General features: G+C 46.7%; 24 protein-coding genes, 2 long non-coding RNA genes and 1 other non-coding gene across 44 annotated transcripts; 7 read left to right on the top strand and 20 right to left on the bottom strand.

The window, feature by feature from the left end:
• Positions 1-489: 489 nt before the first annotated feature.
• Positions 490-25,011, bottom strand: LOC115083511 (zinc finger protein 585A-like). Its single transcript, XM_029587379.1, has 2 exons — positions 24,957-25,011; positions 490-4,350 (listed from the first exon to the last, which is right to left on the bottom strand). The coding sequence occupies exons 1-2, from the start codon at positions 24,988-24,990 to the stop codon at positions 1,577-1,579; spliced, it is 2,808 nt and encodes a 935-aa protein (XP_029443239.1). The 5' UTR covers positions 24,991-25,011; the 3' UTR covers positions 490-1,576.
• A 29,445-nt stretch (positions 25,012-54,456) lies between these two features.
• Positions 54,457-72,332, bottom strand: LOC115086082 (gastrula zinc finger protein XlCGF26.1-like). The gene is made up of 3 exons (XM_029592621.1): positions 72,279-72,332; positions 56,143-57,569; positions 54,457-54,660 (listed from the first exon to the last, which is right to left on the bottom strand). Exons 1-3 carry the CDS (start codon positions 72,310-72,312, stop codon positions 54,457-54,459), a joined length of 1,665 nt encoding a protein of 554 aa, XP_029448481.1. The 5' UTR covers positions 72,313-72,332.
• Positions 72,333-99,461: 27,129 nt separating this feature from the next.
• Positions 99,462-210,833, bottom strand: LOC115083528 (zinc finger protein 850-like). Its single transcript, XM_029587407.1, is given in 3 exon segments — positions 99,462-102,978; positions 187,493-188,809; positions 210,625-210,833. Coding segments are annotated over 3 exon segments (4,443 nt in total). The 5' UTR covers positions 210,788-210,833; the 3' UTR covers positions 99,462-100,015.
• On the top strand, positions 130,402-137,726 carry LOC115083517 (gastrula zinc finger protein XlCGF57.1-like). Of its 2 annotated transcripts, XM_029587393.1 has the most exons (3): positions 130,402-130,580; positions 133,091-133,217; positions 134,568-137,726. In XM_029587393.1, the coding sequence occupies exons 1-3, from the start codon at positions 130,554-130,556 to the stop codon at positions 136,184-136,186; spliced, it is 1,773 nt and encodes a 590-aa protein (XP_029443253.1). In that variant the 5' UTR covers positions 130,402-130,553; the 3' UTR covers positions 136,187-137,726. The 2 variants fall into 2 exon arrangements, with proteins under 2 accessions (XP_029443253.1, XP_029443254.1); XM_029587394.1 differs by lacking the exon at positions 130,402-130,580 and having other exon boundaries at positions 133,158-133,217; positions 134,572-137,726.
• A 13,827-nt stretch (positions 210,834-224,660) lies between the features above and the next one.
• LOC115083519 (gastrula zinc finger protein XlCGF26.1-like) lies at positions 224,661-240,596 on the bottom strand. Of its 2 annotated transcripts, none has more exons than XM_029587395.1 (2): positions 240,543-240,596; positions 224,661-226,340 (listed from the first exon to the last, which is right to left on the bottom strand). In XM_029587395.1, the coding sequence occupies exons 1-2, from the start codon at positions 240,574-240,576 to the stop codon at positions 224,740-224,742; spliced, it is 1,635 nt and encodes a 544-aa protein (XP_029443255.1). In that variant the 5' UTR covers positions 240,577-240,596; the 3' UTR covers positions 224,661-224,739. The 2 variants fall into 2 exon arrangements, with proteins under 2 accessions (XP_029443255.1, XP_029443256.1); XM_029587396.1 differs by having other exon boundaries at positions 224,661-226,337; positions 240,543-240,579.
• Positions 240,597-259,157: 18,561 nt separating this feature from the next.
• LOC115083510 (zinc finger protein 189-like) lies at positions 259,158-796,430 on the bottom strand. Of its 3 annotated transcripts, XM_029587376.1 has the most exons (3): positions 796,156-796,430; positions 785,845-785,971; positions 259,158-262,654 (listed from the first exon to the last, which is right to left on the bottom strand). In XM_029587376.1, the coding sequence occupies exons 1-3, from the start codon at positions 796,180-796,182 to the stop codon at positions 259,683-259,685; spliced, it is 3,126 nt and encodes a 1,041-aa protein (XP_029443236.1). In that variant the 5' UTR covers positions 796,183-796,430; the 3' UTR covers positions 259,158-259,682. The 3 variants fall into 3 exon arrangements, with proteins under 3 accessions (XP_029443236.1, XP_029443238.1, XP_029443237.1); XM_029587378.1 differs by lacking the exons at positions 785,845-785,971; positions 796,156-796,430 and adding an exon at positions 265,086-265,131; XM_029587377.1 differs by lacking the exons at positions 785,845-785,971; positions 796,156-796,430 and adding an exon at positions 265,086-265,124 and having other exon boundaries at positions 259,158-262,657.
• On the bottom strand, positions 295,498-313,572 carry LOC115083520 (gastrula zinc finger protein XlCGF57.1-like). Of its 2 annotated transcripts, none has more exons than XM_029587397.1 (3): positions 313,526-313,572; positions 296,768-298,222; positions 295,498-296,549 (listed from the first exon to the last, which is right to left on the bottom strand). In XM_029587397.1, the coding sequence occupies exons 1-2, from the start codon at positions 313,557-313,559 to the stop codon at positions 296,775-296,777; spliced, it is 1,482 nt and encodes a 493-aa protein (XP_029443257.1). In that variant the 5' UTR covers positions 313,560-313,572; the 3' UTR covers positions 295,498-296,549; positions 296,768-296,774. The 2 variants fall into 2 exon arrangements, with proteins under 2 accessions (XP_029443257.1, XP_029443259.1); XM_029587399.1 differs by having other exon boundaries at positions 296,768-298,219; positions 313,526-313,571.
• On the bottom strand, positions 355,682-373,774 carry LOC115083516 (gastrula zinc finger protein XlCGF26.1-like). Of its 2 annotated transcripts, none has more exons than XM_029587391.1 (2): positions 373,722-373,774; positions 355,682-357,926 (listed from the first exon to the last, which is right to left on the bottom strand). In XM_029587391.1, exons 1-2 carry the CDS (start codon positions 373,753-373,755, stop codon positions 356,176-356,178), a joined length of 1,785 nt encoding a protein of 594 aa, XP_029443251.1. In that variant the 5' UTR covers positions 373,756-373,774; the 3' UTR covers positions 355,682-356,175. The 2 variants fall into 2 exon arrangements, with proteins under 2 accessions (XP_029443251.1, XP_029443252.1); XM_029587392.1 differs by having other exon boundaries at positions 355,682-357,923; positions 373,722-373,768.
• Positions 403,529-405,716, bottom strand: LOC115083530. The gene is made up of 3 exons (XR_003854351.1): positions 405,629-405,716; positions 405,154-405,230; positions 403,529-404,875 (listed from the first exon to the last, which is right to left on the bottom strand). It is a non-coding gene; the product is annotated as an uncharacterized LOC115083530 (long non-coding RNA).
• LOC115083512 (oocyte zinc finger protein XlCOF6-like) lies at positions 405,846-434,742 on the top strand. Of its 2 annotated transcripts, none has more exons than XM_029587381.1 (3): positions 405,846-406,034; positions 408,378-408,462; positions 432,086-434,742. In XM_029587381.1, exons 1-3 carry the CDS (start codon positions 406,011-406,013, stop codon positions 434,707-434,709), a joined length of 2,733 nt encoding a protein of 910 aa, XP_029443241.1. In that variant the 5' UTR covers positions 405,846-406,010; the 3' UTR covers positions 434,710-434,742. The 2 variants fall into 2 exon arrangements, with proteins under 2 accessions (XP_029443241.1, XP_029443242.1); XM_029587382.1 differs by having other exon boundaries at positions 405,846-406,179.
• LOC115083513 (oocyte zinc finger protein XlCOF6-like) lies at positions 458,117-516,448 on the top strand. Its single transcript, XM_029587383.1, has 3 exons — positions 458,117-458,396; positions 460,077-460,161; positions 512,102-516,448. Exons 1-3 carry the CDS (start codon positions 458,373-458,375, stop codon positions 514,480-514,482), a joined length of 2,490 nt encoding a protein of 829 aa, XP_029443243.1. The 5' UTR covers positions 458,117-458,372; the 3' UTR covers positions 514,483-516,448.
• LOC115083524 (gastrula zinc finger protein XlCGF64.1-like) lies at positions 537,224-552,926 on the top strand. Its single transcript, XM_029587404.1, has 2 exons — positions 537,224-537,278; positions 547,339-552,926. Exons 1-2 carry the CDS (start codon positions 537,245-537,247, stop codon positions 548,349-548,351), a joined length of 1,047 nt encoding a protein of 348 aa, XP_029443264.1. The 5' UTR covers positions 537,224-537,244; the 3' UTR covers positions 548,352-552,926.
• Positions 562,312-576,864, top strand: LOC115083523 (gastrula zinc finger protein xLCGF3.1-like). 2 transcript variants are annotated; one of them, XR_003854349.1, is made up of 3 exons: positions 562,312-562,365; positions 564,852-570,361; positions 576,823-576,864. XR_003854349.1 is itself a non-coding variant. In XM_029587403.1 (2 exons), the coding sequence occupies exons 1-2, from the start codon at positions 562,332-562,334 to the stop codon at positions 565,862-565,864; spliced, it is 1,047 nt and encodes a 348-aa protein (XP_029443263.1). In that variant the 5' UTR covers positions 562,312-562,331; the 3' UTR covers positions 565,865-571,160. The 2 variants fall into 2 exon arrangements, 1 of the variants encoding a protein (XP_029443263.1); XM_029587403.1 differs by lacking the exon at positions 576,823-576,864 and having other exon boundaries at positions 564,852-571,160.
• On the top strand, positions 576,904-585,291 carry LOC115083525 (gastrula zinc finger protein xLCGF3.1-like). Its single transcript, XM_029587405.1, has 2 exons — positions 576,904-576,949; positions 581,335-585,291. The coding sequence occupies exons 1-2, from the start codon at positions 576,916-576,918 to the stop codon at positions 582,345-582,347; spliced, it is 1,047 nt and encodes a 348-aa protein (XP_029443265.1). The 5' UTR covers positions 576,904-576,915; the 3' UTR covers positions 582,348-585,291.
• On the top strand, positions 623,096-646,137 carry LOC115083522 (gastrula zinc finger protein xLCGF3.1-like). Of its 3 annotated transcripts, none has more exons than XR_003854348.1 (2): positions 623,096-623,422; positions 628,426-628,458. XR_003854348.1 is itself a non-coding variant. In XM_029587401.1 (2 exons), exons 1-2 carry the CDS (start codon positions 623,137-623,139, stop codon positions 641,784-641,786), a joined length of 1,299 nt encoding a protein of 432 aa, XP_029443261.1. In that variant the 5' UTR covers positions 623,122-623,136; the 3' UTR covers positions 641,787-646,137. The 3 variants fall into 3 exon arrangements, 2 of the variants coding, with proteins under 2 accessions (XP_029443261.1, XP_029443262.1); XM_029587401.1 differs by lacking the exon at positions 628,426-628,458 and adding an exon at positions 640,774-646,137 and having other exon boundaries at positions 623,122-623,422; XM_029587402.1 differs by lacking the exons at positions 623,096-623,422; positions 628,426-628,458 and adding exons at positions 628,498-628,552; positions 640,774-646,136.
• On the bottom strand, positions 653,372-666,469 carry LOC115083509 (zinc finger protein 850-like). The gene is made up of 3 exons (XM_029587374.1): positions 666,064-666,469; positions 660,792-660,918; positions 653,372-657,475 (listed from the first exon to the last, which is right to left on the bottom strand). The coding sequence occupies exons 1-3, from the start codon at positions 666,088-666,090 to the stop codon at positions 654,357-654,359; spliced, it is 3,273 nt and encodes a 1,090-aa protein (XP_029443234.1). The 5' UTR covers positions 666,091-666,469; the 3' UTR covers positions 653,372-654,356.
• On the bottom strand, positions 679,002-696,049 carry LOC115083515 (oocyte zinc finger protein XlCOF6-like). Of its 2 annotated transcripts, none has more exons than XM_029587389.1 (2): positions 695,996-696,049; positions 679,002-682,590 (listed from the first exon to the last, which is right to left on the bottom strand). In XM_029587389.1, exons 1-2 carry the CDS (start codon positions 696,027-696,029, stop codon positions 680,411-680,413), a joined length of 2,214 nt encoding a protein of 737 aa, XP_029443249.1. In that variant the 5' UTR covers positions 696,030-696,049; the 3' UTR covers positions 679,002-680,410. The 2 variants fall into 2 exon arrangements, with proteins under 2 accessions (XP_029443249.1, XP_029443250.1); XM_029587390.1 differs by having other exon boundaries at positions 679,002-682,587; positions 695,996-696,045.
• Positions 705,163-722,999, bottom strand: LOC115083508 (zinc finger protein 585A-like). Its single transcript, XM_029587373.1, has 2 exons — positions 722,945-722,999; positions 705,163-709,463 (listed from the first exon to the last, which is right to left on the bottom strand). The coding sequence occupies exons 1-2, from the start codon at positions 722,976-722,978 to the stop codon at positions 706,057-706,059; spliced, it is 3,441 nt and encodes a 1,146-aa protein (XP_029443233.1). The 5' UTR covers positions 722,979-722,999; the 3' UTR covers positions 705,163-706,056.
• Positions 723,012-739,327, bottom strand: LOC115083529. Its single transcript, XR_003854350.1, has 3 exons — positions 739,047-739,327; positions 732,364-732,494; positions 723,012-723,071 (listed from the first exon to the last, which is right to left on the bottom strand). It is a non-coding gene; the product is annotated as an uncharacterized LOC115083529 (long non-coding RNA).
• A 10,621-nt stretch (positions 796,431-807,051) lies between the features above and the next one.
• LOC115083521 (gastrula zinc finger protein XlCGF26.1-like) lies at positions 807,052-820,610 on the bottom strand. The gene is made up of 3 exons (XM_029587400.1): positions 820,602-820,610; positions 816,418-816,536; positions 807,052-811,577 (listed from the first exon to the last, which is right to left on the bottom strand). Exon 3 carries the CDS (start codon positions 811,279-811,281, stop codon positions 809,683-809,685), a length of 1,599 nt encoding a protein of 532 aa, XP_029443260.1. The 5' UTR covers positions 811,282-811,577; positions 816,418-816,536; positions 820,602-820,610; the 3' UTR covers positions 807,052-809,682.
• LOC115083527 (zinc finger protein 182-like) lies at positions 818,389-822,014 on the bottom strand. Its single transcript, XM_029587406.1, has 2 exons — positions 821,598-822,014; positions 818,389-820,728 (listed from the first exon to the last, which is right to left on the bottom strand). The coding sequence occupies exons 1-2, from the start codon at positions 821,790-821,792 to the stop codon at positions 820,582-820,584; spliced, it is 342 nt and encodes a 113-aa protein (XP_029443266.1). The 5' UTR covers positions 821,793-822,014; the 3' UTR covers positions 818,389-820,581.
• A 16,985-nt stretch (positions 822,015-838,999) lies between these two features.
• LOC115083507 (oocyte zinc finger protein XlCOF6-like) lies at positions 839,000-866,743 on the bottom strand. Of its 2 annotated transcripts, none has more exons than XM_029587371.1 (2): positions 866,689-866,743; positions 839,000-843,744 (listed from the first exon to the last, which is right to left on the bottom strand). In XM_029587371.1, the coding sequence occupies exons 1-2, from the start codon at positions 866,720-866,722 to the stop codon at positions 841,643-841,645; spliced, it is 2,136 nt and encodes a 711-aa protein (XP_029443231.1). In that variant the 5' UTR covers positions 866,723-866,743; the 3' UTR covers positions 839,000-841,642. The 2 variants fall into 2 exon arrangements, with proteins under 2 accessions (XP_029443231.1, XP_029443232.1); XM_029587372.1 differs by having other exon boundaries at positions 839,000-843,741; positions 866,689-866,735.
• A 9,752-nt stretch (positions 866,744-876,495) lies between these two features.
• On the bottom strand, positions 876,496-887,763 carry LOC115083506 (gastrula zinc finger protein XlCGF26.1-like). The gene is made up of 2 exons (XM_029587370.1): positions 886,680-887,763; positions 876,496-882,372 (listed from the first exon to the last, which is right to left on the bottom strand). The coding sequence occupies exons 1-2, from the start codon at positions 886,711-886,713 to the stop codon at positions 880,592-880,594; spliced, it is 1,815 nt and encodes a 604-aa protein (XP_029443230.1). The 5' UTR covers positions 886,714-887,763; the 3' UTR covers positions 876,496-880,591.
• On the bottom strand, positions 885,746-885,818 carry TRNAV-CAC. Its single transcript has one exon. It is a non-coding gene; the product is annotated as a tRNA-Val (tRNA).
• Positions 887,764-904,303: 16,540 nt separating the features above from the next.
• Positions 904,304-934,393, bottom strand: LOC115083505 (gastrula zinc finger protein XlCGF26.1-like). 5 transcript variants are annotated; one of them, XM_029587369.1, is made up of 3 exons: positions 918,957-919,010; positions 908,353-910,264; positions 904,304-908,268 (listed from the first exon to the last, which is right to left on the bottom strand). In XM_029587369.1, exons 1-3 carry the CDS (start codon positions 918,988-918,990, stop codon positions 908,223-908,225), a joined length of 1,992 nt encoding a protein of 663 aa, XP_029443229.1. In that variant the 5' UTR covers positions 918,991-919,010; the 3' UTR covers positions 904,304-908,222. The 5 variants fall into 5 exon arrangements, with proteins under 5 accessions (XP_029443229.1, XP_029443225.1, XP_029443228.1 ...); XM_029587365.1 differs by lacking the exon at positions 918,957-919,010 and adding an exon at positions 934,247-934,393 and having other exon boundaries at positions 904,304-910,264; XM_029587368.1 differs by lacking the exon at positions 918,957-919,010 and adding an exon at positions 934,247-934,393 and having other exon boundaries at positions 904,304-910,261.
• A 4,706-nt stretch (positions 934,394-939,099) lies between these two features.
• Positions 939,100-951,277, bottom strand: LOC115083502 (zinc finger protein 271-like). Its single transcript, XM_029587361.1, is given in 3 exon segments — positions 939,100-941,095; positions 941,098-942,975; positions 951,223-951,277. Coding segments are annotated over 3 exon segments (2,166 nt in total). The 5' UTR covers positions 951,257-951,277; the 3' UTR covers positions 939,100-940,841.
• Positions 951,278-1,005,031: 53,754 nt separating this feature from the next.
• LOC115083504 (zinc finger protein OZF-like) lies at positions 1,005,032-1,034,392 on the bottom strand. 2 transcript variants are annotated; one of them, XM_029587362.1, is made up of 2 exons: positions 1,034,338-1,034,392; positions 1,005,032-1,007,165 (listed from the first exon to the last, which is right to left on the bottom strand). In XM_029587362.1, the coding sequence occupies exons 1-2, from the start codon at positions 1,034,369-1,034,371 to the stop codon at positions 1,005,829-1,005,831; spliced, it is 1,371 nt and encodes a 456-aa protein (XP_029443222.1). In that variant the 5' UTR covers positions 1,034,372-1,034,392; the 3' UTR covers positions 1,005,032-1,005,828. The 2 variants fall into 2 exon arrangements, with proteins under 2 accessions (XP_029443222.1, XP_029443223.1); XM_029587363.1 differs by having other exon boundaries at positions 1,005,032-1,007,162; positions 1,034,338-1,034,391.
• Positions 1,034,393-1,034,767: the final 375 nt, after the last annotated feature.

Here is a 1,034,767-nt window from a genome sequence, read left to right as displayed (position 1 = left end):
AAGTTACAAAGAAGGACGACCAAAATGATAAAGGGGATGGAACAGCTCCCCTATGAGGAAAGGCTAAAGAGGTTAGGGCTGTTCAGCTTGGAGAAGAGACGGCTGAGGGGGGATATGATAGAGGTCTATAAAAACATGAGAAGTGTAGAATGGATAAATGTGAATCGGTTATTTATTCTTTCGGAGAACAGAAGGACTAGGGGGCATTCCATGAAGTTAGCAAGTAGCACATTTAAGACTAATTGGCAAAAGTACTTTTTCACTCAACACACAATTAAGCTCTGGAATTTGTTGTCAGAGGATGTGGTTAGTGCAGTTGGGTTTAAAAAAGGTTTGGATAAGTTATTGGAGGAGAAGTCCATTAACCGCTATTGGTCAAGTTGATTTAGGGAATAGTCATTGCTATTACTGGCATTAGTAGCCTGGGATCTACTTACTGTTTGGGTACTTGCCAGGTACGTGTAACCTGGATTGGCCACTGTTGGAAACAGGATGCTGGGCTTGAGGGACCCTTGGACTGACCCAGTACAGCAACTTCTTATGTTCCTAATGAAACATTTTCCACATTTAGTACATGAGAATGGTCTCTCTCCCATATGGATTTTCTGATGTCGTGAAAGGTGTGTCTTAATATGAAACATTTTCCACATTTACATGAGAATGGTTTCTCACTTGTTTGGATTTTCTGGTGTTATGGGAGATCTGTCTTCCTAATGAAACATTTTCTACATTTAGTACATGAGAATGGTCTCGCTCCTGTGTGGATTTTCTGGTACGAGATCAATATATACTTACTAATGAAGCTTTTCTCACACTCAGTATATGTAAATGGCCTCTCTCCTGTATGGGTTTTCTGATGTTGTGATAGTTGTGTCTTCATAGTGAAACTTCTACTGAATTCAGTGCATGAGAAACTTTTCTTTCCTGTGTAGGTTTTCGGATGTTGTTAGAGGTAAGTCTTCCCAATGAAATATTTTCCACATTTAGTACACGAGAACGGTATCTCTCCTGTGTGGATATTCTCATATTGTAAGAATTGTGTCTTCCTAATGAAACATTTTTCACATTTAGTTCATGAGAACTGTCTCTCTCATGTGTGGATATTCTCATGTTGTGAGAGTTGTGTCTTTCTAATGAAACATTTTCCACATTTAGTACATGTAAATGGTTTCTCTCCCGTGTGGATTTTCTGGTGTTCTGAGAGGTGTGCCTTCATAATGAAACATTTTTTGCATTTAGTACATGACAATGGTCTCTCTCCTGTGAGGATTTTCTGGTACGAGATCAATATATACTTACTAATGAAGCTTTTCTCACACTCAATATATGTAAATGGCCTCTCTCCTGTATGGGTTTTCTGATATTGTGATAGTTGTGTCTTCAGAGTGAAACTTCTACTGCATTTAGTGCATGAGAAATGTTTCTTTCCTGTGTAGGTTTTCTGATGTTGTTAGAGGTAAGTCTTCCCAATGAAATATTTTCCACACTTAGTACACGAGAATGGTATCTCTCCTGTGTGGATATTCTCATTTTGTAAGAGTTGTGTCTTCCTAATGAATCATTTTCCACATTTAGTTCATGAGAATTGTCTCTCTCCTGTGTGGATTTTCTCATGTTGTGAGAGTTGTGTCTTTCTAATGAAACATTTTCCACATTTAGTACATGTAAATGGCTTCTCTCCCGTGTGGATTTTCTGGTGTTCTGAAAGGTGTGTCTTCGTAATGAAACATTTTCCGCATTTAGTACATGAGAATGGTCTCTCTCCTGTGTGGATTTTCTGATGTCGTGAGAGGTGTGTCTTACTAATGAAACATTTTCCACATATAGCACATGAGAATGGTCTCTCTCCTGTGTGGATTTTCTGGTGCCGTAAGAGGTTTGTCTTAATACTGAAACATTTTCCACATATAGTACATGAGAATGGTCTTTCTCCTGTGTGGATTTTCTGGTGTTCTGAGAGGTCTGTCTTCCTAATGAAACATTTTCCACATTCAGTACATTTGAATGGTCTCTCACCTGTGTGGATTTTCTGGTGTGAGATCAGTATATACTTACTAATGAAGCTTTTCCCACACTCAGTACATGTAAATGGTTTCTCTCCTGTGTGGATTTTCTGGTGATGTGAGAGGTTTGTCTTACTAATGAAACATTTTCCACATATAGTACATGAGAATGGTCTTTCTCCTGTGTGGATTTTCTGGTGTTCTGAGAGGTCTGGCTTCCTAATGAAACATTTTCCACATTCAATACATGAGAATGGTCTCTCTCCTGTGTGGATTTTCTGGTGCGAGATCAGACTATACTTAGTAATGAAGCTTTTCCCACAATCAGTGCATGTAAATGGTTTTTCTCCTGTGTGGATTTTCTGATGTTGTGAGAGGTTTGTCTTCATAGTGAAACTTTTATTGCATTCAGTGCATGAGAAACTTTTCTTTCCTGTGTGGGTTTTCTGATGTTGTGAGAGGTGTGTCTTTCTAATGAAACATTTTCTACATTTCATACATGAGAATGGCCTTTCTCCTGTGTGGATTTTCTGATGTCGTGAGAGGTATGTCTTACTAATGAAACATTTTCCACATATAGTACATGAGAATGGTCTCTCGCCTGTGTGGATTTTCTCATGATATGAGAGGTTTGTCTTATTAATGAAACATTTTCCACATGTAGTACATGAAAATGGCCTTTCTCCTGTGTGGATTTTCTGATGTTGTGAGAGGTTTGTCTTACCAATGAAACATTTTCCACATTTAGCACATGAGAATGGCCTCTCTCCTGTATGGATTCTCTGGTGAATGATTAGAAAATACTTAGTAATGAAGCTTTTCTCACACTCAGTACATGTAAATGGTCTCTCTCCTGTGTGGATTTTCTGGTGTTGTGATAGGTCTGTCTTCATAGTAAAACTTTTACTGCATTCAGTGCATGAGAAACATTTCTCTCCTGTGTGGGTTTTCTCATGTTGTGAGAGGTTTGTCTTACTATTGAAACATTTTCCACATTCAGTACATGAGAATTGTCTCTCTCCAGTGTGGATTTTCTGATGTTGTGAGAGATATCTCTTTCTAGTGAAATGTTTACAGCATTCAGTGCATGAGATCTCTCCTGTGTGAAGCTTTTGATGCTGGGAGAGCTGCGTCTTACTACTGAAACATTTTCCACACTCACTACATGAGAATGCTCTCTCTCCTGTGTGCATTTTCTGATGTTGTGAGAGGTCTGTCTTTCTACTGAAACATTTTTCACATTCAGTACATGAGAATGGTCTCTCTCCTGTGTGGATTTTTTGATGTCGCGAGAGGTCTGTCTTTCTACTGAAACATTTTCCACATTCACTACATGCGAATGGTCTTTCTCCTGTGTGGATTTTCTCATGTTGTGAGAGGTCTGTCTTTCTACTAAAACATTTTCCACATTCAGTACATGAGAACTCTTTCTCCCCTGTGTGAATTTTCTGGTGTTGCAAGAGGTGTTGCTTTCTACTGAAACATTTTCCACATTCCGTACATGAGAATGGTCTCTCTCCTGTGTGGATTTTCTGGTGGAAGATTAGTAAATACTTACTAATAAAGCTTTTCCCACACTCAGTACAGGGAAATGGTCTCTCTCCTGTGTGAATTTTCTGATGTCGTGAGAGGTGTGCCTTACTAATGAAACATTTTCCACACTCAGTACATGAGAATGGTCTCTCTCCTGTGTGGACTTTCTGATGTGATATTAGCAAATACTTATTAATAAACCTTTTTGTACATTGAGAACATGAGAATGGTCTCTCCCTAGTGTGCACTTTTTGATGTTGTCTTAGAGCATTCTTACACATGAAACTTTTGCTGTATTCAGTGCATGGAAAGGGTTTCTCTCTTGTGTTTGTTAGGTGGACATTTAGATTGTTCCTCTGACTGATACCTTTATCACATTTGTTGCAGAGAAATGATGTTTTGAATGAGTGGGAATTTGGGTGTAATATTACATGTGATTTCTTACCAAAGCTTTCTCCACAGGAGTCACACAGAAATGATTTATTCACTTTTCCCTCCCTGTTGTTGAGGTCAGCAGTCATTTGATCATGGTTATTACTCTGGAAAGGTCTCCCTGCTCTCAGGTGTCTCTGATGCTCAGGGATTACTGTGCTCTCCCTTTCACACTCAGTGACTCCATCCGGTGAGTCTCCTGCAGAGTTTCTCGGCTCCTCCTTTGATTCCTGCTGACTATTGCTTGTGTTTCTTCTCTCTGTCCCCTGAAAAACATTCTCACAGGCATTTCCTGATTCTCTTGGGATCAGTCTTACTTTCACAGGATATTCTTTTTGAATCTTCTCCTCCTCTTTTATATTCTGTGTAATCTCTTCATTTACTGGTGATAAAAGAAAAAAAACAATCAATTATTAGTGACCATGTAAATGTTTCTCATTCCATCATCACTGCTTGGAATTGTCACAAATTCTAAAAGTGAGAAGATGGGAGAGAATGAGAGATAATGAATGTAGGTGAGCTTGTTGGAAACAGAGAAAGTGTGAGAGGGAGAGAACAGGGAGGGCAGAGGGGGATAGGATAAGGCTGGAGGGGAAGCGAATTGATGTGCCCTGGTAGGATGAGAGTTACCATAAAGGGCCAGCGATGAGACTGATATTCCAAGCTGATAGGAAGAGTAGACGAGAGGATAGAAGAGAAATGGAGGTATGATAATAGTCACATAGATGAGATACTCTCAGGGTGAGAGGAGGAAAAAGTTGAACGGTAGTGGACAGGGCAGAAGACAGTATGGCTGGGGTGATGAGAATACAGAGAAAGGGGACTGTGAATGTGATGTCCCTAATGGATGCAATGGGGAATAGGTTTGGGGAGGATTTATATCAGGAAATGTTAATGTCATGAAGCTTTAAGAATCAAACAGAAGAATGATCCTCTTGTCACTGTATGTAACCGAGCTGCAACCTCCCTAGTACGAGGCTTGATGGTCAAAGGAGTACAGAATGACAAAAACCCAAGTACCAGGTGGTCACAGTGTCCTCAGGAGTCCACAAGAGAGACAGCTAGAAGTACGCAGACAAGCTGCATCCTCCCCACTGTATTTGTGTATGGCTAAATATGTTACAGCGGTAATGACCACTGCAGAGGAATCTTAGGCCTCTTGTATCCTGCTGCTCATATTCTCTTCTGTATTTGAGGTTGCAGTATCTGTAGACCTGGCTCTATTGCTGTGGGCTCAGTCAGGAACCAGAGGGAGTGCTGAAAGCAGAACCTTCATCTGCAGGTGGTAAGTTGGACTTGCTGGGAAAAAGCACTTAAATCTTTAGAAAAAAAATTGTTGGAGAGTTAAACTATTACTGGTTGGTATATTGTCTGCAATTTTCAAGGTTAGTATTTGTTTGCCTGTGTTAGAACTGTGAGTTTGCAATGCTCACTTACTTGATATGAGGAAGTGAGAGCACTCATTCCTGGGCATTTAGTCACTGATTTGATTCCTGCCCACCCCAATCACATTTATTATGTATAGATTATTACCTCCACTAGGAAGAAAGTCTTCAAAATAACAATCAATTAGTGATTTAGAATAACATTCAATCACCCCTGAATTTAGTAACTAATTTTAGTCCTATTGGTGGTCATTCATGAACTAACATTATTCACCTAGTTGTCATATTTAAAAATTATAGATTTAAAAGGCACAAATTTAAAAACCACATTCAACTATCCTTAAATCAAGACATACCCACTTCTTAATCAGCTTTTAAGACTTTAGGAACTCAACAAATTAAGAAACAGGCTCAGCAGCAAGATGGGGGCTATCCAGTCCACAGCGTTAAGTGCCACATGTATGATTATCCACCTGTTAGTAAGGGAGTTTATAAGTGTGCACCTGGTGCATAGAGCTTCCGGCTCTCAGAGAAAGAGTCTGATCTCTGGAGGCCAGAGTGGCAGACCTGAAGAAAATGAGGCAGACCTAGAGCTGCATAGAGGAGACATTAAGAAACATAGCAGAACACGTTCAACTCCAATCTAGCAGCCCTTGTGCTGCTTTGGAAGAACAAAATCACCTGGAAGGAGACCATCACTTTGGTATGACTGGAAGTGATCCTGTAATTAGGATCTGCCCTTCAGGTGATGTTTTATCCTCATATACACACAGAGGATGTGCCCAGGAGGGAAGGGGTGGGATGGCTGCTGCAGAGGGTGATTCATCATAGTTCAGAAGGAGGTATCTTCCAAGGATAATGGCTAAGTAGGTATTTATTTGTTATTTATTTATTTGTTAAAATTTCTATATCGGTATTTGGTGGGAACGGTCATATTGGTTTACAAGATTACATAAAAACATTTATACTAAAAAATCTAAATTTACAAATAATATAACGACAATTTTAAAAGGTTAAAAACTTTGTTAGCATGTAGTAAGAGACAGGGTGGTAAAAGCTGAAAAATTCCAAACTGCCCGTATCATCCAATAAACAGGTTGTGAGTGCATATAAAAATAGAAATAGAAATAAAGCTACTTTAACATGTCTGTATGCAAATGCCAGAAGTCTGAAAAATAAGACTGGAGGATTAGAACTGAGTGGCACTGAAGGAAGATGCAGACATAATTGGCATCTCAGAGACCTGGTGGAAGGAGGAGAACCAATGGGATTCAGTGAAACCAGGGTACACATTATATCACCAGGACAGTGCAGATAACATTGGTGGCACTTTATATAAAGAATGGCAGAGGTAAGCTGGATAAAGGTTTTGCAGGAGGCAAACTTCACTTTGAAATCTTTATGGATTGAAGTGCCAAGGAAAAGGGAAGAGTGTAGTAGTGGGGATATATTACTGTCTGCCTCACCAGGATAAGGAAACAGATGGTAAAATGCTAAATGAGATTAGACTGCCTAGTAAAATGGGCAGTATAACAATGGGAGACTTCAACTGTCTGAGTATTGATTGGGTAAATGTCACAACAGGACATGCAAGGGAGGTGAATTTCCTAGATGCCATCAATGACTGCTTCATGCAGCAGTTACTCATGGAATAAACCAGAGTGGGATTATATTAGATTCTGTTCTCAGTGGAATGCTGGACCTGGAGCAAGAGATAAAGGTGGTGGATCTGCTTGACAACAGTGATCATAATGTTATAAAATTTGACATAATCACTGGAGGACAAATACCAAGGAAAAACTGAAGCATGGTCTGGTATGTTTCCAGGTCTGGAGGGATTTCTCCATCCTCTAATGAATCCATGTCGTTGTCTGTGGTGTCTGGATCCCTGTCAGGGATACCCTTAGTGAGACGAGGCATGCTGGCGGGGCAGACTGCACCCGAACAAAGGCTTGAAGGCTCTGAAACATTCCAGCCAAGAGAAGGCTGCTGTGTCCATATTTGGCCCAGGAGGAACGGGGTAGGGACCATTGAACTGCCCTCTCCTGGGGAGGATGCAACCCCGGAATTGCTCAGGTCTGGGGTGCTGCCAGATAAGGTTGTGGCTGACTCGTTCCTCTGACTGGAAGGGGCTGGACTTGGAGAAGTTCTGAGAGTCCATCCCTGCCCAGGTCTCCTCACAGTGCTGACAAAGGAAGGATTCTAGGTCAGACTGTGCAGCCCTAATATGGCAGGCAGCACAAAGGGAAGGTCTTCTAAGCTTCTTTGCTGCCGGGGCCATAACCTCTGTAGCTTGTGCATTTAGCTGGCATTGCTTCTCGAGCGCTCACAGACTCGCCTCGGCGTGCATAAAAATAAGCGGCCGGTTGAATGCTAAAGTGTGTGTGCACTTATGCGCGTTCTTACGCACACGTTAAGCTCACAGAAGGCTGGCCCGCACCGCGCGTACCGACGGATGAAGGGGGGAAAATGGTGCCGCACCAAACCGCACGCAAGATGGTGCCACCGTGGATAGTCCACCGAACCTGAAGCAGGGCCTAGCCCATCAGGGGGCCGCTCAACCTGCTCGGAAACCCCCTTCCCTTGCCCTAACAGGACTGGGAATGACTTTGGTACGGTGCGCCGAGCAAGGAGACCAAAGGAAAGACTTACGGAAGCCTTCCAACGTCTCTGGATCAGAGGAGTTCTTCTTTTACTTACCTGGACTCAGCGCTTACCGGCTGAGTACAGAGACGGTCTCTGACTGCGGAGGGAGAGGGCTTAGGCTGTCACCACCACGCTCGGCTTCCTGCACCCTCTGCCTTTCAGCTGCTAAGTCCACACCGGGAACCAACCAAGCACACCTCTGAGGGATATCGGAGATCACCTCAGGCATTCTCAACTGGGGGAGGGACCCTTAGGTATCACCGCAGGAGAGCAGGGCTTGATCTTCCTTTAAAAGTGAAGGTAACAAATTTCTCCCTTTGGATCAGTGCTGCAATCCCACTAACACCATGCTAGTGTGGGGATAGCGTCCACATCTGCTAGGAGACGGAGAAATACTGAATGGCTGAGGTCACTGCATCGGTACATCTAGGGTGATGTCAGCTTTGAAATCTGACTCCATCTCCATCTGATAGCAGGGGACCACATAACTGATTGGGGCCCTGAGTCCATCTGGCTACATGCTAGGAAAACTGAAATTATGTAGTTAAGGAGAAATTTATGATAATCAAACTGTCAAACTTAGACCTAGGAAATTTTAACATTACTCCCTCAAATCAAGTACGAGACCTGGGAATACAGACTGATGAGAATTTTTCAATGAAAAAGCATATAAGCAAACTAATTAAATCAGTTTACACCAAGCTGAGAATACTACACTGGATGAAACCATTGCTAATAATATTGTTGCAAGTGCAGCCTTCAGGGGCTGGTGGAGCGGGCTCGGCGTGTGTCACTAGCTGTGTAGGGCGCCTGACCTGTGGACCTTGGGCCACAGGTCAGCTCAGGTAGGGACATGAGTCATACCCATGGTGAGGTATGTGTGCAGGAGCTGAGCTGGACGGAACTAGGAACACAGGCTATAACGTAGGTCTCTGGCTAGGACTAGGAACTTGGAACATCGGAGAGTTCGAGGAAAGCTGGAGCACAAAGAGTCAGAAGGAACTTGGAACTCTCAAAGAGTATGTCGTGGAGCTTGGGACTTGGAACGTGCAGATGTGGAGCTTGGGATGTAGAGATGAAGATGTGGAGCTTGGGACATAGAGGTGAAGACTTGGAACGTGGAAGGTAAAGCTGAAGACTTGGAACGTGGAGATAAGAACCACAAGACGTAGAATTGGGATGTAGACTGGGGACGTAGACTTGGGACGAAGAAGGCGAGTCAAACAGGCGCCCTACACAGCATGTGGTGCTGATCGCGAACCACACTGGAGTCTCATGGAACATAGACGAAGACTTGAGACGTAGACTTGGGATGAGAAAGACGAGTCCCACAGGCGCCTTACACAGCACGTAGCACTGGTTGCGGACCACCCTGCAGACTCGTGGGAAGAACATGGAAACAGAGGGGGATCAGCAAGACCCTCAGGCACCCTACACAGCACAAGGGGCTGGTCATGGACCACACTGTCCCCTACATGCCCTACACAGCCGAATGGCTGGTCGCGGACCACGAGGAGCTCCGGGCAAGCTCAAGAGGTCTCATAGCACATGGTAGTGGAAACCCCTCAGATCTTCCGGAGTCGGAACTAGGAAACAGATAAAACCATGGAGCTAGGAACTCGAAGTAAAAGCAGGGAATCTCCTGAGGTACGAGTCCCACCAGGCCTAGAGCATTAGGACCGGGACAACATCAACAGGGAGACAGGAAACCTCACAGGCATCTTGGAACTTGAAATTAGGAACTTCTAGGGTCATCTTGGAACATCTAGGATCATGGGACATCTTGGAACAGACTGCAGGACTAGAGACATCTTGGAACGAACTTCAGGACTTGAGACGGACAGCTGGAACAGGACTCCCGGACATCCAACTTGGAACGGAACTGGGTTCTGGACTCACGGTCATCTGGACTTTAGGAATCGGACCTCAGGATCCGGACTCAGGAATCGGACCTCAGGAGCAGGACATCAGATGAAGAGACGTCTTTCAGGAGCATCTGAGCGGAGGCGAAGACAAAGCTGGAATGAAGCAAGGTCCTCTTAAAGGGCTGAGAGGGCAACTCTCTGGGAGGAGCTGCTTGGAAGACCACACCTCTCTATCCCTTTAAGAAGGGAAGAGAGCCACGGGCCTGCCCCCTAGGAGGAGCAGGAACAGGAAGTTCAGAACCCTGGACAGCGGCATCCTTGCCGCTGCAGGGAGAAGACGGAGCGGAGGAAGCTGGGCCTCCGGGCGTGCCCTGATGACGTCGGCGGTGTCCTGCCGCATCAAGGAGGAGAAGGCTGGATCGCAGGCAGGCCCCCTCAAGGGAAGAGGCCTCCAGGTGAGGCAAAGACTCGGCATGGCTCCTGGCGTGCTGGCACGATGGCGGCCGGGCCACGGGAGCAGCCAGCATCAGCCGTCTCAGGCGAGGCCCCGGCTTCAGTCGTGGCCTCCGGACCGCGAAGGGCAGCACAGGGCCATGGAGGTAAGGCCCCATCCTCATGAAGCACGGGCAGGGGCGAAACAGTACCCCCCCTTCAAAGGCCCCCTCCACAACTCCTTCTCATTGACTGGATAGCTGAAATGACAAGAAGATATAACTTGCCATTAACATATCAAATGTACAACTTAAGAGGAGAGGAAACCCAGATGGGATGGGACAGGAAAGTTCTTGGAATTCTTGAAGTGGGAGTTGGAACCCACAAGCTTGGAAACAAGTGTTCTTAAAAACACAGATGTGTGGGCAGGGACCCACGAGCTTGGATTCAATTCTTGGAAGCGCCAAGAGTAGGACTTGAACCCACGACCTTCGGATCAAGGTCTCTTCACCTTAGGCACTGCGCCACATGCCAAGGCTGACAGCAAGTAGAGTAGTCAAGGATGAGGTCGAGGTCAGTACCAGTGAAAAAGTCCAGTGGTACTACCTGGGGAGACGAACAGACGAACCGGAACAGAAGGATGTTGGCGTACTAGGATGCAGGAATGAGGCAGGAACAAAACTGGAACAGAAGGATCCTGGAACGAGATGCTGGAGACCATGGAATCCATTGATGTAAGACTCCTCCTAGGAGTATGTTCTTGCTGGAGAAGCACTGATGGAAGAAAGCCAGGCCTGGGGTGCAGGCGCCTCCTGCTTGTCGTTAGACCCAGGACCTGGAATACTGGTAGGAACTCAAGGTTCAGTTCTTAACTTTGAAGAACCAGAGCAAGTAGCGATAACATGGAAACCTGGGTGCAGGAGCCTCCTGCCGGTCGATGAAACTCAGGGGATGATAACCTCTCTACGGAAGGTAGAGGAGATCTTGAATTGAAGTAGACATCCTCTGTTGGCTGGACGAGCCTCAGGACTTGTACTGGCTGATAGAACAGCTTGCAGGTACCTCCTGAAGATCACAGGAAGCTATGGAACTGATGAAGGAAGAATCAGAAACATAGAAACATAGAAATGACGGCAGAAGAAGACCAATCGGCCCATCCAGTCTGCCCAGCAAGCTTCACACTTCTTTTTTCTCATACTTATCTGTTTCTCTTGGCTCTTAGTAACCTTTGGTTCTATTTCCCTTTCACCCCCACCATTAATGTAGAGAGCAGTGATGGAGCTGCATCCAAGTGAAATATCAAGCTTGATTAGTTAGGGGTAGTAACCGCCGCAATAAGCAAGCTACACCCATGCTTATTTGTTTACCCAGACTATGTTATTCAGCCCTTATTGGTTGTTTTTCTTCTCCCCTGCTGTTGAAGCAGAGAGCTATGCTGGATATGCGTGAAGTATTAGTTTTTCTTCTCCGCTGCCATTGAAGCAGAGAGCTATGCTGGATATGCGTGAAGTATTAGTTTTTCTTCTCCCCTGCCGTTGAAGCAGAGAGCTATGCATGGATATGCATGAAGTATTAGTTTTTCTTCTCCCCTGCCGTTGAAGCAGAGAGCTATGCTGGATATGCGTGAAGTATTAGTTTTTCTTCTCCCCTGCCGTTGAAGCAGAGAGCTATGCTGGATATGCGTGAAGTATCAGTTTTACTTCTCCCCTGCCGTTGAAGCAGAGAGCTATGCTGGATATGCATTGAAAGTGAAGCATCAGGCTTATATGGTTTGGGGTAGCAACCGCCGCAACAAGCCAGCCACTCCCTGCTTTGTGAGTGCAAATCCTTTTTTCCACATTTCCTCTTGCCCTTGAAGCTTAGAGTGATGTTGGAGTCGCAGTAACCATGTGTATGTTTATTGAATAAGGGTATTATCCCCAGGCAGTAGCCGTCATTCTGGCGAATCACCCACTCTTCATTGACGTCCTCTTGACTTTATGGATCCACAGTGTTTATCCCACGCCCCTTTGAAGTCCTTCACAGTTCTGGTCTTCACCACTTCCTCCGGAAGGGCATTCCAGGCATCCAACACCCTCTTCGTGAAGAAATACTTCCTGACATTGGTTCTGAGTCTTCCTTCCTGGAGCTTCAAATCGTGAACCCTGGTTCTGTTGATTTATTTCCTAAGGAAAGGGTTTGTCGTTGTCTTTGGATCATTAAAACCTTTCAAGTATCTGAAAGTCTGTATCATATCACCTCTGCTCCTCCTTTCCTCCAGGGTGTACATATTTAGATTCTTCAATCTCTCCTCATAAGTCATTCGATGAAAACCTTCCATCTTTTTGGTCGCCCTTCTCTGGACTGCCTTCATCTTGTCTCTGTCTCTTCGGAGATATGGTCTCCAGAACTGAACACAGTACTCCAGGTGAGGCCTCACCAAGGACCTGTACAAAGGGATAATTACTTCCCTTTTCTTACTCGATATTCCTCTCTCTATGCAGCCCAGCATTCTTCTGGCTTTAGCTATCGCCTTGTCACATTGTTTCGCCGACTTCAGATCATTAGACACCATCACCCCAAGGTCTCTCTCCTGCTCCGTGCATATCAGCCTTTCTTCCCCCATCGAATACAGTTCATTCGGATTTCCACTTCCCATATGCATGACTCTGCACTTCTTGGCATTGAATCTCAGCTGCCATATCTTCGACCACTCTTCCAGCTTCCTTAAATCCCATCTCATTCTCTCCACTCCTTCTGGTGTGTCCACTCTGTTGCAGATCTTAGTGTCATCCGCAAAAAGACAAACTTTACCTTCTATCCCTTCCGCTATGTCGCTCACAAAGATATTGAAAAGGACCGGTCCCAAAACTGATCCTTGCAGTACACCGCTTAAGACCGCTCTCTCTTCAAAGAGAGTTCCATTTACCCATCACACATTGTCTTCTGTCCGTCAACCAGTTTGCAATCCAGGCCACCACCTCGGCACTCACTCCTAAGCTTCTCATTTTATTCACCAGTCTCCTGTGCGGGACCGTGTCAAAAGCTTTGCTGAAATCCAAGTAGATGACATCGAGTGCTCTTCCTCGATCCAATTCCTTGGTTACCCAGTCAAAAAAGTCAATCAGATTTGTCTGAGAGGATCTTCCAATGGTGAATCCATGCTGCCTCTGGTCCAGCAATTCTCCCGACTGTAGATAGTTCACTATTCTCTCTTTCAACAGTGACTCCATTACTTTTCCCACCACCGAAGTGAGGCTAACCGGTCTGTAGTTACCAGCCTCTTCTATGTTCCCACTCTTGTGAAGCGGGACCACCACCGCTCTCCTCCAATCACTCGGCACCACTCCCGTTTCTAGGGATCTATTGAACAGGTCACACAGCGGACCCACCAGCACATCTCTGAGCTCCCTCAGTATTCTGGGATGAACCTCATCAGGCCCCATGGCTTTGTCCACTTTCAGTTTCCCCAGCTCTTCCCATACATTTTCTACTGTAAATGGCGTTACATCTACTCCACTCCACTCCAGTTTCTTGTTAACTAGTGACGGTCCTTCTCCAGGGTCCTCTTTAGTGAACACAGAACTGAAGCATTCATTTAATATTTCTGCCATTTCTTCGTCTCTCTCCACACATTGATCCTTTCCACCTTTCAATTTCACTATACCACTTTGAACTTTTCTCCTTTCACTGATGTATCTGAAAAATGTTTTGTCACCTCTCTTTACCTCCTTGGCAATCCTCTCTTCCACTTGACTTTTTGCTGTTTTGATTAATTTCTTCGTCTCCCTCAGTTCTACCAGATATTCTTCTTTGTGCTCCTCCCTTTGGGATCCTTTATATTTCTTGAACGCTGTTCTTTTAGCCTTTATTTTGTCAGCCACCTCCTTTGAGAACCAGATAGGTTTCATTTTTCTTTTGCTTTTCTTTTCTAACATATAGATTAGTTGCCTTGGTAATTGCTCCTTTTAGATTGGTCCACTGCTGATCCACATCTCTCTCTTTCTCCCAGCCTTTTAGTTCTTCCTCCAGGTACTTCCCCATTTCATCAAAGTCCTTGTTTTTGAACAGCAAAACTCGGGTTTTTGTGCTTCTTTTCCGTGTCCTTTTTGTGATCTTAAACCATACTGTTTGATGATCACTGGTGCTGAGGTGGGCGCCCACCTGGACGTCTGAGACATTATCTCTATTAGTGAGCACTAAGTCGAGTGTAGCTCCTTCTCTCGTGTGTTCCATTACCATTTGTTTGAACAAAGCTACTTGTAGGGCATCAACTATTTCTCTACTATTATTAGTTTCTGCAGATGGGAAAGAGATCTAGGTGTCATAGTGGATAACACATTGAAATCGTCAGTGCAGTGTGCTGCAGCAGTCAAAAAAGCAAACAGAATGTTGGGAATTATTAGAAAAGGAATGATGAATAAAACGGAAAATGTCATAATGCCTCTGTATCGCTCCATGGTGAGACCGCACCTTGAATACTGTGTACAATTCTGGTCGCCACATCTCAAAAAAGATATAATTGCGATGGAGAAGGTACAGAGAAGGGCTACCAAAATGATAAGGGGAATGGAACAACTCCCCTATGAGGAAAGACTAAAGAGGTTAGGACTTTTCAGCTTGGAGAAGAGACGACTGAGGGGGGATATGATAGAGGTGTTTAAAATCATGAGACGTCTAGAACGGGTAGATGTGAATCGGTTATTTACTCTTTCGGATAGTAGAAAGACTAGGGGGCACTCCATGAAGTTAGCATGGGGCACATTTAAAACTAATCGGAGAAAGTTCTTTTTTACTCAACGCACAATTAAAACTCTGGAATTTGTTGCCAGAGAATGTGGTTCATGCAGTTAGTATAGCTGTGTTTAAAAAAAGGATTGGATAAGTTCTTGGAGGAGAAGTCCATTACCTGCTATTAAGTTCATTTAGAGAATAGCCACTGCCATTAGCAATGGTTACATGGAATAGACTTAGTTTTTGGGTACTTGCCAGGTTCTTATGGCCTGGATTGGCCACTGTTGGAAACAGGATGCTGGGCTTGATGGACCCTTGGTCTGACCCAGTATGGCATTTTCTTATGTTCTTATGTCCAGTCTACATCTGGCATATTAAAGTCTCCAACAATCACCACTTCTCCCTTCTTTCCCATCTTTTGGATGTCTTCAACCAGATCTCTGTCCAGCTCTTCCTTTTGGTTTGGAGGCCTGTAAACCACTCCAATAAAAATGGATGCCCCATCTTTTTTTAGGTCGGCCCATAGTGCTTCTTCATTGCCCCATCTTCCTTGCAGCTCAGATGCTTGGATATTGTTTCTGACATAAAGAGCCACTCCTCCCCCTTTCCTATCCTCTCTGTCTTTCCTTAACAAGTTATAGCCTGGTATTGCCGTATCCCAGTCATGAGATTCAGTAAAATACGTTTCCGTGACAGCAACAACGTCCAAGTCTGCCTCCACCATTAGGGCTTGCAGATCTGGGATTTTATTACCCAAACTATGAGCATTTGTGCTCATAGCTTTCCAGCTTTTTTCGTACAGGTTACTGCGGTTCCTGGACACCTTTTGTGACCTCTTTAATTGAGTTTTTGTTATCACTTTTCTCTTTGCATTTGTGCAAGGGAAGAGATTAGTGCCTCTGATGACAGAGTCATTCATCACCGTGAGCTTTTTTCTTTGGTTTCTGATCTGGAATTTCTGTATGCATTAGGTTTTTTCTCTCTTTTCCGATAACACTTCAGTCTTCTTCTCAAGACTTCTTCAGAATTTAATACAGAGAAGGCATTTTGTACTTGTTGCACTTGATACAGTGTGTGTCTCCGGAACACAGGTCTAATTCTACCAGAGCCCACTGTAATACTTTTTAAGTTCCTTAATGCCCTGTGTGAGTGTGGGGGGGGGTAGAGTTGTGGGCTGCACAGCTGTCAATAATGGGTGTCTGTGGGTTACAGGTCTTATCCTACCTTAGCCCACAGTAAATCTCTTTTTCCTTGAGTTTTGGTTAGACAGCTGACACCTCTTGTAGGTCGTAGGGAGTTCTGATACATGAGCTGGCTAGCAGAGGATCAGATTGCAGGCGCCTCCTGCAGGTCATTGGAACATACAACCCTCTACTGCCGATCCGGAAGAACACAGGAACTGGAGTAACTTGAAGACTCTTGCGGGTTGGAATCAGATACTTGGAAGAAGGCAAGCGAGCAAAACATTTTTTGTAGAAAACAGAGTATTAACAACAAGACAGTTCAGAGAAAGTCCAGGAACTAGGAACAAGAAACAGGAACTTGGAATCATCCAGGGAATTAAGAAAAATTTTCTTGGCCAGACTTCAGGTACTCAAGACGAATGTCCAATACTGAGCCCAGCAAACCACACCGAGCTCTGGTCTTCGCATTCTGTTGTGAGCGCAGCCTTCAGGTGCTGGTGGAGCGGGCTCGGCGTGTGTCACTAGCTCTTAGGAGAGCGAAGCCCTTGGGCCACAGTACCACTAAGGTTGGGACATGAGTCGTACCCATGGTGAGGTGTGTGTGCAGGAGCTGAGCTGGACGGAGCTAGGAACACAGGCTATAACTCTCTCTGGCTAGGACTAGGAACTTGGAACATCAGCAAGTGGGCATTCCATTTCAAGACCGTGTTAAGGCACACTCTGTTAGGGCCATGGTGACTTCAGTAGCACACCTATGATCGGTGCCGCTTCCTGACATTTGCAGGGCTGCCACCTGGAGTTCTCTCCACACCTTTGCAGCCCCACTATTGCTTGGACAAAGCTGGAAGACAAGATTCCATCTTCAGCCAGTCTGTCCTTCGTAACCTGTTTACAACGTGACGTACCAACACCCTTCTGCCTGCCCGGTGGGGTTCAGGATGCCCTCGACCAAATTTTATCCTAATCCTAGTGCCTTGCACACCTGAATACATTTGGTGCATTTCTCGGACATCCTCAGCTCGGTACTCACCCGTATGTGAGGACTACCATCCTGCTTGTCCTGTGAGAAAGCAAATGTTGCTTACCTGTATCAGGTGTTCTCACAGGACAGCAGGATGTTAGTCCTCTGGGAACCCGCCTGCCGCCCCGCTGTGTTGGGTTTGTTATGTTTTCTTATTTTATTTTTCGGCACTGCCTGTAGCTTTTAAACAAGACCGAAGAGGGATCCCTGCTGGCTGCAGGTTTAGTGCCGTGCTGGGCATGCCCAGTAGGGGCCAGTCAAAGTTCTGGAAACTTTGACAAGTTTTCCATGATTGAGTTCCATCCTGTGATGTCACCCATATGTGAGGACTAACATCCTGCTGTCCTGTGAGAACACCTGTTACAGGTAAGCAACATTTGCTTTACATCAAAGCACCCTAGTTACCTTGTACTTGATGTTGCTATATCGACTCAGAATATGCATTTGCTATTGAGATGAAGTAGATTATGTATAAATATGAATTAGAAAATGTATTTGCTGTTATACTGACATAGAATATGAACATTGAAACAGAATGGGATTGTTGAACCAGTAACTGAAAGCTGATATTGTAAACCGTTGTGATCTTATTTTGGAACGACGGTATATAAAATGCCGAAATAAATAAATAAATAAAACAGCAATGGTACCAGAAGACTGAAGTGTGGTCAATGTGACACCAATTTTTACAAAAGGGTAACGGGATGACCAGTGATCCTGACCTCAATGCCAGGCAAAATAGTAGAAACTATTCTTAAAAACAAAAAATTACTGACCACATACATATAGAAACATAGAATGACGGCAGAAGAAGACCAAACGGCCCATCCAGTCTGCCCAGCAAGCTTTCGCACTTTTTTTTTCATATAATTTATGTTTGAACTTTTCAATGAAAACAAGCAATTAACAGATAAATGTTCAGCATATTTTTGTCCGTTATGTACATCAAGAAATGGTATTTGTACAATTTGCCCCTCTAGACATAGAAACATAGAAATGACGGCAGAAAAGTACCAACGGTCTATCCAGTCTGCCCAGCAAGTTTATGGTCGTTTCTGTTGAGCCATACAAGACCCCATTCTTATCAGTTTCCCAAGCCATCAAAGTCAGGGCCATTGTTGGTTGCTGTTAGATTCCAGTTCCCTATTAACTTCTGTCGTAGAAGCGAGAAAAATGTTGGAGTTGATTAGGAGTTTCAGACTTATTGGTTAAGGGTAGTAACAGCTGCATCAGCAAGTTACCCCTATGCTTATTTTTCCTAGACTGCAAAATTCAGTGTCCTAATTATTTGCTGTCATAAGAACATAAGAAATTGCCATGCTCGGTCAGACCAAGGGTCCATCAAGCCCAGCATCCTGTTTCCAACAGAGGCCAAAACCAGGCCACAAGAACCTGGCAATTACCCAAACACTAAGAAGAACCCATGCTACTGATGCAATTAATAGCAGTGGCTATTCCCTAACGGGCGGATTTTAAAAGCCCTGCTCGCGCCCTCCGCCGCGATTTTGCAGGGCCGGCGCACGCAGAGCCCCAGGACGCATGTAAGTCCTGGGGTTTTTTTGGGGGGGCGTGTCGGGGGCGGGCCGAACGCCGCGGCGTTTGGGGGGCGTGGTTTCGGCCCGGGGTGTTCCGGGGGCGTGGCCGCGCCCTCCGGAACCACCCCCGGGTCGGGTCTCGGCGCGCCAGCAGCCCGCTGGCGCGCGTGGATTTACATCTCCGTCCGGGAGGCGTAAATCCGTGGATAAAGGTAGGGGGGGGGGTTTAGATAGGGCCAGGGGGTGGGTTAGGTAGGGGAAGGGAGGGGAAGGTGAGGAGGGCGAAAGAAAGTTCCCTCCGAGGCCGCTCCGATTTCGGAGTGGCCTCGGAGGGAACGGAGACAGGCTGCGCGGCTCGGCGCACGCCGGCTGCCCAAAATCAGCAGCCTTGCGCGCGCCGATCCAGGATTTTAGAAGATACGCGCATATCTTATAAAATCCAGCGTACTTTTGTTTGCGCCTGGTGCGCAAACAAAAATCTACCCCTAAGTATAATTGATTAATAGCCATTAATGGACTTCTCCTCCAATAACTTATCCAAACCTTTTTTGAACCCAGCTACACTAACTGCACTAACCACATCCTCTGGCAACAAATTCCAGAGCTTTATTGTGTGTTGAGTGAAAAAGAATTTTCTCCGATTAGTCTTAAATGTGCTACTTGCTAACTTCATAGAATGCTCCCTAGTCCTTCTATTATTCGAAAGTGTAAATAACCGAATCACATCTACTCGTTCAAGACCTCTCATGATCTTAAAGACCTCTAACATATCATATCTATATTTAATTCCCTTTTTGTCCTCTCTCCCTGTGTTGAAGCAGAGAGCAATGATGAAGTTGTGTCTTATTTGTTAAGGGTAGTAACTTCCACACCAGCAAATTACCCCCATGCACTCATTTCTTCAATTTCTATCCTCTAGCCTTTAGGGATCCACAGTGTGTATCCCATGCCCCTTTGAAATCTTTCACCGTTTTTGTCTTCACCACCTCCTTCGGAAGTTTAATGGGCGAAAGTCAACTGCTGCCTGATCATCGAGAGAGTGTGAGCTCTTGGGCCACGGCACAACGCCAGGGCCAGGTTCCAAGGTACATGCCATGGGTAGGCGAGCGCTTCCAGGCATGGGCTGGGGAAGAAGCTTAGAAGCACTTGGAGACTTGGAATACTTGGGGACTCCGCTGGACCTGCATACAAAGGAGTGAGATCCAGCAACGCAATGCTGGTCTCTAGGGTAGCCCTCCGGCCACTTGAAAGCCCTTTCAGACCTGCCACTTGGGAATGACTTGTGTGTCAGGACAGATGGAGGTCGAGGACAGAAGATGATTCTGAAGACTTGGAATTCAGACGAAGACTCAGGTTCAGGTTCAAAATGAGTCCTGTGCTGCAACCTACACAGCCCATGGGTTGGTTGTGGATCACTCTGAGAGCGGAGCAGATTCTGGACTTGAGGTTTGGAGATGGATGGAAGCTGGAACATCACTTGGAGTGAGGAGCACGGCATGGAACAAGGAACATGACGATCCACTGGCTGGACAAGTTCCACGAGACTGAAACTAGGAACAAGACTAGGAACTTTAAAATAAAGATGGACTCTGAGGACTTGACCCAGCAAAGACAGATTTGGAGACAGGCCAGGTTGTGTAGGGTGCCACAAGGCACCCTACACAACCCACCATGGGCTGGTCACGGACTACGTCGCTGGCACGCCTGGAGGACTGACGAAAGAGAAGACCTGGAAGGCAGGAGATGAGGACTAGAACATCAAGATTTATTATGATTAAGATCAATTTATGTAAACCGTTCTGATGGCAAAACCAAATGATGGTATACAAAACACGACAAATAAATAAAATAAATAAAAATAAACTTGACCGAAGACTGGGAAGGCTTGATATGAGGAACAAGACACAGAACCATCAAGAGACCAGGAGCATGGAACGAAGAACATTGAGGAGCTCTCACGAAGAACATGGAACATGGAGACCTTAAAGGAGCGAAGAACAGAACTCCGAAGATTCCAGGAGTAAAGCAACTCCTTACGAAGGCAATGAGGGACTGGCAGAAAAGCTCTTATATAGAGTTGCAGGCTTGACATCATCAGGGAGGGCCACAGAATCCTTTGAATGCATACCGCAGGTATTTATATTTTCCATAAGACAGACAAAGATCGTATCCGGGTAGTGGTGAAGCACCATATTTATTACAATTTGAAACCGATGACACTTAAGAGCATGTCGATAGTTTACTTTGTTTGGTATCTGTTAATACTTGGTCTGAGTTGTTATTCAAAATACAATAATTAAAAAAAAAAAAGCGGTCCAACATGAATCACATCCATTGTATCCTGGCATGTATATTGCAGTTGGTAATTTTGAATGTTTTCCCAATAGTTAGTTAAGGAATTTCTTTCTTTAGAGGCTATTCAGTAGAGTTATTTCATGTCAAAGCCAGTGACACCATAGCATACATCGGCACTGGGCAATTCAGCTCGGGCCACATTCAAAGCATTTTTGTTTTGCTTTTTCACATCAAATTCGGGAAGAGGCTATTCACGACATACATTTCAGGTCTAAGCTGGTGACAATACAAGTTGTGGTGGTATTCAATTAGTTTCACCTTCAGGTGTAGGCAGTCTTTTTGGTTTACGGTTTCTTTACAGCGGTTCGGTGACACTTGCAGTTATTAAGTTTTAATATTTTCACAGCGGTCTGGCAGCACTTACATTCATTTAACACTTTGAATGTATACTGTAGATAACGGTTTTCCGTTTGGAGGTTATCCATTATAGTTTTCATGTCAAAGTCAGTATTACCGTAGAGTCCATGTGAGCGCACTTTGTACACATTCTTAGTTTCTTTCTAAGCAGTCAGATGGAATACGAATGCATTCAAACTCCAGAGATCTAAATTAAAGATTGTAATTAAAGATTGAGATCACAATAATCCAAGCTGGATAATGCATTGACTGGATCACACAGGCAGCTGCAGTACTAAAGGTATGCGATGTCGTTCACATGTGTCCATTCACAACAATTTGTTTTTTCTATTACAAACTATATTTTGCAAGGTGTCTGCTTGTGCCTCCCTAATACCTCCTGTGATCAGCCCACCCTCACATGTTGTGGAACCAGCACCCACTACTGATTTGAATAATAAGAGTCCATGTCATGTAATCACGAATGAGGATGCAGGAGTAAAAGGTTTTATCTGATTTCCATCCGCAGCATACAAGGGGCACTACTAACTCCACTATTATGTTACGTAACGGCCTCGAAAAGCCTTGCATTCTGTTACGTGAACAGGGTGTTTAGTGTGCCCTTGGGCCTCAGCCCGACCCCAGACGGATCCAGGACCGCACCGAGGGTTGACGGCGTGTTCCACTATGGCAGACGATCTTACCCTCCGCCAGGCCTGCAAGCTCCCAAGGCCAACAACAGATGCTGTTGGAAAGTGAATGGTCCTCCGACCATTCCGAGCCTTTTCGGACCTGCCGCTTGGAACGGCATGGAGCAGCAGGCCTGGTCTGAGGATGAGGGCAGACGGGCCTTGACATGAATACGTGACACTATGACGAAGGTGAAGACGTGACACCAGGGCTCTTGAAGACATGACACCAGGACTATAGAAAACATAACACCAGGGCTGATGCGAAGACATCACGGACCGGGTGGTCGATGCAAAGGCATCAGGGACAAGACTCTGAAGTGCAGACATGACGAGGAACTTGAAATCCAAACAAGACAAGACGCTGGGCAGGAGGACATTGGCACTGTCTCTCAGGGCACCTTACTCAGCCCACCTTCACGGGTAGACCCAATGAGCTGGTCGCGGACCACCCTGTCCCACTGCGCGCCCTACACAGCCCGAGGAGGCTGGTCGCGGACCACGCTGAGAACGGGACGAGCGCAGGGAAGAATCCAGCCAAGGCAGAACTTCGACGACGGAGCCATAAGTCGTCCGAGGCACCACGAAGGCTGGCAGGACAAGACGGCTCAGGAGCACAGGACACCAGTCCACCTGCAGACCACTCCAACCTGGGAAAGACGTCATCTGAGGGAGCCAGGCCGAACAGGACCAGAAGGCTCAGGAGCGCTGACGTGAACACCAAGGAGGGCAGGACACCAGGAGACAAAACACCAGGAGACGAAACACCAGGACACCTGGACGAGGACCTCAGGCACAAAGACATGGCATGACGAGGAACAGATGAGACGAGGAACTCCATGGAGAGGATAGAAGACCTGACGGAGCTCTGGCAGGCAGGAGCCTCCACAGTGAAGTAACTCCGATGCAAGGCCAAGACGTAATCCGAAGACAGCCCTTTTATAGGGCTGGAGCAGGAAGACCACTCCTTAGGTGGGGCCAGCACACTTCCTGTGTCTGGCCCTTTAAATCCTGTAGGGAGGCGCGCGCCGGCACCTAAGGGGAAGGAAGCAGGAACTGTGCAGGACCGCGGACAGCGGCCTGCACCGACGTCTTCCACGAAGGCAGGGCTGGCCTGAGAAGCAGGCCTTGATGACGGCAGCGGCTCCAGCTGCTGCAGGGGGTCCTGGGGGCGGCTCCAGCCGCTACTCCAGCCCGGGGCTTGCGGCCTGCAGCCCCAGAAGATGAGATGACGTTGGCGGCGCTCCGTGCCGCATGGGAGGATGCTGAAAAGCGGTGGGCTGAGTAGAGCACCAGGGGCGGCCTCCAGGCTGCGAGAATGGGAAAGTCTGCGGCTCCAGCTGCACCGGAGGGCCCGACAACGGCGGCGTCCATGCTGCGTCGGGAGAAGCAGTGTGGGGTGAGGTAAGCAGGGCCTGCTCGCGGGGGGTTAGCTCTACGGGCAGAGTTCATGACATATTACATATATATACTTTATATTTGTTTAATATATATTTATTTTTCATATATATATATTTTTTATATTTTTTTTAATTTTTTTTTTTTTTATCTAATTCAATCTAAACCATGGGAAAATGTGAGACACTGTATAACTAAGAGTTCTGTATATGCCTTCATTTTTTCCCTTTATTTACCATTTAATATTTTTCATCTTCTATTTCTTATCTCCCATTCTTTCAGGAAGGAACAATTTGAGCATACACGCTATAATTACACGGCTCCAGAGACAGAGCGGGAGTAGAACTCGGTACTATCTACCCTGTTGATATGCAGTAAGCGACTCCCATTTTTCTTTTATTTTCAGTTTTATTTTCACATTTTTTATGATTTCAACCATATTTTAATCTCTTTTATGTGTTGATATGTCTTACACTGACACTAAGTTGTCCTCTCCAGTACATCTTTGATATACCTTGGACACTACCTTGCTGTTGTTGTTACTGCCAATTTGATTAAAGACCTGTTGACGATGTAGTTTTGTGTGAGCACATTTCCCTATATAAGCACTAAATCATTGTGCTTGCTTACACATATCTCTTTTACATACCATTATGATGTCTTCACACATATATATGTGTTTTCATGCACAGTTTCATAACCTTGTGATTTAAGTTGTTTGTGATGTTATTGTATCCATGTATGTTGTTTATTCGGTCTTCATCTGATTCTTATTATGTGTGTTTTCATTTTATATTTCATTTGATTTTTAATTTTGGCAGCCCCTGAGGCAGCTCTTGACAAGGGCGAAACTTGGCTAGAGTCGGCAACTCTCCATAAGATCTTATTTGCTGTTTTAATAAAAGACTTTTCTCTTCTAGCTATTCAGTATTAAGAATTTATTTAATAGCCACATCAGAAGGAAAAATCCATAAACAGCTATCAGGTAGACTTGGGAAACCATCGCTTATCCCTGGGAGATACAAAAAAATCTCTCAACTATTGGAGATCTGCCGGCTTCTTCTGAACCGGAATAACCACTGTCAGGGACAAATGCTGCGTGGGTTACACCAAGGACTCAGTGGACCTTGGTCTGACCCAGCAGGACACTTCTTAGGTTCTTAACTTTGTGGAAGCCCAGCAGCAAGTGTCCTCAGGTGAGATATCACAATATATATATCTGCTCTGAGGATACTTACCTCAGTATAAACAGGGGATACATTTCAGATTGGCAAGGGGCTGGTCTCAAGTGAACAGACCCAAGCAACCAATCTCAGGCACCAGGCCAGAGACAGAGCAATGCAGGAGCTGAGTCGGGAGAAAAGTCACAAACGACCTTCAGTAAATCAGCCCTCGAATCTGCTAAAAATGCAGATAATGCAGACCTTACCTAGGGAGCTCAGGGTCTCATAATTCTCCTTCATCACCTCCCTGTACAGCTTCTTCTGCCCTTCATCTAAATACTCCCACTCCTCCTGGGAGAAAGAGACAGCGATGTCCTCAAACGTCACCCGGCACCTGAAACACAAACCAGAAAACACTCAGGGACACGAGGAGGGGGCTCCAGCGTTCATTAGATCTCAGCTGGATTTATTCTCCTCACGTTTTATCATGGAACAGAGGACGCCAGCTCCCCTCTCCCCCAGAAACTGCCAGAATTGTTCCCCTCCTCTCCTAGAGTCAGTTTTCTCCATGGACCCAGGATCTGTAAATCAGTCTGTGAAAAGATTCCCTAATACCAGAGACAGAGAATATCAAACGTCACTGCCTGAATAAATCCCTGTATAATAACACAGAAGCTGTAAGAGCTCGTCAGTGTTTAATTTGAGGGGGAACAGAGTTCCTCTCACGTCTTCTTTTCAGATGTAAGAGGCAGAACAGCAGGGCAATGTGCTCCAATTCCTCCCCACCAGGGAGAAGAGAGAGCAAAGAAAAGCAGAGAAAAGCCACTCCGCTCCATAATCCTGCCCCTCTCCTTCTGTACACCCCCCCACCCCCGTTTCACACCACATTTCTCCTTGTTTTGAACAAATCTTCTCTTATTGGATCAAACCAATAAATCTGTTGTTGAAAATGTAAAGGCAGTGAGCATCCCTTCCAGTCATCTGCTGCTGGAAGGAAGGGGGATGTAGAAGCCAGATTATGGAAATGGAAGTCTTGACAGCACAGGGAGGCCTCTAGAATCCCCTGCTGGGGCTGCTGGGAGAAATATGCGGATGAGCCTTCCGGTTTCTCTGCTACAGACAGACACAACGTCCTCCTAAGCGCATCCACACCACTGTCAGTCTGCAGTAGAGGACTGGAAGGCTATCCCGCATACTTGCCCCAGCAGGTAGTACAGAAGACACCGCGATCTGCCTATGCTTCAGGTTTCACAGCCCACACAGGGGCCATGCAATAAAGTGAGCCCACCCCAGTGCACAGCTTTGCCTGGGATTGGACGTGCTGTTAAGCGTGCCATCCTCGGCAGACATTTGGAAAACTTGCTTTAATACTCGGGACGGGCATTATGAATACCGGGTGATGCCTTTCGGCCTCTATAACGCGCCCGCAGTTTTCAAACGAATGATGAACAAACTTTTCAGGGATTTACTGTATACCAAGGTTGTGGCCTACTTGGACGATATCCTTGTCTTTTCTAAAGACCTGGTCCCACACCGCACTGATGTCCGTACCGTCCTCCAACGCCTTCGCAAGAAACAATTGATGTAAAATTGGACAAATGCTTGTTTGAGAAAACCAGCTTGCCTTTCCTCGTATACATTATCTCCTAGCAAGCATTTTCCATGGACCCAGCTAAGCTAAAAGGAATCCAGGATTGGCCACAGCCCGTGGATCTTAAAGCTCTCCAGCGCTTCCTGGGATTTCTGAACTACTACCGCCATTTCATCCCACGTTACTCTACTCTGGCTGCTCCTTTGCAGCTCTAACTTGTAAAAGTCAAGATACTCGCAATTGGACTCCGGAGGCAGTCACAGCCTTCCACCGCCTCAAAGAAGCCTTCCAGGCAGGGTCTTGCTTGCACCATCCCGATCCGTCCATTTCTGGTGGAAGTGGACGCCTCTGCTATTGGAGCTGGGGCGGTCCTGAGCCAACGCACTGCTTCCGGCACGACAGTCCCGTGCTCATTCTACTCCCGTAAGTTCTCACCCATGGAGCAGAACTACAGCATAGGAGATCGCGAGTTACTGGCCATAAAGTTGGCCCTCGAAGAATGGCGCCTGTGGCTAGAGGGTACGCAACATAAGTTCACTGTGTTCACTGATCATAAGAACCTAGAACATCTGAGCCAGGCTCAACGTCTCACCACCCGTCAAGCTCGATGGGCTCTATTCTTCTCCAGGTTCAATTTTGAGCTTTGTTACCATCCAGCCAATAAAAACCCCTGGCCAATGCCCTATCACGCTCTTTCGAGCCTGAAGGTACTCCAGAAGAATCTAGCCATATCATAGACCCAGCCTGTATCTGTTTGCCTGCTACTCACCCAGTTCCTGCTGTTGTGCCCCGACAGTTTTGAGAAAGAGTTCTCAGCTGGGCACATGATTCCAAGTTCGCCGGTCATCCAGGACAAGCATGAACCTTGGCACTGCTCCAACGGTTCTTCTGGTGGCCCACTATGGTCTCTGACGCTAAAGAAAACGTCAAATCCTGTAACACTTATGCATAGCAAAAGCCCCTGGTCGGTTGACCTTGGGGTCTCCTGCAACCACTTCCAGCAACCAAAGAACCCTGGATCCACTTGTCTATGGATTTCATTGTGGATTTGCCTCTTTCAAAGGGTCATACCATAATATGGGTAACCATAGACCGATTTTCAAAAATGGCCCATTTTGTCCCTCTACTGGGCCTACCATCCGCTCCAGAGTTTACACGCCTATTTTTTCATCATATCGTTAGATTGCATGTCCTACCCAAGGAATTGTCTCAGATAGAGGTCCACAGTTTGTTGCCTAGATATTGGCGCGCTCTTTGCCCAAAAATTTGGTATTAATATCAGCTCTAACAACCTGCCTATCATCCCCAAGCTAACGGACAAGCGGAGTGAATGACTCGTCTTTGAAAGCCTTCCTATGCGCATACATCAATGATCGCCAAGGTATTAGTCCGAACTTTTATTCCTGGGCGGAGTTTTTTCACAATTTCCCACATTGCCACAGCTACAGGCATGTCACCATTCTCTTATCGTCTATGGAAAACAACCACACCACTGCTGCCCATACCTTTGTGAGTACTGTCCCCTGCGGATGCCCTCAAGACCTTATGGGAGCAGACAAATCTGGGCTTACGTCAAGCCGCTTCCCGGGTCAAGAGAACTGCTGACAGTCACCGACCCTCGGCTCCTGAATTCCTCCCTCGCCAGAAAGTCTGGTTAAGTATTCAGTATATTCGACTCCGAATACAGTCCCAAAGATTCGCTCCCAGGTATATAGGACCTTTTACGGTCACCCAACGTATTGGGACCTGTTACTTACCAGCTTCGGCTGCCTCCTACGCTGGGAATACATAACACATTTCATGCATCTCTCTTAAACCTGTGGTCCTATCCTGGCCTGCCCGAAAGGCTGCTGAATCACTCCATTGTGGCCTGAAACTGACACAACGTACAAGGTACATGAAGTCCCTTGATGTCCGCCGAGGGGCCGCCAAGTGGGATACATCCTTTCCTGGGAGGGTTACGGACCGGAGGAAAATTCTTGGGAACCAGCTCAGAACATCCTGGACAAAACCCTCCTCCTGAACTACCATCATGCCCATCCGGGCAAACCCTGACCTCCAAGAGGGGGGCGTTACAGTTACGCGTGCAGTCCACGGCACGGCCCTCTCATCTTTCCACAAGGACTCCAGCTTCTGGTTCCTCCTCACTGGCGGTGGTGGTCCGCCAGCTCCGTCCTCGGGCCTCCCCCGGTGCCTCCGGCCCTGCTACAGTCCTGATGCCCACTGCTCGTCGGGCCTCTCCGGGTGGCCCACGGAGAGACACCACCACTCTCTCCGCACCCCTCCCTAGATGCGTGCATCGCTGATCCTTATGAAGGGACAGTGGCGGGAACCTAGACGCGGCCCCGGATGATGACATCAGACTATTCATAGTATTTAAGCTCAGGCTCCGCTCCATAGCTTTGCTTTTGCAACAGGTCTCCTCGCTGGTCGAGTACTCGTTGCTACTAGAGATTCGTCTCTTCCCTGCATAACTGATTCCTTGTTGTTCCTGGTTTCTGCTCAGCTTATGCTTCGGATTGACTACACGGACTTTGACTTTGCTTCGCCTGACTACGCTACTGACTATCTCCGTGATCAGACCTCGGCTTTGCTTGACTACGCTATTGACCATCTCTGTGATCAGATCTCAGCCTCAGAAAGTTAACCCAGCAAACCCTTTGATTCAAAACCTCTCTCTGTACAAAAAGGTGAGAGAAGGATAAAGAAGGAACTAAGAAATTTTGCAAAAAACAGAAACAGAGTCAAAAGGCCAGAGGAGCCGCTGCTGTGTGAGGGGAGGAGAAGCGGGAAGGAGAGCCTGAGGGACAGCAGGGAAAGGATTCAGGGTGTCAAGTGGGGGATGGGAGAGGTCCCAGGCTGCATCCCCTGCCCCCCTCCTGCCAGTCTCCTACTGCTGAGCAGAAAGCCCTGCAGCCATTCTCCTGCCCCTTCTCCAGAGCAGGATTTCCAGCCCGGGCTCCCTCCCTGCACGGTCCCTGGGGTGGGGGCAGCTCTGGGCTGTGCTGGATGCCCACGATCAGCTTCTCTCTTATCGGCCACTGAGAGAAAGATAATGGAGGGAGGAAGAATGGGGAGGTGGAGCAGAGCAGGGGAAGTGTAAGTTAGAGAGAGGGAGGGAGGGAGGGATCCTGGGGTTGAGCGGCCTCTGACTGCTGCCCTCTGCCTCCCCCGCCCAGCACTGACAGCAGGAGCTGAGGCTGCACACAAGGCTGCAGGATTCAGGATCAGCTGGGACTGCGCTCTCAGGAATATTGGGACTGGCAGACTGGGAGCTCAGATTCATACATTATCTGATTTATAGACATAAAATCCATCAATTCACAGTGCACTCTGGGAGCTGTAGTCCTTCCTAGGAGGGATTACTGTATGTGACTGTTACAGGGCACTCTGGGAGGTGTAGTCCTTCCTAGGAGGGGTTACTGTATGTGACTGTTACAGGGCACTCTGGGAGGTGTGATCCTTCCTAGGAGGGGTTACTGTATGTGACTGTTACAGGGCACTCTGGGAGGTGTAGTCCTTCCTAGGAGGGATTACTGTATGTGACTGTTACAGGACACTCTGGGAGGTGTAGTCCTTCCTATGAGGGGTTACTATCTGTGACTGTTACAGGGCACTCTGGGAGCTGTAGTCCTTCCTAGGAGGGATTACTGTATGTGACTGTTACAGGGCACTCTGGGAGCTGTAGTCCTTCCTAGGAGGGATTACTGTATGTGACTGTTACAGGGCACTCTGGGAGCTGTGATCCTTCCTAGGAGGGATTACTGTATGTGACTGTCACAGGGCACTCTGGGAGCTGTAGTCCTTCCTAGGAGGGATTACTGTATGTAACTGTTACAGGGCACTCTGGGAGCTGTGATCCTTCCTAGGAGGGGTTACTGTATGTGACTGTTACAGGACACTCTGGGAGGTGTAGTCCTTCCTATGAGGGGTTACTATCTGTGACTGTTACAGGGCACTCTGGGAGCTGTAGTCCTTCCTAGGAGGGATTACTGTATGTGACTGTTACAGGGCACTCTGGGAGCTGTAGTCCTTCCTAGGAGGGATTACTGTATGTGACTGTTACAGGGCACTCTGGGAGCTGTAGTCCTTCCTAGGAGGGATTACTGTATGTGACTGTTACAGGGCACTCTGGGAGCTGTGATCCTTCCTAGGAGGGATTACTGTATGTGACTGTCACAGGGCACTCTGGGAGCTGTAGTCCTTCCTAGGAGGGATTACTGTCTATGAGTGTTACAGGGCACTCTGGGAGCTGTAGTCCTTCCTAGGAGGGATTACTGTATGTGACTGTTACAGGGCACTCTGGGAGCTGTAGTCCTTCCTAGGAGGGATTACTGTATGTGACTGTTACACTGCACTCTGGGAGCTGTGATCCTTCCTAGGAGGGATTACTGTATGTGATTGTTACAGGGCACTCTGGGAGGTGTAGTCCTTCCTAGGAGGGATTACTGTATGTGATTGTTACAGGGCACTCTGGGAGCTGTAGTCCTTCCTAGGAGGGATTACTGTATGTGACTGTTACAGGGCACTCTGGGAGGTGTAGTCCTTCCTAGGAGGGATTACTGTATGTGACTGTTACAGGGCACTCTGGGAGCTGTAGTCCTTCCTAGGAGGGATTACTGTATGTGACTGTTACAGGGCACTCTGGGAGCTGTAGTCCTTCCTAGGAGGGATTACTGTATGTGACTGTTACAGGGCACTCTGGGAGGTGTAGTCCTTTCTAGGAGGGATTACTGTATGTGACTGTTACAGGACACTCTGGGAGCTGTGGTCCTTTCTAGGAGGGATTACTGTATGTGACTGTTACAGGACACTCTGGGAGCTGTAGTCCTTCCTAGGAGGGATTACTGTATGTGACTGATACAGGGCACTCTGGGAGGTGTAGTCCTTCCTAGGAGGGATTACTGTATGTGACTGTGACAGGACACTCTGGGAGGTGTAGTCCTTCCTAGGAGGGATTACTGTATGTGACTGGTACTGTGTGGGAGGAGGGAAGATGAAGAGTCTGGGGACAGAGCACAGAGAGGGGAAGCAGTAGGGAGGGATCCTGGGGTTGTGCGGCCTCTGACTGCTGCCCTCTGCCTCCCCCGCCCAGCACTGACAGCAGGAGCTGAGGCTGCACACAAGGCTGCAGGATTCAGGATCAGCTGGGACTGCACTCTCAGGAATATTGGGACTGGCAGACTGGGAGCTCAGATTCATACATTATCTGATTTATAGAAATAACAGAGAATCATAGAAACATGACAGCAGGAAAAGGCTCCACAGCCTATGGAGTCTGCCCATCCACACCAACTATTCAGCTTTACAGTCCCTACCACTCCCTCAGAAATCCTCTGTGTGTATCCCAGGATTTTCTGATGTTGTGATAGTTGTGTCTTCAGAGTGAAACTTCTACTGCATTTAGTGCATGAGAAACTTTTCTTTCCTGTGTAAGTTTTCTGATGTTGTTAGAGGTAAGTCTTCCCAATGAAATATTTACCATATTTAGTCTACGAGAATGGTCTCTCTCCTGTGTAGATATTCTCATGTTATAAGAGTTGTGTCTTCCTAATGGAGAAATTACCTGATAATTTCGTTTTCCTTAGTGTAGACAGATGGACTCAGGACCGATGGGTATAGTGTACTCCTGATAGCAGTTGGAGACTGATCAGATTTCAATCTGACATCAGCCCCTAGTACATATACCCCTGCAGGAAGTGCAGCTCCTCAGTATTCTCCTCAAAAAGCATTGTGGATATATGTGTGACTGAATAATTTGAATAACTTGATTAACTTTATAACTTGGTTAACTTGATTAACTTGAACTGGTTGCATTGGCTATAGCTGGAGACCGCCAGTGCCCTCAACTGGGAAACGTCGACATCCGGTAGGATGGGTATCCTAGATTTATTTATTTATTTATTTAAAATTTTTATATACCGGCATTCATGTTGCAAACACATCATGCCGGTTTACATATAACAGGAGTGTACAGTGAACAATTCAATAACCTATTTGTGTAGAAGGAAGCAGTTACAAATAACAAGGTAAAAGAACTGGGAGGAGAGAAGGAAAGGGAGAGAATAACATTAGGTATAGGTATTTACATTAGTAATAACATTTTTACATGTGGAAGTGGTAGAATCTGGCTGAATAGAATTAATCGGTGTCCGGGAAAGCTTTTTGATGAAGGAATGCATGGCTTACCCTTTTTGATGAAGGAAAGCATGGCTTACCCTTGAATCCCTCGCTCCCAGGGATGTCTCCCAAGAATTCCATGTGTAACGGCAGCTGTGGGTGGGATGCTGAGTCCATCCGTCTACACTAAGGAAAACGAAATGATCAGGTAAGTAATTTCTCCATTTCCTAGCGTGTAGCAGATGGACTCAAAACCAATGGGATGTATAAAAGCTACTCCCGAACCGGGTGGGAGGCTGCCCGTGACCCACTTCGTACTGCCCTTGCAAATGCCGTGTCCTCCTGAGCCTGAACATCCAGGCATAAAACCTGGAAAATGTGTGGATGGAGGTCCATGTCACCACCCTGCAGATCTCAGCAGGTGATAGCATCTTGGTTTCCGCCCAGGACACTGCCTGGGCCCTAGTAGAATGGGCCTTGATTTGTAGAGGCAGAGGCTTGCCTGCTTCCACGTAGGCCACCTTGATGACTTCTTTGATCCAGCAGGCTATGGTTGCTCGCGAGGCCGCTTCCCCCTGCTTCTTCCCACTGTGAAGGACGAATAGATGGTCCGTCTTTCGTACGGATTCCGACCTTTCCAGGTATCGGACTAGGAGTCTGCCAACATTAAGATGGCGTAGACTTCGAGCCTCTTCCGAATTCTTATGCTCATCTGGTGATGGTAGCGAGATGGTTTAGTTGAGATGGAAGTGAGATACCACTTTGGGGAGGAACAACAGAACTGTGCATAACTGGATGGTTCCTGGGGTGAGTCTGAGGAATGGCTCCCGGCAGGACAGTGCGTGTAGCTCGGATACGACGAGCTGAACAGATTGCCAGCAGGAAGGCTGTCTTCAATATTAATAGTCGGAGAGACAGGCCGCGGAGAGGTCTGAAGGAGGTTCCTGCTAGGAAATCTAGGACCAGGTTAAGGTTCCAAAGAGGCACCGGCCACTTTAGGGGTGGGTGGATGTGTTTGACTCCTTTCAGGAAGCGGGAGACATCCGGGTGAGAGGCTAGGCTGCTGCTCTCGCTCTTTGTTCCGTAGCATGACAAGGCAGCCACCTGTACCTTGATGGATTTGAGGGACAATCCCTTCTGTTGCCCGTTCTGTAGGAATTCCAAAATCGCAGGAATTTTGATTGAGCGTGGTATGATGTCGTAGTCCTCGCACCAAGATTCGAATACTCTCCAAATCCTTATGTATGTTAGGCATGTGGAGAACTTGCGTGCTCGGAGTAGGGTGTCAATTACTGCCCCCAAGTATCCTCTCCTCCATAGGCGAGCCCTCTCAATGGCCAGACCATAAGAGAGAATCAAGCTGGATCCTCGTGGAGGATCGGTCCCTGTTGGAGCAGGTCTCTGTGTGGAGGTAGCGGCAGGGGGTTACCTGCCAGCAGTCTTCGCATGTCTGCGTACCACGGTCTTCTTAGCTAGTCTGGGGCCACTAGAAGGACTGGTCCCCTGTGATGTTCTATCTTGTGGATGATCGCGCCCAATAGGGGCCATAGCAGGAAGGTGTATAACAGAGTTTCCTGTGGCCAGGTCTGTACCAGGGCATCGATTCCCTGGGACTGGGGTTCCTGCCTGCGGCCGAAGAAGCTGGGTACCTGGGCGTTGGACCGGTTTGCCAGGAGGTCCATGATTGGTGTTCCCCAATGGTTTACTATCAATTGGAATGCTGTGCTTGACAGTTTCCATGCTCCTGGATCTAGACTTTCTCTGCTGAGGTAGTCCACTGCAACATTGTCTTTGCCGGCAATGTGGACGGCCGAGATCTCTTGAAGATTCACTTCTGCCCATGACATTAGGGGGTCTATTTCCAGAGACACCTGTTGACTTCTGGTTCCTCCCTGACAGTTGATGTAGGCCACTGTTGTGGCATTGCCGACATTAATCTGACCACTTTGCCTAGGAGTCTGTGACCGAACCTTAGGCAGGCTAGTCTGACTGCCTGGGCTTCTAGGCGATTGATATTCCATCCCGACTCTTCTTTGTTCCATTGCCCTTGGGCAGTTAGCTCCTGACAGTGTGCTCCCAATCCTCGTAGGCTGGCATCTGTGGTGAGTAGGATCCAGGTTGGGGAGGATAGTCTCGTTCCCTTGCTCAGGTGGGCTTCTTGTAGCCTCCATTGTAGTTGGGACCAAACTCTGCCCGGGAGCCGAAGCCGTACAGTGTAGTTCTGGGACAGTGGATTCCATCGTGATAGTAGTGAGCGTTGTAGGGGTCTCATGTGAGCTTGTGCCCATGGGACTACTTCCAGTGTGAATGCCATGAGGCCAAGAACTTGTAGGTAATCCCAAGCTGAGGGGCGAAGTTCGCTCAACAAGGTTCATAACTGGGTCATCAGTTTTGATCTCCTTGTCAGTGTCAGGATGATCTTGTCTTGTTTGGTGTTGATCCGGACTCCCAAGTATTCTAGAGATTGGGAAGGCTGCAGGCAGCTCTTGTTTGTGTTGACCACCCACCCGAGGCTCTCCAGTAGGGTTTTGATTCTGTTGGTCGCCTGGTGGCTTTCCTCTGGGGATTTCGCTCTGATCAGCCAATCGTCTAGATAAGGGTGCACACGGATTCCTTTCTTCCTCAGTGTTGCTGCCACCACCACTATGATCTTGGTGAACGTCCGGGGTGCAGTGGCTAACCCGAAAGGTAGGGCCCGGAACTGGTAGTGATGGTCCAGGATCGAGAAGAGTAGAAAATGCTGATGCTCTTCATGTATCAGAATGTGTAGGTAGGCTTCCGACAGATCCAGGGAGATAAGGAACTCTCCCTGTTGTATCGCCCTTATTACCGAGCATAGGGTTTCCATGCGGAAGCGAGGAATCTTCAGGTGACGGTTGAGCGTCTTGAGGTCCAGGATTGGTCTGACCATTCCTTCCTTCTTGGGAATGATAAAATAGATGGAATAATGGCCAGTATTTATTTGTCGTGGAGGCTCCAGTGTTATAGCCTCTAAGGCTAGTAATCTGGTCAGTGTAGCTTCCCTGCCATTCTCTTGGAAGGGTCATGACAGAGAGATTCCACAAACTTGTCCAGAGGGAGGTGGTGGAAGTCCAGGTAATATCCCTCTCGAATGATGGATAGGACCCACTTGTCTGAAGTTCTCTCGACCCATCTTTGGTAGAATAGGGCAAATCTGCCCCCTATGGCTTCTTCCTTTGGATGGGTCAGCTGATTTTCATTGTGGGGTGTGGCTGGGGCCTAGGCCCGAGCTGGCTCTCCTTTTATTGTGCTTGTTCCGAAAGGACTGACTCCGGCCTGTGGGGCGGGCTGCCTGTTATGAGCTCCAAATGGGTTGAAGCGCTGTGATCCTCTGCCCCTGGAGGTCCGGGGGAAGCATCGCTGGTTTCTCTTATTCCTGTCCTCCAGTAGCCGCGGCAGTGGGATCTCGCCCCACTTGTTGGCTAGTTTCTCTGGTTCCCTTCTGAACAGGAGTTGTCCCTTGAAAGGCATCCTTGTGAGTCTCGTTTTGGAGGATGCGTCGGCTGACCAGTTTCGGAGCCAGATTTGTCTTCTGGCTGCCACGGCGGATGAGACTCCTCTAGTTGCTGTGCGCACCAGATCCAAAGTGGCGTCCGCGAGGAATGATACAGCTGGTTCCAGGGCTTCTCCAGGAATGTTGTCCCTGGTCTGTACTAAGCAGGCGCGTCACCATGGCACAGCAGGCTGCGATCTGTAAAGACATAGCGGAGATGTCAAAGGCCTGTTTGAGGATAGATTCCAGATGACTGTCTTGAGCATCCTTGAGTGCTGCTCCTCCCTCCACCGGGATAGTAGTGCACTTCGAGACCGCGCAGACCATGACATCCACTTTCGGACATACCAGGAGATCTTTGGCAGCAGGGTCCAGAGGGTACATGGCTGCCAGAGCCCGGCCCCCTTTGAACGTGGTTTCTGGGGCCTCCCATTCCAGGTCAATTAGTTGCTGGACGGCTTGTAATAGTGGGAAATGGCAGGAGGTCTGACGAAGTCCCTGCAGAAGTGGGTTCGTCTTAGGTTCCCCCGAGGCACTTGTGCCCGGGATGGCAAGCTCTTTTAAGCTGTGTGTGACCAGGTCTGGAAGCTCGTCCTTGGTGAAGAAGCGTCTCATGATTCGGTGAGGTTCTGTCCCCGTAGGGAGGTCCCCTTCCTCCAGGGGTTCTGACTCCTCATCTGAGATGTCTGTGTCCCCGAAGGTGGGGCTTCTGGGCGGTGGGATCACTTCCCTGAGCATAGAGGGTCCTGGCATGTTGCGGTCCTCTGGTGGGGCCTGTGACTGCATTGTAGGAGGCCCCGGTTGCATGTGGACAAAGGTATGCAGACCTTTGAAGAATTCCACCCAGGAGATAGAAGCTGGGTCTAGACTAGGGGGCGCCGTGTCCCGGGGGGAGCCCCGTTTGAGGGGGGGGTCCTGCTGTGTGATGCTAGGTCCGGCATACCGCTCGAGAGGCTGGGGTCCGGTACCAGCTGGGGAGGGCCACGAGTTGGGTCCCCTAGACCCTCTTCACACTGTATACACAGGGCCATGGCCTCCTCATGCTGTGCAGCTCTAATGTGGCATGCTGGGCAAAGGCCCTGAGCTTTGAGCTTATTTTCAGGTGGTGCCATGGCTTGTGCGCGTACAATACAGTTGTGCGCTCTGGTGTGCGTCGAAGTTGCACACGTAGGTTGGTGCACGCGTGCAGAGAGATGTGCGCGCTGTTGTGTGCACAGGTCAAAATTATGCGCCTGGTACAGTGAGCACGTGGCTATGCGCTGTGCTTGTGCGCCCGATACTTGTGCGCACGGCTCGCCTCTGTCCGCACGGATCAAGACAGCGGACAGGGCGGCAAACAGGCCAAAATGGTGACGGCGACCACCTTGGAGGGTCTCCACGTGGGAGGATCCTCGGATCTGACCGGGGTCTAGCCCTGCTAGGGTAGATCAACCCGGTGGCATTGGTGCCGGCTGGTGACATGTGCGAGCTTCGGAGACCGGAGACTTTTAAATAGATTTCTACCTTACCTTGTCTCGGCGCTTCCCGGTCTTGTTCCGGGCGGTCTCTGGCTGCGGGGGGAGAGGGAAAATACCTTCACCGCCGCTCTCGAAGTTGCACCCACTGCCTCTCAGCCTCACCCGATGTCAGGGGCTAGGTCCCCGCCGAGGGTCGGTCGCCGGACTGAGGCTTACCGCCGAGGGATCGCGGAAATCACCCGGGAATTCTCAACTGGGGGAGGAACCCAATGGGTGTCACCACAGGAGAGCGGGGCTCATCTCTAGAGGTAAGATTTCTTCTTAATTTGGTTTTCTTTGGTAAAAATTACTCTAACGCTGTGCTAGCGGGCATAGAGTCCCTAACTGCTATGGAGACGGAAAATACTGAAGAGCTGCACTTCCTGCAGGGGTATATGTACTAGGGGCTGACCTCAGATTGAAATCTGATCCGTCTCCAATTGCTAACAGGAGTACACTATACCCATTGGTCCTGAGTCCATCTGCTACACGCTAGGAAATGAAACATTTTCCTCATTTAGTACATGTAAATGGTTTCTCTCCTGTGTGGAGTTTTTGGTGTTATCAGAGGTGTGTTTTTGTGATTACACATTTTCCGCATTCTGTACAAGAATGGCCTCTCTCCTGTGTGGATTTTCTGATGTTATGAGAGGTATGTCTTATCAATGAAACATTTTCCACATTTAGCACAGGAGAATGGCCTCTCTCCTGTATGGATTATCTGGTGAATGATTAGTAAATACTTAGTAATGAAGCTTTTCTCACACTCAGTACATGTAAATGGTCTCTCTCCTGTGTGGATTTTTTTTTTAATTCTTTATTTATAATTTTCAAAAAAATACAAACTAAAAATTCCACAGTTTGTAACAGAAATATCATGAATTTGGTATTCCAATTCAAATAATAAACATAACAATTTTCCTACATCATCTTTTCCTAATACCAAATCCATTAATACATCAAACAAATTTAAAGGAAATTCCACATGGTAACAGAAATCACAGGGAGAACAACCAACCTTAGTCGTACATTAGAAAAACATTAAACATAGCTTCTGTACAACTCTTTATATTATTTACTAGACTACGGGGGAAGAGGTAGCTAGTCTCTTGTTCTATGAAATTTTTTAGCTGGTCGGGCATAAAGAAAAATGAACAAGTCATCCTGTTTCTTAATCAAACACTTACATGGGAAACGTGGCGTAAATGAGAAACTCACTGCTATTACTTCTTGGCGCCCAGACTCCTGGGTTTTGCCTCCCCTCCAGCAGATGGAGACAGAGAAAGCTTTGACAGACTTTGCCTTATATACCAAGGTGCCACCCAAGGTCTGCCAATATTATTCAGTGTCAAAGCAGAATAGTCCAAAATCAAACTATATACATTACAGGAACTGTAAACTCAAACTGGATCACTGACCCCAACTGTAAACCAGACCCATTAAATAGGGTAAATAGGATTGATCTGCAGACCAGAAAGAAACAAATGCTAAAGCAGTGGACTCTCCATTACCTTTATGCACTAAGCAGGCAGGACTCTGGACTGATCCGTGGTACTACAGGAATGAAAATGATCGGGTAAGAACCAAATTTTTTTTCCTTTATGTACCCGGAACAGTCCAAACTTCTGGGATATACCAGAGCTCCCCACACCTTCTCCAAAATTTCCCACACCCGGAGACAGGACATCTAGCCTGTAATGCCTCGCAAAGGTATGCAAGGATTTCCATGTAGCCACTCTGCAAATTTCTTGCGGAGAAATCTGTTGACATTCTGCCCAAGAAGCCGCCTGAGAATGTGTAGAATGCGCCCGAAGTCCCACTGGTAAGGGCCTACCATGTAGCAAATATGCGGAATTTATCGCCTCCTTCAGCCACCAGGCTATCGTGGTCTTAGACACCATATTACCTCTCCAGAGTACAAAGAGGTGATCTGGGATCCGAAAATTGTTGGTAACTTCCAGGTAACGCGGCAGAGCCCTGTGGACATCCAACTTCCTTAAGTCTCTAGAGCAGTGGTTCTCAACCTTTTTTCTGTCGGGACACACCTGACAGATGGTTCTCACATGCGTGACACACTGACCCATGATCGTCACGGGGCTAGATGTAAAAGTACAGTTTGATTCCACGGGAACCCCCCTGACCCACAATAATGGATGTAAAGCAGAATTATGACATTCCCCATACAACTCACCCTACAAAAAAGATATTCTGGTTTTGGTGTCATCTCAGTAACATCAACTCAAACTCCTTCTACTTCCAGGCTCAATAGCCCTACTTATGAAAAGACAGCAGTTTACCACCAATGCATGTCCTCTTGAGAAATCACAACAAATAAGACTGATAAAACTCTTACATGCTAGTAAAATATCTCATCTCGGTAACAGACACAGAACCGACCTAACATACTCCCAGGATCTGTAGTAATGCACATAAACTAATCCGCACATAGTTACACCTGTATTATGGAATACACTCAAACAGGAGCAACCCTATCTATGAAAAGGCAACACTATAAATATTAAATCAGGCCCTAAAAACCAATACACCTCTTATTAGGAAAATAGAACTAGCAAGCAGCTATAGATCCCCACACAGAAATAATTGTAAAACTATACTAATAAGCAGAATAAATGTTTCTAAACAGCTATGAACAGAATAACATCCAACAATTAAAAACTCATAAAAACTATTAAAAAATTCTCCAAACACCAATAAAATATTTAAAAAAAAGCAGACACATCACATAATATTAAATAATTAAAATGGCAGTCAAGCAAGAAAAATAAACTTAAAAAGCCACCTTTACTTACTCCCTCCAGCAGCTCTCCTACTCCTCTTCCATGCAGGCCGTAGCACACAGCAGAAGCAGCAGTAGAGGCTAAGCTCTATACTCATGGTCCTCTTCCTTAATGCCCATGTCTCTCACACACACACACCATACCAGTCATGCCCCCATGACCAGTTTCTGTCTCTCACACACCAATCATCTCCCAGTCTTTGACACACACACCAGTCACCTTCCTGAACAGTTTCTCTCATGCCATACACACACACAGGCTTCCCACTCCCGTGTTCTACTTACATATACGGGCTTCTCACTCTCATAATCACTTTCTCTGTCTCGCACCTCGCACACACTCATCAGTCTCTCACTCCCATGCTTATTCTCTCCACATGCACAGGCTTCTCATTCCCATAATCACTTTCTTTCTCTCACACACACACACAAACACACACCAGTCATCTGATCTCTCTCATGCATACACACACACAGGCTTCCCACTCCCATGTTCTCTTTCAGATTATACAGACTTCTCACTCCCATGCTGTGTCTCACACACACCCAGGTTTCTCACTCCCATGCTCACTCTTCACATGCACAGGTTTCTCATTCCCATAATCACTTTCTTTCTCTCACACACACACACACACACACACACCAGTCACCTGATCTCTCTCATGCATACACACACACAGGCTTCCCACTCCCATGTTCTCTTTCAGATATACAGACTTCTCACTCCCATGCTGTGTCTCACACACACCCAGGTTTCTCACTCCCATGCTCACTCTCTTCACATGCACAGGCTTCTCATTCCCATAATCACTTTCTCTCTGTTACACACTCATACATACACACACACCAGTCTCTCTCTCATTTCCATGCTCGCTCTCCACTGCACAGGCTTCTCATTCCCTGAATCACATTCTCTCTCTCATATTCACACACACCAGTCTCTTTCTCTCATACACACTGTCACCTTACCAACCAGTCTCTCGCTCTCATGCATGCACACACATAGAGGCTTCCCACTCCCATGCTCTCTCTCTCACATAATCAGGCTTCTCACTCCCATGCTTGCTTTCACACACATCCACACCCCCTCCCCCCCAACAGCATGCTTCTTACACCCATGCTTTCTGACATATCCAGATTTCTCACTTCAATGCTTTTTCTCTCTCTCACACACACACATCAGTCACCTCCCTGACTAATGTCTCACACTCTCACATACATATCTGTCATCTCCTTGAGCAGTCACTTTCATTGTCTCTCACATATACACATACATCAGCTCTCTGACCAGTTTCTCTCACTCACACACATGCTCTCAATCACACGCAGGCTGGCTGCTTCTTTCTCTCACTCACTTCCTCTTCCCCGCCCCTCCCCGAGCACAAATGGTAGCTGCAGCAGCCTCCTCCTCCAGCCTCTGCAAGCCAAGAAAGTAGAATCCCATCGGCCGCGGGAGGCTCATGCTGCTGTCTCCTTTCTCGATTACCGCCTGCTTCAATTGCTCGGGGGCCGATGCTGCAGCCGCCGCGGCTACTTTATCACGCGGCACTGCTCTTTCTCCTTCCCGTGCACAGCGTATCACTTCCTGTTCTGGGTCACGGGGGGGGGGGGGGCAGGCGCGGGAAGAAGAAAAGGCCAGCCACAAATGCCACAGCTTCTTCTAGCACCGCTGCCGTTCCCACTGGGCTTGAACGTGTTGATAGCCCGGCGGCAACGGCAGCAGGGAAGAAAGAGCAGCAGGAGGGACCGAGAGCACACGACACACCAGCCGGTGCTTGGCGACACACTAGTGTGTCGCGACACACCGGTTGAGAACCGCTGCTCTAGAGAGAGGATCTGACCTGTCCAGATCGGAAAAGGATGGGAGGTCCATCGCTTGATTCAAATGAAAGGAGGAAACTACCTTTGGAAGAAAGGAAGGAAACTTTCACAAGGATACCCCAGAGTCCAAAATCCTTAAGAAGGCCTCCCTGCACGACAATGCCTGAAGCTAGGATGCTCTTCGAGCCGAGGAAATCACCACTAGAAACACCACCTTCAACGTGAGGTCTTTTCAAAGGCTCAAAATGCTCAGCACACAAAGCCGTAAGGACTAAGTTTAGATTCCAAGACGGACATGGCGAACCCACCGGCGGGCGTAAATGCTTCACCCCTTAAGGAAGCGAGAGACATCCAGGTGCACAGCCAATGCTACGCTGTGTATGGCACCGTGCAACCAACCAAGAGCAGCCACCTGGACTCTCAAGGAACTACATGATAATCCCTTAGCTAATCCCGCCTGAAGGAAACACAAGATATCTGATACCGATGCCTGAGTGGGAACAATCCTCCGGTCTACGCACAGAGACTCAAAAACCTTCCAGACACGCACACAAGACAGGGAAGTTGAAGGTTTACGCAACCTCAAGAGAGTAGTCACCACTGCATCTGAACAGCCTTTGCCCTTTAGACTCTGCCTCTCTAAAGCCAAGCCACTAGACAGAAGCGATCGGCCTGGTCGAAACAGACGGGCCCCTGATGCATTAGGTTCGGGAGATAAGGGAACCGTAAGGGACCTTCCACCGCTAGATTGAGCAGATCCACAAACCACGGCTGACGCAGCCACTCGGGAGCCACCAAGATCACATCTGTCAGGTGTTTCTCTATTCGCCGGAGTACTTTGCCGATTAGATGCCAAGGAGGAAATATGTAAAGGAGGACCGTCGTCAGCCAGGGAAGAACTAGGGCATCTACTCCTTCTGCTCCCGTGTCTCTGCGGCGAGCAAAAAAGCACGGAGCCTTGGAATTCTGAACATCGCCATCAGATCCATGGAAGGGCTGCCCCATCTGTTGCAGATGAATTGAAAGGCTCTGTCCGCCAGTTCCCACTCTCCCAGATCGAGATGATGTCGACTTAGAAAATCCACGTGAACGTTGTCTACCCCGACTATGTGAGGCGCCGCTATGCTGAGCAGGTTCTGTTCTGCCCAGGTGATTAACAGGCGAGCTTCCTCCGCCACCGCCTGGCTCTTGGTTCCTCCTTGGTGATTGATGTAAGCCACTGTAGTCACATTGTCCGACAGCACCCTGACAGACTTCCCCTTGAGAAGCGGAAGGAAGGCTAGCTAAACCTCTCTGGTCTCCAGACGATTGATTGACCATCAAGTTTCCTCTGGAGACCACTACCTCTGCACTGATCTCCGGAGACAAACCGCTCCCCAGCTGGACAGGCTGGCATCCGTGGTCACCACCGTCCATTCTGGAACCACCAAGGGGATGCCACGGCTCAAGTTGTCTGAGAGCAGCCACCAATCCAGACTGGACCGAGCTGACTCCGTCAGCGGGAGGAGCCAATGGAACTGTTCGGAAACTGGATTCCAATGGGAAATTAATGCTGACTGCAACGGCCACATATGAGCGAAGGCCCATGGAACCAGCTCCAGAGTCGAAATCATGGAACCTAGAACCTGCAAGTAATCCCAGACCTTTGGAGGATGCTTGGACAGGAATACCCTCACCTGCCCTTGTAATTTGACAATGTGGTCGGAGGTTAGGAAAACTCTCTCCTTTCGGGTGTCGAACAATGCCCCCAAAAATTCCAATGATTGGGAGGGGATTAGATGAGTCTTGACCCTGTTGACCACCCAGCCGAGCGTATTCAATAACTGCAGTAGACGCTGGATCGCTGCCTGGCAAAGCGCTTCCGACTTCGCCCAAATCAGCCAATCGTCCAAGTATGGGTGCACCAGCAACCCTTCTCTGCGTAGTTGTGCTGCCACTACCACCATGATCTTGGTGAATGTCCTGGGGGCTGTAGCAAGGCCGAAGGGCAGAGCTTGAAACTGGTAGTGTTGTACCAGGATGGAAAATCTCAGGAACCACTGATGATCCGCCCGGATTCAGATGTGTAAATACGCCTCTGTCAGATCCAGATATGCTAGGAACTCCTCCGGTCGAACTGACGCAATGACTGACCGTAACGTCTCCATGCGGAAGCGGCGTATCCAAAAAAACATCTGTTGACCCTCTTTAAATAGAGGATGGACCAAAAAGACCCCTCCTTTTTTGGCATGACAAAGTAAATGGAGTAACGACTCTTTCTCGGTGCTGATGGAGGGACCGGAACAATTGCGCAGAGATCGAGAAGGCATTGTAAGGTCTGCATTACCGCTTGATGCTTTGTGGCATACCCACATGGTAAGATCAGAAACCGAGGGCAGGGGTCGGCATGCAAAATCTAAAGCGTAGCAGTGTTTTATCACAGATAGTACCCACTGGTCCGATGTGATTTTGGCCCATTCCTTGTAAAACAGAGACAATCTGCCCCCTACCACTGGAACCGAGGAATGGACCAGCTGCCCATCATTGCGAAGATTTACCACCTGAGGTAGACTGGGAGTTACCAGATCTACTGAACTGTCGCCCGCGAAAGGGCTGAGACCAGGACTGCTGTCTGCCAGCATTCTGCCGAAAGGAAGAAGTGGGTGTTCAGGACGCTCAAGCTCTCAGACCCCCACGAAAGCAGGACCTAGAAGCAAAAGCTCCCCTTGACTTTGGTCTGTCCTCCGGCAACCGATGAAGTTTATGCTCGCCCAAGGACTGAATCATGTCCTCCAGCTCCTTTCCAAACAACAGCTTGCCCTTAAAAGGCAGGGATCCCAACTGTGAATTGGAAGAGACACCTGCAGACCAGTTTCACAACCACAATAATAGATGTGCCGAGACAGCGGAAACCATGGATCGAACAGACATCCGTAAAAGGTCATGAAGAGCATCCGCACTATAAGCCACCACCACCTCGAGGCGCCTTGCCTGAAGAGCTTCTTCCTCAGATAGAAACTCGTTGGCCTGCAGTTGTTGCACCCAGTGGAGACCTGCTCTCAAAGCAAAATTGCTACACATTACTGCTCAAACACCCAGGCACAGAGATCTCATAAGAACATAAGAAAATGCCATACTGGGTCAGACCAAGGGTCCATCAAGCCCAGCATCCTGTTTCCAACAGTGGCCAATCCAGGCCATAAGAACCTGGCAAGTACCCAAAAACTAAGTCTATTCCATGTTACCATTGCTAATGGCAGTGGCTATTCTCTAAGTGAACTTAATAGCAGGTAATGGACTTCTCCTCCAAGAACTTATCCAATCCTTTTTTAACCACAGCTATACTAACTGCACCAACCACATCCTCTGGATGTGGTTGGTGCCTGTGGTTATAGCTTAGGAGTTTACCTAGACAACCAACTAAACTTGAAATCCCACATTAAATCACTGCTAAAAGGAGGCTTCTTTAAACTCCAAACCCTCAAAAAATTGAAGCCCCTCCTTCACGCCCATGATTTCCGCACCGTCATGCAAACCACCATGTTATCCAAACTCGATTATTGCAACGCCCTTTTCCTAGGCCTCCCAGCCTCTACTACTAAACCTCTTCAAATCCTCCAAAATGCCATGGCACGTATCCTAACAAACACAAGAAAATCCGATCATATCACTCCCATACTACAAAATCTCCACTGGCTCCCCATTGCATTCCGTTCCCAATACAAAACACTTACCATCCTACATAACACACTATACAAAAACAGCTCCCCCTGGCTTGAAGATATGCCTCAATTCCGGCAATCGAACCGCCCCACCAGAAACGCCCTCGCCGGCACCCTCCAAACCCCCTCACTCAAAGTTGGGCACCTCACCGCCACCAGGGAAAGAGCCTTCTCTATCGCGGGCCCCTCCCTCTGGAACTCCCTCCCGGCCAAACTCCGACTAGAACCATCCCTGAGCCACTTCAAAAAAGGAATAAAAACATGGCTGTTTAAACAGGCCTACCCCAACTCCTCTCAACCCTAGGCCTCCCACGCATGCAGGAACCTGCATTCTATATACAGCCCTTCCCACCTTTCCCACCCTGGTAACCCTTCCAGCACACCCCATGCTCCCCCTAACTCCCCCCTCCACTCCCCCCCCCCCGCCTTTTAGCCTCTTCAGCCTCCCCCCCCCCGCCTTCTTTACCATATCATTCCCTCCCTTACCTCTACCTCCCCTTTCGCATATTTTCTCCCCCCCTTTTCCCTCTCCCCTCACCCCTCCCCCCAACGCTGTAAATAAGTTCACATATGTAATATGTAATTTTAAACCCATATCTTTCCAATTAAGTTATCCATGCTTGCTTTCTCTTTTCTCTCGTACTTCGCTTTTTACCTTGTTCTTTTTATCCAATTATTATCCAATTTCTCCCAGTTAAACCCCCTTGTTCAATGTAATTTCCTTTCTCAGTTAATTGTGAACCGACATGATGTGTCCTACGAATGCCGGTATATAAAATGTTAAATAAAAAAAAAAAAAAAAAAAAATTCCAGAGTTTAATTGTGCGTTGAGTAAAAAAGAACTTTCTCAGATTAGTTTTAAATGTGCCCCCTAGTCTTTCTACAATCCGAAAGAGTAAATAACCGATTCACATCTACCCGTTCTAGACCTCTCATGATTTTAAACACCTCTATCATATCCCCCCTCAGTCGTCTCTTCTCCAAGCTGAAAAGTCCTAACCTCTTTAGTCTTTCCTCATAGGGGAGTTGTTCCATTCCCCTTATCATTTTGGTAGCCCTTCTCTGTACCTTCTCCATTGCAATAATATCCTTTTTGAGATGCGGCGACCAGAATTGTACACAGTATTCAAGGTGCGGTCTCACCATGGAGCGATACAGAGGCATTATGACATTTTCCGTTTCATTCACCATTCCCTTTCTAATAATTCCCAACATTCTGTTTGCTTTTTTGACTGCCGCAGCACACTGTACCGACGATTTCAATGTGTTATCCACTATGACGCCAAGATCTCTTTCTTGGGCTGTAGCACCTAATATGGAACCTAACATTGTGTAACTATAGCATGGGTTATTTTTCCCTATATGCATCACCTTGCTCTTATCCACATTAAATTTCATCTGCCATTTTGATGTCCAATTTTCCAGTTTCACAAGGTCTTCCTGCAATTTATCACAATCTGCTTGTGATTTAACTACTCTGAACAATTTTGTGTCATCTGCAAATTTGATTATCTCACTCGTCGTATTTCTTTTCAGATCATTTATAAATGTATTGAAAAGTAAGGGTCCCAATACAGATCCCTGAGGCACTCCACTGCCCACTCCCTTCCACTGAGAAAATTGCCCATTTAATCCTACTCTCTGTTTCCTGTCTTTTAGCCAGTTTGCAATCCACGAAAGGACATCGCCACCTATCCCATGACTTTTTACTTTTCCTAGAAGCCTCTCAAGAGGAACTTTGTCAAACGCCTTCTGAAAATCCAAGTATACTATATCTATCGGTTCACCTTTATCCACATGTTTATTAACTCCTTCAAAAAAGTGAAGCAGATTTGTGAGGCAAGACTTGCCCTGGGTAAAGCCATGCTGACTTTGTTCCATTAAACCATGTCTTTCTATATGTTCTGTGATTTTGATGTTTAGAACACTTTCCACTATTTTTCCTGGCACTGAAGTCAGGCTAACCAGTCTGTAGTTTCCCGGATCGCCCCTGGAGCCCTTTTTAAATATTGGGGTTACATTTGCTATCCTCCAGTCTTCAGGTACAATGGATGATTTTAATGATAAGTTACAAATTTTAACTAATAGGTCTGAAATTTCATTTTTTAGTTCCTTCTGAACTCTTGGGTGTATACCATCCGGTCCAGGTGATTTATTACTTTTCAGTTTGTCAATCTGGCCTACCACATCTTCTAGGTTCACCGTGATTTGATTCAGTCCATCTGAATCATTACCCATGAAAACCTTCTCCATTATGGGTACCTCCCCAACATCCTCTTCAGTAAACACTGAAGCAAAGAAATCATTTAATCTTTCTGCGATGGCCTTATCTTCTCTAAGTGCCCCTTTAACCCCTCGATCATCTAACGGTCCTACTGGCTCCCTCACAGGCTTTCTGCTTCGGATATATTTTAAAAGGTTTTTACTGTGAGTTTTTGCCTCTACAGCCAACTTCTTTTCAAATTCTCTCTTAGCCTGTCTTATCAATGTCTTACATTTAACTTGCCAATGTTTATGCTTTATCCTATTTTCTTCTGTTGGATCCTTCTTCCAATTTTTGAATGAAGATCTTTTGGCTAAAATAGCTTCTTTCACCTCCCCTTTTGACCATGCCGGTAATCGTTTTGCCTTTTTTCCACCTTTCTTAATGTGTGGAATACATCTGGACTGTGCTTCTAGAATGGTATTTTTTAACAATGACCACGCCTCTTGGACATTTTTTACTTTTGTAGCTGCTCCTTTCAGTTTTTTTCTAACAATTTTTCTCATTTTATCAAAGTTTTCCTTTTGAAAGTTTAGCACGAGAGCCTTGGATTTGCACACTGTTCCTTTTCCAGTCATTAAATCAAATTTGATCATATTATGATCACTATTGCCAAGCGGCCCCACCACCGTTACCTCTCTCACCAAGTCCTGTGCTCCACTGAGAATTAGATCTAAAATTGCTCCCTCTCTCGTCGGTTCCTGAACCAATTTCTCCATAAAGCTATCATTTATTCCATCCAGGAACGTTATCTCTCTAGCGTGACCTGATGATACATTTACCCAGTCTATATTGGGGTAATTGAAGTCTAAATCCAAAAGTGCAGAGTATAGACTTTTGTATGTCCTGATCAAAGGAGAATTCCAAACAATTGATGTGAATGCAATTTATAATTTTATTGCGGCAACTCCACTGCATAATACTATCACGGCAAAATAATTTTCAAGGTGCCCCAACACGGTCCCGTGTTTCGCCGGTGGCTGCATCGGGGGGACCAACAAGGAATTCATACAATCTGTAATTCAAAAAGGATTAAAAATCAGGACAATAAACAATGGACTGAGGCCGATGTACAATTTTCAAGACAGTAAACAATACACATACCTTGGTGCGGAAGATTCAAAAAATGGCAGGGAGTGCGTTTTCCCTCAGTACAACCAGGTATTTTAAAGCAGAATTTGGGCGCCAAACTACAGGTGAATTGATCACCTTTCTCGAGGGAACCAATCAGCGGTTCCCAAGATGCTCAGCGCCCCGCAAGTACACAGACAGACAACCATGACAGTCTAATCAGTGAACAAAGCTAAGAGAACAAGTGCCATTCAATCTCGCGATTTAAACCTTTAGGAGAGACTGTGTCCAAGGTGAAAATCCATTTTTGTTCTTGTCTGCCCAAATGTTCTAAATAGTTACCTCCCCGGAATGGCTTGGGAACTACCTCAATAACAGCAAACCATAAGTCAGCAATGTTATGGGACGAACTTATCCAGTGCGAGACCAGAGGTTCTTGGTCACGAGATGTGCGAATATTTGAACAATGTTCAAAAATTCTGGTTTTAATTTTCCGGGAGGTTTTACCAACGTATAGCATAGGGCAGGGACATTTGATGACGTAAATGACCCCCTGTGACGTACAATCAGAGTTAGATTTTAAATAAAACGTTTTGTGAGAGATAGGATGTTGAATGAATGAAAGAGACTCCGTATGGTGGCACGCAGTACAATGACCACAAGGCTGATGTAGGTATTCTCCAGTAGAGGTCGCATCAACCCGACCTTGAAATGCATGTACCAATCTATCTCTAAGATTGTGCCCTCTGCGGAAAGTGAACCGCAGGGAACCCTGGAACAGCTGATGTAGGGATAAGGAGTTCCAGTGTGTGCGGATAATTTTAGTGACTTCCCGACTCAAAGGCGAGAAGGGAAGAATACAATTGTTAGACGGCTCAGATGAGGATGACTGGGGTAAAAAGAGTAAATCACGGTTGATATGAAATGCTCGTTTAAAGGCATTCCGAATGACTTTGTTGGGGTACCCTCTAGCCAAAAAACGAGCTGTCATCACTTGTGCCTGTTTTAAAAATTCTTCACGAGTTGAACATAAACGGCGTAATCTTAAAAATTGACCGGTTGGAATATTTCTGCGAAGATTTCTCGGATGGCAGCTGTCAAAGGCTAATAGGGTATTACGGTCAGTATCTTTTCGAAAAATTGTAGTGTGAAATGTATTATTTTGAACTGAAACCATAATATCCAAAAAAGGAAGTGACAGCGAATCTATGGAAAAATTAAACTGAAGGTGTGAATTGAGAGAGTTTAACCAATCCAAAAACATCAAAAATTGGACATCGGTGCCCCGCCATATAATAAAGATATCATCAATAAAACATACCCATAATGCTATGTGATTTGACCAGTGTGAAGGATAAATATGAACCTCTTCGAATTGTGCCACATAAAGGCACGCAAGGCTGGGGGCCATAGTGGCCCCCATCGCCGTGCCCTTTATTTGTTGGTAAAATTGACCCTCAAAACAGAAGAATTTTTTTGTAAGTGCAATTTCGGCTAGTTTTAAGTTTTATTTTGCCGTGATAGTATTATGCAGTGGAGTTGCCGCAATAAAATTATAAATTGCATTCACATCAATTGTTTGGAATTCTCCTTTGATCAGGACATACAAAAGTCTATACTCTGCACTTTTGGATTTGGATTTCTCTGTAGTGCAGAACCCTGCTTCTGGTTTTTTGGTAATTGAAGTCTCCCATTATTACTGCACTACCAATTTGGTTAGCTTCCCTAATTTCTCTTAGCATTTCACTGTCCATCTCACCATCTTGACCAGGTGGACAGTAGTATACCCCTATCACTATAGTCTTCCCCGACACACAAGGGATTTCTACCCATAAAGATTCAATTTTGTATTTAGTCTCATGCAGGATGTTTATCCTGTTGGACTCTATGCCATCCCGGACATAAAGTGCCACACCTCCTCCCGAGTGCTCCTCTCTGTCATTGCGATATAATTTGTACCCCGGTATAGCACTGTCCCATTGCTTATCCTCTTTCCACCATGTCTCTGAGATGCCAATTAAGTCTATGTCATCATTTACTGCTAATCATCAGTATCTCTCTCCGCTTGTGATGAGAAATCCAAATAAATGTACTCCCAAAATTCTGTGCTCTCACCTCCTAAAAATGTGTTCGATAAACTATCTTATTTTTATTTGTATTAGCAATCAATTTTAATAAAATATATTGGAGAAAGAGGTAAGTTTCATATTACTGGTGCATGCCTCCACGGCCTTGCGCCCTTCTCGTAGTATAATCATTAACTTGCCTCCTTCCTCCTTTTGTAAATTTTTATGTGTTTTATAAATAATTTTAATATAATATTTATGTCAAAAAGATTTTTTTAAAACAAACAAGATTTTTAAATTAATTGTAATCTCCACTTTGCATAATCGGGATAAAGCAACTTATATTTTTCTTCTATTGCTTTCAATATCTTATCAACTTTCATTGAATGACTAAAATTCATGTATCCCTTATGCTCATGAACAATTAAATTTCAATCTCCTTTCAATTTATACGCCATCTATCTCAAATATCCCTAAAATGGTTTTGTGAACGCCGAGTTCCTATGTGTTAAACTACCACTATCTAAATGGAACTGTTAGAGACTTATCTCCCGACACAGCTGCGTTTCGGTCTTTCTTCCTCAGGGGAGAATGTCCATTCCTGTTATCCTTAGTTCATAGTTGATCCAAAGTTCATGGCGTTTTTTCAGGCTATCCGTTCTCTCTCTCCGGCTTACGAGCTCCGAGCGGCGGCGTCACTCGGAGCTCGTAAGCCGGAGAGAGAGAACGGATAGCCTGAAAAAACGCCATGAACTTTGGATCAACTATGAACTAAGGATAACAGGAATGGACATTCTCCCCTGAGGAAGAAAGACCGAAACGCAGCTGTGTCGGGAGATAAGTCTCTAACAGTTCCATTTAGATAGTGGTAGTTTAACACATAGGAACTCGGCGTTCACAAAACCATTTTAGGGATATTTGAGATAGATGGCGTATAAATTGAAAGGAGATTGAAATTTAATTGTTCATGAGCATAAGGGATACATGAATTTTAGTCATTCAATGAAAGTTGATAAGATATTGAAAGCAATAGAAGAAAAATATAAGTTGCTTTATCCCGATTATGCAAAGTGGAGATTACAATTAATTTAAAAATCTTGTTTGATTTAAAAAAATCTTTTTGACATAAATATTATATTAAAATTATTTATAAAACACATAAAAATTTACAAAAGGAGGAAGGAGGCAAGTTAATGATTATACTACGAGAAGGGCGCAAGGCCGTGGAGGCATGCACCAGTAATATGAAACTTACCTCTTTCTCCAATATATTTTATTAAAATTGATTGCTAATACAAATAAAAATAAGATAGTTTATCGAACACATTTTTAGGAGGTGAGAGCACAGAATTTTGGGAGATCATTTACTGCTATACATTCTAATTCTCCCATCTTACTTCTTAGACTTCTCGCATTAGCATAAAACATTTCAAAGTTTGTTTTTTGTTTGTATTTTCATTCTGCTTTTTAATTGATAGGGATAGGTTAGAATTTTTTAGCTCAGGTGAGTTTTTAGTTACAGGCACTTGGCCTACTTCACTGTCGGGATGCCCTAATTCTAATGCATCATTAGTATCCTTTAAAGATACCTCTCTCCGAACCATGTGCTGCTGAGCGACTGTCGGCTTTCCCCTTTGTTCTAGTTTAAAAGCTGCTCTATCTCCTTTTTAAAGGTTAGCGCCAGCAGTCTGGTTCCACCCTGGTTAAGGTGGAGCCCATCCCTTCGGAAGAGACTCCCCCTTCCCCAAAAGGTTCCCCAGTTCCTAACAAAACTGAATCCCTCTTCCTTGCACCATTGTCTCATCCATGCATTGAGACTCCGGAGCTCTGCCTGCCTCTGGTGACCTGCGCGTGGAACAGGGAGCATTTCAGAGAATGCTACCCTTGAGGTTCTGGATTTAAGCTTTCTACCTAAGAGCCTAAATTTGGCTTCCAGAACCTCCCTCCCACATTTTCCTATGTCGTTGGTGCCCACATGTACCACGACAGCCGGCTCCTCCCCAGCACTGTCTAAAATCCTATCTAGGTGACGCGTGAAGTCCGCCACCTTCACACCAGGTAGGCATGTTACCAGGCGATCCTCACGCCCACCAGCCACCCTGCTATCTACATTCCTAATAATTGAATCACCAACTATGACTGCCGACCTAACCCTTCCCTCCTGGGCAGTAGACCTTGGGGAGATATCCTCAGTGCGAGAGGACAATGCATCACCTGGAGAGCAGGTCCTTGCTACAGGATCCTTTCCTGCTACACGTGGTTGGTGCTCTCCCATCATGAGACCTTCTTCCTCCAAGGCAGCACCAGGGCTGCCAGTCTAAAGTTGGGACTTGACTACTATGTCCCTGAAGGTCTCATCTATATACCTCTCTGTCTGCCTCAGCTCCTCCAGGTCTGCCACTCTAGCCTCCAGAGATCGGACTCGTTCTCTGAGAGCCAGGAGCTCTTTGCATCGCATGCACATGTATGATTTTTTACCCATGTACATGTGACACTCTATGCAAAAGACTGGGAAGCCCCCCTCTTGCTACTGGACTGCTGCCTTCATCTCAATTTTGATCAGTTCCTAGTTAAGTTTTAGGTTGCTATGGGAGTAGGAATGTGTCTAACTTCCTTTAAATGTATTAGTGAATTCACTATGTGTCTGGTAGTGGCCTACCGGGGTCTGATCGAATTCTCAATAAAGTTTTTGTTGATTTTTTTTTTTTCTGAAAGTGGCACCTGCCTATAAATTAAGGGATGAGCTAGGGGAGGGTTGGGAAATACAAACAGTCTAACTTCAGTTAGTCAGCCTGAGTGACTCACTGCTCCCTTGATTAACAAATGTTGGTCCTATTCAAACCCAATCACACTACCTCAACACCATTCCAAGGTGAGTAACTGAGCTGAACTATTCAACTTTTTTACTTTGGTATACACTGCTCCTAGCTTATTTCTAGCTTCTGGCTACTTTTTGGGTTGGTTTTTTTGTTTGTTTTTTTTGTGGTTTTTTGGGTTTTTTTTTTCAATACAAGCACTCAGTTAGTATTAAATACAAACACTCAACTCTTTAAAAGTCTGGAGAACACTCAGTTCTGCAGACTTTTAAAAATAAACACACTACCTACTGCTACCTTATTGACTGACTAAAAACACAAACAGTCTAACTTGTTTATTCACTGCCTTTCTGACTATTAAAGGCACAAACATACTAAATAATATTCCCAAATAGTTAACTTTGCCCCAATATTTTTAAAAAAGACAATGTCCCAAGCAAAAACTTACTGATTCCTTTCAGCCACCAGCAAGGTGATCCTCTCCTCTCAGTGTTCCCACTGGAATGTGGGTTACTGAGCTCTTTCCTTCTCGAAGATTTTTTTCAGCTGCAGCTCATGCTTTCGATCCTGCAGATCCTTTAGGGCTGTGGACCCAGAGACCGGGATAGTAGTCTTTTTTGTGACCGCAGACACTGCTGCATCCACTTTCAGAACCCGAAGAATCTCTAAAGCCTCCTCTGGCAGAGGATAAAACTTGTCCTTTGCTTTCGTGACCTTTAACCCCAAATCTGGGGTGTCCCATTCTCTGAAGAGCAGGTCCGTCGCCAAGAAATGGAAAGGAAGAGACGTAAGAGGACCCCTCAGGCCCAACAACACAGGGTCCATAGACCCTAAGCGAGACTTCCTGAGGCGCCTCAATCGCTAATTCCCCAAATGGCGGGAATGAGGGGTGCAAGTTCCTCCTTTCCGAACAGGCAGACCACCTTTGGATCATCTCCCTCGACGACATGGGACTGCGGAGCAGCACTCTGCTGCTGATTCCCCTCGCCCTCTACTCCCTCCTCGGGGGGCTGGGCCGGTAGGTCCTGACCCTCCAGGTCCAGCGAATTTAAAGGACGTGTCAGAATCAGCCTGTGGCGCCATGGACCGTGAAGGGAGCTTTGTCTTTAAGGACCCCCTTGATCCTCAGACTGGGGCTGCTTTATTGCCTTAGAGAGTGGCACAGAGAAAACCCCGGGGCTAGCAGCCTGCTTTATACTTGCCTTCCGGGCCTTAAAGGCCTTATGCATCAATAAAATAAAGTCTGAGGAAAATGAAGAGGAAGAGCCCTCAGAATCCGTCCCCGTATCATCCCCCTGCGCCTTAGCATCTGCCCGCACAGGAGAACTAGGCCGCGGGAGATTCCCTTCCCCCATCATGAGCCGAGACGCCGCAGAGAAGGAGCCTAAAATAGTGCCTGTTCCCGCGCTCAGCAGGAAGGGCCTTGAGGAAGGAGCCGGCAGCTCCCTAAATGTGATCTCCACCGACCTCCCACGAAGAACCACGCCCTCCCCTCCCCCCGGCGGTCTTGGAGGTTCCCTCGCCTCCGGGGATGCAGGCTGAACACAGCCCAACACTTGAGAGGCGCGTGCGCCCGGAGCCGCATGCTGGGCAAGACGCTCTGTGCGGCATGAGAGAGCCAGGAAAGGAAACAAAACTTTTTTTTTTTTTTTTTTTTTGCGAAACGGAGAAAACCAGCAATAAACAAATCCCACGCTCCCCGACCGCCACGGCAGGGAAGGAAAGGGAGAGCCCCGGTAACATGAAAAGAAAACTGGTCAGCAAAAAATGCGGTCTTTTCTTTTTTTTTTTTTTTTTTGTGGTTAATCAAACCTGTCCCGTTACTCCCGGGTCCTGAAGTGGTCCTGCTGGGGTGAGTGATCTGGGCTCCCTGGTATCACCCCAAGCTGGGCTTCACCCTGGCAAAGGAAGGGCCCTCGACCCTGAGCCGCAGCCGCCCCCAAGACCAGGGGGGATGGGCCCCTCAGGACGTTTTCCTTTTCTTTGTTTTGGGTTTTTTTTTAAATTGAAATAAACTTAAGAAAACCTAACAACTGTCTTCTCTCTTTTTTTTTTTTTTTTTTACCAAGTAATCAGTACAGACTGTGAGTTTTGCACCTCCACCATCTGCTGGAGACAGAGTAATACTGGCAGACTGTGGCTGGTACCTTGGTATATAAGGCAGAGTCTGTCAAAACTGTCTCTGTCTCCATCTGCTGGAGGGGAGGCAAAACCCAGGAGTCTGGACTGATCTGGGTATGTACAGGGAATGAAACATTTTCCATATTCAGTACATGAGAATGGTGTCTCTCCTGTGTGACGTTTCTGATGTTGTGTGAGGTGTGTTTTACTAATGAAACATTTCCCACATTCAGTACATGAGAATGATCTCTCTCCTGTGTGGAGTTTCTGATGTTGTGAGAGGTGTGTCTCACTAATGAAACATTTCCCACATTCAGTACATGAGAATGGTCTCTCTCCTGTGTGGCATTTCTGATGTTCTGTGAGGTGTGTTTCACTAAGGAAACATTTCCCACATTCAGTACATGAGAATGGTCTCTCTTCTGTGTGGCATTTCTGATGTTCTGTGAGATGTGTTTTACTAATGAAACATTTCCCACACTCAGTACATGAGAATGGTCTCTCTCCTCTGTGGCGTTTCTGATGTTGTGTGAGGTGTGTTTTACTAATGAAACATTTTCTACACTTAGTACACGAGAATTGTCTCTCTCCTGTGTGGAGTTTCTGATGTTGTGTGAGATATGTTTCACTAAGGAAACATTTCCCACATTCAGTACATGAGATGGGTCTCTCTTCTGTGTGGCATTTCTGATGTTCTGTGAGGTGTGTTTTACTAATGAAACATTTTCCACACTCAGTACATGAGAATTGTCTCTCTCTTGTGTGGCATTTCTGATGTTCTGTGAGGTGTGTTTTACTAATGAAACATTTTCCACACTCAGTACATGAGAATTGTCTCTCTCTTGTGTGGATTTTCTGATGTGATAATGGCAAATACTTATTAATTAAGCTTTTTGTACATTGAGAACATGAGAATGGTCTCTCCCTAGTGCGTACTTTTTGATCTTGTCTTAGAGCATTCTTACACATGAAACATTTGCTGTATTCAGTGCATGGAAAGGGTTTCTCTTTTGTGTTTATTAGGTTGACATTTAGATTGTTCCTCTGACTGATACCTTTTTCACATTTGTTGCAGAGAAATGATGTTTTGATTGAGTGGGAATTTTGGTGTAATATTACATGCGATTTCTTACCAAAGCTTTCTCCACAGGAGTGACACACAAATGATTTATTCACTTTTCCCTCCCTGTAGTTGAGGTCAGCAGTCATTTGATCACTGTTATTACTCTGGAAAGGTCTCCCTGCTCTCAGGTGTCTCTGATGCTCAGGGATGACTGTGCTCTCCCTTTCACACTCAGTGACTCCATCCGGTGAGTCTCCCGCAGAGTTTCTCGGCTTCTCCTCTGATTCCTGCTGACTGTTCCTTGTGTTTCTCCTCTCTGTCCCCTGAGAAACATTATTAAAATCATTTCCTGATTCTCTTGGGATCAGTCCTACTTTCACAGGATATTCTTTTTGAATCTTCTCCTCCTCTTTTATATTCTGTGTAATCTCTTCATTTACTGGTGATAAAAAAAAAACCAATCAATTATTAGTGACCATGCAAATGTTTCTCATTCCATCATCACTGCTCGGAATTGTCACAAATTCTAAAAGTGAGAAGATGGGAGAGAATGAGAGATAAAGAGATCATGAATGTAGGTGAGCTTGTTGGAAACATAGAAAGTGTGAGAGGGAGAGAACAGGGAGGGCAGGGGGGATAGGATAAGCCTGGAGGGGAAGCAAGTTGATGTCCCCAGGTAGGATGAAAGTTACCATAAAGGGCCAGGGATGAGACTGATATTCCAAGCTAATAGGAAGAGTAGAAGAGAGGATAGAAGAGAAATGGAGGTATGATAATAGTCACATAGATGAGATACTCTCAGGGTGAGAGGTGATAGTTGAATGAGAGGAGGAAAAAGTTGAACAGTAGTGGACAGGGCAGAAGACAGTATCGCTGGAGTGGTGGAAAATACAGAGAAAGGGGACTGTGAATGTGATGTTCCTAATGGATGCAATGGGGAATACGTTTGGGGAGGATTTATATCAGGAAATGTTAAATGTCATGAAGCCTTAAGAATCAAACTGAAGTATGATCCTCTTGAGACTCTGTATGTAGCCGAACTGCAACCTCCCTAGTACCAGGCTCGATGGTTAGAACTGTGAGTTTGCAAAGCTCACTCACTTGATATGAGGAAGTGAGAGCACTCATTCCCGGGCATTTAGTCACTGATTTGATTCCTGCCCACCCCAATCACATTTATTATGTATAGATTATTACCTCCACTAGGAAGAAAGTCTTCAAAATAACAATCAATTAGTGATTTAGAATAACATTCAATCACCGCTGATTTTAGTGACTAATTTTAGTCCTATTGCTGGTCATTCATGAACTAACATTATTCACCTAGTTGTCACATTTAAAAATTATAGATTTAAAAGGCACAAATTTAAAAACCACATTTAACTACCCTTAAATGGAGACATACCTACTTTTTAATCAGCTTTAAAGACTTTAGGAACTCAACAAATTAAGATACAGACAGAAGCCCAGCAGCGAGATGGGGGCTATCCAGTCCACAGCATTAAGTGCCACGTGTATGATTATCCACCTGTTAGTAAGGGAGTTTATAAGTGTGCACCTGGTGCATAAAGCTTCCGGCTCTCAGAGAAAGAGTCTGATGTCTGGAGGCCAGCGTGGCAGACCTGAAGAAAATGAGGCAGACCTAGCGTTGCATAGAGGAGACCTTAAGAGACAGAGCAGAACACGTTCAACTCCAATCTGGCAGCCCTTGTGCTGCTTTGGATGAACAAAATCATCTGGAAGTGATCCTGTAACTAGGATCTGCCCTTCAGGTGATGCTTTATCCTCATACGCACACATAGAATGTGCCCAGGAGGGAAGGGTTGGGATGGCTGCTGCAGAGGGTGATTCATCATAGTTCAGAGGGAGGTATCTTCCAAGGATACTGGCTAAGTAAGTTAGAATGTACTAAGAGACGTGGTGGTAAAAACTGAAAAGTCCAAACTGCCTCTATCATCCAATAAGCTGGTTGTGGGTACATATAAAAATGGAAATACAAATAAAACTAGTTTACCATGTCTGCATGCAAATGCCAGAAGTCTGAAAAATAAGACTGGAGAATTAGCACTGAATGGCACTGAAGGAAGATGCAGACATAATTGGCATCTCAGAGACCTGGTGGAGGGAGGAGAACCAATGGGATTCAGTGAAACCAACGTACACATTATATCGTCAGGACAGTGCAGATAACATTGGTGGCATGGTGGCACTATATATATAGAATGGCATAGAGGCAAGCTGGATAAAGGTTTTGCAGGAAGCAAACTTCACTTTGAAATCTTTATAGATTGAAGTTCCAAGGAAAAGGGAAGAGTGTAGTAGTGGGGATATATTACTGTCTGCCTCACCAGGATGAGGAAACAGATGGTAAAATGCTAAATGGCAGGCAGAGGTCAATACCGTGAATCAGACCGAGCGTGGTCAAAAGGCTATCCAAGGTCAGTACCGTGAAATCAGTCCAAGAGGGTAAGACCAGGGAAGCGGAACTGGAACACAGGAAGGACCATGGGAACAGAGGAATGCAGGAACACCGGAAACAAAGGAGCACTGGAACAGGAACGCAGGAACACTGGACGGCAACTAGCTTCTCATAGGAGACGACCCGTTTGCCAAAGCGAGGGTCAGGGGACAAGGCCCTCGCTTTTATGCGAGTCTTAGGTCACGTCATCAGGAGGCGTCTGGTCCGAGGCTCCCACCCTGGGCCCTTTAAAGGTGGGAGCTTGGGCCGCGCGCACGCCTAGGGGCGAGGCAGAGGAGCCCTGACGGCAGCTCCATTGTGAGGAAGGAGGTGAGCGGGGAAGGCGCAGAGGATGCCGAGAGCAGGCAGCGGTAGCAAGGGAGGAGTGCCCGGAGCTTGTGAAGGGAAGAGCGAGGTGAGCAGGCCCGGTCTTGGTACCAATGCGGCCGGGACACGCAACAGAGAGCCCTAAGATCGCAAGAAAAGGACTCCTAAAGGTGCCTACAACAGGGAACACACGTCTAACACAAATAAGAGAGAAAATTTCCATAGCGGGCCCTAAACTATGGAACTCTCTTCCAGAGTCTACGCCAGTAACAGAAAGTAAGAGTTTCAATCGGGAACTGAAAACATAGTTCTTATGCATTTCTAAAGAGCTAACGTAAAACTCCAATATGTCGATGACACACTGTCAGACCCCCTAGACTATACCAACAGATTGAGCAATAGGTATTGAGCGATGTTAAATGTATACTGAGTATAATATGAAGGATAATGAAAAGGAAGTCATAGGTTATAATTCTACATCAAAGCACCCTAGTTACCTTGTACTTGATGTTGATATATCGACTCAGAATACACATTTGCTATTGAGATGAATTAGATTATGTATAAACTAGCCGTTAAGCCCGTAACAACGGGCTACGTTTAAAAAAATTTTTTCAGTCCATTTCCTTCCCACTTCCTCCCCCCCATCTCACCTCCCCCCTCTAGTCTCCCTCCCCCATCCCTCACTCTCACCTCCCCCCTACCTCACTCCTCCCCCTCCCCACTCCTCCCACCTCACTCTCACCTCCCCCCACCTCTCTCTCCTCCCTCCCCCCCTCCCCACCTCACTCTCACCTCCCCCACCTCACTCTCCTCCCTCCCCCACCTCACTCTCTCCTCCCCCCTCCCCACCCTCTCCTCCCCCCTCCCCCACCTCACTCTCTCCCTCCCCCCTCCCCCACCTCACTCTCCCCTCCCTCCCCCACCTCACTCTCCCCCTCTCTCAATCCCCTCCCCTTTCAGCTCATCCACAACCGGCAGACAGCGGGGTGTCCCTCCCTCGCGCGCGCCACCACCGCTACTGCTCCTCCCTCCCTCGCGCGCGCGCGTCACCACCGCCGCCGCTGCTCCTGCTTGTTCTTGTTGTCGTTGTCGCCGCCGCTCTTGCTCGTTGCTGCTGCCACCGCCGCTCCGCACCATTTTTTTTTTTTCGGGCACGCTCCGCTCTGGCCGAAGTGCCCGCATGCACGGTAGAGCTGCTCTCTACTGTGCATTTGCGGCACGTCGGTCAGGGCTCCCTTATCTAGTAGATATGACCTAGAAAATATATTTGCCATTATATTGACCTAGAATATGAACAGTGAAACAGAATGGGATTGTTGAACCAGTTACTGAAAGCTGATTTTGTATACCGTTGTGATCTTATTTTGGAACGACGGTATATAAAAACGCTTAAATAAATAAATAAATAAAACAGCAATGGTACCAGAAGACTGGAGTGTAGTCAATGTGACACCAATTTTTAAAAAAGGGTAAAGGGATGACCAGTGATCCTGACCTCAATGCCAGGCAAAATAGTAGAAACTATTCTTAAAAACAAAAAATTGAAGGGGGGCGTTCTCGCCACGAATCAAAATAGACGCTTGATCCAGAGCTCCTGCCTTCCCCGGACCAAATCGCTTAAAAAAAAAAAAGAAATCGTGAAATCAGGCTCCAGCACGCTTCCACACTTGCCAGATAAGTTAAGTTGATTACTCACCCGACATGGCTCAGAAAAAACAAAAAGGGCCCCGACTTTCGCCACTTTTCATACGCGAAAAACGTGACCCTCGAGGATGGGCCTGTAGGAGACACTGAAGCCACGACCTCGGGTGAATTGGAGGCCGCAGAGGGGGGCGATTCAGCGGGATCTGAGGCGCACATTACAGCCCTCCCCACCCGCGATGAATGTCGTCGCTGGTTTAGCGACTTAAGAAGAGAAATGAAGGAAAATAAACAGGAGTTACTCACTTCCATGGATGTTTTAAAGAAGGAAATGGCTGAAAATTGGGAGAAGGGTGGATGACTGCGACAGGAGGCTGGATGCTCAGGCAGTGAAGATAGAAACCTTACAAAAATCTGTTTCCCATACTACTAACGACAGCGTGGACTTATGGGCGAAACTGGAGGATCTAGAAAATCGCAGCAGACGCTGCAATTTGAGATTTAGGGGAATCCCTGGAACCGAAGAGTATATGGATCGTAAAGTGACCATCCAGAAATTATGTAGATTTCTGCTCCAGCAGTCAAACCACACCGCTGCGGAAGCACCAGAAGTGGAACTGGAGTGTGCTCACAGGACATTGGGCCCTAAGTCGACTGGGAAACCCAGAGACATTATTGTCTGCTTCTCTAAATACTCCATAAAGGAACACATTTATTTGGTGGCCAGAAAGTAACAATCCTGGGTGTGGGAATCACATCCCATAATGATATTAACAGATCTCTCTCCATTAGCGTTGAAAAGAAGAACAGACTTTAAAGATGTCCCTTCAGTTTTGAGGAAAGAGGAGACCCGCTATCGCTGGCTATTTCACTTTGGCATCGCAATGATCATACAAGGTGTAACCTGAAAGGACAAAAGGTTAGAGGCAGCAGCCGCCACTTTAAAAGGAAGCAGACTACATGGTGAAACTAGTAGCACCAGAAAAGCATGTTCACCACTCTGAACCAGTGGTTACCCCAAGATGGCAACGTGTCAGCAAAGGCGGGAAAAGATTGCGCGGACATTCTGGAGATCTTATCCCGGAACAGGTGAAAGGGAAAGGATGACGTTTTGGAAGCCGCATCCAAGATTGACTTTCAAAGTCAGGATCTGGAGAGGTTTGGTTGCGAAAATGTTTGTTGCTGCATCAGAGGCTTAATTATGGTTTGTCTGGTTGATGTTACATGAATGAATGGTCCGGGGAGGGGAGGAGTAGGTTCCGTGGATGATTCCGCCTCCACTTGCTCACGCAGCTATGTCCTGGCCTCAGGGCTGTGGGGTGACTAAGGTGGTAAGAGTGAGGGGAGGGGGACAACTGTTGACATATTCTACCATATAGTTGTGTAGGCTAACTATTTCTATATCAGACATGGTGTTACTATAAAAAAAAAACAACCTAAAAACTTGGCTGCTTAAATGAGCCTATACATAACAACGCCCCCTGCTACCCCCTCTGAATAAGCAGTCACCCCCCCCCCATCCCATCAAGGAAACTTTTACCCCAAATCTAGATATCATTCAGTTAACTTTAGAATATAATAATTTATGCAGAACCGTGTAAATAATTCTTCTAAGCAACATGTACCCTAATCTATGACTATGGACCTTTTTCTTTCCCTCTATTTCCCTTCTTGTTCCTTTCACCTCCCTATTACCATGTAACTTTTATCCTTCCACTTTCAAAATTGTTTGATTTAACCCTGTTAGCTGTAAACCGATGTGATATGCAAATGAACGTCGGCATATAAACGTTTTTAAATAAATAAATGGGCAATTAATCTGCTGCGGGGTATTCTAAGCATTTGGGATTATACTTATAAAAATTTATAAATAACACCACAAAGGATTGCTTTTACAAATTGCAAGTCCTTAAAAAGCCAAAACCACTCCTTCCATTCAATGACTTCCGCCTGGTGCTACAATCCATCATCCTAGCTAAGATCGACTATTGCAACTCCCTTCTACTCGGACTCCCTTCTAGCTCTATCAAACCCTTACAAATGGTACAGAACGCCGCCGCTAGAATCCTCACAAACTCCAACAAAAGACAACACATCACCCCCATCCTCCGTAACCTACACTGGCTGCCTGTCAAATACAGGATCCTCTTTAAAGTTCTCACAATCATTCACAAAGCAACACACAACCTCTCTCCCATAATGTTAAGCACACAACTCCGACCGCATACTTCCTCCAGACCCATCAGAAGCGCATACAAAGGCACACTGTATGCCCCACCAGCTAATACATCACTAAGGAGGCGCGCACTATCTACAGCAGGCCCCCCCATCAATGGAATGCGCTCCCCCCCAGATCTACGACTAGAACCAAGCCATCGGGAGTTCAAAAAAAAAGCTAAAAACCTGGCTTTTCATCCAAGCTTACCCTGACACTTAAAGCAGCCTTGATGCTATGACAGTCTTAATCAATTTTCAAGTTTTCCTTCCCCCTCGGAGGGGGAAGGAAAACTTTGTTCTGTTTGGTGTCGAACCGGGCCCCCCCCCCCCAGTACTCTAGTGACTGAGAAGGCTATAGACCGCTTTTGTTTATATTCACTACCCATCCGAGCTCCTGCAGTAGGCTCTTGACTCTGCTGGTCACCTGTCTGCTCTCCTCTGAAGGCTTTGCCCTTATCAACCAATCGCCCAGGTAGGAATGTAACAGGATCCCTTCCTTCCTCAGTGTTGCCACCATGCCCACCATAATTTGGTGAAGATCCTGGGGGTGCTGAGGAAGTGACGTCATCCCTTCAATATGGTCGCATAAGGCGATAGCTCCTCTCACAGTTATCCCAATCTATGCTTCATCGGCGTAATCTGGGCAATTTTTCATATCTGGAGTGAGTCAGAGGCCGGTAAATCTCCTGGCAATGACATCCAGGAAAAAAAAACAAAAAACGATCGATTTGAAAACCTATTCTTATGAACCAGGAGGCTCACGCTTTGCGGCCTTATTGAAGGACTCAGAACCCGGAGATAACATCATGGCGGACGGAACACCTCAGTTAGACCTGGAGGGCATGGACACTGCGAACTCTAGGACTGAGGTGGGCACCGTAAGAGCCACAACAGAGCTAACAAAAGACTATTTTAAAAATCGGTTCATGGAAATTCAAAAGGATATAAAAATCTATTAAGACAGACTTGCAGGAAGCCCTGTCTGAGTTCCGTTCTGAGCTGGGGGATTTCGGTCGCAGAGTTGAAGACGTGGAAAATATAGTGGAGGGGCAAATAGTGGAAGTCTCCCGCATTCGCAAAAGACCTTACTGAGCTTCAAGCGGTCAAGGAGGAAATACTTCTAAAGATGGAGGATCTCGAGAACCGGTCTCGATGATCCAATATCCGGGTAAGGGGAGTGCCTGAGACAGAAGAATTCATGGATGCTGATGAGGTCATGCAAAAAAATATGCCAGTTCGTGCTGGGCGAACGACCTGATCCATTGGCCTTCGAGGTTAATGAAATTGTATTGGATCGAGCTCATAGAGCACTTCGTGCCCCGAAAACGAACGCCCCCAGAGACATTATCGCATGTCTTCACGACTTCCGCGTGAAAGATGCCATTTTGCAGCAGGCGCACAAGATGGGAACCATAATATGGGAAGGACAGAGCATTGCTATTTATAACGATTTAGCTGCTGCTACTCTACAAAAACGGAGAGATTTTCACATGGTGACTGTGCTGCTTAGAAGGGAAGCTCTGAGATATAGGGGGCTCTATCCGACCGGCATTGCTTTTACAAAAGAGGGAAGTACTCATCATATAAGACGGTTATCGGAGGCAGCCTCGATTCTGGCGGGAGTGGGACTGGTTCTACCAGATGCGGAGGTAGAAGTACAGAAGACATCAGGAGCTGAGCTGTGAGCGGGAATGGCAGGCTCCAGACTAGGCCGAACCTCTCATGAGAGAAATGGACAGAGAGAAGGAGTAGCGTGAATGTCGGCAGCCTAGTGTTGGACAGTTTCTAGCATTGCTCTTAATATTGCAGGCGGTTCTTATTATCATATTGAGTTTTGTTTTGTTTGCAGTACCTGCCTTACATAATTAGACCCAGGGCAGTGATAATTCTTCATTCGATGCCTGAGTAATAATTGCAAACAGGGATGCTGTGGGGGGGGGGGGGGTTTGACTTCACTTTCTTCCAAGTGGGATCACAGCCGTAGCAGCGGCGATATACAGGGGGAGGAGGGGGGGGGGGGAATGGGTCGGGGGGAGGGGATGGGCAAGGGATGTCAGATGCATAGGGAGAGTTGGGTTTCGGTCCCTATGATGGGTTATAATTGGATTCATATCTATAAAATAAAGGGAGGGGGATATGTCCGATGTTTTCAGTGTTGCAGGGACGGAGGGGTGAAAATTACTGATGGCTATTAAAGTAGTATCTATGAATGTGAAGGGACTAAACCGTCCTTCCAAGCGCAAAAGCTTGTTTAGAGAAGTGCTCTCTCTGAAGTCGACAGTCTTATTCATTCAAGAAACACACCTCCGAAAGAGGTACGAACGCCTGTTGCGCTCTCCTCATGTTCCACAAAAGTGTTCTTGGCTGCCAGTACGCCTCAGTCTAAATATACTGGAGTGGGGATTTTAGTTTCACGGGATCACATGGCACTGGTCGACTCAATTCATAGAGACACCGAGGGACGATTCGTTATTGTTTCACTATATATCAATCAGATCTTATCTACTCTGGCAAGGGAGAATGGGATCTATACTTTACAGCGACCAGTCGTAGTTCTATAGCGGCGCAAATTTATTTATTTTTTATTTTATAACTTTTATATACCGGCATTCGTAAAAAAAACAAAACATCATGTCGGTTTACATGTAACTGAGAAAGGAAATTACAATGATAGGTGGAGGAAAGATAGAAAGTTAAGAGATAAGTTAACTTTACTGTGGTGCCAACATGCGTCACAGTTAAATGAGATTACATGTAATAAACCATATTAGACAAAATTAGACATATACTAAATATAATAGACCATATAATAAACCATATTGGACATGTTAGACATATTAGACATATTAGACAGTATATATACATATAATAAACCATATTAGACAAAATTAGACAGTATTAGACAAAGTTAGACAGAAATTAATTATGTACAAGGGGAGGTGGTGCGAGGGGGGGGGGGGGGGGGGGGGGGTAGAGGGAGGCGAAGGGTGGCAGGGGAATAAAGGGGCAAGATGGGGAGGGGGGATGGAGGGTAGGGTGGTGTAGGAGGGGGGGTGTCATATACGTGATATGGCGATCATTAAGAGTAATTGTACAAGAGGCGAGGGAGAGGGAAAAGTAAGAGGGGGAGGGGGAGGGGGTGGAACTGTACAAGGGAGCTGTGGGTAGAGGTGGGAAAGGTGCGATGGTAACTGTGAAGGAAGCTGCTTAGAGGAAGGAAGGTGGTGGAGGTGGGTGGGGGGAGGAGTATGGGGGGGCAGGGGGCAGGGGGAAACTGAGGGGGGGTGGGGAGGTAAGAGTGTTGCGATAGAGTCAGAGTGTTGTGATAGAGTCACAGTGCTAGGGTTGTGAAGTGTTGGGATAGGCCTGTTTAAATAACCAGGTCTTGATTCCTTTTTTGAATTGATTAAGTGATGGTTCTAGTCGGAGCTCGGTGGGGAGGGAGTTCCAGAGGGTGGGGCCGGCAATGGAGAAGGCTCTCTCTCTGGTGGATGTGAGGTGAGCAATTTTGAGTGAAGGGGTGTAGAGGGTGCCAGCAAGGGAGTTTCTGGTGGGGCGGTTGGTCTGATGGAAGTGTGGCATATCTTCGATCCATGGGGAATTATTTTTGTAAAGTGTGTTATGTATGATAGTGAGTGTTTTGTATTGAGAGCGATAGGTGATTGGGAGCCAGTGGAGGTCTTGAAGTATGGGAGTGATATGATCAGTCTTTCTTGAGTTTGTGAGGACGCGGGCCATGGTGTTTTGTAAGATTTGGAGGGGTTTGAGCAAATGGTTGAAAATAGTTAGAAAGTGCCGTTTAGATGGGATCTCACGCCCTATAAGCTGCACAGGATGGGGCTACGAGGGGAACTCCCTGTGTTGGAGACAGTGTGGTCAGGAAGGTAATTTCTATCACATGTGGCGGATTTGTCAGACTATTAGTTTACTGTGGGAGCAAGCAGAGACCTGGCTCCGAGACTTATTTCATATGCCACGCCACCTAGGCCCTAAAGAGGTTCTACTGAACATTCCACAGGATGAGCGACCGCCAGAGCACAGACATTTTATTAGAGCACTCGCCCGTGCTGTCCGCAGCGAAATAGCCAAACATTGGAAGGAGGCGCGAGCACCTACCTGGTCTGCAGTTTTGCAGAGCTTGAAATGGATTCACTATATGGAGTATCTAACTGCTCTGAGGAGAGACTCATTGGCAACTTTTCATAAAACATGGATTATATATAAGCAATGGATTGATTCCCAATCTGGCTGAAAGTTGATATATGGGAAGGGGGGGACGGGTTGGGGTAGGGAGACACCATAAATAGTGAATCCCAGATGGGATGAGGTATGTTGCATATTTATTTATTTATTTATTTATTAAGGCTTTTATATACCAACTTTCTTGATACAAATCAAATCAATTCGGTTTACAATGAACTAAGCAGAATATACAATTAACCAATCAACAAGAGATACAGAGCATACAGTTACATTATAACAAGGAAGCCTTAACTTGGAGTAGGAAAATAAAGAAGGGGGGGGGGGGCATATGATTTGGGCACTTCAATTTTCTGTTACACAGAAGTGCATGATGATGATGATGATGTGTGTTAATTGATTGCTAATTCTTTTCTGTGTTCAGACTGTTTATTGCACATTTATATGTATATGTTCTCCATGTTGATACTTTTGTCCTTTATACTGGGATCACAATAAACAGATAATTACAAAAAAAAAAAAAAAAAGATCCTGGGGGTGGCTGCTAAACCGGAGGGTAGTGCCCGGAACTGGTAATGGTGACCCAGTATCGCAACATGCAGAGTTTCCATGCGGAAGTGTGGTATCCGTAGATGACTGATGACGTTCTTGAGATCCAAGATGGGTCGGAAGGACGCTTCCCTTCTTGGGGGACGATAAAATAGACTGAATAGCGCCCAGTCGTTTGCTGGGGCATGGGCACCGGAGATATTGCTTTCAGACTGAGTAGTCTTATTAATGTGGTTTCTACTGCCAGTCTCTTGTGGGAGTGGCAGGGTGATCTCATAACTTTGTCTTGATGGAAGCAGCAGAATTCCAGAGAGTACCCCTCTCGATGATGTTTAGGACCCATTTGTCCGCCGTTTTCTCGACCCATCTTTAGTAGAAGGGGGCAAGTCGACTCCTTTTGGCTTCTTCCTGTGGATGGGTCGGTCTCTTCTCATTGTGGGGTACGGCTGCCCCCGGTCCTGCTCCCCTCTTGGGTGTGTCTGTTCCTAGAGGACCGGGTCCTTCTGGAGGGGCGATGTACCTGGAACTGAGTGTTCCTGTAGGGTCTAAGCGCTGTGATCCTATGCCCTTGGTCCTTCTGGGGGAGGAACGCTGAGGTCTTTTACCTCTATCTTCCAGTAGTCGGGGCACTGGAGATTTGCCCCATTTGTTGGCTAACTTCTCCAATTTGCTGCCGAACAAGAGAGGTCCTTTAAGAGGATTCTCGTTAGATGTCGCGTCCACAGACCAATTTCGTAGCTATAGATGTCTTCTGGCTGCTACTAGCGAGGCAACTCCTCTGGCTGAGGTGCGCACTAGGTCTGAGCTTGCGTCAGTGAGGAAGGATGCCCACAGATTTCATCGTCTTTCCGGCCATATTTGCGTCTCTCGAGAGGAGTAAGCAGGCACGTGCTACCAGTGCGCAGCAGGAAGCAATCTGCAGTGTTGTTGCTATTGTGTTGAAGGCCTGCTTAAGGATGGACTCCAATCGTCTGTCCTTCAGTGCTGCTCCTCCCTCAACAGGAATCGTTGTTCGCTTTGAGACTGCACAGACCATAGCGTCCACTCTCGGGGATGCAGGCGCTCCTTGGCCACAGGATCCAGGGGGTATAGGGCTTCCAAGGACCAACCCCCCTTTGAAGTTGGCCTCCGGGGCCTTCCATTCCAGGTCAAACAGTTCCTGGATGGTTTCCAACATTGGAAAGTAGCATGAGGCCTTACAAGGGGACACCAAGATAGGGTTCCTCTTTGGTTCCACCATAGGTCAGTGCCCAGAATGCCCCTCGTCTTCGGAGTCTGAGAAACGAGGGCTGGTAATTCGTCTTTCTGGAAGAAGCGAAGCATGGTTCGCTATGGTTCTATTCCTGGAGGGATTTCTCCTTCTTCCAGGGAGTCACTCTCATCAATGAGATGTCTGGTTCTTGGTTAGACGAGGCCTGTCTCGAGGCATCCGAGTAGTGCCGGGAGGATCTTGTGCTTCCGGCCTGGGTTGAGCTTGGAGCGCAGCGGGGGCCGTTTGCAGCCCTTTGAAGAATTCCACCCAGGAGAAGGTCCCTGGGTCCATGTTGACCCCAGGGGTGGAGTAGGGGCCCCCAGAGGTGTTCTCCTGAGGAGGCCGTGTCGAGGAACGTAGGTCTGGGGAGCAATCGTCAGTAGTTCCAGACCCCTCCGACAGTGGGGGTCCATTCCCCCTGGGCTTCTTCGTACTGCGGTCACAGGCAGGACTTCATTTCAGTATGTATGGCTCTTATGTGGCAGGCTGTGCAAGGAGAGGGCCTTCTGGCTTTCTTAGACGCGGGTGCCATTGAATTAATGTGTAGGCGCATAAGTTTCACTGCGTGTGAGAATTTGTGCGCGGCCGTAGTTATGCACAAGGTATTTGTGCGGGGCCAATGTTATGCGCCTGGAGTGCGCTCCAGTGTGCGAGCGGCCAACGTGTGTGCGCGGATCACCGCTGCTTACACAGCTATGTGTGCGACTCTATGGGATGCGCACAAGTTATGCTCATCGGCCACTGGAAGATCCTGCGCGTACCGTCAAGGGGAAGGAAAGATGGTGCAGACGACCACCGCGTGTAAGTTGGCCCCCCCCCCAAGGGTCTCCATGTGTGTGGACCCCTGCACCGGATCGGGGCCTAGCCTAACCAAGGCTGCTTAACCCAATTGGTGCTCCCTTTTATAACTCGCCGGGAGTAGAGTCTGTATAGCGATCCGAGTTCTGGAGACCTGAATTTAAAGTTTCCTTCTTACCTGGTCTCGTCACTTACCGCTTGTGCATCGGACGGTCTCCAGCTGCGGGGGGAGAGGGTTTTACCTTCACCGTCATGCTCGGATGTGCACCCGCTGCCTTTCAGCCACTCTGGGGGCTATGTCCACGCCGGGACCAAGGCCCACCTCTGAGGGATATCGGAGATCACCTCAGGCATTCTCAATTGGGGGAGGGACCCTTAGGTTTCACCGCAGGAGAGCGGGGCTCGATCTTCTTAAAGGTAAATTTCTCTCTTTTTTTGCTGTAGATTTCTTTCTTTTTGCTGTAATTGTTAACACTATTCTAGTGTGTGGGATAGTGTCCGCATCTGCTAAGGAGACGGAGAAATACTGAAGAGCTAAGCTACCTGCACGGGTATATGTAGAGTGAGATCAGCTTTGAAACCTGACTCTGTCTCCCATCTGCTATCAGGAGAGCACATAACCCATTGGTCCTGAGTCCATCTGGCTACACGCTAGGAAAAAGTGGGATAAAGGCCAGGGATATGGGAGGCCTGCAGCAGCTTTGCTCTAAGCTCACTTTCCATATTTATATATTAAAGGTAAGAACATTTGCATTAGCCACTTCTAGAAATGTTATTCATTATCAATCATTTAAGAAATGTTTTGCTTATAAGCAGCTCGTTCATTGGTGTATGGATTAGAGGTGTCAAACTATTTAACCCTTCGTATCACTGAGAGACTGCTCCTGTTCATCCCACATGGTAAACTTGTAGCAACTCTCCATAAGATCTTATTTGCTTTTTTAATAAAAGACTTTTCTCTTCTAGCTGTTCAGTATTAAGAATTTCTTTAATAGCCACATCAGAATGGGTAAACAGGGAACGGTTATTTACCCAAACAACCCTAGGACTAAGGGGCACTCCATGAACCTAACAACCCGCAGATTTAAAACAAATCATAGGAAGAATTTTTTCACTCAGTGTACAATCAAACTATGAATCTATTGCCAGAGGATGTGCATAAGGCAATTTACATAGTGGAGTTCAAAAAAGGATCGTATAAGTTCCTGAAGGAAAAATCCATAAACAGCTATTAATCAAGTAGACTTGGGAAAGCCATCGCTTATCCCTGGGAGATACAAAAAATATCTCAACTATTGGAGATCTGCCGGCTTCCTTTGAACTGGAATGGCCACTGTCAGGGACAAATGCTGCGTGGGTTACACCAAGGACTCAGTGGACCTTGGTCTGACCCAGCAGGGCACTTCTTAGGTTCTTAACTTTGTAGAAGCTCAGCAGCAAGTGTCCTCAGGTGAGATATCACTATATATATATATATATATATATATATATCTGCTCTGAGGATACTTACCTCAGTATAAACAGGGGATACATTTCAGATTGGCAAGGGGCTGGTCTCAAGTGAACAGACCCAAACAACCAATCTCAGGCACCAGCCCAGAGACAGAGCAATGCAGGAGCTGGAGTCGGGAGAAAAGTCACAAACGACCCTCAGTAAATCAGCCCCTGGGGTCTGATAAAGATTCAGATAATGTAATTCTTACCCAGGGAGCTCAGGATCTCATAATTCTCCTTCATCACCTCCCTGTAGAGTTCCTTCTGCCCTTCATCTAAATACTCCCACTCCTCCTGGGAGAAAGAGACAGCGATGTCCTCAAACGTCACCCGCACCTGAAACACAAACCAGAAACACTCAGGGACACGTGGAGGGGCTCAGCGTGCATCAGATCTCAGCTGGATTTATTCTTCTCATATTTTATCATGGAACAGAGGATGCCAGCTCCCCTCTCCGCCCAAAACTGTCACACTTGTTCCCCTCTGGCTATGCCCGTAGTATCAGTTTCCTCCATGGGCCCCCAGTGTCTGCAAATCAAACTGTGAAAAGATTCCTTAATACCAGAGACATAGAAACATAGAAATGACGGCAGAAGAAGACCAACAGGCCCATCCACTCTGCCCAGCAAGCTCTCACACTTATTTTCTCATATCTTTCTGTTACCCCGACTGCTGAGTCCAGGGCCCTTATTGGTAATTGTTTTATTCCAATTTCCTTCCACCCTACCATTGATGCAGAGAGCAGTGTTGGCGCTGCATCAAAGTGAAGTATAAGGCTTAATGTTTGAGTGTAGTAACCTTTGTAAAGAGAAGTTACCCCGATGTTTGTATACTCATACTGCTCAGATCAATGCCTTGTTAGATGTTGTCTGGATGTAAATCCTCTTTTCCTCATTCCCCTCCTACCGCTGAAGCAGAGAGTCACACTGGACATGCATTCAAGGTTAAGTATCAGGCTTGATTGGTTTAGGGTAGTAACTGCCTCAACAAGCAAGCTGCTCCTACTTTTAATTTGTTAACCAGACTATGCAATTCAGTTCGTGTTGGTTCTTATCTGAATGCAAATCCTCTTTTCTTCACCACCCCTGCCGTTGAAGCAGTGAGCTGTGCTGGATATTTATTTTATTTATTTAAAAGCTTTTCAATACTGGTATTCGTGGGTACATCATATCAGTTTACAGAGAACTTAATGAGAATCACAGAACAGGGAGGGGGAAACGGGGAGCAAAGGGTATAACAAAATAAGGGGGAAAATGTACAAGGATATGTACTTCAATTGAAGTATCAGGCTTAATTGGTTTGGAGTAGTAACCGCCGCAACTAGCAAGCTACTCCTACACTTATTTGTTTACCCAGACTGTGCAGCCTTGTTGGTTGTTGCCTGAATGCAAATCCTCTTTTCCACATTTCCTCTTACCGTTGAAGCATAGAGCAATGTTGGAGTCATATTAACCATGTGAAAGTTTATTGAATAAGGGTATTAATCACCAGGTTGTAGCCATCATTCCCGCAAGCCACCCCCATGCCTCTTCTCTACATTCCCAACCTCTAAGCTTTATGATCCTCTAGGCTTTAAGGATTCACAGTGTTTATCCCACGCCCCTTTGAAATCCTTCACAGTTTTGGTCTTCATCACTTCCTCCGGAAGGGCGTTCCAGGCATCCACCACCCTCTCCGTGAAGAAATACTTCCTGATATTGGATATGAGTCTTCCTCCTGGAGTTTTAATTCATGACCCCTGGTTCTGCTGATTTTTTTCCAACGGAAAAGGTTTGTCGTTGACTTTGGATCATTAAAACCTTTCAAGTATCTGAAAGTCTGTATCATATCACTCCTGCTCCTCCTTTCCTCCAGGGTATACATATTTAGATTCTTCAATCTCTCTTCATAAGTCATTCAATGAAGACCATCCACCTTTTTGGCTGCCCTTCTCTGGACCGCCTCCATCCTGTCTCTGTCTCTTCGGAGATATGGTCTCCAGAACTGAGCACAGTATTCCAGGTGAGGCCTCACCAAGGACCTGTACAAGGGGATAATCACTTCCCTTTTCTTACTTGATATTCCTCTCTCTATGCAGCCCAGCATCCTTCTAGCTTTAGCTCTCGCCTTGTCACATTGTTTCGCCGACTTCAGATCATTAGACACTATCACCCCAAGGTCTCTCTCCTGCTCCGTGCACATCAGCCCTTCACCCCCCATCAAATACATTTCTTTCAGATTTCCACACCCTATATGCATGACCCTGCACTTCTTGGCATTGAATCTCAGCTGCCATATCTTCGATCACTCTTCCAGCTTCCTTAAATTCTGTCTCGTTCTCTCCACTCCTTCTGGCGTGTCCACTCTGTTGCAGATCTTAGCATCATCCGCAAAAAGACAAACCTTACCTTCTATCCTGTCCGTGATGTCACTCACAAAGATATTGAACAGGACCGGTCCCAATACCGACCCTTAATATCAAACGTCACTGCCTGAATAAATCACTGTATAATAAAACAGAAGCTGTAACAGCGCGTCAGTGTTTAATTTGTGGGGGAACAGAGTTCCTCCACATCTTCTTTTCAGATGTAAGAGGCAGAACAGCAGGGGCAATCTGCTCCAATTCCTCCCCACCAGGGAGGAGAGAGAGCAAAGAAAAGCAGAGAAAAGCCCCTCCGCTCCACCATTTATTTATTTTTATTTATTTAACACTTTTTTATACCGACCTTCATAGTAAAACCATATTGGATCGGTTTACAAAGAACAAGGGGATAACTAAGACAAATAACTGAGTATAATAACAATAGAGGTGAATAAGGCAAAGTTACAATTAACAAGGAGTAAAAAACTTGGAAGCTTAAGCTTAACCATCCAGCCCCTCTCCTTCTGTACACCCCCCCCCCCCCGTCTCACACCTCATTTCTCCTTGTTTTGAACAAATCTTCTCTTATTGGATCAAACCAATAAATCTGTTGTTGAAAATGTATAGACAGTGAGCATCCCTTCCAGTCATCTGCTGCTGGAAGGAAGGGGGATGTAGAAGCCAGATTATGGAAATGGAAGTCTTGACAGCACAGGGAGGCCTCTAGAATCCCCTGCTGGGAGAAATATTCAGATAAAGCCTTCAAGTCCTCTGGGGCTTGAAATACTGCAGGGACTGTGAAATTTGAAAGCTGGATTGCTTGCAGTGCCCCCTGCAGTACTGTGCAGGATGAACTTTCTGGTCTTCTGCAAATAAAAACAGTGTAGGACTGCGAAAGCTGAAGCCTGGAGGGGCTTGTAGTGTTTCCTGGATTCCTCTGCTGGGGCTGCTGGGAGAAGTATGCGGATGAGCCTTCCGGTCCCTCTGCTACAGACAGACAGACACAGCGTCCTCCTAAGCGCATCCACACCACTGTCAGTCTCCAGCAGAGGACTGGAAGCCTATCCCGCATACGTGCCCCAACAGGCAGTAGAGAAGACACCGCGATCTGCCTATGTTTCAGGTTTCACAGCCCACACAGGGGCCATGCAATAAAGTGAGCTCACTAGTGCACAGCTTTGCACGGGGTTGGACGTGCTGTTACGCGTGCCGTCCGCGGCAGACCCACGGCAAGGCCCTCTCACCTTTCCACAAGGACTCCAGCCTCTGGTTCCTCCTTGCTGGAGGCGGTGGGCTGCCAGCTCCGTCCTCGGGCCTCCCCCGGCCCTGCTACAGTCTCCAGCGTCACCGGTCCTGATGCCCCTACTCGTCGGGCCTCTCCGCGTGGCCCGCGGAGAGACGCACCACTCGCGCCGTGCCCCTCCCTAGGCGCGCGCGCATCACTGATCCTTATGAAGGAACTATCGTGGGAACCCAGCTACAGCCCCGGATGATGACGTCAGACTATTCGTAGTATTTCAGCTCAGGCTCCGCTCCATTGCGTTGCCTTTGCAACAGGTCTCCTCGCTGGTCGAGTACTCGTTGCTACTAGAGATTCGTCTCTTCCCTGCGTTCCTGATTCCTTGTTGTTCCTGCTCAGCTTATGCTTCGGATTGACTACACGGACTTTGACTTTGCTTCGCCTGACTACTCTATTGACTATTTCCGTGATCAGACCTCAGCTTCGCTTGACTACGCTACTATCTCCGTTATCAGACCTCAGCTTTGTTTGACTACGCTACCGACTATCTCCATGATCAGACCTCAGCTTCGCTTGTCTACGCTATCGACTATCTCCGTAATCAGACCTCAGCTTTGCTTGACTACCCTACTATCTCCGTTATCAGACTACGCTACTATCTCTGTAATCAGACCTCAGCTTTGCTTGACTACGTTACTATCTCCGTGATCAGACCTCAGCCTTGCTTTACTACGCTATTGACCATCTCCGTGATCAGACCTCAGCCTTGCTTACCATTGCCTCTGGATTGCCGCCAGCCCTGACTCAAGCCTACCATTGTACACCTCTTCTGTCTAATTCCTGGACGTGCATTCATCAGGCTTCGGCCTATCTTTGCTTGAGTGCCCTCTGTCTGCCTACGTTCCATTGGCGCCCGAGTTTCCAGGACATTATCCAGTCCAAAGTAGAACTGTACCTTTCCTCGCCTGCTGTCTCTGCGCTGAATCCTCTTTTCCTCGACTATACACTGAGGCCCAACTAAATCCTGCCGGCCCCAGCACCCAAAGGCTCAACCCGCGAGGAACGAGGGCTGGTATAGGTGAAGCTCCAGCAGCCTCTGCCTTTCAGCCCACTCCACCTGCTGACGGTGGGGACCCGTAAGTTCTTACCTACGGATTGTGTCAACCCCACCTCGGCCCAAGGGTCCACCGCCAACACAACACGTGCTAGGCTACTACCCGCTGCAATAAGGGGATTAGCGCGTCCAAACAGCTGCGTGGCTGATGGCGCTCATCATACGTGACTTCCACCGCCCTGCCCCCTGCTTTCCTCTCATCATCGAGTGCTTTTTCGGGAGACTATTTTTCCCTTTCCCTCCCTCTCTCCCCTCCTTTCACCGTGCACGAGGTGGATTTCAGCCGGGCTGAAAACACAGACCCCAGAATCCTGCTTTTCCTGAGCCTGCAATGAAAGGCAGAGTTGTCGTTTGGTTGTTTGGGGGTCAGGGAGCATTGTTGGCTGTCCCTTTAGTTCCTGAAACATTTCCCCCATGTCCCCTGGCCTTCGATGCATTTGAGCGCCAGGGACCCACAATTTTACCGTTGCGCGTCCTCTCTAAACGCGGCAGCTCATTTTACTATTGCATCAGGTGCTCAGGAGAGGTGGCTGTGTGCGTGTTAGGAAAATGGGCGCTCAGTACGAGGGGGCCATTTAACCACGCGTCTTATTGCATCGGCCTCACGCTACTAACGCATCTATCTCTGCAGACTGAGGGAATCCATGACCCGATTCCTCTGAATCCCTGGATTCCTGCAGAGGTGCAGCAACAGAGATGCAAGGGGATTTCCTCGGTTCCCTAAAAATGAGCAAAAAACAAAAAAAGGGCACAAAGACCCATCTGCTGTATAATATTTCATGACTGCAGCTCAGTAAATCACCCCTGAAGTTTCCACCTCAGGTAATGCAGGGGCAGAGATCCCGTTTTTAGAACTGAGGCAAATCCACTGACATTTAATCCAGTGCCTTCATTTTGCCAAAAGTCATTTCGACTTTCCACTTAAATCAATCCATCCATTTAGCAAGTTTCGCAAAAGAAGATTGTCAAGAGAAAGGTAATTATAGGATGGGGAGTTTTCCAACCAGGCTTACCCTGCAATCTTTATGTGAATAGCACTAATATCAGTTCTCAGCAGCTAAAGTTATCAAGATAACGATAGAGGAACCAGGCTGATCCTGCAATCTTTATCTGAATAGCACTTTTCTCACAGGACAAGCAGGATGTTAGTCCTCACATATGGGTGAAATCACAGGATGGAGCCCAAAGTTTCCAGAAATTTGACTGGCCCCTATTGGGCATGCCCAGCATGGCACTAACCCTGCAGCCAGCAGGGGTCCCCCTTCAGTCTTCTTTTTTCCACGCAGCAGTAGCCTCGCGGTAAAGGAGCTCTGCAGAGATTCCGGACAGGAATTTTCCTCACAGAATTACTAAAAGTTTATTTGCCCCACAGGGGTCCCTCAATTAACGTTTTTCAAGCCGCGGTACTCCAGTAAGTTTTTACCCATTTTCCGTCGATTACCATCGAGTTTGGCCCTCACGGCCTACTGGCCGTTGACCGTACCGTGGCTTGATTTTTTTCCATGGCCATGGGGTTGGGGTTCCGTCGGTGCCCGGACTGTACTCACACCATGTCTATCACAGACCCTCATAAAGTCTGTGAAATGTGTCTTGGACGAGAGCACAATGTCCTAACCTGCACCAAATGTGTCTTAATGACACCAAAAGGTCGCAAGGCCAGAATGGAGAAGATGGAACTTCTCTTCCAGTGCTCAAACCCCGACTCCGTCCATTGCATAGATGTTGTCGGAACCGGCACCGTCAACTTCGCGCCAGAAGTTCAAGATGGTAACCTTAGGCTCGCTTCTTCCTCTTTTACAAAAGAGGAGACTGGCTCTGCTCTCTGGACCTCCAGGACGCATACAGTCATATTGCGATAACTCCATCTCATAGCAAATACCTGAGGTTTCTAGTAGGCTCCAAGCACTATCAATACCCAGTGCTTCCATTCGGCCTAGCATCTGTGCCACGAGTCTTCACAAAATGCCTTGTAGTAGTTACAGCCTTCCTCAGAACCCAAGGTGTTCACGTCTACCCCTATCTAGATGACTGGTTAATTAGGGCTCCCACTCAGCAAGCTGCTCTGTCGTCCCTCAATCTAACCTTACACACTCTAATTTCATTAGGATTTCTCGTCAACTAAGACAAATCATACTTAGTCCCATCTCAAACCTTGTCGTTCATTGGGGCAGACTTGGACACCTTGCAGGCAAGGGCTTTTCTGTCTCGACAGCGAGCGCTTACTCTCGTGTCTCTTGCACACCAGCTACAGTCTCAGCAATCCGTGACTGCTCGTCACTTTCTCATCCTTCTGGGACACATGGCGTCCTCAGTGCAAGTCACACCAATGGCACGATTGGCCATGAGAGTCATGCAGTGAACTCTATGGTCGCAATGGACTCAAGGCGTTCAGCCCCTGTCGACCAAGGTCCATGTAACCATCTCACTCCGTCAGTCTCTTGCCTGGTGGAGGCATTAGACCAATCTCCTCCAAGGCTTGCCCTTTCAGGCTCCAGACCCTCAAATAACACTCACCACTGATGCTTCCAACCTTGGCTGGGGAGCCCATGTGGCCAATCTGCAGACACAAGGCTCTTGGTCTCCAGAGGAAGCCAAACACCAAATAAATTTCCTGGAGCTTCGAGCAATAAGATGTGCTCTCAGTGCATTTCAGGATCGCCTCTCAAATCAAGTTATCCTGATCCAGATGGACAACCTGGTGGCCATGTGGTGCATCAACAAACAGGGAGGCATGGGCTCCTTCCTTCTGTGTCAGGAAGCTACACAGATATGGGCGGAAGCTCTCTCCCATTCGATGTGCCTCAGGGCCACCTGGTTGTCGGAAGTGGACAATGTGTTGGCAGACAAGCTGAGTCGCATCTTTCACCTGCACGAGTGGCCTCTCAACTCCTCGGTGGCAAACTCCATTTTCCAACAATGTGGATATCCTCAGATAGACCTCTTTGCTTCTCCTCAAAACCGCAAAAGTAGAGAACTTCTGCTCTCTCATTCGCAGCAAACACTCTCAGCTCAGAGACGCATTCTCCCTCTCTTGGACAACCGGTCTGCTCTATGCATTCCCTCCACTTCCTCTCCTCTCAAAGACTCTCGTGAAGTTACGTCAGGACAAGGGAACCATGATCCTCATAGCACCTCACTGGCCACGCCAAGTGTGGTTTCCAATAATGCAGGATCTCTCCATTCGCAGGAGTATTCCCTTAGGACGGACCCGCTTTTGATCACTCAAAATGACGGGTGCCTCCGCCATCCCAATCTTCACGCCTTGTCCCTGATGGCATGGATGTTGAAAGGTTAATCCTTCAGCCACTTAACCTTTCTGAACCTGTTTCCCGTGTCTTGATTGCTTCACGGAAGCCTTCCATGAGAAAAGTTTACTCTTACAAATGGAAAAGGTTCACGTCATGGTGCTCTTCTCAGTCTCTTGACCCCTTTTCCTGTCCAATCACAAAGTTTTTGGACTATCTCTGGCATTTATCAGAATCAGGTCTAAAGACTTCTTCCATCAGAATGCATGTCAGTGTGGTAGCCGCCTTCCATAAAGGTTTCGGGGATGTCCCTATATCGGTACAACCCCTCGTAACACGTTTTTTGAAGGGCTTGCTTCACCTCAAGCCTCCACTGCATCCTCCAGCCCCTTCTTGGGACCTTAATCTGGTTTTGGGTCGGCTCATGAAACCACCATTCGAGCCTCTTCACTCTTGTGAACTTCGATATCTATCCGCCTTACACTAAATTTCTGCAGGACCGGGCAATACTCCGCACTCACCCTAAATTCTTACCTAAGGTAGTTTCGGATTTTCACCTCAAACAATCCATCATACTACCCACCTTTTTTCCCAGGCTCCATTCCAATCCAGGAGAGCAGGCCCTGCATACCCTTGACTGTAAACGGGCTCTAGTATTTTATCTAGACCGTACAGCTGCCCACAGGAAGAGCACTCAATTGTTTGTTTCTTTCCACTCTAACAAATTAGGGCAGCCTGTGGGTAAGCAGACGCTCTCCTCCTGGTTAGTGGACTGCATATCCTTTTGCTATCAGCAAGCGGACATTCCTTTTCAAGACCGTGTTAAAGCACACTCTGTGAGGGCCATGGCGACCTCAGTAGCACACCTGTGATCGGTGCTGCTTCCTGACATTTGCAGGGCTGCCACCTGGAGTTCTCTTCATACTTTCGCAGCCCACTATTGCTTGGACAAAGACGGAAGACAAGATTCCATCTTCGGCCAGTCTGTCCTTCATAACTTGTTTACCACGTGACGTACCAACACCCTTCCACCTGCCCGGTGGGGTTCAGGATGCCCTCTACCACATTCCGCCCCTGTTGTTGTGCCTGTTGCATGCCGTTGGGTACATTTGGTGCATGTTCGGACATCCTCAGCTCGGTACTCACCCATTTGTGAGGACTACCATCCTGCTTGTCCTGTGAGAAAGCAAATGTTGCTTACCTGTAACAGGTGTTCTCACAGGACAGCAGGATGGAAGTCCTCACGAAACCTGCCTGCCGCCCAGCGGTGTTGGGTTCGTAACGTTTTATTTTATTTTCCAGCACTTACTGTAGCTTTTAAATAAGACTGATGGGGGACCCCTGCTGGCTGCAGGGTTAGTGCCATGCTGGGCATGCCCAGTAGGAGCCAAAGTTCTGGAAACTTTGACAGAAGTTTTCTGTGATTGGCCTCCATCCTGTGATGTCACCCATATGTGAGGACTAACATCCTGCTGTCCTGTGAGAACACCTGTTACAGGTAAGCAACATTTGCTATATCAGTTCTCAGCAGCTAAAGATATCAAGATAACGATAGGGGAACCAGGCTTACCCTGCAATCTTTATGTGAATAGCATTAATATCAGTTCTCAGCAGCTAAAGTTATCAAGATAACGATAGGGGAACCAGGATTACCCTGCAATCTTTATGTGAATAGCACTAATATCAGTTCTCAGCAGCTAAAGTTATCAAGATAACGATAGGGGAACCAGGCTTACCCTGCAATCTTTATGTGAATAGCACTAATATCAGTTCTCAGCAGCTAAAGATATCAAGATAACGATAGGGGAACCAGGATTACCCTGCAATCTTTATGTGAATAGCACTAATATCAGTTCTCAGCAGCTAAAGTTATCAAGATAACGATAGGGGAACCAGGCTTACCCTGCAATCTTTATGTGAATAGCACTAATATCAGTTCTCAGCAGCTAAAGATATCAAGATAACGATAGGGGAACCAGGCTCACCCTGCAATCTTTATGTGAATAGCACTAATATCAGTTCTCACCAGCTAAAGTTATCAAGATAACGATAGGGGAACCAGGCTTACCCTGCAATCTTTATGTGAATAGCACTAATATCAGTTCTCACCAGCTAAAGTTATCAAGATAAGGATAGGGGAACCAGGCTTACCCTGCAATCTTTGTGAATAGCACTTATATCAGTTCTCACCAGCTAAAGTTATCAAGATAACGATAGGGGAACCAGGCTTACCCTGCAATCTTTATGTGAATAGCACTAATATCAGTTCTCAGCAGCTACAGTTATCAAGATAACGATAGGGGAACCAGGCTTACCCTGCAATCTTTATGTGAATAGCACTAATATCAGTTCTCACCAGCTAAAGTTATCAAGATAACGATAGGGGAACCAGGCTTACCCTGCAATCTTTATGTGAATAGCACTAATATCAGTTCTCACCAGCTACAGTTATCAAGATAACGATAGGGGAACCAAGCTTACCCTGCAATCTTTATGTGAATAGCACTAATATCAGTTCTCACCAGCTAAAGTTATCAAGATAACGATAGGGGAACCAGGCTTACCCTGCAATCTTTATGTGAATAGCACTAATATCAGTTCTCACCAGCTACAGTTATCAAGATAACGATAGGGGACCAGGCTTACCCTGCAATCTTTATGTGAATAGCACTAATACCAGTTCTCACCAGCTAAAGTTATCAAGATAACGATAGGGGAACCAGGCTTTCCCTGCAATCTTTATGTGAATAGCACTAATATCAGTTCTCACCAGCTAAAGTTATCAAGATAACGATAGAGGAACCAGGCTTACCCTGCAATCTTTGTGTGAATAGCACTAATATCAGTTCTCACCAGCTAAAGTTATCAAGATAACGATAGGGAACCAGGCTTTCCCTGCAATCTTTATGTGAATAGCACTAATATCAGTTCTCAGCAGCTAAAGATATCAAGATAATGATAGGGGAACCAGGCTTACCCTGCAATCTTTATGTGAATAGCACTAATATCAGTTCTCACCAGGTAAAGATATCAAGATAATGATAGGGGAACCAGGCTTACCCTGCAATCTTTATGTGAATAGCACTAATATCAGTTCTCAGCAGCTAAAGATATCAAGATAATGATTGGGGAACCAGGCTTACCCTGCAATCTTTATGTGAATAGCACTAATATCAGTTCTCACCAGGTAAAGATATCAAGATAATGATAGGGGAACCAGGCTTACCCTGCAATCTTTATGTGAATAGCACTAATATCAGTTCTCAGCAGCTAAAGTTATCAAGATAATGATAGGGGAACCAGGCTTACCCTGCAATCTTTATGTGAATAGCACTAATATCAGTTCTCAGCAGCTAAAGATATCAAGATAAGGATAGGGGAACCAGGCTTACCCTGCAATCTTTATGTGAATAGCACTAATATCAGTTCTCACCAGCTAAAGATATCAAGATAAGGATAGGGGAACCAGGCTTACCCTGCAATCTTTATGTGAATAGCACTAATATCAGTTCTCAGCAGCTAAAGATATCAAGATAAGGATAGGGGAACCAGGCTTACCCTGCAATCTTTATGTGAATAGCACTAATATCAGTTCTCAGCAGCTAAAGATATCAAGATAACGATAGGGTAACCAGGCTCACCCTGCAATCTTTATGTGAATAGCACTAATATCAGTTCTCAGCAGCTAAAGATATCAAGATAACGATAGGGTAACCAGGCTCACCCTGCAATCTTTATGTGAATAGCACTAATATCAGTTCTCACCAGCTAAAGATATCAAGATAAGGATAGGGGAACCAGGCTTACCCTGCAATCTTTATGTGAATAGCACTAATATCAGTTCTCAGCAGCTAAAGATATCAAGATAAGGATAGGGGAACCAGGCTTACCCTGCAATCTTTATGTGAATAGCACTAATATCAGTTCTCAGCAGCTAAAGATATCAAGATAAGGATAGGGGAACCAGGCTTACCCTGCAATCTTTATGTGAATAGCACTAATATCAGTTCTCAGCAGCTAAAGATATCAAGATAACGATAGGGTAACCAGGCTCACCCTGCAATCTTTATGTGAATAGCACTAATATCAGTTCTCAGCAGCTAAAATTTATTCACACCAAACAATCCCTCATCACAGCCTCCTTTTATACAGCTAACCTTGGTCCATGTAAAGAGCAACCCTTACAAAACAGAGTCAGATAGGAGGAAATATTCAAATCTCTGTTTTTCCTCAGAAAGTTACCCCAGCAAACCCTATGAGAGAAAAATAAAGAAACTAAAGAAATTTAGCAAAAAGCAGAAATAAAGTCAAAAGGCCAGAGGAGGCGCTGCTGTGTGAGGGGAGAGGAGAGCAGGAAGAAGAGCCCAAGGAATGGATTCAGCATGAGGAGTGGGAAGCTAGAGGATGGGATCAGTCCCAGGCTGCATCCCCTGCCCCCCTCCTACCTGCTGAGCAGAAAGCCCTGCAGCCATTCTCCTGCCCCTTCTCCAGAGCAGGATTTCCAGCCCCGGCTCCCTCCCTGCACCGTCCCTGGGGTGGGGGCAGCTCTGGGCTGTGCTGGATGCCCCCGATCAGCTTCTCTCTTATCGGCCACTGAGAGAAAGATAATGGAGGGAGGAAGAATGGGGAGGTGGAGCAGAGCAGGGGAAGTGTAAGTTAGAGAGAGAGGGAGGGAGGGATCCTGGGGTTGAGCGGCCTCTGACTGCTGCCCTCTGCCTCCCCCGCCCAGCACTGACAGCAGGAGCTGAGGCTGCATACAAGGCTGCAGGATTCAGGATCACCTGGGACTGCGCTCTCAGGAATATTGGGACTGGCAGACTGAGAGCTCAGATTCACACATTATCTGATTTATAGACATAAAATCCATCAACTCACAGTGCACTCTGGGAGGTGTAGTCCTTCCTAGGAGGGATTACTGTATGTGACTGTTACAGGGCACTCTGGGAGGTGTAGTCCTTCCTAGGAGGGATTACTGTCTGTGACTGTTACAGGGCACTCTGGGAGGTGTAGTCCTTCCTAGGAGGGATTACTGTATGTGACTGTTACAGGGCACTCTGGGAGGTGTAGTCCTTCCTAGGAGGGATTACTGTCTGTGACTGTTACAGGGCACTCTGGGAGCTGTGATCCTTCCTAGGAGGGATTACTGTATGTGATTGTTACAGGGCACTCTGGGAGCTGTAGTCCTTCCTAGGAGGGATTACTGTATGTGACTGTTACAGGGCACTCTGGGAGCTGTAGTCCTTCCTAGGAGGGGTTACTGTATGTGACTGTTACAGGGCACTCTGGGAGCTGTGATCCTTCCTAGGAAGGGTTACTGTATGTGACTGTTACAGGGCACTCTGGGAGCTGAAATCATCCCGAGGAGGGACTACTGTATGTGACTGTTACAGGGCACTCTGGGAGCTGTGGTCCTTCCTAGGAGGAGTTACTGTATGTGACTGTTACAGGGCACTCTGGGAGGTATAGTCCTTCCTAGGAGGGATTACTGTATGTGGCTGTTACAGGACACTCTGGGAGCTGTACCTTCCTAGGAGGGATTACAGTTTGTGACTTACTGTGCATTCTGGGAGATGTAGTCCTTCCTAGGAGGGATTACTGTATGTGACTGTTACAGGGCACTCTGGGAGCTGTAGTGCTTCCTAGGAGAGTTTACTGTATGTGACTGTTACAGGGCACTCTGGGAGCTGTAGTCCTTCCTAGGATCAGGATTGGGAGCCTCAGCTTACTTAGCCCATAAGAAATTGCCATAATGGGTCAGACCAAGGGTCCGTCAAGCCCAGCATCCTTTTTCCAACAGTGGCCAATCCAGGCCATAAGAACCTGGCAAGTACCCAAACACTAAGTCTATCCCATGTTACTGTTGCGAGTAAAAGCAGTGGATATTTTCTAAGTCAACTTAATTAATAGCAGGTAATGGACTTCTCCTCCAAGAACTTATCCAAACCTTTTTTAAACCCAGCTGTACTAACTGCACTAACCAGCCCTGCTGATAGTTGTAGGGGTCGGTCAGAGAGAGCAGCTGCAGATTTAAGATGTAATGTTTCCACACTCTGGTAGGGCCTCCTGGCCTTGTGCTAAGGAGTTTTCTTTCAGAAGAGATACCTCACCGAGCGCTCCCTGCCAGAGGATCCTTCTCACTTTAAGTTACAGAGAGCGAGAGAGAAAGGCAGATTGTTGAGGCAGATTCCCTGCTGGGGTGAGAGGGCTCTCACCCAGGAGACCAATGACCTAGGTAGGCGAGCACCAGTGATGGATCCTGCTGCGGGACTCAGTGAGGGCTGGAAGAGTCCTATGTTTGGAAGGGATTGAGGTTCACCCTGCTTCTTTGGGGAAAGTCATCCTGGCTGGCTGTACTCAAAGGACAGGGGCTGAAGACCAGCGAGCCCATTCACCCCCTGAAGGTGGCAAGCTCCTGGGACAGCATGAACGCCAGCCTAGGAAGATGTATGCAGCTAAGCTTTAAAGTATTTCTGCACTTTGAGTTAAGTGGGGAGTTTTTCCAGATCCCCCTTCCCCACTGGGATTGCAGAGCTGAGAACGAGCCTGAGCCCCTGATTTTTCCCACAAGAGAAATCCCAGAAGTAACAGCTAAGGATAAAGGAAGAGCTGAACCAAAGGAAGGAAGAACCATCCAGATCTCTGCTCAACAAGGAACCAGGACAGGCTGGGTGTCTGAGGGGAAGAAGATATCTAAAGTTAGTATTTTTGAGTTAAAGTGGGGTCCCTATTCGTTAGGATCCACAGGGACAGACTCTGGGAGAGAGTGCGCATTTATAATCACCATGGGCTCTACCTAGAAGTCTATAAAAAGGACAGCGACCAACACAGAAAGAGCATACTGTAACTACAGTCAGATGTTGTTCAATGCTGCTCCCCCAAGGCGGAGTTATCGATCTGTAGTGGGTTGGTTCTCCACAGAGTGACAGTCTGTAATAATACAGCTCTAGTAGTGTGGGAAGAACATCCCATGAAGTTGGTGAATCCCTGGGCCGATGGCTAGGCTGGAGTATGGAGACAAACACAGATAGTTCTTTATTAGACTGGAAGCAGAAACACCAGAAGTGACAGTAGCAAGCTGATGTGCTCGGCAGGGCTGAAGTCCTTCATAGAAACATAGAAATGACGGCAGAAGAAGACCAAACGGCCCATCCAGTCTGCCCAGCAAGCTTCGCACTTTTTTTCCTTCTCATACTTATCTGTTTCTCTTGGCTCTTAGTAACCTTTTGGTTCTATTTCCCTTCCACCCCCACCATTAATGTAGAGAGCATGTTGGAACTGCATCTAAGTGAAATATCTAGCTTGATTAGTTAGGGGTAGTAACCGCCACAATAAGCAAGCTACACCCATGCTTATTTGTTTACCCAGACTATGTAATTCAGTCCTTGTTGTTGTTGTCTGTATATAGATCCACTTTTCTTCATTCCCCCTGCCGTTGAAGCAGAGTGCTATGCTGGATATGCGTGAAGTATCGGTCTTCATCCCCTGCCGTTGAAGCAGAGAGCTATGCTGGATATGCGAGAAGTATCAGTCTTCCTCTCCTGCCATTGAAGCAGAGAGCTATGCTGGATATGCATTGAAAGTGAAGTATCAGACTTATTTGGTTTGGGGTAGTAACCGCAGTAACAAGCAAGCTACACCCTGCTTTTTTGTGAATGCAAATCCTTTTTTCCACATTTCCTCTTGCCGTTGAAGCTTAGAGCAATGTTGGAGTCATATTAACCATGTGTATGTTTATTGAATAAGGGTATTATCTCCAGGTAGTAGCCGTCAATCCCGCGAGCCACCCACTCTTCATTCACGTCCTCTAGACTTTATGGATCCACAGTGTTTATCCCATGCCCCTTTGAAGTCCTTCACAGTTCTGGTCTTCAACACTTCCTCCGGAAGGGCGTTCCAGGCATCCACCACCCTCTCCATGAAGAAATACTTCCTGACATTGGTTCTGAGTCTTCCTCCCTGGAGCTTCAAATCGTGACCTCTGGTTCTGTTGATTTTTTTTCCAATGGAAAAGGTTTGTCATTGTCTTTGGATCATTAAAATCTTTCAAGTATCTGAAAGTCTGTATCATATCACCTCTGCACCTCCTTTCCTCCAGGGTGTACATATTTAGATTCTTCAATCTTTCCTCATAAGTCATTCGATGAAGACCCTCCACCTTTTTGGTCGCCCTTCTCTGGACCGCCTCCATCTTGTCTCTGTCTCTTCGGAGATACGGTCTCCAGAACTGAACACAGTACTCTAGGTGAGGCCTCACCAAGGACCTGTACAAGGGGATAATCACTTCCCTTTTCTTACTCGATATTCCTCTCTCTATGCAGCCCAGCATTCTTCTGGCTTTAGCTATTGCCTTGTCACATTGTTTCCCCGACTTCAGATCATTAGACACCATCACCCCAAGGTCTCTCTCCTGCTCTGTGCACATCAGCCTTTCTCCCCCCATCGAATACAGTTCATTCGGATTTCCACTCCCCATATGCTTGACTCTGCACTTCTTGGCATTGAATCTCAGCTGCCATATCTTCGACCACTCTTCCAGCTTCCTTAAATCTCGTCTCATTCTCTCCACTCCTTCCGGCGTGTCCACTCTGTTGCAGATCTTAGTGTCATCCGCGAAAAGACAAACCTTACCTTCTATCCCGTCCGCAATGTCGCTAACAACCTCAAGTTCCAACACCGATCCTTGAGGTACACTGCTGCCTTGGAGGAAGAAAGTCTCATGATGGGAGAGCATCAACCGGGTGCAGCAGGAAAGGATCCTGCAGCGAGGACCTGCTCTCCAGGTGATGCATTGTCCTTTCGCACTGAGGATATCTCCCCAAGGCCTACTGCCCAGGAGGGAAGGGTTAGGTCGGCAGTCATAGTTAGTGATTCGATTATTAGGAATGTAGATAGCTGGGTGGCTGGTGGGCGTGAGGATCACCTGGTAACATGCCTACCTGGTGCGAAGGTGGAGGACCTCACGCGTCACCTAGATAGGATTTTAGACAGTGCTGGGGAGGAGCCGACTGTCATGGTACATGTGGGCACCAACGACATAGGAAAATGTGGGAGGGAGGTTCTGGAAGCCAAATTTAGGCTCTTAGCTAGAAAGCTGAAATCCAGAACCTCCAGGGTAGCATTCTCTGAAATGCTCCCTGTTCCACGCGCAGGTCCCCAGAGGTAGGCAGAGCTCCGGAGTCTCAATGCGTGGATGAGACGATGGTGCAAGGAAGAGGGATTCAGTTTTGTTAGGAACTGGGGAACCTTTTGGGGAAGGGGGGAGTCTCTTCCGAAAGGATGGGCTCCACCTTAACCAGGGTGGAACCAGACTGCTGGCGCTAACCTTTAAAAAGGAGAGAGAGCAGCTTTTAAACTGGAACAAAGGGGAAAGCCGACAGTCGCTCAGCAGCGCATGGTTCAGAGAGAGGTATCTTCAAAGGATACTAATGATGCATTAGAATTAGGGCATCCCGACAGTGAGGTTCCAATAATTAGAAAAGTAGTCCAAGTGCCTGTAACTGAAAACTCACCTGAGCGAAAAAAATTCTAACTTATTCCTAACAATTAAAAAGCAGAATGAAAATACAAACAAAAAACAAACTTTGAAATGTTTGTATGCTAATGCCAGAAGTCTAAGAAATAAGATGGGAGAATTAGAATGTATAGCAGTAAATGATGACATAGACTTAACTGGCATCTCAGAGACATGGTGGAAAGAGGATAACCAATGGGACAGTGCTATACCGGGGTACAAATTATATCGCAATGACAGAGTGGAGCACCCGGGAGGTGGTGTGGCGCTTTATGTCCGGGATGGCATAGAGTCCAACAGGATAAACATCCTGCATGAGACTAAATACAAAATTTAATCTTTATGGGTAGAAATCCCTTGTATGTTGGGGAAGACTATAGTGATAGGAGTATACTACCGACCACCTGGTCAAGATGGTGAGACGGACAGTGAAATGCTAAGGGAAATTAGGGAAGCTAACCAAATTGGTAGTACGGTAATAATGGGAGACTTCAATTACCCCAATATTGACTGGGTATATGTATCATCGGGATACGCTAGAGAGATAACGTTCCTGGATGGAATAAATGATAGCTTTATGGAGCAATGGGTTCAGGAACTGACAAGAGAAGGAGCAATTTTAGATCTAATTCTCAGTGGAGCACAGGACTTGGTGAGAGAGGTAACGGTGGTGGGGCCGCTTGGCAATAGTGATCATAATATGATCAAATTTGATTTAATGACTGGAAGAGGAACAGTGTGCAAATCCACGGCTCTCGTGCTAAACTTTCAAAAGGGAAACTTTGATAAAATGAGAAAAATTGTTAGAAAAAAACTGAAAGGAGCAGCTACAAAAGTAAAAAATGTCCAAGAGGCTTGGTCATTGTTAAAAAATACCATTCTAGAAGCACAGTCCAGATGTATTCCACACATTAAGAAAGGTGGAAAGAAGGCAAAACGATTACCGGCATGGTTAAAAGGGGAGGTGAAAGAAGCTATTTTAGCCAAAAGATCTTCATTCAACAATTGGAAGAAAGATCCAACAGAAGAAAATAGGATAAAGCATAAACGTTGGCAGGTTAAATGTAAGACATTGATAAGACAGGCTAAGAGAGAATTTGAAAAGAAGTTGGCTGTAGAGGCAAAAACTCACAGTAAAAACTTTTTTAAATATATGCGAAGCAGAAAGCCTGTGAGGGAGTCAGTTGGACCGTTAGATGATCGAGGGGTTAAAGGGGCACTTAGAGAAGATAAGGCCATCGCGGAAAGATTAAATGATTTCTTTGCTTCGGTGTTTACTGAAGAGGATGTTGGGGAGGTACCCATGATGGAGAAGGTTTTCATGGGTAATGATTCAGATGGACTGAATCAAATCACGGTGAACCTAGAAGATGTGGTAGGCCTGATTGACAAACTGAAGAGTAGTAAATCACCTGGACCGGAAGGTATACACCCCAGAGTTCTGAAGGAACTAAAAAATGAAATTTCAGACCTATTAGTAAAAATTTGTAACCTATCATTAAAATCATCCATTGTACCTGAAGACTGGAGGATAGCAAATGAAACCCCAATATTTAAAAAGGGCTCCAGGGGCGATCCAGGAAACTACAGACCGGTTAGCCTGACTTCAGTGCCAGGAAAAATAATGGAAAATGTTCTAAACATCAGAATCACAGAACATATAGAAAGACATGGTTTAATGGAACAAAGTCAGCTTGGCTTTACCCAAGGCAAGTCTTGCCTCACAAATCTGCTTCACTTTTTTGAAGGAGTTAATAAACTTGTGGATAAAGGTGAACCGGTAGATGCAGTATACTTGGATTTTCAGAAGGCGTTTGACAAAGTTCCTCATGAGAGGCTTCTAGGAAAAGTAAAAAGTCATGGGATAGGTGGCGATGTCCTTTCTTGGATTGCAAACTGGCTAGAAGACAGGAAACAGAGAGTAGGATTAAATGGACAATTTTCTCAGTGGAAGGGAGTGGTCAGTGGAGTGCCTCAGGGATCTGTATTGGGACCCTTACTTTTTAATATATTTATAAATGATCTGGAAAGAAATACAACGAGTGAGATAATCAAATTTGCTGATGACACCAAATTGTTCAGAGTAGTTAAATCACAAGCAGATTGTGATAAATTGCAAGAAGACCTTGTGGGACTGGAAAATTGGGCATCAAAATGGCAGATGAAATTTAATGTGGATAAGTGCAAGGTGATGCATATAGGGAAAAATAACCCATGCTATAATTACACAATGTTGGGTTCCATACTAGGTGCTACAACCCAAGAAAGAGATCTAGGCGTCATAGTGGATAACACATTGAAATCGTCGGTTCAGTGTGCTGCGGCAGTCAAAAAAGCAAACAGAATGTTGGGAATTATTAGAAAGGGAATGTTGAACAAAACGGAAAATGTCATAATGCCTCTGTATCGCTCCATGGTGAGACTGCAACTTGAATACTGTGTACAATTCTGTTCGCCACATCTCAAAAAAGATATAATTGCGATGGAGAAGGTACAGAGAAGGGCTACCAAAATGATAAGGGGAATGGAACAGCTCCCCTATGAGGAAAGACTAAAGAGGTTAGGACTTTTCAGCTTGGAGAAGAGACAGCTGAGGGGGGATATGATAGAGGTATTTAAAATCATGAGAGGTCTAGAACGGGTAGATGTGAATAGGTTATTTACTCTTTTGGATAATAGAAAGACTAGGGGGCACTCCATGAAGTTAGCATGGGGCACATTTAAAACTAATCAGAGAAAGTTCTTTTTTACTCAACGCACAATTAAACTCTGGAATTTGTTGCCAGAGGATGTGGTTAGTGCAGTTAGTATAGTTGTGTTTAAAAAAGGATTGGATAAGTTCTTGGAGGAGAAGTCCATTACCTGCTATTAAGTTCTCCTAGAGAATAGCCACTGCCATTAGCAACGGTAACATGGAATAGACTTAGTTTTGGGGCACTTGCCAGGTTCTTATGGCCTGGATTGGCCACTGTTGGAAACAGGATGCTGGGCTTGATGGACCTTTGGTCTGACCCAATATGGCATATTCTTATGTTCTTATGTTTTCTCTCTTCAGAGAGAGTTCCATTTACCATCACACATTGTCTTCTGTCCATCAACCAGTTTGCAATCCAGGCCACCATCTCAGCACTCACTCCTAAGCTTCTCATTTTATTCACCAGTCTCCTATGCGGGACCGTATCAAAAGCTTTGCTGAAATCCAAGTAGATGACATCGAGTGCTCTTCCTCGATCCAATTCCTTGGTTACCCAGTCAAAAAAGTCAATCAGATTTGTCTGACAGGATCTTCCCCTGGTGAATCCATGCTGCCTCTGGTCCAGCAATTCTCCCGACTGTAGATAGTTCACTATTCTCTCTTTCAACAGTGACTCCATTATTTTTCCCACCACCGAAATGAGGCTAACTGGTCTGTAGTTACCAGCCTCCTCTCTGTTCCCACTCTTGTGAAGCGGGACCACCACCGCTCTTCTCCAATCACTCGGCACCACTCCCATTTCTAGGGATCTATTGAACAGGTCACACAGCGGACCCGCCAGCACATCTCTGAGCTCCCTCAGTATCCTGGGATGAACCTCATCAGGCCCCATGGCTTTGTCCATTTTCAGTTTCCCCAGCTCTTCCCATACATTCTCTACTGTAAATGGAGTTACATCTACTCCACTCCCCTCCCCTCCCCTCCAATTTCTTGTTAACTAGCAACGGTCCTTCTCCAGGGTCCTCTTTAGTGAACACAGAACTGTAGTATTTGGATACTGGAATTGCGATTTCTGAGTTGCTGAGCTGTAGAGAGAGACTATAGGTAGGGAGTAGACAGGGTATGCTGGAAACATAACCAGTAGTGGATGATACACTCACAATTGTAGATGTCTGTAATGTCCTCTTATGCCACAAAGAGTCTTCAGTATTCAGGAACAGCAGCCACAGGCGAGTACTGGTTCCTGTAAGCAGTCTGAAATAATAACTCACAAAAACTGTGTATGGGAAGACTTCTGGAATAGAAGAGAGTTTGTGAAGGGTTTTAGGAACATGGGCCCTCGAGGAGCGAGTACCGGTTCCTATCTGTAATAGTAATCCATAAGATATAGGTATGCGATATCTTCTGAGAAAGAAGAGAGTTTGTAAAGGTTTTAGGAACATGGGCCCTCGAGGAGCGAGTACTGGTTCCTATCTGCAATTTGCAATAACTCACGGTCTCCGTACCTGCGAAAACGTCTTAGACAGAAAGGAGTCTTTGGGATTAGGAGCGTAGGCCCTAGTGGAGCGAGTACCGGTTCCTATCTGACTAGAACTCACAGTGTTCACGTCTGAGATAGCTTCCAGGCAATAGGAGTCTTCAGGCACAAAGGCCCTCATGGAGCGAGTACCGGATTCCGTCCTGTATCTGAAATCAAGAAGAGAGAGAGTGGGGCCCCCGAGGAGCGGGTACCCCTAGGTGTACAAGGAGGCAGAGTAGCTTGGGCGAATCGGATCCAAGAAGAAAGATTCGAGACCTTGCTAACTCGATTCGTAGTTGCACGCAAAGACCTTTTATGTTGGAAGCAGATGATGTCACTACGGGGGGACGCCCTTGAGGTTCGCGCCCTTGCCGGTACAAGTCTGGAGCACGCGTACGTGCCCTTTCATCATCAGGAACATGGCGGATTCACAGCGTCAGGCCAGTCCGAGGATTCCGAAGAGAAGCGGCAAGGAGATGCCGCGGCCGCAAGCCGTCCATCAGGCCCGAAGGGAGTCGCCACAGCGGTAAAAAGGGTGGAGCGAGGGCGAGAAACAGGCATGAATGCAACAGATGTACACTCATCATTTTGGACAAATGGACTTTATTTTACTTAATGAATCAGTAAACTTATTATTTACACCCAGTTCTGGTCCTGTCTGGTTCATACAGCCTCTAACCTCATGGGAAGCATCACTAAAATTTACACACACACTGGTGACCTATTCTCATTGTCTGGGTCCCTTCAAAAAAATCCTCGCAGGGATTTTTAATTATTTAGTTAGTTTTTGTATACCAGTGTTGGTACATACCTTCACACCAGTTAACAAAGTTTCTTAAATTAATAATAACATAAAATACATAAAAATAAAATAAAATACATATGTCATGGGAAGGAGCGAGCTGGTTGCAGTCGCCCCAAAGGGATAAATTAGGTTAGGTGCCACTTAGGAGTACCTCTCCTGAAAAGGGGTTACATACACCATCACCATTTAGGGTGCAAAGTTTATCTTACCCATGGCTTAATACAAAAATACATATCAACCATGCCATTAAGGCAAAGTGCATCCAAAAACTAAATGCAACCCAGACACTGCCCAGCCTCAGCGTCCAGGCCAACCCACCCATGAAAACAGAATGCAGGGTCCAAAAAATGCACATCCACAATCTGTCACCATCATTTCCAAATCCTCTTGTTTCTCCTCAGACTGAAGCCCAAGCCACCATACATCCTGCCACGCACACTCACACCCATTCACACAGCCCTACACCCCCACTCCCACACACACCGCACCACAAAACCAAAATATCCCCAAAACTCCAAGGGACCACCACCACTCATCCCGGGGTGCACCCATTCAAACGCAGCACACAAATCTAAGGAAAAGCAACATGTTTTATCCCATAGTGTTTTACATTTTAATAAAAAGTAAAATATATAACAATATCAAACAGTGTTAGGCCCATGTAATTCACTGTACCAAGCAACAAGCTGAAAGACTAATTAAGAATTATTGGAATATCAGTGAAGTGTGAAAAATAAAAAATACTGTAATGGCAATATATAAAAAGAATCCATGAAAAGACAAAGTCAAACACTGAGCCAACTAGATAATGGGAAAAGTGATCACCCATCACAAGGAACTGTGACCCCCAAAACAGCTGTAAAGCATCACACAACCCCTTTAATGATTACTGAAACCTGTATGCAGTTTTCCATGAAAAAAACTTCACTCCACTGCTCCAATCAACAGTTGAGAAATACTTCGGCCTCTGCTTTTGTTGACAACAGCTGCATCGATCCATTGTGGTAGACTCGCAATTTTGCCGGGCACAATAAGGCAAAATGTATGCTTTCCTGATGCGGTGTTCTATATTCCCCTCTATGCTGGGTAACCTTTCTGCATCTCTGTTATGCTCTACAGGATCTTCATACAAATCTCCAAAACGATAAAGGGGATGGAACAGCTCCCCTATGAGGAAAGGCTAAAGAGTTTAGGGCTGTTCAGCTTGGAGAGGAGACGGTTGAGGGAGGATATGATAGAGGTCTATAAAACATAGAAATGACAGCAGAAGAAGACCAATCGGCCCATCCAGTCTGCCCAGCAAGCCTCACACTTCTTTTTTTTCTCATACTTATCTGTTTCTCTTGGCTCTTAGTAACCTTTGGTTCTATTTCCCTTTCATCCCCACCATTAATGCAGAGAGCAGTGATGGAGCTGCATCCAAGTGAAATATCAAGCTTGATTACTTAGGGGTAGTAACCGCCGCAATAAGCAAGCTACACCCATGCTTATTTGTTTTACCCAGACTATGTTATTCAGCCCTTATTGGTTGTTTTTCTTCTCCCCTGCCATTGTAGCAGAGAGCTATGCTGGATATGCGTGAACTATTAGTTTTACTTCTCCCCTGCCGTTGAAGCAGAGAGCTATGCTGGATATGTATTGAAAGTGAAGTATACATTGAAAGTCACATTATCTATCAACAAATATTGAATAAGCCTAATAATTGGTAGTACCTATAGCTTATGAACTCTTTGTTAATTATACATACTCTTGCCCACCCCTGGTTTTTTTTTGTTTTTTTTAAATATGGAGATGGCAGGCCTCCATCCTTCCGCTCCGTGAAGGTGGAACACCAACCACTGGCCACTGGCATCCCGCTCCGTGAATGCCTCTGTGGCTACTGCTGCTCCGTGCAGTGTTTTGCTGCCTCCTCTTTATACACTTCCTCTAGACCTGATGGATCCACAGTGTTTATCCCACGCCCCTTTGAAGTCCTTCACAGTTTTGGACTTCACCACTTCCTCTGGAAGGGCATTCCAGGCATCCACCACTCTCTCCGTGAAGAAATATTTCCTGACATTGGTTCTTAGTCTTCCTCCCTGGAGCCTCAGCTCGTGACCTCTGGTTCTGCTGATATTTTTCTGACGGAAAAGGTTTGTCGTTGTCTTTGGATCGTTAAAGTTTTTCAAGTATCTGAAAGTCTGAATCACATCACCCCTGCTCCTACTTTCCTCCAGGGAGTACATATTTAGATTCTTCAATCTCTCTTCGTATGACATCCGATGAAGACCCTCCACCTTTCTGGTCGCTCTTCTCTGTACCGCTTCCATCTTGTCTCTGTCTCTTTGTAGATACGGTCTCCAGAACTCAACACAGTACTCCAGGTGAGGCCTCACCAAGGACCTGTAAAAGGGGATAATCACTTCCCTTTTCTTACTCGATATTCCTCTCTCTATGCAGCCCAGCATTCTTCTGGCTTTTGCTATCGCCTTGTCGCATTGTTTCGCAGACTTCATATCATTAGACACTATAACCCCTAGGTCCCTCTCCTGCTCCGTGCACATCAGCCTTTCCCCCCCCATCGAATACAGTTCATTCGGATTTCCACTCCCCATATGCATGACTTTGCACTTCTTGGCATTGAATCTCAGCTGCCATATCTTCGACCACTCTTCCAGCTTCCTTAAATCTCGTCTCATTCTCTCCACTCCTTCCGGCATGTCCACTCTGTTGCAGATCTTAGTGTCATCAGCGAAAAGACAAACCTTACCTTCTATCCTGTCCGCAATGTCGCTCACAAAGATATTGAACAGGACCGGTCCCAACACCGATCCTTGCGGTACACCACTTAAAACCGCTCTCTCTTCAGAGAGAGTTCCATTTACCATCACACATTGTCTTCTGTCCGTCAACCAGTTTGCAATCCAGGTCACCTTCTCGGCACTCACTCCTAAGCTTCTCGTTTTATTCACCAGTCTCCTGTGCGGAACCGTATCAAAAGCTTTGCTGAAATCTAAGTAGATGACATCGAGCGCTCTTCATCGATCCAATTCCTTGGTTACCCAGTCAAAAAAGTCAATCAGATTTGTCTGACAGGATCTTCCCCTGGTGAATCCATGTTGCCTCTGGTCCAGCAATTCTCCGGACTGTAGATAGTGAACTATTCTCTCTTTCAACAGTGACTCCATTACTTTTCCCACCACTGAAGTGAGGCTAACCGGTCTGTAGTTACCAGCCTCCTCTCTGTTCCCACTCTTGTGAAACGGGACCACCACCGCACTTCTCCAATCACTCGGCACCACTCCCGTTTCTAGGGATCTATTGAACAGGTCACACAGCGGACCCGCCAGCACATCTCTGAGCTCCATCAGTATCCTTGGATGAATCCCATCAGGTCCCATGGCTTTGTCCACTTTCTACTGTAAAAGGGTTTTCTTCTATTCCACTTCCTTCCAGTTTCTTGTTGTGTAGAGATGGTCCTTCTCCAGGGTCTTCTTTAGTGAACACAGAGCTGAAGTATTCGTTTAATATTTCTGCTATTTCTTTGTCACTCTCCACGCATTGATCATTTCCACCTTTCAATTTCACTATACCACTTTGAACTTATCTCTTTTCACTGATGTATCTGAAAAATGTTTTGTTACCATTCTTTATCTCCTTGGCAATCATCTCTTCCGTTTGACTTTTTGCCGACTTTATTAATTTCTTCGTCTCCCTCAGTTGACACAAATATTGTTCTTTGTGCTCATCCCTTTGGGATTTTTTATATTTCTTGAAAGCTGTTCTTTTAGCCTTAATTTTGTCAGCCACCTCCTTTGAGAACCAGATAGGTTTCATTTTTCTTTTGCTTTTCTTTACATTTCTAATATATAGAGTAGTTGCCTTGGTAATTGCTCCTTTTAGATTGGTCCACTGCTGATCCACATCTCTCTCGTTCTCCCAGCCTTTTAGTTCTTCCTCTAGGTACTTCCCCATTTCTTCAAAGTCCGTGTTTTTGAACTGTAAAACTTGGGTCTTTGTGCTTCTTTTCCATATTTTTTTAGTGATATTAAACCATACCGTTTGATGATCACTGGTGCTGAGGTGGGCACCCACCTGGACATCAGAGACATTATCTCCATTAGTGAGCACTAAGTCGAGTATAGTTCCTTCTCTAGTGGGTTCATTTACCATTTGTTTGAACAAAGTTACTTGCATGGCATCCACTATTGCTCTACTATTTTTAGATTCTGCAGATGGGATTTTCCAGTCTACATCTGGCATATTAAAGTCACCAACGATCACCACTTCTCCCTTCTTTCCTATCTTAAGGATGTCTTCAATCAGGTCTCTGTCCAGCTCTTCTTTTTGGTTTGGAGGCCTGTAAACCACTCCAATATAAATGGACGCCCCGTCATCTTTTTTTTAGGACGACCCATAGTGCTTCTTCATTGCCCCAACTTCCTTGCAGCTCAGATGCTTGGATATTGTTTCTGACGTAAAGAGCCACACCACCCCCTTTTCTATTCACTCTGTCCTTCCTTAACAAGTTATAGCCTGGTATTGCTGTATCCCAATCATGAGATTCTGTGAACCATGTTTCTGTGATGGCAACAATGTCCAATTTTGCCTCTGTCATTAGGGCCTGCAGATCATGTCATTAGGGCCTGCAGACCATGTGAATCGGTTATTTATTATTTTGGATAATGGAAGGACTAAGGGGCATTCCATGAAGTTAGCAAGTAGTACATTTAAAACAAATCAGAGAAAATTATTTTTCACTCAACACACAATTAAGCTCTGGAATTCGTTGCCAGAGGATGTGGTTAGTGCAGTTAGTGTAGTTGGCTTTAAAAAAGGTTAAGTTCTTGGAGAAGTCTTGGAGAAGTCCATTAACTGCTATTAGTCAAGTTGACTTAAGGAATAGCTATTGCTATTACTGGCATTAGTAGCATGGGATCTAATTAATGTTTGGGTACTTGCCAGGTTCTTATGGCCTGGATTGGTCACTGTTGGAAACAGGATGCTGTGCTTGATGGACCATTGCACTGACCCAGTACAGCAACTTCTTATGTTTCTAATGAAACATTTTCCTCGTTTAGTACATGACGATGGTCTCTCTCCTGTGTGGATTTTCTGGTACGAGATCAATATATACTTACTAATGAAGCTTTTCTCACACTCAATATATGTAAATGGCCTCTCTCCTGTATGGGTTTTCTGATGTTGTGATAGTTGTGTCTTCAGAGTGAAACTTCTACTGCATTCAGTGCATGAGAAATGTTTCTTTCCCGTGTAGGTTTTTGGATGTTGTTAGAGGTAAGTCTTCCCAATGAAATATTTTCCACACTTAGTACACGAGAACGGTATCTCTCCTGTGTGGATATTCTCATATTGTAAGTGTTGTGTCTTCCGAATGAAATATTTTTCACATTTAGTTCATGAGAACTGTCTCTCTCCTGTGTGGATATTCTCATGTTGTGAGAGTTGTGTCTTTCTAATAAAACATTTTCCACATTTAGTACATTAAATGGTTTCTCTCCTGTGTGGATTTTCTGGTGTTCTGAGAGGTGTGCCTTCGTAATGAAACATTTTCCGCATTTAGTACATGAAAATGGTCTCTCTCCTGTGTGGATTTTCTGGTGTTCTGAGAGGTGTGCCTTCGTAATGAAACATTTTCCACATTTAGTACATGAGAATGGTCTCTCTCCCAGTGGATTTTCTGGTGCTGTAAGAGGTTGCTCTTACTACTGAAACATTTTCCTCATTCAATACATGAGAATGGTCTCTCTACTGTGTGGATTTTCTGGTGCTGTAAGAGGTTGCTCTTACAACTGAAACATTTTCCACATTCAAAACATGAGAATGGTCTCTCTCCTGTGTGGATTTTCTGGTGCTGTAAGAGGTTGCTCTTACAACTGAAACATTTTCCACATTCAATACATGAGAATGGTCTCTCTCCTGTGTGGATTGTCTGATGTCGTGAGAGGTTTGCCTTCGTAATAAAACATTTTCCACATTTAGCACAAGAGAATGGTCTCTCTCCTGTGTGGATTTTCTGGTGTTCTGAGAGGTGTGCCTTCGTAATGAAACATTTTCCGCATTTAGTACATGAAAATGGTCTCTCTCCTGTGTGGATTTTCTGGTGTTCTGAGAGGTGTGCCTTTGTAATGAAACATTTTCCACATTTAGTACATGAGAATGGTCTCTCTCCTGTGTGGATTTTCTGGTGCTGTAAGAGGTTGCTCTTACTACTGAAACATTTTCCACATTCAATACATGAGAATGGTCTCTCGCCTGTGTGGATTTTCTGGTGTTCTAAGAGGTCTGTCTTCCTAATGAAACATTTTACACATTCAGTACATTTGAATGGTCTCTCTCCTGTGTGGATTCTCTGGTGCGAGATCAGTATACACTTACTAATGAAGCGTTTCCCACAATCAGTACATGTAAATGGTTTTTCCCCCGTGTGGATTTTCTGGTGACGTGAGAGGTTTGCCTTCGTAATGAAACATTTTCCACATACAGGACAAGAGAATGGTCTCTCTCCTGTGTGGATTTTCTGATGTTCTGCGAGGTCTGTCTTCCTAATGAAACATTTTCCACATTCAGTACATTTTAATAGTCTCTCTACTGTGTGGATTTTCTGGTGTTCTGAGAGGGTTGTCTTCCTAATAAAACATTTTACACATTCAGTACATTTGAATGGTCTCTCTCCAGTGTGGACTTTCTGGTGCGAGATCAGTATATACCTACTAATGAAGCTTTTCCCACAATCAGTACATGTAAATGGTTTTTCTCCTCTATGGATTTTCAGGTGTTGTGACAGTTGTGTCTTCATAGTGAAACTTTTACTGCATTCAGTGCATGAGAAACTTTTTTTTCTTGTGTGGGTTTTCTGATGTTGTGCAAGGTGCTCCTTTCTAATGAAACAATTTCCACATTTCGTACATGAGAATGGCCTTTCTCCTTTGTGGATTTCCTGATGTCGTGAGAGGTTTGTCTTTCTACTGAAACATTTTCCACATATAGTACATGAAAATGGTCTCTCTCCTGTGTGGATCTTCTCATGATATGAGAGGTTTGTTTTATTAATGAAACATTTTCCACATATAGTACATGAGAATGGCTTCTCTCCAGAGTGGATTTTCTGATGTTGTGAGAGGTCTGACTTATCAATGAAACATTTTCCACATTTAGCACATGAGAACGGTCTCTCGCCTGTATGGATTTTCTCATGATGTGAGAGTTTTGTCTTATTAATGAAACATTTTCCACATATAGTACACGAGAATGGCCTCTCTCCAGAGTGGATTTTCTGATGTCGTGAGAGGTCTGATTTACCAATGAAACATTTTCCACATTTAGCACATGAAAACGGCCTCTCTCCTGTATGGATTCTTTGGTGAATGATTAGTAAATACTTAGTAAAGAAGCTTTTCCCACACTCGGAACATGTAAATCGTCTCGCTCCTGTGTGGATTTTCTCATGATATGAGAGATTTGTCTTATTAATGAAACATTTTCCACATGTAGTACATGAGAATGGCCTCTCTCCAGAGTGGATTTTCTGATGCTGTGAGAGGTCTGTCTTACCAATGAAACATTTTCCACATTTAGCACATGAGAATGGCCTCTCTCCTGTGTGGATTTTCTCATGATATGAGAGTTTTGTCTTATTAATGAAACATTTTCCACATATAGTACATGAGAATGGCCTCTCTCCAGAGTGTATTTTCTGATGTTGTGAGAGGTGTATCTTACCAATGAAACATTTTCCACATTTAGCACATGAGAACGGCCTCTCTCCTGTATGGATTCTCTGGTGAATGAGTAGTAAATACTTACTAATGAAGCTTTTCCCACACTCAGTACATGGAAATGGTCTCTCTCCTGTATGAATTTTCTGATGTTGTGAGAGATGTGACTTACTAACGAAACATTTTCCACATATAGTACATGAGAATGGTCTCTCTCCTGTGTGGATTTTCTCATGTTGTGAGAGCTCTGTCTTTCTACTGAAACATTTTCCACAAATAGTACATGAGAACGCTCTCTCCCCTGTGTGGATTTTCTGGTGGAAGATTAGTAAATACTTACTAATGAAGCTTTTCCCACACTCAGTACAGGGAAATGGTTTCTCTCCTGTATGAATTTTCTGATGTTGTGAGAGGTGTGTCTTACTAATGAAACATTTTCCACATTTAGCACATGAAAATGGCCTCTCTCCTGTATGGATTCTCTGGTGACTGATTAGGAAATATTTAGTAAAGAAGCTTTTCTCACACTCGGTACATGTAAATCGTCTCTCTCCTGTGTGGATTTTCTCATGATATGAGAGATTTCTCTTACCAATGAAACATTTTCCACATTTGGCACATGAGAACGGCCTCTCTCCTGTATGGATTCTCTGGTGAATGATTAGTAAATACTTAGTAATGAAGCTTTTCCCACACTCAGTACAGGGAAATTGTCTCTCTCTATGTATTTTCTGATGTTGTGAGAGATGTGTCTTACTAATGAAACATTTTTCACACTCAGTACATGCGAATGTTCTCGCTCCTGTGTGGATTTTCTGATGTGATATTAGCATATACTTATTAATAAAGCTTTTTGTACATTGAGAACATGAGAATGGTCTCTCCCTAGTGTGTACTTTTTTATGTTGGCTTAGAGCATTCTTACACACAAAACGTTTGCTGTATTCAGTGCATGGAAAGGATTTCTCTCTTGTGTTTGTTAGGATGACATTTAGATTGTTCCCCTGACTGATTCCTTTTTCACATTTGTTGCAGAGAAATGATTTTTTGATTGAGTGGGAATTTTGGTGTAATATTACATGCGATTTCTTACCAAAGCTTTCTCCACAGGAGTCACACAGAAATGATTTATTCACTTTTCCCTCCCTGTAGTTGAGGTCAGCAGTCATTTGATCATGGTTATTACTCTGGAAAGGTCTCCCTGCTCTCAGGTGTCTCTGATGCTCAGGGATGACTGTGCTCTCCCTTTCACACTCAGTGACTCCATTCGGTGAGTCTCCTGCAGAGTTTCTCGGCTTCTCCTCAGACTCCCGCTGACTATTCCTTGTGTTTCTCCTCTCTGTCCCCTGAGAAACATTCTCACAGGCAGTTCCTGATTCTCTTGGGATCAGTCTTACTTTCACAGGATATTCTTTTTGAATCTTCTCCTCCTCTTTTATATTCTGTATAATCTCTTCATTTGCTGATGATAGAAGAAAAAACAATCAATTATTAGTGACCATGCAAATGTTTCTCATTCCATTATCACTGCTCGGAATTGTCATAAATTTTAAAAGTGAGAAGATGGGAGAGAATGAGAGATAAAGAGATCGTGAATGTAGGTGAGCTTGTTGGAAACAGAGAAAGTGTGAGAGGGAGAGAACAGGGAGGGCAGAGGGGGATAGGATAAGCTTGGAGGGGAAGCAAGTTGATGTCCCCAGGTAGGATGAGAGTTACCATAAAGGGCCAGGGATGAGGCTGATATTCCAAGCTGATAGGAAGAGTAGGACAGAAGAGAAATGGAGGAATGATAGTCACATAGATGAGATACTCAGGGTGAGAGGTGATGGCTGAATGAGAGGAGGAAAACGCTGAACAGTAGTGGACAGGGCAGAAGCCAGTATGGCTGGGGTGATGGAGAATACAGAGAAACGTGAATGTGAATGTGATGTTCCTAATGAATGCAATGGGGAATAGGTTTGGGGAGGATTTAGATCAGGAAATGTTAATGTCATGAAGCCTTAAGAATCAAACAGAAGTATGATCCTCTTGAGACTCTGTTTGTAGCCAAGCTGCAACCTCCCTTGTACCAGGCTAGATGGTTAGAACTGTGAGTTTGCAAAGCTCACTCACTTGATATGAGAAAGTGAGAGCATTTATTCCCGGGCATTTAGTCACTGATTTGATTCCTGCCCACCCCAATCACATTTATTATGTATAGATTATTACCTCCACGAGGAAGAAAGTCTTCAAAATAATTATCAATTAGTGATTTAGAAAAACATTCAATCACCGCTGATTTTAGTGACTAATTTTAGTCCTATTGCTGGTCATTCATGAACTAACATTATTCACCTAGTTGTCATATTTAAAAATTATAGATTTAAAAGGCACAAATTTAAAAACCACATTTAACTATACAATAAAATATAATAAATATATATAATATAAATTATATAATATATAAATTATATAATATATTATATAATATATTATATAAATTATTATATATAATATATTATATAAATTATATAAATATAAAATATATAAATTATATAAATAATAATATAATATTTAACTATACAATAAATAAAATAAAATACAATAAACTATACAATAAAACTATACAATAAAATAATATTTTATTGTAAAGCCTGTTGCTGCATTATTGTTTGCTGTAAACCGAGGTGATGTGCTGCACGTGCCGCAGTATAGAAAAATCTCTAAATAATAATAATAATAACTACCCTTAAATTGAGACATACCTACTTCTTAATCAGCTTTTAAGACTTTAGGAACTCAACAAATTAAGATACAGACAGAAGCCCAGCAGCGAGATGGGGGCTATCCAGTCCACAGCATTAAGTGCCACCTGTATGATTATCCACCTGTTAGTAAGGGAGTTTATAAGTGTACACCTGGTGCATAGAGCTTCCGGCTCTCAGAGAATGAGTCTGATGTCTGGAGGCCAGAGTGGCAGAACTGAAGAAAATGAGGCAGACCTAGCGTTGCATAGATGAGACCTTAAGAGACATAGCAGAACACGTTCAACTCCAATCTAGCAGCCCTTGTGCTGCTTTGGAAGAACAAAATCATCTGTAAGGAGACCATCACCTTGGTACGGCTGGAAGTGATCCTGTAACTATGACCTGCCCTTCAGGTGATGCTTTATCCTCACACACACACAGAGGATGTGCCCAGGAGGGAAGGGTTGGGATGGCTGCTGCAGAGGGTGATTCATCATAGTTCAGAGGGAGGTATCTTCCAAGGATACTGGCAATGTAAGTTAGTTAAAATGTATTAAGAGACAGGGTGGTAAAAGCTGAAAACTCCAAACTGCCCGTATCTTCCAATAAACAGGTTGTGGGTACATATAAAAATGGAAATACAAATAAAGCTACTTTAAAATGTCTGTATGCATGGGGGGGTGCTGTTGAGCAGCGAATGGAGGCAGACGCATGAAAGCGGAGCTCTGACCCCACGAGCCTAAAAACCTAACGTTTCTGAGCTTCAATCTGCGATTTTTTTTGAAAGACAGGTATTTGCTCCCTTACCTTATTATTATGGCGGCTAAAAGAAAATCAACTGACTTAAAACAATTCTCTTATGGCAAGACGCCCTCAGAGTCGGGCCCAAATCCTGAAGAGCACGCAGAGACTACTCCAGACGCGGAGGGCCTACCTAACGCCGATGCATGTAATTTACCCGCGCGGAATCATAACGAGGGACGAACTCCGGACCTGGTTTATGGTACTCAGGTCGGATATGAAGCAGCTAGAGCTGATATAATGTCCTCTGTAGCTGAGCTTAAAGAGGACTTTGCAGCCCTGGGCACGCGTGTCGATGAAATGGATACGTGGCTCGATGGACACGGGGAAAAACATCAAGCACTTAATTGATCAGCAAATCGCCATTAAGACAGATGTGTCTTCACTGGCCGATAAATTGGAGGATTTAGAAAATAGGAGCAGGCGATGCAATCTCCGCATACGCGGGGTTCCTGATCTGCTCGAATATTCGGAAGTTGCAGCCATAGCTCAGCAGATCTGCTCCCTTATACTTTCTCTCTCCACTATGGGGTCAGATACCCCGACCACACCACCATCGGAGATTCGACTTGAGAGAGCGCACCGGGCTCTGTGGCCCAGAAATGAGCAGCGCCCTCGGGATATCATAATATGTTTTCACAGTTTCCAGCAAAAAACTCGAGTCTACGACGCAGCAAGACAGGCCAAGGAAGTGAAATGGAATAACCACGATTTGAGTATTTTTCAGGATCTTGCACCCTCCACTCTAAAAAAAAACTGCTATGACTTCCGTGAGGTCACATTAAGCTTAAGAGGTCATTCCATCCGATATCGATGGACTTACCCTTTTGGCCTCCAATTTTAGCATCAAGGGGTCACTTATCGTATGAGGTCTATGGAGGAAGTTGAGGATGCCTTTAAGCAAGCGCAGCTCTCAATTACATTTCAGGCACCTAAAGTGGCGGCGACTTTCCCAAGACCTGATAATGCGCCACGCTGGCAGAGAGCTAATAAAGGAGGCAAGCGTCTCAGGCGCCAACCAGAGGCTTTTGCCCCTGCTGCTAAGGGTCAGGGCTGATGATACTACTTTTTGACTTTTTTTCATTATTATTCTTGCGCCTAACGAATCACGCAGGTTGTATTAGTAATACAGTATTGCCGTACTGCTCAGTCCACCAGTTTTTCAATTTCATAGTTAGGTTTTAGTTATTCTTAATTATTTTTATGATTACAATGCTCAACTCGATTGTGCGAGTCCCCTAGAAGCCCAATGTGCCGCTGGGGAACAGCGAACATGGTACAGGTCGTTGGGGTGTACAGCGAGGAAAGTTATTGTTGGTCTTGGGCCGTCAATGGGATTTTTCCATTGTTTGATCACTGGGATAGGGAGTTGGGGCTCTCACTTCTTTAATCCATTCTCCCCAGCTACATAACTCTTGTCTTTATCTTTCTCTGAGGGGGGTGGCCCTCATTGTTCAACGTCCTGATGGCTATTAGAGTTATATCCTTAAATGTTAAGGGGCTTAACTCCCCCCCAAAAACGTCAAAGGCTGAAGAAGGAATTGCAGACTCAGCACGCAGACACTGTTTACATTCAGGAGATGCACGTACGCAGACACCATGAACGTCTCTTAACATTTCCATCTCACTCCTGCTCCTACTGGGCTGCAAGTTCAAAAAGCTCCAGAATCGCAGGTGTGGGCATTCTTATTTCTAATTCCTTGGTACATGATGTTATATTTCAGTGTAGGGATCCCTTGGGTAGATATGTTCTCCTTACTATCGGGCCGATTCAGGAAAGTCCTCCTGTGCGCGTGATTCTGTATTTAAATGAGGCCCGGCGGTAAAAACGGGCAAAAGGAGGCGCTAGGGACACTAGTGCGTCCCTAGCGCTTCCTTTTGGACCGGAGTGGCGGCTGTCAGCGGGTTTAACAGCTGACGCTCAATTTTGCTGGCGTCGGTTCTCGAGCCCGCTGACAGCCACGTGTTCGGAAACCGGACGCCGGCAAAATTGAGCATCTGGTTTTTACGACCCGACAGCCGCCAGCCGACTCAAAATGTTTTTTTCTTTTTTTTACTTTTGGAAAGTTTCGGGACCTCCGACTCAATATCGCCATGATATTAAGTCGGAAGGTGCACAGAAAATCAGCTTTTACTGCTTTTCTGTGCACTTTCCTGGTGCCCAAAGAAATTAGTGCCGACCTTTGGGTCGGCGCTAATTTCTGAAAGTAAAATGTGCGACTTGGCTGCACATTTTACTTTCTGTATCGCGCCCGCAACATGCATTTGCATGTTGCGGGCGCTATTTGGTTCGGCGGATTGGACGCTCGTTTTCGGCCCCTTACTGAATAAGGGGTAAGGGAAAACGTGTGTCCAGTGGCGGATTAACAGTGCGCTCCGTCGGAGTGCACTGTACTGTATCGGCCTGTATATGAGTGGGTACTCGAGTGCTTATTTTACTAAACGTATATTTCCCAAATAAGAACCAGTCATCATTTTCACGTGATATTGATCAATTATTAACTAATCATTCTGACGGGGAGTTAATTGTTGGTGGTGCTTTCAATGCCACGAGGGAACCCACGATGGGTAGCTCATCTAAAGCTCCTCCCCCTTCTGGGATACAGAAAACTTGGCAGTCTTTTCTGGAAAAATGGAGCCTGGTGGATATCTGGCGGCAGCGCTTTCCGCGTTCGTGCTCATATACTTTCTATTCTGCACCACATGGCACATATTCCAGAATTGACTACTTTTTTTTATCTCCACCCATCTACAAAATATGGTGCATAAAACAGGTACTGATGCAATGACGTGGTCCAATCATGCCCCGCTATGGATGGAGATGAGTCTAGGGTTTTTAGATAAGAGTTTCCGCCCATAGAAATTAAATGACAGTTTATTAAAAGACAAGGCTTTCTTAGCCTCCTTGGATACTTCCGTCAACTGTGTGGGACTGCTCAAAGGCGGTAGCCAGAGGTTTACTTATAGCCCAAGCAGCCCACTGCAATAAAAAGAGGAAGAAAGAATGAATGTCTCTGTTAGCAGAGATCACACATCTCACTAAGCTACATATGGTGCATGGATCACCTTCTATTTACCAGAAACTATTAAAATCTAGGGATGCCTTGTGCTCTCTTGATGATGCTGCCTTTAGTCATCACTTAACCTTATTAAAGCAACAATATTTTGAAGGCGGCAATAAGGCGGGAAGGTATCTAGCTCAGAAATTGAGGGCGGCCAGATCACAGACTCTAGTTGCTAAAATTCAAAATGCTGGGGGTAATATGGTAACGACCTCTGCAGAAATCCGTGACTCGTTTACGGATTTTTATGCGAAGCTACACAATGGAGATCAGTCTATTTCAGCAGAGGACATTACGGTCTACCTAGCATCAGTACCCTTGTCCTCTCTAACAACGGCCCAGCAACAATTCCTTGATAGACCCATCAAACTTTCTGAGGTATTAGACGCCATTAAGAACTTGAAACCAGGAAAGGCCCTGGGCCTTGATGGATTCACAGGGGCCTATTACAGTGGTCTAGCTCCACTGTTGCGACCCCTCTTACAGCTATGTTTAACTCCCTACGAGATCTGAATCATATAGCCGCCACGTCAAATACTGCAGGGATCTCAGTTCTCGCTAAGCCAGGTCGGGATCCTACCCAATGTATAGTTCTTACAGACCAATATCATTGATCAATATTGATCTTAAGATCCTGGCCAGAGTGATGGCTGCCCGTTTGAATGGGGTCCTTTCTCATCTTGTACACTCGGACCAAGTGGGCTTTGTACCTGGGTGCTTATGTCCTTCTTATCCAATCTATCAAGGATAACTTTGAAAAATGGTCCCAACATACATTTTCATGGTTAGAACGAATAGCTATTATCAAAATGAATGTTCTACCCCGCCTCTTATATTTCTTCACCACGATTCCCATTTTCAATCCCTCTACTGTTTTGAACCTGTGGCAAAAAATGATATTTGGGTTCATCTGGCGTAAACGGCCCCCACAGATAGCTCAGTCTACCCTTTACCTGTCTAAGGCCAGGGGAGGCCTTAGTGTTCCTAATCTGTGTAGGTATTTTTGTACGGCCCAATTACGAGCACTGGTAGTGCTACACAGCTCACAAGTGATGCCGCAATGGGTTTTATTGGAACAGGCCCTAATTGGTGCTATGCCACTTTCAGCACTACCATGGCAGCCTCGGTTCACCTGGGGTATATTTAATTATTTCCCAAGCGCCTTAAAATCATAGAAAAAATCGTTCACTCCAAACTATCAGTTTACTTAGAAACAAATAACATACTTCACCCCACACAATTTGGCTTCAGAAAAAACGTAAGCACGGAAACATTACTCCTTTTTCTTAATGACACAGTTCTTTGAGGATTCGACAAAGGACAAAGATATATTTTAATACTCCTGGATTTGTCAGCCGCCTTTGACACAGTCAACCATGCCATTTTACTTGACAGACTTTCTGAAATAGGAATATCAGGCACTATTCTAAAATGGTTCACCTCATATTTATCCCAAAGACGTTTTCAAGTAATATTTAACAACAACCTATCAAATAAAGTGAACCTAAATACAGGAGTCCCACAAGGATCTGCACTGTCAGCAACACTTTTTAACATCTATCTCCTACCTATTTGTCACACACTGATCAGTCTAGGTTTGACCCATTTCCTTTATGCTGATGACATCCAAATATTAATCCCAATCCAAAATACGCTAGAAGAAACCTACAAGAAAATAACCTCTTATCTCTCAAAAATCAAGCAATGCCTCTCCAACCTAAAACTCATAATCAACATTGATAAAACTGAATTAATCATTCTCGACAAAAAAATCAACAACTCACCCAGACAATCACTCAAAATAGAAAACCCAAAAACAATAATCTCTCCTGTTGACCATGCCAGAAACCTCGGAATTACAATCGACAATGAATTATCCTACAAAACCCATATAACAAATAAAATCAAAGAAGGTTACCACAAATTATTGACACTCAGATGTCTCAAACCCTTCCTCACTCAAAATGACTTTAGAACAGTTCAGCAACTACTACTCTTTGCAAACCTAGACTACTGCAACGCCCTATTCCTCGGCCTCCCTTTTACCACCATACGTTTACTACAAATTCTTCAGAACGCAGCCGCCAGGATTCTATCAGGAACCAAGAAACAAGATCACATTACACCTACTCTCATTTCCTTGCACTGGCTCCCAATTAAATACAGAATAGAATACAAAGTTTATCAATCCTCCATAAATTAATCACAGGACAACAAAACCATTGGCTAACTGAACACATTGAACTACATGCTCCAAAAAGGAACCTTCGCTCAATGAATAAAGGCCTCCTCAAATTTCCTCATGCAAAAATCACGCACCTAGTATCAACCCGAGAGAGAGCTATATCCATCGCCAGCCCATCGCTATGGAACGCCTTACCCCTAAATCTAAGAACCCAAGTTGACACCAAAACTTTCAAAAAAGAATTAAAAACCTGGCTTTTTACCAGAGCTTTTTCGGAAGATCTCAACTATCAGCACCAACAAACTCCCAACCAGACAACTCCAAAGAAAACAAAGACACCATCCTATCAACTTACGACAGACTAATCAATCCATGAACTCTATAACAAAAATCTAAAAATGTTTCCCTATATAATCTAACCCTCTTTTACCCCCATTGCTACCCAACTTTATCTTTAAATTGTATTTGTTAAAACTCTGTCACTCTCCTAATGTAAACCATTATATACGGTATACAAAACATGTTAAAATAAATAAATAAATAAATATCCTCCCTTGACATCTTTTTACTAATGCGGTCCTTCCACCAGCTTTACAGACAAAAGTTTCTCAATCATGGTATGCAGCTGGAATTTTCCGATTAGAACATGTATTACTGCAGGGGGTCTTGATGAGTAGGGAGGAGATTAGATCCCATTATCAGTTACCTGAGGTGGATTTTTTACTGTTTGCTAAGGTATATCATTTCCTGAGGAGAACTTCTCGGGATGGTTCTATACACTTTACCAGCTCACTTTTTGAAAACTACTGTATGAATGCTCAGTGTATGCGGGGGATTATCTCTAAAATATATGTCCTTTTATCTGGTAAGACCCTGGAACCTTTCCGACAACAGTTAGCATGGGTGGCGGATTTTGGGCACCCTATAGATGATACGGAATGGGAAAATATATTTGCAAATGCTTATAAATGTTCTATTTCCTCTAGCCTGCAGGAAAACTGTTATAAGATTTTCTATAGCTGGCATTATGCCCCTGACAGGCTTCACCGTTTTGCTTCTTCTGTTTCAAACCTCTGTTGGAGGAATTGTGGGAGTATTGGTACATATTTTCATATTTGGTGGCAGTGCCCACATATTACTTCCTATTGGACTAAGATCGTAGTGAAGGTTCCTTTTTGGATTGAAATCATCCATTGTACCTGAAGACTGGAGGATAGCAAATGTAACCCCAATATTTAAAAAGGGCTCCAGGGGCGATCCGGGAAACTACAGACCGGTTAGCCTGACTTCAGTGCCAGGAAAAATAGTGGAAAGTGTTCTAAACATCAAAATCACAGAACATATAGAAAGACATGGTTTAATGGAACAAAGTCAGCATGGCTTTACCCAGGGCAAGTCTTGCCTCACAAATCTGCTTCACTTTTTTGAAGGAGTTAATAAACATGTGGATAAAGGTGAACCGGTAGATATAGTATACTTGGATTTTCAGAAGGCGTTTGACAAAGTTCCTCATGAGAGGCTTCTAGGAAAAGTAAAAAGTCATGGGATAGGTGGCGATGTCCTTTCGTGGATTGCAAACTGGCTAAAAGACAGGACACAGAGAGTAGGATTAAATGGGCAATTTTCTCAGTGGAAGGGAGTGGACAGTGGAGTGCCTCAGGGATCTGTATTGGGACCCTTACTGTTCAATATATTTATAAATGATCTGGAAAGAAATACGACGAGTGAAATAATCAAATTTGCAGATGACACAAAATTGTTCAGAGTAGTTAATCACAAGCAGATTGTGATAAATTGCAGGAAGACCTTGTGAGACTGGAAAATTGGGCATCCAAATGGCAGATGAAATTTAATGTGGATAAGTGCAAGGTGATGCATATAGGGAAAAATAACCCATGCTATAATTACACGATGTTGGGTTCCATATTAGGTGCTACAACCCAAGAAAGAGATCTAGGTGTCATAGTGGATAACACATTGAAATCGTCGGCTCAGTGTGCTGCGGCAGTCAAAAAAGCAAACAGAATGTTGGGAATTATTAGAAAAGGAATGATGAATAAAGAAGAATTTATTCACTCAGTGCACAATCAAACTATGAATCTATTGCCAGAGGACGTGGTTAAGGCAATTTACATAGTGGAGTTCAAAAAAGGATCATATAAGGACTCAGTGGACCTTGGTCTGACCCAGCAGGGCACTTCTTAGGTTCTTAACTTTGTGGAAGCCCAGCAGCAAGTGTCCTCAGGTGAGATATCACAATATATATATCTGCTCTGAGGATACTTACCTCAGTATAAACAGGGGATACATTTCAGATTGGCAAGGGGCTGGTCTCAAGTGAACAGACCCAAGCAACCAATCTCAGGCACCAGGCCAGAGACAGAGCAGTGCAGGAGCTGGAGTCGGGAGAAAAGTCACCAACGACCCTCAGTAAATCAGCCCCTGGGGTCTGATAAAGATTCAGATAACGCAATCCTTACCCAGGGAGCTCAGGGTCTCATAATTCTCCTTCATCACCTCCCTGTACAGCTTCTTCTGCCCTTCATCTAAATACCCCCACTCCTCCTGGGAGAAAGAGACAGCGATGTCCTCAAACGTCACCGGCACCTGAAACACAAACCAGAAACACTCAGAAATCTCTGGGGTGGGGGATGGGAGCAGTCCCAGGCTGCATCCCCTGCCCCCCTCCTGCCAGTCTCCTACCTGCTGAGCAGAAAGCCCTGCAGCCATTCTCCTGCCCCTTCTCCAGAGCAGGATTTCCAGCCCTGGCTCCCTCCATGCACGGTCCCTGGGGTGGGGGATGGATCAGTCCCAGGCTGCATCCCCTGCCCCCCTCCTGCCAGTCTCCTACCTGCTGAGCAGAAAGCCCTGCAGCCATTCTCCTGCCCCTTCTCCAGAGCAGGATTTCCAGCCCTGGCTCCCTCCATGCACGGTCCCTGGGGTGGGGGATGGGATCAGTCCCAGGCTGCATCCCCTGCCCCCCTCCTGCCAGTCTCCTACCTGCTGAGCAGAAAGCCCTGCAGCCATTCTCCTGCCCCTTCTCCAGAGCAGGATTTCCAGCCCGGGCTCCCTCCCTCCCTGCACGGTCCCTGGGGTGGGGGCAGCTCTGGGCTGTGCTGGATGCCCACGATCAGCTTCTCTCTTATCGGCCACTGAGGGAAAGATAATGGAGGGAGGAAGAATGGGGAAGTGGAGCAGTGCAGGGGAAGTGTAAGTTAGAGAGAGGGAGGGAGGGATCCTGGGGTTGGGAGGCCTCTGACTGCTGCCCTCTGCCTCCCCCGCCCAGCACTGACAGCAGGAGCTGAGGCTGCACAAAAGGCTGCAGGATTCAGGATCAGCTGGGACTGCGCTCTCAGGAATATTGGGACTGGCAGACTGGGAGCTCAGATTCATACATTATCTGATTTATAGACATAAACTCCATCAATTCACAGTGCACTCTGGGAGCTGTAGTCCTTCCTAGGAGGGATTACTGTATGTGACTGTTACAGGGCACTCTGGGAGCTGTGGTCCTTCCTAGGAGGGATTACTGTATGTGATTGTTACAGGGCACTCTGGGAGCTGTAGTCCTTCCTAGGAGGGATTACTGTATGTGATTGTTACACTGCACTCTGGGAGCTGTGATCCTTCCTAGGAGGGATTACTGTATGTGATTGTTACAGGGCACTCTGGGAGGTGTAGTCCTTCCTAGGAGGGATTACTGTATGTGATTGTTACAGGGCACTCTGGGAGCTGTAGTCCTTCCTAGGAGGGATTACTGTATGTGACTGTTACAGGGCACTCTGGGAGGTGTAGTCCTTCCTAGGAGGGATTACTGTATGTGACTGTTACAGGGCACTCTGGGAGCTGTGGTCCTTCCTAGGAGGGATTACTGTGTGTGACTGTTACAGGGCACTCTGGGAGCCGTGATCCTTCCTAGGAGGGATTACTGTATGTGACTGTTACAGGGCACTCTGGGAGCCGTGATCCTTCCTAGGAGGGATTACTGTATGTGACTGTTACAGGGAACTCTGGGAGCTGTGATCCTTCCTAGGAGGGATTACTGTATGTGACTGTTACAGGGCACTCTGGGAGCTGTAGTCCTTCCTAGGAGGGATTACTGTATGTGACTGTTACAGGGCACTCTGGGAGCTGTAGTCCTTCCTAGGAGGGTTTACTGTATGTGACTGTTACAGGGCACTCTGGGAGGTGTAGTCCTTTCTAGGAGGGATTACTGTATGTGACTGTTACAGGACACTCTGGGAGCTGTGGTCCTTCCTAGGAGGGATTACTGTATGTGACTGTTACAGGACACTCTGGGAGCTGTAGTCCTTCCTAGGAGGGATTACTGTATGTGACTGTTACAGGGCACTCTGGGAGCTGTGGTCCTTTCTAGGAGGGATTACTGTATGTGACTGTTACAGGACACTCTGGGAGCTGTAGTCCTTCCTAGGAGGGATTACTGTATGTGACTGATACAGGGCACTCTGGGAGGTGTAGTCCTTCCTAGGAGGGATTACTGTATGTGACTGATACAGGGCACTCTGGGAGGTGTAGTCCTTCCTAGGAGGGATTACTGTATGTGACTATTACAGTGCTCTCCGGAAGCAGTAATCCTTCATAAGAACATAAGAAATTGCCATACTGGCTTTGATCAAGGGTATATCAAGCCGAGAATCCTGTTTCTAACAGTGGCCAATCCAGGCTAAAAGTACCTGGCGAGTACCCAAACATTAAATAGACCCCATGCTACCGCTGCCAGCAATAGCAGTGGCTGTTCCTCAAGTCAACCCAATCAATAGCAGTCAATGGACCTCAACTCCAAGAACCTATACAAACCTTTTTTAAACCCAGATACACTGTGTTGTGTCCGTTGGTGCTAGACGGCTTCGTCCCGTTTGCCTCACCTTGTTCACGGCTCCTCCCTCTTACCTTGGGAAAATGGCTACCGCTGCGTCTACAAGCCGCCCTCTCCGGCGTCACCGGAACGGCTATGGTACTGCCTCCCACCATGCTCCTCCCAAGGGCCTACTAGGGTGTGCGTGCGCATGCCACCCACGTCTTTATTCCAGCATTGGTGCAAACCTCGGGGCGTTCCTCGCTACTGACGTCACGCCATCCGGGTATTTAGCCTGTACTTGTTTGCTAGCTCATTGAGTTAGCAAGGATCGGTCTCGGCCGGTCTAGGCTACTCTACCGCTTCCGTGCTGCTTCTGCAAGCTCTCTCTCTGCCCTTCGGGGTAATTACTAACCTGGGTACCCACTCCTAAGGAGCCCTCTGCTTTATTTCAGGTGCCTTACAGGGATCAGGTATTCGCTCCTCGAGGGCCTGCTCTCCCAGCCTCGGTGCCAGTATCATCTACTTCAGCCTGGTGGAATCGCATACCTACAGCAACCATCTAGTGAGTAATCTAACTCTCACTCTATCTCATCCACAGTACTGCCTTAACCTGCACCGGAGTTCCCCTATACCAACGAGGTGAGAAGGGTCCCCTCTGCCGAGGGTCCTGAGACTGCTACATCCAGACTTCCTCACTACTGCCACCTCTGGTGGTATGCATCAAACTGTATAATAAAAGAGCTAATTTGGTTGTGCGTCCTGAGTCTAGCCCAGTACTGTGGCTCCCCACGGGGTCCCTCCCTGTGGGCGTGGTCATCTACCACAGTACCCGAGAATCCACCCAAACACCGCTTAACCATAACACACTAACTGCACTAACCACATCCTTTGGCAACAAATTCCAGAGCTTAATTATGCGTTGAGTGAAAAATAATTTTCTCCAATTAGTTTTAAATGTGCTACTTGCTAACTTCATGGAATGCCCCCTAGTCCTTCTATTATCCGAAAGTGTAAATAACCGATTCACATCTACTCGTTCAAGACCTCTCATGATTTTCACACCTCTATCATATCCCCCCTCAGTCGTCTCTTCTCCAAGCTGAAAAGTCCTAACCTCTTTAGTCTTTCCTCATAGGGGAGTTGTTCCATTCCCCTTATCATTTTGGTAGCCCTTCTCTGTACCTTCTCCATCGCAATTATATCTTTTTTGAGATGCGGCGACCAGAATTGTACACAGTATTCAAGGTGCGGTCTCATCATGGAGCGAAACAGAGGCATTATGACATTTCCCGTTGATAGCCGGATGAAATAGCCATGCTGTCATGGGATCTGTCAATCAGGTCTGGGAGGCGGAGCTTGTTAAGCAGAGGTTTAGCTTTTTGTCTCTGTGGCTGCGTGTGTGTTCCCACGCAGGAAAGTAACAGATTCTCCTCAGTCTGTTCTTTCCGCGCGCGGGATCACACGCGGAGCTACTTTCTCCTCAGATGTCAAATCGGGGTTTAAGAGATGTCGCTGTGGCAAGGTAATGTCGGTCACGGATGGCCATGACCGATGTTACCGTTACCACAACGCGGGGGAATGCGAGTTTTGTGCTCGTATGTCCCCTCGGGCCCAGAGACAGCTGGCCTACAGAATGAAGGAGCTCCTCAGCCTCTCCGAGCCGTCAGAGGCTCATTCTTTGCCGGGACCGGTGAAGAAATCCACTCATCCTTAAAAAAGAGCGGCTTCGTGGGATCCTCACCCCTCCAGGCCTGGAGGGAAGGAGGTACCGAGGCAAGTGGGGCCGTTGGATCAGGGAGTTGATCAAGGCGATCGGGACCGATCAACCTCGACAGAACGGCCAGCGTCGCATGTCCGTTCCACGCCATCTTGGGACGGAGCGGCACAAACCCAGAAAATGGCGCCGAAAAAGAAGTCAGCGCAGAGTGCAGCACCAAAGATGAGTGCGGCGCTGACAGTTACGGCGCCGGGAACATCGGCGCACATTACAGCGCCGAAGACATTGGCGCACATTGAGGCGCCGAGGACATCGACGCAGATTACGACGCCAGGGACATCGACGCACATTACGGCACCGGGGACATCGGCACAGATTATGGTGCTGGGGACATCGGCGCAGATTACGGCGCCGGAGATTTCAAAACCTACTGTGGTGCCAAGACAGGGACCACAGAGTCCTTCATGGAACAAACAACCTTCTCAACCTATATACAAACAAAGGAGTACACATGGGCACAGAAGTGGTGGAAGCGGAGACATCAATCTCCACAATTATCTCACTCCACCTCTCCTGAATCTACGCCACGACGTTCTGAGACTTCATCAAAAAGGTCTCAACCTAAGCGCAAAAGATCTTCACCTTCAAGGGAAGGAACTCACATGCCATCAGGGCATACACATAAGCACAAACATCATTCCCATCATAGAGCAGTGCCAAAAAAGACATCAGAATCAGAAGCCAGTCCTTCCACCTCCAAGTCATCCAGGAATCAAAAACCTAGGACACATTCACATCGGTCGCCCATTTGCCTCACTTCTTCTCATGCTTCCATTTCCTCCAGTACTTCGTCTAAAGGAGTAGGGGATGCAAATCGACCGCCGGCAGAATTATTACCACAACATACTGGTAAAGCAGTCATGCCCCCTAAAACAAGGGAAGCTTTCTGGCAGTTATCACAATCTCTAGCAGGATTCTATGAAACTTTAGAATCATCTTGCAAAATGACAAATCAACCACCAAAGGCCTCCGAGGACCCTCAGGCACAACTTTCAAGAGAACCATCGCCAGAACCTTCACTATCGCCGGTTCCAGAATGATCTCCAACTCCAAGTACAAAGCATGGCACACAAGGAGATTCTACATCCCCACCTATATCTCCATCATCCTCGACGGGGTTCCCTTCGGATCCACAAGAACAACCACAGGAACCATATTCCCCGCCCGAAGACCTCTCGTACCCACGATTCTTAGAGAAAATGGGTACCATATTGCATTTAGATGTACAAAAGGAATCAGATCCTCGATCAGAGACCTTAGGTCTTCTAAAAAATTTTGATATTCCAGGAGAACCCACTTCACTACCACCACAGGATTTGTTACACAGTGTTCTCCAAAAATCCTGGGAAACACCTCAATCTTTATCAGCGGTCTCAAGGAAGACCGACATAAAATTTCGGATGAGAAAAGATCCACCGTATGCGCTGCCATAACTACCTCATGCGTCCATAGTGGTACAATCGGCGATGCAACGCTTCAAAAAAATCAAAAACTTACTCTACATACCCACCGACCAAAGACAATAGATATTTGGATGAATTCGGACTGAAAGTGTACCAAAACGCAATGCTCAACACTAGAATTATGCATCACCAATTTTATATGATACAATCTTTATATGAATGCATACAGGCGACGAAGGGTATTCTCTCCGCTACGGCGGATCAAACACCTCAAACGCTACATGATGTGGAAGAGTGTTCCAGACACCTACTAAGGTCAGTCTATGAAAGTCTGGAAACATCGTCCAGAGCATCAGCGACAGCCATAGCAGCCCGTCGAACGGCATGGTTACGATCCATTTCTATAAGAGAGGATTTGCACGACAAACTAGCAAATCTGCCGTGTATGGGAGATAACCTATTTGGTAATAGGTTTCAAGAAACAGTAGGAAAGCTAAAAGACGAAGCCATAGCAGTACAATCTTTACAGTCGCAACTGGCTTACTTGGCTTCCAGACGTTACTACCCATATAATCGTAGATCTTCTTATGGTCGCAGACCTTATAGATCTTATCAATCGTTCCGTCTACAACCATACCTGTCTTATCAACGGCCACAACAACAACAACAAGCCCTTCTTCCACGTAGGGGTAAACCTCGCAATCAAAGACAGCAGACTCAACCACCGGCAACTGCGCTTACAACAACTCAGTCTTTTTAGACATATAGCCACCACCACAGCAATTGACACCACCAGGAATAATACAGTCATGTCTACCAGTGTGGGAGCAGATTACTTCAGACAATGGGTTCTGGAGATAATACATCAAAGTTGTCAACTTCAATTTACAACAAAACCAACATTACCCTACCTCTCCACACTAAACATTCAAAGATCTCAGCCTCAACTAGCGGAGGAGATTTCAAGCCTACACAATCAACAGGCCATCAAACTAATATCCCGGAAACATCAAAACTCGAGATTTTACTCCCCATACCTCCTGATACCCAAGAAATCAGGGGGCCTCTGCCCCATCCTGGATCTTCGGGAACTCACCAAATTCCTAACCAAAGAAAAATTCAAAATGGTATCCTTAAGTCAATTCTCCCTCTAATTCAACCCAACGACTGGATGTGCTCCATAGACCTGAAGGATGCGTACACGCACCTTCCAATCCATCCATCCTCTTGGCATTACCTATGCTTTCGGTACAAACATCAGCACTACCAGTACAAAGTTCTTCCCTTTGGTTTATCAGCTGCTCCCAGGGTGTTCACCAAATGCATGGTAGTGGTGATGGCTCATCTCAGACAACAGGGTATGACAATCTTTCCATATCTGGACGACTGGCTAATCATAGCCTCGATTCGGGATATATTGATTGATCATCTCCAAAGAATAATACAATGCTTACAAACATTAGGACTAGTGATCAATTTTCAGAAATCACATCTGCAACCAATACAGAAGCTGCAGTTTATAGGAGCATGCCTGGATACCACTCGGAGCAGAGCATACCTCCCATCGGAACAAATATTACAACTACGTCAGCTTCTTTATCTCTTGAACAACACTCAAAGACCCTCAGCGCTACAGGTTCTAGTAGTCTTAGGTCACATGGCAGCAGCCAATTTTACAGTTCCCAATATCAGACTACACATGACACATCTGCAGTGGGGACTAAAACGACAGTGGAAACAACACACACAACCGTTAACACAAAGAATAGTGCTAACAACTGAGATGAAAAAGGATTTAACATGGTGGCTGATACACTCCACCCTCTCCAAGGGGCGGATTTTAAGAGCCCTGCTCACGTAAATCCGCCCGGATTTACACGAGCAGGGCTTGCACGCCGGTGCGCCTATTTTACATAGGCCTGCCGGCGCGCGCAGAGCCCCGGGACTCGCGTAAGTCCCGGGGTTTTCCGAGGGGGCGTGTCGGGGGCAGGGCCGAGCGGCGCGCCATTTTCGGGGCGGGATGCGGCGTTTCGGGGGCAGGCCCGGGGGCGTGGCCGCGCCCTCCGGAACCGCCCCCAGGTTGCGTCTAGGTGCGCCAGCGGCCCGCTGGCGCACGGGGATTTACTTCTCCCTCCGGGAGGCGTAAATCCCCCAACAAAGGTAGGTGGGGGGTTTAGACAGGGCCGGGGGAGTGGGTTAGGTAGAGGAAGGGAGGGGAAGGTGAGGGGAGGGCGCCCTTTTTGAAAATCTACCCCCAAGGGAGCACTATTCAGTCCTCCCCCTCACAACGCAGTCTTAACCACAGATGCATCTCGCAAAGGGTGGGGAGCGCATCTCGAGCTATACGAAATGCAAGGGTTATGGACAATAGCAGAGCAAACCCTGCAGATAAATTTGTTGGAACTCAGAGCGATCCGGGAAGCCTTACAAGTTTTCCAAAACTACCTAAAGGGCCGCAGAGTCATGATCTACATGGACAATCAAGTAGCGATGTTTTACATCAACAAACAAGGAGGGTCCGGTTCATGGTCCCTATGCAAAGAGACATTGATCATCTTCGAACATGCTCATCGACATTGCATACATTTGCAAGCCACTTACCTTCCGGAAGTAGCGAACACAAGAGCGGACAGGTTAAGCCGAATCTTTCATCCTCATGAATGGGCACTCAATACAGAAATAGCCCAAAACATCTTCATGCAATGGGGAGCACCGTCAATAGATCTCTTTGCAACAGAGATCAATGCTCAGGTTCCCAAATTCTGCTCGATAAGACCAAGCCGATTCAGGATAGCTCAAGATGCTTTTCTCATCCCTTGGTCGACAGGTCTCCTGTACGTCTTTCCTCCCATACCACTGATAACAAGAACAATTCAGAAGTGCATAGCGACAAAACTCAACTAATACTCATTGCCCTGGCCTGGCCGAGACAACCATGGTACAGCTTCCTTCTCCGACTATCTCTGGAAGATCCAATAAGTCTACCGATCCGTCCAGATCTGCTGCTACAGGATCAAGGGACGCTTCTACATCCATTGCACGCATCTCTCCATTTGACAGCTTGCTACATTCTGTTTGCTTTTTTGACTGCCGCAGCACACTGAGCTAATGATTTCAATGTGTTATCCACTATGACGCCTAGATCTCTTTCTTGAGTTGTAGCACCTAATATGGAACCTAACATCGAGTAACTACAGCAAGGGTTATCTTTCCCTATATGCATCACCTTGCACTTATCCACATTAAATTTCATCTGCCATTTGGATGCCCAATCTTCCAGTCTTGCAAGGTCCTCCTGTAATGTATCACAATCCGCTTGTGATTTAACTACTCTGAATAATTTTGTATCATCCGAAATTTGATAACCTCACTCGTCGTATTCCTTTCCAGATCATTTATAAATATATTGAAAAGCACCAGACCAAGTAGAGATCCCTGAGGCACTCCACTGTTTACCCTTTTCCACTGAGAAAATTGCACATTTAATCCTACTCTCTGTTTCCTGTCTCTTAACCAGTTTGTAATCCACGAAAGGACATCGCCTCCTATCCCATGACTTTTTAGTTTCCTTACAATCAGAAATATTACAAGGTGTCAGAGTCATTTGACTTGAGATAAACTCAAGATTGTGAACTTGCCTTTGGGAGGATCATACAATGTCTGCGTAATGCTCTAGTACTTACTTTTGCTGACCCAGGCAAGGCCTATGAGCTGCATATATATGCTTGTCTTGGTCTAGAAGAGGTTTTAAACCAGCCACATACAGAAGGACTACGACCTGTGGCCTGTGCAAGCTGCAATCTGAGTAAAACTGAGAGAAACTACCCTGCTCGTAAACTGGTGGCTGTGGACAAGTTCAGGGATTGTCTATATGAGGTTGAAATTAAGGTAAAAACAGACAATAACCCCCCTGACCTATGTGTTTACAACTGCAAAGTTGGATGCAACTGGCCAGCATTATCCCTTTTATAATTTCGCTCTACAACACTGACTTGGAAGTGTTAATGGGAATGCAGATGCACAGGAGTGACACTACCCAAAAGGATTGGTGCAGTTTATCAGAGACTGGAATGGCAGCGGTGTGTAACCAGGCAGGGAATGGGATTGAATGTGGAATTAAGTGTCCGGTGCCCCACAAAAAAAAAAACAAAAACGCATTCCACCTCTACCTGCATGATATGAGTGAAAAGGCCGCCAGTCGCTATGGCACAAGGACAGTCCATCAGCATAGGTTTTTGTAATAAGTTCCATATAGAACGATTCCCACCAGTGCCCTTGGTGGATGTTACTAGGCTGAGGAGGTCCTGGAATATGGCAGCTGATATTTAATGCTAAAACATGCAAAGTCATGCATTTGGGCTGTAAAAATCCCAAGGGAGCAGTATAGTATAGGGGGTGAAATTCTTCTAAGCATGACAAAAAGAGTAGGACGTAGGAGAGAGCACATCTGATGAACTAAAGGTGACCCAAACAGATGGATAAGGAAAAGGCAAAAGCCAGAAGGTTGCATTGGAAGACGAATGGTCAGCAGAAAATAGGAGGTGATTACGGCCCCTGTAGAAGTCCCTGGTGGGATCTCATTCGGAGCACTTTGTGTAATACTGGAGACCGTACCCGTTTGAGTCGGGCCAGAGGGTGAGCACTAAAATGGCGCAACGGAATTGACTGTCCTAAGTCTGATAAGATGTGTTGAGAAGTTAGGCCATTGTGGACTTAGAGTTCTCACACCGCCCCCACATCATGCGACTGTACAACAGCTGCGGGGACTGAAGCATTAAACACCAGATGTGCAAGCCCAGTGGGGAGGGGGTTCTGACCCGGGACCCGGTTATGGGAAACCACACGTAACCCCCTTCTTCAGGAGAGGTACTCCTCAGGGCCGACTGCAACCAGCTCGCTCCTTCCCATGACGGATCCCAGTCCCTGCGAGGATTTTTTTGAAGGGGGAAAGCTGTCACTTGTGGCCCAGACAATGAGAACAGGTCGCCAGTGTGTTTAACTCTCTTTAAGTGTATCTGTGGTGCTTCTCGTGAGGTGGGAGGCTGTAAGAACCAGGACTGGGTGTAAATAATAAGTTTACTGATTCATTAAGTAAAATAAAGTCCATGGTCCACACTGATGTGAGTACATCTGACTGTAGTTACAGGATTTTCTTACTATGTTGGTCGCTGTCCTTATTACAGATCTCTGGGTAGAGCCCATGGTGATTATAAATGTGCGCACTCTCTCCCAGCGTCTGTCCCTGTGCATCCTAATGAATAGGGTCCCCCCTTTAAACATCTTCTTTCCCTCAGACACCCAGCCTGTCCTGGTTCCTTGCTGTGCAGAGATCTGGATGGTTTTTCCTTCCTTTGGTTCAGCTCTTCCTTTATCCTTAGCTCTTACTTCTGGGATTTCTCTTGTGGGAAAATCAGGGGATCAGGCTCGTTCTCAGATTTGCAATCCCAGTGGGGAAGGGGGATCAGAAAAACCTCCCCACTTATCTCAAAGTGCAAAAATACTTTAAAGCTTAGCTGCAAACATCTTCCTAGGCTGGCGTTCATGCTGTCCCGGGAGCTTGCCACCTTCAGGGGGTGAACGGGCTCGCTGGTCTTCAGCCCCTGTCCTTTGAGTACAGCCAGCGAGGATGACTTTCCCCAAAGAAGCAGGGCGAGCCTCAGTCCCTTCCAAACATAGGACTCTTCCAGCCCTCACTGACTCCCCACTGACTCCTCACTGACCCTGCAGCAGGATCCATCACTGGTGCTCGCCTACCTAGGTCGTTGGTCTCCTGGGTGAGAGCCCTCTCACCCCAGCAGGGAATCTGCCTCCACAATCTGCCTTTCTCTCTCTCTCTCGCTCTCTGTAACTTAAAGTGAGAAGGATCCTCTGGCAGGGAGCGCTCGGTGAGGTATCTCTTCTGAAAGAAAACTCCTTAGCGCAAGGCCAGGAGGCCCCACCAGAGTGTGGAAACATTACATCTTAATCTGCAGCTGCTCTCCCTGACCGACCCCCCACGGCTATCAGCAGGACTGGGCTAAGTAAGCTGAGGCTCCCAATCCTGATCCTCCTGCTGGGAGGGCTCAAAGGGATGGATGGACGGCTCCTATTTCAGTGCATTCTAATAACAGGGTAGGGTGGCTTTTAGTGGCCATCCTGAGGGGTCCTCCACCCACATCCATTTCTCAAAAAGCAATTTAAGATGCACAGATGAAAAGGGTAAAACTAACAGAGGCAGGGGAGGGAGAAGGCAGAGGGAGAAACAGCGAGGGAGTATCCACACCAATAGATTGAAATCAGCTGCCCTAACTATAAGCAAAGGGTTTGTATTATAATTGCAGCTATTGTCTTAACTATGTCTGTGTATTCTGCCTGGGTTTCTAGGATTAACCTTACATTAATAATAAAGGCACTGCTTAACCTGTAGGGGCTCAAAGTGTGAGGGTGGCTTTGTGTTTTCCTGAGTAGCAGATCCGGTCAGCAAGGAGCCCCCAGGACCCGCACCCTTTGGGTTCTTGTGATTTCTCAGACCCACACAGAGAACCTGTGACAAATGGTCAGAGATCTTCCTTCTAAAGCACATGGGGATAGACTGAAAGATGTAAACAGGTACATCCTGGAGGAAAGGTGGGACTGGGGAAGTATGACAGAGACGTTTAAATACCTCCAAGGTTTCCATGCAGAGGAGGATCTAGAACAAGGATTCATCAGATGAGGGTGAAAGAGGAGAGACCCAGGCAGTGGCGTAGCCACGGGTGGGCCTGGGTGGGCAGGTGCCCACCCAACTTAGACCCAGGCCCACCCAACTGGCACCGGAACTGCAAGGCTATCGCGGGATCCCATCCCCGCGACAGCGAACAAGAGAACCCACGCCTCGCGCGCCATCACGGCACACATGGGGAAGCGCTGCTGTGGCCGTATGGCCAACCGGTCTTCCTGTTCGGGGGGGGGAGCGGAAGCGCCGCGCGCAGCTTCCGCTTCCTCCCCCCAATGCAGGAAGATCAGCTGCCTCTCCTGCTGCCACCCGTTCTCCTGCTATCTTCGGACCAAACGGCCCGCCGAATTTCTTGTTTGGGGGAGCGGAAGCGCCGCGCACAGCTTCCGCTCCCCCAAAGCAGGAAGATCAGCTGCCTCTCCTGCTGCCACCGGCCTCCTGCTATCTTCGGGCGTCGGGCTGTACTGCCCGCCGATCTTCCTGCTTGGGGGGGGAGGGAGGAAGTGGACGTTGTGCGCTGCGCTTCCGCTCCCCCCCCCCCCCCCGACAGGAAGTTCGGACGCCCGAAGATAGCAGGAGTCCGGTGGCAGCAGGAGAGGCAGCTGATCTTCCTGCTCTGGGGGAGAAAGCGGAAGCTGTGCATGTGCTTGAATGTGTATGTGTGGATGAGAATGGGAGTGGGTGTGGGTGAAAACTGGAACCTGGGTGTGTATGTGGGTGAGAATGGAAGCTTGAATATGTGGGTGAATGGGAGCTCGAATGTGTGTATGTGTGGTTGAGAATGGGAGCCTGGGTTTGTGGGTGGGTGAGAATGGGAGCTTGAATGTGTGTATATATGGGTGAGAATGAGAGCCTGGGTTTGTGTGGGTGGGTGAGAATGGAAGCTTGAATATGTGGATAAGAATGGGTGCTTGAATGTGTGTATGTGTGGGTGAGAATAGGACCTTAAATGTGTATATGTATGGATGAGAATGGGAGCTTGAATATGTGTGGGTGAGACTGGGAGCATGGGTTTGTGGGTGAGAATGGGAGTCTGGGTTTATGTGTGTGGGTGAGAATGGGTGCCTGGATGTGCGTCTGTGTGTGCATAAGAATATAAGCCTGGGGAGGGGTGAGAAAGTGAGAACTTGAATGTGAGCTTGTGGGGGGGGGGGGGGGGGGAGAGCATATGAGAGTGAGAGCTTGAGTGTGTGAGAGGGAGTCTGTGAGAGAAAGAGTGTGTGTGTGTGTGTGTGGAAGGGAAGAAGACAGTAATAGAAGAAAGACACTGAAAAGGAATTAGGAAATGAACTATAAGGGAAAATGGGAAAAAGAGACCAGGACCAACTGATTAGAAAAATACAAAGATCAGACAACAAAGGTAAAAATATATATCTATATTTTGAGATGTTAGCAATTTAAATATAAGCAACACAACCGCTCTCTCAAAATTTATGGACAGGTAGGAGCCGTGTATAAAATCGTAATAATAAGAAGGCTAAAGTACCACAAATCACCGTGAATGATGTTTGTATCATTAAGTAAACCTCATACTTAGGCGTAGATGTGAATGCTATGCTGCACAATTTGGCATTATTTATCAGTAAAAAAACAACTAGTAGACCTGCATGCCTACAGCCCACCCATGTTAACCTTGTGCCCACCCAAAAAATCAGTTCTGGCTACGCCACTGGACCCAGGAGTAACCTAAGGAAATATTTCTTTACAGAGAGGGGAGTGGATGCATGGAGCGGTCTCCCTGTGCAGGTGGTGGAACAAGGACAGGATGTAAATTCAGAAAAGCCTGGGATACACACAGAGGATTTCTGAGGGAGTGGTAGGGACTGTAAAGCTGAATAGTTGGTGTGGATGGGCAGACTCCATAGGCTGTGGAGCCTTTTCCCTGCTGTCATGTTTCTATGATTCTCTGTTAATTCTATAAATCAGATAATGTATGAATCTGAGCTCCCAGTCTGCCAGTCCCAATATTCCTGAGAGCGCAGTCCCAGCTGATCCTGAATCCTGCAGCCTTGGGTGCAGCATCAGCTCCTGCTGTCAGTGCTGGGCGGGGGAGGCAGACGGCAGCAGTCAGAGGCCGCTCAACCCCAGGATCCCTTCCTCCTGCTTCCCCTCCCTGTGCTCTGTCCCCAGACTCTTCCTCTTCCCTCCTCCCACACAGTACCAGTCATATAGAGTAATCCCTCCTAGGAAGGACTACACCTCCCAGAGTGCCCTGTCACAGTCACAAACAGTAATCCCTCCTAGGAAGGACTACAGCTCCCAGAATGCCCTGTAACAGTCACATACAGTAATCCCTCCTAGGAAGGACTACAGCTCCCAGAGTGCCCTGTCACAGTCACATACAGTAATCCCTCCTAGGAAGGACTACATCTCCCAGACTGCCCTGTAACAGTCACATACTGTAATCCCTCCTAGGAAGGACCACAGCTCCCAGAGTGCCCTGTAACAGTCACATACAGTAACCTCTCCTAGAAAAGACTACATCTCCCAGAGTGCCCTGTAACAGTCACATACAGTAATCCCTCCTAGGAAGCACTACATCTCCCAGAGTGCCCTGTAACAGTCACATACAGTAATCCCTCCTAGGAAGGACTACACCTCCCAGAGTGCCCTGTAACAGTCACATACAGTAATCCCTCCTAGGAAGCACTACATCTCCCAGAGTGCCCTGTAACAGTCACATACAGTAATCCCTCCTAGGAAGGACTACACCTCCCAGAGTGCCCTGTAACAGTCACATACAGTAATCCCTCCTAGGAAGGACTACACCTCCCAGAGTGCCCTGTAACAATCACATACAGTAACCCCTCCTAGGAAGGACTACACCTCCCAGAGTGCCCTGTAACAGTCACATACAGTAATCCCTCCTAGGAAGGACTACATCTCCCAGAGTGCACAGTAACAGTCACATACTGTAATCCCTCCTAGGAAGGACTACACTTCCCAGAGTGCCCTGTAACAGTCACATACAGTAATCCCTCCTAGGAAGGACTACACCTCCCAGAGTGCCCTGTAACAGTCACATACAGTAATCCCTCCTAGGAAGGCTCACAGCTCCTAGAGTGCCCTGTAACAGTCACATACAGTAATCCCTCCTAGGAAGGACTACATCTCCCAGAGTGCCCTGTAACAGTCACATACAGTAATCCCTCCTAGGAAGGAACACAGCTCCCAGAGTGCCCTGTAACAGTCACGTACAGTAATCCCTCCTAGAAAGGACTACAGCTCCCAGAGTGCCCTGTAACAGTCACATACAGTAATCCCTCCTAGAAAGGACTACAGCTCCCAGAGTGCGCTGTAACAGTCACATACAGTAATCCCTCCTAGGAAGGACTACAGCTCCCAGAGTGCACTGTAACAGTCACGTACAGTAATCCCTCCTAGGAAGGACTACACTTCCCAGAGTGCCCTGTAACAGTCACATACAGTAATCCCTCCTAGGAAGGACTACACCTCCCAGAGTGCCCTGTAACAGTCACATACAGTAATCCCTCCTAGGAAGGACTACACCTCCCAGAGTGCCCTGTAACAATCACATACAGTAACCCCTCCTAGGAAGGACTACACCTCCCAGAGTGCCCTGTAACAGTCACATACAGTAATCCCTCCTAGGAAGGAATACATCTCCCAGAGTGCCCTGTAACAGTCACATACAGTAATCCCTCCTAGGAAGGATCACAGCTCCTAGAGTGCCCTGTAACAGTCACATACAGTAATCCCTCCTAGGAAGCACTACATCTCCCAGAGTGCCAGTAACAGTCACATACAGTAATCCCTCCTAGGAAGGACTACAGCTCCCAGAGTGCCCTGTAATAGTAACGTACAGTAATCCCTCCTAGAAAGGACTACAGCTCCCAGAGTGCCCTGTAACAGTCACATACAGTAATCCCTCCTAGGAAGCACTACATCTCCCAGAGTGCCAGTAACAGTCACATACAGTAATCCCTCCTAGGAAGGACTACAGCTCCCAGAGTGCCCTGTAATAGTAACGTACAGTAATCCCTCCTAGAAAGGACTACAGCTCCCAGAGTGCCCTGTAACAGTCACATACAGTAATCCCTCCTAGAAAGGACTACATCTCCCAGAGTGCCCTGTAACAGTCACATACAGTAATCCCTCCTAGGAAGGAACACAGCTCCCAGAGTGCCCTATAACAGTCAAATACAGTAATCCCTCCTAGAAAGGACTACATCTCCCAGAGTGCCAGTAACAGTCACATACAGTAATCCCTCCTAGGAAGGACTACAGCTCCCAGAGTGCCAGTAACAGTCACATACAGTAATCCCTCCTAGGAAGGACTACAGCTCCCAGAGTGCACTGTAACAGTCACATACAGTAATCCCTCCTAGGAAGGACTACAGCTCCCAGAGTGCCCTGTAACAGTCACGTACAGTAATCCCTCCTAGGAAGGACTACAGCTCCCAGAGTGCACTGTGAGTTGATGGATTTTCTATCTATAAATCAGATAATGTATGAATCTGAGCTCCCAGTCTGCCAGTCCCAATATTCCTGAGAGCGCAGTCCCAGCTGATCCTGAATCCTGCAGCCTTGTGTGCAGCCTCAGCTCCTGCTGTCAGTGCTGGGCGGGGGAGGCAGAGGGCAGCAGTCAGAGGCCGCACAACTCCAGGATCCCTCCCTCCCTCCCTCTCTCTAACTTACACTTCCCCTGCACTGCTCCATCTCCCCATTCTTCCTCCCTCCATTATCTTTCCCTCAGTGGCCGATAAGAGAGAAGCAGATCGTGGGCATCCAGCACAGCCCAGAGCTCCAGGGACCGTGCAGGGAGGGAGCCAGGGCTGGAAATCCTGCTCTGCAGAAGGGGCAGGAGAATGGCTGCAGGGCTTTCTGCTCAGCAGGTAGGAGGGGGGCAGGGGATGCAGCCTGGGACTGATCCCATCCCCCACCTCACATAGCAGCGTCTCCTCTGGCCTTTTGACTCTGTTTCTGTTTTTTGCAAAATTTCTTTAGTTTCTTCTTTATCCTTCTCTCATAGGGTTTGCTGGGGTAACTTTCTGAGGAAAAACAGAGATTTGAATATTTCCTCTTGCTGTCTGACTCTGTTTTGTAAGGGTTGCTCTTTACATGGACCAAGGTTAGCGGTATAAAAGGAGGCTGTGATGGAGGGAATCTTTGGTGTGAATACATTTTAGCTGCTAAGAACTGATTTTCGTGCTATTCACATAAAGATTGCAGGGTAAGCCTGGTTCCCCTATCCTTATCTTGATATCTTTAGCTGCTGAGAACTGATATTAGTGCTATTCACATAAAGATTGCAGGGTAAGCTTGGTTCCCCTATCGTTATCTTGATATCTTTAGCTGGTGAGAACTGATATTAGTGCTATTCACATAAAGATTGCAGGGTAAGCCTGGTTCCCCTATCGTTATCTTGATAACTCTATCAGACGCCCTATCAGACCACATCCTCATGGGTCTTGACAAAGGGCATTCATACTTAGTGGTCCTCCTAGATATCTCGGCGGCTTTCGATACGGTAAACCATGACATCCTTCTAAACCATCTCTCAGACATCGGAATCGCTGGACTCGCCCTCAGATGGTTCGACTCTTTCCTCAACAACAGAAGCTGCAAGGTCAGAGTCAATAACAAAGAATCACCAAGTTACAAGTCAACACTAGGCGTCCCACAAGGCTCTTCTTTATCCCCAACCCTCTTCAATATCTACTTACTGCCCCTCTGTCATCTGCTCACAAACCTAAAATTAACACACTACCTCTATGCAGATGATGTGCAGATCTTGATACCCATAAAAGAATCTCTTCCAAAAACGCTTAACTACTGGGAAAATTGCCTGAAGTCCATCAAAAGCCTCCTCTCCAGCCTGAACCTGGTTCTCAACGCATCCAAGACAGAAATCCTTGTTATCTCCCCTGAACACTCGACCAACACCAATCAAACAGTCCTTGACCCACAGATATCTCAAACTAGAGATTTAGGAGTAATCCTAGACAATCATCTGAATTTAAAGAAATCAATTAACAATATCACTAAGGACTGTTTCTATAAACTTCAAGTTCTAAAAAGACTCAAACCCCTTCTCCACTTCCAGGACTTCAGAACCGTCCTTCAATCAACGTTATTCTCGAAAACTGACTACTGTAATGCTTTACTCCTGGGGCTCCCCATCTCAGCCACCAAACCTCTACAGATGCTCCAGAACGCAGCAGCCAGAATCTTAACCAACACCAACCGGCATGCTCACATCACCCCCATCCTCTGAAACCTACACTGGCTGCCAATAAAATTCAGAATCCTACATAAAGCACTCACTATAATCCACAAAACCATCCACAAACAGCTCACTCTAGACCTTCAGACCCCTTTCAAACACCGCTCTTCGGAAAGACCCATCAGAGAAGCATATAAAGGAACCCTTCAAGTCCCACCTACTAAATCCACCCGTCTAAAATCCACCAAAGAACGTTCCTTCTCCACAGCAGGCCCAGTCCTTTGGAACAAACTGCCGACTGACCTAAGACTGGAACCCTGCCTTCTTACTTTCCGAAGAAAACTTAAGACTTGGCTTTTCCTCCAAGCCTTCCCCTAACTCAAAAATGTCACTTCAGACTCAGCCCAAGGGATGGGACGTTTACTATTCCCAGAACCCTTCATATGTTATTTACTTCTAGTTAATTCCTTTCTGTCTACTTCCTGGCTACTATAGCCCCCAAGTTCTATCCCCTTGTTATATGTAACTCGGCTTCGGCCTTCTTGTTTGGTTAACTAGTTAACCCCTAAGTTCCATGTAAACCGGTCTGATATGAATCCCTTCATGAAGACCGGTATAGAAATATGTTAAATAAATAACTCTAGCTGGTGAGAACTGATATTAGCGTATTCAGCTAAAGATTGCAGGGTAAGCCTGGTTCCCCTATCCTTATCTTGATAACTTTAGCTGGTGAGAACTGATATTAGTGCTATTCACATAAAGATTGCAGGGTAAGCCTGGTTCCCCTATCGTTATCTTGATAACTTTAGCGGGCAACACTGGCAGCAGACGCAGGGGAAGTCTGTCCCAGACTATGGAGGTGAGCAGGGCTGTGAGCGGGCCGCGGAACAGTACTCCCCTTTATAGGCCTTCCCCTTCGTGGTTGAGGCTTGTCAGGATGAGTTCTTTGAAAGGTCTTCAGTAGCTCTCTATCAAGATTGTTTCGAGAGGGTCTAAAGCTGAGCCTGACCTGTGGCCCCTCGCGGGACTTCCCCTCGTGGGTGTGGTCAGCAGCCACAGATTCCAGGGGTCCACCCAAATCCTTACAAACAATAACAATGTTTAAATGTGAGGAGAATAAATCCAGCTGAGATCTAATGCACGCTGAGCCCCTCCACGTCTTTCTGGTTTGTGTTTCAGGTGCCGGTGACGTTTGAGGACATCGCTGTCTATTTCTCCCAGGAGGAGTGGGAGTATTTAGATGAAGGACAGAAGGAGCTTTACAGGGAGGTGATGAAGGAGAATTATGAGACCCTCATCTCCCTCGGTAAGAATTGCATTATCTGAATTTTTAGCAAACCCCTGGAGCCTGATTTACTGAAGGTCGTTTGTGACTTTTCTCCTAACTGCAGCTCCTGCATTGCTCTGTGTCTGAACCGGTACCTGAGATTGGTGGTTTGGGTCTTTTCACTTGATAGCAGCCCCTGACATTCAGTCTGAAATGTATCCCCTGTTTCTGCTGAGATAAGGAGCCTCAGAACAGATTTACATACCGTGTAGTGCACTCACAGTGAAAGCATAATCAGATAAAATGGTCAGACCAATAAGATCTCTTGGAATAGCTAGCCACAAATCAATGAAATGATCCCCTGCCCATTTCAAGATTTAAGTGCTTTTTCCCAGCAAATCCAACTTACCATCCGCAGATGAAGGCTCTGCTTTCAGCAGTCCCTCTGAGCCCACAGCAATAGAACCAGAACTACAGACCCCACATGCCCAAGAACAGAAGAGAATATGAACCGCAGGACACAAGAAGCCTGAGATTCCTTCATAGCGATCATTACCCCCTGTGACATATTTAGCCTTGCACAAATATACTGGGAGGTTGCAGCTTGTCTGCGTATGTCTAGTTGTCTCAGTTATAGACTCCTGAGGAGCCTGGATTGGCCACTGTTGGAAACAGGATGCTGGGCTTGATTGTCCCTTGGTCTGACCCAGTATGGCATGTTCTTATGTTCTTACCTGGTATTTGGGTTTTTAGCACCCTGTGCTCCTTTGATCAGTGAGCCTGGTACAAGAACGTTTGCAGCTGAGCTACATAGTGTGGACTCCAGATAATCTTTTTTTTTTACTTCTGTTTGGTTTTTAAGGCTCAATGAAATTAACTTTTCCTGATGCAAACCCTCCCCAAATTTTTACCTCACTGCAGCCCATTAATTATATCTCATGCACTGACCCCTTTCTCTGTATTCTCCAGCTCCCCAGCCATTCTGATTTCTGCCCTGTCCACTGTCCTTAAACTTTTTCTTCCTCTCATTCAGCCTTCACCTCTCACCCTAATAGCTTCTCACCTTGTCACAGTCATCTGATCGCCACATCACTTCTATCCTCTTTTCTGCTCTTCCTCTCAGCTGGGAGTATCAATCTCATCCCTGGTCCTTTATAGTAACTCTCATCCTATAAGAGCACATCAACTCCATTCCCCTCCAAGCTTATCCTATCCCTTCTTTCCCCTTCTATCTCTAATTCCAACAAGCTTGCCTACATTAATGATCTCTTTATCTCTCATTCTCTCCATCTTCTCACTTTTACACTTTGTGACAATTCCAGAGCAATGATTATAGGATCACAAACATTTATCTGGTCACTAATACTTAATGTTTTCTTTTCTCACCAGCAAGTGATGAGATCACACAGCACATAAAGGAGGAGAATCAAGAAGAACATCCTATGGAAGAAGGACTGATCCCAAGAGAATCAGGAAATGTCTTTGAGAATGTTTCGCAGGGGACTGAGAGGAGCAACACAAAGAATAGTCAGCAGGAGTCAGAGAAGAAGCAGAGAGACCCTGCAGGAGACTCATGGGATGGAGTCGCTGCATGTGAGATGGAGCTCAAAGTAATCCCTGAGCACCAGAGACACGTGAGCACAGAGAGCCCCTGCCAGAGCAATAACAGTGATCAAAAGACTTCTGACCTTCGCCAGAGGGAGGGGAAAGGGAAGAAATCCTTTCTGTGTGACTCCTGTGGAAAAAGCTTTGGTAAGGAATCACATTTAAAATTGCACCAGAAATCCCACACCATCAAACCACCATTTCTCTGCAATAAATATGAGAAAAGTATCAGTCCAGGGAACAATCTAAACATGCATATAAGAACACACAGAAGAGAGAGAGCCTTTCCATGCAATAAATGCAGCAAAAGCTTCATGTACAAGGATGCACTAAGACAACATAAAAAAATACACACTAGTGAGAGGCCATTCTCCTGTTCTCAATGTACAAAAAGCTTTTTAAGTAAATATATGCTAATATCACATCAGAAAATCTGCACAGGGGAGAGACCATTCTCATGTACTGAATGTGGAAAATGTTTCAGTATAAAGACAAACCTCTCACAACATCAGAAAATCCATACAGGAGAGAGAAATTTCTCATGCACTAAATGCAGTAAAACTTTCATTACAAAGACACACCTCTCACAACATCAGAAAATACACACAGGCGAGAAATCATTCTCATGTACTGAATGTGGGAAATGTTTCACTGCGAAAACAAACCTCTCACAACACCAGAAAATACACACAGGAGAGAGACCATTCTCATGTACTGAATGTGGAAAATGTTTCAGTAGAAAGACAGACCTCTCAAAACACCAGAAAATCCACACAGGAGAGAGACCATTCTCATGTACTGAATGTGGAAAATGTTTCAGTAGGAAAGCAAGCCTTTCACAACATCAGAAAATCCACACAGGAGAGAAAAGTTTCTTATGCATTGAATGTAGTAGAGGTTTCACTACGAAGAGAAACCTCTCACGACACCAGAAAATCCACACAGGAGTGAGACCATTTACATGTACTGAATGTGGGAAAAGCTTCATTACTAAGCATACACTAATCTCACATCAGAAAATCCACACGGGAGAGAGACCATTCTCATGTACTAAATGTGGCAAATGTTTTATTAGGAAGGCAGTCCTCTTACAACACCAGAAAATTCACACAGGTGAGAAAAGTTTCTCATGCATTGAATGCAGTAAAAGTTTCATTACGAAGACAGAACTCTCACGGCACCAGAAAATCCATAAAGGAGAGAGACCGTTCTTATGTACTGAGTGTGGAAAATGTTTCAGTAGAAAGACACACCTCTCACAACACCTGAAAATCCACACAGGAGAGAGACCATTCTCATGTTCTAAATGTGGTAAAAGCTTTATTCGGAAGGACAGGCTAATATCTCATCAAAATAAACCCTGTAATTATTACAATATATTTTTTTACACTATTTTATTGTAAGAGGAAAGGACCTCAGCACTGAGAAGAAACATCTACCAGCTGGATCTGAATTTAGAAGATTCAATCACGGGTCCTGGAAACCTTTTTTTCTTATTTTCATTTCTTTGCACGTCAACTTCTTTAATGAATTGTGAATGTGCCCAACTTCTCTCTTCTTATGCTTGTGTGCTTAAAAATCTTCAAAAGAAATATCACTTATCTTTCAGTTGCACTGTCTCTTTGACCGACTCCAAACTGCTATAGTTTTGAATGCTATTTAATACAAATGCCGAAGTTGCCGACATTTCGCCATATCAGCTATGTCAGGGCAAAGACAACACATATTATTAGATAAAAATCTCTGGGGTTTTTTTTATTAAAAAGTGAGCTCTTAGCATCCAAATTTGGTTAAATCCTCTGCATATTCCTTGCGGTTTTACTGGCATCAAATAATCATGGCATGTCATTACGTTTCTTATTCTCGGGAGAAATTTAAATTGTCCAATCAGGCTTCTCTATGTAACAATCTGTCATTTACGTCAGGATTTGCTGTCAGAGCCAATACTTTGAAATGGCGGATTGCAGCTTGTCTGTGTTCTTTATTTTGTGTATCATTTTAAACATTTAATTATGTTCCTTTTTTTATATTTGTTGCAACTGCTGCTTCTAATAGTGGACTCCTGAACTCTCCCCCAAAAAGTTATTCATTATTACACAATGTACTCCATTCAATATTATTGTTTAGTCCCCTCAGGTCCTCAGTCTGCAGTATGAAACTCCATTTTTGTTCTAATTTGTATAAAGTTTGATTTTTCTATTTCCTCCTCTGGGATGCTGCGGGACATAATCAATCACAAACCACCTCAGATCTTTAAATGAATGTCCACGTAAGATTTATTTATTTATTTAGGTTTTTTATATACCGGCATTCATGAACAAGTCACATCATGCTGGTTTACATACAAACAAGGGGTGCAAAGAACAGTAGAACTAAACTAAACTGGTGCAAAGGGGAAGCAGTTACAAAAAAACAGGGGTGGAATAACTGGGATAGAGAAAGAAGAGGAACAGTGGGGAGTAAAAGAATTGTATGGGGATAAAATAAATAACTTAATGAATATTTACAGTCACATTCTTACAGGAGTTGGAGGTGGTTATGAGTTGTCCGGGAAGGCTTGTTGGAAAAGCCAGGTCTTCAATCTTTTGCGGAAAGTTGGTAGGCAGGGTTCTAGGCGTAGATTTGTGGGGATGGAGTTCCAAAGTGAGGGTCCAGCTGTCGAGAATGCCCGATCTCTTGCCGTTGTGTGTCTGGTGGATTTTGTATTCGGTACCTGGAGGGATCCTCTATGGCCTTCTCTAATCGGTCTTTGAGAGATATAAAGGCTGAGCGGATATTGAAGGTCCAGGGAGGTGTAGTTATGGATAGACTTGTAGATGAAGGTGATGGATTTGTTGAGGATTCTGGCTTGGATGGGGAGCCAGTGAAGATTTTTTAAGATGGGTGAGATGTGGTCTCTTCTTTTAGAATTTGTAAGGATTCTAGCTGCTGAGTTTTGTACCATCTGAAGGGGTTTGGTGTATGAAGATGGAAGTCCCAGAAGTATGGCGTTGCAATAATCTAATTTTGTGAAGATTATTGCTTGAAGTATGGTTCTGAAGTCTTGAAAGTGGAATAGTGGCTTAATTCTTTTTAATACTTGTAGTTTATAAAAGCAATCCTTGGTGGTGCGGTTTATAAAAGCTTTCAGGTTGTTGTCAATAATGGCTCCTAGGTCTCTGACTTGAGAAGATAGGGGGATGTTTGACGTGTGTGTGATGATTGCTGTTTTCAGGAGTGATGAGAATTAGTTCGGTTTTGGAGGTGTTTAGGATGAGATTTAAACTGGAGAGGAGGTCATTGATTTTTGATTGGCAAGGTTCCCAGTATTCAAGTGTTTTGACTAATGATTCTTTAAGAGGAATTACTATCTGAACATCGTCAGCATACATAAGGTGTTTGAGATTGAGATCCGTTAGAAGGTGGCACAGTGGGCGTAAGTATATGTTGAACAAGGTAGGTGATAGGGAGGATCCTTGTGGTACTCCTATGGAGGCCTTGAAGCAGGAGGATTCCTTATTGTGTATATTTACTTTGTATTCTCTGTTGTTAAGGAAAGTTTTGAACCAGGCTAGAGCGGTACCTGCAATTCCAATGGATGAGAGTTGTTTTATGAGGCTGGAATGGTTGACCGTGTCGAAGGCAGCTGAAAGGTCCAACAGGATCAGTAGGAATGATTGGCCTTTATCCATACCCAGGATAAGGTGGTCCGTTAGTGATACCAGGAGGGATTCTGTGCTGGATGCTTTGCGAAACCCGTATTGTGAGGGGTAGAGAAGTTTGTTGTCTTCAAGGTAGTCTGTTATTTGCGAGTTGACTAGTTTTTCCATTATCTTGGCTAAGAATGGTAGGTTTGCGATCGGTCTGAAGTTGTTTAAGTCATTGGGATCTGCATTTGGCTTCTTTAGAAGCGGTTTAATGGCTGCCATCTTGAGGTCGTCTGGGTAGAGGCCTTGTGAAAGTGAGCAATTAATGATGTCTGCTAGCTTTTGTGATATAGTTTCCGGGATGGACAGGAGGGATTTGGTGGGAATATGGTCCGCGGGGTGAGAGGAGGGTCTCATTTTGTTTAAAATAGATTGGATTTCTTTGGCTGATGTGGGTTCGAATTGATCAAGATGCGATTAACTTCCTCCCCAAGCGTTGTTTGCGCTTGGGGAGGAAGTTAAGTGAGGCGAGGAGGTGTTGGGTAGCTGCGTTACGAGCTTGTTGATTTTGTCGTGGAAAAACTGGGCCAATTCTTCGGCTTTTGATTGAGCTTGAATAAAAGGGATGGCTGGATGCAATGTTGACAACTGAGAAATTACTACTTAACTGATAATTTCCTTTTCTTTAGGACATTCAGATGAATCAAGAACAAGTGGGTTATGCACCTCTATCTGCAGATGGGGATGGAGAAAACTGATGTCACAGTATATACACCCCCCTGCCATTATTCTCTTCAAAAGCCAATTGTGGACAGACTAGCCAAAAACATGATTAAAAACAGATAAGCATGTCAATGCTCAGTCAACAGTGAGCTCAGACAAGAACCGTATTAACGCTAGTCTAGGGACTGGACTAACACTTACTAGTAATCCCTGTAACACATAGTCACACAAAAGGACCATAGTGCAATCATTCGGCAGCTAGGGAGGGAAGCTGGATTCATCTGACTGTCCTAAAGAAAAGGAAATTATCAGGCAAGTAGTAATTTTTCATTTCTTAGTGTCCAGTCAGATGAATCCAGAACCAGTGGGATGTACCCAAGCTACTCCCGAATAGGACGGGAGGCTGACCGCGGTCCTTTCAAAACTGCACGTGCAAAGGCTGTGTCCTCCCGGGCTTGCACATCCAGACGATAATTCCTGGAAAAGGTGTGTAAGCAGAGGACCATGTTGCAGCTCAGCAAATGTCGACAGGAGATAGCAACCTAACTTCAGTGGAACCTAACTTCAGTGGAATGAGCCCTAACCTGACTAAATAACAGCTTGGCAGCATCAACGAATGTAGCTATTACTACCTCCTTAATCCAGCAAACTATTGTAGCCTGCAAAGCCAGCTCTCTTTGTTTAGTACCGCCATAAAGAACAAACAGGCGATCCGTTTTCCATAAAGGCTCAGAAATCCTCCAGATACCAGTTGATATGTCTCTTGAAAGCCAAGGGTCGCAACAGATGATACTCCTCTACAACTCTCTCTCTGTCCAGAGTCGGCAGCAAGATGGACTGATTCAAGTAAAATTCAGTGACTACTTCGGCAAAAAGGAAGAAACAATATGCAGCCGTATTGCCTCGAGTCATCCGGAGGAATGGCTCACAGCAAGACAAGGCTTGCAGCTTGGAAACTCTCTGCGCAGAACAAATTGCCACAAGAAACACAGTTTTTAAGGTCCGTGACTGCAAGGACAGGTTACGCATCAGTCTAATTGTAGGACCCTTTAAGAAATCCAAGACCACGTTAAGACTCCATAAGGGTACTGGAAACCACAAGGGAGGACGAAGATGTTTCACTCCTATCAGGAAATGGGCCACAGCAGGATAAGCCAACAAGGAACCATCATTTACCTGGCCCCTGAAACAGGCAAGAGCCACTACTTGTACCTTTGGGGAATTAAGGGCCAAACCTTTAGTCAAACCATCCTGCAAAAAATTCCAAAATGAGCAGGATCTTGACCGAATGAGGACGAGTACTTCGATCCTCATACCAGGCCTCAAACACTCACCAAATCTACACATAGGCCAAGGAAGTTTGCAAGCAGCTCATTTAAAACAAATCAAGGAAAATTATTATTCACTCAGTGCATAGTTAAGCTCTAGAATTCATTGCCAGAGGATGTGGTTACAGCAGTTAGTGTAACTGGGTTTAAAAAAGGTTGGATAAGTTCTTAGAGGAAAAATCCATAAATTGCTATTAATTATTAAGCAATAGTAGCTTGGGTTTTATTTAATATTTGGGAACTTGCCAGGTACCTGTGACCTGGATTGGCCACTGTTGAAAACAGGATACTGGGCTTAATGGATACTTGGTCTGACCTAGTATGGCATTTTCTTATGTTCTTATGACCTCTCATGTTAAAAAAGCAAGCCGCCTGCTTCTTATCCTCTGGATAACGAGGAACTGGAGATTCTTCCCACTTACCAGCCAGTTTCTCTAACTCGCTCCCAAATAAGAGCGAGCCTTTAAAGGGCAATTTGGTAAGATTAGGCTTGGAGGCCGCATTGACCGATCATTTTCTGAGCCATAACTGGCATCTGGCCGCTACTATGGAAGCCACTCCTCTGGCTGAAGAGCGGGACAAATCACAGCCCTCATCTGCCAAAAAAAGCAGCAGCTGGCTCCATAACTGCCCTGGAGTTCACCCCAGAGTCATTGACCTCCTGGGAAAGAAGCAAACAAGAGCGAGCCACCAGGGAACAAGAAGCAATCTGCAAGGTCAGTGTCACTGCTTCAAATGCTTGTTTAAGGATGGCTTTAATCCTCCTATCGTGCGCATCCTTCAAGGCCGCTCCTCCTTGTACGGGAATAGTGGTCCGCTTGGAGACTGCACACACAAGTGCATCCACCTTTGGAAACATAAACGCTCTCTTGCCACTGGATCCAGAGGATACAGGCCTTCCAAAACCTGACCCCCTTTGAAATTAGCCTCTGGAGCACCCAACTCAAGATCAATCAATTCTTGAATGGCCTCCATCTCTTCAGCTCAGACACAGCGTCTGTCCCAGGAACTCCGAGCATTTTCAAGGTCTGGGAAATCGGGGCCTGCACTTCATCTCTATGAAAGAACCATAGCATTTCCTATACGGTTCTAATCCTGGAGGAATTTCACCATCTGGAAGAGAGTCAGGATCGGTGTCATCATCCATGCCATCTGGACCTCCATTGGGAAGTCCCGGTCCCGCTCCCGCTCTAGGAGTACTCCGGCGCTGTGTCCTCCCGACAAGTATCCTACCTGCGAATCTACTCTCAATGCCTAGGTGTCCCATTCTCAATGCCTAGGTGTCCAAAACTTAGGCGTCCCAAAAATAAGTGCTGTAACAATTTAACCGCTCAATAAAACTTGTGCGCACAGGTAAGCGTGCGGTCACTTAAGACACCGTTTAACTTTGATGCACCAAATAGAAGGCCTGACTCAGCGTTCAAAAACTGGACGCACAGCTAGACACACACGCTGAACCGACAATCCTGTAGAGGGCAGTCTTAGAAAGTGGGCAAAATGCCATTGTGGCCTACCACATGGCACGCAGCAAAAAAGCTTCAGAGCGGGACCTAGCCTACAGAGGCTGCTCAACCCGCCAGGCTGCCTAAGTATTTTGACCCCCCACGGAGCAGGATGAATGTCGAAACGACGAGCCGAGCACGGAGACTGGAAGGAGGAAGCCCTACACTACAAAAACCTCCTTTTACGTCTCTCTAAGTATATAATTGCAATGGAGAAGTAGAGAGAAGGGCGACCAAAATGATAAGGGGAATGGAACAGCTCCCCTATGGGGAAAGACTAAAGAGGATAGGACTTTTCAGCTTGGAGAAGAGACGGCTGAGGGGGGATATGATAGAGGTGTTTAAAATCATGAGAGGTCTAGAACGGGTAGATGTGAATCGGTTATTTACACTTTCGAATAATAGAAAGACTAGGGGGCACTCCATGAAGTTAGCATGGGGCATATTTAAAACTAATCTGAGAAAGTTCTTTTTCACTCAACGCACAATTAAACTCTGGAATTTGTTGCCAGAAGATGTGATTAGTGCAGTTAGTATAGCTGTGTTTAAAAAAGGATTGGATAAGTTCTTGGAGGAGAAGTCCATTACCTGTTATTAATTAAGTTGACTTAGATAATAACCACCGCTATTACTAGCAACGGTAACATGGAATAGACTTAGTTTTTGGGTACTTGCCAGGTTCTTATGGCCTGGATTGGCCACTGTTGGAAACAGGATGCTGGGCTTGATGGACCCTTGGTCTGACCCAGTATGGCAATTTTTTATGTTCTTATTTATTTAATTCTTTTTTTATACCGACATTCATGAAACATATATCATATCGGTTCACATCGAACAGGGGGTGTAATAACATTAACAATAGCAAGGAAAGATAAAGATAAGTTACAATGAACAGGGTTGTGTGTGTATATATATATATTTTTTTTTATTTTTTTTTTTTTTTAAACACTTACCTGAGCTCAGCCTTACCTGGCTGAGCACAGGGATGGTCTCCGGCTGTGGGGGGAGAGGGCAATTGGCTTCACCATCGTGCTTGGCTTCCTGCACCTGCTGCTTTTTAGCCACTTAAGCAGTTAAGTCCACGCTGGCTGAAAAAAAACAGCTACATTTGAGGGAATTCTCAACTGGGGGAGGGACCTTTAGGATTCACCGCAGGAGAGCTGGGCGAATGTAATATTCTTAATTCTCCTTTTTCAAAATGAAGCAATCCCCAGAAGGGAGATGCACATCCACCGTCTGCTGGAGACGGAGAATACTGGCAGGCTGTCACAGCAAGGGATATATATATATATATATACTGTGACTTCAGTTTGCTCTGTCTCCATCTACTGGTAGAGGTGCATAACCCACTTGTTCTGGATTCATTTGATTGGACGCCAAGAAACGGGGCATTTTCTTTTTCTTGTGTTCACTTAATCTGATTCTTAAAGACCGTGTTGTTTTCCTCACGTAAAATTTGCCACGAGCAAGTGGCGATATTCACCACATGTGTTGGCACACGTGGTGAAATGATGCAGTGCATAAATCTTGCCGGTCCTTGTGCACGTGAAGTCTTTGATTTGTAGGGTTTGATTACAAACCCCACAGTGGCACGGACAGCTGCCATCTAGAATGGAAGCTGTCCGTTTCCTTTCATGCCGGCAGCCACGCTGGGCTCAGCACGTCACGCAGATTCCTTGAACGTGAATATGCTCTTCTAAAATCCATTTATTTTCCACGCGCGGTATCGTCTGTATAATGCCCCAGTGCTCTTGCACACTTCTGGCAATTGTCATTGACATCAGAGAGTATCTTGTCGTGCAGATGGCTGTGCCTTGATTGTCCCTTTTCATTCTACTAGTAAGCAATGCTTCACAGTCACTGTATAGAGCCCGCTTGTAAGCTTGCCTGATGTATTTCATCGGATAACCTCGATCGCTCGAATTATTGAATAATTCTCTTGATTCTTGTTTATATATTGCTATGAATTGGGAGACTGGCAAACTCCTTTTCAAGAGTAGAGGATGCACATTCTTGAAAACGCAGAAGGGTGTTCCTGTCTTGTTTCTTTCCGGGGTATAGACGTAGCAAGCTTTCCTTCTCTTGTCTTATATATTTTTAGATCCAAAAATGAAATGCTATTGTAATCATTTTGCAGTGTGAACCCTCCTGCTGCTCTGCCTCTCGGGTCTGAAAAGAAATGGTGGAACTCACTTCCAGGCAGTCCCCCCCCTCCACAAATTAAGCCCTTTTAAATATGAAACAAAGTTGAACCTTTTTGCTGGTGGCTCCCTGTTTAAAGGACTGTGTGCTGGCCGTCTTAACATCTTGGTGGTTGGCTTTAGTTCTGATTTTTACTTGCTGTCTGTACATCTATGATTTGTTTCATGTATTTTACTGTTTTATTATGTACACTTATTTGTTTAACGGTTTTTAAAGAAAATATTGTACCCCTGTTTGGATGATTTTCTTAAGGCTAAGGAGGTGGTAAATATAAATAAATATTTTTAAATAAATTCATTTAAAAGCATGATGGCCAATTTTGTGTTTTTACAGGATTATTCTGGGAGGGATAGTGGTGGGGGTCACAATTATCAAAATCTCATTGGGGAAGAGCCTGTGGTGGTGGTGATAGGAAGGGACAGCTGAAGGGTCATCTTGGTCCGTGGTTCCTAAACCTATCCTGGGGGACCCCTAACCGGTTAGGTTCGCAGGATCTCTGCAATGAACGTGCATGAGATAGATCTGCAAATAATAGAGGCAGTGCATGCAAATCATTGTGTTTATCCTGAAGAACTGAATGGCCGGGGATCCTCCGGGACAGGTGTGGGAACCTCTGACCTAGGCTGCCTCGCACCCTTCCACTGGCCTTTAACGCCGCACTCATCATGCCAGCCTGCGCTTGGGTGGGTCAGCATAAAAACCATAAGAAAGGAGAGGCCCGCATGCCTCAGCCTGCCTGGGCCAGAAGAGGGGAGAGGCGCGTTTGCACCGGCCCACATGGACTGGAAGGAAGAGGCCTGCATGCGGCTACCTTCCCATCAGCTGACACAGAGGAGGACAGATGGCTGGAGCTGACACTTAACCATTAATTTCCTTTCCTTTAGTCCTGTCCAATCTGTCCAGGACCCACCCCCAGGAAAGCCACAGCAACCAAGAGCTCTCAGTCTGACGGTGAATACATCGTGGCCCACTCTGAAGCAGTTTGCCTAACCATGACCTTGGTGTAGGAATCATCTGATTCTTCCGTTAATAACCATGGAGTTAAGTGTTTTGGCTGCATCGGGTTTGGCTGTGATGCTGATTTGGAAACCCAAGCAAACAATTGCTTTAGTTGTCTTAAGTTTTGACATTGGATACTGAAGAGCTCAAGGCAGCACCAGACCCCTGTAGGGGGAGCGAAGTCACCTTTGAGCTTTTTTTCTCTGTCTTTTGCTAGGGGGGGGGGGGGTGGGGGACATTACCCACTTGTATGGAATGATCTGGCAGGACTAAAGGAAAGGAAAGTAACACGTAAGATTACATTTCACCAGACATCTTTAGAAAAGTCAGCAATAGAAGGAGGAAGTGTCATCACCGAGATGATGGCAGCGTAAAGCCCGAGCTCCGATCCTCACCGCGTGAAACCCCCCACCCCCCCAAAAAAAAATAGCAGCTAAACCGCTCGAATCGGGCTCCCAACTCCGCCATCGCGTACAGGAACCTTGCAGTCATGTCGGTACGCAAAAAACCCGTGGAACCTCAAACAATTTTCGTTTACTGCCGCGCCGGAAGAGTTTCGGGCAGGCCTCGCAGGCCACGAGGCAGCAGCGGAGCAGGGGGCCCTGATTCCCCAGGGGGGAGACAGGCGCGGGCTGAATCGCCAGGAGCCGCGATCGATTCGGCGTTATCCAAAGCCGATGTTCAAAATTGATCCGGCGAAGTCAAGGAAGGGGATGGGCGCCCTCGGAGAGGAGACACAAACTTTAGCAGCTGACTATGCATGCCTGGGATCACGGGTGGACGTCTTAGAGACCCAGATGGGAGAGCAAGCACAGGCTGTAACCGAGACGCAGCAGGAGCTTAATACTATACAGCAGAAGGTCGAGGAACACCAAGCGTGGCTGGAGGACCTGGAAAACAGATCTCGGAGAGGGAACCTGCGGTTTAGGGGGATCCCTGAAGGAGAGCCCTACGCTGACTGTGAAAAAAAATAATAGTTGCCATCTGCAGCCGCCTTCTTGGTGATTCACATGCAACTCCGGATGAACCCCCCCCTCCGCAGCCATCCCCCCCCCCCCACTGCTCCTTGCCTCCAGCAACTGCAGCTGTCACTTCCCGCTGGAAGGGGGCGGGGCTTGCTGTGCCAGGCAGAGCTGAGACCCGGAAACCCTGCAGAGGGAAGCTGAGTGCCCTCCCCCAGCAGAAACCAAAGCTGCCCCCCACCCCAGGGAGGGAGCCGGGGCTGGAAATCCTGCTCTGGAGAAGGGGCAGGAGAATGGCTGCAGGGCTTTCTGCTCAGCAGGTAGGAGACTGGCAGGAGGGGGGCAGGGGATGCAGCCTGGGACTGCTCCCATCCCCCACCCCAGGGACCGTGCAGAGAGGGAGCCGGGGCTGGAAATCCTGCCCTGGAGAAGGGGCAGGAGAATGGCTGCAGGGCTTTCTGCTCAGCAGGTAGGAGACTGGCAGGAGGGGGGCAGGGGATGCAGCCTGGGACTGCTCCCATCCCCCCACCCCAGGGACCGTGCAGGGGGGGAGCCGGGGCTGGAAATCCTGCTCTGGAGAAGGGGCAGGAGAATGGCTGCAGGGCTTTCTGCTCAGCAGGTAGGAGGGGGGCAGGAGGGGGGCAGGGGATGCAGCCTGGGACTGATCCCATCCCCCACCCCAGGGAGCGTGCAGGGAGGGAGCCAGGGCTGGAAATCCTGCTCTGGAGAAGGGGCAGGAGAATGGCTGCAGGGCTTTCTGCTCAGCAGGTAGGAGGGGGGCAGGAGGGGGGCAGGGGATGCAGCCTGGGACTGCTCCCACTATACTTAATCCATTCCTTGGACTCTTTATTCCCTGCAGCCTCTCAGGCTCTTTTTTTTCCCTTCTTCTCTTCCCCTTACAAAGCAGCTGCTCCTCTGGCATTTTGACTCTCAGTTTCTGCTTCCTGCAAATTTTTTTTTGAGGAGATTCTCCTTCATCCTTCTCCCACCTCTGGCTCTGTACACTGTGAGGTCTTGATTCAGAGGGTTTCCTCAGGTAACCTTTACAGTAAATCCAAGGATTTGAATATGTCCTGTCCCCCTGCTCCCCGGCTACGTTTTATCCTGGTCGCTCAGTGCATGGACAAACTCAGCTGGGTGACAAGAGGCAGTGATGGAGGGGGCTCTGGGAGTGAGACCGCATTTTAGCAGGTGAAAGACGGCATTTTACCAAGAGATCCTGAAGATAGCGCTCATTTCCAAACAATTAACAACAAACAGACCTGCATGGAAAATCCACAGGCCGCAAGATAATTATCACAGCTTAGGAAATCATCGCCCCCTTAAGTGTACTCCGAGGGCGAAGTGATTTGCCCAAGGTCAGATGCATTTTCGCTGGAAGGAAGCAGGATTTAAAGCCCTGGCTTTCCTGCTTCATAGCCCTACTGTTCTCCCCCCCTGCACCGCCAAAAGAGGCAGAGATTCTGCAGGACACTGAGCCGGACCCTGTTTTATAGAGGAACATTCCTGGATTAGGGTTCCCATAGTCCACACCGCTAAAGCTGTCCGTGTAGCTAGAGGACAGGAGGTTTTTCCAACCAGGCAAAGTAGTTGAGCAGGGCTAATATCTGTTTTATTGACTGAAGGTTTTTGCATGAAGCTTAAAAAAAAAAAAAGCTACGCTTCCGGAATTTAGCTATTTGGCCCTTACTTATCTCGCAGGATCAGCCAGTTTCGCGTGCTACTGCGGGGCACACATGGCAGGCCAGGGACCTCTGCATGCATGTCCTCCAGTGCCACGGGTTAAGAAGGCTTTGTTGAAGCTCAGAGAGGAGAAGGTGGCCTATGATGCTCTTAGCCTCTCTTATTGGCCAAGACAGATTTCTATTCCTGAGGGAGCTGTCCATTCGGAAACCAATTAGACTGAATAACATTTTACAACCTGGTAAACCTCCCATCCCAAATCAGCACTGACTGCCAGTTCTCAAACAGCAACATCCCTACCCTCGAGACAGCAACTCTGCAGCTATTACACCAGGCCCTAAAACACTAATACACCCACTGTTAGGAAAAACAGAACAAGACGATTTGCTACAGATACCTACACAGCAAATATGCGCTAGCAGATTACCTCCCTTCAGGAACACATGCAGAACGAGGGCAGACCCTCACCAAATACAGACTAAAGAGCCCATAAAGTAAAAATGGAAATGTGCAGGCAAAATACCGAAATGGAAACTTCACCAAGCCAGACCCTGTATGCAGCACAACAGTGGGCAGACAGGAAAAAGAGAACAAGGGATTGATTTTTAAAAAATCCTTATAGTTTTAATTATTGGATGTGATGTGTCTGCTGTTAATACTTAAAACAGAAAAATCAGGGAACTTGTTATGGTTGTGAGGTGTCGGAGTGGATTCTTGGGTACCGCGGTGATGGCCGCTCCCACGGGGAGGAGCCCCGTGAGGAGCCGCAGTACTAGGCTAAGACTCTATACACACAGACACGGAGAAGTTTGTATTTATTGTACACCTCGATGGCACTGCCCGGGGAGCGGGCAGCAGTGAAGGTAACCCAGCAGAAGTAGTCCAGGGGTCCTCGGCAGAGGAGACCAGTCCCACTCTCGAGTAGATGGTAGGCGAGGACAGTCCTGGATGCAGACTCCGAGCGCTGAAGCTGAGACAGACTGAGAGTGTTAGTACTCATTGAGCAGAAAGCTGTATCGTTGAGGGTCCTGGCAGGCAGAAGTTGTTCAGTAGTAGGGAGAGCAGGCCCTCGAGGAGCGAGCACCCGGTATCCCAAGATAGGTACCTGAAATAGAGCAGAAGGGCCCCCGAGGAGCAGGTACCCAGGTTAGTGAAGAAATACCCCGAAGGGCAGAGAGAGAGCTTCCTGCGGCAGCTGGGAAGCGGCAGAGCAGCTTAGACCGGAGGCAAATCCAATCCTTGCTAACTCAGTTTGATAGCAAACGAAGGGCAGGCTAAATACCAGGATGTGACGACGTCACTCGGAGGTGACGCCCCCGAGGTTCCCGCCATGACGTGGATAAAGATGGGGGGGGGGGCGTGCGCGTGCACCCTAGGAGGCCCTCAGGAAAAACATGGCGAACGCCGTTGCCGTTCTGGGGACGCCGGGGAGAGGGGCATGAAGGCGCGGCGGCAGCCATCTTCCCAAGGCTTGAGGAGAGAGAAGGAAGAAAGGTGGGGCACAGAGGTCGAAGCCGTCTGAGACCGACGGACGCAACAGAAACAGCCATGGGATGCTGCCCCTGACGAGGGAAACGGAAAATCCACAATATAAAATGGTGGTCAGAGTATTATAATCACACATGAGGGAGTTACCTGCCCACACTGTTACTAGGCTTCCTCCCTCCCCCCACACCCAGAATATTATGTACGGTTCCTGGTTCAGGTCTAACAGGATTTCTACATGTTAAAAATCACTGGTCCCCCGTACAGAACCCTGGGGCACTCCACTATCCACCTTTCTCCATGGAGACAATTGGCCATGTGTCTCTTCTTCAAAGCTGGGGCCTTTAGATTTCCAGTCACCCTGAGGTTATTGTAGATTGGAGGAGGGCGCACAAACTCTAACCTCTCTCTCACACACACACTCTCATTCTCACACACACACAGGCACTCACATGCACTCTCTCTCACACACACACGAGAATCTCTCTTATACAGACACACAAGCACTGTCTCACACTGACAGACATACAGGCACTGTCACTCTTACAAACGTACATGTAGTTGGGCACTCTCTTGCACACAGACTCATATAAAGAGGCATTCTCTCACTCACACACACTCTGTTTCTCACACACACCAAGAATCTCTCTTATACAGACACACAAGCACTGTCTCACACTGACAGACAGACAGGCACTGTCACTCTTACACACATACATACAGTTGGGCACTCTCTTGCACACTGACTCACTAACACAGGTGCGCGCCCTTCCTCCTCCTTACCCCACTGATCCTCCATCCCCAGACTCACTCACCAGTGTTCAACTCCTGCCTCTCCTTCCCCCACCAGGATCACTGGGAGGTACAGAATCTCCCTCCTCCTCCTTCTCCTCTAGTTCCTGGAGATCCTGGTCCTCCATCCCCAGCTCCCCCATCTCTCATGATTTCCCCCATGTTCTCTTCCTCAGGTCCCTGAAAAACTGGCTGAATGCACCAGAAATTAAGTCCTGGGTAATACACTGACTCTAGGGGATTACCCAGAGGGGAACAAACGTGACGGATCCCGGGGGAGAGGGGTCCTGGCATCCTCTGTTCCATGATAAAACGTGAGGAGAATAAATCCAGCTCAGATCTGATGCAGGCTGAGCCCCCTCCACGTGTCCCTGAGTGTTTCTGGTTTGTGTTTCAGGTGCCGGTGACGTTTGAGGACATCGCTGTCTCTTTCTCCCAGGAGGAGTGGGAGTATTTAGATGAAGAACAGAAGGAGCTTTACAGGGAGGTGATGAAGGAGAATTATGAGACCCTGAGCTCCCTGGGTAAGGATTGCGTCACCTGAATCTTTATCAGACACAGGGCCTGATTTACTGAAGCTCATTATTCCTTTTTCTCCTACTCCTTCTGCATTGCTCTGTGTCTGGGCCGGTATCCGAGATTGGTTTGGGTTTTTTCACTTGAGAGCACCCCTGCCAGTCAGTCTGAAATGTATCCCCCGTTTCTGCTGAGATAGGGAGACTCAGAACAGACTTACATGTATTTTGATATCTCACATGAGGACACTTGCTGCTGAGCTTCCACATAGATAAGAACATAGACTTACTCTACTGGGTCAGGCCAAGGTCCGACGAACCCAGCATCCTGATTTATTTCTTTATCTCCGACAGTGGCCGGTCCAGGTCACAAGTCCAGCAGATCCCCAATAGCTGAGCTTTCTCTTGCATTACACTCCCAGGGGAGGGGGTAAGCACTGCCGTTCCCAAGTCTACCTGCCTTTATAGGACACTTCCTTCGCAAGCTTTACTGGCCTCTTTTGAACTCCACCATTTTAGTTGCGTAACCACGTCCTCCAGCACTGACGGGCCGATTCCGTAAAGTCCACTCGCCGGTGCGCACGATTCAGTATTTAAATTAGGCCTGCGGTAGAAACGAGCAAAAGGAGGCGCTAGGGACACTAGCGCGTCCCTAGCGCCTCCTTTTGGCCCGGAGCGGCAGCTGTCAGCGGGTTTGACAGCCAACGTTCAATTTTGCTGGCGTCGGTTCTCGAGCCCGCTGACAGCCACGGGCTCCGAAACCGGAAACCGGACGCTGGCAAAATTGAGCGTCCGGTTTTCGGCCCGACAGCTAAGAATAGTAAACCGCCTCCTTTTTTTTTTGGTCTGGGAAGGGAGAATATGTTGTAGATTTTTTGGGGTAATTGATTGATTGATTAGGACTGTGTCGGAGCTTTTGAGCCATGATTCGGTGATACAGAGTAGATCTACTAATAAGTCGTGAATTAATGGTATCTTTTTTGTGACTGATTGTGCATTGAGCAAGGTCAATGTTAGGTACTCACAGATGGATGGGAATATAGTGTTCCCATCTTTTCTGTCATCTTATTCCTCAAATAAATCTATCATAAACACCTGGAACCATGATGTACTGACTCACGGCCCAATTTTTAATGGCGCGCACGTTAAACACGGGTTACGCGTGCAACCGGGTCTTGCATGCACCGCGCGCATTTTAAACGGGGCCCAGCTGTGCACCTAACCCCTGTTATGCGCACAAGATCCAGGTCTTGCAAAGAGGCCATCCGGGGGGTGGGAAGAGGCGGAGCTGCAGGCGTTGGTACAGTGGCCATGTGCTGCTGTGCCGTGGGATCGCGTGCTGGCAGGGTGCCGACACAAGCAACCTGCTACTTCTCCTTCGGAGGAGTAAAATGTAAGTTAAAAAAATGGAGGGGACCTAGGATAGGGATAGGGGGCGGGTAGGAGAGGGGAAGGGGAAGGGAGGTTAGGGTAGGGAACTGGGGAAGCCCGACGATGCATTGCTGCACGATTTTTGCTTTAGTCTGCCCCAGGTTGCGCATACTGCCCGTGATTTTATAACATGCGCGCACGTTCTTTTTTTTTAATCTACCCCTCAGTGTGTGTGTGTGCGTACATAAATCTGAACCCAGAACACATGGTCACCAGTAATTGGTCAGAAATGTGCAGCTCTATCACTGTGTGACACTGCCAGAGCAGTGATTATAGGATCAGAAACCCAGAAACATTTGCACGGTCACTAATGCATGACTAATGTCTTCTTTTATCACCAGCAAATGATGAGATCACACAGAATATAAAGGAGGAAAATCGAGAAGAACGTCCTATGGAAGAAGGAGTGATCCCAAGAGAATCGGGAAATGGCTTTGAGAATGTTTCCCAGGGGAAGGAGAGGAGAAATTCATGGAATAGTCAGCAGGAATCAGAGAAGAAACAGAGAGACCCTGCAGGAGACCCACGGGATGGAGTGACTGAGTGTGAGAGAAGTGACAGAGAGCTCACAGACAGCTCTGAGCAGCAGAGGCAGCTGCGAGCAAAGACACACTTCCAAAATAATAACAGTGATCAAGTAACTTCTGATCTTCATCAGAGTCAGGGGAAAGGGAAGAAATCCTTTCTGTGTAATGGCTGCGGAGAAAGCTTTAGTAAGAAATCACATTTAATATTGCACCAGAAATCCCACCCACTCAAAACACCATTTCTATGCACTGAATGTGGGAAAATTTACAGTCACAAGCAAAGTCTAAAAATACATCTAAGAACGCACACAAGAGAGAAACCCTTTGCATGTACTGAATGCAGCAAATGTTTCATTAGTACGGATTACCTAAAAAGACATAAAAAACTACACACTAGTGAGAGACCATTTTCATGTTATGAATGTGAAAAAAGCTTTATTAGTAAGTATGAGCTAAGCACACATCAGAAAATCCACTTGGGAGAGAGACCATTCTCATGTAGTAAATGTGGAAAATGTTTCAATCGGAAGACAAATCTCTCACAGCACCAGAAAATCCACACAGGAGAGAGACCATTTTCATGTACTAAATGTGAAAAATGTTTTATGAGGAAGACACACCTCTCACAACATCAGAAAACCCACACAGGAGAGAGGCCATTCTTATGTTCTAAATGTGGAAAATGTTTCATTAGGAAGACAAATCTCTCACGACATCAGAATATCCACACAGGCAACAAATCATTTACATGTACTCAGTGTGGAAAAAGCTTCTTTCTGAAGACAAACCTCACAAGACATCAAAAGATACACACGACTGAGAGACCATTCTCAGGTTCTGAATGTGCCAAATGTTTTACTATGAAGATATACCTCTCAAAACATCAGAAAATCCACAGAAGTAAAAGTTTCAATCGAAAAAGCCATCTGGTAAAGCATGAAATGACCCACAGGAAAAAGAAACAATTTAATTGTTCTGAATGTGGTAAGAACTTTAGATGGAAATGTAAGCTAAGAATACCTGAAAGAATTCACACTGTTGAGAAACTATTTAAGTGTTCTGAGTGTGATAAATGTTTCAATCAGAAAAGACATTTGCTGTTACATGAAAAGACACACAGGAAAGAGAAACTTTTCAAATGTTCTCAATGTGATAAATGTTTCAGTCACACTTCCCATCTAAGAAACCATGAAAGAATTCACACTGGTGAGAAACCATTTACATGTTCTGAATGTGATAAATGTTTCAATCAGAAAAGCAATCTGCTAACACATGAAATGACGCACAGAAAAGAGAAACGATTCAAATGTTCTTAATGTGATAAATGTTTCCGTACCAAATTTCATGTGAGACAACATGAAATAATACACTCTGGTAATAAGCCATTTAAATGCTCTGAATGCAATAAATGTTTCAATCAGAAAATCAATCTACTAATGTATGAACTGACCCACAGGAAAGAAAAACCATTTAAATGTTCTAAGTGTGATGAATGTTTCCATCAGAAATTCCATCTAAGAAAACATGAAAAAATACACACTGGTGAGATTCGTAATTGCAGCACAAGATAATGGACTAAAGACAAGATGGCTGACAGCCAGCACAGAAAAGAATGGAAAAATGCAGATTCTATGGAAAAAATTAAGAGTATTATCTACTACTACGTGAGTAGTATAATGGGTACACGATCAATCAAACTGATTGACAGGTGAGATAAGGATGACAGCAGCCAATCAGCGTTCACTTCTGGTCTAAGCCCCGCCCACTCCCCATAGAAGTGAATGGGGGCGTAGCCACGCCCCTCCCGCCTCATCCCGCCCTCGACCACGCCCCCAGACCACACCCCTTCTGCCCCAGGCCACACCCCTTCCACCCCTGGCCCCACCCCTGGCCCCACCCCAGACCCCCATCGATGCTCCTCCCCTCCCAATAGAAGTGAATGGGGAGCCCCTCCCACACCCCACCCCCAAACTGCCCCCCATGATGTCACGGATGGCCCCGCCCACACCCCAACCCCCAAGCCACACCCCCTGTGACGCAGTGGGTATGACATCACCGGAAGTCCACCCCACACTGCCCCCCAAAAACACCCCCTAAAACGTCATCAGAAAGGGTCCTGTCGCTTTTTTTTTAGTAGGATAAGGCAAGCCCATATGGGTTCTTCCCGTAGATGGGTCTGTTGATTCTCATTGAGTGGCCCAGGCTGGGGCCTGGGCCTGAGCCGGCTCCTCTTTTGTTCTGTCTGTTCCAGAAAGACTGTCCCCTGCCGGAGGGGTAAGGTGGGTGGTGTGTGTTTTTGTATGGTCCAAAACGCTGAGATCCTCTGCCCTTGGGTGTCTTGGGAGAGGTGCGTAGGTTCTTCTTGTTTCTGTCCTCCGGTAGCCAGGGTACTGGAGACACGCCCCACTTGTCGGCTAACTTATCCAGTTTGCTTCCGAACAGGAGTGTTCCTCTAAAGGGCATTCTTGTGAGTTTTGTCTTGGAGGTCACGTCAGCTGACCAATTTCGAGGCCAGGGTTTTCTTCTGGCTGCCACAACGGACGAGATGCCCCTGGCTGTGGTGCGTACCAGGTCTGAAGTCGCATCCGTGAATGATATTGCCGGATCTAGTGCTTCGATTGGCATAGTTGAGTCCCTGGACATAGCCAGGCAGGCACGTGTTACCACGGCACAGCAGGCAGCGATCTGTAAGGACATAACTGCCACATCAAAGGACTGTTTGAGGGTAGATTCCTGCCGTCTGTCATGGGCAACTTTGAGTGCAGCTGCTCCCTCGACTGGTATGGTGGTGCAGTTTGTAGTGGCGCAGAGCAGAGCATCAACTTTGGGAAACCTCAGAAGTTCCTTAGTTGAGGGGTCCAAGGGGTAGAGGGCTTCTAGGGCCCAACCTCCCTTGAAGCTGGCCTCTGGAGCGCTCCATTCCAGGTTGGTCAGTTGTTGAATGGCCTGTAGTGTTGGGAAATGGTGTGAGGCCTGACGGAGCCCGACCGGATACGGTCTTGGACTCTGCTGTGGTGTTTGTATCTGGGATGGCCAATGCCTTCAGGCTCATGGCCACGAGATCTGGTAGCTCGTCTTTGGAGAGGAAACGCATCATGGTTCGATACGGTTCCGTTCCAGGAGGGATTTCCCCATCTTGCAGAGGTTCTGAAACTTCCTCCAACTCATCTGTGTCCCCTAAGGGGAGGCCTTTGTCCAGGTGAATCACATCTAGAGGAGGCCGAGAGAGGCCTGGGAGGTTCTGGTCCACTGGTGAGAGTTGTGGCTTTGTCACCGGTGGTCCTGTGCGTGAAGGATTGCAGCTCTGCGAAGAATCCCGTCCAGGAGAAGCTACCTGGGACTGTATTGGGTCCAACAGTGCTCCCCGAGGGTCCCCATTGAGATGGGGCCGAGTCAGGAATAGAGAGGTAAAGGGTAGTTTGCTGGAGCTGGATTCCTCAACTTGCTGAGGGGGGCCTTATCTCGGTATGCTCTCAGGTGGCAAGCTGGCCAGAGGGCCTGTCCCTTGGATGTTTTGGACGGATGTGCCATGATTTGCGCATGGATCCTTCTCGGATGCGCGTGCCGGGGGCTTGTTCTGCATTCTGGGTGCGCCCACGTTGTGCGCGTAGAGCCCGAGAGTGTGCGCGCGGTTGTGTGCTCGGGCCTATTTGTACGCACAGCCCTGTTATGCGCATCGCTGTGCGCAAGGCACAGATGCGCACGTCACTATAAGCCCAAGTATTTTATGCGCACAAGAATTTTATGCGTCCGGCTCGCCACTGTGCGCACGGTTCAGGGATGTGGGCAAAGCGGCGATCAAGGGGGGGGGGGGTGGTAAATGGTGCCGGCAACCATGCGAGCAAGATGGCGGCCCCCCCGGAGGGTCTCCACGTGGGAGGACCCTCGCGCCAGATCAGGGTCTAGCCCGGACTGGGCTGCTCAACCTGATTAGACAGATGCCGGATGGACGAACTCTGCGGCTATCCGAGCCTCGGAGACCGGAGTCTTAGAGAAAGTTTTCTACCTTACCTTGTCTTGGCGCTTCCTGGTCTCTTGCCGGGTGGTCTCCAGCTGCGGGGGAGAGGGGAATACCTTCACCACCGTACTCGGTCTGCACTTGCTGCCTCTCAGCCGCTCCCTTTTCAGGGGGCTAAGTCCACGCGGGTCAGTGACTGGACCGAGGCTGCCTCTCAGCCGCTCCCTTTGCAGGAGGCTAAGCCCACGCCGAGACCGAGGCTAACATCCGAGAGATCTCAGAAATCACCTCAGGAATTCTCGACTGGGGGAGGGACCCTTAGGTTTCACCACAGGAGAGCGGGACTCGTCTGTAGATAAGATTATTTCTTTCTTCTTTAATTTTGGAGTTTGGTTTTCTAACGCTGTGCAAGCGTGTGTGAAGTCCCGAAATGCTATGGAGATGGAAAAAACTGAGGAGCAGAGCCTCAGGCTTGGGTATATGTAGTGCTGACATCAGATTGAAATCTGACTCCGTCTCCAACTGCTATCAGGAGCACACTATACCCATTGGTCCTGAGTCCATCTGCTACATGCTAGGAAATATAACATATTTACTAACATATTTTCTGACAACCCCTTAGGAAGAACTGTAATATACGCTCTCATGGTATCTTGATGTTTGGCTTCCTGATAAAATTCTCGGAGCAGCTGGGAAAGCTCTACATTAAGGATTTTATAGAAGTTGGCATTGAAACCATCGGGTCCAGGAGCTTTGTGTAGCTGGCTAGTTTTAATACCTTCTAAAATTTCTGAAACTGCTATGGGACACTTTAATCAGTTTAGCTGTTTTGATGTTACCCTAGGCAACTGCAGGTCCTTAAAAAATAAGTCTTCCGCTTCTTTTGCCCCTTCCTCCCTCTCTTCTGAATAGAGTTGCACATAATATGCTCTCAGAATATGGCATATCTCTTCTGGGGATGTCTGCCTCTTCCCATCAGCTGTTTTAAAAGCCTCTATGTAATTATGGCCACGTTTCATTCGTACCAGATTGGCCATGTTTGCCAGCTCTATTACCAAATCTGTATAACTTGTAAGACATATTTAATAGGACTGTGGTGGTCTTCTGGTGGAGAAAACAGTTAAGGGTGCTCAGCGCTTCCCGATATGCTTTCTTATGAGGGGTAGTTTGGGCTGCTACATAATGGGCTTTTGCTTTTTGGAACTCTTTCTCAAGTTCAGTTATCCTCTTATTAAGGATCCTGTTTCGCTTAATTTGAAATGCTATGACTTCCTCTCATAGGACAGCTTTTCCCGCCTCCCAAAATAACAATGGGTTTACTTTTATGGTGCTATTATTATCCTCATAGTCTTTCCATTTAGTCTTGAGGAATTGTTGGAATTCGCCATCCGCTGTGAGATGCCCTGGGAACCTCCATCTCTGGGCTGCCCTTCCCCTCATATGTCTTTTAATATCAATCCATATCATAGCATGGTCAGAACATTCCATGGGTCCTATGACTGCGCATTGGTGAGGAGATAATCGATACGAGACATGGAATCATGGGCTCTGGCTATGTGAGTATAATTCCTTTCTTCCAGGTGTAATATCCTCCACACATATATTAACTGTAGATGTTTACATAAGTACGATATGTCTTTTTTATTGCCTAGGTTGGCGATGGAGGTTTGCGACCTTCTATCTACGGTTGGGTCTACCACACAATTAAAGTCTCCTGCTAAATACAGGGTCCCTATGGTGCGTTCAACCAAATGATGCATCAGTGATTCAAAAAAGGCATGTGAATATATATTTGGGGCATATATGCTCCCAATTGTTACAGGTTCTCCATAGAACGGGCCTGTAATAATAACATAGTGACCTTCTTTGTCTTTATGCGTTGAGATATGATCAAATGCCACCCGTTTACCCAACAATATGGCTACCCCTCCTTTTCTACCCTCTGCAGAAGAATAATACACCTGGCTGACCCAATCTCTTGTCAGTTTTTCATGTTCTTTATTATTCAAATGCGTTTCTTGCAAGCAAGCAATTTTAGTTTTGTGCCTTCTGAGGGATGCTAATACTTTAGTTCTCTTTATGGGAGATCCCAATCTGGCTACATTCCATGAAAGCATGCGAGTCAGATCAGCCATATTTTACCCAGAAACATCGATACTGCAGATTGTGAATTCGTAGCCACTCCGTCTTCCCACGGGTTCCCCTTCAGCCTAGGGAATCCACAGCCTCACCTCTGCGAGCTTCGCTCTCGAGTTTCTCATATATTCTATCCACCCTTCTAGATCGTCTCCAGACTATCTCCGAGTACTGTTTGTTATTTGATCCCCTTGCCCCCCCATGCCCTCCCCCCATCCCTTCCTGACCTCTTTCATCAGGTCAAAAAAGCAAACAGAATGTTGGGAATTATTAGAAAGGGAATGCTGAATAAAACGGAAAATGTCATAATGCCTCTGTATCGCTCCATGGTGAGACCGCACCTTGAATACTGTGTACAATTCTGGTCGCCGCATCTCAAAAAAGATATAGTTGCGATGGAGAAGGTACAGAGAAGGGCGACCAAAATGATAAAGGGGATGGAACAGCTCCCCTATGAGGAAAGACTAAAGAGGTTAGGACTTTTCAGCTTGGAGAAGAGATGACTGAGGGGGGATATGATAGAGGTGTTTAAAATCATGAGAGGTCTAGAACGGGTAGCTGTGAATCGGTTATTTACTCTTTGGGATAGTAGAAAGACTAGGGGGCACTCCATGAAGTTAGCATGGGGCACATTTAAAACTAATCAGAGAAAGTTCTTTTTTACTCAGCGCACAATTAAACTCTGGAATTTGTTGCCGGAGGATGTGGTTAGTGCAGTTAGTATAGCTGTGTTTAAAAAAGGATTGGATAAGTTCTTGGAGGAGAAGTCCATTACCTGCTATTAAGTTCACTTAGAGAATAGCCACTGCCATTAGCAATGGTTACATGGAATAGACTTAGGTTTTGGGTACTTGCCAGGTTCTTATGGCCTGGATTGGCCACTGTTGGAAACAGGATGCTGGGCTTGATGGACCCTTGGTCTGACCCAGTATGGCATTTTCTTATGTTCTTATGTTTTACCCATTTCCTTCAGTACACCTTCAATAAAAATAGGAGGATTAGAAACCACATTGGAGATCCGTTCCAGTGCCCCCTCCTGCTTAACTAAACACAACATATGTTGACTTTAACTTGTCGTACAATAAACAGTATTGTTGGTCCCGTGTAGTCTGCACAAATGAACATATAAAACATCCTCAAACAGTAAAATCACTGATTTAGCCCATAGGGCTACCTCTGTTCAACCAGTCAGCTGCCCAATAGAGCTTGGGATATTCCATATCTCCTCCAGCAAGTTGCAGGTCAGTAAACCAAGCGCGACCTCTTTGTCACACCATCCCCCTACAAGCTTTTCAGGAATTCTTGTGCCGAGGATACCGTATCAAACAGCTTCCAGGAACCCTGATGCTCCACTCTTAATCTGGCAGGATATTGCAGGTTGAATCTCACGTGTCTATTATGTAGTTCCGCACAGATTTATTTATTTATTTATTTATTTATTTCAAATTTTTATATACTGGCATTCGAGACAGCAGTCACATCGTGCTGGTTCACATAAAACAGGGGTGCATAGTAAACAAAACTATAACAATGGTGTTGAAAAGGCAGTTACATATAACAGGGTGATAAGAACTTGGCTGAGAAGGAAGAGAAAGGAAAGGTTATTAAATTCACACAGGTAAACGATAGAAGGTAAGGATGACCATGGTGTAGATGGAGATTAGTTAACCGTGTTAGAGATTAGTTAACCATGTTGGAAATTAGTTAACCATGGTATAGTTGGAGATTAGGGGTGGCTTGGAGGTGTTCGATCAATTGGCGTCCGGGAAAGCTTGAGTGAATATCCAGGTCTTTAGTCTTTTTTTGAAAGTTGAGATGCATGGTTCTGTTCTTAGATTTGAGGGGATGGAGTTCCATAACGGTGGAATGGCTGTAGAGAAAGCCCGGTCTCTTAGTGTGCAGTGTCTGGTGGATTTGGACGGTGGTACTTGTAGCGATCCCCTGTATGCATCTCTTGTCGGTCTTGACGAATTGTGTAGTCGGAGAGGGATCTGTAGGTCAATGGGAGCCAGTTGGTGGATGTTTTTGTATGTGGTAAGAATGGCCTTGTATATTATTCTAAAGTGTATAGGTAGCCAATGGAGGCTCTTTAGAATGGGGGTTATGTGGTCCCTTCTCCTGGTATTTGTCAGAATTTGTGCAGCTGCATTTTGCACCATCTGAAGCGGTTTGGTGTATGAAGCGGGAAGGCCAAGTAGGATGGTGTTACAATAGTCTAATTTTGAAAAAATGATTGCTTGTAGAATGGTTCTGAAATCTTTGGCATGGAAAAGTGGTCTAATTCTTTTCAGCACTTGTAGTTGGTAGAAACAGTCTTTGGTGGTTTTGTTAATAGTGGCTTTGAAATTCAGGCGGTTATCAATTAAGACTCCTATGTCTCTCACTTGTATGATTGTTGGCGTGGCTTGTTGTGCAGAGGTGATGGTGCTGTTTTCTGAGGCGATGAGCAGGAGTTCAGTTTTGCCGGAATTTAATACCAGGTTTAGTGTGGGAAATATGCGCTTGCCAGCAAGCCATTTCATCAGGGTTTAAACATTAACTTCCCTTCTCCCTGACCTTTGCCTGAATAAAAGCATCACTTGTGCTTAAGTCTCTGCCAAGGAGAGGATACCTGACTTCATGTATTTCTCTGGCTTATAATTATTCCTGATAGCCTGAAAGTAGGGCTGGGTGTTCCTTAGTCAGAGGCAGGACAAAGTCAGGAGGTATAGATTTCAGCAGCCAATGAGATGATCCGTGCACACCCCCTGAGCCAAAGCCAATAGTGTAGGGACTCGTCTGTTGCTATGGGAAAGTAGCCAATCATGTAATGATACATCATCTGCCTTTGTATGAATGTACAATAAAAGGAAGAGCCTCGTGAGGGCTCAGCCCTTCTCTCTTCCTGCCTGCGATGAAAGCTGCCTCAAGTGTCTTCTTTGCCTCCATACTCTACATCTGGTGATCCCCGCGACGTGATGATAAACTCCATGCTTATTTCGGCTGGACATAGCTTAAGGTACGTACCGTTCAACAGATTTGCAATCGTAAGTATTTTTAAGGTATTTTTTAGTATCTTTAAAGTATTTCTCAGCAAGTTTGTTCCCCACATTCGTGAGCATGGGCAGTGATTTGACTGTACAGCAGAGGCTACATGCCAGAGAGCTGCAGCAAATCATCAATAATCATTATTTCATCACCAGAAGAAAAATAGCGCAAATCAGCCTGGGGGACTTAGAAAAATTAATAAGTGAAATAGCTTGCCGTTGCCCTTGGTATTCACAGGCGGGAACTCTGAATATCCAAGACTGGATTGTAATCGGCAATTGTCTTCATTCGGCTCCCAGAGCTCCCATAAAGCAAAGATTAATCTGGCAAAAATGTACAGAGGCCATCGAACACATAGAAAAAAAAAGTTTAAAGACAGCAGTTTCAAACCATGTGCTTTTAGAAGCAGGCAAACTCAATCAGAATACCCTTCCCCCATCTTATGCTCAGTCTCCCTCAGAGACAGCAAATTCTTTGTATCAGCTCTCCATACCCACACCACACAGCCCATTCACACCTCTTTAGAAAAGCAGTCCTTGAGAACAATTGAGCCACAACCTGGCCTGGGTGGGGCGATTAGCATTGAATTTCAGCAGAAACCGCAGAAAGAAAACTTTACAGAAGAAGAATTATTAGAAGGACTTCAAGCCTTCCCCATCACAGAAAAGAACCATGAACAAAGGGGGACAGAAAATGAAATAGAACATCTGGGGACACACACTCACATGGCTCCTGTGGCTTCCTCTGCGTCCATCTCAGAGAAAAGGCCCCAGGAAACTGAAAACACTGAGGTCAGAAAAACTAGCCTTCCTCCATCTTGCCTGCAACCCCCTTCCCCCACCAACCACTCCCTGTACCCCCATTTGCCATTGCCTGAGACAGTCATTGATTCTGCATCATCAATTTGTCCAGGTAAATTACCATCTCAAACCACTGCTCCCGGTAACAATTTATGTGCCGCGGTCAGCATGGGATTTCACCTAGAACATAGAAATCTCACAAGAGAGGAATTATTGAAAGGGATTCAAGCCTCTCCTATTACAAAAGGGATTAAAGAGCTGGGTGTGGCAGCAAATGCCATGAGCAGTGGCTATGCCCACAGGTCTTCAAAGAAATCAGCGTATAAGACCTTGGGCCAAGCAGCTGCACTCCTGCGTTACAAGCAAAGAAAATATCAATATGAAAAAAATGATTTAATTGCACTCCTGCGTTACAAGCAAAGAAAATATCAATATGAAAAAAAGGATTTAATTGCACTCCTGCGTTACAAGCAAAGAAAATATCACTATGAAAAAAAAAAAAGATTTAATTATACACTTCAATGACCTATTGCAGTCCAGATTAAATAGAGTAATTGAACAGACAGTACAGATTTGGAAAAAATGGTTTCTCTTAACAGACAGTACAGATTTGGGAAAAAAATGGTTTCTCTTAGTCTTTGAAAGGAGTAGTTTCTCTTTGAATTCAGTTACAAAAAATCTGCATACTTTGAGAGTATTTTCCCCCACAAAGTGTATGCACAGCCTTATGTTAAAACTGTACTGAAATTTGAACAATTGCTGTGTAAATTACATGTGAAATGTTCACTTCTTGCAAAATTAATTTGGCTCACATTTAAAATGACTCCATTTCTCTGAGATTTAAGTTTATAAGCAATTGTTTGAATTGCTAGCGTACAGAACTTATATTTTTACTGTGATTCTCCCTTTCAGGACAAAAGTAAATTAAAATAGAATCTGTCTGCAAGGAATCAGCAAGTCTGCAAGGAATCAGCAAGTCCTTGCCAAGCCATTGTCTCTGGTTGATTTGTTAAACAATGCTATCTTTCAGTTCCTATTGACTGAAGGATTAATTCCTTGGGTGCAGTTCTTTTCTTTTGAGAAACACTGCTCCTCCCCCCCTTTTCTGTCTTTCTGTTAACTCTTGCTTGCCACTCATGGGGGAGGGAGGGAGAACTTTTGAAAAGAAAAAAACTGGACTTAGTCCTGCAGTTTCTCTCTCTAGTTTCTATATGTTATTTAATCTTTTAATACTTTCAAACTTCGTTAATACTGAACTGAGATTACTGAACAGCGTGTTTAATTTCCTATTCTAATAATTATATGAAGAAATTCTATTCTGATATTCCACATTGAAAGTAAGCTCAGAGTATTATTGATTGCAACCTGTAACAATAGTTGCAATCTATAAAGTAATGATGGTGTCTCCACTAGGAGGCGCTATGTTATTCTACAAGTTATATTATATTATTGTTTTAATAATTCTGTTGTATAATAGTTTTTATTTTTCAGACCTACAGACCTTCTGTATTGAGGACACGTCAGTTTTATTTTCTTTTTCACAAATTTTTACAGAATTCTGAACCTTAAAATTTTTACTGATAGAGGTTGCTACATATAAAGCAATCCCTCCCAAGCCTTTTCTTGCAAATCCAAATTGATTTTATTAAATTGAATGATAGAATTGATTCTCCAAGGTTAAGAAAGTAAGAATTTCACTTTAATCCTTACCTTAATAAGTTTTTGCTGTATGCCAGTTTTTGATATTTTCCAGATTTACAGCCTTCCTGCCATGAGGAGATGTGAAGGTGAACACTTTGCAGTTTATTTTAACATTTTTCTAACACCTTTTGACTTTTGATTTTTGATCCTTGATCTAATTTTGTTTTTGATAACTTTTTGATAAGATTTTTAGCTCAAATTATGTGTTATCTGTTGTCTGTCTTGATGCCAAGAAGACTATGAATGAATATTTGCAGAATGAATATGTGTCAGTTTTGTGTAAATGAATATTTGCAGGATGAATGAATATGAATATATGTCAGTCTTGTGTAACATATGTTTAATGTAATGTCTAATATACTTGTCATTTGATTCTGCTTACTGCAAATGACTTTTCCTTTAAATGATTAATTTACATTTATTGCTATTTTACTGAATGAAAATTGATCACTGCATAAAAACTTTCTTGATAATGGGGTTACCCTCTGTTCTGAAAAATGGCTCTGCTTACTGCAGCCATTCCTTTGCATGAATTTTGTCAATAATTGAACATTAAATACGTATTTGGCATCCCCTACAACACCACAGGGCAAGCCATTGTGGAGAGAGCCAATCATACCCTTAAGAGCTCTTGAACACAAAAACAAAAAGGAGGGATTGCCCCTGGATTTTCCCCCTGAACAAAGTATTGTTTACTTTAAATCATCTACACATATCAGGTTCACATAAGAACACAGCCATGAGTAATCATTATGGGACTAGGGTTAGTCACCCACAGCCATCAGTTTTGTATAGAATATTTAATGTCTGGTATGGTCCCGTTCCCTTAAAATGGGGAACGAGGATATGTTTCTCTGCTTGCTTCTACAGGTATATCAAGCCGTGGAAAGATGGAAAGGTGTCCAGGTCTACAGGACCCGATCCCCAACTTCTCCCTGAGCCTCCACAGCCCTCAGAAGGACAGAGACCGGACTCCTTGCAAAAAGCAGCACCACATGACCTGGGGACAGATCAAGGCCCTATCCAACCAATCTGCACAACTCTTAGAACAGCAAGGCCTTGAGAAAACTCCAGAGAACTTATTAGCCGCCTTTTCTTGCCTGAATGCCAACTCATTAACAATTGTGTTCTGCACCCTCCTCCTTTGCCTTGTTTCTCCAGCTATGGCGATTTCAGAACAAGGATTCTGACAGGACAACATGTACATCCTCGATGCACAGAACTTTTCACACCTGTTGAATCGAATAGACTGTTGGATCTGCACACACATGCCAACCCATGCCTGCGGAGAACGACTGATGCATGCTGTACCATTTAACCTTACAGTATGGACTAATTATCCTTTACAGAGAGGTGTTTTCATTAACTCTCCAGTTAATAATACCATACTACACATTGGTAGCTGTATTCAAGAGACTGCCGCTCTTTGTTGGGACTATGATACAGGGGATGGGAAGGAGATTCAGGTGGGAAATGTCCATATTGTAACCGAACCTTTGTATTAATCACTGAACACTTACATAATTAGACCACATATATGTATGCAATTGGCAGATTTCAGGATGTGCAGTGGGAGACCCAAGCAAGTACAGAAAGTATAGAGGGGATGAAGGATTTACCTTTTGTAGTTATATAGCCCAAATGATAACCAATGACATGTCCACTAATCTGTTAGGAAACATATGGATGTTATGTGGGCGTAGAGCATATATGCACATTTCCCCAAGATGGAGAGACAGATGCACTTTAGGCTACATCCTCCCCTCATACTATGCAGTCAAAAATTTACCCAAAGCAAGGCTCCGTAACAAAAGGGAGGCGATAAATAATCCCATAGAAAAGTATACAGAAACTCAGATAGCTAGAAGCCTGTTTCCCCCAATGGGAACAGCTATGAATTACAGGGACTTACACATCCTAGCTAACTGGACGACTGCCCTATTTAATCAGACAGTCCATGCATTAAAACTACTTACAACAAAAGTGTCTCAGATTAGAGAAGTAGCATTCAGAACCGCTAGCCTTAGAAACCATTTTAGCTTTAAAGGGTGGTGTTTGTGCATTAATTGGATCTCATTGCTGTGTGTACATATCAGACTATAAAGCAAACCTCACACATACCATAGAGCAGATAGAAACCATGGTTGCTGATGCACCACTTTCAGGCAGAATACCAACTTCTCCATGGGACTGGCTATGGTCCTGGCTCCCTGATATTTCTGGTCTCAAAAGGGTGATTTCTATTATAATTACTGTAATTATCTTAATTATTTGCCTGTGATGCTGTATTCAGTGCATACCCAACCTCATATCCATACTGAAACCTTGCTCTCAGCCCGAATACAAAGATGTCTTGTAAGATGCCTAATAGGGAATCATGAGCCCTGCAGCGTTGGCACACCACGCTGCACCAGCTCTGGGTGATATGGAGATTCAGGAGCTCATCGGCAGCTGGCACACCACGTCGAATCAGCTTTCTTCTCTCCATAATCCCCCTTCCCCTATTTCCAGCCCATACCAAGACATAACAGATTTCAGTAAGGGTCTAAAGCTTTATTGAGCTACCTAAACAAAAACAGAAAGGGTGAGATGTGGGAAATATGCGCTTGCCAGCAAGCCATTTCATCAGGGTTTAAACACTAACTTCCCTTCTCCCTGACCTTTGCCTGAATAAAAGCATCACTTGTGCTTAAGTCTCTGCCAAGGAGAGGATACCTGACTTCATGTATTTCTCTGGCTTATAATTATTCCTGATAGCCTGAAAGTAGGGCTGGGTGTTCCTTAGTCAGAGGCAGGACAAAGTCAGGAGGTATAGATTTCAGCAGCCAATGAGATGATCCGTGCACACCCCCTGAGCCAAAGTCAATAGTGTAGGGACTCGTCTGTTGCTATGGGAAAGTAGCCAATCATGTAATGATACATCATCTGCCTTTGTATGAATGTACAATAAAAGGAAGAGCCTCGTGAGGGCTCAGCCCTTCTCTCTTCCTGCCTGCGATGAAAGCTGCCTCAAGTGTCTTCTTTGCCTCCATACTCTACAGTTTAGGCTGGTGAGGAGGAGTTTAATTTTTTGAAGGCATGTATCCCAGTAAGCCAGAGTTTTTGTGAAGGAATCCTTAATGGGTATCAGGACCTGGATATCGTCCGCGTAAAGGAAGTGTTTGAGGTTGAGGTCGGTGAGAAGTTGGCATAACGGTATAAGGTAAATGTTAAATAAAGTAGGAGACAGGGAGGACCCCTGAGGGACTCCTACTGATGATGGGTGTTGAGAGGATTCTTTGTTCTGTATCTTGACCTTGTATCCTCTATTGCTGAGAAATGATATGAACCAAGATAGAGCTGTGCCTGAGATACCTATAGAGGCTAACTGGTTAATGAGTAATGCATGATTGACGGTGTCAAAGGCTGAAGAAAGGTCCAGTAGGATCAGTAAGAAGGCTTGACCTTTATCGAGGCCCAGGATGAGGTGATCTGTTAAGGAAATGAGGAGGGACTCCGTGCTTAGTGTTTTGCGGAAACCGTATTGTGATGGGAATAGGAGGTTGTTTTCTTCAATGTAGTTTGAGAGTTGGGTGTTCACCAATTTCTCCATAATCTTGGCTATGAAGGGGAGGTTGGCGATCGGACGGTAGCTGTTTGGGTCATTAGGATCAAGATTAGGTTTCTTGAGTAGTGGTTTGAGAGAGGCCAATTTTAGGTCATCTGGGTAAGATCCTTGTGTTATTGAGCAATTTATGATGTCTGACAGGGATTTGGAGATGGAGTCAGGAATTGATAGAAGCAATTTCGAGGGGATGTGGTCCGAAGGGTGAGAAGATGGTTTCATTTTCCGTAGTATACCTTGGATCTCGATGGAAGAAGTGAGTTCCAGTTCTTCTAAGCAGGTATTTTTGAAGGCGGTCTGAGGTGGTGTTGAAGTAGATGCGGTGTTAGGGGGCAGTTGAGTTAGAAGTTTGCTGATTTTGTTGTTGAAAAATAGCGCTAGTTCTTCCGCTTTAGATTTGGCTTGGTTGAGAGCGATTTCTGATGTGTTTATTTGAGTGAGGTTAGAGACGTAGCTAAAGAGGGCTTTAGCGTCGAAGATTAGGTGGTGGATCTTGGATGCGTAGTAGTTCCTCTTGGATCTTAATGTATTGGATTTGTATTGGTGAAGAGTTAATTTATAGGTAGATAGAGTGATGATGCATGGGTTTTTGCGCCATTTAGCCTCATTTTGTCTTAGCAGTAGTTTAAGTTTTCTTAGCTCTAGGGTAAACCATGGTTGCTTTTTGGAGGAGTTGGGGTGAGGTTTTTTTGTTGTTAGAGGGCATAGCTTGTTGGCTATCGATTCCGTGATGTTGTTCCAAGATCGAAGTGCTGAGTTCGGATTGGAGAGGTCTACTTGGGTGAGATGTGATGATAGGTGATTGCTAAGATCTTCTGAGGTGCATGTTTTCCTGTAAGTGAAGCAATGTGAGGGTATGTGAGATGGACTGGTATCTTTTATTGAGAATGAAGAAGTTATGAGGGAGTGATCTGACCATGGTACCTTCGTGCAGGTGGGGTGCTGGACCAGTTTGATTGCTGTATTGACGAAGATAAGGTCTAACGTGTGTCCGGCTTTGTGTGTGGGTTCGTTAACTAGTTGAGTGAAACCTAAAGCGGAGTATGCTGTGAGTAAGGCTTCGCAGTTAGGTGATAATATGGAGTTGTCGACGTGCAGGTTGAAGTCACCTAAGATTATAGCTGGGGCATCTAGATTGATAAGGGAAGTAGTTAATTCGACCAGAGGAGAGGCGTCCGTTTCCAGTAAGCCTGGAGGAGCGTAGAGAAGTAAAATTTGTAGTTTGTCTGACGAGAAGAAGCCAAATTCGAGTTTCGAGTTGGTGTAGGAGGAGTGTTGAGTGAATCTGAGGTTCTTTTTTGTAGCTAGGAGGATTCCTCCTCCTTTTTTTTTTTCCCTGACGTGGGATGGGGAAAAAGTTGTATGTCTCTGTGGGTAATTGGTTAATTATTGCAGTGTCTGAAGGTTTGAGCCATGTCTCCGTAATTGCGCATATATCCGGTTTCACATCGATGAGATAGTCGTTTAGTATTACTGATTTCTTAGTTAGGGATTGTGCATTGAATAGTGTTAACGTAAATAGTGAGAGGCCTAGCAGTTGGGTAATGGGAGTGATCACGATTGGAGAGAGGGATTTAAGGTTGTGGTGATTGGCGTGTCGAGTTGAATGCCCTTTGGAAGGTGGACAGTGTGGGAGGATTGGGATTGGAAAGGATGGAGACATTCTTCTCAGATTGTTGGAGTGGAAGCTGGAGTGGCTGGACTGGATGCTGGAGTGGCTGGATTGGATGCTGGAAGCTGGAGTGGCTGGACTGGATGCTGGAGTGGCTGGACTGGATGCTGGAAGCTGGAGTGGCTGGACTGGATGTTGGAGTGGCTGGACTAGATGCTGGAGGGGCTGGACTGGATGCTGGAGTGGCTGGACTGGATGCTGGAAGCTGGAGTGGCTGGACTGGATGTTGGAGTGGCTGGACTGGATGCTGGACTGGATGCTGGAAGCTGGAGTGGCTGGACTGGATGCTGGAGTGGCTGGACTGGATGCTGGAAGCTGGAGTGGCTGGACTGGATGCTGGACTGGATGCTGGAAGCTGGAATGGCTGGACTGGATGCTGGAGTGGCTGGACTGGATGCTGGAGTGGCTGGACTGGATGCTGGACTGGATGCTGGAAGCTGGAGTGGCTGGACTGGATGCTGGAGTGGCTGGACTGGATGCTGGAAGCTGGAGTGGCTGGACTGGATGCTGGACTGGATGCTGGAAGCTGGAGTGGCTGGACTGGATGCTGGAGTGGCTGGACTGGATGCTGGAAGCTGGAGTGGCTGGACTGGATGCTGGACTGGATGCTGGAAGCTGGAGTGGCTGGACTGGATGTTGGAGTGGCTGGACTGGATGCTGGACTGGATGCTGGAAGCTGGAGTGGCTGGACTGGATGCTGGAGTGGCTGGACTGGATGCTGGACTGGATGCTGGAAGCTGGAGTGGCTGGACTGGATGCTGGAGTGGCTGGACTGGATGCTGGACTGGATGCTGGAAGCTGGAGTGGCTGGACTGGATGCTGGAAGCTGGAATGGCTGGACTGGATGTTGGAGTGGCTGGACTAGATGCTGGAGTGGCTGGACTGGATGCTGGAGTGGCTGGACTGGATGCTGGACTGGATGCTGGAAGCTGGAGTGGCTGGACTGGATGCTGGAGTGGCTGGACTGGATGCTGGAAGCTGGAGTGGCTGGACTGGATGCTGGACTGGATGCTGGAAGCTGGAGTGGCTGGACTGGATGCTGGAGTGGCTGGACTGGATGCTGGAAGCTGGAGTGGCTGGACTGGATGCTGGAGTGGCTGGACTGGATGCTGGAAGCTGGAGTGGCTGGACTGGATGCTGGACTGGATGCTGGAAGCTGGAGTGGCTGGACTGGATGCTGGATGCTGGAGTGGCTGGACTGGAAGCTGGAGTGGCTGGACTGGATGCTGGAGTGGCTGGACTGGATGCTGGACTGGATGCTGGAAGCTGGAGTGGCTGGACTGGATGCTGGACTGGATGCTGCGGTGGCTATAACAGGTCTTAGCTGTAATGCAGGCAGATGGCAGAGATGGTCGAGTAATCCTGGAACACCAATATCTTTTGCCCTTCAAATGTCAGGGACGATTTTTTCCTGTTTGCTTGCAGGATCACAGCTTTGTGCGCAAAGTTTAGATATTTCGCTATGACCACTCTTGGTCTGGTCAGGTTTGCGGCCCGAACGCCCCGGCGGTGCGCTCTTTCAACCCAGCATTGACCCTGCAGGTGTTCAAGGCCCAGCTCTTTTAGGAGCCAGCCTTCTAGCAGAGTTTTAATCTCCTGCTCAGTTTTGGTCTCTGGGAAGCCTACAAAACGCAGATTACTCCTTCGTGACCTGTTCTCCAGGTCATCCACCGTTGCCTCCAAGTCCTCAACCTGTTTTTCCGGCTGCCCCTGTTTTGATTGTAACACCCGTGTCTCTGCTTCCACTACCACAATTCTATTTTGAGTCCCTTCCACCTGTTGCTGAATAACATTCAATGTTTCATTTCCTGCCGCTATCTTTTGGGAGATCAGAAAATTTCCCTTCCCGCGCCAGCACTACAGCCCGGGATTCCTCCTCCACCAAAGCCCCGTGGTTTTCGGCTTCTCGCAGGCGCCCGTCGACCATTTTGTTTTCTGCCGACTTACTCACTGGGTTGTTTTTTTCATCGCGCTGCGGTTTGCCAGCCATTCTGTCCCTGCTTCGACTGAGGAAGTCCTCAATATGTGTTTTAGTAATCACGGCTGAGTTTACCTGCGCTGTCCTAGGAAATTTTGTAGAGAGTTTTTGGGAGCGGGCACCAGGAGCGAGTCAGACATGCGTGTCACTCGCTCATCGGGTCACATGGTCTCCCACTATACATATATTTTAAAGCAGAGGATATTGAGTGTTATCTCTACAATAATCGATCACCACATACTTCACTATACATCCTATTACCCTCCATTACCCTTTAAATTCAAACCCGCATCAGCATGAAAACACTGTGCAAGTAGAAAAAATATAAACAGATGTGAAAAAATACATAAGAAAAACAAAACAAGTCCACTCTGAAAATGCTGTTGCCAATGACCTTTGTGTTTTTCAAATTTACACAAGGTCATTGTTCCAAGACATTTTTCAAACTCTGTTCTGAGCTTGTGTCAGAAGGTCCATGTTCACCTATTATGTCAGGTTCAAAGTGTCAATTCAGTGCAATGAGTAACACCCCTGCAGAGTACTTATCACCACTGGACACACATCTTGTGTGTTTTTTCTTGCACCATGCTGACACTTTGTACATTATGTCCACTCATGATAATTTTGCAGCGGTTTTCTCAATATAAAATCACATAAGAAATTGCCATACTGGGTCAGACCAAGGGTCCAGCAAGCCCAGCATCCTGTTTTCAACAGAGGCCAATCAAGGCTACAAGTACTTGGCAAGTATCCAAACACTAAGTAGATCCCATGCTACTGATGCCAATAATAGCAGTGGCTTTTCTCTAAGTCAACTTGATTATTTTTATTTATTTAACATTTTTATATACCGACATTCATTTGGAACATCACATCGGTTTCCATAGAACTAGTAATGCTGCATAACAGAGCTTTACAATGAATGATTTTAAAACAGGGGGGTGAGGGGGGTATTTAAACTATGGCATGGGAATTATAACAAGTAACAACAAGTTACTGACATTATAATAGAGGGGATAATAGAAAGTAGATTGCAGATTATAGTAAAAGAACAGTGTTCAAGAAATATAAAAGATCCCAAAGGGAGGAGCACAAAGAAGAATATCTGGTAGAACTGAGGGAGATGAAGAAATGAATCAAGACAGCAAAAAGTCAAGCGGAAGAGAGGATTGCCAAGGAGATAAGGAGAGGTGACAAAACATTTTTCAGATACATCAGTGAAAAGAGAAAAGTTCAAAGTGGTATAGTGAAATTGAAAGGTGGAAAGGATCAATGTGTGGAGAGAGACGAAGAAATGGCAAAAATATTAAACGAATACTTCAGTTCTATGTTCACTAAAGAGGACCCTGGTGAAGGACCGTCGCTGCTTAAGAAGGAACTGGAGGGGAGTGGAGTAGATGTAACTCCATTTACAGTAGAAAATGTATGGGAAGAGCTGGAAAAACTGAAAGTGGACAAAGCCATGGGGCCTGATGAAATTCATCCCAGGATACTGAGGGAGCTCAGACGTGCTGGCCGGTCCGCTGTGGGACCTGTTCAATAGATCCCTAGAAATGGGAGTGGTGCCGAGTGATTGGAGAAGAGCGGTGGTGGTCCCGCTTCACAAGAGTGGGAACAGAGAAGAGGCTGGAAACTACAGACCGGGCAGCCTCACCTCGGTGGTGGGAAAAGTAATGGAGTCACTGTTGAAAGAGAGAATAGTGAAATATCTACAGTCAGGAGAATTGCTGGACCAGAGGCAGCATGGATTCACCAGGGGAAGATCCTGTCAGACAAATCTGATTGACTTTTTTGACTGGGTAACCAAGGAATTGGATCGAGGAAGACCACTCGATGTCATCTACTTGGATTTTAGCAAAGCTTTTGATGCAGTCCCGCACAGGAGACTGTGAATAAAATAAGAAGCGTAGGAATGAGTGCCAAGGTGGCGGCCTGGATTGCAAACTGGTTGATGGACAGAAGACAATGTGTGATGGTAAATGGAACTCTCTCTGAAGAAAGAGTGGTTTTAAGTGGTGTACTGCAAGGATCGGTGTTGGGACCGGTCCTGTTCAATATTTTTGTGAGCGACATTGCGGACGGGATAGAAGGTAAGATTTGTCTTTTTGGGGACGACACTAAGACCTGCAACAGAGTGGACACACCGGAAGGAGTGGAGAGAATGAGACGGGATTTAAGGAAGCTGGAAGAGTGGTCGAAGATATGGCAGCTGAGATTCAATGCCAAGAAGTGCAGAGTCATGCATTCGGGGAGTGGAAATCCAAATGAACTGTATTCGATGGGGGGAAGGCTGATGTGCACGGAGCAGGAGAGAGACCTTGGATGATAGTGTCTAATGATCTGAAGTCGGTGAAACAATGTGACAAGGCGATAGCTAAAGCCAGAAGAATGCTGGGCTGCATAGAGAGAGGAATATCGAGTAAGAAGGGGAAGTAATTATCCCCTTGTACAGGGCCTTGGTGAGGCCTCACCTGGAGTACTGTGTTCAGTTCTGGAGACCGTATCTCCAAAGAGACAGAGACAAGATGGAGGTGGTCCAGAGAAGGGTGACCAGAAAGGTGGATGGTCTTCATCAAATAACTTATGAGAAGAGATTGAAGAATCTAAATATGTACACCCTGGAGGAAAGAAGGAGTGATATGATACAGACTTTCAGATACTTGAAAGGTTTTAATGATCCAAAGACAACGACAAACCTTTTCCATCAGAAAAAATCAGCAGAACCAGGGGTCACGAGTTGAAGCTCCAGGGAGGAAGACTCAGAACCAATGTCAGGAAGTATTTCTTCACGGAGAGGGTGGTGGATGCCTGGAATGCCCTTCCGGAGGATGTGGTGAAGACCAGAACTGTGAAGGACTTCAGAGGGGCGTGGGATAAACACTGTGGATCCATAAAATCTAGAGGACATGAATGAAGAGTGGGTGGCTCGCGGGAATGACGGCTACTGCCTGGAGATAATACCCTTATTCAATAAACATACTCACGGTTAATGCGACTCCAACATTGCTCTAAGACTCCAACATTGCTCTAAGCTTCAACGGCAAGAGGAAATGTGGAAAAAAGGATTTGCATTCATAAAAAAGCGGGGAGTAGCTTGCTTGTTATGGCGGTTATTACCCCAAACCAAATAAGTCTGATACTTCATTTTCAATGCATATCCAGCATAGCTCTGTGCTTCAACGGCAGGGGAGAAAGACTGATACTTCAAGCATTTCCAGCATAGCTCTCTGCTTCAACAGCAGGGGAGAAAGACTGATACTTCATGCACATCCAGCATAGCTCTCTGCTTCACCGGTAGGGGAGAAAGTCTGATACTTCACTTTCAATGCATATCCATCATAACTCTCTGCTTCAATGGCAGGAGGAATGAAGAAAAGTGGATCTATATACAGTCAACAACCAACAAGGACTGAATTACATAGTTTGGGTAAACAAATAAGCATGAGTGTAGCTTGCTTATTACAGCGGTTACTACCCCTAACTAATTAAGCTAGATATTTCACTTAGATGCAGTTCCAACACTGCTCTCTACATTAATGGTGGGGGTGGAAGGGAAATAGAACCAAAAGCTTACTAAGAGCCAAGAGTAACAGATAAGTATGAGAAAAAAAAAAGTGCAAAGCTTGCTGGGCAGACTGGATGGGCCGTTTGGTCTTCTTCTGCCATCATTTCTATGTTTCTATTTATGTAAGCAGAAAGTAAATTGTGAAAGAAGTAAAAGGCGATTCGGGTCAGCCACATCAATCGATCACATGGGGATAATGGGATAAGCAAGTCATAACTATTACAACAACGATAATACGGTTGCATAAAGAGCATAAAATTATTATTTAACAGGGGCTGAGGGTATTTACAGAAAATTGTATCACTAATTACAAGGGCAGGGAGGGTGTTTACAATATAGTGAAAGGAGATAGGTTGAGATAGGGGCAGAGGAGAAAGGCAAATAGCTCACATAGGTCGGAAAGTCACAAACAGCAGGGAGAAACTACTTAAGATTAAGACCATAGATAGGTCATATACTGTTTGTTATTTGATCCCCTTTCCCCCCATGCCCTCCCCCCATCCCTTCCTGACCTCTTTCGTCAGGTTTTACCCCTTTCCTCCAGTACACCTTCAATAAAATAGGAGGATTAGAACCACATTGGAGATCCATTCCAGTGCCCTCTCCTTAACTAAACACAACATATGTTGACTTTAACTTGTCGTACAATAAACAGTATTGTTGGTCACATGTAGTCTGAATAAATGAACATATAAAACATCCTCAAACAGTAAAATCACTGATTTAGCCCATAGGGCTACCTCTGTTCAACCAGTCAGCTACTCAGTAGAGCATGGGATATTCCATATCTCCTCCAGCAAGTTGCAGGTCAGTAAACCAAGCGACCTCTGTGTCTCACAATCCCCCTACAAGCTTTTCAGGAATTCTTGTGCAGAAAATACCATATCAAACAGCTTCCAGGAACCCTGATGCTCCACTCTTAATCTGGCAGGATATTGTAGGTTGAACAGTAATGGGAATCTACTTAAGATTGTGCCCGGAGAGAGGGAGAGGAAGTGGGTTACGTGTTGTTTCTGTAGGCTTGTATGAACAGCCATGTTTTGATTCTTTGTTTGAATTTTTTGGGGCATGCTTCTTGTCGTAGATCAGGGGGCATGGTATTCCATAAGATGGGTCCAGCAATGGATATGGAGCATTTTTTAGTTGACGTAAGGTGGGTGAGTTTGGGTGATTGAGTTTGTAATGTTGCTAAGTATTGCAATCTAGTGGGTCTGTTGTTGGGGCGGCATAGGAGTCATTAAACCAGTGCATATTGGTGTTGTGAAGTGCTTTTTGAATGAGGGAGAGTGTCTTGTATTTAATTCTGACAGAAATTGGGAGCCAGTGAAGTTGTATGAGGATGGGGGTGATATGCTCTTTTTTGCGTGTACCGGTCAGGATGTGTGCCATGGCGTTCTGGAGCATTTGTAGAGGGGCTAGGGTGTTTTTGGGGAGTCCTACTAGGAAGCTGTTGGATTAGTCAATTTTGGATAGAATGATGAAGAACTGAGCGGAAGTCATTTGGGTGCAGTAGGGTTTTGAGCTTTTTTAGCGTGTTCAGCTTGAAATAAGTCTTTTAAAGTGGAGTTGATAAATTTTTTCAAGTTGAGGTGGGCATCAAGGGTGACGCCTAGATTACGTGAGGGGAGAAGTTGAAAGTGGGCAGGCTAGTGTTGGTGGGGATGGTAATTATAGGGTTGTGTTGGGGGGCAATGATCATAAGTTCTGTCTTGTTAGTGTTGAGGGCAAGATGGAGCTTGGTAAGAAGGTTGTTGATGGCAGTCAGGGCGGAATCCCATGTCTCGAGGGCTTTATGTATGGAATCTTTGATGGGGATAACTATTTGCACATCATCTGCGTAAATGAAATATGGAAGAGAGAGCTCTGAGAGGAGGTGGCAAAGGGGCAGTAGGTAAATGTTGAAGAGGGTAGAGGGAGGAACCTTGAGGTACACTTTGAGATATGTTAATTGCCTTGGATTCGCTGGTGCCTATTTTGACTTTGTAATTCCTGTTGCTTAGGAAGGATTTAAACCAGACCAGTGGAATTCCAGAGATGCCTAATTCAGATAGCCGTTCGATTAGCACGTTGTGGTTATGGTATCTAAGGCTGAGGAAATGTCAAGCATGGCAAGTATGTATGAATGTCCTTTGTCTAGGCCTTTCAGGAGATAGTCGGAAAGGGTAGTCAGTAGTGTCTCTGTGCTATGATGTTTGCGAAATTCATGTTGAGAAGCAAAGAGAAGGTGGTGGTGTTCTAGGTAGTCTGTTAGTTGACAGTTAACAATTTTCTCAAGGACTTTTGCTATGAATGGGAGATTGGATATGGGGCGGTTGTTGGCCAGATTTGTCGAGTCGAGTTTGGGTTTTTTAAGTATTGGTTTGACAATGGCTTGTTTAGAGGGGAAGGCACAGTTCCAAGGGTGATGGAGCTGTTGATAATGTTGGGTAAGGGCTTGGCGATTATATTAGGGATGGAAAGGAGGGATTTGGAAGGGATTGCGTCTGATGGGTGTGTGGCGGTCTCATTTTTTTTTTAGAATTGCTTCTATTTCAGTGGAGGCGGTGGTCTCAAAGATGTTTAGTTCGGCGTTATGGGTTTTAGTGGGAGCTTAAATAGAGGAAGTAGCTGTGGGGAATCGTGTTGTGAGTTTTGATATTTTATCATCAAAGTATTGTGCCAGTTCTTCGCATTTTGTTTTGGCTTCATCATTTGGGATAGAGGTTGTTGAGGTTTTGATGAGGTCGGCCACAAATGAGAAAGCGCATAGAAGTCTCTTTTGGTTTTAAGAATATTTTCACAGTAGGAGTGATTTGTATTTCGCTAATTGGGTGGGTGAGGGTTCCTTGCGCTATTTCTTTTCTTGTGTTCTCAGATTGTGTTTCAGAGTTTTTAGTTCTGCTGTGTACCAGGACATTTTGGTGTTGTGTGCAGGATTTATTTCTTTAGTTCTTGAGAGGCAGATCTTATTGGCAATGTTGCAGTTAAGGTGGTTCCAGGACGAAAGAGCAGATTCTGTGTTGGTTAAGTCAAGTTTTCAAACTGGTCAGAGAGAGCATCTATAAGCTCATCTTTGGTGCAGAGTTTTCTAAAGTGGATGGAGGTTTTTGTGATTGATCTGGGTGCATTATTTTTTATAGAGCAGGTGGTGCGGATGAGGAAGTGATCAGACCAAAGGATGGGGGGGTCAGAAAGGACTAAGGAGTTTGTAAAGATTAGGTCAAGGGAGTGATCTGCTTTGTGTGTGGGTTTGGTTATGATCTGTTGGAATCCCATGGCACGGAGAGAGGCTAAGATTGTTTCACAGGTGTGTGATAGGAGAATGGCAGCTGCATGCAGATTAAAGTCTCCAAGGATAAGAGCTGGTGTGTTGAATGAAATGTTGGATGGTATAAGTTCAATGATGGGAGATGGGTCCCTGTCTAGTATACCTGGAGGGGTATATATTAAGCATATTTGCAGATTAGGGGATTTGAACAGGCTTATTTCAATTTTGGGGGGGAGGTTAATTGGTTGCTGTATGAGTTTGAGATCTTTTTTGGCAGCAAGTAAAATACCTCCGCCTTTTTTTTGGGTCTGGGTATTGAGAAAATATCGTAAGTGTGAGTGGGGAGTTGGTTAAGTAGGACTGAGTCAGTCTCCTTAAGCCAGGTCTCTGTTATTGCGTAGTAAGTCGTTGAGAATAGGGTTATGGTTTTTTTTTTTTGGTTATGGATTGTGAGTTGAATAGAATTAGTGTGACGGTTGCAAGGCCAAGGAGTTGAGTGAAAGGATTTAGCATGATTGGTAATAGTGATGTGGCCTGGTTGGGGGGGGGGGGAGGAGGGTAAGGTGGGTTGCATTGCGACAGGGGTTGTAGTATCTGAGTGTTGCTATTGGCTGTGCCATTGTGGTTGAGGTGGAGGGTTCTATGGTTTAATATGAGTGGGATAGGGTGGCATTACTGAGGGGGGTGGCCCTACTGAGGTGGGGGGGCAAGGGGAGAGGATATCTGTTGTCAATGGCCTGAGCTATCAAGAGGGGGGGGGGTGAGGGAGAGGATATCTGTTAATGTTTCTTATTATATCTTCTTTTCACCCCTTGTTAATTGTAAACCGGCATGATGCGATTCCCATCGTGAATGCCGGTATAGAAAAACTCTAAATAAATAAATAAAAATAAATAAATATCTGAGAGTATATCAGAGAGGATATATATCTGAGAGTCTATCTGAGGGGATATCTGATGCCGATAACCTGTGCTATTAAGGGGGGGGGGGGGGGGGGGTGAGGGAGAATATAGGCAAATGGTGGAGAGAAGGAAATGCAGTTACAAGGAGAGAGATAGTCAGAGAATCTATTAAAGCTTTAGGATGAGTTGGAAAGGGTTTGTTAAAGTAAAAGATATAATATTGCCTTAGTTGTTGTAAAGGTAGCAATAGAGTCTTCGTTGTTGAGAGCGGGAAGCAGAAGTAAGGTGCCCTGCGGGGCCGGTCCATTGGTTGGATAGAGGGTCTTGTAGATTCCAGGTCCTGGGGGTTAGAGGGTAGTGGTCATCACGGCTTGGGTGGAAGAATCCTCAGGGAGACTAAAAGAAGAGGTTATGGTTTGGGTATAGAGGGATAAGAGGGGAAGGAGGTTCTTTTCGCTGGGAGCGGGCAAAAGGGCGAGTTTTAGGTTGAAGGGGTAGACGAGAGGGAGTTCTACCAGCTGGAGATAGGCACCGGGAGTACTGTCTCAGGCGGACGTGGAGAAGACAAGGGCAGGGGTCAGTTCCTTGTGGGGGGCCAGTCCGGGGCCTTGGTGGAGCTGTCACGCTAAGGGGCAGACCCCTTTGTCGCGCTCCTTCAGCAGGCAGCGCCAGAGGCTCACCGTCGCTCTTGTGTAGTGTCCTGTCCCACGTCGCCGTCTTGGGAGCATAGGTGGGCCAGCGATGGACGGGCTTGGCGGTCCTTTGCTGGGCCTGCGGGCACGCTGCAGCACCAATTGAGGGCGGTGGGAAGAGATCGCGGGCCGAGCGATCACGGTGCGTCCATCCCAGGGGATCCGGGAGACGGGCAGCGAAGCTGAGGCCTACCGTGGAGACAGGTCTGGGAGGCAAGCAGTGAAGCTATGGTCTACCGTGGAGGTAGGTCAGGGCTGGTCCTTTGCGTGGCCTCATAGGGAGGTTGGCGGCAGGGAGGCCTGCAAGGGTAGTTCAGCCGGGTGGGACCTGGAGGCGGGCAGCGCAGCTGAGGCCTACCGTGGAGGTAGGTCCGGGAGTCGGGCAGCACCAGTGAGATCTACCGTGGAGGTAGGTCCGGGCTGGTCCTTCACGTGGCCTCGTGGGGAGGTCGGCGGCAGGAAGGGGTGCAGAGGGGCCACGACCATGATTAATGGAGAAATTACTTACCTGATAATTTTGTTTTCCTTAGTGTAGACAGATGGACTCAGGACCAATGGGTATAGTGTACTCCTGCTAGCAGTTGGAGACGGATCAGATTTCAATCTGACGTCAGCCCCTAGTACATATACCCCTGCAGGAAGTACAGCTCTTCATTATTCTCCTCGAAAAGCATTGTGGATATATGTGAGACTGACTGATTAACTTAATAATTTGATTATCTTGAATAACTTCATAACTTGGTTAAACGTTAAAACTTGATTAACTTGAACTGGTTGATTGACTATAGTTGGAGACTGCCAGTGTACTCAACCGGAAAGCATCGACACCCAGCAGGGTGGATGCCCTAGGTAAGTGAAAACGTGGCTTACCCTTGAATCATTTGAAAGACCATGAGTAATGGCAGCCAAGGGTGGGATGCTGAGTCCATCTGTCTACACTAAGGAAAATGAAATTATCAGGTAAGTAATTTCTCCATTTCCTAGCGTGTAGCAGATGGACTCAGGACCAATGGGATGTATAAAAGCTACTCCCGAACCGGGTGGGAGGCTGCCCAAGACCCACTTAGTACTGTCCTTGCAAATGCCATGTCCTCCCGAGCCTGAACATCCAGACGGTAGAATCTGGAGAAGGTATGGATGGAGGACCATGTCGCCGCCCTGCAGATCTCGGCAGGTGACAGCATTCTAGTTTCTGCCCAGGATACTGCCTGGGCTCTGGTAGAATGGGCCTTGACCTGTAGAGGTGGTGGCTTGCCTGCTTCTACGTAGGCCGCCTTGATGACTTCCTTGATCCAACAGGCTATGGTTGTCTGCGAGGCCGCTTTCCCTTGTCTCTTTCCGCTGTGGAGGATGAAAAGGTGGTCCGTTTTTCGTACGGGTTCCGACATTTCCAGGTATCTGGATAGGAGTCTGCTGATGTTGAGGTGGCGCAGACTACGGGCTTCTTCTGAATTCTTCAAGCCATCCGCCGTTGGTAGCGAGATGGTCTGGTTAAGGTGGAAGTGTGAGACCACTTTGGAGAGGAAGGAGGGAACCATGCGTAGTTGGATGGATCCCGGGGTGAGCCTAAGGAACGGCTCATGGCAGGACAGTGCTTGTAGTTCCGAGATGCGGTGGGCTGAACAAACTGCCAGCAAGAACACCGTCTTTAAGGTTAACAGGCGGCGAGACAGGCCTCGGAGGGGTCTGAAGGCGGTTCCCGCTAGGAAATCCAAAATGAGATTGAGATTCCACAGAGGTACCGACCACTTTAGTGGTGGGTGAATGTGTTTGACTCCTTTCAGGAAGCGTGACACGTCCGGGTGAGAAGCTATGCTGTCGCCCTCGCTCTTGGAGCTGTAGCATGACAATGCGGCCACCTGTACCTTGATGGAGTTGAGGGACAGTCCCTTCTGTAGCCCGTTCTGTAAGAATTCCAAGATCACAGGAACTTTAAATGAGCGTGGCTTGATGTTGTGGTCTTCGCACCAGGCTTCAAATACTCTCCAAATCCTTATGCACGTTAACAATGTGGAGAACTTGTGTGCTCGGAGGAGGGTGTCGATTACAGCCCCAGAGTATCCGCTCTTTCTCAGGCGAGCCCTCTCAATGGCCAGACCGTAAGAGAGAATTGAGCTGGGTCCTCGTGGAGGATAGAACCTTGTTGTAGCAGGTCCCTGTGTGGAGGCAGGGGTAGGGGGTTCCCTGCCAGCAGTCTTCTGATGTCTGCATACCAGGGTCTTCTTGGCCAATCCGGAGCCACCAGAAGAACTAGCCCTCTGTGTAGCTGTATCTTGTGAATGATTGCGCCCAATAGGGGCCACGGCGGGAAGGCGTATAGTAGGGTCCCCGGTGGCCAGGTCTGTACCAGGGCATCAATCCCTTGGGACTGCGGTTCCCGCCTGCGGCTGAAGTATCTGGATACTTGGGCGTTGGATCTGTTTGCCAGAAGGTCCATGTCCGGTGTCCCCCACCGATTCACTATCATTTGGAAGGCTGCGGACGACAGCCTCCATTCTCCTGGGTCTAGACTTTCCCTGGTGAGGAAGTCCGCCGTGATGTTGTCTTTCCCGGTGATGTGGATGGCTGAGATCTCCTGGAGATTTGCTTCCGCCCACGCCATCAGGGGGTCTATTTCTAGGGACACCTGTTGGCTTCTGGTTCCACCCTGTCGGTTGATGTAGGCCACTGTTGTGGCGTTGTCCGACATTACTCTGACCGCTTTGTTTCGAAGTCTGTGAGCAAACCACAGGCAGGCTAGTCTGATTGCGCGTGCTTCTAGGCGATTGATGTTCCATCCCGCCTCTTCTGCGTTCCACTGCCCTTGGGCAGTTAACTCCTCACAGTGTGCTCCCATCCTCGTAGACTGGCATCTGTGGTGAGTAGGGTCCAGGTTGGGGAGGATAATCTTGATCCCCGGCTCATGTGACTGGCCTGCAGCCACCACCGTAGCTGGGTCCGGACTCTGCCCGGGAGTGATAGACGTACAGTGTAGTTCTGGGACCATGGGCTCCATCGTGATAGAAGTGAGTGCTGTAGGGGCCTCATGTGGGCTCGTGCCCATGGCACAACTTCCAGTGTGGATGCCATCAGTCCGAGGACTTGCAGGTAATCCCATGCTGTGGGACGAGGGTTGTTCAGCAAGGTTTGCAGCCGGTTCCACAGTTTTGATCTCCTTGTGGGGGTCAGGCTGACCTTGTCTTCTTTGGTGTCGAATCGGACAGCGACTGTGAGGGTTGTAGGAAACTTTTGCTTGTGTTGACCACCCATCCTAGGCTCTCCAGTAGAGTTATGACTCTGCTGGTTGCTTGGTGGCTTTCCTCCGGTGACTTTGCCCTGATCAGCCAATCGTCTAGGTACGGGTGAACGAGGATTCCTTCCTTCCTCAGTGTTGCTGCCACCACTACTATTACCTTGGTGAATGTCCGGGGTGCTGTGGCTAACCCGAAGGGTAGAACCCGGAACTGGTAGTGATGGTCCAGGACTTTGAAGCGTAGGTAGCGCTGGTGGTCCTGATGAATTGGGATGTGTAGGTAGGCTTCCGAAAGATCCAGGGATGTGAGAAACTCTCCCGGCTGTATCGCCCTTATTACGGATCATAGGGTTTCCATGCGGAAGCAGGGAATCCTCAGGTGGCTGTTGACAGACTTGAGGTCCAGGATGGGCCTGAATGTTCCTTCTTAGGGACGATAAAATAAATGGAATAATGTCCAGTATTTATTTCTTGTGGAGGCACTGGGGTTATGGCCTTGAGGGCCAGTAGTCTGGACAGTGTAGCTTCCACTGCTGCCCTCTTGAAGAGGTCATGGCAGGGGGACTCCATGAACTTGTCCGGAGGGGTTCGTAGAAAATCCAGGGAGTACCCTTCCCGAATGATGGCTAGGACCCATTTGTCCGAAGTTATCTCAACCCATCTGCGGTAGAATAGGGCTAGTCTGCCCCCTATGGCTTCTTCCCTTGGACGGGTCGGCTGAATCTCATTGTGGGGTGCGGCTGGGGCCTGTCCCCAAGCTGGTTCCCCTCTTGTTGTGCTTGTTCCGAAAGGACTGGTTCCTGCCTGTAGGGTGGGGCGCTTGATAGTTGCTCCTTTAAGGATTGAAGTGCTGCGAACTTCTGCCCCTGGAGGGCCTGGGGAAGGGTTGTTGGTTTCTCTTCATCTTATCCTCCGGCAGGTGCAGCAATGGGGGACTCGCCCCATTTGTCGGCTAGTTTCTCTAGTTCGCTGCCAAACAGAAGGGATCCTTTGAAGGGCATCCTTGTGAGGCGCGTCTTGGAAGATGCATTGGCCAACCAGCTTCGGAGCCAGAGTTGTCTCCTGGCCGCCACCGCAGATGACACGCCTCTGGCCACTGTGCGTACTAGGTCGGAGGCAGCGTCCGCGAGGAATGATACTGCTGGTTCCATGTCTTCTACCGGGGTGTTGTTCCTGGTTTGGGATAAACAGGCACGTGTCACCACGGTGCAGCAGGCCGCAATTTGTAGAGACATAGCGGCTACGTCAAATGACTGTTTGAGGATGGATTCCAGACGCCGGTCAAGTGCATCCTTGAGCGCTGCTCCTCCCTCTACTGGGATAGTGGTGCGCTTAGAGACCGCGCAGACCATGGCATCCACTCTTGGGCATGCAAGAAGATCTTTGGTTGCCGGGTCCAGGGGGTATATGGCTGCCAAAGTTCATCCCCCTTTGAATGTGGACTCCGGAGCATTCCATTCCAGGTCAATCAGCTGTTGTGCCGCTTGTAACAGAGGGAAATGGCGAGAGGTCTGGTGAAGACCTTCCAGCAGGGGGTTCAGTTTAGGTTCCCCCGAAGTACCCGGGCCCAGGATGGCGAGCTCCGTCAGGCATTGGGTGACCAGGTCCGGGAGCTCGTTCTTTGTGACGAAGCGTCTCATGGTTCGGTGAGGCTCTGTTCCCGGGGGAGCTCCCCCTCTTCTAGGGGCTCGGCTTCCTCTTCAGAGATATCCGTGTCCCCATAGGTGGGGCTTCTGGGTAGTGGAAGCCTGTGCCTAGGTCTTGAAGGGCCTGGGGCATGAGGGTCCTTCGGTGGAGCATGTGGTTGAACAGCAGAGGTTCAGTTCGCATTTGAACAAAGGAGGGAATCCCCTTGAAGAACTCCACCCATGAGATCGATGCTGGGTCCAAGCTGAGGGGCGCTGGTTCCCTGGGGGTTCCCGTCTGTGGGGGGGGGGGCCCCGCTGGGATCTGCTAGGTCCAGGGTACCACCGGAGGAGCTAGTACTCTGCCCTGGGTGGGACTGGCCCTGACCTGGATCTCCCAGGGGCTCCTCACTCTGAGTGCACAGGGCGTCGGCCTCATCGCTTTGTGTGGTTCTGATATGACATGCTGGGCAGAGGCCTTGAGCCTTTATCCCTGATTCTGGTGGTGCCATGGCTCTCGTCGAGTAAACTCTTATGCGCTCCGATGCGCTTAAGATGAGCGTGCGAGTTGTGCGCACAGCTGTGCGTCCAGTCGTAGATATGCGCACCGCTCTGTGCGGGCAACATATGTGCACAAGGATTTATGTGCGTGTAAGTCTATGCGCATGTGTGCTTTGTGCGCCTAGCTCAGTTTTGTGCGCTTGGGCTAAACGGCGCAGCAAATAGGGCCAAGATGGCAACGGCGAGCATGCGGGCAATATGCCGACCCCCTCAGAGGGTCTCCACGTGGGTAGACCCTTGGAAATAGCCGGGGCCTGGCCCTGCTAGTGCGAATCAACCCGGTTGATCTTCTGCTTCAACCCGGATTGAAGCAGAAGATTTCTACCTTACCTTGTCTTCGGCACTTCCCGGTTTCATCCCGGGCGGTCTCCGGCTGCGGGGGGAGAGGGCAAATACTTTCACCGCCGCACTCGAGGGTGCACCTGCTGCTTCTCAGCCGTGCCAGAGTATCGGGGGCTAGGTCCTCACTGCGATTCGGCCGCCAGACCGAGGCTTACCTCCGAGGGACCACAGAAATCACCTCGGGAATCTCAACTGGGGGAGGGACCCGAGGGTATCACCGCAGGAGAGCGGGGCTCATCTTCAGGTAGATTTCTCCTTTAAATTTGGTTTCTTCTTTGAATTTGGTTCTAACGCTGCGAGAGTGTGCAGATTTATTTATTTATTTTATTTAATTTCTTTTCCTATACCGATGCTCAAGACTAGGTCTTATCGTACCGGTTTACAATGTAACTGAGGGGAAACCAATTAACATCAAGGTAGAAAGTAAAGAAAGTAAGAAAGATAGTAAGATAGTAAGAAAGTAAGAAAGATAGTCCCTAACTGCTATGGAGACGGAAAATACTGAAGAGCTGCACTTCCTACAGTGGTATATGTTCTAGGGGCTGACGTCAGATTGAAATCTGATCCGTCTCCAACTGCTAACAGGAGTACACTATACCCATTGGTCCTGAGCCCATCTGCTACATGCTAGGAAATAGAAGTTAATGGACTTCTCCTCCAAGAACTTATCCAAACCTTTTTTAAACCCAGCTACACTAATTGCACTAACCACATCCTCTGACAACAAATTCCAGAGCTTAATTGTGCGTTGAATGAAAAATAATTTTCTCAGATTAGCTTTAAATGTGTGTGAGCCCCTTGGAGTGGCCTGGGACTGGGGTATGCTGGAGAACAGACCAGGCAGGACTCTGACTGCTTTTCACCGGTTTAATTTTCAGATGTATATAAACAGAACAGAAGAAAATGGCTGCTTACCTCAGCAGACTGACAAGCAAAAGAAAAACTTCCAAAACAGACACAGCATTTAATTACAGCTTCCTTTTCTTCCTGGGGCCTTCTCTTCTCTCTCAGGGCCTCACCTCTTATCCCCTACCTTAGGAAAAATGCCCCACCCAAAGATCCCCATCCTGTCTGTCTTAAGGTGGACCAGGCCAGATAGCTGGAGCTGGTCCCTTAAGGCAGTCTAAGGCTGTCATGTACGCTATCACAATGTGCTATTTATTTATTTTATTTATTTAAACATTTTTATATACCAGCATTCGTTGTGGACATCATGTCGGTTTACAGTAAACAAATTAGGTTTGAAAAATTACATTTTAACAGGAAATTCAACTGGGAGGGAGGGTAACGACAGGCAGCTAAGACAGGTTAACTGAAACAAGATTCAGCTAACTTCATGGAGTGTCCCCCTAGTCCTATTATCCAAAAGAGTAAATAATTGATTCACATTTACCCGTTCTAGACCTCTTATGATTTTAAAGACCGCTATCATATCCCACCTCAGCCGTCTCTTCTCCAAGCTGAACAGCCCTAACATTTTTAGCTTTTCCTCTTAGGGGAGCTGTTCCATCCCCTTTATCATTTTGGTTGCCCTTCTCTGTATCTTCTCCATGGCAATTATATCTTTTTTTTGAGATGCGGCGACCAGAATTGTACACAGTATTCAAGGTGCGGTCTCGCCATGTAGCGATACAGAGGTATTATGACATTTTCCATTTTATTCACCATTCCCTTCCTAATAATTCCTAACATTGTTTGCTTTTTTGACTGCCGCAGCACCACTGAGCCGACGATTTCAATGTGTTATCCACTATGATGTCTTGGAAGCTATGTGCACACAGTGCGAAAATATTAAACTGGTCTTTCCCTAGTGTGGAATTTCTGGTGATTTGTAAGGCTAGCCTTCTGTTTGAAACTTTTACTACATTGAGTACATGAAAAAGATCTCTCTTCAGTGTGGATTTTCTGATGGGCTGAGAGGTTTTTCTTCCATTTGAAGGTTTTACCGCATTCAGTGCATTGAAAAGGTCTCTCTCCTGTGTGGATTTTCTGGTGTTTTATGAGGTTTGTCTTCCATTTGAAGGTTTTACTGCATTCAATGCATTGAAAAGGTCTCTCTCCTGTGTGGATTTTCTGATGTTTTATGAGGTTTGTCTTACACTTGAAGGTTTTACCGCATTCAGTGCATTGAAAAGGTCTCTCTCCTGTGTGGATTTTCTGGTGTTTTATGAGGTTTGTCTTACAATTGAAGGTTTTACTGCATTCAGTGCATTGAAAAGGTCTCTCTCCTGTGTGGATTTTCTGGTGTATTATGAGGTTTGTCTTCCATTTAAAGATTTTACTGCATTCAGTGCATTGAAAAGGTCTCTCTCCTGTGTGGATTTTCTGGTGTTTTATGAGGTTTGTCTTCCATTTGAAGGTTTTACTGCATTTAGTGCATTGAAAAGGTCTCTCTCCTGTGTGGATTGTCTGGTGTTTTATGAGGCTTGTCTTCCATGTGAAGGTTTTACTACACTCAGTACATTTAAATGGTCTCTGCCCAGTGTGGATTGTCTGGTGGTGTATGAGGCTTGTCTTCCGATTAAAAGTTTTACTACACTCAGTGCATATAAATGGTCTCTCTCCTGTGTGGATTTTCTGGTGGTTTATGAGATCTCTCTTCCATTTGAATGTTTTACTACACTCAGTGCATATAAATGGTCTTTCTCCTGTGTGGATTTTCTGGTGTTTTATGAGGTTTGTCTTCTCAGTGAAACTTTTAGTACACTCAGTACATTTAAATACTCTCTCCCCTGTGTGGATTTTCTGGTGGTTTATGAGGCATGTCTTCCCCATGAAGGCTTTACTACACTCAGTACATTTAAATGGTCTCTCTCTAGTAAAAAGTGATTTTGTTCCTGACTTTTTCCCACAGGTTACAAACACTAAGGGTTTATTCTTTTTCACTTTTCTCTGGTAGGGGTCAGAAGCGATGTAATCACTAGTACTTTGGAAGGGTCTCTCTGCTCTCAGGTGGCTCTGGTGCTCAGGGATATCTGTGAGCTCCCTGTCCCTTCCCTCACACTCGGTGCTTGCATTCGGCGAGGCTCCTGCAGCGTCGCTTGGCCTCTCCTCTGATTCCTGATTTTGTTTCCTAATTTTTCTCTTCTTAGTCCCCTGGGAAACAGTCTCACAGCCATTTCCTGATTCTTTTGGGATCTGTTCCAGTTTTTTAGGACGTTCTTCTCGATTCTCCTTCCTCTCTCCTTCCTGTTTGACTTCTCCAGCTGCTGGATATAAAGAGAAAGCATTAATTGTGTATTAACGAGTAAGGAAAGTGCCCAGTAAGCAGGGATCAGGAGTCACACATTAAGCACATGGGGATCTCTGATGTTTAGAGAATTGCAGGTGGATTGATGAAAAGATTCTGTCAAGTTATGTGTGAAGTGTTATATTGTGGCTCGGCAGTTTCCCTCTCCTCATTTAGACTTTCTGCTTAATCAGAACCGGCCACCATTGGGATAAAAGTTCCCACGAGCCTTCATTGCCGGCTCTGCTGGTTCCCAACTCAGTCCAGGCAGTGCATTGATCGTCCTTGGCTACGGACTACACCCCATGGCCACCTCCAGCTGATGAGGACCCTTTCTCTAAGCACTACAGGTCACCATTTCAGGATGACTGGGGCTCCTTTTCCCAGTATCTCTGAATGCTACCTCTGCAGTGAAGCTGGGGAGCAGCGGTCCTGAGATGAGAATCAAACCCAGGTCCAGCAGCGCTGCAGAACTTGCCACTAACCCAGGCCCATCTGAGTAAAGTCTTAAAAGAGGAGACCAACAGCAACTTGATGGTAAAAATCAATCCTCTAATTCATCCCCAGAATCACTTAAAATGGGAGGCTCCCATGTATAGACCGAGGCAGTAAAAGGTAAGTAGTTAGTACTTGTGGGAGCTTAATGGAGAAATTGCTTACCTGATAATTTCGTTTTCCTTAGTGTAGACAGATGGACTCAGGACCAATGGGTATAGTGTACTCCTGCTAGCAGCTGGAGACGGAGACAGATTTCAATCTGACATCAGCACTACATCAACCCATGCACAAGGCTCTGCTTCTCAGTTTTCTCTTTGAAAAGCAATGGAGGATATATGTGTGATTCGATAACTTTGTTAACTTGATTAACTTGGGTTGGTTGATATGATTTCTAACTGGAGACCGCCAAAGCATTCAACCGAGGAGCGCCGACACCTGGTCGGTGTGGGTGTCTTACTAGGGGTAAGGGCTGACTTACCCTTGCTTATCCTACGCTCAGGGATTGTCCTCAGAGATTTCCATATTTTCCGGGCAGCCATGGGCGGGGCTGAGTCCATCTGTCTACACTAAGGAAAACGAAATTATCAGGTAAGTAATTTCTCCATTTCCTAGCGTGCAGCAGATGGACTCAGGACCAATGGGATGTACAAAAGCTACTCCCGAGATGGGTGGAAGGCTGCCCGTGGTCCATTTGGGACTGCCCTTGTGAATGCTGTGTCCTCTCTAGCCTGGACAACCAGGCCGTAGAACCTCGAGAAGGATGGATTGAGGACCATATTGCCGCCCGACAGATCTCAACAGGAGACGGCCTCTTGGTTTCTGCCCAGGACACTGCCTGGGCCCTTGTGGAGTGGACCTTGACTTGCAGCGGTGGAGGCTTGCCTGCCTCTACGTAGGCTGCCTTGATTACTTCTTTGATCCAGCGGGATATGGTTGCCCGCCAGGCTGCTTTCCCTTGTTTCTTCCCGCTGTGAAGGACGAATAAATGGTCCGTCTTTGACACGGATTTCGATCTTTCCAGGTATTGGACTAGGAGTCTACCACCGTTGAGATGGTTGTTACAACTATGGCTGCTGTGCAGCTGCCTCACCACCAGAGGTCCCTCAAGAGCATGCTCTCCTGGCTGGCCCAATCCATCCTAGTCTTCTGCTCTATGTCCTGGACTTCCTTTATAACTCTGCCTACCCAATCCTTCAGTGCTTCGGCATCGAGCTCATTTGGGCTTCCTGCTCTAGCCTCTTGTGTGTATTCTGTCTTGCTGCGTTGCCTTCGGGCATTCTGTCTTGCTCTGTGGCCTTGGGCCTATTGGCCTGCCCTGTGGCCTTCTATCTCTCCCTGCTGCCCTCAGGCTCTGTGTCCTACTTTCCTGCCATCGGTCTGTGGCCTGCCTTCCCTTCCTTGCTGTCTTCGGACATTGTCTCGCGTCCTTGCTTGCTGCCTTCGGGCTTTTGTGTTTTATGTTCAGTGTTAGTACTGTCTGGTTATTGTCAGTCTTGCTTCCCCAGGTTCCCTTAGTCCAGTCACTCATACCTACAGTCAGTATCACCCTTACCTGTACGCTATCCTGAGTCCATCCATATCAGCACCCGGCTCCAGTATTCTGATCACCTTTACCTGCACTCATTTTCACACATACCTCCATGCTGCTTCCATGTATAAAGCTCACCCTTACCTCCACGCACCTAGTATCAGACTCCCTCCAGCCAACTCCCACCACCACAGGCATTCTCCAGTTAGCACTCAGTTCCACAAGCTCCAGCCAGTACCCACCTCTACAAATTCGTGCCTGCACCAGATTCTTCTCTAGCCAGTATCAGAGGCTCTACTGCAACTCCTATTTCTCTCCACCCTGAGTCACTCCTGCAGGTGGTGTTCACTACCCCTGACCAGTGCCCAATCATAACAATTGTGAAGCCGTCGTGAGTCGTCCGAGTCCTTATTCTCGTCTGGGGATGGTAGCGAGATAGTTTAGATAGAAGGGAGAAACCACCTTTGGAAGGAAGAAGGAGGGTAGAGTGCGTAGCTGTACGGATCCCGGTGTGAACCTGAGGAACGGTTCCCGGCATGATAGTGCTTGAAGTTCGGAGACTCAACGGCCTGAGCAGATATCCACTAGGAATGCAGTCATCAAGGTCAGGAGCCGTAGGGGCAGACCGTGCGTGGGTCTGAAGGAGGCTCCTACTAGGAAGTCTAGTACTAGATTGAGGTTACATAGGGGTATTGGCTACTTTAAGGGTAGTCGGATCTGTTTGACCCCTCTCAGGAAGCGTGAGATGTGCAGGTAGGTGGCTAGACTGATGCCGTCCACTTTGGTTCTGAAGCAGGCCAGCGCGGCCAGTTGAACTTTGATAGAGTTGAGGGACAACCCTTTCTTCACGCCATGCTGCAGGAACGCCAGGATCATGGGAACCTTGACTGACTGCGGTCAGACGTCGCGGTCTTCACACCAGGCTTCAAATATTCTCCCATATTCGTATAAAGGGAAAACTTGCACGCCCGGAGCAGGGTGTCAATCACCGGCCCTGAGTATCTGCTCTTCTTCAGGCAAGACCTCTCAATGTCTAGACCGTAAGCGAGAATCTCGTTGGGTCTTCATGGAGGATCTGTTCTTGCTGGAGTAGATCCATGTGTGGGGGGAGACATGGAGGGTTCCCCACCTGGAGTCTTTGCATGTCCGTATACCATGGTCTTCTTGACCAGTCCGGGGCCACTAGAAGTACTATCCCTCTGTGGTGTTCTATCTTGTGGATGATTCCGCCCAGTAGTGGCCATGGAGAGCAGGCGTACAGTAGGACCTCCTGTGGCCAGGCCTGGACGAGGGCGTCGATTCCCTGGGACAGTGGTTCCCGTTTGCGGCTGAAGAACTTGGGAACTCTGGTTTTGCACCCAGTGGCCAAGAGACCCATGGCGGGGTTCCCCAGCGGTTTACTATCAGCTGGAAGGCTGCACTGGACTGTGTCTATTTCCTTGGATCCAGACTCTCTCTGCTGAGGTAGTCCACAGTGACGTTGTCTTTTCCCGCTATGTGGGCAGCTGCTATCTCTTGAAGGTTTGTTTCCGCCCACCTCATTAGGGGTTCTATTTCCAGAGCCACCTGCTGGCTTCTGGTTCCCCCTTGGCGGTTGATGTAGGCCACTGTGGGTGCGTTGTCTGACATGACTGACTGATTTGCGCCAGAGTCTGTGACTGAATTGCAGGCAGGCTAGTCTGATTGTTCGTGCTTCCAGTTGGCCGACTCTTCTTTGTCCCATTGCCCTTGGGCCATTAGTTCCTGGCAGAGGGGCTCCCCACCCTCGCAGGCTCGCATCCGTGGTGAGCAAGGTCCAGTCCAGTGGGGATAGGCTTCTTCCCTCGCTCAAGTGGTCTTAATGCAGCCACCATTGTAGCTGGTTCCGTACCTCCGCCGGTAGTCGGAGGGGGCGGAGTAGTTCTGAGTCATCGGGTTCCACCGTGAGAGCAGGGAATGCTGTGGGGGGGGGGGGGGGGGGGGGTCGCATGTGAGCCCTTGCCCACGGGATGACTTCTATGGTCGAAGCCATGAGCCCGAGGACATGGAGGTAGTCCCCCGCCGTGGGGAGAGCGGAGTTCAGCAATACTCGTACTTGTTCCATCAATTTTCTTCTCCTTGTAAGGGGAAGGGTAACCTTGTTCTGTCTGGTGTCGAATCGGACTCGCAGGTATTCTAGAGATTGGGAGGACTGCAGCAAACTCTTGGATGTGTTGATTATCCACCTGAGGCTCTGCAGTAGGTTCATGACTCTGTGGTTGCTTGATAGCTTTCCTCTGGTGATTTCGCTCTGATCAGCCAATCGTCCAGGTATGGGTGCACGAGGATTCCTTCTTTCCTCAGTGTGGCTGCTACTACCACCATGATCTTGGTAAATGTTCGGGGAGCCGTAGCTAGCCCGAACGGTAGGGCCTGGAACTGGTAGTGATGACCCAATACTGCGAAGCGAAGGAAATGCTGATGGTTGTGATGGATCGGTATGTGGAGATAGGCTACCGACAGATCGAGGGAGGTTAGAAATTCTCCCGGTTGTACCATCTTTATGACCGAATGAAATATAGAAACATAGAAATGACGGCAGAAGAAGACCAAACGGCCCATCCAGTCTGCCCAGCAAGCCACGCAGTTCATCCATTTATTTATTTATTTATTTTCCCCCCCCCCACCCTTTTTCTCCTTCCACCCTTTTTTTTCCCACTCTTTTTCTCCCACCACCCTTTTTCTCCCTCCCACCCATCACTATTGGCTTCCAGCACCCTCCGGCCCCAACTCCCTTCCACCCCTCCACCATGCAGAGAGCAGCGCTGTATCCGCATCCCAGTGAACATCCAGCTCAACCAGGGGTAGCAACCGCCGCAACAAGCAGGCCACACCCCTGCCCCATACTCCTACCCACCCCTGCGTTGTTTGTTTGTTTCTTGTTTTAGTTTTATTTGGAGATGGCAGCCCTCTGTGAAGGCGGAACACCAACCACTGGCCACTGGCAACCCGCTCCGTGAATGCCTCTGTGGCTACTGCCGCTCCGTGCAGTGTTTTGCTGCCTGAAGGTGGAACACCAACTACTGGCCACTGGCATCCCGCTCCGTGAATGCCTCTGTGGCTACTGCCGCTCCGTGCAGTGTTTTGCTGCCTGAAGGTGGAACACCAACTACTGGCCACTGGCATCCCGCTCTGTGAATGCCTCTGTGGCTACTGCCGCTCCGTGCAGTGTTTTGCTGCCTGAAGGTGGAGCACCTACTGGCCACTGGCATCCCGCTCCGTGAACGCCTCTGTGGCTACTGCCGCTCCGTGCAGTGTTTTGCTGCCTCCTCTTTATTTACGCCCACTAGACTTGATGGATCCACAGTGTTTATCCCACGCCCCTTTGAAGTCCTTCACAGTTTTAGACTTCACCACTTCCTCCGGAAGGGCATTCCAGGCATCCACCACCCTTTCCGTGAAGAAATACTTCCTGACATTGGTTCTTAGTCTTCCTCCCCGGAGCCTCAGCTCGTGACCTCTGGTTCTGCTGATTTTTTTCCTACGGAAAAGGTTTGTCGTTGTCTTTGGATCATTAAAGTTTTTTAAGTATCTGAAAGTCTGAATCATATCACCCCTGCTCCTCCTTTCCTCCAGGGTGTACACATATTCAGATTCTTCAATTGCTCCTCATACGTCATCCGATGAAGGTCCTCCACCTTCCTGGTCGCCCTTCTCTGTACCGCTTCCATCTTGTCTTTGTCTCTTTGTAGATACGGTCTCCAGAACTGAACACAGTACTCCAGGTGAGGCCTCACCAAGGACCTGTACAAGGGAATAATCACTTCCCTTTTCTTACTCAATATTCCTCTCTCTATGCAGCCCAGCATTCTTCTGGCTTTTGCTATCGCCTTGTCACATTGTTTTGCAGACTTCATATCATTAGACACTATCACCCCAAGGTCCCTCTCCTGCTCCGTGCACATCAGCCTTTCCCCCCCCATCGAATACAGTTCATTCGGATTTCCACTCCCCATATGCATGACTTTACACTTCTTGGCATTGAATCTCAGCTGCCATATCTTCGACCACTCTTCCAGTTTCCTTAGATCCCGTCTCATTCTCTCCACTCCTTCCGGCGTGTCCACTCTGTTGCAGATCTTAGTGTCATCCGCAAAAAGACAAACCTTACCTTCTATCCCGTCCGCAATGTCGCTCACAAAGATATTGAATAGGACTTCCATGCGAAAACAGGGTACCGTCCTGTAGCGATTGACTGTCTTGAGGTCCAGGATGGGCCGAAATGTTCCCTCTTTCTTGGGAACGATGAAGTAGATGGAATAGTGCCCAGAATTTTGTTGTTGTGTGGGCACCGGTGTTATTGCCTTTAGGGCGAGAAGCTTTGTCAGTACAGTTTCCACTGCCGTTCTTTTGGAGGGGGAGTGGCAAAAAGAATTCGCAAACTTGTCCGGCAGGATGCTGTGGAAGTCCAGGTAGTATCCCTCTCAGATGATGGTTAGGGCCTAGTTGTCCGATGTAGAATAGGGCAAGCCTGCACCCTATGGGCTTTTCCCATAGATGGGTCTGCTGATTCTCATTGAGTGCTGCGGTTGGGGCCTGAGCCCGAGCCTGCTCCTCTTTTGTTGTTTCTGTTCCGAAAGGACTGTCCCCTGCTGGCGGGGCGAGGTGCGTGATGTGTGGTTTTGTATGGTCTAACACACTGAGATCCTCTGCCCTTGGGTGCCCGGGGACAGGGGCGTAGATTCTTCTTGTTTCTGTCCTCCGCGTAGCCGGGGTGTTGGGGACTTGCCCCACTTGTCGGCTAATTTGTCCAGTTTGCTTCTGAACAGAAGTGTTCCTCTAAAGGGCATTCTCATGAGCCTTGTCTTGGAGGTCGCGTCAGCTGACCAACTTCGAAGCCAGAGTTGTTTTCTGGCTGCCAATACGGACGAGATGCCCCTGGCTGTGGTGTATATCAGATCTGAAGTCGCATTCGTGAGGAATGATATTGCCGGGTCTAATGCTTCGATTGGCGTTGTTGCATTCCTGGACATAGCCAGGCAGGCGCGTGTCACCAGGGCACAGCAGGCAGCGATCTGTAAGGACATAGATGCCACATCAAAGGACTGTTTGAGGATTCCTGTCGTCTGTCATGGGCATCTTTAAGTGCCGCTCCTCCCTCGACTGGTATGGTGGTGTGCTTTGTGGTGGCGCAGACCAGGGCATCAACCTTAGAAAACCTCAGAAGTTCCTTAGTTGAGGGGTCCGAGGGGTAGAGGGCTTCTAGGGCCCGACCTCCCTTGAAGCCTACCTGGAATGGAACGCTCCAGAGGCCAATCAGTTGTTGAACGGCCTGTAGTATTGGGAAATGGCGTGAGGCCTGATGAAGCCCGACCAGATAGGGATTCGCCTTGGACTCTGCTGTGTTTGTATCCGGTATGGCCAATGCCTTCAGGCTCGTGGCCACGAGGTCTGGTAGCTCGTCTTTGGAGAAGAAATGCATGATGGTTCGAATCGGGTTCCATTCCAGGAGGGATTTCCCCATCTTCCAGGGGTTCTGAATCTTCCTCCGAATGCTCTGTGTCCCCTAAGGGGAGGCATTTGTCCAGGTGGGTCCCATCTAGAGGAGGCTGAGAGGGACCAGGGAGGTTCTGGTCCACTGGTGAGGGTTGTGGCTGCATCACCAGTGGTCCTGACTGTGCGTGGATGAAGGATTGCAGATCTGCGAAGAATCCTGCTCAGGAGAAGTTACCTGGGACTGTATTGGGTCTGATGGTGCTCCCTGACGCTCCCCATTGAGATGGGGCCGAGTCGGGCATAGCGAGGTCCGGGGTAGTATTGCTGGAGCCGGATTCCTCAACTTGCTGAGGGGGGCCTTGTCTCGGTTCCCCCATTGATGCAATTTTTATATTATTGATTTTTATTTGGTTTAATTGTAGCCCCTGAGGCAGCGGCTACTAAGCTGCGAAACTCGGCCTGAGTCGGGCAATTTTACGAACATGTCCTTGGTTTAATAAACATTGGAAAAGATCAAGGCATCTATTTCTTTTGTGTTTTCCTGACGGCTATCATAGATCGCCTACCTCTGTTTTCTTGGACCATCCCTTGTGGAATGGGCCTTGACTTGTAGAGGTGGAGGCTTACCTGCCTCTATGTAGGCCGCCTTGATTACTTCTTTGATCCAGCAGGCAATGGTTGCCCGCGAGGCCGCTTCCCCTCGCTTCTTCCCACTGTGAAGAATGAACAGATGGTCCGTCTTTCGTACAGGTTCCGATCTTTCCAGGTATCCGACTAGGAGTCTGTTGACGTTCAGGTGGCGAAGAAGGCGTGAGTCTTCAAGTTCTTATGTTCATCTGGAGATGGCAGCGAGATGGTTTGGTTTAGATGGAAGTGAGAAACCACCTTTGGCAGGAAGGAGGGTACAGTGCGCAGATGTATGGATCCCGGTGTGAATCTGAGGAACGGCTCCCAGCATGATAGTGCTTGAAGTCGGAGATTGGACGGGATGAGCAGATTGCCACGAGGAACGCCATCTTCAAGGTCAGGAGCCGTAGGGACAGACCGCGAGTTGGTCTGAATGAGGTTCCTGCTAGGAAATCTAGATTGAGATTCCATAGTGGTATCGGCCACTTTAGAAGTGGTCGAATATACTTGATCCCTTTTAAGAAGCGGGAGATGTCTGGGTGGGCTATTAGGCTGCTGCCGTCCACCCTAGATCTGAAGTTGGCCAGGGCGGCCAGTTGCACTTTGATGGAGTTGAGGGACAACCCTTTGCTCATGCTGTCCTGCAGAAATTCCAAGATCATGGTGATTTTGACTGTCCGTGGAAGGATGTTGCGGTCCTCGCACCAGGCTTCGAATATTCTCCATACTCGTATATATGTTAAGGAGGTGGAGAACTTGCGCACTCGGAGCAGTGTATCAATCACTGGTCCTGAGTATCCACTCTTTTTCAGGCGAGACCTCTCAATGGCCAGACCATAAGCGAGAATCTCATTGGGTCTTAGTGGCGGATCGGTCCTTGCTGGAGTAGATCCCTGTGTGGAGGTAGGCATAGAGGGTTTCCCGCCAGAAGTCTTCACATGTCCGCGTACCACGGTCTTGGCCAGTCCAGGGTCACTAGAAGTACCAGCCCTCTATGGTGTTCTATCTTGAGGAAGATTCCGCCCCGTAGTGGCCATGGAGGGAAGGCGTACAGAAGGTCCTCTGAGGCCAGGTCTGGATGAGGGCGTCTATTCCCTGGGACTGCGGTTCCCGTCTTCGGCTGAAGAACATGGAAACCCGGGTGTTGGAACCGGTTGCCAGGAGATCCATGGCTGGGGTTCACTATCCGTTGGAAGGCTGCTATCTACAGTGTCCATTCCCCTGGATCCAGACTCTCTCTACTGAGATAGTCTGCAGTGACATTGTCTTTTCCCGCGAGGTGGGCGGCTTATATCTCTTGTAGGTTTGATTCTGCCCACGTCATTAGGGGTTCTATTTCCAGGGACACCTGCTGGATCCTGGTTCCCCCCTAGCAGTTGATGTAGGCCACTGCTGTGGCGTTGTCCGACATGACTGACTGATTTACCCCAGAGTCTGTGACTGAACCATAGGCAGGCTAGTCTGACTGCTCGGGCTTCCAGTCGGTTTATGTTCCATGCCAACTCTTCTTCATCCCATTGCCCTTGAGCCGTTAGCTCCTGGCAGTGGGCTCCCCATCCCCGCAGGCTTGCATCCATGGTGAGCAAGGTCCATTCCAGTGGGGATAGGCTTGTTCCCTCAGGTGGTCTTCTTGTAGCCACGACTGTAGTTGATTCCGAATCTTCGCCAGTAGTTAAAGAGGGGGCGGTGTAGTTTTGAGACATCGGGTTCCACCGTGACAGTAGGGAATGTTGTAGGGGCCACATGTAGGCCCTTGCCTACAGGACAACTTCTATGGTTGATGCCATGAGTCAGAGGACTTGAAGATAGTCCCATGCCATGGAGAGAGTGGAATTCAACAATGCTCGTAGTTTTTCCATCAATCTCCTTCTCCTTGTAGGGGGAAGGGTGACTTTGTTCCATTCGGTGTCGAACAGACTCCCAGGGCTGCAGGTGCCTCTTGGGTGTGTTGATGACCCACCTGAGGTTCTATAGTAGTTTCTTGACTCTGGTGGTTGCTTGCTGGCTTTCCTCTGACGATTTCGCTCTGATCAGCCAATCTTCCAGGTATGGGTGCACGAGGATTCCTTCTTTCCTCAGTGCTGCCGCTACTACCACCATGATCTTGGTGAATGTTCAGGGAACCGTAGCTAGCCAGAACAATAGGGCCTGGAACTGGTAGTGATGGCCCAATATCGCGAAGCGTAGGAAACGCTGGTGGATGCGATGGATCGGTATGTGGAGATAGGCTTCTGACAGATCCAGGGAGGTCAGGAATTCTACCGGTTGTCCCGCCCTTATGATCGAACGCAGGGTTTCCATGCAGAAGCGGGGTACCTTCAGGTAGTGATTCACGGTCTTGAGTTTCAGTATGGAAAATAGATGGAAGAATGCCCAGTATTTATTTGTTGCGAGGGCACCGGTGTTATAGCCTCCAAGGCAAGTAATTTGGTCAGTGTAGCTTCCACTGCCGTCCTCTTGGAGGGGTCGTGGCAGGGGGATTTCACAAACTTGTCCGGAGGGATGTGGTGAAAATCCAGATAATATCCATCTCGAATGATGGCTAGGACCCACTTGTCCGAAGTTATCGCGACCCCTCTTTGGTAGAATAGGGCAAGTCTGCCCCCTATGGCCTCTTCCCTTGGATGGGTCGGCTGATTTTCATTGTGGAGTGCGGCTGGGGCCTGGACCCGAGCCGGCTCCCTTTTTGTTCTGCTTGTTCTGAAAGGACTGGCCCCTGCCTGCGAGGCGAGCCGCTTGATATGTGCTTCTGTATGGATTGAAGCGCTGTGATCCTCTGCCCCTAGAAGTTCGGGGGAAGGGTCGCTGGTTTCTCTTATTCCTGTCCTCCGGTAGCTGCGGCAATGTGGATTCACCCCATATATTGGCTAGCTTCTCCAGTTCGTTTCCGAACAGAAGGGTTCCCTTGAAGGGCATCCTGGTGAGTCTCATTTTGAACGACGTGTTGGCCGACCAACTTTGGAGCCAGAGCTGTCTTCTGGCCGCCACGGCAGATGACACGCCTCTAGCGGCAGTGCGCACCAGATCAGAGGTGGCATCTGTGAGAAATGATAGTGCTGGTTCCAGGGCTTCACCGGGGGTGTTGCTCCTGGTTTGTGGTAAGCAGGCACGTGTCACCACGGCACAGTAGGCCACGATCTGTAGAGACATAGCGGAAACGTCAAAGGACTGTTTGAGGATGGATTCCAGACGTCTGTCTTGGGCATCCTTGAGTGCTGCTCCTCCCTCGACTGGGATGGTAGTGCAGTTTGAGACCGTGCAGACCATGGCATCCACTCTCGGACCTGCCAGGAGATCTTTGGCAGCAGGGTCCAGGGGGTACATGGCTGCCAAGGCACGCCCCCCTTTGAATGTGGTCTCCGGGGCTTCCCATTCCAGGTCAATAAGCTGCTGGACGACTTGCAACAGCGGAAAATGGCAGTAGGTCTGAAGGAGTCCATCTAGGAGGGGGTTCGTCTTAAGGTTCCCCCGAGGAACTTGTGTCTGGGATAGCAAGTTCTTTCAAGCTGTGACCAGGTCTGTAAGCTCGTCCTTGGTGAAGAAATGCCTCATGGTTCGGTCCCTGGGGGGAGTTCCCCTTCCTCCAGAGGATCTGAATCCTCGTCAGAGTTGTCCCTGTCCCCGAAGGTGGAGCTTCGGGGCAGGGGAGGCACTTCTCTGGGCCTAGAGGGTCCCGGGATGTTGAGGTCTTCTGGGAGAGGCTGTGGCCATGTTATCGGAGGCGCCAGCTGAATGTGGACAAATGTATGCAGGCCTTTGAAGAATTCCACCCAGGAGATAGATACTGGGTCTAAATTGAGAGACGCTGTGTCCCTGGGGAGCCCCGTTTGAGAGAGGCTCCCGCTGGGAGTCGCAAGGTCCGGCATATTGTCCGAGGAGCCAGATCCCGGTCCCAGTTGGGGAAGGCCTTGGGATGAATCCCCTAGGGCCTCCTCGCACTGTATACACAGGGCCGTGGCCTCCATGCTGCGCTGCTCTAATGTGGCATGCTGAGCTGAGGCCCTGAGCTTCTTCGCCGGTGGTGCCATGGCTTGTGCGCATAAAATCCAGGGACTGGGTGGCTTAGTTATGCACCCCGATGCGTCGAGGATGTGCACTTAGTTTGGGTGCGCTCAATAAGATGCTTGCGCCGCTGTGCGCACGGGCCAAACTTATGCGCCCGGCACAGTAAGCGTGTGGCTATGTGTGTCGCTATGCGCAGAGAACTTATGCGCGTGCCGATGTGCGCACAAGTGATTTGTGCGCACTGCTCGCCTCTATGCTCATGGGTTGAGGCGGCAGACAGAGCGGCGAACAGGTCAAGATGGCGGAGGCGACCACGCGAACATTATGCGGACCACCTCTAAGGATCTCCATGTGGGAGGACCCTTGAATGCGACCGGGGTCCTAGCCCTGCTAGGGCTGATCAACCCTGTGTGATTCTTTGAACTTCGGAGACCGGAGACTTAAGTAGTTTTCTACCTTACCTTGTCTCGGCGTTCCCGGTCTCATTCCGGGCGGTCTCCGGTGCGGGGGGGGGGGGGGGGGGGGGAGGGGAAATTCCTTCATCGCTGTGCTCGAAGTTGCACCCGCTGCCTCTCAGCCTCACCCGTTGCCGGGGGCTAAGGATCGCGGAAATCACCTCGGGACTTCTCAACTGGGGGAGGGACCCAATGGGTGTCACCGCAGGAGAGCGGGGCTCGTCTGTAGAGGTAAGATTTCTTCTTGATTTGGGTTTCTTTGGTAAATTACTCTAACGCTGTGAGAGCATGCATAGAGTCCCGAACTGCTATGGAGACAGAAAATACTGAAGAGCTGCACTTCCTGCAGGGGTATATGTACTAGGGCTGATGTCAGATTGAAATCTGATCCGTCTCCAACTGCTAGCAGGAGTACACTATACCCATTGTTCCTGAGTCCATCTGCTACACGCTAGGAAATTTTTGATTAGAAAATGTTTTTTGTTCCTCAAATAGTAGTGTATTTTTATAATAGGTGTGGACCATTAAATTCAAGCACTGATAGCCAAGGCTCCTTCACAGAGCCCGAAGTGGTCCATCCTCCTCTGCTGTGGGTTCTTTCCACACAGCTCAGTTATTCTGACATCTGTGAATCATTGCTACAGTTAAAGACTGAGAAATGGCAGCTGATTATAGGGTCTGGGGAAGCTTGGGCTCACCGAGTGTAGGTCAGGCCCTTCCAAGCTCATCGGCTTCTCTGATTGAATAATTAGGGAATGAGACTAGGGAAGAGCATGGGATGTTCTGCACTTTTATTTCTTTCAGGCCTTTGCTGCTGTTCCCCAGAGGAAATTCAATAAAAAGCAGAAACTTTTAAGGGGGAGAAGAGAAACCATACGAGCCCAAGTTTGTAGCCCTGCTTAGAGAACTGGAGGAGGCGCTGTCTCTGATATAAAGGGGAGGGAGCCTGGAATACACACATGGGAGGTCTTAGGGTCCCATCTGCTCCCATCCTAAAGCAGAGGGAGCGCTGGGCAGCTCCTGATTATGTTCTGAAATTTCTGGAGTGAAGGAAAGCCAGGAAATAAAAATCACAAATGAGCCTCAGTAAATCAGGACCTGTGTCTGATAAAGATTCAGGTAACGCAATCCTTACCCAGGGAGAGCAGGATCTCATAATTCTCCTTCATCACCTCCCTGTAAAGCTCCTTCTGCCCTTCATTTAAATACTCCCATTCCTCCTGGGAGAAATAGACAGCGATGTCCTCAAACGTCACCCGCACCTGAAACACAAACCAGAAACACTCAGGGACACGAGGAGGGGCTCAGTGTGCATCAGATCTCAGCTGGATTTATTCTCATATTTATCTGAAGAAACTATGAGGGGCCATGCTGGGTCAGACCAATCTTCCAATGAGCTCAGCCTCCTGCCTCTGGCAGTGTCGGATCCTTGCCACTTGGAAGTACCTGGTGTTGTGCTTTGTGTAGCTCTGACAATTATTATTTTACAAGTAATACAAGGGATGAGATAAAAAGGTCCAAATCTATTGGCTGGAGATGGACTTTTGTTACAACTCATGTTAACTACAGAACTGACAAACATGGAAAAGGAAGCTGGAAAACTGCTGAAGAGCAGAGAACAGTGAAAGAGGAATTGTAAGAGGAATTAGGTGTACCCCTAAATAACAGAGATAATCTGTAGCCCATTGTAATGGTAAGGCGTCTGTCCACATCCCCGGTAAGGTAGGAGGACAGGCCAGGGCAGATGATTTAGACTCATTTAATATAAACCCTGAGAATACCCCGAAGTTCCAGACTATGCACACTAAAGCGGGCAAGGATTTCTGAGGATCCGTGATAAAAACCAGCAGATCGTCCGCAAACGCTACACTTTAAAAAATACGCGTGCCAAATCATACCCCCCCCCCCCCCCCTAATCTCCCGATTCTGGTGTATTGCAAGAAGAAGGGGTTCTAACTGCAAAATAAACAATAAGGGTGACAATGGGCATCAAAGGGTTCCGGCTGCACCCCGTTCGCGAGGATAATTGCTTTGGGATCTGTGTATAGAAGCCTTAGGGCCTGCATGAAAAAAACATTAAACCCCAATCGCTGTAACATAAAAAGATAACGCCATTCTACCCAATCAAATGCCTTTTCGGCATCAAAACTGATAGTAAGATGAGGAGAATCCATTTGGAGGCACATTGTCATGGCCGTCGAGACTCGTTGGATGTTGGCAAGTGCATAGCACTGGCGAACAAATCCCACTTGATGGTCTCCAACTAATGAGGGTATAATGCCAGCTAGCCTATCCGCTAAGATTTTGGCCAGTAATTTGATGTCCAAATTTAATAACGATATGGGGCGGTATGATTCAGGAAGAAGGGGATCCTTGCCCACCTTAGGTACGAGGGTAATAAGCGCCAAATTTTCAGGCACCGGAAAGGAGCCCCGATTGACCAGTTCTGTGAACCCCGTGGCCAAGGGGCCTGCTATCTTGTCACTTAGTAATCTGAAGAACTCCGTGGTATAACCATCTGGGCCCAGAGCTTTAAAAGGTAGAGCCCGACGAATGACCCAAGCGGACCCCATCCTCCGAAATAGGTTGGTTTAGTTTCTCCCTCTGTTCCCTTGTTAAACTCGGAAGAGGTAACGAGGAGCAAAAATTCTCATATACCTCTTCACTCCCACCCTCCGAGGAATATAAAACAGAATAGAAGTCTCTAAAACTCTTTAATATAGAGGGGGTATCCCGAATTACCGTATTGGTAGTGGTCCTTCAGCGCAGGGATGTACCTATGGGTGCGAGCGGATCGGATCAAATTGGACATCATACGTCCCGCTTTGTGTATTGATAGAGACGAAATTGATAATATATGAAACTTTTTTTTGCACGCTGGTGTAGAAGGGAATTTAGAGCCACCTGTAAGGAGCAATACCTATCCCGAGTCTGGGAAGTCACATCAGAAGTCAAACTAACTCGAGCCTTCCGTAACTGTGTATTCAATGCCAGGATCCGTTTTATTAAGAACCTTCCTTCTGTGGGACACGTATGAAATTATATCACCTCGTAATACCGCCTTCGCCGTGTACCAAAATAGAGCCGACTGGGGGGCGCGAAATTGATTAAGGTCGACGTAGTCCGTCCATTTGGCCCGTATATAGTCCCAAAACTGTGTATCATTAACCAAAAAATAAGGACAGCACCAAAATTTTACCCCAGGCTGCCAACCAAAAAATTGAAAATCCACCCAGACAGGCGCATGGTCAGAGATCACGATATTATTAATTTCCGCGTCCTGAACCATAGGAAACACATGGCTACTGACAAGGAAATAGTTAGCCTCAATTGAGATGCGTGAGCTCGGGAGATATGTGTAAAGTCACGCTCCTTGGGTGTAAGATTCTCCAAGCATCCAACAAATGCAATTTATCCTCCAAGAATTGAGGGCCTTTTCCCAGACCCTGTTCTCGACATAGGGGAGACGCATCAAGCGTCACGTCTCAAACAGTGTTAAAGTCCTCTCCTACAATCAGTATGTCTGTTAAGTATGGGATCAAATGAGAGTAAAGTCTTCTAAAAAAGTTAGGACTATAGTTATCAGGGGCACAGACATTGCATAACACGACAGTTTGGCCATAGAGTTCAGTAACTAATAAGATAGCGACCTTGGGGGTCCGCAATTTCTTTGATAATTTTTAGAGGAAGCCACTTGTGAATCAAGATAGCTATACCTGCCAACTTTGAGGAGGCAGAAGCAGACCTCACCCCCCCCCCCCCCCCCCCCCCGTCTCGCCTCAGTTTACCATGCTCGGCTGCGGAAAAATGAGTCTCCTGCAAGTAAGCCACCTGGGCCTGTTTTTTCTTCAACAGGCTAAGTACTTTAGAACACTTAATAGGCGAGTGTATCCCACAGACATTCCAGGAGACCACTTGAGTATGATTACTCATAACCTAAGCTGAAAAAGAGAGAATAACACCGTGATCTCCCAAGTTGTCTGGTAAGAGCCTCCCCAGCTAAGGCTCCCACCTTCATTCCTCCTTTCCACAATACCTGGAATAGAAACCAAGCATTAAGTGGCACAACATGAACAATCATCTACAGAGATTCACTCCCATTTGTCTCTATCCACCTCCCTATGCTCCCCCTCCGTCCCCTCCCCACTCTTCTTCCCCGCCCACCAAGTCATTTTGACTTCTCCCCCTTGGAACTCTATCACATCCTAACTCTCAAGACCTTCCCAAGGGAGTTATAAGGATCACGTAAGGATGTGTCCGGAGTTCTGCCTCATCACTCCAGAGTAAAATGCCAGTAAATCCATCCCTTTATCCAAGGGAAACCCTCCCTACGCCCAGGTGTAATTTACTACAGGCCGCTAAGCCCCGAGTTCCCCACCGGACGAAGCAAGAAGATCAGATAGGCTGAGTTACGGTCCAAAAGACATGCTGTGTCTTTTGGACCGTCTACAAGACCAGGATGCCACTGTGTCTTGGGAAAACCAGAAAGTCTCCCTAGACCGAGCCCAGTCCAATCGCGAAAGATCTCGATGGTCTCCCACTGTCCCCAGTAGTAGTTTAATGACCTTGGCCAAAGCAGGAACAAAGGAGCCCATGATAGTCTGCGTGCAATTTGAGCCCAATCCGTGTATAACTGCAGATCCATCGAAACCAGGGAAAAAAAACGAAATGAGTGCATGAACTGGTAAAGTAGCCACAAAACAAAGGGCTTCCACTAACAAAGAGTTAAGATATGGGCCAGGTGTCCAGACCGGCGACCTGTCAGTCCAGCTCAGCCAGATAGACAAGCAAGTGAGATGCAGATTAGGTGTCCCAAGACCATTTAGCCGGTCAGGTGTCCAGAGAGGCCACAAAATCTTTGCCTCGTTCAGCAGAATCAAAAAGTTATGAACCCATGCCGCATGCAAAACCCTCAGATGTGCTGGAAACAACAAAGCAAACCTAAGGCCTCTATTATGCAGGGTAGAGCAGATCTGGGAAAAACTCCTCCGGGCCGCGGACACAGAAGTGGCAAAATCTTGAAAAATGCGGATGGGGTGAGACTGATATGTCAGATCAGATTTCATACGGTACGCCCTCCAAAGCTCTGCTTTATGTGCTGAATTTAATATTTTAGTGATGACTAGCCGCGGCCGGCCAGATGCCGGAGTTTACGCAGCAAGCCGGTGGGCCCGCTCCTCTACCACCTTTCCCCTGTAGGTGAGGAAGGGCCAGCGCCTCCAGGAGCCAGGTTTCTAAAATTGAGCACAGCTATCTTTCTTCAATGCTCTCAGGGAACCCCAGGAAACGGAGATTGTCATGGCGTGTCCTATTCTCCAGCTTATCAATCTTGGTTTGGAGATCACTTAAAGCAGTTTCATGCATCACCATCTCGGATGCAGTCACCACGCCGGCATCCTCAAGCTCGGATATCCATGTCTCGGCAGCAGCTAATCGTGGAGGCAGTGCAGCGAGTGTCCCGAACCTCCTCCAGCTGGTCAGTGAGCACCATCCACTTTTCGTCGAGCGCCTCTCATATCGCTTCCTTGATATCGGCCAGCGTAAACAGTAACGAAGGGGAGAGGGACTCACTGTTTGTTGCGGCCGCCACTTTTACACCGGGCGCTCTCGCTTTCTCCTTGTCTCTCTTGCCGGGCTTAGTGGTCATTGGGAGAGTTGCCTTGTTGCGAAAACTGACCGGGGACATAATCCTTGTCCCCAGTGATATCTGATGGTTAGATTTAGCTCTTAACGCGATGGGATGGTACATGATTGCTGAGGTGGGTCCGGAGCTAGAGAGAAACACGTCTTCCCAGCTACCACATCACGTGATCTCGCTCTGGAGCACTTTTTAAATATTGGAGTTACATTAGCCACCTTCCAGTCTTCAGGTACAATGGATGATTTTGATTAGGTTACAGTATCATGTTATGTTGGGCTTTCTTGTTACCTGTCTGATCCAGTCCTGTCCTTCCTCATTCAGTTCCTTGTCTAATCCCCAGGCCTTGCCCTAGATGTACAAAAGCTACTCCTGGACAGGGTGGGAGGCTGCTCGTGGTCCACTTAGTACTGCCCTTGCGAAGGCTGCGTCTTCTCAAGTCTGGACATCCAGGCGGTAGAACCAGGAGAAGGGTTTGTAGAGAGGACCACGTCGCTGCTTGACAGATCTTGGCGGGCGACAGTAGTTTGGCTTCTGCCCAAGATATGCCCGGGCCCTAGTAGAATGAGCCTTCACCTGCAGGGGTAAGGGCTTTCCTGCCTTTATGTAGGCTGCCTTGATTACTTCTTTGATCCAGTGAGCCATGGCTGCTCGCGAGGCAGCTTCACTTTGATTATTCCCGCTGTGGAGAACAAACAAGTAATCCGTTTTGCGCACCGGTTCCGATTGTTCCAGGTATCGTACCAGGAGTCTGCCGACATTTAGATGGCAAAGAAGGCGGAAGTCTTCCAAGTCCTTATGTTCATCTGGAGATGGCTTGGTTCAAATGAAACTTGGAAACCACTTTTGGTAGGAAGGAGGGGATGGTGTGAAGCTGTATTGTTCCTGGAGTGAACCTAAGGAACGGATCCCGACATGATAGTGCCTGTAGCTCGGAGATGCGCCGGGCTTAACATATTGCTACCAGGTAATACAGTCTTCAATATTAAGAGGCATAGTGACAGACTGCACATTGGTCTGAAGGAAGCCCCCGCTAGAAATTCCAGTACCAGACAAAGCTCCCAAATACTCCAAGGATTGGGAGGGGATCAGGTGACTCTTGGCCATATTGACCTCCCAGCCAAGTGCCTTCAACAGCTGCAACACTCGCTGGATCGCTTCCGGGCAAAGAACTTCCGACTTTGCCCGAATCAGCCAATCGTCCAGGTAGGGGTGCACTAACAACCTTTCTCTGCGCAGATGTGCCGCTACTACCACCATGATCTTGGTGAAGGTTCTGGGCGCCGTAGCGAGACCGAAGGGTAGAGCCTGAAACTGATAATGCCGCCCCAGTATTGCAAATCTCAGGAACTGCTGATGATCCTTCCTGATGCAGACATGCAGATATGCCTCCGTGAGGTCTAGAGATGCTAGGAACTCTCCCAGAAGGACGGCCGCGATCACAGACCGGAGCGTCTCCGTGCGGAACCTTGGGATGCGCAGACATCTGTTTACTCATTTTAAATCTAGAATGGGACGAAGGACCCCTCCTTTTTTGGTACTACAAAACGCTGATGAAGCGGCTGATGAAGCGGCGATGAAGCGGGGGAAATGGTGCCTACGACCACGCGGGCAAGATGGTGACTCCACCCCCGGAGGGTCTCCACATGTGAGGACCCTCGCACCGGCTCAAGGTCTATCCCGGACGGGGCTGCTCAACCCAAATTAACAGACGCCGGAAGGACCAACTGCGCGGCTAACCGAGCCCCGGAGGCCGGAGACTAAGAAAGTTTTCTACCTTACCTTGTCTCTGCGTTTCCCAGTCTCGTGCTGGGCGGTCTCCGGCTGCAGGGGGAGCGGGAAAATACCCTCACCGCCGCGCTCTGTATTGCACCCGCTGCCTCTCAGCCACTCTGGGGCTAAGTCCACGCCAGGAACCGGCTACCAGACTGAGGCTTACCCTCTGAAGGATCTCAGAAATCACTTTTCAACGGGGGGAGGGACCCTTAGGTATCACCGCAGGAGAGTGGGGCTTGTCTTGTAGAGGTTAAGATTTTCTAACACTGTGCTTAGGAGACTGAGAAATACTGAAGAGCTAAGCTTCCTGCACGGGTATATGCAGGCTGACGTCACATTGAAGTCTGACTCTGTCTCCCAACTATCAGGCGTACACTATATCTATTGGTCCTGAGTCCATCTGCTACACGCTAGGAAATATCAAATGTCAGCACGAGTCAGAATATTAAATATCACCACCTAGACAAATCAGTGAATAATAAAGCCCAAGCTGTATCAAAGTGTTTCCCAACACATCAGGAACATCTGGTTCTGTTACACAGGGCGAACTCACTGGGTACAATGAGCTTCTAACAGGGCAGGAAGAGTTTTGTGTCCTAGGCACAGTATCCCATGTATAGATACTGTTACCATCCATTGTCAGACATGTCAGGAAGCAGAAACTGAGAGCAGGGGAGCTGCAGCTGTGCAAGGCAGGAGAAGCAGGAAGAAGAGCCTGAGGGGCGGCAGGGAATGGATTGAGCGGGTGGGGGGATGGGAACAGTCCGGGCTGCATCCCCTGCCCCCTCCTGCCAGTCTCCTACCTGCTGAGCAGAAAGCCCTGCAGCCATTCTCCTGCCCCTTCTCCAGAGCAGGATTTCCAGCCCCGGCTCCCTCCCTGCACGGTCCCTGGGGTGGGGGATGGGATCAGTCCCAGGCTGCATCCCCTGCCCCCCTCCTGCCAGTCTCCTACCTGCTGAGCAGAAAGCCCTGCAGCCATTCTCCTGCCCCTTCTCCAGAGCAGGATTTCCAGCCCCGGCTCCCTCCCTGCACGGTCCCTGGGGTGGGGGATGGGAGCAGTCCCAGGCTGCATCCCCTGCCCCCCTCCTACCTGCTGAGCAGAAAGCCCTGCAGCCATTCTCCTGCCCCTTCTCCAGAGCAGGATCTCCAGCCCCGGCTCCCTCCCTGCACGGTCCCTGGGGTGGGGGATGGGATCAGTCCCAGGCTGCATCCCCTGCCCCCCTCCTACCTGCTGAGCAGAAAGCCCTGCAGCCATTCTCCTGCCCCTTCTCCAGAGCAGGATTTCCAGCCCCGGCTCCCTCCCTGCACGGTCCCTGGGGTGAGGGGATGGGATCAGTCCCAGGCTGCATCCCCTGCCCCCCTCCTGCCAGCCTCCTACCTGCTGAGCAGAAAGCCCTGCAGCCATTCTCCTGCCCCTTCTCCAGAGCAGGATCTCCAGCCCCGGCTCCCTCCCTGCACGGTCCCTGGGGTGGGGGATGGGATCAGTCCCAGGCTGCATCCCCTGCCCCCCTCCTACCTGCTGAGCAGAAAGCCCTGCAGCCATTCTCCTGCCCCTTCTCCAGAGCAGGATTTCCAGCCCCGGCTCCCTCCCTGCACGGTCCCTGGGGTGGGGGATGGGATCAGTCCCAGGCTGCATCCCCTGCCCCCCTCCTGCCAGTCTCCTACCTGCTGAGCAGAAAGCCCTGCAGCCATTCTCCTGCCCCTTCTCCAGAGCAGGATTTCCAGCCCTGGCTCCCTCCCTGCACCGTCCCTGGGGTGGGGGATGGGATCAGTCCCAGGCTGCATCCCCTGCCCCCCTCCTGCCAGTCTCCTACCTGCTGAGCAGAAAGCCCTGCAGCCATTCTCCTGCCCCTTCTCCAGAGCAGGATTTCCAGCCCTGGCTCCCTCCCTGCACGCTCCCTGGGATGAGGTTTGGGCTGTTTCCCCGTTGATGGCGGAGAAAGAAGAGGAAGTTGTTCTACTTCCTCCTGCTCTCATCACCAGCGGGAGGATTGTGGCCAATCAGTGCCAGAGGGGCGGGACTTTTAGGTGTCTTCACCCTCAGGGGGATTCTGACCAATCAGAGCTAGAGGGGCGATCCTTCTGCTCAGCCTGAGGAAGATTGTGACCAATCAGTGCCAGAGGGCGGAGTCTGGTTGCTAAGCGCCCGCCCCCTGCCCGGTGAGAGCGCAGATTCAGACTCCGATAACTTTATTGGCAGGAGAATCCTACATCTGTTGCCATAGAAACGCAGAGAAGGATAGAAATAAAAAGGAGAAGCCCGGGAAAGAATTAGAAAATCTGCCCGCGGGGAGCGAGGGGCCGCGCCGATGCCGGGAGCTCCCTCCCTCCGTCCCCGGGAAAGAATTAGAAAATCTGCCCGCAGGGAGCGAGGGGCCGCGCCGACGCCGGGAGCTCCCGCCCTCCGTCCCCGGGAAAGAATTAGAAAATCTGCCCCCGGGGAGCGAGGGGCCGCGCTGATGCCCGGAGCTCCCTCCCTCCGTCCCCGGGAAAGAATTAGAAAATCTGCCCCCGGGGAGCGAGGGGCCGCGCTGATGCCGGGAGCTCCCTCCCTCCGTCCCCGGGAAAGAATTAGAAAATCTGCCCGCAGGGAGCGAGGGGCTGCACTCAGAATTTTGAAAGGGCCAATTTGGTCAGCTTCCCTAATTTCTCTTAGCATTTCACTGTCCATCTCACCATCTTGACCAGGTGGACGGTAGTATACCCCTATCACTATAGTCTTCCCCGACACACAAGGGATTTCTACCCATAAAGATTCAATTTTGTATTTAGTCTCATGCAGGATGTTTATCCTGTTGGACTCTATGCCATCCTGGACATAAAGCACCACACCTCCTCCCGAGTGCACCTCTCTGTCATTGCGATATAATTTGTACCCCGGTATAGCACTGTCCCATTGGTTATCCTCTTTCCACCATGTCTCTGAGATGCCAATTAAGTCTATGTCATCATTCACTGCTATACATTCTAATTCTCCCATCTTACTTCTTAGACTTCTGGCATTAGCATACAAACATTTCAAAGTTTGTTTTTTGTTTGTATTTTCATTCTGCTTTTTAATTGATAGGGATAAGTTAGAATATTTTAGCTCAGGTGAGTTTTTAGTTACAGGCACTTGGACTACTTTTCTAATTATTGGAACCTCACTGTCGGGATGCCCTAATTCTAGTGCATCATTAGTATCCTTTGAAGATACCTCTCTCCGAACCATGCGCTGCTGAGCGACTGTCGGCTTTCCCCCTTGTTCTAGTTTAAAAGCTGCTCTATCTCCTTTTTAAAGGTTAGAGCCAGCAGTCTGGTTCCACCCTGGTTAAGGTGGAGCCCATCCCTTCGGAAGAGACTCCCCCTTCCCCAAAAGGTTCCCCAGTTCCTAACAAAACTGAATCCCTCTTCCTTGCACCATCGTCTCATCCACGCATTGAGACTTCCGGAGCTCTGCCTGCCCTCTGGTGACCTGCGCGTGGAACAGGGAGCATTTCAGAGAATGCTACCCTGGAGGTTCTGGATTTAAGCTTTCTACCTAAGAGCCTAAATTTGGCTTCCAGAACCTCCCTCCCACATTTTCCTATGTTGTTGGTGCCCACATGTACCACGACAGCTGGCTCCTCCCCAGCTCTGTCTAAAATCCTATCTAGGTGACGAGTGACGTCTACCACCTTCGCACCAGGTAGGCATGTTACTAGGCAATCCTCACGCCCATCAGCCACCCAGCTGTCTACATTCCTAATAATCGAATCACCAACTATGACGGCCGACCTAACCCTTCCCTCCTGGGCAGTAGGCCTTGGGCAGATATCCTCAGTGCGAAAGGACAATGCATCACCTGGAGAGCAGGTCCTTGCTACAGGATCCTTTCCCGCTGCACCAGGTTGATGCTCTTTAATCATGAGACCTTCTTCCTCCAAGGCAGCACCAGGGCTGCCAGTCTGAAGTTGGGACTTGGCTACTATGTCCCTGAAAGTTTCATCTATATACCTCTCTGTCTGCCTCAGCTCCTCCAGGTCTGCCACTCTAGCCTCCAGAGATCGGACTCGTTCTCTGAGAGCCAGGAGCTCTTTGCATCGCATGCACATGTACAGCTTCTCACTGGGGGTAAAAAATCATACATGTGACACTCGATACAAAAGACTGGGAAGCCCCCCTCTTGCTGCAGGACTGCTGCCTTCATCTCAATTTTGTTCAGTTCCTAGTTAAGTTTCAGGTTGCTATGGGAGTAGGAATGTGTCTAATTAACATCCTTTAAATGTATTAGTGAATTCACTATGGGGCTGATTTTAATTCCTGCGCACAAATGTACACCCGATTTTATAACATGCGTGCGCTGCCGCAGGCATGTTATAAAATCTAGGGTCGGCACGTGCATAGGGGTGCACACATGTGCACCTTGCGCATGCCGAGCCCAAAGGGAGCCCCAATGGCTTTCCCCATTCCCTCCAAGGCCAATCCGGAATCGGAGCAGCCTTGGAGGGAACTTTTTTGGATCCCCCCCCACCTTTCCCTCCCTTCTCCTATCTAACCCACCCCCCCGGCCCTACCTAAATCCCCCCCCTTACCTTGTTTGATGGAGTTACACGCGCCGGCTGGCCAGGTCCCGATACAGGCCGCTGTGTCGGGGCACTCGGCCACGCCCCCGGACCGCCCATTTTAGCAAGTCCCGGGACATACGCGTGTCCTGGGGCTTGCGCGCGCCGCCGAGCCTATGCAAAATAGGCTCGGCGCGCGCAGGGGCAGATTTCCTCAGGTTATGTGCGTATGTTACGTGCGTAACCTTTGAAAATCTGCCCCTATATGTCTGGTAGTGGTCTACAAGGCACTGATCAAAACTCTCAATAAAGTTTTTGTTCTTGGTTTTGATTTTTTTGTGAAAGTGGCACCTGTCTATAAATTAAAGGATGAGCTAGGGGTGGGTGGGTTGGGAAATACAAACACTCTAACTTCAGTTAGTCAGCCAGAGTGACTCACTGCTCTCTTGATTAACAAATGTTGGTACCTAATCAAACCAAATCACACTACCTCAACACCTTTCCAAGGTGAGTAACTGAGCGAATTTTTCAACCTTTTTACCTAGGTATACACTGCTCCTAGCTTATTTCTAGCTTCTGGCTACTTTTTTTTTTTTTAATACAAACACTCAGTTCTGCTTACTAGCTGCCTTACAGATTTTTAAAAATAAACACACTACTGCTTACTAGCTGCCTTACTGACTTTAAAAATACAGTCTAACTTGTTTATCCACTGCCTTACTGACTATTAACAGCACAAACACACTAAAATAATATTCCCAAATAGTTAACTTTGCCCCAATACTTTAAAAAAGACAATGTCCCAAGGAAAAACTTACTGATTCCTTTCAGCCACTAGCAAGGTGATCCTCTCCTCTCAATGCTCCCACTGGAATGTGTGTAGAAATTACTTACCTGATAATTTTGTTTTTCTTAGTGTAGACAGATGGACTCAGGACTAATGGATATTTTGCTCTCCTGATAGCAGATGGGAGACAGAGTCAAATTTCAAAGCTGACATCACTCTCCATATACCCGTGCATGTAGCTTAGCTCTTCAGTATTCTCCTCGAAAAGCTATTGTGGATATATGTGTGCTTAAATAACTTGATTAACCTTGGACTGATTCAACTGATTTCCAAACTGGAGACAGCCAGTGCACTCAATCAATCAACGCTGACACTAGGCAAACTATGAGTGTCTTGAACTAGAGGTAAGACATGGCTTTCCCGTACTTGTTTTAGTCTCAAGGTTTGTTACCCGAGGTTCTCGATTTCTGGAGCAGCCGTGGGTGGGATGCTGAGTCCATCTGTCTACACTAAGGAAAATGAAATTATCAGGTAAGTAATTTCTCCATTTCCTAGCGTGTAGCCAGATGGACTCAGGACCAATGGGATGTACAAAAGCTACTCCCAGACAGGGCAGGAGGCTGCCCATGACCCACTTAGTGCTGCCCTTGCAAAGGCTGTGTCCTCCCGGGCCTGAACATTCAGACAGTAGAACCTGGAGAAGGTGTGTATGGAGGACCACGTCGCCGCTTGACAGATCTCGGCAGACAACAGCAGCTTAGTTTCCGCCCAGGATACTGACTGGGCCCTCGTCGAATGAGCTTTTAACTTGAAGAGGCATGGGCCTACCTGCCTCTAGTAGGCCACCTTGATTACTTCTTTGATCCAGCAGTTTTATGGTCGCCCGTGAGGCTGCTTCCCCTTGTTTCTTCCCGCTGTGAAGGACGAATAGGTGGTCCGTCTTTCGCACAGGTTCCGATCTTTCCAGGTATCTGACTAGGAGTCTGCCGACATTTAGATGGCGAAGAAGGCGTGAGTCTTCCAAGTCCTTAAGTTCATCTGGAGATGGTAGCGAGATGGTTTGGTTCAGGTGAAACTGGGAAACCACTTTCGGTAAGAATGAGGGGACAGTGTGCAGCTGTATGGCTCCAGATGTGAACCTAATGAACGGTTCCCAATAAGATAGTGCCTGAAGTTCGGAGATGCAACGAGCTGAACATATTGCCACCAAGAATGCCAACTTCAAGGTTAGGAAACGTAGTGACAGGCCGAGAGTTGGTCTGAAGGAAGTTCTCGCTAGCAAATCTAATACTAGATTGAGATTCCATAGAGGCATCGGTCACTTTAAGGGTGGTTGGAGTTGTTTAACCCCTTAATAAATAAATGTGGAGAACTTGCGCGCTCGAAGCAGGGTGTCAGTGACTGCCTTAGAGTAACCACTCTTCTTCAGGCGAGTCCTCTCAAGGGCCAGACTATAAGAGAGAATTGAGACGGATCTTCGAAGAGGATCGGACCCTGCCGGAGAAGGTCCCTGTGTGGAGGTAGGCATAGAGGGTTCCCCACAAGTAGTCTTCACATGTCTGCATTCCATGGTTGCCTTGGCCAGTTCGGGGCCACTAGTAGAACTAGTCCCCTGTGATGTTCTATCTTGCGGATGACTCTGCCCAGTAGTGGCCATGGGGGGAAGGCATATAGTAGGTCTTCCTATGGCCAGGTCCTGCCGAGTGTGTCAGTTCCCCGGGATTGTGGTTCTCGTCTGCGTCTGAAGAACCTGGGAACTTGGGTGTTGGAATGGGTTGCCAGTAGGCCCATGGCTGGGAGGGCCCAGCAATTTACTATTAGTTGGAAGGCTGTGGGCGACAGCGTCCATTCCCCTGGGTCTAGGCTCTCTCTGCTGAGGTAGTCTGCTGAGACATTGTCTTTTTCCATGATGTGGGAGGCTGAAATCCCTTGTAGGTTTATCTCCTCCCATGCCATGAGAGGGTCTATCTCCAGAGACATCTGTTGGCTCTTGGTTCCTCCCTGGCAGTTGACGTAAGCAACCATTGTCGTGTTGTCCGACATTACTCTGATTGTCTCGCCCCAGAGTCTGTGGCGAACTGCAGGCATGCTAGTCTGACTACTTGGGCTTCCAGGCGGTTTATGTTCCATTCCGCCTCTTCCTTGTTCCATTGTCCCTGGGTCTTCAGTTCTGGACAGTGGGCTCCCCATCCTTGCAGGCTCACATCTGTGGTGAACAAGATCCAGTTCGGTGGGAATAGGCTTACTCCTTTGCTTAGGTGGTCTTCTTGTAGCCACCATTGGAGCTGAGGCCCGAACCTCTGCTGGTAGTTGGAGGTGAATTGAGTAGTCCTGGGACAGTGGGTTCCAGCGTGACAGTAGGGAGCCATTGGAGCGGTCGCATATGGCCCTCGCCCATGGGACGACTTCCAGGGTTGATGCCATGAGGCCGAGGACTTGAAGGTAGTCCCATCAATCGTAATTGTTCCATCAACTTCCTTCTCCTCGGAGGTGGAGGAATACTTTGGTTTGTTTGGTGTCGAACCGGGCTCCCAGGTACTTTAGTGACTGAAAGGGCTGTAGACTGCTTTTGCCGTGTTCACGACCCATCTGAGATCCTGCAGTAGCTCTTGACTCTGTTGGTCCCTGCTGGCTCTCCTCCGAAGACTTTGCCCTGATTAACCAATCGTCCAGGTAAGGATGTACCAGGATCCCTTCCTTCCTCAATGTTGCCGCCACGACACCATAATTTTGGTAATGGTCCTGGGGGCGGTTGCCCAGGCCGAAGGGTAGCCGGAACTGGTAATGGTGACACAGTAATCGCAAAGCGCAGGAAGCGCTGGTGGTCCCCATGGACTGGAATGTGAAGGTAGGCTTTCAGAAAGGTCAGGGAGGTTAGAAACTCCCCTGGTGTACTGCCATATAAACAAGACGCAGGGATTCCATGCGGAAGTGTGGTACTCGTAAGTGACGGTTGACATTTTTGAGGTCCAAGATTGTTCAGGATACCCCTTCCTTCTTGGGAACGATAAAATAGATGGAATAGTGCCCCGTATTTTGTTGGGGGCATGCGCACCGGAGTTATTGCCTTCAGACTGAGTAGTCTTGTTATGTGGTTCTACTGCCAGTCTCTTGGAGTGAGAGTGGCAGGGGGATCTGATAAATTTGTCTCGAGGGGATGCTGTGGAATTTCAGAGAGTATCCTTCTCGAATGATGTTTAGGACTCATTTGTCCGACATTATTTCGACCCATCTTTGGTAGAAGAGGGCAAGTCGACCCCCTATGGCTTTCTTCCTGTGGATGGGCCGGTGTTGTCTCATTGTGGGACACGCCGCCGGAGCCTGCCCCTGTCCCTGCTCCCCTCTTGGAATGTCTGCTCCAAAAGGACTGGGGCCTTCTGGATGGTCAAGATTCCTGGAACTGTGGTGTTCCTGTAGGGTCTAAAGCGTTGCGATCCTCTGCCCTTGGTCCCGTCTTGGGAAGGAATGCTGAGTCTTTTATTCCTATCTTCCGGTAGTCTGGGCACTATAGATTCGCCCAATTGTTGGCTAACTTCTCACTTCTCCAATTCACTTCCGAAAAGAGAGATCCTTTAAAATACATTCTTGTAAGATTCGCTTTAGATGTTGCGTCTGCAGACCAATTTCGTAGCCATAGTTGTCTTCTGGCTGCTACTACCGAGGCAATGCCCCTAGCTGAGGTGCGTATTAGATCTGAGCTTGCGTCAGAGAGGAAGGATGCCACCAGTTCCATCATTTCTCCGGACGTATTCGCGTCTCTTGAGAGAAGTAAACAGGAACATGCCACCGGAACGCAGCAGACGCGATCTGCAGTGACATTGCTGTTGTGTTAAAGGCCTGCTTAAGGATGGACTCCAGTCATCTGACCTGTGCGTCTTTCAGTGCAACTTCACCCTCAACGGGGATGGTTGTTCGCTTTGAGACCGCACAGACTATAGCGTCCACTTTTGGGAAACGCAGGCGTTCTTTGGCCGTAGGTTCTAGAGCAGGGAGTATGTTAGGTCGGTTCTGTGTCTGTTACCGAGATGAGATATTTTGCTAGCATGTAAGCGTTTGTATCGGTCTTATTTGTTGTGTTTTCTCAAGAGGACATGCATTGGTGGTAAACTGCTGTCTTTTCATAAGTAGGGCTATTGAGCCTGAAGTAGAAGGAGTTTGAGTTGCTGTTACTGAGATGTCACCAGAACCAAATATCTTTTTTGTAGGGTGTGTTGTATGGGGAATGTCATAATTCTGCGTTGGCATCCATTATTGGTGGGTCAGGGGGTTCCCGTGGATACAAACTGTAATTTACAAACTCTAGCCCCGTGACGATCATGGGTCAGTGTGCCATGCATGTGAGAACCTATGGTGAGTTGAGTCACATTCACATTATAAATGTCATAATTAAAAGATAAGTGTGCACTAAAACCACCCCTCCATACCACCACCCCGCCCCCATATGACCAAAGCCCCCGCCCCTGCCAGGCCATGGAAAAATGGTCTTGCTTGAAGCCGGTCCCCTGGTGCAAAAAGGTTGGGGACCACTGGCCTAAGAGACCATCGGAAATATGGGTTTTTTTGTTGCTCCTCGAGTCACTCCCTCCCATCACCGGATGCAGTAAAAAAGTTCATTCTGCGCTCCCTCCCTGCGCCTCGCTCCCGATTGCCGGTGCTGTGGCAAAGGGGCTTGCCGAAGGAAGCCCCTTTTGCCCAGCACTGACCAATCGGGCAGCGCGCCTTCGCTCCTCGAGTCACTCCCTCCCTCTCTCCTCCCGATTGGGCCGGTGCTGGGGCAAAAGGGGCTTGCCGAAGCAAGCCCCTTTTGCCCAACACCGACCAATCGGGCAGCGCATCTCCGTTCAGCTGGGTGGCCAGGAGAGGGTCATCCCCTTGTGGTGACGGCTGGCCCCCCCCAAATCCTGAAAAGGAGCCACTCCTCCCGCAAGTGGGAGTGCAGAGTGTACTCTCAAAGCTCCCTGGCGGGTCCCTGGGACCCCTCCTGAGGGCCCGGGTCCGGTGCAGGTGTCCTCCGCTAGCCTGGGAGCCTTGGGTGGGAGAGGCTCTGAACCGGGGTCCCTGGGATGTTCCAGCACTGTAAGTAAGCATTGTGCATAAGCACAATGAACTCAGTAGAGAACGCCGGGGGGGGGCCCGGGGGGGGGGACCATAGTAGAATCCCCTGAGGGATCAGGGGGGCCCCAGCACGGGGAGCGAGAAGAGGTCGGTAAGTGGTATGGTCCGTGAGATCCGCCCCGTCTTCTTCGATGCTGGCAGCATAGTGTCCTCCTGAATCCAAAATGGCCGCCGTTCCCTGCAGTGCAACGGCGTGCTGAGGGCACGCGAAAAAGATGTCATCGGTGGCCCGGAAGTGCCCTCCCCACCAGGGAGGGACCTAGAGCATAGCCCCTCACGCGATCCTCGCGACTCCGGACCGCCACAGGCCGAGCATCATGGAACCCTCGGCATGCTCGGAGGCGACCGGGGGGGGGGGGCCACGAGAAGCAATGGAGCCGAGGGGGATTTGCGCCACAGGGGGAGCAGGAAAGACACCTCCGCTCAACCTTATCCCCGTCGATAGGCAGCAGGGGAATGGATGGAACCTCCTGCTGTGGCTGCCCCGGGGAATGCGCGTCTCGGGGCCGCTGGGGAAACAACCATGGCTAGGGGGAAGAGACTGGCCCCACCAGCATCCACCGCCCTGGGCACTGACACGAACCCTATAGCCTGGAAGAAAAAAATAAAAGAAGACAGAAGCAAACCTCAGGCTAAGCTTGGGGTTTGCTTCTGCTTGCAAGGAAGCCCCAAACTCTAACCAGAGTCTGAACAAAACCACTTTTTTTTTACGTTAAATAACTTGATCCAACCTTAGAGGAAACAGGAAAATAAAAGTGTGGAGAGATGTCTACCAGTGAGGGGAAGCTCAGGTTCCCCTACTCCTATCTGCTGGAGTCAGAGAGATACTGAGGATCTAGGGAGGGGTGCACGGGTTAATATGTCAGCACCCTCCAAAGTTGCTCTGACTCCATCTGCTGGACGGGGGACATAACCCACCATCTGGACTGATCCTGGTATGTACAGGGAATATCCTCCACACATCTATACACTGTAGATGTTTACAAAAGTACGATATATCTTTTTTATGACCTAGGTTGGCGACCTTCTATCTACGGTTGGGTCTACCACACAATTAAAGTCTCCTGCTAAATACAGGGTCCCTGTGGTGCGTTCACCAAATTATGCATCAGAGATTAAAAAAGGCATGTGAATACATATTTCGGGCATATATGCTCCCAATTGTTACAGGTTCTCCAGAGAATGGGCCTGTAATAATAACATAGCGACCTTCTTTGTCTTTATGCGTTGAGATATGATCAAATGCCACCCCTTTACCCAACATATGGCTACCCCTCCCTTTTCTACCCTCTGCAGAAGAATAATACAACCTGGCTGACCCAATCTCATCAGTTTTTCATTTATTTATTTATTTTACAGATTTTTATATACCGGGGCACATAGGTAACATCCACCTTCGGTTTACTTCAAACAGTAATTCAGCATAGCGCTTTACAATGTAAACTAATAACTGAAATAATATAATACATGTAGAACTTTGTATAAGTCAAAATATGAGTGTCTGTGGAAATAAACTAGGATGAAAAGAAGAGGACTCTTTAACATGTTCTTTATCATTCAAATGCGTTCTCTTGCAAGCAAGCAATTTAGTTTTGTGGCCTTCTGAGGGATGCCAATACTTAGTTCTCTTTATAGGAGATCCCAATATGGCTACATTCCATGAAAGCATGCGAGTCAGGTCAGCCATATTTTACCCAGAAACAATCGATACTGCAGAATGGTGAATTCGTAGCCCACTCCGTCTTCCCATGGGTTCCCCTTCAGCTTAGGGAATCCGCAAGCCTCAACCTCTGCGAGCTTCGCTCTGCGAGTTTCTCATATATTCTATCCCACCCTTCTAGATCGTCTCCAAACTATCTCCGAGTAGTTTGTTACTTGATCCCCTTCCCCCCCCCATGCCTCCTCCCCCCCCCCCCCCGTTCCTTCCTGACCTCTTTCATCAGGTTTTATTCCTTTCCTCCATACACCTCCAATAAAAATAGGGAGATTAGAAACCCAAAACACTGGAGACTGTAGGGCCAGGCGACGAATGAGCCTCCGATGGCTCCAGTGAGGCAAAATGTTCTTATAGAAACATAGAAATGATGGCAGAAGAAGACCAAATGGCCCATCCAGTCTGCCCAGCAAGCTTCACACATATTTTCTCTCATACTTATCTGTTTCTCTTAGCTCTTGGTTCTATTTCCCTTCCACCCCCACCTTTAATGTAGAGAGCAGTGATGGAGCCTGCATCCAAGTGAATATCTAGCTTGATTCGTTAGGGGGTAGTAGCCGCCGGCCCCGGCAATAAGCAAGCTGCACCCATGCTTATTTGTTTTCCCCAGACTATGTTATTAGCCCTTATTGGTTGTTTTTCTTCTCCCCTGCCGTTGAAGCAGGGAGCTATGCTGGATATGCGTGACGTATAAGTCTTCTCCCATGCCGTTGAAAGCAGAGAGCCATGCTGGATGTGCATCGAAAGTGAAGTTATCAGGCACATTTGGTTTGGGTAGTAACGCCGTAACAAGGCCAGCTACTCCCCGCTTTGTGAGTGTGAACCCTCTTTTCTTCTTCTCCCTGCCGTTGAAGCAGAGAGCCTCTGCTGGATGTGTGAAGTATCAGTTTTTCTTCTCCCCTGCCGTTGAATCAGAGAACTTTGCTGTATATGCATCGAAAGTGAAGTATCAGGCTTATTTGATTTGGGGTAGTAACCGCCGTAACAAGCCAGCTACTCCCCTCTTTGTGAGTGTGAATCCTTTTTTCCACATTTCCTCTTGCTGTTGAAGCTTAGAGCGATGTTGGAGTCACCGTAAGCCTGTGTATGTTTATTTAATAAGGGTATTGACTCCAGGCAGTAGCCATCATTCTGGCGAGTCACCCACTCTTCATTGGCAGCCTCTTGACTTTATGGATCCACAGTGTTTATCCCACGCTCCAGTTCCTGCTTGCTACGGAATCCGTTCCAGGTTACAGCTTGCACCAGCTCCTGCTTGTCACAGACTTTGTTTCAGGCTACGCCTGCTCCTGTTCCCGCTTGCCACAGAGACTCTATTACTATCCTCCGCCTGCCTCAGTATCCGGCCTACCAAGTACCTTTGGACTTCCTTGCTCTCATCCCGGCTTATCGCCATCCCTGTCACTGGACTCTCTCTATTGCCCAAGTCCCAAGGTGCTAGAACCCTATGGGCTCCTCCTGGGGGGTTCCTGGTTCCCGGGTGAACACCTCGAGCCTCTGGCTCCGCCTCCCGGCCTACCCTATCACTCGAGGTAGGCCGGCCCAAGGGTCCCCCCACTACTCCTACTTCGCCTGCAGTATCAGACTGCAACAGAAAGTTGATGGTGAAAAATTTGTTTATTATGAACCTGAACAGTTAGTGAAATACCTAGAGAATTGAAGGAACCAGGTAGCAGAGCATGAATTAACACCTTCCTTATAGTTGTAGGGGAAAATGGTATATACTCCGTAATCTCTCAATTTTGGTTAAGAATGATTTCTCTCTGTTTCTATTGTGAACTTGCTTAAAGTTTGGTACTCCTTTATTGTTTGGTAATATGGAGTCAAAAGATATATGAAGCCTATAGGCCCGTTGTTTCAGGGCTCTTGGAGACATCCTTGAACAATATTCCCAATCTTCACGATTATGATCTGGCCCTAGGCAGCAGTAACATCGGTCATGGCCATCCGTGACCGACATTACCTTGCCGCAAGTACAGGGTTTAAACCCCGATTTTGACATTTTGTTTATTAACGCTGAGGAGAAGGACAGCTCCGCGTGCGATCCCGCGCGGAAAGAACAGACTGAGGAGATTCCATTACTTTCCTGCGCAGGAACACACGCGCAGCCGCAGAGAGCAAAGCTCTAATCTCTGCTTTGACAAGCTCCGCCTCCCAGGACCTGATGATAGATTCCCATGACAGCATGGCTAATTCAGCCCTGCTATCGACGGGAAATAAACTGGTCTTTCCCTAGTGTGGATTTTCTGGTGATTTGTAAGGCTTGTCTTCCGACTAAATATTTTACTACACACCATACATGCAAATGGTCCTTCCCTTGTGTGGAATTTCTAGTATCTGAAAGATGTGCCTTCTAATTGAAACTTTTACTGCATTGAGTACATGAAAAAGATCTCTCTTCAGTGTGGATTTTCTGATGGACTATGAGGCTTTCTTCCACTTGAAGGTTTTACTACACTCTACATTTAAATGCTCTCTGCCCAGTGTGGATTTTCTGGTGTTTTATGAGGTTTGTCTTCCCCATGAAGGCTTTACTACACTCAGCGCATTTAAATGGTCTCTCTCCTGTGTGGATTTTCTGGTGGTCTATGAGATCTCCCTTCCTTTTGAATATTTTACAACACTCATTGCAATAGAATGGTCTCTGCGCTGTGTGGGTTTTCTGGTGATTTATGAGATCTATCTTCCATATGAGGTTTTACTACACTCAGTACATTTAAATGGTCTCTTTCCTGTGTGGATTTCTGGTGTATCATGAGGCTTGTCTTCCATGTGAAGGTTTACTACATTCAGGGAATGTAAATGGTCTCTCCACTGTGTGGGTTTTCTGGTGTTTCATGAGGGTTGTCTTCCATATGAAGGTTTTACTACACTCGGTACATTTATTTATTTAAAATCTTTTCTATACCGTCGTTAAGCGGGGGCCATCACAACGGTTCACAATAGGGCACATGACTATATGATGTGTAAAGTTTCTAGAATTCTAACAATTAAACAGGTGCCATCAAAAATACTGTAACATAGTTTCATAATAAATATTATTTGATGGGTGTTATAAGTCATGTCCAGTTTTCTCTGTCTCAGCTATAAGATAAAGTACTACTTAACTCTAGTTCTTTGTTTAAAAAATAAAAAGGAAATAATTAGAATACAAAAATGAGAAACACACGCATTGAGAAAAAAAGGGGTGTGTGTGTGGGAGTTTGACTGAACGCTACCAACATTTCCCTGGGTTCTCCTCTCAATTCTCTTTGTGGTATGCTTGTTTAAATAGCCATGTTTTTAAATTTTTTCTGAAGGTTTGAGGTTACTTTGCAATCTGATTTCTAAAGGCATATTGTTCCATATTGGGGTCCTGCTAGGGATAGGGCCCTATCCCTTATTTGGGTTAGTCTGGCTGTCTTAACTGAGGGAATAGTTAGCAGTGCTGTTTGCTGATCTCAGGTTTCTGTGGGAGGTATGTACGTGGAGGGCTGTGTTCATCCACTCTGCTTTTTCATCGTGTATTAATTTATGTATAGTGCATAAAGTCTTGTATTGTATTCTTTGTTCAATGGGTAACCAGTGTAGTTCTATTAAAGTTTCGGTGATATGTTCTCTTTTACCAGTTAGAATTCTTGTAGCTGTGTTTTGTAGTATCTGTAGTGGTCTTATTGTGGTGTATGGTAGGCCCAATAGGAGGGCATTACAGTAGTCAGTGCTGGAAAAAATTAAGGCTTGTAATACTGAGCGGAAGTTGGTAGTAGTGGTTTTATTCTTCTAAGAGTCATAAGTTTGGCGTATCCTTCTCTTATTTTATGAGATATTTAAATGGTCTCTCTCCTATGTGACTTTTCTGGTGGTTTATGAGGGTTCTCTTTCGAGTGAAGGATTTACTACACCTAGTACATTTAAATGGTCTCTCTCCTGTGTGGATTTTCTGGTGTTTTCTGAGATCTGTCTTCCATATGAAGGCTTTACTACACTCAGTGCATTTAAATGGTCTCTCTCCTGTGTGAATTTTTTGGTGTTGTCTGAGAGCTGTCTTCCACATGAAGGCTTTACTACACTCAGTACATGTAAATGGTCTCTCTCCTGTGTGGATTTTCTGGTGGTCTATGAGATCTCCCTTCCTTTTGAATGTTTTACTACACTCAGTGCATATAAATGGTCTCTCCACCGTGTGGGTTTTCTGGTGATTTATGAGATCTGACTTCCATATGAAGGCTTTACTACACTCCCTGCATGAAAAAGGTCTCTCCCCTGTATGGAGTTTCTTGTGCTTTTGGAGGGCTGTCTTCCCAGTGAAGCTTTTAGTACACTCAGTACATTTAAATGCTCTCTCCCCTGTGTGGATTTTCTGGTGGTTTATGAGGCATGTTTTCCAGTTGAAAGTTTTACTACACTCAGTGCATATAAATGGTCTCTCCCCTGTGTGGATTTTCTGGTGTTTTTTGAGATCTGTCTCCCATACGAAGGCTTTACTGCACTCAGTGCATTTAAATGGTCTCTCTCCTGCGTGGTTTTTTTGGTGGTTTATGAGACCTGTCTGCCATATGAAGGCTTTACTACACTCAGTGCATTGAAATGCTCTCTCCCGTCTGTGGATTTTCTGGTGGCGGCAGAGACTTGTCTTCCAATTGAAAGTTTTACTACACTCAGTGCATATAAATGGTCTCTCCACTGTGTGGGTTTTCTGGTGATTTATGAGATCTGACTTCCACATGAAGGCTTTACTACACTCCCTGCATGAAAAACGTCTCTCCCCCGTGTGGAATTTCTCATGTTTCATGAAACCTGACTGCCAAATGAAGGCTTTATTACATTCAGTACATTTAAATGGTCTCTCTCCTGTGTGTATTCTCTGGTGGTTTACGAGGTGTACCTTCTGATTAAAGCTTTTACTGCATTCAGTGCATTTAAAAGGTCTCTCCCCAGTGTGGATTTTCTGGTGTCTTAAGAGATATGACCGCCACATGAAGGCTTTACTACACTCAGTACATGTAAATGGTCTCACTCCCCTCAAAAGTGGTTTTCTTCCTGACTTTTTCCCACAGGTTACAATCACTAAGTGTTTCTTCTCTTTCCCTTTTCTCTGGTGGTGGTCAGAAGTGATGTGATCACTAGTACTTTGGAAGGGTCTCTCTGCTCTTGGCTGTTTCTGGTGCTCAGGGACATCTGTGAGCTCCCTGTCCCTTCCCTCACACTCAGGGACTGCATCCGGCGAGGCTCCTGCAGCGTCGCTCGGCTTCTCCTCTGATTCCTGATTTTGTTTTCTAATTTTTCTCTTCTTAGTCCCCTGGGAAACATTCTCACAGCCAGTTCCTGATTCTTTTGGGATCTGTTCCACTTTTGTAGGACGTTCTTCTCGATTCTCCTTCTTCTCCCCTTCCTGTCTGACTTCTCCATCTGCTGGATATAAAGAGAAAGCATTAATTGTGTATTAACGACTAAGGAAAGTGCCCAGTAACCAGGGATCAGGAGTCACACATTAAGCACATGGGGATCTCTGATGTTTGCAGAATTGCAGGTGGATTGATGAAAAGATTCTGTCAAGTTATGTGTGAAGTGTGATGTTGTGGCTCGGCCGTTTCCCTCTCCTCATTTAGACTTTCAGTTTAATCAGAACTGACCACCATTGGGATAAAAGTGGCCACGAGCCTTCATTGCCAGCTATGCTGGTTCTCAACTCAGCCCAGGCAGTGCATTGATCGTCCTTGGCTACGGCCTACAACCCATGGCCACTTCCAGCTGATGAGGACCCTTTCTCTAAGCACTACAGGTCACCATTTCAGGATGACTGTACCTAGTACCCCTCTGGATTGCAAACGGTGTGCCATAGCTGCCATTAACCTTAACTCGCGCTAAAGGTTGGCTGTACAATTTCTCCAGCCAGGTCACAAAAGAAGGGCCAAATGACACGGTGTGTAACGTCTGAAAGAGAAATGGCCAGTGCACTAAATCAAATGCCTTCTCTGCGTCTAGGGAGAGAAGGACAGCTGGCACCCCGTCAGTGTGCACCAGATCAATAATATCTATTATCCTCCGGACATTGTCCGCCGCTAACCGCCCCGGGACAAAACCCACCTGATCATTATGTACCAAACAGGGTAAGACCCCATTGAGTCGAGCTGCTAAGACTCTAGCAAGGATTTTAAGGTCTATGTTAATTAGCGAGATGGACCGAAAAGAACTACATTTGGTGGGATCACGGCCTGGTTTAGGTAGCACCGTGATACCTGCAGTATTAGCATCCTGTCCAATGAGCGACCCCTGTAGGAGGGAGTTAAATGAGTCCGTCAAGGGTCCCACTAGGAGATGTGAAAATTTGCGGTAATAACTACCGGTAAAACCATCGAGACCTGGGGCCTTACCGGGCTTCAAGTGTTTAATGGCAGCAAGCACCTCGTCAGGCTCAACAGGCTTATCTAGATATGCCCTCTGAGAGTCAGACAGGGAAGGCAACTGCACAGAGGCCAGATAGTCAATAATGGCAGCATCAGAAATCGCACCATCAGAGGAGTATAACTGAGCATAGAAATTTGTGAAAGCGTGCCGTATACTCTCCGACGTGGTGTTAGTAGAACCCTCTGAGGTGACTATTTTAGCGATGTTCGCCTGGGCCCTTGTAGCCCGCAACTTTTGTGCCAAATACCGCCCGACTTTATTGCCCCCCCCTCAAAGAATTTCTGTTTTAACAGAAGCATATGATGGCTAATAACTTCATCATCCATGGACCGAAGTTTATCCTTAATCTGTAGTATGCGGTGATAAACAGAGTTTGAGGAGGTGGCGCTATGCTGTTTAGTGAGGGCCCCTAATTCTGCCAGAAGGCTGTGCCTGGTTGCCTCCCGTGTCTTATTGCAATATGCTGCTTGAGAGATAAAGAGACCCCTCATCACAGCCTTAGAGCATTCCCATATTATCATGGGATTCGTATCCCCCATCTTATTTTCCTGAAAAAAGAGTGTCAGATGTGTTTCTATCTTTGCAACAAAATCCCGATGCTTGAGCAAGCCCTCATTCAGTCTCCACGGTCTGTACCCAGGTGCAGCGTCCTGTAGGTCAACTTCTAGCCATATTGGGGCATGGTCAGACCATGTAATATGATCTATCTCCGTTTTCCGTACCCTATTTTGCATCTGGGTAGAGACGAAAAAATAGTCAATCCTAGTATATGTGCCATGAGAATGGGAGTAAAAGGAATAAGATCTAGAGTGTGGATAGCTCCGTCTCCAGATATCTAACACGCACCATTTATCAAGAAAGCCCTGCCACTTAGACCTAAAACTGAGAACGGCACTAGTGCCTGTGCTGTTGTCCAAGGAGGGAGATAAGGTAGCATTAAAATCACCCCCCAATACCAAATCACCTTCTAAGTGCTGTAATAAGAGTTCATCAATGCGGTGCAGAAAGGTCATCTGATCCGTGTTTGGAAAATAAACATTGAGCAGGGATATTATATTTTTACCCACCCTAATTTTCAGGAAAATATATCTTCCTTTAGGGTCTATCAATTTAAATAACTCCTCATAAACACATGTAGCTGAGAATAAAATGCCCACCCCAGCATAGTTCTGCTCTTTAGAGCTGGCTGCCCAATAACAGGTAGGGTATGAAGGGAAGACTAGTAACCTTTCATGGTGCTTTCTGACATGTGTCTCTTGGATAAATGCTATTCCCGCCCTTTGTCGCTGAAGCTCTCTATTGAGCAACAAGCGTTTCCGCGGGGTGTTCAACCCCTTCACATTAAGGGATAAGATTTTAGTAGCCATGTCTCATAGTGAGTACAAAGTGCAGCCAACGCTATGATAATACCCCCGCTCTCAAAATAGGACCTACTAAAAACGAAAATCCCCCCAATCATCCCCTCTAATCCCAGAATACCAATAAGGCCTGTGACTCCCAGTGTGTTTCCCATCAATCCAACTGTGTCCTGCCAAGTCTCCACGGGACACCTGAAATGGAGGCCGTGAACACCCGACTCCCAACGGTCACCAGTGTGCACCACTCCTCCTCCCCCAACCCCCCACCCCGCCAAGTAGAAAAACACAAACAAGTAAGCTTGATAACTGCTTATAACCGTAACAGCTTATATAAAACAACTGTAAATCCAACGCAAAGCGCACCTGATTGTCCACTGTGCCCTGCCACGTGTGCAATAAATGGCAAGACCCTGCATTTGCAGAAAGCAATCGAAATTGCTCCATATCAGGCAGTCCAAGAGGTAAATCCTCCCCTCAGGATAAATCAGCCTTGGTCCTGCGGTGGCGAGCGGCGAAGATCAGACCGTCTCCGAAGTCTCTTCCCTCCCTTGTCCGTTCGCTGCCATCGGGGGGCCGTGTCCAGTCTATCCGGCGGTGGCGCCATCTTGGGCGCCTGAAATGACGCAGGAATCTGCGCTTTAGTAAACGCCTCTAGCCGCCTCCACTTTATTTTTAATTTTGTAAGTCACCCCCCTGAGCTTGAAATAGCAGGCCAAAGGGGAATGTCCACCGATATTTTATGTTCTTGTCCCTGAGGGCCATGGTCACGTCTCGCAACTCGTACCGCTTTTGCAACGTGACAGGGGCCAGATCTTGAAAGATGGTAACACGATGGGTTTTCCAAGTTATCTCCTTCAGTAAGCGGGAAGCAGAGTAAACTCTCTCTTTAAGCTGAAAACTGTGGAAGCAGATTACTAAAGCCCGCGGCTGCTTGTCTCTGCGCTGCCCCAAGGCACGATCCAATAATATTTCTGAAAGTGCTGGCAGAGATTCATTAGCGCTATCCTGATGTTCTGAAAGTATGTGCAGGCAAATTTGCTGGGCCACCAACGTGGCATCAGTGAACTCCTGGGTGTCCAGCACCCCCCTGATGCGTAGATTATGGCGCCAGTTCCTGTTTTCTAAATCCTCGATTTTTTCTTGAAGCGCTGTGATATCTGCACTGTGTTGTTGTAGCCCTTGAGAATACACAGTATTTACGGCCTCCCCGTGGGAGTCGACCCGAGTATCAATGTCATCCACCCGATTCCCGAGGGCTGCTAGGCCTTCTTTCACTTCTGCCACCGAGTCCATAATTTCACGTTTGTACTGCTTCATATCACCCCGGAGTTCAATAAACCATTGTCTCGCTTCCTCACGGGTGAGGGGAGTGCCCTCCGTAGCAGCAGAGGTACTTGCATTCGAATCAAGCGGTGCCAGTAAATTCTCATCAGTGCCCGCGGCACTGTCCCCGTCGGGGCCATCATCTTGTTCAGGGTCCGGGGCTAACTTGCCATAAGAATATTGCCGCAAATCTGCTGGTCTCCGCTTCGTGGCCATCGGAGCTGAAGTATAGGCAAAAGCGGGTGCTATTTAAAGAATTTTGTATAAAAAATTGCTGCGTTTGCGTTGGTTTCGGCGGGAAGAGGGCTTTCGGGGGAGCGGAACTCAGCAGCTACGCGACTGCTCTCATCGGCTGCTCAACACCGCCCCCAACAGAGAATAATTTTTAAGGTATTATGTATCATCCATAAAATTCTATACGGAGATATGATAGATTGGTTGAATACTACAATAAGATTGTTCAATAGATCCCTAGAAACCGGAGTGGTGCAGAGTGATTGGAGAAGAGCGGTGGTGGTCCCGCTTCACAAGAGTGGGAATAGAGAAGAGGCTGGTAACTGGGTGGTGGGAAAAGTAATGGAGTCACTGTTGAAAGAGAGAATAGTGAATATCTACAGTCGGGAGAATTGCTGGACCAGAGGCAGCATGGATTCACCAGGGGAAGATACTGTCAGACAAATCTGATTGACTTTTTTGACTGGGTAACCAAGGAATTGGATCAAGGAAGAGCACTCGATGTCATCTACTTGGATTTCAGCAAAGCTTTTGATATGGTCCCACACAGGAGACTGGTGAATAAAATGAGAAGCTCAGGAGTGAGTGCCGAGTTGGTGGCCTGAATTGCAAACTGGTTGACTGACAGAAGACAATGTGTGATGGTAAATGGAACTCTCTCTGAAGAGAGAGCGGTTTTAAGTGGTGTACCGTAAGGATCAGTGTTGGGACCGGTCCTGTTCAATATCTTTGTGAGCGACAGTGCGGACGGGATAGGAGGTAAGATTTGTCTTTTTGCGGACGACACTAAGATCTGCAACAGAGTGGACACGCCGGAAGGAGTGGAGAGAATGAGACGGGGTTTAAGGAAGCTGGAAGAGTGGTCGAAGACATGGCAGCTGAGATTCAATGCCAAGAAGTGCAGAGTCATGCATATGGGGAGTGGAAATCCAAATGAACTGTATTCGATGGGGGGAGAAAGCCTGATGTGCATGGAGCAGGAGAGAGACCTTGGGATGATGGTGTCTAATGATCTGAAGTCGGCGAAACAATGTGACAAGGCGATAGCTAAAGCCAGAAGAATGCTGGGCTGCATAGAGAGAAGAACATCGAGTAAGAAAAGGGAAGTAATTATCCCCTTGTACAGGTCCTTGGTGAGGCCTCACCTGGAGTACTGTGTTCAGTTCTGGAGACCATATCTCCAAAGAGACAGAGACAAGATGGAGGCGGTCCAGAGAAGGGCGACCAGAAAGGTGGATGGTCTTCATCGAATGACTTATGAGGAGAAATTAAGAATCTAAATATGTACACCCTGGAGGAAAGGAGGAGCAGACGTGATATGATACAGACTTTTAGACACTTGAAAGGTTTTAATGATCCAAAGACAACGACAACCTTTTCCGTCAGAAAAAAATAAGCAGAACCACGGGTCCCGAGTTGAAGCTCCAGGGAGGAAGACTCAGAACAAATGTCAGGAAGTATTTCTTCACGGAGAGGGTGGTGGATGCCTGGAATGTCCTTCCGGAGGAAGTGGTGAAGACCAGAACTGTTAAGGACTTCAAAGGGGAGTGGGATAAACACTGTGGATCCATAAAGTCTAGAGGACGTGAATGAAGAGTGGGTGGCTCGCAGGAATGATGGCTACTGCCTGGAGATAATACTCTTATTCAATAAACATACACACGGTTAATGCGACTCCAACATTGCTCTAAGACTCCAACATTGCTCTAAGCTTCAACAGCAAGAGGAAATGTGGAAAAAAGGATTTGCATTCACAAAAAAGCAGGGAGTAGCTTGCTTGTTACGGCAGTTACTACCCCAAACCAAATAAGCTTGATACTTCACTTTCAACAGCATAGCTCTCTGCTTCAACAGCAGGGGAGAAAGACTGATACTTCACACATATCCAGCATAGCTCTCTGCTTCAACGGCAGGGGAGAAAGTCTGATACTTCACTTTCAATGCATATCCAGCATAACTCCCTGCTTCAATGGCAGGGGGAATGAAGAAAAGTGGATCTATATACAGACAACAACCAACAAGGACTGAATTACATAGTCTGGGTAAACAAATAAGCATGGGTGTAGCTTGCTTATTGCGGCGGTTACTACCCCTAACTAATTAAGCTAGATATTTCACTTAGATGCAGTTCCAACACTTCTCTCTACATTAATGGTGAGGGTGGAAGGGAAATAGAACCAAAAGGTTACTAAGAGCCAAGAGTAACAGATAAGTATGAGGAGAAGAAAAAATAAAAGTGCGAGGTTTGCTGGGCAGACTGGATGGACCGTTTGGTCTTCTTCTGCCATCATTTCTATGTGACCTGAGATTATTATTATTATTATTTATTTCTTTTATATACCGACATTCAATCGAGATATCACATCGGTTTCCAGATAACCAAGAGAATAGGGCGTAGTCCGCCCTATTTTACATTATAACATGGTAACCAAAAAAAAAACAACAATTATAACATATTATAACAGTGGTACATGGAACAAAAGGTTATAGGATATAACAAAAGGTTATAGAAAATAACATATGTACATGAATGTGTTGTTGATAAAATAAATTTAGGATTAGGGACTTGTTGGTAAGGTAATTTAGGAATAGAGGTGGGGGGGATGAGGGAAGGGAGGGGGGAAGGTGGGGTGGGAGGAAGTAGTGGAGTGAGGGATTCAGGGGGGTGAGAAGACTGAGTATGGGATGAGGTGTGTAGATCATCAACTAAGGGACTACTCTCAATTCCGAACATCAGCTCAACCCACTTATTTATTTATTTATTTTTAATTTTTATATACTGATGTTCCTGTAAAGAATACATATCGCACTGGTTTACAAGGAACTGAACAGTCGCCTCCAGGGTGGAAATACATTAAAACAGTCGCCTCAAGGCAGAATACATTAACACAAGTATACAGGAAAACTATTAAAGAGAACTTTCATAAACTCAATTAAATGTAACTGGGAACCATAAATCAGGAACATATGTACATAGGTAGGTATATCGTCTGTCGCTTCACCAGATTTTAACTCTCAGGGAAAGCTTGAGTGAATAGCCAAGTCCACTTATGTGAAGTAAGAGAGCATGCCATATCGATTGCAGGTCCTAAATATTGGAACAAAATGCCACCAGATCTGAGATTACAGCTAGATAAGAGACAATTTCGGAAAGAACTAAAAACATGGCTGTTCCAGCAAACATATGTAGATGAGAAAAACTAATATAGGAGATTTAGAGTTTCTTAATATGTCTTAAATTTTTATTCTGTTTTACTTTTTTATCTTTTGGTAATTTTATAGTTTTAAAGATCTAGATTTTTATGTATATTTATAACATAATAATTGTATTTTTTACTTTTCCTTCTACTTTTTACTATGATTAACTGTGAACCGTTGAGATGGATCTGTCCATGCAACGGTATATAAAACTCTTTAAATAAAATAAATAAATAAATGAATAAGAGGATTGGTAAGTATAGTTTTCAGAATTTTTTGGGCTTATAAAAGTTTGGTGAAAGATGAAATTAAGGGATATACTCTTTATGGCTTGTGTGTGTGTCTGAGGTAATAAGCAAGCCAGAGATAGTTAATTCTAGTGTCTGTCTTTCCCACCCACGCAACCCTTGATTTTTAGACACGAGACACTTTCTCATTAAAAATCAGGGTCTTACCTAAATCATACTATTGTACCAGCCCTTACTGAAAGTTTAATCATCCCCTTGTAGGACACTAGCTGATTAATTAGTAAATTCACCTGTAAATTTAAAGTACCCTCATTCCAACTCCCTTAGTATCCTAAAGTTAACTAGGAACTCAATAAAACTAAGATGAAGGCAGCAGTCCAGCAGCAAGAGGGGGCTTCCCAGTCTTTTGCATTGAGTGTCACATGTATGATTTTTTACCCGCCGGTGAAAGATTGTATGTGTGCACTCGGTGCAAAGAGCTCCTGGCTCTCGGGGAACGAGTCCGATCTCTGGAGGCTAGAGTAGCAGACTTGGAGGAGCTGAGGCAAACTGAGAGGTACATTGATGAGACCTTCAGGGACATAGTAGCCAAGTCCCAAATCCAGTCTGGCAGCCCCAGTGCTGCCTTGGATCAGAAAGGTCTCCCAGTAGGAGAACATCACCCTGGTGTAGCAGGAAGTGATCCTGTAGCAAGGACCTGCTCTCCAGGTGATGTATTGTCCTCTCGCACTGAGGACAAGTCTCCCAGGGCTACTGCCCAGGAGGAAAGAGTTAGGCCGGCCATCATAGTTGGTGATTCGATTATTAGAAATGTAGATAGCAGTGTGGCTGTTGGATGTGAGGACCGCCTGGTAACTTGCCTGCCTGGTGCGAAGGTGGCAGACCTCACGCGCTACCTAGATAGGATTATAGACAGTGCTGGGGAGGAGCCGGCTGTCGTGGTACATGTGGGCACCAGCGACTTAGGAAAATGTGGGAGAGAGGTTCTGGAAGCCAAATTTAGGATTTTAGGTAGGAAGCTGAAATCTAGAACCTCTAGGGTGGCATTCTCTGAAATGCTCCCTGTTCCACGTACAGGTCCCCAGCGGCAGGCAGAGCTCCAGAGTTTCAATGCATGATGAGACAATGGTGCAGGGAAGAGGGATTCAGCTTTCTAAGGAACTGAGGAAACTTTTGGGGAAGAGGGAAACTATTCCGAAAGGATGGGCTCCACCTTAACCAGAGTGGAACCAGACTCCTGGCGCTAACTTTCAAAAAGGAGATAGAGCAGCTTTTAAACTAGAACAAGGGGGAAAGCCGACAGTCACTCAGCAGTGCATGGTTTGGAGAAATGTATCCTTGAAGGATACTAATGAAACAGGAGAGTTAGGGCATCCGAACAGAGAGGTTCCATTAAATGCAAACATAGTCCATGTGCCTATATGTAAAAAAACACCGAAGCTAATGATTTCCGAATTATCCCTAACAACTGAAAAACAGGTTAATACAAACAAAAAATACACTTTGAAATGTCTGTATGCCAATGCCAGAAGTCTAAGAAGTAAGATGGGAGAATTAGAGTGTATAGCAGCAAATGATGAGATTGACATAATTGGCATCACAGAGAGTTGGTGGAAGGAGGATAACCAATGGGACAGTGCTATATCAGGGTACAAATTATGTCGCAATGATAGGGAGGATCAACTTGGCGGGGGTGTGTCACTTTATGTCCGGGAGGGTATAGAGTCCAACAGGATAAAGATCATACAAGAGACTAAATGCTCAGTAGAATCTATATGGGTAAAAATCCCATATGTGCTGGGTAAGAGTATAGTGATAGGAGTATACTACCGTCCACCTGGACAAAATGGTCAGACAGATGATGAAATGCTAAGAGAAATCAGGGAAGCAAACCAATTTGGCAGCGCAATAATAATGGGAGATTTCAATTACCTAATCAAATAGGAGAGTCAGTGGTATACCACATAAGTGTAATCAGGAAAAAAATTAGTGGAAACCAAAATAATTTACATATTATAGCCTAAAAGGTGTCAGCAAGCCTGTTGTTGTTTCCACTAATTTTTTTGCAGATTTCAATTACCCCAATATTCAATGGGTAAATGTAACATCAGGACTTGCTAGAGACATAAAGTTCCTGGATGTAAAAAATGATTGCTTCATGGAGCAATTGGTTCAGGAACCAACAAGAGAGGGAGCTATTTTAGATTTAATTCTTAGTGGAACGCAGGATTTGGTGAGAGAGGTAAGGGTAGTGGGGCCACTTGGCAACAGTGATCATAACATGATCAAATTTGAATTAATAACTGGAAGGGGGATAATAAGTAAATCTGCAGCTCTAACACTAAACTTTCAAAAGGGAAACTTTGATAAAATGAGGAAAATATTTAGAAAAAAACGGAAAGGTGCAGCTGCAAAGGTTAAAAGTGGTCAACAAGCATGGACATTGTTTAAAAATACAATCCTAGAGGTGCAGTCCATATGTATTCCACACATTAAGAAAGGTGGAAAGAAGGCAAAACGATTACCGTCATGGTTAAAAGGTGAGGATAAAGAGGCTATTTTAGCCAAAAAAAACATCCTTCAAAAATTGGAAGAAGGATCCATCTGAAGAAAATAGGATAAAAAATAAGCATTATCAAGTTAAGTGTTAAACATTGATAAGACAGGCGAAGAAAGAATTTGAAATGAAGTTGGCCACAGAGGCAAAAACTCATAATAAAAACCTTTTTAAATATATCCGAAGCAAGAAACCTGTGAGGGAGTCGGCTGGCCTATTAGATGACCGAGGGGTTAAAGGGGCTCTTAGGGAAGATAAGGCCATTGCAGAAAGACTAAATGAATTCTTTGCTTCCCGTGTTTACTAATGAGGATGTTGGGGAGATACCAGTTCCTGAGATGGTTTTCAGGGGTGATGAGTCAGACAAACTGAACGAAATCACTGTGAACCTGGAAGATACAGTAGGCCAGATTAACAAACTAAAGAGTATCAAATCACCTGGACTGGATGGTATGCATCCTAGGGTACTGAAGGAACTAAAAAATGAAATTTCTGATCTATTAGTTAAAATTTGTAACCTATCATTAAAATCATCCATTGTACCTGAAGACTGGAGGGTGGCCAATGTAACCCCAATATTTAAAAAGGGCTCCAGGGGCGATCCGGGTAACTATAGACCAGTGAGCCTGACTTCAGTGCCGGGAAAAATAGTGGAAACTATTCTCAAGATGAAAATCGTAGAGCATATAGAAAGACATGGTTTAATGGAACACAGTCAACATGGATTTACCCAAAGGAAGTCTTGCCTCACAAATCTGCTTCACTTTTTTTGAATGGGTTAATAAACATGTGGATAAAGGTGAACCGGTAGATGTAGTGTATTTGGATTTTCAGAAGGCGTTTGACGCATCATGGTTTGGTATGGTTCCATTCCTGGAGGGATTTCCCCCTCCTCCAGGGAGTCTTGATCTTCCTCCGAGGTGTCAGTGTCCCCTAAGGTGAGGCTTTTGTCTGGGGGAGGCACATCTCTGGGAGGCCGAGAGGGGCCTAGTGGAGGCTGTGGCTGTGTCACTGGTAGTGCCGACTGCACCTGGACGAAGGTTTGCAGACCTTTAAAGAATTCCAACCAGGAAAAAGGTTCCTGGGTCCATATTGAACCCAGCGGTGTTCCCTGAGGGCCCCGTCTGAGGAGGGGCCGAGCTGGGGATAGAGAGGTGCAGAATACCATCAGTGGAGCCGGATCCCTGTACTAGTTTTGGATTTTCTAACGCTGTGCAAGCGTGTGCACAGTCCCGAACTGCTAAGGAGACAGAGAAATACTGAAGAGCAGAGCTTCCTGCAGGGGCATATGTAGTGCTGACGTCAGATTGAAATCTGACTTAGTCTCCAACTGCTATCAGGAGCACACTATATCCATTGGTCCTGAGTCCATCTGCTACACGCTAGGAGCTTCCCAGTAGGGAAATGCACATCCACCATCTGCTGGAGACGGAGAACACTGGCAGGCTGATGTCACTGCAGGGGTGTATATATATATGGATATGGGTCAATTACTGCTTTAAGAAAACTGCCCCATGTTGACGAGTAACTGGAATAAAATGGCCCAAAGAGAAAAAATGTACTTGTCAGCCAAATGTAACTGTCAGCCCAGAGACAGAACTGAGGCTGAGAACAGCATGGGAGTGCAGAGCGAATGTGAGATAAGAAGGTGCCAGGGAAGCTACAAGAACAATAAAAGTACTGAGTAAGCATAATATATGATGTCTGAGAGGCACATGAAGGAAAAGTACCAGCAAATGTAAGGGATGAGAGAGGGGAGAGGGGAAAATTGTGTGAGCCATGTTTAACAATATATAAAAGACTAATGCAAATTGAAAACAATGAGCAAACAGCATTGCACGACAAACAGTATATTCTGTAATCGGCTCCGTTTACTTCCTGGAGGAACCACAATCTCGTTCCCTTCGGTTTCCGCAATTTTAACTTTTGTATACATGCATGAAATAAACAAATCCTGCCAGCTCCTATAGATCTCTAAGCTACTTAATAAATGTTATGTTTTGAAACTGAAAGGCTGTTTGTCCTCTCTGGGGAGGAAACCGTGCCGGCTAAGTTTCAAGTGATGTCAGTTGGCTCAGTCTCCATCTGCTGGTAGAGGTGCATAACCCACTTGTTCTGGATTCATCTGATTGGATGCTATGAAATGTAGTTCTTCACTATCCTTTCCTTCAGCAGTCTCCATTAATTTTCCACCACCGAGGTGAGGCTAACTGGCCGGTAGTTCCCGTCGCCTCTTATGAAGCAGGAATACAACCGCTCGTCTCCAATCTCGTGGCACCGCTCTCGTTTCCAGGGATCTATTGAACAGGTCTTTCAGCGGAGCCGCCAGCACATCAGTGAACTCCCTTAGTATCCTGAGATGTTCCTCATCCTGCCCCATGGCCTTGTCCACTTTCAGTTTTACTATACCACTCTGGGCCTTATTCCTTTCTCTGATCTATCTTCCTTCCCTCCTCCCAGCCTCTCTCTCATACTCTTCCACCCTTCCCTCCTCCCAGCCTCTCTCTCCTCCTGCCTCCCTCTCATACTCGTCCACCTTCCCTCCTCCTGCCTCCCTCTCATACTCTTCCACCCTTCCCTCCTCCCAGCCTCTCTCTCATACTCTTCCACCTTCCCTCCTCCTGCCTCCCTCTCATACTCTTCCACCTTCCCTCCTCCTGCCTCCCTCTCATACTCTTCCACCCTTCCCTCCCTCTCATACTCTTCTATCCTTCCCTCCTCCCAGCCTCCCTCTCATACTCTTCCATCCTTCCCTCCTCCCAGCCTCTCTCTTACTCTTCCATCCTTCCCTCCTCCCAGCCTCTCTCATACTCTTCCATCCTTCCCTCCTCCCAGCCTCTCTCATACTCTTCCATCCTTCCCTCCTCCCAGCCTCTCTCTCATACTCTTCCATCCTTCCCTCCTCCCAGCCTCTCTCATACTCTTCCATCCTCCCAGCCTCTCTCTCATACTCTTCCATCCTTCCCTCCTCCCAGCCTCTCATATACTCTTCCATCCTTCCCTCCTCCCAGCCTCTCTCATATACTCTTCCATCCTTCCCTCCTCCCAGCCTCTCATATACTCTTCCATCCTTCCCTCCTCCTGCCTCTCATATACTCTTCCATCCTTCCCTCCTTCTGCCTCTCTCATACTCTTCCATCCTTCCCTCCTCCTGCCTCCCTCTAGAGCCTATCCCTTCCCTCCCCACTCTCTCCATCTACTCCCTTCCTTCCCTCTGTGCCTCCTCCATCCTCTTCCTTCCATCCCTCCCTGTGCCTCCCTCTCCATCTTCTACCTTCTTTAGTCTCTCTCCCTCTTATTCCTTCATTCCTTCTCTCCCTTCACCCTCTTCCTTTCTGTTTTTAACTTTCTTCTCTGCCTTTCCCTTTCTCCTCCTTTTATCCTCCAGCCTCTGTCTCCTGAAACCTCTCCCCATTCCTCACCCTGGAGCTCCACTGAGAGTTCTGTTCAGTCATCAGTAGGATTTCCCATTCAGATCAACACCCCCCCTCCCCCAAACAACCCCTCGAGGTTTCATTCCACCCATCCACTCTCTGGGGTCCTCACATCCGCCTCCATTTACTCCTAGTCAGCTTCACCCCTTCATCCCCTCTCATCTTGTTACTAATCCAAAGCACGTGAGCTTCACAAAGAGGGAGATCAGGGCGTTACCACCACACACCAGCAGCGAGCACTGATAGCCAAGGCTCCTTCACAGAGCCCGACGTGGTCCATCCTCCTCTGCCTTGGGCTTTCTTTCCACACAGCTCAGTTATTCTGACATCTGTGATGGGGACATTAGTGGAATCATTGCTACAGTTAAAGACTGAGAAATGTCAGCAGATTACAGGGTCTGGGGAAGCTTGGGCTCACCGAGTGTAGGCCAGGCCCTTCCAAGCTCATCGGCTTCTCTGATTGAATAATTAGGGAATGAGATCAGGGAAGAGCATGGGATGTTCTGCACTTTTATTTCATTCAGGCCTTTGCTGCTGTTCCCCAGAGGGAATTCAATAAAAAGCAGAAACGTTTAAGGGCGGGAAGAGAAACCATACGAGCCCATGTTTGTAACCCTGCTTAGAGAACGGGAGGAGGCGCTGTCTCTGATATAAAGGGGAGGGAGCCGGGAATACACACAGGGAGGTCTTAGGGTCCCATCTGCTCCCATCCTAAAGCAGAGGGAGAGCTGGGCAGCTCCTGATTATGTTCTGAAATTTCTGGAGTGAAGGAAAGCCAGGAAATAAAAATCACAAATGACCCTCAGTAAATCAGGCCCTGTGTCTGATAAAGATTCAGATAACACAATCCTTACCCAGGGAGAGCAGGGTCTCATAATTCTCCTTCATCACCTCCCTGTAAAGCTCCTTCTGCCCTTCATCTAAATACCCCCACTCCTCCTGGGAGAAATAGACAGCGATGTCCTCAAACGTCACCTGCACCTGAAACACAAACCAGAAACACTCAGAGACACGAGGAGGGGCTCAGCGTGCATTAGATCTCAGCTGGATTTATTCTCATATTTATCTGAAGAAACATAAGAGAGGCCATGCTGGGTCAGACCAATCTTCCAATGAGCTCAGCCTCCTGCCTCTCAATGACTGATCCATGTCACTTGGAAGACCCGGTGTTGTGCTTTGTGTAGTTCTGTGACATAGAAACATAGAAATGACAGCAGAAGAAGACCAAACGGCCCATCTAGTCTGCCCAGCAAGCTCTGCACTTTTTTTTTTCTCATACTTATCTGTTTCTCTTGGTTCTTAGTAACCTTTTGGTTCTATTTCCCTTCTACCCCCACCATTAATGCAGAGAGCAGTGTTGGAACCACATCTAAGTGAAATATCTAGCTTAATTAGTTAGGGTAGTAACCGCCGCAATAAGCAAGCTACACCCATGCTTATTTGTTTACCCTGACTATGTAATTCAGTCCTTGTTGGTTGTCTGTATATAGATCCACCTTTCTTCATTCCCCCTGCCATTGAAGCAGAGAGCTATGCTGGATATGCGTGAAGAATCGGTCTTTCTCCCCTGCTGTTGAAGCAGGTTTATGCTGGATATGCATTGAAAGTGAAGTATCAGGCTTATTTGGTTTGGGGTAGTAACCGCCATAACAAGCAAGCTACTCCCCGCTTTTTGTGAATGCAATCCTTTTTTCTACATTTCCTCTTGCCGTTGAAGCTTAGAGCAATGTTGGAGTTGCATTAACCGTGTGTATGTATATTGAATAAGGGTATTATCTCCAGGCAGTAGCCGTCATACCCGAAAGCCACCCACTCTTCATTCACGTCCTCTAGACTTTATGGATCCACAGTGTTTATCCCACGCCCCTTTGAAGTCCTTCACAGTTCTGATCTTCACCACTTCCTCCGGAAGGGCATTCCAGGCATCCACCACCCTCTCCGTGAAGAAATACTTCCTGACATTGGTTCTGAGTCTTCCTCCCTGGAGCTTCAAATCGTGACCTCTAGTTCTGTTGATTTTTTTTTACGACTGAAAAGGTTTGTTGTTGTCTTTGGATCATTAAAACCTTTCAAGAATCTGAAAGTCTGTAACATATCACCTCTGCTCCTCCTTTCCTCCAGGGTATACATATTTAGATTCTTCAATCTTTCCTCATAAGTCATTCGATGAAGACCTTCCACCTTTTTGGTCGCTCTTCTCTGGACCGCCTCCATCTTGTCTCTGTCTCTTTGGAGATACGGTCTCCAGAACTGAACACAGTACTCCAGGTGAGGCCTCACCAAGGACCTGTACAAGGGGCTAATCACTTCCCTTTTCTTACTCGATATTCCTCTCTCTATGCAGCCCAGCATTCTTCTGGCTTTAGCTATCACCTTGTCACATTGTTTCGCCGACTTCAGATCATTAGACACCATCATCCCAAGGTCTCTCTCCTGCTCCATGCACATCAGGCTTTCTCCCCCCATCGAATACAGTTCATTCAGATTTCCTCTCCCCATATGCATGACTCTGCACTTCTTGGCATTGAATCTCAGCTGCCATATCTTCGACCACTCTTCCAGCTTCCTTAAACCCCGTCTCATTCTCTCCACTCCTTCCGGCATGTCCACTCTGTTGCAGATCTTAGTGTCATCCGCAAAAAGACAAACCTTACCTTCTATCCCGTCCGCAATGTCACTCACAAAGATATTGAACAGGACCGGTCCCAACACCGATCCTTGCGGTACACCGCTTGAAACCGCTCTTTCTTCAGAGAGAGTTCCATTTACCATCACACATTGTCTTCTGTCCGTCAACCAGTTTGCAATCCAGGCCACCACCTCGGCACTCACTCCTAAGCTTCTCATTTTATTCACCAATCTCCTGTGCGGGACTGTATCAAAAGCTTTGCTGAAATCCAAGTAGATGACATCGAGTGCTCTTCCTTGATCCAATTCCTTGGTTACCCAGTCAAAAAAGTCAATCAGATTTGTCTGACAGGATCTTTCCCTGGTGAATCCATGCTGCCTCTGGTCCATCAATTCTCCCGACTGTAGATAGTTCACTATTCTCTCTTTCAACAGTGACTCCATTACTTTTCCCACCACCGAAGTGAGGCCAACCGGTCTGTAGTTACCAACCTGTTCTCTGTTCCCACTCTTGTGAAGCGGGACCACCACCGCTCTTCTCCAATCACTCGGCACCACTCCCGTATCTAGGGATCTATTGAACAGGTCACACAGCGGACCCGCCAGCACATCTCTGAGCTCCCTCAGTATCCTGGGACAATTATTATTTTGCAAGTAATACAGGGATAAGATTCCAGGTCCAAATCTACTGGCTGGCGACGGACTTTATAAAACTCATGCTAATTACAGAACTGACAAACATGGAAAAGGAAGCTGGAAAACTGCTGAAGAGCTGAGAACAGTGAAAGAGGAATTGTAAGATGTGTAAGATGTGCAGACCTCCAAGGACTCAAAGACCTTTCCTTATTCACGGAACCAACAACAACCGGAGAGTCAGACCATTGTGAAGACGCAACAATGGCAGAGCATCTCCAAACAAGGCAAAGAGGAAACGTTCAGAGAAATAGCCCAGCATACGCCTCCCCTGTCTATACATCACTTGTAACCAGGGAGAAAAGATATAACAATCCCAGTCTGTGAAACTATGGAGGAGCCACCATCATGCCAAAGCAAGCATGGGTGCAGACTGACCACCTGGCCTCCCCGTCCATCTGATCCACGAGAAGCAGTCTGGCCAACTGCCAGCAAGTCCTGACACACTGTTTGCAAGAATAATACGGAACAAACTTTGCTTTCTGGTTATCTATCCCATCTCCAACGATCCCTACTAAATGTAAAATATCTATATTCCTGCATAATCACGTGCCAGCAGCTGATTAGGGCTGTAATTTGTATATCTGTAGTCGTTATAAATAAAATATTAGCTTATGTAGGTGACTTTCTGCCTCTAAAAATTATTTGGTTTCATTTGCAAGTCTGATTGCATATTCCGGCATTCTTACCACCCAGAGCTAATTCCCCTACAAAACTGGCAACACCAGAAGATCCTGATGGGGAGATCCCTTCCTTATTGCTGCTCACCCCCAGAAGCCGATCCTCAAACCCATCCAACCTTCTTCAAATCCACCTATGCCACTGGTATTAATCACATCTTCAGGCAACAAATTCCAGAGTTAAATTCTGCATTGACTGAAAAAGATTTCTTTACATTTGTTTTAACATAAAGAAATCTTTTCAAGGCAAGTCTCCTGGTGCTTGTACTATTTGAAAGGGTAAATAACGATCCCCTCGTTACCTGTCCCACTCCCCTCATGATTTTATACAATTTCTCATTTCCCCTCTCAGTCATCTCCTCTCCGTGCAGGAGACCCCTAACCCGTTTATCCTTCCTTCATGAGGAAGCTCTTCCATCACTGTAATCATTATTGTTGCCTTTCTCTGTACCTTTTCTAGTCCCACTACATCAGTGGTCAGCAACCTAAGGCACAGATGCCATCAGTGGCATGCAAAGCTATTTTGGGGAGCACGGCAGCACAGCATGGCATTGAATAGCAGATGAAGAGAGACATAGACTACTGCCAGTATCAGTGCAAGCAGGCAGCCCCCCAGCTGCATAGGCTTCCTACAGTTTGGCGATACTTACCCTCCCATCCTCATTGCTGGCAGCAGGAGTCATATTTAATAGAATGTCATATGACTTTTGATCTATCCTGCGTCTGAAGAAGCAAGGAACCTTTGCATTGCGAGCAGATCCAGAAACGTAAGGCCCCAGCAATCCACTACTAGCTGACATGCCTTGTTTGACAATTCCCATTCTCCTGGATCCAAACTGTCTGATGAGCTCGGCTCTCACATTGTCCTTTCCTGCAATGTGTGAGGCTGAGATTTCCTCAAGTTGGGCTATTTCCTGCAACACTTGCTGGCTCTTGGTTCCTCCCTGCCAATTGATGTAAGCCACTGTTGCATTGTCTGACATTATCTGGATGGCTCAACTCTGCAATCGGTCACCGAATTGTAAGCCTGACAACCAGACCACACGGGCTTCCAACCGACTGATGCTCCAGAGACTGTTCTGTACTCCAGCACTCTTGCGCTGTCATCTCCTGGCAGTGAGCTCTCCAACCCTGGAGGTTCGGATCTGTCGTGAGTACTAGCCAGTCCCAGGATCTTAGGGAAACCCCCTTTCTTAAATGATCCACTTGTAACCACCACTGCAGGTGAAATATTTGTATGCTAATGCCAGAAGTATAAGAAGTAAGATGGGAGAATTAGAGTGTCTAGCAGTGAATGATGACAGACGTAATTGGCATGTCAGAGACATGGTGGAAGGAGGATAACCAATGGGACAGTGCTATAATCGGGGTACAAATTATATCGCAATGACAGAGAGGAGCTCCCAGGAGGGGTGTAGCGCTTTATGTCCGGGATGGCATAGAGTCAAACAGGATAAACATACTGTATGAGACTAAATGTACAATCGAATCTTTATGTGTGTTGGGGAAGAGTATAGTGATAGGAGTATATACCGTCCACCTGGCCAAGATGGTGAGACGGATAGTGAAATGCTAAGAGAAATTAGGGAAGCTAACCAAACTGGTAGTGCAGTAATAATGGGAGACTTCAATTACCCCAATATTGACTGGGTAAATGTAACATGGGACTTGCTAGAGAGATAAAGTTCCTGGATGGAATAAATGATAGTTTTATGGCGCAATTAGTTCCAGAACAGATGAGAGGGGGAGCACTTTTAGATCTAATTCTTAGTGGAGCACAGGATTTGGTGAGAGAGGTAACGGTGGTGGGGCCGCTTGGCAATAGTGATCATAATATGATCAAATTTGAATAACTTAATATTTGGGTACTTGCCAGATACTTGTAGCCTGGATTGGCCACTGTTGGAAACAGGATGCTGGGCTTGATGAATCATTTGTCTGACCCAGTATGGCAATCTATTATGTTCTTGTATGCAGACCTCAATTGGTAGGTAAAGCTGAATCGAATAGTCCTGAGCAACGAGACAGCAGAGGCCACATATATGCCCTCGCCCATGGCATCACCTCTAGGGTCAATGCAATCAGAGTACCTGTAGATAAGACTATACTGTCGGACATATTGTGTTTGTTAATAGACACACCTGCGCCATCAGCTTCTGAATACGGCCCTCTGCAGGAACATCCAGCCCTGCTTCGTGTCGAACAGAACACCAAGATAACTAGTGACTCTGATGGCTGAAGACTGCTCTTGGCCAGGTTCACCACCCAACTTAGCTTCTGCAACAAGGAGATCACCTTGGGCAAGACCCGGAAGCTCTCTTCCAGATTCATGGCCCAAATCAGCCAGTCTTCTAGGTCTGAGAATCTAATCCTTTCCCAATTCCACCGCCACCACACCATGACCTTGGAAAAAGTTCTGCGCACAGTGGCCAAACCAAAAGGTAGTGCTTGAAAATGATGACGACACCCCAAAACCGTGAAAAGTAGAAATCGTTGATGCTCTAGCCGAATGGGAATATGCAGGGATGCCTCGGAACAATCCAGAGACATCAGAAACTCCCCCCGACTGTACTGCCATTATCATTGAGCGCAAGGTTTCCGTGTGAAAATGAGTCACAAGCACATGATGGTTGACCCTCTTGAGATCTAGGATGGGACAAATAGAGTCCTCCTTCTTGGGCACAATGAAATAAATTGAATCTCGGCCCATATCTTCTTGAGACGTGGGCACTGGAACCACAGCCCGCAGGCTGAGGAGTCTCGACAATGTACACTCCACTGCCTGTCTCTTCTGCGGAGAGTTGCAGAGAAACACCAAGAAAACTTTCCGAGGAACACAGCGAAGCTCCAGTGCATAGCCATCTCTTATCACCTCCAGAACCCAATGGTCTTACGTGATTTCAACCCAACTCAGATCAAAAAAAAAAAAAAAAGTGGCGACCCCCTATCTCCTGTTCCTGGGGGTGTGTCAGCACACCTTCATTGGGAAACTCGGGGGGCTCCACTACCCGAGCCTGCACCCTGTCTGGGCTGCCTGGGATGAAAGGACAGAGGCGTACCCAAAGGTTGAAACCTCTGAAAGGCCACTCCTCTGTAGAATTGAAAACGTTTATATCTCCTGGCACGACCTCTTATGCTGAAAGAGCGTGGCGTCTATTTCTTATCTGCTGCAACCAAAGAACCTTGGACTCACCCCACTTATTTTCCATTTTCTCCAGCTTGCTGCAAAACGAGAGCAATCCCTTATAAGGCAATTTCATAAGATTAGATTTCAAAATTGAATCGTTGACCAATTTCTCAGCCTTAACTGAAGCCTGGCTGCTATTACTCTGGCCGAAGTGTGGGCCAATTCGCAGCTTGCGTCTGCCAAAACGGCGACTGCTGGCTCCATAACTACCCTGGAGTTCACCCCCAGAGAGTAATCAACCGCCTGAGAGAGAAGCAAACAAGAACGAGCCACCAGCAAGAAGCGATCTGAAAAGTCCTTGCAACCGCTTCAAGTACTAGTTTAAGGATGGCCTCAATCCTTCTATCGAGTACATTCTTCAAGGCCGCTCCTCCTTCCATGGGAACAGTTGTCCACTTGGAGACTTGAGCATACAAGTGCATCCAAATTGGAAAACATAAACACTCTCTTCACCACTGGATCCAGAGGTTACAGGCCTTCCAAAATCCAACCCCCTTTGAAATTAGCCTCTGGGGCGCCCCACTCAAGATCAATCAAATTCTTGAATGGCCTCCATCACAGGGAAAAAAATCAAGAGGCTTTACACAAGGAAATCAAAATGGGATTTTTTCTTGGCTCAGACATAGAATCTGTTCTGGGTATTCCCAGCATTTGCAAGGTCTGAGAAATCAGGGCCAGCAATTCATCTCTATGAAAGAACCATAGCAGAGTCCTAATCCCGGGGTAATTTCTCCATCCTCTAGACAGTCAGGATCAGCATCATCCGCCCATTCAGATCCCCATTGGGCAGACCAGCTGCCGTTTTAGGCGTACTCCACGGCTTAACAGTGGGACCAGGCAGAGAGGTCCCCAGCTGTGACTCTGCCCTGGGAGCATTAGATGAGGCAGAGGACTGCGCCTGAAGAAAGGATTGCAATCCCTGGAAAAATTCTACCCATGAGAGAGTAGAAGTATCCAAACCAGGAGATACCTGAGGCATACTCACTGAGCTACCATCCCTTGCTGAACACCCAGTTAGGGGAGTTCCAAGATCAGGTGGCCCTCCTGATAAGTCTTTACCCAGACTTCATCTGACTAGGATGAACCAGGCTTAGTGAAATCAGAGGAAGATAATTCTCCCTGAGCCTCTAAACAGCGCTGGCAGAAGTTAGCAGGCACTCCTGGCTAAGACGCCCAGATACGACAGGCTGCATAGTATAGTAGAAAGACTAGGGGGCACTCCATGAAGTTAGCATGGGGCACATTTAAGACTAATCAGAGAAAGTTCTTTTTACTCAACGCACAATTAAACTCTGGAATTTGTTGCCAGAGGATGTGGTTAGTGCAGTTAGTATAGCTGTGTTTAAAAAAGGATTGGATAAGTTCTTGGAGGAGAAATCCATTACCTGCTATTAATTAAGTTGACTTAGAAAATAGCCACTGCTATTATTAGCATCAGTAGCATCTGATAGACAGTTTTCGGGTACTTGCCTGGATTGGCCACTGTTGGAAACAGGATGCTGGGCTTGATGGACCCTTGGTCTGACCCAACATGGCAATTTCTTATGTTACACAGGGAGAACTCACTGGGTACAATGAGCTTCTAAGAGGTCAGGAAGAGTTTTGTGTCCTAGGCACAGTATCCCATGTAGAGTTACTGTTACCATCCATTGTCAGACATGTCAGGAAGCAGAAACTGAGCAGGGGAGCTGCTGCTGTGCAAGGCAGGAGAAGTAGGAAGAAGAGCCTGAGGGGCTGCAAGGAATGGATTGAGCAGGTGGGGGGATGGGAACAGTCCCAGGCTGCATCCCCTGCCCCCCTCCTGCCAGTCTCCTACCTGCTGAGCAGAAAGCCCTGCAGCCATTCTCCTGCCCCTTCTCCAGAGCAGGATTTCCAGCCCTGGCTCCCTCCCTGCACGGTCCCTGGGGTGGGGGATGGGATCAGTCCCAGGCTGCATCCCCTGCCCCCCTCCTACCTGCTGAGCAGAAAGCCCTGCAGCCATTCTCCTGCCCCTTCTCCAGAGCAGGATTTCCAGCCCCGGCTCCCTCCCTGCACGGTCCCTGGGGTGGGGGATGGGAGCAGTCCCAGGCTGCATCCCCTGCCCCCCTCCTGCCAGTCTCCTACCTGCTGAGCAGAAAGCCCTGCAGCCATTCTCCTGCCCCTTCCCCAGAGCAGGATTTCCAGCCCCGGCTCCCTCCCTGCACGGTCCCTGGGGTGGGGGATGGGATCAGTCCCAGGCTGCATCCCCTGCCCCCCTCCTGCCAGTCTCCTACCTGCTGAGCAGAAAGCCCTGCAGCCATTCTCCTGCCCCTTCCCCAGAGCAGGATTTCCAGCCCCGGCTCCCTCCCTGCACGGTCCCTGGGGTGGGGGATGGGATCAGTCCCAGGCTGCATCCCCTGCCCCCCTCCTGCCAGTCTCCTACCTGCTGAGCAGAAAGCCCTGCAGCCATTCTCCTGCCCCTTCCCCAGAGCAGGATTTCCAGCCCCGGCTCCCTCCCTGCACGGTCCCTGGGGTGGGGGATGGGATCAGTCCCAGGCTGCATCCCCTGCCCCCCTCCTGCCTGCTGAGCAGAAAGCCCTGCAGCCATTCTCCTGCCCCTTCTCCAGAGCAGGATTTCCAACCCTGGCTCCCTCCCTGCACGGTCCCTGGGGTGGGGACACTTTGGACTGCGCTGGGTGAAGGCGCTGTTTCCCTGTTGATGACAAAAAAAGAAAAGGGAGCTGCTCGGCTTCCTCCTCCTCTCACAACTTCCAGGAGGATTGTAGCCAATCAGTGCCAGAGAGCCGGGATCTTCTCTTCCCGCCTATAGGATTGTGGCCAATCAGTGCCAGAGGGGCGGGACCTTCACGCCCGCTCTTAGGATTGACCAATCAGCGGCAGAGGGCGGAGTCTGGTTGCTGAGCGCCCGCACCCTGCCCGGTGAGAGCGCAGATTCAGACTCCGATAACTTTATTGGCAGGACAATCCGACATCTGTTGCCATAGTAACGCAGAGAAGGATTGAAATAAAAAGGAGAAGCCCAGGAAAGAATTAGAAAATCACCAAGTTTTATGTGTCCTGTGGCGAGGGGGGGGGGGGGGGGTGTTCTATAATTAGGCAGGGGGAGGCGGCAAAAAATGCCCCTCTCAGAACGCTGCTGTGGCATCTGCCTCACACTAACTGCCCCTACTGCGGCTGCCGACCCAGGTCAACGGTGGAACAAGAGAGGAGAGGCACCGGCGGCTGAAGGGAGGAGAGACACTGCCGTCAAGGGCCAGGCCGGCAGCAGCTGAAGAGAGGAGAGACACTGCCTTCAGGGGCCGGGCCGGCGGCGGCTGAAGGGAGGAGAGACACTGCCGTCGGAGACCAGGCCGGCGGCGGCTGAAGGGAGGAGAGACACTGCCGTCGGGGGCCAGGCCGGCGGCGGCTGAAGGGAGGAGAGACACTGCCATTTGGGGCCAGGCCGGCGGCGGCTGAAGGGAGGAGAGACACTGCCGTCAAGGGCCAGGCCGGCAGCAGCTGAAGAGAGGAGAGACACTGCCTTCAGGGGCCGGGCCGGCGGCGGCTGAAGGGAGGAGAGACACGGCCGTCGGAGACCAGGCCGGCGGCGGCTGAAGGGAGGAGAGACACTGCCGTCGGGGGCCAGGCCGGCGGCGGCTGAAGGGAGGAGAGACACTGCCATTTGGGGCCAGGCCGGCGGCGGCTGAAGGGAGGAGAGACACTGCCGTCGGGGGCCAGGCCGGCGGCGGCTGAAGGGAGGAGAGACACTGCCGTCGGAGACCAGGCCGGCGGCGGCTGAAGGGAGGAGAGACACTGCCGTCGGGGACCAGGCCGGCGGCGGCTGAAGGGAGGAGAGACACTGCCGTCGGGGGCCAGGCCGGCGGCGGCTAAAGGGAGGAGAGACACTGCCGTCGGGGGCCAGGCCGGCGGCGGCTGAAGGGAGGAGAGACACTGCCGTCGGGGGCCAGGCCGGCGGCGGCTGAAGGGAGGAGAGACACTGCCGTCGGAGACCAGGCCGGCGGCGGCTGAAGGGAGGAGAGAGACACTGCCGTCGGGGGCCAGGCCGGCGGCGGCTGAAGGGAGGAGAGACACTGCCGTCGGGGGCCAGGCCGGCGGCGGCTGAAGGGAGGAGAGACACTGCCATTTGGGGCCAGGCTGGTGACGGCTGAAGGGAGGAGAGACACTGCCGTCGGGGACCAGGCCGGCGGCGGCTGAAGGGAGGAGAGACACTGCCGTCGGGGACCAGGCCGGCGGTGGCTGAAGGGAGGAGAGACACTGCCGTCGGAAACCAGGCCGGCAGCGGCTGAAGGGAGGAGAGACACTGCCGTCGGGGGCCAGGCCGGCGGCGGCTGAAGGGAGGAGAGACACTGCCGGCGGTGGCTGAAGGGAGGAGAGACACTGCTGTTGGGGGCCAGGCTGGCGGTGGCGGCGGCTGAAGGGAGGAGAGACACTGCCGTCGGAGACCAGGCCGGCAGCGGCTGAAGGGAGGAGAAACACTGCCGTCGGGGGCCAGGCCGGCGGCGGCTGAAGGAAGGAGAGACACTGCCGTCGGGGGCCAGGCCGCCGGCGGCTGAAGGGAGGAGAGACACTGCTGTCAGGGGCAGGCCGTCAGCAGCTGAAGGGAGGAGAGACACTGCCGTCGGGGGCCAGGCCGGCGGCGGCTGAAGGGAGGAGAGACACTGCCGTCGGGGGCCAGGCCGGCGGCGGCTGAAGGGAGGAGAGACACTGCCGTCGGAGGCCAGGCCGGCGGCGGCTGAAGGGAGGAGAGACACTGCCGTCGGAGACCAGGCCGGCGGCGGCTGAAGGGAGGAGAGACACTGCCGTCGGGGGCCAGGCCGGCGGCGGCTGAAGGGAGGAGAGACACTGCCGTTGGGGGCCAGGCCGCCGGCGGCTGAAGGGAGGAGAGACACTGCTGTCAGGGGCAGGCCGTCAGCAGCTGAAGGGAGGAGAGACACTGCCGTCGGGGGCCAGGCCGGCGGCGGCTGAAGGGAGGAGAGACACTGCCGTCGGGGGCCAGGCCGGCGGCGGCTGAAGGGAGGAGAGACACTGCCGTCGGAGGCCAGGCCGGCGGCGGCTGAAGGGAGGAGAGACATTGCCGTCGGAGACCAGGCCGGCGGCGGCTGAAGGGAGGAGAGACACTGCCGTCGGGGGCCAGGCCGGCGGCGGCTGAAGGGAGGAGAGACACTGCCGTTGGGGGCCAGGCTGGCGGCGGCTGAAGGGAGGAGAGACACTGCCGTCGGGGACCAGGCCGGCGGCGGCTGAAGGGAGGAGAGACACTGCCGTCGGGGACCAGGCCGGCGGTGGCTGAAGGGAGGAGAGACACTGCCGTCGGAAACCAGGCCAGCAGCGGCTGAAGGGAGGAGAGACACTGCCGTCGGGGGCCAGGCCGGCGGCGGCTGAAGGGAGGAGAGACACTGCCGGCGGTGGCTGAAGGGAGGAGAGACACTGCTGTTGGGGGCCAGGCTGGCGGTGGCTGAAGGGAGGAGAGGACACTGCCGTCGGAGACCAGGCCGGCAGCGGCTGAAGGGAGGAGAAACACTGCCGTCGGGGGCCAGGCCGGCGGCGGCTGAAGGAAGGAGAGACATTGCCGTCGGAGACCAGGCCGGCGGCGGCTGAAGGGAGGAGAGACACTGCCGTCGGGGGCCAGGCCGGCGGTGGCTGAAGGGAGGAGAGACACTGCCGTCGGGGGCCAGGCCGGCGGCGGCTGAAGGGAGGAGAGACACTGCCATTTGGGGCCAGGCTGGTGACGGCTGAAGGGAGGAGAGACACTGCCGTCGGGGACCAGGCCGGCGGCGGCTGAAGGGAGGAGAGACACTGCCGTCGGGGACCAGGCCGGCAGTGGCTGAAGGGAGGAGAGACACTGCCGTCGGAAACCAGGCCGGCAGCGGCTGAAGGGAGGAGAGACACTGCCGTCGGGGGCCAGGCCGGCGGCGGCTGAAGGGAGGAGAGACACTGCCGGCGGTGGCTGAAGGGAGGAGAGACACTGCTGTTGGGGGCCAGGCTGGCGGTGGCGGCGGCTGAAGGGAGGAGAGACACTGCCGTCGGAGACCAGGCCGGCAGCGGCTGAAGGGAGGAGAAACACTGCCGTCGGGGGCCAGGCCGGCGGCGGCTGAAGGAAGGAGAGACACTGCCGTCGGGGGCCAGGCCGCCGGCGGCTGAAGGGAGGAGAGACACTGCTGTCAGGGGCAGGCCGTCAGCAGCTGAAGGGAGGAGAGACACTGCCGTCGGGGGCCAGGCCGGCGGCGGCTGAAGGGAGGAGAGACACTGCCGTCGGGGGCCAGGCCGGCGGCGGCTGAAGGGAGGAGAGACACTGCCGTCGGAGACCAGGCCGGCGGCGGCTGAAGGGAGGAGAGACACTGCCGTCGGGGGCCAGGCCGGCGGCGGCTGAAGGGAGGAGAGACACTGCCGTTGGGGGCCAGGCCGCCGGCGGCTGAAGGGAGGAGAGACACTGCTGTCAGGGGCAGGCCGTCAGCAGCTGAAGGGAGGAGAGACACTGCCGTCGGGGGCCAGGCCGGCGGCGGCTGAAGGGAGGAGAGACACTGCCGTCGGGGGCCAGGCCGGCGGCGGCTGAAGGGAGGAGAGACACTGCCGTCGGAGGCCAGGCCGGCGGCGGCTGAAGGGAGGAGAGACACTGCCGTCGGAGACCAGGCCGGCGGCGGCTGAAGGGAGGAGAGACACTGCCGTCGGGGGCCAGGCCGGCGGCGGCTGAAGGGAGGAGAGACACTGCCGTTGGGGGCCAGGCTGGCGGCGGCTGAAGGGAGGAGAGACACTGCCGTTTGGGGCCAGGCCGGCGGCGGCTGAAGGGAGGAGAGACACTGCTATTTGGGGCCAGGCTGGTGACGGCTGAAGGGAGGAGAGACACTGCCATTTGGGGCCAGGCCGGCGACGGCTGAAGGGAGGAGAGACACTGCCGTCGGGGACCAGGCCGGCGGCGGCTGAAGGGAGGAGAGACACTGCCGTCGGAAACCAGGCCAGCAGCGGCTGAAGGGAGGAGAGACACTGCCGTCGGGGGCCAGGCCGGCGGCGGCTGAAGGGAGGAGAGACACTGCCGGCGGTGGCTGAAGGGAGGAGAGACACTGCTGTTGGGGGCCAGGCTGGCGGTGGCTGAAGGGAGGAGAGACACTGCCGTCGGAGACCAGGCCGGCAGCGGCTGAAGGGAGGAGAAACACTGCCGTCGGGGGCCAGGCCGGCGGCGGCTGAAGGAAGGAGAGACATTGCCGTCGGAGCCGCCGGCGGCGGCTGAAGGGAGGAGAGACGCTGCCGTCGGGGGCCAGGCTGGCAGCGGCGGCTGAAGGGAGGAGAAACACTGCCGCCGGCGGCTGAAGGGAGGAGAGACACTGCCGGCGGGGGCTGAAGGGAGGAGAGACACTGCTGTTGGGGGCCAGGCCAGCGGCGGCTGAAGGGAGGAGAGACACTGCATGGCACCAACCCTGCAGCCAGCAGGGGTCCCCCTTCAGTCTTCTTTTTTCCGTGCAGCAGTAGCCTTGCGGTAGGAATCTCTTCAGAGCTCCTTTGACAGGAATTTTCCTCACGGAATTACTAAAAGTTATTCCCTGTACGTACCAGGATCAGTCCAGACTGCTGGGTTATGCCTCCCTTCCAGCAGATGGAGCCAGAGAGAAACTGAAAAGGCACCTCCCATATACCCTGGTGCGCCACAAGCGGTCCCTCAGTATTTCTCTGACTCCAGCAGATTGAGAGTGCATAACCTGCGGTCCTGATCATCTCCAAATTGGGAAGGGTTCCTCTATCCTTTGGTGTCAGGTTTGACTTATTTCTGGGGAATCCTCTGACTAGATCAATTCTTCTGTTAAAAAAAAAAAAGACTTGGAGCCTTGGCAGGCCAGGCAGGGCATTGCCCTTTAGCTTATCCCCGAAATACGCTTGGTCCCCTGCCCAGTGAGTAGAGGGGGAGGATTCATCGGTGGGCCGGTCACTCTCCCCCTCACCCCCAGAGACGCTGCATTCCTCGGGGGCTGTCATTTCAGACAGGTTCCTGTTTCTATACAGGCTCCACACTTGTTTCTTTGCTGCAGTAAAGTTTTGTTCTTAAAAAAAAGCAGTACAGTTTTTTTAGGCTGGACAGCGCTTCCTTTTTATTCACATAAGGGTTTGCTACAATCCAACTTACCCCGTGCCTGCCGTTCTCACTAGGGCTTCCGGACGGGGTGGCCTGCCATCCGACATGTTTTCGTGCCTGGTGATGCCGCAGGGAGTCGTTTGCACGGCCTGTGGAGAGCCGGCCTTCAGGCTCTCCCGCAAAGGCCTCTGCTCGAATTACTAAGGAGATACGTGACCCTCCAGGCCGGTGCCTCATTTTGGTTACTTAACTTTTTCATCAATCTGTGGTAATGTGTAATATCTATGCACCTAACAACTATGATTCTTGCTTTTTCAGAGGACTTTATGCTCATTTGATCCCCTATTTAACGGACACTTTGATTGTAGGGGGGGGACTTTAATACCATTTGAGATCCCCAAGTGGATGCTTCCCAGGGATGTAGCCAAGAACCGGGTCAGGGTAAGGGCCCCACATTGCTGGAAAATACTCTGCATCTGTTAGGCATTTGGCGAACTCTCCACCCGACAGAGAAGGACTTTACACATGTCTCACAGGCGCATGCGACCTTCTCGCGTTTAGATGATTTTCTTATTAGCACCAATGCTTTTTCTCGAATCTAGGATGCAGGCATTGATAATATTGTAACCTCAGACCATGCCCCGGTGTGGGTAGATTTTCGGTTTTTCGATACCGGGCCCTCGATGTGCTTATGGCGGTACTCCTATTTTCTTGCCTCAGATGAAAAATTTCGGGAATATGTACGGACCAAATGGACGGATTATGTGCTTCTTAATAAGGCCCATGAATCTTAACCTGTTTTATTTTGGTATGCCGCCAAAGAAGTATTATGGGGTGAAATAATTTCCTGTGTCGCACATCGTACGAAGGCGCTTAACCAACGTATTTTGTCCCTTAATGCTTAACTGCGCAAAACTCGACTCAAGTTAGCTACCTTGGGAACAAGGGAGTTGCGAGCCTTGTATTTATCTCAACAATACGCATTAAATTCCCTAATTCATCAACGAGCCAAAAAGAGTTTGTTATACTATAAATATCAGTTCCATCAATTTAGCAATAAAGCGGGGAAGATGATGTCGAATTTAATTAGATCCACGCAGTCTAGTCGCTTCATCCCAGCGCTGGGTAGTTCCACTGGCCGTGTGGTACAAGATACTTCTGCTATTTTAAATTGTTTTCAGAATTTTTTCTCATCCTTATATGCATCCAAAGGGTGGAATGTGGAGGCTTGTGACAGGTTTTGCGCACAACTTTCGCTTCCCTGCTTAACAAAGGAACAGCGTTCCCCTTGTCCCCTTTACTGTTTATCTTACAATTGGAACCCCTTTTGTTGGCCATAGAACATCGGCCTGACATTCAAGGTGTCCGCGTGGGGCCTCACATTTTTAAATGTGTAGCTTTTACAGATGATTTGTTAGTTTTTATTACCAACCCTCAGACCTCATTGCCCCCATTGTTACAGTTGATCTGGAGCTTTGAGGTTTTTTCGGGGCTAAGATTAAATGAGTCTAAGTCCTCTGCCTTGGCATTTCCAGAAGTTTTGAGGGATCAATGGCTGGATGACTTTCCTTTGCAATGGGTGGAAGATAACATTCGTTATCTCGGTGTGTTCCTCCCTTCTGACCCAGAGCAAATCTAACAGGCGAATATACCAAGGTTGCTTCGAGAAACTCAGGAGTTACTAAATACTTGGGGTACTCTGCCACTCTCCCTGAACGGCCGCATAAATTTATTTAAAATGGCCATCCTGCCAAAATGGCTCTCTCTTCTGCAGAATTTGCCTTTATGGCTGAAGAGGAGAGATCTGACTAAATTAGACAGCGCAATCAGACGCTTTGTCTGGCAAGGTGGGAAATCTAGGTTTCCTCTTTCCTGGTTACAAGCCCGTTGGGAGGATGGGAGTCTGGGACTCCCGGATTTAGCTCTATATAATTTAGCATGTAACTTACGGGTAATCCGAGATTGGTTATTGAACCAATCGCACTTTGTCCCTCTGGTCGTGGACACCGCGGTAACATGCCTGCGAGCTCCTACCTTTGTTTTGCAATCTCAGCCCTCGCACCTTCCTACTTTAACACAGTCTGCACTGCTCAAGCCAATTAGACAAACATGGGTGCGGCTGACCAAACTATTACAGATCTCCAGGGTATGTGCCCATTTCCTTCCAATCATGGGGAACGCTGACTTTCTTCCAGGGTCTCAATGGGGACATTTTTGGGTGTGGGAATCTAAGGGCATTACTTGTTTGGGGCAATTACTCTCCCGGGAAGGGCAGATTTTAGATTTCGCTGAGTTTGGCCAGGTTTACGGCCTGGGGGTTACTCATACTTTTCCATATCTGCAGATCCGTCACTATATTAATGCTCTGCCTGAAGTCTCGAGGCACCCTTCGGTGTTTTTAACCCTGGACAAGGTATTTCACTTTGAGCGATCCAAAGTCCCATCTCTGTCCATCTACTATAAGTATCTCCACCAAAAGGTACGATTGGATGTCTATTCCCTTCTGGAGGCTCGTTGGAATCGAGATGGGGACTTTACGGTGACCCATAGTATTTTACAGTTGTGTTTTCGGCATGTAGCCAGGATCTCTACCAATATGAATTACAGGGAGTTGCAATTTAAATTTTTATTCTGTGCCTATGTATCTCCTCAAATGGCGCATCAATTAACTATAACGCAGTCAGCCGCATGTCCCCGCTGTAGTGCCATTGTAGGTACTTTATCTCATGTTTTTTGGTTATGCCCCCCCGTAAGACACTTTTGGTGTCGGGTGGCAGACTATATGGTGGATATATTGGGAGTGGCCGAATGGGGGAGATGCATCCAAATAGCAGCCTCTGTGGCTGCTATTTGGATGCATCTCCCCCATTCGGATCCGAGATCCTGGCTCACGTATGTTATTGCAAAAAGCTGGTCTAGTAGGGAAAAAGATAATTCTATCAGTGTGACATTTTACGGATTCGCTGTCGTTTTGGGCATGGAGAAACCAATTCCACGCTCTGATGACCATGGAGAGCTTGATGTCCCAAGAATCTCCACATCGGCGATGGTTATTTCTCTTGGTATGGAATTACTATATACAGCACTTACCACCTCGTGCCCGCAGCCTGGCTCTGAATGACTGATTCCTTACCACTATGGAGACCTGGGGAACGTTTCATTGAATCATATTCAGTTTGGACACATCTCATTTTCATGGATGATAGGGGAAGGGGTTGGGGAGGGTAGTTCATGAGGGGTGGTAGGGGGGTGGGAAGACAAACGGGAAAGCCTGGTCTGTCACACTTTCAAGTTTGGTTAGGTTATATTGAGGTAAGGTAAGAACCCCACCTTCCTCACTGTTGATTTTATTTGCTGTAAGAATGAAAACCAATAAAATTTGTTTTAACATAATTTTCAGATGTATATAAACAGAACAGAAGAAAATGGCTGCTAACCTCAGCAGACTGACAAGCAAAAGAAAAACTTCCAAAACAGACACATCACTTAATTACAGCTTCCTTCTTCTTTTTGGGGCCTTCTCTTCTCTCACAGCCTCACCTCTTATCCCCTACCTCAGAGTAACACCCCACCCTCCTTCCTGTCTGTCTTAAGATAGCTCAGCCGGTCCCTTAAGGCAGTCTAAGGCTGTCATGTACGCTATCACAATGTGCTACTTGCTAACTTCATAGAGGGTCCCCCTAGTCCTTCTATTGATCCACAAGAAAAAGACAGCAACAAGCCAGATAATCAAGCAAGAAAATGAGAAAGAAGGAAAAAGAGGGGAAGCCTGATTCCACTACTCGCATCTGCTGGAGTCAGAAGATACTGAACTCCTGCAGAGGGGGTAGTAGTATATATGGATACGCCCCCTCAAAGCTTGTGCTGACTCCATCTGCTGGATTGGGGACATAACCCACTGTCTGGACTGATCCAGGTACGTATACAGGGAAAGTAAATATCCGATACACATTTACCTGTTCTAAACCCCTTATGATTTTAAAGACCGCTATCATATCCCACCTCAGCCGTCTCTTTTCCAAGCTGAACAGCCCTAACATTTTTAGCTTTTCCTCCTAGGGGAGCTGTTCCATTCCCTTTATCATTTTGTTTACCCTTTTCTGTATCTACTCCATGGCAATTATATCTTTTTTTGTTTGTTTGTTTTAACATTTTTATTGGAATTATATCTTTTTTTGAGATGCGGTGACCAGAAATGTACACAGTACTAATGGTGTGATCTCACCATGGAGCAACACAGAGGCATTATAACATTTTCCATTTTATTCACCATTCCTTTCCTAATAATTCCTAACATTCTGTTTGCTTTTTTGACTGTTGCAGCACACTGAGCTGACGATTTCAATGTATTATCCACTATGATGTCTTGGATGCTATGTGCAGGCAATGTGAAAATATTAAACGGGTCTTTCCCTAGTGTGGATTTTCTGGTGATTTGTAAGGCTTGCCTTCCGACTAAATATTTTACTACACACCATACATGCAAATGGTCCCTCCCTTGTGTGGAATTTCTAGTATCTGAGAGATGTGCCTTCTGTTTGAAACTTTTACTGCATTGAGTACATGAAAAAGATCTCTCTTCAGTGTGGATTTTCTGATGGACTATGAGGCTTTTCTTCCAATTGAAGGTTTTATTACACTCTACATTTAAATGCTCTCTGCCCAGTGTGGATTTTCTGGTGATTTACGAGGTTTGTCTTCCGATTGAAGGTTTTACTACACTCAGTGCATATAAATGGTTTCTCCGCTGTGTGGGTTTTCTGGTGATTTATGAGATCTGACTTCCACATGAAGGCTTTACTGCACTCCCTGCATGAAAAGGTCTCTCCTCTGTATGGATTTTCTTGTGCTTTTGGAGGGCTGTCTTTCCAGTGAAGCTTTTAGTACACACAGTACATTTAAATGCTCTCTCCCCTGTGTGGATTTTCTGGTGGTTTATGAGGCATGTTTTCCATTTGAAGGTTTTACTACACTCAGTGCATATAAATGGTCTCTCCTCCGTGTGGATTTTCTGGTGGTGTATGAGGGTTATCTTCCAACTGAAGGCTTTACTACACTCAGTACATTTAAATGGTCTCTCTCCTCTGTGAATTTTTTGGTGGTTTATGAGACCTGTCTGCCATATGAAGGCTTTACTACACTCAGTGCATTGAAATGCTCTTGCCCTTGTGTGGATTTTCTGGTGGCGCATGAGGCTCGTCTTCCGAGTGAAAGTTTTACTACACTCAGTACATTTAAATGGTCTCTCTCCTGTGTGGATTTTCTTGTGCTTTTGGAGGGCTGTCTTCCCAGTGAAGCTTTTAGTACACTCCGTGCATTTAAATGGTCTCTCCCCTGTGTGGATTTTCTGGTGGTCTATGAGCTCTCCCTTCCTTCTGAATGTTTTACTACACTCGGTGCATATAAATGGTTTGTCCGCTGTGTGGGTTTTCTGGTGATTTATGAGATCTGACTTCCACATGAAGGCTTTACTGCACTCCCTGCATGAAAAAGGTCTCTCCCCTGTATGGATTTTCTTGTGCTTTTGGAGGGCTGGCTTCATAGTGAAGCTTTTAGTACACTCAGTACATTTAAATGCTCTCTCCCCTGTGTGGATGTTCTGGTGGTCTATGAGGCATGTTTTCCATTTGAAGGTTTTACTACACTCAGTACATTTAAATGCTCTCTCCCCTGTGTGGATTTTCTGGTGGTTTATGAGGCATGTTTTCCATTTGAAGGTTTTACTACACTCAGTGCATATAAATGGCCTTTCCTCTGTGTGGATTTTCTGGTGGCGTATGAGGGTTATCTTCCACTTGAAGGTTTTACTACACTCAGTACATTTAAATGGTCTCTCTCCTGTGTGGATTTTCTGGTGGTTTATGAGGCATGTTTTCCATTTGAAGGTTTTACTACACTCAGTGCATTGAAATGCTCTCTCCCTTGTGTGGATTTTCTGGTGGCGTATGAGGTTCGTCTTCCGATTGAAAGTTTTACTACACTCAGTACATTTAAATGGTCTCTCTCCTGTGTGGATTTTCTTGTGCTTTTGGAGGGCTGTCTTCCCAGTGAAGCTTTTAGTACACTCCGTGCATTTAAATGGTCTCTCCCCTGTGTGGATTTTCTGGTGGTCTATGAGCTCTCCCTTCCTTCTGAATGTTTTACTACACTCGGTGCATATAAATGGTTTGTCCGCTGTGTGGGTTTTCTGGTGATTTATGAGATCTGACTTCCACATGAAGGCTTTACTGCACTCCCTGCATGAAAAAGGTCTCTCCCCTGTATGGATTTTCTTGTGCTTTTGGAGGGCTGGCTTCATAGTGAAGCTTTTAGTACACTCAGTACATTTAAATGCTCTCTCCCCTGTGTGGATGTTCTGGTGGTCTATGAGGCATGTTTTCCATTTGAAGGTTTTACTACACTCAGTACATTTAAATGCTCTCTCCCCTGTGTGGATTTTCTGGTGGTTTATGAGGCATGTTTTCCATTTGAAGGTTTTACTACACTCAGTGCATATAAATGGCCTTTCCTCTGTGTGGATTTTCTGGTGGCGTATGAGGGTTATCTTCCACTTGAAGGTTTTACTACACTCAGTACATTTAAATGGTCTCTCTCCTGTGTGGATTTTCTGGTGGTTTATGAGGCATGTTTTCCATTTGAAGGTTTTACTACACTCAGTGCATTGAAATGCTCTCTCCCTTGTGTGGATTTTCTGGTGGCGTATGAGGTTCGTCTTCCGATTGAAAGTTTTACTACACTCACTACATTTAAATGGTCTCTCTCCTGTGTGGATTTTCTTGTGCTTTTGGAGGGCTGTCTTCCCAGTAAAGCTTTTAGTACACTCAGTACATTTAAATGGTCTCTCCCCTGTGTGGAGTTTCTGGTGGTCTATGAGGCATGTTTTCCATTTGAAGGTTTTACTACACTCAGTGCATATAAATGGTTTGTCCGCTGTGTGGGTTTTCTGGTGATTTATGAGATCTGACTTCCACATGAAGGCTTTACTGCACTCCTTGCATGAAAAAGGTCTCTCCCCCGTATGGATTTTCTTGTGCTTTTGGAGGGCTGGCTTCATAGTGAAGCTTTTAGTACACTCAGTACATTTAAATGCTCTCTCCCCTGTGTGGATGCTCTGGTGGTCTATGAGGCAAGTTTTCCATTTGAAGGTTTTACTACACTCAGTACATTTAAATGCTCTCTCCCCTGTGTGGATTTTCTGGTGGTTTATGAGGCATGTTTTCCATTTGAAGGTTTTACTACACTCAGTGCATTTAAATGGTCTTTCCTCTGTGTGGATTTTCTGGTGTTGTATGAGGGTTGTCTTCCAACTGAAGGTTTTACTACACTCAGGACATTTAAATTGTCTCTGTCTAGTAAAAAGTAGTTTTCTTTCTGACTTTTTCCCATAGATTACAAACAGTAAGGGTTTCTTCTCTTTCCCTTTTCTCTGGTGGGGGTCAGAAGTGATGTGATCACTATTACTTTGGAAGGGTCTCTCTGCTCTTGGCTGTTTCTGGTGCTCAGGGATATCTGTGAGCTCCCTGTCCCTTCCCTCACACTCAGGGACTGCATCCGGCGAGGCTCCTGCAGCGTCGCTCGGCTTCTCCTCTGATTCCTGATTTTGTTTTCTAATTTTTCTCTTCTTAGTCCCCTGGGAAACATTCTCACAGCCATTTCCTGATTCTTTTGGAATCTCTTCCAGTATTTTAGAATGTTCTTCTCGATTCTCCTTCTTCTCCCCTTCCTGTCTGACTTCTCCATCTGCTGGATATAAAGTGAAAGCATTAATTGTGTATTAACGAGTAAGGAAAGTGCCCAGTAACCAGGGATCAGGAGTCACACATTAAGCACATGGGGATCTCTGATGTTTAGAGAATTGCAGGTGGATTGATGAAAAGATTCTGTCAAGTTATGTGTGAAGTGTGATGTTGTGGCTCGGAGGTTTCCCTCTCCTCATTTAGACTCTCAGTTTAATCAGAACCGGCCACCATTGGGATAAAAGTGGCCACGAGCCTTCATTGCCGGCTCTGCTGGTTCCCAACTCAGTCCAGGCAGTGCATTGATCGTCCTTGGCTCCGGCCTACAACCCATGGCCACCTCCAGCTGATGAGGACCCTTTCTCTAAGCACTACAGGTCACCATTTCAGGATGACTGGGGCTCCTTTTCCCAGTATCTCTGAACGCTACCTCTGCAGTGAAGCTGGGGAGCAGCGGTCCTGAGATGAGAATCAAACCCAGGTCCATCAGCGCTGCAGAACTTGCCACTAACCCAGGCCCATCTGAGTAAAGTCTTAAAAGAGGAGACCAACAGCAACTTGATGGTAAAAATCAATCCTCTAATTAATCCCCAGAATCACTTAAAATGGGAGGCTCCCATGTATAGACCGAGGCAGTAAAAAGTAAGTAGTCACTACCTCGGGGAGCCTAATGCAGCATTTAAATGAGAGGCTGCGTAAATAAATGCAATGGGCACGAATATGAGCGTCCGTTTCTTCAGACCTGATGCCTGGATCCAGACCAGCACCAGCTGCTGCCCAGCCCAAAGCTGCTCCCTCACCCCCAAGGTCTGCTCCAATGGGCCAAGCGGTCCAGGTCGGTGCCGGGGGTCCTCTACCTGAAATGGTGCATGCAGACGGTTCATGTCTTAAAACAGCACCGAATTTTATTTTTTAACCTAAAAGAGGAAAGAAAGCCAAACGCAAAAAGAACCTGACTAAACTAACACCCTTCCCCCTTTTTTTTAAATCAGATCCGACTGTGGGAGAAGCACCCGACCATCTGCTGGAGACAGAGTAATACTGGCAGGCTGTGGGTGGCAGCCTGGCATTTATGGCAGAGCCTGACAAGTTTTGCTCTGTCTCCATCTGCTGGTGCGGAGGCACAACCCAGGAGTCTGGACTGATCCGGTACGTGCAGGGAACTGGCCGGTAGTTCCCGCCGCCTCTTATGAAGCAGGAATACAACCGCTCTTCTCCAATCTCGTGGCACCGCTCTCGTTTCCAGGGATCTATTGAACAGGTCTTTCAGCGGAGTCGCCAGCACATCAGTGAACTCCCTTAGTATCCTGCGATGTTCCTCATCCTGCCCCATGGCCTTGTCCACTTTCAGTTTTACTATATCACTCTGGGCCTTATTCCTTTCTGTCACCCTCCTCCTTCCATCCCTCCCTCTGCCTCCCACTCCATCCCCTTCCCTCCCCACCCTCTCTCCCTCTTATTCCTTCCTTCTTTCCCTCCACCCTCTTCCTGTTTTTTAACTTTCTTCTCTGCCTTTCCCTTTCTTCTCCTTTTTCCTTCCAGCCTCTGTCTCCTGAAACCTCTCCCCATTCCTCACCTGGGAGCTCCACTGAGAGTTCTGTTCAGTCATCAGTAGGGTTTCCCATTCAGATCACCCCCCCTCTCCAGACAACCCCTCAAGGTTTCATTCCACCCCTCCACTCTCTAGGACCCCCACCTCCTCCATTTACCCCTAATCAGCTTCACCCCTTCATCCCCTCTCATCTTGTTACTAATCCAAAGCACGTGAGCTTCACAAAGAGGGCGATCCGGGCGTTACCACCACACACCAGCAGCGAGCACTGATAGCCAAGGCTCCTTCACAGAGCCCGACATGGTCCATCCTCCTCTGCTGTGGGTTTTCTTTCCACACAGCTCAGTTATTCTGACATCTGTGATGGGGACATTAGTGGAATCATTGCTACAGTTAAAGACTGAGAAATGTCAGCAGATTACAGGGTCTGGGGAAGCTTGGGCTCACCGAGTGCAGGTCTGGCCCTTCCAAGCTCATCGGCTTCTCTGATTGAATAATTAGGGAATGAGACTGGGGAAGAGCATGGGATGTTCTGCACTTTTATTTCTTTCAGGCCTTTGCTGCTGTTCCCCAGAGGGAATTCAATAAAAAGCAGAAACGTTTAAGGGCGGGAAGAGAAACCATACGAGCCCATGTTTGTAACCCTGCTTAGAGAACGGGAGGAGGCGCTGTCTCTGATATAAAGGGGAGGGAGCCGGGAATACACACAGGGAGGTCTTAGGGTCCCATCTGCTCCCATCCTAAAGCAGAGGGAGCACTGGGCAGCTCCTGATTATGTTCTGAAATTTCTGGAGTGAAGGAAAGCCAGGAAATAAAAATCACAAATGACCCTCAGTAAATCAGGCCCTGTGTCTGATAAAGATTCAGATAACACAATCCTTACCCAGGGAGAGCAGGGTCTCATAATTCTCCTTCATCACCTCCCTGTAAAGCTCCTTCTGCCCTTCATCTAAATACTCCCACTCCTCCTGGGAGAAAGAGACAGTGATGTCCTCAAACGTCACCCGCACCTGAAACACAAACCAGAAACACTCAGACACGAGGAGGGGGCTCATTGTGCATCAGATCTCAGCTGGATTTATTCTCATATTTATCTGAAGAAACCTAAGAGAGGCCATGCTGGGTCAGACCAATCTTCCAATGAGCTCAGCCTCCTGCCTCCGACAGTGTTGGATCCATGTCACTTGGAAGACCCAGTGTTGTGCTTTGTGTAGTTTTGGGACAATTATTATTTTGTAAGTAACACAAGGGATAAGATTCAGGTCCAAATCTATTGGCTGGAGATGGACTTTTGTTACAACTCATGCTAAGTACAGAACTGACAAACATGGAAAAGGAAGCTGGGAAACTGCTGAAGAGCTGAGAACAGTGAAAGAGGAATTGTAAGATGTGTAAGATGTGCAGACCTCCAAGGACTCACAAAGACCTTTCCTTATTCACTGAACCAACAGCAACCGGAGACTCAGACCATTGTGAAGACGCAACAATGGCAGAGCATCTCCAACCAACAAGGCCAAGAGGAAAAGTTAAGAGAAATAACCCAGCGTACATCTACCTGGCTATACATCACTTGTAACCAGAGAGAAAAGACTGTGAGACTATGGAGGAGCCACCATCATCCCAAAGCAAGCATGGGTGCAGACTGACCCCCTGGCCTCTCCGTCCATCTGATCCACGAGAAGCAGTCTGGCCAACGGCCAGCAAGGCCTGATGCACTGCTTGCAAGAATAATAAGGAGCAATCTTTGCTTTCTGGTTACCCATCCCATCTCTAACGATGCCTACTGAATGTAAAATATCTATATTCCTGCCTAATCACCTGCCAGCATCTGATTAGGGCTGTAATTTGTATATTTCTAATCCTTATAATAAAATATTAGCTTATGTAGGTGACTTTCTGCCTCTAAAAATTATTTGGTTTCATTTGCAAGTCTGATTGCATATTCCAGCGTTCTTACCACCCAGAGCTAATTCCCCTACAAATCTGGCAACACCAGAAGATCCTAATGGGGAGATCCCTTCCCTGTTACTCACCCCCAGAAGCCGATCCTCAAACCCATCCAACCTTCTTCAAATCCACCTATGCCACTGGTATTAATCACATCTTCAGGCAACAAATCCCACAGTTAAATTCTGCATGGACTGAAAAAGATTTCTTTACATTTGTTTTAATGTAAAGAAATCTTTTCAAGGCAAGTCTCCTGGAGCTTGTACTATTTGAAAGAGTAAATAACGATCCCCTCGTTACCTGTCCCACTCCCCTCATGGTTTTATACAATTTCTCATTTCCCCTCTCAGTCATCTCCTCTCCATGCAGGAGACCCCTAACCCGTTTATCCTTCCTTCATGAGGAAGCTCTTCCATCACTGTGATCATTATTGTTGCCTTTCTCTGTACCTTTTCTAGTCCCACTACATCAGTGGTCGGCAACCTAAGGCACAGATGTCATTAGAGGCATGCAAAGCTATTTTTGGGAGCACGGCAGCACAGCATGGCATTGAATAGCAGATGAAGAGAGACACAGACTGCTGCCAGTACCAGTGCAAGCAGGCAGCCCCCAGCTGCATATGCTTCCTACAGTTTGGCGATACTTACCCTCCCATCCTCATTGCTGGCAGCAGGAGTCATATTTAATAGAATGTCATATGCTGCATGGGACTACTTTTTCAGCTCTTATTATGAGACCAGCCTTGTGGGCAGCAAGACATCGATGCCCAAGGACGTTTCATCTCTCCTGCATCTGAAGAAGCGAGGAACATTCGCATTGCGAGCAGTCAACAGCAGATCCAGAAACGTAAGGCCCCAGCGATCCACTACTAGCTGAAATGCCTTGTTTGACAATTCCCATTCTCCTGGATCCAAACTGTCTGATGAGTTCGGCTCTCACATTGTCTTTTCGTACAATGTGTGAGATTGAGATCTCCTCAAGTTGGGCTATTTCCTGCGACGCTTGCTGGCTCTTCCTCCCTGCCGATTGATGTAAACCACTGTTGTTGCATTGTCTGACATTATCTGGACTTCTTAACTCTGCAATTGGTCAGCGAATTGCAAGCCTGCCAACCAGACCACACGGGCTTCCAACCGACTGATGCTCCAGAGAGACTCTTCTCCACTCCAGCGCTCTTGCACTGTCAGCCCCTGACAGTGAGCTCTCCAACCCTGGAGACTCGCGTCTGTCATGAGTACTAGCCAGTCCCGGGATCTTAGGGAAATCCCCTTTCTTAAATGATCCACTTGTAACCACTACTGCAGGTGAAATATTTGTATGCTACTGCCAGAAGTATAAGAAGTAAGATGGGAGAATTAGAGTGTCTAGCATTGAATGATGACAGACTTAATTAGCATCTCAGAGACATGGTGGAAGGAGAATTACCAATGGGACAGTGCTATATCGGGATACAAATTATATCGCAATGACAGAGAGGAGCACCCAGGAGGCGGTGTGGTGCTTTATGTCCAGGATGGCATAGAGTCCAACAGGATAAACATACTGCATGAGACTAAATTTACAATCAAATCTTTGTGTGTGTTGGGGAAGAGTATAGTGATAGGAGTATACTACCGTCCATATGGCTAAGATGGTGAGACGGATAGTGAAATGCTAAGAGAAATTAGGGAAGCTAACCAAACTGGTAGTATAGTAATAATCGGAGATTTCAATTACCCCAATATTGACTGGGTAAATGTAACATCTGGACATGCTAGAGAGATAACGTTCCTGGATTTATTTATTTATTTATAGGCTTTTCTTTACTGACATTCGTAAGGCACATCATGCTTGCTTACACTGAACTGAAAGGAGGAAAATACAAAAAGAGGAACTATATATATCATATGAAGCACTATATACCAGATAGTGGTGAAAGCAAACAAGCAAAGAAGAACTATGTACATCCTACATAGACGTCCTCAGGGAGAACGTCTACATTTGGTTTGTATCAGGGTAGGCCTGCTTGAAGAGCCATGTTTTGACTCCTTTTTTAAATTTGTGCAGAGACGGCTCTAGACGGAGAGAGGTGGGGAGGGAATTCCAGAGGGAGGTACCAGTGATGGAGAAGGCTTTTTCTCTGGTGAGGGACAGATGCACAGACTTGAGGGAAGGTGTATTTAGGGTACCTACAAGGGCACTTCTTGTGGGGCGGTCAGTGGCGCGGAAACGAGGCATTTCATCTAGCCAGGAATGATTGAATTTGTGTAATGAACAGTGAAGAATGGTAAGAGTTTTGTACTGTGAGCGGAAGGAGATGGGCAGCCAATGCAGGTCCTTTAAGATAGGGGTAATGTGTTCCGTCTTACGAGTATTCGTTATGACTCTGGCCATGGAGTTTTGTAGAATCTAGAGTGGCTTAATGGTGGAGGCGGGAAGGCCGAGTAAGAGGGAGTTACAGTAGTCCAGTTTCGTAAGCATGGTGGTCTGAACTACAGTACGGATGTCTTGAGTGTGGAGTAGGGGTTTGAGTTTCTTGAGGACATCTAACATGTAGAAACCTCCCTTTAGGAGAGATTTGATATAGGGTTTAAAGTTTAGGTGATGATCTATGAGGATACCCAGGTCTCTTACTGCATGCAACTGGTAATGTGCTGTGGTTGTGTTCTGGGGTGCGTGGTGGGTAGTGCGGTTAGGATGGCTGGAGATGATGAGTAGTTCAGTTTTTGAGGCATTTAGAGCTAAGTGAAGGTTGGATAGCATGGAGTTTATGGAGGTAAGGCAAGATTCCCAGAAGTGGATGGATTCATCTATTGATTTTTGGATCAGGATGAGAATCTGCACATCGTCTGCATAAGAAAAATTTCAGGCCTAGGTCGGACAGTAGGTGGCATAGAGGTAGGAGGTAAATGTTGAACAGGGTAGAGGATAAGGAGGATCCTTGGGGAACACCTTGTGATGGGGATGTGTGAGGATTGGTGCCTATCAATTTTTTTTACTAGGTATTCTCTGTGGTTGAGATAGGAAGAGAACCAGGAAAGCGCAGTGTCCGCAATACCTATTTCTGCCAGGCGGGTCATTAGGATTTGGTGGTTGACAGTGTCAAAGGCTGCCGAGATGTCTAGGAGGGCGAGCAAGTAAGAGTTTCCATGGTCATTGATAGTAATAGGGTTTCTGTATTGCGGGCTTTACGGAAACCAAATTGTGAGGGGTGGAGGATGTTGCAGTCTTCTAAGTAGTCAGTGAGTTGTTTGTTAACCACCCTTTCCAGAATTTTCGAGATGAAAGGCAGGTTGGAAATGGGTTGGTAATTAGCAGGGTCTGAGGGGTCAAGATTTGTTTTTTTGAGGAGGGGCCTTACTACAGCAAGTTTAAGTGGGTCTGGGATGCTACCAGATGTGATGGAACAGTTGATAAGTTCAGCGATGGGTTTTGCGATGGTGGATGGGATGGAGAGGAGGGTTTTTGAGGGGATGGTGTCTAGGATGTGGGAGGCTGGTTTCATCTTTTTTAGAATAGCCTCAATTTCCGTATTTGTAGTGAGGTCGAAAGTTCTAAGATTGCTCTTGTTATTGTTGCGTAGTGGGGCGGAGTGGGGGGGGGCTTGGTAGGGAAGCGAGTAAGGATGTTATCAATTTTATTCTTGGCATTATTGGCATTATTCTCGTTGAGTGTGGGGGTGGAAGGGTTTGTGAGTTCTGTAACATAAGCGAATAGAGCAGGGGTGGGCAATTCCAGTCCTCGAGGGCCACAAACCTGTCGAGGTTTTAGGATATCTTAATGAATATGCATGACATAGATTTGCATACAACTGAGGCAGAGTGCATGCAAATCTCTCTCATGCATATTCATTAGGGATATCCTGAAAACCAGACTGGTTTGTGGCCCTCGAGGACCGGAACTGCCACCCCTGGAATAGAGCATTCACGTTGAATTGATAGTTATGGATTTTTTTGGCGTAGAAGTCTTGTTTAGCTTGGGTGATAGCTTGACGGTATGTGTGTAAAGTATTGTTGTATGTGGCTTTGTGTGTGGTGGATGGTAGTTTGCGCCATGCGCGTTCTTTGGATCTTAGGTCCTGTTTAATCTTTTTTAATTCAGCAGATTACCATGGTTTTCTTGTCTCAATTTGATTAAGGGGAATTTCCTTGTGGATGATGGGGCAAATCTCATTGGCAATAGTGGTGGTGAGATTGTTCCAAGAAAGTAGTGCCGTGTCAGGGTTTGTAAGGTCAAGATTGTTAGTTATTTTGTCAAAGGCTAGGGTGAGATGCTCTGAGGTACAAGGTTTACGGAATGAAATGGTCTTACTATAATTTTGTGGGGCAGGACGTGGGGTGTTGGTCATGAGGCTGGCATTGATGAGGAAGTGGTTGGACCATGGTACTGGGGTGACTGCCAGTGGATTGGGTGTTATTTGAGAATTAACAAAGATGAGGTCAAGGGTATGACCTGCTTTGTGTGTGGGTTCGGTGATGATTTGACTAAAACCTAGGGCTTTGAGTGTGTCCAGCAAAATCTCGCAGGCTGGGGTGGCAGGGCGGGCATCTACATGGAGATTGAAATCTCCTAATATAATAGTGGGGAGGTCAGTTTTGATGTTGTCGGTGATGTATTCTATGATGGGAGAAGGGTCATGTTCAATTAGGCCTGGGGGGCGTAGACGAGGCAGATCTGTAATGAGTTGGATTTAAACAGCGCTATTTCTAATTTGGGGGGGAGAGTGTAAGGTTTATAGTTTGAGGATGGAATAAATGACAGTTTTATGGAGCAATTGGTTCCAGAACAGATGAGAGAGGGAGCAATTTTAGATCTAATTCTTAGTTGAGCACAGGATTTGGTGAGAGAGGTAAAGGTGGTGGGGCCGCTTGGCAATAGTGACCATAATATGATCAAATTTGAATTACTTAATGTTTGGGTACTTGCCAGGTACTTGTAGCCTGGATTGGCCACTGTTGGAAACAGGATGCTGGACTTGATGGATCCTTTGTCTGACCCAGTATGACAATTTTTTATGTTCTTGTAAGCAGATCTCAATTGGTAGGTAAAGCCGAATCGAATAGTTCTGAGACTGTAGACTCCAACGAGACAGCAGAGGCCACATATGTGCCCTCGCCCATGGCACCACCTCTAGGGTCACTGCAGAGTACCTGTAGATAAGACCATACTGTTGGACGTATTGTGTTCGTCAATAGACACACCTGCGCCATCAGCTTCTGAATACGGCCCTCTGGAGGGAACACCCAGCCCTCCTTTGTGTCGAACAGAACATCAAGATAACTCTAGTGATTGTGATGGCTGAAGACTGCTCTTGGCCAGGTTCACCACTCATATTAGCTCCTGCAACAAGGAGATCACCTTGAGCGAGAGCCGGAAGCTCTCGTCCAGATTCCTGGCCCAAATCAGCTAGTCGTCTAGGTACGGGTGTTTGAGAATCCCATCCTTTCCCAATTCCACAGCCACCACACCATGACCTTGGAAAAAGTTGTGCGCACAGTGGCCAAACCAAAAGGTAGCGCTTGAAACAGATAATGACACCCCAAAACCGTGAAAAGTAGAAATCGTTGATGCTCTAGCCAAATGGGAATATTCAGGGATGCCTCAGACCAGTCCAGAGATATCAGAAACTCCCCCCGACTGAACTGCCATTATCATTGAGCGCAAGGTTTCCATGTGAAAATGAGTCACACGCGAATGATGGTTGACCCTCTTGAGATCTAGGATGGGACAAATAGAGCCCTCCTTCTTGGGCACAATGAAATAATTTGAATCTCAACCCATATCTTCTTGAGACATGGGCACTGGAACCACAGCCCAGGCTGAGGAGTCTTGACAACGTACACTCCACTGCCCGTCTCTTCTGCGGAGAGTTGCAGAGAAACACCAAGAAAACTTTCCAAAGAACACAGCGAAACTCCAGTACATAGCCATTTCTTATCACCTCCAGAACCCAATGGTTTCACATTTCAACCCAACTCAGATATAAAAAAAAAAGAGAGTGGCAAAAGAAAATTATTCCTTACCTGCTAGTTTTCGTTCCTATAGTACTAAGGATCAGTCCAGACAGTGGGTTATCTCCCCCTTCCAGCAGATGGAGTCAAATAGAACTTTGAAGGATGCTACCTTATAAGGCAATGCACCCTCTACTAATCCTCAGTATGGAGTATATCAAAGCAAAGAGAAAAATCAGGATGGATCAAGAACAATAGAATTAAGTAACAAATAACAGTGTGCAACGGGCACAAAACAGTGTCAAACAACAAACTTGCAGAATGAACCATTAACCAGTCAAAGGAAAAAAGGCACTGAAGAACTATTTGAGCAGAGAGGCAATCCCAAACTCAATAAACAGTCAGGGAGGGCATCTGGATTGATCCTTGGTACTATAGGAACGAAAATTAGCAGGTAAGGAATAAATTTTCTTTTCACTGTATGTACCAGGATCAGTCCAGACAGTGGGATGTACCAAAGCTTCCCTACGTAGGGTGGGCACCGGAAAGCCCTGCTCGAATGACCCTAGAGCCAAAGGAGCCAAAAGGTAGGCGACTGTATGTGTAGACGATAATGACGAGCAAAGGTATGTTACGATTTCCAAATTGCCGGTTGACAAATCTCCTGGAACGAGACTGATTGCATCTCCACCCAGGAAGTAGCCTGAGCTCGAAGAGAATGGGCCTTGACGCCCGGAGGTTGTCGACCCGCTCCAATGTAGGCCACCGAGATCGCCTCCTTCAGCCAGCAAGTAATGATAGTGGTCGCATGTGGGCCCTTGCCCATGGGACGACTTCTAGGGTTGATGTCATGAGGCCGAGGACTTGGAGGTAGTCCCATACCATGGGGCGAGTGCCGTTCAAGAGTTTTCTCAACTGGTTCAATTTCCTTCTCCTTGTAAGGGGAAGGACGACCTTGTCTTGTTGGGTGTCAAACCGGACTCCCAGGTATTCTAGTGATTGCAGTCAGCTCTTGGTTGTGTTGACGACCCACCCGAGATTCTGTAGTAGATTCTTGACTCTGGAGGTCGCCTGATGACTTTCTTCTGGAGATTTTGCTCTGATCAGCCAATCGTCCAGGTACAGGTGTACGAGGATTCCTTCTTTCCTCAGTGTCGCTGCCACTACAAACATGATTTTGCTGAACGTCCTAGGGGCAGTGGCTAGCCCGAAGGGTAGCACCCGGAACTGGTAGTGGTGGTCCATGATCGCGAAGCGGAGAAAGCGCTGGTGGTCGTGATGGACCGGGATGTGCAGATAGGCTTCTGACAGATCCAGGGAGGTCAGAAATTCTCCCGGCCATACTGTCCTTATCACCAAGCATAGGGTTTCCATGAGGAAGTGTGGTACCCTCAGGTAGCGGTTGACAGACTTAGGTCCAGGATGGCCAGAACGGTCCCTCTTTCTTGGGGATGATAAAATAGATGGAATAGTGCCCAGTATTTTGTTGGTGTGTGGGTACCGGTGTTATAGCCTTTAGGGCGAGCAATTTTGTCAGTGTGGTTTCCACTGCCGCCCTCTTGGAGGGGGAGTGGCAAGGGGATTTCACAAATTTGTCTTGGGGGGATGCTGTGGAAGTCCGGATAGTATCCCTCTCAAATGATGGTCAGGACCCACTTGTCCGACGTTACCTCAACCCATCTTTGGTAGAATAGGGCAAGCCTGCCCCCTAAAGCTTCTTCTCATTGTGGGGTGTGGCTGGGGCCTGGGCCTGAGTCAGCTCCCCTCTTGTTGTGTCTGTTCCGAAAGGACTGGCCCCTGCCTGCGGGGCGAGGTGTTTGTATGTATTTTTGTACAGTCTAAAACATTGTGATCCTCTGCCCTTGGATGTTCGGGGGAGGGGGGCCTAGGCTTCTTTTGTTCTTGTCCTCCGGTAGCCGAGGTACTGGGGATTCGCCCCATTTGTCGGTTAACTTCTCCAGTTCGCTTCCGAACAGGAGGGCTCCTTTAAGGGGCACTCTCATGAGTTTTGTCTTGGAAGTCGCGTCAGCTGCCCAGCTTCAGAGCCAGAGTTGCCTTCTGGCTGCCACTATGGATGAGATGCCCCTGGCTGAGGTCAGAAGTCGCATCCGTGAGGAAGGATATTGCTGGTTCTAATGTTTCGATGGACATGGTAGCGTCCCTGGCAAGTGACAAGCAGGCACGTGTCACCACGGCGCAGCAGGCAGCGATCTGCAGGGATATAGCTGCTACATCAAATGACTGTTTAAGGATGGATTCCTGACGTCTGTCCTGGGCATCCTTGAGTACAGCTCCTCCTTCGACTGGAATGGTAGTGCGCTTTGTGACAGCGCAGACCATGTCGTCCACTTTGGGGAACACCAGGAGTTCTTTGGCTGAGCGTTCCAGTGGGTATAGGGCTTCAAGGGCCCGTCCTCCTTTGAAACTGGCCTCTGGAGCATTTCATTCCAGGTCGATCAGTTGTTGTACGGCCTGCAGCAATGGGAAATGGCGTGAGGCCTGGCGGAGCCCGACCAGAAGAGGGTTCGTCTTTGGCTCCGCTGTGGTGCTTGTGCCTGGGATGGTCAGCGTCTTCAGGCTCAGAGACACGAGATCTGATAACTTGTCTTTGGAGAAGAAATGCATCATGATTCAGTATGGTTCCGTTCCTGGAGGGATTTCCCCTTCCTCCAGGGAGTCTTGATCTTCCTCCGAGGTGTCCGTGTCCCCTAAGGTGAGGCTTTTGTCCGGGGGAGTCACATTTCGGGTAGGCCGAGAGGGGCCTGGGAGGTTTTGGTCCTCTGGTGGAGACTGGCTGTGCCACCAGTGGCGCCGATTGTGCCTGGACGAAGATTTGCAGTCCTTTAAAGAATTTCACCCAGGAAAAGGTTACTGGGTCTATATTGAATCCAACGGCGTTCCCAGAGAGGTCACGTCTGAGGAGGGGCCAAGCCGGGGATAGAGAGGTCCGGGGTACTATCGGTGGAGCCAGATTCCTCTACTGGCAGAAGAAGACCTTGTCCTGGTTCCCCCAGAGCCACCTCGCACTGTAGGCACAGGTGGTAGAACCCAGAGAAGGTGTGAATGGAGGACCATGTCACCATCCGACAGATCTCGGCGGGTGACAGCATCTTGGTTTCTGCCCAGGACACTGCCTGGGCCCTTGTAAAATGGGCCTTGACCTGTAGAGATGGTGGTTTCCCTGCCTCTACGTAGGCCACCTTAATTACTTCTTTGATCCAGCTGTCTATGGTTCCCCGCGAGGCCGATTCCCCCTGTTTCTTCCCGCTGTGAAGGACGAACAGATGGTCCGTCTTTCGTACAGATTCCGATCTTTCCAGGTATCGGACTAGGAGTCTGCCAATGTTAAGGTGGCGAAGAAGGCGTGAGTCTTCAGAGTCCTTATGTTCGTCTGGAGATGGCAGCGAGATGGTTTGGTTGAGATGAAAATGAGAGACTACCTTCAGAAAGAGGGAACAGTGTGAAGCTGTATGGATCCCGGTGTAAACCTGAGGAACGGTTCCAGACAGGATAGTGCTTGAAGCTCGGCGATGTGATGGGCTGAACATATTGCCACTAGGAATGCAGTCTTCAAGGTCAGGAGCCATAGTGACAAACCGCGTGTTGGTCTGAAGGAAACTCTCGCTAGGAAGTCTAGTACTATATTGAGATTCCATAGGGGCACCGGCCACTTTAGTGGTGGTCGGATTTCCTTAACCCCTCTCAGGAAACAGGAGACATATGGATGGGATGATAGACTGATGTCGTCCACTTTGGCTCTGAAGCAGGCCAGCGCGGCCACCTGAACCTTGATGGAGTTGAGAGACAACCACTTCTTCAAGCCGTCTTGCAGAAATTCCAGGATCATGGGGATTTTGACTGTCCGCGGAAAGATGTTGCGGTCCTCACACCAGGCCTCGAATATTCTCCATATTCGTATGTAGGTTAGAGATGTGGAAAACTTGCATGCTCGGAGCAGGGTGTCAATCACTGCTTTAGAGTATCGGCTCTTCTTCAGGCGAGTCCTCTCAATGGCTAGACCGTCAGAGTTGGGTCTTCGTGGAGGATCGATCCTGGCCGGAGGTAGGCACAGAGGGTTCCCTGCAAGAAGTCTTCTCATGTCTGCGTACCATGGCCTTCTTGGCCAGTCCGGGGCCACTAGAAGTACTAGCCCCCTGTGGTGCTCTATCTTGCGGATGATCCCACCCAGTAGTGGCCATGGGGGAAAAGCGGACAGCAAGTCTTCCTGTGGCCAGGTCTGGACAAGAGTGTCAATTCCCTGGGATTGTTGTTCTCGTCTGCGGCTGAAGACCGCATTATAATCTGTGGTTCCTTGATATTGGTTTGATATTGGTTTGATATTGGTTTGATATTTGATATTGGTTTGATATTTGATATTGGTTTGATATTGGTTTGATACAGTGTGTGTATCAAGTTGCACTTGATACACACACTGTATCAAGTGCAACAAGTACAAAATGCCTTCTCTGTATTAAATTCTGAAGAAGTCCTTGAGAAAAAGATTGAAATGTTATCGGAAAAGAGAGAAAAAACCCAATGCATACAGAAATTCCAAATCAGAAACCAAAGGAAAAAGCTCACAGTGATGGATGACTCTGTATCAGAGGCATTAATATCTTCCCTTGCACAAATGCAAAGAGAAAAGTGGATAACAAAACTCAACTAAATAGGTCACAAAAGGAGTCCAGGAACAGCAGTAACCTGAGCAAAGAAAGCTGGAAAGCTATGAGCACAAATGCTCGTAGTTTGGGTAATAAAATCCCAGAGCTGCAAGCCCTAATGGTGGAGGCAGACTTGGACGTTGTTGCTGTCACGGAAACATGGTTTACAGAATATCATGACTGGGATACGGCAATACCAGGCTATAACTTGTTAAGGAAGGACAGAGAGGATAGGAAAGGGGGAGGAGTGGCTCTATATGTCAGAAACAATATCCAAGCATCTGAGCTGCAAGGAAGATGGGGCAAAGAAGAAGCACTATGGGCCGACTTAAAAAAAGATGGGGCATCCATTTTTATTGGAGTGGTTTACAGGCCTCCAAACCAAAAGGAAGAGCTGGACAGAGATCTGATTGAAGACATCCACAGGATAGCAAAGAAAGGAGAAGTGGTGATCGTTGGAGACTTTAATATGCCAGATGTAGACTGGAGAATCCCATCTGCAGAATCTAATAATAGTAGAGAAATAGTAGATGCCCTGCAATTAGCTTTGTTCAAACAAATGGTAATGGAACCCACGAGAGAAGGAGCTATACTCGACTTAGTGCTCACTAATGGAGATAATGTCTCAGACGTCCAGGTGGGTGCCCACCTCAGCCCCAGTGATCATCAAACGGTATGGTTTAATATCACAAAAAGGACACGGAAAAGAAGCACAAAAACCCAAGTTTTGATGTTCAAAAACACAGACTTTGATGAAATGGGGAAGTACCTGGAGGAAGAACTAAAAGACTGGGAAAACGAGAGAGATGTGGATCAACAGTGGACCAATCTAAAAGGAGCAATCACCAAGGCAACTAATCTATATGTTAGAAAAGTAAAGAAAAGCAAAAGAAAAAAGAAACCTATCTGGTTCTCAAAGGAGGTGGCTGACAAAATAAAGGCTAAAAGAACAGCGTTCAAGAAATATAAAAGATCCCAAAAGGAGGAACACAAAGAAGAATATCTGGTAGAACTGAGGGAGACGAAGAAATTAATCAAGATGGCAAAAAGTCAAGCGGAAGAGAGGATTGCCAAAGAGGTAAAGAGTGGTAACAAAACATTTTTCAGATACATCAGTGAAAAGAGAAAAGTTCAAAGTGGTATAGTGAAATTGAAAGGTGGAAAGGATCAATGTGTGGAGAGAGACGAAGAAATGGCAGAAATATTAAATGAATACGTCAGTTCTGTGTTCACTAAAGAGGACCCTGGAGAAGGACCGACACTAGTTAACAAGAAACTGGAGGGGAATGGAGTAGATGTAACTCCATTCACAGTAGAAAATGTATGGGAAGAGCTGGTGAAACTGAAAGTGGACAAAGCCATGGGGCCTGATGAAGTTCATCCCAGAATACTGAGGGAGCTCAGAGATGTGCTGGCGGGTCCGCTGTGTGACCTATTCAATAGATCCCTAGAAACGGGAGTGGTGCCGAATGATTGGAGGAGAGCGGTGGTGGTCCCGCTTCACAAGAGTGGGAACAGAGAAGAGGCTGGTAACTACAGACCGGTTAGCCTCACTTCGGTGGTGGGAAAAGTAATGGAGTCACTGTTGAAAGAGAGAATAGTGAACTATCTACAGTCGGGAGAATTGCTGGACCAGAGGCAGCATGGATTCACCATTGGAAGATCCTGTCAGACAAATCTGATTGACTTTTTTGACTGGGTAACCAAGGAATTGGATCGAGGAAGAGCACTCGATGTCATCTACTTGGATTTCAGCAAAGCTTTTGACACTGTCCCGCACAGGAGACTGGTGAATAAAATGAAAAGCTTAGGAGTGAGTGCCGAGGTGGTGGCCTGGATTGCAAACTGGTTGACGGACAGAAGACAATGTGTGATGGTAAATGGAACTCTCTCTGAAGAGAGAGCGGTTTTAAGCGGTGTACCGCAGGGATCGGTGTTGGGACCGGTCCTTTTCAATATCTTTGTGAGCGACATTGCGGAAGGGATAGAAGGTAAGGTATGTCTTTTTGCGGATGACACTAAGATCTGCAACAGAGTGGACTCGCCGGAAGGAGTGGAGAGAATGAGACGGGATTTAAGGAAGATGGAAGAGTGGTCGAAGACATGGCAGCTGACATTCAATGCCAAGAAGTGCAAAGTCATGCATATGGGGAATGGAAATCCGAATGAACTGTATTCGATGGGGGGAGAAAGGCTGATGTGCACGGAGCAGGAGAGAGACCTTGGGGTGATGGTGTCTAATGATCTGAAGTCGGCGAAACAATGTGACAAGGCGATAGCTAAAGCCAGAAGAATGCTGGGCTGCATAGAGAGAGGAATATCGAGTAAGAAAAGGGAAGTGATTATCCCCTTGTACAGGTCCTTGGTGAGACCTCACCTGGAGTATTGTGTTCAGTTCTGGAGACCGTATCTCCGAAGAGACAGAGACAAGATGGAGGCGGTCCAGAGAAGGGTGACCAAAAAGGTGGAAGGTCTTCATCAAATGACTTATGAGGAGAGATTGAAGAATCTAAATATGTACACCCTGGAGGAAAGGAGGAGCAGAGGTGATATGATACAGACTTTCAGATACTTGAAAGGTTTTAATGATCCAAAGACAACGACAAACCTTTTCCATAGGAAAAAAATCAGCAGAACCAGGGGTCACGATTTGAAGCTCCAGGGAGGAAGATTCAGAACCAATGTCAGGAAGTATTTCTTCACGGAGAGGGTGGTGGATGCCTGGAATGCCCTTCCAGAGGAAGTGGTGAAGACCAGAACTGTGAAGGACTTCAAAGGGGCGTGGGATAAACACTGTGGATCCATAAAATCAAGAGGCCGTCAATAAAGAGTGGGTGGCTAGCCAGAATGACGGCTACTGCCTGGAGACAATACCCTTATTCAATAAACATACACATGGTTACTGTGACTCCAACATCGCTCTAAGCTACAACAGCAAGAGGAAATGTGGAAAAAAGGATTTGCACTCACAAAGTGGGGAGTAGCTGGCTTGTTACGGCGGTTACTACCCCAAACCAAATAAGCCTGATACTTCACTTTCAATGCATATCCAGCATAGCTCTCTGCTTCAACGGCAGGGGAGAAGAAAACCTGATACTTCACGCATATCCAGCATAGCTCCCTGCTTCAACAGCAGGGGAGAAGAAAAACTGATACTTCACGCATATCCAGCATAGCTCTCTGCTTCAACGGCAGGGGAGAAGAAAAACTGATACTTCACGCATATCCAGCATAGCTCTCTGCTTCAACGGCAGGGGAGAAGAAAAACTGATACTTCACACATATCCAGCATAGCTCTCTGCTTCAACAGCAGGGGAGAAGAAAAAAGGATTCGCACTCACAAAGCGGGGAGTAGCTGGCTTGTTACGGCGGTTACTACCCCAAACCAAATAAGCCTGATACTTCACTTTCAATGCATATCCTGCTTCAACAGCAGGGGAGAAGAAAAACAACCAATAAGGGCTGAATAACACAGTCTGGGTAAAACAAATAAGCATGGGTGTAGCTTGCTTATTGCGGCGGTTACTTCCCCTACTACCCATAACTAATCAAGCTTGATATTTCACTTGGTTGCAGCTCCATCACTGCTCTCTACATTAATGGTGGGGGTGGAAGGGAAATAGAACCAAAGAGCTAAGAGAAACAGATAAGTATGAGAAAAAAATGTGAAGCTTGCTGGGCAGACTGGATGGGCCGTTTGGTCTTCTTCTGCCGTCATTTCTATGTTTCTATGTTTCTATGTTAAGAACTTGGGAACTTGGGCATTGGACAGGGTTGCCAGGAGATCCATGACTGGTGTTCCACAGCGGTTTACTATCAGCTGGAAGGCTGTGGTCGACAGCGTCCATTCCCCTGGGTCTAGCCTCTCTCTGCTGAGGTAGTCCGCAGTGACGTTGTCTTTTCCCGCGATGTGGGTGGCTGATATCCCTTGCAAGTTTGCTTCCACCCACACCATTCGGGGTCTATTTCCAGGGACACCTGTTGGCTTCTGGTTCCTCCCTGGCAGTTGATATAGGCCTCTGTTGTGGCGTTGTCCGACATAATTCTGACAGACTTGCCTCGGAGTCTGTGATTGAACTGTAGGCCGGCTAGTCTGACTGCTTGGGCTTCCAGCTGGTTTATGTTCCATCCCGACTCTTCCTTGTCCCATTGCCCCTGGGCCGTCAGTTCCTGGCAGTAGGCTCCCCGCCCTCGCAGGCTCGCATCCGTTGTGAGCACAATCCAGATCGGTGGTGATAGTCTTATTCCCTTGCTCAGATGGTCTTCTTGTAGCCACCACTAGAGATGGGTCCGAACCTCTGCTGGTAGCTGGAGGCGAACAGTGTAGTCCTGGGACATCGGGTTCCATCGTGACAGTAGGGAATGTTGTAGTGGGCGCATGTAGGCCCTTGCCCATGGGACAACTTCTAGGGTTGATGTCATGGGGACGAGGACTTGGAGGTAGTCCCATACCTTGGGGTGAGCATAGTTCAACAGTTTTCGCATCTGGTCCATCAATTTCCTTCTCCTTGTAGGAGAAAGGACAACCTTCTCTTGTTTGGTGTCGAACCGGACTCCCAGGTATTCTAGCGATTCAGAGGGCTGTAGGCAGCTCTTGGCTGCGTTGATGACCCATCCGAGATTCTGCAGTAGATTCTTGACTCTGGTGGTCGCCTGGTGACTTTCCTCTGGAGATTTTGCCCTGATCAGCCAATTGTCCAGGTACGGATGTACGAGGATTCCTTCTTTCCTCAGTGTCGCTGACACAACCACCATGATTTTGGTGAACGTTCGCGGGGCCGTAGCTAGTCCGAAGGGTAGCACCTGAAACTGGTAATGACGGTCCAGTATCGCAAAGTGTAGGAGGTGATGGTCACGATGGATCGGCATGTGGAGATAGGCTTCTGACAGGTCCAGAAACGACAGGAATTCTCCCGGTTGTACTACCCTTATGACTGAACGTAAGGTTTCCATGCGACGTGCAGTACCCTCAGGTAGCGATTGACGGTCTTGAGGTCCAGGATGGGCCGGAACATTCCCTCCTTCTTGGAGATGATAAAATAGATGGAATAGCGACCAGTATTTTGTTGGTGCTTGGGCACCGAGGTTATCGCCTTTGAACTGAGTAGTTTTGTCAGGGTGGTTAAGAACATAAGAACAAGCCATACTGGATCAGACCAAGGGTCCATCAAGCCCAGCATCCTGTTTCCAACAGTGGCCAATCCAGGCCATAAGAACCTGGCAAGTACCCAAAAACTAAGTCTATTCCATGTTACCATTGCTAGTAATAGTAATGGCTATTTTCTAAGTCAACTTAATTAATAGCAGGTAATGGGCTTCTCCTCCAAGAACTTCTCCTCCACGAACTTCTCCAATCCTTTTCTAAACACAGCTATAATAAGAACTTAAGAAGGAGTGGCACGGTGATTTCACAAATTTGTCTGGAGGGATGCTGTGGAAGCCCAGATAGTATCCCTCTTGAATGATGGTTAGGACCCACTTGTCTGACGTTATTTCGACCCATCTTTGGTAGAAGAGGGAAAGCCTGCCCCCTATGGCTTCTTTCTGTGGATGGGTCTGTTGATTCTCATTGTGGGGTGTGGCTAGGGCCTGTACCTGAGCCTGCTCCCCTCTTGTTGTGTCTGTTCTGAAAGAACTGGGCCCTGCCTACGGGGCGGGTGCTTGGTATGTCTTTTTGTACGGTCTAAAGCACTGGGCCCCTCTGCCCTTGGTTCTTTGGGGAGAGGGGTGCTGGCTTCTTTTGTTCCTGTCCTCCGGTAACCGAGGGTACTGGGATTCGCCCCATTTGTTGGCTAACTTCTTCCATTTGCTTCCAAACAGGAGGGATCCTTTTAAAAGGCTCTCGTGAGTTTCGTCTTGGAGGTCGCGTCAGCTGACCAATTTCGGAGCCATAGTTGCCTTCTGGCTGCCACTATGGATGAGACGCTCCTAGCTGAGCTCACCAGGTCTGAGGTTGCATCTGTGAGGAAAGATATCACCAGTTCTAATGTTTCGGCGAAAATGTTTGCGTCCCTGGAGAGAAGCAAGCAGGCACGTGTCACAACGGTGCAGCACAAAGCGATCTGCAGGGTCATTGCTGCGACATCAAGTGACTGTTTAAGAATGGATTCCTGATGTCTGTCCTGGGCATCCTTGAGTGCAGCTCCTCCGAGTGGGATGGTAGTGTGCTTAGAGATAGCGCAGACCATGGCGTCCATGTTTGGGAACCCTAGGTGTTCTTTGGCCGTGGGCTCCAGAGGGTATAGAGCTTCTAGGGCCCGTCCTCCTTTGAAGCTGGCCTCCGGGGCATTTCATTCCAGGTCAATCAGTTGTTGCACGGCCTGCGGCATTGGGAAATAGCATGAGGCCTGACGGAGACCGACCAAAACTGGTTTTGTCTTTGGCTCCGCTGTGATACTTGCACCAGGAATGGCCAGCGTTTTCAGGCTCAGAGACAAGAGATCTGGTAACTCGTCTTTGGAGAAAAATCGCATCATGGTTTGGTATGGTTCCATCCCCGGAGGGATTTCCCCCTTCCTCCAAGGAGTCAGGCTCTTTCCCCCGAGGTGTCTGGATCCCCAAGGGGAGGCATTTGCCCGGAGGTGGCACGTCTCGAGGGGTCCAAGCGGGGCTTTGAAAGTCTTGCTCATCTGATGGAGACTGTGGCTGTGTCACAAGCGGTACCAATGGCGCCTGGACAGAGGTTTTCAGCCCTTTGAAGAATTCCATCCAGGAAAAGGTTCCTGGGTCCATATTGAATACAGCAGAGTTCCCCGAGGTGCCCGGGATACAGAGATCCGGGGTACTATCATTGGTGGAACCGGATTCCATTATTGTCTGACGGGGGCCTTGCTTCATATCCCCTTGAGCCTCTTCGCATTGTAGGCATAGGGCGGAGGCCACTTCGGTTTGTGCAGCTCTCAGGTGGCAGGTTGGGCAGAAGGCTTGTCCCTTGGCTTTCTTGGCCAGTGGTGCCATGTGTTGTGCGCGTGGAGTGGCTCAAAACCCGTCTGTTAGCATGCCAGGAGACTTAGTTGTGCATGCAGGATGCGGAAGATGTGCGTGCAGGCCGCTATTGTGCGCTTAGTGAGGTTGCGCGAGCCGCTGTGCGCACAGGCTCAGTTGTGCCTGTGCGCCCGGTGCCTTAGTGCGCACGCGCTGCTGTCCCACACCGCTGTGCGCACAAGTCGTTTGTGCACCGAGCTTGCCGCTGTGCACACGGCTCAGTTGTGCGGACAATACAGAGATCAAGAGGCGGAAATGGCGCAGACGACTACGCAGGCAAGATGGCGCCCACACCCCCCAGAGGGTCTCCACGTGTGAGGACCCTCGCACCGGCTCGGGGTCTATCCCGGTCGGGGGCTCCTCAACCCGATTTAACAGACGCTGGGAGGTCAATTTGTGCGGCTAACAGCCTCGGAGACCGGAGACTTTAAGAAAGTTTTCTTCCTTACCTTGTCTCGGCGTTTCCCCATCTCGTGCCGAGCGGTCTCTGGCTGTTGGGGGGGGGGGGGGGGAGGGAAAATACCTTCACCGCCGGGCTCAGTATTGCACCCGCTGCCTCTCAGCCACTCTAGGGCTAAGTCCACGCTGGAAACTGGCTACCAGACCGAGGCTTACCTCTCAGGGATCTCGGAAATCACCTCAAGGGTCCCTGCCCCCGTCGAGAATACCTAGGTATCACCGCAGGAGAGCGGGGCTCGTCTTGTAGAGGTACGATTTTCTAATACTGTACAAGTGTGGGTAGTGTCCCTAACTGCTTAGGAAAAGGAGAAATACTGAAGAGCTAAGCTTCCTGCACGGGTATATGTAGGCTGACGTCAGATTGAAATCTGAATCTGTCTCCCAACTATCAGGAGTACACTATACCCATTGCTCCGGAGTCCATCTGCTACACGCCAGGAAATATCAAATGTCAGCACGACTCAGAATATTAAATATCTAAATTAAATTAAATTAAATTAAATTAAATTAAATATTTAAATATTTAAAGTCAAAATCAATAACAAGGAGTCACCTCTAACAAAATCTTCCCTTGGCGTACCACAAGGATCCTCCTTATCTCCAACCCTCTTTAATATATACCTCCTCCCCCTCTGCCAACTACTGACAGACCTCAACCTAATTCACTATCTGTACGCAGATGATGTACAGATTCTAATCCCAATATCAGAATCCATCTCAAAAGCTCTCACCTACTGGAATAACTGTCTTCTATCCATTACTAATCTACTCAACAGCTTAAACTTGGTCCTCAACGCCTCAAAGACGGAACTTCTCTTCATCTCTTCAAATGAAAACAATCTTCCTCCACCTTCACCGCACAATGCTCACATCACCTGTACGCACGTTAGAGACCTTGGGGTAATAATAGACAATCGTCTAAACCTTAAAAAAATGGTCAACACAACTACCAAAGACAGTTTCTTCAGACTACAGGTTTTGAAACGACTGAGACCACTCTTATTTTTCCAAGACTTCAGGACAGTCCTCCAGGCTCTTCTGTTCGCCAAAATAGATTACTGCAGTGCCCTCTTTCTAGGCCTCCCTAAATCTACCACCAAACCACTGCAGATGTTACAAAATGCGGCAGCGAGACTGCTGACCAACACCAGCCGCGGTGAACACATCTCCCCCGTCCTCAGAAACCTACATTGGTTACCAGTAAATTTCAGAATCCTGTACAAATCTATTACCCTAATACACAAAACCATCCATCAGCAACTCCAACTCGACCTGGATATCCCTTTCAAACTCCACTCCTCTAACAGACCAACGAGAGATATTCACAAAGGCACTCTGAAATTTCCCCCTACTAAAGCCACTCGCCTCTCTACGACCAAAGACAGAGCTTTTTCAATTGCAGGCCCAGCTATCTGGAACAATATCCCAGCAAATCTCAGATTGGAACCCTGCCTCTTAACCTTCAGAAAAAGACTAAAGACGTGGCTCTTTCACCAAGCCTTCCCAGATCCACCGGATAATCACTAGTTTGAGCCTCACTTCTTACAAGGACCTTGACACACTTCCTCCTGAACAATGGACACTGGCATTTCCTGGTTAAAGCATATGCTCTAACCCGTTAAATTATTCGTATCATGTTATATTTATTCTACCTGCCTCTATCTTCCTTCCAGCTTGTCTTTAAGCCTCCAAGTTTTCCATACCTTGTTGATTGTAACTTTGACTTATTCCTTTTCCTTTGTTATCTATTATTTACCAGAATTGTTACCTCAGTTTACCCTTTGTTAAAATGTAAACCGATCCGATATGGTTATCTACTATGAAGGTCGGTATAGAAAACTGCTAAATAAATAAATAAATAAATATCACCACCTGGATAAATCAGTGAATAATAAAGCCTGAGCTGTATCAAAGTGTTTCCCAACACATCAGGAACATCTGGTTCTGTTACACAGGGCGAACTCACTGGGTACAATGAGCTTCTAACAGGGCGGGAAGAGTTTTGTGTCCTAGGCACAGTATCCCATGTATAGATACTGTTACCATCCATTGTCAGACATGTCAGGAAGCAGAAACAGAGCAGGGGAGCTGCAGCTGTGCAAGGCAGGAGAAGTAGGAAGAAGAGCCTGAGGGGCTGCACAGAATGGATTGAGCGGGTGGGGGGGATGGGAACAGTCCCAGGCTGCATCCCCTGCCCCCCTCCTGCCAGTCTCCTACCTGCTGAGCAGAAAGCCCTGCAGCCATTCTCCTGCCCCTTCTCCAGAGCAGGATTTCCAGCCCTGGCTCCCTCCCTGCACGCTCCCTGGGGTGGGGGGGGAGGTTTGGGCTGTGCTGGGTGAAGGCGCTGTTTCCCTGTTGATGGCGGAGAAAGAAAAGGAAGCTGCTGCACTTCCTCTTCCTCTCACCACCTCCAGGAGGATTGTGGCCAATTAGTGCCAGAGGGGCGGCATCTTCACGCCAGCTCTTAGGATTGACCAATCAGCGGCAGAGGGCGGGGTCTGGGAGCTGAGCGCCCCCTGCCCGGTGAGAGCGCAGATTCAGACTCCGATAACTTTATTGGGAGGACAATCCTGCATCTGTTGCCATAGTAACGCAGAGAAGGATTGAAATAAAAAGGAGAAGCCCAGGAAAGAATTAGAAAATCTGCCCCGCGGGGAGCGAGGGGCCGCGCTGATGCCGGGAGCTCCCTCCCTCCGTCCCAGGGAAAGAATTAGAAAATCTGCCCGCGGGGAGCGAGGGGCCGCGCTGATGCCGGGAGCTCCCTCCCTCCGTCCCCGGGAAAGAATTAGAAAATCTGCCCGCGGGGAGCGAGGGGCCGCGCCGATGCCGGGAGCTCCCTCCCTCCGTCCCCGGGAAAGAATTAGAAAATCTGCCCGCGGGGAGCGAGGGGCCGCGCCGATGCCGGGAGCTCCCTCCCTCCGTCCCCGGGAAAGAATTAGAAAATCTGCCCGCGGGGAGCGAGGGGCAGCGCCGATGCCGGGAGCTCCCTCCCTCCGTCCTCGGGAAAGAATTAGAAAATCTGCCCGCGGGGAGCGAGGGGCCGCGCCGATGCCGGGAGCTCCCTCCCTCCGTCCTCGGGAAAGAATTAGAAAATCTGCCCGCGGGGAGCGAGGGGCCGCGCCGATGCCGGGGGCTCCCTCCCTCCGTCCCCGGGAAAGAATTAGAAAATCTGCCCGCGGGGAGCGAGGGGCCGCGCCGATGCCGGGAGCTCCCTCCCTCCGTCCCCGGGAAAGAATTAGAAAATCTGCCCCCGGGGAGCGAGGGGCCGCGCCGATGCCGGGAGCTCCCTCCCTCCGTCCCCGGGAAAGAATTAGAAAATCTGCACGCGGGGAGCGAGGGGCCGCGCCGATGCCGGGAGCTCCCTCCCTCCGTCCCCGGGAAAGAATTAGAAAATCTGCCCGCGGGGAGCGAGGGGCCGCGCTGATGCCGGGAGCTCCCTCCCTCCGTCCCCGGGAAAGAATTAGAAAATCTGCCCGCAGGGAGCGAGGGGCCGCGCCGATGCCGGGAGCTCCCTCCCTCCGTCCCCGGGAAAGAATTAGAAAATCCGCCCGCGGGGAGCGAGGGGCTGTGCTGACGCCGGTATTTTAAGCTTTTTCCTTACCTCTCCCCTTGAAGTTGGACTTCTGGCTGTTTCCTTCAGTTTCATAGGGGTAGTTGGGATTGCTACATAACGGGCTTTTGCTTTTTGAAACTCTTTCTCAAGTTCAAGTATCCTCTTATTAAGGAGCCCATTTCGCCTAATTTGAAATTTTATGACTTCCTGCCTCCCAAAATAACAATGGGTTTAATTTTGCGGTGCTATTATTGTCCTCATAGTTATTTATTTATTTATTTATTTATTTATTTATTTAAGAAATTTTATATACTGGCGTTAGTGGGGACATCACACCGGTTCACATATTAACGAAAGATCGGAAATTACATCATAACAGGAGAAAGTAACTTGGGGGGGGGGGGGGAAACATTAGAGAAGCAAAGAAGGATAGTGAACAAGCTGATAAAAAACATTAGATAGCAAGTATTTACAAATTTACAGTATTGGTAACCTTGTATACATATGTAATCTCATAGGAAGGACACGTGGCATAGAGGACTTGGTTAGGGTTCATGGGACAGGTGCATGGCTATGAGAAATAGATAACATGGACTATTCCATGTTATCCATAGTCTTTCCATTTAGCCTTGAGGAATTGTTGGAATTCGCCATCCCCTGTGAGATGCCCTGGGAACCTCCATCTCCGGGCTGCCCTTCCCCCCCATTTGTCTTTTAATATCAATCCATATCATAGCATGGTCAGGACATTCCATGGGTCCTATGACTGTGCACTGGTGAAGAGATAATCGATACGAGACATGGAATCATGGGCTCTGCCTATGTGAGTATAATTCCTTTATTCCGGGTGTAATATCCTCCACACATCTATACACTGTAGATGTATAGATGTGTGACCTAGGTTGGCGATGGAGGTTGGTGACCTTCTATCTATGGTTGGGTCTACCACACAATTAAAGTCTCCTGCTAAATACAGGGTCCCTATGATGCGTTCAACCAAATGATGCATCAGTGATTCAAAAAAGGCATGTGAATATATATTTGGGACATATATGCTCCCAATTGTTACAGGTTCTCCAGAGAACGGGCCTGTAATAATAACATAGCGACCTTCTTTGTCTTTATGCGTTGAAATATGATCAAATGCCACCCCTTTACCCAACAATATGGCTACCCCTCCTTTTCCACCCTCTGCAGAAGAATAATACACCTGGCTGACCCAATCTCTTGTCAGTTTTTCATGTTCTTTATCATTCAAATGCGTTTCTTGCAAGCAAGCAATTTTAGTTTTCTGCCTTCTGAGGGATGCCAATACTTTAGTTCTCTTTATGGGAGATCCCAATCTGGCTACATTCCATGAAAGCATGCGAGTCAGATCAGCCATATTTTACCCAGAAACATCGATACTGCAGATTGTGAATTCGTAGCCACTCCATCTTCCCACGGGTTCCCCTTCAGCCTAGGGAATCCGCAGCCTCACCTCTGCGAGCTTCGCTCTCGAGTTTCTCATATATTCTATCCACCCTTCTAGATCGTCTCCAGACTATCTCCGAGTACTGTTTGTTACTTGATCCCCCCCCCCCCCCCCCGTCCCTTCCTGACCTCTTTCGTCAGGTTTTACTCCTTTCCTCCAGGACACCTCCAATAAAAATAGGAGGATTAGAAACCACACTGGAGATCCGTTCTGGTACCCCCTCCTTAACACAACATATGCTGACTTGAACTTATTTTATTTATAGGTCTTTATATACCGTTGTTTGTACTGGCCTTCACAACGGTTTACAGGTATAACAACAAAACATAAAAAGTTTACAATCTGTGACCAGCAATACAGCGCTTTACGGGTCTAGCAAAACAACCTCGGAGGTTTACAATCTGTGGAAATAACCATAAAAACTATATAAAAAGGATAGGTGTGAATGTATAAGAGAAAGTAAGGGGAAACTAAATCATCTGCTTTCACACGGGCCGATACAGTACAGGGCCCTCTGGTGGAGCGCACTGTTAACCCGAGTTTGGACGCGCTAGCTTTACCCCTTATCCAGTGCCGAGGATACCGTATCAAACAGCTTCCAGGAACCCTGATGCTCCACTCTCAATCTGGCAGGATATTGCAGGTTGAATCTCACGTGTCTGTTATGTCGTTCCGCACAGATGGCAGAGTCTGCTTTTCACTTTTGAGAGACCATGGTCGAGTAATCCTGGAACACCAATATCTTTTGCCCTTCAAATGTCAGGGACGATTTTTTCCTGTTTGCTTGCAGGATCACAGCTTTGTGCGCAAAGTTTAGATATTTCGCTATGACCACTCTTGGTCTGGTCAGGTTTGCGGCCCGAACGCCCAGGCGGTGCGCTCTTTCAACCCAGCATTGACCCTGCAGGTGTTCAAGGCCCAGCTCTTTTAGGAGCCAGCCTTCTAGCAGAGTTTTAATCTCCTGGTCAGTTTTGGTCTCTGAGAAGCCTACAAAACGCAGATTACTCCTTCGGGACCTGTTCTCCAGGTCATCCACCTTTGCCTCCAAGTCCTCAACCTGTTTTTCCAGCTGCCCCTAAACATAGAAACATAGAAATGTCGACAGAAGAAGACCAAACGGCCCATCCAGTCTGCCCAGCAAGCTTCCACACTTATTTTTTCTCATACTTATCTCTTACTCTTGGCCCTCATTAATAACTTTTTGGTTCTAGTTACCTTCCACCCCCACCATTGATGTAGAGAGCAGTGCTGGAGCTGCATCTAAATGAAGTATCAAGCTTAATTGGTTAGGGGTAGTAAGTGGTGCAATAAGAAAGCTACTCCCATGCTTATTTGTTTACCCAGCCTGTGCAATTCAGTCCTTGTTGGTTGTTGTCTAAATATTAATCCTCTTTTCTTCATTTCCCCCTGCCTTTGAAGCAGTGAGCTGCACTGGATATGTATTCCAAGTGAAGTAAAAGGCTTAATTGATTCGGGGTAGTAACCACCGCAACAAGCAAGCTACTCCCACGCTTATTTGTTTACCCATCCTGTGCCATTCAGACCTTCTTGGTTGTTGTCAGAATATAAATCCTCTTTTCTTCATTCCTCCCGTCAGTGAAGCAGAGAGCTACGCTGGATATACATTGAAAGTGAAGTACCCCTGTTTGATTGTAACACCCGTGTCTCTGCTTCCACTACCACATTCTATTTTGAGTCCCTTCCACCTGTTGCCGAATAACATTCAATGTTTCATTTCCTGCCGCTATCTTTTGGGAGATCAGAAAATTTCCCTTCCCGCGCCAGCACTACAGCCCGGGATTCCTCCTCCACCAAAGCCCCGTGGTTTTCGGCTTCTCGCAGGCGCGGGGGTCCGTCGGCCATTTTGTTTTCTGCCAACTTACTCACTGATTTTTTTTTTCAATCACACTGCGGTTTGCGGCCATTCTGTCCCTGCTTTGACCGAGGAAGTCCTCGATAGGTGTTTTAGTAGCCACGGGTGAGTTTACCTGTGCTGTCCCAGGAAACTGTGGGTTTTCTAGAGAGTTTTTGGGAGCGGGCACCAGGCACCAGGAGCGAGTCAGACATGCGTGTCCCTCGCTCATCGGGTCACATGGTCTCCCACTATACATATATTTTAAAGCAGAGGATAACGAGTGTTATTTCTACAATAATCAATCACCACATACTTCACTATACATCCTATTACCCTCCATTACCCTTTAAATTCAAACCCGCATCAGCATGAAAACACTGTGCAAGTAGAAAAAATATAAACAGATGTGAAAAAATACATAAGAAAAACAAAACAAGTCCACTCTGAAAATGCTGTTGCCAATGACCTTTGTGTTTTTCAAATTTACACAAGGTCATTGTTCCAAGACATTTTTCAAACTCTGTTCTGAGCTTGTGTCAGAAGGTCCATGTTCACCTATTATGTCAGGTTCAAAGTGTCAATTCAGTGCAATGAGTAACACCCCTGCAGAGTACTTATCACCACTGGACACAAATCTTATGTGTTTTTTCTTGCACCGTGCTGACACGTTGTACATTATGTCCACTCATGATAATTTTGCAGCGGTTTTCTCAATATAAAATCACATAAGAAACTGCCATACAGGGTCAGACCAAGGGTCCAGCAAGCCCAGCATCCTGTTTCCAACAGTGGCCAATCAAGGCTACAACCCCTCTGCCTCACCTCTTTTCTACCTTTCTGCTCCTCGCTAGGGAAGATGGCTGCTTCCGCTGATGTTTGCCGACCTCTCCGGCGTCCCCGAACCAGCATGGGCGATTGCGTTCGCCATGTTTCCTCCTGAGGTCTCCTAGGGTGCGCATGTGTGCATTACCCACACCTTTGAATGCATCATGGCGGGAACCTCGTGGGCGGCCCCACCGCATGACGTCACTACCTCTGGGTTCTTAGCCTCCGCTCACCAACTGCGCTACGAGTTAGCAAGGATTACGGTCCAGCTGATTCTGACCGTTTCTAAGCTGCCCGCTTGGAACTCCTTCTACTACTCTCCGGGGTATTCGCTGATTCTGAGAGCTCTGGATACTCGCTCCTCGGGGGCTCTTCCGCTCCTATCCACCCTCCGGGGTTTGCCTCGCTCTACTACTCTGGACACCCGCTTCTCGGGGGTCGTCTGTTCTCTCCCCAGGTACCCTGCCAGCAGGAAGCCTAGGTACTCGCTCCTCGAGGGCCTTCTCACTCCCACTCTCCTTGGGTATCCTGCACTATGGACCTCAGTTCCTACTACCGACTCTATTGCTACCGAGGAAGTTCTACCTTGGCTTCAACTTCCAACCACTGAGTACCTCAATTCTCCAGAGTCTCTCTCTGCTTCACCCCACCAGATTCTCGGCATACTCTGCTTGTTGACCACTACCGGACATGTCTCCACCTTCCTTGCATTGAGACCGGGTTCTCGGGTTACCCCGCTCCGTGGACCACTACCCGACCCACTTCTCCCAGCCGGGGTGAGAGCTAATTGACACCTGATATCCTGTGTCAGGTCTGGAGCCATTCCTAGAGATATTCAGAGTCTATAAGTGTTGCCCGCTCCTCAGACAGCACCATCTGCTGTACAAATAAAGCTTCTTCCCTCGCTTCTTCCCTCTGTGTCCACTTAGGAGTTTAGCCTATCGCTGTGGTTCTCCACGGGACCCCTCCCCATAGGAGGAGTCATCGCCACAACGACCAAGAGTCCACTAACATGTCTCAAACACAACAGCTACAAGTACTTGACAAGTACCCAAACACTAAGTAGATCCCACGCTACTGATGCCAGTAATAGCAGTGGCTTTTCTCTAAGTCAACTTGATTAACAGAAGTTAATGGACTTCTCCTCCTAGAACTTATCCAAACCTTTTTTAAACCCAGCTACACTAATTGCACTAACCTCATCCTCTGACAACAAATTCCAGAGCTTAATTGTGCGTTGAATGAAAAAGAATTTTCTCTGATTAGTTTTAAATCTGTGAGGCCCTTGGAGCAGCCTGGGACTGGGGTAGGCTGGAGAACAGACCAGGCTGCACGCTGACTGCTTTTCACTGGTTTAATTTTCAGATGTATATAAACAGAACAGAAGGAAATGGCTGCTTACCTCAGCAAACTGACAAGCAAAAGAAAAACTTCCAAAACAGACACATCACTTAATTACAGGTTCCTTCTTCTTCCTGGGGTCTTCTCTTCTCTCTCAGGGCCTCACCTCTTATGCCCTACCTCAGGGTAACACCCCACCCGAAGATCCCCTTCCTGTCTGTCTTAAGGTGGACCGGGCCGGATAGCTCAGCCAGTCCCTTAAGGCAGTCTAAGGCTGTCATGTCCGCTATCACAATGTGATACTTGCTAACTTCATGGAGTGTCCACCTAGTCCTTCTTTTATCCAAAAGAGTAAATAACTGATTCACATTTACCCGTTCTAGACCTCTCATATCTCACCTCAGTTGTCTCTTTTCCAAGCTGAACAGCCCAAACATTTTTAGCTTTTCCTCTTAGGGGAGCTGTTCCATCCCCTTTATCATTTTGTTTACTCTTCTCTGTACCTTCTCCATCGCAATTATATCTTTTTTTGAGATGCAGCGACCAGAATTGTACACCGTACTCATGGTGTGGGCTCACCATGGAGCAACACAGAGGCATCATAACATTTTCCATTTTATTCACCATTCCCTTCCTAATAATTCCTAACATTCTGTTTGCTTTTTTGACTGCCGCAGCACACTGAGCCGACGATTTTAAATTATTATCCCTATGAGGTGTTGGATGCTATGTGCACGCAGTGCGAAAATATTAAACTGGTCTTTCCCTAGTGTGGATTTTCTGGTGTTTTGTAAGGCTTGCCTTCCGACTAAGTATTTTACTACACACCATACATGCAAATGGTCTTTCCCTTGTGTGGAATTTCTGGTATCTGAGAGATGTGCCTTCTGTTTGAAACTTTTACTGCATTAAGTACATGAAAAAGATCTCTCTTCAGTGTGGACTTTCTGATGGATTATGAGGCTTTTCTTCCAACTGATGGTTTTACTACACTCTACATTTAAATGTCCTCTGCCCAGTGTGGATTTTCTGGTGTTTTATGAGGTTTGTGTTCCCCATGAAGGCTTTACTACACTTAGTGCATTTAAATGGTCTCTCTCCTGTGTGGATTTTCTGGTGGTCTATGAGATTTCCCTTCCTTTTGAATGTTTTACAACACTCATTGCACAGAAAAGGTCTCTGCACTGTGTGGGATTTCTGGTGATTTATGAGATCTATCTCCATATGAAGGTTTTACTACACTCAGAACATTTAAATGGTCTCTCTCCTGTGTGGATTTTCTGGTGGTCTATGAGATTTCCCTTCCTTTTGAATGTTTTACAACACTCATTGCACAGAAAAGGTCTCTGCAGTGTGTGGGATTTCTGGTGATTTATGAGATCTATCTCCATATGAAGGCTTTATTACACTCAGTGCATTTAAATGGTCTCTCCTGTGTGGATTTTCTGAGATCTGTCTTCCATATGAAGGTTTTACTACACTCAGTGCATTTAAATGGTCTCTCCTTTGTGGATTTTCTGGTGCATTATGACGCTTGTATTCCGTATGAAGGTTTTACTACACTCAGTACATTTAAATGGTCTCTCTCCTGTGTGGCTTTTAGAAATGACGGCAGAAGAAGACCAACCGGTCCATCCAGTCTGCCCAGCAAGCTTCACACATTTGTTCTCATACTTAACTGTTTCTCTTGGCTCTTAGTAACCTTATGTTCTAATTCCCTTTTCACCCCCACCATTAATGTAGAGAGCAGTGCTGGAGCTGCTTCCAAGTGAAATATTAAGTTTGATTAGTTGGGTAAGCGGCAGCATAGCTCTCTGCCATGAAGCAGAGGGCAATGCTGGAAATGTGTGAAGTATCAGTTTTTCTTTTCCCCTGTCATTGAAGCAAGGAGTCATGCCGGACATGCACCGAAAGTGAAGAATGCCTTGAAAGTCACATTAACTATCATCAAATATTGAAAAGCCTAATAATTGGTAATACCTATAAGCCCATGAACCCATCCCTGTTTTTTTTTCTTTTTTTCTTTTCTTTTTTTAATTGGGAGATGGATGCCCTTCATCCTTCTACTCTGTGAAGGTGGACACCTACCACCGGCCACTGGCATCCCGCTCCGTTAATGCCTCTGTGGCTACTGCCGCTCCATGCAGTGTTTTACTACCTGCTCTTTATATGCGTCCTCTAGAACTGATGGATCCCATCCCTGGGTTTTTTTTATTATTTATTTAATTGGGAGATGACAGCCCTCCATCCTTCCGCTCCGTGAAGGTGGACACCTACCACTGGCCACTGGCATCCCGCTCCGTGAATGCCTCTGTGGCTACTGCCGCTCTGTGCAGTATTTTACTACCTGCTCTTTATATGGACACCTACCACTGGCCACTGGTGGTTTATGAGGTCTCTCTTCCGAGTGAAGGATTTACTACACTCAGTACATTTAAATGGCCTGTCTCCTGTATGGATTTTCTGGTGTCTTATGAAACCTGACTTCCATTTGAAGGCTTTACTACACTCAGTGCATTTATATGGTCTCTCCGCTGTGTGCATTTTCTGGTGTTTCATGAGAGTTATCTTCCATATGAAGGTTTTACTACACTCAGTACATTTAAATCGGCTCTCCTGTGTGGATTTTTTGGTGTATTATGAGGCTTCTCTTCCATGTGAAGGTTTTACTACATTCACGGTATGTAAATGGTCTCTCCACTGTGTGGGTTTTCTGGTGGTTCATGAGGGTTGTCTTCCATATGAAGGTTTTACTACACTCAGTGCATTTAAATGGTCTCTCACCTGTGTGGATTTTCTGGTGGTGTATGAGGTCTCTCTGCCGAGTGAAGGTTTTACTACACTCAGTATATTTAAATGGTCTCTCTCCTGTGTGGAGTTTCTGGTGTTTTCTGAGAGCTGTCTTCCCCATTAAGGCTTTACTACACTCAGCGCATTTAAATGGTCTCTCTCCTTTGCGGATTTTCTGGTGGTCTATGAGATCTCCCTTCCTTTTGAATGTTTTACTACACTCAGTGCATATAAATGGTCTCTCCGCCCTGTGGGTTTTCTGGTGATTTATGAGATCTGACTTCCACATGAAGGCTTTACTACACTCCCTGCATGAAAAAGGTCTCTCCCCTGTATGGATTTTCTTGTGCTTTTGGAGGGCTGGCTTCCAAGTGAAGCTTTTAGTACATTCAGTACATTTAAATGGTCTCTCTCCTGTGTGGATTTTCTGGTGGTGTATGAGATGTGTCTGCCGAGTGAAGGTTTTACTACACTCAGTGCATTTAAATGGTCTCGCCTCTGTGTGGATTTTCTGGTGTTTTCTGAGATCTACGTTCTTTTGTTCAATAATTTGTTGATTGTTTAATGTTATGCTGCACGTTCTCTGTTCAATACTTTGTCTATTGTTTAATGTACTCCCTTTACCTTTACCATGTTTAATGTAACGCCTTACCGACGACAGTTTTGTTATATGGAAACCGACTTGATTTGATATGTATATCGAGAATGTCGGTATATAAAAACCCTAAATAAATAAATAAATAAATCTGGCTTCTATATGTAGGCTTTACTGCATTCAGTGCATTTAAATGGTCTCTCTCCAGCATGGTTTTTTTGGTGGTTTATGAGACCTGTCTGCCATATGAAGGCTTTACTACACTCAGTGCATTGAAATGCTCTCTCCCGTGTATGGATTTTCTGGTGGCGAATGAGGCTTGTCTTCCGCTTAAAGCTTTTACTGCATTCAGGGCATTTAAAAGGTCTCTCTCCTGTGTGGAGTTTCTGGTGTCTTCTGAGATCTTTCTTCTGTTTGAAGGTTTTACTACATTCAGTACATTTAAATGGTCTCTCTCCTGTGTGGATTTTCTGGTGCATTATGAGGCTTGTCTTCAGTATGAAGGTTTTACTACACTCAGTACATTTAAATTGTCTCTCTCCTGTGTGGCTTTTCTGGTGGTTTATGAGGTCTCTCTTCCACGTGAAGGATTTACTACACTCAGTACATTTAAATGGTCTCTCTCCTGTGTGGCTTTTCTGGTGGTTTATGAGGTGTCCCTTCTGCCTGAAGGTTTTATCACACTCAGTACATTTAAATGGCCTCTCTCCTGTGTGGATTTTCTGGTGGTTTATGAAACCTGACTTCCATATGAAGGCTTTACTACACCCAGTGCATTTAAATGGTCTCTCTGCTGCGTGCATTTTCTGGTGTTTCATGAGAGTTATCTTCCATATGAATGTTTCACTACACTCAGTACATTTAAATGGTCTCTCTCCTGTGTGGATTTTCTGGTGGCTTATGAGGTGTCTCGTCTGCGTGAAGGTTTTATCACACTCAGTACATTTAAATGGCCTCTCTCCTGTGTGGATTTTCTGGTGGATTATGAGGCTTCTCTTCCATGTGAAGGTTTTACTACATTCACGGCATGTAAATGGTCTCTCCACTGTGTGGGTTTTCTGGTGGTTTATGAGGTGTGCCTTCTGATTAAAGCTTTTACTGCATTCAGGGCATTTAAAAGGTCTCTCCCCAGTGTGGATTTTCTGGTGTCTTATGAGATATGACTGCCACCTGAAGGCTTTACTACACTCAGTACATTTAAATAGTCTCGCTCCACTAAAAAGTGGTTTTCTTCCTGTCTTTTTCCCACTGCTTACAAACACTAAGGGTTTCTTCTCTTTCCCTTTTCTCTGGTGGTGGTCAGAAGTCATGTGATCACTAGTACTTTGGAAGGGTCTCTCTGCTCTCGGGTGGCTCTGGTGCTCAGGGATATCTGTGAGCTCCACGTCCCTTCCCTCACACTCAGGGACTGCATCCGGCGAGGCTCCTGCAGCGTCGCTCGGCTTCTCCTCTGATTCCTGATTTTGTTTTCTAATTTTTCTCTTCTTACTCCCCTGGGCAACATTCTCAGAGGCATTTCCTGATTCTTTTGGGATCAGTTCCACTTTTGTAGGATGTTCTTTTCGATTCTCCTTCTTCTCCCCTTCCTGTCTGACTTCTCCATCTGCTGGATATAAAGAGAAAGCATTAATTGTGTATTAACGAGTAAGGAAAGTGTCCAGTAACCAGGGATCACACATTAAGCACATGGGGATCTCTAATATTTACAGAATTGCAGGTGGATTGATGAAAAGATTCTGTGAAGTCATGTGGAAGTGTGATGTTGTGGCTCGGCGGTTTCCCTCTCCTCGTTTAGACTTTCAGCTTAATCAGAACCGGCCACCATTGGGATAAAAGTTCCCACGAGCCTTCATTGCCGGCTCTGCTGGTTCTCAACTCAGCCCAGGCAGTGCATTGATCGTCCTTGGCTCCGGACTACACCCCATGGCCACCTCCAGCTGATGAGGACCCTTTCTCTAAGCACTACGGGTCACCATTTCAGGATGACTGGGGCTCCTTTTCCCAATATCTCTGAACGCCACCTCTGCAGTGAAGCTGGGGAGCAGCGGTCCTGAGATGAGAATCAAACCCAGGGCCATCAGCGCTGCAGAACTTGCCACTAACCCAGGCCCATCTGAGTAAAGTCTTAAGTGAACTAATGCCTACACCTAGCACCAATTAGCCTCCGCTCCTGCCCACCTCAGACATCCTTTCCCCCCTCCAGCTCTCCACCTTCACAGCTGGCCCCTTCTCATCCTTTCCTTTCCTGTTACGGTCATACCTCCTGCAAGGTTACACAATGATTAACTCAAATTATTCATTTTCCCTTTATAGACTTGGACGTTATATAACCCTTGTATATAAATTATACAGCTCAATGTATATAATAAATGTATTTAATCCTTGTATAAAGTTCTGCAGCTCTCTTTTGTAATTAGTTCCCCCAGTTGCAGTTGCATTTTTTGATGTCTAATTACCCTTTCCTGTTCCATGTAAAACGCATTGCATGCGTAAGTTAATGTTACAGTGTAAACCGATGTGATATCCCTGATGAATGTCGGTATATAAAAACCAATAAATAAATAAAAGAGGAGACCAACAGCAATGTGATGGTAAAAAATCAATCCTCTAATTCATCCCCAGAATCACTTAAAATGGGAGGCTCCCATTTATAGACCGAGGCAGTAAAAAGTAAGTAGTCACTGCCTCTGGGAGCCTAATGCAGTATTTAAATGAGAGGCTGCGTAAATAAATGCAATGGGCACAAATATAAGCATCCGTTTCTTCAGACCTGATGCCTAGATCCAGACCAGCACCAGCTGCAGGCCGGACCAAAGCTGCTCCCTCACCCCCAAGGTCTGCTCCAATGGGCCAAGCGGTCCAGGTCGGTGCCGGGGATCCTCTACCTGAAATGGTGCATGCAGACGGTTCATGTCTTAAAACAGCACTTAGCAGTAAAATAATGGGTGGCAGAACTTATACTGAGCAATCACAGTTAGCACCAAGATGTTTTATTTTACATATGCACACATCAGTTGTGCACAGTGTCAAAATCACCAGGGTATAGTATTGTATAAATGAAGAACCCAGACATGGCCGTGGGGGACCAGATTATTCACACATTATATATTGTGTGTAAGCGAGGATACTTTATAACTTCTGCGGGCTAGGGTGCAGTGCAGAACCAGTTCTTATGAGGAAAAGACAAATTGTTGGAGCCATGGAAGCAGCCGTGACGCCAGATAGGGAGGGCACCTTGGTGAGCTCGAAGTCCGAAGGGACTTTCACAATTCAAGCCATTGTCTGTGGATCAGATGCTGGAGACATCGCGAAATCACAAGTAATGACAAAAGTAAGCAGCCGAGCTTCGTTAAAATGTGAACCGGACTGGTCTCAAGATTGGATATTTCTTTATTTAAAAGCTTTTATATAGCGATAGCCGTTTGCACATCGTAGCGGTTTACAAAGAACATTGCGCTTATATATTGCAGCAAAACAATTACATAGAACAATTGGTAACATATAGGGATAACAAATATAATTAAAAACTAAGTACATGTTTATAATATGGCGAGGGTATAGGATTAACATGTATGAGTAAAACTATGTACAGGTTGAGCGGTAGTGCTAGAGTCAAGAAATTTAGCAAATGTTGCTTACCTGTAACAGGTGTTCTCCCAGGACAGCAGGATGGTAGCCCTCACATATGGGTGACATCACAGGATGGAGCCCAATCACGGAAAACTTCTGTCAAAGTTTCCAGAACTTTGATTGGCTCCTACTGGGCATGCCCAGCATGGCACTAACCCTGTAGCCAGCAGGGGTCCCCCTTCAGTCTTGTTTTGAAAGCTACAGGTAGTGCTGAAAAATAAAATAAGAAAACGAACCCAACACTGCGGGGCGGCGGCGGGCGGGTTTCGTGAGGACTAACATCCTGTGAGAACACCTGTTACAGGTAAGCAACTCTGCTTTCTCACAGGACAAGCAGGATGGTGGTCCTCACATATGGGTGAGTACCAAGCTGAGGATGTCCGCACATGCACCAAATGTACCCAACGGCGTGCAACAGGCACAACAACTGGGGTGGAATTTGGTAGAGGGCATCCTGAACCCCACCGGGCAGGCGGAAGGGTGTGGGTACGTCACGTTGGAAAAAGGTTAGGCAGGACAGATTGGCCGAAGATGGAATCCTGTCTTCCGGCTTTGTCCAAGCAATAGTGGTCTGCAAAGGTGTGGAGAGAACTCCAGGTGGCAGCCCTGCAAATGTCAGGAAGCGGCACCGATCGAAGGTGTGCTACTGAGGTCGCCATGGCCCTCACAGTGTGCTTTGACACGGTCTTGAAAAGGAATGCCTGCTTGCTGATAGCAAAAGGATATGCAGTCCACCAACCAGGAGGAGAGAGTCTGCTTACCCACAGGTTGCCCTAATTTGTTGGGATAGAAAGAGACGAATAACTGAGTGCTCTTCCTATGGGCAACTGTATGGTCTAGATAAAAAGCTAGAGCCCGTTTACAGTCTCGGGTATGCAGAGTCTGTTCTCCTGGATTGGAATGGGGCCTGGGAAAGAAGGTAGATAGTATGATGGATTGATTAATGTGAAACTCCGAAACTACCTTAGGCAAAAATTTAAGGCGAGTGCGGAGTATCGCCCGGTCCTGCAGGAGTTTAGTGTAAGGCGGATAGGTAACTAGGGCCTGTAACTAACTAACCCTGCGAGCTGAAGTGATAGCTAAAAGGAAAATCACTTTCCATGTGAGATATTTAAGGTCACAGGAGTGGAGAGGTTCGAAAGGTAGTTTCATTAGCCGACCGAGAACCAGATTAAGGTCCCAAGAAGGGGCCGGAGGATGTAAAGGTGGTTTGATATGGAGCAAGCCTTTAAGAAAACGTGTTACGAGGGGTTGTACCGATATAGGGACATCTCTGACACCTTTATGGAAGGCGGCTACCGCACTGACATGCATTCTGATTGAAGAGGTCTTTAGACCTGATTCCGATAAATGCCAGAGATAGTCCAAAAATTTGGTGGACAGGAAAAGGGATCAAGGGATTGCAAGGTGCACCATGATGTGAACCTTTTCCATTTATAGGAATAAGATTTTCTTGTGGAAGGCTTCCTTGAAGCAATCAGGACACGAGAAACTGAATCTGAAAGGTTAAGTGGTTGAAGGATTAACCTTTCAACATCCATGCCGTCAGGGACAAGGCCGGAAGACTGGGATGGCGTAGGCACCCGTCGTTTTGAGTGATCAGATGCGGGTCCGTTCCCAAGGGAATGCGCCTGCAGATGGAGAGATCCTGGAGTATGGGAAACCACACTTGGCGTGGCCATTGAGGTGCTATCAAGATCATGGTTCCCTTGTCCTGACGTAGCTTCACGAGAGTCTTCAAGAGAAGAGGAAGTGGAGGGAATGCATAAAGCAGACCGGTTGTCCACGAGAGGGAGAATGCATCTCTGGGCTGAGAGCGCTCGCTCCGAATGAGGGAGCAGTAATTTTCCACTTTGTGGTTCTGAGGGGACGCAAAGAGGTCTATTTGGGGATAACCCCATTGCTGGAAGAGTGAGGTCGCTACCGAGGGATTGAGCGACCACTCGTGCGGTTGGAAGACACGACTCAGTTTGTCTGCCAAGACATTGTTCACTCCCGGCAAGTAGGTGGCCCTGAGGTACATCGAGCTGGAGAGCGCTTCCGCCCAAATCTGCGCAGCTTCCTGACACAGAAGGAAGGAGCCTGTGCCGCCCTGTTTGTTGATGTACCACATGGCCACCTGATTGTCCGTCTGAATCAGGATGACGTGATTTGATAGGTAATCCTGAAAAGCCCTGAGAGCATTTCGGATTGCTCGAAGCTCCAGGAAATTTATCTGGTGTTTGGCTTCCTCTGGAGACCAAGATCCTTGTGGCTGTAGATCGTTCACATGAGCTCCCCAGCTGAGGTTGGAAGCATCGGTGGTGAGAATGAGTTGAGGATCTGGTAGATGAAAAGGCAATCCCTGGAGGAGATTGTTCTGATCTTTCCACCAGGCGAGAGATAGACGGAGTGCGTCGGTGATGTGGACAATGGTTGACAGAGGCTGAATTGCTTGAATCCATTGTGACCTCAGAGTCCAATGCATGACTCTCATGGGCAGGTGGGCCATTGGCATAACATGGACTGAGGACGCCATGTGTCCCAGCAGGACGAGGAATTGGCGAGCTGTTGCTGTATACTGAGACTGCAACTGGTGGGCTAGAGACACAAGGGTCTGCACTCGCTGTTGAGGTAGAAAGGCTTTTGCCTGTAAGGTGTACAAGTCTGCCCCAATGAAGGATAAAGGTTTGAGATGGGACTAAATAGGATTTCTCATAATTGATGAGAAATCCTAGAGAAATTAGAGTGTGCAGGGTCAGATTCAGGGACGACCGAGCGACTTGCTGGGTTGGGGCCCTGATTAACCAGTCGTCCAGATAGGGGTAGATGTGAACACCTTCTTTCCTGAGAAAGGCTGCGACAACTACGAGACATTTGGTAAAGACACGTGGTGCCGATGCTAGGCCGAATGGGAGCACCCGGTATTGATAGTGCCTTGGGCCTACTAAAAACCAGAGGTATTTGCGATGAGCTGGAGCTATCGCAATGTGGGTGTATGCGTCCTGGAGGTCCAGAGAACAGAGCCAGTCTCCTCTTTGTAGAAGAGGTAGAAGCGAGCCCAAGGTTACCATCTTGAACTTTTCCCATAGGAGGTACTTGTTGAGGGCACATAGGTCCAGAATTGGACGAAGTCCTCCTGATTTTTTGGGGATCAGAAAGTACCGGGAATAGAACCCTAGGCCTTGTTGTGAAAGAGGAACGGGTTCTATTGCTCTTAACTGGAGAAGAAAGGAAACCTCTTGCTCCAGAAGGACAGAGTGGTCGGTTACTCCCCATGCTTGTAGAGGTGGGGAGTCCGGTGGAAGAGTAAGGAAGTTCAGGTGGTAACCCTGAGCAATGATTGCTAGCACCCATTGGTCGGTTGTGATTGAGTGCCACATTCCTTGAAAGTGGCCTAATCGACCTCCCACTGGTATGCCTGGCAGAGGGATCAGGTTGCTGCTCTCCGAGTGAAAGTCAAAAACCTGAAGCAGGCCCTGGCTGGGGAGCTGCTTGTGGCTTTTGCTTCCGGGGCGGGCGAGGCTGAGATTTTTGATAAGGCCTCATAACTCGGGATCTTGTTGGTGGGGGATAGTACTTCCTTGGGCAGAAGAATGACTTCTTAAAGTCCTTCTTGAAGGGCTGTCTAAAAGGGAAGTCAGAAGGTATCGATGAGAGCTGTTTGAGGGTCTCATGATGGTCCTTTAATTCAGCAACTATTTGCTGAATCTTTTCACCGAATAAATTATCCCCTATACAGGGCAGGTCAGACAGCCTGTCCTGTACTTCTGGGCGAAGGTCAGAAGACTTGAGCCAGGCCCAGCGTCTTGCCGAAATGGCAGCTGCAGACACTCTAGTGGAGGTGTCAAAGATATCATAAGCTGTTCGGATCTCATGCTTTCCTGCCTCAAAACCCTTGTTGTCAAGAGTTTGAAGATGTTCTTGGAATTGGTCAGGCAAGGTTTCAGAGAAATCCTGTATTTGCTTGAAAATGACCCTATTGTATTGGGTCATTTACAGCTGATATGAAGCAATTCTGGAGATGAGCATGGCCCCTTGGAATACTCGTCGACCAATATTGTCTAGGAACTTGTGTTCCTTGACAGGAGGTGTGGAGGAGTAATGACAGGAGGTGTGGAGGAGTATGGCTTCGTCCTTTTTGCTTTCTTTTGAGCTGATTCTACCACTACTGAGTGGTGGTCAAGGTGAAGTTTTTGAAAGCCAGGTGCTGACTGCACTAGAAAAGTAGAGTCAGCCTTTCTGTGTACTGGAGCAATGGATCCAGGGTTTTCCCAGTTCTTTTTGAGGAGGTCAAGAAGAACTTGATGAATGGGAATGGAAGTGATCACTTTAGGGGCATCCAGGAATTGGAGAAGCTCCATCATCTGGTGCCTGTCATCTTGCTCCGACTGAAGCTGAAAAGGGACCAATTCCGACATTTGCTTCACAAAATTAATGAAAGAGAGGTCCTCTGGAGAACGCTGCTTTCAGTAGGAGAGGGAGGTGAAGGTAAATCGGTGTCTGTGGATGTATCATCACCCCAAGTGTCATAAGGATCAGCGGGCTGACCTGTAGGACGAGAAAGGGGTTGGATACCCGAAGGGCCCGGCTGAGGCTCCGAGAAAATCGAAGGAATCAGCGGGAGCACCGAAGATCCCCTGGGGGGCATCGGTGCCGGCATCGAAGGCATCGGTGGCGCCGATGTGCGTATCGCCCCCGATGAGTCAGTGGCGAGGGACGACATGGCATCGATGGTTGAGGCAATACCCCCGAAGGAGGAATGTGGAATGGTGTTTCTCCTCCCGATGAAGCTGTCATCGGGGAGCTCACCGGAGCCATCGGAGACCCAGGAATCACCGGTAGAAGGGCCATCATGAGCACCTCCATCCGGGATAGCAGCGGGGCCAGCTCTGCTGGAATCGGGTCAGTGACCGGTTCCACTCGCGGTGCCGGTGTCTGTGCCAGAGGGACCTGGAGTCGTTGCATCATCTTGTCGATGGCCTCCTGGACCAGCCAGTCCAGTTCTTCCCGGAGACCTGGGGTAACTAGACCTGGCTCCGTGATGGAAGAGGGAGGCTGAGGCACAGTCGGAGGGACCACCTTTACAGGCGGAATTGCGACTCCCAAACCCTGATTGGGTGAAGGTGGCCTCGATGTCCCGGTCGCAGGAGTAGACTGTGCCGTTCCTGGCCGGGGCTTCTTCGATGGAGGCTCGGACGGTGGCGAGGTCGATGATTTCGCTCCCTTGACGGTCCGAGACTTACGATGCCGGTGGCGATGTTTCTCCCTACGATCCCCTCGATCTTGAGGGGATGGCCGTGGAGACGTCGATGGCGGGCGGTCACTGGATAATTGTCGATGGTGGTGCGACTTCGACAGTGCGGTTCCGAAGACGTCGATGCGATGGACGGCATCTGGGTGTGAGCACGGAAAAGGAGTCCCATCTTCTCCATTCTGGCTTTGCGACCTTTAGGTGTCATGAGGGCACATTTGGTGCAAGTCAGGACATCGTGCTCACAACCTAAACACAATACACAGACTCTATGAGGGTCTGTGATAGACATGATGGGAGTACAGTCCAGGCACCGACGAAAACCCGTCGCCATGGCCATAGGAAAATCGAGTCGCGATACGGCCGACGGCCAGTAGGCCGCGAGGGCCAAACTAGACGGTAATCGACGAAAAACGGTGAAAAACTTACCGGAGTACCGCGGACTGAGAAAAGATAGAGGAGGGACCTCTGTGGGGCAATTTAATTTTAATTAAGTCCGTGAGGAAAATTCCTGTCAGGAATCTCTTCAGAGCTCCTAAACCATGAGGCTACTGCTGCGCAGCAAAAAGAAGACTGAAGGGGGACCCCTGCTGGCTGCAGGGTTAGTGCCATGCTGGGCATGCCCAGTAGGGGCCAGTCAAAGTTCTGGAAACTTTGACAGAAGTTTTCCGTGATTGGGCTCCATCCTGAGATGTCACCCATATGTGAAGACTACCATCCTGCTTGTCCTGTGAGAAAACATAGATACGCAGTAGAGAATAAGTGGAGGGGTGTTAGTCGAAGGCTTGTTGGAAGAGCCATGTTTTTAATTTTTTTTTAAATTTCTGTGTGCATGGGTCTATGTGGAGGTCCGGGGGGCATTGCTTCCCAAAGTGAGGGACCTGCTATCGAGAATGCTCTGTCCCTTGTGAAGGAGAGGTGTGAGAGTTTGGGGGAGGGTGTGTGGAGGGTTCCTTGGTAGGCGGATCTGGTGGAAGTATGGAAGCAAAGTGAGTCCTGTAGCCATTGTATGCTTTCATTGACTAGTGCCTTGTAAATAAGAGATAAGCTTTTGTATTGAATTCTCAAGGCAATAAGGAGCCAGTGGAGATCTCTTAGAATGGGAGTAAGGCGGTCTTTCTTGCGTGTATTGGTGAGAATTCTAGCTGTAGCATTCTGTAACAATTGTAGGGGTTTAATGGTAGAGGTTGGGAGGCCTAGGAGGAGGAAGTTACAATGGAGAAATTACTTACCTGATAATTTCTTTTTCATTAGTGTAGACAGATGGATTCAGGACCAGTGGGTATAGTGTACTCCTGATAGCAGTTGGAGACGGATCAGATTTCAATCTGACGTCAGCCCTAATACATATACCCCTGCAGGAAGTGCAGCTCTTCCGTATTTTCCTCCGAAAGCATTGTGGATATTTATTTTATTTATTTAACAGCTTTTAATATACCGGCGTTCGTGGGGCACATCACACCGGTTTACAATAAAACTTAAGAAAGGAGGAAATTACAATAAACAGGGAGCGGGTGAGGGAGCAGGCAAGAAGGGGGGGGGGGGGGAGATAGACAGAGAGGAAGAAGGGATATAGCAGCATAGAAGATAGAGAAGAGTAACCTTAATTGAGGAAAAGAAATTATTTACAGCAAAGTAAATGCAGAGATGAAATTATTTAAAGCAAGTTATAAACTACAACTTATTTACAGCAGCGTATAGGATACATCTAACTTATAGCAGATTGTTAGATACAAAAAACATATTCAGATATATGTGTAACTGACATATTCAGATATATGTGTAACTGACTAATTTGAATAACTTGATTAACTTCATAACTTGGTTAACTTGATTCGGTTGGATTGGCTATAGCTGGAGACCACCAGTGCCCTCAACCGGGAAATGGCAACAGCTGGTAGGGTGGGTGTCCGAGATGAAGGAAATCATGGCTTACCCTTGAATCATTCGCTCCCAGGGATGTCCCCCGAGGATTCCATGAGTAATGGCATCCGTGGGTAGGATGCTGAGTCCATCTGTCTACACTAAGGAAAACGAAATTAGCAGGCAAGTAATTTCTCCATTTCCTAGCGTGTAGCAGATGGACTCAGGACCAATGGGATGTATAAAAGCTATTCCCGAACCGGGTGGGAGGCTGCCCGTGACCCACTTAGTACTGCCCTTGCGAATGCTGTATCCTCCCGAGTCTGAACATCCAGGCGGTAAAACCTGGAAAAGGTGTGGATGGAGGACCATGTCGCCGCCCTGCAGATCTCGGCGGGTGACAGCATCTTGGTTTCTGCCCAGGACACTGCCTGGGCTCTAGTAGAATGGGCCTTGACTTGTAGAGGCGGCGTCTTGCCTGCTTCTACGTAGGCTGCCTTGATGACTTCTTTGATCCAGTGGGTATGGTTGCTCGCGAGGCCGTTTCCCCTTGCTTCTTCCCGCTGTGAAGGACGAACAGATGGTCCGTCGTTTGTACGGATTCCAACATTTCCAGGTATCTGGATAGGAGTCTGCCGACGTTGAGATGGCGTAGACTTCTGGCCTCTTCCGAATTCTTCTGTTCATCTGGTGATGGTGGCAAGATGGTTTGGTTAAGATGGAAGTGAGACACCACTTTGGGGAGGAACGAAGGAACCATGTGTAACTGGATGGTTCCCGGGGTGAGCCTGAGAAACGGCTCACAACAGGACAGTGCTTGTAGCTCGGATATACGACGGACTGAACACACTGCCAGCAGGAAGGCTGTTTTCAGTGTTAATAGTCAGAGAGACAGGCTGCGGAGAGGTCTGAAAGAGGCTCCTGCTAAGAAATCCAGGACCAGGTTGAGGTTCCAAAGTGGTACCGGTCACTTTAGGGGTGGTTGGATCTGCTTAACTTCTTTCAGGAAGCGTGAAACATCCAGGTGAGAGGCTATGCTGCCACTCTCACTCTTGGTTCCGTAGCATGACAAGACAACCACCTGTACCTTGATGGAGATTAGGGACAATCCCTTCTGTAGGCCGCTCTGTAGGAATTCCAAGACCGCAGGAATTTTGACTGAGCGAGGTATGATGTCGTGGTTCTCGCACCAGGCTTTGAATACTCTCCAAATCCTTATGTATGTCATAGATGTGGAGAACTTGCGTGCTCGGAGTAGGGTGTCAATTACCGCCCCCGCTAATCCGCTCTCTCTCAGGCGAGCCCTCTCAATGGCCAGACCGTAAGAGAGAATAGAGTTGGATCCTCGTGGAGGATCAGCCCTTGTTGAAGCCTGAGAGGCGCATGAAGGAAAAGTACCAGCAAATGTAAGGAATGAGAGAGGAGAAAATTGTGTGAGCCATGTTTAACAGTGTATAAAAGTCTAATGCAAATTGAAAATGATGAGCAAACGGCATTGCACGATAAACAGTATATTCTGTAATCGGCTCCTTTTACTTCCTGGAGGAAACACTATCTCGTTCCATTCGGTTTCTGCCTAAACGTTATGTTTTGAAACTGAAAGGCTGGGGAGGAAACCATGCGGGGTAAGTGTCAAGGTTTTAACAATACTGTGAGGTCAGTTGGCTCAGTCTCCATCTGCTGGTAGAGGTGCATAACCCACTTGTTCTGGATTCTTCTGATTGGATGCTATGAAATGTAGTTCTTCACTATCCTTTCCTTCAGCAGAGTCTCCATTAATTTTCCACCACCGAGGTGAAGTTAACTGGCCGGTAGTTCCCGCCTCCTCTTATGAAGCAGGAATACAACCGCTCTTCTCCAATCTCGTGGCACCGCTCTCGTTTCCAGGGATCTATTGAACAGGTCTTTCAGCGGAGCCGCAAGCACATCATTGAACTCCCTTAGTATCCTGCAATGTTCCTCATCCTGCCCCATGGCAGAATTTCAAACAAATTATTAAAATTATTATGGGTTTCAAACAAATTATTAAAAACCCAACACACAAAGCAGGACACACACTGGATTTAATTTTCATAAATGAAAGCCTCACCACTGCCTCATCCACGACCTGCTCCCCAGTCCCCTGGTCGGACCATAGATTGATCTCCACTACTCTCAAGCTCACCCAACCCATCCCCACTCCAACACAAAAAACCTCAGTCCATTTCAGAAAGTTATGCAACCCAGAATCTCTCAGCCCACAACTATCCTCTGCATTGGACAAAATAGACCTCAAGGATGCCAATTCAGCCACTTCCTCCTGGATCAAAATAACTAAGAATGTAGCAGACCTTATGTGCCCATTAACTTTGAAAGCCCTCCTCTCTAATTCGAACAACAGGAAACCCTGGTTCACCCCTCAACTCAAAACCTTGAAACAAGAACTTAGAAGATGTGAACATGCATGGCGAAAGAACCCTTCCTCATCAAATCTGGGAGCCTACAAAGCCCTCATGCACCACTATCGGATATCCATCTTACAAACTAAGAGGGATTTTTTCTCAAAGAAAATACATAGAAACATAGAAACATAGAAATGACGGCAGAAGAAGACCAACCGGTCCATCCAGTCTGCCCAGCAAGCTTCACACATTTGTTCTCATACTTAACTGTTTCTCTTGGCTCTTAGTAACCTTATGTTCTAATTCCCTTTTCACCCCCACCATTAATGTAGAGAGCAGTGCTGGAGCTGCTTCCAAGTGAAATATTAAGTTTGATTAGTTGGGTAAGCGGCAGCATAGCTCTCTGCCATGAAGCAGAGGGCAATGCTGGAAATGTGTGAAGTATCAGTTTTTCTTTTCCCCTGTCATTGAAGCAAGGAGTCATGCCGGACATGCACCGAAAGTGAAGAATGCCTTGAAAGTCACATTAACTATCATCAAATATTGAAAAGCCTAATAATTGGTAATACCTATAAGCCCATGAACCCATCCCTGTTTTTTTTTCTTTTTTTCTTTTCTTTTTTTAATTGGGAGATGGATGCCCTTCATCCTTCTACTCTTCATCTTCGATCCCAAAGCTTTATTCTCCCTCGTCTCGACTCTCACCAAATCTTCCCCCATGACAATCCCGGACGATCAAGCGGCCAGCAAAGCCTCAGAGTTAGCCACATATTTCGAGAAAAAAATCACAGACTTGATCAGACCTTTAAAGGTTAACCATGTTCCTCTTCCACCACCAGCCTACTCCTCAAACATTCAACAGAACACGGGTCTGGAAACATTCGAGCCAACTTCCTCCTTAGAGATTGAAACAATCCTAAAGAAGCTCAAACCTGCCTCGCACCCCACAGATGCGATTCCTGCCAACTTACTCATTGCCATCTCAAAAACAGTCGCTAAACCAATTGCCGACATCATTAACTGTTCACTAATGCAAGATACTGTTCCTGACCCTTTGAAACTCGCAATCCTTAAACCTCTTGAAAAAACCCAACCTGTCTCCAGACAACCCCGCCAACTATCGCCCGATTGCCAAACTCCCCTTCATCTCCAAAATATTAGAAAAAATAGTGAATAAACAACTTTCGGAGTACTTAGACGACAACAAAATACTAGCCTCCTCTCAATACGGCTTCCGAAAAGCCAGAAACACAGAAGCTCTCCTAATCTCCCTAACTGACACTATACTGTCGAATCTGGATAAAAAACAACCCGGCCTACACATTCTTCTCGACCTATCAGCCACATTTGACACGGTGAAACACTCAACACTTCTGGACCGGCTAGCTGACATCGGCATCAAAGGCACTGCTCTCAGCTGGTTCAAATCTTTTCTCCTTAACAGATTTTACAAGGTCAGAATCAACAATAACTAATCACACCCAGTCCGCTCTTCCCTAGGAGTCCGTCAAGGCTCATCCTTATCCCCCACCCTATTCAACGCTTATCTACTACCACTTTGCCAGCTCCTCTCCAAACTAAAACTAACCCACTACATATACGCAGACGATATACAAATATTCATCCCGGTTATGGAATCTCTTCAAAAAACACTAGAATTCTGGAACAACTGCCTCCAATCCATCAACAACTTGCTCTTGAGCCTTAATTTAATCCTTAATTCTAATAAAACTGAAATTCTCCTCATCTCACAAGACTGTAACAATGCAATGTCAAACATTTTCCCTACTATTCAACCTTCCTTTTCGTCTCAAGTCAGAAACCTTGGAGTCATCATGGACAATCAACTAAACCTAAAGAGATTCATCAATAACACCACAAAGGATGGCTTCTATAAACTACAAGTGCTGAAACGGCTCAGACCACTCCTCCACTTCCAAGACTACCGGTCGGTTCTCTAGGCAATCATTTTCTCAAAACTTGACTATTGTAATTCCCTTCTTCTTGGCCTCCCAGCTAACTCCATAAAACCTTTACAAATGCTTCAAAACGCTTCAGCCAAGATCCTGACTAAGTCTAACAAAAGAAATCATATTATCCCCATCTTGAGAAACCTTCACTGGCTCCCAATTAAGTTCAGAATCTCCTACAAAGTACTAACAATCATACACAAATATATACACAACCTCATTCCACTTGAACTCAGTATACCTATTCAACCACATATACCCGCAAGACCGGTGAGAGCAGCGTATAGAGATACACTCCTTGCCCCTCCTATCAAAACCTCACTAAATAAACGATCTCTATCCACAGTGGGCCCCACGCAGTGGAACTCTCTACCTCCAGAACTCCGGAAGGAACCCTGCCCAATCACATTTAAAAAGAGACTCAAAACTTGGCTATTCGAACAAGCTTTTAATCTAAGCCAATAATCGCCGCTTTATTCTATCCAAACAGGTGCTCCATGTACAGTGACTAATTAACCAATAAGCACCTAGATATTTAGCCAGGTTAGACTCAATCTCTCAGTAGAACTCGCACTACTTTATTTATTCGTTGTAATTTATTCCCCAGTTACTGTTCCAAGTTTACCACCCTGTTCGATGTAACCGCATTCTTACATGCTTGTTAATGTTATAATGTAAACCGAATTGATATGTAACATTGCTACATGAATTTCGGTATATAAAAAAAAAGTTAAATAAATAAATAAATGGCCTTGTCCACTTTCAGTTTTACTATACCACTTTGGGCATTACTCCTCTCTCTCACCCTCTTCCTTCCATCCCTCCCTCTGCCTCCAATTCTTCTTCCTTCTTTAGCCTCTCTCTCCCTCTTATTCCTTCCTTCCTTCTCTCCCTCCACCCTCTTCCTGTTTTAACTTTCTTCTCTGCCTTTCCCTTTCTCCTCCTTGTTTCCTTTTTCCCCTCCAGCCTCTGTCCCCTGAAACCTCTCCCCATTCCTCCCCTGGGAGCTCCACTGAGAGTTCTGTTCAGTCATCAGTAGGGTTTCCCATTCAGATCACGCCCCCCCCCCCCTTTCCAGACAACCCCTCGAGGTTTCATTCCACCCTCCACTCTCTGGGGCCCCCACCTCCTCCATTTACCCCTAGTCAGCCTCACCCCTTCTCCCTTCATCTTGTTACTAATCCAAAGCACGTGAGCTTCACAAAGCGGGAGATCCGGGCGTTACCAGCACACACCAGCAGCGAGCACTGATAGCCAAGGCTCCTTCACAGAGCCCGACGTGGTCCATCCTCCTCTGCTGTGGGCTCTCTTTCCACACAGCTCAGTTATTCTGACATCTGTGAATCATTGCTATAGTTAAAGACTGAGAAATGTCAGCTGAGTTCAGGGTCTGGGGAAGCTTGGGCTCACCGAGTGTAGGTCAGGCCCTTCCAAGCTCATCGGCTTCTCTGATTGAATAATTAGGGAATGAGACTGGGGAAGAGCATGGGATGTTCTGCACTTTTATTTCATTCAGGCCTCTGCTGCTCTTCCCCAGGGGAAATTCAATAAAAAGCAGGAACATTTAAGGGGGAGAAGAGAAACCATACGAGCCCATTTTTGTAGCCCTGCTTAGAGAACGGGAGGAGGCGCTGTCTCTGATATAAAGGGGAGGGAGCCGGGAATACACACAGGGAGGTCTTCGGGTCCGTTCTGCTCCCATCCTAAAGCAGAGGGAGAGCTGGACAGCTCCTGATTATGTTCTGAAATTTCTGGAGGAAATAAAAATCACAAATGACTCTCAGTAAATCAGGACCTGTGACTGATAAAGATTCAGATAATGCAATCCTTACCCAGGGAGATCAGGGTCTCATAATTCTCCTTCATCACCTCCCTGTAAAGCTCCTTCTGCCCTTCATCTAAATACTCCCACTCCTCCTGGGAGAAAGAGACAGCGATGTCCTCAAACGTCACCCGCACCTGAAACACAAACCAGAAACACTCAGAGACACGAGGAGGGGCTCAGCGTGCATCAGATCTCAGCTGGATTTATTCTCATATTTATCTGAAGAAACATAAGAGAGGCCATGCTGGGTCAGACCAATCTTTCAATGAGCTCAGCCTCCTCCCTCTGACAGTGTTGGATCCATGTCACTTGGAAGACCCGGTGTTGTGCTTTGTGTAGTTTTGAGACAATTATTATTTTGTAAGTAACACAAGGGATAAGATTCAGGTCCAAATCTATTGGCTGGAGATGGACTTTTGTTACAACTCATGCTAAGTACAGAACTGACAAACATGGAAAAGGAAGCTGGGAAACTGCTGAAGAGCTGAGAACAGTGAAAGAGGAATTGTAAGATGTGTAAGATGTGCAGACCTCCAAGGACTCACAAAGACCTTTCCTTATTCACTGAACCAACAGCAACCGGAGACTCAGACCATTGTGAAGACGCAACAATGGCAGAGCATCTCCAACCAACAAGGCCAAGAGGAAAGGTTCAGAGAAACAGCCCAGCATACGCCTCCCCTGTCTATACATCACTTGTAACCAGGGAGAAAAGACTGTGAGACTATGGAGGAGCCACCATCATCACAAAGCAAGCATGGGTGCAGACTGACCCCCTGGCCTCTCCGTCCATCTGATCCCCGAGAAGCAGTCTGGCCAACGGCCAGCAAGGCCTGACGCACTGCTTGCAAGAATAATAAGGAGCAAACTTTGCTTTCTGGTTACCTATCCCATCTCTAACGATCCCTACTAAATGTAAAATATCTATATTCCTGCCTAATCACCTGCCAGCAGCTGATTAGGGCTGTAATTTGTATATTTGTACTCCTTATAATAAAATATTAGCTTATGTAGGTGACTTTCTGGTCTCCAGGAATTATTTGGTTTCATTTGCAAGTCTGATTGCAGATTCCGGCGTTCTTACCTACAAATCTGGCAACACCGGAAGATCCTAATGGGGAGATCCCTTCCCTGTTGCTCACCCCCAGAAGCCGATCCTCAAACCCATCCAACCTTCTTCAAATCCACCTGTGCCACTGGTATTAATCACATCTTCAGGCAACAAATCCCACAGTTAAATTCTGCATGGACTGAAAAAGATTTCTTTCCATTTGTTTTAATGTAAAGAAATCTTTTCAAGGCAAGTCTCCTGGTGCTTGTACTATTTGAAAGGGTAAATAACAATCCCCTCGTTATGTCCCACTCCCCTCACGGTTTTATACAATTTCTCATTTCCCCTCTCAGTCATCTCCTCTCCGTGCAGGAGACCCCTAACCCGTTTATCCTTCCTTCATGAGGAAGCTCTTCCATCACTGTGATCATTATTGTTGCCTTTCTCTGTACCTTCTCTAGTTCCACTACATCAGTGATCGGCAACCTAAGGCACAGATGTCATTAGTGGCGTGCAAAGCTATGCCCAAGGAGTTTTGATCTCTCCTGCATCTGAAGAAGCGAGGAACCTTTGCATTACGAGCAGTCAACAGCAGATCCAGAAACGTAAGGCCCCAGCGATCCACTACTAGCTGAAATGCCTTGTTTGACAATTCCCATTCTCCAGGATCCAAACTGATGAGTTCGGCTCTCACATTGTCTTTTCCTGCAATGTGTGAGGTTGAGATCTCCTCAAGTTGGGCTATTTCCTGCGACACTTGCTGGCTCTTCCTCCCTGTCGATTGATGTAAGCCACTGTTGCATTGTCTGACATTATCTGGACCGCTCAACTCTGCAAATCCGTCACCAAATTGCAAGCCTGCCAACCAGACCACATGAGCTTCCAGCCGACTGATGCTCCAGAGAGACTCTTCTGTACTCTAGCGCTCTTGCGCTGTCAGCCCCTCACAGTGAGCCTTCACCCTGGAGGCTCGCGTCTGCCACGAGTACTAGCCAGTCCCGGGATCTTAGGGAAACCCCCTTTCTTAAATGATCCACTTGTAACCACTACTGCAGGTGAAATGTTTGTATGCTACTGCCAGAAGTAAAAGTGGTAAGATGGGAGAATTAGAGTGTCTAGCAGTGAATGATGACAGACTTAATAAGCATCTCAGAGACATGGTGGAAAGAGGATAACCAATGGGACAGTGCTAGATCGGGGTACAAATTATATCGCAATGACAGAGAGGAGCACCCAGGAGGCGGTGTGGCGCTTTATGTCCGGGATGGCATAGAGTCCAACAGGATAAACATCCTGCATGAGACTAAATACAAAATTGAATCTTTATGGGTAGAAATCCCTTGTGTGTCGGGGAAGACTATAGTGATAGGGGTATACTACCGTCCACATGGCCAAGATGGTGAGACGGACAGTGAAATGCTAAGAGAAATTAGGGAAGCTAACCAAACTGGTAACACAGTAATAATGGGAGATTTCAATTACCCCAATATTGACTGGGTAAATGTATCATCGGGACACGCTAGAGAGATAAAGTTCCTGGATGGAATAAATGATAGCTTTATGGAGCAATTGGTTCCAGAACAATGAGAGAGGGAACAATTTTAGATCTAATTCTTAGTGGAGCACATGATTTGGTGAGAGAGTTAACGGTGGTGGGGCCGCTTGGCAATAGTGATCATAATATGATCAAATTTGAACAACAATGTTTGGGTACTGGCCAGGTTCTTGTAGCCTGGAAACAGGATGCTGGGCTTAATGAATCCTTTGTCTGACCCCATATGGCAATTTCTTATGTTCTTGTATGCAGACCTCAATTGGTAGGTAAAGCCGAATCAAATAGTCCTGAGACTGTAGACTCCAACGAGACAGCAGAGGCCACATATGTGCCCTCGCCCATGGCATCACCTCTAGGGTCACTGCAATCAGAGTACCTGTAGATAAGACCATACTGTTGGACGTATTGTGTTTGCTAATACACACCTGCACCATCAGCTTCTAAATACGGCCCTCTGCAGGAACATCCAGCCCTGCTTCGTGTCGAACAGAACACCAAGACAACTAGTGACCTTGATGGCTGAAGACTGCTCTTGGCCAGGTTCACCACCCAACTTAGCTTCTGCAACAAGGAGATCACCTTGAGCAAGATCTGGAAGCTCTCTTCCAGATTCATGGCTCAAATCAGCCAGTCGTCTAGGTACGGGTGTCTGAGAATCCAATCATTTCCCAATTCCACCGCCACCACACCATGATCTTGGAAAAAGTTCTGCGCAGTGGCCAAACCAAAAGGTAGCACTTGAAACTGATAAAGACACCCCAAAACCATGAAAAGTAAAAATCGTTGATGCTCTAGCCAAATGGGAATATGCAGGGATGCCTCGGACCAGTCCAGAGACATCAGAAACTCCCCCCGACTGTACTGCCATTATCATTGAGCGCAAGGTTTCCGTGTGAAAATGAGTCACAGCAAATGATGGTTGACCCTCTTGAGATCTAGAATGGGACAAATAGAGCCCTCCTTCTTGGGCACAATGAAATAGATTGAATCTCGGCCCATATCTTCTTGAGACTTGAGCACTGGAACCACAACCCGCAGGCTGAGGAGTCTCGACAATGTACACTCCACTGCCTGTCTCTTCTGCAGAGAGTTGCAGAGAAACACCAAGAAAACTTTCAGAGGAACACAGCGAAGCTCCAGTGCATAGCCATCTCTTATCACCTCCAGAACCCAATGGTCTTACGTGATTTCAACCCAACTCAGATATTAAAAAAAAAAAAAATAGTGGCGACCCCCTATCTCCTGTTCCTGGAGGTGGGGGGGGGGGCCCTCCACTACCCGAGCCTGCACCCTGTCTGGGCTGGCTGGGACGAAAGGACAGAGGTGTACCCAAAGTTTGAAACCTCTGAAAGGCCACTCCTCTGTAGGACTGAAAACGTTTGGATCTCCTGGTACGACCTCTCATGCTGAAAATGTGTGGCGTCTATTTCTTATCTGCTGCAACCAAAGAACCTGGAACTCACCCCACTTAATTGCCATTTTCTCCAGCTCGCTGCAAAACAAGAGCGATCCTTTATAGGGCAATTTCGTAAGATTAGATTTCAAAATTGTATCAGTCGACCAATTTCTCAGCCGTAACTGAAGCCTGGCTGCTATCACCGAAGCCACCTCCCTCTGGCCGAAGTGTGGACCAATTCGCAGTTTGCATCTGCCAAAATGGCGACTGCTGGCTCCATAACTGCCCTGGAGTTCACCCCAGAGTAATCGACCTCCTGAGAGAGAAGCAAACAAGAGCGAGCCACCAGGGAACAGCAAGAAGCAAGAAACTTTAAACCCGTGCACTTATCTGGCGCCTTCTGTCCAAAAATTCTTAAATTACTGCGCTTCCGTGCCTCAGGGTAGTGTGATCCGTTTGACCGCCGCCAACGTGGCCGACGTTTCGCAATGGAAAAACGCTGCTTCAGGGCGGGCTAATCTTAACGAGTCTCTCCTTCAACGAGTGTCGGGCTCAATCAATTTCAGAGACTCGTAAAGATTAGCCCGCCCTGAAGCAGCGTTTTTCCATTGCGAAACGTCGGCCACGTTGGCGGTGGTCAAACGGACCACACTACCCTGAGGCTCGGAAGCGCAGTAATTTAAGAATTTTTGGACACGAGCGCCAGATAAGTGCACGGGTTTAAAGTTTCTTATTTAATGTCGGGATTATCAAAGAATGTTGGCAACAGATAATTGATCTGCTTAAATTTAAGCACTGGCAGTGCGGTTAAAAAAAGAGTTATACACCGCAAGCATCACACTTCGTAAAGATCGCGACAGTGTGGTTAACAAAAAGCATATACCACAAGTGCTATTCATTTGGGAGAAGTTTGAAATGCATTTTTGATACCGTGATGGGACTTCCCAAGTAGCGCTATCAAAAATTTTTTAATACTGAGGTTGTGGAGTAAACCATTAACAAAGTCATGTGATTATTATAAGGATCAATAGTTGATGGTTAATATCAATGACAATTAAGAAGAAGGACATTGTTGTTAACATTTTGAAGATACTTGGTGAGATTTACAACAAGAATCATATCCTCTTCAATAACAGACAATAATTAACCAACACTAAATCACAATGACATCATATTAATAATGATAAAAAAATCTAACAACAGTCATTTTGGATAATTTTTATTAAAATAAAAATGAGAGAATATAAGACCAGTGACTGAAACAATTGGCTCCTAAGAGGTTTCCGGTTCCGGATATCCCGCCAATACTGAGGTCTTCTCTCCATTATAAAAAATATAATAAAATATAGAACAATTTTTGTTACAATAAAAAATAAAGTTTCAAGTTTTTAAATGCGATAAATAAGTTTACCCTCGGCAACCAATACTTAGCTAGTTATTGATTTCCAATTTATTGTATACTAGTTATTCCCCAATTATATTTCTAGTTACTGTTACCATCCATTGTCAGACATGTCAGGAAGCAGAAACTGAGAGCAGGGGAGCTGCTGCTGTGCAAGGCAGGAGAAGCAGGAAGAAGAGCCTGAGGGGCTGCACAGAATGGATTGAGCAGGTGGGGGGATGGGAACAGTCCCAGGCTGCATCCCCTGCCAGTCTCCTACCTGCTGAGCAGAAAGCCCTGCAGCCATTCTCCTGCCCCTTCTCCAGAGCAGGATTTCCAGCCCTGGCTCCCTCCCTGCACGCTCCCTGGGGTGGGGGATGGGAACAGTCCGGGCTGCATCCCCTGCCCCCCTCCTGCCAGTCTCCTACCTGCTGAGCAGAAAGCCCTGCAGCCATTCTCCTGCCCCTTCTCCAGAGCAGGATTTCCAGCCCCGGCTCCCTCCCTGCACGGTCCCTGGGGTGGGGGATGGGATCAGTCCCAGGCTGCATCCCCTGCCCCCCTCCTGCCAGTCTCCTACCTGCTGAGCAGAAAGCCCTGCAGCCATTCTCCTGCCCCTTCTCCAGAGCAGGATTTCCAGCCCCGGCTCCCTCCCTGCACGGTCCCTGGGGTGGGGGATGGGATCAGTCCCAGGCTGCATCCCCTGCCCCCCTCCTGCCAGTCTCCTACCTGCTGAGCAGAAAGCCCTGCAGCCATTCTCCTGCCCCTTCTCCAGAGCAGGATTTCCAGCCCCGGCTCCCTCCCTGCACCGTCCCTGGGGTGAGATTTGGGCTGTGCTGGGTGAAGGCGCTGATTCCCTGTTGATGGCGGAGAAAGAAGAGAAAGTTGCTCATCACCAACAGAAGGATTGTGGCCAATCAGTGCCAGAGGGGTGGGATCTTCACGCCAGCTTTTAGGATTGACCAATCAGCGGCAGAGGGCGGGGTCTGGGTGCTGAGCGCCCGCCCCCTGCCCGGTGAGAGCGCAGATTCAGACTCCGATAACTTTATTGGGAGGACAATCCGACATCTGTTGCCATAGAAACGCAGAGAAGGATTGAAATAAAAAGGAGAAGCCCGGGAAAGAATTAGAAAATCTGCCCGCGGGGAGCGAGGGGCCGCGCCGATGCCGGGAGCTCCCTCCCTCCGTCCCCGGGAAAGAATTAGAAAATCTGCCCCCGGGGAGCGAGGGGCCGCGCCGATGCCGGGAGCTCCCTCCCTCCGCCCCGGGAAAGAATTAGAAAATCTGCCTGCAGGGAACAAACATAAGAACATAAGAAAATGCCATACTGGGTCAGATCAAGGGTCCATCAAGCCCAGCATCCTGTTTCCAACAGTGGCCAATCCAGGCCATAAGAACCTGGCAAGTACCCAAACACTAAGTCTATTCCATGTAACCATTGCTAATGGCAGTGGCTATTCTCTAAGTGAACTTAATAGCAGGTAATGGACTTCTCCTCCAAGAACTTATCCAATCCTTTTTTAAACACAGCTATACTAACTGCACTAACCACATCCTCTGGTAACAAATTCCAGAGCTTAATTGTGCGTTGAGTAAAAAAGAACTTTTTCCGATTAGTTTTAAATGTGCCCCATGCTAACTTCATGGAGTGCCCCCTGGTCTTTGTATTATCTGAGAGAGTAAATAACCGATTCACATCTACCCGTTCTAGACCTCTCATGATTTTAAACACCTCTATCATATCCCCCCTCAGCCGTCTCTTCTCCAAGCTGAAAAGTCCTAACCTCTTTAGTCTTTCCTCATAGGGGAGTTGTTCCATTCCCCTTATCATTTTGGTAGCCCTTCTCTGTACCTTCTCCATCGCAATTATATCTTTTTTGAGATGCGGCGACCAGAATTGTACACAGTATTCAAGATGCGGTCTCACCATGGAGCGATACAGAGGCATTATGACATTTTCCGTTTTATTCACCATTCCCTTTCTAATAATTCCCAACATTCTGTTTGCTTTTTTGACTGCCGCAGCACACTGAACCGACGATTTCAATGTGTTATCCACTATGACGCCTAGATCTCTTTCTTGGGTTGTAGCACCTAATATGGAACCCAACATCGTGTAATTATAGCACGGGTTATTTTTCCCTATATGCATCACCTTGCACTTATCCACATTAAATTTCATCTGCCATTTGGATGCCCAATTTTCCAGTCTCACAAGGTCTTCTTGCAATTTATCACAATCTGCTTGTGATTTAACTACTCTGAACAATTTTGTGTCATCAGCAAATTTGATTATCTCACTCATCATATTTCTTTCCAGATCATTTATAAATATATTAAAAAGTAAGGGTCCCAATACAGATCCCTGAGGCACTCCACTGCCCACTCCCTTCCACTGAGAAAATTGTCCATTTAATCCTACTCTCTGTTTCCTGTCTTTTAGCCAGTTTGCAATCCACGAAAGGACATCACCGCCTATTCCATGACTTTTTACTTTTCCTAGAAGCCTCTCATGAGGGACTTTGTCAAACGCCTTCTGAAAATCCAAATACACTACATCTACCGGTTCACCTTTATCCACATGTTTATTAACCCCTTCAAAAAAATGAAGCAGGTTTGTTAGGCAAGACTTCCCTTGGGTAAATCCATGTTGACTGTGTCCCATTAAATCATGTCTTTCTATATGCTCTACAATTTTGATCTTGAGAATAGTTTCCACTATTTTTCCCGGCACTGAAGTCAGGCTCACTGGTCTATAGTTACCCGAATCACCCCTGGAGCCTTTTTTAAATATTGGGGTTACATTGGCCACCCTCCAGTCTTCAGGTACAATGGATGATTTTAATTATAGTTTACAAATTTTAACTAATAGGTCAGAAATTTCATTTTTGAGTTCCTTCCTTCCGAGTATTCGTTTCCCAAAATCTGAAACGAATGCACCCGATTCAGTTCTGATTTTTCGCTCACTTTAAATGATCGCACAGCCCTGGTAAATCTACCCCCCTTATCAGGCCGATGCAAGAAAGTGCGCTCGGCCTAGCGCACAGGTTAACCCACGGTTGGACGCGTGTGCTGGACTAACATTCAGGATAAAGTAAATTATAGGATAGCACCCAGTCACTATAAATCTGCCTTTGAAACTAGCAGAGAAACCTATTTCACTATTTGTCTCCAAGCCTTCCTAAAAACACCTGGAATTGTTAGAACATAAGAACCTGCCATGCTGGGTCAGACCAAGGGTCCATCAAGCCCAGCATCCTGTTTCCAACAGTGGCCAATCCAGGTCATAAGAACCTGGCAAGTACCCAAACACTAAGAAGATCCCATGCTACTGATGCAATTAATAGCAGTGGCTATTTTCTAAGTCAACTTAATTATTAGCAGATAATGGACTTCTCTTCCAAGAATTTATCCAATCCTTTTTTAAACACAGCTACACTAACTGCACTAACCACATCCTCTGGCAACAAATTCCAGAGTTTAATTGTGCGTTGAGTAAAACAGAACTTTCTCCGATTAGTTTTAAATGTGCCCCATGCTAACTTCATGGAGTGCCCCCTAGTCTTTCTACTATCCGAAAGAGTAAATAACCGATTCACATCTACCCGTTCTAGACCTCTCATGATCTTAAAGACCTCTATCATATCCCCCCTCAGTCCTCTCTTCAAGCTGAACAGCCCTAACCTCTTCAGCCTTTCCTCATAGGGGAGCTGTTCCATTCCCTTTATCATTTTGGTTGCCCTTCTCTGTACCTTCTCCATCACAACCAGGGCCGGTGCAAGGGGATTTGGCGCCCTAGGCGAGCCTTCTTCCTTGCACCCCCCCCCCACCCCGGGTCTCGGCCCCGACTCCTACCTCATTCTCAATCACGCCCGCTGACTGGGGTTTTCTGGGTCGCGAGCAGATTGGGCACTGCTTGCGGCCGCCAAATCTCCACTCCTCTTTGCCACCACTTGCGGCCCCATATGGCTCGCACCCAGTGGCGCACCAAGGGTCTCCGGCGCCCAGGGGCCAATGCATTTGTGTGCCACAGAAAATCAGTGGCATCTCTAGACAGAAGAATTTGTTTTGGGTGGGGGGGGAGCCAAAATGACATTTCTTCATCACACCCACCTCTATAGCATGGATCCTGCTTTAAAATTGGTTATAAAAAAAAGTGTTGTTAAAAAAAGTCCAAAGGGTCCTCTGCATTATTTTAAAAAGCTGGCCAGTTTCACACTATATAATTATTTGATAGCCTCATTCAACTAATTCTATTTGGCTATGAGAATGAAGTCTGGAATATATAGGAAGGGACAGAATGTCAATACAAATCCTGCACCTCCAGTTCTGTATCTCTGTGCATCCACTGAAATTCCCCCAAACAATGGAGTTTGGATGTTTCCCTTACAGCTCATCATACTAAAAGATATTTTCAAATTCTGGTGTCACCTCACAGTAACAGCAGCACAAACACCTTCCACTGCCAGACACATTGTGAACTAACACAAAGCACCACAAAAAAGACACCCAAAATCTATACTGCAATCCCATCATAACATAACAGTAATAACACCAAGGACTCAAACAACAATAACCCTACCTGTGAATAAGCAAGGGTAAATATTACACTGGGTCCTAGAATACCAATACACCACCTACTGAGGAAACAAAACAAACCAGATTGCTATAGATCCCTATGCTAGCAGAATCTCTCATCATGGTCACACACACACAGAGCAGAGACAGACCCTCACCAAATACAGACTACAAAATAAAGGAGCACAAATTAGACAAAAACTGAAATGGAAATCCCAAGAAGCCAGACTCTCTGTATTAACAATGGAAAAACAGAACTACCATTCCTCATAAAACATAAAATCAAGAAACATAAAGCATCAGTTATAATAGTAAAACCATACTAATAAAAGAATATTTTAAAACTATTGATAAATAGAATTTCTATTAATTAAAATCATATACATTTTTTACAATTTCCCAAACACCAATAAAATATTTCAAAACAGCACATATATCAAATAACACACAATAATTAAAACTAATAAGGATTTTAAAAAGCCCCTGCTGTCCATACGTGGGTGCTCTTGATTTCCAGTCACCCTGATATTGTCGAGGATTAGGAGGTTATCCTCTCTCTCTCACACATACTCACATGTCCATTCTCTCTCACACATACACTGTCACATACATACACATTCATGCTCTTATACCCAACCATAACCTCTCGCTCTCACAAACACTGACACACTCTCAGGCTCTAAGACACTCTCTCCCCCTCCACACACACCCCCCACACAAACTCTTACTCCCCTGGATTTTCTCATACACACTCATGCTCTCACTCTCACTGGCTCCCTCACATACACACAAACACACACTCCCAGGCAAGCTCCCACTCGTTCTCACACAGACACACACACACAGGTAAGCTCCTAGTCATTCTCACACTGAACCCCAGGCAGGCTCCCATTCATTTTCACACCACTCCCTCCCCATCCCCCAGGCATACACACATTCATTCTCACTCACACAGACCCCCAGGCAGGCACCAATTTATTCTCACACACACACACATACACCACAAACAGGCAGGCACCTATTCTCACACATACAAACCCCAGGAAGACACCCATACATTCTCATTCACAGACACACCCTCAGGCAGGCACCCATGCATTCACACACATACACCCCTAGGCAGACTCCCATTCATACACATGCACACACTAAAGGCAGAGACCCCCTCTCTTTCTTTTGCCAGCAACCTCAGAGCCTCTCTCATTCCTCTGCTGCCACTGTCACTGCTGTATGGCTATTGCGGAGGTGCTGATTGCTGCTATTGGCACTGAAGCCCATTCTGCTGCCTCCTCTGTGCAGGCCCCATGGGCTTCCAGTTCCTCTATGCTGATCTCGTACATTGTGAGATCCGCATAGAGAAAGTGCTACTCTTGCACATTACCAAAGATTACATGTGCCAATCAGTAAAAAGTAATTTATTTCTTTTTACATTTGCTGTCTGATCTTAGTTTTCTAATCGGTTGGTCACAGGCTTTTTTTTTTTTCCACCTTCCCTTTCTTATTTTTTTGCCAATTCCTTTTATAACATATTTCTTTTTCCTCCATCTGTCTGCTTCCCTCAAATACACAGTCAGGTTCTCATTCTCACATGCTTTCTCTCTCTCACATACACAGGCACTCATTCTCACATGCTGTCCCTCATACAATCATTTATACACAGTCTCTCTCTTGCACATGCTGTCTAACTCTCACTCCCACATGCTGTCTTGCTCAAGCACAGGTTCTCACTGTCACATGCTCTCTCTCATACAATCATTCCTACACACAGGCTCTCACTGTCACATGCTGACTCACACACACAGGCTCTCTCTCACTCCCACATGCTGTCCTGCTCAAGCACAGGTTCTCACTGTCACATGCTCTCTCTCATACAATCATTCCTACACACAGGCTCTCACTGTCACATGCTGACTCACACACACACACACACAGGCTCTCTCTCACTCCCACATGCTGTCCTGCTCAAGCACAGGCTCTCACTGTCACATGCTCTCTCTCATACAATCATTCCTACACACAGGCTCTCACTGTCACATGCTGACTCACACACACACACACACAGGCTCTCTCTCACTCCTATATGCTGTCTTGCTCAAGCACAGGCTCTCACTATCACATGCTGTCTCTCACACACACAGAGGCTCTCCCATGCTGTCTCTGCAAACATTCAGGTCTTCACTCCCACACACACACACAGTCTCTCAACTCATCTCATACACGCACACAAACACACAGTACAAACCCTCAGTCTCTCACTCACCTCTAGGCCTCCTCTTCACGGGCCACTGCAGGATGGGCTCTGCAGCGGCCCCGGTCTTCTCGAGCCGCGCTGATCCTCTTCGGCACGTGGCTGATGCTCCTCCTCTTTCCTGCCCGCGCGGCTCCGGCAACATTTTTCTTCCGGGGCCGCGCGGGCAGGAAGGAGGAGAAGTTCCTGCATTGGCTGATGCTCCTCCTCCTTCCTGCCCGTGCGGCTCCGGCAACATTTTTCTTCCGGGGCCGCGCGGGCAGGAAGGAGGAGGAGCACCAGCATGTTTAGACGCGACTGTACCACGGCCCTGCCGATCTTCTTGCTGTGTGTATCCGGCACACAGCATAGCAGTAGTTCACCGCTCAGCCGCCATTGGGATGACGTCCACCGGCGGCCATTGGCCATCAGCGGCTCGGCGCCCCCTAATGCTCAGCGCCCTAGGCAATCGCCTAGTTCGCCTAGTGCTTCCACCGGCCCTGATCACAACTATATCTTTTTTGAGATACGGCGACTAGAATTGTACACAGTATTCAAGGTGCGGTCTCACCATGGAGTGATACAGAGGCATTATGACATTTTCCGTTTTATTCACCATTCCCTTTCTAATAATTCCCAACATTCTGTTTGCTTTTTTGACTGCCGCAGCACACTGCACCGACGATTTCAGTGTGTTGTCCACTATGACACCTAGAACTCTTTCTTGGGTTGTAGCACCTAATATGGAACCTAACATTGTGTAACTACAGCAAGGGTTATTTTTCCCTATATGCATCACCTTGCACTTATCCACATTAAATTTCATCTGCCATTTTGATGCCCAATTTTCCAGTCTCACAAGGTCTTCCTGCAATTTATCACAATCTGCTTGTGATTTAACTACTCTGAACAATTTTGTGTCATCTGCAAATTTGATTATCTCACTCGTCGTATTCCTTTCCAGATCATTTATAAATATATTGAAAAGTAAGGGTCCCAATACAGATCCCTGAGGCACTCCACTGTCCACTCCCTTCCACTGAGAAAATTGCCCATTTAATCCTACTCTCTGTGTCCTGTCTTTTAGCCAGTTTGCAATCCACGAAAGGACATCACCACCTATCCCATGACTTTTTACTTTTCCTAGAAGCCTCTCATGAGGAACTTTGTCAAACGCCTTCTGAAAATCCAAGTATACTATATCTACCGGTTCACCTTTATCCACATGTTTATTAACTCCTTCAAAAAAGTGAAGCAGATTTGTGAGGCAAGACTTGCCCTGGGTAAAGCCATGCTGACTTTGTTCCATTAAACCATGTCTTTCTATATGTTCTGTGATTCTGATGTGTAGAACACTTTCCACTATTTTTCCTGGCACTGAAGTCAGGCTAACCGGTCTGTAGTTTCCCGGATCGCCCCTTGAGCCCTTTTTAAATATTGGGGTTACATTTGCTATCCTCCAGTCTTCAGGTACAATGGATGATTTTAATGATAGGTTACAAATTTTTACTAATAGGTCTGAAATTTAATTTTTTAGTTCCTTCAGAACTCTGGGGTGTATACCATCCGGTCCAGGTGATTTACTACTCTTCAGTTTGTCAATCAGGCCTACCACATCTTCCAGGTTCACTGTGATTTGATTCAGTCCATCTGAATCATTGCCCATGAAAACCTTCTCCATTACGGGTACCTCCCCAACATCCTCTTCAGTAAACACCGAAGCAAAGAAATCATTTAATCTTTCTGCGATGGCCTTATCTTCTCTAAGTGCCCCTTTAACCCCTCGATCATCTAAATGTCCAACTGACTCCCTCACAGGCTTTCTTCTTCGGATATATTTTAAAAAGTTTTTACTGTGAGTTTTTGCCTCTATGGCCAACTTCTTTTCAAATTCTCTCTTAGCCTGTCTTACCAATGTCTTACATTTAACTTGCCAACGTTTATGCATTATCCTATTTTCTTCATCCCACAGCGGGATGTTATGGGTAGTATGGAATACAATTAGAGCACGAAGCTGGGCAGCACAGTAATACCATTGTAGATTCGGGACTCCCAAGCCACCTCTATCTATAGCAAGATACAAAGTGGCGTGTGAAACCCGGGGTGGTCTTTTGCGCCATATGAACCCAAAAATCTTCTGCTGCCACTTGCGAAGGATAGCTGGTGAAAGCAGAATTGGGATGTGGTAAAAAAAAATATAAGAATCGGGGGAGAACGTTCATTTTCACAATGGCATTTCGTCCAAGCCAGGAATATGTGTGTCAGGACCACTTGTGGAGGTCAGCAGCAATGGATTGTAAAAGAGGCGTGTAGTTCAAGGTAAACAGCTGATTAACTGTAGCTCCTATATGAACTCCCAAGTATTTCAGCGCTGTTTTGTCCCATTTAAAAGTTAGGCTGAGTTGTAAAGTCGCTACGTCTTGGGGGGGAAGATTGACATTCAATATTTCGGACTTGTCAAAATTGACTAAGTTCCGAGACAGCCCCGAAAGCTTTCAATTCGGACATCACACCGGTCATTTAGAGTAAGCATAATGTTATCTGCGAATAGCGAGATTTTAAAGTGGTGCTGTCCAATAGGAACCCCAGCCACAGAGGGGGTCACCCGTATGCGGGTAGTAAATGGTTCTAAAAACAGGGCAAATAACAAGGGAGATAAGGGGCAGCCTTGGCAGGTTCCTCGACCAATAGAAAACGGTGGGCCATAGCTACCATTAATTTTGACTCTGGCCAAAGGGTGATCTTAGAGTTTCCGTAGCCAAGTAATAAAAAAGATGCCAAACCCCATATGTTCTAGTGAGTGAAAGAGAAAGGGCCAGTGAACCAGGTCAAACGCTTTCTCAGCATCCAGTGACAATAAAACAGTTGGGATACTGTCAAGTTGAATGAGGCCTATCATGTCCACAATTTAACGGACGTTATCCGCAGCCAAGCGGCCTGGGACAGAGCCCACCTGATCAGGGTGAACTAGGTTAACAAGAACCCTGTTCAATCTCTCTGCAAGGACTCTAGCCAAAATCTTTAAATCCACATTGATCAGTGAAATGGGCCTATAGGAGCCACAGGAAGTCGGGTCCCTATCAGGCTTTGCTATGACTGAGATGCCAGTCGTGTTTGCATTAGCACTGCAGTAATGGTATCAATCGTCGTAAACTGCCGATAATATTCCCCCGTAAAACCGTCCAACTCCGGCGCCTTACCTGGCTTCAAGTTCTTAATAGCAAATGTGACTTCATCTACTGTAATAGGGGCGTCTAACAAATGCTGTTGGTCCCCTGTAAGTGCTGTTAAGGACACGGAATCTAAATAGCAGTCAATGTCAGCATCCTGTCTAGATGCCTCTGGAGTGTATAACTGGGCGTAAAAATCAGAAAAGCATGTGCGAATGCCCTCTGAAGAGGTTTCCATGGTACCCTGGGAATTGCAGATCTTGGCAACTATGGTCTGCGCCGCAGCACCCTCAAACTCTGCGCCAATAAGTGACCCGCCTTGTTACCCTCTCAAAGTATTTTTGTTTAGTCATGTTCAGCTGATGACTCACATAAGCATCATCTATGCAGCGTAACAGGTCTTTAGCACGTAAGAGGCGGTTATAAAGCGCAGGCGACCCGGTAGCAGCGTGCTGTCGCGACAGCTGAGCAATACCAGTGCTGATCTTTTGCCCTCTCGTTCCTTATTGCAAAAAGTCGCTCGAGAGAGTAAAAGCCCTTGGACCACTGCTTTAGAGCATTCCCAAAGGGTGACGTCAGACATGCCATCTGTTTTATTTATACTAAAGTACAAGCCGTAAAGCCCGTTAAAACGGGCTACATCCCTCTGTCTCTCACCTCCCCCTCATTCTCTCTCCCCTCACTCTTCACCACCCCCCTCCCCCACCCACTCCTCTCCACCCTCCCTCTCCTCTCACTCAGTCCCCCCTCTCCCTCACTCCCTCCCACTCAGTCCCCCCTCTCCCTCCCTCCCACTCACTCAGTCCCCCTCTCCCTCCCTCCCTCCCACTCACTCAGTCCCCCTCTCCCTCCCACTCACTCAGTCCCCCTCTCCCTCCCTCCCTTCACCCACCTCCATTTCCTCCCGGCGCCGTAAGCGCAACTTCCCGCAACCCTCACCCGGCTCCATTAACTCCTCCCGCTCCTGCCGGCAGATCTCGGGGGGGGGTCACTCCCGCGCGCGCGGCAGTGACCCCCCCGAGATCTGCCGGCAGATCTGGGGAGGAGAAGTAGCGGCACCGCGCGCGCGCGGTGCCGCTACTTCTCCTCCCGCTCCTGCCGGCAGATCTCGGTGGGGGGGGCGCGGGAGTGACACCCCACCCCCGAGATCTGCCGGCAGATCTCGGTGGGGGGGTGTCACTCCCGCGCCCCCCCCCCCGAGATCTGCCGGCAGATCTCGGTGGGGGGGGCGCGGGAGTGACACCCCCCCCCCCCCCGAGATCTGCCGGCAGATCTGGGGAGGAGAAGCAGCGGCACCGCGCGCGCGCGCGGCGCCGCTGCTTCTCCTCCCGCTCCTGCGGCCCCACCGCCATTTTTTTTTTCTGATCGACATCCTTGCCCGCACATGCGCAGTAGAGCTGCGCTCTACTGCGCATTTGCGGGCCGTCGGTCACAGGCCATTTATAAGGTAGATTCTCGTATGTGGGAGTCTAACTGTTTAGTAAAGTCCGTGTCTTTCAGCAAACTGCTATTAAGATGCCAAGTGCACAGGCCTCCATCTTTGTCTGTGAAAGCCAGGGTAGCCCAAACAGGCGCATGATCGGACCACGTTATGCTATCAATGCCCACTGCCCTCACCAGGTTTTGAATATGAGCACCAATAAAAAGATAATCAATACGGGAAAAGGAATTGTGTGGCGTAGAAAAGAACGTATAGGACCTCGAGGTCAGGTACCTGTCCCGTCAAATATCAACTAAGTGCCAGCGAGTCAGGAAGGAGCACCAAGCTTTGCGCAACCCAGAGAAGGCATTGTTAGTCTTAGAGGAATTGTCAACCTTAGGGTCCATGGACAAATATAATATCACCCTCTGCCTGACTAAGCAATAACTGGTCTACCTCTTTCAGGAATGACGCTTGATTCACATTAGGGAAATAGACATTAACCAGGGTCAGGACATGGCCGCCCACTCAATTTAAGCAATAAATACCTGCCCTGCGGATCCAGAACCTTATGCATCAGGTCATGGACTAAGGTGTGAGAAATAAGTATCCCCACCCCTGCGTATCGGGAAGTTTTTGTGCTGGCTGCCCAATAGGAGCCGGGGTAAGAGGGAAAGACTAGCAATTTTTCAAAACGCTTCCGGATATGCGTTTCCTGAACAGAGGCTAGAGCAGCTTGGTGCAATTGTAATTCTTTTCTGAAAAGTACTCTTTTCCGGGGAGTATTTAGCCCTTTTACATTTAGGGCTATTATTTTAGAAGCCATGGTAAATCAAAAAGTAGGACACTAGGTAAATTAAGGGCACATGTGGCCATTCCCAAAGCTCTCCAGGTTCTGGATCCTCACCCAAACAGAAATCTATACAGTCACCCCACACAAACAGTATATGCCACTCATAGGTCACATAGCAATAGTAAGATACCCTGCTGTCAACCCCTAATAGTGGAATGCATGCCACCATTCCTAGTGGAAAGCAGACCTTCAGGAGGCTTCAACTATACCCGACACACTGGGAACTCCCCGTGCTGAGGCCGTTCCCCCCCCCACCCAAAACAAAAATGTAGCAGGACAACATGAAAACACCAATAATGCAAACAAGTACAGAACCCCGTATAACTCAATAGGGCAAAAAAAAAATATCCACCCAAGCGTCTGTGAAAAATGGAGATACCCTCTTGGGAAAAGGGTGCTATGAGAGTCAAACTCCAAGACCACCTCTGTGCGAGGAATACTGGTTAGATGGACCAAGTATGAGATCAGCAGGTCAGCCCTGGTCGGACATGGACCCTCTGGCATCTCCCGATTGTCGACTAAGGCGGCGTCCACCCTTTCCAGCCCTGCGCCAGCGAGGCATGGCGTCCGGTTTGGGTGGGCCATAGCCTGCTTTGGTATCTGGAACGGGACTGGTAGCTGAGCCTGCTGCAATGCCTCCGCCGCTTACGGTAGAGTCTTGACACAGTATGTCACGCCTTGAACTTGAAATTGCAGTCCGAATGGGAAAGTCCATCTGTAGCGTATCCCTCCCAGTCGCAGAGCTGCTGTGGCTTCGCGCAGGTCGTATCTGTTGCGTTCGTGCCAGCTCTTGCTCTCACTCCACCCGCTCTACCTTTGTGGCCACTCCCTTTGGGTCTGATGGACAGTTGCTGCCGCAGCTTCTCCTCTCCGCTTCTTCCCAGAGTCCCCGGGCTGGCCTGACGCTGCGGATCCGCCATGTTCCTGATGACGTAGGGCGCGCACGCGCGCTCCGAATTATGTACCAGCAAGGGCGCGAACCTCGGGGGCGTCCCCCCATAGTGAAGTCATCCGCTTCCAACGTAAAAGGTCTTCACTTACGCTTACGAATCGAGTTAGCAAGGGAATTGATTGCGGGGATCATCTCGACCCGCTTCATTCTCTGCTGCTCTGCCTCCTCGAACCTACCAGCGGTACCCGCTCCTCGGGGGCACCACTCTCTTTTCTCGATTTCAGATTGCAGACGGGAACCGGTACTCGCTCTTTGAGGGCCTATGTCCCTGAACACTCAGAAGACTCCCTATTGCCTGGAAGCGATCGCAGATGTGAACATTGTGAGTGTCTATTTCAGATTCCAATAGGAACCGGTACTCGCTCCTCGAGGGTCCATGTTCCTAAAACCCTCCGAAGACTCTCTTCTATTTTCAGAAGTTATTGCATACACAGATATTTGTAGTTCTTATTCCAGATTGCATATAGGAACCAGTACTCGCCATGAGGCTCCTGTTCCTGAATACACTAAAGATTCCCTATTACCTAGAAGCCATTACAGAGATAGATAATTGGAGTTACCATCGCTCTCTCAGAGCTGTCCCTGGAACTAGGTACTCATTCCTCGAGGGCCTAACACTTTCCAGCTACTGAGCCTTCTTAATAATCTATGTGAATGTATCATCTACTACTCGTTATGTTTACAGCATACTCTGTCTACTCACTATCTATAAGTTTCTCTCTACAGCTCAGCAAACCCGGAGGTCACAGTTCCAGGATCTGAGGGACTTCAGCCCTGCCGGGCACATCAGCTCACTACTGCCACCTCTGGTGGTTCTACTACCTGTCTAATAAAGAACTATCTGTGTCTGTCTCCATACTCCAGCCTAGCCGGTGGTCCCTCTCACGATATCTTCCTGAGGGCGCTGTCATCTGCCATCGGCCCAAGGATTCACCAATTCACATTAGAGTGCTCATTCCTCACACTTCAAGAGCTGAGCACAACAGACTGTTACCTTGCAGTCTAAACCTCAACTGTTTGCTAACATCTCCTTCCTCAGGAACTGTATCATAACAGATTGCTACTTCCTAGCAGGAACCATACAGATGGCCAACGCCTCCCTTCAAGGGAACTACCTCATATCAGATTTCCATTCTGTGCGGAGATCCATAACAGATACTAACTCCTCCCCTCTGGAGGAACAGATCCTTATAAGATTGCTGACTCATCCCCTCTGGGGAGCAACCCCATGTCAGTTTGCTAAGCTCCTAGCAGAATGTCTACCAGAGTGCTAAATCCTAGCAGATTGCCAATAGTATCGACATTTGAGAGTCATTGGCGCCAGATCTTGAAAGATTGTGAGGGAGTGAGATTTCCACATAATGTCACGCTGCTTTCTGGCCGCTTCGTAGACCTGTGATTTCTGCAGAAAATTGTAAAAACAGATAATAAGGTCCCGTGATCTTTGCTCCCTTCACTGTCCCAGGGCCCGGTGAGCTCGTTCCAGCCAGATTGTAGGGGCTTCTACAGAGTTGTTATCCTGGTCCGTGGACTCCATTTGCAAGATGAAAATACAGATTTCCTGGGCAATGCTATGGGCATCCGCATACTCCGGACTGTCTGGCACGCCTCTGATTCGGAGATTACATTTCCTATTTCTATTTTCCAGATCCTCCAATTTTTCAGAGAGGTCAGAGAGATCTTTAGTAAACTGCTGCTGTTGAGCCGACATTTTGTTCATGGCCTCCCCATGACCATCCACCCTCACTTCCACATCATCAATGCGGTGTCCTAGGGCAGCTACGTCCTCCCTAATGTCAGCAATGGAGGACATAAGGGCTTGTTTATGCTGCCTCATGTCGGTGCAAAGCTCCAGAAACCACCCTCTCATCTCCTCCTTTGTGACTGCTTCTCCCGCGGTAAGCAGGGTCTGCTGGGGGAGGGCTCCGATCGTGTCACCTGGGGCCTCGGCAGCGTCAAAATTGAGGCGGGTCTGATCCGTGCTCGCAGGCCCCTCATCTGTGTGCAATTTCCCGTAGGAAAATTGTTTAAAGTCTGCCGTTTTTTTTTTCACCGTCATGATCGCAGGCATGACGTGAGCAGCCGCTGCAGTGCAAGCTGGGATGAAAAATCGGGGAAATCGAATGTTTATATGGTGTTTTCAGCGTGTAGGGGTCGGAGCTCTGCACTTACACGTCTTGTCCCATTGGCCGCGGAACAGCGCCCCCCCCTGTTTCCTGTCTTTTAACCAGTTTGTAATCCACGAAAGGACATCACCTCCTATCCCATGACTTTTTAGTTTTCTTAGAAGCCTCTCATGAGGGACTTTGTCAAACGCCTTCTGAAAATCCAAATACACTACATCTACCGGTTCACATTTATCCACATGTTTATTAATCCCTTCAAAAAAATAAAGCATATTTGTTAGACAAGACTTCCCTTGAGTAAATCCATGTTGACTGTGTTCCATTAAACCATGTTTTTCTATATGCTCTACGATTTTGATCTTGAGAATAGTTTCCACTATTTTTCCTGGCACTGAAGTCAGGCTCACTGGTCTATAGTTACCGGGATCGCCCCTGGATCCTTTTTTAAATATTGGGGTTACATTGGCCATTCTCCAGTCTTCAGGTACAATGGATGATTTTAATGATAGGTTACAAATTTTAACTAATAGATCAGAAATATCCAGCATAGCTCCCTGCTTCAACGGCAGGGGAGAAGAAAAACAACCAATAAGGGCTGAATAACACAGTCTGGGTAAAACAAATAAACATGGGTGTAGCTTGCTTATTGCGGCGGTTACTACCCCTACTACCCCTAACTAATCAAGCTTGATATTTCACTTGGTTGCAGCTCCATCACTGCTCTCTACATTAATGGTGGGGGTGGAAGGGAAATAGAACCAAAGAGCTAAGAGAAACAGATAAGTATGAGAAAAAAATGTGAAGCTTGCTGGGCAGACTGGATGGGCCGTTTGGTCTTCTTCTGCCGTCATTTCTATGTTTCTATGTTTCAGTATCATAGGATGCATACCATCCAGTCCAGGTGATTTGCTACTCTTTAGTTTGTCAATCTGGCCTACTACATCTTCCAGGTTCACAGTGATTTTGTTCAGTTCGTCTGACTCATCACCCCTGAAAACCATCTCCGGAACTGGTATCTCCCCAACATCCTCATTAGTAAACACGGAAGCAAAGAATTCATTTAGTCTTTCTGCAATGGCCTTGTCTTCCCTAAGAGCCCCTTTAACCCCTCTGTCATCTAACAGTCCAACTGACTCCCTCACAGGTTTCTTGCTTCGGATATATTTTAAAAAGTTTTTATTATGAGTTTTGCCTCTATGGCCAACTTCAATTCAAATTCTCTCTTCGCCTGTCTTATCAATGTTTTACATTTTTTTTAATTTAAATTTTATTCAGGACACAGTGATATACAATCGAACAAACCATGTGCATGAAAACACCTGTAACTAAATGGATACATGAGTAAGAATGTATAAAATGTCACAAAGCATGGAAACCCTAGCCCCTCCCCCCCCCCCCCCATCCTCTACATTCCCTTCTCGATAATGGCTGAGGTAGTTCATAGAAACCTAGGTATGGATATAGAAAAAGAAGATAGAAACTTCCATAAAGAGACACAAAGAGATAAGTGACTGTAAAATTAGTAAAACAGCATGGCACTCTGTACAATTTTCCACTCTAAGGCTCCGATTTCCATGAGCAGAAAGGCGACCAAACTTTCTTAAATCGTCCAATGGATTTGTTAGAATGTGCGGTAATTTCTGCTAAGACATATAGTTTCCCCATTTTACTTTGGACTTCACGTAAAGCAGGCAAGGAAGGTGATTTCCATTTCTGTGCTATTTCAATTCTAGTAGCTGTGTAGATATAATGCACCAAACCACATTCTGGCTGTTTACACAAGGGAGAGGAGACACCTAGAAGAGCCAGAGAAGGAGAGAGCACCACATAAACTCCCATCATCTGCTGTATCCACTTTCCAACCTGTGTCCAGAGTAGATGAACCTGCACGCATTCCCACCACATATGGAAGTATGTCCCACAGTCTGACATCCCTGCCCACAGAGATTAGGTAGGGCAGAGCTCATTCTATTTAATTTCGCTGGGTAGTAATGCCATCGGAATGCCACCTCATTTACTAGTTTGGACATATCACAATGTACTTAATTTAATACCTTCTTAAGGCTTCTCTTTTTCCAGCTGAACCAGCTTCCAAGTTCAAGGTCCTTGTTATTATGTAACTTTTTGCTTCTCTGCTCTTGTCTCTTACCACAAAATTTGCTCCTTATGTTATGTTACGTTATACTGATCTACCCCTGTTCGATGTAAACCGACCTGATATGGTATTCAACCTTGAAGGTCGGTATAGAAAAATGTTAAATAAATAAATAAATAATTTATGGAGTTTTCAATCAAATAAGCCGCTATAAGCCCCCTACCCGTATTTTTAAAAATTGTCTCCCAGTCTTTTTGAACGAAAGTGTGATGGAGGTTTGCTTCCCAAGCCAACATATGGGGCTTTTTCGTAAAGACCTCCCTCCCCACTAATGTATATATAATCGAAAGTAATTTAGTGGTATGGTCCACCTTACAGCATAATGACTCAAAATCCGATTTTCCCTGTTGGAAATGGCCCTTAAGCAGCGTGGCCTGGGCATAGTGTCTCAATTGAATATATGGATAAATATCCACATCTAGTAAAGCATATTTCAACTGTAAGACCGAAAATGGAATCAATCCCCCTGTGCCCCAAAGCTGTTCCCAAAGCTGAATTCCTTTTTGCTGCCAACCGATAAAAGGCTGGATTTTCGTAACCTGGAGAGAAAGTGTTATTCGCATAGAGATAGGTACTGTGATGATATTCTCTCGTGCCTACAAGTAAATGCCCTTGTGCTATCCAGAGGTCTAGGGGGATAATCATTGTGGGGGGCAATATCTCACGGAGCGGCAGTAATCACGTTTTTTTGGGTTGCCAAATAAGACTGAATAAAGGAATGTCTCCTAATAGCTGTTGACTAAAGTGGACCCAAGGTATAGGATTGCTCTTTCTATGCCAATCTACGAGCATCCGGAGCTGGGCGGCTAAATAGTAATTTGCTAAGTTGGGAACTCCCAGACCTCGTTGGGAACGATGTTTGTACAAAGTGGTGCGAGCGATTCGTGTTTTTTTCCTGCCCCAAATGTAAGACTTAATTTTCTTTTGCCAATACAATAATTTCCCTTTCGGGACAGCAATCGCTAAGTTCTGGAACAAATACAAAAATTTAGGTAATACTGACATCTTAATAGCGGCAATTCTACCTATCCACGAGATACTGTATCTGTTCCGTTCCTCCAGGTCCCGGGAGATCTTCAGCCAAAGTGCGTCATAATTTAATTTAAACAGATCTAACGAAGCGCTAATGTAGACTCCCAAATATTTTAATTGTGTGTGCGCCCATTTAAAGTGGAGACGGGATTTAGGTTGCAGAACTAAATTAGGATGTACGTTGATATTAAGAATCTCTGATTTATCCCAATTAATCCGGAATCCAGAGACCGCGCTGAAATTTTCCAGTGCTGTGGTCAGATTTGGTAGGGATAACTCAGGATCAGTGATTGTAATCAAGACATCATCTGCAAAGAGAGATAATTTGGAGGTGAAGCTCCCTATATCTACGCCCCTTATGCTGGGATGATTCCGCACCTGATTAGCCAGAGGCTCTAAAAAAAAATAGCAAACAGAAGTGGAGACAGAGGACATCACTGCCTGGTGCCTCTTTGAACAGGAAAGGTGGGAGAGTATCCGCCGTTGATCTTAATACAGGCCATGGGGTTCTGATATAATTGTTGTAACCACTGTAGAAAAGAATCTCCAAAATTTAATTTGCGTAGTAGTGCAAAAAGATACGGCCAATGCACCATATCAAAAGCCTTCTCGGCGTCAACGGAAAGAGCCAAGGTAGGGATATGATGCTTCGAGACCCACCAAATGATATCTAATATTTTGTGTACATTGTCGCTCGCTAGTTGGCCTGGAATGAAACCAGCCTGGTCAGGATGTATAATAGAAGCGATGAAGCTGTTTAATCTAGTGGCTAGGATTTTAGCTAATAATTTAAGATCAATATTAATTAGGGAGATCGGCTGATACGATCCGCAGAGGGTCGGGTCTCTGCCCGGCTTGGCTAGAACTGTAATACCAGCTGTATTGGCTAGTGTAGAGAGGAGTCCCTTGTTTTAAAGCTTGGAAAAAGTTCACTAAAAGAGGGGCCAACTGGGCTGCAAATACTTGGTAAAAATGACACGTATATCCATCAAGTCCAGGTGACTTTCCAGGTTTCAACGCTTTGATAGCAAGTAAAACTTCTGCCTCGGAGATGTCTTCGTTCAGGATGTGATGTTGGGGGCCAGATAATTCTGTCACTGCAGATGAGTCAAGATATCTGTTTATATCTGCGTATGTAATGGTGGAGTCATTAGAATACAGTTCTGCATAAAATTGGTGGAAACGCTGTCTAATAGACTTATTATCTGTTAATAGCACTCCGTCTTGGTTTTTAGTTTTGACATCTAGGGACACAATATTATTCCGCAGTTCCTCAATCTGGTTTGTAAGAGCCTTGGATAGCGGACTAAGCTTATGTATGTTTTCCAATTTCTGAAGTTTCGTGAGAAGTTGATTACGTTCACCTTCTCTCTGCTTTTTCAGAAACGTAGCCCTAGCTATAAATTTGCCCCTTAGAACCGCTTTTAAGCATTCCCAGATAGTCACTGAGTTAATATCCCCAGTGTCATTAAACGCTAAATATTCATTAATATTCGCACTAATTTGGGATACATAGCTGGGATCCGCTATGAGAGAATCATTAAGTTTCCAGAACCGAAGCCCTCTATCAAAATCTTGAAGCTGTATTTTAAACCAAATAGGCGCATCATCAGACCATACTATGGGATCTATGTCTACTGCACTAATACATGGAATTATATCTATGCTACCCATAAACATATCTATACGCGAATAACTCCCATGAGGATGAGAATAGAAAATATAATTCCGGGTGCGAGGATTCCGAGATCTCCAAATATCTGCCACTCCCTGTTGTTTTAAAAAACTTTTCAAAGCAGTTCTAGCTAGTTTGGAGTCGAGCTGTGTCTAAATGGGGATTAAGAGTTATATTGAAGTCCCTCCAATAATCAAATGGCCTTCCAGTTTAGATCCCAAAGACTGAGACAGGGAGTTGTAAAAACCATCTTTGTGAGAAGTTGGACCATAGAGAGAGACCAAGGTAAAGATTTCCCCACCCACAGATAATTTAACCATGATGAATCGGCCCTGGGCATCAGAAAATTGTTCTTTCAACTCAAAATGAAAGTCCTTATGTATCAGGATACCCACCCCTGTGTACCTGGTGGCTACAGAGGCTGCAGCCCAATATTGGTATGGGTATTGATTATTACTCATCAGTTTTTGGTAGCACTTCCTCAGATGAGTTTCCTGTAAGAGTACGACATCAGCCTGCAGTCTACCCAATTCCTTGAATAATAATAATCTTCTCTTTTGGGGGGAATGTGAGAAACTAGCTTCCTACTTCCACAATAAAACTGAAACCATTATGGCACGCTTTGCTCCTTCCCCATCTACCACTGTACCCTGTATTCCTAACAACACTCCCAACTCCAACGCCACACACACCCCACTCCTGACCACTCGCACTCTAACTGCGAATTCCACAACTACCCTCTCGAACTTTGAGAACACTTCTGCTTTAGAAATTGAAACTACACTCAAAAAAATTAAACCAGCAATGCATCCCATAGACACTATACCAATGAAAACCCTCCTTACTATCCCCTCTATAATAGCTAAACCCATAGCAAACATTATCAACAAATCCATTACTGTTGGCCAGGTTCCTACGCAACTCAAACATGCTATAATACAGCCCACACTCAAAAAACTTGATCTCGATCCCTCAGAACCGGCCAATTACCGCCCGGTGTTGAATCTCCCTTTCCTCTCAAAAATAATAGAAAAAATCATCAACAAGCAGCTCTCAGAATACATTGAGGAGCACCATATACTATTCCCCTCCCAGTATGGTTTTCGCAAGCATCACAGCACAGAAACACTACTCATTTCCCTCTCAGAATTCATACTTAAAGCCCTAGACATAGGACAATCCTACATGCTTGTTCTACTTGACATTTCATCCGCCTTTGACACTGTCAATCACAACACTCTCATCATGCGCCTCAAGGAAACTGGCATCTCTGGCACTGCTCTACTCTGGTTCCAATCATACCTTAGCGATAGGAACTACAGTGTAAAAATGGGCCTCGGTGAATCAAAACCAATAAGACTGTCCCAAGGAGTACCCCAAGGCTCCTCCTTCTCTTCAACCCTGTTTAATATCTACCTCCTCCCTCTCTGCCGACTTCTCTCTAAACTGGGTTTCCCGCACTTCATCTATGCAGATGATGTGCAGATACTCAGTCCCATTACTGACTCGCTCCCTAATGCAATGAAAGTCTGGAACTCAGCACTTACAGAAATAAACAAACTCCTTACTGACAACTTCTTAGAACTTAACACCAGCAAAACCGAGTTACTCATCATCTCTCCCCAGAACAAACCCACCCACAAACCTTCACCTCCCTCACAACCCAGCCACTCGTCCGCACAACCGGTCCGCAGCCTTGGCATAATGATAGACAACCATTTTAATTTTAAAAAATTCATTACGGCCACAATAAAAAATGGATTCTTCAAACTCCATACGCTAAAGAGAATCAAACCCCTCCTACACCCTTGCGACTTCCGCACAGTTCTACAAGCCATGATACTGTCCAAGCTTGACTACTGTAACACCTTATTACTAGGCCTACCAAAAAACTCTATACAACCTCTACAAATGTTACAAAACGCTGCAGCCCGTATTCTCACTAACACGCACCCTCACGATCACATTACTCCTGTTCTCCAGTCTTTACACTGGCTCCCAGTAGCATCCAGAATAATATATAAATCCCTTTCACTCATACACAAAGTCATTCATAACTAAAATATGCAATGGTTCTCCGATCATCTCATTTTCAATAAGCCAAACAGACCAGCAAGAACACAACATCAGGCGAAACTCCTGACACCTTCACCTAAACTTCCACTAGGGAACGCTCTTTTATCATAGCAGGAACCACTCTATGGAATAAAATGCCCTCCAACTTACGCCAGGAAAATTGCCACAAGAAATTCAAACAGAATCTTAAAACCTGGCTGTTCAAACAAGCATACCATTGACTGACTCGATACTCTATGATTAACTTTATCTCCCATTAGACCTCCCCCCCGACTCATGACTCCCTTTTAGAATCCCTCCCTCAACTTATATACGCCCAATCAATCTTTTCTTTTCTTCTCCTCTATCAATAGGAATCCTCCATCCCCCCTTCATTGTAATACTGTATATATTCCCAATGAAGAAGCCCAAAGTAACGCCAATACATCCTTTATTCAGGTTAGCTTCAATTCTGTGGTGTAAATTTTAACCAAATATATTATGTTTATCACTGTTACCATGTTTTGAACTTTTACTGTTTACTTTCAATCCTTGTTGTATATATAATTCATTGTAAAGCCTGTTGCTGCATTATGTTCCACTGTAAACCGAGGTGATGTTACTAACGTGCCGCGGTATATAAAAAACCTTAAATAAATAAATAATAAATAAGTGCACCAGGTTGTCCAGGCGAGAGTCCTGGTGCTCCCAGAGGTTGGAGGCCCACACCAAGGGTCTCCCGTTCAGCAGAGAGATAATGAAGCTTGTCTTGACCAGGTCTATCGGAAATTGAAGCAGAAGGAGGTTGAATCGGATATAGCACTGGTTCAGGAAGCCTCGGCACAACTTCACGTCTCCTGAAAACCTTGAAGGCACTGGCATCTGTATGGGTGCTGTAGATCCGGAACTTGTGCCAGCTCCGGGTACTGGAGGACTGGCAGCCGTGGTTCCGCCAGCACGGTCGGCGAGTCCCTGCACCGTTGCCATCAGGGTGTCGAGGCAGGTTTGCTGCTGTTGCAGCTTCTGGGCAATACCGGGATGGCTTTCAAGCCTGCAAGATCCGCCGGGTCCATGGCCTTGCAAACTGTTACGATTGTGGACCCTTGGGCCGGCTGAAACAGTGGATGGTAAGATGCGGAAGGCCACAGCAAGTGTCTCAGCCGGGAGGTGGCACTGAAGAGACTCGGAAGAGGCTTCACCACTGGAAGTCTGTGGTCCCCCCAGGAGCCCATAGGGACCTGGACCTCTTGGACTTAGGTGGGATCCTATGCGACCAAGGGTCCGGATGGCGGCTGAAGAGATGGATGAAGGACGGCTGGACCCAGGTAGTGAAGGGTCTTCACCCTCGGAAGCCCGCGGCTCCCCCAGGAGGAGCCCGTGAGAGCCCGAGCCGCTGGGACTTAGGTGAATCCTCTGAGCCAGCAAGTACCGGATACCTGAGATGATGGAAGAAGCCGAAGTCAGAGTCCAAGAGCGAAGCCGGGTCAGAAGCCAGAAGTCTGATATCCAAACCAAAGCCAGGGGCATAAGCCGAAGACGGAGTCGTGGGACGGAGCCGGGTCAAAGCCAGAAGTCAGAGAATGAACCAAACCAGGAGCGGAAGCCAGAGACGTGGTCAGGAGACGAAGCAGGGTCAGAAGTCAGGAGTCAAGAGTCAGCGGAGGCAAACCGAAGTCCAAAGCAGCAAATAAAGACACAGAAGATTGTGGAACCTCGTTGCAAGGCCCTGAACTGCTGCAGCTGCTGGGTTTAAATGGCCCAGCAGTGTCTGATGTCATCAAGGGCTGTTCCTGAGTTTTCCCGCGCTGGCCCCTTCAAGAGGGAACCCTAGCGCGCGCCCGCGCGCCTAGGGGGCAGGGCCATCCGGGAATCAGCGCTGGCGTCTCCCCTGCAGGGAGAACGCCGCGGAGGGCCGCGTCTTCGGCCTTGGAGGCCGGGGGGAAGGCGTCCTTGCGGCCGGGCCGGCCGCTTGGTAAGTGGAGGTCCCGGGGCATGGCACGGGACCGTAACAGTCTATGGTCGTCAACCACTACCTCCTCTGCCGCTACCCTTATCCGTGGCCTCACCAGCAGCCCAGACCTCTGCAGCGGAATTACAAAAACTTTGGAGACAAACTAAAGAGCTGGTCCTTAAAGCAGGCCAAAGGGCTAAGAAGATCTATGATGCTTATCATAGGGAGGCAACTCAATTTCGACCAGGAGACAAGGGCTGGTTGAGTACCAAGTTTCTCCGTCTCAAGTTGCCTTCCACGCATTTTGCACCTCACTATGTCAGACCCTTTCCCATTCTCCGACGGTTGGGGAAATTGACGTACAGCCTGCAACTACCTCCATCCATGAAAATACACAACACCTTTCATGTAACTGTTAAAGCCTCTTGTACTCTCTGAGTTTTCCAAGAAAACCCCAGAAAGAAGAGTTGCTTACTTGTAACAGGTGTTCTCACAGGACAGCAGGATGTTAGTCCTCACATATGGGTGAAGTCAGTGGACGGAGCCCTGTCTGGGAAAACTTTTCTGTCAAAATTTCTAGAAAGCTTTGACTGACACTGGCACACTGAGTGCACTGAGCATGCTCAGTATGCCATTATCCCTTTGACCACAGATGTCTCCCTTCAGTCTCGTTTATAGCAAAAAGCGTAAGCGAAAAATAAAATAATAAAACATATGTAGACCCAACTACGCAAGATGGCGGGTGGGTTTCGTGAGGACTAACATCCTCCTGTCCTGGGGGAACACCTGTTACAGGTAAGAAACTCTGCTTTCTCACAGGACAGGCAGGATGGTAGTCCTCACATATGGGTGAGTACCGAGCTGTAAGAACAGAAAAACATAAGAAATTGCCATGCTGGGTCAGACCAAGGGTCCATCAAGCCCAGCATCCTGTTTCCAACAGAGCCCAAACCAGGCCACAAGAACCTGGCAATTACCCAAACACTAAGAAGATCCCATGCTACTGATGCAATTAATAGCAGTGGCTATTCCTTAAGTAAACTTGATTAATAGCCGTTAATGGACTTCTCCTCCAAGAACTTATCCAAACCTTTTTGGAACCCAGCTACCCTAACTGCACTAACCACATCCTCTGGCAACAAATTCCAGAGTTTAATTGTGCGTCGAGTAAAAAAGAACTTTCTCCGATTAGTCTTTTTATTTTAAATCTTTTTATTGATTTTGCAGCAAAAAACCTTTCTCCGATTAGTCTTAAATGTGCTACTTGCTAACTTCATGGAATGCCCCCTAGTTCTTCTATTATTCGAAAGTGTAAATAACTGAGTCACATCTACTCGTTCAAGACCTCTCATGATCTTAAAAGACCTCTATCATATACCCCCTCAGCCGTGCACCAAATGCACCCAAATTACGTGCAACAAGCACAACAACAGGGGTGGAATTTGGTAAGGAGGGCATCCTGAAACCCTGAACGGGTTGGAGGAAGGATGTTGGGTAGTTAAACTGAAAACAAGTTATGTAAAACAGACTGGCCAAAAACAGAAGCTTGCCAGCCAGCCTTATCTAAGCAAAAATGGGCTGCGAAGGTATGGAGAGAGCTCCAGGTCGCAGCCTTACTGAACAAATATCAACAACCGACCGAAGATGAGTCATTGAGGTTGGCACGGCCCTAACAGTGTGCTTTCACACGGTCTTGTAGCGGAATGCCTGCTTGCTGGTAGCAAAAGGAGATACAGTCCGCCAACCAAGAGGAAAAGGTCTGTTTGCCCACTGGAACTCGCAGCTTGTCTTTTGCCAAAGAAGGAAAGAGTTAGGGGTAATTACTATGGAATGTAGTGCGGTCTAGATAGAATGCAAGTGCACTCTTACAGTCCAAGGAGTGGAAATCCCTCTCGCCCTGGTGAGAGAGAAGTGTTGGGAAAAAGTGGGCAGGGTATATTCTGAGTAAGGTGAGATGCTGTGTCTACCTTAAGAAGGATATGAGGTTGAATACACAGGACCACTTGGTCATGGAGGAATGCAGGGTCAGGTGAGTATGTAACAAGGTGTGGAACTCACTGACTCTGTTGGCAGAAGTGATGACAACGAGGGAAAGAAGTTCCCATGCCAGACTGTTAAGTGATAGAAATGTAAAGGCTCGAACGGGGAACGTATGAGTCTTGTAAGCACTAAATGTAGGCCCCATTCCGTAACCAGTGAAAATAGAGGCGGCTTAATCAGTGGATGATCCATGGTAAGCTGACTCGGAAGGGGTTGAACTGCTAACTGGGTATCCCCACTCCCAAGTGGTATGCCAAATTGGAACCGAGGTGTACCCATGTAGAGGATGTCTGGGGAGCAGAATCCGAGGAAGTAAGAAAAAAAGAGTGGTGTAGAAAAAAGGGGGTAATACCCTTTTGTATGCGCCATGTGGTAAATCATGCCATTTCGATTTATGTGTGGAAGGCTGTTGTGACACTACCAGTACCTGAGAACATCAGTGAGTCTGTGAAAGCGAATTGATTACTGGTGTGATAGATTGTGAAGTATGAGAAAGCATACATGTCGCAATCAGGACGTGAGTCTGAGAAACAGTGAACCCCATCATGGTGTAGCATAATGAGAGTCCTGGCTATGAGAGGCGTCGAAAGAGGCACATATAAGAGGCCTTTATCGCAGAACGAGCAAAGGCATCCATGGGAACGCATTCCGAGACATGTGTAGGGAGCAGAATCTGTCCGCCGTATGGTTCGATTCGGACGCAGAGGGCAAGGTCGGTTGACCTCAGCGCTAGAAGATTTTGCTCGCTACACATACAGTCAGAGACCATTCGAGAGGATGGAAACATCTATGAAGAAGGTCTGCTAGTGCGTTCAGTAAGTCTGCTAGATAAGTGGCCTGGGGATGCATGGAGTGTGCAAGTGCCAAAGGCTAGAGCCACGCAGCTTCCTAGCAGGGCAGCTAAGAGGTTGTGCATGCTTGTGTGTTGGCAGTACCACAATGTCACTATGCTGTCTGTCTGTATGCACAAAGGTTTGTTGCAGAGGCAGTACTGTAAGGCATAAAGGCATAACTCATAGCTCGAAGCTCCAGGAGGTTGACGTGAAACTCTGTATGGAGCGGAATAGACGCATATTGGGTTGGGAATATGCGGATTTGAACTCTTCAACCCTAAGTAAATGCGACCGTGAGCAGGACCAGCTGAGGATTTGGTTCTAGATCGGTAATATGGATTTATTTATTTATTTATTTATTTTTTATTTTTATATACCGATGTTCCTGTAAAGAATACATATGGATCAGGGATAAAAGCGATTGAACAGCTTAGAGCCACTGATAATTGAAAAATTCCACTGAATCTTATTCATAGCCAATCTGGGCATATGAGTAAAGTGGATAGTGAACAAACCCCGTGGCCCATCAATGAAAGAATTGAGGGGTTGAGGTTACGTTGCATGCACGCAGAGATGTGTAGGAATTTGTCAGAATGTTTGCGCGGTTGTTGGACAGGAAGTTCATTGCGACTGTAGTATCCAGAACTATTCCTTATGGGATTTATGGTTGTTAAACAGCAATCCCAGGTAGTAGATTTATAGAGAGTCATGGAGAAGATAGAGCTCCTTGCTTGGATTGACTGCGGTTAGGCAGTTGTCCATGCAAGGAAAAGCATGAATGATGTTTTACTCCGTAGAGAAACAGCATCACTGCTATTGATTTTGGTGAAATACCCAAGTTGTCGAAGCTAGTGCAACCGGCAGAAGTTGGGATTGTAATATTGTTGACTCACTATGAAGCACATAGAAAGACTAAAGGAGAGAGGCAACTCACTTACTGCAGTAAGGGAAGCATGGTGACGAGAGATACCGTTTTACCTGTCCCTTCTGAAGAAAGTAGACATTTCTGAGGTCCAGGATGGGCAGAGAGCATCTGCTTTCTGTTGAAAGAAAGAATCGTGAGATTAACCCACCCCCCCATGCTTTGTAGCATCTGGGGGACTATACCCTGAACCCTGGTACTAAGTGGGGTGGCCGCTCTGATATCTGGCAAGTTGAGAGACCAGGTGTCCAACTGGCGGAGCTGATGTAATCTGGATATCAGCTAATCTCCCGCGGGAACATAAGCGGTAAACGTCTTACCCGCATGTCTGTCTGCTGTGCAAGAAAACGTTGAGAGCTGTCGCCAGGTCTCGAGGTGGGCTTGCAGTTGTAGCAGTGTTTGCTGGATCTTGTGTCTAGCAGATCAGCTAAAACATCTGGGATTTCGAACCTTAATTAGGAATCAGAAGCCAGAGTATTATCTAGTACAGAGTCCCGTTGCCGACAACTGGAGGATGTCTCGATGCAATCCCAAATTATTGGTAGAGGGGTTCCCTTGGTGTTGTGTCAAACATGGCTGGCAATAGCAATATGTGACACTAATACGGTTCTTGGAAGATATGGAAATGATGGCAGAAGAAGACCAAACGGCCCATCCAGTCTGCCCAGCAAGCTTTCGCACTTGTTTTTTTCTCATACTTATCTGTTAGTCTTGGCCCTTAGTAACTTTTTGGTTCTATTTCCCTTCCACTCCCGCCATTAATATAGAGAGCAATGTTGGAACTACATCTAAGTGAAATATCTAGTTTAATTAGTTAGGGGTAGTAACCGCTGCAATAAGCAAGCTACTCCCATGCTTATTTGTTTACCCAGCCTGTTCAATTCAGTCCTTGTTGGTTATCTGAATATAAATCCACGTTTCTTCATTCCCCCCTGCCGTTGAAGCAGTGAACTGCGCTGCATATGTATTTCAAGTGAAGTATCAGGTTTAATTGATTCAGGGTAGTAACCGCCGTAACAAGCAAGCTAGACCCATGCTTATTTGTTTACCCAGACTATGTAATTCAGTCCTTGTTGGTTATCTGAATATAAATCCACGTTTCTTCATTCCCCCTGCCATTGAAGCAGAGAGCTAAGCTGGTATGCATTGAAACTGAAGTATCAGGCTTATTTGGTTTGGGGTAGTAACCGCCATAACAAGCAAGCTACTCCCCGCTTTTTTGTGAATGCAAATCCTTTTTTCCACATTTCCTCTTGCCATTGAAGCATAGAGCAATGTTGGAGTCACATTAACCATATGTATGTTTACTGAATAAGGGTATTATCTCCAGGTAGTAGCCGTCATTTCCGCGAGCCACCCTCTCGTCATTCACATCCTCTAGACTTTATGGATCCACAGTGTTTATCCCATGCCCCTTTGAAGTCCTTCACAGTTCTGGTCTTCACCACTTCCTCTGGAAGGGCATTCCAGGCATCCACCACCCTCTCCGTTAAGAAATACTTCCTGACATTGGTTCTGAGTCTTCCTCCCTGGAGCTTCAAATCGTGACCCCCTGGTTCTGCTGATTTTTTTCCAACGGAAAAGGTTTGTCATTATCTTTGGATCATTAAAACCTTTCAAGTATCTGAAAGTCTGTAACATATCACCTCTGCTCCTCCTTTCCTCCAGGGCGTACATATTTAGATTCTTCAATCTCTCCTTATAAGTCATTCGATGAAGACCATTCACCTTTTTGGTCACCCTTCTCTGGACCGCCTCCATCCTGTCTCTGTCCCTTTGGAGATACGGTCTCCAGAACTGAGCACAATACTCCAGGTGAGGCCTCACTAAGGACCTGAACAAGGGGATAATAAATTCCCTTTTCTTACTCGATATTCCTCTCTCTATGCAGCCCAGCATTCTTCTGGCTTTAGCTATCGCCTTGTCACATTGTTTTGCCGATTTCAGATCATTAGATACTATCACCCCAAGGTCTCTCTCCTGCTCCGTGCACATCAGCCCTTCACCCCCCATCGAATACAGTTCTTTCGGATTTCCACCCCCATATGCATGACTCTGCACTTCTTGGCATTGAATCTCAGCTGCCATATCTTCGACCGCTCTTCCAGCCTCCTTAAATTCCATCTCATTCTCTCCACTCCTTCCGGCATGTCCACTCTGTTGCAGATCTTAGTGTCATCCGCAAATAGACAAACCTTACCTTCTATCTCATCCGCTATGTCGCTCACATAGATATTGAACAGGACCGGTCCCAACACCAATCCTTGCGGCACTCCGCTTAACACCGCTCTCTCTTCAGAGTAAGTTCCATTTATCATCACACATTTATCATCACAATCCAGGCCACCACCTCGGCACTCACTCCTAAGCTTCTCATTTTATTCACCAGCCTCCTGTGCGGGACCATATCAAAAGCTTTGCTGAAATCCAAGTAGATGACATCGAGCGCTCTTCCTCGATCCAATTCCCTAGTCACCCAGTCAAAAAAGTCAATCAGATTTGTCTGACAGGATCTTCCCCTGGTGAATCCATGCTGCCTCTAGTTCAGCAATTCTCCCAAGTGTAGATAGTTCTCTATTTTTTCTTTCAGCAGCGACTCCATTACTTTTCCCACCACACAGGTGAGGCTAACCGGCCTGTAGTTACCAGCCTCCTCTCTGCTCCCACTCTTGTGAAGCGGGACCACCACTGCTCTTCTCCAATCACTCGGAATGACCTAGAACCTTTCAAAACCATGTGGCCCGATTTAGATACCAGGTCTCGATGGGATTGTTGCTGAAGCGGGATTAGAGTACGTACCATCCATCGTGGTGGATTGCAGAAGGACGAGCCGGTGAATATCGATGGCTCCATGGACTTCGGGAAGCATCGAGGACAGCCTGAGGGACGTAAATGTCTGACTCAATTCTGTAATCTGATATGGTAGCACAGCTACAGAGGAGACAGGCTAGGCGTGTCTGGCGCTTCCACATTATTTTGTGGTGGATCAGAACTCCGCACCGGTGTTGGTGAGGAACGCCTCGGCGCCTTGGGTGCAGAGGAGCACATGACTCATGAACCCAGGCCCGCTTCGCAACTGGCTCAATGTACATTGACGCCGGTGGGGAATAGGTATCCCTCGGAGCTCGGCCCGGTCATTCTCCAGCACCGAGGACTGCCACTGCTGTGTGGAACAGTGGCAGTAGTGATGTTTCCCTCGGCCCGGTCATTCTCCAGCACCGAGTAAGATAGCACATATGTCTTGGATTGTGTCGGTGGCGGACGGTCACTGTGCCGGTGACGATGATTGCCACGGTGCTCGGCCCTGTCTTTCCCCAGCACAGAGGTGGATGCCCTCGCTGTCTTGGATGGCAAGTGGTGACGGACTGTCAGCATGCCTGCACTGCTCCTGGTACTATGTAGTGCCCTAGGATGATACAGGGCTTTGGTTAAGAACCCGAAGTATGGAGCATTGTGTTTAGTCGAGGGCATTGCGTTTAAGTGCTATGGCAGTATTGACTGTACTGATGGCGGCATTGAAGGCGGCCTTGAGGTTATCGTGAAAACATCCATGGAAGCGTCGATGGCCCGGGCAGAGCACCAATAACATTGACGAAAGCAACGACGGCATTGGCGTAGGTATCGATGGAATCGATGTGGCATCGACAAAATCGACGAGAGCATTGACAGCATCGGTGGAATCAATGAAGGCACTGATGGAATAACTTGGGCGTTGATGGCATGGATGGAATGGACACAGGCTTCGACGGCATGGATAAAATCGACACGGCCATCGACGGCATCGACCCGGGCATGGATGGAATCGACCCAATCATTTATGGCACCGAAGTGGGAATTGATGTGGGCATCGATGAAATTCATGGAGAGATCAATGTCATGGATGTGAACATCGATGGCACTGACAGAATCGATGCGGGGATTGATGGCATCGATGGACCGAGGGGGGGGGGGGCATGGATGGAGGCAGGACGACATGGATGGAGGTACCGACAGTATCGATGGGAGCATTGACCGCATGAAGGTACTGAGGGAATCGATGGGGGCATGGATTCGACAGCGGCCCTGGCGGCAACGGTAACCGTGGATGTCCCTATTCCACTAGCCCTAACAAGCAGGTGGAGGATCGCAGGAGGACACTCGCAAGCTTTGTGGGGCTAAGGATGAAAACATAGGGAGAGGGAAGGCCGCAATTCGGTTGGTAGGCCGGGGAAACCGTTAGTGAGGTGGTAGGAACCGACTGAAAAACAGGGCATAGTATTCACCGAGCATCGATTAAATGTATGCGAAGGGAGACCTGGGTAGGGAAAAATTGTTTGTGAAGTAAAATTTCAAGTGTTTCCTTGAGGAAAAGTTGTGAGAATTTCTCACAGAGCTCCTGACTGCGATGCTAACTGCAGCGCGGAAAAAAGAAGACTGAAGGGAGACACCTGTGGTCACAGGGATAATGGCATGCTGAGCATGTTCAGTGCTTTCAGTGTGCTAGTGTCAGTCAAAACTTTATAGAAACTTTGACAGAAAAGTTTTCCGAGACAGGGCTCCGTCCACTGACGTCACCCATATGTGACGACTACCATCCTGCTTGTCCTGTGAGAACCAAGTAATCTGGATGCTGAAGAAGATATCAAATACAAAGTGATGACATCTTACATCAGTGATGGCCAACCTTTTGAGCTCAGTGTGTCAAAATTCATAAAAAACCCGAGCATAACTCGAGTGGTGTGTCACTTCTAGAAAAATCCATAATTTTGTGATATTTGTAGCTCTAATTAATAACAGTTATATTTTTAATATATGTACTGTATTTATTAATAAAGCAAAAACAAATAATTCTTTACCTTACCTGCTTAGTGACTTTTTTGTTGCTGAATTTCATTGGCTAAATCTTCAATTGAAGGTTGGTATTTCATACACTTCAAGCCCAAGCAAGCGTTACAAACTTAATCTGTCAGTCTGTTTCTTTTATTGGCTCCCATTCATTTTCTCACACTCCCTCCCCATCTCCCAGGCATGCACACATTCATTCTCACACACACAGACCCCCAGGCAGGCACCCATGCATTCACACACATACACCCCCAGGCAGAGTCCCATTCATACACATGCACACACTAAAGGCAGACTCCTCTCTCTTTCTTTTGCCAGCAACCTCAGAACCTCTCTCATTCCTCTGCTGCCACTGTCATTGCTGCCACATGGCTATTGGGGAGGTGCCGATTCCTGCTACTGACACTGAAGCCCATTCTGCTGCCTCCTCTGTGTAGGCTCTGTGGGCTTCCACTTTCTCCATGCTGATCTCGTAAATTGTGAGATCCGCATAGAGAAAGTGCTATTCTTGCACATTCCCAAAGATTACATGTGCCAATCACTAAAAAGTAATCTATATATTTTTTTTTGCCTTTACTGTCTGATCTTAGTTTTCTATTCGGTTGGTCACAGGCTTTTTTTTTTCCACCTTCCTTTTCTTATTTTTTTTGCCAATTCCTTTTATATCGTCTTTTTTTCTGTTTCTTTTCTCTCCATCTTCTTCCCTCAGGGGAAGAAGATGGAGAGAATGAGTCAGGTTCTCATTCTCACATGCATTTCTTTCTCTCTCACACACACACAGGCTCTAACTGTCACATGCTCTCTCATACAATCATTCATACACACAATTTCTCACTGGCACATGCTGTCTGACTTACACACCCAGGCTCTCTCTCACTCAAACATGCTCAAGCAAAGGCTCTCACTCTCACATGCTCTCTCTCATACAATCATTCATACACACAGTCTCTCACTGGCACGTGGCACATGGCACTGGCACATGCTGTCCGACTCACACACACAGGCTCTCTCTCACTGCCACATGCTGTCTTGCTCAAGCACAGGCTCTCACTGTCACATACTGTCTCTCATACAATCATTCATACACACAGTCTCTCACTGGCATATGCTGTCTGACTCACAGGCTCTCTCTCTCACATGCTGTCTTGCTCAAGCACATGCTGTCTCTGCAAACATTCAGGTCCTCACTCTCACACACAATCTCTCAACTCATCTCAAACACGCACACACACCCACCCTCTACAGACCCTCAGCCTCTCTCTCACCTCTGGGCCTCCTCTTCGCGGGTCGCCGCAGGATGGGCCCTGCAGCGGCCCTGATCTTCTCGGGCCATGGTGGCCCTGCTACCGGGCCTCTTCCTCTTCTCGGGCCGCTGCGACTTGGAATTCGCGGCGGCCCGTAAGCACAAGTGCTGCTCCTCTTCTGCACGCGCTGATGCTTCTTCTCCTTCCTGCCCACGCGACTCCGGCAACGTTTACGTCCGGGGCCGCACAGGCAGGAAGGAGGAGGAGCATCAGCGCATTTAAATGCGATCTGTTTCTTCTGGCCGTGGTGACTTGAACCTCACCACGGCCCTGCCTATCGCTTCGCCGAATAAGCCTCCCTGCGCCTGGGGGCATTGGGGAGGGGGGGTGGAGGGGTCCAGAGGGTGGGGGGATACTAAAAAACAAATTTTAAAGGGTCGGTGCAGCTGAAAAAAAAAAAAGGCTCGGCACAGCCGATAAAAAAAAAAAAATTCCCGATAGTCCATGAAACGCTGTGCGTGTCAGCAAAAACGTCTCGGCGTGTCACCTCTGACACGAGTGTCATAGGTTAGCCATCACTGTCTTAGATGTTCGCAAGAGAGGCAAGACATGGGAGTACCTCATCTCCTGGAAGGGATATGGACCAGAGGAAAATTCTTGGGAACCACTTGTCAACATCATCGACAAGGATATGATCCATCGGTTCCATCAAGCGCATCCTAAAAAACCCAGGCCACCAGGAAGGGGGCCCAGAGGGGGCCCTTTGAAGGGGGGTACTGTTACGTCCGTCGGTCGCAGACGGCTGCGACCCCTCTGCCTCACCTCTTTTCTACCTTTCTGCTCCTCGCTGGGGAAGATGGCTGCTTCCGCTGATGTTTGCCGACCTCTCCGGCATCCCCGAACCAGCATGGGCGATTGCGTTCGCCTTGTTTCCTCCTGAGGTCTCCTAGGGTGCAAGCGTGTTACCCGCACATTTGAATGCGTCATGGCGGGAACCTCGGGGGTGGCCCACCGCATGACGTCACCAACTACGGGTACTTAGCCTCCGCTCACCAACTGTGCTATGAGTTAGCAAGGATTACGGTCCAGCTGATTCTGACCGTTTCTAAGCTGCCCGCTTGGAACTCCTTCTACTACCCTCAGGATATTTGCTTATTCCGAGAGCTCTGGGTACTCGCTCCTCGAGGGCCCTTCCGCTCCTATCCACCCTCCGGGGTTTGCCTTGCTCTACTACTCTGGACACCCGCTTCTCGGGGGTCTTGTCTGTTCTCTCCCCAGGTACCCTGCCAGCAGGAAGCTTAGGTACTCGCTCGAGGACCTTCTCACTCCCACTCTCCTGGGGTATCCTGCACCACGGACCTCGGTTCCTACTACCGACTCTATTGCTACAGCGGAAGTTCTACCTTGGCTTCAACTTCCAACTAGTGAGTACCTCAATTCTCCAGAGTCTCTCTCTGCTTCACCCCACCAGATTCTCGGCATACTCTGCTTGCGGACCACTACTGGATCTGTCTCCACCTACCTTGCATTGGGTTACCCTGCTCCACAGACCACTACCCGACCCACTTCTCCCAGCCGGGGTGAGAGCTAATCGACACCTGATATCCTGTGTCAGGTCTGGAGCCATTCCTAGAGATATTCAGAGTCTATAAGTGTTGCCCGCTCCTCAGACAGCACCATCTGCTGTACAAATAAAGCTTCTTCCCTCTGTGTCCACTTAGGAGTTTAGCCTATCGCTGTGGTTCTCCATGGGATCCTCCCCATAGGAGGAGTCATCGCCACAACGACCAAGAGTCCACTAACATGTCTCTCAAACACAACAGCTACAAGTACTTGACAAGTACCCAAACACTAAGTAGATCCCACGCTACTGATGCCAGTAATAGCAGTGGCTTTTCTCTAAGTCAACTTGATTAATAGAAGTTAATGGATTTCTCCTCCAAGAACTTATCCAAACCTCTTTTAAACTCAGCTACACTAATTGCACTAACCACATCCTCTGGCAACAAATTCCAGAGCTTAACTGTGCATTGAATGAAAAAGAATTTTCTCTGATTAGTTTAAAATGTGTGTGAGACCCTTAGAGCAGCCTGGGACTGGGGTAGGCTGGAGAACAGACCAGGCTGGACTCTGACTGCTTTTCACCGGTTTAATTTTCAGATGTATATAAACAGAACAAGAAAACTGCTGCTTACCTCAGCAGACTGACAAGCAAAAGAAAAACTTCCAAAACAGACACATCACTCAATTACAGCTTCCTTCTTCTTCCTGGGGCCTTCTCTTCTCTCTCAGGGCCTCCCCTCTTATCCCCTACCTCAGGGAAACACCCCACCCGAAGATCCCTGTCCTGTCTGTCTTAAAGTGGACAGGGCCAGATAGCTGGAGCCTGTCCCTTAAGGCAGTCTAAGGCTGTCATGTACGCTATCACAATGTGATAATTGCTAACTTCATGGAGTGTCCCCCTAGTCCTATTATTCAAAAGAGTAAATAACCGATTCACATTTACCCGTTCTAGACCTCTCATGATTTTAAAGACCACTATCATATCCCACCTCAGCTGTCTCTTTTCCAAGCTGAACAGCCCTAACATTTTTTTCCTCTTAGGGGAGCTGTTCCATCCCCTTTATCATTTTGGTCACCCTTCTCTGTATCTTCTCCATGGCAATTATATCTTTTTTTGAGATGCAGTGACCAGAATTGAACACAGTACTCACGGTGTGGTCTCACCATGGAGCAATACAGAGGCATTATAACATTTTCCATTTTATTCACCATTCCTTTCCTAATAATTCCTAACATTCTGTTTGATTTTTTGACTGCCGCAGCACACTGAGCTATTTTAAATTATTATCCCTATGAGGTGTTGGATGCTATGGCACGCAGTGCGAAAATATTAAACAGGTTTTTCCCTAGTGTGGATTTTCTGGTGATTTGTAAGGCTTGCCTTCCGACTAAATATTTTACTACACACCATACATGCAAATGGTCCCTCCTTTGTGTGGAATTTCTAGTATCTGAAAGATGTGCCTTCTGTTTGAAACTTTTACTACATTGAGTACATGAAAAAGATCTCTATTTAGTGTGGAGTTTCTGATGGGCTATGAGGCTTTTCTTCCAATTGAAGGTTTTACTACACTCAGTACATATAAATGCTCTCTCCGCTGTGTGGGTTTTCTGGTGATTTATGAGGTTTGTCTTCATTTTGAAGGTTTTACTACACTCAATGCATATAAATAGTCTCTCTGCTGGGTGGGTTTTCTGAGAGTTGTCTTCCGATTGAAGGTTTACTACACTCAGTACATTTTAATGGTCTCTCTCCTGTGTGGATTTTCTGGTGTTTTCTGAGATCTGTCTTCCATATGAAGGCTTTACTACACTCAGTGCATTTAAATGGTCTCTCTCCTGTGTGGATTTTCTGGTGTTTTCTGAGAGCTGTCTTCCACATGAAGGCTTTATTACACTCAGTGCATTGAAATCGTCTCTCTCCTGTGTGGATTTTCTGGTGGTTTAGGAGGGTCGCCTTCCGATTGAATGTTTTACTACACTCAGTACATTTAAATGGTCTCTCTCCTGTGTGTATTTTCTGGTGTTTTCTGAGATCTGTCTTCCATATGAAGGTTTTACTACACTCAGTGCATTGAAATGGTCTCTCTCCTGTGTGGATTTTCTGGTGTTTTCTGAGAGAAGTCTTCCACATGAAGGCTTTACTACACTCACTACATTTAAATGGTGTCTCTCCTGTGTGGATTTTCTGGTGGTTTATGAGATCTCCCTTCCTTTTGAATGTTTTACTACACTCAGTGCATATAAATGGTCTCTCCCCTGTGTGGGTTTTCTGGTGATTTATGAGATCTGTCTTCCACATGAAGGCTTTACTACACTCCCTGCATGAAAAAGGTCTCTCCCCTGTATGGATTTTCTTGTGCTTTTGGAGAGCTGTCTTTCCAGTGAAGCTTTTATTACACTCAGTACATTTAAATGCTCTCTCCCCTGTGTGGATGTTCTGGTGGTTTATGAGGCATGTTTTCCATTTGAAGGTTTTACTACACTCAGTGCATATAAATGGTCTCTCCGCTGTGTGGGTTTTCTGGTGTTTTATGAGGTTTGGCTTCCAATGGAAGGTTTTACTACACTCAGCACATTTAAATGGTCTCTCTCCTGTGTGGAGTTTCAGGTGTTTAATGAGATCTGTCTTCCATATGAAGGCTTTACTGCACTCAGTACATTTAAATGGTCTCTCTGCTGTGTGGATTTTCTGGTGTATTATGAGGCTTGTCTTCCATGTGAAGCTTTTACTACATTCAGTGCATATAAATGGTCTCTCCGCGGTGTGGGTTTTCTGGTGGCTTATGAGATTTGTCTTCCAATGGAAGGCTTTACTACACTCAGTACATTTAAAGGGTCTCTCTCCTGTGTGGACATTCTGGTGTTTTATGAGGTTTCTCTTCCATTTGAATGTTTTACTACACTCAGTGCATATAAATGGTCTCTTCTCAGTGTGGACTTTTTGGTGTATTATGAGATCTGACGTCCATAGGAAGGCTTTACTACACTCAGGACATTCAAATAGTCTCTCTCCAGTAAACTGTGGTTTTCTTCCTGACTTTTTCTCACAGATTACAAACACTAAGGGTTTCTTCTCTTTCTCTTTTCTCTGATGGTGGTCAGAAGTGATGTGATCACTATTACTTTGGAAGGGTCTCTCTGCTTTCGGGTGTTTCTGGTGCTCAGCGATGTCTGTGAGCTCCCTGTCCCTTGCCTCACACTCAGTGATTGCATCCGGCGAGTCTCCTGCAGGGTCTTTCAGCTTCTCCTCTGATTCCTGATTTTGTTTTCTAATTTTTCTCTTCTTAGTCCCCTGGGAAACATTCTCACAGGCATTTCCTGATTCTTTTGGGATCTGTTCCACTTTTGTAGGACATTCTTCTCGATTCTCCTTCTTTTCCAGTTCTTGTCTGACTTCACCATCTGCTGGATATAAAGAGAAAGCATTAATTGTGTATTAACGAGTAAGGAAAGTGCCCAGTAACCAGGGATCAGGGGTCACACATTAAGCACATGGGGATCTCTGATATTTAGAGAACTGCTGGTGGATTACATAAGAACATAGAACATAAGAAGATAAGAAATTGCCATGCTGGGTCAGACCAAGGGTCCATCAAGCCCAGCATCCTGTTTCCACCAGAGGTCAAACCAGGCCACAAGAACCTGGCAATTACCCAAACACTAAGAAGATCCCATGCTACTGATGCAATTAATAGCAGAGGCCATTCCCTAAGTAAACTTGATTAATAGTAGTTAATGGACTTCTCCTCCAAGAACTTATCCAAACCTTTTTTGAACCCAGCTACACTAATTGCACTAACCACATCCTCTGGCAACAAATTCCAGAGCTTTATTGTGTGTTGAGTGAAAAAGAATTTTCTCTGATTAGTCTTAAATGTGTTACTTGCTAACTTCATTGAATGCCCCCTAATCCTTCTATTATTCGAAAGTGTAAAAGCAAGTTTTTCCGTGTAAAAGCAAGTTTGCTTACTGTAAACGGTGTTTCTGTAGATAGCAGGGTGAATTAACCATGCTGTCATGGGATCTGTCAATCAGGTCCGGGAGGCGGAGCTTTATTAAGCAGAGGTTTGGTTTTTTTAGTCTCTGCGGCGATGCGTGTGTTCCCGCGAAGGAAAGTAACAGATTCTCCTCAGTCTGTGATTAAGCCGTAGTATAGTCGAAGACTTGGTGACTGCCAGGGAGGATGGTGGGTCAGCATGGCTAATTCATCCTGCTATCTACGGAAACACTGTTTACGGTAAGCAAACTTGCTTTTTTCCCCCTTGATAGCAGGGCTGAATTAGCCATGCTGTCATGGGATCTGTCAATCAGGCCTGGGAGGCGGAGCTTATCAAAGCAGAGATCAGAGCTTTGCTCTCTGCGGCTGCGCGTGTGTTCCCGCGCAGGAAAGTAACAATCTCCTCAGTCTGTGATTAAGCTCTAGTTGAGTCAAAGGGACGGTGTCTGCCAGGGAGGAGGGTGGGTCAGCATGGCTAATTCATCCTGCTATCTACGGAAACACCGTTTACGGTAAGCAAACTTGCTTTTTCCCATTGATAGCAGGGCTGAATTAGCCATGCTGTCATGGGAGTCTCAAGCTCCCGCTCACGTTGTTTGAGATATGTATGGTTAACGTGATCTTGAGTATTGTGGTAGTCACAGTGGATCAGAGAATAGAGAGTGCAGGATTGCTTGCCCTTTCTTCGCATCCGTGGTTTCTTGCTGATCAAGGCAGTAATGAGATGTGAAGGTATGGAGAGATGACCATGTAGCTGCCTTACAAATGTTTATAGGTTGTACGTTTCGAAGGTGTGCCCATGACGTTGCCATTGCTCTGACTTGGTGAGCATTGGGAATAGAAGATAGATATAATTTCTGTTTGTCATAGCAAAATTGTATGCATTGTACTATCCAGATAGAGATGGTCCATTTGGTTTCTGGAAGTCCAGGTGCTTTCGGATCGAAAGATACAAATAGTTGAGAAGGTCGTGAATCCGACTTTGTTCTTTCTTTGTAGTAAGCTAGTGCTCTTTTACAGTCTAGTGTATGGAGTAACTTTTCCCTATCATTGGAGTGAGGTTTAGGGAAGAAGATTGGCAGTTCTATATTTTGATTGAGATGGAACTGTGCAACCACCTTTGGTAAGAAAGATGGGTGAGTTCGGAGAACTACTTTTTGGTGATAAAACTCCAAGTATGGAGAATAATGGACTAAGGCTTGTAATTCATTGACTCACCGAGCTGATGTTACCGCTACTAGAAATACCACTTTCCAAGTAAGGTATTTCATGTGTGCGGAGACCATAGGTTTGAACGGGGGTAGCATGAGTTGTTCAAGAACTATGTTGAGGTTCCATGGAACTGAAGGTTTTGAAATTGGAGGACGAATGTGAGTTAAACCCTTGATGAAACGAGAGAGTAAAGGGTGATTGGATATAGGGATATCATTTATCGGTCTATGATATGCTCCTATGGCACTAAGATGAACTCTAATGGAAGATGTGACAAGCCCAGCTGTGTACAGTGTATGAAGATAATCCATGAATATTTCCGGTGGACAATCCAATGGTGGTATGCCTTTGGATATGCACCAAGTAGAATATTGTTTCCATTTGTAGTTGTATTCCTTCTCGTTGAGAGAGTTTCCTGGATTCTAACAAAATGAATTGTGTCGAAGCGGAAACTCCTTGTTCTGTTAAAAGGAGCCGTTCAACCTCCATGCTGTCAAATGGAGAGATGCGTGTAACGGGTGTAGAAGCGTTCCCTGATCCTGTAGTAGCAGATCTGGACGGTTCAGCAGCCGTATTGGTTCTTCGAGAGAGAGAGTTGGAGAAGGAAACTGTACCATGGTTGTCTGGGCCAGGCTAGAGCTATTAGTATTATTTGAGCTTTGTCTGTTATGCACTTTTGAATTGTCCTTGTTATAAGTGGAATGGGAGGAAAGGCATACAGGAGGCTTGTTGTCCACAAGATGAGGAAGGCTTCCTGAGCTATCCTGAGTGTACTGGGATGTATCGAGCAACAGTGTGGAACTTGAGTGTTGATCTCTGTTGCGAAGAGATCTATCGAAGGTGTTCCCCATTGCATGAAGATGTTTTGGGCTATTTCTGTATTGAGTGCCCATTTGTGAGGATGAAAAATTCGGCTTAACCTGTCCGCTCTTGTGTTTGCCAGTCCCGGAAGGTAGGTGGCTTGTAGATGTATGCAATTTTGATGCACATGTTCGAATATGATCAAGGTCTCTTTGCAGAGGGACCATGAACCGGACCCTCCTTGTTTGTTTATGTAAAACATTGCTACTTGATTGTCTGTGTAGATCATGACTCTGCGACCTTTGAGGTAGTCCTGAAAAACTTGCAAAGCTTTTCGAATCGCTCTGAGCTCTAGCAAATTTATCTGCAGGGTCTGCTCTGCTATTGTCCATAAGCCTTGTGTTTCATAGATCTCGAGATGCGCTCCCCAGCCCTTGCGAGATGCGTCTATAATTAGGACTGCGTTGTGAGGGGGAGGACTGAACAGTACTCCCTTGGAAAGGGTGGAATGTAAGAGCCACCATGTTATGTCTTTTTTCATCTCGGCCGTTAACGATATTTTCTGTGTTAACGGTTGTGTGTGTTGTTTCTATTGTCTCATGTGTAGTCTGGTATTGGGAACTGTAAAATTGTCTGCCGCCATGTGACCTAAGGCTACTAGAACTTGTCTTGCTGAGGGTCTTTAAGTGTTGTTCAAGAGATAAAGAAACTGACGTAGCTGTAATATTCGTTCCGATGGTAGGCATGCTCTGTTCCAAGTGGTATCCAGGCATGCTCCTATAAACTGCAGTTTCTGTGTTGGTTGCAGTCCTAAGGCTTGTAGGCACTGTATTACCTTTTGGAGATGAGCGATCAAGATATCCGGGGTCGAAGCTAGTATTAGCCAGTCGTCCAGATATGGAAAGATTGTCATACCCTATTGTCTAAGATGAGCCACCACCACTACCATGCATTTGGTGAACACCCTGGGTGCAGCCGACAATCCAAAGAGGAGTACTTTGTATTGGTAGTGCTGATCCTTGTACCAAAAACATAGGTAACGCCAAGAGGATGGATGGATTGGAATGTGAGTGTATGCATCCTTCAGGTCGATGGAGCACATCCAGTCGTTGGGTTGAATTAGAGGTAGAATTGACTTTAAGGATACCATTTTGAATTTCTCTTTGGTTAGAAATTTGTTGAGATCCCAAAGTTCTAGGATGGGACGAAGGCCACCTGATTTCTTGGGTATCAGGAACTATGGGGAATAAAACCCTGAGTTCTGGTGTTTCGGTGAAATTAGTCTGATGGCCTGCTGACTGTGTAGGAGTGCAATCTCCTCCGCTAATTGTGACTGAGATCTCTGGATTTTTAGGGCGGGAAGGTAGGGTAATGTTGGTTTTGTTGTAAATTAAAGTTGATAACCTTGATGTACTATCTCCAGAACCCATTGATCTGAAGTAATCTGCTCCCACACTGCTAGGCAAGAATGGATTCTTCCCGGCGGTGTTAAATGTTGTGGTGGTGGCTGTATGTTTAAAAAGATGTAGTTGCCGGTTGTTGATTTGGTTGTCTTTGATTTCTAGGTTTACCCCTGCGTAGAAGAGGGGTATGTTGTTATTGCTGTTGTGTTCATTGGTACGATGGGTATGTTTGCTGACGGAAAGATTGATAAGATCTATAGGGTCTGTGATTGTATGTGGCTCGACGCTGATATGGGAAGAAACGCCGTGTGTTAGAATAGGCAGGTAGTGATTGCAATGATTGCACTGCTATAGCCTCATCTTTGGTACCCGGTTTCTTGAAACCGGGTACCAAATAGGTCATCTCCTGTACACGGTAGATTTGCCAATTTTTCATGCAAATCCTCTCTTATGGTGCTCGAACGCAACCATGCCATCCTACGGGCTGCTATAGCTGTTGCCGACGCTCTAAATGATGTCTCCAGTCCTTCATATACTGAACAGAGGAGGTGTCAGGAGCATTCTTCCATATCATGGAGCGTCTGTGGAGTTTGATCTATCGTGGAGGAGAGCATACCCTTCGTGGCTTGGATTCAGTCATATAAATATTGTACCATATAAACTGGTGATGCATAATTCTGGTGTTCAGCATTGCATTCTGGTACATTTTCCTGCCAAATTAGTCTAGATACCTATTGTCTTTGTTTGGTGGATATGTCGAGTGAGTTTTTGACTTTTTAAATCGCTGCATCACCGACTCTACCACTATGGATGCATAAGGTAATTGTGGTAGTGCATACGATGGGTCCTTTCGCATTCGAAATTTAATGTCGGTTTTCCTGGAGACCGCCGTACCGCCATCAGGGAATGAGGGGTTTCCCAGGATTTTTGGAGAACACTGTGTAGTAATTCTTGTGGTGGTAACGAAGTGGGTTCTCCTGGAACATCAAAAATTTTTAGAAGACCCAAGGTCTCTGATCTAGGATCTGATTCCTTTTGTACATCTAAATGTAAGATGGTACCCAGCTTTTCCAAGAATCTTGGGTATGAGAGGTCTTCTGGCGGAGAATATGGTTCTTGAGGTTGTTCCTGTGGATCTGAAGGAAACCCCGTTGAGGATGAAGGAGATGTTGGTGGAGATGTGGAATCTACCAGTGTGTCCTATTTTGTTAGTAGAGATTGTGGCCGGTCTGGGACCGGTGATAATGGAGGTTCTACAGACGGTTCCCTTGAGAGATGGACACTCTGTTCTCTAGAGCCCGTCGATGGTTGATTTGTTATTTTGAAGGAGGCTTGTAGGGTCTTATAGAAACCCGCTAGAGACTGCGATAGCTGCCAAAAAGCCTCTTTCGTTTTGGGAGGCATGATGGATTTACCAGTATGATGTGAAGGATGTGGTGTTGGTTCTGCCGGCATTGGCGGAGACAATGAAGATGGGACATGCTCAGGTTTGTGAGCCTTATCTCTTATTCTCCTAGAAGGGCTGCTTGAAGAGGTAGATGCATTAGAAGATGTAAGATATATTAACGGCCTATGTGAATGTGTTTTAGGATGTTTACTCCTGGAAGAAATGGAGGTAGAGGGGCTGAAGTCCCATCCTGAGGTTTTATACGGAAATGTTTTGTGGTGCGAATGATGTTTGTGGTGATGGGTAAGCTCTGGCGCCACATGAGGTTTATCCCTTGATGGTGACCTTTTCTTATGTTTAGGTGTAGATCCCTTTGATGAAGTCTCGGAATGCCGTGGCGTAGAGTTACGAGAGGTGGAGTGGGATAATTGTGGAGATTGATGCCTCCGCTTTAGGCTGCTTCGGCTTGGATGTGACACTGTTTGTATCTTTAAAGGCGTAGGTGTTCGCCTATCCCCTGATGGACACTTTGATCCCTTTCGGGGTTCTTGTACTTTAGTTAGTGATGGTCTCGGCGCCGTAATGTGCGTCAACGTCTTCGGCGCCACAATGTGCGCCGTCTTCAGCGCCGTAGTGTGCGCCAAAGTTTTTGGCGCCGTGCCCTGCACCGACGTCTTCTGCGCCATGCTCAGTGCAGACGTCTTCGGCGCTGGTCTCTTCGGTGCTGTGGATTGCACCGAAATCTTCGACGCCGTGTCGCTTGGTCTGATTTTATGCCCCATGGGTAGTTCCCGAGACGGTGTTTTATCTCACGCCCGTCTCTCACGGTCATGCGGCGCCGGTTTCGACAAGGCCGATCGGTCCTGATCCAACGGCTGTGCTTGTCTTGTTACCTCTTTCCCTTCAGGCCTGGAGGAACTAGGATCCCACGACGCTGCTCTCCTGTGAGGGGGAGCGGATTTCTTCGCTGGGCCCGGTGAGGAGTGAGCCTCCGACGGCTCCAACAGGCTGAGAAGTTCCTTCATCTTGTAGGCCCATTATCTCTGGGCCCGAGGGGACATCCGAGCACAATACTCGCATTCCCCGCCTTGTGGTTGGCACCTAGGCAGCGACAACATTGGTCATAGCCATCCATGACCAACATTACCTTGCCGCAGCGACAACATTGGTCATAGCCATCCATGACCAACATTACCTTGCCGCAGCGACAACACTTGAATCCTGACTTGGACATTTTCTTCTGAGGAGAAAGTTAGCTCCACGTACGATCCCACGTGCGGAAAGAAACAGACTGAGGAGAATCTGTTACTTTCCTGCGCGGAAACACACACGCAGCCACAGAGACTGAAAAGCCAAACCTCTGCTTAATAAAGCTCCGCCTCCCGGGCCTGATTGACAGATCCTATGACAGCATGGCTAATTCAGCCCTGCTAACAACAGGAAAATAACCGATTCACATCTACTCGTTCAAGACCTCTCATGATCTTAAAGACATCTATCATATCCCCCCCTCAGCCATCTTCTCCAAGCTGAACAGCCCTAACCTCTTCAGCTTTTCCTCATAGAGGAGCTGTTCCATCCCCTTTATCATTTTGGTCGCCCTTCTCCATCGCCCTTCTCCATCGCCCTTCTCCATCGCAACTATATCTTTTTTTGAGATGCAGCGACCAGAATTGTACACAGTATTTAAGGTGTGATCTCACCATGGAGCGATAAAGAGGCATTATGACATTATCCATTATATTAATCATTCCCTTCCTAATAATTCCTAACATTCTGTTTGCTTTTTTGACTGCTGCAGCACAGTGAGCCGACGATTTTAAAGTATTATCCACTATGATGTCTAGATCTTTTTCCTGGGTGGGAGCTCCTAATATGTGTTGTGTTCCGCACCTGTGGCCGTCCACGGGCACAGCCCCCTACCTCGTTCCCCGACCGGACCCTCGACCGCGGCGATGCCAACTGCCCTGCGCCGGGCCTGGCCCCCCCCCGCGTGGCGCCGCAGGTCCCCGGGCTGGCCGCCGGGACCAGAGCCGTCCCTGCTCCTCCCTCGCGGCCACCATTGCTCTCCTCCGCGGTCTGGATCCAAGATGGCCACTGCCATCCTTAGGCGCGAGGCCGCGCCTCTTCGCTAAATTTAAAGGGACCTCATCCCTTTAATTGGCCACAGCTGATTCCCATCCACAGGGTCAGAGGAAGTATAAAGGGGGACTTTCTCTGACCATTCCTTGACTTGGCAACGTCTTCGATCGCTTTCTAGTCTGCTTGCTTCGGTGAGTTCCTTGAGCTTGGCTTCTGGTTCCTGCTTCGCCTTGGTGTTCCTGGTTCCTGACTTCAAATTGGCTTACGGCGATTCCCTGGTTCCTGACTTCGGATTGGCTTACAGTGACTCTCTGGCATACAACTTGGACTGGTGAGCGACGACCCTTCTTCAAGACTACCGTCTCCAAGGGCCCACCTAAGTCCCAGCAGCCCGGGTCCCTACGGGCTCCTCCCGGGGGGACCGCGGGCTTCCAGGGTGAAGCTCCAGTCAGCCCTTGCACCGTCACCTGACCTCTCAAAGGTCCACCTAAGTCCCAGCGGCCCGGGTCCCTACGGGCTCCTCCCGGGGGGACCGCGGGCTTCCAGGGGTGAAGACATCTCCTCGACGTCACGACTCTTCATCCGCCTCCACCGTCACGCCTGTCTACAGTATCGAGGGTCCACCGGTCACATCTTCGGTTCCTGTCTCGCCACCCGACGGGAGAACCTTCGGGTTTTCCCCCAAGGTATTCCATCCTCCTGTTGGCCCAAGGGTCCACAAGCCTGAGCATAACAGATTGCCAAGTCCATGGACCCGGCGGAGGTATCTGCCTACCAGGCCATTCCTGGGATGGCCCAGCGTCTGAAGGACCAACAACAGACCCTCGATGCCCTGGTTTCTGCGGTACAGGGCTTGACCCAACGCCTAGAAGCATTAGGGCCTATGAACCCTGCGCTGCCGTCTCTGCCTGGGGCTCAAGGAGGCCGCCCTACTCAGCCACACTCCGTCCAGGCTTCCGGAGGCGACCTGGGGCAAGTAACTCCCACACAGCTCCCGGTGCCCTCTTGATACGCCGGAGATACGAAGTTGTGTCAAGGATTTCTCAGCCAGTGCCAGGTCCGCTTTTGCTTGCTGCCTGCGCAGTTTCCCAGCGACCTGGTCAAAACTAGCCAACATCATGTCCCTGCTCGATGGGAAGCCCCTGATCTGGGCCTCTCATCTATGGGAAAGAAGGGATCCGTTCTTTGAAGACTTGACTCAGTTCCTGTCTGCGTTCCGGCAGATGTTTGACGAACCCGTCCGCAAATCCACTGCGGTCTCAGAACTGCTCTGATTGCGACAGGGTACTCGCACTGTAGCTGAGTACGCTACAGAATTTTGCACCCTGGCCGCAGAGCTGAATTGGAGAGAGGATTGCCTGCACGGAATCTTCTTGGAGGGCCTAGCCTCGCGTCTTCAAAATGAGTTGGCGGCGAGAGAAATCCCAGACGATCTCTACAGCATGATTGAATTGGCCAATCGTGTGGATCGTCGGATGAGATTTAGCCTTCCGGTGACTAAGGCAGCGAGGAGGTCCTCTCCTCCGTCCAAGAGTGCCCCCTGAAGTCCCTCGGGCACCCGCCGATGAACCCATGGAGTTGGGTCGCGGGAAAGTGTCTCCGCAAGAGCATTGGCGACGCACAAAGGAGGGACTGTTTTTATTGCGGTGCGGCGGGCCATCGAGTAGCCGCCTGCCCAGCACGACCGGAAAACTCTCAGGTCTAGGACCTGAAGGAGGTCTCTTCCTGGGCCGTACTGCACCTGCCCCTCCACTAACATTGCCAGTGGCGTTAACCGCTACAGAAGGGGACTTCCACACATTAGCTCCAGTGAACTCCGGCGCCGGCGGCAATTTCATAATGAAAGGCCTGGTGGAACACAAAGATTCTGCAAGTCCGCCTCCCCATTCCTATGGTCATCTCTTCGATCCAAGGGAAGCCTCTCCCAGAACAGGTGACACACACAACGATTCCTGTCCAACTCAGGGCTGGGGCCCTGCACCAGGAACAAATGTCGTTCTATGTCCTGGAGAATTCCATCCATCCGATCATCCTAGGACTTCCGTGGCTCCAGGATCACAAGCCCCAATTTGATTGGAAGACTCTGCAGCTGGCTCATTGGGGGCCGAATTGCCACGACAATTGGCTCCACTCCGTGGTGTCAGCATCATGTTCCCTAGCTTCCACCAGTCTCCCAGGCCTGCCTGCTCCTTATGCCGCATATGCGGATGTTTTTTCAAAACAAAAGGCCGAAATACTGCCACTGCATCGATCCTTCGATTGCGCCATCAATCTTCTCCCAGGGACAGAGCCTCCTCGAGGACGCACCTATGCCCTTTCTCCGGCCGAGACGCAGGCCATGAAGGAGTATATTGAGGAAAATCTGGAGAGAGGATTCATCCAGAAATCCCAGTCCCCAGCAGGAGCAGGGTTCTTCTTCGTCGCCAAGAAGGACGGAAGTCTGTGCCCTTGCATTGACTACCAGGGCTTGAATGCCATAACAGTCAAGGATCGTTATCCGCTACCCCTCATCTCGGAACTCTTCGACCGGTTGCAAGGAGCACAGATCTTCTCCAAGCTCGATCTCCGGGGAGCTTACAACTTGATCCGCATCAAGGAGGGCGATGAGTGGAAGACGGCCTTCAATACCCGAGACGGCCACTACGAGTACTTAGTAATGCCGTTCGGGCTCTGTAATGCCCCCGCAGTGTTCCAGAACTCCGCGACCTCTTGTATCGATGCGTGGTCGTATACCTGGATGACATACTGATATTTTCAGATACCTTGACCGCTCACCGCCAGCACGTCATCCAAGTGCTACAGTGTCATAGAGAACACAAATTGTACGCGAAGCTGGAAAAGTGCCTTTTCGAACAAGAATCCCTTTCCTTCCTGGGATACATAGTTTCCAGCGAAGGTTTTCGTATGGACCCACAGAAGCTGAAAGCCATTCGGAATGGCTGCAGCCGTCAGGACTAAAGGTACTCCAGAGGTTTCTGGGTTTCACAAACTACTATCGATCTTTTATCCTGCATTATGCGACCATCGTTGCCCCGATGACAGCCCTGACCCGGAAAGGCGCGGACCCCAAAAAGTGGCCTCCTGCGGCAGAGGCTGCCTTTCGTCGTCTCAAGGAGGCATTCTTGTTACAGCCGTGCCTTTGGCATCCGGATCCGCAGCGGTCATTTGTCATCGAAGTGAACGCATCCTCAGAAGGCTTAGGCGCCGTTCTGAGCCAGACCTCCGAAAGGCATAAACTACGTCCATGTGCCTTCCTCTCCCACCAGTTCTCCCCGGCCGAACGGAACTACGCCATAGGGGATAAGGAACTCTTGGCTATAAAAGGTAGCCTTGGAAGAATGGCGGCCGTGGCTAGAGGGGGCCCAGCACCAGTTTACGGTCTACACGGATCACAAAAACTTAGAGTACTTACAGCGGGCTCAACGACTCAATCCACGGCAGGCTCGTTGGGCTCTATTCTTCACTAGGTTCAACTTCGTCCTTCGCTACAGACCCGCTGAGAAGAATGTCAAGGCCGATGCCCTATCACACGTCTTTGAATCTACAGAAGGTACGGAAGAACCACGGTTCATTATTGAACCATCCAGTGTCCTCCTGTCTGCTACCACGACCATCCCTCCAGGGAAAACCTTGGTCCCACAGCACCTGTGGAAACACGTCCTAGCTTGGGCCCACGACTCCCGTTGCTCGGGCCACCCTGGACAAACCCGGACCTTGCAAAACCTGCGCCGATACTATTGGTGGCCTAAAGTCAACAGGGATGTTTGGGCCTACGTGAAGTCCTGCCAGGTTTGTGCCCGTCACAAGAAGATCCATGGCGCAACCCCAGGTCTACTCCAGCCGCTATCAGCGCCCGCAGAATCGTGGATTCATGTGGCCACCGACTTTGTGGTCGACCTGCCACTATCTAGTGGCAATACAGTCATATGGGTGGTAGTGGACCATTTTAGTAAGATGGCACATTTCGTGCCCCTCCCAGGGCTGCCGACTGCCCCCCAGCTGGCCCAACTGTTCGTGCAGCATATCTTTCGGCTGCATGGCCTGCCTAAAAGTATCCTTTCCGATAGAGGACCTCAGTTCACTGCCAGGTTTTGGGGGCCCTTTGCCAAAAGTTTGACGTTACCTTAGATTATACGTCGGCATACCACCCTCAGTCTAATGGTCTGGCAGAGAGGACAAACCAGATGCTAAAACAATTCCTTCAACTCTACGTCAATGATAAACAAGACGATTGGTCCAGCCTGCTACCCTGGGCGGAGTTCGCGCTTAACTCTCACCTCTCTTCTGCTACCGGCTCTTCACCCTTTCAGATTGTATATGGGAAGCAGCCACGCCCACCGCTGCCAGTTCCCATTACAGTTAGGTCCCCTGTAGCTCAACTTTCAGCAGACTAGCTGCACCGCTTGTGGGTCTCCATATGGCGTGCATTGGTCCAGGCCAGTCAAGCCGCCAAGAAATGTGCGGATCGACAGAGAAGGCCTTACCCCCCCGTTCAAGCCAGGTCAGAAGGTATGGCTGAGTACTCAGTTCATCCGTTTAAAGCTGCCATCAACGCGACTGGCCCCGCGTTTTATTGGACCTTTCCCTATCATTCGCCAGGTTGGAGCCGTCTCGTATCAGCTTCATCTGCCACCTTCCCTTAAGATACACAACACGTTTCATGTGTCGCTCTTAAAGCCAGTGGTACTGTCTTGGCCCTCCAGCACGCCTCCGACTCCCCAACCTATTGCCTCCGAGGATGACCTCACCTTTCAAGTTCGCGAGGTCTTGGACATAAGAAAGCATGGGAAGAAGTGGGAGTATCTCCTTGCGTGGGAGGGGTACAGCCCCGAGGAGAACACCTGGGAACCGTTGGCCAACATCCTGGACCGCGGATTGCTCGAGCAATTTCATCAAGATCATCCAGATAAACCCAGGCCTCCGGGAAAGCGCCCTAAAGAGGGGGGGTGCTGTTGTGTTCCGCACCCGCGGCTGTCCAGGGGCGCGGCCCCCTACATCGTACCCCGACCGGACCCTCAACCGCGGCGAGACCGACTGCCCTGCGCCGGGCCCGGCATCCCCGCTCGGCGCCGCAGGTCCCCAGGCTGGCTGCCGGGACCAGAGCCGTCCCTGCTCCTCCCTCGCAGCCACCACTGCTCTCCTCCACGGCCCGGATCCAAGATGGCCACCGCCATCCTTAGGCGCGAGGCTGCGCCTCTTCGCTAGATTTAAAGGGACCTCATCCCTTTAATTGGCCACAGCTGATTCCTATCCACAGGGTCAGAGGAAGTATAAAGGGAGACTTCCTCCGACCATTCCTTGACTTGGCAACGTCTTCAATCGCTGTCTAGTCTGCTTGTTTCGGTGAGTTCCTTGAGCTTGGCTTCTGGTTCCTGCTTCGTCTTGGTGTTCCTGGTTCAGATTGGCTTACGGTGATTCCCTGGTTCCTGACTTCGGATTGGCTTATGGTGATTCTCTGATTCCTGACTTCGGATTGGCAAGTGGTGATTCTCTGGCGTACGACTTGGACTGGTGAGTGACGACCCTCTGGCACCCGACCTAGGACTTCTTCAAGACTACCATCTCCAAGGGCCCACCTAAGTCCCAGCGGCCCAGGTCCCTATGGGCTCCTCCTGGGGGGACCGCGGGCTTCCAGGGTGAAGCTCTAGTCAGCCCTTGCACCGTCACCTGACCTCTCAAAGGTCCACCTAAGTCCCAGCAGCCCGGGTCCCTACGAGCTCCCAGGGGTGAAGACATCTCCTCAACGTCACGACTCTTCGTCCGCCTCCACCGTCATGCCTGTCTACAGTATCGAGGGTCCACCGGTCACATCTTCGGTTCCTGCCTCGCCACGCAACGGGAGAACCTTCGGGTCTTCCCCCAAAGTATTCCATCCTCCCGTTGGCCCAAGGGTCCACAAGCCTGAGCATAACAATATGGAACCTAACATCATGTAACTACAGCAAGGGTTATTTTTCCTTATACGCAACACCTTGCACTTGTCCTCATTAAATTTAATCTGCCATTTGGATGCCCAATCTTCCAGTCTTGCAAGGTCCTCCTGTAATGTATCACAATCCGCTTGTGATTTAACTATTCTGAATAATTTTGTATCATCCGCAAATTTGATAACCTCACTCATCGTATTCCTTTCCAGATCATTTATATATATATTGAAAAGCACTGGTCCAAGTACAGATCCCTGAGGCACTCCACTGTTTACCCTTTTCCACTGAGAAAATTGACCATTTAATCCTACTTTCTGTTTCCTGTCTTTTTTTTTTTTTCAATTCTTTATTTATCATTTTCCATTACAAAAATTCATCATTTTTGCAAATTCGAAAAAACTGAGATAAACATTCACAATTTAAACCATAGAAACTGCTTTTTTTTTAGGCCAATTGCTTAACATATATTTCTCATAATCCAGAAATCAATAATTTCTATATTGGACCCCACGCAATTCAAGGAGAGTATATTAAAAAAGAAAAAAAAAGAAAATTCAGAGAAGAGAAACATGGTACGCTGACTATCAACATTTTTACTTCATGCATTAATGGGCGTAGATGTAGCTGGCTTCTTCAAATCTATAAAGGTCTTTAATTGTTCAGAGGAAAAAAAGATAAATATTTCTCCACCCCTTTTTAGGACGCACTTACAAGGAAATTTAAGCATAAAAGAAAAACCTAAATCAATAACCTCTTGACGAAGAGCTAAAACCCCCCTTCGTCTAGTTTGTGTACTTGCGGCCAAATCATGGTAGATTTTAATATTGGCATTCATAAATGATATAGGAAATTTTCTAAAATATTTTCGCATTACACCTTGTAAGTCAGATAAAGAAATGAAAGAAACCAGGAGCGTTGCTCTTTCTAATATTTCAATAGTGGAGTTCTCAATTATTTCGGTGAGATTCTCTTGCCAATTTTGACCAGCGCTTGTTGCAGCTGGTCTAAGGAGAAAATAGCATTTGTTAATCGATGGTAATTCTTCTTGCGTATATTCCAAAATGCCATGGACGTCATTGTTGCCCGAGTCGATCCAATCGATACCGTCGATGCCTGTGGCCATACCGCAGATATTGTCGGCGCCCGCCTCCATACATCGATTATCTCGACACCCACGTCGTTCCCATCGGCATCTTCTACGTTTTTATGGATGCGGTCATTGACTCCGTCAATGCCCATATCGTTTTTTCCGAAACCAGCGATGTTTTCGATTACCGTCAATGCAGACATAACACCGCCACATAATGCCCTCGCCTGAACACAGTGCTCCATGCTTTGGGTCCTTATTAAAGCCCCATATCAGGAGCAGAGTAGGCATGCTGACAGCCATCATCGATTGCCATCCAGGACAGCGAGGGCTTCCATCTCGGCGCTGGGGAATGACCAGGTCGAGCACAGGGGCATTCACGGTCACCGACATGATGACCGTCCGCCACCGATGCCATCCAACACATTGCTGCTATTCTTCTCGATGCTGGACAATGCTTGGGCCGAACAACATCACCACTGCCATCGGCAGTGTTCTGCACAGTTTTGGCAGTACTTCCTGCTCCAGAAACACCGGATCGAGGTCCGCAGAATTCTGCACTGGCGTCAAGAGGCATCGAGCCGCCGCGACAATGGTTGGGGTTCATGAGTTCGTTAATCGGCTCCCCTGTTTTCAGGCGTACCCCACCGACATCGGTGCGGGATTCTGGCCCTCCGCTCATTACAGTCTAAGCGCCAGCCACACCCAGCCTTCTCTTCTCTATACCTGCGCCACCATACCGGGTATCAGAGTTGAGACGGACGTTGACGTCCGCAGGCTACCCCTAGAGGACATTAGTGGAATCATTGCTACAGTTAAAGACTGAGAAATGGCAGCTGAGTACAGGGTCTGGGGAAGCTTGGGCTCAACGAGTGTAGGTCAGGCCCTTCCAAGCTCATCGGCTTCTCTGATTGAATAATTAGGGAATGAGACTGGGGAAGAGCATGGGATGTTCTGCACTTTTATTTCATTCAGGCCTTTGCTGCTGTTCCCCAGAGGAAATTCAATAAAAAGCAGGAAGGTTTAAGGGGGAGAAGAGAAACTGATTCATAGTGCAGGAAGTTTCCATACGAGCCCATGTTTGTAGCCCTGCTTAGAGAACTGGAGAAGGCGCTGTCTCTGATATAAAGGGGAGGGAGCCTGGAATACACACAGGGAGGTCTTAGGGTCCCATCTGCTCCCATCCTAAAGTAGAGGGAGCGCTGGGCAGCTCCTGATTATGTTCTGAAATTTCTGGAGTGAAGGAAAGCCAGGAAATAAAAATCACAAATGTCTGATAAAGATTCAGATAATGCAATCCTTACCCAGGGAGAGCAGGGTCTCATAATTCTCCTTCATCACCTCCCTGTAAAGCTCCTTCTGCCCTTCATCTAAATACTCCCATTCCTCCTGGGAGAAATAGACAGCGATGTCCTCAAACGTCACCCGCACCTGAAACACAAACCAGAAACACTCAGAGACACTAGGAGGGGCTCAGTGTGCATCAGATCTCAGCTGGATTTATTCTCATATTTATCTGAAGAAACTTAAGAGAGGCCATGCTGGGTCAGACCAATCTTCCAATGAGCTCAGCCTCCTGCCTCTGACAGTGTTGGATCCTTGTCACTTGGAAGACCCGGTGTTGTGCTTTGTGTAGCTCTGTGACAATTATTATTTTACAAGTAATACAAAGGATAAGATTCAGGTCCAAATCTATTGGCTGGAAATGGACTTTTGTTACAACTCGTGCTAAGTACAGAACTGACAAACATGGAAAAGGAAGCTGGAAAACAGCTGAAGAGCTGAGAACAGTGAAAGAGGAATTGTAAGATGTGTAAGATGTGCAGACCTCCAAGGACTCACAAAGACCTTTCCTTATTCACTGAACCAACAGCAACCGGAGACTCAGACCATTGTGAAGACGCAACAATGTCAGAGCATCTCCAACCAACAAGGACAAGAGGAAAAGTTAAGAGAAATAGCCCAGCGTACACCTACCTGGCTATACATCACTTGTAACCAGGGAGAAAAGACTGTGAGACTATGGAGGAGCCACCATCATCACGAAGCAAGCATGGGTGCAGACTGACCCCTGACCTCCCCGTCCATCTGATCCACGAGAAGCAGCCTGGCCAACTGCCAGCAAGTCCTGACGCACTGCTTGCAAGAATAATAAGGAGCAAACTTTGCTTTCTGGTTACCTATCCCATCCCTAACGATCCCTACTGAATGTAAAATATCTATATTCCTGCCTAATCACGTGCCAGCAGCTGATTAGGGCTGTAATTTGTATATTTCTAATCCTTATAATAAAATATTAGTTTACTTAGGTGACTTTCTGCCTCTAAAAATTATTTGGTTTCATTTGCAAGTCTGATTGCATATTCCGGCGTTCTTACCACCCAGAGCTAATTCCCCTACAAATCTGGCAACACCAGAAGATCCTAATGGGGAGATCTCTTCCCTGTTACTCACCCCCAGAAGCCAATCCTCAAACCCATCCAACCTTCTTCAAATCCACCTATGCCACTGGTATTAATCACATCTTCAGGCAACAAATCCCACAGTTAAATTCTGCATTGACTGAAAAAGATTTCTTTCCATTTGTTTTAATGTAAAGAAATCTTTTCAAGGCAAGTCTCCTGGTGCTTGTACTATTTGAAAGGGTAAATAACAATCCCCTCGTTACCTGTCCCACTCCCCTCATGGTTTTATACAATTTCTCATTTCCCCTCTCAGTCATCTCCTCTCCGTGCAGGAGACCCCTAACCCGTTTATCCTTTCTTCATGAGGAAGCTCTTCCATCACTGTAATCATTATTGTTGCCTTTCTCTGTACCTTTTCTAGTCCCACTACATCAGGGGTCGGCAACCTAAGGCACAGATGTCATTAGAGGCATGCAAAGCTATTTTTGGGAGCACAGCAGCACCGCATGGCATTGAATAGCAGATGAAGAGAGACACAGACTGCTGCCAGTACCAGTGCAAGCAGGCAGCCCCCCAGCTGCATAGGCTTCCTACAGTTTGGCGATACTTACCCTCCCATCCTCATTGCTGGCAGCAGGAGTCATATTTAATAGAATGTCATATGCTGCATGGGACTACTTTTTCAGCTCTTATTATGAGACCAGCCTTGTGGCAGCAAGGCATCGATGCCCAAGGAGTTTTGATCTCTCCTGCATCTGAAGAAGCGAGGAACCTTTGCCTTGCGAGCAGTCAACAGCAGATCCAGAAACGTAAGGCCCCAGTGATCCACTACTAGCTGAAATGCCTTGTTTGACAATTCCCATTCTCCTGGATCCAAACTGTCTGATGAGTTCGGCTCTCATATTGTCTTTTCGTACAATGTGTGAGTTTGAGATCTCCTCAAGTTGGGCTATTTCCTGTGACACTTGCTGGCTCTTCCTCCCTGCCGATTGATGTAAGCTACTGTTGTTGCATTGTCTGACATTATCTGGATCGCTCAACTCTGCAATCGGTCACCAAATTGCAAGCCTGCCAACCAGACCACACGGGCTTCCAGCTGACTGATGCTCCAGAGAGTCTCTTCTGTACTTCAGCGCTCTTGCGCTGTCAGCCTCTGACAGTGAGCTCTTCACCCTGGAGGCTCGCGTCTATCATGAGTACTAGCCAGTCTGTGGATCTTAGGGAAACCCCCTTTCTTAAATGATCCACTTGTAACCACTACTGCAGGTGAAATATTTGTATGCTACTGCCAGAAGTAAAAGTGGTAAGATGGGAGAATTAGAGTGTCTAGCAGTGAATGATGACAGACTTAATTAGCATCTCAGAGACATGGTGGAAGGAGGATAACCAATGGGACAGTGCTATATCGGGATACAAATTATATCGCAATGACAGAAAGGAGCATCAGGGAGGCGTTGTGGCGCTTTATGTCCAGGATGGCATCGAGTCCAACAAGGTAAACATACTGCATGAGACTAAATGTACAATCGAATCTCTATGTGTGTCGGGGAAGACTATAGTGATAGGAGTATACTACCGTCCACCGGGCCAAGATGGTGAGACGGATAGTGAAATGCTAAGAGAATATAAGAAAATGCCATACTGGATCAGACCAAGGGTCCATCAAGCCCAGCATCCTGTTTCCAACAGTGGCCAATCCAGGCCATAAGAACCTGGCAAGTACCCAAAAACTAAGTCTATTCCATGTTACCATTGCTAATGGCAGTGGCTATTCTCTAAGTGAACGTAATAGCAAGTAATGGACTTCTTCTCCAAGAACTTATCCAATCCTTTTTTAAACACTGCTATACTAACTGCACTAACCACATCCTCTGGCAACATAATTGTGCATTGAGTGAAAAAGAAGCTAACCAAACTGGTAGTATAGTAATAATGGGAGATTTCAATTATCTATCTCCATTTCGGTTAGAAAACAGTGCTCAGGAGACCACCTAAGCAAACATCTGACTAAGGAACTAAAGAACCTAGACCTCACAGACACCAACTCAGCCACAGCTTCTTGGTTCAACATCACCAACAAGGTCGCCGATCAAGTATGTCCCATGAAAACAAAGACCATCAACCCAGACAAAGACAACAGGAAGCCATGGTTCACTACAGAGCTGAAGTCTCGCAAACACGAGCTTAGAAGCAAAGAAAACCAATGGCGAAAAAACCCAACTAAAACATCCCTCCTCAACTACAAATCATGTCTTAACACATACAGAACCGAAATCAACAAAACCAAGAAAGAATTCTTTTCCAAAAAAATACACCATTTCTCATTTGATTCAAGAGCACTCTTCGCCTATGTTTCAGCCCTCACAAAACCTCCTGGTCCGTGCATCCCAGACGACCAAACTCTTAAAAAAGCTGACGAGCTGGCCAACTACTTTGACAACAAAATTACCACTCTCGTTGCCCCTCTCAAAGGGACTCCCCCGCACACCAACATCACTAGCTTCCATAGCTCGCAAGCATCTACAGCACCCGCTCTTCAACCCAACACTCACACACCAGAGCTCACATCCCTCGAACCCACGTCCACCTTGGAAATAGCAAACATTCTCAAGAAGATAAAACCATCTTCTCACCCCCTGGACCATATCCCATCAAACCTGCTGAGCTCCATCCCTGACATCGTAGCCAAGCCACTAGCAGATATCATTAATCGCTCTCTCGCCCAAGGCCAAGTTCCCAATCAACTCAAGTCTGCAAGGCTCAAACCTCTCCTCAAAAAACCCAACCTTCCCACAACAGATCCGGCTAACTACAGACCTATAGCAAACCTTCCTATGTTAGCCAAAATTATGGAGAAAGTGGTTAACCGACAACTTTCGGAATTCCTCGATGACAACAATATCCTCACCAATAACCAATTTGGATTCCGGAAGAATAAGAACACCGAATCACTATTAACTACTCTAGCTGACACCATCATCTTCAATCTTGAAAAAGGCCATCCTTGCCTCCTCGCACTCCTGGATCTGTCAGCGGCGTTCGACACCGTGAATCACACCAGCTTACTACGACGACTCACAGATATCGGCATCACAGGAGCAGCGTTCAACTGGTTTAAATCCTTCCTAGAGAACAGAACATACAGAGTCAAAATAAATAACAAGGAATCTCATCCCATCCAAGCCAATATGGGAGTACCACAGGGATCCTCACTCTCTTCAACATTTATCTTCTCCCACTCTGTCACCTACTCTCCAACCTCAAGCTTACCCATTTTCTATACGCGGATGACATTCAAATTATCATCCCCATAACGGACACCTTACACAAGACCATGGCCTTCTGGAATAAATGCCTCTCATCCATCAACGAGCTGTTAAGCAGCCTCAACCTGGTTCTGAACACCAACAAAACAGAAATCCTGATAATAGCACCGGAAAAACATGCCGCGCAGACCTCAAGCAATTCTCCAGACATCTCAGGATACACCACCTCACCACAAGTCAGAGATCTGGGTGTGATATTAGATGACAGATTCAACCTCAATAAATTCGTCAACAACACCACCAAAGAATGCTTCTTTAAATTACAAGTTTTAAAGAAACTAAAGCCATTTCTACGCTACAGAGACTTCCGCACAGTACTCCAAGCCATCATTCTCCCGAAACTAGACTATTGCAATTCACTTCTGCTGGGACTTCCTGAATGCTCTACCAAACCCCTCCAGATGGTGCTGAATGCCACAGCAAGAATTCTCACCAACGCCAAAAAAAGAGACCACATCACCCCGATCCTCCAGCACCTTCACTGGCTCCCCATTAAATACAGGATACAGTTCAAAAGCAGCATGATGATGCATAAGGCCCTTCATAGCATATCCCCACTCAACTTAACCTTCAAGCTGCAACTACATACTTCGGACAAGCCGACTAGAAGTGCATACCAAAACAGAATGATTACTCAGCCCGCAAAATCCTCGCTGAGAAAACGCGGTCTATCAACCGTGGGCCCGTCCCTCTGGAATTCCCTACCACCAGACCTACGCCTGGAGCCGTGCCATACCACTTTTAAGGCGAAATTAAAGACTTGGCTCTTCCTGCAAGCATTCCCAGAGAGCTAAGAACTAACTTATATAACAACCCACAACAACCCTGTCCTTTGGTTCTAATGTATTATTCTCTGCACTATTTATTTTAATTAAGATTTATATTGCCTTTTTTATTTATTTTTTATTTTTTGTTTAAAAGTTGAAACTAGTTAGTTGGTTCGCTCATTCTTATTAGATCAAGTTCTGATTTGTTCCATGTAAACTGCCACACAGCAGTAGTTATTACCGTTTAACTGTGAACCGGAGTGATATGTATTGTATACAGGAATATAAAATCCATAAATAAATAAATAAATTACCCCAATATTGACTGGGTAAATGTAACATCGGGACATGCTAGAGAGATAAAGTTCCTGGATGGAATACATGACATTTTTATGGAGCAATTGGTTCCAGAACAGATGAGAGGGAGCAATTTTAGATCTAATTCTTAGTTGAGCACAGGATTTGGTGAGAGAGGTAAAAGTGGTGGGGCCGCTTGGCAATAGTGACCATAATATGATCAAATTTGAATTACTTAATGTTTGGGTACTTGCCAGGTACTTGTAGCGTGGATTGGCCACTGTTGGAAACAGGATGCTGGGCTTGATGGATCCTTTGAATGACCTAGTATGGCAATTTTTTATGTTCTTGTAAGCAGATCTCAATTGGTAGGTAAAGCCGAATCGAATAGTCCTGAGACTGTAGACTCCAACAAGACAGTAGAGGCCACATATGTGCCCTCGCCCATGGCACCACCTCTAGGGTCACTGCAGAGTACCTGTAGATAAGACCTTACTGTTGGATGTATTGTGTTCGTCAATAGACACACCTACACCATCAGCTTCTGAATACGGCCCTCTGGCAGGAACACCCAGCCCTCCTTTGTGTCGAACAGAACACCAAGATAACTCTAGTGACTGTGATGGCAAAAGACTGCTCTTGGCCAGGTTTACCACTCATCTTAGCTCCTGCAACAAGGAGATCACCTTGAGTGAGACCCGGAAGCTCTTTTTCAGATTCGTGGCCCAAATCAGCCAGTCATCTAGGTACGGGTGTCTGAGAATCCAATCATTTCCCAATTCCACCGCCACCACACCATGACCTTGGAAAAAGTTCTGCATATAGTAGCCAAACTAAAAGGTAGCGCTTGAAACTGATAATGACACCCTAAAACCGTGAAAAGTAGAAATTGTTGATGCTCTAGCCCAGTGGTCCCCAACCCTGTCCTGGGGGCCCACCAGCCAGTCGGGTTTTCAAGATATCCACAATAAATATGCATGAGAGAAAATTTGCATGTTATAGAGGCAGTGCATGCAAATTTTCTCTCATGCATATTCATTGTGGATATCTTGAAAACCCAACTGGCTGGTGGGCCCCCAGGACAGGGTTGGGGACTACTGCTCTAGCCAAATGGGAATATGCAGGGATGCCTCGGACCAGTCCAGAGACATCAGAAACTCCCCCCGACTGTACTGCCATTATCATTGAGCGCAAGGTTTCCGTGTGAAAATGAGTCACACACAAATGATGGTTGACCCTCTTGAGATCTAGGATGGGACAAATAGAGCCCTCCTTCTTGGGCACAATGAAATAAATTGAATCTCAGCCCATATCTTCTTGAGACGTGGGCACTGGAACCACAGCCCGCAGGCTGAGGAGTCTCGACAACGTACACTCCACTGCCCGTCTCTTCTGCAGAGAAACACCAAGAAAACTTTCCGAAAAACACAGCGAAACTCCACTGCATAGCCATCTCTTATCACCTCCAGAATCCAATGGTCTCACGTGATTTCAACCCAACTCAAATAAAAAAAAAAAAAAAGAGTGGCAACCCCCTATCTCCTGTTCCAGGGGGTGGGTCAGCACACCTTCATTGGGAAGCTTGGGAGGCTCCACTACCCGAACCTGCACCCCGTCTGGGCTGCCTGGGATGAAAGGACAGAGGCGTACCCAAAGTTTGAAACCTCTGAAAGGCCACTCCTCTATAGAACTGAAAACGTTTGGATCTCCTGGTACGACCTCTTATGCTGAAAGAGCGTGGCGTCCATTTCTTATCTGCTGGCAACCAAAGAACCTGGGACTCACCCCACTTATTTGCCATTTTCTCCAGCTCGCTGTAAAATAAGATCGATCCCTTATAGGGCAAATTCGTAAGATTAGATTTCAAAATTGTATCGGTCAACCAATTTCTCAGCCGTAACTAAAGCCTGGATGCTATCACCGAAGACACCCCCCTCTGGCCGATGTGTGGACCAATTCGCAGCTTGCATCTGCCAAAACGGCGACTGCTGGCTCCATAACTGCCCTGGAGTTCACCCCAGAGTAATCGACCTCCTGAGAGAGAAGCAAACAAGAGCGAGCCACCAGGGAACAGCAAGAAGCGATCTGAAAAGTCATTGCAACCGCTTCAAATGCTTAAGGATAGTCTCAATCCTTCTATAGAGTACATCCTTCAAGGCCGCTCCTCCCTCCATGGGAACAGTTGTCTGCTTGGAGACTGAGTATACAAGTGAATCCACCTTTGGAAAACGTAAATACTCTCTCACCACTGGATCCAGAGGGTACAGGCCTTCCAAAATCCAACCTCCTTTGAAATTAGACTCTGGGGTGCCCCACTCAAGATCAATCAAATTCTTGAATGGCCTCCAGCATAGAGAAAAAAACAAGAGGCTTTACACAAGGAAACCAAAATGGGATTTTTTCTTGGCTCAGACATAGAATCTGTTCCGGGTACTCCCAGCATTTGAAAGGTCTGGGAAATCAGGGCCAGCAGTTCATCTCTATGAAAGAACCATAGCATAGTCCTATACGGTTCTAATCCCGGAGTAATTTCTCCATCCTCTAGACCAGCGCTTCTCAACCGGTGTGTCACGACACACCAGTGTGTCACCAAACACCAGCAGATGTGTCACATCTCCCGGTGTCCCACTGCCCCATTGTACGTTCCTTCTCCCTTTTCCAGCCCCCGCAGGACAATTGGAAGCCTCCTTTCTCTCTATCTCCACTGCCCAATGGGAAGCCTCCTTCATACTGCCTGCCCCCGTGCAGGCCAATCGGAAGCCTCATCCCTTCTACCTGCCAGTGGGAGTAGGAAGAAGGGAGGAAGCCTTTGATTGGCCAGTGAGGCAGGCATCGCCTAGCCCGGGGGTGAAAGGAATAGCTGTGTCGAACTCCGACGAAGCAAGGCCGCCACGAGAGCCCATTCCCATGGCGGCGAAAAGGAAAACGCGACCCCGACAAAGCAAGGCCGCCACGGGACCCCAACCGAGGCCATCACGGGAGCCCATTCCTGTGGCAGCGAAAAAAGCAGGCCCACCAGAGTAAAGCCGCGGCGGAACTGGAGCCCATCCCTGCAGTGAAGGAAGAAGTATTTCGTGACAGCTGGCGTGTCTGTGTGTGAGTAAGTGCCTGGGTGAGAGCTGGTGTGCCTGTGGGTGTGAATGGGTGCCAGGGTGAGAGCTGGTGTGAATGGGTGTTTGGGTGAGAGCTTGCGTGTGTGGGTGTGAATGGAAGCCTGGGTGAGAGCCAGTGTGAATGGGTGCGAGAGCATTTGTGTGTGATTGAGAGCTTATATATAAAAGAGACTATGAGTGTGATTGAGAGAGAGACTGGTCAGGAAGATGACTGGTGTGAGAGAGACCGAGACTGGTCGTGTGTATGTGTGTCTGGTTGTGGGCACTAAGGAAGAGGACTGTGAGGACAGAGCTTCAGCAGCCCTTGCTGCTTCTGGTGAGTGCTATTGGCCTGGAAGGGAAAGAAGTAGGAGAGGTGCTGGAGAGAGTAAGTAAAGGTGGCTTTTTACATTTATTTTTCTTGATTGACTGCCATTTTAATTATTGGGTATTATGTGATGTCTGCTGTTTTGAAATATTTTATTGATATTTGGACATGTTTTAATAATTTTTATGAGTTTTTAATTGTTGGGTATTTTTCTGTTCAGCAGCTGTTTTGTAACATTTTTAGTATAGCTTTACAATTATTTCTGTGCAGGGCTTAATTGGAGAAATTACTTACCTGATAATTTCGTTTTCCATAATGTAGACAAATGGATTCAGGACCAATGGGTATAGTGTGCTCCTGATAGCAGTTGGAGACGGAGTCAGAATTCAATCTGACATCAGCACTACATATACCTGTGCAGGGAACTCTGCTCTTCAGTATTCTTCTCAAAAAGCAATAGTGGATATATGTGTGTTTGGATAACTTGATTAACTTGAACTGGTTGACGTGAATTCGAGCTGGAGACCACCAGTGCACTCAAACGAGAAACGCCGACACCCGGTAACTATGGATGTCTTAACTAGGGGTAAGGCATGGCTTACCCATGCTTGTCTTGCTCTCGGGGATTGTCACCCGAAGTTTCTGCATTTTGAGGCAGCCGTGGGCGGGATACTGTGTCCATCTGTCTACATTAAGGAAAACTAAATTATCAGGTAAGTAATTTCTCCATTTCCTAACGTGAGGCAGATGGACTCAGGACCAATGGGATGTACAGAAGCTACTCCCAAACCAGGTGGGAGGCTGCCTGTGGCCCACTTAGTACTGCCCTTGCAAATGCGGTGTCCTCCAGAACCTGAACATCCAAGCGGTAGAAACTAGAGGAGGTGTGAATGGAGGACCATGTCACCACCCGACAGATCTCGGCGGGTAACAGCATCTTGGTTTCTGCCCAGGACACTGCCTGGGCTCTTGTGGAATAGGCCTTGACTTGTAGAGGTGGAGGCTTCCCTGCCTCTATGTAGGCCGCTTTAATTACTTCTTTGATCCAGCGGGCTACGGTTGCCCGTGAAGCTGCTTCCCCTTGTTTCTTCCCGCTCTGAAGGACGAATAGGTGGTCCGTCTTTCGTACGGATTCCAACCTTTACAGGTATCGGACTAGGAGTCTGCCGACATTAAGATGGCGAAGAAGGCAAGAATCTTCCAAGTCCTTATTCTCGTCTGGAGATGGCAGCGAGATGGTTTGGTTTAGATGGAAATGAGAAATCACCTTTGGAAGGAAGGCGGGGACAGTGTGTAGCTGTATGGATCCCGGTATGAGTCTGAGGAACAGTCCCCGGCAGGATAGTGCTTGAAGTTCAGAGATGTGATAGGCTGAACATATTGCCACTAGGAATGTGGTCTTCAAGGTTAGAAGCCGTAGCGACAGCCCGCGAGTAGGCCTGAAAGAGGCACCCGTTAGGAAGTCTAGTACTAGATTGAGGCTCCATAGGGGTACCGGCCACTTTAGTGGTGGTTGAATTTGCTTGACATCTCTCAGGAAGCGGGAGACGTCTGGATGTCAGGATAGACTGATGCCATCCACTTTGGCTCTGAAACAGGCCAACGCGGCAACCTGAACCTTAATGGTGTTGAGAAACAACCCCTTCTTCAAGCCGTCCTGCAGAAATTCCAGGATCATGGGGATTTTGACTGTCCACGGAAAGATGTTGCGGTCCTCACACCAGGCCTTGAATATTCTCCATATTTGTATGTAGGTTAGAGACGTGGAAAACTTGCGTGCTCAGAGCAGGGTGTCAATCACTGCTTTAGAGTATCCACTCTTCTTCAGGCGAGTCCTCTCAATGGCCAGACCGTCAGAGTTGGGTCTTCGTGGAGGATCGGTCCTGGCAGGAGATAGGCACAGAGGGTTCCCCGCAAGAAGTCCTCTCATGTCTGCGTATCATGGCCTTCTTGGCCAGTCCAGGGCCACTAGAAGTACTAGCCCCCTGTGGTGCTCTATCTTGCAGATAATCTCACCCAGCAGTGGCCATGGGGGAAAGGCCACAGCAGGTCTTCCTGTGGCCAGGTCTGGACAAGGGTGTCGATTCCCTGGGATTGTGGTTCTCATCTGCGGCTGAAGAACTTGGGCATTGGACAGGGTTGCCAGGAGATCCATGACTGGGGTTCCCCAGCGGTTTACTATCAACTGGAAGGCTGTGGTCGACAGCATCCATTCCCCTGGGTCTAGCCTCTCTCTGCTGAGGTAGTCCGCAGTGATGTTGTCTTTTCCCGCAATGTGGGTGGCTGAGATCCCTTTCAAGATTGCTTCCATCCACAACAATAGGGGTCTATTTCCAGGGCCACCTGTTGGCTTCTGGTTCCTCCCTGGCGATTGATGTAGGCCACTGTTGTGGCGTTGTCCGACATAATTCTGACAGACATGCTTCGGAGTCTGTGATTGAACTGTAGGCAGGCTAGTCTGACTGCTTGGGCTTCCAGCCGGTTTATGTTCCATCCCGACTCTTCCTTGTCCCATTGCCCCTGGGCCGTCCGTTCCTGGAAGTGGGCTCCCCACCCTCACAGGCTCGCATCCGTGGTGAGCACAATCCAGATCGGTGTTGATATTCTTATTCGCTTGCTCAGATGGTCTTCCTGTAGCCACCATTGGAGCTGGGTCCGAACCTCTGCCGGTAGCTGGAGACGAATGGCGTAGTTCCAGGACATTGGGTTCCACCTTGACAGTAGGGAACGTTGTAGTGGGCGCATGTGGGCCCTTGCCCAAGGGACAACTTCTAGGGTTGATGTCATGGGGCCGAGGACTTGGAGGTAGTCCCATACCTTGGGGCGAGCATAGTTCAACAGTTTTCGCAACTGGTCCATCAATTTCCTTCTCCTTGTAGGGGGAAGGACAACCTTGTCTTGTTTGGTGTTGAACCGGACTCCCAGGTATTCTAGCGATTCGGAGGGCTGTAGACAGCTCTTGGCTGTGTTGATGACCCATCCGAGATTCTGTGGTAGATTCTTGACTCTGGTGGTCGCCTGTGACTTTCCTTTGGAGATTTTGCGCTGATCAGCCAATCGTCCAGGTAAGGATGTATGAGGATTCCTTCTTTCCTCAGTGTCGCTGCCACAACCACAATGATCTTGGTGAACGTTCACGGGACCGTAGCTAGTCCGAAGGGTATCGCCCGGAACTGGTAATGACGGTCCAGTATCGCAAAGTGTAGGAAGCAGTGATGGTCGTGATGGACCGGGATGTGGAGATAGGCTTCTGACAGGTACAGAAACGTCAGGAATTCTCCCGGTTGTACTGCCCTTATGACTGAATGTAAGGTTTCCATGCGACGTGCGGTACCCTCAGGTAGCAATTGACGGTCTTGAGGTCCAGGATGGGCCAGAACATTCACTCCTTCTTGGAGATGATAAAATAGATGGAATAGTGACCAGTATTTTGTTGGTGCTTGGGAACTGAGGTTATCGCCTTTAGACTCAGTAGTTTTGTCAGTGTGGTTAAGAACATAAGAACATGCCATACTGGGTCAGACCAAGGGTCCATCAAGCCCAGCATCCTGTTTCCAACAGTGGCCTCTGTTGGAAACAGAATGCAGGGCTTGATGGACCCTTGGTCTGACCCAGCACGGCAATTTCTTATGTTCTTATGTCTGGGTCCCCCCAAGGGGAGGTATTTGCCCGGAGGTGGCACGTCTCGAGGGGTCCGAGCAGGGCTTGGAAGGTCTTGCTCATCTGTGGCTGTGTCACAGGCGGTACCAATTGTGCCTGGACAAAGGTTAACAGCCCTTTGAAGAAGACCGGAGACTTTAAGAAAGTTTTCTTCCTTACCTTGTCTCGGCGTTTCCCCGTCTCGTGCCGGGCGGTCTCTGGCTGGGGGGGAGGGGAAAGGAAAATACCTTCACCGCCGGGCTCAGTATTGCACCCGCTGCCTCTCAGCCACTCTAGGGCTAAGTCCACGACAGGAACTGGCTACCAGACCGAGGCTTACCTCTGAGGGATCTCGGAAATCACCTCAAGAGTCCCTTCCCCAGTCGAGAATACCTAGGTATCACCGCAGGAGAGCGGGGTTCATCTTGTGGAGGTACGATTTTCTTTCTTCTTTGGTTTGAATTTTCTAACACTGTGCAAGTGTGGGTAGTGTCCCAAACTGCTTAGGAGACGGAGAAATACTGAAGAGCTAAGCTTCCTGCACGGGTATATGTAGGCTGACGTCACATTGAAGTCTGACTATCTCCCAACTATCAGGAGTACACTATTCCCATTGGTCCGGAGTCCATCTGCTACACGCTAGGAAATATCAAATGTCAACACGACTCAGAATATTAAATATCACCACCTGGATAAATCAGTGAATAATAAAGCCTAAGCTGTATCAAAGTGTTTCCCACACATCAGGAACATCTGGTTCTGTTACACAGGGCGAATTCACTGGGTACAATGAGCTTCTAACAGGGCGGGAAGAGTTTTGTGTCCTAGGCACAGTATCCCATGTATAGTTACTTTTACCATCCATTGTCAGACATGTCAGGAAGCAGAAACTGAGAGTAGGGGAGCTGCTGCTGTGCAAGGCAGGAGAAGTAGGAAGAAGAGCCTGAGGGGCTGCAAGGAATGGATTGAGTGGGTGCGGGGATGGGAACAGTCCGGGCTGTATCCCCTGCCCCCTCCTGCCAGTCTCCTACCTGCTGAGCAGAAAGCCCTGCAGCCATTCTCTTGCCCCTTCTCCAGAGCAGGATTTCCAGCCCCGGCTCCCCCCCTGCACGGTCCCTGGGGTGGGGGGATGGGAGCAGTCCCAGGCTGCATCCCCTGCCCCCCTCCTGCCAGTCTCCTACCTGCTGAGCAGAAAGCCCTGCAGCCATTCTCTTGCCCCTTCTCCAGAGCAGGATTTCCAGCCCCGGCTCCCCCCCTGCACGGTCCCTGGGGTGGGGGGATGGGAGCAGTCCCAGGCTGCATCCCCTGCCCCCCTCCTGCCAGTCTCCTACCTGCTGAGCAGAAAGCCCTGCAGCCATTCTCCTGCCCCTTCTCCAGAGCAGGATTTCCAGCCCCAGCTCCCTCCCTGCACGGTCCCTGGGGTGGGGGATGGGATCAGTCCCAGGCTGCATCCCCTGCCCCCCTCCTGCCAGTCTCCTACCTGCTGAGCAGAAAGCCCTGCAGCCATTCTCCTGCCCCTTCTCCAAAGCAGGATTTCCAGGCCTGGCTCCCTCCCTGCACGGTCCCTGGGGTGGGGGGTGAGGTTTGGGCTGTGCTGGGTGAAAGCGCTGTTTCCCTGTTGATGGCGGAGAAAGAAGAGGAAGCTGTTGCACTTCCTCCTCCTCTCTCCACCTCCAGGAGGATTGTGGCCAATCAAGGCCAGAGGGGCGGGATCTTCACGCCAGCTCTTAGGATTGACCAATCAGCAGCAGAGGGCGGGGTCTGGGTGCTGAGTGCCCGCCCCCTGCCCGGTGAGAGCGCAGATTCAGACTCCGATAACTTTATTGGGAGGACAATCCGACATCTGTTGCCATAGAAACGCAGAGAAGGATTGAAATAAAAAGGAGAAGCCCAGGAAAGAATTAGAAAATCTGCCCGCGGGGAGCGAGGGGCCGCGCCGATGCCGGGAGCTCCCTCCCTCCGTCCCCGGGAAAGAATTAGAAAATCTGCCCCCGGGGAGCGAGGGGCCGCGCCGATGCCGGGAGCTCCCTCCCTCCGTCCCCGGGAAAGAATTAGAAAATCTGCCCGCGGGGAGCGAGGGGCCGCGCCGATGCCGGGAGCTCCCTCCCTCCGTCCCCGGGAAAGAATTAGAAAATCCGCCCCCGGGGAGCGAGGGGCCGCGCCGATGCCGGGAGCTCCCTCCCTCCGTCCCCGGGAAAGAATTAGAAAATCTGCCCGCAGGGAGCGAGGGGCCGCGCTGACGCCGGGAGCTCCCTCCCTCTGTCCCTCAGGATGCACTGAGCCCTGCATTAAGCCTGAAACTCGGTGCCAGTGCGGGAGGTAAAATCAAACTCCCAATGCTCTGCTAATGCAGGGGGAGCTACAAACTGAGCCCACATTATAACTCGGGACACGGGGGGCTCTCGGTACCAGGGGGAGGAGGCTCTGAGTGCTGGTGCCGGGACCTCTGTACATCATTCAGGAAGGGCCCCCCAGTTATGTTCCCTTTTCCAAACCAGGTTTGGTTAGGAGAGGTGGGGGCTTAGTGATTATCTCCAGCTCTGGGGAGTTAGCAAATGTTGCTTACCTGTAACAGGTGTTCTCACAGGACAGCAGGATGGTAGTCCTCATATATGGGTGACATCAACAGGATGGAGCCCAGTCACGGAAAACTTCTGTCAAAGTTTCCAGAACTTTGACTGGCCTCTACTGGGCATGCCCAGCATGGCACCAACCCTGCAGCCAGCAGGGGTCCCCCTTCAGTCTTATTTGAAAGCTACAGGCAGTGCCGAAAAATAAAATAACAAAACGTTACGAACCCAACACCGCGGGGCGGCGGGCAGGTTTCGTGAGGACTGCTATCCTGCTGTCCTGTGAGAACACCTCTGTTACAGGTAAGCAACATTTGCTTTCTCACAGGACAAGCAGGATGGTAGTCCTCACATATGGGTGAGTACCAAGCTAAGGATGTCCGAACATCCACCAAATGTACCCAACGGCGTGCAACAGGCACAACAACTGGGGTGGAATTTGGTAGAGGGCATCCTGAACCCCACCGGGCAGGCGGAAGAGTATTGGTACGTCACGTTGGACAGACTGGCCGAAGATGGAATCTTGTCTTCCGGCCTTGTCCAAGCAATAATGGGCTGCGAAAGTATGAAGAGAACTCCAGGTGGCAGCCCTGCAAATGTCAGGAAGCGGCACCGATCGAAGGTGTGCTACTGAAGTCGCCATGGCCCTCACAGAGTGTGCTTTAACACGGTCTTGAAAAGGAATGCCTGCATGCTGATAGCAAAAAGATATGCAGTCCGCCAACCAGGAGGAGAGAGTCTGCTTACCCACAGGTTGCCCTAATTTGTTGGGGTGGAAAGAGACGAATAACTGAGTGCTCTTTCTGTGGACAAGTGTACGGTCTATATAAAAAGCTAGAGCCCGTTTACAGTCAAGGGTATGCAGAGCCCGTTCCCCTGGATTGGAATGGGGCCTGGGAAAGAAGGTAGGTAGTATGATGGATTGATTAATGTGAAACTCCGAAACTACCTTAGGTAAAAATTTAGGGTGAGTGCGGAGTATCGCCCGGTCCTGCAGGAGTTTAGTGTAAGGCGGATAGGTAACTAGGGCCTGTAACTCACTAACCCTGCGAGCTGAGGTGATAGCCAAAAGGAAAATCACTTTCCATGTGAGATATTTTAGGTCACAGGAGTGAAGAAGCTCGAATGGTGGTTTCATGAGCCGACCAAAAACCAGGTTAAGGTCCCAAGAAGGGGCCGGAGGACGTAAAGGTAGCTTGATGTGGAGCAAGCCCTTCAGAAAGCATGTTACAAGGGATTGTACGGAGATAAGGACATCCCCGACACCTTTATGGAAGGCGGCTACCGCACTGACATGCATTCTGATGGAAGATGTCTTGAGACCTGTCTCTGACAGATGCCAGAGATAGTCCAAAAACTGTGGGATTGGACAGGAAAAGGGATCAAGGACTGAGAAGCGCACCATGATGTGAACCTTTTCCATTTATAGGAGTAAGATTTTCTCATGGAAGGCTTCCGTGAAGCAATCAAGACACGGGAAACTGGGTCCAAAAGGTTAAGTGGTTGAAGGATTAACCTTTCAACATCCATGCCGTCAGGGACAAGGCCTGAAGATTGGGATGGCGTAGGCTCCCGTTGTTTTGAGTGATCAGAAGCGGGTCCTTTCCCAAGAGAATGTGCCTGCGAATGGAGAGACCCTGTAGTATTGCAAACCACACTTGGCGTGGCCAGTGAGGTGGTATCAGGATCATGGTTCCCTTGTCCTAACGTAACTTCATGAGAGTCTTCGAGAGAAGAGGAAGTGGAGGGAATGCATAAAGGAGACCGGTTGCCCATGAGAGGGAGAATGCATCTCTGGGCTGAGAGCCTTTGCTTCAAATGAGGGAGCAGTAACGGTCCACTTTATGGTTCTGAGGGGACGCAAAGAGGTCTATCTGAGGAAGACCCCATTGTCGGAAGATGGAGTTCGCTACCGAGGGGTTGAGAGACCACTCGTGCGGTTGGAAGACACAACTCAGCTTGTCTGCTAGAACATTGTCCACTCCCGGCAAGTAGGTGGCCCTGAGGTACTTCGAGTGGGAGAGAACTTCCGCCCAAATCTGCGCAGCTTCCTGACACAGAAGGAAGGAGCCTGTGCCTCCCTGCTTGTTGATGTACCACATGGCCACCTGGTTGCCCGTCTGAATCAGGATGATTTGATTGGAAAGGCAATCCTGAAAAGCTCTGAGAGCATATCGCATTGCTCGAAGTTCCAGGAAATTTATCTGGTGTTTGGATTCCTCTGGAGACCAAAATCCTTGTGTCTGCAGACTGTTCACATGGGCTCCCCACCCGAGGTTGGAAACGTCGGTGGGGAGAGTGACTTGAGTATCTGGCACGTGAAAGGGCAGTCCCTGGAGGAGATTGTTCTGATTCTTCCACCAAGCGAGAGACAGACGGAGTGAGTCGGTGATGTGGACAATGGTCGACAGAGGCTGAACAGCTTGAACCCATTGTGACTTCAGAGTCCAATGCACGAGTCTCATGGCCAAGTGGGCCATTGGTGTGACATGGACTGAGGACACCATGTGACTTAGGAGGATGAGAAATTGGTGTGCAATTGCAGTATTCTGAGACTGTAACTGGTGAGCGAGAGACACGAGAGTTAACGCTCGTTGATGAGGTAGAAAAGCTTTTGCCTTCAAGGTGTCCAAGTCTGCCCCAATGAACGACAAGGTTTGAGATGGGACTAAATAGGATTTCCCGTAATTGACGAGAAATCCCAGTAAAATTAGAGTGTTTAGAGTCAAATCGAGGGACGACTGAGCTGCTTGCTGGATTGGAGCCCTGATTAACCAGTCGTCCAGATAGGGGTAGACATGAACACCTTCTTTTCTGAGGAAAGCTGCGACAACTACGAGACATTTGGTAAAGACTCGTGGTGCAGATGCCAGGCAGAACGGAAGCACTCGGTATTGATAGTGCTTGGGGCCTACTAAAAACCTCAGGTATTTGTGAAGAGATGGAGTTATCGCAATGTGTGTATATGCATCTTGGAGATCCAGAGAGCAGATCCAGTTTCCTCTTTGTAGAAGAGATAGAAGCGATCCCAAGGTAACCATCTTGAACTTTTCCCACTGGAGGTACTTATTGAGAGCACGTAGGTCCAGGATTGGACGAACACCTCCCGATTTTTTGTGGATCAGAAAGTATCGGGAATAGAACCCTAGGCCTTGCTGCGAGTGCAGAACAGGTTCTATTGCTCATGACTGGAGAAGGAGGGAGAACTCTTGTTCCAGAAAAATGGAGTGGTCGGACATTCTCCACGTCTGCAGAGGTGGGGGAGTCTGGTGGCAGGGCGAGAAAGTTCAGATGGTAACCCTGAGCAATGATTGCCAATACCCATTGGTCGGTTGTGATTGACTGCCACATTTTATTTATTTATTTATTTATTTATTTATTTATTTAAGGGTTTTTTATATACCGGGGCACGTTAAAAACATCACCTCGGTTCACAGTGTAACATAACATAGCAACAGGCTTTACAATAATTTATAGTAGGAGGAAACATTGAGGCAACTAATTCAACTTGAAAGGTGGTTACATGTTCACATATTTAAATATATTCACATAACTATATTCACAATAACTATATTTACATTTTAATTATTCACATGGTGCCAGGGAATATATGCGGTTAGATCAGGTGGTAGGAGGGTGGAGGGTTGGAGGGTGAGAGGGGAGGAGGATGAGGGAGGGTTGGAGGAATGGGAATGGATGAGGATAATGGATGTTGAGTTCAAGAGGGCGTGTCAGTCAGGGAGGGGCGTGAGGGTAGGGTGTGTATCTATGGGAGTAGACGGTTAGTCAGGGTATGCTAGTTTGAAGAGCCAGGTTTTAAGATTCTGTTTAAATTTTTTATGGCAGGGTTCTTGGCGTAGGTGGGGTGGCATATTGTTCCAATGGGAAGTGCCTGCTATAATGAATGATCTATCTCTGATCGTGGCATGTTTGATGACTTTGGGGGAAGGAGTCAGGAGTTTGGCTTGGTGCTGTTTTCTAGTTGGTCTGGTTGTGTTGTGGAGATGGAGATGTTCAGGGAACCAGTGCATGTCTTGGTTGTGAATGGCTTTGTGTATGAGGGTGAGGGATTTATAGATTATCCTGGAGGTTACTGGGAGCCAGTGCAGGGATTGAAGAACTGGGGTGATGTGGTCATGACGGTGAGTGTTTGTGAGAATGCGGGCGGCAGCATTCTGTAGGAGCTGCAACGGTTGAAGGGTATTTTTTGGGAGGCCTAGGAGGATAGCGTTGCAGTAGTCCAGTTTGGATAGGATCATGGCCTGCAGTACTGTTCGGAAGTCAGAAGTGTGTAGTAGTGGTTTAATTCTCTTCAGGGTGTGGAGCTTGAAGAATCCGCTCTTAATAGTGTTAGATATGAATTTTTTAAGGTTAAAATGGTTGTCTATCCATATGCCAAGGCTGCGGACAAATTGGGTGGGTGGGCAGCCTGGTGGTGAGAGGGAAGAAAGGCTTAGTGTGGGAATGTTGGGGGGGAGAGAGGATGAGTAGTTCGGTTTTGTTGGTGTTGAGTGCCAGAAAGTTGTCAGTGAGTAATTTGTTTATTTCAGATAGAGCAGATTTCCAAGTCTTCATTGCGTTAGTGATAGAGTCAGTTATGGGTATGAGTATCTGTACGTCGTCTGCATAAATGAAGTGCTGAGAAAGTGGCACAATCGACCTCCCACTGGTATGTTTGGCAGAGGAATCTGGCTGTTGCTCTCCAAGCGGAAGTCAAAAACCTGAAGCAGGTCCTGGCTGGGGAGCTGCTTGTGGTTTCTGCTTTCAGACTTGGCAGGGTTGAGGCTTCTGATAAGGTCTCGTAGTTCGGGATCTTGCAGGTGGTGGGTAGGCCTTCCTTGGACGGTAGAAAGACTTCTTAGAGTCCTTCCTGAAGGGCTGTCTTCAGGAGAAGTCTGAAGGTATCGAAGAGAGCTGTTTAAGGGTCTCATTATGGTCTTTTAATTCAGCCACCATTCGTTGGATCTGTTCACCGAACAGATTATCTCCCACACACGGCAGGTTGGACAAACTGTCTTGCACTTCTGGGCGAAGGTCAGAAGATTTGAGCCAGGCCCAACGTCTTGCTGAAATGGCAGCTGCAGACACTCTGGTAGAGGTGTTGAATATGTCATAAGATGTTCAAATCTCATGTTTTCCTGCCTCAAAACCTTTGTTAACAAGGGTTTGTAGCTGGTCCTGGAATTGTTCAGGCAGGGACTCAGAGAAATCCTGTATCTGTTTAAAGATGACCATATTATATTGGGTCATATAAAACTGGTAGGCAGCAATTCTGGAGATGAGCATGGCTCCTTGGAACACTCGTCGACCAATGTTGTCTAGGAACTTTTGTTCCTTAGCAGGTGGGGGTGGATGAGAGAGGTTTTGACCTTTTTGCCCTTTTCTGAGCCAAATCTACCACAACTGAGTGGTGGTCGAGCTGGGATTTTTTAAAACCTGGGGCTGACTGAACTAAGTAAGTAGTGTCAGCCTTCCTGTGAACTGGAGCAATTGATCCAGGATTTTCCCAGTTCTTTTTGAGAAGATCAAGAAGTACTTGATGAATGGGAATAGAGGTGATTACCTTGGGGGCATCCAGAAATTGGAGTAACTACATCATTTGGTGCCTGTCATCCTGTTCCATCTGAAGTTGAAAAGGAACCAACTCAGACATTTCCTTCACAAAATTTATGAATGAGAGGTCCTCTGGAGGAGAACGCTTTCTACTCTCAGCAGGAGAAGGTGGTGAAGGTAAGTCATCGGTGTCTGTTGAAGTATCATCACCCCAAGTGTCATAAGAATCAGCAGACTGTCCTGTAGGATGAGAAGGGGGTTGGATTCCTGAAGGCCCCGGGCGAGGCTCCGAAAAAATCAAAGGAATCGCCAAAGGCACCGATGATGGGCATGGAAGGCATCGGTGCAGGCATCGGTGCAGGCATCGATGGCATCGAGGGCACCGATAGACGTATCAGCACTGATGGATGAATCACTGGTGAGGGACGTATTGGCATCGATGGCTGAGGTAAAACTCCCGATGGAGGAATGTGGAACGGTGTTTCTCCTCCCGATGAAGCCGTCCTCGGGGAGGGCATCGGAACCATCGGAGACCCAGGATCCATCGGTGGAAGGGCGGCCATCAGCGCCTCCATCCTGGACAGCAGCAGTGCCAGTGCTGCCGGAATCGGGTCGATGACAGGTTCCACAATTGGTGCCGGTGTCGGTGCCGGAGGAACCTGGAGACGTTGCATCGCCTTGTCGATGGCCTCCTGATCCAGTCGGTCCAGTTCTTCTCGGAGACCTGGAGCAAGTAGCCCCGGCTCCGGAACAGAAGAGGGAGGCAGAGGCATAGCCAGAGGGACCACCATTACAGGCGGAATCGCGGCTCCCAAACCCCGATCGGGTGAGGGTGGCCTCGATGACCTGGTCACAGGAATGGTCGGTGCTTTTCCTGGACGGGGCTTCTTCGACGGTGGCTCGGACGGTGGCGAGGTCGATGACTTCGCTCCCTCGACGGTCCGAGTCTTGCGATGTCGATGACGATGTTTCTCCCTGTGATCTCCTTGATCCTGAGGGGGAGTAGCGGGTGTCGATGGCCGTGACGACATCAATGGTGGTTGGTCACGTGATTTGATTCAGTCCATCTGAATCATTACCCATGAAAACCTTCTCCATTATGGGTACTTCCCCAACATCCTCTTCAGTAAACACCAAAGCAAAGAAATCATTTAATCTTTCCGCGATGGCCTTATCTTCTCTAAGTGCCCCTTTAACCCCTCGATCATCTAACGGTCCAACTGACTCCCTCACAGGCTTTCTGCTTCGGATATATTTTAAAAAGTTTTTACTGTGAATTTTTGCCTCTACAGCCAACTTCTTTTCAAATTCTCTCTTAGCCTGTTTTATCAATGTCTTACATTTAACTTGCCAATATTTATGCTTTATCCTATTTTCTTCTGTTGGATCCTTCTTCCAATTTTTGAATGAAGATCTTTTGGCTAAAATAGCTTCTTTCACCTCCCCTTTTAACCATGCCGGTAATCGTTTTGCCTTCTTTCCACCTTTCTTAATGTGTGGAATACATCTGGACTGTGCTTCTAGAATGGTATTTTTTAACAATGACCACGCCTCTTGGACATTTTTTACTTTTGTAGCTGCTCCTTTCAGTTTGTTTCTAACAATTTTTCTCATTTTATCAGTTTCCCTTTTGAAAGTTTAGCACGAGAGCCTTGGATTTGCACACTGTTCCTCTTCCAGTCATTAAATCAAATTTGATCATATTATGATCACTATTGCCAAGCGGCCCCACCACCGTTACCTCTCTCACCAAGTCCTGTGCTCCACTGAGAATTAGATCTAAAATTGCTTCCTCTCTCGTCGGTTCCTAAACCAATTGCTCCGTAAAGCTATCATTTATTCCATTCAGGAACGTTATCTCTCTAGCGTGTCCCGATGATACATTTACCCAGTCAATATTGGGGTAATTGAAGTCTCCCATTATTACTGCACTACCAATTTGGTTAGCTTCCTTAATTTCTCTTAGCATTTCATTGTCCGTCTCACCATCTTGATCAGGTGGACAGTAATCTACCCCTATCACTATAGTCTTCCCCAACACACAAGGGATTTCTACCCATAAAGATTCAATTTTGTATTTAGTCTCATGCAGGATGTTTATCCTGTTGGACTCTATGCCATCCCGGACATAAAGCGCCACATCTCCTCCCGAGTGCTCCTCTCTGTTATTGCGATATAATTTGTACCCCGGTACAGCACTGTCCCATTGGTTATCCTCTTTCCACCATGTCTCTGAGATGCCAATTAAGTCTATGGAGAAGGGTTTTATCCGTTTTTATCTGGTCATCCAAGTCACCGCCTGGAGCCAGATTCTTTTTTGTGGACAAGAAGGATGGATCCCTTCGCTCATGTATAGACTACCGTGGACTTAACAAGATCACCATGAAGGACTGCTACCCTTTACCCCTGATCTCCAAACTCTTTGATAGGCTTCAAGGAGCCAAAATATTTACAAAGTTGGACCTCAGAGGGGCATATAACCTAGTCCGCATACGTCAAGAAGAAGAGTGGAAGATGGCATTTAATACTCGCGATGGCCATTTTGAATATTTGGTCATGCCCTTTGGCCTTTGTAATGCCCCTACCGTATTCCAAAATATGATGAATGACATTCTGCGAGACCTGCTGTACCGAAGTGTTGTTGTCTATTTAGACGACATACTGGTCTTCTCTCTAGACCTCCACACTCATCAACAAGACGTCGCCAGGGTTCTGCAGACTACGTGAGAACCGCCTGTACGCCAAACTTGAGAAGTGCTCTTTTCACCAAGAGTCTGTTCCCTTCTTGGGTTACATGGTATCAAGCTGAGGGTTCCAAATGGATCCTCAAAAATCTCAGAGTATTCAGGATTGGCCCCAACCTACTGGCCTCAAAGCCTTGCGACGTTTCCTCGGTTTCACTAACTATTATCGTTCATTCATACACCATTATTCCATCTTGACTGCACTTCTGACCACCATGACGCACAACGGGGTTAACCCCTCTCATTGATCTCAAGAAGCTGTTATCGCCTTTCACGAGCTCAAGAAGGCATTCCTCAAAGAGCCATGTCTTCGCCACCTGGATCCTTGACGCCCATTCATAGTCGAGGTGGATGCCTCTGATGCGGAGTTGGCGCTGTGCTGAGCCAGCACAGTGACACCCAAACTTTACATCCATGCTCCTTTTTTTCACGGCGCTTCTCCCCAGCAGAACGAAACTATGGCATAGGAGACAAGGAGCTATTGGCCATCAAGCTGGCATTTGAAGAGTTGCGCCCTTGGCTCGAGGGGGCACAACATCAAATAATGGTCTACACGGATCACAAAAATTAGAATATCTACGTCATGCGCAATGACTGAACCACAGGCAAGCCCGCTGGTCCCTATTTTTTAATCGGTTCGATTTCCTCCTGAAGTACCATCCAGCAGACCAAAACACTTGTGCAGATGCTCTCTCAGGATCCTTCACTATAGAGGACATTCTGGATGCCCCACACCATATAATTGACCCAGCTAAGGTTATGCTATCAGCCACACCTGCGGTTCCAACTGGGAAGACAGTGGTCCCTTGGACGCTCCAAAAGAAAATCCTCAAGTGGGCCCATGACTCCCTGCTCGCAGGCCTGGTCAATCTCAAACCCTGGCTACCATCAAGAGATATTATTGGTGGCCTTCAGTAAAGTATGATATACGGGCCTATGTAGCGCCTTGCCCGACATGTGCAAGTCAAAAACCTGGTCATCCTTGGGGTCTTCTCCAACCGTTACCTGCTCCAAGTGAACCCTAGATGCATATCACCATGGACCTTGTGGTTGACCTGCCTCTGTCCAAGGGTAATAAATGGGCCACTACCGCCTCTCCTCAGCTAGTCTCTCCAGACACCTCGTGCTAAGGATATCACTGCACACTTGGATTCCTCGGACTACCTTCACCTCAGCCTTCCACCTGCACAGATTCCTCGGCATACCCCACGCTGCGGGCCTCTACCGGATCTGTAATCTGAGGAATCCTTCCATCTGAGGAACTTCCTGGCTTACCCCGCTCCGCGGACTTCTACCAGCTTTACAACCTCAGAGGTATTACCTGGGAACATCCCTACTGCTAGACTGTGTCTATACCTCCTCCTGCTCTGCGGGCTTAACCTTACTTTCTCCATAATAAAGTGTTATGCTCAGGCTTGTGAACCCTTGGGCCAACAGGAGGATGGTATTCCTTAGGAGGAAGATCCTTAGGTTCTCCCGACGGGTGGCAAGGCAGAACAGAAGATGCGACCAGCTGACCCTCAGCACTGGAGACTGAGATGACTGTGGAGGCCGACGAAGAGTTGTGACGTCAAGGAGAGGAACTGTGTCTTCGCCACTGGAAGTCCGCGGTCCCCCCAGGAGGAGCCCGTAGGGACCCAGACCGCTGGGACTTAGGTGGACCTTTGAGAGATCAAGGAGTCGAGAGTCCAGTGCAAGGGCTAACTGGGGCTTCACCCCTGGAAGCCTGCAGTCCCCCTGGGAGGAGCCCATAGTGACCCGGGCCGCTGGGACTTAGGTGGGCCCTTGGAGATGATGGTCCAGAGGAAGTCCGAAGTCAAGTGCCAGAGGGTCGTCGCTTACCAGTCCGAGGTCTTACACCAAGGGATCGCCACTTGCCAGTCCGAAGTCACACACCAGGAATCACCGTTAGCCAATCCGAAGTCAGGAACCAGGAACACCAAGACGAGACAGGAACCAGGAACAAGGATCTAAAGCGTAAGAAGACTCACCGAAGCAAGCAGACTTAAACAGCGCTACAAGAGACGTTGACAAGTCAAGGAATGAGCAGAGGAAGTCTCCTTATATACTTCCTCTGCTCTGGCTCATTGGAATCAGCTGCAGGTAGTTAAAGGGACGATGTCCCTTTAAATCTCAGAAGGAGGCGCGGCTTCGCACCTAAGATGGCGGTGGCCATCTTGGATCGTGCCGCGGAGGAGAGCTGCCTGATGCTGCGCGGGAGGAGCAGGGACGGCTCCTGACCTGGCGGCCAACTTGGAGGCCCGCGCCGGTGCGCAGGGATAACGGGGACCAACAGGAGGCGATCTTCCCTGATACTACCGTGGCGGGTCACCATCGCGGGAAGGTAGAGGGATGCGGCCGTGGGCACACATGGCTGCGGAACACAACAGTACCCCTTTCTTTAGGGTGTCTCCCCGGAAGCCTGGGTTTAGACGGTTGGTCTCTGTGGAACTGCTCAAGTAAGCCCTGGTCTAAGATGCTGGCCAACGGCTCCCAGTTGTTTTCTTCGGGGCTGAACCCCTCCCAGGCTAACAGGTACTCCCATTTCTTTCCATGTTTCCTCATGTCCAACACCTCTTGGACTTGATAGGTGAGGTCGTCTTTGGAGGCAATAGGTTGGGGAGTTGGAGGCGTACTAGAAGGCCAGGATAGTACCAGAGGCTTCAAGAGAGAGGTATGGAATGTGTTGTGTATCTTGAGCGAAGGTGGCAACCGCAACTGGTACAATACTGCACTGATTCATTGAATGATGGGAAACTGCCCAATGAATTGAGGTGCCAATCGTGCTGATGGCAGCTTCAGGCGGATAAACTGGGTGCTCAGCCAGACCTTTTGACCTGGTCTCAGAGGCGGGTACGGCCTCCGTCACTGGTCGACATACCTTTTCGCCACCTGACTGGCTTTAATCAATGCGCGCCATGTGGAGACCCACAGACGGTGCAGTTCGTCCGCTGAGAGTTGGGCTACCGGGGACGTGACGGAAATGGGAATCGGCAGCGGCGGGCGTGGCTGCTTCCCATAGGCTATCTGGAATGGTGATGACCCAGTAGCCGTGGAAAGATGTGAGTTAAGGGCAAATTCCGCCCAAGGCAGTAGACTTGCCCAGTCGTCCTGCTTCTTATTTACATAAATATGGAGAAACTGCTTTAAGGTTTGGTTCTTTCTCTCAGCTAGACCACTGGTCTAAGGGTGATAGGCAGAAGTATAGTCCAGAGTGACGTCGAACTTCTGGCAAAGGGCCCTCCAGAATCTGGCAGTGAATTGAGGGCCTCGGTCCGAGAGAATACTCCTTGGTAGGCCATGCAGCCTAAAGATATGCTGGACAAAGAACTGGGCCAGCTGTGGTGCGGACGGCAACCCTGGGAGAGGCACAAAGTGTGCCATTTTGCTAAACCGGTCAATGACCACCCATATGACCGTGTTCCCGCTGGACGATGGCAGGTCGACCACGAAGTCTGTCGCAAGGTGGGTCCATGGTTCCGAGGGGGCTGGTAAAGGCTGAAGCAAGCCTGGGGTCGCACCTGGAATCCTCTTATGACAAGCACATGACTGGCAGGACTCTACATAGGACTGGACATCCTTGTAGACCTTAGGCCACCAGTAGAATTGGCGAAGGGTCTGTAATGTCCGGTATTGTCCCGGATGACTGGAGCAATGGGAGTCATGAGCCTACGCCAGGACTTGTTTCCGCAGGCGCGGCGGAACCAGAGTTTTCCCAGGAGGGATGGTCGTGGTGGCGGCAGTAGGACCCGTGATGGTTCGATGATGAACTGAGGGTCATCAGGGTTCTCAGTAGTCTCGAAGACTCGTGACAAGGCATCGGCCTTGAGATTCTTCCCGGCAGGTCGATAGCGTAGGACAAAGTTGAAATGAGTGAAAAATAACACCCAACGTGCCTGCCGGGGGTTGAGTCACTGCGCTCGATGCAGGTACTCAAGGTTTTTATGGTCCGTGTAGACCGTAAACTGGTGCTGTGCCCCCTCTAGCCAAGGGCGCCCTTCTTCTAGAGCCACTTTAATGGCTAGGAGCTCCTTGTCACCAATGGCGTAATTCCGTTCTGCCGGAGAGAACTGACGAGAGAGGAAGGCACATGGGCGTAGTTTGTGGTTCTTTGAAGTCTGGCTTCTGAGGATGCGTCCACTTCAATGATGAACAGCCGTTGCGGGTCCGGGTGGTGTAGGCACAGCTGCAGTAGAAACGCCTCTTTGAGTCGGAGGAAAGCTGCCTCCGCTCCTGGAGGCCAGTGCTTGGGGTCCGCGCCCTTCCGGGTCAAGGCTGTCATGGGGGCAACGATGGACACATAGTGAGGAATAAAGGTCCGGCAATAATTGGCGAAACCCAAAAACCATTGGAGTGTCTTTAATCCGGACGGCTGCGGCCATTCCCGAATGGCTTTTAGCTTCTGGGGTCCATACGAAATTCCTTGCTGGAGATGATATACCCCAGGAAGGGAAGGGACTCCCGCTCAAATAGGCACTTTTCGAATTTTGCGTACAGTCTATTCTCTCGGAGGAGTTGCAATACTTGGACGACGTGCTGGCGGTGAGTGGTCAAAGAGTCCAAGAATATCAGAATGTCTTCCAGGTACACGACCACACACCGATACAGGAGATCGCGGAGAATCTCATTCATGGTGTTCTGGAACACCGCTGGAGCATTACAGAGCCCGAAAGGCATCACTAAATACTCATAGTGGCCGTCTCGAGTGTTGAAGGCCATCTTCCATTCGTCACCCTCTCTGATGCAAATCAGGTTATAGGCCCCTCGGAGGTCCAGCTTGGTGAAGATCCTCGTACCTTGCAGCCGATCGAAGAGCTCAGAGATGAGGGGCAAGGGGTAACGGTCCTTGACCGTTACAGCATTCAGGCCCCGGTAGTCAATGCACGGACGAAGGCTTCCGTCCTTCTTTCCGACGAAGAAGAATCCAGCCCCTTCTGAGGACGTTGACTTCCGAATGAAGCCCCTCTCCACGTTCTCGGGTGGCGAGGCAGAACAGAAGATGCGACCAGCTGACCCTCGGCACTGAAAACTGAGATGACTGTGGAGGCCGACGAAGAGTTGTGATGTCAAGGAGAGGAACTGTGTCTTCGCCACTGGAAGGCCGCGGTCCCCCCAGAAGGACCGCTGGGATTTAGGTGGACCTTTGAGAGGTCAAAGAGTCGAGAGTCTGGTGCAAGGGCTAACTGGAGCTTCACCCCTGGAAGCTTTTCCCATATTCAATTATGTAAAGGGTCTCTCCCCAGTGTGAATGCTCAGGTGTTTTGTAAGCGCTCCCTTCCTCCTGAAGCTTTTCCCACATTCAGTGCAGGTAAAGGGTCTCTCCCCAGTGTGAATGCTCAGGTGTTGTGTAAGCGCTCTCTTCTCCCTGAAGCTTATCCCACATTCAGTGCAGCTAAAGGGTCTCTCTCCAGTGTGAATGCTCAGGTGTTGTGTAAGCGCTCTCTTCTCCCTGAAGCTTTCTCACATTCAGTGCAGGTAAAGGGTCTCTCTCCAGTGTGAATGCTCAGGTGCTGTGTTAGCGCTCCCTTCCCGCTGAAACTTTTCCCACATTCAGGGCAGGTAAAGGGTCTCTCCCCAGTGTGAATTCTCAGGTGCTGTGTTAGCGCTCCCTTCTCCCTGAAGCTTATCCCACATTCAGTGCAGGTAAAGGGTCTCGCCCCACTGTGAATTCTCAGGTGCTGTGTAAGCGCTCCCTTTCTCCTGAAGCTTATCCCATATTCAGTGCAGGTAAAGGGTCTCTCCCCAGTGTGAATGCTCAGGTGTTGTGTAAGTGCTCCCTTATCCACGAAGCTTTTCCCACATTCAGTACAGGTAAAGGGTCTCTCTCCAGTGTGAATGCTCAGGTGTTGTGCAAGCGCTCCCTTCCTCCTGAAGCTTATCCCACATTCAGTGCAGGTAAAGGGTCTCTCCCCATTGTGAATTCTCAGATGCTCTGTAAGCTCTCCCTTCTCCCTAAAGCTTTTCCACATTCAGTGCATGGAAAGAGTCTTTCACCAGTGCATATTCATAGGTGCTGAATATCGCTTCCTGTTTCCAACAGTGGCCAATCCAGGCCATAAGAACCTGGCAAGTACCCAAAAACTAAGTCTATTCCATGTTACCATTGCTAATGGCAGTGGCTATTTTCTAAGTCAATTAATAGCAGGTAATGGACTTCTCCTCCAAGAACTTATCCAATCCTTTTTTAAACACAGCTATACTAACTGCACTAACCACATCCTCTGGCAACAAATTCCAGAGTTTAATTGTGCGTTGAGTAAAAACCCTTCTGAACTATCCTGAAGGGATACTCTAGGACCAATACTGGACCCCTTGGGGTGGGGGTGGGGGTAGGGAGGGGGGTAACGAAAGTAAGAGATTTAAAAAAAATTACACAATTATCCAACCAAATCACATTGTCTCCATTTTATTCATTGGATCTTTTAGTATCGATTGCAAAGTGTTAATTGTCATTAAGCGATCGGATTTACATTTGCTGTTTGTTATACAATCAAAATTTGTTGTATAAACTGTATACATGTCGAATAAAAAACAAATTAAAAAACAAAACAAAACCGCAATTCCAAAGGGAACAAAATCATGCGTCCCAGCCCATTTTCCAGAATGGCAAGTAAAATCAAAGCATAAGCTTTCAGGGGCAGGCACCAACAGCAAGTCTAAAAAGCATCAATTCTCCCCGGGAGTGGGGGCACCTGCAACTGAACAGCATGCCCAGTTTTGGGATGCCCAGCAGCAGAGCACACTATTCAGCCTGAAGGTTCCTTCTCCAGAGAGCTTATGTCTTGTTCAGCTGTAGGTGCAAGCCCTAGAGAGCTTACACTGGAACTGCAACTCCTTACTGAGGTGGAGTAAACTCCCATTTCTGGTGGCCACACTTATTCCACTGCTCTGTCCACTGTGGAAGAAAGAACTAGACACAGCCACAAGGGCAGAGCAATGGAACACATGGCATAGAAATAGAATATCATGGCCACCAGAAGTGCGATTTAACTTTTACGCCACCTCAGGCCAAGAAGTTAACAAAATACAGGAATAAGAAGGAAAGTGCTTCAAGCTGGAAGGAGTAGGACCACAATGGCCTTGCATGTAAGACTGGCACCGGTATCCACATTTGAGCACAGCCCTGCGTGCAAGGTCATTTGTGTTTTCTCGTAATTTATTTTTCTGATTTTCGCAACAGTAAAGAACAGGAATCTGGTTCCCGAAGTATTCTGGCACCGCTGCATTTAGGAGTCCATTAGTCTATTGGAAAGTTTCCACAGCTTGAGTTTTGTGACCTCAGATTTTCTCTGACCGCCAGCTGTTTTTGGTAGCACCGATCTGCTAATTTCCTCCAGAGTCTGTGCAAAACTGAGGAAAGACTCCTGCTGACCCTGTGCGGCTACTTCCAGGGTCAGCTTCTTCAATTACGGGCAGTGTTGCCAGCTGCCAAATTTTTTTTCAGCCCAATTGGTCACCCAATCCAGCCCAAAACTCAAAAGTTGTGAAAATAATTTTTATTCTGCACTCCTGCATTGTCTGCATACAAGTTTACAAAATTAACAATGTATATAAAAAACAGTAAAATAAATGACATAGAAAAGTATATTCATAACAAGGTTTTAGTGGCTCCCTTGCAATGGGCCTGGCCGCAGTTCTTAAGCATCCATGAACACTCTCCTGAAGTCTCTCGTCTGCTGCCCATCCAGGGGAACGTAGATTTTTTACCCAGCAATCAAGGTTCAGAAGGGAGCTAGACTGGGTATGAAAGAAACAAACAAAGCCTTCTTGGAAGGTAAGAGAGTGAACACAAAAAGTCTTTATTTCAGAAACTTGCAAGTACAGTTGTCATACAGTAGTAGGCTCCCATCTCCTGTGAGCCTAAGCAGGTCCTTTATAAACTTCTTCTTACCCATGCAAGCCACCCTTGTACCCAATCATAATGTTTTTTTTCAAACGGTATCTAGGTGGTGGTTTTCTAAGCAAAAGCTCTCAAGCAGGGGTGAGGAGCAATGCATTAAGGGCCATAATCTTACCTGTACTTAACACTGGTCAACTCTCTAAGGAGCAACTCATAAGTATTTTGACCATTTACCATGGGAGGCACACTCAGCTATAACAAAACAAAAAAAATAGATGAGTTAATAACATTGTTTATATTTATTTAAAACAGAGAAACACTGCACATTTACTGGCCAAACCCCCGCCCGCCCAGCTGATTCTCCTCCTCTAAATGGTGCTTGCAAGGGATTTTCTTTCTTTCTTTTTTTGTGCAGAATAAAAGAAACCAAACAGCAGGCACAAGCTTGTTTTCACGTCTGTGTTGATGCCCTGCAGTCCCCTGTTCAGGGCTTGCAGCAGCTTGCTGTGACGGTGAGGCATCAGGGAAAGGTCGGTGCATCATGCTGTGCAGCTTTAAGTACATATTCCCCGCTCCCCTCCCGCCCAAGAATAAAAAAAAAAGCAAAAGCCCCCAAGTCCCGCAGCCAAAAAAGCGGAAACCTTTCCCACCCGGCACCCCTGGTTCACGAGCACGGGGATTGCCAGTAAACATGGCCGCTGAAAGCATCAGCGTCCAACTGAGCATGCTCCGTGCCCTTCTCTTCCAAGGGGATGACGTAAGGTCCGCCCGCCCCCTGAGTGATGTCATAAGCCTGCGCCCAGCTCCGTTGCTAGAGGAACGGAGAGACGTCACGTGACGCGTCTTTTCCCCTTTCATCTGCAGGTTAAGAGTTGGAAATCAGAGCCTTCAGCCCCGGTCTCAGGTTCCTGCCCCTGTAGCACCCCCTGAGCTGCTCTGCAAGAGGCAAACACTCAGCTCTTCCCCAGAAAGAGACCCCCCCCCCCCCCCGATTCATTTCTGTTCCTGAAAGCATCCAAAGCAGAGAGGGAAATGCAGGCAGGAGCTTCTGCTCAGGTAGGAGACCGCCCCCAACTTCTTACCCTCCCTCTACAAACTCTGCTGCAGAGTCAGCCCTGACGTTAATAGGAGCCCGTGCAGAAAAGAGACTTCGGGACCCTCTTGGACTTTTCCACAGACCAGAACTGGACACTTGACTGAGGTGGGATGGCCCCTCCCCCTCGTTTACATGAATTTGCATAAACTTGAGAAATATAAAAATAATATAATAAGAGCAAGAGGAAATGGTTGGTGCAGGTGAGAAGAGAACTGAGGGGTGAAGTCAAGATCAAGAGGCAGTGGGGATAGTTGGAGAGAGAAGAGGGGACTGGGGTGGGGAGGAGAGATGTCACCCTCCCACCCCCACCACCAGCTTCCTCCTTCAGCAAAATCCTCAGCCCCTTCCCACCCCCATTGTGCTTGCTCCATGCCCCGACCTCCCCACTCAATCCCCTATTCTCTCCCCATTCTTGATGTCATTTGTCTCTTCTCCCTCCTCCTTTTCCCTGCTCCCAACTCTCCCACACCTCTTCTTTTATTTATTTATTTTTATTTTATTTAAGGGTTTTTTATATACCGGGGCACGTTAAAAACATCACCTCGGTTCACAATGTAACATAACATAGCAACAGGCTTTACAATAATTTATAGTAGGAGGAAACATTGAGGCAACTAATTCAACTTGAAAGGTGGTTACATGTTCACATATTTTAAGTATATTCACATTAACTATATTCACAATAACTATATTTACATTTTAATTATTCACATGGTGCCAGGGAATATATGCGGTTAGATCAGGTGGTAGGATGGTGGGGAGGGTGAGGGTGGAGGGTTGGAGGGGAGGAGGATGAGGGAGGGTTGGAGGAATGGGAATGGGGGTTGGAGGAATGGGAATGGATGAGGATCATGGTTGTTAAGTTCAATAGGGCGTGTCAGTCGGGGGGGGGGGGGCGTGAGGGTAGGGTGTGTATCTATGGGAGTAGACGGTTAGTCAGGGTATGCTAGTTTGAAGAGCCAGGTTTTAAGATTCTGTTTGAATTTTTTATGGCAGGGTTCCTGGCGTAGGTGGGGTGGCATATTGTTCCAATGGGAAGTGCCTGCTATAATGAATGATCTATCTCTGATCGTGGCATGTTTGATGACTTTGGGGGAAGGAGTCAGGAGTTTGGCTTGGTGCTGTTTTCTAGTTGGTCTGGTTGATCACTACACTCCCTCTCCTCTTGCTCTCACTCCCTCTCCTCTTGCTCTCCCTGATCACTACACTCCCTCTCCTCTTGCTCTCACTCCTGTTCTTGCCTCCTGCTCATTGCTTCCCATCACTCCTTGTGCTTGCCATACCTGGTCCTGGGGGAGTGTGGATCTCTTTGGATTGTTGTGTTGCTGAGCTGGACAGCAGCAGAGAGGCAGCAGCAGGTCTCACCTCCTACACACAATATGGCACACAAAGCAGTCACCTCCCAGCCCAGTCTCTATCCCTCACACACATACCAGTCACCTCCCAGACCAGTTTCTGTCCCCCTCACACACACCAGACATCTCCCTGACCTGGCTTTCTCTGTCACATATGTGCACTCTCTCTTACTTATATACTTGCTCTCAATCACACACACACACTCTCTCACTTAGACACATACTGTTAATCACACCTGCAGAAACATGCTCTCTCTTACATACATACTCTCAGTCACGCACATGCTCTCTCTCCCTCTGGCTTGCTGACACTCACAACCCTCCTCGTCTCTAGGACAAATGACAGCTACAGTAGCCTCCTCCTCCCATCTGATCGCTGGCTGTGTTTTATTTTGGTCCAGGCCTGTGCTTCTGCTGCTACTTTATACAGCAGGCTCTTCTCATCTTCCCACGCACCCCACTGTACATCACTTCCTGTTCTGGGCTGTGGGGGCAGGATGAAGAAAGGGCCATGCCGCTGATGTTGCCAGCTGCCCGGATTGAATGGCGGCAGAGTTAGTGGAAGAGTGTGTGCATCTCGCAGCGATGAAGGAGAGGGCAGTGGGACACCAGGAAGCCGTGACCCACTGGTTGAGAATTGCTGTTCTTGCTTTCTGCTGCCTGCTTTGTCCATATTTTACAGTGTCCGGTTACACCAGGAATCTCACCAAGCAAGACTTTGTATTGCAGACTCCGTGTATAACTGGTTTCTATTTGATATTATCCTGCTCTGGGACTGCGCTATGTGATTGTGAATTATTTACACCCAGAAACCTCTCCCCCTGCCCTGCTGAGCCCCAGCACTGGGAGGTCTCCTGATGGAGGGGATGCAAAAGGAGGTGAACGAGTTTCTGGTTTGTGTTTCAGGTCCCAGTAACCTTTAATGACTTCTCTGTCTGTTTCTCCCAGGAGAAGTCGGAGGATTTAAAAGAATGGGAAAAGGAGCTTTACAAGGATGTGATGAAGGAGAATTATCAGATGCTCAGCTCACAAGGTAAGAAGGGACATTTTCTCTTTTATTTTTCAGACATACATTTTTGGGAGGGGGAAGAGCAGAATATTATGTGATTATACATTGAATGAAAGCCTCTGTTATTTCAGCTCACTGTAATCCAGGTCTTTTCTGTGGTATTTTCCAACATAAAAGCTTGAGAGAGAGAGAGGAATAAATGACATCCTGGCCCGAAAGAGAGAGACTAAGAGGATGGGGCAGACAGAAGAAGAGGCTTAAACTGGAAATGATAAAGTCACAAGAGAACGGTAGAAAGGGCTAGAAAGATGTGGAGGGAGGGAGATGTGTAGGAGGAGGGAGAGAAGGTGAGAGGGATAGGATCATGGGAGAGAGAAGGGTGGGAGAAATGCATGGAGGTAGGAGAGAATGAAGGGAATGTGACAGTAGAAAGGGTAAAGGGAAGGAGGAGAGAGGAATAATTTAGTGAGGCAGGAGAGAGAAAGCTGAGGGAAAAGGGAGATGTATAGGAGGATGTTGGGGAATGGGGGGGGACAGGGGATAGGAGCAGGAAATATAAAGAGAGAGGAAAGGTAAGGGAGAAACAACAGAGTAAAATAAAATGGATGAGGGAGAGGGGGAGAGCAGGCTCGTCACACACACAGGGTCCTCGTGCCACCATCCAGCCTGAAGATGGTTTCAGAGAGGCCCACCAGCTGCTCTCCCCATCGTCTCTCACCTTCTTTGATTGCTGCTGATCGGGACTGAGATGGTTAATTATAAAAATCTCAGCAGAAGGGAGGAGGGGCTTATGGATCCGTGCCCCGGGTCTTTTAGGTATCTTGCAATGCCTCTGCTGCCTGGGGTTGCAGGTGGCCTAGGCTGAGATCCCCACTCCTGCTACCTGCTTGAAAAAGCAAGGATGTGAGCTGAAGCTGCTGCCGAACGCAAAGGCACTGGTGGCCAAGCCTGGAGGCAGCAGCACTAGCAGGCTTGGCCACCATGACTGGTATGCGATATCTAAAGTGAACCTCACGAGAATGTCGTTTAAAGGATCTCTCTTGTTTTGGAAGCGAATTGGAGAAATTAGCCAACAAATGGGGCGAATCTCCAGTGCCCCGACTACCGGAAGATAGGAGTAAAAGACCTCAGCGATCCTCCCCCAGAAGAACCAAGGACAGAGGATCGCAGTGCTTTAGACCCTACAGTAACGCGCAGTTCCAGGCACTCGCCCCTCCGGAAGGTCCCAGTCCTTTCGGAGCAGACACACCAAGAAGGGAGCAGGACCGAGGGCAGGCTCCAGCCGTAGGCCAGAATGAGAAGAGGCCGAACCATCCATAGGAAGAAGATATAGGGGGTCAACTGGCCCTCTTCTACCAAAGATGGGTCGAGATAATGTAGGACAAATGGGTCCTAAACATCATTCGAGAAGGGTAATCTCTGGAATTAGGCAGCATCCATTCAGACAAATTTATGAGATCACCCTGCCACTCCAAGAGACTGGCAGTAGAAACCACACTAACAAGACTACTCATTCTGAAGGCAATAACCCCGGTGCTCACGCCCCAACAAAATACAGGGCACTATTCCATCTATTTTATCGTTCCCAAGAAGGAAGGGTCATTCCGGCCTATCTTGGACTTCAAGAACGTCAACCGTCATATGAGGATACCACACTTCCGCATGGAAACCCTGCGCTCCGTTATAATGGCAGTACAACTGGGAGAGTTCCTAACCTCCCTGGACCTTTCTGAAGCCTATCTTTACATCCCAGTCCATCGGGACCACAGCACTTCCTGCGCTTTGTGATACTGGGTCACCATTACCAGTTCCGGGGGTTACCCTTCTGCCTAGCACAGCCCCCAGGACTTTCACCAAAATTATGGAGGTCGTGGTGGCAACACTGAGGAAGGAAGGGATCCTGGTACATCTTACCTGGACGATTGGCTGATCAGGGCAAAGTCTTTCGAGGAGAGTCAGCGGGTGACCAGCAGAGTCAAGAACCCACTGCAGGAGCTTGGGTGGGTCGTGAACACGGGCAAGAACTGTCTACAGTCCTCTCATTCACTAGAGTACCTGGGGCCCGGTTCGACACCAAACAGAACAAGGTCTTCCTCCTCCCTCTGAGGAGAAGGAAGCTGATGGAACAATTGCGAAGACTGATTACCAGTGCACGCCCCAAGGTATGGGACTACCTTCAAGTCCTCGGCCTCATGGCATCAACCCTGGAAGTTATCCCGTGGGCAAGGCCTCATATGCGACCGCTCCAGTGCTCCCTACTGTCACGATGGAACCCACTGTCCCAGAACTACTCAATTCACCTCCAACTACCAGCAGAGGTTCGGGCTCAGCTCCAATAGTGGCTACAGGAAGACCACCTAAGCAGAGGAGTAAGCCTATCCCCACCGAACTGGATCTTGCTCACCACTGATGCGAGCCTGCGAGGGTGAGGAGAACACTGTCAGTAACTGATGGCCCAGGGACAATGGAGCAAGAAAGAGGTGAAATGGAACATAAACCTCCTGGAAGCTCGAGCAGTCAGACTAGCGTGCCTGCGATTCAGCCACAGACTCCGGGGCGAGTCAATCAGAATAATTTTGGACAACGTGACAACAGTTGCTTACGTCAACCGCCAGGGAGGAACCAAGAGCCAGCAGGTGTCTCTGGTGATAGACCCCCTCATGGCATGGGCGGAGATAAACCTGCAAGGGATCTCGGCCTCCAACATCACTGGAAAAGACAACGTCTTAGCAGACTACCTCAGCAGATAGAGCCTAGACCCGGGGAAATGGACGCTGTCGACCACAGCCTTCCAACTGATAGTAAATTGCTGGGGCCTCCCAGCCATGGATCTACGGCCGGAGGAAGATCTACTGTACGCCTTACCCCCCCCCCCTTCCCATGGCCACTACTAGGCAGGGTCATCTGCAAGATAGAACATCACAGGGGGCTAGTTCTACTAGTCGCCCTGGACTGGCCAAGATGACCATGGTACGCAGACATGCGAAGACTACTTGCGGGGAACCCTCTGTATCTATCTCCACACAGGGACCTTCTCTGGCAGGGCCCGATCCTCCACGAAGATCTGTCTCGATTCTTTCTTACGGTCTGGCCCTTGAGAAAACTAGCCTGAAGAAGTGTGGTTACTCAAAGGCTGTGATTGATACCCTGCTCCGAGCGAGCAAGTTCTCCACATCCCTGTCTTACATACAGATCTGGAGAGTATTCGAGGCCTGGTGTGAGGACCGCGGGGTTCTCCCACGGAGTGCCAAAATTCCCATGATCCTGGAGTTCCTGCAGGATGCTATGAAGAAGTGGTTATCACTCAACTCCCTCATGGTCCAAGTTGCCGCGCTGGCCTGTTTCAGAGCCGAAGTGGATGGTATCAGACTATCAACCCATCCGATGTGTCCTGCTTCCTGAAAGGGGTTAAACAACTCCGACCACCCTAAAGTGGCTGGTGCTTCTATGGAATCTCAGTCTAGTATTAGACTTCCTAGCAGCGGCCTCCTTCAGACCAACATGCGGTCTGTTACTAAGCCTCTTAACATTGAAGACTGCATTCTTGGTGGCAATATGTTCAGCTCGTCAAATCTCCGAACGTCAGGCACTATCCTGTAGGGAACCATTCCTTAGGTTCACACCTGGATCTATACAACTGCGCACTGTCCCTTCCTTCTTACCGAAAGTGGTCTCCCAGTTTCACGTGAACCAAGCCATCTCGCTACCATCTCCAGATGAGCATAAGGACTCTGAAGACTCACGCCTTGTTCGCCGTCTAAATGTCGGCAGACTCCTAGTCCGATACCTGGAAAGATCGGAACCGGTGCGCAAAACGGATCACCTGTTCATCCTTCATAGCGGGAAGAAACAAGGGGAACCGGCGTCCCGGGCAACCATAGCCCACTACATCAAAGAAGTAATCAAGGCAGCCTACATAGAGGCAGGAAAGTCCTTACCTCTACAGGTTAAGGCTCATTCTACGAGGGCCCATGCAATTTCCTGGGCAGAAACCAAACTGTGAGATCTGTTGGGCGGCAACATGGTCCTCCAGCCACACCTTCTCCAGGTTCTACCGCCTGGATGTTAAGGTCCGGGAGGACACAGCCTTCGTAAGGGCAGTACTAAGTGGGCCACGGGCAGCCTCCCATCCTGTCTGGGAGTCACTTTTGTACATCCTATTGGTCCTGAGTCCATCTGGCTACACGCTAGGAAATGGAGAAATTCCTTACCTGATAATTTCGTTTTCCTTAGTGTAGACAGATGGGCTCAGCATCTTGCCCACGGTTGCCCCAGAAAACGAGAACATCGAATAGCAGACCTCGAGACTAAGCAAATACGGGTAAGCCATGGCCTACCCCTAGTTCAAGACACCCACAGTTTGTCTGGTGTCTGCATTATTTGGTTTAGTGCACTGGCGGACTCCAATTTGAAATTCAGTTGAACCAGGTCAAGTTTAATCAAGTTATTTAAGCAAGCATATATCCACAGTGGTTTTTGAAGAGAATACTGAAGAGCTAAGCTTACTGCAGGGGTATATGTAGAGTGACGTCAGCTTTGAAATCTGACTCCGTCTCCCATCTGCTGTCAAGAGAGCACAATAGCCATTGGTCCTGAGTCCATCTGGCTACACGCTAGGCTTACCCTTGAATCACTCGCTCCCGGGGATGTCCCCCAAGAATTCCATGAGTAACGGCAGCCGTGGGTGGGATGCTGAGTCCATCTGTCTACACAAAGGAAAACGGTCCGCTTCCGGCGCACTTACCGTCCGTCCAGGGCCCGACTCAACCCGGCCCCCTCCACGCAGCAGCCAATCAGCCAGGAGACGCAGTGCCGACCTCAAATACCCGCGCCACCGCAGCACCATAAATTCAGGCCCTCCTCTCGGCCTCGTCCTTTTCGGCGATCCAATGAAGCTCCAGACACGACCGGGCAGGATAGCTGAAGCCCGTCGGGGTAAGGCCCTTTAATCGTTCTCCTACCCCACACGGGCTCTCTCACTGATCGCGGGACCGCTTCCGGCGCACTTACCGTCCGTCCAGGGCTCGACTCAACCCGGCCTCCTCCACGCAGCAGCTAATCAGCCAGGAGACGCAGCGCCGACCTCAAATACCCTCGACACCGCAGCACCATAAATCCAGGCCCTCCTCTCGGCATCGCGCGACAAAGGGGCCTGCCCCTTTGTGCGCCCTCTAAGATCCTGTCCAGAAGATTCTTGCTTCCCCCTGCACTCTTCCGTCTTCTCGCCTCTCCTAGCCTTAACTCCTTGACGGATAGGGATAGAAATCTCACCTCATTGACGCAATTTCCTAGCGTGTAGCAGATGGACTCAGAACCAATGGGTATAGTGTACTCGTGCTAGCAGTTGGAGATGGATCAGATTTCAATCTGACGTCAGCCCCTAGTACATATACCCCTGCAGGAAGTGCAGATCCCCAGTATTTTCCATCTCCAAAGCAGTTAGGAGCTATCTTCACGCTCGCTGAGCGTTCTACCAAATTTTAAAGAAAATTCCTACCTGAAGACGAGCCCGCACTCCTGCGGTGATACCCTCGGGCCCCTCCCCCAGTTGAGTTTCCCGAGGTGATTTCCGTGGTCCCTTGGAGGTAAGAGCCTCGGTCCGGTGGCCGAATCGCGGCAGGGACCTAGCCCCCGAGTGAGAAGGGCTCGGGTGCGGCATAGAGGCAGCCTCGGTCCGGAGCCGTTCACGGCGAGGACTTAACCCCCGAGTGAGACGAGTTCGGGCGCGGCTTAGAGGCAGCGGGTGCACCCTCAAAAGCGGTGGTGAAGGTAGTTGCCCTCTCCCCCCGCAGCCGGAGACCGCCCGGGATGAGACCGGGAAGCGCCGAAGATAAGGTAAGGTAGAAATCTTTACTTGTGCCGGTCTCCGAGGATTGAGGACGAGCGCAGGCTATCGGCCGAAGCCAGCGCCACCGGGTTGATCCGCCCTAGCAGGGCCAGACCCCGGCATTTCCAAGGGCTTCCCACGTGGAGACCCTCCGAGGTAGTCGCCATCTTGCCCGCATGGTCGCCGTCGCCATCTTGGCTTAATCTCACCATTCTCATCGCCGCCGGCCGAGCGCACAAAATTACCTGTGCACATAAAACCTACTTCTGCGTCTAAGTTACACGCATAAGAACACTCGGATGCATAAGCGGCACGCGCAAGTCCCAGTCGCACAGACTACGTGCACTCGACTACCGGCGCGCACATCTGGGGGTAAGCACACAGATACGCGCACAACCAGAGTTAAGCGCACTATTACGTGCTCAAGTCCACGCGCACGACCAGGCACTCCGGAGCGCATCATGTACGCTCAGGCAACCTCAACGCCACCAAGATCTGAAGTAAAATCCCTGGGCCTTTGCTCAGCATGCCACCTCAGGGCCGCCCAGAGTCAGGAAACCGACGCTCTATGCACCCAATGCGAGGAGGCCCTGGGAGATCCACCACAAGCTCAGACTCACCCAGGGCCGGGGACTAGCTCCTCAGGGGGCTCCCTGGAGCTAGCAACCCCCAGCGGGACCCCCTCCCAGCCAGAGGCTCCCAGGGAAACAGCGCCACTCACTGTGGACCCCTCGTCTATTTCTTGGGTGGAACTCTTCAAGGGGATCTATGCCTTTGTCCAGATGCAAACGGATTACCGGGCGGACCAACCATATACGTCGCAGGAGGACTCCTATGCCCCAGGCCCCTCAAGACCCAGGCATAGGCCCTTACCGCCAAGTAGTCTTACCTTCGAGGGCATGGACTTCTCAGAAGATGAAGCCGAACCTCTAGAAGGAGGAGAACACCCCCCGGGGACAGAACCCCACCGAACCATGAGGCGATTCTTCACAAGGGAGGAGCTCCCGGACCTGGTCTCCCAATGCCTGGCATAACTAGCGATCCTGGTTTCAGAAACCCAGGGGAATCCCGAGGAGAACCCATTCCTGGAAGGCCTTCGACAGACCTCCCGTCATTTCCCGCTCTTGCAAGCCGCGCAACAACTTATTGACCTGGAATGGAACACCCCAGAGTCTGCCTTTAAAGGGGGAAGGGCCTTGGCCAGTTTGTACCCCCTGGACCCAGCAACCAAAGACATGCTCGCTTGCCCAAGAGTGGACGCCATGGTCTGCACAGTCTCCAAGCGCACCACCATCCCGGTGGAGGGAGGAGCAGCCCTCAAGGACACACATGACCGGCTGGAAGCTATGCTTAAGCAGTCATTTGACGTGGCCTCTATGTCTCTTCAGATTGTGGCCTGCTGCACCATGGTGACACGTGCCTGCTTATCCCAGGCCAGGAATGGCACACCGGGGGATATCCTTGACCCAGCGCTATCCTTTCTCACAGACGCAGCTTCAGACCTCGTACGCACAGCGGCTAGAGGAGTATCATCGGCAGTGGCGGCCAGGAGACAGCTCTGGCTCAGAAGCTGGTCGGCCGATCCATCTTCCAAAACACGCCTCACAAAAATGCCATTCAAAGGATCACTTCTGTTCGGCAGCGATTTAGAAAAGATGGCGGGCAAATGGGGCGAATCCCCAGTACCGCGCCTTCCGGAATACAAGACAAGGAGAGTCCAGCGACAGCCTTCCAGGACCTCCAGGGGAAGAAGCTCACAGCGCTTCAACCCATACAGGAGCAGCTACCAGGCGCCCTGCCCTCCGGGCAGGAACCAGTCCTTTTGGAGCAAGCACAACAAGAGGGGAAACAGCTCAGGCTCAGGGCCCGGCCACGCTCCACAATGAGAATCAGCCGACCCATCCAAGGGAAGCCATAGGGGACAGACTGGCCCTATTCTACCAAAGATGGGTCGAGATAACTTCGGACAAGGGGACTGGCGATTGCAGTGAGAGAGAGGCTGCCATTAACTTGCCTGGCCGTCGAGGAGAACCTGAATTGCATCCAGCACAGCTGTGGGAATCCCTAGACGCTGACATCATCAGCCAGAGACCACGAGGATAAAACCCCGTGGTGTAGAAGTGAGTGTGGGACTGGCGATTGCAGTGAGAGAGAGGCTGCCATTAACTTGCCTGGCCGTCGAGGAGAACCTGAATTGCATCCAGCACAGCTGTGGGAATCCCTAGACGCTGACATCATCAGCCAGAGACCACGAGGATAAAACCCCGTGGTGTAGAAGTGAGTGTGGGACTGGCGATTGCAGTGAGAGAGAGGCTGCCATTAACTTGCCTGGCTGTCGAGGAGAACCTGAATTGCATCCAGCACAGCTGTGGGAATCCCTAGACGCTGACATCATCAGCCAGAGACCGCGAGGATAAAACCCCGTGGTGTAGAAGTGAGTGTGGGACTGGCGATTGCAGTGAGAGAGAGGCTGCCATTAACTTGCCTGGCCATCGAGGAGAACCTGAATTGCATCCAGCACAGCTGTGGGAATCCCTAGACGCTGACATCATCAGCCAGAGACCGCGCGGATAAAACCACGTGGTTAGCGGCGCACCGCAGCCGCCGGCACACGCCTAAGCCGCGCACGCCAAAGGGGCGTGCGCGGCTTAGATCAGCTTTGATCGCCTGGAAATTGTCTTTTATGGGGCGAAAAAGGAAAGCAAAGTTCGTGACGTCATCTCCTTCACAGCAGATAACCGGACCCATGGACGCTCTTGTAAGCAGAGGAGGTATGCCCCGAGGGGACAAAGAGGGGGACTTTCTTAATGTCTCCCTAAGTCCCGGCATTAGACCAGCTCCCCAACAACCCCCAGGGGAAACAACAGGAAGTTTTTCCGCCGAAGGAGAGGCTGCACAAGTAAGTGACTTTAGTTTACATTTAGAGTCACCGAAAAATGCACAACCCCCCGGCCCAGAGCTACAACAGCAGGGTGCAGGAATGGGGCCTCTAACGGTCAAATTAGACAGCCCACGGTTGAATACCCTGGACGAGTCTAAAATAACCCTGGGGGATGTGTGGAGGTTGTTGGTTAAATTAGATTCAAACATGATACAGATGAACTCATCCCTTTACTGCTATTGCAAATGGTAATAAATCCCTTATACAAGATCAAGAGACACGAATAAATAATGTTGAGACAACCATTAAAGATTTTACATTAGAAATGCAAAATGTAAAGACTTTAGAAAGTTACCATACGTCTGATAATGTTGTGTTACATGCTAATTTAGAAAATTTGGAAAATTTTATGAAAGTAAGAAATTTACGATTTGTCAACTTCCCCATTACTAGGTTAATGTCACCCTTAGAAATGTTCTTTAAATATGTTAGAGAGAATTTGGTATGTGATGAGATGCCTTTAATATCAAAGATTTATTATATTCCGCTGCAAAGTGGAAATATACCTAGAGTGGGAGAGGAGAATACTTTGGGAGTATCAACTTTTTTGGAAGACTCATTAGACATTATTAATAAAAGAACAACATTGTTGGTATCCTTTGCATTAGAGAGGGATAAAGAGTTCATTTTGGATAAATTCTTTAAGAATAAAGATGTGATGTTCTGTGGACAGAAGGTTTATGTATTCCCAGATGTATCTAGGCCTACCCAGGCAAGGAGGAAAAAGTTTCTATCCTTGAAAGCAAAAGTTATGGAATTAGGTGCGTCCTTTTACTTAAAGTATCCGAGTAAATGTTATATTAACTTTCAAGGGAAGAAATTTGTGTTCGCAGAGCCTTCGCATCTGGAAATATTCTTGAAGGATAAAAATGAGGTTAGTTTGAATAAAATAATACCAACAGTAACATCTGATGAAATGGTCAATAATTGAAACAAATTAGGCACCCTCTCCTTATTGATTATTATTTTTTTAAGTTTATATAATGCTTAGTCCCCGCATTATTTGATTTTGAAGACAAATTGTCTAATTTTTAAATGAAAGAATATCTTATATGTAAGAGTTATGTTGTCTATCAAAATTCCTGATTATGCACAGAATTGTGAATATTTATGTGTTGGTTTTTTTTGAAAATTTCAATAAAAGATTAAATTGAACTTCGGACAAATGGGTCCTAGCCATCATCCGGGAAGGGTACTACGTGGACTTCATACGCACCCCCCCGGACAAGTTTGTGGAGTCTCCCTGCCACGACCCCACCAAAAAGGCGGCAGTGGAAGTTACACTGACCAGGCTATTGAACCTCGAGGACATAACTCCGGTACCTCCTCAGGAGATAAACTCTGGTCATTATTCCATATATTTTCTCGTTCCCAAGAAAGAGGGAACGTTCCGACCAATCCTGGACCTCAAATCCGTAAACCGATACCTGAAGGTCCCCCGCTTCCGCATGGAAACCCTGAGATCCGTAATAAAGGCAATACAGCCGGGAGAGTTCCTCACCTCCCTGGACCTGTCAGAGGCGTACCTGCACATCCCAATTCATCAGGAACACCAGCGTTACCTATGCTTCAAAATCCTGGGCCATCAGTACCAGTTCTGGGCCCTACCCTTCGGGCTAGCCACAGCACCACGGACGTTCACCAAGGTGATAGTGGTAGTGGCGGCAATACTGCGGAAGGAAGGAGTCCTCGTACATCCTTACTTGGACGACTGGCTGATCAGGGCAAAGTCACCAGAGGAAAGCATCCAATCAACCAACAGAGTCAAGTCTCTGTTGGAGAGCCTAGGATGGGTGATCAACACGAACAAGAGTTCCCTGCAGCCCTCACAATGTTGGAGTACCTGGGTGTCCACTTCGACACCAAGGAAGACAAAGTCAGCCTGACTCCCACAAGGAGATCAAAACTGTGGAACCGGTTGCAATCCTTGATGAGCGACCCTCGCCCCTCGGCATGGGATTACCTGCAGGCCCTAGGGCTGATGGCATCCACACTGGAAGTGGTCCCCTGGGCGAGGGCCCACATGAGGCCTCTTCAACACTCACTGCTGTCCCTTTGGAACCCACGGTCGCACAATTACACCGTACGCTTACCTCTCCCGGATACAGTTCGGACCAAACTACGCTGGTGGCTGCAGCCCAGCCACATGAACAGAGGCTCAAGACTGTCATCCCCAACCTGGACTCTACTAATGACAGACGCCAGTCTACGGGGATGGGGAGCACACTGCGAGGAACTAACCGCCCAAGGGCAGTGGAACGCAGAAGAGGCAGGATGGAACATCAATCGCCTAGAAGCGAGGGCAGTCAGACTCGTCTGCCTGCGGTTCGCACAAAGACTCCGAGGCAAAGCAGTCAGTGATGTCCGACAACGCCACAATGGTTGCCTACGTCAACAGGCAAGGGGGAACCAGAAGCCAACAGATGTCACTGGAGATAAACCCACTGATGTCATGGGCGGAAGCAAATCTATAGGAGATCTCCGCCGCCCACATTGCCGGGAAGGACAACATCACGGCGGACTTCCTCAGCAGAGAAAGTCTAGACCCAGGAGAATGGAAGCTATCTCCCGCAGCCTTCCAGATGATAGTAAACCGGTGGGGAACACCGGAAATGGACCTCCTGGCGAACAGAGCCAACGCCCAAGTACCCAGATACTTCAGCCGCAAGCGGGATCTACAAGCCTAAGGGATCGATGCCCTGGTGCAATCCTGGCCACAGGGCACCCTACTATATGCCTTCCCGCTGTGGCCTCTTTTGGGCGCAATGATTCACAAGATACAGCTACACAAGGGACTAGTTCTTCTGGTGGCCCCGGATTGGCCAAGAAGACCGTGGTACGCAGACATGAGAAGACTGCTGGCAGGGAACCCTCTACCCCTGCCCCCTCTCAGAGACCTGCTACAACAGGGTCCGATCTTCCACGAGGACCCAGCTCAATTCTCTCTTATGGTCTGGCCATTGAGAGGGCTCGCCTGAAGAAGAGCGGATACTCGGGGGCCATAATAGACACGCTCCTCCAAGCACGCAAGTTCTCCACATCGTTAACATACATAAGGATCTGGAGAATATTTGAAGCCTGGTGCGAAGATCACGACATCAAGACACGTTCACTTAAAGTTCCCGTGATGCTGGAGTTCCTACAGAGCGGACTCCAGAAAGGTCTGTCCCTCAACTCCATCAAGGTACAGGTCGCAGCACTGGCATGCTTTGGCACCAGGGGCGAGAGCGATAGCCTAGCCTCTCACCCGGATGTTTCACGTTTCCTGAAAGGAGTCAAACACATTCGTCCACCCCTGAAGTGGCCGATACCTCTGTGGAATCTCAACCTCATCTTGGACGTCCTGTCTGGAACCACCTTCAGACATCTTCGAGGGCTATCACTCCATCAGTTGACCCTGAAGATGGTCTTCCTACTGGCAGTTTGTTCAGTGCGACGCATCTCTGAACTACAAGCACTGTCCTGCCGTGAACCCTTTCTTAGATTCACTCCGGGATCTATCCAGCTGCGCTCGGTACTGTCATTCCTTCCCAAAGTGGTCTCCCACTTCCATCTGAACCAGACCATCTCGCTCCCGTTGGCGGGAGCCCTGAAGAATTCGGAAGAAGCCCGTAGTCTGCATCACCTCAACGTTGGCAGAATACTTTCCAGATACCTGGAAATGTCAGAACCCGTACGGAAGACGGACCACCTTTTCGTCCTTCACAGCGGGAAAAGACTAGGGAAGCAGCCTCGCGGGCAACCATAGCCCGCTGGATCAAGGAAGTCATCAAGGCAGCCTACATAGAAGCAGGGAAACCTCCGCCCCTACAGGTCAAGGCCCATTCGACCAGAGCCCAGGCAGCATCCTGGGCAGAAACAAGAATGATGTCACCCGCCGAGATTTGCAGGGTGGCGACATGGTCCTCCATCCATACCTTCTCCAGATTCTACCGTCTGGATGTTCAGGCCCGGGAGGACACAGCATTTGCAAGGGCAATACTGAGTGGGTCACAGGCAGCCTCCCACCCGGTTCGGAAGTAGCTTTTATACATCCCATTGGTTCTGAGTCCAACTGCTACATGCTAGGAAATGGAGAAATTACTTACCTGATAATTTCGTTTTCCTTAGTGTAGACAGATGGACTCAGCAGCCCGCCCTTGGCTTCCGTCACGCATGGAATTGCAAATGATTCAAGGGTAAGCTTCTTTTCGTGTACCTAGGTCTCCACCCGGCTGGGTGTCGACGCTTTCCGGTTGAGCTCCCTGGCGGTCTCCAGCTATACTCAATCGACCAGTTCAAATTAATCCAGTTAATCAAGTTATAACGTTTATATAGTTACGAAGTTATACAAGTTAATCAAATTAACCAATCGGTCAGTCAAACATATATCCACAATGCTTTGCAAGGAAGAATACTGAGGATCTGCACTTCCTGCAGGGGTATATGTACTAGGGGCTGACGTCAGATTGAAATCTGATCCGTCTCCATTTGCTGTCAGGAGCACACTCTACCCATTGGTCCTGAGTCCATCTGTCTACACTAAGGAAAACGAAATTATCAGGTAAGTAATTTCTCCATTTATGCAGTGCAAGAGCCTCCCTGTCCTAAACTTGCAACCTCAGTAATACGCTAAGCTCCGTATGCCACCCCTCTACCCCTCTCTTTCTTCATCTCCGCTAATTCCCCCTTTTAGCCATCCTCTCTCCTTTATCCCTCCTCCCGTTTTATTATATTTTTAACTTTTAACACATTTTCCCTCACCCCCCCACCTTTTGAACACAAATAACTGTATATCATCTCCCCCTTTATTGACTCCCTGTCATCACCCTAGCTGTGATTCCCTTCCCACTGCAACATCTCTATAGCCTGCACACTTAAGAGCTACAACCTCCCCTCTCTATTTTACTTAAATTCCAGTGGACCCTATCCTCTCATATTGCTTCAAACATGTCAAACATTCCCAAACTCAGCTACAACAGATATAGACCTGCTACATACTATGCCACACGCCACCACTCATACCTCAAAACCATTCACACAACCATGATATCCCCACCACTCACCCAAATTATTGGCATCACTGCACTATCACTCATTCTTTTCAATGCCCAGTCACTAAACAAAAAAACTTCCATCCTCAATGACATCCTCTTAGATGAAACACCTGACATCTGTGCAATAACCGAAACTTGGTTAAAAGACACCGATAATGTTCTCCTTAACCAGCTTCCTAACAATATTTATGATATTGTTTCCATCCCCAGACCTAAAAAGAAAGGTGGGGGCATTTTACTAGCCACTAACAAGCAATTGAAACTTACCCTCCAATCCACATCCCCTCCAGCTAAACCTGAAATTGGTTTGTTTAAAGCTCCCACCATCCAAATATGTCTCATCTATGCCTCCCCTGGAACGCTCAACAACAATCCCTCTGCCCTAATAGAATACTTAGCCAAAAATATTTCCATTGACTCCACAGCCATCACCTAGGTGACTTTAATCTTCACGTGGATACAACTCCTCTCACACCTAGCTGCTCCTCCTTCCTAGAAGCCATGAAATCCCTAGGATTCAATCAAATCATAAACTCTCCTACTCATAAAGCTGGCCTCTCGCTCGACCTCATTTTCATCAACCAACACATTGTAACTGAATCTCTATCATGTACACCCATCCCCTGGTCTGACCACTATATTAGAAGAACCTCTAATATTCTGGAAAGACCCCCTCCTGTCAAATCCACCACCATACAAATCTGTAAATCTTGCAACAAGGATGAGCTAACTTCTGCTCTTTCCCGCTCCCTTAACAACCTCAACCTAACTAATGCGGACACTTCTCTCGCATCATGGAATGAGCACACCCTAACAGTTGCTGACAACATCTGCCCCATTATCACCAAACAACTATCCTTTCAAAAAATACAAAAAAATCTTGGTACAATTCTAAACTAAAAGAACTAAAACAAGCCCTCAGAAAAGCTGAAAGAAATTGGCGCAAAGACCCTTCTCCAACCCTCCTTGCACGCTACAGAACTTCCCTACACAGCTACAATAACGAAATAAACATTGCCAAAAAGAATTTCTATGCTAATAAAATACACCAGTACCAATTCAACCCTAAAGCCTTATTTGAATATTTCACCTCGCTCACCAATCTCACTCCAAATCTCATTCCAGAAGAAGAAGCCAAAACTAAATGCGAACAACTGGCAACGTTCTTCCATGATAAAGTTAACAAACTTATGACACGTTTTCCCATTGTCCCTCACACAAGCCAAAACAGTTACTCTATACAATCAAGCAACCCCTCTGCAAACCTCACAATGTTTGAACACACTACTGCAATGGAAATTGAATCCTTACTCAAAAAAGCTAGACCTTCATCCCACCCCTCTGATACCATCCCTACGAAACTTCTCCTCACCATACCTGATCTAATAGCCTTTCCTATATCGAATATTATCAATGCATCCATTGATTCTGGTATTGTTCCAAACCCATTAAAACAAGCCATCCTTAAACCCACCCTAAAAAAACCTAAGCTTGACCCGGCTGATCTGACCAATTACCGCCCCATCTCCAATCTCCCATTTATTGCGAAAATCTTAGAAAAAACTATTAACCGCCAGCTCAGTGACTACCTAGAAGAACACCAGATCCTCTCTTCGTCTCAATATGGTTTTCGTAAATTACACAGCACAGAAACCCTTCTTCTATCACTTTCTGATTACCTGATCAAAAGTTTAGATAAAGGGCTATCCCATCTGCTAGTAATACTAGATATTTCAGCTGCGTTTGATACCATTAGCCATCAGATCCTCCTTAAACGACATTTCGAGATTGGAATAACTGGTCTTGGCCACAATTGATTCAGCTCGTACCTTTGCAACAGAAATTATAAAGTCAAATTTGGCAACTACGAATTTAAGGAAATTCCCCTTGCGCAGGGAGTCCCCCAAGGCTCTTCACTTTCATCCACTCTATTTAATATTTACCTTCTACCCCTCTGCCAGCTCCTTTCCAGCCTTAAGCTACCACACTATTTGTACGCTGATGATGTACAAATCCTCATTCCTATTACTGATTCTATACCAAAAGCTCTTGAAATCTGGCAAGCCACTTTCACCTCAATTAACAACCTCTTAAACTGTATACAACTTGCCCTTAATACCACAAAAACGGAACTCATGGTCATATCACCTCCAACACCTCTACATACTATGCCCACAACACGTATTATTCTGCCACACACACAATTCTCCCACCAAGTCCGGGATCTAGGAATCTTACTGGACGACCAAATGACACTCAAAAAATTTATTAATGTAACTCTCAAAGAATGTTTTTTCAAGATCCACACACTCAAAAAACTTAAACCACTACTACACTTTTCTGATTTTCGTGCTGTTACAAGCCATGGTCTTTTTGAAAATTGACTATTGTAATGCACTGCTATTGGGCCTACCCAAAAACTCCATACACCCGTTACAAACCCTGCAGAATACTGCTGCTCGTATCCTCACCAACACTACCTCAAAGGAGCACATTACCCCCATCCTTAAGGGATTACACTGGCTCCCCATTCACTCTCGCATACAATACAAGGCATTATCACTCATCCACAAAGCTCTTCACAATCCAGAAATGAATTGACTCTCTAACTCTTTACAATTTCATACTTCTAACAGACCAGCTAGAAATCCATACTTAGCCACCCTGCGTCCCTTAGAGGAAAGGAAATTATCAGGTAAGTAGTAATTTCTCCTTCCTCTGTATTCAGGCAGACCAATCCACACCAATGGGATGTACCAGAGCTACTTCCAAACAGGGCAAGCACGAAAGCCGCATCCTCCTGAGCCTTAATGTCCAGGCAGTAATGCTTGGAGAAAGTGTTGAAGGAGGACCACGTCGCTGCTCGACAGATCTCAACAGGAGGCCACAACCGAAGCTGCACCCACAGAGCCGCCTGAGTTCTCGTAGAATGCGCCCTGACCTGAGTAGGTAGTGGGACCTCGGCATCCACACAGGAGGCGGTGAGCACTTCTCTCCCCTGAAAGGATATTGTTGCCTGCACTGCCAGTTCTCCTTGTTTACCTCCCCCATGGAGCACAAACAGTCGAACAAACTCTCTGAAAGCATGGGTAATCTTCAAGTGCCGCACCAGATGCTGCTTGACATCCAAGACATGCAACAGACAATAATCCGGCTCATCTCTATCTCTGTCAAGCAAGGGCAAGGAAATAAACTGATCCAAATGAAACTCCGAAACCACTTTCGGCAAAAGGGAAGGCAGAGTCCTAAGCTGAAACGCTCCTGGATTTATTCGTAGAAATGGCTCATGGCAAGAAAGAGCTTGCAGCTCGGAGACCTCTCAAGCTGAATGATTGCTATGAGAAAAACTGTTTTAAAGATGAGCAGCCCCAAAGGTAGACCACGCAGTGGCCGAAATGTAGGCCCCACCAAAAATGCCAGACCTGATTAAGATCCTAAAGAGGCACCTGTAGCCGCAAGGGAGGACATAGATGCTTAATTCCCTTCAAAAACCTGGACACATCTGGATAGGAAGACAAAAATACATCACTGATTTCCCCCTACAGCATTCGAGAGCTGCTACCTGCACTTTCAGAGTGTTGAGGGCCAAGCCTTTAACCAAGCCTTCCTGAAGAAATTCCAATATCACTTGGAGAGGCTGAAAACCTCGCTTCTCACACCAGCTCTTGAACACTCTGGCCAAAGTCTAGCATAAGTGTGATGATTTGGGTACTAGTTCCCGCGTAGGTATTCTCAGACATGGCATTTCTCTGCCTTGTCTCACAAATAGCAGGGCGCTTAGATTTCTTTGTCCTCGGTGCCGTAGTTTTCCTGCACTCAGCTCTAGATGGCCTCATGCATGCACACCAACAGTACCCGCGTGTACACGCGTAAATGTGTGCCCAAAACTAGGCCACGGTCTTGGCGCACAAGTACCCTGTGCACACATCAGGACACCGCCGCCCGGCAAGGATGTCTGCACACACCCATGCGTATGGGGGAAAAAAACCCACCGCCACAGCTTACCACGCGGCCCAGCCAAAAGCTGCTCAACCTGCCGAGCCTGAATCGCCTCCACTCTACACCACATCCCTGTTAGGCTTGGCTCCTCAAGAAGGGAGGAGTTCGCAATCTGTCATGATCTATTTATTTATTTTAAAGGATTTATATACCGGAGGTTCCTGTATAATATACATATCACCCCGGTTTACAATGAACAGTAAATATCGCTTCAAGTTAGAGGCTTACAATGAACATGGTTAATCCAAATAACAGGGAAATATATATAATAATGTTAACAATTAAGTAATAATAAATAGATAATAACAATAAATACATAAATAAAATAATAGAAATAAATAAGTAACTAACAGTAAACATCCATGAAAAATAACAGTAAATAAGATAACAAGTTATGTGAAATATGCTGGGGTAAACGGATGATATGTGACTGACTTTCTACCTGCTCTTAGCTCTGCGGGAATGCTTGTTTACTCCTCAAGAAGGGAGGAGTTAGCACTCTGTTGTGGATTAAACTGCAGAGTTAGCAGTCTGTTGTAGATCTGCTTCTCCAGAGAGGAGGAGTTAGCAATCTATTATAATTCTGCTGCTCGGAGTTAGCTATCTATTATCAAGCACCTCCTGTAGGGGGAGGAGTTAGCAGTCTGATATGGATCTCCTCTTGGAGAGAGAGGAGTTAGCAATCTGTTATCAGTCCCTGCTGCTATGGGTAGCAATCTGTTATAAGTCCGCCAGGGAGTTAGCAGTTGATTATGGATCACCCTGCCAAGGGGAAGAGCTAACAATTGTAATACTCCGTAGGCGGAGTTAATGACCTGTGGTGGGTTGGCTTCCCACAGAGTGGCAGTCATATAATACCGCTCTATTAGTGTAAGGAATGAACACTTGAGGTAAATTGGTGAATCCCTGGGCCGATGGCAGATGACTGCGCCCCCAGGAGAATATCCTGAGAGGGACCCCTGGTTAGGCTGAAGTATGGAGACAAACACAGATAGTTCTTTAATTAGACAGGAAGTAGAACCACCAGAGGTGGCAGTAGTGAGCTGATGTGCCCGGGAGGGCTGAAGTCCCTCAGATACTGGACTTGCGGTCTCTGGGTTGTGAGCTGTAGAGAGACTATAGGTAGTGAGTAGACAGGGTATGCTGGATACATAGCCAGTAGTAGATGATACACTCACAATTGTAGAGATCTGTAATGGCTTCTCTGCAACAGAGTCTTCAGTATATTCAGGAACAGGAGCCGTAGGCGAGTGCTGGTTCCTATAAACAGTCTGAAATGAGAACTCACAATATCTGTGTATAAGATGGCTTATGGAAGAGAAGAGAGTCTTTGGAGGGTTTTAGGAACATAGGCCCTCGTGGAGCGAGTACCGGTTCCTATCTGCAATCTATAATAGTAATGCACAAGATATAGGTATATAATAGCTTCTGAAATAGAGAGTTGAGAAGGGATTTAGGAACATTTTATTTATTTATTTAATATATTTCTATACCGGACTTCATGAATGGGATTCATATCAGGCCGGTTTACATGGAACTTGGGGGATTAACAAGTGTAACCAAACAAGAAGGCAGAAACAAGCAAAGTTACATATAACAAGGGGATTGAACTTGGGGGCTATAGTAGCCAGGAAGTAGACAGAGAGGAATTAACTACATATAAATAATATATGATGGGTTAAGAGATTAGTAAACATCCCATTCCTTGGGCTGAGTCTGACGTGACATTTTAAGTGACATTTTAAGTTAGGGGAAGGCTTGGAGGAACAGCCACGTCTTAAGTTTTCTTCGAAAGGTAAGAAGGCAGGGTTCCAGTCTTAGGTCAGTCGGTAGTCTGTTCCAAAGGATTGGGCCTGCTGTGGAGAAGGAACGTTCTTTGGTGGATGTTAGACAGGTGGATTTAGTAGGAACATGGGCCCTTGTAGAGTGAGTACCGGTTCCTACCTGCAATTCACAATAATGACTCACGATCTCCGTACCTGTGATAACGTCTTAGACAGAAGGGAGTCTTGGAGATTAGGAATATAGGCCCTCGTGGAGCGAGTACCAGTTCCTATCTGTAATAGAACTCACTGTGTTCACGTCTGCGATCACTTTCAGGTAGTCAGGAGTTTTCTGAGAATTCAGGGACGTAGGCCCTTGAGGAGCGAGTACCGGATCCCATCTTAACAATCTGAAATCAAGAAGAGAGAGCGGGGCCCCCGAGGAGCGGGTACCCCTGGTAAGATGGTGGAGGCCGAGCAGCGGAGAAAGAATTCCCCTTGCTAACTCGATTCGTAGTTGCAAGCAAAGACCTTTTAAAGTGGAAGCAGATGACATCACTATGGGGGGACGCCCTCGAGGTTCGCACCCTTGCCGGTACAAACTCTGGAGAGCGCGCGCCTTTATGTCATCAGGAACATGGCGGATCCGCAGCATCAGGCCAGCCCAGGGATTCCAGGAAGTACGGTGAGGAGAAGCCGTACTTCCTGGAATCGGCCAGCCCTCCTCCCCGCGTGATCGGTGCTGACCCTTCGTGGTCAGGGGAGGCAGTCGGGACCTCGGCTGCACGCGAGGCAGGCAGCCCACGCCTCTTACCGGCCCCGGAGCCCCAAACCGGCAAAGACAAAAGAACGGAAGCGCGGTAAGTCCGCCCACCTCCATTGACATCAGTCTATGCGCCTACAGAGCCCCTTTAAAGGCCCCCAAGTATTTGAGTTTTGAGGGCGCCCATTTGAAAGGATGGGAAATCTGGAGTTGAGAGACCACTTGTAGTGGGCAAGAAACATTTAAAATCTCTGACTTGCCCCAATTGATTTTAAAGCCAGAGACAGTACTATAGTGGGCGAGCTCTGTTTCAATCTCTTGTAAAGAGATAGTGGGATGGCTAACTGTAAACAAAATATCATCCGCAAACAGCAATAATTTATAATGCTGGGAACGAAGTGAATAACCTGTTGTTATTTTGAGATTATTGTGGATATGGTTTGCTAGTGGTTCGAGGAAGATAGCGAAAAGAATGGGGGAGTGCGGACACCCCTGTCTGGTTCCCCTTTGAATCTGAAGTGGGGGGTGAGTATTGACCATTGATTTTAGGCAGGCTGTATAACGCTTGTAACCAATTTTGAAATGGGATCCCAAAGTCCATAATGGTAAGGATACAAAAGAGAAAAGGCCAATGCACCATGTCAAAGGCCTTTTCAGCATCAATAGCCAGGAGGAGGTGATCTGATGGTTGCTGGGTGATGCCCTAGAGAATATTTATGATCTTCCTTACGTTGTCACTAGCAATGCGACCCGGGATAAAGCCTGCTTGGTCAGGGTGTATTATTTGGGCAATGAAGCAGTTTAACCTGTCTGCTGTCAAAATTTTAGCAAGTAGCTTAAGATCTAAATTAATCAAGGATATGGGTCTATAAGATGCGCATAGAGCAGGATCTCTACCTGGTTTAGCAATGATAGTGATGCCTGCTTTATTCGAGTCTGGTAATAGAGAACCCCCATTGTGCAGATAATTAAAGTGTTTTTGAATATGAGATACCATAAATGGTCCAAAGACTTTATAAAATTTTGCCGTGAGACCATCGGGATCAGGAGCCTTGCCCACTTTTAGAGTTTTAATGACCGAGAGGATCTCTGTAGTTGTGATTTCTGCATTTAGCAAATCACGCATGTCTCCGGAAAGATGTGGGAGATCAGCAGTTTGAAGATATCTATCAATCGATTGGAAACCAGAGCGCTTCGGTTGGCGCTACAGGCCCTCCTGCCTTTAGTGGACGGGCGATCATTGAGGATAATCTCCGACAATGCGATGACAGTGGCTTACATCAATCGTCAGGGGGGAACCAGGAGTCATCCGGTAGCGACGGAAGCTCAGCTTTTAATCAACTGGGCAGAGCAACATCTCTACAAGATTGCGGCCTCTCACATTGCAGGGGTAGACAATGTGTAAGCCGGTTTTCTCAGCAGCCACCAGTTGGACCCGTGGAGTGGGAACTCTCCAAAGAGGCCTTTTGTCTTCTGTGTGAACGCTGGACCAGGCCTTCCATGGATCTCATGGTGATGTGCCACAATGCCAAGGCTCCTTGTTTCTTCAGTCGCGAAGGGAGCCAGGCGCAGAAGGGGTAGATGCTCTGGTCCTTCCCTGATCAAAGGACGTTTTGTTGTACATCTTTCTGCCATGGCCGTTGGTCGGAAAAGTTCTGCGCCACATAGAAATGCATAGGGCGCAGTGATACTCGTGGCTCCGGAGTTTTGCCGAGGCATCCATGTTTTGCGGACGTTCTGAATCTAGCAGTGGACAGTCCACTGAGATTTCGGTCATCTCCGAATCTCCTGCAACAGGGCCCTTTTTGTTTCAGAGAGGTAGATCACTTTAGTCTAGCGGCATGGCTTTTGAAAGGCAAAGATTAAAGAGTAAGGGTTATTCGGAAGCGGTTTTTGCCACGCTCTTGCATTCCCGTAAATCTTCTACCTCCATGGCGTCCGGTAGAGTTTGGGTAGTATTCGAATCCTGGTGTCTAGACCATGAAGTGCAGCCATCCAGGGCTTCATACCAGATATTCTGGATTTGATTCCCTACGAGTTCAGGTGGCGGCCCTTTTCAGGGTAAGAGTATGGGCATGATTCCATTCATTGAGTTACAAGTTTTTCATTCCCTCTGCTCTTCGGGGGGAGGTTGTTTATGTGGAAGTTATGGATTAATCTTTCTGCTTGGGTACAGTGTAATACTGACAGACTGTAGGTGGCACCTCAGGGGTATAGGATGGAGTCCGTGAAAACTTCTCTGTCTCCGTCTGCTAGAGGGGAGGCAAAACCCAGGAGTCTGGACTGATCCGTGGTACTTCAGGATCAAAAATTAGCAGGTAAGGACCACTTTTCCTATGTTAAGATGCCCTTAAATCCACAATGGGACACTGGATCAGTACTGGCTTAGAGAGCAGTGTGTTCCCCCTAACACTATGCTGGGACATTGGGTCAATACTGGCTCAGAGAGCAGTGTGTTCCCCCTAACACTATGCTGGGATACTGGGTCAGTACTGGCTCAGAGAGCAGTGTGTCCCCCCCTAACACTGTGCTGGGACACTGGGTCAGTACTGGCTCAGAGAGCAGTGTCCCCCCCCCCTAACACTGTGCTGGGACACTGGGTCAGTACTGGCTTAGAGAGCAGTGTGTCCCCTAACACTATGCTGGGACACTGGGTCAGTACTGGCTCAGAGAGCAGTGTATCCCCTAACACTATGCTGGGACACTGGGTCAGTACTGGCTCAGAGAGCAGTGTGTCCCCCCCTAACACTGTGCTGGGACACTGGGTCAGTACTGGCTTAGAGAGCAGTGTGTCCCCCCTAACACTATGCTGGGACACTGGGTCAGTACTGGCTCAGAGAGCAGTGTATCCCCTAACACTATGCTGGGACACTGGGTCAGTACTGGCTCAGAGAGCAGTGTGTCCCCCTTACACTGTGCTGGGACACTGGGTCAGTACTGCCTCAGAGAGCAGTGTCTCCCCTAATACTGTACTGGGACACTGGATCAGTGCTGAATAAAAGGGGAAGTGTTCTAACACTGTGCTAAAAATTGAGTCATTACCAAAATGCTGCATACAAGAGGGGATGAAACTGCTGTTACCCCCAAGTTCTTTTAAGTCTGGGGATGTCACTGGCTCCAAACTTACTGTCAGCAAAATATGAAATGTAGGCTTCTTCTTAAGCCATATATATGCAGATATATCTATATATTGGGGAGGTCCCAAACACCAGACCTGCTGTGGCCCTTGAGAAATGTCCGTGCTAGGAAAACCCTGACCATTGTCTCTGTGAGTCTCCCTCCCATCAAGTAATGTCGGCCCTTTATTATCTTATGCAGAGATCGATGAGTCCAAGACAAGACACGAGGCGACACATCCTGAGGAACCCACTAAACATTTAGAAGTGACTCAAACTCTACCAGAGAGAGATGGCGGAGACACTTGCCCATGTTATTACTGGGAGAAAAACTGCTGGACTCAGTATAAACCAGAGGAGGGACTGAGAAACCCAGCACGAGACTCCACTGAGAATGTGACTCTCTGTGAGCTAAGTGCCAGTGATATCTCTCACACTGTGGAGCATCAGACACTAGAACATCAGTCTGCATGTAATGCATGTGGAAATTGCTACATGGATCAGGGACCTCTAAAGTCACAAAATGGACTTAACATTGGAGAGAAACCACATACGTGTACAGACTGTGGCAAGGTCTTCAGTCAGAAGGAACCTCTCTCAGTACACCAGAGAATCCACACTAACCATGATAAATCATTTCTCCTTAGTGGCACTGGGGAATGCTTCCTTCACAAACCATATCTGGTAATGTCGAAGAGAAGCCACACAAAAGAGAGCCCATTTCTTTGTACTGAGTGTGGGAAAAGCTTCAAGGAGAAGGGAGCGCTTACACAACACCTGAGCATTCACACTGGGGAGAGACCCTTTCCATGCACTGAATGTGGAAAAAGCTTTATTCAGAAGGGAAGACTTCTAATGCACCAGAGAATCCATACAGGAGAAAAACCCTTCTCTTGCAAGGAATGTAGGAAAAGTTTCAGTCAAAAAAGCAATCTTATTCAGCACCTACGAATATGCACTGGCGAAAGACCCTTTACCTGCACTGAATGTGGGATAATCTTCAGGAGGAAGAGAGTGCTTACACAACACCTGAGCATTCACACTCGAGAGAAACCCTTTCCATGCACTGAATGTGGAAAAAGCTTCAGGAGCACAGAAGCACTTACACAACACCTGAGCATTCACACTGGGGAGAGACCCTTTCCATGCACTGAATGTGGGAAAAGCTTCAGGGAGAAGGGAGAGCTTACAGAGCACCTGAGAATTCACAATAGACAGAGACCCTTTGCATGCACTGAATGTGGTAAAAGCTTCAGGGAGAAGGGAGCGCTTACACGACACCTGAGAATTCACACTGGGGAGAGACCATTTCCATGCACTGAATGTGAGAAAAGCTTTAGGGAGAAGGGAGCACTTACACAACACCTTAGCATTCATACTGGGGAGAGACCCTTTACCTGCCCTGAATGTGGGAAAAGCTTCAGGGAGAAGGGAGCGCTTACACAACACCTGAGAATTCACACTGGAGAGAGACCCTTTCCATGCACTGAATGTGGGAAAAGCTTCAGGAGCACAGGAGCACTTACAAAACACCTGAGAATTCACACTGGGGAGAGACCCTTTACCTGCACTGAATGTGGGATAAGCTTCGTGGATAAGGGAGTGCTTTCACGACACCTGAGAATTCACACTGGGGAGAGACCCTTTACCTGCACTGAATGTGGGAAAAGCTTCAGTAGGAAGAGAACGCTTACACAACACCTGAGCATTCACACTGGGGAGAGACCCTATCCATACACTGAATGTGGGAAAAGCTTTGTGGATAAGGGAGCGCTTACACAACACCTGAGCATTCACTGTGGGGAGAGACCCTTTACCTGCACTGAATGTGGGAAAAGCTTCGTGGATAAGGGAGCGCTTACACATCACCTGAGCATTCACACTGGGGAGAGACCCTTTACCTGCACTGAATGTGGGATAAGCTTCGTGGATGAGGGAGCGCTTACACAACACCTGAGCATTCACACTGGGGAGAGACCCTTTACCTGCACTGAATGTGGGAAAAGCTTCAGCAGGAAGAGAGCGCTTGCACAACACCTGAGCATTCACACTGGGGAGAGACCCTTTACCTGCACTGAATGTGGGAAAAGCTTCGTGGAGAAGGGAGCGCTTACACGACACCTTAGAATTCACACTGGAGAGAGACCTTTTACCTGCACCGAATGTGGGATAAGCTTCAGGGAGAAGGGAGCACTTACACAACACTTGAGAATTCACACTGGAGAAAGACCCTTTGCATGCACTGAATGTGGGATAAGCTTCAGGGAGAAGGGAAAGCTTACACAACACCTGAGCATTCACACGGGGGAGAGACCCTTTACCTGTCCTGAATGTGGGATAAGCTTCAGGGAGAAGAGAGTGCTTACACAACACCTGAGAATTCACACTGGGGAGAGACCCTTTACCTGCACTGAATGTGGGAAAAGCTTTAGGGAGAAGGTAGCGCTTACACAACACCTGAGAATTCACACTGGGGAGAGACCCTTTACCTGTCCTGAATGTGGGAAAAGCTTCAGGGAGAAGGGAACGCTTACACAACACCTGAGAATTCACACTGGGGAGAGACCTTTTACCTGTCCTGAATGTGGGAAAAGCTTTAGGGAGAAGGGAGCGCTTACACAACACCTGAGAATTCACACTGGGGAGAGACCCTTTACCTGCCCTGAATGTGGGATAAACTTCAGGAAGAAGGGAACGCTTACACAACACCTGAGAATTCACACTGGGGAGAGACCCGTTACCTTCACTGAATGTGGGATAAGCTTTAGGGAGAAGGGAGCGCTTAGACAATCCCTGATAATTCACACTAGAGAGAGACCTTATTAATGTGCTTTATGCAGAAGGAAAGTCTTCTAAAGCATCAGAGCACCCATACAGGAGAGAGGCCATTTCCATGCACAGACCGTGAGAAAAGCTTTATCAGGAGGAGAAATCTTCTGATATACGAGAAAAGTTCTTTCTGTGCAGTGAATGTGGGAAACATTTCAGGAAAAAAAAGAATCTTGTAGAGCAACTGAGAATGCACTCAGGAGAGAGACCTTTTTCCTGTAATGAATGTAGGAAAAGCTTTACCTTGAAGGGGACTCTCCTAAAACATCAGAACATCCATCAAAGTGAGAGACCCTTTGGATATACTTGATGTGAGAAGAACTTCTTTCAGAAGAAAAACGTAATAATTCATCAGAGAACTCATACAAGGGAAAGACCATTTCCTTGCACTCAGTGTTGGAAAAGCTTTATTAAAAAATGGAGCCTTCTGGAGGAAGTGACATCACCTTCCGCGATGGCTGCCTATGCTGGGAGCTCCTGACCCGATCACCAATAATCCTTCCCCATCGGCTCACCCCAGCGCAGAATCTCGCTCCAAAATGCTGCAACAGGCTGCCTATAACCACGGCATGACAGCCCAACGAAAAAAACCCGATCTACAAAAATTCTCCTTCACCGCCACCGCGGCACAGTTGGAGGCGTGCCTGTACAGCGAGACGCAGGTCGCACAAGCGGCTGCAGAGGTGAGCGGCAGCAGCAGCAACACCGGGACAGGGGATGCTTCTCCGAGCTGCGCTGACTTTGTCAGCTGGTTCAGGGAGCTAAGTGGGGACATGGAAAAGATAAAAAAAAATGAACTGCAGGGGGTCCTGGCTGGCATAAAGGGAGAGGTGGCAGCACTGGGAAGCAGGGTAGAGGTCACAGAAAATCGCCTGGAGGACCAGGCCTTAGAGCTGATAAGTTTCAAGCTGCCCAGAACAAGCTAGTGCAATCCATTGCAGATCTCCTAAACAGAATCGAAGACCTGGAAAACAGGTCCAGGAGAGCTAATCTGAGGTTACGGGGGCTACCAGCATCCCCTGAGTTCATCGACGGCAAGCACATGGTAGCCAGTATTTGTGCCCAGATTTTGAGCTCTGAGTCTACGACTATGGATGCATCAAATATAATAGAAACACAGAAATGACGGCAGAAGAAGACCAATAGGCCCATCCAGTCTGCCCAGCAAGCTTTCACACTTATTTTCTCATACTTATCTGTTACTCCGACCGCTGGGTTCAGGGCCCTTAATCGTAGCTTTTTTATTGTAATTTCCTTCCACCCCCGCCATTGATGCAGAGAGCAGTGTTGGAGCTGCATCAAAAGTGAAGTATAAGACTTAAAGTTTGAGGGTAGTAACCGTTGTATTGAGCAAGTTACCCCGATGTTTGTATACTGATACTGCTCAGATCAATGCCTTGTTAGATGTTGGTTGTATGTAAATCCTTTTTCTTCATTTCCCCCCTGCCGTTGAAGCAGTGAGCTGCGCTGGATATGCATTGAAAGTGAAGTATCAGGCTTAATTGGTTTGTGGTAGTAACCGCCGCAATACGCAAGCTACTCCCATGCTTATTTGTTTACCCAGGCTGTGCTACCTTGTTGGTTGCTGTCTGAATGCAAATCCTCTTTTCCACATTTCCTCTTGTCATTGAAGCATAGAGCAATGTTGGTTGTTGAAGCATAGAGCAATGTTGGTTGTTGCCTGAATGCAAATACTCTTTTCCACATTTGCTCTTGCCGTTGAAGCATAGAGCAATGTTGGAGTCTCATTAACCATGTGAACGTTTATTGAATAAGGGTATTAATCACCAGGTAGTAGCCGTCATTCCCGCAAGCCACCCCAATACCTCTTCTCTTCATTCCCATCCTCCAGGCTTTAGGAATCCACAGTGTTTATCCCACGCTCCTTTGAAATCCTTCACAGTTTTGGTCTTCACCACTTCCTCCAGAAGGGCATTCCAGGCATCCATCACCCTTTCCATGAAGAAATATTTGCTAACATTGGTTCTGAGTCTTCCTCCCTGGAGTTTTAAATCATGGCCCCTGGTTCTGCTGATTTTTTTCCAACGGAAAAAGTTTGTCACTGACTTTGGATCATTAAAACCTTTCAAGTATCTGAACATCTGTATCATATCACCCCTGCTCCTCCTTTCCTCCAGGGTATACATATTTAGATTCTTCAATCTCTCCTCATGAGTCATTCGATGAAAACCATCCACCTTTTTGGTCGCCCTTCTCTGGACCGCCTCCATCCTGTCTCTGTCCCTTCGGAGATACGGTCTCCAGAACTGAGCACAGTACTACAGGTGAGGCCTCACCAAGGACCTGTACAAGGGGATAATCACTTCCCTTTTCTTACTCGAAATTCCTCTTTCTATGCAGCCCAGCATTCTTCTAGCTTTAGCTATCGTCTTTCACACTGTTTCACCGACTTCAGATCATTAGACACTATCACCCCCAGGTCTCTCTCCAGCTCCATGCACATCAGCCCTTCCCCCCCATCGAATACAATTCTTTCGGATTTTCACAGCTCATATGCATAACTCTGCACTTCTTGGCGTTGAATCTCTGCTGCCATAACTTCGATCAATCTTAAAGCTTCCTTAAATCCCATCTCATTCTCTCCACTCCTTCCAGCGTGTCCACTCTGTTGCAGATCTTGGTATCATCCGCAAATAGACAAATCGTACCTTCTATCCCATCCGCGATGTCGCTCACAAAGATATTGAACAGGACCAGTCCCAATACCGATTCTTGCGGCACTCCACTCATCACCGCTCTCTCTTTAGAGTAAGTTCCATTTACCATAACACATTGTCTTCTGTCCTTCAACCAGTTTGCTATCCAGGCCACCAACTTGGCATTCACACTCAAGCTTCTCGTTTTATTCACAATCCTCCTCTGCGGGACCGTATCAAATGCTTTGCTAAAATCCAAGTAGATGACATCGAGCGCTCTTCCTCGATCCAATTCCTTAGTCACCCAATCAAAAAAATCAATCTGATTTGTCTGACAAGACCTTCCTTTAGTGAAACCATTCTGCCTCTGGTCCATCAATGCTGCTGCTTGTAGATAATTCACTATTCTTTCCTTCAGCAGCGACTCCAATACTTTTCCCACCACCTAGGTGAGGCTAACTGTCCTGTAGTTTCCAGCCTCCTCTCTGCTCCCACTGTTGTGAAGCATGACCACCGTTGCTGTTCTCCAATCCCTTGGCACCACTCCCGTTTCCAGGGAGCTATTGAACAGGTCGCACAGTGGAGCCGCCAGCACATCTCTGAGCTCCCTCAGTATCCTGGGATGAACCTCATCAGGCCCCATGGCTTTGTCCACCTTCAGTTTTCCTAGCTCTTCCCATACATTCTCTTCCGTAAATGGAGTTTCATCCATTCAGCTCTGCTCCAGTTTCTTGTTAACTAGCGTTGGTCCTTCTCCGGGGTCTTCTTTAGTGAATACCAAACTGAAGTATGCGTTTAATATTTCTGCCTTTTCTTCATCTGTCTCCACCCATTGATCCTTTTCACCTTTCAATTTCGGTATACCACTTTGGACTTTTCTCCTTTCTCTGATGTATCTGAAAAATGTTTTCTCACCTTGCTTTACCTCTTTGGCAATCCTTTCTTCCGCTTGACTTTTCGCTTTCTTGATTGCTTTCTTTGCCTCCCTCAGTTCCACCAGATATTCTTCCTTGTGCTCCTCTCTTTGGGATTCTTTATATTTCTTGAACGCTGTTCTTTTAGCTTTTATTTTTCTCTGCCACCTCTTTTGAGAACCAGATAGGTTTCATTTTTCTCTTGCTTTTCTAACATATAGATTAGTTGCCTTGGTAATTGCTCCTTTTAGTTTGCTCCACTGTTGTTCCACATCTCTCTTGTTCTCCTAGCCTTCTAGTTCTTCCTCCAGGTACTTCCCCATTTTATCAAAGTCCGTGTTTTTGAACTGAAAAACTCGGGTCTTTGTGCTTCTTCTTCGTATCCTATTTTTGATATGAAACCATACCGTTTGATGATCACTGGTGCTGAGGTGGGCGCCCAGCTGGACATTAGAGACATTATCTCCATTAGTGAAAACTAAATCGAGTATAGCTCCTTCACTCATGGGTTCCATTACCATTTGTTTGAACAGAGCCCCTTGCAGGGCATCCACTATCTCTCTACTACTGTTCTGCAGAAGGGATTCTCCAGTCTACATCCTGCAGATTAAAATCTCCAACAATCACCACTTCTTCCTTCTTTCCCATCTTTTGGATGTCTTCAACCAGATCTTTGTCAAGCTCTTCCATTTGATTTGGAGTCCTGTAAACCACTCCAATCCAAACACTCATCTTTTTTTAGGTCGGCCCATAGTGCTTCTTCTTTGCCCCATCTTCCTTGCAGCTCAGATGCTTGGATATTGTTTCTGACATAAAGAGCCACTCCTCCCCCTTTTCTGTCCTCTCTGTCTTTCCTTAACAAGTTATAGCTCGGTATTGCTGTATCCCAATCATGAGATTCCGTAAGCCACGTCTCCCCGTGACAGCAACAACGTCCAAGTCCGCCTCCACCATTAGGGCTTGCAGGTCTGGGATTTTATTGCTCAAACTACGAGCATTTGTGCTCATAGCTTTCCAGCTTTTCTCGTTCAGGTTACTGCTTTTCTTGGACTCCTTTTGTGACTTATTTAGTTGAGTTTTGTTATCCACTTCACCCTTTTCTATTGCATTTGTATTTGTGGGGGGTGACATTCTAATTTCTTACTGCCACCCCCAGCATCTAGTTTAAATGCCTTATGACATAGGATTTGAATTTATCTCTTAGGATCCTCTTTCCTGCCACAGACAGATGTAAGCCATCTTTTACTATTCCATACACGGCCCCATCCCTCAACGTATCCAAAACATTTTTCTTTACACCAGAATTTGAGCCATACATTGAAGTTAGTAATATGGCTTAGCCTCTCCTTTCCCTTTCCATGAACAGGTAACACTTCTGAAAAGGTAATGATTGTCGCCATGTGACTAATCTGCTTCGCTAGAGACTGGAAATCTCTCTGTACTGCTTGGATGCTGTTATTAGCAAGGTCATTGGTTCCCAAATGGATGATAATAGCTTTAGAATCTTTGCTTTCTTCGATTGTTTTGTCTATCTGAATAGCATTTCTGCTGGCCGATAATCCTGGAAGGCATTTAACTGTAGTGTTTCCCCCTAGAAGAGTTCCCAAAATAGTGCCTCTGATGACTGAGTCCCCCAGCATAATGAGCTTTTTCCTTTGGTTATTGTTGGTATTTTAGAATTTCTGTATGCATTGGGTTTCTTCTTTCTTTTCAGATACCACGTCAATCTTTTGTTTTGTATTTCTGTCACTTGAGTACAAAACACCTTATCGACATCACATAAAGATAAAGCTCTGGTGAAAGAGATGTCTTACAAGTAACCGGTATGCTTTCTAATTATTTATTTATAATTTTAACATGTAATACAATGCATTACTTGGCTATAATAAACTTTTGCAGGTGGAGTACTCTGTACATATTTTCAATTCCATATTACTTGATTCACAAGAAACACATTTCATACATCCATCTGAAATTTTAAAGAAAAATTTTTAGAGAAGCATTTAAACATTTATGAGCAATTTTTAAGTAATAAGTATAGGAAACGTAGGTTCCTAACCCCCTTCGTTTATACTGACATTCCTTCAATCTCCCAGAAGGGTTCCGAGATGCTCAGGGTCAGTGAATTGATAATTCTTTCCATTCAATTTTATTGCACATTTGCATGGATAGCGGAGAATAAAATGACCGCCCTTCTCAATTACTTTAGCTCTTAATTCGAGGAACTGCTTCCTTCTAACTTGAGTAGTTTTTACTAAATCAGGGTAGATCCATATTTTATTCCCGTAAAAGGTTTTCAACCTATTCCGGAAAAATTTTTTTAAGACAGTATCCCTGTCTGAAATAAATGCAAAAGTTACCAACATAGTACCTGTTTTTTCAACCACAATTTCATCTTGGGACTTTTCTAGGAAATCAGACAAATCAATATTTGATTCATTATTCTCTCTACAAACTTTTTCAGCATTATCATCTTGTGTCAAATAAACCTGGTCCTTTGTCGTAACTGTGTTAGTAATATAAAATGCCCTAACTATAGTGGGCATACACTGAGCTGATATGTTCAAATGTTTCTCAATATTCATCCTGAACAGTTCTATAGGAGAAATCTGATTTATAAAAGGAAAATTGACAATTCTGAGATTCAAAACACGTGCATAATTTTCAATTTTCCTTTGCTTTTCAAACTCAGCCTTAAGTTGTTGAGCTTGTATCTTTTCCAACTTCAAGAGGCGTTGATCAAAAATATTGTTCTGCTTTTGCAGATTAATCAAGGCTGTTGAATTACTCTTAACTGTTTCATTTGTTTCATTAACAACTTTAGATAAATCCTTAATAGAAGAGTCTAATTTCACTAAAACATTCTAGAAAGTATCCATAGTTATGGATGTAGGTCTTACTATTATTTCTTGAGATTTTACTTTTCCCTTCGTTTGTTTCGGCACCTCTTTAGCAGATTTTACATTCATTTCTAATTTGTTCTCTTTAGTTTCTATTATTGAAGGAAGAGTCCCCCCTTCCATTATTTCTTTCCCACTTCATACTTCACTAACCTCTTCCAAATCCAACCCTTCCTGGGAGCTATCTGGTAAACCGGGGGAAACTTCCCCTTTTTACCAGGAGGTGGTGGAATGTCGGGCACTCCTGGACTCAAAGAGATATTATCGGCCAATAGGGACAGATTTAGCTCCATTTCCGTCCCTATAGCGGCCCCCTCTACAGGAGCTATCTGAGGGGAATTTAACCAATCGGCTACTGTCTTTTGCCTTCCGTTTAGTATGAGGCATTTAAATAATAACAGATCCAGTAACTGAAGGACAGTTATATCTGATTGTCCCTACTTAACAAAAACTGCTTCCTTAAGGAAGGCAAAAGGGATCCAAACCACAATAAATTTTACTTTTCCTACCTGGAAGAAAAACAAGAAGTCCTTATCACTATCAATAATTTCTATAAGGACCCAGTTGGATCCCGTCGGAGCCAGTCAGAGCCGCGCGCCTCGGCGACTGCGCGCCAAGGAGAAGCTGCTTTAGCTGTTTCCTGTAGCCCCTCCCTGTAGCAAAGTCCAACCTGATAGGTTCTTGGGTACACCGTCGGGGCAGGCTCCTGCCTACCCCGGGAAGCCACAATACAGGAAAAAATGAGAGAAATTCCACTGAGGCACTGCCAAGCAGGAAAAGGGCTACACTCACCATGAAAGTTCTCTTTTGCCTCCAAGTAACCGGTATGCCTCTCCCAGCATCAGAAGACATCTCAGGCCTCGGCCCAAACAGCAGACCTCGCACTGACACCCCCAGATGGCAGCATTCATTTTATAGTATAGCGGTTATCGGAACGATTTGTGGCTCTTTTAGATGAGCCGGATGCTATAATAGCCTATAGTTAAATGGACAACTAGCAGCGCCTAGATTCTTTGTGACTCAAGGGCAGGAACTGAACACTATACTGCATTACGCAGGGTTAACATTCATTTTAGTTAAACAACAATCGTGACTCTAAGTTACTGCTTTGTGTTATCCATTGATTTTTCTACCCGCGGTTTCCCATTTTTTTGACATTAGCATTTATGCCCTGCTTTTTTAACATCACTTTTTTAAAATATACATCGGCGTCATCTAGACTGGTAGCATTTAATATTATAAACTCTATAAATTAACAAATCATATTCAATGCAGCATATAGTGTAAAGTTTTTATAGGACATTTTATATACTGTACTGGTTTTTAACTATATTGGTATTTTCAATTTTTAAATCAAGATTGAGAGGGTAGTTATATCTGTTATATGGACTACAAGACTCGTGCAGATGAGAGGTGTTCGCTTCTTTTGGTCTTCCAATGGTAGATTTTATTGAAGATTATATTTTATTTAAAAAAAATAACTTTTTTCTCATATGCATATAGAGACGATACAATCAAGTTTTCAATCTATAGGCAGATGAAACATAGGTAAATATTAAAATAAATTAAGCATTGCAAAGGGTTTTTTATTATTTATTAATTACTTGTGCATTCTTTTTAGATTCATTGTTACTTTGCATCGCTCATTAATTGAAATTTGTTCTTTGATGTTTCCACATCATTCAAAATTTTACTTGAGACCCATGATTGTCTAAGGTAAAGATGGATAATAATATTGGTCAATATATAGTGATAAGGAATATTCTTTGTTTGTATAAGTAATATATCAACATTTTTCATGACACATTTTCTATCAAATTACACACGTCACCATTTCACGATTTTTATTGAGATTCACAAGTTTTCTGTATAATGACAAAGTTTTTACTGTTTTATTTATTGATTATAATTTTTGTATGATTTGTTTATAGCCCCTGAGGCAGCGGCTGTGAAAGCTGCGAGACTCTGCCTGAGTCGGGCATTGTTTTAAAATACGTCTCTATTGTAATAAATACTTGAAAGGATCAAGGCATCTATTTCTTCTGTGGAAAAGGGAGACAGGAGACTGCGGCGACAGCCAAGTTGGCCCACTTCAGCTCAGTGATTCTCCAGAGTGAACATCCAGATCCATGCTCCTCCTCAACTTATGTGAAGGGACGGTTCAAGAGCAGTGCTCCAATTTTATAGAGTTCCGAGCATGGGTATTCCAGTTACTAAATGCTGGTTGGGGAAAGTTGCATTCGTTTTTACTGTTGCCTCAGGGTTGAGTTGGGGGGTAGTGGTGAAGGCGAAGGTCGGGTGAAATGATGACCTCATTCCTCCTAGAGGAGAAGGCCCACCCGGGTGGTAAATGGGCCTATGGTAAGGGGAACTTGGGAGGGGGAGGGTTGGGTAAATGAAGGGACGTCTTGGTTATCCTACATGTTTTTATGTGTAACATTTTTTGGATAGTTTTGTGTTGTAGTAGAATGTTCAATAACTTACCTATGGGAGGTGATGTATGGGAGGAAGCATTGTACCTGCACCCAATGCATATAAGATGGCAGGGTTGCGCATAATTTCTATTATTGTAAAGGGTTTTAATGCTCCAACTAAGCGGAAACTACTCTTTCAGGAGGCGAAAAGGGGAAGCGCAAATGTAATTTTTTGTCAAGAGACCCACTTGCTGAAGAGAGCAGAGCATTTACTCTGGGACAGGCCCTTCCCCCAACAATTTCTCTCCTCAGCTTCCGCTCGCCGGAAATATTCTGGGGTGGGGATTCTGTTTGCTAGCTCTATAGTTATAGATGTTAAAGATATCCAGTCTGACACGGAGGGTAAGGTTTTAATTGATAACACCCTGTTACATAAGAACATAAGAAAATGCCATACTGGGTCAGACCAAGGGTCCATCAAGCCCAGCATCCTGTTTCCAACAGTGGCCAATCCAGGCCATAAGAACCTGGCAAGTACCCAAAAACTAAGTCTATTCCATGTAACCATTGCTAATGGCAGTGGCTATTCTCTAAGTGAACTTAATAGCAGGTAATGGACTTCTCCTCCAAGAACTTATCCAATCCTTTTTTAAACACAGCTATACTAACTGCACGAACCACATTCTCTGGCAACAAATTCCAGAGTTTAATTGTGCGTTGAGTAAAAAAGAACTTTCTCCGATTAGTTTTAAATGTGCCCCATGCTAACTTCATGGAGTGTCCCCTAGTCCTTCTACTATCCGAAAGAGTAAATAACCGATTCACATCTACCCGTTCTAGACCTCTCATGATTTTAAACACCTCTATCATATCCCCCCTCAGTCGTCTCTTCTCCAAGCTGAAAAGTCCTAACCTCTTTAGTCTTTCCTCATAGGGGAGTTGTTCCATTCCCCTTATCATTTTGGTAGCCCTTCTCTGTACCTTCTCCATCACAATTATATCTTTTTTGAGATGCGGCGACCAGAATTGTACACAGTATTCAAGGTGCGGTCTCACCATGGAGCGATACAGAGGCATTATGACATTTTCCGTTTTATTCATCATTCCTTTTCTAATAATTCCCAGCATTCTGTTTGCTTTTTTGACTGCCGCAGCACACTGAACCGACGATTTCAATGTGTTATCCACTATGACACCTAGATCTCTTTCTTGGGTTGTAGCACCTAATATGGAACCCAACATCGTGTAATTATAGCATGGGTTATTTTTCCCTATATGCATCACCTTGCACTTATCCACATTAAATTTCATCTGCCATTTGGATGCCCAATTTTCCAGTCTCACAAGGTCTTCCTGCAATTTATCACAATCTGCTTGTGATTTAACTACTCTGCACAATTTTGTGTCATCTGCAAATTTGATTATCTCACTCGTCGTATTTCTTTCCAGATCATTTATAAATATATTGAACAGTAAGGGTCCCAACACAGAACCCTGAGGTACTCCACTGTCCACTCCCTTCCACTGAGAAAATTGCCCATTTAATCCTACTCTCTGTTTCCTGTCTTTTAGCCAGTTTGCAATCCACGAAAGGACATCGCCACCTATCCCATGACTTTTTACTTTTCCTAGAAGCCTCTCATGAGGAACTTTGTCAAATGCCTTCTGAAAATCCAAGTATACTATATCTACCGGTTCACCTTTATCCACATGTTTATTAACTCCTTCAAAAAAGTGAAGCAGATTTGTGAGGCAAGACTTGCCCTGGGTAAAGCCATGCTGACTTTGTTCCATTAAACCATGTCTTTCTATATGTTCTGTGATTTTGATGTTTATAACACTTTCCACTATTTTTCCTGGCACTGAAGTCAGGCTAACCGGTCTGTAGTTTCCCGGATCGCCCCTGGAGCCCTTTTTAAATATTGGGGTTACATTTGCTATCCTCCAGTCTTCAGGTACAATGGATGATTTTAATGATAAGTTACAAATTTTTACTAATAGGTCTGAAATTTCATTTTTTAGTTCCTTCAGAACTCTGGGGTGTATACCATCCGGTCCAGGTGATTTACTACTCTTCAGTTTGTCAATCAGGCCTACCACATCTTCTAGGTTCACCGTGATTTGATTCAGTCCATCTGAATCATTACCCATGAAAACCTTCTCCATTACGGGTACCTCCCCAACATCCTCTTCAGTAAACACCGAAGCAAAGAAATCATTTAATCTTTCCGCGATGGCCTTATCTTCTCTAAGTGCCCCTTTAACCCCTCGATCATCTAACGGTCCAACTGACTCCCTCACAGGCTTTCTGCTAATATTATACGGCCCAAACGCCGATCAACAATCCTTTTTCCAATGTATCTCCTCACTGTTGGAGACCTGGGCAGTGGCAGGTAATAGTCGGAGGCGATTTTAACATCACGAGATATCCCTTCCTAGACAACACTGGTGCAGGGGGATGTGGAGGGTCGGATTCACAGACAGGCCTTAAAAACTTTAATTATGGACAGGGAATTAGCTGATATTTGGCATTTGCAAAACCCAACCCAGCGCAATTACACCTTCTCACATGCCCACAGGTCCTACTCATGTATTGACATGTTCTTAATTGATAAAGAAGTCATAGAGTTAGTCACAGAGTCGGAAATAGGTCTAATTACTTGGTCCGACCATGCTTCCATTTGGCTAGAGGTCTGATTACCAACCAGAACAGCTGGTAAACAATTTTGGCATTTAAATGACAGCTTGTTAAATGACAAAAATTTTTGTGGGTCCTTGACTAGTGAAATCCAGGAATATTTAACCCTAACTAACACAAAGGGCATAGCTCCTGGGACGATCTGGGATTGTTTAAAAGCGGTTGTTCAGGGGAAGTTAATCTCTAGGGCCAGCTTTCTTAAAAAAGAAAGGAATGCTAAGCGCTTACATATCATGCAGCGCAGTGCCAAATTAGCTGTCTGCCATAAGTGTTCCTTAGACCCCAGGAAGCTCGACCAACTAGAATCTGCCAGAAGAGAATTGCAAGCTCTCGACCTAGAGAAAATAGCATTTCATTTCATTTAGATCTGTTACGCCAGACTCACTTTGAATTTGGCAATAAGGCTGGATGCCTGCTGGCTAGGAGACTTAATCACTAGAATCAAGGACTCCAAAGGGGCGATCTTACAGGATGTTGGCGAGATTTGCACTCGCTTTACTCGCTTTTATGAAGAACTGTATGCCTCAGAGGACTTGGGGGAAGATCACATTATTGATGAGTACCTAGAAAGGGTGGAGTTACCATATCTTACGGAAGAGGCGAGCGGGTTTTTAAATGCTGAAATCACACATGCTGAACTATATCAGGTGATTCAGGGCCTGAAGCTGGGGAAGGCCCTGGGTTTAGATGGCTTCACCACCAAGTTTTACAAAGCCTTCCAGGCTGTGTTAATTCCACCTTACTTCAGATGTTCAATGATTTAAGTATGAGAGTTCATTATCTCAAGATGCGAACGTGGCAGCTATCACCATATTGGCTAAGAGTGAGAGAGATCCCACACTCTGTGGGTCTTACCGCCCAATGGGACAGTACTATACCGGGGTACAAATTAAATCGCAATGACAGAGAGGAGCACCCGGGAGGAGGTGTGGCGCTTTATGTACGGGGTGGCATAGAGTCCAACAGGATAAACATCCTGCATGAGACTAAATATAAAATTGAATCTTTATGGGTAGAAATCCCTTGTATGTCGGGGAAGACTATAGTGATAGGAGTATACTACCATCCACCTGGTCAAGATGGTGAGACGGACAGTGACATGCTAAGAGAAATTAGGGAAGCTAACCAAATTGGTACTGCAGTAATAATGGGAGACTTCAATTACCTCAATATTGATTGGGTAAATGTATCAAGTATTTAACCGCTCTACCCACCTCGCAATGGCCCCTCCCTGATTATTTCTGTAAATAAGTTCTCCTGTATATAATGTTTCCATTGCATATATCTATCCATTTTATAATTGCTTGTTAATTTGTACAGCCTTACCCCTGTTTCCTCCCCCCCACCTTCCCGGCTACCCAGTTCGCCTATCAGTTCTTTGTAAAGCCCAATTGGCTACTTTATGTTACATGGAAACCGATGTGATGTTATCCTAACGAATGTCGGTATACAAAAATTTGCAAATAAATAAATAAATAAATAATCATCGGGACAAGCTAGAGAGATAACGTTCCTGGATGGAATAAATGATAGCTTTATGGAGCAATTGGTTCAGGAACCAACGAGAGAGGGAGCAATTTTAGATCTAATTCTCAGTGGAGCACAGGACTTGGTGAGAGAGGTAATGGTGGTGGGGCCGCTTGGCAATAGTGATCATAATATGATCAAATTTGATTTAATGACTGGAAGAGGAACAGTGTGCAAATCCACGTCTCTCGTGCTAAACTTTCAAAAGGGAAACTTTGATAATATGAGAAAAATTGTTAGAAAAAAACTGAAAGGAGCAGCTACAAAAGTAAAAAATGTCCAAGCAGTGTGCTCAATGTTAAAAAATATCATTCTAGAAGCACAGTTCAGATGTATTCCACGCATTAAGAAAGGTGGAAAGAAGGCAAAACGATTACCGGCATGGTTAAAAGGGGAGGTTAAAGAAGCTATTTTCGCCAAAAGATCTTCATTCAAAAATTGGAAAAAGGATCCAACAGAAGAAAATAGGATAAAGCACAAACGTTGGCAAGTTAAATGTAAGACATTGATAAGACAGGCTAAGAGAGAATTTGAAAAGAAGTTGGCCATAGAGGCAAAAACTCACAGTAAAAACTTTTTAAAATATATCCAAAGCAGAAAGCCTGTGAGGGAGTCAGTTGGACCGTTAGATGATCGATGAGTTAAAGGAGCACTTAGAAAAGATAAGGCGATCGCAGAAAGATTAAATGATTTCTTTGCTTCGGTGTTTATTGAAGAGGATGTTGGGGAGGTACCCGTAATGGAGAAGGTTTTCATGGGTAATGATTCAGATGGACTGAATCAAATCACGGTAAACCTAGACGATGTGGTAGACCTGATTGACAAACTGAAGAGTAGTAGATCACCTGAACCGGATGGTATACACCCCAGAGTTCGGAAGGAACTAAAAAATGAAATTTCAGACCTATTAGTAAAAATTTGTAACCTATCATTAAAATCATCCATTGTACCTGAAGACTGGAGGATAGCAAATGTAACCCCAATATTTAAAAAGGGCTCCAGGGGCGATCTGGGAAACTACAGTCCGGTTAGCCTGACTTCAGTGCCAGGACAAATAGTGGAAAGTATTCTAAACATCAAAATCACAGAACATATAGAAAGACATGGTTTAATGGAACAAAGTCAGCATGGCTTTACCCAAGGCAAATTTACCCAAGGGTAGATGTGAATCGGTTATTTACTCTTTTGGAAAATAGAAAGACTAGGGGGCACTCCATGAAGTTAGCACGGGGCACATTTAAAACTAATCGGAGAAAGTTCTTTTTTACTCTACGCACAATTAAACTCTGGAATTTGTTGCCTGAGGATGTGGTTAGTGCAGTTAGTATAGCTGTGTTTAAAAAAGGATTGGATAAGTTCTTGAAGGAGAAGTCCATTACCTGCTTTTAAGTTCACTTAGAGAATAGCCACTGCCATTAGCAATGGTAACATGGAATAGACTTAGTTTTTGGGTACTTGCCAGGTTCTTATGGCCTGGATTGGCCACTGTTGGAAACAGGATGCTAGGCTTGATGGACCCTTGGTCTGACCCAGTATGGCATTTTCTTATGTTCTTACATCCTTGATTAATGTCGATTTTAAATTATTAGCTAAAATACTGGCAACTAGATTAGGTAAGGTAGCCCCTCTTCTGATCCATGAAGATCAATCAGGATTTGTCCCTGGTTGCTTGGCTTCAGACAATGTGCGAAGAGTACTTGAACTAACTTGGAGGGCGAAACAGGAGGGCACCCCCCCCTGGTCCTTTTAACAGTAGATGCCGAAAAGGCCTTTGATAGGGTACACTGGCCCTACCTCTTCAAGGTCCTTGGTAAACTCAATATGGGAAATAGCTGTTTTAGATGGTTTCAATGTCTTTATGAGAATCCTCGGGGTGTCTAAAGATTAATGGGGAGTATACCACGCCATTCCCTGTGAAGCGAGGTACCTGTCAGGGATGTCCTCTATCACCCCTCCTCTTCGCGTTATCCCTTGAGCCCTTCGCGTCATCAATAAGATCTAATCCCTGGATCAGAAGCTTGCAGGTGGGGTCCTTCACATGTAAACTTTCCATGTTCGCAGACGACCTCCTCTTCATGGTGACTGACCTGGGTCCCTCCCTTCAGACCCTTTCACAGGAGATGTGGGCTTTTAGCAAAGTTTCTGGCTTCAGAGTAAATGAGGACAAGTCAGAACTCTTAAATATCTCTTTGTCACCTGAATCCTTTGAGATGATAAGATGTACCCTTCCATTTCGATCAACCAAAGAATGGGTAAAATATCTGGGGCTTAAGATTGGATCAGTAGGCCCTGATCTCTTTCGATTAAATTATGATCCCTTTTTTCTTGCCATCCAAAAAGACCTAGACCGCTGGGACAGAAGGGATTTTTCATGGTTTGGGAGGATAGCTATAGTTAAAATGAATATTCTACCTTGCCTCTGCTATTTCTTTCAGATTTTACCAGTACAAGTCCCTGAAGCCCTCTTATCGCTGTGGCAGCAGAAGCTATTCAGGTTTATCTGGAAGCGTAGGCCTCCCAAGGTAGCTCATTCAACCCTGTATCAGGATAATACCAAAGGGGGCATCCAGGTACCAAATTTAGCGTGGTACTATGGCGCCTCACAGCTTTGCTTGCTTATTCAGTGGCCTCCTAGGGTGTCCTAAAACCTTGGGTCAGAATGGTCTCCTCAGGTGCTGGGGAACTTCCCCCTACATATCAGAGTTTGGCAAAGAGGGAAGTTTGATGTATATCAAACATAATGTCCCCAATTTTTGCTCACCAAAACATAATCTGCTCATTTAATAATTGCAAAAATTTTTTAATTTATTTTTCTTTTTCTATCAATATTTCACAAGAAGGCATTGTACAACCGTTCAGTACAGGTGATTAAGATGAATTATGGACAGGGTCTATTTTAAACACCTCAACGGACATTCAGGCTAGAAGAGTTCTTTAAGCAATGAACTGTGCGAGCATGAAGAAGATAAGGGTTTGAACTTAATGTCATTGGGTCCTGTGATGGTGTTGCCTGCGTTAATATGTGGACAGAGTTGGCATCTGGGTTTCTGGCAGAGTCCTGGTTCTTGAGTATTGCTCTACAAATTTGTAGTTGCTGGTGAGTATCCGTCTGAGTTGGGGGATTGTTGCTAGGCCAGGATAGGCTTCCCACCCACTGCCTGTGAGAGAGTGGAGTCATTGTCCAGGAAGGGTTGTAGATCCTTGAAACCACAAATTGTACAACTCCACCAATTCAGAAACCAGACCCAACCACATTAACTACAACATTCGGAGCTCATTTCAACCTTCCAGGACATTCTCTATCTGACCTTAAAGTTGGCATACCCTCAGTGTGAAAGTGTCTTTTCACACTCATCTCAGTTATCAGTAGTCTGGACTATGATGCTGTTATCACTTTGTTTCCATACCCTGCCTGCCTTCTCCTTGTTCTATATCCTGCCACCCATCCCCCATATATTTTACCCACCCCTGTGAAGTAGACTCTGTCCTCAAAAGCTCATGCCTCAATAAATTGGTTAGTCTATATGGTGCCACCCATCTTGTAAGGGTTTGAACTTAATGTCATTGGGTCCTGTGATGGTGTTGCAGATGGTGGTCAGAGTTGGCATCTGGGTTTCTGGCAGAGTCCTGGTTCTTGAGTTGGTGCTCTACAAATTTGTGGTTGCTGGTGAGTATCCGTCTGAGTTGGGGGATTGTTGGTAGGCCAGGATAGGCTTCCCACCCACTGCCTGTGAGAGAGTGGAGTCATTGTCCAGGAAGGGTTGTAGATCCTTGAAACCACAAATTGTACAACTCCACCAATTCAGAAACCAGACCCAACCACATTAGCTACAACATTCAGAGCTCATTTCAACCTTCCAGGACATTCTCTATCTGACCTTAAAGTTGGCATACCCTCAGTGTGAAAGTGTCTTTTCACACTCATCTCAGTTATCAGTAGTCTGGACTATGATGCTATTATCACTTTGTTTCCATATCCTGCCTGCCTATTCAATGCCTTCTCCTTGTTCTATATCCTGCCACCCATCCCCCATATATTTTACCCACCCCTGTGAAGTAGACTCTGTCCTCAAAAGCTCATGCCTCAATAAATTGGTTAGTCTATTTATTTATTTATTTATTTAGAGTTTTTCTATACCGGCATTCATGATTAAAAATCACATCATGCTGGTTTACAGATAACAGGGGGTGTGAGTCAAATAACAGAACATTAACAAGTGCAAAGGTCATAAAGTTACATTAAAACAGGGTAAAATCTAACTGTGGGAAAGAATTAGAGCAAGATAACTGATCAGATAAGGAATAAATATTTACATTAAATTGTGAAGTCTCTTAGAGGATGTTGTTGTAGTCTATATGATGTAGTCTATATGGTGCCACCCACCTTGTATAATTTTTTCTGTCTTGCTAATTCTGTAGCTTGTTTCCCTTTGTATACTGGTGAATTTTCAGTCATTCCCTCCATTTGCCGGAACGATTGTCCAAGCTTACGGACTGAGACGGATGCTTGCTTGCTTCTATTCTACTCTTTATAAGGATGTTTTTATTGCAATCTCTTCACGAAAACAGTTTCTCTGTGAATTTTCTGGTGAGAAATTAACCGATCTTTTTTTGACATTCAGAAAAGGAAAATGTTCTCTCACCAGAATGTATTTTTTGGTGGTGCTTCAGCTTTTTCCAACTCAAAGCATGTAAATGATTTGTTGCCTGTGTGGATTTTCTCATGTCGTGAGAGGTTTGTCTTCCCAATGAAACATTTGGCACATGAGCATGGTCTCTCATCTATGTAGATTTTCTGGTGAGATATTAGCAAATACTTTCAGAAGATGAGAATAGTCTCTCAATAGTGTATGTCTTTTGATGTATTCTGAGGATTGCCTTCTGAAGGAAGCTTTTCCCACACTCAGTACATTGTCACTTGTGTGGATTTTCTGATGTCGTGAGAGGTGTGCTTTACTAATGAAACATTTTCCACATTTAGTACATGAAAATGGTCTCTCTCCTGTATGGATTTTCTGGTGCACAATTAGTAGAAACTTAGTAATGAAGCTTTTCCCACACTCAGTACATGCAAATGGTCTTTCTCCTGTGTGGATTTTCTGGTGAATTGAGATGTGTGCCTTTCTAATAAAACATTTTCCACATATAGTACTTGTAACTTGTCTTTCTTTTGTGTGGATTTTCTGGTGAGATATTAGCTTATCCTTTCGAATAAAGCTTTTATCACATTTAGAAGATAAGAATGGTCTCTCTCCTCTGTGGATTTTCTGGTGCAAGATTAGTATATTCTTAGCAATGAAGCTTTTCTCATAGTCAGAACATTAAATGGTCTCTCTCCTGTGTGGATTTTATGGTGTTGTGAGAAATATATCTTGATAGTGAAACATTTATTGCATTCAGTACATGAGAAACTTTTCTCTCCTGTGTGTATTTTCTGATGTTGTGAGAGGTATGTATTTCTACTGAAACATTTTCCACATTCAGTGCATGTAAATGCACTGAATGTGGAAATAATGTGAATATTCCACTGAATGTGGAATAAATAAATGATCTGGACAGCCCACTTGTTTTGAAAATACTCTTTTGTTGATGCATTAGTTCTTTGAGCTCATGCATTACTCATGTTTTTGCCCATCAACACAGTTTTCTGTTAACTGTATATCCCAAGTTACACTCCCCCTTTTTTAGCCATTCCCTATATTTATTCACGTTATTTTGACGAGTTATTGTTGTCTATGTAATATTTATTTATGTTCTTATGTTCAGAAACTCTGTTTATTGTAACGCCTTAACCGCGACAGTTCAGAAACTCTGTTTATTGTAAAGCCTTAACCGCGACAGTTTTGTTCTATGGAAACCGACCTGATTTGATACTTGTATTGAGAAGGTCGGTATATAAAAATCCTAAATAAATAAATAAATGGTCTCTCTCCTGTGTGGATTTTCTGGTGTCGTGAGAGGTTTATTTTCGTAGTGAAAATTTTACTGCATTCAGTGCATGTGAACATTTTACTGCATTCAGTGCATGAGAAACATTTCTCTCCTGTGTGCATTTTCTAATGTAGTGAGAGGTATATCTTTCTACTGAAACATTTTCCACATTCAGTACATGAGAATGGTCTCTCTCCTTTATGGATTTTCTGGTGTTGTTAGGGGTGTGTCTTCGTAATGAAACTTTTACAGCATTCAGAGCATGAGAAATTTTTCTCTCCTGTGTGGATTTTCTGATGATGTGAGAAGTATGCTTTTATACTGAAACTTTTCCACATTCGGTACATGAAAATGGTCTCTCCCCTGGGCAGATTTCCTGATGTGATATTAGCATGTACTTATTAGTAAAGATTTTTGTACATTGACAACATGAGAATGGCCTCTCACTAGTGTGTATTTTTTTATGTTGTCTTAGAGCATCCTTGCACATGAAGCTTTTCCTGCATTCAGTGCATGGAAAGGGTTTTTCTCTTCTATGTATTTGTAGGGGGATATTTAGGTTGTTCCCCTGACTGATACTTTTCTCATATTTATTGCATAGAAATGTTGGTTTGTTTGTGTGTGATTTTTGGTGCAGTAGTAAATGTGATTTCTTATCAAGGCTTTTCCCACAGGAATCATATAGAAAGGGTTTTTTCCCTTTCGCCTCCCTCTGGTGGAGGTCAGCAGTCATTTGATCACTGTTATTACTCTGGAAGGGTTTCTCTGATCTCAGGTGTCTCTGATGATCAGGTTTGATTGTGCTCTCCCTCTCACACTCTGTGTCTCCATCCAGCGAGTCTCCTGCAGAGTCTCTCTGCTTCTTCTCCAATTCCTGCTGACTGTTCCTTGTGTTTCTCTTCTCTGCCCCCTGGAAAACATTCTCAAAGTCATTTCCTGATTCTCTTGGGATCAGTCCTCCTTCCACAGGATATTCTTTTTGATTCTTCTCCTCCTCTTTATATTCTGTGTGATCTCATCACCTGCTGGTGATAAAACATTAATTAGATATTAGTGCCCAGATAAATGTTATTGATCCTATAATCATTGCTCTGCAATAGTCACAAAGTCTAAAAATGAGATGAAGAGAATGAGAGAGAAAGAGGTCATGAACGTAAGCAAGCTTGATGGAAACAGAGCTAGTGTTTGATAGAGAAAATGTAAGTGGGAGGAAAGAGGGGGATAGGATAAACTAGGAGGAAAAGAGAGTTGATGTGCCCAGGTAGGATGAGAGAAGCCATAAATGGCCAGAGATGAGATTGATACTCCCAACCCAGAAGAAGAGGAGATTAGATGACAGGGACCAGGTGAGAAGCTCTGAGGATGAGAATTGATGGCTGAATGAGAGGAGGAAAAAGTTGAAGAGCTTTGGACAGGGCAGAAGACAGAGGAGATCGAGAATATAGAGAAAGGGGACTGTGCATGTGATGTACCTAATGGATGCAGTGTGGAAGAAGTTTGGGAACAGTATGCATCAGGAAAAGTTAATGTCATAGAGCCTAAGAACCAAATCGAAGAAACAAAATAATCCTCTGGAGTCCACAGTATGTAGCTAAGCTGAAACCTCCCTAGTACTAGGCTCGATGGTCAAAGGAGCACAGGATGGCTAAAACCCAAATACTAGGTGGTCACGATGTGTTATGAAAGTTTCCTTAACGAGCGGGGGGCGGGGAAGCTCGGACACATCTCAGTTCTCCTTGCTCTCAGAAAGAGAGATGTGGATGTTGGGTTCAGGGGAGCTGTTTCGAAGGCAGGATAAAAGATAAGACAAGGGAAGGTAGAAAGGAGATTAGAGGATGGCATCAGGTTACAGATTCTGTCTTGGAGGATTTTAACAGGAGTTGGTGTCTAAGCTGGGGGACGCTTACGTGAATATTCAGTTTACACTCCGAGGGGGCAGGATGCCTTTTGTTGGTTTATGATGCTGACAAGTAGGAGAATTATTTGGAAAGTAAGTGGAATAGAGTCGAGGGTTAAGAGATACAAACTGCTGAGGGCTATGAAGATATTTAAAGCAAACATGGTAGTTTTTTTTACAAGAGGCAAAATTGTTGGATGAGGAACATGAAAAGTTGCATAAACAACAGGTGGGGAAGGTGTATGCAGCCTCTTCTGGTCAACATAGGGCAGGGGTGACTCTATTAATTAATCATGCCATCCCATTTCAGATGGACCCCATGGGATCCACACTTGAGCACAGCCATGCATGCAAGGTCATTTCCATTTTCTTGTAATTTATTTTTCTGATTTTTGCAACAGTAAAGAACAGGAATCTGGTTCCTAAAGTATCCTGCATTTAGGAGTCCATTAGTCTATTGGAAAGTTTCACAGCTTGAGTTTTGTGACCTCAGATTTTCTCTGGCCTCCAGCTGATTTTGGTAGCACCAATCTGCTAATATCCTCCAGAGTCTGTGCAAAACTGAGGAGCCTCCTGTGGTCAGTTTCTTGAATTACGGGCAGTGTTGCCAGCTGCCAAAATTTTTTTCAGCCCAATTGGTCACCCAATCTAGCCAAAAACTCAAAAGTTGTGAAAATAATTTTTATTCTGCATGATAGTACACAACATTCCTGCATTTTCTGCATATAAATTTACAAAATTAACAATGTATATAGAAAAGTAAAATAAAAGAGTGATAGAAAAGTATATTCAAAATAAGGTTTTAGTGGCTCCCTTGCAATGGTCCTGTCCGCAGTTCTTAAGCATCCATGAACGCTCTCCTGGAGTCTCTCGTCTGCTGCCCATCCAGGGGAACGTAAATTTTTTTACCTGGCAATCGTCCAGAAGGGGGCTAGACTGGGTATGTAAGAAACAAACAAAGCCTTCTTGGAAGGTAAGAGAGTGAACACAAAAAGTCTTTATTTTACGAACTTGCAAGTACAGGTGTCATACAGTAGTAGGCTCCCACTTCCCGTGAACCTAAGCAGGTCCTTTATACACTTCTTCTTACCCATGCAAGCCACCCTTGTACCCAATCATAATGTTTTTTTTCAAACTGTATCTAGGTGGTGGTTTTCTAAGCAAAAGCTCTCAAGCAGGGGTGAGGCACAATGCAAGAAGGGGCCATAATCTTACCTGTACTTAACACTGGTCAACTGCCAAAGGGGCCTTCTCCTCCCCTCCTTGACCATCCATTGTTCACAGGCCCTCCTCCCATGTGATGGCCTAAACAGATTATAATTGCTACTTGATTCTTGTGCCTTACTGTTTCTCAGGAGCAAGGGGGAGGGGTCTGCTGGGCAGTGCAGCTGGGCTAATTTCTAACAAGTTTCTCTGGCTAACTTTATTTTATAAGCAGCTAAAAATTAAAATATAAGAGAATAAGGAAATACAGTTTTATCTCTGTACTGCATTACCTACTGTAAGAGCAACACCAGTGAGCGCTTGCTCACAGGTATTAGACTCAGCATGGGCTAGGGGATGGACGAGAAATGTTATTTCAATTGTTAAAAGAACAAAAGCAGGTGAAAAGGGTTGGGTTTCTTTTTTTTTTTTTCCCCCCATATTTGCAAATAAGACATTGTGCCAGTTTTCTTGACAGGAACAGGTTTGCTCTAAATTTGATGAATTTTTAAAAGAAGGGTTCATAAATCTTTGCAAAAATTGGATGTGGAAAAATCTTGTGACAACAGATTAGCGAGGTGGAATTCCCTTTTACAGCTGATGTGCTGGGGCTTGCTTTAACAGGCTGAAATAAATTACAGGGATCATGGAGGTAAGCGAAATGCATTGTAAAGCTCTTCATAGAGATCATGCATTTTACACTCATAAGTACCTTGACCATTTACCATGGGAGGCACACTCAGCTATAACAAAACAATTAACAGAGTTAAATAATTTATTTAAACAGAGAAACACTGCACATAGCCTGGCCACCACCCCCACCCCCTCTGCCCAGCAGATTCTCCTCCTGCAGCTAAATAGTGCTTGCAAGGGATTTTCTTTCTTCTTCTTTTTTTTTTTTGTGCAGAACAAAAGAAAACAAACAGCAGGCACAAGCTTCTTTTCTCGTCAGTGTTGATGCCCTGCAGTCCCCTGTTCAGGGCTTGCTGTGACGGTGAGGCATCAGGGAAAGGTCGGTGCATCATGCTGTGCAGCTTTAAGTACATATTCCCCGCTCCCCTCCCGCCCAAGAAAAAAAAAAAAGCAAAAGCCCCCAAGTCCCGCAGCCAAAAAAGCGGAAACCTTTCCCACCCGGCACCCCTGGTTCACGAGCACGGGGATTGCCAGTAAACATGGCCGCTGAAAGCATCAGCGTCCAACTGAGCATGCTCTGTGCCCTTCTCTCCTAAGTCTTCAGGGCATGACGTAACGTTCGCCCGCCCCCTGTGTGATGTCATAAGCCAGCGCCCAGCTCCGTTGCTAGAGGAACGGAGAGACGTCACGTGACGCGACGTTTCCCCTTTCATCTGCAGGTTAAGAGTTGGAAATCAGAGCCTTCAGCCCCGGTCTCAGGTTCCTGCCCCTGTAGCACCCCCTGAGCTGCTCTGCAAGAGGCAAACACTCAGCTCTTCCCCAGAAAGAGACCCCCCCCCCCCCCGATTCATTTCTGTTCCTGAAAGCATCCAAAGCAGAGAGGAAAATGCAGGCAGGAGCTTCTGCTCAGGTAGGAGACCGCCCCCAACTTCTTACCCTCCCTCTACAAACTCTGCTGCAGAGTCAGCCCTGACGTTAATAGGAGCCCGTGCAGAAAAGAGACTTCAGGACCCTCTTGGGTTGCCAACTTTTCCACAGACCAGAACTGGACACTTGGGATGGCCCCTCCCCCTCGTTTGCATGAATTTGCATAAACTCGAGAAATATAAAAATAATATAATAAGAGCAAGAGGAAATGGTTGGTGGCAGGTGAGAAGGGAACTGAGGGGGCAAAGTCAAGATCAAGAGGCAGTGGGGATAGTTGGAGAGAGAAGAGGGGACTGGGGTGGGGAGGAGAGATGTCACCCTCCCACCCCCACCACCAGCTTCCTCCTTCAGCAAAATCCTCAGCCCCTTCCCACCCCCATTGTGCTTGCTCCATGCCCCGACCTCCCCACTCAATCCCCTATTCTCTCCCCATTCTTGATGTCTTTTGTCTCTTCTCCCTCCTCCTTTTCCCTGCTCCCAACTCTCCCACACCTCTTCTTCTCTCTTCTCCCTGATCACTACACTCCCTCTCCTCTTGCTCTCACTCCTGTTCTTGCCTCCTGCTCATTGCTTCCCATCACTCCTTGTGCTTGCCATACCTGGTCCTGGGGGAGTGTGGATCTCTTTGGATTGTTGTGTTGCTGAGCTGGGCAGCAGCAGGTCTCACCTCCTACACACAACATGGCACGCAGAGCAGTCTTCTCCCAGCCCAGTCTCTATCCCTCACACACATACCAGTCACCTCCCAGACCAGTCTCTATCCCTCACACACATACCAGTCACCTCCCAGACCAGTCTCTATCCCTCACACATACCAGACATCTCCCTGACCTGTCTTTCTCTGTCACACATGTGCACTTCTCTCTTACTTATATACATGCTCTCAATCACACACACACACTCTCTCACTTAGACACATACTGTCAATCACACCTGCAGAAACATGCTCTCTCTTACAAACATACTCTCAGTCACGCACATGCTCTCTCTCCCTCTGGCTCGCTCTCATTCACAACCCTCCTCGTCTCTAGCACAGATGACAGCTGCAGTAGCCTCCTCCTCCCATCTGATCGCTGGCTGTGTTTTATTTTGGTCCAGGCCTGTGCTTCTGCTGCTACTTTATACAGCAGGCTCTTCTCTTCTTCCCACGCACCCCACCGTACATCACTTCCTGTTCTGGGCCGTGGGGGCAGGAAGAAGAAAGGGCCATGCCACTGGTGTTGCCAGCTGCCCGGATTGAATGGCGGCAGAGTTAGTGGAAGAGTGTGTGCATCTCGCTGCAATGAAGGAGAGGGAGGAATGCACATCTGGGGCAGTGGGACACCAGGAAGCCGTGACCTACTGGTTGAGATTTGCTGTTCTTGCTTTCTGCTGCCTGCTTTGTCCATATTTTACAGTGTCCGGTTACACCAGGAATCTCACCAAGCAAGACTTTGTATCGCCGACTCTGTGTATAAGTGGTTTCTATTTGATATTATCCTGCTCTGGGACTGCGCTATGTGATTGTGAATTATTTACACCCAGAAACCTCTCCACCTGCCCTGCTGAGCCCCAGCACTGGGAGGTCTCCTGATGGAGGGGATGCAAAAGGAGGTGAACGAGTTTCTGGTTTGTGTTTCAGGTCCCAGTAACCTTTAATGACTTCTCTGTCTGTTTCTCCCAGGAGAAGTCGGAGGATTTAAAAGAATGGGAAAAGGAGCTTTACAAGGATGTGATGAAGGAGAATTATCAGCTGCTCAGCTCACAAGGTAAGAAGGGACATTTTCTCTTTTATTTTTCAGAAAAACATTTTTGGGAGGGGGAAGAGCAGAATATTATGTGATTTATACATTGAATGAAAGCCTCTGTTATTTCAGCTCACTGTAATCCAGGTCTTTTCTGTGGTATTTTCCAACATAAAAGCTTGAGAGAGAGAGGAATAAATGACATCCTGGCCCGAAAGAGAGAGACTAAGAGGATGGGGCAGACAGAAGAAGAGGCTTAAACTGGAAATGATAGTCACAAGAGAACGGTAGAAAGGGCTAGAAAGATGTGGAGAGAGGAGATGTGTAGGAGGAGGGAGAGAAGGTGAGAGGGATAGGATCATGGTAGAGAGAAGGTTGGGAGAAATGCATGGAAGTAGGAGAGAATGAAGGGAATGTGACAGTAGAAAGGGTAAAGGGAAGGAAGGAGAGGAATAATTTAGTGGGGCAGGAGAGAGAAAGCTGAGGGAAAAGGGAGATGTATAGGAGGATATTGGGGAATGGGGGGGACAGGGGATAGGAGCAGGAAATATAAAGAGAGAGGAAAGGTAAGGGAGAAACAACAGAGTAAAATAAAATGGATGAGGGAGAGGGGGAGAGCAGGCTCGTCACACACACAGGGTCCTCGTGTCACCGTCCAGCCTGAAGATGGTTTCAGAGAGGCCCACCAGCTGCTCTCCCCATCGTCTCTCACTTTCTTTGATTGCTGCTGATCGGGCCTGAGATGTTTAATTATGAAAATCTCAGCAGAAGGGAGGAGGGGCTTATGGATCCGTGCCCCGGGTCTTTTAGGTGCCTTGCAATGCCTCTACTGCCCTGGCTGTAGCTGCTCCTCCACCCTTGGGTTGCAGGTGGCCTAGGCTGAGATCCCCAATCCTGCCACCTGCTTGAAAAAGCAAGGATGTGAGCTGAAGCTGCTGCCGAACCCAAAGGCACTGGTGGCCAAGCCTGGAGGCAGCAGTGCTGGCAGGCGTGGGAGAGGGGGGTCTGCGGACGTGACATCTAAAGCGAACCTCACGAGAATGCCGTTTAAAGGATCTCTCTTGTTTTGGAAGCGAATTGGAGAAATTAGCCAACAAATGGGGCGAATCTCCAGTGCCCCCGACTACCGGAAGATAGGAGTAAAAGACCTCAGCGATCCTCTCCCAGAAGAACCAAGGACAGAGGATCGCAGCGCTTTAGACCCTACAGGAACGCGCCCCTCCGGAAGGTCCCCAGTCCTTTCGGAGCTGACACACCAAGAAGGGAGCAGGACCGAGGGCAGGCTCCAGCCGTAGGCCACAATGAGAAGAGGCCGACCCATCCACAGAAAGAAGATATAGGGGGTCAACTGGCCCTCTTCTACCAAAGATGGGTCGAGATAATGTAGGACAAATGGGTCCTAAACATCATTCGAGAAGGGTACTCTTTGGAATTAGGCAGCATCCATCCAGACAAATTTATGAGATCATCCTGCCACTCCCACTCCAAGAGACTGGCAGTAGAAACCACACTAACAAGACTACTCAGTCTGAAGGCAATAACCCCGGTGCTCACGCCCCAACAAAATACAGGGCGCTATTCCATCTATTTTATCGTTCCCAAGAAGGAAGGGTCATTCCGGACTATCTTGGACCTCAAGAACGTCAACCGTCATATGAGGATACCACACTTCTGCATGGAAACCCTGCGTTCCGTTATAATGGCAGTACAACTGGGAGAGTTCCTAACCTCCCTGGACCTTTCTGAAGCCTATCTTTACATCCCAGTCCATCGGGACCACCAGCGCTTCCTGCGCTTTGTGATACTGGGTCACCATTACCAGTTCCGGGCGCTACCCTTCGGCCTAGCACCGCCCCCAGGACCTTCACCAAAATTATGGAGGTCGTGGTGGCAACACTGAGGAAGGAAGGGATCCTGGTACATCTTACCTGGACGATTGGCTGATCAGGGCAAAGTCTTTCGAGGAGAGTCAGCGGGTGACCAGCAGAGTCAAGAACCCACTGCAGGAGCTTGGGTGGGTCGTGAACACGGGCAAGAACTGTCTACAGTCCTCTCAGTCACTAGAGTACCTGGGGGCCCGGTTCGACACCAAACAGAACAAGGTCTTCCTCCTCCCTCTGAGGAGAAGGAAGCTGATGGAACAATTGCGAAGACTGATGACCAGTGCACGCCCCAAGATGTGGGACTACCTTCAAGTCCTCGGCCTCATGGCATCAACCCTGGAAGTTATCCCTTGGGCAAGGCCCCATATGCGACCGCTCCAGTGCTCCCTACTGTCATGATGGAACCCACTGTCCCAGAACTACTCAATTCACCTCCAACTACCAGCAGAGGTTCGGGCTCAGCTCCAATAGTGGCTACAGGAAGACCACCTAAGCAGAGGAGTAAGCCTAACCCCACCGAACTGGATCTTGCTCACCACGGATACGAGCCTGCGAGGGTGAGGAGAACACTGTCAGTAACTGATGGCCCAGGGACAATGGAGCAAGAAAGAGGCGAAATGGAACATAAACCTACTGGAAGCTCGAGCAGTCAGACTAGCGTGCCTGCAATTCAGCCACAGACTCCGGGGCGAGTCAATCAGAATAATGTTGGACAACGTGACAACAGTTGCTTACGTCATCCGCCAGGGAGGAACCAAGAGCCAGCAGGTGTCTCTGGTGATAGACCCCCTCATGGCATGGGCGGAGATAAACCTGCAAGGGATCTCGGCCTCCAACATCACTGGAAAAGACAACTTCTTAGCAGACTACCTCAGCAGAGAGAGCCTACACCCGGGGAAATGGACGCTGTCGACCACAGCCTTCCAACTGATAGTAAATTGCTGGGGCCTCCCAGCCATGGATCTACAGCCGGAGGAAGACCTACTGTACGCCTTCCCCCCCCCCCCCCCCCCCATGGCCACTACTAGGCAGGGTCATCTGCAAGATAGAACATCACAGGGGGCTAGTTCTACTAGTCGCTCCGGACTGGCCAAGATGACCATGGTACGCAGACATGCGAAGACTACTTGCGGGGAACCCACTGTATCTATCTCCACACAGGGACCTTCTCTGGCAGGGCCCGATCCTCCACGAAGATCCGTCTCGATTCTCTCTTACGGTCTGGCCCTTGAGAAAACTAGCCTGAAGAAGTGTGGTTACTCAAAGGCTGTGATTGAAACCCTGCTCCGAGCGAGCAAGTTCTCCACATCCCTGTCTTACATACAGATCTGGAGAGTATTCGAGGCCTGGTGTGAGGACCGCGGGGTTCTCCCGCGGAGTGCCAAAATTCCCATGATCCTGGAGTTCCTGCAGGATGCTATGCAGAAGTGATTATCACTCAACTCCCTCAAGGTCCAAGTTGCCGCGCTGGCCTGCTTCAGAGCCGAAGTGGATGGTATCAGACTATCAACCCAACCAGATGTGTCCTGCTTCCTAAAAGGGGTTAAACAACTCCGACCACCCTAAAGTGGCTGGTGCCTCTATGGATCTCAGTCTAGTATTAGATTTCCTAGCAGGGGCCTCCTTCAGACCAACACGTGGTCTGTCACTACGCCTCTTAACATTGAAGACTGCATTCTTGGTGGCAATATGTTCAGCTCGTCAAATCTCCGAACGTCAGGCACTATCCTGTAGGGAACCATTCCTTAGGTTCACACCTGGAACTATACAACTGCGCACTGTCCCTTCCTTCTTACTGAAAGTGGTCTCCCAGTTTCACGTGAACCAAGCCATCTCGCTACCATCTCCAGATGAGCATAAGGACTCTGAAGACTCACGCCGCCTTCGCCATCTAAATGTCGGCAGACTCCTAGTTCGATACCTGGAAAGATCGGAACCGGTGCGCAAAACGGATCACCTGTTCGTCCTTCATAGCGGGAAGAAACAAGTGGAAGCGACATCACGGGCAACCATAGCCCACTAGATCAAAGAAGTAATCAAGGCAGCCTACATAGAGGCAGGAAAGCCCTTACCTCTACAGGTTAAGGCTCATTCTACGAGGGCCCAGGCAATTTCCTGGGCGGAAACCAAACTGTGAGATCTGTTGGGCGGCAACGTGGTCCTCCAGCCACACCTTCTCCAGGATCTATCGCCTGGATGTTAAGGTCCGGGAGGACACAGCCTTCGTAAGGGCAGTACTAAGTGGGCCACAGGCAGCCTCCCATCCTGTCTGGGAGTCGCTTTTGTACATCCCATTGGTCCTGAGTCCATCTGGCTACACGCTAGGAAATGGAGAAATTCCTTACCTGATAATTTCATTTTCCTTAGTGTAGACAGATGGGCTCAGCATCCTGCCCACTGTTGCCCCAGAAAACGAGAACATCGAATAGCAGACCTCGAGACTAAGCAAATACGGGTAAGCCATGGCCTATCCCTAGATCAAGACACCCACAGTTTGTCTGGTGTCGGCGTTGTTTGGTTTAGTGCACTGGCGGACTCCAGTGTGAAATTCAGTTGAACCAGGTCAAGTTTAATCAAGTTATTTAAGCAAGCATATATCAACAGTGGTTTTCGAAGAGAATACTGAAGAGCTAAGCTTACTGCAGGGGTATATGTAGAGTGATGTCAGCTTTGAAATCTGACTCTGTCTCCCATCTGCTATCAGGAGAGCACAATACCCATTGGTCCTGAGTCCATCTGGCTACACGCTAGGCTTACCCTTGAATCACTCGCTCCCGGAAATGTCCCCCAAGAATTCCATGAGTAACGGCAGCCGTGGGTGGGATGCTGAGTCCATCTGTCTACACAAAGGAAAACGGTCCGCTTCCGGCGCACTTACCGTCCATCCAGGGCCTGACTCAACCCGGCCCCCTCCACGGAGCAGCCAATCAGCCAGGAGACGCAGCGCTGACCTCAAATACCCGGGACACTGCAGCACCATAAATTCAGGCCCTCCTCTCGGCCTCGTCCTTTTCGGCGATCCAACGAAGCTTCAGACACGACCGGGCAGGGTAGCTGAAGCACGGGCCTGCGCAATCGGCGCTGAAGCCCGTTGGGGTAAGGCCCTTTAATCGCTCTCCTACCCCACATGGGCTCCCTCACCAATCACGGGACCGCTTCCCACGCACTTACCGTCCATCCCGGGCCCGACTCAGCTCGGCCCCCTCCAGGCAGCAGCCAATCAGCCAGGAGATGCAGCACCGACCTCAAATACCCGGGACACTGCAGCACCATAAATCCAGGCCTTCCTCTCGGTGTCGCGCGCCAAAGGCGTGCGACAAAGGGGCCTGCCCCTTTGTGCGCCCCTTTGTGCGCCCTCTAAGATCCTGTCCTGAAGATTCTTGCTTCCCCCTGTACTCTTCCGCCTTCTCGTCTCTCCTAGCCTTAACTCCTTGACGGATAGGGATAGAAATCTCACCTCATTGACGCAATTTATGCAGTGCAAGAGCCTCCCTGTCCTAAACTTGCAACCTCAGTAATACGCTAAGCTCCGTATGCCACCCCTCTACCCCTCTCTTTCTTCGTCTCCACTAATTCCCCCTTTTAGCCATCCTCTCTCCTTTATCCCTCCTCCCGTTTTATTATATTTTTAACTTTTAACACATTTTCCCTCACCCCCCTCCTTTCGAACACAAATAACTGTATATCATCTCCCCGTTTATTGACTCCCTGTCATCACCCTAGCTGTGATTCCCTTCCCATTGCAACATCTCTATAGCCTGCACACTTAAGAGCTACAACCTCCCCTCTCTATTTTACTTAAATTCCATTGGACCCTATCCTCTCATATTGCTTCAAACATGTCAAACATTCCCAAACTCAGCTACAACAGATATAGACCTGCTACATACTATGCCACATGCCACCACTCATACCTCAAAACCATTCACACAACCATGATATCCCCACCACTCACCCAAATTATTGGCATCACTGCACTATCACTCATTCTTTTCAATGCCCAGTCACTAAACAAAAAAACTTCCATCCTCAATGACATCCTCTTAGATGAAACATCTGACATCTGTGCAATAACCGAAACTTGGTTAAAAGACACCGATAATGTTCTCCTTAACCAGTTTCCTAACAATATTTATGATATTGTTTCCATCCCCAGACCTAAAAATAAAGGTGGGGGCATTTTACTAGCCACTAACAAGCAACTGAAACTTACCCTCCAATCCACATCCCCTCCAGCTAAACTTGAAATTGGTTTGTTTAAAGCTCCCACCATCCAAATATGTCTCATCTATGCCCCCCCTGGAACGCTCAACAACAATCCCTCTGCCCTAATAGAATACTTAGCCAAAAATATTTCCATTGACTTCCCAGCCATCATCCTAGGTGACTTTAATCTTCACGTGGATACAACTCCTCTCACACCTAGCTGCTCCTCCTTCCTAGAAGCCATGAAATCCCTAGGATTCAATCAAATCATAAACTCTCCTACTCATAAAGCTGGCCACTCGCTCAACCTCATTTTCATCAACCAACACATTGTAACTGAATCTCTGTCATGTACACCCATCCCCTGGTCTGACCACTATATTATAAGAACCTCTAATATTCTGGAAAGACTCCCTCCCCCTCCTGTCATATCCACCACCATACAAATCCGTAAATCTTGCAACAAGGATGAGTTAACTTCTGCTCTTTCCCGCTCCCTTAACAACCTCAACCTAACTAATGCGGACACTGCTCTCGCATCATGGAATGAGCACACCCTAACAGTCGCTGACAACATCTGCCCCATTATCACCAAACAACTATCCTCTCAAAAAATACAAAAAAACCTTGGTACAATTCTAAACTAAAAGAACTAAAACAAGCCCTCAGAAAAGCTGATAGAAATTGGCGCAAAGACCCTTCTCCAACCCTCCTTGCGTGCTACAAAACTTCCCTACACAGCTACAATAACGAAATAAACATTGCCAAAAAGAATTTCTATGCTACTAAAATACACCAGTACCAATTCAACCCTAAAGCCTTATTTGAATATTTCACCTCACTCACCAATCTCACTCCAAATCTCATTCCAGAAGAAGAAGCCAAAACTAAATGCGAACAAATGGCAACGTTCTTCCATGATAAAGTTAACAAACTTATGACACGTTTTCCCACTGTCCCTCACACACCCCAAAACAATTACGCTATACAATCAAGCAACCCCTCTGCAAACCTCACAATGTTTGAACACACTACTGCAATGGAAATTGAATCCTTACTCAAAAAAGCTAGACCTTCATCCCACCCCTCTGATACCATCGCTACGAAACTTCTCCTCACCATACCTGATCTAATAGCCTTTCCTATATCGAATATTATCAATGCATCCATTGATTCTGGTATTGTTCCGAACCCATTAAAACAAGCCATCCTTAAACCCAACCTAAAAAAACCTAAGCTTGACCCGGCTGATCTGACCAATTACCGCTCCATCTCCAATCTCCCATTTATTGCGAAAATCTTAGAAAAAACTATTAACCGCCAGCTCAGTGACTACCTAGATGAACACCAGATCCTCTCTTCGTCTCAATATGGTTTTCGTAAATTACACAGCACAGAAACCCTTCTTCTATCACTTTCTGATTACCTGATCAAAAGTTTAGATAAAGGGCTATCCCATCTGCTAGTAATACTAGATATTTCAGCTGCGTTTGATACCGTTAGCCATCAGATCCTCCTCAAACGACTTTTCGAGATTGGAATAACTGGTCTTGCCCACAGTTGGTTCAGCTCGTACCTTTGCAACAGAAATTATAAAGTCAAATTTGGCAACTACAAATCTAAGGAAATTCCCCTTGCGCAGGGAGTCCCCCAAGGCTCTTCACTTTCATCCACTCTATTTAATATTTACCTTCTACCCCTCTGCCAGCTCCTTTCCAGCCTTAAGCTACCACACTATTTGTAGGCTGATGATGTACAAATCCTCATTCCTGTTACTGATTCTATAACGAAAGCTCTTGAAATCTGGCATGCCACTCTCACCTCAATTAACAACCTCTTAAACTGTATCCAACTTGCCCTTAATACCACAAAAACGGAACTCATGGTCATATCACCTCCAACACCTCTTCATACTACGCCCACAAAACGTATTATTCTGCCACACACACAATTCTCCCACCAAGTCCGGGATCTAGGAGTCTTACTGGACGACCAAATGACACTCAAAAAATTTATTAATGCAACTCTCAAAGAATGTTTTTTCAAGATCCACACACTCAAAAAACTTAAACCACTACTACACTTTTCTGATTTTCGTGCTGTGTTATAAGCCATGGTCTTTTCGAAAATTGACTATTGTAATTCACTGCTATTGGGCCTACCCAAAAACTCCATACACCCGTTACAAATCCTGCAGAATACTGCTGCTCGTATCCTCACCAACACTACCTCAAAGGAGCACATTACCCCCATCCTTAAGGGATTACACTGGCTCCCCATTCACTCTCGCATACAATACAAGGCATTATCACTCATCCACAAAGCTCTCCACAATCCAGAAATGAATTGGCTCTCTAACTCTTTACAATTTCATACTTCTAACAGACCAACTAGAAATCCATACTTAGGGAGGACTTCGAGCGGAGATACCTCTCCGAGAGAGGAGAGGAGAGGCCATAAGGGGTCTAAGGCAGAAGCGCTTCCAAACATCAGAAGCTGGTAACATCGTAACCTTACCTGTAGCCACGCCCCTCTAGTGACGTCATCCAGGGGAGCCGGAACGCCGGATAAATTCGACCCAGGTGCGGTGCGCAGCCGCCGGCGCGCCCCTAGGGGAAAAAATTTCCTCCTTCTTCTTCAGTTACCTATATGGGTAGGAAGAGAAAGACTAAACTTTGGACTTCATCACCAGCGGTGCATGTGGTAAGAGGACCGATGGATGCCCATCTGATGAGACGAGTAAGTCAATCTGCTCGAGATACTATACCAGACATTTCCTTTTCCTCTGGTGCTTCTAATAGCCCTGGTCAAATGCAGCACTCTCAATCTTTGATAGAATCGCCTGGCCAAACACCCCAAAGTACTGAACAAGGAGTTGTGAATACAACACCAAGTGGTCATGTAGAAACTGGGAACATGGTGAGTTCTGGTTTGCAGGTATCTGTGACAGAACCCATAGATTTATTTATTTATTTATTTATTTAACAGTTTTATATACCGAAATTCTTGTAAGGGTTTACAAATCAGTTCGGTTTACATTGAACAGAAACAGTGCTTCGGTAAATGAAAGCAATTACATAGAACATTAACAGAGCTTCAAATGTGAACAATTACAAAGAACTAATAATAAAATATCTTATTAACCAACAAACAAGCAGAACAACATTTAACATTTGTACAGAAAACAGTGTCCCAGAGAGAGTAAATATAATACATCCGTGGTCGCAGAGGCTTAGGCTTAGGTCTTGAACTAAGAAACAGAAAACTAGGTCTTGAACTAAGAAACAGAAAACATAGACCCTCAAAATATAACGTTGGGAGACGTATGGAAGGCTATAACAGAATTACAGAAAGTTGTATCTAGTGCTATAAGTCAGAATGACAAAACAGCTATGGAATTTAAAAATGCTTTAGACGTGCATGATAATCGTTTAAAGAATCTAGAAGAGTTGGGTAAAACAACTACAGCACAAGTTTCAACCTTGCAGGCTGTTAATAACTCTCATATCAAAGATAGCTTGGCAAATCATAGGCAGTTTGAGAACTTGGAAAACGAATTGAGGGTCAGGAATTTGAGATTCCTGAATTTTCCTATTACTAGGCTCTTATCTGCCAATGAGTTGCTGAAAAAATATCTACTAGAGGTTTTGTCTATCTCGACAATTGATGATAAACGTATTTCGAAAATTTATTATTTGATGGATTCTAGATTAAGAACTCAGGTGGAGGGGGAGGGAATGGATGTGGTTCAGCAACAGTCACCTAATTTGACTTCTTTTTTGGAATCCTCGGTGGATGATATTCCACAAAGGGCTACTCTTTGTTACTTTATGTAGGGAAAATGATAAAAGTTTAATATTGCAAAAGTATTTCAAGAATAAGGATTTCCTATTTTGTGGGCAGAGAGTACAGATATTCCCTGATGTTTCAAGGAACACACAGTTAAAAAGAAAACAATTTTTGGTATTGAAGCCCAGAGTTCTCGCTTTGGGAGCTTCATTCTTTTTGAAATTCCCTTGTAAATGTGTGGTTGTTTTTCATAAGAACAAATTCATATTTCAGGACCCCACCCACCTAGAAACCTTTTTGGAAGATAAAGGAAAAGATTGAGAAGTAGTATAGTCTGCAAAAAATATATATCTCCAGTAAATGTAACTTGTGTTACGAATATTGCTTATTGTTATTTTCTTACTAATAGCCTCCCATAATGTGGACTAGGAATTTTGTTGCATAAGTAATATATTGTAAAGATTATGTAAGATACTTTTTCTCATTGTACACAAAATTCATTCTTTTTGATTTTATAACTGAATTGTTTAAAATCCTAATAAACTATAAAAAAAGAAAAAAGAAATCCATACTTAGCCACCCTGCAAACCCCCTCACCAAAAATATTTAAATATGCATCCACTGAAGCCCGTGCCCTGTCCCTAGCTGGCCCCATGTTATGGAACTCCAAGCCCACTGAATTACTTCTCGAACTGTCCCCCAAGATAATTCAACAAAAACTCAAGGCATGGTTATTCACTCAAGCCTACACATGATCCCTATATGCTCCTCCTTAGCCTCCTCCTCATTCATAATAAACATTATCTTTTATGTGCTGCCTCTCTCACCCTCATCTTTTCTTCTCCATGTAACCCTAGAGTTTCCTGTATGTAATCGCTATTCCTGTATATAATCGCTACTCGCCTCTATCGATGCTTTATTACTTCACTCTTATGCCTTTTCTAAGATGCAACGCCAGTCACAGTCTCGCATTCCCAATTCTTATACAGTCTCTCCTCCCGCCCAACCCCCCCAGATTTCCCCGTCATTTTAAGTTATTATTATTACCTTTAAGTTTTGCCTTAAGTTATACCTTATTAATATCTTAAGTTGTTTTTATGTACTAGTTATACCTTGCTACTATTATGTACATAAGTTATTCCTTGTTACTTCCTTTACTTTCTTTAGCTGTTTTATGTACTGGTTTTCAACTTTTACTATCTTGCTTTATGTATAACGCTATGACGTATGTTATTTTGTTCTCTGTGCACCGACGTGATATCTCTGATGAGCGGCGGTATATAAAAACTAATAAATAAATAAGTCAGGTAAGGAAGTTCTCCATTTTACCTGCCCGCCATCACTGCAGAAAGAGGACTGACTCTGATTCTTGATTACTTGCTGGGTCTGTCTGGCAGGCTGAAGGTTCTGTAATATCAACAAGTCCTAGCAAAAATGCAGGCACTCGCAGAGCTGGGTCTGTCTGGGAGGCTACTCAGGGGTACCTAGGAGTCAGCCACACATTTATTTATATAGGAATGTGAATATTCCGCACATATACAGCGAAGTATCCAAGCGGGTCGCAGAAAACTCTCATAAAATGATGAAACATACACACAAAAACTACTTAAAATGTTGAAACACACTAAACTGTAGAAATCCTACAAAATGTCACACTAGCATATGCAGCTGTAAATTACAGAGACTTTAATGTTTTCCTGAAGCGTTTCCGATGTTCCCCTCTTAGCTCCGCAGTACAGGACCTGCATAGGAAACTGTCCTGGAACTTGTTTGGTGCTTCTTGCATTCTTTGCATTCACAAAGCCAAGGTATAACAAGGAAATGTGCCCCTGATGACCTCAGCGAATGAGCTGGATCACAGAACTGCATCTTCCTTCCAAGAGGCTCTACTGAAGCTGAACAGAAAATATTTATGTATAATAATTACCACATTAAACTGAACACACCATGGTATGGGCGGCCAATGTAAATTAATCAGAGTAGGTGTGATACGAACACTTTCAGCAAACCAATCAATAACTCTGCTGTAGCGTGTTATGCCAGCTGCCGTGCATGAAAAGGAGAAATTACTACTCACCTGATAATTTCCTTTCCTCTAAGGAAGGCAGTGGGTTATGCACTCCTACCAGCAGATGGAGACAGAGTAAAGCTGACTCGCTGATGTCACTGACATATAGTCCTGCCCCAGGATCAGCCCACTGGCATCTCTAGAAAAGCCAAACTGTGGACAAACTGATTATTCTTGAATATGACTATTAACAGTCAAACATTCGTGCTTCCGAGCAATTGGGAAACACTGAGATCAGCCAGAAAGGCTAACATCCACTATGCTTAGGGGCTGGTTATATCATTTACCAGTCCTTCAAACGAATTAACAGAAAAAACAGTCTTTGTCATCCGCACGTAAAGGAAGATCTAAAAACAATTAGGCAGCCCCAGGCGAGTTGTGGATTGACCTGCGTCCCTTAGAGGAAAGGAAATAATCAGGTAAGTAGTAATTTCTCCTTCCTCTGTACTCAGGCAGACCAATGCACACCAATGGGATGTACCAGAGCTACTTCCAAACAGGGCACGCATGAAAGCCGCATCCTCCTGAGCCTTAATGTCCAGGCAGTAATGCTTGGAGAAAGTGTTGAAGGAGGACCACGTCACTGCTCGGCAGATCTCGACAGGAGGCCACAACCGAAGCTGCACCCACAGAGCCGCCTGAGTTCTCGTAGAATGCGCCCTGACCTGAGTAGGTAGTGGGACCTCGGCATCCACACAGGAGGCGGTGAGCACTTCTCTCCCCTGAAAGGATATTGTTGCCTGCACTGCCAGTTCTCCTTGTTTACCTCCCCCATGGAGCACAAACAGTCGAACAAACTCTCTGAAAGCATGGGTAATCTTCAAGTGCCGCACCAGATGCTGCTTGACATCCAAGACATGCAACAGACAATAATCCGGCTCATCTCTATCTCTGTCAAGCAAGGGCAAGGAAATAAACTGATCCAAATGAAACTCCGAAACCACTTTCGGCAAAAGGGAAAGCAGAGTCCTAAGCTGAAACGCCCCCTGATTTATTCATAGAAATGGCTCACGGCAAGAAAGAGCTTGCAGCTCGGAGACCTCACAAGCTGAACGATTGCTACAAGAAAAACTGTTTTAAAGATGAGCAGCCCCAAAGGTAGACCACACAGTGGCCGAAATGTAGGCCCTACCAAAAATGCCAGACCTGATTAAGATCCTAAAGAGGCACCTGTAGCCGCAAGGGAGGACATAGATGCTTAATTTCCTTCAAAAACCTGGACACATCTGGATAGGAAGACAGAAATCCACCACTGATTTCCCCCTACAGCATTCGAGAGCTGCTACCTGCACTTTCAGAGTGTTGAGGGCCAAGCCTTTAACCAAGCCTTCCTGCAGAAATTCCAATATCACTTGGAGAGGCTGAAAACCTCGCTTCTCACACCAGCTCTTGAACACTCTGGCCAAAGTCTAGCATAAGTGTGATGATTTGGGTACTAGTTCCTGCGTAGGTATTCTCAGACATGGCATTTCTCTGCCTTGTCTCACAAATAGCAGGGCGCTTAGATTTCTTTGTCCTCGGTGCCGTAGTTTTCCTGCACTCAGCTCTAGATGGCTTCATGCATGCACACCAACAGTACCTGCGTGCACACGCGTAAATGTGTGCCCAAAACTAGGCCACGGTCTTGGCGCACAAGTACCCTGTGCACACATCAGGACACCGCCACCCGGCAAGGATGTCTGCACACACCCATGCGTATGGGGGAAAAAAACCCACCGCCACGGCTTACCACACGGCCCAGCCAAAAGCTGCTCAACCTGCCGAGCCTGAATCGCCTCCACTCTACACTAAATCTCTGTTAGGCTTGGCTCCTCAAGAAGGGAGGAGTTCGCAATCTGTCATGATGTACTCAAGAAGGGAGGAGTTCGCAATCTGTTGTGGATTAAACTGCAGAGTTAGCAGTCTGTTGTAGATCTGCTCCTCCAGAGAGGAGGAGTTAGCAATCTATTATAATTCTGCTGCTCGGAGTTAGCTATCTATTATCAAGCACCTCCTGTAGGGGGAGGAGTTAGCAGTCTGATATGGATCTCCTCCTGGAGAGAGAGGAGTTAGCAATCTGTTATCAGTCCCTGCTGCTATGGGTAGCAATCTGTTATAAGTCTGCCAGGGAGTTAGCAGTTGATTATGGATCACCCTGCCAAGGGGAAGAGCTAACAGTTGTAATACTCCGTAGGCGGAGTTAATGACCTGTGGTGGGTTGGCTTCCCACAGAGTGGCAGTCATATAATACCGCTCTAGTAGTGTAAGGAATGAACACTTGAGGTAAATTGGTAAATCCCTGGGCCGATGGCAGATGACAGCGCCCCCAGGACGATATCCTGAGAGGGACCACCGGTTAGGCTGAAGTATGGAGACAAACACAGATAGTTCTTTAATTAGACAGGAAGTAGAACCACTAGAGGTGGCAGTAGTGAGCTGATGTGCCCGGGAGGGCTGAAGTCCCTCAGATACTGGAATTGCGGTCTCTGGGTTTCTGAGCTGTAGAGAGACTATAGGTAGTAAGTAGACAGGGTATGCTGGATACATAACCAGTAGTAGATGATACACTCACAATTGTAGAGATCTGTAATGGCTTCTCTGCAACAGAGTCTTCAGTATATTCAGGAACAGGAGCCATAGGCGAGTGCTGGTTCCTATAAGCAGTGTGAAATGAGAACTCACAATATCTGTGTATGAGATGGCTTATGGAAGAGAAGAGAGTCTTTGGAGGGTTTTAGGAACATAGGCCCTCGTGGAGCGAGTACCGGTTCCTATCTGCAATCTATAATAGTAATGCACAAGATATAGGTATATAATAGCTTCTGAAATAGAGAGTTGAGAAGGGATTTAGGAACATGGGCCTTCGTAGAGTGAGTACCGGTTCCTATCTGCAATCCACAATAATGACTCACGATCTCTGTACCTGCGATAACATCTTAGACAGAAGGGAGTCTTGGAGATTGGGAACATAGGCCCTCATGGAGCGAGTACCGATTCCTATCTGTAGTAGAACTCACTGTGTTCACGTCTGCGATCACTTTCAGGTAGTCAGGAGTTTTCTGAGAATTCAGGGACGTAGGCCCTCGAGAAGCGAGTACCGGATCCCATCTTAACAATCTGAAATCAAGAAGAGAGAGCGGGGCCCCCGAGGAGCGGGTACCCCTGGTAAGGTGGTGGAGGCAGAGCAGCGGAGAAAGAATTCCCCTTGCTAACTCGATTCGTAGTTGCAAGCAAAGATCTTTTAAAGTGGAAGCGGATGACATCACTATGGGGGGACGCCCTTGAGGTTCGCGCCCTTGCCGGTACAAACTCTGGAGCGCGCGTGCCTTTACGTCATTAGGAACATGGCGGATCCGCAGCATCAGGCCAGCCCGGGGATTCCAGGAAGTACAGTGAGGAGAAGCCGTACTTCCTGGAATCGGCCGGCCCTCCTCCCCGCGCGATCGGTGCTGACCCATTGTGGTCAGGGGAGGCAGTCGGGACCTCTGCCGCACGCGAGGCAAGCAGCCCATGCCTCTTACCGGCCCCGGAGCCCCGAACCGGCAAAGAGAAAAGAACAGAAGCGTGGTAAGCCCGCCCACCTCCATTGACGTCAGGCTACGTGCCTACAGAGCCCCTTTAAAGGGCCCAATGGCGTTAGGCGTCGCGCGACAAAGGGGCCTGCCCCTTTGTGCACCCCTTCATGCGTACCAGTTCCAAAACAGACTGCTTGTGGCATTCCCGCCCAAACCTGATCCCAGGTATACACTACTAAGTCTCAGCCGCCTCTCACCTCCCCCAAACTCACAGACGTTGAAAGCCTGATCTTTGATTCCCAGCGCAACTAGCATAAGCACAGGCATTAGATAAAACAACTTCTGTATGCTAGCAGACTACCAGCACCTGGAACGGAGCCCCTCCCAGACATATTTCTGACTGCGCACCTTGAGAAACACAATGCAAACCTACCCTATCCCCGTCCTATATCATCGCCACCAGATTCGCATAAATTCATTACAACAACTCCCGAACCATCCATCCAGATCTCTCATTCCAATCATTTAACACTTTTTTTTTTTTTTTTTTTATCATGACCTCCCCCATTACTCAGCTACTAGGGCTCACGATATTCTCTCTAACCCTCTTCAAAGCTCAGTCACTTACAAAGAAAACACAAATCCTCAATGACTATCTCCTGGATTCAAAGTCAAACATCTGTGTCATCACGGAAACCTGGCTCAAAAACTCAGACATAGCCCTGATAAATCAACTACCTACACACCGATATGACATCTTCTCAATTCCCAGACAAAAAAAATGAGGAGGCGGCCTTCTTTTAGCAACAAAAAAAGAGCTCAGGCTCACCTCACATCCAGTCAAGACTTCCACCAAACTTAAACTAGGTCTATTCAAATCTAACCAGCTTCAAATTCTACTAGTATATGCTCTGCCAGGACTACTAGACTCTGATGCCTCCCCCCTCATAGAAGCCATAGTGAAACACATAAACATGGACTCCTCAGCTATGATCCTGGGGGACTTCAACTTGCACGTCAACGCCACACCACCCTCCCCCAATTGCAAAACCTTCCTCACCACTCTCATGGCTATGGGCTTCGAACAAATCATCGACAAACCTACCCACAAAGCGGGACATATGCTTGACCTCATCTTCATAAATTCCAGCCTATCATACTCTTCCGCCCCTGACTGTATCCCAGTCCCTTGGTCGGACCACTCAATGGTATCCACTACCCTCACAACCAAAGAACACCCAAACTCCCCACAGCCCCATTCTACCATCCACTTCAGGAAGACATGTGCGTCCGTGCTCAGCGAACACCTATCCAAAGAACTCACTAACTTGGATGTAACCAACCCCAACTCAGCCCTACTAACTTGGTACAATATCACAGATTCAATAGCTAAAAAACTATGCCCCCCAGCGGTCAAAATAATCAACCCGGCTCTAAAAAGAAAACAACCTTGGTTCTCCCCCGAACTCAAGCAGATGAAGCAAGACCATAGACACAAGAAATGCAAATGGTGCAGGGCCCCCTGCATTACTACTCTGTCAGATTACAAATGCACCCTCCACCGCTATAGGAGCTCCATCCTACGGACAAAGAGAGACTTCTATGCCAAGAGAATTCACGACCTCCAATTTCACACCAGGGCCCTGTTCACCTATGTCTCCCAACTCACAAAAACCACTGCCTCAGTTATCCCAGACGAGCATGCACAAGGAAAAAAATCAGCAGAACCAGGGGTCACGATTTGAAGCTCCAGGGAGGAAGATTCAGAACCAATGTCAGGAAGTATTTCTTTACGGAGAGGGTGGTGGATGCCTGGAATGCCCTTCCGGAGGAAGTAGTGAAGACCAGAACTGTGAAGGACTTCAAAGGGGCGTGGGATAAACACTGTGGATCCATAAAGTCAAGAGGCCGTCAATGAAGAGTGGGTGGCTCGCCAGAATGACGGCTACTGCCTGGAGATAATACCCTTATTCAATAAACATACACATGGTTACTGTGACTCCCAACATCACTCTAAGCTTCAACAGCAAAAGGAAATGTAGAAAAAAGGATTTGCACTCACAAAGCGGGGAGTAGCTGGCTTGTTACGGCGGTTACTACCCCAAACCAAATAAGCCTGATACTTCACTTTCAATGCATATCCAGCATAGCTCTCTGCTTCAACGGCAGGGGAGAAGAAAAACTAATACTTCACGCATATCCAGCATAGCTCTCTGCTTCAACGGCAGGGGAGAAGAAAAACTGATACTTCACGCATATCCAGCATAGCTCTCTGCTTCAACGGCAGGGGAGAAGAAAAACTGATACTTCACGCATATCCAGCATAGCTCTCTGCTTCAACGGCAGGGGAGAAGAAAAACTGATACTTCACGCATATCCAGCATGGCTCCCTGCTTCAACGGCAGGGGAGAGGAAAGACAACCAATAAGGGCAGAATAACATAGTCTGGGTAAAACAAATAAGCATGGTTGTGGCTTGCTTATTGCGGCGGTTACTACCCCTACTACCCCTAACTAGTCAAGCTTGATATTTCACTCGGATGCAGCTCCATCACTGCTCTCTACATTAGTGGCGGGGGTGGAAGGGAAATAGAACCAAAGAGCTAAGAGAAACAGATAAGTATGAGAAAGAAATGTGTGAGGCTTGCTGGGCAGACTGGATGGGCCGTTTGGTCTTCTTCTGCCGTCATTTCTATGTTTCTATGTTTCTAAGGCTAACGAACTCGTACTCTTCTTCCAGAAAAAAATCTCTAACACACTAGCACTCCTCCCCACCAACACAACCTCCCCCCCGCTAACTTCCACCACCCCAACCTACACTTGAGCCAAGCTCGACACCTTCGAACCCATATCATCCCTGGAGATCGAGTCCCTACTAAAGAGACTGAAACCATCCAGCCACCCGTCAGACCACATTCCAACAAAGCTACTGTTACTCATTCCGGACACCATCTCCAGACCTTTGGCTAACATCATAAACTGCTCCTTATCACAAGGAATCTACTCTGACACGCTAAAAACTGCCTCTTTCAAACCCCTTTTGAAGAAACCCAACCTAGTCACAAAAGAACTCTCCAATTTTCACCCCATCTCTAATCTCCCTTTTGTTGCTAAACTCACAGAGAAACTGGTCAATACTCAACTCTCAGATTACCTGGAAGAACACAAAATTCTCTACCCATCTCAATACGGCTTCCGTAAATCTTTCAGCACGGAAACCCTCCTTATCTCCCTCACTGATCACATCATCATGGGCCTAGACAAAGGGCACTCATTCCTACTAGTTCTTCTAGACATCTCTGCTGTGTTTGACACTGTGAACCACTCCATCCTTCTAAACTGCCTCTCAGATATCAGCTTATCAGGATCTGTCCACAGATGGTTCGACTCCTTCCTCAGTAACAGAAGCTTCAAAGTCAAAATCAACAACAAAGAATCACCCAGCATCAAATCATCATTAGGTATACCCCAAGGCTCCTCTCTGTCCCCTACCCTCTTCAATATTTACCTCCTGCCCCTCTGCCAGTTACTAATAAACCTAAAATTAACACATTATCTCTATGCGGACAACGTACAGATTCTGATCCCCATAACAGAATCCTTTTCAAAAACACTCATATTCTGGGAAAACTGCCTCCAATCCATCAACCTCCTTCTCACCAGCCTGAACCTGGTTCTTAACGCTGCCAAGACCGAACTCCTCATCATCATCTCCGACCCACCTCCACAGACCCCCCCCCAATACCCAGATCACACATGTAAGAGACCTCGGAGTAATCCTCGACAACCATCTGAACCTAAAGAAATCCATTAATAACACAACCAAGGACTGCTTTTACAAACTACAAGTTCTAAAAAGGCTCAAACCCCTCCTTCAATTCCAGGATTTTAGGACAGTCCTCCAAACCATTCTGTTTTCCAAGACAGACTACTGCAACGCCCTTCTCCTTGGTCTCCCCATCCACCACCAAATCACTACAGATGCTCCAGAATGCAGCTGCCAGAATCCTGACCAACACCAACCGCGGTGATCACATCACACCCATCCTCCGGAACAGACATTGGCTTCCAATAAATTACAGAATCTTACACAAGTCCCTCAGCATAATCCACAAAACCATCCACAAACAGCTACAGCTCGACCTTCATATCCCATTCAGACTCCACACCTCTACGAGACCCATTAGAGAAGCGTACAAAGGAACACTGCATGTCCCCACAACTAAAGCCACATGTCGTACAGCCACTAAAGAACGAGCATTTTCAACAGTGGGTCCAGCCTTTTGGAATACCATGCCCCCGGACCTCAGACTGGAAACCTGCCTGTTAACATTTCGGAAAAAACTCAAGACCTGGCTTTCCTTCAAGCCTTCCCTTAAACGCTCCGAACCATGGAAAGTGCCTCCTACACACACCTCGCTATATATGTAGCTAGGCACCTCCCATCTCCTTCTGTTAAGTTCCTTTCGCTTTATCTATCCTCTTTCCTTGCTTTTTCAACTCCCAAGTTCACTTCACCTTGTTTATTGTAACTTTGCTCCTTGTTAAATGGTTTTGTTAAAGTTATAACCCCCTTGTCCCTTGTAAACCGATATGATATGATCCTCATCATGAATGTCGGTATAGAAAAGTGTTAAATAAATAAAAAAAGCCGCGGCAGCATCTGTCCGTCAGACCCGAAGGGAGTCGCCACTAAGGTAGAAAGGGTGGAGCGAGGGCGAAAACAGGCACGAACGCAACAATCCCCAGAGAGGTCAGAGGGAAAAAGGGGTAAAAGACAGAGAGGAACAAACGATGAGGGAAGGAGGACCCTGCGAGGAAGAAATAGGGGATTAAAACTTCCCTACTACTTTCCTTTTTTTTTTAACCCGAGCTCAGCCCCCCTCCCCCCCCCCCCCCCCCCAAGGAGAAAGCATGATTGGGTCATCGGCTACATGGGGAAAGGATAGAAGTCTTCACTGCCCAGCACTCCCTTCTCCTCTTTTCTGCTTTTAAATCTACGCCTGATCAGGCTTTCAGATTTAAAACGCTGAGCTGAGGGAGGGACAAAATGATGTCACGTCTAGAGCTCAAGCAGTGCGCCTGAAGCTTCTGTCTTTTCCTATTATTATTATTATTTTTTTTTATTGCTGCTATTCAATCATTGGTACAAGCATTAACAATAATAAACAGTATTGAACAAATCAAGTCATCATACAAGCAGCCTTTTTCAAATGGCATTGTTCCCCCCTCCCCGATCATGCTATTTAGTAATCAATGAACACTTATAGGTCAGTACAAGATATATTTATTTATTTATTTATTTATTTAAAATCTTTTCTATACCGTCGTTAAGGTGGGTACCATCACAACGGTTTACATAAAGGCACATAAAAGTAATGTAATTATAATCTTTCATTTCTACATAGGTGCCATAAGGTTCGGTAACAGTTTTTTAAACAAGATTAATTATTAAATGAGTGTAAAAACATGTCCAGGTCAATTCTATAGTAGTTTGAGTAAAGCTATAGCAAAATTCAGAATAGATCATATCAATAGAAATGTCCATATCATTAAAAATGGCTAAGATTATTAAGTAAATGTAAGAAATGTCAAGTGTCTCCAAGAAATATATGGGTTCCAAACATGAAAACATTTGGCGAGGCGATGATATTTAAGAGCAGTCAAGCGATAGAAAGTGCAAACCCTATTGAGACCGTTCAAAAATTCAGACGATGACGGAGGCAAAGGCCTCTTCCAGTTTGCAGCGATTTCCATTTTAACAGCCGTGCAGATCTGTTGAATGAGAATTTGATTGTAGGGTGTTATTGTATCATCAAAAATACAAAGAAGTGTCTGTTCCTTAGTGAGGTGAATTGGTAAGGTAAGCATCTCTGTCAAGATCCGGGAGACATACCTCCATAATAACTGGATGAGAGTACAGTCCCACCATAAGTGTAAATATGTGCCCAGCTGATGACAGTTTCACCAGCAATAAGGGTCATTAGATGCCTGAAAATGATGCAGACGAGTAGGGGTGAGATACCAACGATAAAGGAGCTTGTAGTTAGCTTCTATAATCCGGGCTGAGATGGAACCTTGTGAGAGTTTCACAAATATTGACTCCCATTCTTCCTCGGAAAACGATTTACCCAAATTATTTATTTATTTATTTAAAGCTTTTTTATACCGACTTTCGTGATACAAATCAAATCGGTTTACATATAACAAAGTTCTTAACAATAACATTAACCATCCAAATTAATGAACGTTAACTAGAAGGAGAAGAAAAGTTACAATAAAACAAGGGAGTGTAACTGGGGGTAAGAAGAAAGCAGGGGGAATTAGATAACTAAATACAATTATATACATGGTAGAATCTCAGGGGGTCTACATATAAACTGCGTCATGGTAATGTCATAGTAGGCTTAAGAGAAAGCTTGATCGAACAACCATGTCTTAAATTTTTTTTTAAAAGTCAGAAGGCAGGATTCCTGTCGTAAGTCTGGGGGGATGGAATTCCAGATGGAAGGACCAGCTGTTGAAAATGCCCGTTCTCTGATAGTTGATTGTGAACAGCTTTATTTGGTGGGGCGTGTAGAGATCCCTTATAGGCTTCCCTAATAGGAAGTGTAGTTTGAGAGGGAATTGCAGGTCAAGAGGAACCTGATGGTGAATGCTTTTGTGAATGATTGTGAGTGATTTGTGAAGGATTCTAAAGTTTACTGGGAGCCAATGCAGGTCCTTGAGTATGGGTGTGATGTGATCTCTCCTTTTAGTGTTCGTCAGGATTCTCGCCGCTGCATTTTGGAGCATCTGGAGGGGTTTTATGGTGGATGCTGGGAGACCTAGGAGAATTGAATTACAGTAATCTACCTTGGAAAATAAAATAGCCTGTAGGACAGTTCTGAAGTCGTGATGGTATAGCAGGGGCTTGATTCTTTTGAGTACCTGAAGTTTGTAGAAGCAATCCTTAGTGGTAAGGTTTATGAACTGCTTGAGACTCAGGTGTTTATCTATTATGACTCCCAGGTCTCTAGCTTGGGAGATTTGAGTGCTGGCATGCAGCTGTTGTTGATGGTTGCTGTCTTCTGGTGTAATGAGAAGGAGTTCTGTCTTGGCTGTATTTAGTACAAGGTTGAGGCTTGTAAGGTGAAGTTTGATCAATTGCAGGTAGGAGTCCCATTGCTTAAGTGATTTTGCCAGAGAGTCCACTACAGGGATCAAGATTTGTACGTCATCTGCATATATATAAAATTTCAGTTTTAGAGTCATGAGTAGTTGGCAGAGAGGGAGGAGGTAGATATTGAACAGGGTAGGGGATAGGGAGGAGCCTTGGGGAACTCCATGTGGGGAGTTGGTACGTGGTGATTCCTTATTATTGATTTTAACTTTATATCCTCTGTTGCTGAGAAATGAATCAAACCACCTGACCACTGATCCCGTGATTCCTATGTCTGCTAGTCGATTTAATAAAATGGCGTGGTTTACTGTATCGAATGCTGCGGAAATGTCAAGAAGCGCTAACAGGAAGGAATGTCCTTTGTCGAGGCCCATACTAATGTGGTCTGTAAGGGAAATGAGGAGGGTTTCCGTACTATGTAATTTACGGAATCCATATTGTGAGTGCTCCCAAGCCGCAAGATGTGTTGGTGTAGTTGTCAGGCGAGTCACCAGTAGTTGGTAAATTTTAGAAATCAAACCTTTAGACGGTCTGGATGGGTACAGTAACCCTCAAATAAGGATCTCTCCGGAGATAATAGATTTCGTGATTGGATCTTGTGGACAAAATGGCGGCGTTGCATATTTATTTATTTTTATTTATTTAGTGTTTTTCTATACCGGCATTCGCGATATGGATCACATCATGCTGGTTTACATTTAACAGGGGGTGTAAAATGAAGACATAATAAAATAAAACTATAACAGGTGCGGAAAACACTGAAGTTACAATAAAACAGGGATGTTCAAAACTGGGAGCAGAAGAAAAGGCGAGAGGAATTTAACATATATGGTAGAAACTCTGCCTTGGTGAAATTATAATACTCTTGAAGTGTATTAAAGGAGATAAAGGATCCTTGTGAAAAAAGGTGGGATATCTTTCTTATTCCCTGAGATTTCCAAGTGCGATAGGCCGATTCAGGGAGTCCAGGGGTGAATGTCTGATTGTAAAATAAGGAAGATTGGTAGAAGTAGTCCGCCTCTCCCACCAATGATCGTTTCCATGAGCGCCATAAATTAAGGGTATACCTGGTACATGGAGACATGGTAAGCGTCGTTCCCCAGGTGTTGCTCGGTTGCCATATTAGAGCCGAGAGAGGCATATCTGGCAGGTAGCTTTGTTCTATCAATGCCCAAGGTTTGACATCTTTAGTTCTGTGCCAATCTATGATGGGTCGTATCTGTGCACCTGCATAGTACCAAGTAAGATTAGGAAGTCCTAAGCCACCATGAGTTTTAGGTTGAAAAAGAGTCATTCTGGCTACCCTAGGAGGTCTGCACTTCCATAAAAAGCGAAATAGTTTCTTCTGCCACAGTTTTAGTGTTACATTGCTAACAGGAATAGCAAAGTTTGGAAAAGGTATAATAATCGTGGAAGTACATTCATTTTTAAGGTTGCCAATCGGCCCAGCCAAGGTAAAGGGAGAGAATTCCACCTGATTAGATCCTGATTAATACTCCGAATTAGGGGAATATAGTTAAACTGAAACAGATCCGAGGTCTGCTTTCCAAGATACACCCCAAGTATTTGAGTTTTGAGGGCGCCCATTTGAAAGGATGGGAAATCTGGAGTTGAGAGACCACTTGTGGTGGGCAGGAAACATTTAAAATCTCTGACTTGTCCTAATTGATTTTAAAGCCAGAGACAGCACTATAGTGGGCGAGCTCTGTTTCAATCTCTTGTAAAGAGATAGTGGGATGGCTAACTGTAAACAAAATATCATCCGCAAACAGCGATAATTTATAATGCTAGGAACGAAGTGAATAACATGTTATTTTGGGATTGTTGTGGATATGGTTTGCTAGTGGTTCCAGGAAGATGGCGAAAAGAATTGGGGAGAGCGGACACCCCTGTCTGGTTCCCCTTTGAATCTGAAGTGGGGGGTGAGTATTGACCATTGGTTTTTAGGCAGGCTGTATAACGCTTGCAACCAATTTTGAAATGGGATCCCAAAGTCCATAATGGTAAGGATACGAAAGAGAAAAGGCCAATGCACCATGTCAAAGGCCTTTTCAGCATCAATAGCCAGGAGGAGGTGATCTGATGGTTGCTGGGTGATGCCCTAGAGAATATTTATGATCTTCCTTATGTTGTCACTAGCCATGTGACCCGGGATAAAGCCTGCTTGGTCAGGGTGTATTATTTGGGCAATGAAGCAGTTTAACCTGTCTGCTGTCAAAATTCTAGTAAGTAGCTTTAAGATCTAAATTAATCAAGGATATGGGTCTATAGGATGCGCATAGAGCAGGATCTCTACCTGGTTTAGCAATGATAGTGATGCCTGCTTTATTCGAGTCTGGTAATAGAGAACCCCCATTGTGCAGATAATTAAAGTGTTTTTGAATATGAGATACCATAAATGGTCCAAAGACTTTATAAAATTTTGCCGTGAGACCAACGGGACCAGGAGCCTTGCCCACTTTTAGAGTTTTAATGGCCGAGGGGATCTCTGTGGTTGTGATTTCTGCATTTAGCAAATCACGCATGTCTCCGGAAAGATGTGGGAGATCAGCAGTTTGAAGATATCTATCAATCTCTGGGATTTGAATATGCGATTCAGCTGCATATAAGTGCTGGTAAAATTTTAAGAATGATTGTGTAATAGCCGAGTTAGTGGAGACTATTTGACCTGAGTCATTTTTTGCAGAGTAATATTGATTAGTATATTTAGAAGACTTCATAAGACTAGCGTGCCTACTTGAGAGATGAGTCTCCTGGACAAATACTATGTCTGGAGATGAAGTTCCCAATTCCCTATAGAAAAAAGATCATTTTTGTGGGAAATTCAAGCCTATAGCATTAACTGAGAGACGTTTTAAGTCCATCATCACTGAGGTTTTTTTGAGGAGGCTGAAAACAGAAAAAAACCTCCATTCTCACTGCCCAACATCCATAGGCCCAGTCTGCTCATGCCTTCAGTAAACATATACATCAATAGATATAGAGAAATAGGCATAATGGCTTAGGCCAATTTCTTGGAGACACAATATGAGGTCATACTTAGCCATAAGAAATAGATATAGTAACTTACTAGGGTTGGTCAGATATAGTTTGTACTTCTTGGTGATAGCATGAGTCCCCTGGGGAGTTAAAGTATCCCCTGCTTTGGTAAATGAACCTACAAAACCCTCCATGTAGGCTCGCACCATTTCCTATGTGGGGGTGTGTGGGTGTCACTCGTGGAGAGTTTGGCTCTCCCCCTTCTCCCATTTGTAAATAGCACAGTCTATAACTAAATATACAACAAACATGTAAACATTAAGTTTTATATAAAAGTAAAAGTAAACATTGCAAACTTGAAAATTGTGTAGGGAAGTATCTAGAATGCTACACCACGCATCAGAACTGATTCTTAGTACATAGATTATTAAGGAGGTTAATCTCCACTATTACCCTGTATGGTAGGCTGATATATTTCAGACAGGTCCTTGGCTGCCTGCTGAGCTGCCCGATTGACGACGCAGTCTGCTGTTTCTTTTGCCTACTCGCTGCCAAGCGGGGAATTGTAGTCGGGGAGCTGACCCCCTGTGTGCTGAGGCCGCTTCCTGTGATCCAGTAAAGCCGCATTTAGTAAGTGTTGGTAGCACTTCAGTAGGAGAAATAGCCTTGTAAGTTGTGCCTTCCAGCATAAAAGAGATTCCGAATGGGTGAAGCCACCGATACTTAATATTTTTTGTGCAGAGAAAGGCAGTAATTTCTCTAAAAGACTGTCTGCTCTGCAAGGTAGCTGTTGATAAATTGGGGAAAATGGCGATTGTGCTTCCCTCCCAGGACCATGCATTGTGCTCCCTGGCCGCTGTAGCTATCATTTCTTTTACTGAAAAATCGTTGAAGCAGACAATTATGTCCCTGCAGCGATTGGGTAAGGGAGCCTTGAGAGCCCGGTGTGCACAGTCTAACTTTTTATCTCCGGGGGGGAATAGTTTTCAGAATCGTGGGTGGTAGTGAGCATGTGTTGGCAAAACTGCTGAACAAGGACTGAGCAGTTTTCCGTGGTTACTAGCTGAGTCATCTCTGCCCGCAGTGCTTCATATGCACTCGTATTAGTGTTTGTTTGTTCCGCCTGGCTATCGATGCGCCCGTCTAGCTCATCGACGTGATGCCCCATACAGTTCAAGTCCTCCCGCATCTCCTCTATGTGTGTCAAGAGCTCTTGGCGATATGATTTAATATCAGCGCATATACTGTTGAACCATTCTCGGAATTCTGCCCTTGACGGGTGAGCAGATTCCAGAGCGCTCGGTTGTTCTACGCCAGATTTTAAAGCATCGGGGCTTTGAGCCCACGATTTGGCGCTATCTTGGGCCTCAGCATTGCCTTCGGCAAGATCAGCAAGCACGTGTTTCCCTTCTTTAATGAAAGAGAAGAGATGGAAATCAATATTTTTCTTTTTAGTCGCCATGGCAAGATACTTAGCTGTGTATTCAAAAGAATTAGAGTGCAATTTGATGCGCTGGATGGGGAGATGTTTGTTGATTAGGTGGGAGTCGGTGGGAGCTTAGAAATTAGGTGGCCATCGCTGCTTGTGACGTCACAGTCGTCGTCTCTCCCCCCCCCCCCCCCCCCATTATTATTATTTTTACCACGAGCAATCCCCAGTAGGGAACTACATGTCCACCATCTGCTGGAGATGGAGAATTCTGGCGGGCTGATGTCGGGGCAGGGCTGAATGTCAGTGATGTCAGTCTTACCCGTCTGCATTTGCTGGTAGGCGTGCATAACTCATAGTTCCTGAACAAACCCAGATCAGTCCTGACCAGTGGGGTTATTCATCCCTTCCAGCAGATGGAGGCAGAGGGCAAAACTTTGAGGCACTGCTACGTAACTGAGAGTGCCACCTGCAGGTCCTCAGTATTTCTCTGACTCCAGCAGATGGTAGAGATGCACCTGCAGGCTGTTAGTTAGTTAAAACAAGGAAAAAAAGATTTTTTTGTTTTGCAGTAGTTTTAAGTTCCAGATCACGGATGCTCCCTGAGGTGTTAGGCATCTTTGTGGGCCATCTCTCAGGTGGAGCCGGGCCGCTGGGGGGATGGATACCCCTGATTGGGTTCGCCCGCAGCGTACAGGATGGTCAGATAGCCAGGGGTCCTGTCTCCCTCGACCCTCCGAGGTACCCTCTTGGCCTTCTTCCTCTGGACAGGGAAGTACCTGCTTAATAAAGTTTCTTTTAAGTTCCTTGTTTAAAAAAAAAATCAGCATACAAGAAGCAGAAGAGCTTAGTGTAATGAAAAAGTTTACCAAGGACACAACAGACAGTGTATTTCTCATGATCAAAAGCCTTTATTTCTTATGCGCATAAGGAAGTCAGCTCCTAAGTTGGAGAAACTGACTTGATTAGATATTCAATTGGCTAGTCTTAAATACAGTTTTGCCCTAGTAATTAAAACAACACTCCTTTGATTTAAGGTCACAAGGTGAAAAGAAACATTTGCTTACATTTAACATTCCAAACAGTCCTGGGAACGTTAGCTAACCTTGAAGACATGCATCTTTATAATTCTTCATTGTGGGCCTAAGACTACAAAGAGATACACTATTTCTTCTGTTACCTAAATGTGAGACAGTTTCAGAGGGGGCCTCAAAATCCAAGCACTGCCTCCTGGAGTTCCACTAAACAGATGCCTACCATAAATTTTATTATCACAGTCCCTCCTTTTGGTCCAGGGGGCAATGCTTGTCTCAAATGCTTACTATATTTTCACTCATAGTGCATACCCTATTAAATTCCTCATCTGAGGATGTGCTCTGGGGCACTGCAAGTGTTGCTGAGACCATTATCTTAGGAATACTATTTGTTACATAACATGACAATGCATTGAAAGGATACACATAAAATAAGAAGAAATACTATTATTGTTATAACTATCATCAACAATCTTTGGCCCCAAAGTACTAGCATCCTTCCTAAACCAAAAACATCCCATGAAGGGTTTTCTGTGTCAGTGAAGTGAGAAAGTTGTGACAGTAAAGTATCTATAGCTTGCATGTGATATTTAATACTAGCATCATTATTAATATAGGAACAAGAATAATTAATATATTGACAAACCCCTCCTTTGTCAGTAAGCAACATGACTAGCACGATATGATTATCTAAAACTACTTCTTTAAGAGACTTGATCTATTATTGCATGAGTCCCATAATCTTCATTGTCTCATTCATTGTGACTTCCACAGCGGCAGAAAGATTTTTTAAAGCACTTTCAAGTTCAAAAAACTCCTAAACCAGGAAAAACAGTCCTCAAAATACGATGAAAGGGATCACTGTCCATCTGGAAATCAAATAGTGACCTGTGCCTTCTCCTAGGGGCAAACCAGTTCTGATGATGCTTGTTGAGAGAAAATAATGGTACAATGTATCCAAAGGAAATGATAGCCTGCTGTCATTCTCTTTTACCTCAGAGTTGGTGAAGTAGATTTTAATATGTTCCCTCCGGTTACAACAGAGAGGCCCAACGCAGAGCAGCCTTGCGCTTCAATATAAGCCTTGGCAAGCAGAAACATGGGAGAAGGGGTGTACTCATCATGAGTATAATTCCCAGTACACCTGGGGTTGCGTCCATAACCAGAAGGCAGGTTCCACGAATCCTTTTCTCAGCCTCCATAGGGCACAACTGGCGAATCGCATGGACTGACTGGCTGCTTCTGCTGTAGTCACAAAGTCCTGTTGAAGCATGAGGATAGGTGGGACACTTATGTTTATAGTCCCCTCAGTATGAAGGATGTGCCCCGGGGAGAGCCACCACCTTGTTGTTGACCTTGTACAGATGAGCAGTCATGTTTAGTTCATGGTCAAAACATTCTTGCACAAAGCTCCATCGTGTAGATAGACAATAGTTCACCACACAATAGTAACCCCTTTTGTAGGTAATGGTCATTGTGCAGTTTGCCCAGGGTGTGACACCCTCCGGTTAAAACACCACCCTGCCCGTTTGGTGCACAGGGGTAGGGCATAAAGTGTAGTGTGGGTAAGAGAGACAGCAGTAGGTGCAATATAAGTATCTCGATTGAAGATGAAGGATTCAATACAAGAAAAAACCCAGAGCCATCCGGCTGTAGATGATAACATAGCCAGCAATCTGAAAGATTCAAAGATTTCTGCAGTGTTTTAGTATAGGCCAGATAAGTCTGCACATGGGGCCCCAGATAGGGCCATACCTCTGCGGAGTGCAAATGAACCAGAAGCAAAAGCAGGATCATGTCTGTTCCAGTAGCCTCGTGAGAGAGTTCTATGTCCCGGAGCTTCCTGCTGTTGTAGTACTGTAGGCCTTTTTACAGTGAGAAAGATGTACCCAGGTAGGGTGTGTGATGGCTCACCGTCCGTGAGGCCTCGGGCGCCGCCCTTCCGTCGTCCGTCTTGTGCCGCCACCAGCGGCCAAGGTCCCTGGAGTTCGACAGGCTCCAGTAACTCCCGAGGTCCGTGCCTCCGCTGGCCCTGGTTTGGCTGGGCTCCTAAGTTCCCTTCAAGCAGGGTTGGGGTAAGCAACCCCCCCAATCCCCAAAGACAACACAGAGAGGGAGCAGTAGTTCCTTCAAAGTAGTTTATAACATACCACCTGGAAACATTACATGAGGATTGTCCCCTCCCCCTCCAGCCCTCCGGTTCTCTTACAAGCAGTGCTATTACAGAGTAACCCTTTTACTTCTTATGCTTAGCTCTATTACAAGACCTAACCCACAGGCCCCTTTAGAGTCCTCCTCCCGGGCTTCCCATTTAGGCTAAGGAGTATACCTTACCCCACACAGCTTACTCGGTATCCATATACGAACTGGAGGACTCCTCTCCCCCTGAACCTACCTCCATCTCTTCCTCCTCTGACACTGAAGAGCTGAGTTTTTGTGGCCAGTTCCACCAAGGGGGCACACCCTCTTCCACCACCTCCATGGACTCATCAGTGTCTACCTCATTATCCTCTATGCCTGCCACCTGTTCGCCTTCAGGCTTCCCTCCCCTGTCTGGTGGCGTTTCAGGGAAGCTGGGATGCGTAGTCCTTCTCCTCTTCTCCTGCGCCCCCTGCTGTCTGGCCCTGGTATTCTTGTTGTGCTTATGGTAGCTTGTCAGCTCCTGCCAGCGGCCGGGCTGCGCTACATCACAGGTGTCCTTCTAATTTTACTGCAGAATGTGAATTTAAGAGTACCTGATAGGGTCCCCTGCACCTGGGGGCCAAGGAGTTCTTTCGTAAGAAAATCTTCATAAAAACAAAATCACCTGGTTGCACACTCTCAGTAGGCACAGGGGGGGCACAGGGTCCACTGGAGGAAAAGATGCTCGTACTTTCTGCCAGTGTGAAGTCAAAACTTTCTGCAACATAAACAAATAATGGTTAAGATATACCTCCTGGGAAAATATGAGAGCAGTGGAGGGTTTTAGTATTAGACCAATAGCCATTGGTCGTCCAGTGACTATCTCAAATGGGGTAAGCCCAGTCTTGGAAGGGGTGATGTCCGCAGTTGTAATTTTGGCATAGAGGTAATTTGATAAAATCAATTTGAATTTTCAAGAGGGCCTAGGTGGCGCTTTAGGTGTGCACGAGTGATGACCAAGCCCTTGGAGGCCTTGTACAAATTACATTGCATACACTGAGAACATATTTTATTATCCACAATAGCTTAGCAGGAACTCAGTGGGAGCTGTCGGCCAGGGCCAGGAGGTGCAGGACTGAGCAGCGATCGCCTGGCTGTTAACCCGGGGGTTCACAGTCGATTGCGATGCTAGTGCGGGGAGGGAACCGCAGTGCCTCGTTCCTTGTGTAGTCCTGTGCTCTGGTGGGGCCGACTGGATGCTGCCCGTGTTCCTGGGAACTCCGTGGTGGGGACAGCATCCGTTCCCGCCGGCGGCTCAGTGGGCCCCAGTCCGGTGCACATAGCCATGTGGGAGGCCTCTTGGGGGAGCGCCGCAGGGTGCGATTGGGATATATGGTGCCAAAATCTAAAATAGCCGCCTGCCGTGCATGTGGTGCAGTGGCAGCGGGTCTGAACTCGCGTTCCCTCTGCCCAGCGTACGTTTCGGGGCAGGAAGGCCCCTCGAGAAATGCAGGAAATCGCTGCAGGAGGTAGGAAGGGTCTGTTCCCTTTGCTGCCAGGGAGGCAGTGCAGGAGACCACAGGGTGGTCAGGCGATTCTCCCTCCGATCTCTCCCTGGTCAGTCAGGATGCCTCAGAAGGGCTGACAGTGCCCCAGGATCGGGGGAAGATGAATTGAGGGAGTTTTCCCTGGATTTTATTCTCCTTCTCCATAAGGCCTACCTGGTTAGGAGAAGTGGAGGAAAAAGGCAGGCAGGGGATTGCCCAAGGGCCCCCACGGCTAAAAAGTCTAAAGTGGCTTCTCGGGGGATTGGCGATTATTGGGTTTGCGCTGTTTGGCTGCAGAGGCCTGGTCCCAGACACGGTGAGGACTCGATCAGCCCCAATTGGACCCCCTTGATGCAAGAGCTGACCCGGATGCGCCACCGAGCCCTGACGCAATCCCAATCCCGAGTTTTCTTGTCTCTTGCATCAGGTGGAAGGCAGTGTTGGGAATGCTGCAAAGACTGCTCGCCCTAAAGGCCATTGTTCCTGTCCCTCTGGAGGAGTAGAGTCAGGGAAGGTATTCTGTTTACTTTATGGTACCGAAAAAGGAGGGCTCCTTTCAGCCCATTCTCGATTTGCAGAACATGAATTTGTTCCTTCAGGATCCACGCTTTCTCATGGAGACTCTGCTCACCGTAATGGCAGAGATCCTCAGAGGAGAATTTCTCGCCTCCCTAGACAATAGTTCACCACACAGAAGCATACTTGCACATCTCCGTTCGACAGGAACATCAGAAGTTTCTTCGCTTCCAAGTGCTGATTCAACATTTTCAGTTTAGAGCCCTCCTGTTCTGCTTGGTGATGGCGCCCCGCACTTTCACCAACGTGATGATGGTGGTGGCTGCTGCTCTTCGCCGGGAGGGAATTTTGGTCTACCCGTATCTGGACAAATGGTTGGTTTGAGCAAAGTCCATGGAGGAATGCGAGAAGTCGATCCGAAGAGTGTTGTCCACTTACAATCTCTTGGTTGAGCTATCAATGTGCACAAGAGTCATTTGGAGCCGACTCAGTCGCTGGTTTACTTAGAGGCCCACTTCAACACTTAAAGAGGCAGGGAATGGCCGTGGAGACCATGGTTCACAGATCTGGTGCAAATTGCAGTGGAAGGTCCTCTCAATAGGATCCCATATTTTCGGTTCGGGAGGATTGCTTTTGTCTCGCGGCTTGGCTTTTGATCCAGAAGACCGGCAACCTCTGTGGCATATATTAGTTTTTGGAAACTGAAGTTTGATGTCTTCGGCGTTGTCTAAATCCTCTGGCTGTGGAGGTGTCGCATGTATTGGATTTTCTGCAGCAGGGGTTATCCAAGGGTTTGGCTTACAACTCGTTTCGTGTGGTCAGGTGGCTGCCTTGAGTGTGCTTAGAGGCAGGTTTCAGGGTAGAACTCTGTTCATCCAGATGTGGTAAGGTTCCTCAAAGGGGCTAAGCTGTTACGTCCTCCAGTGCGAAAGATCTGCCCGGATTGGAGTCTCAACCTAGTACTTCGTGTTCTTTGCGGACCCCCCTTTGAACCCTTGAGAAGGGCTACCCTAAATGATTTGAATCTGAAAATGGTCTTTTTGGTGTCCATTTGTTCAGCTAGAAGAACTTTGGAACTTTAGGCTCTGTCATGTATGGATCCAATTTTTTGGATTTCCGGGAATGGAATCTCATTGAGAATAGTGCCTTCCTTTGTTCTGAAGGTGGTGTCTGCCTTTCGTGTTAATCAGACGGTAGATCTTCCGGGTTTTCCAGAGCAGTTGAAAGATTCTCCTCAGGAAAGAGAATTACATCTTCGGGATGTGCGGCGAATGCTACTTTGGTATTTGTAGGTTACTAATGCTTTTCGTCGCTCAGATCATCTGTTTGTCCTTTTCAGTGGACTGAAGAAAGGGGACAAAGCCTCTATGGCTACCATATCTCGTTTGGCTTAGGGAGGCCATTTGTTCAGCTTACATATGTTTGTAGACGCATTCCAGTAGGGCGCAGGCTGCTTCCTGGGCTGAGTGTCAACTTCTGTCACCACAGGAGATTTGTAGGACAGCAGTGTGATCCTCAATTCATACCTTTTTCAGTCATTATCATCTGTCTGTCAGGGCGCAGGATAAGCCGTCCTTCGGAGAGGATCCATTCTGCCAAGATTTGCTGCTTAGTACAGAATTTTTCTGTTTAATAAATAAATTTTCTCTTAGAGAGCAGTTACGGGATTCACTTCCTTGTCTTGTTTGGTTCTTGATGGACAAGGTTTATAGTTCAGGGGTATCCACCCCTTAGTTACCTATGTCTGTGTGAAGGGATTTCTAAAGTATCTTGGCTTGGGTCCAGATGAATACTGAGGTCCTTCAGGTGGCACTCTTAGTTAAGTAGCAGGGCCTCAAAGTTTTGTTCGCTGCCTCCATCTGCTGAAAGGGAAGAATAACCCCACTGGTCTGGACTGATCTGTGGTAGTACAGGAATGAAAATTAGCAGGATTGGCCTGCCTGAGTGTAGAAGAACATTCAGGTCGATACTGTAAGACCGCGGGAGAGCGGACGAACGCCCGCTCTCCCGGCGCGCGCACCAGCCCTTCGCCGGTGCGGGCGATTCAGTATTTAAATGAGGCGACGCGGTGCAAACAAGGAAAAGGAGGCGCTAGGGACACTAGCGCGTCCCTAGCGCCTCCTTTTGGCCTGGAGCGGCGGCTGTCAGCGGGTTTGACAGCCGACGCTCAATTTTGCTGGCGTCGGTTCTCGAGCCCGCTGACAGCCACGGGCTCGGAAACCGGACGCCGGCAAAATTGAGCGTCCGGTTTTCGGCCCGACAGCCGCGGGCCGAATTCAAATTTTTTATTTTTTTTTTTACTTTTTTTACCTTTGGGGACCTCCGACTTAATATCGCTATGATATTAAGTCGGAGGGTGCACAGAAAAGCAGTTTTTACTGCTTTTCTGTGCACTTTCCTGGCGCTGGAAGAAATTAGCGCCGACCTTTGGGTCGGCGCTAATTTCTTAGAGTAAAATGTGCGGCTTGGCTGCACATTTTACTTACTGAATCGCGCGTGCATACCTAATAGGGCCATCAACATGCATTTGCATGTTGAGGGCGCTATTAGGTGCCGCGGGTGGGCCGCGTGTTTTCCTCCCCTTACTGAATAAGGGGTAAGGGAAAACACGCGTCCAGAGCAGGCTGACAGTGCACTCCGACGGAGCACACTTTACTGTATCGACCTGATTGTTTTTAAGGACCTATGAAGAAGCTGTTACAGTCATCCATGAGGCCAGGAACCAATCGCCTGTACCAATGGATGAAAATATTCCCAAGACAAACATATATTTTAACAGAGCTTATAAAATGCTCTACGACAGACTTGTGTTAAGTGGGCCTGAAAAGACAACTGAGAGTTAAAAATGAATCCCAAATTGTGTTCTTCAAAACAATAGGAAGCGTAACATGCGAAACGTTATCGCGAGGTGTGGATTTCCCAATCTATAACAACAAAATCTTCTGGAATTGATTTGAAATCTGTTTTATTAATTTTCAGCAAACACACACATATCCCTACATCAGAATCCAAAACTTAGATTGTAAGCCCTCTGGGGATAGAATATAAGAACATGCCATACTGGGTCAGACCAAGGGTCCATCAAGCCCAGCATCCTGTTTCCAACAGTGGCCAATCCAGGCCATAAGAACCTGGCAAGTACCCAAAAACTAAGTCTATTCCATGTTACCGTTGCTAGTAATAGCAGTGGCTATTTTCTAAGTCAACTTACTTAATAGCAGGTAATGGACTTCTCCTCCAAGAACTTATCCATTCCTTTTTTAAACACAGCTATACTAACTGCACTAACCACATCCTCTGGCAACAAATTCCAGAGCTTAATTGTGCGTTGAGTGAAGAAGAACTTTCTCCGATTAGTTTTAAATGTGCCACATGCTAACTTCATGGAGTACCCCCTAGTCTTTCTATTATCCGAAAGAGTAAATAACCGATTCACATCTACCCGTTCTAGACCTCTCATGATTTTAAACATCTCTATCATATCCCCCCTCAGCCATCTCTTCTCCAAGCTGAAAAGTCCTAACCTCTTTAGTCTTTCCTCATAGGGTAGCTGTTCCATTCCCCTTATCATTTTGGTAGCCCTTCTCTGTACCTTCTCCATCGCAATTATATCTTTTTTGAGATGCGGCGACTAGAATTGTACACAGTATTCAAGGTGCGGTCTCACCATGGAGCGATACAGAGGCATTATGATATTTTCCGTTTTATTTACCTTTCCCTTTCTAATAATTCCCAACATTCTGTTTGCTTTTTTGACTGCCGCAACACACTGAACAGATGATTTCAATATGTTATCCACTATGATGCCTAGATCTCTTTCTTGGGTAGTAGCACCTAATATGGAACCCAACATTGTGTAATTATAGAAACATAGAAACATAGAAATGTTTCTATGCTGAACAGATGATTTCAATATGTTATCCACTATGATGCCTAGATCTCTTTCTTGGGTAGTAGCACCTAATATGGAACCCAACATTGTGTAATTATAGCATGGGTTATTTTTCCCTATAAGCATCACCTTGCACTTATCCACATTAAACTTCATTTGCCATTTGGATGCCCAATTTTCCAGTCTCACAAGGTCTTCCTGCAATTTATCACAATCTGCTTGCGATTTAACTACTCTGAACAATTTTGTGTCATCTGCAAATTTGATTATCTCACTCGTCATATTTCTTTCCAGATCATTTATAAATATATTGAAAAGTAAGGGTCCCAATACAGATCCCTGAGGCACTCCACTGGCCACTCCCTTCCACTGAGAAAATTGTCCATTTAATCCTACTCTCTGTTTCCTGTCTTTTAGCCAGTTTGCAATCCATGAAAGGACATCGCCACCTATTCCATGACTTTTTACTTTTCCTAGAAGTCTCTCATGAGGAACTTTGTCAAACGCCTTCTTAAAATCCAAGAATACTACATTTACTGGTTCACCTTTATCCACATGTTTATTAACTCCTTCAAAAAAGTGAAGCAGATTTGTGAGGCAAGACTTGCCTTGGGTAAAGCCATGCTGACTTTGTTCCATTAAACCATGTCTTTCTATATGTTCTGTGATTTTGATGTTTAGAACACTTTCCACTATTTTTCCCGGCACTGAAGTCAGGCTAACCGGTCTGTAGTTTCCCGGATCGCCCCTGGAGCCCTTTTTAAATATTGGGGTTATATTTGCTATCCTCCAGTCTTCAGGTACAATGGATGATTTTAATGATAAGTTACAAATTTTTACTAATAGGTCTGAAATTTCATTTTTTAGTTCCTTCAGAACTCTGGGGCGTATACCATCCGGTCCAGGTGATTTACTACTCTTCAGTTTGTCAATCAGGTCTACCACATCTTCTAGGTTCACCGTGATTTGATTCAGTCCATCTAAATCATTACCCATGAAAACCTTCTCCATTACGGGTACCTCCCCAATATCCTCTTCAGTAAACACCGAAGCAAAGAAATCATTTAATCTTTCCGCGATGGCCTTATCTTCTCTAAGTGCCCCTTTAACCCCTCGATCATCTAACGGTCCAACTGACTCCCTCACAGGCTTTCTGCTTCGGATATATTTTTAAAAGTTTTTACTGTGAGTTTTTGCCTCTACGGCCAACTTCTTTTCAAATTCTCTCTTAGCCTGTCTTATCAGTGTCTTACATTTAACTTGACAACGTTTATGCTTTAACCTATTTTCTTCTGTTGAATCTTTCTTCCAATATTTGAATGAAGATCTTTTGGCTAAAATAGCTTCTTTCACCTCCCCTTTTAACCATGCCGGTAATCGTTTTGCCTTCTTTCCACCTTTCTTAATGTGTGGAATACATCTGGACTGTGCTTCTAGAATGGTATTTTTTAACAATGACCACGCCTCTTGGACATTTTTTACTTTTGTAGCTGCTCCTTTCAGTTTTGTTCTAACAATTTTTCTCATTTTATCAAAGTTTCCCTTTTGAAAATTTAGCACGAGAGCCGTGGATTTGCACACTGTTCCTCTTCCAGTCATTAAATCAAATTTGATCATATTATTATCACTATTGCCAAGCGGCCCCACCACCGTTGCCTCTCTCACCAAGTCCTGTGCTCCACTGAGAATTAGATCTAAAATTGCTCCCTCTCTCGTCGGTTCCTGAACCAATTGCTCCATAAAGCTATCATTTATTCCATCCAGGAACGTTATCTCTCTAGCGTGTCCCGATGATACATTTACCCAGTCAATATTGGGGTAATTGAAGTCTCCCATTATTACTGCAATACCAATTTGGTTAGCTTCCCTAATTTCTCTTAGCATTTCACTGTCCATCTCACCATCTTGACCAGGTGGACGGTAGTATACCCCTATAACTATAGTCTTCCCCGACACACAAGGGATTTCTACCCATAAAGATTCAATTTTGTATTTAGTCTCATGCAGGATGTTTATCCTGTTGGACTCTATGCCATCCCGGACATAAAGCGCCACACCTCCTCCCGAGTGCTCCTCTCTGTCATTGCGATATAATTTGTACCCCGGTATAGCACTGTCCCATTGGTTGTCCTCCTTCCACCATGTCTCTGAGATGCTAATTAAGTCTGTCATCATTCACTGTTATACATTCTAATTCTCCCATCTTACTTCTTAGACTTCTGGCATTAGCATACAAACATTTCAAAGTTTGTTTTTGTTTGTATTTTCATTCTGCTTTTTAATTGATAGGGATAAGTTAGAGGTGAGTTATTAATTACAGGCACTTGGACTACTTTTCTTATTATTGGAACCTCACTGTCGGGATGCCCTAATTCTAATGCATCATTAGTATACTTTAAAGATACCTCTCTCCGAACCATGCGCTGCTGAGCGACTGTCGGCTTTCCCCCTTGTTCTAGTTTAAAAGCTGCTCTATCTCCTTTTTAAAGGTTAGCGCCAGCAGTCTGGTTCCACCCTGGTTAGGTTAATACCTGAAGTACCTGAATGTAATCCACTTTGAAGCACTGAAAAAAGTGTGAAAAGTGGAATATAAATCTCATAAATAAATAAAACAATATGATGGAGTCAATCCCACAAATAAGCCCTGAGCCTTTACCCCTCAGTTTGCTGTGAGAAATCTTTCAATATTTGACCTCGAGTTTTATAAGGTGGGGAGGGCAGCGGCTGATTCGTCCCGCGGTGGCAGTTCCAGAGGTCGCAGAGAGCCTCGTCAGTCGCCGGCAGTCTTCAGACCCTTTCCTGCTTAGCATGGGAATGGAAGCCCTATTAAACATTCAGGATCTACTCTTCACAAATACCGTGGTGTTCCATTCCACAACAGTGTTTCCTGGATAAAATGGCTCTGATGGCAAAGTCGGCAATTCTTTCTTCATGGACAGTGCAATCCCCAGATCTGGTGACTTCTTGGACACAACAGTTTCATAATTTGCTTCAAATGGAGTTTCTCATTGCCTCTTCTCTAACCACCAAGAAGATGTCACACTTCAAAGAGACATGGGACCTCTATCTGTCATCATTGACGGATGAACTGAAAGCCCAATTAACTACTACATGGAATTCTCCGCATAAGCAAAGCACCTCGAAGATGTTATGAGTCCAGGGCGAGTTTCTTTGGGATTTAGTACTGTAGTGACGGGACGCAGACCTCTTAGCTCCCTCCTAACTGAGGGTTGGCCTAATCATCCACATTGTACTTTATTCCCTGATTCATATGTTCCTTACTTATGTGCCTCGTGTGCTCCTTGTTCATTCCTTGACTGAGAATAAGCGTGTTATTATAGGCTGATATGCAATTGTGTGGGCAGTCACATTGTATCCCACTTTCTTATTCAAGTACTAGGCGAGTATCAGGGGGAGGGGGGGGAGTAGGAATGGGAGTTTGGAAGGGGAGGGAAGGTTCATAACTAAAAAGACAAATACCGTTTTCTAATTATGCCTGTTGAAGGCATTATATGGTTTATACAAGGCTACTGTTCTGTTAATGTTCCGTTATTATTGGTACATGTTTCCTACGGCATTAGATATGTCATTGTAAAACTGTTCTTTCATTATCAGATTTTTCTGTCATTTATTTGGTATAGAATGTACTTACTTGTTGTACGCCTGACTAACTGGTTTCAATAAAAATTATTCCACAAAAAAAAAAACATTCAGGGACTAGGAACAGGCAGCTTTGAGGAGAGGAAATTCTCCTCCACCGCTTTCCCTGCAGCCTGCGTTCTCCGGGGGGAGGGGGGGGTAATTTGCAGGTGGATCGGGAGCACTCATCAGAGGAGGACCGGGATGGTGCCTCGGACAGCTGCTCTTTGTCGCTGTCCTCCAAATTTATTTTAAGGCTCCACAAGGCCTTTAAGGCCCTGAAAGTAGCTAAGAAGCACAGGAGCAAGGTCTCTCGATCAGCCCCAGTGTTCTTGGAGGGGACAGGGTTGCCGTCTCCTCTCGTAAGCGCTCCAAGCCCACAAGGAGGACATAATCCATAAAATCCAAGCAGCCTCTTCGATCTGTGGTGAACCCGGGAGAAACTTCATCCCCAGAGCCGTCAGATGCGGAGGAAACTCATCCACAGGATCCTACAGGTCCAGATATGGATCAAGAGGGTCAACTGCAGTCTCCCAAACAGGCGGGCACACCAATGGTTGAGGGAGATGATCCGAATGTAATGCGCTTATTCCAGAATGATGAATTGGGCCCCTCTCATCCCAGCTATTCTGGAAGAGTTGGGGATTGATATACCCCAGGAACATACGCGAATGGGAGCTGTGGACCCGGTAATGGTCGGACTCAGAGGTCCAGCTTTAGATTTTGCTTGGCCAATCCACGACCGCTACATGGTTACCCTGTGCTCTTACCACCAAAAACGTTGGGCAGTAAAAGACACTGTACAGCGCTTACAGGACCTGGGCGCCATAGTTCCAGTTCCCACAGGAGAACTCAGGTGAGGGCGTTACTCCATCTACTTCATGGTGCCCAAAAAGGAGGGCACCTTCCATCCCATCCTCGACTTAAAGAGGGTCAATCGAATTCTAAAGGTTCCTTGTTTTCGTTTGGAAACTCTTTGATCGGTGATAGCATCCGTGCACAAGGGAGAATTCTTGGCATCTCTCGACCTGACAGAAGCTTACTTGCATATATCCATCCGCCCGGATCATCAGAAGTATCTGCGGTTTGCAATCGTCTGACATCATTTTCAATTTTGCGCACTGCCGTTTGGTCTGGGGACAGCACCAGAAGTGTTCACCAAGGTGATGGTGGTTGTAGCAGCGGCCCTGCGGAAGGAGGGGATACTGGTACATCCCTTCCTGGATGATTGGCTGATTCGGGCAAAGTCAGAACACCTTTGCAGGGCGACCGTTAAAAGGGTGTTACAGATGCTGAGCTCGATAGGTTGGGTGGTCAACCCGGACAAGAGTCACCTGGTTCCCTCCCAGTCCTTGGAGTTTCTGGGTGCTCAATTCGACACTACCTTGAGAGAGGTTTTTCTTACCTAGGAGAGGCTGTCCAAGTTTCTCACTCAGGTGGAGTTCTTGCAGTCCATGCCTCGTCCCAGAGTCTGGGATTATTTACAGGGCCTGGGTTCGATGGCTTCCATGCTCGACCTGGTACCGTGGGCCTTTGCGCATATGCGTCCTCTTCAGTCAGCATTGCTCTCCCGATGGAATCCACTCTCCGAGCAATTTCACCTTCTCTTACCACTGACTGATTCAGCGCGTTCCAGTATTTTTTGGTGGCTTTGTCCGGACAATTTGCATCAGGATATGGATTTTGTAATTCCCTCCTGGATAGTGGTAACCACTGATGCCAGTCTCTCCAGATGGGGAGCAGTTTGGCCTTGCACCGCCGTCCCTCGACAATGGACAAGAACGGAATCCTCCTGGTCAATCAATCGGTTGGAAACCAGAGCGGTTCGGTTGGTGCTACAGGCCCTCCTGCCTTTAGTGGAGGGACGATCAGTGAGGATACTCTCCGACAATGCGATGACAATGGCTTACATCAGTCGTCAGGGGGGAACCAGGAGTCATCCGGTGGCGACGGAAGCTCAGCTTTTACTCAACTGTGTGGAGCAACATCTCTACAAGATTGCGGCCTCTCACATTGTGTTATGCTGAGGCTCCTGCAGAAGGAGTAGTTAGCAATCTGTTAGCGCTCACCCGCCAAGGGGGGCGGAGTTAGTAATCTGTTATTGATCAGCTCCCCCAGAGGGGAGGAGCTGGCAATCTGATGTAGATCGCCCCACCAGGGAGGCAGAGTTAGCAGTCTGATATAGATCTGCTTCCCCAGAGTGGAGTAGTCAGCAGAGTGATGTACTCCGTAGATGGAGTTAATGATCTGTTGTGGGTTGGCTCCCACAGAGTGGCAGTCTGTATGATACCGCTCTAGTAGTGTAAGGAATAAACACTGAATGGAAATTGGTGAATCCTTGGGCAGATGACAGCGCCCCCAAGAGGATATCCTGAGAGGGACCACCGGCTAGGCTGGAGTATGGAGACAAACACAGATAGTTATTTATTAGACAGGAAGTAGAACCACCAGAGGTGGCAGTAGTGAGTTGATATGCCCGGCAGGGCTGAAGTCCCTCAGATACTGGAACTGTGATCTCTGGGTTGCTGAGCTGTAGAGAGAGACTATAGATAGTGAGTAGACAGGGTATGCTGGATACATAACCAGTAGTAGATGATACATTCAAAATTGTAGATATCTTGTAATGGCTTCAATGCAACAGAGGGTCTTCAATATATTCAGGCACAGGAGCCGTAGTCGAGTACTGATTCCTATATGCAGTCTGGAATAAGAACTCACAATATCTATGTATGAGGTGGCTTCTGTAATAGGAGAGAGTCTTTGGAAGGTTTTAGGAACATAGGCTGTCGTGGAGCTAGTGCCGGTTCCTATCTGCAATCTGTAATAGTACTTCACAAGATATAGGTATGCGATAGCTTCTGAGATAGAAGAGAGTTTGTGAAGGATTTTAGGAACATGGGCCCTCATGGAGCGAGTACTGGTTCCTATCTGCAATCTGCAATGACAACTCACGATCTCCGTACCTGCGATAAGTCTTAGACAGAAGGGAGTCTTCAGAGATTAGGAACATAGGACCTCGTGGAGCGATTACCGATTCCTATCTGTAATAGAACTCACAGTGTTCACGTCTGCGATCGCTTCCAGGCAGTAAGGAGTCTTCTGAGCATTCAGGGACGTAGACCCTCGAGGAGCGAGTACCGGATCCCATCTTAGCAGTCTGAAAACAAGAAGAGAGAACGGGGCCCCCGAGGAGCGGGTACCCCTTAGTAAGTTTGTGAAGGCAGAGCAGCAGAGAGAGATTTCCCCTTGCTTGATTTGTAGTAGCAAACAAAGTCCTTTTAAGATGGAAGCGGATGATGTCACTACGGGGGGGATGCCCCCGAGGTTCGCGCCCTTGCCGGTACAAACTCTGGAGCACGCACGCACCCTTACGTCATCAGGAACATGGCGGATTCGCAATGTCAGGCCAGCCCGGGGATTCCAGGAAGAAGCTGCAAAGAGAAGCCGTGGCAGCATCTGTCCGTCAGACCCGAAGGGAGTCGCCACAAAGGTAGAGCGGGTGGAGCGAGGGCGAGAACAGGCATGAATGCAACACATTGCAGGGGTAGACAATATGTAAGTCTGTTTTCTCAGCAGCCACCAGTTGGACTCGGGGGAGTGGGAACTCTCCAAAGAGGCCTTTTGTCTTCTGTGCAAACGCTGGACCAGGCCTTCCATGGATCTCATGGTGACGTGCCACAATGCCAAGGCTCCTTGGTTCTTCAGTCGGCAAAGGAAGCCAGGAGCAGAAGGGGTAGATGCTCTGGTCCTTGCCTGGTCAATGGATGTTCTGTTGTACATCTTTTTTCCATGGCCGTTGGTCGGAAAAGTTCTGCGCCGCATAGAAATGCATAGGGCGCAGTGATACTCGTGGCTCCGGAATGGCCGAGGCATCCGTGTTTTGCGGACCTTCTGAATCTAGCAGAGGACGGTCCGCTGAGAGTTCGGCCATCTCCGAATCTCCTGCAACAGGGCCCTGTTTGTTTCGGAGAGGTAGATCACTTTTGTCTAGCGGCATGGCTTTTGAAAGGCAAAGATTACAGAATAAGAATTATTCCCGTAAATTTTCTACCTCCATGGCGCACGTTAGACTGAGTTTGGGTAGCGTTTGAATCCTGGTGTCTATACCACGAAGTGCAGCCGTCCAGGGCTTCAATGCCAGATATTCTGGATTTGATTCCCTACGAGTTCAGGTGGCGGCCCTTGGTTGTTTTCGTGGAAAGGTGCAAGGGGTTGCGGTAGCCTCTCATCTGGATGTGGCTCGTTTTCTGAGAGGAGCTAAGCATCTGTGTCCTCCGGTCCGAAACCACTGTCCCTCGTGAAAGCTGAATCTGGTTCTCTGTGCCCTTTGTAATGCTCCCTTTGAGCCCTTGAAACGAGCGACCCTGAAGGATCTGATGTTGAAGGTAGTTTTTTTCTTGTGGCTATTTCATCAGCAAGACGTGTTTCCGAGCTTCAGGACTTATCTTGCAGGGAGCCTTTCTTACAGATTTCTGAAGCAGGAGTTTCCTTGAGAACAGTTCCCTCTTTTCTCCCAAAAGTGGTGTCATCTTTTCATTTGAATCAGTCAGTGGAGCTCCCTTCCTTTGCGGGCCTGGATTCTTCTGCTCCAGAGTCGAGGGATTGAAGGACATTGGACATAAAGAGGGTGTTGTTGCGTTACTTGGAGGTTACAAACAGTTTCTGTGTCTCGGACCATCTGTTCTTCCTGTGGAGTGGACACAAGAGGGGTCATAAAGCTTCAAGGGCCACTATCGCACGCTGGCTAAAGGAAGCTATTGTGTCAGATTCTGGTTGGTCTTGAGGCTCATTCTATTCGTTCGCAAGCGGCCTCGTGGGCGGAATGTCAACAGGTGTCGTCACAAGAAATTTGTAGGGCAGCTACCTGGAAATCTACGCATATCTTTGCCAGACATTATTGTCTAGATGTCCGGGCCCCAGAGCCCTGTTCCTTTGGAGCCAGTGTACTCCGAGCGGGACTCTCTTAGTCCCACCCTGGTTAGCAAAGCTTTCGTACATCCCAGCTGTCCAGGACTGATCCGGGTACGTACAAGGAAAGGAAAATTGGTTCTTACATGCTAATTTTCATTCCTGTAGTACCACGGATCAGTCCAGAATCCCGCCCATGGGAAAAAGAAAAGTCTGCTCGGCCGGTAGTTAATTATTATTCTGCAAGTTTACTGAATGCCCCCTTTTCAGGGTAAGAGTATGGGCATGATTCCATTCATTGAGTTACAAGTTTTTCATTCTCTCTGCTCTTCGGGGGGGAGGTTGTTTATGTGGAAGTTATGGATTAATCTTTCTGCTTGGGTACAGTGTAATACTGACAGACTCTAGGTGGCACCTCAGGGGTATAGGATGGAGTCCGTTTAAAACTTCTCTGTCTCCATCTGCCAGAGGGGAGACAAAACCCAGGAGCCTGGACTGATCCGTGGTACTTCAGGAACAAACATTAGCAAGTAAGGACCAATTTTCCTATATTATGATGCCCTTAAATTCACACTGGGACACTGGGTCAGTACTGGCTCAGAGAGCAGTGTGTCCCCTAACACTGTGCTGGGACACTGGGTCAGTACTGGCTCAGAGAGCAGTGTGTCCCCTAACACTGTGCTGGGACACTGGGTCAGTACTGGCTCAGAGAGCAGTGTGTCCCCCCCCTAACACTGTGCTGGGACACTGGGTCAGTACTGGCTCAGAGAGCAGTGTGTCCCCCCTAACACTGTGCTGGGACACTGGGTCAGTACTGGCTCAGAGAGCAGTGTGTCCCCCCTAACACTGTGCTGGGACACTGGGTCAGTACTGGCTCAGAGAGCAGTGTGTCCCCCCTGACACTGTGCTGGGACACTGGGTCAGTACTGGCTCAGAGAGCAGTGTGTGTTCCCCCTAACACTATGCTGGGACACTGGGTCATTACTGGCTCAGAGAGCAGTGTGTCCCCTAATACTGTACTGGGACACTGGGTCAGTGCTTATTGAAAGGGGAAAGTCTTCTTTAACACTGTGGTAAATATTGGGTCATTACCAAAATGCTGCATAGAAGAGGGGATGTACCTGCTGTTACTCCCAAGTTCTTTTAAGTCTGGAGATGTCACTGGCTGCAAACATATCTAGTTTTTACGGTCAGCAAAATATGAAATGTAGGCTTCTTCTTAAGCCATATATATGCAGATATATCTATATATTGGGGAGGTCCCAAACACCAGACCTGTTGTGGTCCTTGAGAAATGTCCGTGCTAGGAAAACCCTGACCATTGTCTCTGTGAGTCTCCCTCAAATCAAGTAATGTCTGCCCTTTATTATCTTATGCAGAGATCGATGAGTCCAAGACAAGACACGAGGCGACACATCCTGAGAAACCCACTAAACATTTGGAAGTGACTAAACCTCTTCTAGAGAGAGATGGAGGAGTCACCTGCCCATGCTATTACTGGGAGAAAAATTGCTGGACTCAGTATAACCCAGAGGAAAGACTGAGAAACCCAGCACGAGACTCCACTGAGAATGTTACTCTCTGTGAGCTAAGTGCCAGTGATAATTCTCACACTGTGGAGCATCAGACAAATCAGACACTAGAACATCAGTCTGTATGTAATGCATGTGGAAATTGCTACATGGATCAGGGACCTCTAATGTCACAAGATGGACTTAACAGAGGAGAGAAACCGCATACATGTACAAACTGTGGCAAGGTCTTCAGTCAGAAGGAACCTCTCCCAGTACACCAGAGAATCCACACTAACCATGATAAATCATATCTCCTTAGTGACACTGGGAAATGCTTCCTTCACAAACAATATCTGGTAATGTCTAAGAGACGCCAAACAAAAGAGAGTCCATTTCCTTGCACTGAGTGTGGGAAAAGCTCTACTTTGAAGGGGAATCTCCTGATACATAACAGTACTCATAAAAGACAGAGACGTTTTGCATGTGCTCAATGTGAGAAGAACTTCATTCAGAAGAAAACCCTAATAATTCATCAGAGAACCCAAACAAGAGAGAGACCATTTCCGTGCACTGAGTGTGGGAAAAGCTTCAGGGACAAGGGAGTGCTTACACAACACCTGAGAATTCACACTGGAGAAAGACCCTTTCCATGCACTGAATGTGGGAAAAGCTTCAGGGAGAAGGGAGCGCTTACACAACACCTGACAATTCACACTGGAGAAAGACCCTTTCCATGCACTGAGTGTGGAAAAAGCTTCAGGCAGAAGAGCGTGCTTACAGAACACCTGAGAATTCACACTGGAGAGAGACCCTTTCAATGCACAGAGTGTGGGAAAAGCTTCAGGGAGAAGGGAGAGCTTACACAGCACCTGAGAATTCACACTGGAGAAAGACCCTTTCCATGCACTGAGTGTGGGAAAAGCTTCAGACAGCAGAGTGTGCTTACACAACACCTGAGAATTCACACTGGGGAGAGACCATTTGCATGCACTGAATGTGAGAAAAGCTTCAGGAGGAAGGGAGCGCTTACACAACACCTGCGAATTCATACTGGGGAGAGACCCTTTACCTGCACTGAATGTGGGATAAGCTTCAGCCGTGAGGGAGCATTTTCACAACACCTGAGAATTCACAGTGAGGAAAGACCCTTTACCTGTGCTGAATGTGGGATAAACTTCAAGAGGAAAGGAGCGCTTACACAACACCTGAGCATTCACAGTGGAGAGAGACCCTTTACCTGCACTGAATGTGAGGAAAGCTTCAGGGAGAAGAGAGCGCTGACACAGCACCTTAGAATTCACACTGGAGAAAGACCCTTTACCTGCTCTGAATGTGGGATAAGCTTCAGGGAGAAGGGAGCGCTTAGACAACATCTGAGCATTCACACTGGGGAGAGACCCTTTCCATGCACTGAGTGTGGGATAAGCTTCAGGGAGAAGGGAGCGCTTAGACAACACCTGAGAATTCACACTGGGGAGAGACCCTTTACTTGCACTGAATGTGGGATAAGCTTCAGGAGGAAGGGAGCGCTTACACGACACCTGAGAATTCACACTGGGGAGAGACCCTTTACCTGTCCTGAATGTGGGAAAAGCTTCAGGGAGAAGGGAGCGCTTACACAACACCTGAGCATTCACACTAGAGAGAGACCTTATTAATGTGCTTTATGCAGAAGGAAAGTCTTCTGAAACAGAGCACCCATAGAGGAGAGAGGCCATTTCCATGCACAGATTGAGAAAAGCTTTATCAGGAGGAGAAATTTTCTGATATACGAGAGAAGCTCTTTCTGTGCAATGAATGTGGGAAACATTTCAGGAAGAAAAGGAATCTTGTAGAGCAACTGAGAATCCACTCGGGAGAGAGACCTTTTTCCTGTAATGAATGTAGGAAAAGCTTTACCTTGAAGGGGAATCTCCTAAAACATCATAACATCCATCAAAGTGAGAGACCCTTTGGATATACTCAGTGTGAGAACGTCTTTCAGAAGAAAAACCTAATAATTCATCAGAGAACCCACACAGGAGAAAGACCATTTCCTCGCACTGAATGTGGGAAAAGCTTTATTAAAAAAATGGAGCCTTCTGATACACCTAAGAACACATGAGGGAGCTATGCCCTTTCTTGGCAAGGAATGTGGGAAAAGCTTTAATTAGAAGAAAGACATTCTAGAGCAGCGGTGATCTGAATAGTGGAGAAGGGATAAAGAGAGTAAAATTCTCTAGTGAAGACTTGCTGAGTAGCTTCACATGGTGACCTCTCTGTATAACATCTTCATCAGATGTCAGCAGGGTGACTGCTAAAATTTAACTCTGAAAAGACAAATTCATGGTGGCCGCTCATCGCCCAGAATAAAATGGTGCCCACTCTTCCCCTCGGCACTAAGGCTAATGATGCTGCTAGCAATGGTGCAGAATCCTGAGGCGGAGACGGTTATAGGCCCTGGTGAACCCGTTCATGGACCCAGCACAGCAACTGTTAACAACATTAGACGATGCATTGTTAGTTTGATTTTGTCATCGCTTGCAATTATACCTTGTATGGTTACTTTTCTCTTGCAGTTATGCTTGACTTTACTCATTGTTAATTTTGCAGTTGTTTGACCTTTTTTGCTCTGTTACCTCGCAATTTTGTTTACTTATGCAGTATTACCTATCTTCTAGTGCTTTACTAAGTTGTCCCTTCCCCCTCTCCCTGTTATGATGTACTTTCACTCTACTGTTAAAATGTGAACCGACATGATGTTTCATACTAATGCCGGTATAGAAATAGTTATAAATAAATAAATAAACATTAAGAGGACTGAGGCGCAGTCCACATGTATTCCACGCATAAAAATGTGAAAGGAAGGCAAAACAATTACAGTCATAGTTAAAAGGTGAGGCGAAAGAGGCTATTTTAGCAAAAACAAATCCATCAAAAATTGGAAGAAGGATCCATCTGTAGAAAATAGGATAAAACATAAGCATTGTCAAGTTAAGTGTAAAACATTGATAAGACAGGCGAAGAGAGAATTTGAAATTAAGTTGGCCATAGAGTCAAAAACTCATAATAAAAACTTTTTTAAATATATCCAAAGCAAGAAACCTGTGAGGGAGTCAGTAGCACCATTAGATGACCAAGGATTTAAAGGGGCTCTTAGGGAAGATAAGGCCATTCAGAAAGACTAAATGAATTCTTTGCATCCTTGTTTACTAATGAGGATGTTGGGGAGATACCAGTTCCGGAGATGGTTTTCAGGGGTGATGAGCCAGACATACTGAACCAAATCACCTTGAACCTGGAAGACATGTTAGGCCAGATTGTCAAACTAAAGAGTAGCAAATCACCTGGACCGGATGGCATGCATCTTAGGGTACTAAAGGAACTAAAAACTGAAATTTCAGATCTATTAGATACAATTTATAACCCATCATTAAAATCATCCATTGTACCTGAAGACTGGCGGGTGGCCAATGTAACCCCAATATTTAAAAAAGGCTCCAGGGGCGATCTGGGTAACTATAGACCAGTGAGCCTGTCTTCAGTGCCGGGAAAAATAGTAGAAACTATTCTAAAGATAAAATCGTAGCGCATATAGAAAGACATGGTTTAATAGGACACAGTCAAGATGGATTTACCCAAGGGAAGTAATCTGCTTAATTTTTTTGAAGGGCTAAATAAACATGTGGATAAAGGTGAACCGGTAAATGTAGTGTATTTGGATTTTCAGAAGGCGTTTGACAAAGTCCCTCATGAGAGGCTTCTAAGAAAACTAAAAAGTCATGGGATAGGAGGCGATGACCTTTCGTGGATTACAAACTGGTTAAAAGACAGGAAACAGAGAGTAGGATTAAATGGTCAATTTTCTCAGTGGAAAAGGGTAAACAGTGGAGTGCCTCAGGGACCTGGACCGGTGCTTTTCAATATATATATATATATATGATCTGGAAAGGAATACGACGAGTGAGGTTATCAAATTTGCGGACGTTACAAAATTATTCAGAGTAGTTAAATCACAAGTGGATTGTGATACATTACAGGAGGACCTTGCAAGACTGGAAGATTGGGCATCCAAATGGCAGATGAAATTTAATGTGGACAAGTGCAAGATGTTGCATATAGGGAATAATAACCCTTGCTGTAGTTACATGATGTTAGGTTCCATATTAGGAGCTACCACCCAGGAAAAAGATCTAGGCATCATAGTGGATAATACTTTAAAATTGTCGGCTCAGTGTGCTGCAGCAGTCAAAAAAGCAAACAGAATGTTAGGAATTATTAGGAAGGGACTGGTGAATAAAACGGAAAATGTCATAATGCCTCTGTATCGATCCATGGTGAGACCGCACCTTGAATACTGTGTACAATTCTGGTCGCCGCATCTCAAAAAAGATATAGTTGAGATGGGGAAGGTACAGAGAAGGGCAACCAAAATGATAAAGGGGATGGAACAGCTCCCCTATCAGGAAAGGCTGAAGAGGTTAGGGCTGTTCAGCTTGCAGAAGAGACGGCTGAGGGGGGATATGATAGAGGTCTTTAAGATCATGAGAGGTCTTGAACGAGTAGATGTGAATCGGTTATTTACATTTTCGGATAATAGAAGTACTAGGGGGCATTCCATGAAGTAAGCAAGTAGCACATTTAAGACTAATTGGAGAAAATTCATTTTCACTCAACGCACAATTAAGCTCTGAAATTTGTTGCCACCGGATGTGGTTAGTGCAGTTGGGTTCAAAAAAGGTTTGGATATGTTGTTGGAGGAGAAGTCCAATAACTGCTATTAATCAAGTTTACTTAGGGAATAGCTACTGCTATTAATTGTATCAGTAGCATGGGATCTTCTTGGTTTTTGGGTACTTGCCAGGCTCTTGTGGCCTGGTTTGACTTCTGTTGGAAACAGGATGCTGGGCTTGATGGACCCTTGGTCTGACCCAGCATGGCGTTTTCTTATGTTCTTACACTGGGTCAGTACTGGCTCAAAGAGCAGTGAGTCCCCCATAACACTATGCTGGGACACTAGATCAGTACTGGCTCAAAGAGCAGTGTGTCCCCTAACACTATGCTGGGACACTGGGTCAGTCCTGGCTCAGAGAGCAGTGTGTCCCCCCTAACACTGTGCTAGGACACTGGGTCAGTACTGGTTCAGAGAGCAGTGTCCCCCCTAACACTATGCTGGGACACTGGGTCAGTACTGGCTCAAAGAGCAGTGTGTCCCTCCTAACACTGTACTGGGACACTGGGTCACCACTGGCTCAGAGAGCAGTGTGTCCTCCCTAACACTATACTGGGACACTGGGTCATTACTGGCTCAGAGAGCAGTGTGTCCCCCTAACACTATGCTGGGACACTGGGTCAGTACTGACTCAGAGAGCAATGTGTCCCCTAATACTGTACTGGGACACTGGGTCATTACTGGCTCAGAGAGCGGTGTGTCCCCTAATACTGTACTGGGACACTGGGTCAGTGCTTAATGAAAGGGGAAAGTGTTCTTTAACTCTGTGGTAAATATTGGGTCATTACCAAAATGCTGCATACAAAAGGGGATGTACCTGTTGTTACCCCCAAGTTCTTTAAATCTGGGGATGTCACTGGCTGCAAACATATTTAGTTTTTACTGTCAGCAAAATATGAAATGTAGGCTTCTTCTTAAGCCATATATATGCAGATATATCTATATATTGGGGAGGTCCCAAACACCAGACCTGTTATGGCCCTTGAGAAATGTCCGTGCTAGGAAAACCTGACCATTGTCTCTGTGAGTCTCCCTCACATCAAGTAATGTCTGCCCTTTATTATCTTATGCAGAGATCGATGAATCCAAGACAAGACATGAGGCGACACATCCTGAGGAACCCACTAAACATTTGGAAGTGACTAAAACTCTATCAGAGACAGATGGGGGAGACACCTGCCCATGCTATTACTGGGAGAAAAACTGCTGGACTCAGTATAAACCAGAGGAAGGGCTGAGAAACCCTGCACGAGATTCCACTGAGAATGTGACTCTCTGTGAGCTAAGTGCCAGTGATATCTCTCACACTGTGGAGCATCAGACAAATCAGACACTAGAACATCAGTCTGCATGTAATGCATGTGGAAATTGCTACATGGATCAGGGACCTCTAAAGGCACAAGATGGACTTAACAGAGGAGAGAAACCGCATACGTGTATAGACTGTGGCAAGGTCTTCAGTCAGAAGGAACCTCTCCCAGTACACCAGAGAATCCACACTAACCATGATAAATCATTTCTCCTTAGTGACACTGGGGAATGCTTCCTTCACAAACCATATCTGGTAATGTCTAAGAGAAGCCACACAAAAGAGAGGCCATTTCCTTGCACTGAGTGTGGGAAAAGCTCTACTTTGAAGGGCAATCTTCTGATACATAAGAGTACTCAGAAAAGACAGAGACGCTGTGCGTGTGCTCAATGTGAAAAGAACTTCATTCAGAAGAAAAACCTAATAATTCATCAGAGAACCCAAACAAGAGAGAGACCCTTTCCTTGCACTGAGTGTGGGAAAAGCTTTATTCAGAAGGGAAAACTTCTAATGCACCAGAGAATCCATACAGGAGAAAAATCCTTTTCTTGCAAAGAATGTAGGAAACGTTTCAGTCAGAAAAGTGATCTCATTCAGCACCTACAAATATGCACTGGCGAAAGACCCTTTCCATGCACTGAGTGTGGGAAAAGCTTCAGGGAGAAGGGAGCGCTTACACAACACCTGAGAATTCACACTGGAGAAAGACCCTTTCCATGCACTGAATGTGGGAAAAGCTTCAGGGAGAAGGGAGCGCTTACACAACACCTGACAATTCACACTGGAGAAAGACCCTTTCCATGCCCTGAGTGTGGGAAAAGCTTCAGGCTGAAGAGGGTGCTTACACAGCACCTGAAAATTCACACTGGAGAAAGACCCTTTCCATGCACTGAGTGTGGGAAAAGCTTCAGGCAGAAGAGAGTGCTTACACAACACCTGAGAATTCACACTGGGGAGAGACCCTTTCCATGCACTGAATGTGGGAAAAGCTTTATTCAGAAGAGAAGACTTCTAATGCACCAGAGAATCCACACAGGAGAAAAACCATTCTCTTGCAAAGAATGTAGGAAATGTTTCAGTCAGAAAAGCGATCTTATTCAGCACCTACGAATATGCACTGGCGAAAGATCCTTTCCATGCACTGAATGTGGGATAAGCTTCAGGAGGAAGGGAGCGCTTACACAACACCTGAGCATTCACAGTGGAGAGAGACCCTTTACCTGCACTGAATGTGTGGAAAGCTTCAGGGAGAAGAGAGCGCTAACACAGCACCTGAGAATTCACACTGGAGAAAGACCCTTTCCATGCACTGAGTGTGGGAAAAGCTTCAGGCAGCAGAGAGTGCTTACACAACACCTGAGAATTCACACTGGGGAGAGACCCTTTGCATGCACTGAATGTGGGAAAAGCTTCAGGAGGAAGGGAGCGCTTACACAACACCTGCGAATTCATACTGGGGAGAGACCCTTTACCTGCACTGAATGTGGGATAAGCTTCAGCGGCGAGGGAGCGTTTTCACAACACCTGAGAATTCACACTGAGGAAAGACCCTTTACCTGCACTGAATGTGGGATAAACTTCAGGAGGAAGGGAGCGCTTACACAACACCTGAGCATTCACAGTGGAGAGAGACCCTTTACCTGCACTGAATGTGAAGAAAGCTTCAGGGAGAAGAGAGCGCTAACACAGCACCTGAGAATTCACACTGGAGAAAGACCCTTTACCTGTACTGAATGTGGGATAAGCTTCAGCAGGAAGGGAGTGCTTACACAACACCTGAGAATTCACACTGGGGAGAGACCCTTTACTTGCACTGAATGTGGGATAAGCTTCAGGAGGAAGGGAGTGCTTACACAACACCTGACCATTCACACTGGGGAGAGACCCTTTCCATGTGCTGAATGTGGGATAAGCTTCAGGGAGAAGGGAGTGCTTACACAACACCTGAGAATTCACACTGAGAAAAGACCCTTTACCTGCACTGAATGTGGGATAAACTTCAGGAGGAAGGGAGCGCTTACACAACACCTGAGAATTCACAACAGAGAGAGACCCTTTCCATGTACTGAATGTGGTAAAAGCTTCAGGGAGAAGGGTGCTCTTACACAACATCTGAGAATTCACACTAGAGAGAGACCTCATTAATGTGCTTTATGCAAAAGGGAAAGTCTGCTGAAACCGAGCACCCATACAGGAGAGAGGCCATTTCCATGCACAGACTGTGAGAAAAGCTTTATCAGGAGGAGAAATATTCTGATATACTAGAGAAGCTCTTTCTGTGCAGTGAATGTGGGAAACATTTCAGGAAGAAAAGGAATCTTTTTAGAGCAACTGAGAATCCACTCGGGAGAGAGACCTTTTTCCTGTAATGAATGTAGGAAAAGCTTTACCTTGAAGGGGAATCTCCTAAAACATCAGAACATCCATCAAAGTGAGAGACCCTTTGGATATACTCGGTGTGAGAAACTTCTTTCAGAAGAAAAACCTAATTCATCAGCGAACCCACACAGGAGAAAGACCATTTCCTTGCACTGAATGTGGGAGAAGCTTTATTAAAAAATGGAGCCTTCTGATACACCAAAGAACACATGAGGGAACTAAGCCCTTTCTTTGCAAGGAATGTGGGAAAAGCTTTAATTAGAAGAAAGATATTCTAGAGCAGCGGTGATCTGAATGGTGGAGAAGGGATGAAGAGAGTAAAATTCTCTAGTGAAGACTTGCTGAGTAGCTTCACATGGTGACCTTCCTGTACTACATCTTCATCAGATGTCAGCAGGGTGACTGCTAAAATTTAAATCTGAAAAGAAGCGAAAAAGGCAAATTCATGCTGGCTGCTCATCGCCTAGAATTAAACGGTGCCCACTCTTCGCCTCGGCACTAAGGCTAATGATGCTGCTAGCAATGGTGCAGAATCCTGAGGCGGAGATGGTTATAGGCCCTGGGGAACCCGTTCATGGACCCAGTACAGCAACTGCTAACAACATGAAGAGGACTGAACATGGACTCGAGAGATAATAAGGAGAGACTGGACTGCTGTTTTTATGCAATAAATTTAAATCTAGAAGTGTAAAGGAAGCACATGAAAATTGGGAGACTGATTCTTGCCTTTCCAAATTCAGGTACAATAGGCAGGCCCCTCCCCCAGAGGGTTTACAAGCTAAGGGGGATTTACTAATCTCTAGTATTTTCCCCAGAGGGAAAAATAGTACAGAATTTACTGAAATGTAGTGCCTGGTACCGCAGCTTAGTAAATCTCACAGAAAAACATAGTGCAGCACAGGGGGGCCCCAGTACAAAGGCAGCCTCACCTCCTAGTGCTGACATCATTTAAAGAGACCATGTGGCCCCAGACTGCCCTCCCTCGGTATAGTGTCTCAGTCCTTATTGGTCTAATGAGAACCCATCGGCCAGCCCTGTCTCCCAGTGACAAACTCTGCCCCCCTGGTGTATAAAAGTTACCTTGCCTACCCCTCAGACCTCCTTCCCCCTGCCCCCAAGCGGTATATTAATGTCCCTGGTGGATTCAGAGCACCCTCTAGGGTACTACCTCTTGTCACACCGTTGATAGGGACTAAAGGGTTCTGGAGGCTGCCCTTCTCAATTGTGGACATGGAGCGGCCAGACCCGGAGAGCTAGAGGGCACTCTGGGCTACATTAGACACCAAGGACTGGTTCAGCGGAGGGAAGGTTGTCCAGGAGTTGAGGGTAACATTTTATACTCCCAAGGGGATAGGGCCGGGTCTGGCAGCTTAAAACTTTTTATTTTATTTTATAACTTTGGACACGACTGAAGTGGCTGGGGATGGGAGTCAGCAGTTGGGAAGGCCATTTAAAGAAGCAGATCACGCTTACACAATGGAGGCTGAAACTTCATAAGCTGGGGATTTATGAGCAGCTTTCGGCCAAATCCTGGACTTCAGCCAAGAAGTATGACTTCTTTCTAGACATCTGGAATCTGTACCTAATGTCTCTCAATGCCAGAGCAAGAAGCAAAATCTTGGACTTAACCATCTAAGGATCAGGGCAACAGATTCATTACCTGCATATGCACTACTACTACTTCCTCTTCTCCATCCAGTCAGGACTCCATGTTCGGGACTATACTGGGCAGCGCTTGTGGGGGGGGGGAGGGAATTGAGGAAGGGGGGGTTAGGGGGACAGCGGTTTTGTCAATATATATGTGGTAGCGGAATTGGTATTGGTTTCATGCTGTTCATTGTTATAAGAAAAGTTCATAAATAAAGGTTTGAAAAAAAAAAAAAGGATGTGCATTGGGACATGCAGTGAGGTTCTGATACTCCTGAAGAAAGTTAGGCATATCCCTTGAGGTAGCCTTGTTCCAGACGTAAGGGGACGCTGCTCTCTTTCCAGCAGAAAGCAATATGGCATCTAGCTGCCCTTTCACCCTCACAATCCCTCTCCCCACCTGTTCCCCCTCCATCACCCTGGCTCTTCCAGCCCCCATACACCCCTTAGTCACTAAAATTATTTGCCCCTCCCAAACCCCTCACTCACCCTGATACATTACCTTCCTCCATCTCACAAACCCTTCACTTCCCCTCCCCAATCCCCAGTCAGTGTTCTCTTCCTTCCAGCCCACAATCTCACGTTAACACTCTACTAGACCTCTCCATGCCCATGCACCCCCTCACTCAGGATACTATCAGCAAATCAGGAAGAGGACAGTGACTGCAGTGTTTGTTGCACATCCTCCCTTATCGGGCCTGACCATCCTGCTTTAAACCAAGAGGTTCAAACTGCACCACTCAGGTCTCAGCCGGGGAGAAGGCAGGATGCACTGAAGGATCTGCAAGGCTTCCGTGGTAAGATGGGAGAGTTAGTGTATAGCAATAAATGATGAGATTGACATAATTGGGATCACAGAGACTTGGTGGAAGGAGGATAACCAACGGGACAGTGCTATACCGGGGTACAAATTATATCGCAATGATAGGGAGGATCAACTTGGTGGAGGTGTGGCACTTTATGTCGGGGAGGGTATAGAGTCCAACAGGATAAAGATCATACAAGAGACTAAATGCTCAGTAGAATCTATATGGATAGAAATCCCATGTGTGTTGGGTAAGAGTATAGTGATAGGAGTATACTATCATCCACCTGGATAAAATAGATTATGAAATGCTAAGAGAAATCAGGGAAGCTAACCAATTTGGCAGTGCAATAATAATGGGAGATTTCAATTACCAACTACTAACATCAAGAGTCAAGAATTATCCACTGTAATCCATATTGTCAACACCAAAAGTGGAAAAAATGAAGCTTAGAAGTAAAGGCTAAAGAAGGCGTCAGCAAGCCTGACGTTGTATGTTCACATAGAGACACCAACCGGTCTTTTCAATCATTCGCCTTCTTTTAAATTTATTAACTTTCAACAACTTTTTGTTCAAAAATTTTTTCTTTTTTCTTTTTCTTAAAATATCTTTTTCTTAAAATATCTTAAAATATCTTTTTCTTAAAATATCCTCCGTTAGTCATAGACTCTTTAAAGCGGATGTATTTAATTTCAATACGGCCCTATTGAAATTACGGCCGTATTGAAATTAAATACATCCGCTTTAAAGAGTCTATGACTAACGGAGGATATTTTAAGAAAAAGAAAAAAGAAAAAATTTTTGAACAAAAAGTTGTTGAAAGTTAATAAATTTAAAAGAAGGCGAATGATTGAAAAGACCGGTTGGTGTCTCTATGTGAACATACAACGTCAGGCTAGATTTCAATTACCCCAATATTGACTGGGTAAATGTAACATCAGGACTTGCTAGAGACATAAATTTCCTGGACGTAATAAATGACTGCTTCATGGAGCAATTGGTTCAGGAATCAACAAGAGAGGGAGCTATTTTAGATGTAATTCTTAGTGGAATGCAAGATTTGGTGAGAGAGGTAACTGTTGTGGGGCCACTTGGCAATAGTGATCATAACATGATCAAATTTAAACTAATAACTGGAAGGGGGACAATAAGTAAATTTACAGCTCTAACACTAAACTTTCAAAAGGGAAACTTTGATAAAATGAGGAAAATAGAAAAAAACTGAAAGGTGCAACTGTAAAGGTTAAAAGTGTTCAACAGGCATAGACATTGTTTAAAAATGCAATCCTAGAGGCACAGTCCATATGTATTCCACGCATTAAAAAAGGTGAAAGAAAGGCAAAACGATTACCGTCATGGTTAAAAGGTAAGGTGAAAGAGGCTATTTTAGCCAAAAAAAAAATCCATCAAAAATTGGAAGAAGGATCCATCTGAAGAAAATAGGATAAAACATAAGCATTGTCAAGTTAAGTGTAAAACATTGATAAGGCAGGTGAAGAGAGAATTTGAAATGAAGTTGGCCATAGAGTCAAAAACTCATAATAAAAACTTTTAAAAATATATCCAAAGCAAGAAACCTGTGAGGGAGTCGGCTGGATCATTAGATGACCAAGGATTTAAAGGGGTTTTTAGGGAAGATAAGGCCATTGCAAAAAGACTAAATGAATTCTTTGCTTCCATGTTTACTAATGAGGATGTTGGGGAGATACCAGTTCCAGAGATGGTTTTCAAGGGTGATGAGTTAGACGAACTGAACGAAATCACTGTGAACCTGGAAGACGTGTTAGGCCAGATTGTCAAACTGAAGAGTAGCAAATCACCTGGAACAGATGGTATGCATCCTAGGGTACTAAAGGAACTCAAAAATGAAATTTCTGATCTATGAGTTAAAATTTGTAACCTATCATTAAAATCATCCATTGTACCTGAAGACTGGAGGGTGGACAATGTAACCCCAATATTTAAAAAAGGCTCCAGGCGCAATCCGGGTAACTATAGACCAGTGAGCCTGTCTTCAGTGCCAGGCTCACTGGTGCCTTTATTCTAAGGATCAAAATCGTAGAGAATATAGAAAGACATGGTTTAATGGAACACAGTCAACATGGATTTACCCAAGGGAAGTCTTGCCTAACAAATCTTCATTTTTTTGAAGGAGTTAATAAACATGTGAATAAAGGTGAACCGATAGATGTAGTGTATTTGGATTTTCAGAAGGCGTTTGACAAAGTCCCTCATGAGAGGCTTCTAAGAAAACTAAAAAGTCATGGGATAGGAGGTGATGTCCTTTCATGGATTACAAACTGGTTAAAAGACAGGAAACAGAGAGTAGGATTAAATGGTAAATTTTCTCAGTGGAAAAGGGTAAACAGTGGAGTGCCTCAGGGACCTGTACTTGGACTGGTGCTTTTCAATATATATAACAACACACTGGAGCACTACTTGCACTCTACATTAATAGTATCCACACAAGTGCAAGAAAAGAGTAAGTTCCTGGTAAGGTTTTAAACTTTCACATATGAAATTTTATTTCGGCAACTCCTTAATTCAGATACAATCCTTAATGCAGTACCCCCAACATGGTCCCGTGTTTCGCCACCCGGCTGCTTCGGGGGGGGAATCAGTTTTAACAATGATCTACAAAAGTACATAGAAACCAGGAACGATATTAGTACCGAACAGACTATGGCCGTGGAAATGCACTACTATATTGCAACATATTTAAACCTAGTAATAGTAACATACCTGTATCAATCTGACAAAATTTTCAATAGGAGCGCAATCGCATCGGCTTGTCAAAAGGTTTATAAACGCTACTTTTGGGCGCAAAAATCACATCAATTGTTAACCTGCTCTGTTACCCAATGAACGTCGGTCTAACGTGCCGACGTCATTGACCTTAAATGGAGACTGCAGAGGAATTACCGGCTGACATCGTGGACGGTCTGGCCCTCTCTGTGCTACATAGAATGTTATAGCACCCGATTTAAGGTCAATGACGTCGGCACGTCAGACCGACGTTCATTGGGTAACAGAGCAGGTTAACAATTGATGTAAGTCGTAGGAAACGATCTATCAGAAAGTAGGATTGCCTGATCTATCAGAAAGTAGGATTGCCCGTCCTCTCTCCCCTGCAACTTTTTTTTCCGCTTTTTCGATTTTTTCCGCTTTCGTTGCTTCGGGAGGAGGGGAGAGGACTGGGGCTGCCCCAGAGACCAGCACCCATGAACGCGGCCAGGGCAGGTGAGCGGGGGCTGGGGGAAAGTTTGCCGCCTACCCTTACCCCTGCCTCTAACGCAGGGGTAAGGGTAGGCGGTAAGTTAGCAGGTTAAACGCAGGTTAAACGCACGGCAAAACGCAGGGTAAAAAAGCGATAGTCGGGGCGCGCGTTACTGTATGGGAGGGAATAGCTAATTCGATCGTTTACATGTAATATACATGCCGCGGGCGGAAGGGGTTACCCGGTGATTTAAGGACGCCGTAAGAGTAGGTTAAAGGGGATAGTGTATCGCGGGTTGGACTAACGCGGCCGAAAAGTGGGTAGAAAGCGGGTTAGCAGCAGGGTAACCGCGGCCGGACTTTACTGTATTGACCTGAGAGTGAGGCGTACGAACAGCACAGTGCACCACGGTGAAGATCTGACGTCATTTGGAGCGAGGAAAGTCTCACAAAGATGAGATTTCTACAGTGTTCTCTCGCCCTAGCTTGATGGACTCTACATAACAGGGAACCAATTAAAAGGCTAATAAGAATGGAGTGAAATATTAAAAGAAACGCATCATACAGTATTCACTTTGAAAAAAAAAGTGTAAAATACATTTTATAAGGAGTAATGGTGCAAAAATCAGGCGTGCCTTAATTAAATTTGTTATGTCGCTCATCCGGTGAAACAAAAAAAATAAATGAACACGCCGACGGTGAATGATAGCATTTAAAGAGCTGAACGGTGCTTATTTAATCAAAGTCAATTATTAAAAAATCAGCATGTTCTTTTGTTTTTTGTTTCACTGGATGAGTGACAGAATTTTAATTAAGGCATGCACGATTTTTGCACCATTGCTGTTTATGAAATGTATTTTATTCTTTTGATATTTAGCTCCATTTTATTTAGATTTTTAATTTTACTTTTTCTTCCTTTCTATTTGATTTTTTAATAATTGACTTTGATTAAATAAGCAGTATTAAATAAGGATTTGTAATGCTACAGATAGGAGTGAGTAACTCTGGTCCCTTGACACCTTTGATAGTGAGATTTAACCATGAACCAACATATACACATCATAGTCCACAATTCTGTTGTGTTTGTAATTGAGGTGGCAAGTAGCTCTAGTCTCTAGAACATAAGCATTGACACTAATAGCAATTACTTGAGGATCTTTGTCTGCCATCTGGAGAAATGATGAATTGTTGAAAGGCAATCTCTCCATGTAATCTAAGACGTATTATGACAGCAAGGTAATTTTTTTGTTTTTTGGGTCCTTAGCCCTCCTTTCCTAAGGATCGGTGTTGGGACCGGTCCTGTTCAATATCTTTGTGAGCGACATTGCGGACGGGATAGAAGGTAAGGTCTGTCTTTTTGCGGATGACACTAAGATCTGCAACAGAGTGGACACACCGGAAGGAGTGGAGAGAATGAGGCGGGATTTAAGGAAACTGGAAGAGTGGTCGAAGATATGGCAGCTGAGATTCAATGCCAAAAAGTGCAGAGTCATGCATATGGGGTGTGGAAATCCGAAAGAAATGTATTCGATGGGGTGTGAAGGGCTGATGTGCATTGAGCAGGAGAGAGACCTTGGGTGATAGTCTCTGATGATCTGAAGTCGGCGAGACAATGTGACAAAGCGATAGCTAAAGCCAGAAGAATGCTGGGCTGCATAGAGAAAGGAATATCGAGTAAGAAAAGGGAAGTGATTATCCCCTTGTACAGGTCCTTGGTGAGGCCTCACCTAGAGTACTGTGTTCAGTTCTGGAGACCGTATCTCTGAAGGGACAGAGGCAGGTTGGAGGCGGTCCAGAGAAGGGCAACCAAAAAGGAGGAGGGTCTTCATCAAATGACTTATGAGGAGAGATTGAAGAATCTAAATATGTACACCCTGGAGGAAAGGAGAAGCAGAGGTGATATGATTCAGACTTTCAGATACTTGAAAGGTTTTAATGATCCAAAGACAACGACAAACCTTTTCCGTCAGAAAAAAAATCAGCAGAACCAGAGGTCATGAGCTGAGGCTCCAGGGAGGAAGACTCAGAACCAATGTCAGGAAGTATTTCTTCACAGAGAGGGTGGTGAATGCCTGGAACGCCCTTCCGGAAGAAGTGGTGAAGACCAAAACTGTGAAGGATTTCAAAGGGGTGTGGGATAAACACTGTGGATCCAAAAAGTCTAGAGGATGTGAATGAAGAGAAGAGGCATGGAGGTGGCTTGCAGAAATGACGGCTACTACCTGGAGATTAATATCCTTATTCAATAAACATACACACGGTTAATGCGACACCAACATTGCTCTATGCTTCAACAGCAAGAGGAAATGTGGGACAAAGGATTTGCATCCACATAAAAGCAGGGGAGTAGCTTGCTTATTTATTTATTTATTTATTTAGTGATTTTTATATACCGCGGCACGTAAAAATATACATCACCTCGGTTTACAGTAAACAATAAATTAGCAACAGGCTTTACATACAACTTGTTTGTTATGCTTGTTACGGTGGTTACTACCCCAAACCAAATAAGCCTGATAACTTCACTTTCAATGCACATCCAGCTTCAACGGCAGGGAAAATGAAGAAAATGTGATTTATATTCAGACAACATCCAACAAGGACTGAATTACATAGTCTGGGTAAACAAATAAGCATGGGTGTACATTGCTTGTTATGGCGGTTACTACCCAGAATCAATTAAGCCTGATACTTCACTTTGAATGCATATCCAGCGCAGTTCACTGCTTCAACGGCAGAGGGGAATGAAGAAAAGAGGATTTATATTCAGGCAACAACCAACAAGACTGAATTGCACAGGCTGGGTAAACAAGTGTGGGAGTAGCTTGCTTATTATGGCGGTTACTACCCCTAAATAATTAGCTAGATACTTCACTTAGATGCAGCACCAGCACTGCTATCTATATCGATGGCGGGGGTGGAAGGGAAATAGAGCCAAAAAGTTACTTAAAAGGGCCAAGAGTAACAGCTAAGTATGAAAAAAATAAGTGTGAAAGCTTGCTGGGCAGACTGGATGGGCCGTTTGGTCTTCTTCTGCCGTCATTTCTATGTTATTCAAATAAAACTGATGAAATACACGCATGTATTAATACTTTTCATATTATACAATAATACAAGATATTCTTTTGACATCACCTGCAGTATATGTTAGATCTTCTGTTTTTGTCAATATATTTTATAATAATGTATACCAAAATCGTCTATACAATATAAAATATGTCTTTATTTTTATTATTAATTGACTGTTTAATGTATTTGCAGCTGTATCACTGGGTGAAACTCGGCCTGATTTGGGCATTATTTATTTTGAGCTGTGAATTTTCTGTACTTCAAATAAAAGAATCCCTGTATTGCCTAATGTCCTTATGAACATGGGATGTGCAAGAGAGGGCAGGAGCTTGTAGGCAGAACTCCTTTGTTTGTGCATGGAAATTCTGCGGACAATGGCGAGTAGAAGTGTGTGCTCTGCTGAGTGTGCCTTGCAATGGGGGTCATGCTCCAAAGATTTCACACGCGAAAAGTCTCTTTTCGCGTGCGATATCTAAATCAGGGTGGAGTCGAGGCAGCCTCGGGGCGGACTCTGCAGACAGCGAAAGGTAAGAATCCTTATTGCTGCCAGTATCGTGCCCAATAGCACCACCTTTCACGGTGGCTCTATTAGGTGCAAACGCCGGCAGCGATCGCACCGCGGAGGTGCGATCGCTGCCCACTTTCACAGGCCCACCCCCCACTTCTCCCAGATTTTCTAAATTCTGGAAACTTAGAAAATCCAGGCCAGTGTCAGCCCCAAAGGAAATGGATGACGCGGCCTTAGAGTATCGACCCGTGTATCTGAAAATACCGCAGGCTACCTTCCCAGCCCCCACCCCCGGGCACAACAGGGGTATTTAAATGGCCTGATGTGTAGGAAAGTGCTGAGGGAGAGTTAAGCCGGGTGACAGGAGCCGGCGGCACTGGGGATGCAGATCCCCGGTGCAAGCCCAACCTTCCCTCCCCGCCCTGGGTCCGCAGCCAGACCTTTTGCTTTTCTTCCTTCAATTACAAACGGGTCGATACTCTAAGGCCGCGGTAGAAACAGTGCGGCAGTGTCAGGCGCACCCTCGCTCCCCGCACGCACAGTTCTCTTCACCTACCGCTCGATACTCTCTTCTAATTGCATGCAAATGCATGCCGCGGCTGCGAAGCCTTAGGCAAGCGTTAGGCCCGTGCAACCCATTTTACTGTATAGAGCGCCTATACAGTATCCTGGGTTCGCGGGTCTAACGCTTCACGGCCGCGCTGGTATCTGTTATTTCAAATGTCATTTCAAATGACATTTGAAATGACAGGTACCAGGAAGTGGACAGTTATGTTCCCCGATGCTCAGCAAACTTTCCCCCAGCCCCCGCTTACCTGCCCTGGCCCCGTCCGGTCTCCGGTCCAGCCCCGTCCGGTCCCCTCCCCCCGAAGCAAAAAAAACCCGAAAAAGTAGCAAGGCTCGGGCCTGCTACGGTAGTCCCTTCTCCTCCCGATTTCGGCGCTCAAGGTGGCCAGGTGGGCGTGCATTCATCCAGGCAGAGGGAGCCGGCGGCGAAAGCGGCCTCCGGCTCCCTCTGCCTGGATGAATGCATGGCCCCCGCGGGCAGTGAATGAATGCCCGCGGGGCCTCCGGAGGCTGCTTTCGCCGCCGGCTCCCTCTGCCTGGATGAATGTACGGCCGCCTTGAGCGCCGAAATCGCACGGGCATTCATTCACTGCCGGCGGGGGCCGTGCACTCATCCAGGCAGAGGGAGCCGGTGGCCGCTATGCACGCCCACCCGGCCGCCTTGAGCGCCGAAATCGGGAGGAGAGGAGAAGGGACTACCGTAGCAGGCCCGAGCCTTGCTACTTTTTCGGTTTTGGGGTTTTTTTTGCTTCGGGAGGAGGGGACAGGACTGGGGCTGCACCGGAGACCGGACGGGGCCAGGGCAGGTAAGCAATGTTTTTTACACTTTACGGTTTTACCCCCATTTTTTACACTTTATTCCCGTTTTAATTTTCGAACACCACACTAACACCACGTAGAGGGTAGGCGGTAAACTAACACATTAAGGCCGCGGCAAAACAGCGGGTTACAAAGGAGATAATCTGAGCGCACGTCACAGTATCGGAGGGGAATAGCTAATTCCTTCATTATACAGCTAATTCCTTCATTTACACATCCTATACATGCTGCGTGCGGAAAGGGTTATTTGTCTGTTTTAAGAAGCGCTAAGGACGCGCGAAACTGGAGCCTGTATCGCTGGATCGCCTTGCGCGCCCGAATTGTGCGCTCCCAGCGCGTTACAGACGCGCGTTACTGTATGGAGCTGAAAGTCAGGCGTCGGCGGCGGACGCACGCAAGGCCCCCACCTTCACCCCAGCTCCCCTCACTGCCGGCGGGCCCAGGCGCCCGCGTTTGCCTTGCCAGCAGGGGGGGGGGGGGGGGGAAAGATTGCCAGGGCACCCAAAAAATCCGGGAGAGAGGCGAGGCCGCAGGGAGGGCAGCGCGCCCGGACCGGGTAAAATCCGGCGCGGCCTCGGCCGTTCATCCCGGGACCTCCGGGATCCCAGGAGAGCGCCCCCCCCCCCCCACAAAAAAAAGGAGGCAGCGGTGGGAGCTGAACCCAGGTTTCCGGGGGCTCCAAGCTCCGGCGAGCGGCAGTTCCGGACTACATTACCCAGCGTCCGCCCGAACACCCGCGGCTTCCGCCCTGCTGACGTCACTTCCTGCCTCTCCTTACACTTCCTCCCTGCGCTGCTGCTCTTCTCGTACTTCCTCCCTGCGGTTTGTTTCCACAGCCTCCCCCCCCTCGGTCACTGCTGCTTCCCCTCCGCCTTACCGCGCCCCAGTCTCTTTCTCCACCCCACCCCCCCTTCTACTTAACAAATACCAAGCCTTCTACGCAGAGGAACTGTGGTTTGACAGCCAGGGCTGGAAATCCTGCTCTGGAGAAGGGGCAGGAGAATGGCTGCAGGGCTTTCTGCTCAGCAGGTAGGAGAGGGGCAGGAGGGGGGCAGGGGATGCAGCCTGGGACTGATCCCATCCCCCACCCCAGGGACCGTGCAGGGAGGGAGCCGGGGCTGGAAATCCTGCTCTGGAGAAGGGGCAGGAGAATGGCTGCAGGGCTTTCTGCTCAGCAGGTAGGAGGGGGGCAGGAGATGCAGCCTGGGACTGCTCCCATCCCCTACCCCAGGAACCGTGCAGGGAGGGAGCCAGGGCTGGAAATCCTGCTCTGGAGAAGGGACAGGAGAATGGCTGCAGGGCTTTCTGCTCAGCAGGTAGGAGACTGGCAGGAGGGGGCAGGGGATGCAGCCTGGGACTGATCCCATCCCCCACCCCAGGGAGCGTGCAGGGAGGGAGCCAGGGCTGGAAATCCTGCTCTGGAGAAGGGGCAGGAGAATGGCTGCAGGGCTTTCTGCTCAGCAGGTAGGAGGGGGGCAGGAGATGCAGCCTGGGACTGCTCCCATCCCCTACCCCAGGAACCGTGCAGGGAGGGAGCCAGGGCTGGAAATCCTGCTCTGGAGAAGGGACAGGAGAATGGCTGCAGGGCTTTCTGCTCAGCAGGTAGGAGGGGGGCAGGGGATGCCATCTAAGCTATGACACAACCTGGAACTGCTCCCATCCCCCACAAGCTAAATTTATTCCTGGACGTGGAGAAAAGAAAGTTCTGATCCAGTGACACTTTCCTAGAGTGTAGCAGATGGACTCAGGACCAATGGGTATAGTGTGCTCCTGATAGCTGTTGGAGACGGAGTCAGATTTCAATCTGACATCACCACTACGTACACCCGTGCACGAGGCTCTGTTTCTCAGTTTTTTCCATCTGCGTAGCAGTTCGGGACTCTATGCACGCTCGCATAGCATTAGAAAACCAAACTCCAAATTCAAAGAAGAAAGAAAGAATCTTACGAACAGATACCTAAGGGTCCCTCTCCCAGTCGAGAATTCCTGAGGTGATTTCAGAGATCCCTCAGACGTTAGCCTCGGTCCCGGCGTGGACTTAGCCCCCTGTGAAGGGAGCAGCTGAGAGACAGCCTCGGTCTGGTCGCTGACCCGGTGTGGACTTAGCCACTCCCTTTTCAGGGGGCTGAGAAGCAGCGGGTGAAAGACCGAGCGCGGCGGTGAAGGTATTCCCCCTCTCCCCCTGCAGCCGGAGACTGCCCGGCAAGAGACCAGGAAGCACTGAGACAAGATAAGGTAGAAAACTTTTCTCTAAGTCTCTGGGCTCCGAGGCTCAGATAACCACACATATCATCCCTCCGGCGTCTGTCTAATCGGGTTGAGCAGCCCCGTCCGGGCTAGACCCCAATCCGGCTCGAGGGTCCTCCGACGTGGAGACCCTCCGGGGGCCGCCGTCCTGCCCGCATGGTCGCCGGGGCCATTCCCCCCCCCCCCCCACCCTTAGTCGCCGCTTTGTCCGCATAACTGAGCCGTGTGCACAGCCGCAAGCCAGGCGCATAAAATACTTGTGTGCACAGCACCGTGCGCATAGCCACGCACGCACCTTCCGTTCCTAGACGCATAACCAGGCCTCCCAGCACACGCATCTGTACAGGATACACGCGCAAATCATGGCACTGCCGTCCAAGACAGCTAAAGGGCCAGTCCCCTGCCCGGCGTGCCACCTGAGAGCGGCACAGCCCGAGGTGACCTCCACCCTGTGCCTGTTGTGCGAAGAAACTCGGGGGGAGCCGAGACAAGGTCCCCCTCGGCCTGTAGAGGACTCCAGATCTACCAGTGAGACTACCAGGACCTCTCTGTTCCCGACTCGGCCCCTCCACAGTGGGGCCCTCGGGGAGCGCCCTTGCACCCAGTGCAGTCCCAGGCAACTTCACCTGGACGGGAATCTTCGCGGAACTACAAACCTACATCCACGCACAGACAGGATCACCAGCGGCAGAACCACAAGCCCCGCCAGTGGCCCAGAACCTCCCAGGGCCCTTCCGGCCTCCAACAGATAAGCCGCCCCTGGACAAATACCTCCCCTTAAGGGACACAGATGATTTGGAGGAGGAACCAGAACCCCTGGAAGAAGGGGAACTCCCTCCAGGAACGGAACTGCATCGCACCTTGATGTGCTTCTTCCCAAAAGACGAATTATCAGATGTCGTAGCCACGAGTCTCAAGGCATTGGCCATCTCAGACACATGCAACACAGCAGAGTCCGAGGCGAGCCCCTTCCTGGCCGGGTTCCGCCAAACCTCACACCATTTCCCTACGCTACAGGCCATCCAACAACTGATCGACCTGGAATGGGACACCCCAGAGGCCACCTTCAAGGGGGGCGAGTCCTAGAAGCTCTCTGCCCCTTGGACCCCGCGACGGAGGAACTCCTGAGGTTTCCCAAGGTCTACGCCTTGGTCTGCGCCACCACAAAGCGCACCACCATACCAGTCGAGGGTGGAGCTTCCCTCAAGGATGCCAATGACAGACGGCAGGAATCCATCCTCAAGCAGTCTTACGATGTATCAGCTATGACCCTACAGATCGCTGCTTGCTGCGCTGTGGTATCACGCGCCTGCCTGGCGATGGCCAGGGACGCAACTACGCCAATTGAGGCATTAGACCCGGCAATATCATTCCTCACGGATGCGACCTTAGACCTGGTGCGCACCTCAGCCTGGAGCCTCTCGTCCATAGTGGCAGCTGGAAGACAGCTCTGGCTCCGATGCTGGTCAGCCGACTCTGCCTCTAAGAAGAGGCTCACGAGAATGCCCTTCAGAGGATCGCTCCTCTTCGGATGCGACCTGGACAGACTAGCCGAGAAATGGGCCTAGTCTCCAGTACCCCATCTACCGGAAGACAGGAGCAAGATGAACCAACGCCCCTCTCCCTGGGCACCCGAGGGCAGAGGATCCCAGCATTATAGACCATACAAAACACTTACCAAGCCCCCTGCCCCACCGGCAAAGTGTCAGTCCTTTCGGAACAGACACAACAAAAGAAGAGCCGGCTCAGGACCAGGCCCCAGCTGCAACACGCAATGAGAATCAGCAGACCCATCTACAGGAAGAGATTATAGGGGGCAGGCTTGCCCTTTTCTACCAAAGATGGGTCGAGATAAGGTCGGACAATTGGGTCCTATCCATCCTTCGAGAGGGAAACTACCTGGACTTCCACAGCATCCCTCCGGAGAAGTTTGTGATTTCTCTGTGCCAAGACCCCTCCAAGAGGAAGGCAGTGGAAACCACACTATCAAAACTACTCGCCCTAAAGGCAATAACACCGGTGCCTCCGCACCAACAAAATTTGGGGCACTATTCCATCTACTTCATCATGCCCAAGAAAGAGTGAACATTCCAGCCATTACTGGACCTCAAGACCATCAATCGCTACCTGAAGGTACCCTGCTTCCGCATGGAAACCCTGCGTGCGATCATAAGGATGGTACAACCGGGAGAATTCCTGACCTTCCTGGATCTGTCAGAAGCCTATCTCCACATACCGATCCATCGCATCCACCAGCGTTTCCTACGCTTAGCGATATTGGGCCATCACTACCAGTTCCAGGCCCTACCGTTCAGGCTGGCTACGGCTCCCTGAACGTTTACCAAGAGCATGGTGGTAGTAGTGGCAGCACGGAGGAAAGAGGGAATCCTCGTGCATCCATACCTGGACAATTGGCTGATCAGAGCGAAATCGCCAGAGAAAAGCCAGCAGGCAACCACTAGAGTCAAGAAACTACTGCAGAACATCGGGTGGATCTTCAACACACCCAAGAGCCACCTGCAGATCTCCCAATGCTTGGAATACCTGGGAGTCCGCTTCAACACCAATGGGAACAAAGTCACCCTTCCCCCTACAAGGAGAAGGAGATTGATGGAACAACTACGAGCATTGTTGAATTCCACTCTTCCCACGGCATGGGACTATCTCCAAGTCCTCGGACTCATGGCATCAACCATAGAAGTTGTCCGTGGGCAAGGGCCCACATGCAGCCCCTACAACATTCCCTACTGTCTTGATGGAACCCGATGTCTCAAAACTACTCCGCCCCCATGTGGCTACCGGCGAAGGTTCGGAACCAACTACAATGGTGGCTACAAGAAGACCACCTGAGCGAGGAAACAAGCCTATCTCCACCGGAATGGACCTTGCTCACCACGGACGCAAGCCTGCGTGGATTGGGAGCCCACTGCCAGGAGCTAACGGCTCAAGGGCAATGGGACGAAGAAGAGTCGGCATGGAACATAAACCGACTGGAAGCCCGAGCAGTCAGACTACGGTTCAGCCACAGACTCCGGGGCAAATCAGTCAGTCATGTCAAACAACGCCACAACAGTGGCCTACATCAACCGCCAGGGTGGAACCAGGAGCCAGAGGTGTCCCTGGAAATAGAACCCCTAATGACGTGGGCAGAATCAAACCTACAAGGGATATCAGCCACCCACATCACGGAGAAAGACAATGTCACTGCCTCAGCAGAGAGTCTGGATCCAGGGGAATGGACACTGTCAACAGCCTTCCAGCGGATAGTAAACCACAGGGGAACCCCAGCCATGGATCTTCTGGCAACTGGTTCCCAAGTTCTTCAGCCGAAGACGGGAATCGCTGTCCCAGGAGGATCTACTTTACGCCTTCCCTCCATGGCCACTACTGGGTGGAATCATCCGCAAGATAGAACATCACAGAAGGCTGGTACTTCTAGTGGCCAAGAAGGTCGTGGTACGCGGACATGCGAAGATTTTCTGGCAGGAAACCCTCTAAGCCTACCTCCACACAGGGATATACTCCAGCAGGGACCGATCCTCCACGAAGACCCAACGAGATTCTCGCTTACGGTCTGGCCATTGAGAGGTCTCGCCTCCGAACGCGCAAGTTCTCCACCTCCTTAACATACATACGAGTATGGAGAATATTTGAAGCCTGGTGTGAGGACCGCGACATCCTTCCACGGACAGTCAAAATCCCCATTATCCTGGAATTTTTGCAGGACGGCGTGAACAAAGGGTTGTCTCTCAACTCCATCAAGGTACAACTGGCCGCCCTGGCCAGCTTCAAACCCAGGGTGGACGGCAGCAGCCTAGCGGCCCACCCAGACATCTCCCCCTTCTTAAAAGGGGTCAAGCACATTCGACCGCCTCTAAAGTGGCTGATACCCCTATGGAATCTCAATCTAGTGTTAGACTTCCTAGCGGGAGCCTCGTTCAGACCAACTCGCGGTCTGGCCCTACGGCTCCTGACCTTGAAGACTGCGTTCCTCATGGCAATCTGCTCAGCCCGTCGAATCTCCAAACTTCAAGCACTATCATGCCGGGAGCCGTTCCTCAGATTCACGCCGGGCTCCATACATCTGCGCACTATACCCTCCTTCCTGCCAAAGGTGGTTTCTCACTTCCATCTAAATCAAACCATCTCGCTGCCATCTCCAGATGAGCATAAGGACTCTGAAGACTCACGCCTTCTTCGCCACCTGAACGTCGGCAGGCTCCTAGTCCAATACCCGGAAAGATCGGAACCTGTACGAAAGACGAGACCATCTGTTTGTTCTTCACAGCGGGAAGAAGCAAGGGGAAGCGGCCTCGCGGGCAACCATAGCCCGCTGGATCAAAGAAGTAATCAAGGCGGCCTTCGTAGACAGGCAAGCCCCCACCTCTAAAAGTCAAGGCCCATTCCACAAGAGCCCAGGCAGTGTCCTGGGCAGAAACCAAGATGCTGTCACCCGCAGAGATCTGTCGGGCGGCAACATGGTCCTCCATCCACACCTTCTCGGGATTCTATCGCTTGGATGCCACGGCAGCCTCCCGCCCAGTTCGGGAGTAGCTTTTGTACATCCCATTGGACCTGAGTCCATCTGCTACACGCTAGGAAATGGAGAAATTACTTACCTGATAATTTAATTTTCCTTAGTGTAGACAGATGGACTCAGCATCTCGCCCATGGCTGCCTCGCAATCAAGAAGCCTCGGGGGAACCCCCCCCGAGTGCAACCCAAGCACGGGTAAGCCAACCCTTATCTCTAGTTCAGACACCCATATTACCAGGTGTCGGCGCTTCTCGGTTGAATGCCCTGGCGGTCTCCAGCTAGAAACCACGTCATCCAATCCGAGTAATCAAGTTTCAAGTTAATCACGTTAACCAAACTAATCAAAATTATCCAATCACACATCTATCCATAATTGCTTTTCGAGGAGAAAACTGAAGGACAGAGCCTCATGCACAGGTATATGTAGTGCTGACATCAGATTGAAATCTGATCCATCTCCAACTGCTATCAGGAGTACACTATACCCATTGGTCCTGAGTCCATCTGTCTACACTAAGGAAAACGAAATTATCAGGTAAGTAATTTCTCTTATTTTTGGCAGTCCTAGGCATTGTTGGAGTTGCTGCCCTCCTTACCCCATCTCCTGAGTTCTAACAGCAGGGATCAGAAGGTTTAGGTCACGGACCCACCACGTCCTGCGGCAGTTCAGGGGCAGATTGTGGGCTACAAATGAAATATTTCTGAAGCACATTGCAAAATATTTCCATCTTTTTTTATGTCCTGCATTATGAAAATGACGTGGTTCGTGTTGCGTAAGCTGGCGAGCAGGAACATTAAGCTGATGTTCGGCAGAAGTTAGGCGGATGAAGTGTTCTGCTGAATATAGCCGGAGAACCTTTGTGCAACCAGATTTATCCAGGCAGGATTCAGCTGGATAAAGCAAAGCCATGCCCCAGAAATACCCGCAGAACCACGTCCTTTTTCTTTGCGTAATTTCTGTGCAGATGAGTTGTGCAAACAAATCTTCTAGGGAGTGTTCAGCTACGCATTAAAATCAGTAACCAATTCATTCAACCTCTGCTATTTAAAGGCTTTATTAAGACAAGAAAGGCAAGCAAACGGAGTTTCTTGGGAGTAGCAGGCTTCATCGGCACAGGGGACGTCCCAAAACCTACTCCATCTTACATACATAAGCTTGTTAGGTGTATACTATTTAAATTTAGTCCAAAATGCAACGCTCTTTTACTGCTTCTTTGTTCTCATTCTCTGGGCCTTGCCTTTGGCGCTCTCTCTGCTTATCAGACGTCCGCTTCGTGATCGCGGGTCAGGTTTCCTTCGGCTCTGCGTCCGTGCTGTTTCACCGTGCTGTATAATTCATCATACTGGTCACACGCAGTGTCCATACAGTAGTGTATGTGAACAGGACATGCCCACATCTGCCTTATATTTATATACAGGAGCAGGGAGAAATATTCGAGTTTTGTCCTGCTAACTCCATAAAGTTACTCGAACCCTTTGCATATCGACTTCTAAAATAGTTTTGCCAAACTTCCTTGTGCCTGACCTAGGTGGTGGTGGTGGTTGTTGGTGAGGAAAAGGGTGTCTCGGGTATCAGCACCGGGAGGAGATCTCAGGAACAGAGAGGAGGAGAAGGTGAGAGCACCAGGCATGGCAGAGCAGGAGGAGGACTTGGAAGGCCGGAAACGTGGGGTGAGATGGCTGGGAGAAGAGTGAGGAGGAGAGAGGGGTAGTGAAGGTGCCTGTCACCAGATATATGGGACACCACATGTACCACAGAGAGACTTGCGATCAGCTGACAAGGGCCTTCTCTCAATCCCCACCATCAAATCAGCTAGATTATCCCACGTAAGGGAGCGTGTTATATCCATCGCAGGAACAAAGATTTGGAACTCTCTACCTACCTCATTGAGACTCACCACTGAAAAAAAGTAATTTATTTATTTATTTTATTTATTTAGAATTTTTATATACCGACATTCTCGATACCCATATCAAACCAGGTCGGTTTCCATTGAACAAAACAGTCGCGGTTAAGGCGTTACATTAAACAGAGTTTCTGAACATAAGAACGTAAATATTAAATAGACATCAATAACACGTCAAACAGCGTTCAAAAGACGTAAAAAACAAAAATATCTACAATAAATAGTAAAATAAATTGAGTGTAGCAGGTAACAGTGTACAATGTTGAAGGGCATGACCTGAGCATAACGAGAGCTAATGAGCTAGTGCATCTACAGTGGTGACTTTCATAACCTGTGGACTGTCCGGATAAGGCGTAAGCTTAACTTAATTTAAAGCTTAACTGAAGACCTGGCTGTTTAAATGCACCTTTGCAGAGCACGAAATGATCAATCAGCAATGCTAGAAATAAGCAGTACAGCATAAGCACGCTTTTGTTTTAAACCATCTTGATGAGCTACCATTTTATTTTATCAGTATGTCATTTAGTTTAATAGATGTTTTAACTTTAGTGTTTTATGACTATGTTTATCTTATTTATTTGATTTATGCTTTAGGAGTTTTTATCTTTTCTTAACAGCTAATTTATTCCTTTACTTTATGTAGTTTTTAGCTGTTACTATTTTATGAATGTTGTATTTCTGACCCTGTTTTATCTTGTGTAAACCGATGTGAAGGCTTGTCCGATGTATCGGTATATAAAACTTAATAAACCATTAAACCTTTGGAAACGAGATTCGGGACAGAAGGTAAACCGTAGATGGAAGCTTTATTAGTAGGTCTTGCTCGGAGTATGGGAAGGCGGCCAGGCCACTCAGAAACCTAGCGAGAACCCAATCTTTACCATCCTTCCTCAAATGATTGTCACACCTTTATCTTATATGGATTTTTCATATTGTGGACTTGTGCTCTCTGACTATTTTTGGCCTTGCCGTCCTGCGCCAGTAGATTTCTTCTTGTAAATCTTCCGGTAACACTTAATTCCCCCTCTCCATCTCCGTCCCTTTTCTTAGTTCAGTATACATGCCCGTTCTGTGTTCAGTTTCACCTCTGGCGCCTTGTGGTTTTACCTCCTTGCTCATGCCGTCTCCCGCAAGGGTTTTCAGATCAAGGTTCCTAAGAGAAATAGGGTCTCTATGACCCGCATAATGTGGGATCAACTCTCTCTCCCTCCCACGCCTTCCTTCGTATATTGTGGTTTAGTTTGAACCTCCAGAACATGAAGCTTAAATATAAAAATAACACAATTGTCTGACAGTGGAAGTAACTAGAAATGGGAGCCAGGATGCACAGTGACGACATCTGCTGTAGCAGATCCAGCGGTTCCTGAGCTTCCTGGTGATGCTCCGTTACAGCTCAGGTTTTATTATATCCTGCAAAAGGGATAGAGCCAGGGCCGGTGCCAAGGGTATTAGGTGCCCTAGGCGAGCCTTCTGCCTTGTGCTCCGACCTCTCCGGCCCAAACACACAAGTAAAAATTGTGCAACAATGAAATGAAGAAATATTAAAAAAAAAAAAAAATCAATATTTATTTGTCGCTTTTCTATACCATCAATCTTTAAAAACAATCTTTACTGCCTATGATTAAAATATATTCTAAAATAAAACATAAAAGCATAAAACCATACTAGTAAAAGGACACTTTCAAAATAGCAGATAGTGACATCCAATAATTAAAAACATAAAAAATCCAGCTCCAAAACAAAAATTGAAAAACAGCGCACACATCAAATATTAACACCAATGATTAAAACTAACAAAACTACTAGCTATTAAGTTGACTTAGGGAATAGCCACTGCTATTAATTGCATCAGTAGCATGGGAGCTTCTTAGTGTTTGGGTAATTGCCAGGTTTGGCCACTGTTGGAAACAGGATGCTGGGCTTGATGGACCCTTGGTCTGACCCAGCATGGCAATTTCTTATGTTCTTTCCTGGGAACTTTTGATTTCTAGATGCCCTGAGATTGTCATGGATTAGCTGATGGGGTGGGGAGCTGGGGGTTGTTGTGCACAAACTTTCTCCTTTCTCTCATATACACACCACACATGCCCTTCACACAGGTTCCCTTTCTCACACACACATGCAATCTCACTCCCTCACACAATTTTCCTCTTTCTCATATACACACACACACACAGGCGCCACTTGCAGCCTAACGAGTCTGCTTCTCTTGGCCGCAAGCAGGATGGGTGCCATTCACGGTTGCCAAGTCTTCTCTTGGCCACGAATGGGATGTACTTGGCTTGTGACCCGCCAAGACCCTACGCCTCTCTCAGCCCCACATGGCTGCTCGTTGATGCCCCCTACTAGTTGACGCCCTAGGCAACTGCCTAATTTTGCCTAGTGGATGTGCTGGCCCTAGATAGAGTGGCTCACCATGAGGAAAGACTAAACAGGTTGGGGCTCTTCAGTCTGGAGAAGAGAGATGAGAATAATGAGTTGGGTGGAATTGGTAAATAGGGAAAGGATATTTATCCTTTCGAATAGTGTTAGGACTAGGGCTCACTCTATGAAGCTAACAGGTAGCAAATTTAAAACAAATTGGAGAATGTATTTTTTCACTCAGAGTGCAAATTAAACTCTGGAGTTCACTGCCAGAGGATGTGGAGAAAGCAGCTAGAGTAGCTGGGTTTCAAAAGGGTTTAGACAAGTTCCTGGAGGAAAAGTCCATAAACGAATTAGCCATGTTAACTTGGGAAAGGCACCGCTTATCTCTGGTTATGATCAAGGGCTTTGCGATCTGGCTGGGCACTTTTGACCTGAACTGACCACTGTTGGAAAGGGGATGCTGGGCTTGACTGACTTAGGCTCTGACCCCAGATAAGCATTTCTTATGTTCTTGTGTGTCTCCAGTATTAGAGAATCTTTTCACAGTTAGACCTGCAGACCCTGTGGTCCAGAGCGGAAACTAAAACTAGAGGTGCTCACAGGAAACAGGCCTGAGAGATCATGGGATATTGGGGTCCTGGTGTCCCCTCCTCCATGATAAAACATGAGGAGAATAAATCCAGCTGAGATCTGATGCACGCTGAGCCCCTCCTCGTGTCTCTGAGCGTTTCTGGTTTGTGTTTCAGGTGCCGGTGACGTTTGAGGACATCGCTGTCTATTTCTCCCAGGAGGAATGGGGGTATTTAGATGAAGGGCAGAAGAAGCTCTACAGGGAGGTGATGAAGGAGAATTATGAGACCCTGCTCTCCCTGGGTAAGGACTGCATTATCTGCATTTTACTTTCTGGCTTGCTAGACCATTCCATTACCGTTGAGAGATTCAAGCTCCTCAGCCGCTGGAGACAGAGGGCACGCCCCCTTGATGACTTCATTCTTTGTCATAAAATGGGGGCGTGGTCATAGGTCTTGCCTGAAGCCTCTGTCTCTGGCACCTGCGGACGAGTGTGCATGGACTGCAGAAGCTCCTGGGTCAGAGTTCAGCCCCGGCCTGGTCTGACCATATTGAGCTCCTGGGACAACTACCAGATGGATCCTTCCCTGGTTTGAGGCTCCTCGGGTAAGACCCCCTGTTTCATAGGGACTGGGATCCCTCTAGGAAAGGCCCCCGCTTCATAGAGAATAAAAGGCCATAAAACACTAAACAGGAAAGCAGGAAGGAAAGTAGTCGGCAGAAGGGGAGCCATGGTACAGGCATTGTGGTAGAGGAACTGTGGCCTGCAAGCCTTATTTTCTGGTGGTGGTGACTACCAGGGGAGGGAAGGCCCGGTGAGCGCCTCGTGGTGCAGGGGCAGGCCAGGGTGCTGTGGTAGCACAGCGGCAAGACGCAGTCTGCTCTAAAAGAGAGAAAAAAAAAAAGAAGTAAGGAATGATATAAGGCTATAGAAAGTCCCCACAGCAGCAGGCTCAAGCTGCCTGACCTGTGACGCAGAGACATGAAAGGCCCGTGGAATATCCCCCGGCCTGGGGACAGCCGGAGCCACTGCCTCTCTTACTGCAGGAAGGGCCAAGCAGCAGGATTGCCCAGATCCAGTCAGGGACCCCATTGGAGCCTGCCCCAAAGGGGTTTCGTCTGACTTTGCTTTGGTCGGGCACCGGATGTTCTGCCCCAGGTGGAAGCTGGACTCGGGTCTCTAGCCCCAGGATTAGAAGGGGTGAGAGCAAGGGGCCTCCAAGTGAACATGGGGGTATCCCCAGATGCAGGCTTTCCCCTTTCACCACTCTCGTGCCAGTATCTGGCAAAGAGGGTTACTCCGCTTTTGATTCAGAGCTGAACGGACTGAAGGAGCAGGCGTCATTGAAGGAGGACAGTGCTTCAGAGATTAGGATCTTCCATAAGGAGGAGCTCACTGCCCAGAAGTGCGAAAGATTACGAAACACCAAAGCAGATGTACCCTCAGAGGGGGACCCCATCTTGCAAGAAATGACAAAGCATCAAAGGGCTTTTCCCTTACATAAATCCCCTAATGCCTCCGCCGGCCGTGTTTTCAGGATATCCACGATGAATATGCATGAGATAAAATGTACATGCTATGGAGGCAAATGTACCTCATGCATATTCATCGTGGATATCCTGAAACCATGGCCGGCTTGGGGGGGTCCCCCAGGACAGGCTTGGGGACCTCTGCCCTAAAGCAAATGGTGCTGGCAGGATGGGCCTCACCATTGGGCGGTCTGAAAGGAGGACTTGCATCCCCTAACTGCAGAAGAGAAGGGAGAAGCCTGTTCAGGATCCTGAAGGTGGAGGCCTCATTCTCGGCAATAGCTTGCAGGATCCCCATCCTTTAAGGATCTGCAGGACAGGAGAATAGGAGCTGTGTTGAAGGGAGCCTTCTCCACAGGAGCTATGCTGATCCCGGCTTCAATCTGAGTTGGTTACGTGCCACGTGCAGCCCTGCGTTGGATCCAGAACCCCTCCACAGCCAGGAAATCGCACGTTGGGAGTCGGCAGTCCACTTCCTAGTGGACACACTGTATAACTTGGCTAGAATATCCTTGAGATCGGTGGCCTCTGGGCTTATAGACCCAGGAGGCTTCTCTGGCTCTGCAGCAGAGCGGTGGACTCAGTATCCTGAACACCCTTGTGTATGCTCCCCTTTAAAGGGGGGTCCTATTCCTCAGGGTAGAAGTGTAGAGAAATTAGTAAAGGAGTAGGAGGAATCAAAATCCCAGAGACTGCCAGAGTATAGAAACTGCTCAGCAACACGAGAGCATAGGTGTCAGCATATAACCAACGGGTCAGAAAGATGGGTGGCTCGGGGAGGGGCTAGAGGCACATCACAGGCCTTTCGGGGGGGCCAAGAGACCAAGAACAGACTCACCCGCAGCTACAGGCGGTAGTTGTCCTCAGCAATGATATCCAGCGGGCACATTGGAGCACCTGATGTATGGTACAAGCCTCATTGGAATGCCTGATGCATAGCACACTGCATTGGAATTCTTGATGCACGGTGTATTAGAATGCCCTGGTGGCTTGCTCATGTCTGCTTCTCTCAAGAGAGGCTGATAGCTCAGGGGCGCACATGCCGGAGAGGCGATCAAACTCGCCGCATCCTGCCTGGTGTATGCAAGCTCGGACCTAGTGTGTACCTCGGCCAGAGGAGTAGCCTCAGTGGTGGTGGCCAGAAGACAACTATGGTTGCGAAATTGGTCAGCTGGTGCAACTTCTAAAGCGAACCTCACAAAGATGCCCTTTAAGGGATCCCTCCTATTTGGAAGCAAATTGGAGAAGCTAGCCAGTAAGTGGGGCAAATATCCAGTGCCCTGGCTACTGGAAGATAAGAAAGAGGTCACAGTACCCCTCACTCAGGAGGGGTCGGGCCAGGGACTCCCAATGCTTCCAGCCCTACAGAAACTCGTCATTTGTCATCTTGGCCTTCAGGAAGGTCTCAGTCCTTTTGGAACCAACAACCAAAAAGAGGAACAAGTTCGTGCTCAGGTCCAACCCGAACCTCCCAATGAAGTTGGGCCGAACCATCCACTGGATGAGCAGAGAGGGGGCAGACTATTCCACTTCTATCAGTGGTGGGTCGAGATTACATCTGACAAATGGGTACTGGACATCATAAGAGAAGATTACGTTCTGGAATTTTGCAGCATCCCTCGGGAGAGGTTCATGATGTCACCTTGCCACTTGCAGTGGAATCCACACTGATAAGGCTTCTCAATCTGAGGGCTATAATTCCGGTACCTACGCCCCAAGTAAATACGGGGCGCTATTCCATCTATTTCATCATGCCCAAGCAAGAGGGTTTATTCCGACCCATCCTGGATCTCAAGAGCATCAACCGTCATCTGCGGATAATTCACTTTTGCATGGAAACTCTTCGCTCCATCATAATGGCAGTACATCCGGGAGAGTTCTTAACCTCCCTGGACCTCTCGGAGGCCTACCTTCATATTCCAATCTGTCAAGACCACCAGCGTTTTCTATGCTTTGCGGTACTGGGCTGCCATTACCAGTTCCAGACGTTGCCCTTCGGCCTGGCAACTGCCCCAGAACATTCTCCAAAATTATGGTAGTCGTGGCGGCATCAATGAGGAAAGAAGAGATCCTGGTGCACCCATATTTGGACAACTGGCTGATCCGGGTGAAGTCATTGGAAGAGAGCCTCCAGGTGACTAGCCGCCACTGCCTCAAGACTACTTGATTCACTTCTACCTATCGATGGAAGTATGGTCTCGGCTCTAGTGGTGGCTACAGGAAGCTCACCTAAGCAAGGGCGTAAGCCTGTCCTCACCAAGCCGGATCGTCTTTACAAAAGATGCGAGCCTCAGAGTGGGGATCTCACTGTCAGGAACTGACAACCCAGGGATGATGGACCAAGGGAGAGGCTAACTGGAACATAAACCACCTGGAAGTGCGAGCAGTCAAATTTAGCATGCATGCAGTTCAGCCACACACTCCAGGGACTAGCAATCCGCGTGATGGACAACGTAACAGTTGCCTACATCAACCACCAGGGAGGCACCAAAAGCCCATCAAGTGTCTCTGGAGATAAGACCCCCTTATGGAATGGGCGGAGTTAATCCTTCAGTTATCTCAGCCTCCCACATCATGGGAAAAGACAAAGTCAGAGCAGACTTTCTCAGCAGGGAAAGCCTGGATCCGGGGAATGGATATGGTTGACCAGAGCTTTCCAGCTCCTAGTAGATCGCTGGGGTGTACCATCCATCGACCAACTGGATACATCTTACAATGCGAAGGTTTCCCAGTTCTTCAGTCGCAGGCGAGATCAGCGCTCCCAAGGGATCGACGCCTTCATCCAGACCTGGCCAGAAGAGGACTTACTATACACCTTCCCTACATGGCCTTTACTGGGCAAGATCATCCACAAGATCGAACCCACAGAGGATTGGCCCTTTCAGTGGCCCTGGATTGGCCCAGCCACCCGTGGTATGCAGACATGCAGAGGCTTCTCGTGGAGAGTCTCTTTGCCTCCCCCCACACAGGAACCTTCTCCAGCAAGGCCCGATTCTTCACGAAGACCCAATTTGATTCTGTCTTATGGTCTGGCCCTTGAGAGGGCTTGCCTGATGAAGCATGGATATTCAGCGGCCATAATATCCATCTTGCTCCACGTGCAGAAGTTCTCAACGTCCCTGGTGTACATACAGATTTGGAGAATATTTGAGGCCTGGTGCGAGGAATGCGGGGTGCCCCTGTGAACAGCCAAGACCCCCATGAACAAAGGATTGTCCTTAAACTCCTTGAAGGTCTAGGTGGCAGCCCTCTCCTGCTTCAGGGCTGATGTGAACGGAACCCACCTGTCAGCACATCCGGACTTGGCCCGTTTTCCTAAAAGGGGTCAAACATATCAGACTACCCTTAAATTGGCTAGGCCCCCTATGGAACCTCAATCTAGTATTGGATTTACTAGCAGGGCCTTCCTTCAGACCACTGCACAGTCTGTCGCTAAGCCTATTAACACTAAAGACTGCATTCTTGGTGGCGATATGCTCGGCCCGTCGCATCTCTGAACTACAGGCACTGTCATGTCGAGAACCGTTCCTTCGGTTTACTCTAGGAACAGTACAGCTTCACACTGTCCCCTCCTTCTTACCTAAGGTAGTCTCGGAGTTTCACCTGAACCAATCCATCTCCTTACCGTCCCCGAATAGACGCAAGGACATGGAAGACTACTGCCGCCTTCGCCATCTAAACGTCTGTAGACTTTTAGTGCGGTATCTGGAACGTTCAGAACCGGTGCGCAAGACAGATCGCTTGTTTGTTCTCCACAGGGTGAAAGAAACAAGGCGATGCGGCTTCGTGAGCTACCATAGCTTGCTGGATCAAGAAAGTAATCAAGGCAGCTTACGTAGAGGCAGGGAAGCCTTTACCCCTCCAAGCTAAAGCTCATTCTGCCAGGGCCCAGGCAATATCCTGGGCTGAATCTAAGCTACTGTCTCCTACCATCTGTCGAGCAGCGACGTAGTCCTCCTTGCACACCTTCTTCAGGTTCTACCACCTGGACATCCAGGCCAGAGAGGACGCAGCCTCTGCAAGGGCGGTGCTAACCGGACAGCAGGCAGCCTCCCACCCCATTCGGGAGTAGCTTTTGTACATCCCATTTGTCCTGAGTCCATTTACTACACGCTAGGAAATGGAGAAATTACTTACCTGATAAATTAATTTTCCTTAGTGTAGACAGATGGACTCAGCATCCCGCCCACAGCTGCCCATGAGCGGTACCAAGAAATTGCCCATGGGGTAAATCTCGATTCCATGAAGTTGCAGGTAAGCTGTCGCCCTATCTCTAGATAGGGATACAGCACTTTCGGATTGAGTTCAGTTGCGGTCTCCAGTTTTTTAATCGCGTATTAAGTTGTATGCAAGTTCAAATTGTTTTTCAATAATATGTCCACAATGGCTTTGGAAGAGAATACTGAAGGGCTGAGGTCACCGCAGGGGTGACATCAGCTTTGAAACCTGACTCTGTCTCCATCTGCTGGCAGGGGAGCATAACCTACTGGTCCTGAGTCCATTGTTTACACTAAGGAAAACAAAATGATCAGGTAAGTAATTTCTCCAATTCTTTCCCAAATTGTTGGTGTGGAATTTGATTTTTACTTTTATGAAATGAATTACAAACATATTTGGTTAATTTCAGTAAACTTTATCAGTATTTTAAGGTAACAGAGAGTGAAGCAGTTCCAGCTACAAACTCCAGAGCCCTGCTCCATTCTGATTCTAGCTCCTGCTCTGATCATAGCTTAAAAAAAAAAAAATGACCAGCTGTCTCTGAGTCCCAGACCAGAACAGCCATTCCTAATGAAAACTATTGTACATATTAAATAATGTAAATTGTATGTAAATTTATGCAAATGCACAGCAAGAAAATGGGGCTCAGCTTATAGTCGGACATAAGAACATGCCATTCTGGGTCAGAGCAAGGGTCCATCAAGCCCAGCATCCTGTTTCCAGCAGTTTCAAAAATCCAATGCATTACACAATCCAAGCCAGCATGGCTTTATCAGAGCTAGGTCTTGTTAGATGAATCTGATCAGTTTCTTTGACTGGGTAGCTAGAGAGATGGATCAGGGAGAGTGCTCGATGCAGTGTACCTGGATTTCAGTTTGGTCTTTGACGTGCTTCTGCATAGGCCACTTATAAATCAATTGAGCACCCTTGGTATGGGTTAGAAACTGATTGAATGGGAGACAACATAGGGAAGTGGTAAATGGAGTTCGCACTGAGGAAAGGGGCATTACTACTGGTGTGCAGCAGAGATTTATTCTTGGTCTGCTTCTGTTAATTGTATTATGGAATGGCTATTGGGAAAGGTTTGCCTTTTTGTGGATGATACTAAACTCTGCAACAAAGCAGATACCCGGGAAGGTGTGGAGAACATGAGGAGGGAAGCCTGAGAAATGATCTAGAGTTTGGCGGCTAAGATTTAATGCTAAAATATGCAAGGGCTTGCATATGGGTTGCCAAAATCCAAGGGAGCAGTACAGCACATAGTGAGTGAAACAAGACAGGGATCTGAGGATGATTGTATCTGATGTCTTCAAGGTGGCCAAACGAGTGGAGAAGGTGACAAGCCAGAAGGATGCTTGGTTGCATAGGGAGAGGAATAGCCTGCAAGAAAAAGGAGATGATATTGTCCCTGTATAAGTCTCCGGGGAGGTCCCATTTGGAGTAATGTGTACAATTGTGGAGACTGAACCTTCAAAAGGTAAAAACTTTATGGTGCCCAATTCAGAGGGCAGCTACAAAAGGGTCAGTAGTCATAAAGCATTTAGAGACAGCCTTAAAGGTCTAAACATGTATACGCCAGAGAAAAAGTGGGATAAGGAAGATATGGTAGAGACATTTAAATACCTCTAAGGTAATAAAATATAGGCAGGATTCCTTCAGTGGAAAGGAAGCTGTAGAATGAGAGTAATGGGATAATGGTGAAAGAGGTAATATGCAGAAGTAATCTAAGGAAAAAGGTGGTGGAGGCAAGGAATAGCCTCCCTGTGGAGGTGTTGGAGACAAACACAATATAAAGAATTCTAGAAGGAGGGGAACCAAGATGGCCGCTGCAGAGCAATAGCATTCTCGAGCACTCCAGAGGATCTCCCTTGTTTCTTTGTTTCAGCGAATTTTATTCTCAATTTCCTTGACATGGGAAATGTAAAGGAGCTATTTGACAGGGTAAAACGGCCGACTCGGTGGTTGCCCTTCATCAAACAACTATTCTCGAGCATGCCCCCCCACCAAAGTTTAGGCGGTTGATGCTGGCTTGGCTGGTATAGGGGACACCAGCCTATCAGCAGCGGAAGTTTCTCTAAGCCCCGACCACCGCTCCACATTGCGACTCCCCAGAAGAACTCCATCTCCCCTGGTGCTGTCTTCAAAGCGGCAGAGATCCTGGATGGCTCTAGTCCATCTTCAGGCTTCGTGTCACCTGCTATACTGACACCGATTCAGCGTCTGAGTTTAGCTGGGGAGATTTCGGAGCTCCAAGAGGCGCAGGTTGGTGCAGAAAAATTGGTTCCACTCCTTGATCCGTCAGCCAGAGCAATTTAATCAGGTACGAAGGGCTCTATTTCATAAGTTAAAGCTCCCGCTATAGCACTTCATGATTCTACTGCTTTTGTTAAACCAGCAGTCATTACTTTCGACAGTTATGATGTCGCTCAATAAATCTGTTTCATCCTTTTGTTTCTTTGACCACTGATTTAAACAATAATTTTCAATCTCATGAGCAATGTCTTAATTCTCTGGAGAAGAAGGAATCTGATGTTGACGCATCCTTAATAAAAGTTCAAGAAGTGCAATGTAATATCGTTAAGGGCCTGTCTGCTACTTCTCATAGAATCGAGAATATTGGAAACTCTCTCAGATCCTTGAACCTGAGATTACTCAATTTCCCACGGATTCCATTTCCTACATCATCTGACCTTTTCTTCTTCTTTGAAGGAAGTTTTGCTAATTCCAGAAAATGCACGCCCTCCTTTTGAGAGAGTTTTCTTTCTTCCTGCTCCTAAATCTGTGTACAATTCCTTGGTGATTTCTTGGAAAAATCTGATGATGGGAACGTTGCAGATCATGCTACTCTTCTGGTCTCATTTGTCTTTATGCAAGATGGTGATGATGTTTTTCGTCTCGATTTTCATCATAAAGACGTTATGTTTAAAGGCCAAAAGATCTGGATGTTTCCTGATTATAGCTAGAGTTTCGCAAGAACGAAGAAAGAAATTTTATGCCCACGAAAGCTGCTGTTCTATCTTTAGGAGCGTCGTGTGTTATGCAATATCCTTGGGGTTTTTTCGATCCAGTTGAAGAATTTTTTGGAAGCCGGACAAGGAGTTTCGGAACCTCTTATTACAGCCAAAATGGATACTTAGCATTGGGGTATAGTCTGCTATGCATCCTTTATCTCTATATAAAGACTTTTTTTTTTTTTTTTGTTAGTTTTTCCCCCCTGGTGCTTTTCCTGTTCCCTTCTCTTTTTCTAAATGGGGACTAATAGTGGCAATATATACTGATATTTTCTTAAATATTTTGTGATTATTGTATATATTGTCTATTTTTCTTGTCAAATATATTTTCTGATTTGTATTTTTTTTTTTTTGATAGTTTTTATTGCTGATAGTAACAGGTGATAACATGGAAAACAAATACAAACAAATCAGCATATTTTTCCATTATACAACAATAGATAATACACCATAAGATAAGAAAACTCCAGAATGGTCCCAGTTATCCCCCCCCCCCCCCCCGCATGCCATGTGATGTCAACATAACTCTAGACAGTCAAGAAGCCATAACTCCAAACTCCATATACACTATCAGTGTGGTAGGGAACAATATGGTTGAGCCTAGGACTGAAAGGTCAGTCTATGATTAACTCGTGAAAGTCAAAGATCGCCAAAATATGTAAGGGCCCCAAACTTGATTAAACTTAGGAAGGCGGTGGTACTTCAACGCAGTGAGCCGGTAAAGGGTGCAAGCTCTGTCTAGTCGTCGTAATAGCTCTTCTGAGGTGGGCGGATGAGCCCGTTTCCAATGGTAAGCAATCTCCATTTTAGTAGCGGTGCAGACTTGACGCATGAAAGTCTGAGCCGGAGGTGACAGAGAATCCTCCGGAAAAAAGAGTAGCGCTTTCGCCACGTTCATGGTATAAGAGACATTAAAGAGGTCAGACAATAGCTTGGAGACATAAGACCACAGAGGTTGAATAAATTCACAGTCCCACCACATATGTAGATATGTTCCAACTTGGTGACAATTACGCCAGCAATGAGGGTCCACTCTGGGGTAACATCGATGCAGCCGAGCTGGGGTCAGGTGCCAGCGGTAAAGCGTCTTATAGTTGGCTTCAATAATTCGGGTGGATATGTTACCACGGGAGACCGCCGAAAAGATGGACGCCCAATCGTCTTCAGTTATGGAGGTCTGTAGATCCGTTTCCCATGCGAGCATGTACGCATGTTTGCTAAACGGTTGTGAGATCAGTAACTGGTATAATTTTGATATGAGACCCCCTGATTTGTATATTTAACTTAAAATTACAAATAGAGTAAAAAAAAAAAATTCTAGAAAACATGGGACAAAAGGGATCTCTGAGGGTGAGGAACGAATTATAAAGCTGAACAGCAGGTGTGGATGGGCAGATTTCTATCCTGTGGCCACTGTGACCCTTGACCTCTGACAGCCTGACTCCTAGTCTTTGGTAGCTTTCTATGATCACTAATGATTGGTCAGAGATGTGCGGCTGTATCACTGTGCAATAATTTTAGATCAGAAGTGAAAGGCTTAGAATCCTGGAAATATTTAAATGGTCACTAATACATGCTTAATATGTATTTTTTATATCCATCAGGTGGCGAGGTCATACAAGAAGGAAAGAGGAAGGAGAATCGAGAAGAACATCTCGTAGAACAGGGACTCTCAAGAAATGGCTGTGAGAATGTTTCCCAGGGGACTAAGAAGAGAAGCACAAGGATTATTCAAAGGGAATCATTGAAGAAACAGAGAGATCCTGCAGGAGCTACTGTGTGCGTGGGAAGAGACAGAGAGTTCACAAACCTCTCTGAGCACCCTAGACCCTTGGGAGCAGAGATATCCTTCCCAAACTCTAACTGGGATCAAATGACTTCTAATCTCTACCAGAGAGAGAGTAGAGGGAAGAAATGCTTTGTGTGTGACACCTGCGGAAGATGCTTTGATAGGGAATCACATTTGACATCTCATCAAGAAATACACAGAGCAACTTTTCCTTGCACTAAATGTGGTAAAAGTTTCAAAAAGAAAGACGATTTAATATGGCACTCTAAAAAACACCAAAGTGAGCAAACAATTGTTGCAGAAGATAAACCCTTCCCATGCCCTCAATGTGGGAAACAATTCCAGAAAAGAAAGGTACTACTGGTACATCAAGCAACACACACAGAAGAGAAACCATTTCCTTGCACTGAATGTGATAAAACATTCAAATGGAAGCCAGCTCTAATACGACATCAAAGAATCCACACAGGAGAGAGACCCTTTCAATGTGAAAAATGTGGGAAAAGATTTATATGCAAAGAATACCTAGTAACACACCAAAGAATTCATGTGAGTGGAAGACCTTTTCCATGCACAGAATGTGGAAAAGGCTTCTCTCGGAACAAGGATCTAAAATTGCATCAAAGAACACACACAGGAGAGAAACCCTTTCCGTGCACGGAATGCATCAAAAGGTTTGCTCGCAAGGATTCACTAATAAAACACCAAAAACTCCACACAGGCGAGAGACCCTTTCCATGTACTGAATGCAACAAAAGTTTCTCTCGCAAAGATCTCTTAACGTTACATCAAAGAAACCACACAGCAGAGAAAGGTGATGTTCCATAGAAGGAAGGTCATTAAGGTGACATTCCTTAATGAAAACTAAGCAAGACCTGAAAATGAAGACCCTTTAAAATAAGGGAAATTGAGCAGGAAGTTGTATATAAATATCTGGGAGTAGAGGAAGTTGCAATATTCCAGCTCAAATCATTGAGAGAAAAGGTCAGTAAAGAAAATTTCAGGTGATTGATATTGAAAAGTGCTTTAACAGCATGGAATAAAATTCATGCCATCAATCAGTTTCAAAGCCATACAGTCTTAAAAACACAAGACTGATCCCCCCAAAAAAATCTTAAAGAATAAAACATCTCTTCCATGCCCAAAAGGCAATCTGTAAGAACCAGTGCACGCTGACACTGTACATCTCAAGTGCAGAATGGGTTTTTTAGAAAGACTATGCATAGAGAGCTATTATCATAGGCCTCAAATGCAAATACTCAAAAGATGCACAAAAGTGAATGGCCAGAGTTAGTCTCCATTCTTTAAACTTGGACAAGTTTTCACATGAACAGAAGGAATATGTGAGAATCCTCAAAACACAAGAGGAAAAAAAAACAGAATTTGCAAAACAAGGGGAAAAGAACTCTTTAAAGAATCAGACCAGCAAACAAGGAAAAACGACCAAAAGCACAAATACAGTGGGAAATGCAAAATGTTACTTCAGAAACCTCACATGACACAGGCATGGCTAGGGTGATTGATGTTTGCAGCACAGGCCAAAGAACGATGGATAAGATGGTTCGCATCTCGCATAGAGAACAAAGTAAAACAGGAAAATACAGATTCGATTAAAAAAAAAAAATGGTTACAACCTCATTACTGGATGTGACGAGCTGAGGTCAGAAGGCCTGTATACAGAGAAGCACAACAGTGTGGCATGGCTTATCCACTGGAGCCCATGTACACACCATAACATCACTGCCAGAAAAGAACTGGGATCAGAAACTTAACAGAGTTGTAGAGAATGAAGACTTTGCGACGGTCCCATTCCCACCGATTTAAAAAGTTCTCTGCAAGAGAACTGGACATTTGTGGTAAAGGATAAAACCATGAGATGGCAATGCTGATGACAACGTCAGTGTAACATGAGTATTCTGTGGAATGTACGGCGAGAGAAAAATGCCTTAATACTTAGAAATATGTGGCAGAAAGATACAGAAAGAGTCCCAGATGTATTGGAGCTCCCTGGTGTGTCGCTTTTATATATTGCATCCTATGAGCTCCAGAAGGAAACGCTCTTTGGCACATTGCAAGTACAAAGATCATCTTTGAGATTATTCCCACTACAGCCTGGCTTAGGGATGAGGTTCATTCTTGTCAATTATTTTCACAAAAGAGGACACTCGGCATCTCTGTTTTTTTTCATCCCTCAGAATTCAGGAATGCATGGATCAGCATAGGGGATCCCTGAGAGAGTGACAGGGATTGGTGTGATAGGCAGAGTAGCCTTGAAATGTACCTAACAAACCCTGGGTAGATCGAGTACATCCAGCTTATCATGAAAATGTGGCAGACTGCACTCAATCTAAATTATGATGGTGGCAGTCCAGAGAAGGGCGACCAAAATGGTGTGAGCTCCACAGCAGAAGTCTTGAGGAAAGGTTGAAGGATCTAAATTTGTGTACTTTGGAAGAGAAGAGGAGCAGGGGAGATATGATACAGACCTTCGGATACCTGAAGGGTTTTAATGATGCACGTTCCTTGAATCTTTCCTGCTAGAAAACAAACAGTATTACTAGGGGTCACAATATGAACCTTCGGGGGGCCGTGACTTAGCACCAGCGTCAGGAAATATTTGTTCACGGAAAGGGTGGTGGATGCCTGGAATGCCCTTTTGGAAGAGTTGGTGAGGACAAAAGCAGTAAACAAATTAAAAAAGGCATGGGATAAATACTATGGATCCCTAAAGGCTTGAGGTAGAAGATGAAGGAAAGGGTGCCTAGAGATTACTACCCTTAATCATTTAGTTTTGATGCTTTTGATGCTAACACAACGTTGCTTTCCGATTTGTCGGCAGGGGGAAAAAGGTGAATTGGATTCAGACAACAGCCAACACTGAGTTCTGACTGTTACGGTCCAAGGTTCTGATATGCAGACATTAGGGGGGAAAAAAAAGCACAGGACTGTTTTTATGGCTAAGCCCGCTCCAGCAGCATTGTCTGAATTATCAAGCAGACTGCTCATCCTCGAACAGTGTTGCTAGCAGTAATTCTGGGATGGGTGTGACAGTTGCTTGATTTTGATTGTAAATATTTCTATCCTTAACATAAGGCTTGGGGTAACCTGCACAGAGCAGAAGTTAAAACCATAAGAATCTTGCTGGCCAGACTGGATGGACCATTTGGTCTTTTTCTGCCATTGTTTTGATGTAGGAAAATTCCCTATCCATCACGTAATGTATAAGAATCAGTGTGTCCCAAGACAGTACATTTCAAGAGCCGAAGGTGGTTTGGATCTTTCAAAAACAAATTATACAGATGGAGGTCAATTTTAAACGTGCGCACATGCGCCCATCCCTGTATTGGCGTGCGAGTGTGGATAGGCTAGAATCTGTAATTGTGCACGCACTTATGCGTATATGTCTTAAAATGCACCAATCATGCATAAATATGCTCCTGATTTTAAGAGGTTACTCGAGACACCATGTGTGTGTGTGTGTCTTCAGTAGGACTGTTGTCTGTTTTTGTGTCTCCGTCAGTGAATTTTAAAATACGTTCAGGCGAGGCACGTTCCCAGTCTTCCAATTTGACCAGTTTATAGCGAGGTCTTTCAGACCCCTCTGGTTCTTCTTCCTACACCCTGCCCAGTTGACCCAGACCCCCCCAATCCTGTCTGTATAAGCCCTAAAACTTGAGGTCTACAAACCTGCCGCTCAGGAGGAGCAGCGGTAAAGTTACGTGGACAGCTGGCGTACTTGCGCTGTGGGTTTCACTTTTCAAATTTGGAGTTAGATGTGTAAGACTCAGCCCAGTGCCAGGATGCCTGTGCCCAGCCGTGACTCGCCCTTTTCACACCCCCTTACTTCCTCACACGCGCACAGGTACGTATGTGCATATTTTGCGGCTTTTAAAAAGCCGCGTTGCTCACGCGCGGCCCGTATACCCGCATCTAAGCACCCTTTTAAAATCGAGCTGATCCTATATATTGTAGCTGCTATGTGCTTATCCCCTCTGTGACCAGTACTGAAGACCGCAAATAGATCAATATATTGAAACTTGCTTGAAATGTTCGTTTGTATGTACTCAGAGTATGGGGATGGATGCAGCTCAGAAGCTGTGCGTCAGCCCTCCCTGAGCACTGGCCAAGCCTTTTCTTAGAAACTTATTTTTATCCATTAGCGTAGTACACTCTGACCATTTTTTGGCCCTTCCGTCAAACGCCGTCTATCCTCTTGAAATTTTCCAGACAACTAAGCAGTAAATAAGACACTTCCTTTTTCCCATGGTCTGAGAAACGTCTGCTTTCACCCTAGGGTTATTGCCTAGTGCTATCTGCCATTAGCAGAGCTTCTGGTTCCTTGTTCTCAAGCGCAGCGGCAGCTCTCCCTCGCCCACACACGTGTCCACACACTGGGCTCATGGACACTGGCTCATTCTGACTGACCTTAGGTCTTCGTCACTTATCAGCCTTTTACACGCCTATTATCGGTCTCCAAAAATACCTAAGAGCTTCAACTTGAAGTTTCAAGAAATGCTGAAGTACAAACTGGAACGGCCGAGACTGGTCTCCATCTTTAAGCTTTGACAATCATTCTGGCAAGGAGAAGGATTGAGTCAGAATCTGTAAGTTAGAATAATTAAAGGTCTAATGCTTAATTACACATTCCTTACTTTTATAGAAGTCCGTAATTCACTTTTAAAGGGTGATTGGCTTATCTTATCTTCCCTTTCCTTTCTTTGAATTCTGCTGACTTTAAGCCGAAACCCTGCTTTCTGCTGGAAGCCGAATGCTTATCTTTAAATGCCTAATGCAGCAAAGATGGAGGCGTAAAGCTGCTTCCCCTGAGGCAGAGAGGTTCTTGAAACATAGCAGCTGTGTGTTGGATGAGATTTGCTATCCGGGCCACAGCATTGTCATGGTGAGATACGTTGATCCATAACATGGTACACTTATTTCATTTTTAAGTGCAGTTAACAAAATATAAAAACAAAGAGAGGGAAACGATATGAACTATCCTTACATTAAGACTGCTCAGGCACATTAAAGCTGTTTAAATGGTTATAGCAGTCTAGGCCTTGATATGATTTGCTTAACTAATTTATTCATTGTATCCAGTCGAACAAAGGAAGAGATTATATAATAAAATAAAAGAATCAATAAAAAAAAGAGCTTGCTGGGCAGACTGGATGGACCACTTGGGGGTTTTTTCTACTGTCATTTACTAAGTTAATATGAAGATTTTTGTTTGCTACTTTTATTTCTATTTTCCTTCATCCTTCTACTTCTCACTCTGTGCAATAAGGGAAGAACTGAAGACAAATTTCCTTTGAGCAGATGGTGGATTAGTAATAATCACAGGCTGAACTATTGAGATGAACATAAACTGTAAAGATTGTTAAAATAAATCTGTTGGTCTTTCAAAGTGTTGAATTTGTGATTTTATTATGTGAACTGTGTCAAGTCCTGAACATCAGAAGCATCGGCAAACCTGTATGCGTAAAAGCTGCAGAATTGGAAAAGTTCCAGTATCTTGCATGAACAGCGCTAGTTATGATGTCCGGGCAAGGCTTCCGATGCTTGAGCGGGGAAAATTTTTAAGCAACTAAGAGACACTTGCTGAAGGCCTCTCACACAGCCAGCCTGGTACCTCTGCAGTAACGTTACTGCAATAACAGCTTGGTACCACTGCGGTAACCACAAGCTGCGCTACAGCCTCACAGCACTAGCGCCAAGGCCAACAGCAACCGATGCACAAGTGCTGCAACATCCAACAGGCCAACAGCATTTCTGGACACCGAGAGACCCCCACGGGTGAGGACATCTTCTGGGAAAAGACAGCCACAAGCAATCCCCAGTTCCATGAGCGTTGGGCTATGTATATATGTTGGTTTCCTATTTTAAAACAGAGCTAACCACACACTAGAAGGGCAATAATAAGGTATCTGAAAGTAACAAACTATCAAAAGCTACGGTAATAGTTTGAGTATCGTAGCTTGTCCACTTTTATATATTCTGTTTATTGTTAGGAAACTTTTGCTAATAAACCTGGGTGCATTTTTACCTATTTGAGCAAGTTAGTGTGAATTTATATATTGTGGGGACCTGGGAATGCTTTGGGATCTAAGATGACCCTCTTACCAAATTAGGATTCGTTCAGCAACTGAGGGCCTCGACTTTTACTGTCTGGGGAACCAGGTACGGGGGTAACTTGCTGATGCGGCGGTTACTACCCTTAACCAACAAGACTGTTCCTTTGATGCAACTCAAGCATTGCTCCCTGCTTCAACAGCAAAGCATAACAGGGAACTGGATGAAACAGAAATCAAGGAGGGCTAATGGGGGAAACTGATAAGCATGGGGAACGGGGTTCAAACAGCAGCAAATGAAGGCACAGCAGATACTACCCTAAGCTTACGGGGCCGACTGGATGGACCATTTGGTCCTTTTCTGCTGTCATTTCTATGTTTCTATGAAAGCACCAAACTCTGCACAAAAACAATGCCTGCTCCAAATTCTGAAACAAAACCAGGGAGAAGGAAGAACCGTGGAAATGCCAAAAAGAAAATCTGAAACAATTTCACCTCTTCTAAAAGAAAAAGCAGGGGAGGGAGAGGGAGAGCTGGAGTTCCTTCTGTACCCCCAGGTGCGATGTTTAGGAAGAAAAAAACTGAGTACGAAGAAAAAAAGCCGTAATCTTGGGTGAATGACGCAGAAACAGCAGCAGCTTCTCTCAAGAGCAAAGAAAAACACCTAAAACCAAATGAAAAAGAAAAAAAGAGTTTCTTCCTCTGATAAGAGAAGAAGAAAGGTAGGGCAGAAAAACTCACTCCTGAAATTTAGGGAGTTAGAGAAAAGCAGAGCTTAGGAGCAGCTCTCAGCCCTCACTCCCACACATTAATCCCTCCTAGGAAGGACTACACCTCCCAGAGTGCACTGTAACTGTCCCATACAGTAATCCCTCCTAGGAAGATACTACAGCTCCCAGAGTGCCCTGTAACAGTCACATACAGTAATCCCTCCTAGGAAGGACTACAGCTCCCAGAGTGCACTGTAACTGTCCCATACAGTAATCCCTCCTAGGAAGATACTACAGCTCCCAGAGTGCCCTGTGACAGTCACATACAGTAACCCCTCCTAGGAAGATACTACACCTCCCAGAGTGCCCTGTAACAGTCACATACAGTAATCCCTCCTAGGAAGGACTACAGCTCCCAGAGTGCCCTGTAAGAGTCACATACAGTAATCCCTCCTAGGAAGGACCACAGCTCCCAGAGTGCCCTGTAACAGTCACATACAGTAACCCCTCCTAGGAAGGACCACAGCTCCCAGAGTGCCCTGTAACAGTCACATACACTAATCCCTCCTAGGAAGGACTACAGATCCCAGAGTGCCCTGTAACAGTCACATACAGTAATCCCTCCTAGGAAGGACTACACCTCCCAGAGTGCCCTGTAACAGTCACATACAGTAATCCCTCCTAGGAAGGATCACAGCTCCCAGAGTGCCCTGTAACAGTCACATACAGTAATCCCTCCTAGGAAGGACTACAGCTCCCAGAGTGCACTGTGACAATTACATAGAGTGCTTTTAACCACATCCGTTGTCTCTCTCATTTTTAAGCAGAAATGTTCTGTCTTTACAGCTGTAGGGCAGGAAGAGGATCTGTCCCACAGACGTATACATCTGTCTCAAAAGCCAGCCACAGAAACATGCATTTTTCACAGTATGAGGCCCTGGGACTACACTTCCCACAATTCCCAGCCTCCCCTTCCCTTTCCTCTTACTTGCATTTCTCAGTGCTTTGCGCTCATCCTCCTTCCTTCCTGTTTCCTCCTCTACCTTCAGCCATTAAAGGAGAAGCTGAGGACATTGATTGAGAAGTTGATCTTGGACACCAAGCAAAACTCAAACCTGCCCCCACCCCAGGGACCGTGCAGGGAGGGAGCCAGGGCTGGAAATCCTGCTCTGGAGAAGGGGCAGGAGAATGGCTGCAGGGCTTTCTGCTCAGCAGGTAGGAGGGGGGCAGGGGATGCAGCCTGGGACTGATCCCATCCCCCACCCCAGGGAGCGTGCAGGGAGGGAGCCGGGGCTGGAAATCCTGCTCTGGAGAAGGGGCAGGAGAATGGCTGCAGGGCTTTCTGCTCAGCAGGTAGGAGACTGGCAGGAGGGGGGCAGGGGATGCAGCCTGGGACTGATCCCATCCCCCACCCCAGGGACGGTGCAGGGAGGGAGCCGGGGCTGGAAATCCTGCTCTGGAGAAGGGGCAGGAGAATGGCTGCAGGGCTTTCTGCTCAGCAGGTAGGAGACTGGCAGGAGGGGGGCAGGGGACGCAGCCTGGGACTGCTCCCATCCCCCCACACTAGGGGCCGTGCCTGGATTCAGCTGGATAAGTCTGGCATTGGTGCCATTGACCGGCAAAACCAGGCCACCGGTACTAAACATTTAACCAGGAGACAGAGCAGCATTTAAACTAGAGCAGAGGGGTAAAGTGACAGCCCCTCAGAAGGATATTTGCAAAACAGGGAAATTAGAGAAGGTCCACGGTTAAGACTGTTGGATGTAAATAAACAGCATCCAGATGTGAAGGACTCTCCACTGCCTGAGCCTTCTGCTACGTGTGAGTACCTACAGAAATAAAAGCATGAACACAAGGCCCACCTTAAAATGTCTGCAGGCAAGAGCCAGAAGTCTGAACAGTAAGGCTGTAGGGCATTAAATATGAGGACACAGAGAGTACAGGCGAGGGGGAAGGAAGGAATGCAGCGGGACGCTGTGAATGCAGGGTATAAATGATATCAATGTGCAGGACTGACCTTAAGAGGGTGAATCAATCGCAGAGGGGGCCCTGCAGTGCTGAAATTATAATGTTAGGGATGGGGCTAGCAGGGTGACGTAGGGTCCCCAAACTACAGGGCCCAAGGCAGTCACCCCTATTTGCCCCCCCCCCCCCCCTGTAAAGACGGCTCTGTCGATGTGAAAGGGCAAATCATATTGCTTGTCCTCCCAGAGTATCCCTTTTACCTCCCTCTTGTTACCTCGTGGCCCGGTTGTCACCCTCACAGGCTTTGAGACATAGATAGAAACATAGAAATGACAGCAGAAGAAGACCAAACGGCCCATCCAGTCTGCCCAGCAAGCTCTGCACTTTTTTTTCTCATACTTATCTGTTTCTCTTGGTTCTTAGTAACCTTTTGGTTCTATTTCCCTTCCACCCTCACCATTAATGTAGAGAGCAGTGTTGGAACTGCATCCAAGTGAATATCTACCATAGTTAGGGGTAGTAACCGCCGCAGTAAGCAAGCTACATCCATGCCTTTGTTTACCCAGACTATGTAACTCAGTCCTCGTTGGTTATTGTCTGTATATAGATCCACCTTTCTACGTTCCCCCTGCCGTTGAAGCAGAGAGCTATGCTGGATGTGCGTTGAAAGTGAAGTATCAGTCTTGCTCCCCTGCTGTTGAAGCCGAGAGCTATGTTGGATTTGCGTGAAGTATCAGACTTTCTTTCCTGCCGTTGAAGCAGAGAGCTATGCTGGATATGCATTGAAAGTGAAGTATCTGGCTTATTTAGTTTGGGGTAGTAACCGCCGTAACAAGCAAGCTACTCCCCGCTTTTTGTGAATGCAAATCCTTTTTTTCCACACTTCCTCTTGCCGTTGAAGCTTAGAGCAATGTTGGAGTCGCATTAACCGTGTGTATGTTTATTGAATAAGGGTATTATCTCCAGGCAGTAGCCGTCATTCCCGTGAGCCACCCGCTCTTCATTCACGTCCTCTAGACTTGATGGATCCACAGTGTTTATCCCATGCCCCTTTGAAGTCCTTCACAGTTCTGGTCTTAACCACTTCCTCCGGAAGGGCATTCCAGGCATCTTAAATATATTTTATTAGCAGTTTTTGCCTCTCTGGCAAGCTTAAGAGCATAAGAAATAAGCAGTGGATTTCTGCAACTCCACCTTAATAAGAACAAGCTGCTTCTCAAACTCTCGCGTGGCCTGCTTTACTCCTTCTGACTTTGGGCAGGTGACCTGGGGTATAAATTGAGATTCTAAGTGTTCTGGAGAGAAGGAAATGCCTACAGTGCCAGTAGTGCCATTGAAGCAACACAGGAGTCCTGGGCCAGTTTTAACACCCACCTCATGCAATCTGGCCGGTACGACCATCTTCCCTGGAGGGTCGGGTACTGCAGTGGCCGGAAGTATCTTAGCGGGGATTCATGATGTGCCTGGGAGGTTCTGGAACATCCTCAGTCTGGAAGGAGCAGGAGAGTGCGTCTGCCTGTTGGTTTCTAATCACAGGGCGACACCGTAATTCAAAGTCACAGTGAGAGAAGGACAAAGACCAATGGGACCATCGTGAAATTAAGCTGCCGAGCTTGATGTAGGTGTCCAATGTTCTTGTTCTCCGTATATATTGTAGTACGATGCTGAGCTCCATCAAGCAGGTGCCACCATTCCTCGAGAGTTAGTTTGACAGCTGGAAGCTTTGATCTCCAATCCTGTAATTGTGTTCAGCTGGGGAGTACTTCTTAGGAAAGAAGGAACGTGGGCGGGTTACCCCTCCTGGAGTATGGTGGCTGAGGACAGTCCCTACCCCCAGGGTAGAGGCATCTTCCTCTAAGATTAAGGGTCATGTAAATCTGTCAGCGAAGGCTTTCTTTAACTGCTGGAAGGCATCAATAGCCTCAGATGGCCAATCTTTGGTGTTGGCGCCCGAATGGGTAAGGGCAATAAGTAGGGCTGCCACAGAGGAGCAATTTGTAATAAACTGATGGTAATAGTTGGCAAACCCCAGGAACCTATGCAAAGCACGAGGACCCATCGGGTGAGGACAGTCCATTTTATCTTGGCAGGATCCATCTGGAATCCATCTCGTGAGACTATGTACCCAAGGAAGGGGAGCTCCTCTTGCTCAAAGAGACATTTTTCCAGTTTGGCGTAGAGATTATTCTCTCGCAGGCATTGCAAGATGATGCGAGCATCTCTTCGGTGGGAACTCAAGGTTTGAGGAAAGATCAACATTTCATCCAAGTATACAACCACACAAGTATATAGGAGATCATGAAAGATCTCTGATCATTTTCTGGAAAACTGCTGGGGCATTGCAAAGTCCAAATGGCATGACAAATGCTCATAATGTCCATCGTGAGTGTTAAATGTCATTTTTCATTCATTACCGGACTTGATATGGATGAGGTTGTAAGGACCTCTGAGATCCAACTTTGTGAATATCTCGGACCCTCTAGGTATTGGATAACTGTCCTTCTTGGTGATGGCATCCAGGCCGCGGTAATCTATCCACGGTCTGAGTAATCCACCTTTGTTCGTGACAAAGAAGAACCCAGCCTCTCCTGGAGAAGATAAAGGGTGCATAAATCCCCATTCTAGATGCTCCTGAATGTAGGCATGACCTGGGTTTCTGGGAGAGACAGGGGGTACACCTGTCCATGTAGCGGCATGACCGCTAGAATGATTTCAGTCCCGCAGTCGTACGTGTGTTGAGACAAAACTTCAGCACTCTTTTTAGAGAAGGCATCCTTGTAATCCACATATTGAGGAGGAAGTCCTGGGAATAAGGATGCCACGATCAGTAGACAAATAGGTTCTACCGGCACCAAGCAGGATTCTGTACAGCCATGGCCCAATTGAGAAAATTTTAACGCAGACCAATCTAAGGGGTAGATCTTAAAAAAATACGTGCGCGCGTACTTTTGTTCGCGCAACCTGCGCGAACAAAAGTAAGCTAGATTTTAAAAGATACGCGCGTTGCCGTGCGTATCTTTTAAAATCCGGGGTCGGCGCGCGCAAGGCTGCACAAAATCGGCAGCCTGCGCGCGCCGAGCCGCGCAGCCTGCTTCCGTTCCCTCCGAGGCCGCTCCGATTTCGGAGCGGCCTCGGAGGGAACTTTCCTTCGCCCTCCCCCCACCTTCCCCTCCCTTCCCCTACCTAATCCACCCCCCTGGCCTTATTTAAACCCCCCCCCTACCTTTGTCGGCAAAGTTTCGCCTGCTGAAAGCAGGCGTAACTTTGCGCATGCCGGCTGGCAGCCCCGCTCCGTGTTCCGGTCCCGGGGGGCTGGTCCGGAGGCCTCGACTATGCCCCCGGGCCGGCGCCACGCCCCCAGGCCCGCCCCTGAAACGCCACGGCACGCCCCCGACATGCCCCCTCCCCGCCCCTTTTACAAAGCCTCCCGGCGCTCTGCGTGAGCCGGCGGCCTATGCAAAATAGGTGCGCCGGCGCGTGAGTGCCCAGCGCGCGTAAATCCGGAAGGATTTACGCGCGCATGGCTTTTAAAATCCACTCCTAAGTGTGGTTGGTGCAGCTGGAGCCATGGCAGGCCCAAGATGATAGGATGGATGGCTCTGGAGATCATGAGAAGGCTGATTGTCTCAATGTGCAGAAGGCTGATGTGTAAAGCTATGATCATGGTGACCTAGCCCGGTAGTGGGTCTCTGTAGACAGAAGAGATCACCAAAGGAGAAATCATCTGGACCATGGGAATCTGAAGTTCATCAACTTGTTCCTTTAAGATGAACTTTCCTTTAGAGCCAGAATTCACAAAAGCCTGGGTGGTGAACCGAGTGGAACTAAGTTCCAAGGTGACCAATAGAAGTAGTTGGGAGCTGGGATGTTAAGACCTAGGGTCATCTCCCCAAAGGACTCTAGGTGTTGGATTTTCCCGAATCTCTGTGGGCATTGGGCCAAGAGAAGGCCTCGGGCAGTGCAGTACAGACAGAAACCCTAATGTCTGCGATGGAGCCTCTCTTCTGGGGCCATGTGGGCACTGGCTAATCGGGAAGCAGAGAAGTAGAGGGTGTGAGCGCATGTTGGACTCAAGGAGCCAACAGGACATACCTTCAGGCAAGACAGGTCTTTTGAGCCCTTTGTTGCAAGCGGCAATCTATTTTGCTGTTCAGGGCGATGAGGGCCTCTAACGAGGTGGGAAGATCTCGGATGGCGAGCTCATCTTTAATCTTCCTGGAGAGGCTTGCCAAGAATATGGCGAGTAGACTATTCTTGCACCAGTTCAGTTCGGATGCCACATACAGAGTAGACTATTCTTGCACCAGTTCAGTTCGGATGCTACATACCCAGCTAGAGTTCACCTTCCTTGCCGGAGGTGGAACAGATCGGAGGCCATCGCTGCAGCATGACCTGGCTTTTGAAGACAGTAGAGAACTGCTCCATGAACTGTTGTAAGTCTAGCAAAAGGGGGTCCCCTCACTCCAGAGGGGAGGCACCCATGCCAGTGCTGTTCCATCAAGCAGGAAGAGAATATATGTGGTTTCAGCCTGATCGTCGGGGAATAAGGGAGTCTGCAATTGGAAGTGCATATAGCACTGTTTCAGAAAAGCTCATCACCGCTTGGGGTCCCTGATGGGGTGGAGCTGGCAGCTGCAGAACTGGCCGACTAGATGCTGCGGGCGGCAGTGGCACTAGTGCTGGTAAAGGTGGCACCATTGGGAATGGTCACTGCGTCCAGAAGAGTGGAGAGCTGGTTCATGAGAGCAGCTACGTTTTCCAAGGCCCCTTGTTGGTCCATGGTCTCGGCAACCTTTTGTATAGGTGGACCCTTGGGCTGAGGCAAGATTGGCTCTACCTGTAGGTAGAGGAGTCCTGCAGGTTCCCACTATCGACAGGTGGACCCAGGCAAAGCAGAGATCCTTCAGGACTTTCACCTATACCAGCCCATGTTCCCCTCAGGTTGAGCCTTTGGGTGCTGGGGCCAGCAGGATTTAGGTGGGAGGTCTCTGCTGATGGTAGGGGTGGAGGTCCATAGAAAGCTGGGTTATAGGCAGGTGGCAGTCAGATGTTTCGGGGGGGGGGGGGGGGGGGGGGGTCCAGGCAATGGCCAGAGACAGGCAGTGGTCAGTTGTATCCGAGGTCCAAGCTGGAGTCAAAAACCGGTGTCTGTCTGAGGGAAGAGACGAGGGACAGATAGGCGGAGCAGGAAGGCAAGGACAAGAACAGGCGAGTAACCAAGACTGGAGACAAGCTGGATGAAGAGAGGAATGCTGGGTTACGTTGGTCTGCCTAAGGGGGAAGGGTCCACAGACCCTTGTAACACTGACCCATTCCCCACCCCTATTCTGCCTCCTTATTCTTAACACACCTACAAGTATGGACGCGTATACTTTCTGGCGTCTCAACAATTTGCGTTGCTTGGGCACGGGCCCACGTACGAGCATGTGGGGCCATTTTTTTTTTTTTTTTTGCATTGAGCGGCGCTTTCAAAATCTACTTCTCAGTGTGCAGTTGAACTCTGGAGTTCACTGCCAGAGGATGTGGAGAAAGCAGCTAGGGTAGCTGGGTTTCAAAAGGGTTTAGACAAGTTCCTGGAGGAAAAATCCATAAACGAATTAGCCATGTTAACTTGGGAAAGGCACCGCTTTTCCCTGGTCGTGATCAAGAAGGACTGGGCCTTGACTTTGCGAACTGGCTGGGTACTTTTGACCTGAACTGACCACTGTTGGAAAGGGGATGCTGGGCTTGACAGACTTGGGGTCTGACCCCAGATAAGCATTTCTTATGTTCTTATGTGTCTCCACCCTGGGGTCCAGAGAGGGAACTAGAACTAGAGGTGCACACAAGAAACAAGTCTGACAGATCATGGGATATTGGGGTCCTGGAGTCCCCTCCTCCATGATAAAACGTGAGGAGGATAAATCCAGCTGAGATCTGATGCACGCTGAGCCCCTCCTCGTGTCTCTGAGTGTTTCTGGTTTGTGTTTCAGGTGCGGGTGACGTTTGAGGACATCGCTGTCTCTTTCTCCCAGGAGGAGTGGGGGTATTTAGATGAAGGGCAGAAGGAGCTCTACAGGGAGGTGATGAAGGAGAATTATGAGACCCTCATCTCCCTGGGTAAGGATTGCGTTATCTGAATTTTTCTTTTTCGCTTTTTCCTATCCTCACCACTGAAGGAGCAGGCGCCACTGACGGAGGACAGTGCTTCAGAGATCAGGATCTTCCACAAGGAGGAGCTCACCGCCCTGATTGCAGGGGGAAGGCAGGAAGTGCGAAAGATTACGAAACAGCAAAGCAGATGCACCCTCAGAAGGAGAAGGGGACCCTGTCTTGCAAGAAATGACAAAGCAGTCAAGGGCTTTTCCCTTACATAAATCCCCTAAAGCGGAGGGTCCCGAACCTGTCCTGGGGGACCCCTCCCGCCAGTTGTGTTTTCAGGATATGCACGATGAATATGCATGAGATTCATTTGCCTCCATAGCATGTCAATTTTATCTCATGCATATTCATCGTGGATATCCTGAAACCATGGCTGGCTCGGGGGGTCTTCCAGGACAGGTTTGGGGACCTCTGCCCCAAAGCAAATGGTGCTGGCAGGATGGGCCTCACCACTGGGCGGTCTGAAAGGATGGGCCTCACCATTGGGCGGTCTGAAAGGAGGACTTGCATCCCCTACCTGCAGAAGAGAAGGGAGAGCCTGTTGAGGGTCCCGAAGATGGAGGCCTCATTCTCGGCAATAGCTTGCAGGATCCCCATCCTTAGAGGATCTGCAGGACAGGAGAATAGGAGCTGTGCTGAAGGGAGCCTTCTCCACAGGAGCTGTGCTGATCCCGGCTTCAATCTGAGTTGGTTACGTGCCACGTGCAGCCCTGCGTTGGATCCAGAACCCCCTCCACAGCCAGGAAATTGCCCGTTGGGAGTCAGCAGTCGCCTTCCTGGTGGACACACTGTATAACTTGGATAGAATATCCTCGAGATCGGTGGCCTCTGGGATTATAGGCCCAGGAGGCTTCTCTGGCTCTGCAGCTGGGCGGTGGACTCAGTATCCTGAACACGTTGCTAGCCTCAGGGATCAGATCTTGGACAGGTTCTCTTGTAGACATTTCCTTGAGCGACACAGCCGAAGGATCACTCTTATCCCCAGGGAGTTTATTAACTGGGGCAGTGATTGAATGGAACATTAACGCTAAGTTTATGGTGCCCAGTTCAGAGGGCAGCTACTGAAATGGTCAGTAGTCTTCATTATAAAGCATTTAGGGACAGCCTTAAAGGTCTAAACATGTATACGCCAGAGGAAAGGTGGAATAAGGAAGATATGGTAGAGATATTTAAATACCTCTAAGGTAATAATATATAGGAGGCAGGCTTCCTTCAATGGAAAGGAAGCTGTAGAATGAGAAAGAGGCAATATGCCGAAGTAATCTAAGGAAAAGGGTGGTGGAGGCAAGGAATAACCTCCCCCTGAAGGTGTTGGAGTCAGAGACAATATGAAGAAATCTAGAAAACGTGGGACAAAGGGGATCTCTGAGGGAGAGGAAGGGATTATAAAGCTGAGCAGTAGGTGTGGATGGGCAGCTTGGATGGTCCATTTGGTTTTTATCTGTCAGCATGTTCTGTGTTTCTGGCCTGTGGCCAGTGTGACCCCTGACCTCTAACAGCCTGACTCCTAGTCTTTGGTAGCCTTCTATGATCACTAATGATTGGTCAGAGATGTGCGGCTGACTGACTGTGCAACAACTTCAGATCAGAAGTGAAAGGCTCAGAATCCCGGAAATATTTAAATGATCACTAATACATGCTCCCTCCCATCTAAAATGGACTATTGCAACTCCCTCCTCCTTGGCCTACCCCACTCTGCCATAAAACCCCTCCAATTGCTGCAGAATGCAGTAGCCAGAACTATCAACAATACATGCAAATACGACCATATCACTCCCGTCCTGAAAGACCTTCATTGGCTCCCTGTCCCATCCCGTATCCTCTATAAAACCCTCACCACTATACATATAGCTATTTACTCACACAACTCCAACTGGCTTGACGACCCTCTCTGCCTCTCATGCTCCAACCGACCCACTAGAACCTCCAACAAGAAGGCACACCTCACATCCACGAGAAATCGGGCCCTCTCCATTGCTGGCCCCACGCATTGGAACTCTCTACCGACCAACCTTAGGCTAGAATCATGCACTGCGAAATTTAGATCCTTATTAAAGACTTGGCTTTTCAAACAAGCCTTCCCCCAAAACCCTTAACAGCCCCCCTTGCTTCTCAGTCCCACAGTTACACCGGATTCTATTCTATACTGTACATAGACACTTTATATTATATACTGTACATAGCTGTCTTATATTGTACGTAGCCGTTTTATAACTATAATCGCTCCTCCATTTGTTGCTATTATGTCCTCAAGTTGCCCGTTGCGATTGTTCTCTCTCATTTCCTCGCTTTTCTCTAGTTACTTGTATCCCCTCCCATTTCCCTGTTCATTGTAATTTCCACTCTATAAGTTCGCTGTAAACTGATATGATGTCCTCACTAATATCGGTATAGAAGACTTTCTAAATAAAAATAAATAAATATATATTTTTTATATCCATCAGGTGGTGAGATCAGACAAGAAGGAAAGAGGAAGGAGAATCGAGAAGAACATCTTGTAGAACAGGGACTCACAAGAAATGGCTGTGAGAATGTTTCCCAGGGGACTAAGAGAAGAAGCACAAGGATTATTCAGCAGGTATCACTAAAGAAACAGAGAGATCCTGCAGGAGCTACTGTGTGCGTGGGAAGAAACAGAGAGTTCACAAACCTCTCTGAGCACCCTAGACCCTTGGGAGCAGAGATATCCTTCCAAAAAACTAACACTAATCAAATGACTTCTAATCTCTACCAGAGAGATGGTAGAGAGAAGAAATGCTTTGTGTGTGACACCTGCGGAAGATGCTTTGATAAGAAATCACATTTGACATCTCATCAAGGAATACACAAAACACCTTTTCCTTGCATTAAATGTGGGAAAAGTTTCCAAAAGAAAGACGATTTAATATGGCACTATATAAAACACAAAAATGAACAAACAAAGGGTACAGAAGATAAACCCTTCCCATGTGCTCAATGTGGGAAACGTTTCCGTCAAAGAAAGGGACTACAGGTTCATCAAACAACACACACAGGAGAGAAACCATTTTCCTGCACTGAATGTGATAAAAGGTTCAGATGGAAGCCAGCTCTAATACGACATCAAAGAACCCACACAGGAGAGAGACCCTTTCAGTGTGAAAAATGTGGGAAAAGATTTATATGCAAAGGTTACCTAGTAACACACCAAACAATTCATGTGGGTGGGAGACCCTTTCCATGCACAGAATGTGGAAAAGGCTTCTCTCGGAACAATGATCTCAAATTGCATCAAAGAACACACACAGGAGAGAAACCCTTTCCATGCACGGAATGCATCAAAAGTTTTTCTCGCAAGGATTCACTAATAAAACACCAGAAAACCCACACAGGTGAGAGACCCTTTCCATGTACTGAATGCAACAAAAGTTTCTCTCGCAGATATCTCTTAACGTTACATCAAAGAAACCACACAGGAGAGAAAGGTGATGTTCCATAGAAGAAAGGTCACTACGGTGACCTTCCTTAATGAAAAACTAAGCAAGACTGAAAATATATTTCTAATTGAAGACTTTAATATGAAGGAAATTGAGCAGGAAGTTGTATATAAATGTCTGGGAGTAGAGGAAGTTGCAATAATCCATCTCAAATCACTGAGAGAAAAGGTCCATAAAGAAAACTAGAGTTGAATGAAACTGATATTGAAAAGGGCTTTAACAACATGGAATAAAATCCATGCCATCAATCAGTCTGTAAGCCATGTGCACTCATACAGTTTTAAAATAATTGAATGATCCCCAAAAGATCTTAATAAGTTGGATGTAAGAATAAAACATCTCTTCTATGCCCAAAAGGCAATCTATAAGAACCAGTGCACGCTGACACTGTACATCTCAAGTGCAGAATGGGTTTTATGCAAATAGACTACACATACGGAGCTATTATCATAGGCCTCAAGCCATGCTTAATAGCAGCAACAGATGCAAATGCAAAGTGCATAAAAGTGCATGGCCAGAGTTATTCTACATTCTTAAACTTGGACAAGTGTTCACATGAAGAGAAAGAGTAAATGAGAATCTACCAGAATACAAGAGGAAAAAAACCCAGAATTTGCAAAACAAGGGGAAAAGAACTTTTTAAAGAATCAGACCAGCAAACAAGGAAAAACAACCAAAAGCACAAATACAGTGGGAAATGCAAGAGTTACTTCAGAACTCTCACATGACACAGGCATGGCTAGGGTGATCGATAATTGCAGCACAGGTCAGAGGACGATGGATAAGATGGTTCGCATCTCGCATAGAGAACAAAGAAAAACAGAAAAATACAGATTCGATTAAAAAAAAAAATGGTTCCAATCTCATTACTGGATGTGACGTGCTGAGGTCAGAAGGCCTGTATACAGAGAAGCACAACAGTGTGGCATGGCTTATCCACTGGAGCCCATGTACACACCATAACATCACTGCCAGAAAAGAACTGGGATCAGAACCTTAACAGAGTTGTAGAGAATGAAGACTTTGCGACGGTCCCATTCCCACCGATTTAAAAAGTTATCTGCAAGAGAACTGGACATTTGTGGTAAAGGATAAAACCATGAGATGGCAATGCTGATGATAACGTCAGTGTAACATGAGTATTCTGTGGAATGTACGGCGAGAGAAAAATGCCTTAATACTTAGAAATATGTGGCAGAAAGATACAGAAAGAGTCCCAGATGTATTGGAGCTCCCTGGTGTGTCGCTTTTATATATTGCATCCTATGAACTCCAGAAGGAAACGCTCTTTGGCACATTGCAAGTACAAAGATCATCTTTGAGATTATTCCCACTATAGCCTGGCTTGGGAATGAGGTTGATTCTTGTCAATTATTTTCACAAAAGAAATACAGGTGGAGACGCTGCCTCCCCCTGAGAGAAACCTGAGCCTGATAAGAGCTTCAGACAGAAAGCACCGGAAGATCCACATGGGGGAAAGGTGAGCAGTGACATCTGAGAGAAGTCTGCAGCGATGTTGGTGATGGGGGAGGAAGCAGAGTACATTTCTCTCGCGCCAAGTCCGAATTCCTGAGGGCCTCGCTGGAGAACGTCCGTGCCAAATCTCAGGAGAAAGATGCGCATTCATTTAAAAAGGAACGGTAATCCGAAGCAAAAATGGCCTTTTTTTAAAAACGTATTAAATCTGAAATGCATTTTTATTTATTTAAAAACTTTTCTATACCGTCGCTAAGTTATGCACCATCGCAACGGTTCACAAATAGGCACAAATAATGTATATATAGGTGGGTATCGTACATTCTAACAAGTGCCAGCTAAAAACGGTTACAATAACATTAATAAAGATACATTTTTGGGTAGTGATGAATTAGTTCTGGGAAGGTTTATTGTGGTACTTTCTTGCATAAAAAATGGCCTCAAAATCTCCCCGAACGTTTTGTTTTTATTCATTTCAGAAAATAGTGCACGTTATTTGCAAAGAGCAAGCACTCTTTCCCAAAAATAACAATTCAATATAAAGACAAATAAAACCGCCCACAATGAAATTTGTACTCAAATCAGCCTGAAACCAAAAGCAGTAATCCAAAATGAAATTTTAGATCTGCATCTCACTGAAATCTGAACGTCCTTAAAAGACTGAAACCTCTTTTATTCCCAAAAGATTTTCGAACAGTCTTGCAGGCTCTCGTTCCATCTAAATTAGACTCCTGGAATTCAATGTTTTTAGGCCTTCCAGCAAACGTTACTGGATCACTCCGACTGCTCCAGAACTCAGCAGCTCGACATCTGACAGGAACCAGAAGATGTGACCAATATCACCCCAAGATTGAAAGATCTTCACTGGTTGCCCGTGAAATACAGAGCTCAGCGTAAAATCCTATCCCTCATTCATAAAACTCTCTACCATGAAAAGATAGTGGTTAACTTCATCACTGCATTTCCATATCCCTTCAAGAATTACTGGATCATCAGGGACAGGGAGGAAATTACAATGCAATCATAAAAGATAAAACAGTTAAATTCTAAAAGAAAGAAATTACAAACTCATAGCTGTTAAAATATAAAATGTGAATAAAAACTATAAGACCAATAAGAACTATATAGTAAAAACAATAAAACTATATACATTGCAGCCTTGCTTGCGAATTAATAAAAAAGCGGCCTGCACTTAATTTTCACCGTATGCTGCATTGAATAAACATGTTTTAAGTTCTGCTTTAAATTTGCTTTTTTCTTGCTGTGTCCTTAATTGAGTTGGTAAAGAGTTCCACATCTTTGAGCCTGCGATGGATAGTGCTCTTTCTCGGATCGGGCTGAGATGTGCTGATTTTATTGTGGGAATTGATAAAAGACCTTTGTCCGCCGATCTCAAATGACGCTGTGGAACATGCAGTCTCAGAGCTGCATTATCAAGAAGACTGCTCATCCTCTAACAGTGTTGCCAGCAGTAATTCTGGGATGGGTTTGACAGTTGCTTGGTTTTGATTGTAAATATTTCTATCCTTAACATAAGGCTTGGGGTAACCTGCACAGAGCAGAAGTCACAACCATAAGAAACTTGCTGGCCAGACTGGATGACCATTTGGCCTTTTTCTGCCATTGTTACGATGTAGGAAAATTCCCTATCCATCACGTAATGTATAAGAATCAGTGTGTCCCAAGACAGAACATTTCAAGAGCCGAAGGTGGTTTGGATCGTTCAAAAACAAATTATACAGATGGAGGTCAATTTTAAAACGTGCGCACATGCGCCCGTCCCTACGTACATTGGCGAGCGAGTGTGGATAGGCTAGAATCTGTAATCGTGCATGCACTTATGCACATATGTCTTAAAATGCACCAATCATGCGTAAGTATGCTCCGAGTGTGTGTGTGTGTGTCTTCAGTAGGATTGTTGTCTGTTTTTGTGTCTCCGTCAGTGAATTTTAAAATATGTTCAGGCGAGGCACGTTCCCAGTCTTCCAATTAATCCACCAGTTTGACCAGTTTATAGCGAGGTCTTTCAGACCCCTCTGGTTCTTCTTCCTACACCCTGCCCAGTTGACCCAGACCCCCCCATCCTGTCTGTATAAGCCCTAAAACCTGAGGTCTACAAACACGCCGCCCAGGAGGAGCAGCGGTAAAGTTACGTGGACGGCTGGCGTACTTACGCTGTGGGTTTCACTTTTAAATTTGGAGTTAGGCGCATAAGTCTCGGCCCCGTGCCCAGCCGTGACTCGCCCTTTTCACACCCCCTTACTTCCTCACACGCGCACAGGTACGTATGTGCATATTTTGCGGCTTTTAAAAAGCCGCGTTGCTAACGCGCGGCCCATATACCCGCATCTAAGCAACCTTTTTTAAAATCGAGCTGATACTATATATTGTAGCTGCTATGTGCTTATCCCCTCTGTGACCAGTACTGAAGACCGCATATAGATCAATATATTGAAACTTGCTTGAAATGTTCGTAAGTACTCAGAGTATGGGGATGGATGCAGCAAGCAACTCAGAAGCTGTGCGTCAGCCCTCTCTGAGCACTGGCCAAGCCTTTTCTTAGAAAGTTATTTTTATCCATTAGCGTAGTACACTCTGACCATTTTTTGGCCCTTCCGTCAAACGTAGTCCATCCTCTTGAAATTTTCCAGACAACTAAGCCATAAATAAGACACTTCCTTTTTCCCTCAGTCTGAGAAACGTCTGCTTTCACCCTAGTGCCTAGGGTTATATCCTAGTGCTATCTGCCATTAGCAGAGCTTCTGGTTCCTTGTTCTCAAGCGCAGCGGCAGCTCTCCCTCGCCCACACACTGGGCTCATGGACACTGGCTCATTCTGACTGACCTTAGGTCTTCGTCGCTGATCAGCCTTTTACACGCCTATTATCGGTCTCCAAAAATACCTAAGAGCTTCAACATGAAGTTTCAAGAAATGCTGAAGTACAAACTGGAACGGCCGAGACTGGGCTCCATCTTTAAGCTTTGACAATCATTCTGGCAAGTAGAAGCACTGAGTCAGAATCTGTAAGTTAGAATAATTAAAGGCCTAATGCTTAATTACACATTCCTTACTTTTATAGAAGTCCGTAATTCACTTTTAAAGGGTGATTGGCTTATCTTATCTTCCCTTTCCTTTCTTTGAATTCTGCTGACTTTAAGCCGAAACCCTGCTTTCTGCTGCAAGCCGAATGCTTATCTTTAAATGCCTAATGGAGCAAAGAGGGAGGCGTAAAGCTGCTTCCCCTGAGGCAGAGAGGTTCTTGAAACATAGCAGCTGTGTGTTGGATGAGATTTGCTATCCGGGCCACAGCATTGTCATGGTGAGATACGTTGATCCATAACATGGTACACTTATTTCATTTTTAAGTGCAGTTAACAAAATATAAAAACAAGGAGAGGGAAACGATATGAACTATCCTTACATTAAGACTGCTCAGGCACATTAAAGCTGTTTAAATGGTTATAGCAGTCTAGGCCTTGATATGATTTGCTTAACTAACTTATTCATTGTATCCAGTCGAACAAAGGAAGAGATTATATAATAAAATAAAAGAATCAATAAAAAAAAGAGCTTGCTGGGCAGACTGGATGGACCACTTGGGGGTTTTTTCTACTGTCATTTACTAAGTTAATATGAAGATTTTTGTTTGCTACTTTTATTTCTATTTTCCTTCATCCTTCTACTTCTCACTCTGTGCAATAAGGGAAGAACTGAAGACAAATTTCCTTTGAGCAGATGGTGGATTAGTAATAATCACAGGCTGAACTATTGAGATGAACATAAACTGTAAAGATTGTTAAAATAAATCTGTTGGTCTTTCAAAGTGTTGAATTTGTGATTTTATTATGTGAACTGTGTCAAGTCCTGAACATCAGAAGCATCGGCAAACCTGTATGCGTAAAAGCTGCAGAATTGGAAAAGTTCCAGTATCTTGCATGAACAGCGCTAGTTATGATGTCCGGGCAAGGCTTCCGATGCTTGAGCGGGGAAAATTTTTAAGCAACTAAGAGACACTTGCTGAAGGCCTCTCACACAGCCAGCCTGGTACCTCTGCAGTAACGTTACTGCAATAACAGCTTGGTACCACTGCGGTAACCACAAGCTGCGCTACAGCCTCACAGCACTAGCGCCAAGGCCAACAGCAACTGATGCACAAGTGCTGCAACATCCAGCAGGCCAACAGCATTTCTGGACACCGAGAGACCCCCACGGGTGAGGACATCTTCTGGGAAAAGACAGCCACAAGCAATCCCCAGTTCCATGAGGGTTGGACTATGTATATATGTTGGTTTCCTATTTTAAAACAGAGCTAACCACACACTAGAAGGGCAATAATAAGGTATCTGTTGGTTTCTAATCACAGGGCGACACCGTAATTCAAAGTCACAGTGAGAGAAGGACAAAGACCAATGGGACCATCGTGAAATTAAGCTGCCGAGCTTGATGTAGGTGTCCAATGTTCTTGTTCTCCGTATATATTGTAGTACGATGCTGAGCTCCATCAAGCAGGTGCCACCATTCCTCGAGAGTTAGTTTGACAGCTGGAAGCTTTGATCTCCAATCCTGTAATTGTGTTCAGCTGGGGAGTACTTCTTAGGAAAGAAGGAACGTGGGCGGGTTACCCCTCCTGGAGTATGGTGGCTGAGGACAGTCCCTACCCCCAGGGTAGAGGCATCTTCCTCTAAGATTAAGGGTCATGTAAATCTGTCAGCGAAGGCTTTCTTTAACTGCTGGAAGGCATCAATAGCCTCAGATGGCCAATCTTTGGTGTTGGCGCCCGAATGGGTAAGGGCAATAAGTAGGGCTGCCACAGAGGAGCAATTTGTAATAAACTGACGGTAATAGTTGGCAAACCCCAGGAACCTATGCAAAGCACGAGGACCCATCGGGTGAGGACAGTCCATTTTATCTTGGCAGGATCCATCTGGAATCCATCTCGTGAGACTATGTACCCAAGGAAGGGGAGCTCCTCTTGCTCAAAGAGACATTTTTCCAGTTTGGCGTAGAGATTATTCTCTCGCAGGCATTGCAAGATGATGCGAGCATCTCTTCGGTGGGAACTCAAGGTTTGAGGAAAGATCAACATTTCATCCAAGTATACAACCACACAAGTATATAGGAGATCATGAAAGATCTCTGATCATTTTCTGGAAAACTGCTGGGGCATTGCAAAGTCCAAATGGCATGACAAATGCTCATAATGTCCATCGTGAATGTTAAATGTCATTTTTCATTCATCAACGGACTTGATATGGATGAGGTTGTAAGGACCTCTGAGATCCAACTTTGTGAATATCTCGGACCCTCTAGGTATTGGATAACTGTCCTTCTTGGTGATGGCATCCAGGCCGCGGTAATCTATCCACGGTCTGAGTAATCCACCTTTCTTCGTGACAAAGAAGAACCCAGCCTCTCCTGGAGAAGATAAAGGGTGCATAAATCCCCATTCTAGATGCTCCTGAATGTAGGCATGACCTGGGTTTCTGGGAGAGACAGGGGGTACACCTGTCCATGTAGCGGCATGACCGCTAGAATGATTTCAGTCCCGCAGTCGTACGTGTGTTGAGACAAAACTTCAGCACTCTTTTTAGAGAAGGCATCCTTGTAATCCACATATTGAGGAGGAAGTCCTGGGAATAAGGATGCCACGATCAGTAGACAAAGAGGTTATACCGGCACCAAGCAGGATTCTGTACAGCCATGGCCCAATTGAGAAAATTTTAACGCAGACCAATCTAAGGGGTAGATCTTAAAAAAATACGTGCGCGCGTACTTTTGTTCGCGCATCCTGCGCGAACAAAAGTAAGCTAGATTTTAAAAGATACGCGCGTTGCCGTGCGTATCTTTTAAAATCCGGGGTCGGCGCGCGCAAGGCTGCACAAAATCGGCAGCCTGCGCGCGCCGAGCCGCGCAGCCTGCTTCCGTTCCCTCCGAGGCCGCTCCGATTTCGGAGCGGCCTCGGAGGGAACTTTCCTTCGCCCTCCCCCCACCTTCCCCTCCCTTCCCCTACCTAATCCACCCCCCTGGCCCTATCTAACCCCCCCCCTACCTTTGTCGGCAAAGTTTCGCCTGCTGAAAGCAGGTGTAACTTTGCGCACAGCGGCTGGCAGCCCCGCTCCGTGTTCCGGTCCCGGGGGCTGGTCCGGAGGCCTCGACTATGCCCCCGGGCCGGCGCCACGCCCCAGGCCCGCCCCTGAAACGCCACGGCACGCCCCCGACATGCCCCCTCCCCGCCCCTTTTACAAAGCCTCCCGGGGCTCTGCGTGAGCCGGCGGCCTATGCAAAATAGGTGCGCCGGCGCGTGAGTGCCCAGCGCGCGTAAATCCGGAAGGATTTACGCGCGCATGGCTTTTAAAATCCACTCCTAAGTGTGGTTGGTGCAGCTAGAGCCATGGCAGGCCCAAGATGATAGGTTGGATGGCTCTGGAGATCATGAGAAGGCTGATTGTCTCAATGTGCAGGAGGCTGATGTGTAAAGCTATGATCATGGTGACCTAGCCCGGCAGTGGGTCTCTGTAGACAGAAGAGATCACCAAAGGAGAAATCATCTGGACCATGGGAATCTGAAGTTCATCAACTTGTTCCTTTAAGATGAACTTTCCTTTAGAGCCAGAATTCACAAAAGCCTGGGTGGTGAACCGAGTGGAACTAAGTTCCAAGGTGACCAATAGAAGTAGTTGGGAGCTGGGATGTTAAGACCTAGGGTCATCTCCCCAAAGGACTCTAGGTGTTGGATTTTCCCGAATCTCTGTGGGCATTGGGCCAAGAGAAGGCCTCGGGCAGTGCAGTACAGACAGAAACCCTAATGTCTGCGATGGAGCCTCTCTTCTGGGGCCATGTGGGCACTGGCTAATCGGGAAGCAGAGAAGTAGAGGGTGTGAGCGCATGTTGGACTCAAGGAGCCAACAGGACATACCTTCAGGCAAGACAGGTCTTTTGAGCCCTTTGTTGCAAGCGGCAATCTATTTTGCTGTTCAGGGCGATGAGGGCCTCTAACGAGGTGGGAAGATCTCGGATGGCGAGCTCATCTTTAATCTTCCTGGAGAGGCTTGCCAAGAATATGGCGAGTAGACTATTCTTGCACCAGTTCAGTTCGGATGCCACATACAGAGTAGACTATTCTTGCACCAGTTCAGTTCGGATGCTACATACCCAGCTAGAGTTCACCTTCCTTGCCGGAGGTGGAACAGATCGGAGGCCATCGCTGCAGCATGACCTGGCTTTTTGAAGACAGTAGAGAACTGCTCCATGAACTGTTGTAAGTCTAGCAAAAGGGGGTCCCCTCACTCCCAGAGGGGAGGCACCCATGCCAGTGCTGTTCCATCAAGCAGGAAGAGAATATATGTGGTTTCAGCCTGATCGTCGGGGAATAAGGGAGTCTGCAATTGGAAGTGCATATAGCACTGTTTCAGAAAAGCTCATCACCGCTTGGGGTCCCTGATGGGGTGGAGCTGGCAGCTGCAGAACTGGCCGACTAGATGCTGCGGGCGGCAGTGGCACTAGTGCTGGTAAAGGTGGCACCATTGGGAATGGTCACTGCGTCCAGAAGAGTGGAGAGCTGGTTCATGAGAGCAGCTACGTTTTCCAAGGCCCCTTGTTGGTCCATGGTCTCGGCAACCTTTTGTATAGGTGGACCCTTGGGCTGAGGCAAGATTGGCTCTACCTGTAGGTAGAGGAGTCCTGCAGGTTCCCACTATCGACAGGTGGACCCAGGCAAAGCAGAGATCCTTCAGGACTTTCACCTATACCAGCCCATGTTCCCCTCAGGTTGAGCCTTTGGGTGCTGGGGCCAGCAGGATTTAGGTGGGAGGTCTCTGCTGATGGTAGGGGTGGAGGTCCATAGAAAGCTGGGTTATAGGCAGGTGGCAGTCAGATGTTTCGGGGGGGGGGGGGTCCAGGCAATGGCCAGAGACAGGCAGTGGTCAGTTGTATCCGAGGTCCAAGCTGGAGTCAAAAACCGGTGTCTGTCTGAGGGAAGAGACGAGGGACAGATAGGCGGAGCAGGAAGGCAAGGACAAGAACAGGCGAGTAACCAAGACTGGAGACAAGCTGGATGAAGAGAGGAATGCTGGGTTACGTTGGTCTGCCTAAGGGGGAAGGGTCCACAGACCCTTGTAACACTGACCCATTCCCCACCCCTATTCTGCCTCCTTATTCTTAACACGCCTACAAGTATGGACGCGTATACTTTCTGGCGTCTCAACAATTTGCGTTGCTTGGGCACGGGCCCACGTACGAGCATGTGGGGCCATTTTTTTTTTTTTTTTTTGCATTGAGCGGCGCTTTCAAAATCTACTTCTCAGTGTGCAGTTGAACTCTGGAGTTCACTGCCAGAGGATGTGGAGAAAGCAGCTGGGTTTCAAAAGGGTTTAGACAAGTTCCTGGAGGAAAAATCCATAAACAAATTAGGCATGTTAATGGCTAAGGCACTGCTTATCCCTGGTTGTGATCAAGAAGGACTGGCCTTGACTTTGCAATCTGGCCGGGTACTTTTGACCTGAACTGACCACTGTTGGAAAGGGGATGCTGGGCTTAACTGACTTGGGGTCTGACCACAGATAAGCATTTCTTATGTTCTTATGTGTCTCCAGTATTAGAGAATCTTTTCACAGTTAGACCTGCAGACCCTGAGGTCCAGAGCGGAAACTAAAACTAGAGGTTGTGAATATGCTGATGGTAGAAAAACCTTGGGTCAGAAACCTTGGTATGAACCCATTGGATAAAATGCACAAGCTGCACAAAGATCTGCACAAGTTGCACAAAGATCTTACTGTTTCAGCAATTCAGGCAAAATGAATAACAGGAAAGAATGTGGGACTACGCCTTTGAGTACGACCATAAATAAATCTGTGAAGACAGGGGACGTGCGTACAAGGGTTAGATAAAGGGGAACAGAAACTGGGCCGTGTTGACGGTTGAGAGGATATGGAAAATGTGACTTGGAATGTAGATATGGAGCAATATAGAACTGATTAAGAGCAATAAAATTTTTAGCTTGCAATGCATATTAGGAAACCTATAAAAGCAAAAGAAAGGAGAAGTAGTTAAGCAAAGCTGTACTTTGACTGAGGTGTGTTTGCTTAATGTGAGTATAGCACTGAAATATTCTTATATAAACTTGCTTGCCAATTGTATTTTAGATACTTTGCTTCCTGTATATGCCAGTTGCACCATATACAGTTTATAATGATAGTAATATGTTAATACCGCTTATGAAAACATTTAACAAATAAAAATTTAGAAGTAGAATTGAGAAAAACCTTGCAATTGGTTGTTTGTTCAGTGTCATTTTCTGCCATACATAAATACTTAAGAGAGATTAAATTCAAGGTGCTCACAGGAAACAAGTCTGAGAGATCATGGGATATTGGGGTCCTGGTGTCCCCTCCTCCATGATAAAACGTGAGGAGAATAAATCCAGCTGAGATCTAATGCACGCTGAGCCCCTCCTCGTGTCTCTGAGTGTTTCTGGTTTGTGTTTCAGGTGCGGGTGACGTTTGAGGACATCGCTGTCTCTTTCTCCCAGGAGGAGTGGGAGTATTTAGATGAAGGGCAGAAGGAGCTGTACAGGGAGGTGATGAAGGAGAATTATGAGATCCTGCTCTCCCTGGGTAAGGATTGCGTTATCTGCATTTTTCTTTTTCGCTTTTTCCTATCCTCGCCACTGACGGAGGACAGTGCTTCAGAGATCAGGATCTTCCACAAGGAGGAGCTCACCGCCCTGATTGCAGGGGGAAGGCAGGAAGTGCGAAAGATTACGAAACAGCAAAGCAGATGCACCCTCAGAAGGAGAAGGGGACCCTGTCTTGCAAGAAATGACAAAGCAGTCAAGGGCTTTTCCCTTACATAAATCCCCTAAAGCGGAGGGTCCCGAACCTGTCCTGGGGGACCCCTCCCGCCAGTTGTGTTTTCAGGATATGCACGATGAATATGCATGAGATTCATTTGCCTCCATAGCATGTCAATTTTATCTCATGCATATTCATCGTGGATATCCTGAAAACACGGCCGGCTTGGGAGGGTCCCCCAGGACAGGTTTGGGGACCTCTGCCCCAAAGCAAATGGTGCTGCCAGGATGGGCCTCACCATTGGGCGGTCTGAAAGGAGGACTTGCATCCCCTACCTGCAGAAGAGAAGGGAGAGCCTGTTGAGGATCCCGAAGATGGAGGCCTCATTCTCGGCAATAGCTTGCAGGATCCCCATCCTTAGAGGATCTGCAGGACAGGAGAATAGGAGCTGTGCTGAAGGGAGCCTTCTCCACAGGAGCTGTGCTGATCCCGGCTTCAATCTGAGTTGGTTACGTGCCACGTGCAGCCCTGCGTTGGATCCAGAACCCCCTCCACAGCCAGGAAATTGCCCGTTGGGAGTCAGCAGTCGCCTTCCTGGTGGACACACTGTATAACTTGGTTAGAATATCCTCGAGATCGGTGGCCTCTGGGATTATAGGCCCAGGAGGCTTCTCTGGCTCTGCAGCTGAGCGGTGGACTCAGTATCCTGAACACGTTGCTAGCCTCAGGGATCAGATCTTGGATGGGTTCTCTTGTAGACATTTCCTTGAGCGACACAGCCGAAGATTCCTGAGAAAAGTTTGCCTTTTTTGCCAAAGATTTACCAAAATCTGCAACAGGGTGGACAGCCAGGAAGGAGTGGGAAACAGGAGGGGAGAGAGCTGGCGAAGCTCGAGGAATGGCCCAAGGTCTGGAAGCTAAGATTTAATGCTATAAAAAAAAAACGTGCAGAGTAATGCGAGCAGGGTGCAAAAACGCTAAGGGAGAGCTTCACTATCGGAGGCGAGATTCTTTTAAGCAGCCAGTTTCTAACCCAGTCAGTCACTCTGGCATCCACACCAGGGTTGCACAATGTATTTATAAGTCTTCTGTGTGGAACTCGTGCCAAAAGGCCTTGCTGAAGTCCAAGGGTCTACGTCTAGTGCTCTCCCTTGATCCAACTCTCTGGTCACCTAATCACCATCTTAGGCAAGAAGGAAGCAACCACGTGAATTGTGACCCTGTCTTCGTAGAACATTGGGTAGAGATCTCTACGTGGAGTTCCGAGACCCTTCTGACTAAGCAGATTGCTATCAAGAATACCGTCTTTAGCATCAGCACCTTCAGAGACACTTCTCGTAGGGGTTCAAAAGGCGCTTTTTTAAGGCCCTTAGCACTAGGTTTAGATCCCATGCTGGCACTACCTGCCAAGCAAGGAGGTACACATGCCTTACTGCTCTGAGGAAGCATGCCACATCTGGATGGGCTTCTCCCAAGGAGGAGAATGGTTCATACGTGCGACGTAAATGCCTGCACGAAATCTAGAATTGTTCATACATGTAACTTAAATGAGGAAACACCGCTTTTTCTGTAAGAGGTCTCAACTTTCCAAACCTTGCCATATGCTAGGGATATGGATCGCCTCCTTGCCCTCAAGAGGTTTGAAATTACTGCATGCAAGTAAGCTCCATTTTTTAGCTTCCTACTTTCAATAGCCAGGCTGTAAGATAAAGACTTGGATCTTCCATCAACGCTGGATCCTGATAGAGAAGGCCCATGGTTCCTACTAACCCGAGTGGCCTCCTCTTCCTCAGTTTTTACCAAGTCTCCAACCACAGGTGCCTGGGCTAGTCCGTTGTTACCAGGATGACCTACCTTTCATGGTCCAGTACCTTTAGAGGTCTTGCAATCATTGGCCATTGGAAACACATAGAGTAAATCACTTGATAGCCAAAGACTGGGTCAGTACATCTCACTCTTGAGCCTTTTCCCTGGGTCTGACCGAAAAATTGTAGATGAGCAGTGCTGTTCCACTCATCTGCTATGTTTGCAAACGCTTCTTCTGACAGCTCCCATTCTCCTGGATCCAGCAGTTGCTAGCTGAGAAAGTCCAACAGCCAGTTGTCCACTCCTGCTATATAACTTGTCATTGGTACTTTTAAATGAGTCTCTTCCCAGCTCATCAGGCCTTTTGTCTTCTTTTCCAGTTGTGGGCCCAATCTTCACCCCTGTCTATTCACATATGCCCCCACTACAAGCAACACTCTTACCACCTCGCCCTTCCGCCTGGGAAAAGAACCGCTGAGCACCAGTCTGATCACTCTTATCCCCAGGTAGTTTATTAACTGGGAGGCTTCTGTCATTGGGCACTAGCCCTATTCCACCTGTCCTTCACAGTGGGCGCCTCAGCCTACTAGTCTGGCAGCAGTCACCGATATTACCAATGTCAGTAGGCCCAACCTTGTCCCTGCCGTCAAGTTGGCATTGTTCAACCACCAAAAAAAAAAACCCAACTGTATTCCCCCATCAGTCCAACTTTACTTTATTTATTATTTATCAATATTATACCACACTCAATTTCATTTTTAAAAGAATTTTTTGAACAGCAATTCAATTATATTCCTCGTCATGAAGGTCCTTTCCCGGGAGGCCTACTGGTTAGCGTCTTAATTTCATTTATCAATGGGAGCAAGAACCGAAACTTAGCTTTAATGTGCCATTCAATTACTGCCCCCTCTGGGGCACCAGTCTGATCACTCTTATCCCCAGGGAGTTTATTAACTGGGGCAGTGATTGAATGGAACATTAACGCTAAGTTTATGGTGCCCAGTTCAGAGGGCAGCTACTGAAATGGTCAGTAGTCTTCATTATAAAGCATTTAGGGACAGCCTTAAAGGTCTAAACATGTATACGCCAGAGGAAAGGTGGAATAAGGAAGATATGGTAGAGATATTTAAATACCTCTAAGGTAATAATATATAGGAGGCAGGCTTCCTTCAATGGAAAGGAAGCTGTAGAATGAGAAAGAGGCAATATGCCGAGGTAATCTAAGGAAAAGGGTGGTGGAGGCAAGGAATAACCTCCCCCTGAAGGTGTTGGAGTCAGAGACAATATGAAGAAATCTAGAAAACGTGGGACAAAGGGGATCTCTGAGGGAGAGGAAGGGATTATAAAGCTGAGCAGTAGGTGTGGATGGGCAGCTTGGATGGTCCATTTGGTTTTTATCTGTCAGCATGTTCTGTGTTTCTGGCCTGTGGCCAGTGTGACCCCTGACCTCTAACAGCCTGACTCCTAGTCTTTGGTAGCCTTCTATGATCACTAATGATTGGTCAGAGATGTGCGGCTGACTGACTGTGCAACAACTTCAGATCAGAAGTGAAAGGCTCAGAATCCCGGAAATATTTAAATGATCACTAATACATGCTCCCTCCCATCTAAAATGGACTATTGCAACTCCCTCCTCCTTGGCCTACCCCACTCTGCCATAAAACCCCTCCAATTGCTGCAGAATGCAGTAGCCAGAACTATCAACAATACATGCAAATACGACCATATCACTCCCGTCCTGAAAGACCTTCATTGGCTCCCTGTCCCATCCCGTATCCTCTATAAAAACCCTCACCACTATACATATAGCTATTTACTCACACAACTCCAACTGGCTTGACGACCCTCTCTGCCTCTCATGCTCCAACCGACCCACTAGAACCTCCAACAAGAAGGCACACCTCACATCCACGAGAAATCGGGCCCTCTCCATTGCTGGCCCCACGCATTGGAACTCTCTACCGACCAACCTTAGGCTAGAATCATGCACTGCGAAATTTAGATCCTTATTAAAGACTTGGCTTTTCAAACAAGCCTTCCCCCAAAACCCTTAACAGCCCCCCTTGCTTCTCAGTCCCACAGTTACACCGGATTCTATTCTATACTGTACATAGACACTTTATATTATATACTGTACATAGCTGTCTTATATTGTACGTAGCCGTTTTATAACTATAATCGCTCCTCCATTTGTTGCTATTATGTCCTCAAGTTGCCCGTTACGATTGTTCTCTCTCATTTCCTCGCTTTTCTCTAGTTACTTGTATCCCCTCCCATTTCCCTGTTCATTGTAATTTCCACTCTATAAGTTCGCTGTAAACTGATATCATGTCCTCACTAATATCGGTATAGAAGACTTTCTAAATAAAAATAAATAAATATATATTTTTTATATCCATCAGGTGGTGAGATCAGACAAGAAGGAAAGAGGAAGGAGAATCGAGAAGAACATCTTGTAGAACAGGGACTCACAAGAAATGGCTGTGAGAATGTTTCCCAGGGGACTAAGAGAAGAAGCACAAGGATTATTCAGCAGGTATCACTAAAGAAACAGAGAGATCCTGCAGGAGCTACTGTGTGCGTGGGAAGAAACAGAGAGTTCACAAACCTCTCTGAGCACCCTAGACACTTGGAGACAGAGATATCCTTCCAAAAAACTAACACTAATCAAATGACTTCTAATCTCTACCAGAGAGATGGTAGAAAGAAGAAATGCTTTGTGTGTGACACCTGCGGAAGATGCTTTGATAAGAAATCACATTTGACATCTCATCAAGGAATACACAAAACACCTTTTCCTTGCATTAAATGTGGGAAAAGTTTCCAAAAGAAAGACGATTTAATATGGCACTATATAAAACACAAAAATGAACAAACAAAGGGTACAGAAGATAAACCCTTCCCATGTGCTCAATGTGGGAAACGTTTCCGTCAAAGAAAGGGACTACAGGTTCATCAAACAACACACACAGGAGAGAAACCATTTTCCTGCACTGAATGTGATAAAAGGTTCAGATGGAAGCCAGCTCTAATACGACATCAAAGAACCCACACAGGAGAGAGACCCTTTCAGTGTGAAAAATGTGGGAAAAGATTTATATGCAAAGGTTACCTAGTAACACACCAAACAATTCATGTGGGTGGGAGACCCTTTCCATGCACAGAATGTGGAAAAGGCTTCTCTCGGAACAATGATCTCAAATTGCATCAAAGAACACACACAGGAGAGAAACCCTTTCCATGCACGGAATGCATCAAAAGTTTTTCTCGCAAGGATTCACTAATAAAACACCAGAAAACCCACACAGGTGAGAGACCCTTTCCATGTACTGAATGCAACAAAAGTTTCTCTCGCAGATATCTCTTAACGTTACATCAAAGAAACCACACAGGAGAGAAAGGTGATGTTCCATAGAAGAAAGGTCACTACGGTGACCTTCCTTAATGAAAAACTAAGCAAGACTGAAAATATATTTCTAATTGAAGACTTTAATATGAAGGAAATTGAGCAGGAAGTTGTATATAAATGTCTGGGAGTAGAGGAAGTTGCAATAATCCATCTCAAATCACTGAGAGAAAAGGTCCATAAAGAAAACTAGAGTTGAATGAAACTGATATTGAAAAGGGCTTTAACAACATGGAATAAAATCCATGCCATCAATCAGTCTGTAAGCCATGTGCACTCATACAGTTTTAAAATAATTGACTGATCCCCAAAAGATCTTAATAAGTTGGATGTAAGAATAAAACATCTCTTCTATGCCCAAAAGGCAATCTATAAGAACCAGTGCACGCTGACACTGTACATCTCAAGTGCAGAATGGGTTTTATGCAAATAGACTACACATACGGAGCTATTATCATAGGCCTCAAGCCATGCTTAATAGCAGCAACAGATGCAAATGCAAAGTGCATAAAAGTGCATGGCCAGAGTTATTCTACATTCTTAAACTTGGACAAGTGTTCACATGAAGAGAAAGAGTAAATGAGAATCTACCAGAATACAAGAGGAAAAAAACCCAGAATTTGCAAAGGGGAAAAGAACTTTTTAAAGAATCAGACCAGCAAACAAGGAAAAACAACCCAAAGCACAAATACAGTGGGAAATGCAAGAGTTACTTCAGAACTCTCACATGACACAGGCATGGCTAGGGTGATCGATAATTGCAGCACAGGCCAGAGGACGATGGATAAGATGGTTCGCATCTCGCATAGAGAACAAAGAAAAACAGAAAAATACAGATTCGATTAAAAAAAAAATGGTTCCAATCTCATTACTGGATGTGACGTGCTGAGGTCAGAAGGCCTGTATACAGAGAAGCACAACAGTGTGGCATGGCTTATCCACTGGAGCCCATGTACACACCATAACATCACTGCCAGAAAAGAACTGGGATCAGAACCTTAACAGAGTTGTAGAGAATGAAGACTTTGCGACGGTCCCATTCCCACCGATTTAAAAAGTTATCTGCAAGAGAACTGGACATTTGTGGTAAAGGATAAAACCATGAGATGGCAATGCTGATGATAACGTCAGTGTAACATGAGTATTCTGTGGAATGTACGGCGAGAGAAAAATGCCTTAATACTTAGAAATATGTGGCAGAAAGATACAGAAAGAGCCCCAGTTGTATTGGAGCTCCCTGGTGTGTCGCTTTTATATATTGCATCCTATGAACACCAGAAGGAAACACTCTTTGGCACATTGCAAGTACAAAGATCATCTTTGAGATTATTCCCACTACAGCCTGGCTTGGGAATGAGGTTGATTCTTGTCAATTATTTTCACAAAAGAAATACAGGTGGAGACGCTGCCTCCCCCTGAGAGAAACCTGAGCCTGATAAGAGCTTCAGACAGAAAGCACCGGAAGATCCACATGGGGGAAAGGTGAGCAGTGACATCTGAGAGAAGTCTGCAGCGATGTTGGTGATGGGGGAGGAAGCAGAGTACATTTCTCTCGCGCCAAGTCCGAATTCCTGAGGGCCTCGCTGGAGAACGTCCGTGCCAAATCTCAGGAGAAAGATGCGCATTCATTTAAAAAGGAACGGTAATCCGAAGCAAAAATGGCCTTTTTTTAAAAACGTATTAAATCTGAAATGCATTTTTATTTATTTAAAAACTTTTCTATACCGTCGCTAAGTTATGCACCATCGCAACGGTTCACAAATAGGCACAAATAATGTATATATAGGTGGGTATCGTACATTCTAACAAGTGCCAGCTAAAAACGGTTACAATAACATTAATAAAGATACATTTTTGGGTAGTGATGAATTAGTTCTGGGAAGGTTTATTGTGGTACTTTCTTGCATAAAAAATGGCCTCAAAATCTCCCCGAACGTTTTGTTTTTATTCATTTCAGAAAATAGTGCACGTTATTTGCAAAGAGCAAGCACTCTTTCCCAAAAAATAACAATTCAATATAAAGACAAATAAAACCGCCCACAATGAAATTTGTACTCAAATCAGCCTGAAACCAAAAGCAATAATCCAAAATGAAATTTTAGATCTGCATCTCACTGAAATCTGAACGTCCTTAAAAGACTGAAACCTCTTTTATTCCCAAAAGATTTTCGAACAGTCTTGCAGGCTCTCGTTCCATCTAAATTAGACTCCTGGAATTCAATGTTTTTAGGCCTTCCAGCAAACGTTACTGGACCACTGCAACGGCTCCAGAACTCAGCAGCTCGACGTCTGACAGGAACCAGAAGATGTGACCAATATCACCCCAAGATTGAAAGATCTTCACTGGTTGCCCATGAAATACAGAGCTCAACGTAAAATCCAATCCCTCATTCATAAAACTCTCTCTACCATGAAAAGATAGTGGTTAACTTCATCACTGAATTTCCATATCCCTTCAAGAATTACTGGATCATCAGGGACAGGGAGGAAATTACAATGTAATCATAAAAGATAAAACAGCTAAATTCTAAAAGAAAGAAATTACAAACTCATAGCTGTTAAAATATAAAATGTGAATAAAAACTATAAGACCAATAAGAACTATATAGTAAAAACAATAAAACTATATACATTGCAGCCTTGCTTGCGAATTAATAAAAAAGCGGCCTGCACTTAATTTTCACCGTATGCTGCATTGAATAAACATGTTTTAAGTTCTGCTTTAAATTTGCTTTTTTCTTGCTGTGTCCTTAATTGAGTTGGTAAAGAGTTCCACATCTTTGAGCCTGCGATGGATAGTGCTCTTTCTCGGATCGGGCTGAGATGTGCAGATTTTATTGTGGGAATTGATAAAAGACCTTTGTCTGCCGATCTCAAATGACGCTGTGGAACATGCAGTCTCAGAGCTGCATTATCAAGCAGACCGCTCATCCTCTAACAATGTTGCCAGCAGTAATTCTGGGATGGGTTTGACAGTTGCTTGGTTTTGATTGTAAATATTTCTATCCTTAACATAAGGCTTGGGGTAACCTGCACAGAGCAGAAGTCACAACCATAAGAAACTTGCTGGCCAGACTGGATGGACCATTTGGTCTTTTTCTGCCATTGTTACGATGTAGGAAAATTCCCTATCCATCACGTAATGTATAAGAATCAGTGTGTCCCAAGACAGAACATTTCAAGAGCCGAAGGTGGTTTGGATCTTTCAAAAACAAATTATACAGATGGAGGTCAATTTTAAAACGCGCGCACATGCGCCCGTCCCTACGTATATTGGCGTGCGAGTGTGGATAGGCTAGGATCTGTAATCGTGCATGCATTTATGCACATATGTCTTACAATGCACCAATCATGCGTAAGTATGCTCCTGATTTTAAGAGGTTACTCCAGACACCGCGTGTGTGTGTGTGTGTGTGTGTGTGTCTTCAGTAGGACTGTTGTCTGTTTTTGTGTCTCCGTGAGTGAATTTTAAAATACGTTCAGGCGAGGCACGTTCCCAGTCTTCCAATTTGACCAGTTTATAGCGAGGTCTTTCAGACCCCTCTGATTCTTCTTCCTACACCCTGCCCAGTTGACCCAGACCCCCCCAATCCTGTCTGTATAAGCCCTAAAACCTGAGGTCTACAAACCTGCCGCTCAGGAGGAGCAGCGGTAAAGTTACGTGGACGGCTGGCGTACTTGCGCTGTGGGTTTCACTTTTCAAACTTGGAGTTAGGCACATAAGTCTCGGCCCAGTGCCGGGATGCCTGTGCCCAGCCGTGACTCGCCCTTTTCACACCCCCTTAATTCCTCACGCGCACGGGTACGTACGTGCATATTTTGCGGCTTTTAAAAAGCCGCGTTGCTCATGCACGGCCCATATACCCGCATCTAAGCAACCTTTTTAAAATCGAGCTGATCCTATATATTGTAGCTGCTATGTGCTTATCCCCTCTGTGACCAGTACTGAAGACCGCAAATAGATCAATATATTGAAACTTGCTTGAAATGTTCGTTTGTATGTACTCAGAGTATGGGGATGGATGCAGCGAGCAACTCAGAAGCTGTGCGTCAGCCCTCCCTGAGCACTGGCCAAGCCTTTTCTTAGAAACTTATTTTTATCCATTAGCGTAGTACATTCTGACCATTTATTTGGCCCTTCCGTCAAACGCCGTCTATCCTCTTGAAATTTTCCAGACAACTAAGCAGTAAATAAGACACTTCCTTTTTCCCACGGTCTGAGAAACGTCTGCTTTCACCCTAGGGTTATTGCCTAGTGCTATCTGCCATTAGCAGAGCTTCTGGTTCCTTGTTCTCAAGCGCAGCAGCAGCTCTCCCTCGCCCACACACATGTCCACACACTGGGCTCATGGACACTGGCTCATTCTGTCTGACCTTAGGTCTTCGTCGCTGATCAGCCTTTTACACGCCTATTATCGGTCTCCAAAAACACCTAAGAGCTTCAACTTGAAGTCTCAAGAAATGCTGAAGTACAAACTGGAACGGCCGAGACTGGTCTCCATCTTTAAGCTTTGACAATCATTCTGGCAAGGAGAAGGATTAAGTTAGAATAATTAAAGGCCTAATGCTTAATTACACATTCCTTACTTTTATAGAAGTCCGTAATTCACTTTTAAAGGGTGATTAGCTTATCTTCCCTTTCATTTCTTTGAATTCTGCTGCCTTTAAACAGAAACCTTGCATTCTGCTGGAAGCCAAATGTTTATCTTTAAATGCCTAATGCAGCAAAGATGGAGGCGTAAAGCTGCTTCCCCTCAGGCAGGAGAGGTTCTTGAAACATAGCAGCTGTGTGTTGGATGAGATTTGCTACCAGGGCCACAGCATTGTCATGGTGAGATGTTATGGATCAACTTATTTCATTTTAGTGCAATTAAAAAAATATATAAAAACAAGGAGAGAGAAACGATATGAACTACTCCTTACATTAAGACTGCTCAGGCACATTAAAGCTGTTTAAATGGTTATAGCAATCTAGGCCTTGATATGATTAGCTTAACTAATTTATTCATTGTATCCAGTCGAACAAAGGAAGAGATTATATAAATAAAATAAAAGAATCAATAAAAAAAAAGAGCTTGCTGGGCAGACTGGATGGACCACTTGGGCTTTTTTTTTCTACTGTCATTTACTAAGTTAATATGAAGATTTTTGTTTGCTACTTTTATTTCTAATTTCCTTCATCCTTCTACTTCTCATTCTGTGCAATAAGGGAAGAACTGAAGCCAAATTTCCTTTGAGCAGATGGTGGATTAGTAATAATCACAGGCTGAACTATTGAGACTAACACAAACTGTAAAGATTGTTAAAATAAATCTGTTGGTCTTTCAAAGTGTTGAATTTGTGATTTTATTACATGAACTGTGTCAAGTCCTGAACATCAGAAGCATCAGCTAACCCGTATCACGTAAAAGCTGCAGAATTGGAAAAGTTCCAGCATCTTGCATGAACAGCGCTAGTTATGATGTCCGGGCAAGGCTTCCGATGCTTGAGCGGGGAAAATTTTTAAGCAACTAAGAGACACTTGCTGAAGGCCTCTCACACAGCCAGCCTCGTACCACTGCAGTAACGTTACTGCAATAACAGCTTGGTACCACTGCGGTAACCACAAGCTGCGCTACAGCCTCACAGCACTAGCGCCAAGGCCAACAGCAACCGATGCACAAGTGCTGCAACATCCAGCAGGCCAACAGCATTTCTGGACACCGAGAGACCCCCACGGGTGAGGACATCTTCTGGGAAAAGACAGCCACAAGCAATCCCCAGTTCCATGAGCGTTGGGCTATGTATATATGTTGGTTTCCTATTTTAAAACAGAGCTAACCACACACTAGAAGGGCAATAATAAGGTATCTGAAAGTAAGAAACTATCAAAAGCTACGGTAATAGTTCTAAACTAGACTGAAGTCATAAAGGTTGCCATATTGAGTATTGTAGCTTGTCCGCTATTATATATTCTGTTTATTGTTAGGAAGCTTTTGCTAATAAACCTGGGTGCATTTTTACCTATTTGGGCAAGTTAGTGTGAATTTATATATTGTGGGGACCTGGGAGTGCTTTGGGATCTAAGATGACCCTCTTACCAAATTAGGATTCGTTCAGCAACTGAGGGCCTCGACTTTTACTGTCTGGGGAACCAGGTACGGGGGTAACTTGCTGATGCGGCGGTTACTACCCTTAACCAACAAGACTGTCCCTTTGATGCAACTCAAGCATTGCTCCCTGCTTCAACAGCAAAGCATAACAGGGAACTGGATGAAACAGAAATCAAGGAGGGCTAATGGGGGAAACTGATAAGCATGGGGAACGGGGTTCAAACAGCAGCAAATGAAGGCACAGCAGATACTACCCTAAGCTTACGGGGCCGACTGGATGGACCATTTGGTCCTTTTCTGCTGTCATTTCTATGTTTCTATGAAAGCACCAAACTCTGCACAAAAACAATGCCTGCTCCAAATTCTGAAACAAAACCAGGGAGAAGGAAGAACCGTGGAAATGCCAAAAAGAAAATCTGAAACAATTTCACCTCTTCTAAAAGAAAAAGCAGGGGAGGGAGAGGGAGAGCTGGAGTTCCTTCTATACCCCCAGGTGCGATGTTTAGGAAGAAAAAAACTGAGTACGAAGAAAAAAAGCCGTAATCTTGGGTGAATGACGCAGAAACAGCAGCAGCTTCTCTCAAGAGCAAAGAAAAACACCTAAAACCAAAATGAAAAAGAAAAAAAGAGTTTCTTCCTCTGATAAGAGAAGAAGAAAGGTAGGGCAGAAAAACTCACTCCTGAAATTTAGGGAGTTAGAGAAAAGCAGAGCTTAGGAGCAGCTCTCAGCCCTCACTCCCACACATTAATCCCTCCTAGGAAGGACTACACCTCCCAGAGTGCCCTGTAACAGTCACATACAGTAATCCCTCCTAGAAAGGACTACAGCTCCCAGAGTGCCCTGTAACAGTCACATACAGTAATCCCTCCTAGGAAGGATCACAGCTCCCAGAGTGCCCTGTAACAGTCACATACAGTAATCCCTCCTAGAAAGGACTACAGCTCCCAGAGTGCCCTGTAACAGTCACATACAGTAATCCCTCCTAGGAAGGATCACAGCTCCCAGAGTGCCCTGTAACAGTCACATACAGTAATCCCTCCTAGGAAGGACTACACCTCCCAGAGTGCCCTGTAACAGTCACATACAGTAATCCCTCCTAGAAAGGACTACAGCTCCCAGAGTGCCCTGTAACGGTCACATACAGTAATCCCTCCTAGGAAGGACTACAGCTCCCAGAGTGCACTGTAACAGTCACATACAGTAATCCCTCCTAGAAAGGACTACAGCTCCCAGAGTGCCCTGTAACAGTCACATACAGTAATCCCTCGTAGGAAGGACTACAGCTCCCAGAGTGCACTGTGACAGTTACATAGAGTGCTTTTAACCACATCCGTTGTCTCTCTCATTTTTAAGCAGAAATGTTCTGTCTTTACAGCTATAGGGCAGGAAGAGGATCTGTCCCACAGACGTATACATCTGTCTCAAAAGCCAGCCACAGAAACATGCATTTTTCACAGTATGAGGCCCTGGGACTACACTTCCCACAATTCCCAGCCTCCCCTTCCCTTTCCTCTTACTTGCATTTCTCAGTGCTTTGCGCTCATCCTCCTTCCTTCCTGTTTCCTCCTCTATCTTCAGCCATTAAAGGAGAAGCTGAGGACATTGATTGAGAAGTTGATCGTGGACACCAAGCAAAACTCAAACCTGCCCCCACCCCAGGGAGGGAGCCAGGGCTGGAAATCCTGCTCTGGAGAAGGGGCAGGAGAATGGCTGCAGGGCTTTCTGCTCAGCAGGTAGGAGGGGGGCAGGGGATGCAGCCTGGGACTGATCCCATCCCCCACCCCCCACCCCAGGGACCGTGCAGGGAGGGAGCCGGGGCTGGAAATCCTGCTCTGGAGAAGGGGCAGGAGAATGGCTGCAGGGCTTTCTGCTCAGCAGGTAGGAGACTGGCAGGAGGGGGGCAGGGGATGCAGCCTGGGACTGATCCCATCCCCCACCCCAGGGACCGTGCAGGGAGGGAGCCGGGGCTGGAAATCCTGCTCTGGAGAAGGGGCAGGAGAATGGCTGCAGGGCTTTCTGCTCAGCAGGTAGGAGACTGGCAGGAGGGGGGCAGGGGATGCAGCCTGGGACTGATCCCATCCCCCGCCCCCCACCCCAGGGACCGTGCAGGGAGGGAGCCGGGGCTGGAAATCCTGCTCTGGAGAAGGGGCAGGAGAATGGCTGCAGGGCTTTCTGCTCAGCAGGTAGGAGACTGGCAGGAGGGGGGCAGGGGACGCAGCCTGGGACTGCTCCCATTCCCCACCCCAGGGACGGTGCAGGGGGGGAGCCAGGGCTGGATTCAGCTGGATAAATCTGATGTTGGTGGCAATGACCAGCAAAACCAGGTCGCCGGTACTAAACATTCAACCAGGAGACAGAGCAGCATTTAAACTAGAGCAGAGGGGTAAAGTGACAGCCCCTCAGAAGGATATTTGCAAACAGGGAAATTAGAATATCCCTGTAGAGAAGGTCCACGGTTAAGACTGATGGATGTAAATAAACAGCATCCAGATGTGAAGGACTCTCCACTGCCTGAGCCTTCTGCTACGTGTGAGTACCTACAGAAATAAAAGCATGAACACAAGGCCCACCTTAAAATGTCTGCAGGCAAGAGCCAGAAGTCTGAACAGTAAGGCTGTAGGGCATTAAATATGAGGACACAGAGAGTACAGGCGAGGGGGAAGGAAGGAATGCAGCGGGACGCTGTGAATGCAGGGTATAAATGATATCAATGTGCAGGACTGACCTTAAGAGGGTGAATCAATCGCAGAGGGGGCCCTGCAGTGCTGAAATTATAATGTTATTTATTTATTTATTTATTTTTAGTTTTTATATACCGATGTTCCTGTATAATATACATATCACACCGATTTACATGGAAATAAAACTGATGCCTCGGAGAGGCAGTTTACATCGAAACATTTTAACATTTTTAACAGCATAACCAAAGGGGCAGGGGAAATGGAGGAGGTTACAGTGGTTAAAAACATATCTAGTTACATAGTGATATGGAATAAATAAATAAATAGACAGTAACTATTTACATGAGGTAATGGTCTGTCTGAGTCTACGCAGATATTGTGTTATACTGGTTCTTAGCTCTCCGGGAAAGCTTGAGCGAAAAACCAAGTCTTTGGCTTCTTTTTGAATGTTATGTGGCAGGGTTCGAGGCGAAGGTCTGGAGGGAGCGTGTTCCAGAGAGTGGGGCCGGCTGTGGATAGTGCGCATTTTCTCAAGGAGGTTTTCGCCGGCTGGGTGCGTAGCATATTTCTGTACGCATTTCTAGTCGGTCTCTTAGAAGTGTGTGGCTGAAGTTGATGAGTTAAATTGAGAGGAGAGATGTTATGTAGTGCCTTATGTATCATCATAATGGTTTTAAATTGAATTCTGTATTTGATTGGTAGCCAATGTAGGTGCTGGAGAATTGGGGTGATATGATCCCTTTTTTTGGTGTTTGTAAGAATTCTGGCTGTAGCGTTCATGACCATCTGAAGTGGTTTAGTGGTGCTACCGGGAAGTCCGAGAAGGAGTGAATTGCAGTAGTCCAATTTCGGTAGTATAATGGCTTGTAGAACCAGGCGGAAGTCTTTGTAGAGTAGTAGTGGTTTTAATTTTTTTAATACTTGCAGTTTAAAGAAGCACTCCTTTGTAGTGTTGTTTATGAATTTGTTGAGGCTGAGTTTGTTATCTAGGAGTACTCCAAGGTCTCTTACTTGTGGCGAAGAGATGTCTTTGGAGTTGATAGTGGATTAGCTAGAAGTAGAATTGTTAGGTGGGACGTAATTTTCAGGAGCGATAAGGAGGATTTCAGTTTTGTTTGTGTTTAGAACCAGGTTGAGGCTGACCAGTAGATTGTTTATTGACGATAAGCAGTTATTCCAGTATGACATGGTTTTGTGACTAGATTCTGTTATGGGGATGAGTATTTGTATGTCATCCGCGTAAAGGAAGTGTGTGAGCTTGAGATTGGAGAGAAGGTGACAGAGAGGCAGCAGGTAGATATTAAAAAGAGTGGGTGAGAGGGATGATCCTTGTGGTACGCCCATCTTGGATGCAATGGGGAGAGACTCTTTGTTATTTATTTTGACCTTATAAAACTTGTTATCAAGAAACTTGATAACAAGATTTTATAAGGTCAAACAAGATTTGAACCATTTAAATGCTGTTCCTGTTATGCCAATGTCGACTAAACGCTGTAAAAGGCATGAGTGGTTCACGGTGTCGAACGCTGATGAGAGATCCAGAAGTGCGAGGAGGCAGGGTTGGCCTTTTTCCAGATTAAGGAGAATGGTGTCAGACAGAGAGGCTAATAGCGATTCGGTGTTCCGGGTCTTACGGAAACCAAATTGGTTTGTGGTAAGGATGTTGTTTTCGTCTAGGAATTCTGAAAGTTGTCTATTTACAATTTTCTCCATCACTTTGGCGATCATTGGAAGATTTGCTATAGGTCTGAAATTGGCTGGGTCTGTTGTGGAAAGGGTGGGTTTTTTGAGGAGAGGCTTGAGCATTGCCAGCTTGAGTTGGTTGGGGACATGGCCTTGAGCTAGTGAGCAGTTGATGATGTCTGCGACAGGTTTAGCAATGATATTGGGGATGGAGCTCAGCAGATTGGAAGGGATGTGATCTAATGGATGAGACGATGGTTTTATCTTCTTTAGGATGTTCTCTATTTCTAGAGTGGATGTTGGCTTGAAGGTATCCAGAGCTGTTGGGGTTGTGTTAAGTTGTTGGGTGGTTGTGTGCGCTGATTGAGAGCTGGAGGTGATTGAGTAATTCGGAAGCGTCGATGTTCCCTTGAGGGGGGCGACCAGTGTGGCGATTTTCTTGTCAAAGAAGACTGCTAGTTCGTTAGCTTTATTTGAGGCTTGTTCATCTGGTATGATGGGCATGGTTGGTTTTGTGAGGGCTGAAACATAAGAGAATAGAGCTCTTGAGTCGAAAATGAAGTGGTGTATTTTTCTGGCGAAGAATTCTTTCTTGGTTTTGTTGATGTCTATTCTATATGAATTTAGACATGATTTGTAGTTGAGGAGGATTGTCGTCGATGGGCTTTTCCGCCATTTGTTTTCCTTACTTCTCAGCTCCTGTTTGCGCGATTTCAGCTCAGGTGTGAACCAGGGTTTCCTGTTGTCTTTGTCTGGATTTAGAGATTTTGTCGTCATGGGGCATGCTTGATCTGCTACCTTGTGAGTGAGGTTGATCCATGATGAGGTGGCAGAGTTGGCGTCTGATAGGTCCAGGTGCACTAATTCCGTTGTTAGGTATGCACTGAGCTCGTCTCCTGTGCAAGGTTTCCTGACGGATATGGAAGTTGAGTGTTTTATTTGTGGAGGGTGTTCCTTGATCTCAATCACAGCAGAGATGATTCGGTGGTCAGACCAAGGTACCGGTAGGCAAGTTGGGATGGAGTGTGGTGATATTCCTTCGTTTATGAAGATAAGGTCTAATGTGTGTCCTGCCTTGTGGGTGGGCTCGTTGATGATTTGTCTAAAACCCATGTGGTTAAGGGAGGTGAGTAGAGTTTCGCAGTTGGTTGAGCGAGGGAGGACATCCACGTGAAGGTTGAAGTCTCCCATTAGTATGGATGGTTTTCCGGTGTTAAGGTGTTTTGCTGCCAGCTCAATGATAGGGGAAGGGTCTGCCTCCAATAAACCTGGGGGAGCGTAAACTAGTCCGATTGCCAGTTGTTTTGAGTTGAAAAGAGCAAATTCTATGTTGGCAAGGTTGTTAGTGGCCTGCAGGGTCATACCAATCCCTTTTTTGGCAGCAACGAGGAGCCCTCCTCCTCTGCTTTTAAGTCTAGGGATGGAGAGGAAATCGTAGGCCTGGGTGGGGAGCTGATTTATAAGGACGGTGTCTGAGGCTTTTAGCCAGGTTTCTGTGATAGCACAGATGTCTGGTTTTGAATCGGTGAGGAAATCGTTGAGAATATGAGTTTCTTGGTGATGGATTGTGCGTTGAACAGAGTGAGCGAGAAAAGCGCCAGGCCGAGTAGTTGGGTGATGGGTCAAGTGAGGCCTAAGCCTCACTTGACGGTTGTGGAGGAGGGTAGGGGGCTTAGGAGCTCTCCTTAGGTGATTATGTATGATAGGAATTGAGAGGGCATGCATGTTGGAAGGCAGATAGCAGAGGTGAAAGGTCGGAGGTGTCTCTCGGTTGGTGGTATCCTGGTGGTGGTTGGTGGTGTCCTGGAGGTAGGGGTGCCGGCGTGGGTCTTGCCCTGGGCAGGATAGTTGTCAAGTGGAAGAGTTGTGGTTAAGCCTGTGGAAGGAGCAAGGAAAGGAGCAAGGGCTATGGGCTAAATTGCGGGGCAGGACCGCCGTCAATAGCTCCTGATCCTGTTACAGTAGTGGGGGCTACTCTGCGGGGCTGCACAAAGGGGCGGGCCCCTTTGTCGCGCGACGCTCGGCACATGACGCCGGGAGGAGCAATATTGATTTTTAAATCCTCCGCCCTCTGCAGCTGATGACGTCGTCAGGGCCCCGGATTGGTTGGCTCGGCTCGGGGGCGGCGAGAGAGAGAGCGCGAGAGTGAGAGTGAGAGAGAGAGAGGACTTGCCTCGTGGTCCACGCTGGAGCCCCGGTGGGATGGGGCTAGCAGGGTGACGTAGGGTCCCCAAACTACAGGGCCCAAGACAATCACCCCTATTCCCCCCCCCCGTAAAGACGGCTCTGTCGATGTGAAAGGGCAAATCATTTTGCTTGTCCTCCCAGAGTATCCCTTTTACCTCCCTCTTGTTACCTCGTGGCCCAGTTGTCACCCTCACCGGCTTTGTGCTTTGGATGAATTTGAAATGTATTTTATTAGCAGTTTTTGGCTCTCTGGCAAGCTTAAGAGCATAAGAAATAAGCAGTGGATTTCTGCAACTCCACCTTAATAAGAACAAGCTGCTTCTCAAACTCTCGCGTGGCCTGCTTTACTCCTTCTGACTTTGGGCAGGTGACCTGGGGTATAAATTGAGATTCTAAGCGTTCTGGAGAGAAGGAAATGCCTACAGTGCCAGTAGTGTCATTGAAGCAACACAGGAGTCCTGGGCCAGTTTTAACACCCACCTCATGCAATCTGGCCGGTACGACCATCTTCCCTGGAGGGTCGGGTACTGCATTGGCCGAAAGTATCTTAGCGGGGATTCATGATGTGCCTGGGAGGTTCTGGAAAATCCTCAGACTGGAAGGAGCAGGAGGGTGCGTCTGCCTGTTAGTTTCTAGTCACAGGGCGACACCGTAATTCAAAGTCACAGTGAGAGAAGGACAAAGACCAATGGGACCGTCTTGAAATTAAGCTGCCGAGCTTGATGTAGGTGTCCAATGTTCTTGTTCTCCGTATATATTGTAGTACGATGCTGAGCTCCTTCAAGCAGCTGCCACCATTCCTCGAGAGTTAGTTTGACAGCCGGAAGCTTTGATCTCCAATCCTATAATTGTGTTCAGCTGGGGAGTACTTCTTAGAAAAGAAGGAACGTGGGCGGGTTACCCCTCCTGGAGTATTGGTGGCTGAGGACAGCCCCTACTCCCAGGGTAGAGGCATCTACCTCTAAGATTAAGGGTCATGTAAATCTGTCAGCGAAGGCTTTCTTTAACTGCTGGAAGGCATCAATAGCCTCAGATGGCCAATCTTTGGTGTTGGAGCCCGAATGGGTAAGGGCAAAAAGTAGAGCTGCCACAGAGGAGTAATTTGTAATAAACTGACGGTAATAGTTAGCAAACCCCAGGAACCTTTGCAAAGCTCGAGGGCCCATCGGGTGAGGACAGGCCATTTTATCTTGTCAGGATCCATCTGGAACCCATCTCATGAGACTATTGATAAAAAGGGAAAGAAACAGGCAAGCCTAGAAAACCATATGCACGTATGGAGTTTGTTTTCAGTGGCAGGAGACTTATATTATGCAGACAGAGAGATTAAACGGGGAAACAAGGCTATTGCGGACATTAAGCAAGAGCGTTCGGAGGGAAAGTATGATACTCCTCCCTATAAATAAAGCTTTATTGGTGAGCCAGGTACAAGCCCTGACTCAAGAGAGGATATGTTGAATATGGTGCTGGACCTAAGTCTGGACTTACAAACCTGACCATGACCCCAGTAGCAAAACAGCTGAAGCCGCAGAAATAAATGATGTTTCAGCAGGTCAAGTCTGAACACAGAAAGTGAATAAACAGGAAAAGAATGTGAGACTACGCCTTTGAGTACGACCAAAAATAATCTGTGAAGAAAGGACGTGCGTACAAGGGAAAGATTAGGGGAATAGAAACCAGACAGTGTTGACAGATGTATGGAAAGGAACAATGTGACTTGGAATGTAGGAGTGGAACAACGGAAGCCTTAACTGAACAATGCAAGATGCTTAGGATGCATAATAAAAAGGTATAAAAGTAGAAAGGGAGGAAAAAATAGCTAAGCAAAGCTGTCTAACTCTTGTGGTGTGCTGTATACATAATGTGAGTATTACTTATGCTATTGCTTCCTGTGTATACCATTGTCTATAAAACAAATCGGAAACCGATCCAGTTGGCTGTATTAGAGTGAAAACAATAGGAATCGGATGATCACACGAAGCCCTTTATTATGTGGGCACATAATAAAGGGCTTCGTGTGATCATCCGATTCCTACCATTGTCTATACGCGGTCTAACATTAGAGGAATGAAAATAAAGAAAATGTTTTGATTAATCAGATGACTTTGATTTTGGCTGTATGATATTTTGCTTTCGTCACATCTTTTTATATTAAAGAATAGAAATAAAATAAAACACTATTTACCCAAGGAAGGGGAGCTCCTCTTGCTCAAAGAGACTTTTTTCCAGTTTGGCATAGAGATTATTCTCTCGCAGGCATTGCAAGATGATGCGAGCATCTCTTCGGTGGGAACTCAAGGTTTGAGGAAAGATCAACATTTCATCCAAGTATACAACCACACAAGTATATAGGAGATCATGAAAGATCTCATAGATCATTTTCTGGAAAACTGCTGGGGCATTGCAAAGCCCAAAAGGCATGACAAATACTCATAATGTCCATCTTGAGTGTTAAATGTCATTTTTCATTCATTACCGGACTTGATATGGATGAGGTTGTAAGGACCTCTGAGATCCAACTTTGTGAATATCTCGGACCCTCTAGGTATTGGATAACTGTCCTTCTTGGTGATGGCATCCAGGCCGCGGTAATCTATCCACGGTCTGAGTAATCCACCTTTCTTCGTGACAAAGAAGAACCCAGCCTCTCCTGGAGAAGATAAAGGGTGCATAAATCCCCATTCTAGATGCTCCTGAATGTAGGCATGACCTGGGTTTCTGGGAGAGACAGGGGGTACACCTGTCCATGTAGCGGCATGACCGCTAGAATGATTTCAGTCCTGCAGTCGTACGTGTGTTGAGACAAAACTTCAGCACTCTTTTTAGAGAAGGCATCCCTGTAATCCACATATTGAGGAGGAAGTCCTGGGAATAAGGATGCCACGATCAGTAGACAAAGAGGTTCTACCGGCACCAAGCAGGATTCTGTACAGCCATGGCCCAATTGAGAAAATTTTAACGCAGACCAATCTAAGGGGTAGATCTTAAAAAAATACGTGCGCGCGTACTTTTGTTCGCGCAACCTGCGCGAACAAAAGTAAGCTAGATTTTAAAAGATACGCGCGTTGCCGTGCGTATCTTTTAAAATCCGGGGTCGGCGCGCGCAAGGCTGCGCAAAATCGGCAGCCTGCGCGCGCCGAGCCGCGCAGCCTGCTTCCATTCCCTTCCCCTACCTAATCCACCGCCCTGGCCCTATCTAAACCCCCCCTACCTTTGTCGGCAAAGTTTCGCCTGCTGAAAGCAGGCGTAACTTTGCGCACAGCGGCTGGCAGCCCCGCTCCGTGTTCTGGTCCCGGGGGCTGGTCCGGAGGCCTCGACCACGCCCCTGGGCCGGCGCCATGCCCCCGGGCCCGCCCCTGAAACACCATGGCACTCCCCCGACATGCCCCCTCCCCGCCCCTTTTACAAAGCCCCGGGACTTACGCGCGTCCCGGGGCTCTGCGTGAGCCGGCGGCCTATACAAAATAGGTGCGCCGGCGCGTGAGTGCCCAGCGCGCGTAAATCCGGAAGGATTTACGCGCGCAGGGCTTTTAAAATCCACCCCTAAGTGTGGTTGGTGCAGCTGGAGCCCATGGAGATCATGAGAAGGCTGATTGTCTCAATGTGCAGGAGGCTGATGTGTAAAGCTATGATCATGGTGACCTAGCCCGGCAGTGGGTCTCTGTAGACAGAAGAGATCACCAAAGGAGAAATCATCTGGACCATGGGAATCTGAAGTTCATCAACTTGTTCCTTTAAGATGAACTTTCCTTTAGAGCCAGAATTCACAAAAGCCTGGGTGGTGAACCGAGTGGAACTAAGTTCCAAGGTGACCAATAGAAGTAGTTGGGAGCTGGGATGTTAAGACCTAGGGTCATCTCCCCAAAGGACTCTAGGTGTTGGATTTTCCCGAATCTCTGTGGGCATTGGGCCAAGAGAAGGCCTCGGGCAGTGCAGTACAGACAGAAACCCTAATGTCTGCGATAGAGCCTCTCTTCTGGGGCCATGCGGGCATTGGCTAATCGGGAAGCAGAGAAGTCGAGGGTGTGAGCGCATGTTGGACTCAAGGAGCCAACAGGACATACCTTCAGGCAAGACAGGTCTTTTGAGCCCTTTGTTGCAAGCGGCAATCTATTTTGCTGTTCAGGGCGATGAGGGCCTCTAACGAGGTGGGAAGATCTCGGATGGCGAGCTCATCTTTAATCTTCCTGGAGAGGCTTGCCAAGAATATGGCGAGTAGACTATTCTTGCACCAGTTCAGTTCGGATGCCACATACAGAGTAGACTATTCTTGCACCAGTTCAGTTCGGATGCCACATACCCAGCTAGAGTTCACCTTCCTTGCCAGAGGTGGAACAGATCGGAGGCCATCGCTGCAGCATGACCTGGCTTTTTGAAGACAGTAGAGAACTGCTCCATGAACTGTTGTAAGTCTAGCAAAAGGGGGTCCCCTCGCTCCCAGAGGGGAGGCACCCATGCCAGTGCTGTTCCATCAAGCAGGAAGAGAATATATGTGGTTTCAGCCTGATCGTCGGGGAATAAGGGAGCCTGCAATTGGAAGTGCATATAGCACTGTTTCAGAAAAGCTCATCACCGCTTGGGGTCCCTGATGGGGTGGAGCTGGCAGCTGCAGAACTGGCCGACTAGATGCTGCGGGCGGCAGTGGCACTAGTGCTGGTAAAGGTGGCACCATTGGGAATGGTCACTGCGTCCAGAAGAGTGGAGAGCTGGTTCATGAGAGCAGCTACGTTTTCCAAGGCCCCTTGTTGGTCCATGGTCTCAGCAACCTTTTGTATAGGTGGACCCTTGGGCTGAGGCAAGATTAGCTCTACCTGTAGGTAGAGGAGTCCTACAGGTTCCCACTATCGGCAGGTGGACCCAGCAAAGCAGAGATCCTTCAGGACTTTCACCTATACCAGCCCATGTTCCCCTCAGGTTGAGCCTTTGGGTGCTGGGGCCAGCAGGATTTCGGTGGGGGGTCTCTGCTGATGGTAGGGGTGGAGGTCCATAGAAAGCTGGGTTATAGGCAGGTGGCAGTCAGATGTTTCGGGGGGGGGGGGGGGGGGTCCAGGCAATGGCCAGAGACAGGCAGTGGTCAGTTGTATCCGAGGTCCAAGCTGGAGTCAAAAACCGGGGTCTGTCTGAGGGAAGAGACGAGGGACAGATAGGCGGAGCAGGAAGGCAAGGACAAGAACAGGCGAGTAACCAAGACTGGAGACAAGCTGGATGAAGAGAGGAATGCTGGGTTACGTTGGTCTGCCTAAGGGGGAAGGGTCCACAGACCCTTGTAACACTGACCCATTCCCCACCCCTTTTCTGCCTCCTTATTCTTAACACGCCTACAAGTATGGACGCGTATACTTTCTGGCGTCTCAAAAATTGGCGTTGCTTGTGCATGGGCCCACGTACGAGCATGTGGGGCCATTTTTTTTTTTTTTTTTTGCATTGAGCGGCGCTTTCAAAATCTACTTCTCAGTGTGCAGTTGAACTCTGGGATTCACTGCCAGAGGATGTGGAGAAAGCAGCTGGGTTTCAAAAGGGTTTAGACAAGTTCCTGGAGGAAAAATCCATAAACAAATTAGGCATGTTAATGGCTAAGGCACCGCTTATCCCTGGTTGTGATCAAGAAGGACTGGCCTTGACTTTGCAATCTGGCCGGGTACTTTTGACCTGAACTGACCACTGTTGGAAAGGGGATGCTGGGCTTAACTGACTTGGGGTCTGACCACAGATAAGCATTTCTTATGTTCTTATGTGTCTCCAGTATTAGAGAATCTTTTCACAGTTAGACCTGCAGACCCTGAGGTCCAGAGCGGAAACTAAAACTAGAGGTTGTGAATATGCTGATGGTAGAAAAACCTTGGGTCAGAAACCTTGGTATGAACCCATTGGATAAAATGCACAAGCTGCACAAAGATCTGCACAAGTTGCACAAAGATCTTACTGTTTCAGCAATTCAGGCAAAATGAATAACAGGAAAGAATGTGGGACTACGCCTTTGAGTACGACCATAAATAAATCTGTGAAGACAGGGGACGTGCGTACAAGGGTTAGATAAAGGGGAACAGAAACTGGGCCGTGTTGACGGTTGAGAGGATATGGAAAATGTGACTTGGAATGTAGATATGGAGCAATATAGAACTGATTAAGAGCAATAAAATTTTTAGCTTGCAATGCATATTAGGAAACCTATAAAAGCAAAAGAAAGGAGAAGTAGTTAAGCAAAGCTGTACTTTGACTGAGGTGTGTTTGCTTAATGTGAGTATAGCACTGAAATATTCTTATATAAACTTGCTTGCCAATTGTATTTTAGATACTTTGCTTCCTGTATATGCCAGTTGCACCATATACAGTTTATAATGATAGTAATATGTTAATACCGCTTATGAAAACATTTAACAAATAAAAATTTAGAAGTAGAATTGAGAAAAACCTTGCAATTGGTTGTTTGTTCAGTGTCATTTTCTGCCATACATAAATACTTAAGAGAGATTAAATTCAAGGTGCTCACAGGAAACAAGTCTGAGAGATCATGGGATATTGGGGTCCTGGTGTCCCCTCCTCCATGATAAAACGTGAGGAGAATAAATCCAGCTGAGATCTAATGCACGCTGAGCCCCTCCTCGTGTCCCTGAGTGTTTCTGGTTTGTGTTTCAGGTGCGGGTGACGTTTGAGGACATCGCTGTCTATTTCTCCCAGGAGGAGTGGGGGTATTTAGATGAAGGGCAGAAGGAGCTGTACAGGGAGGTGATGAAGGAGAATTATGAGACCCTGATCTCCCTGGGTAAGGATTGCGTTATCTGCATTTTTCTTTTTCGCTTTTTCCTATCCTCACCACTGAAGGAGCAGGCGCCACTGACGGAGGACAGTGCTTCAGAGATCAGGATCTTCCACAAGGAGGAGCTCACCGCCCTGATTGCAGGGGGAAGGCAGGAAGTGCGAAAGATTACGAAACAGCAAAGCAGATGCACCCTCAGAAGGAGAAGGGGACCCTGTCCTGCAAGAAATGACAAAACAGTCAAGGGCTTTTCCCTTACATAAATCCCCTAAAGCGGAGGCTCCCGAACCTGTCCTGGAGGACCCCTCCAAGCCGGCCGTGTTTTCAGGATATCCACGATGAATATGCATGAGATAAAATGTACATGCTATGGAGGCAAATGTACCTCATGCATATTCATCGTGGATATCCTGAAACCATGGCCGGCTTGGGGGGGTCCCCCAGGACAGGCTTGGGGACCTCTGCCCTAAAGCAAATGGTGCTGGCAGGATGGTCCTCACCATTGGGCGGTCTGAAAGGAGGACTTGCATCCCCTAACTGCAGAAGAGAAGGGAGAGCCTGTTCAGGATCCTGAAGGTGGAGGCCTCATTCTCGGCAATAGCTTGCAGGATCCCCATCCTTAGAGGATCTGCAGGACAGGAGAATAGGAGCTGTGCTGAAGGGAGCCTTCTCCACAGGAGCTGTGCTGATCCCGGCTTCAATCTGAGTTGGTTACGTGCCACGTGCAGCCCTGCGTTGGATCCAGAACCCCTCCACAGCCAGGAAATTGCCCGTTGGGAGTCAGCAGTCGCCTTCCTGGTGGACACACTGTATAACTTGGATAGAATATCCTCGAGATCGGTGGCCTCTGGGATTATAGGCCCAGGAGGCTTCTCTGGCTCTGCAGCTGAGCGGTGGACTCAGTATCCTGAACACGTTGCTAGCCTCAGGGATCAGATCTTGGATGGGTTCTCTTGTAGACATTTCCTTGAGCGACACAGCCGAAGATTCCTGAGAAAAGTTTGCCTTTTTTGCCAAAGATTTACCAAAATCTGCAACAGGGTGGAGAGCCAGGAAGGAGTGGGAAACAGGAGGGGAGAGAGCTGGCGAAGCTCGAGGAATGGCCCAAGGTCTGGAAAATAAGATTTAATGCTATAAAAAAAGAACGTGCAGAGTAATGCGAGCAGGGTGCAAAAACACTAAGGGAGAGCTTCACTATCGGAGGCGAGATTCTTTTAAGCAGCCAGTTTCTAACCCAGTCAGTCACTCTGGCATCCACACCAGGGTTGCACAATGTATTTATAAGTCTTCTGTGTGGAACTCGTGCCAAAAGGCCTTGCTGAAGTCCAAGGGTCTACGTCTAGTGCTCTCCCTTGATCCAACTCTCTGGTCACCTAATCACCATCTTAGGCAAGAAGGAAGCAACCACGTGAATTGTGACCCTGTCTTCGTAGACCATCGGGTAGGGATCTCTACGTGGAGTTCCGAGACCCTTCTGACTAAGCAGATTGCTATCAAGAATACCGTCTTTAGCATCAGCACCTTCAGAGACACTTCTCGTAGGGGTTCAAAAGGTGCTTTTTTAAAGCCCTCAGCACTAGGTTTAGATCCCATGCTGGCACTACCTGCCAAGCAAGGAGGTACACATGCCTTACTGCTCTGAGGAAGCATGCCACATCTGGATGGGCTTCTCCCAAGGAAGAGAATGATTCATACGTGCGACGTAAATGCCTGCAGGAAATCTAGAATTGTTCATACATGTAACTTAAATGAGGAAACACCGCGTTTTCTGTAAGAGGTCTCAACTTTCCAAACCTTGCCATATGCTAGGGATATGGATCGCTTCCTTGCCCTCAAGAGGGTTGAAATTACTGCATGCAAGTAAGCTCCATTTTTTAGTTTCCTATTTTCAATAGCCAGGCTGTAAGATAAAGACTTGGATCTTCCATCAACGCTGGATCCTGATAGAGAAGGCCCATGGTTCCTACTAACCCGAGTGGCCTCCTCTTCCTCAGTTTTTACCAAGTCTCCAACCACAGGTGCCTGGGCTAGTCCGTTGTTACCAGGATGACCCACCTTTCATGGTCCAGTACCCTTAGAGGTCTTGCAATCATTGGCCATTGGAAACACATAGGGGCGGATTTTCAGAGCCCTGCTCGCGTAAATCCGCCCAAAACCGGGCGGATTTACGCGAGCAGGGCCCTGCACGCCGGGAAGCCTATTTTACATAGGCCTCCCGGCGCGCGCAGAGCCCCGGGACTCGCGTAAGTCCCGGGGTTCTCGAAGGGGGGCGTGTCGGGGGCGTGTACGGGGCGTGGCTACGGCCCGGGGGCGTGGCCGCGCCCTCCGTACCCGCCCCCAGGTCGCGGCCCGGCGCGCAGGAGGCCCGCTGGCGCGCGGGGATTTACGCCTCCCTCTGGGAGGCGTAAATCCCCCGACAAAGGTAAGGGGGGGTTTAGACAGGGCCGGGCGGGTGGGTTAGGTAGGGGAAGGGAGGGGAAGGTGAGGGGAGGGCAAAGGAAAGTTCCCTCCAAGGCCGCTCCGATTTTGGAGCGGCCTTGGAGGGAATGGGGTAGGCTGCGCGGCTCGGCGCGCGCAGGCTATACAAAATCCATAGCCTTGCGCGCGCCGATCCAGGATTTTAGTGGATACGCGCGGCTCCGCGCGTATCCACTAAAATCCAGCGTACTTTTGTTTGCGCCTGGAGCGCAAACAAAAGTAGGCTATTCGCGCGCCTTTGAAAATCCGCCCCATAGAGTAAATCACTTGATGGCCAAAGACTGGGTCAGCACATCTCACTCTTGAGCCTTTTCCCTGGGTCTGACCGAAAAATTGTAGATGAGCGGTGCTGTTCCACTCATCTGCTATATTTGCAAACGCTTGTTCTGACAGCTCCCATTCCCCTGGATCCAGCATACGCTAGCTGAGAAAGTCCAACAGCCAGTTGTCCACTCCTGCTATATAACTTGTCATTCGTACTTTTAAATGAGTCTCTGTCCAGCTCATCAGGCCTTTTGTCTTCTTTTCCAGTTGTGGGCCCAATCTTCACCCCTGTCTATTCACATATGTCCCCACTACTAACAACACTCTTACCACCTCGCCCTTCCGCCTGGGAAAAGGACCACTGAGCACCAGTCTGATCACTCTTATCCCCAGGTAGTTTATTAACTGGGAGGCTTCTGACATTGGCACTAACCCTATTCCACCTGTCCTTCACAGCGGGAGCCTCAGCCTACTAGGCTGGCATCAGTCACCGATATTACCAATGTCAGTAGGCCCAAACTTGTCCCTGCTGTCAAGTTGGCATTGTTCAACCATCAAAAAAACCCCAACTGTATTCTCCATCAGTCCAACTTGACTTTATTTATTACTTATCAATATTATACCACACTCAATTTCATTTTTAAATGAATTTTTTTGAACAGCAATTCAATTCTATTCCTCATCATGAAGGTCCCTTCCCGGGAGGCCTACTGGTTAGCGTCTTAATTTCATTTATCAATGGGAGCAAGAACTGAAACTTAGCTTTAATGTGCCATTCCATCACTGCCCCCCCTGGGGCACCAGTCTGATCACATGGAGTTTATTAACTGGGGATAACTGGGGCAGTGATTGAATGGAACATTAACGCTAAGTTTATGCCCAGTTCAGAGGGCAGCTACTGAAAGGGTCAGTAGTCTTCATTATAAAGCATTTAGGGACAGCCTTAAAGGTCTAAACATGTATATGCCAGAGGAAAGGTGGGATAAGGAAGATATGGTAGAGACATTTAAATACCTCTAAGGTAATAAAATATAGGAGGCAGGCTTCCTTCAATGGAAAGGAAGCTGTAGAATGAGAAAGGGTCAATATGCCGAAGTAATCTAAGGAAAAGGGTGGTGGAGGCAAGGAATAACCTCCCCCCAAAGGTGTTGGAGTCAAAGACAATATAAAGAAATCTAGAAAACATGGGACAAAGGGGCTCTCTGAGGGAGAGGAAGGGATTGTAAAGCTGAGCAGGAGGTGTGGATGGGCAGCTTGGATGGCCCATTTGGTTTTTATCTGTCAGCATGTTCCGTGTTTCTGGCCTGTGGCCAGTGTGACCCCTGACCTCTAACAGCCTGACTCCTAGTCTTTGGTAGCCTTCTATGATCACTAATGATTGGTCAGAGATGTGCGGCTGACTGACTGTGCAACAACTTCAGATCAGAAGTGAAAGGCTCAGAATCCCGGAAATATTTAAATGATCACTAATACATGCTCCCTCCCATCTAAAATGGACTATTGCAACTCCCTCCTCCTTGGCCTACCCCACTCCTCCATAAAACCCCTCCAATTGCTGCAGAATGCAGTAGCCAGAACTATCAACAATACATGCAAATACGACCATATCACTCCCGTCCTGAAAGACCTTCATTGGCTCCCTGTCCCATCCCGTATCCTCTATAAAACCCTCACCACTATCCATATAGCTATTTACACAACTCCAACTGGCTTGAAGACCCTCTCTGCCTCTCATGCTCCAACCGACCCACTAGAACCTCCAACAAGAAGGCACACCTCACATCCACGAGAGATCGGCCCTCTCCATTGCTGGCCCCACGCATTGGAACTCTCTACCGACCAACCTTAGGCTAGAATCATGCACTGCGAAATTTAGATCCTTATTAAAGACTTGGCTTTTCAAACAAGCCTTCCCCCAAAACCCTTAACAGCCCCCCTTGCTTCTCACTCCCACAGTTAAACCGGATTCTATTCTTTCATGTACATAGACGTTTTATATTATATACTGTACATAGCTGTCTTATATTGTACATAGCCGTTTTATAATTATATTTATAATCGCTCCTCCATTTGTTGCTATTATGTCCTCAAGTTGCCCGTTGCGATTGTTCTCTCTCATTTCCTCGCTTTTCTCTAGTTACTTGTATCCCCTCCCCTTTCCTTGTTCATTGTAATTTCCACTCTATAAGTTTGCTGTAAACCGATATGATGTCCTCGCTAATATCGGTATAGAAGACTTTCTAAATAAAAATAAATAAATATATATTTTTTATATCCATCAGGTGGTGAGATTACACAAGAAGGAAAGAGGAAGGAGAATCGAGAAGAATATCTTGTAGAACAGGGCCTCACAAGAAATGGCTGTGAGAATGTTTCCCAGGGGACTAAGAGAAGAAGCACAAGGATTATTCAGCAGGTATCACTAAAGAAACAGAGAGATCCTGCAGGAGTTACTGTGTGCGTGGGAAGAGACAGAGAGTTCACAAACCTCTCTGAGCACCCTAGACCCTTGGGAGCAGAGATATCCTTCCAAAACTCTAACAGGGATCAAATGACTTCTAATCTCTACCAGAGAGAGGGTAGAGGGAAGAAATTCTTTGTGTGTGACACCTGCGGAAGATGCTTTGATAGGGAATCACATTTGACATCTCATCAAGAAATTCACAGAGAAACTTTTACCACATTTAGTGCAAGGAAAAGTTGCAAAAAGAAAGACGATTTAATATGGCACTCTAAAAAACACCAAAGTGAGCAAACAGTGGTTACAGAAGATAAACCCTTCCAATGTGTTCAATGTGGGAAATGTTTCCGTCAAAGAAAGGGACTACTGGTTCATCAAACAACACACACAGGAGAGAAACCATTTTCCTGCACTGAATGTGATAAAAGGTTCAGATGGAAGCCAGCTCTAATACGACATCAAAGAACCCACACAGGAGAGAGGCCCTTTCAGTGTGAAAAATGTGGGAAAAGATTTATATGCAAAGGTTACCTAATAACACACCAAACAATTCATGTGGGTGGGAGACCCTTTCCATGCACAGAATGTGGAAAAGGCTTCTCTTCGAACAGGGATCTCAAATTGCATCAAAGAACACACACAGGAGAGAAACCCTTTCCATGCACGGAATGCATCAAAAGTTTTTCTCGCAAGGATTCACTAATAAAACACCAGAAAACCCACACAGGTGAGAGACCCTTTCCATGTACTGAATGCAACAAAAGTTTCTCTCGCAGATATCTCTTAACGTTACATCAAAGAAACCACACAGGAGAGAAAGGTGATGTTCCATAGAAGAAAGGTCACTACGGTGACCTTCCTTAATGAAAAACTAAGCAAGACTGAAAATATATTTCTAATTGAAGACTTTAATATGAAGGAAATTGAGCAGGAAGTTGTATATAAATGTCTGGGAGTAGAGGAAGTTGCAATAATCCAGCTCAAATCACTGAGAGAAAAGGTCCATAAAGAAAACTAGAGTTGAATGAAACTGATATTGAAAAGGGCTTTAACAACATGGAATAAAATCCATGCCATCAATCAGTCTGTAAGCCATGTGCACTCATACAGTTTTAAAATAATAGACTGATCCCCAAAAGATCTTAATAAGTTGGATGTAAGAATAAAACATCTTTTCCATGCCCAAAAGGCAATCTATAAGAACCAGTGCACGCTGACACTGTACATCTCAAGTGCAGAATGGGTTTTATGCAAATAGACTACACATACAGAGCTATTATCATAGGCCTCAAGCCATGCTTAAAAGCAGCAACAGATGCAAATGCAAAGTGCATAAAAGTGCATGGCCAGAGTTATTCTACATTCTTAAACTTGGACAAGTGTTCACATGAAGAGAAAGAGTAAATGAGAATCTACCAGAATACAAGAGGAAAAAAAAACAGAATTTGCAAAACCAAGGGGAAAAGAACTTTTTAAAGAATCAGACCAGCAAACAAGGAAAAACGACCAAAAGCACAAATACAGTGGGAAATGCAAGAGTTACTTCAGAACTCTCACATGACACAGGCATGGCTAGGGTGATCGATAATTGCAGCACAGGTCAGAGGACGATGGATAAGATGGTTCGCATCTCGCATAGAGAACAAAGAAAAACAGAAAAATACAGATTCGATTAAAAAAAAAATGGTTCCAATCTCATTACTGGATGTGACGTGCTGAGGTCAGAAGGCCTGTATACAGAGAAGCACAACAGTGTGGCATGGCTTATCCACTGGAGCCCATGTACACACCATAACATCACTGCCAGAAAAGAACTGGGATCAGAACCTTAACAGAACTGTAGAGAATGAAGACTTTGCGACTGTCCCATTCCCACCGATTTAAAAAGTTATCTGCAAGAGAACTGGACATTTGTGGTAAAGGATAAAACCATGAGATGGCAATGCTGATGATAACGTCAGTGTAACATGAGTATTCTGTGGAATGTACGGCGAGAGAAAAATGCCTTAATACTTAGAAATATGTGGCAGAAAGATACAGAAAGAGTCCCAGATGTATTGGAGCTCCCTGGTGTGTCGCTTTTATATATTGCATCCTATGACCTCCAGAAGGAAACGCTCTTTGGCACATTGCAAGTACAAAGATCATCTTTGAGATTATTCCCACTATAGCCTGGCATGGGAATGAGGTTGATTCTTGTCAATTATTTTCACAAAAGAAATACAGGTGGAGACGCTGCCTCCCCCTGAGAGAAACCTGAGCCTGATAAGAGCTTCAGACAGAAAGCACCGGAAGATCCACATGGGGGAAAGGTGAGCAGTGACATCTGAGAGAAGTCTGCAGCGATGTTGGTGATGGGGGAGGAAGCAGAGTACATTTCTCTCGCGCCAAGTCCGAATTCCTGAGGGCCTCGCTGGAGAACGTCCGTGCCAAATCTCAGGAGAAAGATGCGCATTCATTTAAAAAGGAACGGTAATCCGAAGCAAAAATGGCCTTTTTTTAAAAACGTATTAAATCTGAAATGCATTTTTATTTATTTAAAAACTTTTCTATACCGTCGCTAAGTTATGCACCATCGCAACGGTTCACAAATAGGCACAAATAATGTATATATAGGTGGGTATCGTACATTCTAACAAGTGCCAGCTAAAAACGGTTACAATAACATTAATAAAGATACATTTTGGGTAGTGATGAATTAGTTCTGGGAAGGTTTATTGTGGTACTTTCTTGCATAAAAAATGGCCTCAAAATCTCCCCGAACGTTTTGTTTTTATTCATTTCAGAAAATAGTGCACGTTATTTGCAAAGAGCAAGCACTCTTTCCCAAAAAATAACAATTCAATATAAAGACAAATAAAACCGCCCACAATGAAATTTGTACTCAAATCAGCCTGAAACCAAAAGCAATAATCCAAAATGAAATTTTAGATCTGCATCTCACTGAAATCTGAACGTCCTTAAAAGACTGAAACCTCTTTTATTCCCAAAAGATTTTCGAACAGTCTTGCAGGCTCTCGTTCCATCTAAATTAGACTCCTGGAATTCAATGTTTTTAGGCCTTCCAGCAAACGTTACTGGATCACTCCGACTGCTCCAGAACTCAGCAGCTCGACGTCTGACAGGAACCAGAAGATGTGACCAATATCACCCCAAGATTGAAAGATCTTCACTGGTTGCCCGTGAAATACAGAGCTCAGCGTAAAATCCTATCCCTCATTCATAAAACTCTCTACCATGAAAAGATAGTGGTTAACTTCATCACTGAATTTCCATATCCCTTCAAGAATTACTGGATCATCAGGGACAGGGAGGAAATTACAATGCAATCATAAAAGATAAAACAGCTAAATTCTAAAAGAAAGAAATTACAAACTCATAGCTGTTAAAATATAAAATGTGAATAAAAACTATAAGACCAATAAGAACTATATAGTAAAAACAATAAAACTATATACATTGCAGCCTTGCTTGCGAATTAATAAAAAAGCGGCCTGCACTTAATTTTCACTGTATGCTGCATTGAATAACCATGTTTTAAGTTCTGCTTTAAATTTGCTTTTTTCTTGCTGTGTCCTTAATTGAGTTGGTAAAGAGTTCCACACCTTTGAGCCTGCGATGGATAGTGCTCTTTCTTGGATCTGGCTGAGATGTGCTGATTTTATTGTGGGAATTGATAAAAGAACTTTGTCCGCCGATCTCAAATGACGCTGTGGAACATGCAGTCTCAGAGCTGCATTATCAAGAAGACTGCTCATCCTCTAACAATGTTGCTAGGATGGGTTTGACAGTTGCTTGGTTTAGATTGTAAATATTTCTATCCTTAACATAAGGCTTGGGGTAACCTGCACAGAGCAGAAGTTAAAACCATAAGAAACTTGCTGGCCAGACTGGATGGACCATTTGGTCTTTCTGCCATTGTTACGATGTAGGAAAATTCCCTATCCATCACGTAATGTATAAGAATCAGTGTGTCCCAAGACAGAACATTTCAAGAGCCGAAGGTGGTTTGGATCTTTCAAAAACAAATTATACAGATGGAGGTCAATTTTAAACTAGCGCACATGCGCCCATCCCTACGTATATTGGCGTGCGAGTGTGGATAGGCTAGAATCTGTAATTGTGCACGCACTTATGCGTATATGTCTTAAAATGCACCAATCATGCGTAAGTATGCTCCTGATTTTAAGAGGTTACTCGAGACATCAAGTGTGTGTGTGTGTGTGTGTCTTCAGTAGGACTGTTGTCTGTTTTTGTGTCTCCGTCAGTGAATTTTAAAATATGTTCAGGCGAGGCACATTCCCAGTCTTCCAAGTAGTCCACCAGTTTGACCAGTTTATAGCGAGGTCTTTCAGACCCCTCTGATTCTTCTTCCTACACCCTGCCCAGTTGACCCAGACCCCCCCAATCCTGTCTGTATAAGCCCTAAAACTTGAGGTCTACAAACCTGCCGCTCAGGAGGAGCAGCGGTAAAGTTACGTGGACGGCTGGCGTACTTGCGCTGTGGGTTTCACTTTTCAAATTTGGAGTTAGGCGCATAAATCTCGGCCCAGTGCCGGGATGCCCGTGCCCAGCCATGACTCGCCCTTTTCACACCCCCTTACTTCCTCACACGCGCACGGGTACGTACGTGCATATTTTGCGGCTTTTAAAAAGCCGCGTTGCTCACGCGCGGCCCGTATACCCGCATCTAAGCAACCTTTTAAAATCGAGCTGATCCTATATATTGTAGCTGCTATGTGCTTATCCCCTCTGTGACCAGTACTGAAGACCGCAAATAGATCAATATATTGAAACTTGCTAGAAATGTTTGTAAGTACTCAGAGTATGGGGATGGATGCAGCTCAGAAGCTGTGCCTCAGCCCTCCCTGAGCACTGGCCAAGCCTTTTCTTAGAAAGTTATTTTTATCCATTAGCGTAGTACACTCTGACCATTTTTTGGCCCTTCCGTCAAACGTAGTCCATCCTCTTGAAATTTTCCAGACAACTAAGCTGTAAATAAGACACTTCCTTTTTCCCACGGTCTGAGAAACGTCTGCTTTCACCCTAGGGTTATTGCCTAGTGCTATCTTCCATTAGCAGAGCTTCTGGTTCCTTGTTCTCAAGCGCAGCGGCCCCTCTCCCTCGCCCACACACGTGTCCACACACTGGGCTCATGGACACTGGCTCATTCTGACTGACCTTAGGTCTTCGTCACTTATCAGCCTTTTACACGCCTATTATCGGTCTCCAAAAACACCTAAGAGCTTCAACATGAAGTTTCAAGAAATGCTGATGTACAAACTGGAACGGCCGAGACTGGTCTCCATCTTTAAGCTTTGACAATCATTCTGGCAAGGAGAAGGATTAAGTTAGAATAATTAAAGGCCTAATGCTTAATTACACATTCCTTACTTTTATAGAAGTCCGTAATTCACTTTTAAAGGGTGATTAGCTTATCTTATCTTCCCTTTCATTTCTTTGAATTCTGCTGACTTTAAACAGAAATCCTGCTTTCCGCTGCAAGCCGAATGCTTATCTTTAAATGCCTAATGGAGCAAAGATGGAGGCGTAAAGCTGCTTCCCCTGAGGCAGGAGAGGTTCTTGAAACATAGCAGCTGTGTTGGATGAGATTTGCTACCCGGGCCACAGCATTGTCATGGTGAGATAAGCGTCCCATGTTATGGATCAATGTATTTCATTTTAGTGCAATTAAAAAAATATAAAAACAAGGAGAGAGAAACGATATGAACTATCCTTACATTAAGACTGCTAAGGTGCATTAAAGCTGTTTAAATGGTTATAGCAGTCTAGGCCTTGATATGATTTGCTTAACTAATTTATTCATTGTATCCAGTCGAACAAAGGAAGAGATTATATAATAAAATAAAAGAATCAATAAAAAAAAAGAGCTTGCTGGGCAGACTGGATGGGCCACTTGGGGGTTTTTCTACTGTCATTTACTAAGTTAATATGAAGATTTTTGTTTGCTACTTTTATTTCTATTTTCCTTCATCCTTCTACTTCTCACTCTGTGCAATAAGGGAAGAACTGAAGACAAATTTCCTTTGAGCAGATGGTGGATTAGTAATAATCACAGGCTGAACTAGTGAGATGAACATAAACTGTAAAGATTGTTAAAATAAATCTGTTGGTCTTTCAAAGTGTTGAATTTGTGATTTTATTATGTGAACTGTGTCAAGTCCTGAACATCAGAAGCATCAGCTAACCCGTATCACGTAAAAGCTGCAGAATTGGAAAAGTTCCAGCATCTTGCATGAACAGCGCTAGTTATGATGTCCGGGCAAGACTCCCGCTGCTTGAGCGGGGAAAATTTTTAAGCAACTAAGAGACACTTGCTGAAGGCCTCTCACACAGCCAGCCTCGTACCTCTGCAGTAACGTTACTGCAATAACAGCTTGGTACCACTGCGGTAACCACAAGCTGCGCTACAGCCTCACAGCACTAGCGCCAAGGCCAACAGCAACCGATGCACAAGTGCTGCAACATCCAGCAGGCCAACAGCATTTCTGGACACCGAGAGACCCCCACGGGTGAGGACATCTTCTGGGAAAAGACAGCCACAAGCAATCCCCAGTTCCATGAGGGTTGGACTATGTATATATGTTGGTTTCCTATTTTAAAACAGAGCTAACCACACACTAGAAGGGCAATAATAAGGTATCTGAAAGTAACAAACTATCAAAAGCTACGGTAATAGTTCTAAACTAGACTGAAGTCATAAAGGTTGCCATATTGAGTATTGTAGCTTGTCCACTTTTATATATTCTGTTTATTGTTAGGAAACTTTTGCTAATAAACCTGGGTGCATTTTTACCTATTTGGGCAAGTTAGTGTGAATTTATATATTGTGGGGAGCTGGGAATGCTTTGGGATCTAAGATGACCGTCTTACCAAATTAGGATTCGTTCAGCAACTGAGGGCCTCAACTTTTACTGTCTGGGGAACCAGGTACGGGGGTAACTTGCTGATGCGGCGGTTACTACCCTTAACCAACAAGACTGTCCCTTTGATGCAACTCAAGCATTGCTCCCTGCTTCAGCAGCAAAGCATAACAGGGAACTGGATGAAACAGAAATCAAGGAGGGCTAATGGGGGAAACTGATAAGCATGGGGAACGGGGTTCAAACAGCAGCAAATGAAGGCACAGCAGATACTACCCTAAGCTTACGGGGCCGACTGGATGGACCATTTGGTCCTTTTCTGCTGTCATTTCTATGTTTCTATGAAAGCACCAAACTCTGCACAAAAACAATGCATGTTCCAAATTCTGAAACAAAACCAGGGAGAAGGAAGAACCGTGGTGTAAGGGATATTGCAGAATCAGCTGCAGCACTGACATTCGGCCTGGAATGGAGATGACCTATCCTTGAACTGCAAGAACAGATAGTGAGCAATCCTGTCCTGGCATAAATAAGTTTGCACCTGGCATACAGTAGGCTATAAATAAGTTTGCACTTCGCATGCACCCTTCGGCACCTGGCATACAGTAGGCTATAAATAAGCTTGCACCTGGCATGAAGATAAGATTACTTCGGCACGCACATTTCCAGCAACTGGCATGAACATAAGATTACTTCGCACGCACCCTTCGGCACCTGGCATACAGTAGACTATAAAAGAAAGGTAACTTTGGACGACAAACTGAGAGAGAGAGAATTCCTTTGCGGAAGAGCAAAGTGATGTTTTGTCCTTTGTAGACGTACAAAGTGAAGACCCCTTTTTTTTTCGCCTGTGATGCGCTCTCTCCTTGCCAGGCTGATGATGAAAAGGGTGTAGTGAGTATTGGCCGAAATATTGTGCACAGATAAAGATGTATATGCTTATGCTTAGAACTGTATATGCTTAGAACTGTATATGCTTAGATACTTTTAATACTTGGACTTAAGATTGTATACCAATAAACATATTATTTTACTTTTACCTTATTCTCGCGTACCTGATTCCTTACACGTGGAAATGCCAAAAAGAAAATCTGAAACAATTTCACCTCTTCTAAAAGAAAAAGCAGGGAGAGGGAGAGCTGGAGTTCCTTCTGTACCCCCAGGTGCGATGTTTAGGAAGAAAAAAACTGAGTAAGAAGAAAAAAAGCCTTAACCTTGGGTGAATGACGCAGAAACAGCAGCAGCTTCTCTCAAGAGCAAAGAAAAACACCTAAAACCAAAATGAAAAAGAAAAAAAGAGTTTCTTCCTCTGATAAGAGAAGAAGAAAGGTAGGGCAGAAAAACTCACTCCTGAAATTTAGGGAGTTAGAGAAAAGCAGAGCTTAGGAGCAGCTCTCAGCCCTCACTCACACACATTAATCCCTCCTAGGAAGGACTACACCTCCCAGAGTGCCCTGTAATAGTCACATACAGTAATCCCTCCTAGGAAGATACTACAGCTCCCAGAGTGCCCTGTAACAGTCACATACAGTAAGCCCTCCTAGGAAGATACTACAGCTCCCAGAGTGCCCTGTAACAGTCACATACAGTAAGCCCTCCTAGGAAGGATCACAGCTCCCAGAGTGCCCTGTAACAGTCACATACAGTAATCCCTCCTAGGAAGATACAACAGCTCCCAGAGTGCCCTGTAACAGTCACATACAGTAATCCCTCCTAGGAAGATACTACAGCTCCCAGAGTGCCCTGTAACAGTCACATACAGTAAGCCCTCCTAGGAAGGATCACAGCTCCCAGAGTGCCCTGTAACAGTCACATACAGTAATCCCTCCTAGGAAGATACAACAGCTCCCAGAGTGCCCTGTAACAGTCACATACAGTAATCCCTCCTAGGAAGGATCACAGCTCCCAGAGTGCACTGTGACAGTTACATACAGTAATCCCTCCTAGGAAGATACTACAGCTCCCAGAGTGCCCTGTAACAGTCACATACAGTAATCCCTCCTAGGAAGATACTACAGCTCCCAGAGTGCCCTGTAACAGTCACATACAGTAATCCCTCCTAGGAAGGATCACAGCTCCCAGAGTGCACTGTAACAGTCACATACAGTAATCCCTCCTAGGAAGGATCACAGCTCCCAGAGTGCACTGTAACAGTCACATACAGTAATCCCTCCTAGGAAGGATCACAGCTCCCAGAGTGCCCTGTAACAGTCACATACAGTAATCCCTCCTAGGAAGGATCACAGCTCCCAGAGTGCACTGTGACAGTCACATACAGTAATCCCTCCTAGGAAGATACTACAGCTCCCAGAGTGCCCTGTAACAGTCACATACAGTAATCCCTCCTAGGAAGATACTACAGCTCCCAGAGTGCCCTGTAACAGTCACATACAGTAATCCCTCCTAGGAAGGATCACAGCTCCCAGAGTGCCCTGTAACAGTCACATACAGTAATCCCTCCTAGGAAGGATCACAGCTCCCAGAGTGCACTGTAACAGTCACATACAGTAATCCCTCCTAGGAAGGATCACAGCTCCCAGAGTGCACTGTGACAGTCACATACAGTAATCCCTCCTAGGAAGATACTACAGCTCCCAGAGTGCCCTGTAACAGTCACATACAGTAATCCCTCCTAGGAAGATACTACAGCTCCCAGAGTGCCCTGTAACAGTCACATACAGTAATCCCTCCTAGGAAGGATCACAGCTCCCAGAGTGCCCTGTAACAGTCACATACAGTAATCCCTCCTAGGAAGGATCACAGCTCCCAGAGTGCACTGTGACAGTTACATACAGTAATCCCTCCTAGGAAGATACTACAGCTCCCAGAGTGCCCTGTAACAGTCACATACAGTAATCCCTCCTAGGAAGGACTACAGCTCCCAGAGTGCACTGTGACAGTTACATACAGTAATCCCTCCTAGGAAGATACTACAGCTCCCAGAGTGCCCTGTAACAGTCACATACAGTAATCCCTCCTAGGAAGGAGTACACCTCCCAGAGTGCCCTGTAACAATCCCTCACCATCTAACAGCTGCGTAACACTCATCACAGCCCTGTCTGCTATGGGATTCCAACAACTAGTCAACGAACCCACACACAAAGCGGGTCACACTCTGGACTTGATTTTCGTCAACAAGGGCATTACGACTACATCCAATTTGAAGAACAAAAAGGTTCCATGGTCAGACCACACTCTCATCTCTACCTCATTCACGCTGGAAAAATCCAACACTCCCTACTCCCCCTCTCCTTCATTCCACTACAAGAGGCGATGCTCACCAGAAGACCTTAACAACCAATTGGTCTCACAGCTACCCCTATTAGACCTCACCGACCCGAACACTGCCATTCGCTCCTGGAACAACATAACAGAAAACATAGCCAACAAGCTCTGTCCTTCAACTACAAAAAGATCTCACACCAATGCATCCAACAGACAACCGTGGTTCACTAATGAACTCAGAAAACTAAAACAAAGTTTAAGAAAAAAAGAAGCGACTTGGCGCAAAACCCCTTGTGACATCACCATTTTTTCATACAAATCCACACTTTACCAGTACAAATCTCTCACCTCAAAATCAAAAAAAGACTATTATGCATCTAAGATTCACAACCTGGTTTTTGACGCCAAAGCCCTCTTCGCTTATGTCTCCAGCCTCACTCAAACCATTCCGCGAGAAATCCCAGGCAACATGGCACAACCCAAAGCGGAAGAACTCGCTCAGTTTTTCCAAAATAAAATCACCAATCTCTTAACACAACTGCCTTCCAATACAGCCGACCTCCAGACATATCAACAACCTGCCCACAAAAACATCAGCTTAAACACCTTTGAACCCGTCTCTTCCACGGAGATACAAACCATCCTGAGAAGAATGAAACCTTCGTCTCATCCTGCAGACCACATCCCCTCCAAACTTCTTCTATCTATTCCAGACACAATAGCCACTTCATTGAAAAATATCATCAACTGCTCTCTAGCCCAAGGAACCTTCCCAGATGATCTTAAAATGGCCTCAATCTCACCGCTCCCAAAGAAACCCAACCTAGACCCGAAGGACCCTAACAACTTCCGCCCCATAGCTAACCTCCCATTCATCGCTAAGATCATGGAAAAACTAGTGAACTCTCAACTCTCAGATTTCATCGAAGACAACAATCTTCTCTTCATCCCACAACAAGGCTTCCGTAAAAATCGAGGCACAGAATCCCTCCTCACTTCGTTGACAGACCATATCTTACTGGGCCTCGACAAAGGAAACTCTTTTCTATTGATCTTGTTAGACCTATCAGCAGCGTTCGACACGGTCAACCACACCATCCTCTTAAACCAGTTATCGTCCATAGGAATCTGCGGCACCGTCCTATCTTGGTTCAAAACCTTTCTCAACAACAGAGGTTACAAAGTTAAACTCCAAAACAAGGAATCCTCAAGATTTGACTCTGCCATAGGAGTCCCACAAGGTTCTTCATTATCTCCGACTCTATTCAATATTTACCTGCTTCCTCTTTGCCAACTTCTCACTGACCTCAATCTAAAGTACTTCCTATACGCAGATGATATTCAAATCATCATCCCCGTCAAAGACACATACTCTAAAACTCTTGACTACTGGGAATCATGCCACCAAAAAATCAAACAACTTCTCAACAGCCTTCACCTCATCTTAAATTCCTCCAAGACAGAAATCCTACTCATCTCTCCCGAGAACAATACACCTAACATTACTCTTCCCACCAACCTACCTACTGCACAAGTTAGAGACTTAGGAGTGTTATTGGACAACCGGCTAAACTTCAAGGCACACATCAACAAAACAACCAAAGACTGCTTCTATAAACTCCAGGTTTTGAAAAGGATAAGACCTCTCTTCCATGCTCAAGACTTCAGAACGATCATCCAGGCAGTCATTTTTTCAAAATTAGACTATTGCAACTCCCTATTGCTAGGTCTGCCTTCTTCCTATTCCAAACCATTACAGATGGTGCAAAATTCAGCAGCCCGACTACTAACAGGCACAAGAAAAAGAGACCACATATCTCCCATCCTGAAAGAGCTACATTGGCTACCCGTATACTTCCGTATCATGTACAAAACCATATGTATCATTTTCAAAACTATACATCAATGCACTTCCCTCGATCTTCAATTTCCTCTCCAAGTATACAACTCGACAAGACCTACCAGAGATGTTTATAGAGGCACACTCCAAGTTCCCCCTGCAAAAACGACTAGACACATTACCCTAAGAGATCGCGCCACCTCCACAGCTGGCCCCCTTCTGTGGAATTCATTGCCCACAGATCTCAGACTGGAACCTTGCCTCCCAACTTTTAGGAAAAGACTTAAGACTTGGTTATTCAAGCAAGCTTTCCAAGACACAATTTAATGACACAATCCAAGGACACAACCCAAGGACTCCTCAAAACATTCAGCCATTAATCATGCCATTTGTACATAACTTGTAATGTGACTTCTATATCGTTTAACCATTTATTCTTTCCTTTTTCTTCCTCTTCACCAAGTTCTGCCACCCTTGTTAATTGTAACTGTACTTTCGGTCACCTGAGTTCTAGTTTGATGTATTTAATGCACTCCCGTTTCATGTAAACCAGCAAGATATGTTCTCATGATTGCCGGTATATAAAAACCTTAAATAAATAAATAAATAAATAAATAAATAACAGTCACATACAGTAATCCCTCCTAGGAAGATACTACAGCTCCCAGAGTGCCCTGTAACAGTCACATACAGTAATCACTCCTAGGAAGGACTACACCTCCCAGAGTGCACTGTGACAGTCACATACAGTAATCACTCCTAGGAAGGACTACAGCTCCCAGAGTGCCCTGTAACAGTCACATACAGTAATCCCTCCTAGGAAGGATCACAGCTCCCAGAGTGCCCTGTAACAGTCACATACAGTAATCCCTCCTAGGAAGGACTACAGCTCCCAGAGTGCACTGTGACAGTTACATACAGTAATCCCTCCTAGGAAGATACTACAGCTCCCAGAGTGCCCTGTAACAGTCACATACAGTAATCCCTCCTAGGAAGGACTACACCTCCCAGAGTGCCCTGTAACAGTCACATACAGTAATCACTCCTAGGAAGGACTACAGCTCCCAGAGTGCCCTGTGACAGTCACATACAGTAATCACTCCTAGGAAGATACTACAGCTCCCAGAGTGCCCTGTAACAGTCACATACAGTAATCCCTCCTAGGAAGATACTACAGCTCCCAGAGTGCCCTGTAACAGTCACATACAGTAATCACTCCTAGGAAGATACTACAGCTCCCAGAGTGCACTGTAACAGTCACATACAGTAATCCCTCCTAGGAAGATACTACAGCTCCCAGAGTGCCCTGTAACAGTCACATACAGTAATCACTCCTAGGAAGATACTACAGCTCCCAGAGTGCCCTGTAACAGTCACATACAGTAATCCCTCCTAGGAAGATACTACAGCTCCCAGAGTGCCCTGTAACAGTCACATACAGTAATCACTCCTAGGAAGATACTACAGCTCCCAGAGTGCCCTGTAACAGTCACATACAGTAATCCCTCCTAGGAAGATACTACAGCTCCCAGAGTGCCCTGTAACAGTCACATACAGTAATCACTCCTAGGAAGGACTACACCTCCCAGAGTGCCCTGTAACAGTCACATACAGTAATCCCTCCTAGGAAGGACTACACCTCCCAGAGTGCCCTGTAACAGTCACATACAGTAATCCCTCCTAGGAAGGATCACAGCTCCCAGAGTGCCCTGTGACAGTCACATACAGTAATCACTCCTAGGAAGGACTACAGCTCCCAGAGTGCCCTGTAACAGTCACATACAGTAATCCCTCCTAGGAAGGATCACAGCTCCCAGAGTGCCCTGTGACAGTCACATACAGTAATCCCTCCTAGGAAGGACTACACCTCCCAGAGTGCCCTGTAACAGTCACATACAGTAATCCCTCCTAGGAAGGATCACAGCCCCCAGAGTGCCCTGTGACAGTCACATACAGTAATCCCTCCTAGGAAGGACTACAGCTCCCAGAGTGCACTGTAACAGTCACATACAGTAATCCCTCCTAGGAAGGATCACAGCTCCCAGAGTGCCCTGTGACAGTCACATACAGTAATCCCTCCTAGGAAGGACTACAGCTCCCAGAGTGCACTGTAACAGTCACATACAGTAATCCCTCCTAGGAAGGATCACAGCTCCCAGAGTGCCCTGTGACAGTCACATACAGTAATCCCTCCTAGGAAGGACTACAGCTCCCAAAGTGCACTGTAACAGTCACATACAGTAATCCCTCCTATGAAGGATCACAGCTCCCAGAGTGCCCTGTGACAGTCACATACAGTAATCCCTCCTAGGAAGGACTACAGCTCCCAGAGTGCACTGTAACAGTCACATACAGTAATCCCTCCTAGGAAGGATCACAGCTCCCAGAGTGCCCTGTGACAGTCACATACAGTAATCCCTCCTAGGAAGGACTACAGCTCCCAGAGAGCCCTGTAACAGTCACATACAGTAATCCCTCCTAGGAAGGATCACAGCTCCCAGAGTGCCCTGTGACAGTCACATACAGTAATCCCTCCTAGGAAGGACCTCAGCTCCCAGAGTGCACTGTAACAGTCACATACAGTAATCCCTCCTAGGAAGGACTACAGCTCCCAGAGTGCCCTGTAACAGTCACATACAGTAATCCCTCCTAGGAAGGATCACAGCTCCCAGAGTGCCCTGTAACAGTCACATACAGTAATCCCTCCTAGGAAGGACTACAGCTCCCAGAGTGCCCTGTAACAGTCACATACAGTAATCCCTCCTAGGAAGGACTACAGCTCCCAGAGTGCCCTGTTATAGTCACATACAGTAATCCCTCCTAGGAAGGATCACAGCTCCCAGAGTGCACTGTAACAGTCACATACAGTAATCCCTCCTAGGAAGGATCACAGCTCCCAGAGTGCCCTGTAACAGTCACATACAGTAATCCCTCCTAGGAAGGACTACACCTCCCAGAGTGCACTGTAACAGTCACATACAGTAATCCCTCCTAGGAAGGACTACAGCTCCCAGAGTGCACTGTAACAGTCACATACAGTAATCCCTCCTAGGAAGGATCACAGCTCCCAGAGTGCCCTGTAACAGTCACATACAGTAATCCCTCCTAGGAAGGACTACACCTCCCAGAGTGCCCTGTAACAGTCACATACAGTAATCCCTCCTAGGAAGGACTACAGCTCCCAGAGTGCACTGTAACAGTCACATACAGTAATCCCTCCTAGGAAGGATCACACCTCCCAGAGTGCACTGTAACAGTCACATACAGTAATCCCTCCTAGGAAGGACTACAGCTCCCAGAGTGCACTGTGACAGTTACATACAGTAATCCCTCCTAGGAAGGACTACAGCTCCCAGAGTGCACTGTGACAGTTACATAGAGTAACCCCTCCTAGGAAGGACTACAGCTCCCAGAGTGCACTGTAACAGTCACATACAGTAATCCCTCCTAGGAAGGACTACAGCTCCCAGAGAGCACTGTAACAGTCACGTACAGTAATCCCTCCTAGGAAGGATCACAGCTCCCAGAGTGCCCTGTAACAGTCACATACAGTAATCCCTCCTAGGAAGGACTACAGCTCCCAGAGTGCACTGTAACAGTCACATACAGTAATCCCTCCTAGGAAGGACTACAGCTCCCAGAGTGCACTGTAACAGTCACATACAGTAATCCCTCCTAGGAAGGATCACAGCTCCCAGAGTGCCCTGTAACAGTCACATACAGTAATCCCTCCTAGGAAGGACTACACCTCCCAGAGTGCCCTGTAACAGTCACATACAGTAATCCCTCCTAAGTGCACTGTAACAGTCACATACAGTAATCCCTCCTAGGAAGGATCACACCTCCCAGAGTGCACTGTAACAGTCACATACAGTAATCCCTCCTAGGAAGGACTACAGCTCCCAGAGTGCACTGTGACAGTTACATACAGTAATCCCTCCTAGGAAGGACTACAGCTCCCAGAGTGCACTGTGACAGTTACATAGAGTAACCCCTCCTAGGAAGGACTACAGCTCCCAGAGTGCACTGTAACAGTCACATACAGTAATCCCTCCTAGGAAGGACTACAGCTCCCAGAGTGCACTGTGACAGTTACATAGAGTGCTTTTAACCACATCCATTTTCTCTCTCATTTTTAAGCAGAAATGTTCTGTCTTTACAGCTGTAGGGCAGGAAGAGGATCTGTCCCACAGACGTATACATCTGTCTCAAAAGCCAGCCACAGAAACATGCATTTTTCACAGTATGAGGCCCTGGGACTACACTTCCCACAATTCCCAGCCTCCCCTTCCCTTTCCTCTTACTTGCATTTCTCAGTGCTTTGCGCTCATCCTCCTTCCTTCCTGTTTCCTCCTCTATCTTCAGCCATTAAAGGAGAAGCTGAGGACATTGACTGAGAAGTTGATCGTGGACACCAAGCAAAACTCAAACCTGCCCCCACCCCAGGGACAGTGCAGGGAGGGAGCCAGGGCTGGAAATCCTGCTCTGGAGAAGGGGCAGGAGAATGGCTGCAGGGCTTTCTGCTCAGCAGGTAGGAGACTGGCAGGAGGGGGGCAGGGGTCGCAGCCTGGGACTGATCCCATCCCCCACCCCAGGGACCGTGCCTGGATTCAGATGGATAAATCTGATGTTGGTGGCAATGACCAGCAAAACCAGGCCGCCGGTACTAAACATTCAACCAGGAGACAGAGCAGCATTTAAACTAGAGCAGAGGGGTAAAGTGACAGCCCCTCAGAAGGATATTTGCAAAACAGGGAAATTAGAGAAGGTCCACGGTTAAGACTGTTGGATGTAAATAAACAGCATCCAGATGTGAAGGACTCTCCACTGCCTGAGCCTTCTGCTACGTGTGAGTACAAACAGAAATAAAAGCTTGAACACAAGGCCCACCTTAAAATGTCTGCAGGCAAGAGCCAGAAGTCTGAACAGTAAGGCTGTAGGGCATTAAATATGAGGACATAGAGAGTACAGGCGAGGGGGAAGGAAGGAATGCAGCGGGACGCTGTGAATGCAGGGTATAAATGATATCAATGTGCAGGACTGACCTTAAGAGGGTGAATCAATCACAGAGGGGGCCCTGCAGTGCTGAAATTATAATGTTAGGGATGGGGCTAGCAGGGTGACGTAGGGTCCCCAAACTACAGGGCCCAAGGCAGTCACCCCTATTTGCCCCCCCCCCCTGTAAAGACGGCTCTGTCGATGTGAAAGGGCAAATCATTTTGCTTGTCCTCCCAGAGTATCCCTTTTACCTCCCTCTTGTTACCTCGTGGCCCGGTTGTCACCCTCACCGGCTTTGTGCTTTGGATGGATTTGAAATATATTTCATTAGCAGTTTTTGCCTCTCTGGCAAGCTTAAGAGCATAAGAAATAAGCAGTGGATTTCTGCAACTCCACCTTACTAAGAACAAGCTGCTTCTCAAACTCTCGCGTGGCCTGCTTTACTCCTTCTGACTTTGGGCAGGTGACCTGGGGTATAAATTGAGATTCTAAGCGTTCTGGAGAGAAGGAAATGCCTACAGTGCCAGTAGTGCCATTGAAGCAACACAGGAGTCCTGGGCCAGTTTTAACACCCACCTCATGCAATCTGGCCGGTACGACCATCTTCCCTGGAGGGTCGGGTACTGCAGTGGCCGGAAGTATCTTAGCGGGGATTCATGATGTGCCTGGGAGGTTCTGGAAAATCCTCAGACTGGAAGGAGCAGGAGAGTGCGTCTGCCTGTTGGTTTCTAATCACAGGGCGATACCGTAATTCGAAGTCACAGTGAGAGAAGGACAAAGACCAATGGGACCGTCGTGAAATTAAGCTGCCGAGCTTGATGTAGGTGTTCAAAGTTCTTGTTCTCCGTATATATTGTAGTACGATGCTGAGCTCCTTCAAGCAGCTGCCACCATTCCTCGAGAGCTAGTTTGACAGCCGGAAGCTCTGATCTCCAATCCTGTAATTGTGTTCAGCTGGGGAGTACTTCTTAGAAAAGAAGGAACGTGGGCGGGTTACCCCTCCTGGAGTATTGGTGGCTGAGGACAGCCCCTGCCCCCAGGGTAGAGGCATCTACCTCTAAGATTAAGGGTCATGTAAATCTGTCAGCGAAGCCTTTCTTTAACTGCTGGAAGGCATCAATAGCCTCAGATGGCCAATCTTTGGTGTTGGCACCCAAATGGGTAAGGGCAAAAAGTAGAGCTGCCACAGAGGAGCAATTTGTAATAAATTGACGGTAATAGTTGGCAAACCCCAGGAACCTTTGCAAAGCTCGAGGGCCCATCGGGTGAGGACAGTCCATTTTATCTTGTCAGGATCCATCTGGAACCCATCTCATGAGACTATTTACCCAAGGAAGGGGAGCTCCTCTTGCTCAAAGAGACTTTTTTCCAGTTTGGCATAGAGATTATTCTCTCGCAGGCATTGCAAGATGATGCGAGCATCTCTTCGGTGGGAACTCAAGGTTTGAGGAAAGATCAACATTTCATCCAAGTATACAACCACACAAGTATATAGGAGATCATGAAAGATCTCATAGATCATTTTCTGGAAAACTGCTGGGGCATTGCAAAGCCCAAAAGGCATGACAAATACTCATAATGTCCATCGTGAGTGTTAAATGTCATTTTTCATTCATTACCGGACTTGATATGGATGAGGTTGTAAGGACCTCTGAGATCCAACTTTGTGACTATCTTGGACCCTGTAGGTAATGGATAACTGTCCTTCTTGGTGATGGCATCCAGGCCGCGGTAATCTATCCACGGTCTGAGTAATCCGTCTTTCTTCATGACAAAAGAAGAAACCAGCCCCTCCTGGAGAAGAGGAAGGGTGCATGAATCCCCATTCTAGATGCTCCTGAATGTAGGCATGACCTGGGTTTCTGGGAGAGACAGGGGATACACCTGCCCACGTAGCAGCATGACCGCTAGAATGATTTCAGTCCCGCAGTCGTACGTGTGTTGAGACAAAACTTCAGCACTCTTTTTAGAGAAGGCATCCCTGTAATCCACATATTGAGGAGGAAGTCCTGGGAGTAAGGATGCCACGATCTGTAGACAAAGAGGTTCTACCGGCACCAAGCAGGATACTGTACAGTCATGGCCCAATCGAGAAAATTTTAACGCAGACCAATCTAAGTGGTTGGTGCAGCTGGAGCCATGGCAGGCCCAAGATGATAGGATGGATGGCTCTGGAGATCATGAGAAGGCTGATTGTCTCAATGTGCAGAAGGCTGATGTGTAAAGCTATGATCATGGTGACCTAGCCCGGCAGTGGTTCTCTGTAGACAGAAGAGATCACCAAAGGAGAAATCATCTGGACCATGAGAATCTGAAGTTCATCAACTTGTTCCTTTAAGATGAACTTTCCTTTAGAGCCAGAATTCACAAAAGCCTGGGTGGTGAACCGAGTGGAACTAAGTTCCAAGGTGACCAATAGAAGTAGTTGGGAGTCGGGATGTTAAGGCCTAGGGTCATCTCACCAAAGGACTCTAGGTGTTGGGTTTTCCCGAATCTCTGTGGGCATTGGGCCAAGAGAAGGCCTCGGGCAGTGCAGTACAGACAGAAACCCTAATATCTGTGATGGAGCCTCTCTTCTGGGGCCATGTGGGCATTGGCTAATCGGGAAGCAGAGAAGTCGAGGGTGTGAGCGCATGTTGGACTCAAGGAGCCAACAGGACATTCCTTCAGGCAAGACACGTCTTTTGAGCCCTTTGTTGCAAGCGGCAATCTATTTTGCTGTTCAGGGCGATGAGGGCCTATAACGAGGTGGGAAGATCTCAGATGGCGAGCTCATCTTTAATCTTCCTGGAGAGGCTTTCCAAGAATATGGCGAGTAGGCTATCCTTGCACTAGTTCAGTTCGGATGCCAGCATTCAAAATTCTACCACATACCTGGCTAGAGTTCAGATTCCTTGCCGGAGGTGGAGCAGATCGGAGGCCATCGCTGCTGTATGACCTGGCTTTTTGAAGACAGTAGAGAACTGCTCCATGAACTGTTGTAAGTTTAGCAAAAGGGGGTCCCCTCGCTCCCAGAGGGGAGGCACCCATGCCAGTGCTGTTCCATCAAGCAGGAAGAGAATATATGTGGTTTTAGCCTGATCGTCGGGGAATAAGGGAGTCTGCAGTTGGAAGTGCATATAGCACTGTTTCAGAAAAGCTCATCACCGCTTGGGGTCCCTGATGGGGTGGAGCTGGCAGCTGCAGAACTGGCCGACTAGATGCTGCGGGCGGCAGTGGCACTAGTGCGGGTAAAGGTGGCACCATTGGGAATGGTCACTGCGTCCAGAAGAGTGGAGAGCTGGTTCATGAGAGCAGCTACGTTTTCCAAAGCCCCTTGTTGGTCCATGGTCTCGGCAACCTTTTGTATAGGTGGACCCTTGGGCTGAGGCAAGATTGGCTCTACCTGTAGATAGAGGAGTCCTGCAGGTTCCCACTATCGGCAGGTGGACCCAGGCAAAGCAGAGATCCTTCAGGACTTTCACCTATACCAGCCCATGTTCCCCTCAGGTTGAGCCTTTGGGTGCTGGGGCCAGCAGGATTTAGGTGGGGGGTCTCTGCTGATGGTAGGGGTGGAGGTCCATAGAAAGCTGGGTTATAGGCAGGTGGCAGTCAGATGTTTCGGGGGGGGGGGGGGGGTCCAGGCAATGGCCAGAGACAGGCAGTGGTCAGTTGTATCCGAGGTCCAAGCTGGAGTCAAAAACCGGTGTCTGTCTGAGGGAAGAGACGAGGGACAGATAGGCGGAGCAGGAAGGCAAGGACAAGAACAGGCGAGTAACCAAGACTGGAGACAAGCTGGATGAAGAGAGGAATGCTGGGTTACGTTGGTCTGCCTAAGGGGGAAGGGTCCACAGACCCTTGTAACACTGACCCATTCCCCACCCCTTTTCTGCCTCCTTATTCTTAACACGCCTACAAGTATGGACGCGTATACTTTCTGGCGTCTCAAAAATTGGCGTTGCTTGTGCACGGGCCCACGTACGAGCATGTGGGGCCATTTTTTTTTTTTTTTTGCATTGAGCGGCGCTTTTAAAATCTACTTCTCAGTGTGCAGTTGAACTCTGGGATTCACTGCCAGAGGATGTGGAGAAAGCAGCTGGGTTTCAAAAGGGTTTAGACAAGTTTCTGGAGGAAAAATCCATAAACGAATTAGGCATGTTAATAGCTAAGGCACCGCTTATCCCTGGTTGTGATCAAGAAGGACTGGGCCTTGACTTTGCGATCTGGCCGGGTACTTTTTACCTGAACTGACCACTGTTGGAAAGGGGATGCTGGGCTTGACTGACTTAGGCTCTGACCCCAGATAAGCATTTCTTATGTTCTTCTGTGTCTCCAGTATTAGAGAATCTTTTCACAGTTAGACCTGCAGACCCTGTGGTCCAGAGCGGAAACTAAAACTAGAGGTGCTCACAGGAAACAGGCCTGAGAGATCATGGGATATTGGGGTCCTGGTGTCCCCTCCTCCATGATAAAATGTGAGGAGAATAAATCCAGCTGAGATCTGATGCACGCTGAGCCCCTCCTCGTGTCTCTGAGGGTTTCTGGTTTGTGTTTCAGGTGCGGGTGACGTTTGAGGACATCGCTGTCTCTTTCTCCCAGGAGGAGTGGGAATATTTAGATGAAGGGCAGAAGGAGCTTTACAGGGAGGTGATGAAGGAGAATTATGAGACCCTGAGCTCCCTGGGTAAGGACTGCTGCAATTCCCTCCTCCTCGGCCTCCCCAGAACTACTAACCTCCCTCTCCAGATGCTCCAAAATGCAGCTGCCCGTATTCTCACTAACACTCGCAGAACCAAACACATTACCCCCATTCTCAAGGAACTACATTGGCTACCCATCTCCGCCCGGATACGATACACAAAACCTTACATACTCACAACATGTATTGGTTCAATGACTCCCTATTTTTCCACAAATCCAACAGACCAACTAGCTCGCAACATGCCGCCACCTCACACATTCCTCCCCATAAATCTACGCTCCTCCCTACTGCCAGAGAACGCACCCCGATCCATTGCAGGGCCCTCAATCTGGAACGCCATGGCCCGCCGACATTCGGCGAGAACTCTGCCCAAAGAAATTCAAGCCAAAGCTTAAAACCTGGCTATTCAGACAAGTCTTCACCTGATCCTGCCCCCTTCCTCTTCTCTCCCCCCCTGCGGCCATTTGCCGCAACCTATTACTTTTCTTATACATTTCGTTATATTAACGTAAATATGATCTGTTTTATACCTATTATTCCCAATCTTTTGTAAACATGTACATATATCCTAATCCCACCCAACTCCCCTTTCCCATCTCTCCTCCCCCTCTTGCTTTTGTATTATATTTGCAATATTGTTTTCTTCATTTTATTTATTTATTTATTTAAAAACTTTTATATACCGGTATTAGTATGCATACATCATACCGGTTTACAATGTAACTTTAAAGGTAGAAATTACAATGAACAGGGAGGGCGAACAAGGAGGAGTATACAAAGAGCAGGAGGTGGAGGAATTAAAGCAATAAATAAAAACTGCAACGGACTATTTACAGGAATATACAAGGCGTAGGCAAGATACTTGCAGAAGTCGGTGTACTTAATCAGGGTAGGCTTGTCGGAAGAGCCATGTTTTAAGTTTTTTTCTGAACTTGGCGTAACATGGCTCTAGCCTGAGAGTGGTAGGGAGGGCGTTCCATTGTTTAGGGCCTGCAGTGGATAGTGCACGGTCCCTAGTAGAGGAGAGGTGGGCTTTTTTCAAAGGGGGAATGGAGAGGGTGCCTTTGTTGACAGTGCGAGTGGGTCGTTCAGTGCGTATAGGACGAAAGGGTTCATCCAACCAATTGGAATTGTGCGAGTGGATGGACTTGTGCACTATGGTTAGAATTTTGAAGAGAATTCGGGATGCGATGGGGAGCCAGTGGAGTTCTTTGAGTATTGGGGTAATGTGATCAGCTTTCCTTGAGTTGGTGATGACCCTGGCGATGGCATTCTGGAGCATTTGTAAGGGCTTGGTGGTGGAGGAGGGAAGGCCAAGGAAGAGGGCATTACAGTAGTCCAGCTTTGAGGAAAGGGTGGCTTGGACGACGGTGCGGAAGTCATGATAGTGGAGGAGGGGTCTGAGTTTCTTCAGGATGTGAAGCTTGAAGAAACCTTCTTTGAGGATGGAGTTGATCTGTTTTTTGAGATTGAGTTGTTGATCTATGATAACCCCAAGGTCTCTTACTGTGGGTTGGGGTGTTATGACGTTGAAAGCTGGATCGTTGGAGATCGGTGGTTTGGGAGGGAGGTGAGGAGAGATAAGGAGCAGCTCTGTTTTGGAGGAGTTTAGAGCGAGGTGGATGTTGGTGAGGAAGTCATTGATGTTGGCAAGACATGTGTTCCAGAAGGCAAGGGCATCTGAGAGAGAGTTGTGAATGGGAATGACGATTTGAACGTCATCTGCATAGAGGTAGAATTTGAGGCCGAGGTCTGTGAGGAGCTGACATAGAGGTGTGAGATAAATGTTGAAAAGGGTGGAGGAGAGGGAGGAGCCTTGTGGGACACCTTGAGACAAGGGATAGAGTGTGGAGTTGGCGTTTCCTATCTTGACGGAGAACTTTCTGTTAGATAAGTAGGATTTAAACCATAGTAGGGCTAGGCCTGAGATGCCTATTTCGGATAGCCGGTTGATGAGGAGGTTATGGTTGATGGTATCAAAGGCAGCTGAGATGTCGAGTAGGGCGAGGAGGTAACAGTTGCCTCGGTCCATGCCTATGAGTAAGTGGTCCGTGAGGGAGAGCAGGAGGGTTTCTGTATTGAGGTATTTACGGAAGCCGTATTGGGCTGGATGCAGAATGTTGTTGCTTTCTAGATATTCTGTAAGTTGGATGTTTACAATCTTTTCCATAATTTTGGATAGGAAGGGCAGGTTAGAGATAGGGCGGAAGTTAGCGGGGTCTTTAGGGTCTAGTGTTGGTTTTTTTAGGAGGGGCTTGACAATAGCTTGTTTAAGAGCATCTGGGACAGAGCCTGAAGAGAGGGAGGAGTTTATGATGTCTGCGATGGGTTTGGATATAGTGTTCGGGATGGAGAGGAGGGATTTTGTGGGAATGGTGTCTGAAGGGTGGGAAGCTGGTTTGAGTTTTCTGAGAATAGATTCCACTTCTTTAGCGGAAGTCAGGTCAAGGGTTTGGAGGGTGGGTGAAGTGGGGGAAGGTTGGAGGGAGGGGGAAGGGGAGGTGGATGGAGAAGGGTGTTGAAATCTGCGGAGGATGTTGGTGATTTTTGTGAGGAAATACTGGGCGATTTCTTCGCTCTTAGTGGAGGCATCATTCTCAGGGATAGTGGGCTGAGAGGATTTGGTGAGGTTGGCAACATAATTGAAAAGGGCTTTCGGGTTGTACATGTATTGGTGGATCTTAGCTGAAAAGTAGTCTCTTTTTGTTTTGAGGGTGGTTATTCTATATTGGTGAAGGGTAGTTTTGAAACTTGAGGCGAGTTGGGGTGAGGGGGCTTTACGCCAGTTTCTCTCACGCTGCCTGAGGGTATTTTTTAGGGATCTTAGTTCAGTCGTGTACCAGGGTTGATGATTTTTTGTGGGTTGGGTAATGTTACGTCTGGAGATGGGGCATAGTTTGTCAGCAATTTCAAGAGTCATGCTGAGCCAGGATTTGATGGCAGTCTCTGGACTGGAGCAGTCAAGGCTAGTGGATGTGTTGGAAATGGCAAGAGCCAGTTCATCTCCAGAGCAGGGTTTCCTGAAGGTGAAGGTGGTGTTGTTTGAGGGAGTGGGGGTAGTAGGGAAGTTAAGGGGGAGGAGGGCTTTTATGAGGAAGTGGTCGGACCAAGGTACAGGGGAGCAGGTGGAGGGGTGGGATGGTAGGAAGCAGTGGTTGATGAATATAAGGTCAAGGGAGTGACCAGCTTGGTGCGTGGGGGAGGCAACAATTTGTCTAAGGCCTAGAGCTTGGAGTGCAGTAAGGAATGCCTCACAAGAAGGGGTAAGGGGGGTGGCATCGACATGGAGGTTGAAGTCTCATTGTATGATGGAAAGGATTTCAATGTTTATGTTGGCAGATAAGAATTCAATTAAGGGGGAGGGGTCCCGTTCGATGGATCCAGGAGGGGCATAAATGAGACAGATTTGCAGTGAGGGGGCTTTGAAGAGGCCAATTTCTAGCTTGGAGGGTGATGTGGTGTGGGAGAGTTTGAGATTAAGGTGTTTCTTGAAGGCTAGGAGGATGCCACCTCCTCTTTTCTTGGGTCTTGGAATGGATAGGAATTCGTAGGATTGTGTAGGTAGCTGGTTCAGGAGGACAATGTCTGTTTCTTTGAGCCAGGTTTCCGTGATGGCACAGATGTCTGGCTTGGTGTCAGTGAGGAGGTCATTTAGGATGGGGGTTTTTTTGGAGAGTGATTGGGCGTTGAACAGAATGATGGAGAGGGTAGTGAGTCCAAGGAATTGGTTGAGGGGGGTAGTGAGGATAGGGAGGAGGGATTTGTAGGGGGGGGTGGGACGGGGGGGATGGGAATGGGAGAGTCTGTTGTGGGGGAGGTGGATGCGGTTGATGTGTTGTGTGGTCATAGTGGGTGAGTAGGCAAAGGAGAAGGGAGGGAGAGGGGGTAGGTAAAAAGGAAACTGAGAGGATATAGGGTAGTACAAGGCGGGGATTAAGGTATCAAGGAGTTAAACTGAGAGAAGGGCACTGAGGGAAGGGCACAAAGCTGATTAGGTAGGGTAAGAGGTGAAAATAGTGTACCATGCAGGTTATACAATGCAGGTCAGACAATGCAGGTTATACAGCTTAGATAACATGCACAAATAACAGAATAGAGCAATTTAAGGTGTTAGGGGGGAGTAGTCCAGTGGCTGGGAGGCAGGCTCATGAGCACCTGTGAGAGGTGAGATAGGCACTTTGAGGAGGTGCCCACTCACTCGGAGGTCCTGGAGCTGGATGGGTCTTGGCTGAGAGGCTGGCAAGTGAGCAGCGATACCTCAGGGTCAAAAGGGACTGCTGGGTGAGAAGGAGGTCCATGTAGTACTTTAGGGTCTTCCAGGGTCCTTCAGGGCAGTCCGAAGGGGCTGCCCGAAGGGGCGCTCAAAGGGGCAGGCCCCTTTGTCGCGCTCCTTCGGCGCGTGACGCTAGGCGCGTGACGCTTGACCAGGTTAGATTTTTATAGATGACTCTTTTCTGTGTCGCTCAAAAGTGATGTCATCAATATGGGTCTTAGCATCCAGCACAGAGATTTAAAAGCGGAGTCGTTAGAAGCAGGGCAGTCTTCCAGCTGGGGGAGGGGTCAACAGCCACGAGGTGGAGGAGGAGGAGAGGGTCCAATGGAGGGCTGGGTGCAGGAAACAGCTCAATCCAAGCCCTGGATCCTGGCTTGCAGAGCAGAGAAAAGAAAGGCAAGTACCTGTACGGAGATTTAAAAGCACATTCGTGAGAAGCAGGGCATATTCATTATTGTTCCCAGTTTCATATTATTGTTCCCATATTCATATTCATTATTGTTCCCAGTTACCATTACTCCCTGTTACTTGTAAAGCGCTGCTGCTACCCTTGATGTTACCTGGAAACCGATGTGATGTTACAATACGATGTCGGTATAAAAATATCTCTAAATAAAATAAAAAATAAATTGAGACACTGGAGGGTCATAATTTTGAGCTGGCGCCCACCTGTAGGCCTGCTACCCTCAGGATTGTCCTCGCTTCCTCTACTGTACGCACTCTGGATGAAATCCCATTGTTCGTGAAATGCAGTCCAAACGGAAACAGCCACTTACATTTATTGTTTCCGGATCTCAACTCTTGTACGACCTCACAGAAGTCTCTCCTTTTCTTTATGGTCACCGGAGAGAAAATCTTGAAACAGTTCAGTCTTGTTGCCGTGCCACTGAATATCTCGGAGTTGCTTCGCTTGAGTCATAATTCGTTCCTTCATTGCAATACTCGTGGAAGCATATTACTATTTCGTGAGGTTGTCCATTGCGCGAAGTAGTTGAGGGTCTGTGAGCTTTCACTAGTTTATTGTAGCTGGTTCTTCCATCACCACTTCAGGGTTCAATATATGGCTGCATATATCCAGCACTGCCTTTAGGCAGTCTGAGTATGCTGGTGCGCAGGTTCCCCCTTCTGGATCGGCTTTCCAGGCTTTCGACCCAGTCCCTCAGCTTGCTGTTTTCATCACTTCGGTTTTGTAGTTCATGCTGAATTCCCTCAGTCAGTGTGTCCTCTTCCTCTTGTCGCTGCTCGATTGCTTCCACGCGGTTACCCAGCTCAGGGCATTCTGCTCTTAGTTCTGAGACTATATTTTTGACTTCCTGCTTCAGTTGGCCCATTTCGGCACGAAGGTCTCCAAGCCATCTCTGAAAGTCCTCCCTTGAAAGGGAGCCTTCTGATCTTAACTCGCCCGTGCGATTCACTGCCTCTCCCGATGCCTGGTTGTCTGAATCGCCGCCATGTTCTCGATCTCTCCCCTCCGCCTGTTCCCCGAGCTTTTTCATTGCCGAGATCTCCTACGAGAGCTGTTTTAAATCCGGCGTTTTGTTTTTTTTTCTCACCGACATCCTCGATCGAAGGGAAGGCTGCGTCTGAGTCTGGATCTTTTTTTTATTCCGCTTTCTCAGCTGCAGAGAGGTATTTTTAAATTAACAGGGGGCTGGAACTCCTCGTTCGAGCCGCCATTTGCCTCTGTGACGTCACTTCCTCCTTAAATCTTTTTCTGTCTGTTATCAAACGTAAAATCTCAGGTAGAGAATTCCAAAGTTTTGGACCCGCAATAGAAAACAGACAATCTCCTACTTGTGACAGATGTGTGCTCCGTATTGTTGGAATAGTCAATAGTCCTTTGTTTTTGAGATCCTAGTGTTCGCTGAGGTGTATATGGCGGTAATGTCACGCCTATCATACCGGGGTCACTTGAGTGAATGTTTTTGAATATTGCTTCACCGACCAGTACAAAACCTAGTTTCCAGTTTTTTGACAACAACACATCAGATCCTTGTCATCTTGGGACACATGGCAACTGTATTCAGTCACTCATTTATGCTTATGCATGGGGGGGTCTAGGTGTCCAGTGGAACCAGCTTTCCCTGCCATTGATGGTGAGTCACTCTGCTACCGCAGCACCACTAGCTCCAGACTGGTCAATGCCGCTTTCGAAAACGGCCCAACAGGCTTTTGCCCCTGGCAAGTTCTAGGGGCAAAGGCCAGTTGGCGCCATTTTGGAAAATGGCATTCACCAGTCTGGAGCTAGGGAGCAATCCAAGCTGCTGCTGAGCCACCAATGAGGCTTCTGTCAGGCAGGGGGGGGAGTCCAATGGTGGGGGGGGGGGGTCCAGAGGTCATCCTAGACCACCAGGAGCTGTTTTGAGGTAAGAGGAAGAGAGGGCCTCCCTAGCCCACCAGAGCCTTATTTTTTGGAAGAGGGGTATGGTGAAAGGGGGCTTAGGGGGGCATGGGGAATCCTTCTACTGGGGGGGGGCTTCTTCTGAAAAAGGGAGGAGTTTGGGAAGGGGGAAGGGTGTGACCACGCCCAGTTTAATCTTTTTTTTTTTTCACTTTTGGGGTCAGCGCTGCCCCTAGAGATAGTGGGGAAGTGTGCTGGTGACACTTTTTTTTTTGGGGGGGGGGGGTACATTTCTGGCCACTTGGCCCTTTAAAACGATGGTATCCCCTTGCAAAGGGGCCTCCATCATGCGTTTATGCAGGCTCCGCTGCTTTCTTTTTTATTGCTGAGATTTTCAGCGATCAGAAAGAACGCGCTGATAAGGCCGTTATATTTTGTCAGGGAGCGGTAAAATATCATGGGACCATCCCCCCGCCATGATATTTTGCCCCTCCCGTGATGAAATATGGTGGCTTGATAAATCTCCCCCTGAATTTGCTTTTGTGTCCTTTTTGCTTATCAATAAATGAAATAAAGAAAAAAAATCAAAATACTTATCCAGATCCCAAGCAGGTTCTTCTGGTCTTCCCCTTTTGCTGCCTCTCTGTGTAGCACCATGGAGTAGATTTTATGTTACCTCCTTTTTCTAGCCCCCCCCCCCCCTTTTTTTTTCTTAGCTTTGCCATCGAGAGATAGCGAGAGCCCACGAGGGAGATGGGGAGACTCAAACACTAAAACAACATATCTCAACCTCTTTCTCTAAATAACAAGAAACATTTTGTTTTTAATTTTCTCCGGAAGGGTTCTGGACTGGTCTGGACTGGTCTGCCAGGACTCAAGGAAAGTAAATCAACGGCTATTTAAATCTCACCTTCCTCTTCGTCCTGCTAGACCAGTCCCGACAAGTGGGACGTGCCCAGGCAGTGTCTATATGAGATGGGATGAAGTCTCAATGTCCCCCTAAAGCTGTCCAGCCAAAGATCGAATCCACTGTTGTCTGCAAGTCCAGTTTATAATGTTTTACAAATAAATGCAATGAGGGTCGTGTGGCTGCTCCTCAAATAACCTGTGCACAAACTAATTTATGTTCCACCAAAGATGAGGCTTGGGCTCTAGTTGAGTGACCTTTCAGTCTGGCAGGCACATGCCCAGCTTCCCCAGTGTAGGACGCCCACAATCGCTTCTTTGATCTGTTTTGTAATGGATGGGCTTTGGATGCTGCCTGACTCTTCCTTTGGCCGGTGAACACAAATATTCTGTCTGGCTTCCAAAGTAATTCATAACCTTGAGGTATCGCAACAGAGGTCTCCTGACATTTAGCAAATGGAGGCTTCTCCATCTTCTTAAACGTGGGTAGAGATATCTCCTGATTCCTATGAAAGTCTGACACCATCTTAGGCAAGAAGGAAGCAACCACGCGAATTGTGACCCTGTCTTCGTAGACCATCGGGTAGGGTTCTCTACGTGGCAGCTCCTGGAGTTCCGAGACCCTTCTGACTAAGCAGATTGCTATCAAGAATTCCGTCTTTAGCATCAGCACCTTCAGAGACACTTCTCTTAGGGGTTCAAAAGGCACTTTTTTAAGGCCCTTAGCACTAGGTTTAGATTCCATGCTGGCACTACCTGCCAAGCAAGGGGGCACACATGCCTTACTGCTCTGAGGAAGCATGCCACATCTGGATGGGCTTCTCCCATGGAGGAGAATTGTTCATACGTGCGACGTAAATGCCTGCAGGAAATCTAGAATTGTTCATACGTGCAACTTAAATGAGGAAACACCGCGTTTTCTGTAAGGGGTCTCAACTTTCCAAACCTTGCCATATGCTAGGGATATGGATCGCTTCCTTGCCCTCAAGAGGGTTGAAATTACTGCATGCAAGTAAGCTCCATTTTTTAGTTTCCTATTTTCAATAGCCAGGCTGTAAGATAAAGACTTGGATCTTCCATCAATGCTGGATCCTGATAAGAACATAAGAACATAAGAAAATGCCATACTGGGTCAGACCAAGGGTCCATCAAGCCCAGCATCCTGTTTCCAACAGTGGCCAATCCAGGCCATAAGAACCTGGCAAGTACCCAAAAACTAAGTCTATTCCATGTAACCATTGCTAATGGCAGTGGCTATTCTCTAAGTGAACTTAATAGCAGGTAATGGACTTCTCCTCCAAGAACTTATCCAATCCTTTTTTAAACACAGCTATACTAACTGCACAAACCACATTCTCTGGCAACAAATTCCAGAGTTTAATTGTGCGTTGAGTAAAAAAGAACTTTCTCCGATTAGTTTTAAATGTGCCCCATGCTAACTTCATGGAGTGTCCCCTAGTCTTTCTACTATCCGAAAGAGTAAATAACCGATTCACATCTACCCGTTCTAGACCTCTCATGATTTTAAACACCTCTATCATATCCCCCCTCAGTCGTCTCTTCTCCAAGCTGAAAAGTCCTAACCTCTTTAGTCTTTCCTCATAGGGGAGTTGTTCCATTCCCCTTATCATTTTGGTAGCCCTTCTCTGTACCTTCTCCATCGCAATTATATCTTTTTTGAGATGCGGCGACCAGAATTGTACACAGTATTCAAGGTGCGGTCTCACCATGGAGCGATACAGAGGCATTATGACATTTTCCGGTTTATTCATCATTCCTTTTCTAATAATTCCCAACATTCTGTTTGCTTTTTTGACTGCCGCAGCACACTGAACTGACGATTTCAATGTGTTATCCACTATGACACCTAGATCTCTTTCTTGGGTTGTAGCACCTAATATGGAACCCAACATCGTGTAATTATAGCATGGGTTATTTTTCCCTATATGCATCACCTTGCACTTATCCACATTAAATTTCATCTGCCATTTGGATGCCCAATTTTCCAGTCTCACAAGGTCTTCCTGCAATTTATCACAATCTGCTTGTGATTTAACTACTCTGAACAATTTTGTGTCATCTGCAAATTTGATTATCTCACTCGTCAAGAGGATTGAAATTACTGCATGCAAGTAAGCTCCATTTTTTAGCTTCCTACTTTCAATAGCCAGGCTGTAAGATAAAGACTTGGATCTTCCATCAACGCTGGATCCTGATAGAGAAGGCCCATGGTTCCTACTAACCCGAGTGGCCGCCTCTTCCTCAGTTTTTACCAAGTCTCCAACCACGGGTGCCTGGGCTAGTCCGTTGTTACCAGGATGACCCACCTTTCATGGTCCAGTACCCTTAGAGTTCTTGCAATCATTGGCCATGGTGGAAACACATAGAGTAAATCACTTGATGGCCAAAGACTGGGTCAGCACATCTCACTCTTGAGCCTTTTCCCTGGGTCTGACCGAAAAATTGTAGATGAGCGGTGCTGTTCCACTCATCTGCTATATTTGCAAACGCTTGTTCTGACAGCTCCCATTCCCCTGGATCCAGCATACGCTAGCTGAGAAAGTCCAACAGCCAGTTGTCCACTCCTGCTATATAACTTGTCATTCGTACTTTTAAATGAGTCTCTGTCCAGCTCATCAGGCCTTTTGTCTTCTTTTCCAGTTGTGGGCCCAGTCTTCACCCCTGTCTATTCACATATGTCCCCACTACTAACAACACTCTTACCACCTCGCCCTTCCACCTGGGAAAAGAACCGCTGAGCACCAGTCTGATCACTCTTATCCCCAGGTAGTTTATTAACTGGGAGGCTTCTGACATTGGCACTAGCCCTATTCCACCTGTCCTTCACAGCGGGAGCCTCAGCCTACTAGGGTGGCATCAGTCACCGATATTACCAATGTCAGTAGGCCCAAACTTGTCCCTGCCGTCAAGTTGGCATTGTTCAACCACCAAAAAACCCCAACTGTATTCCCCATCAGTCCAACTTGACTTTATTTATTACTTATCAATATTATACCACACTCAATTTCATTTTTAAATGAATTTTTTTGAACAGCAATTCAATTCTATTCCTCATCATGAAGGTCCCTTCCCAGGAGGCCTACTGGTTAGCGTCTTAATTTCATTTATCAATGGGAGCAAGAACTGAAACTTAGCTTTAATGTGCCATTCAATCACTGCCCCCCCTGGGGCACCAGTCTGATCACTCTTATCCCCAGGGAGTTTATTAACTGGGGCAGTGATTGAATGGAACATTAACGCTAGGTTTATGGTGCCCAGATCAGAGGACAGCTACTGAAAGGGTCAGCAGTCTTCATTATAAAGCATTTAGGGACAGCCTTAAAGGTCTAAACATGTATATGCCAGAGGAAAGGTGGGATAAGGAAGATATGGTAGAGATATTTAAATACCTCTAAGGTAATAATATATAGGAGGCAGGTTTCCTTCAATGGAAAGGAAGCTGTAGAATGAGAAAGAGGCAATATGCCGAAGTAATCTAAGGAAAAGGGTGGTGGAGGCAAGGAATAACCTCCCCCTGAAGGTGTTGGAGTCAGAGACAATATAAAGAAATCTAGAAAACGTGGGACAAAGGGGATCTCTGAGGGAGAGGAAGGGATTATAAAGCTGAGCAGGAGGTGTGGATGGGCAGCTTGGATGGTCCATTTGGTTTTTATCTGTCAGCATGTTCCGTGTTTCTGGCCTGTGGCCAGTGTGACCCCTGACCTCTAACAGCCTGACTCCTAGTCTTTGGTAGCCTTCTATGATCACTAATGATTGGTCAGAGATGTGCGGCTGTATCACTGTGCAACAATTTCAGATCAGAAGTGAAAGGCTCAGAATCCCGGAAATATTTAAATGGTCACTAATACATGCTCCCTCCCATCTAAAATGGACTATTGCAACTCCCTCCTCCTTGGCCTACCCCACTCCTCCATAAAACCCCTCCAATTGCTGCAGAATGCAGTAGCCAGAACTATCTCCAATACATGCATATACGACCACATCACTCCCGTCCTGAAAAACCTTCATTGGCTCCCTGTCCCATCCCGTATCCTCTATAAAACCCTCACCACTATCCATATAGCTATTTACTCACACAACTCCAACTGGCTTGACGACCCTCTCTGCCTCTCATGCTCCAACCGACCCACTAGAACCTCCAACAAGAAGGCACACCTCACATCCACGAGAGATCGGGCCCTCTCCATTGCTGGCCCCACGCATTGGAACTCTCTACCGACCATCCTTAGGCTACAATCATGCACTGCGAAATTTAGATCCTTATTAAAGACTTGGCTTTTCAAACAAGCCTTCCCCCAAAACCCTTAACAGCCCCCCTTGCTTCTCAGTCCCACAGTTAAACCGGATTCTATTCTATACTGTACATAGATGTTTTATATTATATACTGTACATAGCTGTCTTATATTGTACATAGCCGTTTTATAATTATATTTATAATCGCTCCTCCATTTGTTGCTATTATGTCCTCAAGTTGCCCGTTGCGATTGTTCTCTCTCATTTCCTCGCTTTTCTCTAGTTACTTGTATCCCCTCCCCTTTCCCTGTTCATTGTAATTTCCACTCTATAAGTTCGCTGTAAACCGATATGATGTCCTCACTAATATCGGTATAGAAGACTTTCTAAATAAAAATAAATAAATATATATTTTTTATATCCATCAGGTGGTGAGATCAGAGAAGAAGGAAAGAGGAAGGAGAATCGAGAAGAACATCTTGTAGAACAGGGACTCACAAGAAATGGCTGTGAGAATGTTTCCCAGGGGACTAAGAGAAGAAGCACAAGGATTATTCAGCAGGTATCACTAAAGAAACAGAGAGATCCTGCAGGAGCTACTGTGTGCGTGGGAAGAAACAGAGAGTTCACAAACCTCTCTGAGCACCCTAGACACTTGGAGACAGAGATATCCTTCCAAAAAACTAACACTGATCAAATGACTTCTAATCTCTACCAGAGAGATGGTAGAGAGAAGAAATGCTTTGTGTGTGACACCTGCGGAAGATGCTTTGATAAGAAATCACATTTGACATCTCATCAAGGAATACACAAAACACCTTTTCCTTGCACTAAATGTGGGAAAAGTTTCCAAAAGAAAGACGATTTAATATGGCACTATATAAAACACAAAAATGAACAAACAAAGGGTACAGAAGATAAACCCTTCCCATGTGCTCAATGTGGGAAACGTTTCCGTCAAAGAAAGGGACTACAGGTTCATCAAACAACACACACAGGAGAGAAACCATTTTCCTGCACTGAATGTGATAAAAGGTTCAGATGGAAGCCAGCTCTAATACGACATCAAAGAACCCACACAGGAGAGAGACCCTTTCAGTGTGAAAAATGTGGGAAAAGATTTATATGCAAAGGTTACCTAGTAACACACCAAACAATTCATGTGGGTGGGAGACCCTTTCCATGCACAGAATGTGGAAAAGGCTTCTCTCGGAACAGGGATCTCAAATTGCATCAAAGAACACACACAGGAGAGAAACCCTTTCCATGCACGGAATGCATCAAAAGTTTTTCTCGCAAGGATTCACTAATAAAACACCAGAAAACCCACACAGGTGAGAGACCCTTTCCATGTACTGAATGCAACAAAAGTTTCTCTCGCAGATATCTCTTAACGTTACATCAAAGAAACCACACAGGAGAGAAAGGTGATGTTCCATAGAAGAAAGGTCACTACGGTGACCTTCCTTAATGAAAAACTAAGCAAGACTGAAAATATATTTCTAATTGAAGACTTTAATATGAAGGAAATTGAGCAGGAAGTTGTATATAAATGTCTGGGAGTAGAGGAAGTTGCAATAATCCATCTCAAATCACTGAGAGAAAAGGTCCATAAAGAAAACTAGAGTTGAATGAAACTGATATTGAAAAGGGCTTTAACAACATGGAATAAAATCCATGCCATCAATCAGTCTGTAAGCCATGTGCACTCATACAGTTTTAAAATAATAGACTGATCCCCAAAAGATCTTAATAAGTTGGATGTAAGAATAAAACATCTCTTTCATGCCCAAAAGGCAATCTATAAGAACCAGTGCACGCTGACACTGTACATCTCAAGTGCAGAATGGGTTTTATGCAAATAGACTACACATACAGAGCTATTATCATAGGCCTCAAGCCATGCTTAATAGCAGCAACAGATGCAAATGCAAAGTGCATAAAAGTGCATGGCCAGAGTTATTCTACATTCTTAAACTTGGACAAGTGTTCACATGAAGAGAAAGAGTAAATGAGAATCTACCAGAATACAAGAGGGAAAAAAACCAGAATTTGCAAAACAAGGGGAAAAGAACTTTAAAGAGTCAGACCAGCAAACAAGGAAAAACGACCAAAAGCACAAATACAGTGGGAAATGCAAGAGTTACTTCAGAACTCTCACATGACACAGGCATGGCTAGGGTGATCGATAATTGCAGCACAGGCCAGAGGACGATGGATAAGATGGTTCGCATCTCGCATAGAGAACAAAGTAAAACAGAAAAATACAGATTCGATTAAAAAAAAATGGTTCCAATCTCATTACTGGATGTGACGTGCTGAGGCAGAAGGCCTGTATACAGAGAAGCACAACAGTGTGGCATGGCTTATCCACTGGAGCCCATGTACACACCATAACATCACTGCCAGAAAAGAACAGGGATCAGAAACTTAACAGAGTTGTAGAGAATGAAGACTTTGCGACGGTCCCATTCCCACCGATTTAAAAAGTTATCTGCAAGAGAACTGGACATTTGTGGTAAGGGATAAAACCATGAGATGGCAACGCTGATGATAACGTCAGTGTAACATGAGTATTCTGTGGAATGTACGGCGAGAGAAAAATGCCTTAATACTTAGAAATATGTGGCAGAAAGATACAGAAAGAGCCCCAGTTGTATTGGAGCTCCCTGGTGTGTCGCTTTTATATATTGCATCCTATGAACGCCAGAAGGAAACACTCTTTGGCACATTGCAAGTACAAAGATCATCTTTGAGATTATTCCCACTATAGCCTGGCTTGGGAATGAGGTTCATTCTTGTCAATTATTTTCACAAAAGAAATACAGGTGGAGACGCTTCCCCCTGAGAGAAACCTGAGCCTGATAAGAGCTTCAGACAGAAAGCACCGGAAGATCCACATGGGGGAAAGGTGAGCAGTGACATCTGAGAGAAGTCTGCAGCGATGTTGGTGATGGGGGAGGAAGCAGAGTACATTTCTCTCGCGCCAAGGCCAAATTCCTGAGGGCCTCGCTGGAGAACGTCTGTGCCAAATCTCAGGAGAAAGATGAGCATTCATTTAAAAAGTAATTTTAAGCTGAACCAAAAATGGCCTTTTTTAAAATGTGTTAAATCTGAAATTCATAAAAAATGGCCTCAAAATCTCCCCGAACGTTTTGTTTTTATTCATTTCAGAAAATAGTGCACGTTATTTGCAAAGAGCAAGCACTCTTTCCCAAAAAATAATAACAATTCAATATAAAGACAAATAAAACCGCCCACAATGAAATTTGTACTCAAATCAGCCTGAAACCGAAAGCAGTAATCCAAAAATGAAATTTTAGAGCTGCATCTCACTGAAATCTGAACGTCCTTAAAAGACTGAAACCTCTTTTATTCCCAAAAGATTTTCGAACAGTCTTGCAGGCTCTCGTTCCATCTAAATTAGACTCCTGGAATTCAATGTTTTTAGGCCTTCCAGCAAATGTTATTGGACCACTCCGACTGCTCCAAAACTCAGCAGCTCGACGTCTGACAGGAACCAGAAGACCTGACCAATATCAACCCAATATTGAAAGATCTTCACTGGTTGCCCGTAAAATACAGAGCTCAGCGTAAAATCCTATCCCTAATTCATTCATTTATTTATTTATTTAGCGTTTTTCTATACCGGCATTCGTGATTAGAAACCACATCATGCTGGTTTACATGCAACAAGGGGTGAGAACAAAAAACGGAACATAAACAAGTGCAAAAAACTCTCTACCATGAAAAGATAAAGTGGTTAACTTCATCACTGAATTTCCATATCCCTTCAAGAATTACTGGATCATCAGGTACAGGGATGTTACCAAGTCCTTCCCCCCAAATTGCTCACCTAAATAATGTGAGAGAAAGGACCCCAACTATGGAAGACTTTACCACAAGAATAGAGGATGGAAGCAGACATTAAGATGTTTAAAGGGGGCATTAAAACATGGCTATTCAAACAAGCCTTCCAAGATTTATTATCCTAATGATTTTAACATACTGATTAAATAACACTGTAAATACATAGCTGATTGTATTGTCTCTGCATTTACTGCTTCTCTAACTGTTTGAACTTATTATTCTTTAGTTTACTATTTTATTTTATTTATATTATGAAACTATGTATTTACTTTTTCCTTTTCCTTTTGGAAATGCAAATGTTTTTAAATGAATATTTGTTAACTAATGTAAACGGATTTGCTATGTTCTCATGATACATCGGTGTATAAAAATGATTAAATAAATAAATAGAACACAAGAGAGAAGCAGAATGACCTGCAAAAGGCAAACATCAAAGCTATGGAATGGCCTGTGATGAGAACAAGAGAGCTGGAAGCCAGGTTAAAAACAGTCGAACCTAAGAGAGCCCTGGCCTTGTTGGCGTGCTCAGGTTTTCCATCAAGTGTTTAACATCTCTCCATCAAGAGCTGGCAAAGTTCAAAGATCAGGGAGCCAGATCGAAAGAACAGGAAGAACGTTTCTCCTTCCAAAGGGATGAACAAAGAAGATAGATGCCAAATGTCTTGTAAATTCCTTTATTGAAGTGGAGACACTGGATTTGCCCGACTCAGGCCGAGTTTCGCCGTTTGAAAACGGCTGCCTCAGGGGCTACAACGTAAATAAATAATTATAATATATAAATATATAAAAACATAGTAGTATAAATTCAAACATATTATTTTTAAAAAGATATTAAATATATTAAAAATATTAAAAATTGGTGACATGTAGGAAGCGCATTAATTTACATAAAAATGAAACTTTGTAGACAGCTATCATAACACTTATAATTTAAAAACTCACGGTTTGCATAATAAACCTCAATTAATAAAACTTGAAAGAACTTTTAGAATAAAAACCAAAATTACCTGTATTCTCTCTGATTCACAATGAAATATCTGTATGTCGAAGGTTGCACAGTGAGCTATGTGACCAACAGCCTTATTGAATCTGTAATGGTTTAGAAAGGATGGCATAATTATCTAGGACATTGTTATAGATATCTTATTACTAAGAGGCTGTGTAAAAAGTTGCAAAAAGCAATAGTTCATTTTCAGTGAATGGGTGTGTAAAAAATAGTATATTTTATAAATCATTGATTGAATGATGATAAAAGGATTAATACAATTTGTATGAATATAGATATTAAATTAAAAGAGCTAGATATTAAAAAATAAAAAGTGCTTAATTCAAATATAAAATTTTTTGTGAGTGCATTATTTAATAATCGATAAATATTTGTGTGTCAATTATAATAATGTAAATCCAAGAATAATTTTGTATGTTGCACTTATAAAGTGTTGAATGTGTAGATGTGTAAATACATGTGAAAAGATAGAATTGATAACCCGATCAAATAATAATGTGAAAGTATGCATCTAGCTAATAGTGAATGAATGCTGCCGTGACATAGGTGTTCTAGATACCCCAAATTGATGTGTCTTTAATTGTAAACGCTTATAACAAAATTGTAATTAATGAAATGTAATACGGTGTCGCATAAGGTTGGAGATTATTATGCCTGTGTTGAAATAAATAATGATGGATGTATGAGAGTGTAAATTTATGAATGTATCGTTGAAAAATATATGGAGGCTCATAGCAACACATGCCGCCTAGATTATCTAAGAGCGCTGATGTAAAAAATAGTATATTTTATAGATCATTAATTGAATGATGATACAAGGATTAATACAATTTGTATGAATATAGATATTAAATGAAAGGAATTAGATATTAAAAATAAAAAGTGCTTGATTCAAATAAAAAAATTTTTTGTGAGTGCATTATTTAATAATCAATAAATATTTGTGTGTCAATTATAATAATGTAAATCCAAGAATAATTTTGTATGTTGCACTTATAAAGTGTTGAATGTGTAGATGTGTAAATACATGTGAAAAGATCGAATTGATAACCCGATCAAATAATAATGTGAAAGTATGCATCTAGCTAATAGTGAATGAATGCTGCCGTGACATAGGTGTTCTAGATATCCCAAATTGATGTGTCTTTAATTGTAAACGCTTATAGCAAAATTGTAATTAATGAAATGTAATACGGTGTCGCATAAGGTTGGAGATTATTATGCCTGTGTTGAAATAAATAATGATGGATGTATGAGAGTGTAAATGTATGAATGTATCGTTGAAAAATATAAGGAGGCTCGTAGCGACACATGCCGCCTAGATTATCTAAGAGCGCTGATGTATTTTAAAAAAAATAAGTTACTTTAAAGACATGCCGGTTCCTGGCATAAGCGCTGAAATTTTATTGTTGGCGAGTCAGAAAAAATATCGGCAAGTTTGATTCTACTATCTGTCAACAACTAACTTACTTAGTAGATTCTAAATTATAAAAATGTAATTAATGAAATATGATAAAGTGTCGCATGAGGATAGAGATTCTTATGACTGTGTTGAAATAATGAATGTATGAATATTTCATTAAAATTATAACAGAGGCTTATAACAACGCATGCCGCTTAGATAATCTAAGAGCACTGATATATTTTAAAGTCTAAGTATCTATAAAGACGTGCCATTTCAACACAAGAGTTTACTAGCAAAATCAGAACACTGAAATTTTAACGTTGGATGCCGAGTCAGAATAAATATCGGCAAGTTAATTCTTTTATGTGGTCAACAGCTAACTTGCTTAGTAGAATCTAAAAATCTAGAGCATGCTGATCCAACAAATAACTTTCTAAAATAGCGATTACTGCAATAAAACGTTACCTCAAGAGCGTATTCACGATGAGATCTCCACTTGAAAAGTCAAACATTGAAACTGCTCTGTCTATGTGACTTAAGTATACACCAATGGTTGATTTTCGCACCATATTGCAGCTGTCAAATGTGAACGGTCAACTCAAAAATGAATCAAATTAAAATTATTTGTCAATGCACATGAAAGAACTATTAATGTATGATTGTAAATATTTCTATCCTTAACATAAGGCTTGGAGTAACCTGCACCCAGTCGAAAGCCTTTTCCGAGTCAAATCCAATGGCAAAGGCTTTTATCCCTTTTTCTTGGCACATTTTCATGGCTGTGATAAGTTTTATCACATGGCCCGTGGCTTTCCTTCCTTTAACAAATCCTACCTGTGTTTCTGAGATTAATCTGGGTAACAGTACACTAAGGGGCGGATTTTAAAAGGAGCGCGAATAGCCTACTTTTGTTTGCGCTCCAGGCGCAAACAAAAGTATGCTGGATTTTAGTAGATACGCGCGGAGCCGCGCGTATCTGCTAAAAACCTGGATCGGCGCGCGCAAGGCTATGGATTTTGTATAGCCAGCGCGCGCCGAGCCGCGCAGCCTACCCCCATTCCCTCCAAGGCTGCTCCGAAATCGGAGCGGCCTCGGAGGGAACTTTCCTTTGCCCTCCCCTCACCTTCCCCTCCCTTCCCCTACCTAACCCACCCACCCGGCCCTGTCTAAGCCCCCCCCTTACCTTTGACGGGGGATTTACGCCTCCCTCTGGGAGGCGTAAATCCCCGCGCGCCAGCGGGCCTCCTGCGCGCCGGGCCGCGACCTGGGGGCGGGTATGGAGGGCGCGCCCACGCCCCCGGACCGCCCCGGGCCGTAGCCACGTCCCCGTACCCGCCCCCAAAATGCTGTCGACACGCCCCCGAAATGCCGCGACGACTGGGCCCGCCCCCGACACGCCCCCGACACGCCCCCCTCGGAGAACCCCGGGACTTACGCGAGTCCCGGGGCTCTGCGCGCGCCGGTAGGCCTATGTAAAATAGGCTTCCCGGCGCGCAGGGCCCTGCTCGCCTAAATCCGCCCGGTTTTGGGCGGATTTAGGCGAGCAGGGCTCTGAAAATCCGCCCCTAAGCCTGTCCGCCAAGGTCTTAGCCAAAAGCTTCAAATCGCTGTTTAACAATGATATGGGACAGTAAGACTCTGGCAAAGTCGTATCTTTCCCTGGTTTTTTCCAATCCCTCTATAAAATACTGCATAAGGGGTGCCACTATATGTTCCTTAACCATTTTGTAAAAGTCGTACGAAAACCCATCGGGTCCCAGAGATTTCCCTGTAGCCACTTCACTGATCGCTTGGGTCACTTCATATGCTTGGATGGGGCGATTTAGGAATTGGTTTTGTGACGCTGACACCCGGGGCAAGTTAATGTCAGAAAAAAATAGATCTTCCCTCCCAAATGCTGGGTTTGGATCTTGTGTGTATAAATTTTCATAAAAGTTCCGAAATACTTCTCCGATTTCTTCGTTCGTCGCTACCAGTTTACCCTGTTTAGTTTTCATAGATTTTACAAATGTTCGTTGCCTAGCAGTTTTCACTAGATTGGCTAAGTGTCTCCCGATTTTGTTGCCAAATCTGAAAAAGTTGTGTTGTGCTGTCTGTAAGGATTTGTGTGCCCGGAGATGAAGGATAGTATTTAATTAATGTGGGATACTAAGATATGCTCTTCTATTGCCGTCAGTAGCTGTACCTTTATATTCCTCTCTCACTTTTTTCAGGGTCTCCTCTAAATGTAAGATTTCCTTGTCTATTTTCTTATTACGTGTGCTAAGGTACGCGATAATTTCCCTTCTTAAGACTCCCTTGCCCGTTTCCCAAAATAATGTAGCATTATCTTTATGTTGTTCATTGTGAGTAGTGTAGTCCTTCCATTCATCTTGGAGATATTTCTGAAAGTGTGTATCATCTCGTAGGAAGTTGGGGAAGCGCCATATCTTATTACTCTTTGATCTCACCCCTGGTTTCAAAAGAGGTTGATATTGGGGAGTGATCCGAGATCACCGGGTGTTCTATATTTGCCCCTGCAATGTAGGAAAAAGTTGCCTGTGCCACCAGTATGTAGTCTACCCTAGAAAAGGAACCAGGAGGACTGGAGAAAAAAGTAAAATCCTTCTGTGATGGATGCAGGACCCGCCAGACATCCAAGAGCCCCAGATGTTGACACATATACCCCACTCCCTCCAAGCGCCGGGTGCTGCATTTTTGGCTTGCAGGCGACCGGTCCAGAGAGGAATCATGTACACTGTTAAAGTCCCCGGCTACATAAAGGTGTCCCACTGAGTTAGACAGCAACACATTCATTAAATGCACAAAGAATGTATAAGGGGGGTCGTCTGGAGCATACACAGTGCATATGGTGATATTTCTGTCCCTCCATTTCCCGATAATAGCCACGTACCTACCCTCCAGATCTGAGATAGCTTTTCTAGCAGGAAATCAGCATTTTTGTGAATTAGGATTACCACTCCAGCCTCACGCCCTTGTGCCGCTGAAAAAGCAATATTGCCCACCCAATCTCTCTTCAGTTTATTACTTTCTTTCTCGGATAGATGGGTTTCCTGTACACATGCTATTTCCCCCTTTAGTTTTTTTTAAGTGAGTTTACACGTTCTTTCTTTTAATAGGCAATCCCAGGCCATGCACGTTCCAGGATATTATTTTAGTCATGTTATCCCCTGAGATTCTCCCTGATATGACAGCCATTTCAAACGTAACCACACGAGGGGGAATCCCAGCCTATCCCTCCCCATGTTCATTGTCTGCATCTCTATATCCTGATATTGAGGCTACCTTGTACATTCCCTCTCTCCTGAGCCCTGTTCTCTCCCCCTTAACCCCCCCCTCTATCCTTCGCCTTGATGTTAGCTCATCCCTATACGGTTGACCCCCCCCCTCCCCTCCCCCCCCCATTTCCCTCCCCTTCCTCCTCTGAGTTTCCCCGATCCCCAAAATGAAGCACACAAAAAAAAAAAAAAAAGAACCCACTCTATCCCCGAGTCTGGAGATAAGTAAGGGTCCCGCTCTTCTGGACTGGGTGGTCAGGTACCCCGCTCCCAAATATACAAGAAAAGCAATTAACTTATATACCTTGCTTTGGACATATTACCCGTTGTTATTTGAATGCAATGTCAATTGTAACTTTAGAACTGTCATTTTCTGTTCAGTGAACCTCCAGAAAGGTCTTCAACGAACACGCAGTGTTGGCAGGTTTATCTGCTTCTGTATCTTATATCTTGGATCCCTGTGACCCACTCTGGCTGGGTCAGCTTGCCTCAAAGATGTCTTTTGATAGTGAGATCAGATGCTGCAAAGAACACAGTTCCTGGTGATTCAGACGATACGCACAGAGCATTGCTAATAAATATCTTTAATGATTAGCCCTGCTGCTTTGACACATAGCGCTGGGCTTCCACCGAACATTGAAATGTGAGGGTTTTTCCCTCGTGCCATATTTTAACAGTGGCAGGGAACTGGAGTGCAAATTTTATGTCCATATTGATCAGCTGTGAGCACATCGAGGAGAATCTCCGACGCTGATGAGAAACGTTAGCCGAGTAATCTTGCGTAATTCTGATTTTGTGCCCTTGATACATAAGCTCGGGTTGTTTACGATAAGCCATCCGGATTTGCTGCTTATGGCTATAGTTGAGAATCTTTGCGATAGCAATTCGCGGTCTAGAGTCGGCCGACGTCCGCGATCCCGGCCGGTGGGCCCTTTCCACACAAAACGAGCCCTGCAAGGCCTCCAACCCTACAGCCTCGGGGAGCTACTTCTGCAATACAGCTCCCAGATTTCGATCTTCAATGCCCTCGGGCAAGCCCAAAAATCTTAAATTCACCCACCGAGACCTGTTCTCTGGGTCATCAATTTTTTCTTGCCATTCTTTTATAGTGGTGTCATGTGCGGAGAGCTTAGCGGCAGCTGCCACGAGGTCATCCTCCGCTACGGATACCCGGCCCTCTATATTCTCAATACGGGGGGTAAATTCCGCAAGTGCCGCTCTTACCTCTGAGAGCTGGGAGGATATTGAAGCCGGTTTTTCAACTAAGGCTTCCGCAATCGTTTCTTTAAGAATCACCACTGTAATCGAATGCACAGGAGTCGTTGCGGTCTCACCGCCATTTTAGAATCAGCGGTCCTCCCTTTTTCTTTTTCCTTCTTGCCGATTCTGGACGTCATTGGCTGGGGAGATCGCTGCATAAAATGCACGATCAACATAAGCCTCTTGCAGCCCTTGTGTTTTCAACCAGGTAAGTCGTCTTTATCGAGTGATGCTGGTAGATTTCGGGAGCGCGATGCCTGGAGCTGACGGCGAACAAGTCCGCGTCAGCATATCACCCCATGTGACCCTATGGCAGATGAAAATTTAGGGGCGGATTTTAAAAGGCCGGCGCGCGTAAAGCCCCGGGACGCGCGTAAGTCCCGGGGCTTTGGAAAAGGGGCGGGGAGGGGGGCGTTCCTGAAACGACGCGCCGTTTCGGGGGCGTGCTGCGGCGTTTCGGGGGCGGGCCCGGGGGGCGAGGCCTCCGGACCAGCCCCCGGGACCGGAACACGGAGCGGAAAGTGCAGATATACGTGAGATGCATTTTAAAATACTGCATAGGTTGTATTTTCCCCCCTGTGAGAGCTTTTATTGCTCGTATCACTCTGGAAAAGAATTGTTTTAAATGTGGAGCATTGGAAGGTACCCTATATCATTGTTTTTGGACTTGACCATCTATTCAGAAATTTTGGGTGGATGTTTTTGGACATATCTCAGTGCTGGGAAAAATAGTGGAAACTGTTCTAAAGATCAAAATCACAGAACATATAGAAAGACATGGTTTAATGGAACAAAGTCAGCATTGCTTTACCCAGGGCAAGTCTTGCCTCACAAATCTGCTTCACTTTTTTGAAGGAGTTAATAAACATGTGGATAAAGGTGAACCGGTAGATATAGTATATTTGGATTTTCAGAAGGCATTTGACAAAGTTCCTCATGAGAGGCTTCTAGGAAAAGTAAAAAGTCATGGGATAGGTGGCGATGTCCTTTCGTGGATTGCAAACTGGCTAAAAGACAGGAAACAGAGAGTAGGATTAAATGGGCGTTTAGGGGGCGCGGCGCGTATCTTATAAAATCCAGCGTACTTTTGTTCGCGCCTGCTGTGCGAACAAAAGTACGCGCTCGCGCAATTTTTTAAAATCTGCCCCTTAGAGAATAGCCACTGCCATTAGCAATGGTTACATGGAATAGACTTAGTTTTTGGGTACTTGCCAGGTTCTTATGGCCTGGATTGACCACTGTTGGAAACAGGATGCTGGGCTTGATGGACCCTTGGTCTGACCCAGTATGGCATTTTCTTATGTTCTTATGTTCTTATATCCTACAAGCATATAGGAAAATTAATTCTTACCTGTTAATTTTCGTTCCTGTAGTACCAAGGCTCAGTCCATCTCAATTTGCTGGAGTCAGAGAAATACTGAGGGATCGCAGGTGGCACACCTGGTTATATGGTGGGTGCTTTCAGCTTTTCTCTGACTCCACCTGCTGGAAGGGAGGCATAACCCAGCAGTCTGGACTGATCCTGGTACGAACAAGGAACTTAGAATGCCACCTGTCACTTATATTATTTTAGCAATCATTAGCTAAGAAAACTTGCTCTCAGAACAAAGCATATATAAATAGTTTTATTATACTAATAAAGTCAGTTTTTTTTAATTATAACATCTTTTAATATTTTGTTTAGAAGTTTAGAAACACCCAGAAAGATTTTCATTCTGTAAGGCCTTTTCTGTCAGACTTAAATATAGAGTAGAATTTTATTTTTATTTTCAATGTATTTTTTTTATACCTGACTACAATGTGTGTGCATTTAATCTCTGCCAGAAGTCCACCTAACTCTATTGATTTTGCAAGCACCTGATTTTTGCCCAATTCCCCCAGATATCAATAGGCTTCAAGTCCTTAAGTAAACTAAAAGCCTCAAAGATAGGTGCTGTCTCCTCTGTCCTACGACGGGGAAAGACCCAGTCTACTTATGGATCTGTGGAATAGATATGCCTGGGACCAACCCAGCGATTAGAGGTTATATGTCATCATAAAAACGACAAAAGGGGGGGGGGGGGGGGGGATTGATGTGGTATTTATAGGCCCCTCTTACAGGTATGACTTGTAAGCAGTGAAGAGGCAGTGAAGTACTTTTTGACATGTCACAAGAAGTCATTATATTTGTTCTAAGTTTTTAATTTCTGATTATAGGTAGTTTTATAATTACTAAGAAACATAACATGACAACTTTGCATCAACCTTGTGCTTTATTTTGCTAGACAGAAAGGTGCTTCACAAGGAGAGCTACAGATAGAAATACTGTCACGGGATGCATATTTAGAACAAGTAAGGCCAAAGCTGTCATTGCAGCTGATAGTGACAATGAGATAAATTTGCATATGAAGTGAGGATTAATTAACATGGAAAGCAAGAGCACATCTACATACAGCCATTCAGATTGGCTTTCTACTAAAAGCAAACATAGAATGTTGACAATTGTGTAATCTAATTTGAGGGGTTGGAAATATCCAGTTTAAAATCCTATATAATGTCTTATTATATCAATCATTTGAGAGAGTTACTCTGCCTCTCGTCTTGTATTATTTTGTAGCACGTAATAAAAATGTGTTTTCTCCACAGCTGTTGGTTATAAGCATTTATAGCCAACAGCCACATCACAGAGTCAGACTATTCCTGCCTGCAGGCAGAAATAAGACCCTAGGAGTTTTCTAGCATGAAGTATTTTAGTGGTAGGTGTGGGAATTAATGATTCTAGACTATGACTTATGCAAAGAATGTACTTAAGAAAGAATAACTAACTGTAAACATAAAGTAAGAAATTGGCAGTGAGACAGCTAGAGGTGGAGCTTAGTTACCTTCCATCCAACCAAAAAGGGATTCCACTACTCCTACTTAGAATATATAAAAGGTCTGTCACCTGTTTGGTTTCTGTGATGAGATATTAGCTTGTTCTTGAAAATGAAACCTTTTTCACATTCAGAACATGAATAGTTTCTTTCATTATATATTTTTTGTTTTCTAAAATCTGTTTTGTGAGAAAAGCTTTTACCACATTCAATACATGTAAATGGTCTCTCTTGGTGCAGTTTCTCCAAATGGGTTTATTTTGCACATACCCCGACATGAAGAAACTAATTTGTAAACCAAGGCGTATTGGGAATAATATCAATCTCTCATATTTACTGCTTATGATATTTTCTCTCCATTGTGTATTTTCTGATGTCTTGAGAGGCATGCCTTTGTAATGAAACGTTTTCCACACTCAGTACATGTAAATGGTCTCTCTCCAGTGTGGATTTTCTGATGTCGTGAGAGGCTTGTTTTCCGAACAAAACTTTTTCCACATTTAGTACATGTAAATGGTCTCTCTCCTGTGTGTATTTTCTGATGTTGTGAGAGACTTGTCTTCCTACCAAAACGTTTTCCACATTCAGTACATGTAAATGGGCTCTCTCCTGTGTGGATTTTCTGGTGTTGTGAGAGGTCTGTTTTCCTACTAAAACTTTTTCCACATTCAGTACATGTAAATGGTCTCTCTCCTGTGTGGATTTTCTGGTGCAAAATTAGTAGATACTTAGTAATGAAGCTTTTCCCACACTCAGCACATTTAAATGGTTTGTGGTCTGCATGGATTTTCTTGTGTTCAGAAAGGTCTGCATTCCTAATAAAACACTTTCCACATTTAGTACATGAGAATGGTCTCTCTCCTGTGTGGATTCTCTGATGCGCAATTAGTGTATGCTTACTAATAAGGCTTTTCCCACACTCAGTGCATGTAAATGGTTTCTCTCCTGTGTGGATTCTCTGATGTGCAATTAGGGTATGCTTATTAATGAAGTTTTTCCCACACTCAGTGCATGTAAATGGTTTCTCTCCTGTGTGGATTCTCTGGTGTACGATTAGTGTATACTTACTTATGAAACCTTTGCCACACCCAGTGCAAGTAAATGATTTCTCTCCTGTGTGAATTCTCTGATGTATGATTAGTGTATACTTACTTATGAAATTTTTCCCACACTCGGTGCATGTAAATGGTCTCTCTCCTGTGTGGATTCTCTGGTGAGTTGTGAGCATATATTTACTGATGAAGCTTTTCTCACATTCAGAACATGAAAATGGTTTGTTGTTTGTGTGGACTTTTTGGTGTTGTGAGAGGTCTGTCTGCCTAATGAAGCATTTTCCACATTTAGTACATGAGAATGGTCTCATTCCTGAATGGATTTTCTGGTGCAAGATTAGTAGATACTTAGTAACGAAGCTTTTCCCACACTCAGCACATGTAAATGGTCTTTCTCCTGTGTGGATTTTCTGGTGCAAGATTAGTAGATACTTAGTAATGAATTTTTTCCCACACTCAGTACATGAGAATGGTCTCTCTCCAGTGTGGATTTTCTGGTGTAAGATTAATAGATTCTTAGTAATGAAACTTTTCCCACACTCAGCACATGTAAATAGTTTGAGGTCTGTGTGGATTTTCTGGTGTCGAGAGAGGTCCGTCTTCCTAACAAAACACTTTCCACATTTAGTACATGAGAATGGTCTCGTTCCTGTGTGGATTCTCTGATGTACCATTAGTATATACTTACTAATGAAGCTTTTGCCACAGACAGTGCATGTAAATGGTTTCTCTCCTGTGTGGATTCTCTGGTGTGTGATTAGTGTATACTTACTAATGAAGCTTTTCCCACATTCAGTGCATGTAAATGGTCTCTCTCCTATGTGGATTCTCTGGTGTGCGATTAGTGTATACTTACTATTTAAGCTTTTGCCACACACATTGCATGTAAATGGTTTCTCCCCTGTGTGGGTTCTCTGGTGTGCGAGTAGTGTATACTTACTAATGAAGCTTTTCCCACACTCAGTACAAGGAAATGGTCTTTCTCCTTTATGGATTCTCTGGTGTGCAATTAGTGTATATTTACTATTTAAGCTTTTGCCACACACAGTGCATGTAAATAGTTTCTCTCCTGTGTGGACTCTCTGGTGTATGATTAATGTATATTTACTGTTGAAACGTTTCTCACACTCAGTGCATGTAAATGGTTGCTCTCCTGTGTGGATTCTCTGGTGTGATATTAGTGTATATTTACTAATGAAGCTTTTCTCACATTCAGAACAAGAAAATGGTTTGTTGTCTGTGTGGATATTTTGGTGTTGTGAGAGGTCTGTCTGCCTACTAAAACATTTCTCACAAGTAGTACATATGAATGGTTTCTCTCCTGTATGGGTTTTCTGGTGCAAGGTTAGTGTATATTTACTAATGAAGCTTTTCCCACACTCAGTGCATGTAAATGATCTCTCTCCTGTGTGGGTTTTCTGATGAGATTTTAGTTTATACTTACTAATGAAGCTTTTCCCACATTCAGTGCAAGGAAATGGTTTGTTACCAGTGTGGATTTTCTGGTGTTGTGAGAGGTCTGCCTTTCTAGTAAAACACTTCTCACAATGAATACATGGGAAGGGTCTCTCTCCTGTGTGGATTTTCTGGTGCGAGATTAGTGTATGTTTACTAATGAAGTTTTTCCCACACTCAGGACATTTAAATGGTTTGTTGTCCGCGTGTTTATTCTCATGCTGTGAGAGATTTGCCTTCCTAGTAAAACATTTCTCACATTTAGGACATGAGAATGGTCTCTCTCCTGTATGGATTTTCTGGTGAGATATTAACATACACTTACTAATGAAGCTTTTGTCACATTCAGAACATGAAAATGGTCTCTCACTGGCGAGTGTTTTTTCATGGTTTCCTAGGGAATCCTTGTCTATGAAACTTTTGCTGCAGTCACTGGCTGGAAAGGGTCTCTCTCTTGTGTGTGTTCTTAGGTGCACTTTTAGATTTCTTTCCTGTCTGAAACTTTCCCCACATTCACTGCATAAAAATGATGTTTTCACCATGTGTGATTTCTGGTGCAATATTAAATGAGATTTCATACCAAAGCTTTTATCACAAGTGTCACATAGAAAGGGTTTCTTCTCTTTCTCTTCTGTCTGGTGACTATCAGAAGTTATCTGATCAATGTTATTACTCTGGCAGTGTGTCTTTGTTTTCAAGTGCCTCGGGTGGTCAGGAATGTCTGTGAGCACTCTGTCATTTCTCTCACATTCAGTGACTCCATCCGGTGAGTCTCCTGCTGGTGCTCTTGGCTTCTCCCACTCCTGCTGACTATTCCTTGTGTTTCTCCTCTCAGTCCCCTGGGAAACATTAGCACAGCATTTTCCTGATTCTCTTAGGATCAGTCCCAGTTTCACAGGACATTCTTCTTGATTCCCCTCCTTTTTTATAGCCTGTGAGAACTCACCATTTGCTGGAGATAGAAGAAAGCATTAATCATGTATTAGTGACCATGCAATCATTTCTAGGTTTCAGATCCTATCATCACAGCTCTGGAAATGTCACAAGGGGATAGAGCTGCACCTCTCCGACCAGCCACTCATGCCCATGGAAAGCTACCAGGGATGTGCAGTCTGCACCAAAGTCACTATGAGATAGGACTGAAGGAGCTAAATCTGTACACCCTAGAGAAGAGGGGATAAGATAGACATTTAAAGGCTTGAAATGTTTTAATAATCTATAAGAAGCAATTGTTTCTGAATGGAAATGAAGCTGTAGAACTAAGGGTCATGATATAAAGGATTGGGGTAACCTTCATAGAGCTAAATTGGCAGTGGGAGGCTGAATTCTCTTTCAGGCCTGTGCCTATTTCTCTCACGTGAGACCTATCTAGGACACTCTGAAGGTTTCCTGCAGCACCAGCCCCTATCTGCTTGACGCCACCAAAGACACCGGCAGACGCTGTTGGGTGGAAACCCTGCTCCTTGAGCGGGATTCGTCGCCCAGCCCTGGGACAGCCGTGGCGACGAGCCTCAGGTGCCCACTCCCTCAGCATGTCCCTTGTGAAACTTGAGTGAGATCTGGACACCTAAGTAGGCAAAATTTCGTTGTTTTTTTTTCATATTTTGTGAAAAAAGTCTGTAGTGGTTGAAATCATGGGATAACTGCTTCTCCAAGAGTTTGAGAGACGTAGGAGTCGGCCGAGGGTTTTCATCCTCATAACAGAAAAAGAAGTGGGGTAGTCCCTAGAAGAATAAATGAAGAGACAGCATGGCTGCCGGGTTCTCTTTGGCTGACAGTAGGGTTTGTTAAATGTGAGATCTGTAATTCCTTAAAGCACATCTGATTAGGGATTTGATGGCGACTCCAAAGCTTCTCCTCTTATGCTTGATGGAAACATGGGAGGGAGAAGGGAATGCAACATCACTTTCTCCATGTTGTCCCTAAGGCTATGGATTTCTTGAGGTGGCTACGGACTTTATAAAGGGGGGAGGGGTTTCTATCGCTTTTTTTGTACCATGGTCTGAATCTGGAACAGGTGGCCAGTTGGAAGCCGCTAAGGGCCTGCTGGTTGAAGACCGTGCCATTAGTCCCACACGTTATGTGATTTTCTGTTGAGTTTCTACAGCCGGCGGCACTGGAGAAGTCTCTGGGGGCGGGGGGATTTGTTGCTGAGCTGACTGTTAAGTTCCCAAAGGTGTTTTTTCTGGGAGATTTTCATTGGCACCCTGTAGAGAAATGTTTTTAAGGGAAACGCTTTTCTTGGAATAGTTCAGGACCTTGAGTTTACACAATTAGTGAGTTTCCCTATCCACAAGGCGGGACTATGGTAGATTTCATGTCTGATTCTGCAGGTAGGCTTATTACAGCAGGAAATGTGCATGACTATTATGCGTGGTGGTCTGATCATCCTTTGCAGCTATTCTCAGTTAAGGCTCGAGTGATCACGATAAAAAGTGGGAACCGGGCATCTCTTACTTGGGAAGATCTGCAAAGGCAGCAGGCTGGGACCACCCGGGGTTTGAGAGGGACGAAACAACAAAGCACGCAGGCTGCAGCGGGTCTGGATTAAGGAAAAGACTGAGATGCTCGAGCAAGGAAAGGGAGAGGCTAAACGGGAGTACAGGGCAAAACAATTAGAATTAACGGAGAAAAAACCTAGGGTGCGAATAGGAAGAAAAGTAGAAGAGATTCTTGAGGTCTCATGGTTCAGGTCTGTCGGAAGAATTTTTTATTGAAAAGACAACTCATTAAATCTTTGCTAGAGAGAGGGGAGGGCTGTGATGATGATGATAGTCTAGTTGAAAAAAATGATTATGAAAAGAATGAGTATGGAAAATACCAATATATCATCCTCATTTTGATTAATGCATTGGATCTTTCTAGCTGAAACTGATACGGAGACGTCTCAATTGATAAGAATGATCAACGTGAGAGTGATGTATTGGATCTTTCTAGCTGAAACTGATACGGAGACGTCTCAATTGATAAGAATGATCAAAGTGAGAGTCATGTATTGGATCTTTCTAGCTGAAACTGATACGGAGACGTCTCAATTGATAAGAATGATCAAAGTGAGAGTGATGTATTGGATCTTTCTAGCTGAAACTGATACGGAGACGTCTCAATTGATAAGAATGATCAAAGTGAGAGTCATGTATTGGATCTTTCTAGCTGAAACTGATACAGAGACGTCTCAATTGATAAGAATGATCAAAGTGAGAGTCATGTATTGGATCTTTCTAGCTGAAACTGATACGGAGACGTCTCAATTGATAAGAATGATCAAAGTGAGAGTCATGTATTGGATCTTTCTAGCTGAAACTGATACGGAGACGTCTCAATTGATAAGAATGATCAAAGTGAGAGTGATGTATTGGATCTTTCTAGCTGAAAATGATACGGAGACGTCTCAATTGATAAGAATGATCAAAGTGAGAGTGATGTATTGGATCTTTCTAGTTGAAACTGATACGGAGCCGTCTCAATTGATAAGAATGATCAAAGTGAGAGTGATGTATTGGATCTTTCTAGCTGAAATTGATACGGAGACGTCTCAATTGATAAGAATGATCAAAGTGAGAGTGATGTATTGGATCTTTCTAGTTGAAACTGATACGGAGACGTCTCAATTGATAAGAATGATCAAAGTGAGAGTCATGTATTGGATCTTTCTAGTTGAAACTGATACGGAGACGTCTCAATTGATAAGAATGATCAAAGTGAGAGTGATGTATTGGATCTTTCTAGTTGAAACTGATACGGAGACGTCTCAATTGATAAGAATGATCAAAGTGAGAGTCATGTATTGGATCTTTCTAGTTGAAACTGATACGGAGACGTCTCAATTGATAAGAATGATCAAAGTGAGAGTGATGTATTGGATCTTTCTAGTTGAAACTGATACGGACCCGTCTCAATTGATAGGAATGATCAAAGTGAGAGTGATGTATTGGATCTTTCTAGCTGAAATTGATACGGCGACGTCTTAATTGATAAAAATAATCAAAGTGAGAGTGATGTATTGGATCTTTCTAGCTGAAATTGATACGGAGACGTCTTAATTGATAAGAATGATCAACATGAGAGTGATGTATTGGATCTTTCTAGCTGAAATTGATACGGAGATGTCTCAATTGATAAGAATGATCAAAGTGAGAGTGATGGATTTCAGGTACCAGCCCTGACATGGAGCAATGCAGGAGCTGGAGTCAGGAGAAAGGACACAAACGACCTTCAGTAAATCAGCCCCGGGGGTTTGCTAAAAATGCAGATAACACAATCCTTACCTAGGGAGGTGAGGGTCTCGTAATTCTCCTTCATCACCTCCCTGTAAAGCTCCTTCTGCCCTTCATCTAAATACTCCCACTCCTCCTGGGAGAAATAGACAGCAATGTCCTCAAACGTCACCGGCACCTGAAACACAAACCAGAAACACTCAGAGACACGAGGAGGGGCTCAGCGTACATCAGATCTCAGCTGGATTTATTCCTTTAAATCGGGGACACCAGGGCACCCCCTCTCCTCCAGGCACTGCCAGACTCGTGTGTGGCCCTAGAGTCAGTTTCCTCCGTGGAGAATATTCTCCTAGTGCAAGTAGGTGGAAAGCACTGAGTCGGGAGTTGATGGCAGAAGGGCAGGGTATAACCAGGAGGGACTTTGCCTGGTGAACAGAGCGCAGGAGAAGGCGTGGGGAGGGCAGGTGAAGGCTCTTGCAGGAGTCTGATCTGTGTGTGGGAGCAGTAACTTCAGAAGCTGAACTTTGGAAGGACTGTAGTGGAGGGGGGGAGGGGGGAGTGGCTCACTGGGTGGAACCGCGAGGGGCAGGTTGGGGTAGAGGGAGAAGGGAGGAGAATGGAGAATGGAGAAAGGGTCCGGCAGTGCGTTCGGAAAGCAGCGGGTGGATTTTGCTGACCTTACAGAGGAAGAGATGAACACATTTTAGCAGCAGGTCGGATTATGTTTACAGGAGGAGAAAGATGGCCCCAGGGTTACGGGCCGAGGGAGCTGGGAGAATGACAGAGGAAGGGGAGATGAGGGGGGAAGTGAGTTTGGGGTGACAGATAGAGTTCTGCCTTGGGCAGGTTCATTTTATGGTGGCGGTGGGAGATGTCGAACAAGCAAGACTGAGATCTGGGCCTGGATTCCTGAGGATATTTGTGGCGTTGGAAATAAATCAGCCTAAGGATGGTATCGGAAGCCATGAAAGGCGATAAAAGCACCAAAGGAAGCAGAATTCAGAGAGAAGAGTGCCCAGGACAGAGACGCAGGATCCTTTTACGGTTGCGGTGGGTGTGTGGGGGGCAGGAGGGGGGGTGAAGTCAACCTATCTCCGCCCCCACACTCCACCCTCTCCACCTCTTTGCTCCCCCTCCCTCTCTCCACCCCCTCCCGTGCTGATGGTGGCAGGATGAGGATAAGCCATGGTGCGGTGACCTCCTCCTCATCCTGTGCTGCCTGGCCTGACTGCTGCGTTGGCCTGCGGTAATGCACAAGGTTCCCTGCAGCTTGTGGCAGCAGTCGGGCCCAGTGGCGGAGCCAGAACTGATTTTTTTTGGGCGGGCACAAGGTTAACGTGGGTGGGCTGTAGGCCTGCAGGTCTGAGGCCTACTAGTTGTATTCTTACTGATAAATAATGCCGTATACTGCACCCTAGAATGGCTTTCTAAGTAATTTGCAACAGCCGTTATGCATCATGCGTGAAACTTTAAAACATTTTACCTCAATTATTTCAAGCATTTACCAGCATTCAAAATTCCTTATTAATCAGAATTTATTTTACATTTATTGCAGTTTATAAATGCACAAGTGTAGAAAACAATCAGATCCAATCATGTAATAAAACAAAAAATGAATGTGTTCTTTCATGAACCATCTTTGCAGAAAACCAGAAATCTTCATAAATAATATAAAATATAATTAATCATCAGAACAGGTGCAGCGCAGAGCTAGGGCAATTCACATTACAACTAACATGAAAAAAAAATAAATATTCAAATTCTGGTGTCACCTCAGCAAAAAAATAACCCTCCAGTGCTATTTTGTGAAGTGTAACAAACTCCTGTAAAGAAAGAGGCATCTAGAACCTTGCCCTACCCTACAGTCCCAGCACTGACTCTCAGGACTCAAATAACAGCAACCTGATGAAAAAGCAGCAATGCAAATACTACACCAGGCCCTAGAACATTAATACATCACCTACGGGAATAACAGAACAAGCTGGACTGCTACTACAGAGAAACTACACGCTAGCAGAAATACTGCATTACAGTCACGTACACGGGCAAAACAGAGACCGATCTTTACCTAATATAGAAATAAGAGACCACAAATTAGAAACAGAAACATGCAGATAAAATCAACATAGCTTGAGAAACTAAAGTCTCTGAACAGTGGAATACTGAAAAAAGAGCAAAATACAAAAATATAAGACATGCACATTCCCAAAGATGGCCTATTCCAACTGCTAATCAACATCAAAATTAGCGCCGAAACGTTGATAAACACCGTATCAAATTGCCTGTCCCTCCCGATGCAGCCGGGTTTGGCGAAACACGGGTCCGTGTCGGGGGACCCTGCTTAAAATCTGTGCCTTTCTAAGCAATGGAGCTGCCGATAAAAAAATAAAAAGAATCTTTCGTGAAATTATTCCGAACTTGTGGGGACTTATTGAACTATCTGCATTTCCTTTGATGTTGGTATTGAATATTTGAAGTGCAGTCTCCTGCTCCTGCATTGTGCTGTGGACTAGTCCAATTGCTAAAATGTCAAAATAATTTTGGTTTTTTTTACCTTTGTTGTCTGATCTTTGTATTTTCTAATCATTCGATCCCAGTCTCTTTTTTTAATCACTTTTTCCTTGTCGGTCATTTCCTAATTCCTTTTTAGGGTCTCTATTGTCATTCTGTTTCTTCTCCTACTGTCTTCTTCCCTTCCTCCCTCCCACACACACACACACAGACTCATGCTTTCCCTCACACAGACACACACACACAGGCTCATGCTTTCCCTCACAGACTCCCTCCCACACACACACACAGGCTCATGCTTTCTCTCACAGACTCTCTCTCACACACACACAGGCTCATGCTTTCTCTCACAGACTCCCTCCCACAAACACACACAGACTCATGCTTTCTCTCACAGACTCCCTCACACACACACACACACACACAGACTCATGCTTTCTCTCACAGACTCCCTCACACATACACACACACACAGACTCATGCTTTCTCTCACAGACTCCCTCACACACACACACACAGACTCATGCTTTCTCTCACAGACTCCCTCACACACACACACACACTCATGCTTTCTCTCACAGATTCCCTCCCACACACACACAGGCTCATGCTTTCTCTCACAGACTCTCACACACACACACACACACACAGAGGCTCATGCTTTCTCTCACAGACTCTCTCTCACACACACACACACAGGCTCATGCTTTCTCTCACAGACTCTCTCACACACACACACACACAGGCTCATGCTTTCTCTCACAGACTCTCTCACACACATACACAGGCTCATGCTTTCTCTCACAGACTCTCTCACACACACACACACACAGGCTCATGCTTTCTCTCACACTCTCTCACACACACACACAGGCTCATGCTTTCTCTCACAGACTCTCTCACACTCACACACACACAGGCTCATGCTTTCTCTCACAGACTCCCTCACACACACACACACAGAGACTCATGCTTTCTCTCACAGACTCCCTCCCACACACAAACACACACACAGGCTCATGCTTTCTCTCACAGACTCTCTCTCTCACACACACACACACACACACACACAGAGGCTCATGCTTTCTCTCACAGACTCTCTCTCACACACACACACACAGGCTCATGCTTTCTCTCACAGACTCTCTCTCACACACACACACACAGGCTCATGCTTTCTCTCACAGACTCTCTCTCTCACACACACACACACACACACACAGAGGCTCATGCTTTCTCTCACAGACTCTCTCTCTCACACACACACACAGGCTCATGCTTTCTCTCACACACACACACACACAGGCTCATGCTTTCTCTCACAGACTCCCTCACACACACACACAGCCAAGCCGCACGTTTTACTTTCAGAAATGAGTGCCTACCCAAAGGCTGGCGTTAATTTCTGCCGGTGCCGGGGAAGTGCACAGAACAGCAGTAACAATTTAAAAAATAAATAAATTTAAAATGGGCCCGTGGCTTGAAAACCGGACGCTCAATTTTGCCGGCGTCCGGTTTCCGAAACCCGTTGCTGTCAGCGGGCTCGAGAACCGAGGCCGTTAAAATTGAGCATCGGCTATCAAACCTGCTGACAGCCGCTGCTCCTGTCAAAAAAGAGGCACTAGGGACACGCTAGTGTCCCTAGTGCCTCTTTTTACCGCGGACCCTAATTTGCATGTTTGTCCCCCCTGAATCGCGGGCACAGGAGAGTGGCCTGGGCGCTCGCCCGCTCTCCCGCGACCTTTACTGTCTTGGCCTGTTAGAGGGTGAGGAGGTGGGGGGTCTGTACGCTCTGTTCTCCCCTCGGGCACAGCTTCCCTCTGAACCTTCTTCCTCCTTTCATGGGCTTCATGGCTCAGTGCGGCGTTTCCCCCGACCTGCAGGTGTGCCGCTGGCAGTCTTCCATTCCGCCCCCCTTCCTGGCCTGCAGGATGTCCAACCTGCCAGCAGAGGCCGTCAGAGAGCAGAGCCTGCCTGCAGCTGCTGGACCTCCCTCTCTGCTCGCTCTCCCTTACAAGACAGGCTGGCCTCCTGCTGTTACTATTGCAGAGGTGGAAGCAGCAGCAGCAGCAGCAGGTAAGGGCTCCTCGGACTTGTGCTTGCTCCTGGGGGGGAGGCGGCGGGGGAGGGGAGAGGAGAAGCAATGGATTAGGCAGCTGGAGGGATGGGATCAGTCCCAGGCTGCATCCCCTGCCCCCCTCCTGCCAGTCTCCTACCTGCTGAGCAGAAAGCCCTGCAGCCATTCTCCTGCCCCTTCTCCAGAGCAGGATTTCCAGCCCTGGCTCCCTCCCTGCACGGTCCCTGGGGTGGGGGGATGGGATCAGTCCCAGGCTGCATCCCCTGCCCCCCTCCTGCCAGTCTCCTACCTGCTGAGCAGAAAGCCCTGCAGCCATTCTCCTGCCCCTTCTCCAGAGCAGGATTTCCAGCCCCAGCTCCCTCCCTGCACGGTCCCTGGGGTGGGGGATGGGATCAGTCCCAGGCTGCATCCCCTGCCCCCCTCCTGCCAGTCTCCTACCTGCTGAGCAGAAAGCCCTGCAGCCATTCTCCTGCCCCTTCTCCAGAGCAGGATTTCCAGCCCCGGCTCCCTCCCTGCACGGTCCCTGGGGTGGGGGATGGGATCAGTCCCAGGCTGCATCCCCTGCCCCCCTCCTGCCAGTCTCCTACCTGCTGAGCAGAAAGCCCTGCAGCCATTCTCCTGCCCCTTCTCCAGAGCAGGATTTCCAGCCCCGGCTCCCTCCCTGCACGGTCCCTGGGGTGGGGGATGGGAGCAGTCCCAGGCTGCATCCCCTGCCCCCTCCTGCCAGTCTCCTACCTGCTGAGCAGAAAGCCCTGCAGCCATTCTCCTGCCCCTTCTCCAGAGCAGGATTTCCAGCCCTGGCTCCCTCCCTGCACGGTCCCTGGGGTGGGGGCAGCTTTGAGCTGTGCTGAATGGAAGGTGCTCAGCTCCTGTCCTGGGTCTCAGCACGGCCCTATACAGAATCCCCGCCCCCTTCCCGCAGGAAGTGACATCACGAAAGTGTAGGGAAGGGATAGTGAGAGCTGCAGCTACTGGCGGAATGGAGTTGTTGGGATGAACGCTGGGAAATGTAGTCCTGCCCTTCCTTCTTCTCAGGATAGGGGCTGGGAATGCTGGGAAGTGTAGTCCTAAGGTCTGAGCTTTGCCTCTCCTAACGATGCAGGATGAGGTTTCTGTCTAGGGCTTGCTAACATTTCTACACTTCAGGAGCTGGGGCGGGGAGAAGAGAAATGATGTCTCTCATTTGCATACATTTTAGATCCTGCCTAAATATTTTATTTAGATTTTTGGCACTTCAAAGTGGATTACATTCGGGTACTGTAGGTATTTCCTTATCCCCTCAGGGCTTGCAATCTAATTTGGTACCTGAGGCGATGGAGGGTAAAGTCCCGAGGAGCAGCGCTGGGATCTGACCGCTGGCCTCCCTGGCTTGTAGCCCGGTGCTCTGAGCCCTGGGCTGTTCCTGCAGCTCCAGCCGCTCCCTGTGCCTGCATTCAAGGGCAGGCTGCACCCCCCAGGCTCTCGGGGCAATGCAGGGGGCCCCCATTTCTTCTCTCCTGGAGGGAAGGGGCGAAGAGAGCTGTCAGAGAAGAGGCAAGCTAACTGCCCCGGGGGCACTAATGCACCACGTCCGGGGGGGGGGGGGGGGGGGGGGGGGGGCTGGCCACCAGTGCTGCAGTGGAACAAGCGATCCTTACCCCCAGGTGGCTTCTGGCTGAGCTGGTCAGTCAGGTCATCCAAGGGGGCACCGGGCAGCCCAGCAGAAGGTCTGAGGGGAGCAGTGAGATAATAGACGAGGGGGGAGGGAGGGCTGGGTTCAGGTTAGGGAAAGGGTCAGGAAAGAGATGCAGGCATGGGCAGAGAGGGGGGTGGGAGTCGCTGCAGTACACTGGGAAGGGGGGTTGGGAGTCGCTGCAGTACACCGGGAAGGGGGGTTGGGAGTCGCTGCAGTACACCGGGAAGGGGGATGGGAGTCGCTGCAGTACACCGGGAAGGGGGGTTGGGAGTCACTGCAGTACACCGGGAAGGGGGATGGGAGTCGCTGCAGTACACCGGGAAGGGGGATGGGAGTCACTGCAGTACACCGGGAAGGGGGATGGGAGTCGCTGCAGTACACCGGGAAGGGGGATGGGAGTCGCTGCAGTACACTGGGAAGGGGGGTTGGGAGTCTCTGTAGTACACCGGGAAGGGGGGATGGGAGTCGCTGCAGTACACTGGGAAGGGGAATGGGAGTCGCTGCAGTACACCGGGAAGGGGGGATGGGAGTCGCTGCAGTACACCGGGAAGGGGGATGGGAATCGCTGCAGTACACCGGGAAGGGGAATGGGAGCCGCTGCAGTACACCGGGAAGGGGGATGGGAGTCGCTGCAGTACACCGGGAAAGGGGATGGGAGTCGCTGCAGTACACCGGGAAGGGGGATGGGAGTCGCTGCAGTACACCAGGAAAGGGGATGGGAGTCGCTGCAGTACACCGGGAAGGGGGATGGGAGTCGCTGCAGTACACCGGGAAAGGGAATGGGAGTCGCTGCAGTACACCGGGAAGGGGGATGGGAGTCGCTGCAGTACACTGGGAAGGGGGATGGGAGTCGCTGCAGTACACCGGGAAGGGGGGGATGGGAGTAGCTGCAGTACACCGGGAAAGGGGATGGGAGTCGCTGCAGTACACTGGGAAGGGGGATGGGAGTCACTGCAGTACACCAGGGAAGGGGGATGGGAGTCGCTGCAGTACACCGGGAAGGGGGATGGGAGTCGCTGCAGTACACCAGGAAAGGGGATGGGAGTCGCTGCAGTACACCGGGAAGGGGGATGGGAGTCGCTGCAGTACACCGGGAAGGGGGATGGGAGTCGCTGCAGTACACTGGGAAGGGGGGGATGGGAGTCGCTGCAGTACACCGGGAAGGGGAATGGGAGTCGCTGCAGTACACTGGGAAGGGGGGGATGGGAGTCGCTGCAGTACACCGGGAAGGGGGATGGGAGTCGCTGCAGTACACTGGGAAGGGGGGGATGGGAGTCGCTGCAGTACACCGGGAAGGGGGATGGGAGTCGCTGCAGTACACTGGGAAGGGGGGGATGGGAGTCGCTGCAGTACATCGGGAAGGGGAATGGGAGTCGCTGCAGTACACCGGGAAGGGGGATGGGAGTCGCTGCAGTACACCGGGAAGGGGAATGGGAGTCGCTGCAGTACACCGGGAAGGGGGATGGGAGTCGCTGCAGTACACTGGGAAGGGGGGGATGGGAGTCGCTGCAGTACACCGGGAAGGGGGATGGGAGTCGCTGCAGTACACTGGGAAGGGGGGGATGGGAGTCGCTGCAGTACATCGGGAAGGGGAATGGGAGTCGCTGCAGTACACCGGGAAGGGGGATGGGAGTCGCTGCAGTACACTGGGAAGGGGGGGATGGGAGTCGCTGCAGTACACCGGGAAGGGGGATGGGAGTCGCTGCAGTACACTGGGAAGGGGGGGATGGGAGTCGCTGCAGTACATCGGGAAGGGGAATGGGAGTCGCTGCAGTACACTTGTCTGGCTTTCATTTAACATTAGGTGCATTCTAAGCTATTAAAGGGGCAAGACAGGGGTCCAGAGTGAGAGCTGAGGGGAGGAAGGGGCGGCCTGCAGAGCAATTTCCCAGGCAGCTGCAGCTGTGGGGCTGGACTGAGAGTGAGACCCTGTCACTGTCACCCATCCCCTCCCTCCCTCCTCCTCTGGGCCTGTATCTGTCTGGCCTGGCCCCACTCTGGGGTCCTGGCCCATCTGCTGAGGGCTCGGCTGGGCCCCGCCTCCTCTCCCGGGGCTGTCCAATCACAGCATAAGATTTAAAAAAGGGGTGGGGTCAGGAGTACAAGGCGGCGCCCGCCATGCCAAACCGCACGCGCTGCACAGCATTGACAGCACCCAAGAGCGGGCAGTGGGCAGCCCTGCTCGTGCTCCCGGGTGGTGACTCCCAGCCCCGTCTCTCGCTGCGTTCACTGTCCGCCTATAAGTTATGTAATGCACTCATTTCCCGCTTAGATTCTCAGTCACTGACGGCCTGGGTTGGTTTTTTTCTTTTATTTCATGTCTCAGCTTTGCAAACCCGAGCTGAAGGTTCAGATGCAGCAGGGGTTGCACCGACCCCCTGGGCTTTCTGGAAGAATTACCTTTAAATAGCGGGGGGGGGGGGGGGGGGGGGAGTTTGGGCTGAGCCTCTTCCTGCCTCGGGCCCCTGGGTTGCAGGGGACCTTTCCTCCTCTCCTCCTGAACTTCTTCATTTTCCCTCTTTTTCGCTTGGGCTTTCCTCCTTGAGAAGTGCTAGACGGGAGCTCTGCTCTTGCTCCTCTCTTCCTGCACCCCACATTAACTCGATTTATTTTCCCTTTTTGACTGGAGTTTTCTCGTCTTTCCCCGGTCAGAAAGCGCGTATGCCACTGTGCACTAACGCGGTGTCGCCCAGCCAGGCGCGCCACAGAACCATTCACCACTGGATCCGGACTGGCACCTGAGTCCGGCCCGTAAGCTCCTCACGGCAACAGGTGAGGCCAGCGGTGGCTCTTAAGCATGTAGGGAGCTCCTTTCTGAGAACGCATGCAATCATGCACGCCTCTTCCTACCTACAACATGGTAAGGAAGTAAGGAGAAATGACTTCTTCCCTGATAATTTCGTTTTCCTTAGTGTAGACAGACGGACTCAGGACCAGTGGGTTTAGATGCGTCCTGTGCCTTGGGGCATCACATAACTTTTAAGGGTGTTGTCAATGTACAGCCATGACCCCGGGGGGTGCTGGTCCTGATTGGACCTCATAATTGTTGAAGTTGACCTAAATGGAAAAGTGTGGACTTCCCCATAGTTGAGATATGAATTTCCATTGAGCGTTGGTGGTCAAGATGGACCCCCGGACTACGAACAAAGTCTTAGGGTTAGAGGATGATCTGAAATGGATAGTAGGCGTAATTTGAGTAATCCAGACTGGCTTACCCAAAGAAGATCTCATTTGGATGGTCTGAGTTTAGGTTTGTGATCACTCAGCCACTGGACTACTGCCGAGAGCCAGCTGTTAAGATCAGAAGGGTTGGTCATCTTTTAGTTTAACAAATGAATGTCATCGACAAACAGATGACATTTGATGTTGTAGGATTAAATGATGTCACAGACTGGAAAGATGTAAATGTTAAAAAGGAATGGTGAGACGACAAGAGCCCGCAGGAACTCCACACGCAAATATTTTTTTTCCCAGTTCTTGGAACTGCACTCTAATTGGATTATCTTGAACTCTGTGGTATTTCAACCAATCACACATCAATCACTCCTCATCCATGTCCTCTCCCAAACAATCCTCTCTCCTTCCCTTCAATTTCCCCCTCCGTAAACCTGAGTGCGTTCTCACTTTTTTATCCTTTCCGCTTTTTGAAACCGGGGAAAAAGCACGCCATGAATCGACTCCACCAGGGCCAAGATGCCAACATTTATTTTAGCATATTTGGTTAAACTTTAAGCAGCCTTTAGCTGACACAGCCCCACATACTTTTTAAACCTAAAGGGCTTTTTAAATATTTATTGATTGACGTCATTTTCCAAAATAATACCAAGAATCGCTTCAGAGGAAAATGCCAGGTGTGCACACCGTATAAAGTAGTAAAGAAAAAGAGGAAGCATGGAGCAAACCTATATGCTAATAGTGCAACACAGGGAATGTGCGATTCAGCTCCATCCACTGCCACTCCAGTTCCCCTGCTCGTTGGAAATGGCCACTGACCCTTGAGGGACCCTTCCACTTGCTGGAGGTCACTGGATGTTGGCATAAACAGCGCCACAGCAGCAACACAATTTCCTACCACATTTCAGCAAAATCCATCCAAGGAGAAGAGCCCTGCGACGGACATACAGAGAGATGAAGAGCCCGACATGGTAAGTTTGACTTATTAACACTAAATTAAATCGCCTTTCTGAAGTAATAAAGCAATTTACAATAGAAATAAAGTCGTTCAAAACAAAGAGTAAAAAAAACCACAAACATGAGTGAAAATAAATAAATAAAATAAAATAGTTAAACAAAGCCCAGTTTACAACAGAGGACAGTTAAAAATAGCAAAATATTAATTAAACCAAAATATCAGCAGGAAAGTAGATAGGGTTAGTCAGTGCAGACCTGCAAGAAAAGGTACGTCTTCAGGGTCTTCCTAACATACAGGCCGATACTGTACGATGTGCTCTGGCCGAGCGCACCATTAGCCCCATTTGGACGCATGTTTTCAAAGCACTATTTTTACCCCTTATACAGTAAGGGGTAATAGCGCATGGAAAACGCGTGTCCAACCCCCCAAAAACTAATAGCGCCCACAACATGCAAATGCATGTGATGAGCCTATTAGTCCCGCGCGATACAGAAAGTAAAATGTGCAGCCAAGCCGCACATTTTACTCTCAGAAATTAACGCCTACCCAAAGGTTGGCGTTAATTTCTGCCGGTGCCGGGGAAGTGAACAGAAAAGCAGAAAAAAACTGCTTTTCTGTGCACCCTCCGACTTAATATCATAGCGATATTAAGTCGAAGGCCCCAAAAATAATAAAAAAAAAAAATCGTAAAAAAAAAAAAAAAAAGCCCGCGGCTCGTAGGCTGGAAGACGGACGCTCAATTTTGCTGGCGTCCATTTTCAAAACTCGTGGCTGTCAGCGGCTTTGACAACCGACGCCAGTAAAATTAAGCATCAGCTGTCAAACCCGCTGATAGCCACCGCTTCTGCCAATAAGGAGGCGCTAGGGATGCGCTAGTGTCGCTAGTGTCCCTAGCACCTCCTTATTACCGCGGGCCCTCATTTGAATAGAAAATCGCGCACCCAGGAGAGTGGCCTGGGCACGCGTCAAGAGAGCGGGCGCTCGCCTCGAAGCGCTGGCTCTCCCGCACATTTTACTGTATCAGCCCAATAGTAATGATGGCAGATAAAGACCACAATGGTTCATCCAATCTACCCAATAAATTACTTATGATAGTAATTGCTGCTCCCTGCAGGTTACCCCATGCCTTCTGTTAAGGGTAGTAACTGCCGCTCAGTGCAGGTTACCCCCATGCCTTCTGTTAAGGGTATTAACTACCGCTCCCTGCAGGTTACCCCCATGCCTTCTGTTAATGGTAGTAACTGCCGCTCCATGCAGGTTACCCCCATGACTTCTGTTAAGGGTATTAACTGCCGCTCCATGCAGGTTACCCCCATGCCTTCTGTTAAGGGTAGTAACTGCCGCTCCCTGCAGGTTACCCCCGTGCCTTCCGTTAAGGATAGTAACTGCCGCTCCATGCAGGTTACCCCCGTGCCTTCCATTAAGGGTAGTAACTGCCGCTCCCTGCAGGTTATCCCTGTGCCTTCTGTTAAGGGCAGTAACTGCCGCTCCCTGCAGGTTACCCCCATGCCTTCTGTTACGGGTATTAACTGCCACTTCCTGCAGGTTACCTCCATGCCTTCTGTTAAGGGTAGTAACTGCCGCTCCCTGCAGGTTACCCCCATGCCTTCTGTTAAGGGTAGTAAGTGACGCTCCCTGCAGGTTACCCCCATGCTTTCTGTTAAGGATAGTAACTGACGCTCCCTTTAGATTACCCCCATGCTTTCTGTTAAGGGTAGTAACTGCTGCTTCCTGCAGGTTACCCCCATGCAGAATTATTACACCAAAAGTTAATATAGATTACCCCATTTCTTCATTTCCAACCTCTTGCTTCTAGGGTAGGGCTTCCTAAACCTGTCTTGGGGATCCCACAGCCATTTTGGTTTTTAGGATACTTACAATGAATATGCATAAAATAAATCTGCATAGTGAGTCAGCATGGTATGCAAATGTATCTCATGCATATTCATTATGAATATCCTGAAAACCCAGCTGGCTGTGGGGTCCCCAGGACAGGGTTGGGAAGCCCTGATGTAGGAATCCACAGTGCTTGTCCCATTCTGGTCTCTGTCACCTCTTCTGCCAGGGCATTCCATGCATCCGCGACCCTTTCCAGGAAGAGATATTTCCTGCTATTGTCTACCCCTTTGGATTTTCATATCATGAACCTTAGTTTTACAGCTTCCTTTTCATCAGACAAAATTTGTCGTCGATTGTGCATCATTACAACCTTTCGGGTATCTGAAAGTCTGTATCATATCACCTCTGCTCCTCCTTTCCTCCAGGGTGACATATTTAGATTATTCAATCTCTCCTCGTAAGTCATTTGATGAAGACCCTCCACCTTTTTGGTCGCCCTTCTCTGGACCGCCTCCATCCTGTCTCTGTCCCTTCGGAGATACGGTCTTCAGAACTGAACACAGTACTCCAGGTGAGGCCTCACCAAGGACCTCTACAAGGGGATCTTCGCCGCCTTTTTCCTGCTGGACAGACAGATGCATCCTCCACAATGCTTTCCATTTTTTATTCTAACTCATCTGAAGAGATTTACAATTGTTGTAAATCGTCTTCACGTTCTGTGGGGCTTCAGAGTCATCGTCTGGACTTCTGTACAGACAAACCTGCCGCAGTTTCATGTTCTTGGTGCTTGATGATCTTCTCTCTTTCCATATGTCGTACGGAACAATCACTTGGCAATGACACTTCTATGTGTGCGCCATGCCTATTGTGGTCTCCTCCTTTACCACCATGTCTAGGTTTCTGGCACTGGGCTTTCCTCTGTTGGGATGGGAATGTCCCGGGTGATCACAACTTCTCAGTGTAATTCTCTCAGGTTCATGTTCCCATAAAGAGAGGTTATCACGTTTACATGGTTTGCAGCGGATGAGCTGAGCCACCTCGCTGTGCCTCTCCGAGTCCTGGCCTTCTGACTTCAGCACGTCGCACCCAGTGACCATTTCTACTTCCATGCTACAGCCTCCTTTTTCCAACCTTGCCGTGATCCATTTTATCCCTGGTCCACCGTCCTGTGCTGCAATTATCGATCTCTCATCTTCAGGCTGATGTTACCTCTCTCTTTAGCCATTGCTGATTCTGATCCGCCTGTGGCTCCCGAAGTAGGTTGATGTATGCTCCAACCGGATCTCTGCATTTGCCACTTGTTTATTCTTGTTTGCTGTTCCAGCTCTTGAGAGTGTTTTTTTTTCACTTGCTTTCCAAACTCTGTTGCTTTTCTTCTCCTTGATGTGTTTGTTGTATGTTTTAAAATGATCTGCCCTGAATTATTGGAGCAGATAGGGTGGAATCTAACTCCGCTTAAATGAACATGTTTGCTGGTGGACAGGGCTGATCCGGGGTGGGGAGGGGTGCAAGACCCAGGGGCAAGTCAGCCAGAATAGGACCCCACCCCATGCACCAAACCCCGAGAGTGTGGGGGAGGGGGGGAAGGGGGTCCCCTCTGAAGATTGGGGATGGGACTCTTTCCATACCTGAAGCCTTTAGTCATCGATTCAGGACCCCCCTTCCCAATGACAGCCCTGCATCCTGACAGTTCCCACTCATCCTGGAGCCTGCAGCTCGAAGGCTGTTCCTCCAGCCCCCCAGGTGAGCTCTGTGCCTCAGTCTCCAGCCATGGCGGGAGGGTGGGGGGGGGGCACCAGTTCTCTGGCCTTTCTAGCTGCTCCTGCACTCAGCTCCTAGCTGGACTATGCCGGTCTGATCAGCTGTTTGACCGAGGCAGGAGGAAGAGGAGCCGGTGGAAACAGGAGTGAGAACGTGACCTGCTAGGTCATTGGGGGAGGGAGGAAGCGACTCTCTACTCATCCACTCCAGTTTGGGGGAAAAAGAGCACTGCGTGCACTGGATCAGAAGAGGGTAGCAGCAACTTGGCTTTTTCTGTAACCCCAGGTCAAATGGATGAGGCATGGCCTAAAAAAATGTTAGGTCAAGAGTAGGGATAGAGCAGGGCCACCAAGAAAAGTGTCCCAGTGTGGCAACGCCAATTCACAGCCCCACTACTGCAGTCTCACTCATTCCTTCTATTCTCAATATTTGTTCAGATTGAAGGACAGAGAGTGCTACTTGATCATTATTTGAGGATGTTGGTCTATTTATGCTGTTAAATATGCTTGGAGGCCTCTGAGAATAGCTCTGTAGTCAGTACGTGCTCGCGTTCTATAAGATCCATCCTGCCTTCATTATTGGAATGCGCAGGCTCAGCACCCCACAGTGCACAGAGCGGTTTTCTCTCTTACAGCCAGGGGTTGCGGTTTTTGATTCCAGAGCTCTTGACAGCGCAGGCTTGCAAGTTGACTGAAGATTTGTACGACTTCTTCAGCCTGTTAAAATGCTTTCCAATATTAGCTTCAAGAGTGTGGACTTTCTGGTTATTTGTGAGTTCTATCTGCCATTGAAACTTTTCTCACATTCAGAACGTGAAAATGGTCTCTCAGCAGAGTGTTTTTATTGTGGGGGGGTGTGTGTGTTTGGTGAGGGATTCTTCTTAGGGATATGCATTCGTTTTCAGTCATTACGTCACCTGCACAAACATTTATGCACATAAATCATATTACCTACATAAAATCACAAGCATGCGTACAAAAACTTATTTTACATGTGCAATTCATGAACCAAACCTAAACTAAAAAAAAAAACAAAACAGGAAAAATGCAGACCCCTAATTCATCCTAAAAGAAGATTTTTAGCACCTTCGGAACCTGGAAAGGATTTTCTGGCATGATATTAACATATCCTTTCAAACGAACCTTTTGCCTTTTTCAGAACATGAATATATATCATCTTGCATGGAAAGGTTCTCCAGGTGGGAGCTGTTTTCCCCATACCATGACAGGAATGACCCTTCCTAATAAACCAGGGTAGGTAGGCTATGGACACAGGTTCTAAAATTTGCCATTAGCATTCCCCTCCGTAGATGCATTGTGCCAAAAAGAGAGAGCCTTCCCCTGGAGCTGGAAGGATGTACTATGTATAGACAACATACACTGGCTCTCTTATACATTATCAGGTGGGCATGGGGAACGTGAAGCTTTACTGGCGCTGGGCCACAATTCCAAAACCATCTGAGAATTTGGGGAGAGCAAGCCGATGAATGGGTTGAATCTTTTTCTGTGTACTCGGAAGTCTTTTCGATAGCTGTTGATTGTTTCTGTCCGTGATCGGTGCAGGATTGTGGCTCCTCATCCCCTCCCAAGATCTTTAAAATGCACCTTCCAGCTCACGTTCCACTACATTGCAAACCTCAGGCAGAGAAGCGGTTTCAGCTTTGCTTGGTTTCCTTCGAGGAAGGTTTCCTTGGCAGATCTGTCCAGGCCGAATGTCATCCTGCTGTGCTCGGAGACGCTCTTCACTACTCAAGAGTTGATCATTTGTGGCTCTAGGATTAATAAGGTGCAAGTCAGTTGGTAACCTTATTCAGTGGATTCAATGCCAGTCAAAACAGGAGGGGTGACGGGGGAATCCCCCCTGAAATATTCCGTGCTGGATCTTGATGTGGTGGTGGAGGAGGAGCCTAGTGGTTACGAACCAAGGAAACCAGGGCCCAAATCTCAATGCAGCTCCCTGTGACTTTGGATAAAAGTCATTTTATCCACCCTCGCCTCAGGTACAAACAGGCCTGGATTTACTAAAGCTGCGAAAAGGCCGTAACACACGATGACCGCTGGGTGGCAAGTGATGTAGCGATATTGTACCCGCCCCTATCACAAGCTGCTTTGCATGCATGAATTCCGTAGTCAAACCTATGCTAATAAAACGACTTAGGAAAATAATCAGCCCCGTTATTTTATCGCGTTTGAAGGAGGTGTAGATATTTTACTGTGGGAGCACTGGGACACTAGCGTAGGGGCCTGAAACCGCACCCACCCCCAAAGTTGAGAATTCCTCGGTCCAGAGCTAGGAGGTACTGCAGGATGTCACTGAGCCACCAATGACTCTTCTGAGGTAAAAGGAAGGGGGTGCAGGGTGAGGCGTAGGGGGGTCCAACTAGGCCCCAGGGATTCGACTTCATTTTGGAAAGGGGAGATGGGGGGAGGGGGAGTTGAAAGAAGGGTTTTTATACAAAATGAGAGGGGTGTGGCAAGGGGATGGGCCACTGCCATGCCACGACCCTATTTAATATATATCTACTTCCCCTCTGCCAACTCCTCTCCGACCTTGACCTCCCCCACTTTTTATATGCGGATGACATTCAGATACTCATCCCCACTACCGACTCCCTTACCTCCCACCCTTAAAAGATGGGAAAACGCACTTTCATCGATAAATAGCCTCCTCGCCCGCCTTACCTTGCCCTAAACTCCTCCAAAACAGAACTACTCATATTCTCACTGCCTCATCACAACATTAATACACCCCCTGAAAATCTCTCCTTCTCACAACATGCACGAGATTTAGGCATCATAAATCGATCATTGTCTCAACCTCCAAAAATTCGACTATGAAAGATTGTTACTTTAAACTCAACACCTTAAAAAAAAACACAAAACCTCAGACCTCTACTCCACCTTAGCGACTTCCGGACAGTACTACAAGCCTACCATCCTTTCCAAAATAGATTATTGCAACTCCCTCCTACTTGGTCTACCCAAAGCCATGATTAAACCCCTTCAACTTCTTCAGAATGCCGCAGCCAGAATACTCCCCAACTCAAGCAAATTCGACCACATCACCCCCATCCTCAGAAGATCTTCATTGGCTCCCCATCCACCACCGTATAACATACAAAACACTCATCCTCATACATAAAACCCTCAACAACCAGAACATGCACTGGTTGAAAGACTCGATCCACTTCCACACATCCAACAGACCCACCAGATCATCATTACAAAGGTACTCTCCACACTCCCCCTCCGAAACATATACACCTCAACGCCACAAAAGAGCATGCCATAGCCATTGCTGGTCCTTATGCCTGGAACGCCATGCCCCCTGAACTCAGACTGGAGCAATGCGCACAGAAATTCAAAAAACCCTCAAAACATGGTTATTCATGGATGCCTACCCGTAACCCCGCGCATCTCAACACCCTCTGCATTATCACTACATAACCTCACCTGCCCACCCTTTATGTTTCCCATCCGTTCCAGTTTCTCGTTTCACGAATGTTTGAACGCTCTAGTCCCCTTTTTACCTGCCTCTGATTTACGCCACTTAAGACATTGACACATGTTCTGTAACTAGGTTTTTATACTGTTATTCTGCTGGTGTAAGCCTCTATATTAGATCTATGTTAGCCCACGTAAGCCTGTCTCTTTATGCATTTCACATTCACTTCTCACCATTTGCTGTTTCCCCGGTTTTTGTAACTGACTTCCCTCTGTTGTTCTCGCTGTTGCAATGTAAACCAGTATGACGTCCCTGACGAATGTCGGTAAAGAAAAGCCTCAAATAAATAAATAAATAAATCTAGGTCTTATTTTTTTTAATTTTAAGGTTTGCTCTGCCTCAAAAGATGGGCAGATGTCTCAAAAGGCCCCAGGGGGAGCAAGCCATCATCACACACTAGGGAAGGCCCTCCAGCGTGATTTTTCCTCACAGAGTTTTTCCGCAAGAAAAAAAACAAAAAAAAAAACCTGCTGCGATATTTTCCCGGGGAGGAGCGAAATATCCCAAGGATGCTCCCCCCACAATATTTCGAGCCTCTCACAATAAAATATTGTAGCTTGATAAATCTTCCTATTGGATTCTAAGTGCCCTGGGGATAGGGAAGTGCCTACAGTACCTGAATGCAATCTGCTCTGAAGGGCCGAAAGGTGGAACATTATATATATAAATAAAATAAATTGTCCTATTGTCCACCTTCATCATCCAGGTGTACTGTAGTCTGACACATTTTCATGGTAAGCAATGCACTCAATCAAGCTAGGGTTTACGCTGCACGTTTCCAGGCAATTTATTATCCAGGAGCGTGGGATGCTATGAAAAGCTTTTAAATAATCAATCCCTGCTATACAGGCGTCTCAGCCTGAGAACAATCGGCCGTGATGGCTTTATGCGGCATCGACTGGATCTTTGGTTCCATCTGCTGCTCTTTTGTAACCTTGCTGATCTGGCACCGTGATGTGGGCACATATTCTTCTATTGGCAGTTGTAGATTGTAGGTATAAGCACCGCAATGTTCGGTAATTTTTGGAGAGGTCGCTTGGGCCTCTTGAGAAGGAGCAGGGTTCATCCTATTATTAACCGTTGCGATATTAAATTCCGGTTGTCTTGATGAACAGAAGTTTGCAGTGTCCCAGAGCGAGGTGAAGCGATGTTAAGGACTTGAGCCAAATGTTGGGCACCCCTTCCCCATCAAGGCCAGGTCTCTTCCAATTTGATTTGTGGCTTTTATTTGCACACAGTTTGGGCATTTGTCCTTTCCACGTTCCTCTGTAGGCTCAGCAGCCATCCTGCTCTTCCGTTACTGTCTACAGCATCCTCGCACGGGTTTCTCCAAAATTTGTTTCGGCTTTGGTCGGTGGGAGGTTTCATGGCACTAACGACCCTTTTTCCAGGCCCCTGTCACATTTTCAAATTTCAATGGATTTTGTTTACCAAGGCAAAAATCAAAATATATTGAAAGTGCTGATAAGGAAGAAGCCTGCTGCACGCGTGCTCTTCCCAGTTTCCCGCAGAACTGCTTCCGGGTTCAGTTTAAAGTTTTCTCTTTTGAGGTCTCTCGTGTCTATTTTCTTCGCACTGCAGTAGCTTTTGAAGACCTTGTGGATGAATGGAAGATCTTCTTCGGGTAGTGCAGCTTGAGGTTTGAGATGTTTCTGTCCTCAGGCATTTGAGGGACTCGTCTACCCGGGCCACCTTCTTGCAGTCATTGTCATTTTGCCTCTATATATTTTTTCCCCCAAGGAGGAGTTACCTTTCTCCTTTTCTTGTTGCTAGGACTCTCCCAGTAATGGTTTTCACGGCATATTATTGTCAGTTTTTGCTGAGGTCTCTTTGCAGACCCTCTAGATTTGAATGCATGGTTTGTGGCATAAAAAATAGGAGACCTTTATCTCCTGGGTCTATGTGTCTATACTTAGACCTCTTAATTTTTTCATTAGCTGCTGTGATCTGCTTCCCTGAACAGGTTTCCCCATGGTCTAATTGCAGGGCCAGGGATGCTGTCTCACCGGAAGGGTCTGCACTGCCCTGGTGCTAAAGCTGAGGGTGAGCACCTTTTTATTTTGAGTGAGGTAAGGCCAGCGTGAATGTTTAATTTTTCTTTCCTTTAATAGCGATCTCTTTGCTGAGATTTACTCTCGCTGTAATACAATGAGGTCACCCTATGAAGGGATTCAGCAAGACTCAGAGAGAGAAACATTATTCTTTCCCTTATCTACATCGTTCAGTGTATCTACACATGCAGTCTTCTCACCGGCATGTAATCTTTGGTGTCTTGTGAGGTGTATCTTCTGTATGAACCTTTTACCACATTCAGAACATGAAAATGGTCTCTCACCAGTGTGGATTTTTGCATGCCTGGCAAGGTTTGCTTTCTGAAAGAAGCTTTTCCCACACTCAGTGCATGTAAAGGGCTTGAGGCCTGTGTGGATTTTCTGGTGTTGGGAGAGGTCAGCCTTCCTAATGAAGCATTTTCCACAATTAGTACATGAGAATGGTCTCACTCCTGTGTGGATTTTCTGGTGCGATATTAGCATATACTTGCGACTAAACCTTTCCTCGCATTCGGAACATGAAAAAGGTTTCTCACCAGTGTGAATTTTTTGGTGTTTTTTGAGGTTTCCCTTCTGAAAATAGCTTTTACCACATTCATTACATATAAACAATTTGTAACCCGTGTGCATTTTCAGGTGTTGTGAGAGATCAGACTTCGTAATGAAGCATTTTTCACATTTAGCACATAAGAATGGCCCCTTTCCTATGTGGGTTTTCTGGTGGAATATTAACATATACTTACTAATAAAGCTTCTCTCACATTGGGAACATGAAAATTGTCTCTCACTAGAGTGGACCTGTTGGTGTCTGGTAAGGTGCGTCTTCTGAATGAACCTTTTACCACATTCCATACATGAAAATCGTCTATCACCAGTGTGGATCTTTTGGTGCTTTCTGAGATTTGTCTTCTCAAAGAAGCGTTTATTACATATACTGCAAGAAAAGGGTCTCTCTCCTGTGTGGATTTTCTGGTGAAATATCAGTATATCCTTGCTTTTGAAACTTTTTCCACACTCAGAACATGAAAACGGTCTCTCACCACTGTGCACGGTTTGGTGCCTTGTAAGGTGCATCTTCTGAGTGAAATTTTTCCCACATTCAGAACATGAGAAAGGTCTCTCACCGCTGTGTATCTTTTGGTGTATTCTGAGGTTGGTTTTCTCAAAGAAGCTTTTCCCACATTCAGAACATGAAAAGGTTCTCTCACTGGTGTGCATTTTTTGGTGCTTTCTGAGGTTTGCCTTGTGAAAGAAGCTTTTGTTACACATAGTACAGGTAAATGGTTTGATGCCTGTGTGGATTTTCTGATGGTGTGAGAGGTCCGCCTCTCTAATGAAACGTTTTCCACATTTAATACATGAGAACGGCCTCTCCTTTATGTGGATTTTCTGGTGAAATATTAGTATAGCCTTGTTAATAAATCGATTTCCACATTCAGAACATGAAAAAAGTCTCCCAAAACTGGAGTGTATTTTTTGATGTCTTATAAGGTGTATCTTCTGAATGAACATTTTACCACAATCAGAACATGAAAACTGCCTCTCACCAGTGTGAATTTTTTGGTGTCTTGTAAGGTGGACCTTTTGAAGGAACCTTTTACCACATTCAGAACACAAGAATGGTTTCTCACCACTGTGTATCTTTAGATGTTTTCTCAGGTCTGCTTTCTCAAAGAAGCTTTTATTACATTCACTACATGAAAATTCTCTTTTCCCTCTGTGGATTTTCTGGTATTTTCTTAGGGAATCCTTGGGATTGAAATTTTTACTGCACTCACCCAACAGAAAGGATCTCTCTATTGTGTGCACACGCTGCTTTACCTTTAGGTTGTTAGTCCAAATGAAACCGTTCCCACATTCCTTGCTTGGAAATGTTGATTTGACTGGGTGGATTCCTTGGTGAGAAATAAAATGTGATTTCCTATCAAAGCTTTTTCCACAGGTGTGGCAGAGATAGGATTTCTTGCCGTTCCCCTCTCCCTGGAGGAAGTCAGAAGTCACTTCATCACTGTTATTACTTCGGCAGAGTATCTCTGCTCGCAGGGATCGCTGGTGCTCAGGGATTTCCGTGAGCTCCCGGTCACGTCTCTCAAAGGCAGTGATGCAATCTGACAAATCTGCTGCAGGCTCTCTCAACTTTGTCTCTGGTCCTTGCCGACTATTACTGGTGTTTCTCCTCTCCGTCCCCCGGGAAATATTATTACGGACATTTTCTGATTCTCTCGGGATCCGGCTAAGTTCCATAGGACATTCATAGTGATTCTCCTCTTTCTCCTTTAACCATTTGAACTCATCAGCTGCTGGATTTAAAGAGAAAGCATTAATCATTTATTGGTTTTCTGATCCTACAAGCACTACTCTGAAATTGTCACAGAGAGATAACAAGTCACACATCTCTGACCACAAAAAGCAACCAATAGCCAAGGCTCAGACTGTCAAAGATCACACAGTTATCAGTATTAAACAAGATCCCGTTGCCTAAGCAAGAGTTTGGCAAGCTAGATCAAAGCCTTTAAAAAGAGATCAGGTTAACAGTTTACATTTTGTAGCTAGCACTTACTTTTTTTTGTTGTTTTTTTTTGAGATGGCTACATTTAGCTGGTAAAAGTCTGGACTATCGTGATGGTGAGGTTAGGTTTGGTTTAATGGTTTATTAAGTTTTTGGTTTTTTTTTGTAAATATCTTTATTGGAACAGTCAGTATCTCAGCAAACAAGAACAAATAACAGTAAGAACACAGGTAGATAACAGTGGAGATGAAGCACAGTCGTATACATCCAACAGATAGATCAACCATAATCTCCATGCTGACAAAACATCAGAATATATGGCGTTCGAAACATCTGACTGTTTCCTTTTGTATTTGTTTGTATCTCCCCCTACACAGAGAGACAGCAACCCTTTATAGGTAGAAGCCTATTCCCCCCTCCCCCCCCCCCCCCACCCACACTAACTCCCCCGATATCTGCAAATGAGAGAAAAATCATATGCACAAACGTGGTGATAAGATAATACACCCATATCATGAAAGTATAGGGACAAATAAAACAAAGCTCTGGCGGGAAGAAAGCATAGAGGTACACAACCTTAACATGGTAATACTCCAGAGTCCTCAGGTGGCAGAAGAGCAATATAGTTGTGCCACAAAAGGCGCACTTTTGTGTATTTAACTTGAGAAACAGATTTCGCCATCAACAGTTCCATATGCATGAGTTTATGAAATTTGGCTTTCCACACTTGGTGGTACGCCGGAGGTTGCTGTATCCATTGTGACAAAATCGCATCCCGTGCAATGAGAATGATCTTCCGGAAAAGCCAGATTTGATGACCGGTAAGTAGTGAGTCCATCGTTCTAGATAACCCAAACAACCAAAGGAGGGGATCCAAAGGAAGAGAAAGTCCCCACAGAGAATGAGCCAGCTGCTGCAAAGTAGACCAAAAGACCTGTACAGTAGAACAAGACCAAAAACAGTGGTAAAAATCTGGGAACCCAGAAATACATCTCGCACAATGCTTGTCTTTGGTAAGTCCCATGTAATATGCTTGACACGGGGAATAAAAGGCTAGGTGGAAGAACTTGTAAGCCTGATCACGTAGTATGACATTCGCCACTAGTCGGGGTATGGAGAGAAAACATTCCTGCAAATCCGTAGGAGAGATACCTTGGGGTAAGTTCTTATTCCAGTGTGTGACGACCTTGTCCAAATTCAGTTGTTGGGGCAACTTTGTAAGAGCCAGATAATATTGCGACGCTGACTGGCGTTTCCCATCTTCCCCCACCAGAAACTCCTGAATTTTATAGCCTTGGAAGAAATCCGGGTTCACCTGCTGCTCTTCTAACATAAAATGTCTGAGCTGTAAATAGCCATAGAAGTCAGTTTTAGGAATATCAAATTTAACCATTAAGTCCTGGAAACTGCAAAGCTGATATTGACCATTTTGTAGAGTAAGTAATTGGAACATACTGTTCAGGCCTTTGGACGACCAGCGCCGAAATAACAATTGCGTCATGCCCGGGGGAAATAGTTTATATCCCCGGATAGGCAAACAAGAGGACGATCCACACGGCACCTGAAGTTTCTTACAAAGGGAAATCCAAAATTGACGTATAGGTCGTACCACCACACTGCCACTTATTAAGTTGGAAAGGAAGGAGTCTGATAGATGTAAAGTGGCACCAGGAGTATGCGGCAACAACCATGCTGTATAATGTTCTAATGGAGTGTAGAAGGACGTATGACAAATCCAGTCGCGGAGATGGCGTGCCAAACAAGCATGATTATAGCGTTCAATGTCAGGGCAGTTGAGGCCCCCCTGACCTTTGGGTAACATTAACATTTTGAGAGGTATGCGGGCTTTCTTGCCAGACCAAATATATTTTTGTAATCCCTGGTTGATATCTTTAATGTCCTGTTTCCGAAGCCAAACTGGTAACATATGAAATAAGTACAGCCATTTCGATATCTCCATCATTTTTACCAATAATAGTTTCCCTGAGAGGGATAGGGGTAAATCCCGCCAGGCCATAAGGTTTTTAAGCATTTTCTGCTTCATAGGAATAACATTTAACCCGTACAACTGGCTAGGAGATGCAGAGATATTGATTCCCAAATACTTTAAAGAAGTTGTGACCCACTTTAAGGGAAAGACCCCATTCCAGGTGGAACGTAAGGTCCCCAATATATCCAAAGCCTCAGATTTCTCCACATTAATTTTTAACCCAGCGAATTCCCCAAACAAGGCCTGGAGATGTAAAACGTGGGGGAGGGAGACAGCCGGGTTGCACAGGAAGACCAACATGTCATCAGCAAAGGCTGCTACTTTAAACAACCCTTGCTTGAAATGAAGACCCTGAATAAGTGGAGATTCTGCCAATTTCCGCAATAAGGGATCCAAGGACAGTATGTATAAGATAGGGGACAATGGGCACCCTTGTCGCACCCCACCAGCTATACTAAACGCTTCAGAGACAGTATCATTGGCCACAATATGAGACAACGGCTGCTTATATAAAATTGAAATCGCTTGAATAAGCTGAGTGGGAAACCCAAAGCGTTGGAGGACGGAAAACATATAATCCCAGGAGACCCTGTCAAAGGCCTTTTCTGAATCGAACCCCACGGCCAAGGATTCTATGTTATAATAGTGGGACGTTTCAATGGCGGAGAGCAATCTGATGACATGGCCCCCGGCATTTCTGCCCCCTACAAAGCCCGCCTGGTAAGGGGAGATTATAGAGGGCAAAACAGAGTTTATTCGTATTGCCAGAATCCTAGCGTACAGTTTCAGATCGCAATTTAAAAGCGATATGGGGCGGTATGAGGAGGCTAAAGTGGCGTCCTTCCCCGGTTTGGGTAAGACAGTAATGTACGCCGTGTTGAATTGTGGAGGGAAACTGTTCATTTCGCATGCCTGATTATAAAAAGCCGCTAAGGAATCTACCAGGGAAGAACTGAGAATTTTATAGTATTCTAAGGTGAACCCATCGGGCCCCGGAGATTTATGAATCTTTCCCGTTTGAATAACCCCACGGACCTCACCAGCAGTGATGGGCCTACTTAGCAAATCCCATTTGTCCTTCGGTACCTGAGGCAGCAGGAGGCCCTGGAAAAACGCCTCTTCCTCAGCCCTGCCCCCTGGTCTGTCTTCCGTATACAATGTTTCATAGAACTTACACAAAACAGTACAGATATCTGTACAGGAAGTGACAGAATGGCCCAAATGGTTCTTAAGACCCCCTATAAACGTCTTCCTCCGTTTTATAGCCACCATACGGGCCAGTAGTTTACTAGATTTATTCCCATAGTGAAAAAAGAATTGATCCGAGGCCTTTAATGATTTCTGCGCCCTGAGATGGAGATGGGAATTCAGGGCAGTAAGACACGCCCTATAGGCTTCCTTATGGTTCGGAGAGGGGGAATGCGCTAATAGACGCTGTGCAGCTTGTAGTTGTGAATCTAATTGTAAAATACTGGCATTTAACTTTTTCCGCTGCGCAACAGAGTAGGCTATCACTTCCCCTCGGAGAACTGCCTTACTCGTTTCCCAAAACAAAGCAGGATTGCTTCTATGCTGTTCATTATCCTGTGCATAACACTCCCACTTCTGTTGTAAATAGGTGTGGAAGTCCTTATCCGTATACAAAGACCCAGGGAAGCGCCACTTCTTTCGGCCCCCCCCGTAATGGTAGAGAGCCAAAGATCCACCCACACCGGGGCATGATCTGCAATCACAATAGATTCAATATGTGCATTGTCCACCCTGTCAAACACAGATCGGGGAATGAGGATGTAATCTATTCTGGATAAGGTAGCGTGCGCCCTAGAGACGTGTGTGTATTCTCTCACTGTAGGGTGGAGCAGCCGCCAAACATCCAATAGGCCGAGGCGTGATGCAAACTGACAGACCCCAGAATCTGCATTTAGTTTAAAACTTTTAGGGATATTAGATTTGTCTAATTCAGCTTGAAATACCCTGTTAAAATCCCCAGAGAGAAGAATGTCACCCTGGGCATTAGTTAATAACAAGTTAACCACTTTTGTGACAAAGGGAGGATCTGGCACATTCGGGGCATACAAAGTACCAATAGTTACCATCTTACCCGCTAAGGTACCTACCACAATTAGGAACCGACCATCCGGGTCTTTCACTTCCTTAACAAGGGTAAAGGGCACATTTCTATTAATTAATAATGCCACACCACCTTTCTTTCCTTTGGCTTCTGAAAAATAGCAAGCAGTGGCCCATTCCCTGCATAGTTTCCTACTTTCCGCCACATTTAAGTGGGTTTCCTGGAGACAGGCTATCCCTACTTTTAAACGTTTCAGATGCTGGAAGACTTTCTTCCGCTTAATAGGCGTGCCCAAACCGTCTACGTTCCAGGAGATTATCCTGCATTTACTACCCATCACTGCTAGTATGATCCGTATACCAAGGTAGCAGGTCAAAATGCAGAAGGGTAAGCTCCCAGCCTAACTCACCCTCCCAAACCCAGTTTGGGACTTGCCAAGTCGAAAAGACCCGTACATCAACACACCAGAGAGAGAAAAAATATGGGTGATGCAAAAACATATACAAAACCAAGAATACCAGTACCCTCCCCCCTGTCCCCAATAACAAAGTACCCTCCCAGACACATAGGTCAGGGTAGTGGAGTCAAACATGAGTGCTCGGTCTCCCAGAACTCCCCCCCTCCTCCTCCAAAAGGTATTACCACCTCTATATAAACAGTTATTCAAGAATTTGTATTCAAGGAATCAAGAAATTTTGTAGCTTCCTCAACGGTTGCACAAGTACACCATTTCCCTTCATGATTAATTCGCAGCTTGGCTGGGAACTGCATGGTGAAACGTATATCCTTCTCAATTAACTTGCCACACACAGGAGCAAACGCTCTACGCAGGGCTGCTACCTTAGCTGAATAATCTGGCGCTAAACTGACTTTAGCGCCCTGAAATTGCAAGGTATCGCTTTTTCTCGCAGCTTGCATAATCAGTTGCTTGTGATGAAAATTGAGAATCTTCATAATGACCACCCTGGGTCGCGACTGGTCCGGGCCTCTAGCTCCCATACGATGCGCTCGTTCAATGTCCTGCACCCCGTCCAATTCCGGCAGGCCTAAAGCCTCTGGCAGCCATTTTAGAAGGGAGGGCCGAAGTAAATTGTCTTCTACTGTTTCAGGGAACCCCAAGCACCTTATATTGGACCTTCGGGCCCTATTTTCTAGATCATCCGTCTTTGCAATCTGGTCTTGAAGCTGCTGATCAAGTGTACTCACTTTCCCCTGTAAAGCGGTAAGATCATCCTCCATCGCGGATGTCCTGTCCTCCACGTGGCTGAGCCGCGGAGCCAAGTCTGTCAAAACTTCACGGAGAGCCCCGATTTGATCTGAGATTCCAGTTAATTTACAGTCCAAAGCCGCTAAGACCGCATCCTTTATGTCTGTGACGGTCAGGGATGGCGTTGTGGTAATCGGCGAGTTTCCTTCCATCTGTTTGTCCGCCGCCGCGGTCGCCATCTTGGGGTCCGGCCCTTTACTTTTATCCTTCTCGCGTTTCGCCAGTTTAGGAGGCATTGGTGATGGCGTTTTGGACATGAAAGAAGTAATCGACATGTGCTACGTATAGCAGGTCGTAGAGGTGGCGTGTAAGCGAGGTTGACCGGCCGGAGGAGGAGGAGAAGAGCCCGGTCGACCAGAGCGGGGTCAGAGACGTCCGATCCCGTTCACCACATCACGTGACTCCTATTAAGTTTTATATACCGATACATCGGACAAGCCTTCACATCGGTTTACACAAGATAAAACAGGGTCAGAAATACAATATTCATAAAATAGTAACAGCTAAAAACTACATAAAGTAAAGAAATAAATTAGCTGTTAAGAAAAGATAAAAACTTATAAAGCATAAATCAAATAAATAAGATAAACATAGTCATAAAACACTAAAGTTAAAACATCTATTAAACTAAATGACATACTGATAAAATAAAATAAAAAGGTAGCTCATCAAGATGGTTTAAAACAAAAGCGTGCTTATGCTGTACTGCTTATTTCTAGCATTGCTGATTAATCGTTTCGTGCTCTGCAAAGGCGCATTTAAACAGCCAGGTCTTCAGTTCAGCTTTAAATTGCTTTTTTTCAGTGGGGAGTCTCAATGAGGTAGGTAGAGAGTTCCAAATTTTTGTTCCTGCGATGGATATAACACGCTCCCTTACGTGGGATAATCTAGCTGATTTGATGGTGGGGATTGAGAGAAGGCCCTTGTCAGCTGATCGCAAGTCTCTCTGTGGTACGTGAAGACGGGAAGTGAGGTAGCTCGCACTGGTTTTCAGTGCTAACTGGCCAGAATTAGGAACTGTAATAGCATTCCTAAATTTATTTATTTTATTTATTTATAAGCTTTTATATACAAGTTATGGAATGACAAGTTGTGTAACAACTGATAAAACATCGTAATACAAGTTATGGAACATAATCCAAGTTAAGGAACAGCTGGTGAAACAGTGTAACAGGGAAGGTTAAAGATATTGTTGGGTTATGGAACCGGTAACGAGTTGTTTATAGCCAACTTCAGGTATCGAAGCTAATTAAACATACAATTAAATATTGAATTCAATCTTTTAAATAATAATAGAGTTAACCGTCATATAATCGTCAGGGATATTATTTAACAGTCAGGGGTTAATTTTGTTGTGTGTAATTAGCAGACTCTGTCTTTGAAGGTTTGTCTGAAGGGCCATGTTTTGAGTTCTTTTTTAAATGTTTTGCTGTTGCTTTGTGAGCTTAGGTGCTCTGGTAGAGAGTTCCAGAGTTTAGGTCCTGCTATGGAGAACGCTCTGTTTCTTATGTTGGATAGTTTGGTGTTTGATATTGATGGGACGCCTAGTTGCAGTTTGCAAGTGGTTCTAGCGATGCGTTGTGATCTGTGTTTCAGTATGATGTTGTTTAGGGAGGTGCTTTCATTGTTGTATATTGTGTTGTGTAAGATGGTTAGGGTTTTGAATTCTATTCGTTTTTTCTACAGGTAGCCAGTGTAGACTGTTTATATTTATCATAAGACATGCCAGACTGAGTTAGAACAAGGGTCCATCAAGCCCAGTATCCTATTTCCAGCAGTGGCCAATCCAGATCACAGGTAGCTGACAGGAACTGAATTAATAGACAGATTCCATGCTGCTAATGCCCAGGGATAAGCAGTGGCATTCCCCAAATCTACCTGGTTAATAACGGTTTATGGAATTTTCCTCCAGGAACTTGTCCAAACCTTTTTTTAAACCCTGCTATGCTAAATGCGTTTACCACATCCTCAAGCAATGAATTACAAAGTGAATAATATTTTCTCCGATTTGTTTTAAATGTGCTGTATAACAACTTCAAGTAGTGTCCTCTGGTCCTTGTGTGTTTTTTTTGAAAGAGGAAACAATCAGTTTTCATTATACTGGTTCCATTCCACTCATGATTTTATAGAACGCTAGCATATCTCCCCTCAAAACTAAAGCCCCCTAATCTTTTCGTTTTCCTTCATAAGGAAGCTATCCCATCCCCTAGGTCCTCTTCCAATTTCTTGAAATCCACTTGTGATCTAATAACTCAGAATAATTTTATGTCAGCTGCAAATCTGAACATCTTGCTGTTTTTTTTTTCCTTTTTCCACATCATTTATAAATATGTTAAAAAGCTCGGGTCCCAGCACAGACTTGAGGCACTCCAGGAAACTGACCATTCAGTCCTACTCTGTTTCCTATTTTTTAACCGGTTCACAATAGGACACCGTCTCTTATCCCGTGACTTAAAATTCCTGAGTCCCTCATGAGTGACTGTCAAATGTCATCTGAAAATCGACATACATTATATCCACCAGGTCACAGTTATCTTCATTTCTATTACCCCTTTAAAAAAAAAAGGCAGATTTGTAAGGCAAGACTTCCTGGGATTAAATCCATGCTGACTATGTCCCATTAAACCATGTCTATCTATATATGTTCTGAAATTTTATTCTCTAGAATAGATTCTATAATTTTTTTTAAGGAACTGATGTCAGGCTCACTGCTCTATAGCATGTGGTGGAGGCCGCACCTCCAGAAGGATAAAATTCGGCTGGAATTAGTCCAGAGGGGGCTACTAACATGGTCCGTGGTCTTCCTTCTAAAGCATAGGGGGAGAGACTTAAAGATCTAAACATGTGCACCCTAGAGGAAAGGCGAGATAGGGGAGATGTGATAGAGACATCCAAATATCGCAAAGGTTTCCCTGCACAGGTGGTGAGCCTCTTTCAATGGGAAGGAGGCTCTAGAATGAGCGCTCATGAGATGAGGGTGAAAGGGGGTAGACTGAACAGTAATCTTAGGAAATATTTCTTTACAGAGACGGTAACGGATGCACGGAAGGTGGAGGGAGACAAAAACGGTATCTGAATTCAAGAAAGCATGGGATGAACACAGGGACCCCAGCAAGGGAGTGGATGAGAATTGTAAAGCTAAATTATCTGGGTGGATGGGCAGACCTGATATGCCGTACGATCTTTTTCTGCCATCATATTTCTACGTTTCAATCCCGGATCATCCCTGGAGACCTTTTTTTTTTTTTAAAGATTGATGTTACATTGGGCACCCTCCATTCTTCCGGTACAAAATATGTTTTAATGATAGGTTACATATTTTTGGTCTGACCCAGTATGGCAATTTCTTATGTCTACAATTTCAAAACTCTGGGGGTGTAAACCATCCGGTCCAGATGATTTGCCTCTCTTCAGTTTTTCCATTTGCCCTACAACATCTTCCAAGCTCACTGTGTTTTGTTTCGCAGTTCTTCTGAATCAGCGCCATTAAAAGCGTCTCCAACATGGGTATGGTCCCTAGCATCCTCCTTAGCAAACACCAAAGCAATGAATTCTTTTAAAGGTTTCTGATATTCCCTTGATCATCTAACAGTCCAAACAATTCCCTCGCATTCTTCCTGCTTCAGATGTTTTTGAAAACATTTTATTGCGAGCTCTTGCCAAGCTTTATTTCAAATTCTCTTTCTGCTTTGCCTAATCAATGCTTCGCCAGTGCTTAATGCTTTTTCCTATTTTCTCCATTTGGATCCTCTCTCCATTTTTTTTTGAAAGATGTTCTTGCGGCCAGCATAGCCTCTTTCGCCTCACCTTTTAACCGTGCCACCAGTTTTTTTTTTTTATGAGCGGAATACATCTGGTCTGGGCTTCAAGATGATATTTTTAAACAATGTCCAAGCCTGATGTAAAAAAAAAAAGTCTTAAACCTTTGCGAAAGCTAAACACTATTGCAGAGGTTTTCCTTAATGTCCTCCCCTTCCAGTCTCCGACGGCGGCCAGCGTGGGTCACAAGTGCCCGGCAGGTCCCCAATAGTGGATCTGTTTCTCGCTCCCAAGGTTAAGCGAATGGCTTCCTACGACCGGTTTTTAAATCTTCCAGTTGCATGAAACGGGTTCCCCGTATGAGGAAAGGGTGAAGAGGTTAGGGCTGTTCAGCTTGGAGAAGAAACGGCTGAGGAGGGGGATATGATAGAGGTCTTTAAGATCATGAGAGGTCTAGAATAGTTACATGTAAATCAGCCATTTACTCTTCCAAAAAGTACAGGATCTGAAATTCAGTGCTACTTAGCCAGATAAGTCGCTTCTTATCCGATTTAAGTGGTGGCCACTGAATACTGGGCTATGTTCGGTGACCTCCAGTTAGCTGGATAAGTTACTCACCTGGCTAAGTACATAGCTGGATGCCTAGTGGCTGGAGGGGGTGGTGACTTATCCAGTTAACATAGAAACATAGAAACATAGAAATGACGGCAGAAGAAGACCGAATGGCCCATCCAGTCTGCCCAGCAAGCTTCACACATTTTTTCTCTCATTCTTATCTGTTTCTCTTAGCTCCTTGTTCTATTCCCCTTCCACCCCCACCATTAATGTAGAGAGCAGTGATGGAGCTGCATCCAAGTGAAATATCTAGCTTGATTAGTTAGGGATAGTAGGGGCAGTAACCGCCGCAATAAGCAAGCTACACCCATGCTTATTTGTTTTACCCAGACTATGTTGTACAGCCCTTGTTGGTTTTTTTTTCTTCTCCCCTGCCGTTGAAGCAGAGAGCTATGCTGGAAATGCGTGATGTATCAGTCTTTCTCCCATGCCGTTGAAGCAGAGAGCCATGCTGGATATGCATCGAAAGTGAAGTATCAGGCTTATTTGGTTTGGGGTAGTAACCGCCGTAACAAGCCAGCTACTCCTCGCTTTGTGATTGCGAATCCTTTTTTTCTTCACCCCTGTCGTTGAAGCTATGCAGGATATGCGTGAAGCATCAGTTTTTTGTTTTTGTTTTTTGTTTTTTTTTTCCCCTGCCGTTGAAGCAGAGAGCTATGCTGGAAATGCGTGATGTATCAGTCTTTCTCCCATGCCGATGAAGCAGAGAACCATGCTGGATATGCATGGAAAGCCATAGTCGTACATTTCCAGATTTCTCTGGTGGAACTGTTTACTGCATTGCAAAATCTTCATTCTGGCCCACCCCCCTTTAGCATGTGCATTCTGGCCCACCCCCCTTTAGCATGTGCTCAGGACAACCATTTCCAGTTAAGTTAGGTCTAACTTAGCAGGATACAACTCATCTGGTTAAGCAGCAATTTTCACAGAGATATTCAGCAGCAAAGCCATGTTACTGAGTATCCCATATAAGTTAGCCAGATAGGTCTTATCCTGCTAACTTACAGAGACGTTATATTTGGAACATCTTCTTCACAAAGACACTAAGGGAACCTCCGTGAAGTTAGCAAGCAGCACATTTAAAACAAATCAGAGAAAATTATTTTTCGCTCAATGCACAATTAAGCTCTGGAATTCATTGCCAGAGGTTATGGTTAAGGCAGTTAACATAGCTGGGTTTAAAAAAAGGTTTGGACAAGCTTCTGGAAGAAAAGTCCATAAATTGTTATTAACCAAGTAGACTTAGAGGTAGATTTTTAAAAACTGCGCGATCGCGTACTTTTGTTTGCGCAGCAGGCGCAAACAAAAGTACGCTGGATTTTATAAGATACGCGCGGCTACGCACGTATCTTATAAAATCCTGGATCGGCGCGCGCGCAAGGCTGCCGATTTTGGACAGCCGGGCTGCGCCGAGCCGCGCAGCCTGTCTCCGTTCCCTCCGAGGCCGACTCTCTTTCACCTTCCCCTCCCTTCCTCTACCTAACCCACCCCCCCAGCCCTATCTAAACCCCCCCCTTACCTTTATCCATGGATTTACGCCTGGCGCCTGGCGTGTGTGGATTTACGCCTCCCAGAGGGAGGCGTAAATCCACACATGCCAGGCGCCGAGACCCGACCCAGGGGCGGTTCCGGAGGGCGCGGCCACGCCCCCGGGCTCACCCCCGAAACGCCACGTCCCGCCCCCAAAACGCCACGTCGTTCGGCCCCGCCCCCGACACGCCCCCTTCCAAAAACCCCGGGACCTACGCGCGTCCCGGGTTCTGCGCGCGCCGGCGGCCTATGGAAAAAAGGCGCGCCGGCGCGCAAGGCCCTGCTCGCGTAAATCCGGGCGGATTTACGCGAGCAGGGCTTTTAAAATCCGCCCGCTAAGGAATAGCCACTACTTATCACAGTGCAACAGCTGCATGGTATCTATTAACTATTTGAGAGCTTGCCAGGTACTTGTGACCTGGGTCGGCCACTGTTGGAATCAGGATGCTGCGCTTGATAGACCCTCGGTCTGACCCAGTATGGCAACTTCTTTCATAGGTTCTAAATTAAAATCTTCTTATATTAACAAGATAACCAAGTCTAAAATCGCTTCCTCTAAAACCTCTTATCAGCTCCTTCACAGAAACATGGGCGGCAGCGTCCCGTACACCACACAAAATGCCGAATGTCTCTTTTCTTTGAGAAGAAAGAGAGGTTTGCCCAATATATTATTGTTTTACAGGGTAGCTCCGTTTACATAAAGTAAAGAAAGTCAAGAGTCAAATCAGTGAGGAAGGGGGGAGTGTGAGATATCAGACTTCAATAGAGGACCAGGTACCTGGGGGACACCACGGGGTGAACAGATGGACGGAGTGGGACAGGAGCAGCTCAGTTACCATCGCTGGGATCTGCCGAGGGGGAAGAGATTGCCTCCTGGACGGAGAGCAGCAACTGAGGCAGAGCCCTCAGGGGGAAAGCCAAGTCTCGGTTACAGTCAGAAGATGGAGAGAGTACGAGAGATAAAAGGCGGGTAGGCGAGCTTCTTGGAAATACGGCAGGCCTAGCACTGAGACTGTAAGAGAGGGAGAAAGGAGGTGGAGGGACAGGGATAAGAGCGAAGGGGTAATGATCCGACGAGCCATCGTGGAGGGCCAGGGCTGGGACTGGTTTCCACAGCCGAGAGAAGCTGAGGGGCAAGCAGCGCGCACAGAGATGGGGGAGCAGAGGTGCGATGAGCGCGAGGTGGATGAAATGCTCTCGGGGGGGTGGGAGAGAGACGCGGGCTTGGATGAGAAGGGCAGCGACAGGGCCGAAGACAGAATGGCAGAGGAGGTGAAGAGCGCGGCGGAAGGGGACAGCGCCCGCGATGACAGCGAGGGACTGCAAAGTGCAGCGAAGGCATAGGAAGCAGAGAGAAGGTTCTCAGGAATCCATAGGTGAGGCAGCTGAGCTACAAACTCCCCAGCACATGGCCCGCTGGGCAAAGGAGCACGGGATGGCAGACGCCCCAAGCACCAGGGGCGTCACGATGTCCTGAGGAGTCCATAAGTGAGGCTGCTAGGAGCACGCAGACAAGCTGCAGCCTGCCCGGGGTATTTGTGCACGGCTCGATAGGGCACAGGGCTGATGTTCACCCCGGAGTGATCTCAGGCCTGCATTTTTTTTAGCACCCGCAGGGGCCGATTTACTGACGAGCATTTGCGACTTTCCTCCCGACTCCAGCTCCCGCCTGCTTCTGGTGTCCGGGCCGGTCCCCGTGCATGGCTTCTTGGCTCTTTTCACGTCAGACCAGCCCCCGTCAGTCAGTCCATCCGAGCATTTATCCTTCGCTTGTGCCGAGGACGGGAGGCTCAGAACGGATTGACGTATACACGGATGTCTCGCGTGGGGGCGTTTGCTGCTGAGCAGCCACAGAGGTCCTCACGGGCCCTTTACTGAGGCCGCGGCAGCAGGGCCAGGACTACGTATCCCACCTGCCCCGGATACAGAAAACAATATCAACAGCACGATAAGGCAGTCCTTACCCAGGGAGCTCAGGGTCTCATAATTCTCCTTCATCACCTCCCGGTAAAGCTCCTTCTGCCCTTCATCTAAATACTCCCACTCCTCCTGGGAGAAAGAGACAGCGATGTCCTCAAACGTCACCCGCACCTGAAACACAAACCAGAAACACTCAGAGACACGAGGAGGGGCTCAGCGTGCGTCAGATCTCAGCTGGATTTATCCTCCTAAGGTTTTATCATGGAAGAGGGGATGCCAGTAGGACCGTCGATGGGTCGAATGGTCGGGTAGGGGAGGGCAATCACTATTGTCATGGCCAGCCAGTGGAAAGGGGTCCTCAGGTAATGCTATGGCCAACAGTGGCCCCTTCTGATGGAGGTGGCCAGCCGGGGAGTAATCTCTCTGATGCTGTCCCTCAGGAAAGGACAGATTTGGTCTCCCAGGGCGACATCTCCAAATGGCTTAGTTTTGCGCAACCAGAGTCAGGCAATAAGGAGTCAGCTCTATCCACTTGGGGACAGTTAAGTATTACAGTCCCTTGTGGAAGCTGCAACCCTGGAACAGGAAATATCGCAGAGCTAATTGCACGAGCAGCGTGGGCGAAATTGTCGTCTGATTTGACGTGCACAGCTTTCGCCATGATGGCGGACTCATTAGCTTCTCCGTCTGTGACCAATTTTCAAAAATAAACATGCACCCACTGAAATTTTGGGCAGGTATTAAATTGCGGCTGAAAACCGAGGCACACCTCTCAGGGACCGCGGAAATCACCTCACAAATTCTCACCTTTGGGAGGGACCATTTGGTATCACCGCCAGAGAGCGGGGTGAATTAAATCTCCTTTTCTTTCTCCTTCTAAAGTTTGAAGCAATCCCCAGTAGGGAGATGCACATCCACCATCTGCTGGAGACTGAGAACACTGGCGGGCTGAGGTCACTGCAGGGGTGTATATACTGTGAGGTCAGTTGGCTTCGTCTCCACCTGCTGGTAGAGGTGCATAACCCCCTTGTTCTGGATTCATCTGACCAGATGCTAAGAAATAACTGTTTATGGACTTTTTTTTTTTAACGTCAGGAGCTTGTCCAACCCTCTTTAGAATCCCACTATGTCAGCTGTCTCTATCACATCCTCTGCCATTAGATACCATAGCTTGATTGTGCACTGTACGAAAAAAAAAAAAATGCTACCTATGACAAAAGAATCCTGCCCAGCTCCTCTTCATCTTCCTCCCGGGTGTGCCACTCAGCTATGCCTTATTCTCCCTGGGGAGGGTGATCATCCAGGGACAGCAATGACACTCCTGGTGGAGGCTCCTGTCCAGTTCGTGAAACAAAAAACAACAAAAAACCAGGATCCAGGAGGCTGGATGCACCGGCAAAACAGTGGCCAATGTTGTGAACTGAGACAGCGAGGATTGCTGGTCGTTCTAATAACCCCAGACTGGGCAAGGTGACCCGTTCTATGTGGACCTAATCAAACGCAGGGAAGCGGGAATCGATAGGTTCACCCAGTAAAAGGGGATTATTACATAAGGGCCGGTCGCAATGACAAAATCTCTCTCCCTTCTATTGAGGATGTTCAGGACGCTCGTCTGGACTGGTCTGTAAGGACTCAAGGAAATTAGAAGGTAAATGCAATTTCACCATTTAAAAAAAAAAGACACAAACAACTTGAAAACACAAAAACAATGAAATCATCAAATAGTTCTAAGCTGAAATTTCCAAAAACTGTCAATACAAAGAAAGGGATGAGAGAGAGAGAGGAAGGTGAATGTAAAGAAATTGCAGGAAGCAGAAACTGAAAGCAGGGGAGCTACTGCTGTGCAGGGGAGGAGAAGCAGGAAGAAGAGCCTGAGGGGCTGCGGGGCATGGATTCAGTGTGTGTTAGAGGATGGGAGCAGTCCCAGGCTGCATCCCCTGCCCCCCTCCTGCCAGTCTCCTACCTGCTGAGCAGAAAGCCCTGCAGCCATTCTCCTGCCCCTTCTCCAGAGCAGGATTTCCAGCCCCGGCTCCCTCCCTGCACGCTCCCTGGGGTGGGGGATGGGATCAGTCCCAGGCTGCATCCCCTGCCCCCCTCCTGCCAGTCTCCTACCTGCTGAGCAGAAAGCCCTGCAGCCATTCTCCTGCCCCTTCTGCAGAGCAGGATTTCCAGCCCTGGCCCCCTCCCTGCACGGTCCCTGGGGTGGGGGATGGGATCAGTCCCAGGCTGCATCCCCTGCCCCCCTCCTGCCAGTCTCCTACCTGCTGAGCTGAAAGCCCTGCAGCCATTCTCCTGCCCCTTCTCCAGAGCAGGATTTCCAGCCCTGGCCCCCTCCCTGCACGGGGCCCTGGGGTGGGGGATGGGATCAGTCCCAGGCTGCATCCCCTGCCCCCCTCCTGCCAGTCTCCTACCTGCTGAGCAGAAAGCCCTGCAGCCATTCTCCTGCCCCTTCTCCAGAGCAGGATTTCCAGCCCTGGCTCCCTCCCTGCACGGTCCCTGGGGTGGGGGATGGGATCAGTCCCAGGCTGCATCCCCTGCCCCCCTCCTGCCAGTCTCCTACCTGCTGAGCAGAAAGCCCTGCAGCCATTCTCCTGCCCCTTCTCCAGAGCAGGATTTCCAGCCCTGGCTCCCTCCCTGCACGGTCCCTGGGGTGGGGGATGGGATCAGTCCCAGGCTGCATCTCCTGCCAGTCTCCTACCTGCTGAGCAGAAAGCCCTGCAGCCATTCTCCTGCCCCTTCTCCAGAGCAGGATTTCCAGCCCTGGCTCCCTCCCTGCACCGTCCCTGGGGTGGGGGATGGGATCAGTCCCAGGCTGAATCCCCTGCCCCCCTCCTACCTGCTGAGCAGAAAGCCCTGCAGCCATTCTCCTGCCCCTTCTCCAGAGCAGGATTTCCAGCCCCGGCTCCCTCCCTGCACGGTCCCTGGGGTGGGGGATGGGATCAGTCCCAGGCTGCATCCCCTGCCCCCCTCCTACCTGCTGAGCAGAAAGCCCTGCAGCCATTCTCCTGCCCCTTCTCCAGAGCAGGATTTCCAGCCCCGGCTCCCTCCCTGCACGGTCCCTGGGGTGGGGGATGGGAACAGTCCCAGGCTGCATCCCCTGCCCCCCTCCTACCTGCTGAGCAGAAAGCCCTGCAGCCATTCTCCTGCCCCTTCTCCAGAGCAGGATTTCCAGCCCTGGCTCCCTCCCTGCACGGTCCCTGGGGTGGGGGCGCTCAGCTTCTCTCCTGTCCTTTTAAGTCTCAGCACTGCCCCGCCCCCTTCCAGGAGGAAGTGATGTCACCAAAGAGAGGAAACAGTAAGTAAGAGCTGCAGCCGCGGGACGTAGGGAGCTGTTAGATGGACGCTGGGTAATGTAGTTCTAAATTGCCTTTTCCTCAGGTTACTGGGCTAAGAATTGTGGGAAGTGTAGTCCCAGGGAGTGGATTATTGCACAAAGCTGATTACATTAAAAACCAAGCTCAACTCCATTTGGAATAAGTAAAATGGATGTTTGTGTCTGGGAGAGGCTGGGGATTGAAAGAAGACCTCTGCAAGGGAGGGGAAGCAGGAAGGAGGGAGGAATGTATAGAGGAGCAGAGCAGGGGAAGTGTAAATAAGAGGGAGAGGAAGGAGGGATCCTGGGGTTGAGTGGCCTCTGACTGCTGCCCTCTGCCTCCCCCGCCCAGCACTGACAGCAGGAGCTGAGGCTGCACACAAGGCTGCAGGATTCAGGATCAGCTGGGACTGCGCTCTCAGGAATATTGGGACTGGCAGACTGGGAGCTCAGATTCATACATTATCTGATTTATAGACATAAAATCCATCAAGTCACAGTGCACTCTGGGAACTGTATTCCTTCCTAGGAGGGATTACTGTATGTGACTGTTACAGGGCACTCTGGGAGCTGTAGTCCTTCCTAGGAGGGATTACTGTATGTGACTGTTACAGGGCACTCTGGGAGCTGTAGTCCTTCCTAGGAGGGATTACTGTATGTGACTGTTACAGGGCACTCTGGGAGCTGTGATCCTTCCTAGGAGGGATTACTGTATGTGACTGTCACAGTGCACTCTGGGATCTGTGGTCCTTCCTAGGAGGGATTACTGTATGTGACTGTTACACTGCACTCTGGGAGCTGTGATCCTTCCTAGGAGGGATTACTGTATGTGACTGTCACAGTGCACTCTGGGATCTGTGGTCCTTCCTAGGAGGGATTACTGTATGTGACTGTTACAGGACACTCTGGGAGCTGTGGTCCTTTCTAGGAGGGGTTACTGTATGTGACTGTTACAGGGCACTCTGGGAGCTGTAGTCCTTCCTAGGAGGGATTACTGTATGTGACTGTTACAGGGCACTCTGGGAGCTGTAGTCCTTCCTAGGAGGGATTACTGTATGTGACTGTTACAGGGCACTCTGGGAGGTGTAGTCCTTCCTAGGAGGGATTACTGTATGTGACTGTTACAGGGCACTCTGGGAGCTGTAGTCCTTCCTAGGAGGGATTACTGTATGTGACTGTTACAGGGCACTCTGGGAGCTGTGGTCCTTCCTAGGAGGGATTACTGTATGTGACTGTTACAGAGCACTCTGGGAGCTGTAGTCCTTCCTAGGAGGGGTTACTGTATGTGACTGTTGCACACACAAATACACACACATACACATCTGACAGCCATACCTATGTGAGAGTGTGGCTTGGGTGCTTGTCCTGCTCTTGGATTGACCATTTTTATTTCTCCTTCAGGATTATGTCACAAGCTCGTTCTTGTGCCAATGAGGTGGCAGCCTTTACAGACCACCATACAATGGTCTGCCGGCAGTATGCCAAAAATGTTAACAGAGAGTGGCATCTCTACCTCGCAAGACTGTGGATGAAGGACTAATGATCCCGATTCCAATGGCTGTTAATCAGCCTTTGGATAATAAGAGTTATCTACCTGGAGATATGAAAGAACCAACGAATGTGACTCTTCGAGATATTTGGAAAGTGGTCTCTAGGATGAAATCTGCTTTAATCCAACCTGTCTCACAATTGTGTGCGTTTTCCGGGGATGCCTCTAGCACATTTATGGACCTGGAGCACAGAATAGTTGTAATTGAGGGACAGACGGTAACAAATAGCCAATTTACAATGAATACACAGTCTGTTCTGGCTGCGAATGTTAAGGACTGTTCATTTCTGCACAACAGGGTTTGAGCAATTAGAAAATGCCATGAGATATCAGAAATGAAGATTTGTGAATTTTTCAAAGTCTAGATTGTTGTCATTGATAGAATTGTTCCAAAATATATATATATAACTGAAGTATTACCTATTGTTCTGGTTTAAAAGGAGATAAAAGTTGTCTAAGTGATATTATCACCCCAAAGAAAAAAAATAATAGAAGTTAGACCCGAAGAGGTCGATCAATGCACTCGTTTCAAATAACAGCACAGATTCATCTGCATTTCTTCCGGATTCTCGAGATATTATTTCTACAGGAGCTACCTTGTCAGTCTCCTTTGTTTCTGATATGGATAAAGCAATATTTCAGATTGAAAGCTGCACATTTCTGTGCTCGGGAGGTTTTCGTGAATCCGGGTGTCTCTCGTGAAACGCAATGCCTCGGGAATTTATTCCTCTCTCCTAAGCAGCGAATGGTTTCCCTCGGGGCTATTTTTTTTCCAACCCCCACCAAGGAAATGCCTAGGTGTCCCACTTGGAGACATTCCTGACTGTTAAAGCTTTACGCTCACAAACTACTTGATTACAGGGAAGGAGCCATTTCATTATTATTTTTTTTTTCTAATTTGCTGCATTCCAGAAATTGATTCTTTCTTTCTTTCTTTCTTTCTTTCTTTCTTTCTTTCTTATTTATTTATTTATTTATTTATTTATTTGCTTGTTCTTCCCCTAAGATGTGGGCTTGAATTCTGTTAGAAAAGGTTTAATTTCCCTTGTTTATTATGTATCAGACAGAATATATGTTATTATTTTTCATGTTTTTGATGAATAATTAATAAAGAGATAATTTAAAAAAATGTAATGCCTACTACATCTCCTTACACTACCTTGGGCAATTTAACACCTACTCAGTGTTGCGTCCATCGGTCTCAGGCGGCTTCGACCCCTGTGCCTCACCTTTCTTCATGCTTTCTCCACTAGCCTCGGGAAGATGGCTACCGCCGCGTCTGCAAGCCGCTCTCCCCGGCATCCCCGGAACGGCTATGGCAAGGCTATCCGCCATGTTTCTCCTGAGGGCCTCCTAGGGTGCGCACGCCACCCACGTCTTTATCCATGTCATGGCGGGAACCTCGGGGCCATCCCCTTCGAGTGACGACACGCCATCTGGGTATTTAGCCTGCCCTTCGTTTGCTAACAGATTGCGTTAGCAAGGATTGGACTTGCCTCCGGTCTATGCTACTCTGCTGCTTCCTTGCTGCCGTTGGAAGCTCTCTCTGCCCTTCGGGGTCATTCACCTAACTTGGGTACCCGCTTCTTGGGGGCCCTATGCTTTCTTCCAGGTGCCTACAACAACTCTGGAGAAAGACTAAAGAAATGCTCCAAATGGCTGGACAACGAGCTAAGAAAGGCTATGACACTCAACCATTGCAAGGCTCCTGACTTCAATCCTGGTGACAAGGTCTGGCTGTCTACTAAACATCTCAGACTCAAGCTTCCATCAGCTCGTTTTGCTCCACGCTATGTCGGACCCTTTCCCATCCTCCAACGACTGGGTAAACTTCCTCCAGCGATGAAGATTCATAACGCGTTTCATGTCTCACTACTGAAACCGCTTATCCTTAGCAAGTTTTCCACCAAGACACCTGAACCTACTCCTGTTGATGCAGAAGAAGACATTGAATACAAGTTTGATGCCATCCTTGATGTAAGAAAGAGAGGCAGAGTTTGTAAAAACCTCCTGTCACGGGAGGGTTACAGACCTGAAGAAAACTCTTGGGAACCTTTGGCTAATATCATGGACAAGGAGATGATTCATCAATTCCATCGATCGCATCCCCAAAAACCAAGACCAGGTAGGAGGTCTGGAGGAGGCCCTTTGAAGGGGGGTACTGTTGTGCCCGTCGGTCTCAGACGGCTTCGACCTCTGCGCCTCACCTTTCTTCATGCTTTCTCCACTAGCCTCGGGAAGATGGCTACCGCCGTGTCTGCAAGAATCTCTCCCCAGCGTCCCCAGAACGGCTACGGCAAGGCAATCCACCATGTTTCTCCTGAGGGCCTCCTAGGGTGCGCGCGCACGCCACCTACGTCTTTAGCCACGTCATGGTGGGAACTTCGGGGGCGTCCCCTTCGAGTGACATCACGCCATCCAGGTATTTAGCCTGCCCTTGCTTTGCTAACAGATTGCGTTAGCAAGGATTGGAATGCCTCCGGTCTAAGCTACTTTGCCGCTGGAAGCTCTGTCTGCCCTTCGCGGTCATTCACCTAACTTGGGTACCCGCTCCTCGGGGGCCCTCTGCTTTCTTCCAGGTGCCTATCTGGGATACCAGGTACTCACTCCTCGAGGGCCTGCGCTGTCTACCTTGGTGCCTGGAATCCAACTACTTCTGTCTGCTGGGATCTACATCTATACTTAGTGAGTAATCTAACCTTGTCATTCTGTCTTGCCTACAGCTCCATACTGAGAATCTGCATCGGAACTCCCTATACCACCATTGTTGGATGGGTCTCCTCTGCCGAGGACCCCTACTGTCTCAACTCACTACTGCCACCTCTGGTGGTATCTTCAAGCTGTATAATAAAAGACAATCTTCTGTGTTTGCGTGCTTGAGTCTAGCCTAGTACTGCGGTTCCTCACGGGGCTCCTCCCCATGGGAGTGGCCATCACTGCGGTACCCAGGAATCCACTCAAACACCTCAAAACCATAACACTCAGAGGCAGGCTGTAAACGTCCTGAGACTGGATCAGCACCTCCTTCTTTCCTGCCCAGTGGTAAAACTGGCCAGGCACTAGGGCTCCTCCATTCCCTCCCTCCGTCTTAACCTTTCTTCAGCGGTGGTCCCTCCTGCACTTTCCCAGGAACTGAAAGCAGCACCCGCCCGCCACCCCGCTTGCTGGCGATTACCCCTCACTCCGAGCAGGGCTGCTCCCTCACTGATCTCTGATTGGTCATGTCAAGAATTCTAAAAGGACAGCTTCTGAAAGGGGATTGGTCTTTTTTTACTGGCATGTGAGAGTGAGGGAACCAATTGGCAGAGAGTGAAGGAGTGAATAAATAAATATTTATTTATTTATTTATTTTTTATGTGTTTGTTTTTAATATACCGGTGTTCAATTTACATATAACATATTGCATTTAACTTGAAGGTGCAGGTAAATGACTGGTACAGTGAATGACTGGAAAACAGTAACGTGACATAATAACAGTAACATGAGTAAAACAGTGTTAATAATAGCATTAAACAATAAACAGTGAGGGAATAGCATATCTCGAAACTCAGATTAAAACCATGTCAATGAATTCCGCTCAGACCAACCACCAGAGAGATGGCGTTTTGGAGCCCTGAAGACGAAATGTTTTTAGAAATGCGGCAACATTGGAGTCTATGAAAATTTGAGACTTCAGATATGCCTATGGCGGTGACGCTCCTTAGCTAAATATATTACTTGCACGATTTAAAAAAAATGTTAAAATATTTTTGGAGAAATTTGCATGAACTGTTTTGGGTGGGTAAGGTGGTTTTGATGATTAAATTAAAGGCACTGTGGGAGATCAAGCTGGAGACAGAAATCCAAACTGACACCAGCCTCCTGATGCAGATACAAAATTTTATTCAGCAAACACAGACTTCTCACTATACTTCTTACTTTGGCCATAGTCACTCACAACACTAGGGGCCGAATTTTAAAAGGGTTACGCGCATAAGGTACGTGTGTAACCCTTTTAAAAAACCCCTGCGCGCGCCAAACCTATTTTGCATAGGCTCCGCGGCGCGCACAAGCCCTGGGACGTGCGTAAGTCCTGGGGCTTCGCAAGGGGGGCATGTCGGGTGGGCGGCGTGGATTTCGGGGCATGGCAGGGGCATGGCGCCAGCCCAGGGGCGTGGTCGAGGCCTCCGGACCAGCCCCCGGGTCGGGTGATGGCGTGCCAGCAGCCCGCTGGCACACGCAGAGTTACGCCTGCCTCTGGCAAGTGTAACTTTCCTAACAAAGGTAGGGGGAAGGTTTAGATAGGGCCGGGGGGGTTAGGGAGGGGAAGGTGTGGGGGGGGGGGGGGGAGAGAATGGGCAGCGCGCGCAGGGCTCGGCGCGCGCAAGTTGCACAAATGTGCACCTCCTTGCACGCGCCGACTCCGGATTTTATAAGATACGCGCGTACTTTTGTTCGCGCGCGTGTAGATTTATAAAATCTACCCCTAGGGGTGTAGAATGTCTCACTTCTTGGACAGCGTACACTCACTCCCTTCTCATAGGCCATCATGCTTTACAGGAGCTGCCTTCCTCCTGGAGGCTTAGGGACCTCCTAAACACAGCTAGGTCAGTGCTCTTATCCCAGCCCCAGCTGGGTCCCAGCCCTCTGGACTCCTTCCTGCCCCTGCAGGGTCCCGCGCATAGATCATCCTCTGGAATTAAGGTGGACTAGGCTTCTAGCTTGCTCCTGGCACATAAAACCAGAGGGGAAAAGGGGTCACTCTGTCACAGGCACCTTAATCAGGATGCTGTTATGGTATATGAAATTTCCATCTACCATCCTTAATATTTATTTTCCACACTGTTGGAGCAAATTTGTTTTGAATTATTGGAGCAGATTAGAGTTACACTTGGGAGTGATTATTTTGATTGAGTAGTAAAGGAAGCATTCATTCAGCCTAGTCAGAGCAGTCACTTCAGAGATTATCTTCAATCTTCAATCAAAGCTGTATGGAGTTTTATTACACAGAAACCAATAAACATCGAAATGACAGCAGTAATGGATCAAATGGTCCAACCAGTCTGCCCAGCAAGCTTCTTAAGGTAGTAACTGCTTCTTTGTGCAGGTTTCTCTCAGGTTACGTTTTATTTATAAATATGTATATTTTTATTTTCTGTAGTCAACTATAGACTTGCCAACTGCCCAGTTTAAACCAGACAGTCCAGCTTTATATAGGCTTGTACAGTGTAAGAAGTACTGCCCGGACTCTAAAATTCCTGATGCTATGATACTTCCTGTTTACAGATGGGTTGGGAAGGCAGAACCAGCAGCACATCAGCAGGGCTCTCATCAGTGTGTATCTTTTGATGTCTTGTGATCTTTGCCTTCTGAAGGAAGCTTTCCTCATAATCAGAGCATGTAAATGGTTTGTCACTTGTGTGGATTTTCTGGTGTTCTGAGAGGCTTGTCTTCCTAAGAAAACATTTTCCACATTTAGTACATGAGAATGGTCGTTCTCCTGTGTGTATCTTTTGATGTCTTCTGAAGGTTGCCTTCTGAAGGAAACTTTTCCCACATTCAGTGCATGTAAATGGTTTGTTGCCTGTGTGGATTTCCTGATGTTGTGAGAGGTTTGTCTTTCTGATGAAACATTTCCCACACTCACTGCATGAAAATGGTTTGTCACCTGTGTGGATTTTCTGGTGTTCTGAGAGTGTTGTCTTCCTAAGAAAACATTTTCCACATTTAGTACATGAGAATGATCGTTCTCCTGTGTGTATCTTTTGATGTATTCTGAAGGTTGCCTTCTGAAGGAAACTTTTCCCACACTCAGTGCATATAAATGGTTTGTCACCTGAGTGGATTTTCTGATGTTGTGAGAAATCTGCCTTTCTAATGAAACATTTTCCACACTCAGTGCATGTAAATGGTTTGTCACCTGAGTGGATTTTCTGATGTTGTGAGAAATCTGCCTTTCTAATGAAACATTTTCCACACTCAGTGCATGTAAATGGACTGTCACCTGTGTGGATTTTCTGGTGTTGTGAAAGGTTTGCCTGCCTAATGAAACATTTTCCACACTCAGTGCATGTAAATGGTTTGTCACCTGTATGAATTTTCTGATGTTGTGAGAAATCTCCCTTTCTAATAAAACATTTTCCACACTCAGTGCATGTAAATGGTCTGTCACCTGTGTGGATTTTCTGGTGTTGTGAGAGGTATGCCTGCCTAATGAAGCATTTTCCACATTTAGTACATGAGAATGGTTTTTCTCTTGTGTGGATTCTCTGGTGTGATATTAGTGTATACTTAGTAATAAAGCGTTTCTCACATTCAGAACATGAGAATGTTCTCTCTCCTGTGTGTATCTTTTGATGTCTTCTGAAGGTTGCCATCTGAAAGAAGCTTTTTCCACACTCAGAACATGTAAATGGTTTTTTACCTGTGTGGATTTTCTGATGTTGTGAAAGGTTTATCTCCCTAAGAAAACGTTTTCCAGATTTAGTACATGAGAATGTTCTTATGTTCTTATGTTTTAATGGTCGTTCTCCTGTGTGTATCTTTTGATGTCTTCTGAAGGTTATCTTCTGAAGGAAACCTTTCCCACACTCAGTACATGTAAATGGTTTGTTGCCAGTGTGGATTTTCTGATGTTCTGAGAGGCTTGTCTTCCTAAGAAAACATTTTCCACATTTAGTACATGAGAATGGTCTTTCTCCTGTGTGTATCTTTTGATGTCTTCTGAAGGTTATCTTATGAAGGAAACTTTTCCCACACTCAGTACATGTAAATGGTCTGTTGCCTGTGTGGATTTTCTGGTGTTGTGAGAGGTTTGTCTTCCTAATGAAACACTTCCCACACTCAGAGCATGTAAATGGTTTGTCACCTGTGTGGATTTTCTGATGTTCTGAGAGGCTTGTCTTCCTAAGAAAACATTTTCCACATTTAGTACATGAGAATGGTCTTTCTCCTGTGTGTATCTTTTGATGTCTTCTGAAGGTTCCCTTCTGAAGGAAGCTTTTCCCACACTCAGTGCATGTAAATGGTTTGTCACTTGTGTGAATTTTCTGGTGTTCTGAGAGGCTTGTCTTCCTAAGAAAACATTTTCCACATTTAGTACATGAGAATGGTCTTTCTCCTGTGTGTATCTTTTGATGTCTTCTGAAGGTTCCCTTCTGAAGGAAGCTTTTCCCACACTCCGTGCATGTAAATGGTTTGTCACTTGTGTGGATTTTCTGGTGTTCTGAGAGGCTTGTCTTCCTAAGAAAACATTTTCCACATTTAGTACATGAGAATGGTCGTTCTCCTGTGTGTATCTTTTGATGGCTTCTGAAGTTTTTCTTTTGAAGGAAGCTTTTTCCACACTCAGAGCATGAAAATGGTTTGGCTCCTGTGTGGATTTTCTCATGCTGTGAGAGGTCTACCTTCCTCATGAAATGTTTTCCACATATAGAACATGAGAATGGTCTCTCACCTGTGTGCATTTTCTGATGTTGTGATAGGTGTGTCATTGTAAGGAAATGTTTTCCACATTTAAAACATGAGAGTGTTCGCTCTCCTGTATGGATTTTCTGAGGTTGTGAAAGGTCTCTCTTCTTAATTAAATATTTTCCAAATTTAGTACAGAAGAATGGTCTCTTTCCTGTATAGATTTTCTGGTGTTGTGAGAGGTCTGCCTTCCTAAGGAAACCTTTTCCACATTGACTACATGAGAATGGTCTCTCTCCTATATGGATTTTCTGGTGTTGTGAGAGATCTGTTTTCCTAAGGAAACGTTTTCCACATTCAGAACAAGAGAAGAGTCTCTCTCCTGTGTGGATGGCCTGGTGTAATATTAGTTTGTACTTACTAATGCAGGTTTTCCCACAGTCAGCACATGTAAAGAGTTTGTTGCTTGTGTGAATTTTCTCATGTTGGGAGAGATCTGCCTTTCTAAGGAAACTTTTTCCACATTTAGCACATGAAAATGGTCTGTCCTCTGTGTGTATTTTCTGGTGTTCAGAGAGGTATGTCTTATTAATGAAACTTTTTCCACATTTAGAACACGAGAATGGTCTCTTGCCTGTGTGAATTCTCTGATGAGATATTAGATTATCCTTCCGAATAAAGCTTTTCTCACTAGAGTGTAATTTTTGATGTTGTCTAAGATTATCCTTGCGTATGAAACGTTTGCTGCATTCAGTGCATGGAAAGGGTCTCTCTATTATGTGTGTACTTAGGTGTGCTTTTAGAATTTTCCTCTGACTGAAATTTTTCCCACATTTATTACATAGAAATGGTGTTTTGAAGGGGTGGGTTTTCTGGTGCAATATTAAATGCGATTTATTAACAAAGCTTTTTCCACAGGAGACACATAGAAAGGATGTCTTGTCTTTCCCCTGTTTCTGATGAAGGTCAGAAATCATTTGATCGCTGTTATTATTTTGGAAGTGTGTCTCTGCTTGCAGCTGTCCCTGCTGCTCAAGGATGTCTGTGAACTCCTGGTCATTTCTCTCACATGCAGTGACCCCATCTAATGGATCTCTTGGCTTCTTCTGCGATTCCTGATGACTGTTCCTTGTCTTTTTCCTCTCAGTCCCCTGGGAAAAATTCTCAAAGAAATTTCCGGATTCTCTTGGGATCAATCCTATACCCACATGACATTCTTCTCGATTCTCCTCCTTTATATGCTGTGTGATCCCATCACTTGCTGGTAATGAAAGAAGACATTAATCATGCATTAGTGACCATGCAAATGTATCTGGGTTTCTGATCATATAATCACTGCTCTGGCAGTGTCACACAGTGACACAGCTGCACATTTCTGACCAGTCACTGGTGACCATTAAAACATCTAACAAAGGTCTGCACCAAAAGCCTTATGAGATAAGACTTCAGGATCTACGTAAGTAGTCCCTAGAACTGAGAAAAGACAGTGGGATATAAAGCTACAAGGAACAATATCAGGAAATATTTTTTCATAGAACGGGTGTCGAATACCTGAAATTACCTCCTGAAGGAGGCATTAGAGGCAAATCAGTAACAGAATTCAAAACATTCTTAGGATGGTAATGAAGCACTGGGAATCTTATAAACAGCAGTTAAGTCCAAAAAAAGCAATGGAGACAACCATTGAGGTGATTAATGCAAGGAGATTTGAGGCTTAAGCATCAGAGGGGTCATCGGTAAGAAAACTGAAGTCACCAAATGTAAGGGAAATGGAAGATGGGATAAGGAAGAAGAAAATGCAGGAGTCGAAGTCAGTAAGGAAAGAGGAGGGGGGACTAACAGGAGGGTCAATAGATGACAGCTGCCCAGCGAGTGCGTGGGGAGAAGAGGCAGATGGAGGGGGCCTGAAATGAAGAAAAGGAGTGAGACTGAGGAGGAAGAAGGGGTAGAAAAGTGCAGAAGGGGGAGAGGAGCTGCTGGATACCATCACTGTGGTTTGCCAAGGAGAAAAGATAACCTTCATGACAGAGAGCAGCAACCAAAGCTGAGTCCTTTTGGAAAGCAAAGTCTAAGAGCAAGAAGATGAAGTGAATAAGAGATAAAACAGTCATAACTGTATATGACCTTGTTGGAAACAGAGCAAGTATTCCATAGACTACCTAGACTCTCACAACATTCTCCATCCTTCCCAATACGGTTTCCGGAAACGCTTAAACACGGAATTCACTCTTACTCTCGTTAACAGACAACATCCTGATGGGCCTAGACAAAGGTCAATCCTACCTTCTAGCACTCCTCGACATCTCTGCAGCGTTCGACACAGTAAACCATGCAATCCTCATCAACCGTCTGACAGAAATCGGCATCACAAGCTCGGCACACAAATGGTTCAAATCTTTCCTCAATAATAGGAAATACAAGTTGAGAATAAATGAAAAAGAATCCCAGCCCATCCCCTCCAACCATGGCGTACCCCAGGGATCCTCGCTATCCCCCACACTGTTTAATATATATCTGTTACCCCTTTGCCAGCTCCTAGAAAGCCTCAACTTAATTCACTTCATATACGCTGACAATGTGCAGATCTTAATCCCTATCACTGATACTACATCCAGCACCCTTCACTTCTGGAACATCTGCCTTCGCTCCATCAATAGTCTACTCTCAAGTCTCAATTTAGTTCTTAACACTTCCAAAACAGAACTGCTAGTCATCTCCCCCAATGACAACAACCCCCTCTTCAGCAACCCACTCTCACCATTAGTAAACCAAGTGAGACACCTAGGAGTGACTCTTGACACCAGAATGAACTTCAAAAAGTTTATTAACACCACCACCAAGGAATGCTTCCATAAATTACATGTCCTAAAACAACTTTTTTTATTTTTTTTATTTACGATTTTTATATACCGATGTTCATTTCAAAAAGAGATATCACATCGGTTTACAATAAGGTACAATAGGTAATTCACTATCCCCTAAAAGGGCTTACAATCTAAAATTTTTGTACCTCTCCTACACTTTCAAGATTACCGTTCAGTACTATAAGCTATACTGTTTTCAAAGATCGACTATTGCAACGCGCTTCTTCTTGGCCTTCCGTCTTCATCAACCAAACCACTACAGATGCTTCAAAATGCCGCAGCCAGGATCCTTACAAACTCTCGCCGTAAAGACCACATCACTCCTATCCTTAAAAACTTACACTGGTTACCCAAATACAGAATACTGTTCAAGACCCTATCCATCATCCACAAATCCATCTATCATCAATCCACATTCCAACTCAAAGTATCACTCAAACTCCACGCATCCACAAGACCAATCAGATCAGCGTACAAAGGATCTCTCCAGGCTCCTCCTAATAAATCCACTAGCCACACCTCCATTCAGAAACGAGCCTTGTCCACAGCTGGACCTTATCAATGGAATCTACTTCCCCCAGAACTGCACCAGTTCAGAAAAAAACTGAAAACTTGGCTGTTCATTCAAGCCTTCCCTTGATGGGTCTGTCCACTACTAGCATAGACACTCAGCGCTTATCTTCACAGTTCCCCTCCCCTTCCCCTGGATTGATCCTGCCACAGTTCAATATTCCTAGCAAACCATTGTCTAAGCTAGTTTCATAAGTCAATTGTCACGTACGTTTCTCCTGTTAGAATTATCTTACGTTAGAATTATGTTACATTAGAATTATGTTAAACTAATATCTTTCACTCTTAACTCTCCCGTACTGTAAATCCCTGTTCATTGTAACTTTATCTTCTATTTTATTGGTTACCCCTGGTTACGCTGTAAACCGGTACGATAAGACCTCTGTCTTGAGCATCGGTATATTAAAAGAATTTAAATAAATAAATAAATAGAGAAAATGATAGAGGGAAGAATGAGGGGGGCAGGATAAGCTTGAAGGAGATGAGAGATACCATGGAGGGCCGGGATTGAGGTTGGTATGCCCAGATAGGATGAGAGATACCATGGAGGGCCAGGATTGAGGTTGGTATGCCCAGGTAGGATGAGAGATACCATGGAGGGCCAGGATTGAGGTTGCTATGCCCAGGTAGAATGACTGTTACCATGGAGGGCTAGGATTGAGGTTGGTATGCCCAAGTATGATGAGAGATACCATGGAGGGCCAGGGTTGAGGTTGGTATGCCCAGGTAGGATGAGAATTACCATGGAGGGCCAGGTTTGAGGTTGGTATGCCCAGGTAGGATGAGAATTACCATGGAGAGCCAGGTTTGAGGTTGGTATGCCCAGGTAGGATGAGAGAAACCATGGAGGGCCAGGATTGAGGTTGGTATGCCCAGGTAGGATGAGAGAAACCATGGAGGGCCAGGATTGAGGTTGTTATGCCCAAGTAGGATGAGAGTTACCATGGAGGGCCAAGATTGAGTTTTGTATGCCCAGCTATGATGAGAGATACCATGGAGGGCCAGGGTTGAGGTTGGTATGCCCAGGTAGGATGAGAGATACCATGGAGAGCCAGGATTGAGGTTGGTATGTCCAGGTAGGATGGGAGATACCATGGAGGGCCAGGATTGAGGTTGCTATGCCCAGGTAGAATGACTGTTACCATGGAGGGCTAGGATTAAGGTTGGTATGCCCAAGTATGATGAGAGATACCATGGAGGGCCAGGGTTGAGGTTGGTATGCCCAGGTAGGATGAGAATTACCATGGAGGGCCAGGTTTGAGGTTGGTATGCCCAGGTAGGATGAGAATTACCATGGAGAGCCAGGTTTGAGGTTGGTATGCCCAGGTAGGATGAGAGAAACCATGGAGGGCCAGGATTCAGGTTGGTATGCCCAGGTAGGATGAGAGAAACCATGGAGGGCCAGGATTGAGGTTGTTATGCCCAAGTAGGTTGAGAGTTACCATGGAGGGCCAAGATTGAGTTTTGTATGCCCAGCTAGGATGAGAGATACCATGGAGGGCCAGGGTTGAGGTTGGTATGCCCAGGTAGGATGAGAGATACCATGGAGAGCCAGGATTGAGGTTGGTATGTCCAGGTAGGATGGGAGATACCATGGAAGACCAGGATTGAGGTTGGTATGCCCAGGTAGGATGAGATTTACCATGGAGGGCCAGGATTGAGGCTGGTATGCCCAGGTAGGATGAGAATTACCATGGAGGGCCAGGATTGATATTGGTATGCCCAAATAGGATGAGAGTTACCATGGAGTGCCAGGATTAGGTTGATATGGCCAGCTGAGAGGAAGGGTAGGAGAAGAGAGGACAGAAGTGAAACGCAGGTGAGATGACGGTGACAGAGGTGAGAAGCTCTCAGGCTGAATGAGAGGAAGGAAATGCTGAAGAGCAGTGGACAGGACAGAGGACAGAAGGGATGGGGAGATGGAGAATATAGAGAAAGGGGACAGTGCCTGTGATGTTCCTACTGGGCTGCAGTGGGAATAAGATTTTGGAGAATTTTCATGAAGAAAAGGAGATGTCATGGAGCCTTGAGAGCCAAAGAGAAAAGAAAAATGATCCTCTGGCATCCACAGAATAAAGCTGAGATTCAACCTACCTAATACCAGGCTCACGGGTCACAGGAGCAGAAACCCAAGTACCAGGGGGTCAGGGTGTCCTCAGGAATCCTAAGCTGAGACAGCTGGAAGTACGCAGACAAGCTGCAGCCTCCCCGGTGTGTTTGTGCAAGGCTAAATATGTCACAAGGGTAATGATTGCTACGGAGAAATCTCAGGCCTCTTGCATCCTGCTGGTCATATTCTGCTCTGTATCTGGGCTTGTGGGATCTGTGGTCATGGTTCTACTGCTGCGGGCTCAGTTAGGATCCAGGCGCAGTGCTGACGGCACAACCGTCAACGGCTGGTGGTAAATTTTACTTCCTGGGAAAAATCACTTAAATCTTGAGAAAAAAAAAAGTTGTTGGATGGTTAAACCATTACTGGCTGTTTATATTGTGTGAAAGTTTTAAAGTTAGTATTTGTTTGCCATTGTTAGAGTTGCATAATTGTACTGGTAAACTAGACTTTGATTTATTCTATTAGCTAGTAAAAGATAATATTTCTTTGCCATTGTTAGCATTATGTGTGTACTGGGAAAACAGACTTTGATTAATTCTGTGAGTGTTAGGGTCCTGTGTGTTAGTGGGCCCCTGGGCCGATGGGAGTGATGGTACCACCCACAGGGAGGAGCCCTGTGAGTCTCACTGTCGGGGAGGCGAGGTCTCGGTGACGTCAGACACAGCTGTGGAACAGAGTCTTTATTGTATAGAGAGAAAGAAAGACACTATCCAAGGAGCGGGTAGTGTCAGAGGACACAATGTCTGTGTGGTGGGCTATGCCCAGAGGGAATACCTCTTGAGAGTAGTCTGGTAGTGGCCTGCAGCGCAGGGTATGCCAACGGAGTTCCTCACGAAGAGCAGGGATGGTAGTGGCCCGCAGCGCGGGGTACACTGATGAGGTCCTTTGGTAAGATGGCTCGGTTTGTCGTTGTCTTTGGATCATTAAAATCTTTCAAGTACCTGAAAGTCTGTATCATATCACCTCTGCTCCTCCTTTCCTCCAGGGTGTACATATTTAGATTCTTCAATCTCTCCTCATAAGTCATTCCTGCTCTTGTGAGGAACCCTGCCGGTGTACCCTGCAGCGGGGTGAAGCGATAGTCCCAGATAGAAGGCCTTCTGTGGAGCGGATAGCCAAGATAGGAAAGGGCCCCCGAGGAGCGGGTACCCGGAGGATGTATCGCCAGAGTAAATGCTGGGTCGGAGTCCGTAGAGTGAAATGCGGAATCAGCAACGAGGAAACTCGATGCCAAGTCGTAGGAGATCAGGTTCAGTCGGCTTAAGTATCCGGGGTCAGAGACATCATCAGACGGGGACACCCCCGAGGTTCCTGCCAAGCGGTGTTCAAGACTGACCTGTGTGTGCGCACGCACGCCTAAGTAATCCTGAGGTCAAGATGGCAGTCGGCAGCGCCAACGCTGTCCCGGGAATGGCAGGCAGGTCGGCAGCAGCTGGCGGAGGCCGCCATTCTCCCCAATGGAGTAGTAGCAGAGAAAAGAGGCGAGCAGAAGTTGTCGCAGCCGTCTGCGACCGACAGATGTAACAGTGAGCTAGTAGAAGTTAGTATTTGTTTGCCAGTGTCAGCATTGTGTGTGTACTGGGAAAACAGACTTTGATTAATTCTGACAGCTAGCTGAGGTTAGTATTTGTTTGCCAGTGTTAGAATTGTGTGTGTACTGGGAAAACGAACTTTGATTAATTCTGACAGCTAGTAAAATTTAGTATTTGTTTGCCAGTGTTAGAATTGTGTGTGTACTGGGAAAACGGACTTTGATTAATTCTGACAGCTAGCTGAGGTTAGTATTTGTTTACCAGTGTTAGAATTGTGTGTGTACTGGGAAAACAGACTTTGATTAATTCTGACAGCTAGCTGAGGTTAGTATTTGTTTACCAGTGTTAGAATTGTGTGTGTACTGGGAAAACAGACTTTGATTAATTCTGACAGCTAGCTGAGGTTAGTATTTGTTTGCCAGTGTTAGAATTGTGTGTGTACTGGGAAAACAGACTTTGATTAATTCTGACAGCTAGCTGAGGTTAGTATTTGTTTACCAGTGTTAAAACTGTGAGCTTGCAAAGGTCACTTACTTGATCTGAGAAGGGGAGAATATCCGCGGCTGGGCACCTCCCACCCACCCCAGTCCATTATTTATATATAGTTCATTACCACAAATAGGAGGAAAGTCTTAAAAATAACAAATCAATTAGTGATTCAGAATAACACTCAATTAACCCTGAATTTAGTGACTGACCAATTTCAGTCCTGTTGCTGGTCATTCATGAACTAACCTAGTAATCATATTTAAAAACCTCAGATTTTAAAAGGCACTTAATTAATACATTTAAAAATCACATTTAACAACCCCTACAGATACATCTACTCCTTAATCAGCTTTTAAATCTTTAGCAAAGCAAAACTTAACATGCAAACAAAAGCCCGGCAGCGTGATGGGGGCTATGCAGTCTTTTGCACCAAGTGCCACATGTATGATTATCTGCCTGTTGGTGAGAGATTGCACGTGTCAGAGAACGAGTCCGATCTCTGGAGGCCAGAGTGGCAGAACTCTGGCCTCATATATTTATCTCCAAGTTATTTCTACCTGTTTTTTGTAAGACATTTTCTTGTCACTGTTATTGTTCAAAATGTAAACCGAATTGATCAGTAATTCTGTTATTGGAAAGTCGGTGTAGAAAAGTTCTAAATAAATAAAAACTGAAGGAAGGGAGGCAGGCAGAGAAATAGAGAGAGGCGACCTTCACGGACCTAGTAGAGCGATCCCAACTCCGGTCAAGCAGTCCCTGTGCTGCTTTGGAAGGGCGAGGTCACCTGGGAGGAGACCATCACCTTGGTGAGGGAGGAAGTGATCCTGTAACTAGGACTGCCCTCCAGGTGATGCCTTATCCTCTCGCACCAAGGATGTTTCTCCTGGCATCTGTGCTGGGGAGGGAAGGGTTAGGATGGCTGTTGTAGTGGGTGATTCGATCGATTGGAAAGTTGATAGCTTGGGGACTGATGGGCATGAGGATCCCTTGGTAACTGCCTGGTGTGATGGGATCAGACCTCGTGTGCCACTTAGATAAGATTTTAAAGAGTGATGGGAAGAAGCCGGCTCTCATGATCCAGGTGGGTAGGAAAGTGCAGGAAGAAGGATCTGGAGGCTGAATTTAGGATCTTAGGTAAGAAATTGAAATCCAGAGCTTACAGGGTTACATTCTCAGGACCCCAGAGTCAGGCTGAGTTTCAGAGTCTCAATGCATGAATGAGACGATGGTGAGGGGGAAGAGGGTTGTAGATCTGTTAGGAACTGGGGAACATTTTGGGGAAGGGGAAACTTCTTAGGATGGTTTGGGCTCAGCCAGGTTGCTGGCACTAAAATCTAAAAAGGAGATAGAGCAGTTTATAAAGAAGAACTTGGGAGAAAGCCAAGTCACTCAGCAGCGCATAGGTCAGAGAGAAGTGTCTTGCAAGGATATTGGCAAACTAAGGCCTAGATTCACTGGGTCATGATATTGTACAGCAGGAGGAGCTCAGTATCACGGGGCCTGGTGGTGGGACATCCTCTTCCAAGACCAGGATAGGTTCCTGCCTAAGAATGGGTGGCCGATCGGAGGTGAGTGGCCCTATGGAGCCCTTCCACCAGTAATCTAGGTGGGGGCTAAGTGCCCCGGTAATTGGAGGGATGAGAGGCAACCTGACATTCTCAGCAAAGGTGTGTGAAAAAGAGAAGGGTGAGGTGAAAGTGTCTGTGGTGTGGATGAGGTTGGATGCTTAGCTGCCTTGGATGATTTTGCATGCTTTGAAGGGTCTTTGGAGATGTGTATTGAGATGTGCAGGATGACGATATTGCATCGATTGTGTCATGGCTGCATCATGTGTTTGTGGACTATGCATGATAGGTTCATGAAGTAGTGAATTCAGTGCATCATGAGGCCATAGAGTGGAGGGCCTTGATTTGCATTGAAGCAGCCTGGGTCACTGGTGCATTGAACGTCTACTGCTTCTTGCGTTCCATGACTCAGTGCATTGTGTATTGGGCACATTGATGTGCTATGCATCAGATGCATCCTGTTTCCAACAGTAGTCAATCTAGGATACCAGTACCTGGCAAGTACCCAACATTAAATAGATCCCATGCTACTAATGCCAGTAATAAGCAGTGGCTATTCCCTAAGTCAGCTTGACTAATAACAATTTATGGACTTATCCTCAAGGAACTTGTCCAAACCTTTTTTAAACCCAGCTATGCTACCTGCCTTAACCATATCCTCTGGCAATTAATTTCAGAGTTTAATTGTGTGTTGAGCAAATTTTCTCCAATTTGTTTTAAATGTACTAGTAAAGATCCTTGGTGAGGCCTCACCAGGAGTACTGTGTTCAGTTCTGGAGACCGTATCTCCAAAGAGACAGAGACAAGATGGAGGTGGTCCAGAGAAGGGCGACCAAAAAGGTGGATGGTCTTCATCAAATGACTTATGAGGAGAGATTGAAGAATTTAAATATGTACACCCTGGAGGAAAGGAGGAGCAGGGATGATATGATACAGACTTTCAGATACTTCAAAGGTTTTAATGATCCAAAGACAACGACAAACCTTTTCCGTCGGAAAAAAATCTGCAGAACCAGGGGTCACGATTTGAAGCTCCAGGGAGGAAGATTCAGAACCAATGTCAGGAAGTATTTCTTCACGGAGAGGGTGGTGGATGCCTGGAAAGCCCTTCCGGAGGAAGTGGTGAAGACCAAAACTGTGAAGGATTTCAAAGGGGCGTGGGATACACACTGTGGATCCATAAAGTCTAGAGGATGTGAATGAAGAGAAGAGGCATTGGGGTCGCTTGCGGGAATGACAGCTACTACCTGGAGATCCTAACCAGTTAAAATTGGCAATCCTCAAACCACTACTAAAGAAACCAAACGCCTCTCCATCAGACCCAGCTAACTTCCGACCTATCGCAAACTTACCACTCATCGCCAAACTGATGGAAAAAATTGTCAACAAGCAACTGTCAGAATATCTGGAAGATCATAACATTCTATCCCCAGCTCAATATGGTTTCCGAAAACGCCTAAACACCGAATCTCTCTTACTATCTCTCACTGACACCATCCTCGTTAACTTGGAGAAAAAACAATCTTACCTGCTTGTTCTTCTTGATCTTTCTGCTGTGTTTGATACGGTAAAACACACTATACTTATAGACCAACTAGCCAATATAGGGATCAAAGGCACAGCTCTCAGATGGTTTCATTCCTTCTTAAGCAACAGATTCTACAAAGTCAGGATAAACAACAAAGAATCGCATCCAATCCTTACAGAGCAAGGAGTCCCGCAAGGATCCTCACTTTCACCCACCCTCTTCAATATCTACCTCCTCCCTCTCTGCCACCTACTCTCAAACCTCAAGCTTACCCATTACCTCTATGCTGACGACATACAAATCCTTCTCCCGATTACAGAATCCCTTCAAAAAACCATCACATACTGGAACGAATGCCTACAACCTATTAAAGACTTACTCTCAAGCCTCAACTTAGTATTGAATGCCAATAAAACCGAAATGCTCATTGTCTCCCAGGATCCCCTTACAATCTCTTCTAGCCTCTCTCCACCAAACGCAAATAGCATGTTCTCACCGGACGTCAGAGACCTTGGAGCCTGGCTAGACAACCATCTAAACCTAAAAAAGTTCGTAAACACTACCACAAAGGACTGCTTTTACAAATTGCAAGTCCTCAAAAAACTTAAACCCCTCCTTTACTTCTCCGACTTCAGGCTAGTACTGCAATCCATCATATTATCTAAGCTCGACTATTGCAACTCCCTTCTGCTAGGTCTACCCATCAACACCATCAAACCATTACAGATGGTACAGAATTCCGCTGCTAGAATTCTCACAAGCTCTAACAAAAAAGACCATATCACCCCAATCCTTCGTAACCTACATTGGCTTCCTATTAAACACAGGTTACTCTATAAGGTACTCTCAATCGTCCACAAAGCGACAAACAATCTAGCTCCTATTATGTTAAGCTCTCAACTCCAACCGCACACATCTTCTAGACCAATTAGAAGCGCTTACAAAGGAACACTGCATGCCCCACAATTAAAATCATCATTGAGCAAACGAGCACTATCTTCAGCAGGCCCTCACCAGTGGAACTCGCTCCCCCCAGATCTAAGACTAGAACCCAGTCATCAAGAGTTCAAAAAAAGACTGAAGACCTGGCTTTTCCAACAAGCCTTCCCAGACTCTCAATTCAACTTAGACGGAAAGACTTCCTAAATATGAGGTATCCCCAAATTATGGACACTGCACCAAGTCCTACTATCAGGACTCTGCAACTGTACAACAATCTTTGATTCCAAAAGCTCATCATATTTTATTATATCTATTTTGCAGCGTTATGTCATTATTTCTACGTTAAATAGTTAAACTGTATATATAATACTTATTTATTACGATGTTAAACTATAATATGTATTTATTACTATGTTAAATTGACATCCAGTTATATTGTTCCATCTGTTCTACGGTTCTATGTAAAGCCCGTCTCTCTGTTGGGCAGTTTATCGTTTCATGTAAACCGGAGTGATTTGTAGTTCTTACAAGAACTTCGGTATATAAAAATTAAAAATAAATAAAATAAAAATAAATAAAACATACACACGGTTAGGGGGTAATTTTCAAAGGAGTTACGTGCATAAATGTAACTACTATTGTAGCAATTTTCAAAAGCCATTTACTCACGTAAAGTGCACTTATGCGAATAAATCCTATGGACGATTCAATGGCATATATTGTAGCAATTTTCAAAAGCCCACTTACTCGAGTAAAGTGCATTTACATGCGTAAAACCCAGTTTTACGCATGTAAATGCTTTTTAAAATCAGACCCGGTTAATGCGACACCAACATTGCTCTATGCTTCAACAGCAAGAGGAAATGTGGAAAAAAGGATTTGCATTCACAAAAAAGCAGGGGAGTAGCTTGCTTGTTACGGCAGTTACTACCCCAAACCAAAAATACCAGATACTTCACTTGGAATACATATCCAGCGCAGCTCACTGCTTCAACGGCAGGGGGGAATGAAGAAAAGAGGATTTATATTCAGACAACAACCAACGAGGACTGAATTACACAGGCTGGATAAACAAGCGTGGGAATAGCTTGCTTATTACCGCAGTTACTACCCCTAAACAATTAGCTAGATACTTCACTTAGATGCAGCACCAGCACTGCTATCTATATCGATGGCGGGGGTGGAAGAGAAATAGAGCCAAAAAGTTACTTACAAGGGCCAAGAGTAACAGCTAATTATGAAAAAAATAAGTGTGAAAGCTTGCTGGGTAGATTGGATGGGCCATTTGGTCTTCTTCTGCCGTCATTTCTATGTTTCTATGTTAGTTGCTAACTTCATGGGTTATCCCCTGCTCACAGATGTAGTTTTCTTCTTCTTCTGGCCCACAATGATCATTAATAGATCTAGATTTGTTTTTCACACATTTCTTCTTTTTTTAATTTTTAGATAGAATTAAAAAGTGCTGTTGTGGGGCTGCACCAGCAGTGAGGCAAATAGGAAAAGTTAAGTGAGGCAAACAAATGCCCTAAAGAATTCTTTGGAGAAAAAAAATAAGAAAAGAAAAAGTACATGCCCATGCTTCAACTCAGACAAAAAATGACTGAAGAGGCTCATGAGGCAATGCCCATGTGGTAATTCCCGCACATGCTCAGTAGAGCTCAAAGTTCTAATAGGTAAGAGATAAGAGTCCATTGAGTGTCACCGGATGATGTCACTCACATGTAATGGCTAATTCAGCCTGCTTATTGACAGAAAAACAGAGGGTAGGACTAAATGATCAGTTTTCCAAATGGAGAAAGGTTGTTAGTGCAGGGCCCCAGCTGTTTATATTAGGAGCTCTTTTATTTAACATATTCATGAGTGATCAGATTTTGCAAATAACACAAAATTATTTTGAGTCATTAAAACAGCAGCAGATTATGAAGAAATGCAGAAGGAGGGCTTTTTAATGAATGATACTATTTATTTATTTTTATAATTAAAAAAAAAATTTAATTGTTTTTTAATTTTAATTTATTTTTTTTAATTTTTGTAATTTAATTAAAAAAACTTTTTTTTTTAATTAAAAAAAGAACATATTAAAAAAAAAAAAGGCTGATTTTATTTAATGTGGAAGAGTGCAAGGTAATGCCCACGGGGAAAAATAATCCCAACCACAGGTACTCGATGCTGGGCTCGGTGTAAGGAGTCACTACCCGGGAAAAGGACCTTGGAGTCTTTGGGGATGAAAGCACAAAATCCATGGCTCATTGTGCAGCGGCGGCGGAGGTCAAAAAGGCAAATCGAATGCTAGGAATTGCTTGGAAAGCAACAGAGAATAAAACTGAGAATATCACGATGCCTTTGTACAGATCCTTGGTGAGACCGTATGTCGAGTACCGCGTGCAGTTCTGGTCGTCCCCATCTCAAAAAATGACATTGCGGACAGAGGAGAGGTAGGCAGAAGGGTGACCGAAATGATAAAAGGGGGATGGAAAAACTCCCTTATGGAGAAAGATTAAAGGGATTAGGGCTCTTTACGTTGGAAAAGAGATGACTAAGGGTGGGGTAGAAGGGGTAAATAGAGAACGGTTATTTTAGGACTAGGGGGGACGCTGCGTGAAAATAACAACCGACAGATTTAAAACAAACTGCAGGAAGAATTTTCTCACTCGGTGCACAGGGAAGCAATGGAAGCCGCTGCCAGAGGATGTGGAGTTTAAAAAAAGGGATTGGACACGTTCCTGAAAGAAAGATCCATAAGAGAGTAATCAATCAGATAGACTTGGGAGAGCCGTCGCTTATCCCTGGGAGTGAGATGCAAGTAATAGATCAAGTATGGGGGATCTGTCGGGCACTTGAGACCTGCACTGGTCACTCTCAGAGGCAGGATGCTGGGCTTCAAGGGCCTTGGTCTGACCCAGCAGGGCACTTCTTATGTTCTTAACCATCTGGAAGCTCACCAGCAAGTGTCCTCAGTGAGATATCAGAAGACATGGACCACATATAGGAGCTGATCTCAAGTGAAAAGACCCAAACAACCAATCTCGGGTACTGACCCAGAGCCATGCGGGAGCTGCAATCAGAATAAAAGTCACAAACGACCCTCAGTGAATCAGTCCCTGGGGTCTGATAAAGACTCAGATAACGCAATCCTTACCCAGGGAGATCAGGGTCTCATAATTCTCCTTCATCACCACCCGGTAAAGCTCCTTCTGCCCTTCATCTAAATACTCCCACTCCTCCTGGGAGAAAGAGACAGCGATGTCCTCAAACGTCACCGGCACCTGAAATACAAACCAGAAACACTCAGGGACACGTGGAGAGGCTCAGCGTGCATCAGATCTCAGCTGGATTTATTCTTTTAAATCGGGGTCACCAGGCCCCCTCTCCCGCGGGAACTGCCAGACTTGTTCCCCTCTGAGTCTGCCCCTAGAGTCAGTTTCCCCCATAAACCCCGGGGCCTGCAAATCAAACTGCAAAAAGATTCCCTAATACCGGAGACAGAGAACATGAAATGTCATCACCTGAATGAATCCCTGTATATTACAACAGACACTGTGACAGGGCATCAGGGCGTAATTTGTGGGGGAGAGGCCTGGAATGGAGTTTCCTTCACTTCTTTTCAGATGTAAGAGGCAGAAGAGCAGGGAAGCTGAGCTCCAAGGCCTCCCCCTCCAAGCCTCCTGCAGGGGAGAAGGGAGGAGGCAGAGCAGAGCAAAGCAGGGAAGAGCCACTCTGCTCCCCGATCCAGACCCTCATCTTCTGTCCCGTCCCCCCCCCCGTCACTCCCACAGTGTGATCCTGAAGCAGATCCAGCAGAGTGAAGAACAGACACACAAAACAGGATGAATAAGCAAAAGTCTGAAACTTATGAGCCGCAATGCCAACCATCAAGGCTTCACTCCTGGCCTTGCTGACTGACACAACTGCTCCCAAGCTTCGAACGCGGGCTAATTCAACCCCATTTCTTCTCTATTACCCATGACTTAATTTCTGGTGGAAAGACCCAGAGCAGCATTCAGCCCGTGCCCATTGAGCGTTGGTGGATGAAGGACAGCAGGGGATGAGCAGTGGTGGGTGCTAGGGATGGAGGATCACTGGGATAAAGAGGAAGAGGAAGTGTGTGAGAGTCTGAGTCTGTGTGAGAGAGAGTGTGTGTGATTGTGTGTGAGAGAGTGTGAGTGTGCGAGTATGTGTGTGTGAGAGTGTGAGTGTGTGAGAGTGTGTGTGTGTGTGTATGTGAGTGTGTGTTTGGGGGAGAGAGCGTTCATAGCCAGCCCTGCTTACACCTGACCCTGCCCGCAGTCCCCTCCCCCTCCATAGTTCCACCCTGCAGAGCATTACCCAGAACATCAGGCACATCTGGCTCTGTTGTATCAGGAGAGCTCACTGTGCTAAATCCTCGCAGGGCATACTAATCCTATAGGCACCTCAACTTCTTAAGTTCGTTGGCACACATCAGAGTGTCAAGCCTCCCCAGACTGAAGAGAGCGATGTCAGAGACCTTGTCCAAGCATGACAAGCCAGACGGCTTCTTACAGATAAACACTGTGAGTGCCAGTGGACGGAAATGAAACGATAGGGTAACCAACATTCATCTCAGGTATAACCTTTCTGTAGGGGGGTAACCTGCGTGGAGCGGCACCTGCTGGGATGAGGGGCTCGCTGGGCAGACTGGATCTGCTGTCGGCGAGAGCAGGAGGAGGAGTCTCTGCAGGCTCCGCCCTCCCTACCTTACAGGTAGATTTTAAGAGCCGCGCTCGGGCACACAAGGACGCGTCGATTTTAAAAAACGTACGCGCGTGCTTTAAAATCCGCTATTCGCGTGCAAATGCCGCCTCGCTCGCATAAGTGTGGAGGGGAGATTTTACTAGGCACGTGTGCCCTCGCTGGAGCCCATTTTCCCAGTTCGCACCCAGCTCGCCCAGTTAGCCAATCGGCCTAACTTTTACCCCGTTAGGCCAGACCCCCCTAAACCACGCTAAGCAGTCTACTTTTTTTTTATTTTATGACTTACACGCCATCCAAGGCAGAAGCAAAGGGATAAGGGGACCAGGCCCGCACTTATACGCATAAATTTGTGTGCATATAAATCACGCTTAGACCACACCCACACCCAGACCGCACCCATACCCTGCCCCGTTCCCACCCCACCCAGAACGCACTCACACCCCGCCCCATGCCCCGCCCCCATACCCCCAATGCCCCGCCCCAGACCACACCCATTCCCTGTCCCTAACTGGTGGGTAAGACTGGATAGCTCCCCCTCCTCGCTGCTGGACCACTCTATGCATCTTAAGTTTGCTCAATTGCTAGCTGTGAGGTGCCCCGGCCGCGGCCAGGTCTCCTCACCGTGGGGGGTGGGGCTTCTGCCCCATCCTTCGCCGGCCACCGCTGCCGGTTCCTGCCGCTGCGGCCTGCCCCTAGCCACTCCGTGTCTCCCGATGCTGCCACTCTCCAAGGTTCCCCTAGGTGCATGTGCGAGACTCTGCTTGGTATTTAAAGGGCCAGCGGGGGGGGGGGGGGGGGAGAGTTCCCCGCGGCCCGCGGAGATGACGTCAGGCAAGGCAGGGTACAAATACCCTGCCTTGCCATTTCCCCCTTGCCTCAGCAACAGGTCCTGCTCCCTTGTGGGTGTAAGTTGCGCTGTGTTCCTGCTCCGGTCCTTTTCGGCTCCTCGTCCTGTGTTCCCGCTCCAGTTCCAGCTCCTTCCCGTATCCTGCTTCCGCCCCTGCTTCCGTTCCAGCTCCTCCTCCCCTCGGTCTGCTCTTCTGGTTCCTGACTCGGCTCGTCCTTGGATTTCGCTTTGTCTGCTGCCCGTCCTGTCTGTCTGCCTGCCTACCGTCTCTTCAGCTTAGCCGCCTGTCCCGACTTCTGGCCTGTTCTTGGATTCCCTGGCCTGCTGCCAGCCCCGACCACTGGTACGTCTGACCTTGCCTCTGCCTTCGTGGGATTGTCTTCGTCTGGAGACCTGCGCCGAAGTCCTGCCGGCCCCGGTATCAGGGCCGGCAGGACTTAGGTGCTAGAGAGGGTGCAGGCGCTGTGACAACTGAAACCTAGATATCTTGCAGTGTCCTTGGGAATCCTCTGCTGGGGCTGCTGGGAGAAGTATGCAAATGAACCTTGAGGTCCTCTACTGCTAGAGAGAGTGCAGGCGCTGTGAAAGCTGAAACCTAGATATCTTGCAGTGTCCTCGGGCATCCTCTGCTGGGGCTGCTGGGAGAAGTATGCAAATGAACCTTGAGGTCCTCTACTGCTAGAGAGGGTGCAGGCGCTGTGACAACTGAAACCTAGATATCGTGCAGTGTCCTTGGGAATCCTCTGCTGGGAGAAGTATGCAAATGAACCTTGAGGTCCTCTACTGCTAGAGAGAGTGCAGGTGCTGTGAAAGCTGAAACCTAGATATCTTGCAGTATCCTCGGGAATCCTCTGCTGGGAGAAGTATGCAAATGAACCTTCAGGTCCTCTACTGCTAGAGAGAGTGCAGGCGCTGTGAAAGCTGAAACCTAGATATCTTGCAGTATCCTCGGGAATCCTCTGCTGGGAGAAGTATGCAAATGAACCTTCAGGTCCTCTACTGCTAGAGAGAGTGCAGGCGCTGTGAAAGCTGAAACCTAGATATCTTGCAGTATCCTCGGGCATCCTCTGCTGGGGCTGCTGGGAGAAGTATGCAAATGAACCTTGAGGTCCTCTACTGCTAGAGAGGGTGCAGGCGCTGTGACAACTGAAACCTAGATATCTTGCAGTGTCCTCGGGAATCCTCTGCTGGGAGAAGTATGCAAATGAACCTTGAGGTCCTCTACTGCTAGAGAGAGTGCAGGCACTGTGAAAGCTGAAACCTAGATATCGTGCAGTATCCTTGGGAATCCTCTGCTGGGGCTGCTGGGAGAAGTATGCAAATGAACCTTGAGGTCCTCTACTGCTAGAGAGAGTGCAGGCGCTGTGAAAGCTGAAACCTAGATATCTTGCAGTGTCCTTGGGAATCCTCTGCTGGGGCTGCTGGGAGAAGTATGCAAATGAACCTTGAGGTCCTCTACTGCTAGAGAGAGTGCAGGCGCTGTGAAAGCTGAAACCTAGATATCTTGCAGTGTCCTTGGGAATCCTCTGCTGGGGCTGCTGGGAGAAGTATGCAAATGAACCTTGAGGTCCTCTACTGCTAGAGAGAGTGCAGGCGCTGTGAAAGCTGAAACCTAGATATCTTGCAGTGTCCTCGGGAATCCTCTGCTGGGAGAAGTATGCAAATGAACCTTGAGGTCCTCTACTGCTAGAGAGAGTGCAGGCGCTGTGAAAGCTGAAACCTAGATATCTTGCAGTGTCCTCCGGAATCCTCTGCTGGGAGAAGTATGCAAATGAACCTTGAGGTCCTCTACTGCTAGAGAGAGTGCAGGCGCTGTGAAAGCTGAAACCTAGATATCTTGCAGTGTCCTCAGGAATCCTCTGCTGGGAGAAGTATGCAAATGAACCTTGAGGTCCTCTACTGCTAGAGAGAGTGCAGGCGCTGTGACAACTGAAACCTAGATATCTTGCAGTGTCCTTGGGAATCCTCTGCTGGGGCTGCTGGGAGAAGTATGCAAATGAACCTTGAGGTCCTCTACTGCTAGAGAGAGTGCAGGCGCTGTGAAAGCTGAAACCTAGATATCTTGCAGTATCCGCGGGCATCCTCTGCTGGGGCTGCTGGAAGAAGTATGCAAATGAACCTTCAGGTCCTCTACTGCTAGAGAGAGTGCAGGCGCTGTGAAAGCTGAAACCTAGATATCTTGCAGTGTCCTCGGGCATCCTCTGCTGGGGCTGCTGGGAGAAGTATGCAAATGAACCTTCAGGTCCTCTACTGCTAGAGAGAGTGCAGGCGCTGTGAAAGCTGAAACCTAGATATCTTGCAGTGTCCTCGGGCATCCTCTGCTGGGGCTGCTGGGAGAAGTATGCAAATGAACCTTCAGGTCCTCTACTGCTAGAGAGAGTGCAGGTGCTGTGAAAGCTGAAACCTAGATATCTTGCAGTGTCCTCGGGCATCCTCTGCTGGGGCTGCTGGGAGAAGTATGCAAATGAACCTTGAGGTCCTCTACTGCTAAAGAGAGTGCAGGTGCTGTGAAAGCTGAAACCTAGATATCTTGCAGTGTCCTAGGGAATCCTCTGCTGGGGCTGCTGGGAGAAGTATGCAAATGAACCTTGAGGTCCTCTACTGCTAGAGAGAGTGCAGGTGCTGTGAAAGCTGAAACCTAGATATCTTGCAGTGTCCTCGGGAATCCTCTGCTGGGGCTGCTGGGAGAAGTATGCAAATGAACCTTGAGGTCCTCTACTGCTAGAGAGAGTGCAGGTGCTGTGAAAGCTGAAACCTAGATATCTTGCAGTGTCCTCGGGCATCCTCTGCTGGGGCTGCTGGGAGAAGTATGCAAATGAACCTTGAGGTCCTCTACTGCTAAAGAGAGTGCAGGCGCTGTGAAAGCTGAAACCTAGATATCTTGCAGTGTCCTAGGGAATCCTCTGCTGGGGCTGCTGGGAGAAGTATGCAAATGAACCTTGAGGTCCTCTACTGCTAGAGAGAGTGCAGGTGCTGTGAAAGCTGAAACCTAGATATCTTGCAGTGTCCTTGGGAATCCTCTGCTGGGGCTGCTGGGAGAAGTATGCAAATGAACCTTGAGGTCCTCTACTGCTAGAGAGAGTGCAGGTGCTGTGAAAGCTGAAACCTAGATATCTTGCAGTGTCCTAGGGAATCCTCTGCTGGGGCTGCTGGGAGAAGTATGCAAATGAACCTTCAGGTCCTCTACTGCTAGAGAGAGTGCAGGTGCTGTGAAAGCTGAAACCTAGATATCTTGCAGTGTCCTCGGGCATCCTCTGCTGGGAGAAGTATGCAAATGAACCTTCAGGTCCTCTACTGCTAGAGAGAGTGCAGGCGCTGTGACAACTGAAACCTAGATATCGTGCAGTATCCTTGGGAATCCTCTGCTGGGGCTGCTGGGAGAAGTATGCAAATGAACCTTGAGGTCCTCTACTGCTAGAGAGAGTGCAGGCGCTGTGAAAGCTGAAACCTAGATATCTTGCAGTATCCTCGGGAATCCTCTGCTGGGAGAAGTATGCAAATGAACCTTCAGGTCCTCTACTGCTAGAGAGAGTGCAGGCGCTGTGACAACTGAAACCTAGATATCGTGCAGTATCCTTGGGAATCCTCTGCTGGGGCTGCTGGGAGAAGTATGCAAATGAACCTTGAGGTCCTCTACTGCTAGAGAGAGTGCAGGTGCTGTGAAAGCTGAAACCTAGATATCTTGTAGTGTCCTAGGGAATCCTCTGCTGGGAGAAATATGCAAATGAACCTTGAGGTCCTCTACTGCTAAAGAGAGTGCAGGCGCTGTGAAAGCTGAAACCTAGATATCTTGCAGTATCCTCGGGAATCCTCTGCTGGGGCTGCTGGGAGAAGTATGCAAATGAACCTTGAGGTCCTCTACTGCTAGAGAGAGTGCAGGCGCTGTGACAACTGAAACCTAGATATCTTGCAGTGTCCTCAGGAATCCTCTGCTGGGGCTGCTGGGAGAAGTATGCAAATGAACCTTGAGGTCCTCTACTGCTAGAGAGAGTGCAGGTGCTGTGAAAGCTGAAACCTAGATATCTTGCAGTGTCCTCAGGAATCCTCTGCTGGGAGAAGTATGCAAATGAACCTTGAGGTCCTCTACTGCTAGAGAGAGTGCAGGTGCTGTGAAAGCTGAAACCTAGATATCTTGCAGTGTCCTCGGGAATCCTCTGCGGGGAACGTGGGCTGGTGAAGGTCCATTTGGGTCTCCACCTCACTTGTATCCACCTCCCGACGACGAGGATCTATAGGTGGTGCCAACTTAGTCTCGGCTCAGGGGTCCACCTTCCCAACTTTAGCAATTTAACATTTCTCAGGATTAAAGTACTTTTAATCTCTAGGTTTATTTTATATTTGCCTGACAGTGATCCTCCAGAGATTACAATTAATCTACTTAAAACTACAGTTACATGCCTTAAATTCCCTATTCTTGTATCAAATAAATAAATCTGTTTAACCTTTTTAGGAGGTGGTGCTTTTGTGCTTGCTTTCTGATATTCTGCTGATAGAAAGACGGGGGATGTAGAAGCTAAGCTGTGGGAGCTGTTGCCCAGATAGCTTGTGGCTTCCTCTAGAGTACTCTGCTAGGGTGATGGGATAAGTAGTCAGATAAGAGTTTAGGTCTTTTGGTGCTTGTCTGTGAAAGCTGAAACCTAGATGGCCCACAACGTCCACTGGATACTTTGCCGGACTGTTGGGAAAAATATACAGATGAACCTTCTGGTCCTGTGCAGCTAGAAACAGTGTGGGGGGAGAGCGATAGCTGAAACCTGGGTGGGTCACAGTGTCCTCGGGAATCTTCTGCTGGGGCTGCTGGGAAAAGTATGCAAATGAACCTTCAGGTCCTCTAGTGCTAGAGAGAGTGCAGGCGTTGTGAAAGCTGAAACCTAGATATCTTGCAGTGTCCTCAGGAATCCTCTGCTGGGAGAAATATGCAAATGAACCTTCAGGTCCTCTAGTGCTAGAGAGAGTGCAGGCGTTGTGAAAGCTGAAACCTAGATATCTTGCAGTGTCCTCAGGAATCCTCTGCTGGGAGAAATATGCAAATGAACCTTCAGGTTCTCTGGTGCTAGAGAGGGTGCAGGTGCTGATATCTTGCAGGGTTCTCTGGAATCCTCTGCTGGGGCTGCAGGAAAGAGTATGAAAATGAACTTTCCAGTTCTCTGCTGCTACAAACGGTATCGGAGCTGTGGTAGATAATGCCAGACAGCTTGCAGAGTTGGAGTCGAGCACGCTGAATTATAAACAATTCATAGTGTCTTCTGCATGAAAAAGCATGCAAACGACCCTGCAGATCGTCCTGTGCTTGAAAGAGAGCAGGGACTGTAAAAACTGTAACCTAGATGGTTTACCATGTTCTCCAGAGCCCTCTAGTGCTCTGCTAGAAACAGTTTGAGGACAGCTTGTGGTATTCTCTGCACTGCTCTCCTTTGGCTCCTGGGTGAAGTATGCAGATGAGATATCCAGTCCTCCTACGTGCATAATATATACAGATCTGCTTAGGAGCAGCAGAGGACCGGAGGGCTCATTTGCATACTTCTCCAGCAGCCCCAGCAAAGCCCTCCCAGAGGTCGCCACGGGCTGTCTGTGCTTCAGTTACAGACGATCTATTTCCAGCAGCAGAGAACAGGACGATTCGTTTGTAGTCTTTTCCCAGCGGTGTTCTCAGAGGACTCTAGAGAAAACGGCAAGCTGCCTAGGCTTCAGCTTTCCTGGTATCCATGTGGTTTCCAACAAGAGAGAACTGGAAGGCTCATTTGCTTTGTTTTTCTGAGAGAGGATGTTGTAAACAATCCAGCCCCCACATTCTTTCAAGCTGCACAAGGACCTGAAGGCGCCTCCGCATACTCCCAGCACCAATGGCAGAGGACTCTGGAGCAGACTGTGAGTCGTGTAGACCTTGGCTTCCGCAGCCCAGCTTCTACATCTCATTTCTATCCAGCTGCACAGGAATAGAAGGGAGGTACCACAACACTACGTCTTTTAAGTTTTCAAAAGATTTATTTGCTTGATACAATAGCTTGGAATTCGTTCAAAACAAGGGTCAATAAGATGTGTAACCCGGTTTTATGTAAGGTATTTATGAGGTGGATATTTAAAAGCCATTTAGAGGGAGAACCGAAACGTTGTGCGTCTAGGTGGCTAGCCGGGGACGTTCGGTGCCACGTGCGCCTCGGGGTCCAGGCGTCCCTCCGAGATCTGCGCCTAGAATTTGGGCCCACGAGTCGGGAGGCATTTCAGGGTGGGCCTCAGCCAGCCGCACAAGTCATGTTTATTTACTGCCACTGTTTTACAACATTTCCCTAAAGAAATCATACAAAAAAAAGACAAAACACGCATGTTCCACACAGACAGGCATTTGTGTGCCTAACGTACATCCCTTCCTTCCTGTGAGCCCTTCCAGGGCAAATCACCTTCTAGTGGGATAGTCGCCTTCTTAGCGTCCACGGTGGGCTCTCTCTGTCCTCTGTTCTGCCACATACAGCCCCTGCACGGGACCCTGACACCTGCGAGGAGCCCTCCCGCCTCAGTAATACCCGGGGGGGGCAGTAGGGGGGGGGGGGGAAGGCCTTGGCAGGCATTTTCCATGCCCGCCAGGAAGGTGATATTTCCCCCCCTCTCACTTGGCAGCCGGAGCCCCCCCCCCCCCCCCCCGTGGGCCATTTCCCCCCCCTTGGACCGCTCACGTCACCTTGACATGCTTTAAGCATTATGGGGAAAATTCCCGCCCTTCTCCTGCTGGAGTCTGGGGCTCCCCGGAGACCTCTGAGGCCTGTCGGCAGCGCCTCTGATCCTGTGGGGGGAATACCCCGCAGGTTCCCGCCAGGCTGGAAGCACCGTGTCTGAAGGAGCACCCTCTCCAGAGAGCTCGCTTCCTCCTGCTTCCTGTCCCACCCAAGGCACCGGACTTCCCTCAACCTCATCTCAAGTTTTATTTTATTTATTTATTTATTTATTTATTTTTGCAAAAAGAGCAACAGCCCTGGCAGCGCATTTCTAGCCCTGGTCCTTACCTGCATTTTGCCCGGGGAGCGTTGTAGCGCTAGTCAATGAGGTTTGCAAGGTGTCGGAGGGGAGCTCCTGATTCTAACTGCCGCTTCAGGCCCTGGGCCTTGCCAGTGTACCTTTATTTTAAAGGAAGAGTCTGCAAGAGAAAAATTGCCTTCTGTCAAAAGAGAAAAGAAAATTAGGTCTTACCTTTGATAATTTTCGTTCCTGTAGTACCAAGGATCAGTCCAGACTCCTGGGTTTTGCCTCCGCACCAGCAGGTGGAGACCGAGCAAGATTTGACAGGCTCTGCCATATATACCAGAGTGCCACCCACAGCCTGCCAGTATTACGCAATATCAAAACAGAATGAACCCCAACTGAGACTAACTATCTACATGAAGATCAACCGGGGAACCCTCAGGTCACTCCCCTCCAACAAGGATCCAACCCAGACAAACGGTAACAAACAGAGATAAGGAGCTCCTCAGAGCCAACAAATTCAGAGTAAAATTTAGGAACAGTGGACTCTCCGACCTTAAACGCAGCAGTAGGAGGGACTCTGGACTGATCCTTGGTACTACAGGAACGAAAATTATTGAAGGTAAAAACCTAATTTTCTTTTCCCTGTACGTACTGGATCAGTCCAGACTCCTGGGATGTACCAGAGCTCAACTATGTGGGGTGGGAAACGGAGAGGCCCGCTCTCAACACACCTGCTCCGAAATTGCCCTCCCTGGAGCCCTCTACGTCCAGCCGATAATGACGTGCAAACGTGTGCAACGATTTCCAAGTCGCTGCTCTACAGATCTCTAGTGGGGAGATCTGCCGACACTCCGCCCAGGAAGCCGCCTGGGAGCGGGTAGAGTGTGCCTTCAGTCCCAAAGGCAAGGGCCGACCAGCTAAAAGGTATGCGGAATTTATGGCTTCCTTCAACCAGCTCGAGATGGTAGTCTTGGATGCCATATTACCCTTCTTGGGACCCTTCCAAAAAATGAAGAGGTGATCCGAAACCCGAAAACCATTAGTGACTTCCAGATAGTGTAAGAGGACCCTACGCACATCCAGCTTCTTCAACTCCTTGGAAAGAGTATCCGACCTATCTGTATGTGAGAACGCCAGAAGCTCCACTGACTGGTTCAGGTGAAAGGAAGAAACTACTTTGGCTGGAAAGGAAGGAACAGTCCGGAGATTAACTCCGGACTCAGAGATGCGAAAGAAGGGTTCCCTACAGGACAAAGCCTGCAGTTCAGAAACCCTCCTGGCCGAAGTGATCACCATCAAGAACATGACCTTCAAAGTGAGATCCTTCAGAGACGCCCTCTTTAGAGGTTCAAACGGGGGTGCACACAAGGCTTTGAGCATCACATTAATGTTCCAGGAAGGACAAGGAGCACGCAGCGGTGGACGTAAATGCTTTGCCCCCTTCAGGAAACGTACAATGTCAGGATGAGATGCCAACATCCTCCCTTCCACCGTGCCCCGTAAACAACCGAGAGCCACCACCTGTTCTCGTAACGAACTACAAGACAGACCCTTGGCTAAACCGCCCTGAAAAACGGCTAAAATATCAGAAACGGCCGCCCGAGAAGGTCAAACCATCTGAGAAGCACACCATGACTCGAACACTTTCCAAACGCGAATATATGACAATGAAGTCGAGGTCTTGCGCGACCAAAGAAGGGTGGACACCACCGCATCCGAATAACCTTTGGCTCTTAAACGGCGCCTTTCAAAAGCCATGCCGCTAGACAAAAGCGATCTACCTGATCGAAACAGACCGGTCCCTGATGAAGTAGATTTGGAAATGCTGGGAGACGGAGTGGAGCTTCTACTCCTAGGTTGACAAGGTCTGCAAACCAGGGCCGCCGAGGCCACTTGGGGGCCACCAAGATAACCTCCGCAGAGTGACTCTCTATGTGACGAAGAACCTTACCTATCAGAGGCCAAGGAGGAAAAACATACAGAAGGATTGACGTCGGCCAGGGCAGCGCCAAGGCGTCCACCCCTTCCGCTCCCGGTTCCCTGCGCTGGGCAAAGAGGCGTGGAGCCTTGGCATTCTGAAAGGTCGCCATCAGATCCATGGCCGGCTGACCCCACCTGTCGCAGATGAGCTGGAAGGCGCTGTCCATCAGTTCCCATTCTCCGGGGTCGAGCTGATGTCTGCTCAGAAAATCCACGTGAATGCTGTCTACCCCTACGATGTGAGATCTGGCGATGCTGAGAAGGTGCCGCTCTGCCCATTGTAGTAGGAGCTGAGCTTCTAACACCACCGGGCAACTCCGGGTCCCCCCCTGACGATTGATATAAGCCACCGTAGTCGCACTGTCGGACAGGACCCTGACCGATTTTCCCTGAACTAGGAAGGCCCTCAGTGCCAGATGTACTGCCCTGGTCTCCAGGCGATTGATCGACCAGTGAGACTCAGTCGTGGACCAGCGTCCCTGCACTGACTGACGCAAACACACTGCTCCCCAGCCGGAGAGGCTCACGTCTGTGGTAACCACTGTCCAATCCGGAGCCACAATCAAAACCCCCTTGAGAAGATTGCCCGAGTGTAACCACCATCCCAGGCTGGACCTTGCCATAGCCATTAGGAGTAACGGAAGATGGAACTGCTCGGAAACCGGGCTCCAGCGGGAAAGCAACGCCGATTGTAAGGGACGCATATGCACGAAAGCCCATGGAACCAGTTCTAGTGTGGATGCCATGGAGCCAATTAACTGCAGATAGTCCCATACCGTCGGCGGTTGCATCTGCAGCAGGGCAAAGACCTGTCCTCGTGGTTTGCAACAACGGTCTACGGACAGGAAAACCTTGCCTTGCCGCGTGTTGAATAATGCTCCCAAAAATTCCAGAGACTGGGAGGGATCGAGCTGACTCTTGGCCATATTGACCACCCAGCCGAGGGAGTATAACAATTGTAGGACCCACTGAATTGCTGAGCGACAAAGCTCCTTGGATCAACCAATCGTCCAGGTACGGATGGACTAATAGTCCCTCCCGTCGTAACTGTGCCGCCACTACCACCATTATCTTGGTGAAAGTTCTGAGGGCCGTCGCGAGCCCGAACGGAAACGCTTGAAATTGGTACTGCTTTCCCAACACAAAGAACCTGAGGTATTTCTGATGATCCTTCCAAATCCCAATGTGAAGGTACACCTCCGTGAGATCCAGCAAGGCCAGGAACTCTCCCAATTGTACCGAAGCAATCACGGACCTCAGGGTCTCCATGCGAAAGTGTGGTATACAGACAGCGATTGACCTCCTTTAGGTTGAGAATGGGCCGGAAGGAACCCTCTTTCTTTGGAACGACGAAGTATATGGAGTAGTGTCCTCTTTGTTGCTCCAAGGTGGGAACTGGAGCAACGGTGGTCTGATGGACCACTTCTCGCTTGTCTGTGTGCCCACACGGGGACGGAAAGAACCTCAGTCTGGGATGGCGAGCAAAATCTAAGGCGTAACCGTGTCTTATCACTAAGAGTACCCACTGGTCTGTCGTGATCGTGGTCCATGCCTCATAAAAGAGGGATAGCCTGCCCCCTACTTTCGGCCAGAGGGATGGACCAGCAGGCCATCATTGCGCCGGCTTACCGCCAGGGGTGGAAGCAGGTCTACCAAAGTGCCGTCCATGAAAGGGCTGAGGCTGCTGTCTTCCCTTCCCCCCTCTCCCCCCCCCAAACGAAAGGAGGTTGAGGGCGTACTAGACAGAGGGCCCGAGACTTATGGTAACTCCTAAATCTAGACCGGGATGAAAAGGACCCCTTGGACCACAACTTGTCCTCTGGCAGACGGTATCCTTTATTTTCACCCAGTAACTGTATCATGTCATCCAATTATTTGCCGAAGAGCAGTTTTCCCTTAAAGGGTAAGGAACCCAGACGAGACTTGGAGGCACCGTCCGCCGACCAGTTCCTTAGCCACAAGAGACGTCTGGCTGAGATAGCGGACACCATGGAGCGAGTCGAAGTTCTAAGGAGATCGTGCAGAGCATCCGCGCTGTAGGCCACTACCGCCTCGAGACGTCCGGCCTATCTGGCTTCTTCCTCCGACACAGGCCTGTCCGTAGGGCTTCTTCCTCCCAACGCAGGCCTGCCCGTAGGGCGAAGTTACTACAGGTTGCTGCTCGGGCCCCCAGAGCGGAAACCTCGAAAATTTTCTTCAATTGGATTTCCAACTTGTGATCCTGTAGATCCTTCAATGCCGTAGTGCCCGTGACCGGAATAGTCGCCTCTTTGTTACTGCTGACACCGCAGCACCCACTTTCGGCACCCGCAACACTTCCAAGGACTCCTCTGGCAAGGAGTAGCGTTTATCCATGGCCTTCGTGACCTTCAGGCCTAGGTCTGGGGTATCCCATTCCCGAAAAAGAAGATCCGTCGAAGAGAAGTGAAAGGGAAAAGTGGTAGGGGGGTCACTCAAACCCAGCAGCACTGGATCCATTGAGCCAAGCCTAGACTCCGCAGGAGGAGTATCGATCCCTAATTCCCCCAAAATGGCAGGAATAAGGGGGGGGCAGCTCCTCCCGTCGGAAGAAGTGTATCACCCACGTGTCGTCTCCCTCGGACGTCTGACTTTGTCGCGCTGGCCCCTGCGCAGGTTTGCCATCTCCCTCTGCCCCCCTCGGGGGTGGGGCAGGGACCCCATGATCCTTGGGGTCCGCCGAGACATCAGAGGACTCCGTGTCCTCCCTGGGGGGGAGGGAAGGGCCCGAAGAGGCCGCTTGGATTTGGAGGCTCCCTCCTTCTCCCCTGAACACGGTCGAGTTGCGCCCGTCGAAAGTGGGACCCCTGGGGACTCCTGATGGGGAGACCGTCGCTTGCAGGCTTTGCGGGCCTTGTAGGCCCTATGCATCGCAAGAATAAATTCCGACGAAAAAGAGGAGCAGGAGTCCTCTGTATCCGTAGAATTAGCATCGGGTCCCTCCCCCACCCCCCCTGCTGCCGCTGCCGGTGAAGCCGACTGTGAAACCGGGCGCCACGGGGAAAGGGGGTGAGGCGGGGAATTCCTGGCCGCGATGGATTTCCCGCGCTCCGCGAGACCGGCTTAGGAGAAAACGAGGAGCGCTCCCTGATAGCAACAGCGAGCGCCCGCCGACGAACCAGCACACCCCCCCCCCCCCCCGACGGTGCCTCGCCTCCGGGGATGCAGGCTGAGCAAACCCCCTGGGAGCCACGGACCGTTCTTCCTCCAAAGTTATGCTTTTTTTTTTAATAAAGTTAATCAAAGGAAGGAAGCAGACAGGCACATACAAGCCCCTGACTGAGTTATGCTCCCTAAATACCCCAGTCTTTTTTTTTTTTTCAGGCTGTGGGCTCTGCACCCGAAGCAGCTGCTGGAGGCAGAGAAATACTGGCAGGCTGTGGGTGGCACCCTGGTATTTACGGCAGAGCCTGTCAACTCTTGCTCTGTCTCCACCTGCTGGTGCAGAGGCAAAACCCAGGGGTCTGGACGGATCCGGTACGTACAGGGAAATGCAGGATTGCTTCCTGATAGCCCTGGGGAAGGAAGGAAGATCAGACAACTCTGACTGTCATCCTGTGCGGTGTTCCCTGACTCGGTCCTGGGATCTTCAGGGGAAATCAGCCTAAATCCAGGCTCTTGCTCCCAGATCTATCACCTCCTCCTCTTCCTGCTGGACCATCCGCCTGCCATCTCTGCTGGAGGCAAAGGACTGCGGACACCTTCCCTGCTGCGCCGGCCTATGCAAGAGGAGGGAGGTCAGGACAAAGAAGGCTTGCCCTCTGCCTCCAGTTGAATTTAGACCTCTCAGCGTGAAAAGGAAGATGTGAGAGAAAAATAAAGACATTTTAAAGGAAGCAGAAACTGAGAGTCAAAATGCAAGCGGAGTCACTGCAATGTGAGGGAAGGAGAAGCAGGAAGAAGAGCCAGAGGGACTGCAAGGAATAAAGAGACCAAGGAATGGATGCAGCCTGTGGAATGGAAGATGGGAGCAGTCCCAGGCTGCATCCCCTGCCCGTCTCCTACCTGCTGAGCAGAAAGCCCTGCAGCCATTCTCCTGCCCCTTCTCCAGAGCAGGATTTCCAGCCCCGGCTCCCTCCCTGCACGGTCCCTGGGGTGGGGGATGGGAGCAGTCCCAGGCTGCATCCCCTGCCCCCCTCCTGCCAGTCTCCTGCCTGCTGAGCAGAAAGCCCTGCAGCCATTCTCCTGCCCCTTCTCCAGAGCAGGATTTCCAGCCCCGGCTCCCTCCCTGCACGGTCCCTGGGGTGGGGGATGGGAGCAGTCCCAGGCTGCATCCCCTGCCCCCTCCTGCCAGTCTCCTGCCTGCTGAGCAGAAAGCCCTGCAGCCATTCTCCTGCCCCTTCTCCAGAGCAGGATTTCCAGCCCCGGCTCCCTCCCTGCACGGTCCCTGGGGTGGGGGATGGGATCAGTCCCAGGCTGCATCCCCTGCCCCCCTCCTACCTGCTGAGCAGAAAGCCCTGCAGCCATTCTCCTGCCCCTTCTCCAGAGCAGGATTTCCAGCCCTGGCTCCCTCCCTGCACGCTCCCTGGGGTGGGGGATGAGATCAGTCCCAGGCTGCATCCCCTGCCCCCCTCCTACCTGCTGAGCAGAAAGCCCTGCAGCCATTCTCCTGCCCCTTCTCCAGAGCAGGATTTCCAGCCCCGGCTCCCTCCCTGCACGGTCCCTGGGGTGGGGGATGGGATCAGTCCCAGGCTGCATCCCCTGCCCCCTCCTGCCAGTCTCCTACCTGCTGAGCAGAAAGCCCTGCAGCCATTCTCCTGCCCCTTCTCCAGAGCAGGATTTTCAGCCCTGGCTCCCTCCCTGCACTGTCCCTGGGGTGGGGGCGCTCAGCTTCTCTCCTGTCCTTTTAAGTCTCAGCACTGCCCCGCCCCCTTCCAGGAGGAAGTGATGTCGCCAAAGAGAGGAAACAGTAAGAGCTGCAGCCGCGGGAGGTAGGGAGCTGTTAGATGGACGCTGGGTAATGTAGTTCTAAATTGCCTTTTCCTCAGGTTACTGGGCTAAGAATTGTGGGAAGTGTAGTCCCAGGGAGTGGTTATTGCACAAGGCTGATTACATTAAAAACCAAGCTCAACTCCATTTGGAATAAGTAAAATGGATGTTTGTGTCTGGGAGAGGCTGGGGATTGAAAGAAGACCTCTGCAAGGGAGGGGAAGCAGGAAGGAGGGAGGAATGTATAGAGGAGCAGAGCAGGGGAAGTGTAAATAAGAGGGAGAGGAAGGAGGGATCCTGGGGTTGTGCGGCCTCTGACTGCTGCCCTCTGCCTCCCCCGCCCAGCACTGACAGCAGGAGCTGAGGCTGCACACAAGGCTGCAGGATTCAGGATCAGCTGGGACTGCGCTCTCAGGAATATTGGGACTGGCAGACTGGGAGCTCAGATTCATACATTATCTGATTTATAGACATAAAATCCATCAAGTCACAGTGCACTCTGGGAGCTGTAGTCCTTCTTAGGAGGGATTACTGTATGTGACTGTTACAGGGCACTCTGGGAGGTGTAGTCTTGAAGGAGTTCGATTCCATGAACCCCTGAAGACTGCACAGCTGTGACGCCTCTCGTCTCATCATGCTGCAGTGAAACGCACAGCCATCTTGATTTACTAACATTTGCAACGCAAACGGAACCTAATACGTAATGACGTACTTACGCACTAACGTTTAGTGAACGTGACTCCATTTTGGATTCATATTTTGTATTGTATTAATACGAACGCCGTCGCAAATGTCTAACCCGTCAATTAAATGACGAAACAATAGTCTGATCATAAGCTACACCTACTAGAAACCACGCTAGCTATTGCTTGTTCAGCAGTTTGTAAAATGTTTGTTCAGCAAAACCAGAACGCATGTGTGAAAGATAAGAACTGTAAAGTGTATAAAGGTTTGCTCCGAAGGGGGCGTGGCATGCAGTTGTACTAAGCCGTTGTCTTAGCTGCATCTTGCTGGCAATAAAAGTCTATCTTTACGGATCAGTTGTCTGGACCTCCTTACTGACTAGGAAGAGACGGTTACATTTGGCGAGCCAGCCAGGAGGTACCGGAGACGCTATTTTAGCTCTCCAGAAGGTCCGGTAGTTTGGTGGCGGAGCAGTCCCCCTGATACACCTGGTGAGTGGCCACCGCTGAGTTCAGCGATCAGGTTTCTGAGGGGATTGTTCCACAGAAATTCTGCCGGGACCTCTGGGTTGATGATCCGGGAAGAAGGCTTCCACGACGATCGGAAGACCCCTGCAGGCGAGTATTATGGGTATATGGAAATAAGTAAAGACTAGCTAGCAAAGGAAATAGCCCGGTCTTTTTCTGGCGGACCGAGGGGGCCTTGATCACACCCCACGCAGTGTGTTAGTAGGAATTACATTCCGAAGACCACGCGGATGATATGTATGGAAATAATAAGTAAACGTATACGATAGTGGAAATAGGTTTCTTGTTGTGTGAAAGAGAGTGAATGGCCTCGCAGTTCTAGACCGGGCGACCGCGTTCTAGTCGGGGCAAGTGTGACCCTTTTGTGTCTAACGGATAAGGACCCCTTACCTATCCGTTTTCCTTTCCCTCCCTTGTCTGTGAATTCTATCCTAATGGGAGGGAGCGGGTCGACTCCGTTAAAAGTCATGACGGAACACTATAGCGAAGTGTTCGATGAACATAAATGTACAAAACCCGGAATGATTCAACGATGCACCCATAAATGGCCCGGTTTCTGTGTAAATTGGCCTCCAACAGGAACTTTTAATTTCCAAACGGCCACACGGGTCCATAAAATAGTCATACGAGAAGGAAACCCGGGTTGCCCTGAGGATATACCATACATAACCGCGTGGATCGCAGTTATTGAAAATCCTCCATCATGGGCAAGGAAACTAGTGGAGGGAGCCGCCCTCGTAATGGTGACTCAAGCATGTAAGATGGGAGACCGGAAATCCCCAAACCGGAAGAGAAAGGGCAAGGCGGCCATATTGGACCCTACAGCGCATGCGTCATCTGAGGCGGCCATATTTGTAGTACAAGGGAATCCACGGACTCCAGAAAAAAAAATTAAACCCCTGCCGCCCGCAGCATTGCCCGACGCTGAAAATATTTTGCCGCCGCCATATGCCCCTAGTTATCCCCCCACATATCCCACGCCACCAAGCCCCCCAGTTCCCTCCAATGCGCAAGCTGATCCAAGAATGGCACTAGCTTATGAAGAACGACCCGAAACGGCAATCGCGAAGGAAGAAGGCGGCGGCGAGTCATCCGTGTCAGACGGAACTCGCAGTAAGACCCAAGCCGCAGCTAGTTTGCAATTACCAATCAGGGAAACATCAACTGTTGTTCCTGTAGTCCCAACTGAAGAAAACGAGCATCGTACTACGCAAACAATAAGATTATTTACCTACATACCTTTCACATCCAGCGATCTTTTTAATTGGAAACAGCTGGGACCATCATACGCTGAAAAACCAGAACAGATGATAGACTTTTTACGAGGCATTTTCGCCGCCCATAATCCTAACTGGGCTGACATTCGGCACCTATCCTCCATTCTTTTCACCACTGAAGAACGCCGACAGATACAATTAAACATGGAAGAGGCAGCTCGATTAGGAGCCGGATCAGACGGACGTCCCGAAGACGTAGTAAGAGACTTAGCCCCGACTGCGGATCCTAACTGGGACTTCCAGACCGCGGCAGGGCGGGTGCGCATTACCGCCTATCAGACCGCATTTCTTGAAGCTTTAAAGAAAGGGAAGCAGAAAGTTGTAAACATGGGAAAAGTCCAAGACGTGGTGCAGAAGAGAGATGAGTCCCCCGGAAACTTTCTGGAGCGATTAATGGACGCGTACCGTCAATACAGCCCGTTTGATCCAGAGGATCCCAAATATCAATCCATCATAGTGATGAGCTTCGTTAGCCAGTCCTGCCCAGACATTCGCCGGAAGTTGCAAAAGCAGGAAGGGTTCGAGGGCATGAATATCAGCCAATTAAAAGTAATGGCTGATAAAGTGTATGTAAACCGAGAACCGGATGGAGACAGCAAGGAAAAGAAAGAAACTAGAAAGTTAAGAGAACGTGTTAGTTTGTTAGCCGCAGCGTTGGAAGAAACTAATTTCGGGAACCCGTCTAGGCAGTATCACGGGTATCCCGGATTCCGAGGAAGAGGCAGACCACCCTCAAGAGGGCTGCCAAGAGGACGAGCGAATAGAGGAGGAGTGGTTAGAGGTGGAAGAATGCCATTGGGAACCAACCAATGCGCATATTGTAAACAAGAAGGGCATTGGAAGTCTGAGTGTCCGGTGCCCCTGCAAGCAAAGCAGGAAGAATATACGCTGCCCAAATCTAAAGAAACGGAATGGCAGATGACTGTAGGTGAAACTTCCGGCGAGGATAGTGAAGCATGACTAGATAGGGGAACTCTTCCCATAGACCCCCTAGTGGAGATAAAAGTGGGGGCTGAAACGTTCAAAGGGCTGTTGGATACGGGGGCTCAACGATCTGTGATGACCACAGCCATCACCACGCCTACTTCAAAAAACATATCTATAGTCGGGGCTTCCGGAAAACCACTAACTGCTCCCTTCCTTCAGAAACGGCAGGTTACAATAGGAGGACAATTAGTGTCCCATCAATTCCTCTACGTGCCAGGGTGCCCAGTACCTCTCATAGGAAGAGACCTCCTATGTAAATTAAGGGCTACCTTGCAGTTCGAACCTACCGGTGAAATCAAGGCATCCTTTGCCAATAGTCCAGTTTCCCTTATATGTCCACTACAAGAGGAATGGAGACTATGGAGACTACATCTCCCCGTCCTTGAACAAATCACTCTGCATCGATATGAAGGGGACGCCCCTCTTAACGAACAACGCAGACAACTGATGGATAGTGTGCCCCAAGTATGGTCCGAGCAGAACCCGGGAGGAATAGCTATCGACGCTACCCCCATATGGATAGAGATGAAGCAGAATGCACAGGTGATTAATCAACCTCAATACCACATTCCACATATGGCCAGAGAAGGAATTGAAGTACACCTGCAGAGACTGTATGATTTGGGAATTCTCAGGCGAATCCGATCTGCTTGGAACACCCCTCTACTGCCCGTAAAGAAACCCGGTTCTTCTGATTACTGACCTGTACAAGATTTACGGAAAGTGAACAATCAAGTAGCAGATCTAGTAGCCCTCGTACCAAATCCATACTCGATCTTGGCTCAAGTTTCCCCTACATCCAAGTGGTACAGTGTCATTGACCTCAAAGATGCTTTCTTCTCCGTTCCAGTAGCAGAAGAATGCCAGAAGATCTTTGCCTTCACATGGGAAAATGCACAAACTGGAATCAAGCAGCAGTACACATGGACTCGCTTACCGCAAGGATTTAAGCACTCACCCACGATGTTCGGGGAGCAACTGGCAAAAGACTTGAAGATGTACCAAGTCACGTATGGGCCAGTAATACAGTATGTGGATGACCTTCTGTTGTTTCGTGAAACGTATCACGAATGTGCAGTAGCCACTCTCCACTTACTAAAGACGTTGTACTCAAAAGGATACCGTGCAAGTAAAAAGAAGGTGCAAATTTGTGAATTGGAAGTAGAATACCTGGGCTTCCAAATCCGGGAAGGTACCCGTTGCCTTGGAATATCCCGTACCAGTTCAATACGAGGTCAACCTGTACCCACTTGCAAGAAAGAGCTCCGAGCGTTCCTTGGAGCTGCAGGATACTGTAGGCTGTGGATCGCTAACTACGCTGTTATTGCCCAGTCCCTGTACGACAAGCTGCGGGGAAAGGAGGCAGAATCTCAGCCTTTTCAGTGGGAAACCCATGAATTGACAAGTTTACAACAATTAAAAGATGCCTTGATTGAACCCCCTGCTCTAGGGTTACCAGATGTAATGAAACCATTTCATCTATTCGTCGATGAAAAGAAAGGCATGGCCATTGGGGTATTGACTCAAACTCTAGGCTCATGGGAGAGACCTGTTGCATATCTGTCAAAAGGAATGGACAATGTAGCAAAAGGATGGCCAGGTTGTCTTCGAAGCATTGCGGCTGCATGCTTACTAATTCCAGAAGCGGTCAAATTAACTTTTGGACAAATCTTGAATGTAACGACCCCCCATACCATTCAAGGACTGCTAGAAACTCATGGACCAAAATGGATGACTAATTCACGTCTTGTAAAGTATCAAGCTCTGCTATGTGAAACTCCTGAAATCCAAATACAGGACAGCAAAAACTTGAACCCGGCCACTCTTATGCCGGCACCTGAACCCGTCGCACATGACTGTGAGGAGGTCATGACTACAATACATTCCAGCAGACCAGACTTGAGAGATCAACCATGGCAAGAAGCGTGGACATTGTTTACTGATGGGAGCAGCCAAGTTATTGATGGAATTCGAGTTGCTGGGTATGCTGTGGTTTCTGAAGACGACATTATTGAAGCTGAGCCCCTACCTCCTGGGACATCAGCCCAAAAAGCTGAACTAATCGCTCTCGCTCGAGCTTTACAATTGGCAGAGGGACAGACTGTGAATATTTATACAGATTCCAAATATGCTTTCCTCACAATCCAAGTACATGGAGCCCTATATAAGGAGCGAGGGTTTCTAACAGCTGAAGGAAAGCAATTGGCTAATGCGCTTGAAATACATCAATTGCTAAATGCTGTATGGGCACCACAAAAGGTAGCTGTCATGCATTGTAAAGCCCATACTGGAAAGTCAGATCCCGTTGCAAAAGGAAACCAATGGGCAGACAAAGCAGCGAAAGAAGCAGCCCGTGCCCATTTAGTATCAATTCCAACTACAACATGTCCACTTCTGCAATTCCCAACAGAAACTCCTACCTATTCGACAGAGGAGAATGACTGGGCACAGACTGAACAGATCCACCATCAAGATGGCTGGTGGATTCTGCAAGATAACAGAGTATGGATACCAGAAACATTAGCTTGGACTATTGTCAAGGAAGCACATAACAAAACCCATCTCGGACGAGATGCATTAATAAAGTTGCTGGGAAAAACGTACTACATCAATAAAATCGTCCAATTAACAAAGCATGCAATCAGCCAATGTGTCACGTGTGCCAAAAACAATCCTAGAAGTGGACCTGGTCCATCACCCGGACATATTCTAAGAGGAACTACACCATTTCAAGTTTGCCAAATCGACTTCACTCACATGACTCCGTCCAAAGGCTACAAAGCAATGCTGGTGGCTGTCTGCACCTATACCGGATGGATCGAAGCCACACCAACACGAACTGAAACCTCCAAAGAAGTTGCGTCCCTGCTCCTTCACCAAATCTTACCACGCTACGGATTACCAAGACAAATCAATTCAGACAATGGACCAGCATTCACCAGCGATGTTATCCAGAGATTAAGTAAAATTCTCGGTATCACATGGCATTTGCACTGCGCATGGCGACCGCAGAGCAGTGGATCTGTTGAACGAGCTAACAGAACTTTGAAAAATCAGATAGCTAAACTATGTCAAGAAACAAAGACCAAATGGCCAGACATCCTACCCTTAGCCTTGCTACATATCAGATGTAGTCCAAAACGATCTGGGCTAACACCGTATGAGATGATGTATGCAAGACCTCCACCTCTCCCTTCTTTTCCTGAATCACTGCAGATACAAGGGGAGTTATCACTCAGTAATCAGCTCAAAGGACTATATAACACAGTCATTGCGATTCAGGACTATACATGTGACGTTGAGCCATTAGTTCTGTTAACCCCAGTTCATCCATTCCAAGTTGGAAATTCTGTATGGATGAAGGACTGGGATGAATCCGATTTCCTTAAACCACGTTGGAAGGGTCCATACACAGTACTACTCACCACTCCTACTGCTGTAAAGGTCTCTGGATGTCCTTCCTGGATTCACTGGACTCGTTTAAAACCTGCTGCCTCCAGTTGGCAAGTCTCCAGGATTGGAGACCACAAATTAAAGTTCACTCAAAACAGGCAACAAGATAGTCCAGATTAGATGATTATAGTACTTTGCTAAAGAGTACTAACATATACATTTTTTCTTCCTTTCAGAATTAATCTACTGAACTACTTACAACTCAAATCCAAAGTGTTACCCTCAACTTCCAGCCATGAAAAACAGACTACTACACGTTATTCTACTAATTTCCTGTTCTAGAGCTACATCTCTCGTTCTACCTCTAAGCAAGAACTGCACTGAATGTGTCAAGTTAATCCGTACCACTACTCCAGATGGGTTCCAGATTGTCTCTACCATTATACACCAATCCCAGCCACCCAGCTCATGTGCAACTCAGCCTGCGTGCTCATTGAATACTACTCAAGGATACCAGTCTTTTCACCGTTGCCTGCAAAATGACAAAGTCATTTGTCATACACCTACAACTCCCAAGTACTATAACATTACCCTGACTGCTGGATTACCAAAGAGCTATACCTCAACTATCGTTCCGGAAGGAAAAGGCATCCTATACTACATCAACTCGACCAAAGTCCTTATCGGAGGAGAATCTACTGCTACCATAAACTTCGACGCCTGTGAAGCCATTGGAAAACACCCTAACGCCCTCCATTGCGGATCTAAGGCATGGAAAAAGTCCTATGCTCACAACCACAAGTACCTTTGCCCTTACAATCGGGTGGCCAACCCATCTCATTGGCTACCATGTCAAGGAGACTTAATTTTATCAGGATGGGCTCTGGTATGTGACTATACAGGAGGAGGGTATCATGGCTGCCATGGAATTGGCAGGTTAACCGCAGTAGCTGGTAATACCATGTCCATACAATGGCCCATACGGGGTGAAGGATATCCCTGGCAAGACACTTGGGGCTTTGGAATTGATGGAACTGGGAAAGACCCCATGACTTATATAACAATTACCCAGCGTCGAGACAAACCTCGACCAATCATTCATCAGACTACTGTTGTGGGCTATCAGTCCTTCTTTGATGAAATATCCCACGCATCAGAAAAATTGAAACAACATGCATTCTCCAATCGCGCAAAAAATATGTTTGTCAATCTGGCTGAGAATATAGCTCTCTCTCTTGAAGTTAAGAATTGTTTTGTCTGCGGAGGAACGCACACCGGAGAACAATGGCCATGGGAAGCCAAAGAGGTCTTCCAAACCGATCTCAATCAATTGAACACGACTATAACTTACAAACGGAAACCACACCCATATGAATGGGCTCTCCAGACGGATGTCATTGGCAGACATTGCATATCTCGACAACATTCTCGAGTATATACTACCTCTGTTGGTAATTCCCCATGTACTGGGGTGCTTACTGCTAACCTAACCAAACAAACCTGGTGGCAAATTGAGAATTTGACAATGCCCACTACCATGTGGACTGACAAAATCCTCAACAAAACGTGGACTGCTGCTGGGGTGCCAACTACCCTCTTCGCTGCACCAGATGGCTACTACTTCGTTTGTGGCCGCCGAGCATATGAATTGCTACCATTCAACTGGTATGGCACCTGTTTCCTGGCCACCATACGACCAAGCTTCTTTCTCTTACCAATCACAGCGGGTGAAACATTAGGAGTACCTGTCTACAGCCCTATGAAGCCAAACAAGCGTCGCAGAAGTCCTAAAGTTTCTATTGGTGATTGGAAAGATCAGGAGTGGCCTCCTGAACGAATTGTACAATACTACGGCCCTGCCACATGGGCTGAAGATGGCTCCTATGGATATAGAACCCCAATATACATGTTAAATCGCATCATTCGCCTACAAGCAGTACTAGAACTTCTGACTAACGATTCTGCTATGGCCCTCAATATCCTTGCCAAACAAAACACCAGAATAATTACAGCTGTCTACCAAAATCGTTTAGCCTTGGACTACCTCCTAGCACAGGAAGGTGGTGTCTGTGGCAAATTTAATCTCTCCAATTGTTGTTTACAGATCGATGATAAGAGCAAAGTTATCGAAGAGATTACTGATCGAATGATCCGATTAGCTCATGTCCCTGTGCAGACTTGGACCGGTATCCTTGATTGGACTTCCTCACTACCAAATTGGCTTACTTCAATCCCCGGATTGAAGGACATTCTCTTTCCTCTTCTGTTTTTTATTCTAACTTGCATTCTGTTCCCTATTTGTTTACCTCTTATTTTCAGAAATCTACGATCCATGATTGAAACCATTGCTGATCGCAGGGCTGCAGCTCATGTTATGATGATCAATAAGTATGTGTCGATTTCCTCATTCCCTGATTCTGACGCTTCTGACTCTGATGATATCTCTTTTGATTCTGATAACGATTATTTTGATACTAAACTCTAATCCCACCTAATTCAACGACAGGACCACTTTTGTTGCTAGGGTAAGCCGGGCTACAAAGGGGGTTGACGCCATTAGGGCCCATCCGTCTCAAACCCGTGAAGAAACCAACGACCTAGCAGCATCTTAGGGTCCACCTTGAAAGTTATTAGTATTAATTCTTGCTTCTCTTTTCAGTTACTTAACAGCTACAAGTGATACTTCCACTTTCCGTCGCCGTTGAAGTATCAAAGGGGGGAATGAAGGAGTTCGATTCCATGAACCCCTGAAGACTGCACAGCTGTGACGCCTCTCGTCTCATCATGCTGCAGTGAAACGCACAGCCATCTTGATTTACTAACATTTGCAACGCAAACGGAACCTAATACGTAATGACGTACTTACGCACTAACGTTTAGTGAACGTGACTCCATTTTGGATTCATATTTTGTATTGTATTAATACGAACGCCGTCGCAAATGTCTAACCCGTCAATTAAATGACGAAACAATAGTCTGATCATAAGCTACACCTACTAGAAACCACGCTAGCTATTGCTTGTTCAGCAGTTTGTAAAATGTTTGTTCAGCAAAACCAGAACGCATGTGTGAAAGATAAGAACTGTAAAGTGTATAAAGGTTTGCTCCGAAGGGGGCGTGGCATGCAGTTGTACTAAGCCGTTGTCTTAGCTGCATCTTGCTGGCAATAAAAGTCTATCTTTACGGATCAGTTGTCTGGACCTCCTTACTGACTAGGAAGAGACGGTTACAGTCTTTCCTAGGAGGGATTACTGTATGTGACTGTTACAGGGCACTCTGGGAGGTGTAGTCCTTTCTAGGAGGGATTACTGTATGTGACTGTTACAGGGCACTCTGGGAGCAGTGTTCCTTCCTAGGAGGGATTACTGTATGTGACTGTTACAGGGCACTCTGGGAGCTGTAGCCCTTCCTAGGAGGGATTACTGTATGTGACTGTTACAGGGCACTCTGGGAGGTGTAGTCCTTCCTAGGAGGGATTACTGTATGTGATTGTTACAGGGCACTCTGGGAGCTGTGATCCTTCCTAGGAGGGATTACTGTATGTGACTGTTACAGGGCACTCTGGGAGGTGTAGTCCTTCCTAGGAGGGATTACTGTATGTGACTGTTACAGGGCACTCTGGGAGCTGTGGTCCTTCCTAGGAGGGATTACTGTATGTGACTGTCACAGGGCACTCTGGGAGCTGTAGTCCTTCCTAAGAGGGATTACTATATGTGACTGTGACAGGGCACTCTGGGAGCTATAATCCTTCCTAGGAGAGGTTACTGTATGTGACTGTGACAGGGCACTATGGGAGGTGTAATCCTTTCTAGAGATACAAGGAGCACAAATGTTGGGATTGAGAGCCCAGGGGAAGGTATCTCTGAGGGCTTCAAACATTAACCAGAGGTTTTGATATCTCAGATGGGTCCGCAAAGCACAACGTTCCCATCACTGCGGACAGAGAGGAAGTGGGTCAGTGCCCACCAACTCCCAGGAAACTAACACTGTGACCATTCTTGATTCATGGAAAACAACAGCTATAACAGTCGCTGAGCCCTTGTGAGAGACCCTCAAGTGGTTGTCATGTCCCCAGGAAGGGAAACCAATGGACACCACTGACCCCCCACGGAGGGAATCCCCCGTGGATGTCACTGGCTCCCAGGATGGCAGGGCCTGGATTCAGCTCCCTAGGGAGGAAAGAAGAAACAGAGGGATGGTTTCCTGTGCGGGATTGAGGGCCACTCCTATAAAATCTATTGCTCTACACCGGAGGCCCGGTGCTTACCTGAACCAGAAAGCAGGACAAGATCCGCAAAGGAGAGTTCCCAGAAACAAAAAACAAAATGGCCGCTCCAACACTGGCAGGAGCCCACGCCTGCTGCTGATCTGCCCCAGAGCCACGGCGCTCGAGAGCGGCGCCCCGGATGCCAGGACCCTGGGATCGACTGTCAACTGAACTTTTCCGACCTCAGACGAGGAGCCAAGCCAGGACAAGCAAGCTGGTGTCCTCCAGCACGCCTCTGAGAGACCCTCACCCTCACCAGAGGTGCAGTCCATTCGGGGGGGGAGCGGGAGCTTCAGCAACCTGAAAAGACTCAACAATGGATGGAAAACGGAACAAAGCCGCCCCTCGCTGAAGGGGCTTTGACAGATTGCGCCCTGCTGCCCACATCGAGCCTGAAGTGACGGGCCCCGCACTCAAGACGGGGAGCCAGGCACGCGTCAACCCTGCAAGTAAAGCAGCCGGCGGCTGGACAGGCTTGGGTCTGGCCCAGGAGCTCCATTCCCTGGGCCAGAGCTCTAGAGAAATAGGTTTGGTTAAATTACACCATTCAGACGTTCTAATTTAATACGACTGAGGTTTTTTGGGTTTACGTTGCAGCATGACACGATGATGATAAAGCAATGACTAAGAAGAGGTCTACAGCACTCAATGTAACATCCCGTTCCTTTGAAATTAAATGCCCCTGATGACGCCTGCAATCAGGACTAAAATTAAGGATATTATAGTCCTAAGTAGATGTCTAGATATTTATTAACGTACGCAGTCACCACTTACTCTCCGTGTGTGGCGTCCGCTTTTCTCGACCCCCCTTTTCCCCTTTGTTTTCCCTCGTGATAACTCAACGTAACATCAAACTCTTGACAACTGTTGTTTGGTGTAAAAAAGGCCGCAGCTTTTATTATTTAACAACATATATAATATCTTTCTGGTATACCCGAGCCGATGCGCTGCCCTGACCGCCTGCCGTAACCAAGCCAGGCGTCCTGTAGCCAGGATCCCCCGCCGCGTGACCTCACCCTGGCGGGGGTCCCGCCCTTGGCGCTTTTCATCGCGCCCCGCCTTAGCAGCGCCTCCCATAGCGCTGACGGCTCCTACTCCGTCTGGTGATGCCGCCGGCATCCCTTACTCAATGTTTGACCGACCCGGGTAACCGCCAAGGCGCGAGGTAGGTAACCCCTTGCCTCGCGTCCCCCACTAACTTAACTAGCTGCGGCCTTTTGCTTCCTTGTATATCTAGCTTCGATGGCGTCCTGTAACGCATTATTGAATATATCATACCCAATGTCCGACAAATGTACCCCGTCCTCCCTGAACAGTCCCGGACACTTGTCTTCTGCCCACTGGTGTCTGATCTGCTGAGTCCCGCTTTTTCCTGCCCACCTCTCCAACTGTCTATTCACTTTCTTTCTACCTCTGTTCCATAACTTGGAGTCTGTCCACTTGGGCCTTGGGATGATTTCTGACCAGATCACCGCTGCCTTTGGGTATAACCCTGAAATTGTTTTTAAATCATCCTTTACTAATTGTATTAGTCTTTTGCAAGTCAATGCATTCAAGTCATTGCCCCCCAGGTGTACTATTATCACTTCTGGAGCCGCCTTGGATTCCCTCAGGCGCCGCAATAGGGGCAATAATTGCTTCCATCGCATGCCTGGTTTTCCTATCCATGACACGCTCCACCCCAGGCCCAGGTGCTGTCCATAAGGTCGTCCCTTCGCTCTCTTGGCCGCCCATCTTACGTATGAGTGGCCAATGATCCAGGCTGTCCGCTGCGCCCTCTGTTGCTCTGGAAAATAGAATTAACAGGTTTGGTTAGGTTGATTATTAGCCGCCCTGTCTAGCCGTACGTATGTATCGACTGCATTTGATCTCCATCTCCCGATCCTTTTTATAGTGTCCTTGTCCAATCCGGCTTGCACTGCACTTGTCGCTGCGCCTATTCGGAATGAGTGCGAACTGAATTTGTTAATGTCCCATTTTAATTTGTTTGCGGCTGCTTTCAGTACGGCTATCAGCTGAAATTTTGTCAGCGGGGAGCCGTCTTGGTGTATCAGCAAGTGTTTTCTGCCCACTGGACGTATATCTAAATATTCTCTGGCATTAAGGATTGGGCAGGTGTTACACCCCGTCACTGGGTTGAGCCTTAGGGTGGAGCCTTTTCCTTGTTGATCGGTCTTGGATCTGATTATGGTTATCCGGAGGATCTAAGCTGTGAACTGCACGTTTTTTATCAGCAGCCCGTTCTCTCCTTCGTCTTTTTTATTACGTGCCACCAATTCGCTGACTCGGAAGGCTCCGTAGAATGCTAGCGAAAAGGCGAGCCTGAATAGCTTGGTCTCGAATGCCGATTTGCAGATTTCTTCCAGTACTGCCCATAACTCCTTCAACCTGTGGTGCGTAATAGGATGCCTGTCGTCCCTTTTTGGGCCTATCTTCCTTGCCCATCCTGCAAGCAACTTCTTTACTAAGAACGATTTTGTTGGGTCGCCCCATCCGAATGCTTTAAGGAAGAATGCTGCTCCCGCAAGGCGCTTGATCACGGCGTTCCTGGACATTCCGCTCTCTTTTGCTGCTATGATGAACTTGATTAATAGCTCTTCGGTTACTGGTCCCTGTGTCCATCTGATCTTTCCGAGGAAAATGGAGACTTCATCGAAACTGCGTCGGTATGAGGTCCATGTGGTCGGTGCTACTGATCTCTGGAGTAGGTCTCTTGTTATTGAAGACCAATTCGCCATAATCGATGTGGCATTGTTGTTGCTGTCTCGTCTGCCGTCGGAACCTGTTTGCGAAACAGATGCCATTTAGCGCGCGATAACGCATCAGCCGCGCCATTTAACGCTCCTGGGACGTGTCTAGCCTTTAAAGTTATATTGTTGCGCAGCGCCTCCAGCACTATCTCTCTCAGTAAGTTAATTACTCTCTGGCATTTTGCGGATTGCGCGTTCAGCACGTGGACGACTGCCTGGTTGTCACACCAGAATATTATGTGTCGGTTCCTGAGTTTGTTGCTCCATAGTACCAATGTGACCCATATTGGGAACAGTTCTAAGAAGGTGATATTTTTTGTCAATCCCTTCTCTTTCCATTCCTCTGGCCAAGGTTCGGCGCACCAGGCTCCTTGGCATAATGCGCCGAATCCCCATCCGCCTGATGCGTCGGTTTGTATATTCAGCTCTTGGTTGGATAGGGGGGGGTCTTGGATGACTGAAACTCCGTTGAATTTGACTAGGAACTCGTTCCATATCCTAAAGTCCTCCCTAATCTCTTTCGATATGCGTAGGTAATGATGCGGCTTCTTTAGCCCAACCGTTGCAGTTGCCAACCTTCTCATGAATGCTCTGCCCATGGGTATCACACGGCACGCGAAGTTGAGGGTTCCTAAAATGCTTTGTGCCGCTTGTAGCGTGATTTTCTTTGCTGTGCCCGTTTGTTGAATCATTTTGCGCAGTTTGGCTACTTTTTCTTCCGGTAATCTTGCTGTCATTCGCACGGAATCCAACTCGATTCCCAAGAACGATATTGTTGATACTGGACCTTCCGTCTTGTTGCTGGCTAGGGGTACTCCCAAATCGTCTGCCACCGTCTGGAAGTCAGCTAGTAGTCTGGCGCATGCGTTGGAATCTTTGGGACCCACGAATAGAAAGTCATCTAGGTAATGGGTAATATTGTGGGATTCAGCTTTCTTAGCTACCACCCAATGCAAGAAGGAGCTGAACAGCTCAAAGTACGCGCATGAAATGGAACATCCCATGGGCATGCATTTGTCGAAGAAGAATTGATTGTTAAATGTGAATCCTAGTAGTGGGAAGCTGTCTGGGTGCACTGGGAGCAGCCTAAAAGCGGATTCCACGTCTGCTTTCGCCATCAAGGCCCCTCTTCCACAGGACCGAAGCAATGCCAATGCAGTATCGAAAGATGCATATTGCACTGAACAATCCTCTCGGAGTAGATGGTCGTTTACGGATTTGCCTGGCGGGGACGACAGATTTAATATGAGCCGAAACTTTCCTTTCTCTTTTTTTGGGATTACCGCTAGCGGTGATATGAACATCGGTTGGAATGGCTGTTGCGCGAATGGGCCTGCTATCCTTCCCAATTCTAATTCTGTTTGCAGCTTCCGGCGGGCGATATCCTCGTGTTTGAATGCCGAGGGGGAGTTGTTGATTGTTGTTCCTTGAAATTGTCCCTGGAAAGGGATGACGAACCCGTCTTTGAACCCATTCCAAATCTTGCTTGCTTTGTCCTTGTTCGGGTATAGGTCGATCCATGGTTTCAGAGCTCTCAATTTTATTGGTGACGGTGCCTTTTCGAATTGGCTCCTCTCAGGGATTAACCTTACTCCCTGGCAATGTCTTTTTGTTACATTTTGACATTGGGTGTGGTGCTGCGCAAATGGTGCAAACATGTTTAAATTTACAGTCTTGAAATGTACATGTTGCTTTGTTGTATCGCCAGCAGCTGTTGTCGTGCGCTGGTGTCTGTTTTGACGGGTATCTGTAAGGAGATGATCTTCTGGTATTCCTCGCTTTCGTCCCTGTCTCCACGGTTTTGCAGGTCATATGTTGTATCCACAGGCTAACGTCCTGTGTTCCCCAAGTCATATGACGGTTCTCTTCCATTTTGTCTCGGAACTGCTCGTCATAATTCAACCACGACCAGCCCCCGTGTTGTTGATATGATCTCATGATGTTGACTGCATAAGCCAACATCGGTCCGTATTGTGAGTGGTCCTTCCTCCCGATCACGCTGGCCATGTATAAGAATGCTGTTATCCAATTAACTATGGTCTTCGGTATTTTTCTCTCTCTCTCTTTGTGGTGCCTTCCTTCTGTGGACTTCTTCCGCCCCTCGTTTTTCCGTCTTCCGAGCAGTATAGTAAAGATGTCGATGTTTTTTTTTTTTTGAATTTTCTTTCTTAAGCGCTTGGGTACTTCTTCCCACAGTTCCGAAAAGGTAGTGAGTGCCGGTGGGCCTCTTGCCTCTTTTTCCCCAGCTCTCTTGTGTCCTTGTTGATCGCTGTCGGAATCTGAGGACGAACTAGAGGAACTGGATGAGCTACTCGAGCTGGTGCTCTCTCTGCGCCTGCGCTTTGTTTTCTGCTTCTTTTTTTCCCGCCCTGAGTTATCATGCATCCCCGAGTGCCCTGAACTATGCTGTAGTACACTGATCCCCTGGTCGGTGTCTTTTTCCGAACACTCACCCGCCGTCTGATGTCCACTTGTAATTTGGTGTGCAGCATAACTTGTCGATGGCTGTTCCTCCTCCTCCTCGAGTTCGTCAGCCGTCAGCCCTCTTTGTTCTCCTGATGAAGTTGCCCCTTCCTTGGTGGCTTGCCTTGTGGCTAGGATGTACCTGTCCTGCTCTCTTCTTGTTGTTGCGCTTTGACCTTGACTCGTTCCTCTGTCATTGTTGACTGCTGGTTGCATGTATCGTTGTGGAGGCCATGATCCTCCTTCTCCGTCTAGGCTCCGCGCGGGTCTCCTAGTTGGTTCGATCCAATCTCCATCTGCTGGGTGCTGATGATACTCGTGCTGCCTTACTTGATGCCGACCGTCCTGTGGCCTCCTGGACGAGTTCGCGTAAGGGTGTACTCGTAGCTCTTCGAATCTGCCGCTCCTTTCTCCGTTGTTCCAGTTTGGATTTTCTCTCTGAAGCCATCTTGTGGTACCATGATGTTGCCACGGATCGCGTGCTTGGTATTCGCGCTCGAAGCTGTTTCGCGTCTGGTAATCTCTGACTTGGTACCCCGCGTGTCCTGAATCGTACTGCCACGCGTCGTAATGCGGTGAATGTTCTCTGACCCGCTGCATTCTCGTCGGTGGATTGCTCGGCATGTTCGGCTCGTCGCCGGGGACATCTCTCGTTTTGTTCTGCTCTGTTCCCGCATCCGTTCCGTCTCCTGGGGCTTCTGGTATTTCGACGTTTGGCTCGACTGTTTCGTTGCTTAGAGCCCTGGAGCCGACCTTACGGGCTCCTCCTCGCCCTTCTCTTGTCCTCCTCCCGCCGCGAGCTCTCTGCCTCGGTGGTGGGTCGAGGTTCGCTCTTCCTTTTTTACTGCCTTCTGCTAATGCCTTGGATCTTGTGATTCTTTGGGTTTGACCCGCCTTCTTGCCCATCTTTGTAACGCGTGAGGCTTTGCGTGCTGGCATGCTGATCCTACGGAAATACTATAATAATGCAATAGCTAGTTAGCATTGAAATGACGACTTGTTCTGTCTGTAATGACACACTCCCCTGCATTTGCTCTTATTCAGGATTTTTTTTTTTTTTTTTTTTTTAAATAGCCTCTGAGCCCGTTTGCCTACAAAAACATACAAATACGTGAGTCCTGTGCGAACCGTGTCCTTCCTGTGCATGCCTTTTCTTGTTACGTCCCAATAGCACCCCCCGTGCTGGGGTGGCTACCTCCCCCCGTGTTGGGGCTGCCCTACTGAGGACCGGGCTGCCCTACTGAGGACCGGGCCCCCCCCCCCCCCCCGAGCTGGTGGTGCGATCCGGGCCTCGCAAAGACCCAACCATCGCCGGCTCCGACCTCCTTCCCTGAGTGACGCCGGACACCCAGACCTTCTGCCCACCCACATCTAGTTACGGGCTGCCCAGCCCCCGCGCTCCCAACGCTGTGCCATCGCCGACCTGTCCTCCATCACATTCCCCAACCATTCCCATCAGTCTATAAACGATTGTATAATTCACCTTCCTCCATACACGATTTTACAATTCCAAACTTTGTTTCTTTTTTTTTTTTTTTTTTGGAAACCCTAGAAAGTCGGGCGGACCGATGGCTCTGCCGGGAAGCCCGAATTTTTTAAACTAAAACCGACTTTCCACCTCCCTCCGTGGGATTCAAACTCATGCCCTTCAATCTACGGAGACAAAACTGCCTTCCTGCCTGCCACCTCCAAGTTTCAACGCCTCCCGCTTAAAAGTTCCCCACAAAATTCCCCGCGTCCCTTGCGGCCTGCTCCGCCCTCCGTCAGCCACCTGGGACCCACGGGGGGGGGCCCCCCGGGCCCCCACCTGCCTCCACCTCCACCCCCACGGGGTTCGCCGACGTCGAGGGATGTCCGCGTGTCCGTGGGGTGATCCGTCTCCCTGTGCTCGGGCCCCACTGCGCCCTGCCCGTTATTGTGCAAAGGGGGGGGGGGGGGGGTTTTGTATTGCCGCGGCGCGGGCTCGTGCCCCGGGGCTCTCAGTGGTGCGGCACTCGCGTGTGTTCCGGGGGGGGGGGGGCTGTCCAGGGATCCTCCGCCGGGTGGCCCTGTCGCTGCGTATGTTCCCAAGTGGGGAAAGCTGGGCGAGTGCGGTGTGGCCGCCGGCGATTGTGGCAGCAGGCGAGCGCGGCGGCGGCCGTCGGAGGCGGCGGCGGGCGAGCACGGCGGCGGCCGTCGGGGCGGAGAGCGCGGCGGAGGCCGTCGGAGGCGGCGGCAGGCGAGGCGTCGGCGGCGGCCGGGGGGGGGGGGGGGGGGCGATGCGGGCCCGTCGTGGGGCGGCCTTTTCTCTTTTTTTTTTTTTGCCTACTTGCTCCCGGTCTGTTCGATCTGCGCCGCTGTCTGCCCAACGTTTTCCCCCGATCGGCTGCTCTCCTCCTTCCGATCGGCTGCTCGCTTCGCCTCGCGACTCGTTTCTCCTCGCGAAATGGCTGAAAAGGGGCGGCTGTTGCCCCTCTCGACCTTTTTGAGGGGTCTGGTGCGTCATCAGTCGGCGTCGCGGGCGCCTTCCGATGACGTCCTATCCTGCACCTTCCGCCCCTTGTCCTTCTTTACCGCGGACCGCCGCCCTGCGAGGGTGGCGGTCCGTTATGGGGGCGGGCTCGGGCCAGTAAGCCCGGGCCCTCCTATTTCTGAGACTAGATATTATTTTTTTCTATGTTAGCCATGACTCTTGCTTTTCCTCCTCCCAGTTCAAGTGCCCCTGTTTTATTGTAACTTTTATTCACTTTTTCTCTCTTCGCCTATTGTTCACGTTGATGTTAATGTTATTGCACCGCTGTTTATTGTAAACCGATACGATATGATTGGTATCATGAGTGTCGGTATAAAAAAGCCCTAAATAAATAAATAAAGGATCTGAAATGACGTTTAGGAATTGTATTGTAACTGCTCTTTTAAGATGTTATCCTATTATGACGTTATTTTAACTGCTAATTTATTTTTTTGTGCTTCAGCTTTTAGTATTTTTAGCTGTTATCTTTTTTTAAGAATTTACTGTAATTCTCGTGTTAAATATAATTGTGCACCGCTGTGAAGGCTACGGCTGATGTGACGGTCTAGAAAAACTATAAACTATATCTATAAGTGGTTGAAAACGTGTGTGAAAGTTAAGTGGATGGACGTTTGTCACTCACAGCCTTTGTTTCAGCGTCTTTCAATAGAATGGACGTAGGAGTTCTCTATCTTTTTATGAGGTTTTTGTTTTTTTTAAATATTCATCAGTATAGAGTGGTTTTTGTTTTTACTAATTGGAAAAAAAGCTGATGATGTTGCTGGTTCTATAAAACATGTTTACATGATGTATTCAGCTCCTGCTACATCCAGGTATTTTGCACTGACTGCTGATTACTCTGCAAGCTATGCAGATAACCAAGAATGCATTAATGTTTGGGACGAGGGTCGTAGGGTGTGCGTGCGTTGAGGTCAACGGTAGGATTGATTTAGGGGTATGAAAGAGCAGGGCAAAGTGAATGTTCTCTTTTGTCTTTATTACTAACGATATGCTTAATTAGGTCACGCTGGAATTTTTTGTAGAATACAAATAATTTTGATAAAATGTTTATAAAAGATTTGTGTTAGTACTCACTGTGTCATTTATATATCACTTTCTGAGTACCCTGTTAATGAGCAGTTACTGCCAGTTTATTTATTACTACATCGATAGTAATTTACTACAGTTTTGTACAGGTAAATAGACTGTATATATTTAGTATCAATGATCCCTGACTCCTCTGGATGCATCTCCAAAAGCTGGCTCTGCCTGGGCAAGGCCCGGTCTCTTTCCTTCTCGACACATCTGCGTTGGAGTTGGTTGTGCGCCAAAGTTCTGCTCTCAGAGCGCCCTTTTGTTTTTAAGATTTAAATTGTGTTGGTTAAAAAAAAATAATAATAAACGGGTAGATTTTATAAATTTACGCGAGCGCGAACAAAAGTACGCTGGATTTTATAAGATACGCGTGTAGCCGCACGTATCTTATAAAATCCGGGGTCGGCGCACGCAAGGGGGTGCACATTTGTGCAACTTGCGCGCGCCAAGCCCGGCGCGCGCTGCCTGTTCCCTCCAAGGCCGCTCCGAAATCGGAGCGGCCTCGGAGGGAACTTTCTTTCCACCCCCCCGCACCTTCCCCTCCCTTCCCCTCCCTAACCCACCCCCCCGGCCCTATCTAAAACCCCCCCTATCTTTGTGGCAGATTTACGCCTGCTGAAAGCAGGCGTAAATCTGCGCGCGCCAGCGGGCTGCTGGTGCGCCATCACCCAACCCGGGGGCTGGTCCCGAGGCCTCGACCACGCCCCCAGGCCGGCACCACGACCCCAGTCCCGCCCCAAACCGACGACCCCCCCCGGACATGCCCCCTCCCCGCCCCTTTTACGAAGCCCCGGGACTTACACGCGTTCCCAGGGCTGTGCGCGCGCCGGCTGCCTATGCAAAATAGGCGCGCCGGCGCACGAGTGCCCTGCACACGTAAGGCTTTTAAAATCCAGCCCAAAATGTGCCACACCACCAGGATAACATACATTCATTTAAGCAATAAAGGGGGTCATTTTCAAAAGCGATTGCACGCAAAAAGGGACTTTTTCGCGTGCGATCACTAAATGGGGGCGGAGTCGGCCCTGGAAGAGGAGGAGTCGGGGTGGCACAGGGGCCGACTCTGCGGAGACATCGCTGGCGGCAAAAGGTAAGGACCCTCATCGCCGGCAGTTTTGTGCCGAATAACTACACCTTTTATGGTGCAGTTATTCGGTGCGAAAGCCGGCAGCCAGCGCACGCTTCAGCAGTATTCCTAACTCTCCTATCCACTAACTATACGTAATTTCTTTACGCCAAGCTCTATCTTAGCAATCTCATGCATATTCATTGCAAACATCCCGAGAACCGAACTGGCTGGGGGGGGTCCCAAGCTGTCCCCCTACCTAAGTTTCTTTACCTATTCAGAATTTGATAAATAAACTAAAAGATTATTATGACTCCGCCCCAACCCTCCCACAGCTTTCTACTTTTAAATTCATTTAAATATATGCAGCTAAGTTTAAGATTGCTGGGTATATTCAGCTAGAATTTAGCCTCCTACGTTGTAGGCCATTCCAAGGGCGGGAGGAGCAGGGTCGGCTGCTGCGCTCAGGGCAAAGGAAAGATTTAAAACTCGTTCTTTACTGCCTGCCTGGCATTTAGAAAATCAGGCACAAAATGAGATTGTGAGCCCCGTGGGGAGAGAGAGAAATCCCTACACAGTACCTGAATATAATCCGCTTTGAGGTACACTTCGAAGTGCTGAAAAGCAGAATATAAAAATCGAAATAAATAAAATGCAAAGTAGCGTACAACTTTTTTTTTTTTTTAAACTGTTAACAAATGGGAGTCCACATTCAGCCGTGGAACGATTCGTTTATGTAAGCCGGATATAGCCCTCCGGCTAACACTGCACATATTCAGCGGCGCATACGGCTTTGATTATAGCTATTCATCGAAATGGTTTTTGAATATCGACCTCTATGTGTGCATAATAAAACACTATAATAAACAAATTAAATATGTACAGACAACAAGTAAAATCACAACTTCAAGCCAACCACCAAGACGCCAGCCCATAGATTTTTTTTTTAGAATTAGGCACTAGCAAAAAATACCTAGCTTTGATTTATATAAATACCTTTGATTTATATAAATTATATTATACCTTTATATATATAATTTATATATATATATATTTATATATAAATATATATATATAAATATATAAATATATATATTTATATATAAATATATTTATATATATATATATATAATTTATATAAATTATATTATACCTTTGATTTATATAAATACCTAGCTTTGATTTATTTACCAACCTCAAACCCTCTCTCACTAATTCCTGCTGAATATTTATCATACTATTACCATTCACAACTGTCATATTTATTCATTTGATTACCTATGTACCGTTTCATAGTCTTATTTTTTCACTTGCTATTCTAATGTATCAATAGGCTGAAATGTAAATATTGTGCTGTTCAATTTCTCCCCTTCCATCCCAAGTTTATTTTCCTTGTTTTTTGTAACTTTCCCTCTCCCTTTTTCTGATTCACTGTATTTAAAGTTCAAGGTTCTTATTGAAAATATTGTTTTTTACGTTACGTTATGCTTTACACTCCTTGTTATTTGTAAACCGGGTTGATGTGATGCCTATCATGAAACTCGGTATAACAAAAACAATAAATAAATAAATAAATAAATAAATATATTTTAATATGTACCCATACAATCTAAAAACTCACATCCATGTAATACATATATACAGTAGCATGTTTTAGAAGTCATGGCACAGTATCTGATGAAAGTTTCGTGTGTAATTTGGTGGGTACAATATATTACAAAAATACCTACATTTATAAATTAAAAGAAATTCATACTGTGTTGTTTGAAAGTAATCTCTGAAATTACTGACCGGACAAGAATATTTCCCCCTTTCTTCTTGTTGTAGATTAACCAAAATAAACATTTTATACAGGCAGCTTAAGGAAGATCTTCATTTAGATAAAATATGAAATTTTCGAATATTCAAGGACAGACAATTCAAAAGTGCTCTCAGCGAGCATTTTTTTTTTTTACACAATAGGATTAAATCCAGTTTTTACACCAATGATCTAATTTGTTGTTTTCATAACATTTTTCTAATTGGGTAAAATTAACAAAACATCCTCTTAGTAGGATGGAATTGTAATTTTATGTCATATAAATTCATCTGGGATTCTTGTAGGTCATGTGATTTCTTGTAACTTGAGCTCAGAACTCAGGATTGAAACTTAAGGCTGAACTTTTGACTTCTGTCCTACATTCTAACATTTCAGCATATTCTGGCATGTCAGCAGCCGTCAATATTTCTACAAGTTTATTCAGTGTAAATTCACAATCCAGTAATAATAGTTTTATAGGAAAAACCTTTTCAAAGCAGCCTAATATTCCCCCTTTTTGACAAATTTAGTATGACATCATAATAACTTTGATTTAAAATGATAGATATAAGAAGGGCTACTGGGATAAATTCTAAAGTCTTGGGTTATAGGAAATACTGATATTAAAATTTATTTACAGTTTTGAAGCTTTGAATTGAAAATGTTCTCCCCCTTCCAGCGATGGGGCAGGAAATGGCCAATTATCTTTTGTCCATGGTATATATATATACATGCCTCTCCATGCATCTAGCACTCTCTCTCTATCCTTTGCACGCTCACTTCTCCCATTCTGCGGATCCATATTTTTTGTAACTGATTTCTCTTTCTACTTCTCCCTGTTTTTGCATTGTAAACCGCCATGATGTCTCTGACGAATGTTGGTAAAGAAAAGCCTTAAATAAATAAATACATAAATACATAAATAAATATTAGATTAATGTATATGTTTGCTTGAAGTGGAAAGATTTCCAGAACTTAATTCATTTTTTTCTGAGGGTCACTACTAGTCAGAGCAAATGCAAGGCAGTAATAATATTCTAGATGAGTAGATCTAGTTCACAGATTCCATGGTCAGGAATTAACTAACTCATAAGTGTGGGTCAACTGGAGAGATATGAAGGGTTTAGTCACCTTCTTTTCACTTGATGATGAGGATGGATATCTAGATGATAACTGGAAGGAGAGGTAATCATGGAAGCGATGACACAACAATGGACAGAGAAGTTAGGAATGGTGTACTCAAAGGTGACGGAAGACTGAACTCTCTTTTAAAAGACACTCACAGCTGATATAGTTATTTGTCCATTATCCAAATGGGATGTATACTTGTTATTTCTTTCTTGAGGAGAATTTTCGTGATTTTTGGGCCATCCATATGAATCACATGATCGGGTCAAGATGAAGCAGATCAAATAACAAGATCGGTGGAGACTTGGCACTCATGGTCGGATGAAATAATATTCAGAAAATCCAGAAAGTACAAAAGCGGGTTATGATTCTTGGAACCAAGAGATGAAAGACATAAGAAGAAGTCCATAGGAATATAGGGTGAAAACTTTGTTTTGTTAAAGTTCCAGGGTTGATATTGATAGAATATTGTGATGATAGTCATCAACGGATTGCCCCTAGCGTGAGTAGCTTAGTATCTGTAGAGGGGAATCCAGGCTAATGAGAGGGAAGCAGGAAATTTGTGCATCTTCCATCTCTGCCAGCCACCTTCCCTGCGGGCTGGGCCCTCTAGTGCTGGTGGCTGATGAGGCTTGAGAATGAACAAAGCAAGAGAGAAGCTTGGAACTGAACAAGGAACAGGAAATCAGAAGCAGTAGCCAAGAAATAAAATTCCTGGGCTGAGGAGCCATTTTTAATTGGGCACGATCTTAATTAAGTAAATCCACTACAAAGTTTAACCCTAACTACATTCCTGTATATATTTCTGTACAAGCTACATTTTAATATGAGAGAAGAAAGAAACACTCTTTCAAAATGAAAAAGGATGAATTCTTAATTTTTTTAAAGACAGTTTGAGAAGCAAAAGGAAGCAAACAAAATATGAAACGTAAGAAACTTTATCTTCATTATGGGCTGGATTTTCAAAAGGTTATGCGCCCGGCCTTACGCGCGCCGCGCCTGTTTAAAAAGGCCCGGCGATGCGTGTAAAGCACCGGGACGCATGTAAGTCCCGGGGTTTTACTAAAGGGGCGGTCCGAGGGTGGGGTGTGGGCGGGGCCAGAGGCCTCCGACACAGCGGCCATTGCTGCTGTGTTGAAGGATCGCGTGCCAGCAGGCTGCCGGCGTGCACAACTTGCGCCTGCCCAGAGGCAGGTGCAAAAGATAAGATAACAATTTTGGGGGGGGGGGTTAGAGTAGCACTGGGGGGGGGGAAGGTTAGGGGAACGGGGGAAGGCAGTTCAGCTCGGCACGCGCAAGGTGCACAATTGTGCACCCCCTTGCACGCGCAAGTTATATAATCGGGCGTACACGTGTGCGCGCCAGGTAGCGCGTGTACATGTACGCCACGCGCACTCCTTTTAAAATCTACCCCTGTATTTCTTCTTACAAAAAAAAAGGTAACACAGACATCCTCACTGGAAAAATAACTAACATTTCTTTGGACTTTATTTGCTGTACTGCCTGTTTTTAGGTCTGTTTTTCTTATGGTAAATCTTTCTAAAGGAAAAAAAACGTGTTACCTGCATGTAGGCAGAAGCAGAACTAGTTATCTTAACCAGATAAGGGGAAAAAAAAATAGAAAGCTACTGTGGAAGCTGAGGAAGAACCTGAAAGCGAATCTGGAATGGATCAGCTAAACGCAGGAATAATGACAAACCATATTTTTATATTAGAATATATTACATTGTTGCAACCGTCGCTGCTCGACGTCTCCACTCCGCCCTCCTTACCTCCTTGGCGACTCCCTCTTGCTCAAGTGGAAGGTTGGCTGCCGCGGCGTCATTCCGCCGACTCCCTCCGGCGTCCCCGGAGCGGCTCGACGTTGCAGTCCGCCATGATTCACAGGAGCCTAGGGTCGCACACATGGCGCGGCCCCGACTGATGTACCAGGAGTGGCGTGAACCTCAGGGGCATCCCCCTGAGATGACGTCATGCGTTCCGGATATATAAGGTCTTAGAAATCGCTAACTAATTGAGTTTCGCACTCTCCTAGCTGCTCTGCCTCCTCGGACTTACCAGGGGTACCCGCTCCTCGGAGGCCTCGCTCTCTCTTTGTTTTTCAGGTCACAGTCAGGAACCGGTACTCGCTCCTCAAGGGCCTACTGTATACCAACTCCTGGGCTGCTTCAAGAGACTATTGTGAGTGTTACCATCAAGGCTCTGTTCCTGAACTCTGCATACTCTGCCTACTCACTATCTTCAGTTTCTCTACAGCTCAGCCATCCTGGGATCGCTGTTCCAGTATCTGAGGGACTACAGCCCAGCCGGGCTCTTCCAGCTCACTGCTGCCACCTCTAGTGGTTCAATATACTGTTTAATAAAAGAACTAGTGTGTGTCTGTCTCCATACTCTGAGCCTAACCAGTGGTCCCTCTCGGGATCTTCCCCCGGGGGCGTGGTCATCTGCCATCAGCCCAAGGATCCACCTACAACTACCACGAACACCAACATACGTATTATTACCGTGCCACAATACAATCAGAGGGAAATTTTAAAAGCCTGATGCGTGCATTAACGAGGGTACGTGAGAAGCCGGGCGCCGAGCGGATTTTAAAAGCCAAGATAACGGGCGAATCTCACGCAGCGCGCACATCTCAAAAGTCTTCCAAATGGCCAGGACAATGGGCATTTCGGGGGCGCAAACCGAACACGTGCACTTAAATACTGACGTGACCCAGGACACGCCAAAGCCCTCTGCTGCATAAAACTTTACTTCTACTATGGAGGCCACGCAATTTAAAATTTAAGGAAAACTAGGCAGATCTGTGGGCTTTAAAAAGGTCGGGGCTAACTGGAGGGGGGGGAGTGAAGGTTATCAAACCAGGGGGGATTGGAGGACCTCTCTCTTAACTGGGAACGGCGTCAGTGAGCTCCCCTTTCAAAATCCCCCGATTTACGCGGCAGAAGTGGGATTTGCGCGCACAGCCATGCGCCCACTTAAAATTCGGCGCACGTGCGCGGCCAGGCTATTTTATAGCACGAGCGCATAACGCACACGCGTGTCATAAAACGGCCATGTACCTGGGTGCGGGCCGCCGTACGTGCGCAACTGTGCCCGTGCCTGCCGGTTTGAAGAGTTAACCATGCCTTTGTATTTGTGTAGAGCACAGCTACCAATCACCACCCTTTTATCCTATCGTTCCTACTGAACATTGAGGTGCGTGGAAAGGGGGGTGGGTTTGCGGGTGCTGGTAACACATAAGACGAACATGGACAGCCAGGAAAACAACCCAACAACTTTAAAACTGCTAACCTCTTCACCAGCCGGACTAAAAATACAACTTTTAATTCACACACCGATAAGCAACATTATTGCCCAGATTTATAATTCGTACACATGAAGCCGCATGAGGAGTCCTGCCTTCCAAAGTATGCACATTCTGTCTGCACATCCTCTGCATTAGTATAATTAACATGAAATCTCACACAACACAATATGTGTACCTGCGCTCACCCAGTTAAACAGTTAAATGCACTCCCGAACTACCCAGTATCCAAAGGATGGACTGTACCGCTGATCGCTACCACAATGGAACCCAACTACATAAACAAAAGAAGCACAAACACTGTATGAACGTCAACTTAAAACCTAAACCTAGATAAAACAGAAGTTTCTCTCACCTGCTAGCATACTGAAAAATGATCCAAATTAATGAGGTCCCGCACATGGAAGGAGGAGGAAAACAGGAGGCTTCTCTGGATGGGAGGGAGAGGCAAGGCAATGGACAAGGTTATACTCACCATTCAGGAATGCTGGTGCCCACCTTCACATTCCGTGTCCCATCGGGGTCACCAAATACTGTTGTGGGTTAACCAAAATCAACGCTTCATACTGGCAGCTCAGAAAGATCTTTATTTAGCTAAGGTATGGAATATTGGGATATTCCAGGAGAGGCAATGCAGAAGCAGTTTCAGAGAGCATTGTTTATATAACAGATTAAATCCAATTATCGCACCAATGAGCTAGCTTGTTTTCATTCTCTTAACAGGATTGTATTATAAGTGTATCTTGATATATAGTAATGAAGCTGGGATTCCTGTAAGCCACATGATGTATTGTAGTTTGAGCCTAGTTGGCAGGAATAAAAGAAAGCCAAATTAAAAAATACTCTGTTTTTAAACTTTTTATTTATGCATTTCAATAACAATATACAAAGGCCAACATCTTGATAGAGAAATCCAGAATTGAAAAGAAAAAAAATATATATATCAGGAAAATAGGGAAATTATATGTATAGTCCTCAAATTGTGGGGGATTCGATACCACAATCCAAGGAAAAAAAATAGCAAAATATAAAGGAAATCCATCAGCGGTCACCAATGGCCCTACTTACAGAATTAGGACTGTTGCAAGACAACCGGATTCATTCTATGATGGAGCTACAGGCAACAGGCCAGATTGTAGAGAGTTACCCCTAAGAATTGGAGACATTGTTTTCGCTTTCTCTGGGTTTATTTAGCAACATCCGGAAACCCTTCAGTCCTGGAACTGAAAGAAATATTCATATTGGTGCCCAAAGAGAAGTTTCAAGACCCAATCTCGATCTGGCTCCAGTGCCGGCGTCACCATTAAAGTAGCAGACAGGGCCAATTCAGTATCAGAGTTTCAAGCAATGCAGACACATTCCAAATTGTGTTTTTTTCTGTTTGGAGCTGGAGATAAATCCTGAAATCCCATTTCTACTGCCTCGTCTCTTCTCCTGGAAGGAGGGAGATAATAAACTTTGGAATTGTTCAGGTGAGCAAATATCTCTTAAACATCTCTCTAGGAGGTACACGTGACAGCTTAGGGAAACTGATAACATGAAGGTTTCTGTTCCTAATTATGCTTTCAAAATTTTCCGTTTTCACTGACAAAACAGAATTTTCTTTCATAATGGTCTTTTGAACCTGCTTTAACAAGCAGTCCCAAATTAGAAATGGTTCTCTCAAGATATTGAATTTTATTATCCATTTCCACAGATTTCCCGACTAAAGGAGTCAACAGCAACGTTATGGAGCTCCCCAATCCCTCAATGGCCTCCTGAATAGACTCAAGAGTAAATGAGGTTGGTCTTATCACCCTGATCCTGCTCGTTGAAGCCAAGGAAGAGAAAAAGCAGGATTGTGAGGCACATAAATTCTCTGAACTGATCATATCTTCATTAATACCTGTTCATTATTCCCCTGAACCTCCGGTGTTCCGGCTGCTTATTGCTACAGGACTAATCTCTTTTGCATTCATAAGAACATAAGAACTTGCCATGCTGGGTCAGACCAAGGATCCATCAAGCCCAGCATCCTGTTTCCAACAGAGGCCAAACCAGGCCACAAGAACCTGGCAAGTACCCAAACACTAAGAAGATCCCATGCCACTGATGCCAGTAATAGCAGTGGCTATTCCCTAAGGGGCGGATTTTAAAAGGGATATGCGCGTAACCCTTTTAAACCCCTCCTGCTCGCGCCGAGCCTATTTTGCATAGGCTTGTGACGCTCGCAAGCCCCGGGACACACGTATGTCCCGGGGCTCAAAAAAAGGGGCGGGGGCGTAGCCAGAGGCCTCCGAAGGCCCACTTGGCCCCGGGACACACGTATGTCCCGGGGCTCAAAAAAAGGGGCGGGGGCGTAGCCAGAGGCCTCCGAAGGCCCACTTGGCTGCCCAGAGGCAGGGCCATCAGGGTCATTGAATCAACATTATCAGCCTGAGACTCCCCTCATCATAATGAGGAAGTATGCACTGCGGCAGGGTCCAAAGGTGCAGTTTTATCTGCCGGGCTAAGAGATGCCAAGGAGCCCAGGGAGAGATGAGACTATACCTTCCCCTCCAGAACTCCACAAGGGCTGAACCTCTGGTGGCGGGAGGCCATGGATGATGTGGGCGTTCATCAGTCCAGATTGGTGAGGTCACAGGTTGAGACCAAGACAGGGACGGCACCTTTCAAACCGGCGCGCAAGCACACATGTGCGCACGTTGGTTGGCCCACACCCCCGGGAAGCGGCTATTTTGTAACATATACAAGGGCACCTAATTTTAAGTGCAAGCATGCCTCTGTGTGCAAAAGTCGCTTCTACCACATAAGTAGGAAAATTTTAAAAGGGACGAACGCAGAGACCATTGCCTGTTTTACCAGTCCCTCCCCAGTTCACCCAGTTAACAGAAAGTTCCTCCAAACACCCTGGTTTGATAGGCTGTACACCTCCCAGTTATCCCAGACCCTTTACACCCCTCTAACGAAATGGCTCTCTAGTTTTTTGTTTTTCTTTTTAAACTTCACACGTCATCCATAGCAGAAGTAAAGTCATGTGGCAAGCAACCTCTGTGCCTGTAGGATCGTATAAGTATTTACATGCAAATTTCTGGTTCAAGTCTCAAAACAACTATGTACATCTCCCGCCCATGCCCCACACCACTTTAGGAAGTTCCAAGAGGCTTTTAAAATCCGTACAGCGCGTGCCAACACAACATATTCTCACATCCCCTAATTGATGTGCGCGTCAGGCTTTTAAAATTCACCTTTTAGGTTTCCTTTTCCGGCCCATAAGTAAAGAAATATGCAAAAAGTTCAAGTGTTCCTATTCTCGTTGGTCAATGTGGTTGTCTTCCTCATGGTCAGTCTTCTCTTTCTCTGGTCCCTCCTCATTTGCATCTTCTTGTGGTCCTTATCCTCCTCTTAATTAAGTCTCATGTGGACCTCCTTTGGATACCAACCGTCTTGCAGCCAGTCCCATTGGTCCTTTCTTCCATCCATGGGATCCGCTACTGGGGGTAATTCGCCCTTCACGTCAAACACTTGGAGTTCTATGTTATCAACAAAGCCATTCATCAGATGGTCCTGGGCTTACCCTGGCTTCAGCAGCATTTGCCCCAGTTCAACTGACCCTCCCAGCAGTTGACTAAATGGGGTCCCAACTGTCACACTTCCTGCTTGGAAAAGTTGAAGATCACTCAATGCATCACTACTCCTGTCGCCTTATCTGGACTTCCTATGCATTATGCTGACTTCGCCAATGTCGTCCCCAAAAAGGAGGCAGACACCCTTCGCTCCTCTTTGGGAGTACAACTATGCCATTGATCTGTTACCCAACACGAAACCACTTCGAGCTTGAGTCTATCCGTTGTCCCTTCCAGAGACCAAGCGATGTCCAAATATATTCAAGAGAACCTTGAAAAAAGCTTCATCCGACACTTCACCTGCTCAGCAGACGCAGGATTCTTTTCTGTTGCTAAAAAAGACAGATCTCTATTCCCCTGCACCGATAATCAGGGCCTAAATGCTAGCCCCAAAAAGGACCGCTACCTCTTGTCCTTAATCTCAGAATTATTTGATCATCTACAAGGGGCTAAAGTATTCTCCAAACTGGGCCTTCGCAGGGCATACAACCTTGTTTGTATTCGACAAGATGGCAAATGGAAGACAGTGTTCAACATGAGAGATGGCCATGAGTATCTCGTGATGCCCTTTGGCCTGTGTAATGCGCCCGCAGGGTTCCAAAACATGATGAATGAGATCTGCAGGGATCTTTTTTATGACTGTGTTGTAGTTTACCTCAACATTTTAATCTTCTACAAAGATCTGTTGTTCACCACCAGGATGGTTTTTGGGTACTTCAACATCTCCATGACAATTGACTATATGCTAAGAGAAATGCCCATTGGAGAAATATAGACTTCCCTTCCTGGGCTATATCGTCTCCAATAGTGGTTTCAGTATGGATCCTGATAAACTCAAGTGTATTCAGGAATGGCCTCAGCCAAATGGGCTACAGGCCCTGCAGAGATTTCCTGTGCTTTACCAACTATTAAAGATATTTCATTAACAACTATTCCAAGATTGCCGCACCGCTCACCACACTCACTTGAAAAGAGGCCAATGCCAAGCTCTGTCCACTGGAAGCAGTAACAGCCTTTCAAAAACTGATGGATGCCTTCTTACGTAAGCCATGTCTTCATCATCCAGACCCTTCTAACCCCTTCATTCTCGATGTTGATGCCTCTTCAGTTGGGGTAGGAGCTGTCTTAAGCCAACATTCCTCTAGGGGAATTCTACACATCTGCTCCTTTTTCTTGAAAAAATTATCACTGACAGAACGCAACAATGGAATCGGCAATAGAGTACTCGTGGCAATCAAGCTGGATCTTGAGAAGTGGCACTATTGGTTGGAGGAGGCTCAGCATCGTATAATCTTATACAATGACCATAAAAATCTGGAACACCTCCATCAGGCCCAATGACTAAATGCTCGACATGTTTGCTGGTCCTTGTTCTTTGCCAGATTTAACTTTGAGCTCAGATACAGACCTGGAACTAAACATACACAAGCGAATACTCTCTCCCATTCGTTTCTAACTCAGGATATTCCTGAACCACCTGGATACATCACTGATCCAGTCTGGATCCTCCTCCCTTTTACCATGATTGTCCCTCCAGTGAAGATGGTCGTTCCACGTAAACTCCATGAAAAAGAGTTATGTTAGTCCCACTACTCCCAAATAGCAGGTCACTCTGGATGAATCCGGATCCTCGCCCTGCTCCAGTAATACTACTGGTGAACTCAAATGCAGAAGGATGTCCAGGCCTACAGACTCAAGTCCTACCCGTGTGTAGCAGAGACCGTTGTTATAGTTGTTGCCAGCCCCCAAGGAACCTTGGACCCACCTTTCCACTCATTTTATCATAGATCTCCCTCTCTCAAATGGCAACACAGCTATTTGGATCATTATTGACTATCTCTTGAACATGGCTCACTTCTCACCACTTCCTGGTCTTTCCACAGCACATGAGTTGGCTCATTTCTTCACACAGCATATTTTCTGTCTCAACAAACTCCCCAAACCCATTGTTTTGGACTGAGGAACTCAGTTCACGGCCAAATTCTGGCAGTCTCTGTGCAAAAAATGTAACATCTCGTTGGACTTCACCACGGCTTACCATCCTCAGCCTAAAGGATAATCCGAATGAACCAATTGCACCCTAAAAGGCTTCCTCAGGGCCTACGTCAACGTCCACCAGGATGATTGGTCATCCCTTCTCTCATGAGCAGAATGTTCTCACAACTTCTGCTTCTGCTCTGCCATGGGCTCCTCGCCTTTCCAAATAGTATATGAATGCTAGCCCTTGCCTCCTTTGTCAGTACCTCTTTCTGTTCCTTCTCCCATTTCTCAACTAATTGCTTGGGAGCTTCACAAACTCTGGATTCTCACCTCTCAGATGATGCAGAGAGCAGCTAAGAGGGCCAAGAAATTCACTGACAGGTTCCAGAGACCAACACCCATATTGATGCTTGGGGACAGAGTCTGGCTTAGAACCTGAAACATTCAACTCCGCATGTCATCCATGCATTTTGTTCCACAGTATATTGGACCCTTCCCAATCCTACTTCCCGTAACCTACCAGCTACATTTGCCAACTTCCCTTGGAATTCATAAAGTCTTCCAAGTGTCACTTCTTAAGCCTCTAGTCCTTACTTGGCTTTCCAAGAAACCTCCAGAAGTCTCCTCTGAAGATGATATTTCCTATCAAGTGGATCAGGTCCTGGATGTATGGCGATGAGGCAAGAAATAGGAATACCTCATTTCCTGGGAGGGATGCAGCCCAAAAGAAAACATCTGGGAACTTGCTTCCAAAATATTAGACAAGAATCTCCTGAAAGATTTTCATTCCACACACCCCAAGAAGCCTAAGCCTTCAGGTAGGGGGTTTTGGAAGGTGTACTGTTATTTTTGGTGACCTGCGCAGGGATCCCAACGCCAGGGAAGATCCCCGAGACAACCCACAGCGAGCTGCCATGTTCTGCCTACCTCCCCTCCTACGGTGTCTGTCTGTCCAGCTTTCTCCAGGCTTGGCTCAACCGGCTGCCGTGTTCTCTCTGCTCCGATGCCGCCATCTCTCAGGGCTCTCCCTAGGCATATGCATGCCCGTTCCTCCCCCTTTTAAAGGGCCAGTGGTGGGAACCCAGGAGCCGTGCCTTCTGATGATGTCTCCACTCCGGCTATATAAGGCTGCTGCAGACAATGCTTCAGTGCCTCAGCAATGGGTCGACTACTTTCTGGGTAGAACTAGTTGAAACAGCTTGTTCCTGCATTTCAGTTCCTGTGTACCTGTTCTCCTTGTTGGTCAGTGTGGTCATCGTCTTCCTCGTGGTCCGTCTTCTTCTTCTCTGGTCCCTCGTCTCCGTCCGTGTTTTCTTGTAGTCCTTGTCCTCCTGCTGGATTCTTGGTTTTACCCCTGGCTCTGGACCTGACGATGTACTACTCTGAGGATCTCTGCCTGCCACTGACCACTGCCTGGATCATGACCCTGCCTCTCTACACCTGCCACAGACCTCTGCCTGGGTCATGTCCGAGCATCTCTCCTTGCCTTGGTATTCTGTTTGCTCCACCACTCACACCTTCAGCTCCCAGCTTGACTTGGTATCTGCCTGCTTGGCATCTTTTCCTGATCTGGCCTACAACTCTATCTTTGCTCCACTCATCACAGAGGCCCATACCTAAGACCAGCCAGCCCCGGCACCCAAAGACAGAACCTAAGGGGAACGTGGGCTGGTATTGGCAAAGCTCCAGTTGGGCTTCTGTCTCAGCTGGCTCTGCCTGCCAAAGGTGGAGACCTGCGGGGCTCCTCCCCACAGGTGGTGCCAATTCCCGTTTGGTCCAAGGGTCACTTTGCCAGCATCCCCTCATCCTGCCTGCAATGTCCGTGTTCCAGGTTTACTTATCTCCTATCTGCAGGCTTACTGAGGGGTGAGTAGCGTGGAGCTTTTTAATGTTTCCTTTGAGACCCGACAATTGATGCAAATTTCTTAAGCCTTCAGGAGAGTTTCCAGGTTTGCTGATATTCAACCTTTCTACAAAAGTAGTCTCAAGGAGTATTACAATTAAAAAAAAAACCAGTTGCAATTGAAATAACTTACAGTGATGATCCAATTCACAGCAGGCAATGCCTTCATATTTCTAATCCTAATATGTGGTCAATTATTCTGTATTAGGTGAGGAGGGTCTGCTGAATACATCGGCCCCAAAGAGGCCGATGTAATAAGCAGTGCTACACCTACCGCGGGGCTTTTCTTCGCATTTTAGTGCACTAACATAGCCCAGGTATGTAATAAGGGCTTTAGCATCAAAAATACCTGCACTAAAAAACCTGCGGCAGGCTAGGCACCAGTGCTTGTAATGTGCAGAATAACAGCCTAAACAGCTACTCCCCTGCCATGAAAGGAGATGCGCTAAGTGAAAGGACCAAGCCCCTTTCCAGAACTCTAAAAGGTCAGCCTCTGAGAGGGGACTGGTCTTCTCACTGCCATGTGAGAGTGAAGGGACCGAGCGGGCAGAGCGTGAAGGAGTGAATCAATTAACATCAGCAAAATCTCAAGAGTCAGATTAAAACCATGCCAAGGACCTCTGCTCCGACCAGCCACCAGAAAGAATGTGTTTTGGACCCTTGAAGAATAAAAGTTTTTCATTTTTATTTATTTAAAAGTTTTTATATACCACACAATAAGGCGGCCATGTTTTTATGTACCGCACAATAAGGTGGCCGAGTTGGGTCTACGAAAATCTGAGTCTATACATATGCCTATGGCGGTGACCCTTCTTAACTTAAGTATTTTACATACTTAATTTAAAAAATAATATTAAAATATTTTTGAAGAAATTTGCAAGAACTAGTTGGATGGGTAGTTTTGATGATTATGTTAAAGGCTCATTAATCAGGATGCTGTTATGGTAGTCATGTATAAAATTACCATCTACCATCCTTAATTTTTTTTTACACACTGTTGGAGCAAATTAGAGTAACATTTGGGAGCGATTATTTTGATTGAGTTGTAAAGGGAAGTATCCATTCAGTCTAGTCAGCCAGCCAAAACAGTCATTTCAGAGATTATCCTCAATAAAAGCAATGGGATTTCTTTTTATTTATAAATATTCGGATTTCTTAATTCCATTTCTGTATTCAACCACAGAACTGCCAACTGCCCAGTTTAAACCAGAAGTCCAGCTTTATATGGACTTGTACAGTGGTAAGAAGTACTGACCGGGACACTAAAATTCCTGATCCTATGATGGGGTGGGAAGGCAGAACAAGAAGCATATCAGCTGGTCTCTCCTCAATGTGTATCTTTTGATGGCTTCTGAAGGAAGCTTTTCTCACACTAAGTGCATGTAATTCTTTTGCCGCCTGTGTGGATTTTCTGGTGTTGTGAGAGGTTTGTCTTCCGAAGGAAACATTTCCCACACTCAGTGCATGAAAATGGTTTGTCACCTGTGTGGATTTTCTGATGCTGTGAGAAGTCTGCCTTTCTAATGAAACATTTTCTACATTTGGTACATGAGAATGGTCGCAATCCTATGTGTATCTTTTGATGTCTTCTGAAGGTTCCCCTCTGAAGGAAGCTTTTCCCACACTCAGTGCATGTAAATGGTTTGTCACCTGTGTGGATTTGCTGATGTTGTGAGAAGTCTGCCTTCCTAATGAAACATTTCCCACACTCAGTGCATGTAAATGGTTTGTCACCTGTGTGGATTTTCTGGTGTTGTGAGAGGTTTGCCTTCCAAATGAAATGTTTTCCACATTTAGTACAGGAAAATGGTTTCTCTCCTGTGTGGATTTTCTGGTGAGATATTAACATATACTTTCTAATGAAGCGTTTCTCACATTCAGAGCACGAGAATGGTCTCTCATCAGTGTGCGTCTTTTGATGTCTTATGAAGTTTGTCTTTTGAAGGAAGCTTTTTCCACACTCAGAGCATGAAAATGGTTTATCACCTGTGTGGATTTTCTCATGTTGTGAAAGGTTTATCTTCTTCATGAAACTTTTTCCACAGATAGAACATGAGAATGGTTTCTCTCCTGTGTGGATTTTCTGATGTTGTAAGAGGTCTGCCTTCCTCATGAAACTTTTTCCACAATCAGAACATGAGAATGGTCTCTCTCCTGTGTGGATTTTCTCATGTTGTGAGAGGTTTATCTTCCTCATGAAACTCTTTCCACAATTAGAACATGAGAATGGTCTCTCTCCTGTGTGGATTTTCGCATGGTGTGAGAGATCTGTCTTATTAATGAAACTTTTTCCACATTTAGAACATGGAAATGGTCTCTCACCAGTGTGTATTTTTTGATGTTGTCTAAGAGCATCCTTGCGTATGAAACTTTTGCTGCATTCAGTGCATGGAAAGGATCTCTCTCTTGTGTGTGTTCTTAAGTGGATATTCAGATTCTTCCTGTGACTGAAACTTTTCCCACATTTATTGCATAGAAATGGTGTTTTGAGTGGGTGGGATTTCTGGTGCAATATTAAATGTAATTTCTTAACAAAGCTTTTTCCACAGGAGACACACAGAAAGGATTTCTTGTCTTTACCCACTCTCTGGTGGAGATCATAAATCATTTCATCATTGTTATTATTTTGGAAGGGTGTCACTGTTCTCGGGTATCTCTGGCACTCAGGGATGTGGTTGAGCTCCCTCTCTTTTCTCTCGCATGCCGTGATTCTAGCTGATGACTCTCTTGCAGGGTCTCTTGCCTTCTTCTCTCTCTCCTGCTGACTGTTCCTTGTATGATTCCTCTCAGTTCCCTGGGAAAGATTCTCCCAAGCGTTTCCCGATTCTCTTGGGATCAGTCCTAGTTCCACCGGACATTCTTCTCGATTCTCCTCCTTCTTTGTGATCCCATCATGTGCTGGTGATAAAAGAAGTTATTAATCATGCATTAGTGACCATACAAATGTTTCTGAGTTTCTGCTCCTATAGTCACTGCTCTGGAGTTGTCACACAGTGCTACAGCTGCACATCTCTGACCAATCTCTAATGACCATGAAAAGCTTCCAATGATGTAGGGTCTGCACCAAAAGTCAAATGAGATGAGACTTGAGGACATAAATATGCATTCCCTAGGACGAAGGAGAGATGGCGGAGTTATAAAGCTGTAAGGAACAACATCAGGAAATATTTTCTTCATAGAATGGGTGTCGAACACCTGAAATTACCTCCCGGAGGAGGTGTTTGAGACAAAAACAGTAACAGATTCAAGAAATAGTGAGCATGGTAAGGAAGCCCTGGGTGTCCAGAAAAGAACAACAGTTAAGCCCAAAAAAGCAATGGAGACAACCACCTTAGTGGTTAATGCAAGGAGCTTTGAGACATAAGTGTCAGAAGATCATCAGCAAGAAAACAGAACTCCCCATGTCTAAGGGAAGGGGAAGATGGGAGAAGGAAGAAAAAAATCCAGCAGTCAAAATCATCGGGGAAGGAAGAGGTTGACTGAACAAGAGGGTCGATAGATGACAGCTGCCCAGAGAGAGCGTGGGGTGAAGAGGCCTCAAATGAAGAAAAGGAGTGAGACTGAGGAGGAAGAAGGGGGTTGATATTTGCAGAAGGGGGAGAGGAGCTGCTGGATACCATCACCGTGGTTTGCCATGACAGAGCGTAGCAACTGAAGCAGAGCCCCTATGGGAAAGCAAAGTCTAAGAGCAAGAAGATGAAGTGAATAAGAGATAAAGAAATCAAGACTACAGATGACCTTGTTGGAAACAAAGTGAGAATTTCATAGAGAAAATGATGGAGGGAGGAATGAGGGGGTAGGATAAGCTTGGAGGGGAAGCGAGCTGATTTGTACAGCTAGGATGAGAGTTACCTTGGAGGACCAGGATTCAGGTTGCTATCCCCAGCTGAGAGGAAGGGTAGGAGAAGAGAGGACAGAAGTGAAACGCAGGTGAGATGACAGTGACAGAGGTGAGAAGATCTCAGGCTGAATGAGAGGAAGGAAATGCTGAAGAGCAGTGGACAGGGCAGAGGACAGAAGGGCTGGGGAGATGGAGAATATAGAGAAAGGGGACAGTGCCTGTGATGTTCCTACTGGGCTGCAGTGGGAATAAGATTTTGGATAATTTTCATGAAGAAAAGGAGATGTCATGGAGCCTTAGGAGCCAAAGAGAAGAAAAAAATGATCCTCTGGCATCCACAGAATAAAGCTGAGATTCAACCTACCTAATACCAGGCTCACGGGTCACAGGAGCAGAAACCCAAGTACCAGGGGGTCAGGGTGTCCTCAGGAGTCCTCAGCTGAGACAGCTGGAAGTACGCAGACAAGCTGCAGCCTCCCCGGTGTGTTTGTGCAAGGCTAAATATGTCACAGGGGTAATGATTGCTACGGAGGAATCTCAGGCCTCTTGCATCCTGCTGCCCATATTCTGCTCTGTATCTGGGCTCGTGGGATCTGTGGTCCTGGTTCTACTGCTGCGGGCTCAGGGTTAGGAACCAGGCGTAGTGCTGACGGCACAACTGTCAACGGCTGGTGGTAAATTTTACTTGCAGAGAAAAAAAGCGCTCAAATCTTCAGAAAAAAAATTGTTGAAAGGTTAAACCGTTATTGGCTGTTTATAATAAGGTGAACTTTCAAAGCCCGATGCGCACGCCAAAACTGGGCGATTACGCGAATATGTTGGGCCGGCACGCACAGAGTGGACTTTAAAAGCCACCTAAGTATGCCACCCAGGTATCTCCAGCTGCACGGAGAAATGAACATTTCTAAAAAAACAAAAAACAAGAAATTGGTGGGGCCTAGGCGTTCTTGGATTTCAACTTCAAATTAGCTCGTAAACACATATGCGCATGGGTGCGCGCCATGGTCCCATGCCACTTGGCATTAGTGATCATTGTTATGAGGGCATGAAAGTCATAAAATAGATATATCAGAGAGGTTTTAAGGGTCAGGACTAACAGAGCAGAAGAGGGGGGGTTTGGAAGTCCTATTCCTTACCTGATTGAACTGGGAATGAATTGGTAAAACTGGTAATGACATCAGTGCGCGTTTTTTAAAATCCCCCAATTATGCGCTAGAAGTGGCATTTGTGCGCACAGGCACGCATCCACTTAAAATTGTGTGCACGTGTGTGCGGTCAGACTATTTTATAACATGCATGCACATACAAAAGTATTTTATAAAATAGCTGCGTCCCAGGGTGCGGGTCGACAGTTCGTGCACAAATGTGCGCCCATGTTCCTGTTTAAAAGTTCATAAACATCAATAGGAGCGAGTGCTGCTCTCCACAATCAATATCTGAATCACCACGGAGAAGCAGAAAAATTAATTCAATGCTTTGGGACTGAATTAATTTTTCTGCCACACCTGTTTAAAAGTTACCATCAATGTGTGCAAGTTTTAAGGTTAGCATTTGTTTACCAGTGTCAGCATTGTGTGTGTACTGGGAAAATAGACTTTGATCAATTTTGACAGCTAGTAAAAGTTAGTATTTGTTTACCAGTGTTAGAACTATTGGGGTAGATTTTAAAAGGTTGCACACAGGCGTACGTGTGCGCGAGCTACTCGGTGTGCACACATTTACACAAGTTGTAAAATCAGGGTTTGGTGCACACAAGGGGGTGTACAATTGTGCACCTTGCGGCCTCCCCCCGTTCCCTTCCCACTAACCTGACTTTCCCACCCCTTCCCCTAACCTTCCCCCCCAGCCCTATTCTAACAGCCCCCAAATTTTTTGTTTTACCTTTTGTGCCTGCCTCTGGGCAGTTGCAAGTTGTGTGTGCTGGTCAACTGCCGGCACGCGATCCCCAGCACAGAGGCAAATATGGCCGCTGTGCCGGGAGCCTGACCCCGCCCCTGCCCCGCCTTGCAAGCCCCTGGTTGAAGACATCCAAAAGTTGAAAAAGAAGGGAGAAGTATTGCTCATTGGAGATCTTAATCTGTAGATTGGAGCATCCCTTCTGCAGAATCTACAAGAAGAAGAGAGATAGTGGATGCCCGTCAAGGTGTTCTGCTCAAACAAATGGTAATGGAACCCATGAGAAAGATGGGATCCTCGATCTAATGCTCACTAATGGGGATAATGTCTTTGATGTTCAGGTAGGGGCGCTCACCTGAGCAGGAGTGATAGTCAGATAGTATGATTCGATATCAGAAATAGGATACAGAGAAGTCATAAAGAACCGAGTTTTGAATTTCACAAATATGGACTGTGTCGAAATGGGGACATACCTGGAGGAATAACTGGAAGACTGGGAGAAATGGGTGAGGTGAAACAACAATGGGCCAAATTAAAAGGAGCTATTACAAAGACAACAAACCTAAGTGTTAGAAAAGTAAACAAGAGTAAGAGGAAAAAGAAAGTGATCTGATTCTCAAAGGAGGTGGCTGAAAAAAAATAAAGGCAAAAAGAACAGCGTTCAATAAGTATAAAGGATCCCAAAAAGGGGAACACAGGAGAGAATTCCTGATGAAACAGAGAGACCAAGAAAGAAATCAGGAAAGCAAAAGGTCAAGCGGAAGAAAGAATGGACAAAGAGGTAAAGTGAGGAGACAAAACATTAATCAGATACATCAGAGAAAGGTCCGAAGAGGTAAAGTGAAATTGAAAGTTGACAAAGAACAATGTGTGGAGAGAGATGTAGAAATAGCAGAAATATTGAACAAATACTTCAATTTGGTATTCACTAAAGAAGACCCTAGAGAAGGACCATCGCCAGTTGTCGAGATCGTAGATGGGGATGCAGTAGACATAACTCTGTTTTCAGAAGAATAAGTATGGGAAGAGCTAGGAAAACTGAAAGTGGACAAAGCCATGCGGCTGGATGAGGGCGTTCAGAGATGTCCTGGCGGGTGCACTGCACAACCTGTTCAACAGATCCCTGACAATGGGACTGGTGCCATGGGACTGGAGAAGAGCAGTTGTGGGCCTGCTTCATAAGAATGGTAGTAGAGAGGAGGCTGGAAACTACCGGCCAGTTAGCCTCACCTTGGTGGTGGAAAAATTAATGGAGACGCCACTGAAGGAAGAGATGGTGAACTTTCTACAGTCTGATGGATTGCTGGACCCAAGGCAACATGGATTCACCAGGGGAAGATCCTGTCAGACAAATCTGATTGATTTTTTTGATTGGGTGACTAAAGAACTGGATCGCAAAAAGGGCACTTGATGTCATCTACTTGGATTTCAGCAAAGCCTTTGATAAGGTCCTGCATAGGAGGCTTTTGAATAAAATGAGAATCTTTGGAGTGAGCGCCAAGGAGGTGATGTTGATTACAAACTGGTTGACAAATAGGTAAATGGCACCTACACTGAAGAGAGAGCAGTGTTAAGTGGAGTGCCACAGGGATCAGTGTTGGGACCGGTTCTGTTCAATATCTTTGTGAATGAAATTGCAGAAAGGATAGAAGGTAAAGCATGTCTATCTGCTGATGATAATAAGATCTGCAACAGTGTGGACACGCCTGAAGAAGTGGAGAAAATGAGACGTGATTTAAGGGAGCTTGAAGAGTGATCGAAGACTTGGCAGCTGAGATTCAATGCCAAGAAGTGCAGAGTCATGCACATGGAGTGTGGATATCCAAAAGAGCTGTTTGTGATGGGGGTGAAGGGTTGTTGTGCACGGAGCAAAAGAGACTATCATCTTGGGGTGATAGTGTCTAGCGATCTGAAGACGGCAAAGCAATGTGACAAGACGATACCTAAAGCCAGAAGAATGCTGGGCTGCATAGAGAGAGGAATAACCATAAGAAAAAGGAGGTGATGATGTCCTTGTACAGGTCCTTGGTGAGGCCTCACCTGGAGTACTGTGTTCAGTTCTGGAGACCGAATCTCAAAAGGGACAGAGACAGGATGGAGGCGGTCCAGAGAAGGGTGACCAAAATGGTGTAGGGTCATTATCGGAAGACCTATGAGGAAAGGCTGAAGGATATGAATATGTATACCCTGGAAGAGAGGAGGCGCAGGGGAGATATGATACAGACCTTCAGATACCTAAAAGGTTTCAGTGATGTATGGACTTCAAACCTTTTCTGTTCGAAAGAAAACAATAGGATTAGGGGTCACAAAATGAAACTTCAGGGACGACGGTTCAGAACCAACATCAGGAAATATTTCTTCACGGAGAGAATGATGGTGGCCTGGAATGTCATTCCAGAAGAGGTGGTGAAGAAGAAAATCGTCAAAGAATTCAAAGGGGCTTGGGATAAACACTGTGAATCTCTAAAGGCTAGTGGACGGAAATGAGATAAGCGTGCAGGGGGGTAACTTGCTGGTACAGCGGTTACTACCCTTAGCAGAAGGCATGGAGATTACCACCCTTACCCACTATGCTTTGATGCTTTTAATGCAACTGCAACATTACTCCTCGCTTAGACGGCAGGGGGAAAAGAGGAATTGGAATCAGTTGACAACCGAGGGTCCCGACTTCCATGGTTTGGGATACCGATACACAGAAATAAGGGGAAAAGCACAGGCCAAGTCCTAATGGAAACGAAGAAAGCGTGCATGGGAGTAACTTGGTGATGCGGTAGTTACTACCCTTAACCAATAAGCCTTGATGCTTTTGATGCAACTCCAACATTGCTCTCTGCTTCAACAGCATGGGAAAAGGGGAATTGGATTCAGACAGCAATTGACGAGGGCCTCCTCTTTTATGGTCTGGGGAACTGATAAGCAAGGGGGTAAGCTGCACAGAGCAGCAGTTACTTCCTTTAACTATCCTTAACCAATAAGCCTTGATGCTTTTGATGCAACTGCCACATTGCTCTCTGCTTCGAAGGAAGGGTGTGGATTTTGAATTCAGAGACAACCAACAAGAGCCATGACTTTTTTTTTTTACAGGCTGGGATACTGGTGCTCAGACATTAAGGAAAAAGCACAGGACTGCTTCTACGGCCAAGTCCATAAGCAAAGCAGGTCAAGCAGCACTGACTGATAGTTGGGGGTACTGCCATGGGAAGCTTGCTGGGCAGACTGGATGGACTATTGGTCCTTTTCTGCCATCATTTCTATGTTTAATTGTGCATGGAGTGAAAAATAATTTTCTCCAATTAGTTTTAAATGTGCTACTTGCTAGCTTTATGGAATACCCCTCGGCTCACAGTTATAGTTTTCTTCTTCTGGTCCACAATGATGAACAGTAGGTCTAAATTTGTTTTTTACCCAGTTTTTCTTCTTTTTTTTTTGTTGAGATAGTACTTAAAAGTACTGCTCTGGTGCTGCAGAGGTAGCGCGGTAACTAGGAAAAGTTAAGTGAGACAAACAAATGCCCTAAAGAATTCTTTGGAGCAAAAAAATGAGAGCAGAGACAGAGTACATCCCATGCTTCTGCTCGGACTATAAATGACTGAAGAGGCTCACGAGTCTACACCCACATAGGAACGCTTACACATGCTCAGTAGAGCTCAAAGTTCTAATATCTAAGAGACAAGAATCCGTTCAGTGCCACTGGATGACATTGCCCACATGTAATGGTTAATTCAGCCTACGTCTTCTTAAGTATATGCTAGATTTATCTGCAGCCTTTGATTCTATTAACTACGAAATATTACTATTTAGACTATCAAACATTGGAATTTCAGGAACAGTTCTTTCTTAGTTCAAATCATACCTCTCCAATAGGACACAACAGATATACATAAATCGTACCTTCTCTTCCCAGTTTCCACTAAATACTGAAGTATCTCAAGGCTCCGCTCGCTCAGCAGTCCTTTTCAACGTCTATCTCATTCCACTGTGTCAACTCTTCTCCACCCTGGGAGTCATTTACCGACTCTATGCAGACGATGTTCAATTTTACTTTCCCACTCAAGATACTTGGAAATCCATAGCTCAATACCTATCATTGAGTCTATCCACCATCTACACATGGCTGTCCCACAACAAACTCAGTCTCAACTTATCAAAAACCGAAACCATGATTCTTGGTCGTCCTCAATGCGATGACATCCCTAAAAATGTCCCTCTCTCTCAAGCATCACAATTGCCATTAAAAAAAAAACATTCAAAATCTTGGAATTATACTGGACCCCAATTTAAACATGCAATCCCACATCAAAACTAGAGTAAATTCATCTTTTTTTTATAAACTTCGATTGCTAAAAGACATTAAACCATTATTTAACGCCTCTGACTTCCGTACAATTCTTCAATGATGACCATTAACCGGCACCGACTCCTGTAACTCACTCTATGACGGTCTTCCTCTACCCACCATACGGCCCTTACAATTAATACGGAAGGCAGCAGCCAGATTACTTTCAAACTCCCAAATCTACGAACACATTTCCCTTATTTTATTCAATCTGCACTGTCTACCGGTCAAACGGAGGATAAAATACAAAATATCGACTATCGTTCGCAACCTCATCTAATACAACCATAGTGATGGGTTATCAGCGAGCCTTCACTTATACACTCCTGCTGGAAACGTTAGATCAAAGGACAAATTCCTACTACAAATTCCTTCACCAAATACGAGAAGATTTAGTCACGATATCCTCTGGAATTCAATTCCGCTTCCTCTAAGGACTTTAAACAACTCAAAAGACTTACAAAAAAAAAAAATAAAAAAAGCCTTAGAACAATATCTGTTTGGTCAGGCATTCGCAGACCTTTGTAACTCTAGGAGACAAACCCACTCATGTCTGTTATGCATCTTACCTGCCTCTAACCTTCCTTTATTCTATCCTTATGTCATTTTATCTCATTTTCATTGTGTTTAAACTGTTTATATTTATTATTTTATGTTCTTACTCTGCTTTACCTCGTTCGTACCTGTTGAAGATTATGTAGGTACGTTTACTAGTAACGCGCCCCGAGCTTTGGTGGGTGCGGAATATTAATCCCTTTTAAATGAATAAACAAATAAGCAGCAGCGGATTGTGGAGGACTGTGGAAGGACCTTGTGAGATAGGAGACCGGGCACCAAAACGGTCGATGGAATTTAACGTGGACGAGCGCAGGGTAATACACACGGGGAAAACTAATCCCAACCACGGGTACACGATGCTGGATTCTGTGTTAGGAGTCACCACCCGGGAAAAGGACCTCGGAGTCTTTGGGGACGAAAGCACAAAATCCATGGCTCATTGTGCAGCGGCGGCGGAGGTCAAAAAGGCAAATCGAATGCTAGGAATTGCTTAGAAAGCAACAGAGAATGAAACAGAATATCACGATGCCTTTGTACAGATCCCTGGTGAGACCGTACCTTGAGTACCGCGTGCAGTTCTGGTCGCCCCATCTCAAAAAAAGAGATCGAGAACAGAGGAGAGGTAGGGAGAAGGGTGACCGAAATGATAAAGGGGATGGAAAAACTTCCTTATGGAGAAAGATTACAGGGATTAGGGCTCTTTATGTTGCAAAAGAGATGACTAAGGGTGGGGTGGAAGGGGTAAATAGAGAACAGTTATTTACCCTTTCATACAGTGCTAGGACTAGGGGGGATGCTGCATGAAAATAACAACCGGCACATTTAGAACAAACCACAAGAAGAATTTTCTCACTCGGTGCACAGGGAAGCAATGGAAGCTGCTGCCAGAGGACGTGGAGTTTAAAAAAAGGATTGGACACGATCCTGAAGGAAAGATCCATAGAGAGTAATACATCAGATAGATTTGGGAGAGCCGTCGCTTATCCCCGGGAGTGAGATACAAGTATGGGGGACCTGCACTGGTCACTCTCGGAGGCAGGATGCTGGGCTTCAAGGGCCTTGGATACATTCAAGACTGAGACTTGTAGGAGCTGATCTCAGGTGAGAAGACCCGAACCACCAGTCTCAGGCACCGGCCCAGTCCCAGAGCCATGCAGGAGCTGCAGTCAGGAGAAAAGTCACAAATGACCCTCAGTAAATCAGGCCCTGTGTCTGATAAAGATTCAGATAACGCAATCCTTACCCAGGGAGAGCAGGGTCTCATAGTTCTCCTTCATCACCTCCCTGTACAGCTCCTTCTGCCCTTCATCTAAATACTCCCATTCCTCCTGGGAGAAAGAGACAGCGATGTCCTCAAACGTCACCAGCACCTGAAACACAAACCAGAAACTCAGACACGAGGAGGGGCTCAGCGTGCATCAGATCTCAGCTGGATTTATCCTCCTCACATTTTATCATGGAGAAGAGGACACCAGGACCCCTCTCCCCCAGGAACTACCATACTTGTTCCCCTCTGTGTCTGCCCCTAGAGTCAGTTTCTCCTATAGATTTGCAAATCAAACTGTAAAAAGATTCTCTGATACCAGAGACACTGAATATCAACTTTCAGCCACTATTTTTCTGGGAGCTGAGGTGGGGGGGGGGGGGGGAAGAAGGAGCCCTGGGGGAATCATGGGAAGGGGTGAGTGAGCTTGGGATGGAGGACCAGGATCACCAGGAAAGAAAAGAGGAGGGGAGGATAGAGAGGCAGGGCTCATTCTCTCATCCCAACCCCACCAGTGCTCAAACCCCAGCCACACTTTGCCCACCCGTGCCCATTGAGCGTTAGTGGATGAAGGACAGCAGGGGATGAGCAGTGGTGGGTGCTGGGGATGGAGGATCACTGGGATAAACAGGAGGAGGAGGAAGTGCATGAGAGTGTGTGAGAGTCTGCGTGTGCGAGAGTGTGTGAGCGCGTGTGAGAGTGTATGTGTGTAAGAGTGTGTGTGTGTGTGTATTTGGGGGAGAGAGAGTTCATAGCCAGCCCTGCTCACACCTGACCCTGCCCTCAGCCCCTTCCCCCTCCATAGTTCCACCCTGCAGAGCATTACCCAGAACATCAGGCACATCTGGCTCTGTTGTATCAGGAGACCTCACTGTGCTAAATCTTCGAAGGGCAGGGAGAGAATTGTGCCCTGGACAGACTCCCCATTTCTAGTTATTTTCATAGTCCAAATGTCAAGTGTGTTATGTGGTAATTCTTCTATATTTTATTTATTTTCTAAAGGTTGGATTTTGATTCTGGATTTGATTGATCATCTTTCCAATCCCAAGCTCATGGTTTAATTATTTTTGATATAGCACAATTCAACATAAATCAAAAGTAATGAACAATACAAATAAATCACATACAAGAGAATATAAAATCTAATGCAAGTGTATATCATATCATTAACATTAACAGCAACAAACAAAACAAATATTACAATACCTTATCCTAATATCATAACAACACATAATAAAGTACAAAGAATAAAACAAAAACATTAAACAATTCAAATAGGTCACATGATGCGGTGAGCGCGGAACAACAGTTTCCATGAGCTCTCTGAGTGCCATCCCTACAACTTTGCAAGTTTTGCAACGATCTCTCTCAGAAAATGTTTAAAGAGAACCCCCGATGAAGGATTCGATCGACAAATATATGATACCAAAGCAGCTACAATCGATGGAGAAATGCCTAAGTAAGCTCAAGGAACAGGAAGAAAATTCAAGGGCACTTGAGGACAAGATGGCAGACAGAACCAAGGAGGAGGGGGGGGGAAGGATGCTGGAGAGCCTGATAACAGATGAAAATCTGGCTGACGTTGGGAAGTGGGTGACAGAAACGGAGGCCGGGATTTCTGTCCTGAAGGCCGGTAATACCAAGCTGGCGACGCAATTACAGGAGGCCAGGCCTCTACTGTCCCAGCAAGTGGGAAAGAAAACTGACGAGGTCGAGAATCCCTCCAGGAGGATAAATCTGAGTTTGTGGGCTTACCAGAGTACATCCCTGAGTCTGATCTATCTGCTGTTTTGAAGGCCTGGTTGCCTCCGGTCACTGCTGTTGTTTCCCGAAAGGGGAAGCTGGAAACCGAGTGAGCGAAGCCGCATCGGCCCTGAGCTTACGCAGCGAAGCCGCCCGCGGATGGTAATTGCACACTTTCTGAACTTCACTCACACACATTTCAGATCCTGCAGGCCTTTCGAAGGAGAAAAGAAGTCCATTGTAATACTGGGAAAATATTGCTGTTTCAAGATTTCTCTGCAGAGGTGGTGACACGGCGCAGGGACTGTTCAACCGTCTGCTCCGAGTGGGTGAGAACGAATATCCGTTTTTTCCCTCCTGTTCCCTGCTCGTTTGAAAGTGTGGGTCAACAGGGAACCTGTACAAACAAACTCCCCAGAAGAAGCAGAAAAAATTCCGAGTATTTCGCCTGATTCTGCATCTAAGGAAGAATGAACTTGGGGACGGAGCTGTACGTTTCTCCTCAGCTGTGAAGAGTCAGTCAACTAGACTCTAAGTTGGAAATCCTATATCTTGATTTGTGAGAGGAATCTCACTTTCCCACATTTTCTACGCTATGTTCTTCAACGTTGTAGAATGCTTAGCATTTTGCAGTTCTTACAACAATTTGAGCTTTGACTTTTCATCTTAATGATACTACAAGGGTGGCTCCCAATTCAGGTTTGAGGCTCACAGGATGGTGTGGTGGGTATCACAATTCCGGAAGGAATATAGGGGGGAGGTAAAGGGAAGGAGAGGGTGAGATGTTGTGGGAAACAAAGATTTCAACAAAGGATCTTTCAGAGACTTCCCAGAGTGATTCACTGGTTGATTTGGGGGGGGTTCTACTGCTTGGAGTGGGATAGGCAGTCCCCGTAATGAGAGAGTAACTACCGGTAAGTTCATGTCTAAACCTATCAGGATATCATGAAACCTTAGCACGATTGCTTGGAATGTAGCGGGTCTAAGAACTCCTGTTAAGCAAGAGAATGGGGACATTGTTTGTTTGCAAGAAACGCACATGCTGATATGGAGCACCTTAAACTGCGATGTAAATGGCTGTGACAAATTTTTGCTGCCTCTGGCTCCTCTAAAAGTTGCAGGGGTTGCGATTCTCGTTCATAAAGCCATAGTCTTTAGATTATATAAAGAAATTAAAGATCCTGGGGGACGATAGATAGCATTGCTAGGTGCGTTGATGGGGGAAGGATGTCATTCTCGCTTCAGTATATGGCCCCCAACTCCTACGATCATGCTTTTTTCTCTACCATAGTGAACTGTTGGAGGTGGGTAGTGCCCCTATTTTTCTCGAGAGGGGGGGATCTGAATTGTATAGCTGACCCCAGCATTGATCGATACCCAACTAGTTCTCAAGCCCCAACGTCCTACAGGAAAGGAATACCACTTCTCTGTAAGCATTGAAGAATGCTAGACACATGTAAAAGATTACACTCATCATGCACGGGCACATTCTACGTCCACATGTACAGACTACATCTTTGTTTCAGAAAAGTTATTTCCCTTAGTGTCTACATCTGTTATAAAAATCCTGCTTGTATCAGACTATGCTCCTGTCCTCAGTATAGTGAATTGGACACACAAAGAAAAGTGCTAAAAAAATGTGTCGTGTGCTACCAGAACTCTCACAAGATGCTTCCTTTTCTGAGGTCCTGAGGGATGAACGGCAGGTGTTTGTACAAACTAATGATAACACAGACATGATCCAGTGCTTTTTTTGGGAAACTGAAAAGGTGGTCTTACGAGGGGAAATAATTACGTGAAATCCAAACAAGAACGGATTATGCCAAAATCCTCTATCTTGCAACCCAACTGACGCACAGTCAGGTAGCTTTGAATGCTCGAACCCTCAGCCCAACTGAGGCAGAAATATATGGATCTCCGAAAAATTCTGAATGACTTGTTGCATCAAAGAGCATGTAAATCGGTTTTATATTTTGTTTTGCGAATAAAAGAGGCAGGATGTTAGCTAATGTGGGACGCCAACAGAGCACTTCGAAATTTATAGGTAGCCTGAGGAATAGTGCAGGGGACATACTTCATACCTCCAAAGAGACTTTGCAAGTTTTTGTAGACTTTTCTCGGAATCTTTCCAAAAAGGACCCGATTGCTTCGGATAAGATGACTAATTTTTTTCATAATGTCTCTATACCGATCCTAGATCACAAAGATCTTGAAAGATGAAATACTCCTTTTACAGGGTCGGAAGTTCTTGAAGCTATTAAGGCTCTATCCTCTCATAAATCCCCTGGCCCTGATGGCCTTGATGCGAGTTTCTACAAATTATTGGGGTAGAGGATCCCTTGACAGCTGTCTATGAGAAAATGAGTGACATTGGATATATGTCCGAATCTCTAAAGGAAGCTGTTACAGTAGTCATCCCAAAAGTTGGTAAAGATCCACTTTTGCCGGCATCATCTAGGCCCATATCCCTACCAAATCTCGACATTAAACTTTTTGCGGCCATTCTAGCCAACAGATTGAAATAGATTCTCTCTAAATTGATCAGTACAGATCAAGCGGGATTTGTATTTGGTAGGCGCTCCTCCATTAATATTCGGAGGGTGTATGCTGCTCTGTCAGAGTGTCACGAGGGTAAAAGTCAAAGATCCCATGTCGGTGAGTTGCGACACCAAAAAGGCATTTGACAGCATAGCGTGACCGTATCTATTTGAAAGTCTAAAGAAGTTTGGTTTTGCCAGTAGAATTTTGGAATATATCTGCACATTATATTCCAATCCTGCTGCTCGAATCAGTATAAGTGGGGATCCTTCTGAACAATTTAATTTATACAGAGGGACAAGACAGGGATGCCCTCTTTCCCCGTTATTATTTATACTATCTGTGGAACCTTTTGTATGAAAAGTCAAGAGTACGCCTGCTATCTCAGGTATACCGGTGGACAAGACCATGGTTACTTCACTTCTGTTTGCAGATGATATTCTCTTAGCGCTATCAAATGCTACGAAGTCACTCTCTGTGACCCTGGACTTGTTCCTTAAATATGAGATGATTTCAGGCTTCTAACTGAATTTGGGATAAGACAGAGGCACTGGATATCTTGGGACATCTGAAAGATACGTGGGTACAGTTTCCACTTAAATGGGCAAAGGAACAATTAAGCTATTTAGGACTTAATATACACTGGTCCCCCAGGAAATGGTACGAGCTTAATTACACCCCAACGATTAAGGGACTCCAGAATATATTAGTGAGCTGGAAGTTTCTCCCACTTTCATTTCAGGGTAGGATTGCCCTGGATAAGATGATACTGGCCCCACAATTACCGAATCTGGTCCAAATGTTGCCCATGTCCCTTCTGATGAAAGATATTAACTTAATTAATCGTGCATTTGGGCGTTTCTTTTGGCGAGAGAAGAGGGCCAGGATAGCCTATAGGAACCTAATGGTCCCTCAAGCACAAGGCAGCCTGGGAGTTCCGAATTTTAGATTATACTCCCTTGCAGTATCCTTACGAATCTTGGGTGACTGGTTGCTTAATCTTAATAACGTTACTGACTTACCAATTAATGAGGGTATCACTTCTCTTTGAAACCTAAAGGAGATAGTACATAAAGAGTTAAGTGAATTATCTCCTAGCTTGAAATCATCCATGTGAATTTGCCCCGTGCTGAAGGGTGGGCATATGGTGAGGGAACGTATGAATCTTCCTATAGGTGTTTCTCCCTATTTACCATTGACGGATCACAAATATTTCCAAACTAGAGGTATTACTTTAGGAGGCTCCCATATTCAGCTAGGTAAAGAGTGGCTTTTGAAAGACCTTATTGTTGCAGACACATTTCAGTTATTCTCTTTTCAACAACGTAGAGATCAGGTCAACTTTTGGGCAACAGACTGCCTACTCTATCTACAGATTAGGTATTTCCAGAGACTGGTCACTCAACATATCTCGCGTCCCATTTCATCCCCTGCCTTTGCAGCCTTGATGAGGCTGTTTAGGTGTTCTAAAGGATTGCGCTCTAAGCTGTATAAATTTTTACATTTCCATCAAGCCTATCAAATTTCAAAATGTTTAACTCACATCTGGCAGTCCTATATAGGCATATTGATGGAGGAAAAGTATTTTACGGAAGCCATAACACAAATGTTCAGTATGTTGATAAACGTGAATTTAAGAGAATTACGATTTCGAATTTGTACACAGAGCTCTGATCTCTCCAGCCCAAGCATTCCATAAGGGTATCACGCCTTCATCTCAGCGTCGTAAATGCTCTGCCGTGGGTGCAACTTTTTTCCATTGTTTATGGTCCTGTTCTAAGATGTACGCTTCTGGGAGAGTGTTGCATGCTTTGTTATTGAAGGAGAAGAGACAGCTGTGGGGGGATATCATAGAGGTCTTTAAGATCAAGTGAGGTCTTGAATGAGTAGATGTGAATTGGTTATTTATTCTTTCGGATAATAGAAAGACTAGGGGGCACTCCATGAAGTTAGCATGTGGCACATTTAAAACTAATCGGAGAAAGTTCTTTTTCACTCAACGCACAACTAAAGTCTGGAATTTGTTGCCAGAGAATGTGGTTAGGGCAGTTAGTATAGCTATGTTTAAAAAAGGATTGGATAAGTTCTTGGAAGAGAAGTCCATTAACGGCTATTAATCAAGTTTACTTAGGGAATAGCCATTGCTATTACAGGCACCAGTAGCATGGGATCTTCTTAGTTTTTGGGTACTTGCCAGGTTCTTATGGCCTGGATTGGCCACTGTTGGAAACAGGATGCTGGGCTTGATGGACCCTTGATCTGACCCAGTATGGCAATTTCTTATGTCCTTATGATTCCCAGAGAGGAATTTGTTTGTTTCTTACACACAGAAATACCTGGAGTCAGATAAACTTCCACATTATTGACAAATGGACGTTGATATCATTATTACTGTAAGAAAGAAACAGAGAGAATTTCTTATGTTCTGTTTGCTTTACCCCGGCTTCTGCTTTATTGAATTGTAGTCTTCCAGGACAATTTTGGAAATCAAGTTTACACAAATTTCTAATTACAGCCTGTTGAATTGAGAAGCAGTGCATAACTTGTCGTGGGTTGGATGTTACTCCTCCTGCCCTGGGAATGTGGAAGGTACAAATGTTAGACCTATTCATCATGGAGTATTCGCTGCAGCGATCTAAATCTAAGAAAAGACCTGCACTTTTTCAGTCTGTCTGGGGGCCTTTGCACAGATCGCTTTCGGAGAATAATCCAACGCTTATATCCCCCACGGATTCCTAGCCCGCGAACTGTTCATCAGAAGAATTCACGATTGGACTCAAGAATCTTGGTTACATAGTAGATCCTACTCTCTTACTTTTCCTTAAATGTATAAAAGGTATACTTTGCCAATTTTTACTCTATGAGGTTTGGGTGGGGATGACGGGGTTAGGGGCATATGAAAAATTGGAAATCTGCAACTATTCTAATATATCGTCTTGTTCTTTTTGTTCTTTTACCAATAAAGATGTTTAAAAAAAACCCCCAAAAACAATTCAAATAGAAACTCATCATCTTCCACAACTGAAAATGCAACAGAGCCCAGAATGAATTAGTTAAAAAATCTGCTTAAAATGCCAACCTTTAACAGCTTAGCTGGATTTGGAACAATTAGTCTGAATCTCATGGGGCAAATCATTCCACAAGAATGGCCCTTGACACAGGAGAGCAGAAAGCCTTCTGCAACCCTGATCTGATGTTGGAAAGGCATCGCCAGAAGATCTTTCTCAGAAGGATGCAAGGCCTCCGATGGAAGGTAATGAATCAACAGACCGGAGAGATTCTAGGGACGGGCAGAGGCAACATTTCGTTTTGGTTCACGCATTTATTTTGTAGGTGACCAAAATTAATTCGGTTTTTTAACATTCTTTTTATTGGAAAATAGAAAAACGCTATTGCAAGAACAAGAAGCAAACCAATGTAACACGTCCATTAACCCTCACCTCACCCCCCTCTCTTTTACACAGATATACTGTAGAGGGCAGGTGTGGCTTTATAATGTCTCAAAAAAAAAAACCAGGCGCCCCACATTATTGGTCTAGCATACGGTAAGTGAGGTGCCTCCAGTCTTTCCACGCGAACGACGAGAGTACAAATCTTCGATTGGCGGGCATCTATCTCCCAGCCCCAAAGACAAAAAACACGGACCCCGGACGTGTCAGAATACTTTAGCACACGAGCCAGATCTCAACCGAATCGACTGAGCTTCAAGACACAATCAATTCAAAATTGCTATTTGGCTGGATTTAGCGGGCCTACGGTGGCTTAAGCAGCGGCCGTGAATACGCGCCCATGTTCAAGTCCCTTAGACAGCCAAAAAAGCCAGCTGCGCAGGCCGAGAGCGGGCAGCGGGCGGAGCGAGTCAGCTGTACAGATTGTGCGTGCTAACTGCTGATATTCAGACTTAGCCACATAAAGTGTACGGCTAAGCTGGACGAGCCACAGAACAGGTCTAACCTTCGCCAGTTAGACTTCTCTAGCTAAGCGCCCAACTATGGGCACAACACCACACAACCGGTCTCTTGGCACGTGGGCCCATTCCTCGCGGTACCCTACGTAGGTGAAGGTGAGAAGGGGGGCCCCCCTGCATCCGTCGTCATAAACATCTCACCTGCCGCTGCCCCTTCCTCATCTTCCCAGCATTCTGCCCTGGAAGGGCCGGACTTTTTAACCAGTGGCCCGAATCTCTGACTGCCTTTCAGCCATCCTGGCGTATGCTGCCCGCTGTGCCTCAGATGCACCTTTGGAGATACTTCCCCCGATTACACCTCTACCACTGTTTTCTGACAGCTTCTGGGGGTTTCAATTTCCCCGGGTCTTCCTCAAACCGAAACCTTCGCTTCCTTCTCACCCAACTCCCCATCCGTTTATCCATGCAGGCAGCCAGGCGAAGAGACGACGACTCTGGAAATCTCATCACAGATGTGTTAAGCTGGTGCAATAAAGACAAGTCACCTGCAACACAATGACTGACCCAATATTTCATGTTTTCATTTCCCAGCATCTGAAACGAATGGGCCCGATTCAGTTCAGATTTCTCGTTCGTTTTAAATGAATGCACAAGCCCTGGTAAATCACCCCCTAAACGTGTACAACAGGCAATGGAGGGGAAGGTGACATGTCCAAGGTCACAGAAGCATCAAGGGATCTGAACCCTGGCTCTCTCACGTCAAAGAGCACTGCCGTAACCACCACATTACACCTCCACATGTAAAACCATGAAGAAGCAGAGATTCTGCAGGACCGCGAGTAGCAGAGTTAATTCAGCTGGAGTAGCACCAATATCAGTGCCCGCAAGCCTAACTTAACTTATCCACAGCCCCAGAACATCTCCATCAATACCTCTACTGATCCAGCTAAATTCTGTCCCTGTAATGAAGGATCCAGATAAAACTTAGCCCCACAACAGAGGGAAAGATTCAAATCTCTGGTTTTACCCAAGCAAACCCTGTAGACCTCTCAGTGAACAAAGGAAGAGATAAGAGAAGGATAAAGGGGACTCTAAAGAAATTTAGCAGGAAGCAGAAAGGGAGAGTCAAAATGCCAGAGCCCAAGGAATGGTATCAGGCTGCAGAATGGGGGGAGGAGAGGGAGAGAGGGAGAGGTCCCAGGCTGCATCCCCTGCCCGTCTCCTACCTGCTGAGCAGAAAGCCCTGCAGCCATTCTCCTGCCCCTTCTCCAGAGCAGGATTTCCAGCCCTGGCTCCCTCCCTGCACCGTCCCTGGGATGGGAGCAGTCCCAGGCTGCATCCCCTGCCCCCCTCCTGCCAGTCTCCTACCTGCTGAGCAGAAAGCCCTGCAGCCATTCTCCTGCCCCTTCTCCAGAGCAGGATTTCCAGCCCCGGCTCCCTCCCTGCACGGTCCCTGGGGTGGGGGATGGGATCAGTCCCAGGCAGCGTCCCCTGCCCCCCTCCTGCCAGTCTCCTACCTGCTGAGCAGAAAGCCCTGCAGCCATTCTCCTGCCCCTTCTCCAGAGCAGGATTTCCAGCCCTGGCTCCCTCCCTGCACGATCCCTGGGGTGGGGGATGGGATCAGTCCCAGGCTGCATCTCCTGCCCCCCTCCTACCTGCTGAGCAGAAAGCCCTGCAGCCATTCTCCTGCCCCTTCTCCAGAGCAGGATTTCCAGCCCCGGCTCCCTCTCTGCACGGTCCCTGGGGTGGGGGATGGGATCAGTCCGAGGCAGCGTCCCCTGCCCCCCTCCTGCCAGTCTCCTACCTGCTGAGCAGAAAGCCCTGCAGCCATTCTCCTGCCCCTTCTCCAGAGCAGGATTTCCAGCCCCGGCTCCCTCCCTGCACGGTCCCTGGGGTGGGGGATGGGAGCAGTCCCAGGCTGCATCCCCTGCCCCCCTCCTGCCAGTCTCCTACCTGCTGAGCAGAAAGCCCTGCAGCCATTCTCCTGCCCCTTCTCCAGAGCAGGATTTCCAGCCCCGGCTCCCTCCCTGCACGGTCCCTGGGGTGGGGGATGGGAGCAGTCCCAGGCTGCATCCCCTGCCCCCCTCCTGCCAGCCTCCTACCTGCTGAGCAGAAAGCCCTGCAGCCATTCTCCTGCCCCTTCTCCAGAGCAGGATTTCCAGCCCTGGCTCCCTCCCTGCACGGTCCCTGGGGTAGGGGCAGCTTTGGGCTGTGCTGGCTGAAGGTGCTCAGCTTCTCTCCAGTATTTCCCGGACTCAGCACTGCCCTGCACAGGAAGTGGCATTGACAAAGAGGAAGGGGAGGCTGGGAATTGTGGGAAGTGTAGTCCCAGGGCATGGATTGTTGCTAATGTCTGGTTAAATAAATAAACAAGCTCAGTTCCACGTATAATAATTAAAATGGGTTAACTTTGTTTCTGAGAGAGCCTGGAGATTGAAAGCAAGCACTTGCAGGGGAGCTGAGGGTTAGGGAGAGGGGAAGCAGGAGGGAGGGAGGAAGAAGGAGGACTGGGAAAGGTTCAGAAGTAGGGGAGGGTTGGAGAAAGGAAGGAATGTCCAGAGGAGCAGAGCAGGGGAAGTGTAAGTTAGAGAGAGGGAGGGAGGGATCCTGGGGTTGAGGGGCCTCTGACTGCTGCCCTCTGCCTCCCCCGCCCAGCACTGACAGCAGGAGCTGAGGCTGCACACAAGGCTGCAGGATTCAGGATCAGCTGGGACTGCGCTCTCAGGAATATTGGGACTGGCAGACTGGGAGCTCAGATTCATACATTATCTGATTTATAGACATAAACTCCATCAATTCACAGTGCACTCTGGGAGGTGTAGTCCTTCCTAGGAGGGATTACTGTATGTGACTGTTACAGGGCACTCTGGGAGGTGTAGTCCTTCCTAGGAGGGATTACTGTATGTGACTGTTACAGGGCACTCTGGGATTTGTAGTCCTTCCTAGGAGGGATTACTGTATGTGACTGTTACAGGGCACTCTGGGAGCTGTAGTCCTTCCTAAGAGGGATTACTGTATGTGACTGTTACAGAGGACTCTGGGAGCTTTAGTCTTCAGTGATGGGATTTCATTTTAGGAGTGAGGGCTGAGACTTGCTCCTGAGCTCTCGTTTTCTCTGGCTCTCTGAATTTCAGGGAAGAGAATTTCTTCCCTGGCTTCCTTTTTAAGAAACTCTTTTTTCCTTTTTCATGTTCAGGGTGATGTGAAAATGAAAACGCATGCACCCATTCATGCATGTATCGGACGTGAGCAAAGATATGCTGGAATTGTGAATCGTGCGGGCACTTGCGCACGTATGTTTTAAAATCCATCAATGGCCTGTGAGTACGCTCCTAATTTTAAGAGCTTACTCCGGCACAGCTAGCCCACACGTGTTCCAAAGGACCTTGTTGGCCTTTACACACGTATGTTAGACGGCTTTTAGAACACGCTCGCACGCCGTGTCTCCAACTGGTCCAACAGTTTGCCCCGTTAATATCGAGATCTTCCGGACCCCTCTGGTTCTTCACCCTGCGACCCCCTCGTACTTGTGCTAAAAGCCCTAAAGCTCCAGATGCCCGGACTTGCTTCTCATCAGGACCAGCGGCAGAGTTACGCGGATAAGCGCGCCGAGGCAAGCCATGCTCGGAGTTTGAAAAACACGACCGTGCGCCCGCAAGTCCCAATCCCGCCCCCTTTCACGCTCCCTTGTTTTTTACTTTTGCATCGGTGTATACGCAAGGAGCTGGCGGCTTTTTAAAAATCCGCATTGCTCATGCATGGATCTGGGCCCTTTTACGCGAGCAACACTTTTCAAACCTACCTCTCTGGTTTTAGCTGGAGCTGGAGAGGAGACCTCCTCCTCCTGCTGCTGCTGCTGCTGCTGCTTTCTGCACCCAAGGGGAAGGCTTTTTTTCCTTCTTACTGAGGTTTTTCTTTCCTAGACAAGGCACCCGGGGGTACAGCAGCAGCAGCTCCAACTCTCCCTCCTCCCGTTTATTCTTGTAGAAGAGGGGAAATTGTTTCAGATTTTCTTTTTGGCATTTGCGGTGGGTTTTTTTTCTCCCAGTTACTGTTTCAGAGTCTGGTGCTTGCATTGTTCCTTTTGCAGTGTTTAGTGCTTGCTTTGTTCTTTTTGAAGAATTTGGTGCTTGCTTTGTTCTTTTTCAGTTTGGAGTTTGCTTTATTTTTTGTTTTTTCAGTTTGGTGCTTGCATTGTTCTTTTTGCAGATTTTGATGCTTGCATTGGTTTTTTTTTTCAGAGTTTGGAATTTGTTTTGTTCTTTTTCAGAGTCTGGTGCTTGCATTATTCCTTTTGCAGTGTTTACTGCTTGCTATGTTCTTTTTCAGCTTGAAGTTTGCTTTTTTTTTTTTTTTTCAGTTTGGTGCTTGCATTGTTTATTTTGCAGATTTTGATGCTTGCATTGTTTTTTTTTCAGAGTTTGAAGTTTGTCTTATTATTTTTCAGAGTTTGGTGCTTGCATTGTTTCTTTTGCAGTGTTTAGTGCTTGCTTTGTTCTTTTTCAGTTTGGAGTTTGCTTTGTTGTTTTTTTTTCAGTTTGATGCTTGCATTGTTTTTTTTGCAGATTTTGATACTTGCATTGGTTTTTTTCAGAGTTTGGAATTTGTTTTGTTCTTTTTCAGTTTTTGGTGCTTGCATTGTTCTTTTTGCAGATTTTGGTGCTTGTTTTGTGTTTTTTCTGTTTTTTTTTTCTTTTACCTAAAAGTGTCTTGTCTGGCTGTGTCCAGGCTCTAGCCTCTTTCTCTGAGCCCAGCTAGTGCTTACGTTGTTCTTTTTGCTTACATTGTTCTTTTTGCAGATTTTGGTGTTTGCTTTGCTCTTTTTCAGTTTGAAGTTTGCTTTGTTCTTTTCATTATTTTTTTTTTTGCAGATGTTGGTGCTTGCATTGTTCTTTTTGCAGAGTTTGTTTGTTTGTGCATTGATTCTTTGTTTCCTGGGCTTTTTCTCCTTTTTCCAGTTCTTGCAGAGCTTGGTGCTTCTTTTGATTAATTTTCTCCAAGGCAGAAGAAGCTCCTTTGCACTGAGCACAGAGGCCCAAGTGGCCTGTGCCCAATCCTATTCTCTCTAACCCCTTTTCCCATTTGAGAGCCTAACTCCCCCTTCCCCAATCCTTAGTCTCTTGAGCTTCCTTTTCCCTCCCCTGCTGATACCCCACTCCTCCCCTACCCCATTCAGTCCTGAATTTTCCCCCTTCCCTTCCTTTATTTTCTTTTTTTCCCCGCCCCTGAACACACACACACACACACACACACACACACAGAACATATAGAAAGACCTGGTTTAATGGAACAAAGTCTGCATGGCTTTACCCAGGGCAAGTCTTGCCTCACAAATCTGCTTCACTTTTTTGAAGGAGTTAATAAACATGTGGATAAAGGTGAACCGGTAGATATAGTATACTTGGATTTTCAGAAGGCGTTTGACAAAGTTCCTCATGAGAGGCTTCTAGGAAAAGTAAAAAGTCATGGGATAGGTGGCGATGTCCTTTCGTGGATTACAAACTGGCTAAAAGACAGGAAACAGAGAGTAGGATTGAATGGGCAATTTTCTCAGTGGAAGGGAGTGGACAGTGGAGTGCCTCAGGGATCTGTATTGGGACCCTTACTGTTCAATATATTTATAAATGATCTGGAAAGAAATACGACGAGTGAGATAATCAAATTTGCAGATGACACAAAATTGTTCAGAGTAGTTAAATCACAAGCAGATTGTGATAAATTTCATAATCCCCTCCTCACAGTTACCTGGTTCCCCTGCTCCTTGTATCGCCACCGAGCGAATTTGCAGTTTCATTGTAAACCGGTGTGATATGTATTTTATACAGGAACGTCGGTAAAAAAAAAAAAAAAAAAAAGTTATAAATAAATAAATAATAAATAAATTGCAGGAAGATCTTGTGAGACTGGAAAATTGGGCATCCAAATGGTGTTATGGTTAATGGTGTTTGGATGGATTCTTGGACACTGTGGCAGCTGACCACGCCCACGGGGGGCAGTCCCGTGAGGGACCACAGTGTCAGGCTAAACTCCGGACAGACAAACACAGATGTGAATCTTTTATTAAACAGTTTATGGAACCACCAGAGGTGGCAGTAGTGAGTAGTGGTAGTGGAGCGCGGCTGGGCAGGTCTCTCACAGAACGCTGGAACAGTGGTCTTCTGTAGAGCAGTGCTGTACTGGAAAGAGACTGAGAGTTATGAGCACACAATAAGATTAGCATTCAGAGTCCCAAAGAGAATTAGGAGAGCTCCGAGACAGGGAGAGCAAGCCCTCGAGGAGCGAGTACCTGAACCCTTAGAGCAGAGAGACTCAGTGGTGTTGTACTCACTAGCAGTAGCAGAGTTTCCACTAGACAAGAGGTCTGGCACCGGAGCAGAGGGCAGGCCCTTGAGGAGCGAGTACCTGGTTCCAGTGAAGCAATACTGTTGAGAAAGATGTTTTCTGTACTCACTGATGGTGACTGTAAGTTAGTTCTTCCAAGTAGAAGGGAAGAGGTTGCAGGCAGTGACACAGGGAACATGGGCCCTCGAGGAGCGAGTACCCCATTAGCGACCCCGAAGGGTGTAAGAGTTCCAGATAGAGTTGGAGTGGGAGAGTAGCTTAGGAACGGAGAGCGAATCCCATCCGTATGAATCCTGTTGCTAACTCAATGAGCTAGCAAATTATGTAGGCAGATATACCCTGGAATCATGACGTCAGAACAGGGGGACGCCCCTGAAGTTCGCGCCAACGTGAAGTTAAAGATGAGGGCGGCGTATGCGCGCACACCCTAGAGGTACCTTGCTAGAGAATGGCAGGAGGCAGCACCAAAGCTGGTCTGGGGACGCCGGAGAGAACGGCAAGCAGACGCCGCCGCGGCCATCAGTCCAAGGTGAGTGGGAGGAACCGCAAGTAGAGAGAGGTAGGCGGGGTGAAGCCGAAGACCGACGGACGCAACAAATGGCAGATGAAATTTAATGTGGATAAGTGCAAGATGATGCATATAGGGAAAAATAACCCATGCAATAATTACACAATGTTAGGTTCCATATTAGGAGCTACCACCCAGGAAAAAGATCTAGGCGTCATAGTGGATAACACATTGAAATCATCAGTTCTGTTTGCTGCGGCAGTCAAAAAAGCAAACAGAATGTTGGGAATTATTAGAAAGGGAATGGTGAATAAAACGGAAAATGTCATAATGCCTCTGTATCGCTCCATGGTGAGACCGCACCTTGAATACTGTGTACAATTCTGGTCGCCGCATCTCAAAAAAGATATAATTGCGATGGAGAAGGTACAGAGAAGGGCTACCAAAATGATAAAGGGGATGGAACAGCTCCCCTATGAGGAAAGACTAAAGAGGTTAGGGCTGTTCAGCTTGGAGAAGAGAGACGGCTGAGGGGGATATGATAAAGGTGTTTAAAATCATGAGAGGTCTAGAATGGGTAGATTTGAATCGGTTATTTACTCTTTCAGATAACAGAAAGACTAGGGGGCACTCCATGAAGTTAGCATGTGGCACATTTAAAACTAATCTGTTATAGAAAGGACTGCTAGGAAAGCGATCCCATCTTGAGGGGATTGTGTGCCCTTGGGCCTCGACATGATCCCAGATGAATCCAAGACAGCACCGAGGGTTGGCAAGGCATGTCCCAGCATGGGCGAAGACAAAGTCTGCCCCTCTGCCGGACCTGCATGCTTCTGGAAGCCAACAACATTATGTTGGTATTTGAACAGTCTTCTGACTGTTCCCAGCCCTTTTGGACCTGCCGCTAGGTATCGGCAAGAAGCAGCAGGCCGGACTGAGGACGAGGGCAGACGGAGGCCTTGTGACACAGAAGACTCAAGATGAGACGAGAAGATTCTGGATGTTGACCAGGAACTTGGAAGACTCTAGACGAGACGAGGAACTTGGAAGAGTCTGGACGAGACAAGAAGCTTGGAAGGTTTGAACATTGGCACTGTCTCTCAGGGCGCCCTACTCAGCCCACCTACACGGGTGGACCCAATGGGCTGGTCGCGGACCACCCTGTCCCACTGCACGCCCTACACAACCTAAAGAGGCTGGTCGTGGACCACGCGGATAGCAGGACAAGCGCAGGAAGGGAATCCAGCTAAGACGAAACTCCAATGACGAGGCTAGGTGTCATCTGGAGAACCAGAGAAGCTGGAAGGTCAGGAGGGTATCCAGCCGAGATGAAACTCAATGACGAGGCAAGGTGTCATCTGGAGAACCACAGGAGCTGGAGGATCCGGAGGACTCAGAATGAGCGAAAGAGGAGCGGAACCTCGGAACATCAGGAAGTGGAACATCAGGAAGCCTGGAACATCAGGAAGTGAAATATCAGGAAGACTGGAACATCAAGAAGTGAAACATCAGGAAGCCTGGACTAGGAATCTCGGAACATGAAGACATGGAACATCAGGAAACCACAGGAAGCAACAAAGACTCAGGAAGCAAGACGAGACATGGAGCTCCAACGAAAAACGAAGACCTGACGGGGTGCTGGAAGACGAGACTTCCAGAGACAGGAAACTCCAATGCAAGGCAAGGCAGAAGTGTTGGAGAAGCCCCTTTGTAGGGCTGAGACAGGAAACAGTCATCAGGTGGGGCCGGGGCATATCCGGCTGCGGGCCCTTTAAATCTTGTGAAGAGGCGTGGCCCGTGCTTTAGAAACAGGAAGCAGGAAGTTGTGCAGGACCATGGCCAGCGGCCATGCTGCTACTAACGCGGAAGAGCAGGGCTGTGCCGAGGAACAGGCCCAGCGTTGTCGGCAGCACTCAAGCCGCAGGGGGCAGACTGAGGAGCAGCTCCAGCCGCAAGGAAGACTGGGGACTGTGGCCTCCAGGCCGCGAGGCAGGTGGAGAGAAGGTAAGAGGCTGCCCATAAGGGCAGAATCATAACATAATCGGAGAAAATTCTTTTTCACTCAATGCACAATTAAATACTGGAATTTATTGCCAGGGGATGTGGTTAGTGCAATTAGTGTAGCTGGGTTTAAAAAAGGTTTGGATAAGTTCTTGGAGGAGAAGTCCATTACCTGCTATCAATTAAGTTGACTTAGAAAATAACCACTGCTATTAATTGCATCAGTAGCATGGGATCTTCTTAGTGTTTGGGTAATTGCCAGGTTCTTGTGGCCTGGATTGGCCTCTGTTGGAAACAGGATGCCTGGCTTGATGGACCCTTGGTCTGACCCAGTATGGCATGTTCTTATGTTCTCTCACACACACACACACACACACACACACACACACTGGACACAATATAGGGAGGTGTCGTAAATGTGCCAAAATTAAGGTCCTCACAAGACAAGTCCCTTCCCCATATCTCGACCAGAGGCTCCAGCCATACCTTGGAGGCACTTTTAAAACCACAATGCCCCGGAAAGGCCCAGTAAGATGGAAGTGCAGGGACTCCAAGAAGGAGGCTAAATCTTCTAGAATTCAGAATTCAAAGTCGCCCATTGAGCAAAAATCAAAACCTGCCTCCACCCCAGGCCCTGAACAAGGGCAGAGTCAAGAAGCCGACCAAAGGCCTCAGACACTACTGCCCCCACCTTGAGATAAGGGCCCAGGGTAACGGACCCCCGAGTACTGCAAAAGTTCATCAGAGCTCACAATATCTCAGATGGTCCACAAAGTTCAACTTGCCCACCATCACTGCAGACAAAAAGGAAAGAGGGGAGTACCTCCAACCCCCAGGTCCATTGGGCATGTATGAGAAGTGCGAGGCGCTCCCACCCTTAGTTGCCGTAGCCCTGGGTCATGCTTTGGGCAGGAAAGAGATACCCCAAAGTCTCCCTGCTAAGATTACGGCCCTTTAACCCTCTTACCCGGCCCATGAAGATGACCAATCCCTACCCCCCAATGCCAACGTAAGAAGACATTAAAGGGAATTCCTGTCGTTGGTGTAGCCTTTCCCTCGACTTCCCCCTCCCCTTGAGAACCCAAGTGCTCAAGAGATGAAAGGGTCGTTCCCCTTCCAGTTACCCATCCTCCCTGATTCATTGGGGGTTACAATAAGAACTGAGACAACAGTCAGAGGCATTTTTAGTGTGTGCAACCTCCGGAATACAGGGGCCGCAACAGAAAAATGTTCTCATTTAAGTTTTCCTATGCATAGGAGGCCGCCTTTGATTTCTACAACTCCGGGAATTGAAGGGAGAACTTAATCAAATACAAACCAAAAGAGATCGTCAAATCACTCAACGCACAATAAAGCTCTGGAATTTGTTGCCAGAGGATGTGGTTAGTGCAGTTAGTGTAGCTGGGTTCAAAAAAGGTTTGGATAAGTTCTTGGAGGAGAAGTCCATTAATGGCTATTAATCAATTATACTTAGGGAATAGCCACTGCTATTAATTGCATCAGTAGCATGGGATCTTCTTAGTGTTTGGGTACTTGCCAGGTTCTTGTGGCCTGGTTTGGCCTCTGTTGGAAACAGGATGTTGGGCTTGATGGACCCGTGGTCTGACCCAGCATGGCAATTTCTTATGTTCTTATGTTCTTAAATGTCTGTTCCAAAAACATTGTTCAGAATTCGCCACATACATATTCCTTACGTCAGGAGCCGTCGCAGCTGCCAAGGCTATCCCATTGGTCTGCAGTTAAAAAGATCCATCCAAGGTGACTTCTTCGTTTTTAAGCTTTATTCACCTGAGGAAATGTTATATGATGACATCTTCAGAGTGGAGAGAATCCACACCTTGAACGGCTTTTTAATGTCCATTAACTAAATGGATATTATAAAATTTACATTTTACTAGACAGTGGTTCCCAACTTTTTTGGTTTCATGGCACACCTGGTACAGGGGTCACTTTGTTGTGGCACACCACCCACTCCCCCATCATCACGTACTCTTCTGTTCCCTCTCCCCCCACCCCCTGGCACCATCACCTTCTTCCTTTCCTCTTGCCCCAGCCCTAGCATTTTCTTTCATTCATTATCCCCCCCACACTCTTGGCATCATCATCAATTTCCCTCTTCCATCATCTCTTCCCCCTCCCTTGTGTTATCATCACCTTCCCTTTTCCATCACCTCTTCCCCCACTATCATCATCTTCCCTCTCCCTCCATCCCTTCTCCCCTATCCCCATGCATCATAACCACCTTCCACCACCTCTTTCCCACCTTCTCATATCATCATCACTACCTTCCCTTTCCTGTCATCCCTCATCATCACCTTCCCTCTGCCTTCACTCCTCTCCCTCCATCCCCTTCACTCCTTCTCCACCACTCTCCCTACCCCCTGGCATCATCAGTTTCCCTCTCTCTCCATCCCCTAACATCATCGCTTTCTCTTCCCTCTCTCTCCACTCCCCAAGCCAATCATCTTCTCTCCCCTTTCTCTTTAACCCAGCATCACTTGTCCTCCCCTCACTTCCTGGCATCACCACCTTCCCTTTCCCTCGTTCCCTGGCATCATCCCCTTCCCTCTCTCTCTCCACCCCACTGCCATCATCAATCTTCTGTGTCCCCCACCTCCTGGCATCACCTTCTCTCAACCTCACTTCCTGGAACCATTATCACCTTCCCTCACCAGTCCCTTGAATAATCATCATCATCATCATCTTCCTACTCCCTCCACCCCCCCCCCCCCCCCGGCATCATTCCCTTCTCTTCTCTCTCCCCTCTCACCTGTGACTACCCCAAACCAAATAAGCCTGATACTTCACTTTCAATGCATATCCTGCTTCAACGGCAGGGGAGAAGAAAAACTGATACTTCACGCATATCCAGCATAGCTCCCTGCTTCAACGGCAGGGGAGAAGAAAAACAACCAATAAGGGCTGAATAACACAGTCTGGGTAAAACAAATAAGCATGGGTGTAGCTTGCTTATTGTGGTGGTTACTACCCCTAACTAATCAAGCTTGATATTTCACTTGGTTGCAGCTCCATCACTGCTCTCTACATTAATGGTGGGGGTGGAAGGGAAATAGAACCAAAGAGCTAAGAGAAACAGATAAGTATGAGAAAAAAATGTGAAGCTTGCTGGGCAGACTGGATGGGCCGTTTGGTCTTCTTCTGCCGTCATTTCTATGTTTCTATGTATCCCCTTCCTCCACGCCACCTCCCAATCCTTGAACAGCAAACGTGCTGCTTCTCCCTCCTTCGCCAGCTTCCCTCTGCCACCTGAACTGCATGGGGACCAGCGGGTTTTGCAAGCCTACGCAGCCCCCCTGCAGTTCTGTGGCAGGGGAGACGCCGGCAGAGGGGAAAGCAGGAGCAGCCGCCAACAAAGCGCTGCTCTCCCAGCCTCCTCACTGGAAGGACATCCCGCAGGGCCAAAGGAGACCGCAGCCGAGGCACCCGGGCTGGAAACGCTGCACTACACATTACGATGCATCAAAGATACCTTTTCTTGACATTCCGATTCAAGGTTCCAACCATATTTTTACTACTATTGCTATTTTCCGCAGAGAGAGAGACTGATAGGAACAAGTTACTGGCTTGACAGTTGTCGTCCATTGGCTTTGAAACAGTCCCCGACCGTCAGTCAGTTCTTCTAGATTTAAATCCCCCCCCTGTTGATTTTGAAGAGAAATCGTTGGATACGCTTGATAGATTTATTCAACGCGATTACCCTCCTTCCCTGTGATGAGAGCTTTATAAACAGGCACGGTACTCGGAGCACAATTATTATAGCAAGATCATTGTAAAATAAGGTTGCTCTTAAGGAACCTTGTGCGTTATTCATTTTTCACATTTGGCTGCGGGCATTCTTTTCTTGTGATAGAAATGAGAGAAAAAGACCATCTTGCTGGTGGCAGAAGAGAATCGGTCAGTGTTGCTTGGGGAAATTTTAAGACTTAGGTTTGGGGGGGAGAGCTGAAATAGTGGGGTATATGCTTTAGTGTATATGTAATAAAAACGAAACCAAAGGGAGGGAGACCTAGTGTCTGTCTTTCCCTCCCTCCCACCCATACCTCATTCTTCGATTTGCAGGCGAGAGACACTTTCACGTTAAAAAAAAAAATGAATTTTGCTTGTATCGAAAACACAGGACTGCCACTACTCTTAGGAAAAGTTTAATTATCCCCTTTCAGGTCACTACAAGATGAATAGAGAATACATCAATACATTTAAAGGACTCTAATTTATACATTCCTACTCCCTAAACAACGTTAACTAGGAACTCAACAAATTTAAGAGGAAGGCAGCAGTCCAGCAGCTTGCAGGGGCCCTCCTGTGCCACACACTTGATTTTTTTACCCTTTGCTGAGCCAGTGCAAAGAGCTCCTGGCTCTCAGAGAAAGTCCAGCGTCTGGAGGAGCTGAGGCAGACACAGAGCTATGTAGATGAGACCTTCAGGCACATAGGAGCCAAGCCCGACTCCCATTTGGAGAAGGAAGGTCACCTGGGCAGTCAGCATCACCCTGGTGCAGCAGGAAATGATCCTGTAGCAAGGACCTGCTCTTCCGTTGATGCACTGTCCTCCTGTACTGAGATCGAGTCTCCCAGGACTACTGCCCAGGAGGGAAGGGTTAGGTCAGCTGTCAAAGTTGGTGATTTGATTCTTAGGAAGGTTGATAGCTGGGTGGTGGACACGAGGATCACCTGGTAACTTGCCTGCCTGGTGCGAAGGTGGCGACCTCACGCATCACCTAGAAAGGATTTTCGACAGTGCTGGGGAGAAACCGGCTGTCGCGATACGTGGGCACTAAAGACATAGGAAGGTGTGGAAGGGAGGATCTTAATTATAGCTTCTACAATTTTATGAGATACAGATCTCGGATTCACTTGTCTGTTATTGCTCGGGTCACCCTTAGAGCCCTATCTGAGACATGGCATTATATTTGCTACCCACCAGTCCTCAGGTATAAAGACAGATTTGATTGCTAGGTTACAGATTACTAGTAGTGGGACTGAAATCTCTTATTTGAGTTCCTTTAGAACCCTGGGGGGAATACTATCAGGTCCTGGTGATTTGCTAATATTTAACTTGTCAATTTTCTTTAGCACTTCTTATGCTTTTCTCTTTTACCACAATATCCAATTTTTTTGCATCAGGCTTTTTTGTCTGTTGGAACAGGAATGTCCCAAGTGATTGCAACTTCTTCATTCTCTACCGTTCTCTCAGGATCGTGATCCCCATGCTTTTCTTGTACAGCGATTTTATAATGTTTAAACCGTTTCCAGTGGAAGTACGCCGCCTCCTTATTATACCTTTCTGAATATGAGCCTTTTGACCCCAGTGCTTGACAACCAGCAATGAGGTTTGTAAACATTCCAGTTCTGTTTTAAAGAAACTGCATTTATCTGGGGTTTTCTATGCTGGCTGTGAACCATTTTATATGTAATCCACTATCCTGTACCGCAATTAGTAGTCTAGCATCTTCAGTTCTAAACCCACCTCGCCTTAACCGTTCCGGAGTCAGATTTGGGACCCCATGGGGGTTTCTGAAGCAACTCTCTTTTTCCCCCCACTATAATTATGCTTTGGCCAATTGATTTCCTCGTCTGCTGGTCCGATTCTGTGAAGAGTTGTTTCTATTGTTTTGCAAATTCCAATTCCTCTTTGCTCTCATGTGCCATTAAATTCTCAGTTATTCCTTCCACTTGCCGAATCGAGCTTAAGGATGGAGATCAGGTTTGGCTGTTGTCATCCGTCTGCACTTTTTGAATGTTAGGGTCTGTGAATGCCGTTGGGCATGTTTGAAGGCCTATAATAGAAGGTTCTATATGGCTCAGCTCTTGGAATATACAGATTCTTACGGATTACACAATGTGCCTGAAGAGGTTTTCTTGTTCTTATATTTAACTGTTTAAGATCCTTAACAGACCAATGTATTTTTCTCAAACTATAGGAATGTGCAAGAATTGCAAGTTGATCCATAGCTTGCATCTTGTTTTATGTTGTTAAGGCCCTTTTCAAAATCAATTTAAGTCTCCTATAGTATTCTTTACTGGTCGTTTTTCTAAGTAACGTGTGCTGAATTTGTACATCTTCATTCACCCCTAGATATTTGTTTATCCCTCACTACTCTTTTATGCTATAATCCTCTGCGGAAAGACGGCTTCAGTCCTATTTAAATGTTCCTTTACAGAAAGTTGCCGTAGCACCATTATCCATTCCAAATGCCATTCTGAGAAACTTTTCACTACTCTGAGCTGTTCCACTAAAAGATGATCGTAGGGCACCTCAAAGCTTCAAGTCATCTGCAAACAGCAGCTGCGATGTCTAGGGATCATTAGTGTCTCTGGAATTAAGGCTAAATCCATGAGCCCAAAGAGTTCTCAGAGGATTTACTGCCAGGAAACACAAGAAGTCAGGAATAACGTTTTGTCCATCTTCGTAATTCAGGTAGAGCGTCCCCGCCATATTTTCATAGTAAACTTAGCATACTCTATCAATCCAGGATTCACTGTCCATTTCAAGGAAATTTATTATCCAAGCGTGTGGGATATGGTCAAATGCTTGTGTATGATTTATCCATGCTATACTGAGGTTTTGACCTTTCTTACAGCTGGTCATGATGGTTCCATAGGCTCCGCTTTCGTTACCTTTCTGTTCTACTGCCATGATTTTATTAAGATCTATATGATCATATATTCTCTCTGCATCTATTGCAGTGAAAATACTTCTAGGTAAGCATATTGGTACTTGAGGATCTTCTCCCTCATCATATGAGCCACTGAATAGTCACTTAGTACTGACACTTCGTGAGTAACGCCGTTCTTGTGCTTTTCTCTCACTGGTGTGTTTCTTTTGATGTCTTGTGAGGATTGCCTTCTGAAAGAAGCTTTTACCGCACTGAGTGCATTTAAATGGCTTGATGCCTGTGTGGACTATCTGGTGTCTGATGAGAACGCTCTTCTGAAAGAATCTTTTATTACACTGAATACATGAGAATGGTCTATCACCAGTGTGTATTTTTTTATGGCTTGTGAGGTTATCCTTCTGATTGAAACTTTTGCCACACATAGAACATGAATAAGGTCTTTCACCAGTGTGTATTTTTATATGTCTTGTGAGGTGTTTCTTCTGACTGAAGCTTTTACCACACCCAGAACATGAAAATGGTCTCTCACCAGTGTGTGTTTTTTGATGTTCTCGGAGGTTTGCCTTCTTAAAGAAGCTTTTACCGCACTCAGTGCATATAAAGGGTTTATCACCTGTGTGGATTTTCTGGTGATGGGAGAGGTCTGAATTCCTAATGAAACATTTTCCACATTCAGTACACGAAAAAGGTCTCTCTCCTGTGTGGACTTTCTGGTGATATGTTAGCATATCCTTGCGCATGAATGTTTTACCACATTCAGAACAAGTAAGTGGTTTTCTGCTTGTCTGGCTTAGCTGGTTGCTAGTGAGAGCGCTCTTATGAATTACGCTTCTATTACATTCAGTAGATGAAAAGGTCCTCTCTCTAGCATGTATTTTCTCATGAGACAGTAATATATATTTGAGAAGGAAGCTTTTCTCACATTTAGAACATGAATAAAGTCTCTCGCCCGTGTGTATTTTTTGGTGGCTTTTGAAGTGTACCTTCTGAATAAAGCTTTTACCACACTCTGAACACGTAAATGGTTTGTCGCCTGTATGGATTTTCTGGTGAGATGCTAGTATGTCCTTACGACTGAAGCTCTTCTTACATTCAGAACATGAATAAGGTCTCTCACCTGTGTGGGCTTTTTGGTGGCTTATGAGGTGTATCTTCTGAATGAACCTTTTATCACACATAGAACATGAATATGGTCTCTCACCAGTGTGTATTTTTTGGTGTCTTGTGAGGATCATCTTCTTACAAAAACTCTTACCACACTGAGGGCATGTAAATGGTTTGTTACCTGTGTGGATTATCTGGTGCCTGAGGAGGACACTCTTCTGAAAGAATCTATTATTACACTGATTGCATGAGAATGGTCTCTCCCCAGTGTATATGTTTTGGTGGCTTGTGAGATTTTTCTTCTGAATGAACCTTTTACCACACACAGAACATGAATGAGGTCTTACACCAGTGTGTATCTTTTGGTGCCGTATAAGATGTACCTTCTGAAAGAAGCCTTTACCACACTCAGTACATGAAAATGGTCTCTCTCCTGTGTGCGCTCTCAGGTGTACTTTTAAATTTTTCCTCCAACTGAACCTTTTCCCACATTCGGTGCATTGAAATTGTGTTTCGATGGGGTGGGATTTCTGGTGCAAGATTAAATGAGACTTCCTCTCAAAGCTTTTGTCACAGGTATCACATAGAAATAATTTCTTCCCTTTCTTCTCTCTCTGGTGGTGATCAGAAATCATTTGATCACGGTTATTATGTTGGAAGGGTTTCTCTGTTCTCAGGTGTCTCTGGGGCTCAGAGATGTTTGTATGCTCTCTGTCACTTCTCTCACATGTAGCAACTCCATCTGTTGAGTCACCTGCAGGGGCCCTTGTGGTCTTCTCTGATTCCTGCTGACTGTTCCTGGTGTTTCTCTTCTCAGTCAGCTGGGAAATTTTGGCACAGCTAGTTCCCAATTCTCTTGGGATCAGTCCCAGTTCCAAAGAACATTCTTCTCTGTTCTTCCTCCTCTTTTTCTCATCCCTGATCTCATCTGCTGGATATATAAAAAAAAAAAAAAGGCATTAAACATTACAAAATAATTTGGGGTTCCTGATCCTATAATCACAGGCTCTTGGATTGTCACACAGTGACACAGCCAGACAGTGCTGGCCAATCCTGAGCATGTAACGCTACCAATGAACAGGACTCAGACTGCCAGGGGGTCACCCAGTCACTACACGGGATCGGACAGATTGAGAGAATCCCAGGACCGAGCATTACAGTTTATGAAAATATTTCCACAGTTCCTCTGCAAACTCTGTATGAGAGAGACAGACAAGCACCGAGTCATGAGATGCATCCTTAAGAGGAGGTCTCTCTGTGTTGAGCTTCCGCAGATTCCTGCATTGACTACTTCATGTATCCCTAAATTTCTGAAAATATCTAATTTTTAAATTATGTTTTTGACAAACAATTCAATTTTTGCCATAAGGGTCTGAGCAATCCAGGAAAGCAAATTCCAAATTGGCGAGTAAAGAAATGGTAAATAAGTCTGGCCTTGAGGACAAAATGGCACTGGAGAAGGTGATAATTAACCCCACACATCCCATGAAAGGGGTCTTACAGCAGCTTTCTTCTTAAATACAGTAGATGCACACCTGGAGCATGTTGTTTTCAAAGTAGCACAACTCGTATCCTCAGGAAACCAAACAGCTACCAGCATGGAAGAGATTGGCAAAAGTGAGCGAGTCTCCTGACCATAAATTATCGAAAAGCTTGAAAGAGCAGGCAGGTTTCTATTCGACTTGGTGAACCAGAGCCGCTGCAGTCAGCTCCAGATTACTCTGCTAGCAGAGATCGTAGAAGGGTGAAATGCAGCAGAGTTTTTTGCCGGCTGGTTATAAAGATTGCTACAGCTCTCTCCAACTTCAGACAAGCTTCCCATTGACAGAGCTCACCGCACACTTGGGTCTGCATCAAAAGAAAGGGAAGCATCCATGGGCTGTTATCTGGCGGTTCCACTATTTTTGAGAAAAGGCCCAGATAATGGCAGCTGCTCGTAAAGCTGGGTCATGCTGAGGCCCAGGTGTCGGTTCCCGGCCAAGCCCCAGCGTCAGGCCTGCATCTGGGCTGAGGCCTGGCCTAGGCCTGAGCCTTGCTGGTGCATCCCCACCAGACCGGGTAAGTGGGGGCCGGGTGAGATCCTGGCCCCGGCATTTTTCCAGGTGGATGGGAGGGAGTGATGGGAAGCTTGGGAGGCCAAATTTTTATTTTATTTATTTATTTTTTAGTTTTTATATACCGACGTTCCTATATAGCATACACATCACACCGGTTTTGTCTGGTTTTTGTTTTTTTAAATGTTTGGGGTTTTTTTTCACATGAATGAAACAAACCAAACATTCCACGAACCAAAATTTGTTGGAAAAATCCTACGAAAAATTAAACACGTTTTTTCCCCCCCTGCACAGCTGTATTAGAAATTCCTAGCGTGCTTTGCTTATTTTTTTACTTGGATTCTCTCTTCACAAATTAGGCTGAGAAAACTATTTGCCAGATGTAGTAATGTGGCAATCTCTAAGGTTAAAGGTGAGAACTGCTGAATCTTAAAGATAAAATCAGAAGGAGGAGGTCTCACCACATGAAGAGATCATCTCTCCCCTTAACTATGTAAATGTGATTTTCTCTTTTGAAGAAAGAAGTTGGCAGAATTTGGGCCGACTTTTCCTGCCTCCTCTGCATCTGAACCCTGTCCTTCCTGAACGATTAGGGCGAGGAAGGAATAATCGATTGGATCAAACAAAACAGTAAATGCCCCAATTCCTGAAGATTTCGTTCCACAAATATTACAAAAAAAAAGACTTTTTGCTCTATCTTAAAAAAAACAAACAAACAAACAAAAACCTAGGTTTGAATTTGAGAGAGGTGATTACTATCAAACCGTTTCTGATATTCCACTTGTGAAGTGGGTCACAGAAAACATTGGGAATCAACACGTTCAACCATTAAACATAATACTGACCACCCTGATGAGCAACAACTGGGTTTTCCACAGTCCCATAATACTAAAACGATTCCCGCTGCACTCTCAGGTGGTCTAAGAAGAAATCTGGAAAGAGGCCAAATTCTATTTTCATTTGTTAGACCTGATATATTAGATAGCTCGTAAAATCGTGACCGTTTGTCTGAGACATTTGCGGCTTGGAGGGCAATTGTTGAGCTGTTTTGGAGGACCAGCACCAGAATGTGGTCTTACCTTGGGCGACTTTTATTCCGATTCCTGGCAGCGAATTTGGGGGAGCAGAAAGGAAAATTGGTTCTTACCTGCTAATTTTCATTTCTGGAATACCACAGATCAGTCCAGACTCCTGCGTTTCGCCTCCCTGCCAGTAGATGGAGACAGAGAAGAAAAGCTTTATTGACACTGCTACTTAACCTAGTGTGCCCCCTGCAGTCCCTCAGTGTTTCTCCCTCTCCAGCGGATGGTAGAGGTGTAAAACCTGCATCCCTTCAGGAACAGTCCTTCCAGGGGGATGTTAGGTGCCTGATGGGGCCATTCTCCCTGGTTGAGGCAGACAAGCAGGGGGTTGGGTAACCCTTGGTGGATGCTCGAGCCCCGGACACAGTGGGGGATTTTGAAAAGCTGGTGGTCCAGTTCCCTCATTTCCCCGGAGAACCCTTTGGATCCAGCAGTCCGCTTGGCAACACTTTGCGTTTTTCGTTTTGAGGCAAAGTTGTACCTGTTACCGGAAGAGACACTCGAAAATTTTGATGCTTCCAAAGGTAGATGCTTTGGTCTTGGTGGTGACCAAGGAAACCACCATTCCGTTGGAAGGGTCCACCATGCTGAAAGAGGTGCAGGACCGAAAATCGGAAGCTCATCTCATGAGGACTTTTGAGATTTCTGTTTTGGGCATCCAGGCTGCGGCATGCAGCAGTTTTGCGCTGAGTTCAGCAGTTGCAGGTTTTACACCTCTACCATCCGCTGGAGAGAGAGAAACACCGAGGGACTGCAGGTGGCCACACTGGGTTAAGTAGCAGCATCAGTAAAGCTTTTCTTCTCTGTCTTCATCAGCTGGTAGGGAGGCAAAACCCAGTGTTACAATTCTGCTCATGGGCCTAGCCGCGAGCAGCCTCTCACCTTTCCAGCTAGCTTGCCTGCACCCCAACGCCATCTGCCTGCTTGTTTTGTGGCTGGAGCCGCTGTCTTCTGCCTGGAGGCCAGTGCCTGTGTTCCTCCGCGGTCAGGAGACCGCCCACATTCAGCTTCCGCATGGCGGGCTTTGTCACCATGCCTCCATGCAGCCCGGAGACCGCCGACGTTCTCCTCCCACTGTGGCGGCAGGGAGCCGACGCTGCCGTCTTCTTCACGGCCTGGAGGCCGCCGACTTCACCTCCTCCCCTGTGCGGGGGAGTCTCTGCCTCCAGTCTTCCTCCTGTGCGGCAGGAGCCGCCTCCGACGCCTCGTCCTGCTTCTCCTGCTCCACAGCATGGCTGCTGTCCCTGGTCCTGCCTCCTTAGGCGTGGGGCCACACCTCTTCCCTGGATTTAAAGTGCCAGTCCTTCTGGCTCCTCCTCGTGATGTCATTCTGGGTGTTCCTCTTCAGCCCTACAAAAGGGCTCTGCCTTCAGTCCTTCGTTGCCTTCGCAAGGAGTCAGTCATAGAGCTGGACTGCTCCTGGATCCTCCGTTCCAGCTCTACGGTCCAGGAGTCTCCAATGTCCTCCTCCGCTTCTTCAAGGCACTCTGTTCTTCATGGGAATTCCCTTGTCTTCCTTTGTGGCTCCTGATCTTTGTCCTCATCTTCGTTCCATGTCCTGTTCTCTCGTCAGATCTCGTGTTCCTGTCCACCGATGTCCCCGTCTGATGTCCTTGTCCACAGATGTCTTCGTCTTCAGATGACCTTGCTTTCTGATGTCCTGTCTCCCCTGACGTCCATCTCAGATGCCCTGTTCGCAGATGTCTTCCTCTGAAGTAGTCCTTGTCAGTAGACGTCCAGCTGTCATATCCTTTGGTGCCTTCGTGATGCTCTTGGTTGAGTGTCCAGAGGTCCGCAGTCCGAAAGGCCTGACATTCGGATGTTCTGTCTTCTAGTGCCTCCTTGTTGCTCCTCATTGAGTGCCTTGGGGGTCTGAAGTCCTGATGTCCTTGCCTTGGATACCCAAGTAGAACCCACTTTCAGATGTCTTGTCTTTGATGCCTCCGTTGTCCTTGTCTCCAGATTAACATGCCCTCAGGCTATCCACTGACAGCACAAACCGCCTCCGGCGGTTTGTGCTGTCAGTGGATAGCCTGAGGGCTTCCTGGCCACTGAAGCCTCCTTTCCGGCTGAGTGAGTTAGCGTGTTATCCAGATTCCACTCCATCCCGAGTTTTACCTTGCTGTCGCCTGTCCATTCTTCAAGAGTCCTTATCTTGCCTCAGCCCTGCCTAATCCTTGCCTCAACCTTGCCTTAACCTTGACATAGCTATGCCTGAACCTTGACATAGCCATGTTTTAACCTTGATGTAACCTTGACCCAGCCTTGCCTCATGTTTCGCCCGGCCATGTCTCCTTTGTCTGACCATGTCTTCAAGTACCTCTGCCCCACCATATCTTCAAGTATCTTCTGATCGTGTCTTCAAGCATCCTCATCTGACCATGTCTTCAAGTGTCCTCGCCTGACCATGTCTTGAGTCTTCATCTTGTTCCAGTACCATCGCCTGTTCTCGACCTCTGTCCATCCTGATGCATTTGCCGTTCCCGTACAACAGGTCCGAAAGGGCTATTGAGTGGCCAGAGGGCTACCCCAGAGACCAGCATTGCATTGTTGGGTCTCTACTGATGCGTCAGGTTCGGCGGAGCCTCGAGTCCCTGGTCTTCAGCCTGTCTGCCTGTGCTGGGATACATCTCACCTGTCTCGGTGCTTCTATGGAGCTCTCTGCAGTCGCACCATGGTCCAAGGGCTCTCAACTCTCCCCGGAATTGGGATCGCTCCCTAGCGCTCCCGTAACACTCAGCAGTCTGGACTGATCTGGGGTATGAACAGGAAAGGATCAATTTTGTTGACACTGCTCTTAAACAGTTTTTTTTTCTGTTTTTATTTAAACAAGTACCAAGCATTCATATTCAGAAAATAAGAATTTAGTAAAGATACGGCTTCCATGACACCAATACATTTTCACAATATTGCAAAAGGTGTACAAAACAATCTCCATATATAAAGTTACACACCTTTTATTCACTAACATCACCTCTCTCTCCTCTTTTCTATACCTCCTAGTAAGCCTATATTCCATTATGCACATACGTTGTTCAAGTACAGCATTTTTATTTTCCCATTTATTTTATTTATTTATTTAAAAGTATTTATATACCGCTTTTTAAAATAAAATTTTATCAAAATGGTTTACAACAGGTTAAAATAAAGTAAAAATAAAATATAACTAAAATATAACTAAAATAAACATAAAATACATAAATTTAGCTAAGTAGCTAGATAATTGCTAGCTAAAAGAAATTATTAATTAAAAAATAATAATGGTAACATGCCATGGGTAAACAGAATAGGGAAGGTAAAAGGGATGAAGGGGGGGGGGGGTGGCAACTTATTGGATTAAAATATCCTAGGAAGAAAGCAGATGGGATGATAGAGGAGAAGTTGAGGTAATATGTGTCTGATGGGTGAGTTTTGGGGAGATGAGAGCTTCATCTTTGATCGGGGAATTGCTTAGTAGGAGTATTAAATGCTTGTTGAAAAAAGAATGTTTTTAAAGCTTTTTTGAAATGATAAGGATTTGATATTCAGCGGAGAGGGTTTGGTAAAGAGTTCCAGAGGGATGGTCCTGCTACTGAAAAAGCTCTTTTCCTGGTAATGTCTAATCTAGCCTGTCGTGGTGATGGAATGTCTAAGAGATTTTGAGTAAGTGATCTTAAGTGTCGGGTGGGTTTGTAAATGCGGAGTAAGGTGCAAAGCCAGGTGGAGGAAGAGTTATAAATTAAGCTGTGAATGATTGAGAGTACTTTGTATTTTATCCTGTATTTTATGGGTAACCAGTGAAGAGAATGTAAAATAGGTGTAATGTGATTGCGAATGGAGGTACCGGATAATAAGCGAGCTGCACTATTTTGAACTAATTGTAGTGGGTGAATTGATGAATCAGATAGACCTAGATAGAGTGCATTACAATAGTCTAAACCAGAGAAAATAAGAGATTGAAGAACAGTCCCGAAATCACGATAGAAGAGAAGAGGACGAAGACGTTTCAGAAGCTGTAATTTATAGAATGATTTCTTTGTTAGGGAGGAAATTTGTTGTTTTATGGATAAGTCTGTATTTATAGTTACACCTAGATTTATGGCATGACAATTAATTGGGATGGTTGAACCATTGAAAGTAAAATGAGATGGTGGGCCTATAGAGGAGTCTGTAATGGATGTTAAGTGAACTAGTTCGGTTTTTGATGGATTTAATTTTAAGCGATTATGAGATAGCCAAGAGTTAATGGTGGATAGGTAAAGTGAGACTAATGATTAGAGTATCGGACCAGGAAGTTTTATAGGGGACCAGAAATTGAATGTCGTCTGCATAAATTTTGAATTGTAGGTTGAGTGAAGATAAGATATGACAAAGCGGAAGAAGATATATATTGAATAGTATGGGAGATAATGATGATCCTTGGGGAACGCCGGATGGAATTGTGTAGGGAATGGAGGATTTTTATTATTTATTTATTTATTTATTTATTTATTTTAGATTTTTATATACCGGCATTCGAGACAGCAGTCACATCATGCTGGTTCACATAAAACAGGGGTGCAAAGTAAACATAACAATAACAATGGTGCTGAAAAGGCAGTTACATATAACAAGGTGATAAGAACTTGGCTTAGAGGAAGAGAAAGGACAGGTTATTAATTTACACAAGTAAACGATAGGAGATAAGGTCGACCATAGTGTAGATGGAGATTAGGGGTGGCTTGGAATTGATGGTTGATATTAACTTGTTGAGGGCGATCTGTAAGAAAAGATGAAAACCAACTTAATACTGTTCCAGTGATGCCTATTGCTTGTAGCCCTGAAATGAGAATTTGGTGATCGACCGTATCAAATGCTGCTGAAATATCTAAAAATACTATAATATAAGACCTTACTTCCCACATTTGTGCAATAGTCCGTCGTGCCACATATAACAATTGGTCAATCAACTTCTTTGACTCAGAGGCATGCCGCTAGCTCCTCCTTAAGCATTTTGGGAGGCAAGCCTTGGGACAGGATGGTATTGATTATATCGGAGAGCCATGGGGCTAGCTCTTGCTTAAGGTTGCAAACGAACCCTGGGGGAACTGGGTTTAGTGGGCTGAAGGGCTGGTTAATTTTGTGGAGGACGGTTTCCAACTCTTTAGGGGTGATGGTTCTGAAGTCAGGTGGCGAGGTGTTATCTGGAGGGAGCTGAGATGTTCCTGTGGATAGAGAGAATGTGGTCATTAATGGAAGTGTGAAGGAGGGGGAGTCGTCAAAGGAGGAATGTATTGCCACCATCTTATCCATGAAGAATTTAGCAAAGTCCTCTGCTGCGTGGCTCCCTGTGGAACTGAAAGTGGCCCGAGAAACGGGTTTGGGGAGTTTCTGCACTCGTTCATGCAGTTTACTCGGATGGTTCAGATGAGAGCTGTAGCTGTTTGGAGGTGTAGACCTTTTTTGCCTGGGGAATGGCTACTCTGGACTTCTTCACATACTCTTTGCAGATACGAAAGCTCACGTCTGTTTTACATTTCTGCAACGCTCATTCAAGTTGACGGGATTGCTGTTTTATGGGAAGACCCTTGTAGAACCATGGAAAGCTCCTAGGGTATTTCATTGGCCCGGATTTTAGCGGACCTAGGGCGTTTATTACTGCAGTAAATTTGCCGTTCCATTATTGGATTAGGACTTCTGATGGGTCCGAGCGTATTAGAGTTTCAGGTACACTGAGAAGATGATCTCAGCTAATTTGTCTAATCGGTCCCAGACCAAGGGAGAAGTGGATTATAACCCTTAGTCCCCTCTCCTTATAGTCTGGCAGCCCAGAATTATATTTTAAAACTCTGCCTCATTAGGCTTTAACAGCTCAGCATGTTTTCTTCTCTGGCCATTACGCTGTCCCAGGAAACTTGCAACATTGCTTCTAAGAGACGACAAAGCACTCAGAGAGGACGTCACACAGCAAGTGCCAAAACAAGTATAACAACGAAGGCGACTCCAGCACAAAATTTCCACCTGAGCCAGAATCGACGTCAGTAATCTGGTAATGGATAACGAGGTGTCAGCGGCATGCGATATCCTACGGCAGGGCTCAGCCCTGAATAAGCTCGAGCTAGAGGTTCAATTGCCAAATCAAATAACGTAGGGGGGAAGAGAGAAGCCCCACCTGCCTTGTACCCCTCAGAACTGGAAGAGAGACCAAAATTATCCCAAATAGAAAGCATCCCGCTCTTCGATTTGGCACATAGATCTTTTATCCAGGACACGTATCTTCTGGAAAGCCCTTTGAAGGGCGTGCGGTCAATATAGGTTATCCGCAACTCTGGAGATAATAGCTTCAGAGATTTTACAAACATCGGTCATAAAAAATATTGCACCTCTGAAAAAGACCAAGCAGTGTTTATAAAAGGGAGGCCTGCAAATAATGACACAAGGATGTCATCAAGACATTTTTCTTGACACACGGGTGATTTTCGGTTGATTGCACCTTGGGGCAGCGATGTAAGTGAGAGAGCGTGACGAGGATATATTTACTGCCTCATTGCTGGCAAATGTACCCAAACACTATTCGCATTATTTCGGAGAAGGGTAGAATTACATCAGGGCGGGGGAAATCTGCACAAATCTGTGTGCTCGAAGTGCAGCCTTATTAGTAATCAATCAGCACAGGAGGTTTCCTTTTCAGCTCTCAGAATGACCAGCAGGGTCTTATCTTAAGAGACCCAAAGGGCCAATCTCAGGTACCGGCCCAGTCGCAGAGCCATGCAGGAGCTGGAGTCAAGGGGAAAAGAAACAAACCACCTTCAGTGAATCAGTCCCTGGGTCTGATAAAGACTCAGATAACGCAATCCTTACCCAGGGAGAGCAGGGTCTCATAATTCTCCTTCATCACCTCCCTGTAAAGCTCCTTCTGCCCTTCATCTAAATACCCCCACTCCTCCTGGGAGAAAGAGACAGCGATGTCCTCAAACGTCACCCGCACCTGAAACACAAACCAGAAACACTCAGGGACACGAGGAGGGGCTCAGCGTGCATCAGATCTCAGCTGGATTTATTCTCATTGATCAGCAAACCAGAGGTGAACAGTAAACCAGAAAACAGAAAGCTGGCCAAAGATCCCTAAAGCTAACATGAGAGGGCAATTAAACTGGGTACAGGCAGTACAAATAAAAGCACATTTTTTAAATATACGGAAAGAAGACTGAGGGAGAAGCAGGAGCCCGGCTCTCCAGTGCACCCGCAGGAGCAGGGCTGCACTGTGTCCCACTCAAGCCTTGAGTGGGACACAGTGCAGTTTGACAACTGGGCACGGAGTACTCCTGACCCCAGGCACGGATACCAGTGCCACAGGTCAAGGTGGTGCTTCCCTGCTGGAGAGCGGCTAAGTAGAGGGGTCGCATAGGGAAACGGTTATAACTCAAGACATAATAAGTGCCAGCACGGCAGCTACTGACGGCGCCAGGACCACAGGGAACTTGCACGTCTCTCGGTTTCATGGCCAGGAAGGTTTGCCCTTCAGGGCCATGATAACTCTTGGGTTTCCCAGTTATTTATTTATATATGGTTACCAGCTTTTTTTTTAATACAAAAATGCACCCAAGTAGTTCAGCGAATATTCATGTTGTTTGTTTGTTTTCCAACCTTGGCTGTTCTATCTGGATTATCTACCAAACTTTCAACAACAGAAGACAATTTTATGAGACAAAAAAAGTACTTCTGAGCAGAAAGCCCTGCAGCCATTCTCCTGCCCCTTCTCCAGAGCAGGATTTCCAGCCCTGGCTCCCTCCCTGCACGGTCCCTGGGGTGGGGGATGGGAGCAGTCCCAGGCTGCGTCTCCTGCCCCCCTCCTACCTGCTGAGCAGAAAGCCCTGCAGCCATTCTCCTGCCCCTTCTCCAGAGCAGGATTTCCAGCCCCGGCTCCCTCCCTGCACAGTCCCTGGGGTAGGGGCTGCGCTGGGTGAGGGCGCTCAGCTTCTCTCCAGCCTTGCCGGCACTCAGCACTGCCCTCCACAGCAAATCCCTCTCCTCCCACAGCCGGAAGTGCATTTCTCAGATCTGCCACATCAGTCATCCAATCACAGCTCCCGCCAGCACTGGACTACACTTCCCAAAGTTCTTATGTACCGGCAGCAGCAGATCTTTCTCTTCTGTTAATGACTTCTGCTATTAATTGCATCAGTAGCATGGGATCTTCTTAGTTTTTGGGTAATTGCCAGGTTCTTGTGGCCTGGTTTGGCCTCTGTTGGAAACAGGATGCAGGACTTGATGGACCCTTGGTCTGACCCAGCATGGCAATTTCTTATGTTCTTATGTCTAGAGTTAAAGTGAGACAGACATCCATATCAGGATATGCATCTTGGGCTGATTTTAAATGCCCGGTGCGCCCAAATCCTGGGAGATACGCGCGTGGAAGTGCCGGGCTGTAAAACAAAAAAAAAAGGGCAGGGACCGGCCGGGACTCGGGGGAAGTGCGCGCCTGCAGCTGGCCGGCGCGTGGAACTTAATCCTCCGCTCCGTGGAGCGGGTACGTCCAGGGACAATAAAGATTAGGGTAAGGTACGTGGGGTTTAGAGGATGGGGAGGAGAGGGAGGATTAGGGACGTTTCTTTATTGGAGCGAACTGGGGTAGGTCGACTCGTCTCGCCGCGCGTTTTTTTTTACAAAAATCCCCCCCCCGCACACGAGCGGGGAACCTGCGCGCATGTGCCCGTGCTGATACACCATCGGCCGCGCATCTGCGCGCGGGCGTCGGATTTTATAACGTTCCTGCGTCGCTGCGCGCGGGTTATAAAATCGGCGCGTCCGTGCGCGCCCGCGGGGGTTTTAAAATGTGCCCGTTCCCAAGCACGCACATTGTCAATAATTTATTCTGCGTAAAAGTTTGTATTGTGATTCCTGCAGCTTTTCTTTCACTGTGGTGGCGAAGGCAATGTCAAAGTAGGTCTCAGATTCTTTCTCCGTCATGGTATGACCCAACGTATCGGTCCAGGAGCGGGTTAGCGAGCAGTAAAGCTGTGCAGATTCTTTAGAAAAACGACGTTTATACCAGTAAGACGTTTAACTTTGGTAAACCGATTCAGAGTCAAATCCAGTAAGGCATTCAGAAAGAACTTGCCATACATAAAGTCTGGGTGGTGACGGGCGGTGCCAACTGTGCGACTGGAGCTGATCCAAGGAAAGCACGGGATTCTGAGGTACACAGCCCAGAGATTCAGGAGACGTCCCAGTGTTAGGAGCCTGGCATAAAAGAACTGGATGTTGCGTCCGTCGGTCTTAAGACGGCTTCGCCCCTCATGCCTCACCTTGTTCTGGGCTCCTCCCGCTTACTTTGGGAAAATGGCTACCGCCGCTCTGCAAGCTGCCCTCTCTGGCGTCCCCGGAACGGCCATGGTGCTGCCTCCCGCCATGTTCCTCCCAAGGGACTACTAGGGTGCGCGCGCGCTACCCACGTCTTTATTCCAGCATTGGTGCGAACCTCAGGGCGTTCCTCTCGACTGATGTCACGCCATCCAGGTATATAGCCTGTACTTGTTTGCTAGCTCTTTGAGTTAGCAAGGATTGGTCCCGGCCACTTCCGTGCTGCTGCTAGAAGCTCTCTCTCTGCCCTTTGGGGTATTGACTAACAGGGGCCCTCTGCTTTATTTCAGGTGCCTTACTGGGATCAGGTACTTGCTTCTCGAGGGCCTGCTCTCCCTGCCTCGGTGCCTGTACCATCTACTTCAGCCTGGTGGAATCGCCAATCTACAGCTACCATCTTGTGAGTAATCTAACTCTCAGTCTATCTCATCCACAGCATTGCCTTGCTAGGAAACCTACACCGGAATTCTCCTATACCAACGTGGTGAGACGGGTTCCCTCTGCCGAGGGTCCCGGGACTGTTACTTCTGGATCACCTCACTTACTGCCACCTCTGGTGGTATACATCAAGCTGTACAATAAAAGATCTAATTTTGTGTTTGTGTGCCCTGAATCTAGCCCAGTACTGTGGCTTCCCACGGGGCTCCTCCCCGTGGGCGTGGTCATCTGCCACAGTGCCCAAGAATCCACCCAAACACTGCTAAACCATAACTCCATGGATTCGGCTCAGCTCACCGCATTGCAGGCCATTCCAGGCCTGGCCCTGCGAATCTCCGAACAGCAGAATGCGCTGAAGAATTTGACCGCTGCATTCAACCAGCTGCACGCACAGATGAACTTACCCACCACCACAGATAAAGAAGCTACACTGCCAGAAGTGACAGTCCAGACAATTGTACCTCTATCTGCTCCAACACGCTTCTCGGGGAAAGTCTGGAAATGTAGAGGTTTTATTAACCAGTGTTGCATGCACTTTTCCCTGCAACCTAGCCATTTTCCTACAGCTTATACCAAGACCACCTACATTTTCTTATGTGGACGGAAGAGCATTGGCTTGGGCCTCTTCGCTGTGGGAGCGCGATGATCCTATCCTACATGATCTAGCTGGATTCCTTGAACTGTTCAGATCGGTTTTTGATGACCCTGTCCGGTATACCACTGCAGGATCTTCTTTGGTTCACCTGAAGCAAGGAACTAAACCTTTAGCTGACTTTGCTATAGAATTCAAGACGTTGGCATCTGAATTACACTAGGACCCTAAATGCCTGAGGACCCTCTTCTTTGAAGGACTGAACTCTCATTTGAAAGATGAGCTGGCAGCTTGTGAGATGCCAGAGACCTTGGCTGAACTGGTGAAGTTGGCAACAAGGATTGATCGCCGACTTCGTGACAAGGTTCAAGAGATCAAGACTCCCAGAAGACCCTTTCAGGGTGAAGCTTGAGTTAAGTCCACACCCAGGCCTATGCCCTCGGGTCCAGTTGCAGGTAAGGAAGAACTAATGCAATTAGGCCGCAGTCACCTGATGTCAAAAGAGAGAAGTCTCCTGCTGGCGCAGGCTTCTTGTGGGGAAGTAGGATGGAACATTGTGTCCATGTATAGATTACAGAGGTCTAAACGAATCACTGTCAAAAACCGCTATCCCTTACCACTCATCTCAGAGCTATTTGATAGACTACAGGGAGCCAAGATATTCTCCAAGCTTGATCTCAAGGGAGCCTACAACTTAGTTCGCATCCGCTCTGGTGATGAATGGAAGACAGCCTTCAATACCAGAGACGGTCACTTTGAATATCTAGTGATGCCCTTTGGCCTGTGCAACACCCCGACTGTCTTCCAAAACTTGATGAATGACATTCTGTGGGACCTTCTCTACAAATGTGTCATTGTTTACTTAGATGACATCTTGATATTTTCCCAAGACATAACCACTCATCTGGAAGATGTCAAAAGAGTACTGCAAAGACTCTGCGAGAATCATCTATACGCCAAGTTGTCTAAGTGCGAGTTTCACAAGGAATATTAGGGTATATTGTTTCCAACCAAGGTTTCCAGATGGGCCCACAGAAGCTGGAGATCATTAAGAAATGGACACAACCCACTGGTCTAAAGGCTCTCAGCTGATTTCTGGGTTTCACCAACTATTACAGAACATTCATCAAGAACTACTACTCACTAACTGTTCTGCTTACAGCTATGATGAAGAAAAGTGCCAACGTTACCAATTGGTCTACGGAGGCAGTAACAACATTCCAGAAACTGAAAGACGCCTTCTTGAGCAAGCCGTGCCTCCAACACCCGGATCCAACTAAACTCTTCATCGTTGAGGTCGATGCCTCAGACGTCGGCGTAGGGGCCGTGCTAAGCCAGGCCGGTGATTCTAAGGCCTTGCACCCATGCTCATTTTTCTCTCGTCGCTTCTCACCAGCAGAGAAGAACTACGGAATAGGAGATAAAGAGCTCCTGGCAATAAAGATGGCATTCAAGGTGTGGCGCCCTTGGTTCGAAGGAGCACAACATCAGATCACAGTCTTTACAGACCATAAAAATCTGGAGTACCTCTGCCACGCCCAGCGCCTAAACCATAGGCAAGCGAGATAGTCCTTGTTCTTCAACAGATTTGACTTTGTGCTGAAATACCACCCTGGAGATAAGAACATCAGAGCAGATGCCCTATCTCGCTCATTCCTCTCTGAGAACGTTCCAAATGAACCGCAACACATCAGCGACCCGAATAGAGTTATCTTGGCAGCTACTCACCCAGTACCTGCAGTAAAGCCATTGTACCCAAGAACCTAAGAAAAAAGCTGCTAACATGGCTCACGACTCCAAACTGGCTGGACACCCTGGTCAATGCAGAACTCTGTCTAAACTGCAGAAATATTAGTGGTGGCGCACCATTGAGGAAGACACATTCTCCTACACTGCTTCATGCGCAAATTGTGCCAGACAGAAACTGCCACCCGGTCATCCTTGGGGCCTACTCCAACCCTTGCCAGTACCAGACGAGCCACGGACACACATTGCTACAGACTTTGTGGTAGACTTACCACTCTCAGGAGGAAACAACATGATTTGGGTAACAGTAGATCGATTCTCAAAGATGGCTCACTTCATGGCTGTCCCTGGCTTACACATAGCCATGGAGCTTGCTAAGCTCTTCATCACGCACATCTTTCACCTACATGGCATGCCTAAGCACATCGTCTCTGATCGAGGAGCCCAATTCACAGCTAAGTTCTGGAAGGCATTGTGCAAGAAGTTTGATATCTCTCTCAACTTCACCTCAGCATACCATCCACAGTCTAATGGGCAAATGGAGAGAATGAATAGGACACTCAAGCAGTTCATTCGTGCCTATGTGGGCACTCGTCAAAATGATTGGGCATCAACTCTCATCCAGCAACATCAACTGGATCAACACATCTATGGATGACTACCATTACCACCACTACCACTTCCACTGTCAGTGTTGTCCCCGGCAGCTCAATCTACTGCCAAAGATATTCAACAACTATGGACTCAGACCAAAGAGATGCTTCATAAAGAAGGACAACAAGCAAAAAAAGGCTACGATGCTCATCACTGCAAGGCTCCAGATTTCCAGCCTGGTGACAAAGTCTGGCTATCCACAAAGCATTTAAGACTCAAGCTACCTTCAGCTTGTTTTGCTCCACGCTTCGTTGGACCCTTTCCCATTCTCTGGCGATTAGACAATCTCACATTCAGTCTGAAGCTTCCACCAGCATTGAAGATTCATAATGCGTTCCACGTCTCACTATTGAAGCCACTAATCCTTAGTGAGTTCTCAACCAAGACACCTGAACCTACACCTATTGATGCAGAAGACGACATCGAATACAAGGTAGATGCTATCCTTGACGTAAGAAAGAGAGGCAGAGTATGGGAATACCTCCTGTCATGGGAGGGTTATAGACCTGAAGAAAACTCTTGGGAACCTTTGGCTAATATCATGGATAAAGAGATGCTTCAACAATTCCACAGAATGCATCCTCAGAATCCAAGACTAGATAGGAAGACTGGAGGGCACCCTTTGAAGGGGGGTACTGTTGCGTCCGTCGATCTTAGACGGCTTCACCCCTTATGCCTCACCTTGTTCTCGGCTCCTCCCGCTTACCTTGGGAAAATGGCTACCACCACATCTGCAAGCCACCCTCTCCAGCGTCCCCAGAATGGCTATAGCATTGCCTCCCGCCATGTTCCTTCCAAGGGCCTACTAGGGTGGGCGCGCGCTACCCACATCTTTATTCCAGCAATGGCGTGAACCTCGGGGGCGTCCCTCCTCAAGTTACGTCACGCCATCCGGTTATATAGTCTGTACTTGTTTGCTAGCTCATTGAGTTAGCAAGGATTGGTCTCGGCCGGTCTAAACAACTCTGCCATTTCCGTGCTGCCGCTGGAAGCTCTCTCTCTGCCCTTCGGGATATTGACTAACCTGGGTACCCACTCCTCGGGGGCCCTCTGCTTTATTTCAGGTGCCTTACTGGGATCAGGTACTTGCTCCTCGAGGGACTGATCTCCCTGCCTCGGTGCCTGTACCATCTACTTCAGCCTGGTGGAATCACCAACCTATAGCTACCATCTGACCCAGCATTGCCATGCTGGGTCAGACCAAGGGTCCATCAAGCCCAGCATCCTGTTTCCAACAGAGGCTAAACCAGGCCACAAGAACCTGGCAATTACCCAAGCACTAAGAAGATCCCATGCTACTGATGCAATTAATAGCAGTGGCTATTCCCTAAGTAAACTTAATTAATAGCCGTTAGTGGACTTCTCCTCCAATAACTTATCCAAACCTTTTTTGAACCCAGCTACACTAACTGCACTAACCACATCCTCTGGCAACAAATTCCAGAGTTTTATTGTGCGTTGAATGAAAAAGAATTTTCTCCGATTAGTCTTAAATGTGCTACTTGATAACTTCATGGAATGCCCCCTAGTCCTTCTATTATTTGAAAGTGTAAATAACTGAGTCACATCTACTCATTCAAGACCTCTCATGATCTTAAAGACCTCTATCATATCCCCCTTCAACCGTCTCTTCTCCAAGCTGAACAGCCCTAATCTCTTCAGCCTTTCCTCATAGGGAAGCTGTTCCATCCCCTTTATCATTTTGGTTGCCCTTCTCTGTACCTTCTCCATTGCAACTATATCTTTTTTGAGATGCGGTGACCAGAATTGTACACAGTATTCAAGGTGCAGTCTCACCAAAACTCTGCCACCACCACCACCAAAACCTTGGAAAACGTTCTGGGCATGGTAGCCAAACCAAAAGGTAACACTCGAAACTGATAATGATGTCCTAACACCGTGAAATGCAGAAATCATTAATGCTATAGTCGGATAGGAATAGGCAGGTATACCTTGGACAGATCCAGAGATGTCAGAAACTCTGACTGCACAGTCCTTATCAATGAGTGCAAGGTTTCAATGCGAATACAAGTCACACGCAAATGACATTTGACTCCTTTGAGATCCTGGATGGGACAAATAGAGTCCTCTTTCTTGGGCACAACAAAATAAATGGAATATCAGCCCATATTTTCTTGAGTTGTGGGCACCGGAACCACAGCCCTCAGCTGAGGAGTCTCGTTGTTTACGCCACCTCCTGCCTTTTCTGCAGAGAGCTGCAAGGAGACACCACAAACATGTCCCGAGGAACACTGTGAAACTCCAGTGTGTAGCCATCCCTTATCACCTCTAGAACCCACTGGTCTGTCATAATACGACCTACCTCCGATAAAAAAGAGAGTCAACCTAATCTCCTGATCCCGGAGGTAGATTGGCACACCTTCATTAAGAGGCTCGGGATGTTCCACTACCTGAGCCTATGCCCCTTCTAGGCTGCCTGGGATGAAAGGGCTCAGATTTACCCAAAGGTAGAGTCCTCTGAAAAGCCACTCCTCTGTAGGGTCGAAAACATCTGAACCCCCTAGTACAACCTCTTGTGCTGATGGATCGCGGCGCCTTTTTCTCATCCTTTGGTAATTGAGGAACCGGGGACTCACCCCACTTATTGGCCATTTTCTCCATCTCACTCCCAAATAAGAGCAAGGCTTTAAATGGCAACTTCGTAAGGTTAGACTCTGAGGTTGAATCGGCTGACCAATTTCTCAGCCATAGCTGATGCCTAGTCACTATTACCGAAGCCACCGCTCTGGTCAAAATGTGAACCAAATTGCAGCCCGTATCTGCCAAAAAGACGGCTACTGGCTCCATCACTGCCCTGGAATTTACACCACATTCATCGATCTCCTGAGAGAGCAGTAAACAAGAGTGAGCCACCAGGGAAAAACAGGAAGCTTTCTGCAAATTCATTGCCATTGCTTCAAAGGCCTGCTTAAGGATAACCTCAATTCTCCTAGCCTGTGCATCTTTCAAGGCCGATCCACCTCCTACAGGAATCGTTATCTGCTTGGTAACACGACACACAAGTGCATCCAACTTTGGAAAACATAATTGCTCCCTAACAATTGGATCCAGGCAGTACAGTCCTTCCAAGACTCGTCCCCCTTTAAAATTAGCTTCCATGGTGCCCCGTTCAAGATCAAGTAATTCTCGAATGGCCTCCATAATAGGGAAGAAGCATAAGGCTTTACGCAAGGAAATCAAAATGGGATCTTTCTTTGGCTCAGACATGGATTCAGGCCCTGGTACTCCCAGCAACTTTAATGTCTGGGAAATCGGAACCGGTAACTCATCTCTATGAAAGAACCTCAACACAGTTCTATACAGCTCCAGTCCCGCAGGAATTTCCCCATCCTCCAGGGAGTAAAGATCGGTCTCATCATCCATGCAATCTGGATCCCTTTCGGGAAGATCGGTTTCAGGTGTACCCTGATGCTTTCCCACAGCAAAGATTCATCTTTGATTGGCAGACTAGTGTACCCCATGGACTTAATGGTCCAATTGAATGGCAAGCCTTTTTGTGAGTATATGCTTGGTTTATCAATAATTGCTACCACAGTGGATATTGAAGGTTTGTTGCATGGGATAATGATTAAGGATATTGTTTAATTGTAAGACCAGTTAAGGATTTAATGAGTGGCATTATAAAACTTACGTTCAGGTTCTTGGCTTTACATCATGCCGTTATACGTGATGTCATCAGTTCCGGAGGAAATGTGAGTATGTAGTTGGTTGAACGCTTTAGTCTGATATTTTTGAGTTGGTAGTAAATTGTATTTTTCACTATTTTTTTGGTTACAGGGTTGGTCCCTGGAATTAGCGAAATGATGTTGAATTGTGAAACGTTTTATCTATACTTGGAAAATCGAATGAATTATAAAGCACTTCAATCCGGCAACGGAGGTTGCACATCTTAAACGCTATAAAATTTACATGCTTTGTAAAGGTAGATCCTGTTTATATTTAATTCTTGGAGAGGAGGTGGGTTTTAAGGGTAACAATGGTGGGTTATTATCTATATTGATGGATGTATTTAATATAGGTTGCATTTGAGACGACAGTGACGAAAATATCCCTGATGAAGCCCAGATGAATCGGGCGAAACAAGGAGTCCTTGTCGGGCAGGTCCAGCGGACGATGTCACCGTTTTTGGTTGTGATAATCAGAAAAGTATAGTGGGTAATGCTGGAACTTGAGAATACCAGGTTCTAACATATACAGAGATATGTCACATCACCATTGTTATACATTGTGAAACGTTATTAGAATTATAACAGATGATACTGCAATAGATATTTGATATTGTGCTTTAAAAATAAGTGTTACACATTGGTGTTGGGATTTTTACATTATGAACATGATGTTTTTATAGGTGTGGTATGGTTGCAATTGTGATATGATTGTGGTATGGATGAATGACTGTGTTAGATAGTAATTATTGTCTAGACAGGATCTATTTTATATATTTCATTAATAAATTATACATTTGAGATTGTATTTTGTGAGTTCGTGAGTTCTCTTTTGTTGATATAATTACTTGGTATAAGAGAACCATAGTATAAAATTACCCTCAGTGTAGTATACCTTACGGTTCCCACAGCACCAGGCAGGTGGGATTTCACCACTTGAGATCCTGACTTGTTAAGATTGGCTGGGGCTGGGGACTGTGCCTGAAGGAAGAAGTGCAGTCCTTGAAAAAAATTCTACCCAAGCAAAGGCAGAAGGATCTATGCCAAAACCAGGGGGCAACTGTCCTGTGCCCACTGAACTACCTGCCCCGCTGACGAACCAGTTAGGGAGGGTCCAGAATCAGACGACCCTTCTGGCAGCTCTTTTTCCATTCCTGCACCAGGCTGGGAAGAACCAGGCTTAGTAAAATCAGACAGAGGTAACTGCCCGTGAGACTCCAAACAGTGCTGACATATACTAGGGGGAACACCAGGTTGACATACCTGAATATGACAAGCAACACATAGGGCAAGGCACTTAGGCTTCTTTGCTATGGGTGCCATCAGTCTGCCAATATGTCCTAATAGGCATCTGACAACAGTGCACCCCAAAAAATTAGGCGCTCACAAATAAGGCACACAACACTGTGCCTATACATGTGCCCAAACTGAGCTTCTCCAGGATGCTCAGATAATGAACACAAAAAGCATATGTATGCACAAATGGGCATTCTGGCAGGCACTCCTATGCATCTAACCAGGTGCCCAACTAGGTGCACAACCAAATACACAACAGGCCGCACAGTCAGGTGCACAGGCACAATCCGACAGAAGAGGGCAGTCTGCGGCGCACAACACGAAAATGCGCGGTACCTTAGAGCAGGGCCTAGCCGCAAGGTCTGCTCAACCCGCCTGGCTGCCCCCATCCCCTAAACCGAGCACTGAGACCGGGGAGGGTGGAGGAATTCCTAGTCAACTCTTCTTTATCATCTTTTTTTACATTGCCCTTTACCTGAGCTAAGCCCATCCCAGCTAAGCACAAGGTCATTCTCCAGCTGCGGAGGGGAGCGCATAAACTTTCACCGTCATGCTCAGCTTCCTGCACCCACTTGCCTTTTAGCTGCTTTTACAGGTAAGACCACGCCAATTGAAAAATCAGCTACTGGATCAAGGCACTCCTCTGAGGGACCACGGAAATCACCTCAGGAATTCTCAACTGAGGAGGGACCATAAGATATCACCATAGGAGAGAGCGGGGCAAATTAAGTTTCCTTCTTCTTTTCTCCTTCTAAAACCTAAAGCAATCCCCAGTAGGGAGGTGCACGTCCACCATCTGCTGGAGACGGAGAACACTGGCAGGCTGCCACTGCAGGGGTATATATATACATATACTGTGATGTCAGCTTTGCTCCGTCTCCATCTGCTGGTAGAGGTGCATAACCCACTAGTTTTGGATTCACCTGTCCATATGCTAAGAAATATCTATTACACTTTTCCTGTGAAATACTAAAGAAGAGTGATTCTTTATCTAGGGTAATGAGAAAAATGTAAGAAGTATGTAATATGACATTGTGCAATAATGTAATCAAGTGCCCTGAATCACAAACATAGAAAGCCATGAAGGGGACTAAAGGCTTAAAGACAAGGGTCAACGGAAATTGCAGTAGAAGAGGACCTCTCAATACAGTGGTGGTATGGAGACAAAAGCATCTTGCTGGTGGCTGAAGAGGATGGTTAAGTATTGCTTTGGGAAATCTTAGGACTTAAAAAAAAAGGTTTGGAGAGAGGTGAAATAGTGGGATATATTCTTTAGCTTGCGTGTGTCTGAGATAATAAGCAAGCCAGAGGGCGTTAATAGCTTTAAAGGCTTTCCTTATTATCCATGCCATAATAAAAGCGGCTTTTCCACTGGCAGCTTCTCCCGTGCTAGGAAGCTCACTACCCCGAGTTATTGAGACACGTGGAGCGCAAAAAATTTAAAAACAGTTCTAAAGGAAAGTCTCTGCAGTTCTCCTCCTACAGTGCCTGTCACTGTGTGTCTACCCCACTCCTCGGGGCACCCCGCAGTATCCTCTCTACAAACTCCTGCGATCACGTGGCTGACACAGGACGCCCAATCTCTCGGTCTCTTCTGTGAATAATTCCTACTTACAATTTACATGAAACTGGATATCAAAATTATGAGGAGATAGTCTTTTTTCCCCTCATCTACTTGTATTGACGTCAAAGTCTTACGTTTCGGTATCCCCTTATTTGCATACAGTGACGTCTAGGTCTCGCACTCGGCCTCAGCTGGATATTTAAAGAGACGCTAACGTCAGCCTTGGTTTCTCCATTCCTGATGAGAGACGGTTGAGACGCCAAGTCCAGACAAAAATGGTAGCCTTTCAACGAAGATAAGTGCTGCTGTGTTTTATTCACCACCCTTGCATGCGTTTTTCTTGTTCTAATTTATAGGCACATATTCCAACTTGATAAAGAAGTTATTTAAGAACTGTTTAAATGCCCCTGAAGAAGCACTGCTGCTGAGAAACACCGGCCGTATTGGGCGCTAGATAAAGATTCTTTAAGTTCATTTTTGGAATATAATCTCTGGACTATGGTTTACATTCATTTTTAAGAAAATAATGATTTTGAAAAAATTCTAAAAAATATAGTGCATTAAAGTGTGAAGGTGAATGCTCGAGAAGACCGGTTGGATTCGGTTGAAACGACGACAGGCTTGCTGACACCTTCATTTAGGCTATAATCTAATATTTATCCATAAGTTCCCATTTGGTTTGATTTGGGTATTTCCTTGCTTGGGCAACTTTTGGACTCTATTGATTGATTTGGTAATTGAAATCTCCCATTATTATTGCACTGCCAAATTGGTTAGCTTCCCTGATTTCTCTTAGCATTTCATCATCTGTCTGACCATTTTGTCCAGGTGGATGGTAGTATACTCCTATCACTATACTCTTACCCAACACACATGGGATTTCTACCCATATTAATTTAAAAAATTTAACTTTAATTTTAATTCTAATTTTAATTTAAAAAATGTAACTTTTTTATTTTAATCTAATTAATGTCTGTACTTTACTTGAATTATATATATATTAGCAGTTTTTATTTAACTTCCCGTATTTATATACCTTGATCCCTGTTCTTTGTAACCCCTGTTCTATGTAATGCTTTTATGCAATAACAGTTTCATTATAAACCGATATATGATGTATTTTCTACATGAACGTCGGTATATAAAAGTTCAAAATAAATAAATAAATAAATAAATATAGATTCTAGTGAGCATTTACTCTCTTGTATGATCTTTATCCTGTTGGACTCCATACCCTCCTGGACATAAAGTGCCACACCCCCACCAAGTTGATCCTCCCTATCATTGCGATATAATTTGTACCCCGGTATAGCACTGTCCCATTGGTTATCCTCCTTCCACCAGGTCTCTGTGATGCCAATTATGTCAATCTCATCATTTGCTGCTATACACTCTAATTCTCCCATCTTACTTCTTAGACTTCTGGCATTGGCATACAGACATTCAAAGTGTGTTTTTTGTTTGTTTTAACAACCTGCTTTTCAGTTGTTAGGGATAATTCGGAAATCAGCTTCGGTGATTTTTTACATATAGGCACATGAACTATGTTTGCATTTAATGGAACCTCTCTGTTGGGATGCCCTAACTCTCCTATTTCATTAGTATCCTTCAAGGACACATTTCTCCGAACCATACACTGCTGAGTGACTGTCGGCTTTCCCCCTTGTTCTAGTTTAAAAGCTGTGCTATCTCCTTATTGAAAGTTAGTGCCAGCAGCTTGGTTCCACGCTGGTTAAGGTGGAGCCCATCCTTTCAGAAAAGTCTCCCTCTTCCCCAAAGGTTTCCCCAGGTCCTTACAAAACTGAATCCCTCTTCCCTACACCATCGTCTCATCCACGCATTGAGACTCTGGAGCTCTGCCTGCCTCCTCGTTTAGCGTATTGGGAACAATTAATGGTACATTATTTTTATGATGGCTTTCTACATTTAAGAAAACTGAAGTATGAAAAAGCAAAAAGATCACTGTATTTATGTTCTCTGTTTTGTAATACTTTGCCTGCAGAGGTTCAGATTGCTATTACAGTGTTTTGGAATATGTTTAATTAATCACCTTTTTTTTTTCTCTTGCCAGGAAATGAATGTTGTGTGAGTGAGCATTGACCAGTGAGTGTGAATCTGTGGTTAGTTTCGGGGTTTTATTTTTACTTTTTTGTTATAAGTTATTGAGGGTGATTATTAAAAACCCGAGATATGTACATTATGATATCGTCTTACTTCATGCTGGAATTGTCATCATTATTGCTGTGTACTTACTGCTGTGGACTCTTTATATTTGTTGTCTCAGAAATAAAAACATTATTCAAAAAAAGAAAAATGTGGGAGGGAGGTTCTGGAAGCCAAATTCTCAAGGCAAGTCTTGCTCATAAATCTGATTGATTTTTTTGAAAGGATTAATAAACATGTGGATAAAGGTGAACAAGTAGCTGTAGATTATTTGGATTCTCAGAAGCAAAGTCCCTCATAAAAGGCTTCTACGAAAACTAAAAAGTCATGGGATAGGAGGCGATGTCCTTTCGTGGATTACAAACTGGCTAAAAGACAGGAAACAGAGAGTAGGATTAAATGGTCAATTTTCTCAGTGGAAAAGGGTAAACAGTGGAGTACCTCAGGGATCTGTACTTGGACCGGTGCTTTTCAATATATATATATATATATATATATATATATATTGACAAGGGACAATCATACCTTCTAGCCCTACTCGATATTTCTGCGGCGTTCGACACGGTAAATCATGACATCCTCATCAACCGTCTAATGGAAATAGGCATCTCTGGCTCCGCACTGCTCTGGTTTAAATCCTCTCTGAACAACAGGCACTACAAAGTTAAAATTAACGACAAAGAATCCCACCCCATTCCGTCAAAACAAGGAGTACCACAAGGTTCTTCACTTTCCCCTACCCTGTTCAATATATATCTACTCCCTTTATGCCAGCTACTCAATAGCCTCTACCTCACCCATTTTATATACGCGGACGATGTGCAAATCATAATCCCCATCTCGGACCCCATCTCCTCTACTCTAAATTTTTGGAACAACTGCTTACACGCCATCAACCTGCTTCTCTCAAGTCTCAACCTGGTCCTAAATACGTCCAAAACGGAACTCCTGGTTATCTCCCCTAGCGATAACTACCCCTTCGCCAATAATGCAATTATCCCACTAGCAAGCCAGGTCAGAGACCTTGGGGCCACCCTTGACTCTAGAATGAATTTCAAAAAGTTCATTAACGCTACAACCAAAGAATGCTTCTTCAAGCTACAGGTCCTGAAGCAACTAAGACCGCTCTTACACATCCAGGATTTCCGTTCAGTGCTTCAAGCAATACTGTTTTCAAGGATCGACTATTGTAACGCTCTACTACTCGGTCTCCCCGCTTCGTCTACCAAACCTCTACAGATGCTGCAAACCGCAGCGGCCAGGATCCTTACAAACACACGGTGCAAGGACCATATCACTCCAATCCTAAAAATCTTACACTGGCTTCCCATTCAATATAGAATACTTTTCAAAGCTCTCACTATCATCCACAAATCTGTCTACCAACAATCCACACTCCAACTCACCTTCCCTCTCGAACTACATACTTCCGCAAGGCCGATCAGAACTGCCTACAAAAGTTCGCTCAAGGCCCCCCCCAACAAATCTTCAGTCCACAACTCTATTCACAAGCGAGCACTTTCAACAGCAGGTCCGCTACATTGGAATTCGCTTCCACAAGACTTACGCCAGGAACAATGCCATCTAACATTCAGAAAAAAACTGAAAACCTGGCTGTTCGCACAAGCCTACCGTTGAAGGAACCTCTTTCAACCAACACTGACTCTCACCCTTCGACCTCTCCCTAATCCCGCCCCCCTACTCAACTCCCCTCCTCTCCTCCTCCCACTGGACATAACATGTTAATAACCGCCTACGATAAATCTCTGTTTATGTATTACTAATTTATTGTTTTTGTTGATTATATTTATCACTCTTCAGTTGTTATAGTTTAAATTCTGCCCTGTCTTCCATCTCCCATGTTTTACGCTCCCTGTTTTACGCTACCTTTACCTTCTACCTAGATGTTAATTGGTTTCCCCCTGTTCTATTGTAAACCGGTACGATAAGATCTGGTCTTGAGTATCGGTATAGTAAAAGAAGTTAAATAAATATATATGATCTGGAAAGGAATACGACGAGTGAGGTTATCAAATTTGCGGATGATACAAAATTATTCAGAGTAGTTAAATCACAAGCAGATTGTGATAAATTGTAGGAGGACCTTGTGAGATTGGAAGATTGGGCATCCAAATGTCAGATGAAATTTAATCTGGATAAGTGCAAAATGATGCATATAGAGGAACAAAACCGATGCAGTAGTTACATGATGTTAGGAGCTATCACCTAGGAAAAAGATCTAGGCGTCATAGTGGACAATACTTTAAAATCGTCGGCTCAGTGTGCTGCAGCAGTCAAAAAAGCAAATAGGATGTTAGGAATTATTAGGAAGGGAATGGTTAATAAAACATCGCATCTAAAAAAAGATATAGTTGCATCTGAGAAAGTACAGAGAAGGGCGATCAAAATGGTAAAAGGGATAGAACAGCTCCCCTATGAGGAAAGGCTGAAGAGGTTAGGGCTGTTCAGTTTGGAGAAGAGACGGCTGAGGGGGGATATGATAGACGTGTTTAAAATCATGAGAGGTCTAGAACAGGTAAATGTGAATTGTTTATTTACTCTTACAGATAATAGAAGGACTAGGGGGCATTCCATGAAGTTAGCATGTGGCACATTTAAGACTAATCAGTGCACATTCTTTTTCACTGAACGTACAATTAAGCTCTGGAATTTGTTGCCAGAGGATGTGGTTAGTGTAGCTGGGTTCAAAAAAGGTTTGGATAATTTATTTATTTATTTATTTATTTAAAGGTATTTATATACCGTTTTTTAAAATAAAATTTTATCAAAACGGTTTACAACATGTTAAAAATAAAATAAAAAATAAAATATAACTAAAATAAACTTAAATACATAAATTTGACTAAATAGCTAGATGATAACTAGCTAAAAACAAATTATTAATTAAAATTAGAATAAAATAAAGGTAGCGTGCCTTGAGCAAGGAGGGCAGGGAGGGTAAAAGGGGAAAGAGAAGGGACGAATTGTAATATCCTTAAAGAACACTGATGGGATGATAGGGGAAGGGAGAAGTTAAAGTGACATGTAACTGATGAGAGAAATTTGGGAGATGAAGCTTCATTTATGATCAGGGGGTTGCTTAGTGGAAGTATTAAATGCTTGTTGAAAGAGGAATGTTTTTAGAGCTTTTTTGAAATGATGAGGATTTGATATTAAGCGGAGAGGGTTGGGTAGTGAGTTCCAGAGTGATGGTCCTGCTACTGAAAAAGCTCTTTTCCTGGTGATGTCTAGTCTGGCCTGTCGTGGTGATGGAATGTCTAAGAGATTTTGAGTAAGTGATCTTAAGTGTCGGGTGGGTTTATAAATACGGAGTAAGGTGCAAAGCCAGGTGGATGAGGAATTATTAATTAGACTGTGAATGATTGAGATTACTTTATATTTTATCCTGTACTTTATGGGTAGCCAATGAAGAGAATGTAGGATGGGTGTAATATGATTGCGAATGGAGGTACCGGATAATAAGCGAGCAGCACTATTTTGAACTAGTTGTAGCGGATGAATTGATGAATCAGATAGACCTAGATAGAGAGCATTACAATAGTCTAGACCAGAGAAAATGAGGAGAAGTCCATTAACGGCTATTAATCAAGTTTACTTAGAGAATAGCCACTGCTATTATTTGCATCAGTAGCATGGGATCTTCTTAGTGTTTGGGTACTTGCCAGGTTCTTATGGCCTGGATCGACCACTGTTGGAAACAGGATGCTGGGCTTGATGGACACTTGGTCTGACCCAGTATGGCAATTTCTTATGTACCAATTAGTCAAGAAGTATTCCTGCAACCAAAAGAAGCAAATATCTCCCAGCCTAAACCTTCACCATTATTCTATGAGAACCCAGTCATACAACCAATAACTTGCTCCCACTTAACCTTCCCAGTGAGAATAGAATCTCCCATCATCCCCGAGAAAATCCCTTCCCCCCAAGCTCAATTAACCCTGATTATTAGCAATTGACTAATTTTAGTCCTGTTGGTCATTCACTAGTTAATATTAATCATCCTAATCAGAGACAGGATGCTGGACTCGATGGACTTTTGGTTTAATCCAGCATCTTAAGATCGTATATAGAATACAGATGAGGAAATCAGAAATAAAAGAGACAAGAGATCAATGCAAACAAAACCTCACCTGGATAACAAAGGTAGAAAAAAGCATTTTCCTTTTAGTCTATTGACTAGACTATGCAATTCAGTGATCTAGGAGTAAACTGGATTCTCTGCAGGCTCTGGTGGCTTTTATTGGATCAATGTAAGTTCTATCAAAAACTGTTATACATGAGCTATCGAGACCACATTATTCAGATGTGAATTACGTATCTGATGTGGCATCTGAAGGAACCTCTGGAAGTTTCCAAAGCTCATATAAAATATTTTTAGGTAAGCCATATGCTCATCCAGTAAAAGGGCTTCAGAATCTGCCTAGAATACCATGATTGCAAAGTCATTTTCAGTGTTAAGTAACCTTATGATCTATGTAAAATGTATATTTCGTTATATGGAGGGAGGGAGGGAAGGATTGGAGTATTAAATAATTTTCCGAAAAAAAACCAGGACAGATCCCCTTGATAAGAAGCAGGCAGTGCATCACTGATCATGTAAGAATCAGCCCGTGTAGTCTATCCCCTTGGTTCTTCCAGTGAGGCTGCTGCTGCTTTCTTAAACTGTCCCCATGAGGTCACTAACTCTCTAACATTAGAGTCCTGTCTTTTTGCAGAACTGCTGTCAGGGGGCCGGCCCAATGCAGAAAGCTGAGCGTTAGAAACCGTGGCACTGAAATGCGGCGCACAATTCCCTAATGCACACGCTCTTTTTTTGTTTTTTTTAAACTCCCAGTGCAGTCAGCTAACAGCACGCTAAAACAGCAGGAGTTTAAAAAAATAATGCACCAAATGTGTGCACAAAAGCAATTCATTTATGCTCAGAACACACGGTTTATGTGTACAAATCAGGTTTTCCAGAAAATGTGATTTCTGTGAACAGAAGATGTTTTCAAGGCAGAAAGCATTTTATGCATGAAAAACACGTTTTGTGTGTGCAAAGCACAACTGCAGGTCCCGGCCCTCCAGCTTCTACCTGTAGACTGATATTAGCCCTGGAAACTTTACTCCATCTCAGACTAAGAGTTAGGTTTCCGGTACTAAGAGAACAGGAGGCAAGCCAGCGCAGGTCTTCTTTGCACTGGGAAGGAATATCTAGTGACCTCATTAGCATCGCATTTCCATGCAAGGGCGCTAACAAAACACACAATGGTCTGTGTGCAGTTTTTGCATAGAAAAATTCTGGCTACCTTGGCAGTAAAGTTTGCACATAAAAATGTGGGCCCAGCTGAGGATTAAATTGTGATGAGCAGACCTTTTTCGTATTGCCTTCCAGGGAAGGCCTAATTATCAGAATCTCAGGGGGAGGCCAAATGGACCTGAATCCCAGGAGACCATGCTCAGAGTCTTATAAGCACCTAAGCAACTATTCTAATGGAGATGGATTGTGGCCATTCAATTTCACGCTTCAGCGCTCTTTTGAGTGTTTGGGTCGGTTGCTGGGGGGGCCTCTGGATACTTGCTCTGTCAGTGTAGACAAGGCCCGTTATCTCCTTCAGCTCTTCTGACGAAGAGTCTCAGCGCACATTCGTTCTAATAGAATAACTGGTGGGCATGAAAGGGTTGTCTTTTGACATTTAATTGGTAAAGATCTTTCTGGGGTCAGTCTAGGATTCCAAAGCCGTGTGACAGTGCAGGACTTGCAAGCTGAGTGATGGCCTGCATCTTGCTCCATGCTGTCAAAGCACTTTTCAATGCATTTGTCCAGTGTGGCTTCTTTGGTTTAATTTTCAGTGACAACAGAGTTAAACTTTTGTCACACTCAGTACATAGAAATAGTTTCCCTCCTGTGCAGTTCCTTCCATTTATTTTCAAATGTGATGGCCGAGTGAATTTCTTGCCACACTTAATACATGAAAATCATCTCTCTCTAAAATGAATTCTCTGATGTCTTACTAGAACAAATTTGTGAGCACAATTTTTCCCTCATTCCATACATGGAAATGTTCTCTCTCTCTCATGGGGCAGTTTTTCCAAATATTTTTATTTTGCACCCATCTTTAAAGGAATGAACCTCATTTGTGAGCCATATCATGTGGGGGATGATCTCAAACTCTCAAATTTACCGTTAATGCCCTTCTTAGTACTTGCATTGTGCCAAAGAGAGCCTCCTTCTGAAGTTCGTAAGACCGTAACCTTAACAGGCAACCTCTCAAAATGTGCTTGAACGTTTTTTCTTAATCAGACCAGAGGCTCTCTCAAGTGTGGGTTTCTCTCATGCTTTATTAGGTATCTCTAGGAAGCAAAATATGTCACACATTCAATGCAAAGGCATGGTCTCTTATCCTGCATGAGTTCTCTGATGCACTATTAGGTCTTCTATAGAGGAAAAGCTTTTCTCACATTCAGTACATGGAAATGCATTCTCTCCCAAATGGTTTCTCTGATGCCTTACTAGGTGTGTCTTGCGAGCAAAACATTTCCCACATTCAGTGCATAGGAATGGTCTCTCTCCAGTATGGGTTCTCTGATGCACAACTAGGTCTTCCTTACAAGAAAAGCTTTTCTCACATTCAGTACATGGAAATGGTTTCTCTCCAGTATGGATTCTCTGGTGTCTTACTAGATATGCCTTGTTAAAAAAACGTTTCCCACATTCCATACATGGAAAGGGTCTCTCTCCGGTATGGGTCCGCTGATGCACTACGAGGTTTCCCTTGTAAGAAAAGCTTTTCCCACATTCAGTACATGGGAAAGGTCTCACTCTCATGTGTGTTTTCTCGTGCATTTTTAGGCAGGTCTTACGGGCAAACCTTTTCCCACATTCAGTGCATGGAAATGGTTTCTCTCCAGTATGGGTTCTCTGATGAATTACTAGTTCCTCCTTGCAAGAAAATCTTTTCTCACACTCCATACATGGAAATGGTCTCTCTCCAGTATGAGTTCTCTCATGGTATATCAGGTGTGCCTTGCGAGAAAAACATTTCCCACATTCAATGCATGGAAATGGATTCTCTCCAGCGTGGGTTCTCTGATGAATTTCTAATTCTCCCTTACAAGAAAAGTTTTTCTCACATTCAGTACATAAAAATGGTCTCTCTCCCAATTGGGCTCTCTGATGTACTTTTAGAGTTGTTTCAGAACATAAACTTTTCCCACATTCGATACATAAGAAGCGTTTCTCACCTGTGCGCACGCTAATGTGAACTAGAAGGCCTTCCTTCCAATTGAAGCTTTTTCTACATTCAGCACATTGAAATGGTTTCACTTTAATGCTGTTTCCTTGATGTGCTTTCAGATAACGTTTTGTGGTAAAACATTTCCCACAATGAGTGCATGGAAATAGTCCCTCCCCTGTATGCGATCTCTGGTGGGCTTTTAGGATATCTTTTCGATTGAAGATTTTTCCACACTCCATACATGGAAATGCATTCTCTCCCATATGGTTTCTATGATGCCTTACTAGGTTTTTCTTGTAAGCAAACCTTTTCCCACATTCCACACATGGAAATGGCCTCTCCCCGGTATGCATCACCTGATGAATTGCTAGGTCTCTCTTGCAACAAAAGCTTTTTTCGCATTCTGTACATGGAAAGGGTTTCTCTCTAGTATGCGTGCTTTGATGCCTTACTAGATCTGTCTTGCGAGCAAAACCTTTCCCACATTCCATACATGGAAAGGGTTTCTCCCCTGTGTGGATTCGTTGATGTATTTTTAGACGTTTCTTGCGAGTAAATCTTTTTCCACAATCAGGGCACTGAAAAGTTTTCACTTCTATGTGGGTTCCTTGGTGTCTTATTAGTATACCTTTTCTTGTAAAGCTTTTCCCGCATTCGGTACAAAAAAAGGGTCTGGCACCTGTGTGTGCTCTTTGGTGTATCAACAGTTTATTCCTGCTGATGAAATTCATTCCACATTCAGTACAATGAAGAGGTTTTACCTCAGCATGAGTTATCTGATGCGTAGTTAGGTTACTCTTGCTTCTGAAACGCTTCCCACATTCAGTACATGGAAAGGGTCTCTCCCCTGTGTGGACTCTCTGATGTAATATTAATTGTGATTTCTTTATCAAGCATTTTCCGCAGGTTTCACACATAAAGGGTTTTTTCCATTTCCCCTCTCTCTGGTGGAACTCAGAAATCATTTGATCACTGTTACTACTTTGGAAGGGTCTCTCTGCTCTCGGGTGTCTCTGGTGCTCAGGGATGTTTGTGAGCTCCCTGTCACTTCTCTCGCACTCAGTGCATCCATCCGGCGAGGCTCCTGCAAGGTCTCTCGGCTTCCCTTCTGATTCCAGACTATGTTGTCCACTTTTTCTCTTCTCAGTCCCCTGGGAAATATTCTCACAGATATTTCCTGATCGTCTTGGGATCTGTTCCAGTTCTTTAAGACGTTCTTCTTGAATCTCCTCCTTCCTCCCTTCCTGTCTCGCTTCATCATCTGCTGAATATAAAAAGAAAACATTTATTGTGTATTAATGAGGAAGAAGAGGAAACCATGGGGTCATACAGTGAGCACATGGGGCTCTTGGATGTTTGGAGAATTGAGGGCTGAGCACTGGATTGATGAAAAGATTCTAATAAGTCTTGTGCAAAATCTCTTTATTTTATGGCTCGGCAGCTTCCCTTGCCTTCTTTGGCTTCCAGCTCATTCAGCACTGGCCACCATTGGGCTAAAAGATGCCACGAGCCTTCACTCGTAAGTGCAACAAGTTTGCTTACTGTATCCAGTGTTCTCTATAGACAACAGGACGAATTAGCCATGACACATGCGCGACGTCATCCAACAGCATCAAACGGAGCCTTCTCTCTAAGCTCATAGAGCATGTGTGGGAATTCCTGCGGTGTTGCCTTGTGTGCCCCCTCAGTGATTTTAGGGCTATCTTTAGCTAAATTTTGTCAATGCTCCAGGGATGCGTGTAGGTATTTAGTGTGGCTAATTCATCCTGCTGTCTACGGAGAACATTTCTGTGGTGAACAAGCTTGTTTTCTCTGTTGACAAGGTTTCATGGGATGTGGGTGAAAGGGGGTAGACTCAAGAATAATCTTAGGAAATATTTATTTACAGAGAGGGCAGTGGGTTCAAGGAACGGCCTCCTGGTGAAGGTGATGGAGACAAAACCATATCTGAAAGCACTGGGATAAACGCACAGGATCTTCGAGGGAGTGATAGGAATGATAAAGCTAAATTAATGGGGGTAGATGGGCAGACTAGATGGGCCATATGTTCTTTTTCTGCTGTCGTGTTTGCCAACGTCTTCAATAGGTACGGCTCTCAGATGAGCCACTGATATAGCAAGGGTCTAACTTGTTGAATCTTGATGGACTCTGAAATCTGTAGGCCAGCTAACGTAGAACAGTTTGCTAGCCAATTGGACAATATTTGTTTGGCAACTACTATGCCCTGTCAGTTAAGATCTTAAGAGATGAATATTTGCGTGGCCTGAGGACGTGGCTGACTCCTTTTCCTGTAATAAATAAATGGGCTTTTTAAATCCAAATCTCTACAAGTCTGCCTTGTCTACGCCCCCCCTGGCATACTTGAACAGGACCCATCCCCCTTCATTGAATACATCACTGACAACATAAAACCAGACACACCCGCAGTAATACTCGGAGACTTCAATCTCCATGTAGACACCCACCCCAATACGCCTGCTTGTGAAACTCTACTTCTCACCCTCAAAGCCCTGGGCTTCAGACAGCTAATCTCCGAGCCCACACACAAAGCTGGCCGCACCCTCGACCTCCTCTTTGTCAACACATGCATTTCAGTACCCCAATCACCCATTACCACCCCCATCCCCTGGTCAGATCATTTTCTCATCAAAGCCCACCTCACCATCAACACCGATACACCGACCACAAGCTCACATAAAAAAACAATTTCTTTCCGTAAACAATGTTCCTCGGAGTAACTCTCCTTAGCCTTCAGCAAAGTAAGTGAAAATCTTGACTTATCTAACCCAGACACTGCCCTCCTATCCTGGAATAAGTCCCTATCCAACATAGCCAATGATCTCTGCCCCACCATCCACAAAACAATAACCCCCACACGCACCGAGAGAAAGCCATGGTACACCGCTGAACTAAGAAAACTAAAGCAAGACCTTAGAACCAAGGAACGTACCTGGCGCAAACAACCAACACCCACACACAAAATGGACTACAAACACACATTGCATACATACCGACAAGCAACCATCCACGCCAAACGCGACTTCTACGCATCAAAAATCCACAGCTTTAAATTCAATCCAAACGCCCTATTTAGCCTCGCTGCAGAACTCACAAAATCCCCCATTCCCTCCCCCCAAGAAATAAACAGCATAGAGAAATGCGAGAAACTAGCCGACTACTTTCAAAGTAAAATCTCCAAAATTCTTACACGTCTACCCCCCAACCCCGCTCCCACAGACCCACTACCGATCGACAACAACTCTAACCTCGACTCCCTCGACACTACCTCCGTGAAGGAAGTTGAATCCATATTAAAAAAGATGCGACCATCCACCCACATCTCAGACACCATACCATCAAAAATTCTCCTCCCCATTCCCTCTGCCATTGCAAAACCAATAGCAGAAATCATAAACTGCTCCATCACCTCCGGGAAAGTCCCCGACCCACTTAAACTCGCCGTCGTGAAACCACTACTAAAGAAACCCACCCTGGATCACAATGACCCTGCAAATTACAGGCCTATTTCCAATCTGCCCTTCATATCCAAAATCATGGAAAAAGTGGTAAACTCCCAACTCACCGATTTCCTAGAAGATAACAATATTCTACACCCCACCCAATACGGTTTTCGTAAAGACCGTAGCACCGAAAAACTCCTACTCGCAATAACGGACACCATCCTTAAAGGCATGGACCACGGCCAATCATATATACTTGCCCTTCTCGATATCTCAGCCGCCTTTGATACCGTGAATCATCAAATCCTAATATCACGTTTAGCGGAGATAGGCATCTCAAACACAGCCCTATCCTGGTTTTCCTCATACCTTGACCACCGCAAATACCTAGTCAAGCTTGATACTTTCGAATCCGCACACATTCCCCTCACACAAGGGGTACCACAAGGCTCTTCTCTATCCTCCACCCTCTTCAATATATACTTACTCCCTCTCTGCCACCTCCTCTCTAAACTAGGACTAAAATTCTTCTTGTACGCAGATGACGTACAAATACTTATTCCAATCCAAAAATCCATCAACGAAACCCTTCAATACTGGGAAACATGCATGACATCCATCAATTCTCTCCTCTCCAATCTCCACCTAGCTCTTAACACCTTGAAAACTGAAATCCTCATCCTCACAAACCAATCACTCAACTCATCCCGCCAGATGACTCTCAACGCATCACAAGCTCATACATTACCGCCCAGTGTCAGAGATATAGGAGTCACCCTAGACAATCAACTCAGCTTCAAAACCCACATTAAATCACTTCTAAAAGGGGGCTTCTACAAATTACAAATTCTCAAAAAATTGAAGCCCCTTCTCCACGCCTGTGACTTCCACACAGTTATGCAAACCACCATACTCACCAAACTCGACTACTGCAACTCCCTTCTCTTAGGCCTCCCCTCCGCTACCACTAAACCCCTTCAAATCCTACAAAATGCCATGGCAAGAATCTTAACAAACACCAGAAAAACTGACCACATCACTCCCATACTCCAAGATCTCCATTGGCTCCCCATCACCTTCCGCTCCCAATATAAAACACTTACCATCCTCCATAACACATTATACAACAACAATTCACCCTGGCTTGAAGACATGCCACAATTCCGTCAAGCCAATCGCCCCACTAGAAACTCCCTTGCTGGCACTCTCCAAACCCCCTCACTTAAAGTTGGGCACCTTACCGCTACCAGGGAGAGAGCCTTCTCCATTGCGGGCCCTACCCTCTGGAACTCCCTACCCGTCAAACTCCGCTTAGAACCGTCCCTGAGCCACTTCAAAAAAGGAATCAAGACATGGCTCTTTAAACAAGCATACCCCAATTCCACCCAATCCTAACCAATGTCCTCCTGAACCACCTCAATCCCAACCTAGCCCACTACCTTTCTCCCATTCCCCCTTCTCCCACCTCTCTCTACCTCTCCTCTCTCCTTTGCCTACTCCCCCACGCCACCATCAACTTCTCCCTGAAAACTATCACCGTTTGTACCCGGTTCCCACTACCCCCCCCCCCCCCTTTAATCGTTCCTACGTGCACCTGCCCATGTCCTACTGTAAATAAGTTTCATATACTAAATATCCCAAGTGCACATGCCAATTAACCTTGTATACTGGTTCTTTTGTAACGCTGCCTGTTTGACTCTCCTCTCCTCTACTTTGTATATCACCCAGTTAACCCCTCCCCTGTTCATTGTAATTTCCTTTCCTTTCTCAGTTATTTGTAAACCGACATGTGTCCTACGAATGCCGGTATAGAAAAGTTTTTAAATAAATAAATAAATAAATAATAAGCCAAGGCATTTTTTTACGGTCTAAGGAATGAAGGGCCTTTTCACCATCCTGTGCATGTGATCTTGGGAAAAAAATGAAAGGAAGACAATGGCTTGATTAATATAAAAAGCCCAAACCATCTTTGGTAGACACTTCGTGCATGTGGAACGCTCCCCTATTGTGAAAAAAAACTGCATATAACATAAGGAGAGTCATTGACCCGCTAACTCTTTGGCTCAGGAGATTGCAACTAGGAATAATACTTTGAGACAAGCTGACTAATGGTCCGGGTGCTGGTAATGGGTAACCCCCAGAGCAGGAGCAGGGCTGGTAAAACAGCAGGGTTTTCTGCCCGTGCCAGCCAGCTCCCCCTTGGTTCTGGTGGCCAGCAGGACCTAGCAGGCAGGGCACAAGCACAGAAACCGGGGCAACTGGGCTGCAGAGAAGCAAGGGACAAAAAAGGTGCCCACGCCAAACAGAGAAGCACAAGCCACACCGTGCACCACAAAACCAGACAGAATAAACCAGGACAGGATAAGGAATCAAGGGCCAGGACCAAAAAGATAACACGGACAAACAAGGCGGCCACTAAACTTGGGGCCACGTGAAGAGCACGAGGACAAATTAATAAGCAGAAAGTCAAACAAGAGTTAAGGCTAAGGACCGAGGCAAAGCAGGAGATTCAAGAGAGGCTGCGCCAGTCAGTGCTGAGTCATCGCTGCCAACACGGCTGCTAGCAGGACCGCCAAGGCATTTATTTATTATTTTAAACTATTTCTATGCCACATCTCAAACATTTCTCTGCGGTGGACAAAAATACATCCATAAAATATAATCACATTTTAAGAACAAAAAAAGACATTACACTAATCTGTTTAAAATAATGTCAGTTCATAAAAACAGATTAGTACGGACATATTTTACAAAACTAAAAATACCTATAGGTGCACTAGAGCTATGCCTGACTAAATAAAAAGGTCTTGAGAGATTTCCTAAATTTCGTTAAAAGAAATTTCTTCTATTCATTTTAAAGGAAGTGAATTCCAAAGCAGTGGACCTGGTACATAAAATAGCCTTTCCCATGTTTCACCTAACCGAAAAGCTCTGGAGATGGTGCAGCCAGCAGATATCGTTGCGAGGACCTCAGGCATCGAGATGGACGATATAGTTCCAGAGCTGCCTCGAGACTGGACGGAATTATTCCATTTAGCCCTTTCAACACTAATATAATGATTTTAAAGTGACCCCCTCCAATTAATAGGTAAAAGGTGCAGATCGACTCAAATCGGCGATGTGTGTTCTCGTATTGAGGTCCTCCAACCAGCAGGGGGCCTCGGTGGACAGCGTTCCATGCTGCCTCCTGGCCACCCTGTTTAGTCTCACAGAACACTGCCAGCTAGGTGCCTGTTTAAATGAGAATGCTTTTTCCCTGGAGGTGGTACGTGAAAGTTGTCAAAGTGTAATCTGATTGCTTGCTTTTCTAAGAGGATGATCAGAACTTGGCTTTCTAGTAACGACCATGTCCCTTTAGAAGGGGCCTGGTGTGGGCCCCCTATTCTTTGGTGGAAACGTGCCTGTTGCCATTGCTATTGGTGAGCAAGCACACAAACTAATGGCCATTCTTGAAGGATGAAGAGTTGAGGCTACCAGCCAAGCTCTTGTTTCATTTCCTGCAAGACATCCACCAAGATCGCCAAGGGTTGTGTTAAGTGGTCCCATTGGGAGGAAAGACCCCTCCTTTAGGAGTTGCATGTGAAGGTGGGTCAGCAAACTTATAGTAGGAACGGCTGCTGCCATATGACCCAGAACAACTAGAATTTCCTGGCTACTGTCTGATCTGTGTTCAGCAGACGACAAGCAAGGATCCTGAGTGCGTTCACCCAGTCTGATGGAAGAAAAACCTTCTTTCCTGGAATTATTTATTTATTTGCTTTTGTATACCAACATTCATTGGCGTACATCAAATCGGTTTACATGTTAGCGTGGAGAAATAGTAGGCGAGCGTGTCTTACTATTTTACATGGAACGGAGGCAAATCAACGGTTAGTACAATTACATTTTAGCAAATCAACGGTTAATGCAATTACATTTTAGCAGTGGTGAACATTGAAACGGAATTGATTATCCATGCTCCTAAGAATTTTAGGGAACTAGAATCAATTTTTTTGCAGCCTGACTGTAGGAGATGAATTGACTTCAGCAAGGAGGTGAGAACACCTTCCTGAGAAGTCGCCATCACTAGTCAGTCATCTAGGTAAGGAAAGACCTGGATGCCTAGTTGACAGTTAGGCATTTGGTAAAGACCATTGATGTTGCTGATAGTCCAAAGGGAAGAACTCCGTATTAGTAATGAGAGGAGTCTACTGCAAAGCTTAGATAAAGCCAGCAGGAGTGATGGATTGGGATAGGAATAGAAGCATCCTTTAAACCCAGGACACACATCCATTTCCCCTTCTCAATGAAAGGGAGAACTGTGTGAAGGGAGTTCGTTTTGAATTTCTCCTGGAGCTGATTCTTGTTCAGGCTTCTTAAATCCAGGATGATTCTCAATCCCACAGTTTTTTGGAGGGATCAGAATGTATAAGAAGTTGAAACACTTCTATTGCTCGTTGACTGACTTGGAAAGATCTGGATTAAAGGCTGAGAAATGAGGAAGAGTGGGAAGACAGGAGAAACGTAAGCGGTGTCCAGTCTCCACAGTCTTTGGTAAACGTGTGCCTTTCCTCCAGGCAGAACTGGATCCTCCTCCCTACTGGCGAGGTTTATTGTTGGGTTTGAAGGATGATAAAAAATCTTCATCCAGGCTTAGGATGGGCCTATTGTGCTGCTTAGATTGACAGCGTTCTCACCGTCTACTACAGGCCAGAAGCAATCCTTCAAACTGCTGGAAGGGGCGTGTCTGGAAATATGGTCTCTTAAAAATGTAGTACGGCCAGCACGAAGTAGACTGTTGTCCTGAGCCGGCTCAGAGGGGCTGGACTGCCACATGTTGCTCTTTCATTTGAGCAGCTGTTCCCCTACACTTCTCTCCAAACAGGTGGTCTCCCAGGCAAGGGACATTTGCTAGCTTATCATAGACATTGTCCTACAAGCTGCTGGCACATAACCAAGCCATACGACATGCTTCGATCCGAGTCAATGATAAGCAGGCGCTTGTGTCAATTGCTTTTAAATTGGCCGAAGAACATGGTGCATGCACTCTTCCTCATCTCAAAATCTTTGGCATTGCCTGATGGAAGAAATGGCTTAGCTTTTGCATGTAATCATACAAGGGCAGAACCATGTAGGATAGGTGAGTAGACATTTGTACACCGATCAAGGAACTCTGGAATACTTTCTTACCAAAACTGTGTAGTAACCTGGGATCCTTTCCTGGGGGCGTGTCAGAAAATATTCTGGTTTTCTGGGCTCTTTTAAGAGCTGACTCTACTAATACTGATTGATAAGGTAACTTGCTGTACTCTGTACTTTAAGTCTAGTTTCCTTGCTACTGGGGCATAGGAAATTGGATCCTCCCTCATTCTTGTTTGCAACTCCTGCAGAATTTTAGATTTAATTCTCGGTGGAGCACAGGACTTGGTGAGAGAGGTAATGGTGGTGGCAATAGTGATCATAACATGATCAATGTTGAGATTACTTACCTGATAATCTCCTTTTCCTTAGTGTAGACAGATGGACTCAGAACAAGTGGGTATAGTGTGCTCGTGCTAGCAGTTGGAGACGGATCTGACGTCAGCACGGGTACATATACCCCCACAGGAAGCATAGCAACTCAGTAATCTTCCTTGCAAAAGCTATTATGGAGATATGCGTACTGACCGATCAATTAATAAACAGGATTCCCCTGACTGATTGATAGTAGCTGGAGACCGCCAGCGTTCCCAACCGGAAGGCGTCGACACCTGGTAGAGTGGACGCTCTCATGTGAGAAGTGAATAAGGCTTACCTTGAACCAGTGAAACCCATGTATACCGGCAGCCGGGCGGGATGCTGAGTCCATCCTGTCTACACTAAGGAAAAGGAGATTATCAGGTAAGTAATCTCAACATTTCCTAGCGTGTAGCAGATGGACTCAGAACAAGTGGGATGTACAAAAGCTACTCCCGGACTGGGCGGGAGGCTGCCCGAGGTCCATGCAGGACTGCCCTCGCGAATGCTGAGTCTTCCCTGGCTTGGACATCCAGACGGTAAAATCTGGAGAAGGTATGGAGGGAGGACCACGTCGCCGCTTTACAGATCTCTGCAGGCGACAGCATCCTAGATTCTGCCCAAGAGGCCGCCTGCGCTCTGGTAGAATGAGCCTTGACCTGTAGAGGCGATGACTTCCCGGACTCTACGTAGGCCGCTCTGTTAACTTCTTTGATCCAGCAGGTGATGGTCGGCCGAGAGGCCGCTTCCCCTTGCTTCTTCCCGCTGTGAAGGACGAACAGATGGTCCGTCTTTCGTACTGCTTCTGTCATGTCCAGGTATCTGGACAGCAATCTGCCGATGTCGAGATGACGGAGCAAACGCCTTTCTTCCGACTTCTTCAAACCTTCCGTGGTAGGCAAGGATATGGTTTGGTTGAGGTGAAACTGTGAGACTACTTTGGGTAAGAAGGAGGGAACCGTGCGAAAATGGAAAGCCTCAGGAGTGATTCTGAGAAAGGGATCACGGCAGGACAGCGCTTGTAGCTCCGAGATGCAGCGTGCTGAACACACGGCCAGCAAGAACACCATCTTCAAAGTTAGTGAACGGAGAGACAGGCCCTGGAGGGGTCTGAAGGTGGATCCCGCGAGGAAATCCAAAACTATGTTGAGGTTCCACAGGGGCACTGGCCACTTCAGTGGCGGACGAATGTGCTTGACTCCTTTCAGGAAGCGTGAAACATCTGGGTGCGTGGCAATGGTCTTGCCATCCCTCCTGGGACCGTAGCAGGACAGCACAGCCACCTGAACCTTGATGGAGCTTAGGGAGAGACCCTTCTGAAGTCCATCCTGCAGGAAATCCAGAACAATAGGGATTGTGGCCGCATGTGGATTGGTGCCATGAGTGTCGCACCAGGCTTCAAATACTCTCCAGATCCTTATGTAGGTGAGGGATGTGGAAAACTTGTGGGCTCGGAGGAGTGTATCTATCACCGGCTCCGAGTAACCTCTTTTCTTCAGTCTAGCCCTCTCAATGGCCAGACCGTAAGAGAGAATTGAGCCGGATCCGCGTGGAGGATGGGACCTTGACAAAGCAGGTCCCTGTGAGGAGGCAGGGGAAGGGGCTCCCCTGCCAGTAGTCTTCTCATGTCCGCGTACCAGGGTCTTCTTGGCCAGTCTGGTGCCACTAGAAGAACTAGGCCTCCGTGCCTCTGAATCTTGTGTATAAGGACGCACAGCAGGGGCCACGGAGGAAAGGCGTATAGCAGGATCCCTGGAGGCCATGGCTGAACCAGGGCGTCGATCCCGAGAGAGAACGGATCTCGCTTGCGGCTGAAGTATCTGGGTACTTGAGCATTGGACCTGTCCGCTAGTAGGTCCATGTCCGGAGTCCCCCACTGATCCACAATCATCTGGAAGGCTGTGGGCGACAGCTGCCATTCTCCCGGGTTTAGGCTTTCCCTGCTGAGGAAGTCTGCCGTGGTGTTGTCCTTTCCGGCAAAGTGGATGGCGGAGATGTCCTGGAGATTCGCCTCTGCCCAAGCCATCAGCGGGGTTATCTCTAGGGACACCTGTTGGCTTCTGGTTCCGCCCTGTCGGTTGATGTATGCCACCGTGGTGGCGTTGTCTGACATCACTCTGACTGCTCTGTACCGCAGTCTGTGAGCAAATCGCAGGCAGGCTAACTGGACTGCCCGTGCCTCTAGGCGGTTGATGTTCCACCCCGACTCTTCTCCGTTCCACCGCCCTTGGGCGGTGAGCTCTTCGCAGTGTGCTCCCCATCCGCTCAGACTGGCATCTGTGGTGAGCAGGGTCCACGTGGGGGAGGACATCTTCGACCCCCGGCTCGTGTGGTCGGACTGCAACCACCACCTTAGCTGGGTCCGCACTCTGGCTGGTAGAGGTAGATGCACGGAGTAATTCCGGAAGCGTGGGCTCCATCGAGAGAGGAGGGAGCGTTGCAGTGGTCTCATATGGGCCCGCGCCCATGGCACCACTTCCAGGGTGGATGCCATGAGACCGAGGACCTGCAGGTAATCCCAAGCCGTGGGCCGGCAGGCGCTCATCAAGGACCGTAGACTAGTCTGGAGCTTTAACCTTCTCTTGGTGGTTAGGCTGACTTTGTCTGCCTGGGTGTCGAACCGGACTCCCAGGTATTCCAGTGATTGGGAAGGCTGTAGGCAACTCTTGTTTAGGTTGACTACCCATCCCAGGCTTTCCAGAAGGGAGATCACTCTGTTGGTTGCCCGATGGCTCTCCTCTCATGACTTCGCCCTGATCAGCCAATCGTCTAGGTAGGGATGGACAAGGATTCCTTCCTGTCTGAGCGCCGTTGCTACCACTACGATCACCTTGGTGAAGGTCTGCGGCGCCGTGGCTAACCCGAAGGGCAGAGCCCGGAATTGGAAGTGCCGTTCTAGAACCTTGAAGCGTAGGTAGCGCTGATGATCCCGATGGATCGGGATATGCAGATAGGCTTCCGACAAGTCCAGGGCTGTGAGAAATTCCCCTGGCTGTACTGCGGTCTTGACGGAGCGCAGAGTTTCCATACGAAACCTCGGGACCTTTAAGTATCGGTTGACTGACTTGAGGTCCAGAACGGGTCGGAAAGTGCCCTCTTTCTTGGGTACCATGAAATAGATGGAATAATGCCCAGAATTCATTTCCCATGCAGGTACTGGGATTATGGCCTTCAGGGACAGGAGCCGCGCCAGGGTAGCTTCCAACACCGTCTTCTTGTGGATTGGACACGGATATTTCACAAATCTGTCCAGAGGGATGTGATGGAAGTCCAGGTAATACCCCTCTCGGATGATGGCGAGGACCCACTGGTCCGACGTAATCTCGACCCATCTGGGGTAGAAGAGGGTTAACCTGCCCCCTATGGCCTCGTCCCCCGGATGGATCGGCTGATTCTCATTGTGAGGTGCGGCCAGGACCCGAACCGGCTCCCCTCTTGTGCTGCTTGGTCCGAAAGGACTGGTTTCTGGCCTGATGACGAGATGCCTGGTAGCGGCTCCTATAGGGAGTGAAGCGTTGGGAGCTTCTACCTCTGGAGGGCCTCGAAAAGTGGCGCGGGTTCCTCCTTGACCTATCTTCCGGCAATCGGGGCAAAGGAGAGGCTCCCCATGTGCTGGCCAGTTTCTCCAAGTCGCTGCCGAACAGAAGGGAACCCTTGAAGGGCATTCTGGTGAGGCGTGTCTTAGAAGGAGCATCGGCTGACCAGTTCCGTATCCAGAGCTGCCTCCTGGCTGCTACTGAGGATGACACCCCCTTGGCTGTCGTACGGACCAGGTCGGAGGCGGCATCCGTGAGGAACGAGAGAGCTGACTTCATGTCCGCTGCCGAGGCATTGTTCCTGGCCTGCGACAAACAGGAACGCGTCACCACTGTGCAGCAAGTTGCGATCCGCAGAGACAGAGCTGCCACCTCAAAGGTTTGTTTCAGGATGGCCTCCAGGTGTCGGTCATGAGCATCCTTGAGGGTTGCCCCCCCCTCCACTGGAGTGGTAGTGCGCTTGACCACAGCGCTAACTATGGCGTCCACCGTAGGGCACGCCAGCATGTCCTTGATCGCCGGGTCCAGGGGGTACATGCCGGACAAGGCCCGACCCCCTTTGAATGAGGCCTCCGGCGCATTCCACTCCTGATCGATCAGCTGCTGTGCCGCTTGCAGGAAGGGGAAATGGTGGGCCGTTGGACGAAGACCTTCCAACAGGAGGTTCTGATTGGGTACCCCCATAGTGCTGGGGCTGGGAATAGCCAGCTCCGTCAGGCACTGAGAAACCAGGTCAGAGAGATCCTCCCTGGAAAAGAAGCGCCTCATGGTTCGATACGGCTCTGTCCCCGAGGGAAGTTCCCCATCCTCGGGAAGGTCGGACTCGTCCTCTGAGACATCAGGATCTCCATGAGCCGGACTGCCTGGAGGCGGGTGCCCGCGGTAAGCACAAGAGGGTCCAGGAGCAGGGGCAGCCGGGGCAGCAGGGCCTGGACGAGAAGCCGACTGCATCTGTACAAAGGCGTGGATTCCCTTAAATAAGTCCACCCAGGAAATGGAAGCAGTCTCTAGCCGTCGGGGTACCAGGTCCCCCGGGATGCCTGGCTGTTCAGGGTGGCCCCTGAGGAACTGTCGGTCAACCCCGGTTGGGACCGGCCCTGGTCCAGAGCTCCCATGGCCTCTTCACATTGGGCACAAAGGGAGTCTGCCTCCTCGCTCTGTGTGGCTCTAAGATGGCATGCGGAGCAGAGGCCTAGAGCTTTTATGCCGGAATCAGGAGGCGTCGCCTCTGGGGACACCGGGGCGCGTAAATGCTCTATCGCTGCTTGCGAACGCAGTGCGCCGGTGCCAATACTATGCGTGCGGCAATATGCGCTCAATATTATGCGGACAGCAATATGCGCTCAAGAATACGCGTACCACAATATGCACTCAACGATATTCGCTCAACAATATGCGCCCGATACTATGCGCTTGAGCCTATGCGCCGAAGAAGAGGCGCTTAACAATGTACGCTGAAAAATATGCGCTGAACAATAGACGCTCAAGAATATGCGCGCAACAACACTCAATGACATACGCTTGAAAATAGATATTATTATCGCATTGCAGTATGCGCCTAACATGTGCGCTCAATACCTGAACAAGGTAGACAAAATGGCGACCTCCCCGGCGAGCAACGCCGCCGATCCTCATACCTCGGAGACCAGAAATAAAAGATGTACGCCTTACCTGATCCTCGGCACTTCCCGGCTGCAACCCGGTCGGTCTCCGGCTGCAGGGGGAGAGGGTAAATACCTTCACCGCCGCACGCGAGGAAGTGCACCCGCTGCCTCTAAGCCGCCGAACTGCTCGGGGCTAAGTCCTCACCGCGAACGGATCGGGACCGAGGCGCCTCTCTGCCACGCCCGAGCCCTTCTCGCTCGGGGGCTAGATCCCTGCCGCGATACGGCCACCGGACCGAGGCCTGTACATCCGAGGGACCACGGAAATCACCTCTGGAAACTCAACTGGGGGAGGGGCCCGAGGGTATCACCGCAGGAGAGCGGGGCTCGTCGTCTGATAAGCTTCTTAGAATTTGGAAAAGTAGAAAGCAAGTAGATTTGGAAAACACGCTCAGCGAGCGTGCAGGCGCTCCAAACTGCTTTGGAGACGGAAATTACTGAGTTGCTGCACTTCCTGTGGGGGTATATGTACCCGTGCTGACGTCAGATCCGTCTCCAACTGCTAGCACGAGCACACTATACCCACTGAGTCCATCTGGCTACACGCTAGGAAAATTTGAATTAACGACTAGAAGGGGGGACAGTAAGCAAATCCACGGCTCTCATGCTAAACTTTCAAAAGGGAAGCTTTGATAAAATGAGAAAAATTGTAAGAAAAAAACTGAAAGGAGCAGCTACAAAGGTAAAAAGTGTGCAAGAGGTGTGGTCATTGTTAAAAAATACCATCCTAGAAGCACAGTCTAGATGTATTCCACACATTAAGAAAGGTGGAAAGAAGGCAAAATAATTACCGGCATGGTTAAAAGGGGAGGTGAAAGAAGCTATTTTAGCCAAAAGATCTTCATTCAAAAACTGGAAGAAAGATCCAACAGAAGAAATTAGGATAATGCATAAGGGTTGGCAAGTTAAATGTAAGACATTGATAAGACAGGCTAAGAGAGAATTTGAAAAGAAGTTGGCCGTAGAGGCAAAAACTCACAGTAAAAACTTTTAAAAATATATCCGAACCAGAAAGCCTGTGAGGGAGTCAGTTGGACCGTTAGATGATCGAGGGGTTAAAGGGGCACTTAGAGAAGATAAGGCCATCGCGGAAAGATTAAATGATTTCTTTGCTTCGGTGTTTACTGAAGAGGATGTTGGGGAGGTACCCATGATGGAGAAGGTTTTCATGGGTAATGATTCAGATGGACTGAATCAAATCACGGTGAACCTAGAAGATGTGGTAGGCCTGATTGACAAACTGAAGAGTAGTAAATCACCTGGACCGGATGGTATACGCCCCAGAGTTCTGAAGGAACTAAAAAATGAAATTTCAGACCTATTAGTAAAAATTTGTAACTTATCATTAAAATCATCCATTGTTCCTGAAGACTGGAGGATAGCAAATGTAACCCCAATATTTAAAAAGGGCTCAAGGGGCGATCCGGGAAACTACAGACCGGTTAGCCTGACTTCAGTGCCAGGAAAAATAGTGGAAAGTGTTCTAAACATCAAAATCACAGAACATATAGAAAGACATGGTTTAATGGAACAAAGTCAGCATGGCTTTACCCAGGGCAAGTCTTGCCTCACAAATCTGCTTCACTTTTTTGAAGGAGTTAATAAACATGTGGATAAAGGTGAACCGGTAGATATAGTATACTTGGATTTTCAGAAGGCGTTTGACAAAGTTCCTCATGAGAGGCTTCTAGGAAAAGTAAAAAGTCATGGGATAGGTGGCGATGTCCTTTCGTGGATTGCAAACTGGCTAAAAGACAGGAAACAGAGAGTAGGATTAAATGGGCAATTTTCTCAGTGGAAGGGAGTGGACAGTGGAGTGCCTCAGGGATCTGTATTGAGACCCTTAATTTTCAATATATTTATAAATGATCTGGAAAGAAATACGACGAGTGAGATAATCAAATTTGCAGATGACACAAAATTGTTCAGAGTAGTTAAATCACAAGCAGATTGCGATAAATTGCAGGAAGACCTTGTGAGACTGGAAAATTGGGCATCCAAATGGCAGATGAAATTTAATGTGGATAAGTGCAAGGTGATACATATAGGGAAAAATAACCCATGCTATAATTACACAATGTTGGGTTCCATATTAGGTGCTACAACCCAAGAAAGAGATCTAGGCGTCATAGTGGATAACACATTGAAATCGTCGGCTTAGTGTGCTGCGGCAGTCAAAAAAGCAAACAGAATGTTGGGAATTATTAGAAAAGGAATGGTGAATAAAACGGAAAATGTCATAATGCCTCTGTATCGCTCCATGGTGAGACCGTACCTTGAATACTGTCTACAATTCTGGTCGCCGCATCTCAAAAAAAGATATAATTGCGATGGAGAAGGTACAGAGAAGGGCAACCAAAATGATAAGGGGAATGGAACAACTCCCCTATGAGGAAAGACTAAAGAGGTTAGGACTTTTCAGCTTGGAGAAGAGACGGCTGAGGGGGGATATGATAGAGGTGTTTAAAATCATGAGAGGTCTAGAACGGGTAGATGTGAATCGGTTATTTACTCTTTCGGATAATAGGAGGACTAGGGGGCACTCCATGAAGTTAGCATCGGGCACATTTAAAAGTAATCGGAGAAAGTTCTTTTTTACTCAACGCACAATTAAACTCTGGAATTTGTTGCCAGAGGATGTGGTTAGTGCAGTTAGTATAGCTGTGTTTAAAAAAGGATTGGATAAGTTCTTGGAGGAGAAGTCCATTACCTGCTATTAAGTTCACTTAGAGAATAGCCACTGACATTAGCAATGGTTACATGGAATAGACTTAGTTTTTGGGTACTTTCCAGGTTCTTATGGCCTGGATTGGCCACTGTTGGGAACAGGATGCTGGGCTTGATGGACCCTTGGTCTGACCCAGTATGGCAATTTCTTATGTTCTTATGTTTTCTTATGTTCTTACTACCCTTAACATAAGGCATGGGGGTAACCTACAGGGAGTGGCAGTTACTCCCCTTAACAGAATGCATGGGGGTAACAGGCACGGAGCGGCAGTTACTACCCTTAACATAAGGCATGGGGGTAACGTACAGGGAGTGGCAGTTACTCCCCTTAACAGAATGCATGGGGGTAACCTTCATGGCGCGGCAGTTACTGCCCTTAACAGAAACATGGGGGTAACCTTCATGGCGCGGCAGTTACTGCCCTTAACAGAAACATGGGGGTAACCTGCAGGGAGTGGCAGTTACTGCCCTTAACAGAAGGCATGGGGGTAACCTGCATGGAGCGGCAGTTACTACCCTTAACAGAAACATGGGGGTAACCTGCAGGGAGTGGCAGTTACTGCCCTTAACAGAAGGCATGGGGGTAACCTGCACGGAGTGGCAGTTACTGCCCTTAACAGAAGGCATGGGGGTAACCTGCACGGAGCGGCAGTTACTGCCCTTAACAGAAGGCATGGGGGTAACCTGCACGGAGCGGCAGTTACTGCCCTTAACAGAAGGCATGGGGGTAACCTGCACAGAGCGGCAGTTACTACCCTTAACAGAAGGCATGGGGGTAACCTGCATGGAGCGGCAGTTACTGCCCTTAACAGAAGGCATGGGGGTAACCTGCACGGAGCGGCAGTTACTACCCTTAACAGAAGGCATGGGGATAACCTGCACGGAGCGGCAGTTACTGCCCTTAACAGAAGGCATGGGGATAACCTGCACGGAGCGGCAGTTACTGCCCTTAACAGAAGGCATGGGGGTAACCTGCACGGAGCGGCAGTTACTGCCCTTAACAGAAGGCATGGGGGTAACCTGCACGGAGCGGCAGTTACTGCCCTTAACAGAAGGCATGGGGGTAACCTGCACAGAGCGGCAGTTACTGCCCTTAATAGAAGGCATGGGGGTAACCTGCACCGAGCGGCAGTTACTGCCCTTAATAGAAGGCATGGGGGTAACCTGCACCGAGCGGCAGTTACTGCCCTTAACAGAAGGCACGGGGGTAACCTGCGAGGAGCAGCAGTTACTGCCCTTAACAGAAACATGGGGGTAACCTGCACCGAGCGGCAGTTACTGCCCTTAACAGAAGGCATGGGGGTAACCTGCACGGAGCGGCAGTTACTGCCCTTAACAGAAGGCATGGGGGTAACCTGCATGGAGCGGCAGTTACTACCCTTAACAGAAACATGGGGGTAACCTGCAGGGAGTGGCAGTTACTGCCCTTAACAGAAGGCATGGGGGTAACCTGCACGGAGCGGCAGTTACTGCCCTTAACAGAAGGCATGGGGGTAACCTGCACGGAGCGGCAGTTACTGCCCTTAACAGAAGGCATGGGGGTAACCTGCACAGAGCGGCAGTTACTACCCTTAACAGAAGGCATGGGGATAACCTGCATGGAGCGGCAGTTACTGCCCTTAACAGAATGCATGGGATAACCTGCAGGGAGCGGCAGTTACTACCCTTAACAGAATGCATGGGGTAACCTGCAGAGAGCGGCACTTACTGCCCTTAACAGAATGCATGGGGTAACCTGCACGGAGCGGCAGTTACTGCCCTTAATAGAAGGCATGGGGGTAACCTGCACCGAGCGGCAGTTACTGCCCTTAACAGAAGGCACGGGGGTAACCTGCGAGGAGCAGCAGTCCCTACCCTTAACAGAAGGCATGGGGGTAACCTGCACGGAGCGGCAGTTACTACCCTTAACAGAAACATGGGGGTAACCTGCACCGAGCGGCAGTTACTGCCCTTAACAGAAGGCATGGGGGTAACCTGCATGGAGCGGCAGTTACTACCCTTAACAGAAACATGGGGGTGACCTGCATGGAGCGGCAGTTACTACCCTTAACAGAAGGCATGGGGGTAACCTGCACGGAGCAGCAGTTACTACCCTTAACAGAAGGCATGGGGGTAACCTGCATGGAGCGGCAGTTACTACCCTTAACAGAAACATGGGGGTAACCTGCATGGAGCGGCAGTTACTACCCTTAACAGAAACATGGGGGTGACCTGCATGGAGCGGCAGTTACTACCCTTAACAGAAACATGGGGGTAACCTGCATGGAGCGGCAGTTACTACCCTTAACAGAAACATGGGGGTGACCTGCATGGAGCGGCAGTTACTGCCCTTAACAGAAGGCATGGGGGTAACCTGCACGGAGCAGCAGTTACTACCCTTAACAGAAGGCATGGGGGTAACCTGCATGGAGCGGCAGTTACTACCCTTAACAGAAACATGGGGGTAACCTGCAGGGAGTGGCAGTTACTGCCCTTAACAGAAGGCATGGGGGTAACCTGCACGGAGCGGCAGTTACTGCCCTTAACAGAAGGCATGGGGGTAACCTGCACGGAGCGGCAGTTACTGCCCTTAACAGAAGGCATGGGGGTAACCTGCACAGAGCGGCAGTTACTACCCTTAACAGAAGGCATGGGGATAACCTGCATGGAGCGGCAGTTACTGCCCTTAACAGAATGCATGGGATAACCTGCAGGGAGCGGCAGTTACTACCCTTAACAGAATGCATGGGGTAACCTGCAGAGAGCGGCACTTACTGCCCTTAACAGAATGCATGGGGTAACCTGCACGGAGCGGCAGTTATTGCCCTTAATAGAAGGCATGGGGGTAACCTGCACCGAGCGGCAGTTACTGCCCTTAACAGAAGGCACGGGGGTAACCTGCGAGGAGCAGCAGTTACTACCCTTAACAGAAGGCATGGGGGTAACCTGCACGGAGCGGCAGTTACTACCCTTAACAGAATGCATGGGGGTAACCTGCATGGAGCAGCAGTTACTGCCCTTAACAGAAACATGGGGGTAACCTGCAGGGAGTGGCAGTTACTGCCCTTAACAGAAGACATGGGGGTAACCTGCACGGAGCGGCAGTTACTGCCCTTAACAGAAGGCATGGGGGTAACCTGCACGGAGCGGCAGTTACTGCCCTTAACAGAAGGCATGGGGGTAACCTGCACGGAGCGGCAGTTACTGCCCTTAACAGAAGGCATGGGGGTAACCTGCATGGAGCGGCAGTTACTACCCTTAACAGAAACATGGGGGTAACCTGCAGGGAGTGGCAGTTACTGCCCTTAACAGAAGGCATGGGGGTAACCTGCACGGAGCGGCAGTTACTGCCCTTAACAGAAGGCATGGGGGTAACCTGCACAGAGCGGCAGTTACTGCCCTTAACAGAAGGCATGGGGGTAACCTGCACGGAGCGGCAGTTACTGCCCTTAACAGAAGGCATGGGGGTAACCTGCACAGAGCGGCAGTTACTACCCTTAACAGAAGGCATGGGGGTAACCTGCATGGAGCGACAGTTACTGCCCTTAACAGAAGGCATGGGGGTAACCTGCACAGAGCGGCAGTTACTACCCTTAACAGAAGGCATGGGGATAACCTGCATGGAGCGGCAGTTACTGCCCTTAACAGAAGGCATGGGGATAACCTGCATGGAGCGGCAGTTACTACCCTTAACAGAAGGCATGGGGGTAACCTGCACAGAGCGGCAGTTACTACCCTTAACAGAAGGCATGGGGGTAACCTGCATGGAGCAGCAGTTACTACCCTTAAGAGAAGGCATGGGGGTAATCTGCAGGGAGCGGCAGTTACTACCCTTAACAGAAGGCATGGGGGTAACCTGCACAGAGCGGCAGTTACTACCCTTAACAGAAAGCATGGGGGTGACCTGCACAGAGCGGCAGTTACTACCCTTAACAGAAGGCATGGGGGTGACCTGCACGGAGCAGCAGTTACTACCCTTAACAGAAACATGGGGGTAACCTGCACGGAGCGGCAGTTACTGCCCTTAACAGAAGGCATGGGGGTAACCTGCATGGAGCAGCAGTTACTGCCCTTAACAGATGGCATGGGCGTAACCTGCATGGAGCAGCAGTTACTGCCCTTAACAGAAACATGGGGGTGACCTGCACGGAGCAGCAGTTACTTCCCTTAACAGAAACATGGAGGTAACCTGCACAGAGCGGCAATTACTGCCCTTAACAGAAACATGGGGGTAACCTGCACGGAGCGGCAGTTATTACCCTTAACAGAATGCATGGGATAACCTGCAGGGAGCGGCAGTTACTACCCTTAACAGAATGCATGGGGTAACCTGCAGAGAGCGGCACTTACTGCCCTTAACAGAATGCATGGGGTAACCTGCACGGAGCGGCAGTTACTGCCCTTAATAGAAGGCATGGGGGTAACCTGCACCGAGCGGCAGTTACTGCCCTTAACAGAAGGCACGGGGGTAACCTGCGAGGAGCAGCAGTTACTGCCCTTAACAGAAACATGGGGGTAACCTGCACCGAGCGGCAGTTACTGCCCTTAACAGAAGGCACGGGGGTAACCTGCGAGGAGCAGCAGTTACTGCCCTTAACAGAAACATGGGGGTAACCTGCACGGAGCAGCAGTTACTGCCCTTAACAGAAACATGGGGGTAACCTGCACGGAGCGGCAGTTACTGCCCTTAACAGATACATGGGGGTAACCTGCACGGAGCGGCAGTTACTGCCCTTAACAGAAGGCATGGGGTAACCTGCATGGAGCAGCAGTTACTGCCCTTAACAGAAACATGGGAGTAACCTGCAGGGAGCGGCAGTTACTACCCTTAACAGAAACATGGGGGTAACCTGCACGGAGCGGCAGTTACTGCCCTTAACAGAAACATGGGGGTAACCTGCACGGAGCGGCAGTTACTGCCCTTAACAGAAGGCATGGGGTAACCTGCATGGAGCAGCAGTTACTGCCCTTAACAGAAACATGGGAGTAACCTGCAGGGAGCGGCAGTTACTACCCTTAACAGAAACATGGGGGTAACCTGCACGGAGCGGCAGTTACTGCCCTTAACAGAAACATGGGGGTAACCTGCACGGAGCGGCAGTTACTGCCCTTAACAGAAGGCATGGGGTAACCTGCATGGAGGGGCAGTTGCTACCCTTAACAGAAGGCATGGGGATAACCTGCACGGAGCGGCAGTTACTGCCCTTAACAGAAGGCATGGGGGTAACCTGCACAGAGCGGCAGTTACTACCCTTAACAGAAGGCATGGGGGTGACCTGCACAGAACAGCAGTTACTGCCCTTAACAGAAGACATGGGGGTAACCTGCATGGAGCGGCAGTTACTACCCTTAACAGAAACATGGGGGTAACCTGCAGGGAGTGGCAGTTACTGCCCTTAACAGAAGGCATGGGGGTAACCTGCACGGAGCGGCAGTTACTGCCCTTAACAGAAGGCATGGGGGTAACCTGCACGGAGCGGCAGTTACTGCCCTTAACAGAAGGCATGGGGGTAACCTGCATGGAGCGGCAGTTACTACCCTTAACAGAAACATGGGGGTAACCTGCAGGGAGTGGCAGTTACTGCCCTTAAGAGAAGGCATGGGGGTAACCTGCACGGAGCGGCAGTTACTGCCCTTAACAGAAGGCATGGGGGTAACCTGCACGGAGCGGCAGTTACTGCCCTTAACAGAAGGCATGGGGGTAACCTGCACGGAGCGGCAGTTACTGCCCTTAACAGAAGGCATGGGGGTAACCTGCACAGAGCGGCAGTTACTACCCTTAACAGAAGGCATGGGGGTAACCTGCATGGAGCGGCAGTTACTGCCCTTAACAGAAGGCATGGGGGTAACCTGCACAGAGCGGCAGTTACTACCCTTAACAGAAGGCATGGGGGTAACCTGCACAGAGCGGCAGTTACTACCCTTAACAGAAGGCATGGGGGTAACCTGCACGGAGCGGCAGTTATTACCCTTAAGAGAAACATGGGGGTAACTTGCACAGAGCAGCAGTTACTGCCCTTAACAGAGACATGGGGGTAACCTGCAAGGAGAGGCAGTTACTACCCTTAACAGAAGGCATGAGGGTGACCTGCACAGAGCGGCAGTTACTACCCTTAACAGAAGGCATGGGGGTAACCTGCAGGGAGCAGCAGTTACTACCCTTACAGAAGGCATGGGGGTGACCTGCACAGAGAGGCAGTTACTACCCTTAACAGAAGGCATGGGGTAACCTGCACGGAGCGGCAGTTACTACCCTTAACAGAAGGCATGGGGTAACCTGCAGGGAGCGGCAGTTACTACCCTTAACAGAAGGCATGGGGGTGACCTGCACAGAGAGGCAGTTACTACCCTTAACAGAAGGCATGGGGGTAACCTGCACGGAGCGGCAGTTACTGCCCTTAACAGAAGGCATGGGGGTGACCTGCAGGGAGTGGCAGTTACTACCCTTAACAGAAGGCATGGGGGTAACCTGCACGGAGCGGCAGTTACTGCCCTTAACAGAAGGCATGGGGTAACCTGCACGGAGCAGCAGTTACTGCCCTTAACAGAAGGCATGGAGTAACCTGCACGGAGCAGCAGTTACTGCCCTTAAGAGAAACATGGGGGTAACTGCACGGAGCAGAAGTTACTACCACAAGGAAATTTCTGGGCAGACTATTTGGACCATTTGGTCCTTATCTGCCATCAGTACTATGTTTCTGTGGAAGTCAAAATTATCATTTTGCCTTGTAATCTGTTTATTTTATGTGCTTTAAATCTTTAGTCACGTTACCTCATGATGTCTTTCTGCTAGACGAGACCTGATGGCTCTATACTTGTAAACCGAGGACAGAGCAGCACAGGCGTCTTTAAATGAATAAACCAATCAACCCTGGTAGCTCAGGACTCCTGCATTGTTGTCCGCGGACAGGGCTGCCGCGTGAGAACAGAGATCCTGGGGCCAGAAAGGCACCAGGTGGGGGGAGGAGGCGTTGCAGAGAGATTTCACTAACTGGGGAGGAGGAGCACGGGATGTTCTGCACTTTTATTTCATTCAGGGCTCTGCTGCTGTTCCCCAGAGGAAATTCAATAAAAAGCAGGAACGTTTAAGGGGGAGAAGAGAAACTGATTCATAGTGCAGGAAGTTTCCATACGAGCCCATGTTTGTAACCCTGCTTAGAGAACTGGAGGAGGCGCTGTCTCTGATATAAAGGGGAGGGAGCCTGGAATACACACAGGGAGGTCTTAGGGTCCCATCTGCTCCCATCCTAAAGCAGAGGGAGCGCTGGGCAGCTCCTGATTATGTTCTGAAATTTCTGGAGTGAAGGAAAGCCAGGAAATAAAAATCACAAATGTCTGATAAAGATTCAGATAATGCAATCCTTACCCAGGGAGAGCAGGGTCTCATAATTCTCCTTCATCACCTCCCTGTACAGCTCCTTCTGCCCTTCATCTAAATACTCCCACTCCTCCTGGGAGAAAGAGACAGCGATGTCCTCAAACGTCACCCGCACCTGAAACACAAACCAGAAACACTCAGAGACACGAGGAGGGGCTCAGCGTGCATCAGATCTGAGCTGGATTTATTCTCCTCACGTTTTATCATGAAATTATCGGGATGATCCTAATGGGGAGATCCCTTCCCTGTTGCCCACTTCCCAAAGGTAATCCCCATGAATACCTGGCAAATAGTTAATGTTTCTCTCATCCAGAAACTTGTACAACCCTTTTTTTTTTTTTTTTTTAATCTAGCTCTTCTACCAGCCTTCATCACCTCTTTGGGCAGCAAATTCCCCAGCTCAATCATCCTTAAATTTGTTTTGACTCTTTTATCAGTTACTTTTATGGCGAGTCCCCTAACGCTTGTACTATCTGAAAGGGTAAATAACATTCTGCTTTCCTTTTGCTTCGGCTGCACTCCGAGCTGAGAAATTCAACGTATTGTCCAGAGATGCACAGAGGATACCTCTCAACAGCTCATCGCAGATGTATTAAATTAGTCCAAAAAAAAGGTATCTGCCCAGCGAGATGTTTGGCGTTGTAACTGTCCCTCCATACGTGTTACAGCGAGTTACCAAAGGATTCCCCGTTCCTTCATTTCCATTCTATGGTCACAAGGAATCTTCGGTGCTTATCCCACACTCCTTTTGCGTTTCGTATGTGATTGGGGGGTGAAAGGCTGTTGTACACGGAGCAAGAGAGAGACCTTAGGGTGATGGTGAAGCAATGTGACAAGACGGTACCTAAAGCCAGAAGAATGCTGGGCTGCATAGAGAGAGGAATATCGAGTAAGAAAAGGGAAGTGATTATCCCCTTGCACAGGTCCTTGGTGAGGCCTCACCTGGAGTACTGTGCTCAGTTCTGGAGACCGAATCTCCAAAGGGACAGAGACAGGATTGGAGGCGGTCCAGATGAGGGTGAACAAAATGGTGTGGGGTTACTAATCGGAAGACTTATGAGGAGAAGTTGAAGGTCCTAAATATGTAAACCCTGGAGAGGAAGTGCAGGGGAGATAGGATACAGAGCTTCGGATACCTGAAGGGTTTTAATAATGCACAATCGTCGACAAACCTTCTCCATTGGAAAGAACTCAGTAGAGCCAGGGGTCACGAAATGAAACTACAGGGAGGACGACTCAGAACCAACGTCAGGAAATATTTCTTCACGGAGAGGTAGTAAAGACAAAAACAGTGAAAGATTTGAAAGGGGCATGGGATAAACACTGTGGATCCCTAAAGGCCAGAGGATGGGAATGAGGAAAAGAGTGCATGGGGGTAACTTGCTGGTGGGGTGGTTATTACTCTTAACCGATAAGCCTTGATGCTGTTGATGCAACTCCAGCATTGATCTCTACTTCAACTGCAGGGGGCAAAGGGGAAAAGGGGAATTAGATTCAGACAGCAACCAACAGGGACACTCAATTTTACGTTCTGGTAAAACAAATAAGCATGGGGGTAACTCACTGATGCGGCTGTTACTACCCTTAACCAATAAGTCTGATACTTTTGATGCAACTCCAACATTGATCTCTGCTTCAACGGCAAGAGGTAACGGGGAATTGGACTCGGACAGAAATTAACAAGGGCTCTGACTTTTACAGTCTGGGAAACTGATAAGTATGGGGGTGACCTGCATGGCGCGGCAGATATTACCATAAGATTGCTGGGCAGACTGGATGGGCCGTTTGGTCTTTTTCTGCCATCATTTCTATTTTTTTATGTTTCTATGTTACAGTTCTTTTCTTCACCACCTCTTCCGGGAAGGCACTGCATGCATCTGTCACTCTTTCTGTGATAGCTCCCAGATTGTTAAGGGGTAAATGGTTGAGGTATCAGAGTAACTACATATTAAAACAGTCGCTGCTGGTAGTTTTTGAGTTGTTCCTCCTTTTTGGCAGGACTACTTTCTGACATTATTCCTGAGAGTTTCAATGTCTGCCCCGGGCTCACCCCCTTCCCACTTCCTCGTCTCTACAGAAGGAGACGCAGATGAGACTCTGCAGGCAGCACGCGTGGAGAAAACAGGAGCAGAGGAGCTGGCAAGGGAGCAGGGCAATTTGTTCTCCGTTCTGCCGTGTCCTGTGCTCCAGTCTCACTCAGCACTGCCAGCTTCTGCTCGAAGAAAATCACTAGCTCTGCTGTGACAAGTCTCCATAGGAGGTAAGACGTAGCTGGAACCATGTCACCGTATAGTGAGATCAGTGCAGGTGGCTGCGATAAGACTGGTGTAGATCTGGGGGGCGAGGAGAAAGAGAGATGGCTTCACACATTTTCTTAAGAACGTGCCATACTGGGTCAGACCAAGGGACCATCAACCAAACTGGGTCAAACCAAGGGTCCATCAAGCCCAGCATCCTGTTTTCAACAGGATCCAGGCCATAAGAACCTGGCAAGTACCCAAACACTAAGCCTATCCCCATGCCACTGATACTAGTAATAGTAGAGGCTGTTTTCTAAGTCTATTTAATCAATAGCAGACACACATGCAGGTTCTCTCAGTCACCCAGCACTTTCTCCATGCACCCAGGCACCTCCATGCACCCCCACATTGCCTCAGACACAGCCACGCTCTTTCCCAGGCACCCACGTCCAGACCTTTCTCTCACACACTTAGTGAGTGTCCCCTCCCCTGGGCACCTCAGCATCGTCCTGGAAAGCTCCTGTGCCTGCTGCCAGCCCTTTCCCCCCTCCTCCTCAGGACACTCACTGGCTCCATTGGCTCTGTCACCCCACTGCCCTTCTCGGAGATCAGTCTGGCCAGCTCCCCCCACAGGCCCTGGGGGCTACGTCCCCCGACTCCCAGCAGCACTGCAAGGCGCCTTCCCTTCTCTTCTGCTGCTGCTGCTGGGGTCACAAAGTGGCAGCTCCTGCTTTTCTCCTTCCTGCAAAGAGAGCTAGGTCCTGACGTCATCAGGATCGCCGAGGCGGGGGCGGGGGAGGGGCAGGACCAGATAACAAGGCACTCTAGCCAGAGGAGGTCTCCCTCTCTTGTACATTACTGGGGCACTCTAGCCAGAGAAGGTCTCGCTCTCTTGTACGTCACTGGGGCACTCTGGGCAGAGGAGGTCTCGCTCTCTTGTACATCACTGGGGCACTCTAGCCAGAGGAGGTCTCCCTCTCTTGTACATTACTGGGGCACTCTAGCCAGAGAAGGTCTCGCTCTCTTGTACATCTCTGGGGCACTCTAGCCAGAGGAGGTCTCGCTCTCTTGTACATCACTGGGGCACTCTAGCCAGAGGAGGTCTCGCTCTGTTGTACATCACTGGGGCACTCTGGCCAGAGGAGGTCTCGCTCTCTTGTACGTCACTGGGGCACTCTAGCCAGAGGAGGTCTCGCTCTCTTGTACGTCACTGGGGCACTCTGGCCAGAGGAGGTCTCGCTCTCTTGTACGTCACTGGGGCACTCTGGCCAGAGGAGGTCTCACGCTCTCTCTTGCACTCTTTCGCTTTCAGTTTTGCTCTGTAGGTACGGAACCCGCTGGAAATGTCAGAGCTGTGAAAAAGATGCCAGATTTGTGGCTAAATTGTCCAGAAATATCTAAATGTGTAACCCGTCACCTTCACAAGTCTAACATTTCCGCAGGGGTTGAAAAGGTCACGAGATCGAGCGACAAAATTACTAAATGGGCAGCCCTGAAACTGCCAGTTTCATCTGCCGCTGCTGGGAGGAACCAGCACTGGATCCAGCGAAGGTCATGGCCCTCCCCGAGAAGAGTCAGTGCGGCTTCTTGGCAAGCTGCTCTCTGGCGGAGATTAGGTCTCGCTAGCCCCTTGGCGACTGTTTCCCAGCAGGCACTGCGGCACGCCTCTCTAGCTCCTCTTTATCCATTTCCCAGCATAGAGTACAGAGCGGCTCTCTAGCTCCCTCTCCGGTCAATGACTGCGATTTCCATGGGAACTGTTTCCCAGCAGGCACTGCGGCACGCCTCTCTAGCTCCTGCTTATCCATTTCCCAGCATAGAGTACAGAGCGGCTCTCTAGCTCCCTCTCTGGTCAATGACTGCGATTTCCATGGGAACTGTTTCCCAGCAGGCACTGCGGCACGCCTCTCTAGCTCCTGCTTATCCATTTCCCAGCATAGAGTACAGAGCGGCTCTCTAGCTCCCTCTCTGGTCAATGACTGCGATTTCCATGGGAAGTGTTTCCCAGCAGGCACTGCGGCACACCTCTCTAGCTCCTTCTTATCCATTTCCCAGCATAGAGTACAGAGCGGCTCTCTAGCTCCCTCTCTGGTCAATGACTGCGATTTCCATGGGAACTGTTTCCCAGCAGGCACTGCGGCACGCCTCTCTAGCTCCTTCTTATCCATTTCCCAGCATAGAGTACAGAGCGGCTCTCTAGCTCCCTCTCCGGTCAATGACTGCGATTTCCATGGGAACTGTTTCCCAGCATGCAGTGCAGAGCTGTTCTATGTCTTCCTGGCCGGTAGAAGCACAGGCTGCCAGTGACTGAGCTTCTTCCTGTTGCCATGGTAACTGTTTCCCAGCAGGCAGTGCAGAGCTGTTCTATGTCTTCCTGGTTGCTAGAAGCACAGGCTGTCAGTGACTGAGCTACTTCCTGTTGCCATGGTTACTGTTTCCCAGCATGCAGTGCAGAGCTGCTCCTATGTCTTCCTGGCTGCTAGAAGCACAGGCTTTCAGTGACTGAGCTACTTCCTGTTGCCATGGTAACTGTTTCCCAGCATTCAGTGCAGAGCTGTTCTATATCTTCCTCTCTGGTAGTTCCCCCCCCCTGTCAGTGCTGAGATCATACTCTGCCATTCCCACCTGCACTAGAGAGCTTCTTTCCAGCTCTCAGCCTCAGTGCTGACATGGAGCCTGGGAGGGACCAGTGGGCACAGGCAGTCTAACCTTAGGTAACTTTGTGGTTGCCTAGAATGGCAGCTTCTGAGTAAAGCAAAAGGCCCCGACCGGCACACAAACTCACAGAGAATTATCACTGCTTAAGAACATAAGAAAATGCCATACTGGGTCAGACCAAGGGTCCATCAAGCCCAGCATCCTGTTTCCAACAGAGGCCAAAACCAGGCCATAAGAAGCTGGCAAGTACCCAAACACTAAGTCTTTGTCTTCACATCTTTAATGTGCACAGCGGAGGCCTGGTTCAGAGAGGAACAGGTCAAGCAGTAAGAGAGTCTTCCAGAAATGGATCCTTTTGTCAGCAAGGAAACCGTGAAGCGAGAGGGCCCACATTCCCTGCTCAGGCAGGCTTGGCACCCTTACTGGATCAATGAGAGCATGTCTGACTGCGCTCCTTCCAGGGCTGAGTGACATAGGGATGTGCATTCATTTAAAAAGCAATGGTAACCCCCACTGAAAAGGGCTATTTTCATTTCATGTTTCGCCTCTTACTGAAGTTTTCAATTGAAAAGTATATTAGAAGTATAATTATTTTAGGAGATTTTAATTTACATGTTGATTTTTTTTCCTTTAAGTGCTGTTTGTGATGACTTTTTAACAGCAATGAATGCCTGGGGATTCCTTAATGTAATTCATAATAAACTCACACGTGAACATGGTCAAACATAGACCTGCTATTTCTTTAAAGATCTTTTTCCTTACTCAAAGGGTTTTGGACATCTCAGTTTTGCAGGTCACATGATCTAACCACATTGTGATGAGATTTAAAATCCAAAATGCTGCTGATTAATTCCTCCTATGGTAATAAATGTTCTTGTACGTTTGTGATCACGATTAATACCTTGAGAACACATCAGATTTAAAGCGCTGGAACGCCGTTGGAGAAGAACTCTTGCCTCTTTGAGCCTGCCAGGAGCCTAAGGAGGGTGGAGGGGAGAGAGAAAATCGCTGCGGGTATTCTGATGATACGAATGCACTCTTCCCTGATCTCTGTCCTTTGAGTATGAGATTTTTTCTCAGAGCCATAAAAGTGGTAGTGGGGGGAGGAGTGCCGGTTATAAGTAAAAAAATTTTGTTATGGACAATTGAGATTAGAGAATTGCAGGGAAGTGTTTGCTGTTAGCGGTGGGGGAAAAGGAGATCAATAGACTTATTATTGATTTATGCCCCTCCCAATCCTAGTTTAGGACAGGTGGCAGAGTTAGTTGAATATACAGGTGAGGTAGTGCTGCGATTTGAAAGTTTAATAGTTTTAGGTGATCTGAATATACATGTGGATGATGAAGCCTGTGAGAAAGCTGTGATGTTATTGGACAGTTTAATTGCTTGGGATCCGTCACAATTGGTTTCCTTTAATACCCATGGAAGGGGAAGACATATGTTGGAGGTTATTTTTGGGACCAGGAACATTTTATTAGAGATACATTTGGGAAGAAGGTCGGTTGGACAGATGATAGTTATTTATTTTAAATTCCATAGAGTCACAGAGGGGGATGGAAGAGTTGATAGGAGAGGTGGGATCTCGTTTTAGTCTGAGCTGGTGTTGTTCAGTGGGAGGAAGGAGACTTGGTGGATAACTGGAATTTGCAGCTGCAAGAGATGTTGAATGTTTTGGCTTCAATAAAGAACAGAAGTAGTAAAGTATAGTGCACCATGGTTCACTTCAGAACTGAAAGATTTGCAGAGGGAGGTGAAGAAGAAGGAGAGGAAATGGGTTAGAACTCAGGTGTGGCAGATAAACTGCCCTAGAGGAGTTGCTTGAATAAATACTTGGGCACTATCTGGTTGTCTAAAAAGAAGGTCTGGATACGTTCCTAGAGGAAATATCCATAAACTGCTATTAATTAATAAGCATTGATGTTTGGGATCCTGCCAGGTACTTGTGACTCGGATTGGCCACTGTTGGAAACACGATGCTGGGCTTGATGGACCCTTGTGTATTCTTTAAAAACGTAAGTTTCGAAGTGGCGAATCCTTGCTGAAACGCCGTAGCCTCATAATAGTAGCAAGAAAAACCTCCAACTAAGACAGATATGTATTGCTAAAGGATAATGTATTTCTAGCACTCATTTTTAAATATTTATACATTATCTGTTTTACTTTTCAGTAAAACGAGCAGCCCCTGACGAAGATCTCGAAACACGCGCTGTGTCAGGTGACGCAGAGCCGATGCATCAAATGCTCTTTTGCTACCTTAAACGATAAGTGTCTTAAAATCCATGATGGGGTTATAATAGCAAATTGTTCCAAATGGTGGCATATATATTCATCAAGTGTCAAACCCTGTGATTAAATTTGTGGAGCAGGCATTTTGTCACACTTTGCAACAAAAAAATTGCATTATTCTAAGTGTACAATTTACAAAACGCATTCGCATCTGTGCCTTTTGCTCATATATGAGAATTAACACTTGCATTATAAAAATTGGCATTCACATTTTTATGTGGTTCAGTATTCTTCCCTACATATCTACCGCATAGTTCTCCATTTTCTTTTCTTATATGGCCTACCATGCAGCATCTAAACAAAGCCCGAGAGCAGGACCTAGCCAAAAGGTTGCTCAACAGGCCAAGACTCCCCAAGCTCCTCCGAAGATGGGAACAGATGTCCAATCGGCACGCCGATCTCAGAGACCAGAAGGGAATGGCATCCCTAAAATTAACTCCCCCTTCTTGGTTTTTTTTTAATATTTACTCTTTATCTGAGCTCAGCCTGCCCCAGCTGAGTCGGTCTCCAGCTGCAGGGGAAGAGGGCAAAGGCTTTCAATGCCGTGCTCAGCTTCCTGCATCCACTAGCCTCTCAGCTGTTTGTCTCTCTACAGCTAAGCCCACGCCGGAAAACCAGCTACCGGACCAAGGCACTCTTCTGAGGCAGGGATCCACAGATATCATCTCAGAAAACTAATAAGAACGTAAGAACATAAGAAATTGCCATACTGAGTCAAACCAAGGGTCCATCAAGCCCAGCATCCTGTTTCCAACACTGACCAATCAAGGCTACAAGTACTTGGCAAGTACCCAAATATTAAGTAGATCCCATGCTACTAGTACCAGTAACAGCAGTGGCTATTTCCTAAGTCAACCTGATTAATAGCAGCTAATGGACTTCTGGACTGAGGGAGTGACCATAAGGTATCACCACAGGAGAGCGGGGCAAATTAATTTCCTTCTTCTTTTCTCTTTCTACAAAATTTTTTTAAGCAATCCCCAGTAGGGAGATGCACATCCACCATCTGCAGGAGATGGAAAATACTGGAGGGCTGATGTTACTGCAGGGTTATTTATACCGTGATGTCAGCTTTGCTCCGTCTCCATCTGCTGCTGGTGGTGGATAACCCACTGGTGATTAACTGATTTTTTTTTTTAATTTATTTTTTATTGAGTATAACATTTATAACAAAATGATATAATCAGGAATTCCAAAGAACATAATAATATCCATACAATTTCATAACTCATATTGAAGGTTATCTAGCCCACATCAAGGGAGAGTGAGCTGCGAATCTGGTAAGCTGAAAACATTTCTATATTACAACCTATGCTATACACTATTACACATTTATCGATGTCTTATCCCTTAAAAATCGCCCTAGGTGTATTGGATCAGTAAATACAAACTTATTGTTCTGATACATTATCTGGCACTTACAGGGGAATTTTAAAATAAAAACTAGCCCCAATCTCTATAAGTGATTGTTTAAAAGACAAGAACTGCTTCCGTCGTGCTTGAGTAGCACGAGAGACATCAGGAAAGACCTGTATCTTCTGTCCACAAAAGGTCTGATCTTTATGTTGAAAATACTTTGAGAAGAACAGGTCTTTTTCTTGTCTTAAGGAAAAAGAAATTAGCAAAGTTGCCCTAGTATTTATGTAGTCCTCTAAAAAGGTAGAGACCCCTGGACTTTCCATTTTATCAATTCCACCTTCTGGAGCTTTGAATGTACTTCCTTTTGGTATATAATACATCTTAGAGAGTATAGGGATTTGCATAGAATCAAAGGTCAAAATCTCTACAACATATTTTTATATAATTCAAAAACAGAAATTAATCTGGATATAGGAAAATTTAACAGACGTAAATTACATGATCGCAACTCATTTTCAAGCATTTCAATTCTGTTATGCAGTATAAGACTGTCCTTTATAGAGGATGCACTTGTGGCTTGCAAATTACTCACAGAGGGGTTCAGGTTCCCAAGTATCTTTTCTATTTTATTGGTCCTATCATCTAGGTCCATAAACTTTCCCCTCGTTTCCAATGAGAAAGTATGAATCTTAGTGATAGAACTAGATAATTTCTTGTCAATTTTTGTTGTTAACCCCCATAGAGCTAATAATGATACATTCTCTGGTTCTGCTTCATTGTCTAATACCTCATTATTTGTGTTGTGGTCTCCACCGCTTCCCTCCCGCGGGGGCTCAAACCCGCCTACCTCCGCTTCAGGGATCTCCGCGTTCCACCCGCTCCGGAGCCTGGGGGCATCTCTCACTCCACGTGGAGTCCGCCATTACGGGTCTGCTCCTCGTTTGTCGTGCGCGAGGACATCCCTCTTGAGCGCTCAACTCCCGGAAGCCTGGCTCCGCTCGCGCTGCTGACATCACGCCCAAGTCTCAATATAAGCGGCGCTCAAACTCTCTCTCATCGCCTTGCAACGAGGTTCACAACTCCATAGTTGTTCTTAGTTGCGTCCTTGGTGATCTGCTTGCTGTCTGCTTCTGACCCCGGTTTGCCTTGACTCCACTTCAGCCTGCCGCCTGCCTCTGACTCCGGTTTGCCTTCGACTCCGCTTCAGCCTGCTGCCTGCCTCTGATTCCGGTTTGCCTTGACTTCCGCTTCAGCCTGCTGCCTGCCTCTGACTCCGGTTTGCCTTGACTTCTGCTACAGCCTGCCGCCTGCCTCTGACTCCGGTTTGCCTTCGACTCCGCTTCAGCCTGCTGCCTGCCTCTGACTCCGCTTCAGCCAGCTGCCAGCCTCCGACTCCATTTTACCTCAGACTCCGCTTCAGCCTGCTTCAGACTCCGGTTGCCACAGACCCCGCTACCGCCCGCTGTCCTGCCTCCAGCTGGCCCTCGGACCTGTGCTACTGGTTCCCTGCCTTCCGGGGACCCGGGACTTTCTCCACTCTCCGGTCCCAGCCTACGTCTACACCTGATACTGGACTTTCTGTCTCACTCTCAAGACCCAAGGTTCCGGGACCCTACGGGCTCCTCCCGGGGGGTCCCTGGTTCCCAGGTGAACCCCATTGGCTTGTGGCTCCGCCTCCCGGCCTACCCTGCCTGCCCTGGTAGGTCGGCCCAAGGGTCCACTATCCCTCCTACAGTGTCTGACTGTAACAATTTGGGTCAAATATTATCTCTGGACATTGAACTTTTGTCTGAATGTTAAGAAAGTTTCATCTTACCTATCCCACCTAACAACAACAATGTAACAAGGAAATATATTGCAACAATGGGAAAATCCCCCTCATAAGTCCCAACAAGTAGTGGATCAGCATACAGATATTGTTCGAAATATCTTTACATCTTTATTTCCCCAAGTTCAACCTCCGATCTTTCCACCAGCATACCCCATCCATCCTGCAAAGGCGTCGCCTTCCAGTTCTAGTGGTCTTGCTTCAGACCCTCAGGAGGAACCTGCAGAACACTCCTCACTACTCACGGTTTGTTGACATTTGACATAAAAAAGGAACCAAACCCTCATTCTGAGGTCATGGGGTTCCTTAAAATCCTAGAGCTCCCATCAGAGTCCACCACTCTCTCATCACACCCATTTCTTCAGAAATATTTGATGAATGGGAATCTCCCTCCTCCAGAGTCAATGTAGCCCGTAAACTGGTTGTCAAGTTCAGATTGCAAAGAACACCAGGTAACAGAATAGTACAGCTACCCCATAACTTGGTAACTGTAGAATCTGCCATGAAAAGGCTAAAAAAAAATGCCTCCCTTCTAACTCGCCTCTGGGAAAGGAATACAAGCTCTTGGATAACTTTGGGGAAAAATATTTTTCAAAGCTCCAAGTTTACTTTATATTGTACAGTATTTGTATGAAACATTACAAACACTGAAACCCTACATAAGATCAGAAGTTGGTCAACCTTCCTCGCCACAATCGTTACACGACATGGAAGAGGGTCTCAGATACCTTCTAAGGATAGTGTATGAGGGCTTTAACCCGGCAGCTCGCACTTCAGCATCATCAATTGCCGCAAGGCGTGTGGCGTGGCTTCAAGCTAAAAGCATCAGAGAGGATGTCCATAATAAATTGTCTGACCTTCCCTGCTTAGGAGACAATCTTTTTGGTGAGAAATTAAAAGAAACAGTCATTCAATTAAAAGGAACAAAATGTCACTGTTCAATCCCTCTCCTCAAGTGATGTCCGTTCATCTGGAGCACCACACTTCCACAGTATAAGAGACCTTTTTTTCCCCAAAAAGATCATACAGACCATACCATGGGTACTGTCAAACCCCATACCAATCTCCATGCAACCAGTAGTCATCAAGTCAACCCCTTGAGAGGCGGAGGGATAGGTCACAACTAAAGCAGTTGCCACAAACAGCTTCAAAATCTAATCAGGGTTTTTAAAAGAATTACCCCCACAGCATTCCTCACTAGTAGGGGGAAGAATCCATCCCTTCAAAAACCACTGGCCCAAAATAACAACCGACAAGAGGGTCGTAGCCATAGTTCAAAATGAATATCGTCTCGGTTTCAAACGCCAGCCACAGACACCTCATCTGGCATCATGTCCACCAAATTATTCTCAAATCCCACTGTTACAGAAAGAAGTACAAACCCTTCTTCAACAGAACATCATCCGGGAACTAGCCCACTCGGAATCCTCTCAAGGTTATTATTCAAAATACTTCCTCATAGCAAAAGGTCAGGAGGGTCTATGACTCATTCTGGAAATCAGATCTCTCAACAAACTCCTACACCGGGAGAAATACAAAATGACTTCTCTGGGAATCATTTTGCTATTTATCCAACCACAAGATTGGATGTGTTCCTTAGATCTCAAGGATGCATATGCACATATCCCTATCCACCCTTCTTGTTGGCATTACCTCTGCCTCGAGAGTCTTCACCAGATGTCTAACTGTGGCGGCAGGTTATCTACATCATTCAGGAATAATGATTTTTCTTTATCTGAACAACTGGCTAATAACAGCCTCAACAGAAACGTGTCTTCAGTCTCATGGAGTGTCCACCATACGTTGCCTGGAGACTCTAGACTTCATAATAAATTACGAAAAGTCAAATTTGCTCCCAACCCAGTCTATCCAATTCAAAGGCGCCCAAATAAACTCCTTTCAATACAAAGAATTCCTGCCAGGAAACTGAGCAATTAATTTCTGACATTTGTGACTGGCAAACAACATTCAACAACGTTCTTATAAGTCAGCACATCAAATACTGATGTTGGGGCACATAGCTGCAGCAATACATGTAGTCCCTTTAACCAGGCTACACGTGACATATCTCCAGTGGTCCTGCAACTACTCATTTCTCCAACCTGGACTACTGCAACGCTCTACTCCTTGGCCTACCACTTGCTACCATCCGCCCACTACAGATCCTACAGAACACAGCCGCCAGAATTCTAACTGGATCAAAAATACATGAGCACATCACACCAACCCTCATCTCATTACACTGGCTCCCAATAAAATACCGTATAGAATACAAAGTACTTACAATCCTGCATAAAATAATCCAAGAACAGTAAAACAACTGGCTAAGCAAATTCATCATAATCCATGCTCGTAAACGGAACCTACGATCAACAAACAAAGGCCTCCTCAAAATTCCCCACGCCAAAACCACAAAACTGAAATCAACACGTGAGAGAGCCATCTCCATCGCCAGCCCCACTCTATGGAACTGAATACCAATCGGAAGAAGAAATCAACCAGATATCAACATTTTCAAAAAAGATCTTAAGACCTGGTTATTCACCAGAGCCTACTCAAACTCACTCAATCAACCAGAACAGCAACCAACCACACAATGCAACACCAAGGAAAATACTCCGTCCCTCCATCAATTAAATAACCCCCACCATGTGAACACCGAAGATATCAACATTAACTTATCTAGTAACTCTGCTGCTATATAAGACTGACAATATGTATTTCTGCTACATAAGATTAATAAAATGGAATTAACCATCCTTCATACCCAAACTTTCATTCAATATGACAGTTTGTAGCTATGATGTTTGTAGCCAATATATTATCTCTTGACTATTGTAAACCGTTCTGATGGCGAAACCAAATGACAGTATACAAAACACGTTAAATAAATAAAAATAATAAACAGAATGATTAGAATAAAAAAGGGAATAAATGAAAATGAATTAGAAAATCTGCCTGCAGGGAGTGAGGGGATGCACTGATGCTGGGAGCTCCCTACCTCTGTCCCTGCAGGTTTCAGAGACCCTCAGGATGCACTGAGCCCTGAATTAAGCCTGAAACTCAGTGCCAGTGCAGGAGGTAAAATCAAACTCCCAATGCTCTGCTAATGCAGGGGGAGTTACAAACCTGCCCCCAGCCCAGGCTGATCCCACATTATAACTCGGGGCATGGGGGTCTCTTGCACAGATTTATGCTACCAGGGGGAGGAGGCTTGGGCAGCAGCAGGAGTTCTGGTGTCAGGGACTTGTAGTCAGGATACATTCACACCATTCTGGTGCCCCCCCCCCCCCTCCCAGTTAAGCATCTTCACTTTCTCCATACAATCCAATCCACAGAATAGTCACTGGGTACTGACATCTCTATCAGCAATGCCACTAGAGTGCTCCTCTTCTTCACCATAATATCTGGTTTTTTTTGTGCATAAATCTTCCTATTGGCAGAAAAAGGAATGTCTCAGATGATCACAACCACACAAAGGTACTAGCAAGACATGGTGAGAGACACTTACTACAGCTGGTTATGCTCTCACCCCTAGACCCTTCGTGTGGATTTTCTGGTGATTTGTAAGGCTTGACTTCTTATTAAATGTTTTAATACACAACATACATGCATACGGTGTCTCCTCTGTGTGGATTTTCTGGTGGTTTATGAGGTGTGCCTTCTGAGTAAAGCTTTTACTACACTCACTGCATGAAAAAGGTCTCTCCCCTGTGTGGATTTTCTGATGGGTTCTGAGGCTTGCCTTCCACGTGAAGGTTTTACTACAGTCAGGACATTTAAATGATCTCTCCCCAGTGTGGATTTTTTGGTGAGACATGAGGCTGCTCCATTGAGTAAAACTTTTACTACACTCAGTACATGAAAAAGGTCTCTCCCCTGTGTGGATTTTCTGATGGGTTTTGAGGCTTGCCTTCCACGTGAAGGTTTTACTACAGTCAGGACATTTAAAAGGTCTCTCCCCTGTGTGGATTTTCTGATGGGTTATAAGGCTTGCCTTCCACGTGAAGGTTTTACTACACTCAGTGCAACTAAATGCTCTTTCCCCAGTGTGGATTTTCTGGTGGCTTATGAGGTGTGTCTTCTGAGTAAAGCTTTTACTACACTCACTGCATGAAAAAGCTCTCTCCCCTGTGTGGATTTTCTGGTGCTTATGGAGGGCTGCCTTCCACTTGAAGGTTTTACTACACTCATTGCATTTAAATACTCTCTTCCCTGTATGAATGTTTTGGTGATCGGTGAGGCCTGTTCTTGTGTTGAAGCTTTTACTACATTCAGTACATGAAAACGGTCTCTCACCTGTATGGATTCTCTGATGGTTTATGAGGTTATTCTTCTGGATAAAGCTTTTACTACACTCAGTGCATTTAAATGCTCTCTCCCCAGTGTGGATTTTCTGGTGGTTTATGAGGTATGCCTTCTGATTAAAGCTTTTACTACACTCACTGCATGAAAAATGCACTGAGTGTAGTAAAACTTTCACATTTTCCCCTGTGTGGATTTTTTGGTGCTTGTGAAGGGATGTCTTCCACTTGAAGGTTTTACCACATTCAGCACATTTAAATTGTCTCTTGTCATTGTGCCTTTTCTGATGGGTTCTGAGGTTTGCCTTCCACTTGAAGGTTTTACTGCACTTGGTGCATTTAAATATCTTCCCAGTGTGAATATTCTGGTGATTTATGAGGGCTGCCTTCTGAATAAAGCTTTTACTACACTCAGTACATGAAAATGGTCTCTCCCCTGTGTGGATTTTCAGGTGGCTTTGGAGGGCTGTCTTCCATGTGAATGTTTTACTACACTCAGTGCATTTAAATAATCTCTCCCTAGTGTGGAGTTGCTGATTCAATATTAAAAGTGATTTTCTTCCTGACTTTTTCCCACAGGTTTGAAACACTAAGGGATTCTTCCCTTTCCCCTCTCTCTGTTGGAGCCCAGAAGTCATTTGATCACTGTTATTATTTTGGAAGGGTTTCTCTGCTCTCAGGTGTCTCTGGTGGGGGTCAGAAGTAATGTGATCACTGTTATTACTCTGGAAGGGTCTCTCTGCTCTCGGGTGCTCAGGGATGTCTGTGAGCTCCCTGTCACTTCTCTCACACTCGGTGACTTCATCCTGGGAGTCTTCTGCAGGGTCTCTCAGCTTCTTCTCTGATTCCTGAATACTTTTCCTAACTTTTCTCTTCTCAGTCCCCTGGGAAACATTCTCACAGCCATTTCCCGATCGTCTTGGGATCTGTTCCAGTTCTTTAGGATGTTCTTCTCGATTCTCCTTCTTCTTCCCTTCCTGTCTGACTTCATCCTCTGCTGGATATAAAAAGAAAACATTAATTGTGTATTAATGAGTAAGGAAAGTGTCCAGTAACCAGGGGTCAGAGGTCACACCACCTCCGGTTATTCTGTCCCCTTTCACCCTCATCCCAGGACCCCTTGTTCTGCAGCCTCCTCCCTATACCTTCTGCCACTGCTGCACCTCCACACGCCCTCACCATTTCTCATCCACATCTTGCAGGACTGCTACATCTCCAAACTCAAGCAGCAGTTTGTTTAGCCTCCTTCCGTTAACCCCCTGCAGGCTGCTGAGGGCTAAACCTTCGAGGCGCTTTTCCCTGGATCTACTCAATCGTAAAGTTTCCCTCAAAGGGGAAGAGATCTACGCAAAGCCCATAGACAGCAATTCTTAAAATCATATATAGTATTACAGCAAGCTTGTCCACTTAACACTGTTCTCTCTTCAGAGTAGGCTCCATTTACATTGCACGCTGTCTCCTGTCCATCAACCAGTTAGTAATCCACTCCACCACCTTGGCGCCCACTCACAAGCTTGTCTTTTGATTCATAGGATTCCTGTGAAAGACCTTATTGAAAGCTTTGCTGAAATCCAAGCAAATCACATCAAGCTCTTTTCCTTGATCCACTCCTCTAGTCACCCAATCAAGAAAAATCAATCAGGTTTCTCTGTCAGGACCTTCCCCGGTGAATTCCTGCTGCCTTGGATCCAGCATCCACCAGATTGTAAAAGGTTCATTATCTTTTTCTTCAGCAGAGGCTCCATTAATTTTCCACCACCGCGGTGAGGCTAACCGGCCTGTAGTTTCCAGCCTCCTCTCTGCTGCTGCTCTAATGAAGCAGGAACACCACCGCTTTTTTCCAATGTCACAGCACCACTCCCATTTTTCAGGGATCTATTGAGCAGGTCTTTCAGCAGACACGCAGCACATCTCAAAGCTCCCTCAGTATCCTGGGATGTACCTAACCCTGCCCCAGGGCCCTGTTCACTTTCAGTTTTCCTAGCTCTTCCCATACACAAACAGGATTGCATTTCTCCCTCTCCGATCAATGGTCTTGTCAACCAACAATGGTCCTTTTTCCAGGGTCTTCCTTGGTGAACACCAAACTCAACTATTTGAGAAAATATTTCTGCTATTTCTTCATCTCTCTCCACACACAGCTCCCTCCTTTTGGATGTCTGGTCAGATCTTTGTGCAGTTTTCTCTTTGAATTGGAGGCCTGTAGACCTCATCAGTGTAAATGGAAAAACCAGCTTTTTTTTCAGGACAGCCTATAATGCTTCTTCCCCTACCCCACGTCTCTTAAATTCCAGTTGCTCGGCTATGGGTTTTGACTTAAATACCTCCTCCTTTCACTGTTCGGTCTTCTCTACCCTTCCTTAACAAGTTATTGCCCAGGGATGGTTGTATCCCATTCATGAGAATCAGTGAACCTGTCTCTGTAACAGCAACGATGTCCAAGTCCACCTCCAACACTAGGGCTTCCTTATGTCTCCCTCTCCATTCTCTTCCATTCTGCTCTCCCCCCTGTCTGTCCCTCCCCCTCTTCCTTTCTGGTTTTATCTATTCTCTCCTAACTTTCCACCTTGTTTTCCTTTCCAGCCTCTGTCCCCAGAAACCTCTCCCCATACCTCACCTGGGAGCTCCACTCCCCCAGGCAACCCCTCGAGGTTTCATTCTGTCCCTTCACTCTCTGCGGTCCCAATCTCCTCCTCCATTTACCCCTAGACAGCTTCACTCCTCCGTCCCCTCTCATCTTGTTATAAATCCAAAGCATGTGAGCTTCACAAAATAGTAAAGGATGCTGGCGTTATCACCAGACCTCAGCAGCAGCGAGCACTGATAGCCAAGTCTCCTTCACAGAGCCCAATGTGGTCCATCCTCCTCTGGTGCGGGTTTTCTTTCCACACAGGTCAGTTGTTCCGACATGTGATGGAGATATTAGTGGAATCATTGTTACAGCGTCGGAAATAACGAGTATGTTGCCATCAGAGTAGCAAAAACCAATATGCAGATGGCATGATAAACAAACATTCTGGATAAAATGTTTTCTAACAGTGCCGCTACTGAGGACTTTTGAAATGTAACAAGTGGAAATGTTGACTCAAGACTCCTAGATGTAAAGATAGAATCAACAAGGCCTTTTGATTGATGGCTCTACAATTCTGTTAATGCTTGCCGGGTAACCGATTATTCATGTCGAGTACTTTTGGAACTCAGCTCTGGGGTGGTTGTCAGCCTTTTTTGGATTATAGCAATGGTTATTGGAATTGTAGGATCAGGTTATAAGAATAATGAAGCAGTCTGAATGGGATTTATTTTTTTCTGATTAACAGAAATAAATGTATCAGATCGGAAGAGGGTGGTTTCTTAATAAGAGGGAATCAATGATTTTTAAATTTGTTTTTTTTTTAATTGGTTATAGGGTTTGGAAGGTATTGAGATATGTGACTTGACTGTCTTTAATGTTTGGTAAAGTGGTTACATAGAAACATAGAAATGACGGCAGAAGAAGACCAAACTGCCCAGCAAGCTTCGCACTTTTTTTTTCTCATACTTATCTGTTTCTCTTGGCTCTTAGTAACCTTTTGGTTCTATTTCCCTTCCACTCCCACCATTAATGTAGAGAGCAGTGTTGGAACTGCATCTAAGCGAAATATCTAGCTTAATTAGTTAGGTGTAGTAACTGCCGCAATAATTAAGCTACTCCCATGTTTATTTGTTTACCCAGACTATGTAATTCAGTCCTTGTTGGTTGTTGTCTGTATATAGATCCACTTTTCATTTCCCCTGCCGTTGAAGCAGAGAGCTATGCTGGAAATGCGTGAAGTAGCGGTCTTCCTCCCCTGCCGTTGAAGCAGAGAGCTATGCTGGATATGCGTGAAGTAGCGGTCTTCCTCCCCTGCCGTTGAAGCAGGGAGCTATGCTGGATATGCATGAAGTATCAGTTTTTCTTCTCCCCTGCCGTTGAAGCAGAGAGCTATGCTGGATATGCGTGAAGTAGCGGTCTTCCTCCCCTGCCGTTGAAGCAGAGAGCTATGCTGGATATGCGTGAAGTATCGGTCTTCCTCCCCTGCCGTTGAAGCAGAGAGCTATGCTGGATATGCGTGAAGTAGCGGTCTTCCTCCCCTGCCGTTGAAGCAGAGAGCTATGCTGGATATGCGTGAAGTATCGGTCTTCCTCCCCTGCCGTTAAAGCAGAGAGCTATGCTCGATATGCGTGGAGTATCGATCTTTCTCCCCTGCCGTTGAAGCAGAGAGCTATGCTGGATATGCGTGAAGTATCAGTTTTTCTTCTCCCCTGCCGTTGAAGCAGAGAGCTATGCTGGATATGCGTGAAGTATCGGTCTTTCTCCCCTGCCGTTGAAGCAGAGAGCTAAAACTAGGAATTGTTTCTGCCTGGTTTTGAACCAGGGACCTTTCACGTGTGAGGCGAACGTGATAACCACTACACTACAGAAACTGAGGCAAAGATCTGGATTTTTTAAAATTTTTATATACAAACATTCAATCTGAGATATCACATCAGTTTACATTCAGGTACTGTAGATATTTCCCTATCCCCATAGGGCTTACAATCTAAGGCAATGGAGGGTAAAGTGAGTTGCCCAAGGTCACAAGGAGCAATAGCAGGACTCAAACCCTGGTCTCCTGGTTCATAGCCCACGGCTCTACCCACTAGGATATTTGCATTAGTGTCAGTATGAATATTTAGCACTTTAATTTTATGTATAAAAATGAATAATACAAATGTATCAAGTATCCTCGACATAAACTATTATTGATTAGACTGTTTACCTTGTAGTTGCACGTAAAGACTGAGAAATGGCAGCTGAGTACAGGGTCTGGGGAAGCTTGGGCTCATCGAGTCTAGGTCAGGCCCTTCCAAGCTCATCGGCTTCTCTGATTGAATAATTAGGGAATGAGACTGGGGAAGAGCATGAGATGTTCTGCACTTTTATTTCATTCAGGCCTTTGCTGCTGTTCCCCAGAGGAAATTCAATAAAAAACAGGAAGGTTTAAGGGGGAGAAGAGAAACTGATTCATAGTGCAGGAAGTTTCCATACAAGCCCATGTTTGTAGCCCTGCTTAGAGAACAGGAGGAGGCGCTGTCTCTGATATAAAGGGGAGGGAGCCGGGAATACACACAGGGAGGTCTTAGGGTCCCATCTGCTCCCATCCTAAAGCAGAGGGAGCGCTGGGCAGCTCCTGATTATGTTCTGAAATTTCTGGAGTGGAGGAAAGCCAGGAAATAAAAATCACAAATGACCCTCAGTAAATCAGGCCCTGTGTCTGATAAAGATTCAGATAACGCAATCCTTACCCAGGGAGAGCAGGGTCTCATAATTCTCCTTCATCACCTCCCTGTAGAGCTCCTTCTGCCCTTCATCTAAATACTCCCACTCCTCCTGGGAGAAAGAGACAGCGATGTCCTCAAACGTCACCCGCACCTGAAACACAAACCAGAAACACTCAGAGACACATGGAGGGGCTCAGCGTGCATCAGATCTCAGCTGGATTTATTCTCATATTTATCAACAATTGCAGAGCATCTCCAACCAACAAGGCCAATGGATACGTTCAGAGAAATAGCCCAGCGTACATCTACCTGGCTATACATCACTTGTAACCAGGGAGAAAAGACTGTGAGACTATGGAGGAGCCACCATCATCACGAAGCAAGCATGGGTGCAGACTGACCCCCTGGCCTCCCGTCCATCTGATCCACGAGAAGCCGTCTGGCCAACGGCCAGCAAGGCCTGACGCACTGCTTGCAAGAATAATAAGGAGCAAACTTTATTTCTGGTTACCTATCCCATCTCTAACGATGCCTACTGAATGTAAAATATCTATATTCCTGCCTAATCATGTGTTATCATCTGATTAGGGCTGTAATTTGTATATTTGTACTTGTTATAATAAAATATTAGTTTATTTAAGTGACTTTCTGGTCTCCAGGAATTATTTGGTTTCATTTGCAAGTCTGATTGCATATTCCGGCGTTCTTACCACCCAGAGCTAATTCCCCTACAAAACTAACAACACCAGAAGATCCTAATGGGGAGATCCCTTCCCTGTTGCTCACCCCTAGAAGCCGATCCTCAATTCCATCTGCCCTCCAGAAACTGGTCCAGCCTTTTCTAAATCCACCTATACCTCTGGCCTTAATCACATTTTTAGGCAACAAATTCCACAGTTCATTTGTGCATTGACCAAAAAAGATTTCCTTAAATTTTGTTAAATCTTTTACCAGCTATTTTCATATAGTGTGACCCCTAGTGCTTGAACTATTAGAAGGGGTAAATAACTGTTCCTAATTACCTGTTCCACTCCACTCATGATGTTCTGAATCAGGTAAACATCCGTGCTTTTTCCTATTCAGGCAGCTAAACTTTCTCTCCAATCAGTCCTCAAGAGAAAGATTCTTTAAGTTTGAAATTATTTATTGTACAGGTAAATTTTACTTACAATTGTTGCATCTCAAACATAAGCCTCAAGGCAAAGATCTTTGGTAACTGGAGACAGGGAAGCAGGAGGGAGAAGGAGGTCTCTTGAATTGCAGGAGTTAGTTTATGGTAGAGGTAGGAAGCTTGAGGCTGATTTAGTCTTCAGACGAAGGCAGTAAGAGAGAAGGTAAAAAACCCGATCGTTTCACAGAGTACTGCTGGCTCAGAAGCACGCATGGGGTGAACTGAACTCTCCTAGAGAGCTGCTAGAGGAAAACGCCTCCACAGGCAGGAAGCAGGGGACAGGGTCCAATGGCAGCGAGCCTGAGAACCATGTGACACAGGGGGAGCATGAAGGGCAGTCCCTTGAGCCTATAAGGCACCTAGGAAGACTCAAGTTAGATTGAGGGAGATTCAAGCTCTTCCAATAGTGAGAGAAAGTGGAGGGGGGAGGGAGCTCTTCTTAAGGGCAAAGGCTCCTCTTAAAGGCGAAGGCTCACAGACCTTTATCATGGGTTACAAAAAGTGTTTCAGTATTAAGAATCCTCAGAAGGGAGGACTGCACTAAACACAGTTAAACTACAATAGGTACAGATACAAACATGTACCCACTGCTGGGGACAGAACACATGATGTTATAAGAAAATGCCATACTGGGTCAGCCCAAGGATCCATCAAGCCCAGCATCCTGTTTCCAACAGTGGCCAATCCAGGTCATAAGAACCTGGCAAGTACCCAACAACTAAGTCTATTCCATGTTACTGATGCCAGTGATAGCAGTGGCTATTTTCTAAGTCATCTTGATTAACAGCAGGTAATGGCTTTTCCTCCAAGAACTTATCCAATTCTTTTTTAAACCCAGCTACACCATCTGCACTAACCACATCCTCTGGCAACAAATTCCAGAGTTTAATTGTGCGTTGAGTGAAAAAGAACTTTCTCCGATTAGTTTTAAATGTGCCCCATGCTAACTTCACGGAGTGCCCCCTAGTCTTTCTATTATCCGAAAGAGTAAATAACCGATTCACATCTACCCGTTCTAGACCTCTTCATGATTTTAAACACCTCTATCATATCCCCCCTCAGCCTTCTCTTCTCCAAGCTGAACAGTCCTAACCTCTTTAGTCTTTCCTTATAGGGGAGCTGTTCCATCCCCTTTATCATTTTGGTCGCCCTTCTCTGTACCTTCTCCATCACAACTATATCTTTTTTGAGATGCGGCGACCAGAACTGCATACAGTACTTAAGGTGCGGTCTCACCATGGAGCGATACAGAGGCATTATGACATTTTCTCACAGGACAAGCAGGATGGTAGTCCTCACTTATTGGTGACGTCAGTGGACGGAGCCCTGTCACGGAAAACGTTTCTGTCAAAGTTTCTATAAAGCTTTGACTGACACTGGCACACTGAGTATGCTCAGCCTGCAATTATCCCTATGACCACAGGTATCTCCCCTCAGTTCTCACAACTTTTCCTCACGGAAACACTTGAATTTTACTTCACAAACACTTTTTCCCTGCACGGGTCTCCCTTCGCGTACATTTAATCAACGCTCGGTGAGTACTATGCCCTGTTTTTTCGGTCAGTTCCTGTCACCTCACTAACGGTTTCCCCGGCCTACCAACTGAATTGCGGCCTTCCCTCTGCCTATTTTTTCATCCTTAGTTAGCCCCACAAAGCCTGCAAGTGTCCTCCTGCGATCCTCCACCTGGTTATTAGCACTAGTGGGATAGGGACATCCACAGTTACCGTTGCTGCCAGGGTCGCTGTCAAATCCATGCCTCCATCGATTCCCTCAGTACCTTTGTGCAGTCGATGCCCCCATCGATACTGTCGGTACCTCCATCCATGCCGTCCTGCCTCCATCGATCCCCGCATCAAATCTGTCAGAGCCATCAATGTTTACATCCATGACACTGATCTCTCCATGAATTCCATCGATGCCCACATCAATTCCATTGATGCCCACTTTGGTGCCCGGTTCCATCGATGCCCAGGTCGATGCCATCAATGGCCGTGTCGATTCCATCCATGCCGTCGACGATTCTATTGATGCTTTCATCGATTCCACCAATGCTGTCAATGCCCTCGTCGATTTTGTTGATGCCACATCGATTCCATCGATACCTACGCGTTGCTGTCGGTGCCTCCGTCAATGGGATCTGTGCTCTGCCCGGGCCATCGATGCTTCCATCGATTTTTTCACGATACCCTCGAGGCCGCCTTCAATGCCGCCATCGATACCGTCAATACTGCCATAGCACCTAAACGCAATGCCCTCGACTAAACACAATGCTCCATACTTCGGGTTCTTAACCAAAGCCCCATATCATCCTAGGTCATTACATAGTGCCAGGAGCAGTGCAGGCATGCTGACAGACCGTCACCACTCGCCATAAACACAGCGAGGGCTATCCACCTCGGCGCTGGGAAATGACCATGCTGAGCACCGTGGTAATCATCGTCACTGACACAGTGACCATCCGCCACCGACGCAATCCAGAACATCAGTGCTATCCTACTCGGTGCTGGAGAATGACCGGGCTGAGCAACATCGCTACTGCCACCTCCACTGTTCCGCACAGCGGTGGCAGTTCTCAGTGCTGGAGAATGACCAGGCCAAGCTCCGAGGGATTCTGCACTGGCGTCAGAGTACATTGAGACAGTTGCAAAGCGGGTCCGGGTTCATGAGTTATGTGCTCCTCTGCACCCGAGGCGCTGATGCGTTCCCCACCGACACCGGTGCAGGGTTCTGAGCCACCACAAAATAATGTGGAAGCGCCAGACACGCCTAGCCTGTCTCCTCTGTACCTGTGCTACCATACCAGATTACAGAGTTGAGTCAGACATTTACATCCCTCAGGCTGTCCTCGATGCCTCCTGAAATCCACGGAGCCATCGATATTCACCGACTCGTCCTTCTGCGATCCACCACGAAGGATGGTAAGTACTCTAACCCCGCTTCAGCAACAATCCCAGCAACAAAAACACTTGGGCTCTCACAATCACTGACTTTCTCCTTACTCCCTTACACACACAAGCTCTCTCTCCCTCACACACATAGCTACAAGTTTCTCACACTCACTAGCTTTCTGGCTCTCACACTCACTAGCTCTCTTTCCCTGACATACATACCTACAAAGGTTCTCACACTCACAGTCTTTCTATCTCTCATACACACACACGCTCTCCCCTCCCCCCCACATACACACACTGGCTTTCTCTCCCTCACACACATAGCTACAAAGTTTCTCACACTCACTGGCTTTCTGCTCTCATGCACACACAGGCGCTCCCACTCACTAGCTCTCTTTCCCTCACATACATATCTACAAAGGTTCTCACACTCACAGTCTTTCTATCTATCATACACACACACGCTCTCTCCCCTCCCCCCTACATACACACACTGGCTCTCTCTCCCTCACAAACATAGCTACAAAGTTTCTCACAGTCATTGGCTTTCTGTCTCTCATACACACACAGGCTCTCATACTCACTAGCTGTTATGACTGTCGCTGCCCGACGTCTCCACTCCGCCCTCCTTACCTCTCTGGCGACTCCTCCTGCGGTTGACGGACGTTTGGCTACCGCGGCGTCTGCCTGCTGTCCTCAACGGCGTCCCCGGACCAGCTTGGGCACTGCCTCCCACCATGCTGTTCAGCTGCCTTAGGGCGCGCATGCCGCGCGGCCCTGCATCAAGTACATTCAGTGGCACGTACCTCAGGGGCGTCTCCCTGTGATGACATCATGCATCCAGGATACAAAAGGCCTACACGATTGCTAGCTAGTCAAGTTGGCGGAGGTTTCCTAACGGATGGGATTCGCTCTCCGTACCTTGCAATTCTGCCTCCTTCGGACCTACTCTATTTGAGGTACCTGCTTCTCGGGGGCCTCTCTCTCTTTCTTATCTTTCAGGTCGCAGTCTGGAACCGGTACTCGCTCCTCGAGGGCCCATGTTCCTGGACTCATTACCTGGACTTCACTTCTGCCAGGAAGACACCGCTGCCTATAACATCAGTGAGTTACCATCTCTATCTTTCAGAGCTATTCCCTGGAACCAGGTACTCGCTCCTCGAGGGCCTGCCTTTACTCCAGCTCCTGTGCTCCATACTGAGAGACCGCTGCGTGAGTACATTACCAACGAGGCTCTATTCCTGAACTCTGCATATCCTGCTACTACTCACGTTATCAGTTCTCTCTATTACAGCACAGCCATTGTGGGATCGCTGTTCCAGAGCCTCAGGGACTACAAGCCCAACTGGGCTACCTTCTAGCTCACTACTGCCACCTCTGGTGGTTCACCAATCCTGTATAATAAAAGAACTAGTGTGTGTGTATCTCCTACGCTGAGCCTGACCTGTGGCCCTCACAGGACTTCCCCCACCCCCCCCATGGGCGTGGCCATCTGCCACCGGTCCAGGGATCCACCCAAAACCCTTACAAATAATAACACTAACTCTCTTTTCCTCACATACATACCTACAAAGGTACTCACAGTCTTTCTATCTCTCATATATACACACACACACACTCTCTCTCCCCTCCCCCCACATACACACACTGGCTCTCTCTCCCTCACACACATAGCTACAAAGTTTCTCATACTTACTGGCTTTCTGTCTCTCATAAACACAGGCTCTCACACTCACTAGCTCTCTTTCCCTTACATACATACCTAAAAAGGTTCTCACACTCACAGGCTTTCTAATCTCATCCACAAATATAGGCTCTCTTTCCCTCACACCCACCCACCCACACAGACTATTTCACATTCACTGACTCTCTCCCCCTCACATACACACACAGAGCTTCTCACACTCACTGGCTTTCTCTTTCCTAGACACACATAGGGTCTCCCCCCACCCCCACAGGCTCCTTCACACTCACTGACTGACTCTCTCTCACACACACACACACACACATACAAGCTCTCTCTCTCCTTCCTCCCCACATACACACACTCACTGGCTCTCTCCCTACTCCCTCACACACACATACATACATACAGGCTCTCTCAAATGCACTTATTGACTCTCTCCTCCTCTCTCTCTCACACACACACACACACACACACATACACAGAGGCTTTCACAAACACAAGCTCTCTATCCACCAACACCCCCCACCCATAGACACTCACTGGCTCTCCCTCACATATACATACACCAAGATTTTCTCTCATTCATACACACTTTTTTTTTCCTCGCACACATCTCTCTTAATATTCACTGACTCTCTCTCATCTTCATATACACACAGGCTCTCTCCCCCATTCCCATACACACAAGCTCTTCTTCCCCCCCCCCCCACTGGCTCTCATATATTCACTGGTTCTCCCTTACATATACATACACCCAGACTTATTCGCCTTCATACACACTTTCTCTCTCTCACACACACACACACACACACACACACACACACACACACACACACACACACACACACACACACACACGTCTCTTCACGTTCCCTGACCCTCTCTCCTTCACATACACAGGCTGCACACTCACTGGCTCTCTCCCCCATTCCCAAAAACCCAAGCTCTCTTTCCCCCACACAGACACAATCACTGGCTGTCTCTCACACATGCACACATTTATTTATTTTTTTTTATAGTTTTTTATATACCGCGGCACGTAATGCACATCACCTCAGTTTACAGCAAACAGTAATTCAGCCAAAGGCTTTACAATGAACATAAGTGGAATAAGTAAAGTGCTAATTTAACAGAAAAACACATACACAGACACCCAAGCTCTTGCACTCACTGGCTCTCTCTCCTTCACATACACAGGCTGCACACTCACTGGCTCTCTCCCCCATTCCCAAAAACCCAAGCTCTCTTTCCCCCCACACAGACACAATCACTGACTGTCTCTCACACATGCACACATACACAGACACCCAAGCTCTTGCACTCACTGGCTCTCTCTCCTTCACATACAAACACACAGGCTGTCTTCCCCCTCTTCCACCCTTCACTCACACAACTACACAAACTTTCTCACGCACTGGCTCTCACTCCCACACACACCTAGAGGCTCTTCCTCACATACACACATACACTCAGACTCTCACACGCTCAGACTCTCTCCCCCCACCAGGAGGCTGTCAAACTCCAGGGCTCCTCTGGCTCAGCACACCCTGCTGCTGGTGGAAAGGTCAACGCTGAAGGCCACATCCCATTTCTCTGCTCATACATTTGGCCAGCAGGGCCTGGGCTTCCTACTGTCTCTGCTGCTCCCAGGGTGCACCCTTTACAGCCAGAGGGTTGGGCTCCCTGCCGGCCCACTCTTCTTCGTCTCTATCTGGGCTGCAGCTCCTCCCGCCCAGCTCCCATGCCTTACACTATGTGAACGCAGTCATTACTGATAAGGCCAACACCTCTTCCGTTGCTTCTGTGGTCCACAAGTCAAACATCAGCTGTTTGAACTGAGTGGGTTACAAAGACCCTTGCAGTTCAAAACGCTGACTTTTAAACTGTGCTGCAGGAGAGGCACCGCACCAACCTTGCTGGTAGGGACGGTGTTTCCTTAGGGGAAGGCACTGGCGCTGGGCATGAGGTGGTTTTCAGGCTGGGTGGACTGCAGCTGGATTGGAGAACTAAAAGCTGGACATTTTCCATACATTTCCTCAAATATTCATACTGTCCAGAGAAAATGTGGACAGTTGGCAATCTTATGGCCACAACGATTCAAAGATCTTTTTCCTGGGTGGTGACACTTGATAGAGATCCAAAGCCTTAGCTGGGATTATTCTTCCCTATCTGCATTACACTGCACGTATCCACATTAAATTGCATCTGCCACTGAGATGCCCAGGCCCTAGCTCTGGCAAGCTCCTCCTGCAGTTCCTCATGTTCAGCATTTCTTTAACTAATCTGAATCATTTTGTGCCTCCTGCAACCTCACATATGACACCTTTTTCCAGAACCTAACTGGAAAAGGGAATATAGGACCCCTCTCCATCAGAAAATGCCAGACTGGTTCCCCCCTGTGTGGGCTCCTAAAGTCTGATTCCTCTGTGGACCTCAGGGTCTGCAAGTGAAAAGATTCTCTAACAGCAGAGACACAGAATATCAAATGTCAGCACGACTCAGAATATTAAATATCACCGCCTGGATAAATCAGTGAATAATAAAGCCTGAGCTGTATCAAAGTGTTTCCCACACATCAGGAACATCTGGTTCTGTTACACAGGGCGAACTCACTGGGTACAATGAGCTTCTAACAGGGCAGGAAGAGTTTTGTGTCCTAGGCACAGTATCCCATGTATAGATACTGTTACCATCCATTGTCAGACATGTCAGGAAGCAGAAACTGAGAGCAGGGGAGCTGCTGCTGTGCAAGGCAGGAGAAGCAGGAAGAAGAGCCTGAGGGGCGGCAGGGAATGGATTGAGCGGGTGGGGGGATGGGAACAGTCCGGGCTGCATCCCCTGCCCCCTCCTGCCAGTCTCCTACCTGCTGAGCAGAAAGCCCTGCAGCCATTCTCCTGCCCCTTCTCCAGAGCAGGATTTCCAGCCCCGGCTCCCTCCCTGCACGGTCCCTGGGGTGGGGGGATGGGATCAGTCCCAGGCTGCAACCCCCTCCCCCCTCCTGCCAGTCTCCTACCTGCTGAGCAGAAAGCCCTGCAGCCATTCTCCTGCCCCTTCTCCAGAGCAGGATTTCCAGCCCCGGCTCCCTCCCTGCACCGTCCCTGGGGTGGGGGATGGGATCAGTCCAGGCTGCATCCCCTGCCCCCCTCCTACCTGCTGAGCAGAAAGCCCTGCAGCCATTCTCCTGCCCCTTCTCCAGAGCAGAATTTCCAGCCCCGGCTCCCTCCATGCACGGTCCCTGGGGTGGGGGATGGGATCAGTCCCAGGCTGCATCCCCTGCCCCCTCCTGCCAGTCTCCTACCTGCTGAGCAGAAAGCCCTGCAGCCATTCTCCTGCCCCTTCTCCAGAGCAGAATTTCCAGCCCCGGCTCCCTCCCTGCACGGTCCCTGGGGTGGGGGGTGGGATCAGTCCAGGCTGCATCCCCTGCCCCCCTCCTACCTGCTGAGCAGAAAGCCCTGCAGCCATTCTCCTGCCCTTCTCTACTTCTTTCCAGTGTTGCCGGGTGTCATCACTCACAGCCCAGTAAGCCCCGCCTCCTCTCAGCAGGAAGTGACATCCCCAAAGAAGGAAAGCGAAATGAGAGCTGCATCTGGTGAACAAAGCTCTGTGGTGAGGGATCCTGGGGATTGTGGGAAGTGTAGTCCCGAGGACTGGGAGGTTTGGGCTTGGCTGGCACAAGGCGCTCAAGAGCAGGAAGCAGTGGGAGCTGATACTCCTCCTGCTAGCCCCCTCCCCCCACTAAAATGATTGTGGCCAATCAGTGCCAGAGGGGCGGGATTTTCTCCTGTCCCCACGCGAAGGAGAATTTTGACCAATCAGTACCAGGGAGAGGGCGGGGTCTGTGTGCTGAGCGCCCGCCCCCTGCCCGGTGAGAGCGCAGATTCAGATTCCGATAACTTTATTGGCAGGACAATCCGACATCTGTTGCCATAGAAACGCAGAGAAGGATTGAAATAAAAAGGAGAAGCCCGGGAAAGAATTAGAAAATCTGCCCGCGGGGATGTGAGGGGCAGCGCCGATGCCGGGAGCTCCCTCCCTCCGTCCCCGGGAAAGAATTAGAAAATCTGCCCGCGGGGATGTGAGGGGCAGCGCCGATGCCGGGAGCTCCCTCCCTCCGTCCCCGGGAAAGAATTAGAAAATCTGCCCGCGGGGAGCGAGGGGCCGCGCCGATGCCGGGAGCTCCCTCCCTCCGTCCCCGGGAAAGAATTAGAAAATCTGCCCGCGGGGAGCGAGGGGCCGCGCCGATGCCGGGAGCTCCCTCCCTCCGTCCCCGGGAAAGAATTAGAAAATCCGCCCGCGGGGAGCGAGGGGCCGCGCCGATGCCGGGAGCTCCCTCCCTCCGTCCCCGGGAAAGAATTAGAAAATCCTGCCCCCGGGGAGCGAGGGGCCGCGCCGATGCCGGGAGCTCCCTCCCTCCGTCCCCGGGAAAGAATTAGAAAATCTGCCCCCGGGGAGCGAGGGGCCGCGCCGATGCCGGGAGCTCCCTCCCTCCGTCCCCGGGAAAGAATTAGAAAATCCGCCCGCGGGGAGCGAGGGGCCGCGCCGATGCCGGGAGCTCCCTCCCTCCGTCCCCGGGAAAGAATTAGAAAATCTGCCCCCGGGGAGCGAGGGGCCGCGCCGATGCCGGGAGCTCCCTCCCTCCGTCCCTGCAGGATGCACTGAGCGGGAAACATCTGGATGAGTTGATAGACTGATGACTCAAGATGCTATAATTACACGATGTTGGGTTCCATATTAGACCTTGTGAGACTGGAAAATTGGGCATCCAAATGGCAGATGAAATTTAATGTGGATAAGTGCAAGGTGATGCATATAGGGAAAAATAACCCATGCTGTAGTTACACAATGTTGGGTTCCACATTAGGTGCTACAACCCAAGAAAGAGATCTAGGTGTCATAGTGGGTAACACATTGAAATCGTCGGTGCAGTGTGCTGCGGCAGTCAAAAAAGCAAACAGAATGTTAGGAATTATTAGAAAGGGAATGGTGAATAAAACGGAAAATGTCATAATGCCTCTGTATCGCTCCATGGTGAGACCGCACCTTGAATACTGTGTACAATTCTGGTCGCCGCATCTCAAAAAAGATATAATTGCGATGGAGAAGGTACAGAGAAGGGAACCAAAATGATAAGGGGAATGGAACAGCTCCCCTATGAGGAAAGACTAAAGAGGATAGGACTTTTCAGCTTGGAGAAGAGACGGCTGAGGGGGGATATGATAGAGGTGTTTAAAATCATGAGAGGTCTAGAACGGGTAGATGTGAATCGGTTATTTACTCTTTCGGATAGTAGAAAGACTAGGGGGCACTCCATGAAGTTAGCATGGGGCACATTTAAAACTAATCGGAGAAAAGTTCTTTTTTACTCAACGCACAATTAAACTCTGGAATTTGTTGCCAGAGGATGTGGTTAGTGCAGTTAGTATAGCTGTGTTTAAAAAAGGATTGGATAAGTTCTTGGAGGAGAAGTCCATTACCTGCTATTAAGTTCACTTAGAGAATAGCCACTGCCATTAGCAATGGTAACATGGAATAGACTTAGTTTTTGGGTACTTGCCAAGTTCTTATGGCCTGGATTGGCCACTGTTGGAAACAGGATGCTGGGCTTGATGGACCCTTGGTCTGACCCAGTATGGCATTTTCTTATGTTCTTACTGGTGCCGTCCACTTTGGCTCTGAAGCAGGCCAGCGCGGCCACCTGAACCTTGAGGAAATTGAAAGACAACCCCTTCTTCAAACTGTCCTGCAGAAATTCCAGGACCATTGGAATTTTGACTATCCGTGGAAGGATGTCACGGTCTTCACACCAGGCCTCGAATACTCTCCATATTCGTATGTAAGCTAGAGACGTGGAGAACTTGCATACGCGAAGCAAGGTGTCAATCACTGCCTTAGCGTATCCTCTTTTCTTCAGGCGAGTCCTCTCAAGGGCCAGATCGTAAGAGAGAATCGAGTCAGGTCTTCGTGGAGGGTCGGTTCTTGCCAGATAAGGTCCCTGTGTGGAGGTAGGAACAGAGAGTTCCCCTGTGTTGTTCTATCATGCGGATGATCCTGCCCAGTAGTTGCCATGGGGGAAAGGTGTACAGCAGGTCTTCCTGTGGCCAGGTCTGGACGAGGGCGTCATTTCCCCGGGATTGCGGTTCTCATCTGCGGCTGAAGAACTTGGGAACTTGGGCGTTGGACCAGGTTGCCAGTAGATCCATGGCTGGAGTTCCCCAGCGGTTTACTATCAACTGGAAGGCTGTGCTCGACAGCATCCATTCCCCTGGGTCTAGGCTCTCTCTGCTGAGGTAGTCCGCAGAGACGTTGTCTTTTCCCATGATGTGGGATGCTGAGATCCCTTGCAGGTTTGTTTCCACCCACACCATGAGTGGGTCTATCTCCAGGGACACCTGTCGGCTTCTGGTTCCTCCCTGGCGGTTGATGTAGGCAACTGTTGTGGCATTGTCCGACATGACTCTGACAGACTCGCCCCAGAGTCTGTGATTGACTTGTAGACAGGCCAGTCTGACTGCTTGAGCTTCCAGCCGGTTTATGTTCCATCCTGCCTCTTCCGCGTCCCATTGTCCCTAGGCCGTCAGTTCCTCACAGTGGGCTCCCACCCTCGCAGGCTCACATCCGTGGTGAGCAAGATCCAGTTCGGTGGGGATAGTTTTACTCCCTTCCTCAGATGGTCTTCCTGTAGCCACCATTGGAGCTGGGTCCAAACCTCTGCTCGTAGCTGGAGGTGAATGGAGTAGTTCTGGGTTGTCGGGTTCCATCATGACAGTAGGGAACGTTGTAGTGGGCGCATGTGGGCCCTTGCCCGTGGAATGACATCCAGGGTTGATGTCATGAGACTGAGGACTTGGAGGTAGTCCCATACCTTGGGGCGAGCATAGTTCAGCAGTTTTCGCAGCTGACCCATCAGTTTCCTTCTCCTTGGAGAGGGAAGGATGACCTGCTTGGTGTTGAACCGGACTCCCAGGTACTCTAGCGATTGGGAGGGCTGCAGGCAGCTCTTGGCTTTGTTGACGACCCACCTGAGATTCTGCAGCAGATTCTTGAGTCTGGTGGTCATCTGGTGACTCTCCTCTGAAGATTTTGCCCTGATCAGCCAATCATCCATGTAAGGATGTACGAGGATTCCTTCTTTCCTCAGTGTTGCCGCCACTACCACCATGATTTTGGTGAAGGTCCAAGGGGCGGTAGCTAGTCCAAAGGGCAGCGCCCGGAACTGGTAATGATGGTCCAGTATCGCAAAGCATAGGAAGCGCTGATGGTCATGATGGACCAGGATGTGGAGATAGGCTTCGGATAGATCCAGAGAAGTCAGGAATTCTCCCAGCTGTACTGCCCTTATGACTGAGTGTAGGGTTTCCATGCGGAGGTGTGGTACCTTCAGGTATCGATTGACGGTCTTGGGGTCCAGGACAGGCCGAAATGTTCCTTCCTTCTTGGGAATGATAAAATAGATAGAACAGTGACCAGTATTTTGTTGGTGCGTGGGCACTGCGATTATCGTCTTTAGGCTGAGTAGTTTTGTCAGTGTGGTTTCCACTCACTGCCATTCTCTTGGAGAGGGAGTGGCACGGTGATTTCACAAATTTGTCTGGAGGGATGCTGTGGAAGTCCAGATAGTATCCGTCTTGAATGATGGTAAGGACCCACTTGTCCGACATTATCTCGACCCATCTTTGGTAGAAGAGGGTAAGTCTGCCCCCATGGCTTCTTCCTGTGGATGGGTCTGTTGATTCTCATTGTGGGATGCGGCTGGAGTCTGTACTTGAGCCTGCTCCCCTCTTGTTGTGTCTGTTCCGAAAGGACTGGGCCCTGCCTGTGGGGTGCTTGGTATGTCTTTTTATACGGTCTAAAGCGCTGGGCCCCTCTGCCCTTGGTTCTTTGGGGAGAGGGGTGCTGGCTTCTTTTGTTCCTGTCCTCCGGTAACTGAGGTACTGGAGATTCGCCCCATTTGTTGGCTAACTTCTCCAATTTGCTTCTGAACAAGAGGGATCCTTTAAAAGGCATTCTCGTGAGGTTCGCTTTGGAGGTCACGTTGGCTGACCAATTTCGGAGCCATAGTTCTCTTCTGGCTGCCACTATGGAGGAGACACTTCTGGCTGAGGTGCGCACCAGGTCTGAGGTTGCATCCTTAAGGAAAGATATCGCCGATTCCAATGTTTCACCGGACGTGGTTGCATCTCTGGAGAGAAGCAAGCAGGCCCGTGTTACTATGGCATAGCAGGAAGCAATCAGCAGGGTCATTGCTGCTACATCAAAGGACTGTTTGAGGATGGCTTCCTGACATCTGTCCTGGGCATCCTTGAGTGCCACTCCTCCTTCGACTGGGATGGTCGTGTGCTTTGAAATTGCGCAGACCATGGCGTCCACTTTAGGGTAACATAGGAGTTCCTTGACCGTGGGTTCCAGGAGGTATAGGGCTTCTAGGGCCCGATCTCCTTTGAAGCTGGCCTCCGGAGCATTCCATTCCAGGTCAATCAGTTGTTGTATGGCCTGCAACATTGGGAAATAGCATGAGGCTTGAAGGAGGGACGCCAGAACGGGGTTAGTCTTTGGCTCCACTGTGTTACCCGTGTCTGGAATGGCCAGCGTCCTCAGGGTTAGGGACACAAGAGCTGGTAACTCGTCTTTGGAGAAGAATTGCAGCATGGTTAGGTATGGTTCCATCCCGGGAGGGATTTCCCCTTCCTCCAGGGAGTCCGTCTCGTCCCCCGAGGTGTCTGTATCCCCTGTAGGGGGGGCTCTTGCTTAAGTGGGGCACGTCTTGAGAGGTCCGAGAGATGCTTGGAAGATCTTGTGCTTCTGGTGGAGACTGGGACTGTGTCGTAGGCGGTACCGATTGCGCCTGGACAAACGTTTGTAGCCCTTTGAATAATTCCACCCAGGAAAAGGTCCCTGGGTCCATATTGAATCCAGGCGGGTTTATGGTGGAGGCCCCCGAGATGCCTTCCTGTGTAGACCCCGAGTCGGAGATACAGAGGTCCGGGGTACTATCATTAGTGGATCCGGATCCTTACACTGGCTGTGGGGGGCCCTGTTTAGGTTCCCCCGAGCCTCTTCGCACTGCTGGCATAGGGCGGAGGCCACTTCAGGTTGCGCAGCTCTTAGGTGGCAGGCTGGGCAGAGGGCCTGTCCTTTGACCTTCTTGGTCAGTGATGCCATGATTTTTGCGAGTTGGTATGCGCGCCGGGAGGCTTAGTTGTGCTCTACGGGTGCGCCGACGATCTGCATACGATATACACAGGATGTGCGCACAGGCTGCTCTTTTGTGCGTCTGGCTGAGATATGCGCGCCGCTGTGCGCACGTTCTATTTGTGCAGGCCGCTATGCGCCCGGCACCGTTATGCGCGTTGCTGTGCGCACGGCACAGATATGCGCGCGGCTGTGCATACAAGCCGGTTGTGCGCACGGCTGAGTTGATGGGGGGAAATGGCGCCGACGACCACGCGGACAAGATGGTGACCCCCCGGAGGGTCTCCAGGTGTGTGGACCCTCGCACCCAGACGGGGCTGCTCAACCCGATTTTACAGACGCTGGAATGGACGATCTGTGCCGCAATTCGAGCCTCAGAGACCGGAGACTTAGAAGAGGTTTCTACCTTACCTGCTCGCAGTGTTTCCCGGTCTCGTGCCGGGCGGTCTCCGGCTGTGGGGGGAGAGGGAATTAACTTCACCGCCGCACTCGATTCAACACCTGCTGCCTCTAAGCCACCCTGGGGGCTAAGTCCACGCCGGGAGCCGGCTACCAGACAGAGGCCTGCCTCTGAGGGACCTCGGAAATCACCTCAGGAATTCTCGAGTGGGGGAGGGACCCTTAGGTATCACCGCAGGAGAGCGGGGCTCGTCTGCAGAGGTAAGTTTTCTTTCTTCTTCGGTTTACAATTTCTAACACTACTCTGGTGTGAGTCGTGTCCCTATCTGCTTTAGGAGACAGAGAAATACTGAAGAGCTAAGCTTCCTGCACGGGTATATGTAGGCTGACGTCAGTTTTGAAATCTGATTCAATCTCCCATCTGCTATCAGGAGTACACTATACCCATCGGTCCTGAGTCCAACTGGCTATACACTAGGAAAAGTATGTGGGTCACTCCGTCTGATAATCCTTAGTAATATTCATCCGTAAGCTTGTTCCTAATAATGTAATAAGGCTAATGCTTACCTGTTATTTGCTTTTGGTACATATTTTGTGAGTAGTGCCATTGAATCTCCTTCAAATTGAGAACTTGTGTAGTATTGTGTCTTTGGTTTGTTAGCTTTTATTATATGATTTAAAATCTTGTGTAATACCAATATTGGATTGCTATCAAGAATGATCTTGTTTATATATTGTTAAACTCATAAATAATAAAGAAATAAAGAAATTGCCATACTGGGTCAGACCAAGGGTCCACCAAGCCCAGCATCCTGTTTCCAACAGAGGCCAAACCAGGCCACAAGAACCTGGCAAGTACCCAAACACTAAGAAGATCCCATGCTACTGATGCCTGTAATAGCAGAGGCCATTCCCTATGTCAACTTGATTAATAGAACTTATCCGAACCTTTTTTAAACCCAGCTACACTAATTGCACTAACCACATCCTCTGAGAACAAATTCTAGAGCTTAACTGTGCGTTGAGTGAAAAAGAATTTTCTCCGATTCTTCTTAAATGTGTGTGAGACCCTTGGAGCGGCCTGGGACTGGGGTAGGCTGGAGCAGTGGTTCTCAACCTTTTTCCCATCATGACACACCGGACAGGCCACGCTCACATGTGTGACACACTGCTCATTACAATTCACAGCGGAAATAAAAAGTAAAGGTCCGGTAATTATTTTTATTGTTTAAAATGACACAAGGAAAAGATACGTATTCTGTCTGAACAGAAATTGCATAAATAGTAAACATCCCACACCAAAACAGCACCAATTTCCAGCACTTAAACAGTAACCACCTTACCTAAGAAAAGGTAACACTGAAAATATTACATCAGGCCTTAAGACACCAATACATCTCCTATTAGGAAAACGGACCAAGTCAGGCTGCTACAGAGCCCTACACAGAAGCTACACGCCAGCAGAAAACCTCACCTGAATCACATGTGCAGACCCTCACCTGACAAAGAATAAAGAGACCAAAACCCATAACTAGAAGCATGCAGAAAAAACTGAACTGGAAGCCGCAACAAGCCAGAGTCTCTGTATGCAGTGTAATAAAGGAAAAAAGAAACATCACCCATCCTTATAAAACAAATCAAGAAATATAAAATCATCAGCAGTAAAACCATACTAACAAAAAGAACAGACTATTTCAAAACAGCTGATGAGTGGAATATCCAATAATTAAAAACTCATATAAAAAATTTCTAGATACCAATAAAATATTTCAAAATAGCAGACACAAAGACCCTGCAATGAAAAATAAGGATACAAAAATGTTTTTGCTCTGCATACCTGGAAACGTTTGATATCCAGGTGTCCTGAGATTGTTCTGAATTAGCAGGAGGTGGGGTGGTTTGCTTGGAACTTTCTCCTCTCAGTCACATACCAGCGCTCTCTCTCACACTGGCTCTCAATTACACACCTATACACACATGCTCTCAGTCACTCACATATACACATGCTTTTTCTCTTTCACTTATGTAGGCTCTTAATTACACATTTACACACATGCTGTCTATCTTTTCACGCTTACACACACAGGCTTTCAATCACACACATAGATGCTGTCTTTTTCTCTCACACACAGACTCTCATTCACATGCTTACAAACATGCTCTCTCTCTCTCATTGACACACAAATGGTTTCTCTCCTGTGTGGATTTTCTGATGGAGTATGAGGCTTGTCTTCCACATGAAGGTTTTACTACACTCAGTACATTTAAATGGTCTCTCCCCAGTGTGGATTCTCTGGTGGGTTATGAGGTTTGCCTTCCAAATTAAGGTTTTACTACACTCACTGCATGAAAAAAGGCCTTCTTGTGTGTGGGTTTTCCAATGGTTTATGAAGTTTGTCTTCCACATGAAGGTTTTACTACACTCAGGGCATTGAAATACTCTCTCCCCAGTGTGGATTTTCTGGTGGCTTCTGAGCGTTGACATCCGATTTAAACTTTTACTACCCCCAGTGCATTTAAATGGCCTCTCTCCTGTGTGGATTTTCTGGTGTTTTATAAGGTTTGACTTCCAATTGAAGGTTTTAGTACAGTCAGTGCATTTAAATGGTCTCTCTGCTGTGTGTGGATTTTCTGGTGGATTATGAGCGTTGACATCCGATTAAAGCTTCTACTACACTCAGTGCATTTAAACGGCCTCTCTCCTGTGTGGATTTTCTGGTATTTTATGAGATCTGACTGCCACATGAAGGTTTTACTACACTCAGTACATTTAAATGTCTCTCCACAGTGTGGATTCTCTGGTGTCTTGAGACGTAACTGCCACATGAAGGTTTTCCTACACTCAGTGCATTTAAATGGCCTCTCTCCTGTGTGGATTCTCTGGTGTTTTATAAGGTTTGACTTCCATATGAAGGTTTTACTACACTCAGTACATTTTAATGGTCTCTCCCCAGTGTGGATTTTCTGATGTTTTATGAGATCTGACTTTCATATGAAGGCTTTACTACACTCAGTGCATTGAAATACTCTCTCCAGTGTGGACGTTCTGGTGGGTTATGAACGCTGACATCTGATTAAAACTTTTACTACACCCAGTACATTTATTTTTTTATTTTTTATTTTTTTTTATTTAAAGTTTAAAAGGTTGCCGAAGCAGTACAATAACAGAAAACAAAAAATGGTATATACCATCACTAACTGCCGTCTCCTTTGTTTTAACATGGTGATTAAACTGAAACACGTTTACAGAGTATCGTACACAGCTAAAGAACCAAACCTAAGCAAACATTGACCCCTATTCCCCCCATTACCCCCACCCTCCCTCCCCCCTACCTCTCTCAAATGCAAAATACTGAACTGTACTATAGGACCTTTTACCCCTCGGGGAAAAAGAATAAAAAGAAAGAAAGAACAGAAAAAGGCAAAGAGCATGGGACCACCTGCCACCCACCCTATAAGATACATAAGTCTCTGCTTCCCGCATCTCCGACAAGGCCGCTCAATCTATGCGCAAAGCTCAGCCTGATAATGACATCTTTTAGCTTTCTATAGAATCCTGCCGAGAACCCATCAACTCCCGGAGATTTCCCCACTTTCAGATCCTGGATCGCCTTCCCCACCTCAAATTTAGTGATGTCCTTATTGACCATATCCCTGCGCGCCTCATCCAACATGGGAAGATTTATATCCGAGAGGTACGCCTGGATATCTAGCTGTGTAATATCTTGTCTCTTAGAATACAACTGCCTGTAGAATTCAGTAAATCGCTTTCTGATGTCCATATTTGCAGTCAACTGCCTACCTGATTCATCAGCAATCTTAAGAATCTGGTTCATCATCCAGGAGGCTTTCATTAAGTTTCCAAAACTTATCTCCACCCACATCCCCTAGCCCTCGCAAAGTACGCCCGATCGCTGCATGATCTGACCTCGTGCGGGTCTCAATGCTGGCTTCATTGACATGATTGACCAAACCTCTGTCAATAAGAAACATATCAATTCTTGAATAAGACTGATGTGTAGCAGAGAAAACAGTATAATCCCTCTCAGTGGTGTGACTATGTCGCCATATATCTACCAAGTCCCATTCCTTCATTAATGCCTTCAGGCAACGTCTATGTGCTTTTGAGTATGCCGAGCTTCCCGTGCTGGTGTCTAAATAAGGGTAACAAGGCAGATTAAAATCACCTCCAATCAAAACTAAACCATCAGCCCATTGCCTCAAAACGGCCGCTACCTGGGTGAAGAAAGAGCCTTGGCCCGTATCTGCTGCATTATATATTGACCAATGTATACAGCCGGTGGCCTATCTTGAATTTCAGGAGCAGGTACCGGCCCTCCTGATCCCTTATCACAGTTTGCACATCAACTGTCAAATGTTTGGAAAAAAGGACACCAACCCCTTTATATTTTCCTCTCACTGTAGCGGCGGCATAATACTGCACTGGAAAGTCGTGAGATAGCATAAGTTTCTCGTGGCGCTTTCTGAGCTGGGCCTCCTGGCATAATAAAATATCTGTTTTAGCTCGGATTGCATCTTGCAACAGGCGTTTACGCTTCTGATAGGTTTGCAACCCCTTACCATTCCATGAGAGAAGTCTAATATGACTAGCCATTAACATCCTTTATCAACTCTCTGTCTGATCCAGGCAGCTCGATCTATATTATCCCGTTCTCCCCTGCCACTCACAACTCAGCTCCCCTCTCCCCTATTACCAAGTAAAAGGCCCATAAACTCCCTCCCCCCCCTCATGTAAAGTGGGAATGACTGCACAGAGGCCCTTTCAGGGACCCCCGCCCGATCTCTCACCAACCATTTTAAACTGCATAACAGCAACAACTTCAACGCAGGATTTAGAAAATTGCAAGAATGTTAAAAGGAAAAGGAACAAAAAGAGTCACCATCCGCTTGACCAGAATTGTGTTACTCATCCAGGGCATAGTTCCTGATCAACAAAAAAAACAAAACAAATGGAACAAGAAAGTTGTGCCCTCCTGGGCTTCAGCCACAGAACCCTATAGCTTGGGAATCAGAATCTTCCAGTGATAACAGAAGCTGGGAGGCTGATATCAGCGTGGCGGGTTCGAAGAGGACGTTGATCCCTCCCGAATTACGCCGCAGCTGCTTGCCACCAGATTGGACCCTTTGCCACCGGTTGAAGGTGTCCCGCTCGTCTCGCCCCTCAGGTGATGATTCCCTCGCAGTTGCCATGACAGGCCATCCCGCATTTCTCTAGACTTTCTTCGCTTCCTCCACCGTCTGTACCCGCACCGCCGTGCCCTTCACAGTAAAGGCTAAACCAAAAGGGAACAGCCATTTATATTTGACCTCCCTATTGCACAGCGTGGCTACTATCTCCTGCGTTTTCTGATGGTGTGGGCAGACAAATCCTGGAAGACTTCCACAGAGAGCCTTGCCGTTGAATGTCTTTTCTCTGTCTGGCGCAGGAGAGCACTTTTTCTTTTGTCTGGTATGAGTGGAAGCACACAATAATATCCCGGGGTATATTTCCCCTGGGTTTCGCTAATGCTCGGTGAGCTCTATCAAAAATGATTTCTTTACACCCTTCTGGGGGGTTATTGTCGTATAATAGCAGTTCACAGATGTCTTTTATCACAACTGCGCAATCTGTATAGGCCAGCTCCTCCGGTAACCCCCCTAAATCTTAAATTACCCCGGCGTGACCTGTTCTCTAGGTCATCCACCCAGGATCGCAGCTCACAGTTAGAGGCCTGCAGAAGTTGAACTTCTTTCTGCAATGCTTCCTGCCGGTCCTCCATTTCCCCAATCCGCTGCTCTGCTTCTCCCACCCGGCCGCCGAGTACCTCGTGGTCCTGGCGAAGTTCTCTAATGATATCTTTAATTTCGCCCCGTAGTGAGGACATCGCTTCCTTCATGTCTCCCACCCACGTTTGAAAATCACCCCTCGATGGGGGGAAGCTGTGCTGCTTGTGCTTCAGCCTGCTGAAGCTCCGTTCCTGCAGTGTCCCACGACTCATCGCCGCCATTTTCTAGGGCTTCCTCCTCCTCCGAGGCAATGCTAGCAGGCCGCGGTTTTAGCGGGTCGTAGGAGAAACATTTTAAATCAGTCCCTTTCCTTCCCTGCGCCATCCTGGTATCCTCTGCTCTTTAAACTGCGTGGCAAGCCGGTTTTAATATGCAATCCTGCGCCAAGAAGCTATATTTTTGAGATCGGGGCTCAGGAGCTCTCCACTTAAGCAGCCAGCTCAGGGAGTGACGTCACTTCCCCCCCACCCAGTACATTTAAATGGCCTCTCTCCTGTGTGGATTTTCTTGTGTCTTATGAGATCTGACTGCCACATGAAGGCTTCGCTACACTCAGTACATTTAAATGGCCTCTCTCCTGTGTGGATTTTCTTGTGTCTTATGAGATCTGACTGCCACATGAAGGCTTCGCTACACTCAGTACATTTAAATGGTCTCTCTCCTGTATGGCTTTTCTGATGGACTATGAGGCTTTTCCTCCACATGAAGGTTTCACTACACTCAGTACATTTAAATGGTCTCTCTCCTGTGTGGATTCTCTGATGTTTTCTGACGCTTATCTTCCATGTGAAGGTTTTACTACACTCAGTGCATTTAAATGGTCTCTCTCCTGTATGGCTTTTCTGATGGACTATGAGGCTTTTCCTCCACATGAAGGTTTTACTACACTCAGTGCATTTAAATGGTCTCTCCCCAGTGTGGATTTTCTGATGTTTTATGAGTTCTGACTTCCATATGAAGGCTTTACTACACTCAGTGCATTGAAATACTCTCTCTCCAGTGTGGATGTTCTGGTGGCTTCTGAGCTTAGACATCTCCTTAAAGCTTTTACTGCATTCAGTGCATTTAAAAGGTCTCTCCCCAGTGTGGATTTTCTGGTGGTTTATGAAACAATGCTTCCACATGAAGGTTTTACTACACTCAGTGCATTTAAAAGGTCTCTCCCCAGTGTGGATTTTCTGGTGTCTTATGAAACCTGACTTCCAAATGAAGGCTTTACTACATTCAGTGCATTGAAATACTCTCTCTCCAGTGTGGATGTTCTGGTGGGTTATGAGCGCTGACATCCGATCAAAACTTTTACTACACTCAGTACATTTAAATTGCCTCTCTCCTGTGTGGATTTTCTTGTGTCTTATGAGATCTGACTGCCCCATGAAGGCTTTGCTACACTCCGTACATTTAAATGGTCTCTCCCCAGTGTGGATTTTCTGGTGTTGTATAAGGTTTGACTTCCTATTGAAGGTTTTACTACACTCAGTGCATTTAAATGGTCTCTCTCCTGTGTGGATTTTCTGATGTTTTATGAGAACTGACTTCCATATGAAGGCTTTACTACACTCAGTGCATTGAAACTCTCTCTCTCCACTGTGGATTTTCTGATGTTTTATGAGAACTGACTTCCATATGAAGGCTTTACTACACTCAGTGCATTTAAATGGTCTCTCTCCACTGTGGATTTTCTGGTGTTTTATAAGGTTTGACTTCTTCTTGAAGGTTTCACTACACTCAGAGCATGTAAATGGTCTCTCTCCTGTGTGGATTCTCTGGTGATTTATAAGGCTTGACTTACAATTGAAGGCTTTACTACACTCAGAGCATGTAAATGGTCTCTCTCCTGTGTGGATTCTCTGGTGATTTATAAGGCTTGACTTACAATTGAAGGCTTTACTACACTCAGAGCATGTAAATGGTCTCTCCCCAGTGTGGATTCTCTGGTGTTGTATAAGGTTTGACTTCTTATTGAAGGTTTTACTACACTCAGTGCGTTTAAATTGTCTCTCCGCTGTATGGATTTTCTGATGTCTTATGAAGTTTGTCTTCCCTGTGAAGGTTTTACTACACTCAATACCTTTAAATGGTGTCGCTCCACTAAAAACTGGTTTTCTTCCTGACTTTTTCCCACGGGTTACAAACACTAAGGGTTTCTTCTCTTTCCCTTTTCTCTGGTGGTGGTCAGAAGTGATGTGATCACTATTACTTTGGAAGGGTCTCTCTGCTCTTGGCTGTTTCTGGTGCTCAGGGATGTCTGTGAGCTCCCTGTCCCTTCCCTCACACTCAGTGACTGCATCTGGCGAGGCTCCTGCAGCGTCGCTCTGCTTCTCCTCTGATTCCTGATTTTGTTTTCTAATTTTTCTCTTCTTAGTCCCCTGGGAAACAGTCTCACAGCCAGTTCCTGATTCTTTTGGGATCTGTTCCAGTTTTTTAGGACGTTCTTCTCGATTCTCCTTCTTCTCCCCTTCCTGTTTGACTTCTCCATCTGCTGGATATAAAGAGAAAGCATTAATTGTGTATTAACGAGTAAGGAAAGTGTCCAGTAACCAGGGATCAGGGGTCACACATTAAGCACATGGGGATCTCTGATGTTTAGAGAATTGCAGGTGGATTGATGAAAAGATTCTGTCAAGTCATGTGGAAGTGTGATGTTGTGGGTCGGCCGCTTCCCTCTCCTCATTTAGACTTTCAGCTTAATCAGAACCGGCCACCATTGGGATAAAAGTTGCCACGAGCCTTCATTGCCGGCTCTGCTGGTTCCCAACTCAGCCCAGGCAGTGCATTGATCGTCCTTGGCTCCGGCCTACACCCCATGGCCACCTCCAGCTGATGAGGACCCTTTCTCTAAGCACTACGGGTCACCATTTCAGGATGACTGGGGCTCCTTTTCCCAGGATCTCTGAACGCCACCTCTGCAGTGAAGCTGGGGAGCAGCGGTGCTGAGATGAGAATCAAACCCAGGTCCAGCGGTTCTGCAGAACTTGCCACTAACCCAGGCCCATCTGAGTAAAGTCTTAAAAGAGGAGACCAACAGCAACGTGATGGTAAAAATCAATCCTCTAATTAATCCCCAGAATCACTTAAAATAGGAGGCTCCCATGTATAGACCGAGGCAGTAAAAGGTAAGTAGTCACTGCCTCTGGGAGCCTAATGCAGCATTTAAATGAGAGGCTGCGTAAATAAATGCAATGGGCATGAATATGAGCGTCCGTTTCTTCAGACCTGATGCCTAGATCCAGAGCAGCACCAGCTGCAGGCCGGACCAAAGCTGCTCCCTCACCCCCAAGGTCTGCTCCAATGGGCCAAGCGGTCCAGGTCGGTGCCGGGGGTCCTCTACCTGAAATGGTGCATGCAGACGGTCCATGTCTTAAAACAGCACTTAGCAGCAAAATAATGGGTGGCAGAACTTATACTGAGCAATCACAGTTAGCACCAAGATGTTTTATTTTACGTATGCACACATCAGTTGTGCACAGTGTCAAAATCACCCCTCGGCTGATGTTAAGCAGGACCAATCCCTCTACCAGCGCCTCCTGCCTACCTTCCACCACTCCCCCCTTCTATGCCCCCAGCACTGCTGCTGCCCTTCCCCACTATCACCACCTCTCTTCCATGCCTTCTTCTACTGCTGCCTCTCTACACCCAGCACCGCCACCTTCCTCCAATGCTGCAACTCAACATCCCCAGCACCACCACATTTAGACCCTGCCATCCCCTGTATTTACCCCAGGCTTTCTTTACTTCAGATACCAGTTTTGTCTCCACAGGGAGGCCGTCCCGTGCATTCACTACCCTCCCTGTAAAGAATTATCTCCTAAGTCCCCCTCATCCCGTAACCCCTGGTTCTGCAGCCTCCCCTCTCTATGCTTTCTGTCCCTGCTTCACCTCCACACTCCCTCAGCATTTCTCATCCACAACTTCCAGGACTGCTACATCTCCAAACTCCAAGTCATTTACAGGGCGTACTCTTCCTTGATCTAATTCTCTAGTCATCCATTCAAAAAAATACATCCGATTTGTCTGAGAGGACCTTCCCCTGGTGAATCCATGCTGCCTCGGGTCCATCAATGCACTGGATTGAGAAATTACTACTTAGCTGATCATTTCCTTTTCTTTAGTACAGTCAGATGAATTCAGAACCAGTGGGTTATGCACCTCTACCAGGAGATGGAGACAGAGCACAGCCGACGTCACGGTATATATATACCCTGCACTGACATCAGCCCGCCAGTATTCTCTGCAAAAGCCAGGCGTGGACAGACTAACAGAAACTTGATTAATAACAGATAACCATGGCAGTACTCGGCCAACAGGAAACACTGAGCTCAGAAAGTGTTGCGCCCGGTTGCAGGCGGCTGTGCCCTCTCTGTCTTACCTCTTTTTTCTCTCTCTCCTCTGGGAAAGATGGCTGCCTCCGCTTCACTTTGACGACCTCTCCGGCATCCCCGGACTGGCAAGGGAGATTGCATTCGCCATGTTCTCTGAGGCCTCCTAGGGCACGTTCGCTCGCGTCGCCCTTCCTTATGAAATCGTCATGGCGGGAAGCACGGAGGCGTCCCCACCACATGACATCACTACCTCCGGGTACTTAGCCTCCGATCTCCAACACTGCTACAATTTAGCAAGGATTCCGGTCCAGCTAATTTCGACCGCTTCTGAGACCCTCGCTGATTCCAGGATGCTCTGGGTACCCGCTCCTTGGGGGTCTTGCTTTCTTCTATTTATCTCCAGGTACCCTGCTTAGAAGGACGCCTAGGTACTCGCTCCTCGAGGGCCTTGTCTATCCCTGACTACTTCCGGGCTACCTGCTCTTTAAGGACCTCGGCACCGGCGTTCGGCCTGCCTCGCTACCTTCATTACTCGGAAGCATTACCAGCCTTGTCAGTACCTCATTCTTCAGTCTCTCTACCTTGTCTCACCACCGACCAGATTCTCGGCGTACTCCATCCTGCGTACCACTACCGGATCTATCACTGCTGTCTACAACCTCTGGGACTGGATTCTCTGCCTACCCCGCTCTGCGGACCACAACCGGACCCTTCGCTTCCCAGCATCAGGCGAGATTTACGCTGCACTTATATCACCAGTGCCAAGACTGAACATCTCCATCAGAGACTACTCTGTGGCTGAGGAGAGCTGTCCGCTTCTCGGATATCGCTCATTGCTGTACAATAAAGTTTCCTTCGTCCTTGTGTTGCTTACTGTAGAGTCAGCCTATTGCTGTGGTTCCCCATGGGGCCCCTCCCTGTGGGAGGAGTCATCGCCACAGCAACCAGGGGTCCACAACCATGCCACAAACACAACAGATTGCTAACTCCATGGACCCAGCTCAGCTCTCAGCCCTACAGGCCATCCCTGGCCCAGCCCAACGGATCACCGAGCAACAGAAGTCTCTAGAAACCCTGGCCATCACCTTCAACCAGTTGAATGCCCAACTGAATACCCCGACGGTTCCAGATAAAGACTCTTCACCTCCAGTGGTTACTGTCAAGACTACGATACCCTTATCTGCTCCTACACGCTTTTCTGGGGATGCATGGATGGGTGTGGTTTCATTAACCAATGTAGTATGCATTTTGTCTTGCAAACTAACTACTTCCCCACAGCTATAGCCAAGACCACTTACATCCTATCGTTACTTGATGGAAGAGCCCTGGCCTGGGCTTCACTACTCTGGGAACCGGTGACCCTATTTTGAATGACTTGACCGGCTTCCTAGCCCTCTTCAAGTCAGTATTTGATGACCCAGCTCGTCTGACCATTGCAGGGTCCATCCTGCTGCACCTCCAGCAAGGGAACAAGCCTTTACCGGACTATGTGATTGAACTTAAAACTTTAGCATCCGAACTCCATGGGGACTTGGGATGTTTGCGTGCTATTTTCTTGGAGGGTCTCAACCCTCGATTGAAGGATGAATTGGTGGCTCGTGATTTGCCTGACACCCTAGAGTCTCTCATAGAATTGGCCAGAAGAATTGACCGCCGCATTCGAGATCGGACTCAGGAGGCTAAGAGTCCTAAGAAGCACGTCTCGGGAGGTAACCGTCCTAAGCCCTTGCACATAGCACCTATCCCCGAGTCCTCACCCAATGAAGAGGATGAGCCTATGCAACTAGGCCACAGCCATTTAACCTCGAAGGAAAGATGTTATCGCAAAAGCATGGGTTTATGTATGTACTGCGGGCACTCAGGCCATGCTGTCCAGACTTGTCCAATCTGTCCGGGAAACATGCAGACCTAGAATCCGTGGGAGGTCTATTCCTAGGTCTAAACTACACCCACTCCTCCATTATCACTTCCTATCTCTCATTTGCGGAAGCCTTGAAATTCAGACACTTGCCCTCGTGGACTCAGGGGCTGGAAGGAATTTTATTTTAAAACGTTGGTGGAACATCTGCGAATTCCTACTACGCCCATGACCACGCCATTGCTGCTATCTTCTATACACGGAGAACCACTTCCAGGAGAGGTCTCGCTTACCACACAGCCCATATGCCTGCGCACTGGGGCTCTACACTCAGAGACCATCTCTTTCCTTGTACTTGAGAAGGCCATCCTCCCCAGTGGTGCTCGGACTACCCTGGCTTCAGTACCACATGCCTCAGTTTAACTGGGCAACACTGGAACTGTCACAATGGGGACCTGGCTGTCATGACAGATGTCTTTTAAAGGTTTCTCCTGTGCCCTGTATGCCCACTATACCATCATTGCCTGGCCTACCACCTCAATATGCATCATTCCAGGATGTGTTCTCGAAACAAGCGGCAGACGTGTTACCACCTCACAGAGTTTTTGATTGTGCAATCAATCTGAAGCCCAACTCAGAGTCTCCCAAGGGAAGGGTATACCCCTCTCAGCAGCAGAGACTAAGTCTATGTCAGCCTGTATACAAGAAAACCTACAAAAGGGGTTCATTAGACCCTCTAAATCCCTGGCTGGCTCGGGATTTTTCTTCATTGGAAAAAAAGATAGCTCCCTTCGCAGTTGTATTGATTACAGAGGTCTCAACGAAATTACCATCAAGGATCGTTATCCTCTACCGCCGATATCGGAATTGTTCGACAGACTTCAGGGGGCCAAGATCTTCTCCAAATTAGATCTCAAGGGGGCCTACAACCTGGTTCGCATGCGTCACGGGAACGAGTGGAAAACCGCCTTTAACACCCGTGATGGACACTTCGAATATCTTGTCATGCTCTTCGGCTTGTGCAATGCACCAGCGGTGTTTCAAAATATTTATTTATTTATTTATTTAACAGGTTTTTTTATACCGACCTTCATAGTAAATAACCATATCGGATCGGTTTGCATTTAACAGGGGGTATAACTGAAGGAAACAATTCGGTTAACAATAGATAACAATAGATATGAATAAGTCAAAGTTACAATCAACTGGAATCGAGAACTTGGAAGCTTATAATAAGCTGGAAGGAAGATAAAGGTAAGTAATAATAATAAATGAATACGATAGTGAAAACGGGTTAAAGCTTGAAGGTGCTTTAACCTGGAGGAGCCAGATATGATGAATGATATCATGCATGACCTCCTGTATCAATGCATAGTGGTGTACCTTGATGACATCCTGATATTCTCTCAAGATCTACAGATGCACCAAGAGGATGTAAAAACGGTACTGAGGAAGTTACGAGAGAACCATCTGTATGCGAAACTTGAGAAGTGTGCATTCCACCAGGAATCCGTACCTTTCCTGAGTTATATCGTTTCCAAGGAGGGTTTTCAGATGGATCCCCAAAAGATGAAAAGCATTCAAGATTGGCCTCAACCCACGGGCTTGAAGGTGCTATGCTGCTTCCTGGGCTTCACAAACCAGTACCATTCATTTATTAAAAATTATCCCACCTTGATGGTTCCACTCACGGCCATGACCAAGAAAGGCGCTAACCCTTCAAAATGGTCTTCCGAGGCTGTGGCAGCATTTCAGACCCTCAAATATGCCTTCCAAAAGAAACCCTGTCTTTGCCATCCAGACCCGCTTCACCCATTCATCGTTGAGGCTGACACCTCCGATGTCAGCGTGGGAGCAGTCTTAAGTCAGTACAGCGACTCCAATGTTCTCCATCCTTGCTCATTCTTCTAGAGATATTTTTCTCCTGCTGAAAAAAATGATGGAATTGGAGACAAAGAACTACTCACTATTAAACTGGCTTTCAAAGAGTGACGCCCTGGCTGGAACGCACTCAACATCAAACTCTAGTATACATTGATCACAAGAACTTGGAGTATCTTTGACATACCCAGCGGCTTAACCATCGACAGGCCAGATGGTCACTGTTCTTCAACAGATTTGATTTCTTACTTACGTTAATCAAATCTTACTTATTTGATTAACTTACTTACTTATCATCCATACCAATAATCTCCCTTCAATCTATCCAAACATGTACACCAAGTTCTGTGACGCCAAGACACTTAGCCAAGTTTCAGTATTAATTTTCATTTCTGTTTAGTATTCATTGTTTTCTTATTTTATTTTATTTTTCCCAAGTTTCTTGATCCAAGTTTCATCTACCTGTTCGATGTAATCGCATTCTTTCATGCGTGTTTTTTAACGTTATAATGTAAACCGAAATGATATGTAACATTGCTACATGAATTTCGGCATATAAAAAATGTTAAATAAATAAATAAATAAATAAATTAAGTCTGTCCAGGAAACAAAAACGTCTGAGCAGATGCCCTTTCACGTTCATTTTCTCCGGAAGACGTGCCCAACAACCTCGTCACATCATCAACCTCGAGAAGGTGGCCCTAGCGGCTACACATGGAGTTCCTCTTGGGAAGACTGCAGTGGCTCAGAATCTGGGAAAGAAACTATTAAAATGGGCGCACAACTCCCGCTTGGCCGGCCATCCTGGGCAGAGCTGTACACTCGCCATGCTCCATCGTTACTATTGGTGGCCTATGATGAAGGAGGACGTAGAATGGAGAAAATACTTACCTGATAATTTCGTTTTCCTTAGTGTAGACAGATGGACTCAGGACCAATGGGTATAGTGTACTCCTGATAGCAGTTGGAGACGGATCAGATTTCAATCTGACGTCAGCCCCTAGTACATATACCCCTGCAGGAAGTGCAGCTCTTCAGTATTTTCCGTCTCCATAGCAGTTAGGGACTATCTGCACGCTCTCAGAGCGTTAGAGCGTAAAAATTGGCCCACAGGCAAGTTGGTTTTGAAAACGACAGGATGAAAACTATCAAACCATAGCAAAATGTTGCGGTCATTAGGTTTCCGAAAAATGCTTGTGTTAATGGCTTGACCGTTCTTGGAGATCAAAATGTCTAAATATGAAATTTGTTGGTGGAGATAATTCATTGTAAATTTCAAACATGTAAATTCACGTGTCATTCCACCTTAGGGATCTATGCCACTTTCTGTGCATGCCCACTTACGTATGTGGGTATGACTAAACGCCAAATCAAAACCCAGCTAACTGAGCATAAGTGTTGCTTGAATACGACAGACTTGAGGAACCCTTGGTTGCCCACTTCAAGGAATATAATCATGATTTCACGGATATTAAGTGGACAGTCTTGGAGATAGTAAAACCACAGTGGAGGGGCGGCGACAGAGTTCTACAGTTGCGGCAACGTGAACAAAAGTGGATCTTTTTACTGCACTCAGCAAACCCAGGTGGCCTCAATAAGGAGATCGAGTGGCATCACTTCTTGTGATTTCCCGATAAAATCACAAAATCATTGCTTCAGGTGAGATCAGGAATTCTATCTACAAAACAGAGGTTTCTCTAGCCTCACAGTTGCTGACATGCCGAAATTGTCTGTGAAGACAGGTCCGGTAAGTGCCGGCGTTATTCCCACTGAGTGTGATGTGTTCATTTATAAATATTTTGGTGACTGAGTTTATGTAAAAGTTTGCCAATGAAGTTCTTTACAATTTTTAAGTGTCTCATCTTTTAGAAATAACTATCGGGACCTCCATGAATTTGTAAAGTGGAGTTTGGACCCGTAGCAGCACTACGGTGAAGTGCGCCGAGCCATGCAAGTCAGCTAGAAACATCCCTGAAGCAGCGAACAGCGAAACGCGTGCGTCGGACCCCTGACTCCGGCTGAGCTGAGCACAAATAGGGAAGTAATCCCTTCAATTTTATTTAAAAGAAAAAAATACATCTGAGTTTCACAATGCATATAACTAAAGCCTTAGAATGCATATAACTCTGTGCTTATCTAATGGACCAATGGACCTATGATTAAACATGATCCACAAAAGTGCAAAACACAAGTACTAACTTGCAGCACCGTGGATGTTATGAAGTACTAACTTGCAGCACCGTGGATGTTATAAAGGGCCCTAAGCTACAAATGTGACATGTAAATGTGAATAATAGAGTTTAAACTTTAATACCTATTTAGTCAAAGTCTTGTTACAACATCTTTTTCCAGGTAATAGAAATCTCCCATTATTATTGCACTGCCAAATTGGTTAGCTTCCCTGATTTCTCTTAGCATTTCATCATCTGTCTGACTATTTTGTCCAGGTGGATGGTAGTATACTCCTATCACTATACTCTTACCCAGCACACATGGGATTTCTACCCATAAAGATTCTACTGAGCATTTAGTCTCTTGTATGATCTGCTGTGGGCTTTCTTTCCACACAGCTCAGTTATTCTGACATCTGTGATGGGGACATTAGTGGAATCATTGCTACAGTTAAAGACTGAGAAATGGCAGCTGAGTACAGGGTCTGGGGAAGCTTGGGCTCACCGAGTGTAGGTCAGGCCCTTCCAAGCTCATCGGCTTCTCTGATTGAATAATTAGGGAATTAGATCAGGGAAGTGCACGGGATGTTCTGCACTTTTATTTCATTCAGGCCTTTGCTGCTCTTCCCCAGAGGAAATTCAATAAAAAAGCAGGAAGGTTTTAGGGGGAGAAGAGAAACCATACGAGCCCATGTTTGTAGCCCTGCTTAGAGAACGGGAGGAGGCGCTGTCTCTGATATAAATGGGAGGGAGCCTGGAATACACACAGGGAGGTCTCAGGGTCCCATCTGCTCCCATCCTAAAGCAGAGGGAGCGCTGGGCAGCTCCTGATTATGTTCTGAAATTTCTGGAGTGAAGGAAAGCCAGGAAATAAAAATCACAAATGACCCTCAGTAAATCAGGCCCTGTGTCTGATAAAGATTCAGATAACGCAATCCTTACCCAGGGAGAGCAGGGTCTCATAATTCTCCTTCATCACCTCCCTGTAAAGCTCCTTCTGCCCTTCATCTAAATACTCCCACTCCTCCTGGGAGAAAGAGACAGCGATGTCCTCAAACGTCACCCGCACCTGAAACACAAACCAGAAACACTCAGGGACACGAGGAGGGGCTCAGCGTGCATCAGATCTCAGCTGGATTTATTCTCATATTTATCTGAAGAAACTAAGAGAGGCCATGCTGGGTCAGACCAATCTTCCAATGAGCTCAGCCTCCTGCCTCTGGCAGTGTCGGATCCATGTCACTTGGAAGACCTGGTGCTGTGCTTTGTGTAGTTCTGGGACAATTATTATTTTACAAGTAATACAAGGGATAAGATTCAGGTCCAAATCTATTGGCTGGAGATGGACTTTTGTTACAACTCATGCTAAGTACAGAACTGACAAACATGGAAAAGGAAGCTGGGAAACTGCTGAAGAGCTGAGAACAGTGAAAGAGGAATTGTAAGATGTGTAAGATGTGCAGACCTCCAAGGACTCACAAAGACCTTTCCTTATTCACTGAACCAACAGCAACCGGAGACTCAGACCATTGTGAAGACGCAACAATGGCAGAGCATCTCCAACCAACAAGGCCAAGAGGAAAAGTTCAGAGAAATAACCCAGCGCACATCTACCTGGCTATACATCACTTGTAACCAGGGAGAAAAGACTGTGAGACTATGGAGGAACCACCATCATCACAAAGCAAGCATGGGTGCAGACTGACCCCTGACCTCCCCGTCCATCTGATCCACGAGAAGCAGCCTGGCCAACTGCCAGCAAGGCCTGACGCACTGCTTGCAAGAATAATAAGGAGCAAACCTTGCTTTCTGGTTACCTATCCCATCTCTAACGATCCCTACTGAATGTAAAATATCTATATTCCTGCCTAATCACGTGCCAGCAGCTGATTAGGGCTGTAATTTGTATATTTCTAATCCTTATAATAAAATATTAGCTTATGTAGGTGACTTTCTGGTCTTTCATTTGCAAGTCTGATTGCAGATTCCGGCGTTCTTACCACCCAGAGCTAATTCCCCTACAAATCTGGCAACACCAGAAGATCCTAATGGGGAGATCCCTTCCCTGTTGCTCACCCCCAGAAGCCAATCCTCAAACCCATCCAACCTTCTTCAAATCCACCTGTGCCACTGGTATTAATCACATCTTCAGGGAACAAATTCCAGAGTTAAATTCTGCATTGACTGAAAAAGATTTCTTTCCATTTGTTTTAATGTAAAGAAATCTTTTTAAGGCAAGTCTCCTGCTGCTTGTACTATTTGAAAGGGTAAATAATGATCCCCTCATGATTTTATACAATTTCTCATTTCCCCTCTCAGTCATCTCCTCTCCGTGCAGGAGACCCCTAACCCGTTTATCCTTCCTTCATGAGGAAGCTCTTCCATCACTGTAATCATTATTGTTGCCTTTCTCTGTACCTTTTCTAGTCCCACTACATCAGTGGTCAGCAACCTAAGGCACAGATGCCATTAGTGGCATGCAAAGCTATTTTTGGGAGCCTGGCAGCACAACGTGGCATTGAATAGCAGATGAAGAGAGACATAGACTGCTGGCAGTACCAGTGCAAGCAGGCAGCCCCCCAGCTGCATAGGCTTCCTACAGTTTGGCGATACCCTCCCATCCTCATTGCTGGCAGCAGGAGTCATATTTAATAGAAGGTCATATGACTTTTGATCTATCCTGCATCTGAAGAAGCAAGGAACCTTTGCATTGCGAGCAGATCCAGAAACGTAAGGACCCAGCAATCCACTACTAGCTGAAATGCCTTGTTTGACAATTCCCATTCTCCTGGATCCAAATTTCTGCTGAGAAAATCGGCTCTCACATTGTCTTTTTCTGCTATCTGTGAAGCTGAGATCATCTCAAGTTGGGCTATTTCCTGCGACACTTGCTGGCTCTTGGTTCCTCCCTACCGACTGATGTAAGCCACTGTTGTTGCATTGTCTGACATTATCTGGATCGCTCAACTCTGCAATCGGTCAACGAATTGCAAGCCTGCCAACCAGACCACACGGGCTTCCAGCCAACTGATATTCCAGAGAGACTCTTCTGTACTCCAGCGCTCTTGCGCTGTCAGCCCTTGACAGTGAGCTCTCCAACCCTGGAGGCTCACGTCTGTCGTACTAGCCAGTCCTGGGATCTTAGGGAAACCCCCTTTCTTAAATGATCCACTTGTAACCACTACTCCAGGTGAAATATTTGTATGCTACTGCCAGAAGTAAAAGTGGTAAGATGGGAGAATTAGAGTGTCTAGCAGTGAATGATGACAGACTTAATTAGCATCTCAGAGACACGGTGGAAGGAGGATAACCAATGGAACAGTGCTATATCGGGGTACAAATTATATCGCAATGACAGAGGAGCATCCGGGTGGCGGTGTGGCTCTTTATGTCTGGGATGGCATAGAGTCCAACAGGATAAATATCCTGCATGAGACTAAATGTACAATCAAATCTTTATGGGTAGAAATCCCTTGTGTGTTGGGGAAAGAGTATAGTGATAGGGGTATACTACCGTCCACCTGGCCAAGATGGTGAGACGGATAGTGAAATACTAAGAGAAATTAGGGAAGCTAACCAAACTGGTAGTGCAGTAATAGGAGATTTCAATTACCCCAATATTGACTGGGTAAATCTAACACTGGGACATGCTAGAGAGGTAAAGTTCCTGGATGGAATAAATGACAGATTTTGTGTAAACATTTTTATTGGAGGTGTACATAACAATACTTCAAAACAAAAATATTAACAACCATCCACACTCCTTGTTATCTCTTAAACATACTTCAACCTCCCTTCCCTCTCCTCCCCACACACAGTACACATCTATTATAAAGCAGTTACCACTGGATACACTACAGCAGAATCCGCAAAGTGTAAGGAAGTCCTCAGAGTCTAATGTAGAGCGTCATTGCAGATAGGGATCCCAAGTATGGTGATACAATTTTAATGTCCGGTGTTTAATTGCCGTCATCAAATATGGTCCATCCTCAATAAGACCGCTTTTAAAGAGGGGCTTTGTGGTTGTTTCCAGGCTTTAGCTATCTCCATTCGAGCAGCCAGACAGAATTGTGTCGTAAAGGGATGTATGGCAGAGGTCTAATGACCAAGTTCGCTATGTAGTAATTCAAAATGTATAGTCAGTTTAACTGGGGTGTGTAGAATAAGAGAACACAGTCGTTCTATCCCTTGCCATAAAGGTGTGATACAGCCCCCTGACCACCACATATGGTGGCAACCCCTCCAACAAGTCCCATGAGTATACTATTTGTATAATTGCTTATACCCATTTTCAATTAGCGAGGCTGAAATTGATAATTTACTTATAGTGACAAAAATTAAAGACCAGTCATCAGTGGAATGTTCATCAGGTAAGTCACTATTCCAGGCCTTTGAGATGTGCTGGAGAATCAGCAAGTCTGACATTTAATAATTTCTAAACCTTGGATATAAGACCTTTAAGAGGGGACACAGAGAAACAATACCCTTCAAACATGGTTTTCCCCTGACACGGATTCTCTTTCAATCATTTATTTGCACAGTAGTGACAAATCTGTTGGTACGCCAGAAACTCAAGAGGCTGGTAGATCATGCAAATGACACACAGAAGTGAAAGAGCGGAAAACCTCGTCCTCCCAAATATGCTCAAGCTGGATAATTCCCCTTTGTTTCCATTTTGAAAAGGAATGTGGTGAGAGAGAGGGGGGAAAGGCCGCGTATTAAACAGTTGAGTAGAAAAGTAGTAGGTTCTCTTTCCCACCAATTTTAGCTTCCATCGTTCCCAAACATTTAAGGTATGCCTAGTAGTGGGTAACATAAGCGGGCAAGGTAGCCAGGTTTTCCTAGGTTGCCATGGCAGAGCAGATAATGGCATCTGTCCCAGCTGGGATTGTTCAATTATCGCCCAGTGTTTGGGATCCTTCTCCTCATGCCATACAATCATTGGTCTTAGCTGCGCTGCTACGTAATACCATGACAAGTTCGGAACACCTAGGCCCCCATCGAGTTTGGCTTGATAAAGGGTATATCTACTAACCCAGGGGGGTCTCTTCTTCCAGAAGAAGCTAAATACACTTTTCTGCCAAAGTTTCATAATACGGGGAGAGATTGGAATAAGTATAATAGACATGGCTAAAAATTCATTTTGATCGTCGCTACCCTACCTAACCATGAAATGGGAAGATTACCCCAACACTCTAAATCTGTGAAAGCTCGCTTAAGAAGGGGATCATAATTTAGGAGGAAGAGATCCTTTGGATGCGATGGTAGGTACCGGTATATACCCAAATATTTCAATTTACTGGAAGCCCATCAAAATGGATGATGTTGTTTCAAGGCCTGGACTGTCTGCGGACTACATGTAAGATTGAGCAGTTCCGATTTCTCCCAGTTCACCTTAAACCCAGAGGCAGCACTAAAGTTCTGAATATCCCTCTCGATGGCCTGTAGGGAGACGTGCAGATTAGTAATAGAGAACATATCATCATCAGCAAATAAGGCTAATTTAAATTCTTGGGTAGAGAACGCAAAGCCAGACACATCTTGTTATTTCTAATAACAATAGCCAATGGTTCTACAAAAATAGCAAATAATAAGGGAGATAGAGGGCAGCCCTGCCTCGTACCCCTACCCTCTACAAAGTGGTCAGAATATCCCCCATTTATTTTACTGTCGGATCCTTGTACAATCCTGCTAACCATGTGCAAAAGAAGGGCCAAATCCCATTTTCTTTAATACCCCAAAAAGATAAGGCCAGTGGACCATATCATAGGCCTTCTCGGTATCTATGGAAAGGAGTACAGCTTCTGTGTGATTCCTATTCGCCCATTACATAATATCTATCAATTTACAAATATTATCTCCTGCTAATCTTCCAGGCATAAAGCCTGCTTGGTCCTGGTGTATAAGGGCCGTAATAAATTTATTTATACGAGAAGCTAGAATTTGTGAGAATTTTGATATCTAAATTTAATAGAGATATTGGTCTATACGACCTATACACCGTTGGATCTCTTCCTGGTTTTAATAATATTGTAATCCCTGCCAAATTAGAATTAGGGGCTAGGTCGCCCCCCTTCCGTAGATGGTTAAACATAGTCTGTACTTGTGCTACAATATATGGAACCAATACTTTGGCCGTTAGGCCATCAAGACCAGGGGACTTTCCCAGCTTTAGATCTTTTATAGCATGCATGGGTCATCCAGGGTGACCCCTAGGTCTCTAACATGTTGTGAGAAAGGGTGAGGGGGAAGAGGGGAAGTGAGAGGGTGGCGGGCAGGAGAGATGTAGAGTAATTCAGTTTTGAGGAGTTAAGGGCAAGGTTAAGGTTGGTGAGAAGGCTATTGATTGAGGAGAGGCATTTATCCCAGACTTTAAGGGCATTTGTTACAGAATCAGTGACCGGTAGAAGTATCTGGACATCGTCTGCATATACATAGTGTGTAAGTCCAAGATCTGCAAGAAGTTGGCATAGAGGTAGTAAGTAAATATTAAAAAGAGTGGGGGAGAGGGAAGAGCCTTGGGAAACACCATGGGATAACTTGACTGAGTTGGATTCATGATTGCCAATTTTGACTTTGTAGAAGCGGTTGTCTAAGAAAGAGGACAACCAATTCAGGGCTGAGCCCGCTATACCGATATCTGAAAGGCGATTGATAAGGAGTTTATGGTTGACGGTATCAAAGGTTGCAGAGATGTCTAGCAAGGCCAGGATGTAGGTTTGGCCTTTGTCTAACCCTTTGAGGATTGTATCGGTAAGAGAGATTAACAAGGTTTCCATATTGAAGAATTTTCGAAAGCTGAATTGAGAAGGGAATAGCAAATTGTGACTATCAAGGTGTTCTATGAGTTGAACGTTAACTACCCTTTCCATGAGTTTTGCTATGAATGAAAGGTTGGATATCGGTCGGTAGTTGGCAGGGACTGCAGGGTCCAAATTAGGCTTCTTTAGGATGGGTTTGAGGGTGGCTTGTTTCATTTCGTCGGGGACCTTACCTAGGGTGAGGGATCGGTTAATAATTTCAGAGATAGGTTTGGCTATGGCGTCAGGGATAGCAAGGAGTGATTTTGTAGGGATGGAATCTTCTGGGTGGGAGGAGGGTTTCATTTTCTTTAGGAGTCTGGTTATCTCTGAGGCCGAGGTGAGTTCGAATGAGATGAGAGTGTTACAGGATGGGTTTTGGGTGGTAAGGGGGAGGGGGGAGGTAGGGGGAAATTTCGAGATAATGTTGGTGATTTTGGTATGGAAATAGTTAGCTAATTCCATACACTTGTTTTTGGCGTCTGTGTCTGAGATAGGGGGAGGTGTTGAATTTGTGAGGGATGAAACATAAGTAAAGAGGGCTTTGGCATCGTATTGGTAGTTGTGGATTTTCAGAGCGTAGTAATCTCTTTTTGTTTTCAAAATGGAGGTTCTGTAGGTGTGGAAGGTGTGTTTGTAGGAAGCCTGAAGGGCCGGGGAGGGGTTCTTATGCCATTTCTTTTCCTTGGCCGGTAATTGGAGTTTAAGAGCTTTAAGTTCGGGAGTAAACCAAGGTTTCTTAGGGTTAGATGGTGATATTTCTTTGGTGTTGATGGGACAATTTTCATCTGCAATTTGTTTAGTGATGTTCTTCCAGGAGCAATTAATTGGAACATTCCTTCCTAGATATCTCATCCTGCACTATCAGACTTTGCTGTTGTACTGCTGCCCAAGGGGTCCACCCTTTTCGTTTGGAGGAAGGGGCGATGCGCCAGAGGAATGCGTGGAAGAATGTCGTCTGTCGGTCTCACATCCCTGCTGTCAAGATGGCAGAGGTCCCTGCAGGCGCAAAGGTTCTTGATTCGCTATCTGCAGATGCACTTCTTCAAATCTCTCAAAGTGTCACAGTAGCCTTAGACCTTCGTCTCACCAAAATACAGGCATCTATGGACGACATCAAATTGGCGCTGGAACGTCAGACGAAATGGTTGGATGAAGCGGAACATGTTCTGTCGGACCACGGAGACCGGCTGGGCGAGACGGAGCGCAGTGTGGAAGCGCTACAAGCTACCCAACGAGACTTGCTGGCCAAAATCGAAGATTTCAAAGACAGAAGTCGGAGGAACAATATCCGTATTATCGGGGTTCCAGAGTCAGTCAAAGACAGAGAGTTGGCCAAATTTGTGGAATCTTGGTTGCCGAGACAACTGGGTCTGGCGTTTTCTGTGACGCCGCTGGTCTGTGAGTGGGTTCACCGAATTGGAATCTTGCGGGAAGGAGCGAACAGGCCCAGACCGGTGCTAGCGAAAATATTGAACTGGGCACATAAAACGCAGATCATACGAGCGTCTAAGCTGGCGTCCATGGACTTTCAAGGCCATAAGATACTTCTATTCAATGATTTCTCAGCGGCGACGGTGGCGGAACGAAAAACCATGTCCCCGGCGTGTACTGAGTTGCATAAGCGAGGCATCAAATTTGGGTTGCTTTATCAAGCTAAGCTGCGAGTTTTCCATGATAACAAGGTTCTTTTCTTCACCTCCAGAGATGCTGCGGACAGACTTATAGCTACCTTGCCAGCAACAGTGGAAGAATAAATGCGGATTGTTGTCAGGAAGCTTTCTTTGTTGCGGAATAGAGGAAGGAAAGCTGAGGATCCTGGTTCTTGTTAAGTAACTCTTAGTCTCACCTTGGGGATCGACGGGACATGTCACACGTTTTTGTAGCTGAGGCATGTTCTCATCTGACTATGCTATGGTGCCCGAGGCCCTGGAGAACAACTGACAAGTTGAGGTCCCCTTGATTGGGGGCCACGTGGCTCCATCATGCCTCTAAAATGCTGTTAATGTTGTACAAGTTATGTTGTCGTTTCGGGGGGGGGGGGTGTGTAGGGGGCCTAGAGGGGGGGCTTTTTTTTTCACTACTGCTTCCAGGAATGGGGGTGGGAGGAATGGCTCTGAGCCTCTTGAGGCAGGTGTCATTGTTGTGGGTTACATGTGTCTGCGAGTTGGTATGGCTGTGGTTTGTGTGGTGCGAATGGTGTGTTTGGGTTGAGAAGTTCAGTCTGCTGGGTCTGGGGTGGGAATCCTGGGAGACATCCCTTTCATCTGGGTGATAAGGCAGTTTTTTTGTGGCCAGTGACCTATATTTTTGGAGGTTATTTCCTCACGATCCTGGGGGCTTAGGCTGGGGAGCCCCGGGATCTTTTTGTTGCCATGGCAGCTCTATCGCATCCTGTTGGGACTATTTTTTAAGTACTTTTGGCTATGGCTACAGTAAAATGCACATCTCTTAATGTAGATGGCATACACCCCCCTATCAAACGGAAAAAAACTCCTTATGGCTTTTAAACGTCTGGGGTCGCAGGTTGTGTTGCTTCAAGAGCCTCACTTGTCAGCGAGTGAACATGTCAAATTACAAAGAGAGTGGGTGGGGAAGTGTTTTTTCTCCTCGTACTCGTCCAGAAAAAGAGGGGTCGCTACACTCGTTCATAAACAACTGCCTTTTCAATCTGAATGGGTGTGGCATGACCCCGAGGGTCGTTATGTCATAGTCCAGGGATTGTGTAATCAGCAAAGAGTGGCTTTGTGTAATTTACATGCGCCTAATGTCTATCAACATGAGTTTCTCACTCGTCTAGTGGGGATCCTGGGTGAACTTTCTGATTGTGCACTTTTGGTGGGAGGGGATTTCAATATGGTAGCTATTAATAAAGTTTACTTAGGGAATAGCCACTGCTATTAATTGCATCAGTAGCATGGGATCTTCTTAGTGTTTGGGTAATTGCCAGGTTCTTGTGGCCTGGTTTTTGGCCTCTGTTGGAGACGGGATGCTGGGCTTGATTGACCCTTGCTCTGACCCAGCATGGCAATTTCTTATGTTCTTAACAAATTGGAAGACTGCAAACCTCCTAAATCTGTAGAACCCAATGACATCCCTAAAGGCCCTAATTTTCTATGCCATGGACATTTGGAGGGCGTTGCATCCTGGAGAGCAGAATTATACTTTTTTTTCACATCCTCACGGGTCCTATTCCCGTTTGGGTTATTTTCTGATTTCGGAATTCCTGTTCCCCAGGGTGACAACTGCTACCATAGGCACCTTTGCCTTTTCAGATCATGCGCCAATCTGTTACCGTAACATTGGGACGTACTCCTAAGCCCCCTTTTTCCTGGCACATATCCCCCAGGCTGTTCTTGGATAAGGAGTTTTCTCGCTACCTTGTAACCCATTGGGAAGAATATATGCTTCTAAATAATACTTCTGATATCACACCACGGGTTCTATGGGAAGCAGGCAACGCAGTAATGCGGGGACACATTACAGCCTATGCTGCTACCCAGAATAGGAAGCGTAATGCTGCGATTCTTAAACTAACTGAAGAACTGAAACAGGCACAGCTCCGGCATATTAGTGCTATGTCAGAATCTAGCAAGTTTTGTGTCCTAGGCACAGTATCCCATGTATAGTTACTGTTACCATCCATTGTCAGACATGTCAGGAAGCAGAAACTGAGAGCAGGGGAGCTGCTGCTGTGCAAGGCAGGAGAAGCAGGAAGAAGATCCTGAGGGGCTGCACAGAATGGATTGAGCGGGTGGGGGGATGGGAACAGTCCCAGGCTGCATCCCCTGCCCCCCTCCTACCTGCTGAGCAGAAAGCCCTGCAGCCATTCTCCTGCCCCTTCTCCAGAGCAGGATTTCCAGCCCTGGCTCCCTCCCTGCACGGTCCCTGGGGTGGGGGGATGGGAACAGTCCCAGGCTGCATCCCCTGCCCCCCTCCTGCCAGTCTCCTACCTGCTGAGCAGAAAGCCCTGCAGCCATTCTCCTGCCCCTTCCCCAGAGCAGGATTTCCAGTCCTGGCTCCCTCCCTGCACGGTCCCTGGGGTGGGGGATGGGATCAGTCCCAGGCTGCATCCCCTGCCCCCCTCCTGCCAGTCTCCTACCTGCTGAGCAGAAAGCCCTGCAGCCATTCTCCTGCCCCTTCTCCAGAGCAGGATTTCCAGCCCTGGCTCCTTCCCTGCATGGACCCTGGGGTGGGGGATGGGAGCAGTCCCAGGCTGCATCCCCTGCCCCCCTCCTGCCAGTCTCCTACCTGTTGAGCAGAAAGCCCTGCAGCCATTCTCCTGCCCCTTCTCCAGAGCAGGATTTCCAGCCCTGGCTCCCTCCCTGCACGTTCCCTGGGGTGGGGGATGGGATCAGTCCCAGGCTGCATCCCTTGCCCCCCTCCTGCCAGTCTCCTACCTGCTGAGCAGAAAGCCCTGCAGCCATTCTCCTGCCCCTTCTCCAGAGCAGGATTTCCAGCCCCGGCTCCCTCCCTGCACCGTCCCTGGGGTGGGGGATGGGATCAGTCCCAGGCTGCATCCCCTGCCCCCCTCCTGCCAGTCTCCTACCTGCTGAGCAGAAAGCCCTGCAGCCATTCTCCTGCCCCTTCTCCAGAGCAGGATTTCCAGCCCCGGCTCCCTCCCTGCACCGTCCCTGGGGTGGGGGATGGGATCAGTCCCAGGCTGCATCTCCTGCCCCCCTCCTGCCAGTCTCCAACTGCTGAGCAGAAAGCCCTGCAGCCATTCTCCTGCCCCTTCTCCAGAGCAGGATTTCCAGCCCTGGCTCCCTCCCTGCACGTTCCCTGGGGTGGGGGATGGGATCAGTCCCAGGCTGCATCCCTTGCCCCCCTCCTGCCAGTCTCCTACCTGCTGAGCAGAAAGCCCTGCAGCCATTCTCCTGCCCCTTCTCCAGAGCAGGATTTCCAGCCCCGGCTCCCTCCCTGCACCGTCCCTGGGGTGGGGGATGGGATCAGTCCCAGGCTGCATCTCCTGCCCCCCTCCTGCCAGTCTCCAACTGCTGAGCAGAAAGCCCTGCAGCCATTCTCCTGCCCCTTCTCCAGAGCAGGATTTCCAGCCCCGGCTCCCTCCCTGCACCGTCCCTGGGGTGGGGACACTTTGGACTGCGCTGGGTGAAGCCGCTCAGGTTCTCTCCAGTTTCGAGTCTCAGCACTGCCTGGCACAGCTAATCCCACCCGCTTCCGATAGGAAGTGACATCACCAATGAGGGAAGAGGACGTGAGAGCTGCAGTTTGGTCGACAAAGAACTAGGAGGCTGGGAATTGTGGGAAGTGTAGTCCCGAGGACTGAGAGATTTGGGCTTTGCTCTCTCAAGGCCTCCGTTTCTAACGGTGGAAGAGGGAGCGGATTCTCCTCCTCCTGCTCCTCCCCCACCGTCCTCAGGAGGATCCTAACCAATCACTGCTAGAGGGGCGGGACCTTTTCTTCCGCTCTAACAATCAGGGCCAAAGGGGCGGGCTCTTTTCTTATCTTCACCCTCGGATGGATTCTGACCAATGAGAGCTAGAGGGGCGGATCCTTACCTCTGCTCACCCTGACGAAGATTGTGACCAATCAGCGGCAGAGGGCAGGGTCTGGGTGCTGAGTGCCCGCCCCCTGCTCGGTGAGAGCGCAGATTCAGACTCCGATAACTTTATTGGCAGAACAATCAAACATCTGTTGCCATAGAAACGCAGAGAAGGATTGAAATAAAAAGGAGAAGCCCAGGAAAGAATTAGAAAATCCGCCCGCGGGGAGCGAGGGGCCGCGCCGATGCCGGGAGCTCCCTCCCTCCGTCCCCGGGAAAGAATTAGAAAATCTGCCCGCAGGGAGCCCCCTCCCTCCGTCCCCGGGAAAGAATTAGAAAATCTGCCCCCGGGGAGCGAGGGGCCGCGCCGATGCCGGGAGCTCCCTCCCTCCGTCCCCGGGAAAGAATTAGAAAATCTGCCCGCGGGGAGCGAGGGGCCGCGCCGATGCCGGGAGCTCCCTCCCTCCGTCCCCGGGAAAGAATTAGAAAATCCGCCCGCGGGGAGCGAGGGGCCGCGCCGATGCCGGGAGCTCCTGTGGGAAATGGAATTTGAGTGTTATTATTACAGTAATAATGATAAATATAGAGGGCTTTGTGTGGCCTACTCTGTGCTGCTATGGCCCTGTAGACAGGATGGTGCTATGGATGGGGTGGGAGGAATTGACTGCTAGAATTGTGCTCAATGCTTTGCTAAACATGGATGGAGCTGGGGTGAATATCAAAAATTGTGACTTTTATGTACAAGCTATAAGAGAAATCATGTAGCTTGAAGCAGTTACTGCAAAAAGAGGAAGTTAGAAGCTGTGAAACTATGGGGCAGTTACTATAAAAAGAGGAAGTTAGAAGCTGTGAAACTATGGGGCAGTTACTATAAAAAGAGGAAGTTAGAAGCTGTGAAACTATGGGGCAGTTACTATAAAAAGAGGAAGTTAGAAGCTGTGAAAAACTATGGTGCAGTTACTATAAAAGGAGGAAGTTAGAAGCCATGAAAAACTATGGCGCAGTTACTATAAAAGGAGGAAGTTAGAAGCCGTGAAAAACTATGGCGCAGTTACTATAAAAGGAGGACGTTAGAAGCTGTGAAAAACTATGGCGCAGTTACTATAAAAAGAGGAAGTTAGAAGCTGTGAAAAACTATGGCGCAGTTACTATAAAAGGAGGAAGTTAGAAGCCGTGAAAAACTATGGGGCAGTTACTATAAAAAGAGGAAGTTAGAAGCTGTGAAAAACTATGGTGCAGTTACTATAAAAAGAGGAAGTTAGAAGCCGTGAGAAACTATGGGGCAGTTACTATAAAAAGAGGAAGTTAGAAGCTGTGAAAAACTACGGCGCAGTTACTATAAAAAGAGGAAGTTAGAAGCTGTGAAAAACTATGGGGCAGTTACTATAAAAGGAGGAAGTTAGAAGCCGTGAAAAACTATGGCGCAGTTACTATAAAAGGAGGAAGTTAGAAGCCATGAAAAACTACGGCGCAGTTACTATAAAAAGAGGAAGTTATAAGCAGTGAAAAACTATGGTGCAGTTACTATAAAAAGAGGAAGTTAGAAGCTGTGAAAAACTACGGCGCAGTTACTATAAAAAGAGGAAGTTAGAAGCTGTGAAAAACTATGGGGCAGTTACTATAAAAGGAGGAAGTTAGAAGCCGTGAAAAACTATGGCGCAGTTACTATAAAAGGAGGAAGTTAGAAGCCATGAAAAACTACGGCGCAGTTACTATAAAAAGAGGAAGTTATAAGCAGTGAAAAACTATGGGGCAGTTACTATAAAAAGAGGAAGTTAGAAGCTGTGAAAAATTATGGCGCAGTTACTATAAAAAGAGGAAGTTAGAAGCTGTGAAAAACTATGGGGCAGTTACTATAAAAAGAAGAAGTTAGAAGCTGTGAAAAACTATGGGGCAGTTACTATAAAAGGAGGAAGTTAGAAGCTGTGAAAAACTACGGGGCAGTTACTATAAAAAGAGCAAGTTAGAAGCTGTGAAAAACTATGGGGCAGTTACTATAAAAAGAGGAAGTTAGAGGCCGTGAAAAACTATGGCGCAGTTACTATAAAAGGAGGAAGTTAGAAGCCGTGAAAAACTATGGCGCAGTTACTATAAAAGGAGGAAGTTAGAAGCTGTGAAAAACTACTGCGCAGTTACTATAAAAGGAGGAAGTCAGAAGCTGTGAAAAACTATGGCGCAGTTACTATAAAAAGAGGAAGTTAGAAGCCGTGAAAAACTATGGCGCAGTTACTATAAAAGGAGGAAGTTAGAAGCTGTGAAAAACTATGGCGCAGTTACTATAAAAGGAGGACGTTAGAAGCTGTGAAAAACTACGGCGCAGTTACTATAAAAGGAGGACGTTAGAAGCCGTGAAAAACTACGGCGCAGTTACTATAAAAGGAGGAAGTTAGAAGCCGTGAAAAACTACTGCGCAGTTACTATAAAAGGAGGAAGTCAGAAGCCGTGAAAAACTATGGCGCAGTTACTATAAAAAGAGGAAGTTAGAAGCCGTGAAAAACTATGGCGCAGTTACTATAAAAGGAGGAAGTTAGAAGCCGTGAAAAACTATGGCGCAGTTACTATAAAAGGAGGAAGTTAGAAGCCGTGAAAAACTATGGCGCAGTTACTATAAAAGGAGGACGTTAGAAGTTGTGAAAAGCTATGGCGCAGTTACTGTAAAAAGAGGAAGTTAGAAGCCGTGAAAAACTATGGGGCAGTTACTATAAAAAGAGGAAGTTAGAAGCCGTGAAAAACTATGGCACAGTTACTATAAAAAGAGGAAGTTAGAAGCTGTGAAAAACTACTGCGCAGTTACTATAAAAGGAGGAAGCTAGAAGCCGTGAAAAACTATGGCGCAGTTACTATAAAAGGAGGAAGTTAGAAGCCGTGAAAAACTATGGCGCGGTTACTATAAAAGGAGGAAGTTAGAAGCTGTGAAAAACTATGGCGCAGTTACTATAAAAGGAGGAAGTTAGAAGCTGTGAAAAACTATGGCGCAGTTACTATAAAAGGAGGAAGTTAGAAGCTGTGAAAAACTATGGCGCAGTTACTATAAAAGGAGGAAGTTAGAAGCCGTGAAAAACTATGGCGCAGTTACTATAAAAGGAGGAAGTTAGAAGCTGTGAAAAACTAGAAAAAGGCTCCCTTGGGAGAAGGGAGCACTAGAGGAACAGGGCCAACAGGGATGGGATCCGGAGGCCAGGAAGAAAGAAGCTTCAGTCCAGGAGGTCGCTACTCCCGGCAAGGAAACTTCAATAAAGTCCAGGGGCTCGCTACCTCTGGCATAAGGGGGTTGAGAGGGATGGGATCCCCTCAGCCCAAGAAGGATAGGATCCTAAGGTTTAAGGTTTATTTATAGAATAAAATACAAATCGGGCAGGGGGTTTTCATTGTGGGCAGGTAGGGCACTTTAAGAAGGGAGAGTCCCCAAACGCTGAGAGAAGGAAGAGTCTTCTCGGCGAGAGCCCTTGGTAAATTAGGAGGTAGAACCAGAAAAAGGAAGAAATAATCTTCTTGGTAGATACAGGAGCTGCTAGATTTTCAGTGGTAAACCTACCAGTAAGGGGTCAGGATAACGCCCAAGAAACTAAGCTTCAAGGGTAAAGGGAGAACAATTTTCAGTCCCAGTGCCGGTGGAAACAAATATAGAAGGCCAAGGAAAAAGAGTGGAAGGAACAGTTCTCTATACACCAGAAGCAGGATGCAGCCTGCTAGGCAGAGATTTGTTAACACAGTTAGGAGGGCATAATCCAAGTGGAGGGAGAGCAGCTGGTCATCCACGTGAATCCACTGACACCTCAAGATGAGGCCGAGATAGAACCAGAGGTCTGGGTGCGAGAGGGTTAAATATAGCACCCTTGCAGATCAAGCTGAAAGAAAGGGAGGAGGTTGTGTGCAGGCAGTCCCTGCAACAGCTCTGTTATAGTAGAAAAGAAATAGAAAAACTTACGTTTGGGAGAGCAGGGATAGCGAGCACCGCACATTCAGTCAGGTCCATTCTGACGCAGCGAGCTCATGGGTGGCTCACAGACTATGAAGCTACCTTAAAGGAAAGGGATGATCTGCTGCTAACTACAGATGCATGCATACACCCGGAAGGAAGGGAAACAGATGTAACCCATGATTGTCTGGACATAATTGAGTACCAGACTAAAAGTAAGGACGGGCCTGTCTGATAAGCCCTCACACACAGGAAGGAGGCTGTTTGTGGACGGCTCATCTAGACGTGTTCAGGGAAAGAGACATAACGGCTATGCCGTGATCAACGGGGGAAACCCTAGAAAGAGTAGAATCAGGGAGACTGCCTAATACTTGGTCAGCTCAATCCTGTGAGTTGTATGCTTTGGACCGAGCATTGCAACTGATGGACAAAGGGGAGGGAACAATATATACAAACTCGCAATATGCTTTCGGTGTGGCACACACCTTTGGAAAAATCAGGAAAGAAAGTGGGCTTATTAACAGCCGAGGTAAAGAACTGGTACATGAAGAGCTGGTCATTCAAGTGCTGGAGCGTTTGATGCCTCCGCAGGAGGTGGCAATTGTTCATGTACCGGGGCACCAAAAATCTACTACCCCAGAGGCAAGGGGTAATAGGCTAGCGGATGAGGCTGCTAAGAAAGCAGCAGAGCAAAAAAGGTGCATAAGTCTGTATACATTGATACCTGCCCTGATTCCGGTTAAAACCATGCCAATATTATGGATGGGGTGGGAGGAATTGACTGCTAGAATTGTGCACAAAGCTTTGCTAAACATGGATGGAGCTGGGGTGAATATCAAAAATTGTGACTTTTATGTACAAGCTATAAGAGAAATCATGTAGCTTGAAGCAGTTACTGCAAAAAGAGGAAGTTAGAAGCTGTGAAAAACTATTTATTTATTTATTTATTTAGAGTTTTTATATACCGACATTCTTGAAAAAAATATCAAATCATATCGGTTTCCATTGAAACAGAACAATCGCGGTTATGGCGTTACATTAAAACAAATCGTCGAACAACAAGTATAGATAACAGGTATAATTAGAATGGCAAATATAAATAACAAATATAAATGACAATATAAAACAAATATAAGTAACAAGTATAATAGAACAGCAAACGGAGCTAATAGGTCGCAAGTCGACAACGAAGATAAATAGAATCGCAAAATAGTGGTGATAGGCGTTGATGGGCGTTGTATGATATAGGGCGTCAAGAGGATATCACTATGAACCTGAGAATTAGATAGGGCGTGAGCGGGGGCCCTAAAGGATAGCGGGTGGCGGTGAGGAGAGAGGGAAAGGAGGAGCGGGCTGTAGAACAAGGGAGGGAAGGGGAGGAAGAGGGAAGGAATGGGTGGCATTAAGTCAAGCTAAGGGGAACATGCTGAAGAAGGTAGGGGACAATCATGGGTCTCCCTAATGTTCTGTTATGACCTTTGACCAGTGTCCGAATGTTCTTGAGACTCCGGAAAAGCTTGTCTGAAGAGTCATGTTTTAAGATGTTTCTTGAATGTTTGGTGACATGGTTCTTGTCGAAGCTCTGGAGGCAGCGAATTCCAAATGGTGGGCCCTGCTGTTGAAATTGCGCGTTTTCTTAAAGTGGTTTTGAACGGTGGTGCGTATAGTAATCCTTTATAGGCATTTCTGATTGGTCTGTCGGATGTGTGTGGGCGGAGTGGAGAGCTTAGTTTGAGCTGTGCATGTCCTTGTGAATCATCGTCAGGACTTTGAAGGTGATCCTGGATTTTATGGGAAGCCAATGAAAGCCGTGTAGGATGGGTGTGATGTGAGCTCTTTTATTTGAGTTGGTGAGTATCCTAGCCGCAGCATTTTGGACCATCTGTAGGGGTTTGGTAGTTATCGCAGGGAGGCCTAGGAGAAGAGAATTGCAGTAGTCTAACTTTGTAAGGATGATAGACTGAACTACTAATCGGAAGTCGCTGAAATGCAGGAGAGGTTTCAGATTTTTGAGAACTTGAAGTTTAAAGAAACATTCTTTCGTTGTGTTGAGGACAAACGATTTTAAGTTGAATAAGTTGTCAAGCCGAACCCCTAGGTCTCTGACAGAGGAGGAGTGGTTGATGAATGTTTTTGCAAATTGGGATGCGCTTTGTGAATTTAGGAGATTGTGGTTTTCATCTGGGGAGATGAGGATTTCAGTCTTATTTGAGTTCAGGATAAGGTTCAGGCTGGTGAGCAGGCTATTGATGGATTGTAGACAGGAGTTCCAGTGTGTCCAGGTTTTTTGCAGGGATTCGGTGATAGGAAGGAGAATTTGAACGTCATCAGTGAATATGTAGTAATTTAGTTTAAGGTTGGAGAGTAGGTGGCAAAGAGGCAGCAGATAAATGTTAAAGAGCGTGGGGGAGAGGGATGATCCTTGCGGGACTCCTAGGTTTGATTTGATTGGGATTGATTCTTTATTATTAATTTTGACTTTGTAGAATCTATTCTCTAGGAACGATTTAAACCAACCAAGGGCCTCACCTTGAATGCCGATATCTGATAGGCGCTCTAGAAGTATAGAATGATTGACCGTATCGAAGGCGGCAGATAGGTCGAGAAGGGCGAGGAGGTGGGGTTGTTTTCTTTCCAGGTTGAGAAGGATGGAGTCAGATAGTGATGATAGTAAAGCTTCAGTGTTTTGAGATTTTCTGAATCCGAACTGGAAGGGGGAGAGTATGCTGTTCTCCTCGAGGAGTCGGACAGTTGTTTGTTGACAATTCTTTCCATCTCTCTGGAGATCAAAGGAATATTGGCAATTGGACGGAAGTTGGCAGGGTCCGACGTCGGAAGGTTAGGTGCAGTTACTATAAAAAGAGGACGTTAGAAGCTGTGAAAAACTATGGCGCAGTTACTATAAAAAGAGGAAGTTAGAAGCTGTGAAAAACTATGGCGCAGTTACTATAAAAAGAGGAAGTTAGAAGCTGTGAAAAACTATGGCGCAGTTACTATAAAAGGAGGAAGTTAGAAGCTGTGAAAAACTATGGCGCAGTTACTATAAAAAGAGGAAATTAGAATAAATAAATTGCCATATTGGGTCAGACCTAGGGTCCACCAAGCCCAGCATCCTGTTTCCAACAGTGGCCAATCAAGGCTACAAATACTTGGCAAGTACCCAAATACGAAGTAGATCCCATGCTACTGATGCCAGTAATAGCAGTGGCTATTCTCTAAGTCAACTTGCTTAATAGAACTTATCCAAACCTTTTTTAAACCCAGCTACATTAATTGCACTAACCACATGCTTGCACAGCAAATTCCAGAGCTAAATTGTGCCTTGAATGAAAAAAACTTTCTCCGATTAGTTTTAAATGTGTGTGAGACACTTGGAGCGGCCTGGGACTGGGGTAGGCTGGAGAACAGACAAGACTGGACTCTGACTGCTTTTCACCGGTTTAATTTTCAGATGAATATAAACAGAACAGAAGAAAATGGCTGCTTACCTCAGCAGACTGATAAGCAAAAGAAAAACTTCCAAAACAGACACAGCATTTAATTACAGCTTCCTTCTTCTTCTTGGGCCCTTCTCTTCTCTCTCAGGGCCTCACCTCTTATCCCCTACCTTAGGAAAACTGCCCCACCCGAAGATCCCCTTCCTGTCTGTCTTAAGGTGGACCGGGCCAGATAGCTGGAGCCAGTCCCTTAAGGCAGTCGGAGGCTGTCATGTCCGCTATCACAATGTGATACTTGCTAACTTAATGGAGTGTCCCCCTAGTCCTATTATCCAAAAGAGTAAATAACCGATTCACATTTACCCGTTCTAGACCTCTCATAATTTTAAAGACCTCTATCATATCCTCCCTCAGCCGTCTCTTCTCCAAGCTGAAAAGTCCTAATCTCTTTAGTCTTTCCTCATAGGGGAGCTGTTCCATACCCTTTATCATTTTAGTCGCCCTTCTCTGTACCTTCTCCATCGCAATTATATCTTTTTTGAGATTTGGCGACCAGAATTGTACACAGTTTTCAAGGTGGGGTCTCACCATGGAGCGATACAGAGGCATTATGACATTTTCCGTTTTATTAACCATTCCCTTCCTAATAATTCCTAACATTCTGTTTGTTTTGACTGCTGCAGCACACTGAACCGACGATTTCAATGTGTTATCCATTATGACGTCTTGGACTCTGTGTGCATGCAGTGTGAAAATATTAAACTGGTCTTTCCCTCATGTGGATTTTCTTGGGTTTGTTTTTTTTAATTTATATTTTATTGAGATTTGTTTAACAAGCACAACCAAATAAGATTGATACATACAACTTCAACTTCATATGTCATGTATTAAACCAAACTGGCATAACTCTTTACATCAGTGTGTTCTCTATTATATATTACAAACATGCAATTGGTTTCACTGGTTTGCTTTCGTATCATTAAAAATAGCCACATCTTCACTCGAAATTGCTAGATTTTATAATTTAATTTGTAGGACCCAAACGCAAGGAGTTTGTCTGTCAATCAAACCCACAGTTGGTCACAGGTCACTTTACTTTAAACTCCAATTTTTTGGTATTTATTTCATTTTATTTATTTATTTATTTATTTATTTATTTATTTATTAGGTTTTATATACCGACATTCGTGGGTACATCATGCCGGTTTACAATATAACGGAAGGAGGAAAATACAAAAAACCAGGGCGGGGGGAGAGGGAGCAGATAGGAAGAGAGAAGGGGCAAGAGAAGAGGGGGAAAAAGAGGAAGAGGAGAATAGGAACAGTACCTGATGGAAAAACAATCAAAGAACATAATAAGTAGCATTGCAAATTATACACTCAATAAGGGACTGTGGATAACCTTATACACTCTGAATAACCTTATATAAATTATACACTCCTCAAAGTATTATATACAATAATATACATTATCTTTAACTAGTACATACAGGAGACACTATAGATGACATTACAAATTATACGTTCAGAAAGGCAACTATATATAGTTTAGCAGGGGTTGCTAATGGGAAGGTAGGGTTTAAGGACAGGGGAAGGGGTATATAAGGAGGTGCACAGATATAGGAAATAAATCACAGTACAATTAAAGGAATAAAGGAGAAGGCTATAAGTACAGGAATGACAGGGCTCTTTCTCTGAAGGAGTAGAGGGAGCAGGGGGACTACATAGGATCCGAGTCAGGGTAGGCCATTTTAAAGAGCCAGGTTTTAACCCCTGTTTTGAATTTCCGAAAGCATTTTCTATAGAAGTCACTTGCAATAAATATTGCCAAGCCTTAACGACCTTCAATGTTAATAATATTTCTCTCTCACATAGGAACCTTCAAACCCATGAAATAAAGTGACCTGTGACCAACTGTGGGTTTGATTGACAGACAAACTCCTTGCGTTTGGGTCCTACAAATTATATTATAAAGTCTAGCAATTTCGAGTGAAGATGTGGCTATTTTTAATGATACGAAAGCAAACCAGTGAACCCAATTGCATTTTTGTGTTAGTACTAAAAGGTTTCTGGAATACACTATATTCTGTGGTTGGGCTATTTTTTGTGATTGATATCGCTCTATTATATATTAACATGTGCTATACTTTGATTTCACCCTTTCCCTACCTCTTCCCATCCCTCCCCCCCACCTTCCTGCTTTCTGAAACATGAAATATAAATGTAAGTGTAAGTGTAGCACCACATCTGACAGTAGAACATTTAGCTTTCATGGCAATCACAATAGCGCCGTGCTAGATATTACATTTTCAGCAGCTAAATACCTTGAGTAGTCTTATGTTACGTGTCATGTTGAGTATAACTGTCCATCTCTTCAAGTAATCACCATTCAGCCTATCATGTGTCCCCTGACACAATGTGCCGAATGACCAGTTAATCCCTAATGGTATGTATGAAAAATATGTGTATAGGGTTCTCCCACCCCTTCCCTAATTAATAAGCTTTTAAGTTGATGAGGCGGTAAAGTAAACCCATATCCGGTAATATGAGCCTAAGGTGTTGTGTCTAACTGCGGTCAAATACGCCAGTTACTGTTATGTGCGAATCTTGGTCTGTATGTCTACCAGAGTCGGTATGACGCCCTAGTGTGGATTTTCTGGTAATTTGTAAGGCTAGCCTTCTGTTTGAAACTTTAACTGCATTGAGTACATGAAAAAGATCTCTCTTCAGTGTGGATTTTCTGATGGGCTATGAGGCTTGTCTTCCATTGAAGGTTTTACTACACTCACTGCATTTAAAAGGGCTCTACCCAATGTGGATTTTCTGGTGGCTTATGAGCGTTGACATCCGATTAAAGCTTTTACTACACTCAGTGCATTTAAATGGCCTCTCTCCTGTGTGGATTTTCTGATGGTTTATGAGGTGTCTCTCCCATATGAAGGTTTTCCTACACTCAGTGCATATAAATGGCCTCTCTCCTGTGTGGATTTTCTGATGGTTTATGAGGGATGCCTTCAGATCAAACCTTCCACTACACTCACTGCATGAAAATGGTCCCTCTCCTGTGTGGATTTTCTGATGGAGTATGAGGCTTGTCTTCCACATGAAGGTTTCACTACACTTAGTGCATTTAAATGGTCTCTCTCCTGTGTGGATTTTCTGGTGTTTTATAAGGTTTGACTTACAATTGAAGGTTTCACTACACTCAGTACATTTAAATGTCTATCCATAGTGTGGATTTTCTGGTGTTTTATAAGGTTTGACTTCCAATTGAAGCTTTTACTACACTCAGTGCATTTAAATGGTCTCTCCGGTGTGTGGCTTTTCTGGTGTCTTATGAGATCTGACTGCCACATGAAAGCTTTGCTACATTCAGTACATTTAAATGGTCTGTCCCCAGTGTGGATTCTTTGGTGTTTTATAAGTTTGACTTCCAATTGAAGGTTTTCCTACACTCAGTGCATTCAAATGGTCTCTCCGGTGTGTGGATTTTCTGGTGGTTTATGAGATCTGACTGCCACATGAAGGCTTTGCTACACTCAGTACATTTAAATGGTCTCTCCCCAGTGTGGATTTTCTGGTGTTTTATAAGGTTTGACTTCCAATTGAAGGTTTTACTACACTCAGTGCATTTAAATGGTCTCTCCGGTGTGTGGATTTTCTGGTGTCTTATGAGATGTGAGTTCCACATGAAGGCTTTACTACACTCAGTGCATTGAAATACTCTCTCCCCAGTGTGGATTTTCTGGTGGTTTATGAGCATTGACATCCGATTAAAGCTTTTACTGCATTCAGTGCATATAAATGGCCTCTCTCCTGTGTGGATTTTCTGGTGTTTTATAAGGTTTGACTTCCAATTGAAGGTTTTCCTACACTCAGTGCATTTAAATGGTCTCTCTCCTGTGTGGATTTTCTGGTGTTTTATAAGGTTTGACTTCCAATTGAATGTTTTACTACACTCAGTGCATTTAAATGGTCTCTTCCCAGTGTGGATTCTCTGGTGTTTTACAAGGTTTGAAGTCCAATTGAAGGCTTTGCTACACTCAGTGCATTTAAATGGTCTCTCCGGTGTGTGGATTTTCTGGTGTCTTATGAGAGATGACTTCTGTTTAAACCTTTTACTACACTCAGGGCATTGAAATACTCTCTCCCCAGTGTGGATTTTCTGGTGGGTTATGAGCGTTGACATCCGATTAAAGCTTTTACTGCATTCAGTGCATTTGAAAGGTCTCTCCCCAGTGTGGATTTTCTGATGTTTTATGAAACATGACTTCCACATGAAAGCTTTACTACACTCAGTGCATTGAAATACTCTCTCTCCACTGTGGATTTTCTGGTGGCTTCTGAGCGTTGACATCTCCTTAAAGCTTTTACTGCATTCAGTGCATTTAAAAGGTCTCTCCCCAGTGTGGATTTTCTGATGTTTTATGAAACATGACTTCCACATGAAGGCTTTACTACACTCAGTACATTTAAAAGGTCTCTCCCCAGTGTGGATTTTCTGGTGTCTTATGAAACCTGACTTCCATCTGAAGGCTTTACTACATTCAGTGCATTGAAATACTCTCTCTCCAGTGTGGATGTTCTGGTGGGTTATGAGCGCTGACATCCGATTAAAACTTTTACTACACCTAGTACATTTAAATGGCCTCTCTCCTGTGTGGATTTTCTTGTGTCTTATGAGATCTGACTGCCACATGAAGGCTTCGCTACACTCAGTACATTTAAATGGCCTCTCTCCTGTATGGATTTTCTTGTGTCTTATGAAACCTGACTTCCATATGAAGGCTTTGCTACACTCAGTACATTTAAATGGTCTCTCTGCTGTGTGGATTTCCTGGTGTTTTATGAGGTTTGTCTTCCCTGTGAATGTTTTACTACACTCAGTACATTTAAATGGTCTCTCTCCAGTAAGAAGTGGTTTTCTTCCTGACTTTTTCCCGCAGGTTACAAACACTAAGTGTTTCTTCTCTTTCCCTTTTCTCTGGTGGTGGTCAGAAGTGATGTGATCACTATTACTTTGGAAGGGTCTCTCTGCTCTCGGGTGGCTCTGGTGCTCAGGGATGTCTGTGAGCTCCCTGTCCCTTCCCTCACACTCAGGGACTGCATCCGGCGAGGCTCCTGCAGCGTTGCTCGGCTTCTCCTCTGATTCCTGATTTTGTTTTCTAATTTTTCTCTTCTTAGTCCCCTGGGAAACATTCTCACAGCCAGTTCCTGATTCTTTTGGGATATGTTCCACTTTTTTAGGACGTTCTTCTCGATTCTCCTTCTTTTCCCCTTCCTGTTTGACTTCTCCAGCTGCTGGATATAAAGAGAAAGCATTAATTGTGTATTAATGAGTAAGGAAACTGTCCCGTAAGCAGGGATCAGGGGTCACACATTAAGCACATGGGGATCTCTGATGTTTAGAGAATTGCAGGTGGATTGATGAAAAGATTCTGTCAAGTTATGTGTGAAGTGTTATATTGTGGCTCGGCAGTTTCCCTCTCCTCATTTAGACTTTCTGCTTAATCAGAACCGGCCACCATTGGGATAAAAGTGGCCACGAGCCTTCATTGCCGGCTCTGCTGGTTCCCAACTCAGTCCAGGCAGTGCATTGATCGTCCTTGGCTACGGACTACACCCCATGGCCACCTCCAGCTGATCCGGACCCTTTCTCTAAGCACTACAGGTCACCATTTCAGGATGACTGGGGCTCCTTTTCCCAGGATCTCTGAACGCTACCTCTGCAGTGAAGCTGGGGAGCAGCGGTGCTGAGAAGAGAATCAAACCCAGGTCCATCAGCGCTGCAGAACTTGCCACTAACCCAGGCCCATCTGAGTAAAGTCTTAAAAGAGGAGACCAACAGCAACTTGATGGTAAAAAATCAATCGTCTAATTAATCCCCAGAATCACTTAAAATGGGAGGCTCCCATGTATAGACCGAGGCAGTAAAAGGTAAGTAGTCACTGCCTCTGGGAGCCTAATGCAGTATTTAAATGAGAGGCTGCGTAAATAAATGCAATGGGCATGAATATGAGCGTCCGTTTCTTCAGACCTGATGCCTAGATCCAGACCAGCACCAGCTGCAGGACGGACCAAAGCTGCTCCCTCACCCCCAAGGTCTGCTCCAATGGGCCAAGCCGTCCAGGTCGGTGCCGGGGGTCCTCTACCTGAAATGGTGCATGCAGACGGTTCATGTCTTACAACAGCACTTGCCAGACTCAAAGTCACCCCTCGGCTGATGTTAAGCAGTGAATAAAGGACCAATCCCTCTACCAGAGCCTCCTGCCTACCTTCCACCACTCCCCCCTTCTATGCCCCCAGCACTGCTGCTGCCCTTCCCCACTATCACCACCTCTCTTCCATGCCTTCTTCTACTGCTGCCTCTCTACACCCAGCACCGCCCCCTTCCTCCAATGCTGCAACTCAACAGCCCCAGCACCACCACATTTAGACCCTGCCATCCCCTGTATTTACCCCAGGCTTTCTTTACTTCAGATACCAGTTTTGTCTCCACAGGGAGGCCGTCCCGTGCATTCACTACCCTCCCTGTAAAGAATTATCTCCTAAGTCCCCCTCATCCCATAACCCCTTGTTCTGCAGCCTCCCCTCTCTATGCTTTCTGCAACTGCTGCACCTCCACACTCCCTCAGCATTTCTCATCCACAACTTCCAGGACTGCTACATCTCCAAACTCCAAGTCATTTACAGGGCGTACTCTTCCTTGATCTAATTCTCTAGTCATCCATTCAAAGAAATACATCCGATTTGTCTGAGAGGACCTTCCCCTGGTGAATCCATGCTGCCTCGGGTCCATCAATGCACTGGATTGAGAAATTACTACTTACCTGATCATTTCCTTTTCTTTAGGACAGTCAGAGGAATTCAGAACCAGTGGGTTATGCACCTCTACCAGGAGATGGAGACAGAGCAAAGCCGACGTCACGGTATATATATACCCTGCACTGACATCAGCCCGCCAGTATTCTCTGCAAAAGCCAGGCGTGGACAGACTAACAGAAACTTGATTAATAACAGATAACCATGGCAGTACTCGGCCAACAGGAAACACTGAGCTCAGACAAAGTGTTGCGCCCGGTTGCAGGCGGCTGTACCCTCTCTCTCTTACCTCTTTTTTCTCTCTCTCCTCTGGGAAAGATGGCTGCCTCCGCTTCACTTTGACGACCTCTCCGGCGTCCCCGGACCGGCAAGGGAGATTGCATTCGCCATGTTCTCGGAGGCCTCTTAGGGCACGTTCGCACGCGTCGCCCTTCCTTATGAAATCCTCATGGCGGGAAGCTCGGAGGCGTCCCCACCACATGACATCACTACCTCCGGGTACTTAGCCTCCGATCTCCAACACTGCTACAATTTAGCAAGGATTCCGGTCCAGCTAATTTCGACCGCTTCTGAGACCCTCGCTCAGAGTACCTTCTCCTACGACCCTCCAGTTTGACGCTGATTCCAGGACGCACTGGGTACCCGTTCCTCGAGGGCCTTTTCTGTCCCTGACTACTTCCGGGCTACCTGCTCTTTAAGGACCTCGGCACCGGCGTTCGGCCTGCCTCGCTACCTTCATTACTCGGAAGCATTACCAGCCTTGTGAGTACCTCATTCTTCAGTCTCTCTATCTTGTCTCACCACCGACCAGATTCTCGGCGTACTCCATCCTGCGTACCACTACCAGATCTGTTACTGCTGTCTACAACCTCTGGGACTGGATTCTCTGCCTACCCCGCTCTGCGGACCACTACCGGACCCTTCACCTCCCAGCATCGGGTTAGATTTACGCTGCACTTATATCACCAGTGCCAAGACTGAATATCTCCATCAGAGACTACTCTGTGGCTGAGGAGAGCTGTCCGCTTCTTGGATATCGCTCATTGCTGTACAATAAAGTTTCCTTCGTCCTTGTGTTGCTTACTGAAGAGTCAGCCTATTGCTGTGGTTCCCCATGGGGCCCCTCCCTGTGGGAGGAGTCATCGCCACAGCAACCAGGGGCCCACAACCATGCCACAAACACAACAGATTGCTAACTCCATGGACCCAGCTCAGCTCTCAGCCCTACAGGCCATCCCTGGCCCAGCCCAACGGATCACCGAGCAACAGAAGTCTCTAGAAACCCTGGCCATCACCTTCAACCAGTTGAATGCCCAACTGAATACCCTGACGGTTCCAGATAAAGACTCTTCACCTCCAGTGGTTACTGTCAAGACTACGATACCCTTATCTGCTCCTACAAGCTTTTCTGGGGATGTATGGATGGGTGTGGTTTCATTAACCAATGTAGTATGCATTTTGTCTTGCAAACTAACTACTTCCCCACAGCTATAGCCAAGACCACTTACATCCTATCGTTACTCGATGGAAGAGCCCTGGCCTGGGCTTCACTGCTCTGGGAACCGGTGACCCTATTTTGAATGACTTGACCGGCTTCCTAGCCCTCTTCAAGTCAGTATTTGATAACCCAGCTCGTCTGACCATTGCAGGGTCCATCCTGCTGCACCTCCAGCAAGGGAACAAGCCTTTACCGGACTATGTGATTGAACTTAAAACTTTAGCATCCGAACTCCATGGGGACTTGGGATGTTTGCGTGCTATTTTCTTGGAGGGTCTCAACCCTCGATTGAAGGACAAATTGGTGGCTCGTGATTTGCCTGACACCCTAGAGTCTCCCATAGAATTAGCCAGAAGAATTGACTGCCACATTCGAGATCGGACTCAGGAGGCTAAGAGTCCTAAGAAGCACGTCTCGGGAGGTAACCGTCCTAAGCCCTTGCACATAGCACCTATCCCCGAGTCCTCACCCAATGAAGAGGATGAGCCTATGCAACTAGGCCACAGCCATTTAACCTCGAAGGAAAGATGTTATCTCAAATGCATGGGTTTATGTATGTACTGCGGGCACTCAGGCCATGCTGTCCAGACTTGTCCAATCTGTCCGGGAAACATGCAGACCTAGAATCTGCGGGAGGTCTATTCCTAGGTCTAAACTATACCCACTCCTCCATTCTCACTTCCTATCTCTCTCATTTGCGGAAGCCTTGAAATTCAGACACTTGCCCTCGTGGACTCAGGGGCTGGAAGGAATTTTATTTTAAAACGTTGGTGGAACATCTGCGAATTCCTACTACGCCCATGACCACGCCATTGCTGCTATCTTCTATACTCGGAGAACCACTTCCAGGAGGGGTCTCGCTTACCACACAGCCCATATGCTTGTGCACCGGGGCTCTACACTCAGAGACCATCTCTTTCCTTGTACTTGAGAAGGCCATCCTCCCCAGTGGTGCTCGGACTACCCTGGCTTCAGGACCACATGCCTCAGTTTAACTGGGCAACACTGGAACTGTCACAATGGGAAGCGGGCTGTCATGACAGATGTCTTTTAAAGGTTTCTCCTGTGCTCTGTATGCCCACTATACCATCATTGCCTGGCCTACCACCTCAATATGCATCATTCCAGGATGTGTTCTCGAAACAAGCGGCAGACGTGTTACCACCTCACAGAGTTTTTGATTGTGCAATCAATCTGAAGCCCAACTCAGAGCCTCCCAAGGGAAGGGTATACCCCTCTCAGCAGCAGAGACTAAGTCTATGTCAGCCTGTATACAAGAAAACCTACAAAAGGGGTTCATTAGACCCTCTAAATCCCTGGCTGGCTCGGGATTTTTCTTCATTGGAAAAAAAGATAGCTCCCTTCGCAGTTGTATTGATTACAGAGGTCTCAACGAAATTACCATCAAGGATCGTTATCCTCTACCACCGATATCGGAATTGTTCGACAGACTTCAGGGGGCCAAGATCTTCTCCAAATTAGATCTCAAGGGGGCCTACAACCTGTTTCGCATGCGTCATGGGAACGAGTGGAAAACCGCCTTTAACACCCATGATGGACACTTTGAGTATCTTGTCATGCCCTTCGGCTTGTGCAATGCACCAGCGGTGTTTCAAAATATGATGAATGATATCATGCGTGACCTCCTGTATCAATGCATAGTGGTGTACCTTGATGACATCCTGATCTTCTCTCAAGATCTACAGATGCACCAAGAAGATGTAAAAACGGTACTGAGGAAGTTACGAGAGAACCATCTGTATGCGAAACTTGAAAAGTGTGCATTCCACCAGGAATCCGTACCTTTCCTGAGTTATATCGTTTCCAAGGAGGGTTTTCAGATGGATCCCCAAAAGATGAAAAGCATTCAAGATTGGCCTCAACCCACAGGCTTGAAGGTGCTATGCTGCTTCCTGGGCTTCACAAACCAGTACCATTCATTTATTAAAAATTATCCCACCTTGATGGTTCCACTCACGGCCATGACCAAGAAAGGAGCTAACCCTTCCAAATGGTCTTCCGAGGCTGTGGCGGCATTTCAAATAAGCCTTCCAAAAGAAACCCTGTCTTTGCCATCCAGACCCGCTTCACCCATTCATCGTCGAGGCTGACACCTCTGATGTCGGCGTGGGAGCAGTCTTAAGTCAGTACAGCGACTCCAATGTTCTCCATCCTTGTTCATTCTTCTAGAGATATTTTTCTCCTGCTGAAAAAAATGATGGAATTGGAGACAAAGAACTACTCGCTATTAAACTGGCTTTCAAAGAGTGGCGCCCTGGCTGGAAGGCACTCAACATCAAACTCTAGTATACACTGATCACAAGAACTTGGAGTATCTTTGCCATGCCCAGCGGCTTAACCATCGACAGGCCAGATGGTCACTGTTCTTCAACAGATTTGATTTCTTACTTAAGTTAATCAAATCTTACTTATTTGATTAACTTACTTACTCATCATCCATACCAATAATCTCCCTTCAATCTATCCAAACATGTACACCAAGTTCTGTGACGCCAAGACACTTAGCCAGGTTTCAGTATTAATTTTCATTTCTGTTTAGTATTCATTGTTTTCTTATTTTATTTTTCCCAAGTTTCTTGATCCAAGTTTCATCTACCTGTTCGATGTAATCGCATTCTTTCATGCGTGTTTTTTAACGTTATAATGTACACCGAAATGATATGTAACATTGCTTCATGAATTTCGGTATATAAAAAAATGATAAATAAATAAATAAATTAAGTACTGTCCAGGAAACAAAAATGTCTGAGCAGATGCCCTTTCACATTCATTTTCTCCGGAAGACGTGCCCGACAACCTCGTCACATCATCAACCCCGAGAAGGTGGCCCTAGCGGCTACATATGGAGTTCCTCTTGGGAAGACTGTAGTGGCTCAGAATCTGAGAAAGAAACTATTAAAATGGGCGCACAACTCCCGCTTGGCTGGCCATCCTGGGCAGAGCCGTACACTCGCCATGCTCCATCGTTACTATTGGTGGCCTATGATGAAGGAGGACGTAGGATGGAGAAATTGCTTACCTGATAATTTCATTTTCCTTAGTGTAGACAGATGGACTCAGGACCAATGGGTATAGTGTACTCCTGTTAGCAGTTGGAGACGGATCAGATTTCAATCTGACGTCAGCCCCTAGTACATATACCCCTGCAGGAAGTGCAGCTCTTCAGTATTTTCTGTCTCCATAGCAGTTAGGGACTATATGCACGCTCTCAGAGCGTTAGAGCGTAAGAATTGGCCCACAGGCAAATTGGTTTTGAAAGCGACAGGATGAAAACTATCAAACCATAGCAAAATGTTGCGGTCATTAGGTTTCCGAAAAATGCTGGTGTTAATGGCTTGACCGTTCTTGGAGATCAAAATGTCTAAATATGAAATTTGTTGGTGGTGATAATTCATTGTAAATTTCAAACATTTAAATTCACGTGTCATTCCACCTTAGGGATCTATGCCACTTTCTGTCCATGCCCACTTACGTATGTGGGTATGACTAAACGCCAAATCAAAACCCGGCTAACTGAGCATAAGTGTTGCTTGAATACGACAGACTTGAGGAACCCTTGCTTGCCCACTTCAAGGAATATAATCATGATTTCACGGATATTAAGTGGACAGTCTTGGAGATAGTAAAACCACAGTGGAGGGGCGGCGACAGAGTTCTACAGTTGCAGCAACGTGAACAAAAGTGGATCTTTTTACTGCAATCAGTAACCCCAGGTGGCCTCAATAAGGAGATCGAGTGGCACCACTTCTTGTGATTTCCAGGTAAAATCACAAAATCATTGCATCAGGTGAGATCAGGAATTCTATCTACAAAACAGAGGTTTCTCTAGCCTCACAGTCGCTGACATGCCGAAATTGTCTGTGAAGACAGGTCCGGTAAGTGCCGGCGGTATTCCCACTGAGTGTGATGTGTTCATTTATAAATATTTTGGGACTGAGTTTATGTAAAAGTTTGCCGATGAAGTTCTTTACAATTTTTAAGAGTCTCATCTTTTAGAAATAACTATCGGGACCTCCATGAATTTCTAAAGTGGAGTTTGGACCCGTAGCAGCACTACGGCGAAGTGCGCCGAGCCATGCAAGTCAGCGAGAAACATCCCTGAAGCAGCGAACCGCGAAACGCGCGCGTCGGATTCCTGATTCCGGCTGAGCTGTGCACAAATAGGGAAGTAATCCCTTCAATTTTATTTAAAAGAAAAAAATACATCTGAGTTTCACAATGCATATAACTAAAGCCTTAGAATGCATATAACTCTGTGCTTATCTAATGGACCAATAGACCTATGATTAAACATGATCCACAAAAGTGCAAAACACAAGTACTAACTTGCAGCACCGTGGATGTTATGAAGGTCCCGAAGCTACAAATGTGACATGTAAATGTGAATAATAGAGTTTAAACTTTAATACCTATTTAGTCAAAGTCTTGTTACAACGTCTTTTTCCAGGTAATAGAAATCTCCCATTATTATTGCACTGCCAAATTGCTTAGCTTCCCTGATTTCTCTTAGCATTTCATCATCTGTCTGACCATTTTGTCCAGGTGGATGGTAGTATACTCCTATCACTATACTCTTACCCAACCCACATGGGATTTCTACCCATAAAGATTCTACTGAGCATTTAGTCTCTTGTATGATCTGCTGTGGGCTTTCTTTCCACACAGCTCAGTTATTCTGACATCTGTGATGGGGACATTAGTGGAATCATTGCTACAGTTAAAGACTGAGAAATGGCAGCTGAGTACAGGGTCTGGGGAAGCTTGGGCTCACCGAGTGTAGGTCAGGCCCTTCCAAGCTCATCCGCTTCTCTGATTGAATAATTAGGGAATGAGACTGGGGAAGAGCACGGGCCGTTCTGCACTTTTATTTCATTCAGGCCTTTGCTGCTGTTCCCCAGAGGAAATTCAATAAAAAGCAGGAACGTTTAAGAGGGAGAAGAGAAACCATATGAGCCCATGTTTGTAGCCCTGCTTAGAGAACTGGAGGAGGCGCTGTCTCTGATATAAAGGGGAGGGAGCCTGGAATACACACAGGGAGGTCTCAGGGTCCCATCTGCTCCCATCCTAAAGCAGAGGGAGCGCTGGGCAGCTCCTGATTATGTTCTGAAATTTCTGGAGTGAAGGAAAGCCAGGAAATAAAAATCACAAATGAGCTTCAGTAAAACAGGCCCTGTGTCTGATAAAGATTCAGATAACGCAATCCTTACCCAGGGAGAGCAGGGTCTCATAATTCTCCTTCATCACCTCCCTGTACAGCTCCTTCTGCCCTTCAACTAAATACTCCCACTCCTCCTGGGAGAAAGAGACAGCGATGTCCTCAAACGTCACCGGCACCTGAAACACAAAGCAGAAACACTCAGAGACACGAGGAGGGGCTCAGCGTGCATCAGATCTCAGCTGGATTTATTCTCATATTTATCTGAAGAAACTATGAGGGGCCATGCTGGGTCAGACCAATCTTCCAATGAGCTCAGCCTCCTGCCTCTGACAGTGTCGGATCCATGTCACTTGGAAAACCCGGTGTTGTGCTTTGTGTAGTTCTGGGACAATTATTATTTTGCAAGTAATACAAGGGATAAGATTCCAGGTCCAACTCTATTGGCTGGAGATGGACTTTTGTTACAACTCATGCTAAGTACAGAACTGACAAACATGGAAAAGGAAGCTGGAAAACTGCTGAAGAGCTGAGAACAGTGAAAGAGGAATTGTAAGATGTGTAAGATGTGCAGACCTCCAAGGACTCACAAAGACCTTTCCTTATTCACTGAACCAACAGCAACCGGAGACTCAGACCATTGTGAAGACGCAACAATGGTAGAGCATCTCCAACCAACAAGGCCAAGAGGAAAAGTTAAGAGAAATAGCCCAGCGTACGCCTCCCCTGTCTATACATCACTTGTAACCAGGGAGAAAAGACTGTGAGACTATGGAGGAGCCACCATCATCACAAAGCAAGCATGGGTGCAGACTGACCCCCTGGCCTCCCCGTCCATCTGATCCCCGAGAAGCAGCCTGGCCAACGGCCAGCAAGTCCTGACGCACTGCTTGCAAGAATAATAAGGAGCAAACTTTGCTTTCTGGTTACCTATCCCATCTCTAACGATCCCTACTGAATGTATGTAAACCGAGGTGATGTTTCGACTAACATCGGTATAAAAGACTTTTAAATAAATAAATAAATAAATAAATAAATTCCTGCATAATGACATGCCAGCATCTGATTAGGGCTGTAATTTGTATATTTGTACTCGTTATAATAAAATATTAGTTTACTAGGGTGACTTTCTGCCTCTAAAAATTATTTGGTTTCATTTGCAAGTCTGATTGCAGATTCCGGCGTTCTTACCACCCAGAGCTAATTCCCCAACAAATCTGGCAACACCGGAAGATCCTAATGGGGAGATCCCTTCCCTGTTGCTCACCCCCAGAAGCCGATCCTCAAACCCATCCAACCTTCTTCAAATCCACCTGTGCCACTGGTATTAATCACATCTTCAGGCAACAAATTCCACAGTTAAATTCTGCATGGACTGAAAAAGATTTCTTTACATTTGTTTTAATGTAAAGAAATCTTTTCAAGGCAAGTCTCCTGCTGCTTGTACTATTTGAAAGGGTAAATAACGATCCCCTCGTTACCTGTCCCACTCCCCTCATGATTTTATACAATTTCTCATTTCCCCTCTCAGTCATCTCCTCTCCGTGCAGGAGACCCCTAACCCGTTTATCCTTTCTTCATGAGGGAGCTCTTCCATCACTGTAATCATTATTGTTGCCTTTCTCTGGTCCTTCTCTAGTCCCACTACATCAGTGGTCGGCAACCTAAGGCACAGATGCCATTAGTGGCATGCAAAGCTATTTTTGGGAGCATGGCAGTACAGCATGGCATTGAATAGCAGATGAAGAGAGACACAGACTGCTGCCAGTACCAGTGCAAGCAGGCAGTCCCCCAGCTGCATAGGCTTCCTACAGTTTGGCGATACTTACCCTCCCATCCTCATTGCTGGCAGCAGGAGTCATATTTAATAGAATGTCATATGACTTTTGATCTATCCTGCGTCTGAAGAAGCGAGGAACCTTTGCATTGCGAGCAGATCCAGAAACGTAAGGCCCCAGCAATCCACTACTAGCTGAAATGCCTTGTTTGACAATTCCCATTCTCCTGGATCCAAACTTCTGCTGAGAAAATCGGCTCTCACATTGTCTTTTCCTGCAATCTGTGAAGCTGAGATCATCTCAAGTTGGGCTATTTCCTGCGACACTTGCTGGCTCTTGGTTCCTCCCTACCGACTGATGTAAGCCACTGTTGCACTGTCTGACATTATCTGGATCAATCAACTCTGCAATCGGTCACTGAATTGCAAGCCTGCCAACCAGACCACATGAGCTTCCAGCCAACTGATGCTCCAGAGAGACTCTTCTGTACTCTAGCGCTCTTGCGCTGTCAGCCCTTGACAGTGAGCTCTCCAACCCTGGAGGCTCGCGTCTGTCGTGAGTACTAGCCAGTCCGTGGATCTTAGGGAAAGCCCCTTTCTTAAATGATCCACTTGTAACCACTACTTCAGGTGAAATATTTGTATGCTACTGCCAGAAGTAAAAGTGGTAAGATGGGAGAATTAGAGTGTCTAGCAGTGAATGATGACAGACTTAATTAGCATCTCAGAGACACGGTGGAAGGAGGATAACCAATGGTACAGTGCTATATCGGGGTACAAATTATATCGCTATGACAGAGGAGCATCCGGGTGGCGGTGTGGCTCTTTATGTCTGGGATGGCATAGAGTCCAACAGGATAAATATCCTGCATGAGACTAAATGTACAATCAAATCTTTATGGGTAGAAATCCCTTGTGTGTTGGGGAAGAGTATAGTGATAGGGGTATACTACCGTCCACCTGGCCAAGATGGTGAGACGGATAGTGAAATGCTAAGAGAAATTAGAGAAGCTAACCAAAATGGTAGTGCAGTAATAGGAGATTTCAATTACCCCAATATTGACTGGGTAAATCTAACATTGGGACATGCTAGAGAGGTAAAGTTCCTGGATGGAATAAATGACAGTTTTTGCGTAAACATTTTTATTGGAGTTGTACAAAACAATACTTCAAAACAAAAATATTAACAACCATCCACACTCCTTGTTATCTCTTAAACATACTTCAACCTCCCTTCCCTCCCCTCCCCACACACAGTACACATCTATTATGAAGCAGTTACCACTGGATATACCTCAGCAGAAACCTCAAAGTGTAAGAAAATCCTCAGAGTCTAATGTAGAACGTCACTGCAGATAGGGATCCCAAGTATGGTGATACAGTTTTAATGTCCGGTGTTTAATTGCCGTCATCAAATATGGTCCATCCTCAATAAGACCGCTTTTAAAGAGGGGCGTTGTGGTTGTTTCCAGACTTTAGCTATCTTCATTCGAGCAGCCAGACAGAATTGTGTCGTAAAGGGATGTATGGCAGAGGTCTAATGACCAAGTTCGCTATGTAGTAATTCAAAATGTAGTCAGTTTAATTGGGGTGTGTAGAATAAGAGAACACAGTCGTTCTATCCCTTGCCATAAAGGTGTGATACAGCCCCCTGACCACCACATATGGTGGCAACCCCTCCAACAAGTCCCATGAGTAAACTATTTGTATAATTGCTTATACCCATTTTCAATTAGCGAGGCTGAGATTGATAATTTAATTATAGTGACAAAAATTGAAGACCAGTCATCAGTGGAATGTTCATCAGGTAAGTCACTATTCCAGGCCTTTGAGATGTGCTGGAGAATCAGCAACTCTGACATTTAATAATTTCTAAACCTTGGATACCCCAGATCCTCTAATCCCTAGATCCTCTACACCAGAAGGCAAATCTGGGGTAGTAGAGGATGAAGGGATTAAAGAACTATCAGCTGTGTCCATAGAGTCCTTGACGGACATGATCAGAAAGTTGTCTGTTAGCATTCAAGAACAGTCTTTAATTTTAAGGAATGTTTCCCAGAAGTTAGATTTTGTATCACAAAATCATCAGAAAATTCTTACTGACCAGTTTGTACAGATACAATCTCTAGGAGAGGAAGTAAAGGGATTAAAAGATTTGTCATCAGTTATCTCCCGAGACAAGTTGGCAACATCTAGAAAAATGGAGTTCTTAGAAAATTCCATAAAATTCTTGAATATCCGGGTTTTAAATTTCCCAAAAATTAAAGAAGAGTCATTGCTTATTACCTTTAAGAAATATTTGATGGAAAATTTAAAAATTCCATCAGATAATATACCAGATATAAAGAAAATTGTTCAATCATCTAATAAGCAAACTACTACTTCTAATGATAATATAGAAGGAAATCCCATAGATTTTCAGAATTTAACAAGATTTCTAGAAGAATCTCAGGTAAGAACATAAGAACATAAGAAAATGCCATACTGGGTCAGACCAAGGGTCCATCAAGCCCAGCATCCTGTTTCCAACAGTGGCCAATCCAGGCCATAAGAACCTGGCAAGTACCCAAAAACTAAGTCTATTCCATGTAACCATTGCTAATGGCAGTGGCTATTCTCTAAGTGAACCTAATAGCAGGTAATGGACTTCTCCTCCAAGAACTTATCCAATCCTTTTTTAAACACAGCTATACTACCTGCACGAACCACATTCTCTGGCAACAAATTCCAGAGTTTAATTGTGCGTTGAGTAAAAAAGAACTTTCTCCGATTAGTTTTAAATGTGCCCCATGCTAACTTCATGGAGTGTCCCCTAGTCCTTCTACTATCTGAAAGAGTAAATAACCGATTCACATCTACCCGTTCTAGACCTCTCATGATTTTAAACACCTCTATCATATCCCCCCTCAGTCGTCTCTTCTCCAAGCTGAAAAGTCCTAATCTCTTTAGTCTTTCCTCATAGGGGAGTTGTTCCATTCCCCTTATCATTTTGGTAGCCCTTCTCTGTACCTTCTCCATCGCAATTATATCTTTTTTGAGATGCGGCGACCAGAATTGTACACAGTATTCAAGGTGCGGTCTCACCATGGAGCGATACAGAGGCATTATGACATTTTCCGTTTTATTCATCATTCCTTTTCTAATAATTCCCAACATTCTGTTTGCTTTTTTGACTGCCGCAGCACACTGAACCGACGATTTCAATGTGTTATCCACTATGACACCTAGATCTCTTTCTTGGGTTGTAGCACCTAATATGGAACCCAACATCGTGTAATTATAGCATGGGTTATTTTTCCCTATATGCATCACCTTGCACTTTTCCACATTAAATTTCATCTGCCATTTGGATGCCCAATTTTCCAGTCTCACAAGGTCTTCCTGCAATTTATCACAATCTGCTTGTGATTTAACTACTCTGCACAATTTTGTGTCATCTGCAAATTTGATTATCTCACTCGTCGTATTTCTTTCCAGATCATTTATAAATATATTGAACAGTAAGGGTCCCAATACAGATCCCTGAGGCACTCCACTGTCCACTCCCTTCCACTGAGAAAATTGCCCATTTAATCCTACTCTCTGTTTCCTGTCTTTTAGCCAGTTTGCAATCCACGAAAGGACATCGCCACCTATCCCATGACTTTTTACTTTTCCTAGAAGCCTCTCATGAGGAACTTTGTCAAACGCCTTCTGAAAATCCAAGTATACTATATCTACCGGTTCACCTTCATCCACATGTTTATTAACTCCTTCAAAAAAGTGAAGCAGATTTGTGAGGCAAGACTTGCCCTGGGTAAAGCCATGCTGACTTTGTTCCATTAAACCATGTCTTTCTATATGTTCTGTGATTTTGATGTTTAGAACACTTTCCACTATTTTTCCTGGCACTGAAGTCAGGCTAACCGGTCTGTAGTTTCCCGGATCGCCCCTGGAGCCCTTTTTACACTTTTGATTACTTTCCAATCTGAACAGGAAAAGAATTTAGTGATGAAAGCATACTTTAAAAATATGGATATTAATTTTCTAGGTAATAAGGTCAGGTTATTTCCCGACCTAGCAAGGTGTACACAGGTATGTCGAAAGGCTTTTTTACTGCTAAAACCTGAAGCTGAGGCATTAGGTGCTATAATGAAAATAAAATACCCATGTAAGTGTATGTTAAAACTTCGAGGAATAACATATATTTTCTTTGAAATAAATCAGTTAAAAGAGTTTTTGAAAGCAAAACAACAAGTTCTGAAGGAAGGAAATAATAAAGAGGTTAATAAAGAATAATGGCTGTATCTTATACAATTGTTATTGTTAAAATATTTTTAGAAATCCCTATCTAATGTTGCACAAAAGCCTCTTGCAAGTATTACCTCTTTGATGTTTTAGCAATGACAAGCACAAAGATGAGTTAATATTTCTTGTAATTTATGCCTGTAATTTTATTGAGCAACATCAATGTGTTATGTCAGCTATTGTATTTCACTACAAAGTGTTAAATTATCTTTGTAATTTGTAAAAAATTTAATAAAGAGATATAAAATCAAAACCTTGGATATAAGACCTTTAAGAGGGAACACAGAGAAACAATACCCTTCAAACATGGTTTTCCCCTGACACGGATTCTCTTTCAATCATTTATTTGCACAGTAGTGACAAATCTGTTGGTACGCCAGAAACTCAAGAGGCTGGTAGATCATACAAATGACACATAGAAATGAAAGAATGGAAAACCTCACCCTCCCAAATATCCTCAAGCTGGATAATTCCCCTTTGTTTCCATTTTGAAAAGGAATGTGGTGAGAGAGAGGGGGGAAAGGCCGCATTATTAAACAGTTGAGTAGAATAGTAGGTTCTCTTTCCCACCAATTTTAGCTTCCATCGTTCCCAAACATTTAAGGTATGCCTAGTAGTGGGTAACATAAGCGGGCAAGGTAGCCAGGTTTTCCTAGGTTGCCATGGCAGAGCAGATAATGGCATCTGTCCCAGCTGGGATTGTTCAATTATCGCCCAGTGTTTGGGATCCTTCTCCTCATGCCATACAATTACTGGTCTTAGCTGCGCTGCTACGTAATACCATGACAAGTTCAGAACACCTAGGCCCCCATCGAGTTTGGCTTGGTAAAAGGGTATATCTACTAACCCAGGGGGGGTCTCTTGTTCCAGATGAAGCTAAATACCTTTTTCTGCCAAAGTTTCATAATACGGGGAGAGATTGGAATAAGTATAATAGACATGGCAAAAAATTCATTTTAATCGTCGCTACCCTACCTAACCATGAAATGGGAAGATTACCCCAACACTCTAGGTCTGTGAAAGCTCGCTTAAGAAGGTGATCATAATTTAGGAGGAAGAGATCCTTTGGATACGATGGTAGGTATATACCCAAATATTTCAATTTACTGGAAGCCGATTGAAATGGATGATGTTGTTTCAAGGCCTGGACTGTCTGCAGACTACATGTAAGATTGAGCAGTTCCGATTTCTCCCAGTTCACCTTAAACCCAGAGGCAGCACTAAAGTTCTGAATATCCCTCTCGATGGCCTGTAGGAAGACGTGCAGATTAGTAATAGAGAACATATCATCATCAGCAAATAAGGCTAAGTTAAATTCTTGGGTAGAGAACGCAAAGCCAGACACATCCTTGTTATTTCTAATAACAAAAGTCAATGGTTCTACAAAAATAGCAAATAATAAGGGAGATAGAGGGCAGCCCTGCCTCGTACCCCTACCCTCTACAAAGTGGTCAGAATATCCCCCATTTATTTTACTGTCGGATCCTTGTACAATCCTGCTAACCATGTGCAAAAGAAGGGTCCAAATCCCATTTTCTTTAATACCCCAAAAAGATAAGGCCAGTGGACCATATCAAAGGCCTTCTCGGCATCTATGGAAAGGGGTACAGCTTCTGTGTGATTCCTATGCGCCCATTACATAATATCTATCAATTTACAAATATTATCTCCTGCTAATCTTCCAGGCATAAAGCCTGCTTGGTCCTGGTGTATAAGGGCCATAATAAATTTATTCATACGAGAAGCTAGAATTTTTGCGAGAATTTTGATATCTAAATTTAACAGAGATATTGGTCTATACGACCCACACACCGTTGGATCTCTTCCTGGTTTTAATAATATTGTAATCCCTGCCAAATTAGAATTAGGGGCTAGGTCGCCCCCTTCCGTAGATGGTTAAACATAGTCTGTACTTGTGCTACAATATATGGAGCCAATACTTTATAACATTTGGCCGTTAGGCCATCAAGACCAGGGGACTTTCCCAGCTTTAGATCTTTTACAGCATGTAGAATCTCTGTGGAGGAGATTTCCTCATCTAATACCTCAGTGGCCTCCTCCAAAAGAGAGGGAAGTGTGATGTTTTCTAAGAACCCATCTACCTGTGCTTGCATGTGTTGTTCTTTGGCATAAAGATCAGAATAGAATGATAAAAGTATCTGGCGTATATCGGTTTTGTTAGTTAGCAATACACCTTTGTTATTTTTAATCTTGGGTATTAAGTTTTGATATGTAAGTTTTTTTAAATTTCCTTGCCAAACTTCTTCCTGCCTTGTTACCTCCTTCAAAGTATTCCTGTTTGGCTAAGGTCAAAGGGTGGAGCATCTGAGTGGATTCAAGATGCATAAGGTCTTCCCGTACCCTAGATAAGTGCAACAGGGTGAGTGAAGACCCAGCAGTTTGATGTTCATGGGAGAGTCTCTATCTTTTTTCTCAGGACTTGGGCTTCCTTAATCTGTGCTTTTGTTTTTCAGAAGGGTCGCTCGGGAAATAAACCCCTCAAATATGCTTTAAAAATTTCCCATACTATCGGAATACTCTCCCTGTATCACTCAAATGAAAGAACTCCTGGATGTTGTTAACAGTTTTAACATATGACTCATCATCCAGTAGGGAGTTGTTAAGGCGCCAAAGCTGCAGCCCTTGTCGTAATTAAAAACAAGTTTGCTTACCGTAAACGTTGTTTCCGTAGATATCAGGATGAATTAGCCATGCTGTCCTGGGATCTGTCAATCAGGTCCGGGAGGCGGAGCTTTATAAGCAGAGGCTAGTTTTTGTTCCCTCTGCGGCTGAGCGTGTGTTCCCGAGCAGGAAGTATCAGATTCTCCTTAGTCTGTGATTAAGCTGTAGATGGTAGAAGTGTAAGATTGTGATTGCCAGGGAGGAGGGTGGGTAAGCATGGCTAATTCATCCTATCTACGGAAACAACGTTTACGGTAAGCAAACTTGTTTTTTCCCGTCGATAGCAGGGCTGAATTAGCCATGCTGTCCTGGGAGTCGCAAGCTCCCGATCACGTTCGGATCTATTCTGTTAATGGAACATGATATAAGAGATTGTGGCAATCACTTGGGATGAGATGGTACAGATTGTAGGATTGCTTGTCCTATCTTTGTATCCGTAGTTGCTTGCTGATCAAGGCGAGGCGCTCGTAGATGACGGGGACGCCTGCAATGAGGTGAGGCAGATTGGTGATTGTTGAAGTTTCGTCTTATGATGCGAAGCCAATGAGGATCTAGAAGTATTCGGACGTACGTCTATAGACTTGTGCCGTGATGGTATCACCTGACTAGACGTCTGGTGCTTACGTTTATGTTTAGGGTCTCTTTTTGTTAACGCGGCTCGAGTATGTGTGTGTCTTGATCTCTTGGTCGAGGTATCCAACGTCCTGTGTCTAGAGTCACTGGAAGTAGAGTGTGATCTGGAGTGGTGTTTACGCTTGTGATGTCTCTTATGTTCATCCGCGGATGTGAGGCTAGTTACTGGAGGAACTTGCACAGATTTTCCGGATAAGGAATATAATTCTGGTCTGCGTCCTGTCCTGACTGTGACCATCGTTCTTACGTGCGCCGATGATGGCTGCGGCGCCGTAGTACTGGCCGATAATAATTTTGACGCCGTCTTGTGCACTGCTGAGTCCGGCGCCATTTTGCGCGCCGATGGTTCCGGCGCCGTGTGGCACGTGGAAGGTTCCGGTGCCGCATTATTACTCTCTGACAGTGCCATCGTTGTCTTGCGCGCCAATGTGCTCGTTTTGTCATGGCTATGATTTCTTGGCGCCTTGTGGCGCGGCGATTTGTCTCGTGTCGACTCATGGCTGGGAGTCGAGTGACTAGACGACTAACTCCAGTCGGTAAGTCAGAGCCCTGCTTCCCCCGTACCTGAGTTTGTCCTGTTTCTCTCGGTCGAGAGGTTTCCCATGAGGCCGCCCTCTTGACTGAATGTGGAGGTTTCTTCACCGGGCCCGGTGAAGAATGGGCCTCCGATGGGTCCGATGTACTCAACAGCTCCTTCAGTAAGTAGGCTCGCTGTTTTTTAGCCCTGGGCGACATTCGGGCGCAAAATTCGCAGTTTTTCACATCGTGGTTGCCGCCGAGGCAGCGGTAATATCGGTCATGGCCGTCCATGACCGACATCACCTTGCCACAGCGGCACCGCTTAAACCCAGATTTGGACATGAGGATAAAGATAGCTCCGTGTGCGATCCCGCGCGCGGAAGAAACAGACTGAGGAGAATCTGTTACTTCCTGGGCGGGAACACGCGCAGCCGCAGAGGGAACAAAAACTAACCTCTGCTTATCAAGCTCCGCCTCCCGGACCTGATTGACAGATCCCAGGACAGCATGGCTAATTCAGCCCTGCTATCGACGGGAAACAAACTGTATTTCGAAGGTAATAGCCGCATGGTCAGACCATGCCACTGGTATGATATCTGGTTTGGTGATAGCATGGGATAAATGTTTGTCCACCAGAAAATAATAAATTCTTGAATATGAATTGTGGGGTGCAGTATAGAAGGTATATGATCTAGAGTTTGGGTAGTGTGTACTCAAAATATCTAGCAGCTGCCACTGATCGATCAACTCCTTCAGTTTTTTCCTATGTATGGGGGCCGCAGACACACTGCCTTTAGAGGCATCCTTCTCCGGTTGCCTGGTCAAATTGAAATCTCCTCCAAAAATTATATTTCCTTGTCCATGGTTCATTAATATACGATGTAAACCCTCAATATATTTGGGAGAAATTGACGTCAGCCCTACAGCATGGTCGCATAAGGTGATAACTCCTCTCACAGATATCCCTATCTATGCTACGTTGGCGTAATCTGGGCAATTTTTACTATCTGGAGTAAGTCAAAAGCTAGTAGAACACTTGGCAATGACATCCAGGAAAAAAATCGATTGATTTGAGAACCTACTCTTATGAACCGGGAGGTTCACGATTTGCGGCCTTAATGGAAGACCCCGACACCGGAGATGCAAATATGGTGGAGAGAATATCACAGGCAGAACTGGAAGGCACAAATGCAGTGAAACCTGGGACGAAAACAGATACCACAGGAGCCGCAACCGAACCAACAAAGGCAGATTTTACAAAATGGTTCCTGGAAATTCAAAAAGATATCAAGTCTATTAAGACAGATATGCAGGAAGTGCTGACTGAGTTTCGCTCCAAACTGAGGATATTGGATGTAGGGTTGAAGATGTGGAAAGCGAAACCGTAGGTGAGGGGCAAGCAGTGGCAGTTTCCCGCATGCGCAAAGACTTACAGGATCTTCAAACAGCTAACGAGGACATTTTGCTAAAGATGGAAGATCTCGAGAACAGGTCACGGTGTTCCAATATCAGGGTAAGGGGAGTGCCTGAGACTGAAATGTATGCGGATGCTGGCGAGGTCGTTCAAAAAATATGTCGGACGACTTCCGGTGATGACGTCACCCGGAGCGGAGGAGGAAACTTGAGCTCCGTGGTCCCCTGCGGGTCCTCCCCCCTCGATTGCCCTAAAACGACCAGCATTTCAAGCAATTTTTGCTTCGGAGGGTTTTTGCAGCTAGATGGACCCCCGAAGTGGCCGTTTACAATTCCTTGGATGGTGGATGCTGGCGGATTGCCATCAGGCTTGGAGCAGCAGCGGCGCGGCCAAGATGACGGCCGCCATGCGGTGAGGTCCGCCTGTCTGCGCTTTATACAGCCGCGGCCCAGCAGCATTTCTTCTTTAAAAAACTTGTGGCTACCATTCGGAGGGTCGGGGGACCAGACGAAGTGTCCGAGGAGACAATGACATACTGCGAGCGGCAGGAACGGCAACCAGGCCGGGATGGCCCCAGTCTTCGGAGGTACAGTGAGTGAACACGCTGGGGAGCGGGGGCTGGAGCCTTGGGGCTGTTTACAGTATTTCACACTTTGGATCTTATTTGCTTCTGGGCCTCTTCTCTCTCCTTTTTTGGTGTGGAACGCAGCTGGATGGCGTTGGGTGACTACCCCATGGAAGTTTGAAGCCCGGCCTTGACAGGCCCCTGCACCAAGGGTGATGGCTATTTGCAATTTCAGACATTGTTGTTGCGCCCAGCTGGATATTTGGAATTCTCTTTCTCTGATGTCTCAGACTGTCCTCTCTGGTTTCGCTGCAATATTTTGCTGAATACTTGGAATATTTCTTCCCAGATATCTCATATTACAACCCCAGACCTTGCTGCTGCACTCCGCCATTTTGAACTTTTTTTTTTTTCTAAAGATGTCTCATACTGTATTTTCTGGTTGCGCTGTTGCACCCTGATGATTATTTGGAACATTACTTCCCAGATATCAGATATTGCATCCTCAAGCTTTGCTGTTGCAATCTGCTAACTATATATGGACCTTTCTTTCTCAGATGTCTCATACTGTACTCTCTGGTTGCGCTGTTACACTCTGATGATTATTTGGAACATTACTTCCCAGATATCACATATTACATCCTCAAGCTTTGCTGTTGCAATCCGCTGAATATATGGACCTTTCTTTCTCAGATGTCTCATACTGCACTCTCTGGTTGCAATGTTGTACCCTGATGATTATTTGGAACATTACTTCCCAGATATCACATATTGCACCCTCAAGCTTTGCTGTTGCAATCCGCTGACAATATATGGACCTTTCTTTCTCAGATATCTCATACTGTACTCTCTGGTTGCGCTGTTGCACCCTGCTGATTTTTATTTTATTTATTTATTTATAACTTGCCAGGTTCTTATGGACTGGATTGGCCACTGTTGGAAACAGAATGCTGGGCTTGATGGACCCTTGGTCTGACCCAGTAAGGCATTTTCTTCTGTTCTTATGGGAAGCAGGCAAAGCAGTAATGCGGGGACACATTATAGCCTATGTTGCTAGCCAGAATAGGAAGCGTAATGCTGCGATTCTTAAACTAACTGAAGAATTGAAACAGGCACAGCTCCGGCATATTAGTGCTATGTCAGAATCTAGCAAGTTTTGTGTCCTAGGCACAGTATCCCATGTATAGCTACTGTTACCATCCATTGTCAGACATGTCAGGAAGCAGAAACTGAGAGCAGGGGAGCTGCTGCTGTGCAAGGCAGGAGAAGCAGGAAGAAGAGCCTGAGGGGCTGCACAGAATGGATTGAGCAGGTGGGGGGATGGGAACAGTCCCAGGCTGCATCCCCTGCCAGTCTCCTACCTGCTGAGCAGAAAGCCCTGCAGCCATTCTCCTGCCCCTTCTCCAGAGCAGGATTTCCAGCCCTGGCTCCCTCCCTGCACCGTCCCTGGGGTGGGGACACTTTGGACTGCGCTGGATGAAGCCGCTCAGGTTCCCTCCAGTTTCGAGTCTCAGCACTGCCTGGCACAGCTAATCCCACCCGCTTGCGATAGGAAGTGACATCACCAAAGGAGGAAGAGGACGTGAGAGCTGCAATTTGGTCGACAAAGAACTAGGAGGCTGGGAATTGTGGGAAGTGTAGTCCCGAGGACTGGGAGATTTGGGCTTTGCTCTCTCAAGGCCTCCGTTTCTAATGGTGGAAGAGGGAGCGGATCCTGCTCCTCCTGCTCCTTCCCCCCCCCCCCCAGGAGGATCCCAACCAATCACTGCCAGAGGGGCGGGACCTTCTCTTCCGCTCTAACAATCAGGGCCAAAGGGGCGGGTTCTTCACCCTCAGGAGGATTCTGACCAATCAGCGGCAGAAGGGGAGGTGTGGCTGCTGAGTGCCCGCCCCCTGCTCGGTGAGAGCGCAGATTCAGACTCCGATAACTTTATTGGCAGAACAATCCGACATCTGTTGCCATAGAAACGCAGAGAAGGATTGAAATAAAAAGGAGAAGCCCGGGAAAGAATTAGAAAATCTGCCCGCGGGGAGCGAGGGGCCGCGCCGATGCCGGGAGCTCCCTCCCTCCGTCCCCGGGAAAGAATTAGAAAATCTGCCCCCGGGGAGCGAGGGGCCGCGCCGATGCCGGGAGCTCCCTCCCTCCGTCCCCGGGAAAGAATTAGAAAATCCGCCCGCGGGGAGCGAGGGGCCGCGCCGATGCCGGGAGCTCCCTCCCTCCGTCCCCGGGAAAGAATTAGAAAATCCGCCCGCGGGGAGCGAGGGGCCGCGCCGATGCCGGGAGCTCCCTCCCTCCGTCCCCGGGAAAGAATTAGAAAATCCGCCCGGAGGGAGCGAGGGGCCGCGCTGATGCCGGGAGCTCCCTCCCTCCGTCCCCGGGAAAGAATTAGAAAATCCGCCCGCAGGGAGCGAGGGGCCGCGCTGATGCCGGGAGCTCCCTCCCTCCGTCCCCGGGAAAGAATTAGAAAATCTGCCCCCGGGGAGCGAGGGGCCGCGCCGATGCCGGGAGCTCCCTCCCTCCGTCCCCGGGAAAGAATTAGAAAATCTGCCCCCGGGGAGCGGGGGGCCGCGCCGATGCCGGGAGCTCCCTCCCTCCGTCCCCGGGAAAGAATTAGAAAATCTGCCCCGGGGAGCGAGGGGCCGCGCCGATGCCGGGAGCTCCCTCCCTCCGTCCCCGGGAAAGAATTAGAAAATCTGCCCCCGGGGAGCGAGGGGCCGCGCCGATGCCGGGAGCTCCCTCCCTCCGTCCCCGGGAAAGAATTAGAAAATCTGCCCCGGGGAGCGAGGGGCCGCGCCGATGCCGGGAGCTCCCTCCCTCTGTCCCCGGGAAAGAATTAGAAAATCCGCCCGCGGGGAGCGAGGGGCCGCGCCGATGCCGGGAGCTCCCTCCCTCCGTCCCCGGGAAAGAATTAGAAAATCTGCCCCCGGAGAGCGAGGGGCCGCGCCGATGCCGGGAGCTCCCTCCCTCCGTCCCCGGGAAAGAATTAGAAAATCTGCCCGCGGGGAGCGAGGGGCCGCGCCGATGCCGGGAGCTCCCTCCCTCCGTCCCCGGGAAAGAATTAGAAAATCTGCCCGCAGGGAGCGAGGGGCCGCGCCGATGCCGGGAGCTCCCTCCCTCCGTCCCCGGGAAAGAATTAGAAAATCTGCCCGCGGGGAGCGAGGGGCCGCGCCGATGCCGGGAGCTCCCTCCCTCCGTCCCCGGGAAAGAATTAGAAAATCTGCCCGCGGGGAGCGAGGGGCCGCGCCGATGCCGGGAGCTCCCTCCCTCCGTCCCCGGGAAAGAATTAGAAAATCTGCCCCCGGGGAGCGAGGGGCCGCGCCGATGCCGGGAGCTCCCTCCCTCCGTCCCCGGGAAAGAATTAGAAAATCTGCCCCCGGGGAGCGAGGGGCCGCGCCGATGCCGGGAGCTCCCTCCCTCCGCCCCCGGGAAAGAATTAGAAAATCTGCCCCCAGGGAGCGAGGGGCCGCGCTGATGCCGGGAGCTCCCTCCCTCCGTCCCCGGGAAAGAATTAGAAAATCTGCCCCGCAGGGAGCGAGGGGCCGCGCCGATGCCGGGAGCTCCCTCCCTCCGTCCCCGGGAAAGAATTAGAAAATCTGCCCGCGGGGAGGGAGGGGCCGCGCCGATGCCGGGAGCCCCCTCCCTCCGTCCCCGGGAAAGAATTAGAAAATCTGCCCGCGGGGAGCGAGGGGCCGCGCCGATGCCGGGAGCTCCCTCCCTCTGTCCCTCAGGATGCACTGAGCCCTGCATTAAGCCTGAAACTCGGTGCCAGTGCGGGAGGTAAAATCAACCTCCCAAGGCTCTGCTAATGCAGGGGGAGCTACAAACTGCCCCCACATTATAACTCGGGACACGGGGGGCTCTCGGTACCAGGGGGAGGAGGCTCTGAGTGCTGGTGCCGGGACCTGAGGCACTGCAGGGCCACCATCCTCCTCCTTTCACAATTTGTAGCGTGAGGGAGAGGATCAAGGCGGCTGCAGGCACCAGGAGAGGGTGGAAAATCAATAATGCGCTGACCCCCCTGCCACCAATGAGGCTTCACTTCTGAGGGGGGGAGCAAAGGTGAATGGGAGGGACAGAAGTGAAGGAGTGAGGGGATCGTGTGGGACAGGATGAGGGTGGGGACTATGGAGCGGTGGGAATGAAGGAGGAGATAGGGAGCTGGGAGTGAAAGAGGCGACGTGATCATGGGGGTGGGAATGAAAGAGGCAAAGACATTGTGAGGGTGGAGGCCAAGGCAGTGAGAAGATTTAGGGGAGGGGCCAAAGGAGGAGGCAAGGAGTGAATGAGGGAGAGTGAGGGGGATGGCGGTGTGATTGGGGGCTGTGGCTTATCCACCCCATCCCAACCTTTCCTTCTCCCTCACCTCCATCCCTAGTCTTTCCTCCTCTTCCACCCCATCCGCATTCTCCTTTTCTTCCTACTTCTTCCTTCTCACTCCTAATTCCTCTTCCTTCCCCTCATTCACTTTCCTTAAGAAATTGCCATGCTGGGTCAGACCAAGGGTCCATCAAGCCCAGCATCCTGTTTCCAACAGAGGCCAAACCAGGCCACAAGAACCTGGCAATTACCCAAACACTAAGGGGCGGATTTTCAGACTCCGCGAATAGGCCTACTTTTGTTTGCGCTCCAGGCGCAAACAAAAGTACACTGGATTTTAGTAGATACGCGCGGAGCCGCGCGTATCTGCTAAAAACCTGGATCGGCGCGCGCAAGGCTATCGATTTTGTATAGCCGGCGCGCGCCGAGCTGCGCAGCCTACCCCCGTTCCCTCCGAGGCCGCTCCGAAATCGGAGCGGCCTCGGGAGGGAATCCTCTAACGCCCAGATATCACATATTGCATCCTCAAGCTTTGCTGTTGCAATCCACTGAATATATGGACCTTTCTTTCTCAGATGTCTCATACTGCACTCTCTGGTTGCGCTGTTGCACCCTGATGATTATTTGGAACATTACTTCCCAGATATCACATATTGCATCCTCAAGCTTTGCTGTTGCAATCCGCTGAATATATGGACCTTTCTTTCTCAGATGTCTCATACTGTACTCTCTGGTTGTGCTGTTGCACCCTGATGATTATTTGGAACATTACTTCCCAGATATCACATATTGCATCCTCAAGCTTTGCTGTTGCAATCCGCTGAATATATGGACCTTTCTTTCTCAGATGTCTCATACTGCACCCTGATGATTATTTGGAACATTACTTCCCAGATATCACATATTGCATCCTCAAGCTTTGCTGTTGCAATCCGCTGACTATATATGGACCTTGCTTTCTCAGATGTCTCATACTGTACTCTGGTTGCGCTGTTGCACCCTGATGATTATTTGGAACATTACTTCCCAGATATCACATATTGCAATCTCAAGCTTTGCTGTTGCAATCCGCTGAATATATGGACCTTTCTTTCTCAGATGTCTCATACTGCACTCTCTGGTTGCAATGTTGTACCCTGATGATTATTTGGAACATTACTTCCCAGATATCACATATTGCATCCTCAAGCTTTGCTGTTGCAATCCGCTGACTATATATGGACCTTTCTTTCTCAGATGTCCCATACTGCACTCTCTGGTTGCAATGTTGTACCCTGATGATTATTTGGAACATTACTTCCCAGATATCACATATTGCATCCTCAAGCTTTGCTGTTGCAATCCGCTGACTATATATGGACCTTTCTTTCTCAGATGTCCCATACTGCACTCTCTGGTTGCGCTGTTACACCCTGATGATTATTTGGAACATTACTTCCCAGATATCACATATTGCACCCTCAAGCTTTGCTGTTGCAATCCGCTGACTATATATGGACCTTGCTTTCTCAGATGTCTCATACTGTACTCTGGTTGGGCTGTTACACCCTGATGATTATTTGGAACATTACTTCCCAGATATCACATATTGCACCCTCAAGCTTTGCTGTTGCAATCCGCTGACTATATATGGACCTTTCTCTCTCAGATGTCTCATACTGCACTCTCTGGTTGCGCTGTTACACTCTGATGATTATTTGGAACATTACTTCCCAGATATCACATATTGCACCCTCAAGCTTTGCTGTTGCAATCCGCTGAATATATGGACCTTGCTTTCTCAGATGTCTCATACTGTACTCTGGTTGGGCTGTTACACTCTGATGATTATTTGGAACATTACTTCCCAGATATCACATATTGCATCCTCAAGCTTTGCTGTTGCAATCCGCTGACTATATATGGACCTTTCTTTCTCAGATGTCTCATACTGCACTCTCTGGTTGCGCTGTTACACTCTGATGATTATTTGGAACATTACTTCCCAGATATCACATATTGCAATCTCAAGCTTTGCTGTTGCAATCCGCTGACTATATATGGACCTTTCTTTCTCAGATGTCTCATACTGCACTCTCTGGTTGCGCTGTTGCACCCTGATGATTATTTGGAACATTACTTCCCAGATATCACATATTGCACCCTCAAGCTTTGCTGTTGCAATCCGCTGAATATATGGACCTTGCTTTCTCAGATGTCTCATACTGTACTCTGGTTGGGCTGTTACACTCTGATGATTATTTGGAACATTACTTCCCAGATATCACATATTGCATCCTCAAGCTTTGCTGTTGCAATCCGCTGAATATATGGACCTTTCTTTCTCAGATGTCTCATACTGCACTCTCTGGTTGCAATGTTGCACCCTGATGATTATTTGGGACATTACTTCCCAGATATCACATATTGCATCCTCAAGCTTTGCTGTTGCAATCCGCTGACTATATATGGACCTTTCTTTCTCAGATGTCTCATACTGTACTCTCTGGTTGCGCTGTTGCACCCTGATGATTATTTGGGACATTACTTCCCAGATATCACATATTGCATCCTCAAGCTTTGCTGTTGCAATCCGCTGACTATATATGGACCTTTCTTTCTCAGATGTCTCATACTGTACTCTCTGGTTGCGCTGTTGCACCCTGCTGATTTTTATTTTATTTATTTATTTATAACTTGCCAGGTTCTTATGGACTGGATTGGCCACTGTTGGAAACAGAATGCTGGGCTTGATGGACCCTTGGTCTGACCCAGTAAGGCATTTTCTTCTGTTCTTATGGGAAGCAGGCAAAGCAGTAATGCGGGGACACATTATAGCCTATGTTGCTAGCCAGAATAGGAAGCGTAATGCTGCGATTCTTAAACTAACTAACAAAGGAATTGAAACAGGCACAGCTCCGGCATATTAGTGCTATGTCAGAATCTAGCAAGTTTTGTGTCCTAGGCACAGTATCCCATGTATAGTTACTGTTACCATCCATTGTCAGACATGTCAGGAAGCAGAAACTGAGAGCAGGGGAGCTGCTGCTGTGCAAGGCAGGAGAAGCAGGAAGAAGAGCCTGAGGGGCTGCACAGAATGGATTGAGCAGGTGGGGGGATGGGAACAGTCCCAGGCTGCATCCCCTGCCAGTCTCCTACCTGCTGAGCAGAAAGCCCTGCAGCCATTCTCCTGCCCCTTCTCCAGAGCAGGATTTCCAGCCCTGGCTCCCTCCCTGCACCGTCCCTGGGGTGGGGACACTTTGGACTGCGCTGGATGAAGCCGCTCAGGTTCCCTCCAGTTTCGAGTCTCAGCACTGCCTGGCACAGCTAATCCCACCCGCTTGCGATAGGAAGTGACATCACCAAAGGAGGAAGAGGACGTGAGAGCTGCATTTCCCGTCGATAGCAGGCTGAATTAGCCATGCTGTATGGGACCTGTCCGTCAGGCACAGGAGGCAGAGCTTCCAAAGAGAAGTCAGAGCTCTGCTCTGAGGCTGCGCGTGGGTTCCCGCGCTGGAAAAACGACTCTCCCCAGTCTGTTTTTCCGCGCGCAGGAATCGCACGCGGAGCTTCGGACCTCCTCAGCTTTCTTCAACAAGTAAGAATGTCAAACTCAAATAAAAAGGATAATCCGCGCCCATCGGGGTTCAAACCCTGTAGCTGCGGCAAAGTGATGTCGATCACTGACACACATAATAGCTGCTATCGTTGTTTGGGTCCTGACCATGACATCCCCAATTGTATATCGTGCAGGCGTATGTCCCCACGGGCACGGAGGATTAGGTCAGAGCGTATGGGCTCCCTACGACAAGCACCATCTGTATCAGACCCTTCACATTCTGACGCCACCATCAAGGTAGCTGACAAACCGGCAAAACGTATACATGAGGGGAATAACCCTTCGCCTCCTTCAACCCCGAAACGATCTAAAAATCAAAAAGGAAGCCATTCAAAAACCTCCTCAGAATCGACGAATTCTTCAAAAAGGGGCTCTATGCCACCTAAATGGAAATCAGTGCAAGCAGGTACCAGCTTCGGTACACTGATCACTTACTTGCCATCCCAGACCGCGCCGACCTTGCAGGAACGCGTCAGCCAGCAATCTCCGCCTTCCGACGCGGCTCACTCAACGTCCTCTTCGATGCGTCCCAGTGGGCACGTCACGGCGCACGTCACAAGACACGCCCCTAGACGCACGGAGCGACGCGACTCAAGGGACTCAGAGCGGTCCGTTTCGCCGGAGCGGCGCGGCTCGAGGCACTCACAGGAGCGCGGCTCTATACGCTCTGCACAGCAGGACTCACCGAAACGGGCAAACGACAAAAAACAGCATACACCGCGATCCCCCACGACGCGGCGAATGCAGCAACATACAGAAGCTTCTCCTGTAAGTAAAACCTCTGGGTTAGGGAAATCACGAGCAAAGTCGGGGTCTAAATCATCTGCAGTGCATATCAGATCTGACACGCTTTCCTTGCCGCGATCCCATTCCTCACAGAATAGGAAACGGGATCTCACAGCTATGCAAACAGTATCTCAGGGTTTCCAAACAAATGCATCTCATACATTGGTAAACAAACCAAATCAGAGATTATACCTTAATCCTTTTTCTAAGAATTACAGCCGTTTAAAATCATTATGGGACTATGAGGATACCCCCTCTCTTCCATCGTCCCCATCTAATACAGGACAATGCTCGCCCAACCTTTCGCACACAGCTCCTACTAGGAAAAGGTTAAACACCTTTCAGGAACCAGTAGTGAAAAAGAGGAAAATCCTACCCGCAGACAACTTAAAGGCAGGAATTCCCTTATCTAATAATGCCTCTAGTTCAAAAAAGAGCATGCCACCAGACACCACAGCTGCTCTTAAAACATTGTCCCTAGCCCTAGCAGGTTTCTACGACACCGTATCTAAAACCTACTCTATTCCTACTTCGCCCATAGGAAATGATTTACCTTCTCCCACCCACTCCAATAACTCTTCATCCAGGAGTAGGAGCCCGCATATAACCGATACTGTGACTAGATCACCTTTGACTCCAGTAGCTATACACCTTTCTCCAATAAACTCGGGAAAGGATCTCTCCGATGATGACCTGATAGACCCACCGGGTTCTCCTAAAACTGGTCATTCCAACCCCCGCACTGATCTTACGCCAGATTCTTCTACTGGGTATCAGTCGGACCCAGATACGGAGCATATCGAACCAGATTTGCCACACGAGGATTTAACCTACCCAAAATTCCTTGAAAAGATGGGTAAAGCATTAAACATTACAATCCAAAAACTGCCAGACCATGGAGCAGAAGCTCTGGATCTTCTAAAGATTTTGGATACTCCTCATGAACCAACTGCACTACCACCTCATGCAGTACTCGATACTTTATTGGAACAATCTTGGAATACTCCATTTACTGTTCCGGCAGTATCCAGGAAAATAGACATTAAATATAAATTACAAAAGTCCACCTATTACTCTTCATCACAGCTTCCCCATACCTCGTTAGTAGTGGAATCAGCGATGGGAAAAGCCCGAAAAGCTAAACTACATTCTTCATCTCCACCCTTGAAGGACATGTGAACTCTAGACGACTTCGCGAAAAGAGCTTACCAGGGCTCCATGTTGGGTACTCGCATTCACCACCATCAATTCTATCTTGCTCAATATCTCTATGGTTGTGTACAACGCATGAAGACTGACACAGATCTCTTGGATCTTTCCCCGGTCCAAGACTTAGAAGAGGGGATCAGACACCTTCTACGGACAATCTATGAAGGATTTGATACCGCTTCTCGAGTCTCAGCGACTGCTATAGCAGCACGACGTCTAGCTTGGCTCAAAGCCAGTTCCATCAGAGAAGATGTGCACACCAAGCTTGCCAACCTTCCCTGCAAGGGAGATAATCTTTTTGGTGAAAAATTCCAAGAGACTGTCGCTCAACTGAAAGAACAATCTGCGGCAGTGCAGTCACTAACAACGCAACCAACCTATCAGTCAAATAGAAGATTCTTCTCCCAGTACAGGAGACAACCCTTCCAACGAAAACCTTATAGGCAATATCCATCTTACCGAGCGCCTTCCTATCAACCTTATAACAGGCCAAACATTCCACAAACTCAACCTCGTAGAGGCCGTGGACGAGCACAACGATCCCAACAACAACAACAACAACAACAGACATCGATTAAACCTTCACAGTCTTTTTAGCACTTCCTCAACCACCACCGCTCTCCCTGCAGGCGGGGAGAGTAACCTTGCATTATCAACAATGGACAGCCATCACCACAGATCGATGGGTCCTCAACATCATTCAACACGGGTACAAAATACCATTTCAACATCTACCAATGCTTCCCCACCCCCCTTCCCGTATATACGAAGACACCACGGGGGAGATGAGGAAGGAATTACAAAAGTTGTTACAACAACAAGCAGTGAAAATCCTGCCACGGAAAGTTTGGCACACAGGATTTTATTCCCCGTACTTCCTCATTCCAAAAAAATCAGGAGGTTTGCGTCCTATCCTAGATCTTCGACAGCTCAACAAACTGATACCCAAGGAAAAATTCAAAATGATATCCCTAAAATCGATCTTACCCTTAATTCATCGCAATGCATGGATGTGCAGCATCGATCTAAAAGACGCTTACACTCATATTCCAATGCACCCCTCGTCTTGGAAGTACCTGTCTTTTCAAGCCCTGAATACCCACTATCAATACCGAGTGCTGCCATTCGGCCTCTCCACGGCACCCAGAGTATTCACCAAATGCATGGCAGTAGTGGTGGCACACCTTCGCCAACAAGGCATCATAATCTTTCCGTACCTGGACGATTGGCTACTGATAGCATCAGACCCCACAATATTACACAACAATCTCTCACAAACAATCCTTTGCCTCCACAACCTCGGTCTCCTTATCAACTACCAAAAGTCCCGGTTGCAAGCAACCCAGACCATACAATTTATAGGAGTCATCCTAGATACGGTCAAATACAGAGTCTTTCTTCCCCCAGAAAGAAGGACGGTGATGAAGAACATATTTCACAATCTACAGAAAACGCCAAGACCAACTGCTCGCCAAGTCTTGGTCGCACTGGGACACATGGCAGCGGCAATTCACGCTGTAAAGAATACACGTCTCCAAATGCGACACATCCAATGGCACCTCCGACGTCAATGGGCTATGGTCGCGAACAGAACAGTTTTTTCAAATCAACCTACTAGAACTGCGAGCGATAAGATACGCACTACGCACCTTCCTTCCATATCTCCAGGGCCGCAGGCTCATGGTCTACACAGACAACCAAGTCGCAATGTTCTACATAAACAAACAAGGGGGCACGGGATCTTGGCCGTTATGCAGAGAGGCGATGTGGATCTGGACATGGGCGTGCAAACACTCCATCCATCTCCAGGCCACTTACATTCCAGGGATAGCCAATGTTCAAGCGGACAGGCTCAGCAGAATCTTCCATCCACACGAATGGGAACTTCACCAAGAAGTAGCGAACTCCATCTTTCACCAGTGGGGCCGACCTTCCATAGACCTCTTTGCGACCGAATACAATCGGAAAGTAGAGAAATTCTGCTCAGTTTGGCCCAGTCACCAACGGCAAACACAAGATGCCTTTCTACTTCCATGGTCACAACAGCTCATGTACGCATTTCCACCAATTCCGCTGATCACACGTACGCTGCAAAAATGCATCCTAGATTCAGCGCAACTAATTCTAATAGCACCAGCGTGGCCTCGCCAGCACTGGTACATGCATCTCTTACACATGTCTACGGAAACGCCCATTCGCCTACCACTGCGAGTAGATCTACTATCACAGGACGAAGGCACACTTCTTCACCCACTTCAGCAATCCCTACACCTTACAGCATGGAGACTGAACGGATCTTACTTGAAGAACAGGGCATATCGTTAATAGTTCAGGATGTGATTCTGGCATCACGTCGACCATCGACGAGGAAGAACTATCATTTCAAATGGAAGAGATACGCTCTCTGGTGCACAGCGGAATGTTTGGACCCTTTGTCATGTCCTCCGGCCAGACTTTTGGACTACCTACATACCTTGTATACCGCAGGTCTAGCACCTACTTCGGTACGAGTTCATCTAAGTGCCATTGCGGCAAGACACAGGCTCTACAAGGGGCAGTCCATTTCCTTACATCCCGCAGTATCAAGATTCTTGAAGGGCCTAAATAATTTAAGGCCCCCGATTACTAAACCACCAATCCCATGGGATCTCAACATCGTATTGGAGCAACTGATGCTCTCCCCATTTGAGCCTTTACATACAGCTCACCCGAAATACCTCACGTGGAAAGTAGTTTTTCTGGTTGCCATCACCTCGGCAAGACGAGTAAGCGAACTACAAGCTTTGGTGCATTACTCACCATACCTGCAATTCTACCCACATAAGGTAGTCCTTCGTCCCCACCCAACCTTTCTCCCAAAGGTGGTGACGCCATTCCACCTGAACCAATCCATCGACCTACCTGTTTTCTTTCCTGAACCACATACTTCAGAACGGGAAAAACGTTTACACACTCTGGACTGTAAACGAGCACTGGAGTTGTACACCTTACAAACTCAATCTCCTACTCGTCCTTCCCAATTATTTCTGACATTTAATCCAAACGCCCCAGGGAAACCCGTGGCGAAGAGAACCATAGCGAGTTGGCTCGCCCAATGTATACAATTCTGTCACACCAAGCAGCATTGCACGCTACTTTCTAGACCAAAAGCACATCAGACAAGAGCAATGGCAACGTCCACAGCTTACCTCTCTAACGTGCCTCTCTTGGATATTTGCAAATCAGCTACGTGGGCATCTCTACATACTTTTGCAGCACATTACTGCCTAGACCAACACACGTCGCAGGACACAAGACTGGGACAGGCAGTTTTAAACTCTCTACTGCAGAATACCAATTAGCTCGACTGACACATTTGGCATCACGTTAGATACTCTAAACAAATTATGTGATGCAGAGCTTTGTACTCCCATACAGCATGGCTAATTCAGCCTGCTATCGACGGGAAAGGGCAAGTTTGCTTACCGTGAACGGTGTTTCCGTGGATAGCAGGATGAATTAGCCATGCTGACCCACCCACCTCCCTGTCAGTCGTGTTTTCTCGTGCTCACGCTTGCTATTTTACAGACTGAGGAGAGTCGTTTTTCCAGCGCGGGAACCCACGCGCAGCCTCAGAGCAGAGCTCTGACTTCTCTTTGGAAGCTCCGCCTCCTGTGCCTGACGGACAGGTCCCATACAGCATGACTAATTCATCCTGCTATCTACGGAAACACCGTTTACGGTAAGCAAACTTGCTTTTTTAGAAACAGAAACTTGATGGTAGAAAAAACCCCTATATGACCCATCTAGTTCAGATGGATGCTGGGAAATGTAGTCCTGCGCTGTCTTTCCTCGGTCTGAGTTTTATGGGAATTGTGGGAAATGTAGTCCTATGGCGTGGGTTGTTGCAATTGGCTGATTAATAAAGCCAAGTCCAGTTCCGTTCATAAAAACCAAAATGGGTAACTCTGCAGCCTCTCAGAGAGACTGGGGAGCAGGGGGAGGGGAAACGGGGAAAAGAAAGGAGGGGGAGCAGGGAGGTGGGAGAAGGAAAGAGGGAAAAGGGAGGGATTCTGGGGACAGAGCAGGGTGAGCAGGCGCAGGAGGGAGGGAGACTGGGAAGGATCAGGGAGAGGGTAAGGAAGAGAGAGGATGTGAGAGAGAGAGAGCCCCCTCTGACTGCTGCCCTCTGCCTCCCCCGCCCAGCACTGACAGCAGGAGCTGAGGCTGCACACAAGGCTGCAGGATTCAGGATCAGCTGCTATCGACGGGAAAGGGCAAGTTTGCTTACCGTGAACGGTGTTTCCGTGGATAGCAGGATGAATTAGCCATGCTGTAATGGGACCTGTCCGTCAGGCACAGGAGGCGGAGCTTCCAAAGAGAAGGAGAGCATCAGCTGATGAGGAAGGAAGCAATCCTGGAGCTAGGACCTGCCCTCAGGATGATGTGGTATCCTCTAGCACTGAGAATAGTTCTCCAGGAGGGAAGACTGGGAGCTCAGATTCATACAGGAGCAGGGGCCCAGGAGGGAAGACTGGGAGCTCTATATGCACAAAGAGAATGGTTATTTACATCTCCTCCCCCATCAGATGAGGTCACCCACAACTGTATTCTCCCTTTCTCCACTGTTGGCAGGGCCATAGCGAAGATGGTCAGACGACATTGGTCATCCTTGTCTCTGAACACTATAATGCAGGGTCCGCCGAGATTCACTTTTAAACGCGCGACGAATCTTAGAGACCGTTTAGTGCATACAGCATCAGGGACACAATTTTTGGATAAAATAGACGGACAACATTCTCCGTGCGGTCACTGCACTATGTGCAGGCATACACAACGGGCTAGCTCTTTTATACACCCGGTGACAGGACGTGTGTTCAAACTATATTCTCAATCCAATTGCTGCACAAAAGGAGTGATCTATGTGATAAGTTGCCCCTGTTCATTGCTATACGTGGGGAAAACATCCCGAATGATAAAGACACGGGTGATTGAACACTGTTCGAATATAAGATCCTCCAGGATTGATGAACCTCTGGTGTCTCACTGGCTTCAAGCAGAACATTCCATCGACTCTCTCTCTTACTCCATATTGGAGGTAGTCTCGCCGCCTTTAAGGGGAGGAGATTTCTCCGGTGCGTTGGGTCGGAGGGAGCAGCGATGGATCCATACCCTAAATACAGTAGCCCCTTCTGGCCTCAATAAAGATATTGAATGGCACCTATTCTATTAAACACCTTGGTAGTCTCTATTGACAGGTGCCTGCTGATTGTTATATCTCGCGAGAGTTTGTTTTCCGCGCCTTTTCTGCCCTTTTAAATGGCTGTCAGACTACAGGGTGAGCGCGCTCCTGAGAAGAATGGAATGGGTATGTGTACTTTAAAGATATTACCTGTTTGGCAGTATGTGTTCCGTTTCTTATACTATATTATATCACTTTCCAGATATGAATGATTTCCTTGGGTCCCTCCCGATGCAGCCTCCGCGAAACACGGGACCGTGTCGGGGGACATAGAAAACTACATGCTTGTTACTACTGATATGGAGTTGCCGATTTAAATTATGATATAAATTCTATTCGTGGTTAATAAATTATTACTTTACGTGAATGGGACTTGATGTCTTTACTTGCACTTGTGACTTTGTGGATTACCTGATGTGCAAGGTGCTTCTGGTATTTTTGGTAATTGAAGCCTCCCATTATTACCGCACTACCAATTTGGTTAGCTTCCCTAATTTCTCTTAGCATTTCACTGTCCATCTCACCATCTTGACCAGGTGGATGGCAGTATACTCCTATCACTATACTCGTCCCTGACACACAAGGGATTTCTACCCATAAAGATTCAATTTTGCATTTAGTCTCATGCAGATGTTTATCCTTTTGGACTCTATGCCATCCCGGACGTAAAGTGCCACACCGCCTCTCGGGCGGTGTGGCGCCATCCACCATTCCTTGAAGCTTCCACTTCCATTGAAGGCAAAATGGCACTGGAAGCTTCAAGGATGGTGGATGGCATTTTGGAGGTCTTGCTCAAGGAATTAACGCATGCGGTTTCGACAACAGTTAACGACAAACTTCAATAAATTCAATCCTCTCTGGACAAATTAATGAAAAACTGGAAGCTTTGGATCAAATGTTTGTACAACTACAGAGAGATTTGATATGGGAGATGCCTCTTTGCTCCATCAGCAAAAAAAGCCATCAATCTCTGGAAGATAAATTGGATGACCTCGAAAATAGGATCAGGAGAATCAATGTACGCATTCTGGATCTCCCAGAGACTTTGCAGGGTGAGGCCCGATTGCATTGGTGCGAGTCTGGTCTGCTGGAGCTGCCTCCATAGCACACAGATTTTATCTCATGCATATTCATTGCGGATATCCTGAAACCCCGACTGGCTGGGGTCCTCCAGGACAGGTTCGGGAACCTCTGTTATACAGCCCTTTTTGTGGTTTTATGGGGGAGAGGGTTTCTGCAAAGTTCAGCACTACTGCCGGGGCCAGTGTGTGCCTTCAGGAATGCTTTCAGGTTTTCTTTTTCTGTTTGTCTTTGTTTTGGTCTCTAGCGACTGACTCATTGTGTTTTGTTCTAATTGTGTACTAATTCTTACTTAGTATTTTTGGTTCCAGGATTTGTGAGGGTAACCATAGGATTGGGGCTGAGATATGGTTCTGGCACACTTTGTGGGGTAAACACCCATGTAATGGACCCTATAGCCCTTGTTACTTCCTGCTTTAGATAGTGCAGTATAGATAGTGAGTAGGGGGAGGCAGCATTCTGTACAGCCCCTCCCTTTCAGGGAGTGTGTGTCTGTCTGTCTGTGTGAGAGAGAGACTGACAGAGGAAACGTGTGTCTGTCTCTCACCAAGTGAGTATGTGTGTATGAGATATAGGGAGCATATTTTGTTTGTGTGTGTGCGTGTGAACTTCCAGACCACGACAATCTCAGGGTGACAGGTAAAGAAAACGGGGGATTTTTAAAATCCTTATTAGTTTTCAGTACTGGGTGTTATTTGATATCTGCTGTTTTGAAATATTGTACTGCTTTTGGAAATTTTTAAAAGTTTGTATAGGGGCTTCTAATTATTGAATTGTTTTGAAATGTATATTTTTTAGGATGGTTTTACTATTCTGATTGATTTATATTTCTTGATTGTATTGTTTGAGGAATAGTGATGTTCTGCTTTTCCATTGTTGCACGGCATACAGAATCTGGCTTGTTGTGGTTTCCAGTTCAGTTTTTGTCACCATGTGAGAGAGAGAGAGAGAGAGAGACAGAGGAAGTGTGTGTTAGCGAGCGAGACACACAGAGGAAGCATATGTAAGTATAGGAAGTGTGTGTGGGTATAAGCATGCGTGTGCGAGAGAGATGGAGGAAGCATGTCTGTGTGTGTGAGAGGGGTACAGAGAAAGTGTGTGTGTCTCTCACACACACACACGGTCCCTCTGTCTCCCACGAAGCATGTATGTGTGTGTATCAGAGAGAGGGCGCATATTGTGTGTGCATGTGTGCACACGTGCATCCAGTCTACAACAATCTTAGGATGACAGATATGGAGAGCGGGAGATTTTTAAAATCCTTATTAGTTTGAATTATTGGCTGAATTTAATGTGTCTGCTGTTTTGAAATATTTTATCGATGTTTAGGAAATGTTAAAATTATGTAGTTGGTGGGCGGGGTGCCAAATACTTTAGGTACGCCACTGATGGTGGTGACCCAGTGCCAGGACCGTCTGGTGTTTGGGAAAGAAGAGATTTGTTCTGAAGATCAGGGAGGAAGTTTTAGCTGCCCTACGGAGGAAGGAACAACTGAAGCTGCTTGTTCCAGAAGTGGATCCCTCCGATAAGGATAATCAGCTAACTATGAGTAAAAAAATCATGTGAGAGCATGGAGGGCACTCACGTGGAGTCCTCACTCCTGGGGAGAGAGTTGGGAGTTCTCCTATTTATTTATTTATGGCTTTTTTATACCGAGGTTCCAGTAACAGGGTTACTAATCACTTCGGTTTACAATTCAAACAAGAACAAGTGACATGAACTATGTTTTACAGAGAACATGGGATAACAACTTGGACAACAGAATTAATAGGGTAGCAATCAATAAAGATGGGAAGTAACTGAGTCTTGCCCATCTTTGACTACAGAGAACAAAGTATAACAGCTTGATGAGAACAAAAAGTTACAGAGTAGTTAGATTTGAATTACAGCGTTGAAGGTAGGCCAAGAGGATGGGGCTTTATTAAAAGGAAATAGGTAATTTGGGTAGTGCCCTGGATGGGAGCAATCTATGGGAGATGTAGAGGCTGAATGATCTTAAGAGAAGGCCTGACTGAACCACCAGGTCTTGAGCCTTTTTTTAAATGAGGTAGGGCATTGATCTAGCCTAAGGTCTGGAGGGAGCAAGTTCCATTGTTTGGGACCAGCTGTAGAGAGAGCTCTTTTTCTTAGTGTTGATTTGATGGGTGGAGCCTGAAGGGTGCCTCTCTGAGCTATTCTCATTGGGCGGGAGGAGACATGAAGTTGTAGAGGAATTCTGAGGTCCAGAGGGGTATCGTTGTGTATGGCTTTATGGATGATTGTTAAAGTTTTGTAGATTATTCTGGATTTGATGGGGAGCCAATGGAGATTCTTTAGTATGGGAGTGATATGGTCTCTTTTTTTAGATTTTGTGAGAATCCTTGCTGTTGAATTCTGAAGCATCTGAAGAGGTTTTAAAGCATTGTCTGGAAGACTGAGTTAGAGAGTTACAATAATCGATTATTGAAAAAATGATTGATTGTAAAACCGACCTGAAATCGTTGAAGTGGAGGAGAGGTCTTAACCTTTTTAGAACCTGGAGTTTAAAGTAACATTCTTTTACTGTGTTGTTAATAAAACCTCTGTAATTCAGCTGGTTATCCAAGATTACACCTAGGTTTCTGACCCGAGGGGCTAGAGCTGGAAGCGTTGCTGGGGGTGTATTGTTGACCGGGAAGTTACCATCTTGTGAAATTAGCAGGAACTCTGTCTTGTCTGGGTTAAGAATCAGGTTGAGGTTTGAAAGAAGGTTATTGATGGAGCGAAGGCATGAATTCCAAAAGAGAAGGGTCTTGTGCAGAGAGTCGTTAATTGGTAAGAGGATTTGTACATCATCTGCATATACGTAGTGGATTAGCTTGAGATTGGATAAGAGCTGACATAGAGGTAGCAGGTAGATGTTAAATAAGGTTGGTGATAGTGAGGATCCTTGAGGAACTCCTCGGTAAGAAATGAATGGTGAAGACTCTGAGCTGTTAATCTTGGCTTTATAGTTTCTGTTCTGAAGGAAGGATTTGAACCAGTTTAACGCTGTGTTTTTTATGCCGATCTCGGTTAGTCGCTGAATGAGGATTTCATGGTTCACAGTGTCAAATGCAGCCGATAAGTCAAGAAGGATGATCAGACAGGGTTGTTTGTTTTCTAAGTTCAGCAGGATGTTATCTGACAGTGATAATAGCAGAGATTCTGTGCTTCGATGTTTACGGAATCCCTGTTGAGCCGGGGATAGAATGTTGTTGTTATCGAGGAACTCGGAGAGTTGTTTATTGACAATTCTTTCCATAATTTTGGCAATGATTGGGAGATTAGCGATCGGGCGAAAGTTCGCTGGGTTGTCGGTGGAAAGATTCGGTTTTTTTAGTAAGGGTTTTAAAATGGCGAGTTTGAGGGGGTCCGGGACTCGGCCTTGAGATAGAGAGGCATTGATGATCTGTGAGATGGGCTTGGCGACATCTTTGGCAGATGCTATAAGAAGGTTAGCTGGAATTGCATCCAGCGGGTGTGAGGCTGGTTTGAGTCTTTTTAGAACATTTTCTATCTCCAAGGTAGAGGTAAGGTCGAAATCTTCCATGCTGACATTCTGAAGTGTGGGTGCAATGATTTGTTGGGTGGAATTCGAGTCGAGCGGATTTGATAAGGTGTTTGGTTGGGGTGAGGCTGGGGCTTTATTGTTTAATAGAGGAGCCAGTAAGTTTGATATTTTGTTCTCGAAGTAAGTGGCTAGCTCAGATGCTTTGTTTGCTGCTTTGTCATCTGGAATGGTTGGGGCAGGTGGTTTAGTGAGTGAAGAGACCAGGGAGAATAGGGCTTTTGGGTCGAAGATGAAGTGGTGGATTTTTTGTGCATGGAAGTCTCTTTTGGTTTGTAACGTGGCTAGCCTGTATTGGTGCATTTTAGATTTAAAAGCCGAAAGGTTGGAGGCCGAAGGGTTTTTGCGCCAGCTCTGTTCCAGTTTTCTGAGTTTGCGTTTTAGTATTCTAAGTTCTGGAGTATACCATGGTTTTTTTTTTTCCTTGTTGGAATGGATTGTTTTAGTTATGATAGGGCAGGCTAAGTCCGCAACCTTGTTGGTGATTTTGTTCCAAGAGGATAGCGCCGTGTCTACGTCCGTCAGGTCGAGTTGATTTAGCTCCGAGGATAGATGAGAGATGAGGGTTTCCTGGTTGCATAGCTTCCTGAGTTTGACTGTGGATATCTGATTAGCCGTAGGAGTTGGTAGTTGGTTTATTATAGAAGTGGAAATCAGCTTGTGGTCAGACCAGGGGATAGGGAGGCAGACTATGCTCGAGGCTAGTGTGAGGCCTTGGTTAATAAAAATAAGATCTAGGGTGTGTCCTGCTTTATGAGTAGGTTCATTTATGAGTTGTTTGAATCCCATACAAGTGAGAGTATTAAGGAAGGATTCGCAGTTAGGGGTGCGAGGGGTAGTGTCCACATGCAGGTTAAAATCTCCTAGCAGGATGGCCGGTTTATCTGTGTCGATGTGTTTGGCTATGCATTCTATTAAAGGAGACGGGTCTGACTCAAGGCAACCTGGTGGGGCATATGTGATACTTATTTGCAGTTGGTGGGATTTGAACACAGCAAATTCAAATTTGTGAGATGAGATGGTAACATGGAGGGACAGACCAAGTTTTTTATTGGCTGCCAGTAGAAGCCCACCACCTCTTTTTTTTCCCTTTCTGGGGATAGAGAGAATATCGAAAATCTGAAGGGGCAGTTGGTTTAGTAGGACTGTATCTTCTGCTTTAAGCCATGTTTCTGTGATGGCGCAAAGATCAGGTTGTTCGTCCGAGAGATAGTCATGTAAAAGGTGGGGTTTTTTTGAGAGAGATTGGACATTTAGAAGCGATAGTGAGAATAGGGTGAGGCCCAGAAGTTGGTTTAGAGGCGAAAGCATGATGGGGATTATTCTTTTTTGTTGTTGATGTTGGATATCTTGTTCACCTTGTTTGATTGTTGGGTTTCTCCTGCTGTAGCGTAAAATAGGAATGGCGGAAAGGTACATGCCTGTGATTAGACTGGAGTGGTGTACTGAGCTATTAAGTAGAGTTGAGAGGGTAAAGCTTACAGAACTGTGGAAAATGCAATGAGAGTGCCGATAAAGATTTATAATGGCTGGTTCTTACAGATGAAGGATATATTATTTAATGGGGCTGAACTTCAGGGGCTGTACGAAGGGGCGTACAAAGGGGCAAGCCCCTTTGTCGCGTGCCTTTGGCGCGCGACGCCGGGAGTGAGAGCCCACGAATTTAAAGGGCTCTTACCTCGTTTCCTTTGCCTGTGGTTTTCGTCACTTCCTTTAGTGTTTTCTTTTCAGCTTGTTCGAATTTGGCGCGGCTTCTGGCTTTTGATAGGCCAAGAGGCTGGTTAGGGGAGTCACGTGGTATGATCTCCGGAGCGCAGCGAGGTAGTCCGAGTCAGCGGGGCTTGATTCCCAATCGGGGCGGTGCCGACTGCGGGGTTCAAGAGGCCAGCTTGGGTGCGGCGAGGTGAGCAGCGTTCTCCTGCCCAAACATGGGTCCTCTGCCTGCCTGGGAACTCCACTTAGCCAAGCCCCGGTCATGGAAACACTTGCACAGAGAGAGGGGAAAGAACCATAAATTCTGTGGTGCCGAGGACTAAGTTAATGGTGCCACGTTTCATCTGGAGACTAAAGGAGTGGCTCCCGTGTGGTTATTGGCACTAAGGGCGGCCAGTAACACGAGCCACCCTAGCACTCCAAGCACTGAAAGGAGATTCCTTCCCCCCCTGGAGTGATCCCAGCCCTGAAGAGACATTCAGATCTTGTCTGGCCCCCAGTCTACCTCCGGGAATGGGTTACACTCAGTTTTGGGGGTGGGAAAAGGGGTGTTTGGGGTGCTGGGGCATTGCAAGGCAGTTTTTTCTCTTGCACTTTACACCGTTGGCATTTTTTGCAGCCAGGTCTGCGTTTTCCTGAGCAGATTGGGCCTGGGGAGAGTTCAGGCTGGGAAACGCCCCCTAGGAATTTCTTGCTAATACTCACATTTTCCCTTTGTTTGCCTCTGGCTAATGGCTAACCTTACCTTTTGAACTTTGCTTACAGATGGCCTTCACTCTCCCATGAAAAGGAAGAAAATGTCGACCATGAGGCCTACACCTAAAGCTAACATTGCATTTTTTTTTTTTTCTGGAGACGCATCTGAATGACCCTGAGCATTATAGTTGGGGCAATGTTCTCTTTCTGAAAGACAACGGGGAGTAGCAGTCCTTCTGAATGAAAATACTCCCTTTGATTTTGAACATCAAATCGTAGTTCAGGGTTCCCAGACCTTTAGCCTGTGTGATCCCATTTTTGCACTAAAAAATTCCCATCACCCCAGAGGACAACCAAAACAAAGATTCAGGGATGTGGTCTCCCTCCAACAATCTCCTTACAATCCAGCAGACCTCCCCTCTCAACCTCCATCCCTTCCATTCACCAGCTCCGCCCTTTCTGCATTCTCCCTCCTGCCCTTCTCTAACCCTCCCCCCCCCCCACCTGATTCTGTTACCCCCGCCCTCTCATTCCATCCCCCAAACCTTTTCTCACCTCTTCCCCAGCTCATCTGCTTCCATTCCCTCCAGTCAATCCCTCTCCAGGCTGGTCCAGCCCTCCAAGCCTTCGTCCCTCTGATCCCTCCCTGAAAATACTTCCCTTCTCCAATTCCCCTGGCCATGTGCAGAGGTTTCAGGCGGATGATAGCTGGTGAGGAGAGAGGGCAGGCTGATGGCAGAAAACATCTTGCTCTCGGGTAGCGTTCACTGGCAGGCAAGGAGAAAGGAGCCGGGAATTTTAAATGCCCGGTGCACGCATCCATTAGGTGCGTGGATATGTCGGGTCAGCGCGCGCCGAGCGGAGTGGAAAAGCCACCCAGGAACGGGCGTGTTGCCCGCTGCGTGCACAAAAAAAACCCAAACATTTTTTCCAAAAAGAGGCGGGGTGTGGATGTGCTCTGGACGTGGACATTTCTAGATTTTACCTTGAAATGAGGGCAGGTCCCCTGCCATGTAACTTTACTTCAGCTACGGATGACGTCTAAGTAATAAAACAAAAACATAGGCAGATTTGCAGGGGTTTTAAAGGTCAGGGCTACCGGGGGAGGTTATTAAACTAGGGGGAGTTTGGAAGTCCTATCCCTTAACTGGGCGAACTGGGAATCAACTGGTAAAATGTTGAAATGACGTCGGCGTGCGCGCCTTTTAAAATCCCCTCACTTATGCGGTAGAAGCGGGATTTGCACGCGTGTGCCCGTGCCCGCTTAAAATTGAGCGCACATGCGCGTGGCAAGGCTGTTTTATAACATGGGCATGTGTAATAAACTAGCCTCATCTCCGGGCGCGAGCCGGCAAACACACGCCAGTTTCAAAGTTACCGACCCTGCCTTCCCGGCTGGTCCTAAGCTCACACAACGATCTGGGAATGAAGGCCACCACAGGGCTTGCAAGCAGTGCAAGCTCACAGGCCCTGAGTCTTCCATACCACAGAAACTCATGCAAGGGAGGGGGTGTCACGCTGGCTTACAGACCCTACGCTGCCTTCCACTATGAATGCTGCTGCTTCTGGCACCTGAAAAGCACCATTAGAGGCACTTGGGAGCCCCATTGGGAAGGCCTGTCTTGGATATTAATGGGCGTCATGTGATAGTCTTGAGTTCCGTTTTTGGAATTAAGTTGCTACTATCCAGTATCTATGAGTTGCCTAATCAGAACTTACGGTTTCTTTTCTAACCTGGTTGCTAAATGTTCACTCTGGGATGGATATGCTGGATTCCACGTTACCGAAAACTTGGCTTTTGCAGCAGAGGCCTTCGGTACAAGTGTTGCATGAAAATAAAATGGGATTCCATTCAGCTACCCTATCCGCGATCTTGTGTGGCAGGCAGTGGTATGAAGCTTAGGACTTGCTATCTAATGACTTTGCAATGTAAATGATTTTGTTTCTGTTTAATTTATTTAATATGTTTTACCTGTGAAGCACTCCAATTAGCGAGAATGCAATGTATAAGAAATTTTAGATACATAAAGGGCCAGATTTTTAAACCTATGCGCGGGTGTAGATTTGTGCGCGCAACCCGGCGCGTACGCCTGATTTTATAACATGAACGTGTAGCCGCACACGTTATAAAATCCGGGGTCGACATGTGCACGCCGAGCCCTAGGGAAGCCCCAATGGCTTTCGCTGTTCGATTTCCGAGCGGCCTCGGAGGGAACTTTCCTTCCGCTCCCCCCACCTTCCCCTCCCTAACCCATCCCCCAGCTCTATCTAAATCCCCACCCTGACCTTTGTTGGCGAAGTTGCACCTGCCTCTGGGCAGGCACAGGTTGCACGCGCCAGCCAAGTGCCAGCGTGCGAGCCCTCGGCACGACCGCTGTGCCGGAGGCCTCGGTCCCGCCCCCGCTCTGCCCATTTTTTCAAGCCCTGGGACATACGTGTGTCCTGGGGCTTGCATACATCGCTGAGCCTATGCAAAATAGGCTCGGCGCGCGCAGGAACGGGTTTTCGGGGTTACGCGTGTAACCCTTTGAAAATCCACCCCAAAATGAATAACCCTTCTTTAAAAAAATTTTTTATTGCAAACCAGCTAAGATTCCGAAGCGAAACCGATCTCAGTTGAGTGATGGATTATTAGCTAACAGAATTACATCGTGTTGATGCCTGGCATGTTAAGCACATGGATGGGCGCAGGTATTAGTTTTTCCGCGTGCATAACCTATACTCTGGCACAGATTATATGCTTCTCTCGGAATCTCTTTCTAATTGGTTAATTGAGGTGGACATAATTGCTGCACTTTTTTCCCCATCATTCTATGGTTTCTGTCCAACTGTCTTGTATGGGTGGGAAACAGAGTCCCATCCTGGAGAATGTCTCCATTTCTATATGAAGATAAAACTTTTGTGACTTATATATGAACCAAGTGGGAGGAATATGTACAATTAAGTTCCCGAAAAGTGAGCCAAATTATTTCTTACCAGCGCCGTCAACATCAACAAAAGAATGGAAAAATGCTTGAGCTTTAGAATAAATTGGCAAGCCTGAGGTGGACGAAGTGCTTTGTCTGATGGCATTAAACAGCAGATTATCTTGATGCGGACACAACTGAATGCTTTACTAGATATTAAGGCTGAGATAAATTTGCATTTTATCAATATAAATGGTATCAGTGGAGTGGTAAGAGTGGTCAGTTACTGCCAGGATGGTGAAAAACACATCTTCTAAGTCACTGATTATTCATCTTAACTATAATGGTAAACTATTTGACACCTCTGCTGTGATCACAGAGGCATTTGATGCTTATCATACTACTCTTATTTGCTGCAGAGGCTCATTCTGTACATTCTGTTGCCGATTCTTTCTCAGATTTGACTCCCTGGATGACCTTATAGAGTTAGCAGACATACATATAGAAACATAGAAATGACGGCAGAAGAAGACCAAACGGCCCATCCAGTCTGCCCAGCAAGCTTTTGCACTTTTTTTTTTCCTCTCACATATTTATCTGTTTCTCTTGGCTCTTAGTAACCTTTTTTATTCTATTTCCCTTCCATCCCCACCATTAATGTAGAGAGCAGTGTTGGAACTGCATCAAAGTGAAATAGCTTAATTAGTTAGGGGTATTAACCACCGCAATAAGCAAGCTACACCCATGCTTATCTGTTTACCCAGACTATGTAATTCAGTCCTTGTTGGTTGTTGCCTGAATATAGATCCACCTTTCTTCATTCCCCCCTGCCGTTGAAGCAGAGAGCTATGCTGGTTTTGCATTGAAAGTGAAGTATCAGGCTTATTTGGTTTGGGGTAGTAACAGCCGTAACAAGCAAGCTACTCCCCGCTTTTTTGTGAATGCAAATCCTTTTTTCCACATTTCCTCATTGCTGCTGAAGTTTAGAGCAATGTTGGACTCACATTAACTGTGTGTATGTTGATTGAATAAGGGTATTATCACCAGGTAGTAGCCATCGTTCCCGTGAGCCACCCACTGTTCATTCACATACGAAAATGTATTATGCAACTGAAATTGGCATAACCTCCTAGACCAGATGAGTTTGGACCAGAATTTTCTCACATCTTAGCTGATCTTACTGTAGAACCTTTGAGGGAACCCCAGATCCTGCTCTTGTTGCATGCATTGATGAATTTCACTCCCTCTACTCCAGTGCCTCAGGTAGAAACTTACAGGTGAATTTTAAAAGAGATGCGCTCATACAATCTAGCCAATGCACGTGCAAACAGTGCATATTCACACTGTTTTATAAACCTTGCACATAAGTGCGCAAGTACTGATGCGTACACAGGTTTGCTACTTAAAAAGGGGCAAAACAGGGTCAGACTAAGGGGCGCTCCAGGGTGGGGCCAACATTTCCACATGTAAGTCGCGCTTTTCCATCCTGCGAATGCAGTGTGCACATGGCTTTTATCTGTACGTTTACTTCTGCTATTTGTCAGATATAAGTCTGAATCAAAGTCTTTATAGCCAAATATGGCAACATGAGAGGCCTGGGTTAACTGGGGGAAGTGCAGACCGAAGAACTAGAGGAGTCTCGATGACCTACAGATAAACTGTGCAAACTAGTGGACCAATTGGTAAAACTGGAAATTTCTTTCACATGTGAGTAAAAGACAATTTCTAAGGGAAAACCGCAAATAACAGTCGCTCGTGCAAATGCTTAAAATTAGGAGCTAAGCATATTTTATATAATTCGCAAGTATTTGTGTGGACAATATAAAATATATGCACATATGAGCACGCGCCCACTTGCACGTTTATATGGGTGCGCGCATGCTTATCTTAAAGTTACCGGATGTGAAGGAGGACACAGTCTCTGCTCTTTGTTTCCTTGCTGATTTCATTGAAATGCTATCTAAACATAGAGGCAGAATGAGGAATTTTCCTAATACCCCACTCTTACCTGGTCAGCAGAGTATTACAACTTTTGTGTCCCCCTCAGCTGTGCAGTTGGGGTTCAGGCCTCTGTTGTGACTTCTGGTGAAGGAGTGCCCAAGCTCCATGGAGATGCCTAATTTAGCCTCTTTGATCAGAGGCTCCCGCTGGCGGAGAGTCATCTTGTACTGCAACAACCCGCGGTGCTAGGTGATGATGTATTCCAGGTGACCACAGAGGACGGGGGGGCATGCAGCAGCTTGATGTCTGCATAGTGTTCGATTTCTTCACTAGTGGAAGTCTCTAGGGGGAAGACCTTGGGGCTATTCTGGCCTCTTCTTCCCCCATTGAAGGAAATCGGGAGATGGTGGTCGAAATAGCCTCATGGGGACTAGAGTTGATTTCGACTCCATGAGGTGAACAGAGCGTCTTCTCCTCGTGAGTCTTTCAGCTTTCCACCTAAACTGGTGTCAGTAAACTTGGATTCAATTTGGGAGTTGCTGATGGTCTTTGGGCATTCTTTGAATGATTGTACTAAGACGACTGATGTACTTTCCACCAAACATGAAACTGTGGGGACAAATTGTGATCCTCCAATATCTCATATTAATACCAAGGTCATGGTTATGGAATCTACTTAAAGGAAACATAGGATTTTAATGCATTAGATGCTAAGAATCTAAATGTTTTGTCTCGAAGGACTGAATCCTTGGAAAATTATGTCCAACATTTGAACTTTTGTTTCTTGAACTTTCCCAAAGTGATGGGAGAGTTGCCTTATTGCACCTTGACAAAATATTTTCTAGAGGTTCTCCATTTTGACTTGAATAAAATTCCCTCCATTCGCAGAGCCTATTTCTTATCAGGAGTCAATTGTTTACATTCTTCTTAACCTCAAAGATGCTCAACTTTCCGATTTGGATAATTTGACAAACGTTTTAGAAAATTCAGGCCCTGATGTTATTGAACACTCTACATTATTTGTTTCCTTTATTTCTGAGCTGGAATTAAGCACAGTTATGAAAAGATATGTTTAGAAATGTTTCTTTGTTATTTCATAGTCAATTGGTTCGTATCTTCCCTGATGTTACTTGGAGTACCAACGAGAGATGGAAGAATTTTCTTGCTTTAAACAAAGGGCCATCTCCTTTTGTGTTAAGATACTCCTGCAAATGTATTGTTAAATATCAAAATGATTGCTATGGTTTTTTCCCTTTTCTGAGACTCCAAAAGTACACTGATATCTTCTTCAGCAAGCCAATAGTTCATGGTTCTTGATCTGTTGTTAGTCATAGGGGCAGATTTTCAAGGATTTACACGCGCCAGGCCTATTTTCAAAAGGCCTGGCGGCGTGCATAAAGTACCGGGTCACATGTAAGTCCCAGGGCTTGGAAAAAAGGGGCGGTGCGTGGAGGTCCGGGGGCAAGGCAGGGCCAGAGCGGCCTTGGAGGGAACAGGGAAAGCCAGCAGGGCTCCCCAAGGGCTCGGTGCATGCGCATGTTATAAAATCAGGCGTACATTTGTGTGCACCGGGTTGCGTGCACAAATGTACGCCCGCGCGTACGTATTAAAATCCGGCCCATAGTCTGATACACATTGAGCTAGTTTCCTGTTTATAAGTTGCCTGATGCCTCCTCTTTCTGCTCTGCTCCTTATTCCGTTTTCTTAGAAGGGATGGCATTTTTTTGGTAAGTTTCTATATTTTGAGTGTTCTTTTGTGATATTATATTTTGTTTGTAATGCTATTCGTTTTCCTAATGCAAGGTCAATTTTGCTCTGTATTTTGTCAAAAATTGCAATAAATAAGTTATAAAAAAAAGTTACCATCTCTGTAATTTTAAAACAAGTTACACGTGTCAATTTAATATACTGTCAAAGCAATTTTATAAAGCTACTTATGTGTGAAAAGTGCACTTATACTTATATAACCTATGGGCAATTCAATAGCATAAATTGTAGCAATTTTCAAAAGCCCACTTTCACGGGTAAAAAGCATTTACATATGTAAATGCTTTTTAAAATCAGGCCCTTAGATTGTGAGCCCTCTAGGGACAGGGAAATGCCTACAATAAGTGAATGGAATCCTCTTTGAAGTGTCTAAAAGGTGGAATATAAATCAAATAAATGGCTAGAGATTCTGGTTCTTTTGAACTAGGCCATAACCTCACCAATGTGGATTTATTTCCAAAGCCAGGAAAATATTTGATGTAGCCTGAATGCTGTAGACCAATTTCTCATCTCAACCAAGATAAAAGTTCTTAACTGCAGTCTAGGCTTGTAGACTGAATAATCCGATTCATTCCCTTGTTACTATTGATCAAATTGGGTTTGTAAAAGGGAGACTCTCCAATTTTAACATTTTAAAAGCTTTATTGGCTTTTCAGTCCTTTTCCTATACAAATCAGACGGCCTGTTGATAGATCTTGATGCTGAAAAGGCTTTTGAGCAGGTCAATTGGGAACATTGATATGAATGTTAAGAAAATGTAATTTTAGTGAGGTTGTTCTTCAATGGGTGCAGCTATTATATAACAAGTCGATGGCTCAGCTATTGAGTAATGATTTGCCATTGCAATAGATTTTTCTTGAAAGGAGTGTGTGAGGAATATCCACTTTCCCTTTGTGTTCTTTTTTTTGGAACTGTTGGCCATTAAATTGTGTAACTTGGACAATTTTCAAGGGATTATAATGGGAAAGGATAAACAACAAAAGATTAAACTGAGTTATTTGCAGATATGTTACTATTTACAGGTAAAATGTGGATATATACATTGGATAGCCTATCTCCGAATGGTCACAACGAGATAAAATAACTCCATTCTATTTAACTCTGTGTTTTAGTTATCGTCTCTTATCTCTTATATTTGTTTACTAGATTTTGATTGGTTGGAATTTACCATGCTGGCGATTCCTGATTGGTCATCTGTTTTTCGCGCCATTTCACCAGGGCTTTAAAATGTCTGTCTTTGTATACACTGCTCGCGCTCCCTGGATGTAAGTGTTAACTTGAATTGAGCTATGTACCCGTGATATTGTTTCAGATTTGTCCCTGCAATCTGACAGTCATTGTTTATTAAATAATTATCTTTCATTTGTATTTTAGCTTTGGAATTTACCTTGTAATTGTCCCTCCTGACACTGCCTTTCAGCGAAACACGGGGTCTGTGTCGGGGGACCCGCTTCTAAAAATATCCTTGCTATCAAGAAGCAGTGGAGCTGCCATATTCAATAAAATTTATACTAGAATTGTTTCTTGAATATAAGGACTGTGCATATTTTTCCTGCATCTCTATTTGATGTGTGGACTATTTACAGGTAACCCACGAGTATGTTGGGACAGCACTGTGCAAGTGATTTCTTCTTTTGGGAAGTTCTTCAGATTAAATATTAATTATGAAAAATCTGAAGCCTTTCCATTAGATAAAACATCTAAAGATAAATGGCGGGATGTGTTTCCTTTTAAGTGGGCAGTGGGTATGATCTGCTATATAGGGATAACTTTAACCGGATCTACAGCTGACTTATAGGCCTTAAATCTCTCTGCACGGTTAGAGACTGTCTGCTTTCTGTTGGGAAGATGGAAATGACCTCCACTCTCGCCTGTGCCTCCACTCCAGCTCCTTTTGCCACCAAGAGCTGCGTTTCCCGCCTGAGAGAACTGTGTCTGCTGCCTTCTCCACCAGCCTGAGTCGTCCTGTGCCGCCTGGGTTCTCCTGCCCGTCCCCTTCTTATTCCATCTAAGGACGCTGGCATAAACTTCTCGAAGTGCTGCCGGAGGCATGCCCCTTTATGCGCTCATTCAGCATTTCAGCGTGCCACCTTCCTTGCAACGCACAAATCACACTTTTCATAGCTAGAGATCCTTTTTATGCCACCTACCACTGTTACACCATAAAGCCTCTTTTCTGGTAACTATTCTAGAAGATATGGAAATTCCGACGATATCCGGTCAAGGTAGATATGGACACCTCTGTAATCTATTTATTTATTTATTTATTTATTTAAAAACTCTTATATACCGGTATTAGTAAGCATACATCATACCGGTTCACATTGTAACTTAAAGGCTGAAAATACAATCAACAGGGAGGGCGAACATGGAGGTGTATACATAGAACAGGAGGCAATGAAATTAAAGCATTAAGACTGTAACTGGCTATTTACAGGGCTATATACAAGGCTTAGTCAAGTTACTTACAGGAGACAATGTACAGGGGGTTCAAATGAAGTTGGGGCTGGTGAGGGGAGGGGGGGAGGAGGGGGGAGGAGGGGTGAAGATTAATCAGGGTAGGCTTGTCGGAAGAGCCATGTTTTAAGTTTTTTTCTGAACTTGGCGTAACATGGCTCCAGCCTGAGCGTGGTAGAGAGGGCATTCCATTGTTTAGGGCCTGCAATGGATAATGCACGATCCCTGGTGGAGGAGAGGTGGGCTTTTTTTAAAGGGGGAATGGAGAGGGTGCCTTTGTTGACAGTTCGTGTGGGTCGTTCAGTGCGTATAGGACAAAAGGGTTCATCCAGCCAATTGGAATTGTACGAGTGGATGGATTTGTGTACTATGGTTAAAATTTTGAAGAGAATTCGGGATGCGATGGGGAGCCAGAGGAGTTCTTTGAGTATAGGAGTGATGTGATCAGCTTTCCGTGAGTTGGTGATGACCCTGGCGATGGCATTTTGGAACATTTGTAAGGGCTTGGTAGTGGAGGAGGGTAGACCAAGGAGGAGGGCATTGCAGTAGTCCAGCTTTGAGGAAAGGGTGGCTTGGATGACGGTGCGGAAATCATGATTTCCCCTCAGGAGGAGGGGTCTGAGTTTCTCCATATCTTGAAGATATGGAGAAACTCATATCTGAGTTTCTCCATATCTTGAAGAAACCTTCTTTGAGTATGGAGTTAATCTGTTTTTTTAGATTGAGTTGTTGATCTATGATTACCCCAAGGTCTCTTACAGTAGGTTGGGGCGTTATGATGCTGAAAGCTGGATCGTTGGAGATCAGGGGTTTAGGAGGGAGGTGAGGGGAGATAAGGAGCAGCTCTGTTTTGGAGGAGTTTAGTGCGAGGTGGATGTTGGTGAGGAAGTCATTTATGTTGGCAAGACATGTGTTCCAGAACGCAAGGGCATCTGAGAGAGAGTTGTGAATGGGAATGATGATTTGAACGTCGTCTGCATAGAGGTAGAATTTGAGGCCGAGGTCTGTGAGGAGCTGACATAGAGGTGTGAGATAAATATTGAAAAGGGTAGAGGAGAGAGAGGAGCCTTGGGGGACACCTTGAGACAGGGGGTAGAGTGTGGAGTTGGCGTTTCCTATCTTGACGGAGAACTTTCTACACCGTAAACCAAAAGCTAATGACCATAACTCTCTCATTTCTATTGCACCATCTATTTTTACCTCGATGGCTGTGCTCTCATCTCTTTCCTTGCTAACCTGTAATGCACAATCACTCAGAAAAAAAAAATAGCTGTTATTCATGACCTTTTAATTGAACAAAATCCTGTTTTCTAATATATTTGGCTGACACCGATACTGTCACACTTAATTCTTTTTGTCCTCCCCGAGTATATGCCTTTCTCCAAACCCAGGCCCTACAGCTGCGGCAGAGGGCTTTTAGCATTGGTCAAATCTCTTAGAAATTCTTTACCCTTAATTCACCAATATGAATTACTTCTTGTTACCACATCTATTGCTAACCTTATGATTATTTACTGTCCACCGGGCCTCCTACATCATGATCCATCTCCTCTACTTGAAGCCATTTCATGCTTACCGGTTGACCTCTCAAAAACCATAATTATTGGAGACTTTAATATCCACTTAGACCCTTCCTGTCCTCATCCTTCTGCATCTTCATTTCTAGATGCCATGGAAGTTCTCGGCTGGAAACAAATCATTGATGCTCCTACCCACAAATTTGGCCGCACCCTCGATCTTGTGTTTTGAAATCCTTGCTTCATTTCCTTACCCCCGACTAGACTTTTCACACCCTATACCCTTGGTCAGATCACCGAGCTTTCCTTCAATATTAAAAACAACTTCTTAAATCTCGATTCTAGCAAGAATATAAAGCCCAAAATGAGAAGAAAGAAAATAACCACAGAAACATTTATTGAAGCTTTCCTACCAAACATGCCCTTAACAATAAGCTCTGACATAACCGCTACTGTATCTCTTTTGAACGCAGCAATCAATACCACCCGCAGATATCGATACCATAGGTCCTCTAGTCCCTTCGACTGTAAAAATGAAACGCTATGCTCCGTGGTACTCAAACTGCCTACAAACACTGAAATCCGCACTTAAACGTCACAAACATTATTGGCGCAAACACCGTACAATCTCTGCTAAAACTTCCTACTTTGGCTGCCTGAGGAAATAACTGCTGCTAATGGAAACTTCTCTGTTTTGTTTAATATTGCAAATCTTTAACATCTAATTCTCAACTTGACTATTCTGACATTAATGATTCTCTCTGCATTGCAATCCACTTTCAAGATAAAATTGTCAAAATTACTAGTAGCTTCCCACAATCCTCGAACTGTCCATCAATTCTCTTTTCACCAGTCTGCACTTGGTCTGTTTTCTCACACATAAACCCTTCATCTATCACTCGTGTGTAACATAACAAAAATATCAACCTCTCCCTTCAATCCTTGCCCAGGCCAACTGTTAAAAGCCTTGGGTGAACTTGCTAGCCCTTTCTTGTGCCAGCTTGTTAACTAATCTTTAGACTCCGGTATTTTTCCAGACACACTTAAGCAAACATCCATTTGTCCAATCTCCAAGAAGAAAAAGGAGAACATTACAAATATTACCAATCTCTGTCCTATTGCATCTCTCAATTCCTTAGCAAAAATACTTGAATTCATAGTCCTACATTAACTCTCTGAATATTTATCCGAGAATGTCCTTCTTCATCCTAACCAACATGGATTCCGTAAAGCCATAGCACTGAGACACTGTTACTTTCCTCTTTCAACACCTTACTAAGAGGCTTTGACTCCAACACCGATTATATCCTAGTGCTCCTAGAAATCTCTGCGGCCTTTGACACACTAGATCATAATATCCTTCTTTATCAGCTACAATCTATTGGTCTAACTGACACAGTTTTAAACTGGTTTAGCTCATAACTAACAAACTGTCTACATCAAATTAATATTGGTCCTTATTCATCCGATTGATATATTCCCTCTTCCAGTGTACATCAAGGATCATCACTTTCTGCTATCCTATTCAACATCTACTTAATATCATTATGTCACCTTCTCAACAGCCTTAACATTCAGTTCAAATGATATTCAGTTCTTTGTGCCTTTCTCTTTATCTTGGTCAAATACACTCTCTCTGTATGTCTCTGTATTAAAACTATTAGCTCATGGCTATCTCATAACCGTCTCAAACTAAACACCTCCAAAACATAAATTCACCTGTCAACCATTCCTCATTCCGCTTGCAGTCCACCTTCACATCTAATAAAAATGTTGTATCATAAATGACTTACCCATCCCTATTGTGTCCAAAGCCCAAAACCTTGGAGTAATCATAGATTCAAGCTTAACCATGTCCCACTACATCTCAAACACTGTCAGAAATTCCTTTTTCAAACTTCACATGCTGAAGCATCTCCACCCATTACTTTTGGCTAACGACTTTTGCACTGTTCTACAATCCCTCATTCTCACAGGTATAGATTACTGTAACGTGCTCTCTCTTGGTCTCCATGATAAACTCCATCCTTTACAATTAATTCAAAATACCGCTGTACGCAGTCTGACTGGTACCTCACGGAGAGACCACATAACTCCAATCCTATACTCATCACATTGGCTTCTGGTTCACTATGGAATTCCATACAAATTCTTATCCATTATTCACAATTTAATACACAATTCCTCAGCATGGTTCTGCTCACTTCTCCGTATCTATCAACCTTGCAGGCAACTATGTTCCCTACACAAAAATCTCTTAGAAATACCATACATCTATTTGGCCAGACTAGACGTCATCAAAAAGCATGCTCTCAGTCTCCAGCCCCTCGCTTTGGAACAAAATTCCAGATCATCTAAGGCAGATAATATCACATAAAGACTTTAAAAAAAAAAAATGTAAAGACATACTTGTTCTTGGTGGCTTTCAGTTCTCTCTCCACCTCTCAATATTTATTTATTTATTTAAAAACTTTTATATACCGGCATTAGTGGGACATCACACCGGTTCACATATTAACAGCAGATCGGAAATTACATTATAACAAGGCGAGAGGGAACTTGGAGGGGGAGAACAATAGCAAAGCGTAGAGGATAGTGAACAACATTAAACGAGCATTTACAGCATCTCAATAGGCGCTTCAAGACTCTATTTCCTATCTACCATCTCCCAGAGCCTCCCTGCTCAACCTCTCGTTATCCCTTTTTATTTCAACATCTTAATCGCCTTATTTTATGTATGCCTTTATTTTCATGGTATGTTTTATGTTTATTTTTTAATTATCTATATTAACAAATGTAAACTGTTTTGACCGACTCTTGTTGTAACAGTGGCATATAAACCCTTTTACATACATAAATAAATAAATAAATAATAAATAAATAAATGATGGGAAGATGTGCCTTAATGAAAATGGTTATCTTGCTGAAAATTCTTTATCATTTGCAAATGCTTTCATTGTGGCTTAAGGGATCTAACACAGCAACATAGTAATGTTGGCAGATAAGGACCAAATGGTCCAACCAGTCTGCCCAGCAAGTTGCTTATGGTCTTACTTACTTACTGCTCTGTGCAGGTTATCCCCATCCATTCTGTAAGGGTAATAAAAACCATTCCTTTCTACTTCTTGAACACTGTTCTTTTTGCCTTTATTCTTTCAGCCACCTTCTTTGAGATCCAGATTGGTTTCTTTTTCCTCTTACCTTTGTTTACTTTTCTAACACATAGATTTGTTGCTTTTGTAATAAGCTGTTTTAAATTTGACCCTCTGTTGTTCCACCTCCCCCATTTTCTCACAGTCTTCTAGTCCTTCCTCCAGGTAAGTCTCCATTTTGATAAAGTCTGTGTTTTAGAAATTCAATACTTGGATCCTCATGTGACCTCTCTGTATCCTTTATGCAATATCAAACCATACCGTCTGATGATCACTGCAGCTCAGGTGGGCACCCACCCAGACATTAGAGACATTATCCCCCTCACAGGCCGATACAGTACAGTGCGCTCTGGTGGAGTGCACTTTTAACCCGCATTTGGACGCATGTTTTCGACGCACTAGCTTTACCCCTTATTCAGTAAGGGATAATAGCACGTCAAAAACGCGCATCCAACCCCCCTCCCCCCCCCCCCCCCGAGACTAATAGCGTCCGCAACATGCATGTTGATTGCCCTATTAGTCATTCCCACGCGATACAGAAAGTAAAATGTGCAGCCAAGCCGCACATTTTACTTTCAGAAATTAGCGCCTACCCAAAGGTAGGTGTTAATTTCTGCCAGCGCCAGGGAAGTACACAGAAAAGTAGTAAAAACTGCTTTTCTGACCCAAAAGTTAAAAAAAGTTAAAAATTTAAAAAAAAAAAAAAATTTAAAATGGGCCTGCGGCTCGAAAACCGGACGCTCAATTTTGCCGGTGTCCGGTTTCCGAAACCATGGCTGTCAGCGGGCTTGAAAACCGACCCCGGCAAAATTGAGCATCGGCTGTCAAACCCGCTGACAGCGGCCGCTCCTGTCCAAAAAGAGGCGCTAGGGACGTGCTACTGTCCCTAGTGCCTCTTTTTACCGCGGGCCCTAATTTAAATAATTTACTGAATCGCGCGCACAGGAGATTTCAGTCTGGGAAACCACAGTAAATTGCTCCCATCTCCCTCTTCCATTTTAGACACACTGGCTGAGGGCTTTGTGTTATCTGGAAATGTTGCAAATTATTTTGATATTTTAGTTGTAAAAGGTGTGGCAAAAGCATCACAAATTGAAATCATTACTAAGTGCAGGAAATGGAGTCTGATGCGGGGTCTCTGAAGCTGCTATGGGAGAAGCAGCCTCTGGTGGTGCTGCAAGGAAAGCAGCCTGGAGCAAGATCTCTGGAGGCTTACTGTGGATTGAGCCTGCCGCTGAATCTGTGAGTCTGTTGTGGGCATAATGTGGAACAGAGTCTGTGTAAACCCTGTGACGGGTGCAGCCTTCAGTAGTCTGTGGAATTGCTGTGAGAGCAGCCTGGACCGGAGTCTTATATTGTGGGTGAGAACCTATTCAGAAACCTGGAGTGCAGAAAGGAATCGTGCATGAGCGAGGGTATCTATTCACCTCTGCATAGTTGATCGTATCCTACAGGCCTAGCAGAACAGGCACCTCTATACAAATCTTGCTCTTGAGGAGAATCACAGACACAGGAAAAGAATCCACCATACCTCTTTTCTGAATGGTACATTTTAATACAGGAAAAATAGTTTGTAGAGAAAAAAACTTCACTGGGCACCTTTGCTTCTGGTTTGGGCTAATCCAAACTGTCATGGTGGTCTGGGCTTGGCCATCAGGGCTACCCCAGAGGGAAGTGGCATAACTAAGAGGCAAGATGGAAAAGGTCAGGAGTGACACATGGAACTGGCACTGACCACAAGCAGCAAAGTGGAGCCTGAAATGTGACACAGGAAGGTTTATAGGCAGGATTGCTGAATACACATACAATTGCAGGAAGGTTGGAGCAAGATACTTAGACTAGAACAAGGCTAGGAAATCAGGAAGCAAATGGAAAGCACTTCCATGGGGCAGATGCCAAGTGAGCTGTTGGACCAACACTATGTGCCTTCTGAGCATGTCTGATATACTGCTGGGAAGAGGGGGCACACCCAGTGCTAGGCCAGTCGGGAGACTGTGGGGACATATCCGACTGCACCTGCATACAGGACAAATGCACCAAGATTCCCAGGAAAGCCAGCAGCTTTGTGGCTGATTCACTGCCCAGAAGTCCCAGGGTTGCAAATTCAAATCCCATCAACCCTCATAAATGGTCGTTCTAGAATTAAGACTAATTCTACAACCCAAAGAGTCAATGTGGGTTCGCAGCTGCTTTACTGCCAAACAAAACAAAAGTGATGTCAGGGAATATCACTGAAATATGCCTTGCTGGATTTTCATGTTAGAAATGCCGCTTTCCTTCCTCATAATTCAGGTGCAGTGTCCTCTGCCCTATTTTCAGGATGAATCTGAAGTACAGCATTCCCTTTGTATACTTCAAAGCAATTTATTATCTAAGAGTGTGAGATGATATCAAAGGCTCCCTTATAATCAATCCATGCTATGCTGAGGTTTTGTTGCAACCGTCGGTCTTCGACAGCTTCGCCCTGCCTACCTCTCACTACTTGCGGCTCCTCCCGCTCACCTTGGACTACTGGCTGCCGCAGCATCTGTTTGCCGTCCTCTCCGGACCGGCTTTGGTGCTGCCTTCCGCCATGCTCCTCCAAGTTACCTTGGGGTGCGCACGCACGTGCACGCTGCCTTCATCACGCTGCCCGGATATTTAAGCCTACAGTATTTGCTAGCTCATCGAGTTAGCAAGGGTAACTCTACAGATGGGATTCGCTCTCCGTACCAAAGCTGCTCTGCCACTCCAGCGCTATCTGGAACTCTTACACCCTTTGGGGTTACTAACGAGGTACCCGCTCCTCGGGGGCCTCTTCTGCTTCTTTTAGGTGCTATCAGGAAACCGGTACTCGCTCCTCGAGGGCCCATGTTCCCTGAGTCGCTGCCTGCATCTTCAAACCCTTCTACTTGGAAGACTTCACTAACAGTTTCCATCTGTGAGTACAACTACCATCTATTCCACAGTACTGCTTCACTGGAACCAGGTACTCGCTCCTCGAGGGCCTGCTCTCCCTGTCTCGGAGCTTCTAATTCTACCTGGGACTCTGAATGCTTTTTATTTTGTACTCATAACTCTGTGTCTCTTTCCACTACAGCACAGCCTAGCAGAGGATTCGCTGTTCCAGCGTTCTGTGGGAGACCTGCCCAGCCGGGCTCAACATCTGCTACTCACTACTGCCATATCTGGTGGTTTCCAAAACTGTTTAATAAAAGATTCAAATCTGTGTTTGTGTGTCTAGCCTGGCACTGTGGTCCCTCACGGGACTGCCCCCCGTGAGTGTGGTCAGCTGCCACAGTGTCCAAGGATCCACACAATCATCAATAACCATAACAGGTTTTGACTATGTATACAACTGATCTTCATAGCATAAGAACATAAGAAGTTGCCATACTTGTCAGACCGAGAATCCCTCAAGCACAGCATCCAGTTTCCAACAGTGGCCAATCTAGGTTACAAATACCTGACAAGTACCCAAACATTAAATAGATCCCATGCTGCTAATGCCAGTAATAAGCAGTGGCTGTTCCCTAAGTCAGTTTGATTAAGAACATAAGATGTGCCATCCTGGGTCAGACCAAGGGTCCATCAAGCCCAGTATCCTGTTTCCAACAGTGGCCAATCCAGGCTACAAGTATCTGGCAAGTACCCAAACATTAAATAAATCTCAAGCTATTACTTGTTAATTAATAGTTTATGTATTATTCCTCTAGGAACTTATCCAAATCTTTTTTAAACCCAGTTACACTAACTGCTGTAACCACATTCTCTGGCAATGAATTCCAGAGCTTAACTGTGCGCTGAGTGAAAAAGAATTTTCTTCGATTTGTTTTAAATGAGCTACTTGCTAACTTCAGGGAGTGCCCCTTAGTTCTTCTATTATCTGAGAAAATAAATACTGATTTTCATTAACCTGTTTCAAGACCTTTCATGTTTTGTAGACCTCTATAATATCCCCCTTCAGTCATCTCCCTTCAGTCTCCAAACTGAACAACCCTAACTTCCTTAGCCTTACCTCATAGGGCAGTTGTTGCATGCCCCTTATTTTGGTCACCCTTCTCTGCACTTTCTCCAGTGCAACTATATCTTTTTTGAGATGCGGCGACCAGAACTGCACAATATTCAAGGTGCGGTCTCACCATGGAGCGATACAGAGGATGAGACAAGAGCCATTCCCTTCCTAATAATTCCTAACATTGTTTGCTTTTATTTATTTATTTTTTTTATCGCCACCATACACTGGACTGACGATTTTAAAATATTATCCACTATGACGCCTAGATCTCTTTCCTGGCTGGTAACTCCTAAGATAGAACCTAACATCATGTAACTACAGCATGGGTTATTCTTCCCTATATGCAACACCTTGCACTTGTCCACATTAAATTTCATCTGCCATCTGGATGCCCAATCTTCCAGTCTTGCAAGGTCCTCCTGTAATGTATCACAATCCGCTTGTGATTTAACTACTCTGAATAATTTTGTATCATCCACAGATTGGATCACCTCACTTATCGTATCCATTTCCAGATCATTTATAAATATATTGAAAAGCACCGGTCCAAGTACAGATCCCTGAGGCACTCCACTGTTTACCTTTTTCAACTGTGAAAACAGACCACAATCCTACTCTCTGTTTCCTGTCTTTTAACCAGCTTGCAATGCACAAAAGGTCATCGCCTCCTATCCCATGACTATTTAGTTTTCCTAGAAACCTCTCATGCAGGAATTTGTCGAATGCCTTCTGAAAATCCAAATACACCACATCTATTGGTTTACATTTGTCCACATATTTATTCGCCTCTTCAAAAAAAATGAGGAGATTTATGAGGCAAGACTTCCCTTGGGTAAATCCATGTTGGCTGTGTCCCATCAAACCATGTCTATCTAAATGTTTTGTGATTTTATTCTTTATAAGTTTCCATGATTTTTCCCGACCCTTAAGTCAGGCTCAGCAGTCTATGGTTTCCCGGATCACCCCTGGAGCCTTTTTTAAATATCAGGGTTACAATAGTCATCTTCCAATCTCAAGGTACAACGGATAATTTTAATGATAGGTTACAAATTTTAACTAACAAATCTGAAATTTCATTTTTTAGTTCCTTCAGAACCCTGGGGTATAAACCATCTGGTCCAGGTGATTTGCTACTCTTCAGTTTGTCAATCAAGCCTACCACATCTTCTAGGTATATCGTGATTTGGTTCCGTTGATCTGAATCATCACCTTTATCTCCCCAGCATCCTCTTCAGTAAACACTGAAGCAAAGAAATAGCTTAATCTTTCTGCGATGGCCCTATCTTCCCTAAGTGCCCCTGTAACCCTTCGATCATCTAACAGTCCAACTGACTCCCTCACAGGCTTTCTGTTTCAGATATATTTTAAAAAGTTTTTATTGTTAGCTTTTGCCTCTATGGCCAGCTTCTTTTCATATTCTCTCTTAGCCCATCTTATCAAGTGTCTTACATTTAACTTGCCAGCAATTATGCCTTATCCTATTTTCTTCTGATTGATCCTTCTTCGAATTTTTGATTGAAGATCTTTTGCCTAAAATTGGCAACATGGCTAAAAAGTAAGGTGAAAGAAGCTATCGCTTGACCTTCCTTCCACCTTTTTTAATGTGAGGAATACAAATGGACTGTGCTTCTAAGATGGTATTTTTTTTTTAACAATGTCCACGCCTGTTGCACACTTTTTACCTTTGTAACTGCACCTTTTAATTTTTTTTTAACTATTTTTCTCATTTTATCAAAATTTCCCTTTTGAAAGTTTAGTGCTATAACCATAGATGTACTTACTGTTCCATACAGCCGTGGAGTTACTTATTGACCTTCAGAATCCGAACCATGCGTTGCTCAGTGACAGTCTGCTTTCCCCCTTTTTAAAGGTTAGCAGTTTATGGACTTCTCCTCCAAGAATTTATCCAAACCTTTTTTAAACCCAGCTTCCCTATCTTCCCTAACCACATCCTCTGGCAATGAATTCCAGAGCTTAATTGTGCATTGAATGAAAAATGTTCTCTGATTTGGTTTTTTTTTTATTTATAGTTTTTATTGGTAACAACATAACCATACAAGATATACAAGTCAGACAACGAAACAACATGTCCTTACCAGTGTAACCCCTACCATCATCCCCCCCCTCCCCCCTTAGGCATGGTGAACATCATCATGAGTAGTACAAATTGTTTATCATAAGTGAGTTATAAGGTAGCTGGAACATGGAAGTCCTCAGTGCAGTGAAGAAATGTAGATGGAATACGCGGATTTGGTTGAAAAAGGAGAATGTCAGCAAATTCTCTCTCGCAACTCAGACAGTGAGAACAGGATGTGTATCCACACTTGTTCCTGGGCTTGCAATCATCCCCTGGGACTTTTCAGGTCTTTTCTCAAAGCACAAAACCAGTTCCGGAAGTCTGACCTCGTCGAAGCCTCCTCCGCGGTAACGTTAAATTCATCATCCGAAGCATGCTGCTCCGCCTCCAAATCGATCTCGGAGGTCTGCTCCGCATCGGGCCTCTCCTGCTCAGACACTCCGCGGTATGAGAAGCGTTTAAAATCCAACACTTTTTTTTTCCCAGCCATCTCTAGAGCCTTGCCGCTCGGCAGTACGACCAAGAAAAGAGCTGGACAAGAACAATTGGTGCGATTAAATTGTAGTTTTTCTTCGGGTAACGGGGGAGCTCTCAAACTATGCTGCCATCAGCTAGGCTGACGTCACTTCCTCCTTCTCTGATTTGTTTTAAATGTGCTACTTGCTAACTTCAGGAGAGATACCAGCTGATGTTTTATTCACCATCAGCTGGTACCTCTCCTGTATGGGTTCTCTGATGCACCAATAAGTTTCTCTTACAAGAAAAGTGTTTCTCACATTCAGTACATGGAAAGGATCTTTCTCCCATGTGCTCTCTCATGCCTTATTAGGCCTTCCTTGCGAACAAATCTTTTCCCACATTCCATACATGGATAGGGTCTTTCGCCAGTATGGGTTCTCTGATGCACCACTAGGTCTTTCTTACAAGAAAAGCTTTTCTCACATTCTGTACATGGAAAGGGTCTTTCTCCGGTATGGGTTCTTTGATGCATTACTAGGACACTCTTGCAAGAAAAGCTTTTCCCACACTCCATACAATGAAACGGTCTTTCTCCTGTATGGGTTCTCTGATGCCTTACTAGATCTATCGAGCGAACAAAACTTTTCCCACATTCCATACATGGATAGGGTCTCTCGCCAGTATGGGTTCTCTGATGCACCACTAGGTCTCTCTTATAAGAAAAGCTTTTCTCACATTCTGTACATGGAAAGGGTCTTTCTCCGGTATGGGTTCTTTGATGCATTACTCGGTCACTCTTGAAAGAAAAGCTTTTCCCACATTCTGTACATGGAAAGGGTCTCTCTCCAGCATGGGTCCCCTGATGCATTACTAGATCTGTCTTATGAGCAAAACTTTTCCCGCATTCCACACATGAAAAGGGTCTCTTCCCTATGTGGATTCTCTGATGTATTTTTAGACTTTCCTTGCAATTAAATCTTTTTCCACAATGAGAGCATCGAAAAGGTTTCACATCGATATGGGTTCCTTGATGTCTTATTAGATGACTTTTGCATCTAAAGCTTTTCCCGCATTCAGTACAAGAAAAGGGTCTAACACCTATATGTGCTCTTTGGTGTGTCAATAGTTTATCCCTGCTAATGAAATTCTTTCCACATTCACTACAACGAAAGGGTTTCACCTCAGCATGAGTTATCTGATGTGTAGTTAGGTTACGCTTGCTTTTGAAGCACTTCCCACATTCAGCACATGGAAAGGGTCTCTCTCCTGTATGGATCCTCTGATGCAATATTAAATGTGCTTTCCTTGTCAAGCATTTTCCGCAGGTGTCACACACAAAGGGCTTCGTCCCTTTCCCCTCTCTTTCGTGGAGCTTAGATGTTATGTGATCACTGTTATTACTTTGGAATGGTCTCTCGGCTCTCAGGAGCTCAATATCACTTCTTTCACACTCAGTGCCTCTGTCCGATGGATCTCCTGCAGGGTCTTTTGGCTTCTTCTCGGATTCCTGATTACTTTTCCTAATTTTTCTCTTCTCAGTCCCCTGGGAAACATTCTCACAGCCATTTCCCGATCGTCTTGGGATCTGTATTAGTTCTTTAGGAGGTTCTTCTCGATTCTTCTCCTTCTTCCCTTCCTGTCTGACTTCATCCTCTGCTGGATATAAAAAGAAAACATTAATTGTATAATAATGAGTAAGGAAAGTGTCCAATAACCAGATGTCAGGGGTCACACATGGGATCTCTGATGTTTGGAGAATTGTTGAAGAAATAACCAGTATTAACCCCCTTTGAACTATATTACATTGAATTGCTTAAAAGGATATGCAAATAGTAAAGTTATAGAAATTATAGTGAATACACTGATTGGACCATTTTCTGTGTATTAAGTTAAATATATGCCTGATTCTTTGAGGCTTAATTAACTAATTTAGAAATAATTTCACAGGTCTTCTTGGTAATACACAGCTCTTCATGGATCTTCACAGCTACAGGATGTGACTTCAGCCCTTAATTAAGGGAAAAACCTATAAGGGTCCTACAGCTTGGCAAGAGGGGGGTCAGAACTTCTTGGAAACAAGTCTTTCTTCTCCTGTCCTTTTTATATGGGGGATTATTCTTCAAGAACCTCTTCCATTCCTGAATGAGCTGCTTGCACATGTAGGCCGCACGCGCATCTTTTAAAATCTACCCCAAAAAGAAGAGGCACCTGGAGTAGAAGGGAGAGTACAAGTAAATGTCATGTATTTTGCATTATTGGTTTCTTCTGCTACAATGATCTGATTGGGAAAATATTGACAGAATGGGAGGGAGGTTCTGGAAGCCAAATTTAGGTTCTTAGCTGAAATCCAGAACCTCCAGGGTGGCATTCTCTGAAATGCTCCTTGTTCCACACGCAGGCCCCCAAAGGCAGGCAGAGCTTCATAAGAACATGCCATACTGGGTCAGACCAAGGGTCCATCAAGCCCAGCATCCTGCTTCTAACAGTGGCCAATCCAGGCCATAAGAACCTGGCAAGTACCCAAAAACTAAGTCTATTCCATGTAACCATTGCTAATGGCAGTGGCTATTCTCTAAGTGAACTTAATAGCAGGTAATGGACTTCTCCTCCAAGAACTTATCCAATCCTTTTTTTAAACACAGCTATACTAACTGCACTAACCACATCCTCTGGCAACAAATTCCAGAGTTTAATTGTGCGTTGAGTGAAAAAGAACTTTCTCCGATTAGTTTTAAATGTGCCCCATGCTAACTTCATGGAGTGCCCCCTAGTCTTTCTACTATCCGAAAGAGTAAAAAAACGATTCACATCTACCCGTTCTAGACCTCTCATGATTTTAAACATCTCTATCATATCCCCCCTCAGTCGTCTCTTCTCCAAGCTGAAAAGTCTTACCTCTTTAGTCTTTCCTCATAGGGGAGCTGTTCCATTCCCCTTATCATTTTGGTAGCCCTTCTCTGTACCTTCTCCAGTGTAATTATATCTTTTTTGAGATGCGGCGACCAGAATTGTACACAGTATTCAAGGTGCGGTCTCACCATGGAGCGATACAGAGGCATGATATTTTCCGTTTTATTCACCATTCCCTTTCTAATAATTCCCAACATTCTGTTTGCTTTTTTGATTGCTGCAGCACACTGAACCGACAATTTCAATGTGTTATCCACTATGACGCCTAGATCTCTTTCTTGGGTAGTAGCTCCTAATATGGAACCTAACATTGTGTACTTATAGCATGGGTTATTTTTCCCTATATGCATCACCTTGCACTTATCCACATTAAATTTCATCTGCCATTTGGATGCCCAATTTTCCAGTCTCACAAGGTCTTCCTGCAATTTATCACTATCTGCTTGTGATTTAACTACTCTGAACAATTTTGTATCTTCTGCAAATTTGATTATCTCACTCATCATATTTCTTTCCAGATCATTTATAAATATATTGAAAAGTAAGGGTCCCAATACAGATCCCTGAGGCACTCCACTGCCCACTCCCTTCCACTGAGAAAATTGTCCATTTAATCCTACTCTCTGTTTCCTGTCTTTTAGCCAGTTTGCAATCCACGAAAGGACATCACCACCTATCCCATGACTTTTTACTTTTCCTAGAAGCCTCTCATGATGAGACAATGGTGCAGGGAAGAGGGATTCAGCTTTGTAAGGAACTGGGGAAACCTTTGGGGAAGGGGGAGTCGAGTGAATGGAGAAGAGCGGTGGTGTCCTGCTTCACAAGAGTGGGAGCAGAGAAGAGGCTGGTAACTATTGGAGAAATTACTTACCTGATAATTTCGTTTTCCTTAGTGTAGACAGATGGATTCAGGACCAATGGGTATAGTGTACTCCTGCTAGCAGTTGGAGACGGATCAGATTTCAATCTGACGTCAGCCCCTAGTACATATATCCCTGCAGGAAGAGCAGCTCTTCAGTATTCTCCTCGAAAAGCATTGTGGATATATGTGTGACTGACTGATTAACTTAATAATTTGGTTAACTTGATTAACTTCATAACTTGGTTAAACGTTCAAACTTGATTAACTTGGTTAATTTGAACTGGTTGATTGACTATAGCTGGAGACCGCCAGTGTACTCAACCGGAAAGCGTCGACATCCGGCAGGGTGGATGCCCTAAGTAAATGAAAACATGGCTTTCCCTAGAATCATCTGAAAGACCATGCGTGACGGAAGGCAAGGGTGGGATGCTGAGTCCATCTGTCTACCCTAAGGAAAACGAAATTATCAGGTAAATAATTTCTCCATTTCCTAGCGTGTAGCAGATGGACTCAAGACCAATAGGATGTATAAAAGCTACTCCCGAACCGGGTGGGAGGCTGCCCATGGTCCACTTAGTATTGCCCTTGCAAATGCAGTGTCCTCCCAAGCCTGAACGTCCAGACGGTAGAATCTGGAGAAGGTATGGGTGGAGGACCATGTAGCTGACCTGCAAATCTCGGTAGGTGACAACATTCTCGTTTCTGCCCAGGATACTGCCTGGGCTCTGGCAGAATGGGCCTTGACCTGTAGAAGTGGTGGCTTGCCAGCTTCTACGTAGATGCCTTGATGACTTCCTTGATCCAGTGGGCGATGGTTGCCCACGAGGCCGCTTCCCCTTGTCTCTTTCCATTGTGAAGGACGAAAAGGTGGTCCGTTTTTCCGTACTGGTTCGGACATTTCCAGGTATCTGGATAGGAGTCTGCCAATGTTGAAGTGGTGCAGACTACGGGCTTCTTCCGAATTCTTCAAGCCATCCGTCAATGGTAGCGAGATGGTCTGGTTAAGTTGGAAGTGTGAGACCACTTTGGGGAGGAAGGAGGGAACCGTGCATAGTTGGATGGACCCTGGGGTGAGCCACATTCACTCCTCTCAGGAAGCGTGACACGTCTGGGTGAGAAGCTATGCTGTCGCCCTCGCTCTTGGAGCCGTAGCATGACAATGTGGCCACCTGTACCTTGATGGAGTTGCGGGACAGACCCTTCTGTAGTCCGTTCTGCAAGAATTCCAGGATCACGGGAATGTTAAATGAGCATGGCTTGATAATGTGGTCTTCGCACCAGGCTTCAAATACTCTCCAGATCCTTATGTACGTTAGCAATGTGGAGAACTTGCGTGCTCGGAGGAGAGTGTCGATTACTGCCCCCGAGTATCCGCTCTTTCTCAGGCGGGTCCTCTCAATGGCCAGACCGTAAGAGAGAATTGAGCTGGGTCCTCGTGGAGGATCGGACCTTGTTGTAGCAGGTCCCTGTGTGGGGGCAGGGGTAGGGTGTTCCCTGCCAGCAGTCTTCTCATGTCTGCATACCAGGGTCTTCTTGGCCAATCCGGAGCCACCAGAAGAACTAGTCCCTTGTGTAGATGTATCTTGTGAATGACTGCGCCCAATAGGGGCCACGGCGGGAAGGCGTATAGTAGAGTCCCCGGAGGCCAGGTCTGTACCAGGGCATCGATCCCTTGGGACTGAGGTTCCCGCCTGCGGCTGAAGTATCTGGATACGTGGGCATTGGATCTGTTTGCCAGAAGGTCCATGTCTGGTGTCCCCCACTGATTCACTATCAACTGGAAGGCTGCGGACGACAGCCTCCATTCTCCCTGGTCTAGACTTTCCCTGCTGAGGAAGTCTGCTGTGATGTTGTCTTTCCCGGCAATGTGGACGGCGGAGATCTCCTAGAGGATTGCTTCCGCCCATGCCATCAGGGGGTCCATTTCTAGGGACACCTGTTGGCTCCTGGTTCCCCCCTGCTGGTTGATGTAGGCCACTGTCGTGGCATTGTCCGACATTACTCTGACCATTTTGTTTCGGAGTCTGTGAGCGAACCGCAGACAGGCTAGTCTGACTGCCCACGCTTCTAGGCGGTTGATGTTCCATCCCGCCTCTTCTGCGTTCCACTGCCCTTGGGCTGTCAACTCCTTGCAGTGTGCTCTCCATCCTCCTAGACTGGCATCTGTGGTGAGTAGGGTCCAGGTTGGGGAGGATAGTCTTGATCCCTGGCTCATGTGGCTGGCCTGCAGCCACCACCGTAGTTGGGTCCGAACTCTGCCCGAGAATGTGATAGACGTACGGTGTAGTTCTGGGACCGTGGGCTCCACCATGAGAGAAGTAGTGCTGTAGGGGCCTCATGTGGGCTCACGCCCATGGCACAACTTCCACCAGGGTGGATGGCATCAGCCCGAGGACTTGCAGGTAATCCCATGCTGTGGGACGAGGATCGTTCAGCATGGTTTGCAGCCGGTTCCACAATTTCGATCTCCTTGTGGGGGTCAGGCTGACCTTGTCCTCTTTCATGTCGAATCAGACTCCTAGGTATTCCAGAGACTGTGAAGGCTGCAGACAACTCTTGTTTGTGTTGACCACCCAACCAAGGCTCTCCAGTAGAGTTTTGACTCTGTTGGTTGCCTGGTGACTTTCTAGGTATGGGTGTACAAGAATTCCTTCCTTCCTCAGTGTTGCCTCCGCCACCACCACCATGATCTTGGTGAACGTCCATGGTGCTGTGGCTAACCCGAAAGGTAGTGCCAGGAACTGGTAGTGACAGTCCATGATTTTGAAGTGTAGGAAGCGCTGATGTTCCTGATGGATCGGGATGTGTAGGTAGGCTTCTGAAAGATCCAGGGATGTGAGAAACTGTCCTGGTTGTATCGCCCTTATTACAGAGCATAAGGTTTCCATGCGGAGGTGGGGAATCCTCAGGTGGCGGTTGACCGACTTGAGGTCCAGAATGGGCCTGAACATGCCCTCTTTCTTGGGGACGATAAAATAAATGGAATAATGCCCAGTATTTATTTCTTGTGGAGGTACTGGGGTTATAGCCTCGAGGCCAGTAACCTGGTCAGTGTAGCTTCCGCTGCCACCCTCTTGGAGAGGTTGTGGCAGGGGGATTCCACGAACCTGTCTGGAGAGGTTCGTAGGAAATCCAGGTAGTACTCCTCTCGAATGATGGTTAGGACCCACTTGTCCGAAATTATCTCGACCCATCTGTGGTAGAATAGGGCTAGTCTGCCCTCTATGGATTCTTCCCTTGGACGGGTCGGCAGAATCTCATTGTGGGGTGCGGCTGGGGCCTGGACCCGAGCTGGTTCCCCTTTTGTTGTGCTTGTTCCGAAAGGGCTGATTCCTGCCTGTAGGGCGGGGTGCTTGATAATTATTTCTGTATGGATTGAAGCGCTGTGAACCTCTGCCCCTGGAGGATCGTAGGAAGGGTCACTGGTTTCTCTAGCTGCGGTAGTGGGGACTCGCCCCATTTGTCAGCCAGTTTCTCTAGTTCACTGCTGAACAGGAGGGATCCCTTGAAGGGCATCTTTGTGGGCCTCGATTTGGAAGATGCGTCGGCTGACCAGCTTCGGAGCCAGAGTTGTCTCCTGGCTGCCACAGCTGATGACACTCCTCTAGCTGCGGTGCGTACCAGGTCGGAAGCAGCGTCCGCGAGGAATGATACTGCTGATTCCATGGCTTCCCCAGGAGTGTTGCTCCTGGTCTGTGATAGGCGGGCACATGTCACAACAGTGCAGCAGGCTGCTATTTGTAGGGACATAGCGGCGACGTCAAAAGACTGTTTAAGGATGGATTCCAGACGTCTGTCTTGCGCATCTTTGAGTGCTGCACCTCCCTCCACTGGGATAGTAGTGCGCTTAAAGACCGCGCAGACCATAGCATTCACTTTTGGGGTTGTCAGAAGGTCTTTGGCCGCCGGGTCCAGAGGGTACATGGCTGCCATAGCCCGTCCCCCTTTGAATGTGGACTCTGGAGCAGTCCATTCCAGGTCAATTAGCAGTTGAACGGCTTGTAACAAAGGGAAATGACGGGAGGTCTGGCAGAATCCCTCTAGCAGAGGGTTCGTCTTAGGTTCCCCCGAGGCACTTGGGCCCGGGATTGCAAGTTCCTTCAGGCTGCTGGTGACCAGGTCTGGAAGCTCGTCCTTGGTGAAGAAGCGTCTCATGGTCCGGTGAGGCTCTGTCCCCGGGAGTTCCCCTTCCTCCAGGAGTTCTGATTCCTCATACGAAATGTCCGTGTCCTCGAAAGTGGGGCTTCCGGATGGTGGATTCACTACCCTGGGCCTAGCAGGGCCCAGAGCGTAGCGGTCCTCTGGTAAGGGCTGTGGTCGTATTACCGGAGGCTCCGTTTGCATATGAATGAAGGTGTGTAGGCCTTTGAAAAATTCCACCCAGGAGATGAGACGCTGGGTCCAAGCTAAGAGGCGCTGTGTCCCTGGGGGGCCCCGTTTGAGGGGGGGTCTCGCTGGGATTTGCTAAGTCCGGGGTATTTATTGAGGAACTAGCACTCAGGCCCGGATGGGGCTGGCCCTGGGCTTGATCCCCCAGGGCCTTCTCGCACTGGATACACAGGGCGTCGGCCTCTTCGTGTTGTGCGGCTCTGATGTGGCATGCTGAGCAGAGGCCCTGAACCTTGAGTTCTTTTTCTTTTTCTGGTGTTGCCATCGATATAGACGCGTAAAATCTCGTGCGTCGGATATGCGAGTGTGGATGGATGTGCACGCAAGTCGCAGTTATGCGCCTGGCCTAGTAAGCGCGAGTTGCGTGCCTAACTTCTGCGTGCAGCACTTGAGTGTATACGTTGTGCGTGCAAGTAAAGTTGTGCGCACGACTCGCCCTAAGCGCACGGATTGAGACGGCGGTCAGGGCGGCGAACAGGGCCAAAATGGCGACAGCGACCATGCGGGCAATATGGCCACCACTTCGGAGGGTCCCCAAGTGGGACAGCCCTTGGCTCTAACCGGGGTCGAGCCCTGCTAGGGGGGATCAACCCGGTGGCACTGGTCCCGGCCAGTGACCTGTGCGACTCCTCCAGCTTCGGAGACTGGAGTCTTTAAACAAGATTTCTACCTTACCTTGTCTTCGGCGCGTCCCGGTTTCGTTCTGGGCGGTCTCCGGCGGTGGGGGAGAGGGCAAATACCTTCACCGCTGTGCTCGTGGTTGCACCAGCTGCCTCTCAGCCGCGCCCGAAATCAGGGGCTAGGTCCCCGCCAAGGGTCGGCCGCCAGACCAAGGCTCACCTCCGAGGGATCACGGAAATCACCTCGGGAATTCTTAACTGGGGAGGGACCCGAGGGTGTCACCGCAGGAGAGCGGGGCCCGTCTGTAGAGGTAAGATTCTTCTTATTTTTGGGGTTTTCTCCATTAAATTATGCTCTAACGCTGTGAGAGCGTGCAGATAGTCCCTAACTGCTATGGAAATGGAAAATACTGAAGAGCTGCACTTCCTGCAGGGGTATATGTACTAGGGGCTGACGTCAGATTGAAATCTGATCCGTCTCCAACTGCTAACAGGAGTACACTATACCCATTGGTTCTGCGTCCATCTGCTACACGCTAGGAAAGGGTTATTTTTCCCTATATGCAACACCTTGCACTTGTCCACATTAAATCTCATCTGCCATTTGGATGCCCAATTTTCCAGTCTCACAAGGTCTTCCTGCAATTTATCACAATCTGCTTGTGATTTAACTACTCTGAACAATTTTGTGTCATCTGCAAATTTGATAACCTCACTCGTCGTATTTCTTTCCAGATCATTTATAAATATATTGAAAAGTAAGGGTCCCAATACAGATCCCTGAGGCACTCCACTGTCCACTCCCTTCCACTGAGAAAATTGCCCATTTAATCCTACTCTCTGTTTCCTGTCTTTTAGCCAGTTTGCAATCCACGAAAGGACATCACCACCTATCCCATGACTTTTTACTTTTCCTAGAAGCCTCTCGTGAGGAACTTTGTCAAACGCCTTCTTAAAATCCAAGTATACTATATCTACTGGTTCACCTTTATCCACATGTTTATTAACTCCTTCAAAAAAGTGAAGCAGATTTGTGAGGCAAGACTTGCCCTGGGTAAAGCCATGCTGACTTTGTTCCATTAAACCAGGTCTTTCTATATGTTCTGTGATTCTGATGTGTAGAACACTTTCCACTATTTTTCCTGGCACTGAAGTCAGGCTAACCGGTCTGTAGTTTCCCGGATTGCCCCTAGACCCTATTTAAATATTGGGATTACATTGGCCACCTTCCAATTTTTCAGGTATAATAGATGACTAATGATAAGTTACAAATTTTAGCCAGATGGACAGTAGAATACTCTTATCACTATACTCCTCCTCAACACTCAAGGGATTTCTACCCATAAAGATTCGATTGTACATTTAGTCTAATGCAGGATGTTTATCCTGTTGGACTCTATGCCATCTCGGACATAAAGTTCCACACCGCCTCCCGGGTGCTCCTCTCTATCATTGTGATATAATTTGTACCCCGATATAGCACTGTCCCTTTGCTTATCCGCTTTCCACCAGGTCTCTGAGATGCTAATTATGTCTATGTCATTAACATGATCATTCGTTTCCCTTGGCAAATATTGTGTAAAGATCTGTTTCGGAAACCTCCTGTCTTTCCGTTGTAGAAAAACCTGTCATAATGCAATAAATTGATATCAGTTGGGCTTTTTTTTGTAACTACAGTACAAGCCAAAGTCTGATGGCAGCCATGTTTCCATCAAGGACACCCACTCACCCTCTGGAACTGACTGAGGGATGCCCACCAGCCTCAGACTGTTTCTCCTAGACCTGTTTCCAGGCCCTTGAGTTTTCCCCAATAATGCATTCTTGGTGGACTTGCGTTGCTCCAGACCTGCCTCCAGCATGTGCAAACAATCTTGCAGGCTCGCAATCCGGGATTCAGCCTCAGTCAAACTCCACTAGAAATCTATGAATTATAATTTTCTTGAACCTGTACAGCTTAAAGCTTTCATAGACGCACGTGTCTCCATCCCACTGCTGAATCACCCACAAACTTTGCCACAAGCAGGGTTAGGCCAATCGGCACCCTAAGCAAAGGCATCACTGGGCCATTAAGAAATGTGTGCTGCAGATTAACTGAAGTAAGTAGAGGGTTCCCAGAAAACAAGCGCAAAGTGTCCGCACTCTTAGTGAATCACATGACCCCCTCATTTAAATGTTTACATGGCCTCCTTGGGAAAGCTTATTCACTCTGTCAGCGCATCACGTGACCCCCTCATTTAAATGTTTACATGGCTTCCTTGGGAAAGCTTATTCACTCTGTCAGCGCATCACGTGACCCCCTCATTTAAATGTTTACATGGCTTCCTTGGGAAAGCTTATTCACTCTGTCATTCATCATGTGACCCCTTCATTTAAATGTTTACATGGCTTCCTTGGGAAAGCTTATTCACTCTGTCAGTGCATCATGTGACCCCCTCATTTAAATGTTTACAAGGCTTCCTTGGGAAAGCTTATTCACTCTGTCAGCGCATCACATGACCCCCTCATTTAAATGTTTACATGGCTTCCTTGGGAAAGCTTATTCACTCTGTCAGCGCATCACGTGACCCCCTCATTTAAATGTTTACATGGCTTCCTTGGGAAAGCTTATTCACTCTGTCAGCGCATCACGTGACCCCTTCATTTAAATGTTTACAAGGCTTCCTTGGGAAAGCTTATTCACTCTATCAGCGCATCACGTGACCCCTTCATTTAAATGTTTACATGGCTTCCTTGGGAAAGCTTATTCACTCTGTCAGTGCATCACGTGACCCCTTCATTTAAATGTTTACATGGCTTCCTTGGGAAAGCTTATTCACTCTGTCAGCGCATCACGTGACCCCTTCATTTAAATGTTTACAAGGCTTCCTTGGGAAAGCTTATTCACTCTATCAGCGCATCACGTGACCCCTTCATTTAAATGTTTACATGGCTTCCTTGGGAAAGCTTATTCACTCTGTCAGCGCATCACGTGACCCCTTCATTTAAATGTTTACATGGCTTCCCAGGGAAAGTTTATTCACTCTGTCAGCGCATCACGTGACCCCTTCATTTAAATGTTTACATGGCTTCCCTGGGAAAGCTTATTCACTCTGTCAGCGCATCACGTGACCCCTTCATTTAAATGTTTACAAGGCTTCCTTGGGAAAGCTTATTCACTCTGTCAGCGCATCACGTGACCCCTTCATTTAAATGTTTACAAGGCTTCCCTGGGAAAGCTTATTCACTCTGTCAGCGCATCACGTGACAGCTTCATTTAAATGTTTACAAGGCTTCCTTAGGAAAGCTTATTCACTCTGTCAGCACATCACGTGACCCCTTCATTTAAATGTTTACATGGCTTCCCAGGGAAAGTTTATTCACTCTGTCAGCGCATCACATGACCCCTTCATTTAAATGTTTACATGGCTTCCCAGGGAAAGTTTATTCACTCTGTCAGCGCATCACGTGACCCCTTCATTTAAATGTTTACAAGGCTTCCTTGGGAAAGCTTATTCACTCTGTCCGCGCATCACGTGACCCCTTCACTTAAATGTTTACAAGGCTTCCTTGGGAAAGCTTATTCACTCTGTCAGCGCATCACGTGACCCCTTCATTTAAATGTTTACAAGGCTTCCCTGGGAAAGCTTATTCACTCTGTCAGTGCATCACGTGACCCCTTCATTTAAATGTTTACATGGCTTCCTTGGGAAAGCTTATTCACTCTGTCAGGGCATCACGTGACCCCCTCATTTAAATGTTTACATGGCTTCCTTGTGAAAGGTTATTCACTCTGTCAGGGCATCACGTGACCCCTTCATTTAAATGTTTACAAGGCTTCCTTGGGAAAGCTTATTCACTCTGTCAGCGCATCACGTGACCCCTTCATTTAAATGTTTACAAGGCTTCCCTGGGAAAGCTTATTCACTCTGTCAGTGCATCACGTGACCCCTTCATTTAAATGTTTACATGGCTTCCTTGGGAAAGCTTATTCACTCTGTCAGCGCATCACGTATCCCCTTCATTTAAATGTTTACATGGCTTCCTTGGGAAAGCTTATTCACTCTGTCAGGGCATCACGTGACCCCTTCATTTAAATGTTTACATGGCTTCCTTGGGAAAGCTTATTCACTCTGTCAGCGCATCACGGGACCCATTCATTTAAATGTTTACATGGCTTCCTTGGGAAAGCTTATTCACTCTGTCAGTGCATCACGTGACCCCCTCATTTAAATGTTTACATGGCTTCCTTGGGAAAGCTTATTCACTCTGTCAGCGCATCACGTGACCCCCTCATTTAAATGTTTACATGGCTTCCTTGGGAAAGCTTATTCACTCTGTCATTCATCATGTGACCACCTCATTTAATTGTTTACATGGCTTCCTTGTGAAAGGTTATTCACTCTGCAGTAAATCATGTAACCCCTTCATTTAAATGTTTACATGGCTTCCTTGGGAAAGCTTATTCACTCTGTCAGCGCATCACGTGACCCCCTCATTTAAATGTTTACATGGCTTCCTTGTGAAAGGTTATTCACTCTGTCAGCGCATCACGTGACCCCTTCATTTAAATGTTTACATGGCTTCCTTGGGAAAGCTTATTCACTCTGTCATGCATCACGTGACCCCCTCATTTAAATGTTTACATGGCTTCCTTGGGAAAGCTTATTCACTCTGTCAGCGCATCACGTGACCCCTCATTTAAATGTTTACATGGCTTTCTTGGGAAAGCGTATTCACTCTGTCAGCGCATCACGTGACCCCTCATTTAAATGTTTACATGGCTTCCTTGGGAAAGCTTATTCACCCTGTCATGCATCACGTGACCCCCTCATTTAAATGTTTACATGGCTTCCTTGTGAAAGGTTATTCACTCTGTCAGCGCATCACGTGACCCCTTCATTTAAATGTTTACATGGCTTCCTTGGGAAAGCTTATTCACTCTGTCATTCATCACGTGAGTCCTTCATTTAAATGCTTACATGGCTTCCTTGGGAAAGCTTATTCACTCTGTCATTCATCACGTGAGTCCTTCATTTAAATGCTTACATGGCTTCCTTGGGAAAGCTTATTCACTCTGTCATTCATCACGTGAGTCCTTCATTTAAATGCTTACATGGCTTCCTTGGGAAAGCTTATTCACTCTGTCATTCATCATGTGACCCCCTCATTTAAATGTTTACATGGCTTCCTTGGGAAAGCTTATTCACTCTGTCAGCGCATCATGTGACCCCCTCATTTAAATGTTTACAAGGCTTCCTTGGGAAAGCTTATTCACTCTGTCAGCGCATCACGTGACCCCCTCATTTAAATGTTTACATGGCTTCCTTGGGAAAGCTTATTCACTCTGTCAGCGCATCACGTGACCCCCCTCATTTAAATGTTTACATGGCTTCCTTGGGAAAGCTTATTCACTCTGTCAGCGCATCACGTGACCCCTTCATTTAAATGTTTACAAGGCTTCCTTGGGAAAGCTTATTCACTCTATCAGCGCATCACGTGACCCCCTCATTTAAATGTTTACATGGCTTCCTTGGGAAAGCTTATTCACTCTGTCAGCGCATCACGTGACCCCCTCATTTAAATGTTTACATGGCTTCCTTGGGAAAGCTTATTCACTCTGTCAGCGCATCACGTGACCCCCCTCATTTAAATGTTTACACGGCTTCCTTGGGAAAGCTTATTCACTCTGTCAGCGCATCACGTGACCCCTTCATTTAAATGTTTACATGGCTTCCTTGGGAAAGCTTATTCACTCTGTCAGCGCATCACGTGACCCCCTCATTTAAATGTTTACATGGCTTCCTTGGGAAAGCTTATTCACTCTGTCAGCGCATCACGTGACCCCTTCATTTAAATGTTTACAAGGCTTCCTTGGGAAAGCTTATTCACTCTATCAGCGCATCACGTGACCCCTTCATTTAAATGTTTACATGGCTTCCCAGGGAAAGTTTATTCACTCTGTCAGCGCATCACGTGACCCCTTCATTTAAATGTTTACATGGCTTCCCTGGGAAAGCTTATTCACTCTGTCAGCGCATCACGTGACCCCTTCATTTAAATGTTTACAAGGCTTCCTTGGGAAAGCTTATTCACTCTGTCAGCGCATCACGTGACCCCTTCATTTAAATGTTTACAAGGCTTCCCTGGGAAAGCTTATTCACTCTGTCAGCGCATCACGTGACACCTTCATTTAAATGTTTACAAGGCTTCCTTAGGAAAGCTTATTCACTCTGTCAGCACATCACGTGACCCCTTCATTTAAATGTTTACATGGCTTCCCAGGGAAAGTTTATTCACTCTGTCAGCGCATCACATGACCCCTTCATTTAAATGTTTACATGGCTTCCCAGGGAAAGTTTATTCACTCTGTCAGCGCATCACGTGACCCCTTCATTTAAATGTTTACAAGGCTTCCTTGGGAAAGCTTATTCACTCTGTCAGCGCATCACGTGACCCCTTCACTTAAATGTTTACAAGGCTTCCTTGGGAAAGCTTATTCACTCTGTCAGCGCATCACGTGACCCCTTCATTTAAATGTTTACAAGGCTTCCTTAGGAAAGCTTATTCACTCTGTCAGCACATCACGTGACCCCTTCATTTAAATGTTTACATGGCTTCCCAGGGAAAGTTTATTCACTCTGTCAGCGCATCACGTGACCCCTTCATTTAAATGTTTACATGGCTTTCTTGGGAAAGCTTATTCACTCTGTCAGGGCATCACATGACCCCTTCATTTAAATGTTTACAAGGCTTCCCTGGGAAAGCTTATTCACTCTGTCAGCGCATCACGTGACCCCTTCATTTAAATGTTTACAAGGCTTCCCTGGGAAAGCTTATTCACTCTGTCAGTGCATCACGTGACCCCTTCATTTAAATGTTTACATGGCTTCCTTGTGAAAGGTTATTCACTCTGTCAGGGCATCACGTGACCCCTTCATTTAAATGTTTACAAGGCTTCCTTGGGAAAGCTTATTCACTCTGTCAGCGCATCACGTGACCCCTTCATTTAAATGTTTACAAGGCTTCCCTGGGAAAGCTTATTCACTCTGTCAGCGCATCACGTGACCCCTTCATTTAAATGTTTACAAGGCTTCCCTGGGAAAGCTTATTCACTCTGTCAGCGCATCACGTATCCCCTTCATTTAAATGTTTACATCGCTTCCTTGGGAAAGCTTATTCACTCTGTCAGGGCATCACGTGACCCCTTCATTTAAATGTTTACATGGCTTCCTTGGGAAAGCTTATTCACTCTGTCAGGGCATCACGTGACCCCTTCATTTAAATGTTTACATGGCTTCCTTGGGAAAGCTTATTCACTCTGTCAGCGCATCACGGGACCCATTCATTTAAATGTTTACATGGCTTCCTTGGGAAAGCTTATTCACTCTGTCAGCGCATCACGTGACCCCTTCATTTAAATGTTTACATGGCTTCCTTGGGAAAGCTTATTCACTCTGTCATGCATCACGTGACCCCCTCATTTAAATGTTTACATGGCTTCCTTGGGAAAGCTTATTCACTCTGTCAGCGCATCACGTGACCCCTCATTTAAATGTTTACATGGCTTTCTTGGGAAAGCGTATTCACTCTGTCAGCGCATCACGTGACCCCTCATTTAAATGTTTACATGGCTTCCTTGGGAAAGCTTATTCACCCTGTCATGCATCACGTGACCCCCTCATTTAAATGTTTACATGGCTTCCTTGTGAAAGGTTATTCACTCTGTCAGCGCATCACGTGACCCCTTCATTTAAATGTTTACATGGCTTCCTTGGGAAAGCTTATTCACTCTGTCATTCATCACGTGAGTCCTTCATTTAAATGCTTACATGGCTTCCTTGGGAAAGCTTATTCACTCTGTCATTCATCACGTGAGTCCTTCATTTAAATGCTTACATGGCTTCCTTGGGAAAGCTTATTCACTCTGTCATTCATCACGTGAGTCCTTCATTTAAATGCTTACATGGCTTCCTTGGGAAAGCTTATTCACTCTGTCATTCATCATGTGACCCCTTCATTTAAATGTTTACATGGCTTCCTTGGGAAAGCTTATTCACTCTGTCAGCGCATCATGTGACCCCCTCATTTAAATGTTTACAAGGCTTCCTTGGGAAAGCTTATTCACTCTGTCAGCGCATCACGTGACCCCCTCATTTAAATGTTTACATGGCTTCCTTGGGAAAGCTTATTCACTCTGTCAGCGCATCACGTGACCCCCCTCATTTAAATGTTTACATGGCTTCCTTGGGAAAGCTTATTCACTCTGTCAGCGCATCACGTGACCCCTTCATTTAAATGTTTACAAGGCTTCCTTGTGAAAGCTTATTCACTCTATCAGCGCATCACGTGACCCCCTCATTTAAATGTTTACATGGCTTCCTTGGGAAAGCTTATTCACTCTGTCAGCGCATCACGTGACCCCCTCATTTAAATGTTTACATGGCTTCCTTGGGAAAGCTTATTCACTCTGTCAGCGCATCACGTGACCCCCCTCATTTAAATGTTTACACGGCTTCCTTGGGAAAGCTTATTCACTCTGTCAGCGCATCACGTGACCCCTTCATTTAAATGTTTACATGGCTTCCTTGGGAAAGCTTATTCACTCTGTCAGCGCATCACGTGACCCCCTCATTTAAATGTTTACATGGCTTCCTTGGGAAAGCTTATTCACTCTGTCAGCGCATCACGTGACCCCTTCATTTAAATGTTTACAAGGCTTCCTTGGGAAAGCGTATTCACTCTATCAGCGCATCACGTGACCCCTTCATTTAAATGTTTACATGGCTTCCCAGGGAAAGTTTATTCACTCTGTCAGCGCATCACGTGACCCCTTCATTTAAATGTTTACATGGCTTCCCTGGGAAAGCTTATTCACTCTGTCAGCGCATCATGTGACCCCTTCATTTAAATGTTTACAAGGCTTCCTTGGGAAAGCTTATTCACTCTGTCAGCGCATCACGTGACCCCTTCATTTAAATGTTTACAAGGCTTCCCTGGGAAAGCTTATTCACTCTGTCAGTGCATCACGTGACACCTTCATTTAAATGTTTACAAGGCTTCCTTAGGAAAGCTTATTCACTCTGTCAGCACATCACGTGACCCCTTCATTTAAATGTTTACATGGCTTCCCAGGGAAAGTTTATTCACTCTGTCAGCGCATCACATGACCCCTTCATTTAAATGTTTACATGGCTTCCCAGGGAAAGTTTATTCACTCTGTCAGCGCATCACGTGACCCCTTCATTTAAATGTTTACAAGGCTTCCTTGGGAAAGCTTATTCACTCTGTCAGCGCATCACGTGACCCCTTCACTTAAATGTTTACAAGGCTTCCTTGGGAAAGCTTATTCACTCTGTCAGCGCATCACGTGACCCCTTCATTTAAATGTTTACAAGGCTTCCTTAGGAAAGCTTATTCACTCTGTCAGCACATCACGTGACCCCTTCATTTAAATGTTTACATGGCTTCCCAGGGAAAGTTTATTCACTCTGTCAGCGCATCACGTGACCCCTTCATTTAAATGTTTACATGGCTTTCTTGGGAAAGCTTATTCACTCTGTCAGGGCATCACGTGACCCCTTCATTTAAATGTTTACAAGGCTTCCTTGGGAAAGCTTATTCACTCTATCAGCGCATCACGTGACCCCCTCATTTAAATGTTTACATGGCTTCCTTGGGAAAGCTTATTCACTCTGTCAGCGCATCACGTGACCCCCTCATTTAAATGTTTACATGGCTTCCTTGGGAAAGCTTATTCACTCTGTCAGCGCATCACGTGACCCCCCTCATTTAAATGTTTACACGGCTTCCTTGGGAAAGCTTATTCACTCTGTCAGCGCATCACGTGACCCCTTCATTTAAATGTTTACATGGCTTCCTTGGGAAAGCTTATTCACTCTGTCAGCGCATCACGTGACCCCCTCATTTAAATGTTTACATGGCTTCCTTGGGAAAGCTTATTCACTCTGTCAGCGCATCACGTGACCCCTTCATTTAAATGTTTACAAGGCTTCCTTGGGAAAGCTTATTCACTCTATCAGCGCATCACGTGACCCCTTCATTTAAATGTTTACATGGCTTCCCAGGGAAAGTTTATTCACTCTGTCAGCGCATCACGTGACCCCTTCATTTAAATGTTTACATGGCTTCCCTGGGAAAGCTTATTCACTCTGTCAGCGCATCATGTGACCCCTTCATTTAAATGTTTACAAGGCTTCCTTGGGAAAGCTTATTCACTCTGTCAGCGCATCACGTGACCCCTTCATTTAAATGTTTACAAGGCTTCCCTGGGAAAGCTTATTCACTCTGTCAGTGCATCACGTGACACCTTCATTTAAATGTTTACAAGGCTTCCTTAGGAAAGCTTATTCACTCTGTCAGCACATCACGTGACCCCTTCATTTAAATGTTTACATGGCTTCCTTAGGAAAGCTTATTCACTCTGTCAGCACATCACGTGACCCCTTCATTTAAATGTTTACATGGCTTCCCAGGGAAAGTTTATTCACTCTGTCAGCGCATCACGTGACCCCTTCATTTAAATGTTTACAAGGCTTCCTTGGGAAAGCTTATTCACTCTGTCAGGGCATCACATGACCCCTTCATTTAAATGTTTACAAGGCTTCCCTGGGAAAGCTTATTCACTCTGTCAGCGCATCACGTGACCCCTTCATTTAAATGTTTACAAGGCTTCCCTGGGAAAGCTTATTCACTCTGTCAGTGCATCACGTGACCCCTTCATTTAAATGTTTACATGGCTTCCTTGGGAAAGCTTATTCACTCTGTCAGGGCATCACGTGACCCCCTCATTTAAATGTTTACATGGCTTCCTTGTGAAAGGTTATTCACTCTGTCAGGGCATCACGTGACCCCTTCATTTAAATGTTTACAAGGCTTCCTTGGGAAAGCTTATTCACTCTGTCAGCGCATCACGTGACCCCTTCATTTAAATGTTTACAAGGCTTCCCTGGGAAAGCTTATTCACTCTGTCAGCGCATCACGTATCCCCTTCATTTAAATGTTTACATCGCTTCCTTGGGAAAGCTTATTCACTCTGTCAGGGCATCACGTGACCCCTTCATTTAAATGTTTACATGGCTTCCTTGGGAAAGCTTATTCACTCTGTCAGGGCATCACGTGACCCCTTCATTTAAATGTTTACATGGCTTCCTTGGGAAAGCTTATTCACTCTGTCAGCGCATCACGGGACCCATTCATTTAAATGTTTACATGGCTTCCTTGGGAAAGCTTATTCACTCTGTCAGCGCATCACGTGACCCCCTCATTTAAATGTTTACATGGCTTCCTTGTGAAAGGTTATTCACTCTGTCAGCGCATCACGTGACCCCCTCATTTAAATGTTTACATGGCTTCCTTGTGAAAGGTTATTCACTCTGTCAGCGCATCACGTGACCCCTTCATTTAAATGTTTACATGGCTTCCTTGGGAAAGCTTATTCACTCTGTCATGCATCACGTGACCCCCTCATTTAAATGTTTACATGGCTTCCTTGGGAAAGCTTATTCACTCTGTCAGCGCATCACGTGACCCCTCATTTAAATGTTTACATGGCTTTCTTGGGAAAGCGTATTCACTCTGTCAGCGCATCACGTGACCCCTCATTTAAATGTTTACATGGCTTCCTTGGGAAAGCTTATTCACCCTGTCATGCATCACGTGACCCCCTCATTTAAATGTTTACATGGCTTCCTTGTGAAAGGTTATTCACTCTGTCAGCGCATCACGTGACCCCTTCATTTAAATGTTTACATGGCTTCCTTGGGAAAGCTTATTCACTCTGTCATTCATCACGTGAGTCCTTCATTTAAATGCTTACATGGCTTCCTTGGGAAAGCTTATTCACTCTGTCATTCATCACGTGAGTCCTTCATTTAAATGCTTACATGGCTTCCTTGGGAAAGCTTATTCACTCTGTCATTCATCACGTGAGTCCTTCATTTAAATGCTTACATGGCTTCCTTGGGAAAGCTTATTCACTCTGTCATTCATCATGTGACCCCTTCATTTAAATGTTTACATGGCTTCCTTGGGAAAGCTTATTCACTCTGTCAGCGCATCATGTGACCCCCTCATTTAAATGTTTACAAGGCTTCCTTGGGAAAGCTTATTCACTCTGTCAGCGCATCACGTGACCCCCTCATTTAAATGTTTACATGGCTTCCTTGGGAAAGCTTATTCACTCTGTCAGCGCATCACGTGACCCCCCTCATTTAAATGTTTACATGGCTTCCTTGGGAAAGCTTATTCACTCTGTCAGCGCATCACGTGACCCCTTCATTTAAATGTTTACAAGGCTTCCTTGGGAAAGCTTATTCACTCTATCAGCGCATCACGTGACCCCCTCATTTAAATGTTTACATGGCTTCCTTGGGAAAGCTTATTCACTCTGTCAGCGCATCACGTGACCCCCTCATTTAAATGTTTACATGGCTTCCTTGGGAAAGCTTATTCACTCTGTCAGCGCATCACGTGACCCCCCTCATTTAAATGTTTACACGGCTTCCTTGGGAAAGCTTATTCACTCTGTCAGCGCATCACGTGACCCCTTCATTTAAATGTTTACATGGCTTCCTTGGGAAAGCTTATTCACTCTGTCAGCGCATCACGTGACCCCCTCATTTAAATGTTTACATGGCTTCCTTGGGAAAGCTTATTCACTCTGTCAGCGCATCACGTGACCCCTTCATTTAAATGTTTACAAGGCTTCCTTGGGAAAGCTTATTCACTCTATCAGCGCATCACGTGACCCCTTCATTTAAATGTTTACATGGCTTCCCAGGGAAAGTTTATTCACTCTGTCAGCGCATCACGTGACCCCTTCATTTAAATGTTTACATGGCTTCCCTGGGAAAGCTTATTCACTCTGTCAGCGCATCATGTGACCCCTTCATTTAAATGTTTACAAGGCTTCCTTGGGAAAGCTTATTCACTCTGTCAGCGCATCACGTGACCCCTTCATTTAAATGTTTACAAGGCTTCCCTGGGAAAGCTTATTCACTCTGTCAGTGCATCACGTGACACCTTCATTTAAATGTTTACAAGGCTTCCTTAGGAAAGCTTATTCACTCTGTCAGCACATCACGTGACCCCTTCATTTAAATGTTTACATGGCTTCCCAGGGAAAGTTTATTCACTCTGTCAGCGCATCACATGACCCCTTCATTTAAATGTTTACATGGCTTCCCAGGGAAAGTTTATTCACTCTGTCAGCGCATCACGTGACCCCTTCACTTAAATGTTTACAAGGCTTCCTTGGGAAAGCTTATTCACTCTGTCAGCGCATCACGTGACCCCTTCATTTAAATGTTTACAAGGCTTCCTTAGGAAAGCTTATTCACTCTGTCAGCACATCACGTGACCCCTTCATTTAAATGTTTACATGGCTTCCCAGGGAAAGTTTATTCACTCTGTCAGCGCATCACGTGACCCCTTCATTTAAATGTTTACATGGCTTTCTTGGGAAAGCTTATTCACTCTGTCAGGGCATCACATGACCCCTTCATTTAAATGTTTACAAGGCTTCCCTGGGAAAGCTTATTCACTCTGTCAGCGCATCACGTGACCCCTTCATTTAAATGTTTACAAGGCTTCCCTGGGAAAGCTTATTCACTCTGTCAGTGCATCACGTGACCCCTTCATTTAAATGTTTACATGGCTTCCTTGGGAAAGCTTATTCACTCTGTCAGGGCATCACGTGACCCCCTCATTTAAATGTTTACATGGCTTCCTTGTGAAAGGTTATTCACTCTGTCAGGGCATCACGTGACCCCTTCATTTAAATGTTTACAAGGCTTCCTTGGGAAAGCTTATTCACTCTGTCAGCGCATCACGTGACCCCTTCATTTAAATGTTTACAAGGCTTCCCTGGGAAAGCTTATTCACTCTGTCAGCGCCATCACGTATCCCCTTCATTTAAATGTTTACATCGCTTCCTTGGGAAAGCTTATTCACTCTGTCAGGGCATCACGTGACCCCTTCATTTAAATGTTTACATGGCTTCCTTGGGAAAGCTTATTCACTCTGTCAGGGCATCACGTGACCCCTTCATTTAAATGTTTACATGGCTTCCTTGGGAAAGCTTATTCACTCTGTCAGCGCATCACGGGACCCATTCATTTAAATGTTTACATGGCTTCCTTGGGAAAGCTTATTCACTCTGTCAGCGCATCACGTGACCCCCTCATTTAAATGTTTACATGGCTTCCTTGGGAAAGCTTATTCACTCTGTCATTCATCATGTGACCACCTCATTTAATTGTTTACATGGCTTCCTTGTGAAAGGTTATTCACTCTGCAGTAAATCATGTAACCCCTTCATTTAAATGTTTACATGGCTTCCTTGGGAAAGCTTATTCACTCTTTCAGCGCATCACGTGACCCCCTCATTTAAATGTTTACATGGCTTCCTTGTGAAAGGTTATTCACTCTGTCAGCGCATCACGTGACCCCTTCATTTAAATGTTTACATGGCTTCCTTGGGAAAGCTTATTCACTCTGTCATGCATCACGTGACCCCCTCATTTAAATGTTTACATGGCTTCCTTGGGAAAGCTTATTCACTCTGTCAGCGCATCACGTGACCCCTCATTTAAATGTTTACATGGCTTCCTTGGGAAAGGTTATTCACTCTGTCAGCGCATCACGTGACCCCTTCATTTAAATGTTTACATGGCTTCCTTGGGAAAGGTTATTCACTCTGTCAGCGCATCACGTGACCCCTTCATTTAAATGTTTACATGGCTTCCTTGGGAAAGCTTATTCACTCTATCATTCATCACGTGAGTCCTTCATTTAAATGCTTACATGGCTTCCTTGGGAAAGCTTATTCACTCTGTCATTCATCACGTGAGTCCTTCATTTAAATGCTTACATGGCTTCCTTGGGAAAGCTTATTCACTCTGTCATTCATCACGTGAGTCCTTCATTTAAATGTTTACATGGCTTCCTTGGGAAAGCTTATTCACTCTGTCAGCGCATCACGTGACCCCCTCATTTTAAATGTTTACATGGCTTCCTTGGGAAAGCTTATTCACTCTGTCAGGGCATCACGTGACCCCTTCATTTAAATGTTTACATGGCTTCCTTGGGAAAGCTTATTCACTCTGTCAGCGCATCCCGTGACCCCCCTCATTTAAATGTTTACACGGCTTCCTTGGGAAAGCTTATTCACTCTGTCAGCGCATCACGTGACCCCTTCATTTAAATGTTTACATGGCTTCCCAGGGAAAGTTTATTCACTCTGTCAGCGCATCACGTGACCCCTTCATTTAAATGTTTACATGGCTTCCCTGGGAAAGCTTATTCACTCTGTCAGCGCATCACGTGACCCCTTCATTTAAATGTTTACATGGCTTCCTTGGGAAAGCTTATTCACTCTGTCAGCGCATCAGGTGACCCCTTCATTTAAATGTTTACATGGCTTCCTTGGGAAAGCTTATTCACTCTGTCAGCGCATCACGTGACCCCCTCATTTAAATGTTTACATGGCTTCCTTGTGAAAGGTTATTCACTCTGTCAGCGCATCACGTGACCCCTTCATTTAAATGTTTACAAGGCTTCCTTGGGAAAGCTTATTCACTCTGTCAGTGCATCACGTGACCACCTCATTTAATTGTTTACATGGCTTCCTTGTGAAAGATTATTCACTCTGCAGTAAATCATGTAACCCCTTCATTTAAATGTTTACATGGCTTCCTTGGGAAAGCTTATTCACTCTGTCAGCGCATCACGTGACCCCCTCATTTAAATGTTTACATGGCTTCCTTGTGAAAGGTTATTCACTCTGTCAGCGCGTCACGTGACCCCTTCATTTAAATGTTTACATGGCTTCCTTGGGAAAGCTTATTCACTCTGTCATGCATCACATGACCCCCTCATTTAAATGTTTACATGGCTTCCTTGGGAAAGCTTATTCACTCTGTCAGCGCATCACGTGACCCCTCATTTAAATGTTTACATGGCTTCCTTGGGAAAGCTTATTCACTCTGTCAGCGCATCACGTGACCCCTCATTTAAATGTTTACATGGCTTCCTTGGGAAAGCTTATTCACCCTGTCATGCATCACGTGACCCCTTCATTTAAATGTTTACATGGCTTCCTTGGGAAAGCTTATTCACTCTGTCAGCGCATCACGTGACCCCCCTCATTTAAATGTTTACACGGCTTCCTTGGGAAAGCTTATTCACTCTGTCAGCGCATCACGTGACCCCTTCATTTAAATGTTTACATGGCTTCCTTGGGAAAGCTTATTCACTCTGTCAGCGCATCACGTGACCCCCTCATTTAAATGTTTACATGGCTTCCTTGGGAAAGCTTATTCACTCTGTCAGCGCATCACGTGACCCCTTCATTTAAATGTTTACAAGGCTTCCTTGGGAAAGCTTATTCACTCTATCAGCGCATCACGTGACCCCTTCATTTAAATGTTTGCATGGCTTCCCAGGGAAAGTTTATTCACTCTGTCAGCGCATCACGTGACCCCTTCATTTAAATGTTTACATGGCTTCCCTGGGAAAGCTTATTCACTCTGTCAGCGCATCATGTGACCCCTTCATTTAAATGTTTACAAGGCTTCCTTGGGAAAGCTTATTCACTCTGTCAGCGCATCACGTGACCCCTTCATTTAAATGTTTACAAGGCTTCCCTGGGAAAGCTTATTCACTCTGTCAGTGCATCACGTGACACCTTCATTTAAATGTTTACAAGGCTTCCTTAGGAAAGCTTATTCACTCTGTCAGCACATCACGTGACCCCTTCATTTAAATGTTTACATGGCTTCCCAGGGAAAGTTTATTCACTCTGTCAGCGCATCACGTGACCCCTTCACTTAAATGTTTACAAGGCTTCCTTGGGAAAGCTTATTCACTCTGTCAGCGCATCACGTGACCCCTTCATTTAAATGTTTACAAGGCTTCCTTAGGAAAGCTTATTCACTCTGTCAGCACATCACGTGACCCCTTCATTTAAATGTTTACATGGCTTCCCAGGGAAAGTTTATTCACTCTGTCAGCGCATCACGTGACCCCTTCATTTAAATGTTTACATGGCTTTCTTGGGAAAGCTTATTCACTCTGTCAGGGCATCACATGACCCCTTCATTTAAATGTTTACAAGGCTTCCCTGGGAAAGCTTATTCACTCTGTCAGCGCATCACGTGACCCCTTCATTTAAATGTTTACAAGGCTTCCCTGGGAAAGCTTATTCACTCTGTCAGTGCATCACGTGACCCCTTCATTTAAATGTTTACATGGCTTCCTTGGGAAAGCTTATTCACTCTGTCAGGGCATCACGTGACCCCCTCATTTAAATGTTTACATGGCTTCCTTGTGAAAGGTTATTCACTCTGTCAGGGCATCACGTGACCCCTTCATTTAAATGTTTACAAGGCTTCCTTGGGAAAGCTTATTCACTCTGTCAGCGCATCACGTGACCCCTTCATTTAAATGTTTACAAGGCTTCCCTGGGAAAGCTTATTCACTCTGTCAGCGCATCACGTATCCCCTTCATTTAAATGTTTACATCGCTTCCTTGGGAAAGCTTATTCACTCTGTCAGGGCATCACGTGACCCCCTCATTTAAATGTTTACATGGCTTCCTTGGGAAAGCTTATTCACTCTGTCAGCGCATCACGTGACCCCTCATTTAAATGTTTACATGGCTTCCTTGGGAAAGCTTATTCACTCTGTCAGCGCATCACGTGACCCCTCATTTAAATGTTTACATGGCTTCCTTGGGAAAGCTTATTCACCCTGTCATGCATCACGTGACCCCCTCATTTAAATGTTTACATGGCTTCCTTGTGAAAGGTTATTCACTCTGTCAGCGCATCACGTGACCCCCTCATTTAAATGTTTACATGGCTTCCTTGTGAAAGGTTATTCACTCTGTCAGCGCATCACGTGACCCCTTCATTTAAATGTTTACATGGCTTCCTTGGGAAAGCTTATTCACTCTATCATTCATCACGTGAGTCCTTCATTTAAATGCTTACATGGCTTCCTTGGGAAAGCTTATTCACTCTGTCATTCATCACGTGAGTCCTTCATTTAAATGCTTACATGGCTTCCTTGGGAAAGCTTATTCACTCTGTCATTCATCACGTGAGTCCTTCATTTAAATGTTTACATGGCTTCCTTGGGAAAGCTTATTCACTCTGTCAGCGCATCACGTGACCCCCTCATTTTAAATGTTTACATGGCTTCCTTGGGAAAGCTTATTCACTCTGTCAGGGCATCACGTGACCCCTTCATTTAAATGTTTACATGGCTTCCTTGGGAAAGCTTATTCACTCTGTCAGCGCATCCCGTGACCCCCCTCATTTAAATGTTTACACGGCTTCCTTGGGAAAGCTTATTCACTCTGTCAGCGCATCACGTGACCCCTTCATTTAAATGTTTACATGGCTTCCCAGGGAAAGTTTATTCACTCTGTCAGCGCATCACGTGACCCCTTCATTTAAATGTTTACATGGCTTCCCTGGGAAAGCTTATTCACTCTGTCAGCGCATCACGTGACCCCTTCATTTAAATGTTTACATGGCTTCCTTGGGAAAGCTTATTCACTCTGTCAGCGCATCATGTGACCCCTTCATTTAAATGTTTACATGGCTTCCTTGTGAAAGGTTATTCACTCTGTCAGCGCATCACGTGACCCCTTCATTTAAATGTTTACAAGGCTTCCTTGGGAAAGCTTATTCACTCTGTCAGTGCATCACGTGACCACCTCATTTAATTGTTTACATGGCTTCCTTGTGAAAGATTATTCACTCTGCAGTAAATCATGTAACCCCTTCATTTAAATGTTTACATGGCTTCCTTGGGAAAGCTTATTCACTCTGTCAGCGCATCACGTGACCCCCTCATTTAAATGTTTACATGGCTTCCTTGTGAAAGGTTATTCACTCTGTCAGCGCGTCACGTGACCCCTTCATTTAAATGTTTACATGGCTTCCTTGGGAAAGCTTATTCACTCTGTCATGCATCACATGACCCCCTCATTTAAATGTTTACATGGCTTCCTTGGGAAAGCTTATTCACTCTGTCAGCGCATCACGTGACCCCTCATTTAAATGTTTACATGGCTTCCTTGGGAAAGCTTATTCACTCTGTCAGCGCATCACGTGACCCCTCATTTAAATGTTTACATGGCTTCCTTGGGAAAGCTTATTCACCCTGTCATGCATCACGTGACCCCCTCATTTAAATGTTTACATGGCTTCCTTGTGAAAGGTTATTCACTCTGTCAGCGCATCACGTGACCCCCCTCATTTAAATGTTTACATGGCTTCCTTGTGAAAGGTTATTCACTCTGTCAGCGCATCACGTGACCCCTTCATTTAAATGTTTACATGGCTTCCTTGGGAAAGCTTATTCACTCTGTCATTCATCACGTGAGTCCTTCATTTAAATGCTTACATGGCTTCCTTGGGAAAGCTTATTCACTCTGTCATTCATCACGTGAGTCCTTCATTTAAATGCTTACATGGCTTCCTTGGGAAAGCTTATTCACTCTGTCATTCATCACGTGAGTCCTTCATTTAAATGTTTACATGGCTTCCTTGGGAAAGCTTATTCACTCTTTTGGTTTTATTTCCTATATTAATGCATATGATATACAGGGGGCAGCAGCACTGGGACAGAATAGACAACGTTATGGATCGGATGCTGCCTGTATATCAGCAGTGGGGGACCTGTTAAAACAGAGTGGACTGGTGTTTAATACCAAGAACCCAGAGGTCTGACAGATAGGAAAAGGTGTACTTTGAAAATGGAAGGCGTTTTGGTGTTGATGGTTGAGGAGGTGAATTTGTTGGGAGTCAGATTAGATAGTGACCAGAGTAAGAAGAGTCCTAGTACTCAGGTACTGCCGAAGGTGCAGAAAGTCTTGGAGTTCTCTACATTGAAAGCAATGGTATATGCGTTGGTATTATCTCACGTAGATTATTGCAGGGTTTTATATTTGGGGCTCCCAAGTAGGAATAAAGTCACAAATGTGCTTCAGTAAATCAGGCCCTGGGTCTGATAAAGACTCAGATAACGCAATCCTTACCCAGGGAGAGCAGGGTCTCATAATTCTCCTTCATCACCTCCCTGTAAAGCTCCTTCTGCCCTTCATCTAAATACCCCCACTCCTCCTGGGAGAAAGAGACAGCGATGTCCTCAAACGTCACCCGCACCTGAAACACAAACCAGAAACACTCAGAGACACGAGGAGGGGCTCAGTGTGCATTAGAGCTCAGCTGGATTTATTCTCATATTTATCTGAAGAAACTAAGAGAGGCCATGCTGGGTCAGACCGATCTTCCAATGAGCTCAGCCTCCTGCCTCTGACAGTGTCGGATCCATGTCACTTGGAAGACCCAGTGTTGTGCTTTGTGTAGTTCTGGGACAATTATTATTTTGTAAGTAATACAAGGGATAAGATTCCAGGTCCAACTCTATTGGCTGGCGACGGACTTTTGTTACAACTCATGCTAAGT

Source organism: Rhinatrema bivittatum, chromosome 2 (genome assembly GCF_901001135.1).
Source record: "Rhinatrema bivittatum chromosome 2, aRhiBiv1.1, whole genome shotgun sequence".
In the NCBI taxonomy this organism is placed as follows: Eukaryota; Metazoa; Chordata; class Amphibia; order Gymnophiona; family Rhinatrematidae; genus Rhinatrema; species Rhinatrema bivittatum.
This window is presented reverse-complemented; position numbering and strand designations above follow the sequence as displayed.

What these genes read in the sequence shown, in the direction of transcription:
- LOC115086082 (XM_029592621.1), bottom strand. Translation starts at nt 72,312, where the DNA reads ATGAAGGAGAATTATGAGATCCTGAGCTCCCTGG. An exon ending in TGAGATCCTGAGCTCCCTGG is followed by an intron (nt 57,570 to 72,278) that starts GTAAGAATTACA and finishes TTTTATCACCAG; the next exon opens with TAAATGAAGAGATTACACAG. An exon ending in TGGGTTTTGCCTCCCCTCCA is followed by an intron (nt 54,661 to 56,142) that starts GCAGATGGAGAC and finishes TTGGGGTTAAAG; the next exon opens with GTCACGAAAGCAAAGGACAA.
- LOC115083513 (XM_029587383.1), top strand. Translation starts at nt 458,373, where the DNA reads ATGCAGGCAGGAGCTTCTGCTCAG. An exon ending in AGGCAGGAGCTTCTGCTCAG is followed by an intron (nt 458,397 to 460,076) that starts GTAGGAGACCGC and finishes TGTTTCTCCCAG; the next exon opens with GAGAAGTCGGAGGATTTAAA. An exon ending in TCAGCTGCTCAGCTCACAAG is followed by an intron (nt 460,162 to 512,101) that starts GTAAGAAGGGAC and finishes TATCTTATGCAG; the next exon opens with AGATCGATGAATCCAAGACA.
- LOC115083510 (XM_029587376.1), bottom strand. Translation starts at nt 796,182, where the DNA reads ATGGCTGCAGGGCTTTCTGCTCAGCAG. An exon ending in CAGGGCTTTCTGCTCAGCAG is followed by an intron (nt 785,972 to 796,155) that starts GTAGGAGGCTGG and finishes TTTGTGTTTCAG; the next exon opens with GTGCTGGTGACGTTTGAGGA. An exon ending in TGAGACCCTGCTCTCCCTGG is followed by an intron (nt 262,655 to 785,844) that starts GTAAGGATTGCG and finishes TATATCCAGCAG; the next exon opens with ATGGAGAAGTCAGACAGGAA.
- LOC115083512 (XM_029587381.1), top strand. Translation starts at nt 406,011, where the DNA reads ATGCAGGCAGGAGCTTCTGCTCAG. An exon ending in AGGCAGGAGCTTCTGCTCAG is followed by an intron (nt 406,035 to 408,377) that starts GTAGGAGACCGC and finishes TGTTTCTCCCAG; the next exon opens with GAGAAGTCGGAGGATTTAAA. An exon ending in TCAGATGCTCAGCTCACAAG is followed by an intron (nt 408,463 to 432,085) that starts GTAAGAAGGGAC and finishes TATCTTATGCAG; the next exon opens with AGATCGATGAGTCCAAGACA.
- LOC115083525 (XM_029587405.1), top strand. Translation starts at nt 576,916, where the DNA reads ATGAAGGAGAATTATGAGATCCTGCTCTCCCTGG. An exon ending in TGAGATCCTGCTCTCCCTGG is followed by an intron (nt 576,950 to 581,334) that starts GTAAGGATTGCG and finishes TATATCCATCAG; the next exon opens with GTGGTGAGATCAGACAAGAA.
- LOC115083527 (XM_029587406.1), bottom strand. Translation starts at nt 821,792, where the DNA reads ATGCACTTCCGGCTGTGGGAGGAGAGGGATTTGCTGTGGAGGGCAGTG. An exon ending in CAGGGCTTTCTGCTCAGCAG is followed by an intron (nt 820,729 to 821,597) that starts GTAGGAGGGGGG and finishes TTTGTGTTTCAG; the next exon opens with GTGCGGGTGACGTTTGAGGA.
- LOC115083507 (XM_029587371.1), bottom strand. Translation starts at nt 866,722, where the DNA reads ATGAAGGAGAATTATGAGACCCTGCTCTCCCTGG. An exon ending in TGAGACCCTGCTCTCCCTGG is followed by an intron (nt 843,745 to 866,688) that starts GTAAGGATTGCA and finishes TTTTATATTCAG; the next exon opens with CAGATGATGAAGCGAGACAG.
- LOC115083517 (XM_029587393.1), top strand. Translation starts at nt 130,554, where the DNA reads ATGGCTGCAGGGCTTTCTGCTCAGCAG. An exon ending in CAGGGCTTTCTGCTCAGCAG is followed by an intron (nt 130,581 to 133,090) that starts GTAGGAGGGGGG and finishes TTTGTGTTTCAG; the next exon opens with GTGCCGGTGACGTTTGAGGA. An exon ending in TGAGACCCTCATCTCCCTCG is followed by an intron (nt 133,218 to 134,567) that starts GTAAGAATTGCA and finishes TTTTCTCACCAG; the next exon opens with CAAGTGATGAGATCACACAG.
- LOC115083519 (XM_029587395.1), bottom strand. Translation starts at nt 240,576, where the DNA reads ATGAAGGAGAATTATGAGACCCTGCTCTCCCTGG. An exon ending in TGAGACCCTGCTCTCCCTGG is followed by an intron (nt 226,341 to 240,542) that starts GTAAGGATTGTG and finishes CTTTATATCCAG; the next exon opens with CAGATGGAGAAGTCAGACAG.
- LOC115083508 (XM_029587373.1), bottom strand. Translation starts at nt 722,978, where the DNA reads ATGAAGGAGAATTATGAGACCCTGATCTCCCTGG. An exon ending in TGAGACCCTGATCTCCCTGG is followed by an intron (nt 709,464 to 722,944) that starts GTAAGGATTGCG and finishes TTTCATTACCAG; the next exon opens with CAAGTGATGGGATCACACAG.
- LOC115083520 (XM_029587397.1), bottom strand. Translation starts at nt 313,559, where the DNA reads ATGAAGGAGAATTATGAGACCCTGATCTCCCTGG. An exon ending in TGAGACCCTGATCTCCCTGG is followed by an intron (nt 298,223 to 313,525) that starts GTAAGGATTGCA and finishes CTTTATATCCAG; the next exon opens with CAGATGGAGAAGTCAGACAG.
- LOC115083523 (XM_029587403.1), top strand. Translation starts at nt 562,332, where the DNA reads ATGAAGGAGAATTATGAGACCCTCATCTCCCTGG. An exon ending in TGAGACCCTCATCTCCCTGG is followed by an intron (nt 562,366 to 564,851) that starts GTAAGGATTGCG and finishes TATATCCATCAG; the next exon opens with GTGGTGAGATCAGACAAGAA.
- LOC115083521 (XM_029587400.1), bottom strand. Translation starts at nt 811,281, where the DNA reads ATGATTTCTGATCACCACCAGAGAGAGAAGAAAGGGAAGAAATTATTT.
- LOC115083509 (XM_029587374.1), bottom strand. Translation starts at nt 666,090, where the DNA reads ATGGCTGCAGGGCTTTCTGCTCAGCAG. An exon ending in CAGGGCTTTCTGCTCAGCAG is followed by an intron (nt 660,919 to 666,063) that starts GTAGGAGACTGG and finishes TTTGTGTTTCAG; the next exon opens with GTGCCGGTGACGTTTGAGGA. An exon ending in CGAGACCCTCACCTCCCTAG is followed by an intron (nt 657,476 to 660,791) that starts GTAAGGATTGTG and finishes TTCTATCTCCAG; the next exon opens with CAAATGGTGAGTTCTCACAG.
- LOC115083522 (XM_029587401.1), top strand. Translation starts at nt 623,137, where the DNA reads ATGAGGCCCTGGGACTACACTTCCCACAATTCCCAGCCTCCCCTTCCC. An exon ending in CAGGGCTTTCTGCTCAGCAG is followed by an intron (nt 623,423 to 640,773) that starts GTAGGAGACTGG and finishes TATATCCATCAG; the next exon opens with GTGGTGAGATCAGAGAAGAA.
- LOC115083515 (XM_029587389.1), bottom strand. Translation starts at nt 696,029, where the DNA reads ATGAAGGAGAATTATGAGACCCTGAGCTCCCTGG. An exon ending in TGAGACCCTGAGCTCCCTGG is followed by an intron (nt 682,591 to 695,995) that starts GTAAGGACTGCC and finishes CTTTAAATCCAG; the next exon opens with CAGCTGATGAGTTCAAATGG.
- LOC115083504 (XM_029587362.1), bottom strand. Translation starts at nt 1,034,371, where the DNA reads ATGAAGGAGAATTATGAGACCCTGCTCTCCCTGG. An exon ending in TGAGACCCTGCTCTCCCTGG is followed by an intron (nt 1,007,166 to 1,034,337) that starts GTAAGGATTGCG and finishes TTTTATATCCAG; the next exon opens with CAGAGGATGAAGTCAGACAG.
- LOC115083506 (XM_029587370.1), bottom strand. Translation starts at nt 886,713, where the DNA reads ATGAAGGAGAATTATGAGACCCTGCTCTCCCTGG. An exon ending in TGAGACCCTGCTCTCCCTGG is followed by an intron (nt 882,373 to 886,679) that starts GTAAGGATTGCG and finishes TTTTATATCCAG; the next exon opens with CAGAGGATGAAGTCAGACAG.
- LOC115083524 (XM_029587404.1), top strand. Translation starts at nt 537,245, where the DNA reads ATGAAGGAGAATTATGAGACCCTGCTCTCCCTGG. An exon ending in TGAGACCCTGCTCTCCCTGG is followed by an intron (nt 537,279 to 547,338) that starts GTAAGGACTGCA and finishes TATATCCATCAG; the next exon opens with GTGGCGAGGTCATACAAGAA.
- LOC115083511 (XM_029587379.1), bottom strand. Translation starts at nt 24,990, where the DNA reads ATGAAGGAGAATTATGAGACCCTGAGCTCCCTAG. An exon ending in TGAGACCCTGAGCTCCCTAG is followed by an intron (nt 4,351 to 24,956) that starts GTAAGGTCTGCA and finishes TTTTATCACCAG; the next exon opens with TAAATGAAGAGATTACACAG.
- LOC115083505 (XM_029587365.1), bottom strand. Translation starts at nt 934,280, where the DNA reads ATGTGCGGTGCTCGCTATCCCTGCTCTCCCAAAC. An exon ending in CTATCCCTGCTCTCCCAAAC is followed by an intron (nt 910,265 to 934,246) that starts GTAAGTTTTTCT and finishes CTTTATATCCAG; the next exon opens with CAGATGGAGAAGTCAAACAG.
- LOC115083516 (XM_029587391.1), bottom strand. Translation starts at nt 373,755, where the DNA reads ATGAAGGAGAATTATGAGACCCTGCTCTCCCTGG. An exon ending in TGAGACCCTGCTCTCCCTGG is followed by an intron (nt 357,927 to 373,721) that starts GTAAGGATTGCA and finishes CTTTATATCCAG; the next exon opens with CAGATGGTGAAGTCAGACAA.